Source organism: Mustela lutreola, chromosome 1, assembly GCF_030435805.1.
Source record: "Mustela lutreola isolate mMusLut2 chromosome 1, mMusLut2.pri, whole genome shotgun sequence".
Lineage (NCBI taxonomy): Eukaryota > Metazoa > Chordata > Mammalia > Carnivora > Mustelidae > Mustela > Mustela lutreola.
The window spans coordinates 216,896,513-218,016,398 of record NC_081290.1 but is presented as its reverse complement, the minus strand read 5'-3'; the positions used below and the strand labels follow the sequence as shown (position 1 = coordinate 218,016,398).

At 37.3% G+C, this 1,119,886-nt stretch overlaps 3 protein-coding genes across 6 annotated transcripts; 1 reads left to right on the top strand and 2 right to left on the bottom strand.

Annotated features, from left to right (window-relative positions):
- Positions 1–163,031: 163,031 nt before the first annotated feature.
- Positions 163,032–699,429, bottom strand: GRM5 (glutamate metabotropic receptor 5). Of its 3 annotated transcripts, none has more exons than XM_059186935.1 (10): positions 698,145–699,429; positions 680,214–681,075; positions 487,561–487,810; positions 310,485–310,720; positions 262,825–263,071; positions 249,775–249,943; positions 244,088–244,214; positions 219,035–219,974; positions 185,840–185,935; positions 163,032–168,810 (listed from the first exon to the last, which is right to left on the bottom strand). In XM_059186935.1, the coding sequence occupies exons 2-10, from the start codon at positions 680,872–680,874 to the stop codon at positions 167,883–167,885; spliced, it is 3,654 nt and encodes a 1,217-aa protein (XP_059042918.1). In that variant the 5' UTR covers positions 680,875–681,075; positions 698,145–699,429; the 3' UTR covers positions 163,032–167,882. The 3 variants fall into 3 exon arrangements, with proteins under 3 accessions (XP_059042918.1, XP_059042928.1, XP_059042939.1); XM_059186945.1 differs by lacking the exon at positions 698,145–699,429 and adding an exon at positions 695,987–696,173; XM_059186956.1 differs by lacking the exon at positions 185,840–185,935.
- A 111,428-nt stretch (positions 699,430–810,857) lies between these two features.
- TYR (tyrosinase) lies at positions 810,858–919,641 on the top strand. Its single transcript, XM_059186923.1, has 5 exons — positions 810,858–811,676; positions 819,994–820,210; positions 850,029–850,176; positions 910,153–910,334; positions 919,017–919,641. Exons 1-5 carry the CDS (start codon positions 810,858–810,860, stop codon positions 919,244–919,246), a joined length of 1,596 nt encoding a protein of 531 aa, XP_059042906.1. The 3' UTR covers positions 919,247–919,641.
- A 22,343-nt stretch (positions 919,642–941,984) lies between these two features.
- On the bottom strand, positions 941,985–1,119,653 carry NOX4 (NADPH oxidase 4). 2 transcript variants are annotated; one of them, XM_059186909.1, is made up of 18 exons: positions 1,119,397–1,119,653; positions 1,118,622–1,118,717; positions 1,094,129–1,094,239; positions 1,092,480–1,092,564; positions 1,089,376–1,089,473; positions 1,085,463–1,085,490; positions 1,077,591–1,077,663; positions 1,072,868–1,072,948; positions 1,055,750–1,055,966; positions 1,046,440–1,046,604; positions 1,046,063–1,046,125; positions 1,026,593–1,026,653; positions 994,579–994,660; positions 967,397–967,516; positions 965,274–965,382; positions 958,454–958,522; positions 956,938–957,038; positions 941,985–944,987 (listed from the first exon to the last, which is right to left on the bottom strand). In XM_059186909.1, the coding sequence occupies exons 1-18, from the start codon at positions 1,119,451–1,119,453 to the stop codon at positions 944,867–944,869; spliced, it is 1,737 nt and encodes a 578-aa protein (XP_059042892.1). In that variant the 5' UTR covers positions 1,119,454–1,119,653; the 3' UTR covers positions 941,985–944,866. The 2 variants fall into 2 exon arrangements, with proteins under 2 accessions (XP_059042892.1, XP_059042886.1); XM_059186903.1 differs by lacking the exon at positions 941,985–944,987 and adding an exon at positions 952,763–955,375.
- Between the last annotated feature and the right edge of the window lie 233 nt (positions 1,119,654–1,119,886).

Sequence of the window (1,119,886 nt, the reverse complement as noted above, 5' to 3'; positions counted from 1 at the left end):
GATAAAGGAGCCATTTTGATTTCTATCCTCCTTGGAGGTAAACACATCTCGCAGTTTCTCTAATACTCCAATGTCAGGAGCTACCCCAAATGTATACTAATTATCAGCATAAATGTTTGCTATTTTACACTTTGATGTATAATTCAGCATTTTGGGCTGAAGTACCAAAGGTAAAGGAGCTGTCTCAATGACTTCAGAAGACTGAAAATAGCATATCCAATATAATATTTACCATGTTTGTCCTTTAAGTAAGAAGCATCAGTAAAGCATGAAAACTCTGCATTAATGGGTGCCTGGGTAGCTCAGTTGGTTAAGTGATGGCCTTCGGCTCAGGTCATGATCCTGGAATCCCGGGTCCAGTCCCACCTAGGGCTCTTTGCTCAGCAGGGAGTCTGCTTCTCCCTCTGACCATTCCCCCTCTCATGCTCTCTCTCAAATAAATAAATGAAATTAAAAAAAAAAAAAAGATCTGCATTATTAGAGGTGTTTCTCTGTAATTGTCACAGAGTCAAAAGGTGATCTGTCAGTATTAAACAGCCATAAGGGGTTTTGTATGACTCCAAATGTAGTCCCTGTTTTGAGATTAGATGTCTTAATCTGAGTTTCAGCAAACTGTAATTTGTCTTTGGAGAGTTTATGTCTCTTTAAGGCCAAAAGGTACATGCTGTCTTCCTTGAAGAAGTTTGAAAAAGGGGGTAAGGGAAGCAAATCGTCTATGTATTAAATCAAGGTAGAGCCTACAGAAAACTTTGTATCATCCAAATCAGCTTTTAAGGTTTGTGAAAAGAAAGAAGGACTCTCTTTGTAACCCTAGGGCATTACTTATTGTCCAGCTATATTTCTGTTCTTCCCAAGTGAAAGCAAAAAGATAGTGGCTATCCTTCTCTACAGAATACTAAAACCGCACCGCCTAGATCAATTACAGAGACAAATTTGCTTTCACGGGAATGGATGTTAGTAGCATGTGGGGGTTAGGAATGATAGGGTCCCTAGGGATAACAGTATTATGTATTTCTCAGAGGTCCCGCACAAACCTTCATCCCCAGTCACACATTTCTCGTGTGTAAAATTGGGGTATTAGAGGGGCTAGTGCAGGGGATATTGAGGCCCTGGGTCTTGTAATCTTCTATTATGGGCTTAATGCCCTGAAGGAATTCTTTATTTATAAGGTATTGATTAATTATGGAAACAGATTTTGGGGGATCTGTTTGAATATTGATGGGAGATGCACTGTGGATTCTGTCAACATCAATTGAAGATTCTGCTCTTAAAAGAGGATGGTGGCTGATTCAACAGGAACAAATGATTATTGCCCCAGACTCAACTATCGTGTCATTACAGACAGAGCATAGAAAGATGTCAAATTCCCCTGGTAGGCTATTTTGATTACTACTTTTAGCCCACTGAGCCACCCAGGAGCCCCTGATCACTACTTTTAAATTATAAAATCATTTTCCTCTTTCAGGAGAAATTCTGACATGATACTTTTTAAGAAATCTCAGACTGATAAATTTATAGAGGTGGAGGAACTAAGGAGAAAAAGGGTGAGTCTCTCTTGAAAGACCTAGACAAAGGGATTAGGTTCAGAGACAGGGAACTTTTGCAGTTGATTCGACTCCCACAATTTGAACTATTTTACTGCTCTGATGCAGGTGCTGCGTTATACCTGTGGGATTAAGCACTATGAGTGTATCTCCATTGTCAATACAGAGATTCATTCTCAGTCTGAGGAGTGGTTTCTCCAAGTTGATTAAGAGAGAGAACTGGGAAAAGATCCTCAGTTCCTAGTGGAGTTCCTGAGAGACGTTCCTCAAAGCTCCACCACTGGGAATTAGGAGGACACTAGAAAGGTTGGTTGGAAGGTTCCTGGAGCACTTATAACAATCCTCTTTCCAATGCCCTGTCTCCTTGGAATAATAGCAGAAACTAGAAGGTTTGGGGGTTTATTGAGGGCATCCATTTGCCAAAGTTGAAAAAAGGATTTTAGCAGTCTTTCTTTCTTTCTTTTTTTAAAGATTTATCTATTTATTTATTTGCCAGAGAGAGATCACAAGTAGACAGAGAGGCAGGCAGAGAGAGGGAAGCAGGCTCCCTGCTGAACAGAGAGCCTGATGCGGGACTCGATCCCAGGACCCTGAGATCATGACCCGAGCCCAAGGCAGCGGCCTAACCCACTGAGCCACCCAGGCACCCAGCGGTCTGTCTTCTTTTAGGAAGCTCATCTAGGATTAAGTAAGCTGGTTTGCCATATTAACTATATCTGGAGTGGACAATTTCCCATTCCATCCTGGTCCTTTTGACTAAGAGAAAAGATCCTAGTTCAGCTCATTAATAAATAGAATTATATGCTAGCAGGTAGAGACAACATCCAAATGAAGACCAGAATATTCTTAAAAGACAGTTTGGAGTTGATTGTAATCGTCATGAAAAGAGAAGTTCACAAGGCTTCTGTGTGTAAGCCTGAATTTTGTTCCTATCAACAGGCTTAGGAAAAGCTATTATAACAGCTCAGCAGAGATTCCCAGTGAGTTTTCTAGCTTGTTACCCAAAAGTTAGGAGTCTGTTTCTCTAATTCCCCTTCAAGATGTTCCCTTCTGGGTAGTTTCATAGAATGTTTGGTCTGATCCTCACCAACTGGTATGCAGACTAATTGATATAAACCTGAGAAATAAGGCAGATAAATTTCAATAACTATGCTAACTAAATTCTTCAGCAAACTTATGGGTGTTCTCAGTTACTTGACGAAACTCCTTAACTATGAATTACAATCTAGCCTTAGTCCAGGGAACATAAAATATATGAGGTTTATTTAGATCTTTTAAGTTAAGAACTTTTTAAAAAGGCAAGTTTCAGTAGGTTCAGAAGAGGAGTGAGTGGGAGAAATGCAGAAGAAAAGAGTTCAGCAGAGAGAATAGAGGAAAATAGTGCTGGACGTGGAGCCTGAGCACAAGATGGCCACCATGTGTCTACAGACAGAGAAGATGGAGGGGGACGAAAGAGGCCCCAGAAATCATTTTGACTTATTGCAATGGTTTGCCTCAGTTAATACAGAAATGGTATTTTGCAAAGACACAAACAGAATCCTGAAAACATCTGTAAGTTTCAAGGTACCATTTAAAAATAGGCATCCCATTCAGTTGCTCCCCCCACCCTTCCCCCAACCACAGCTTTCTAATTTAATTTTGAGTAGAATAAGTTTGGGGAAATCTAAAGTTCCTCATAATGGCCACTGAAGTTCTAAATTGTTTTCGGCTAAGTTTTGGTCCACTTAGTGAGAAATTCACATGAGCAGGGACCATAGTTTTTGTTTTTGCTTTTGTTTGTGCAAAAAGATTTTTTGGGGGGGGATTTTTTTGTTTTGTTTTTTATTAACATATAATGTATTATTAGCCCCAGGGGTACAGGTCTGTGAATCGCCAGATTTACACTTCGCAGCACTCACCATAGCACATACCTTCCCTAATGGGACCATAGTTTTTTAAACATAAAACCTGCCCAAGTCTGAGTTGCTGGGGAGGCACCCTCAAAGCACTTGGTGACCGAGATGCCATTTTTTAAGAGGTTTTTCTGGAGAAAAGACAAAAATTTCCAAATACCAGTTTCAACAGAAACAGCCTGTTTCCAGAAGAAATCAGATCAAGTGCTGAAACAGGGCCAGTAGGAATAGCCCAGTTCTGAAGAAAGTGGACCAAAGGCTGGCATAGGTCCATCAGGAACAGTCCCATTCTGAAAAGAAGTTGGGCCAAACAATGACTCTGAGATTAAAAACAAAAACAAAAACCAAGACCTTGAAAGAGATCCCCAACAAAGCCTGCCAAGCTCAAACACAAAGCATGGAGCTCAAAGCCCAGGAGAAAACTTATCCTCAACTCCAAGGTCAGTGAGAGAGCAGTAAGCCCAATAGGCATCATCACCTGTTTGTTCTCCAGCCTTGTAGTTGTCAGAGGTCTTCTACGGATCCCACTTCTGGTCACCAAGTAATATTAATATTACAAGTAAAACTGCCAGTTATTTTATTGGCAAAAATGGTTGTTTTGGGGGAAGAGCAGAAAATTGCCATCAGGGACAAACTATAGTGAAAACCTCCTGACTCCATTTTAGTGTGGTTTCCCATGATTAATTTTCACAATGTTTAATGAATTAATTTCATATTTGTAAGAATTTTTCCTCCCAACTTCATTTGGTTCATTTTGTCTTTCTTTCCTTAATTTATTAGTATGAGTACTTAGCAGCTATTTTCACTCTTTTCCTTTAATAATTAAGGTATATTAGGCTCACACCTTTTTTCCAAGTATCCCACAAGTAAAAGTAGGAAGTCCTTTTTTTCCCTTCCTTTTGTAATTTAAAAGCTTGTAATTTAGACTTAGTTTCCTCTATAAGTTATTTAGGAGTCTCTTAATTTTGAGTAGTTAAGTTCAAATTTAACTTGTTTTCTTCTTTTATCAGATTATGTTCTGTAAAATAGCAGCATTTAAAATTTCTTTAGTTTCTTTGTGGCAAAATTTACGGCTGAGATTTATAAAATAAATATAAAAATTACATTTTCTTTACTCAAGCCAACTGATACACAAAGTAATTAAGTCTTTCTGTGGTTATGATTGTTATTTATTGTCTCTCGTATCTTTCAATTATGAAGAGTGACTGAAATATCTCAATGTAACTTCATTATAATACAGTTCTGAGTTATCTAATTATTAATATTTTATTTGTTTTGTTATCTGGTACATTTCCATGTAAGTATCTTATATCTTCTTTGAAACCTATGCTTTTTGCCTGTTCATAGATGTTCCACAGTAACTCTTGCCTCTGGAAATTCTACCTAAACCTGCAGACTCAAAAGTACCTTCTAAAACTTGCTAGCTTGCCATTCCTGGGTGTTGTTTTGCTCTAAGACTTAGTTAACTTTGAGCAAAGAGGGAGAGAATGTGTGGGGTGAAAATCCACACTGCTATTTGATGCTTTGGGTTTTTAATTTAGTTTTTTCTAATTGGCTCTTATGATTTTTTAAAAAATATTTTATTTATTTATTTGAGAGAGACAGTGAGAGAGAGTATGAGTGAGGAGAAGGTCAGAGAGAGAAGCAGACTCCCCATGGAGCTGGGAGCCCAATGCGGGGCTCGATCCTGGGACTCCAGGATCATGACCTGAGCCAAAGGCAGTCGCCCAACCAACTGAGCCACCCAGGTGTCGGCTCTTATGATTTTAATGGGCCTTCTAACCCACGTAGGGTACAGAATATTGATAAGAGTTATTAGTAGTAAACTAAGAGGAACAGAGAAACAGAATTAAAAGTGACAGCATGGATAGAAGCAAAAATGTCCAGGTTTAATTCCTTTTTATGATAACAATGACCATTTATTGGATGTCCACTATGTATACACATTATGTACACTTGCACACTGTTTAATCCCCATAGCTGCACTATAACACAGGTATTATTCACTGCATTTAGAAATGAAAGAGTGTTTAGAACACTCCTAGTAAGTATTAGGTATCTTACTACATGCCATGCAAGTTAATAAGTGGCTGAACTAGAGAAGTCTGGCTGATTCCCAAAGTATGTCTGAATTCCAATACCCATTTCTATCCATCAAACCCACTGCCTTACTTGTATGAAAATTAAGAGGATATCTGAATAAATGATCATACAGAGATAATAAAAGAAGTCTAATACTTAACCACAAAAATTGCATTTATTCAGTAAATATTTGTTCAGCATGGTACTAGTTTGCAACCACTAAAAGTAAGAGGAAATGATGGTGGAGTAGGTGTTTTGGGAAGAAAGACAAATGGAAATGTGTTATTTGAAGTACCTGTGGAATATCACAGTGGAGATGTCTACTGATAAGCTGGGAATATTGGTGTAGGACTCAGGGGAGAGGCCATTCAGTCTTTCAACAGATATTTATGAGGCATCTTATCTGTTCAAGGCATAGGCAGGCTATGAAAATAGTTGCAGATGTTAAGACTACTATAGGTATTACTGATCACAGTTTTTATTACTATCTCCAAATATATGACAGTTGGCCCTTATAGGAGTAGAGAAGATCATCCAAAGCAAGTCAAGAGAATGTAGGGTGTGCAGGCATAGTTAACAAGGAAAGGCTAAAGATAGCTATTATAATAATTACCAAAATTTAAGAGGTAAGCTCAAGAAAAAAAAAATTATGAAGGAAAGATTAAGAGAATCAGAATGAGGACCAAGAAAGATAATAATATTTTGAAAGTCAGAAAGAACCACTTTGGAGTCTAAATTTTAATGAGTGGAATTTTGCTTCAACTATCTGTAAGTCACGATCAACTGTGTCTTCCTCTTCTGGGTCCACCACCAAGCTGGTGCTCCATTTCTTGGACTCAGGGGAAGACTCCCAGGTCTTTGGGAAACTGATCAGAAATCTGGGGTTTGATAGTCCCCAAATCCCCTAGAAATCAGAGGGCTCCCTGAAACTATAGCATGGCTACTCCTCATAGACATTACTGTAAGTATTGTTTCATATGTTGTGGTTCTACAATATACACATTGAGTATTATCTTGAACCTGCTCATTTCCATTATACCATTCTACTACAATGTGGCACATACTGACAATTGCTTTAAAAAGTAAATTTCAGGGCGCCTGGGTGGCTCAGTGGGTTAAAGTCTCTGCCTTCAGCTCAGGTCATGATCTCAGGGTCCTGGGATCGAGTCCCGCATCGGGCTCTCTGCTCAGCAGGGAGCCTGCTTCCTCCTCTCTCTCTCTGCCTGCCTCTCTGCCTACTTGTGATCTCTCTCTGTCAAATAAATAAATAAAAATTAAAAAAAAAGTAAATTTCACATATGAGCTTATTTATCATTGGCCTCCCCTTATAAAAGGATACAGATACATTACCATAATTTACTAGTTGTTTAGAACCTGAATAAATAGGAATTATTGTGATATGTTTCAATTTTTTTATTGATTTTTTGGGAAAAACTTAAGTTTAGTCAACAGACCTATTGCATCATTGCAAGAGCTAATGAAAAAATTCATCCACATGACTCACATGACATGTCTGAAAGTCAAAAATAAGTATTTCATTTTCTGTACAATGTGACATTCAGCATCGCTCCCTAAAGACCAGAAAAACAACTCAAATCATTTCTGATTAGGTTCAACTGAATCCTTTAATAGGAAGTAAATGATACAGAAGTATTAATATCTCTACAGACAGAGAAAAATGACAGAGAATCGCTGTAATTATCCCTAATTGAGAAACCAATTTACATGAATGTTCTTTTTAATAATAAAAATAATCAAAATTTCCCCAAAGTATTGACTATATTTAAGGGGGAAACAAGTATCTTTCAAGGGCCAAAAAAGCTGGGTTTTAACTGTATCACTGCCATTAATTCACTTGGGGAGTTTGAGGAGATTAATTCTAACTACCCTTGTGACTCTTCCCTTGTCAAATTAGGAAAAATTGCCCTACCAACCTTAATTTGTTGTTATGAACTTTGAAAAAGATGAAAAAAATAAAAGAAAGAAAAAAGATGAATTCACTCTGGTAGTATTTACTAAGTGTTTACTGTGTGTCAGTAGTATTTACTGTGTTCTAGCACCAGAGGTTCAGTGAAGAACATAGCAGATGAGGTCCCTGCTTTCCTAGAACTTAAATTCAAGACAAGAATAAAATCATTACACAGTTACATGAGGATGAGTACAATGAAGGTAAGCATCAGAGGTAACAGCAATGTACAGTAGTTTGGGAAGTCAGGGAAGGACTCTCTGAGGAAAATGACATTAAGGTGAGGTGTGCAGGGTAGGGGTTCTATATGTTAATGGCATTCTGAGTTGAGGCAAGAACATATATAGAGGCTGGAGGAATTTGAGGAAGTGTGCAGAGTTTGGAACAGCAAACACAAAGAGTGATGGGGAAGAAGTGAAAAATAATGATTGTGCAAACACACCGTGGCATGGCTAGTGAGAACATAAATTGGTTTAACTTTTGGAAAGCATTTTGGTAATATGAAATAAGAATGTCAAAAAAGTATTTCTAGCCTCTGACTCAACAATCTCACATCTGGACATCTATCCTACTAAAAACCAGATTACATACAGGAAAAAGCTAAGAATAAAGATATTCATTAAAGTAATAGAGAATTTGTAACTGAGAAAAAACAGGAAAAAAGTATCTAACTCTAAAGAAATGAGCAAAAATATGGTGTGTGCATATTAAGAAATATACATAGCTATTAAGTTTGCTTTTGAAGAGTTCATAGTAATTTAAGAAAACATTTGACATAATATAATTTATTTAATAATACTAAGAGAAGAAGGGGCAATGAAGGAGTGGGCCCAGATAAATACTGCTCACACCTGGATCCAGATCACTGCCAAGGAACTGTCAGAAGAGGGTATCCTGATCTTATATAAGGGTTACTGGCAAATCAGCCTCACACCCCTCCAGAGAAATAAATTATCTTCATTACCCTGGAATGTCACTGAGAAGAAGAAGGAAAGAGCTCATCTTTCTTATTCTGATCAGCAAACCTGTCCTTTTACCTGTAGGGAGACGCAATTTCTAGCTTCCAAGGCTTTCTGTTATGGGAACAACCTTGCAAAGATAGTCCACAACAAATGTGTAGAAAGGCCATGGGGTGGGGTAACTGGCTCGCTCAGTTGGTGGAACATGTGACTCTTGATCTTGGGGTTGTATGTTTGAGTCCACACTAGGTATAGAAATTACTTTAAAAAAAATGCAGTGGAGGATCATCTCCCTATAGCCCCAAGCTTTTTATGATTTTTTATTATTTCTACTGCTAGTATTTCATTTTTTAAGGTTATTTATTTTATTTGGTAATCTCTATACCAACATGAGGCTCTAGTTTGTGACCCCAATATCAAAAGCCACATGTTTTCTCAAATGAACCAGCCAGGTGCCCCACTCCTAATGTCTTTTTTTTTTTTTTTTTTTTTTTGAGAGAGGAGCAGAGGGAGAGGGAGAGAGAGAATCTTAAGCAGACTCCACGCCCAGCCCAGCAGGCAGCCCAATGCTGGGCTTGATTTCAGAACCCTGAACCAAAATGCTTAACCAACTGAGCCACCCAGAGGCCCTGAATAATAATTCTTCATGCTGTTTTAGCAAGAATTATTATAATGAGCACATGATATTCGTAGTTGTGTGGAAAATGGAAAGTTGGCTACATAGTGACATTCCTTCCCATAAGTATTGGCCAACCTACAGAAGTTTCTGCCATTAATTAGTGTCAAAATTTCTCTGGGTTCCATTTTTGATTAAATGGTTTTTAGGCTAGTTGGCCACCTAAACTCTAATCTACTTTAAATTCTATGATTTTATTATTCCTTAAGTAGAGACAAAAGAAAAAAAACTCTATAATGAATGAAAACATATTCAAATCACTTTATTTGAAGGAAACTGTCCAATTATAATCTCAATAGTATAAAGTCAAGTTAATCAAGTCAAGTGATCTAGTACAGCCTCTATAAATATATTTTAAATAAAATTCAGGTAGGTTTTTTTTTCCTATGCAGAAATTAAATTCACAGACTGTTTCTAGAACAAAACAGAGCTGTGGTGTTGGAGACAGATATTAATAAGATGTGATAAAGATTATGGAAAACATAAACATATAAGAACAGGCAAGGAATCAAAGAAATTGAAAATACACAGCTTATTATTTTCTTGATTTAGACCCAGTATGATTTTTCTCAATCTATACAATGTTTTATAAAGAATTTGGTCTCAACGTTCTCTTGTGGAAAGAACACTAGAGTTAGAAGATCGAATTTTGGCATCTGTTTACTATTAAGCAATGTACTATTTTGGAGAATTACTCTGAGGTTTAGATATATTCACTATAAAACAAAGACAATTCTTACTTTAAAGAGCTGCTCTTAGGATCACATGTGATGATGATATATGTGACAGTGTTTTGTAAAGTATAAGATCTACCGTAGAAATGTAAATAAAGGTTAACTGGGTGGTGATGACTCTCATAGAGTTCTCTGAGAAGGGATGTGTGAAGGGAGCCTGAAGGGAGAGACCATCAATTCTTCTAAGGGCAAGGAAGGGACCTGAATCAGAACGAGATGAGGTTTTGCTAATCCTTGATGGTGGCTGGCCGTATTTAAGGAGAGACTTAAGGGGAAGACTGAGACTCACTGACAAGCAGTACACCTTAGGCAGAAGGAAAACTTATGCAGGCAAAAGAGGCATGAAAGATGCTACTTTGTTTGCAAAAAGTTTTGACATGATAAGAAAACAGAAATTAACTTCTTGGTAGTAATTTCCCTCCTAGTTCATCACTGATGTCTGAAATTTTACTCACGTGGTTAATTCTAAGTCCTCCCTGTTATATCAACTATACCTAATCATTCCTTCTTCTGCACAGCTAACTGCCTCATAATGTACCCGCTTCCACCACCATACCAATCACAGGGTTCATTTAATTCATTTATTTGCCTGTGTTCCTGAGCATCACCTAGGGCTTGGGCCTGGGCAGCGGAGGCTGTAACTAAGTACTATACAGGAGTGGAATCGGTTTCAAGAAAGGGTTATTGAATTGAATTGCCTCTGGTTAAGATATAAACACTTCTGAGAACTATAACTAAATATGCCTAAATCATGACCTCTCCACCAGTAAAATTTTAAAACATCACTTCTAACTTCACAGTGGTTAAGATTATTTTTTTCCCACAACCTCTTTAGTAATAATAGCAGACAAAGTGATGAAAAAGGGATTCATACTTGGATAAGGCCCAGAGAGAACATCGTAGTGGGGGGCCCTCACGTGTGGGGGGTTTCCTGAAAGCTAACGAGAAAGAAAGGGGAAAGCAGCAGCAACAACATTGGTCTTCATATTTTTTCCACTAAACTGCCCTACCTGCCTTCAAGAAACTCACAGTTCTTTTGAGAAGAGTGACATGAAAAACAAACAACAACAAAATGAAGAACTGTATATAGGATTTCCAAATCCAGATCATATGAAGTTGTTTTATGGGGTTGAGGGAGCAAAATGCAAAAAAACACACATACATGGATATTATGTCTCATACTCACATACATGGCTCTTTTTAATAAGCATGTTGTGATTAAGCTACAAATTCATGTAAGAACATGTATAGAAATATATAGTCAACAGAGAGGGAGAAAAGCCATGAGATACTCTTAATTATAGGGAACAAACTGAGGGTTGCTGGGGGGTGGGTTAGGAGAGGGGTAACTGGATGATGGGCATTAAGGAGGGCACGTGATGTGATGAGCACTGGGTGTTATATACAACTGAAGAATTACTGAACTCTACATCTGAAACTAATGATGTAGTATAAATTGGCTAACTGAATTTAAATTAAAAAAATATTTAGTCAAAATATGTTACAACAACTAATTCTAAAGGTAGTGAGATGGAGGTGAAATAGAGATTGACAAGGACATTAAGAAAAATCATTTGAATTGATTATTTTTACTAGAAAAGGTGGAAAGTACTGCTGCACAGCATGTTTGAGAAGCAGCTGCTGACATTCTCTGCCCAAGAGGCAGGAAAACCAGGCTTCAGGCCAATATGACAACTATCTGACTGAAGATACCAGGCAAGTCATTCTGCTTAACTGGGTGTGTCTTGGTTTACCTGTTCTGTGTTAATCAAATGGAGACTAGAATAATCAAGATAGAGTATTTTGTGGTCATGAAAGTCTCTGAATTAGATTTGGGATGATAATTCTATTGTATAAAGACTTAGCAAAATTCCAGCCATTTGAAACTTGGTTATTTGAATTTCACTATGAAGGGAAGAGCACCTATTATCTCATATATTTTGCATTAATTTTTATTTTTTTAAAGATTTTATTTATTTATTTGACAGACAGAGATCACAGGTAGGCAGAGAGGCAGGCAGAGAGAGAGGAGGAAGCAGGCTCCCTGCTGAGCAGAGAGCCCAATGCGGGGCTCCATCCCAGGACCCTGGGATCATGACCTGAGCCGAAGGCAGAGGCTTTAACACAGTGAGCCACCCAGGCACCCATATTTTGCATTAATTTTTAAAAGACACAATCCTCATAAAAACATGAGAGAGGAATAATAATATCCACATTATCATCTTGTAAACAATCCACAGTTTCTAAGTAATGGTGTCAGCATCTGACCTAAGTCAACATCCAATCTCTATGCTCTTTCATTATAACACATGCCTTATGTGCCCAATTCTTTTTTATTATTATTTTTTTAAGATTTCATATATTTATTTGAGAGAGAGAGATCACAAGTAGGCAGAGAGGCAGGCAGAGAGAGAGGGGGAAGCAGGCTCCCTGCCAAGCAGAGAGACCGATGTGGGGCTCAATCCCAGGACCCTGAGAATCATGACCTGAGCCAAAGGCAGAGGCTTAACCTACTGAGCCACCCAGGTGCCCCTACCCAATTCTTTATCGTATAAAAGCAAACAGAAAGTTTCCTAATTTCCAAGGCCTGACAAAAATCTAACATTACCACAAGCCTCTATGTCTCTCTGCAATTTGCCCCTTAAGAAACTCTAACAGTTCAAGAAGCATTTATATTAAACAGATACCTCCTTCATTTGAGAAAGCTTCAGAGTCAAAAAGCTAAACAGTTTGGCAGAGCTAGCAAAACCACAAGTCAAGATCTCTTACTTTTTGGTGGCTAGTGTCGTTTTTAACTTCCTCTGTTTTAAAACCAGAGCAACTACCATTCTGCAACTCATCAGAGTGTACTGCGGGATATGAGAAGGGGTGAGCCACTCTCAAAAGTAGAGTAGTGATTCAAAGAAGAGTAAACAGACATGGAGAGGCGCTATAGAAAATGGTTCTCTAGCTGCTGATAAAACTCTCGTATGCTCAGAGTATATATGACATCTGGACTCCTGGGTAGCTCAGTAGGTTAAGCACCGGGCTCTTGATTTCAGCGGCTCAGGGTTCTGAGCCCTGTGTTGGGCTCTGGGCTGGACCTAGAGCCTGCTTGAAACTCTCTCCCTCTGCCTCTGCCGCTTCCCCACTCCCTCCCTCTTTCTAAAAAACAAAAACAAACAAACAAAAACACATGCACCAAAAAATTATATTGAAACCCTGTACCAATTTCCCCTTTCCTTATCTTTATTCCTTCCTTCATTTTTTATTTTAGTCAAACAAAAGGTTTGAAAGAAAGGGAGTAGAGTGTTTTCAATGGAAAAGAGTTTTAAATCTTTTGAGTCTTGCTTTCTTCCAAAAGTAGAGAATTCGACTAAGTTTATTCTTTTAGTTTTGGCATGCTAACATCACAGTTTCAAATTTAGAAACTGATTTTAGGTGGGGATTTATAAAACATTTTAAAACATTTCCCATTTTTAGGGATAGACAGAAATAGGCTTAATTCTTCAAACATGGAAAGCACTAAGGATCTATCAGCTTTTCCAACAACTTAATACACCTAAAGAGATGAATACTGCTATAAGAACTGTCTCTCCCTTGAATGCAAACAACATCTCTGGAATGGGGTGAGGAGAGCTAGGGAGGTTTAACCCACAGAAAACTGAACCAGATGAGAGAGAAAAAACACAGGGACTGTTTTTGGTGAACTTTGCTAAATAACTAATAAGAAATAATTAATTCAGTAAATGAATAATATGTTAAAGTTTTCATTGTTATATTCGGTAAATCATAGCCCAAACGCATGTTCACCAACCCCGCATCTTCTGTCACTCCCCATTCTGACAAAGATTTTCCCCAAATGTACCAACCTGTATACTCATCCCTATCCACCTCTGCCCCTCATTTACCCCCCTGTTCTTACTCCTCATCCTCCACAGAAGAAAAGGAAGAATAGGAGTTGTTCTCTCTCAGGTTTACCATCATTTTAGTGAGGGTAGTGACAATGTCTGTTTTTGTCCTGTTGTACCCCATTAACTAGCAATCACCTGTCGAAGGGATGAACTGATATCCCTTCAAGCTGAAGAATGTGTAGCACACACAGAAGCTTCCTTCCCCAGAGGAAAATTGAGAGCCCCATCTAATCCTCAACTTCCTGCGTTTGGGCTTCATGAATAGAGAGTTTCCTCTTCTTATGGGGAAGGAATAACGGCAAAGCCAGCTCTCACAATAATTGTCAAGTTTGAATTCTCACTCTTTCTGCTCCCCTCAGGGTTTTTCTTCTCTGCACAGCTGTAAATGATTTATTTCTCCCAGGGAAAAGACATAAATTTAACAAGGCTCTTTGGTGACTGCATTTCAATTTTCCTTTTGAACAAATATACATTCTTCATTAATAATGAAAGAAAATCCAATAGAAAAATGAACCAGGGATATGAATTAGCAGTTTAAGTGAAATAAAAATATTTAGATTCTTAGCAGTTAATTCACGGTGCAAATTAAATGGAGATATTTTGCCTAGAAGTGATAAAAATGTAATAGATTGAACATATCCACTTTGGGTAAAGATGTGGAGAGATAGGTATTTTGCTTTCTTATTGATGGGCACAACAATGGAAAGAGCCCTTCTCAGGAGTAAATTGACAATATTGATAAAATGTAGTGCTTTAACTCTGCAATTCCATGGGTTATGGGTTCATTATATTATTGTTTATAAAAGTGGAGTTGTGAGTAATAGGAGAGTGGCTAAGCCAATTAAGGAAAATCCATAGTATAGAATATTTTTGGAGCTGTTAAAAGAAGAGTAAGATAAAAAAAAAAAGAAGAGTAAGATAGACCTTTCAATATAGACATGGAAAGATGGCCATAATACAAGCTATAAAAATAAATTACATGGTAAAAGAATATGTATAACTTCGTGTTTGTATTTACAAAGAAATAAACTTTGTAGGATAATCAGAAAATTCTTGGCAATCATTGCTCGAGGTGGAGGTCTGTGTATGGGGGTAGGGGCTGAGATACAAGCACTGCAGTGATCCAAACAGAAGACTCTCTAACATTCTAGGAGGCGAGGATTTTTGTCAACTACATTTTTTAAAATTATTTGTTTATTTATTTAACAGACAGAGATCACAAGTAGGCAAAGAGGCAGGCAGAGAGAGAGGAGGAAGCAGGCTCCCCACTGAGCAGAGAGTCCAACGTGGGGCTCGATCCCAAGACCCTGAGATCATGACCTGAGCTGAAGGCAGAGACTTTAACCCAGGTACCCCACCCAGGTACCCCAGTCAACTACATTTTTAATTGTAAACTCAATAGAGAAAATTTTAAAAGTAAATTTCAATCTTAATTTATTGAAGACAATTGTTTATGTTTTGATGTTCCTTTTTACCCCCTGCATATATTATTTGAGTACTTTGTGCCCTGTGGTTTAATGGTGAATTCTAGTGAATGTGCTAGCACACTTGCCCACACATTCAGGTTCGTACTTTTAGAGCTAACAGACTTTATCTCTGTGCATACATGCTTTTCTTCACTGTGGCACAGAATTTATACCTCCTATTATTTTGCTTAACATTGTATCTTATTCCTAAACACAATAGTTATTATTTTGAATAGACCATCAAACACAAGCCCTGAAATTTACATTATTATTCCCCTATAAGTAGGCATTTAGGATATATATGCATCGTTTCCCAGTTAAGGGATCTACTATCTAAGGAGGTGTTAGTATCTACACATACACTTTGGAGGGTAGTGGAAGGAAAATTACAGATGGAGTACAAGAGATGTTGCCTGGTACTGCACAGGGTGACCCTAGAACAGAAATAGTTACATTGATACCTTTTACTTTTTGTGCACCTCCTATGAGCCAACCTCTATCCTGTACACCTCTTAATTCTCACAATAAGACAACAGTATCAGTATCTCTATTTTACCAATGAGAAAATTGAGTTCTGAGAGATAATGTGACAAGAGTGTGATATACCATCACTTAATTAATTAATTTTTTAAGATTTACTTATTTGAGAGAGAAAGAATGCAGGGAGGAGGGGGAGAGAGAGAGTCCCAACCAGACTCCCCACTGAGCACAGAGCCTGACTGGGGCCTCCTTCCCATGACCCCGTGATCATGACCTGAGCCAAAATCAAGAGCTGATCGCTTAACTGACTGAACTCCAGGCACCCCTACCACCACTTAAAATAAACACTTTAAGGGGTGCCTGGGTGGTTCAATGGGTTAAAGCCTCTGCCTTCAGCTCCGGTCATGATCCCAGGGTCCTGGGATCGAGCCCCACATCAGACTCTCTGCTCAGCGGGGAGCCTGCTTCCTCCTCTCTCTCTGACTGCCTCTCTGCCTACTTGTGATCTCTGTCTGTCAAATAAATAAATAAAATCTTTAAAAAATAAAAAAAAAATTTAAAAAACACTTTTAAATTGTTTCTTTCGAAGGAGGAAATTGATAATCACATTTAATCCCAAAACTCCAACAAGATATGTATCTTTATCTTAAATTTGCATTTGAGGAAATTCAGAAAACATAAAACCCAGGTTTTTCAGGACCTAAATTGGTAGACTGGTAGCAAGGGTGTCAAGCAACACTAGTAAGTGATGGCATCTCACAGGGAGAGTAGATTCTCCTAGTGCCATCCCAAGCACGGGGTGAGGCAGGGGGATTCTCTGTTCCAAGTTTTTCTCAATTGTTGTTTCCACTACACTGTCTATCTCAAGTTATTCTTAGGTTGATTCCTTCTCCTTAGTATGTCCCCAAGTTTCCCTTTCCATTTTGGTTGAAACCAGAAGGATGAAAAGAAAACAGGACTCGTCATGACTGAGTACTTGATGCACATGGAGCAAAGACAACAGCAAGGTGACTTTAATGGAGAGGCTGAAGATAAACATATCTTTGACATTGCATGGTGATAAGATCACCTGTAAATAAACACTCTGCTGTTACTCACACAAAACACCACATATTCTGCCTCTGAAAAACTCCCTGACAAGACAGGGTTTCTCCCTGCCAGAGGCCATAGACTAGAATGTGTGGTCTTTCACTCTTCTGCAGAACCCCTGTGTTTTCCAGTCCACCAAAGAGAGCTCAAACTGCCCCTCACCCCCGTGTCAGGAATCCTGGAGTTCAAACCGCATTTACTCTCTTATTCTAATGACAGTTATGTCAATCATTTCAGTTGTGCCTTAGGATATAGACATGTTTTCAGGCTACTTTACTCCTGCAGAGTCAGGAGAGTGGCAGTTATGAGTATAAAACTTCAAGTTAAAAGATTTTGATTAGAACAACCAGTCTGTTCCTGACTAGATTTTGACAATTTATTACACCTTTCTGAGCTGGTTTTTGTAAAATGACAAAGCCAATATTATGTTTTTCATAAAATTATTGTTGAGAGTAAGTGTGGCTACCTAGTGTCAATGGCCATCACCACCATCATCATGGTTGCATCATGATTTTATAGGTCTAAAAACCTTTACAGCTTCCATGTTGGGTTATACCGTCTTTTTTCTGATCTTTTTTCTGATCCCCAGGCTCAGACTTTTCTCTCAAACCTTGACTCATTTCTCACCTCCCTAACTTCCTTGGGTGTACCCCAGGTATTCTGGTCTTTCTCCAGTCTTCAGACCACCTTGTTTTCTCAATGTCCCTTGACACCTAGATGGCAGTTCCTCTGCTGAGTCCCACATGGACCCATGAGAGCAAGCCTCTGTTTCTAGCACATGGTCCAGGAAACGTTTCCAATAAATGTTTTTCTCTTTTCTGTATGCTAAATTTTCAACCTTCTAACTCCATACTTTCTCAACTGCAAGCTTTCCCAAAACTTTAACTGTTGCCTTTAGTTTATTCTGACTCAGGAGTGATCTATGGTGAAAATTCTTTGGGAAATACAAAGTGCTACAGAAATGTTGAAAATGTTACTGCTTGTCTTCTGGCCAGCCGTTAGTACAAAATTCCAAACATTAAAACTAAAGCATTAAAAATCTCATTCACATTTTGATTTCTTCTATACTTTTACATGTAAAGGAGAAATACTTTTTTTTTTTTTTTAAATTTATTTGACAGACAGAGATCACAAACAGGCAGAGAGACAGGCAGAGAGAGAGAGGAGGAACCAGGCTCCCCATGGAGCAGAGAGCAGGATGCAGGGCTCAATCCCAGAACCCTGGGATCATGACCCGAGTCAAAGGCAGAGGCATAACCCACTGAGACACCCAGGTGCCCACAGAGATACGTTTTTACTTTTATTCCTTTTCCAGACATTTGAGGACTTATGCAGTCTGCTTTCAATTCAGCAAAGCCTCTTTAGCTGTGCAAACCTAAGAATAAAGTTGGGTTTATGAAAAAAATGTACTTAATTTTTACCAAGAAAGGCAGTTTAATTAGTTTCTATTCATAATCCCAAGCTTATTAATCAAGTGCTGGCAATCCAGGATCTTTAGAAAATTACTGTGATGAATATAGTTTATAACTTATTACAGAATATTTTTATTTTATTTTACTTTCATTATGACAAGTGCACTCTTCAATCCCCATCTTCTACTTCACCCATCCCTCCACGAACTTTCCCTACTCCCCCAACTATCAGTTTGCTCTCTATAGTTAAAAGTCTGCTTCTTGGTTGAACTCTCCCTCTTTTTTCCCTTTGCTCATTTGTTTTGTTTCTTAAATTTAACATGCGAGTGAGATCATATGGTATTTGTCTTTCTCTGACTTATTCTGCTTAGCATAATACTCTCTGGCTCCATCCTTGTTGTTGCAAATGGCAAGATTTCATTCTTTTTTATGGCTTAGTAATATTCCAGGGTGTGTGTGTGTGTGTGTGTGTGTGTGTGTGTGTGTGTACACCTAACTTCTTTATCCATTTATCTATCCATGGACGCTTAGGCTGTTTCTGTAATTTGGCTATTATAAATAATGCTGCAATAATAATAGGTGTGTGTGTATCCCTTTGAATTTTAAGTAAGTGTTTTTGTATTTGGGGGGTAAATACTTATATGGTAGTTCTATTTTTAACTTTAGGAGAAACCTCCATACTGTTTTCCAGTTGCTGTCCCTGTTTGGATTTCCACCAACACTGTAAGAGGGTTCATTTTTTTCAGCATACTAGCCAACACTTGTTTCCTGTCCTGATGATTTTAGTCATTCTGACAGGTGTGAGGTGACATTTCATTGCAGTTCTGATTTACATTTAAATCAAAGATTTAATTATTGATGTTGTGCATCACCAGATTAGTGATATTGTGCATTTTTTTTTATATATCTGTTGACCACTTGGATGTCTTCTTTGGAGACATGTCTGTTCATATGTTTGGCCCATTTTTAATTGGATTATTTTTGGGTATTGAATTGCATTAAGTACTTTATGTATTTTGGATATTAACCCTTTATTGAATATGTCATTTGCAAATATCTTCTCCCATTCAGTAGGCTGCCTTTAGTTTTGTTGATTACTTCCTTCCCTGCACAGAAACTTTTTATTTTGATGTAGTTCCAACAGTTTATTTTTGCTTTTATTTCTCTTGCTCAGGAGAAATATCTAGAAAAATGTTGCTGTGGCCGATGTCAGAAAAATTATTGCCTGTGCTCTCTTCAAGGATTTTCATGGTTTCAGGTCTCACAACTTAGGTCTTTATCCATTTTGAGTTTATTTTTGTGTACGTGTAGGAAAGTGGTCCACTTTCATTCTTTTGCATGTAGCTGTCCAGTTTTACCAACATCATTTGTTGAGGAGAATTCTTTTCCTATTGTATAGTCATTCTTCCTTTGTTGAAGATTAATTGACCATATGATTGTGGGTTTATTTTGGGGTTTTCTATTCTATACTATTGAACTATGCATCTATTTTTATTCTAGTACTGTATTGTTTTAATTACTACTGCTTTGTAATATAACTTGAAATCCGGAATTGTAATGCCTCCAGTTTTGTTGTTCTTTTTCAAGATTGCTTTGGCTACTCAAAGTTTTTGGTGGTTCCATGCAAAGTTTAGGATTATTTGTTCTAGTTCTGTGGAAAATGCTGTTAATATTTTGATAGGGATTGCATTAAATGTGTAGATTGCTTTGGGTAGTATACATATTTTGACAATATTTCTTCTTCCAACCCATGAGCATGGATGGTCTTTCCATTTCTTTGCATCACCCTGAATTTCTTTTCTTTGGTCTTATAGTTTTCAGAGTACAGGTCTTTCACCTCTTCGGTGAAGTTTACTCCTAGATAATTTACTGGTTTTGATGCACTTATAAATAGGATTATTTTTTTAATTTCACTTTCTGATGCTTCATTATTAGTGTATAAGAATGTGACAGATTCTATACATAGATTTTTGTGTTCTGGAACTTTATTGAATTCATTTATCAGTTCTCGTAGTTTCTTGGTGGACTCTTAGGGTTTTCTATGTATGTTACCATGTTGTCTGCAAATAGTGAGAATTTTCCTTCATCCTTACCAATTTGGATGCCTTTTATTTCTTTAGCTGATTGCTGTAGCTAGGGCTTTCAGTACTATGTTGGATGATATTTTAAAGCATTTTATGAACAAATTGCTGTTACCAGATCAAAACCTTTTTTATGGGTCAAATAATATCACCATAATATTTCAATTATATTTTGTTCTGTTAGCTCATAGACATAGTAATTCAATATCCATTTCACATACTAATAAAAAGCCAAACAATGTTGTATAAAAATTGAGAAAGTATAAATAGCCACTAACAATAAAAGAAATATAAATAATCAATAATGCTTGGAAAATGCTTGTAATTTGAATAAAACATCAAAATTAAAATGAGACCTTGATAAATTAGCATATTGATCAAAACATGTATGATCTATAATATCCAATTGTTGGCTGTATTTTGAAGTGGCACTGTCTAATAGAATTTTCTGTGATGATGGAAATGTTCTACATCTGTGGTATCCCAAATGGTAGGCACTAACAACATGTGATTATTGATCATAAAAATATAGCCAGCGTGACTGAGAACTGAATTTTGAATTCTATTTAATTTAAATTTAAGCAACTATATGTAGGTGGTGGGTTCCCGTATTGGAAAGCACAAGTTTGAGAAGATGGGAAATTCATTAAATCTTTTGTGCTAGTATAAATTCACATACCTTTTTGGGTGAATGATTTGAAGAAATCAAAATTTAAAAGGCAGACACATTTGGACTTAGCAGTAGTAACAGCTGTGATTATGAGCACTTTAATGAATACTTGAAAATATGCAAAAACTCAAATGACATTTACTGGACTATGATTTTTAAGAGTTAATAATTAGAAACCCAGCTAAATATCTATTAGTTAAAAATAGCTTAAGTAAGTTATGATAGGTTTGTAGCATGCATTTTATAGTTGTTCATAAAAGTTTATGTTAGATTTGAAATATTGATTTGAAAAGCTATCCATGATAGTCTGTTAGACTAAAAAATTAATGACATAGCTAAAAATATACATAGTATAGCAAGTTCATTTCCCAAAGAAAAGAATGTGTCTATATGCTTGTCTATACGTAGACAAAAGCATGATAATATATTAAACCAAGTGCCAGTGGTGGTTTTCAATGGAAGATGGGTTTATATGCTGATGTGCTATTTAAATATTTAAAAAGTGTGTTTTCTTTTCGAAATTAAAAGTAATCCATAGGAGGGGAAAGAAATGTCTACTGTTGTGTTCATTAGAATTCAAATTATGTGACATTTGTATTCTACCTTTTAAGATTTTATAATTTCAGACATGAAAAAAATGCACTTATTAACAGTTGTGAATGCTGGGATGTTGACTACACCAATATACAAAAAGGAAAAGATACATGATGGTATATTTACTCTTTGATGTGTGCAGGTGGTATTACTGAAGGTAGTTGGCAATCTTCATGCAGAAATGTGGGTGAAAGGTCACTGTGAAATCAGCTGTCTTTAAATGCCAAAATCATGTGGTATTTATCCTACATATAAGCCCCAGGGGGATGCCAACCAAGCCTAAGCCTAGACTTTTGCTGATTGATATCTTTTCTTTTAAGCTTCTGGTTATCACAAAGTGTTGGATCAAAGGAAAGGCTTTTTCTAAAATATAAATTTGATCTCCTCAGTCTTTCAAATAAAAATCTTTAGAAGTCTCCACGCAGGTTACAGAATATTGTTTAAGTCCAAACTCCTTAGCATCATGTACCAAGACTTTTGCAGTCTGGCCCCAATTTTATTCTCCTTTAACTTGCACTGCTTATCCATTCTCTTCCCTTATACAAGACACTATGCATTCATTCCTGAAATATGCCACCCAAACCTTTATGTTCCTTTCCAGATAATTTTTCTCATAATAATCCTAATTACACCCTTCTGTTCTTATCTACCTACTGAACTAGCTTAATGTCACCTCTTTGAGTCTCTCCCTGATGCCCCTAGGCGAACTAATCTCCCTCATGCTCTCTGTTTTCTGAAACTCTCTGTAATTACCTCTATCCTAAATTAGAGATGTTTACATATTAAATTAGAGATAATTATTTGCATTACTCATTACCATTTTCCCCTCTCAATGACGAGTTCCTCAAGCTGCTATCATGTCTTACTCATCTGTGTATGAGTTAATGTATATATAACTTGGCAAAGTGTAAGCCCTTGATATATAGAGTTATTATTTTGTTGTGTATATTCTTAGTTCCTCCTCAAATGTATATTACAGATTTCACATTTAATTGATTTTTCCTGAATTAGTGAATTCCTCATAGTGCATACCTGAATGACTTGTATATCACCTAAACCCTAGCTGAAATTGTACTGTCACATTGCTCATCTATGCTTCTGTGAATGCTAAAATTTTCTGATATTCCCTGGTTTTAGATTACCATATTTCTCCTCATCTTTATATCTTCATTTAATTTGTTCATTTCTTATATAGAAACATGTACTGAACACCTGTTTGAACCAGAGAACTTACTAGGCACTGGGATTATAGAAGTAGATACAATGAAAATTATTCCTGCCCTCATGAAACTTCAGCATCTAGCAGAAAACATAAATATTCAATAAAAGATTATATAATTAAAACTTGTTATCTGTAATGTAAGTAAATCAAAGGGTATTAGGAATGCTTATTTTAAAAAGACTAATTTCATCAGATGAGTTAAGAAATACTTCTTTGAGGAAGTGATATTTAGGTTGATATCCGAAGAAAAGATAAGAATTACGTAAAAAAGGGGGGGGTGAGGAAATGGGGGCAAATTTCGGACAAAGGGACCTAAACTCAGAAAAATAGATCCTGAGTGAGAAGAAGCAAGTAGGCTTTATAAAGCCCAGTTGTTCTGTAATGAGTATGACTCCCTTTGCTAAGATTTTATGTATACATAACCATGCATGATATTAATGGAAGTCAGGATGTAGCATCAAAGGTCCATGGAGTTCAAAAGCAAAATTGTTTAGTAAAACTTTGGTTTAGTCAGGAATTAGGTATGTATTTATCCCATTTATCATGTTTAGGTTGTAATCTCCGCAAACAAGGAATCATAAGGAAGTCCATCCACTTCCCATGAGCACTCTTACAGATGAAGAAGATAGATTTATAGCCTGGTACTCCAGTTTTTCCCACCACAATGTATACATCTATCATGATAAAGACATATATTTCTATCAGTTTTTAAATTCAAATTCTAAAATTGAGTTTTAAGTTCTTCCCCACAGACGTCTGTTTTGCTGAAGCTGTTAACTGTTCTTTTCTGGCATCAAACTTATCTAACTCTGAGCAGTAAGTAGAGTCTTTTTGTCCAGGCCCAGAGAGGCAAGTATAATCCCCACCCTGGGTTCTGGAACCTACCTATTTTCCTGAGTCTACTTGAAAAGAGATATTAAAAGAGCTGATTCAATCATGATCTTCCCCACTTAAAACATCAGTACCTTCCTTTCAACACAATATTTTATTTTTCTTTGGGTAAACTGAGGTACTAATATCTCTCCTGAGTTAGAGCTTATGAAGGCAAAATATGTAGTTCAGGTCTGGTTAGTATTGATTTTGATGAGTAAAGACATGGTATTTCCAAGGTTTGGTGCCTGCAAAAGTCCTTTTGCTATGCATATAGAGAAAAACTAATCTGTGGTCACGGGATGAACTGTTAACCTTAGTTGGCCACCTTATAAATGTGGGCCCTTGGTCACAAAATTGCACAATAGGAAAACCACTGATAGTGGATCACAAGTGTCATCTTTATGGGGGGGAAAAGGCAAAATATTTAAAATAAGCAAGAGCCCTCTCCAACCTCACTTCCCACTCCTGATAAAAAATTATGTGCCAAGATACTTCCATCTTTCTTTGAATACAGTGCAATCAATAAAATTGAAATGAAAAGAATATGACGGAGGCAGGGAAGACTAAAGAAATTCCACTGAACTCATTTAAATTATACTGCCAGTCACTGGGTAAGCAGCCAAACTGATTAGAGTTGATTCCTTTGTGATTCAGTTTGCTGAATCACGGGAGTACCCAAAGAAGGATATTGTCTTACAATGATACTTCACATGATCACAAGAACAGGAAATGCACTGGGCCTGGGTTTAGATTACATCAAACGGTTTATACTTAGATCTAAACTGATTCAGAACTGGGCTTTGCTCTCCTGCAGCCAAGTTCTATCTCCTCTTCTGTAGGATTCACTTTTCCAATTCTGCATCTTTTTCCTGAATTGAATCAGGGAAATGTCTTATTGCCAGATAAGGGAGATATAATTTCACTGTTGCACTGCCCTATTTTTTTAAAAAAAATTTTTTTTCCCAAGAATTTTACATGTATCATCAAATGTGACTGAAGTGTGAGTCTTGCTCATGTTTTACTGGTGTTTGTTTAGAAGTAGAAACATGGAGGGAAAAGAGCCTAGAACCCACAGCACTCTGAGAGAACATCTATTCATTTGTCCGTCTTCACTGTGGCCTGCTTGCTCCTCCAGAGCAGGGCATGTAGTCACACTTGCTACCAAATCCCCAGTGCCTTCCTCAGTGCCTGGTACAACAATGAATGTTTCTAGAATATATAAGCTTTCTGGAATAGGAAAAATAGTTGAAAGACCTAGAGATGTTTTGCAGGACAAGGAAAGACCTAAAGGGGACACAAATCTCATCTATTAGTTCTCTCTCTCTCTTTTTTAAAAGATGTTATTTATTTAAGAGAGAGCAAGGAAGTAAGAGAGAGAACACAAGCGGGGGAGAGGGGCAGAAGGAGAAGCAGACATCCCATGGAGCAGGGAGCCCAACATGGGGCTCAATCCCAGACTCTAGGACCATTACCTGAGCTGAAGGCAGCTGCTTAACTGACTGAGCCACCCAGTTGCTCCTCACCTATTTGTTTCTTAAGAGTGGATAACTGGAGGAGAGAAATGCCTTGTCTGTTTTACTATAAACAGTCGAGTCTAGAGTCAGGACAAAGAGTTTGTTCATGGAAAACGATTTCTGTTCCAAGGAGCTAATGCTTTTTAAAACTATCATCAAGACACATACATCAGCTACATCTGCTAATGTGAGTAAAGCATTTTGAGAAAATGGAAAGGAAGTCAGCATTAGAGTGTGATTATTATCACTCGTTTCAAGTAGACAGATTAGGCCATGCATTTTATAGCACTACAGGCTCATTTCCCCTGTGTAGCTTCCCCTAACCTCCTCCCCAACTGGGAAAAAGTAATATCTCTGTGTTTGGATACATCTTTTGTCATAGCACTGTACCACTTACACATACTTCACTTGCACTAAATCCAGATCCTTGATGGAAGGGAGGATGGGAAGGAAACTAAGGGTTAACTGGAGTTATTACTCTATCAGACATAATACTAGATTTTATTCTTTCTACAGTCTGTACTTTCATTTAATTGTTATAATAGCTTAATGACATAGGTATTATTTCCCCCATTTTGCAGATGAAAAACTCAAGAGAGGTTAATAGAACCTGACCAGAGCCACACAGCTGTTTCCAGGTGCTGTTTCCAAGTGCTATTTCCAAGAATCTCAGGTCTTGCTGACAGCAGAGTCCAAGCCTGTTTTCCCCATCACACCTAGAGGGATTGGTTCTACAGTAAGACTGACTAAGGTAGACCTCAACTCTTCCTCCCACAAGCTGCGTAACTTATTAATCTCTGTTATAGTTAATTGAATTGTAAATGAAAATATAATAATGGTACATACTTCATAGGATTGCTGTGAGGAACAAATAAAATAATACTTACTAATAGTTTAGGAGAGTTCCTGGAAGATGGTAAAGGTTGAGTGAAGGTTAACTCTTTTGGAGGATGGATAAAAGGTTCTTTTCTTTTGAATCAACAGAACTCAGTGTGGTGCCTCATTCAATGCCTACCACTTAGCAAAACCTCAAAAAAAAAAAAAATGATTGTAGGACTTAATTTTATAATGATAGCATAAATTAGCAGAATTATCTGGAAGCTATTTCCCTGGTATGCTCTCAAATGTAAATTTTTTCCCCTCATAGTTCATATGTTTCAGGAAACACAATGTGGGGTCCCCTACTCATTTCTTGGCACTCCTAGTCTTTTCCACCTGTTTTCTTTTAAAACAAGCTTTCAAATGTCAATTAACAAATGTGGAAGGAATGATGAAATTAGAAAAATTTGTGAACATGATAGTTGTAACTATTTCAGGCAAGAACCATCAATTGATGCAAAAACTAGTAGATAAGACTTTCCATTTCTGCTTAGAATGTAGAAAGTGGCAAGCAAATGTCACTTTTATAGCAATGAGAAAGGTTAGATAATCTGCAAAATCATAAATTTTCTTGAAATCATAAGAGAGCTGAGGTGGCAAACCAATTCAATTTCAATGAATGACATTCCCCTCTGAGAAGAGATGGGATTAAAGAACTATTTGATTTTTGACAGAACATGAGAGGAAAATATTGCTGTCGGCAAATCAGGTAAGAGGCAATCAGCTACAACATTACACATTCTTAAAGTCAATGAGTAGGAGAGCTTAGCATTTTAGACTGATGTGAGAACCTTGACACAAGCAGAATTCACCCTAACCCCCAGTTTCTTTTCCACAGGCCTCCAAAGATGTTCTGATTAAAGGCTGGATGCAGGGCTTCAGGCAGCATGGAGACCCCTGGGTGACAACAATGTGCAGGTGTTTAGGTAGTGACGGCTTACCTGGGGAGGAAGTTGTAAATCACACCTCACTTCCCCAGATCTGTGTCTCCTATATCACAAATTCTTAAGCCACCGGGAGAGGGGCAGGAACCACTCCAACACGTAGAGCCCTGGAAAAGATCCTCCGCTTATGTGAAAGTGATGATGTAGATGTATCTTTTTCTGAGGAGGGTTAAGAAACCTTCCCATCCCTGCACCCAGAGAAAAATCTACTCCTTCTGGGGGAAGGGTAGAATTAGAAGGTGAAAAAAGGGGCACCTCGGTGGCTCAGTAGGTTAAGCATCTGCCGTTGGCTCATCATGATCCCAGGGTCCTGGGATCCAGCCTATGTAGAGCTCCTTGCTCAGTGGGGAACCTGCTTCTCCCTCTCCTCTCTGCTCCTGCTTTCTCTGTCACTATCTCTGTATCTCTCTCAAATAAATAAATAAAATATTTAAAAAAAAAAAGTGAAAGAAAAGCTCCTGGGTCCAGGGTCCAGGACTGATACAAAGTAGAGATCAGCTACTACTGAGAGATGGATAGGAAATCTTTCCTGCCCAAGACCTGAAGTAGATAGCAGAGCAACCATAGGGAAGCCACAGGTATGAATGCTGAAAAGTTGTGGCTCCAAGGCCAGGTATATAGCCCCTGCTTAAGACTGAGGTATGAAGTTTATTCATGATTATTAATCATAGTAGTGACACTCTAATGCTGTGATCTTTTTTCTAATCACTTAATTCACATTGTAACACATGGCCAAGTTTTGAGCCCTCGTTTTGACTTGCAAAATTCATTAGACTTACAGAAGTCATACCCAGCGTCTATAATCACACTGACCCACCCTCAATCATCGTAGTTACTTTCCACTCTACCCCAACCAACTCTAGCTCTAACAAGCCTTCTAGATACCAAACATCTCATCTTTTATGATATCTTTCCTTACCACTCTGGGCTGAATTAATTTCTTTCTTTACTTTAGAAAATGACAGTGTCTCTCAAATTTCAGTATGATATCATTAATTTTGTAAAGTGAAGGCTGATCTCAAGCCTAGGATTCTGTAGTATTCAAATACTATCTCACCATAGAATTACTCAGAGTTCTTTCTTACTTTCTTAAAGTTGTACCGCCACTGAACTCATTTAGATCCAAAAAAACCTGGGAGGTAAAGACAAAATGTATTTATCTTCTTACTGTTTTCACTTGGATTTCTTTGAGATCAGAAAACAAACTGGGCTTCTTTCACATCTGGTTTTCATTACTCTAGCCAAACTGAAATGAAATTACTTTGTCCAAATAAATAATGCCACCAACTTTTATAAGTATATACCTTTTTTATTGGTTGGATATTGATATCCCTATCCAGAAAACTGCCCACTATAGCATGACAACAAGATATACGGGAGGAAACAGATTGCTTGGAACAAATAAACTTGAACAAAAGCAAAGGTTGTTGGATCAGACTGCAGGGTATTTTACTTAGACCAGTATTTCACAGACTCTGTCTCTGTTTCTCAAGCTGATAATAGATTTCCCCTGAAATGAATAATTAATTTCCTGATCAAGTGCATTGGGAAAATGCTGCACAGTGTGATTTATAACACAAGTTAACTATTCAAAGTTTTTCAGAAGTCCTACTGAAATCTGTTATACTTAAATACCCTTTAAACATCTCTCAGATCACTAATATTTTCAGATCTGTCTGGAAAATTCTATTTTCACAACTATTCCCAGGCATATTTTCCCCTTTTGTTAATCATTTCTGTCAGTCAGCATTTGGTTGCAGAGTACTGAAGTAGAAAGAAATTTACTGATGTGTATTAAATGACCTACTGAATTTGGAGGAAAAATTAAGTAACAAGACATGAGGCTGAACTTCCAGCAATGACTGCTAAAGCTACACCCAAGAACTGTAACTCTAAGGGTGCTTCTGTTTTTTATCATGATCAGGAATTCATCTGCTCAGTCAAGAGGCTGCTGCTTCAGATAATTCCATAACCACTCTGCTCTGCTGTGATCGACAACACCAAAATAAATGCCTCACACCTGGCCTTTCTCCCCACTTAACCTAATTTAAATTCAGATTTCTCACTTGTGCATCTGACTGGTAAAACATAAACATATCCAGAGTCTTTGCTTCAAGGGAATCTGGAAAATGTGATTTTCAACTTTCCAGCCTCTGCAATACTAGAAAGGTGATAAGAATAGATGTTGAAAGATTTCTGTTTTTCTCCCAGAGGTTGAGACATTTCACCATTTCTGTTTACTCTCAGCATATATTAATTATATTGCAAGGTAATGAGATTTCTGATGATGCAATAATGAAATAATAAAAATACATATGAGTAAAGCTAGGTTCATAAAGATTCATGACGGCAGGAACTACCTAGCTCAGTGCCTATAACAGAATAGCTGATCGAGCTATAACTCCCCAATCAAATATGGGCCTGAAATGATTGCATGTTCAAAGAATGGCCCTCCAAAACCAAGTAGCTCTTGAAATCCCGACTGCAATTCAAGGAGGTCCAGAATTATATGACTGTCTCCTAACAGGAACCAGTGGCTGTGCAACCCTAACTTGTGTCCACAGACTCCCCCAGGCTGGATAGGCCACTGTACTCTGGGTTTTGCCTGGATGCATGGACTCCATTAAAACCATCACTAACCCAGCCAAACTTCCAAATTTAAACAATGGTGGACACGGTTTGTGTTACATTGGTATTACCACCTAGCATCCTCTTTTGAGACTGGAGGATGTCTGGCACATGGAAACTCTTTTTTTTTTTTTTTTTTAAGATTTTATTTATTTATTTGACAGACAGAGATCACAAGTAGGCAGAGAAGCAGGCAGAGAGAGAGAAGGAAGCAGGCTCCCTGCTGAGTAGAGAGCCCAATGCAGGGCTCGATCCCAGTACCCTGGGATCATGACCTGAGCCCAAGGTAGAGGCTTTAATCCACTGAGCCACCCAGGCGCCCCCACATGGAAACTCTTAATAAGTACATGGTCAAAGCCCTAAATGACCCTCAAAGTAGCATTTCCTATTAAATGCTAAGGCAATACAAATTTGTAAAGCAGCTTTACAAAACAGAATGTCATTAGATGTTTTTAACTGTTGCACAAAGTAGACTGGCATTAGCATAAACAGCAGGTTGTACGTACAGCCCAGATTACCACAAAATACTTCTGGGTTTCTACCTGACAAGAATCCTCAACTTGGCAGTTTAAAGTGATCTCTCCTTTTAATGATTGCTTTAATCTCCTGGACTGGAGGAAAATTATCAAAGGTCAACTATCAAAGATCTTTTATTCAGACCTCTCTCTCATAATATTAACTGTGTTTTATTGTCATTTCTGGTGTCTCCCTGCCTAGTGCCAAGGCTCCTTCACTGCCATTACTTCCAGCTAACAGATGATCCTTTCTACTCAAGGAGGTTCATATGCTGACCACGTTGGATTCAGCTGCCTCCCCACTTTGTGACTCCCCTATACATTCCCCAACTGACCAATATTGACCCATAGGTAGGGACATCTCTATGCCCCTATTCAGCAGGAGGACGTTACAGAAGATGAGACCTTCCAACTTCCACCTTAAAGATTTAAGGGTTCAAATTGTTCAGGGGTGAAACTATGAGGGAGGAGAAGGCTGACTGAGGACAAAGCATAAGCTAACACTCTGCCAGCTCGCCCCTCCTCCTGGGTGGGACAGGTGTGACATTCTTCCATGAATCTCCCAACTGTCTTAATGTTAATGTCTTGCTAGAGGGAGAAAAACAACCTTAACTTGACAATGGCAAAGCCTCTGGTATCTTGCTGGTCTTCTTTAGCATATGAAAGTTATTTTGAAACCTCCTTTTTCCTTACTTCCCCCAACCCCATAATACCTAATCAGGCACCTCTCACAACCCCAGTGCAGCAGTTCTTTCTGCTCAGGAGTCCTGTCCCCACACTTTAATAAACCACTATTTTGCACCAAAAAGAAAACAAAAGGATAGCTGATCTAGAAAATGGCGTCACTTTAATGACTGAATGAGATTATAGGATCACCTTAACCAACCTTCCTGTTACCCTAAGGACAAAACTGAGCTCCAAAGAAATGAAATGATTAGTTCATGTTCTCCACAATGGAACCCATCCAAAGTCTCCTATCTTAAGTTTCTGGTCATTTTATTGTTTCAAGGTTCTGAGACTGTAATTCAGCATATCAAATAAAGTAATTTGCCCTTTTTAATGGATTAGAGGGAGACAGCAATCTGTAATCAAAAGGAAACAAACAAATCGAATCAATAAACATTACTGAGCTGTTAAAATATGTAGAATGCTATGCTAGGTATTGTGGAGAACATAATTAAGAATATAAAATCCTGCCCCTCTAAAGTATCAACAAAATGAAGTTCTCAGGGTGGACTTTCTCTCTGTTCTGTCACATGCAGAGTGTTAGAGCAAAATTACACATGCAATCCCTACAGCCACTTCTACATACACTTCCCAATACCTGAAGGCCTAGGAATGAAACAAACAGAAAGATAGTACATTTAAACCTAAAGATATTGATAATTACATCAATTCTACATGGTTCAAACATTTCAACTAAAAGAGATCCCAGTCAGAGATTTTAGACTTAATAAAGAAAACAAGGGGCGCCTGGGAGGTTCAGTGGGTTAAGCCTCTGCCTTTGGCTCAGGTCATGATCTCAGGGTCCTGGGGTTGAGCCCCACATTGGGCTCTCTGCTCAGCAGGGAGCCTGCTTCCCTCTCTCTCTTTGCCTGCCTCTCTGCCTACTTGTGATCTCTCTCTCTCTGTCAAATAAATAAATAGTCTTTAAAGAAGAAGAAAAAAGAGCCAATCAAATACCAATCTATAAGAACCCAAGTTTAAATTTAAAGATTGAATTAGATAAATGTACAAGGATGAAAAAATATATAACATGCAAAAACGAATCAAGAAGAAACCAGAACGACTATGTTAGCATCAAAGGGGATAACAGAACGAGCAATATTACTAGGGATAAATAGGAACATTTCATAATGAAAAACAGGTCATTTCATGAAGATTACATTATGATCCTAATGTGTAAGCACATTACAAGGCAAAAACTGATAGAATTGAAAGGAAAGACTGGCAAATCCATAATTAGAGTTGTAGATTGAACTCCCAGTGATTGATAGGACAAACAGAATCAGTAAGTGTAGAAGATTGGAATGACACAATTGGGCAACATGACATAACTGACATTTATAAAATAATATATCCCCATAAAGCAACATATACATTTTTCTCAAGTATACATGAGAGAATCACCAAGATATAACATGTGCTAAGCTAAAATAAATCTTAGCAAATTAAAAAGATTCCAATTAGTCAGTGTGATCTGGGAACATAAAGAATTAAACCAGAATATTAACAAAATGTTATCCAGAAAATTCTGAAATATCTGAAAATTAAAAAACACTCTTCTAAATAATCTATGGATCAAAGAAGTATTTCCAGGGGGAGATTATGAAATATTTTAAACTAGATAAAAATAAGAACGTAACATGTCAGTGTTAGTGTGGCACTGCTCAAAGAGTGCCTAGATGAAAATCTATAGCATAATACTTACATTAAGAAAAGAACAATTGTCTCATATCAATGGTCTACATTTCAACTTTTTTTTAAAAAGATTTTTATTTCTTTGACAGACAGATCACAAGTAGTCAGAGATGCAAGCAGAGAGAGAGAGGAGGAAGCAGGCACCCCACTGAGCAGAGCCCGATGTGGGGCTGGATCCCAGGACCCTGAAACCATGACCTGAGCCGAAGGCAGAGGCTTAACCCACTGAGCCACCCAGGCGCCCCAACTTTAAATATTTTTAAATAAGAAGAGCAAATTAGGTCCAAAGTAAGACATGGAAACAAATAATGGAGCAAGTAAAAATCATTACAACTGAAATGGAGAAAAAAAAATAGAGAAAACCAGTAAAACTAATAGCTGCTTCTTGTCAAAGCTTCAATCAATTTATAAAACTCTAGCCAGACTAGGCAAGAACAAGAAGAAACTGCACAATTTACCAACATCAGAAAGGAAAGAGGGGCCATAACTGCAGATTTTTCTGACATTAAAAGATAACAGGGGACTATTTTGAACAGTTTCATGCTATAAATTAAAAAACATAGATTAAATGAACAAAATCCTTGAGAGAAAAAAGTAACAAAGTTTACTCACAAAGAAATGACCTAGATAGTCACATATCTAGTTCACATAAAGTTTTTATCTTAAAAGTCTGTTGAAGGGCACCTGGGTGGCTCAGTCCTTAAGCCTTCGGTTCAGGTCCTGATCCCAGGGTCCTGGGATCAAGTTCTGCTTCTGGCTTTTTGCTCAGCTGGAAGTTGGCTTCTCCCCCTCCCTCTGCCTCTGCTTGTATTTCCTCTCTTGCTGTCTCTCTCTATCAAATAAATAAATAAAATCTTAGGGGAAAAAAAAAAGACACACTGCAATTCTGATTTATTTGTCAGATATTTTACATTTTTTTTCTTCTTATGCTTATGAGGGATATTAGTGTTCAGTTTCAGGGGGATGTTAGGTTTTGCCAGCAGGATAACTCTGACCTCATAAAATCACAAGTGTTATCTACTATACTAACGTCAGAATTTCAGGATAAATATGAAGAAAAACACACTTTCACAATTTATAGTCAACTTGCTAAAAAACAAAGATAAAGAGAAAATCTTGAAGTGAGAGAAAAAAGCATTATACAAATGCAAAAAATAGGCAGACTTCTCTTCTGAAATGCTGCCAGCCATTAGACAATGACTGGCTTATCTGACACACAGAAATAAAAACAACTCCCCACCCAGAATTATGCCCAGTGTAAGCATTTTACAAATAGGAAAGCAAGATGCCTTTTCAGACAACTAAAGGTAAGATAAATTATTTCCAGCAGACTTGCATGAAAAGACATGATAAGGACAGTTCTTTTGACAGAGGGAGTATGGGATCAGGTAGACTTCTGAATCAACATATGCGCGCAGGCACCCCAAAAGCTGGGGATGGGGAGGAGGCAGTGGCAGCAGCTGGACATGGTAGTAATGTGAGTAAATATAACACACTTTAATTTTTTTAGTCCCTTTAAAATAAATTTAACTGTATTTATCCTGCTTTATGAGTTTCTCTGAGGCTTTTGGAACTGTGGCTTATTGTATTTCATTATATTTGAAATAGTCTTGGCCTTCACCTCTTCAGATATTTCTTCTGCCACATTCTCTTCTTCCCCAAATTCTAATTACAGGTATTTTAAACCATTTGGTATTGTTTTACTACTCAGATGTTTCTGTTTGCTTTTTCACTCTTTTTTTTTTTTTTTTTCCCCTCTTTGTGTTTTAGTTTGGGTAATTTTTATTGAACTATCTTCAAATTTACTGATTCTTTCCACTGCTGTGTCCCTCCTAATAGGCCTGTTGAAGTAATTTCTTCATGTATTTTTTCTAACATTTACATTTGAATCTTTTTTGTACTTTACTTATTTATTCTGAATCCTCCCCATCTTTTCACACATGCTGCCATTTCTTTCACTACTAAATTCTTTAACAGGTTAATTGTAGTTATTTTAAGCTCCATGCCTGATAGTCAATCTTTGGGCCATTTCCAATTCTGGTTCTGTTCATGCTTTTATTTCTTAAATATAGGTTTCTTTTTTTTCTTACTTTGTGTGTCTCATAATGATTAAATAAATGCTAGACATGGTGACTGGAATGTGAGTTAAAGCTAGGTAAATAAAATTTATGCCTGGCAATGGGCAGCCTTTTCTTCTGTCAGACAATTTGAAGGGAAAGGCTGAGTAAATCTGATCTGTAGCTGAGCTAGGTTTAAGTTTCCTCTAGTGGTAGGACAGTTATTACCTTAAAGTTAGCACAAGATGCAGAGTGCTAGAAGTTTTCCTGTCCCATCTTTGGCTCTCTGTGGGCTTGCATGCCTATGACACATGGGAGGTTTCTCTCCATGCTTTTGTCTCTCCCTTGGTGAAACAAAGACTGCTAAAATTTGTTACTTGTGGTAAGAGCAATCCTTTCTTGGTTCTGCTGCTTTAGCCTCAATCTTAGGTAGACCCTGTGCACAAGGGTCTCAGTGGTAGGATTTTCCAGTGTTCCTTTCTCTTCCCAAGTGATAGCCAATTGCCACCTTATGTTCATACAGAACCTGTACACAGGTGGACTTCTCCAAGTACTCTTCCACTCACACACACAGGTAGGCCCATGCCTGTGCCACTAATAGGCCTCTTTCTGGTCCTGCCCTGCCCCCAGTTTTCCTCATGAACCCCAGACAGATGCACACAGAAAAAAGCTGTGAGAGACAGTGGATTTCTTTGCATCTGAGACTCCCAGGAATAATAAACTGTCATGCTGGTCCATACCCAGTCTTTAAGAATTAATTAAAATATTTGTTATGTCCTACTACCCACTTTTATCATTAATTACCTTATCATCTTTTTGGGGGTGAAAATTCATTATCTGAAAATAATGAAAGGATATGAATGTTTCAACATCTATGAAATTCATTAACCATAACAAAGATATGATCTTACATTGCTTAATTCATGACACATAAATATCTGGAAAGATAGGTTTATACCAACTTTATAAAGGAAGGAACTGTAGAAAACTGACATAAACTGTCACCATACAACTAACAAATGGTGAATCCAGTTCTTACTATCCAGAATTACTTCAACCTTCATGTATCTACTCTCCTAGAAGGCTTCCACCCAAATATTTACAGTAAGTGGACATCTGAGAAAATAAAAAACAAAACCATTAATGCCTATTAAATGAGGTGTGGAAGGAGGAGTGAATAATGTCATGTTTCAGAACCTGCCTACTCACATGATCTAAATAAGGCACAGAGATTGTCAGATGATCTTGCCTTAGAATCAGTGCAGCATATGGGCTTCAGAGGCTGTATAAGTTCACCCTGGCCACATTTAAGGACATTTTTGAAATAACCAGCAGGAATAAACTTTGCAGCTTAAACCTAACGTTCTGTAGAAAGCCTTTTGTAAAACCCCTAGACTGACCTCTACACTCTTTCTCTGGGCTCCACAGTTCTTTCTCCCTTTTATCTCCATACTTATACTGACAGTGTTTCATGATTCTTGCCTTTTTGTGTCTCTCTGGATAGGGAATCAATTCCCCTCTTAGAGGTGAACTACTTCTTATTTTTCATGGTACTGAACATGCAGAAGAACATGACAAATATTTGTTAAATGAACTTAATGTCTTTGTGATGTGAAAAGATACATGTCACTATACTTCACCTTCTTAAAAAAAATAAGCTATAGCTATAATATTTGTCATAATTTAGATAGCACATCATTTTCTAAACATCAATGTTTGCAAAATATTGGGTTTTAGAAAGAATGGCTTTTTAAAATTTACCCTTTGTATGAAAGAATGAAGCATATTAACTTTGTACAAAACATAATGAAATAATATGCCTTACTAGATACAATATAAATAAGATTGGCAAGTTGGAGTGATTTTTGTTGCACTGAAGAATGCTTATGTTTCTAAAAGAACCCCTGAGTATTTCTAGAATTTGCCTTGATTACAGTAAAGGCCAAATGCAATAATTAAGAGAAGCAAAATAGTATAATACCATGCTTTCTCATCATTTTTAAGTCAGAAATATCTTTTAATGAAGTACTACATGGAGGCCAAATATAAAAAATACATTTGGAGTTTTACTCTCCTGTGGTTGAAGTAAGAGTAGGGTGAGATTCACAAGGTGGACCCCTTTCTACCTCTTTTTTTTTTTTTTTTTAAGATTTTATTTATTTGACAGAAAGAGGTCACAAGTAGGCAGAGAAGTGGATGGGAAGCAGGCTCCCTACGGAACAGAGAGCCTGATGTGGGGCTTGATCCCAGGACCCTGGGATCATGACCTGAGCCGAAAGCAGAGGCTTTAACCTACTGAGCCACCCAGGTGCCCCAGCCCTTACTACCTCTTTTCCATTTACACACACAGGCACATATTCCCTGGAAGCTTGAGAAAACCATAGGACTCTGTGAAGGACAGACTGAAAACACCAGTGTACTAGAATGAGCCTTCCAACAGGGCATTGGGAGACCTTGTTAAATAATAGCGTTTTCACCAAGACATTCAATATCTTGGTTTTTAGAAGTTCTTCAGCTGATTCTGGTATTTAGCAAGACTCAGGGATCACTAGGTATGTATTCTTATGGTCTTTTAGAAATTTACTTTATTATTATTTTTTCCCCATATCTTATATGTTTTCTCTTTTCCTTCCTTATTAGTTTCTTTTTTACTTGTCTCCCCATTTTACTTCCTTTCTCTTTTCTTCCCTTTCTTTTTCTTCTTTTTCCTTCCTGAATAATACAGTCCAAAAAACATGAGATAGTACGTGTCTATGGTGCAAGGAGGGCCACTGTAGCAGAGTGCATGCAGTCAGAGCTCAAGGGGGTTAGGAAGGATGTCTATGTAGGAGGGTATTACAATGATGGCATCAGAATCCAAGAGTTGGGGGAGATGGCCCTGAATACTGTGCTGGAGCCAGAGCAGGGTGAAGAGGGCATCACATACCAGGAGTTGGGAATCAACAGTTCTCAGGCCAATATGGGAACCACAGACCCTTTCACACCCTTCCTTGCTAGACAGGTTGCCTAATTCCAATCCCTGGACAATACAGCCCAGGGTATGTAGTCTGAGTGGAGTTAGGGCAGTAGAGTGAGGAGGGTGTCCTCATGAGGAGTGGAGGCAGGTAAGGGAGTACGTCAGAGCCCAAGCAGAAAGAAGAGGGCATCTGCAAGAGGGCAAAGTGGGCATTAGTACTGGAAGATGGTTGACATTCCTGGGGCTTGGACAAATAGGTAGACAAAGGATAATGTGAGCCAAGTTTTTGCTCTCAGAAAAGAAAATTACAAATATGGAAGGAGAGAAAACTAGAATGTACCTGTGGTGTTGGACTGGACTTACAATATCAATGTGACCTTATGATATTCCGTGTACAGGCAGATACAAATACAGATGTAATTGTGAGTATGCATGTATATCTATATATATATATATAAGATTCATTTATTTATTATTTTGAGAGAGAGAAAATGGGGGGGGGGGGAAGGGCAGAGGAAGAGGGAGAGATAGAACCTCAAGCAGACTTGATCTCACAACCCTGAAATCATGACCTGACCCTAAATTAAGAGTCAGATGCTTAACTGACTGAGCCACCTAGGCACTCCTCTACATACTATATCTAACTCTAAGTCTTTATATTTATGTTCTTACCCTGTCCACTGAGGGGCCTAGGGTCAGCAATAAATCAACAGAAGTGAATATATCTAGCACCCAGATCTTAGTTTGTAAATATCATTATACTTCCAATAAAAAAAGCAAGGAGTTCATGGAGAAATAGCTGGTTCCAGGTCTGGGGAAGGGAAAATATAAAATGAGTGCAGAATACAGATGTATATGCATGCAGAAATTGAAAGTTTCATGAGCAATGGAATATTAAAAGTTCAAAGTGCCTACTCACAAAATATTTACTGATTATGAAGGGAAAAAAGTATAAATTTACAGTGGAGAAGCTTGGTAGACACCACCCTAATCAAGTGATTGAGGTGCACATTACCAGTAATGGGACAAATCAAAATTATTTGCCCTGTGATAGGATGTACTCAGCATCACTGCTCTTATTCCTGCAATAAATGGATTACTTGAAGCTAATTATGAGGAAATGCCAGATGAACCCTAGCTGGTGTAAGTGCTACAGAGAAACTAGCCTGGAATCGTCAAAATTATGGAGTCATAAAAGTCAAGGAAAAACTAAAGAACTACTGGGGATTAAAGAAAGCTGACATGAAAACTAAACAGGAAACACGATTATGAGCTGGGTCTTTTTGTTATTAGAGATCGTATTGGTATAATTAATGAATGTTAATGGGATCTGAAGATTCGTTAGTGGTGATATTCTAATACTTAATTTTCTGACTTTAATCATTTTATTATAAATATATAGAACAATATGCTTGTTTGTAAGAAATACATGCAAAAGTAGAGGTAACAGCATCATGTCAACTATTTAACCTCAAAAGATCAGGGAAAAACTATTCCTATTATACTTACAACTTTTCTGTAATTTGAGGTTATTTCAAAATAAAAGTACATAATTAAAATGTATATATTTCCAGACTTTAAGTTCTTGAAATGACAGAAAATGTTTCACTTTCTTTTAATCCCATTCAAGAACCTGGGACAGCTCCAAGAGGTACTTTAAAAAAAAAAAAAGGAGGGGGGTTTTTCAAACAAATAAATTTAGAAGACTGGATAGAAACCAATGATAACTAAAAAGTGACTGCTATTACCACTTCAGAGGACACAACAATTAATACCGATTGTTTTCACTAGCCTCTATATACTAATGCAATAACCAATAATATATTTTAAAGCGCTGAAATAAAAATAGTTGTTGATAAATCCTAAAACAAAGAATTAAATACCACCTCCCATTTCACTGAGCATTTCAATTATTTAAGATTTTACTGCACACAAATAATTCAAAGAACTGCTTTATTGTTATGGACTGGGGATAAGATATGAATATTTAAACACAATTTGCATTCAGAAGATGTAATGTATAGTATGGTGACTAAAGTTAACAATACAGTATCATATATTTGACAGTTGCTAAGAGATTACGTCTTAAAACTTCTCATCACAGGAAAAAAAATAAAACCACATGAAGTGATAGATGTGAATTAAATTTCTTGTAGCAATCATTTTATAATATACACATACATCAATCATCATGTTATATGCCTAAAACGAATATAACAGTAGTATAAATTATATCTTAATAAAACTGGAAAAAAACACAATTTGCAGATATTTTTGGTAGAGATAATTATGTTCCTATCTCTACATCCATTTACACTTTCTTCCTTAGTAACAGACCTCTGGTTTTTGAGCTGAGCACACTGCCACTAGAAGACAAGACTGTATTTCCCATCCTCCTTTATAGTTAGGAATAGTAACCGAGTTTATGGCAATGCACTATTAGTGGCTATTGTCCAGAACTTCATGAAAGGCTTAAAGCTATTCCAACCCTAGACTATCTAATGTTATAGTTCTTTACCTAAGAGCATAAGTTTCCATCTTATATAGGTTTTGGAATTTTTCTGTTAAATGCAGCTGAATATAATCTTAAGAAATACTCCATATGTTAACAAAAATTCTCGACTAATCCAAACATCTGTCAAACATATTTAAAGCATAGTTTAAATGTTAAGTCCATTATTTACTAGTTCTATAAGCTTGCAAAGGATATTTAGTGTCTTTTAGCTTCAGATTCCTCATTTGTAAAAAGGAAATAATAATAATAATAATAATAATATCTACTTCATAGTGGTTGAGTGGATATTAAATTAGAGGATGGTTACTTCAGAATGTCTGAAACAGTAAGGATGCAATAAGTGCTCATAGATCATGCCAGCTCTTCTTTTAATGCACATTATTTTCTTTCCCTGTTTTGTGAACTGTAGGATTGTTAATGCTTTGCCAAGTTCTTACCATGGACTTTATTTCTTCTTTAAAATTTTCACTGATATTCATGATATAAAAATTATTTCCTTAAATTCTAATCAGTTTAATGCTGATTTTCTGTTCTACCCTCTTTTTCTTTTCTATCTAAAATCTGAATCATCCGTTTACCTTATCTGTAAACCATTTGTCTTAAGAAGCAGGTGTTGTTGAGCTGGAGTCCGTTAAGTCAAGCAAGGTGGGGGCAGAGGTGTGTTTTGGTGTTGGCCAATGCACCAACACAGCTCTTGGGTTGTCCTCTTCACTAAGGAACTGCAGGCTGGATTACCATGCAAGATCTTGATATAGCTTAAACCTATAAGCAAAGTTTGTGTGTCTCTTTTCCACTAGTGTTCATAGTATAAAATTATCATTCTTACTTCTCAGTGAGTCCACCATTTCTATGTTCCTTCTCAAAACTATGTGACACATACTGGAATGACAAATAAGATTGAAGATTCCTAACAAATACAGTAGACCAGGTCAGATAAGTTACATATAATTCTCAAATGGTATCTCCCACTGAAGGTGGGCTGTAACTCCCAGAGCACTTCCCTGCCTTCTGAGTAGATCTTGATTTCCTAGGAAGACCCAGCCAGAGCTCAACTCCTAGGAAGAGTAAGGCAAAATCTGGCAGCAGTTTAATCCAATCATAATCAATCCAATCAAACTTTTGTTCTATTGTGAAGATTGCAAAGATGAAAAAGACAAGATCTCCTTTTCTATGAACGCTTATAATTGGTTATAGTCTATGGCAGAGTCCAGCCAGACAGCCAAGGTGAAGTCTTTTAAGCTTCTAGGAATTTAAGAGATTTTAAAACATTCCATGGAATTCAATATTATATGGTTCATTAGGATCTGTTGTGGCTGGCCTTGGACATTTTTGGCTGATTAGCAGAATTAGAAGATCATGTGATGTTGGAGGATTTATCTTTGTGACTTTAAGATGCTGGTTCCATTGCTGGTATAATTATGTAAAGCCAAGAATCTAGGAAAGAATTGCCAGAGGAGGATTTAAAAGTAAGATTTTATATGAAACTACCTACCTTAACCCTGAAAGAAAACAAACCAATGGCAACAGCAGCAACTGAGCAGAGACTCAAGCATAGAAAACCCAAATACAACCCACTGGAGTTAGTGTGAACAAAGCTGAGTTCAACTACATAAATATCATATGTACCATAAGGTTTTCAATCAAGTAAATAAAGTATGTGTACGTTGTAAAACAAAACAAAACAAAAACAAAAAACTTGCAAGTGAAGGTCTTATTCCTTTTTGTATTTCCCATTCTTAGCCTAGTAAATGGCAGGGCATTAAATAAATGTTTAATTAACTTAAAAAACACAAACTCATTAGTAAATGGCAGGGCATTAAATAAATGTTTAATTAACTTAAAAAACACAAACTCATTAAGCTATAGTAAGAGGCAGAGCTCTTACAGAAATCTGTTCCTTAAGAAATGACGCTAGGTTGTTCACAATTTTTTTGAATAAGATAGATATTTCAGGGTATAGGAGAAAAAAAAAGTCAAAGAATTTTTCTTTTTAAAAGTCTTCAGCCAAGAAAATACTTACCAGTGTTCAGATGCCATGTACTTTACTTTAAGTTCTCTGCTAAGGGGAGGTTTATTTTGCACACTTGAGCCATCTAGACATTTGAGCTGGCATATTTCCTTTGGAAAAGGAAGCAAAAATTAAGTTTGCCCACAAGTCAAAGTCCACAGGCAAGACTGCAGGATGCTTTTAAGTGAAGTATGCAAATCCTTTTTAATCAGCTCCCCTATGGCAGATATGTTGGTATTCAATCCAAACTCTTTTAAGTTACTCAGGATGGTAAGCAGCATGTCTCTCTATATTCCTTAAAGAAATAATTCAAAAGCAACTTAAGACAATTTTTGGCAAGACAAGATTTTCCCTTGGAATTCTGGAAACACGTAAAAATTTCATGTGGGGTGCTGAGAATGGAGATGATTTTCAGGACCCTAAAGTGGAGTATGTCAAAAGGTGTTCATCATGTCCATTCCATTATAGCTAGCTATAGCTAGCTGGTTCCTCTGTTGTTTCCTGAAAGAAACACAAGCCTTCCAACTCTTTTTCAGATCAGGAAAATATTCAATTCCTAAATCTTCCTAATTTCCTCTATATAGGTATTCAAACTTGTGATACTAGATTAACAACTTTATAAAATTGTATATGTCTTCGTAAGACTAATTTCCCACAGGGCATGAATCAATTTTTATAATGGAAGGTGTAATTGTCATGGCTTCTCAGGGAATTTCATCACTTTACATTAATTAAATGCTCTGGGAAGAGAGATAGAGAGAGAAAGATAGCAAGATACACACACAAATACACATACAGAAAATGGAATGAGATTAACAGTGAAAGAAAGAGAAATTCAAAAGCCATCTGCTCTACTTATTGAATGAGCAAAAGGATTTTTGGACCCCTTATATAGTCTCTTTCCGTATACTTTGCACAGAATGATCATCTTAGTAAACTGGAGTCATTTCAAGATTTAAAAACTTGTATGTTTTTGATACAGCATGGTCTCAAATGTAAACCAATTATTATGCTATAAAATTGTCATTTTTAGGGACGCCTGGGTGGCTCAGTTGGTTAAGCAGCTGCCTTCGGCTCAGGTCATGATCCCAGCGTCCTGGGATCGAGTCCCACATCACACTCCTTGCTCGGAAGGGAGCCTGCTTCTCCTTCTGTCTCTGCCTGCCATTCTGTCTGTCTGTGCTCGCTCTCTCTCCCTCTCTTTCTCTCTGACAAATAAATAAAATCTAAAAAAAAAAAAAAATGTCATTTTTATAGGTCCAAACCTGTCAAGTTCTAGCAACTGCCTATTGCTCAACTGTTCACATAATCTCTTATTCACTCTGTTGGTGAGGGAGGGATGGCCCCCCACTTCCCACAAATAATACAAGATGATCAATCATATGACATCCAACCCTGGAAGTAAGGAAGGAAGATTGCTTGTCATATAGGGCTACAAGAGGTTGTATCTGAGAGCACAGTGAACAAGAAGGGGCTATGGAAGCCAGGCTTTAAAGTAACAAGATGATGAGGTGCCCTTGGCTCTTATAGGAGGATGTAACTGGCTTGTTTGAATAATCCAGGGAACTGAAACAGTCAGGTTGAAGTACATGGGTAGCTGCTAGCTGAGGGAGTCTGCTGCTTAGGAAGCGTATCTGGTGAGAGGAAAGATAAACTGCCCTTGGGACCCTTTGGAACCCAGGGACACATGTCAAAGTAGCACGTGCAATTTTAGATTCTACAAATACATCAACCTAACCTCAACCGATAATTCAACTGGGAAGAACTTCAACTGAAAAAAAAAGTTGGTATGTTCCATTGTTGGAGAAAATTTGGTTATGTTGTGTACATATCTTTGATATGGAGCCTTCCCAATCATGATTTTTAGTATATATGATTTTCTGATTGCTAAGACAGATGCTGCTAGTTGTCTACTCAAAATTGGTTCTTTCTTCTTTACTAACTTCAACTTTATTCAGGCAACAATGTACTCAGTTAAAAAGTGTGATGTCTCCCATCCAAGTACTATATATGTTTATAAAAAATATATGTTTATAAAAAATAAAAAATTAAAAAAAAAAAGTGTGATGTCACAGGCTCCATTATATTTGTAGTGACCATGTGACATAACTTTGGCAAGAAGATATTAACAGGAAGCTACTGGGTGGGACTTTCAGAAAAGCAATGTTTCCCTGATAAAATGTAACAGACTCATCTGGCACACATCTTTTTTTCTTAGTATCTTTGTCTTTTTCTTTCTTGCTCCCTCATATGAACATGCAATGTCTAGAAATGGAGAATCATGACCATAAGAAGGATGAAAATTATATACATATATGAAAAATTTCATTAGTTAATGTGGCATAAATTTAAATGTTGACTTCCAGTCCAAGACTTAGCCAGATAAACATGAAAACAATATATAAGTATATATATTATGATATATTTTTTATATATATAAATAAATGAAATATAAATTTCAGTATTCTCATTATCTACTTTTCAATTTTCAAGGTTCTTGTAAAGTTTACATCTGAAATGGTTTTATACAATATACACTCCATTGTGTCTGGCTGGCTTCCTTTGCTTCACATTATGCTCTTGGGATTCATCCATATTTTGCATATAGCTGTAGACTTATTCATGCTTATTGGTTTATATTTACCACCAGGTGAATATACACAGTGTATTCATCCATTCCTGTATATACAAGCATTTGAGTAGTTGCCAGGTAGGGGCTAGTTCCATTATTATTTGCAAAGTATTGTTACAAACATTCTTGTATTTGTCTTTTGGTGACTGTATGCAGGCACTTCAATCGGATGCATATCTAAGAGTGGAATTGTGGGGGCACGGGGTTTATGAATGTTCGATTTTCTAGATACCGTCACACAGTTCTCTGAAGTGTAGCAGTGATTCCTCTTGTAACAATTTATTCTTCTATTACAGGGTATAAAAATCCTTGTTCTTCCATATTCTTATTAATGCTTGGTATTCTCTGGCATTTTCATTTTACCCACTTTGGTAAGGATGTTGTAGTATAGAACTAGTTATAATTTGCCTTTCTTTGATAAACAATTGTTTACCATAGACTGGGTGGCATTTATTTCTCACAGTTCTGGAGGCTGAGAAGTCTCAGATCAAAGCTCTTGCAGATCTAGTGTTTGAGGAGGGCCTGCTTCCTGGCTTATAAAGAGCCACCTTCTCTCTGTATTCTGACATAGTTGAGAGAGAGGAGGCACATTCTTTCTTGTGTTTTCTTATAACAGTACTAATATTATCATGTAGGCTCTATCCTAATGACCTAATTAACTCTCAAGGGCCCAATCTCCAAATATCATCACACTGAAGATTAGGGTTCCAACATATACATTTGGGGGAAACATAAACATTTAGTCCATTGCAACAATGAAATTGAGTGCTTTTTCATGTGTATATTTTTGATTTGGATAGCTTCTCTTGTCTATTCAATTCTGTGACCATTTCCCTTTTGAGATCTCTCCCCTTTTCCTTAATTTATAAGTCTTCTTTGTATATTCTGAATACACTGCCTTGTTAATATATGTATTACAAGTATTTATAGGTGTTTTCATATATTCTGAATGCAACTCCTTTTTTAAGAAACACAGAATACACTTTATTCATAAATAAGTCTCCATAAAGTTAAAAGCAGGGACAACCTCTTTTTGGAAAAAGGAATATAAGAAGACAACATATCACTTATTTTATATATGTATATATCTTATCATCATCAGTGAATTGCTTTTATCTTTCCTCTCTCTTAATGGAGTGTTTTGATAAAGAAAAGTTCTGGAGAAGAATTTCCAAGTTATTATTATGCATATGCAGTGATTTTGGTGTCCTGTGTAAGAAACAGCTGCCTACTACAAGTTCATGTAGACATTTCTCTATGTTTTCTTCTAAAGATCTTTTTCCCAGTAACTTTCAGTGAAGTATATTCTGTATGAACCAGATAGAGCTTGTTTACTTTGCCTGCAACTAAGAATACTATTATTTATAATCACCTAGATATACCAGTCACCCCAAACTCATCCAGAATAAAATTGCTCTATCCTCAAAAACTAGGTCACTGCCTATATTCTCTGTAAAAGCATGTCAAAGTAGCTACAGAAGCCAGAAATCTAGGAATTATTTGTGATACCTTCTTTTTCACTTACCACATTTAATCTCTCTCCCTATTAATTACTACTGCTGTGTGATACAGTGGCTTAAAGCAGCAGTAACTATTTGTTATCTCTCACAATTACTATGGTTCAAGAATTCAGATGGGACTTGGCTAGGCAATTCTGGCAAGTAGTGTCTCTTAAGCAGGCTGAAGTCCTATGTCAGCTAACACTGCAGTGCTCAGAAGGCTTGGCTGGGGCAGGAAGATCTATTTTGGGAAGCTGGCTCATACACATGGCTGGCAAGTTGGTCCTGATTGTTGGTTTAATGCCCCAATTCTCCTCTACACACACCTCCTCAAAGGGCTGCTTGAGCTTCCTTATGGTATGGCTCCTGGTTTGCCCCCAGATGAGTATCTAAGATACCGAGGCAGAAGTTGCAATGCCTCATTTGATCTAACCTCAGTAGTAACTGTCACTTCTGTAAATATTTTATTGGTCACAGAGGTCAGTCTGATTCAATGTGGAAGATTTTATTTATTTGATAGAGAGAGACACAGTGAGAGAGGGAACACAAGCAGGAGGAAGCAAGAGGAAGAAACAGGGAGCCCAAGGCAGGGGATCAATCCCAGGACCCGGGGATCATGACCTGAGCTGAAGGCAGATGCTTCACGACTGAGCCACCCAGGTGCCCCTCAATGTGGAAGTTTTTTCAACAAGAACATGAATAACAGAAGGTGAGGATCATTGGGTACCATCTTGGAGGCTGGCTACAATAATCACTGAGTTTTGTCCATTCTGTATGAGAAGTATCTCTCAACTCTGTGACTGCTGTGGTCTAACGCACAATCATTTATCTCTTGTCTAATGTGACATATCTTTTTTAAAACCACTTACAGGGGCGCCTAGGTGGCTCAGTGGATTAAGCCACTGCCTTCAGCTCAGGTCATGATCTCAGGGTCCTGGGATAGAGTCCCGCATCGGGCTCTCTGCTCAGCAAGGGGCCTGCTTCCCTTCCTCTCTCTCTGCCTGCCTCTCTGCCTATTTGTGATCTCTCTCTATCAGATGAATAAATAAAATCTTTAAAAACAAAAACAAAAACAAAAAAAACCCTTACAAATCTTCTCACCAAGAGCCAGAGTGATTTTTCCAAAAGATAATCTGATCATGTTAGTCCTCTGCTTCAAATCATCAGTAGTGAAAATACTTACAATTTATAAAGATTATATTATAAAATATAAAGATTATATAATATAATCAGCATTATAAATATTTCCTAATAATTTTAAGAAAATGTCTAAAGCCACTGAAAGACATATTGGGTCTTCCCTGATTTGGCTCTGCTTTCCTGTACCTCTCCTTCTATCTACTGTACTATTGCCTCAATAGTCCTCTCTCAGTTACTCCAGTGCTTAGATACTTTTATTTAACTCTAATGCTTCTTCCTGGAATACTCTTCCCCCTCACCATTTCTCATCTTACTAACTCCTAATCACTCTAAGATGCCCAGTTAAATACTAAGTCCTGGTCTAGGGGAGACAAGATGGCGGAGAAGTAGGAGGAGGCGCCGTTTCAACCTGTCCCCTAAAGTGAGCTGATTACCTACCAAAGAACTCTGATCACCCATGAAATCAGCCTGAGATTAGAATTACACACTTCTGGATCTCTACAGTGGCAGAAGATGCCCATGGGCAGGTAAAGCGGAGTGGGAACATCAGACTAATATCGGAAGATAAACAAAAGGGGGAGAGAGCCACCAGAAGTGACCCACTGGAAAGTAATACCTCAATACAAGAGTGCCCTGTGACTGGGGACAAGCATTAACTTGGAGTCTCGTCGAAAGCACTCAAAAAGAGCAAAGGATCATAGGGGGAAATTGGGGGAATCGGGGCAGTTAGGGACAGAGGCTTAAGCCCGCCAACCCTGGACAGCCACCGCTGGCACTGAGCCAGAGAGAGTGCAGCGAAGAAACAAGGTCTTGGTCCCTGAGCCACCGGCATGCCTGAGAGTGTCTGGGTGGCAGCACCCAACAGGCTGAGAAAGCCTTGCCAACCGGCAGAACCACAGCCTTTTGTACTCTCCACGCACGCAGTGTGTGACTGGAGTCTGAGTCCCACCCTACACCCTCCCCTGAAAGAGGTCTGTGCAGGCGCTAGCTGGCACTCTCTCGGACATGGAAAGTCTGAGCACGCCCAGCCAAGGCCAGCAGGAAAATTTCAGTGCGCTATCGCTGCTTGAGACCTGTCTGGTGGTCTGGAGCTGCCCAGACAGCCATGGCTAGTATTCTTCATGGTTTTGGGTACAAGCTGGAGTTTCTAGGACCCCAGAGACTGTGAAGGCGAACGTGCTCTGCCAGTGGCAGAGGGGGAATTTATGTGCTCTGGAGCACCCAGAGGGGAAGAAACTGATGCTCTTCTCTGAGAGGGAGGTCTGGGTGCAGTGTGCTTTCCTCTAAACCTCCAAAAACTGTCAAAAGCTGCCAAGGGGAGAGAAAACAAATTAACAACCAAACAAAAAAAAACCTCCAGAGAACAAAAACCTGAAAAACCGGTTTCCTCAGACACCACCCCCTTGATGGGGGCAGGAGGACTTAACTTAGGGAACCCTCCCCCAAAAACCCAAAAAGCCAGCCCCCCCCAAAAAAAAAGACAAGAGGACAACCACCATTACTTCATAGATAGAACTTTTGTTTTTAATTCGTTCCCACTATTCTGGTTCTTTTCATTTTTTAATATATAAATTTTTAACCTATTTACCATCACAATGAGATGTTCAGTACATCAAATTCCATAATAACCTTTTAACCTGAACTTTTTGATATATATACCTGTGCTTTTCTTTTGCTTTTCTATTTTTTAATTGATTTAATTATTATTTTCTTAATATTCATATAAAGATGAGCTTCAAGGTAATCCCCTTTCCCCAATCAATGCAACCCCTATAGTTAAACCAGTTTTAATCCCCCTTTAGCTCAGGAAAGTTGAGTCCTTTAACAAAGATATCAAGATACATCCAGGAAAAATCAAAATAAACTTCCTCGTCCATACTGAGAATTTATAACCACTCTCCCATCTTTTTCTTCTATTAGTGTTTCTTTGTATTTGTTTGTATCCTGGTAGTATATAAATCCTATACTTGGTGTTCTTTTTGTCAAGGTTCTTTTTTTTTCTCATGTCATCTACTTTTTTCGGTCTTTTTGTTTATCTGTTTTTGTTTGTATTCTTCATAAATCTTACCTTTGGGGCCCATTTGGACTGGGCCTTCTCTTTTCTTTCTTTCTTTCTTTTTTTTTTTCTGTCTCTCTCTCTCTTTTTTTTCTTTTTTCTTTCTTTTTGGTAGGGACTCTTGATTGCTCAGAAGCCTTCCAAGGTGCACCTTGCCTGCGCCATAGTCGATACATTCAGCTACATATCCGTTCAACCATCTCTCACCAAAATGACTAGGAGGAGGAATGTCCACCATAAGAAAAATTCAGAGACTGGGCCTTTTGCATCAGAGCTATTGGATATGGACATAGACAGTATGTCGGAAAGGGAATTCAGGCTAACAATTATCTAGTCAATAGCTAGGTTGGAGATAGCCTTGGATGACAAAATGGAATTGATTAGGGTAGAAGTGAAAGCCACAGGGATGATGTTCACAATGTTCTCAATGAGTTCCAATCTAATCTAAATTCTCTAAAAGCAAGGGTAACTGAGGGAGAAGATAGAATTTGTGATCTGGAGGACAAACAAATAGAGAAAAAGGATCAGCAGGAAGCCTGGAAAAAACAGCTTAGAAGCCATAAAAACAAAATTAGGGAAATAAATGACGCCATGAAACGTTCCAACATCAGAATTATTGGAATACCTGAGGGGGAGGAGAAAGAAAGAAGACTAGAAGATATAGTTGAACAAATTCTCCATGAAAATTTTCCCAGTCTCACGAATGGAACCAGGGTTTATGTACTAGACGCAGGAAGGTCTCCCCCCAAGATCACAGAATCTAGAAGGACCTCAAGACACCTGATAGTGAAAATGATGAATCATAATTGTAGACAGGAGCTCTTGAAAGCAGCTAGGGTAAAGAAATTCCTTACGTACAGAGGAAAGCCCATCAGAATAACGTCAGACCTGTCCACAGAAACCTGGCAAGCCAGAAAGGGCTGGCAAGATGTATTCAGGGCACTAAATGAGAAGAACATGCAGCCAAGAAAACTTTATCCATAAAGACTGACATTTAAAATGCATGGAGAGAGAAAGAGCTTCCAAGACCGACAAGGTTTAAAAGAGTATGTGACCACCAAGCCGACACTACAGGAAATATTAAGGGATGTTCTATAAAAGAGGAAAAATCCTAAGAATATCATTGAACAGAAATATATGGAGACAATCTACAGAAATAAAGAATTCACAGGTAACACGATGTCAATAAAAACTTATCTATCAATAATCACTCTCAACGTGAATGGCCTAAATGCACCCATAAAACGACACAGGGTTGCAGATTGGATAAAACGACAGGACCCATCCATATGCTCTCTACAAGAGACCCATTTTGAACCTAAGGATACATCCAGACTGAAAGTGAAGGGATGGAGAAGCATCTTTCATGCCAATGGGCCTCAAAAGAAGGCTGGGGTAGTGATTCTCATATCAGATAAATTAGATTTTAAACTAAAGACTGTAGTCAGAAATACAGAATGACACTACATAATTCTTAAAGGGACTATCCACCAAGAAGATCTAACAATTATAAATATTTATGCCCCCAATATGGGAGCAGCCAATTACATAACAAAACTGTTAATCAAGATAAAGAGTAATATTGATATGAATACATTAATAGTAGGAGATCTTAACACGCCACTCTCAGTAATAGATCACCCAAGCAGAAAATGAATAAAGCAGCAAGCGTATTGAATGACACATTGGACCAGATGGACCTCATAGATATATACAGAACATTCTACCCTAAAACAACAGAAAACACATTCTTCTCAAGTGCACATGGAACCTTCTCCAGAAAAGAACCACATTCTGGGTCACAAATCAGGGCTCAATTGACACGAAAAGACTGAGATTATTCCCTGCATATTCTCAGATCACAATGCCTTGAAACTGGAGCTCAACCACAAGAAGGAGTTTGGAAGGAATTCAAACACCTAGAAGCTAAACACCACCTTGCTTAAGAATGCTTGGATCAACTGGGAAATCAAAGAAGAACTTAAACAATTCATGGAAAACAATGAGAATGAAGACACTTCAGTCCAAAACCTATGGGATACAGCAAAGGTGGTCTTAAGTGGGAAATACATAGCCATCCAAGCCTCCCTCAAAAAAACTGAAAAATCCAGAATACACCAGCTGTCTCTACACTTTAAAGAACTGGAGAATCAACAACAAATTAAGCCAATTCCACACACAAGAAGGGAAATAATCAAGACTAGAACAGAGATCAATGAGATAGAAACTAGAGATACAGTAGAATGCATCAATGAAACTAGAAACTTTTTTTAAAAAGAATCAATAAGATCAATGAACCATTGGCCAAACTAATCCAAAAGAAAGGAGAGAAAGCTCAAATTAAGAAAATTATGAATGAAAAGGGAGAGATCACAGCTAACACCAAGGAAATAGAAACAATCATCAGAAATAATTATCAACAGTTATATGCCAATAAGTTAAGCAACCTAGACGAAATGGATGTATTCCTAGAAAAATATAAACTTCCAAAATTGAACCAGGAAGAAATCGACAACCTGAATAGACTGATATCTAATAATGAGATTGAAGCAGTGATCAAAAACCTCCCAAAAAACAAGAGCCCAGGATCTGACGGATTCCCTGGGGAATTCTACCAAAGTTTCAAGGAAGAAATAATACCTATTCTTCTGAAGCTGTTTCAAAAAATTGAAGCAGAAGGAAAACTTCTAGACTCTTTCTACGAAGCCAGCATTACCCTGATCCCCAAACCAGGCAAAGACCCCACCAAAAAGGAGAATTTCAGACCAAAATCCCTGATGAATATGGATGCTAAGATTCTCAACAAGATCCTAGCAAATAGGATCCAACAGCACATTAAAAAGAATCTCCACCATGACCAGGTGGGATTCACCCCTGGGTTTCAAGGATGGCTCAACATTCGCAAATCAATCAATGTGATAGAATAAATCAATAAGAGAAGAGAGAAGAACCACATGATCTTCTCAATTGATGCAGAAAAAGCATTTGACAAAATCCAGCATCCATTCCTGATTAAAACACTTCAACGTATAGGGATAGAGGGAACATTCCTCAACTTCATAAAATCTATCTATGAAAGACCCACAGCAAATATCATCCTCAATGGGAAAAAGCTTGCAGCCTTCCCGTTGAGATCAGGAACACAACAAGGATGCCCACTCTCACCACTCTCGTTCAACATAGTATTAGAAGTTCTAGCAACAGCAATCAGACAACAAAGAGAAATAAAAGGTATCCAAATTGGCAATGAAGAAGTCAAACTCTCTCTCTTTGCAGATGCCATGATTCTTTATATGGAAAACCCAAAAGACTCCACCCCCAAACTACTAGAACTCATACAGCAATTCAACAATGTGGCAGGATACAAAGTCAGAAATCAGTGGCTTTCTTATACACTAACAATGAAAATACAGAAAGGGATATTGGAGAATCGATTCCATTTACTACAGCACCAAAAACCATAAGATACCTGGGAATAGACCTAACCAAAGAGGTAAAGGATCTGTACTGGAGGAACTACAGAATGCCCATAAAAGAAATTGAAGAAGACACAAAAAGATGGAAAACCATTCCATGCTCTTGGATTGGAAGAATAAACATTGTTAAAATGTCTATACTGCCTAGAGCAATCTATACTTTTAATGCCATTCCAATCAAAATTCCACTGGTATTTTTCAAAGAGCTGGAGCAAATAATCCAAAAATTTGTATGGAATCAGAAGAGACCCCGAATTCTAAGGAAATATTGAAAAACAAAAATAAAACTGGGGACATCACGTTACCTGATTTCAAACTTTACTACAAAGCTGTGATCACCAAGACAGCATGGTACTGGCATAAAAACAGACACATAGACCAGTGAAACAGAGTAGAGAGCCCAGATATGGACCCTAAAATCTATGGTCAAATGATCTTCAACAAAACAGGAAAAAATATCCAGTGGAAAAAAGACAGTCTCTTCAATAAATAGTGATGGGAAAATTGGACAGCTATATGTAGAAGAATGAAAGTCAACTATTCTCTTACACCATACACAAAGATAAACTTGAAATGGATAAAAGACCTCAACGTGAGACAGGAATCCATCAGAATCCTAGAGGAGAACATAGGTAGTAACCTCTTCGATATCAGCCACAGCAACTTCTTTCAAGATATGTCTCCAAAGGCAAAGGAAACAAAAGCAAAAATGAATTTTTGGGACTTCATCAAAATCAAAAGCTTCTGCACAGCAAAGTAAACAGTCAAGAAAACAAAGAGGCAACCCACGGAATGGGAGAAGATATTTGCAAATGACAGTACAGACAAAAGGTTGATATCCAGGATCTATAAAGAACTTCTCAAACTCAACACACACAAAACAGATAATCATATCAAAAAATGGGCAGAAGATATGAGCAGACACTTCTCCAATGAAGACATACAAATGGCTATCAGACACATGAAAAAATGTTCATCATCACTAGCCATCAGGGAGATTCAAATTAAAACCACATTGAGATATCACCTTACACCAATTCGAATAGCCAAAATTAGCAAGACAGGAAACAACATGTGTTGGAGGGGATGTGGAGAAAGGGGAACCCTCTTCCACTGTTGGTGGGAATGCAAGTTGGTGCAACCTCTTTGGAGAACAGTGTGGAGGTTCCTCAAGAAATTAAAAATAGAACTTCCCTATGACCCTGCAATTGCACTCCTGGGTATTTACCCCAAAGATACAGATGTTGTGAAAAGAAGGGCCATCTGTACCCCAATGTTTATAGCAGCAATGGCCAGGGTCCCCAAACTGTGGAAAGAACCAAGATGCCCTTCAACGGACAAACGGATAAGGAAGATGTGGTTCATACACACTATGGAGTATTATGCCTCCATCAGAAAGGATGAATACCCAACTTTTTTATCAACATGGATGGGACTGGAGGAGATTATGCTGAGTGAAATAAGCCAAGCAAAGAGAGTCAATTATCATATGGTTTTACTTATTTGTGGAGCATGAGAAATAACATGGAGGACATGGGGAGATGGAGAGGAGAAGGGAGTTGAGGGAAATTGGAGGGGGAGATGAACCATGAGAGACTATGGACTCTGAAAAACAATCTGAGGGTTTTTAAGGGGCAGGGCTTGGGAGGTTTGGTGAGCCTGGTGGTGGGTATTCTGGAGGGCACCATTGCATGGATCACTGGTGTAGTGCATGAACAATGAATTCTGGAACACTGAAAAGAAATTTAAAAAATTAAAAAGTAAAAAAAATACTGATTCCTAACCGATTTTTTTTCTAAGCTCCTAACACTTCATTAGATGTTACTGTTATCCTAGGGCGCCTGAGTGGTTCGGTTAGTTGAGCATCCGACTCTTGATTTTGGCACAGGTCATGATCTCAGGGTCCTGGGATGGAGCCCTGTGTGGGGCTCTGTGCTCAGTGGAGAGTCTGCATGAGGGTTTTCCTTCTCTCTCTCCTTCTACCCCTCTCCCTGTCTAAAATAAAATAAATAAATCTTTTTAAAAAACTAGACCTTACTGCTGTTTTTTATCACATCATATGATTCCTTTCTACCATACCCCTTAGTTTAGTATATTTAACTATTTAGGTACCTATTTGATTAGTGTCTCTCTTTTCTACTAAAGTTCTGTAGGAATCGGAACCATATCAGCTTTGCATTCCATAAGGAAGTTCCTAACTTATAGTAAGTCAATGCATATTCTTGAATAGCTTTGAATGAATGGATGAATAGACACATGGACTAATAGATGGGTGGGAGTGACTGAGTACCTAAAAGGCCAGCTGAGTAGAGAGCCTTATATATTGGGACATGAAGAAAAACAAGGTGGTAGATTTACCTGGATGTATCTTTCCCCCAAGATAATTGGTTCCAGAATTTCTTTTATGGATATATGTGTCTACAAAATGGTGAAGGGATTAATGGGAAAGTTGTATTCCAGCCAATAGGGAGAATCTATAAACAATCCATACTTACAGCATGGTTATCACTGAAGGAATGCCAGTTCATACATGCAAAAGAGTGACCACTTTGCAAACACATTTTGCCCTGTATGTATTATTGTTCATTATCAGAAGCTATTTCAATTTAATTAAAGAAATGAATAGTCTCCATTCTCTTGCATTGTTGTTTAACTACAGAGCACCTAGAAGACTTCCCTTGAAGTCTTTAAAACTGAAAGGGCTTCTCTCGCTTCTAATCTTTATATAACATAATCAGAAGGAACCTAGATTCCCTGTCAGCTTAATGCTCTACAGAATAAAATGTCAATGACAGAGTACTTTCAAGTAGAGCCGTAACATGAATTCTTTTTTTAAAAAAACAGTTTAGGGCTTCAAAAAATGAGGGCATGAACTATTTATAGTTGTCTTTATTTTTTATTTTAGCCCCAGTTCTTAATTCCACATACATCTCAGTAACTTTGTTTCTTAAAAACACTAAGGAACAGTAACTCAAAATGATAAAGCAACCTCTGAAAAGTAATTTTGGAAAGAAGATCTTAATATGAATACAAAGATGAAAATTACATGCAGTCAATGTGTTTGGTATATTTCGTTTTGTCAGTTTTGTGTGTGATGAGAAAAAAATTATGTATATAAAATACACAATATGCATTACAGACCACTCCTTTGCTGCCGACCCTCATTTTCTAAATCTTGTCTAGTTTCTCTCCAGTATCATGCATAATTGACCATATGCTGAAGCTTTTCTCTATTTGCTTAAACCAGATATCCATGGGGCCTTCCTGAAGTATTTACAAAGAAGAGAAGCTAGAGCTGTATTTGGCTCTATCAAGCAATTTCTTGGTGAGAATGAACAATGAGTTTAATTTCTCTCAATAGGGAATCATTTTGCCTTACTTCCTAGGGAGAAAAGCAATGAAAGAAGAAGTCATAAACTGGAGAACACATAAAATTTTAACTTCAATTTTATTCTACTTTATAATAATAATGTTTGCAGTTGTATAGCATGCTACATATAGCACTTTCATGTTTACTAAGATATATTTTGTGCTTGCTTATACAGGATTCTTTCTTGTTAAAAGTCTATGTATTTTTTATACTTATCAAATTAGCTTAAATCTTTTCATTATCTACTTTTATTGGTCTGTGCCATGAATAAACATGTTCAGTACTATTAAGAATTCACATATACACACACATATGCTTAAGAAAGAACATCTGCTCATAATCCAAAATCAAATGACAAGAAGAAGACAAGCACACAGACACCAATAACACTAGGGAAAATGTGGTAATGTGTGAAAAGACTCATAAAGAAAGAAGTTGTTCTGAGTAGAGTAGAAATTATCACTAGGATTCTTGAAGGCTATTTACACACTAGATACTTTGTACTTTATTCACTAGGTTGAACATTTACCATTATTCTGTGAGACAACTATTATTTCCATTTTACTGATGAAAGAAAAAGATTCTCAAAGTTCTTGAGTTCCCAATCCCAAATCAAAATAAATAAATGGAAGATCTAGAATCAAAAACTATGTCAAGTGCATAGGTATTTGGCTATCATGAAAAGCTTCACATGGAAGTATCATTTGAATTAAGCCGAGCTTTGAAGAAATCAACAGAATTTTCAATAGACGAAGAGAGGGACAGGAGAAACCAAACATTTGAGCAGAAGAATAAATCAGACCCCAGGAAGCTGGAATGGGTATCTGGAGGAGTGAGCTCAAGCACAACAGTGAGTTCTCAGCACAAAGCTGAGAGTTGACAGAGGAATATGAACTCTAGCATACAACTGAGAATAATGCCAAGGATGAGTAAAAACGAAGATTGGGCACTAAGTGCTCAGGATATTAAGGAGGTAGGGGCATGAACTAGTTTTCAGGGGGAGAAATGAAAGCTAGGATGGATAATGCATGTCATTACATAAACTAAACTTGAAAAATTCCCATGTCTCTGTTTTCGACCCCACACTGAAAAATACTGTGGTATCTGATTTTTGCCTTGTGTTTCAGAGACTGAAAGTAGTCACCGGTATCTTCAACTTCCTTATTATCTTCATCTCCCAGGAACCGATGATTTCTTTATCCATTTTCCTAACTATTAGATAAAGCCAATGACTAAGTCCTGGCCACTATCATGTGAGTTAAGTGATAAGCAGTACTTCCAGGCCTAGTATAGGAAAGCCCCCCTGAATCTGCTGGATCAATGATGGTGGGGGGACACCATCCACTGACATATATTACTTGTCAGGTGGGAAACACCACACCCCCTGTCCTTTCTGTGGTAGTAAACCATTGGAATTGTGGGATTTATTGTCTCTGCAGTTATTCCATCCTGATACTCTTTGCTTAATATGTTGGCATGGTAACTACCATCTGACTTGGTCCCCAATTCTCTCCTGGTCGCTATTCCTGAGACTGAATAGTGCTGGAGAAAATATGCAGCCCTATAGGATAATGCCTCAACTGAGCTCCTAGTGTTGCTGGGTAATCCTTCTGTGTGCTTCTGGTCATGAACTGTTCTCATTTCCTTTATGGCCTATTTTGAGGATTCACCTCTCTCTTTAAGATCCTTCCTGTTCTTGCTTTCAGCAGGTGAATCAGCCTTCTCTTTAGTTAAGTGCTTATTCAGAAATTGTGTCCATGCTTTTGTTGCCCTTTTCTTATTAATTTAAGCAGTCCTTTCCATTTTATCGATATAAGACCATTATGTGTATAAGACTTTTAAAAAGGCTAAAATTAAAAAGACTGACTATACCAAAAGTTGGCAATGATGTGGAGGAATTGGAACTTTTGTACACCCTTGATGGAAATGTAAAATGCACAATCACTCTGTAAAACTTTGGGCACTTTTTCAAAAAGTTCAGCTTCCATGTATTCTATAATCTAGACATTCCACTCTGAAGTAGTTATCCAAGGTAACTACTTCTACTTCTACAGAGAAGATCCCCAGTAGTAGTCTGGATGAGAAGAGGCTTTATACAGAGGATTTTTTGTGGTTTTGTGACAGGGAGTGAGATGTAAATACTTTTCTCTATTTTCCTTACAAACCCTTCACTAAGGTTAATGTCTGCGACTAGTTACTGTGTGTAAACTGTTTTTGATGAAAAGACTGTTGATAATAAGGTTATATTAGCAACATCTATTGATTACTTACCTTGGTCCAAGTACTGTACAATCCACATTAGCATATATTACCCTTTTCAAAACTTACAGTTACCTTGATTAATTATTATTCTTTTAGAAATGAGAAACAATGTACCTTGTACTAAAACCAAAATAAAACAAATAACAACTAAAAAGTTGCTAAGAATAACATACTGGGTGATCCTAATACCCTTTGCCATCCAATTAAAGATAAAGCTGCTTATTATTATCTTTACTTGGAACTTGACCTTATTTTTAATCTCAGTTTTTGACTTGTCAATCTCAGGTTAGTATTCGTGGGAACTTACTTTGGGCTAGGCTTGAGGCAAACAAACAAACAAACTTAGGAGTGAGCTGAAAATAAAACATAATACCTACATTTGAAGCTTTAGAGGGGATGGAGAATAAAAAGATATTGCCTGGATATCTATAGTGAAGTCAAGGTCCAAAGAAACACAGAGGAAAAGTACTGATGGTGTGAAAAAAGGAGTCTTCCTAGAGGAAGTGACACTTCAACTGAATCTTAAAAGATATGTAGGTATAAGAGAAAAAGCAGGGGGAAGGGGCCCTGAGCCACTTCTGACGAGGGACTCCATGGTACAAAAGTACTGACATTACAAATCACAAAGTCACCAGAGAATAGTGGGTGGTTCAGAATGGCTGCAGTCTGGAACAGGGATTTCAATACATGGCTCATGGCAATAAATATGGGAAATGGTACAGAGAACACCAATTCCTAGGAAACTACTCTTGTGTTTAGCAGCCAACTGGACCTAAATCAGAATCAGTCCCCCACACTCTATTGACAGGAATTTTATAACCATTTTTCCTTCTTAGACATACAACATGGAACTCAGTATTCTGATTTTCATTTATTTTTATATATACACTCAGTTTAAATCAGAGAAGAACAGATTATTTCATGGCACAGAACTTCTTATATAGACGACTATTGTAAGATACCCTGATTTTGCCCTCAATTTTGTAGGTTCTTTAATGGGATCTGATCACCTTCCCCAGGGATGAGAAGGCCCAAGAGCCCCCGGTGGACTGTCTCACATTAACAAAATTTACAACCAAATTGGCAAATTAAATGTCCATTTATTGACTGATAACACAGGAATGCCTCTCCATTGGCTAGAATATTAGATCTGGGCATTCTTGGTAAAGGGAATGGCATTTAGTGAAGGACTACTCCATACAGCAGTGAGCACTTACTTGTATTATTTCAATTAGTTGTCATCACAATTTTGTAATGTAGTTCAAATGAGAAACCTTAAATGATCTTCCTTGTTCTCACAGCTCTTAAGTCTTAAAACTAAGATCCAAACCTACGATTCTTTGATCTCTATCCCATACAATGGACAGAGTGCATCCACACTGGCTAGGGGAAAATGATGATAATCTAATTATTTTAATTTTAATGTATTGGATGCTTCCTTTCAGCCAGGTGCTTTTACATACATTATCTTATGTAAGCTTCACAACACCTCTATTAGGTGGGAAACTATTTTCATTTTAGAAGTAAGTAGATGGATGTTCGGAAAGATTAAGTAACTTTTCCAACCTTTCAACGTGGTTAAGTGGAGGGGCAAATATTTAAACCAGGTCTTTCTGCACACAAAGTTCTTTCCACTGCTAGTCCAATAAGAATATTTGATGAATGAGAGAGTGGAGAGAATTTATTAGTGAGAGTACTCCATCTGCACTGGGATAGAGGATAGAAAACCATTGAAATTGCCCTAGTAGGGACTGATTATGTGTTTATAACTTGATGTAGCAGACTGAACAGTTTATACTAACAGTTTTTGCTTTTATTAAGAAGTCTTATTAGTCACAAAAAGCTCATCACCATCTTTACTCATTGTAGGAATTATACAGTATAATTTTCAGTTTATATATCTTTTTTCTCAGAAAAAGTTTTAGGGATAACAAAGAAACAAATTTTCTCCAACCTGAGCAAAAATGTAATTACTTTTTGATAATATCCTAGAGCAATTTTTCTTTACTAATTGGTAGTATATCTGTTTAATGACCTGATCAGTGAAATTATAGTTTAGCCTTAAAAAATGGATATATATATGGTTTTATAAGCTTAAAACCTTTAAGCAGTCTTGGGACTATATCAATAAATTTTAGCAGACATTCTTTTCTTTCTTTCTTTTTTTTTCCAGACATTTTTTCTAACACCTAGACTAACAATTTTATCAAGACAGTGCTTTTTGTTTTGTGGGAGTGTGTGGCATTTTTTTTTTTCTATAAAGGCTTTTTGCAGAAGTAAGATTTGAACTAGCTTTCTTTGAAGTTAGTACCCTTATGGCAAGTTAGAAATAAATCTAAACCTCTGCTCAAAATCAATACATCTGAGAAACGTCCTTCAACATTCTTTGTCTCTTGAATTCAACTTCTTGAGAAAGTTTTTTTTTTGTTGTTGTTTTTTTAAGATTTTATTTATTTATTTGACAGAGAGAGTGAAAGAGCCAGAAAGCACAGGTGGGTGGAATGGCAGAGGGAGAGGGAGAAGCAGCCTCTCCACTGAGCAGGGAACCCATTGCAGGTCTTGATCCCAGGACCCAGAGACCATGATCTGAGCCAAAGGCAGGTGCTTAACTGACTGAGCCACCCAGGTGCCCTGAAAGTTTTGTTTTTTTTCCACTGTAGCTCAATTATCTGGTGTGAGGTTTGGTACAAGTGAACATGTCTTCTAAATGTTAGCTGAATAAATGAGTATTTGAATGAATTTACCAACTATGGACTTGGCTTCGTTTATAAAATGCTTAGTTTTTGGAAAGATATCCCTGGTAAATGAAATTCATGTACAGGGACCCACAAAATGGAGGCTGCTCCAATGGCCCAGATCACACTCCAGATCTAAACCAAAGTTAGCACACACTTAGGGGAAACACTTCGCTGTCTTGGAAACCTAACAGATACCAATCATAATCCTCCAATTCAGATTTAGTGAGCTCACGTTACTACAGAAAACAGTATTTCTAGCCAATCACACTTTGTGTCTGTATTGCCTCCTGTAAATTCCATAAAACTTGCTCTTACCCAAAATCCCATGAAAGAGTGCTTCACTACTTGTGAGGCAATCCCCCAGTCCATGGATTATTTTCCCTTCCATAAAGGATATCAAACTTTGGGACCTCCTCTCCAGATTTCTCAGGTGTGCCCTGTCTTACCTGGCTTAGAGTTTTCTAGGCTCTGGTATTTTCTGACTGGCCTGGAACAATTCCCTCTCCCTCCAACCAATTAATTCACATCACATTCAAGGATAGTTTCCAAACCCCCTTCTCCTATGCACAAGATTTTTGTTGTTGTTGTTTTGTTTTCTTCTTAAATTTGAAAAGGATGGTGGAAATTTATTTAGGTAACTCAGAGAATATTTAAAACAAAAGAGAAAAAATAAAACAAAAGAGAAGTAGGTAGAAGGTTAAGAAAAGGTCATTATAGTTAGTAAGAAGAGTCTGACTCAACGGAAAAAAAAATTAGCTGACAAAAACAAATCAGAAGTGTCTGGCCAAACCAATACCAAAGCTACAAGTGATGAGAATGGGAAATTGGTCAGAAAACACCACAGGCACACCTCTGAGATACTGCTGGTTCAGTTCCAGACTACCATAATAAACAGTATCACAATGAAACGAGTCATGAATTTTCTGTATTCCCAGTACATATAAAAGTTATGTTTCCACTATACTGTAGTTTATTAAGTGTGAAATAGTACATCTAAATATATCTATATTAAATATAGATATATCTAGATGTATCTTTCTATATCTAGATATATCTATAATATAGATATATTTGTATCTAAATATATCTAAATATTATATCTAAATAGCATTATATCTAAAGACAATGTACATACCTTAATTAAAACACATTTTATTGATAGGGTAGGGTAGTAGATGCTGAAGGTTGGGGTGGTTGTAGCAATTTCCTAAAGTAAGACAACAATGAAGTTTGCTGCATCAGTTGACTCCTTTCACGAATGATTTCTCTGTAACATGCTATGCTGCTTAATAGCATTTTACTCTCAGTAGAACTTCTTTCAAAATTGAGTCAATCTTCTCAAACTCTGCCACTGCCTTATCAACTAAGTTTATATATATTCTAAATCCTTTGCTGTCACTTTAATAATTTTCAAAGCGTCTTCACCAGGAGTGGAGTCCATCACATGAAATCACTTTCTTTGTTCATTCATATGAAGCAATTTCTCATCTATTCCAAGTTTCATCATGAGATCACAATAATTCAGTCCCATCTTCAGGCTCTATTTATAATTCTAGTTTTCTTGCTGTTTCCACCTCATCTGCAGTTACTTCCTTCCCTCAAGTCTTGAACCTCCAATTTGTAAAAAAAAAAAAAAAAAAAAAGAAAAGAAAGAAAAAAAAACAAAACCAAAACAACAACAACAATTAAAAAAACGATGTATCTGTGACGTACAATAAAGCAAAGTTCAATAAAATGAGGTATGTCTTCTCTCATGAGATGAAGAAATTTGCATGGCTCCTAAGGGGAGTTCTGTGTGTAACTTTGTGTTGGCTGGCTATGTGACTTTTCGGCACCCTCATTTTTTAAAAAAATATTTATTTAGTTAGTTAATTTATTTATTTGAGAGAGGGGAGTGTGGAGAGGCAGAAGGAGAGGGAAAGAGAGTCTCAAAGAGATTCCATGCTGAGCATGGAACCCAATGTGGGGCTCCATCTCACAGCCCTGAAATCATGACCTGAGCTGAAACCAAGAGTCAGACACTTAACCAACTGTACCACCCAGGCACCCACTGCACCCTAAGTTTTTAAAGGAGGAGATTGGATTAAATAATTCACAAGATCCTTTCCAATTCAAACATTTTATAAAGGACTAGAATTTTCTAGCAGATTAAATAGGTTCTTATGTTTTAAGTCAAAAAGTCATATTTAGTCTCATATAATTTGGTCTTTATTTTTTCTTCATTATTTAAGCCACAATTATTGAGTGGTTGCATGGTGTTTGAATAGTGTTTTAGGTAGTAAGCATACAAGATGGGTAAGATAAAATAACTGCCATCTACTGCCTCAACAGCAACAGAGCTATTGGAGCAGAGGAGATAGCTCAGGGAGGGAGGTTAGGATAGAGACAGAGCGAAAAGTTAAGAGCAAGAGAAAACATTTTGTTATTTCCGAAGACACAAGTGAGGCCACCACTTTAAAATAAAGACTGGGGGGAAAAAAGCCAAAAACTTCTCCATCCCTTACTGTTTCAAAATGACTATGGGTCAAAAGATAGCAGCAATATCCCTCCACTGAAAGCTCTGGTAAAAAGGCTCTCTGGAGACCACAAACTCAGACAATTTCTCAGACATGAAATTTTACCCATATTCCAGGACAGAGAGAAGTCTAAGTCCATGGTTAAGTAGGCTTTGCCATTCAGTATCTGCCTATGTTTCTTTTTTTAATCAACGTATCATGAAGTGAGGTTTCCTAATCACTGGATTTTCAAATTATCAAAACTTCTACTCAAGAGACTTCAAGTTCTTCCAAGAAATTATGCTTTTGCATTACTACTGGCTTTGGACTGAGCTTTCCTCATCAAGCAGGAATCCAAATAAACCCCCTTCCCAAACAAAAATAAAATAAAATAAAATAAATAAAGACTGGCTAGGATTTTCATTTTCACTTTGGTTTTATGGTATGGTTAGTGCTGTATGACTTCAGCCACCTAGAAGGTTAACTAGGGATTCACTGGACTTTCCACACCTTCTATAAGAGAGGATAGCTGATTCTTAGTTGTGTTGATGTGGTCGCTACCTAGCCTGGCCTACAGATTTGTGTTCAATGAAAAATAGCCACGTGGAGATCTGGGAGGTTGCTCAGTGGCTCTCACAGAGTTTGCTGCTGACATGGAAATCTGAATTCCAGATGGAAACCCTGAGAACAGAAATGCCTAGACCTGGCTGGGAATTTGGCCACCCTCTGAGGCCCGTGCAGGTGGATAAATGTGTGAAGCAAGTGAGCACAAGAGAATAGAAAGCAATGTGATTAGCAATTAACTGGAAAGAATATTACACTAAAAATCTTCAAATTCTCCTGTCTCTCTCTCTCTCTCCTTCGAACTCAATGCCTGGAAATGGCTCAGGCAGTCCCAAGTCTCAGTCTGAGATCTCTGGTGGCCAATAAACTTCTCCCCTGAATGATGACTTTTGATCTCAGATGCCTGGTCCAGTGCCCGGCACACTGTAGTACTTAACTAAGGAAGCTATTTCTGTTGTTGCTTACTTGTTTTAATGCCTCTTGTTCGAAAAGGTATTTAAAGTGGCCAAAGGGTAAATACTATTACTAGGATGACTATCATAAGTAATGTAAGAGATTTAGGGCTGAACATATAGAAACATTTATTAAGTTAAAATAATACATATGGACTACAGAAATACACAAAAAAATTATAAAGAAAAATATACATAGATATATAAACTGCGTATGCCTACATCAAGAAACACAACATCATCAGCATCATGGAAGCACCAGGCCACTTCATGCTCATTTCTAAGGAAGATGCTTAACATCAGTTAACCATGTCTGCCTCCTAGAATGATCAGTGTAGAATCCAATTATTTTACTTATCTCCTCCATCAGACTGTGAAAGACTTTAGTCAGGGAACCAGTCAGTCTTTCTCTCCGGTGGATCCATATTATCATTTCAATAGCTTATAGAGTCATCTTAAAGTCCCCAGAGCCCAGACTTAAGAAGCCACAGAAAAATCCCATTTCCAGGTCACATCTCAGTTTCTGATTTTATATGTCAGAATTAGCTCTTTAGATGTACTTAGAGGTCTCAGAGAAGAGGCATATTCTAAATACAGTCTCTCTGGTTAAGCATTAAAAACTGGAGTAGAGGGTGGTGATGCAAAAGGGGTTAATTAGCATTTTGTGTACATTAGATAACAGAGCTGCTTCCAGTTCAATGACCAGCATCAGACATTCTCTAGAAATGTGTTTGATGGAAATTCCCACTTACTCTTGCTTACGTGGGTTGATAAAACTTTAGTTAGCAAGTTGCAACACTGAGGTCGGGGGAGGAAGGAGACAAGTACCCACAAAGAAATTAAACTCAAGTGCTTTCTGGTATACCAAATAACTATGGGAAATTCAAGGCAGGATTGGAGGTTTCTAGCAAGCAGCCCCTCTATTCATTTTTCTGTCTGTCTTTAACTGGATCATGGCACACATTTTTTAATGTAGCTATTTCCTTTGTAGACCATTGTCTTTACCTCTAATCAATTCAAATTATCCTCATGCCAGTCCTGTGTTGAAATGTTACTGAGCACCAACTGAAAAAGATCATACTTTACTACATGATGGGGATCCAGCAAGCTGTGAAGGAAGGGTGCAATAATCAGTCTGGAAACATCTGTGGGAGTAACCAGATGTTTTATTTAGAAGAGACAGGCAGGCTGAGTGAATGACAGAAAAAGGCAAAAGAGTAGATGACTCATCTTTGAGCAGATGAGAGCACAAATGCTCATGGATTTTCTTTTTGTTTAAAGCATGGTAGTTGGATTAAGTGTCTGAAATCATCCCCCTCATACCCTGTACATTTTCAAACTGTTGAATTAAGCTTCTTGGTTCATGGCTCCTACTCAAGGATAACTGCCTTTGCATAGCAAATTTCTGATGCCTGGATTGGAAGAATCAGAGCAAAGCCATACCTGTTCAAAAGCTGTGGTGGTGTGATTTTCAGGTCACTAGGAAAGATTTCATTGGTGCTTCTCTCTCCCTGAAGTTCATAATCCCACCAAAAAGGATTCCTTCTTTAGACAAAATCAATCAGAATCTCAAACTTAGTTTTTTTTTTTTTTTTTTAAGATTTTATTTATTTTATTTGACAGAGAGAGAGATCACAAGTAGGCAGAGAGGCAGGCAGAGACAGAGGGGGAAGCAGGCTCCCTGCTGAGCAGAGAGCCCAATGTGGGACTCGATCCCAGGACCCTGAGATCATGACCTGAGCCAAAGGCAGCGGCTTAATCCACTGAGCCACCCAGATGCCCCTCAAACTTAGTTTTAAAATGTAAATCCTGATACAAGGATTATCAAGTAAAATTCTGTCTGAATCTCTTAAAAAGCAAATTAAGGGCCTAGGGAAAAGCTAGTGCTACGAGAGAGAGAGAGAGAGAGAGAGAGAGAGAGAGAATGTATGTGCGTGACTTTCTTGAGAATGTAGTTCATTAGGCACCTCTCTGACCCTGGATTTTGACATTCTAGCATAGCAGCAAGCAGAAAAAGGAAAGCATTTGAGGAAGCAAAAAGGAAGACAAGGGTTCAGAAAATGAAATGTGAGAAAACCAATTTTGGATTTTGAACTGATGATTTGACTTTTTTGAGTCTCAATTTTCTCATCTGTAAAATAGAAACAATAACCTTTTCTTCCCCATCTATTTTTGGTCAGTGACCAGAAGGGACTCTTTTTCCTTTGCCAGATTAATTAATTAACTAATTATCTTGTTCTTTCTACAAAACAACTAGAGTAAGATTTGGAATTTCAAGAGATGTATATAATCAAAAGAGTCTTTTCTGTTCTATATTTGTTTCTTGGCCCTTCTCTGGTGAGAATTCTTTCTTACTATTTTTTTTTTTTTTTCCAAAGGCATATTGAAAGAATAGTCCTTCTATCTTGGGTTAGAGACTGGGGACTAAAAGAAGTTGGACCAAGTTCATAGTTATGGACATAATTTGATCAGTAATTTGAAAAGGTCACATGATTTTGTGTTTTTATTCTTTACTTATCTAAGGAAATTTTTTTGGAAGGCTTCTTTGATACTATCCTCTAGGTTACTTTCACTACTGACAGTTGGCCAAACCCAAGATTTTTCAGGAATGGAAAGATTTCATGTCAAATGTCCATCAGTTCTGGCTGCACAAGTTTCTAGAGACAGCTCAGGATCCCTGCAAATTATACCTCTAAGATTGAGAAGAGTAAACGTGATACTAAATGTAAAGCACCTAGCAGAGGGCCTACATGCAATATGTATTCACAGCAATTTACATGCTGACAATTTTGAGAGTAGCTTTTCCGGATTTTTTGGAACCACTCTCTTTCATGCTACAAAATTCTTTATCCTTTTTCACTGATTGAAGGGGTAAAACATGAGCTTACAGAAAATTTAAATTTCAAGACACATGATATTTATTTCTATGGGCACCCAGAAGTATTGTTACTACTGAATTATTAGTGCATTGGCTATTAAGGTATTAAAGCCCAGGTTACCAGTTTAAAACAAAACAAAACTACATGATTATGACTGGGGACTTAAAATATCATAAACTTTTTCATTACCAGTTGGTTTGGAGCCAATTCCATCACTAATTTAGACTTTTCCTGAAGCAATTTTCAGTCTCTACCACCACTTGAAGTAATGAGTTTCACAAGTGTGCTTCATAATGAGATAAGCCTTTGCCGCCGAAGTCTTCCTCCTTCCCCTCCTCCTCCTCTTCCTTCTTCTCCTTTTATTTATTTTTTTTCTCTTACTCCACTGCCTCTTCCTCCTTTTTCTGCTTCTTGAGGTGAAATTAACTATCAAGCTCAAAGCAGAGTTTCCTAGCTCTGACAGACTAGAACATCCAAATTATGTTTACCCATGAATAAAATCAGATTTAGGGAATACCTTTAACTATTTGGTTGTCAACCTCTCCAGGCTATTGACAAATATTTCATTTCTTATCCTGTCACATAGAAAAATTGTGCTTCTCATCTACTTTAATATGGGGCATACTCATGTGACTTATATTTCCCAATGAAATCTGAATGAAAGTAGCATATGGCCACTTCTGAGCAGAAGTTTTAAGAGCCATGCTCAATTTGTCCCATCTCTTTCCCTGATGAAATAACTGTTGACAAACTGTTGACAATTAAACCCTTACCAGCATAGTTTCCTATTATGAGCAGTGCTGACCTGCAATGGAAATGTACAGGGAAGAGAGAAATAAATCAGCTGTTAGGCCACTGAGATTTGGAGGATGGTTGTTACTCCAGTGCATAATCTAGCCTATTGTAATAAAATACAATTGCATAATAGATTCTTAGCTTTTATCTTCTAAGACTGCAAAGTTAGTTTCTTTTTTCTTTTTTAAGACTTTGTTTATGTTGAGGGAGAGAGGGAGTGCACAAGCATGAGCTGAGGGAGAGGCAGAGGCAGGCGGAGAAAGAGAATCTCAAGCAGACTCTAGGTTGAGTGCAGAGCCCCATGCAGAGCTCAATCTCATGACACTGAGATCATAACATGAGCTGAAATCAAGAGTCAGATGTTTAATCAACTGAGACACCCAGGAGCCCCTGAAAAGTTAGTTTCTAATGATGGTTTTCAAGTCAATGTAAATATATGCCATACATTGATAAGAAGATCTAATACTCATGGCTGGTGAAATCTTGACTTGAATCCCTTCACTTTTCTTCATCTCCATCATCATCATCATCATCATCACCAGCATTATCAATGATGTACTTAATAGTAAATTACAGACTTTAAAGTTAAGAAATAAAACGAGTTATCTTTCTAACAGTCTTATTCCAGAAATGAGAAAGCTCAGATTTTCCAGAGATAAGGGATTTCTCTAGGATGATGTAACTAAGTTTCTTTTTAATTTTAACTTGTAATATTTTTCTAGATCTTTGAACTTTTAAACTCATGCCATTCCTTTGTGCATCCAATTTTTCAATTAAATTTTTAAAAAGTGAGTATTTCCTGCTTAGTAGAATAACCAAGATTAGTATTAATATCTTTTACCAGAGACCAGTGCTAGTTCTACATGTATTAATTTCTTAGGACTGCCATAACAAAGTACCACAAGACTCAGTGGCTTAACAGAAATGTATTTTCTCATGGTTCTAGAAACTGGACGTCCACAAGATGGACTTCCACAGTTCTGGAAACTGGAAGTCCACAAGATGTTGGCATCTCAGGTTTCTTCTGAGGTTTCTCTCCTCATTGTGAAGATACTCTTCATTTTGTATCCTTTACATGAACTTCCCTCTGTGAATACATACCCCTGGTGTCTCTGTGTTCAAATTTTCTTTTTTTTTTTTTAAAGAATACCAATCAGACTGGATTAAGGTCCACTTTCACAGCCTTATATTACCTTAATCAGCCTTTAAGGTCTTACCTCTACAAATAGTTACATTTTGAGGTACTGGAAGAGCTTCAACATATCAGTTTGGAGGGGGGGAGTGGATTCAGTACCCAACACTAAGATGACAAACTGATAGCATTTTATATTAAAAACAAAATAAAACAAAAGTTATGGTTAGAATCCCACTGTAATTGTCACTAGCAGTGATGTTTACAGAGTATCAGGTGGAGGAGTTGGACAGAAAATATCTGGAAGACTAGTATATTTGCCCACACTACAAAAGGCATTCTACTCCAGTCCTGAGACTATACCCCAGTTTAGTGCAACTGACAACTGAGCCATCTATAAGCTATGTAAGATTGACCACACCTCTGAAGGGGAATTCTCCCAGATGCTAAATGGAAAGAATCTCACTCCCAGTAATGAAAGTCATAATACTTCTCTCTTCTCTCTCTCTTGGTCCCTCCCTTTTTTCCCTCCTTACCCTTTCCCCCCCACCAGCATATGGACCCTGTGAGTACAATGCCAGTTTCAGGTACTATGCTAGGAATCAAGTTTGCGTAAACTATAACCCTGTCATCCAGGGGCTCATATCTAGGACATAAAACAGAAAAGAGATCTCACAATTAGAAATAATGTAATATGTGCAATGCTCTAGGCTATATGAAACCCTGGAGGAGGATTCTCTAAGTCACAATTGAAGGAGGTGGGAAAGAGTCTTATCCCTTTCATTTCTACAACTGTTTTTTTCTTTTTAAAAGATATTCTTATGTTATTGTCATTATATGCCAAGAGATAGAGCATGTTATATCAGGCACTATGCAAAGCATGGGACAAAATTTCTAACTAGTAACTGGGAAATATGCTTCAAAAGAAGTTAGCCCCTTTGAAGTTATCCCTTTGAGGGCCTACCCTATAATTCCAAAGATGCTGCCTTTCCTTCAGGTATTTGGAATTTACATTTGGTGAGATTGTGAACTCTTCTAGAACACAACAAAAATGAATTTAATGTACAGTACATGATTAGGGCTTATAAAACAAGTCAATAAATCCAGAGACAGTGGCACATTTTTAGTATCATGTCTGGTGGATAATACTTGTTCCTGCATGTTCTGGGTTTCTAGAGAGTTAAGACATCCAGATTAAACAAAATCGTGATCAGGTGAAGAATGTTTAGAGTTCATAATGAAGTATGACTATACAGTAACAGAACTGGATTCCTTTCAAAGCAACTCTGAAGAAAACCAGAACAAAAGCAGGAAGACAAGAAAGCAGGGTTTGGTGAAGAGCGATGTCATTCTCAAATGTGAAAAGTGCTAGGTGTGATGTAGGAGGAGATTGCTATATAAAACCATAAGTACTTTCTAAGAAAAGCAGATTGTATTAGGGATATAGTTTCTTCTGAGAACAAAAGCGCCATCCCAGGATTACTCAAGCCCTGGATGATTGTGAACAAACAAAAGTGCCCTAGAGTTGAATTTCTAGATTGGTTTTAAAAGAATTTGAAGCTCCTAGGAGCAAACCAGAGGAAGCCCAACAGGAAGGAGAAGAGAGGAGAGATACCATCAAGATGAAGAAAGGACAAGTGACACCACTGTGCCTGGGTGACTAGGGGGCAAAGGTAGATTGGTTCACACCGCGGATTTGTTTCTTTGCTGATTATACTGTTATTGCAAGTGTGAGCACCACACCTGCATGATTTTATTGTTGGTGTGTTTTAAAGTCAAAGAAAAGACCTGAAATCTTATAATTGAGTCAAAGTGCTACAAATCAGAGACACCGTGCAAAGAAGATGAGATAAATAAAACCGATGTGTGGGAATAGTTCAGAGCTAGAAGTGACAACGGAAACCTAAATTCTCCAGGGATTCATAGAACCCTCAGAAAAGGCTTTCATTGTGGCATGGGAATTCTGAGAAGTCTCTGCTTAATGAAGGAGTAGGGAGGGTTACTGCAGCTAACATGTGGGTTTCATGTAAAAGACAGTGCTAGACAGACTTTTTTTTTTTTAAAGGAGAACACTTAATTTGAACAAACAGAACTTCATACTGTTAAGTTTTGCAGGTGAGATAAACACAACACCAGGTGAGGTAGGCACAAGGCAAGATTTATTAAAGTTGCTCTCCAGCGAAGTTTCAGGGCTCAGGAGAAGGGGAGCCAGGAAAGTAGCACCCAGAGGAGGTGGGCACTCTCCTGCAACTTGGAAAGCCAAGTTGGGGGAAGTCACACTGGGAGGGCCAAGGCAGGGCATGGGCTCACATCCATATATGGCAAGGTATTTGGTGATCAGAGGGTATGGGGCGTATGGGGAGGGGCTCCTCATACTCCTGTTTCCTGCATAGGTATCAGGTTACCTATGGAGCCGTGACCTGGGCATACATCCTTTTGGCGAGTCAAGGGTTAAGGAGGGGGGCTGCTGGAAGATGGTGGCCCCTGTGGTCATTTCTATTGTTCCTCCTGCATTCCCGGAACCACCAACCAAACACAAAACTTCCCTTAAATCCTCCTGTTTATTTTATACATTTTGTTTCCAAGAATCTGTGGTATAATTTGATCCCAGAGAGGGATATGATACCATGTGCAGAAAAAAATGGGATGAACTAGACATAAGATCAGTTATAGAAAAGTGATCCCAGAGCTCTCTCCTTCTACCCCAGAAATGTCCTCCTTTTTCTTCCTTTGCTTTATAAAGAAAAGTTTCCCAACCAGCTACTGCCACTGTGACAGAACTGAACATGTCTGCTGGCATACCATTGTATTCTCTGGGAATTTCTATTTTAGCACCTGTATAATTTTAAAGAACTTATCTCTTTACATATATCTTTTTCTTCCCCTTTAGAATGTGAGCTACTTGAGGGCAGAGAACATATCTTATTTATTTATGTTTACCTTGAACCTGTTATTTATATGAATCATCCAGGAAATGTTTACTGAATAAATGAATGAAAAAGTAGTTAAATGTATGTATGCATAAGTACATGAATGAGAATGGGTATCTACATTCCTGGAACTTACAATGTAAATATAGAAAAATCTGAGTAACGAAGGATGAGTGAGACCGCAAACCAAGTCAAAACTTTACAAAAGTCAAAAGGAATTTCACGTGACTTCTTTCTTAGAGACTATCTTGGTTTGCATGTTTTAAACATATTTCATCTCCATGTCTTTTTCTTTAGAATTTCTGTAAGCTATCATCCTCACAAAGCAAATCATTCCCTGAGAAACAAAAGGGGAAATAAGTGAAATTGTTTTGCATGTCTTACTGAATTCTTAAAATGAATGAATAACCTGGAAACACATTCCCTTACACTCAGTTGATCATTCTTCAATCTACATAACCCACTAAATCATAAGCTTGATATACTGTTAAGAATGAAGCAAAATCCAAAGAACCAATTACATCCCCAATCAGGGTTACTGGCAACGTGCTCAGCAGCTGGTGAGAGAAAAGGGAAGTGGCTAAACCAGAAGATCTCATCAGCCTGTTGATCATGTGAGAGAAACTCATAAATTTTCTTTCTGTTGTTCTCATAGATGCTCTGTGTCACCCAAAAGGAGACAAGAGACCTCTTTAAAGAGATCACATAAAGCTGGATAAATCTGAACCTTGGGGAGGGATTACAGACAGAAAACTAGAAGCATCAATTTGCCCTGTTCCTGGTCTTCTTCAAAGACCTGTTTCCAAAGCCAGCCAGCATGAGCTATTGTTGCTCTGCAGTCAACCAGAACACATTCTATTGCTGGAGAAAAAGCAGTATATGTGGGAAGGAACCCAGCAGCACTCTTTTGTGGGCCTTGGCTTGTGACTGCACAGCAGAGGACCACAAAAGGAAACTAGCTTGCTTCAGGGTTTTTTGTTTTTGTTTTTTTAGGAAGAATTGATTTGAACAAACAAAACTATGTATCTTCCCTTAAATCCTTGTGCTGATTTTGTGCAATTTTTTTCCAAGGATCTATGGTATAATTTGATCTTGGTGAGACATGTGATGTTATGTGAGCACACACACACAAAAAGACAAAGTGAAAAAGAAAGGCTTATATTAAAAATTATTTTAAGATTGGAAATGAATGTGGGCTAGAAGGAAAGGATGTGGTTTGGTAGCTAAGAGCACCAGGAGGAAAGAGGGTGTGTTAGGTAGAAAGCGCATGACATTTGAAATAGTAGAAGTTAGAGGGCCTAGTGTTTGGGATGGCCAAATATTGAAAACCACTGCGGGGGGGAGGGGGGGACAGGTGATTATACCCCCAGACAAGAGATGGGCAGAGTCTCTAAAATCCAAGGTCAGATCCACAAACCTTTGTTTCATTTTTGGCTTTGACTATATACTGAGATCATTTTAAAATGACCAATGCCCTGATATTAGAGGAAGCTCTCTAGGTGATTTTAGCATACCACAAGCTAGAGGATGCACCCTCACTATACCCTGGGCAGTTTCAGTCTTGTAATATTCCTGACAGTATTTCTTGACTTCTTTTGCTTTAGTGACCATTTGTAGTGTGTCACCTGCTGATCCACCTACCCTCTAAACATATGGTTTTTCAAATTTAAGATGCAGAGGAATTTCCAGGGTATTTTGTAAATTAATTTTTAAAGGACATATTTTGATTTAGTAAATCTGGGGAGAGTGTGAGCCTTAATGTTCTAACAAGTTCTTTGCTGGCCCTTTGAACACACTGGGTAGCAAGACCTTAAATTATTACCTACTCACAGCCTTGTTCATACTTCAATTTTGCTGTAGCTTTTAAGAGGCCAGGCTTTGGTTTCTGACCACATTGACTTCTACCCTTCTACTCATTGATTGAGTCTAAACTACTAACCTAGTTTCCTCACCTATGAAAGGATAAATGGGGGTTTTATGAGGATTATAAAAGATTTCTAAAGTGGACTTACATGCAGGGCATAGCACAAAGTTAGTGTCTAATATATATTCAATATTATTAACTCTAACTCCTTAAATACTTTCTCTCATCAGAGCTCCTTTCATTTATTTTCTCCTCTGCTCACTCACTTCCATTGAATTTTACAGAGATTCTCAGTTCACCCAGTTGATCTCTAGTCCCATGAATTCCCCCAACTTCCCTAATTCGCGGCTTCTCCCTTGGCCTCTCTTCCCTTTCCACCCACATGTGTTCTCTGGTCAATCATGAAGACCAGGCCTTCCATCCATCCACTCATTAAACAGGTATTTTCTGAGTACCTGCTATGTGTCAGGCACTGCAGTAAGCCCTAGGAGTATATTTGGTGGCCAGATGGTAAATTTTAATGGACATAAACATGTATATGTACATATGCATTTATACAGACATACATGTTTTTATATAAAACACTGATACAAAGAATGGCAGCACATGATGTTCAATACTCTTTATTGTAAATTTCATAGAGTCAATTTGTTCCCAATTTTTTTTTTTTGGCAAACTCTTTTGTCTTCAGCCAATTTATGGCTGTAACTGATCAATAAAATAGACCACAGAAGAATGTCACTTGATTTTTTCAATATATATTAATGAGTAAGATGAAAGCAAAATGAGGACAAATGTTTTAACTTCATTTGTTTGCCAACAACAAGCTTCCTTGCTAACCTCAGGTTTTGAATACCAGAAGAACATTTTCTAAAGATTTTGTGTAACAGCTATAAGCACAGTCCATTTTTAAGCTTAATCAATGTTATTAATATTTTCACCTTTTTTTTGGAAAATAAATAGTAAGTTATCAACTAGTGTTCACTAATTTCTGTGGTAGAAATACTTCCACTACAGTTGATTTCAAGCTCTCAATGTGACGTCACTGGACAGGTATTTGAATAGAGATGTACAGTAGCACATCAATAGTGTTTCTACTATACAGATACAATCAATCAAAATAACCTCAAGAGAATAGATAAAGGGATGCAGGGTATGATAAATAGGAAGTGATTATTTACTAACTTTTGAAATTATACTTTATGGGACACCTGGGTGTCACAGTTGGTTAAGCGTCTAACTCTCGGTTTCAGCTAAGATCATGATCTCAGGGCCATCAAATAAATTATATATATTATATATATATTATATATATATTATATATATATATATATATATATATATTTAAGATTTTATTTGTCAGAGAGAGAGACAGGGGGAGAGAGCACAAGTAGGGAGAGTGGCAGGCATAGGGAGAGGCAGACTCCCCACTGAGCAAGGAACTTGATGTGGGACTCCATCCCAGGACGTTGGGATCATGACCTTACCTGAAATCAAAAGTCAGACACCTAACTGACTGAGCAATCCAGGCATCCTAATAAGTACAAAAATCTTGGAAAAAAAAGAAAAAAGAAAAAGAAGTAAAGGTGGAAACGAGGTAGGTCCACCTATGAAGAGTCTTTTAAGCCAGAGTAATATTTCGAACATTTTCCCCAGAGCAAAGGGAATCAAATTATTTAGCATGATCAGTTTGCATTTATAAAGAATAGATGAAAGGAAGGGTAGACTAGAAGCTGGAGAATCAATTAGATCAGAGGAGCATGATAAGTTTGGGAAAAAGTCGACTGGGGATGCCTAACCCTGGATACAGACTATCACCTGCTTGTTTGTTCTTTTTTACTTCCATTTCTCAGTTCAGGTTAACAATCACTTGTTTGGTACCAACTCTCTGCCAGGCACCATGCCAGCAGCAGGATATCCACCCCAAGCTTCCAGACTCAGCATTGTTGTCCTTTATCAGCAGTCACGTGGGGTAAGATAAATAAGTTTACGGATTCCCTAAACTCATTCTGCCACTTATTAAGTGCACAATCTAGGGTGAGTCACTTACTCCTTCTGAATTTTCCTCTCCTGATGTGTCAATAACTTTATAGTTACTTCAAGAGGCTATTCTGGGAATCAAATATAAAGTATACAAAAACTTAAAAAGTCATAAATGATTTATTCAAATGATTTATTTCTTCTCTTTTATTTCTTTGTATCCTATGTGCTCTAATTCTTACATTCTTTTTCTTTCTTTCTTTCTTTAATTAACGTATAATGTATTGTTTGTTTCAGGGGTACAGGCCTATGAATCATCAGTCTTACACAATTCACAGCACTCACCACAGCACATACCCTCCCCAGTGTCATGAAAGTATATATACTGAACATGTAAGTATATATAACAAAGCTCGTATTATGTTTTTAAATGGAAAAGAGAAGTGATTACAAAATATGTTGGATTGGGCAAGCATGTTTGTGTGTATATGTGTGTGGTATGTGAAGGGAAACAGGACAGAAAATACATAAATTTATGCATGGAACCAAAGATTGGAAAAATATACTTCAAACATTAGTAGATTTCATTGACAGATGATTTCATTTGGCTTTCTTTTCATATTTTCTAAATTTCCTGTAATAAATACATTTTACAAATTGAGAAGTATCACCACACATTTCAGTTAAGAGTATAAAGTGCAAAGTCCTATGAATAACTTATATATAGGATGTTATAGGAATGGATATTTCCTTTTTTTCTCTTCTTTTTTTTTGTGGGGGGGGTAGGGATGGAGTAGATATTTCTAAATTAAACAATGCTTGACTGGAATCCCATGCTCAGCTCTGAGGGATAGAAAGTTTTTTAGGAAAGAACCTAGGGAATGACATTTCAGAAAGAGGACCCAGGAGGAAGAGAGGCTCAGCATGGAGTGCTCAGAGGATGATATTATATGTATAGTTCCTACTGCCTGAAGTGTGCCTTGGGGTGAAGCAGGAGATGGGAATTGAATGCCATGTTATGGATCTTAGATTTTATCCTTTAAGTGCTAAGGCATTTAAGCACAGAATTCATTCAGAGTCAGACCTTCACTTTCAGTAGATTATAATGGTAGCAGCAGGAAACATGTTGAATAGAAAAGTTAGAGGCAGATGGGAAGCATGGAGACTTGTCCGGAAGCCAGTGTCCAAGTTAAAAGAAAATGATAGAGGTCTGGACCAGAACAATGTAGTAAGGATGAATAGAAACATTTTATAGATAATTAAGAAATATCTTGGGCTTATATCCTACTCTGCCAATGTCATACTACAGCGCTAAATTAATAAAACCGCTATTCAGATTAAGAGAATACACGTGGTGCCTACATAAAATGCCTACATGATTTTCCAAGTGAAGAGTGTCAAAGCAGATGGGAAGGCCAAGACTGAAAGACCTTGGAAGAGCTCATAATCTGGGTTAGGGTTAACTTCTGCAGGCACAGAGGAAATATTTAGGGTTAGAAACTGCCATACTCTGACCCAGGACGAGGCCACAGAGAGATGGGAAAAAGCACTGGCCCTCTGACTCCTGAGGAAGACTCAACAGGCCTCAATAGCAGATGAGGAGTAGAGCCCCTGCGGTCCTGTGGGTCATCAAAGGACAGGCTGTGCAGATACGAGACTTAGAAAGAGGGGAGAGGGAGTTTTGTTTTTGAGTCATGCTTAGTTTTCGTGGCAGCACGATTTCCAACTGGCATAAAGTGAGTCAGGAATTAACAGAGAAAGCAAAGAGCTCGAGTGTGTCATGAGAACAGGATGTCCAGACATGTTTGCTGGCAGTGAGAAACAACTTGGCTGTCCATGCTAAGGAGGGGCATAAGGCACAGGGAGGGATACATTCTCAAACTCTCTTTAGCCCATGCTTTACCTCATTCAAGGTCTGCTTTATGTTTGTGCCAAGAGAGCAAAAGCTTTCCTGGTGTGATTTTGAGGCTTTCTCTTCATCATCTCTCCCTGATCATACACGTGGGAAGTGTCTAAAAACTGTCCAATTAAGAGACAAGTCTTCCTCTTCCATATAAATGAGTGAATGTAGGTGTAGAAATACAAACCAAGTTGTGACTGATCACTGCCTTTCTGCTGGCAGACCTTGATGAGTGTGAAGACCAGGGTGTGAGAGGGGAGAGAAGCCCTAAAGCAAGTTGTCAGGAACACAGGCAGGCTTTGCAGTAGAATGCCAAGAGCCTGATATCAGAAGTCAGGGGCACCTATGACACATGCCTTCTGAAGTGATGCCCAGAGAGGGCCACAGCCTCATGTCTCTGAAGAACCCGCTGAATTCTGCTACTGGGGGAAGTCAAACCTTGAGTGAGGTCTGAGGGGGGTTAGATAACCTGACTTAGATAATCCCTAAGATTCCTTTCATTTTCACATTTAGATTCCATGGACTAGAAGGATTGAAAATAACAATTATTTGAAGCTTTTGCAGAAAATGAGAGGAAGCTATAAAAGTGACCTTTCCACAATAGGATAACAGAAGGTTTTACCGAACCAACATAGAAGGTTACAGGTAAAAAATCACAGGGCTGCCCTTTTCAGTGAGGCCTATTTTGAGTTTCAAAGGTATGTGCCTCACACTAGCCCTACATTAAAATACATTTGGGATTTGGCAGGGTGGTGTGTGTGTGTGTGCGTTTATTTCTTTTTACTCAAGTGAAAATTCTTTCTTCAGCAAAAAGCCCCAAGGTACGGGAAATATAATGAGGAAGCAGTAGGTGATGATGGGGTGGAGTGGTAGACAGCTGCTTTGGGCCCCCCAAAGGCTTCAGACTGGATACCAGGAAATTACCTGTCACATGACCTCCAGGAACCTGAAGACTTGTGGAACAGCTTTTCTGAGAAGACTTGCCTGGCAAACACTCACCCACAGCTTCCTCTTGCTAGCTAGTCCTAAAGGAGTTCACTGTTAGCAATGCAAGAGCAGCTACCCTGATGTCCCTCTCCCCAAACTCCAGTGTGGCTCAGAGAAGGCTGCCTATTTCCTTTACTCCTCAGAGGGGAGCTTGCTCCTGTGGTAAATACTTCCCTGGGAACTTTTTTCCCCCCCTCTGGTTTATTACAATTTTCCTAATCCTTTACTGTCAACAGATTTTCTTGTTAAAATGCAATTGTTGCTGGGGGCACCTATTTGACTAAGTTGGTAAAGCATGCAATTCTTAATCTCAGGGTCTTGAGTTCAAGTCCTACAGGGATCCTACTTAATTAAAAAAAAAAAAAGGAGTCTGTAAAATGGAACTGTTGCCAATTAAACAAAATGAAGCTTGCTTTATAATTTCATCACTGGTTAGGCCCATGGTGATACATAGTAAATTTCTGAGGCCTTCTATTTCATTAAAAAAAAGGGGGGGGCGCCTGGGTGGCTCAGTGGGTTAAAGCCTCTGCCTTTGGCTCAGGTCATGATCTCAGGGTCCTGAGATCGAGCCCCACATCAGGCTCTCTGCTCAGCAGGGAGCCTACTTCCTCCTCTCTCTGCCTGCCTCTCTGCCTACTTGTCATCTCTGTCAAATAAATAAATAAAATCTTAAAAAAAAAAAAAAAAGTACTTGTTTGGGCTAGTTCTTTTTTCTGGGAGGAGCTGAAACTGCCCTGGGGATGGATGTGGATGAAATAAAGTCGGAAAGGCAGAGTAGGACTTCTGCACCGACTGGCAAGAAAACTTCTACCTGTGTGTGTATGACCTTGATTTGGGCAAGGTTATCAAATTTCCAGGGGTTAAAAGCAGAGCAGATGATTCAGTGAACAATTTTAAAACTGAATTTTGATACTCTATTTGAAATTTCCCTGGAACAAAAGCTTGTGGACCAATTCCTACATTGAATCTAAAAGTCCTAGTCTGTGAAATGCTGAGTACTAGACAGACTAAAAATCTTCAGATTACTTTCCCTTGCCTTCCTCCCACTGTTGTCTTTTTCCTATGGAGTTCCGTATTAGAAGATGGTAAGGTCATCCGAACTTTTCCAGGACAGTCAGCTAGCAGAGTGTGACTGTGTTCTTCTCTGGGCAGAAGAAAACTCTGCCACCCTTTTCTTGGTCTCTCTATGTCCACCTATCCTTCAAAACACAGACATTATACTTCCTTCATCATAAATCCTCCTTTAATTCTTCCAAAATAAATTTTGAGAACTATAAGTAAAAGATTTCTCTCTCCTAAACTTTCTTTTTTTAAAAAAGATTTTATTTATTTATTTATTTGTCAGAGAGAGAGGGAGAGAGAGCACGCGCACAGGCAGAGTAGCAGGCAGAGTCAGAGTTAGGCTCCTAAGGAGCCTGATGTGGGACTGGATCCCAGGACACTGGGATCATGACCTGAGCCGAAGGCAGCTGCTTAACCAACTGAGCCACCCAGGAGTCCCTCTCCTAAACTTTCAAAGAACACAAAGCATTGTTTTATTCATCTGTAATTAGAATTTAATGGATTCTGAGGTATCAATTAAGCCCTTTACAAGTACTAATACTGTAGGTAAATATACTTATCTCCCTTTGTAACCGATAAAGAGATGAAAAGATGATTAGGTGATTTGCCCAAGGCCACTGGTAACTGGTAGAGCCATTTCTTTGCTGTATTGATACACGTAATATACTCTTTAACTTTACTGATGTTTATATTAAGTCTCATCTACATTTTTTCCTTGCAACAATAATTAACATTTGTAAAAGGCTTTTACATTTTGCCCATTCGTGAGCTCATTAACAGCAAGAACACTATTGTGATGTGATATTACTATTTTCCTCATTTCATCAACGAGGGCTCCCCACTTTCCATGGGAAGTTCTGTTATGGTGCCTAAATTAAGATGCTTTGATTATAGATTTCACTCCTCCTCAGACCACCGAACTCTCTTACCTAGCCTCATTTGAGGCCCTGGGCCAGGTCTTTCTCGTCATCATAAGTGCCTGAAGACCAAAGTTGTGGGGACAAGGAAGGGGCATGTCCAGCACTGGCTCAGGGCTCAGAGTAGGCCACATATTCCCTTTACCCCTAAAAGCTGCCTTAGGGAGAGAATGTTCAGATCTTTCTAAAGTTGTATTACTTCCAATAGGATTAAGGGGTATCACTTTACATTGGACCATTATAGGAGGTCATAGAATGTAAGAAACCAGGTCAATATAACCAGTGGCTTTATATGACCAGGTCAATAAGTAGTTTTCACCAGGCCAAATCTGGATATTGGTTCACAGAATGGTTCCTTCTCTTCTCTGAGTTTAGAATAAAGCTCCAATTCCATTTGGCCAACACACACTAAGAAAAACTAATGTGGAATAAAGAGTTATTTAAATGAATCCCTACAGTAGTTAAAGGACATGTTATAGTTCATTTATCCTTTTAGTCAGTCACCGTCTTGAACACTGTGTGTCAGACTCAGTGCATTTTAGAGCTTTACAGGTAAAACAGTGAACAAGAATTTGTCCACTCCCTCAAGGATTTCATAATCTTGTGAGAGAGAGAGATACAAGACGGTTATGGGTTATGCTTGTGATGGCTGCTCAGAATGACAAAAGTAGGGTGCTTTGCATCGAGAAGAGGGTTACCTACATGGCAGAGAGTTGGATAAAGCAGAAGGTGACAATGGAGGGGAGGAGAGTGATCGAAGGAATGAGATACAGGGGACAGGATTCCTGGCAAACGGAATAATAGCATGCACATGGGTGAGACAAAAGAGGACATGCAGAGTCCTCTGTGTGTTCACACTTGAGGAAGTGGAGTTCAGCACTTGCGGAATATATTTGTATAGTAGGACTGGAATGTCTTCTGCCTCTTGGGAGGTTAGAGCAAATGCTGGTCTCTGAGGGTTATATCGCTTCACCATTCACTCACCTAATATTGTCATTACACTTTAAAGGATTTCTCCAGGCCTTGGGGCAAAAAAGTTCCAACTGTTAAAAAACAACTTATACTCCAGCACCTGGGTGGCTCAGTCACTGAGCATCTGCCTTTAGCTCAGGTCATGATCCCAGGGTCCTAAGATTGAGCCCCATATCGTGCTCCCTGCTCAGCAGGAAGACTGCTTCTTCCTCTCCAACTCCCCCTGCTTGTGTTCCTATTCTTACTATCTCTGTCAAATAAATAAATAAGTAAAATCTTTTAAAAACAAAAAAACAACAACAACTAATGCTAAAAGGGCCTAGTTTCTTGCTTCAGAAGTAAATGGATGGAGGATAGTGTTTTCTGGTTAGTATATTGTGTAATACACTGCCCCAGATGTAGTGGCTTGAAACAACAAGCATTTTATTATGCTTAGATTGTGTAGGTCAGAAGCTTATGAAGGACCAATGAAGAAAGCTACCTCCCATAAAATACAAGAACACATCCTGAGATGGACCACTGGGATTATGTAGTATGAGTATGGCAAGCCAAGGCTAACGTAAGAGTCTTCTTGGAGGCAGACTTCTTCCTCTTGTTTCCTTAGTTGGTCAAGCCCTCAACTAAGCCTTGGGTGTACTTCCATGGCTGGACTCCTGGCACCAGGTGACGTACCTCTCATTCTACACAATATTTTACAAATGGACTTTTGTGAATGGATGATCTGTTGAGGCCACAGTGATCCCTCCTGACTACCTTTTATCCTGTTGGCCTCACCCTTTTTCTGTTAAGCTCAGAAGTAAGCCTGAGTTGAGATATTCAGATTCTCTCATAAGGACTAGAGTCTGTACCCCTGTTAGACTCCTGAGAGTTCTCAAACCCTCAGGTTTTTGTTTTTGTTTTTGTTTTGTTTTGTTTTCTTTTTCAACCCCGGTATAATTTGAAGGAATTTAACAAAGCTATGGGTAAGAACCATATCTCATTGGTTTCCTTTTAAATTTTTAGTTAAGAATGATTTTTTTTGAATAGGCAATGCATTCACATAGATAAAAGTTCCAAGATGACTAGATAAATAGGTTCTCTTCTACACCATCATGTGCCTCATAAATGTTTCCAGTTTTTCTAGTATAGGACCTCAAAATACTCATTGAGTTTTAGCAGTCAAGTTCCTAGCAAAGTACACATAGTACATGAGATGGATTTAGCTAATGAGCCTTAAGCTTCAGGGCACCTCACTTGTCTGGGCCCTGTCCTAGTTTGTTTGGGCTGCTATAACAAACTTCCATAGGCTGGGTGGCTTGTACATAACTATTTCTCACGGTTTGGATGCTAGGAAGTCTAAGATCAAGGTGCCAGCAAATTTGGTGTCTGGTGAGGACCTGCTGTGTGGTTCATAGTTATTTTTTCACTGTGTCCTCACATAGTGGGGAGCTCTCTGTGGTTTCTTTTGTAAGGGCACAGATCCCATTCATGAAGGCTTCACCCTCATGCCCTAAACATCTCCCAAAGGTCCCACTTCCTAACACCAACACACTGAGAGTTAGGATTTAACCTAAGTGTTTGAGGGAGTCACAAACACTGGCTACAGCAGGTACCTTCCAAGTCACCTTCCAGGAGCACTATCAAATTGTCTTTGCAAAATTTGTAAGCGTAGTATGTTTTTACCACATTATTTGAGTCTAAGGACTCTCTCCCCTGGTACCTAGTGGATAGGGAGCAAACTCCCCTTGCCAAAAGGTGTAGTGGGAGAGTACCTGTGGGTAATTTTAGGATCTGGTCAAGGAGAAATTGAAGTGGGAATATATTTTGTTTATGTTTAGGGAGAGATGTTTACAAGTTTTACAGTCTCTTCTGTAAATAGCTAAGTTATTGTTAAGTGTAGCATTGATTTTCCATTATATTCTTATTGCTCAGTCACCTACTGTCATAACGTGAATCTGTGAGGCCAGAGTTATCTGTTATATAAAAATGTGTAATGGCACCTGGAGTCAGACGTATGTGTGAGAAAAAGAAAAAGTATTATAGTGCTGGGGGAGACCATTTATTAAGGAGAACATTGTGTTATTTTTCTAAACTTTGTGATGTTTATACTGCCAGCACTGTTATATTTGTAATTTTTCCCCAAGTCTTTTGTCAATTTAAGAACATGTGTTTACACTATTTTTTGCTATTTTGTGTTCTTTTCCTTATTACCCCAAATTTTAAGAACTTCTGGCCCCACAGACTAGTGATCCTCTCCTAGATAAATAATAGCTCAGCAGGTGTCTTACTACTTTCCTTTCCTCCTCTGCCATCTGTCCCCAAGGAATGACCCAACAATAGAAGGATTGGCTGTGTTTCCCACAATATAGTCTTAGCACTTTCTCAGTCTTTGCCAAAGTCGCCAGATCATAATCTCCATCATTATCATTGTTCAGATTAAAATACAATCTTTACAAGTCATCTTGGCTATGCCAATGCCTGAGTTAATGAGCTGAGAAAAGGACAAAAAGGAGAAACCCAAAGGCAAAGTGAGGTGAGGGTGAGAAACAGCATCTCCTCTGCTGCCCATTCTTCACAAACTTTTCTAGTTTTATTTCCAGTTTAGTCAGTGTGTGTTCACTCTTTCTCTGACCTTGAGAGGACACTGTCAGATATGCACAAGGGAGGAACAAGAAGAACTCCAGGTAAACTAGACACCGACACAACACACCGAATCGGAGTCATTTGTCTTCTTTGACAGTGCTTTACCGGGCTGGATGGAAGGAGAAGAGATCATCAGTAAAGCAAATTGCTCAAATGGAGTTATAAATCAGCTCTGTAGTCTTCAGAGGATGTATTCAGCTGAAGACATGTCCAATCCAGGCCCTCATGGCTTTATTATTATTATTATTATTTTGCTTATGTGGAGAAATAACGGTTAATACAGTTAACTATCCCAAGGCAAAGGAGTAGTATTAAAAAAGAGTACTGTAAAATGTTATTGATTTCTCAAATATTTTAAGGTTTGGATTTAATAACATATAATACAATTTCTTTTTATGGGATCTTTATGTTTTCCCAATCTTCAATACACCATGTGTTTCATATTTCAAAATCCTAATAAGATCAGTTGAATGGATCATGATCTGAGTTACAGAAATCTATGGCCTTTAGAGCCACATTCCCCCAGTCATTTCTTTCTACATGACTGAATCTACTTTACGCTTATTCATATTTTTCTATTTATTAAATATACGCAGTAAAATGTGGTATGTTCTATAAGAGGAAGGATCGGAGTCACAAGGATTCCCAAGCTGCATTGCGGAAATGGGTGAGGGAGAGAAGATGAGAAAAACTTAGAAACACATCTAAACTGAATTTATGCTTTTTTTTTTTTAAAGACCACATCTGTTTTGTTCTCCATTCCTTGCCCAGTACATATGAGTTCCTGGCATATGGGAGTTATTCTGGGTACAGGGGAGGGATGTGGGAGAAGAAAAAAAAAAAGTTGTTTCACATGGAGACAATAGATATCTTCCAAGGAGGAGGAAGCACAGAGATTAACATTAATAATTTACTGAGGTCCTAAAATGTGCTAAAATTGCTATGTGGATGTGGTGATAGATACATCTGAAGAGTGGTGATCAGTTAGGAAGTACATGCACACCTGAGAGCTTCACAATTTTCAGTAATATTTAAAAAGAGGTCATTTACTTGGAAAGAACCAGGTAGTTGGCAACATAATTGGGATACAGCTGAAGCCATCAAACCTCTGAACTATGATTTATATGAGGAGATAAATTCCCTTTGTTATTTAAGCCAGTTTCTGCTATTTGCAACTGAAAGCAGCTGAGCTTTATGTCAGAGGCTAGATCGAGGGTAAATGCAGAAAAGGTACCTGCTCCCACCACACTGCTCTAAACTTTCTGTACAGCAGCCTCACTGGCAGTGTCACCATGGAACTCATTAGAAAAGCAAATTCTTGGGCCCCACCCCAGGCCTACTGAATCTCTTTGGCAGGACCAGGGATCCTTTCGAACAGGCTTTCCAGGTGACCTTTATGCTTGCTGAAATTTGAAAACCACGGCTGTCCTGAGAGGTCTCTCCTGTGTATCTCCAAGAAGTAGCAGGTATTGCAGATACCCCTGGAAGGCAGACCAGCCTTGAGGGTTACTGTAAAATATTCTCTTTCCTAAGTGCATGTGGAGGTACACACTCCAGAGTTTCAAGGGATGCATACTAAGATTTTGTTCTTACCAGAGGTTTGCCCCCAGTGATTTGAGAATTAATTCCAGCTGGTTTCATTGCAAAAGAAGAGGTGAAACAACTGGAAGAATATTTCTTCTTTACTTAAACATTTCTTCTTTATATAAAGAAAAGTATATCCTATAGGTTCTTTGGCTGCTAGGAATAGTACAGGTCTCTAATGATTTTATTTTATTTTATATTAAAGATTTTATTTATTCATTTGAGGGAGAGAGAGAGTACTAGCAGGGGGAGCAGGAGTGGGAAAAAGCAAGGCAATCTCCCGGCTGAGCAAGGAGCCTGATGCAGGACTTGATCCTAGGACCCTGAAATCATGACCTGAGCCATAGGCAGATGCTTAACTGACAGACCCACCCATGCATCCCTCTAAGGATTTCAAATAAGCAGAAGATATTTAGTGGAAGGACTGCCTAATTTACAGAGGATTCTGTAGCAGCAGAAACGTGGACCATTCTCTTTTGAGTGTTGCCACTGGATGAGGCATTTATACTCCTGTGTCTTCACTGAAGTGTGACACTTCACACTGTAAAATGACAGAATGGCCTACTTTTGGGTCCCATGATCACACATGTGTTCTATGAACGGTTGGCAGACTCATAACAATCACATGGATGGAGTTGGTGAGATGCTGTTTCCCCACGGGAAAAGCTGTTGGACGTAACAAAAACACAGATACCGTGTTAACGCTTCCAATTCAGAAAAACAAGGAAGAAGAAGAAAAAAAGACTGTATAAAAAAGTCAAACGTGGGGCCCCTGGGTAGCTCAGAGGGTTGGGCCTCTGCCTTGAGCTCAGTTCATAGTACCGGTGTCCTGGGATCAAGTCCCACATGGTGCTCTTTGCTCAGTGGGAGCCTGCTTCTTTCTCTCCCTCTGCCTGCCATTTCTTCTGTTTGTGTTCTCTCTCTCTGTCAAATAAAATTAAACAACAACAACAACAACAAAAAAAAAAACTTAAGAGAAAAAAAAAGCCAAATGTGAATCATGAGAATGAAGTTTGAAAGTTATGAATCTTTCATAGATTCATAGAATGAATTCATAGAATGAATGACCTCATAAGATGTATACATTTAATAAGCAACAAAAACAGTTAAACAGCATACACTAGTTATTGTGCATTCATGGCAAGTATGAGGCTTGTTTTATATATAGCAGGGTTTTTCAATATCTGTGCAATGTACAATCATTCTCTGTTGGGGGTGGGGAATGCAGCCCTGTGCACTGTAAGATGCTTAGCAGTATCTCTGGCTTTACTTCAAAGTTACCAGTAGCTGCCCCTTCTCCCTCGAGACAATCACAGATGTCTCCAGACATTGTCATACGTCCTCTGGGTCAAAACTGCACCTGGTTTAGAACCACTGATTTAGAGATTCCTGAGCTTCTGGAAAAAAAACATGATCCAGAAAGGATGATTTTTAAACACTGCTGGGAAAAGTAAAGCTTGCTGTTGATCACAGGAGACAGGGATAAATTGGCATGACTATTGTACTTTCTACTGATTCATTTAGATATGAATGAATGTAAACATCCTTATCAACCAGAGATGCTTTGTTCTTCCAAACCATGCATCAAATAAGGGAAGGAAAGTTTCAGGAAGATGGCTAACCATTTCTCACTCCTGCTGACTTGTATCAGGATTAAAGACATTTAAAAATAGAATTCTTTCTAAGTGTTGAGCAGGAAGTTAAAGTAAGTGAAGGGACTACAAATCCCAAGTGGTATTTTTGATATATCTTCCCAACCATGAGACTTAAGAAGAGAGAAAAATGGTCTCAGAATTGAACATTTGGCTACACAGATGGTACTGGCAATCATTTGGACTTCTGAACAATAGCCCAAGACACTGGAATGTTGAGCTATTGAATGACATCTATTTCCCTAAAGCAGGAACATTTGTCTGTGAGGAATAGTACTTCTCAAAGCGTTGTCTCTATCAGAGTTATTACCCAGAATACCAGTGTCTGGACCTTAACAAAGACCTACTGAGACCACTGGGAAAAGGAGATTGGAAGTTAGGAATTTGCAACACAAAATTAGTGCTATAGGTCCTTAGACACCGTGAGCTTTGAGAATTTATGGTCTACTAGATACTTTATCTGTCAGTTAATTACACAGCATCAAACCAGGTAAAAAGTGAGGAAAAATATGATAAGAAACTTCTAATGTGGGGCTCCTGGGTGGCTCAGCTGGTGAAGTGTCTGCCTTCAGCCCAGGTCATGCCCCAGGGTCCTGGGATTGAGTCCTGCACTGGGCTCCCTGCTCAGCAGGGAGTCGGCTTCTCCCTTTCCCACTCCCCCTTCTTGTGCTCTCTCTCTTTCTTTCAAATAAATAAATAAAATCTTAAAAAAAAAAAAAAAGTAAGTTCCAATGTGAAGAAAGGAACATATATCAAGTATCTGGTAATTCTAAAAACAAAAAAAAAAGCAGAACTAAAAACAGTAATAAAGAGGACAAGCTAATGTATACCTACATATTAACTTGTAAAATTGAGATTATTACCTCAAATAATAAGCATTAATCTTATAAGGATTACTGAGAGTTGCTGGGTTTAAGTGTGAGCCCTATTTAAAAAAACAATATATCTTTTAGGCTAGAATTCAGAGATTTATTGTATATTAAGAAATGTACTGCAAAAATCTGCAAATTAGACTTCAGAGTCCATTTTCATGAGGACAGAGGGAGGGAAATCAAAGTGATCACAGTGGAGATACATTAGAAGCAGCAGGGACCAGTTATAAAAATGAGTAATATATCCTAAGAAAGGACACAAAGCCAATCCTGCAACATCTGCCAAAACACTACTCTGGCTCAAAGAAAGGTTTCTGATGAATTCTTTACTACCTTTTGGATAACTGCACTCCTGAGAAGTAGGTAAAATTTTTAGGGTAACTGATATATGGGGCCTAAAGGTATAGTGAAATGAATGAGATTTGCGTTGGGTAGAAAGCTGCCATGTTTGTTGGTTTATTATAGCCAGGAAAGGAAACATCAAGCATAGTCTGAAGTTAGCTTTGCAAAGCAGATTTCAAGTTCAGAGGAAAAAAAAAAAAAGAAAAAAAAAAAAACCAAACCAAACAACAACACCATGACACAGCATTCTGAACATCTGGAAGGGAAGTTTACTAGAGAGATTACAAAACTCTCAAAAAAAGCAATTGGCATTGTATGGTTGCAAGTGGCCTTAACAGAGAACAGAAGGGCATAATTTTAAAAATCAGTGACATTGTACAGAATGTGTGCTGAAGTGACCAGATTTTCAAAAAAAGTACTATGTGAGTGGCAGAATAATTTATCAAACCATTAATATGTTTACTTTTTTTCATCTCTCATCCCTAATTCACTTCCTCATAAATTTTTCTAGAGTGGGAAACAGAAGCTTCTTTCATCTATGGCTCTTCTTTATTTTTCTGTAAAAGTCCCTTAAGTTTACTATAGAGATTATACTAATGAATGCCCCTAAATATCAGGCATGAAGACTGTTGTAAAAACACTGTTAAGAGACTTTCTCATCCTGGGAAAGGGAAAGAGTTTAACGGGTTCTGAAAACAACTGCATCTTTACAACATCCAACAAAAGACCCCTGTCGAGTAAGTTTCCCAGACCACAGAGAAAATGCCTGTGTAGTACAACTAAAGAACATGGATAGCAACCACTGTCATTACCCACACTAGAAAAGATACTTATGCCTTAGGGAATCAGCAAGGTGGGGTCCTGTGTTTCAGGTCAAGGGGTATCAAAGAAGTTATCAGATGAACTGATAAACAAGGACTGGAGGGGCATTCCTAATCCTTTGGTGCCCTATGTTGGAATCTTTGCACAAATTTTGATCAAAGACTAAAGAATTCCAATAAGACATTCTATTAAATTCCCCCACATGGACTAGGTATGTGATACTGGGAAACTTAATCAGTCTCTTTGTGCTTCAGCTTCTTCTGTAAAGTAAGGAGGATCCATATCATAAAGGAGTAAAGAGATTAAATGAGACAAGCAAATACTGTGGCAACACAGGGGCAGAGATGTATAAGGACTGGGTCAATAACTTCACTGTTCTTTTTTCTTTTCCAAGTTTAAAAATATAAAGCATTCTTGAGATTTCTGACTGGCTGACAACAGCAGGACTATTTAAAAGTCTACAAAGGAGGACTGACTTAGTCCACCTAATTCCTTCCTTCACCAATGAAGGGCATTGGAGGTATATGTTCCTGAAAAATTAAAGCAGAGAGGCTATGGATTTGGGGACACCCAGCAAAGAGGTAAAGCTCTGTACTTTGAACAGAGTGATTACTGGTAGTTATATATTGAAGGTAAGATTTCTCATCCTAGCCTCCTTTGTCTATCTAGCTTCAAAGAATCAGTAGCTAGACTTATAAATTCCTGATAGAAGTTTGGGGGATTATTCTCTAGAGTAAAATAAAATAACATACAGAAAAAAAGACCTGCATATATTGAAAATTGGAGAAGTCTTATATAAAGGCTGGGATACTTTCCAATTTCCAGTTTAGATTGATGTGCATCAGTTAAGAAGCCCTGAATATGTACATAATACTTCCAACCAGCTCTTTAGGAACCCATTTTTAAATATAAAAGGGAAAGAAAGGATTATTAAACATTATAGGAAATATCTAAAATGAAAAAGAGAAAATAGAAACAAAAAAATCTATTTAGAAAAATAAGAGACAAGAAAAGAAGAAAATTTGTAAGAGATCAAAAATTAATACCACAGAGATAAGAAAAACTACTTTAGCCATTCTGATAAGTGAACAGGAAGCTTTAAAAAATGAACAATCAGAGACGCTTGGGTGGCTCAGTTGGTTAAGTGTCTGCCTTCAGCTTGGGTTGTGATCCTGGGGTTCTGGAATTGAGTCCCACATCGGGCTCCTTGCTCAGCAGGGAGCCTGCTTCTCTCTCTGCCTCTGCCTGCCACTCTGCCTGCTTGTGCATGCTCTCTCTCTCTCTCTCTGACAAATAAATAAAATAAATCTTTAGGAAAAAAAATGAACAATCAGAAAGTAAGAAAGAGTTGCCAGAAATTAAAATAGGATATCCAAAGTAAAAGAAAAATGCTTGTAAGATAAACTTAATGAAATCATTCACAAATACAAAAAAAAAAAAAAAAAGTCAAACAGATAAAAACAGAATAAATAAAATTTAGGGAATCAATCTAGAAGGCATTATTTTAAAAAAATACAAACTTGGGGGAAAATGAAGAACTGGAAAGAAGTAAATTATCAAATAAATAATATAATGAAATCAGGATATGGGTTTCTAGTTGAAAAGGTCCACTGAGAATTCACCAAAACAAATGAATTTGCAAACACCGAAGATAAAACGTTAATTCAAAATTGATCAGACAGTAAAAACAGTATATATAAAGATTTTGTGTTAAGAATGGTAGTTTGCAGATAATGGACTATTGCCTCCTAAATACTGAGAGGAAATGTTTTTCGACATAGAATCATGATGTCCAACTCAATATTCAATCAGGTGTGAGGGTAAAGGACAAGAAGTTTCAGTCAAATACAATCTCAATCTCCATGCACCTCTTTTCAGAAAGCTCCTGGAAAATGTGCACCAGACCAAAAAAGGGGGTATATCAGGACACAGGAGAACATGGTTTTGTGGGAATAGATAACCCAGAGCAGGAAAAAGAGGAGGTGAATTCCTAAAATGGCGACAGAATCTCCAGGACCTCCACAGTGCAGCAGGATTTCTGTAGATCAGCCTCCAGAGTGGAGTATAGGACACAGACTCTCAAAAAGACTCCAAGGAAAAACTGGAAAAAAGAAATGGATTTGGCTGAATGATAGGTTTTTGTGTGCAAAGTTGTAATAGAGCTATTAAAAAAAGGGTAGGAAGAAGGCTTAGCCATATATTCATGTAAGCACATGAAAAAAAAGAAAAAAGAGGCCAATTTTAACTCTGGTAAAACAAGAAACCTGTATAAGAAATGGCCAAGAGACTATTTGGTTCAGCAGTAATATTTATGTTATCATAACAATAAAAACACTATACAAATTTAACCAATAATAATAATGATAACTATAAAGGGGATAATGTGGGATAAAAGGGAAGGGAGAATGAAAGAAAACCAACATCTTCATTTTCTATAATAGGAAGGCAGTTGAGAATGTATAACTATGATGATATACAAGATAATAGTCAATGTATATTTTTAAATGTTTTTGCTTTGGAATAATAAATTTATATAAAGTTGCCCAAAAATGTCCAGAGAAGTCCCATGTAACCTTCACCTCATTTTGTAAATAACCGTCTCGCTCTTTTTCCATATCAGCTGTATTGGTTTACATTTCCACCAGCACTGCATGTGATCCAGGTTTTCTGCAACTTGTCGGCATTTGTTGTGGCAGCACTTTTAATTTTAGTCATTCCGACAGGTGTGTGGTAGCATTTCACTGAACTAAGTTTTCTTTTTTTTTTAAGTTGTTTTTTTTTTTTTTTTAAAGCAGTCTCTACACTCAACGTGCAGCTGGAACCCACAACCCCAAGATTAAGAGTTGCCTGTTCCATGCACCCTTCATTGAGGTTCTGTCTTCTTTTGATGCTACAGATGTTGGCTATCTCTGCCTGTGCTTATTTGCCATCTGTATATCCTTTTCAGTAAAATATCTATTCGTTTCTACTGCCTATATTCTAACTGGATTTTATATATATATATATATATATTTTTTTTTTTTAAACTGTTGAGTTTTAAGAGTTCCTTATGTATTCTAGGTATTTGTCTTTTATTGGATATGTGGTTTATAAGTATTTTCTCTTTTTAACTTTTTTTTTTTTTTAATTTTTAAAATTTATTTACCTGACAGAGATCACAAGTAGTCAGAGAGGCAGGCAGAGAGAGAGAAAGAGGAGGAAAAGCAGGCTCCCCGTTGAGCAGAGAGCCCGATGTGGGGCTGGATCCCAGGACCCTGAGATCATTACCTGAGCCGAAGGTAGAGGCTTAACCCACTGAGCCACTCAGGCACCCAAGAAGTTTTTACTTTTACTTTTAAAGAAATGTAATTGATCAATTTTCCACTGGAGCATGTTCTTCATGTCAAGAACAGGAAGTCTTCACATAGCCCTAGTTCCTGCAGACTTCTTCCCTATATTGTCTTTCTTTCTTAAATTGAGAGGCTTGTGTGTTTGTTTGCCTACAGATGTTCAATTGCTCTGGCATCATTCATTGAAAAGACTACCGTTCCTCCAATTAAATTTACTTTTGGATCTTTGTCAAAAATCAGTTAGGCAGGGACACCTGGGTGGCTCAGTTGGTTAAGCGGCTGCCTTCGGCTCAGGTCATGATCCCAGCGTCCTGGGATCGAGTCCCACATCGGGCTCCTTGCTTGGCGGGGAGCCTGCTTCTCCCTCTGCCTCTTCCTGCCACTCTGTCTGCCTGTGCTTGCTCTCGCTTCTCTCTCTATGACAAATAAATAAAAAATAAATCTTAAAAAAAAAAATCAGTTAGGCATATTTGTGTCAGGTTTATTTCTGCATTCTCTATTGTGTACTATTAGATTGTCTATTCCTTTGCCAGTACCATTGTCTTTGTTATTATAGGTATATAATGTTTTAACTTCAAGTTGAGTTACTCCTCCCACTTTATTCTTTTTCAAAATGGTTTTAGCTATAATAGGCCCTTTAAGTTCCACATACATTTTTTTTTTCCACATACATTTTAGAATAATACTGTCTATAGCTATAAAAATTTTTTTTGGTGTGATTTTGATGGGACTTTTGTTAAACCTGTCGATCAGTTTAGAAAGAATCGATGTTTTCATTATCTTGAGTCTTGCAATCAATGAACATAGTCTGGCTCTCCACTAATTTAGGTCATCTTTGATCTATTTCATTAACATGCAAGTTTTAGTATATAGCTCCTACACAGCTTTTGGTAGATTTATACTTAAATGTTTCTTTTCTTTGGAACAACTATAAAAAGTATATATTTTTTTAATTTTGGTACTCACAACATGTTTATTGCTAGTATGTAGAAATACAATTGATTTTTAAGTGTTGATCTTGTACACTACACCCTTACTGAATTTGCTTTTTAGTTCTGAGGGGCTGATTTTGTTTTTGCTTTTGTTTTGTTGTTGTTATTTGTTTGTTTTTGTAAATTCTTTGGTATTCTCTATGTAGACAATCATGTCATCTGCAAATAGGGACAGTTGTATTTCTTCATTTCCAATCCATATTGCTCTGGCTAGAATTTCTAATACTATGTTAAATAAGAGTGGTGAAAGTTTATTTTAGTTGCTATATTTTTCAGTTTTGTAATTTTTATTTCTTTTATTCATTTGGTGGTATTTCTTTTTCTTAAATTTTTCCAAGAGTATTTATAATATTCTTATTTTTTTTAATTATGGCTATAAGTGTGTATCAAATAATTCCAGTATTTGATTCATCTTGGTGTCTTTTGATTGTCTTCTCTTTCAGGTTGAGATATTTTTCTGGTTTTTGGTTCAGCAGGTGATTTTTGGTTGGATCATCAGAACTTGGAATATTAGGAGATTCTGAATTCTATTTTTTATTTTAGGTAATAATCAACCCTTTTAGTCTTAGCAAACAGGTCATAATCTACTTTTGTGGGCTGTTTCCAATGACAATTGAGTTTTCAGAGCCCTCTCAGTGTGATTTTGGTCTGCTTCCCTTACGTGGTGCTGAAGGAAGGGTCTTTGTTTCATTTCTACCCCTGGAGTGGGAGACATGCACTTCCTGGACCTGGTGGAAAGCAGGAGAAATTGGGCTTATAAGGGTAGAAAGTTTTTCCCGTGGCCACCAGATGCCAACAAGCCTTTCAGTCTCTGCTGGTGTGCCTCTGCAGTCAGAATGTGCTGCCCAGGCCTCCCTCCCTGGTTCTGTTCCTCGGAGAGATGGGAGATGCCAGGCTACTATCTTTTTCTCAAGTCCTGTGGTCTCTAACAGCTGTTCTTTCTTTCCACATTTCAGAATCCTCCTATACATGACCACTCTGCTCTTTTATTTCCAGGTTTCTTAGTTGTACTTAGTGGGGAGGAACAAGCAGAGATGAGTCTATTCTATTGTGTCCCAAACTAAAACCCCAATTATCAGTAAATGCATTTTTTTAAACATATAGAAGCAAATTTTAGAACAAATAGCAAAATAACTGAAAATAGTTGGTCTGGAGGAACACAATGCAGAGGAGAAAGTCTTTAAGACAGAATATAGGACTTTTTTCTTCCCACCCTTAGTCTTCTGACACTATCTGACTTTTAAAACTATTTGCAGCTACTATTTAGCAGAATGATGGCCTCTAAAGATGTCCTGCCCTAATTCCTGGAAACAGAATGTGATGAGATACCCTTTTGTGAATATATTAGTTACATGGCAACAGGGACTTTACATATTTAATTTAAGTTACTAATTAATTGACCTTAAAATGGGGAGTTTCTCCTGGATTATCCAGATGGGTCCAGTATAACCACACAAACCTTTTAAAACATATGGCAAGGACGAAAGAGAGAAGCAGAAGACAAAGAGACATGCTCTGCAGATGCAGAAGAAAGCAAACATACATGTGGTGAACTGCCAGTGCAGAGTGCCAGCCTTCATTTTAGCAGCTAGGAGTGATCTCTAGCTGACAGAAAAGAGACAGGGACCTTAGTCCCTATAGCATCCAAGAACTGCATTCTGCTAATTCTGCCCAGAGGTGGATTCTTTCCCAGGGCCTCCAGATAAGAGTCTGGCTTGCAGACACCTTGATTCTCTTATGAGATTTTAAGCAGAGGAGTCATTCAAGCATACTTGGACTTGATCTACTAAACTCTGCTGTAACAGATGGGTATTGTGTTAAGCCACGAAATAAATAAATAAGTGAATATTTATTTATTATGTCAGGAAAGAAGACATTGGTTAAAAATTCATTAAAAAAGAAACATGTAAACAAGAGAAAATAAATTGTCATACCTTTGTATATAGTCCTCTTATTATAGTTAACCCACTATATAATGATTAGTTCTATTTATATGGCTCCCGTTCTAGATTATATGTTTATATCCTTTAAGATGATGCTAATGTCCATGACAGTGCTAATGCATGAGAAATGAAACAACAAATTCTAACGTGGAATAATAATAAAAGCTCCTAATTATTGAGTTGCTACTTTCCAACACAGTATGATAGGTATCTTATACATATTAATGCACTCATCTCATCCTACTAGTCACTATTCTACCTATTTTACATATGAGAAAAGTGAGGTTTGGAGAAGTTCACTACCTGGCCCAAGTTAATGCATTTTCTAAATGCTAAGCTGGGATTCAAAGACTTTAAAATTAGTGAGTTTCCCACTATAACAAACTTACCTCTCTTATAAAAAAGCAATTGATATTTGGTTTCTAAATATTCTTTCTTGCCAAAAGAATGTTGAAAAAGAAAACCAAAACTGGAGGCATCACAATCTCAGACTTCAAGCTCTATTACAAAGTTGTAATGGTATGTCAGCTTGGTACTGTTATACCAAGGAAATACCAATAGAAAGATAGTATGGTACTGGTACAAAAACAGACACAGAGATCAATGGAACAGAATCAAGAACCGAGGAATGGACCCTCAACACTATGGTCAACTAATCTTTCTTTGACAAAACAGAGAAGAATGCCCAATGGATATTCACAAAAAAACAGTGTTGGGGAAATTGGACAGCCACCTGCAGAAGAATGAAAGTGGACCATTTCCTTACACCATACACAAAAATAGACTCAAAATGGATGAAAGACCTCATTGTGAGACAGGAATCCATCAAAATCCTAGAGAAGAACACAGGCAGCAACCTCTGTGACACCAGCCACAGCAACTCCTTGCTAGACACGTCTCCAAAAACAAGGGAAACAAAGGCAAAATGAACTATCGTGACTTCAAGATAAAAAGCTTTTGCACAGCAAAGGAAACAGTCAACAAAACCAAAAGACAGCTGACAGAATGGGAGATTATTTGCAAATGACATATCAGATAAAGGGCAGTATCCAAAATCTATAAAGAACTTACCAAACTCAACACCCAAAGAACAAATAATCTAATAAAAAATGGGCAGAAGATACAAACAGACATTTCTCCAAAGAAGACATCCAAATGGCCAACACACACATGACAAAATGCTCAACATCACTCGGCAGCAAGGAAATACAAATCAAAGCCACAATGAGATATCACCTCACACCAGTCAGAATGGCTAAAATTAACCAGTCAGGAAATGACAGGAGTTGGTGAGAATATGGAGAAAGGGGAACCCTCCTACACTGCTGGTGGGAATGCAAGCTGGTGCAGCCACTCTGGAAAACAGTATGGAGGTTCCTCAAAAGATGAACACAGAGCCAACCTATGACCCAGTAACTGTACTACTGTGACTGGGTATTTACTCCAAAGATACAAATGCAGTGAAGGGGCACCTGCACCACAGTGTTTATAGCAGCAATTTCCACAATAGCCAAACTATGGAAAAAGCCCAGATGTCCATCAACAGATGGAGGCATAAAGATGTAGTATATATAATACAATGGAATATTACTCAGCCATCAAAAATTGAAATCTTGGGGCGCCTGGGTGGCTCAGTGGGTTAAAGCCTCTGCCTTCAGCTCAGGTCATGATCCCAGGGTCCTGGGATCGAGCCCTGCATTGGGCTCTCTGTTCAGCAGGGAGCCTGCTTCCCTCTCTCTCTCTCTCCCTGCTTGCCTCTCTGCCTACTTGTGATCCCTGTCTGTCAAATAAATAAATAAAATCTTAAAAAAAAAATTGAAATATTGTCATTTGCAGTGATATGGTGGAACTAGAGGGTATTATGCTAAGCAAAGTAAGTCAATCAGAAAAAGGCAACTGTCATATGATCTCACTGATATGTGGAATTTAAGAAACAAAACAAATAATCAGAGGGAAGAAAGGAAAAAGTAAAAACATGAAATCAGAGAGGAAAAGAAACCATAAGAGACTCTTAATCATAGGAAACAAACTGAGGGTTGCTGGAGGTGAGGGAGGTGGAAGGGATGGGTAGGTGGGTGATGGACATTAAGGGGGGCATTTGATGTAATGAGTATTGGGTATTATATAAGACTGATGAATGATTGACCTCTACCTCTGAAACTAATAATACATTATATGTTAATTAACTGAATTTAAATTTAAAAAAAGATAAATAAATATTCTTTCTTGAATTTGGCTAAAAACCTTTTCCTCTGAGGAATATGGGCTTTTTACATATAAAGATTGGATTTATAGGGACTCCTGGGTAGCTCACTCCACTAAGTGTCTGTCTTCAGCTCAGGTCATGATCCCAGACTCTTGGGATCAAGCCCCCATGGCAGTCTCCCAGCTCAGCTACAATACTTTAGTCTTTTTATTTTTATAATAACACTAAAGTATGTTACATAGAACAATGGAAAATTCAAGTTATGAATCCACGTCTATCTGGCTCCAAAGCTCTAAAGCATGTAGTTATTCTTCTACGTTGCCTCTTTCATTCATTCATATGACTTCATCTGTCCTTTACAATTCCAACTTGGCACAGTAAGTTATATCACAGTAAACACTTAATAAGTGTTTATAGAACTGAATTTTCTTAAATTGAATCCTTCATAATACAAAGTTCTCCTCACCCCAGAAAGATAATGGAGAAATAAAAAACAACCATCAACTTAAGATTTTTGATTTTCATGTCTTTGGGGATGTGTTCTTTCCCCCAAATCTAGCAGTCTGAATGTGTAGCCTTCCAAAGGGAAGTATGCTCTGATAGAAGCAAAGTTAAATCAAATCCAGCCTCTTTTATTGTTTACTTGCTCCCACAAGGCAAACTAAGTCATCTTTCTCTGGGAGGCAACTTAAAACCATTTCTTTCACTCTATTTGGTGTTAGAAGCAAGTTGCTACCTACCCCACATCTCTAGCATTTTGATCTAAAGTCCTTTAGCTTCCTCATCCTTTTCTTCTAGGCAGGTGTCCCTCTTATGGATAGGTAAAAAGAACATTTTTGTTATACTATTTTAAATCAGAAGAAAACATTCCCAGAGGTTATTTAAAGCAAACCAAAACAATACTTAATGTAGAGCTCTATTTTAGTTCTTTGGATTCAACATACGAGAAAGAAGAGTATCTTTAATAGGTGTTGATCTCTCCCTCAATCTCTTCCTCATACATTTAGTGTATTGAGTAAAGGCACATCCCAAACCACCAAAAACTCATGGTGTAGTGTGGACACAAGCACATTAACAAATAATAATGGTATGCAATTATGCGAGATTTCTTAGATACGTGTAAGGTCCTATGGAGACACAGAGAAGGAACAATTAACTGTGCTAGGGCCCAAAGAAAGGCCCATTCAGCTTTTGAAAATTGATGTCATGTCAAGGTATCAAAGGTTGAAGAAAAGTTTGTCACACAGGAGAGAAGAAAGTCTACTCCAGAGTGGGGATAGTGTGAGCAAAGTCACGTGAAATGACACAGAGAACTTTCAATATTTCCTTTCACTGAAAGAGAATAGCACAGGGGAAGGCAAGTGACAGGAGCTGAGGCTGGAAAGGTAGGCAGTGTAGAGCCCTTCCTGCCTCCCTTATATTCTCACTCTGTCACACCACAGGGTCAATGAAGACCTCTGTCCTCACTATATACAACGGTCCTCCTGAAGCTTCCCTGCTACCCATTCTTTGCACCAGTTCTATCTGTTCGGTTCAGACCTTTCCCATTTGCATCTTTGCTTTTTTCCTCAACCCTTCCTAATTAATCCTAGGCATTTCTGCTAGCTTCTATGCACATCCTATTGTATGTGACTCCTGTTCTCTCTCCCAAGAACATTTCTGAGTACTTCAGATAAACACAACTCCCAGCTTTTGTAGGTTTTTCTCTTTAGCCCTGCTACTGGTAACACTCCCTCAGGCCATACTGCAAAAAGCTTTGTGCAACATGCTAAGGCATTTGGATTTTACTTTGAGGCCAACAGTGAACAATTAATGATGTGTCAGCAGAGGAGTGACATGAGCAGATCTGCATTTTGGTAAATATCCCTCTAGTTGAAGTGTAGAAATGAATTGGAAAAACAGGCAGGGAAATCCATGGAGAGGTTCATAATGATTAAGACATGAAGAGTGACAGGCAGATGATGGAGGAAGAAGGGGAGGTGGATTCAAGAGTCAGTCAGTAGATATCATGTCATGTTATCACCAGTCACTATAATCAACTTAGGTCAATTTTCTCTTTTCTTTTTTTTAAGATTTTATTTATTTGACAGAGACACAGAGAGAGAGGGAACACAAGCAGGGAAAGTGAGAGAGGGGAGAAGCAGGCTTCCCAATGAGCAGGGAGCCAAATGCAGGGCTTGATCCTAGGACCCTAGGATCATGCCCTGAGTGGAAGGCAGACACTTAATGGCTGAGTCACCCAGGTGCCCCTTCTCTTTTATTTGTTAAAAGGACCTGCCAATGCCTATATGTTTATTCTTGTGTTATCCCTTAAATCCACCTCTCCAACTAATATAAACAATTATTAATCCACAGAAATAAACTTAGAGCTGACTTTGACATCATTTAAGGCAATTGATGACAGAATGGAGGTCCCACTGTGAGAGGCCACATGTATGGTTGTTCTTCTGCTAGTTTCTAATCTAATTTTCATGCCATTACACAATGACTTTTGTTTTTATTTCCACTCCTTATTTCACTTAGGTACATTCTCAATCAAATAAAAGTACACATTGCTTCCATATTCTGCATTCTTTCTCTAGGGAGTACACAGGGCTTAGAGAGGAAGTTGGAAGAGGGACACAAAATCCACGTGTGTGCAGCAATGACACTACTTACCCCCTGAGCCCCATCCCCAAGTCACTGGGCTGGAGAACTCTCTCCTGTATTGTTAGGTTCTGCACTATAATCTTGCCTGCTTCCAGCCCAGTGGTTATGCCTCCCCTTGGAAAGCTCACACTATCTGATTGGGGGTGACTTTAAATGGAATGTCACTCCAGTGGCACCTTTGTGGCTTGCCATCAGCATCTTCCATTAAGTACAGCCAGAAGAGTGTCTGAGGGACTGTATGAAAGAGGCAATTTCCCAGTTATAAGGAACCTCAATTGTTTTAACAGCCCCAAGCCCTGTCACACACTTCTACTGAAGGAAGATAATGCTTTTTAGCTTGTCACAGAGTGTGATTCCCTTATATGATAGCTTTACGTACCTCACTGTTTACTTTAAAAGCCCACCTGCTACTTCCATATCATTGGCAGCTGTTGTTAAATTTCTAAGTAAAACAACCATTTTGAGGGAGATTCAACCCACTGAGCCACCCAGGCACCCATATATTCCATTGTTTTTAATGCACTTTAGCATTTCTTTAATCTCTCCCACAGAGAAGAAATCCCACCTAGTCTTATTGTTTTCTTTCAGTGGGATCTCTGCTTTGTATGAACTGAGACACGTGAACAATGCAGTAAACAGCATTTCTCTTTCACAGCTAAATATATTTACAGCCTGGGGGAGGAAAAAAAAAGCAAACATTGCCAAATGCAGCACATTAGTAAACTTCAGGATCTGGAATGGACTTTAGAGGTCTTGTCATCTGATATTTTGCAAACCAAATCATACTACAGTCTCAGTGGTCACCATCCACCAGGTAAAATCTAGAATTTGAGATAGGAAGAAAGGGAATCTGAGCCTCATTCCCAGAGGGGAATGGTGAAAGGAATAGTCACAAAAGGGTAAACAATTTGCCACACTGATCAGTAAATCAGCAGATGGGAACTATAGATCTAATCTGCAGATGAGGAAAATGGGACACAGAAAGAGTAAAGATTTGTTCAAGGTCACACAGCACACCATTGGCTATTTGAAGATGCATCCCTGAGTCTCTTTACTGTACTCCTTGTACATGTTACCATAGCTGCTATTTGACCATTTACTTACACTAAGTACCTTGTCAGTAAAGACACATCTTTCCTTAACAGAATAGTTACTAGAGTCTGAGAGGTTTAAGTTTAAGTTCTTCTACACTTTGTGACTTGGGTAAGCTAAGATGTTTTAGCTTTCTAAGCTTCAATTACTTCATATTTAATATCTTAATACTGATAGTACCTATGTTACCATACCAGGAATACGTGGACATTAAATAATAAATACATGCAAACTTTTTTGCTGAAGCCTGACACTGTGCTTAATAAAATTAAGATTATTTAAATTTTTAAAAATTATATGTAACTTGTCCAAGACAGTGCATAACAAAAAAATGGTAGTAAATTACTGAGTTTCCACCTCATTTTATCTCTAAGTAGGAAGGAAGACTTCCATTGCTTCCATCATTCTTAGGATCCTCACCAAAACCTGCTTTTCCACTCTCACTTTGGTGCTACCAAAAGAGGCAATCTTATCAATAGACTCTTTGAAATTCTCTTGAGAGTCTTCACATTTCCTACTAATCCATCAAGACATTTTCTTAGAATATAATCAAATATCATCACTCTAAGAAAATATTGCCTAATGCCTACATTGTCTTCTAATAATACAATCGACTGTCCTTATAATCACACTTCTGTCTTAGACATGAACATAATCTTCCAAATAGTTGGTAGGCATATTTTCATGTATTTATCATCTTTTTTCTTTTTTTAAGATTTTATTTATTTGACAGAGAGAGAGAGATCACAAGTAGGCAGAGAGGCAGGCAGAGGGAGGAGGAAAGCAGGCTCTCCACTGAGCAGAGAGTCCAATGCAGGGCTTGATTCCAGGACCCCGAAACCATGACCTAAGCAAAGGCTTAACCCACTGAGCCACCCAGGTGCCCCGGTATTTATCATCTTTACTTATCATCCAGCTTTATTAGGTCTTAAGCTCCTTCCCTTCAATATCACCATTACAGTGTTTTGTCAGTCACTGTTTATTTTTCTCTTACCTCTAGTGCTTCTCCTGGAAAGTCAGGTCTTCACACTGGTTCCAGAGTGGTCTTCCTGAAATAAAATGATAATCTCATCATTTCCTACTTACAACTCACCAGTGACTCACTGTGGGTTGTCTCACTATCCATACTTCAGTGCTCACTTTAGGGTGAATATCAAGACCCTTTATGAAGACTAACCCCTTATGTCTAAAAGCTGGCCCATGGCCACCTCTATAGCTTTGTCTCTTGCCATATTTCTTGATATCTGAGTTCCCATCTAGTCCCCCACACCACTGTTGAAAATTATGTTTTATCTGTTTGAAAGGCTTATAACTCTATTCATAGCCATACTCCCCTCCCTGTCACTTCTGTCTTATTTTACTCCATTCGTTCTTCACATTTTTAGATCTTCACTGTGGTAGGCAGAATAATGGCCCTACAAAGATGTTTACCTGCTAATCCCTGAAATCTACTTCTATGTGTGATGGTTAATTTCATGGGTCAACTAGGCCAGATATTTGGCCAAAATATTATTTTACATGTTTTTGTAAGGCATTTTTTATAAAATATTTAAATTTAAATCAGTACATTTGAATCAGTACACTTTGAATACCCTCTATAATGTGGGTGGGTTTCATTCAATCAGCTGAAGGTTTAATTAAAGACCTTCTCCAGTGAAGAGAAACTACATCTATAAATCTACTTCTATATGTCTATTGGTTTTGTTTCTCTGGAGAACCCTGACTATATGCCACATTACCTGACAAAGGAAAAGAAACTTGGCATATGTGATTAAATTAAAGATCTTGTGATGGAAAGATTATCTCGAATCATTCAGTATGTCCAACATAATCACAAGGGAGGCAGGAGAGGCAGAGTCAGAAAGAATTTGAAGCTCCTGCACTTGGCTGACTTTGAAGATGAAGGAAAGGGCAATAAGCCAAGAAATTTAGAAGGCTTCTAGAAGTTGTAAATGATAAGAAGACAGATTCTCTCCTAGAGTATCCAGAAATACAGCCCTGACAACACCATGATTTTAGTCAAGTGAAAGCTATTTTAGATTCCTGGCCTCCAGAACTATAAAATAATAAATTTGTATTGCTTTAAGTCAATAAGTTTGTGTCATTTTGTTAGAGCAGCAGTAGGAAAATAATACAGATTTTGGAACCTAAAAGTAGAATGGTGCTATGTGAATACCTAAAATGTGTAAAACAGTTTAGGAATTGGGCAATGGGCAGAAGATGTAAAAATTTTGAACAGCATGAGAGAAAAAGCCTAGATTGCCTTTAATAGACTGTTAATATAAATGTGGACATTAACAACTCTGCTAGTGAAAACTCAGAATGAAGTGAAAAGCATAGTAGAGAAAATATATTGTCTTAATGCATGCATAAATCATTATCATCAGATTATTGATAGAAATATGGACATTAAAGAAACTGCTGGTATGGGATCAGAAGAAAATTAGAAAGGTGTTATTGGAAATTGAAAGGAAAAAGATACTTGTCGTACTGTGGTGGAAAGCTTAGCTGAATTAAGTACAGCTATGTTGTAAGCAAAACCTGTAAGCAATGAAACTGGATATCTACCCAGGTACATTCCAAGCAAAGTATGAACAGTGTGACCTGGTTCCTTCTTGCTACTAAGTTAAAAAAAGGAGAAAAAGACAGACTAAGGGGAGAACGGTTAAGGAAAAAGAAACCAGGACTTCATGATTTGGAACATTCTCAACCTAACCAAACAGCAAAAGATGTAAAAGTTAGAAGATTCATTGTCAGGGACGTGTACTCTGGACTAAAAGTCAACAATATACCCAAAAACTTTCTTATAGTGGATAGGAAGGATTAAAAAGTCAGCATATTCAGTCACACAGAATGCTCTTTGAAGAGGTTAGGCATGTAACTCCTGGATTCCCCTCAGCCATCTAAATAAAATCCAGGAATAAAGATGGGTTTACATAAGGAAGATCTGCAGAAGCACTTCCTGCTTAAAGGAGTGAATCCCTAAGAAATACATGAAAGACCCCTGAAGTCCTTGAAAGTGCTGTATCATCAGAAACCCTGATGGCCTGGACTGAAGGAAAAAAAACAAAAACAAAAACAAAAAACCCCAGAAGGAAGACTTTTAGATTTACAAAATTCTCTGAGAGGAAACAGGCAAATTAAAATTTACTAAGAGAGTAGACTTTAAATGTTCAAACACAAAAAAAGAAAGGAAAAAAAGGCAAATATGTGAGATTAAAAAAAGTATACATACACACATATTTTATATATATATAATTTCCAAATTTGAAAATGTGTCAGGGGAATACAAAGAGAAGGTGGATACTATGGTTACTAGTGTTTTGGAAGAACAAGGAGAAATATATGACCAAACATATAACAAAATATACAGAAATAGAGACAAGAGAAGAAAAGATAAAGGACTTGGAAGAAAACCTAAGGGAATTTTATTTGCTAAAATGGTGAGACTAATAGAAATAAAAGGAGCTAGCATAAGAGCAATGTTTAACAAATGACAGAAAAAAATGTCGTGAATTTAAAAACATTTCAGTCTTCTAATTTAGAGTCCTCACAATGTTCAGGCAAGATGGACAAAACAAAGATACAGATATATATATATCCTGGTAAAATACATGAACACTAAAGATAAAGACTTTTTTTTTCAGATAAAGACTTTGAAAGATTAAAACATAAAGATTATAATTTAAAAGTTTCCTGACCGAAAAGTAAGTTTAAAAAAAAAATAAGTACTAAAGTGATATCAGGTATTTAATTTAAAATAGCAGAATCTAGAGGATAAAGAATAACAGCTACTGATGATGGATTAAAGAACTGCTACACTGGACTCTTTTTATTTTTATTTTATTTTAAATTTTTTTTTACTCAATAATATTCATGTCATATTTATTCAGCCTGCATGTTTGCTATTTTTTTAAAAAATTACATTTAATAATTCAAGTGTGGAAAATAAAAAAAAATATTTTACAGTTTGGTACTGTTTTCAATATTAATGAAATGCTACCTAATGCAACTTTAAAAAAAAAAATAAACATATAATGTATTTTTATCTCCGGGGTACAGGTCTGTGAATCGCCAGGTTTACACACTTCACAGCACTCACCATAGTATATAACCTCCCCAATGTCCATAACCCCAACCCCCTCTAACCCCACCCCCCCTCCCAACCCCCCTCCACCCAGCAACCCTCAGTTTGTTTTGGACTCTTTTTATTTTTTTAAGATTTTATTTTTAAGTAATCTCTACACCCAACGTGGGGTTCAAACTCACAATCCTGAGATTATGGGTTGCATGCTCTACTGACTGAGCCAGCCAGGCACCCCAGAGCTACTACACTGGACTCTTATACCTAATCAGATACTATTTAACTGTCAGAATAAAAGGAAAAAAGTATATATATTCAAATATTTAGAGAATATATCTATTTGATAAAAGATATTCCTGAAAGGATTCTAATAAATGAAGAAATGAAACCAATTAGAGAATTAAGATGGTAGAAACTGAGGTGGTTGACTCAATCTCTCATTCTTAACCTCAACGTATATGTGTGTATAAATGGATAATGATAGTGTGTGAATGTATACAATTCTAAACAAGAGCTCTTCAACTAATATAGTCATATTGCAAGGGGAAAACTTGATAATCACCTGTGATTAAAATTTTCAAGTTATCTTAACAAATATCAGGTATTCAGGATGTTGGAGAAGGGAGAAATCTTAAAACTTTCTAAATGTCTTATCCTGGAGTAGCTAAAGATTAGGGAAATAAAATACACTAAAATGTTTATCATAACACAGAGTAAAACAAAGCAGGAGAAATAGGAAACATAGAGATGGAAAATACTTGGTATCTTGTTTTTATATAATACTGAATATACAGATTTATAAATATAGAGACACATAGAGGTCTGAGTTTCAGGAAATGAAGGGTAAACACAATGGTTTGGAAGAATACAAATACTCCCTAATAAAAAAGTGTGAGATGTTGAGTCAAAACCAATTAAAACCAGGGGCACCTGGGTGGCTCAGTGGGTTAAGCCTCTGCCTTCAGCTCAGGTCATGATACCAGGGTCCTGGGATCGAGCCCCGTGTCGGGCTCTCTGCTCAGCAGGGAGCCTGCTTCCCTCTCTCTCTCTGCCTGCCTCTCTGCCTACTTGTGATCTCTGTCTGTCAAATAAATAAATAAAATCTTAAAAAAAAAAAACAAATAAAATGAGGAAAATGAATAAGAAGAACAAGCATGAAAAACATAAAGTAAAATGGAAAGAAAAAAAACAAGTACATCATTTGTTACAGCAAATGTGAGATAACTTATTAAAATAAAAAGCAATGGGGAAAAATGTACTTTTTAATAAATGTTTTGGTCAATTGAATATTCATAGGGAAATAAATAAAAGTGGATGTTCCTCACACATAGAACAAAATCAAAAGCATTAACTTCAGATAGTTTATAGACCAAAACATAAAAGGAAAAACTACAAGACATTCAGAAGATCACATGATAAAATATCATCATGTAGTATTATAGAAAAACTGCTTAAACAAAAATTATCCATTTGCTAATACAATGACATCTACAGAAAGTGATAAAAAGAAAAAGGTATGTACAGCACATATACCTAGCAAGTGGCTTGTACTAGACGATAAAAAAAAAAAAAAAAAAAAAAAAAAAAAAAAAAAAACAAGTGAAAAAGCAACAAGAATAAAAGAGGAAACTCAAAAGAATATTGGGCAGAAGACTTGAACTCTTGTTTCGAATAATAGGAAATCCAAATGATCAATAAACATTTAGAAGTGTACACTATCATTAGTAATCAGGGGAAAAAAATTAAACCACACCATTATACCAGAGTGGCAGACACACAAAAATAGGAAAGTCTGACAATAGTAAGTGTCAACTAGAAGGATGTCAACTAGAAGATATTCATATTCACTGTTGGTGGTCTTGAAATTAATTCAGTTACACTGGCAAATGGTTTGGCATTATCAAGAAGTTGAAGATGCACATGATCTATGATGCAGTTGATTTACTCATGTTATACATCCCAGAAAATTCATGCATATGTGCTCTAAGTTATGTGATAAAAAATGTGTAGGGCAGCATTGTTCTCAATAGCCAAAACTAGAAAAAAAAGTCCCTCAACAGGAGAATGGATAAATAAATTGTGATGTATTCATAAAAGAGAATTCTGCACAGTGATGAAAATGAACTCGAATTATATGCAAGAGCACAGATGAAACTTACAAATATACTGCTATAAAAAGGAGCAAGACATGGGGCACCTGGGTGGCTCAATGGGTTAAAGCCTCTGCCTTCCGCTTAAGTCATGATCCCAGGGTCTGGGGATCAAGCTCCGCATCTGGCTCTCTGCTCAATGGGGAGCCTGCTTCCTCCTCTCTCTCTGCCTGCTTCTTTGTCTACTTGTGATCTCCGTCTGTCAAATAAATAAATAAAATCTTTAAAAAAAAAAAGGAGCAAGACATGAAATAATGAATATAGTAAAATTCAAAAGCAGTCATGACATTTCAAACTTAAAGGTGGTAACAGCAGCCTCCCTCAAAAATCTCACTATACCCAGCTCACATGTTTACAGTTTTATAAACTCTTCTCAAAATTAGTAATTTGTGTATGCCAACTCTTCCTGATGTATTTTTATCTGATTCAAAAGTCAAAGTTATGGTAAATTTGGTTTGGAAACACTACTATTATTGATTGTATTTTCCAAAGTCAGCCACAAAATTTTTTCCCACCACACATGCTCTTCCTACATGAGATTTCTCCTGTAGATAGGTGAGATTTAGGTTCTCTCCTCTTAAAACTGGTTGGGTGTATAATGATTGGATGGAACTAGAGGGTATTGTGCTAAACAAAATAAGTCAATCAGAAAGACAAGTATCATATGATCTCACTGATAGGTGGAATTTAAGAACCAAAGCAGAGGATCATAGAGGAAGAGAGGAAAAAATAAAACAGGACAAACCAGACAGGAAGACAAACCATAAGAGGTTCTTAATAATCTCAGGAAACAAACTGAGGGTTGCTGGAGCGAAGGAGAGGGAAGGGGAGGGAGGTGGAGGGAATGGGACAACTGGGTGATGGACATTGGGGAGGGTATGTACTGTAATGAACACTGCGTATTACATAAGACTGGTGATCACTGACCTCTACCTCTGAAACCAGTAATCATTATATGTTAATTAATTCCATTTAAATTTTAAAATGTTTAAAAAACCCCAAAAAACTGGTTGGGTATGTGCCAGCTAAGTGGTGCTGTATGACCTCCAAAACTAGGTCTAAAAATGTGATACAGCTTCCTCCTTATTCTTGTAGGACCCTCATTCCTAGAACTCAGTCACTATTCATGAGAAAGCCTAGTCGGCCATATAGAGTGTCATTTTTCGGGGTTCATATGTAGGTATGAGGTCCCAGTTGATAGCCAGCAAAATCCACCATGCATGTCAATGAGCAAACATTCAAATCACTCTAGATCTCAGCTACTAAGTCATTCCTAGCCATTGAGTCTACCCATCTGAGGTCCCAGACATCAAAGAGGAGAAACAACCTAGCCCCACATTATATTTATGACTTCCTAACCTACAGAATCCATGAGTATAATACAATAGTGGTTGCACTACGCCACTAGTCTGGGGTTGTTAGGAAGCAAAGGAATAACTAGAAGAGATTTTGGAACCATAAGTTGTGTGTTACCATCACAAAAACCTAAAATAGCTATCACTGACTTCAGGACTATGTAGTGTATGAAAGCCAGAAGGCCTCAAAAAAGTATTAGTGAAGCCAGCAGAGTTTTGAAGAGGCCATAGTAAGAGCTTGAAGAAAATAAGTAACTTTTAATTAGTAGTTGTAGTAACAACTAATAAGTTGTTACTTATTAGTGAAAAGTTTTGGCAACACTGGCTTTCGTTTTCAATATCCCTTTGGCTTTTGAGGTCTTTTCTGGTTCCATATAAATTTTAGAATTATTTGTTCCATTTCTTTGAAAAAGATGGATGGTACTTTGATAGGAATTGCATTAAATGTGTAGACTGCTTTAGGTAGCATAGACATTTTCACAATATTTATTCTTCCAATCCAGGAGCATGGAACATTTTTCCATTTCTTTGTGTCTTCCTCAATTTCTTTCATGAGTTCTTTATAGTTTTCTGAGTATAGATTCTGTGCCTCTTTGGTTAGGTTTATTCCTAGGTATCTTATGGTTTTGGGTGCAATTGTAAATGGGATTGACTCCTTAATTTCTCTTTCTTCTGTCTTGCTGTTGGTGTAGAGAAATGCAACTGATTTCTGTGCATTGATTTTATATCCTGACACTTTACTGAATTCCTGTACAAGATCTAGCAGTTTTGGAGTGCAGTCTTTTGGGTTTTCCGCATATAGTATCATATCATCTGCAAAGAGTGATAATTTGACTTCTTCTTTGCCGATTTGGATGCCTTTAATTTCCTTTTGTTGTCTGATTGCTGAGGCTAGGACCTCTAGTACTATGTTGAATAGCAGTGGTGATAATGGACATCCCTGCCGTGTTCCTGACCTTAGCGGAAAAGCTTTCAGTTTTTCTCCATTGAGAATGATATTTGCGGTGGGTTTTTCATAGATGGCTTTGATGATATTGAGGTATGTGCCCTCTATCCCTACACTTTGAAGAGTTTTGATCAGGAAGGGATGCTGTACTTTGTCAAATGCTTTTTCAGCATCTATTGAGAGTATCATATGGTTCTTGTTCTTTCTTTTATTGATGTGTTGTATCACATTGACTGATTTGCAGATGTTGAACCAACCTTGGAGCCCTGGAATAAATCCCACTTGGTCATGGTGAATAATCCTTTTAATGTACTGTTGAATCCTATTGGCTAGTATTTTGGTGAGAATTTTCACATCTGTGTTCATCAAGGATATTGGTCTATAGCTCTCTTTTTTGATGGGATCCTTGTCTGGTTTTGGGATCAAGGTGATGCTGGCCTCATAAAAGGAGTTTGGAAGTTTTCCTTCCATTTCTATTTTTTGGAACAGTTTCAGGAGAATAGGAATTAGTTCTTCTTTAAATGTTTGGTAGAGTTCCCCTGGGAAGCCGTCTGGCCCTGGGCTTTTGTTTGCATGGAGATTTTTAATGACTATTTCAATCTCCTTACTGGTTATGGGTCTGTTCAGGCTTTCTATTTCTTCCTGGTTCAGTTGTGGTAGTTTATATGTTTCTAGGAATGCATCCATTTCTTCCAGATTATCAAATTTGTTGGCGTCGAGTTGCTCATAGTATGTTCTTATAATAGTTTGTATTTCTTTGGTGTTAGTTGTGATCTCTTCTCTTTCATTCATGATTTTATTTATTTGGGTCCTTTCTCTTTTCTTTTTGATAAATCTGGCCAGGGGTTTATCAATTTTATTAATTCTTTCAGAGAACCAGCTCCTAGTTTCGTTGATTTGCTCTATTGTCTTTTTGGTTTCTATTTCATTGATTTCTGCTCTGATCTTTATGATTTCTCTTCTCCTGCTGGGCTTAGGGTTTCTTTCTTGTTCTTTCTCCAGCTCCTTTAGGTGTAGGGTTAGGTTGTGTACCTGAGACCTTTCTTGTTTCTTTTTTTTTTTTTTTAAGATTTTATTTATTTATTTGACAGAGAGAAATCACAAGTAGATGGAAAGGCAGGCAGAGAGAGAGAGAGAGGGAAGCAGGTTCCCTGCTGCACAGAGAGCCCGATGCGGGACTCGATCCCAGGACCCTGAGATTATGACCTGAGCTGAAGGCCGCGGCTTAACACACTGAGCCACCCATGCACCCCTTTCTTGTTTCTTGAGAAAGGCTTGAACCACTATATATTTTCCTCTCAGGACTGCCTTTGTTGTGTCCCACAGATTTTGAACCGTTTTATTTTCATTATCATTTGTTTCCATGATTTTTTTCAATTCTTCTTTAATTTCCTGGTTTACCCATTCATTCTTTAGAAGGATGCTGTTTAGTCTCCATGTATTTGGGTTCTTTCCAAATTTCCTCTTGTGGTTGAGTTTTAGCTTCAGAGCATTGTGGTCTGAAAATATGAAGGGAATGATCCCAATCTTTTGATACCGGTTGAGTCCTGATTTAGGACCGAGGATGTGATCTATTCTGGAGAATGTTCCATGTGCACTAGAGAAGAATGTGTACTCTGTTGCTTTGGGATGAAATGTTCTGAATATATCTGTGATGTCCATCTGGTCCAGTGTGTCGTTTAAGGCCTTTATTTCCTTGCTGATCTTTTGCTTGGATGATCTGTCCATTTCAGTGAGGGGAGTGTTAAAGTCCCCTACTATTATTGTATTATTGTTGATGTGTTTGTTTGATTTTGTTATTAATTGGTTTATATAGTTGGCTGCTCCCACGTTGGGGGCATGGATATTTAAAATTGTTAGATCTTCTTTTTGGACAGACCCTTTGAGTATGATATAGTGTCCTTCCTCATCTCTTTTTATAGTCTTTGGCTTAAAATCTAATTGATCTGATAGAATGATTGCCACTCCTTCTTTCTTCTGATGTCCATTAGCATGGTAAATTCTTTTCCACCCCCTCACTTTAAATCTGGAGGTGTCTTCGGGCTTAAAATGAGTTTCTTGGAGGCAACATATAGTTGGGTTTTCTTTTTTTATCCATTCTGATACCCTATGTCTTTTGACAGGGGCATTTAGCCCATTAACATTCAGGGTAACTATTGAGAGATATGAATTTAATGCCACTGTAGTGCCTGTAAGGTGACTGTTAGTGTATGTTGTCTCTGTTCCTTACTGATCTACCACTTGTAGGCTCTCTCTTTGCTTAGAGGACCCCTTTCAATATTTCTGTAGAGCTGGTTTGGTGTTTGCAAATTCTTTCAGTTTTTGTTTGTCCTGGAAGCTTTTAATCTCTCCTTCTATTTTCAATGATAGCCTAGCTGGATATAGTATTCTTGGCTGCATGTTTTTCTCGTTTAGTGCTCTGAAAATATCATGCCAGCTCTTTCTGGCCTGCCAGGTCTCGGTGGATAAGTCAGCTGCCAATCTAATATTTTTACCATTGTATGTTACAGACTTCTTTTCCCGGGCTGCTTTCAGGATTTTCTCTGTCACTGAGACTTGTAAATTTTACTATTAGGTCACGGGGTGTGGGCTTATTCTTATTGATTTTGAGGGGCATTCTCTGAACCTCCTGAATTTTGATGCTCATTCCCTTTGCCATATTGGGGAAATTCTCACCAATAATTCTCTCCAGCATACCTTCTGCTCCCTTCTCTCTTTCTTCTTCTTCTGGAATCCCAATTATTCTAATGTTGTTTCATCTTATGGTGTCACTTATCTCTTGAATTATCCCCTCGTGGTCCAGTAGCTGTTTGTCCCTCTTTTGCTCAGCTTCTTTATTCTCTGTCATTTGGTCTTCTATATCACTAATTCTTTCTTCTGCCTCATTTATCCTAGCAGTGAGAGCCTCCATTTTTTATTGCACCTCATTAATAGCTTTTTTTATTTCAACGTGGTTAAATTTTAGCTCTTTTATTTCTCCAGAAAGGGCTTTTATATCTCCCGAGAGGTTTTCTCTAATATCTTCCATACCTTTTTTGAGCCTGGCTAGAACCTTGAGAATTGTCATTCTGAACTCTAGATCTGACATATTACCAATGTCTGTATTGATTAGGTCCTTAGCCTTCGGTACTGCCTCTTGTTCTTTTTTTTGTGGTGAATTTTTTCACCTTGTCATTTTGTCCAGATAGGAGTATATGAAGGAGCAAGTAAAATACTAAAAGGGTGGCAACAACCCCAGGAGAATATGCTTTAACCAAATCAGAAGAGATCCCAAATTGTGAAGGGGGAGAATGGAGATAAAAAGAGGTTCCAAAAGAAAGAAAGAAAAAAGAGAGAGAAAAAAGGAAAACAAATAAAGAAAAATATAAAAAAGAAAAAATATATATATTAGATAAACTAGTTTAAAAACGTTAAAAAAGAAAAGGGTAAAAGTTAAAAAAAATTTTAGCAGAAGAAGAGAAAAAAAAATGAAAAAGAAAAAAAATTAAATTAACTGCCACATTAAAAAAATCACAGGGAGAAATCCAGGAGTTCCGTGTTTTACTTTCTCCTCCTCTGGAATTCTGCAGCTCTCCTTGGTATTGAAACTGCACACCTCGGTAGGTGAACTTGTTCTTGGCTGGATTTCTTGTTGATCTTCTGGGGGAGGGGCCTGGTGTAGTGATTCTCACGTGTCTTTGCCCAGGCAGAATTGCACCGCCCTTACCAGGGGCTGAGTAATCCGCTCGGGTTTGCTTTCAGGAGCTTTTGTTCCCTGAGCGCTTTCCATAGAGTTCCAGAGGACAGGAATACAAATGGCGGCCTCCTGGTCTCCGGCCCAGAGGATCCGAGATCCTAGGGCCCCACTCCTCAGTGCGCCCTCTGAGAACAGCGCCCAGTTACTCATTTCTGCCTGACCTCCGGCCGCGCTCTGAGCCCACCGAGCCTGCGACCCGTTCAAGGTAACCCCGAGCTGTGATCTTACTGTCGGCTCTGTCTCTGTAGCTTGTTTTCCCCTTCCAACACCCGCAAGCTCTGCGACACTCAGACACCCCCAATCCTTCTGTGACCCTGTGGGACCTGAGGCCATGCTGACCCCGCGTGGGCTTCGCCCTGGTTTAGCCTCTGGAGCAATGACCCTCAGCGGAACAGACTTTTAAAAGTCCTGATTTTGTGCTCCGTTGCTTTGCTGCTTGCTAGGAGCCGGCCCCTCCCCCCGGGGTCTATCTTCTCATCGCTTTAGAGTCACGTCTCCGCCAGTCCTAACTTTCAGAAAGTGATTGTTTTACTGTTTCCAGAATTGCTGTTCTTCTCTTCGATCTGCGGATGGATTTGTAGGTGTTTGCAATCTTTAGATAAGCTATCTAGCTGATCTCCTGCTAGCTGAAGTAGTCTCAGCCTGCTACTTCTCCGCCATCTTGACTCCTCCCACTAAAACTTGTTCTAAAGCTTTAAAAAAAAAAAAAAGGGTGGGGGACCCAGATGGCTCAGTGGGTTAAAGCCTCTGCCTTTGGCTCAGGTCATGATCTCAGTGTCCTGGGATCAAGCCCCACATCAGGCTCTCTGCTCAGCAGGGAACCTGCTTCTCTGCCTACTTATGATCTCTCTCTCTCTTGCTGTCAAATAAATACATAAAACCTTAAAAAAAAAACAATAAAATCAAAGCAATTGTTAGGATGGCTAAAAAAAAAAAGAAAATATATTCTATGTGAGATAGGATAAGTGTTACAGAGAAGTAAGAGAAGCAGGAGTGCTGGGGTACACTGAGACTGAAGTTTTTGTTTAATATGGAATACAAATGAAAGGTTTTCAAAAATACTGGGGCACCTGGGTGCTCAGTTGGTTGTCTGCCTTCCACTCAGGTCACCATCCCAGGGTCCTGAGTTGAACTCTGCACTGGGATCGCTGTTCAGTGTGGAGCCTGCTTCTCCCTCTGCCTGTGCTCCCGCTCATGCTCTCTCTCAAATAAATAAATAACATCTTAAAAAATATGTGTGTGTGTATATACATAAATGTGTGTGTGTGTGTCTGTGTATACACACACACACATATATATAACAGATTCTTCTGTGATCATTTATAGAGCTATATTCTATGTACCTTTCTGAATGTGTTTATTATACTTCAAAAATGTTTTAGAAAATCCAGCCATCATCAACAATGTTTCAACTACTTCATTTATTTTATAAATGTACTTAAATGTAAAATTCATGACTTCAAAATTATTTTTATGGCTCCTGTTGATCCTCTGGACTAGAAGGGACATTATCTAAAATAATATACTAGTTTTACTATTTATGACTAAGAAAAGTGGAGTTCTTGAGAACTTTGAAAACTACATTAAATCTTTGTGCAGATGGTACAGTGCAATACTAAAGAGGGAGACTGAAGTTTCAGCCAAGATTCTGAAAATTTCCAGATGTTTTAGTTGGGACGATCTCCAAATAAAATAATCTCTAGATAATGCAATCACTGGTAAATTATTCTATTATTCTAGTCACCTTTTTTCAATAAACTTTCAATTTGTTTTTAGTCAACACATAAGTATCAAAGAGGATTAAATAATACATCTAAAGATCTAGAAACCAGCAAATGAAAGAATATACATGCAAGTTGAGCTGGAAGCAACTTGTTTTCTAGCTGTGGAAGTAGTTTGGACATTCTGTCAGACCTCTGATAGTCACTCTATTGGAAATAATGAAATGGAGGTCACTAAAAATGTTTTAAGAAAATCTTAAATTAAACTTGGCTTTTCCAAATGATATTTTAACAGAAATGTTAGTATTTTCTTTCTTTTTAAAAGAAGGAAACATATCAATTGTAAAATTGATATATTAATTCAATAAAAAGAGTGCTTGTATAAACCAAAGCAAAGAATGCATAAAAGAGAAGTGGAATTCTAGAAATGAAGAAATATGACATACAAACAAAACAAAAAGCAACAACTTCTAGAGGTTAGATCAATAATTAATTATATGAAAATATGCTTGTAAGATGACAAACATGAAAGCATAATAAAAGCATAATAAAATTTTGTACTTAAATAATAAAATTTTTGTATTTCGAATTTATTGAGTCTTGAAAGTTGGCCCAATGATGTCTGCAAACCTCTATGAATCAGTGGCAAAAATAACTTATTAAAATTGGGGTAACTAAGTATGATAGTATAATGATCATTCCTTAACGTAATCTAATAAATGATTTTCTTCACTTAGTCAAAAGTAGAGAGATTAATACTACCTGAGATTTTAATATGCTCAAACGTAGTTTAAAAAAATCATTTTGAAAATAACTTTTTCTATTCATCTTGGGTCTATTGTCATCTTGAACATTATCTTTTCATTCTTTTTTTTTTTTTTTTAAGATTTTTATTTATTTATTTGACAGACAGAGTTCACTAGCAGGCAGAGAGGCAGGCAGAAAAAGGAGGAAGGAGGCTCCCCGCTGAACAGAGAGCCCAATGCAGGGCTAGATCCCAGGACCCTGGGCTCATGACCTGAGCTGAAGGCAGAGGCTTTAACCCACTGAGCCACCCAGGCACCCTTTTTCATTCTCTTTTTGATAACTAGTTGATTTGAGTTACATTTTTTGGGTTATTTTTATAACATACTTGTTAGGAAGTTATTAATTTTTTTATTTGAAATTTTTTTACTGAAGAGTTGCAAATAATATTTTTTTAAAAGATTTTATTTATTTATTTGACAGACAGAGATTACAAGCAGGCAGAGAGGCAGGTAGAGAGGCAGGCAGAGAGAGGGGAGGAAGCAGGCTCCCCGCTGAGCAGAGAGCCCGATGCGGGGCTCGATCCCAGGACTCTGAGATCATGACCTGAGCCGAAGGCAGCGGCTTAACCCACTGAGCCACCCAGGCGCCCCGCAAATAATATTCTTATATACATTTTCCTCATTTTCATACCTCTAGATATATTTTTTCTTATTTCTAAATTCAACTGTTTTTGCTCTTTCACTGTTTTGCTTAGTTAATTCTTATCTATTGTCAAATGACAACTCAGTAATTAATTTTTCCTGAAGTATATTCTATTTCATTAGTTTTAAAAGTTACTAGTTCTTTTACCCTATTTATATCTGCATAATTTTAATTGTTTTATCTTCTAAATTAGTGATTTAAATGTTAACTTTCTTCACTTTTGTCTTTTGTTCTTTAATAACGAAGACATTTAAAGTATCTATACCCATATATATTTCTACATATTCATATAACTAACACAAATACTCATGTACTTGGTTACAAAGTACATCTTCATATCTTTCCCAAAAGTAAAGATTTTATAAGTATTCTCTGATAATAAGCAAACATATTAAAAATAAATAATAAAATTGAATAAAAACTTGGAATTAATTAATACACATTTAGATAACCTTTAGATCATATCAAAATAAAACCTAAAATTACCTAATTCCTATAAAAAAGACAAAATGTGAACACTTCAAACCCCACCTATAGGAAACTAAAACAATTAACAGAATACAATACATACCTTAAATGTCTTCATTATATATATGTATTTGTAAGTTGAATCAATTATCAACCAATATTACAATACTCATTTTATAAATATATATATAACTTATATATGCATATATGAATATATATATAACTTGAATCAACCAATTACCAAAAAAGAGAAAAGAAAGGTAATGTTTAAAAAGAAAATAGGTCCGGGACCCCTGGATGGCTCAGTTGGTTGGACGACTCCCTTCGGCTCAGGTCATGATCCCGGAGTCCCGGGATCGAGTCCCGCATCAGGCTCTCAGCTCCATGGGGAGTCTGTTTCTCCCTCTGACTTTCTCCTTGCTCATGCTCTCTCTCAAATAAATAAATAAAATCTTAAAAAAAAAAAAAGACAATAGGTCCAAGGTGAGTAGAAGAATGGAAACAAAAGATAAGCACAAAAATAAATGATATATTAGACTAAAATAACAAAAGAAAAAAATTAATGAAACTAAGAGCTGCTTCTTTGAAAACATAAACAAAATTGATAAACTCTTAACCAGATTCATCAAGAAAAAAAGATAAAAGACCCAAATAAATAATATCAGAAAAAAGATAGGACAAGTAACAAATGACACCACAGAAATATAAAGGATGGTAAGAGAATATTCTAAAAAAAACTATACACCAACAAACTGGGCAAACTAGAAGAAAATGGATAAATTCCTACAAATATACAGCGTACTGAAATTGAACCAGGAAGAAATAGGAAATCCAAAGACTGATTACAAATTACAAAACTGAATTGGTAATACAGAAGCTATAAAAAAATACAGGGTGTCTGGGTGGCTCTGTCAGTTAGGCATCCAACTCTTTTTTTTTTTTTTTTTTTTTTAAGATTTTATTTCTTTATTTGGAAGAGACACAGCGAGAGAGGGAACACAAGCAGGGGGAGTGAGAGAGCAGAAGCAGGCTTCCACTGAGCAGGGAGCCCCATGCAAGGCTCGATCTCAGGTCTCTGGGATCATGACCTGAGCTGAAGACAGACACTTGACTGAGACACCCATGTACTCCAGGCATCCAACTTTTGATTTCAGCTCTTGTCATAATCTCAGGGTTGTGAGATCAAGCCCCATGTCATGCTCCACATTCACGGCATCTGCTTGAGATTTTCTCCCTCTCCCTTTGCCCCTCCTCCCACCCATGGTCTCTCTCTCTCTCTCTCTCTCTCTCTCTCTAAAATAAGTAAATAAATCTTTAAAGAGAAAAAAAACTATTAAAAAAAAGTCCTCGACAAATTGAGTTCAGAGGTGAATTTTACCAAATATTTGAAAAGCTAATACTTAGTCTTTTCAAACCATCCCAAAAAATAGAGGAAGGAACGCTTCCAAATACATTTTACAAGGTCAGCATTAACCTGATACAAAAAGCAAAGTCATCACAAAAAAAGAAAACTTCAGGCCAATCAATATCCATGATGAACAGAGATACAAAAATCCTCAACAAAATATTAGTAAAACCACATACACTGAAAAGATCAAGTGGAATTTATTCTGGAGATCCAAGGATGGTTCAGTATTTGTGAATAATCAATATGATACTTCACATCAATAAAACAATATGATCATCTCAATGACTGCAGGGAAAGCATCTGACAAAATTCAACAACCATTCATGATAAAATAAATCTCAACAGAGTGGTGTTAGAGGGAACATACCTCATTCATACTTCCATATATGAAAAACCCACAGCTAACATCATACTCAATGGTGAAAAATTGAGAGCATTTACTCTAAGATGAGGAACAAGACAAGGATGTCTACACTTGCCAATTTTATTTATCATAATACTGGAAGTTTTAGCTAAGCAATGTGATAAGAAAAAGGAAATAAGAGAAATCCATGTAGGCAAAGAAGAAGTTAAACTGTCGCTATTTGTAAAAAACACGATACCATATATAGAAAATTCTAAGACTTCATTAAAAAACTACTAGAATAAATGAATTCAGTAAAGTTGCAGGATATAAAATTAATACTCAGAAATTGGTAGTTTTTCTATATATTAATAATGAAGCAGCAGAAGGAGAAATTAAGAAAATAGCATTATTGGGATGCCTGCATGGCTCAGTTGGTTAAGCATCTGGCTCTTGATTGCAGCTCAGGTCTTGACCTCAGGATCATGAGTTCAAGCCCTGCATTCAGCTCCATGCTGGGTGTGGAGCCTACTTAAAAAGAAAGAAAAGGAAAAAGAAAATAGAAAGAAAAAAAAAAAAGAAAGGAAAGAAGAGGAGAGGAAAAGAGAGAACAGAAGAGAAAAGAAAGAAAATAACACTACAATTATACCAAAAAAGGAATAAAATACCTAGGAATAAACATAACCAAAGAGGTGAAAGAGCCATACTCTGAAAACTATAAAACACTGATGAAAAAGATTAAACGTGACATAAACAAATGGAAAGATGGTCCATGCTTATGAAGTAGAAGAACCAATATTGTTAAAATGTCCATACTACTCAATGCAATCTATGGATTCAATGTAAACCCTATCAAAATACCAACCACATTTCTCACAAAACTAGAACAAATAACCCTAAAGTTTATATGGAACTACAAAAGACCTGAATAGCCAAAGCAATCTTGAAAAAGAAAGACAAAACTGGAAGTATCAAAATTCTAGATTTCATGATACACTACACAGCTACAGTAACCAGAACAGTACGGTACTGGCACAAAAACAGACACGCAGATCAGTGGGACACAATAAAGAGCCCAGAAATAAATCCACAGATATATGGTCAGTTAATCTATGACAAATGAGGCAAGAATATATAATGCGGAAAAGACAGTCTCTTCAATAAATGTTGCTAGGAAAACTAAACAGTTACATGTAAAAGAATGAAGTTGGACTATCTTCTAACACCATACACAAGAATAAACTCAAAATGGATTAAAGATCTAAGTGTGAAAACTGGAACCAAAAAAATCCTAGATGAGAACACAGGCAGAAATTTCTCTGATGTTGGGTGTGGCATTATTTTTCTAGATATATCTCCTAAGGCAAGGAAAACAAAAACAAAAATATACTACTGGAACTCCATCAAAATAAAGCTTTTGCACAGTAAATGAAATCATCAACAAAACGAAAAAGCAATGGCTAAATAGGAGAATATATTTGCAAGTGATATATCTGATAAGGGGTTAATATCCAAAATATATAAAGAACTTATACAACTCAACACCAAAACACAAACAATCCAATTTTTAAAAATGGGCAAAGGACCTTGATAGCCATTTTTCCAAAGAAGACATACAGATGGCCAACAAACAGATGAAAAGATGCTCAACATCACTAATCATTAGAAAAAAGCAAATCAAAACCACAATGAGATATTACCTTAAACCTGTCTCAATGGGTAAAATAAAAAATATAAATAACAAGTGTGGAGGAAAAGGAATCATCTTGGACTGTTTTGGTGGGAATCAGACTATAAATACAGAGAACAGACTGATAGTTACTGGAAGGGAGGGGCATAATAGGTGAAAGTGAGCGAGAGATCCAGGCTTCCAGTTATAGAACAAATAGCTCATGGGGATGAAAGGCAAAGCATAAGAATATAGTGATGTATGGGGACAGATAATAGCTGCACTTGTGGTGAACACAGCACAGTGTATGAGCTTGTTGAATCACTATGTTACACTTGTGAAGCTAATGTAACATTGTGTGTCAATTATACTCAAATTTTAAAAAAAGAAAAATTAAAAAAAAAAAAAGACCACCAAAAATGAACAAACAAGCAAGTAAATAAAAAGACAATAGGATCAGATGGTTTCGCAGCTAAGATCTAACTTTACTTTTTTAAAAAAAGATTTTATTAGACAGAGAGAGACTCAGCGAAAGAGGGAACACTAGCAAGGGGAGTGGGAGAGGGAGAAACAGGCTTCCTGTGGAACAGGCAGCCCAATGTGGAGCTCGATCCCAGGACCCTGGGATCATGACCTGAGCCAAAGGCAGACGCTTAACAACTGAGCCACCCAGGAACCCCAAGATCCAACTTTAAAATATACATTAATTGCAATGGTCAATAATTACAGATCACTGAAAAAGAAAAAATAGCCCAATTCATGTTATAAAGGCTAGGGTTCCTTTTAACTGTACATATTAGAAACCTAATTACAGTAGAAAAAAAAATAAAAGCTTATTTTAACTTCAAAACAAATATGTCTGAGGCAGGGGTCCAGGGGCCTTAGTTCCATGGTTAGAAGGGTCAGACTACTAGGTTTCCTATTCCCTGGATTTTCTCTCAAGATGGCTACTCCATTTCCAGCCACCAACAGTAAAATTGTGATGAAAGATAAAAGGGGCAAGTGAGCACCTAGACCAGACTTCCATCGTATTTCCTGGGCCAGTGTTTACTGGGCCAGTGAGGTTACTCCTCACTAGAAGAAATGAAAGACTGAATTACTAGGTTTTACAGTGTCTATTATAGGGACTGGCAAGAAGTTAGGATTAACGTTATGTGTGTATCTAAGGTATGGTAACAGAAGAGGAATGCATTTAACAGATGAGGGAGTTTGGTGGAGAAAACTGGAAATTTTGAAAAGGAACAAAATCCAATTCTGTAAACATATTTAATGTAAAAATTGAGAGTTTGAGCTTTGGAAAAATTTAGTAGCGGTCACACTTTACATCAAAATCTGTCCCAGCATTATATTTCAGCTATCTTAGCTAAAACTAAGAACTGGGTAGAGGGGTTACCTTGCTTGGACTGATGTACGCAGGTGCTTGGGGGGTGCTTAAGTCTGGTACTCCCCTCCAGAGCTTGCTGGCACCCCACTCTCAACTCCACTCAACCCTGACATAAGGTTCCTGTCAAACCTCTCTGCTCTTGAATCCATCTAGTCTCTTCACTTTGATGGCTACTTCCAATCAGCCAGGGTATAAGCAGCTGAAGCCCCTAAGTGTTGCTTCTTCTATTGCTCTCCTTTAGAATCCCAATGGAAGAAAAGCTAATGCAATTATGAAACTGAGGCATAGTTTATTGATCAATTACATGGATAATGGATTCAAATATGGATTTGATCTCCTTCCCAGCCACTTGTTAGCTATGTGTAGTCTTGGGTAAAACATTTAACACCTTTGAATCTTGGACACCACACCTCTAAAATAACTACTACACAGAGTAATACAAATACTGGCATAATGGCTTGCATATAGTAACCAGTTAATAATTTTTAGCTCTAAGTAATATCATTAGATGATGCTTATGAATAACTGAGAAATGTCTTATTAGAGATTTTCTCCTGCCATAATTTTATTCATTCAGTCAGTCATTTTTTCAGCATCTTCTACTGTGCTAAAAACTTTGGGACTCACCAAGAATTTTAACCTAACAATTTTTTATGAGTATTAATTTAGCTAACACATACAATGAACTCTAGGTGAATATCCCTTCTACACAAAAAGAAGCTAAAAATCAGATCAACGAAGTTATTTGTTCCAAGCTAAATAGGGAAAAGATCAAGGGCAGACAGGATTAGGTTTCTCTGTTCTCAGTTCACTACCTTTCTTAAGAAGTTTCCAAGGTGGGGGCTGCCTGGGTGGCTCAGTGGGTTAAGCCTCTGCCTTCAGCTCAGGTCATGATCTCAGGGTCCTGGGATCAAGTCCTGCATCAGGCTCTCTGTTGGGCAGGGAGCCTGCTTCCTCCTCTCTCTCTCTCTCTCTCTCTCTGCTTGCCTCTCTGCCTACTTGTGATCTCTGTCAAATAAATAAAATCCTTTAAAAAAAAAAAAAGTTTCCAAGGTGGTTATGCATCAGAATTCTCTGGGAACCTTTTTTCTAAAGCACAAATGCCTGGGACCTACTCACTTTCATGCTTCAGTGAGTTTGGGAATTACCACTCTACCTTTGGTGTTCAACATGGTAGCTACTAGCTATATGTGGCTATTTAAATTTAAATTTAAATAAAACGAAACTTAAATTCAGTCCCTCAGACACACTAGCTAGCTACATTTGAAGTGCTCAATAGTTACATATGGCAAATGGTTACTGCACAGCATCACACAGATTATAGAATATTACCAACATTGCAGAAAGTTCCATTGGAGAGAACTCTAGTCTATCTCATTCTGCTTCCTAGGATTTTGTAGTCAGTTTGACTGGGTATAAATCAAAATTTTTTGCTAACATATACTGATCCAGGGGAGAGAGTAGAGGTTGGTGGTAGCGGAGCATAATGAGTTGCTCAAGAACTTGGAAATAAGATGTTCCTTTGAGAATAAACCTGTAGAATCAATGCCATCTTGATCATATCAGAGAAATGAAATATCTAGTGGTAGTGGCTCACCAGCCAATGAACTTAACTATAACTTGCTTGATTATAGTAACATATTAAAGATGGACTATCAGTCACTAAAGAGTAGAGAAGAAGAATCACAGAGATGAGCTTTGAGCCATGACCACTTAAGTACCATCCACGGAGTAGGAACTTTCATCAAGAAAAGACAAGACCAAGGTGCCTGGGTGGCTCTATCATTAAGCATCTGTCTTCAGTTCAGGTCATAATTCCAGGGTCCTGGGATTAAGCCCCATATTAGGCTCCTTGGGAGAAGGTCTCCCACTTGCGTTCCCCCTGCTTGTGTTCCCTCTCTTGTCTCTCTCTCTCTCTGTCAAATAAATAAATAAAATATTTTTAGAAAAAGACAAGACCTTCTCTAGATGTTTGCAGCATGCCAATATATACAAATAATGCTATACAGTTATATGTTGTTGATTCTATATAATTCCTGTTTTTAATTTCATGCTTTAAAACAGCATTATTAATATTTGTTTCATGAAGGCCAAAGAAGAGAATATGACAGAATTTCTCCTTCGTATTCAATTCTCATTGATTGCTATGTATTTTTATAGATTAGAATACTGGAATTGTTTTCTTTCCTGTTTTATTCACTTGTATATGTAAGTCTACCACTTAGAAATTCATCCGTCTCCTCTGTGCTGAGCCTGTAAAGCTAAGGACCAGACTTTGACACATAGTAAATTAAACACACCAAAGTGGTGGTGAACTGTAATATGATTTCTTGGCCCCCTTTCTTTGTTACAGACACAATGACGCACCCTACATAGTCCCTGCATGTGCTAGCAAAACTGATCAGCAGACAATGAAATCATCTCTATCTGCAATGTCTCACTTACTTTCATCACAGAATCACAAAAGTTATTTTTAGGATAATGTGACAAGGAAATTGAGGTTCAAGGAAGTATAATGATTTGACCAGTCATGAAATTAGCTGGAGAGCTCAAACACCTAGTTTTTCTAAATCCCAGCTAAGTACTTTCCCCATTATTTTCTTTTCATTCTGTCAGAACTTAACAACTAACCTACAACCATGTCATATCAGAGTTCTGTAGCATTCAAAATCTGTTCTGGAAATTAACTTATAATTAACTTATCAAGTTCATTTACTCCTCACAGTGAATTTTTGTTTATTTCTCTGATGATCAAGTACAATAGAATTCTCTGATGTGTGTGTTTTAATTGCTTTGAGGCTCATTAACTAGAGCATTTGTCATTGTTTTATGCAGCCCAGTAGGAAAATCATCATTTGGAAATTATACTACTGCTAGTTGAATATCAGAAACACAGTATCAAGATTTCCTAAAGCTAGTAACAGACCATTGTATGTCAAATGAATCCTTGCTTCCCTAGACCAATGTTAAAATCATATTCTGTCATGCACACGTTAGATACCTCCAACATTTATTTATTGGATGGATGTGTACCCTCTATCTCTTTTAAGCTTAGAATTTTCACCCAATCATATCCAAACTTTGACCAATGAAATAAAATCTAAAAATCACCCCTGATGATATATGAAGTTCATGACTCCAAAATTTATACCTCTCCTTGGGTTCCTAAATACAAGATTGTTTTAAATCTCAAGCTGTATATTTTATGTGAATATCCTTTATATACCTTAAAACCCGCCTAGTATGAAGCAGACATGACTTCTCTCTGCAAACCTGCTCCCGATTTATTACTCAACTCACTTTCTAATATTTAATAAGAAATGTTGGAGTCATCTTTTCTTTCTTCATCTTATGGCATCAAGTCTTTTTCCCTAAACATTCCACTAACTCTTTCTGAAATGTCTCTTCATTCAACCCATCTTTACACTACCTCTGCCAAAAAGGTGGTACTTGGCTATATACAATATAAATATAAATATATACATAAATATATAAATATAAATATATACATTTATATATATAGATATATACATTTAATCCTCACAATACATCCCATGAAAGGAGTCAGTAGCATTATTTCCATTTTTCAGATTAAGACACTGAAACGGTTTCAGAAACTCCCTGAGCTCATATACCTAACAAAGCCTGGAGAAAAGATTCCAACCAGGCAGTCCAGTCCTAGACTGTCCAGTCCTAGACTAGACAGCAAGCTCTTAAAGACTGACTGACTGACTAAAGATGATGCTACAGTCCTTCTGCCTGCCCACTCCAGGGCTGCTAACAAGATTCGGGTTCTGCAACCTCCCAACTGGTCTTTCTGCTCTAGTAACTCTCATTTCTCAACCACTCAAAAAAAGTGAGGGGACAGAGATGAAAGAAATCCTTTTGCCCTTATTATTTTGTCTTCTTCCCACTTAAAACCTTTTAAAAACTCTCATCACCTACCCCTCTCCTTCCCCTCTCCTTCACAATGCCCACAACTTAGAAATTCCCTCCCAAGTTGCTTACTATCACTTTCCTTGAAGTAGTCTTATGTCAGTTTCACCTGTGTGCTCTGTCCTGCTTCAGTGCTCCTCCTTATGCTGTTTCTGCTTTTCAAATGCCTTTTTCCACATCTTGCCCCATGTCCAGTACCAGTTCTTCAAAGTCAAGTCCATCCTTTATAGCTCTCCTCAAAAAAAAAAAAAAAAACCTCTCTTCATTCCCAAATAATTTATTCCCCAGCCTGCCACTTCTCTTTCTCTCTCCTTTGGGTGCTCTCATGGTCCCTCATTCTGGAAGGTGAGGAAAGATAGGGGCACACAAAACTAAAAACAACTCAATGTTAGGGACGTTATTTACTTCAAACACTTAATTTTATAAGCAGGGACCTTAAAAACTGTGAGAGACAATAGATGCTGAAAAAGCATTTGACAAAGTACAACATCCCTTCCTGATCAAAACTCTTCAAAGTGTAGGGATAGAGGGCACATACCTCAATATCATCAAAGCCATCTATGAAAAACCCACCGCAAATATCATTCTCAATGGAGAAAAACTGAAAGCTTTTCCGCTAAGGTCAGGAACACGGCAGGGATGTCCATTATCACCACTGCTATTCAACATCGTACTAGAGGTCCTAGCCTCAGCAATCAGACAACAAAAGGAAATTAAAGGCATCCAAATCGGCAAAGAAGAAGTCAAATTATCACTCTTTGCAGATGATATGATACTATATGTGGAAAACCCAAAAGACTGCACTCCAAAACTGCTAGAACTTATACAGGAATTCAGTAAAGTGTCAGGATATAAAATCAATGCACAGAAATCAGTTGCATTTCTCTACACCAACAGCAAGACAGAAGAAAGAGAAATTAAGGAGTCAATCCCATTTACAATTGCATCCAAAACCATAAGATACCTAGGAATAAACCTAACCAAAGAGACACAGAATCTATACTCAGAAAACTATAAAGTACTCATGAAAGAAATTGAGGAAGACACAAAGAAATGGATAAATGTTCCATGCTCCTGGATTGGAAGAATAAATATTGTGAAAATGTCTATGCTACCTAAAGCAATCTACACATTTAATGCAATTCCTATCAAAGTACCATCCATCTTTTTCAAAGAAATGGAACAAATAATTCTAAAATTTATATGGAACCAGAAAAGACCTCGAATAGCCAAAGGGATATTGAAAAAGAAAGCCAACGTTGGTGGCATCACAATTCCGGACTTCAAGCTCTATTACAAAGCTGTCATCATCAAGACAGCATGGTACTGGCACAAAAACAGACACATAGATCAATGGAACAGAATAGAGAGCCCAGAAATAGACCCTCAAATCTATGGTCAACTAATCTTCGACAAAGCAGGAAAGAATGTCCAATGGAAAAAAGACAGCCTTTTCAATAAATGGTGCTGGGAAAATTGGACAGCCACATGCAGAAAAATGAAATTGGACCATTTCCTTACACCACACACAAAAATAGACTCAAAATGGATGAAGGACCTCAATGTGAGAAAGGAATCCATCAAAATCCTTGAGGAGAACACGGGCAGCAACCTCTTCGACCTCTGCCGCAGCAACATCTTCCTAGGAACAACGCAAAAGGCAAGGGAAGCAAGGGAAAAAATGAACTACTGGGATTTCATCAAGATCAAAAGCTTTTGCACAGCAAAGGAAACAGTTAACAAAATCAAAAGACAACTGACAGAATGGGAGAAGATATTTGCAAACGACATATCAGATAAAGGACTAGTGTCCAGAATCTATAAAGAACTTAGCAAACTCAACACCCAAAGAACAAATAATCCAATCAAGAAATGGGCAGAAGACATGAACAGACATTTCTGCAAAGAAGACATCCAGATGGCCAACAGACACATGAAAAAGTGCTCCATATCACTCGGCATCAGGGAAATACAAATCAAAACCACAATGAGATATCACCTCACACCAGTCAGAATGGCTAAAATCAACAAGTCAGGAAATGACAGATGCTGGCGAGGATGCGGAGAAAGGGGAACCCTCCTACACTGTTGGTGGGAATGCAAGCTGGTGCAGCCACTCTGGAAAACAGCATGGAGGTTCCTCAAAATGTTGAAAATAGAACTGCCCTATGACCCAGCAATTGCACTATTGGGTATTTACCCTAAAGATACAAATGTAGTGATCCAAAGGGACACATGCACCCGAATGTTTATAGCAGCAATGTCCACAATAGCCAAACTATGGAAAGAACCTAGATGTCCATCAACAGATGAATGGATCAAGAAGATGTGGTATATATACACAATGGAATACTATGCAGCCATCAAAAGAAATGAAATCTTGCCATTTGCAACAACATGGATGGAACTAGAGCGTATCATGCTTAGCGAAATAAGTCAAGCAGAGAAAGACAACTATCATATGATCTCCCTGATATGAGGAAGTGGTGATGCAACATGGAGGCTTAAGTGGGTAGAAGAATAAATGAAACAAGATGGGATTGGGAGGGAGACAAACCATAAGTGACTCTTAATCTCACAAAACAAACTGAGGGTTGCCGGGGGGAGGGGGTTTGGGAGAAGGGGGTGGGATTATGGACATTGGGGAGGGTATGTGATTTGGTGAGTGCTGTGAAGTGTGTAAACCTGGTGATTCACAGACCTGTACCCCTGGGGATAAAAATATATGTTTATAAAAAATAAAAAATTAAAAAAAAAAAAAAACTGTGAGAGAAAAGAACTTTGCTTTGACAGAAATTGCTGACTCTGAGTTCAGTATGTAATGAGCACTATTAATATGACTCATCATATTATGCATTTATCATTATGCATATTAGCATTTCATATGATGAAAATGCTAAGCAGCCACTAAACATGATAATAGAAAACTTGGAAAGATATCCATGGAAACTTGCAAGAAAGATTAATAAAGTGTTACATATGTTTGATTCCATTTCTATAGGATGATGTATGTGCATGCATGTGTGTGTTTGTGTGTGAGAAGACAGAGACACAGAGGAGATGTGTGCGGAAGAACATTCATCCAAGTGCAAACAATGTTTATGCTTAGATGATGACATTTGTTCTATATAATTCTGATACTATTTAAAGTATATACAACAAGAATGCATTATTGTTATAACCAGTAAAAGCACAAAAGGGCTGAGTGAATGCTTAGAACAGAGAAGGAAATGAGCTCCTCCAAGTATTTGTTTGTGAAATACATCACAGATTTAACTAAAGGATCCCTGTCATTTTCTTTCCTTTTACAGTTTCCATTTTTATATTTTTTCCATAAGAACTTTATTACTAGGTAGTTTAGACAAAACTGCCTAGTTTTCTGCTCCTTTGAAATTCAACTTTAGTTAAATTAACAAAGTTGCTATAGCTCTACTCCCAACTGAAAAAGAAAAGACATCATTTCCCAATAAAACATCTTCTCCTCCCTGAGGTATTCTATGACTATATAAACTGAGAGGGCTGGAATTCTCCTACATGCTTCTTTTAATAAGTCATGTGACATTTTTATAAGCAATTTAAGAATACTGCCAAAAAGGACACTGATGGACTGAAGGGTCATACTTTAAATGAGGCTCACTTAAAGGTCACACTATACACTTTGAGGGTCTTCCTGAGACAGGGCATACTATAACTCTTAACAGCATTCCTGATGGCCTCACTAACTGTATTTCACTAAATCTCTGATGCTCTTCATTACAAGAAAATGAGGCTTCTATTTAAACAAAATGTTTTAACATTTTAAGAGCAACAGATTTTTCTTCTCATGAGCACATTCTTTGATTGTTTGTCCTGGTTCCCTTCAGACAGTACACATACTTCTGCCTCCTGTCAGCATCTGTCCCACCCACTTCACACAGCCCATGCCAGTCTGCTTGCCACACCTCCACGTTATGTTAATTTGGGAAGCATCTGTTGCATCACATGGTTGAGGCAGTACCACGTGGTGCAAAGAGCATGAGCCTTGCAGCCAGACATACCTGGGCTTGTGCCTTGGTCCTACTCATTGCCAAGTGGCCTTCACTAAGATACTTAATGTCTATGAATCTCAATTTTCTCATGGGAAAAATGTGAGCAATTCTAAATGCTGGTGTTTGTGAGGATTTAGTGAGTCAGGAATGTGTTTGTAAAGTGCTCAGCAGTGCCTGGCATATTGTAGAGTCTCTACAAAGTGTAGCTATTAAGAATCAAGTTAAAACCACTCTGGCTTCTTTCCTTGGTGATGCCACAAGGCTTCTCCATAGTCTTTTCCACAGGAAAACTAAACATTTGGATTTTAAAACCATTTTATTTTACACAGTACCTCTGCAGGCAGAATGTTACCACAACACTACAAGATATATGCATACAACATATCCCCATTTAACAATTTAGAACAATGAGGCTCAAAATATTAAGTCTTGAAACTCCTTAGGTAGAAGAGAGGAAAGCAGTAATAGAACCCAGGTGTTTAGAAATAAAGATATATTTTCTTTTGGCACAGCCATGTTGCTTCCCTGCTTTTAACTGGTGACTTAACAGTGACAGCCACTTGCTTGGGTCACAAACACAACTACCTACTCATATTCAAAATATATACAAACCTGAGTCCCTACTATATGTCAAAGCATACTACATGGCTTTTGTACAAACATCATACCAGATAACCTGGGTAGTACTACTCCCTAGGGTAGCAGTAACCTCTACTTCATAGAAAGGCGGTCAACTTGCCTGTGGTCACACAGTCACTAAATGTCAGCTGGATGAAAAAAATGTTTGAAAAATATTGGATCAGATGGTTGATAAGTCTTAATGAGCTCTAAACTTTAAAACTTCTTCTCTCTTAAGACAATGTTTCATGTGAAATTCTCTTTTCTTCTTTTTTTTAAATTTCAGCATGTTTCTTCACATGACAAAGTTGAAAATATTTCAAGTGTGCTATATACAAAACTGATCAAGGCATTAATTCGGGTTAATGGAATTAATTGTTAAGAGTAATTTCTCATCAAGAATTTACTGGTACTCATATAATTCTGATTTAAATGCTTATAACCATTAACACAGAATCAGAATGCTTTTAAAAACAACTACAGGAGGGGTGCCTGGGTGGCTCAGTGGGTTAAGCCTCTGCCTTCGGCTCAGGTTGTCATGATCCCAGGGTCCTGGGATCAAGCCCCACAACAAGCCCCACATCGGGCTCTCTCCTCAGCAGGGAGCCTGCTTCCCCCTCTCTCTCTGTCTGCCTCTCTGCCTACTTGTGATCTCTGTCAAATATAACAACAACAGCAACAACAACAACTACAGGATTAAAAATATATCCACTCTCTCTCCAGAACAGAGTAAGATTTTGATTAATGATCTTTGAACAAGTAAGTGAACATTTAAACAGTATGATGTTTGTTCATCACTTTCTAACTATAAAACTCACAAATTAAAATGTGAACTACAAGGGAAGATGGAGATACCGCCATGGACAGAGATACTTATTTCACTTTAAGAATGAGATTGACTCTGAATAAGGATTTACTGTAAAATGAAAAATATAATCATGCCTCAATTGCCTCGACTTAATGGACACAAAACCCCCATTTGACAAAAATCACCCAGAAACTTGACAACAGCAAGACTGAATTTTCCATCTTTCAACCATATTTGGGTGACAGCCACAGCCTAGCTGTTAAGGTGTTCCAGTTCTGTTTCAGTTAAAATTATTCATTTCAAAAGGTAAAATCCTACTAACACTCAATTGCAGAGGGACCTTGACATAAAACCCTTGTTGTCCATAGACACTTTACTGGGGCAGATTTTGATAGGTTAGGCTCTCTATGAAGAATGTCCACTTACTTCCAGTGGAAAACAAGAGTTTTGCAACTGGGATCAAAAGGAACGTGTATAACAATTTTTTCTGTTGGCTTAAGAAAGAGGCTTAAGAGTTGGAAATATTTCTTGGTAGAGAAAGGTAGTATTTTGGCAGGAAGGAGCATAATTTTTTTAATGTAAGTTGGCTAAAATGACCTTTTCTGCTATAATCTAGATATATGTCATTGGTGCTGTACTCTCAGAGTACACTTTACTCTGTGGGTGAGTAACAAACGTTTCCCTTGGGGTGGGGGGAAATGAGGCTGGCAGTCATCCTAGGTAACTGGGCTTTGTTCCCCATCACGCTCATCTGCTCAGCCACGACCATTAATTCAGTAGGTCAGCCTCTGCTGAAAGGAGCCCCAGTTAGTAAATCAATGCCCAATAACAGAATCATGCATTCTAAGGGAAAGCAGTCAGCAGTTCCATGCCACACAGGAGTGCCTTCAATTTTGAGATAGCCAAGACTTCATTCACTAAGGATGTGAAAGGGCCTGATGTTAGACCTGTTTCTTTTCTCTGTATCCATTGGAAATGAGGTGTCAGAAATGAGTTAGGAAAAAAATACAAAGGAACAAGAAAATAAATGACCCGACCATGTCATTAACAGGGTTTTAATCAGGGCTGTACGTTTTTCCTATGTTCTGTCATTCAGAAACTTACTGAAACATATTTGTCCTCCCAACCCTCAGTTTCTAAGCTCTCTGTCACTTCTACTTATGTCATAAAGACCTCAGAAGTATCACTGATGCACTTTGTCTTATCTTCATTCTTTAGAATATCATTATATTAGTCTTTTCCTTTCCGTGCCCTGCCAACAACCTGGACACGGTCCTCAATAATCCACACCAAGTCTGTGACCATTTTCTTCTAGCTGGTATCTCTGTCTCCTGGTTCAACTCTGTCTCAGCTCAATTTGCCTTCTTTCAAAGCTAATTTCATCATGACATTTCTTAGTTTATGCACCTTTAGTAGTTTTCTGTTTCCCAAAGTCACATGGCCTGGCTTTGGGGCTTCTCCATATTATGGCCTCATTTTAATTTTGCCTCTTCCACTGTTTTCTAACACATTTCTCCTAACTTACACAGAACCATAATCCATCCATACAGCCATCCATCCATCCATTCTCATGAACCCATGGAGTGCCCATTCACATGTACACACCCAGCACAGGGTCATCCACATAAGTACAATTACTACTTTCATAAATGGGTCTATGAATCAAAGAGTCCTTTCCCACACTTTCCTCAGTGGACTGGCCACAAACCCAGTGATTCTTCCATGCCCAAGATGGTCCAAAGCTCCCAGGGAAGCCCTTTCCTACTACTCTGGTCATTGGGTTTTGTTTTTCTTTGAGTTCTCAAGGCATCTACTGTTTTTACTATACCACAAAGTACTTCATTAGACTCCAATTTCTTTTCACTCTATTTTATTGCTTTTTTAGATAGTCTGATCTTTCAAAAGAAAGCCCACGTTATCTGAAGAAAAATTATTTGCCTTGTGCTATTTTGCATCCCTTACATATACCCACAATAAGTTGGGACTAGTGAATGGTATTGGAGAGGTTAGTGTGTCTACCCAGTCGCAACCTCTTCTAACAGAACATTTTTTTGTTCACAGTTTTGGCGGACTGAACAATGTGCACACCTTGAATATGTCCATCAAAACAGTTTGCTAGCTCAGGTGAACACCTGAATCAAATTCTGGACATCCAAACTACTGCAGAAAGATAAGCTATAGTTTAAATTTGGCTCATACATATTTATAAATTAGCTGAAAGCAGAAAAGAAAGAGGGAAATTTGTTGCACACAAAATCAGTGACGTTAATGGAGGGCTTTGTAGTAAAGACTCTTCCCTCTTCTAAGATCACTAGTCCTAGCTTCCAGGCTGCCCAGCTATCCCACAGGTCCTATATTTCATTATGTAAGCCTCACCCAATCCTGACAACACTTCCCCCCTTTTGCTCTAAGTTAGTTTAGTAATGTTCCTAAGAATAAAAGAGTCTCGATTAGTCTTTTCTGAGAAAGCATGCTCCTTTGGGAAGTGACCAAGATTCTCCTCTCCTCCCTGGCTCTCTGCCAGGGTCCTTTGGCCCTTTGTTCCTTGATGCAATCATTCTCACCATTTTTCTCATGCTTTCCTTTTCTTTTGTCTTGGAACCTTACTCTGGAATTAGAACTGAGTAAAACTGAGACCCCAGAGTGGCAATAAATTATAGTACACATTTTATGAGTCAAGACACTGAGTGGACCCAAACGAATTATGAATTTCTGATGGAGACATCAAAATATTTGTCATAAAAACCAAACAAAATGTTTTCCGAAAGACTCTCATGGAAAAATTTGAGCCAGAATTGAGTGTGTAGCTTTCCTATTAACTACTGAAGTAGAACAAAACCAGAGTCCCAAAATTTGATATAAACCAAGATCCAAATACTCAATCATTATTTCATTTGATCCTCTTGATCCAACACTGTTTTCTGGTGTTAAAATACAGAGCTTGACAGAAATAACAATATCTTATGTTTGAACTGTGCTTTGTAGATTACTAAGTGTTTTCACATCCACATTGGAAGTGGCTGAGAACATGGACTCAAAAGCCATGTCCCTGATTCACTGCTTATTGCTGTGTGAGCTTGGACACATTTTTCTTAAATTTCCTGTTCTTCAGTTTCTCCATTTGTGAAACAGGAATAAATTAGCATCTGTATCATGGGGTCAATGAATAAATATGCAAAGCCTTTAAAATAGTCCTTATGCATGATAAGCACCTTATTAGTCTTACCTACACTAACTATGGATGGATGATGAATCTGTGTAAGTTAGGAGAAATGTGTTAGAGAATAGTAGAAGAGGCCATAATAAGAGGCCATAATAAGAGGCCAAGTAAAATGAGGCCATAATATGGAGAAGCCCCAAAGCCAGGCCATGGGATTTTGGGAAACAGAAAACTATTAAAGGTGCACAAACTAAGAAATGTCATGATGAAATTAGCATTAGCATTGCCCTCTATTTGGTTTCCACAATCACCCTGGAAGGTAAGCTGAGCATGGATAATTATAGATACTTTACTTTTGAGGAAACCAACACCAAGAGAGAACTAATGACTTGTTAATGGTAGTTGTATAACAGAAATCTAAATTCAGGCCTTTTAAACTTCAACTCCAAGGATGTTTGATGATAGAACTGTCTTCATTGGAACTGTCTATACAATTCACAGTGATTGCCAAGGAATAAATGCTTCTTACATAGAGAGATAGTCCCTCAAGCAGCTTTTTAGTAGGCACCCCATCCCCAGTGACAGGACCAGAGTTGGCCATGTAATCATAGCTCAGTCAGAATTCCTTGGCTAGGAATTTGGAATCCAGAAGGAAGGAAAGACTAAAAATAAAAATAAAACTGAGCAAGAAAGAGTGAGAGATCCACTGTGGCTTGAGCTCAGTCATGTGCTCTTGGGAACTGTAAGTAGCCATTTCCTCCAGCATCACCATATTCCACCAGGGGGCTAAGGAAGCAGAGTTCAGAGGGAAGAGGTGAATATAACTTTACCTGCCAACAGTTTTCCCATCTCTATTTGTAGCCCTTCCTGAGAGCTGGCCAAATTCCTTTGGAGAGGGAGAGTGTTATGAGACAACTTAGCCATGGCAAGGTGATGTTCATATTGAGTTAATAGCACCAACTCTGTTTGAACTCAAATCCAATCTCTACCACTTACTAGCTATGTCACTTTGGTTAAAAGCTTGGTGTTGTTTTCCTCATCTGTAAAATGGGGATAACAACTGTACCTACCTCATCAGTACCACTATGAGGAAAAAATGAGATGACAATAATGGTTTTAGAATAGTGTAGGACTTTAAATGCTCAATAATCATCAGCTGCTAAATTCCCTTTTGGGGTTAAGCCAGGTCAAAATAGTTGGCATTGAATTGGTTTAGCATATTATCACCCTCCAAGCAATCCAACTTGGAAAATCATAGTCATATGACTTCTCTTTTTCTTTAATTTTCCAAATCTAATCAGTCACTAAGTCCTATTAGGTCTAACATTGCGATTCCTTTTGCTACAGCCCTATTCCTTAAATTCTCATTTCATTGTATTTAGCTCTCTGGATTGCTAATGTGTTTATCTGTCTTGTACATTGCTTCCAGAGTAGATGACTGCAGGCATAGAACAGCATTGTTGAATGGGGTTGACTGCCATAACTGAGTAACAACTATTTATTTTAGGTAGGAAATATGCTGTCCTACTCTCTTCAATCTCCACTTAGAGAACAGTTGTCAAATATCACAATCTAGAATTCAAAATCCTTTATTATCTGGCCCCCATATGGTATTCAGTTCCCCATGCTCAATTCATGCTCGACATCACTTATGCTCTATCTTCACTGAACTGATTATTCATTTTCCTTAAATTTACATAGTCCTTCCATATTTTGGTAACTTGTTTCCTCTGGACTCTTTCCTGCCTACCTATTGAAATTATCCTTCCACAAACCCAAATCAAGGACTTTGTTTTCCAAAAAGTCTTTCAGAATGTCCCAGAATGTTGCCTCTCTCTGTTTGCTGATCTAACTGAACTTGAGAGGAGAGTCCTTCTCTGGGTTAACTCTGCTGCTCCTTACCCAGCTCCAATGAACATTTGTCAATTTCTTCAGCAGTGGTTTTCAAAGTCCCCCACAAAGCAGTTAAATTTAGATGAGTAAAAAGGCTGTGTGGGGAGAAGTAAACAAGGTGACATTCTTCATACGCCAGATTCGGTATTAACTAAAATGACAATAATTTGGGTGGAATATATGAAGAGAAGAATCAGTCCCTAGAACATCCCATTCTTCTGCTGGCTCTTATTTGCTTGCTCTAGGCTGCAAACATGCAGACATTTGGTAGGTACATATCACTCAGGCAGTGTGAACTGACACGTTGCTGAAAGGCTACAACTGAGGGATTCGATTTTTTTAAATCCCAAAACAAATCATGAAAGAAAGTTGCAAACAGGTAAACATTGGATAGTTTAAACTATGCTATTTTCTACTTAATAAAAAGAGAGGACTTCTGCCATGTGCTATCTTCAGGTCAAATGCTAGTTCTCTGAAAAGAAACCATAACTCAGACATGTTGAACAAAACAGAGATTTGAAGGCAAAGTGCTTTTCTCCCCAAAGCATGAAGTGTATTACACGTGAACCATTATCTCTGTCCTTTCCAAGGATCTGGGTCACATTCTATTATTTAAGAGAAAGAGGCAGTTGGGAAACTGCTCATGTGTATGCCTTGGGATAAACCATTTTATCTATCTACCTTTTATTTTTGCCATGCAAACATTCTTCTTGCACTATTAATTCTCACTATAGCCCTGTGAGGAAGGCACCATGGTTATTTCCATTTTGTAATTAATGAAACTGAGTATTAGGTGAAGTAACTGGCTCAAAATCCCAGTTTAAATAATCTGTCTAATACATCATACTATACTAAGTGGAAGAGCAGAGATTTTAATATAGGTTTGTCTTACTCCAAAGCTGTCTCTTGTAGAGGTCCCCCACATCTCTCCCAAGTCTTTTATAGTCTACTTATACTTAATATTTAGGCAGACATGGAGAGACCATTTAATTATCATCTAAACTGGGATATTTCTGAGACTGAAAGAAGATACAACCAGAACTTGTGCTGGGATAACAGGCATGAATTGGGACTGCCCTCAAGGGAAACCAAGGTGTGTCATCTTGGTTCTGTATCTATTTGGGGAAAGAACACAGAATTAGGAATGAAATAATCTTCGGATCAAATACAATTTTAAAGGCTCAGCTTTCTCAGCTCTAGGATGACCATAATCAAATCCATACATGATTTTTATAGACTACCTGGCATTATCAAAGTTCATTGTAACTAATGCAAAAAGAACACAGGACCTATTTATTATTCCCCTTTCCCTTCATATATTATTTTTTTAATCCTTCATTTGCATAAATTATTTACATCTCCATTTACATGCCCCCAGAATTCAGGGTGTAAATCTTATAAAATCACATTGCCCACTCCCAAAGTAAATAAAAAGCTCACTGGCACTCAACATATATTTGATAATTTTTACTAACAGGGAAATAAATTACATGCAGGGTTTGACAATAATTATCTCTCTTTTTTTTTGAAAAATGAATTATGTCTAGATTTTCTTGTAAACGAACAGATTCTTACCTTTTTCTATATATTTCTCTCTATATCTATTTCTATATATTTCTTTTCTATATATTTTTGGGCATTATATGGGGTCACTTTTCTAACTTGTTATATCATTAGTATCCCATAAATTTCTTCATTATTAAGATTAGTTTTTTAAAAAATTCTTAAATGGTCCAAAATGTTCTTTTACACAGATTTCCTGCAGACAGCATCAAAATCACCTGGGTTCTATAACAACTACAGATTCCTTAAGCTCTACCCCTGAAGATTCTGCTTCCATAAATGTAGGGAGTAGTGCACAAAGTTTCTTTCTTTCTTTAAGCCCATGAGCTGATTCAGACAAGCAGACATGGTTATAAGTGACTTTTTAAAAGTTTCCTTAAAGTTCCTAAAGTTTTTAAAGTTTCTTCTAAACCAATCATCACAATAGTTCAATCATTAAAGAAACCTGTATTAGGCATCTATTAAATGGTATGCACTAGGTACAGAAAATACAGCTGTGAATAATATAGGTCCTGATTTCATAGCAATTAAAGACAGTAGGTTCCTTAAAGCCTAAATTTTCAGATAGTTCTAATCGTGGGATAAATACTGTCAGAAAGAACCTTATGATTCATATGGCATGAATTTAGATTTTCACAAATTCCCAAAAACTTGGAAAGAAAACAACAAAGTCACAGTAAGAAGGACTCATTCATTCAAATATCAGAGACCTTCAAGTAAATTATGGAAGAGCTGAAATCAAGACTATTAAATTTGTGAATGAAAATTTCTATTATACTCACAACAAAATAAGAGTTTGTCATCAACTCATCTCTCCCCTGTCTATTTTCTGAGTACCATATAACCTCATTCAAGCATGTATTTCTATAGTTGCAGTTTTCCTATTGGTATGTGTAACTGATAAATTTATCTCTACCACTGGATTAGATTACCCATGAGGGTGGCTACTGGCCCATGTTTTCTTTCACTATTATACCCCTAGTGCCTAGCACCATACTTCATATACAATAGATAATCAAAAAACATTTCTTGAATGTATAAGCAAATGAATGCATGAGACTTTTCTGCTCGCCATACTATAACATTCATATTCTAAAGGACTGTACAGTACTTCTAGGTAGCCTCCTGAGGGAACTTCACGTTTTCCTGATAATCTAGCATTTCCAAATCTTTCCTGGAAGTCTAGAGAGCCTATTGTGCATTTTGTTCAATAAATATCTACAGTGGCAATAAATATCCATAATTTAAGGGAGGCTTCTATTTTTTTAAAAAGTGTCAAAGGTCACAGTTGTGAAATATCTGGAAAAAATGAAAATATTTGCGTATAAATTTTGTTCTGAATTCTTGGGTAAATAGTCATTGCCAAACTTTTTTTTAGAGAAGCTGTATATTTTATCTTCCCACCATCAGTGTACAAAGATGCTTGTTTAATTGCTTTTCTCCTAATATGAAACATTATCATTTAAATGTTTGCTAATGTGTCAGAAACAATTACTTATCATTGCAATTTGTAATTCTTTTACTTCTCATAAAATTCAACTTTCACCTATTGTCATTTGCATTTTTCTTAATAATCAAACTACTGATTTTTTCCCTTCATAATCTCCTGAGCTTAAATAGTCATTTTCTTCCTAGTTTTTTTAAGATTTCACTTTTTTTAAAAACACTTAACAGTTTAATTGTACTTAAATATAGAGTGGTATTTGGTGTTTTTCAAATTCTCTAATTTTGGTTTTTACATGCTCTATTTTTACGTGAAGAGTATGTGTTTGTGCCTGTGTGTTTCTTCTTTATTTAACCTTTATTTAATTATTAAGCAAAATGCAGAGTTGCTGCTTTGTATGACAAGCCTTTCTCTTTTTTCATCTCTTTCCTCTGGTAGGAGAGCTACTTACTTCTGTTTTATCCTGTTTTTAAGGAGTCTTAAGGTTTCCCCCATATGTGAGTGACTTTGAAAGGGAAGCAAAGGACAGCAACAATTTGGCTTGTTTAAAACTCATGTTAAGTGTTTATCAAAGATAAAGAGGTTATTTTCTCAGGTGGAGCTGCCTGACTTGCAGAAAAGTCCTCAGTCAACCCTTGGCTATAGATTATCAAGTGTTTCCTGCTGGATTATAGGAAAAGGTCTTTGGTTTGGGTTCATAGAGATGAAAGGAAGAGAGAATTTACTTGAATCACCAGTTTTTAGATACAGAGAAACCCAAGCATAAAGGATAAATGAGATAATTCAGTACACGTGACAATATCTAGCACAATGCCTGGTACATAAAAAGTGTCAACAGATACAAGTTTGTCTGGTCTACACCAAAGATAAAAGCAAAATAACTTTTTTTTTTTTTTTTGAGATCTTATAGCATAGATTCAAAAACAGTGGCCTTAGAATTGTATAGCCAGGTAAAGAATATCTCCTCAGTACTTAATATCTCAGTAAGTTATTCAATGTTGTTGTACTTGGTTTCCTGAATCTAAAATGAGAATCTAGTTCTGTAGCACTTTCAATTATGTTTAGCAGCATATAATTATAATAGTTTATTTATTATGCAAAAGAAATCACAGAGGGAGACCACCCATGGAACATATAGTGTCTTTTAATACCCTCAGAAACCTAGGCTCTTTCTATTCTGCATCCTTAACAAGTGACTTCCATCCCAAAAGTTCAAGAGAGCTAATAGAACTCTAGTCATTTTGTTTACAACTTGCGCATCAAGAACCTGAAATTAAATTGGGGCTCTCTTTCTAAGCACAAAGGAAAGAATTACTAACCATGCAAGAATTTAGTAGTATCTGCCACATAAGAACTCTTTTGCAGGGATGGTGACATAAGTAAATAGGATGAGTTATGTAAGGTGTCAGTGACAATGCCTGGGGCAAAGGAATAGAGTATTATAAGTGGTATTTACTACTGATCAACATCACAAAGAAAATCCATCAGAATCAAAACCTGTGTGTAGGTTTCCAGCTCTTCCCTACATTTCATTTCTTGTGTATTAAGGATATATTGATGAGTAAAATGTAGGGGGATTTTTAGAGGTTTCCACCAGCTACTAATGTATGTGTTTTTAATGAGATGAACTTCTGCTTGGTCCTTTCTTCTGCAGCCTGGGAAGTCTGCAGATTCAGAAACCTGATTTTGTTGACATAATGATAATAGATGCATCTTAGAAGAGACCCATGGTAAACAAGCCTACATAGGCTAATATATAATTACTAGGATGTCAACTTATTGATTTACACTGAGGAACTATAACTTCCAAAGGAAAGGATACCATAATCTTTTGCCAATATACTCATTCCCTGAGAGTATAAAATTTTATTTTAGAGTTATTAGTGAATATAATGGCAAGAAAAAAAAAATGAGCTTAACCTGGAAAATCACACCCTCTAGCTTAAGAGCCACCTTCTTTCCGGTGCCATGCTAGGGCCATACTGACAACTTTCCACATTTGCTTTCCTTTTTTTCTTTTCCCCCCTATCATGTATAGTTCCCATGTTCTCTTAAGAACTTATTAAAATTAGCATCTAAGTCTATTATTGCCAAACTTTGCTGATTATTTGATGCTAAATCTTATACCTAGGTCCTGGCCTAGATCTACTTAACCTGAATTTCTAGAAACTTCAAGAGAAGTAGCTCAGGAATCGATGTATTGAAAACTATCTCCAGGTGTTTCTGCTGAATGACACTTCCTAGCCTGCTACTAGGAATCACTGCTCTAATCTACAACTTTCCTAAGACAGCTCTGGCACTGAAATGAGAGCCAGAAGGAGGCAGCTGGGGAAAAGAACAACACAAACATTTTTACCCTACCGGAAGGTGCTTATCTTCTCCCATCCCCATTTAATTTTCAGTCTGAAATTCTGAAGGAGCTTCTTCTTACCTGCCTTGAGAATTCTATTATAATGAGCCACTGTGACTCATTCTGTCTAGGAAGGGACAATTTATCAGTACTTAGCAGACATACTTGGTAGATTAAAATGCAGAGAATGATTCATAGGCTAAGCCAGAAGGAGAAATTTTGGTGGGGCAGAAAAAGGAACACCCACTCTTGACTGAATGGATTAGGTAAGGATCTAAGAAAGCAATGATATCTAAATGCAGCCTTGACCAGTGGGTGGGATTTTGACAAGTGACCAATGAGAGGTATCAGTCCAGGCAAAAAGAATACTGTGTGCACAGTACACAGAAGTCTGACACTGCAGTATCATCTCTTTGAATTTACACCAGAGGTCAACTCTGTTCCCTCCCTCCACTTGTCTGTAAGATAATTCTTAACTTTGGAAAATTCCCATGGGTATGTGATGCTGCCCATGTTGAAAGGTCAGTTTCCAGAGCTTTGAGAACCTGATCCAAAGCCGTGTCTTACAAACTAACAAAGAAATAATAACAGAGAAGATGAAGCCAAGCCCTACGGAAGGTTAAAACTGGAGGTGAATGGTTTCATTGTCTCTTAGGTAGTTCAGAGATCCAAGAATTGGGCTGACATAGATGTTCTGATTCATTAACAAAATGTCCTTAAGGGCATGAGAAGACCTTGAAGCCTATTGTAAAGATTTAGCTTTTAGTCTCAGTAATGTGAGAGGGTCTTGGAAGGTTTTAAGCAAAGGAAGGTCAGGATACAACTTATATTTTTAAAGGGATCACTCTGGCTATTGTGCTGCAATATGCTGGGGTGGGGGAAAGGGACATATGGTGGCAGCAGAGACCAGTTAGAAGGATACTGCTAAAATCTAGGCAAGAGACAATTGTATCTTGAACCAGGTAGAAGTAGAATGCTGTTAAGTGTTCTGATTCTATGTTTTGAATGTATATCAAATGATAGTTATGAAGATATCAAAGAGAAAGAGAAGAAAGAGAAGAAGGGTGTAGTTTTTGACTGAGCAATTAGAAGAACAGATTTGACAGAAACATTTTGGTAGTTTAATGCTTAGTATAAGAGCGAACAGCTAATCATTTTATAGTCCTCCATACAAGGGAATTTGTAATGTTATGACATTATTTTATCAGCAGAACCTCCTTGAGATAGGCTTAGCACTATTATCAACTCTATTTTACAGAAAATAAAACTATGGCTGGCTCAAGGAAATAAAATTATTTGGCCTTACATCTCACAGCTAGTTGGTGATGGGACTCAAATTTTAACTGAGGTCTGACAGATCCATCCAAGTCACACTCTGGCTGTTTGCCTTTTAATTTACTGTTCATCCGGTATTTATTCAGTCTAGGAGTAATGCTGTTTTTACACTGATTCCTTATGCTCCAATCTATGTTACCAAAGCAGCTACAGCTAATGTCATTCTGGGGAGATGCAGACACAACAGGAAAGGTGAGAGAAATGTTTAACTGTGTTACTGTGCTTCTCTAACAAACACACACACTTAGCCATGTATACTTGTGACCTTAAGTGGTGGCAACTTCTGCATTGCTGAGATACAAAGGAGTTCAAATAAAAGGAGGCAGTAGGGTGTCATGAAGTAGTCCTCACATCAGGACCTGATAGAAGACCTAGTTCAAGTTTCAGCATTCCAAAATATTAGCTATCTGATTATGTCCCCGTCAAAAAGCTAATGAAATCTTATTTAGGATGAAACATTATTATTAATGTTAATAAAAATAATTAACAACTTGTGAATGGCATTGGCCACCAACATTACTTTGCTTTAGCCACCATTAATCCTGCAAAGAAGGATGTCTTACTGATGAGAATTCCTACATTGTTAGTAAGCAGAGCTGGGAGTGTTAGTAAACAGAGCTGAGGACATGTTAATTCCATTGCTCTTTATAAAACACTTTCTATAGGGTCACCTGGGTGTCTCAGTCTGTTAAGCGACTGTCTTTGGGTCAAATCACGATCTTTGGGCTCTCGAATGGAGCCCCACATTGGGCACCCTGCCCAGTAGGAGCCTGCTTCTCCCTCTCCCTCTGCTGCTCCCCCTGCCTATGCTCTCCTACTCTCTGTCAAATAAATAAATAAAATCTTCAAGGGAAAAAAAAAAAAAAAAACTTGCCATATAGAATCCTCTGAAATACCTGGGCTAATCCTCTATTTCTTCCAATTGCCAAGAATTTTGGCTTGAATTAATGAATCCTTGATCTAATAAAAACCCTAAAATACAAATGTTAGTTGAAAACTTGCTAAGCTTTCTCCTTAGCTCTTCTTCCTCTCTGTCCATTTGCTATCCCAAAACAACTTGTCACTTCAGTCATGGACAGATTAATGGCACAGTGAATTTATATTCAGTTGTTTTCCTGATTCAGATAATTGTATGTTTCTTAGCACTCCTAGTGTCCCTCTGCAAGGTTTGCATGTGCTTCTTGAGCAGCAAAGGGACGTGTTGGTTAAAAATGAGTTAAAAACAAAGTAATCAAAACGGTCCCTGGTAGGGGAAGAAGGAGTATAATGGAATGATCCTGAAAGAGGACCATTTTCCCTGGGTGTCTAGATGCTATCACATGCAGCCTGGACCATCTGTCAGCAGAACGGATTTTTAGCATATTGTCCACAGATGGATGATGTTAACAGTGGCTACAATCCCTTGCCCAGGGCTTCTGAGCCAGAAGTGTGTCAGACTCATCTCTGGAGAATACCGAGGGAAATGCTGCTATATAGCGTGTCTCACTCCTTTGCTGCTAGTGTTTTCCAAGTTGGCAACTGCATAAGCACATGATATTCGTTATTTAAAAAAGAAAAAAAAAAAGTGAGAGTCATTTGGGACCTTCCTAAATTATTCTCTCTAGGAAAGAAACTGGGAGAAAGGTTTTCAAATCTGATTCCAATCTTCCAAATCATTTAACCAGAGTGTCTTGCTGACCTTGGCCAGCCAGCTGCTCTGTTTTGTCTCTCCTGAATCCCATCCATTTATGATTTTCAAGCCACCTGTCAGTATGGTAAGCAGGAGAGAGGCCACAGCAAGACAGCAAATTAGATGTGAATGTCTGTGTGAGCTTCTCTGTCATTGGAAGCTAATGCAACTGCATGTTGAGCAAGCAGAGGATCCAAACCAAAGAGAAGCTGGAGCAGAAAGCCACCAGAATGGGACTAGGAAATGGGTTCTAGTATAATTCACTAGGCTTATGTTGGATTAAATGACATTACATATGTTCTATGTTATAAACACAGAGCAGATGTTCAATCTTTCCCTTTCCTGGTCCTGACTCTTTCATGAACTAATTGTGGCACTGGACAAATCAGCCATACTCTCTGCAATCTCATCTCTAGTGGAAGAAGAGCTGAGAATAAAGGATGCATATTTAGATACTCTATTGCCAAGAACTGTGCTAGGTGTTTTAACATAAATTATTACATTTAATCTTCATAACAACCCTTTTGGTAGGTATTATCATCATGAGTCAAATGAGGCATGCAACATAGTTTTAATGATTTGCCCAAGTTCATGCAAACTATTTTTTTAAGTTATTATTTTAATTCCAGTTAGTTAATACGGAATGCTATATTAGTTTCTGGTGTACAATACACTGATTCAGTAATTCCATACATCACCCAAAGCTCATTCTGACAAATGTAACCCTTAATTCCCATCACCTATTCATCCATTCCCCTCCACAACTGTCAGTTTGTTCTCTATCGAGATTGTTTCTTGATTTGTCTCTGCTTTGTTTTCCCTTTTGCTTGTTTGTTTTGTATCTTAAAGTCCACATATGAGTGAAATCATATGGTATTTGTCTTTCTCTGACTTATTTTGCTTAGCATTATACTCTCTAGCTTATCCATGTTGTTGCAAATGGGAAGATTACATTCTTTTTTACAGCTGAATAATATTTCTGTGTGTGTGTGTGTGTGTGTACCACTTCTTTATCCATCCATCAGTCCATGACTTTTGGAATGTGTTCATATCTTGTAAATAATGTATGCTTCTCTTTGAATTAGTGTTTTTATGTATTTTTTAAGTAAATAACCCATAAAGTGATTGCTGGATCAAACAGTAGTTCTGTTTTTAACTTTTTGAGGAATTTTCACAGTTTTTCAGAGTGGCTATACTGGTTTACATTCCCACCAACAGGGGACAAATGTTCCTAGATCTCTACATCCTTGCCAACATCTTTTGTTTCTTGTGTTGTTGGTTTTAGCCACTCTGACAGGTGTAAGATGATAACTCATTGAACTTTTGATTCTCATTTCCCTAATGGTAAGTGATGATGAACACCTTTTCATGTGTTTATTGGCCATCTGTATGTCCTCTTTGGAAAAATGTCTGTTCCTGTCTTCTGCCCATTTTTTAATTTAGATTGTTTAATTTTGGGGTATAGAGTTTTATAAGTTCTTTATATATATATTGAATACTAACTAACTCCTTGCTGGACATGTCATTTACAAATATTTTCTCCCATTCAGTAGGTTGCCTTTTAGTTTTGTTGATTGTTTCCTTTTCTGTGCAGAAGCTTTTTATTTTGATGCAGTGCCAATAGTTTCTTTTTCTTTTTCCTTCCTGAGGCCAACGTCAGAGAACTTACTGTCTGTGTTCTTTCCTAGGATTTTTATGGATTCAGGTCTTACATTGAGGTCTTTAATACATTCTGAATTTATTTTTGTGTATGGTGTAAGACAGTGGTCCGATTTTCCCAAAACAATTTGTTGAAGAGACTCTTTTGTTTCCTGTTGAAAATTCTTTCACGCTTTGTCAAAGACTAAATGACCACATATAGTTGTAGGTTTACTTCTGGGTTGTCTATTCTGTTCCAATGATTTATGTGACTATTTTTGTGCCAGTACCATACTGTTCTGATCACTAAAGCTTTGTCTGAAACTGTGACACCCCAAACTTTTTTCTTTTTCAAGGCTGTTGTGACTATTTGGGTTTTTTTGTGGTTTCATACAAATTTTAGAATTGTTTGTTCTGGTTTTGTGAAAAATGCTGTTGGTACTTTGATAGGGATTGCATTAAATCTGTAGATTGCTTTGGGTAGTATAGACATTTTTTTGTTTGTTTTATTTGTTCTTCCAACCCATGAGTATGGAATGCCTTTGCATATCTTGTGTCATCTTCAGTTTCTTTCATCAGTGTTTTATACTTTTTAGTATACAGGTCTTTCACCTCTTTGATTAGGTTTATTCCTAGGTATCTTGTTATTTTGGGTGCCATTGTAAATGGGATTTTTTCTTATTTTCTCTTTCTGCTGCTTCATTCTTGTTGTATAGAAATCCAACAGATTTCTGTACATTGATTTTATATCCTGAGACTTCACTGATTTTTAAATATCAGTTCTGGAAGATTTTTGGTGGAGTCTTTCAGGTTTTCTATATATAGTATCAGGTCTTCTGCAAATAGTGAAAGTTTGAAATGTTACTTACTGTTCTGGATGCCTTTTATTTCTTTTTGTTGTCTGACTTCTGTGGCTAGGGCTTCCAGTGCTATGTTGAATAAAAGTGGTAAGACCAGATATCTTTGCTTTTTTCCTGACCTTACCGGAAACCCATTAAGGATGATAGTAGCTATGGGTTTTTCATACAAGAGCCATGTGAATTTTAAATAATATTTGGGGTTTGTGGACTCCAATAAGAAGGCCAATGAGAGAATTGGAAATAATGCTTCTTAAATTTTTCCTTATCAAGAGGAATATGAATGCATGAAATTATTTCACATCTTCTGTTTTACCTTTAAAACTCACATGGGTTGGGGCGCCTGGGTGGCTCAGCGGGTTAAAGCCTCTGCCTTCAGCTCAGGTCATGATCCCAGAGTTCTGGGATCGAGCCCCGCATCAGGCTCTCTGCTCAGCGGGGAGCCTGCTTCCTGCTCTCTCTCTCTCTCTGCCTGCCCTTCTGTCTGCCTGTAATTTCTGTCAAATAAATAAAATCTTTAAAAAATAAAAAAATAAAAAAAAATAAAACTCACATGGGTTTATTTGCATTCTATCCTGTAACACATGTGTGATTGTTTTAATATAAAATGAAGGCCTTATAGTTTTGTTTACTCTCTTGTTCTATGTGTTCACTTCATAGTGTTAGTTCCTAGAGACATGCATATTAGAAATGTGGTAATAATGAATTTTAGTAGATAATCTCTATGGTTCCTTCCATTTTAATGATTTACAGGTTTAACCAACTGCTCTGATATCAGGCAATTAGGATTATATAGATAAATAGTTGTCAATGATACTTAGAAATGTAATGTTATATTATTCCAAAGGTAATTGGTTAAAGTATTGCTACTATTAGCTTAGTCTCCATAGGCTGATGCAAAGGACAAGCTTAGAGTTGACTGGCTATCCTTTCCTGAATAAGTGTATTTTATACAGTCAAATGTTATAGTTCTAGGCAGCCCATGTGAGATGTGTAAAGCTTTGAAGAAAGGGAATGTGCCATTTCCCAGCTCCCAAAGACCATGGTGCCCTCAGGAGGCCCCCTCTTACAGATGCAGTTCTTACCCATTCAGGATTCTCTTTATCCTCTAGCCCCTTAGGTCCAAAGATTCATGGCCACTTTCTACTATGGCTAGGCCCTACTAAGCTCTAGTTAGTTGTCTAACCCTGCTCATACTTTTGCAAATTGTGCCTTCATTAACACCTTTTCAATTATCTTTTTAGGTAGGCAACCTGTTTCCTGCTGAGATTCTATTCCTTTTTTTTGAGTTCTGCCCCCATTATCTGTTACTTACTGGACTTGTTGACTATAGTTTCAGAATCTTCTCAACTCTCAAACAGAACTCATCACAAATCTGCTCCTCCCAATGTTTTGCCTGACAATGTTTCAGACATCCCAGTCTCTCCATCTCACTCACTTCAGCTAGCCAGTCACTAATCTGTATCAGTTCTCCTTCATGTTTCCTGAATTTACCACTTCTTCACCATCTGTACAGTTTCTCCTCTCATTATTTGTCAAGTATTTTGCCTCTTCATGAATCCATCTGCCCCTAATTTGCCTTCCCCATTCCTTTTCCATTTTTCTCTCCTATCCCAATCATATTTTATAAGCAAAAAAAATCTCTTCATGCCAATCTATTCTGTAAGTTGTTTCAATGGTTCCTTATCACCTTAAAGATAAAAGTCTAAACTCCTTAGCAAAGCATACAAGCCTTTCTTTCTTTTTTTAAACCTTCTTAGTCACCTTCTTGATACTTTATAAGAACTCTACACTTGAGTACTGCCAAATCCCTTCATGTTTATCACAGATGGCTGAACTTCACACTTATATGTTGTACATGCTATTTCCTTTGCCAAGAATATCCTTTGTGTTGTAGTCTGACCTCCAACATCACCTGCTTTAGGAAACTTCCCCAGATAACCTTAACCTTCACAAGTGCTTTGGGTATATCTTAAGGATTTCAAAGGCCCCCCTCCCAGCTGATGGCATGCCCTAGGCAAGGTGCTCTGTTTTGCTGGATAAAATACCATCCATGATGTCTATCCTGCTGTATGCCAAATGAATACCAGAAGCCTTACGCTTGCTCTTCTTCTTGAGGTGCTCTTAACTGGGCTTGGAACTCAAGTGAGGGCTGTGCTGGAGAGCAGCACTTCAGTCAAGTCTCATAAGACATGTGGGAATCACTGAGAGACCTTGGAGTCAGAGGTGGTGTTGAATGCCAGGTCTCCCGCTTTTAAGGACAAAAAGTCCAGGGGCGCCTGGGTGGCTCAGTGGGTTAAGCCACTGCCTTCGGCTCAGGTCATGATCTCAGGGTCCTGGGATCGAGTCCCGCATCGGGCTCTCTGCTCAGCAGGGAGGCTGCTTCCTCCTCTCTCTGCCTGCCTCTCTGCCTACTTGTGATCTCTCTCTGTTAAATAAATAAATAAATAAATCTTTGAAAAAAAAAAAAAAGGACAAAAAGTCCAGAGAGTGTTATGCCAATGAATAACTTGCTTAATAGTTATGCAAAGGTGTCAAGTTCGAGTGCAGTTTTAAGAACTCCTATAAGTGAAACAGGCTTACAATTTTGCCTTTGAAGTGTTAGGCCCGTCTCACCTTATCACACAGTGAGAAGTTCCCTTTGTTACCTGTAAAATATTACTGGTCAGGCAAATGTAATTTAAGTTTCCATCCATTAATTTATAAGCTAAAACATAAGAATAATTTAGGAATATATTAGGAAAATATAGTGTTTTTCAATCTTTGATTTGTGAAGTGGTATATAAACTCACAATTCCCCCCTAGGAATTAAAAAATCAAAATTTTTAGGTAGCAAATGAAGAGGAATTTTTAATTAAATAATTTATTTTTTATCTTTACATATTCTGCCTTAATTACGTATTATATACAGTTGTCCCTTGAACAGTGTGTGGGGCACTGACCCCACATAATCAAAAATCTGTTTATAACTTTTGATCTCAAAGAACTACTAATACCCTACTATTGACTAGAAGCCTTACCAATAATAAAAGCAATTAACACATCTTTTGTATGCTATATGTATATACACTACATTCTTACAAGAAACTAAGCTAGAGACTATGTTACTAAGAAAATCATAAGAGAAAATATATTTATAGTACTATAAAAAATCTGTGCATAAGTGAACCCATATTCAAACCTGTGCTGTTCAAAGGTCAACTGTAATAGGATTTGTTCTTATATTATCTTCTAGAATTGATATATGTTTTACAGCTCCAGCTCAGACTTCTTCCCTGAGCTCTAAACCCTAATACCCACCTACCTTCCCTTAGAGACATCTCAAATTCAGTATGTCCTGATTCACCTTCAAAAATCTGTTCCAACTGCTGCCTTTCCTAACTCAGAGGCTGCACCATCCTGGTCTAAAAACTTTGGACTCATCATTCTCAATTCCTCTTTTTTTAGCAGCCCACTTCCAATCCATTATCAAATCTTGATGACTCCATCTTAGACACATATGCAAATTATGACCTCATCTCGTGACCTCCACTGCTACCACCAGTCTACAAGTCAGTCTGTTTCTTGTCTATTAATTCCAATAGCTTCTGAACAGCCTCCCTGCTTCCTAAGTCTGCCTCCTAAAAATTTACTCCAGGGTTTCCAGACTGGTCCTCTTAAAATAAACTACATAAGTTATTGTTCTGCTAAAAAACCCTCTTAAGAGAAAAGCCAGCCTCCTTATTATGGCATGTGAGGCTCTATAGGAGTTGACTCTGGGCTTACTGACAACAGCAGCTACTCCAGGATCAGTCTCTTAGCCACACTAGACTTGTAGTTCCTTGTAGTTTCAGACTTGTTCCTCAGGGTCTTTGCATTTATCATTCCTCCACCTGGTGTATTCTTTCCCAGATATGTTCATGATTTGTTTCTGTACCTCCTTCATGTCTTTGCTCAGATACTACCTAGAAGTAAAGTCTTTCCTGATGAATTTATTTAAAATCACTCTCCTGGGGTGCTTGGGTGGCTCAGTGGGTTAAAGCCTCTGCCTTTGGCTCAGGTCATGATCCCACGGTCCTGGGATTGAGCCCTCCATCAAGTTCCTTGCTTGGTGGGAAGCCTGTTTCTCTCTCTCTCCCACTCCCCCTGCTGTGTTCCCTCTTTTGCTGTGTCTCTCTGTTAAATAAATAAATAAATAAAGTCTTAAAAATAAAATAAAATAAAATTACTCCCCTTTCCTGATATTTTCTCCTCTAATTTATTTTTCTCCACAGCACTTAATACTTTCTAATATATGCTAGACTTTGCTTTAAATTTATCTGTTCTCAACACAAACACACACATTCATATGCATAATAAAAAGTAAGGCCCCAGTAACATAATTTTTGTTTTGTTCATTGCTAGACCTCCCAGAATCTAGAAAAATGTCCTGGCACATAGCGGGCACGCATTAAGTATTTGTTGTTTGGATGAATTACATATATATAAAGACAAACCTCAACTCTTTTCCATTCATCAAAACATTTCTTAAAATTTATGCTAAATTATAGTTGGAAGAAAAACCCATGTTTTGATGATGAAACAAAATGAGATTATTTCATGTTTAGCTTACATATTAAATGTAATTTAAAAATAGGTTGAAATATACTACATATGATGAAAAAAAACAACCTATCTTCATGATTTGTGTTAAGAAGTATATTTGGAATTATAGAGCGCCTGGGTGGCTCAGTTGTTTAAGCCGCTGCCTTCAGCTCAGGTCATGATCTCAGAGTCCTGGGATTGAGTCCTGCATTGGGCTCTGCTCAGCAGGGAACCTGCCCCACCCCTCCCCTGCCTACCTGTGATCTGTCAAATAAATAAAAATCTTAAAAAAAATTTTTTTAAAGGAAGTATATTTGGAATTTAAATAATCAAGTTGCATATATTTCTAATGTTCATGATTTGTTTCTAATTAAACCAGACGTGCTCATATTGAAACCAAAAGTGACTGGATGCCTCCTTGGGTTTAGCAGACTTAGCAAAGGTTTCCCGAACCCACAGATGTCATTCTTAGCAGCTGCTCCGCTCCTTGCTTTTCTCAGTGTCCCAGACATCTCTGTGACTTCCTAACACTAGGGTAAGTTTTGTTTTTTCGTTTTTTGCCAAGATGGGATCTGTATCCTCTAGAAGTCCCCACAAAGGCAGCATTGTGGAACAGCCCACCAGACCGCCTCCACGGCCCTCCCCATCCTTCTCCTGGTGTCGGTTATTCTGAGTTTGACACCAGCGTCCGGGGTACGCCTCTGGCAGGCGACCCTGTGTCCTCGCCTGTGCACTTGAGACCAGTCATTGTGTTGTCACCTGCCGTGTTGCGCGCATTCCGTCCCCTCCCCGCGCCCCCTGGCGGGAACCAGGACAGGCCCGCCGCCCTCTTCCAATCTTTTTCTTCCCTACCTCCCCGGCACACCCCGTCGTTGACTGTGAAAAGGGCAGTCAACCGGTTCGGTTTTGAACTGGCCCCAGGGATATGGGTCAGGAGCTGTGCGGGCGAGGGACGCTTCAGAACCGCTGGATGGCTGAGAGAACTAAAATGAAACAAACTCCGTGGAAACCACTCTTTCGAAGAACCGGCAAGGGGATGTAAGTGAAACAGTAAAAGAGGGCGACTTTTCACAAGTTCACCCACCCGGTCATGGAGCTGGACCAGCGGCTGGACATGACCTAGGGGCGTCTGAGGCAGCTGAGCGCCAGGTGGGCCGGAAGCGCCTGGGCGGGAAGCAGAGGGCCTGCCTGAGCGCCTGCGCACTATGCGCAAAGAGGCCCCGCCTATGGAGGAGCCCAGGTGGTGCAAAGGCATCTGTGGGCCAACCTGGTTTTCCAACCGCAGGTAGAGGACTTCTGCAAGGACCCGACCTTCAGCAAGCCTGGATTGACTGCCCACTTCCTAGGCGAATTCTCCATCCCCTACAAAGCTGTGAAGCACAGCTGGCCCCACATCCAGGCCACTTGGTACAGCTGCTTTGTAGCCTGCATGCCAATAAAGGCATAGCCTTCTCTTAAAAGGAAGGAAGGAAGGAAGAAGAAAGTAAGCTTCAAGATGGGTGTTGGGTCACATGGATCTAAATACTTAATTTCTCTTTAGTTAGGCCGGATGTGGAAACACCCATCAATAGATGAATGGATAAAGAACATGTGACATAAATATAGTGGAATGTTCTTCAGTCTGAAAAGAGAAGGAAAGACTGCCTTTTATAACATACCAGGTGAACCTTGAGGACCTTATGCTAATTGAGATAATCTAGTCACAAAAGGACAAATGATGCAAGATTCCACTTATATGAGAGATCTCAAATAGTCAAACTTGAAGAGTAGATTGCTGATTGCCAGTGGCAGGGATTGGGAGAAGAGAAGAGTTGCTTGCTATTCATTGGGTATAAAGTTTTAGTGTAAGGGCCTATTCAGCCAAAGCAGCCCCACCCCCGGTTGAACTGCCATTTTGTTGTAAAACTTAAATTGACCTTGCCTGACACCCCCCCCCCCCCCCCCCCCCCCCCCCGGCTCAGGGGAACTTATTTAAAAGCAAGTCCTGGAAACCAGTCCCAGGTAACAAAGTCCAAATACAAGGGTGGGTCAGGCCAGGTGGAGGTTTTCAATCAGTGGGGATGCATACTGTCTCCTAGTTACCGAGGAGTATGGGCCCCACCCTTTGGGCTCCTTTTGGGCTTCAATTCTGAACTAGGTGATAGGCTGTTTAAATGTCTACTAGGATAAATTTGTAATTCAGTTGGTCGCCTAGCATCACTGTGGAGTTTCCTGTGTGTGTTACAATCTCATTGGCCACCTGTGTGTGGCCAGGTCCAACCACATGGGCTTTGCTCTATAAAAGTTAGTCTGGAAAGCAGGGAGGGGTCATCCTCTCTGAAGGGGCGGCCCCAACCGGTCTTTTTGATGGTCGGTCTGATTCCTGATGCTTGGCGCGAAATAAAGCTTTGCTTGACCTTTGCTTTGTATCAGTCTAGCTTTTTTAATCACAGACCCATTATTGGGGTACCCAATTTTGGGGCACCCAACATTAGTAAGGCAAGATGAAGTTCTAGAAATCTGCTGTACAACATTGTGCTTATAATAAAAAAACATATTATACACCTAAAGACTTTTTGAGAGGGTGGATCTCAGGATGTGTTATTGCTGCAATTAAAAAAAAAAAGGAGTTAAAATAGATGTATCTACTGTCTTAAAGACATGAAGGCCCTTGCATAACTTTGGAAATCTTAGAAATATTAATATAAGCTCCCAGAAGAAAAGAGAAAGTATAGGGAAGGGGGATTGTCTGAGTGGAGGAAACTCCAGAACTGAAGGAGGCTCCTGTCCAAAGTCATACACAATGCAATTTGTATTCTTCTAAAGGGCTTCCTTTTTTGCCCTCCCCAGTTCTAAATATCCTTTTGTTTTAAAGATTCTATTTATTTATTTGAGACAGAGAAAGGGAACAGATTGGGGGGGGGGGGGCAGGGGAGGAGAAGCAGACTCACTGCTGAGCAGGGAGATCTACACCTGGGCTTAACCTAGGACCCCAACCAAGATCAAGACCTGAGCCCAGGGTAGACGCTTAACCAACTGAGCCACCCAGTCCCCCCAGTTTTAAATATCCTGATTCGGGGGCGCCTGGGTGGCTCAGTGGGTTAAAGCCTCTGCTTTCGGCTCAGGTCATGATCCCAGGGTCCTGGGATCGAGCCCCGCATCGGGCTCTCTGCGCCAGGAGAAGCCTGCTTCCTGCTCTCTCTGCCTGCCTCTCTGCTTACCTGTGATTTCTCTCTGTCAAATAAATAAATAAAATCTTAAAATAAATAAATAAATAAATAAATATCCTGATTCAAATACTACATCTTTGTTATATTCTCTCTCATTTGTTGTTCTTTTTGAGTATTATTTATTTGTACTAGTTACTAACCAGAGGTGATTTAATAGTCCACTTTTTCATCTAATCTAATTCGGTTGTAAATTTTTATATCAACTTCTTTCTCACATTTAGTTCTGATATTTGCTATAGTAAATGGTTGTGAGCCTGTGGTGTGGGTGAGAGAGAGAACCATGTGTGTTTAAGATTCTGAATTCTGATTGGTTGAATTTGTTTATGTACCGCCTGTTCAAGAAAGATGCATAAATGCTTAGGAATAAAAGTAACAGTACCAATTTTGCATCAGTGTATTATTATGTGCTTCATATTTTACATAGTATTTTATTAAATCTGGATACCCAACACTACTATCACTATATGACTACTGCTGCTGTAGCAGCTAACATTGAGGGAACATATTCTGTGCTAAAACACCGTGCTCTTCACTTCCTGTACATTTTCTCATTTAATTGTCCCAGTGAGTTCTAATCAAATTAAACTAACAGTGAATACTCCTGAACACACCATGCACTTTCTTATGTCAGTGGATATGCTATTCCCTATGCCTAACCATTTTCTTCTGTATGCATCTGGCTGGCTCCTACTGATCCTTTAAAATTCTGTTCTTTGAAAAGAACAATTATTTTCTATATCTTGGAACATATGGATCTTGCCCACATCTTTCTCCTTTACTTCCTCTTTGTCAGGCATAGCTTACTGTTCCTCCTGCCCCACAATTAAAAAAATTACTGTGTCTATGTCTTTAATTTTTTCTGCTAGCTTAGCAGATTTTACAGTGTTCACAAGCAATCTGTGACATGAAATTGCTTGCCCGAAGTCCAAACTCATCACTACTTTTTCCCTTTTTGTTTTTTCATTACACTTCATTTAATTTGTTTTTTAATTAAAAAAAATTTTTTTAATAAACATGTAATGTATTTTTATCCCCAGGGGTACAGGTCTGTGAATCTCCAGGTTTACACACTTCACAGCACTCACCATAGCACACACCCTCCCCAATGTCCATAACCCCACACCCCTCTCCCAACCCCCCCCCCCCCAGCAACCCTCAGTTTGTTTTGTGAGATTAAGGGTCACTTATGGTTTATCTCCCTCCCAATCCCATCTAGTTTCATTTATTCTTCTCCTACTCTCTTAACCCCCCCATGTTGCATCTCCACTTCCTCATATCAGGGAGATCATATGATAGTTGTCTTTCTCCGATTTTCATTTAATATTTTATTCCTTGTTTTAGATTTTATAGGTTGATGAATCTGCTTATAGTAGATTTCTTTCTTTCATTAAAGTATTAAAATCTGCTTTCTCCTTTCTTGACTTAGAATTTATCTAGCTCTTCAGGTATCATACAAAATAGTTGTGAGTTAGAGTGAGCCATTTTGGTTTGCCGAGGAAAATCCAGTTGTTTGTAGTTACCCCAGGTAAAGCCACTTGTCTCAATGTAACTAATGCTTACACTTTAATCATAGTCACACTTTGGAAATTATGCATATATAGCATATTTCTCTCATTCCTGATTTAATGGGAATTCTAATATTTTTCTATTAATATCATGTTGGCTATAAGTTCTAATAGAAGTTTTCTCATCTTAAGAAATTTTCCTTCTATTTTTAGCTGCTACTTTGTTTTACTTTATTTTAAGATTTTATGTATTTATTTCAGAAAGAGCAAGTATGAGCAGGGAGAGGGGCAGAGAGAGAGGGGGAAGCAGCCTCGCCCCCACAGCAGGGAGCCTGATAAGGGGCTTAATCCCAGAATAGGGAGATCATGACCTGAGCCAAAGGCACCATCCAGGCACCCATGCTACTTCTTTAATTTTAATCAGGAATTGGTATTGACTTAACAACTGTTTTTATCATATTTATTATATAGATTATAGTTTTCTCTTATGTTAAGATAGTATACTAAGTTAATAGATTTTCTAATGTTGAACAACACTTAAAATCTTAGAATGAACTATGTTTAGTTATGAAGAATTACTAGTTTGTCAAATTTCACAACTTGATGTACAGTTTATTTGGAATTTTAAAATCTTTGTGTATGAGAATAGCCTATAACTATTTCCCTCCTTGTTTGATTCGTCTTCCAAGGTTATAAAAGCCTCAAAAAATAAGTTATAGATATTTCTATGTTTTTCCATGTTATGTATTTATATTCTATAATAAAATTCAAGTATTTAGGTAAATGCTTTTTAAGGTAAGATATTAAAAAAATTTCTCACATGATATTTTATCATTTTTGGCTTATCTGCATTTTCTGCTTGTTTTTGTTTCAATTGATTTTATATTTTCCTAGAATAATATTCATCAATATTTTCAGGTTTATTAGTAAAATGTTTTACCTAGTATTTTCTTTTTTTTTAAGATTTATTTTTATTTTTATTTTTTATTTATTTGACAGAGATCACAAGTAGAGAGGCAGAGATAAAGAGGGGGAAGCAGGCTCCCCACCAAGCAGAGAGCCCAATGCAGGGCTCAATCCCAGGACCCTGGGGTCATGATCTGAGCAGAAGGCAGAGACTTTAACCCACTGAGCCACGCAGGTGCCCTACCTAGTATTTTCTTATATGTACTCTCTATACATGTAGCTGTGACTCCTTTCTTTTTACTAATATTCATTGCGATTTCTCTCTTTTACTTGATTAAGTTTGACATGTGTTCATTAGTGTATTGGTTTTTCAAATTATGACTTTAAATTTTAATGATCACTTTTAACTTTCTGTGAGATACTTATATTATTTTATTCGAAGATTTATTTATTTAATGGGGGGGAGTATTAGAGGGAGAGAGTCTTTCAAGCACTCCCTACTGAGCACAGAGCCAGACATAGGACTCCATCTCATAACCCACCAAGATCAGGACCTGAACAAAAACCAAGAGTGTGACATTCAACCAACTGAGCCTCCCAGATACCCCAGATATTTGTATTTTTTGTTTTTTTTATTTGACAGAGATCACAAGTAGGCAGAGAGAGAGGAAGAAGCAGGCTCCTTGCTGAGCAGAGAGCCCGATGCGGGGCTCGATCCCAGGACACTGGGATCATGACCTGAGCTGAAGGCAGAGGCTTTATCCCACTGAGCCATCCAGGCGCTCAAGATATTTGTATTTTTGTATTAATTCTGTCTTAATCAGTATTTGTATTTTCTTTTTTTTTTTTTAATTTTCAACATGTTCAATTGAGTGTTTAATTAATTTATCTTCAGTCTATTTTTTAATGTACACATTTAGTGTAAAACATTTTCTTTGGAGTACACTAGTGGTTATACATATTTTAATATGCAGGGTTTTCACTAATGTTCATTCTGAAGTAAGTAGTAACTTTAGTTTTCCTCTTCATCATAAGAAAGTTCTTAGAAAAGAGATCCCAAATTAATATATTTCTTTTCTATATCTTTTTTTTAAATTTCAAAATTCATTTTTTTAGTTAGTGAATGTAGACTATATGATTTTTACTTTTTGGGATTTGTTAAGATTTCCTTTGTGGTTAAATCTAAATTTAATGCTTATAAATATTTCATGGATGATGAAAAGAATGTCTGTTATCTGTTAAGAAGAACAAAACTCTAAATAAATTTCATTATTTCTGGTATTCATGTTACTTGAATTCTCTAAATTCTACTTCTTTTTTTTTCTTTTTCCCTCAGCTTCTTGCTGTATTTGTGAGTTAAATATATTAAAAAGGTTCATCATGATTGTGGGATTTTTATGTGTGCATATTTCTATTAGTCTTTCTTTATATGTTTTGAAGCCATATTGTTGAGCACATATAGGTTCAAGATTGTTGTGTTTCCCGAGTAGACATTTATCAATTCAAAATGTCCCTTTCGGCCCTCTAAATTAATTTCATTTTGAGTTACTTCTTGTCAGACAATATTCCTATACCCATTTGTTTAGTTAGCATTTATTCTCTCAGGGTTTTTGTGTATATGAGGGTTGGGTTAACTGATGGTGCTGTTTGATACCACTCAGTAACACAACTGCATTATTTTTTCTCTAGGTCTTAGCTTCCTTTAAACTTTTATCTGTTTGTTGGCCTAGTCATCGTGACTTCTTTTTCTTGTGTCCCTCATCCCCACTTTGTCCATTTGGAATGGCTGTATCTTGGCTCCTTCTTTTTTTTTATTCTTTTTATTTTTATTTAAAAAGATTTTTTAATTCATTTATTTGACAGAGAGAGGGAGAGAAAGAACAAGCAGGAGAAGTGGCAGACAGAGGGAGAAGCAGGCTCCTCACTGAGCTGGGAGCCAGACACAGGTCTCTATCTCAGGATCCCAGGATCAAGTCCAAGTTGAAAGCAGATGCTTAACTGACTAAATGAACCAGGCACCCCTTGGGTACTTATTTCTTAAGAATTGAATTTGGGGTTCTTTGTTATAATACAAAGAGCAAGAAAGCATTTCTACTGGCTTTTCTCTTACTGACCAGATAGAACTAGCTAGGGTGTTCTCCTAATTTTGCTGCTCAATTTCTCTGAGATCATTAGGATTGGTACTTGCCTTCCTAGAATAAGAACTTTTCTCTCTGTGTACATTTCCAGTTTTTAATACCTCCTTGGATTGTGGGGTGAGGGGGATATACTAGGGTTAATGATATGATTTGAGCTCTTTAGGGAAAGAAATTATGTGACAGAGAGAACCACAATACACAGGTAAGTAAAAGTTGAAATCATTATTCTGAATATGCAGGAGTAGAAATGCATTATTAAGGTATATGTTATAGACACACCCATATAACTTTGTTTTTTTAGGTAAGTTTGAAAATAGTTTCTAAAATAACTTCTGGATAGCACTCTTATAGTCGTCTACTGCACCTGGCATACAGTTCACTGGTTCCTTAAAATCTCCCAATACTATAGTGTCACATCCAAAGCTGTTGGAACTGAGAAAGCCATCCAACATATCCGATGAAAACAAAAAAGAAAAACAAAAAAAGAAAGAAGGAGAAGAAAAAGAAAAAATCAAATTCTCAATGTGACCCCTGAGAGTAAAGTTAATGTACTGGTAGAGACCTGAGGAATCAGAAAATAGAAGGAAAGTGGATAATAAAATTGAGTAAGACTTCCCATGGCTCAATAAAATGGCTCTGAAGGTGACACTACCGATCCTTTTTTTTTCTTCTCTAAAAGCTTTAGGAGATCATTATGGAAATAGCAACTAATTTTCAAGACTGAAGAAGAAAAATGTGTACAAATTATAAATTTTATATCATAGTATTTTCAAAATTCATTCTATGAAACTCTACTCAGAGGAGACTACTCATAAATAGTAATAAAAAAACATTCTAAAGTTACTGTACATTAACATATTTAAAGAGTGGCAAGTTCTGGGGGTGCCTCGGTGGCTCAGTCAGCTAAGCATCTGCCTTCGGCTCGGGTCATAATCCTGAGGTCCTGGGATCAAGACCTGTGTTGGGTTCCCTGCCCAAAGAGGAACCTGCTTCTCCCTCTCCCTTTGCCTGCTTCTCCCTCTGCTTGTGCTCTCTCTCTCTCTCTTCCTGTCCAATAGAGAAATAAAAATCTTAAAAAAAAAAAAAAAAAAGAGTGGCAAGTTCTGAAGCAAATGTAGTCATTTAACTTAGAGTTACTGTGTTTTCCAAACTTTTAAAACTCTAAAATCTTTTATTTTATGAAACACCTGTTACTACTGAGCAGTTTAGAAATGCCAATTTACTACATTATGTAATTTTCATGGGCATACCATTCATATAATTTATTATTTAACATTTATCCTGTTACAGAAACACGATAGCTATGTAAAGCTTTCTTTTACAAGCTATATATAAATAAGCCAAATGTGTCTGATATATATACCACATAACTAGTCTGCTTATATAAATGTTTATATGGGTCATGTCCCTCAAAAGACTCATATGTCACAGCAAAAATAAATGTTTTTGGTCTGGAGTAAAAGCTAATTAAAAATATTGGCTCATGTGGCTGTTCTCCTATAATACTTTTTGTTTAGGACTCTAAGAATAGTCACAGAGGCTGAGACTACAAGTTTCCTTCATAGAATTTACTAAAATCTTCTTTAAAAAATAACAAACAGGATAAAATGTAGTAACTAATTCTGAATTTCAAAATACTTTGAGAAAAAATAAAAACATTATATTTAAGAAGATAATTTCATTAATATAATTCCATCTATTTACTTACTTATGTATCTAGCTGACTACCTTTAAACAGTAAATGTTTGAGACTTATTTTTTAAAAACTGATCATTCATGTATAGTATAACCAAAAAATTAACCAGTATCCAGCATAGATGATAACAGAAGAAAAGCATTCTTTCTGTGGTGTTTAAGATCATTTGGCTAAGTCATCTTAGATGGACAATTCTAAGGTTGCATGAATTCCAACCTCAATAGGCTTCCTCTCCACCCCTGCCCAGTGACATATGCTGTAAGTTGGACAAGAATTTTTTATAGTTCCACAAACATATTAGATATAACATTTCTAAGCTGAATATTAACTATATAATAAATTCCATGTTGCCACGAATAAAAGCTCTTATCTACTGACCATTTGTCATGTACCAGGAATGCTGGAAATGAAAGAAATCCCACCAGTTATTGTAATTCATTTCTGCATTTAAAAAAAGAGGAACTGAGTTATAGAGAGCTCAAGGTAATTTTCCAAGGTCAAATGCACCAGGGTGATGGATTTTTTAGTTCACTGTTATTTCTATTGTATTGGCTGGTTTTGACTGGCCTACCATGAGTCTATGGAGTCTTAGAAGACTCATTTGGTCTTTAGAAAATGATTTGCTGTATGTGTTCCAGGTATCTCACTTCCACCCTAAGTTTATATAAACATATGCCCATTTATATTACTTCAGAATAGAAGACACTGAAGCAGTAGAATCTGACAAAGCACACAAAATGGTTTTTTTTTTAAGATCAAACATATTTTGTATCAATTTCCATATGTATAAGAATATATGTATATACATATTATATGTGTATAAATAATACAATGTAGTGAAGCAGAGAGAAGCTATGTTTTAAAATCTACATTGTTTTTCTCTTCCACACATCATGCTTTTACGTTTTAGATAACCTGTGTTCAAGGAGTGTAAATTTGCTTAAGAATCCATCAAAGTAGAAAGTGATTTGACAAGTAATTTTTTTTCCCATAAAATTATACAGATATGCCCATACATGCACACACAAACATACACACATAGACACATATATAGATGGACTCAAAAGTAAAATGTCTATATAGATGTGTGTATGTTTGTATACACAACCAGACATACACAGATATATAAACACCCATAATCTATATTATTTTTATGATGTAACCTCTATCAACACAGATAACTGTGGAACTATAATTTGTATTTATATTTCCAGACACAAAGTCAAGGTTTAATCCCTACATGCTTCATTGTTTAAAAAAAATAATATGTCTTAAAAGATGTTTGTAGATGTCTTTGAGGACAGCAGCTCTGGTTGGTTTGTGGTTGGTTTACATTTTTAATTTAATCTATTGTCCATAGGCTACTATGTAAATCCCATTATTCAAATGTGTAGATCACTCAGAATTTAAAGATGAATTAATAGTATGGCTCTCTGGGTCTTGGAAAAACACTATTAAGACAACATTCTAAACATTTAAGGGGAAGAATCTTAAAGTCATACCATAGTTTCTTTTTTAATATTTTTCAAAAAGTAACTGACTTCACAAACACCAACTATAACATGATTTAGACAACTGAGAAACAGGCAAGGGTACTTTCAAATGCTAAAAGAAACACATTTATACAAGTACAAAGCAAAACAATGCTGATAAAAATGTTAAACTTTATGAAAAAAATCATTTGCAATTCACATCAAAATAATTTAACATTCTCTATTGTTTTAATAGTACAAGCTGCAACAACAAAAAAAGAACAGATACGCGCACACAATTTTAAAACCAAATCAGTTAAAGTGCAGAAAAAAGTAAATACAAGCACTTGTAGCCCACACAAATCTTTTAGGATTGGCACCATCTTTCTAAAACATCTATATTCTATATAGATTTCTAATTACAACACCACCAGCAGCTGCCATTGAATTCTAGAAATACACACAATATACATAGTATATTTGTTCACATTGGGAAGATCAGTGAAATTCAGCCAACTATTTTATACATACCTCATTCTTCAACAGATAGTAGAGAATCTCCCAGGCCTCAGACCCTCTTGAGAATGAATTTTGATTTATCTTTATGCTTTTCACTGATCTGTATTTTTTCACAGTATAAAATTGTAAATGGTTAACTATAGAGATTCTGCCAGCTCAAGGGTTATTAAGAAGCTGTGGCTAAATGTGAACTCAGATAATACTTTTGAAGTCTCCAAAACATGTACATTTTGCTGGGAGACTAGCATAGGAAGTGTTTTTTGTTTTTTTCTTAAAAAGTGTTAAATTCCTGGTTTGGAAGTCACAGAACTGCAGCAGAGCCATTGTAACAACTCATTCACAGTCAGAAATAGCTCCTAGTCTTCCTGATGGCTTGCTGGGAACAGCAGAAGTTTGGGAAAGACTTTGACTAACAAGGATTAGCACATTCGGGGATTTACTGTTTTTCTTTGCTTCTTTCAAATCTCATATGGTTTTCCTCTGCATCCTCCCTCTCTGTTCCCCACCCCTCACCCAGAGAGATGCTTCTTCCCAATCCACTTAGGGTCTTCTCTGCCCCTACTCCTCTCCCAAAACAGAAGAGTGAGTGGACTGCTTAGATGGTCCATATAACTTGATCAAACTGGGTCTTCTTTCTTTCATCCTGGGACCCAACTGTCCTGTAGGGTCACTTTTCTGAATCTTAGCATTTCACTGTGCTTTCCCCTTCCTTTTGGTCATGCTGGTCCAACTGAATTATCACTGGACACCAGGAACAGACTGTTTTCAAGGAAATTCAATGAAAATAGGTACCCAAATGAATTGCGAAGTTCATATCCTAGCCCTAGAATGAATATTCAGTTCTCCTTGTAGATTTATTACTTGGAACCTGGTATTAAAATTGGCAAAGAGACAGAGCTAGCATCATTCCAAAATAAAAGATCCCAAGAATGCATTACGAATAATATTATGTATTATACAATGTACTGAATGAAATGGCAAAGGGTGCAGAAACACAGAGAAAAATACATATTGTTCTCCTTTAATTGGATAAATTATTTTTCTTATTACAGTGTATCATAATTTCATATAGAATTATCAGATGGAAATTTAATTTTGCACTAAATTTTAATTTCTGATGAATTTTCTCATTACTTACTCCAGTAAGTACACTTACTTTTTAACGAAATACATCACTAAAAATTTAGAAGAGGAATTTGCTCATGGAAGAAGTTTTTAAAACTGTTTTTCTATTGGTCAATACAGAATAAAATGGAAATCAACCAAAGGGTTTAAGAAGCAAATTTAAAATTTAGACAATATTTGGAAAAGTTTCAATGTTTACGAAATCAAGATGGTAATCCCCAGGTGAATGTCACCCTTTTCAAGAGGATTGAGGGCTGTTAATGCTTCAAAATTCAAAATATTTACATTTGTTTTTGAAGTAGAGGCAGACATTTGCTTTCAATGAAACCATAAAGTTTGGCTAAATTCACTCTTTCAAGAGTCTCATTGGAACTGGGTTTCAGGGTGCTCTGATGACGTTATTTTCAAATCTGGCATGGGAAGTTTGATTTTTGAAAATTTATATTTTACTAAATTAATGTGTGCTTTTAATATTTTATACTGGGAGATTTGATTTAAAGATTTAAGAACAGGTATCAGGAAAGTCAAGCAGTATACGTATTATAAATTTTAAAACTGGGGAATGGTAAGTTATGTGAATGGATATATTCCCATTCCTCAATTCCTTTTTTAAAGTAGATATACAATAAAAAATACATGCCAAAATAAGGATATTGAGCTAAAGAAAAAGGTTTCATTTATTTTTCTTTCTGCTAAAAATATACTTCTGCCTCAGCAAATCTTTTTCATAAGGCTATCTTTAGTATAAGGCTAGATCAACTAAACTGTAAATTTATAGGATACCTCCTCCTTTTATTACCATCCTTATTTAAAAATTAAAAACGAAACCAAAACCAAACCAAAACAAACAAACAAACAAACAAACAAAAAGAAACATTTGGCACCTGAGGAGAGCTGTAATGGGAAGAAGAAAGAGATGACAGTGGATGCAGGTCTCGAGCTATGAATACTACCTATATGAGCCTATTAAAGCACATGTATTTCTATTATATCTTTAAATCTCTTTTCTGCAGTATTTAAAAAGTGACAGTATGAAGTGCACAAAATCATATTAATTATTTTAAAAAGGAAATATTAATAATTGCTTTGCCTCTTTTTGGAATGGCTAAGAAAGACTGTGTGGTTTATATTCATTAAGGTTCCTCTGTTTTAGTATTCTGTATTGCTTTGAAAAATCTACATTTGTCATAGTTCATAGCTGCCCTATTTAAGCAGCCGAGAGAAGTTAAAATCACTGCTCACTGGCATAGCTAAATCTCTGCTAAGCCGACTTGACACAGTTTAAAATTTCCAGTGTATTAAGATTGTGTTAACTTTTCGAACAACAGTCCCTTCAATCAAGACGCTGTCTTCAGTGGGTCTATAGACCATTCTTCCAGTGGTGGGACTCGAAAAGAACAGAGGAGCTCTTTGTGCATCAGGTTCTCAAAGAAAAGGAATGAAGAAGCCCAAATGCATATATTAATATTTTAGCTGGCAATGCTAATGGAACAGCATTCGTAAGGAGGAGTGGCCACATTTCATGAAAGAGATAGCCAAGCTGGAGCTCAGGAATTATTATTGTTATTGTTATTATTATTATTATTATAAAGAGAATTTCCAGCTACACAACGTACCCCAGTGAGGGAATTACAAAACAGTATTCCAGAAAATATTTTTTTTGCTACTCCAGTATTGATTGGCAACATGGTGAAATAGTCAAGAAATCTTCCACTGGTTTTCTTGGTTAATGGAGGTGAATTGAAATAACTAGGTGGACTCCTGGATGCAGGCTTCTGGAAGAGGATTTCAAACCAAATCGGAGAGGAATGTCTCTGGTAAAAGTCCTGCACACGTCAGCGCAGCACACATTATCCCGTTGTGTGTTATGCATGGGACACACTCACAACAACGCCTCAGTAAATACTGGGCCCAGGTACTGCTTTTCAAGGTCTTTACAGGACAGAAAAAAGAAAGAAAAAAAAGAGAGAGAGAGAGAAAGAGAAAGGTTGACGTTTTGGTCCCAGATTTTGAGTTTGTTAGAAAATGTACATTCATGTTTGGTGAATCAAAGAATCTTCTGGGAAAAGAATTAAAGTAAACAAAACTTTTTACAGTTGCTTATTAACTATGCTCTTCCCCCTCCATTATGCTGTTTCACGCTCATTGCTTCCCTAGAGCAAAGCACTTGGTATGGAACCGGTTCGACAGACTCCTTGTCAGCCCTCAAAAAGATAAGCAGTGTTTCTTAAAAGCCCGTGTTTTCTAAGGCCACTAGAAGAAAATCTGCCAGAAGATTTGTGGTTGGTGTCTTCGTCGGTTGATGTGAAATAGCACTATTAATCTCATGTTTCCGTTGCGGGTGCACTTGGCATCTTCCACCTCGGGTCTTAACCAGGCGACTATGCTTGTCACTGGGTCTGCGTGAACGCGGGAGGTCTCGGCTCCGTCGGCGGAAGCCAGCGTGGTTTCCGAGGACATTCACAACGACGAGGAGCTCTGAGTGTAATCTCTTATGATCAGTGTGTCATATTTGGGAGACGATGGGATACAGAGGGCCGACTCCGACACCGGCGAGTTGGGGGTGGTACTCCCCGAGTCCACCGAGTCTCTAAAGGGGGACGGCGGGGTGAGAGCCACCAACTCTTCCAGGTCCGGCTTCCCCGCCGCAGCCTCGGGCCCGGCCCCCGCCGGGGGCTCTTCGGCAGCGCCCCCTACCGGCGGGGCCGCCGCCGCCGCCACCGCCGCGGGGGGCGCGCCTCCCGTGACCTCGATGGCTGGCAGCGGCTGGATTTCGGCGAACGTCGTCATGGTCGTGGGCAGCTGGATCTCTTTGGGGATCAGGTAGGACGAGCAGAGCGGGGCGCCCACGCCGGGGGCGGGCGCCGCGGTGGACAGCATCATGGAGTTGAGCTCGCTGATGTTGGCTGTGAAGCGGGTCACCACGCTGCTGATCTGCTCCATGAGCGAGCCCTGCGAGGAGCTGCTGCGCGCCGCGGGCTCCGAGTGCAGCGACGGCACGTCGTCGTCTGTGCGGCTGGCCGAGCCCGCGCGCTGGCTCAGCGTGCTGATGGGCGACGGCGAGCGCGGGCGCGCGGGCGCGGGGAAGTGCTCCTCGGCCTCCGCCACGTCGTACAGCGCCTTGGGGCCGGCGTCGGGGGGCTCCGCCCCCCCGGGGCCGCCGCCCGCACCCCCCGCGACCCCGCCCGCGCCGCCCGCGGCCCCCGCGCCGCCGCCCGCGCCGCCCGCGCCCAGGCCGCGGCTCTCGGTGCTCTTGGGGAAGGGCTTGATGACGGCCGTTTGGTTGGGGTTCTCCTTCTTGTTGATGTGGATGGACAGCCGCTGCCACAGGTGCTGCCCCCGGCTGCTCTTCTCGTTCTGGGCCCACGTGACGGATTTTCCGTTGGAGCTGCGGAGAGAAGGGAGACCAGAGGTAACTCGGAGGTTCCCCAGTGCTGGGTGACGGGACTCGGATTGGGAAGGACTTCTCCTGGTCTTTCAGGAAAGAAGGCTTCAGAGGACACCCCGGGCAGAGGTCTTAAAGAGAGGCCTTCGGTTTATCATTACCTCGAAACTGGGTGGCAGGGGACGGTAGGGAGGATAAAGGATGGAGACTATTGGAGATGTAGCAGCAATTCTGAGCCCGCCCAGGAGTGCAGGGGCTGGTTAGGCCGCAAAGCTAGAAACCAAGCCTTGGCAGTATTGTGGCGGTGTGCAGAAGTGCCTGGTACTGGGCACGAGCTTCTTGAAGTTGGCGGCCTCTGAAAGGAAACGGTAGAACTAGGACCTCAACTCACCAGCCCAGTCATCAGAGGGGAGGAAAAGAGTAGGAGTCAAGGGTTACCAGGAAATAGACAGCGGTTCCAGTTCACTTTTTATCCTGCAAGCCAACTATTGGTGTATTTGACTAGGGGTTTCTTTCGCAACTCCAGACTTTGAACATGGTTTTAGTTAGCCTGGCTTATCTGCTGGAAAATAGAAATTCATTGAACACATACACAAATTTCTAATTAATTAGAGCGTTTCTACTTCACCCCAATTTTCCTCCCAAATTTGTTTTTAGGCTTATAGCTTGAATCACAATTCTATGAGAGAGCATATTGCCTTTGGCACCTCGCATATTGATTTCCAGTTAGGGTCTTGATGCGTGTTTCTGGCTCACTAGACTTCTTAGGACCTTTCCCCCTCTTCCCTTTCTCTTAGCAGTCCATTTTGGTTTCCATCCTGGGGTCTGAAAGCGCCTCTGATGAAGATGGAATTGGTGCCACAGCCTCAGGTCCTGACTGTGTCCTCCTTACCAGTAAATATGACACAACTTCTGAAACCACAGATCCTCTCTCAGGAACCTCACTAGTGGTCAGAGGATGTGGCCAGACCTTCAGGGATGTTCTGTGGAGAGAGTGTGGGGGATATTGGGGATTTCTCATGACAAAGGAATCCAAGATCTCTGTAGGGAGGGGATCTCTTTCTGTCCTAGATGGTGTGACCAAGTGAGAACCTTGAGCAGTCTATGAACAAAAGGCTTTGGCTACCCAGTTTTCTCATCTCAGCCAGGGCTGATGAAACTTAATCATGCCTAACACTCATATAGGGCATTTGTCCGCTATTTGTCCTGGCAGGACCCCAGGAAGATTCTGATGGTCTGGATTGGGTTCCAAGGATCTATGCATTTTGCAGCACTCCATCCCCAAAGTGATGACACTGCAGGTGTTTCCCAAACCGAGAAACTCTAGCAGGAAGCTCTCCTTTCTTTCTGGGTTCCCATTGCTCCCTTGGCCTCCTTGCTGGAGGACTGAACTGCTTTTTTCCAGGAAGGGGTCTGAATTGTATTTGGAGCCCACCTTCCATGGACTGCCAGATCCACTCTGCCTGAGACACCTACTCCTTTGAAAATAGACCCATGTTTCTGCAGCTCCTATGACAGGATGCTTCCTCTTTCCCATCCTGCTTCTCGTTTTTTACATCTGTCCCTTTCCTCTTTGTGGTCTTCCTTTTTCTGCTCTTCCTCTGAAATCTCATTCTATTTAATCTACCCAATATTTTGCAACCTCGTGTCATTCAGAATTCTGGAACGAGATATGTCCTCCTCCTCTGCCTCTCTTCCTGCAAAGGATGGATAAATTCTTTCCAGGTTTGGAGGCTGACGTGCATCTCCAGTAGCAGAATAGGCCCTGCCAACCTAACTTTTCCTTTGCAGATTTGTTTCTACATTTTTGCATTAACCTGACCTGCCACCTTTTATGTTTTTAGTGCATTACTTTCTTCTTCCCAGGTGTCTACTAACTTCTGGAACATGGCACAGAAGAAATGGGCCAGACTATTTATGGGATTTCATTGGGAGGATTGTTGCCAACAATCCCTTTTCTCTCCTACCAGCAGGATAAGAAACAGGTATGTCGGAAAGGACAGTTAATCTTTCAGGTTGCTGAGGCCGCTTTTAATACAAAGCATGGGCTAGAAACTAGAAGCCTAACTGGATTTATCCTACCAAGCTTTACTGTAGAAAGATTCTTGCTTCCGGCATAGAGAGGTTTTGATGGAGCATAACTCTGGCTATTAATGGTGACAGGAATCACATGTAGTGGCGCCTAAAAACATGATGGCACATTGAAAAGACTTTGGATGAATGTGCGAGAAGGAAGCTATTCTACCCAGCCAGTCTGCACAGAGTGCTGACATTGCGGCTGGCCATGCCTTTGCTCGTAGTGTCTATGGTCATATGGGAGAGAGAGCACAAGACAGACAAGTGGACACGAGTGGAAATGGATGCAGGAGACACCAGAGAAATGGAGGCCAAATCTGAGCACTTCCTTTCATTCCTTGGATTATGACAGGGTTTTTTTTTCCCTCCAGAATGGGAAATTTTAATAAGCACTTTTTGGACAAATGGGATTTTCTTAAGCTAACGCGACTATTGCATGGTGTCCTCAAAGTTCAGTAGACAAAGGAACCTAAAATCTGGGTTCTAATCCTGGATCTCCCATCCTGGATGATTGGAAAATAATAGTCTGAAAGCCTTGATCAAAAGCAGAGAGGATGTAATTTAGCAAAGGTGGTTGTGAGGATTCAATGAGACAGACTGTACAAGTGTGAAAGGTTCTTGTAAGGAGAAGGTATCTAAGAGTGTTAGTTTTTTCATTCCATGTGAATCTTGCATTTCAGAAAATCAATGTACTCATGTGGTTTTGAGCTCTGGCTGAGAAACAGGGAATTCAGTGTAAAGTAAAATATTTTATGTGGTAAAGCCATAAGATTTTTTTGGTTGTTCCATCGGGTTTGGTCTGTGGTCTTTTTCCATGCTAAGTTGTCTGCTTAGTGATTGCATCCACTTCACTAAATTCTACAATATTCCACAGTTTACATCTTCCCGAAATGCTCTTTCATGGTGTTCCCTCCTCGATGTCTCTTCCTTGCATTTTGACTAAGCTCTTCCTATTAGGTTTTGTTTGTTTGTTTGTTTTTCAGATTTTACTTTAATTGCTTTTTCTTGAGATGCTTTTCTGACCCTGCCTTGAATGCTTTTCTGACCCTTCTAACCTTGACTAGGTTAGAACTAGGGTTCTTCTTATCCTGCTATAGCCAGGGTACCCAGTGCATGCACTCCATAATATGTTTGAACTAATAATTGAGTGGATATATGCATTTCACTTAAAAAAATCTATACTGATTGTTTTTGTTAGAATTACGTTTTAAAAATAATCCAATATTAAAAAACATTCAATATTTTAAAAAAACCTATTTCTTTTGTTTTATGGATCGATCTACTTTTCATAGAACTTACTGTAATCAGTAGTGCTCAGTGTATGCAAATAAAAGATATTTAATTAATTAAGTACAAAAACACAGATCTTCATTTCTACTATGAAAATCAAAGGATTTGTTCCTTTTTTGGTAATTTATATACATATATGTGTATGTATGTAGGTACATATATATTTGTGTGTGTGTGTGTGTGTATTTGTTTTAGTGAAATTTCTCAGTGATGGAAGTTTATGGAGGCAGTGTTGATAGTAGCCCCAGAATGTGGGTGTATGATCTGGCCCTGAGTGATGGTGGGCAAATCACTTAACACCTTTGTGCCTCTTTGTTCTCTCACATAAAAAGGAAGAAATAAACCTCCCCTTGCTTACCTTACATGATTTCTGGGAGGAATCCAAATGGTAGTACACGTGAGGGTAATTTATAAAGCACAGCACCTCTACAAACTTCACCATCAAATCTTACAACCAGTTGAGATAAAACCATTATTGTTGCTGTTGTTGAGATTTTTTTTTTTTTTTTTTTTTTTTTTTTTGGATCAGGATTATACATTTGCCTTAAGGACCCTGAGGTAAGACAAGAGAAAGCAAACTTTTCCTTACCTGTACATAGCACTTGACCTTCCCCACTGAATATTTTAGGCATAGAGAAAAAGGAGGAGAGAGGAATGGAGAGAGACAGAACAGATGGTTTGCTACATCTGGAAAGGATAGTTTGGCCAAAAAAACCTGTAAAAAGTGTGCTCTTTCCAGGCACCAATTAACCCTTTGCCAAATATAAAACTATGTTTTCTAATGTTCTTTCTACTATACAATTGGTTCTTTTCTGGGAGGGAGAAAAGAACATTTTGATAATGTTATTTGAGGATTGCATTTTTTGTTTTTGTTTACAGTTTGTGTCTGCCAAAATGACACCAGCTACCCTTATTCTCAGAAGTTTATTCTTCCTTTTTCTATTCCATGCATGACACATAAATAATTTATTCACTTCAAGCAGGCTCTGAATGCCAGCTCAATGACCTCTCCCAGTTTCTCTATTCATCTGCCAAAACCTGTAGGAATTAGCATTCTGCCATGGCAAACCATCATTAGGAGGCAAATGTTAATAAAGAGAGTTTGACCATTCAAAAGTCTATGGAATTTAGAATTTTTGTGTTTATTTTAAATGGCTGTTGAATTAAAAAAAAAAAATTAAAAATGACTGTTGAATGGCCGGTGTGGTTCTTTCCTGAAAATTGGTTAGGGTTTTATTAAGGCCATAGAAACAATTAAAATCCTCAGAACACTTCACTGAATGAAAAAAACTATGCCTTTATCCTCTTTTGTTACATGGTTTAGTAGTACCTTCATGAGTTGTACAGATTTAGGGTATCAGAATAATCAAATATATCCGTTGAAAATTAGCACATTCTTTTCATGAAAAAATTATCTTCATTACTACACCTCTCTTCTTTATGATTTTGAGTTTAGAAGTAGCCAGGAGAGAGGAATAGTAAGATTATGAGCTTCCTAATACATAAAATATATATATTTTAAAGGTTTTATTTATCCATTTGACAGAGAGAGAGAGAGAGAGACAGAGCACAAGCAGGGGGAACAGAGGCAGAGGTAAAAGCAGACCCGCTGAGCAGGGAGCTACTGCGGGGCTCAGTCCCAGGACCTTTGAGATCATGACCCGAGCTGAAGGCAGACTCTCAATGACTGAGCCACCCAGGCGCCCCTACAAAAAAATACTTTAAAAAAATTTTAAAAATCTCGTAATGTCATTAGCAAATATGTCTTTGGAATGACTACAGAAAATACTAGGCCAGTAAAAGAATTTCATGAATTAAGAATATTATAAGCAGAAAATTTCCAATTGCAGTTCCATTTTTCTGCACATTTCATAGTTTGTTTTGAATTACAAAGTATGGAAATACATTTTTAAAAAGATAATGAGGAATTTGATATTGTTCACATTCAGACACTCTAAATTAGGTGGAATACTTTCTTTCTGAGCCTTGCCTAAAATCTGACATCTTGATTTTGACAATTACACTGAGAAATACACCATATATAAGAAAATGGCAGAATCATCCATATAAATTTCCCCAGTTACACCATAAATGGATGTAAATAGCTATCTTGCTGAAACAAGTTAAATGGCTGTGATGATGTATGCATTAGAAACACACGTATAGACAAAGACACTTGAGTAAATGGAAATGAATTACCTCCAGTGACACAATAATTGGAAGCACTATCACCTTATATTTGCATCGTGCTTTATAAAGTACTTTAGGAAAACTGATTGTCAGAGTTAGATAGGATCCATGTTTTGGTCCTTCTTTCAAAAATAAAACTGAGGCTCTGTGAGATAGGCGATTTGCCCAAAGTTAAGCAGTGAGAAAATGACAACGTGGAACCAATACCATCTCATGATTTCCAATTCACTTTTCATGAAAGTACACCACCCATATTTGTTTTTTGAAGTAAGCTGTCCTTATTTCAAGCCCTCAGATGTTACCTGGTGATGATAGGCATTTTTAAGTCGATAAGTTAGTCATTTGATTTATGTTCTCTATTACCATATGTCTTCGTTCTTCTTAATCATATACTTTGAAGTCTCAAGAAAGCACCTTATATCACTCTTTGGTTGTTAACTCAAATAGCATAGGTTGACCCGGGCACTTACACTTGGCAAGGATAATACTGGATGCCTCGATGATGAAGGCACTTTATACTACCATATAAATAAAGAGCATGGAGCAATTTTTAGCCCCTCTTTTTCCCTCCATGCTATGATCTAGTTGTCTTATGTGTAGCACACTTATCTTCTCTCTTGTTTTGGAATGCCACTGAATGAGAATGGTGTAATGTCAAGGATAACTATTTTGCAAATTTTGACATTTCAACTGATATTGGTAACAAGTGATATGTGATACCTCGGCAAATGATTGTGATTGATCAGTATGTTTTGGTACTGTGGTGGAGAGCTGCTGACATGAGACTTCCCTCAAAACAGGCAAGAGAGAAGATGCACGTAGAAAGCTAGGAATATGAGTTATTCCTAGTATTTTGATAGAAAGAGGTTGTTTATCTTTTCCCTAGGTCCTTGAAAGAAGGAAGCAGATGGACAGTTGGAAGGGTGCTGAGGACAAGGAGAATGAGAGATTGTGGAGCATGGGAGCAAGTAGTTCATTGGGTAACTGTAGAGTACAGATCACAAGGGATTCAAAACTTCACAAGAGGAAGAGATCATTTCTAGCAGGAGGGAAGTGGCCAGGGAATGATGCTTGCCTCAGGAGACAGATTGTATCTACACCTGGAAAAATTAGTAGATTATGGCAAAATCCAAAAAGAGCAGTAGGCATTACCCTCTAGGAAAGACAGCAGTGACATAAGTTCAGGAATCCACAAAGGATATTCTAAGATAAGCAGTAGTCCTATATGGGGATGGATAAAGCATCAGCAGGTTAAGAGTTTGGACTTTCTTGTTTACTATAAAAATGTCTTGGGGCACCTGGGTGGCTCAGTGTGTTAAGCCTCTGCCTTTGGCTCAGGTCATGATCCCAGGGTTCTGGGATCAAGCCCTGCATCGGGCTCTTTGCTCAGCAGGGCAGCCCTCTGCCTGCCTCTCTCCCTATTTGTGATCTCTCTCTCTCTCTCTGTCAAATATATAAATGAAATCTTAAAAAAAAAAAAATGCCTTGTGGCCACCCATGACCTACAAGGATCTTCTTTCTTTTCCTTTCTTTTGCTATTTTAATAACTCATTAATAATTAACCTCGGACTTCTTATCAGTATAGAGAGGTGGTCTAATATATTTAACCAGAGAGATATGGTCTAATTATTAGATACATATGTAATCTACATAATCAATAAATGAATGAATATATAACGAAATACTCATGGGTTCTTTTCTGTGTTATTCTTTAACTGTAAGAATTCTTTTGTGTTATTTAATCTTTTAGGCATTCCATATTTCTGGAGCTCCACAAAAACAATTAAATATAGGAAGCCTGCCAAAATCTGCTTTAAAACCTCACTGCAGATTCATCCATTGACCTTATTCCTTGTCTGCTCCAGTCCTGGTCGTACTTCAGGAATATGTTAAGGCCTAATTAATATCTGTTAAGTTAATTAGTCCTTCAGGCAATAAGGAACCAAGAAGATTGAAACAAGAAAAAGAGTGGTGTCTAGGGTAGATTTAAGAAGCTGTTATCATAGTGCAGGGACACGGTGTTAAGATGATAACAGGTGTGGAAAAAAATGAGGACGGAAAGGAATATACCGATCTGAAAACTATTGTGAAAGAAACGACATTTGTCCTTGCCTATTGGTATCAGAGGAATGCAGAGAAAAGGTTGCTCACTGGGGAAAGAAATTTCAAGGAAGGATTTGCAAATAAAGTGGAGATTAACGAGGCCTTAAAGGCTGGGGAATGTTAAAATAACACGTATAAACAAAATTCAATTAATATGTGTGTTGCATATATGGCAAAACAGCTAATGCCACATGTTCAATCCCAGGAAACCCTTCCAACAAGGGTGGAGTGGATTTTTGCCTCCCTTTTTAGTAGCTGGGAATGAGCTACTGGCTGCCTGCTTCTATGATAATTCCCTCAGAGATCATCTCTTACTAGGCATTTAGTTCCTAATAAAAATCCTTGTGGAACGAGAACCACTTGGCTCTATTTTAACTAGGCTTGGGTTCAACAGGATGCTTTTTCAACAGATCACAATCCATGGGGGGGGGGGGGTTATATAATTTCTAGACTTTAGTTGAGGTGCTTCAACTAAGATTAGAGGATTTTTTTAATCCAAACCGGAAATTATTTTCTTCCAGCAATTACCATAAAGCCCAGATTACAATTTCATAAAGAGGGAGCATTAGAAGACATGGCTGTTTTGCACCCCTTGGCTGATACCACCGAGACGCCTTGGTGGAGGAATCCAGCTTGATTGAAAGCTTGAATAAAACATGGGATTGGGGGATGCCTGGGTGGCTCAGTTGGTTAAGCAGCTGCCTTCGGCTCAGGTCATGATCCCAGCGTCCTGGGATCGAGTCCCACGTCGGGCTCCTTGCTCAGCAGGGAGCCTGCTTCTCCCTCTGCCTCTGCCTGCCTTTCTGTCTGCCTGTGCTCTCTCCCCCCCCCCCTCTGATAAATAAATAAAATCTTAAAAAAAACAAAAACAAAAAACAAAAAAAACATGGGATTGGGATTGGTGACTAAGAAGAGGAGAATCCTGGGAGGATAATAGCTCTCCTTGGAATAGAACTTTTACATCTCACAAGGTGTTTCCATCTGTTTTATTATATTTGACCTTCACGACAGCTGTCTAACATAGCACTTATTGCATGGTATTTTTAACCACTTATTTACAAATCTGCTTCTGCACGAAGCCTTGAACACTCTAAGGGCAATGACTATGTGCACTTCCTATGCTTGGTTTGGTGCCTGATGCAGGGGAGTGGGCTGGGAGTATTAGGGAAAGGAAGCAAATTCATATTTGCCTTGAAGGCCTCATATAAATATATTATTAGGGATGCCTACGAGGCTTGGTTAAGCAGCTGCCTTTGGCTCAGGCCATGATCTCAGGGTCCTGGGATCCAGTCCGCATTGGGTTCCCTGCTCAGTGGGGAGTCTGCTTTCCCTCCCCCTGCTCCTGCTCTCTCTCTTGCTCTCAAATAAATAAATAAAATCTTTAAAAAATAAACATATTATTATTAATCTGCACTAGATGCAAAATCTGAGGCTTATAGAACCTGTGCCCAAGTCAAATGAAGGCAAAACACTGCCTCAAATCGGACCTCAAATCCAGAATCATTGTCAACATGTGGTATTGTCTGTGTGCTAAGGACACACAAAAACCAAAGGGCTAACAAGACACATCCGAATGGAGCATCCAGGGAAATAATAACACCCAAGTTTGTATCCATAAAATGATCTGATGATAAATGCCAAAGCTCTCTATTAACATTGACCTGAACATTGTAGAGATGAATACTGAGGGAGTGGAGAATAAGACATTTGTCCCAGGATTGTGATAATAGTTGCTGAAGAAATGATTTCTGCTTAGAAAAAAGATTCCTTATGCCTTAAGTGGTGAAGTAACATTTTTAAGAATAAATAATTCTTATGTTAAGGAATCCATTCAAAATGATTCATGAAACATAGGATTAGCTGAAATAGTGATTCAAGTTTCCAGAGCACTTAGCTCTGCTGAATAGTTTGTCCTTATTTTGGTATTATCCACCTACCGGGAATATGGTGACAAGATTAGGTGGACATTGCAAGATTTTTTCAGTATTTTGTGGCAGGAATAAAAGTTAAGTATGCCTCTAGTATTGACTTCTTCCTCTAGAGTTCAAGAATTTGAACTGATAACTCCCAAGATTGTTCCCTTTGTGGCCTTTGTTCTATGAGATAGTTCTGGTTCCCCTTCCTCCCTTTTATAAGAAATTATAAGCTATTGGATCTTTTGTCTCTCTATATATACATAAATACTTATATTTGTATATAACTACTAAATTATCATATGTATGTATTTCATGGCAAGGACAGCAGCCTTACAAAAGATTTTGAGCAGCTTCTTCTTTTTTTTTTTTTTTGGCCAACAAAAGGATGCTAGACAAGAAGAGGACTGAGGGAAACTGAGAGCAGAGAGCCAGGGAACCCAAGCGGTCCTGTTACTAAGTCATACTATGCCACATATGTATTACGTATATATTATACCACGCTGAAAGAAGAAGTAGAATATACTCACAGCAATTAGTGATTCTTCTGGAAAAATAAGCAAAGGAAATTAAGAATCTGGTTTATATTCTTTTATATTTGTGGCATTTACTGAAGCTAATCATTTCTAGTCTGATCACAAGACATTAGCTGAACTCAGTTTTTGTCAGACTTCCAAAATACTTCCCTAAGAAATTCTTATAATAAGATTCCAGGAAATTATTATAAGTTACTCAAAAATCTATAACTTTGTTCCTTTACTTAAAAAAAAAATTTTTTTTATTTGAGAGAGAGTGAGAGAGAGAGAAAGAATGAGTAGGGGAGGAGCAGAGGCAGAGGGAGAAGCAGACTCCCACTGAGCAGGGAGCCCGATGCGGGGTTCTGGGATCCCGGGGTTCTGGGATCCCAGGTCTCTGGGATCAGGATCTGAGCCAAAGGCAGATCTTAACCAACTGAGACACCGAGGCACCCTGTTCCTTTTTTTTTTTTTTTTTTTTTTTCCTGTTTGATATGCTTTTATAAAACTGGTTGGCAAACTATATAGAAAGTGAGAATGACCATAGGTTGTTCATGAATAAATGGCTCTATGGTCAGATAAGTTAAGTAGATTTAAACTGCTTTCTGTGGAGCTTCTCAAGTCCGTCTGTCTGTCTGCCTGCCTTCCTAACTTCCTTCCAGAGAGTGCTCACTGATTTCCCTGGAGGTGGTGATGAGGAAGAGGGAGAAACAGAATCTTAAGCAGGCTCCATGCCCAGCCATCCCAAGTTCCCCTCGAGTCTTTGTTTTGTAAGGATTTACTGAAAATCTCCAAGAAGAGCATAGAGCATGTAAAGTTGGCTATGCTAATTTGATCCATAATGTCCACTTCTGCCTTTTCTTCTCTCTTGCTCATCTAACATTCTTTGAATATATTTTGTGACATTTTCTTCCAAGGATTCTAAAAACCTGAACTAGAAACATGTTGCTTTCTTCCTCCCTTATTCAAATCTGGGCCTTATTATTTGGATGATAGATATAACTATACCTTAAAATAGCCGATTGCTCCTGCAGTTTCCATCAGAATGAATTTTATACCTTTATTAAGATTGTCAGGAGCACATGGATGGCGCAGTCGATTACGCATCCATTGTTGTGATCTCAGGGTCATGAGATTGAGCCCCATGTCAGGTTCTACCCTCAGCATGGAGTCTGCTTGAGACTCTGTCTCCCCCCTCCCTCTGCCCCTCCTCTCCATGCAATCTCTCTCAAATAAACACATAAATCTTTTTAAAAAATAAAAGAAAAAGACTCTCAGTTCTTTAGGGTGGAGATTATCCCATATTTTCTGGAACACCCCATGGTCCCTAAAACAGGGCAGCCTACACACAGAAAGGTTCTCCTTGCCCTCTTATTGACTGATTTACTGAATCTACAGTCCCAGAGCACTTTTGGATACTGAGAGTAGAATATTGAACAGGACATGTTTTTGTCTTCAAAAACTTCAAGCTTAGTAGGAAGAGATAGGTGATGAGATAATATGGCAGTATTGGAGGTAACTCAAAATACTTTAGAACTATGAGTTTGGACAGATGTAAAGTAGAATGTAAGAATTTTGGAAAGGTTTCAAAGAGGAATTGACATTAGATTTGGATTTTGAAAACTGAGTAAGAGTTTGCCAACTAGAATAGGAATAGGGGTTGGAAAAGATGGATTAAAGAAGCAAGGAGGGGCAATTCAGGGGGAGACGCAGCATGTGTTAGGGAGTGAAATTGTAGGAAGGAGTCAGCTTTGTTTGGAGAATTGTAAGAAATTTGGGGTTTTGGAGAAGAGAACATATGTGACAAAACATGAATAAAAGGTCAAAGAGTTAGAATAGGGTTAGTGTGTGAAGTTCCTTGTATTCTGAGTGTGTGGGTTTGGATTTTATCGCAGGTGACAGAGATCATAGTGGTTAGAGCATGAACTCCAGAATCACCCTGAGTTCGGCTCCAGTGTGGACTTTATTGTTTACATTTTTAAAGATGAAGTACAAGACCATATAGGTAAGACACTTAAAGCCAGTTGTCTGGTGTATCTAAACACTAGGGAGAACCATGGGAGAATATGAATTTTAAGGCAGAGAAATTATATCATTGAATTAATTTCATTGATACTACTAGATTTTGTTCTACATACTTTTCCAGAATTGGCTGTTGAGAAAACAAGGGTGATGGTAGGTGGAGAATGGTAGAAAATACCCCATAAAAGGACTTTATAAGATGAGTAGACTTGGGGAACAGTAATGCTAAATAGAATCTATTGAATGCCTGCTAAGTGCTTTGCTTGCATAATCTCATTTAGTTCTCACAGCACCATATAGGAAGGGAAGTGCTCTATTATTATCTTCATTTTACAGACAATGGAGATTAAAGAGGTAAAATGGTGCTTCAAGGTCACACTGGCTAGTGCTAGAATCAGGTTTTAAAGTCTTTGACCTCAGAATTTTCACTAAATCACTCTATTATTTAATATCCCTGAGACTCATTTTCCTCATCTGTACCATGGAAAGATCATTGTTGGGAGAATTTAGTGCATAACCAATGGGAAGGGACTGCTGCAGTGTTTGAGGCATAGTAATTTCAGCAAGGGTAATAAGTAATTATTTTTACTTGCTTTAGAATATCTCTAAATGAAAGTTAGAACATTAATCTGAAACTGACTCTGGGGAGGAGTGAAGAGAAGACTACTGCAGCAGTCCTATCACTATGAAACTAGCTAGCTTCATACTAGAAAGATAGATCATTTCTCTCTGTGGCTCTGAATTTTATATAACTGTGTGTAGTCCTTTCTGAACACTCAGTTCAGGTGACTATTATTTAGTTTATATTACTCTTAATACTGTTTGCACTGGCTTAAGCTGTAGTTTTTTGATATCAAATGAGGAGTTAATTGGACACATAAATTTTCCTTTGGGATAGGGTTTCTCTTCCATTGCAATTATCTGTGTTTTTTTGTTTGTTTGTTTGTTTTTGTTTTTGTTTTTGACTCTGTTCTCCTGTGGACTATGGATTTTCAAGGACATCAGTCAAGTTATTTTTACCCATTTATCTCTAGAGTCTTGTAAGTGCTTAGCTCGTGGTAGTTGCTTAATAAAATGAGTGTTACATGAAGGAAGAAATAATTGAATCAATGAAAAGCAAAACAGTGTTAACACAGACATCACATTTTAGGATTGCTTTTCAAATCTGAGTTCCTCATGACTATGACGTCACCATTACCAGATTCTCTGAAGGCTCTATGAAACATTTATACCCATTAAAATTAAATGCTACACCTACTAGGTGAAAATCAGTTACTCAAGTGGATTAATACCTTACGTAACTGATATCATGACATTGCAACAGTAAAAATAACCACGTACCACCCTCCTTCCTTCAAGCACTGCAGGGGAACTATCGATCTATCTATTTCATTTGATTACAGAGCCCTTTTCCAAAGAGAGACAGGGAGGCTCAGAATGTTTTTGCCTCTCTTTCATGGGGTATGACATAAGCACTTCAGAATGCAGACTCCAGTGAGGACTCGGATGGAATGGCCGTGCTGAGACAGGAGATAATAACATTCATTGTTGAGGTTTTAGCCATCTCAGAGGTGGACCATCTTGGTATAAACTCACACGATAATAGGGTTTAGAGAATTTCCGGTTCTTAGAGCACCTCCCTGTTTAGGACTGTCTTTCACTTCTCCTGGCATCAGGAGGTCTCTGCTCTGAAACACATTTAGACTGTCCACTGTGGGAATATGAAAAGATGACAAGTTATGCTAGAATCTGACAGAAGGGAAAAAATTTGCATAAAAGGAAAACAACAACATAATATTTCAGGAAGCTAGAGTGTTAGGGATACATATAATGTTCTTATTCCTTTCCAAATGTTGGGGTAGAGGGAAAAGGGAGAAGTGAGGGAGTGTCTCTAAGGCCCTGTCATCATTTCAGGTGAGATGATAGTGTTCAGCTCTAGGGCAGCATGCCCCAGAAAACTGCCTCCCCTGCCAGGTAACTTGGCTCTGGAAGAATCACCCCTGGCATGAATTCACTAGGTCCTGTCCTTTGCATAGTTTCAGCATAGAAAACATAGGCAAATGAGATGTACGTCAACACTCCAGGTTTTCTGCTGCTGTTTGAGCTTCCTTTCGCCCCTCCCTGGGATGGATTATTTGCTTAAGGCTATAGAACCAGCCCAGATGTTTGCAGAGTAAATATGCTTGACTCTGACTCTAGGAAGCAATGAGGGGGAGGGCAGTGGGAGCTCATAAGAAGGAGGGCATCCACAGCTGATGTCAAAAGTATCTGTAAAAGCAAAGTAGTGATCCTTTCCCCAGCCCCTCTGTTCAATTCCAGAGGAAGCACACTGGAAATAACTACTGAGCCGTCTTATTTCGAAATGGTTTACATTGCCGTTGTCTCCTCTCATATCTTTTCTCTTAATATTCATTTCAACTTATTTCTCCTGGATAAATGTCATTGCGTATGTATGTGTGCATATTTATATAAACAAATACGAAGACTGGAAAAAAAGATTTGACAGTCTTAGACATTTTGGCTTCTCCTTTCATGTGTCTCTAGGCATTTTCTCCTCCTAATGGAAAGCTCTCTTTACAACACTGAAGGACTTGATTTCCCTCCCGAGTACTTTCACTCTCTTCTATCTTGTTTTATTTAATACTAAGTAAATGGGAAGGAAGAAAAAGTAGGACAGGAAGACCATTTGTTTCCAGTGAATTACATTTATCCATGGGGCTGAGGTGGTCATTCCAAGAGAACTATCCTTAATAGGGCATGCAGTAGTCCCCTGGGCTTCACCTGGATGTATCAGTGTAATAAGCCTTGTCATTACCTTGGCTATATCCAAACTAGTGAGGGAACAAAAGCTAACTATTATTTTGCTGTTGTAGAGAAACTTGAACTATTCCCAGTATTGATACATTGAATTGCTCTTTCTGAAGATTTGGACCTGACCCAAAGAATCTGGTCTCATTAACCTAGAGTCCCCTTACACTCTGTGTCCCACTTTCTCTTTACCCATACTCAGTCAGGACAGCCTTGAGCAAATGTAATCCATCGCTGGGCTGCTTGGACCGGAGATTTCTAAACATTGACTAAACACTGCCAAGACCAATGCATGACACAATGGAGACCTAATGTTTACTATGAATAGCTCCATGTCATCTCCTAGAGGAATGGATTACTCCACCATATCGATTTATAGGTATAAATTGGAATGACCTAGGACAGTTGCTGCAGTACAGATTTTGTCTCAGTGTATTTGATAGGCAGCCAAGTTTGGGAAGTCCAGTCCTAGATAACTGCTTCAAATCAGAAGTCACTCTGGACAGGGCCCCTGTATTCATTTAATACAGTCATTTCACCTTGTCCAGCCAACTCCAGTGCTGTCTGACTGATTTTCAAGAACAGGAATTATAGCACTTTGTCATATCTGAAGGAAAGGAAACTAGAAGGCCCAATAGCGGTCTGTTGAGTTACTCCCACAAAATGATCCACTGAGGCTTATCTTCCAGACACACTGAGATCCAAAGATGGCTATATAAAGCGATCATGGGCATAAGGACACCAGATACACTAACGCATACATGCATATATATATATATGTCTACACAGGTACACATGTTCTCAATGCCTTGTCCCCGGGAGCCATGGATGAAGCTGGCCAACCTCTCTGCCAGGGTTGCTATAAAAGATTGGCCAGACTATACACTACACAGTTCTAGGTACCATTTTCATAGACTGCAACATGAATTCCACTGCCCCCCTCCAGAAGTTGTGCAATGTGGTGGTCCTTGGAGAAAGACATTATTTTGAAAACCAGAAGGAGGCTACTACAGAGGAAGCAAATACAATATTTGGGGTGAAAGTTCAACAGGGCTCCACAGGATCTTCTTCTTGCTGGGGAGCTGGATCCCAAGCTCTGATCTCCGCACACGCACACACACATGTACATGCTGTACTTCCTGAACTTCCCCTTTCCTTTTTCACCCAGGCTGACTTTCAGGAGCTTCCCTTCCACATCTTTGTACCACCGATGGATGGGGAAATGCCACAACAAAGTAGAAGTGGAGAGTTAGTTCATGGTGAGTGATTCCCCAGCTCAAGACTCCTCCGAGATTCTGGAACTGTTTGATGCCAATCTTGACAGTATTTATCTCCAGAGCCCTTTTCTTGAAACGCGGTCCCATGCAATAAAGCACGTTCACTTCATGCAACACAGCTAAGTTGATGCTTATAGTTCTAAATAACCCAGTTGACTGGGCACAGCTCAGTTGGGAGTGCCTGGTAGGAAGGGACATGCACAGCGCAGCGACAGGGGGTGTTGGCCACCAGACACAGAGAAAAAAAGGAGCTGCAAAGCTATGGTAGCTAGAGGAGGACTAGCTTTCCTGATTTCAGTTCATGAAGAGCCTCTTGCCTCTACAGCTCACTAGTTTGGCACAGCATTTGCCCTTGGCTGTAAGATGATGTTATACTGAAACAAAGAATAATACCCAGGTTTGTCTGGGATCAGGGCTGGAATCTTCCTTCATTACAGTCCTTCCCTCAGAACTAGTCCTAGGCTTTTACATTTGTTTTACTGATTGGTCAGTCCCAAAAAGTGAATTTCCTCCAATCTCTTCCACTTTGCAAACTCCAGAAGCATTTGACCAATAAGCTAAACTCCATGGGAGAACCAAGTGTGAGCTAAGGCTTCAGACATGCAAAGCACATGACCCTGGGAAACAGCAGCATCTGGGACAGGAGGCTCCCATCACTTCACATAAGGATGGCATGGGTTTTGCAAATCAAACACACACAGAAAACCAGTGGTGGCCCTGGTTGGACACACTGCATGGGGTACACAGTGGAGCGATGACCTAGACCAGGGAGCCACCTGTTCCTCTAGCTTGCGGACATTGAGTTCACACCACCTCAGGCCACTCACGGTTTGCTTACCTGCTCATTGTTGCTCTCCCACCATTCCCCACACTCCCTTTGGGGGTGAAACACTCTATTTCCGACTTGTGCTGGGCCAGTCTCCTGTCTTTGTACCTGGTGAGCATGAACAAGGACAGGAGCAAACAGAAAGATATGATTGTGTGCTTAACTGGCCAGGCTGAGGAAGGGCGGTGGCTGCAGAGGACGTTCCCATGGTAAAGCGGGCTTCTGCTCTTCCCTGCAGTGGCTGACCTGTAACACGCGTTAGATGCTTGTGATGGCATGTGGATCACGTCGGGCATGATTTGGTTATGCTTTTAAACCACACATGATCTGCTCTTCTATATGGCCTATTAATCTAGGATTTCATCACATTTAACCGTCAATGGTAAAAGGAAGGCAGTTCCTAACCTCTACGGAAAAGAATGATATCAATAAATTAGAATTCATTTAGTGTTTACCGTGCGCCGGACATGGTGTTAGGATTTTACCTAAATTTAATCCTGGCGACAACCCGTGGCAGAGGCTCTGTTATGATTATATCCATTTTACTGAGAAAAAGAAACCGAAGATTGCGAGGATTAAGTAGATTGATCAAGGATTTTGAACACAGGGAATCCCAGTTTAGAACTCACAATTTTAGTCATTGTAATGTGCTGCCTTCCTTTGTGTGTGTGTGTGTGTGTTTCCAAATCGTTCTTTTCATTAAATTCTATTAGAGATTGGTAGTGATGCCGAAAGAGAAGAGAGGCTTCTTGGATATAAGAGGTTCATATGCCATTAAGCTGAGCAGTCAGTATTGGGCTGCCTGCATTGTGGAGGATAGCTCAAACAGCTTTTGTATCAGAACTGGCAATTCACCACACCTGGAAGGTACCAGATGATTTGTCCAAGATAAGTTATAAGAGTCCCAACATTAGTCTGCTCCATGGTGAATCAAGACGAGCCTTTACATCTGAATGACCATTTTCAGAGCCAACATGCTTTCACAGAAATCATCTTTTTTTAAATCCATCAACTTATGCCTGTGGGTAACTAAAGACAGTGTTGCTCATTTGCCAGATGAGGACCCTGAGACTTAATTTAACTGACTTGACCAAAGTCATAAGCCTCACTAGTAAAGAATAACTGTTATAACGTAGAGCATGCAAGGCTCAAGACTCTTTTTTGTTTTTGTTTTTTAATGATTTCATTTATTTATTTTGGGGAGAGAGAGAGAATGAGAGAGAGAGAGCATGAGAGGAGAGAGGTCAGTGGGAGAAGCAGACTCCCTGCTGAGCAGGGAGCTTGATTCGGGGCTCTATCCCAGGACTTCAGGATCACGACCTGAGCTGAAGGCAGTCACTCAACCAACTGAGCCAGCCAGGTGCCCTAGACCCAAGATTGCTAAAGTTTCTTTCCTTTTTCCCTTCTAAAACTGGAACCTGAGATGATGCCATTTCCTCCATGCCCCTGGTGTTCAATAGGCAGGGATATAGGAACTTGGTATTAAAGACTTATTTATCCCTGGAATAATCATTTTTTTCTCCTCAGTTTCTTTTTTTGCTGTCTCAAAATGAATATGAAATAAAACAAAGTACAACAAAACCAAAATTATTTTTAGTCCTGGATAGAGGCCTTCCTCTTAATTTTCCTTTTTTAAAAAAGATGTTCAAAATATTTAGTATTTGAATAAAAAATGGCTCATTAAATTGAGCCAAGCGGATGGACTGAATTACCTTATTCAATAGACTTTAATTGAGCATGTGTTTAATTCTAGACAATGTACTTGGGCCTGGAGATAGAATCCACAGGTCCTGCCTCATAGAGTTCACAGTGTAGGGGAGAAGGAGGGGAGGAAGGTGCGTGTTGTTTCTCAGTTTCGGCCAATTATCATGAGAGGGTCTTCTGGAGATTTCTTTTTTTTTTTTTTTTTTTATTTTTATTTTTTATAAACATATATTTTTTATATACATATATTTTTATCCCCAGGTCTGTGAATCACCAGGTTTACACACTTCACAGCACTCACCAAATCACATACCCTCCCCAATGTCCATAATCCCACCCCCTTCTCCCAAACCCCCTCCCCCCGGCAACCCTCAGTTTGTTTTGTGAGATTAAGAGTCACTTATGGTTTGTCTCCCTCCCAATCCCATCTTGTTTCATTTATTCTTCTACCCACTTAAGCCTCCATGTTGCATCACCACTTCCTCATATCAGGGAGATCATATGATAGTTGTCTTTCTCTGCTTGACTTATTTCGCTAAGCATGATACGCTCTAGTTCCATCCATGTTGTTGCAAATGGCAAGATTTCATTTCTTTTGATGGCTGCATAGTATTCCATTGTGTATATATACCACATCTTCTTGATCCATTCATCTGTTGATGGACATCTAGGTTCTTTCCATAGTTTGGCTATTGTGGACATTGCTGCTATAGGAGATTTCTAAGAACAGTTTTTTTGTTTGTTTTTTACCCTTGGCAAAGAAAACACTGGAAACCATGGTCTCTTTTTGCTATGGACAATTGTCTGATGTCGTACTTAACAATGCTACAGCCATGTTATAGGCACGAGAGAAGGTAAGCCGACATTCTAAAAATTGGTGTCATGAAAGATTAGAAGAATGTAGGTCCTAGACAATATCTCTGAGAGATGGAATTAGCCTGTTTTGTCTCAGAACTTCTTTTTATGTGAGTCTTATCATGTCAGCCACTTTGAATTAGGTTTTAGATTCTCTGATGCCAAAATCCTCCTAGCATTTACTTTGCTTTTGTTACTTTTTCCGTCACAGCCCAGTCTGCGAATTTCTAAGGTTGTTTATTTACAGCATTAGGTCTGGATATTTATAAATTCTCTTCGTGTGTGTATGTGTGTGTATTTATGAAGATCCTAAAGAAGCAAGTTACTAACAAATGCTTTAGTCTTAACTGATCATTTGTCTTTTAAATATTGCTCCTTTTTATATATACTATTGTATATAGAAAAGTATAAGAATCTTCACAGAGTTAGATTTTGTATAGGAAGAAAAAGAGGGAGACTGACTGGGTAAAACAAATGGTTATTTTTTCAGTAACCCACATTTAGAGAACACCTAAACAATTGGCTATTATACCCATGGTAAAACACCACTGTTAAGTTATTAGAAGCCCTGCTAATTGCAGTCCTAATCCATGTAATATGGTGATTTAAAAGACAGATAGATATTTGGTTATTCAGATGACCAAATATAAGTAATATAGATGACCAAATATATATGAGAATATATATATTTCTTTGATATATGTGGTCTACTTCCACTGTTCAGGCTCAGAGTTCCCCAAACCCTTGGAATTTCCTAAGTGTTGAGGGTCATAAAGGTGCCTTTTGTTATGTTAATAAGCCAAGTCCAGAAAGCACTTAAGGATGGAGGCTGGTTACCAGTCCCACCCCCTTGCCGGCTGGGAGGGGAGGGGAGGTGTCCTGGAGACTGAGTTCAACCACCAGTGGTTGATGATGTAATCAATCATGCCTTTGTAATAAAACCTCCATAAAACCCCACAGGGACGGGTTTGGAAAGTTTCTGGATTGGTGCGCACATGGAGATGCCAAGAGGGGGGCTCACCCTGAGAGGGTACAGAAGATCCACATAGCTGCCCTATGCGTTTCTTCCATCTGGCTCCTCCTGAGTTATGTCCTACAAGAAACCTGTGATCTGGTAAGTAAAATGTCTCTCAGGAGATTACTGAAACCTGAGGAGGGGGATCACGAGAATTTCTGGTTTATAGCCAGCTGGTCAGAAATACAAGTAACAGCCTGACTTGGGACTGGCTAAGAAGTCCAAGGAGGGGGTTGTTGGAATCTCCAATCTATAGCTCGTTGGTCAGAAGCCCAAGTGATAGCCTGGGCTTGTGACTGGCATCAGAGGGGGTAACGGAAGGGGGGGCAATCTTGGAGGACTGAACTCTTCACCTGTGGCATCTCTAGGTTGAAAGTGCCAGAACTGATTTGAATTACAGGACACACAACTGGTCAAGAGAATTGCTTGTTTGTGTGGGAAGTGCCCACACCCCCAACACACAGCACGAGAACTGGGTCCAGGAAACCAAAGCAACCAGTTACTCTGGGTTTAGTGTTGCATTGTCAGAATGATTAACTGATGGGAACTATCACAAGTCAGAGTACTGATAAGTGCTTCAATAAAGCTTTTGGTTATATGTTTGCAGAATCAGCCTCAGTCTGCATGGATTTGCCAAAGATTTTTCTCAATCACCTTTCCTGTCACTAGACTAAGAAAGTATCAAGAAAAATGAAATGAAGAATACAAAGGTGTGTCTCTGTGCTCGTCTCTACCTAGTCCAGTTCTAGAGCCGTGTAAAGGTGGCCCTGGCTCGCTAATGATTTTGAAATTCTCTTCCAGATGCCATCATGTGTGAGTTTGGGGCCAGATTTTACTTCCTAGTTTTCCCTTTGCCTTCCTGGCTTTGGACAGAATGTTTTTGCCTTTACTTTTCAGTCACTGTTTTTCCCTTTCCCTCTGTCCCAGTATGGGCCTTCCTAACCTCTCCGCTCCATCCCAATACAGACTTTTGTAATGTATATTTAAAAAGTCTAAGAATATTCAACTCTGTTCCCATGCTGACTCCTCAAATACCAGCCTAGCGTCAGCTTTTGGACTCCAGACACAGCTCAGATCAGATACCTACCCCTGGGTTACATCCTTCATGATCATCCAAAAACACAGTTTCTGATTTTAAAATGTATGAGGCAGAGTGCAACCCACTGCATTTTATTTTCCAGATTTATGGCCATGTCGCTTTTAAGATTATCCTAATTTTGGATGCTGACAGTGATAAAGTAAGGAGAAAACTGATATACATGTGAAGAGCATTTCCAATATTGGAGACAACTTTCCCTGTGCCATGTGATTCTCAACAAACAAAGTAATTATTATCCTCATCCTTTAGGAGAACCTGTGGCTCAGAACACTTTACAGCCTGGCCAAGTCTCCATAGTGGCCACAGAAACAGGGCTAGAAGCCACATGTTCTACCTCCAAACATCATGATTTTTTTTTTTTTTTGAACACCTCACTTCTTTTTTTTTTTTTAAGATTTTATTTATTTATTTGTAAGAGAGAGAGAGAGTGAGAGAGAGCACAGGCAGACAGAGTGGAAGGCAGAGGGAGAAGCAGGCTCCCTGCGGAGCAAGGAGCCCGATGTGGGACTCGATCCCAGGACGCTGGGATCATGACCTGAGCCGAAGGCAGCTGCTTAACCAACTGAGCTACCCAGGCGTCCCTGAATACCTCACTTCTTAATGTCATTTTACTCTGGGGAAAAAAAAAAAAAATCAAACCTTTTCTAAATAATCTAATAACTCATTTATTTGAGGGACTGAAAAATGTCATCCATGAAGGGAATAGTGTCCACTTAATACAGCTGGGCTTCAGACTACACCATGGCCAGGGAGAACAGATCACTCTCCGGGCCGCTTGCTAACATGGAAACAGATCGCCATTCCTCTGACTAGAGTTCACCGACAAGAGAATACACAAAAATCTGAAGGTCAAAGAGGCACTGCTGAGAACACCTGTCGGTCACTGATGATGTAGGGGATATTGCACAGTATCAGAAGACACGCAGGATGAGGGGGTGGACTTTTTCAACAACTCTAAAATGTTACAAAGAGAACCAAAGAAATCTCAAGTCAGTCTTTCAAGTCGGATTGCTAAAGGGAGAATTCTAGGGGAAGACAGAAGGGAAGTCCTTACAGATCTTCACTGTAGAGGGGGAGAGGAAGGCCAAATCTGGTTCATGGTTACAAAGTGATTCCCTGCTTCAGTCTCATCCTTTGCCCCCTGTGTGTCTGTATGCAAGTAAATATAGTCAAATGGTTTACTACTTGCTCCCACAGATCTGGTGGCCCCCGTACCCAGAAAAAAACAGCTTTTGTCCAGACTTGCAATGTCAAGCTGATTCACTCGGAGATGTCAGATTAAGCACAAAGAAATAAGCATGATTAATAGCCTGAGAAAACAATGTCAGAGATGAACGTAAGTTGGGAAAGTATTTGAGAAGCTGCCAGGGAACATGCTGCTCTGTCCTCTATAAAATAAAAAGAAGGTGGAAGTTGATAGGTGGGGAAGCAATGCAAATAAGCAATTAAAATGTAAAGAATCAGCTGTATTGGCCCAGTAACTCTATTCATAGGAATTTATTCTAAGGCAATAATTCAACAGAAGCTCAAAGGCTTTTGTACAAAGATTTTCCCTTTCAGTGTTATAGAAAAATAGCAGAAACTAAGCAAAACAAGAACAAACCGCTGGAGAATGGTTTAATAAATTATAGCATAGCAATATTATGGAAATGTGTTAAATTTTGTATTGAGTAAGGCCTTTCATTTGGCTTCCAGAAAATTCCCCAAGGATGTATTTTAATCCCACTTATGATGAGAACTTGTTTTCAGATATGAATCATGTGAAGTCATTGCCTTTTGCCATGCCTTTTTTTTTTTTTTTTTTGATGCTATTTGTTTCACAATAGAAACCCAGGAAGATACAGCTTTTAAAATGAATTCTAAGGTGCTTTACAAGCTTACACAACCTCCTCAACGGGGAAAACTTTTCAGGGAGGAGCACAGCATTGACTGACCAGAGGGAGGATCTTCAGAAGAGAACAGGATGAGCCTAAAGAATTGTCGTGACAAAGCATTAATTAAAAGTTGCTGGCTTCTCTCTTAGGACGGAGGGATTTTCAGACAAAATAATTTATTCTTCCTGAAAACTGATGAGTTGTTTTCCAACAGGAATTTTTCCTAACATTTTTTGTGCATAAACAGCTGGAAAAGCTTTGGAACCAGACAAGCTGGTTAATGACAAGAGCCAGTATTTACTGAGCACTGGGAATATACCAGACACACCGGCAACTGCACTATTTTTTGAACCCTTTTATGTTTTTTTCTGATCTCCTGGCTTAAGCCCCTGCCTCTGCTCTTCTTTGGACCCTTTTCATGCTAGTGGGCAGGGAGCCTACTCCCTTTTCCCCATCCTGTACTGATCTCGGTTACAACCTGCACTTAGTAACTTAATTTTCTCAGCCCGGGGTCCGTTGGAGCCCAAACCTCAGTGCTTCTCGGTAGAAGCAGATTTGCTCTGAAAGTGAGTTAGACACAGGGGCCCTCACAACAGTCCCTTGCAAGGCCCTGTTACTATTTTTGTATTCACATTTTGTTATCTTTTTCTTAAATAGAGTCCCTTCCCAAAATTGTATGATCTTAAGTCTCAAAAAACTTAAATCTACTGGGGTGCCTGGGTGGCTCAGTAGGTTAAGTGTCCGACTCTCCGTTTCAACTCAGGTTGTGATCTCATTTGTTGTGAGATGGAGCCCCCCATGGGGGGGGCCTATGCTCAGCAGGGAGTCTGCTTGAAATTCTCTCCCTCTGCCCCTCCCTCCCCACCTGCTTGCTGGCTTGTGCGCTCTCTCTAAAACAAAAAAATAAATCAGGAACACTTTGGTGGCTCAGTTGGTTGAGCCTTTGGCTCAGGTCATGATCTCAGGGTCCTGGTAGGGAGCCCGTCTCCCTCTGTACCTCCTTCTACTCATGCTCTCTCTCAAATAAATAACATTTTTGAAAAAATTAGAAGTAAAATAAATAAGTAAATCTTAGAAAGAAAACCCCAAACCCAAAAAACTAAACTTGAATCTACTGCTTCCCAGAGTTTGCCTTCCTCCTCTCCCTTAAGGAAACCATAAACCAGCTGCATTGTGTTAGTGGACATGCTAATACTCTCCGAGTTATAATTGCCCCACCCCACCAAACAGGCATGTTGGTGATCAGGTGAAGGAGTTTATAGAAAATCCTTAATCTTAACAGGTGTATATTAGTGGTACTTTTATATCTGTCACTTTTTTTTTTTCCGCTTCTAATAACATCCATAACCAGACAAAATCAAAATATTTTGTCCTGTTTTCTCTATGTGCCCCGTAATACTTAGGAAGACATGGGTCCTCCTATGGGACAGGAGGTGATCCCCATTACATCTCTTGGGTAAACAGAGCTGTGATTTTTCTCATCGTCCAGACCTTGTTCTCAGGACCTGGGTGCTCCCACATGCCCTAACTCAGGCTGCGGGAATATAGGCTGGATTTGAGAATGGAATGCAGACAGAAGACTTTCTTTTCTTTATCTTAACCTTTCTCTCCTGTGGGTCTTTGGTAACCCTCCTGTTCTCTTCCTTCAGAACACTTATTTCCGATTCTAATTAGGTATCAGTTTGCCTACGAGCTCATTATGTCTCTCACTAAAGTGTAAACTTCACAGGAGCAAGGGCACGCGTGTTCCTTTTGCATGCACCTAGTACAGGGCCTGGCATAGGGCAGCCACTCAGTGGAGGCTTTTTTGTATGATTGCAGCTGCAGAAATGGTAAAAGCAAGAACAGTGAGGCGGTACTGTTTATGCAAACCTAGCTCCATCTCACCTGCGTTTCCCTTTCTGTTGTATACACACAGGGTCATGGTCATTCACCGATCCTGATAGCAACAGACTTGCTCTGTTGGCCACCCTCCTTTCTTCCTCTGTCCTCTTCTTTCACCTTCACAGTTCCAGCCCCACTGCCACACACAAAACTCTTCCTTTTCTTTCTTTCTTTGTCTCTTGACTACTGAGGGATAAATAAAAAGTGTTTCCATGTATGGCCAAAAGTCTTAGTTCCCCTTCCTCTAGAGTTTAAAAATCACTTGATTTTGACAGCACCAAGAGGAGGTAGGGGTGGCAGAGGGAGGTTGCGGTGTTCCTGGTCCCTGTGTGCATGTGAGGGGCTGAGGAGTGCAGGCAGGTCATGCTTCACGTGACTGTGACAGCTGTCTGAGACTGGGGACAACTCCCAGAGCGAGGGGCGCAGCCGCGGCAAGTCTGAGTTTGCGGACTTGTGCTCTGACTCACGTGAGCTTCACAAAAATCCCCTCTACTCTAGTACACTGGACAGAATGTACTGAAATCACAAGTCTTGGACCTTTCTACTTCCTTTCTACCTCCCTTAACGTCTTCGTTTCATTGTTTTAATAGTATCATTTTAATAAAGGCGATTCTGCTTCTCCTGGTTTTAAGATAATATCGTTTATTATAATCACATACAACTACAACAGATGGATAAACTAATTTTTCCATTTCTGATCAGATTCCACATTGTTCAATGTGTGTCACAATAAATTGAAAGTGAGATTGTCTTAATTTCATAATGGGAGACACCCGAAGAAACATTTCATAAAAATGATGCTACGAAGTCTTGTCTTAGGTACTTGTGTCTTAAGTACTCATTATACACCAAGTACTCAACTGGTATTTGCATGGTGATCTAGAAGTGTATGAGTTTATCATGGCAGAGTGTGATCAATGAATGTATGAATTTACATAGTGTCATATATACTACATATATACATACAAACACATATATGACCACACACACATACATACACACAATTGCACACACATCTCTAAATAACCATATACAAACACACGCATAGAGCTAAATATACAATAGGCCTCCAAATTTTTCTAAACATGTTGGGTTTTAGTTTGTTTGAGATAGGCAGTCAGTCGAGGTAATTAAGTGTACTGGCTTGGGAACTGGTCAACATGAGTTTGATTCCTAGCAATACCACTAGCTGTATGATTTTGAGTAACATATAACTTTTCTTATATTTTCTCTTTGAATAATGGGAGCAATGCTACTTAACTCATAGTGTTGATGTTTTGCATGAGGATTTTAGTATTTGATTTCACAAAGACATTATGAGATAGGTACTATTATCATCCTCATTTTACAGATAAAGAAACTGAGCCACAGAATGGTTGAGTAACTTGCTGAAAGTCACACAGTAAGAGGGGGCAAAGCCAGGCACATATCTGAGCTGTTGAACTCTAAAGCTTGTACTCTAGAACACCAGAACTAAAATTAATAAAGGGATGATGAAAGGGAAAAGAAAACACATTTAAAAAAATCAAAGAGAAGCCAAAGAATAGGAAGAGGAAAGGGAATAAATACAAGTTCCAGGCCCTGTATTAGGAGTTTTTATATATTGTCTCAAGCATCCTTACATCCCGGGGGAGGGGTGGTGATGACTTTATTCAAAATGAAACAAGATGGGACCCAGGAGGGAGACAAGCCATAAGAGTCTTCTTAGTCTCAGGAAACAAACTGAGGGTTACTGGAGGGAGGGGAGGGAGGTGGAAGGGAGAGGGTGGCTGGGGCATGGACACTGGGGAGGGTGTGTGCTACAGTGAGCACTGTGAATTGTGTAAGACTGATGCATCACAGACCTGTACCCCTGAAGCAAATAATACATCATGTGTTAATTTAAAAAAAAGAGAGAACCAGTGTTCACATGGCTGATGAGTATTGATGTTGGAATTCCATAGGTCCTGCTTATAAATAATATCCTCAGACACATATTGTGTGTCTTCTAGATGCTTAGCATAGTGCTTAGTTCTGTAGCTGACAGTAAGAAAATGCATTTCACAGCCTCTGACCTCAAAGAGCTTGTAATCTAATGGGTATGACAAACATGGACACTGTAAACAGAGAACCCTAAATCCAGGGTGAAGATAACAATACCACATGTGGACAAGACTGACTGAACATAGAACTAAAATGGTAAATCTCGTGATGGGTTCTAATTTAACCTGGACTGGGAGGCACATTGTGCAGTTGTGCGCTATTGTGTGCATAAGTAAAAAGACATGATGTTATTTTATTTTCCTTTTTATTTATTTATTTATTTTTAAAATTTGAGATAGTGTATGCATGCACGTGAGTGAGCTGCGGGAGGGACAGAGGGAGAGAGATCATCTCCAGCAGACTTCCCAGTGAGGGCAGAGTCCTATCTTAGGACACTTGAGGTCATGACCTGAGCCAAAATCCAGAGTTAGATTCTTTTTATTTATTTATTTATTTATTTATTTATTTGACAGAGAGAAATCACAAGTAGACAGAGAGGCAGCCAGAGAGAGAGAGAGAGAGGGAAGCAGGCTCCCTGCTGAGCAGAGAGCCCGATACGGGACTCGATCCCAGGACCCTGAGATCATGACCTGAGTCGAAGGCAGCGGCTTAATCCACTGAGCCACCCAGGCGCCCCCAGAGTTAGATTCTTAAGCAACTGCGCCACCCAGGTGCCCCATGATATTTTTTCATTTCCTTTCTTCTCACACAGGACCTGTCAAAATGGAGGGCTTAAGCTCCCTCCATCCCCGGAAAGAGGGTGAATTGAAGGGGAGGAAGAGGAAAACCAATGGGGGCAAGACCATTGCTCTGCCTGTTAGCTCCATGTCCGAGCCACATCTGTATCCTGTGCCCATGATGGTGTCTAGAACCTGGCAGGGTTTAATGAAAGAAATGTGCTGGTGGAAAGAACAAATGAGAAAAAAAGAAAAAAAAAAGATGATTTCAGGGAAGATGTAGAGAAATCACAAGGAAGCAAAAGATAAACAACACTACAACCAGGACCCATGGTATCGTGTTGTCTTTCAAGGCCTTTGCTGTCTGCTCTTAGATAACTGCGTCCTTTCCTGTGCCCCCGACAAAGACCTGAAGCACCTATACAGTTCTCTACTGACATTATCTGTTCACATCTCTGGCTCCACTTTGAGGAGAGGCATTGTCCAGGGAAAGGACAGTATTATATTCATCTTGATTACCTCCAGTGCCTAAAATACCATCCAGCTCACAGCAGACCACGTGACGAATCATAGGCTCTCAGCAAACGCTAGCTGTTTATTACTACAGTCGGGATGATAAACATGCACTGAGCAGAGAACCTTGCTTTCCTGTGACTGACTTCCGCCCAACTCGTTCCAGCCAACTTGTTTTTGCTGTCTGGTATACAATTTAGAGCCTCCTGCCTCTACTGGCTTCAATTTATTAAGTTTATTTGGATCCCATTCTCTGTAAAAGCGTGCATTGCCCCCCTGTGTCTCCTCTAGTGAAACACCCATGACCCCGTTCCGGTATTTGTCCCCCTTCCTGTGGGGCTCTGCTGCCCTCTAGGGGGCCTTGTTCATCTCACACTTTTCGGGACCGGGTTCTATCTGCATTTGGCAGCACCGTCTTTGGGTGGGATGGCCATGCTCAGGGCGGGGCTGCCAGCTCCCAGGGCTCCCTTGCCTGCTCTTCTCATCCCCATCTTGTAAGTTTGTGGCTCTATAGTGTAATCAGTTTGGTACTTGAGCTTCGTTAAGCAAGGAGGATGTCAAGAAGAGAAACATCACAAGTGGAGGTTTGGAGAGCGCTGCCGTGGGGTCTCCGTTCGTTGGTACCAACAGGGTCCTCAGTTATGGGTATCCCACTTGTGTCACAGTAGTTTACATATCGCATCAACATGTATTCTATGGAATCCAGTAGCCGACTAATGGAAGTGTTCGATCTGATGAATGAACAATGATTTCTGTCTTTGCCTTGGCCTCTGGGGACAAAGAACTTCCTCAAAGCATCTGGGGATTCCATTGCTTTTTGTCAAAGCCCAAAGTAACATCTGGTTGCCACATCCAGTTAGGATGACCCTTACCTCTACCTAGTTTGACTTTGCTGGCGCCGTTGACGACTTCTTCGTTTATGAATTGCTCTTTTTCCTTTCGTGTCACCACTTGCATCTGGGGGTCAGGGGTACTTGGTCTATTCTTCTGGAATTCTTTGGTCTGCAGACTCCCTTTCCTTATCTAATTTCTGGTTTTGCCCTTGGTTCTCCCACATTGTACTTCAAACACTAAACTCTCCTGATTTTCAGGCCAGTTTTTCCAGCAGCTTCTTGGACTTGTTCACTTAGATGTTCTCTTGGGAATCTTGAATTTAATAATTCCAAAACTAAACTCGTGTTTTCTTCACACTTTCTCTCCTTTAACTTGGGATCATCTCTGGTTCCAAATTTCTTTCAGTTCATTCTTTTTTTTTTTTTTTTAAGATTTTTACATATTCATGAGAGACAAAGAGAGATGGAGAGAGAGACGAGAGTGAGGCAGAGGCAGAGGGAGAAGCGGACTCGCTGCTGAGCAGGAACCCAACACGGGGCTCAGTCTCAGGACCCTGGCATCATGACCCAAGCCAAAGGCAGATAGTCAAGCGACGGAGTCACCCTGATGCCCTCATTTCATCCTCTTATATCACATGTGGATGGCTCCCCCACAGAGCTTTTATTTTAATTTCCAGCCTGGACTTCTCTAAGCTTAGTATTAATGTGTCCAAAACTGAATACTTGATTTTAACCTTCAAAACTCTCTTCCCCAAGTCTGAATTACAACACTCTCAATCACCCCATTTACACAGATCAAAAACCTGGAGCTCATGTTTAATTTTTCTCTTTCCTTTATAAACAACTTAATGATTGAGTCCTCTATTGTTAGACTTTCCACTTGATACCATCACAGTCTCTCAGCGAGCCTGTCTCAGTGAATGTCTGATTTCTTTCGTCTCTTCTTTCCACTCTATATTCTATTCTGTCTCTAGAAACCAGACGGGTCTGTTTAACATATTAGTCTCATCATGTAACTTCTTGAAACTTCTAAAATTCTCCATCACATTCAGGACAAAAAAACATCTGTACTTCACCTAGTCTGATCCTCAAGTGCCAGTTCACAATTTCTCTTACTGTTCTCCCCACTTTTTATTTTACTCCAACCACAATGGACACAATGACAGTCTTGTTCCTGCCTCAAGATCTTTCTACCTGCTGTACCCTCTGCCTGGAACACTTAGCCTTCACCCCCCAGACCTTTATGTGTCTTATTTTCTCACTTCATTGTGCTCTCTGTTCAATTGATTGAGAGGCTGTTCATGACACCGTATCTAAAAATATCTAAAATAACTTGCCAAAGCTCACTGTAGTCTCTCACCTTTTCTCACTTTTCTTTAAAGAAATTATACCTACCTGGAATTATAGGATGTATTTTTTTAGCATCTGGAACTATGCTATGTATTTATTTACTTTTTGTTATCATTCTCTCCAAATATAATTGAAATTCTGTGGGGATTGAAATTTTGTTTTGTTTCACATTTAACCTCAAAGCTTAGAGCAGTTCCTGGTACACAGTACATTCTCAATTAATACTTGCCAGATGTACTCAGTTAATAATTTCCGAGTCATCATAATAACTCATATAACTTGGACTTGATCTTCAATGGGGTGATTATATAAGATGTATTATGTATTAGTTTGAAAATATTTAAAAAATAGCTTATAATGGGGGCGCCTGGGTGGCTCAGTGGGTTAAGCTGCTGTCTTCAGCTCAGGTCATGATCCTCAGGGTCCTGGGATCGAGTACCGCATCAGGCTCTCTGCTCAGCAGGGAGCCTGCTTCCTCCTCTCTCTCTGCCTGCCTCTCTGCCTACTTGTGATCTCTCTCTGTCAAATAAATAAATAAAATCTTAAAAAAAATAGCTTATAATGTCTCAAAAGCATCTAATATCTGATTAAATATGTTTAAGTTGAGGACAAGGACAAATTAAGCATGGCTACCATTTTGAGACTGGAAAGTGGCATTTGTTACATTTAACAGAAAGACAGAAATAGTGAAACTATTGCAGAAGAATTTATTTTATATAAAAGAGTGAGTTTTGGACATGCTGAGGTTGAGATGATGTTGGTTATGAAGATGGTACTATCCAGTTGCCATGTGAAGACTAACAACTAGAACTTAAGGAAGAATACTTGAGAATTGAAAGTGCAATGATGGTTGGGTTTTCCAAAGAAAAGAACACAAGGAAAAAGGAGCCAAGGACCATGGACTGATCTTAGAGAGACAACTAAGGTCAGGAAGTGGCCCCACGTAGCCCTAAACTTGGTAACTTTGTGCCTGTTGTTACCTCTTACTGGAATGTCTTCCCCTAATGAGCAACTCAAACATGTCCACTTAGCTTTCTTTTCAGTGCCACCTCCTCTGTGCATTTTTTTAGTAGATCATTGAGAGTTGAAATTGATAACCGATCCCCCCTTTTGAGACCAACAGGAATTTTTTTTCAGCTCAAGAGTAATGGAGAATATAATAAGGCAGAGTACAAAGAGCATGGAGAGTAGCCTGGCAGTCATGGGTTTCATGGGTTTCAGTCAGCTCAATCATAAGCTAAGTGTACGATCTTGGAAAAATGATTCCATCTCTCTGAGTCTTCATTTCTACAGCTATAAAAATTAGTGTATCTTTACTTTTCAAGGCTGTTGTACAAATTGAATGGCATGTAATAGTTCAGAGCACACTGAAGGAGCTCAAAAAACATTCATTTTCTTCATGTGTGTGTATGTGTTAGGGGACATTGGGAGGAGTGCTAGAGTAGTCAGTGGACAAATGACTCAAAAAAGGTGGAAAAACTATTTTAGCCAAGAAGCTAGAGAAAAGGATATTCTTATCTTCCCACTGGTTATTTCTTCCTCAACAATTCCATCTTTACCAAGGGAATGGAGTTTGAGAAAAGAGGAAGAATCATTAACTCACAGAATTATGCCGAAGGTGTACTTTCTTTTGGTATGAAATGTTATGTTCTGAAAGAGATATGACTTGTATACCCCAGATATGGTAGCTAGCTCACTTATAAACAAGGCTACTACAAATGAACATTTCTAGAAGCAAAATTTTAAAAAAATGCTTAATTTGCCCTACCACCCAATTTATATCAATATTTTTATCAAATTCAAGTAGTAACAAATGAAATCACTAATGTCACTTGCAAACTAAAATTCACTGTAATCACAGCATTCAAGAATATCAATTCATTATACAAAGGGAATGTTTTAGATGCAATTCATCAAAATCATCCAGACATAGTCTTTTATAGTTCCACAAATATACTTTAATTATTGCAGAGCCAAACCATTTAATTAATCATTTCAAAGCGTTTCTCTTCCCCCAAATTAAATACCTGAATCATATCATTCGTACAACCCACCAGATCTAAATCTTCTTAATTTACCTCTACCTACCCGATGATATATTTAATTTCTGTCAAATATAACAGAAATATATTTAATCTCTGTTAAATATAGCAAATATATTTAAATGGTATATTATCAGGCAGTGGTAGAACAGGACTTGACAAGTTGACTTATTCTCTTGGAAGATAAACTACTATTGATTGCTGATTCACCATTAGGTGAGGAAGCAGATCTTCACCAGAGGCTAGAAAAGTGAATCTTTGTTGGTCACTCACATATTTATCAGAGAATATATATATATATATATATATATATATATATATATATATTTAGTTTGGGAGAAAGAGAGAGAGAGAACACAGAGGGAGAGGGAGAAGCAAATTCCCTGCTGAGGAGAAAGTCTGATGCAGGGCTGGATCCCAGGACCCTGGGATCACGACCTGAGCCAAAGGCAGATGCTGAACTGACTGAGCCACCCAGGCACCCTTAGAGAACCTTTTATTTATTTCTATTTTAATTTTTTTCAAGATTCATTTATTTATTTATTTGACACAGAGAGAGAGGGAAAGAGAGAGAGAGAGAACATGTGGGAGTGGGAGAGGAGAAGCAAGCTTCCCACTGAGCAGGGAGCCAGACATGGGGCTCGATTCCAGGACCCTGGGATCATAACCTGAGTCGAAGGCAAATAAATGCTTAACAACTGAGCCACCCAGGCGCCTCCCTAGAGAACCTTTTAAAACCGTCACTGTGTTAGTTATTGATGATGAAGACCTAGAAAGCAATGCATACAGGAAACTTACAGTCTATCAGTGAGAAAAGCAAATAAATAAAACACAATTTCAGGGGTTCTACATGAAGGGACCCAGCAAGTCCAATGGTAATGCAATTTATAAAAGAGGTATAATATTTGGGTTAGGGATTGGAGGGTAAGAAGGTATTTTTTAGGTAGAAGGAAGATAATCACAGGTATTAGTAGAGGCAAAAAGAATAGAATATACACAGGCAGGAGCATACCAACCAAAGAAATAGCTGAAGCCTTTCAGCACTGGTGGAGGGGACATCATAGTGGGCAGGATATGTAGTATGTGGTTGGAGGAGCGCTGGTGGAGGGGACCTTTGGGGATTGGTGGAGTAGACTGGTGGCTGGCCCTGAGGTTGAGAAGGTCAAGTCTTGAAGGGCCAGGTCTTTAAGGGCTTAGTGAGCTATGTAATAGAGTTTTAGATCTTTATATTTTATGGCTTAAAGACCTACAATTTGAAGGTTGGGTAACATGATCAAATTTGTGGTTTAGGAAGATGGCTCTGGCAGCTGTTGGGACAGATTGGCATATCAATAATAGAGATTTAGGACCTTCTGTTAGTCGTTCAGACAGTAGGTTATGGGATTCAGATCCATGGCGATATCAGTGAGAATGCAAGAGATAAGGTAATGTCAGTAGAGAATGTGACTGATTGGATGTGAAGCGTCAAGGAAAGTGAAGAGTCGAGATTGACACAGGTTTGGGCAGCAAGGTTGAAGGTGTGACCTTTATCCAGAGAGGAAGTGTAAAAAGAAGAAGAGCCTGCAATGAGAATGTTTAGATAAGGGATGATGAGGTTATTATTCAATTTCCTGGTCAAAATAATATTTTCCTCTCATGTCCTGTCGTATACATTATAATTATCCAGGACGTCAAAAACACTGAATTCTAAAAATTGACTTAAATGTTTGCATGCAATAAGTGCTTGAGAAATATCTGGTGAATTTCAACCGTTCCTGACCACTTTTATTTTTATTTTACAGATTTTGTTTATTTTAGACAGAGAGCGAGCATGAGCCGGGGTGGGGGGAGGTAGGGGATGAGGGAGAGAGAGAATCTCAAGCAGATTCTGAGCGCAGAGCCCCACACAGGGCTTGGTCTCGGGACTCTGAGATGGTGACCTGAGCCCAAATCAAGAGTCAAACGCTTAACCGACTGAACCACCCAGGTGCTCCAAGCTGAGGACTTTTTAAAAAGATATATTCCACCATCACACATAGTTTTAAATGACTAAATTTAGAAGCAGTCTTTATTTGAAGAAAGGAAATAAAAATAAAAACATTAAAAAATTGTAACTGGTAAAACTGTAACCATGTTCTTAGTCTGCTGCTTCTTTTAAGAAATATATCCTATTCCTTGCATTAATTTAGTTCAAGTAAGTGCTGTCTGCATTATGTGGCTATTTCAGCCAAAAAAAAAAAAAAAAAAAAAAAAAAAAAAAAAAAAAAAAAACCAACCCTGAAATGGGTTTTTGTGCATACTTGCTTTGATGACCAAACCGGGTTGACTTAGGACCTTAACTAGTTCGCAACTCAGCAGAGTACTCTAGACAGTGGCTTGAAGTCTCACAGTAAGAGAAAGTACTAAGGGAGAGAGTTAACAAAAGAAAATGGGGCAATGGTTATCATTTCATTTGTTAAAGGGGTTTAAACGGGAAGGTATCCAACCTAAATCAAAATACAGGGAAGACGACACTTTTTACAAATCACTTTTTTCAATCCTGACCTTTCATTGATACCTACAAGCTCTTCACTACCCTTTCAAATATAGTATTAGCGTTTATAATTTCTGGTAGTTAAGGTCTAAAGCCAACTCTGGGATTAGAATTGAAGGTCCAACTCTTTCTAGATATCTATCCTTAGGCAATTTGCTTTCCCTCCTTGTGCCTCAATTCTCTCGTTTATAAAGCGAGGCTACTAATGTTACCTGCTTCATGGGGTTGTCTTAGGATTTGACGAAAGTTTCTGAGGCACTGATAATAGCACCCGCCAAATTATAAATGCTGGTAATGGTTAGATTTTAGCATCAGCTTCATCATTCTGGTCATCCCTCATCCACTTCCTACACTCCACCTTCTCTTCTCTGGTTTCCACCTGTTTACACTTTGGGCTGGAGGGCTAAAAAGCTTGATTTTAAATCTAGCAATGGTGACTGCCTGACCCCATACTTGGCATCCTTTCTCATCTGCGTCCCACTGCCAGTCTGTAGCCTCGTCTTACTTGCACTGCGTGCTCCACGACAAAATGCTGCAGACTCTGACTCGTTAGGTTTTACTGAAGTAAAAGGTTATCTGCTTCTTCATCATGCTTTGGTGCCCTCTGGAAATGGGATGACTCAGGGAAGATTGACTTCTCAGTCAGAAGGTCAAGCTTTTGAGAAAGCCTGACATTTACGGCTAAAGTTCTTAACTGCAACACTGGTATTCAAACCCTGGTTGAGCCACTCACCACTTTGGGCAAGTGTCTTCATCTTTCTAAACTTTGGTGTCTTCATTGGTATAATGGGCATGAGAAGTCTTCCAAGCAGGATCATGTAAGAAATGTAGTGTTCTAACAGAAAAAAAGACAACTTACTGAATGGGAGATGTTTGTAAAGGACATATACAATAAGGGGTTACTAATCAAAATATATAAAGAATTTATACAACTCAACATAAAAAAACCTCAAATAATCCAATTAAAAATTGCCAGAAGCTATGGACAGACATTTCCCCAAAAATGACATACAGATGGCCAACAAACGCATGAAAAGATGCTCAACACCACTCATCATCAGGGAAATGCAAATCAAAACCACAATGAGATACCACCTCACACCTGTCAGGATGGCTATAATCAATGACATAAGAAAGTACAAGTATTGGGCAGATATGGAGAAAAAGGAACCCTCACACGCTGTTGGTGGGAATGCAAACTGGTGCAGCCACTGTGGACAAACTGGTGCAGCCACTGTGGAAAACAGTATGGAGGTTTCTCAAACATTAAAAATAGAACTACCCTATAATCCAGTAATTCTACTACTGAGTATTTACCCAAAGAATACAAAAACACTGGATCAAAAATGTATATGCACCTCAATATTTATTGCAGGGTTATTACAATAGCCAAGATAAGGAGGCAGCCCATCTATCCATGGATAGATGAATGGATAAGGAAGAGGTGAGATACATGCACATACACACACAGACACAGACACACATACGTATACACACACAAAATGGTATATTACTCAGTCATTAAGGAAGAAAGAAATCTTGCCATTTGCAACAACATGGATAGATCTAGAAGGCATAATGCTAAGTGAAATAAGTCAGAGAAAGACAACTATATGATTTCATTCACATGTACAATTTAAGAAACAAAACAAGTGAACATAGAAAAAAAAGAGAGAGAGAGAGAGAGAGAGAGAGAGAGAGAGAGACGAGCAAACAAAAAACCCCAAACTCTGAAGTGCAGAGAACAAACTGGTGGTCACCAAATGGAGGAGGGTGGGGGGGGGGTGAACTAGGTAAAGCGGATTAATTTAGGATGAGCGCTGGGTAATGTATGGAAGTGCTGAATCACTATATTGTACACCAGAAACTCTATGTTAATTATACTGGAGTTAAAAAAAAGAAAAAGACATGAATTGGATTAAATACATAGTATGCATGGGCACTGGTATCCCCAATAAATTAAAGATCTTGATAGAAGTTGGTTTGATTCCTGAAGAATAAACTCTGGAATCCTAATCAATTGAATTCAAAAGGCAATTTCTGGTGGCAGAGTGTGTGGCAGGAAAATATTTAAGCAAGGCTCCTCTACAGCATATAACAATATGTATGTTTTTAAAATCTAGCATCACTATTCTAGGAAGTGATGCTGATTTCCCCCCCCCCCCCCAGTTTTTATATGTCACACCATTTTTATAGGTATGGAAATGTGTTATCAATGATGATGAGAAAACCACAACAGGTTCGTGTTAGGAATTTTCTTCAGTCAGTACATCTGGGAATCAACACATCTACTGTTCGCACTGCTTTCTACAAAAGTTTGCCTCCAGCTGCTCGCATCAAGCTGTCTATGTAAGTCCACAGTGTGGTCTGCATTGTTAACAGCACAAGCTCTCTGAAACCCTCGCTCCCCTGGTGCTGCCCAGAGAACCCCGCCTGCCACCTAGTGGCCAGAAGATTGACTGGTCCATGCTGCCTGGGACGGGCATGGAGGGTTATGGGTGCAAGGAAAAGAGAGAAGGGGACAGTCCGTAAACAGTTGACACACTGAGCCCGGTTCTTCACTGGCACCACTGAGGATGGTTAGAAATGCCCCGGAGTTAAAGGCTGTCTGCTCCTTTCAGCTCACGACTTGCTCTCTGTCTGGCACTGTTCTCCCTGGAGATGCAGTTGCAAAGCAGTGTCTGCACAGTGAATACAATTAAATGAAAGCCTCTGGAAATGTCCAAGGGGAAATTAGATAACATGTGCTTTGATGCAGGGATTTGGAGTTTGAAGGTGAAAAAGACAGGCAAGACATCAGAAGTCTGCATCTGCTTAGCCTCAGTTCAGCCCATTAGTATTCTGCTAATGTGTCTTTGTAAGTTCTTCACTGAAGTCAGTTTGCTCCGTTTCTCTCAAATATCAGACGTTTCAAACATCTTTTAGATTAAAAGAAGTCCTAAAGTTAGTCTTCTGTGATGAGTGGATGTTGAGATCATTTTTTTTCTTACATTTTTATTAACCAACAAAAGGGAAAAAGTGCTTGCTGGTCCATTTGGGCTGGAACATTTGGTTCCAAATTTGCTGTCCTGGCAGCCATTAGAGCAGTAGAGATGTCTGCTTTTGCCCTGGTCCATTCTTCAGCGGGCTGCACTCTTGGCTGTACCCCATGGCCAGACAGTCCCTGGGAGAAGCATCCTGAACTCAAATTCCCTCTTATTTCCTTCAGATGTTCCTTCGGAGACTTTTCCCCCTCACCGTTATAATGTGTCTGCCTGAGTCATAACACACTCTTGGGAGTGCCTGACTTCCACCGACGGGTCAGGTGTTCCCTGCTGTCTTCAGTTTGTGACCAAGACACTGGTGGGAGCCAGAGTGAAATGGAACAGGCGTATCATAGAAGGTAGTTGAGATGGATGATGGAGGACAGTGGGAACCTTCTATCCTTTGAGGAGCATAAGTAGGAGGGATCAGTAGGGCTTGATTTCCTTTTTACCTCCTGTATCCCCACAATAGCAATTTACTGAGCTCCTACCCAGAGCCAACCTAGGGATAAATAAGAAAATCTTCTTGCCCTCAGGGACTTCTGGTAGAATATGTGTGTGTGTGTGTGTGTGTGTGTGTGTGTGTGTGTGTGTGTGTCTGTGAGATATGACCACAGTAAACCCTCATAGAATGAGGTTTATGAGGGTTTACTGTGGTCATATATATCTCACACACACACACACATAGACACACAGAGTACACCAATACAGAATGTCATGGAACCTCACCAGAATTTCATGTAGAAAAGACCAACATCTCCTCTCTCTCTGCCTGTGCCAAGATATCTTTTAGGGAGTGTAATGGTCAGAATAGAATCATTTAGTTGAGCTCCAGAACTTACAGATTAACATCTTCAAATCTGTCTCTGACTCTGATACCCCTGCCTTCTGTTATAACAACCCTTGTTGTTATAACAACCCTTGTGACTACCTTGGTTCCCCCTGAATAATTCAGGATAATCTCTTCTCAAGATCCTTAACATAATCACATCCACAAAGTCCCTTTTGCCATGGAAGGTGACATATTCAGATGTTCCAGGGAAAGGACTGTTTCCATGCTTGAGGGTCATTACTCCGCCTACCAAAGAGGACCATCCATGTTGATATTACACTACTCTCCCTTGTTCTGCCCATGCCATCTAAAACCGAAGAAAGTGTCTTTGCTGGTTTGGTTTTGCTTTTCTTTTTATAGCAATATTATATGGTGCCTTTCCCACTCCTCCATTCGTTCACCATGCTCCCCCATGTTGCACTGACATCACTGTTGGGGGATGAGTATAGGGGAATGGCAGATGATCTTCTGACTGGACACTGGCTCTAGTGAGGTAAAAGTGTATGCCCTGCAGTCACTGAGGCAGAGAGTGGAAGACTGCTGTAGAATTTATGAACGGAGTGTGGGAAGTATGCTTCATAACCCAACCAATAACAAAGCTCTGATAAAAGCAGTGTTATTACCTTATGGCCAGGTGGGCAGGTGATGACCTAGAGTTTGAGTCCACAGAGCAAAAGTCCTGATATGGGGCAAACAGGAAGAAGGAACAATTACCCACTTTATATATCCTCTTGAAAGCTTGTCAGTCATGTTATTGTGGGGAAAAACATGGTGTTTCGACTTGGGTTTGAATCCCACCTGCATCCCTTATGAGCCGCACCAGCTTGGACAAATCATTAAACCTCTCTGCATTTAAGTTTCCTCGCCTTTAAAACAGAGAATAATAATTATATCTAATTCACGGGGCACCTGGGTGGCTCAATCAGTCCATTGTCCAACTCTTCGTTTTGGCTCAGGTCCTGATCTCAGGGTTGTCATGCTCTGCACTCAACAGGGAGTCTGCTTGTCCCTCTCCCTCTGCCCCTCCCCCAACTTGCACGTGCTTTCTCTCTTCTCTCCTCAAATAAATAAAATCTTTTAAAAAATAAAATAAATAGGGGCACCTAAAGCCTCTGCCTTCGGCTCAGGTCATGATCCCAGGGTCCTGGGATCGAGCCCTGCATTGGGCTCTCTGCTCAGCGGGGAGCCTGCTCTCTGCCCTGCTAGTGATCTCTTTCTGTCAAATAAATAAATAAAATCTTAAAAATATAAGATAAATAATATCTAATTCACATGGTTGTTATTGGCTGAGAACATGTAAGCCTGTGGTTCTCAACATGTGATCCACATGTCACCACACATTCATCAATATGAAATCCTTATCATCTGGGAGCTGGTTAGAAAGGCAAACTCTCTGGCTCCACCCCAGACCTGCTGCATCAGAAACTCTGCAGTTGGGGAGCTTTATTCTAGAAGATACTCATGTGTAATCCACATAGTATAGTGTCTCACACATGACTGGGACTTGCTTAGCAGATGCTGACTAGGATGATCTTTACCTTCTCTGGGAGCTTCATTGGGGTTACCGCACTTTGGTTTTTAGTTACCATTCATTTTAGAAGAACAAGCAAGGTCAGTGACAGCTCTGTTTGTTTTCTGAGTCATGATCTCTCTCTCTCTCTTTTTTTCCCCCTCCAAGTAAAAAAGCCACCTGAATTACAGAAAACAGTGCTATTAGTCTGCATTTTGGCCATGCCATTTTAATTCAGCAGAAGGAGAGTCACAGTTTCTGGCAACTTCTATCATCCAGAGTGTGTAGAGAAGGAGCCCAAGAATAAGGCCAGGCAGCAAGCTTGTACACAGGAGGGATGTTGTGAATCACTCTTTCTTTCTCTCTCTCTCTCTCTCTTTGACTAAACAGAAGTGAGCAAGTGAGTACGTACTTGCCTTCCCAAAGAGAGCTTCATATCATGTGATATATAAAATTGACCACAGTGATTCATCACTTAGTTTCTAAACATTAAGTAAAATGGACCCATCTGGGCCAAGTTAAAAATCAAAATAGTTTTTTCATGAAGAAATATAAACGCACTGCCAAAATCACAAGGGGAATGAGAAGAGTGGCTAACACTTACAAATCTCTTTTAAACTCTGAGGAAAGCCTAACTTTTTTTTTTTTTTTTTTTTTTTTTTAAGATTTTCATTTATTTGTTTGACAGACAGAGATCTCAAGTAGGTGGAGAGGCAGGCAGAGAGAGAGGAGGAAGCAGGCTCCCCGCTGAGCAGAGAGCCCGATGTGGGGCTCGATCCCAGGACCCTGCGATCATGACCTGAGCCAAAGGCCGAGGCTTTAACCCACTGAGCCACCCAGGCGCCCTGGAAAGCCTAACTTTTGAAAAAAGCACTGTCACAGAGACTCTGTAGCCTTCTACTTAAGAATATAATGGAAATTTTGAGTACCATTTGCCCCCAGGATGTAGCCATGATTTACTAGTAATTCAGGCCAGGTTCCCGAAGTCAAGTGTTTCCGTTTCAGTAAATTTCCTGAAGACTGATGTCATGGAACATCATATTAGGTCACCGGAGCTATGTATTAGGTGGATGGGAACTGAGATGACCCCATGATTAGGAGAAAGGAAACTCACATCTCATGAGCCTGCCTGTGGAACACACTCTGTGTAATGCTCATGATCCTAGGAGCGTAGCACACAGTGGAATACAGAGGATCATCCTCATCTTCCAGAGGTTCTGAGAATTAAGGGCTTGGTCTCAAGTCCCAGCTGGTGAGTGGCAGAGCCAGGAATGGAATCCATATCTTTGCTGACTAGGCTCCCTTCCTGCACCACGGTACTTCTGTCAAGTTATAACGGGATTGACACCGACAGCCTTGTTCCATGATGTCACCCTGACTGATTGGCCTATATGCCAAACAAACAAACAAACAAACAAAATCACCTTTAGGGTCTTTTCTCTGGGAGTAAAAAATAGAATCAAAATACTAATCAGTCAGACTTTTTTCCACACAAACAAAATCTATACAGATAGTTTAAAATCACCATTAAATAGGAAAGCTATCAGGCAGCCCTTTCAAGTTCAGATTTTACCTCAGAGGCTTCTGAGATAAAACACAAGTCAAATCAGGCTCAGCTGAGGGAATGACCATGGCAAGAAAGTACAGGGCCATAAAGATCGAGGGAGCAGTTTTCAGGGAAACTCCTAGAGGCAAGTCATGTCCTGCACCCATTCAGTCTCAATTTTCCTCTGCTCAGGCGACAAAATAAGAGCTGGGATAGGGACCATTGTTGGATGGTTATCTGCATGTGCCTGGAAGCCAGCCTGTCTTCATGGGAAACATGCCTCTTCTACTGACTCTTTTCATGGATTTGAGCAAGCAAATTACCCTCTGCGTATCCCAGTTGCCTTGTTTGTAAGAAGAGGATTGTTTGGAGGATATAAAGAGTTAATCCGCATAAGGGTTCTGAGGCTCAAAGGGGCTATCACCAAATGCTCAATGAATATAATTATACACAATCTTCCACCCTCCTTTGTGTCAAACGCCAGTGTCATTCGCACATCAGTATTCATCTACACCCCCCCCCCACCCTGCATCTATCCATTTATTCAACAAACATTTTTGAGTCCTAACCAGTGCCTGGCACTGGGCTGGATTCCAGTGGCACAGGAAAAATGAAGACATGGACCCTGTGCTTATTATTAAGTTCATGCGACAGTGTGTGTGTGTGTGGTGTATGCGCACCATCATGCATGTATATGCGTGCGTGTAAGGGGGTCTTACAGTTAAACATGGAATTATACCCCAGGATGATGAATGTGCTAGAGGGAGAAGCACATGGCTCGCTTGGATCATGAAGAGTGGGACCTAATGTGGTCTCAGAGAGTCAGGACAGGCTTGCCAATAGAAGCGGTATCAAAGTTGAGTGTGATTTGGCCAAGTTGAGGGTGGTGGGGCAGGTGTATTTTGTAACACATTAGCTGCACTGATAGCAGCCTGAAAGCAAGAAAATTGAGTGTGTCCGAATGGAAAGTCAAGCAGGGAGTGACCAGATGCCAGGCTGGCTGGGAGAAGGCCCCTACTCCCAGGTGTTCTGTAGCCTTTCCTGCCACAGAAGGGGAAGGAAGTTTGGCTTTATCCTATCCTCACTGGTGAAGCCCTGAGGATGGCTAAGCAGGCATAAAGTATATAAATAGTATCTACTGTTTGAATTGGATCCTTTGGGCGGTTTTCTAATTCTCCACATGCAGAACTTTGCTGCTTCTGCCTCTGGGCTCCTCTGTTCCCCTGTGGACTCCTATCACAGCACTCCATCATGTTATGAAACCTAACCTGTGTCCCGTTCTGTTTTGGGAGACTGAGAACTCCTCAAAGAGTGTTTCTTACTTATCTCTGGATCCCCAGAATCTACTTGTACTCTGTGGAAGCTTGATGAAAAACAACAAGTTTGCTTGTAGCATAAAGCATTTTTTCTTATATTTTTTGAATGAAGAAGTTGTGAGGCATGTGTGCTAAATGTTCTGAGAGTCAGATGAGGGAAAATCTGTGAGACAGTCTCTTCTGACAGGGTTTTAGTGGGGAAGCTGCACCCTGGAAGAGAAGAACCACCTGGAAAGATAGAAGGAAGAGGCAGGGGATTCTAAAGAGGAAGAGATACACGAACGTATATCATAACTTCTTAATGATATCTAAGCAAATGGAAATCCTCAAAGCTCTGAACACAGTTGGGGTATACTGACCCATACTGACATATAGAGAACTAGTTTTCCAGGCAAATTATAATTTGGGCAAAGGACGTGAAAGGGTTAGCTGTTGCTTTAGCAGATAGTCTGACTAGGCTCTCATGACCAAGTCAATGAAAGCAAAGTTCATTAGTTAATTAAAACAGAAGCGGCAAATCATAGTTTCTAAAATTAAGGTGGGCAGTGCTGATGTTTCTGCTGCCTGCGGAGAATCCCCAGCGAGGCTTTTACCTTCTGAGAGAACATGTATGACCTAGAGCTACAGCCTCTGTCATTCATTTAGCCATGAAATGCCCATTGCATCTGAAATCCTCAGCCCCACGATGCTGGAAATTCTGAATCTTGTAGAACCAGAACTTTAGACTCAACACGTTCAGTGCTTTATTTAGGTCAGAAGTGGTTTTGTGTTCACTTGTCAATTTGCAGCTGAAGTGAAGGCCTTACACGGAAGCATGGCATCATCTGCTTGACAATGATTTGATGCTGTGCCATGTCGTGCTGGAGAATTAGTGTCTAGAACCAAAATGTTAATCACAGGGACTGCTATACATTGATGGCATAAATAGTATGTTTCTATATAAAAAATATCTATAGTGACTCACTCCCGTTTAAATAAAAATCTCCCTTTGCTATTTCAGTGAATTGAATGACTGACTCTGAGCACTTTTCTTTCTGGGGCTCTAGGGTGAGCCTATTCCGCTTCCCAGAAAGCTGCTAGATCTCTTGGTCTTGGCTCTGTTTTTCCCTTAGGTGCTTACGAGGACACAAGTGATTCTCTCTCCATGACCGGAGGTGGGAATGGGCTCTTTCTGTCCCCCTTCTCACTGAAGACAGGAACAACTCTTCAGTTTCCCAGAAACAGGTCTTCTCTTTGGCTGTGATATTTTCCATCGTAAGTTCCCTTTGTAGTATCAGTGCTCCAGAAAGTTAAGAGAGTTATCTGGCAGTAATAGTCCTATGTTCAACAAGCTTGGGGAACTATTGAAAAGAATGAATGAATGAATGAATGATTGGTTTCTACATTGCAAAACTTCTCAGTGTTTATCCCTAAACACAGTCACACTATTCTAAAGGAATAGTTAGCATGCTTTCAAACTTGTTTGACCAAATACCTTTTCCTTTTTTTCCCCCATGGAACAATTTATGAGAGTAGCTCTCCAAAGAATACATTCTGGGGAAGGTTTAGCTCTAAGGCCAACGTGCTAAGGTCTGAGTTGGGAGCTGAGTATAACTAACTGGTCACAAGACTGTGGGCGAGGGTTCTAACCACGATAACCCAAGTTCCCTGTTTGAAAAATGGGAAAGATTATTGCTCCTTCTTTCAACATTTTCAATAATTACCACTAGGTGATTCTCCTACCATTACCACCACCCCTGCCACTACAAGGTACTATCACTTTCCATGGTAAATGCTATTCATGGGCTTATCCAACAAGCACTTCACATCCATGTCTCCCCCCTCAGTTTACATTATAGAAAATGTGAAAGATAAATACACACTTTTTTCCTACTCTCTTGCACCTAGGAGACAGCAGGAGACCATTTTGGCCAATGAGACAGAAAGGGACCCTGAGAGGACCATTGTTTTCCCTAATGAAAGGATGCAACACATAGAGCCATTGTGCAACCATAAGTAAAAAGGCCTGGAGAGGATGCCTGGGTGGCTCAGGTCATGATTCCAGGGTCCTGGGATTGAGCCCCATGTCAGACTCCCTGCTCAGCTTCTCTCTCTCCCTCTGCCTTTCCCCCTGGCTTGTACTCTCTTTCCCTCATTCTCTCTCTCTCTGAAATAAATAAATAAAATCTTAAAAAAAAACAAAAGGTGCAGAGAAGAGCGGACATGTTGACTCTGGCACCACTGAGAAGAGGAAGACCATGTCTGTCCACATGTTTTATGGTAACACGGGGGAAGTAAAACCCGTACAAATCGTATAAGTCTCTGAAAATCAGGCTTTCTCTTACTTGCATCTGAGCACATTTCTAAACATTTATCTACCATTGATTGAGTGCTATCTATACACGAATACTAAGCATTTGACATACATCACTTCATCTACTCTAACAATAGGGATCATTGTCTCCCATTTTACAGCTGAGGAAGCAGACTGGTGCACCTTATTCAAATTCACACAACTAGGTTTGAATCCAGGTGTGGCTCCAAAGCCAGAAATATACACTAGTTTGCTATATTTCCATCTACTCTCTCCACATCCGCGGCTCCAAGAATGTGTCCTAACTTTTGGAAACATAGTCACTACAACCTTGGGAGGTATTACTTTCATTCTAAGGTGTGCAATTAGTGTAATCTTTAAAATGGAGCCCTAGCTGTCTGCCATGAGATGTATAGGACTTTTCAAAAATGGCCCAGACAAGTCTGGGTTTATAGGAAAATAAATAGATGGAAAAAAACAGAACCAAGCTGGGAGTAGTATAGTAGCTGCCTCTCTCCAAAGACCCAGAGTCAGATATTTAAGCTAACTATTTAAGGCCCCTGTAGATCCCAATAAATGGGCTCATTGGCATATTACAGAATTCAAGCCTGAGAAACTCAACTAATGAAGGTAATTCAGAATAAAACATGAAAATATTAGAAGCATCCAAGTTTACTTCTTGCCCACTAGTCCCATTAAGTCCTGGAGATAGATAATGTGATACACACTGGCTTTTATAAAGTAAAAAGATAAATCCATATGTAACCAATTATATCTTACAATGTGATAAATATCACAGTAACATTCTGAATGTCTTGATGTTGGATCACAGAGAAGAAATACTCAGTGTGAGAGCTCATGGGAAACCTAGAGGAAAATCATTTTAGTTTAGATCTAAATTATTTTGTAGAGTCATAGCTAGAAGAGGATGCTGGTAGGGGATGTGTGTGATGCAAGGGTCTTAGAGCTTTTTCTGGGCTTTCTTCTCCACATCAAAAGCAGGGTCCAGCCTGAATGTGCCAGTTAATGACAAAAAATAAGTCGCTGTCTCAGCCATAATCACATAGACCAGCATTTGCCACAACTACATATAGGAAACTCAACAAATGCCAAAGGTCCCTCTTCACCATCTTCAATATTCTAATACCCAAACTGCAAAATCAAGGACTGCATGGCCCATAGTGAAAAAGGTTAAAATATTGCCAAAAATCTCAAGAATTTCTATTTTCTACTGATACTATTAGTAAATTTTGTTATTTATGTTGCCCCTTATTTATTGAAGTAGAGATGAAATAGTTGAAAAGAGTAACCAAATGCTACTAGAGGTAGGTTAGAATTAGAGCAAAACATGAGGTCAATGGATGGGAGTGATGACTTGATTCTTGAGCAGAAACTGAGGGCCATGGGTGTGCAGGGGATATTTGTAATAGAGATCACAGTAGGCTTCATGTTATGAAAGGCAATAAAACCACTAGGGGATAGTAGTATGCATACGTAAACACAAGCAAGAAATACCTACCACATTCCTACCTTCCCAAATTTACTTGCTCAGTAAATATACCAAAGATTATTAAGAGTCTTCTATGCATCAAAGGCCCTTGTTGACACTTGCAGGCACTGGAGGCACAGTGATGACAAGGGAGACAAGGCTCCCACTCTGAAGGAGCTCACCTTGCTTAAATTAGGCCAAAGGGTGTGCTGTACAATCTGACAACGAACCAGACCATGTCGAAATGGAGATGCTTTGGAAAGCTCAGTCTGTGTAATCAATGTGTCTATAGACCTCTACTGCCTTTTACGGTGCTCTCTCTGTTATTAGGGTCATCCTGGTTGCATTCCTGATACAGACACTTTCAGGGGTGGAAGAAGATTGACAATTGTTAACACCGTTAGAAATAGCAAATACAGATTTACAAAGTGCTTACTATATGGCATATACTTTACATGTATTTACTCATGTAGTCTTACAACCCTGTCTGAAGGCTGTGGTTCATTATCTCCTCTATTCATCGGAGGAGGAAACCAAGGCATAGAGAGGTTAAGTGATTTGCCTATAGTTCCACAGCTGGTAAGTGATGCTGCCGGTATCAATCCCAGAGCTCCCTGGCTCTGTACTCTGATACCTTCTTCAGGAAAGCCACTACTGTGTACCTGGCCTTTACACATAATTATTTCTTTCACTCCTTACAATCTTCTGAGGTAGGTGATATGATCTCAATTTGGCAAATAAAGAAACTCGGGCTCAGAGAGAAGGAATGGCAGTGCCAGGGTTCAGACTCAGGAGAAGCTGGCCACAAAGCCAGTGTTCCTCCCCATTGCTTCACACTGTCTAAGGAACCTGCCCGAAGCAAGTTTTCGGGGTGCTTAAGCTAGGCTCGCAATTCCGTCCTTCTAGGAGCCCGTTTTACCTATCAGGAAAGGTTTTATTGGGAAAGAGTTGGGTAAAAGAAAAGTCTGAAAAATAGATCTACTTAGACAAAATAAAAGGCTGATCTTACAGAAGTTTTGGAAAAAGAATATTCTAGAGAGGAGTCAGGAAAGCAGATGGAAAATATTCTGGCAGTTTAGAGAGATGAAAGGTCTTCTGTGGCCAGACCATGACATTGCCACGATTTACTAAAGAAACTCAAGACATAGTTGTTTGCCCCAAGATTTACAATTTAGTTAAATACCTTTCTTGGTGTACATGGAAAGAGATGAGAGGCATACAGGGATTAGAAAAAAATTAAAAGAGGCAAGGATACAAGTTAATAATCCAAATGAATGAAATATGTGATTAAGTATCTTGTGAGTGTTTCTCAATCCTCAGAAGCACAGTACCTTTACCATCACCGTTATTCAGGCTTTGAAGAATAAGGGCTGATAGAAATGTGGGACTTTCCATGCAGGCTAAATTGTGGTATAAGAGAATTGTTCAAGCAATAATATTTAGCTATTTATCTTCCATTCAAAAGATGTTTATCTTCCAATTATGTATCCAGACTTTAGGAAAATTGTAAAATCTCTGTAGAGTAAGCAGATGATATCTTCACTAGCTCTTTCAGTATGCACTTCTTAAATGGAAGGAGTCCTTATTCCCAGTAATAATCCATGTAGCCTTTTTAGTACTCTAAATTTGTTCCCAAGCCACTGATAAGATGATCTCATTTCCCCCATGTTGGGAAGTTATTAGTTGCACTAATTTCACATTGGCCCCTCACAGAGGCCACAGTCTTCTCTTCCCCAGAGAAGCAGGGAAGGAGAAAGTGTTTACTAGCCAGGCTTACCACTGGCATAAGTCTGAGCAGCTCTATTGGGTGATTGGTTACACTTTAAGTTCTTAGAATTTATCATATTTAAACAGATTTTAAGGAATCATAGTTCTCTGAGATAGCATGCAATATAGCAATCTATGCTACCAGCATTCTCTAGATGTTTATTGAAGATACAGATCTCAATTGGCTCAAAAAAAAAAAAAAAAAAGAGAGAGAGAGAGAGAATACGCGCGCCCACCCGCAAGATCTTGTTGCCTTCCGAAGTGCCTTGGAGGTGTTTATCACGTTAGGAGGTCCCTCGTGGTGGGGGAATCACTGGCTGTTGGCTCTGGATTCTTTTCAGATGGAAATTACCTACAAGTACTACCTGGGATACTGAGCTTGAAGGGTGGGAAGGGGACTCTGGGCAACAGAGAAGATGGGAAACTGGCTGGTGGTTGTGGAAGATTATAAGCAAAGTCACTTTTGGAAACTTAGACATTTCCCAAAGAGTTCAAGTTGCCCATTAAGAACTAAAACACAGAGTCTACATTCACACGTCTCTATGGGATGGACAGTCGAGGGTTCTTCTGGGTTTGGAAAAGTTCAGGCACACAGTGCAGCCAGATGTATAAGGCTCGTGGTACTCTGTGCTCAGCATAACCTTCTGTGTTAACAATAACCTTCTCTACTCTGTTCTGGTAAATTAGAATTTGGTCCATGATGTATTTCTGTCCCCTCAGGACTTGGCTTAATCACTTGCCTTGCCTTGGCTTAATGTCTTAGCTGTGTTCTCCCTGCCCTTTTGGACCTCATCTCCTTTCTGCTGAAGCTGTGCTTTTTCTCTCCATCCCAACTTCTCTGTTTCTGGCTTTGGCATAAGTAACTGGGGGCACACCCAATTAATCCCATAAAAACCATTCAATGAGAATGCCCAAGGCCCCCTTTCCCCACCCCACCCCTCCTCCCAGAGTTTGATTCATTCGGATATTTCCTATAAAAGACCAGGAAGCAAATGCCATTCCTTCAACTATAGAGGCCAGTACCTCATAACTCCCCACCACCCCATTTTACCTTAAGGTTTCCCCAGAGGAGCCCCTCCTCTTCCACAGGTTGACCAGGCTGCTGGATCTGCTGGCTGCCGAGGATGACTTGCCGTCCCCCACATGCATGCGCACCACGGTAGAGGTGGTGAAGGCGCTGCGCACATTCCTCTCTGGTTTGGCCAGGATGATGTACACCTTCGGCACAAACATGCAGCCCAGCGCCACTGTGGCACTGAGACTGACGGAGAAACACATGGTGATGATTTTGTAGTTGCTGCCAAAGTAGATTGGCACAAAGGCCAGCCATATAATGCAGGTGGTGTACATAGTGAAGGCAATATACTTGGCCTCGTTGAAGTTAGCTGGAACGTTTCTCGTCTTGAAAGCATAGAAGGTACAGCTCAAAATCAGCAAGCCATTGTATCCAAGAGGAGTGACAACCCCTAGGTTGGTGGTATTACAGATCAGGTACACTTCTCTAATGCTTGGGTAGTCGTGCATTATATCAGGAGGCTCCATTATAAAGAGGGCAACAATGATGCCCAACTGAATGCATATGAGAATGAAAGCAATCACCAGCTGGGCACAGGCACTCATGAATCTGGGCTTTTTGGTACAGATCTTCTTCTTGCTGCCGGCCAGGATCCTTGCAATACGATTGGTCTTGGTTACAAGGGCTGAGTAGCTCATGGCTGGGGAAAGACCGATACCAATTCTCTGAAGGTAGCAATAAATCTGTTTGGGCTTTGCAATGAGGCAGAAGGTACATAAGTAACCCAGGCAGATGCCGGCAAGGATGATATAGCAGAGTTCCCTGCTGGAGGACTTGACTACTGGCGTATCACGGTAAATGATGAAGACTGCAGTGACAAATAGGGTGGCCAGCAGGCCAAGGCAGGCAAACACCACAGCTGCAATGGGCTCAGGATCACCCCAGCGGAGATACTGTACTGGGATCAAGTCACAGCCTGCAGAGACACAGACACATTGGAGGAAAAAAAAAAAAAAAACATTTACTCGGGTCACTTAAGTAAACTGCCTAAGTTACAGCAGCTGCTTATGACCCTTTTCAGGACCCTTTGACTCCAATCTACCTTTCCAATCTCAATATCCCATGTTACTCAGTTCTTCATATATTCATTCATAAAATATGTATCTTTATAGTATCACACATCCTGTGAGAGGAGCTGTTCTAGGTTCTGAAAACAAAATAGTGAAGAACATGCACCCTGCTCTCCTAAGAAATAATTGGGGAGGGAGTGCTTCTAAATAATTACTTACAACTGTGATAAGGGCCATTAAGAAGGACAGCATGGTTCCTAATGCAGTCTGTGGGAGCAATCAAAGCCTCCTTCAACAGGATTGAGCAAATGGAAGTGTTGTTTCGATGACTGGGCATTCAGTAGGTACAGCATATGGGGATTAATTGTAAGGAAAGCTAGGGGCCACTGGAGGTATGAAAGGAGGCCACCGTACAGGTGCAGTGAGTGGCCGAGATAAGGCTGGGAGGTAGGAAGGAAAGGCTCTTGCAAAGCAGAGAGGCCTAGACCAATAGGAAATCATTGGAGGGATCTATATATACAGGAAAGGAAGGGCATGGTCACACCAGTGTTAAACATTCCTTTGGATGCTGTGTTGATCTGGGATGAGATAAAAGTGTGGAAAGATTTGAAAATTATTTGAAGCAATAGAGAGAGTTTAAATGGATGTGGGCTCCTTGAGAGTTCAAGACCTCAAGGATGACCAGCAGTGGATCCGTCTATGCTGTCCTTGAGTCCACTGTACGGAAAGGTTAGGATTTTCAGAGAACCGCATGGTTCCATTGTTATAAAAGAGAAGATACTTAATAAAAAAGGGGGGGGCAGCAGAGGCAAAATGACCCCAGAGGCAAACAACTGATCTCTGTGGGAAGTACCCACACTCCACACTCCGAAAACTGTTCTTGACCCGTGGCTTGCATGTTTTTGTATCACTTCATTACACATCAGGGGAAAAAAAAAATGACAGAACTTGGCATCATTTGGGGTATACACCTTGTTTTCACATTTCTTTATGATCGTGATTCTCAAACGTGGCTGCACACTGGAATCACCCAGAGGCATTTTTAAAAAAATACTGTGGCCTGGGTCTCGCTGTCGGAGTTTCTGATTTAACTGGTTTGGACATCAGGATTTTTAACAGACACTCCAAGTGATTCTAAAGGTACAGCTAAAGTTAAGAACCACTGCTCTTAGAAGAGTCATTTCTCTCTCTCTCTCTTTCTCTGTGGATGTGTGTGTGTGTATGTGTGTGTGTGTGTAAAGTAACATTTGTTACATTTAACAGAAACATGGAAATAAAGAAACCGTATTGAGTGAGCAGGAAAGGAGTTAAACAATCTGGAGAACTGGACATTTGAGGAATATGGCAGAGATAACTAATTGCCTGCAAATATCCACTCTCCCCTTTAGTCTCAGCAGCAGATCGCTAATTTCATTTGGGGCTGGTAAAGAGTGCAGCCACACTACATTTTCAGCAACGTTTTCAGTGAGATTGCTATGTGACTAGGTTTTAGCCAGAATGATATAAGCAAGGAACTCCTTATAGAAAAATGACTAATCTTGGAGAATACCCTTTTGGCCCTCCTCGGCTTTCTCCTTCCCCTTCCTGGAATATAAAGATGGTGGTTAGAGCTCCAGCAGTTATCTTGGAATATAAAGTAACTTTAAGAACAGAAAATGTGTCCTAAGTTTTGAAAGAGAATCCCCATTAACCATGGAATCACTCACTAGCTCTAGACTACAGACATCACATTTGTCTTGTTTAAGCTACTTCTCCACCCCCCCATATATGCATCCAACCCTCATCCTAATTGTTACAAGTGTAAGATTTTCCTATTAAATTCACATATCTCACAGTCAAGGGTGTTGCAGTAAGAGGCTTTGAATATCAAAAGTTACTTGGAGGTAAGGGAGACAACAATAAGTAATAATAGCAAAGAAACATGTGAATCTCAGGCTTGAAACAGTACCATTAGTATTGCTGTTAAATTCATTATGGGTTTAATGGGACTTGTGAGTTAGCCTTTACAGAATTGTTTCTATGGGAAAAGCAGTCTTATTTTAAAAACCTGTGTATTTAGAGACACCTGGGTGGCTCAGTCAGTTACAAGTCTGATTCCTTTTTTTTTTTTTAAATATTTTATTTATTTATTTGACAGAGAGAGAGAGAGAGATCACAAGTAGGCAGAGGTAGGCAGAGAGAGAGGTGGAAGCAGGCTCCCTGCCGAGGAGAGAGTCTGATGTGGGGCTTGATCCCAGGACTCTGGGATCATGACCTGATTCGAAGGCAGAGGCTTTAACCCACTGAGCCACCCAGGCGCCCCACGAGTCTGATTCTTGATTTTGGAGCAGGTCATGACCTCAGTGTCATGAAAACAGACCCAGCTTAGGGCTCAAGCTAAGCATGGAGCTGCTTAAGATTTTCTCTCTTCCTCTCTCTCTGTCTCTTTCCGCTGCTTGCTCTCTCTCTAAAACGAAACAAAGCAAAACAAACAAGAGACTTCCGCATATTTAATATTGAAACAAGGTGGTTTTAACTTAAAAAAATGTGGATGGCCCAGACTAAATATGAGACCGTTATTTTACATAATGTTATTAATTGTAAATAAACACATATCTCCTTGCTAATGAAGATTTTGTATCCTTATTTTTAGGCATCTGCGTTCACATACGCGGCTTATATGTGGGAATTCAATCTCTGAAATTTTAGTATACCATGGGGTTTTGCTTCATATTTATAGATTTGTTGCTGGTAGAGACTATTTTATAGTAGTAAAATAGGGATTAGTCAATTATTCCTATCTTTATTCTTCTATAACTGTTTATTGAGAACAGTGATGTGACAACGAAATCTATTATCTACTGTAGTTAATTCTAACGGGGCCTGTTTCCCCTCATAGGTCATGACCTGTTAATACCCACAGTAACTTACTGGCATAGGAAGCAGGTTATGTGGTGCGTGAAGTGGGAGTTCTTTCATTAGCTAAAAAGAATCAACTGAAAAAAAATGTATAAATGTTTACTTTAAAGGCTCTCATTTTACTCCTTTCTCTCTGCTGTTCTGCTAAATCTTAATTGTTTCTATTTAGATGTAATTAGCACCCTAATCTTAAATGTTTTGCATATGACAGCACTCACCACTCTTTTTACATCAAATTCTTGAACTCTTCCCATGTAACCCATTAACATCATGTGTGACTCTAAAGAAAATGCCATTAGATATATTTGTTGGAAGAAATGTGCATGAGGCATGCCTCTAATGTGATGTGATTATTGTCACAAATTTGCCAGAATTTATACATTCAAATGTGTGTTTTTTCTTTAATGTGAACCACTCAGAAGGCTTTATGTTTAGTTTAATGATGCTGCCATTGCACAAAATACTTTTGTAACTATTCTCTTGGAATAGCAAATTGGATTCTGATTAGAGTGTTATAATCACTGAATCTTATAATTGGATAAGTTCTTAGAGTTTCCAAAAACGGATGTGCTTCACAATCACTTGCAGCGTCTACAAAAATTCAATTCAAGGGTCTAACTCAGGAGATTTTGAATCAGTGCATTTTGAATCAGGACAAAGGAATCTTATTTTGAATAAGTAAGCTTAATGACTATACAACTGATCCTTGGTCCTTGGTTGGCAGCCCAACCTTAGAGTATCAAACTGACTTCTTATCCAGTCTGCGAATGCCTTCTTTGATAATTCCAAGGTGTGATCATCCACACTGTACCTAAGACTTTGTTTCAAAGATTTTATTTATTTATTTGGCAGACAGAGATCACAAGTAGGCAGAGAGGCAGGCAGAGAGGGAGAGAGGAGGAAGCAGGCTCCCTGCTGAGCAGAGAGCCCAATGTGGGGCTCCATCCCAGGACCCTGAGATCATGACCTGAGCCGAAGGCAGAGGCTTTAACCCACTGAGCCACCCAGGCACCCCTGTACCAAAGACTTTGAACTGTATCTCAAGGCCAAGATTAGTGGTGGGGGAAGATAGATCAGAAAGGCAGGAGGAGAGGATGGCAAGTGGAGACTGGAGGTGAATAAACTGATCAGAAGGCTATCACAAGAGGATGATGGGAAAAAACTAAGTCATTGTACTGAAGAAGACATTGAGTTGGGAAAGACATTTTAAAGCTGGGACTGAAAGAAATTATGAGGTAGACAGAAGTTTCAGGAAAGGGCTTCTAGCCAAGTTGATAGCAATGCTAGTAAAATAACTAAGACAAGGGCTGTAGGAAGAAAAGTGTCAGATTTTGTGGTGATGATACCTAGTTCCAATTTAGACATGTTGTATATGAAATGTCTATGAGGTACTGAGTAGGTGGAAACAGAGGTTTAGAAGAGATATCAGGGTGAAAGTTACAGCTTTGGGAGTCTTCTGTTTATAGGTGGAAATAAGAGATATATACATAAATACAATTAATGAGGAATTTCACAGATAGCAGAGCTTAGAAGTCTGGCTAAACACCAATATTACAGAATGGCAGAGGAAAAGTATATGTCAGGGAAGACATAAGGTAGACCAGATAGAAGGAAAGAAGAGTATCAAAAGCCAAAGGGAAATGGTCAGCTGGATGGCCCTCCAACAATATCACTGGAGATTTTCTTTCTTTTTTTTTTTTTTTTTAAATCCTTACCCAAAGGGCTGGCACAAAGTTGTGAGCTTCAGGTTTGCAGTATCTCTTCTGGTGGTTTATCTTTCTCTTATTTCTTCCCCCCCTTACTACGATTAGATCTATTTCTTTTGAACAAGATGGTTTCCTTCCATTGTTATATTCCTATCATGGAACATATTCTTCCAAATCTCAGAATAATGCTAATCTTATTATGATATAAATTTAAATTCCCATTAACTACCACCTCTGCTGTGTGCATTGGTTTACAAACATCTGAATGCCCTGCTACTCTTCCTAAAGCCTTCTTTATTTCCTTCTGTGAATTACTACTGTGCATTTTCTCCCTTACTATTTGCTTGTTTTTTAATCCCTGTTTCCTTCTTAGTGTAATGGTAAGTTATTGGAAGTACTCTTAGTGTACTGGTCAATTACTGCATACTGGAAGGGTATATGGAGGTTAACTAGGAGTAGAGTACATATATTTTATCATTTTAGTATAAATTTAATCAATTTAACATATGTTATATCTTGATTAAGGAATCTTGATCACGAGAATGAAGTTACCTCCTAGCAAGCATATTAGAGCTTCACAGAAGACACACAACAATGCAGTTCTTTCTAGAAATGCAGATGATCAACAGAGTAGAAAAAAAAGGCATATTTTCTGATAAAATCTATTTAAATAGCTACCCATTTCTCATTTTTCTCCTCTTTCATGTTTGATCCTTTTTCTATTGTTCTCTAGTATAATCTATGCTTTCATAGTTTGAAGTGATAAATACTGAAAATACAAGATATTTTTTTTAAGGGAAAGTGAACTGCCAAAAAACTGTATTATCCACATTCATCCTGTGATTCCACCAATATGCTTTCCATAACTCTAACAGGAGCATGGATGGTCCACTGATTTCCTGGACACCTAAAAATTATATCACTGCTCAGTAATAACTGGTACTCATGTTTATTTTTCAGGTATTAGTCTTAAAGGATTAATATTCCTGTAGTTAGTAGTTCCTAGACTATTACATTTCCACGTCCTTTTCCAGGTGTCTGTTTAGGCAGAAGTGTAAGGTCCTATTCAGCCAGAGTAGCCCCACCCTGGTTGAACTGCCATTTTGCTGTAAAGCTTAAATTGACCTTGCCTCCCCCCCCCACCCCAACCAGTCGCAGGTAACAAAGTCCAAGTCCAAGGGTGGGTCAGGCCAGGTGGAGGTATTCAATCAGTGGGGGCACATACTGTCTCCTAGCTACCAAGAAGTATGGGCCCCTGCCCTTTGGGAGCCTTTTGGCGCCAATCCTAACCAAGGTGTGATAGGCTGGTTCAAATGTCTACTAGGGTAAAATGTAATTCAATTGGTCGCCTAGCATCACTGTGGAGTTTCCTGTGTGTGTTATAATCTCATTGGCCACCTGTGTGTGGCCAGGTCCAACCTCATGGCCTTTGCTCTATAAGAGTTAATCTGGAAAGCAGGGAGGGATCGTCCTCTCTGGAGGGGCTGCCCCAACCGGTCTGTTTGATGGTCGGTCTGACTCCTGATGCTTGGTGCAAAATAAAGCTTTGCTTGACCTTCGCTTTGTATCAGTCTCACTCCTTTAATCACGGACCCATTATTGGGGTACCCAATTTTGGGGGACCCAACAGAAGGAATGAGGAGGCAAAGATCCTGGATGGATACCTGATATTCTATAAGTCAGCGAGGCAGAAACTCCCTAACAAGTTCCATATGTATGTGTCCTCAGCCATTTCAGGTGTACAACACTGATGTGGGGCCATTGTGGGACTATCCTTTGATACCTGAGCAATAGATCTGCCCAGCGTACAAGGTGTTGACTGGTGACTAACATCATGCTTGCTTTCAGTCTGTTCCATCCATAGACCATTTTTCTGTCTTTAATCAAGATTTTGGTTTCTAGGATGTTGAGACAAGGATAGCAGAAGAATGCAGACTCAGAATTCTTTCTGCATTGTTCATACCCTTGAAAAGAATCTCTTCACATAGCCTGAGCTAAAGGTTTTTTCTTTATCACTTCCATGGTTCAGAAGAATTGGAAATGGTGTGTGCATGTGTGCGTGTATGTGCATGTGTGTGTGTGTGTGTTTGTGTGTGTGATATTTAGGTACCTTATTTTTCTTTGTGGCATTTACTATAATATCACCTATTTTGTGTGTATGAGAGAGGGAGTGAGAGAGGAAGATTATATTGTTAAGGCCTACCCTCCTTCCTTGACTATAACACCCTAATGTTAGGGGATTTGTCTCTTTTGCTCACAAATGGATCCCTGGTACTGAGCATGTTGCGTCACTCATATTAACATAGCAATTCACAAAGTAATATATACACCATACAATCAAACTTTATAATTTTCTTCCTGGTGTATGGATCAAGTTATTCACAGCAAACATTTTTTGTTGCCTTTAAAAAGTTCCAAGTTACAGAATTCCTAGTTACCATTATAGATAGAAGTCTAAATTCAGTAAAGATTCAGTAAATAAACTTAGTAAATGGAGTAAACATTCTGGTAACCAGAGAGAGCAAAACTAAATAAATACCTCAAAAGCTTACTTCTGTATAGAGGTGACCTGTTTCACATTAGAAATATTCCTGGTACTAACTTGGCAATGATAAATGTTTTATATTGACAGATTAATGTAGCTCTGAGTAGTTCATTGGATCTGGGAAGCATGGGTAGAAGAAAGAGAAAGGCAGGAGACAGAAGTCATTCTTTAAGAAGTGCCATCTAACTATAAAGTTCAGGGCACTCTTCTCAAGAAGGCTATGAATTGCAACATGTTTTACTTTAGGCCAGGAAAAAAAAAGTCCTCAGTGGGGAAGGCTTATCTAGAGTTGATTGATTTTTATCACTATGTCATCATAAAACAAAACATACCATGATTACTCCCTGATTTAGTTGGTATCCAAAATGTTGGGTAAATTTTATCTGAAACTGCCTCCAAAGGAAGTTACCTCATTCCTACTTATGCTAGCATTACAAAAAGAAGGAAACTAACATTTATTGAGTGCCTACTATATGTCAGATGTTATCCTAGATATTTTATTAAACAAGTCAGGTAAGTATCATTAATTCTGTTTTATAGAGGAATAGTATAAGGTTTGATATGCTAACTTATTGGGGCTGATATTAAAATCCTGTGGGATTTCTGACTGATTGATTGATTGATGGTGTATCAGGAGAGGGAAATGGATCAAGTACCGCTTTGAAAGGGGTCTTGAGTCTTCTTAGTAGGAAAGAGAATCATGAATGATTAACAGTGTCTGCTCATGGGTGAGGAGGGGCTAGTGGTAGCATACATATTTGATATTAGTTATCCTAACAGAAGGTCATGCCTCCTTCTGAGAAAATCTCATTGGTTCAGAATCATCAACAATGTCCTCATCCTGGCATGTATGTTCTGAGTTGCTGGGCCAGAGACACCAATTGTTGCCTTTGTGTCTCTAAAGTTTTCTAGTGTAGACATTTTCCTGAATGGGCACCGGATCCCCACAGGTGACAAGAACAAGGATTGACTGTGGGACATTTCTAACATTGCCACACAGGAGACTCACAGCATTCATTTTTCACTGGACCCAGCCTATATCATGCCCTTCATGGTTTATTAAATATTTGTGTTTTAGATTCCCTTAATCAAATCCCCTCAGAGAACTGACAACTCAGGGCTGTAGCTTTCATTTAGTTTTCATTTTTTGTTCTTTTTTATTGGTTACGTTTTACAGGGAAGTTTGAAAATGTATGCAAAGATTTATTTCATAATTAAAGCTTAAAGGATGGTTTAATGGGACTGCAGGGTGCTAAAGGGAAGGATTATCACAGATGTACATTTGTAGGGAACAGCTTTGAAAAATATGACTTCTGGTCATACTGCAGATGAAGAAGAGAGGAAAAACACAGCGTAGGGATTTCAGTAGTAAAACATTCTGACTAAAACATTTTGGTCCATTTTTATCTTTCCCTCTCCCTTTTCACTAGCTGACTCCTCCTTCCTCTTTCATTTGCCAGGTTTTTCTGATCTCCTGAGCCGGAAGAACAGGTCCCTCCCAGGTGGTCAGCCTCTGGGCCTGGGCCTATCAGTGCACCTGCACACCAGTGTTTTGCACATAATGGCACAGTCGTCATGATCACAGTGAGTTTGCAGCATCTGTCTTACCCTGATGGACTGTGAGCAATTCGAAAGCAGGAGGCCATGCCTTTGCTTTTGTATTTTGCTTGACACATAACAGGGAAGGAAACAGGTGAATGAATGCGTGATTACATTAAAGAAGAGGAGGGACAATTGAAGAATCAGGAGATGGCACTTCATTTTCAGCTTGCACACAACTTTTTCCTGTTACCGTTAGAAGCTTTTACTCTATTTCTGTCTCAATTTTCCTGCACGTGAAACAGAAGTAATGCAGAAATCCATTCCTTTCTCGTCCCTATAATGAGAGCTTTGATCTCGAGAAACCCTTGGAAAAGAATTCATATGTGAGAAATTAGACTGATTACCTGAAAAGCATGAGTGAAGCAATTTCTCAGGACTTAGTCTATAAAAAACTTAAGACTATTTTTGTGTTTCACTAGAATAAAACACTACAGTCATCACTTTAAAACCAACAGACTCTCAATAAAGTTTTACACAGACATTTTCACCTCTAATGAGTGTTTTACAATTAATTTATATCTCTTTCTATTAAAACTATGGCTAGCCAGGTCTTCTGGCTTTAGTCAGACTTAAAATTTTTTTCAAATACTCTGGGTACTAAAAGGCATTTTCTTCCTGTATAGCCGGTCTTCCATCGAAACATTCAGAGGCTTTTTGATTTTATGACTTGGGAGTTTTTGCAGACCCCACAGTATTCCTTCTGTGTTCCCACAGTCCCTGTCACATGATCATGATTTTTTTGCGGGGGAGTGGCTCAGAGACAAAGGAAGAGTGTTCTAAGGCCTGGGTTTACATTACCTTGCCTAAGGCTAGTTGCAGAATTATATGTATATTCTGCAGTAGATTTTACCTCCCCTTTCTCTTCCCCAGACTACTAATTCCTGAATTTTACGCGTCATAATATTTAAGTATTTCTTAATTGAGCCACTGGTATATATGTTATTAACTAAAATGCTCTTATTTACTATAAGAAGAAAATATAGGAACACCCCCCCCCATATATAAATGCGTAAGGGCCAAGATTAATGCCTCATTTTTACCATTAAAGAGATTAAAAATCTGTTCATCTAGCCCAACTAGAGCACGTCACTCACTTCTTAGTTGAGCGAACATTAGGAAGCACCCACTCCATTCAAGATACTTGGCCCACACCACGATGACACACAGACAATCATTCATTTCTTTAAAATGGTGGCTTGGGTGCCGGGTGGCTCAGTTTGTTAAACAAGCCTTCGGCTCAGGTCATGATCCTGGAGTCCAGAGATGGAGTCCCACATCAGGCTCCCTGCTCAGTAGGGGGTCTGCCTCTGACCCTCCCCCTTCTCATCCTCTCTTGCTCTCTCTCTCATTCTCTAAAAAAAAAAAAAAAAATTTTTTTAAATGGTGGCTTAATTAAACACTCAGGCTCTGTGACTCTATTCTTCTAGGCACTTACATCTTCTTCAGGTCCCCACATTCTAGTAGGTGGGCACCATTACTTCATGCATTTTTAAAGAAGAGAACTGAGGTCAGATTGGATGTGGAAAGCATCTGAAGGGACCACAGGAGGAAAAGAACAAATGTGGAAAACAGAAGAAATGTAAAGAAAAGTGTGAAAAGCAGAAGTCAGATGTGCAGAGGCCTATCTCTACAGCCTCATGACAGAATGTCGTAAGAGAATTCTAATATTTCTGGCAATTATTGCCGAGACTTCCAATCAGAAGTTGATAACTGCTTTAGGAAGGAAGATAATAGTGCCTTCCTGCCTACATCTCAAGGATTCGACCAAGGGCCATATAAAATAACATGCAACTTGAAGAGTGGCATGATAATTATGAAGTGAGAAAAGGAGGAAAAAGAAAAGTCTATGCATAAAAAGGCAGTGACTCAACATCTGTTAAATTGTCTTTGTATTTTATTAGATTGTTCTATGTTCTTCTGGGGAAAAGCCAGGCCTATTTCATCTTTCTTGCCTGTTTATATATACACAGCCCCAAGTAAATGGTATTATTTTGTCTTAAATTGTTTGTAAGTACAAGGCAGCACATATGCTCTCAGATTTTTTCACTTGACTTAATGTGATTTTTAAGAGGTGGCAAGTAGGAGACATTTATCTGTTTCATATTACTCATCTACTATACCACTGCCTTATGAAGTATTTTCCAAGTGGGTTAGATAGTGTAGTGGTAGGCATTGTATTATAATGTTTTATGTTATTGGGGGGAAATGTGATAATTTATTTTGGGTAAGCTCTATTTATCAAGAACTGAAATCAATGAAACCACATTATTTTCTTCAGTCTGGTTATATCAGAGTGGTTTCTGACCATGAGGACATTGTTTTTAGCCAGACCACAAATTTATCACTGCAAAGAATACAGCACACATTTTTCATTGCATGGTTTCTGGCAAGATGAAAACTGGCGTATGTTCTCTTTGAGACTTGTTTTGAGAAGGTCCATTGAGAGAGGGCCTTTTAGCAATTTTATTTTTTTCCTGGGCACAAATGGTATTGTGCTTATAGATATATCATCTTTTTGACTTCTCTAGTGGGATAAACAAATTTATCAGTTAATGAAAATTGAGAAATTGGAAGAGTAAGAAGGCATTTTACAATTTTTTGATGCACGAGCCCTGGAATTTCACTTTAAAAAAAAAAAACCCATTGTTCTTTTCAGCATTAATTAAAACAGCTTCATCAAACTTGCTATTTGAAAAAGACCACTGTGCACAATTTTTCTTTGCATTTTAGAGATCCTTTCAGAAGGAATCCAGTGATTCATGTTCATTTCCATATTGCCTATGGCATCGTATCAAGGAAAAAGTACAAAGTTTTACATCAGGGCTTTTACAGTAAGGCTTAAACCTTTTTTCTTTTACTTACATTGTGACCACAAACACTGATATTTTACATTTTCAACCTCAGTTTTCTGTAAGATGGAGATAATGGTTCCAGTCTTTGGATTAGTTAGCAGAATAAGAAGTTCATATTGCAGTGGGTGACAGACACTCTCTACATGGGGATTTGTTTTCTTCTATTCTGTAATTTATTTCTTCAGTAAATATTTATTATCTATTATGTTCTAGGAACTTGATATTCCAAAGTGAACAAAACAGGCAAGGAAAGAAAAAAACCAATTTAGCTTATATTCCAACTAGAGATATTGACAATATGCAAATAATGAGTAAAAATAAATTAATACATAAATAACATAATAGAATAAAAGTTAAATATGAAATGGAGAAAATAAGAGGTAGAAGAGGGTAAGGAGGGACAACTGGTAATATTAAACAGGTTGCCCAGGCTAGACTTTTGAGCAAGGACTTGGAGGAAGGAAGGATAATAGTATGTGTGTCTGGGATAGAGCAATCCAGTACAGAACAGCTAGGGCAATGACTCTAGGATAAGAGCCTTCTAAATGTTTTATCAGAAATAAAGGACAAATGTGTTAGAGGGAAGGGGAGGTGAAGTGAAGGGAAGGTACTTCAGAGACATAACAAAGGACCAGATTATACAAAACATAAATTTGTAAGGACTTTGACTTTGTTTTTCTGTTCCTTTGTTTTTGTTTTTTATTTTTTTATTATGTTAAGTTAGCCACCATATAGGACATCGTTAGTTTTTGATGAAGTGTTCAATGATTCATTAGTTGACTTTGAATGAGATAGGATTAAAAGGATTATCCACAATGACCAGGTGGGATTTATCCCGGGGATGCAAGGGTGGTTCAACATTTGCAAATCAATCACTATGAGAGAACAAATGTAAGAGAAGAGAGAAGAAACACAGGGTCCTCTTAGTTGATGCAGAAAGAGCTTTTGACAAGATACAGCATCTGTTCCTGATTAAAATGCTTCAAAGTATAGGGATAGAGGGAATATTCCTCAACTTCATAAAATCTGTCTATGAAAAACCCACAGCAAATATCATCCTCAATGGGGAAAACCCAACAGCCTTCCTTTTGAGATCAGGAACACGATTAGGATGTCCACCCTCACCATTCTTATTCAACATAGTACTAGAACTTCTAGTAACAGTAATCAGATAACAAAAAGAAATAAAAGGTATTCAAACTGGCAAAGAAGTGGTCAAACTTTTTTCTCAGATGACATGATACTTTATATGGAAAACCCAAAAGACTCCATCTCCAAACTACTAGAACTCATATAGCAATTCGGTAATATGGCAGGATATAAAATTAAAGCAGAGAAATCAGTTGCTTTCTTATACACTAACAATGAAAATATAAAAAAGGGAAGTTAGAGATCCGATTCCATTTACTATAGCACCAAGAACCATTAGATAGCTGGGAATAAACCCAGCTAAAGAGGTAAAGGATCTGTACTCAAGGAACTACAAAACACTCATGAAAGAAATTGAAGAAGACACAAAAAGATGGAAAAGCATTCCATGCTCATGGATTGGAAGAATAAACTTTGTTAAAATGTCTATACTGCCTAGAGCAATCTATACTTTCAATGCCATCCTGATAAAAATTCCATCGGCATTTTTCAAAGAGCTGGTGGAAACAATCCTAACATTTGTATGGAACCAGAAGAGACCCCGAATTGCTAAGGAAATGTTAAAAAATAAAAACAAAACTGGGGGCATCATTTTGCCTGATTTCAAGCTTTACTACAAAGCTGTGATCACCAAGACAGAATGGTATTGGCACAAAAACAGACACATATACCAGTGAAACAGAGTAGAGAGCCCAGATATGGACCTGCAACTCTATGGTCAACTGATCTTTGACACAGCAGGAAAAGATACACAGTGGAAAAAAGATAGTCTCTTCAATAAATGGTGCTGGGGAAACTGGACAGCTATATGTAGAAGAATGAAACTTTACCATTCTCTTATACTATACACAAAAATGAATGAGATAGAAAACCATCATAGGTTCTCAAACAATAGAGTAAAATTATCTGGTTTACTTTCCAAAAATATATCTCTGCCTGAGGTGTTAAGAAGTGGCTGGGTGTGGTGCATAAACAATGAATTTTGGAACACTGAAGAAAAATAATATTAAATTAAATTAAAAAAAAAAGGAAAAAAAAGAAAAAAAAAGAAGTGGCTATAGGTAGGGGGCAAGGGTAGAATCAGAAGACTACTTAGGAGGTTATTTCAGTAGTAAAGGTAATTAATGATGATTACCAGGATAAGGGATCTTACAGTGGAGGTAGTGAGCAGTGGTAGAATTCTGTTTGAAGAGTCAGTGGGATTTTCTGATTGACTGATTAAAGGATATGAGAGGAATCAAAAGATGATTCCAGGGTCCCTGGGTGGCTCAGTTGGCTAAGCAACTGCCTTTGGCTCAGGTCATGATCCCAGAGTCCTGGGATCGAGTCCCACATCAGGCTCCCAGCTCCATGGGAAGTATGTTTCTCCCTCTGACCTCCCCTCTCATGCTCTCCCACTCTGTCTCTCTCTCTCAAATAAATGAATAAAATCTTAAAAAAAAAAAAAGAAAAAAAGAAAAGAAAAGGTGATTCTAAAGTTATTGTCTTGTGAAAGAATGGATTTGCCATCAATAGAATGCTACTGATAGAGCAGCCTTGGGGATCAGGAAGGTAAAGACCTGGTTTGCATCTCTGGAACTGTAGAATTTGAGATATCTCTTAGACATTCAAATAGATAAATATTAGACAGCTGAATATTCAAGTTTGGAGATTAGATGAGAAATCTGAGCTATATATTTAAACTCGGAAATTTCTTCAGTGTGTAACTGAGAACAATAACATGAGACTGAGTAAGATCACCAATGAAGCAAATGTCGATAAAAAAGACTAAGCCTTGGGGCACTTCAAAACTTTATCTTTAACTTAATTTCAAACACATAACTGGATATAATTGTAAATATACTGAGGGCAATAGATGCTAAATCCCTTTGGGAGGAAGATTAAAAAAATCTTTTTTCCCCTTGTGATTGAGAAAAATAGCAGAAGTGGATAATGATGCCCTTGATGGAACCAGAAAACTCTTGATTACAGAGAGTGGTTTTAAAAAAAGGGTGGGGGAGGCTGGGTGGCTCAGTCAGTTGAGCATGTGACTCTTGATTTCCTCTCAGGTCTTAGTCTCAGGGTCGTGAGTTCAAGCCCCAAATACCTTTCAGTATTGTTATAGATCATGGAGTTTCTAGATCACTGTTAACCTGAATAATCCGTTCATTTAGAATCAGAAGGCCTAAGAAGATCATCTGAGTGACCTTAAAAGAAATGTTCAACAGATACAAATTCACTGCCTATTCTGTGCCATTCACTGGGCTAGACAGATAGTGACTTAAAGGATCTTACTGTCAAACGTGGAAGACACTAAATAGAGTTTTGAACTTTTTCCGGATTTTCTCATTCATTCATCTTTAATCAATCAATCTCTATATTCATTTCTCATCACTATATATTTTTTTAAAATTTTATTAACATTAGAATGATTATATAATTGAACTGTTAACAGATACTAAACTCCTTGTACACTATTTCATCTCTAATACTTTGAATTAGTTACTACTATTATTACCTTCATTTTATGTAAGAAGTTGAAGCTCAGACAAGGAAATTTGTTTACGTAAAGTCTCACAATGAATCAGCTGCAGAGTAGAGATTTGAACATGGATATGTCTGAGTCCAATGCCTTTTGATTTAAACCACTATGCTACTGCAAGATAATAAAGATGAATTGTTACAGACACGGCCAAAATTCTCATCTGCATTTTTTAAACTACATTTGTCATAAATTTACCTTCCTCAGATTCTATTGGTGTTTATGTATCAAATTTAAGGAAAATCTAGAAAATGCTTAGTGACCTGGGAATTCCATTGTTAAACAAAGTATCTCTTACACCTGGTCACCATTACGATGTTTGATCTTTAGAAAAGGATAGTCCCCAGCACCAGGATGGCTCAGTTGGTTAAACATCTGCCTTTGAATCAGGTCATAAACCTAAGGCCCTGGGATGGAGCTACCCTCAGGAGGGACCCTGCTCTCCCTCTGACCCTCCCCCTGCTCATGAGTGTGCTCTCTCTCAAAGAAAGAAAGAAAGAAAGAAAGAAAGAAAGGAAAGAAAGAAAGAAAAGGTAGTTCCCATAATTCAAGCTTTGTTAGAAGGGTGAATGTGCAATAGTGCTTCCCTTGCCCCTGAATAGCTTTCTGATATTAGAAAAAATATTTTCAGACACATACATTCTTCGATAGGACATGTAACATTCCTCAGGGTCTTTATTTTCCACTTAAAAATTCCTCTCCCTTTTACCTGGTTAACTTCTAATTTCACATTCATTGATTCCATTTCCTTCCAGAAGGTACCACCAAACTGCCAAGACCTGGTTAATTTTCTCTTCTCAATGCTCCTATAGTATTCCCTACTTACTCTCATCCCAACACTTTCTTTCCTCCTTTGTTCCTTTCCTTTGTTTATTCATTCATTATCTTATTTCCTCTTTTCTCTTGTATTCTTTCAGTGGACAAACATATTAAATCAATTTCTACTATATGTGGGGCATACTTAATATATTACATTGAAATTGCCTTTTTATTAGTATGTTTGTCTGCCCAGGCCCTGAGATATTTGAGGGTAGGATCTGTGTCTCCATGATCACTGATTGTCTGGTGCTCAGTGCTATGTTTGCACCTGGTTAGAATTATTCACGCATGACTACTATCTTCTGTACCACTAGTGAACCTGGCATATGGTACATTTGTAACATATATCATAGGTAATACTTTCAATGCAATCATTTCTTTAAGTCAGCCCTCTTCTGTTATGGACAGTTGAGTCTTATAAATGAAAGTCAGGTACCTTCCATTTACATCTCTATCAATAGAACTTTGCACAGTTGACAACAGTGTAGCAACCTGATGAACTTTTGTTGAATGAATGATAGAATACCAGATGGTATAACATATATTCTTATTCAAATTTCTACCTAACCTAGAAGCCAAGAAATTAGAGGTCACCATTTTTGAAAACCTGCTGTGTTTAATATTAACAGAAACTATTTATTATAATAATAATGACAAAAATAAACTGATTTCTCAACTAAACTCATAACAGATCTCTAAAGAATCAGAAGCAAATAATATTTAATACATGGCAAAGATCTTTTACCCCTTTCCTCAGCCAAACTGAATTGGAATAAACAGGAAGTATATTTTAAGCACATTTGAAATGAAAATATCACAGCAACTTGGAATAATTAACATGTGACCAGCTTGAAACTTGATTTTTTTTCTTTTCCATAATTTCTGGATAATATGGGATTCCAAAATGTGATGGTGGAGAAAGGAAGGCAGTGAAGCATAAAACAGTGAAATCACAGTACTTAGGCTTGATTTTCTATTAGTTTTGTCAGTTAGTCACTAGTTCGAACAATTTACAGAATCTTCCTGGGTCTTAATTAACTCGGTTATAAAATAGTAATATCTATCTCAAGGGATTCAAAAGGATAATGCTTAAGATAGTTATAATTTTTGGTAATGAAAATCAGTCTTCCTTCTATATTTTTTTAAATGTACTTATTTATTACAGGACAAAAAAAAAAAAAAAAAAAAAGGCCCAAGAAAAGTGGGACAAACTGAGGAACACAAATGAAGTAATTATTTGTAAGAAGAGAGTAAAACTGAAATGCAGGGAGTTATAAAACCTGAGTGGTTAGTCCCCTTGGAACTCATCCTCCAATCCCTCCCAGGTTCCCACCAACTCCCTTTTGTTTGACTCTCCTCTCTTTTTCTTCCTAAATGAAGATACAAAGGTTCCAATCTCCAAAGCAATTAGGTAACTGGGGGAACCAAAGAAACTTCCTAGAGAATGTTCCTATTGACATTAAAATGTTGATATGCCCTGCCTTCTTTCTATTTTACAGCTCTGCTTTGAAAATAAATAAGATACATTTCCTCATAATTGAAAAGCAGGAAATCATTCTAACTTCCTGTCATAAAGCTTCTCATTGAGTTACTTTCTGGAAAGTCATTTTGTTTTTGCTTCTTCCTTTCAATCAGGTTTGTTTGAAGGTTGCCAGACTTGGCAAATCCACCTGAAAGTGTTTCCCATGGCTTTGGCTTTCAACAGAGGAGCCAAAGATCTGCTACTTTCAGCCCATCCCAAATTCTTTGACAGAAACAAATTAAAGATTCTTTCTAGGCAGTTTTTATATTTATCTGGTGGGGAATGGTGTGCAATGAAAAAGTTGTCTTGGCAGAAGCTTTTAAGGAATTCTCTGAATACTGAACCCCAATTGTTGCTTTCCACTATTTTTTTCCTCCTTCCTTGCTCAAATCACATTAGACTGCAGTTGCATTCTTCTGTCAGGGAAACAATTACCTTCTCCTTTTGATTTTAATTCCTAACCAGATCTCTTCCTTGCTCTTTTTTCCCCCACCACAACATCATAGTCTAAACCGCAAATAGCTTCACATTGTAATCTGCAAAATTTCATTACAGTGGTTTTTCTCTTATCCTCCTTTTAAAATCCCCATTTTAATCTTTATTTTTAAATTGTATCTTTCAGTATTCAATATTTAAATAGCTCAAGTAGTCTGAAGTATTTTCAGTTCTAAACTTTGTAAACACACACGGAATTATAGAACAAACATAAAAAATCCAGGTTTGTTAAATGGCAATATTTTGTCATACTTATCTCATATCACACACACACAGCTTACAGACAAAATTAAAACCTCTTCTGTAACTCCCATCTGACTCCCTCCCTTCTCTCTCTGCAGATGCAGCCACTGTTCCAAAATCATGTTTTAAAAAAATATTCACTCTTTACATCGCAACTATTTGAATAATATTTATAGAGTAAATGATTGCATTAACTTCCTTCAGTTTTTTGGACATTCCTGGAGGTGATAATTGCCTTGTTCCAAACTATTCTTTCCACTAGCACGTAAACATCATAAGGGTAGAGAATTTTATGTTTTAGTCATGGAAATATTTTCAGCCCTTAGAACACTGCCTGGGGCAGAAGAAGTGCTAGGTATATATTTGTTGAACAAATGACTAAATGATTCAATAATGATTTTCAGTTTCCCTTAGAATAAACTTCAAATTATTTACCATGGCTCACAAAGCCCTCCAAGCATTGGCCTCTGCCTCACTTGCCCCGCTCATTCCCTCCACCCCATAGTCTCTGTTCCTTTTAAATTCTTGTATTCTATGCCCCAAACTCTTCTCTCTCATTTTAGTTTAGTCAACTTCCACCTTTCCTTTAATTCTTGTATGACCAATGTTCACGGAAGGGGCAAACTTAAAACTCATCTAAGTTGCTTCCACTGATAAGGTCCCTATGCCCTTGGGTATTCTCTGGTGTTAACAATGAGCATTTCACTATTCTCCATCAATATTTAGATGATCATCTCTTTGAGGGCAGGGATTCCATCTATCCTATTCCCTGCTAACACAGACATCGGAAGAGTGTTAGACAAAGAATAAAAACTTGCTGTCTCCGTGAGAATAAGTAGGATTAGGGCCATTGTGTTCTGCTCTCCCTCATCCTCCATTTCTAAATCTTTTTTCTTCTTCTTCTTCCTGTTTTTTTGTGTCAGATTCTCTTTCTCACTTTTCCTCATCCTGGTTCCTGCCAATTTATGATAGCTATTAAGAATATAACTAGCTTTGGGGTGCCTAGGTGGCTCAGTGTGTTAAGCCTCTGCCTTTGGCTCAGGTCATGATCTCAGGGTCCTAGGATCAAGTCTCACATTGGGCTCTGTGGGGAGCCTGCTTCCCCTTCTCTCTCTGCCTGCCTCTCCGTCTACTTGTGATCTCTCTCTGGCAAATAAAATAAGTAAATAAATAAAATCTTAAAAAAAAAAGAAAATGGCTAGCTTAAAATTTATTTTAATGACCTAATTAGTAGAAATACATTCTCATAACATAATCCAATATTATATACATATATGTTTATACACACCTATGTGTGTGTGTTTATGAAAAAGTCACCCATAATCCCAGCAAACACCTTTTCCTACCAATGAGTCATCTTCATTTCAGCCATCTATCATATGAATAGACACAAATATACAGATATATGGATAAATATGTCAACAGTTATTAATGTCAGTTTATTGCCACTTTTAGTTGTTTTTCTGAACAATTATTCAATTGTTAGTTGGCTCATATCTCTTGACCATGCTACCATTCTTATAGAATTGGCATGCAGGATTAAATAAATTAACATTTGTAAGATTCCAAACAGTTCTTGAAATGTAGAAAGCATCATGTATGTGGTAGTTGCTCTCTATTATCACAATGAGGGCACTGACCCAGAGGTGACCTGAGCTGTCATGTTATGGGGCTGCAGTAGAGTAACTACAAGCCAAGTGGGTGGAAGGAAGACTTAAAATATACCCCAGGCATCTCTGTGGTGGCTTTGGAAGAGCTGAAGTCATCAGAGCAGTTTTCTGGCTAGAGAGCAGCCCCAAGGGATCTGCTACTTTGATTCAGAGTCAGTGAGACAGAGTCGCAAACACCTATAGGCTACTTGGAAAAATGCCGTAGATCTCAATTAAAGGTTAAACTTCACATGATATCAATGCAGAAACCTTTCCAAGTTTGGCAGTTATTGCTCCCACCTTCTCTTCCCCTACTCCCACATACACATGCACTCACATCTATGCATGCAGCGGGAGGAAAAGCCTCTCATTCTGCTTGAAAACCTCTACTGGCCCTACACTGATTACAGGATAAAGTCCAAACTCTTTAGTTAAAGCCTGTTGTCACTGGATGGCCCTAATATGTACTTTCATCTTCATTTGTTACACTCCCCACAATCTTCCTGCTGGTTGACATACATTGACTGAGTTTCTCCCCTGTGCTAGGCATCATGTCAGATGCTGGGAATGCAAATATGATTGAGATTCACATCCTTGGACAACTAATGATTCAGTAGGAGAGGAAGATAAAGATAAAGGCCATTAAAATCCAGTTTGAATACTGACCTAAAGAGGGAAGAAGAATTTGCTTTAGAAATACAGTATAGGGGACTTCTCAGTCTAAGTACATCAACAAAGATTTCAGAGAGAAGGTTACATTTGAATGGCGTAAGAAAGGATTGAGTCAGAGTTACTCAAGTAAAGAGGAGTAAGTGCCTTCCAAGAGGAGAAGATAACACAGGGATGGACATAGAGGAATAAAATGGTATTGTGTATAGATAACGTATTATAAACAGTCCTTGATGCTAGGAGGTAAAATGAGAGCTGCCAAGTGGTAGTGACTGGAACTAGAAAGGTTATAGGAGGGTGGAGATGAGAGGGAATTTTGTATGCCATGTTGAAAACCTTAGAATGTATCCAGTAGAGATACGGAAACTGCTAAGTCTTGAACAATGAAGTAAAAGGACAATTCTGTATTTTGGATACATTATCCAGCAGCAACATGAAAAGTAGACTTTTGTAGAGTTTTGTGGCATACATTTGGGAATAGGGAAGTACACTGGGAAATTACTGCAATGCTCAGATGTGAAATGATGAGAACCTGGTCAAGGGAAGAGTTGTACAAATGGAGAGGAGGGGAGGGAATAAGAATATTTAGAAATTCAAATAGCCAGGCTTGACAAGTGAGTGGATATGGGTGGCCAAGCATAAAGAAGAGTCTAATATGGTGCACTTCATTTTGGTTAGGGCACCCAAGAGAATGGTGGTGCCATTTAAAGCCTTAATGTTGCACACACCTTCCAATATGAACCTCTCCACTTTTTAAAAAAAAGTGAGTTGAAGATTATGCCTCAAGATTATACCTTTTTTTTTTTTTTTTTTTTTTAAATCTCCCCACTGAGCAGAGAGCCTGATGTAGGGCTCGATCCCAGGACCCTGGGACCATGACCTGAGCCATCCAGGTGCCCCAAGATCTCATCATCAAGATCTCTCTTCCTCCAATTCTCCATGTTAAGTATGCCTTCCTTCATATTTCCATAGTACTTTGTTCCTTCCTCATCTACCTGCAGCACAAGTATACTGTGTTGTTACTGTTTATATGCTTTCCCCCACTAGATTTTAAGTTTCTTGGAAGCTTTGACTATATTTTGTTTTTCCAGCTCCTATTACATTTTCTGGCTCAAACTAAGGAGCTTGTTAAATTAATTAATCCATACGTGAAAATCTCAAAGACATGTCAAACTGATCTAAGACAAACCAAACTATTGATCTTTATCAAAGAATGCATTTATTTCTTCAGTCTTCAAGGCAGAAAATTTGGTACCTTTACATAATATCTACTGCAGCCAGTTCACTCGTATGTCCTGTTGATTCTACTTCAAAAGCATATCTCCAACCTTCCAATGTGCTATTTAGTCCAGGACACCAAGAACCCCTGCCTGCAGTAGCCACCCAACCTATATCCCTTTCTCCCACATTCCATCCCTCTCCAAATTATTCTCTTGGACAGCTACCAGAATTATATTTTTGAAAATATACATCCAATCATTTTTTTTTTTCCTATTACACTCCCTGCAATGGTTTCTCATTACACTTCATACCAAACACTCAAATCCTAAACATGTTCTAGAAGGTTATATATGATCTAGTTCCTGCTACCTTTCTGATTTTCCCATTTGGTTACTCATGCACAGACTATGCTTTTCTCTCAGTCAGAAATGCCCTTCTCACCATGCTTAGCTAGCTATTTCTATTTCTCATTTAGGCCTCAACTAATTTTCACTTCTTCAAAGAAGAACTGCAAATTTAAATGATTTCTTCCCTAATGCCTTTATTTTTAAAATTCTTGTTCCTTTATTTAATATTAAACACAGTTTGTGTGTGTGTGTATGCTGTAACTCATCCATTCAACTAAGTCTATTGAAGGCTTGTGTTCAGTGCTGAGTTGGCTCTGGGAATACCAGGATGTATGACTATCAGAAAGCTTATGGTCTGGTGATGAAAACAGGACTCAAGTACTATTAAAAGGCACTCGGATGTTTTATTTATTTATTTTTTAAAGGAGGTCTTCCATATAAATACCAGTCACTGAAGCAAAGTCATTAATGTGAACTTATCTTGAAAGGTCCAGGATCACAGGATTTGTAGAACCAGGCTTTTGGAATTGCTAATATGACTACCCCGGTTAATCTCTCACCCTGTGAGGGATGGAGTTTAACACTGATTTTTATAGTCTCCCAGCCTCTAGGAGATCTACGTTAATTGTAAAACCACTACATGACCTGACATCCCACTTGATGGGTCCCCTGCCTGGAGTGTTTTTTCTCTTATTTTTCTTGAAAACCAAATTATATAGGTCCTTTCCTCATAGTCCATGTCCACAAATCTTCCCTTTTATTGTAATTGTAATAATATTTTTACCTTTTTGCCTCCCTTATTAACTTCTTTTTAAAAAAGATTTACTTATTTATTTGGGGGGGCAGATTCTCCACTGAGCATGGAACCCAATGTAGGGTTCAGTCCAAGGAGCCTAAGATCATGAGCCAAAATCAAGTCAGCTGCTTAAATGACTGAGCCACCCAGGCACCCCCTTTTTAACTTCTTTAAGATAGATGTTGCATCTTTATTTCTTTATATTTATTTTAATGGTAGGCAAATAGGCATGTAACATATGCATTTAACAAATGTTTATGGAATAAATTGGAAGAAAAGGTGAAGGGTATTATATTCTGTTTTTGTACTGTAAAAATTAGAAATAGCTATGAAATATAATCTTGATAACACAATGACGTATCCCTTTACATGTTCGGGAGAAAAAAAGAACCCAAACCAAAACAACACAAAAGCCAAACAGACAAGACAAACAATAATAGCAAAAACAAACAAACAAACAAAAAACCAAGCAGAGATGAGTTTTACCTTGTGCTAACATTATTCAAAAACTCATTAGTTAGAGCTTCCTGGTTTGGACTAAGGAAAAGTATGAAGAGTATCAAAGTTTTAGACCAACTTCCACCCAACTCCATGCTACATTTTTGCTCTTGGATATGTCATGACATATTTTAGTCTTTTCCTGGCTAACAGCTCTCCCACTCCACTTCAAATGATGGTTAACTGGGGCCCTGCTTAGGATCTTCTGGGAATATCTGGAGAATGGGGTGAAAAAGTCCAGTAGAAAATCTAGGAATTCTGATCTACTTTGGGGGTGAAGGTGGGAATATTGACCAATCTCTTCCTGAGATGTTTTTATGATTAGCCCAAGCTTGGGAAGGCTTCTGTCTCTAAGGGAATTCTTCGTCACATGAACAAGACAACCAAGATGGGAAATACTTGGAGTTGTGACCCATCCACCCACATCTTTGTCCTTTTGCAGTTGATTTTGAGGTATGTACCCAAGCTGACATTGTGATACATATACCTGTAAGGTCATCAGTGGGCCACGACCCCAGCTGGCACGCCTTGCAGGTGTACTCATCAAAGACATACTCATTTTCTTTACAGGGTGTACAGGTCCAACAACAGCTGACTTCCCCCTTCCGGATCACCTAAGGTAAATATTTAAAATTTTGATTATTTTTTTGTATAGAGAAAAATCCAGCAATCTGTTATTCAAATATGCTGCTTTGCAAAACAGAAATGGCTTTCACATAAATTATTTCAAATGGTATCAGATAGACAGGATAAGTATTAATATTCTCATTTTATAATCACAGAAACGGAAGCTGAGTTTAAGTGATCAGTCCACATCATAAAATTAGTTGGTGATAGGGTCTGGAATTAAATTAAATGCAAGTCATTGGATACTTAGCTTTAGATATCTGTATTTAATTAAGTGCCTGTGTTTATGCTCATATATAAATACAGTAATTTACATATTTATGTGTGTTACTGAATTTTCCCCAGAGTCTGTGTCCATCTTTATCCGAAATTAAGAAATTTTACTCTATGAATTTACCTTGACTTCCCTCCAGTAGTTGAATAATTGTTAGCAAAAAACATCATATACCTGCTACAGTTCAGAAATCTACCCATATTGATTAAAAAATAATTAAGAATTTCTACTGAATTAAGAGGTAGAACATGATTTTTTTTTCCCTGGAGTTTGTCTCTTGGTCTGTTTCTACTCAAAATCTGGGTCAGTAACTCACAGCTCATTCTTTCCTACTCTAATAGCTTTGATTTGCTTGGGATGACAGTGGATAAGTTCTTTGAGGCTATTATATACCCTTCATCCATTAGGTTTTTTTAAGGCAATGGGAAATAATTGAAATAATTTAGCCGTTGAAGGAGTCCCAGATGTTATTTTTTAGAAATGGATGTCTTTTGTTTTTTTCCACCACTGGTGCATGCATAGCCTCTGTGGAGTAGAGACAGCATTCATTAAACATTCCTATAAATAATTAGAACTGTGATTAATCACCAGCAATAACCAGACACAGCGATGATTATACCGTAGATTCCTTGTCCTCCATGCTGACTCTATTACTGACAGTAACCATGTCTGGATACTGATAGCCAGAAACCGTTGGAATCTGGCACCTCTTTCTTTTTTTTTTTTTTTTTCAGAATTAAATTTTATTTCACATTGGTAGAAATGGCACCTCTTTCTTTATATTTTCTATCCCTTTTGTTGGCTCTTGACACTGCAAGCACACAAGGAGAGAATGATGATGAAAGGGTCTGAATCGTCCTTTCTTTAAAATAACCAGCTAAGTGAGGCAGAATCACTAATTAGACCTGCTTAATCTATCTAAGTATTCTTCACAGTACTACTCCTTTGACTGTTTTCTGCATGCCGCATGCAGTTATCTCATTAAAACATTACAGGGGCTCTGTTTAAGGTGGCTGGTTTTATTTTGTTCTTTTTTTTTTAAGGGAGAAAACTGAGGTATAGAGAGCTTACAATGAACAGGTGATGTTTGGAAGCATGGGATCGTATACTGCATACCTGAAACTAAATAACATTGTACGTATAACTACCTGGAATTAAAATAAAACTTAAAAGCAATATAGACAGGGTTCATGATATTTTGAAAGATGTAGTAGAGAGTCCTGGCCTTGAGAATCAAGAGGTGCTATGGTTCTAGTCTTTCTTGTAGCCACTAAATAAATAGTTGTGCAGCTTTGAACAGTCCCCCAGCTGATCCCAAGACCAATGCTTTTAAAATAATATCTATCTGTATAGGCTTTCCTGAGGATTAAATAAAATAGCACAGTGATTTGTAAACTGTAGGACACTCTAAAAATGTTAGCTGTTTTATTTGTAATATGCATATAAATATATACATAGAGAAATAAATTTGATTTTAAGGTAATTTCAACCACACTTGGTAAAACTATTATTGGACAATTACTAGCTTTGTAATGCAAACAAGAATTTGAAATATTGAAGAATTCTCTTTCTTAGCAAGACAGGGCATAGAAAAGCGGTTGCACTTTTCTTTCTAAAAATATGCTCACTTCCATGCTTTAGTTTGCACTGGTGTGTAAATTTCAGGATTTTTTTTCAGGTTCTTTTTTTTTTAAAACCAAAATAATTTCATTTCCTTTTCCAAGTAATTCCAATATTACAGTTTTTTTTAAAATTCTGGTGACAGCTCTGTATGTCTGTTTCTGATCATTCAGAATTGATTTTTTTTCACTTGATATATATACTGTTTCACACTGATTTTGAGTATAAGAGGTAGTGATAATTCTGTTACATAGTGATTCCCATTCTTTTTGAAGACTGTGGAAGTAGTGATGCTTCCTTTATGAATAACCATATGTAACACATTTGAACCTTTGCCAGACCAAGTATACTTCCATCAACACTAAGTTAACAAATATGAACAATAGCATGAGATGTTGACATCTTTAATGAATTTGCTCAATGACACCCTTAAACCATATTAAGAAAATGTTGTCAATTGTATATTTAGTGAAAAATGATATATGGTTAGGAAAATAAAATTTGGGATTAAAAAGACTAAATAAGCATCATGGATTAACTAGTATTAAAAATATGATACTAGGGAGTCAAATTCTTCCATCATGTAAGTTATTCCCCATAGAACGGGGTAGAAAAGTATATATTAAAATATCTCCCAAATCAGCCCTTCAGCATTTTGAAGTTATATGTTCAAGCTGTCTTGCTGTGAAAAGTCAAAACAAATAATGTCCTGGTGATAATTTACATAGGCTTATCTTTCTGCAGGAGGAAATGGAAATTACAAACAATCAATATTCTGAGTGAGTCGAAAAAGAATTTCACATACAGAGTGTAATTGCAAGATGACTGGGCAAGATGCAGACCGTCACTGAATATTAAGGGTAGGCAAACTTTTTCTGCAAGAGACCAGATAGTAAATACTTTTGGCTTTGTGGGCCAGATAGTTTCTATTGGAATTCAACTCTTTAACTCTATTCATTATAACATGAATGCAGGCATAGACAATAGATAAAGAAATGAGCATGGTGTACTTCAATAAAACTTTATTTTTAAAAAGATTTATTTCTTTATTTGAGAGAGACACAGAGAGAGAACATGGGCACATGAGTTGAGGGAAAGACAAAGGGAGAGAGAGAATCTCAAGCAGACTCCCCACTGAGCACGGCGTCCAATGTGGGCTTGATGCCAGGACCCCTGAGATCAGACCTGAGCTGAAATCAAGAGTCAGACACTTAACCAACTGAGCCACTCAGGCGCCCCTCAACAAAACTTAATTATATAACCAGGCAGCAGACTGAATTTGGCACATGAATTGTGGTTCACTAACACTTGTTTTGTACCATAACAAAACATACAGAAATTTTTAGCTATTCTATAAGCTACTGTGCCATTTAGCAGATACTAATAAATTTATATTTATCTTTATTTATCTTCTCTTTCTTCTTTCTGGTTTTATGCTTATCAAATCTTCAGAACCACCTCTTAAAGATCTTACAATCAATACTGAATTACTTCAGTTTCATTTGTAATCATTGATGAATGAACACCTCCAAACAGGGTAAACCCGAGATTGACTGAAAAGAATAAGTCCAACTTCTCTAGGTGTATACACTGCCTGAAATGTTGTACTGTAATATTTCAATAAGTATTTGATAAGTAAATAATTGTGGTATCATTTTTCTTCCCCTAGGTATTATACCCAAATAACTAAACTTCTTTCTATTTTTATTATATCTTCATTCTTTCTTTTCTGACTTTTTATTTCCTGTAACTGTGGCCAGAACTTACTCAGTCTAAAAGTAACTTTTCAATGCCCTCAAACTACCAGGACTGCCCCTTACCTGATTCTTCTTGCTGCTCAGTTGCCCTTTTATCTTGTTTAAGATCCAAGTTCTATTTTCAGAAGGCTCCAGATGAAGGGCTAACTCCAATTTTCCTGTCTTTCCCTCAGTTCTTGTCTTCCTTGACCTCTTTCTTCCACTGATCACCACTTAACATGATAGTGTGCTCTCTCGTTCTGTCTCTCCGTGGCCTTGTTGTCTTTCACTCTACCTTTTTTTCTTGCTTTATGCTTTCAAAGCAGATCTTCAAGATCTATTCTTGGTCTACTTTTATTTTCTCTTTCAGGGTCAGTGACCGATTTACTTGAACAGCTCCAACTACAGCTCTAGTCAGTTAACTTCTAAATCTGTATCTTCAGCCTTCTCATTGTTGTAGGCCAGTGTTTTCTACCATTGGCTAGATATCTCAAGATCAACAGGCTGCTAAACTAGCCCATTATTCTTCTCTAAAACCATTCCCATTTTTCTATGCTTGAAAATGACACTTTCTAGTTACTAAGATTGAAATGGTGATTGATTTTCATAGATTTCCTTTTCTTCTCCAACACTATATCCAATTGGTAACCAGGGCTGACTGAGTATACCTGTCTATATAATATTTCTCTCAAATATCTCCCCTGCTCACTCTCCATTCTCACTGTTCCCTCCATAATCCAAGCTTCTTGTCACCATTATCACAGTATCCTTACTTTCTCTATTCATGTTTCATAGCTACTCATACCTCCCACCAACTATAGTCCAGCTTATCCCAACATCTTTGTGAAGATTACTCTGAATCCTGGTTAATAAAAATTAAGTTCAACCTGCTTAGTATGACATTCAAAACTCTCCACAAATATGGGTTCAATCTATCATTTTGACTTTCTCTTTAATAATGACTATTTAAAGCAATGTACCCTAGATTGTTCAGTTATTCCAGAACAGTCTTTAATAGACTACTTCTATATTTTTCCTATTACTGTTCCTTCTACATAAGTGATCATTTTCCCACATCTCTCCCTGAGATCGTATCAGTTCTTCATGGTCTGATATTTTACTCAGAATAAACCTTTTCCTTTCTTTTATATGAACTTATATATATGCTTTTTTCCCTTTCTTAATGAAGTCATTGCATTTTATATGATGTTGCTTATTTGTGCCCATTTTTCCTCAGCTAGATTATAAATCTTCTGGCAATGAATGTGTGTTACTTATTTTTGCCCCATTGATATAAACTATTACATTAGCAGGAGTTTGATAAACATTTGTTAAGTTAATTTGAAATTAATGTGGTTTCCAACTGTGAACTATTTATCCCCAGGAAACATGTCTTTAAAAGGCTTACATGAGTATAAAGGGTGTGGAGAAGCATGACTCAACAACTGGTTCAATCAGTCTGACTATTAAGATTATTGTGGGTCATACTATCAAAAGGAATTAATGAGAGAAAAGTAAACAAAACAAAACAAAAACACCCCCCAAACCCCACAAAACACAATTTCTGACATTATAATGTAAATGTAAGCTTATAATGTAAAAAAGCAAATATCTAAATGTTTTAGAAATAGCCAGTAATGGGGCACCTGGGTGGCCCAGTTGGTTGAGTGTTCAACTCCTTGTTTCTGCTCAGGTCATGATCTCAGGTTGTGAGATTGAACCCTGTGTCAGGCTCCACGCTCAGTGCAGAGTCTTCTTGGGATTCTTTCCCTCTGCTCTTCCAACCTCCCTCCACAGCTTGCACACACACCCACGCATTCTCTCTCAAATAAATAAATCTTTTTTTAAAAGAAATAACCAATGATAATGAACACTTTTGAATTTATGAAAAAAATAAAAAAAAAGACTCTATTTTACCTTTATCTGGCCTTTCTCACATGGTTCACTGCACACGGATCTGATGATGTTGTTTTTCTTGGACCATACTTCATCATCATCCATTTTTAATTCTCCATTGTCCCAGCTTCCAACATTGATGTAATCAAAATAATCTTTTCCCATTTCCTTGAAATTCATTATTTCATACCTTAGGAACAAGAATATAATGATAATTTAGCTAATGATATAAGTTTTCAGTGATGAAAAAGCAATAGATTTCATTCCCCAAAAATGTATCTACTGTCATATTAGTGACACTGGAATTTTCCATGATACTAAGCTGAGAATAACAAAAAAGCCTGTTTGCTTCACTTTCTCTTAAGAGAACTTTTTTTTCCTTTTTACCATCAAGCTTATACCTGAAATAGAAGATAATCCCATGTGAGAAGGTGACTTGACCTCAGCAGGATGAAAGACAGTTTTGAAATAACTTCAAGAAGTTTAAACAAGTACTACTGTTAGGCTTCTAAAAAAGGTAGAAAGTTTTTTTTTTTTTTTTTTTTAATCTCCACTCAAATAAAATGACAAAATTTTCCTTTACTAACCAAGTAAGAAATTTGGTAAACCTCTAATCTTGTCTTCAGCTTTAGGGAATGTGGATATAATCTGGATAGGGGCTGATCTTACTTTTCCTTTTATCAATGGCTAAACTTATTATATAAAAGATATTTTCAGGAATGATGTTTACAGTAAGTCTAAAAGGAATTTATGAGGTTGGAAGATGACAGCAGAGTAGGAGGATCCTGGACTTGTCTTGCCCCTCAAGTACAATTAGATAACTATCAAATCATCTTAAATACCCTAGAAATAAATCTGAAGACTGGCAGAAGAAACTCCATAACTAAAGATAAAAGGTAGGAAGCATGGAGACTCAGTTTGGGAGAAAGAGGTTATGGCTGCTGTGGTGCGGAGGCAGCCACTGTTGCAGAGAAGGGTGAGAGACAGACTAACACACAGGGGACTGCATGAGGAAAACAAATCCCCATACCAATTGACTTGGAGGGTAAGAAGGCCTGAATTATTTCATGAGTTCTTGCAAAGGGTGGGGCTTAAAGCCTAACATTCTAAAGGTCAGTGGGCTTGGGCCCAGGAGAACCTGGAAGATATTGGGGCTACTCTTGTAGAAGAGGCAGGTAAATAAATTGCAGACATGCAGCATGGAATCAGATAGCTGAAGAGTTCTTAGGGCACAGAGTGGTGAGATTATCTGCTCATCTTGGAGCATGTCTTAAAGAAGCACCATTCACAAGAATGAAGGAAATGGAAAGTGCCATTTCCCTGCACTGCCCTTCAGCATAAACACAGAGCTACCTGTGGTATCCAGCCCAACACGGACCACTCATTACCTAACTTTCTTAAGAAACTCTGACCCATGTTTCAGTCAGTCCTTCCCAGTCAGTCTTGCCTAAATTCCAGCATGACAGGCCACTTCCTCAAGAAGACTGGACAAATCCCCAGCTCATACCATATCTCCCAAATGCAGGAGTTTTTTGATAATTTGATAATTGACTTTTTCTGCTTGACTTATTTTGCTCAGCATAATCTCTTCCAGTCCCATTCATGTTGATGTAAATTTGGGTATTCATCCTTTCTGATGGCTGAGTAATATTCCATTGTATATATGAACCACATCTTTATTCATTCATCTATTGAAGGGTATCTTGGTTCTTTTCACAGTTTGGTGACTGTGGCCATTGCTGCTATAAACATTGGAATACAGATGGCCCTTCTTTTCACTACATCTGTATCTTTGGGGTAAATACCCAGTAGGGCAATTGCTGGGTCATAGGGTAGCTCTATTTTTAATTTTTTTGAGGAATTTCCACACTGTTTTCCAAAGTGGCTACCAACTTGCATTTCCACCACCAGTGTAAGAGAGTTCCCCTTTCTTTACATTAAAGGGGAGTGTTTAAGTGGAAAACACAGCTAACACTGAAAGTATAATGGAAACACGAAAGCAGTAAAAATTAATATTCCCATAAAAATCAGTCAAGGAACTCACAAAATAAAAGGATATAAAATATAATAACATATATCTATCTAAAAATGGATTCAATCTTAAATGGACCATTGACTTGATATAGACTATTATATGCAGAAAAGGATATATGCAAACCTAATGGTGACCATATGTCAAAAACCACTAATAAATATGCAAAGAATAAAAGGAAAGAAATCCAAATATATCTCTAAAGAAAATCAGCAAAACATAAAAGAAAGAAAAGAAAAAGGAAAATTTTCAGAAACAACCACAAAACAAATAATAAAATAACAATAAGTCCATATCTGTCAATAACTACTTTAATGTAAATGGAGTAAATGCTCAAATCAAAATACATAAGGTGACAGAATGGATAAAAAACAAGACCCATCTATATTCTGCCTACAAGGGATTCCTTTTAGAGCTAAAGACACCTGAAGATTGAAAGTGAGGGGATGGAGAAACATTTATTATGCAAATTGATGTCAAAGGAAAGCTGGAATAGCCAATACTTATCTCTGACAAAATAGACTTTAAAACACAGACTGAAAAAAGGGCAAAGAAGGGGACATATAATAATAAATGTACATCCAACATAGGAGCACCCAAATACATAAAACAGTTAATAACAAATATAAAGGAACTAATCTATAATAATACAATAATACTAGGGGACTTTAACACCACACTTGCATCAATGGACAGATCATCTAAACAGAAAATCAACAAGGAAACAATAGTTTTATATGACACACTGGAATAGATGGATTTAACAGATGTATTCAGAACCTTCCATCCTAAAACAGCAGAATACAAATTCTTTTTAAGTGCACCAGGAACATTCTCCAGAATAGATCACATATTAGCCCACAAAACAAACCTCAACAAATTCAGGAAAATCAGTCATACCATGCATCTTTTCTGACCACAACACTATGAAACCAGAAGATAATTACAACAAAAAGCCTGGAAAGACTATAAATACATGGAGGTTAAATAACATGCTACTAGAAAATGAATGGTTCATTTTTAGGACATAAGAGAAAGGATAAAAAAATATGAAAACAAATGAAAATGAAAACACAATAGTCTAAATCCTTTGGGATGCAGTAGAAGCAGTTCTAAGAGGGAATAGCCATATAGGCCTCCCTCAACAAGCCAGGAAAGCCTCAAATAAACATCCTTACACTGAAAGGAACTAGAAAAAGAACAACAACAAAAAAAACCTAAAACCAGCAGAAGAAAGGAAATAATAAAGATTAGAGCATAAATAAATGATATGGAAACTAAAAAAAAAAAAAACAAAAAAAAACCCCACAAAAAACAACTACAAAAAAGAAATCAACAACAACAACAACAAAGAACAAATCAATGAAAGCAGGACCTGGTTTTTTGAAAACAATCAGTAAAATTGATAAACCTCTACCCGAATTTATCAAGGAAAAAAAGAGAAAGGATTCAAATAAATAAATTCATAAGTGAGAGAGGAGAAATAAAAACCAACACACAAAAATGTAAATAATTTTAAGGGCATATTAAGAAAACTATATGCCAATAAAATGGACAACCTAGAAGAAATGGGTAAATTTCTAGAAACATATAAGCTACCAAAACTGAAGCAGGAAGAAATACAAAATTTGAACAGATCAATAACCAACAGAAAAAGTGAATCAGAAATCCCAAAAAGTCCCAACAAAGAAAAGCAGGACCAGATAGCTTCATTGAAAAATTCTACCAAACACTTCAAGAAGACTTAATACCTATTCTTCTCAAACTATTCTAAAAAAACAGAATTAGAAGGAAAACTTCCAAATTCATTCTATGAGGCTAACATTACTCTAATACCAAAACCAGATAAAGAAACCACTAAAAAAGAGAAGTACAGGTCAATATCCCTGATGCACATAGATGTAAAAATTCTCAACAAAACACTAGAAAACCAGATTCAACAATATATTAAAAAAAATCATTCACCATGATCAAATGGGATAATTCTGGATTGCAGAATTGGTTCAATAGTCCCAAATCAATCAATGTGATATATCACATCAGTAAGAGAAAGGATAAAAATCATATAATCATTTCAATAGATGCTGAAAAGGCTTTTGTCAAAGTACAACATCCATTTATGATAAAAACTCTCAGCAAAGTAGCTTTGGAGGGAACATACCTCAACATGATAAAGACCATATATGAAAATTCAATAGCTAACATCATCCTTAATGGGGAAAAACTGACAATTTTCCCCCTAAGATTAGGAACAAGACAAGGATTTCCACACTTTAAAAAGAATTTTATTTGGGTTACCTTGATGGCTTAGTTAGTTGAGCATCTGACTCTTGGTTTCAGCTCAGGTCATGATCTGGCAGCAGGATGGAGGCCTGCAATCAGCTCTGAGTACAGGCAAGTCTTGTGGAGGTTCTCTCCCACCCCCATCTCCCTCACCTGACCCCTCCCTTCCACACATGCTAGCGTGCTCTTTAAATAATAAATAAGTACATAAATAAATAAGATATTTATCTAAAAATTTAAAAAAAATTTTCTAACCAATTTCTTATACCCAACATGGAACTCAAACTCATGGTCCCAAGATTAAGAGCCACATGTTTTACCAACTGAGCCAGCCAAGCACCCCACATGACTTTTGTTCAGCATAATACTGGAAGTCCTAGCTACAGCAATCAGACAATAATAAAACAACAACAACAACAACAACAAGGCATCCAAATAGGTGAGATGGAAGTAAAACTTTTACTATTTGCAAATGACATCTTACTACTACATAAAGAAAACCCAAAACATTCCACCAAGAAACAGCTAGAACTGATAAGCAAATTCAGTAGAGTCATAGGATGCAAAATCAATGTACAGAAATCTGCTGCATATCTATATGCCAATAAGGAATCAGCAGAAAGAGAAATTAAGAAAACAATCCCATTTACAATGGCACCAACATAAGATACCTAGGAATAAACCTAACAAAGAATTTAAAGACCTATACTCTGAAAAGTATAAAACACTGATGACAGAAATTGAAGAGGACACAAAGAAATGGAAAAACTTTCCATTTCCATGGAAAAATGGAAATGGAAAAATATTTCCAACTCATGGGTTGGAAGAAAAAATACGTTTAAAATGTCTATACTACTGAAAGCAATGTATACATTTAATGCAATCCCTATCAAAATACTAACAGCATTTTCCACATAGCTAGAACAAACGATGCTAAAATTTATATGAACCACAAAAGACCCAAAACAGCCAAAGCAACCTTGGAAAAGCAAAGCAAAGTTGGATGTATCAAAATTTTGGACTTTAAGTTATATGAAAAAGCTGTATTGACCAAGACAGTATGGTAGTAGCATAAAAATAGACACAGAGATCAACATAATAGAATAGAAAACCCAGAAATAAATCCACAACTATATGGTCAATTAATCTTCATAAAACCAGGAAAGAATATCCAATGGAGAAAAGACATTCTCTTCAGCAAGTAGTGCTGGGAAAACCGGACAGCAATATGCAAAAGAATGAAACAGAACCACTTTCTTTTACCATTCAAAAAAATAAACTCAAAGTGGATTAAAGACCTAAACATGAGACCCGAAACCATAAAAATCCTTGAAGAGGGGACAGGAAGTAATTTCTCTGACATCAGCCATAGCAACATTCTTCTACATACATCTCCTGAGGCAAGGGAAACAAAAGCAAAAGCAAACTGTTGGGACTTCATCAAAATGAAAATCTTCTGCACAGTGAAGGAAACTATCAACAAAACCAAAAGGCAACCTTTGGAATGGGAGAAGATATCTGCAAGTGACATATCTTATGAAGGACTGGCATCTAAAATATATAAAGAACTTATAAAAGTCAACACCCAGTAAACAAATACTCCAATGAAAAAGTGGCAAAAGACATGAAAAGACATTTCTCCAAAGAACACAGTTAGACAGCTAACAGACACACGGAAAGATGTTCATCATCACTTACCATCAGGGAAATGCAAATCAAAACTACAATGCAATATCACGTCACACCTGTCAGAGTGGCTAAAATCAACAACGCAAAAAACAACAGGTGTTGGCAAGGGTGTGGAGAAAGGGGAGCTCTTGTGCACTATTGGTGGGAATGTGAACTGCTGCAGCCACACTGGAAAACAGTATGGTGGCTCCTCGAAAGGTAAAAACAGAAGCGTCCTAAGATGCAGCAATCACACTACTGAGTATTTATCCAAAGGAAACAAAAAACAAAAAACACTAATTAAAAGGGCTACACGCACCCTTATGTCTGTAGCAGCATTATTTACCGTAATGGATATTGCAGATATAGAAGCAGCCCAAATGTCTATTGATTATATTGATTGGTAAATCGATAAAGTTTAATGTTTAATGTTTAATGTGTGTGTGTGTATGTATGTATATATATGTATGTATATGTCATGTATATGTATACATACATACATATATATATGACACATACACACACTGGAATATTATTCAACCATGAAAAAAGAATAAAATCTGGCCATTTACAATGACATGGATGGAGATAGAGAGTATAATGCTAAGTGTAGTAAATCAGTCAGTGAAAGACAAATACCACATGATTTCACTCAAATGTAGAATTTAAGAAATAAAACAACTAGCAAAGGGAGAAAAGGGAGAGAGGGAGATATAAATCAAGAAATAGTTATAGAGAACAAACTGATGGTTACTAGAGGAGACATGGGTTGGGGGTGGGTGATTTAGGTGATGGGGATTAAGGAGTGCACCTGTTGTGATGAGCACTGGATGATGTATGGAATTTTTGTTACTATACTATACACCTGAAACTAATATAACACTGTATGTTAATTAGCTGGAATTAAATAAAATAAAATAAGTCTGAAAATAGTTTCTAAAGCCCTCATGCAATGTAAAAATACTGGAAGATACTAATACCTTGTGAGTTCTCAGCCTTTAGTAGCTATTGTTCTCATTTTGAGTATGGGGATAGAGATGTAAAGAGGAAAAATTAATGCTCTTATTTGTAAGATATTTCTTGTGTGCAAGAACATTTCCAGAGAAGCATTTTTGAGATAATTTCCAGGACAGTGGTTTGGCAATACCATCACTATCAGCTCCTGTAGACATAAATATGGGTATGTCTTAGGTACACAATGTCTTCATGTGGAAATCTATGCTTTTACCTCCTAGGATTTATTGGATTGACAGACGGGCTTTGATAAATGCCCCCTCTGTCTTTCCATGCTCAGCATAGTTGGCTATCTGGAAATTGACACGGATGGAAAACTTTCTAGCTTTTGGGTTCCAGTGACTAGATTACCATATTCAGACCAATGCTCAGTAAGGAAATGTTAAGAAAAAATCCGACGTAGTCTTTTTGGATCTACACTATAAAATGATACCATTCTGTTTTTACTCCCAATCACAATATTTTACAGTAGTGTCTTTTTCAGAACGTTAATTTATTCTTAAATTGTGTTAGCTCTTCAGTAGCTTAAGGATCATCCTAAAATGTTTTATTTGCAGTAAGTAACAATTTTGAGTAGATATCTCAAGTTCACTTCTAAACCCAAAATACAGTCTACAGGATACATAACTGAGTCCTAAACCTTCCCACTTTATCCCACTTTCCAATGGCTACTATGCATACAATGAGTTGAGATATTAAAAAATAGAACATTAAGGCTAAAAAAGAAACATATATATGTCACTGACTACTTCAAATATATGGGCTCCTGAGACTTTCAAAAGTACTCTGTGTGAGCCAATAAAGACTCTGTGAGCAAATAAAAGCTTTGAACATTCTAGGCTGGGAAAAAGAAAGAATTATTGGTGTCAGCAATAATTTCTTTGCTGCTGCTGATTTGAAGGGCTGTGCGAGTTTTACTGCTCATGCCAAAGAAGCCCTCATGCCAGTCCTACCTATCTTTAACTCTCGCAAGGCCTATTCATACTCTGAATTTTACAGGTAATGGAACCGAAGCTTGGTGAGGTTATTGAATGGTACCATATTGTGGAGTGTGCAAGTGACAGAGTGAAGAGAAACTCAGCCTTTAGACTTCAAGTCCAATGTCTTCTCCATTAGACTGCTCTATATCTATCTGACAAAGTGAGGAATCAACTTTCATTGCTCCTTGATTGCAGAACTCTGTTTTATGTAGGAGAAATGGTAAAATGTGGAGAGATCTAATTTTTGCAAAATAAATATGAAAACTGTATAGAGTGGAAAATGTTATATTTGACAGGAAGGGATTTCAAGAAAAGTTAAACCTTAATTTTGGTTCAAACCTGTCAACGTGTTTTAACTGTGTAAGAGGTAATGAATCCTCCTCAGGGAATTAGCCTTTAGATCTCTGGTAATTATCTCTTGTCTACAAGAGAAATACAGAGATGGTATCACTAGTCGTTCTGTCAGTGAAATTATAACACTGCTGTAAAAATCTCTGGTCGCCTTACATTAGAAAAAGAAACAGGTAAAAACAATTCCCCATTAAAAGATTTCTCCCTTGTCAATTGGTATGAATTCGTTCAATTTTCAGAGATGGGATATAGATTTTATTCTCCATCATAAGTGAGAGAAACTGAGTGTTGAAAAATACTCTTAGATTTTAAGTAAAAATTAAAACACATAATGGCTCCCTGTAGTTGTATCCTGTTATTTTTTCTCACTGTCTTGCTCTCTTGCTCTCTTTCACTAAGCCTCCTTGTTTGCTGCATCTTTCTGCTCCTGAAACTTCCTTCTCAACACTGTGAGATATGTGTGACCTGTCTTCTGTAATATCTCTGCTTTCTTTCTCCTTTCTCTTTGCCTCTCCTTGTATCTCTCCCTTAACTGGCCACAGTTCATAGTCAAAATATACTAAAATTTTTAAAAAATGAATTTTTTATAGCATTCAAAACCAAAATAAAATAGATAAAATCTGTTTTAACCCAAAAGAAAAAAAAAAGGTCCTATTAAAGCACTAAATGGAAACTAGAGGCAGGCAGGTTTCAGTTTAGCAGAACTAAAGAACTTTCTAAGTGGTTAAACTCTCTGAAAATTAGAATAGACTTCCTTCCTCAGAAGATAGTGAGTTTTTGTTTTGTTTTGTTTTATTTTTATCCCAGGGGGCTGAAGCAAGATTGTCAGGGGAATGACAACCTCATGAGGGGGAAGGGGCTATGCAGAAATTTAGATTTATATAGCTCTTAAAATCCTCTCAGTCTATAATTCTAATGCTTAGGAGTATGTGTGTGTGTGTGTGTGTGTGTGTGTGTGTTTTAAAGCGTGATTCTTAAATGTGTGATAAATTGTCTGTTGGTCAAGAAAATAGACACTTCAAGCACCAGTCCATGCAACAAAACAATTATAAAGATCTGTGTCTTTGGGGTTGGATTATTGGAGATTAAAGAGAAAGCACAAGGTGACTTTGACCAAGTCCTTTAATGGTAACTAATAATGAAATCCTTTTCCAGGATACACATAGAACCATTTCATGTGTAACATAAAGAAAATGGTAAAAAAAAAAAAAAAGAAAATTTAGTTACATTTGAATTTAATGATTGTGCCTGGGAATTGCTACTGTCCTTGTTCTGTTATTAATTGACTACATGAGAGTGGGTGCAATTCTTCCTTTCTCTGAGACTCCAGTTTTGTCCCAAGGAAAGTTAAGAAATTAAAAAAAAAAAAGTAATCTCTGTGATCCTTCTGTGGGCAGAACCACACATTAAGAACCTTCATGCAAACCAGCTCAGTATCTTCAAATTTCTGGAGTTCTAGCCTTACATTCTACTTGTCACATCTGCTCTGTCCACGCATTCCTCTTTTCTTGCCTCTTGGATTAACCAATTCTTTAAAAGTATTCTATTGGCTTTTTAGCTATTTCTCTTGTTAAGGGATTAAACATACATTCTTTATCTTCTTCTACTTCAAGTTAACGTTTTGTCACTTAATTTAAATTATACAAAACTTGCCATTGTAGAATTTTAGACTCCCTTTCTTTATGTCATGTTGCCAAATAGTTTACATGCCCATATTTATTAATCCCACAATATAAAGTTAAAATTCTTGCTTTCAATTGTTAGTTGTACTTAGTCTGATGTTGCCCTGTCCAGTTATGGTCAGTCCCAGGCAGTGGATTCTCTCTAAGAGGGTCAGAAATCTTTTGCTGTGAAGGGACAGTCAATATTTTGAGGCTTTGTGAGATGGTCTTGTTTGAAACTCCTCAGCACTTCCCCTGTAATGTGAAAGCAGCCAGAGACAGGCTCTAAATAAGTGGGTGTGACTGTGCTCCAATTAAACCTGATTTATGAAAACAGATAGCAGACTCCATTTGGCCTGCAGACCACAGTTGGCTGACCTGTGGTCTATACCATTGGTGGTAAATAGTCAAGGTCCATATTTCTTATCTGTAATTCTGAAATCCTTAGAGCTCTGAAGATTATATGTTTATGCCTCACTTGGCAGCAAAACATGACCCAATCTGAACTTCTCTGGTGGGAGAACTTGACCCGCCCTGTAATGAGGCTCTCCATTGCCTATTTATCATACTTGGGGTGACTATTCGTATGTTTTACTACAGAGATATTAATAAGTTGATTAAAGAGTGCTGTTCCACAGCATGCTGGTGGCATTAGAGGACTGTGTTTCCTTTTCTAAATGGAAAAACGCTCAATTCTGAAACACACCTGACCCCAGGGGTTTCCCTAAAGAGTGTGGACTGATGGTGGTCTGATTCCATGTGAGGTTTAAGGACAGTGGTAAAAAGGAACTCTGTCTAACAGTCTGTAGAGCAAGTTTCTCCTCTGTTTAAGACCTTCCTCCTTTGCCTCTGGCATTTTAGGGGACTCCCTAGTCACCCCAGGAGTCTCTGGTTCATTGCCCAGTTTGGAATGTCTTTGGCCAAGCAGAATGGTAAATTTTACTCCACAGAAATAGCAATAGAATGTCTACCAATATATTTCTCAAAAGACAGTGGCTTTTTAGTTTTGGTCTGGTCGATTAATTGGCAGGCTGGTGTATAAGGTTAGGAGTGAAGTCCTGGAGACTGAATTAGAAGCTTGGGTTATCATGTACCAGACTGTATCTTTGAGGAAGTCACTTAATCTTTGTAAGCCTCAGTTTGTGGGGCTTCAGCTGGAAAAGAGAATTGTAACATTACATCATAGGATTAAAAGGTAGAGGACTTAGCTAAGTGTTTGGCTCAGAACACATGTTCAATAAATATTAGTTTAGTTATTTTGTAAATAGAACTGGATTAATTGTAAGAATAAAAAGCTGCAAACCACCTTCTGGAGTCTGGTTCATGTCCTCAGAGGCCAATTAAGATCATTTATTAATGGGTTACTGTAACACCCAGCCTTTGCAATATGTGTAAGTTCTCTGAACAATTTTGAATTCTTAGAAATTGTTTGCAACATTTTATGCCTATTGTCCTTTAGAGAATATCTATAAATTTCATCTGAGTCTTACAGAGCTTCATGTTCTAAAAAAGGTTAAGAACCGAAGTCCCAAGTGCACCCCATTACAGCATATTTGGAGGATTATGAGTGAGACAGTGGTGTTCTGTCTGATCCATTAAGGTTTCCCATTGGAATAGAGGTGAGACATTTCTTCACTATTTGGTTTTACGGAACTGGCTTGGGTGCATGACATGAAAACTCTTTGAATATTTGAGCTGTAGTCATCAGAGTTTATGAGCAAGTCCCAAGCTGATGTCAGTTCCTTAGGTATGCTCACAGGAATAATAAATCCATGTGTACATAATGGACTAGGCCTTGACTTGAGCCTATAGATTGAGCTCTTTGGTTGACCTGCCCTATGAAGCCTTATGACAAATGTGAAATTTTCTGTGGCTCTGATGAAAAGCTTGTATTCCCTGTTCCCCATGGGTATACTAAACAGCCAAAAAGAAGAAAACAATATATGAAAAGTCAGCTTATCTTGGCAGAGAACCTGCTTGGAGCAATATTCTTCAAGTCTCTAGAAGAGAGAAAATATATAGATTTCCTCTTGGCTGCATGACTTGGAACTTGCTGTCACTTAGCAGTTCAGCTTGTGACATGGTAACAGCTGCCCCAGGGACCAGCTCCAGCTCACCTCAGTAGTATGGAAACCAGCTAGAACCAAGGTGGCTGGTACGTGGGTGAGCACGTGGGGTGTGAGTCATGGAGGGAGTCGCGAAACCTTCTCTTGGCAGGGTCTGCTGCAAACAGAGTGAAAAGACACCCTCTCCAAGCATACATGTCAAGCATAAACTGTTGCTGGAAGAATACTTGTGATTTTTATAGTGGGAGACCACAGGACCCTGATTGTGCCGACGTAAGGCAGCATGAAGAGCCAGCCCTGCTACAGCTCAGAATATCATTTCAGTGACAATATCTGTCATGGATTAAAGTCTCATGTGTAGAGTCACTTAAAAATTTAGAATATGAGATAGATGTGAATTCTGGTAAGTTCTAGTTACCTAATGACTTCCCTGGAGGCTGATCTGTAATAATGAGTAAGTTCATATTTCTCAGGCTCCTCTATAAATAACGAAAGGTGAATTTCAGAGTAAAAGGCAATTTAGTTCTCGAGAAAGGAGAAAGTCCTCTAGCTAAAAGATAATAAAATAAAATGACGTATAACTTACTATAGGTATGGCAAACAACGTAATAGCACCTCAGCCAGGTTTCTGAATTACCAGAAATGGAATTTTTCTGTTTCAGAATAGATCTATGGCCCATGAAGAGATCAGAGTACAGGGAATAACATGGAAAACATGTACAGAGAAACCACAGAGCTGATTTTTGAGTTTCTACCATAACATAAGGTTCCTGTCTCTAAGGGTGGGTCTCTGAAATAAGATGATTCCAAGAGCCTGTTTCGGAAGTCAGCATCAATATGTATACCTGACCACAGAAAATGGGTCTCCCCTTCTCAATCTTTAATCCTTTTGTGATGTCGGAGTTGGCCAAAGATGACCAGTAAGACTAGATAACCACAGAGGAGAGAAACAGGCATGTCAGGATCAACGGATGACTGTTCACATGCTATTGTCTAAAGGAAAATAGTAACAGTACCTTCCTGGAGAGTCTCCATTCTCATCAAAGAGGATCATATCTCCAGAAACCCCAGTAAAATTGGTTTTCATCAGGGAATCCAAAAGTTTCCGTCCATCGATTGGCTTCATTGCATCACAGAGGCCCGCATAGCCTGGGCAGAGGGACATCTGCATGTTGTGGAGTCCATAGGCCATGGAATAGATAGCATTGATCACAAATCCCATTTTGGAATCCTGAACGTGATGTGTTCTCAGAGTCAGAGAACCTGTTAAGAAACAAATTATGAAAAAAACAAAAACAAAAAACAAATAAAAAAAAGAAACATTATGGATTAACTATGAGATTTAATTCTACTCTAGCTCTCTCCATGGATTCTGAATAATTGGAGAATTCACAGGAATAATTTATCACAGTTAGAACCAGACTAAATGGAAAGATACAGGTGCCAGCATAGTGTGCTTACTAATTGTCTTCTATTTCCAGGTTTCTCTCCCCCGAAAACCTTAAAAAATGACCTGAATTCCCAACAGTAACAAGGTTTACTTCCTCTATTACCAATCTCTGGAGATAGATGCAGATGAACACTGTATTTCTGTACCAGAAAATTTATCCTAAGGACAGATTAATCTCCTTAGTACTCAACAATGATAACATATTTCTTTGGTTTAGAAATCCACAACAAATCTCCAGTTCCCAAATTATTAAGTTCTAGCTTAGCAAACGTGATTTTCTACCACCTTGCCTCAACTTCCCTGTTTGGATTTATCATGCACCACTTCCAACCTCAAAGCATATGCTCTCCATAAACTAGCCTATTTGGAAATTCTAAAATATAATCTAACATTTATACTCCATTAATTAATTAATTATTGGAGGCTGACCTTAAGGAAAAGCTGTGTGGTTGATGACTTAGGAACAAAAAGATGAAGCGGGTATGAATTCTGCACTTAAGAAGAAAGTTGTTCAATAATAGAGATAAATTATTTAACTCCAGGGAAAGGTTAAAGGTGATCAATCTGTAACACATGTGGAGGTAAAATCTATGGAGGCCCAAAGAGGGAGAGGCCCCTTCCAACGGAGGGCTCTTGGGAAAGTTTCATTAAAGAACTACCATTTGGTCTGGCTTACTGAGTCACTAAGGATGGAATGAGTGCCTATGACTTCTGACTGCTCAGAATGTGCTGGAGTGAGGGACATAATGTTGACCAAGATAAATCTAATTCTTGCCCTAGAGCCTAGACGGCACAGGAGCATCTAAGTGGGCCATTGCAGTGTGGTTTGATAAGTGCAGAGGAGGACTGAGTCAGGGGAGAACCAGAGCTCACTAGACCCAGAAGCTCACTGACGCTAGCTATTATGGCTGAGTATCAGTTGAGTGAAGAGTGGAGGGAAGAGTTTGCTTGAAGGTTCATAGATGAGATAGAGCATACTGTGTTTGGGAAACTTTAGGAAGGATGGCATGACCAGAACATGACATGGGAGATGCAAGAATGAGGAGAGCTAAAGGAGCAGAGGAGGGAAGGACTACTTAAACTACATTAAAATTGCTGCATTTTATCATCAAATCCTTGGGATCCTTTGAAGTTTTAACTAACAAGGGGCGTGATCAGATTTCTATTTCAGGAAGATCAGTCTGACTATGGTATGGAGAAAGATCGAAAGGGCTGTGGGAGTGGAGCCAGAAAGACCCATAAAGAGGAGAGCCATGATCTGCATGATAGCTGAAGGTGGCCTGGCCTAGGGGAAGGCCATGGTTATGGGCACTAGGGTCTAGGAGGCAGAATCTACTGCAAGACCTGGTGAGCAAAGAATGGGAAAGATTAAGACATGTAAAAACACGGTAAAAAGGTGAAAGGAACACTCGAGATAAACACAGACCTTGTCATTTGGGGAAAAGTTTTTGTTAAGAGAGAGAAAAAAGGAATTTTTTAAAGTAGCATGGTTCTTCATAACTTTTCAAACTATAGAAGCATATTATGCCCTTCTTCTTTGCTGGCCCAAATGCTGATATTTTATTTCCCTGAGCAGAGAAACAGGTTAAACAGCATGGCTCATCCTGATACAAGTTTTAGATGGGGAATCCTGTTTTCATAAAAGAACTAGACATTGGACCCAGGCTACTTCTCACTATTCTTAAAATTCCCTCTCTACACAGGCGGTTTTCATACTTCCACATTTCCCCTCCTGCCAATGGAAGAAACTCTGTACTCTAGGTACTAAGTCAAATAGTTCAGGGCCACTTTTTGCTCCTCTTTCCTTCATACCTTCTCAACTTTTATTTGATCTATCTTTAAAATCTATGTAGAATTAAAGTACTTCACACCAATCTACTTCTATCAGATTTAAGAAACATCATCTCCTGTCTGGATTACAGGGAACAGTCTTTGACTGGTCTCTTTTTTACTTTTGCCTATCCTCCCCTACTCTAGTCACTTTTCAACACAACAGCCAGAACTCTTTCCTTAAAATGTAGATCAGATCATGACACTCTTCTGATCAAACTTTCCAGTGGCTTATTTATTACTGAAAGTAAAAGGGACAGTCCTTACAATGACTTTCCAAGACATACAGGAACTTGACTCATGGAGCTCTATCCCTCATCCATCTGATTGCATTTCCTAACACTCTACATTTAAATGAATCCTCTCTAGCCACACTAACCTCCTTCCCAATCCTCAACTGTTCAGGGATGCCCTGCCTCTGGGTCCTGTACTTGCTGTTCCTTCTACCCAGAATGCTCTGCCACAGAGATCTGCAGGAGCTGTTTCCTCCTCAGTGCAGGTATTTGCTCAAATATCATCCTCTCTGTGACACCTTCTGGGGACATCCTGTCTAAATCTCATCTTCACCTGGTCCCCTCCACACACACATACTCCCTACCTTCTTTCCCAGCAATATTTTCCTCCTTACCACCATTAAAATCCTACATGCTTGTCTTTTTATTGTCTGTCTGTGTCTGTCTCATCTACCCACTGAAATATAAACTCCGTTGAGGCCAGGGATTTTATTCCCACTTTTGTTCATAACTCAGAGCCTAGACCAGTGTCTCGCACATAGTGGGTCCCCAATAAATATCTGTTCAATGAATAAAAGAACTGTCCCTTCTAACTAGATTATCCCTTCTATTTTCTCTTCCTTCTTGACCCTGTAACACTTATTCTATCCATTTTCAAAGGTTCCAAGAACATTTCCTTCATGAGGAATACCATGATTGCAGGTACCACAATTAATCTTGCCTTTCCAAACCCCCTGTCACTTTCTCTATATCTCTCTCAGTCACCCTGCCCACCATACTATAGAAATGTGGGCATACTTAGGGGAGGGAGAATTTGAAAAATCCATTCCCCAAGTCAGTCCATCCCCTACCTTCCTCTAACTCCCTAAATGGATGTGTGTTACTCACACATCACTTCAGTCTCCCAACCCACTATCAGAGGTCAGGAAAGGTTGCTTCTCCAGCTACTGGATAGGTGGTGGTTTGACTCTCATTACCTTTTTTTCTCTTATGAGCAGAGAAGGGAGATATAGCCATAAATTCTTGCTTTATGTCTTCCTAGCTCTGTGAATTGCACAAATTACTTAAATTCTCTAATATTCTGTTTAATCACCTGTTAAATGGTGATAACTCAAAAATACCTCACACAGCACCAGGCACAAGGTAGATGCTTCAAAAATAGTCACTGTGCCAAAATGTAAATCATAACGACCTTTAGCCACTGTGTTGTGTGGTCAAGACTTTGGAGAATGAAAGCAAGCCAAAGGTCTCTCCTGATAGGATGTGCAGTAGAGCTCTTAGGCAGTCCTCTTTCAGGTTCCGTCCTGATTTTTCTTTATGCCTTGTCTGTGATAGACAACAACTATCACAAAGGCGACATTTGAGCCTTATTTATTTGTAAATCAAATCCTGGTGCTTAGGGCATGGTTACTGCACTGTTTGTTGAATTGAATGGAGCAAGAATAAAAATTTGCATTTTTGTTTGGCATTTCATTGCATATATCAGTGACGTGCATCGATACTGTATTCATACTGCAGAGATAAAGATGCTGAGGTATACACAGTTTCAGTACATTTTTCAAGGTTATGCAAATAACATCAGAAGTAGACAAGAATTTCTAACACCAAGACTGGTGCCCTTTTTGCTATATTATATCACTTTCTCCAGAAGTAATCTCCGTACAATATTACTGTAATTTTCTAATTAAGAGATAAAGTGAGGGAAAACAAACCCACAAGAAGATTGGATCTTTCCTGGAAAGTGCGATGTTTCTGTTCCCTCAAGTAATGCCCACTAGTGTTGCCTAAATGCTGGGCCCAGGGATATATAAAGGGGCTGACCAAAAGGAAGGGCTCAAAATGAAAGGGCACAATGGTTGTGCCCAGCTTGTTGAGTCATTTGTTGTTACTGGGCATCTGGAAACAACTGGCCTATTTGGGCAGCTTTTGATTCTTGCTGAAGTCCCTGGTAACTGTTTTCCCTTGTCATTTGAAATACCAAAAGACTGCAAATTCAAAAACAAACACACAAAGCCTGCCAGAAGACAACTAATGTAAATTTAACCTTTGTAATTTCTCCTTAAGTCATTTTGATGCATGAATTTTTAAAGAAAAACATCTTAATCTGTTTTAGCATTCTGGATGCAACAGAGGGTCAATTAATAGAAACTCAAGTTTAAATTCTGCCTACACCACTTCACCTGGGTACCAGCCTTTTTCCTCCATTAGAAGCAGCAGCTCAAGGCTCAGTTATCACCTTTCGGTACCTGAGAGACCTCCGGTGCAATGTGTGACAACAAAATAAATACTTTGAAAATGCTTTAATTTCATAAAACTCAATGAGCTTTAGGATTCTTTTCATGATAGATGAAGAAATTAAGGAAATCAAGATGCTTGTTAACAGCTGGCAAGCCTAACTTCTTTGTACAGGGGGTAGTGGTAGCTGTATTTGAAAGCAATTAATGCAATAGACTCAGTATTTGTATATGTAGGGGGGGGGATACTTGGTTAATTATGAATTCTTTTGCCTCTCATCTCTTCAGGCTTTGAGCTCTGTCTGTATATACCTGCTCACTACACACACTCATCTGAAGGAGGTGAACCTGCAAGATATCTTACTTTGTGTTAGAGATGCATATGCCAACTACTAGGAACAGCAGAGCATAGAGGATTTAGAGTACAGATTCTGAAACAAGGCAGCAGGCTAGGATCAGAGCTCTGCCCACTACTTACTAGCTGTGTGACTTTGGCTTAGGTCATGAACCTCTCTGTGCCCGGAAAAAAAAAAAAAGTGTTTTTGTTTTTTTAAAAAAATATTTTATTTATTTATTTGACAGAGACAGTGAGAGAGGGAACACAAGCAGGGGGAAGGGAGAAGCAGGCTTCCTACTGAGCAGGGGGCCTGTTGCAGGGCTCGATCCCTGGACCCTGGGATCATGTCCCGAGTCGAAGGTAGATGTTTAACGACTGAGTCACCCAGGTGCCCCCGAAAAATGGGTTTAATAATCCTATCTAATTAAAAGATTTATAAAAGTATTAAATGAGTTCATATTTAGAAATGATTTATGTTGCTTGGTCCCTGATCCAAGTTCTGTTACAAATGATCAGGTTTCTTTTTTCACATTCAAAATATAAAGATCTGGAAGAAGAGGAGGGGAGAGGCATTTTCTGGAGCAAGTATGTCTAGTGTGTTTTTGAAGAACAAAAGAAAGGCCAAAACAGTTAGTAAGGAGAAGACAAGCAGGATAGGCGCTAAGGGAGCTAGATAGGATCTGTATGATATAGGACTTTGGGGTGTTTCTATCAGAAAAATATCATGATCTTTTCATCTTAAAAATTTTATTTTAAGGGGGCACCTGGGTGGCTCAGTGGTTTAAGCCTCTGCTTTTGGCTTGGATCATGATCTCTAGGTTCTGAGAAGGAGGCCTGCATCGGGTTCTCTGCTCAGTAGGGAGCCTGCTTCCCCCTCTCTCTCTGCCTGCTTCTCTGCCTACTTGTGATCTCTCTCTGTCAAATAAATAAATAAATAAATAAAATCTCTAAAAATTTTTTTACTTTGAGGATGGAAGATGGAATAAGAGTGGGAAAACCTAAGGAGTATGGAAACAGCATCTAAGAGAAATGGTGCCTTAGTATAGAATAGGATTCTAAGTATATTTAGGAAGCAGGGAGAATAGGATGTGTTCGTCGGTTGGATGTGAGCTACCAAAGAAAAAGAAGAGTCAAGGGTTTGTCCAGGTTTTCATTTTAAGCAGCCAGGTGGATCAGAGTGCCTTTGAGGTGTGAGAAATAGGGCGGTAGGGGTGGGGAATCCAAATGCTGTCAGGGGGAGCTGAACAGGGAGGAGTCAGTGGCCAGTGTGACAGACCAGGCAACAGACCCTGCTGGCTTAGATGAGGGCGACAGCAATAGAGATGGCGAGAAGGGTTCAGATTCAGGGCACATTTTGAAAACTGATATGAGTTTCACTTTGAGAACTGATATGAGCAGTTGACAGATTGGATCTATCTCATTCATTGGACTCCTTCTTGAATTCCTGGGGCTGCACTATTTTACTAGCTGCATAGTGTTTCCTTATGTGGATATAGCATGACTTATTTTTTATTAGTCCCAAAACTAATTACATAATTTCTTGCTTGTGTTATTACAATAGCCTCCTAACAGGTCTTACTGCCTCCCAGCTTGCTCTGCTGGAATCTCCGTATTCCCAGTGTAGAAAACATAAAAAGTGGCCTTTCTAAAGCACAAAACTGATTTTGTTAGTCTCCTTTTAAAACCTTTCAGTTGATAACCAAACTACACCCTAAATACTTTGCCCTGACTTTTAAGACTCATCTGTTCTCTTGATTTACCCCTCAATTTGTATCCATGATCATATACCAGGTATTTGGAACTTCTTGTAGCCACATAATAAACTCTTCTCCCTTGTATCTGGTCTCTGTGCCTTCCACTCCATATATCTGGAGCTTACTTTCCTGCAGATTTTCTACTTTTTAATTTGTGTAGGTCTAAGTCTCATCTCCACTTAGAAATTGGTCAAGACCCTCCTCCAGTATGGAGTTAAGGATTTGCTCTGCTCTTCCATAGCAGTGATGCTGGCATTTATCACACACTGAACTCCCAAATACACAAACTGCCTATTTACCTGTACCTCTTTACTCTAGACTTAAGGCTCTGCTTTGTTTTCTTGTAGCACTGGTAGTGACCTCCGGCCAGTTTCTAGTACACTCTGGGCTCCCCAACGACAAAGATTCTGTGTCATTCACACAGGTAGCCCTTGTGCCAAGCACAGTACCTGACACATAAATGACACCATTAATAGATGTTAAGTACATGAATGAGGCCTGATGAATGACAGGATATCTCATGGGCTCTCACCAACTTCCAGGTCTGGACTTTAGATCTAGTGGACTAAGCAATCATTTCTTTGGAGAAGAGCACTCAACAAAACCAATATTGCCAGTTGACAATAAGATTTACCAGGTGGAACAGGCAATCCCGTCAAGCAATTTCATGGATTTTCCCCATCTCATAAAACTACATGATAAAAATTCTGGCCCAGTCAAGATGGAGTAAGTCCTCTCCATCCTGGTTCTCCCACTGAGCACAGCTAAAAGCCTGAGGCAGAAGGAGTGGAGCAGCTTTCAGAGGATTCTGAAAAGCAAATGGTAAAAGCTGGTTTGGGGAAGGAAACCAGAATTTAAAGCACCACTGAAACATGCATGGGATTCTTGGATCCTTTCCCTCCTGTATTTCCAGGCTCAGCTGCAAAGATGGCCCAAAACATGGAACTGTGCACTAGTTTGAGGCATGGGTAGAAAGAGCTCCAAGAGAAGTCTGAAGTGTGGAAAAGGGCACCTCATAAGTCAGAAAGAGTGGGGAAATTCCATTTTTGTTTGTTTTCCTGTGTGAGCCTCAGGGCAGCCCTGCAAGGGTGTTGGTGACAAAGGCCAACAGTGGCTGAGCAGGCTCCTGACCCTCTTGGGGTGTGAGCCCTCCTCCATGTCCAAAGGAACCGTGTCCCAAGAGTACAGGCAAATGCTATTTTCCTTTCTCTGGACCCTCCGCATGTGGCTCCCATGGCAATCCAGCCAAAGGAACAGGAGGTAAGTCACTGAGGTAGAGACTAAGGCCTCAGATTTCTACCCACCTATCCAGGATAGGATGGGAGAGGGTTAACATTGTCAGGGAGACTGGGGAGTGGGGAGAGACTGGTGTAGAAATGCCGGTCTCTACAGCCAGACTGAACTGGGGTTGGGGGATACTCAGGACAATGATCCTACAAAGTTGCATATGAACTCCTGGAGTCCCGCCTGATTTGGACATTCATAGATTTGGCCCTAATTAGCTGACCAAAGTTCAGAGACGTGACCTATGGGGTAGGACACTGCCTGGGTTCAAGACTGACCACTCGGTGAGGCACGTGAGCAATAAACTCTGAGAAAGCACTGCAGAGGCTTTGAAACTGGGCTGAAGGTGGAACCACAGCCCACAGAAGGTTGGTTCTGACTTACAGCCATATGCTAACCAGGCTGATTTCCAGTAATCAACATTCTCTAGAAGATAACATTATATATGAAATGTCCAGATTCATGGGATGATACCTGGACTATGGGACTGTCTGTGATCACTTGCAAGAGCTGTAAGGGTCCCAACCACATTTTACTGATCTTTTGTCTACACTTTCAAACTCTTTACTCTCTGTTGGTTGACCCTACCTCTCCTCAGATGTCTTAAGAGAACTTGGAGCTCTATGCCATTCCTTTGTTCTGGCTGCCTACGCCTTAGAGAGAAATTTCAGTTCTTAGTTAATTTATTTATTGACTCATTCAGAGATTAACTAAGTTATTGATTAAACAGATATTTATTGAGTCCATACTGTATGTCAGACCCTGTGATGGATGCTGGTGATACAAACATGGGTAACAGCATCTCTGTCCTCAGAAACATTCAACAGGTAACATATGGGCTCAGTGATAGACGTTTGTGGGGGACCAAAGAGTGTGACCTTATCTGGGAAATGTTAAGGTCTGGAGTGCACATAGTAAAACAGCTCATTTTATTTAGACTTCTTTTCACATCCAAAAAGTGGTCGGAAAGAGAGGGCATGTTAATTACTTGGCATGTTGAGGCATGAAAGAACTGGACTCTATTCAACAGTATTTACTTTGTTCGAGGATTATTTCTTAGGGTTTACTCTGGGCCAACCCAACGTGGGCATGAGAATTCGTACCAACCCAAACTGGCCAGCTGCTCTCAGGCTGGATCCACCTCACAACAGGCTGGAGAGAAGAAATGGAAGCAAGGGAAGAAAGGTGGTTTCCTTTTTATTTCTCTTCTCAAAACTGGATCTCAGATTTAGAATGCTTAATATTCAATCCCAATTTTACTATTGTTTAACCAAATGAGAAGACTCCAAAAGGATTATCCAAACTGAAATCCTCTGGTATATGATAACAATTTAATTTTACAGTGCTCAAAACATGTTCTTTAATTCATCTGGGGAATCAGAATATTGAACCTTAGTAGCTTCTAAACAAAGGGAAATCAGACTGTCTTCACAATGCAGAATCAGAGAAGATTCAGGGACTTTAGGAAGCATCTAATCTAGAAGGGACAGAGAGGAAGCCCTTGGGATGAACTGGCCTTTAGATATGTTTTGTTTGGCTAAATGCGATTTTGTAGAAATTTTACAGGAGAATCAGCTTAGTAGACTCTCTTGAAAAAAGAAAACTAGAAAATGTCACAATACTGGCTTCACATTCTCACATGGTAAATGCTTCTCCCTTCTTTATCATCTCTTTGGCCCCTTTGCTCCTCTGATCTTCAGAACTCCTGATTTGGTCCAGTAAAATCATTTTATAAATGAAGAAATAAGGCCAAAGGAGGGGAAACGATCTCCCCAAAGGCACAGCTTTGGTTATGGCAGCTGGCCCTAGACCTCTTGTGCTTAAACTTTTGGACTAGTGCTATTTTCATAGGGGAGGCAAAGGAAACTATGATTTAAAATTCTTTTTAGCAAACTAACTCATGGCCATAGAGTAATGAAACTGACAACATTTACTTGAATTTTTTTTTTTTATCCCAAGTCAACTCTTTGCATTAGTCCTAAAACTATATACTGAAATACTTTTGGATTGTCCTCATTATTTCCTTTCTACCCACCAGCAGGGGAAGGATAGTAGAGAGAACGAAGATGTAAGGGAAGGGATTCAAATATTTTCTAGGAAGGAGATTATAAATCTGGAAGATGTCACTTAATAACATACTGTAACATTGCATGGAAAAAGAAATAGTAGGGAAACAAGTTCTCCCTAACGTCATTTATTTTCTGAATCCACTCACTCCTTATGCATATGGTAAATGGATTCCAGTTATACTCAGTGGCTGACATAATCATTTGCTTTCACTGTGACAGAAGGGCAGAACATCCCCCAAGCCAGAATTAATCTTTTGCTTTTACGTGCTCCCACAGAAATGTGTGTATACCTCTATTAAAACACGTAATACTTTCTGCCATGCATTAGAATTACCTATGTGCTTGTCTGTGCCCATCACAGAGTATTAGCAGCATGGCTAAAACTGTCTTGTTTACACTGTATGCTCCACAGTTTCTAATGCTGGGGCATAGAGTGTGCAAACCATTCCTTCATTTAACATTTACTCAACAACTATTTTGTGCAAAAAATCTCAAAACAGACCATGAGATTCAGAGATTAGTTCATATAAGGCAATGAGTTCTATGCAGATGGGGCCCACATTGGTCTTGCTTTCCAGCACCAAGAACAGTGTTTGTAATGTTATCAGGGATGGTGGGTCTCATCAGAGATGGAAGAATACGAATGGACCTTTTGTATGGATCTTAATATAGGGTGGACCAGACAGAAACATGTATGTTCTAATGAAGACGAAGCTAGCTTCTTGGGAGCAGAGGTTAACATTAATAAAATAAAGGATAGGTTAAGTGTCTGGTGCTTGAATCAGAGATTAGTAATACCAGGAAGGAAAGAGAGTCTGTGAAAGGCCTGGATTGACCTCTGACATCACATAACTCATTCACGTTCTCTCTTAACACTGTGCCTTTTCTGTGCCAGGAAGCCTGGTGACACTGACACCGAGAGCCATTTCCGTACACCGGTAGAGACAAAAATTTCCAATACCTGCTGGGACTCCAATTTATAATTGTGCCCGAAATTCAGGCAGTTGACCTCTAAATGTTCATATTGAAATGCAGATGAACACAGCAGCTGCAGAAGGAAGACATGTCTTCAGGGAGCTACAGAAATTCAACAGGGATTGCACACTTCTATGTGCAGAACACCAAATTTTAAATTTAAATGATTCACCGTGAACAGCCGGTTGGCAGCCCTCTGATGGATGTGTTATTTCAGATAGTGTATCTCTTTCATTCACATTACAGTATTTTGAGGAACTTCCATATGGTGTGTAAATGAAGGAAGACTTCCAAAGGGATATGAAGGCTGGTGGTTATATTATTTAAAAGAGTACATGGCAAAGAGCCATGACATTACATTCTCCTTACTATACTAAGACCAGATTCCTGGGCTGGAGCTTTCCACTTGGCCCTACCTGTCTATCCATCTTTGATGCCACCATTCTCTTCCATTTGAACTGTTTCACAATATTTCCTAAAGATGTGGCATTCTTATCTCTATCTACTGAGCTTCTGATCACATTTGAAAACACAGTTTAGTAATCTCTCCACTGTAAAGCCTTTCTAGAGTTTCCCAGTACAGTTGAATAATTCCTTTTTTCAGGACTTCCCCATTTGGAAAACAAGTCAAATAATACCTTCTTGTTGAGTTGTGAGATACATATTGACATCGTGACCCCATAATAGCTACCAAATACTTGGAAGCATTTGGTTGGTGGTGTTGCCTATCTGGTACAATTTACAAGATGTCACCAGATTATTCAAAGGTATTTATAAAATTAGTGTTCCCCATCTTTGAAAATTTGAAAATTACTATACTTTTAAATTTGCAAAATGTTCCAGAGTTCATACTTCTGAAAGTAAGAGATGCTAAGAATTCAAATTTTATTAAGCCTTTTATGTCTAATTAAAAATAACAAACATGCTAAATGGAAATGCCATCTTCTATAATAAGCATGGTGATGGAAATGAAATAGAAAATTGAAAAAAATGATTATAGTTTAGCATACAAACCTGTATATAAGCAAAATGCACAGGTCACAAATTGTCTATGTGAAAGATTAATTATCCTGTCTAATACTAGATATTTGATTAGAATGGAAAGATTTGATAGATATTGGGCCATGTTTATCAGAAACTATGAAGCTTCCTCTGTGAGTGTGCCATTTACTAGCATTTGCTTCTTCATTAGAGATATTTCATTAAAATCTCATTTATGCCACTTTCAACCATGACAATGATTACTTTCTATAAACCATTTTATTTTGAAATAATTTGAAAAAAAAAGGCATTAATGGAAAAGAGACGGGAAAAGAAAGTATCCTACAGATGCTGGATACTACTAGGTACTTTATCTTCATTATCTCATTTAATCCTCACAGTAGACATATGAGCTAAAAACATTGTTTTCTGTTTTTGTTTGGATAAGAAACTTTGGACTCGGAGACTAAAATGCCCAATGACATAGAGCTAAAATGTAGTAAGATGGATTTCAGACTCAGTTCAGTCTGGGGCTATTAGATGGACTTTTTTATACCAGTATCTCCCTTAATTTTTTATGAACATAAGAAAGCCACTTTTGTAAATGCCATCTTCTTTCCCTTGAAAATGAGACTCACCATCCCGATTATCCTTGGAGGGCTAAGACTTAAGGAGAAATGAGAATGTATATGTAAAAGTTTCAATCAGCAGTAATGAGTAATATTGGGAAATTACAGTATTCTAATTTAGCTATTACAAAAGCCCTGTGGGTAGACATTATAATTAGCTGCATTTTTATACAAGGAAACTGAGGTTCATTTATGTTAAACAACTTTTCTAAGGACAAACAGATTGAAAACATCAAAGTGTATAATTTCAGAAGGTAAAATTCTGGTATGCCAGAAATTAGGAAATTCCTGCCTCAGTAATGTATAATTAGGACATGTCTTAATTAGAAATATATTCCTAATTATATTACTATGTGCTTAATCTAAAGAATGATAATAATAATTATGACATATAAAAGATTAAAATATAAAAATAAATCAAGTTTATGTATCCAAAATTTGGGCTGAGTCTATATATATTATATAAAAGTGTAGAGGAGAAAAAGGGAAGAAAAATACAAAGTTATCAAATGCCTACAGGTGTCAGTTTCTAGATTTTTTTTTTTTTCTAGGATTTTTTTTTTAGGAGTTTATTTATTTATTTGACAGACAGAGATCACAAGTAGCAGAGAGGCAGGCAGAGAGAGAGGAGGAAGCAGGCTCCCTGCCAAGCAGAGAGCCCGACGCGGGGCTCGATCCCAGGACCCTGGGATCATGACCTGAGCTGAAGGCAGAGGTTTTAACCCACTGAGCCACCCAGGCGCCCCAAGATTTTTTAAAAAATATACATTTTTGACACTTTCCTCTCCTTCTTCATCCTCTAAAGTACCCATATCCAAGTCCTCTCGAGTCACCTCCAGTCTCCATTAGTGTGTCTATATCTCTACCATCACAAATTTAATCCAAATGACCATAACCCCTCACTTTTGCTATCATAGTTACCTTGCAACCAACTTAGCTTTATCCACACTGGCCACCAATCAGTTTGTTCTCCATATACATAAAGAAAATGTTTTTGAGAAACAAATATGATGATGTCATCATATTGTCTTCCTTGATTCACCTCACTCATAAAAACTTCAACTTACACCAGTTAGAATGGCCAAAATTAGCAAGACAGGAAACAACATGTGTTGGAGGGGATGTGGAGAAAGGGGAACCCTCTTCCACTGTTGGTGGGAATGCAAGTTGGTGCAGCCTCTTTGGAGAACAGTGTGGAGATTCCTCAAGAAATTAAAAATAGAACTTCCCTATGACCCTGCCATTGCACTCCTGGGTATTTACCCCAAAGATACAGATGTAGTGAAAAGAAGGGCCATCTGTACCCCAATGTTTATAGCAGCAATGGCCACGTTCGCCAAACTGTGGAAAGAACCAAGATGCCCTTCAACGGATGAATGGATAAGGAAGATGTGGTCCATATACACTATGGAGTATTATGCCTCCATCAGAAAGGACGAATACCCAACTTTTGTAGCAACATGGATGGGACTGGAAGAGATTATGCTGAGCGAAATAAATCAAGCAGAGAGAGTCAATTATCATATGGTTTCACTTATTTGTGGAGCATAACAAAAAGCATGGAGGACATGGGGAGTTAGAGAGAAGGGGGTTGGGGTAAATTGGAAGGGGAGGTGAATCATGAGAGACTATGGACTCTGAAAAACAATCTGAGGGGTTTGAAGTGGCGGGGCGTGGGAGGTCGGAGTACCAGGTGGTGGGTATTATAGAGGGCACGGATTGCATGGAGCACTGGGTGTGGTGAAAAAATAATGATACTGTTATGCTGAAAATAAATAAATGAAAAAAAAAACTTTGAATGAATTCCCATTGTCTTAAGATAAAAATAAATATGTTGCTCATATTCCACCTAACCTTTCCAGTCTCATCTAAGGTGACTAACCTATGATGAATCCCAATATTTATTAGATTTCTATAGTATATAAGATGCATTGGTTGCTAGGTACCCTCATGCACTGTTGGTGGGAACGCAAACTGGTGCAGCCACTGTGGAAAACAGTATGGAGGTTCCTCAAAAAACTAAGAATAGAATTATCCTATGACCCAGTAATTCTACTACTGGATATTTACCCAAAGAATACAAAAACACAAGTTTGAAAAGACATATGCACCCCTGTGTTTATTGAAACATTATTTACAATAACCAAATCATGGAAACAGCCCTCCATAGGACTATTACTGAAGCATCCCTCAAGATGTGGTATGAATATAGAGAGAACAGAACATTACGCAGCCATAAAAAAGAATGAAATCTTGCAATTTGCTATGATATGGGTGGAACTAGAGAGTATAATGCTAAGCAAAATGTCAGTCAGAGAATGACAGAAAGCATATGATTTCACTCATATGTGGTACTTAAGAAACAAAACCGATGAACAAAGAAAAAAAAGAGACAAACCAAAACACAGACTCTTACCTATAGAGAACAAACTGGCAAGTTACTGGAGGGGAAGTGGGTGGGGGGGATGGGTAAAAGAGGTGAAGGGGATTAAGAGGACAGTTATCATGAGGAGCACTGAGTAATGTACCAAATTGTTGAATCACTATATTGTATACTTTAAACTAATGTAACACTGTGTGTTAACTACACTGGAATTAAAATTTAAAAAAAAAAAAAAAAAAAGGAGAACATAACTAAGTGGAATGAGAAACTGAAAGTGACCAAAAAAGAAAAAGCAAATGGTGAAGCACTGCTAGTATCTGGACTGAACACTGTTTCAAATACTCTTGCAGTGTGTTAACATAGAGAACCATGGAGGGGAATACTCTAAGAAACCAGCCTCTGGAATACTAAGTGTTTTATCTCCTAGGCTTCCTCCCAACTTTGTGTCATCTTGCCACCAGGCAGATATATACCCTCAGAGTCCCAGATACCACACACCATAGGCCCTTCCCAGTGGACTCATATTTAATGCCATGTGTTGAAGACAAAATCCAGTAACATAGAAACCATGAAGCTAAATCTCCTTGAGACAACTCAGGGCAACACTGATATTTCCTGTTTTCTATCATTCTGCAAAATTCCAAACTGCGTTAAATAGTGGATTAATGTTATCAGCTAGCTAACTACTTACTAATTATTTGAGTTCTAATTCATCTATTACTTTTTAAATAATTATTGGTTTGGTTCTACCTAGTGTGCTACAGATCTGTTTTGCATTTATAGAAGGCAGCACATTATAATAAAAATGACAGAATTTTAGAGCGTTGGATTCAAATTTAAGCTCTTTGTCGATGATATGTCTGACCTGGGCAAGCCAGTAAGCCCTGTAGCCTTAGTTTGTTCATCTGTAAAATATCAACATCAGTAATAATTTCTGAGGGCCAAGGCAGAGCAAGTGAATGAAAGAATAAGAGGAAACTCTTTTATAATTACTACAAATTAATATTATTATTTTATAATTTATAGATGTGAGAGCAGGCTATACCAGTTCTCCAAAGAAATATGTGAGTTCTCCAAAGAAATGTATCTGCCTGGTGGCAAGATGACACAAATTTGGGAGGAAGCCTAGGAGATAAAACACTTAGTATCCCAGGCTGGTTTCTTAGAGTATTCCCTTCCATGGTTCTCTATGTTAAGCATGATATCTGTAGAGAGGCAAATCAAAATTGAAACATTTTTGTCATTTGAGAAGAATCCCTGCTTCTTAGGTTTAATCATTGCTGGAGGTCAAGGTGGGACCTGCCCTTGGGTATATTAACTGTGGACCACCTATAGATATTTCTGACCTGGGTCCAAAATACTCCTCTTTCCCTGCTCTGTCTCTAGGGCTAATCCATTTTTTTTTTTTTTTTTTTTTAAAGATCAGAGTAGAAAATGATAGAGTTAAAAAATGAAATGATTCACAGAGACATTTTAAACTGTATACAATTTCTTGTCTAAAAAGAATATTTTCTAAACTCTTAAAAAGGATAAAGATAAGTTACTGCTTAAATACACAGTTCATCTTACCATTGTGAATATACATTGATTTCATTATAACCTAGACTTCGATCTCTCTCTTTTTTTTCTCTCTCTCTTTTTTTTAAAGATTTTATTTATTTATTTGACAGAGATAGATCACAAGTAGGCAGAGAGGCAGGCAGAGATGGGGGGAAGCAGGCTCCCTGCTGAGCAGAGAGCCCAATGTGGGACTTGATCCCAGGACCCTGAGATCATGACCTGAGCTGAAGGCAGTGACTTAACCTACTGAGCCGCCCAGGTGCCCCAACTTTGATCTCTTTAATTCATGGTTTCACCAACTCAGCACAAAGCTCAGAGCTGCATGCTAAGGGAAAACTATGGTCTTTAATAAATATGCAATGTATATTCCTTTCTTTATTTAAAAAGAATTTCTTGAGTACCAACTATATGTCAGGGCTGTTCTAGCCAGGGTTTTCTGTAAACATTTATTAAGCTCTGACTGTATTCAACAAGCTATACAATTGTTCATGGGCAGCAGAGAAGTTGTGTACGTGCACACGAGTTAGCTTATTTGGAACTGTACAGCCTGAGGTTTGAGACTGCTTTGCTATTTACTAGCTGTGTGATCTTGGGCAAGTCACTTAATCTCACTAAGCATTTTTCTTCCATTGTTTTATAAAAGGACTCTAAGCATAGCCCTCTCATGAGATCAATTGAAGCATAACATGAGATCATGCTGGGCAAGTCTGGGTAAGAATAAAGCCTAGCAAGCAAGTAATTGCCAGTCAAATGTTAATTATGATAACAATGATGGTAATGAGACCCTTGTAGTATTCCCAGTTGTTGAATCAATTTGTCATAATCATCATTATTTGGCCTCAGAATCCAAATCCCCTTCCCAATTTTGATGAACTCCTCATTATACCAGGATTCTGGTATGCTTTATAAAGCTCCTTTCATTAGGGAAGTTAAAGGAGCCTTAGTCCATGGCATTCTCTGGGCCCTGGTTGCCAAGTAGTGGGAATGCAAACTCAGGCTCAGTAAGTTTAAGCTTCCTTCCAGGAACCTGGAGAAAATGAATTAAAGCAAAAGGATAGCTGGTATTGATTCATAATGAAGTGAGCAGTGGGGGTCAAATGCAGTTAGACTCCAGCCAAACTGTTAAAATAGGTGCTTCTTGTTTTGTGGCCTTAGGGAGCTGGTCCAAGTTTTCAAACGTGGCCCTCCAGCAACCAGTAGATCCTGAGAGGCCTCAATATTTTTCCAAATCCTAGTATTTATTTATATTTATATTTATTAATTTTACCTTCGAGAGCCAAACATTGGCTTCCAGTGATTACAACCAAAACCTCTGACATGAGTCAAACTGTTTGCAAAGCAACCTGTTATCAGCGGGACAACTACTCACTAATTATATGAATTCCAATTCTCTGTTAATTTTTATAATAATTACTGGTTTGGCTCTACCCAGTATTCCATGGGTTTATATGGGTGCCTACAGTCTAACAGAGGCAAATTATTTAATTTTAAGATTGAAGGAGAGCTACGGACCAAAACATTGCCGGACTTAAATTGTTAAACAAAGAATGCAAACATCAAATTTGGTTCCCTACTCCTGTTTTCTCTTGTTGGGGAGAGCAGATGCTTTGTACCCCGGAATCGGCTTTCATAAGAAAGAACACTCTCCAATTGGCTGGGACTTTATGAACAAGCTGATGCAGTTTAGAGAAAAAGAATCACCAGATCAATTTTCTTCCATTGGTGTGTTTTATTGCAGATGGAGCCTTAATTAAATATTACCTGAAAGCACAGAGGGAAACCCTCTCTGGTCCTTGCCTATTTCTTTCCCTCCTCCAAAGAAACAGAAACGTGAGAGGAAGGGAAAATGACAACAGAGAAACTGGAATAAGAAGCTGAAAATTTCAGGCGTCAAGGGAACTCCTACTAAAGACAACTTGCCATGTGCTTCTGAAATAGTCTGATTCAATACCAGTTTTGTTTTCTAACTCTTCCATGTGATGACTGGTAACAGCTAATCGTCCAGGATTTTTAAAAACACCACCCCCCCACTTTGAAGCAATTTACTATATGCAGATAAGGTCTTCTAGAACCATAAAACACTCTTAAATATTGTTTTAATATTTTGCTAGAATTTCCACATGCAGCATATGACAGTTTAGCAGAATGTGGAAAACATTTTGACCTGGAACATGCCTGGAAGCAAGAGTTTGCATGTAGTTTACAGATGCACAAACCAAACCTCTTGTGTTGTTCTCTACTGCAGCCTATCGGGGTTTGTGATTTTGAATTATATTTTTCATACAGTGTTATTTTCAGCTGAACTCTTTCTTAGAATAGCATTCTTTTTATTTGTTCTGCAGTGTTGGGACTCTTAGCTCCGTAATGTTGCTAGAGAAAAAATATGGTGTGGAGGAAAAATACTGAAAATAATAGGATTTATTGAATTTTAGTAAAGGCCAGAGACTGTGTGCCATGGACTCAAATATGTCCTCTCAAAAGTCCTAAATGTCCACATGATATTTGGAATAAGGCCTTTGGGAGCTAGGTCCTTTGTAGGATATTTGGAATAGGGCCTATGAGAACATGAGTGTAGAACCCTCATAATGACATTAAGGTTCTTAAAAGAAGAGACACCAGAGAGCTTGCTCTCTTTCTCTTTACCATGTGAAGAGGCACCTGTGTGCAAACCAGGAAGAAGAGGTTCTCACCAGAACCTGATCATACCAGCACCCTGATCTTGAGCTGGCAACTTCCAGAACTGTGAGAAAATAAATTTCTGCTACTTAGACATCTTAGTCTACAGTATTTTGTTATGGTAGCCTCAGCTGACTAAGACACCATGTTAAGTGCTTCATAGGTCCTATCCCATCTTCTCTGTAAGATCTCTAGTAGGTAGGTATTTAAAATCATCCCAAATTTATATCTGGAGAAAGTGAGGAAAGAGAGTTTAAGCAACTTGTCCAGTAGCCCAGAGATATAAAGTGGCAGAACCAGTATATAAATCTAACCTGTTGAATGCCAAAGCTGATCCGTAACCACTCTACCTTGACGTCTCCAGTGTGTACAAATCTTTATGTAAACTTGCCACTCATCAGCCAATTTGATAACATCTGTCATATTTATTTATTTGTGAGTTTATATCCTATTTCCCTGTAGAACATTTTTAGGTTAAATGGTCTGTGCTCTTTCTGCCCTTACTGTCTGAATGATGGGCACTAAAGACAACTGTCAATGGCCTCTAGCCTTAAGTTCTCTATGCTTATATCTAGCCTTCTGGTCTTGAATTTACTGTAATTTTATATCAGGACTTCCTCATTACCATGGCATGTCAATAAGCTACCAGCTCCACTTCTAGTTGTCCCTGCATCTGTGTAACTTCAAACATGAAATATTTTAAGGGAAACTCATTTTCTCTTCCTAATCAATCTTCTTTTTCTATTTTCCCCAATTCTCTATTAATAAAATTTTCTCAGTCACCTATAATTGAAGTCTTGAAATTACCCTTGACTCCTTCCTTTTCCTCAGCCCCACAGAGGGTCACCAAGTTTGTATCACTCTCCTGTCATCCAACAGTAGCTGCTGTGACATCCTCAAATTCCCAGTGGATTAAAACAATTAAAGCTTATTTCATGCTCACTTCCAATATTAACCCTTCCGTTATCCCACAAACTCCCAAGGATACTGTCAGATTAAACTTTTTAAATATGATTTTTTATTATATCATTTTATTGCTAAAAAAACTTCCAAAAATAAAAATGAAAAAAAAAAAAAAGAAAAATATTCAAGTCATGGCCTAGCATGCGCGATCTTTAGGAAATATTTCCCCACTTTCATTGACAGTCAGTCTGTTACCACATATGACACTTCCACTCCAGTTGAACAAGGTCACCCCCCGTCACCTGAAGAAGCCTTGTATTTCTCAACTCCGTTCTTCAGCTTCCCTAGGCTTCAGTGCTTAGAATCAGACTCTCCCTCTCAACTGAACTTCTGGTCTCAACTCAAATGCCAGCTATATCATTAAGCTCTCACCTCCCCAGACATAAGCAATCTCTATCTTTCTAATGCCTAAAGCTCATAAGGCCTATTTCACTAATTTTCTACTTAACAGGCATAATATTATATTAAAAGTATCCCCAGCTGAATTATAAGATACCTGAGGGAAGAGGTCAACCACTAACTAATTTTTGCATCCTCTCTTACAATGTTTGAACTAGCCCAAGATCTTATTTAATTGATGTTGAAAAAATGATAATTTGATAAAGAATATATAATAAAAATTTATATAAATGCCCTAAAGTTGCATCAATATTTTATTTCTTGAAAAGAAATCATGGGCCACTTAGGTCATAGTATCAGCTCTGATAGTCCCAAGGCTTTGAGGTAATCTGCAAGATTTTTCAAAAATAACAGCTCAATATCCTAGATATATTTCAGAGATTGAATTGAGAGGGTCAGTGGGAATCAACACAGTAACAGAATTCCCCCCCCCCCCCCCGTGGGCATAGCTTTTTTTAAAAATTAAATTTAATTTTTCTTTCAGTGTTCCAAAATTCATTGTTTATGCACCACATCCAGTGCTACAGATGGAGCTTTTAATTCTTGTAGTCACTTTGGAGTCAAGTAACATTAAACACCATGACAAGAATCTGGAGTCCCTGTCCATCAGCAGCAGTAGGTGGTTGTATCAAGGTAATTAAGGTTATATCAAGGCAATCAGGGTAATTGACAGTAACTTCTGTGACAACTCTTGAATATCTAATCATGTAATTAATACAATGGGCTTATTCTTGCTCACATCACAGTCTGATAGAGATGGTGAAGCTGTCCTGAGTCTTCCAAGTGACTTGGAACCAAGCTCTTTCTATCCCATTAATTGTGAACGGGAAAGCTGTCATTGTCCATAAACAAGTAGAAGCCCTGTTCATAAGGGACTCTTCTACTCCTTCTTGCATGACTTTCCCATTTACTCAGGCTCATCTCTTTGCTTGACCTTTCCTCTCCACTTACCTACACCAAGGCCAAGCCATCCCTTCCAGTGATCCCTGAATACCCGGACTTGCACTGATTTCTCCTATCCATAGACCTCCATGATTCTTGCTAGTTGAGTCACACATTCCAGCAATGCTTTAAACCTGAGAGACTTTGTGGCAGAGTGGGTAGCCTGGGGACTGTGGAGTCAGACTGACTGCAGAGACTTGCAGTGTAACTTGTCCGGGCAAAAGTAGTGAACCTCTCCAAGCTTTAGTTTCTATTGAACACAATAGTTGTACTACTATTACCCAACAGAATGATAGGAAGAATAAGTGATAAAACTACTTGAGTCTCTCTTCCACAGTGCCTGGCGTATGGAAGCAGTCAATAAATAAAGGTTCCCTCTGCTTTACTTCCACTAGTTAAAAATACCCACTGCTTCCACTGCTACTGCCTGGATCTCAGCCATCATCTCTCATTTTATTACTGCAATAGCCTTCTAATTATCTCCCTGCTTTCTTCTCTGCCCACACTTACCATCTATTCTTAACATGACAGCCAAAGCGATCTTTAAACAAAACAAAACCAAATAAAAAGCCAGTTCAAGTCCTTCCTTTGCCCCAATCCTTTAATGGTTTCATGTTTCACTTGAGTAAAAGCCAAGGTCAATGCTATGCCAACAAAGCTTACAAGATCTCCCCCTCTATTACCTATTTGTCATCATCTCCTCCTAGTTTCCTCCAATTAACTCTGCTCCAGCCACACCTGCTTTCCAACTCTTGCCCCTCTCTGGACTTTTTACCTGTAGTTTCACACTGCTGTGGTCATCTTCCCTCCCATCCACCTGCATTACTCCCTCATCTCCACCTGGGGTTTATAGAAAATCACTCTCTTAGGAAGGTTGTCTCTGCATGCTCCCTAACATTCCAAATCCTGCTTCCCTACTTTCTTTTTCTCTTAGCAATTATCACCATCTAATGTAATACATAATTTACTTATCTATTTTGTTTTAATTTGTCTTCCCCTAATAAGAATGCAATCTCCGTGAAGGCAGGAAATTTAGTTTACGGTTAGAGCTCTAGCACCTAAAAAAAAAAAAAAAAAGGATCTGCACATAGTAGGCATTCAGTTAAGTATTTTCTGAAGAGATAAAGTATTCAGTTTTAATAGAGTATCTTTTATTCTTTTATGTTGATATCCTAAAGTCAAGTACCACATCATATGCTTCCCATGAATTCCACCCCAGTATTACCCAGTGCTGTAAGGGTACACCAATAATTTACCAATGTGAATTATCTTTTAATAGTCAAGCACTTTCACATCATTTTCTCAGTGATCATATCTTTGACAGAAGGCTCTCTTGTCACCTCAGTGCCACATCACAGCTGTGGGGGACAGTAGCTTCTTTATTTAGTAGCCATCTGGCCTGGGTGTCAGTTCTCTACAATTTTTAAAGGTTGTGACACTGGCAATTACTGAAATGTCAAAACACTAGGCCATCCATGCAGGCTGTGACAACAACCATCCCACATAGTTACTATGGTGACATGGGTAAACTCATATATAGCATCTGACACTCTGACATAAAATTGAAGATAGCTCTATATATTGGCTCAAGGAATGGCTCCTGTTATAAAGCAGGTACACTAGACTAACACACCTACATTAATATGAAGACTAAGGCCACCAAAACACAGAGGAAATGTGTGTGTGTGTGTGTGTGTGTGTGTGTGTGTGTGTGTGCAATGTCATAGTCTAATAATATGCTTTTAATCATCATTCCTAGCCTGGAGATTATTGGAAAATATGGAAATATGTACCACCTGGTGCATTTCATATTCCTTTTCAGAAAAATGTAATACAAATACTTTTAAAGCAAAACCCAAATTGGTAATTTGGTTAGCACAAAGTTTTAATACAACATTTCTAGAGATCTTTTTATAGGACTTCTACATGCATCATCTTATCTTCATAATGAGTCTAAAATAGAAATATTATCTAAATTGTGTAAGTGACAAGGCAAGGCTAAGTAACCGGCCCACAGTTACAGAGTGAGTGAGTGGTGGAGCTGAACTCAATACAGTTTCCTGCCCACCACAAAGCTCTCCTGCCCACTGCACAGAGACTATTGAGCTATCTGAACAATTAGCACAGAAGGCTGCATGGGACGCTCCAAGGGGATGAGCTTCAGGATTAAAAAAAAGAGAAAAAAAATCCTATATAATGAATTTCTGCTTGGTTATGGGCATCAAAATTAGAAGAGATAGAAGAGATCAAGAATTTGGTTATTTGCTAGAATTCTCTGAAGCTGAGAGTACGTCTGGCAATATATATTTATATATTTGCACTTGAAAACTTGAAGTATAATTGACATAGATTAAACTACATATATTGAAAGAGGACAATTTAATAAGTTTTCATATATTTATACTTTTGTGAAACCATTACGTCAATCGAGATAATGAATGTATCAATCACCTCCAAGAGTTTCCTCATGGACCTTTTTAATCCCTCCCATTCCCAGGCAAACACTGATCAGCTGTCAGTGTAGATTGCTTTACATTTTCTAAGGCTTCAAAGAAATCGAATCATGCAGCATGTACTCTTTCTTTTCCTGGTTTCTTTCACTCAGCATAATTATTTAAAGATCTGCTACGTTGCTAGGTATACCAATAGTTCATTGCATTCTGGTAATGAATGATATGCCCCTGGACCTACAAGCAATCCAAATCTCCCAGTGCCATTTTTTAAAAAGCCTATCCTTTCTCCACTGAATTGCTTGCTCATCTTTGTTAAAACCAGTTTTCCATATATGTGGGGTCTGTGTCTGAATTCCCCATTGATCTAGGTGCCTGTCTTTATGATGATACTACACTTTTAATTACTCTACTTTTAGACTGAGTTTTAAGATAATGTAGTGTTAACCCGCCAACTTCATTCTTCTTTTTCAGAGTTGTTTTGGGTAATTCAGTTTTTTTTCCATTTCCGTACAAAATTTTTAATCACTTCGTCAACTTCTACTTTAAAAAAAAACTGGTAAGTTTTAATTGGAATTCTTTGAATCTATAGATCAGTTTCAGCAGGATTGACACATTAACAGTCTTGACTCTTCTGATATGTGCAAACATTGTCTCTCTCCATTTATTTAAATCTTCAAATTTCTGAGCAACATTAGAAATATATGTGTATGTATATAAAATATATATGTTTTTAACATAAAGATTTGGATATTTGTTGCCAGATTTACCCTTAAGTATTTAATATCTATTTTTAAGATTTTATTTATTTATTTATTTGACAGAGATCACAAGTAGGCAGGCAGAGAGGGAAAGAGGAGGAAGCAGGCTCGCCTCCAAGCAGAGAGCCCGATGTGGGGCTTGATCCCAGGACTCTGGGATCATGACCTGAGTCGAAGGCAGAGGCTTTAGCCCACTGAGCCACCCAGGCGCCCTGAGTATTTAATATTTTAATATTATGTTAAATGGTACTAATTTTTACTTCACTTTCTAATTGTTTACTGTTATTATATAGAAATACCATAGATTTTTATTTATGTTTCAAGTTTTTATTTAAATTTTAATTAGTTAACAGGCAGTGTAGTATTTGTTTCAGGAGTAGAATTTTGTGATTCATCACTTGTATATAACACCCCCGGCTCATCATAAGTGTTCTCCTTAATACCCATCACTCATTTAGTGCATCTTCCTGCCAACTTTCCCCCTCACCAGCAACACTGTTTTTCTCTATAGTTAAGAGCCCCTTATGGTTTCTACCCCTTTTTCCCCTTTTCCCTTACGTTCATCTGTTTTGTCTCTTAAATTCAACATATAAGAGAAATCATATGGTATTTAACGTTCTCTGACTGACTTACTTTGCTTAGCATAATAACTCTAGTTCCTTCCACATCATTACAAATGGCAAGATTTCATTCTTTATGATTGTTGAATAATATTCCATCATATATATATATATATATATATATATATATATATCCCTCACATCACATCTTCTTTATCCATTGATCAGTTGAGTTGATGGACATCTGTGTTCTTTCCATAATTTGGCTATTGTTGATAATGCTGCTTTAAACACTGGGCATATGTGACCCTTGGAATCAGTATTTTTATATCCTATGGAAAAATACCTACTAGTACAATTGCTGTGTCATAAGGTAGTTCTATTTTCAACTTTTTGAGGAACCTTCCACCAATGGTGTAAGAGGGTTCCCTTTTCTCCACATCCTCCCCAACACCTGTTGTTTCCTGTGTTGTTAATTTTAACCATTCTGACAGGTGTGAGGTGGTATCTCATCATGGATTTGATTTGTATTTCCCTGATGATGAGTGATGCTGAGCATCTTTTTATGTGTCTGTTAGTTATCTGGATGTCTACTTTGGAAAAAATGTCTATGTCTTCTGCCCATTTCTTGACTGAATTATTTCTTTTTTTGGGTGATTTTGATATGTTCTTTACAGATTTCCGGACACCAAACCGTTGTCAGTTATGTCATTTGCAAATATCTTCTTCCATTCTGAATGTTGCCTTATAGTTTTGTTGATTGTTTCTTTTGCTGTGCAGAGCTTCTGATTTTGATGAAATTCCAATAGTTTATTTTTGCTTTTGTTTCCCTTGCCTTAGGAGACATATCTTGAAAAATGTTGCTACAGCCCACATCAAAGAGGTTACTGCTTGCGTTTTGTTCTAGGAATTTATGGTTTCAGATCTCACATTTAGGTCTCAACCATTTTGAGCTTATTTTTGTATATGGTGTAAGAAAGTGGTCCAGTTTTATGCTGCATGTTGCTGTCCAGTTTTCCCAGCACCATCTGTTGAAAAGGCTCTCTTTTTCCCATTGGATATTCTTTCCTGCTTTATCAGAGATTAACTAATCTATTAATTAACCATACAGTTGTGGGTTCAATAAATACAATAGATTTTTACACATTAATCTTGTATATTACAAACAATAAATTCACTAGAACTTTTTGAAGATCCCACTGGATTTTCTAGGTAGTGATTATGTCATTTGTCAATAAAGACAGTTTTACTTCATCATTTCAAATATGGAGATTTTTATTTCTTTACTTTAGTTACGATAGTCTAGTTTCATTGACAGAAACTGGTGGTAAGAGCCAAACTTCTTATTACCTGATCATACGGGGAAATTTTACTAGGTTGAGGAAGTGCTGTCTATTCCTAGTTTGCTGACAATTTTATCATAAATTAATATTAGACTTTGGCACTTAACCATTTTGTAGATAAGTTTTTAATATAATAAATCACATTGGCCAATTTTTGAATATTAAATCAAACTTACATTTTGGGATAAACCTTACTTTGCCATGATATAGCGTATTTTTTACAACTAATTGGATATAATTTGTTAAAATTTTCTTCAAAATATTTACACTAATATTTCTGAGGTATGTAGTTCTTTTCTTGTGATATCTTGGTCTGGTTTTATAACAGGGTAATGTTGGTCACATTGATTGAATTGGGAATTATTTCTGCCTTAATTTTCTGGTGGAGTTTATGTTAGAATTTCTATGAATTCTTTCTTAAATATTTAGTAGTGATTCTCAAATTAAGTCATCTGATCCATAGTTTTCTTTGTGGGAAAAATTTTAACTACAAATTTAATTTCTATAATAGATATAGGACTATTCAGGTTGTCTATTCTTCAGAGATCTTAGGTAGTTTATGCATTTTTTTAAAGATTGTATTTATTTATTTAACAAAGAGATAAACAGCAAGAGAAGGAACATTAGCAGGGAGAGTGGGAAAGGAAGAGGCAGGCTTCTCGCTGAACAGAGAGCCTGATGTGGGGCTCTGTCCCAGGACCCTGGGATCATGACCTAACGAAGGCAGACACTAAACAACTGAGCTTAGTTTGTGCTCCTAGTTTGTGCATTTCAAGGAATTTTTCTGTTTTTTTTTTTTTAAGATTTTTAAAATTTATTTGACAGAAATCCGAAGTAGGCAGAGAAGCAGGCAGAGAGAGAGGGGGAAGCAGGTTCCCTGCTGAGCAGAGAGCCCGACGTGGGGCTTGATCCCAGGACCCTGAGATCATGACCTGAGCCGAAGGCAGAGGCTTAACCCACTGAGCCACCCAGGCGCCCCAGAATTTTTCTGTTTTATCTAAGTTGATGAATTTATTGGATAGAATTGATTTAAAAAACATAACCTTATTTTCCTTTTTGTATTTGTTGACTCTGCAGTGATGTTCTACAACTCTCATTCCTGATATTTGTTATTTATTTTTCTTTATTTTCCTAATCAATCTCTTTTTTCAATTGTATTGATCTTTTAAAAGAACCAGACTTTAGCTTGATTGGTTTTCTCTATTGTATTTCTGGTTTGTATTACATTGATTTTCTTTTCTTTTTTAAAAAATTTTTAATTTTTTATTAACATATAATGTATTGTTAGCCCCAGGGGTATAGGTCTGTGAATCACCAGGTTTACATACTTCATAGCACTCACCATAGCACATACCTTCCCTAATGTCTATAACCCAACCACCCTTTCCCAACCCCCTGCCTCCCAGCAACCCTCAGTTTGTTTTCTGAGACTAAGAGTCTCTTATGGTTTGTCTCCCCTGATCCCATCTTGTTTCATTTTTCCCTTCCCTACCCCCTAAACCCCCCCACTTTGCCTCTCAACTTCCTCATATCAGGGAGATCATATGATAATTGTCTTTCTCTGATTGACTTATTTTGCTCAACATAATATCCTCTAGTTCCATCCACGTCATCGCAAATGGCAAGAGTTCATTTCTTTTGATGGCTGCATAGTATTCCATTGCATATATATATACCACCTCTTTATCCATTCATCTATTGATGGACATCTAGGTTCTTTCCATAGTTTGGCTATTGTGGACATTGCTGCTATAAATGTTCGGGTACATGTGGCCCTTTGGATCACTACATTTGTATCTTTAGGGTAAATACCCAGTAGTTTGATTGCTGGGTCATAGGGTAGCTCTATTTTCAACTTTTTGAGGAACCTCGATGCTGTTTTCCAGAGTGGCTGCACCAGCTTGCATTCCCACCAACAATGTAGGAGGGTTCCCCTTTCTTTACATCCTTGCCAGCATCTGTCGTTTCTTGACTTGCTAATTTTAGCCATTCTGACTGGTGTGATGTGGTATCTCATTGTGTATTTCCCTAATGCTGAGTGATATGGAGCACTTTTTCATGTATCTCTGTTGTCCACTTGGATGTTGTCTTTGCAGAAATATCTGTTCACATCCACTGCCCATTTCTAGGTTGGATTATTTGTTCTTTGGGTGTTAAGTTTGAAAAGTTCTTTATAGATTTTGGATACTAGCCTTTTAGCGATATTTTGTTTGCAAATATCTTCTCCCATTCTATCAGTTGTCTTTTGTTTTTGTTGACTGTTTCCTTTGCTGTGCAAAAGCTTTTGATCTTGATGAAGTCCCAATTGTTCATTTTTGTCCTTGCTTCCCTTGCCTTTGGCTATGTTTCTAGGAGGAAGTTGCTGTGGCTGAGGTCGAAGAGATTGCTGCCCGTGTTCTCCTCAAGGATTTGGATGGATTGAGGTCTTTCTTACATTGAGGTATTTCAACCATTTGGAGTCTATTTTTATGTGTGGTGTAAGGAAATGGTCCAGTTTCATTTTTCTGCATGTGGCTGTCCAGTTTTCCCAACACCGTTTGTTGAAGAGACTGTCTTGTTTCCATTGGAAACAAGTTCCTGCTTTAAGATTAGTTGACCATAGAGTTGAGGGTCTATTTCTGGGCTCTCTATTCTGTTCCACTGATCTATTTGTCTGTTTTTGTGCCATACTGTCTCGATGATGACAGCTTTGTAATAGAGCTTAAAGTCTGGAATTGTAATGCCACCAACTTCGGCTTTCTTTTTCAACATTCCTCTGGCTATTTGAGGTCTTTTCTGGCTCTATATAATTTTAGGATTATTTGTTCCATTTCTTTGAAAAAAAAAAAAAAACGGATGGCATTTTGATAAGGATTGCATTAAACGTGTAGATTGCTTTAGGTAGCATAGACATTTTCACAATATTTGTTCTTCCAATCCAGGAGTATGGAACATTTTTTCCATTTCTTTGTGTCTTCCTCAGTTTCTTTCATGAGTGCTTTATAGTTTTCTGAGTACAGATTCTTTGCCTCTTTCATTAGGTTTAATCCTAGGTATCTTATGGTTTTGGGTGCAATTGTAAATGGGATTGACTCCTTAATTTCTCTTTCTTCTGTCTTGTTGGTGGTGTATAGAAATGCAAATGATTTCTGTGCACTACTTTTATATCCTGACACTTACTGAACTCCTGTATGAGTTCTGGCAGATTTGGAGTGGAGTCTTTTGAGTTTTTCACATGAAGTATCATATCATCTACAAAGAGTGATATTTTGACTTCTTTGCTGATTTGGATGCCTTTAATTTCTTTTTGTTGTCTGATTGCTGAGGCTAGGACTTCTATTACTATGTTGAATACCAGTGGTGATAATGGAAATCCCTGCCATGTTCCTGACCATAGTGGAAAAGATCTCAGCTTTTCTCCACTAAGAATGATATTCGTTGTGGGTTTTTATAGATGGCTTTGATGATACTGAGGTATGTACCCTCTATCCCTACACTCTGAAGAGTTTTGATCAAGAAAGGATGCTGTACTTTGTAAAATGCTTTTCCAGAATCTATGGAGAATATCCTATGGTTCTTGTTTTTTCTTTTATTCATGTATTATATCACACTGATTGATTTGCAGATGTTGAACCAACCTTGCAGCCCTGGAATAAATCCCACTTGGTCACGGTGAATAATCCTTTTAATGTACTGTTGGATCCTATTGGCTAGTATTTTGGTGAGAATTTTCACATCTGTGTTCATCAAGGATATTGGTCTATAGTTTTCTTTTTTGATGGAGTCTTTGTCTGGTTTTGGGATCAAGGTAATGCTGGCCTCATAAAATGAGTTTTGCGGTTTTCCTTCCATTTTTATTTTTTGGAACAGTTTCAGGAGAATAGGAATTAGTTCTTCTTTAAATGTTTGGTAGAATTCCCCTGGGAAGATGTCTGGTCCTGGGCTCTTGTTTCTTGGGAAATTTCTGATGACTGCTTCAATCTCCTTACTGGTTATGGGTCTGTTCAGGTTTTCTATTTCATCCTGGTTCAGTTGTGGTAGTTCATATGTCTCTAGGAATGCATCCATTTCTTCCAGATTATCAAATTTGCTGGTGTATAGTTGCTCATAATATGTTCTTATAATTGTTTGTATTTCTTTGGTGTTGGCTGTGATCTCTCCTCTTCATTCATGATTTTATTTATTTGGGTCCTTTCTCTTTTCTTTTTGATAAGTCTGGCCAGGGGTTTATCAATCTTATTAATTCTTTCAAAGAACCAGCTCCTAGTTTCATTGATTTGTTCTATTGTTTTTTTTGTTTCTATTTCATTGATTTCTGCTCTAATGTTTATTATTTCTCTTCTCCTGCTGGGTTTAGGCTTTCTTTGTTTTTCTTTCTCCAGCTCCTTTAAGTGTAGGCTTAGGTTGTGTATTTGAGACTTTTCTTGTTTCTTGAGAAAGGCTTGTATTGCTTTTTATTTTTCCTCTCAGGACTGTCTTTGCTGTGTCCCACAGATTTTAAACAGTTGTGTTTTCATTTTCATTTGTTTCCATGAATTTTTTCAATTCTTCTTTAATTTCCTGGTTGACCCATTCATTCTGTAGTAGGATGCTTTTTAGCCTCCATGTATTTGGGTTCTTTCTAAATTTCCTCCTGTGATTGAGTTCTAGCTTCAGAGAATTGTGGTCTGAAAATATTCAGGGAATGATCCCAATATATTGGTACCGGTTGAGACCTGATTTGTGGCCCAGGGTGTGATCTATTCTGGAGAACGTTCCATGTGTAATAGAGAAGAATGTGTGTTCTGTTGCTTTGGGAGGGAATGTTCTGAATATATCTGTGAGATCCCTCTGGTCCAGTGTGTCATTTAAGGCCTTTATTTTCTTGTTGATCTTTTGCTTGAGTGAGGGGGGTTTAAAGTTCCCTACTATTATTGTATTATTGTCAATGTGTTTCTTCGATTTTGTTATTAATTGGTTTATATAGTTGGCTGCTCCCATGTTAGGGGCATAGATATTTAAAATTGTTAGATCTTCTTGTTGGACAACCCTTTGAGTATGATATAGTGTCCTTCCTCATCTCTTATTATAGTCTTTGGCTTAAAATCTAATTTATCTGATATAAGGATTGCCACCCCAGCTTTCTTTTGATGTCCATTAGCATGGTAAATTGTTTTCTACCCCCTCACTTTAAATCTAGAGGTGTCTTTGGGTATAAAATGAGTTTCTTCTAGAGAGCATATGGATGGGTTTTGTTTTTTTATCCATTCTGATACCCTGTGTCTTTTGATTGGAGCATTTAGCCGATTTACAGTCAGGTAACTATTGAGAGATGTGAATTTCTTGCCATTGTATTGCCAGTAAGGTGACTGTTACTGTGTATTGTCTCTGTTCCTTTCTGGCTCTCTCTTTGCATAGAGGACCCCTTTCAATATTTCCTGTAGAGCTAGTTTGGTGTTTACAGACTCTTTTGGTTTTTGTTTGTCCTGAAAGCTTTTTATCTCTCCTTCTATTTTCAATGATAATCTAGCTGGATATAGTATTCTTGGCTGCATATTTTTCTCATTTAGGACTCTGAAGTTGTATCATGCCAGTTCTTTTCTGCCCTGCCAGGTCTCTGTGGATAAGTCTGCTGCCAATCTGATATTTTTACCATTGCATGTTACAGACTTCTTGTCCCAGGCTGCTTTCAGGATTTTCTCTTTGTCACTTAGACTTATAAGTCTTACTATTAGATGATGGGGTGTGGACCTATCCTTACTGATTTTGAGGGGGATTCTCTGAGCCTCCTGGATTTTGATGCTTGTTCCCTTTGCCATATTAGGGAAATTCTCTACAATAATTCACTCCAGTATACTTTCTATCCCCCTCTCTCTTTCTTTTTCTTCTGGAATCTCAATTGTTCTAATATTGTTTCATCTTAGGGTATAACTTATCTTTCATGGTCCTGTAGTTTTTTTCTCTCTTTTTCCCAGCTTCTTTATTCTCTGTCATTTGGTCTTCTATATCACTGACTCTCTCCTCTGCCTCCTTTATCCTAGCAGTAAGAGCCTCCATTTTTGATTGCACTTCATTAATAGTTTTTTTAAATTTCAGCTTGGTTAGATTTCAGTTCTTTTATTCCTCCAGAAAGGGTTTTTATTTCATCAGACATTGTTTCTCTACTATCTTCCAAACCTTTTTTGAGCCAGCTAGTGCCTTGAGAATCGTCATTCTGAATCCTAGATCTGACATTATTACCAAAGTCCATATTGATTAGGTCCCTAGCTTTTGGTAATGACTCTTATTCTTTTTGTTGTTGTTGTTGTGAGTTTTTCCACCTTGTCATTTTATCCAGATAAGAATATATGAATGAGGGAATAAAATACTAAAATGGTGGAAAAGACCCCAGAAAAATGTGTGTTAACCAAATCAGAAGAGACCCCAAATCATGGGATGCAGAAAGGGGTAAAAAGAATTAAAAAAAAAAAAAAAAACCTGGTGAATAGAACAGAGACACCCCGGGGCACCTGGGTGGCTCAGTGGGTTAAAGCCTCTGCCTTCAACTCAGGTCATGATCCCAGGGTCCTGGGATCGAGCCCCACATCAGGCTCTCTGCTCAGCAGGGAGCCTGCTTCCTCCTTCTCTCTCCCTCTTTCTTCTCTCTCTTTCTCTCTCTGCTTTTCTGCCTACTTGTGATCTCTGTCTGTCAAATAAATAAATAAATAAAATCTTAAGAAAAAGAAGAAAGAACAGAGCCACCCATTTGGTTTTGGGAGTATTTTGGTCTCTTAGAAGAGCCTACCTTCCAAAATTTTAAAGAAAAAAAAATAAAAAAAAAATATATATATACACACACACACACAAATAAGGGTAAACATGATGAAGGGATGGAATATGACTGTAAAGATGAAAATTTTTAAAAAATTCCAAAAAAGGAGTTGATAAGTTGGTTGGGAAAAAAAAGAAAAAGAAAGTGGAGAGAATTTGCTCAGGCTGGAGACTAGAACAAAACCTGTGCTAGATTTAGGGTCTATTTTTATCTATTAGAAGAAGTTGTATCCCAAAATTCTTTAGGAAAAAAAAACCCTATGTGTATACAAAAGATAAAGTTAGATACAATGAAGGATAAAATATGACTATAATAATAAAAGTTCAAAAATATTTTTTTCATGAAAGTTATTGTTAAGATAAACTAGTTAAAAAAGGATAAAAGAGGAAAGAGTAAAAGTTAAAAAAATTAGAATAAGAAAAAAATTAGAAAAATTTAATTAACTTTCCAAGGCTAAAGAATCATGGGGAGAAAGCCATGAATTCCACACTTTGCTTTCCCCTCCTCTGGAATTCCGCTGTTCTCCTTGATTAGTGAGCTTGATCTGGGCTGGATTTCTTGCTGATCTTTTGGGGTAGGGGCCTGTTGTAGTGATTCTCAAGTGTCTTTGACGAGGTGGAATTCTACTGCCTTGCCAGGGGCCAGGCTAAGTCATCTGCTTGAGTTCACTCTAGGGAGCTTTTGTTCCCTGAACGCTTTCTATAAAGTTCTGGAGAAAGGGAATGAAAATGGCAGCCTCCCAAGCTCTGGCCCAGAGGAGCCCAGAGCTCAGCGCCCCACTCCTCAGTGCACCCCTGGAGAAAAGCAATCAATTACTCCCATCTCGCTGCTCTCCGACGGTGCTCCGAGCTAACCTGGCCTGTGACTGAGAGTTTCTGTCTCTGGCACACAGCCCCATTTGGAGTCTCTAAACCCAGCAGATCCTTGAGCTCTTTCAAGGGTGTCTCCTCGGATCTTCTGGGGTCCCTTCTCAAAGAGCAATTGTCTGACTATGCCACGGATCACAGTTTAAGGTAACCGGAAGCTGAGAGCTCACTGTTTGGCTCTGTCTCTGTAGCCAGCTTCCCCGCTCTAATACCTGCGAGCTCTGTGACACTCAGACACCCCTGATCCTTCTTTGACCCCCGTAGGACCTGAGACCATGCTGTCCTTGTGAGGGCTCCACCCCTGCTTAGCCTCTGGAGCAATGTCCCCCAGTGGAGCAGACTTCTAAAAGTTCTGATTTTGTGCTCCATTGCTCCGTTGTTTGCTGGGAGCCCCCCACCCCACCCCACCCCACCGCAGTCTATCTTCCCTTTGCTTCTGATTCACTTCTGCAGGTCCTAGCTTTCAGAAAGTGGTTGACTTTCTGTTTCTAGAATTGCTGCTCTTCTCTTCGATCTCCTGTTGGATTTGTAGGCGTTCACAATGGCTTGATAACTATCTAGCTGAATTCCTGCTACCTGATGTCCTCTCAGCCTGCTACTCCTCTGCCACCTTGACTCCTCTTTCTACATTGATTTTCACAATGGTCTATTACTTCCTTTCTTCTACTTACTTTGAGTTTAATTTGCTCTTCTTTTCCAGATTTCTTAAGGTGGATCTCCAGTCATTAACTTGAGATATTTTTCTTTCCTGATGTAGTAAGTTAATGCTATAAAATTTCCCCTGAGTGTTGTTTTAGCCCTCTAAACTTTAAGTTTTTCTAGTTAGACAGCTGTAGACAGACACTGTTCCTTGTCCCATATGGGTGGCATACTGTTCTCTCTAATCTTATGGCTCCTTCCCAGGTCTGAAGTATTATCCTTATATGTTGGCAGTAGTCAATACTCATTTGCATACTCAAGATGGAGCCTCTGCTGATCTCCAGAGTTCTCACTTCCTGTACCTCTCTTTGTTTCTGTGCTCTGAGATCTCTAGCTTCCTTGGTTTCTCTGAGCTCACAATTCCATCTTCTTAACTTAGAGGGCTCACCTCATTTATTTCCTCTTTCTTAAGAATAACCATTCTTCATCCCTTGATATCCAATGTCTTGAAAACTATTGTTTTATATATTTTGTCTTGTTTTGTTTTAGTTGCTTTTTTAAGAAGGAAATTAAATCCAGTCTTTGTTACTTCACCTTTGCTAGAAGCAACACTTCTAGCAAAAATCACATCTTCAAGTGTGTTCCCATAAATCATCATACTTAAGCCTCTCTTGAGTCCTCTGTCAGTTAGATATCCAGTTTTAATACTCATCTCATCTCACACGTGAGAAAATAGAGATTCAGAGACACCTAATAGTGGCTAAAGGTTGAATTTTTTAATATAGATCTTCTGGGTGTAAATCTAATGTTTGTTACAGTGCACCTGTATATCATAGGTGACTGAGTCACCAAGCTTGTCTGGTCTCTCTTTGCTTTATCTTAAATATCTTTAATACGTCATGCGTTCCATTTCCAGTATCTTAAGAGTCTGAGCACGTTGACAGTTGACAATTTCTAAGGCAAGGATTTCTTCTGGGATCTCTTTGAGTATTTTTTGATGGTAGCTACTCATCATGAAGAATTATATACACTGACACTTACTTGGATGGATAATTACTCTTATTTCTTAAACTCTGGAATTCAAATAAGAAATATGACAGATTATGTTTCTTAAAAAATTGATATGTTAATATCTGGGGCCTTGATCTGGCTCTATGTTCCCTTTCTTTAAAGCAAAGTCCAAGATGGTGAAATTTTTCCCTCCTGGCAATGAAAAGTATCAAAATGTAACAAATCCAAGAATTGAATTAAGCCAAAACTGACACATCAAATTCTAATTAACTTAATTCTTTGGCTGATATAAAGACAGAAATGGGCTTCTGCTTAGCAGATTTCATCACATACTCTATGATAATGTGATCAAATTTCTTTTTCAATATATGGTTATTAAATTGTCCTAGTATAGTCTTTCCTGAAGTATGGTGATAACAAATGTCGTATCAGATGAGTTCATAGTAAAACAAAACAACAACAGAGGAGATGCTGAATTAAAGAAAGGTATTTACATTTTTTTACAATGGAATTTGTCCTTTTCTAACATGTAGGTATACATTATGAATCTCTAAAAAATGGATACAGAATATAATAACTCAATATATGCAACCCTGGAATCCTTTTTTCACATTGGATTAGTTTTCAAGTGCTATCTTGGATATGTAGAACAAGGATGAGAAATATCTAATCTAGGCGCTGGTATGGCATTTCATTTATTTGGCCATTGTGATGCCTCTACTAGAGCTCAACTTCTCTTTTCTAGATAATTATTTCCTCTCAATGTACTATTCCAGGTTTTCTCATTATGTTTTCAGACAGAGATGATGAAGTGTTTTGAACAATGTCTAAACAACAAATAAGGTTTTTTTTTTTTTTCCCACCTTAAGATTTATTTATTGGGGCACCTGGGTGGCTCAGTTAGTTAGGTGTCTGACTCTTGATTTTGGCTCAGATCAAGGGCTCAGGATTGTGATATTGAGCTCTGCCTCTGGCTCCACACTGGATATGGAGCCTTCTTGATATTCTCTCTCTCCCTCCTCTCTTTCTCCCTCTTTGTGTCTCTCTCTCTCTCCCTCTCTTAAAAATTGTTTATTTATCTATTAGAAAGATATTGAGACAGAGTGAGTGCCCATAACACGGGAGGGGCAGAGGGAGAGAGAGAAAATCCTCAAGTAGAACCCTTGGTAAGTATGGAGTCCAATGTGGGGCTCCATCCCAGGACCCTGAGATCATGACCTCAGCTGAAATCGAATCAGCTGATTAACTGAAGCAAACAAGATGGCAAAAACAAAAACAAAAACAAAAACAAAAAACAAAAAACTCTGATGCATAAAGAAGTATCCTTTAACTAACCCACCTCAAATACTTATGACACATATTCATCAGACAAAATGTGGACACCTTGACTGGAAACTTGTTGTAATAAAAAGGGAAAAGAGCTAACTCCAAGTTTGTGAAATTAACCTTTTTGAATACAGGAAGTGCTTTTAATGTAAAAAAAATTTCACACACCATAAATGCGAATTGTACTATTAGTGTCTTTTATATAGAAAACGCGTATTGGCAATAAGCTACCATGATTTGAGCAATTTAAAATTAATTTGTAATTTGTTAACTGTAACAGCTTGTGCATGAAAATAAGGTACTTAGGTCTACAAACACACACATGTTCACAGAGTATATGCAAGGCACTGTTCAGCTCACTGATAGTACTAAACCACATAAGAATTCCAGATCCAGGCAACAAACCAACAGTGAGTAGCCTTGGGACCTGTAGCCCACAGATTGGGATCCACTGTTCTAGATCCTCTAGCCGTTGTAACACTACTTGGGTCTAAGGGAAATGAAGTCACATTCATTTAACAATATTTATCACATACTTGCTCTATATAAGGCATCATGCTAGGAATTTGGAAAACACAGATGAGTAAGACAGTTCCTCTCCTTGAGAAATTTATAATTTAATGGAGACAGATGGACATAAAATGTTTACATACTGGTGTAACAATGTGAAAAATCTATTTATACATTAGTGTAATATAGCGGAAAAAATTATATTGCTGTAGCTGCTTTATCTCCTCTGAGGATGGCATTGTGTTTTCTCTGGAGTAAATGGCTTTCTGTTTGGCAATGTAACTTTAGCAGCAGTACTAAAAAAGTGAGCAACCCTTCCCCCAAGGGTAGAATTTTGAAAGAGACAAGAAAACAAAGAAACAGTTCAACAGCTATACCTGTGAAATGGAGAGATATTTACTGTGACAAATAAAAATATTGAGAGGAAAGGGGTAAGGGTTCTAGAGAAAGAAAGGGAGAGGAATCAAGCAACATAGTGGCAGAAATCTGGTGGGAGTGGGTGTGTATGGGGGAGAGTATTGTGAGAAATTTGGACTGGAAGGAATGTTAGGCAAGATATGGTGGCAACAGGAAATTTATTTGGAGGTGGGGTAAAGTGAACTCATTAAATCAGAAATGGAACACAGAGAAGTGCAAAAATCTTAACTATGCATCAATTTTTTTTTTTCCCAAAAGAAACACATCCTAGTGATCATCACTGGCTCAAGAAACAGCACATCACTAGAGCCCCAGAAATGCCCTCTTGGCCAAAGGACTTTTATGTTGATCTGAACCCATTTTTCTCATCTTCATTTTATTGATAATAGTTTGGCATAGACGGAAATGCTTATGTGAGAGGTGACTTGGTGGCTTAAAAATAAAGGGAGTGGAGTACTACATTTAATATCTGGATTGGTATGTAACAAAAAGAAGACAAAAGGCATAGGAAGTGACCTGAGGAAAAGTAGAGTTTTTTTTGAGAACCGGATACTGAAGTCTTCCAAAACCGTGAGTATATAAGCTCAGTGGAATTGACAGATATCTTGAGGAAAGTCTTTCACTGAGCAAACCATATGTGCAAAAGTTCAGGGACCTAGGTAGGCATGCCACTCTAAACTGGAAAAGCACAATCTGTGAAGTGTTTGAAGCATAGAGTTCTTGGGCTTAAGGAATAGAAGATGAGATCTGAAAAACATATATGGTGAATTTGAGGAATTTTGGGGCAAAGAGGTGGTATTCTTTTTACAGATACAGGAGAACTATGGAAGATCATTAAGAATGGCAGTAACAAGGATGAGATTCATTCTTTAAATGGACTCCTTTGGGGCTAGTTGTCAGCATAAAATGGAAGAGGAAGAAGCTGGTATCAATAAGAAGATTAGATAGGAAGATTATTCTAATATGTGAGGTGAGGGATCATGAAGAACCAAATCACAGCATGGTATAAAGATGTGAATTCAGCCAGCAATGAAGAACAGAAAACAGATGTGGAAAATGTTCAAACAGTAGAATTAATGTGTTGGAGGCTACGGCATGGTTGGAGTCGAGGACCAAACCAGGCCCTACTTGTGTCTCCTTCAAAGTCTAGACACCTTGACAAGGTTAAGGACGGGGAAAGTTGAGTGCACCGAGAAAGGGTCTGTGCTATGTGTAGTGCGCTTGCTTATGTGACTTCCCACACACTCTCCCTACAGTAGGGAACAATGTGGCCAGGGTCCTGAATTCTTAGTTAGTCCTTGTTGTTCTGTACCTCCCATAACTCACTCCCTGGTTGATTGTCTTGCTAATGGCTTTAGCCAAAACTACCTGGCATCACGAGGTTTGTTTGTAGTAAATGTAAACTTGTTATAGAAACTTGTGGTCATCTGACTATGTACTGATGTATTACTCCTCCTATTGTGGTCTGCCTTATAAATGCTTGTAAGATGTGGAATAAAATTGGCACTGTTGGACATCATCTTCATTGTCCCTCCTGTCTCCATCTCTTTGTCTCTTAATTTCTTTCCACCATCCTCTTAGCCCTCATGGTTTCCCTGGTCGATTCATCGTGCTGGCTGTGACATTAATGGTATTTGGTCACCAGTTGGCTGAGAAGGTGCTAGAAGGGAACAGGAAAGGACCCCTTATCCCTGCATCTTGGGAGACTGGGTAGATGGGTATATCATTTACTCAAACTGGAGATGCTAAAAGGAGGAGCTCAAAGTTTGGGGCTGTGGTTGCAAAAGTTATAATGAGGTGAGTTCTGGGTCTGTAAGTTTGAGGTGCCCTCAGGACATCCAGGTAAGAATGTTTGTGTGTTAGTGTCATAAATGACACCTCCAGAAGCTACTGGAAGTGACAGGGAGAAATCACAGAAAGGAGACAGTAAATGAATGTCAGTGGGTGACAGTGTAACCCATTTCAGGAAATGGGTCCTGAAATTGGTTCAAAAATAGAATAGCATACAGTTACTAGAAAACAGTTTTAATTTATTTCTCCATAGCTTTTATTACTGGGTTGCTTAAATAAACAATTTGAAAAGTTAAACTATATTCTTCATACTTTTAATTTATTATCATTATTAACCATTTCATTTATAATTCAAGTCTAACATAATTGTCCAATTTAAGTAAAACTTACTGAAATTGGGCTCACTGTTAATAGCATATAAACCTAGATTCTGTCAAAACCACATAGTTAAAACACTGAAGAGTTATACTAATATTTTGATTTAAGTTTTTAAATGCTTAAAAATAAAACAAAAACTAAAAAAAGTATAAGTATTTTGGACATTATAAACTGCAGGTTTCACTTATATATCCAAACTGGGATTGCAGGGGTAGTGACGATTAAGAAAACAAAATAAAAGAGGAGACTTTGGTGTTGGGTAGGATGGAGAAGAAAGCAAATGAAAATTCTTTTACTGTATAAATTTAATAGGCCAAAGAAATGCAAAATTAAGAAAAATTAAAGGCAGTGAAGATGGATGGACAAAACAAAGACAGGATGAATGAACAAAGAGGAGACCTATGGAAGTGGGTAGGTGTCACGCACTGCTTTCTCATCTGAGGGAATCTGCAAGTTGTGGACCAGGCTGCCAATCTAGTTTGGTCTGAATGAAGGGACCTTAGTTTACTAGGGCAGCCATAACAAAGTACCAGAAACTAGGTGGCTTAAAACAACACAAATTCATTCTCTTGTAGTTCTGGAGTCTGGAAGTCAGAAATCAATGTGTTGATAGGGCTGAGCTTCCTCTAGACTCTTGGTAGTATCCTCTCTTGCCTCTTCCTAGCCTCTGGTGGTGGCCTTTGACTTTTGGCATTCCTTGTCCTTGTGTTGCATCACTCAAGTTTCTGCCTTTGTCTTCCCCTGCTACTCTCCCTGTGTCTCTCTGTCTCTGTGTCCCTTCTCCTCTTTGGAGGTGACAAGAGACCACCCTATTCTAGTGTCTCCACCTACTAACTAATTACATCTGTGATGATGCTATTTTTCAATGAAGTTACCTTCTAAGGTTCTAGGGAAGGTCATGAAGTGTGGCTGGGGGAAGGAGAGGTATAACTCCACACTGTACATGACACTTCTGGAAAAAAGAGAAAACAGAAGTACTTTTTGATATTGAAATGATCTGGTATCTCAGTTTATAAATGATAGGAGCCTTAAGTGCATGATAGCTATTTTCCCTTGTGATTCATTTGCTGATTCCGGAGGCTGCATGGAGGCTTAATAATTTGAAGAGGAAAACTGAAATCTCACATTGTTTTACATTATCTGAAAGAAAAGCCCCACCTGAGGAAAAGAAACTGCTCAAACTTCAATTATTCCTTTCCTCCAATGCATGCCAAGTTTAGAAAAGTATGGTACAGGAGGCTGGAGAGCAAAGCTCAAAATAGTAAAAAATCTGATTAAATCAGTCAGCCAGGACATGGGATACACTAGGCTCTCAGTGGAAATTCCATGTCAGTTGTCCCTTAAAGACATTTTTAAACCAAAAGTTGACTCCTTCTGTCTTATATTATAACTTACCTCATCTCAATTTCTTTGAATCTGGAAAAAGCAAACCATCACAGGGGAGAAAATAATATAAAATTCAATTTGATTGTATTTTATTCTCAATGTCTAGCACAAAAGAAAACATATGGTAGATGTATCAAGAAGCACAACATGTAAACAACATGAAAAATAAGTCAATAGAAGAAGACTGACAGAAGATCCAGATGTTAGGATTAGAAAAAAGGTGCCATAAAATAGTTATAATCAATCTGTTCAAGGAAATAAGACAAGTGATTGAAAAAAGTAGACAAGAAACAGTATTTCAGCAGAAAACTGAGGACTATGAAAAGAAAGAAAATGGACATTCTGTGACTGTAAAACACCATGTCTGAAATTTAAAAACCTTATTTTGGTTAACAGCTGACTAGACATAGGTGGAAATATGATTGGAATAATCAGAGACAGAATAATAGAAAAGAATCAAATTGAAGTAGGGAGAAGGAAAAGATAGGGAAGAAAGGCCAGAGAAAAAGTCACTTCTATGACACAGCCAAATAAGCTAATAGGTGTATTTGAGCACAAGAAGGAACAGAGAGAGAAAAATGTGACAGAGGAATATTTCAGGAAATAATAGCTGGGAAATTTTCAAAGCTGACACAGGTCTTTCCTCCACAGGTTTAAGAAGTTCCTGAAACCTGAACAATGAAATATATAAGGGAAATCACACCTAATCTCCTCATAGTCAACTAAAAACTTAAAAAAAAAAATCTTAAAAGCCTAGAAAAAAGACACATTGCCATCAAGGAAACAACATCAAGAATGGTGGCTAAATTCTCAATGAAATCATGGAATTCAGAAAACAAAATGGAATGTTGTTTTCAAAGAAAAAGTGAACTGAAGAAGACCTGACAATACAGAATGCTATACTTTGCGAATACATTTTTCAAAAATTAAGGTGAAATATAGATATTCTTAAGATAAAAAAGCTGATAGGGTATCTGGGTGGCTCAGTGGGTTAAGCCTCTGCCTTTGGCTCAGGTCATGATCTCAGGGTCCTGGGGTCAAGTTCCCGCATTGGGCTCTCTGCTTGGCAGGGAGCCTGCTTCTCCCCGCCACCCCCCGCACCTGCCTCTCTGCTACTTGTGATCTCTGACTGTCAAATAAATAAATAAAATCTTAAAAAAAAATCTATAAAAAAGAAAAAGGCTGATAAATTTGTTGGCAGTAGACCTACATTATAAGAAATATTAAAAGAAATTCTTTAGGCTGAAAAAAATCACAGGCGAAAGCAAGGAAGTACAAGAAGGAATGAAGAACACTGAAATGGGTAAGTATGACTGTTGACATTTAGGGCAACAATCCTAGCAAAGCCTGTACTGTACATAATCCATATTGAAATAAATTATATGGCAATAGCAAAAAATAGTGTGGGGGAATAAACAGATATAAATATTTGCAAGATTATTGAATGTAAACAAGGACCAATTTAAAATTGTTTGTATAAAGATTCATTTAGTAATTTCTATTGAAAACTAAATGAATTATACTAAGATCAAACAAAAATATTAAGAGAAGTAATAGAGTAAGATAATAAAAATTATTGGTGAATCTACAAGAAGGAAGTAAAAGGGGAATAAAGAATTAAAGAACAAGTGGACAAATAGAAAACAAATAACAAATGAGAGAAATAGGAACTAGTAATAAGCCATGGTTTAAATGGGCAATTTTCACTATATGTATATCTAACAAAGTATTCATATCCACACTATACAAAGAAGTCTTAAAATAGATGTTAAAAAATAATCAACTCAAAGAAATGTGCAAAAGACTTGAACAGACACTTTATAAAATAAGATGTCCCAATTTCCAGTAAGCATATGAGAAAGAACTTACCTTGTAATAGATAATGGAAAGCCCATCAAAATCACAATATGATACAAACACACACTTGTATAATGTTTTAAATAATAATAAAAGAAAAAAACAGATAGTAACAACTGTTGACAGAGTGCAGAGCAACTTGAACTCTCATATATTTCAGGGAAAGTAGAAATTAGTCCAATCACTTCGTAAAACTGCTTGGGACTATCTACTAAAACTAAACATATGCAAAGCCTATGATGCAGCATTTCTATTACTAGGTATACGTCTAACAGTAATTAGGATATAGGTCTGCCAGAAGATACATACATACTTGTTCATAAAACCTTAATTTCTAATACCTAAAACCATAAATAATCCAAATGTCCATCTACAGGAGAAGTGATAGCTAAATTCTGGTAGTAAATCCATACAAAGGGACATGGCACAGCGATAAAAAACAACAAACTACCAATATATGCAATGATGGGATAAACTCTACCACATTATTTTGAAGGGAAAGGCCAGACACAAAAAAGCAAATAATGTAAGATTCCATTTATGTGGTATAAGAGAGGAGGCAAAACTAACAGGCATTGAAAGAATTCCTATGAATGGGGCATACTCTACAAAACGACTGCTCATTCTGGACTACTAAGTTTAGATAACTCTCCCAACTTTTATACTTTGCCTTCCAAGAATCTCCTAAGAAAAATAAGCAGTAATCAGCTATGAGTATTTCTATTCTTTGTGTCAAGCCATTTTTTCCCATTGAACTATCTGTTAGATTTAAGGTATTGTAGACAGTGAGTAAAGTAAACCTTCTTGACTGGCATGAATTACAAACTCTTAATACTTCTTAACACTCCATTTAAAAAATGGTTCTCTTGGGGCGCCTGGGTGGCTCAGTGGATTAAGCTGCTGCCTTTGGCTCAGGTCATGATCTCAGGGTCTTGGGATCGAGTCCCGCATCGGGCTCTCTGCTCAGCAGGGAGCCTGCTTCCCTCTCTCTCTCTCTCTCTGGCTGCCTCTCTGTCTACTTGTGATTTCTCTCTGTCAAATAAATAAATCTTAAAATAAAAAAATGGTTCTCTTATGCACATGGCCTGATGAAAGGGCTTAAGTACATTATATTTAGGAAAGTACTGGTAACATTCAATAGTGTTAAATGTGAGTAAACTACTGGAGTCTCTTTGAAGATGGGGAATAAGATACAAAAGGACATTTGAGTAAATAAGGAAATATGGTCAGAAGTAGAGCATAGTGAACATTTGGGTGTGCGTTACTGCATTCCATAGTTATACACAAATAATTTTAAGATTTTTCTTTTTTGTATCTTTGACCTATATATTGACTAGTATATAATGCAAATTTGATGGCAATTTAAAAAAAAAAAAGTCATATTCTATCTCTTTAGTGTATCATATTGGCGAAACTTTAGACAAACTGAGTTTAAAAGAATTTTTTTTTATTAGCATATAAAGTATTATTAGCCCCAGGGGTACAGGTCTGTGAATCGCCAGATTTACACATTTCACAGCACTCACCATAGCACATACCTTCCCCAATGTCCATAACCCCACTACCCTCTCTCTTCCTCCCTCCCCCGGGCAACCCTCAGTTTGTTTTGTGAGATTAAGAGTCTCTTATGGTTTGTCTCCCTCCTGATCCCACTTTGTTTCATTTACTCTTTTCCTACCCCCTATTCCCCCATGTTGCCTCTCAACTTCCTCATATCAGGGAGATCAGACAAACTGAGTTTAAGTTCCAGAGTTTAGTAGTTAGGTGACCTTGAGCAAGTGATTTTTTCTCTCTAAACCTTGGTTTTGTTATTTTTAAATAAGGATAATCATAGTACTTTCTTTATTGAAAGAATAACAGAAGTATTGCATATAAGTGTCCATGTTTATGTACAAAATGACATCCTTTGTCAGATAAGATTCCATGGGTGGCAGAGTGGCTGAAGAGGGTTTTCTAGTAGGATAGTAAGGAACCAATTCTGAGCAGAGAAATTATATCAGGATCATCATGTGAAAGACATAAAACTATAGTAGTATGTCGAAAGGAAGGCTCTTACAGAACAATTGCCATAGAAATAATATTCCATAGAAACCAATTAAGAGTTTTTCAAGACTATATCTATGTAAGATATCCAACAGAGGAAAAAAAAATAAGAGAAACAACTATTTCAAGGAGAAGACATTTCAGACAAAAAGGCAAAGGAAAAGAGCATTGGTACAAAAGAAGGTGAAGACCAACTGGAAACATTCCCTTCGCCACACTGGGTAGGGACTGGTATTAACTCCTTGGTAAAAGAGAACTGAAGATGAGATCAGATCTATTGTTTACTTTCTATGATCCTTAAATGTAGCTCCATACAGTAATCTGTACACAGTCACAGAACTGGATCCCAGAGGGAAGAAGTTCCCAAATCTCAAGAGAGGAAAGAAGTCTACGTCCCTCAGAAACTGGATAGAATGGTGAAAAATATGAAATTAGCTATAAAAATTGAAATTGTGTAACAGAAGTCACAATGTTATGTATGCTCACACATTTTTCTTTCTTGAAAATAAAAATAAAAACAAAGGAGGTGACCAAACATTTGAAGATTTTGGACAAGCAGTATCTGAAGTGAGAGAGAAACAAACACAGGCTCACACCATGAGCCTTCTGTGATTTCTGGATTTCAGTGACCAGTACAATATCCCACACTCCAGCATCCCCCCCTTCCCTCACTACCTTAATAGGAACTGACATAAGGTTGCCAAGTTCTTATTTTAACAAGTACTGACATTTAAAAACAATCACAACTCACCATTTACTCCATTCTTCATTTTACAAAAAAATGAACTTATACCAAAAAATATAGGATGGACATGAACTGGGAGGGAAAGTGCATTATGAAAAACTCTCTATATCACTCTCATTATTCTCACTTTCGTGCTGGTATGGGACAACTTCTCTGTGGACGGAATTGGTTTGTGGGCCAGGATTTCCAACCTATTGCCCCAAAGCACTGTGGTGTTCCAGCATCGTGGATAAAGGCACCTATACCACCAACTCAAACATTTTATTCCTATGCAAATGCATATAGAGATTTTGTTATACAACGTGGGTATAAGGTAGTCTCAACAAATCCCTTATCAATTTAACAAACTTTTATTTTTGCAAAATTTGACATATAGATCAATTTTGGCCCTACATCGGTTATTAGAGTTGAGATTCCCTTTCAATGAGCAACCGATAATAGTACCAAGACCCTATGTTTAACTCATATAATATCACTTACAACAGTGGATTGCAACATTGGCTGCCCTGACTAGCTCCCTTCTAGACACTGAACATCTTGAGGGCAGTAACTAGTTTTCCTTAAACCAAAGCAACAGTTGGGACAATGTGAGCCCTTATACCTATGTAAGAACAAATGGCTTTGCTCAGATTATGTCTCCTGAAACATAATACCAATGCACAACAAACCCCTGCTGCTATGTTCTAGTTTATTGATGAAAAGAGGAATTGGCTCTGTCCTTCAAAATTTACTGATTCATTCTTCAGAATACACGAAACCGTTACTAAGTGTTTAGCTCTGTGCTAACTGCTAAAGACAATCAAGACGAGCAGAATGGAGCTCTTGCCTTCAAGGGTGGCAACAGTACTTGCTCTCAGGAGCTCACATTATCCTCTTAGCAAAGTGCCAGTTCCCTGAATGATATAAATAATAAAATTGTTTGTGATCTCCACAGAGTAAACACTTGCTCTGATATGCTTTTCTTAATGAAAATAAGGTCTGTTTATCACTGTAAGTAGCAATACCCACTCTATTTCTCTAAGAGTCCTCTTCTCTAACAGATTACAGCCACTATCCCCCGACACACTTTACTTAAATTGGAGCCTTAGCCTTATCCACTATAAAAGAAACAATAAATCTGCTTACTATTGCAAGTCTTGTTGTATTTGCTGTTCTCCTGTGCAAAACCTTCCAGCCGGCACTGAAAACGATGCTGCCAAAATTCTTGAAACCAAGGGTTTCGAAGGTTTGTTTCTGGACGGAGCTTCAGATAATAATCATCAAACCACTTGACATCAGGAGATTGGAGCTTGATTGTGATTCCACCAACAGCTTCTCGCTGATATCCATCTGTCACATCATACCTGTCAGCCCAGCCATCACTGTGGGGAAACAAAAACCAGCTCAGCTCAGAACAGATACTTTCTAAGGAAATGATTCCATATTTGCTTTCCTTTTGAAAAGATCAGTCATTAAAAGGCGCCTCAGGCCACTTCAGGGTCCTACATTATACCTACATGATTATGAGCCACCCAGGTGCCCTGAGTGTTTAGTAGCTAGGTCCAGTTAAATTTAAATCCATTCTGTTCCTTTACTTTATTATAATGATTATAATGATCATAAAGTAAAAATGAAAATATTTTGGAGTACCTGGGTGGCTCAGTGGGTTAAAATCTCTGTCTCTGTCTTTGGCTCAGTTCATGATCCCAGGGTCCTGGGATCAAGCCCCTCAATGGGCTTTCTGCTCAGCAGGGAGCCTATTTCCCTTCCTCTCTCTCTGCCTGCCTCTCTGCCTACTTGTGCTCTCTGTCTGTCAAATAAAATAAAAATTTAAAAAAATCTTTTAAAAAATGAAAATATTTCTCAAACACACGTAATATTAATTTAACCATCCTACAACATGATATTCTTTTTTTTTTTCACATTTTACAAGAAATTATAAAGAGGTTTAAAAAAGCTTCTGATTATGGTCATTCTGTTAAGTATAGATTCTTTAGCACTTCACACCAAAGTCCCATAATCCACAGTCCATATACTCTTTCCCATCACAAGGTACTTCTTCAATATATTTAAAATGCACACATGAAATCCTGTTTACGTTGGACAGATTAGAAAACTTCTTAACAATGAACCATCAAGGATGGTGACAGGGACCATCCACTTCAATATTACTATCATTCTATGCACTGATAACTCAAAGTAACCTAGGGATTTTAAAATAAAAGAGAGTTTGAAACCAGAGAGTTCATAATACAACGGTTTAAGAGTGTGAAAGAATAAAGGGGAAAGTATTCTAAGCTTATTTGGAAAATATGTGAAACAAAACTTTGGAAATAAAAGACATAAAAAGATACTTATATCAAATTTGGGCACACCTCAGGGAAGGACAAAAGATACTGATTTTTCCATCCTCTTTCCCACTGGAAGATGCACAACTTGTGCTAAGTATCTGCTGGGACCCAGTGGGGCTGTCCTTCCTCTGAAGACAGGCAAGTGCTTTTTCAAGGAAGATAAAGAAAATCAAGGGACATTATAACATTGAGAAAAAGTAACAAATAGGGAAGAGAAAGAGTTTGGAGAGAGCTGAGCGGAAGAATGGGATGCAGCCTCTGAATGTGAAGCAGGAAGTGCTTGGAGGTTAGAGGGGGTGGGGTGAGGGTGGACACCAGAGGAAGGGGGAGAGAAAGGATTTACATTCACAATCATTGTTTATTTCATACATATTAGATATATTTATCAGAACGTGAATCTCCCTTTATCTTCCTTCAAATGTATTTTTCTCTTTTTAACTTTTTTTGTAGGCGGAGAGCATGCTCCAATATTTTGCATATAAAATCAGTGCTGGGGAAGGTATTACGTAAGTAATTAATTAAAATAAGTATAAAAAATGTACTTTTATTCTAGCATGCTCTGCTATGGCAACTCTGACTTAAAAACTGATCATGAGAGTTTTTCCAAAGGTCGCAGATTACTCATTAAGATATCATAGGGGCTTGCCATAACTTGAGATGTTTCCTACGGCATCAGTGGGTGGAAGAGGAGAAACAAACAAACAAACAGAACGAAACATTTCTTCTTCTAAGTCGTCACTGACAAAAGAGATTTCGTTAAAAAATTATGGTAAAATTTCAAAAACTTTTGTGGCAGCTCAGGAAAAAGACGAATAAGTCATGCAATATGTTTTGTCCCAGTGTTGAATTTGGTTACTTCACACATTCTCTTCCCTCAAATTTCTCATTTTCAGCTGCAGAAGATTTTATTTAAAGCTGACAAGTTGAAATGATGTGGGCTTGTTTGCCTCATTTTATCCCTCTGTTGTGGAGGGTTTATTATATCACTGGTATGAGAGTGTGGGTCTCATTGGCGCCGGAGGAGATGCAGGGGCGTGCTGCAAACGGGGCAGGAAGGGCTGTTTGTCAAGCAGAGCCCCATTCTCCAAGAAGTGGGAATTTAAATTGCTCCTTTTGTTAATGCTAGCTTGCTCTTATGTAACACTATGATTATGAATATTACATAAGAAATGTAAGATTATAATGGGTCCAATTTACCCTTCACAATTCATTCATTGAATTTAATAGGGATTGTAAAAAGCTTGTCTTGATAAACTTTTCTGGAGGAAATATTTCCATAAAAAAAGTATCTATGCCAGAGTTTGTTAACTGACTCAATTCACACCATGTTCTTCAGCTTTTATTTATTTATTTATTTTTGTTCAGGTATAAATTCCTTCTCCATGTTTAAGAAGTTGGCAAAAGATGTTTTATTAGTAGTCTATAAGTTAGAGTTGTGCAGTCAAATGTTCTACCACTGAGCTATGCCCCCTAGAGTTGTGAATTTAAAAGTTTTGTTCCAGATGTTTCCATTCAACAGCAAAGTAAAAAATCATAATGGAGTTTGTAATTAAACAGAAAATTCCAATATCTATTTGATAAACCAAGGTTATTCTATTTAAACTTAGTGAGGAATGTCTGCTATATAAGTTTCAAGAAACTTCATTCCATGATGGCTAAGTTAGATGGTGTTGTATTGACTTTAGGTTATTAAACATTAACATTTTCATAAAAATGTGCTTTTAAGATTTGTGTTAAGATGACAGGGTATCTCTAAGTAAGAAATAATAAATCCAAAAGCAAAATGAAATGCCAAGAAAAACTTACGCTACTTTTCTATGATCTAATGCTTTACATTATACGGATAGATTAGACTGTCAAGTACTACCTAAATACTTTTGGGAGACATCTATTTTACCAAAGAAGGAATAAAGAGTAGGGAGGAAGATAAGGGAAGAAACTAAAAATACACCATATTTAAAATACCTCTCCCCATTTAGTATCTATCTATCAATCTACCTGCCTATGTATCTCCACCCATTCATCCATCCATTCATCCGTTTATCTAATTTCTCTTCTCCCTGGTGGGCATTTTGCCCATCTCCCCATAATCCACTTCATTAGTTTTCTTCTGATTCCTTGATATACAGTCAGTCTTCATTATTTGCAGATTCTGTATGTGCAGATTCATCTACTAGCTAAAATTTATTTGCAAGCCCCACATTAATACCCATGGCACCTTCGTGACACTTCTCACACACACAGGGTGGCAAAAATTGTTGAGTCTCTGGATGTGCACATTCTCAGCTGAGACTGAACAAGCTCCTCTGCTTTCTGGTTGGAGCTCTCATATTATAAACAAGTGTCCCTTTCATGATCTGTTTAGTAGCAGGGTTTTTGTATTTTTGTGGGTTTTTTGTTGTTGTTTTTGATTTCACTGTTTAAAATACCCCCCACCCCGCATAGTGCTAATGTGTTATCTAGAGTTCCCAAGTGCAAGAAGGCTATGATATCGCCTACACAGAAAATGCATTTTTAAAATCAGCTACATTCATGCATGAGTAAAGTGTTATTTGGTGGGAGTTCAATATTAATGAATCAACAATATATTTTAAATAAGGTATCTTTAGACAGGGCATGCATAAAGCAAGGTTATGTACTGCCTACTTGATGGAAATGTTGTGAAAAGAGGCCTACAGCAATTTAAACCTGTCCTTCTCCTGGGGACAGTGGTCACTATTCACTAATTCAATGTTTGGTGCATGTTTATGGCACATAACTTCTGTGGAAAACAAGAATTCGGCGTACATATAATGTTCTTAACTGGAGTGTTATATTAGGCCTCCACCTTTTCTTTGACTATAGAAACTGAGTGACTTGGACATTTAGAACAGGAAAAACATTTTTAGCTTACTTAGGTTGGTTTAACTAAAGGAAGAATCTTTAATATAGACCCATTCTCAAGGAATCTAAGGTATTGGATTCTTTAAATTCTCCCTGAAGACATGTTAAGGACATGCTCATCTGGCAAGAATTTATTTTCATTTTCTTTCCAAACTGTATAACCCAAATATATATGCCTCTTCTATTATCTACATATCCTCCTTTCTCCTCTCTGCCCTCAATTTCCACTATTCCTCCTATTTAGCAATTCACAGAAATTTAATTGTTATCTCTTTTCAATAGAAGGTTGTTGTTTAACAAAATTGACTCCGAAATTCTCCAGCTAGAGTTCATCTTCAATCTCTCTATAGCTTTTCTTATTTCCGCCAACATTTATTAAATACCTGTCTATCTTGGACTAAATTATTTTGTGGCAATGAAAAATTCCAGTGTCCCAGTGGTTTAGTGAGAAGCAAACTCCCTGCTGAGCAGGGAGCCTGGTGCAGGACTCGATCCCAGGACTCCATGATCATGACCTGAGCCGAAGGCAGCCGCTCAACCAACTGAACCACCCAGGAGCCCATCATCCTATGGTTCTTAAGTAGTCCACTCAGAAGTGGTGCAGGTCACTTCTGCTCATATTTCATTGATGAAAACAAGTCATATGGGCAAGCCCAGGTGTGTATGATTTTTCCCACACAGGGGATCAATAAATGTTGTGAATAAAAATTCACTTCACCACATTTATTATCTATTGAAACTGTTTTGAGATTGAGAAAAACAAGTTAAGTAAGTTTTACACAGTATACTCCAAGACTCACAGTCTAGTAGAGGAATGGAGAAGAGGACAGACATATAAATCAATGACCTCATACAAATAAATATTGTTGCAGGTGTGAAACAAATGTAATTAATTCTGTTAGGGAAATCAGATTTATCTATTTATTTATTTATTTATTCATTTATTTATAAAAGGAAACACATTTATTTGAAAGAGAGAGTGTGGAGGCAGAGCAGAGGGAGAGGGAGAGAGAATCTTAAGCAGGTTCCACGTTCAATATTCGGCATGGAGCCTGACTTGTCCATCTTAGCACCCTGAGATCATGACCTGAGATGAAATGAAGATTTGGAGGCTTAACAAATGAGCCACACAGGTGCACCCAGCTTTATTTATTTTTTAAATATTTATTTATTTTATTATGGGGGGCAGGGAAGAGGGAGAGGGAGAGAATTTCAAGCAAACTCCCATTGATCTTGGAGCTCCGCTTAGCTCTGTCTCAGAACACTGAGATCATGACCTGAGTTGAAACCAGGAGACCAGAGCTTAACCAACCAAGCCAGTGAGGTACCCTGAAAGATCAGTTTTAAATTGAGTTTGACAAATATGGGTAATACTTTTATATATATATCATATGAAATATATATATTTTATATATATATAATATGGAGTGACAACGGTATTTTGAAATTTTATTTTCTAGGTAGGGAGAAGGTATTTGGGAATCTGGAAAAAGTGACTTAGAAGCAGTGCAGCTACTTTGATCACTCAGGACAGTGAACCAATGAGAAGTAAGCAGAGGAACACTAGTTGCGAATGTTCTTTTGTGTCATCCCAATGGTTTGGACTTTTTCATTCAGACGACAGGGAGCCAGTGGTGGCTTTTAAGGTGGGAAATAAAATGAAGAGATGATGAGAATTGGAGGAAATATGGTAGCAGCGGGAACAGATCAGAGTGATCATAGATGAGTATTCAGGGAATCAAGTTAGAAAATGTGCTGCAGCGGTAACTGAATTTAAAGCAGGAGCAGGAGGCCTGCAGAGGCTTCTTTGTAAGGAATACCAAGAATCCCCTAGGAGAGATGTGTGGAAAATAGGGGTAAAGGGGGAGTTTTATAGTTTATGCTATCATGAGGATATTGTTGTTCCATATCCTAAATGTAAAGTAGAGGGAGACAACAGGTCTGGGGTGAAAAAAAATAAATATAAGTTGGAGTCTGTGATGATCAGATTTCCCTTTATATGCTCTCTAGTGGTTCTTTTGTCCTGCATTTCGATCTATTCTCTACATATACAACTGATTTGAATGTTAAAAAAATTAATCAAGGGGCGCCTGGATGGCTCAGTGGGTTAAGCCTCTGCCTTCAGCTCAGGTCATGATCTTAAGGTCCTGGGATAGAGCCCCGCATCAGGCTCTCTGCTCAGCAGGGAGCCTGCTTCCTCTTTCTCTCTTCTCTGCTTGCCTATCTGCCTACTTGTGATCTCTCTCTGTCAAATAACTGAATAAAATCTTTAAAAAAATTAATAAAATTTAACAATTTTCTTATCTTTGGGCCAATACCATATTAACCTACCCTATTCTGTTTAGTCTCTATATATGCAAAACAATAGCTCTTGGCAATCAGAAAATGAGAAATAACAAAAATAATAGAACTCTAAAGACTTGATACTCTCTACCACTATGTCCTTATAATATAAATATTTTAGCCTTAGAATTATTATTTTTATCATTTGTTTTATTAAATCACTGATATATAAAGCAGATCAATACTTATGGTTATAAAATAATTACCTCAGGGTTTACAACCAATAGATTTAATATAAAAATATATTTCTGGAATGTTGAAGCCCTTGAAGTCTACATGGTAACAGGAATAAAAAAATTGGAAAATTATGAAGAGAAAATTTTATGAATTATCAAATGTTAGAGATGTTAAATAATTTAAAAATTGTTTCTCTTATCAAAATCTAAATCTGTATAATCATCTAGATATAATCTTCCTTTCCTCATTTCCTGCTCATATATTTTAAGTGATTGCTATGGAAAACAGAAAAATACACGTAGCACAGAAAATTGCATTGGATGATCCTTTAGTTACAGTCTCCATGTACTACTCATTCCAGTTCATTAACTAGGAAAGCATTTGGAATGCCGCTTTGGTGTGTTCAAACTGCTCAGACACTGTGGTAGGTTCTAGTACGTGCCCTTAAGGAGTCAACAGTCCATTAGGCATGACCTGGCTGAATGGGCAATCCTGACTTATGAACCCACTGGCAGTTTCTTCATTTACTCTTCAGACTGAACATGCTCTTTCCTTTTTCCTCAGTCTATCTGCAAACAGTACTGTTCATTAGATTTCCAGTCACTGCATCACTTATGGAAAATCACATTCCTGTCCTACCTCCCTGAGATTATTCCCTAATCACCTCAATTAGTATTCTGGGTGTTTTCAAACTCTCTGTTCTTAACATTTACAATCTCTTGATTTATTTACATGGAAGGCTAATCACATACAATGGGTATGGATTTCATTAGTTGCACTCTCAAATGGCAACCCGAAGATTCAGTATAACTCCACAGAATTCTTGGGGAGGCATCTGTCATGGGCAAACAACTTGAAAAATTCCCTCCAAGTCTGTTTCAAAAGGAGTAATACCAGACTAAAAATATAAGCATCAGAATAACTATTCTTCCGAGGGAGCAGTCATTAAATTAATGGAAGGAGATGGGGTTGGGATGCTGTGCCAGGCACATGCGGTCATTCTTCAGTCCTGTGTGCCAGAATGTTGGTGCTGCACAGAGTCAGCACACACATGTTGCATCCTGGAGATGTAACACATGGATTCCTTTGCCTCAAATGTGTCATGTGTTCCCACTTCCAGGCCTTCTAGAAAGAGTGCCACCCCTTCAACGCGTCATGTGTCTTCTGATTTTAAAATCCAGTTCATCTGTCAAGCCAGCAGACTGGACTAGAATGCAGCCTAGCAAACCTTCTTGAGCTCCTCTGGGCTGAACAGTTTCCTCCTCTCTGCTTCCAAAATGTTGGGACATTTATTCCTTTATTCATTGAACAAGTATTGTGTAACAAATATGCTAAATGTAGGGGTAAAGTGGTAAACAGGAAGACAAGACTTGCTCTCATGGGGCAATATTATGATGCTTTTAGTTTTGCATGTGTCATCACATTTACTTCTGTTTTCTCTAACTAGACTAGAAATGTTATGCTTTGGACAACTCCTCATCTTTATGTCTATTATAAAGGCTGGCACATAGTAAGCACTCAAGAAATGTTTTATATAACGTATTAGAAAATTAGATCTTCAAAGGCAAACTTCAAATTATAGAGAATTATTTTAAGATAACTGGATATGTTCATTTTTAACTGAGGATGCCATGCTGTCAGATGCACCTTATAAAATGACTGTGAAAGGCTGAATTGATTCCCCCTCCAAAATGGTCCTTTCCAATCTCTACCTGATGCTATTAAGGTTAATGAGTACATTCATTAGGCCGCATCCCAGCATTTTTTTTTTTTTTCAAAATCTGTTCACAACCCACATAATTATTATGGAAACTGCTGTTCTACCCACATGTAATCATCATCCTGCCAAATCTTTTACCAATAGCATTTTAACAGATATTTCAGGATTTTTTTTTTTCCCTAATAGTGGGAGTCTGCTGACTGGTTGGCTGTCTTCATATAATATATATATTTTTCTCTTCTGGGGGAGTAGGAGGTCTTAGAATCTCTAAATAATAGTGAAAGGCATGAAAGGATATTGCGCTTTCAGATAAAAGTCCTTATGAATATACACCATTCAACACTAATGAATTATTTAATTCTATAGAGAAATACAATGTAGATTTTTTAAGAAAATGGTTGGGTTACCTACTGAGAATTAACCTATCTCTGGGGTTTATAAATGTGAGTTTTTCCCATTTCCAAGGCTTTATAAAGAATAAGGAGATGTGGATTGCAGGAGCTATATTAGGACATTCGAAAGAAAGATTAAAAAGTTAGGAACTTATATTTTGCTATGTGTCTAGAGTAGATCAGGTGATTTCTATTGTATTACTTTCCCTAATTCTCTATAGGCTTTGGAGGTGACTATTTTTAGCATCAGTTTTTACTGCTCAGGAAACTGAAGCTCTGAGTGATTAAGGAACCTACTCAAAATTTCACAGCAAATATAGAGGGGATTTAAACCCAGATATTTGCGCTGCAAAACTCCTGTGCTTTCCATACCACCTAGAGCCTCCTAAGTAAATTAGTGAATTACAGCGATGGTAGCACAGAGAAGAGTTTCTTAAGTGGATCCTATTTAAGAGGCAGGTAAGGGAGGATAAGGAGCAGAGAGTACGGCTGGGGCTGCATAGGTAGAATTCTAACATGGCGCCTGAGATTCCTGGTGTTTGTTGATACCTCTTACCTTTTTATTCAAACACTAATCTAGATAGGTACTGCTGTGAAGGGATTTTCAAGATGCAATTAAGGTCCCAAATAAATTGACCTTAAAAATACAAGGAGATCAACCTCAGTGAGTTTGACCTAATCAGGCAATTCCTGAAAAGTGATTGGCTTTTCCCAGACAAAGAGACTCCAACATGAGAGGGATTTGAGGAGAGAGGGCTGGAGGAGAAGCTCCATGGCTGGCTTTAAAGATGGTGGCAGCTCTGTGTAAAGAAACACAGTGGCCTCTGGGAGCTAAGAGTGCCACCCGGTGAACAAACAGCAAAGAAACAGGGACTCAGGCTCACGTCCAAAAAGAACTGAGTGCAGCCAAGAACTTCAATGTGCTTGGAAGCAGATCCTCCACAAAACCTCTAGAAAGGAATGCAGTTCAGCCAGCGCTCAGATTTCAGCTTGTTTAACCCTCAGTGTAGAACCCACTTATGCTAAGCATGGAGCCCTGACTTCAAGAAAGCATGAGATGATAATCAATACTGTTTTAAGCTGCTAAACTTGTGGTAATTTTCTACACAGTAACTAAAAGTTATTACATATTCCCCACCTCTCTGCTACATTTCCTCACTTGGAAGGAATGCAATTGTAGGAAGTTTGACTGAATTCTTGGTTTGGTCTCAAAAGAAAGACTTCCAAAGATTTGGGGATTACCAAAAATTACGGAGAGTATTTAAAATATTGGAATAGTTGAAATATCCAATTTTCTTCAATTTAGACTTCAGGATGGTAAACATTCTCCCCTCTGGTTTAAAGATTTCTTCTACAGGGGATGCTTCCTTATCACACACATCCTCCACAGAGGAGAAGCTGAGAAAGATCTTTGTGAATAGATTATTTTGCAAGTTGCACAATCTATTGTTTCTCTTCTCACGTTATAGCAATTTGGAGAAATGCAAAAATCGAGGCAACTGTGTAAGATGTGCAATATGGTAAGATAATTCAGTTACATGGAGAAAGCACATTATGAGTAGACTATTGTACCCACCGCTTTCTATAACCTCTTCTAGGTTTTCTCATGAAGCTTCCTTTCTTAGGATAACCTCATAGTTTTCAAACCCCTTTTCCACTGACTTGAACTAATTTTTTCTGTTATGCCAGTAAACTAAGCATGATGTTCAGAATAATTATTTATGGAACATCTATTAAGTTCCAAGCAATAAAGCGTATTTCATGGTGATGCTGGTGAATATACCCTCCCCCCACCAATACACACACAGATTTGTTTTCTTCCCTTATATCTTAAAACGGATAATCAGGAATTTCATAATTTCAGATCCAACTGTTCTGGTTAGCAGCATTTAATGAGTAGCATGGCACATGCTAAATTCTCTGTAGAGTGTTGCCAATGAGAACTAAGAGAAGAAAAGCTATCATTCCTTACCCACTCTGTAGCATTAGAGAAAGAAATATGAACTTACAGAGCAGTAATGGTCCTCACATATTTAGAGTTTGCTGTCTGCTAGGTGTAGCTCCAAGCAGTTTTTCTGCCAGGTACTATCTATATATTCATATTCATTATATATTAGAGAGGCTGGATGGGGGAGGGCAGAGGGAGAGAGAGAATATTACGCAGGCTCCATATCCAGCACAGAGCCTGACATGGGCTTGATTCCACAACCCTGAGATCACAACCTGAGCCAAAATTAAGAGTGCGATGCTTAATTGACTGAGCCACCCATGTGCCCCTCATATGATATTTTATATCTTCACATATCATATGATAAAAGTTCAGCTGGAAAAATAATAAATCACCCAGGGTTATATAGGGTTCAACCTCGGTCTACCTAAATTTTGAAATCAAAACTGAATCTGTACAACCCATTAATGTGGTCTTTGATCCAAATTGAAGTTACCTGGTTTTGTACACGAAAACATAGAGAGACCAGTTATTTTAATTTCTGTTAAACACACACACGAATGCATGCGCACATTTGGAATTTTTTTTTTTCCTTCTCCCTGGGACTGTAAGCGAAGAATTGCCTTAAACACTGCATTCATTTTCTGGAAAAAAAAAAAAATGTCCATCTTTGTAGCGTGAGAATACACTGGCACAGTTATTAAGGATCTTTCTACTCACAAAGAAAAGAGCTATTAGGAGAAGCTCAAGAGACCTTGATATCTGTACATAAACACAGAATGGACTCTCTTCAGTACACATTTCACTTTGAGGCAACATGTTTTTCCTTGACAAAATATCCCCATGACACCCACTGAAACCAAGTCTGTTGTTAACTTCTCACATCTATCAGAAATGGTTTACCATTGAACACTTACAAGCTGTGGAAGACCAGTAAATAATCAAAAAATGCTCTGGGTGTGAGACTAAGGTTTAGAAATAGTTATTACTGAAGAAGCCAGATAAAATCAGAACTAGATTATGCTGAGTGAAATCAGTCAAGCAGAGAGAGTCAATTATCATATGGTTTCACTTATTTGTGGAACATAACAAATAGCATGGAGGAGGGAGTTAGGAGAAGGGAGTTGGGGGAAGTTGGAAGGGGAGGTGAACCATGAGAGACCATGGATTCTGAAAAACAATCTGAGGGGTTTGAATTGACGGGTGGGTGGGAGGTTGGGGGAACTAGGTGGTGGGTATTATAGAGGGCACGGATTGCATGGAGCACTGGGTGTGGTGAAAAAATAATGAATACTGTTATGCCAAAAATAAATAAAAAATAAATAAAAAAAAAAAAAGAAAAAAAAGTCAGAACCTAAAAGCCTGGAAATTTAGATGAATTTAGATGCTACAGGCCTAATAATTAATCCAAATAGACTGAAAATGTAAGTCACATATTAGACACCGAACAGCTCCTTCCACTTCCAGCTATGATAGATTAGACAAGCCTGCCACTGAAGACAATTAGAAAAGCAAGATAAATTTTGAAAAATTTCTGCTAATGCTGTAAGAAAGCTGTTCAAGTCAGCCATGTCTCAGGACAAAGATTTTAAAGAGAAAAAAATTGTACTGAGTTATAATTTTCCCTATGAGTTGTGATAATTTACTGAAAGGGAGGGATGAGTGGCTAAGGGGTTGGGACAAAAGCAGAAAGTGAGGCTCAAGGTTTTTTTAAGTTCTGGGTTAACATTACTCCAAAACATGATCAGGAAATATCTGGGAAAGAAGACAGCACAGATGTGACAAAGACATTTGGTACTATCCCTTGAGCCATCTGCTTATTTGTAGGCAGTTGGTGAGAAGCTTAGAAGTTGAGCATAAGGCAGTGGCTAACAGGCTGAAAAGATGAGCAGAGCTTTACACAGTTACGGTGGATTGAAGAAAAACTAATTGGAATTTTGGACCTCCAAAAAGAAATACTCCCAGTAAATACTCCTGGGTTTCATTTGCGATCTTTAAAGGTTATACCCTCCTTGTGAGACCAAATCAGAAAAACACAAGCCCCAACAAAAAAGGGACTCAACTTCAAATCATCTTAATAGTAAATTAGATTAAAATGGTCACTCTCTAATTGCTGGAAAGCAACAAAAGCAAATCTTTGGATGTATGTACCATTAGACTTAGCTTCAGATGATCTCTACATTGTCTATCATTCAATTAAAGTAAATTTAAGCAACTTTTTTGGGTAGGGGTGAGATGTAGAGGATGTTTATGAATGGATTCTAAAATTTGCATAGAAATATAAATGACTAAGAGTAGTTACTATTATATTGATAAAGGGAACAAAGTTGGGAAAATATACCATTTAGATGCCAAGGCTTAGTATGAAGTTAAAGCTATATATAATTTATAGAGATCGATAAACAGACCAGTGGGACAGAGTCAAAGTCCAAACACAAAGTCAAAACACAAAGATGTCCAAAAAATGTTCTATTAAAAAATGATAAATCTATATCTAAGGGAAAAATCTTGATACTTAATCCTTGAAAATTAATTCCAGGCAGATTATAGATCTAAATGTAAATGATAAAACAATAAAGCTTCTAGCTGATTACAAAAACTTTCATCTATAACACAAGGAGAATATCTTAGGGTAAGAAAGATTTCTCAAACACAGTAGTATAGAAAGGACTAACCATAAAATCAGGATAATCAAAAGTATTTATAATAAAGTTGACATCTATCTATCTATCTATATATCAAAATATGTCACTGAATGAAAAGGAGACCACAAATTAAGAGAAGATCTCTGGAGTGTGTGTGTGTGTGTGTGTGTGTGTGTGTGTGTGTGTGTAAGTAGATATATAGATAATAGATGGATTAATATGTAGGTAGGTAGATGACAGATAATTTAGAAAGTACTCATCCTTAGAATACATAAGAATTCATTTATATTAGTATAAAAATAAGTCCTATAGAAAAAAAGATCAAGAAGTTTGAACACTACATTTCTCAAGACAGCTTTGAAATGGCCAATAGATACAACAAGAGCTCCACTTCATTCATAAGGGCAAAACAAAGGAAAGCCACAATGAAGAGCATTATACACCAACATAGATCTTAAAATCTTAAAATCAATTTTAAAAAAGATTGATATAGACCAGGGTTAAATCTGAAGCAATTTCATTCTCAGACATTGACGGTAAAAGTGTAACTAGTATAATCACTTTGGAAAACTATTAGAGTCTTTTCTTTTTTTTTTTTTTTTTTTAAAGATTTTATTTATTTATTTGAGAGAAAGAGAGAGAACCAGAGAGAGAACACAAATGGAGGGGAGGGGCAGAGGCAGAAACAGACTTCCCACTAAGCAGAGAGCCCCATATAGGGCTCAATCCCAAGATCCTGGGATGATAATATGAGCTAAAGGCAGACGTTTAACTTACTGAGCCACCTAGATGCCCCTAGGCAGTGTCTATCTCAACTGAATATAAGCATACACTATGACCAAGCAATTCTACTCTTTGGTATGTCCCCACTAGAAATGCTCTCATATACACATCAAAAGGTATGTAGAAGAATGTTTACATGAGCACTATTTGCAATAGTTCTGTTTTTGAAGACAACCAAAATCTTTTTTTTTTTTAAAGATGTTATTTATTTGACAGAGACACAGAGAGAGTGGGAACACAAGCAGTGAGAGAGGGAGACAGAGAAGCGGGCTTCTCGATGAGCAAGGAGCCCGATGTGGGGCTCTATCCCAGGACCCTGGGATCATGACCTGAGCCAAAGTCAGATACTTAACCGACTGAGATACTCAGGTGCTCCAACAACCAAAATCTTGATTGCCAGGTAAAAAGATTGTAAATTGTGGGTTACTTCACATAACTAGTACAGATAGAATGAAAATGAACAGGTACCTCTACATGAAGCAAAATGTATAATATAAACATAATGTTGAATGGAAAAATACACAGAAAAGAGAAAAACATATTCCATTTATATTAAATTAAGACAAAGACAATCTAACCTACAGTATTAGAAGTTATTTTTGATGACTGTGCTCCAGCTTTCCTCCTGTATTGATTTCTTATTTCATTCCACTGTGGTAGGAAAAGATATTTGACATAATTTCTATCTTCCTAAATTTGTTAAGACTTGTTTTGTGGCCTAATATATGATCTATCTTAGAAAATGTTCTGTGTGCACTTGAGAAAAATGTGTATTCTGCTGCTGTAGGAAGGAATGTTCTGTATATGTCTGTTAGGTCCATTTGATCTATAGTGTTGTTCAAATCCTCTGTTTCCTTATTGATTTCCTGTCTGGATGATATATCCATTGTTGAGAGTGGGGTATTAAAGTCCTCAACTTTTAATTCTTTGATGTTTATTTCTCCTTTTAGTTCTGTTAGTATTTGATTATATATTTAGGAGCTCTGATGTTGAGTGCATAAGTATTTACAATTGTTTTTATCTTCTTAATGGATACGCCCATTTATCATTACATAATAACCTACTTTGTCATTTCTGACCATTTTTAACTTAAAGTCTATTTTGTCTAATACAAGTATACTAGTCTACTACCCTTGTTTTCTTTTGGTTTCCATTTGTTTGAGATATCTTTTCTATCCCTTCACTCTCTGTCTATGTGGGCTTAAAACTAAAGTTACTTTTTGTATGCATATTGTTGGATTTTGTTTTTTATTCCATTTATCCATTCTTTGCTTTTTGATCGGATAATTTAATCCATTTATGTTTAAAGTGATTATAAAGATGTTAAGACTTAAAATTGCAATTTTTTTGTTTTCTATTTTATTTTTCTGGTTTGATGCCTTGTTCCTGTGTCCTCTCTTGTAGGGTTCATTTGTGATTTGATGACCTTTTGTAGTGGTATGCTTTGACTCTGTTAGCATAATCTTTTGTGTACCTACTACAGATTTTTCCTTTGTGCTTATCATGAGGCATACAAAAAATGTCTTGTAACAACATAATTTCAATAGCACATGAAATTTTAGCTTTTACTATTCCCCTCCTCCTATTTTTGGTTATTGATATAATTTCCATATTTTGTAATATTATGTACCAAATAAAAAATTATTGTAGCTATGGTTTTCTTAATGTATATGTTTTTAAACTTTTAATCTAGAATTATGAGTGAATTATGCACCAGTATTACAATATTTGAATCTGACTTTATCTGTTTGCCAATGCCTGTGAGTTTTACACATTCAGATATTTTTTTACAGTGTTAATTAATGTATTTTTTACCTCTGCTTGAAGAATATCCTTTAGCATTCTTGTAAGGCAAGTCTAGTGGTGATGAACTCCCTTAGGTTTTTTGTTCTGGAGAGAGTTTATCTTTCCTTCATTTCTGAAGGACAGTGTGCCTGGTATACTGTTCTTGGTTGACAGTTTTCACCTCTGGTCAGGTTAGGTTGTTGGCTATATTCTGTTGGGGGTGGTGGCACTGGTTGGACTTCTTGATTGAGCTATGGGCTTGGCTCTTCATTTGCTTCTGTGTAGAGTCTCAGGCCATGGTCTTTCACTGGATGCTGTTGTTAGCTGGACTCTGTTCAGGTGGGGCTGCAGGCAGAGCTTTGTGGTAAGATAGGATCTCAAGCTATGCTTTATAATCAGGTGGGGACATCGACTATGTGCTGAAGTTGAGTGAGACTACAGGCTGGGCTTCCCAATTGGATAGGCCAATGGCTTTGTTCTGATGATGGGCAAGGTCACTGGATACGCTCTTTGGTTGGGAGAAGCCTTCAGCTGTATTCTATAGTTGGGTAGAGTTAGAGACAGTGTTCCACATTTTGTGGGGTGAGGATTACTTTCCAGGCTTCTTTGTTGGGAAGAGGAGTCTCTGGCTATGTTCCATGACTGGACTGGGTCACTGGTGAGACTTCCTGATGGCTGTGTTCAGCAATCAGGTAAAGCCATAGATTGGGCTCTATTGTGGGATGGAGTTATTGGCTGGGCTCCATACTGAGTGGCACTGAAGACTGGGTTCCAAGACTGTCCAGGGTCACCATTTAGTCTCCATAGCTGCCTGGGTTCTCTGATAAGGCTTCCTAACTGAACAGGACTTGAGGGTTTATTTATTTATTTAGATTTTATTTGATGGAGAGAGAGAAGAGAACAGGCAGGGGGGCAACAGGCAGAGGGAGAGGAAGAAGCTCCCTACTCAGCAGAGAGTCTGATGTAGGGCTCCAATCCAGGCCCTGAAATCATGACCTAAGCCAAAGGCTGATGCGTAGCTGACTGAGCCACCCACGTGCCCCATGGGTATATTTAGTTCCTAAGCAAGGGTTCAAATTTGCTTCCCCACCCAGACAGGGCCATTTGACAGGCTCCAGGGCTGGTACAGAGTTTTGCCTGATTCAGGCTGGTGACATGAATCAGGAAAAAATCTCTCACAGCGTGCCAGACAGGGCCACAGACTCAATTCTATAAACTGGCTGAGACTTTGTCTGGGCTCTCTGCTCAGGTGCTCCTGCAAACACAGCTGTAGGATGTGCTATGGAGTTGCCCGGGTTCTCTGGTTAGACCTCTTGGTCAGTTGAGTATGGAGGTTATACTCAGCAATAGGCAGGGCTTCCAGTTTTGTTCCTCAACTGGGTTGAGCTGTAGAATAAGCTCCACAGCCAGTGCAGCTCACTGGCTGATAAAATAAAACCAGGCAGAACTGCCTCGTGGGCTCCCTGGTCAGACAGGACAACTGGCTCCTGCAGCTGGGCAGAGGCACTGTTCAGATCTCTGCTCAGGTGTAGTTATAAAGAGGAATGTGGTTTGCCAAGATCTGTGTGCTAGCTGCTAAAAAAACTCTAACTCCATTCTCTGTTTCTGTCTGATCCTCAGCTGTCAAGCCCTGTAGTTTTCCCAAGGATCCAAACAAAGTGAGAAGTGAGAAGATAGTCAGGAAGAATCTTGCAACACTGGGGGAGCTAGATGTCTACCTTGGGCTCTTTATTCCCCACTGGAGAAAACCTAGGTTCAGGGGCACCTCTTGTTCTGCCGCTGTGCAGGCCTGGGGCAGGGGTAATGAGGCCCACATGTTGCTGCACTTCTGGCCCTTCCATTGGGTACAGTGCTTCTCAGTCTCCGTGCTCTAGAGGTGCTTCAGTAGCATCTTTCATTCAGGGATTTTCACTACTGTGTCTTGTCTACTCACAACTGCTAGTTGTGAGGGTGACAAAGTCATGAATGACCTGTGTCGCTATCTTGGTGACATCACTCTGGCCAGCCAGTTTGGCTTTCTTAGAAGTTTTTAAACATGAATGTGACATAGTTCAATGCACAGTTTTGATGGAATACTCTTCTCCACAAGCATATCTGAAGAAAGGCAAGAATTACTAGAAGGAAGCCGAGGACTTACAATGCAGATGAGGTCAGATGAGTGTTTGAGAGAGAAAAGAGAGCACATGATAAAAGTAAAGGACTCAAGTCCTTCAGGGAGGCAGGGCTTGTAGATTAGTATTCTGTAACGTGGGAGTAAGGTGAAGGAGTCTAGAAGGACTCTGAATTTTCTTATTTGTGTGACAAGTACCATTTAGTAAAGAGAAATGTGTATTGGGGCTTTAGTTTTAAGTATGTTGACTTTGAAATGTTTGTAAGATATTCAAATGGATTTTGTCAAGAATGCAGATACACAGATAGTCTGAAACTTAGAGAAATCTGGTCTGAGATATTTAATTTAGATGTTGCCAACAAAGGGTGCCTGGGTGGCTCAATCATTGAAGCATCTGTCTTCAGAACAGATCATGATCTCAGGATCCTGGTATCGAGCCCCGTGTCAGGCTCCCTGATCAGAAGGGGGCCTGCTTCTCCCTCTCCCACTGCCACTTCCCCTACTTGTGCTCTTTCATTCTCTTTCTCTCTGAAATAAATAAATAAAATCTTTTAAAAAAAATCAACGTTGCCAACAAATCAGTTTATGGTAGAATTGTTAGAAGGTAATGTGATCACCCATTGAGAGTGTTTTGTGTGACATAAGCAAGGGAGAAATGTCTAGGTCCAGATGATATCTATATTTAAGGAATATGTGGAGGAAAAGATACACTTTTAGGAATCTGATAAAGAAAAGATAAAGAGGAAAGAGAATAACAGTGAGTATAGTGATAGGAGTAGGGTGCTATACAAAGCCAAAAAAGGCAAGAGCTTCAAAAATAACAATTTAGCCACCAGTTGACCCATTATAAGGCATAGGACTTAAAATTGTCCTTAGGCTCTGACAACACAATCAGGACATTCTAGTGGAGTGGTAAGGACAGAAGCCAGAATTTAGTAGAATGAGACTAAAGGGAACAGACTGAAGGAAGAGATCCACACCAAGGTTGGTGTGGATCATAATGGAATGAGGTTGCAAGCTTTTCTCTAGTATTTCTCAACAGTTGAGAAATAGGGCTGCTGAAGGTGGATTATAGAATGGATTTTGCCAAATGAGTGAAATGTATATATAGATCAGGTTTGCAAACCATTTGAGGGTTGGGCTAAGAAACTGGTTTGAGTAATCAACTCTGGTACCTGATGATTAAGAAACTCAGGCTGGCCTGGAAGGAGCTGAGATATTGGGTGGGGGGTGTGGAAATGGAGACATCATAAAATAAGGGCCTTCTCTGAAAGCAAGGGCATATGAAGAATCATGGAAGATGATAAAAGTGAGATTAAGAGATGATAAAATAGGATAAAAACAGAGAGGAAGGCAAGCCATAAGAGAGTCTTAACTATAGAGAATGAACTGAGGGTTGCTAGAGGTGAGGTGGGCAGGGGATGGGCCAAATGGGTGATGGGTATTAAGGAGAACACTTGTTGGGATAAGCAGTAGGTGTTAGATGTAAGTGATGAATCATCAGATTCGACTCCTGAAACCGATGCTATACACTATGCTAACTAACTTGAATTTAAATAAAAAATAAATAAATACATGCTTTACTAATAAAAAAAAAGTATTAAAAGGAATAAGCCAAATACATTCTGCTGGCCTCTGAAATTATAGTAGTGGGATTTGTTTCCGAGGTGAACTATATAAACCTCTCTTAAAAATAAGAGAGAATGAGTTATACTCTTATTAGTAAGCATTAGAAGATCCAACAATAACAACGCAAAAGAGATGATAGAAGCATGTTTGTTCAGAGAATGAGATATTGGATTTAGGATTTCTAGGTAATGGAAGAATTGAAGATGTGCCATTAGGCATTCGCTAGGATAAACTGGACATTCATTTCCTTTACTCCCCATACAACAATATTCTTTTAAATTAAATTTCACTTCAACCAATTACGTTTAAGCACCCATATATTATCATGTTTGATTACAATTAAGAAATTTTATAACTGGGGCAGTTCTCAAGCAGATGTCAGCAAGCAATGTCTTAATAACAAGGAGGTTATTTTCTTTGTTATTGTTATTTGAGGCTTATTTGTTAAGTTGTTTGAATGTAATGTGATGTTCGTCTGTTGGACAGAATGTTTTTACCTAACTGGGAACATTGACCTTCTTAGCTTTTCTACTAACCAGAAAATCACTATTAGTATCTGTTCTCTGGAGCAGTTAGGGTCTTATACATACAGTCACATTCATGTCCACACATACCAATACACACACTAACACATATAAACCCACACACATTCATGTACAGCACATGGATACAGATACATTTGCATGGGAAAAACACAACCAGTGTTCAGTGTAAGCATCACCCTTTTTTTTTTTTTTTTGGTAAAATAGATTTTATTTTTTCATACAAAGAAATAGTATGAATTAACAGATTTTTTTTTCCCTAGAAACATCTTTCTCTGTGTAAAATTACTTTGTGTTATACATAGGACAAAATATTTGTTTTAATTTTTTTTTGTACATATTGGCTATTCTAACAACCAGGTTATAGAAGACATACGGCTAGAATCTGCACCGTATCTCAGATTACTGGGCTGAATGAACTCAGTCATAAATTAATGTTACAAAAGTGAAAAAAAATCTAACCACACCTTTCAGTTTAATTGACCATCCTTCTTGAAAAACTGAAAAAGAAAAATGACACGGACGTTCGTGTCAGCGTTTGAGATAAAATGCTAAGTATTTCAAGTCTACTGGAAGCTTCCATTTTCCTTTCTTATGTAAATAGCCTGGCAGGATCTGAATTTTTTTTTCCCTACCTGAGACATTCTTCCTTATAGGATATTTTGGGAAGGGACAAACAAAAATTCATTCGTTCCAAAGAACTGAAACAGTATGATGACCTACAGCTCTACAATTACTGACAGTGAGCAGTGCACGATTTTAGTCACAATTCAATACAGAAAAGTCAGACAAAAAATACACTCAAGATGTGAATTTAGGCAGTTCAGTGATTTTGCCTGGACCTATGTCTAGTTATTATCTTCACCCCAGAGAAGCCTGGCAACTTAATTTATTTCTGAGAGGTAGATTCATTTGTTCCTCATCTTACCAAATTCACTTGCTATAGATTTTTTAGGGGAATAAAATTCACTCTTTTAGTTTGATATTGCTGCTAAAATTGTTTAACAGTGGCTCTTGATGCCTGCATGTCCAGTTAGAGCAAAGGTTATGTTTCAAAACTAGAAAGGAAGAAAAAGTTGTTGAGGGAGGTATATTTTATTTTTAGTAGAAAATATGAACCTAGACAATGTGAGAGGAGTAGAAAAGGGATGGATAGGGCTGGTTGGTTCATAGTTTAATGTCTCTATCAGACAGGACACACATTATCCTCTCTCACTTAGATTAGGTGCTACTGGCCTTCCTTTGCTGTTACCAGCGAGATTTTAAAAACACAAACCAAATAATACCACATCCATGCTGAAAAATTTTCTTTGGCTTTCTCTGGCTTTAAATAAAGTCCAAAATTCTTAACAAAGCACACAGATCCTTCATGATATTGTCCTGGATTAGTATTCTCTCTTATCTTCTCCCTTTCTTTCCATATGTCCCGATTACTTCAAGTTCCCAGAAAATACCATGGTTACTTATTAATTCTCCCCAGTATCAGTTTTAATAATCACTCATGTTTGCTTAGTCCCACCTTTCTTCCCTTCATTTTACTAATTCTACCTGTTTGCTGATCTCTTTTCAAATATATTCTAAGATCTAAGCCTCTTGTGATCCCACCAGCCTGAAAGAGAGGCTTTTGTATCTTAATTCCAATTTTGTATGCATCACATTGAATTTCATTCGTTTATATGCTTCTCTTCCTCCAGAAATGGTGAACTTCTTAAGGACGGTGATTTAGTTCTGTAGCTCTAGCACTTAACTCATTGCTTGTTGATGAAGCAGAGACTACGTCTTGGATAAATGGAAGGAGTGTGGCAGTGGTTAAAGAGGAACATTTTTTATCAGAACGAACAGAGAGATATGCTAGCAGTTTAAATGGATAAGGATTGGAGGCTATGCTGAGGTTTCAGGCCTGTGGGGCATTTGAGAGGGAAAGTAATATTTTCTGTTTACAGGAAGATTAAAGCCTTTTTGGTTGATAAACTTTCGGTGCATGAAATAATTTCGAACAACCTAAGGCTATCTCTAAGCAAAGGTGCTGTGCACCAGAAGAGAAATATTTACAGGAATAAGGGTAATCAGGTCAGGGTTTAAAGAAAAGAAAGGGTTTGAACTGAGTTTTCATTATCCATAGGTTTTGTGTAGGCTGAGAAAAACAGGATTTTTTTTTTTTTTTTTGAGATAAAGGAATCATCAGGCACTAGAATGGAGATTTTCATGGCACGTGTAAGAGGTGGTAAGGATTCCATCTTAACTTTTGCCTCCATGAAGATCCAAACTCTCTACATGGATTCTGCCCCACAATCATAACTATTTCTCAGATGGTTCTATCTAGGTATCCCAAACTTTATACTTAAAGTTAAACTCATCTTCTTTCCTCCCTAGTCAGTTTTCCTGTCTTGACCTCTCTCTCAAGTCATCCAGACTTCAAAGTTGGGACTCATTGGTTCATGTCCTCCACATGAAGAGTGAGTTAATGGCCTTGGCACATACGAGGCATTCTGTAAATGTTTACCAAATTGACAAAAGGAAATAATCTGGAGTCCAAAGTGATCATGTGAAGGTTAAACACAGGAATGGATGGATGTAGTATGGAAAGGCAGAAAGAATAGATAGCCATAATCGAGGGTCTAGGAATCCTAATATGTAGAAGAATCAAACATAGTGTTTGAAGCATTAAAAACATTAGGTGCTAGGAACTACAGCTCTGGTTTCATGAACCCTTGAATAAAAGATCTGAAGTTAATTATAACAAAGAACCTGGCAACAGGGATCATTAGGAAACAACGTATTTTATCCTCTAGGGAAGTTACCAGCATTCCATAAAATTTAATTTAATGTCTTAAATTTTGTTATAATACTCTCATAAAATTCAGTCTATCTAATTCAGTGTTTTATTTCCCTAATTGATTAGTTTTATAACTGTGATTGACTTGAGTCCCACTCCCAACCTTTCCAGAAGAATTAGTGAGCTATAAAATTCTCCAAAGGATATTATTAATTCAGTCTTCAATGAATTATTTGTAAACTTCAAAATGTTCATTAGTACTATATATCTATGCTATCATTTGAATTACAGTGACAAATACTACATTCTTTATTCATTCTCATCCCCATTCCACATATTAAGTTCCTTGGGGGCAGGTATTGTGTCTTTATTATATTTTTGTCCCAGTACTTGGCAAATAGTGAACACTGAATAAATATTTGTTGAATTAGTGAATGATAAATTACACATTTAATTGCTATGATTTATATATGCACAGAATGCTATAGGAATTATAATGAGAATGATAATTACTTATTGCCTAGAATAGTGTATTTCAGAGGGATTTTCAATTTTGTTCACAAATTTTGGATAGAATAAGTGAATCAGACAGAGTGAATCCCTCAACTCAAGTATTTCACCATTATCAAGTTGCTAGATAATGAAAGTAATTATTTTTAAAGTGGAAATACAGACTTGATAAGTTAGTGAGTTTAAACCCGAAGTTAATCCATTTATCTAATTAACATGTATTTATTTAACACCTACTGTATGCCAGACACTGCACTTAATGCTTCTGGTCAAATAGTGACCAAGATGTGGTCATTTGGTTCAAAGAACTCAGTGATTATTCATCCGAAATTATAGAAAAGAAATTTATATTTAAGAAATGAAAATAGGGGGCGCCTGGGTGGCTTAGTGGGTTAAGCCGCTGCCTTCAGCTCAGGTCATGATCTCAGGGTCCTGGGATCGAGTCCCGCATCGGGCTCTCTGCTCAGCGGGAAGCCTGCTTCCTCCTCTCTCTCTGCCTGCCTCTCTGCCTACTTGTGATCTCTCTCTGTCAAATAAATAAATGAAATCTTTAAAAAAAAAATGAAAATAGGGCCACCGGGATGGCTCAGTTGGTTGAGCAGCTGCCTTTGGCTCAGGTCATGATCCTGGGGTCCTGGGATCAAGGCTTTCATCAGACTCCCTGCTCAGCGGGGAGCCTACTTCTCCCTTGGCTTGCCCCTCCCCCTCCTTGTGCTCTCTCTCTTTCTGTCAAATAAATACAATCTTTAAAAAAATAAAACATGAAAATAATATCTTCTGCCTAACCAACTACTTGAAAAAACTGCTAAATGAAGTTAGAGTAATAAGATAATAAGTTTTTCTATAAAATGATAACTTTAAATTCTTTTATTGGTGGACACCTTTTTATTTATGCTAATGTCTAATGATGTTTACTATATGCATTTATGTGACTAGAAGCTATCTCTCTCTCTCTCTCTACATATATATGTATATATAATAGTTTTTATTCAGTTATACATTTGCAGCATTCTTCAGAAGCTCTCACTCATAGTGGGTAGTGGTTTCCTGTCAATATTCACTTTTGTCTTCCTCTGTAGTAAGCAAATATTTTAACTCCAGAAGTATGACCTGATTAGTCTCAGGGCAATCTATCTTATTGCCACAGTTATGGGTTTAGGTAACCTTAGCCAATATAGTTAGAATTTATATTTATTCTGGCTTAATCAGAACTTTTCTAGGAATTGTGTGATGTTGATATTCTCTTTCCCCCTGAGGACAATGTCATATGAAATCGTAAAACTGCTAATTTCTATTCTGTCATGAGGGAGGAACCAACCCAAGAGAGAATCTACTTTGGTTTCATGTTTCATGGAAAGTCACAAGGAAATGGAGTCAGAGTTCTAGTTACAACATACCTAAAACTTGACCACTCCGGACTTTTTAGTTATATGAACTAATATATTCTCTTTAATGCGGCAGCCAGTCTACATTGAGTCATCTGTTATTTATTTTTTTTTAAAGATTTTATTTATTTTTTTGACAGACAAGATCACAAGTAGGCAGAGAGAGAGAGGAGGAAGCAGGCTCCCTGCTGAGCAGAGAGCCCGATGCGGGGCTTGATCCCAGGACCCTGGGATCATGACCTAAGCCGAAGGCAGAGGCTTTAACCCACTGACTCACCCAGGCACCTCGAGTTATCTGTTATAAAAAATAAAAACATTAAAACATTATTTTTTATATCTATATAAAAAATAAAAACATTAAAAATTATAAGTAGGTGCTAAATTGATATGTGGCTATGAATTCATCACTTATCATAAAGCTGTATCTTTGTGCTTAGTGTATTGCATTAAACATTTAACTAGAAGAGACTTTTATTTCACTGAAAACTAAAAATTGGCAAGTTTTTAGATTAACATTGCATACTATCACAATACATAAAATGCTATTATTACTACCAGATAATCAGTTATAGACAATTATGTTGTATAAATTTCATGATATTGGAATAAATATATAGCATTGATAATGAAATTGTGATCCTTAGCAATTTAAAATTCACAATATACAGGGTAATGTGGACTTAAGCTTGCAAAGTGATGGATTTTTAATTGGTCTAACCCTTCCTGAACTCCTCCTCACTTGCCCATAATCTAAACCACACCACAGAAATTGTTGCTTCCTTAAGTCCACTGACCATCAGCACCCATTTTCCACCTTTTAAGATATTTCAACAAAATATCTTTTAAATAAAAATTTTTTAAATATCTTAAAATATTTTTAAGATATTTCAACAAAGTTCTTTCCTCTCCATAATCTTCTCATTTATTTTTTAACTCATTCATTCAACACATCAACACGTTTATTTAGCAACTCCTACATGCCAAACAATGAACTTAGTTGCAAAACATTTAATATAACAACAAAAAAGATATATGCAATGCCATTATAGAGAATAAAAGCATTTATACCAAGATCACATAATAATTTTAAATTAAAGATTAACTACAATAAGAGAAAGAGGTACAAAAATGAAGAAATATCAGATGCTTACTTGACCTCATCTGGGGGCCAGGATGACTTCCATGATGATGTGAACATTTAATCAGATCTTAAAAGATGATGCTATTTAAAAATGAAAGAAATATCCCAATAATATTTCTATCAGGTAAAGCAGGATCCTGAGAAGAAGTAACCTATTTGAAGCTCCCATTGAAGTCCCTAAGATAGGAAGACAGACAACTCATTGAAACAAGTGAAAGAGGGCCAGGGCAGAGAATGAGGGGGAGAGCGGCAAATGTGCCAGAAACCACATCACTGGAACCTCCCAGGCCACTTGAAAGATTTTAGTCTTTGCCCTAAGAATGAAAAGTCACTGAAGAGTTCCAAGTAAGCAATGGCAGGATCAGATTTGTATTTTAGAAACATCACTCTCTAAACTAGTTAAGAAGAATAGCATAGAAATATGAATTCTATTTTAAATATGGTGACTTTCTAATATATAATTGAAGTTACTGGGTATATTAGTTTGGGATTCCAAAAATTTGGTATTGTACACATGAATCTGAGAATAAGGAGTCAGCATTCTCAGGTTATAGTAAAATACGAACGAGCTTGTCTTAATATGTGTGTATGTATACACACACTTATCTATCCATCCAACCATCTATCCATCCATCCATCCATCGGGATTTTATTCCTTTATATTACCAGGAATCTCACTCATAGAGTTAGCTTCACAAATCACTATATTCTGGGATTCAAATAATTTTATTAACCCCTTCTATTTAGAAGTTGGGAGACAACTTAAATTCAATTAGGTTAAAAACAATGTGGAAGGTGAATAAATTGAACAGCAAGTGTCATTATTCTGAGGAATATCTCTGTTGATACCACTTAGCTTGATTTCTTTTTAATTAATCAATAAATCAAGTAAGTACTTTTTAAATTTAAATTTTAGGTAGTTAACAGTGCAATATTGTTTTCTGGAGTAGAAATCAGGGATTCATTACTTACATACAACACCCAGTACTCATCATAACAAGCGCCCTCCTTCACATCCATCCCCCATCTAGCCCATCCCCCACCCACTTCCTTCCATCAACCCTGCTTGTTCTCTACCCATCACAAGTTTTTACGGTTTGTTTCCCAATATCCTTTTTTTTCTTTTATTTTCCCCTTCCCGTATGTTCCTCTGTTTTCTTAAATTCCATGTGAGAATGAAATCATATGATGTCTTTTTCTGACTGACTTATTTCACTTAGCATAATATACTCCAGCTCCATCCATGTTGTTGCAAATGGCAAGATTTTATTCTATTTTGATGGCTGAGTAATATAGTAATACATATATATATATATATATATATATATATATATATATATACACACACACACATTCACATACATACATACATACCATCTCTTCTTTATCCATTCATCAGTCGATGGACATTTGGGCTCTCTCTATGGTCTGGCTATTGTTGATAATGTTGTTATAAGCATCAGGGTGCAGGTGCCCTTACAAAAGAATACTTTTGTATCCTGTGGAAAAATACTTAGTGCAATTGCATAGATTGTAGTGTAGTCCTATTTTTAACATTTTGACTAACCTCCATCCTGTTCTCCAGAGTGGCTGCACCAGTTTGCATTCTCAGTAAAACCCAAGCTTGGCCACATATTGGAAAAATCCTTTTTAAGTAAGATATTTTTCTGCCTTTGAGAACTGAATTTGGCACTCACTCCCAGAACCCTGTTTCATGACACCTTCCTTACTCTTCATCTTTTTCATCCATTTAATAGGAAAAACCCAAAGCCCTGAGAGTTGCTACAATTTCAATGATTAAACCACTAACTTTCTTACATAAACCAAGTCTATGATCCTTCTCCTGGCTTCTCCAGATACTGGATAGGGATGGGCAGTGATTTCAGTGATGATCATCACCAAACCAAAATTTCACGCATTTCCTCATGTTTGCATCTCACTACTATCATATCACTTTCACCATTTTTCTTCTTGAGCCTTCTGGATGGTCTGAAAAGCACTCAGAAAGAAGTCTATAAGGAAGATTGTGAAAAAGGAATGATGGTATGAGTTCCACTCTGGACTGTCCATGATACAAATTTCCCACTTGAATTTTAGAAGGTCTGTGATGAGGCTACTACTTTATATGTAAGATTTACTTAAGTCCCGAGCTTGACTGAGAGACCTCTTGAAGGGAGCATACATCACTTAACAAAAGAGAGTATACTGGAGCAAATTTGGGAATTTGGGAATCAAAATTTCATCATGGTATGAAACACTATGTGAAAAAGGTAGATGAGAATTGTAGATAAGAGACAATTATAGGACTTTTGCAAAACTCTGCGCCTTTTGTAAGATTTTCATGACTGATTCTAAGTCTCAGATTCAATGCCATTTATTGTGGCTAGATCAAATCTTCCTCTTCAAAAACACTTGAATGGACTTGCTCTCAGAATCCTTGTCAGCATTTCAATTTTTCTCTTTGCATTGTCTCATTTCTTGCATCTTCAAATTTGCATAGGCCTCAACATGCTTAAAAGTAGTCTTAACTTGCTCTTATCCCCTGATAAGCTATGTCATCTGTATTCCTTTTTGTTTTTGTTCACTTTCAAACTTGTGTTAATGGACCATACTTTACACTTTCACTTCTTCATCAATCTCTTACCTTTTTTAAGTTGTTTTCCCTTCTACTCTTACCCACAGAAATTACTTTGTCAAAATAACTAAGTGCATGTAAACACACACACACACACACACACACACACACACACACACACCAAATTTTGTAATTTTCTCCTCTGACTTATCTGGAGCCCTTTCTTGAAATTCTTTCCTCTTGGTTTCATGATCAGGTCTATTTGGTTTGGAACTCCTCTTCTGGTTTCTTTTCTTTCTTTCCATTGTTTCATTTCTGGATTGTATTTCCCCTCTTGTCCACAAACTCCATAAGTTGAGTTCTTTTCTTTTTTTTTTCCTATTACATTTTTTTTTTGAGAAATCTAGCTATATTCATGGTGATCAAATGTCCTACTCATTGAATGATCCAAATCGTAGTCACCACATATACTGCCATATGTTTATATATGAAAAATCTAGTGTTCACATAGAACAACAAGATTACCAATATTGTTAGCATGATTTAAAATGTATGATTACTGTTTGATATAAATTCAGTGAACTGACTTTAAATAGGACTCATGGCCCAGAATAGGTAACTTATTACCTTATGTGTCAATATGCATCCATGGGGCTACTGGGATGGTGGCACAAGTAAAGAGGTGTCATGCTACTTTATGGTGAATATAATATAAAAAGTCAGCAAAAATCTATCCTTGGAGAATAATGATTTTAATAAATTACTGCGTTTATTCAAACCAGAAAAAGTAGACATTGATTATAAATCGGGTACTGTGCTGGATGTAATCATGTGTAGCAATAATATATAGGACAGTGGGCTACCTATGTATTTAGCTATATGGAAATGACCACCACAATATCAGTTATGTGACAACTAAAAGAAGTTCTTGCACTACTTCTTTTTTCTCTTTAAATCCTACTCTTCCTCCAAGGACACATTCTAGCATTAATTATCTCCTGACACCTTAATCAACATCCCTTTGCTCTTAATAATTAATCATTTTTTAAAATATATCTGCTTATGATGTTTTGTCTGTCTGCTTATTAATTCAGTTATCTGAAATCACAGTTGGACAGGTTATGGTCAGATGTTTACTTATGTATATCACCACTAATTGGTGATCTCCACGAATTAAGGCATATTCTTTTCTTCCTTTCTTCCTTCCTCCTTTGTTCCCTCCTTTCCTCCTTCGTTTCTTCTTTTTTTCTTGATATTTCCCATGTCTGGTTCATTACAGCTACTTCATAACTTACTGGTGTTTACAATGAATAGCCTTTTTTTTTTTTTTTAAAGATTTTATTTATTTACTTGAGAGAGAGACAGTGAGAGAGAGCATGAACGAGGAGAAGGTCAGAGAGAGAAGCAGACTCCCCATGGAGCTGGGAGTCCGATGCGGGACTCGATCCCGGGACTCCAGGATCATGACCTGAGCCGAAGGCAGTCGTCCAACCAACTGAGCCACCCAGGCGTCCCTACAATGAATAGCCTTTTTGATCAACTAATATTTTAGGCAACCATTTTTTACTGAGCATCTTCAAAGATGTCAATTTCATGACCACCTTGGTTAACTTCTCAGCTCTTAAACAAAAGAAAGATACTTTTCTCCCAACTCATACAAAATAAAGTTTCCATCCTATTTTTAAAGTACTTTCCCTCCTAACAATTTAGGACAATGAGTCATAGCTACAATGCCACCACAGGCAGGTCTCAGGGCATCATTGTCCCCACAAGGAAGTGCATTAATTTCACACTGTGGTTCATTAATGGTATTGTCAATGTCCCCATGAGATATGGGCGTTTGTGAATCCCTGATGTTTCCTGATGACTTGGCTTGCACTCTATTCCTCTACCAAGAAGTTCTTCCCACCAACTTGTCACTAGGGAAAACAGTGCAAAAATGGCACATCATATAAACTATGCACACAATCATCTACTACAGTAGCATTTTATACTACACCTGTTAATTGTATGTACATATATATGTATATATTTATCTATTTTCTGCTAGACTAAAGCATGTTCATTTCCTGGGCACAATGTGATAAGCTATTCAGGGAAGTATCAGAATGGAGGCTGTCAGTTGGCATTATTTTCCAACTCACTAATAACCACTCAAAAACCTAAAGTTTTATTATTTAGAAATTAGTTTTCTGGATAAATTCATATCTAGTTGGTAGTTCAAAAATAATTCTTTGTGCTCTCATTCAGGATTCAATATCTACTTTGGATAAATGAAAATTACACAGGAACAATCCTTCACCAGTGAAAAAGTACTTAAGGAACCCTCATATGTGCCAAGCACTGGTCTAGGCCCTGGGAAATTAGTAGTGACGACTTAACCAGGGAGCCTGCTCTTCCGGAGCTTCTTTCAGAGGGATTTGCGGAAAAAAAAAATAGCCACACACAAACACACACTTGTACTATAATAAAAGAGAGGGGAGTCTAAGAGTCAATAATAATTGTGGCAGGGATTGTGGTACTTAGCAAGAGTGATCAGCAAAGAGTCTTCCGAGTTTGTGACATTTGAACTGAGACCTGAATAATGAGAAGGAAGCACTCAGAGGGAAGTCTGGAAAGAGAATACTCTGGGCAGAGAAAACAGCAAATATAAGGGCTCTGATGCAGAAATAAGCCCTGGCATGTTCTTAGAATGAAGAACAGAGTAGCTGAAGCATAACGTACAAGAAGGAGAGTGGTAAGAGTTTACTCTCTGGAAGTAGCAAGGGATTGGATCATGTTGGATTTGTAGGTCATTTTATTTTAAATGTGATGTGAAACCCAATATACTAGTCTAGGTAAGGGATATTGATGGCTTGGAACTGAGAGGTGAAAATACTTGTGATACCAATTATTGTATTAGGTATGTATCATGAAGCTTAAATGCTGTGCAATTTACTGTTGGTTGGATATGAAGAGTTACAGTGGAGAGTAAGAGGTGAGCCTAGAGGTTTTTGGCTTGAAGAATGCATGGAAGAAATATAATTAAAGGGGAGCTATCTGGGGGTGGAGGGTGGCACAAGAGGTTCAGAGACACAGTTCAAGTTAACTATATTAACATGCTAAATTTAAAATGCCTCTTAGATATTCTAATTGAAATGTTGCAAAGACAGCTGAAATATGTGTCTGGAGATCAAGGGGAGAGGCCCAGCCTGGAAACAATGTATTTCAGAATGAGCAGCAATGGAAGTGGCCTTCAAAACCACAGGAAAAATGAGAGCATGAGGCAAAGAGCAGAGGACACTATTGAGTTTTTCACAAACTCTCTCCTCCTTCCTCCTTCTCCTGAGTGTTTCTACCCTCCACATATCCCCACACTCTCCTCTCTGATTGCTCAGCTGGTCCTTCTTCAAACTCCCTTCAAATCATCCCTTCCCTATCTCATGGTCCTCATGGCACTGACTAGATTTTGTTTTCTACTACAGTTCTAGTTTAGCTTTATCTCCTCTACTAGACCCTCTTATGATAACAGTCCCACCTGGAAGCTTTCTGTCTGATTTGCCTGGAAATGTTATTTCCTTTCCCAATCTCTGCTCTTTCCTAATATTTTGCCTGGTCTGCACTTATCTTCTGGGCAGGACCTTTCCTCCCTACTGCCTTTCCTAGCCATCCAGTCTAAATGATGCTCTGGTACAACTCTAGATTTATGATCTCTTATGGTAAGATATAGCTATATCAGGAGTTCATCATTAAACAATATGTATTCCAGGGGCTCCTGGGTGGCTCAGTTTGTTAAGGGTCCAACTCTTGGTTTCAACACAGGTCACGATCTCAGCGTCCTGAAACCAAACTCTGAGCCCTTCATCTGGCTCTGTACTCAGAGGGGAATCTTCTTGAAGATTCTCTCCTCTGCCCCTCCCCCAACTCATGCATGAGCACATATGTGCACTCGCTCTAAAATAATGAAACAAATCTTTGAAAAATATTAAAATAATAAAATTTCATGATCTATCTACACATGATGGAAGAAAATGAATTTTACATATTTTGCATCTAAATTTCTATGTAGTTTCACTGAGGAAAATGGAAATTTTCAATTCAATATGTATATCTGCTTGGGGCTTTATATTTAGAAAAACCCCTTCACCAACATTACTTAAATAACTCATTAGCATTTTTAACATTAATAATATTAATAATAATAAAACTAATACTATTAGTATTACTATGCTATATATGAGAAAAGTTAGGAAATTTTAAAAACTTTATCTAAATTACAGATAAGTGACACTATTGAGAGTCAAATCCAGAAGATTGTCTATCACTTGAGTCTTCCTTCCAGTCTAACACAGCTTATTCAAAAGTCTCAAAGATTTCATGTAAGCCTTCATTTAAATTTAACCTTTTCCTTCCATCCACTAGATGTATTTACATACCCCCATTCACAGGCATTTGTACATACATACTCATATTAAATGGTCAATTAGGCTATACCATTTGTAAAGGTCTTGGATGAGAATTGAGAAGGGCAGTATGACAGGTATGATTATAAACATATAAACTGAAACTACAAAGATCATCTTTCAATACTGGACTTAAATACTAAAATCTTAAATTGTTAGAATCAGATCACTGGGTATTTAAATAAATGTCCTAAATGCACTAAGTAGGGAATGAAATAAACTTTATATCTTAACATCTACTTGTTATGTAATCTCTTTCAATTTTAACTGTATTTAATTTTAAATCACTTTATTCCTAATAGCTATAATTAAGGTGCAAATGGGCATGTTATTTTTATTTTTTTTAATTTTAAATTTTAAATTTTTTATAAACATATATTTTTATCCCCAGGGGTACAGGCCTGTGAATCGCCAGGTTTACACACTTCACAGCACTCACCAAAGCACATATCCTCCCCAATGTCCATAACCCCACCCCCCTTCTCTCAACCCCCCTCCCCCAGCAACCCTCCCTGATATGAAGAAGTGGTGATGCAACATGGGCAAGTTATTTTTTGATGCCCAAGCTGTAGGAAGCCTAAATAAGAGCTAAGAGTAATATTCTTCAGTGGTGCCTGGGTCATTCAGTTGTTTGAGAAACTGGCTCTTGATTTCACGTTGGATCTTCAGCTTGGATCATGGTCTCAGGGTCCTGGGATAAGGCCCTGTATGGGTCTCTGCATGTAACAGGGATCTGCTTGGGATTCTCTCTTTCTCTCTCCTTCTGCCCCTCCCCCTGATCACTGTCTCTCTAAATAAATAAAATCTTTTTTTTAAAAAAAGGAATAGTATTCTCTAAATTTCAGTACAAAATTCAAAAGCATCAATAAAATATTGACCAAAGTGGGACTTCTTATATTTGAATAAAATCTACCTGATTTCATAATACAGTGTAGTAAAAATCAATTTTTAAGAAACATAGAAAGATCCAACCAGAAACATTTTACTTATCCTCATACTATTTTTTTAGTTATTTATCAAAGAAACAAAATTACCCAAATATTTTATTCACTAATCCAAACCACATCAAAGAGGAGCTCAACTGAATGCAAACTTGTGTAACCACTATACAAAACCTTATGGAGTTTCCTCAAAAAACATTAAAAACAGAATTACCGTAGGATCCAACAATTCTGCTACTAGTAAATTCCATTTGCCCCAAGAATATGAAAACACTAATTTTTTTTAAAGATTTTATTTATTTATTTGACAGAGAGAAATTACAAGTACACTGAGAGGCAGGCAGAGAGAGAGAGAGAGAAGGAAGCAGACTCCCTGCTGAGCAGAGAGCCCGATGCGGGACTCGATCCCAGGACCCTGAGATCATGACCTGAGCCGAAGGCAGCGGCTTAACCCACTGAGCCACCCAGGTGCCCCTGAAAACACTAATTTGAAAACATATATGCACCCTTATGTTTATTGCAGCATTATTTACAATGGCCAGGATATGGAAGAGGTGATATATAAATATAAGTAAAAATATAAGTATATATAATGAAATATTACTCAGACATAGAAAGAATGAAATCTTGCCACTTGCAACAACATGAATGGATCTAGAGAGCACAATGCTAAGTGAAATAAGTCAGTCAGAGAAAGACAAATACCCCATGATTTCACTCATGTGTTGAATTTAAGAAACAAAGCAAAGAAACAAAGAAAAAAATAGACAAACAAACAAACAAACAAAACAGACTCTTAAGTGTTGAGAACAAACTGATGGTTACCAGAAGGCAAGCGGGTGTGTGGGTGGGATGGGTGACATAGGTGATGGGGATTAAGGACCTCACTTACCATGATGAGCACTGAGTAATGTACAGAATTGCTGAATCACTATATTGTACACCTGAAACTAATCTAACACTGTTAACTACACCAAAGGGAATTAAAATAAAAAAAAAGGAACCCAATCTCTACCCTTTATTTGCTCACCAAATGAGAGAATTACATTAATTACTAGTAAATAGTTATAGGTACACAGTAGAAAAAGAACTGTCTTTGAATCAGACAGATGAGAATTTTGATTCCAGCCAGCCCCTCGATTTATTAGATTAGACCTTGAGCAGTGAGGGAGCTTCCATGAAGCTCACTTTGCTCATCTGCAGAATGTGAGACAAGGGACCACCTTTCATGGTTATTGTTATAATGAATGTTAAAATATCAGAAGCACTCATTCAAAATGACACTAAATGAAAGGGTCATTGCAAAGATAAAAACATACAATGTAAGGCTCACAGCATTGTGGACGGTACCAAGCAGACACTTGATAAAGATTCATTGAATAAATGAATACTAGAAATTACTGAGATACCGAAAAGACTCCGTGTTTTAACAGTTTTTGTCCATATGGAAAAACAAACCATTCCCCCTCGTATTTCATTCCGTGAATCTTTATCAAATGCCTGCTCTGTGTTAGGCACTGTGCCAGGCTCTGGGTATGGTGAATAAGTGTCACTTGCAAAGAAGTTAAACAGATCCTTGCATAGGCAACTCGCTCACACTGAGGTGAGACTGGTAGCACAAAGACTGATGTGAACTTGCAGGAAGGGTACACAATCTAGTTTAGAGGAATTTGTTAAAACTTCTCAGAGAAGGACCGCGAGGTAGAAGTCTGCACAAAAAGAGGGACAGAACCGAGGGGATGAAAACCTGTTATAGAAGGGGGAAGGGCAGCCTACACAGGAGAGGAAGCCTGGATCACTGCAGGCCTGCACCGCTCAGCAGTGAGGAATCTGTACCCTGAAGACATGCTTGCTAATTTTCTTCAGTTTCTAATTCACTAACCTCTCTGGATCCCGATCCCAGACAGTCCCTCAGGCACTAGTCTCACTTGCATTTGGACTCCCCTTTACCAGGTCATTTTCTGATCCCCAGCCCTGTTTTTTCTTCTCCCTGCTCAGCTTTGAGGTCATCCTTATTCCTTATGGTGTCTGACATCAGTTCGTGACCATTCCTCGGCTTCTTTCCTCGGCACTGCTCTTGGCATGAAGACAGGGGCTTGGCTGTGTGGTGTGCTGATACAGACAACCACCAGACACCATCCAAGACTAAGCTGGGAGATCCTTAATTAAAAAACAAAACAAAACTAGTTTCTTTCTTTGTTTGTTTGTTTTTTCCTTAATTGAGGAGACATGTTTCAAGTTCTTTCTTTCTTTACACAAGACACTAAGGAATCCAAACAACCTGTCCTCCAGGAGCTCACTACCCAGCTGGGTTGAATAACATAAAAACAAATGCCTAGGACAGCAACAGAGGTGCTAATAAAAATGGGCACAAAGGCCTAGGACATCAACAGCTTATTAATACAGATAAATAAAAGTAGAGTTGAGCATATATAACACTGACATATATATCAACCATCACAGTATTATTTTTATTTATGGTTAAATTAACTTTTCTATATTACAGAAATGGTTTTAGAATATGTGAAACTTTCTTGACCCTGACTTTCAGATACATGATACAGAATATTTGATTCTAACTTAATAGCTCACATTTTATTCTTGTAACAGAACTCAATCTGTTTTGGGGGGAGAAGAGGAACTCCATCATTGTGGGAAGGCATATTAGAAACCTTGAACAAAGAAAGGAAAACCGTCACTATTTGCATATGACATGAAATTATATATAGAAAACCCTAAAAGCTCCACCAAAAAAGTATTAGAATAAAGGAATTCAGTATAGTCAATAGCATACAGAATTAACATACACAAATTGGTTGTGTTCTGCACACTAGTAATGAGCTGTCAGAAAGAGAAATTAAAAAAAAAGATCTTATTTATAATTATATTAAAAAGAATAAAATACCTAGGAATAAATTTAACCAATGAGGTAAAAGACCTATATGCTGAAAACTATAAGACATTATTGAAAGAAACTGAAGATGACACAAATAAATGGAAACACATTTTATGCTCATGGACTGGAAGAATTAAGAATTAATATTGCTAAAATGTCCAGCAACTATGGCTACAATGCAATCCCCATGAAAATACCAATGGCATTTTTCACAGAACTAGAGCAAATAATCCCAAAATTTGTATAGAGCCACAGAAGATCCTGAAAAGCCAAAGTGATCTTGAGAAAGAGCAAAGCTAGAATTTTCACAGTCCCAGATTTCAAACTATACTACAAAGCTGTCAAAATCAAAGCAGTCTACTGGTACTGGCACCAAAACAGACACATAGATTAAGGAATAGAGCAGAGAGCCCAGAAATAAACCCAAACATACATGGTTGATTAATCCACAACATAGAACTTAAGAATACACAATAGGGAAAGGACAATCTCTTCAAAAGAAGACGGGTGTTGGGAACACTGGATAGCTACATGCAACAGAATGAAACTGGACCATTTTCTTACACGATATATCAAAGTAAATTCAAAATGAATTAAAGAATTAAATGCAAGACCTGAGGCCATAAAACTAGAAGAAAACAATGATGGTAAGCTCTTTGACATCGGTTTTAGCAATATTTATATATGTTTTTGAACTAGTTTCCTCAAGCAACAGTAACAAAAGCTAAAATAAACAAATGGAATCACAACAAACTAAAAAGTTTTTCACAACAAAGGAAGCCATCAACAAAATGAAAATGCAATGTTCTGAATAAGGAAAGATATTTGCAAATTATGCATATGACAAGGGGTTAATATCCAAAATATATGAAGAACTTACACAACTTAATATTTAAAAAAATCCCAACTAAAAGCTGGGTAGAGGGTCTTGAATTGATATTTTTTCCAAAGAAGACATCGATGACCAACACACACAGGAAAAGATGTTTAATATCACTAATCATCAGGGAAATACAAATCAAAATCACAATGTGCTATCACCTCACAGCTGTCAGATTTACTATTATAAAAGACAAAAAATAACAAGTGTTGGCAAGGATATGGAGAAAAAGAAACCCTTGTCTACTTGGTGAGAATGTAAATTGGTGTAGCCACGGTGGAAATCAGTATCAACGTTCTAAAAAAAATTAAAAATAGAACCACCATATGATCCAGCAATTCTACTTCTAGGTATTTATCCAAAGAAAACAAAAACACTGATTTAAAGAGATAATACACCTCTCTGTTCACTGCAACATTATTTATTATTGCCAAGATATGGAAGCAACCTAAGTGTCTATCAATAGATAATTGGATGAGGATTAGGTATGGGCGTGCACGTGTGCATGAATGTGCCTGCACACACACACACACACACACACACACACACTGGAATGTTAGTCACCATAAAAATGAATGAAATCTTGCCATTTGTGGAAAGCCTGGGTGAATCTAAACGGTATTATACTAAATGAAGTAAGTCAGATAGAAACACAAATACTGTATGATTTCACTCACACGCGGAATCTAAAAAACAATACAAATGAACAAGCAGAATAGAAACAAAGTGTTGCTTTCCAGAGCAGGAAGGCATTGGGGATTAAGCCAAACAAGTGAAGGGGATTAAGAGCTACAAACTTCCAGTTACAAAATAAATCAGGGGGGATGTATTGTGCAGCATAGGGATTAAAACATCAGTGATGTTGTAATAACTTATACGGTAACAGATGGTAACAAGATGTATTGTGGGGATCATTTCAGAACATATAACATCATCAAATCATTAGGAGGCACACCTGAAACTCATAGGATATTGTATATCAATTATACTTAGGTAAAAAAATTAAAAAAAAAGAAAAATAATTAAAAAGAAAGTGATAGAATGAAATAGATTTATTCATTAAAATAGGGTATTATATGAAATTCCCCAATGACATTTTTATTCACAAAGCTTCATCTTTTTAAAAAGATGAATTCTGGAATGAATTACAATTTGTTTGAAAGAAATAGCTCCTAACTCACATGACTTGTCATGGTTTGGCACTGATTGATAAATACCTAAATTTCTGTTCTGGATTTGAAGCTACACTAAGTGCCAACAACTAAAATGAATGATACATTCCCTCTCCTGGAAGAAGAGTCACTCTGATCACAGAGATCCACATGGTTCTGAGAGAGGAGGGTAAAATGCTCTTCTCAGTCAGGCTGGGGCTGCAGGAGAGAGGGGCCATGGAAGGTTTCCAAGAAGTAAGCCTTGAAAACAAACTATATAATCACTGAACCCACATTCCATCCTGACCTCACATCTTTATGCATCTCTCTGCTCAGTGAGTTGAGGTAGCTTTACAGCTGGAACTCACATATGTGGAATTTGGAAGAGAACCAATCTCAAACCAGCATATAGATGTTTACTTAACCCGATATACAAAGGTCGCAGAACAGAAAGAGGACCCTGCCCTGTGGGTTCTTTAAATAAGTTTCCAGTGGCAGGAAGAGAAGACTCGAGCTAGAGTGTAGTTCTGCAAATTGCAGAGGGTAATAGGGTGGAGGGGTGGTGGGAAGGTGGTGTAGGAGAAGAGAATACATTTCTAATAAAGTTAAATATGGGCTTGAGTCAAATGCCTCTTTTACTGTGACCACAGTTTTTTTTTTTCCCTCTATTATACTGTAGGAAGGATCACATTTAACATATTTTAATTACAATGACCCACATAGTCATTTTTCTGTATTCCTAAGAACAGTGTGTATATGTGTCATCACTCTGGTATTTGGTATTTCAAAAGAATAATAGTTACTTTGCTCAGCCATGTAGGAAGCCCCAAGAGTGACCTTCATATTGGAAGTAAGAAACGTTATCTATGCAGTCAAAGCAATTATATTTATGGTCACATGTAGAAAAGATTCTATCTACACCCATAATTTTAACCACTATCTCTGTATTGAGGATTACTTTATGCCTGCTGACTAACGTCCTCAGCTGCTCTCTACTCTGTCTGCCCACTGAAGCCTGGATAGTCCACAAACACTCCAATCTCAACATCCAGATTTCTCATTTATCTCTCCACACTTACCCGTCACCTTGTGTTTCCTGGCACGGTTAATAGATACTACCACCTACCCAGGAATTTAAGCCAGACTTTATCTGCAGTTCCCACCTCTCTTATGCTGTCTTTCCTATGAACTCCCAAAAAAGTCTTTTAATCAGGATCAAGTAAGGTTTGACGTTTGATCATAAATACCCCTCACACAAGACTCATGTCCATCTCATGGACTCTTCTTAGACAAGAATGTTAGAACAGCCTACATTCTGTTCCCATGGTTCCACAATGAACTCTTTATGATGTGATTGATAACATCATCCTCTTGCTTGAGAGAGCTCCCGAAGAGCAGAAAGATGGAGCTTAAATTACTTACTTAGCATGACCTCCTCCCTTCCTTAGCCAGGACATGCCGTCAATCTCCCCAGAGGAATACTGTGCTGTGGGAATTCTGGAAGCCCTGCACCATTTTTTTCGGTCTCTGGAGAACTCCTGCACAAGCCCTCCATGTTGAGCTCAAAACGGATCTTTTAGAAAACTTTCATGGACCTCGGGCTAGTTAGAGACTCTCTTTCACCCTCTCATAGCATCCTTATCTCATTGCCTCTGCACTCTAATATTTCCTTTTCTGATCTGTCCTTCCCTGCGGGCCCCTTCAGGGCAGGTAGGATCATCAGTTCACCTCTGTCTCTCACACCTCTACTTGGGTTCTGCATAATGTAAATGTTCTGTGATAGCTCTTGGAACATATTAAAGCATGAACACAGGTGAGGGAATGAGTAAATGAATGAACCAGATCATGATTAGCTGCAGAATGAACTTCAAATAAAAAAAATTACGCCGAATGAGTGGAGCCCAACTTTCACCCAAGGCCCTCATGACATTCAAAAACCCTATCACTGATCTTTTCTGTGACCTCCAATGAGTCACTTCGTTTCTCATCTGTAAAGCTTAATTAGTGTTTCAGCAAGAAGTGCAAGCTCTCAAAATGCTAGGTGTTAAATTCATTGCTTCAGAAACAGTGTCAAGCGCATAGTCATTCGAAATAAAACTATAAGATAGGCAACAATACTCCATTTTCAATTAAAAATGCTAGGTTCCCTCTTGCCTAAAATAGACTTAAAGGCAGCTGGCTCCCAGCTGCTCCTGAAGATGCCTCCGCTTTAAGTATGGGAGTGCTGTCATTTCTGAGATACAAAGTCGCTTCTCTTAATTCCAGGGTAACCTCTCGTGATGGTGGCACCTGGGGGCCTGCGTGGGATGAGTGCTCAGAGAGAATGGGAGGAGAGGCAAACAGGCAGTTCTCCTAAGGGAAGCGGCTGATTGGCTCACTGTCAGCCAGAAGGCCAGCAATTTTACAGTTTCTCCACTGGGCCTGAATCTACTGCAGAGGAGAGGAAATGGAATTTATTTTAGCCAAGTGGGAATTAAGTGAAAGTGAAAGAAAAAAATGAAGTTTAAAGCTACATACGAAGATGGCATCATATGAAAGCAATTATATTCAATTCAATTCAACAGACATCTTTTCAAGATCCTACTATTTACAAAATGCTGTGTTAGTTTCTGTGGAAGATACTCTGATGCAGGGAAGAGCAACAGTTGGGAGCCTCAACAGTTTCACACAGGCAGTCATAAATGTGTCATTATAAGTCATTATAATGTGTCAAATATAAGTGGACCTGGAAATGGAAATATAAAAGATGGTGGGGAGAAGAAAAGGACTTGGTTTTGGAAAAACCTTCTCAGAGGAAGTAGAATCTAGTGTCTGGGCAGGCTCCCAATCTGCACCTGAAAAAGTTGAGAAATAAAGAGTAACACAGTGTGGGGTAAATTATCACCATAATCACTGATGACACTAAACAGGGAGACAACACTCATGGAGAAACAAGTTCTTAAAACGGGTCCCCAGAAATAGGTAGACTTACCATTCATCATGGCAGCCCTCAATGGCATATACCTTTCCTTATGGACAGGCTGAATACGTAAGATTTAGGAACTTAGGGCAGTTCTTGCTTTAAAATAAGGATTGCTCCCCACAGAAGATAGGTAAAGATGAGGTGGGACTCATTATTCTTCCCATAGTTACCAGTCAGAGAAGTCACCTTACCTCCTCAGAGAGAAGCCCAGAGCTACACTAATTAAGCCCCCTCTGAGGAAGGAAATATTAGGACTAGGGAAAAAATGTTCCCAACATATGCTAGGATCTAAGTGGTGAAAGAGAAGGAAGGGTTACAAATAGGAATTTTGTAAGCTAGCCCTGAGGAGATGGAATGGGACGATTAAGAACACGCTGTGAATAAAACAGACATGGGTTTAATCCTAATTCTTCTTGATATAAACAAATCACCTAAATTCTTTCACCCTTGGTTTCTTCATTTTCAAATTGGAGCTAAGAGTACCCACTTCACAGAGCTCAATAAATAGTAGCTACGATAACTTCTACTACCAGAGCAACTGGACAAGAGGATTTGTTGAATAAGAAGAAGCTTCCTTCACAAACTGATTTGGTGATTTTAAGTTTTATTAATAATCTATTTCTTTCTGATATATCAGCTTGGTGAACTAAATTTCTGGGTAATGGGTTTTTCTTGAAGTGAACTGGGCCTATTAAATACATTTAGTCCACCATATTTCTGTAGTGTAGTAGCTTGTGAAAGAAGAATGTTACAGGCAGGTACAAAGAACGGCACAAGAAGTATGGTATAGGGCACATGGATAGGACCCAGTTTAAGTGAAGTGGCGTGAAGGCGAATAAAAGACTGCCAGAGGACCCGAAGGAGGAAAGAACACTGGGAGTCATTTCATTTCCAGTTTCACACTTTTTAGAGCACCTAACTTTTTTGATAGGACCAGGTGAATGAGCCTGAACAAGCTTGAACAAAACCCTGCCTGTTTCAGGGCCCTAAATGTCCTTATCTGCATGACTGAACAATCAAAAGAACATTTATGACCATGCAAAGGAAGATTATTCAGGGATGCACTTTCTTGGTCTTTTAGAAAGCAATGTTATGGGTATTTTTATTAAATAAATATGAGTGTTTATGGGTATGGAATCATCATTGTAGGCTGTTGATTACATGTGACTTAAGGGAAGGTGAACTATTTCTCCTGTTTATGAATGTGCTAGAATGCTAAAAGACATCCATCACACATGGTTATTAGAAGACTACCTGACAAACTAGTGTCTTCATATGGAAATTTTTTTTTTTTAAAGATTTTTATTTATTTATTTGACAGACAGAGATCACAAGCAGGCAGAGAGGCAGGCAGAGAGAGAGAGAGAGAGGAGGAAGCAGGCTCCCTGTTGGCAGAGAGCCTAATGCGGGGCTTGATCCCAGGACCCTGAGATCATGACCTGAGCCAAAGGCAGTGGCTTTAACCCACTGAGCCACCAAGGCGCCCCCAAATGGAAATGTTTTTAAGCTTCCTGATGAACTAGTTGCTCATAGATGAGCTCTGAATCTAACCATATACACCTTGGCTCCGTGCTACTTCAACAACTGACTTGAGAATTCTGTGTCTGGATCTAAGGTTGCAGAATAATCGGGAGGGCTGATTTGCAGCCATCTAGGTGTGACCTCTGGCAAGGGGAAAGAAGAGAGCAAAGAGCTAGCGTGTCTCTTAATTTTCATCAACTACATTTTCAGAAAGGAAGCCAAAAGGACTTGTCTGGCTGCAATTTAACAATCTCTAGAAAGGATTATGTAACCATGTAGCAATGAGTTTATCTTTTAAAAATGTATGGTTCTTAGATGTTGAAAATATCGCTGCTTGACCACTTAACTCAGCCATCCTCCAAATATGGACTTCCATTATTTCTAAAGTGCAGCCGTCCTACTTGCTTTTAAGACCAAATGCTGACATTCACTCAGAAGAAACTTTTCACACAAAAGCCTATCTCTACTTCGTGTGATCGTATTACTGCTTTGAAAGGCTCTAGGTCAGTATTTTTAGGAAATAACTATGTTAGGGTTTCTTTTACTTTCTTTTCTTTTCTTTTTTTTTTTTTTTCAGAATTTTCTCCAGGTCCCAAGTAAGTCTACCTTTTCCCTTTACCAAAGAAGCATTAAGATTTTAAAATGGTGACTTCCTCTTCATATTTGAATATTTCCTGGTGGGGTTTTCTGTGTCCTCCAGTTACAATGGTCCTGAAAGAACATATGCAGTTTAGTTTTCAAGTAAACTAAACTCATATCTTTGATAGTTGTGTTACTACGATGACAAGAATGACCCATGATTTGAGAGAAGGGGAAAAAAAAGGCCGACAGATTATTTGGATATTAAACTACTCAACCTAAGTTACACTTAGGTGAGATGTGTGGTTTAGGTGAAATGGTCATTTATAAGATAGCACTTTGGCAGTCCAAGCCAGACACGCCTCAATCTCATTATGGCATTTGGTATTTAATAATGGAGTCCCTTAGGGCGCCTGGGTGGCTCGGTGTGTTAAAGCCTCTGCCTTCAGCTCAGGTCATGGTCTCAGGGTCATAGGATTGAGCCCCACATTGGGCTCTCTGCTCTGCAGGGAGCCTGCTTCCTCCTTCCTCTCTGCCTGCTTCTCTGCCTACTTGTGATCTCTGTCTGTCAAATAAATAAATAAATAAAATCTTTAAGAAACATGGAGTCCCCCCGAGAAACATATGTGGCATTTCTGATCTTCAGTTTAGTCCTCAGTAAAATGGGTTTTATGTTGCCTATATGATAGTATACTTGTGAAGTTTTCGTGGGGGTGATGTATATAAAGTACTGGCACAGTATTCTGCATATTTTCCATGCAGTAAGCCTTTAATATGTGTTTGGAATTACTACTTTGAAAGAGAGAAATAGTTAAAAAATATTTGGACTTCATCAAAGTTCTCTCTAAGCTCCAGATTATGGTTACATTTCCTGTCGGATGATTACATACTTTTAAAAGATTCTGGAGAAAGTGATAGTGCATCTCCTTGTGTATGATTTAATTTTTTTCCTCCCAAGCCTGCCAGCTACAATTTAAGCACTTATTCTCTTTTCCATTATTTGTGGATTGGCCCAAGAGCTGATTTATCATATAATTTATGTCTCATGTGTATACAGCATGTAGTGTATATAATTGCTATATATAGTATGTTTATAAAATGCTCATCATGGAATCAAATCCTAAGTCAGCAGTTCTCTTGCAGATGCAGCTGCATCCAAATGACTCTCTCTGGGGAAGGAACTATTTTACTCCCCAATCCCCCACAAGGCCACAGGAAGCCAGGAACTCAAAGAGGAGCTGACAGAGGGCAGTTTTTCTCTGAGGGAGAATTGCTTTTTCCCGACGGTAATGCCAGCACAACCCTTGTGTTTGGTTCTGTCATTAAGGATTAATGTGCTTTTGCATGGGTTCCCAGAGGAGCATTTTATGTTTTGTGATTCCCTGTGAGAATTAGGATAACACTTTGCAAGTGCCCACTGTTAACCAACAGTAAAACACAAAATAAATGGATAACTGGAGCAGCTGTGTGAAGTCACGTTCCTTCTCTTCCAACGTTGTGTGGTGTGGTGTGCAAGTGAAGCAACAGGGTATGCATTACAGAATAAAGATTTGGTAGAGCTTTTTTTTTTTTATCTCATATCTACAGACCACATGAATTCCATGTGAACTGAAATTAACATGGGTGAAACTGATCCACAATACATGCAAAATCATGAGTTGATGGGAAAGCACTTTTTTTGGGGGGGGGGTCTGGCGAGAAATTCATAACTGTCATCAATTTCTTACAGGATCCACAATTCAAAAACTAAGGACCATACTGAAGACTCAACCTCAAAATTCATAAAATTCTCTTTGTATGTAAGTAAACTCATTAAATATTTAATCACATTTTGTCTGGACCTGTTTAGATGTGTCTGTCTTGGCATTCCTTCCATCCAGTTATGGCTTTATAATGCTGCTTTATTTTTTATATATTTTTAAAGATAGATTTATTTATTTGTCAGAGAGAGAGAGAGAGGGAGAGAGAGAGAGATCACAAGTGGGCAGAGCCACAGGCAGAGGGAGAAGCAGGCTCTCTGTTGAGCAGAGAGCCCCAATGTGGGACTTGATACCAGGATCTTGACATCATGATCTGAGCCAAAGACTGACACTTAACTGACTGAACGACCCAGGCACCTCTGTAACCAAACCCTGAAAGCCATTCTAGACATCTTGTCTCTCACAGGTAATCTAGCAGCTGGTATTGTCAATGTTACTGACTGAATACTTTTCAATTCTCTCCACTTTCTCCAACTCCATGAGCTGAGTGTCATATCATAATCCTTAATCTAAACAACTGCAATGACCCCTTACTTCTCCATCACCACCCAGGCTTGTCCCCCAAGCATCCTCCATAGGGCAGTTGGAGGACCTTTTAAACATGCAAATCTAATTTTCTATTTTCCTGATTAAAATGATCTAGTGAGTTCTTTGGGGGTAAAGACAAAACTCCTGCATGATCTGGCCCTTGCTTACTGATTCCACTCTACTGCACACACCTGTCTGTTTTTTCTACTCCAGCCGGAATAACCTTTTAATCCTTCATATGGGCCGTGTCTTTCTCTGCCAAAGGGTCTCAGCATCTAGGGTTCCCTCTACCTTGAGTACTCCTTATTTTCTTCATCCATTCCACACTACTAAAGCTTTGTATCTCCATGCAGTAAGTGTTACCTTTGCAAAACCTTCCATGACATCCATGATTAGGTAATTTCCACTTTTATGCACGTTCACAGAACCACATTTCTTTATTTTAGAACACTAAGTGCAACTGTAAGATTTTATTTACTCTGGGATTATTTGATAAGTGTGAAGTCTCTCAATGGGCAGAACTTTGGTGGATATTCACTTTATGTGAGAACAGAAGTTCCCTGACATAGAATATATATAGATTATTAGTGGCAAGGAATTTAAAGGAAAAAAAAAAAAAGGAAATCCATATCAACAAGAAGGTCTGGGAAAAGACAAATGTATGAACTTATGGGAGTGTCCAAAGTGTAAAGAACATTATGTAGTATGTTAAAGTTCATCAGAAAGCATCACCATGGAAAGGGCACCAAACAACCACTTGATATAGCCATTCTGTCACGGGCCACTCCATTGCTGACATAATGGGCTCAAGAAGACAGTAGCTATTGGCTATGCATGGATTTCACAGCATGGGCTTTCATTCTCCAAGACTGATCTAGTTAGTTACAATGTGAAAGCTGCTTTAACTCATAAACAAAGAGACCAAGTTCAAGTTCCTCATATGGAACTATTGCTCAAGGAGACTAACCAACTACTTGGGATATGATGTCTGTATTGTACTTCTACCTTGAAAGGGAAAACAATTTATTTTCAGTGATATTAACACATAGTCCAAGTATGGATGTATCTTTCCTGTCCACAGGGCTTCTGTTAGCACCTCTAAATAATGGCTCACAGAGTATTTGATCTACCAATGTGGGATCTTGCATAATGTTGCAGTAGACTAAGGTCCCCACTGATCAGCCAAAGAGGTGTGGTAGCAGTCACATATCCGTGGGATTCGATGATCCTATCACATATTATACCCCCCAGAAACTGCCAGCCATATAGAGCAATGGGACAACATCTTGAAGGCACAACTGAGGTATCAGTTTGGAAACAATGTCCTCCAAGGATGGGATAACATTCTTTAAGATTCAGTGCATCTTTAATCAATGAAGTCATGGTGTATCTTTTGTAGGTAATGTGTATTGGCTCAGCAACCAAGGGTGGAACTAGAAGTGGCCCCACTTATCAGCACTCTATGTGTCTCCCTTGGGGTGTTTGTGTTTTCCCTCCCCCACACACCTAGGTTCTGTGTCTAGATGTCCTGGCTCTCAAAGAGAGATGCTTTTAACAAGTGATAGCAAGAGTCTCAAAAAATTGTTAGCTTAGCTGCTACTCAGTCATTTTAGATTTATTGAGTGAAGAAAGCAGAAAGCAAGGAAAGAAACCACCATCCTGGCCTGGATAATTGACACAAGCCATCAGTAAGGAAGAGCTGCCAATACATGATGGCCACAATGATAGGAAATAATATGATTTCCACTTGAGTGAATCACTTGAATGTCTTTTGGTACATCCCTGTCCCAAATTAACAGAAAATTAATGAGCGCAGCAGCCACGGACTATAAATGACATAATAACCAGGAGCTCAGACTCCTCAGGGATGAATCTCTGTATCACAACCAGTAGGTAAGCCATCAAAACAAGCATAGCTAAGGATGCATGTAGAAGTGAGGAAATCTAGAACATAAATATACAAATCTAAAATAGGTAGTAGCAGAAGGAAAGAATGACAATAGTATCAGTGAAAGACTCGAGGTCAGTTATGGTTTGTTCCATCAACCTTCCTTTTGTATATTTCCCTAGGAAAAAAGACCAATCAAAATCTTGGAGCAGGTATTTCTAGCAGAGCAAACTTAGTATATGAAGCCACTAGATCCAAACAGTATAAGAAAAGACTGCAGCAGATACAAGAAAGCTACTTTGTTCAAAATACTCCCATCCACAGGAAAAATTGTGTGATTCATGGGCACAAAGAGAGATGATTTGCTTCAAAAGGGGAAAGCTCTGAAAGTTTATCTAGCTCAAGAGTCCTAAGGATCAGAGAAAGTTCTCCGTTCCAACTGCCTCACATTTCAGCTTCTCTTTCTGTTCAATCCTGCTTTGTTTTATCCTTCACAGTTGTTACCAAGATTCTCTCCAGCAAAGCCCCTACATGCATTTTTCAGATTTGTGGTGTCTGTTTTCCTGGAGACCCAGATATTGTGTTATGATCCCAAGAGGAAATTCAGCTACTCTTAAGTATCTTGTATTCACTTGATTTTATGCGGAGGCAATATGTACTTGAGGGTAACTTAAAAGGTTGTTTTGGACAATTTTGTAGGGCCAAAAACCATGTGACTCATTGAATTAAGGCTCACTGATAAGGTGTTATTGGCTGAATTGCGTCCCCTAGAAACTTATATATTGAACTGTGAACCCACAGTACCTATGAATGCCAGTAACGTCTTCTCCACATAGAGCATCAGACGTAGGATGAAACCATTGCATACTCTTCTCCCAAAGCCATTCATAGCTGCTTCTGGCAGAAAAAGCAGCCCAGTATTTAAGTGGAACTGGCTATTCTGAAAATTATTGTTTGAACATTATTATTTGGAAATTATTTCATCCCTGACGCTGTTCAGAAAGATTTAATGGCCTTAAGAGAAAAAGAGAATGAGTGCCTCTGCCTGACCCTTTTGCTCTCCTTCCATCCCTTCCTTTCTCCCATTTATTTAGTCTTTAACTAAAGCACGGAAAAGTCTATTTGCGAAGGGCTGCCCTTGACCTGGGGCTGCAACAATGGACAAGACTGACATAGCCTCTTGCTTTCATGGGATGTTTTTCTTCTTATCATTATGCTTTTTTCTGTTCTCTCATAATTACCCTTTCTCAACTACCACAGGAGGAAACTGATTATATATAATTTATTAAGGCTTGTCTACCCTGGGTTGGTGGAATGCATATGTGATCTTATTTCCTTTTGTTTACATAAAGTTCTTCCTCTCTTTGTTTTCTTATTTTAGCAATTTTCTTTCTGTGGATCTTGTACCCTGCCCCCATTTCTAGCCTCAGCATAAACTTATTACAAAACCAGACTACGTATCAAATGCCCAGGAGGTTCCAATGTTGTTATAAGTACATAAGAAACTATGTTTATATATTACAGGTAAGACAGGTAACACAATTACCACCCACATCCTGAAAAAAGCATGTCTGGGGCTCACCTTCCACCTGTGTTCAACATGGGGGTTGTATGAGGTCAGTGGTGGTTCTTTGCTATCTCTTGGCTACACATGAGAATCACCTGGGGGCTCTGAAGACCCATCAGTGCTTGGGCTTCACTCCCAGAGACCTTACTTAAGTGAGCAAGAGTGGCACCTGGGGATTGGTATTTTTAAGAACATCCCAGAGGGTCTTGATTGTAGCCAGGGTAGAGAACCACTGGGCTGGATCATTTCTTTAGGTCTCTTCTAACTTCAACACTTCAGTCACCCCTAAATGTAAACTTTATACAAATAAATGCTAAGAGTATTACTGTGTTGAAGGCTCAAATTACATCTCCACAACGCTAACGTGGTTAACAGGCATTTTTGGTGAGGATTTCCCACCAGTATGGTGAGGATTTTCACATGGGGTTAAGTGATGCTTGCCACTTAACCATCTACTGAAATAACTTTTCTCTCTGCCTCCCAATCATTGCCAACCCACCCTCCAAACACTTGCCAAGAATCACTACTCTAAAAAATCGAATCTGATTGTTTCACTCCTCTCTGAGCCGCACCCCTTCCGTGATTGCTCTTTCCCTCTGGATCAGGTACAAACTCCTTGGGTCAGTCACACCATAAACTGCCCTCTTCTCCCCACTTAGGATATTCATATATACATACTCTATGTGTTTCAATGTTACTACAGTTTTTAACTTTTTTTTTTTTTACATACGTTAGCTTAGTGAAGTCTCCTAACAACCCTATGACTTAGACACAGTTGTTCTCCATGTTATCCATTTAGTAATCAAGACCCAGAGAGGTTCAATAACTTCCTAATGACACAGAGCTAGCATTTCAGGCTTTGTATTTGAAATCTGACACATTGATCCCAAATCCCGGGTTTCTTGACCCCTAAGTTTTGTTATCTCCCTCACATATCCCATCAAGTTTCATTTGTTGTTCTTCTATTATGAATGCTCATCCTTCCCTAGATCCTCAACTATTGATTAATATCTACGGTCCTTAATGAGTCAGCTGAGGCGTTTTCTCTCTGAGAATTAGTTCCTAAGCCCTCACACTGCACTCTACACTGAGTACCTCACCTCTACTGTCCAGGCATCTTGTCTCAACATCTATATCTTGGCATTTACTGCACTATCCTATAATTTTATTTTTATGTATCTCCTTCAAAGTGTGAAATCCTCCTGGGCACCCTGTGAAATCCTCGAGGGCAGGGACTGTGTCTCTTGCCTGTGTACTGTTACCATCCCCCACAGTGGAGAATGAAGTTCCTGACATGGAATGTTCTCTTAGATAAAGTAGCCATATAATTTATCATTTCAACCTATAGGTGAAAGAAGCATTATTAACAGTTGTCCAGGGATTATAGATATAAACTTGGATGCATAGTTACTTATTTTACTGTTTCCTGAGGCAATTTCCCCGGGTCTTAATGATCAAATTCTGACAATACAGATATTGGCTTACCTTTAAGTAAATGTCTTTATTGTACAAGAAGATTGTATAACTTCTCCAAGATATGAGTGCTTATAATTTTACAACATCTATACTTTTGCTTACAGCTAATTTTAAATTAAGAATCAATAGCTATATATAGAACTGGTGTCTCATTAAAGGGAATGGTATTTAGTTAGTGGTGACAAATCATTGGCATTGTTAAGGGAAAACTCAAGAAATTGGTGATCTTGCAGTAAAGTTAACTACTGACTGACATGGTATAGAGGTTGCAGTGTTTGAGGACTGATGATGTTTCTCTCTTTCTCTCATTCCCGCTGGATGAAGACCAAAGAATAATTCTGCAGCTCTTTCTGTGCCTTGTTTCCAAGTCCCTCAAGGGGAAACCAGTGGATAATCTGACTGGTCCTCATTTAGTCATTAACAAGATGGTTACTGGTGCTTGGCGGTCAAGGGTTGACTTCCAGTTCTGCCACCTCTTATCTGTGTGATCCTGGGTAAATTAATTAATGTGCCTCAATTTCCTCATCTATAAAATATGACAAACCTACCTCATCTATTTATCATGTTGATTAAGTTCATATCTAAAACTACTTCAATCAATGCCTGGCATTTGATTATATAGAAGTATATGGCAGATAAAGACATGAGCAGTGTCATTTGGGTGTAAAGGCCATGCACACGTGGAAAGCTCTCTTCTCTTTTCTATGGTCAGCCTGACCATCCCCAATGACCAGCTCTCATATATTACACCCACTTAATAATTCCCTCCATATTTGGAAGAGTGTTGCTAGTACTTCGACTTTTCAAATCATGAGGCCTCTGGTAGGTGATACAACCCTGAGGTTTTGAGTCAAGCTGAGGAAAAAGGAGGACCTTTAGTCTCAAGTTTCAGCTATATATCAGGAATACTATGGACTGTGGCCCAGTTAATAAAGCAGAGTACTGTAGTACCTGGGTGGCTCAGTCAATTAAGCATCCAGCTTTTGATTTTCGCTCAGGTCATGATCTCAGAGTCCTGGGATTGAGCCCCGCATTGGGCTCCATACTCACCCTGGTGTCTGCTTGAGATTCTCTTTCCCTCTCCCTCTGCCTGTACCCCCACTCAGGTGCTCTCTCACTTTCTCTCAAAATAAATAATAAATACAATCTTTAAAAACAAAACAAAACAGAACAGGCTACTTTATTCTCTGTGCACACATTCCTCAGGATTCTTTGGAGAAGAACATTTTTCCAGTATGGAATTTCAACATTCTTTGTGCCTTTGAACAACTTCCATATATATTCACACTGTAACCCTTTCACAGTGGTACATCAGCACAAAAGAAGTAGCCTGACTGGATATGATTGCTTGTCAACATGTTCAGCAAAGGGTGAGTGTAGATATCAGAGCTTCCCAAAGGAGAAGATGCTGACTTATCTGGAAGGACCAGTGAGTGGCCCAAGGAAGGCGAGTGACAAGGAAAGGAGTCAGAGAAAGACACAATCAGAGAAGTGATCATGGTCAGCGCCCGTAAAGGTGTGAAGTGTTCTGGGTAGCTGCAGCATGAGAGAGGGATAAAGCAGAGATCCACCGTAAGGCTAAAGGGCTGATTAGAGGTCAGGCTTCTTTCTGATGAGCAAAAAAGAGTCCTTTAACCCGGGTGTGGCAAGCTTGGATTTGAGATGCTGATAGACTTCCATGGACCCCTAGCATGGAAGCAGGCAGGCAATGCCAGTGAGGCCCAGAATGAGGACTGGCTTCCCTGGAAACAGAATCCAAACCTAGTTGTCTTAAGTGAGGGAACCCAAATAATGCCCTAGAGAGGAGGCTACCTTAGTGTCATCCTGACCAATCACAGCAGAAACCAGCACGAACCCACCACACCGGATCCTGGGCTGTCAGCTCAAACTCTAAAGCCACAGAGGCTGTGTTTCTGTGACTGTTTCCAGGCAAGCCTGTGCTGCTGGCATCGGCCCCATGTGCCCTGGGGGCAAATTTAGCTGGGTTCTGAATGTGTGAATGCCCCATTATAGCTGAATGTCTGAAAATCTCTCTTCACAAACATGCCCTGAACAAACAGAATCTGTTCTCAATAGGAAATAACTGTGCCACTGGAGTTGGCACGACAAAGTTGGAAAGCGAGCTAGGTACAGCCCCGCTGCCTATTGAGCTGCCTCTTCCAGTTTCTTGCTAAAGGCCCCTTGGCTTCTCTCTTCACCACAAACCAGAGGGGAAATGCTGTGCATTCACATTCACAACTCCAATTGTTTCCCATTAAACTGCCCCAGGAGCTGAATTAACCTCAGCTAAACGTTTCTCAGTATTGTGGCACTCTGCAATTGAGAGGTTTCAACCAAGATTCCCTAAAGACAGGCATTATTTCTTCCTCTGCTCCAGAAGAAAGCACTTGCAAAGTTGCAATTGTGTTCCCCACAGAAAGTGTTGTTTTGTTTGGTTTCATGAAACTGGTGGGTGGGAAGAACATTCTGGCAACAAAATAGAAAAAAAAGGTCTAGAGAAGAATAGTCTCCAGCACATCCCTGAAAGAGTTGTATTGAAGTTCCTTTTATTCTTAGGCCCTGATTGAAACTTCTGCTAAGCAGGTGACCATGCTGGCCTTGGCTGCTAACAGGAGCCCAAGAAAGGAGGTAATAATAGGACATGGATTGCCACCAACCTGAGATTAAATCATGGCTTTGTCACATACTGCTTGTAGCAAATTAGACAAGTCACTTAAGTTACCCCAGCGCATTTTCTCCACCCGCACAGAAGAAGTGTAGTTGAAAATGTAGCATGCTATTATAAATTGCTTTGCAAAATATAATGAGCTCCTCAACTCTAAAGGCTCAAAATTGTTTAATAAAAGTTTGAAGAACATAGTCTTTCTTTGGCTTCTGGTTTCATTAATTTATTAAAAAATAATTGAAACCTGTTCAGAATAATCCCCCAGAAGAGGAGCCCACCAGAGGAATAAATAACACAACCTCACTCTTACCTCCCTTGAACTTCTTGTTCCAGCCTCCTAGTGGCTGAATCCAAAGGCAAAAGAGCCCACTATGAAGTCCACATGTGTTAGCTCCCAGGGTGCTGGGTCAGACTGAGAAGAGACAATTGTGAATGGGAAGTGGCAACTGCAAGGGATGTTCCTAAGAGAATGTGTCTTTAATTTAAAGGCAGTTGACGCTTTCAGCCTTAGAACCCTTTGCCTAAATAAAGCTCCCCTGGTTCTCATACTGATGTACACTTCTCCAGGACACGTGCTTTAGGTTCTGAGTCCTTGGGTTTACAACCTGGACCTACAACTTGTTAGCTCTATGACTGTGAGCAACTTGTTTAAACTCTCAGTTTTCTCATCTATCAAATGAGAATCATAGGAGTAACTTTGATTGGGACTACTGAAGGGATTAAATGTCATCTTTCACTTAAAACATTTAGAAGAGTGTCTGGCAAATAGGTGGTATCAAAAAAACACTTACTCTCCTAATTCATACTAGTGACATTTCAAAGAATGAAGAAGCAAAGTTTAGAGACTTTTCCAAAAAGTCACATAACTAGTCAGTGTCGAACTGAGGGAGAGGGAGAGAGATTATAACCCATCGACTCCAGTAACAGTAATCTGCACTTTCCTGTAAACTTCCTGAGGGCAAAGATTAGATCTTAATCATTTTGCATTCAAGAAGCCATCATAGTACACAACTTTTGCTCAGTAAATATTGGATGAATGAGTATATAAAGCACTGCGACAGAGATACAGAACTAATTATTGAAGGAGAGAGGAAAGTTGCCCTTGCTAGCCTAAAATTCTTCTCTATCGTCCTATATAAATGGTTCTACAAATAATAAAATGTAAATTGCCTTCTTCAAGAAGGTACTGAGCTTTAGTAATAAATTATAAACAACTGATACATTATATGACTGTTCTGAGGTCTGTTACTTTGGTCGAAATATTTGAGTGATCACTTCTGAAGTCCCCTCCCCCATCTCATATATATTAGGAGAGGTGGTCTATAGCTTGTAGGAACTCATTAGAACCAACATTCTCCAAGGCTAGGGTTTTTGCTATTGTTTTATGTAGGAATTGATGCATTATTCAATGTGCTTTATTCATTTAATCTCGTATTGACTATAGGGATAGCCTGGGGCTTCTCTGGGAAAATTGAGACTGTAAGAGTATAATCAAGAGTCGTGACCTTAACATCTCACTTGCATGGGAGGTAAGACAGGATTCTTAAATAACCGAGGTAACTTAGTCATCTTGGGATAGAATGGTCTTAGAATAAATCTTCTTCATAGTTTGATGTCAATAAATCCATAAGGAAAAACAGACTAAGAGTTAGAAGACTTGGGTCATATCATTGACAGTTGGTTGGCTAGGGCAATTTCACTAAACTGTAAAATAAAAATAATAACCTCCTTTGTCACCCTCTCAGGAACATCATTGAATCAGGTGCAATTTTTATCCTGTCCATGCTGTGAATAATATAAAGAACAATACAAAACCCAAAAGTTATTATCTTTCTGTTTGTAAGACATTGTTTTCCCTATTTGGTGCCTTTGGTATTCACCAAGGGCTTCTTTCTTCCATTTGCCCAATGTTTGCCTCTATGTCTGGGTATAGAAGGGCCTTAGTGCAGAAAAAAGGAATGCCTGCCTTCCCTTCCCTTCTAGATTTGGGGAGATCGTAGCAGATTATAACAAAATTTTGGAACACTCACAGTTTTCAACTGCATTCCAGAAAGCATAGTGTCACACTGTACCTCTAATTCACTTTGAACATTTAGTCAAAATAAATATTTACTAAACAGGTTCTAAGAGCCAGGTTCTGTGTTGGTCAAGTGGTTTCTAAATAAATATTAATAAAAATGTCCTCTTTCCTAAGAGAGTTCATGGTTTATTATAGAAAAGTGAAGGGATTAACAGTAAGAGCTTTGGGTAAGTAACTGGATCCTCTTTCCCCAAGCCTCTGTTTTTGACATGTGTTAAATAGAGATAATTGCATCTACCACTTAAGGTTGCTGTGAAGATGAAAGAATCTTGATAATTATAGAGCTTTGAGCACAGTGTCTGTCACATAAGTGCTCAGCCAGTGATGGCTGTTTTTCTTAGGGAAGGCAAGTGCAGAAACAGATCTTGCTGTGCCATTTGCTACTCAGTGACAGAACAGAGGTGTCTTTACCCGTTTCCTTTCAATGTCCAGGAGTACAGACACTTTTTGCTGTATAATCAAATACTAAAATGTCAGAGACATGAATATGATGTTATAAATGTTCCACAGAAGGAATAAGACTAGTCTTTTTCTCCAGGAGGAAGTAAGCAATTTCACCTCTGCAGGCTTGGGTAACCTGGCTCAGGCACTCTGGGCCTTCTTTGGAGACTAAAATTCATTGTGGGCTTTAAATGTTAAAATGCTATAGGAGATGCTCAGATCATGATCCCAGGGTCCTGGGATCGAGACTCACATCAGGCTCTCCGCTCAGCAAGGAGCCTGCTTCTCTCTCTCTCTCTGCCTGCCTCTCTGCCTACTTGTGATCTCTCTCTGTCAAATAAATAAATAAAACCTTTAAAAAAATTTTAAAAATGCTATAGGAGAAAAACATTTCCAATTTTTCCTAAAAATAGCCCCAAATTGTTGACCGTTCTTCATGAAAATGAATAAACCAGATTTTTTTTTCTGTTGAAAACAGTACATTTTAAAAAGACAGTAACAGGAAAAGATTGACACTGTGAAATTTTAAGATCTTATGGCCTATAATCAACTTATCAAAGATATATTTTTTAGTTTTCAAGTAGGTGGATTTTTTTTGTGTCGAATATGGATTTTAATTTTCACCTCTTTCAATCATGGTGGTTGATTTGATATGGACTTATGGGTTTTGCTTTGCAGTTTCAGTTAACCAGTGAAAGAGAGGCATAGACAATGAATTCTGGAGAATTCTAGAAGTTAGAGGAGCTGCCATGGGCTACAGAGAGGCTGTGGAAGATTTTCAAAAGGATGCAGGCTGTGAACTGGGTTTTTAATGAACTATCAGAATACGGTGTGTAGAGGCCGAGGGGTAGGAAGGTTTCTCAGAGAGCAGATTAGGTGAGCCTAATGTTAGAAATGCATGGAAATGTTGGGCTGGGAGTGTCAGCTACAAAGTCAGCTTCAAAAACGACCATGCACAAATTTGGGAGCACTTATTCATTTAGGGTAAAAATGGAGGAGAATTATTTTGATGGAGACATTCTGGGAAACAGCAATAGAAATCTGGACTATGTCTTGCAGCTCACAGGTCTGGCCATATAGCATGGAAGAGTCTGGCAGTTTTGCAAATCGCTGGAGTCCCTTCCTCAAGGCATAGCTGCACCTTGATCCCACCTAGGTGGTAATCACTTAGCCTCTGCTGCTTGCAAGTGCATCTACAGTTTCTTCTTAAAGTTCTCAAGTAATCTGTGCAAGGGAGTCTCATGTACACAAGAATGAGACAGATGTATGTTTCCTGTTGGTATAGATGAGAGTGTCTATAGTACAGCTGTGTCTAGACCTCTATAAAGACATGACTCCTTGCTTCTCCCTGGGACCCGTCATGAGGAAAAATCCCCAGAGACCATAAATTCCACTAGTTCTGCATGAAAGAAAAAACGTCAGTACAAGTTAAGGAACTTTTTTGGATACCAGCTTATGCCTGATTTTTCTTCAGAATTAGAAGTGTTTCTAAAATGGGACATTTGAAAGAATTATTTTCCCAACTATATTTTGGGGTGTGTATGTATCACTTGAAAAGAATCAAAGGTGGGGAAAACAATTAACACTTAGGGAATGCTTGGAAATATACAAAGCCTTTATGTACATTTCACCTTCGTAATAATCCTCTGAAATAGAGTTATACCTTATAGAGTAAAAGCATCGCCAGGACAGTAGTTTTCTGTTTTATTCCCCCAAGTGCTTAAAATAGTACCTGTCATATGCTAGATGCTCAAGAAATATTTGTGAAATAAAAATGAATTGAGTTGAATCTTGTCAATGAAGAAATAGTAATAAAGAACAATTAAGTCTATATCCCAGGACTGCGGAGCTATTAAGGGCAAGCATGGTACATATAGGAAGATCTGAGAATAGTTTTATCTTGACTGTAAGACACAGGATTTGTCAACTACATCACAATATCTCTCCGTGATGACATTTGTATGTAAGAAAAAAAAACAAACTACGCAATTCTCAGTAAGGTGGATGTTACTAATTTAGAGTGGAATTTATCTAGGAAACAGGTATTGCTTCTGGTCCTTCCTGGATTATTCTACAGTTGAATCCTCTCCTAATTCAGAACGGGGAGAGATTTTACCTGAATATTGGTAAGCTGCCTTAAATCCTTTTTGGAACAAGAATGAGTAAACAGAAATACAAATAATGCTGAGGATACACTGTGGTCTCATTATCACTTCAACAGTTATTTACTAAGTGCCCACTCTGGAATTTTGCTTTGGGAATGTAGCCTCAGGGATCAGGGACACAGCAGAGAAAGGATACAATTCCTGCCTGAAGTAGCACTCAGCTTTATTCTAGGTGGGAAGAGTCAAATCAGTGTTTCCTAAACCTGGTTGCATATAAGAATAACCCGTGGATCTTGTTAAAAATACAGAATTAAACTATCTGGGGTTGAGTCTGAGAATTTTTGTTTTATCAACAGCCTCAGATCATTCTGATTCACAACCACAATTAGGAAACACTGAATTAGATGCACACTCAAATCCCTTCCAGCTTTGGAATTTTGTGATTTTTCTATTATTCTACAAGTGGCCTACAAAAATAGAGAGGGAAAAAAAAAAAGAGGTATATGTTTCTGCCAGCAGAGCATTGTTCTGAGAGGGAATGCTAGAGTGAAAAGGATGGGAGTTTTTAGAAAGGATGAAGTTTGGTCTAGAAAGTCATGGGCAGTGCTGGGTCAGCAGCAGCCTAAGCCTTGAGTGACTTAGGCCAGAGGTAGATTGCCTAGGCAATTCAGGTTTGGTATTCAATTCAGGGTGTGAGTTGGACTGATTATGGAAACTAAGCCAGCCTACTTGCTTGCATTTTTATTCTTTCCTATTTAGAAAAACAGCAAATTATCATGTATGTCCATGCCTTACTAGCAAAGCTACACAATGCAACTGCTTCCTTCCTTTAAAGGAAAAGGGCTCCATACAAAAACGGCCTTCTCTAGACCGAGACATTTAAACAGGAATCAGCTCTTTACCACAGAAAACCAGGATTAGTGACTACTGAGGGTTATATATTAAAAAAAATTCTGTTAGTCTTTGTGTACGTTAAGATTACTTTATAAGCACTGAAAGATCAGAAAAATAGTTAATACTTTACTATATACAATAATAACATTTATTAATATTGTTAATGAGTATAGTAGTTAACATTTATTTATTGTTTAATATTCCCAGGCACTATATTTTGAAACATTCTCCACAATTGATTTAATTTTCATAACAACTTTATAAACTAGATCCCTTTTTAAATTCCATTTTACTGATGAAGAAATTGAGGTTTATAGAGATTGAGTTCCTTGAAACATCCAGCTGACAAGTTCAAGGCAAAAACTCCAGCCTACTTCTATTTGAATCCTCAGCCCATGTTTTTAAAAACTATATTAAATAAGCTAAGTAAATAAAACAGACCTTTCCATACAATAGAATATTGTTCTCTAGCTGTTAAGTTGTGTTTTTGAAAATATTCAAAGGCATGTGAAGATGTTTATGGCATAGTCATAGGTATATATGACACATATTAAGGAAATATACATACATACATATTTAGGAAACGGTTTGAAGAAAATACGTAAAAATGTTAACATTTTTCTCTAGGTGGTTGAATTATAGATGTATATTGTGTTGTACCCAATACTTCTCCATTTTTAAAATATTTTCTATAATAAATATTTATAGTTTGAAGGGTACTTATGTGTTATTAATTAAAATAAAACTTGTGAAAAAAATTTAAAAAAAAAAAAAACAAAACTTGTGGGCACATGAGTGGCTCAGTCAGTCAAATGTCTGCCTTCGGCTCAGATGATAAATCCAGGGTTCTGGGATAGCATCCCATGTTGGGCTCCTGATCAGCGAAAAGTCTTCTTCTTTCTCTCCCTCTGCCCCTCCTCCCCGCTTGTGTGCACTCTCTCTCCCTCTCATAAATAAATAAAAATCTTATAAGGTAAAATAAAATAAAATAAAACCTTTTAGTGTATTAGAAAGATTATAAGGAAATTTATCAAAATATTGAAATGGCTCTTATTTAGGCAAAAGAGCTATGAACACTCAAAAATGTCACTTAAAAAATAATTTCTAAAGGCTCCTCATAGAAAATATTTTTAAAAATCCAAATACCTTAGTTATCATACCAGATTTTTATAATCTAGCCCTTGGCTCTCTTTCCAGATAACATTTATCTTTCCAGAAAGATTTATAATCTTTCAAGACTTAATCCCTAGAACTCTCTGTAAGATCTATTCTACTTTCTGATTTTACCAAAACCTTTGAGGGTGACATGACTTATTTCTTCATATGTCAATCTCTGTCCATATGGTTCCTGGAATCACTGGACTGCAGCCTTTTTGAGGCTGAGGTTCCTATTGTCTTAATCCCCTGTATTCAAGGTACCTAACATGGTACTCTTGACCCAGGAAGCCTTCCGTACATACTGGTTGAGTCAATAGAGTGGGTAGGTCCAGACTTTACGGCTAGTTCAAATGGAAGAGTAGTGTGTGGGTTTCATATTCACCCTATGCATTTGTTTGAAAGTCTGACAGTAGAAATACATTCACTTACTAGTTTTGTAATTTGAAATACAGAGATGAAAAAACATGTTTCATGTCATTTTTCTTGACAGCAAAGAAAAGGTTAGCTGTTATTAGTAGCCATTATCATCTTTTTTTTTTTTTAAAGATCTTATTTATTTGTCAGAGAGAGAGCGAGCACAGGCAGGCAGAGGCAGACAGAGAGAGAGAGGGAGGAAGCAGGCTCCCTGCTGAGCAAGGAGCCCGATGTGGGACTCGATCCCAGGACCCTGGGATCATGACCTGAGCCAAAGGCAGGCACTTAACCAACTGAGCCACCCAGGTGTCCTGCCATTATCATCTTTTAATCCTCTATTCAATATCAGCTCTTTCCTAAAACATCCCTGTATTCCCCTTAGGCTCAGTTAATTTCTCTACCTTCTTATTGTTCATTTTGCTTTTTATGTCTCTGTACCTACATATCTACTACATTGAAATCATTTATTTCTGTTTTCCCTATGTGATATGAGGCAGAACATAGCATCTAATTCACTTTTATACTCTAAGAGCTTAACTCATAGTATACATTTGTTTAGGACTGAACATGCACAGGGCTCCTTTTCTCAAATAACTGACAGACTCTGAAAGACATCACTCAGAAGACAACATCTGACTGAATTCCTCCTCTCCTTCCAGTTGTTACCCCCTTGCCCTACCCAGTGAACCATACCCAGCCCACCTGCCTAAAATGACCCCATCCCATCCTTTGTCCAACACACTCTATTCCCCTTCCCTGAAACATTTTTCTCCTTAGTACTAAGATACTAACATAGAGTACTTAGTTAGTACTTAGTCATAACATACTAACATATAGTTTACTTATCTATCTCTTTGTTATTTTTTTCTCCTCACCAAAATGTAAGCTCCGTGAAGACAGAGATAGGTGTCTGGTGTGTTCACTGCTATATCCCTCAAGTCTAAAATAGGCTCAGATGTACAGGCAATATCCGACTGATATTTGTTGAATAAATGAATGCCATGTACAAAACTATGGAGGCACGCACAGAAGGTGTTTTTTGGTGGATGGAGTGCTCTACAGTACAAAATCAAAGCCTTTTTCTCAAATATTGTTTTGATGACCAATGAGTAGCAGTAAACCTAAGATAATACTCCAGAGAGAGCTTCGAGTGGGAGTCATTTATATTGACTGATGAGTGCAGATCTAACAGGATCTTAACTGTCCCTAGCAGATAATTAAGTGAAGGGAAAGGTGAGCATCCTTTCATAAAACAGGAGTAATTTATGAAGCAGTTATCCTCGGCCTCTGTTACAAAGTGCTTGAATGAGTACCTACCTGCCAGTCTGCTATCCCCCTTAAAAATTGCTCAGGACCCTGCCTCTCACGCAACCTACTGGGTGAAGAAGGCTATAACATTTTACCCCACAAATGGTAACCAAAGTAGTCTTAACTTTAAACATACTTGCCACAAGTATAACTAGATACTCATCGTAGCCAGGGTTCAGTCCCAACAAAGTCCCTTTTAGAGCAGCATGCAACACCATAGTAGAAGTTCTTCCACGCATCCCACCAGGATAATAGAGTGAGCAATAGTGCCGTTAAATAGCTGAGGTAATTTACTGACAGCCTTGACAAAAGATTGGGAGCAAGAACAAAAGATACGTTTTGTTTTAGAATATTTGCTGTCCCTTGTCCCATTTTCCTTTAGGCAACATGAAGCGAGTATAATCTGTTGTTTACTCAGATCTTTTCTAGTTTTACTTAATAAAATCAGACTGTCTGGTATAGAATACCATGGGTATTCTTTTCTCCATAATGGGGATACATATCTGGTTTCTCCAAAATTAAGTCAACATGCTGTAAAAGAGTTAAAAAGGATGCTGGAGAGCACCTTTCCATGTAACTTAGAAGAAAATAAAAATAAAAAGTATCACCTGTCCTCTCCAAAGACCACTTCTGTGGACTCAGACTCACGCCGTGTTTGTATGACAACTGTTGTCAGGAATGTTTGCGTGTGCAGTGGAGGGGGCGGGGACGGACCATGTTCAGCTTACACTACCTAGCTCAAAACCAGTCCCAGCTGGCAGTGACAAGTATTCAGTGATTTCTACAACTCTCAGATGTGTTTTTCCAGAAGTAGAAACAAATATACCTGATTCATACAGGGGAGCTGTGATGTAGCCATTTGATATGTGGATTCAAATCAAGGCATTTCCACTATTACTACCTGCGTGAACTTAAGCACCATTCTTAATCTTTCTAAAACTTACTCCCTTTGGTTATAGATTTGGTAATAACAGAACCTTAGGATAGGATTACTGGAAAGGTTAAACGGGAGAACACATGTAAAACCTTTAACCTCTTGCCTGTGACACAGAAACAGAATAATTGTTACCTATGATAATATTTTCATTATTCAAAGAGCAGCTAACTTTCTGTCTTTCTAGAAACAGAGTATTTTGGTGGGACTGTGGACTGAGAAGTGTCCACAGAAGAGGTCGCGTCTGATCATTATGGTCACCTCCACAATATTTGGGGATCTGAACACAAGAATGCATGGCTTCATATTTTCTTGATTTTATTGACTGAGAAATACAGAATGAGGGACTATTCAAAAGTAGACAAGCATGTTTAATGCATGTTAGCAACAAAAACACACTTTAAGTTTTCTGATTAGAACATTCTCTTTCATTGTAAGTGGCACTAATCATGTATACTTTATTACTGTTATGTACCCGTAATTATTCCAAACACCAATAAACCTCTCCAGAATCAAACTGTTACAAATGCACAGTCACATCTTGATTTGGGGCCATCCAAGTAACTAACAGTTTGTTGGAAATGAGTCCAAAGCATCTATCTGTGAAGTCTCTGTCTGTAATGAAATTTTTATGCTTCTGAGGTTAATATAGAAAGAATGTCCTATTGTACCAAGATCTTCGAATAAGTGAAAAGAAATTGACAAAAAAGGGCAGCTTTTGTTCTCCACAATACTGGATGCAAATGTGAAAGACTGTTCACTTTTATGAAGACACACCTCATTGCTTCCTAATTTCTTCCCAGAAAAACAGACTGGGGATGTAAGGTGTGACCGAATGACTAGTGATATCTAATTATCACAAGCTGAACACATGGCCTGTCACTGAGTATTGGGTCAATTCACATTTCTAAATTAATTAGCAAAGCAATGAGAAGAAAATATCAAATGACCGAACATACTTTTGGTCCACATTTAGCCAAGATTACAAGCATTGCTGAGAATCGCTAACACCACCTGTGCATTTAACCTGTAACCGTACTTGGCATTGTATTCGCACCCTTCTTTGGTTTTGGCCTTTTGGGGGTGATGGGGAAGGTAGAAACGCAGAACGGTATTAATAAACTTGTAAGACTGTGAATTTGAGTTGGTATCACTGTGGAGAAAGCCCAGCCCCATTTTTAGCTTATTGGGAAATCTCCTGAGATTCTGACACAGCTCCATCCTAGCCCGGGCCCTTGCTGTGTCTGTCATTTGGACATATCTCTAAGTGATGAGCTGAGGGAAAACCCAGAAATGAGAGGAATCACTTCATGGTGACTTTTGTATTTCTCAAAAACTGTAACATGCAGAATGCTCAGTGCAGCTGCTTCTGTTCCTCAATTCTTCACATTTGTTGGGAGGCAGTGGCACAAAAAATTCTCTCTGCACTAAAGACCAGGGAGATCCTTGGCAAAAAGCCAAAGATATCCCATTGTGTGCCGTATAAAAGAAATAGTCTGTTTAGTTTGAGCTTTCTAGTAATTCATGGGTATGGCATGATTTATTGATTTTTTAAGTTCACAGACTTTATTGTTTTAGAGCAGTTTTAGGTTACAGAAAAATTTATCAGAAAGAACAGATATACCCATTTTATTGTACTTGGCTTTATTACTTTGCGTTGTTTATTGTGTTTTCTGCAAATTAAACATTTGTGGCAGCGCTGCATTGAGCAAGTCAATTGGCGCCCTTTTCCAGTAGCGTTTGCTCACTTCACATCTCTGTGTCACATTTAAGTCATTCTCATGATATTTCAGACTTTTTCATTATTGTGTTTGTCATGGTGATCTGTGATCAGTGACCTTTGATGTTGCTACTGTCATTGTTCTGGAGTGCCAAAAACCGTGCCCATAAAAGACAAAGAATTCAACCAAAAAATGTGTTTGTTCTGACTTTTCCACCAGCTGGCCATTCCTCCACCTCCCTCCCTCCCTCTCCTTGGGCTTCCTTATTCCCCAAAACAGAATAATCTTGAAATTAAGCCAATTAATAATTCTATAATGCCCTCTAAGTGTTCAAGTGAAAGGAAGGGTCACACATCCCTCACTTTAAGTCAAAAGCTTGAAACGATTAAGCTTCATGTGGAAGGCATGTTGAAACCAAAGACAGGCCGAAAGCAAAGTCTCTCGTGCCATATAGATCGCGGAGTTGTGGATGCAAATGAAAAGTTCTTGAAGGAGATTAAAAGTGCTACCCCAGTGGACACACACATAACAGGAAAGGGAAGCATCCTCAACACTGATAAGGAGAAAGTCTGAGTGGTCTGGAAAGATCAAACTAGCCACAACATTCCCTTAAGCCAAAGTCTAATCTAGAGCAGGGTCCTAACTCTCTTCAATTCTGTGAAGGTGAGAGGGTGAGGAAGCTGCAGAAGAAAGGTGTTCATGAATTTAAAGGAGAGAAGCCGCCTCTATAACTTAGAAGTTCAAGATGAAGCAGTAAGGCTGATGTAGAATCTGCAGCAAGTTATCCAGAAGATCTAGCTGAGATAATTCATGAAGGTGGTTACACTAAACAACAGATTTTCAATGTAGATGAAACAGCCTGCTATTGGAAGAAGATGCATCTAGGACTTTCAGAGTTAGAGAGAAGTCAGTGTCTGGCTTCAAAGCCTGAAGGGGCAGGCTGACTCTCCTCTTAGGGGCTAATGTCGCTGGTGACTTTCACTTAAAGCCAATGCTCATTTACCATCCTGAAAATCCTAGGGCCCTTCAGAATGATGCTAAATCGATTCTGCCTGTGCTCTATCAGTGGAACAACAAAACCTGGATAACCGCATATCTGTTTGCAATATGGCTTACTGAATATTTTAAGCCCACTGTTGGCACCCACTGCTCAGAAAAAATTCTTCCTTTCAGAACATTACTGCTCATTGACAATGCACTAGGTCACCCAAGAACTCTGATGGAGATGTACACCATTGATGTTTTCATGCCTGCTAACACAATATCCATTTGCAGCTTATGGATCAATAAGTAATTTCAACTTTTAAGTCTTATTATTTAAGAAATATGTGTTGTAAGGCTATAGCTGCCATAGACAGTGATTCCGTTGATGGATCTGGGCAAAGCCAGTTGAAAATCTGGAAAGGAGACACTGTTCTAGATGTCATGAAGATCATTCATGATTCATGGGGAGAAGACAAAATATCAGCATGAAGAGGAGTTTGGAAGTAGATTGCAACCCTCATGGATGATTGTGAGATGTTCAAGACTTCAGTGGAAGAGGCAACTGCAGATGTGTCACAGAGAACTAGAGTTAGAAGTGGAGCCTGAAGATGGGACTCAACTGGTGTGATCTCATGTTAAAACTTTAATGGATGAGATGCTTCATATGGTTGAACAGAGTAAATGGTCACTTGAGATGGAATGTCCTCCTGGTGAAGATGCTGGGAAGGCTGCTGAATGGACAATGGAAACATTTAGGATATTACATACACTTTGTAAATCAGTGGAAGTGTTTGAGAGAATTGACTTCAATTTTGAAAGTTCTACTGTAGATGAAATGTTATCAAGCAGCTTCACAGACTACACAGAAATTATCTGTGAAAGGAAGAGTCAATCAGTGCAGCAAACTACATTGCTGTCTTACTTAAACTGCCACAGCCACCCAACCTTCACCCTGACCCCTTAGCGGCCATCAACACCAAGGCAAGACCTAGCAAAGAGATTATGACTGGCTGAAAGTTCGGATGATGCTTAGAATTTTTAACAATAAAGTAGTTTTAAATTAAGGTATGTATTTTTTATACACAATGCTATTGCACCCTTAACAGACTACAGTATAGTGCAAACCTTTTATGCATCATGAAAAAAAAAATTCATCTGACTCACTTTATTGCAATATTTGCTTTAGTGAAGTATTCATTTTACTGCTGTGGTCTGGAAACAAACCTGAAATATCTTTGAAGCATGCCTGCGTAGAGTTCTTATGCACCACCTCATGCTACTCTCAGTGTCCCCTGTTATTAACATACTGCATTCATGTAGTACACTTGTTGCAACCAAAGAACCAATATTAACAAATTATTATTGACAAGAGTTCATAGATTATGTTAGACTTCACCCTTTGTATTGTACATTGTGTGGGTTTTGACAAATGTAGAACATGTACTCTGTGATCATGTAGTATAGAATAGCTTTATGGTACAGAATAGTCTCACTATCCTAAAACTCCCCTGTATTCTACCCATTCATCTTCTTCCCAAGCCCCTAAAACTGTTGACAAGCCCTGATGTTTCTATGGCTTCCATAGTTTTGCCTTTTACACCATGTTATATAGCTGGAGTCATACAGAATGGAGCCTTTTCAGATTCATTCATTGTGCTTAGCAAGAGGCTTTCAAGGTTTCTCCGTGGGTTTTCAGAGTTTGATGGTTTATTTCTTTTCATTATTAAATACTATTGTATGTACCCCAGTTTGTGTATCCATTCACCCACTGAAAGGCATCATGGTTGCCTCCAAGTTTGGGTAATATGACTAAAGCTTCTGTAAACATCTGTGTGCAGGTTTTGGTGTGAACATAAGTTTTCAATTCATTTGGGTAAATATCAAGGAGTGTGATTGCTGGATTATACGGCAAGAGTATTTTTAGCTTTGCAAGAAACTGTTAAACTGTCTTCCAAAGTGGCTGGACCATTTTGCATTCTCACCAGCACAGAATGAGAGTCCCTGTTTCTCCTTGCTTTTTTCTTGCTTGTCTCTCCAATCAAGTGGTTGTTAGCGTTGAAGGAGTCATTAAGCTACGTGAATTCTAAAAAAGACATGGGGAATATCCAAAAATTCAGGCAACTAGGTAACAAACAACTGTTCAGTGTGGAGCATCCTTTGCCTGTGATCTCTGACATTCTGAGCTGCAGTTCCCCTGTGAGTAGTATCTCCAGGTCCCTCCAGCCCTGCAGTCACAACCCCCATCTTGGCCAAGATCAAAGCATTCTACTTGAACCACATGTCTGCTCTTCTAGTACCTATTATAACTTTTTACTCACTTGGTAGCCAGAGTGAGCATTTTAAAATGCAAATCCTAACCTAAACACTTTCAAGAGATAGTTCAAAAAATTTTTTTTTTTTTAGATGGTGGGGAGAGAGATAAATCCACTTAGAGCAATGCCAGACATGGCGCTTGATTCCACAAGCCCAAGATCATGACCTGAGCTAAAATCAAGAGTAGAGAGCCTAACCCACTGAGCCACCCAGCACCCTGAGAGTTCAGTTTCTTAATACAATGTAGAAGGCCCTTGCACATGTTGGTAACTACCTATATCTCCCCATCTACCTCTGACCACTTGGCTGCTCAGTTCTGAGCATTTCTACTGGCTATCTCTGTCTTTCATAAAAATATTGAATTGCTAACCCACCACAAAGACTAAGCACATGACATTCCTTTGTGTGGGATGTCCATTCCCTCTGCTCTTCACCTGTTGAAGAGTCTCCACTGAAATGATCTTTCCTCAGGAGACCTTCTCGGGTAAGCTGCTCATCTTGGCCCTAAAGTTACTGGCTTCTCAATACCCCATATTATTTCTTCACAGTGTCTCCCAAAATTGTTAGTTTATAATTAACTATTTGATATTTATTTCCTTCTCTAGATAGTATGTTTTATGAGGGTAGGGTTACTTTATTCTCAGAATCATAATGTGACTGAGTATTGCAAGAAATCAATGAATACTTAGTGAATGGACGAATAATAAACATATAAATATTATACTTCCAGATGGTAATTACTGAGTTAAAAAAAAATCTTCATCAATGTATGACTGAAAACAGAAATTTCTGATATCCAGAAAAAATGACAGTTTTTTTTTCAATGACCACAGAAAGTTGATGGAGTTCTTTATCATACAGGCTTAGCCATAAGTATAAGATTCTTCACAACTTCCATCCTGCCTGCTTCTCCAGACTCATCACCTGCCACTCCTTCCTTATATGTGATGTTCTAGTAATGCTGGAATGAACTGTTTGGTATTCCCCATAGGAACCATGTTGCTTTACAGTCCTGTGACATTGCTTCCTCTTTTTCTACTGCTGGAAATACCCTCACTGTCTGGCAAATCACCTGTGATTCTTCTTGGTACAACTTACTTGCTGCCTGCCTCCTTCAGGAAGCCTTCCATAAATTCTTAGCCCAGGCCAAGTGTATCTGTGTGCTCCCACCTCACTCTATGTAGTCCTATATCATGGCTCAAATGTTCAACAATGTTTAATGAATGAGATGAATATCACTTATCAAATTACGCCATGTCATTGGAATATGTTTTTATCTTTCCATCTCCCCTAGAGTAATGAGACTCTTTCACTTGTCTACTATTTTATCCCCAGTGCCTGGCATGGAGTGGCCACCTGATCTAAATGAGCTGAATGATCAATACCAAAGAGTATTAAGTACGTTAAGATTTTCTCAAGCATCCTTTCTGTTCATCCTCGGTCCATAAGGGCTTATAAATAATCACATTATCCTTTTTGTCCAGCTTTGATAACCTAAGCTGTTATAAAAGATACATGAATTTGCTGACTTCCCTAAAAGCTGTACAAATTCATCTCTTGTAAACTATAAGAACAGTAACTGTGTCCCAGCTATAGTCTAAACTTCTGTAGGACCCCTGGATCAATGCTCCTGTTGCAGACACATTCCAAAGATGAAACCAGAAGAAATATTTGTTCAGGTTTTCCTGGATATCATTCTAGTTCTCCCTTCAATGACAGAGCCAATAACTCTTCATCGGTTTCCTCTTTGAAACATCCTGGCCAGTCACCAAATGTGAGCACTCCCTCCTCTGAGCCCTATCACACTTTGTACATGTCTTCATCATAGGACTTACCAAGTTGTATTAAAACCATTCGTTGAGGGGTGCCTGGGTGGCTCAGCCAGTTAAGCATCTGCCTTCGACTGAGGACATGATCCCAGGGTCCTAGAATCAAGCCCCACATCTGGCTCCCTACTCAGTGGAGAGCCTACTTCTCCCTCTATTTCTGCCCCTCCCATGCCTGTTCTCTCTTGCTCTCTCTCATATAAATAAAATCTTTAAAAAATAAATTTAAAATAAAACAAAACACTTGTTGAAATACATGTCTCTCATGGTTGACTGCAAGCTCCCTGAAGGCAGGATTCTGTCCCATCAATCTCTAAATTCTAAGAATCTAATCCAGTGGCTAGCCCAGGCACACAACAATCCATGGTTTTTGAATACATAAACCAATAATGAGACATACAAAGGAATAAGGATAGTGTAATAAATAGGTGTTATAAATACCCGAAAACCAAGAATGCCGCAATTTTTGAAAAACACAGTATAATCTTTAACATCAGCTCTACAGAAGTAACTGATAGTTACTGAACGCCTACTGTGTACTGAACATGTGCTAAGTTCTGAGCACTTCATCAATGTGCTTGTTTCATCTTTAAAATAACCTGTCAAAGTAAATGTAATGAGCTTACTTTTTTTAGATGAGGAAACCTGAATTCAGAGAATAGGGTTATAAGTATATGAAATGTCTGCCAGCAGGGCGCCTGGGTAGCTCAGTTTGTTAAGCATCTGCCTTTGGCTGAGGTCCCGATAGCAGGGTCCTGGGATGGAGTCCTGCATCAGGCTCCCTGCTCAGGGTAGTCTGAGTCTCCTTCTGCCTCTCTTCTCCCTGTCCCCAGCCCCCAACCTTGGGCTCTCTCTCTTGCTCACTCTCTCAAATGAGTAAATAAAATCTTAAAAAAAAAAAAAAAAAGAAATATCTGACACCAAAGTTCCCTTTCCTGCTATTGAGACACTATTATTGAAAGAGAAAAATATTTAGAATGGGAGAGAATATGTAGAAAAAGATGAAGCGATCTCTGATTAACGGTCCACAGTAATCCTCCTCACATACAACTTGTCAGCCTCAGAACACAAAGTCCCACTGTATCCCCTTGACTGTCCCTGCACATCTCTCTGTGTCTAAGCAGATAGAACTCAGTCTGCCCCAGAGACACTGGGAGGCTATACTTTTCCAGAACTGGGTGGCATCATAGAGGCCTTAAACGGGGAGCTTTGTCAAAGGATCCTTTCAAAGCTGTGGTGACTTAAGTGTATTTTCTACTTTTTTCCCCTGAATTTCCTTAACACTTTAATTTCACTACAATGTATTAGTTCTGCTAAGTAGATTTCATAGGGATAGCCCAATGAAACTACTTAGCAATAATGGATATAATGACAGATGAAAAAAATTTTACTTTTTATAGGACCAAACAATTCTTTGTATTATAGTGTGCTGTTTCTCTGGGTGTTTGCTCATTTGCTTCGTTATAAGTTTTTTGAAAGTAGGAACCACATTCTGCTTAGGTGTGTCTCCCCAGCATCTGGAACAGTATCTTAAATGTAATTACTATAAATTAAAGTCTGTCATTGAATACTTAAGGCATATATATTTTCCATCTGTGATGGAAGGTTCTGGGAAGCCTGATGAGAAATATACACTTTGAGATGAAGAATAACACACACACATACACACACACAAATGACAAGAGAGAAGACGAGATACAGTGAAATCAAATCCTTTCCTCAGACCATGCAATGTGAGGGTCAGAACCCAGATTTTCTGGCTCTGAATCCTCTCTGTTTGTAATGTAATCACCTTGGGAGGTAGGGGATGTCTTGATATGGCATACCTTGAGAGCTCAACAAATTTCTTACTTCTTTAATTCCACGAAAATAAGCAATGCTGCTATTTATGCTATGGTAGTTGGAGACACATTAACAAGTGAAAATTGAAAAGCTAGAAATAGCAAGGCTTTTGTGGTTCAATGTTAAGATTTCTGGGAGTTGACCCCACAGGACTGCAGATGTTTTCTCTGCTTGTCTATGTTACATAATAGCAGAGAAATTTCTCAGGAACCTGAGCAGATTTTATTCTTGCAAATGTTTATGGTTCCGGGAAAGCTCAAGGTTATTAGTAAGCTTTGGAAAAGGCAATAGGCTTCCATAAGAACAAAATGCAATAGTGGAAGAAAAGTGGGGGGAAAGGAGTGTCTGTGGTCAATCCCACCCTTACAGTAACAGTTTCCCACGCTTTCTAAATCAGTGAGTCTCCTGATGCCTGCCTGCTAAGGTGGGTTTCTAAGAGGGTTGGGTAAGTGGTATTTACCAAAACGTAGTGTGAGGGCCACTGGGAATCTACAGGATGATTTTACTCACTGGTGAATAGTTTTATTTCAATACTCATGTATTTTTACGGCTAATTTATATTTATTAAAATTACTCTAATTTTCCATTTATAGAAGTAAAGCAAAATTTCCCTCTAAGTAAACTAATTTCATTATGGAACTGATTTTATTCAGAAATTACAAGGAAACTAGTATAGGTAGTACATGGATATGAAAAATTACTTCTGAAATATGAAACACTTGTGACTCATATTCAAGAAACACTACATTACAGCATAAGTTGACCCTAATAGTCCTATTTTCTAATTTCCTTTGTAAAATAAAAGTCTCCAGGAGTTGTCCTTCTCAACAAGTTGAATTTGTTTTTAGTTTCAGAATATCTAGATCATATTTTTTCTGGCCCCAACGTGAAAGTGTCATGTATTATTATTAATTATTATTATTATTTTACAAAAGGCAATACCTAGTACAAAAGGTGCTAAGTAAAGGCACCAGTTATGCATTTTTAAGGGGTCTGTGAGTGACAATGTATAGGGCAAATTCGAAGTAGATTCCAGAGCTGGAATTAACACTGCTCGGTTACCAGATGGCTGTAACAGATGACTAGCGAGAGACATCTAGATGGGTTCTAGGTTCACTGAAGTACCATTTAATCAGGTAATTATATATTAAAATAAGTGAGTTCTGTAACTTACTGGTCTCACTGAGATTTTACATTTGATGTGCACATTCAAAGTAAAAATATTTTAAGCTATCACTGCTTTTATAACACTTGAGTTACTCACTCTAAATGAAATCCTCTCATTATATAACACCAAGAAATATATTAATTTTTTAAGCTTTATTTTATTTTTTTAGTAATCTCTACACTAATGTGGGGCTTGAACACACAACCCCAAGATTAAGAGTCACATCCTCTTCTGACTGAGCTGGCCAGGTGCACCATGAAATATATTATTATTTTTTTAATGTTGGTATTTACCACATTCTCACTCTTATCTTATGGGCTTTTTCTTCACTTCCCCAAAGATAACTGTTACTTTAACAGTGCAATGAAATCTCTCAGCTTCCCTGGCACTCTGTGGTCAGTAAACTTCATCTAAAAATGTAGTTTCATCAAGATTCCATTTTGCCAGAAAAATGAAATAAAAGTAGTTGCCAGGACAAACATATTCTGTGCCCATTAACTTGTTGCTTGGTTTCACACCAGTAAAATGTTTATTTCATTCTGTGTCACTTCCTACCTGTCTCTCTTCATCTCTGCCAGTTCTGTTTCCACACAGCAGTCTATAATAACAGCCTGGCAAGGAGTGAGCTTAGTCCTCGAGACCCTGAGCCAAGGAGCATCTGGAAGTAGGTTGGGGCCTCTTTCCCTTTGAGGGGTAAATTGGGTCTGGAATATGTCTGCTGCCCCCACACCTGATATCATGGCTATGGAGACAGTGCCTAAGGGTACCTTGTACCATAGCTTCACACTCCATGAACACCAGTGTATGTGTGCTTCTGGCTTTCCACTAGTTTATAACTTGAAAACAGCTCATCAGTTTTCACACTGTTCTCAAATCTGTGGTGTGATAATGTCAAATGCCAGAGTGTCTGATGACACTGACTCGGGCAATACCCTTCTCCATACTACTGACACCATAACATCCAGCTACAGCTGTCCCCCACAGTCATGAAGGGAGTGCACTCATACAACTGTCCGACAGTCAAATCCAAAAAAAATCAGTATTTATTTTTATGTCTAGAGTAATCATAGGGCCTCATTTCCTGTGGTATCTCCCTCTATACATGTAATGCTCTTTGGCACTCACAGACTTGGACTGATTTAGACAGTCAATGGTGGTCACTCAGTTTATATCCTTTGAAACCCCTGTTCACCTCTCTTAACCTCAAAGGGACTGAAAGCTACGATTTTTAAAGATCCTTCCAGTTCTAACATTTCATGAGAAATAAGGCCCACATGAAGTACACAGAAAAGCAGTGAATTAAACTAAAAAAATCTTCCCTAAAACCCACACATTCCAAGTAATAATATGAAATTTACTTTCTTTTTGACCTCACAGATTAACTTTTCACATGCAAATTGATCTTATGCCTACCAAACCCTACACAGGTAAAGAAATATAAGTTCTGATGTCCCTGACATTTAGCAAGAAGCTAAAAGAACAGGGCCGAGTCAGCTTAGAGACAGAATAGGCTGATTCCAGCAGTAGGACTCTGGGGACCCCCTTTCTAACAAGGCTATTTCCTCAACCAATAAACCTCTGTTATTACCTAGGGGAGTTGATGTTCCCTGCCTCTCTTTCCAACTTTCTTACAATTATGTGAATGTTGAGGAGGACAGGGTCCTGCTTTGCTAGCATTTTCCATGGTGCCTTCAATTGGCCAGCCTAGGCACGTTTCTCTGCAGAATAAGAATGGATCGGGAACCAGCAGAATTTGCTGATTCTCTGTGGTTAAATCTTGCATGGCAACTATATAATCCACCATGACAAAATGAAAGTGCTCCTTTCATTGGATCAGTAGCCATTTCACCAGGGATGGATTTTTTTTTTTTTTAATCACCAATATGTGGAGAATGAGGCAGCACAGTTTAGCCAAGTGCTGGCCTACCTCTGGCCCCTGTCCCAGGGTGGCAGCTGTGCAGCCTTGTCATCTAGCCTCCAAATCAGTCTATTTATCCAGAAAAGAGATACACTGGGTAGATGAAATTAAATTCTGGACCTTGAAGCTACCTATGTAAATTAATTATGGGAGTCAGGATTAGGAAAAAAAAAAAAAAAAAAAGGAAGGCCCCTAGAGGAAAAGAGAGAATGTGAATCCCCAATATTAAGCCTGGATATGAACTTGCAACTTTCAGTTCACGTCTTGAAAAGATTTCATGCCAGCAGAGAGGAGCCAATTCTCATCAAGTGTTGCCCCATTTGTACAGACACAGATTTCACAGCTGGTGGTTCTCTCCAAAGGTACAATGTCATTAGGGTATGCATCTAGGTCTCCACAGTTTTACAGGCAGAGTGAAGAGCTGAATAGATCTTGCCTGTCCATCCCCCAGAACTAAGCCGATGTCAGGGACAGTGTCTCTGTCTCTGGGAAAACATCTTTCTCTCCATGCCTTACATCTAGGAAGTAGTCAACAAAGTCTTAAATGTTGATGAAAATTAATGAAATGTAGGGGCATGGGACATGTATTAAATGTCTTTTATGTGTTGTGTTCTTTCACATCTTTTCTTTTTTCCCATGTAGAACACTAAGACTCAGAGAGCTTATAATACCTGTAAGTGGTAGCGCAAGAGTTACTGATTTTTCATTCCATATGTGGTGGTCTTCTGCACTGATCCACTGGCACTGAGGGGTTCAACAGCTGGCTAGCTACATGACATGTTTTTACAGAACATCTTTTGGTGTTTTATCCTCCAGCTCTATGCAAAATAAAAGATGGGGAGGGACTATCTGAGGGTTTCAGAGGGGAGAGTTGTTGGGGATGGGGTAGCTTGGTGATGGGTATTAAGAAGGACACTTTGTTGTAATGAGTGCTGGGTGTTATATGCAAATAATGAATCATGGAACACTATATCAAAAACTAATAAAGTACTGTATGGTGACTAACATAACATAATAAAAAAATAAAATTACATATTGTACAAGTGAAGTAAAAAAAGGTGGGGAGGGGCACCTTGTCAGGATTTTACACTGTAAACTTCATTCACATCTAGCTATACTACAAGGTACACATTCCTTTTTAACAGATTTTTAAAAGACTAAGTGAAATTAAAATATTTTGAAATATTGGAAACAGGCCATAAGAGACTCTTAATGGTAGAGAACAAACTGGGGGCTGATAGAGGGAGGTGGGTGGGGGATGGGCTAGATGGGTAATGGGTATTAAGGAGGGCACTTGTGATGAGCTCTGGGTGGTGTGTGTAAGGGAAGAATCACTGAATTCTACTATAGAAACCAACATTGCACTGTATGTTAACTATCTAGAATTTAAATAGTAAAAAAGTTATCAAGTTATATTTGAGAACTTTATAAATGGGAGCAGTAATTACATAATCCCTAAACTGCACAGTTACCATGTCCATGAACCTATCAAATAAATGGAACTGTTTACAAATGGGCTACCCAAAGACAGTGGTTTTAATGCATTGAGAATTTCTCACATTTGCTTTTAAAAAATAGGAGCATTTTCATTGAAATTTTTGTATTTTCCTTAGACTAATAACAATATAGACCAGGCTTACTATCTATACTGTTAACAATGGGTGTTCCATAATTAGTGTCTCCACAGTACTGGTTTGCCCAGAATAGCTGGATTTAAGCCTGTTCTCCTGGTATAATTAATAATAGCACTTTCAGAAGTGAAAATGATAAGGGATGCTGGTTGGCTTGTCTTGAGAATACTCATCCTTTCAGCCCTCAGCCAGGCATGAGCCAGAGACTTCCAGCCATCCATGTATGCATTTTGTCATGCCAACTTTACTGTTTTTCTTTATGTGCCATAGCATTAATATGGTTAACACATCAACTGAGCAATGCAAGGCTAGGCAAGGGAAAACATCCTCCAATTTTTAAAAGTGCACAGGACAAATGTAATGGATTACTTTCCCTGAGTCTGAGACTTCGGGGAATTAGAAATCTATACTATCAAGTTTATTTGGGGAGTTATAAAAATCTGGTCATTAGTGTTGGTGTCTCCAATAAAGCTCATAGACACAGAGAACAGATTGGTGGTTGCCAGAGGCAAGGGGGTCACAAGGTATAAATTTTCAGCTATAGAAAATAAGTCATGGGGCTATAATGTACAGCATGGTTACTATATTTAATAATACTGTATGGCATATTTCATTGTTGCTAAAAGACTACATCTCAGAAATTCTTATCACAAGGAAAACAAATATTTTCTAACTATGTAAGGTGACAGATGTTAATTAGATTTATTGTGATCATTTCACAATGTATACAAATATTGAATCGTTATGTTGTACATCTGAAACAAATATCTCCATTAAAAGAAAAAGCAATAATACTGGTTTTTCAATACCAGAAGGGAATCTGGAGTTATGGGCTTAGATTTTATTTTATTTTATTATTATTTTTTTAATTTGAATTCAATGAGCCAACATATAGTAATCATTAATTTTAGATGTAGTGTTCAATAATTTATCAGTTGTGTATAACACCCAGTGGTCATCATATCACATGCTCTCCTTAATGCCCATCCCCCAATTATCCCATTCCCCTCTCACCTCCCCTCCAGCAAGCCTCAAGATCTTAGATTTTAATCTTGACTATGATGTGCCCTTTGGCAATTAACTTGCTTTTTCTAATTTTTGGACTCTTCACCTATTAAATGGAGATATTTTTACTTATATCTCATAAGATTATTTTGAGAATTAAAATCACACATTAAGAATCTAATACCAGGGGTGCCTGGGCAGCTCAGTCAGTTAAGCATCTGCCTTCAGCTCAGGTCATGATCCCAGAGTCTTGGGAACAAGCCCCACATTGGCCTTCCTGCTCAGCCAGGAGTCTGTTTTTCCCTCTAATATGCTCCCTCTGCTTGGGCTCTCTTTATCTCTCTGTCTCTCTCTCTCTCTCTGTCAAATAAATAAATTTTTAAAAGAATTTAATACCAAATACTCAAATAGATATTAATAATTATTAGTAAATGATACTTGGGTGTGCCCTTCCAGTAGAACCCATTATCACTGAAAAAAAAAATCAATGTTCTTATCCATTTTTCTCTGTAGAAAGTAACCTTTTTTGAGAACCAAGACTAGGTCTTACTCATCTGAGAAGCTGAGAGACTGCAGTGGTGAGTGTGGTCATGTTAGGCATCTGAATGTTTTGAAAGAAAGGTTATACAAAAAATGGGAATGTTAGTTGACTTTCCTGTCTTCTTATGAATATACTATGTGTCTTTGTAAGATTTCCTTTAAATCTCTGGACTTCAGAATAAATGTATTCACTTTCAGTAATTTCAACCAACATGAACAATATTAATTATCAATATTGAAAAGCCAATGACAAAAATGCCACATGTTTTTTTGATCAGTTAAGTAAACTAACTTTGTTTTTAGGAACTAGAATATAGCTTTAGAAGTGAGTGCTTCTAAATTTTTTTTTTTATTTAGAAAAAACATTTTTTGGGAGGTTTTGATCACTGCTTCAATCTGGTTAATAGATATCGGTTTATTCAGGTTGTCAATTTCTTCCTGCTTCAATTTGGGGAATTTATAGTTTTCCAAGAATGCATCCATTTCATCTAGGTTGCTTAGCTTATTGGCATATAACTGTTGATAATAACTTCTGATGATGGATTCCCTGGGGAATTCTACCAAACTTTCAAAGAAGAAATAACACCTATTCTCCTGAAGCTGTTTCAAAAAATTGAAGCAGAAGGAAAACTTCCAGACTCTTTCTATGAAGCCAGCATTACCCTGATCCCCAAACCAGGCAAAGACCCTACCAAAAAGGAGAATTTCAGACCAATATCACTGATGAATATGGATGCTAAGATTCTCAACAAGATCCTAGCAAACAGGATCCAACAGCACATTTGGATTCATTCCTAGGCTACAAGGATGGTTCAACATTCACAAATCAATCAATGTGAGAGAACAAATTAATATGAGAAGAGAGAAGAATCACATGGTCCTCTCAATTGATGCAGAAAAAGTATTTGACAAAATTCAGCATCTGTTCTTGATGAAAATGATTCAAAGTATAGGGATAGAGGGAAGACTCCTGAACTTCATCAAATCTATCTATGAAAGACCCACAGCAAATATCATCCTTAATCGGAAAAAGCTTGCAGCCTTCCTGTTGAGATCAGCAACACAGCAAGAATGCCCACTCTCACCACTCTTGTTCAGCATAGTATTAGAAGTCCTAGAAACAGCAATCAGACAACAAAGAGAAATAAAAGGTACCCAAATTGGCAATGAAGAAGTCAAACACTCTCTCTTCATAGATGACATGATTCTTTATATGGAAAACCCAAAGACTCCACCAACTCCAACTACTAGAACTCATACAGCAATTCAGTAATGTGGCAGGATATAAAGTCAATGTGCAGAAATCAGTGGCTTTCTTATACACTAACAATGAAAATACAGAAAGGGAAATTAGAGAATCGATTTCATTTATTATAGCACCAAGAACCATGAGATACCTGGGAATAAACCTAGGTAAAGGATCTGTACTCGAGGAACTACAGAACACTCATGAAAGAAACTGAAGAAGACACAAAAAGATGGAAGACCATTCCATGCTCTTGGATCAGAAGAATAAATATTGTTAAGATGTCTATACTGCCTAGAGCAATCTATACTTTTAATGCCATTCTGATCAAAATTCCACCGGTATTTTTCAAAGAGCTGGAGCAAATAATCCAGAAATTTGTATGGAATCAGAAGAGACCCCGAATCACTAAGGAAATGTTGAAAAACAAAAATAAAACTGGGGGCATTACATTACCTGATTTCAAGCTTTACTACAAAGCTATGATCACCAAGACAGCATGGTACTGGCATAAAAACAGACACATAGACCAGTGGAACAGAGTAGAAAGCCCAGATATGGACCCTCAACTCTACGGTCAAACAATATTCAACAAAACAGGAAAAAATATCCAGTGGAAAAAAGACAGTCTCTTCAATAAATCGTGCTGGGAAAACTGGACAGCTATACGTAGAAGAATGAAACTCGACCATTCTCTTACACCACACACAAAGATAAACTCAAAATGGATAAAAGACCTCAATGTGAAACAGGAATCCATCAGAATCCTAGAGGAGAACATAGGCAGCAACCTCTTCGATATCAGCCACAGACTTCTTTCAAGATATGTCTCCAAAGGCAAACGAAACAAAAGTGAAAATGAACATTTGGGACTTCGTCAAGATCAAAAGCTTCTACACAGCAAAGGAAACAGTCAAGAAAACAAAGAGGCAACCCATGGAATGGGAGAAGATATTTGCAAATGATAGTACAGACAAAAGGTTGATATCCAGGATCTATAAAGAACTTCTCAAACTCAACACACACAAAACAGATAATCATATCAAAAAATGGGCAGAAGATATGAGCAGACACTTCTCCAATGAAGACATAAAAATGGCTACCAAACATATGAAAAAATATTCATCATTACTAGCCATCAGGGAGATTCAAATTAAAACCACATTGAGATATCACCTTACATCAGTTATAATGTCCAAAATTAGCAAGACAGGAAACAACATGTGTTGGAGGGGATGTGGAGAATTCTTCTTACACTGTTGGTGGGAATGCAAGTTAGTGCAGCCACTTTGGAGAACAGTGTGGAGATTCCTCAAGAAATTAAAAATAGAGCTTCCCTATGACCCTGCAATTGCACTACTGGGTATTTATCCCAAAGATACAGGTATAATTAAAAGAAGGGCCATCTATACCCCAATGTTCATAGCAGCAATGGCCATGGTCGCCAAACTGTGGAAAGAACCAAGATGCCCTTCACCGGACAAATGGATAAGGAAGATGTGGTCCATATACACTATGAAGTATTATGCCTCCATCAGAAAGGATGAATACCCAACTTTTGTAGCAACATGGATGGGACTGGAAGAGATTATGCTGAGTGAAATAAGTCAAGCAGAGAGAGTCAATTTTCATATGGTTTCACTTATTTGTGGAGCATAACAAATAACTTGGAGGACAAGGGGAGTTAGGAGGGAGTTGGGGGAAATGGAAGGGGAAGTGAACCATGAGAGACTATGGACTCTGAAAAACAATCTGAGGGGTTTGAAGTGGCAGGGGTTTGGGAAGTTGGGGGAACCAGGTGGTGGGTATTAGAGAGGGCATGGATTGCATGGGGCACTGGGTGTGGTGCAAAAACAAGGAATATTGTTATGGTGAAATAAAAACTATTTACATGCACAAGAGCATTTGTTCTAGCATTGTTTATAAAAATTAGTAAAAATAACCTAAATTTCCAGTGATAGAATGATTAAGGTAGGTATGTTTAGCCACATGATGTAACATTTTTGTGGGAGGCCGCAATAAGGCTTGAGACGAGGACCAAACCAGCCCTGACTTGTGCCTCCTTTAAAGTCCGAATAACCTAACAAAAGGTTTAGGATGGGAAAAGTTGAGTAGCACTGAGAAAGGGTCTGTGCTATGTGTTGTGCGCTCGCCTACGTGACTTCCCACATGCTTGCTAAACAAATGAGAACAATTCAGTTAGGGTCAAAAGTTCGTTGCTCGTCCTTGCTGCCCTAGTACAGCCCATAAATTACTTTCAGGTTTGCTGTATCAATACAGAACAATTTGTACTGGCATCAGCCATTTGACATCACGAGGTCTGCTTATAGTTAAATGTGAAACTTATTATGGGAACTCATGGTTGTTTAACTAGACACAGATGTATTGCTTCTCCTATTATCACTATATATATGGCCTTAATGCTTTGAATAAACTTAGCACTGTTGGACATCCTCCTCAGTGCTCCTCCTGCCTCCATCTCTTTGCTTCTCGAATTCTTTTCTTCATCCTCTTCCCCTCACATTCCTGGTTGATTTGTCGCACCAGCCACGACATATTTTGCTCTCAATTAAAAGAAAATTACATGCAACACAGAAAAATTTAAAGTGATTTTAAAAGCTGGGATAGAAAATTGATAATTACCATGTTTTTGAAACATGTATATTAAGATGAATAAACCAGAATGAAGAAAGTTAGAAAGTTTTAGCTAGTGAAAATAGATTTTTTAAAATTCAGTTATTCAGAGAATAGTTTTCAAGCCAAACATTTTGAGCTATTACTAACATTTGAAATCACAGGGCATTTTTGAAATGTTTAAACTCCTGTTTCTGTATTTTATAGTGTTATTTTATTATTTGTACTTTAGCATAGTTATAAAATCTCTTCTGAATATGAAACATGCCAGAATAGAGTATAAAAAGATTTATTATGTAACGCAAAGCTGGTAACCTAAATATTATGTCTTAACATTTGTGCAATATATGGATATTTAAGAAATGGTATGGAGAAATTAATGGTCAGAACCTTAGTAAAATGGTGTTTTCCAGTTCCTGAATTGCACTTGACAAGTTGCCTTCCTTAAATGTGCATTAAAATAAAAGATTCATCCACTTCCAAGCCTTCCTTTAAAACTGCCCCATCTATTGTTTGGAACAGGGTAGCAAATGTCTTAGTGATCTGGTTGTTCACTACCTGCCCTTGTGAATGTGAAGATGTCTGAGTTCACAATTCTTTATTGGTTTATTTAAACATGAACAATTATTTCATAGTTTCGAAAACAATTTTCTTATCCTCCATGTTATTTCTTATGTTTCACAACTAAGTGAAACCATATGATAATTGACTTTCTTGGCTTGACTTATTTCACTCACATTAGGAGAAGGAAAGGAAAAGTGAACGACGAGAAATCAGAGCGAAAGAAGAACCATGAGAGACTGTGGACTCCGAGAAACAAACTGAGGGTTTTAGAAGGGAGGGGAGTGGAGGGATGGGTTGGCTCGGTGATGGGTATTAAGGAGGGTACGTATTGCATGGAGTATTAGGTGTTATATGTAAACAGTGAATCTTGGAACATTACACCAAAAACTAATGATGTATTGTAGGGTGACTAACAATGTATGAGCATTGTATGGAAACAATGCCCATAGCTGCAGACTCGTTCCTTCTCTGACTACTGAGGGTTTAAATAATATAAAGTAGCCAAAAGTTTATACCCTGATTCTCACCTTCACCTCACCCTTATACCTCTTTGCTGACTGATCTTGACTTTACCTTGTCCAAAAAAAAAAAAAAAAATCCTTCCATGGCTCCTAATGACTACTGGATGAAATCAGTACATTTTGCAATTGCATTCAAGACCTCTTCAATACCTACCTCCAGCAGCACTCCTGCAAATACTCCATGCTCCATGATGAACCTATCCCTGAAATTACCTGCTCTTGGCTCTTTGTTGTGCCATTCCTTTACCCACATTTCCCTTCTCTCCCCTATCTTTACATGTTCTGATTCCAAATGTCCTTCGAGGTGCATCTGAAATGTTGCCTTGCTCATGAGATTTTTTTTATACTTAAGGGATTTCTCTATTTCCAACTTCTGCATGGAAATACAGTTAAATATGTCATAGCATTTAGTACTTTTTACATTTTCATTTTATACCTTTTACTAGACTGTAGGATCCTTGAGCATACCCTAGTTTTGCTTTATATAATCATCAGAGAAATACAACTAGTATTCTTGGCATATGATCAATAGGCTCAGATTTACGAAAATTCCACTACTTGTACAAATAATTCTCATGTAGTTTTTTACCAATTCCCTAAACATTAACATATTACAAAACCAAGTACAATTTTCAAGACCAGGGATTTGACCTTAACTCTAAACTGATAACTGGTCTTCTAAGTTTTGTTAAATTTTGTCCATTTCTCCACTAATGTATTTTCTCTAGATGAGGACTCAGTCTGGGATCATTTTGTTGTTAGTCACTTTACATTTTCTTCAATTTAGCACAGATCTTCAGTCTGCCTTTGTTTTTGATGACTGCTTTACTTTTGAAGAATACTGGGAGTTATTTTGTAGATTATTGCTTAATTTGGGTTTGTTTATGTTTGTTATTTATTAAACTTGGATCATGCATTTTTGGTAAGAAAAAAACATCTTTTTTTGAGCCTTTTCAAGAAATCATATCAACAGGCATGTGATATTAATATGTCTCATTACCACTGGTATTCATTTTGATCACTTGGTTATTTGTCAGATCTCTCTAATATCCGGTTACTATTTTTCTCTTTGTAATAGCTAAGTGCAGTATAGAGAGATACTTCCAGAATATGAAAATATCTTATTTATCATTATTTTAACACATTAATTTTAGCATCCACTGATGATATTGCCTGATACAATTGTTGCTATGATGTTCACCAAATTGTTTTTCCTATTTTCATCACTCTTTTCCACTCACTAATTGAATTCTACCATGAGGAATAGCTTCCCACACCCACCCTCACTTACGTATATTTAGTCATTTACTTCCATTATTTATATTTGTTATCTATTATTGACTCATGGATACTTTTCAATTAATATTCTTAATATCATTACATAGATCTTGGAGAAGCATATATTTATATATTTTTTGAGAATATTGGGGCAGAATGCAGCCGGGAACTATTCTGAATGTTACAACTATTTCAACTCAATTTTCACAATAATGCTCTAGGTAGGCAGTATTATCATATTCCTTTAAAGATGAGGAAATTGAGACACCAAGAGCTTAGATGACTTGCCCAAGTCATTCCACCAGTAGGTGACACAGTTAGGATCAGAACCTCAGCAGTCTGGCTCCAGAATCCATGTTTTTAACCAAAATAATAGAAAAAAAATCATCAAATAAGGTATGGTGAGAATGAGAAGGAATTTTTTTCTCTTCTGTCATTCTCATTTCTCTATCCAAGAACAGTAAATGCACAAGGCATGTAAGGACTCAGCATCATGGAACCAGAAGGCAGAGCTTGTTTGCAAGGGGGAGGTTGGAGGATGATAATCTGGCTGCATGGGCTCTAGCAAGGATAGTAGAGCAATTAGAGATATAACAGAAGATGGTTTAATCATGCTCCAGATATGGTCTATTGGTAGTATTTTCCTCTGTGCTGTCTTAACTATGCTCATTGCTGTAACTGATTAGGAGTGTATACCATGAATGCAAGATGGGAGAATGAATATACCTGAGGTAGTTAACTAGTCAAATCTAGAAGGAAGACCAAGAATTAGGAAATTAGGTAGCAACCTCTGTTGATGAGATGGTAGGTGATTGAAGTATACATATGATAAAAAGAATTACTGTCTAAGTCTAGAAATAGGGCTAGTCCAAAGTAGGTGACCACCAGATCAGTGGTCTGGAATAGCAGGCAGGTAGTCAGGCTGATTACAAAGCAGAGAATTGGAGAAAAATTTCATTTCTACAGCTGGGCCAGAACAGGAGAGGAAAAGGGAATGTTACAAATTGGAAACTTTCAAGACCCTCTCTTTGGTAGACAGAGTAGCACATAACTACACAACCAGATTAGATCTAGTGATTAGATTTCAGACTAAACTTTTCGTGGGGCTGAGAGTCTTGCCATTTCTACTGCATCTTCCAGGAAATATCTCAAGAGCTGGACAACACTGAAGTGATAGATGGGGCTCTTTCATTCATTCTTACATCCACGCATCCACTCTTTATGGAGTGTCTCCAATGAGCCATGCATACATGCAGGGAATAGGTCATGATCAAGACATGATCTACACCCTTGAAGGATCCAAGTTCTAGTGAGGTTGTGCTTCAGTTATGAATAATGGATGCACCTGGGAGGGACTGGCCCCTTATACTTGTGGTGGTGTGTCTGGACAGGAGAGTTAAGACAAGATTTCATGGAGGAGACAGTTCCAGCTGTGAGGATTAATCAAGGCAGAGAAATTGATACAAGTGCCCACAGAAGCATACACCTGTTATGAATGCCAACACATTAAAATGATATGAAGTGGCCCATCTTAGTGAAAGAATATCATCAAAACCACCCACATTACCATCTCTGATTAGCATGATCAGCTATTGTATAGTGAAAGGAAGGTTAGGCTGTGCTTCAGATATTTATAGACTCTTAAATAGCTGTAAAGCATAGCACTGAATGACATTTCTGTGACCCCTTCCCTAATAATAGGAATTAGAGCTGTGTAAGATCTAGACGGTCATGGAGTTCAATCTCTAATTATTTCTAATTCTAGACAAGGTATAATAATAATTATTTACATTTGCATAATCCTCACAAAACACCTTCATAACCATTATCTCATTTGGTCCTCACAACAATTTAATGAAATAAGCAAGAAATATATTATTAAAATCCTTATTTCCCAGAGGAGGAAACTAAAGGAGTTAGAAATCTTAATGACTGCAGAAGAAAAATCCAGAAAGTAGAAGCAAATCTGGAAACAGGCTTCTAATTTCTCTTCTAATATTCTCTCTGTAATACCAACTTCTCTAATTTGCCAGCTAATCAAGGAACAGCTCATACAGATGGTCCCCAACTTACGATGGTTTGACTTACAATTTTTTTTTTTTACTTTACAACAGTTCAACAGTGATATATATTCAATAGAAACTATACTATTAATTTTGAATTTTGATCTTTTCCTGGGCCAGTGATATTCAGGATGATCCTCTTGTGATGGTGGCCAGGGGCAGGGGCAGGGAGCTGCAGCTCCCAGGGAGCCACGTGATTTTGGGGGTAAACCACCTGCAACCCTTAAAACCATTCTGGAAACTGAACATTCATTTTCCTTCTCACTTTCACTATAGTATTCAATAAATTACATGAGATATTCAATATTTTATTACAAAATAGCCTTTTTGTTAGATGGCTTTGCCCAATACCTTTTAGGGTAGACTAAATATTGTTATTCAGTAGGTTAGATCTATTAAATGCATTTCAACTTATTATATTTTCAGCTTGCAATGAGGAGTCTATTGGGACATAACCTTGTAAGAAGACCTTCATTTTAAAATGGGGAGTCTTATATTCTCTCTTAGTGATTCCCTATGCATGCATCCTTCCTGTTGAAAGGCTATGAGGAGGGGGAATAATAATGTTACAGAGAGAAAGTCTTTCAAAGTGTGACCTCTCTGGAATAGCTATCTTAACATGTCCTCAGGAGTTTGTTGAAAAAGCATATTCTTATCTTCAGGTCAAATATAAAAATAGTAAGTTTGTTATTCAAACATGGCCTTAAAGTCTCCTAGGCTCTCCTTCTAATGAGATTGATACCCATTAAGCCCTATTTGATATAAAATCTGTATCTGCTCCTGCATGGGCTGTGGATATCAGACCCAGGGTTTTCATGGGAAAAGTTGAGGAGCCATCATCTCATCTTCCCTACAGAATTTCAAAAGGCCAAGAAAATATGCATAGCTCTGAGGAAAATCCCAACTGAAAATAATCAGCTAAACTGCCTTATTTGGCACAGAATCTGGGTATAGCATAGGTCTCATGATTATGCTTTTTTAGTGGCATGGGATTTGGGGAGTGGGAGTAGGGAAAGTGGTGGACAGATGATATTCTGATAACCAGAGCATGTGGAACTTTATCCTTACCTCAGTTCCCAAGCCTCTGGACATACACACTGTACCTCCCACATCATTCCCTCTCTACTGCTGGATATGTTCAGGATGATTGGAAATGACAGAGCCTGGGCCTTTCCCAAAATGACCCTCAATGGTAACCTCTTCAAAAGCACTGTCTCTTATTTTGTGGGCTCCAAATAGCAGTGGACTTGCAGGATTCAGTGACAGTAAAGAGGATATGATTGCAAAGCCTCAGGATAGGCCTTGGGCCATTTTGGCAGGATCCAAATTATCAGTGAACCCAACAGCCTGTCTAGAAGAGATGTGAGGCAAATAAAATCATATTGAATCATATCAGAAAACTAACAACAATTTCTACAATTAATCACTAACCCAAAATGGCAGATTATGGCCCCCAGAAGCAGCAGATACTTCTAATTAGTGCTGGATGATTGACCACACACACTGATTTGGCCATACATGTTGGAAGGAATTACAGTTAATTGCCAATGGTAATGAAGCTCATATTGACTAGTTAGGCAAATATCAAAAGCAAAGTTCAAAGCTGTTTCAAGAAAAGATTGAAATGGTGCTGAAGGCTGATGAACAAGGCAGCTGTTTACTGGTTTATCAAATGAACTTTAATATGAGAAACATGCTAGTGAAATTACTGAAAGGGGTAAACATGTCCTGCCTATTTACTAAGTTCTGTATTTATAAAACTAGGATGATGGTTGGATAAATAAATTTGCACCTCAACCTGGTAGGAAGCCAAATGAGAGCAATTTGATTTACATTAAATATCTCCAAGTGAAGAATATTAATGAAATGTCAGAGGATAAAAAAAGGCAAGACAAGAAAAAATGATAGTGAGGCTTAATAGTAATGCATTACAAACAGACAGGGAGACATTAACAGCCAGACATTCTGTGCAGTAAACCATTATTTATGACAAGGTCACCTTTGCTATAAGTAGATTTTTAGCAACCACTGAGTTATAGGCTGGCAGAGACCTTAAAAGTTACAAAATCTATTCTTTTCATTTTACAGTGTCTGCAACTGAGGCCCAGGAGTAGGAGATAGAAGAGAACATTGTTGTGGAAAAGTATACATTTCAGTGTCTTTTGCAGACACCACTCATTCAATCCTGTTAAAAACCATGAAGGGCAGGTGTCATTAGTCTTAGGTCATACAAGAGAAAATTAAGGCTTCAGAAAAGTGGTAGAGCTTGTCGTGCCACTCCTGCTGCCTTTAGGGAGAATAATGTCTGGTCCATTTGGTGAGCCAGTGGCAGCTGGGGGGCTGGACTCCAGTCTCAGGAATTCATCCCTGACCCAGGGGATAATAACACTTCTTTCAGAGGCATTTTCTAGGATCTCAAAAGTAGTATCTGGGAAACACTTAAAAAGTGCAAGCGCTGAAAAACCATTGGGTTTTAGGACTGCTTATCCCAGAAGTGTCACATGTCTATATACCAATTTAGAAATAAAAAACTTCCCTAGAGAATACTGACTAATGATGTTGGTTACCATTGATTGAAAGCCAGCTTTATATGCTTGGCTCTATGGTAGACAATTTACTTTTATTCATACCTGATAGTATAATTATTACTAGACCTTGCACATTAAAAAAAAAAAAAAAAAAAAAAAAAGGAAAAGTATTGCATTACAGAGTGGTTAGGTGACTCCCACAAAGTTCTGTGGTCAAGAAGTGACATAACCAGATTTTATACCCAGGTCTTTGGGCCCCAACACTCCTGTTTTTGCTTCTCCACCACTCAGATCTCTTAATTTTCCCTAACTCTTCACTGAGCCTTATAGCATTCTCAGTCTGAAAAGTTCACTTGGATATTGATCTTGGTACATAGCCTGTATTTCTAAATTCCAAGTTTCTTTCTGTGCTAGTCCTGTCTGCTTGGCATGCTTGGATACCTCCCTCTATCCTCCCCAACCTGAATGATGGTACCTTACATACTGCTGACTCAGCTTATGCCAATAGTAATAGCTGTGACTGAGGGCTGCTATAGGCAAGCTCTGAGGGGAGGTTCCCCAGTATCCACTCCCAACACTAGATTTTGTTGATGTTGTTGTTAGTTTCTGTCCTTGCTAAGAACTGCCCAAGGCTTCAAGTGGGAGGTTCAGAAGTAGTGTCCATTGCTAAACTTTGATAACATCCAGTTAACCTTGGACCCATCTTTCTATGAACACTCCAATCTATCTTTCTTTGTAGGATAGGTGGGAACTAACTTCAACTGACTGGATCTCCCAAATGATTCTGTTTAAAAAGTTTGGCACCCTTTATCTCATTTCCTCATCTCTCTCATAATCATGTTACATTTCTTTCAACTACTTTTCTTCTTTGCAGGTACTCCCTATCCCAGAACCCTGGCTAGAAGAAAATCCAGTAAGAGTCAGCCCTGGTCCTCAGGGAAAGCAACAGAAATGAAGACAGCACTTTAAAATGTAGAAGCAGCAGACAGATCTCCCAATGCTAATGAGGCCCAAATAGAAAACTGTAAGTAGATAAGTACTTAATGGCATCAATCAGTGATCCAAGGGTAAGGACTGATAAAATTTAGGAATAGAGTTAAAATTCAGAATAAAACTGATTTCCTTTTAAGAATGAGAATAAGAATTAGAATTTAAGAATAAGAATTCAGAATAAAACTGAATTAATTTTAAGAGACAAGCTTGAAGAGAAACTTCCTTGGACTAAGGCATTGGAAAGATTATGTTCTCTCTATTTTGGTCCCCCCCACCCCACCCCTGAGACTAGAAGCAGACTTTTTGAAAGATATATTTTTCAAGATTTTTTTCTTGTCCCTTTTAGTCTTCATACAAAAATGCTATATAATGTGATCTCAAATATATTTAAATATCATAAAAGTAATTATATTTTGTTTTTTAGTCTTGATAAAAAATGGGTATTCTTGGTTACAATATTTGATGTGCTTAATGAGCTTCAATATATTTAATAATTTAATAATATATTTAAACATATTTAATATATGACTTCATTTCAAGTTACCTTGCTAGTTGGAGACTACTGAGCATATAGCTGTTGTTTGAGATAAAGTTACCCAACTCCATCAACAATAAACATAAAATCTTAAAATGAACCTTCTTTTTTTTTTGACTTTTTACCGTAGAAAGTTTCAAACACATACAAAGAGAGACAGAATAATAGAAAATGGATTCCCACTTATCCATCAACTGGCTTCCTTTCTCTTCAAAATTTTGCCAGTCATCTTGTCCCATCTAAACTCCTTTCTCTCTCTCTCTTTCTCTTTCCCCATCGTCTGTCCCTCTCTTATTGTAGTATTTTAGAGCTAATACTTGATATCAAGGCATTTCACCTCTAAAACATTAGTTTTTCTAACAGACATTTAAAATAGATACATATTTCAAAATATCATAATCATACCTAATAAATTATTAAGAATCATTTATTAATATTATTTAATACTTATTTCAACACTGAAATTTAAATGTTGATGAAACCAGTTTTTATTGTGAAATGTAGTCAGGATATCTCTGGTATAGTAAGAAGAGGAATTATCACCAATGTGACCAGGGTTAGCAAGACTAGGACTCTTGGACGAGAAGCTTCTTTGATTCTGTTTTATAGAAAAGAGCTTCCTGCCTGTATTTCCTAGCTGACTTATGTTCAGATTATCTTGCCTTATTCTCTGTTTTCTGAATTAATTCTCCTAAATTCTAATTGATGATTGTGATTTGACTCTCTACTTTGCAACATGCATTCCTGTATGAACACTTACTCTAGATTTGATTCTAGTACTTCAGTTAACCTTTGATCCCCATTTTCTATGGAGACTGCAAAATCCACTGGTAAGTCTCTGCCATCACACAGTTTATGTTAAACAAGTTTTACCTTCTCCATTTATTACTAGTGTGACTTTGGGCAAATTATTTATCTTCTCTGTGCCTAGTCCCTTCATCTGCAAAATGAACACAAGAGTACTTACCTTAAAGAGTTGTTTGAGAATTAGAAGAAATAACTCTTTGTTGAGTGCCTGGTATATACTAAGCACTCAATAGATGTTCGACATTATGGTCCCCCTTGCTTCCAGCCTTTGCTGTGGGTTTGATAATCCTGGGGTTTTCTCTATTCCTCTTTGACTTCTTTAGCATGTCCCAACAAACACCTTAATTCGGGTGTCATCTCTTTGGGGATAGCCATTCTCATTATTGTCACTCCTATCACCCTATTGACATTGCTCATATCTTCTTTTGCACTTTCTCTGAAACATTAATAGATTTCCATAAGACCTAAAAAATAAAAATCCCCATCTTTAATTTTCCTTTTCTTACTATTGGGCAATAAGCTGCTTAACAACAAGACTGGTATTTAAGGCACCTTTTCTCAGTGTACTGCTAGCATAGGATCTGTCATAAATGTTTACTGAATGAATCCCTACATATTATATATAAGCGCACTTTTCTTTTCTTGCTATTTTTAATACTAGTTCTTATCTTGTCCCAGGGACCCAGTGCTCCCAGAACCCTATAGTATTTCCTTTAGTAACACTCAAAAGTTTTCTTTTTTCTATCACACCATGATTGAGCTCTATGTGGACTTCAAAGTCCTGTATAATCCAGCCTCACTATATTGACCCAATTGTATCTTACTCTACTTGACAATTACAGTTCCTCGGCTGATAGGCAGGACTCTTTCCATCCTACACATAATGATACAATATTTATTTCCATTGTTAAGCACTTTTCAAAACAGAGCTTCTATCATTCAAGTCCCTAAGTGAGAAAATGGTATGATTTTATTTTTCTTTGCCATACTCCTTATGTTTAAAAGAGACATCTTATTTTGATTTCGTGGTATTTTATTGGCTTCTGTAACTCTTAATCAAACACTCCATTATATGATGGATCAGATGGCCTAGATTTAAATTTTGACTTTTTCACTTGCTAGCTGCAAATATTTAACCCCACGAAGCCTCTTTTTGTTCAGTTGTGAAAGGGCAGGAACATTAATACTCATCTCAGTGGGTTGCTTTGAGGGTTAAATAAGACAATGAGGTTAAATATTGCAAAGGTTAAATAAATGCTAACTGTAATGAAGATGGTATCAATAGCAAAGAGTCTGTTTTCTTGGGATGACACTGGATTCAGTTTGCACCCACTGCATTTAGAGACAACCAAACACAAAGGTAAGTCTACATATTTTTTCTTTATTTCTTTCTTTTTTAAAATTTTATTTATTTATTTGACAGACAGAGATCACAAGTAGGCAAAGAGATAGGCAGAGAGAGAGGGAAGCAGGCTCCCTGCTGAGCACAGAGGCTGATGTGGGGCTCGATCCCAGGACCGTGAGATCAAGACCTGAGCTGAAGGCAGAGGTTTAACCCACTGAGCCACCCAGGTGCCCCTATTTTTTTTTTTAAATATATAAGCTGATTGATTTTTCTCCTGCTTTCTTCATACTAATTGGTTTAAAGGCAACAGATTTTCAGAATTCCTGATCTCTTGTTACAGCCAAAGAGATCTCTTGTTATAGCCTACTAGTATGGCTAGAATAACCATTTTCTATATATACATACATGAAAGCTAACTGCAAGCAGAAAAAAGTACATAGCATGTAAGCATTTGAGAGTGAAGGATAATTATGGTTGCTATTGCCAATATAAAAATTTAAAAACTATAATAAAGTGAAGAAATGCAGCTATAAAAATGTAAGCTTGAAATACTATGAATAGCTCTATGTCCACACATTTGATAACTTAGGTAAACTGTAATAACTACTTGAGAGATACAAACTACCAAAATTCATACAAAGGGAAGTAAATAATCTGAATAGGTTTATGACTAAAGTACTAAAGAAACTGAATCAGTAATTAATAATTAAAAAAAAAAAGCAATTACCCAGACAGATCATTTCCATGCATGCAAGGCTGATTTAACATTTGAAAATCAAGTGTTGTAATTCATCACTTCAACAGAGTAAGGAAGAAAAGTCATGTCATCATATCAAGGGATGCCAAAAAATGTGTTTGACAAAATCTATAACAATTTATAATTTTAAAAATATAAAAACTTGAGGGAAATCCTCTCAACTTGATAAAGAATGTCTATAAAAGATCTATAGCTAATATTATAATTAGTTAGGAGAAACTAGGTACTTTTCACTTAAGATTAAGGGCAAAATAAGGATGCCCCTGCCTCATCACTCCTATTTCACACCGCACCACTCTGGAAGTCCTGGTTAATGCAGTAGAACAGGAAATGTATACATATACGGAAGGAAGAAATAAAACTGTCTTTGCTCAGAGACTACATGATTGTTTATGCAAAAAGTGTCAAAGAATTGGAAAAAAGATGCTATAATTAAAAAGCAATTAGAGCAAGGTCACAATATACAAAGTTGGTACACTAAAGTCAATTGGTTTCTTTATTACTAGCAATAACCACTTAGAATTTTAACTAAAACTGTAATACCATTTATAAGAAGAATGAAGTGCTTGGGAAATAACTATAACAAAATATGTACAGGATCTAAATGTGGAAATCTATAAAATTATGATGGAAGTGATCAGGAAAGATCTAGACAAGTGGAGAGATGTTCTGCATTCATGGATTAAGAGTCAATGTTGAGATGTCAATTCTTTCCAAGTTGATATGCAGATTCAAGTCAATTCCAATCAAAATACTTGGTATGATTTCAGTCTTCTTAAATTTGTTGAGACTTGTTTTGTGACCTAACATGTGATCTGTCTTAAAGAATGTTCATATACTCTCAAGAAAAATGTGTATCATATTGCTGTTGGGTGGGAATGTTCCAGATGTAGAACCATTTGGTCTAAGCATTGTTCAAGTTTGCTATTTCCTTATTAGTTTTCTCTCTGGATGTTCTTTCTATGTTGAAAGTGGGGTGCTGAAGTCTCCTGCTCTTCTTGTATTGCTTTTTATTTATCCCTTTAATCTGTCAGTGTTTGCTCTATATGTTTAGGTGTGCTCATTTTGGGTGCATGTATAATTGTTATGTCTTCCTGATGAATTGAGTATTTTATCAATATATAATGGCTCTCATTGTCAACTTTGAGAATTTTTGGCTTAAAGTCTATTTTATCTGATATAAGTATATCCACCCTTGCTCACTTTTGGTTACCATTTGTATGGAATATATTTTTTCTATCCCTTCACTTTCAGCCTCTATATGCAAGATATTACTGGATATTAACAAATTGAGTCTAAGGTTTGTATTGAAAGGCAAGAGACCCACAATATCCAATACAATAGTAACAAAAAAGTATAAAGTTGAAAGATAGACATTACCCATCTTTAAGAGTTCCTATAAAGCTGCAGCATACTATGGGTGGAAAAATAGACACATAGATCAGTGAAACAGAATAGAGAGCTGGAAGTAGACTCACACATATGTATTTAATTTATCTCAGATAAAGAGCAAAGGCAACTCAGGGGAGAGTAGATAGTCTTTTCAACAAATGGCACCGAAGAATCAGACATCTATTTTTAAAAAATTAATATAGACACAGACCATAACAACTTTCACAATAATTAACTCAAAATGGTTCATGTAAAATGCAAAGGCAAAATGCAAAATTATGCAAATGTAAAATGCAAAACTTTAAACTTTTAGAAGATAACATAGGAACAAATGTAAGTAACCTTGAGTTTGGCATTGATCATGCAGTCTATGGGCACCCCCCCAAAGAAAGATGAATTCACCTTTATTAAAATTAAAAAAAATTCTACTCTGAGAACAATTCTGTGAAGAAGATGAAGAGACAAATTATATACAGGAAAAACAGTATTTCAAAAACATATATGATAAAATCTTCCTTTTTTTTTTAAGATTCTATTTATTTATTTAAGAGAGAGCGCGAGTAAGAGAGAACACGAGAGGAGAGAAGGTCAGAGAGAGAAGCAGACTCCCTGTGGAGCTGGAAGCACGATGCGGGACTTGATTCTGGGACTCCAGGATCATGACCTGAGCTGAAGGCAGTTGCTTAACCAACTGAGCCACCCAGGTGCCCCTGATAAAAGATTTCTATCCAAAATACATAAAGAACTGTAAAAGTCAGCAATAAGAAAACAAACAATCCATTAAAAATTTAGCAAAAGATTTGAGCAGACATCTCACCAAAGAAGATATACAGGTGACAAATAAGCACAAGAAAAGATACTCAACATCATTTGTCATCCATCACGTACCCTATTAGAATGTCTAAAATTTAAAAAGGTGACAATACTAACTGCTGATAAGGATTTAGAGCAACAGAAACTCTAAGACATTTCTGGGGGAATGTAAAACAGTACACTTTGGGGAAAAAAGTTTGGTCGTTTTTTACAAAGCTACTCTATGATCCACCAGTTGAGTTCCTAGGTATATTTCTAATTGAGTTGAGAACTGACATCCACATAAAAGCCTGCACCCAAATGTTTATAGAAACTTTACTAATAATGTCCAAAAATGAGAAGTAACTTGATATTCTGCATTAGGAGAATAGAGAAACCACGGTACATCCTAGCAAAGGAATATCATTCAATGATAAAAAAGAAATGAGCTACCAAACCATGGAAAAACTTGGAAGAATATTAAATGAACATAGCTAAGTGAACAAAGCCAATCTGAAATGCCAGATACTGTGTGATTACAGTTATATTACATTATGAAAAAGGCAAAAATTTAGAGACACCCAAAAGTATTGTTGTTACCAGGGATTGGGAAGGCAGGAAAATGAATATATGAAGCATGGTGGGATTACACGTGCTATTACACGTTTGTAAAAAACCTACATAAATTTGCAACATAAAGAGTGGATTGTAACATATACAAATTAAAAAAAATCATTTAGGATTTTGGGGATGCCAAGAAAGAATGTCAATTGTAACAGGAGTATCTAATCTTATTAAAAATGTATGAAACAACCTCACTAAAGGAGGGGTTAGCCTAAGTATCTTTGGAAATAAATGGAGCCTATATGTCAAAAGAAACTGCCTGCAAGTAGTATGTTGTAGTCATTGTTGTTTCACATGGGGATATGGTTTAACTATGATGATACTGATGCATAAGTATCCCTCAGTTGAGTAATTAAATAAATGTATATCAGCAGATTGTGAGAGCCAACTTTCTTACTGTTGGGAGGGATTTTACAGATTAGCAAAGTGAGGGGGCTAGAATAATCCATGTGGTAATAGAAGAGAATCGGAGACAGCAAGAATGCATGCTCAATTTAACATTAATGCAGACTGTTACATACAGAAATATTTATAGTTATGTGTATACATGGGTTAGTGTACACACAGATGTTTCTCTGCTCTGGCAGTTGCAAGGGCTCAGCAGTAGTAAGCACGCCTAGCATCAGATTTTTTTTTTTAAAGATTTTATTTCTTTATTTGTCACAGAAAAAAAGAGAGAGTACAAGCAGGGGGAACAGCAAGCAGAAGGAAAAGCAGGCTCCCCACTGAGCAGGGAGCCCAATGTGAGACTCGATCCCTCGATCCCAGGACTCTGGGATCATGACCTGAGCTGAAGGCAGACACTTAACCAACTGAGCCACCCAGGCACCCCCATGAGACTATTTTTTATTTATTGTGTTGTTACTAAAATGTATCATTAGTTTTTGATGCAGTGTTCCAAGATTTATTGTTTATGCACCACACCCCGTGCTCCATGCAATACATGCCCTCCTTCATACCCACCACCTGGTTCACTCATCAACCCCCCCTTCCGCCAAAGCCCTCAGTTTTTTCTCAGAGTCCACAGTCTCTCTGGTTTGTTTTCCCCTCCTATTTCCCCCTATTCACTTTTCCTTTCCTTCACCTAATGTTCTCCATATTATTCCTTATGTTCCACAAGTAAGTGAAACCATATGATAATTGACTCTCTCTGCTTGACTTATTTCACTCAGCATAATCTGCTCCAGTCCCATCCATGTTGATAAAAAAGTTGGGTATTCATCCTTTGTGATGGAGGCATAATATTCCAGTGTATATATGGACCACACCTTCTTTATCCATTCATCTGTTGAAGGGCATCTCAGCTCTTTCCACAGTTAAGTTATTTTGGCCATTGCTGCTATGAATATTGGGGTACAGATGGTCCTTCTTTCCACCACACCTGTGTCTTTAGGGAAAATACCCAGTAGTGCAATTGCCAGGTCATAGGGTAGCTCTATTTTTAATTTTTGAGAAGCCTCCACATTGTTTTCCAAATTGGCTGCACCAACTTGCATTTCCACCAACAGTTTAACAAGGTTCCCCTTTCTCCACATCCTCTCCAACATTTGTTGTTTCCTACCTTCTTAATCTTTGCCATTCTAACCGGTATAAGGTGGTATCAATGTGGTTTTGATTTGAATTTCCCTGATGGCTAATGATGATGAACATTTTTTCATGTGTCTTTTAGCCATTTGTATGTCTTCATTGAAGAAGTATCTGCTCATGTCTTCTGTCCATTTTTTGACATGTTTATCTGTTTTTTGGATGTTGAGTTTGAGAAGTTCTTTATAGAACTTAGATATCAGCCCTTTGTCTGTAGTGCCATTTGTGAATATCTTCTCCCATTCTGTGGGTTGCTTCTTTGTTTTGCTGACTGTTTCCTTTGCTGTGCAGAAGCAGAAATTGTGATGAAGTCCCAAAAGTTCATTTTTTACTTTTGCTTCCTTTGCCTTTGGAGACGTGATTGAAAGAAGTTGTTGTGGCCAGTGTCAAAGAGGTTACTGCTTATGTTCTTCTCCAGGATTTTGAAGGATTCCCGTTTCACACTGAAGTCTTTCATCCATTTTGCGTTTATCTTTGTGAATGGTGTAAGAGAATGGTCAAGTTTCATTCTTCTACACATAGCTGTCCAATTTTCCCAGCACCATTTAATGAAATTGGACCATTTCCTTACACCACACACGAAAATAGACTCAAAATGGATGAAGGACCTCAATGTGCGAAAGGAATCCATCAAAATCCTTGAGGAGAACACAGGCAAGAGACTGTCTTTTTTCCACTGGATATTTTTTACTGCTTTGTCAATGATTATTTGACCATAGAGCTGAGGGTCCATATCTGGGCTCTTACTCTGTTCCACTGGTCTATGTGTCTGTTTTTGTGCCAGTACCATGCTGTCTTGGTGATCACAGCTTTGTAATAAAGCTTGAAATCAGGCAACATGATGCCCCCAGCTTTGTTTTTCTTTTTCAACATTTCCTTAGCAATTCAGGGTCTTTTCTGGTTCCATACAAATTTTAGGATTGTTTGTTCCAACTCTTTGAAAAATGCCACTGGTATTTTGATCAGGTTGGCAATGAAAGTATAGATTGCTCTGGGCAGCACAGACATTTTAACAATGTTTATTCTTCTAATCTGTAAGCACGGAATCAGACTTTTTCTAGGAAGCCAGCATTACCTTGATTCCCAAACGAGGCAAAAACTTCATCAAAAAGGAGAATGTCTTTTTTTTTTTTAAGATTTTATTTATTTGACAGACAGATCACAAGTAGGCAGAGAGGCAGATGGGGGTGGGGGAAGCAGGCTCCCTGCTGAGCAGAGACCCCCCCCCCCATGTAGGACTCAATCCCAGGATCCTGGGATCATGACCTGAGCTGAAGGCAGAGACTTTAACCCATTGAGCCACCCAGGTGCCCCCAAAAGGAGAATTTTAGACCAATATTCCTGATGCATATGGATGCAAGATTCTCAACAAGATCTTAACTAATAGGATCCAACAGTACATTAAAAAGTTTATCCACCATGACTAAAAGGGATTTATCCCTGGGATGCAAGGGTGGTTCAGCATTCACAAATCAATCAATGTAAAAGAACAATCAATAAGAGAAGAGAGAACACATGGTCCTCTCAAATGATGCTGAAAAATATTTGACAAAATACAACATTTCCTGATTAAAAGTCTTCAAAGTATAGGGACAGGGGGAACATTCCTCAACTTCATAAAATCCATCTATGAAAAACCCACAGCAAATATAATTTTCAATGGGAAAAGCTTACTTCCCATTGAGAAGGGGGAGCACAACAGGAACATGACAAGGATGCCCACTCTCAGCACTGCTGTTCAACATAGTACTAGAATTCCTAGCAAAAGCAATCAGAAAACAAAAGGAAATAAAAGGTATTCAAATTGGCAAAGAAGTCAAACTTTCTCTCTTCACAGATGACATGATACTTTCTGTGGAAAACCCAAAAGGCTCCACCCCAAATTACTAGAACTCATATAGCAATTTGGTAATGTGGCAGGATACAAAATCAATGTACAGACATCAGTTGCTTTCTTATACACTAAAAATGAAACAATAGAATGGGCATTTAGAGAATCAATTCTAATTATAACAGCACCAAAACCCATAAGATATCTTGGAATAAACCTAACCAAAGAGATAAAGGATCTGTACTCGAGGAACTAGAACACTCATGAAAGAAATTGAAGAAAACATAAAAAGATGGAAAAACATAGCATCCAGATCTTGATTTCTATTACCATTCTCCAATAAGAGTATGCAAGAGTTCTTGGAGCTATGGCTGATTCTAGGAGAAGCCTGGAGCATTATGTAGTACCGTCATAAAGTAAGGAAGATGTCACAAAACAATCACAACAAAAGACATTGAGAGGAGTATGTCCGGGGGCACAAGAACAAACTGGAAGAACTCCTAGTGGATGAAGTTGGACAATTTGAGCAATAAAATACAGTATTATTGGATTACAGTCTAAAAAAATAAAAGACCATACTGATAAAAGTAAGTGAATAAATTAATAACACAGGTAAAACTCCTCTGTAGAATTCCAAACAAATTATGTAAGTATTGTATCATAACGGAGGGGGAGCAAAACCCTACACTCTTAAAGTGTTAATATGTGTAGTGTCTTCCTTCCAAAGAGTAAAGAGTGGAAGCAGGAGCAGAGAATAGCTTTATAGTGGGGACAATGAACGTAAACATTCCTTCAGCAAGGCGACCAAGGTCAACATCAACAGTCATAAATCACATCGATAATATGCACCCTTAAAATGATGTGATTAAAATGTCACCTTACCTCTATGATGTACTTTCCAAAACCCTTTAACCCCAGTTAACCATGAGAAAAATGAGACAAATCTCAGTTTGGGAATATTCTACAAAATACCTGACCAGTGCTCATCAAAACTCTCAAGGTCATCAAAAACAAAGAAAGTGTGGGAAACTGTTACAACCCTGAGAAGCCCAAGAAGACATGATGACAAAATAAATGTATTCTGGATGGGATCCAAGAACAAGAAAAGGGCATCAGATAAAAACTAAGGAAATCTTAATAAACTATGGACTTTACTTAATGACATACTAATATTCTTCATTAACTTTAACAAATGCACCATATTAATATGTGTAATGTATTATTTAAAACATTAATTTAGGGGAAATTGTTTATGTGTGTGTTTGGGAGGAAATAGGGAACTCTGTACTATCTGTTCAATATTTTTGTAAATCTCAAACTTCCTAAGAAATAAAGCCTATTCATAAGGAAATTAATTGAAAAAATTCTTTGCTCTTAATTACTTGATGAAGCATGCATATAGTTTCTGTTTTAATGATGTAGGACTCAGACACTGTGTTGGCTTGGTTATATATTTGTTTTATTACTTTGTGATTGATAGTATGTGTCACTAAAACTGAATAGAATTTTATCACATGAAAGGAGTAACAGGAATATGTTTCCAGCAGAGAATGTACTCTTGTCAGAAATTGATGAGGGTTACAATTCTAAGGCATCTAATGATTTAAATCATTTACAGCACATGTATTAGTAGAATATGGCAGAGTATAATTTAAACATAATCATTTGATAATGTATGCAGTTCCAAAAAGAATAACAGAGGGACATTTGCCACTTAGCCTCAGAATGGATTCCTGGACAAATATGACCATATTGCCACTCAGCAGTTGCTAAGCAATTTAAATGTCCTTTTCTCATTTTTAACTCAGCTAAATCAGAAATTCATCCTTAACTACATGGTAAATCTATAGGCTCATGAAAAATAACATTCGGTAACAACATAAAAACAAACGTGGAATTTAAGAAACAAGACACATGAACATGAATCTGGTATAAACCAGATTTTTACCTACAGGGAAAAAACTGAGGGTTGCTGGAGGGGAGGTCTGCAGCAGGGATGGGTTAAGTGGGTGATGGATATTAAGGAGAGCACTTGTTGTGATGAGCACTGGTTGTTGTGAGACTCACTAAATCCTACATGTAAAACTAACATTGCCATGTATGTTAATTAATTGATTTTAAATAAAAGCTTGGAAAAAAATAAAAAGAAAAACAAATCCTAAATATGTGGTTAATACCACACAAAGTATGATATGGAAAGATTTTGATAGACCATCCAGTTCCAGGTAGTCTGGGATGGTGGTTTCTCTAGCCACTTGACATGTGGCTGGTCTGAACTAATAGGTACTAAAGTGTAAAACACACTCATGATTTTGAATAGTTCACACCAAAAGAGAGAAAGCAAAATAGCTCAATAATTTTTATATTGGTTACATACTGAAATGATAGCATTTTAAATACATTAGATAAAATACTAAAATTTTCACCTGTTCCTTTTCACTTTTATAAATGTTGCCATTAGAAAATTTAAAATTATACATGTGACTTATACTGTATTTCTCTTCATTATATTTCTATTGGGCAACACTGATCTAGTCTAATTTGATTTTTATATAAAGGAAGAAACTATGACCTGGAGAACTTATTCTAATCAATTCAAGGTCCTGTTCTCAGTTAAGCTGGGTATTTTTAAGCAAAAATGTTTCTCTGTTAGATTCAGGAGAAAAGCTGTTTCAAATTATGTGTCAGGATATCTTCACTTAGGTTTCATAAAGCTTAAATATACTTTACATAATAATGCACTACTCTCTATTGAAGCAAGATCTTGGCATGCTGCTTTTCTGGGTTAAATAAAATAAGCGACCATTTATTGAGTGCTTACTCTATCTACAGCAGGGGTGTTCTTTGTATCATAAATAACTTGTCTCATTTATTAGTTTAATTCTCGCTAAAATCCTTTGTAGATGGTGAATCTGATGCCCAGAGAGCAATTTTCTTAAGAAACCAGATAAGTCAGAAAGTGGTAGGCATGGGATTTAGACTGGGATGTTCAATCTAAAGCCTGTGTTATCCACTGTTCTCAACTGCTTCATGCATACGTGAAGATGTGTCTTGCTAAGCAGCTGGTGCTGTCAATAGGAAACCTGTTAAGGAGAATGTAGCCTTTCACAGTTATTTGAGAGCAGAAAATCCCTTCAATTCTTCATCTGGCTGAATCCAGCCATGGTGTCATTTACTCTAAAGAAAATGGGCATACTGTATTTTGTTCTCCGGTGTCTCAAATTTATCAGGTTCTGCTCAGTATAAAAGATCACATGGAAACAAAGGCTAAGGAGAAGGAGAACAGCAGTTTGGGTTTGGATTGGTGTTCCATTTTTTTCTGCTATTTAGAAAACCCCAAATTATCTGAAGATTTCAATAACAGGATTCTGTTCTGTGCTTTTTCAGGAGAAAGAGGAAATGACATCAGAGATTTCTAATTTCAGAATTAAAGAAATTAATATCCTTGCACACCCACACTCATGCTCACCCACACATAAGAGCTCTGAAGGAGGTTCATCACCCCTGAAACTGTTCCCCCACCCAACTTCTATATTGCAGCTAAAAATCTTCCTTATTTGGGTTCTTAATCACCAAAAAGCAAAAGCCACAGCTCATTTGCTACAAATCAATCTTTTTTTCCTACCTCACACATCAACACTATTACCAACATCCATTAATGTCAACTCCATGATGTCTCTTGCATTATCTCCCTCTTCTTTAGAATGACAACCAACTAGTGATGAGCTCCATCACCTTTTCCTAGTCTGTGACATGTCTCCCTCTTGTTCTCCATGTTCTAGCCACTCCAGCTTCTTTCATTTCCTGGAAAATGTGATACCACTCCCTATGCCCAAAATGTTCTCCCACATCTCCTTTCCCTAGCAAAGTATAACTTCATTCTTCAGGTCTCAATTCTTCTGCTGAATCCCTTCTGCATAATTAAGGAGATGATGAAGATCATCTTTAAATAGTTCCTTATGGTCTTTTTGGGGGGTAGCATTTATTATGTTAATAATTAATTGTGTACTTACATTTTAATACCTCTCTTCTCTGTCGGAATGCTCTTAAATGTTAGGCTAAGTTACTTCTCCACTATACCATACTGCTTTTTTTTTTTTTTTTCTTATCAATGATATCCTCTATTAATTCTATTGGGAAGTATTTGAAAATTTTCAAAATACTAGCAAAAGTATCAAGTTTTTTATATTTAATTCTTTTAAACTTTAATTAAAAAAACTTAAACCACAGGTGGCTGTGAGCATGGTTCAGATTAGTTATGGTTTGAGACTCCTTTTCTGGGCCTACTTTAATAAGGCTGACCAAGCTCCTTTCTAGTTGTATGATATTGGAAAAATTTGTTCTCTGTGAGTCACTTTGCTCATCTGGAAAATGGGGATAATAATGCCACTAAACCTCAGAGTTTTTGGAGCAAAGAGAGATAATCCAGGCAATATATTTGATGGTACATACATAATATCTGCAAATGTTGTCAAGTATTAGTTTGCATTTTAGGATATCTATGTATTTAGGAAATATATACACATATCTCATGATTTATTAGACACATAAAAAAGTGACTAAAACAAACTCTCAGAATTAAACTCCCATTACTAAGGGGAGCACCTCTCAAGAGTGAGACACATTCACAGCATCCTTTGATCTACTCACATATTACATTTCTACATTTCTGTAGTTATCAAAACATGGAGGTTTTTTTTTTTTTTGAGTAGCTCTATGTTTGGCATTCAGGGATGGAGAAACAAATAAATGGGACAGTAGATAAACAACCAAGCAATTATGTTCTGTATTTTCTTTGATATAACCTTTTGTGCAAGGCTTATTTTGCAAAACACACAGGGGTACGGGTGCATGAGGGGAAGAGAAAATACAATGTCTTTAAGATACATTTCTCTAATTATCAGCACTGCTCCCATGTGACTCTGGAGAATGCTAGAATGTGCTGTGTGCATCAGCAACAGAGAACTGAAAACTGCATAAACAGAGAGGGACCTCAGAAGCTACACACACACACACACACACACACACACACACACACACACACATACACACACACACACACATCCTTATTATGTAGGCATGAACCTATTATTTGTTTACAGATATGTGAAGAACTCAAACAAGTCTATTTTTACTGCACTAACTACTATGTATCCATGCTTCTGTGCATATATTATGTCAGATGTACAGTTAAGTGAAACAAAGGTGTGGCACAGTCTTTTGCTTGGCATTTCTAAGCAGGATGGATTTTCCTGGCTGTGATTCTGGCCATCCCAACTACATTTTATTCTCACAGATGGTCCCCTGGTTGCTTCCAGCTAGGACCATTTGTCAGGCAAATAGGGAGCTTGTTCTACTGCTCAGTGACTTTCAGAATGGTCCCTGGGTTCCTGCTAAGTGTGAACAAAGAGGGGAACCATCAAGGCGCTGACAACAGAACAACCCTGGTATGGAGCTCTGCTAGGGGAGCAAGAGTCCTGGGTCTAATCGCCTCTTAGCTCAGTGACACCTGTTGAAAACAAACAAGCCAACAGACCTGAGATCCCACGCTGAGCAGAGGAATTAGGGACACTCCTCACTGCCAACAACATGGCTGCATGACAGTAGGAGCCTGAGAATCACACTAACACAGTACTGGATTTATATGTGTGTTTCCAAGCCTTTCTTCTATGCTATCCTTCTTGGAGAAAAATGTTGCATTTATGCATTGAAAAAATATTGTGATTCACAAAATCATTATTTAATTAATTAATTATTTATTTAAATGTTTACAGATTTTGTCCTTGTATCACGTTTTTGGAAATGTATGTTATTAGATCCATTTTGTTTCTAAAACTATTAAAGATGAATTCTGATGAGAAAATGTCAATTATTCTCATTATTATTATTAGTAGTAGCAGTGATGGCTAACTTTTACTAAGTACATGTTGTTTTGCCAGACACTTCCTTGTGATTTTACATGTATTGGTCCATTTGAGATTGTCTCTATTATAGGGGCGCCTAGGTGGCTCTGTGGGTTAAAGCTTCTGCCTTCTGCCTTCAGCTCAGGTCATGATCCCAGCGTCCTGGGATCAAGCCCCGCATCGGGCTCTCTGCTCAGCAGGGTGCCTGCTTCCTCCTCTCTCTCTGCCTGCCTCTCTGCCTACTTGTGATCTCTGTCTGTCAAATAAATAAATAAAATATTTTAAAAAAAGATTGTCTCTATTATAAATGAAGCTGTACAACTCATGCTCTGTATATTGGAAAATGTTACATTTCACCACATTATAGGGGAAAATTGTCTTTATCAACATAATGCCCAAATAACTGTCAATTCAAATGGTCCAAGACTGACCATTTGTGGTTCTAACAGGTTCCAGAAGAAATATAAATAGTGATTAATGGATGCAATTGCTAACAGACCACACACTATGTATGCCAGGCAAGGCATACATACATTGTTGTTGTTTGAGAGATGAAGTCATTTGCCCAGGATCATTCTGCTAGACTGTGGTAAAGTCAGGGCTGAAACTAAAGTCTGCCTGATTCCAAAGGGTGGACTCTAAATTATTATGCTAGCAAGGTCCCAAATTAATTATTTCCTAAATATTGCATTTGTTTCCACACTTTCAAAATGGAGTGAATCTTTACATATAGTTTGAGACATGGATGCTATCTATTAGATTTAGTGAGGTTTAATTATCACCTTACAGTAATTTTTAGATTCCTTCAAATTAAACTCAGTATGATTGACTTTATTCAAACAATGTATTCATTAGCGTTATCTCTGAAACTTAAGAAACTTGTAAACAATCCGGCATTAAATGGTGGGTCTCCAGGTACCTCGGTGGCTCAGTCTTAAGCATATGACTCTCGATTTTGGCTCAGGTCATGCTTTCCAGGTTGTGACATCAAGCCCCACTTGGGGTTCCATGTTCTGTTGGGAGTCTGCTTCTCTCCCTCTGCAACCCTCCACCCCTGCTTGCAATTGCACGCTCACACACACACACACACACACACACACATTCTCTCTCTCTCTCTCAAATAAGTCTTTACAGAGTGTGGCTTTTCATCATTGCCCACCTATAATTATGACTTGATGACTGAACTTCATTATATAGTAATAGTTGTCTATTTAAATATCTTCAGGGTCTAAAATACTACTTCACTAAGAAAAAAAGAGAGCAAGAGAGAGAATGTAGGTAGGTAGGTGTGTCTGAGCAGAAATGAGAGTATATGCAAACCCAAAGGAAAACAATGAAATACAGGTAGTTAGAGCAGGGCGTCTGTCCCATAATTAGGTCTCCTACATAATAACGGTAATTTTCCAGGAGTCTGATTTTTAATTCTATTTTTCTTCTTTTCCTCTTTCTGGATAATAAGGACAATTCTACCCATACTCATCTTGGATGCCAGAACATTTCTGTGATTGAGACAGCACATGATCAACTTTGGCAGAAACAAAGAAACACTTCTATTTCTTACATTTTTTTCTTGTTTGCACTTAGAAAATATCTTACACACCTAGTTTATAGGGTTTTGGAAGGATTATATGAGCTAGTGCTTATAAAGCATCTTACACACTGGCTCATAGGAAACACTAGTGATTACTTTTACATTCCATCTTTTGATCCCATAAATCTAGCAGTAAGTCCTTCTATATACAGAAGAAAAAATAATTCCCCTAAATCAGTGGAGTGCTGCTTGTCAGCCTCATATCAGCTTAAGAAAACCCAGTAGGCACATTTCTTCCTAACTTCTCCTAATGCTACAAATCAACCCCCCCCATCATCTCCCCAATTCTTGTTATTTGCCCCAAGATCCAGTTATACATCCATTAGTGTAAGAGATAATTTACCTTTCATATTCTTCCATCAAGGAAATCTTATAGTAGCAGGATGGAAAGCAAAACTGGAAAGAAAGCAAGGAATTATCTTATTTGTGCCCACAGCAATCTCATGCTCTGTTCAAGTGTCAACGATAAGGCAAAGTCTCCTAATATACCGATCCATCAGGTAGGATATCCAATCATAGTAGAAAAGTCTGCTAGTTTAGAACCTTCCACTGGAGCCACACGTCTACTCTCCATCCTTATGCCCCCTGGAGAACTAATTGATCATTGCATTCTTCTCACTGAGACCACTCTTAGGTGTTAGACACTGTGCTGAGGACTTTAAACGCAAATCACATTACATTATGACAGTAGTTTAATGTAGTAGATATTACCTGCAATGAAATACAGAGGAGGAAAATAAAGTTCAGAGAGACTATGTGAACAACCCAATGTCAATAATATTCTAAGTATTTGAGTTTGACTGGCTATAATATAGGTAGTTGGACTCCAAAGCCTATATATATTCTTTATCACTACATCATCTTCTCTCCTATTCTGTTGAATAAAAACTGTGTTGCCATGGGTAGATATTATTCATCTTATAAGTGAAGATAACTGAAGCATTAGGAAATGAGTGTCTTTTAAAAATGATTCCATAAATGTAGAATTTCATGTCTCTTTACAGAATTATACAAAATACAAGACAAGTCCCTAAATCCGATTAGCAGAAAAGGCTGTCCATTTTGGGGAATGTTAATCTGTGGTCACATGTTGCAAATATTTAACTGCTATCTCCATCACATAATCCCTTCTGGTAAATTTATCTTGAAATATTTTTACAGCTTTATGCCATATAATTCACAGGAGAAGACCTAACTTAAGCTAATATTTTGAAACCATTACCAAGAGGTCTTGCAATGTAAAATTCTATATTCAATTTACCACACTATGGCAACTAACACACTAAAAAAGCAGAACATTTTGATTACTAGCATTAAGCAGAGCTCTTAAATTTATTCTGCAGAGGACTGTCAGTGGAGGTGGAGTGTACGGGATTATCTTTCTATCTCAACTGAAATGATTCCACGATAAGCATTTGGTTACTTAGTAACATTAAAATTGCATTTATGTTCCCTTATAATTAACGACTTTCAAATAAATACTTTTGTGAACAAATTACATACTTCAACAGAATTTTATTCTTTCTATCTTGGTAATTATTTCACTCAATTCTTAACTGTAGAAAGCATGATTTTCCTTTATAAATACTTTCTAAAGAAAGGTTGAAATTCTAAAGAAAGGTTGAAATTTTAAGAACTCCACCAAAAAACTACTGGAAGTGATAAATGAACTCAGTAAAGTTGCAGAATACAAAATTAATACCAGAAGTTGGTAGTATTACTATGCATCAGTAACAAAGTCACAGAAAAAGAAATTAAGAAAACAACACAATTTACAACTGCATGAAAAACATTACATACCTGGGAATAAATTTTACTAAGGAGGTAAAATACTTGCACTTGAAAACTATAAAACACTGATGAAAGAAATTGAAGATGACAAACAAATGCAAAGATATTCCATAGTCATTGACTGGTAGAACCAATACTTTTAAAAGGTCCTTATTATCCAAAGTAATTACAAATTCAAAGCAATCCCTATCAAATGCCACCAGCATTGTTCATAAAACTAGAACTAATAATAAAAAATTTGTATGGAACCACAAAAGACCCCAATGAGGCAGCGGAATCTTGAGAAATAAAAAAGATGAAGGTATCACAATCCCAGATGTCAAGATATACCACAAAGTTATAGTAATTAAAACAGTATGATACTGGTGTCAAATAGACATACAGATTAACGTAACAGAAGAGAGCCCAGAAATAAACCTATGCTTAAATGGCCAATTATTCTATGATAAAGTAGGCAAGATTATACAAGGGCAAAAAGATGGTCTCTTCAATAAATGGTGCTGGGGAAACCAGACAGCTACATGTAAAAGAGTGGAATTGGACTAAATTTTAACATCACACACAAAAATAAATCACAATTTCTCTGTAATGTCTCTGACACTCATAATAAATTCTTCTAGCTATGTCCCCTCAGGCAAGGGAAACAAAGGAAAAGATAAACTATTGGAACTACCTCAAAACAAAAAGCTGCACAGCAAATGAAATCATAGACAAATAAAAGGACAACCTACTGGATGGGAGAAGGTATTTGCTAATGATATATCAAATAAGGAGTTAACAGTTTAGATAAATCAATAAGGAGTTAATATCCAAACTATATAAAGAACTTATATAACTCAACACCAAAAAACCAAACAAGTCAGTTAAAGAATAGGAAAGGACCCTGAATGGACATTTTTCCAAAAAAGACATACAGATGGCCAACACACACATGAAAATATACTTAACATCAGTAATCACCAAGGAAATGCAAAACAAAACCACAATGAGCTATCACCTGTTAGAATGGCTAAAGTAAAAAAGACAAAAAGTACTGAGTGTTGGTGAGGATGTGGAGAAGAAGGAAACTTGTACATAGTTGGTGGGAATGTAATTTGGTAGAGTCACTTGGAAAATAATATGCAGGTTCCTTAAAAAGTAAAAATAGAAAAACCATATGATCTATAATTCAACTACAGGGCAATTACCCAAAGAAAATAAAAACACTCATTTGAAATGGTATATGACCCCTATGTTTATTATAGCATTATTTACAATAACCAAGATATAGAAGCAACTTAAGTATCCATCAATAGATTAATGGATAAGGAAAATGTGGTATGTGCATGCACATGTGCAGGGGTGTGTGTGTAAAATATATAACAGAATATTAGATAGCCATAAAAAGGATGAGATCATGCCACTGAAGATAACTTGGGTAGACTCAGAGGGTATTATGCTAAGTGAAATAAATTAGACTAAAAAAGACAAATACCACATGATTTCACTTATAAGTAGAACCTTAAAAAATAAAAAAAAAAATAGTTAACATACAGTTTATTATTAGTTTCAGTGGTAGTATTTAGTGAGTCATTAGTTGCATATAATACCCAGTGCTCATTATAACACTAGCGTGAATTTAAATTAAATCTAAATAAATAAAGATACTGGGGTTAAGATGTGGACATATTTGGGAGGGCCTTATTCTGCCTACTACAAAGTCTTTTTCCTAAGTGTATTACTTTAGTCATTTAAGTGATAAACACAGAGTTGCAGCCTGAAAAAAACAAACAAATAAATAAGTAGCAGAATCAAACTTATGAATACAGAGAACAAAGGATGGCTGGCAGTGGAGAAGTAGGAGGGAAGTTGGGCAAAGTAAGTGAAGGGGGGGTGGAAGATACAGGCTTATGGTTATGGAAAGAGTACATCACAGGAATAAAAGGCACAGCGTAAGGAATATACTCAATGATATTGTAATGAAATAGAAATAGAAAAATAGAAATGTGTAAAGACAGATTGGAGCTGTGGTCAATACAGCATAGTCGTACATGTGAAACATTGTATGTAAGCAATACTCAAAAGAAAAAAAGGAGAAAGTTTGGTTTATGTTGAAGTGCAATGTGCAAATGAATAAAGAGGAAATAGACCAAAGATTTCTCAAAGAACTGAGAAAGATGTAAAGAAGATGTGTACTCTCATATCCTTAGGATTCCAAAATACCCATAGTGAATGACACTAGATACTGAAGATAGTTGAACAATCATGTCTAAGAGTATTGTGTGTAGTTATGTAGTTAGAAACACATTTTGGTAAATGATATATAATACTTATACACTCAACATTGTGCAGTCAAGTATTCAGTGGCTAGATTCAATTAGTCAATTTTACTAAATATAGTTACAAATAATGTGCATTTAAGAAAGGCTAATTATGGGGTGCCTGGGTATCTCAGTGGGTTAAATCCTCTGCCTTTGGCTCAGGTCATGATCTCAGGGTCCTGGGATCAAGCCCTGTATCAGGCTCTCTGCTCAGTGGGGAGCCTGCTTCCCCCTCTCTCTCTGCCTGCCTCTCTGCCTACTTGTAATCTCAGTCTGTTAAATAAATAAAATCTTTAAAAAAGCTCATTAATATTGATGAAGTGAAGCTTCCAATTTTTATTGAAAATTTTAGCATGAAAGAAATTAACAAACAAAACAGTAGCTATGTTTTGTTATTTTTTGACATGGCTAGCGACAGTGACAGTGACCCTGAATTATTTACTGAGGTATCTACTGGAAAGAAAATAAAGTAATATCGTGCTTTTATTGGCAGCACTTTCATTCTCTCCTCAGGTGTCAAAGATACTGTGATATCATCTAATCATATATTGACACATAAGGTGAGATACCCAATTTCTTAGTTTAAAAATCTGTTGTTTCAGAAGCACCAATAGGAAGCACACATTTTCTGTTTTCACTCTTACATCCAAGAGATATCAAGTATTTGCCATACATTGTGCCAGGCATTGGATATACAGGCATGAATAAGACATGGTCTTATTGGCACCAAGAAGATCATGGCCTAGGAGATGAACAGATTATTTAAATGTAAAGCATAATGAAATAGAAGTATACATAAGATGTATGGACAGGGTGATAGAGGGGACACTTGGGAGGGTTCTGAATGATATGTATGAGTTTGATAGGTACACAAGAGCCACCTCAGTTATCACTTCCTCCAAGAAATATTTGCTGTGTCTGTCTTCCCTGCACCAACCAGAATGAATCTGAAGTGATGGCTCACAAAATGCTTAATGCATTGTACTGCCATGATTTGGTATAGATAACACCACATAATTCTCTAAGGGCTTTCCACTTTCTTAAAAGTAAAAGCCAAAGTGGTCATAAACCCTGCATTATTCAGTCAATTCACTTTGGCTTTTTGTACTTGACGCTTTCAACTCTTCTGATAATTCCTACCATGTCAGCCACTCTGGAAGATGTGCAGAGTACCTTCCACTTCTGATCCTTTGTCTTTGTACCATCCTCAGCCTAGATAGCTCTTCCCATAAATACCAGTGTGGCTGGCCCCCTCTCGTCTCTTTTAAGTCTTCTCAAATATTAACCTCTCAGTAAAGCCATTCCTGACTATCTTAAGTCACCACTTTCAATACACTCTGCAAATGTCCTTCCCTGCCTTATTTTTCTTATATTCAATGCTTTACATTTGTGTTTATTGTCTGTCTGCACTCCCTGACATTAGTTGGGCTGGTAGAAAGGACTTCTATAAAAACGTGAATCATATTTTATCTAATAATTCCATTTACTCATAAATTAGAATTTAAACTCCATGAAGTCAGGAAGAGGTCCTGGCACACAGGAGACCCTCTAAAAATATTTGTAGGATGAATTAAAACTAAAATCATGTGTTTATTTGTTGAAAATTCTAAACCCTTACAATGTTTCAGATGTCCTTTTTATAGGACCTTCAGATGGAAGAGACAAACAAATGCAAGTATGTAAATGAAAACATATTAGTAATAAATACACAATAAAAGAAATAAACATAGCTCTTTACTTAAAAATATAGTATGTGTTTGTGTGTGTTCACATTTTAATTGAGATAGTCAGGAAAGGCCTCTTGAAGGAGATAATGTTTTAACTGAGACCTGATGTCTAAAATGGAACACTAATTTACATAGGTTGGTGAGTAGAGATCAGTAACATTCAAAGCAGGTATTAGGCAAGTATAAATGTCTAATACAAGAAAGAAGTGGACATTCTTTTAAATGCCAGGACAACAAAAATGGAGAGGTTGTGGAGGACTGTGGGATGAGTACAGTTGATAGTAGAGGCCAATCTTGAAAGGCATTAGGAGACATAAGGCAATGGGATTTATTTGAGGAGTTTATGGAAGGTGTTGACTGGCTTTGATTAGAAAAATGACAGGACCTCTTAAAATTTCCAAAAAGACTCTTTGGAATCCTGTGTGATAAGGGACTGCTAAAAAGAGCCAGAATAGAAGTCTCGTATAGCAGACCAGGTGTGATCCAATGGTTTGGATTAGAAAGGTAACAGAAACAGTGGAAAAGAGCGAATATATTTAAGTTCCACTTTAAAAATAGATTAACAGGGCACCTGGGTGGCTCAGTGGGTTAAGCCGCTGCCTTCGGCTCAGGTCATGATCTCAGGGTCCTGGGATCGAGTTCCGCATCAGGCTCTCTGCTCAGCAGGGAGCCTGCTTCCTCCTCTCTCTCTCTGCCTGCCTCTCTGCCTACTTGTAATCTCTCTCTGTCAAATAAATAAATAAAAATCTTAAAAATATATAGATTAACAGATGGTGCTGATGGGTTGAATTTGGGAAGTGAAGAAAGGGGTTAACTTCCTGTTTGGGTTGTGAATTAATATCACTTACTGAGGTGGGGAATCTGACTTGAGTTGGGAGGAAGGAATGGACATCTAGTTTTGGTGTGTTTTTTTTGTTGTTTTTTTTTGTTTTGTTTTGTTTTTTACACTTTAAGTTTGAAGAGGCTTTATGATACCCAAGAGAATATCATGTAGGTAGGTAGATACATGGTTCAATTTATCCTGTCTTAGCCATTATGCTATCAATTTCTCAAGGGGAGATATTTTACCTCATTCGTCTCTATGGCAAAGTAGGTGTTTTATAAATGTTGTTGTAAATACTATTGACATTGTAAATCCTATTCTCTTTATATGTTGGCTTATGTTAGGTTTGCAAGAAACATCTTACTCTTCTTATCTCTGTAGATCAGGATAGGCCATTATATATAAATGGTGAGTTCTAGAATAACTTTTTAAAAATATTTCTCTTTTATGGGCGTCTGGGTGGCTCAGTGGGTTAAGCCGCTGCCTTCAGCTCAGGTCATGATCTCAGGGTCCTGGGATCGAGTCCTGCATCGGGCTGTCTGCTCAGCAGGGAGCCTGCTTCCTCTCCTCTCTCTCTCTGCCTGCCTCTCTGCCTACTTGTGATCTCTCTCTGTCAAATAAATAAATAAAATCTTAAAAAAAATAAAAAAATAAAAATATTTCTCTTTTATAAAATAAACCGTTTGGATATGACACAATAAACATGATGGAAAGTTTTTTTAGAAGAAACAAGGCAGATTAAACATGGGGTAAAAATTGTATCTCATAAGGAAACAAGAATTTTGGATTGGAAGATCCTAAGAATAAACAGAAAACATTAAGAACAGAGTGAGGAGAGGCCAAGGACCATGTGAGGAGGTAAAATACATGAAAAGTCAGGGTGTTAGAAAGGACTTTTATGAGTAAATAAATCATATTTTATCCAAAAATTCCATTTATAAATATATTAAAGTTCTGGTTATATATTTTTTTTCCCAGCCTCCATGTTTCATATGACATCTCTTCTATTTGAGAACAAAGACTTGTCAGACTTGGCTATAAAAATAGTGAGAATAGGTGTCTCGAGGACTTTCAAGAATTTCCCTATGACCCTGCCATTGCACTCCTGGGTATTTACCCCAAAGATACAGATGTCGTGAAAAGAAGGGCCATCTGTACCCCAATGTTTATAGCAACAATGGCCACGGTCACCAAACTGTGGAAAGAACCAAGATGCCCTTCAATGGACGAATGGATAAGGAAGATGTGGTCCATATACACTATGGAGTATTATGCCTCCATCAGAAAGGACGAATACCCAACTTTTGTAACAACATGGACGGGACTGGAAGAGATTATGCTGAGTGAAATAAGTCAATCAGAGAGAGTCAATTATCATATGGTTTCACTTATTTGTGGAGCATAACAAATAGCATGGAGGACATGGGGAATTAGAGAGGAGAAGAGAGTTGGGGGAAATTGGAAGGGGAGTTGAACCATGAGAGACTATGGACTCTGAAAAACAATCTGAGGGTTTTGAAGGGGCGGGGGGTGGGAGGTCGGGGTACCAGGTGGTGGGTATTATAGAGGGCACGGATTGCATGGAGCACTGGGTGTGGTGCAAAAATAATGAATACTGTTATACTGAAAATAAAAAATAAATTTTAAAAAGAAGTCTTGAAAAAAAATAAAAATAGTGAGAATAAATCACTGAAAATCTGTTAAAACTATTTGAGCTCTCAAAAAATGTGACTATGATGGAAACAGATTAAAGAAATTTCTTAACTTTCAGTTATGTTTAAAGTAAATGCAGTTGACTCTTGAATGAACACAGATTTGAACTGTGTGGGCTTGCTTATATATGAATTTTTAAAATATAAATACAGTATAGCACTGTAAATGTATTTTTACTCATCATTTTCTTTTCTCTAGCTTATTGTAAGAATACAATGGATAATACATGTAACATACAAAATATGTGTTAATTGATTATTTGTTATTAGTAAGACTTTCAGTCAAGAGTAGCTATTAGTAATTAAGTTTTGGGAGAGTCAAAACTTACACATGGGTTTTCAATTGTGTGGGAAGTCAGAATCCCTAACCCCCAAGTTGTTCAAGGCTCAACTGTGTTGTTTCAAATTCTGGCAATTGCTAGGGAAAATGGAAATATGGCTATAAAATTGTACATGGAAATCTAGTTGCAAAACACATCAAGTAGAGATTTATACAGTTAGATATAACTTCTCAGATCCAATATAAAGTGTAATAGCCTAAAGGAATGGTGAAAACCCCCAAATTTGGTTGGAGATTCTATGCTACGTTTCCCATAAGTCATTGGTATTTTTACCATAAACCACTGGCTTCCATTTTCTTATTGGCCTCTTGGGAAGTATATTGTTTAGGAGAGGGGGTAATTTTAGAAGAAAAAAGCCAAGGTCTTCTTGGATTGATAACATAATTAAAGGAAAGAACAGTGGACTAAGAAGTAGAATCATGTTCTGCACTGGTCCCAACTCTAAATTTAGGGAAGTTTGTTCCTCCATCTGTTTCTTATTACAACAACTGGATGATGAAGAAGGGACAAATAATTGTTAATGTTCCTTCTATTTATAATAATCAAATATATGATTGACAGAAGAATGGTAAACTAAGAAGTGGAGGATAATATCCTTAATAAGGAAATTATAGGTTGTGAGATAAATTGTCAGGATTTGCAGGCAAAATTAAATTTAAATAGCACAGAAGCAAAAAGGAAATTATCTTTTTTAAGTGAAAGGTTAATGAGTTGTTTAGGTAAAGCCTTTCTATCAGTTGAGATATTTTCTATATACAAAAACTTTTCATTTTGTCATTAATAGAAATTACATTTATTGTTAAAGTTCACCATATTTAACCATTTAAAAATATCTTTTAATATAAAAGAGAATTTGTAAAACACTTCAAAAATCCTGTCATGAGGGGCGCCTGGGTGGCTCAGTGGGTTAAGCCGCTGCCTTCAGCTCGGGTCATGATCTCAGGGTCCTGGGATCGAGTCCCATATCGGGCTCTCTGCTCAGCAGGGGGCCTGCTTCCCTTCCTCTCTCTGTGATCTCTTCCCTTCCTCTCTCCTACTGTGATCTCTCTCTGTCAAATAAATAAATAAAATCTTTGAAAAAAAAAAAATCCTGTCATGAATCTTACCTTTTGGAATGATAGAAACCTCTTAACTACCTCCTTCTGGTATCATGTTAAAGACTCAAGGGGAAATTTCAAAATCTTTAAACCACATGCCAGTAGCATTCCACAGTCTAAGGGATAGCTATTAAGCTAAAAAGTTCACTAGTTCCAGAGTTTTTTTTTTTCTTTTCTTCCACTTCTCCCTATAGTAAATTCTGTGTTGTTGCAGTATCAAAGTGTTTGCTGCTTCCCAAATAGACAATGCTCTTCTGTTCCTTGTCTTTGCACATAAAATTCCTCTGGCTTACTACATACTTCCCTTCCTGTATTTCTACCCAAACCTTGCATATTCTTCTTAGTACCAAATACCAAATGAAGTCTTCCTTGACTCCATTAAAATCACTAGTGTCTAAAATTAATTTGCTTAACAATTATTTATTGACCATCTATTATGTGTCAGGTAAGTTTTGAGTATTATTCTAGACTTTCTATGCTGCTTTTGCACTGTATTTATCTTTCCATCTTTCTACCCATTCATTAATTCACTCATAAAATGTGATTCATATTATTTGAACACATGCAATAACATAGTGGACTGTACTTACCAATTTAGGCAACTATTTTTGCTACCAAACTCTGAATTCTTTGAGTGCCTAGACTCTATCTTACTCATCTTTACTGAGTCAGAAAATGAATAAAAAAAGCGATACATTTGGGACTTCATCAAGATCAAAAGCTTCTGCACAGCAAAGGAAACAGTCAACAAAACAAAGAGGCAACCCACGGAATCGGAGAAGATATTTGTAAATGACAGTACAGACAAAAGATTGATATCCAGGATCTATAAAGAACTCCTCAAACTCAACACACACAAAACAGACAATCATATAAAAAAAATGGGCAGAAGACTTGAACAGACACTTCTCCAATGAAGACATACAAATGGCTATCAGACACATGAAAAAATGTTCATCATCACTAGCCATCAGGGAGATTCAAATTAAAACCACATTGAGATACCACCGTACACCAGTTAGAATGGCCAAAATTAGCAAGACAGGAAACAACGTGTGTTGGAAAGGATGTGGAGAAAGGAGAACCCTCTTACACTGTTGGTGGAATGCAAGTTGGTTCAGCCACTTTGGAGAACAGTGTGGAGATTCCTCAAGAAATTAAAAATAGAATTCCCTACGACCCTGTAATTGCACTACTGGGTATTTTCCCCAAAGATACAGATGTAGTGAAAAGAAAGGCCTATATCTATACCCCAATGTTTATAGCAGCAATGGCCACTGTCGCCAAAATGTGGAAAGAACCAAGATGCCCTTCAACGGACGAATGGATAAGGAAGATTTGGTCCATATACACTATGGAGTATTATGCCTCCATCAGAAAGGATGAATACCCAACTTTTGTAACACATGTACAGGACTGGAAGAGATTATGCTGAGTGAAATAAGTCAATCAGAGAGAGTCAATTATCATATGGTTTCACTTATTTGTGGAGCATAAGAAATAACATGGATGACAAGGGGAGATGGAGAGGAGAAGGGAGTTGAGGGAAATTGGAAGGGGAGGTGAACCATGAGAGACTATGGACTCTGAAAAACAATCTGAGGGTTTTGAAGGGGCAGGGGGTGGGATGTTGGGGGAACCAGTTGGTAGGTATTAGAGAGGGCACTGATTGCATAGAGCACTGGGTGTGATGCAAAAAACAATGAATACTGTTACGCTGAAAAGAAAAAAAAGCTATACATGAAAACATTTATATTTTATTATTATGTAATAGCCAATATGACTAGGAATATTAGCATCATAAAAAAACTTATCACATGAGATTTATAACTTTAGATGAAGCATACCATTTTTCTTTTTTAAAACATAAACAGTATCACTGGGAAATAAGGTATAATAAATCATTTAAAAAACATGTATGGGATGACATGTATATGACATATAGGCAGACTCTTGGGATAGTATGAGAGGACAGGATGCCTAGGATGGAAAAGAGAGAAAAAATAATGAAGTCAAAATGAGGAATAATGACAAGGGGTAGAGCATTTTAGAAAACAGAGGTAATGATTTGGAGTTAGGAAATAACCTGATGTACTCTGCAAAGGTGAGGCTGGAGCATTTAACAGTGAGAATGAACACAGAAAAAATAGATTTAGAAAGGATGGCAAGGGTTAGACTATGAAGAGCTTGAAATGCAATGATAGATAGCCTGAACTTTATCTTGTAGGCGGCAGAGAGCCTCTGGAAATTAGAGCAGAATTAAATTTTAGAAAGATCACTCTAGCAGCAATGAGGAAGATGAATTGCAAGGATGGTAGAGGGAATGCAGGGGACCATATAGGAGACTATTGCAATGGCAAGAGATAATGAAGGTCTGAAAACACTGGCAGCATGAATGCAGAGAAATGGACTGAAGGGTCAGTCATCAATTAGACTTAAGGGTTAAGGTTTCAAAATAAGATTGTACAATGACTCTCATTCTTCAGGATTCAAACTTCTGAAGGAGAAGGCAGGAAGAGCTCTACATGGTAAGATAATAACCTGGCTTCATTCTAGCTGAGTTTGAGGTACCTATCAAAAATTCACTGAAAATGTCATACGTGGGTGAAGAAATTGTGTGCTGAAAATTTAGATATGAGGTAACATAATAAGGTGCTTAAGAACAACTCTATATTATTTTTCTGTATTTTCAATGTCAAATGTAAAGCCTGGAACCTTCAGTGAATGCTCAACTGTTGCCATTACTGCTAAGATGATACCAACACCAAGCTCCAAGCTCTCTAGATAAGACAGGTAACAGATGCAAATCTCCTGTCACAAAGTAGAGGCTCAATAAACAGACATTCCACAGATAACTTGGACTGTTGGGATTGTTTTGATTTGTTTTGTTTACTAAATTGCATGTCTTATAATTATAAAATATCAGTATGTGTTAAATGACCAACATTACAATATATACAGACATATACAGGATATTATTGAATAAAGAGGGTTTAAATTATGTTAAGGCATTATATTAATATTTTTAAAAAGCTAACAATTTTATTGCATAGTCAGAAATGGAACAGATGCTAATTCACGTTTAACCCCTGGCTAGAAGTTTTTGTTGGCTGGTTGGCTGGTTGGTTGGTTGGTTGGTTGGGTTTTGTTTGTTTGTTTATTCAGTGTTTACCCTGTGTTCTATAAACTCATTTGCTTTTCTCTGGGCTTTTATGTCATTTATTTCCTATTCAGTAATTTGTAACATTCTGTTTCAGCCTAGCTAGAAAATAGTAAAATGGATTTGAAGACATTGATCTGTATATGACCTAGGTTGATATATAAGCTAGGCAGAAGGACATCTGTAGAAATAAAAGAAAGCTGGGAGAGCAAATTAGATACAATGTGGAGTTTCAGATAATAAGACTGTCACCATCTATGCTGCTTCATCTTACCATCCAATTTTATTGTCTACAATCTGATTTGTTGTTGTTGTTCTTGCAGTGGCATTAAGGGTTGAGTCCTGTGATCAAACTAGTAGCACTGTTTCAGGTATGTTTGCTCTAGAAGTAGTCCATCTCATGCTTAAATGGTTTGTAAACCATGAATGAATCTGTATGAATGTAATCTGGGGAAAACCAGTTATGGGTAACTTAAGATATTTGTTCCATTATTCTAATTTGGTTTACAGGATGGAAAAAGCACAATGGAGGCCAACTCTTAAAATAAAAGAACTAAACAAATGTGTTGGCTAGGGAAACTACTCTTCCACTAGTTGCCATTAACATGTTTCATTCAAAAAGTAAAACATATTTAAAATAGTGCTTCTATGATTTCTGGTACTGAGAAGATGACAGTGACATTGAAAATAAGGGGGATTTCTGATAGACTAATAAAGTTCGAAACTATATCTCTGTTGTAAGAAGGAAATATTAAAGACAGGACTTTCTAACAACAACCCAATTAGTATTTAGTCAGTACATATTGTCTGGCCTACCTAATATACTTCTGGAATATATTTTTGGAAGAGGTAAGAAAGATAACAGAGTTTGGATTATAAAATAATATCACCTAATAGCATTTTCTTGAATTTTTTTTCTTAGTGGTCTTATAGGAAATAATATCCTTCCCTATTCCCATAAAATTAAGGCTTCTCATAGACTTGAGAATATGTGCATGTATTTTTAAAAATTCTCTACAAAATTCTTTAAAAATTATAAAGTGTCCAACAAATAGCACATATTGGCAAGGATGTGGAGAAATCAGAACTCTCATGCACTGTTGGTGGGAATATAAATTTGTACAGCCACTGTGAAAGAGAGTATGGAGATTCTTCAAATAATTAAAACTAGAACTATCCGACAGTCCAGTAATCATGCTCCTGAGTATTTACCCAAAGGATAGGAAAACACTGATTCAAAGGGATACATGCTTCCCTAAGTTTATTTTAGCATTATTTATAATAGCCAAATTATGGAAGCAGCCCAAGTGTCTAACAGTAGATGAATGGATAAAGAAGAGTGTTATGTATGTACAATAGAATATTACTCAGCCATAACAAAGAATGAAAGCTTGCTATTTATAACAACATGAATGGATCTAGAGAGTATGATGCTCAGCAAAAGAAGCCAGTCAGAGAAAGACATATACCATATGATTCCACTCATAGGTGAAATTTAAAAAATTAAACAAATGAACAAAAGAAAAAGAGACAAATCATAACTCTTAACTCTAAAGAAAAAACTGACGGGGTGCCTGGGTGGCTCAGTGGGTTAAAGCCTCTGCTATTTAGATATTCTGCCTCTGCCTTCAGCTCAGGTCATGGTCTCAGGGTCCTGGGATCGAGTCACTTGTTTAATGGTCTGGGCTTATTTTGGGGAAAAAAAAAAAAAAAAAAAAAAACAAGAAACAAAAACGAAACAAACAAACAAAAAAAAAGGCAGCCGATCTTGCTACTCAAAACATAGTCCCTTCCCGGCAGCGTCACCGTCCTCTGGGGGCTTGTTAGGAATGAAGCACCTCGGGCCTCACCCCAGATCAGCTGAATGGAAACCTGCATTTTAAGAAGAGGTCCAGCTATGTCCTCGGCTTTTCTCGATGACGATTCCTGACTTGTGGCCCTGGCAGTCTTGGGGGAACCACTATCCCGTTTCTTCAGTCCAGACCCCGGAGCCTCCTTTCTCTCGGCGTCACCCCCACCCAGTTGACCAAACCACTTTCTCCGACACATATGAGAGGCTGAGACACAGAGTTAAGAGACATGCTCTGGTGCCCCCAGTTGTTATGCTCTCGGACTTGAACTCTGGCTCCAGAATTTATCCTCTTCACCATCCTGTACACGAGGCAGTGACACTGTCCTCTCTGTGTTCCCACCACTAGGAATGGCTCGTTTCGCCGAAGCTAAATTGTGCTCATTTGTAATGCCCAGATGAAATGTCTCCTGCTTCGGGAAAGCAGCCACCTTCCTCCACATTCAAGATGTAAGCTCCTTTTTTCACTCGACATACATCAAAGTAGAGTGGTCGTAGCGGCTTCATCCATTCAGCAAGAGTTTAGGAAGGGCCTTCTGTGTTACTGGGATTGCTGCTGTGGCTGCCATGGTGAGCAAGGAGTGAGCAGATCCTACTCGCAGGCTGCTTATTTTTTTTAAATAAAAATGAGCCAGTAGACAGAAATATAGTCAGAGATAGCTTTATACATATACTTACCTGCAAACTGTATTACATGTATCTATATTCCCGTCTCTCTGCATTGATCTATCAGTGGATCCTTTTATTTTAGGTAATTTTTTTCACTCATTCTCTTCTGCCTGTTGAAATGGTAAAGCTTATCTCCTCAGCCTGATACTTAAGACCCTCCATGATCGGGCCTCAGGTATCTTCCCAGGCTTATCTCCTACCAGTTCATGCCTCCTGTTCTTCAACCATTCACTCCAGACCCAATCTCCCAGAAACCGTTTTCCCACTGGAAACCATCCAAGCACAGTCCACCATGTGCATTAGCTCAGCCTTTTTTTCTGTCTCTGCTCAGCAGGGAGCCTGCTTCTTCCTTTCCTAGCCTGCCTCTCTGCCTACTTGTGATCTTTATCTGTCAAATAAATAAATAAAATATTTACAGAACAAACTGATGGTTACCAGAGGGGAGGTGGGAGAGGGGGATGGGTAAAATAGGTGATGGGGATTAAGGAGTGCACCTGTTACGATGAGCACCGGGTGATGAGTAGAAGTGTTGAATCACTGTATTGTACACCCGAGCCTAATATAACAGCACATAATAACTACATTGGAAATAAAATTAAAAAAAATAAAAACCACAAAGTACCAATCCTAAGATGAAGATAAAAATGAGAATGTGTTTCTGAGTAAGGGGAAGTTTTTATTATATAGACATTACTTAATTTTTTAGAACTAGAGCCCAGACAAACCAACCAGGAAGGCCAACCATGTTTGCTCACACTGAAATAGGGACACTCAGGTGGTGAGGTAAAAAGGAAGGAACTGAAGGCAGCAGGGACAGATTGGGAAGTGCAGAGAAAGAATAAATAATTTGGCACTTGGAATCTTTAATGTATCTGGATCACACTCATACAGAATTAGGTAAAAAAGTATATTCACATCCTAATGGATATATCCTGATGGGGTACATGAAGGTCTACACTCTCCATGAATCTGAAGCCTAGTTAATATGAGAAATAGCTAAGATAACTTGACAATTGTAGATATAAAACCTAAAGAACTCTGACAGGACATAATCACCACCCTCCAAGGTGTGTTAAAAGAGAAAGAATTTTGTTCATGTGGCTTTAATGACCAAAGACCAAACAATGACCAAAGACCAAAATGCAAGGCGTAGAATTTACAAAAATTCTTTAAATAAGCAAGAGTATTTAATAATCAAAACCAGACATATAAAAAGATGGCAGGATCCACATCACTGGAATATGAAAATGTACTAAAAGTCATTGGAATCCCCACCTGTAGAATTTCACAAGGGAGATTATGGCAACTGGAACTGAATGAGCTCTAGATTTCACAAGAGAAAGCAGTGTCCCAGAGGGAGGGAAGTAAGTAGGCTAGGTCTGAACAATTGGTGACATATTCTGATGCCATTTAATTCACAGCCCATGCCCTCCATACTACATAACAGTGGCTACTCAACAGTGTTGTGATTCCTTCAGGGACGCCAAAGAGGGAAGTACTGAACTGGACAACAAAGCTGGAAAAGAAGGGCAAATAAATTAACTGTGAACATAGAATATCCTATTATAATAGATTATATAACAGGGGAAGGCAAATGAAGATTTGTTTTTTTATGACATTATTGCTTGAAGCCATCTGAGAAGTCATTAGAAATAACCAACAGTGGCGGTAGTGGTAGTAGTGGTCATAGTGGTGGTAACTAAAGGGTTGTACACTTATTTGTGCAAGGCTCTGTGACAGGTTCTTTGCCTAGACAGTACTCTACAGCAACCTTATCAATTGGATACTATTATTATGCCTCATTTTACCAATGAGTAAACAAAAACTTAAAGAGGTTGCATTACTAGCTTGAAATAATTTCTCTACTAAGACTTAGAATTCAGTCTATGTCCTGAACCATTTTGCTTTACTGCCAATGTGCTTATCACAGTATGTCTCTTAGTTTGAGAAAACAAAATATTTCAGAGTTACACGTGTCCTTATTGAATAAAAGGGCCTTAGAGAGACATTTCAGAAGTTTTCTTGGTAAAAAACAAAAATAATTAGCCAATCTTCTGGATTGTTACTTATTTAATGAAATGTATTAGTAATTTGAAATGGACTACAATGAATTAGTCAGAGAAAATGGGTTCAACTAATTGGTCCAGAAAATCATCTCAAGGATATAATTAAATTGCCTAGTGTACTATTACTGCTAGCATAAACACTATTAGAGATCTTCAGGATTGCTTGCATTTCCAGCATAATTAAAAATAAGTGGTGAGAAAGACAAGATCCATGAATAAAATGTGGTTCAAGGAATCAGTCATGTGGTTAGCTAATGAAAGCAAAGCAAGGTCAGTATTTGAAACGTTTCCAACATTTGGGTTTGCTGCTATGTATTTTAGTTCTTAAGAATCATTCATTTAAAATAATAATCAAACTCTAAGTGTTTTGTTTTATTTTGTTTTATTTTTAGGGCAGTTACCATCTTTGTTAAGACCATACCTCTGGGTTGCTTGGAACAATAGATATTTAATAGACACATGTTGAATAACTGAATTCAATTTTTGTAAAAAGTACCATTTTTCTTCAAATTTTATGGAAGACAAAGTTTAAGACATACATATCCTACATTATTCAGTGAATATAGTGAATTTAATTTGTTTCAAGCTAATGATAGATAATTGGATCAGAAAAATCACATATAACTTCAATTCTATTGTTACTTCTATAGAAATTCATGATGATAAAAAGTTAGGTAATAAATAGTAAAGAATGTAATTATGTTTAAGTGTCAGGATATTTTCATGACTGATTTCCATTTATGCATGAGGGGTTACAGAAGAGAGATCAACATTTGCCATGCATCCTGCATTATATATGCCTGATTCATAGCTAAAAAAAAAACAATTAGAACTTGGTAGATGTAAAACAATATTCTTGGTATCTTACTTAGGATCCTATGTGTTTCTTCTTTTTCACAAGTTATCTTCTGTAAGAGCCATGAAGTAATATTGCTCTCCAAGGAAGATGCAAAAAACAAAACAAAACAAAACAAAACAAAAACAGGTGCCTGCATCACTTTGCCTGATGACACAGGTGAGAGGAAGGTGTAGAACATATGTCTTAGGAAAGGCGAGTAATTTTATTATACTCTTAGAATCCAGATTACTTCTTGGTACACAGTAGGCAACCAAGAAATGTTTGTTATTAAATTAATGAATTCCAAATTAATTTCCATGACTGTGTAAGCTTGGGTGTCATCTCTGCAGAATTTATGTATTCAGCATAAGAAGATGGGGGTTTTCATTATCCAGTTTTTTTTTCAGCAAATGCAAATCAAAGAATCAACTCCTAAGAAATGCTAAATATAATAAGCATGACTTAAGTGATCTAAGCAATAGCCTAGAGGGTTTTACCGTTAAATTCTTCTGAGGTTTGCTTAAGATCATACCAAAAACACTGTGAGGCAGCACAACGAAAATTTAATAAATTGGGCAACATTATTTCCCAATAATACTCTCTTTTAAATTTTCTAGGTTCCCCTACCTGTCACAACATATACTATGTATGTTGTGGTATAAGGCAGTTGAAATGGGTGTCAGGACAACTATATTCCTATCTTGATTTTGAAAATAAAATTTACTCCGTGAACTTAGTTTCAAGAGTTGCTGTTGTTAAAGCATGAGCGTTAGGGAAGTTTCCTGCTTGTGCTCACTTTCTTGCTCTCTTGCTCTCTCTCTCTCTCTCTCTCTTCACACCTCTCCAAATTTCATTGGAGGGATATGACATAAACATAGAAATAATAAACCTTAAAAATGTTTTGGTGTATGATAAAATACCATGTTGTCATTTTTCCTTCTCTGCGCTTCATAATACTATTAAAAACCCTGTGCTTAGCTCTCACTGACTGGAATCCCATTTCCTTTTTCATCTGCTCTTTCCTCCTTCACTTAGCAAACAACTAACTCCTTTAAGTCCCCAGGCCAAGTATCAGTTTCTGATGGAAATCTTTTCTGACACTAAATGCTTTCCTTCTACCTAAATCAGTGTTAGGTGGCATTCAACTCTGCTCTTGATCTTATCATTGAATATGACAACAACATTCAATTAACTTTCTTCCTCCTGTCCTCTCCATTTGTCGGAAAAATCCCTTGAGGTCAGGTGCTTGTCTTACTAATCTCTCATCTGCTCATTCCAAAAACTTTTGTTGAACATTTGCTATGTATAAGTCATTGGATTTGGGGTTAGGAATTCTTGACCCAAATTTCAGTACACTGAGCAGAAAACAATTCTGTGGAATGAATGAATTAATTAATGAATGGTAACTTAAATCAAGGAAATTTCAAAATGCAGCTCACTAGGAAAAAAAAGTCTTAAATGGAAAGTTTGTTATTGTAGGGTGGCTGTTCTAGCAGGCAGAGAACCATGACCCTTACCTTACATCATTAAGGTCATAATTCTCTATTTTAGAAAAGTGAACTTTCAGTCTTTAAATGTCATTTTTTAATAGTTTTAACATTGTTAAGGAAAACAAGTGAGAACACAACAAATACGGTAGATTTTGAAAAGTATATGTTATTGCAAGAAGTTATATTATGATCAGAATGATTGCTTCACAGGTTGGGATATTTGAGAGAGAGTTGAGATTTAAAATCCTGGCTTTGAGTTGAAGTTGCATTTCTGTGCTCTTTATTATTTTTAGAAGAGCATGGAAAAAGTACAATAATGAATCCTATTCTATACAAAAAATCAGAGAAGATGCAAGAGTTAAACGTGCAACTTTGGCATTTGTTCTAAAGTAGCTGTGCATGTATACTAAGTGAGAAAGGTATAAAGTAAAAAAAAAAAATTAAGTACTTCTAAATGAATTACTGTTTAGTATCCAATGCTGACAAAGATGTGAAAAGGAAATAGGAACCCTCAGGTCCTTTTTTTGAGGGCAAATTGGTAATATGCATCAAGAATTCTAAAAGTACATGTCACTTCATTCAAGAAGTTTGCTCTCAGATATTCATCTTAAAGAAAATCGTCCACATCTTTTCCTATGAGGATTTTCATTGCATTTCTGTTCATAATAGTAATAATCCAATAGTAATAATCTTATCCAACCTAAATTTTTGTTATTGATTTCCTAAATAACTTATGAAGATTAAAAATAAATATTTAAAACTAAGCATTTAAGATAGAAATGTATCAGCAATAATTAAGGGACTACAAAGCTCTATATGTAGTGTTACTTGTTTTTTAAGTCTGTATGAATGTATATATATTAATTTATTGACATATAGATCACCCAAAGTACAACATAGTGATTCCACATCTCTATGTTATGCTATGCTCACTATAAATGTGGTTACCATTTGCATAGAAATGAATATTTAAAGAGAATTACATATAATATATATATATATACACATACACACATGTGTGTGTATATATACATATATGTATATGTATACACATAGACACACACAAACATATATATGATACCCATATGTATGCACATGGAAAATTTTGAAATGTATGCACCAAATTATTAGTCCTATTCATTTGAGGGCAGTGAGGTTGTGGATAATATTAATAAATGAGAAATGAAATAAATGCTACAAAGAAATAGAAGAGCATACCACTGAGATATTCCAAGCTTAAAATACCATACATGGTACCTTTAGTGGAAAACATATATGATTTCAGCCTAAATTTACATATGAACCTATATGTCTACCTATCTTGGGGTTTTTTGGAACCCTGTTGGTTTTCCTGTGTACTAGGCTTATAGCAGTTCTACAATAATAGAGGCCAAAGATCTCTCAATCCACGATTTCTTATCCTTTACCTACAGAAATGAGAATGGTATGAATAGTTTAGAAAGTGCCCAGATCAAACCAAATACTGGATAATGTGCTGAAGCACATATTAGCAATCCCAATTGAAACTGTCTGGGCTTTGGTCCCAGACTTCCTGGCAAACAGACTCTGTAGCTCTGTAGGCCTATAGACAATGGAAGTTAGAACCAGCTTCCCAGAGAAAAGAGAAAGTGACATCATGAATGACTTCCTAACTGGGAAAAAATCTCAGCAGCAATTTCTGAAAAGAGCACTACAGGGAGTTTATGCACATTTATAAGAAAAGTGAAAAAAATAAACAAGTAAACCTCAGGGCTGGAAAGGAACTTACCTACCGTTTAGCTCAACCATTTCATTTCACAGAGGAAGAAAGTGAGGCCAAAAAGGGGAAATAGTTGCCAAAACCACTCTGTGAACTAGTTCTTTAAAATAAAGTCTCCTGATTCCCAGTTTAGTAGGGGTCTTATTTAGGACACGTATGTCACAACACTAGTGTTTCTGCGGTTCTGTCACTCTCCAGACAAAAGGAGATTATGTTATACCAAATTTTCTTCTGACCACCCAGGCAGGGTTATGTAATATTTGTGGTTATAACATAAAACTCTTTTTTTTTTTTAGGATTTTATTTATTTATTTATTTGACAGAGAGAGATAACAAGTAGACAGAGAGGCAGGCACAGAGAGAGAGAGGGAAGCAGGCTCCCTGCTGAGCAGAGAGCCCGATGCGGGACTCAATCCCAGGACCCTGAGATCATGACCTGAGCCGAAGGCAGCGGCTTAACCCAATGAGCCACCCAGGTGCCCAATAACACAAAACTCTTTTTAAACGTCTGTTAGATTTACCTGTACCTTTACAGTATCAAATTATTTATTTATTTATCTCTCATAGCAAATTATGTGTTCCTTGGGGACAAGAATCATTTTTTTACTCACTTCAAATCCTCAGTACCAATTACATAGTCCAGGGTACGGCAGGCACTCAATAAATATTTCATAAATGAATGAATGATTTTCTTCCTGTTACAACTGGTGGTAAGAGTCCTGTTCATGAATCAGCCAGTGGATATCATGATACAATGGAAAGGGTGGACTCTGCTAGGGAAGAGCCCTGGATTTCAGTCCTACTGGTAGCAGTTCCTAAAGGCAAAACTTGAGGCAAGACCATTAAGTATCCTTAGAAACATATTCCTCAAGGAAAAAAAAAAAAAGAAACATATTCCTCATTCATAAACTGGAAAAATAAGATCTCCTCTTCCACCTTCACATGTGTCCATGAGGATCAAATGTGATATGTGTGAAAGCAAGAGCGATTTTATTAAGAGCAAATTGTTACAAGAATGAAAGGGAAGGGTGTGCAGGGGAAGGGTCTGACTTTTAATCATGGTCTGGATTTTTCAGGTCGTGCCATTCAGAGAAGGACGATTATATTAAAAGAGAATATGTAGGCTTATTCTGCTGGTAAATGACAGGTATGCTCTGCCTCAGGTATGCTCTGCTGAGAGATCCAAGTAAATGGTTATATAGGCCTGAAAGAATGACAATGCAGAGGCATTATCAATAGACCTTTGACATGTGAGAGTGACACAGCCACAGATTTGGGGATTCCCATAAATTTGAAATACCTTAAATTCCAAAAATTTCTCCTCAAATGCATAAATAATTGCAAGTGGAGGATAAGAAAGATGTTGCCATATATGTCCTTGACAACTGGCCAAAGGAGTTGTTCCTATTTGGCCCTGGATTGGAGATTCCTATTTATAGATCAGTAAAAAGAAATTAACTAATTAACTAAATTAATTAACTACATGGCACAGGCTGCTAGGTTTTCTTTCGCCTGACAGACATTGGAGATGTTAAATTCAAGAATCCCAACATCCTGCTGTGGCTGTACAGACTGATATACTTCTTTAAGGCAAATAAATCTATTGTTCTAATCATCTGTCCAAGTCCTACTGGAAGAAAATTTAGGAACATCTCATCCTCTAAGCATATCACCTAATATAAATTCTGTGCATTGATCTCAGAGATTCATTACCTCTGGCTTAAGCACCAAAGTGGTGTAGCAAGAGGATAATGGAAAGAAAGTGAAGCATAGGGGAGAAACCTGTATGATAGGAAAATTAGATTTCTTTTATAGAGATAGTGAATGTAGAGATCGAGAAGGCACATTTGCTTTGGAAGCAGGTAAGTCTGGATTTAAATTCTGGTCCTGGCATTTGATAGATATACAGTCTCAGTTAAATTTTATAACCTGTAGGAAGAGAAAAACTTACATAGGCCACACTGACAGGGGTAGAAGAATTTAGTATGCTAAGCACAGGTTCCCTGATTGCTCCCATTTGCTCAACGCAATAGGCCAGCAATCTTCCCAAGCTTTGGGAAATCTCTTCCCTTAGTTGACCAAACAGGGAGTGGAGTGGGGAAAGAAGACATGGATGTATATTCTAGGATAGTTCTTCTAAGTTTCAGGGAGATAAATTCTCTCCTTTTTCCTAGATTTACTTGATGTTATTTTTTTTTCTTTTCTTTTCTTTTTTTTTTTTTTTTTTTTTTTGACTCTTGCAGTGGAAGTGGTAAGAACTCATGGATCAAGATTTAAGAGTAAGGACACAGGGGCACCTGGGTGGCTCAGTGGGTTAGGCCGCTGCCTTCGGCTCAGGTCGTGATCTCAGGGTTCTGGGATCGAGTCCCGCATCGGGCTCTCTGCTCAGCAGGGAGCCTGCTTCCTCCTGTCTCTCTGCCTGCCTCTCTGCCTACTTGTGATCTCTCTCTGTCAAATAAATAAATAAAATAAAATAAAATAAAATAAAAGAGTAAGGACACAGAGTATGAAAAACAAAAAAGGGATTTCTTCTGCAGTTGGTTCAGGCTCTAAGACTATAAAGTCTAGCTCAGTTCACAAAAGAACTGAAATTCCAAGTAGAAATTGATGCCAAAAGCTCAACTATAACAAATATGGTGATTTTGGCCTAGGGTCTCCCCGCCCCATAAACACATGCACTGCAGACCTAATGGGGGCTGTTGCAAACATTAGTGGGAATCACATAAGCTTTCACATGTATCACCTCCTGTGTGCAGTCATTTCTCCATATAATTATAGAAAACAGAAAATACTGCTTCTTAAAACATTCAGGGCTAGTTTATAGAAAAATGGGGCAGATTAACCATCTGTATAGCTTTACTAATGTAAAAGAGATACTTCAAGGCAAATTGAACATTGACCTATGAATCTTCATTCTTCTAATCATCAAAAATACTTAAGAAAATTAAACACCAAAGAATAGAGCCTAGGCATCGTCATTTGCATCCTCCCCTTTTCCTGTTCTCAGTAATCAGCACACAATAAATGCTCAAAAATTTTGTTCAATGAAGGACTCCATTAATCTCACTAAAAATATATCTCTCCAGCTTACTTTGTTGTGGTTGAGGGGTGTTGGATCTTTTTAGAATACTCTCTTCTCTATGCCTTCTTCCATCATTGTCACTGTCATTTAAAATTTCTGGTAAGGCTTCTTCTTCTTTTTTTTTTTTTAAGATTTTATTTATTTATTTGAGAGCGAGCACACACACAGAGGGAGGGGCAGAAGGAGAGGCAGATACCCCATTGAGCAGGGAGCCCAACGTGGGATTCAATCCCAGGACCCCAGGATCATGACTTACCCCAAAGACAGACACTTAACTGACTGAGCCACCCAGGTGCCCTGAGGTTTCTATTCTGCAAATGTCTTTGACTCACTACCTCTTTCCAAGATCTCTAGAGGTCAAGTCCTTCACAGGCAGCTGTCGGGTACTGCCAAGAGCACTAGGAAGGAAAATAACAATTCAAATCCCATCATGACCTTCACTAGCTGTAAGGCCTTGAACAATGCGTTTCCATATCTATGCAATGTATAGAAAAAACTTTAACTCTGACTCTTAACCAGGAACACACACTGATATCACTGGTGGAACCTATTACCATATCCAAACCCAGGTCCACCCCCAGAGATTCTGACTCAGTAAGTGTGAGGAGATGGAGACAGGGGAGACATCCTAAAACATCTGTATTTCTAAGTTGGTCCATAAGTTTCCTTCAAACATAAGTTTGAAGTTTTAGAACTTCCTGCATTCTCAATTATTTATTCAAGAATTTATTAAACAGGAATGGGGGTACTTTGTATTATTCTAAATCCTCTGGAGGAAATGCATAGGATATTTGAACATTAATCTAACCATTAATTTTAATTATTCTGTTACTCATTAATTTTAATGGTCAATTTAATTATTAACAGATGAGATCTAATTCTTTTGGTCTCTGCTTCTAGCTAGTCAGGTTCTGGAGCCAAGGAAGTTATATGCAAACTACACTCTATCTTTTGGTTGATCTCCACTGTGAACACTAACTAGTTTCCAGGAACCAACTGATGGCTGGAGAGGACACAGCTCTGTGGCTGGTACTACTCAGGCCACTTTACATGGAGCTGGATTTACGCCTAATTATGAAGCAGGCCACACTTACAAATTCTGTTGCCCTTTATTATCTTCCACACAGAAATACAGTCTTGGGCTGCCTCATGGGTGTGCTACAGAATCTACCCTAACTTCTTATACCTGTATTGGTTTAATATGTATGAAGGTCCTCATAAATTAACCGGTCCTCAGGGTCACTAATGGCTAATACCCTTACCTCATTTCCTTATCCTGAACTGTCAGACACAACATAAACTTTATTTATTTATTTATTTTTAAGATTTTATTTATTTATTTGACAGAGAGAGATCACAAGTAGGCAGAGAGGCAGGCAGAGAGAGAGAGAGAGGAGGAAGCAGACTCCCTGCTGAGCAGAGAGCCTGATGCGGGAGTTGATCCCAGGACCCTGAGAATATGACCTGAGCCGAAGGCAGAGGCTTAACCCACTGAGCCACCCAGGCGCCCACAACATAAACTTTAAAAGAGAACTTCAAGACATCAATCTTCTTCCTTAAAGACTTGATTTAAATGTTACTTCAGTGAATTCTTCCCTGCCTTGTCCAGGCAAATCCAAATCCTGCCTCCCCTGAGCTGCTTCTACATTTTATATGCTGCGCTAATTATCTTTTAGCATGGATTTCTCACCAGACTATAGGTCTCTTGATGTCAAAGGCATTGCCTTTTTATCTGTGCATCTTCATTGCCAGCTGTAATTCCTGAACACAGTCAGCCTCCCAAAGTTGCTGGGTGAACAAAGGCTGAATGGATAATATAAGAATTTCAGAAAGCTTTTAAAAACTATCTTAAAACTTTCAGTAGCTTTTGAAAGGGAATTTCTAAAATCTCCTCATAATTGAACTTATTGGTGAGTTTGTAGACTATCTTTCCTGAAAGAAAAAAAAAAAAAAGGGCCATCAAACTCTATTGTTTAGACAAAGACACGACATCCATTCCCTCATGCCTTTATTCAGACACACTGTGTCTGTAGTCCTATTCAGACAGGCACTGTGAAATGCAGAGATGAGTCTGAAATGGACTCTTTCTTCAAGTGATTTATAATCAGTGGGGTAGATAAAAACATTAACGAATAGGAGTAATTCAATGTTATAAGTCAGGTACAGAGAAAGTTCTGCAAGAACTTAGAGAAAGTGATCAAGGAAGGAATCATAGGAAAAGTGAACTTTGAATTGGATCTGGAGAAAATACAGTATATGAATAAACAGAGAATTAGGAAGGGTATTGCAAGCAAACAGAATACATATACAAAGACAAGGAGGTGAGGAAAACATGTGTGGGGTTCACACATATTTCTACTGTTGGGGAGAAAAGTATGAAAAGTTGTGTAGAATGGAGGCAGATCATATTCAGCTCTTTGTGTGCACAAGAGAGTTTGAATTGTATCTTCTTACATCAGTGGGAACCACTGGATTTCTCAGCAGGGAGTATGACATTGCCAGAAATGGAAAGTCCTCTCCCATAAGACAAACCTAAATTCAGGTATCAGCTCTACCATTTATTAACTGGGGTGACCTGAAGCTAGTTACTTAAACACTTTGACACCGAGTTCACAGTCTGCTTTGTTAGTTACCAAAATGATTAAAGAATCGATCACTTGAAAGCAGTGAACACTGCTCATAGCTCAGAATATTTTATTTTAGGAAGAATATTCTGTCTCCAATGAGGATGCTATTTTGAAATCTAAAGAGATGGGAAAGAGAGAAACTGTTGAGGAGACTTTTGTTCAAATGGGAGACAACGAAGCCTGGGCTAGTGTCTAAGAGAACAATAGGACCTATACCCCATATGTGCTTAGTACATGGGAAGCCAATCCTAACGCGGCTTCTACCGCCGTTATGTGAAACCTGCCCCTGCTCTGCTAAAGGCCAATGTGACATTTACCCCTTGATCAGACCTGCAAACCACCACTGTGTTAAGCACTCACAACTGGGCCGTGTGAGTCAGGAGTGATTGATGGTCTGCCGTCTTTCTGAGAAACCTAAAAACTTCAAGTAATTATTGCCTATCAGGCTGTTAAGCAAGTCTGTTACTAAAAGAAAGATCTGATATGCAAGCTGTTTTTAGTGTTTCTCAAGAACGATTAGACAGTAAGCAGGAAGATTCTCTTCATATAAACTATCATTTTTGAAGGATCCAAAAGTTAGGAAATGCATCTTTCAAATAAAACCTTTTTGTATTATTTGACTACACTGTGTTAAGAAATTAAGTTGTATCTACTATCCAATTAGCAAACTATTTCTCACTTGCCATTGAGTTTTTATAACACTTTAGGATATTTATTTCTCAGTATTTATCCTTTATAGAATGCCAATTTTAATCCAAAAATAAGCACACAGGACATTTTATAGCATATATTTTGGTAAAATATTCAATTATGAATTTCTAGATTTGGGTTATTATTTTAAGAGATGCATGTGTATAAGTGACATTGTATAATATCTATTATTCAATCATATTCACTCAGTCATGATTGCAATTCAATCATATTATAAGGAATTGACATTTCCTTATAATATAAACACATTTTATGTACATATATGTGGAATGCATTTGGACATGTATATTAAAGACTTCCTACCTCGTATTTCAATTTGTTACTCGAAAATAAATTTTCAAATGACATTATTTCCTAATTTCTAACGAGTTATAGCACTAAAATTTTGCAAGATAAAAGAATCTGACTATCCTTAGACACTGCATATTATTTTATAGCTATACAATTTAACTTTTTTAAAGATTTATTTATTTGTCTTAGGGGGGAGGGGCTGGAGGAGAGGTAGAGAGAATCTCAGGACCCATGAAATCATGTCCTGAGCTAAAACCAAGAGTCTGACATTCAAACTGAGCCACCCAGATGTTCCATCGTCACAGGATTTTCAATGTAATATGCAGAGTGTGTATTTACTATGAAAACTGATTTTCTTGAAAGAACATGCAAGCACACAAGGAAAACATACTAAAAAATTATGCTGTATTTGTATTACTATTTCTAATTTCTCGCTTTTAAATAAGGGAAAGAAAAGAAGAAAATGTCATGGATTCTTTTTTTTTTTTTTTTTAATTGCAGTTTCCCCTCAACCATTCTTTTTTTTTTTTTTTTTTAAAGATTTTATTTATTTATTTGACAGAGAGAGATCACAGTAGGAGAGAGGAAGGGAAGAGATCACAGAGAGAGAGGAAGGGAAGCAGGACCCTGCTGAGTAGAGAGCCCGATGTGGGACTCGATCCCAGGACCCTGAGATCATGACCTGAGCCGAAGGCAGCGGCTTAACCCACTGAGCCACCCAGACGCCCCAATGTCATGGCTTCTTACAGTCAAATTGCATGGCACTGTCAAAAACAGCTTCCGTGAAGTGAAAAAGAAAGTTTCCCCAGACTTTACTAAGAGATGAACAATTTCTCAAAACACATTTCAACACAGTGACCATGGAAAATGACATTCCTATGGTGTCGGCATGCTATGTTGGAATCCAAACTATCACTGCCGGAGAAATAATAGTAATAGCATCAGAATTAGCTATTTTAACAGCTCTTCTTTTCAATCTCTCAATCTTCCTAGATGAACTGCTGGCTTGGCAGAAATCTCTGAATTCTGCTCATTCCATGTTCATGAATACTAATCATGTACCTTGAAATATGATCCCTGAACATGAATTCATTCTGCTCCCCAAGACATATTTTTATTTTTCACATTTCACAAAGATTTATGAGAGACACTTCTTTGGCATTTGTTGGCATCAGTGTTTCACTAATTAACATTCTTGTATACCCACAGAGGAGAATGGACAGAGATTTGCAATCCACTTTCTTTATCTTTGAATAGCTCATTTGTTCCTGTGTGGAGACTGTTAATTAGTTTAACCAAGACTTCTTAAAAACATTTCCTTCTTCTGTTTTTTTTTTTTTTTTTTAATTCTCAAGTCACTGAGGGGGAAAAAAAACACAGAGCAACTGATTCAAATGAAGAACATTATCTCATATATTTCCTGTAATTGAGGAACTACTTGGAAAATAGTCTCATCACGAAGACATGGGAATATCCAAGTGAAGGAAAGAATATGATGAGTAAGTGTATTTTCTTAAGCTTCACGCCGAGCTTCCTTTACTCTCTATGTAGCATACTGCAGAATGTCTTTAACTGTAACTAGCTGATTCAGGTTTAAGCCCCCAGCTTCCCCATGCCTTGGCTCTGTGATCTTAAGCAAGTTAATTAGGGTGATGACAGAGGAACGTGGAGGTTATATAGGTTCATTCGATCATTTTTCTTTTTTCTGTCAGCAAATTTGCCTTACGTAGTTCATCCCATTTAATCTTTGCAACCATTCATCAGAGTAAATATGATTAACTCTATGTTACATCCTAGAAAACTGAAACCTAGAGATACTGAACAACCAAGGTAATAAGTGGTAAAGAGAATAACCAGACAACTTCAAGTAACAAATGTGCTTTGAAAACAGTGCAACATTACTGACATGTAAAGTACTACATCACATAAAGACAAAAAATCAATACTAACTGAGACCAGGTATCAAGCAATTAATATGTCAAAAAAGCTGGGGAGGGTGGGAATTCCCCAGAGATAGGGTTGTCAGATTTGGCAAATAAGAATATAGAATTACCTGTTGAATCTGAATTTCATAAAAATAATACATACTTTTAGCACGAGTATTTTCCATATAATATTTGACATAATTGATAGTAGACAAATGTGTTTTTTTTTAATTTCACATTCAAATTTGACTTGGTGTCATATTTTATCTGACAGCCCTACTCAGGGAACTTCACCTATGAAAAATAAAGGTTAGAAAGACTATTAATACTGAAGACAGAAACCACTGGAGGAGTTTGTACAATAGGATTTTATGTTTTGGTTAGACCTCTGATATGACCATTATTAGGAATGAGATCTCATAAATGAGTATGATTTCAGAGCAAAATAGTTAGATAAAACTAATGTCTGGATCAGCAAGTTTGAGTTAATGGAATAATACTTAGTGGTAGTCTCACGGGGATCCAGGAAAGCCAGTAATTATGAGGTTAAGGTAGATGAGAAAGGTTTGATGAGAAGAACTTGGTCAAACTCTTCAAAGAAGAGTAGGATTCAGGAATATGAAAAAAAAAAAAAGAAATAAGGGAATGTTAGTACCTCTCTGTGGCAGCATTAGCAAAAACATACACATGAGACTGAGCCTGTATTAAACACCAATTCTGCCCGAATATTCCCTGTAGCCCTATAAGCATAATACAAAGAAAGAGCTAAGATGAGAGTAAATGCCCATAAGTAAGTTGAGCAAGTTAGACTCTTGGAAACCAGGGACCGAGTTAGGAAAAGAAAAGATCAGTTAGGGGCTATTGAAGTAAGCATGCCACAGAAGACATCAGCTGGGAGAATGAATCCTTCCCCCCATTTCTCCAAAATTAAGACTGAGCAGGAAGAAAGGAAACAGCTTTTATCAGTAATCTAATATGTTGCCAGATAGAATACTCACAATTAAATCATTATAAAATATAAATGTAAGTTCAGAGATGTTCAATGTCCACCCAGGACCATTGTATATATTTTTTTTCCTAATCTATTTATTGCCAATCATGGTCAAGGAGGAAGTCAATAAGGACAGATGATCTCCTTGCCCTTGAGAAGTTTTCAAATTTATCTCAGTATTTGAGAGAAACAGACTGAAGTCAGGAAGCCTGTAACTAAAAAGTTGACAGAGTTCATTCACCTATAAAATGGAAGTAAGACTACTTACCTTAAAAAAGATAATGAAGAATGAATTAGATAATGTTTGGGAAAAAATTATCTTAACTATAATATTTTATGCTCCCAGCTTTGAAAAAGCCATTGATCTAGAAATACTTCCAGCAACCTTTCCAAGATACTATGATTCGATGAGAGATTAGAAGTACAGCTTAGAAGAACAACAATTCAATTATTCAGACATGTCCCCAGCAGGACATGGATGAAGCTGGTGTCACTGAAGACAAATAACAAAAGATATTTTCTGAAAAACATTCTGAATACATTTTATGACAGACTAGAGAAAGGGGACAGAGAGAATAAAAGGCTTAAAATGAATTTTAAAATATAAAGAAACGAAGACTTTGATAAGCTGAATAAGGAGTCATAAACCCAGTTTTGCATATTTTATAACAACAAAAACCTTTATAGAACCCACAGCATTGTCCAGTATTCTCCATATATAGAGAAATTCTGACCCTTTGTCCTTCCAGACACAAAGGGAAGAAAGGATTCCTGGAGGCCTCTCAGAAAGGTAGAAAAGAAAACGGTTTTGTCTGATATTAGCTTTGGTGCACTTTTGTTGATTGAATGAACCTACTCTGTTTCAGTCAGTGAAAGTAGAATGGATTTTTTTTTTTTTTCAGAATTAGAGAGATTTGGCTCTGTAACTTAATACTTATACGATAAAATAAAGATTTGACAAGATGGGGAAGTAATGATACAAAATATATACACTGCCATATGTATTAAATGATCTATCTTACATAAAGCGTACCACAGGCACACAATAAATGATTTCCTTCTCTTCTTCTCTAATCAAATCTACCCCACCAGGTCCAATGCCTGTTCTCTCCCAATGGTATAACATGCCAAAAATCCCAATGCCTGGCGGTACAAATTTACAACATGTGTCAGAGATAATGGTCAGGAATGACATGATACTTTCCCTGAAGGAAGTCTTTTTCTCCAGTGTGTAAAGGGAGAATTGCATCATGATGCAATACATTAAATGAGTATATTCTAGGGCTCTTTGGTGATATTGCTAATGTTATTGTCTTCAGTGGTAACAAGAGGAAGGTGAAGTTAACTTCCCTTGCTTCTGAAGTAGTATGTTTTATAAGTCTGAAGGGTACAATATTATAATAATTATCTACATACAATTTTAACCATATTCTGCCAAAAAATTACATTTCAATAGTAATTCCATAAATATCCAAGAGAAATTGTTCCAATATCCATATATATTGCAGTTAGCTCAGCAGGAAAAACCATTTTAGTGATGAGACTCTAAAGCTCCTCCACAAACTTGAGATAATTATATGTGATCCATCAACTACCAAAAGCATATTGGTGAGAGCTGCCCAATTTGGTATGAATAAGAATTTTAGAATTGTAGAATGATCTAGCTGAAGAGAATCTTTCTAATGCATTCATTGCAGAGATAAGGAAATGACACCTAAAGATTATTTGCTTAGGCTTGCCCAATAAGTGGAAGAGATGATTCTGAACAAGCTCTTTTGACTTAAATGCTTTCCATTAATAAACTATCATCACTGATACAAATACAGCTAATACTTTGACTCTACCTTGAAGAGCTTTATAAGCAGATACCAAAAAAACCCTCTATGAAAACTTTTCAATAAGGAAAGACAAAATTACATTTAATTCCCCAAACCTAGATTTTAAAACAGAAGCCTTGAATTCTAGGAATTACAATACTCCTTTTGAAAGCATAATACACACCTAGTTTTACATGTGGGGGAATGGAAACAGTAATATTTTAAATGTTTTGAGCATGGTTTTATAGTTAGAAAATGACGGGAATCCAAGGCCTGTGAATCTCAGTCTATGCATTTTCCTCTCATGTCATATATCCTTTCTCACCTAAATGCTGGCAACATTTCTACATCTGAAACTAATATTACACTGTATGTTAACCAACTGGTATTTAGTTAAAAATCTGAGAAAAAAGAAATTAAGCAAAGCAGATACACAAATGTGTACCTACATATTCCCACATACAATACACGATTCATGTAAAATACTGGATTATCCAGATAGATCCATGTTTGAGCAAGAATTTACAATGCTGAATAAAGTAGCTCAAAAATATTTAGGAAAGAAATACGTTCTCTTTATTCCATTTCAATTGACTCCACATCTATATCCTACATAGAATCTTTATAACAACATTTACTTTCTTTTTAGCCATTAATTAAAAAGATAAAGAAAAGCAAGATTTGGTATGTAATAGTTATTTCAACTAGTAAATGATTAAAAAATTAGAGCCGTTGAAATCTGGCTTCTGACCAAGCTGTTGTAATAAAGATGAGATTTACCCTCTCATCTGAAACAGCAAAACAAAACAAAACAAAACAAACAAAACAACAAAACAAAAACAAAACTAGAGAAAATATACAAAAAAAGTAGTTTTCAAGAAACTGTATATAAATCAATGGAGGACAGTGATCCATGAAAGATGGGAAATAAGCAAGACAGACCCTATAACTGTCCCTAGCCTACTACTTAAGGGAATTTCCAGGCCATTGCCCAAGGAGTCTGGGGAGACAAAGGCTGCTAGACTTTACAAGATACAGGACTATAGAAGAGGACCCTAGAGATCTACAGAAGTCCTCCCTGAAGTATTTACTAGGGTACTGATCAGTACATGCATGTCGGCTAACTACGAGGTTGTGTAATATGTCGTGTGAAATGATTATATTGCATACTACCCAGAGAGTATACAGGGCATGGAATAGTGCATGTTCCCATATGCCAGAGTAGGAAAATATAATTTATAGGCATGGGGAAGAAATCAGAGAGAGACAAATTATAAGAGACTCCAGATTCTGGGAACCAGACAGAAGGTTACAGAAGGGAGAACGGTGAGGGGATGGAGCAACTGGGTGATGTGTACATACATATTCCATACATAGGAGGGCATGTGTGATGATGAGCACTGTGTGTTATACCTAACTAAGGAATTGTTGAATACTACATCAAAAATTAATGATGTACTCTATTCTGGCTAATTGAAAATAATAATAATAATAATAATAATAATGACATTGGAAAAACTCATAAATTAGCAGGCATTGAGTAGAGTACTCAGAAGGCTCTTGCTTCTTTTATGGAGAATAATTACCTCTAGACTAAGCACAGATATAGTCCTGCCTAAGAAATTATGAAACAGGACCAGTAAGGATCATGCTGCTTCCAACTAACTTCACCCTAAGACAAAACTGAATGCACACACATATACACACACAACCACCACCACAAAGGTAAAATTTACATGATCTAGAATCCAATAAAAAAGTTACCAGGCATGCATAATAGTAGGAAGTTACAAACCATAATGAAAAAAAATTAGTCAAAAAAAAAAAAAAAAGATTTGTCAATTGAAACAGACACAAAACTATGAAAAATATTACCATGAATCAATGTGTCAAGTCACCAAGGGGACATGATAATCCTAAACATCTAAGCACCTAATAACAGGGTTTCAAAATACATGAAGTAAAAATTTATGAAACTGAAAAAGACAGAGATGAATTCACAACCATGGCCCAAATCTCAACATCCCTCTCCAGTGATTGACAGAACAAAATGGCTGAAAAATAATAAAGATAGATAGGTCTTGAACTCAGTCAACCAAAATGAGCTAGCTGAAATTTATAGAACATTATACCAAATGACAGCACAGTATGTATCATTTTTAAATTCACACAGAATATTTGTCAAGTCAGAACATATTCTAGGCGATAAAATTAATATCTAATTGAATTAAAACAATTTAAGTCATGCAAAATATACTTCTGGCCACAATGAAATTACATTAGAAATCAATGCCAGAAATATATATGAAAATCCTTCACTATTTGATAATTAATAACTCACTTATAGTACCACATTAAAGAAGAAATCAAAATAGAAATTAGAAGACAGTTTGAAGTGAAAGAAAATAAATATATAGCACATCAACATTTGTGGGATATAAATAAAGAACTACTTAAGGAAAAATTTAGGGGACTATATGCTTTTATTAAAAAAGAAGAAAGGTCGGGGCGCCTGGGTGGCTCAGTGGGTTAGGCCGCTGCCTTCGGCTCAGGTCATGATCTCAGGGTCCTGGGATCGAGTCCCGCATCGGGCTCTCTGCTCAGCAGGGAGCCTGCTTCCTCCTCTCTCTCTCTGCCCGCCACTCTGCCTACTTGTGATCTCTGTCTGTCAAATAAATAAATAAAATCTTTAAAAAAAAAAAAAAAAGAAGAAGAAGAAAGGTCATAAATCAAAAGCCTTAGCTTCCACTTTACAAAATTAGAAAAAAATGAAACAAAAAGTAAGCAGGGAAAAAAATTAAAAAGAAAATCAAAGCAGAAATCAATGAAAGAGAACACAGAAAAACACCTGAGAAAAATCAATGAAACAAAAGCTTCTTTTTTTTTTTTAAGATTTATTTATTTATTTGACAGACAGAAATCACAAGGAGGCAGAGAGGCAGGCAGAGAGAGAAAGGAGGAAGCAGGCTCCCCGCTGAGCAGAAAGCCCGATGTGGGACTCAATCCCAGGACCCTGGGATCATGACCTGAGCCGAAGGCAGAGGCTTTAACCCACTGAGCCACCCAGGCGCCCCGAAACAAAAACTTCTTATTAGAGAAAATTCATAAAATTGATAAATCTCTAGCCAGATTGATCAAGAAGAAAAAAGAGAGAGAGAAACACAAATTACCAATAGGAATTATAAGACAAGTGACATCATTATGAATTCTATAGATATTAAAGGGATCATAAAGGAGCATTATAAATAATTTTATGCTAACGAATTTGAAACATAGATGAAATAGAAAAATTTCTTTACAACTCATTTATGAGCAAATAGATGTTAAGTTCACTTACTGTAAGTTCACTTACAGTTCTTTAAAAATGAATTTGCATTTCAAACTCATCAAACAAAAACCATTTAACTGCTTAACTGCTGAAGTTTATTACAGTAACTTGAAATTGGTTTGCCACACAAAAATAAATTAAATACTATAGATTAACACACAGAAAAATAAAAATATGATCATTTAAATAGACACAATACAGGCATTTGACAAAATCCAACATCCATTGCTGATAAATGCTCTCAGTAAACTAGGAATAGAAGGGAATTTACTCAACCTAATAAAGGACATCTATAAAAAAGTTAAAGCTAATATCATATGTAGTGGTGAAATACTGAATGCTTTCCCCATAAGATTATAAAGAAGAAAAGAATGTCTCCTGTCACCATAACTTATTTAACATTTTAGTAGAGGTTCTAGACAATGAAATAAGACAAGAAAAACAAAATTAAGGGTACATGGATTGGAAAGTTTTTGGGGTAACAGAAATGCTCATCTGTATATTTTAAAATTTGCAGTTAGTTGTGTCAATTATATCTGTTAACAAAATATTACCAGGAAACACACATACAGAAAATAAATTAATGCCCATGAAACACAACAATAAATTAATTAAATCATCACTTGATTAAGACAAAATCTGACTCTGTAATTTTCTGTCATTGTGGTTCACATAATTGGTCTTAAAATGTCTTGAAATTGGGGCACCTGGGTGGCTCAGTGGGTTAAAGCCTCTGCCTTCGGTTCCGGTCATGATCCCAGGGACCTCTCTGCTCAGCAGGGAGCCTGCTTCCCTTCCTCTCTCTGCCTGCCTCTCTGCCTACTTATGATCTCTGTCTGTCAAATAAATAAATAAAATCTTTAAAAAAAAAAAGTCTTCAAATTGGATTGAAAATTTGAAGTAGGAACACAGATGGAAATTTTTTACAAATAATTTTGGTTATGTTTGCTTAGTTGTGTCAGTGAAGTATAACCAGTGTTTACATGTCTTTTTTGATGTAGGACAGTTTAACATTGGGCAATATTAAGATTTTTTTCTTCATTTTTTTATCCATGTCTATGTGTTGTTGTTGTTGTTTTTCCATTAGACTTATTGCTTCATGGCCTTAAACTATGACTTATCCAATTTTTAGCTGTACTTAAGATAATTCCCAGGCCCTGAGGAATTTATTTCCAGTTTGGTATCATCATATGACATCAACTCAGAAAAGTAATAATCTTTTACCATATTTAAAATTTTACATTGATTTCTGATTTATTTGACTAACGTTACTAAAATTAACATCAGTAAATTAAGGATATTTTTACCATTTCACAGACCAACCAACCAACAAACAAAAAATTACTTTGAATGTGTGAGGAAACAAATTGCAAGTTCCTTGAGAAAGAGCTAGTAATATTTAGTTATTTATCAAATTACTGAATGCCTACTTTGTGCTAGGTTTTGTGTTAAATTAAATGAAAAAAAAAAAAAAAAAAAGAAGTTTAGATAAGTAACTTGCCTGACATCTCACCTGATAATCCGTAGAACTAAGAACTAAAATTAACTTTGTTCTACTTTGAAGTCTGTCTTTTTAGCCACCACGCTACAGTATTTCCCCAAGCCTGTTTCTTTCTTTCTGTAGTTTCATCTACAAACTTAGATGGAAACTTAGAGGTAGTAAGCACTCATGGACTACTTAGTAAATAATGAGCACATTGTTCACTGACATTTACATTATTTAAATTGATCAAAACCTTAGTTTCTTTTTCCTTTGAAAAGTCAGAGAGCTTATGAAGCATGAACATAAAAGACAATAAATCCACCTCCATTATAAAAAAGAAAAAAATCAAAATTAATAGTCTAACGGATTTGTAGCAATCTCATCTTTGTGTTGCCTTGGAAGACAGATGGAATCCTGTATGTCTTAAGTTGAAACAGCTCATTTGGTTTCCTTGCCACCATTATCTCTGGCTTTATTCAGCAATAGGTTGTAATCATGATTATGACAGAAAAAAAAAATCAGCCTTTGATATTCTAATAAATATTTTTATTTTGTGCAAAGCATATGACCAACCTATATCTTGAAAATATGCTCATGAATGATGAATATGTATGTCAAATGTGACTGTTATGCCCTTTCTAGTAGCAAGATTAGACTTATAAATGTATGGCTGCTTTGATATTCTGTAATTTTCTCATTGCTGTTAAACATTCATTATACAGAAATTATAGTTTTGCAAATTGTAGCAGAATAACACATTCAATTAGTATGTATACAATAGGCATTATTCAACCCTATGTCCTTCTACATCAATTTTTCAAATTATTCTCCTCAAAGTAGCTGTAATCATTCAGTTCATTTGCAGAACAAAACTAGTACTCCTATTATATGCCTCTAAATCATTGTTTCCTATATAAATATTGGATGAAATCAGTAGATATCAAAGGTAGATGCAGATTTCAATTCTATAAAATAGGAAAGGAAATAAAAAAGAAAACATTAAGTTTGACAGAATCTCCAAGATCATTGAATGCATTAAATGGACCTAATTGCCAGAGTTTATATTTATCATTACTAAATTTCAACTTCTAGTTTAAGTTTAACATTTCAGTTGGGAAGGTATTTTTTCTTCTAATTTTGATTCTGTCATTAGTCTCATAAGTTGAAACTTCCAGTGCTTAGTAAAGGACAAATTTGACAAGCAATACTTCCATGACTTCATACAAATCACTAATACAAATGTTTCCAAGAGAGAGAAAAAAGGTAGTCTAAGTAGAGTGTAAAGAATTTGGAACTTGGAATCAAAATAACTAGGTTTGAGGCTTGATGCCACCATTTCTGAGCTGGTGACCTTGGGTAAATCATATAACACTGAGAGTTACAGCTTATTCCTTTAACACAGAGAAAATGTACAAAAAATACTTTGTCATGTGCAAATGCTAAGTTTATATATGGTGTCCATAATATATAGCAGATGTATCACTGAAGATATTTTTTGAAGACATTTTCTGCGTTGATATTAATGTATAAATATTATTTAACTAATGAGTTCAGCTAAATTCATATTTAGGTACCAACACATCTAAACTCCCATTTTTTACATCATCTTCAATAATATCTGTCCAGATTTTTACCAGATATATTGCTAAATTCAATACCTCAATTGTCATTTTTTGAAGGAAAGAATGAATGAAAAGAACACATGTTGTTAATGGCAATACCATAATTTGCCCTTCATTCCAATTAAAGATGGCAGTCATTCTTAGTTAATTCATGTGATTTTTGTGGATCACACAATTCCTTATTTAAGGGTCCCAAACCAAAAATTTTAAAAATTAATAATCCAATATAATCAGCAAAATTAATGTTCCCATTATTTCTATCCTTCTCTTCCCCCAACCACATGGTTTTTGAAAATGAAGTATTCACTGGCCACCTGATTCATCTGCAGTTAAGCAGAAGGAAAAAGAGCTTTGGAGTTTGAAAAACTCTGATTTGAACTTGGTTCTGACATTTATTAGTCATGCAAGTAGCCTGGCTTCTCGGAGCATCTCATGCAGAAAATAATTTTTATTTTGCCAGTTTGTTATGAAAATTAAATGAAATAACATGTGCACAGTGTTTAATCAATGTCTGACCACACCAAATGTTATCTCCACAATATTCTGTTCCCTCATCCCATTTCCTTTCTGAAACAGAGTGAAATATTTCCTGGTTTATCTTTTTGAGGCATAAATTCCTAAACATACTCTCCAACTAGTAAATATGGTGAACACTAAGAGAAAGGCTTTTCTAAAAGTTTCAAAAGCCAACAAAAGTACCAGATTGGCTCTATCAACATCCGTTTCCTTGGAGCACTAGACAATTCAGCCTCATACAGGAAAGGAAAAATTCTCTGTATTCAGACCTGTAGGATCTCATTTTAGAAATATATACAAACAGAGGGCACAGCCAACAGATATACATCACTGAAGTCAGGAAATTTGTCAGCAAAGGTAATGATCCGATGGCCTCAGCTGAGTTCCTGAAAGGTCTCTACAACAGTGTTAAAATGGCCATAAATAACAAGATAATTAAGCATTTGTGCTGAAAATCCTTTTTGAACAGAGCTGTTCTAAGTTTCTGAAGCAAGTCATCAAAAAAGAAGTGAAAGTAGAGTTTGGGCTTCTTAAAATCACTAGTTTCCTGTTTCTTATTTAAAAAAAGAATGCACACAAATCTTTTGACATGTTTACAGCTTTGGAAATATTCCTGAGGAGCCAAAAAGGGGAGAACAAAGCAGGGGAAAGGGGGTATATATCTAAAATGTCCACCATTTGAACAGAGAGCTCTTAGTTGCAAGACTAGCTCAACAAGGAGAAGTGCATTGTTTTCTGCCACCTTCCTTCAGGCTGTACAAGGCAGGACCCTTAATTCCTCTGCTCTTCTTCTAGTAAGACTTTACTTCAGACTTTTAGGATCTCCTGAATTACTGTAATGATATTTCAGCTGATCTTTCCAGGCTCTAGCCTGGTTTTCCTTTTGATCCACTACCATTTTACTCCTGGAGTAACCCTTGGGATACGTAACTTGCTCCTGTAGTCTCCCTGTTTAAAGTGTCCCATAAGTCCATTGTCTTCAGGATAAAATGAAGACTAGGTAAAGAGTTACTTCCAGTTTTGAACCTAGAATATGTTTCAAGATTCTTATTCAGTCACAGGGAATTCAGACTTGAAGAAGAGAAAATTAGGAGCACCTGGGTGACTCAGTCAGTTAAGTGTCTGTCTGCCTTCCACTCAGGTCATGATCCCAGAGTCCCCAGATCTAGCCCAGTGTTGGGTTCGCTGCTCAACAGGGAATCCTATTCTCCCTCTCCCTCTGACCCTACCCCCACTTGTACTCTCTTTCTTTTGCTCTCTCTTTCAAATAAATGATTAAAATCTCTGAAAAAGAAAAACAAAAAAGTATTATGGAGAGGAGTAGGTATTCCCAGTGAAAACAGTAATGGAAGGAAGAATGAACAATAAAGCCCTGTCTTTGGGAGACCATGGGCTTGACCTGAGAAGATTTAGACCTCAGGCTGACTTTGAAGGATTGAAGAGGTTGAATTAACCAAGATAACTGGTAAGAAAAATTCAGGGCTTGAGTTGAGTTCATACATAACTCTGTGAAAGAAGCAGGTAGAGAGGTGGGGTCTTGCATGAGATGACAATAGCATTTGCCAGCATATCTAACTTCTTCCCAGCCATGAACTCATCAGTCTTTCTTGGACCTAATACATGGCAAGTCTACAACAAATATTCAGTGATGAATAAATTAGTCTATACAGATTCCCCTTCTTTGCTATTCAAACTTTACAATGAAGCAGCTTGTGCCCAGTGCTTTACAGAGAAGCTTGTCTTTTGATGCCTGCCTGTTTCATGAGCAATAATTTCAGTGGGAGTTGTGACTCAAGTACCTTTTGATATTTCTTCTCTCAAACCATTGTTTAGATCAAATATTCAAATGAATTTATATAATATATATTTTGTGAACAACTACTAAATACCAGGCATTGAAAATACAGTGGTAAATAAAACAGACATAATCTATGCCCCATGGAACTTATGTCTTAGTTGGAAAGAGAATTATAAAAACAGGTAATTTCACCACAGGATGACTCACAATTTAACAGGTGACCTGCTATGTCCTTATCATTGTGCCAGACATACTAGAGCTTATAATCTTGTAAAGAATGGATATTATATAGATAAAAATATCAGTTCCTATATAGTTACAAATTACACAAATGCAATGCTTTAAAACACAGGATAATATAAGATCACAAAACAGAAGTTATTTTAGGTAATAAGAAAAAATTCATTGAGGAAGTGATATCTACACTAATATTTGATGGATAAGTAGGAATTGGATGAGCTAAAAACTATAAGAAGAACATTCAGATTGAAAGAATAGTATGTGCCTGGGTGGCTCAGTGGGTTAAAGCCTCTGCCTTCAGCTCAGGTCATGGTCTCAGGGTCCTGGGATGGAACCCCACATCAGGCTGCTTCCCTTCCTCTCTCTCTGTCTGCAGGCTCTCTGCTTCCCTTCTTCTCTCTCTGTCTGTGAATGATTCTTTTAGTGTACTTTTGGATCCAATTTCATAGTATTTTTGTGGAATTTTTGCATCCACGTAGGGGTCTTTGTCTGGTAATGCTGATCTCACGGAATGAGTTTGGACATTTTCCTTCCATTTTTATTTTTTGGAATACTTTGAGAAGAAGAGGTATTAACTCTTATTTAAATGTTTGGTAGAATTCCCTTTGAAGATATATGGCCCTGAACTTTTGTTTTTTGGGAGATTTTTGATTACTTATTTAATTTCCTTGTTCATTATTGGTTTGTTCAAGTTTTCTATTTCTATAGTTTTGGTAGTTTACATGTTTCTAGAAATTTATTAATTTCTTCCAGATTGTCTGATTTTGTAGCATATAACTTTTCATAATATTCTCTTATAATTGTTCGCATTTCTGTGGTGTTGGTTGTTATTTCTCCTTTCTCATTTGTGATTTTATTGACTTGGGTCCTTTCTCTTTTCTTTTTGATAACTCTGGAGTTTATCAATTTTATGAATTTTTTCAAAGAACCCTTTCCTGATTTCATTGATCTGTTCTACTGTTTTTTGGGGTTTTGTTTTGAGATTCTATATCATTTATTTTTGCTCTAATTATTATTTCTCTACTTCTGCTTGGTTTAGACTTTGTTCTTTTCTCTAGCTCCTTCAGGTGTAGGTTAAGTTGTTTATTTGAAAATTTTCTTGCTTCTGAGGTAGGCCTGTATTGCTATACAATTCTCTCTTATGACCACTTTGGCTGTAGCCCAAAGGTTTTGGACCATTGTGTTTTCATTTTCATTTGTCTCCATGTATTTTTTTTTTTAATTCTCCTTTAATTTCCTGGTTGTTCCATTCATTCTTTAGCAGCATGCTGTTTAACCTCCATGTATGTTTGGTCTTTCCAAAATTCTTCCTGTGGTTAACTTCAAGTTTCATAGTGTTGTGGTCAGAAAAGTTGCATGGTATGATCTCAATCTTTTTGTACTTGCTGAGGCCTGATTTGTGACCTAGTATGTGATCTATTCCAGAGACTATCCCATGTGCACTTGGAAAAAAATGTGTATTCTGTTGCTTAAGATGAAATATCCTGAATACACCTCGTAAGTCAACTGTCCAGTGTGTCATTCAAAGCTATTGTTTCCTTGTTGATTTTCTGCTTGGAAGATCTATTGCTCTGAGTGGGATGTTAAAGTCCCCTACTATTATTGTATTATTATCAATGAGCTCCTTTATGTTTGTTAAGATTGTATTATATATTTGGGTGCTCCCAAGTTGGGGCCATAAATATTTAAAATTGTTAGATCTTCTGGCTTGATAGGCCACTTTATTATTATATAGTGTTCTTCTTTATCTCCTGTTACAGTCTTTGGTTTAAAATCTAGTTTGTCTGACATTAAGTGTTTCTACTTTGCCTTTCTTTTTATGTCTATTTGCATAATAAATGTTTCTGCAGCCCCTCACTTTCAATCTGCAGGTATCTTTGGGTCTAAAATGAGTCTCTTGGGGCTGACTGGATGGCTCTGTTGATTAAGCATCTGCCTTTAGCTTGGGTCGTGATCCTAGGGTCCTAGGATTGAGTCCTGCATTGGGCTTCTGGTTCAGCAGGGAGTCTGCTTCTCCCTCTGCCTGCTGTTGCCCCTGCTTGTGCATGTGGTCTCACCCTCTCTCTTACACACATAAATAAAACTTTAAAAATAAATTAATAATAAAATTAACAAATAATTAATAAAATTAATAAATAAGGTAAAATGAGTCTCTTGTAGGGAACATATAAATGAGTCTTGGTAGTTTTATTTTTTTTTTTAAATACATTCTGACACCCTATGTCTTTTGATTTGCGTATTTAGTCCATTTTGCAGTCAGAGTCAATTATTGACAGATATAATTTAGTGCCACTTTCTTACCTGATTTGTCTGGATATTTTCTCCATTCCTTTCTGTCTTTATCAATTTTGATCTTTTCTTCCCATCAAAAAATCCCCTTTAATATTTTTTGCAGGACTGTTTTTGTTTTTTTGGTTTTTGTTTTTATTTTCCTGGGGAACTCTTTTTCTCTCCTTCTATTCTCAGAGATAACCTTGCTAGATAGAGTACTCTTGGCTGGAGATTTTTCCCATTCATCATGTTGACTATATCATGCCACTCTCTTCTGTTTTGCCAAGGCAGATTTCTCTGAAATCTGTGACAGCTTTGTGGGTCTTCCCTAATAAGTTAGGGACTTGTTTTTGTTTTGCTGATTTTAGGATATTTTTTATCATTATATTTTGAAAATTTAAGAACAATGTGTGTTAGTGTTGGCCTGTTTTTATTGACTTTGATGGGAGTTTTCTGTGTTTCTTGAATTTGGATGTTTGTTTCCTTCCCCAGATTAGGGAAGTTTTCAGCTATAATTTCCTCAAACAAACCTTCTGCCCCCTTTATTCTCTCTTCTCCCGGGACTCCTATGTTATTAATGTTATATTTGATTGAGTCACTGAGTTACCTATGTCTACTCTTGTGATCCACCATTATTCTCTTTTGTTCAGCTTCATGATTTTCCATAATTCTATCATTTATAGCACTTATTTATTCCTCTGCTTGTTCCATCCTTGTAGTTTTTATATCCAGTTGGTTTTGAATCTTGGTTATTGTACCTTTCATTTCTGTCTGAATATTTTTTAGCTTTTTTCTCTGAGGGAAGGGTCTCCCTGATGTCTTCTATGCTTATCTCAAGCCCAGCAAGTATCGTTATGATTGTTGTTTTAAATTTCATAGCAGGCGTATTACTTATATCTGCTTTGGTTAGATCTCTGGCCATGATCTTTTCTTGTTCTTTCTTCTGGGATAAATTCCACCATCCATCTTGGCCTTTTGTCTAGGTATCTGTATTCATCCCTGTGTTAAAAAATCCTGTTATGTTTCCTGCTCTTGAGAGTAATGACTTTATGAAGAAGAGGTCAGGAAGTGTCTGTGGTGTGAGCTGGGTGCACTCCATTGCTGTATTTTGTCTGCTCTATCGCTCAGGTCAATCATCTGAAGAGGTTCTCCTTGCCTGAGGTGGACAGTGTTCAGACTTTGGCCAGAGTGTGGCAAGTTTTAACTAGATGTGCTGTAGTCTCTGTTTTAAATGAGACCTGATGCTATTTCTTCTAGAATTGAAGCTTTGCAGAACCCTATGGTCAATAGACATGTTGCATGTGGGGGTTTGTGCTGGTTTTCTGGGGGAATGGCCTGTTGTGCTTGTCTTCTGGTACACCTGCCTGAGAAAAGCAGTACCAGCAGAGTGCAGTTGGAGTGGCACTTGGTGTAAGTGGTTTAGGCTGCCACTATTTGGTGCTATGTGGCTTACTGAGGTTTATGTTGGGGGTGGGGAGGAGAAATGGCACCAGCCAATTCCTTTGACCCCAGATAGGGGAGTTCTTGCTTGCTGTGTTCATGGAAGGACTCTCCCAAAAGGTAAATAATTTCTCCTCATGCATTCTAGACATTTCTTAGATCACTGCTTTCATGCTGTCTCTGGGTTAAATGCCTGCCTGAAAAAGTGCAGTGCATACTGGGCTCTATCCCATCCAAACCTGCTGACTTTTAAAACTCCAAACGTTAGGGACTTAGTGTGATGGAAATGTGCGGTGGTCCTCTGGGAGAGGGTCTTGCTGTGCTGGGACTGATGCACACATTTGACCTACAATGGCAGTCACGCCAGAGTGCAGGCACATGGGATTAGCTGCCTCAGCAGGTGTCTCCGTGCCTATACTAAGGCAGGGAGGGGGCAGAAAGTAAAATGGTGCCTGCCACCTATTTTGTCCCCAGAAAGGCAATGCCATTTCTCACAGATGCACTCCAAGAAGAAGGAACAGTCTCCTCTCTGCCTCCCACCGTGCACTTTAGGTGATCCTCAGATCCCTCTGTTTGCCCCCCAGGGTATTTGCCTGCCTTCTCTCCAGGAGTAGGACAGTACCCTTAGATTTTTTTTATCCCAGAAAAGGCCACAGACCTCTAAAACCAATCTTTGAACCCTGCTGGTTGCAAAAGTTCACAAAAATCTGTGTCTCTCATTTTCCAAGACAATGGCTTTGGGGATGTGTTTTCCTTGTGCTTATTATCCCTACATGCTCTACTCTCTCCTGCCTTTCTGTGATCAGGGCTCCTTCCCTTCCACAGCACTTTACATCAGTTTCTCCCCCAAACCAAATCTCTGCATTTCCTACCTTCCTCAAAGTGGCTTCTTCTCTCCCTCTAGTTGAGTGTAATTTTTTCTGTCAGTCCTCAGGTTTGATTTTTCCAGTATTCAGAATGATTTGAGAGTTATCTAGCTGTGTTCAAGGGATGAAACAAGCCTAGGGTCCTCCAACTATGCCACCATCTTAGCTCCACCTGATTTCCATTCTTTTTAGTTCTCTCTGTGTGCTCTTTCTACCTGCCCCCAACTCTCTCTCATCCTTCTCTGGAAGTTTGATATATCTTCTCTTTTTCTCCAGTTATCTGAAATTTGACAAAAAATGTGCCTCAGTATGGTGGGGGTGATTTCCACCCACTGAGGTATTCAGCAGGCCATTTTAACCTTGAAATTTGTATTCTTCAGTTCTGGGAAAACTTTTAATATGGTAAACATGGTTTTAATGATTTATTCCTTTAATTTTCTCTATTCTTTTTCAAATTCTTATTAAACGTTTGTGTATCCAAATCAGTTCTCTAGTTTTCTTATATCTTCTCTTCTATGTACCATTCTTTGCCTTTTAGTCATATTTTTAAATATATTTCCTTAATTTGCTTCTCGTATCTCCTCTTTCAGTGTTTTACTTCTATTGCTACATAGACTTTTATTTCTAAGACTTTTTCTTATTCTATTTATTTGTTTGGTTTGTTTGGTCTTTTCTTCTATTTTCAAAGATGCAATATCTTATCATGTCTTTGAAGATATTACTATTAGTTCTTTATTTGAACTTTTCATCTCCCTGAAGAGTCTCTGTTTCTTCCAAATAGCCTTTTATGTTTATTGGTTTTGTACTTTGTCTTCCATGTTAGAGGCTTTTCTCAGATGTCTAGGGATATGCAATGATTTCTTTTTATTTAATGATGGGACTTAAAAAAAATTAAAATGGAGATTCTGTGCCTTTGGCTGAGGCCTGTCTGTTGTGGATTTCTTATCAGGCAGTCCTGACTGGGCTATTCACTTGGCATCCCTGAAGCTGGGCTGCTCACATGTCTCAGGGAAGAAGTTAATTCCACTCTTCTGTTTAGGGAGAAAGATGTGGCTGCCTGCATGTTAGGATCCCAGTGAGGAAGCAGACTAAGGCTGTTAACATTTGGCATGTGAACGTTTACTTATTTCCTCATTTAAGTATAGTGCCCTGTATCTCAACCGGCTTGGGCCCTTCAATCCAGAGATTCTCTTTTTTGCCCTGTACTCTGAATAAACTTCAACTTTTCTGCCAGAATCTAGGTGGGATTCTGGATTTGTTTAGAATTATACAAAATTTCAATTACTTCTGCTTTTTTAAAAGCGTGGCTTCCAGAGGTAACTACCATCACAAATTTCTGAGCTTTTGGGGGGTTCTGTATTGTGTATTGGATTGTTTCTTGGTTAAAAATATGGCTATCTTTCTACCACTTGTCCATTTAAGAATTTGTGTTGCTGTCATCTCTTCTTCCATTTTTTTTTTTTTTTTTTGGTCTTTAAATAATTTATGAAAAAAAAATCCCTTTATTCAATTTGGAGACATTCAGGAGAAAAAGAGAATTAAGCGTGAGCATTCAAGTTTCATTATTGGAAGTTGTTTGGATCAACTTTTAAAGCTTCACAGCATGTGCTGGGGTGGTGGAGGAGAACCGTGGATAACAGTGGTCTTTGATGAACACATCAGGAACTACAGGAACTATAGGGCTGGATTATATGAAGGGATCCTTTCACCTTTTTAAACCTCTATAAACTTTGCCCTTTCCCCCATCAACCCATAGACAAGGCCTATGGCTTATTTAGAAAGTTCTAAATCATTACAGGTTCTGCATGTGTCTGTGTATGTGTGTGTGTGAAGGGGGTGTTACATTGAACGTTCTTAACAATTATTGTCCTTGGGGCACCTGGGTGGCTCAGTGGGTTAAGCCGCTGCCTTCGGCTCAGGTCATGATCTCAGGGCCCTGGGATCGAGTCCCATGTCGGGCTCTCCACTCAGCAGGGAGCCTGCTTCCCTCTCTCTCTCTCTCTGCCTGCCTCTCTGCCTACTTGTGATCTCTCTCTGTCAAATAAATAAATAAATATCTTTAAAAAAAAAAAAACAATTATTGTCCTTTACAAATCATATATTTGTATTATATACTTATTTTTAGATTTATAAATACTGCATGCGTAATCATTTATGTAAACCTAAGCAACATGGTTCTAATCTTAGATATATAAACACATATAATTCAAAACTCATGAGTTCTTATGAAAGCTACCACTTCTGACCATGAGTGTAGTCTAAAACAACTGTGTGCCTTACACAATTATTAGTACCTCAGCCTGATGTGTTTCAGTTTTTTCCTTACACTTTTATCTGCAATCTTTAATTCTTTTCATGTTTCTGTTGGGTGCTCAATTTACCTTTAGGATCATCCATTATTTCAATTAACGGGTTAAAGATCAACCAATTTGGATCTTGACTCCTTTGAGTTAAGGTTTGTTCCTTTTTAAATTACTGCTGAGTTTCTTCTTCCTTGATTTATACCATTTTGCCAGTCAATAAAGCAAATGCCACCCAAACAAGGTTGAAAGATTTTCACTATTTCATCCAGTTGCCTTTAATTTTTCCCTCTAGAGGCATTATGTTAGCACTAGCCCAATCATTCAGGAAAACTAGAGGCAGTTCTATTTGTTTTATTTATCACTCTGTCATCTTAATTATATTAATTCAGAAATTAGTTATGTCTTAAATCAGCAAATCAATCTTTTCTATGACTTTTATCAAGACAAGGGAATAGATATCACTTAACACACACTTGTGGGTATTTCTCAACAATCCTGGTAAAATGAGATTGACAACATAAACCACAAGTGAGGTACAATAAATGAAAGACACTTGAAAAAACTGCTTTGTGTCTTAAACATGAATAAGTCATTCAAAATATGAAAGAAGAAAGATAAGTTGGACTCAGATGATCATGGCTTTTGGAATTAAGTAAATTAGGGCTAATACTGGGTCTAGCTATTAGAAAGATTATCACTGTTTATGTATCTTTGAAGAAACACCAAAAAGAGTTAAGGTGCCTTGGATTAGAGTGTGAATGATACTACATGCTTTCTTTGATATTTTCATTCATCCTTACTTTATTTCATCTTAACACACTGCAAGCTCAAACACTACTATAAATGTTAACTATATTCTGCATTGTAATTTGGAACATAAATGTATTGTAATTTTTTGATAGTTACTGGGTTATGTAATAAGAAGTGATTATTTTTATGTAAAAGAAAAGGACAAGTCTCACTGTAGGTATCAAGCTAGCTTTTAAACTCATTGCTACTCCTTCAGGGATAGTATCTTTAAAGGTAGAGGCACATCATGGGGAAGCCTTGTAACACTACAAACATCATTATGGTAACTAAATAATTTAGAGTCAACAGAACATTGGCAACTAAATTTTTTCCAATTTTTGCAAAATATATGATCATTAATTAAGACTATCTTACTTTTGAAAATAAGCAAAAAAAAAAAAAGAATTCTTTACTGCATTATTAGACTTTGCTTCTACACAGAAAAAAAAAAAATCAGATTGAAAAGGAGTACTATGGAATGGGAGAAAGTACTTTCAGATCCCTTATCAGATAAGAGGATAATATCCAAAGTATATAAGAAACTCACATAATGCAACAGCAAAATATCCAAACAATTCAATAAAAAAAGGGCAGAAGACTTAAATATGCACTCCTGCAAGGAATTACAAATGGACAACAGTTATATGAAAAGATGATTTTCCTCACTAACCATCATAGATATGCAGATCTAAACCATGATGAACTATCATCTTCTCCCCATTAGGATGGCTCTTATGAAAAAGGCAAGAGATAAGTACAATGAGGATGTGGAGAAATTGGAATACTTACATGCTGTTGGTAGGTATGCAGAAAGGTGCAGTCACAATAGAGAAACTGCCACAATTCAGGTTTCTCAAAAAATCAAAAATAGAAGTCTCATAGGATCCAACAATCTCACTTCTGAATATATTTTCAAAATAATTGAAATAATTATATTATATTAATTATTATATAATAAGTCATTACAGCTTTATTCATAATAATAAAAATATGGGAACAAACTACAAATCCACTACAAATGAATAAAGAAAATATGGGGGTCCTAGCTGGCTCAGTCAGTTAGGTGTCTGACTTCAGCTCAGGTCATGATCTCAGGGTTCTGGGATCGAGCACCACATTGGACTTCCCACTCAAGGGAAGTCTGCTTGTCCCTCTGCCCACTCCTTTTCTGATACTCTCTCTCTTTCTCAAATAAATAAATAAATAAATATTTAAATTATGGTATATATACATACAAAAAAAGGAAAGAAATCCTAACATTTATTACAACATGGATGAATCTGGAGAACCTTATGCTAAGTGAAATAAACCAGTCACAGATGGACAAATACTGCATGATTCCACTCATACAAGTTATCTAAAAAGTTCAACTCATAGAAAGAACGAATAAAATGATGGTTGCTGGGGCATGATAGGAAATGAAATGGAGAACTGCTTTTCAATGGATATAAAGTTTTAATTACGCAAGATGCATATTTAATTAAGTTCTTGAGATCCGCTCTATAATTAATAACATAGTCCCCATAGTTAACAATACAATAAAGTTTAAAAATTTTAAAATAAGTTGAGAAGACAGATCTTATGCTAAGTATGCTCACTAAAACACACATAACATGTATAAACACAAGGACGTTTTTGGAAATGATAGGTATGTTTAGTACTCTGGCTATGGTGATGGTATCAGTTTAGGCATATACCCAAACTCCTCAAGAGTTTCAATGTGTGCAATATGTTGTATATGAATTATACCTTGATAAAGATAAAAACATAGAATAAAACATTTTTGTGTGTTTGTTTAAATCCTCCAAAAGAATAGGGTTACACTGGTCATTTTTGCTGCCTCACAGTCAATGTATAGCATTGCAATACAATAAATACCAAATAAATAATTGTTTAAGAAATAAATGAATGGGGGGGCACTTGGGTGGCTCAGTGGGTTCAGCCTCTGCCTTCAGCTCAGGTCATGGTCTCAGGGTCCTGGGATTGATCGAGCCCTGCATCAGGCTCTCTGCTCAGCGGGGGAGCTAGCTTCCCTCTCTTTCTCTGTCTGCTTCTCTGGCTACTTGTGATTTCTCTGTCAAGTAAATTTAAAAAATCTCAAAAATAAAGAAATTAATGAATGGAAAAATCCTTTTAAAAATAAGGACAGATGTAGCATCAGGGTGGCTCAGTCTGTTAAGCATCTGCCTTCAGCTCAGGTCATGATCCCAGGGTCCTGGGATCAAGTCCCAAATCAGGCTCCTTGCTCAGCAGGGAGCCTGCTTCCCCCACCCCACCCCCCGCCTGCCACTCCCCGCTGCTTATATATGTATATGTATATGTATAATATATATACGTATATATATTATGTATTTATATATACACACACATAAATAAAATAAATAAAATCTTTAAAAAAAAAAAGGACAGAGAGCAACTGTACATACATAGACACAGATGAATAGATATATGTGTGTAATTGTTTAATTTCATTTCTGACCTTTGAAATTTTCATTTAAGCTTTCTAAGGGCCCGTGAGCCTGCATTTGGTGGCCACCAGTGTAGTGCTTATTTTGGTGGCTGATGTCCATTTTCAGCCATCTGGACACATATTCACTGATGGCTATCATGCATTTCCCGAGCAAGGAGGATTAAATTGCCTAATGCACATGAAAGCATTTGTAATCTTCAAAGCAACTATAGAAATATAAGGTATTAGCACTGTTAGAGCTATGATATTGCCTCAAAATGTACAGTAGCAAATTATAAGCCAAGAAAACCCCTTGTCTATTTAGAAATCATAAAATTATGCAACATTTTTTAAAAATGAAATTTTCCCACTGGAGTTTCCACCACTGCTTTTTTCAATTGTTTTGCCACATAATCCAGCCTGCCATAAAAACTGCAAAAATGTAAAAATGGAATTGCCAAGCTATAATAATCTCTTGAGACAACCATATTAAACGTAGTTACATCTTATGAGTTTTTTGGCATATCTTCAGAACTAAGATTCTATTGTGGGAGACAAAAGCTTTATTTGTAATGTTTTTTTTTTTTTTTTTTTTTTTTTAATAATGTTCTCTTCTCTGGCTATTGAATAAGTGATTTGTACAAATGACAAATGTCCTTTTTTTTTTCTTTCTTTGATATATGAGAACACCTGAACTAAAAACACAGAAAGCCTGGTAAATTCAACATTTCTGTAAGTAATGATCAGTGAGCAAATGGCAGTAACATCCACCTCCCCATTATCTCAGTCACCCTCTCCTAGGGCCACCTCCTAGGCTGTAACCTCATTTGGCTCTGCTCATTATCAGCACTGTTGCATTTTAATACCCTAATCTTCAAGTACATCTCATTTTTCTGGTTCTCACATGACTCATCCCCACATGCGTCCTCATATTTCATGGAGATCTCTAGAACTCTTAGCTTTTAATTTTACTCTAACATATTAGGCCCCTCTTTCTCTCCACAGCTTTGTTTTGAGACAAAGGAAGAGACAGCTGTTCAAAGAGGCCGGGGTGGAATGAGGCTGGTGAGAGCAAGGGAACTAGCTCAGCTGTTCTGAGATCATATAAATACTTATTTGGCTGATGATGTGAAACTTCCTTTATCTCCCAGATACACTAGCTCTGATCTCTGACTATTCCAGATTCTAAGAGGGAAAATTTAAAAAAAATTTTACCTGCCAAAATATGGGTTAGGGGTAATCCAGCTTTTTAAAGATGATTTTATTAGGTGCTAATTAGATGTTTTTCCAGGGACAGAGGATAGAGCAATAAACAAAATGATAAAAATCCCTGCTATCCTGGAGTTTATCTTCTAGCACAGACTAGAAAAAAAAATAAACCCAGTGAATAAGAAAATTATGTATCCTAGTAGAAGGTAATAATGTGCTAGACATAGGTAAAGAATCCAGTGAGGAAGGTATCTGGGAGAAGACTGTTTCAGGCAAGGGAAACATTAAGTACATAGGCCTTGGGGTGGAAATGTAACTCAGATCTTTTGACGAACAGTAGGAAGACCACTGTGGCTGGGCTAAAGTCAGAGAAGAAAGAGGCAACAGGACATAGGTGGGGAGATACAAGTGGGAGTCTGGTACGGTATTGTAAAGACTGTGGCTTTTACTCTAAATGAACTGGCAAGTCAGTTTGATGGGTTTGGAGGCAGGAGTAGGTGGAGTAAGGCTAAAGTAGTGTGTTTAGGTTGCCATGTTGAGCCAGATCCCAACATCATTTTTAAAAGTATCCTTTACGATAGAGCAAACTGTTAGTTCAGCACTTAGGCTCCTAATTTCACATCTCATTTTATATGTTCTAATGTGAGTTTGTGAGTTTTTGTGTGTGTGTGTGTGTGTGTGTGTGTGCACGTGTGCACATTCTTTAATTTGTATATTTGGATCTGAAGATATGAGCGCTAATGCTTACTAAAATGACAATGTAAAAAGAAAAAATAAGTAAATATGCTAAAGACAAAAATTTTAAATTTCATTCTAAGTAGTAAAATAACAAACTAATCTCATCAAGTACAGGGAAGGCTACTTATTATAATTACTACCATACAGCAGTGTTTTAGAGATTTTAGATTTTAGAATTTTAGAGTAAATACAATAAGTTGAGAAAATAACATAAGTAATGGAGAGGAAGTTATCAATTATTTTGTGTCGATAAAATTATTGCATATCTCTTCTGGAAAAAGCTAAAATATTGAAAAAAGGAATTTGAATTATACAAACAATTGCTTTTCTCTATACTAGCAATAATTAGCTAGACATAAAAATATGCTAACAAAACTACAATGCATAGTTAATAGTTCAATAAAAATACAATATCTTCATAAAGTAATCTTTATGGAAAGATATAAAAATCTGATAAAAATTCATTTCCTATTTTTGTAACATCTAATATCATTAAAATTTCAACTCTTCAAAAATTAATATTTAGAAACTCAATTTTATAATTAGAAAAAAATCTTAAAGTTGTTAGGGATGAACAATATTTAACCAAAAATTATGGAAATAATAATTAGTATGGCATGTTTTACTAGTTATTAAAGTTCACTAAAATGATAATAAAAGTATTGTGCTACTAACAAAAGTGGTACTAAAGAGAAAGTCTAAAATTATATACTAGTATACAGAATGTAATTAATTTCAAAATGTAAAATTTAATATATGAAGCTTTATTGTTATTTCATTAGGAAATGATTATTTATTTAATAACTCTTGCAGGCACACTTGAGAATCTACCTTAAAGAAAATATGCTGTATCTCATACTGAATAGATCTAATTAAAAAAAATTTTCTGATTGGATTAAATGAATAAAGGTTTAAAAAAAAATAAGCAGTACTCTCCCGGTTTTAGAGAAAACAATTTTTTCTTTTTTTTTCTTCAGAGAAAGATTCTGATCAAAGAAAATCCAGAAGCTATAAAAGAACCATATTTAATTATGTACATGAAAAAAATCACAAAACATATTCAGAGTAACAAAACAATATGTACCAAAAACCCCCAAAAAAACTAAAAATAAAGAAAAAATTGGTGTGATGGGAATGTGTATAAGAGCAAGATTGTGGAGCAATAGGAAATTTTACTCATTCTTGATATAAATATAAAATAATACCATCACTTTGGAAGGTAGTTAGCAATTTCTTACAAAAGCACATATACCCCTACATTATAATCCAACTCACTAAAAAGAAATGAACTACCGAGCTATGAAAAGACATGGGGGAAACTTAAGTGCACATTACTAAGTGAAAGAAGACAATCTGAAAAGGCTACATACTGATTCCAACTACAGGACATTCTGGAAAAGTCAAAACTATGAAGAGAGTAAGGATATCACTGTTTGTGAAAGGTTAGCAGAGAGAAAGCAAGAGCAATGAATAGGCAGAGCACAGGGTAGTGCAAATGCTCTGTATGACACAGTATGACTCTGTAATTACACACTTTTCTACACTCATTGCATGTACAACACCAAGAGTGAGCCATAAGCTAAACTATGAACTCTGGATGATAATGACTTATCAATGTAGGTTTATAAGTTGTAATAAATGTACCATTTGGGTGGGGAATGTTGATAATGGAAAGACTATGAATGTGTGTGGGAGTAAGATTATGGGAAATGTATGTACCTTTGTCTCAACTTTGCTGTGAATCTGTAACTGCTCTAAAAACTAATCTATTAAACAAATAAAACAAATTAAGGGGTCCAAGAATATTAAATTGAGAGTATCTACAAATCATCTTAAAAAATAAAGATTTACATTCATGTCTTGATAAGACAGCAGAAGACAATAGAGCTTTCAGGTATTCTGAACAGATAACAGAACCATTTCTAATCTACATTCACCATAGTTGGTAAGGCTAATGCATTACAGAGTCAGAGTCCTGAAAAAACTAAACCTATTTTCTTTCCCTTCTCAAGGAGTTAAAACTTTGCAGTCTTCCTCTGAAATGGCACACATGTGTGTCCAGATATGCTCATTGAATTCCTTATCTCACTGTTTTACTAATCATTTCTTTTCCCATTGAAAGTGATTGATCAGGGGCGCCTGGGTGGCTTAGTGGGTTAAGCTGCTGCCCTGCTCAGGTCATGATCCCAGAGTCCTGGGATCAAGCCCCACATTGGGTTCTCTGCTCAGCAGGGATCCTGCTTCCTCCCCTCTCTCTGCCTGCCTCTCTGCCTACTTGTGATCCCTCTTTCTGTGTCAAATAAATAAACAAAATGGAAATGCATCCCTTAAAAAAAAAAGTGATTAATCAGTTGATCTCATGATTTAGCCTAACAGTGCCTCATTTTTCACTGATGTATTTTGTGAGGGCCAGAAGATCAGCATTCTCTATGGAAACCTATGAAATAGAGCCTTCTTGTGAAATCACAGTGTGCCCTAGGAATTCCCTCTGTCCTCTGCCACAGGGCTTTTAGTTGGCTTCCTTCCAGAGTGGCCTGCGTTCACAAGATTCTTTCTATTCCATAAGAGCTTGAGAAGCCTGCCTTTCACTGAGGTTGATTGGAGTTGAGGAACCTGCCACCCTTGATTTTCCTCTGTGGTCACAGCTGTTCTCAAATGTTCATAATATGTTAGGTACTAGATGTCACAGAGATTAATAAACCTTTGCCCACATTCAGGGAGCTCATATTCCAATGGAGAAGAGAAAGAGGAAAACAGAAAAATAGAAATGACAGTCACAGAGGCTTTAAGGGATCTGTAGAAGTCCTACTAGAAAATATTTAGGAAGTCTTTGAAACTATTGCGTAATGTCTCACATGAAAAACTTGAGTTTCACTGTAAGACAGAGAGGTCACTCCAAGGAGAAGACCATCTAGATGATTCTGTAAGCTTGGTATGTTTTGGGAATTAAAAGAATTTTGCTATAGGAAAGATAAGGAGTTGGTAGTGCTGGGAAGAGGGTAGAAGTATAATAATTCCACTATTTAGGTGGCATGCATTGGCACTGATTCACCCATTGGTTATGATTCTCATCTGCTGCAGTTGGACCCATGTCTTACTAGTTGTCAAGTATTTTAAATTTCACCTTTGAATGTAATAGGAAATGACTGGCAGATTTGGCCATATTTTAAAGGGCCATGCATGCCAAATTAGAGATTTGAATATGAAAAAGAGAGTTAAGTAAGATTATTATGCAGAAAGATTACATAAGTAAATTTGTTTTTTTGAAAGAGTAACTCTCAGGAAAATGGGGAAGACGGATAGAAGGACAAAGGATAAGCTTTTAATCTATGTCATCAGTTCAATTTAGCAAATGAGAGGAATAAAGATAATTTTATTAGAAAGATTAATATTTATAACCAAACAGGGCATTCTTTATTAAATTTAGTACATTCTTTTATTCTGGATAAAATTAAATCACTCAGGATTGAAAAAAATGGTATTTCAAATGCATCATATGTTTCAATTGCTTTGAACATTATGTTCCAGAATGCTAAAATTAAAAAAAAAAAAAAAAACTTCTTTGTTCTTGGTCTCCTCTCTATGATAAACATAGCACCCAAATCTGTGCCTCTAATTCTGACCAACATTCCTTGGGCTGTCTTATCCCATGACCAAGCAGTGGCCTTCAAATCTCAAGGAGAATTAAGAAGAATCTGGAGTTTAAGTGCAAACCATGACTACTGCTGAATAAATATTCAAAGTCCCAATATGTATGTAAGTAAGCAGAGCTATCTCAACAGATGGGGGAAAAAACCCTCTAGATGAGGGGTCAGCAGACTTTTCTTCGTGTGTGTGTGTGTGTGTGTGTGTGTGGCCACACAGGAAATATTTTAGGCTTTTTGGGACATGTGGTCTTTATTACAACTAGCTCTACCAATGTAACCTCAGAACAGCCATTGACATTGTGTAAATGAGTGTGGCTTTTCCAATAAAACTATTTACAAAAACAGGAAGTGGATTTGACCCATGGGAGTTAGTTAGCCAGCCACTGTTTTAGAATGCTTTATCACAGCATCCTCCAACTAACAGAAACAGGTACATGAAATAGTCACTTCACCAAACCATATTAGTCTTCCAGAAAAAGGTGGAAGAGTAAATGAACTTCACCTGGTTTCACCACAGAACAATATTTTATGTTTACCTCTTTTTCTTCACAGGTGTTTGATTTTTTTTTTTTTTTAGATTTTATTTAAATTTAAGTTAGTTAACATATAGCAATTATTAGTTTCTGGGGTCGAATTTAAAGTGATTCATCAGTTGCATATAACACCCAGTGCTCATTATATCACATGTCCCCCTTAATGCCTATCACTCAGTTACCCCATCTCCCACCTACCTCCTCTCCAGCAACCCTTAGTTTATTTCCCGGAGTTGAGAGTCTCTTATGGTTTGTCTCCCTCTCTGTTTTCATCTTATTTTATTTTTTCTTCCCTTCCCCTGTGTCCACCCATTCTGTTTCTTAAATTCCACATGTGAATGAAATCATATGGTATTTGTCTTTCTCTGACTTACTTATTTTGCTTAGCATAATAGCAAAAAATGTCTACTTCCATGCACATTATTACAAATGGCAAGATTTCATTCTTTTTGATGGCTGAGCAATAGTCCATTATATATATAAAACACTACATCTTCTTTATCCATTCATCAGTTGATGGATGTATGGGCTCTTTTCATACTTTGGCTATTGAGGACACAGCTATTGTAAACATTGAGGTACATGGATCCCTTTGAATCATTATTTTTGTATCCTTTGGATAAATACCTCATAGTGCAATTGTTGGATCATAGGGTAGCTTTATTTTTAAATTTTTGAGGAACCTCCATAGTTTTCCACAGTAGCTGTACCAGTTTGTATTCCCACCATATCCTCACCAATACTGGTTATTTACTGTATTGTTAATTTTAGCTGTTCTGACTGGTATGAGGTGATACCTCATTGTGGTTTTGATTTGTATTTTCCTGATGATGAGTGATGTTGAGCATTTTTCATATGTCTGTTAGCCATGTGTATGTCTTGGAGAAATGTCTGTTCATGCCTTTTGCCCATTTCTTGACCATATATATATATATATATATATATATATATATATATATCTAAAAACTATAAAGAACTTATCAAACTCAACACCCCAAAAACAACAACATTGTGCTGGCATTGAGTCCCGCATCAGGCTCCTTTGTTGTTGTTGTTTTTGGGGTGTTGAGTTTGATAAGTTCTTCATAGTTTTTAGATACTGGCGCTTTATCTGATTGATGATTTGCACATAGCTCCTCCCATTCCAAAGGCTGCCTTTTAGTGTTGTTGATTGTTTCCTTTACTGTTCAGAAGATTTTTATCCTGATGAAGTCCTAATAGTTCATTTTTGCTTTTGTTTCCCTTGCCTCCAGGACATGTCTAGTAAGAAGTTGCTCTGGCCAAGGTCAAAGAAGTTGCTGTCTGTGTTCTCCTCTAGAAGTTTGATGGATTCTTTTCTCACATTTAGGCTTTCAACCATTTTGAATTTATTTTTGTGTATGTTGTAAGAAAGTAGTCCAGTTTCATTCTTCTGCATATCGTTATCCAGTTTTTCCAACACTCTTTGTTGAAGAGACTGTCATTTTTCCACTGGATATCTTTCCTGCTTTGTCAAAGATTAACTGACCATAGAATAGAGGGTCCATTTCTGGGTTCTTGATTCTGTTCCATTGATATATGTGCATGTTTTTGTGCCAGTACCATACTGTCTTGATGATGACCGCTTTGTAACACAGCTTGAACTCCAGAACTGTAATACCACCAGGTTTGGTTTTCTTTTTCAATACTACTTTAGCTAATCAGAGTCTTTTCTCTGTCCTTATAAATCTTAGGATTGTTTTTTCCAGATCTGTGAAAAATGCTGGTGTTATTTTGACAGGGGTTGCATTAAATGTGTAGGTTGTTTTGGGTAGTATAGACATTTTAACATATTTGTTCTTCCAATCCATAAGCATGGAATGTTTTTCCATTTCTTTGTGTCTTCCTCAATTTCTTTTTTTTTTTTTTTAATTTTTTATTCATGTGAGAGAGAGAGAGAGAGAGAGAGAGAGAACATGAGCTGTGGGGGTGGGGTGGTGTTGTGGGAAGGGCAGAAGGAGAGGGAGAAGCAGAGTCCCTGCTGGGTAGGAATCCCAATGCAGGGCTCAATCCCAGGACCCAGAGATCATGACCTGGGCCAGAGGTAAATGCTTAACTGACTAAACCACCACTCAATTTCTTTCATGTATGTTCTATAGCTATGAGAGTACAAATCTTTTACCTCTTCAGTTAGGTTTATTTCTAGGTGTCTTAAGGTTTTTGGTGTAATTGTAAATGGGATCAATTCCTTGATTTCTCTTTCTGCTGCTTCATTACTGGTGTATAGAAATGCATCAGACTTCTGTGCATTGATTTTTATACCCCAAGATTTTGCCAAATTCTTGTATCAGTTCAAAAAATTTTTTGGTGGAGTCTTTTAGGCTTTCTACACAGAGTATCATGTCATCTGCGAAGAGTGAAAGTTCGACTTCTACCCAACTAATCTGGGTTTTAAATCATTCTTATAAAGAAATCTTAAACTTTTCTATTTGCTGAAAACTAAATTTCATCGGACTGTTTCCATGTAAAAATAGTAATGCAGACTGAAAAATCCATCCAATCATTGTATTCTTCTGGTTTACATAATGTTGGGTTCCTCCAGATATTATTTATCTTAGGAAGGAGGAGGATGGGGGGGGGAGGGGAATCTTTCTTTTGCAGTCATCTTAATGGGTAGTTTTTCTTTATTAAAGATTGTCAATTTTAAGAACAGAGAATTAATTAATTAACTCTCTGTAAAATTAATCCTTTATACCATAAGAATCAAGTTTATTACTGAAATAAAGAATTATTGAAGATCCAACAAGTTTACCGTAGTGGTTAAGGATACAGACTACCTTCTAATGCCCTCTCTGCCACTTACTGCTTGTGTGATCTTGAGTGAATTGTTTGTTTGTGCTTAGCAATAAAGTAATAATAACAGCTTTCAAATATGATTGTTATGAAAAGTCAATAAATTAATACAGGAAACCCAAGCAGTCAGGGCAGTGTTTGTTACACAAAAAGCACTCCACAAAGAGCTATTAATAACATCCAATTATTTTAAATTTTACTTAAACATATTTTGCAAGCGCAATGCATCTTAAAGCTACCAGAACCTTCTGAGATGCAGATGCCTCTAAAGCACAAGCCCTGGGACTATAAGAGGCCTTTGAAGTCATTTGTTGTTTTCATCACCCACACAGAAATCTTTCTTTGTCCAGTAACATCCAGGCCTTCTGTTCTCCTTCTGGGCATTTTCAGTTGTGAGATCCATAGCACCGTACAAAGCAACTGGTTTCATTTAAATTTCAGCTTCACATCTAATAAGCACAGTGATACTGATGAGACAAGTGATGTCTCTGAGGTCAGTGTCTTCACCTGTAAAGTCAAGTTAATATTCTTTATCTACTTCAGAATGGGCTTGAGAGAGAGAAAAATATTTCTCACTCTTTATATTTCACAAAGGGGCATTCCAGGGAGATTTCCAATCTCCAGGAGGGAAAAGCATGGAAAGAAAAGACACAGCTTGTCTCACCATCTCCCTTCCTTCCCTTGGGAATGAGTGACTGGCTTGTCTGGTGAGGTGGAGGAAGAACTGAGCAGGTGTGACTCAGCCTCTTGTTTTTATGGAGCAGTCTGTGCTCTAACAGTTTTCCTGTCATTCTGAAAGTCATCTTCTAAAGCAGGAAAGTCCTGCTATTGTCCAGCCCTGCCTGTGACTCTAGGTTTGGGGGCCAGTTTTAGGAGGTCCAGTTGTCACAGATCAAAGACTTGGTCTCTAATTAACTGATATACATTAATCTCTATGACTCATTCCCATTGGTTTTTAATTTGAGAACAGGGCTATTGTTTAATCAACCTTTAAAACTCTAATGTTAAGAATTCATTACAATTCTTGATGAGACAGTACATATGCAAATGTTATTTTAAGAGCATTTCTCCATGACAGTATACCCAGATCTTTCTCTTCCTACTGTTTGTAATAAATGGAATAATATAAAATTAAAGATAGTATATAAGACCACTTATTAACAGTGTAGTTTTCTTTGTTTTCCAATGTTTACTGACAACTTCTCAAACCACTGATACCCCCCATTCTATAACATACACACATTCCCTTTTTGCCTCCAAAATTACAAAGAAAAGAGGGGCTATCAAGTAACTTTTGTATTTTTAAACCTTTAAACATACCTATCTCATTTTTAAAAATAATTTCTGTTCCCTTCTGGAGTTGACTTTTCATCTTGCTCCCTCCATCTACACTTCAAATGTCACTCATTCCCACATTTAAGGGGTTTTGTGCAATTAATTGTCCTCCCTCATTTATTAAATTCTCTATCCAACCTTGATCCTAACATTAAATGACTAAACCTCTGTGACTGGCCTCTGTATGTAATATATAAATCCTTATGAATCATAAAAGAAAATGGTTGGCATTGTCCAAAATGTCGTAAACAAAGTCAAAATTAAATAACAAGAAGGAAAATATTTGCTACACATGTCAATGAATCACTCTCTTTAATTTATAAAGTACTTTTGTACAAACCAACAAGGAGGAAAAAAACATAAAAATTGAAGGGCATGAAGTTTGAAGAAAAATAAATATATCACTTATTCAAATATGAAAGATACAGAATATCACTCATAAAGAAGTACCAATTAAAATATTATGATGCCAGTTTTCACCTATAAAATTAGCAAGTGACAAATAATTTATTAATACCATGTATAGACAAAGACATAAAAATATAAGCGTTTTTCACTATATAGCTTTGTTCATCATTAAAATTATTTTTTCATGTTCACAAATTATGTTTTTTGGAAAAAGTAACTATTAAAAACCTGTCTCTTGACCTCATATTTCCTTAAAAGTTTTATCACTCCCCATTTCTTACTAGTTTAACCTCACAAAACTATATGACATGGGTTCATTTTCTCACCTCCTTACATCTTAGCTACTTCATTCTTAATTTACTTTAATCTCTACATTTGTCCATCTGTTGCTAAATGACCAATTAATAAATCTACCTCAAGGGACACCTGGGTGGCTCAGTCAGTTAAATGTCTGCCTGCCTTCGGCTCACGTTATGATCTCAGGGTCCTGGCATTGAGTCCCGCATCAGGCTCCTTTGCTTAGCGGGGAGTCTGCTTCTCCCTCTGCCTGCCTCTCCCCCTGCTTGTGTGCTCTCTCTCTCTCTCTCTGACAAATAAATAAATAAAATCTTTAAAAATCAATCAATCAACCTATCTATCTATCTATCTCAATAAAACTAAAGGTCCTTTGAGTATTATTTTCACTGATCTAGAATTATTTGACACTGATGGCCCCTCCTTAAACATTCTCCTCCCCAGGAATGGGATGACACAACACTCTGGGTTTTCCTCTTCCATCTCTGGATTTACTTTTTCCCTATCACCTTTTCATAATTCATCCTTTTTCCAATCATTACATTTCGAGATCCCTTTCAAAGCCAAGTTCTGAGACTTCTTCCACTTGAATTCTCCATGCTCATGTCTTCCATTCATAAATCCAAACTACTCAAATGATTCACTCATTTTTATTTACAGTCTACATATCTCTTCTGAGCCCCAGGCTCACATATTCTTCAGCTTTCTTAGCTATATTTATGTTTGAGAAGCACATCATGCCATTATATCAAAAACTGAACTCATGATCTGTTTTCTACTTCACAGTTGATTCTTTTCCAACTCTCTCCATCTTGGTAAAATTATATCATTCATCTTGTTATAAAACATAAGAATCTTACGAGTCAATCTTGACATCTCCCCCATGCTTCTCTATAATACTCAATGTGCCCAACAGCTCCTACTTTCCCCCAACTTCCTGAGTTGTACATAATTTACAAAAAGTTATATATATTCAATGTATACATTTTAATGAGTTTGGACTTATGTATATATCCTGATAGCATCATAACAAAAACATAATAAGTACATTTTAATTAGTAATCTACTACTTATTCCATGATCATATCATTTTTGTTATGGATACTGGTTCCTCTGTATCTACCCTATCTTTTCTAATCCATAATATACCCAATTATCTTTTGAAATACCACACCTAACATATTCTTACCTACACACACACATACAGACAAAAAAAGGTTTCTCCAACAATGGGATAAATATCAAAATACTATAAGGCTGAAAACATTGTCTTCTAGGTTCCTGTCCAAACTTCTTCACACATGTTCCACTTACCTTCTTGCTCAACCTTCATGGTTCATAATCTGAGAGAGATTATAACTAGACTACTGCTTGTTTATAAACTGAACTTCATGCAACTACCGGTCTTTCCGACTCAAGTGTAGATCAGCAGAAAACAACTCCAGGCCAAGTGGAGCATAATTGGCTAGCTTTATTTGTACTAAAAATTCATCACAAAAATTTCAATAATTTTCAAGGCATTTTACTAAGTTTATTTAATTTTCAAAGGATAAACCTAAAACAACAAAAACAATAAAGCAAAATTAAATGGAGCTTATCACAAGTATAGAAACATTTTTATGTTCCTAAACCTTCTCTCTGTGATAATTAGAATGGCCACTAGGATAAGAAACTGGTATAATCTTGTCCACTCATTCAACTTCTAAGTCTCGATTTTCTTCCCTACAAAAATGGGGTTATTCCTACCAAACTCAAAGGTATCTAAAAGTTGACATATTCAACATTGCTGACAGCGCCAAATTAATCTCTCTCTCTTGCTCTCTCTCTTCCTCTACTCCTCCCCTCTTATCTCCTCTCATCATTTCCTCTCCCTTCCTTCCCCCTCTCTTTCCTTCTTCCCTTGTCTCCTGACACATAACAGGAACTCAATGAAAATAAGTTTTCCTCATGAGTAAAAGATACTGAGTGGCCCACTGGAAGACAAGTATACTTATTCTAAAAGGAGCTGCAATTTAGAATGAATACTCTGATAATATGCAAGGATAAATACTAATGTTTACTTCTGAATAATACCTACTGTAATAGCTTTAGTAGAACAATTATTTGTAATTCTATCCACAAACATATTGATTAGAATAAGCTCTTGTCCTTTACACTTTAAAAAATGTCAATGGAGAGTGGCCTCCTGATAAGAAATATAGGTTATAATTCCCAATTTCCTCTTGCAGCCTGGTAACAATCATCATATTGAAGGACAGAGATTCTTAATTCAAATGGATACATAGTTTTAGTTAATTATAGACAAGATAAAAAAAGATCTTTAAGTAGTTAATTTGCCAAAAATTGCCCTTGTTTCCAAGTTCATATTTAAGTATATAATAATATGCAATAATAATAATTAGTATATAATAATATATAACAATAATATAATATGATGTTTTCTTAGGTCAAAAACTAACACTGTATCCATTCTAGGAAAAAAAAAAGCTCCTTTAGAAATGTCATTACTGTTCAGATTATTGATCCCATTCTGCTGTCAGGGCCAGAGTGTTCAGCAAGACTATTTCAGGGACCTGGACAGGACATTTTTATTGGCAATAAGACAACAGATTACCCTGAGTTCAAGTGAGAAGACCCAGTGGCCACATCTATATCACTCTAACATTCTTCTGATGTTCAGCACAGATGGTGAGATATGTTGATAGATGAGGTTGTCTCAGCAGCACAGTTATCTTCCTAGTCCCGCCACGCATTTCAGCCGAATGACCTATTAAACATGGCTGTCCCAAGACAACTGGACAGATTTATAACTACAGCTGTTAAATGGGACCCTCTAGGAAGTTCTGAATATAGATTCCCTTCTCATAACCTTGACTTTAAATTTTTTTCTTTTCTTTTCTTTTTTTTTTCTTTTTTTTTTTTTTTAGAGAGAGAGCAAGCATGCATGTATGTGTGAGTGGTGGGGGGAGGAGCAGAGGGAGAGAGAGAATCTTAAGCAGGCTTCACACCTCGTGCATAGCCAGATGGGGGCTCAATCTCACAAACCTGAGATCATTACCTGAAGTGAAATCAAGAGTCAGACACTTAACTAATTGGGCCACCCAGGCATCTGCTGACCTCTAATTTCTAAAAACCATCTTGAGTTGGGTCTGAGTTGGGTAGGGTAAGGAAGGAGCATAAATGGAGACTGGGGGAATATATGCAATAAAATAATCTCAAATTATTAAGAGCACAACATAAAGAATATAGTTATTGATATTGTAATAGCACTGTATGGTGACAGATGATAGGTGCACCTAAGGTGAACTTAACATAACCCATAGATATAGTGAATCACAAATTTGTACACCTGAAACTAATGTAACATTGCGTGTCAGCTACAGGAATTATAGGGTGAATTACATTTTTAGAAGGGAGCATTAAAATGAAAATGCTAACTTAAATTTGAATTATCTAGGATAATTTCTTTATATACTCAGGTTCTGTGAAGAACTGGGAGTTTGCTATCAGACAACTTCTCCACTGTTTCTATTTACAGGAAATAGGCTAGTAGAGAAAAGCACTATGGTAATCAGGTTCTTGTGTGACTTTAACCATGTTACCCAAATTTTTGGGTGATCAGTTTCCTCATTTGTAAAATGAGAGTGAATAGATGTGCTAAATTCTCTTATAACTACTACATTTTACTTTTCTGCTCACTGCCCTAGATCTCCATTCTTATGACTAGGAATACTTTCAATTTCCTGAAAAATAACAGAACACAGCACTAAATGCTCAGTTTCTAGAATTACACATACTTATATTTAATTTTTTCTTCAATACCTCCATCCATATAGCCTACTATTACTCAATATTAATTGAGTCTTAGAGTCCTTGCCTATAAAATGGAGATAATAGTACTCAACATGAAGTTATTCTTAGATTTACTTATTTTTTTTTATAGCACTTACTACCTTCTATCTAACTTGCCACCAGTAATGTCCATAAGGGTGGTAAGTATTGTCTTGTTTTATTCACAGATACATCCCCAGCCTTTTAACATATAGTAGCCAGTCAGTATCTATCAAATGAATACATAAAACAATGAATGTACAGACTTTAGTGTAGTAATTGGCAGAAAACATTTAATAAATGATCCCATAAATGATCTTGATAAATAATCTCATTAATACCTAGAGTGTCATTTCACCATGAAGAAGTAGAAAAGGAAGAAGCAGGAATGTTTCAAAAAGATAAAGGGAATGGATGACCACACCATTATTAATATCTGCAAGAGTACCACACATGACTTTCAAAGACAAAAATATGAGCCAAGGGATGGAAACTACAGGCAGACTTTTTTTTTTTTTTTTTTTTTGAAGAGTAGGAAGAGGGGCGCCTGAGTGGCTCAGATGTTTAGGCATCTGCCTTCGGCTCAGGTCATGATCCCATGGTCCTGGGATCGAACCCCGCAACTGGCTCCCTGCTCGGGCGGGGAGTCTGCTTCTCCCTCACTCTCCCAATTGTCCCCCCTGCTAGTGATCTGTCAGATGAATAAATAAAATCTTTAAGAAAAAAAAAAAAAGAGGAAGAAGACTTTTCTAACAAAACTCCTCTAAGATGAAATGAACTGGTGCTCAAGTAAATACTGAATTACTCTTAGCTGATGAATGAAGGGATTAAGAAATCTAATTAAAGGTTATGAATCTATTATTGCATGAATAAAATGATGTGGAGAGAACTTCTTATAAATAGCATACAAAATAAATTTTACAATATATAAAATAATGGCATCTGGCTGGCTCAGTCAGTAGAGTGTGTGACTTATGATCTTGGGGTTGTAAGTTTGACCCCACATCAGGTGTAGAGATTACTCAAAAAATAAAATCTTAATTTATTTGTAGATATATATATATATAAAACATTATTAAAATTGGGCATGTATGTTATATAGATATGGAATTTTGGCCTTGTGGTGCTGTTGGCAACAAAAATTAAGATGGAAAATAGCAAATTTCATGAATACCTTCTTATTTTCCTTGTGTACATGTGACCAAAAAGCATTTATTTCTTGAGAAATTATATGGGCTGGAAAACAAATGCTGCTGATTTGTCTTATTAACGTTGGCAAAGGCAGAAGATAGGAGCTACAAAATCTCATGCCCCACCAGAAAAACAGGACTATTTAAAGCCAGCTTCTTTCTTTCCTGTTCTTTTTACCCCAGTGGTAACTGCATTTTGGAATTTAATACCAGAGTGGGAGTGCTTCTGGGTTGTATGAAACTAACTGGTACGTCACTCTTGCCAGCTAGGGATGATTTTAGACAAAATGCATGACATCAGTGAAAAAAGAATCTCACTCAATATCATTTTTATGAAGGATAGTTGGCCTCATACTAAAATAGTCCCATCAATCTACTGCCATCAGGTCAGACAGAAAAGCATTAGGTACATAAAATGGCTGTCATAAAATGTAGCCAAGCAGGAGCCAAGTCTGATTGCAGAAGGTCAGTTAGGCATTTAGAAAATAAAGGAAGCATGTTTTCTTTAACGAGCCGTCAAAAGTTAATAACAAGTGAGTTAGCTTTCTGTTTTGGACAGAAATATTGAGAAAGATGCAAGGGTTCTAAAGGTTTTCTCTAGTTTTTAAATTGGCTGCCTACTTAAAAGATGTACTATGATAAAACTTTTTAAAGTTCTAGAATAGTAAACTACATTCACATTGTCAAACTGAGGTCCTTTTATGAATTGTGATGGTTAATGTCATGTGACCACTTACTGGGCCATGGGGTGCCCAGATACTTGGCTAACCTTTATTCTGGGTGTGTCTATGAAGGTGTTTCTGGATGACATTAGCATTTGCATCAATACACTAAGTAATGAAGATTGTTCTCATTAGTTAGTGACCTCATCCAATCTACCAAAGACCTGAGAAGAACAAAAATGACTAAGTAAGAAGGAACTCTTCCTGCATGATTGCTTGACCTGTGATGTTGGTCTTTTCTGGCCTTCAGACTTGAACCCAAACATTGGCTCTTCTTGGATGCCAAGCCTGTTGGTTTTCAGACCAGAACTATACCACTGGGTCTTCTGGTGTATCATCTCACCTCACCTCATCTCACCTCTCTCTCTTTCTCTCGCCCTTTCTCTCACACACACATACACCATTATATCTCACTTCTCTAGAGAACTCAAATATACTGATTCAAAGCATCAGCAGGGAATGAGCTGAGCTGAACCATCAAGTGGATTATCCAGATAATTAAAATCAGTCCCAGTAGAAGTCAGTGTTTTAGAAACTTGCCCGGCAACAGTGTAGATGATCAGGCAATGTAGTAACACTTTTGTAATGTAAATAATGAGCCAATTTTCCAATGCTTTAAAAAATTAGTCCTAAAGCAATTCCTCACTTTCAAACTCAAAATTCTATGACTGGGGATAAAAATATATGTTTATAAAAAAAAAAAAAAAGATTCAGAAGAAAAAAAAAAATTCTATGACTCTATGTTATAACACAAGTTTAGGTAGCCTTTCTCAAAATCAATTTCAAAAAGTCTGAAAAAATGCTTATTTCTCAAGGGAATTATGAAATGATCCAAGTATCTAAGAACCCATCTCATTTTCTTATAGTCATTTTGTTTTCAAGACCTACATACTCACCACCTTCATGTGTTGATTACTGTTATCATCATTAATCAGCACATGGCATATCTACTTATTTTCCATGATTATCTCCAGGCTCCGGAGATACTTAAGTTCTACTTCTACCACACAGATGAAGTTTCCAAAGCATCTGTCCTTATGCACCAGAAGATAACCTTTGATTCTGCCAAATTCCTGGCATTACCTTCATGGAATTTTGACATTGTCACTCACCTGCCCAGAAGCAGAAATTCGCCTGCTAGACCCAGGCGCCTCATGGCCATCAGCAGACCTCTCACCGTCATGCCTTCACAGAAGCAGGCCACCACCCGGGCCTTGGGCAAGTGACTCCTGAGCTTCTTCAGCAGTTTATCAAAGCTCTGTTCCCCTGCATTGCTATAGATTTTGTAAGAGTGAGCGATGCAAATTCCTTCCTTGGCTGACATATCTTTGAAAGCTTCCATCCCACTCTCTCCATAGTTGCCTGTGTGAAAACAGATAAGCAGAGAAGTAGTGAGATGGCAGTTCTGGGTACAATGGGACCAATTAAGAATGCAGAAGCACTGGAAGCATGAAGGTCACTTGGTAGTATTGAACTTGGAGCTGGAAGATCTGAATGAATTTTTGCTCTTTCGTTGACTTGTTCATTTAGGCAATTTACAATGAAACTACATTACACATATATGTCTTGAACTGCAAATTCTGTTTTTAAGGAGAGAAAGACAAAATAGTATAAAAAGGAGAAGAAATTCAGCTTCCCTTCTGACTTAAAAAACTCATACTCTAGTATGAGATGATGGAAGACATTCATCTGCTATATTTTCATTCTATCTTCCTTTCCTTCGCTCATCTTATCCCACCAGTTCAGATCCCTGTATTTAAAGACACAATATATACACTTAATATGGTATAGATGCCATTGTACAAATAAAACATGTGTTATATTATGCATTATATGTATTATACTATTATGCATATTTTATTCTATTAGTAATCATAAGAATTTGCGGCTTTATCCCAACTGAAAATTCCATATCCTTGCTTGAGATTCAAGTTTTGTCACAGGTAAATGCATAAGCTTCAAATGAAACATTTGAAGTTTCACTTTGTACAATCATAGGGAAGTTAGTGATTTGGGAGAGTAATTCCAAAGTTTTCTACAAACCTGGGGAGCCTAAGGACTGATGGTGGTCCTTTAAATTAATGAGAAGTTGTGATCAATACTGATAATCAACTTGTATGCCAGGAAGTGTATCAAAACCTTTACAGATGTGATCTTATTTAACTCTCACAAGAATATACTGAGGTATGCATTATAAATTCCATTTTGCAGATAAGAAAACAGATGAAGCAGTTGGGTTTACACCTGCCCAAAGTTACATACTCAGAGGTGGAATTCTATACTACATTCTCAGTTCTGAGAATGCAGATTCTGATTCTGCTTCCTCCACTTGTCCATGGCTGACTTTTGGAAGACTCAAAAGTTCAATTATATCTACATTTCTTTTTCCTATTTAAAGGTCATGATACTTTCATTTTAGATATTTTCAGAGCCTCTTAAGGCTCTATAAATCATACCAGACTCATTTTCTGAGTTTCCAAAAGATTAGGTGGGTAGGGGGGAATGATTTAAAGAATACAGGAGCAGAGTAGAGAGCCCAGATATGGACCCTCAAATCTATGGTCAATTAATATTTGACAAAACAGGAAAAAATATACAGTGGAAAAAAATCAGTCTCTTCAATAAATGGTGCTGGGAAAACTGGACAGCTATATGTAGAAGAATGAAACTCGACCATTCTCTTACACCGTACACAGAGATAAACTCAAAATGGATAAAAGACCTCAACGTGAGATAGGAATCCATCAGACTCCTAGAGGAGAACATAGGCAGTAATCTGTTCGATATCAGCCACAGCAACTTCTTTCAAGATATGTCTCCAAAGGCAAAGGAAACAAAAACAAAAATAAACTTTTGGGACTTCATCAAAATCAAAACCTTCTGCACAGCAAAGGAAACAGTCAAAAAAACAAAGAGGCAACCCACAGAATGGGAGAAGATATTTGCAAATGACAGTACAGACAAAAGGTTGATATCCAGGATCTATAATGAACTCCTCAAACTCAACACACACGAAACAGGCAAACATATCAAAAAATGGGCAGAAGATATGAACAGACATTTCTCCAATGAAGACATAAAAAGGGCTATCAGACACATGAAAAAATGTTCATCATCACTAGCCCTCAGGGAGATTCAAATTAAAACCACATTGAGATATCACCTTACACCAGTTAGAATGGCCAAAATTAGCAAGACAGGAAACAATATGTGTTGGAGAGGATTTGGAGAAAGGGGAACCCTCTTACACTGTTGGTGGGAATGCAAATTGGTGCAGCCTCTTGGGAGAACAATGTGGAGATTCCTCAAGAAATTAAAAATAGAACTTCCCTATGACCCTGCAATTGCACTTCTGGGTATTTACCCCAAAGATACAGATGTTGTGAAAAGAAGGGCCATCTGTACCCCAATGATTATAGCAGCAATGGCCACGGTCGCCAAACTATGGAAAGAACAAAGATGCCCTTCAACGGACGAATGGATAAGGAAGATGTGGTCCATATACACTATGGAGTATTACGCCTCCATCAGAATGGACGAATACCCAACTTTTGTAGCAACATGGGTAGGACTGGAAGAGATTATGCTGAGCGAAATAAGTCAAGCAGAGAGAGTCAATTATCATATGGTTTCACTTAGTTGTGGAGCATAACAAATATCATGGAGGACAAGGGGTGTTAGGAGAAGGAAGTTGGGGTAAATTGGAAGGGGAGATGAATCATGAGAGACCATGGACTCTGAAAAACAATCTGAGGGGTTTGAAGTGGCAGGGGGGTAGGAGGTTGGGGTACTAGGTGGTGGGTATTATAGAGGGCACGGATTGCATGGAGCACTGGGTGTGGTGAAAAAATAATGAATACTGTTTTTCTGAAAATAAATAAATCAATTTAATAAAAATAATAATAATAATAAAAAAGAATATAGGAGCCTATTACAAGACAAGCATGCTATGGAGCATCTAAGGAAGACTGAGGAATGGGAATTTCATCAGGAAGACATCTTCAATGAATAAGGATGTAAGAGGCATTTGGTTGCATCAGTTTCAATATATGACTCTAATAGAGGTCATTTATAAATCAGTATACCTGTATAACATTTTGATTTTTGAAGTCATTTCATATAGATTAGCTCATGCTCCTTACACCAACTCTATGATAGAGGGGGTATTATCTTCCAAGCATAACTGATAAAACTGAAGTTCCCATTTAGCAAGTAGGTGGCCAAGTCTTGGTTTGAACATATAATGTCTCACTCCCGACCCTGTGTATGTTCCACCTAGAGCAGGTAATGAGATCCTCTTGTTGGAAATGAGATCCTTGGACTTTGAGCATGGGTTTTTATGTGGTTTTATCTTCTTGAACAAACTGTAAAGTGCAAAGCAGAACAGGATGGCTTAAGTTCTAGCCAAAAAACCTGATGGGCCAGCTGCCTCTTTCTTTTTTTTTTTTTTTTCTTGGAGAAAAATCCAGAAATAAAATAACAAGAATCCTCTATGATGATGGAAAATGGGCAATGTAGTTATTTTGCAATTAACAAAGTTTAAAGGACCCCCTCTGAAAAACATACCCAGGGGCCTAAATTACTAGTTTTATACTAATCTGAGTAATGTATTATTTTCTGTTTTATTTTTAGCCAACTCTATTTTCCAACTGACTGTCTTGCACTTAATGCTTTCATTAGTACTGGGGTGTTTGAATAAATAATTTGAAATTAGGTACATAGTGATTGTGATGGCAATGATAAAAATTCTCAATTTATTTGCAGATAAATAAGAAAAAAAAAAACAACTGAGGAATTCATAATCTTTAGCTCCTCTCCCAACAACTTTAACATTATTTTTGTTTAAGCAGTAAGTTATACAGAAGCAGCTTGTAATAGAGAGAGAATCTTGTTATTAGAGTGATCTGAGTTCTAGTTCTGCTTGGATAGTCTCTCTAAATCTAGCTTTTTCACCTGAAAATCTGCTTAATATATGAGTATTTTGTATATTATATAATGTTAAGTATTATATCTAGTTTAAATTATAATAAATGTTTATGATTATTATAATATATATTAATATGTTCTATAATTAATTATATATACTATTATGTAATAGTATATATAACATTTATGAATACTATATATAGTTATAATAGCTACTCTAAAATAATATATATGTTAAATATATAAAATATTTGATAGGTAGCCTGAACCCAATTAATTGTACCTATTGGCACTAAATGTTCTAGATACAGTGAAACTGCTCTCTCCTGAAGCATGTAAGACAAATAATGGAGCAAAAGGCATTAATACTGAACACTGGATTGAAAAATAAACTTAAACTAGTTGGGGAAATATTATTTTCTTATAACAAAGCCTAAGCCATACACTTTAAATTTAAAAGAGGGAACAGTTTTAATATATGTGCAATGTAAAAATTCTGCAGAATAATTTTGATTTAATAAAAGTCATGATAGGATGAGAATTAAAAATGGGAGCATGTATTCTAATAAAACTAGGAAGCCTAAATTCAGTGTTGAGATCTTTCAGTAGTTGATATAAAGACTGGAATTACACATTTAAAAATAAAGAATAAACTACTGAAAGTTCATTAGTTTCTCATAGGAAATGAAATAGATTTCAAGCAATGTATAAGATGAGAAAAAGCTGAGGAAACAAAGATTAATTTTTCCAACAGGGAAACAAAAATGATAAAGGAAGGTACAGTGTAAAATATGATACTAGCCTGTGGCTTCATTTTAACCAACTGGTAAAAGCAGGAAGGAATCCATCAGACACTCTTTTCTAAATAGCAGAGGGCTAGTGATTCGGAATTGTGGGGAAAAATGTAATCAAGGCTTTACTGCAACAATGCAAATGCCATTTCCTTTTTTTCAGCTTTATGAATCCACATAGGGACAAAGCAAAAAACTCATTATGCAATAGAAATAAATCTTAACAACCTTTACAAAAAAATGAAAGGAAAAGATGATAAGTTGAGAGAGAGAAGCTGGGAGAGCTGAGGTGTTAAAATCCTTCATGTACAATTTGGAAGTCAAGATACATAGAAAACAAAAGATGAATTATTTGAATCTAAAAATGTAAGAGACTAATCTAAAATAGGATTATATTTAAGGGATGATACATAAATTAAGAGATGCTTATTTTCCATAAATTAAAAAGTAGGCATTAAAAAAAAAGCATATTGAAATAAGCCAATCAGAGAAAGAAAATTATCATTTGATCTCTCTGATATGAGGAATTTCAGAGGCATTGTTGGGGGTTGTGGGAGGTACAGAGGGAAAAAAAATAGACAAGATGGGATTGGGAGGGAGACAAACTATAAAATACTTTTAATCTCACAAAACTAACTGAGGTTGCTGGGGAGTGGGGGTAGGAGGGTTAGGATGGCTGCATTATGGACATTAGGGAGGGTATGTGTTATGGTGAGTACTGTGAAATGTGTAAGGCTGATGATTCACAGACATGTAACTCTGGAGTAAATAATACATTATATGTTAATAAAAAAAAATTGGTGAGGGAGGAACAAGATGGCAGAGGAGCAGGAGACCTAAATCATCAAGTCCCAGGAGTTCAGCTAGATAGTTATTAGACCATTCTGAACAGCTACCAACTCAACAGGAGAGAGAAGAGAAGAAGAGAAGCAATTCAAGGAACAGAAAATCGACCACTTTCCAGAAGGTAGGACGTGTGGAGAAGTGAATCTCAGGCAACATTTGGGAAGATAGACCATGGGGGGAGGGGCCAGATCCCATCAAGTGAAAGAGCAGTGGAGCACAAAATTGGAACTTTTAGAAGTCTGCTCCACTTGAGGCACATTGCTCCAGAGGTTAAGTGGGGGTGAAGCACTCCCGGGGACAGTGTAGTTTCAGGACCCATGGGGTCACAGAAAGGCCAGGGGTGTCTGAGTGTGGCAGAGCTGCCAGGTATTGGAGTAGGGAAGCTGAATATAGAGAATACAGAGATGGAGCTGAGGAGTGAGCTCTCAGCTCTGGGTTACCTTGTACTGTGTTCAAAGGCACAGCTGGGCCACTGCTCTTGGAGTGCAGATCCAGAGAGAAACCTTCCTTCCTCCTTTGGGAGGAGCAGCACAGGAGTTTGCAGCAGGAATCTGCTGGGTTTGGAGACTCTAAATGGGACTATGCACCAGAGATAGAAATGCTCAGTCACAGGCTGGGTGAGCACAGAATGTGGCCGGAGACCAGGGAGATGGGAGGGATTGACTGCTTTTCTGTAAGGGTGCATTGAGAAATGGGGTCCTGAGCTCTCGGCTCTTGTTGAGTTGGAGATTGGGAGGCTGCCATGTTCATTCCTGTCCTCCAGAGCTGTATGGAAAGTAGTCAGGGAACAAAAGCTAAGCGAACCTGAGCAGATTGCTTAGCCTGGCACCTAGCAAGTGTGGTGTAATTCAGCAAGAACATCCAGCCAAGACCAACTTCAATAATCAATGAGAAGTGTGAAACTCCAGAGCTAGGGGAATGCAACACATAAAATTCATAGCTTTATTTCCATGATTCTTAAGTCATTCAAAGTTAATTTTTTTAATTTTATTTTTTTCTTACTCTATTTTTTGAAAATTTTCCTCTTTCCTATTTTAACATTTTAACATATTTTATCTTGCCAATAACTTTTTAAAAATCTTTTTAAAATTTTCATTGTTATATTCATATTTTGTCCCCTCACTGTGTTTAACCTTATTTTTTGTATACAGATAGGTTTTTCTTCTTTAAAATTTTGGGATACAATTTCTTCTAATAGCTTAAAAGATACCCTAAACTTAGCACATGGCTTTGTTCTAGTCTCCAGCCTGATCACATTCTTTCCTCTTTTTTTTTCTTTTTTCAGCCAACTTCTTATTAATTCCTTTTTAGAATCTTTTAAAATTTTTAACTTTACATTCATATTCTACATCTTCATTGTGTTTACCCTTATTTTTTGTATATAGATGTTTTTCTTTCTTTAAAATTTTGGGAGGTAGTTTCTTCTAAAAGACCAAGGTACACCCAAAATCAAGTGTGTGGCTCTCTTCTATTACCAGTCATATATATATATATATATATATATATATATATATATATATTTATTTATTCTCCTACCCTTTTTCTTCCCTGGTTTTGGGTCTGTTCTGATTTGTTTAGTGTATATTTTTCTGGAGTCATTGCTACCTTTTTGGTATTTTGTTCTCTCATTCATCTATTCTTATCTGGATAAAATGACAAGGCAGAAAAACTCACCACACACACACACACACACAAAGGAGCAAGAGGCTGTACCAATGGCTATGGACTTAATCAACATGGACATTAGTAATACATCAGAACTAGAGTTCAGAATGATGATTATCAAGGTGCTAGCTGGCCTTGAAAAAAGCATGGAAAATTTCATAAAATCCCTCTCTGGAGAAATAAAATTCCTTTCTGGAGAGATAAAAGAGCTAAAACTAACCAAGTTGAAATTTTAAAAAAGTTATTACTGAGGTGCAATAAAAAATGCTAGGCTAGGATAAATGACAAAAGAAGAGAAAATTAGTGACATAGAAGCAAAATGATGGAGAATAAAGAAACTGAGTAAAAGAGACAAACAACTACTGGAAAATGAGGGGAGAATTCGAGAGATAATTGATATCATAAGACAGAATTATATTAGAATAATTGGGATCCCAGAAGATGAAGAAAGAGAAAGAGGCAGAAGGTATTTTGGAGCAAATTAAAGAAGAGAATTTCTCTAATTTGGCTAAGGGAACAGGCATCAAAATCCAGGAGGCACAGAAAACCCCACTCAAAATCAATAAAGAATAGGACCACACCTTGTCATCTAATAGTAAAACTTACAGGTCTCAGTGACCTAGATTTTCAAGAGAAAATCCTGAAAGCAGTTTGGGACAAAAGGTCTGTAACATGCAATGGTAGAAATATTAGATTGGCAGCAGACCCATCCACAGAGATCTGTTAGGCCAGAAAGGACTGACATGATATATTCAGAGCACTAAATTGGAAAAATATTCAGCCAAGAATATTATATCTAGCTAGCCTGCCAATTAAAATAGAAGGAGAGATAAAAAGCTTCCAGGACAAACAAAAACTAAAAGAATTTGCAAACATCAAACCAGCCCTACAGGAAATATCGAAAGGGTCCTCTAATCAAAGAGAGAGCTTAAAAGTAACAGACCAGAATGGAACAGAGACAATATACAGCAACCGTCACCTTACAGGTAATACAATGGCACTAAATGCATAACTTTCAATAGTTACCCTGAATATAAATGGGCTAAATGCCTCAATCAAAAACACAGGGTATCAGAATGGATAAAAAAACAAGACCATTGATTTACTGCCTCCAAGAAGCTCTTTTTAGACTCAAAGACACCTCCAGATCTAAATTGAGGGGATAGAAAACAATTTACCATGCTAATGGACATCAAAAGAAAGTTGGGGTAGCAATCCTTATATCAGATATATTCAATTTTAAGTCAAAGACCATAATAAGTGATGAGGAAGGACACTATATCACACTTAAAGAGTCTGCCCAACAAGATCTAACAATTTTAAATATCTATGCCCCTAACATGGGAGCAGCCAATTATATAAAGGAATTAATAACAAAATCAAATGAACACATCAACAATAATACAATAATAGTAGGGGACACCCCCCTCACTGAAATGGACAGATCATCTAAGCAAAAGATCCATAAGGAAATAAAGGCTTTAAATGACACACTGGACCAGATGGGCATCACAGATATATTTAGAACATTCCATCCAAAACAACAGAACACACACTCTTCTCTAGTGCACATAGAACTTTCTCCAGAATAGATCACATCCTTGGTCACTGTTGGGAACTGTTTGTGTTGTTATGGCTCTGGAAGCCTGGATAAGAAGTGAACTTGGACACACTTGGGGACATCCTTGTGTGCCAAGGGAACTTGGAGCAAGTCCAGCGGGGACGCTCACGTGGCTTGACTCTGAAAGGCTATTCAGGGTGAAAATAACATCTGCGTAGTTTTATGTGATTCACTTGTGACTTATCTTGAGAAAAAACACATTCTTGAAACCTTAAGATTATTACAAAAGTCTGGAGGTTAATAGCCTGTTAACATCCTGCCTGACTCATTTTTCACTGATGTATATGATTGAGTATTGATACCAGCATTGTGCTGAAGCTGTATAAAAGTGGTTACATGAAGAAATAAAGTTGCTACTCGCCTGAGATGGAGTAGTCCTCCTGAGCCCGCTATGTCTCTCTCTCTTTTCCTTAAATCTCCCAGCCCTACTTTCAGGTGTTGTTCTCTGGCTGGACCGGCAGGTCACAAATTGGGTCTCAACCAGTACCAAAAGATTGGGATCATTCCTTGCATATTTTCAAACCATTGTGTGTTGAAACTAGCACTCAACAATAAGAGGAAAGTTGGAAAGAACTCAAACACATGAAGGCTAAAGAGCATCCTACTAAAGAATGAATGGGTCAACCAGGAAATTAAAGATAGATTAAAAAGAATTCTTCGAATGAAAGGAAAATGAAAACACAACAGTTCAAAATCTTTTGGATACAACAAATGCAGTCTTGAGAGGAAAGTATACAAGACTTTCTCAAGAAACAAGAAAGGTCTCAAATACACAACCTAACCCTACACCTAAAGGAGCTGGAGAAAGAACAGCAAAGAAAGCCTAAACACAACAGAAGAGAAATAATGAAGATCAGAGCAGAAATCAATGAAATAGAAACCAAAAGAACGGTAGAGCAAACCAAGGCAACTAGGTGCTGGTTCTTCAAAAGAATTAATAAGATTGATAACCCCTTGGCAAGACTTACCAAGAAGAAAAGAGAAAGGACCCAAATTAATAAAATCATAAATGAAAGAGGAGAAATCACAACCAACACCAAAGAAATACAATTATACGAACATATTACAAGCAACTACATGCCAGCAAATTTGACAATCTGGAAGAAATGGATTCATTCCTAGAGACATATAGACTACAAAAACTGAACCAGGAAGAAATAGAAAACCTGAACAGACCCGTAATTAGTAAGGAGATTGAAACAGTCATCAAAAATCTCCCAACAAACAAGAGCCCAGGGCCAGAGAGCTCCCCAGGGGAATTCTACCAAACATTTAAAGAAGAATTAATACCTATTCTCCTGAAACTGTACCAAAAAATAGAAATGAAAGGAAAACTTCCAAATTCATTTTATGAGGCCGGCATTACCTTGATCCCAAAACCAAAGACCCCATCACAAAGGAGAATTACAACCAATATCCTTGATGAACACAGATGTGAAAATTCTCACCAAAATACTAGCCAATAGGATCCAACAATACATTAAAAGGATTATTCACCATGACCAAGTGAGATTTTGGCTGCAAGGTTGGTTCAACATCCACAAATCAATCAATGTGATACAATACATGAATAAAAGAAAGAACAAGAACCATAGGATACTCTCAATAGATACTAAAAAAAAAAAAAAAAAAAGCATTTGACAAAGTAAAGCATCTTTTCTTTATCAAAACTCTTCAGAGTATAGGGATAGAGGGCACACACCTCAATATCATAAAAGCCATCTACAAAAAACCCACAGTGAATATTATTTTCAATGGGGAAAAACTGAGAGCTTTTTCCCTAAGGTCAGGAACATGGCAGGGCTGTCCACTAACACCACTGCTATACAGCATAGTACTAGAAGTCCTAGCCTCAGCAATCAGACAACAAAAAGAGATAAAAGGCATCTGAATCAGCAAAGAAGTCATCAAACTGTCACTCCTTGTGGATGATATGATACTTTATGTGGAAAACCCAAAAGACTCCACTCTAAAACTGTTGGAATTCATATAGGAATTCAGTGAAGTGTCAGGATATAAAATCAGTGCACAGAAATCAGTTGCATTTCTATATACCAGGAGGAAGATAGAAGAAAGAAATTAAGGAGTTGATCCCATTTACAATTATTACTGTGGCTTAAACATACTTTCAGATAACGATAATTAAGTATAGGAACATATGTAAGATATATATATATATCTAGTAAATGAGAGATTTTTCTAGTAAAATGTACACTCAGAATATGGTTCATATTTAGAAATTTTGTCTGTATTAGGGAAGTGATCATAAGAATAAAAATTAAATTAATAGAATTATACTAAAAATACTAAAATACTTTTCTTTGATATTTATTTCTTTTTCTCCATCAGACCATCTTTTTTTTTTCCACTGAAGTTTATGTGGTCATGTACAATCTCTTACCATTTCCTATCTTTCTTCAAAACTTTACCAAATATTATATTTGGGGGTCTTATTTCTTACTAAGCTCTTCCATATGTCCTTTGGATGTCCCCACTCATTCCCAGTTATTTACTTTTTTTCATGTTGCTCTTTCCACCCTGAATACCCTTTCCCCCTGTCTCCATGTTGAAATCTTACCCATTCTTCCTGGTCCAATTCAAATGACCAGACTGTAAACTTATTTAGGAAATAGACCACATTCTCCATGGCACCACCCAGCAAATGTTTGTGGAACTAAACTGATCTACTCCACCATGGTTTTCAAAAATTTCCCTACAAGGAACAGGGTGGCCTATTCATTTAATAGACATTAATGAAATAATGAAATACAGGTTTGACAGTAGCAGATGGTAGACTCTCGATATTTACCTATTTCAGTTATTGATCTAATTTTATAATATGAAGAGATAAGTTTTGTTACTTGTGATTGTTAGAGAAATTTCTAATTACGGTTCCTTCATTGTTATGACAAGGCTGATCACACTAATGATTTTTTTTTATATTGAGAATTTTGTTAAAATCCAATCCAAGATATTAAAATTTTTTCCTTAAGAAAATACAACCCACTTCATATATGTGTTTTATCATGAGATTTCCAAGGAGAGTTCCTCGAGTCAGATAATGAGTTGTGGTGTTATTTGGGTATTACATTGTATTCGGCTCAATTATAATACATATTCTGTATTCTATGTTATATATGTTTATGTATGTATATAAAGTATATATATGCTGTACATACTTACTTATATTTTGGATATATATATCCTACTTTCAAATACCACAAGCCCCTTGAAGTTAGTAAATCCATTTAAACGTATCACCACACAATAGAAACTCAGGTTCTTGAACAGAAAAGGTGGTCAGAAAGATAGGTAAAGAGTAAAATTTTAGGAAAGTATGTTTATTTGTTCAAATATGATCATCAAGCAGATGCTAAAAAAAGTCCACATTAGAACTTTAATTTTTCCTTTTAGTTGGCCCAAATGATCATTTTCCAAAATGGAAATGAAGATTCTCAATATAAATAGTAGTTTAAAAATATTCTCATTTGCTTCTACTACCAACATCCTATTACTATTATAAATAGTGTATTCTTTATTGACAACTACTAGTGAAGGAAAACGCTGCAATTTCTCATGGGAGCTACTGCCTAGGATAATACCATCCCCCAGACTATGTATGAATGGGATCAATAAATCAGTGCCCAAACACCACTTCCTTCCCTTTCATGGGGCCATAAATGTTCGTCAAGGGTTTTTAGCTAAAACTGCCCTTATTGAGTGTGCTATGCCTTAGTTAAACCAGTGGTTAACTAAAACAGCTAAGAAGGGAAAAAAGCCAGGGAGACAAACCACTCTTCTCATTGTATTAATATCTCTTTTGTACAGATGTTCCTCTTTTTAAAAACTATGTCTTCTCCCCATTATAGCCATCTGTGCAATGAGTATAACAATTTCAAACTCTATATTGCACTCATTTATATTTGTCTCTTACTACTAGACAATTATGTTCTTCAAAGTAGGTATTTATATTCTCACAACAAAAACAATAGATGTACATATTTTTGTTCAATGAAAAGAAAGAAGTTAAGTGTCCCTAAATAAGCCTATAGAAATGAGATTTAGATGTTTGGGATGCTGGAAATATTATTAATGGAAAGATTTCTAAAGCTAAAGGATTGAATTACATAAAACATTATTATCATCTATCATATACACTCATTATGGTTCCATGGATTATTGTAATAAATGCCTTTGATATGAAAACCTTGGCTAACAAACAGATTTCCAATGGACCAATTATTTCAAATCCTACCCTGGAGTGTGTCTATGCCATGACCCATTTAACACAGCATTCAATGTGAGGTATGACATTTTTAGATATGATCCAGAGTGCTTTATTATTGAAGGTACTAGAAGGATCTCATTTAGCAGAATCACTTTAGGCATTACTCTAGGCATGGATTATATAAGCAACATTTGAGCAATATTCTAATAGTAAATTCAGCAGGAAAAAATGACTATTGTGACATAACTTAGTAACTTGGATTTTGAAATATATATAATATATGTGATATATATGTATATATAATATTATTTATGGGAATACAAACCAGGGCTATTGAATATTGTCAGAATAGTATGTACCAAGCAATTGCTGAGCAGTATACTATTTTGGTGAACTTTCCTACTGTCTACCATGAAAAAAAGCTAGCAAAAGAAGTTTGATCTTAAAAGCAAAGATATGGGATGCCTGAGTGGCTCAGTCAGTGAAGTGTCTGCCTTCAGCTCAGGTCATGATCCCAGGCTCCTGGGATCAAGACCCATGCATCAGGCTTCTTGCTCAAGGGTGGCAGGATTGGAGGGGAGAGCCTGCTTCTCCCTCTGCCTGTCACTGCCCCTGCTTGTGCTTGTTCTTGCTCTTTCTGTAATAAATAAATAAAATTTAAATAAGTAAGTAAATAGCAAGCAAAGATACAAGTTGACTGTATAAATCCATACACAGCAGAGGACATGAAATCACACCAAGGGAAGAAGAATACATGAGAGTTATAGCTGCCACAGATGTGAAGTACAACAATTCTGAGTCCCACCTGTGGTTCTGTACTGTAAGCTGCTGAGCCTTAGAATCAAAAGTTGTGAGATACGCTCCCTTCAGTAACTCTAATCCATATAATTCGGTTGAACGGAGATAGAGAAAACTGAAAGGGAACCAAATTTAGAAAAAAAAAAGATCAAGTTTTAGAATTTATTTTTAAATATCTTTGAAATAGCTAAGTAGGAATGCCAAATAGAAAACTGAATAAGGACATTCTGGCTCAGAGAATAGAAGTCTAAATTGGAACTATTTGGGATCATCGGAATATGGACAGCAACATTAAGAACTGCAACTATAGGATATGAAGAGAAGAGGGATCTGATTATATCCTAAAACATTCAAATATTTATGCATTAATTGAGAAGGAGAAGTTGACATAGACAATGAAGAAGAAGAAACCAAGACAATGTGTTGTCATAGGAGCCAAGATAATAAGATGCTTTTATTTTCTTTTGTACATTAACTGTATAAATAGTAAAGTAAGATGCATGGTGAAAAAAATCACTGATTTTAGCCATATAATAAAAGACATATAGAAGCAGGTTGTATGTGAATGGGAGTAAGAGAATAAGTACTGCATATTTATATACAAAATTTTGAGACATTTGGCAGTGAAGAGAAACAAAGAGGTATGGTGGTAATTGGAAGAGAATGTGGAAATCAAAGGACAAGTTTTATTTTCTGATAGGGGTCCCTTAGAAGAAGGGCTGAGCCCAGGACATGGGGCAGAATAAGCACTCAATACATGACAGTTTCTATCATCATCAGTATCATTATCATCAATCTAGATTCTGTAGAATTAATTGGTAAAAGGTTAGTAATAATATTATTGGTCATTTCAAATAATAAGACTACTAATAATTTATTAATCACTATTTAAACCCACAAATCCTTTGAGGTAGCTATTATTTCTTACATGTTATAAATAAGGAGTTTATGCTAAGAGAATTTGCCAAATAATTGATAGATTCATGTCATATTTCAAAGCCTATGCTTCCTTCCTCCTATATATTATATCCTTAAAACACTAAGGGAGAGTTGGTCATTTAGTTCTGTGGTTCTTCTAAAATCATTTACCCACCACTAAACATTTCATGTGAAACCAATGCCCAATACTGCTGAATAGAATTCATCTCAGCAAACATACATTATTTAATAAATGTTTTTCCTAGTTACTACAAATATGATAGACATATATGATTTAGCACTAAATGATCCAATCTGTGTCACTGCTGAGAACTGATGTTTAAACATCAAAGCCTTCTTTGTACAAAATATACATCTGGGACTTCAGAGGGACAGAAGAAGAGAAAAAACTAATATTGCTATTAAAAATATTGCAGTGTTTTTAATTTTTACCTTGTGAATATAGCTTAAATTGAGATCTGTAAAATGAAAAAAAAAATCACTTTTATTAATCTTCTCAAAAACAGTGGAGTGGTTGACTCATTTCTTTCTTGGCTCTTCTTCTTAAAGGAAAATAAAGTTGAGAGAGAAGCTGTGACCCAGATTCCTGCTCTAACCCTCCAGAATTCAACTTCCTTCTTTCTTTGTAAGCTGTCAACTTCACAGCTAAAGCCTGCAGTGCATGTCTCATTAAGAGTGATTCTGTATCCACAGAAAGGACAAACCTCTATATAGAACTGTGTGTCAATGGGTCGGGAGGGTTGGTGAGCTATTCATTTTGCCTGTTTTAGCTGGCAAGTCACCTCTGATCCTGGATTCTAACTGGATCTAATGACAACCCGGAAACTCTCCCATCTCAGTGAAAGGCCGAAAATCTCAGCAGCACAGCCAAAGCCATTCAAGCTTGACAGACTTTGCTAAAAAGAAGCAACTTCTCTGACAGCCACTCCCTGGCCTGCCACTATCTTCTCCAGTTTACATCTGTGCTGTTTGGCTTCTGCGGCTGCTGGATTCTCTCTGGAAGTACTGTAACTCCCACAATACAGACAGCAGAGACTCAGTTTGAAAATATCTGCCTGGCGCATCATTTACCGCAGGACTGAGCAATGAGTAGAAAGAGCTGGAATGCAGTGCCATGCCTGTGGTGTTGTGGCCAAATGAGCTTTATTCAGAGGGAGTCAACAACACTGTCTGTGTTTAGCATTATGGTCTTGGGAACTGTCTTCTGTAGTACAGACCTCTGCTGTCCAACATGGTGGCCATTGGCCACATGTAGCTATTAAGCATTTGACATATGACTAATTCAAGTTAAGATATTCTAGCCACAATAAAACAAAATAGACTTCAAAGACTCAGTATGAAAAAAAAGATTGTTAAAAACATCATTAATATTTTGTAATTTGATTACATGTTGAAGTGATAAAATTTGGGATGTACTGGGCTAGATAAAATGCATTTTTAAAATTAATGTCACTTGTTTCTTTTTACCCTTTCTCACAATCACCCACATAAAATTATATACTCATTATATCCTTATTAGAAAGTACTGAATTATACATTCAGAGAAGATTGACCTTCTATATATTTCAGAGTAGAATCTAAATCTCTTAAGAATACTTTATACTGTCCAGATTTTTAAAAATTATCTAGTGTCTAATCTTTTCTCTAGACTCACTGTCTACATTTTCTTTATGTACATAGCACATGCGTTAGCCATACCAAAGAATAAACAGATCACCAAATACACCATGATTTTTCACATCTCCAAATTTCACACAAACTCCTTTTTCCTAAAATACTCTTCTGTGTAGCTAATTTTGGCTCATCCTTCAAAACCCAGCTGAAAGTGACATAACTCTCTAACTCTCTAGTTCTAAATTGATACTCTCTGCTGTGCCCTTCCTGCCCACCTCCACTCCAACATCACAGGATTTTTCTTGTTTTATTACAATTATTTATGTGTCATTACCTAAGAAACTGTGAACTAATCAGCTAAAAGAGGTTACATCTTAGTTACTCCTTTTGTCCACAGTCTGGGCAGCCTAAGTATTTGTTGAATAAATTTATTTTAGAAAACAAGTACTGACTTTCCCCCCCAGGTTTACAAATGTATAATTGACATGTAACACTGTGTAAATTTAAGGTGCAAATGTGATGACTGGACATGCATATATGTTATTACATGACTACAGCAACAAAGCTAGGTAACATATCCATCACCTCACATAGTTGCTTTTGTTTTTTTCAGTGAGAATATTTAAGATCTACTCTCTTAGCCACCTTCAAGTATACAATATAGTATTGCTAACTACAGTCAATATGGTGTATACTAGATCCTCAGAATTTACTCATCTTACAACAGCAAGTTTGTACCCTTTGACCACCCTTTCCCCCATTTCTCCCACTCCCTGGCCCCAGCAACCACCAATTTACTCGCTGATTTTGAGTTCAGCTTTTTTAGATTTCACATAGAAGTGAGATCATACAGAATTTGTGTTTCTCAGCTTGACTTATTTTCCTTAGCATAACGCCCCCGAGGTTCATTGATTTCTCATTAAAAAATTACTATTGAGCATCTAGTATAAATAGTAGAGCAAAGTATCTCTGCTGTTGAAGCTACCCTGCATTCACCATGATCTGGAGGGACTGAGAACATCGAGGATGAAGGGCTGCACAGCTCAGGAATCGGTGCCTTGAACAGAATTCGCAGATAGTGTCTGAAACTGGTTCTTCAACTTAACACCTGCGGGATATTTGAGAAACCATATAACTTATTCTGTCAATCTGACTTTGTATCTATAAAATGATATGCACTCTGGGGATACTTTAAGTTTTCAATCTGCCTCCTATGTTGTTTTGTTATTTTGTGATAAAGAGAATTTGAATAATTTCCTCCTTCCCTTTTAAATGTGCTTGCTTCAAATTCCATTTTTCACTTCTCAATATATGCATTCCGAGCCTTGTAGATGATTCTTAAGTTAAATTTGCTTTGTAAATTTAAATGTTTCAAGAGCCAGAACTTCTACTCAATGCAGTTTATTGGAAAGGTGTCTGATAAAATGCCTCTGGTAATATATGAAAAATAGTCATCATTAAAGTGGGAAATTTTGCAATTTATTTAACTATACTTAATTCAATCATCTGTTCTGCCTATAGTTTCCAGATATCATTTCAAGTATTAGCTGGTCTTTTTGGATATCCCATTCTGTGTAAGATATGCTTAGTCCTCTAAAAAGGCTGCCCAGACTGTAGACAAAAGGAGTTACTCTTAAAAGTATATAAACTCTGGTTTTATATACTTTCTAATGCCACTAAAAATCTTGTTTAATATGGCGGAAAGAAAGGGGTAGGTGGTGGAAGGCTGATACAGCTTAGTAGCTTCTTAATCGTAGTTAGTTTCCATGGATCCCAGATTCAATATCTTTAACAGAAATAGGTTCCATTGTACTCAATATCCAAGCATTTGTTGAAATGAATTAAAAAAAATAAAAACTATATAAGGCTAGGAGATTTGAGATGAATAAATATGTCTGTTAATATAATATTAATTAACATATAGAGGACTGATAAGTTAATGTCCTTATATATATAATGATCATTGTTCTTATATATGATTGTGTATGGTATTCATAAATATATATGATAGACACATATACATACATATGTATACATATGCATGTATATACTGTAACAGCAGTACAAAGTCCTGAGTTGGATGTAGTTAGTAGAGGTAAAAGAAGAGATTTTCTTCTAATTGGACACATTGGACTTACATACTACTTCCTTTTGCTCTTTTTGTTTTCTCCTTCAATTATATCTGGGTAATTTTGTATTATTTCAAATTTAATTATTTTTTATCTGAGTATAGCTCATATAGAATGCTACATTAGTTTCAGGTATACAACACAGAGATTCAATCCTTCCATACATAGGCTATGCTTACCATGTTTGACATGGTAAATAGCTTAGTTACACCTTATTTCAAAGGACTAGTTTTGTTACTGGAAGTAGATGTTATCAAACTTTTCTCCATCTGCCCCCAATGGTTATAGGAAGTAACTTGGCCTGCTTCCTCCATATCATAGGGTTGAGGGAAATCAAGAGTGAGGTAGGAAAAGAAAGTTAGCCAATACAAGAGTGGATTACTGAGGCCATGGATTGCTCATTTTGTTGGACCATCATTCAAGAGGCCATATAAAGCTGCTTCTCAAAGCCATGATAAGGAAGAAGAGAGAAGAGCATGTCCACTGTCTCTCATTTGCCAACGGTTAAAGATTACCTGCTCTGGGCATTAGTTCCCCTACTCTTCTTTCTTATCATGAATTGGCTCCAACAAGTCTACCTCAGCAGAGCAAGGGAGCTCTTAAGTAGAATGTGAGAAGTATGTGGAGAAGATGCAAGGCAAGGCACTACTGAGATGCACCTGTGAAATGATTTCAAGTTCAGGTAAAGCAGATTATTGGCTGGGAGTGAAACTCAAAACAAAGGCCTGCAAATAAAGGAAACCGGGAAGATTTGAATTGGTATTTTTTTTTAAAGATTTTATTTATTTATTTGACAGACAGAGATCACAAGTAGTCAGAGAGGCAGGCAGAGAGAGAGGAGGAAGCAGACTCCCCACTGAGCAGAGAACGTGATGTGGGGCTCAATCCCAGGACCCTGGACCATGACCCAAGCTGAAGGCAGAGACTTTAACCCACTGAGCCACCCAGGTGCCCCTGAATTGGTATCTTAAGTGATATCTGATACCAGAGAGGTAAAACACTGGGTTATTTTAACTACTTGCTGGTGTCTCTGGTTTTTTTCGCTTTTGACCAGATGTCTGCTTGGCTCCCATAATATGCAGGATATTTGGTGGTAAACGTTTAACAATGACCTCTTTGATGGGAAATCTGTGTGTGTGTGTGTGTGTGTGTATTACAAATGTTCCTGAATATACAATTAATGTAGCATACCCTTTAGAAATAATAATAAAATACACAGCATACTTTATTATAAATTCCATACAGTTGATTAACTCTCACAAAATACTTTCATTGCATTTTGCCAAAATCTTATATCCATAGCCAATGTATGTGCACAATTCACCAATCAGGGTATTTCTGATATGAATGTTGACTAAAACTTATATGCATTAAGGTGTTTGATGAAAGTGAAGCTGAGTAAGTTGTAGTGAGAACTCTGTTTACCAATCAATGAGACATATAACTTCTTCGCTGAATCACAAAATAGTTTCAAATGTAGAAGAGTTTTTAAATATATTGTGCAATCACAATGTGATGGTTATAGATTTGACATGCTTTTAAGTTTAATCTAAATTGTTAAGATCCTCTCCATCAAATCAAGTCTTGATTGTTAGTGTGCCAGTTTCTATGGCTTAAATATTCTCACCATGATCAGCTTTCAATCTGCTAATGTGAGGTCATTAAACATGGAGTTAGTTGGAATGGAGTGCACGGTAGCACATCAATACAGTATATTGACCATATGCTGTCACTGTAAATTGCCTAAAGAGTCAGAAAACTGTAAAATGTGGTGAAATAATTAGTAATAATCTGTTTTTCATTAGAATGCATTGATATTTTACTTTTTAAAATAATTTACTTAATTATAAATGTATAATTTTTAATAATGGCTCAGCTTAACAACAGGCTACTGAAAATTTAACAATCCTCTTGTTCATACCTCTCTATGAGCTGTTGCTAACACACTCCAGATATGTCAATAAGCTCTTTTAAGATTCTGATGGCTGGGGCACCTGGGTGGCTCAGCTGGTTAAGAGTCTCACTCTTGGTTTGGGCTCAAGTCATGATCTGAGGCTCATGAGACTGAACTCTGTGTTGGGTTCTATACTCAATGGGTGGGTGGGGAGTCTACTTGAGATTCTCTTCCTCTGCCCCTCCACTGTTCACTGACTCTCTCTCTGTCTCTCTTCAATAAATAAATAAATATTAAAGATTCTGTTGGCCAATGATCTCTGCGTTGTTTTCAGTTACTCCAGGACTTTGAAAGTAACAGACTCCCTTTGAAAAGATCCAATACAGTAAAGGTGAAAGACAAATGGTAGAAAAAGGAATATTATATCATTTCTGATACAGTTCAGGAAAAGGTCTGCTCATGAAGTAGAATTTAAGTTGGGTCTTGCAGATGGAATGGATTTGGACAATCAGAAGATGGCACTCCAGATGGAGCTAAAAGAACCAGCACAGGTTGAGGTGGATAAGTATGTGATGAAGATCCAAACGTCCCACCTCAAAGACAGCAAGAAGGAACGGCCAAGTCCAGTCCAGGATCATAGCGGAGAGGCCCTAACTTGATAGATAAAAAGGCACAATAGAAGGTGTTTGAGAGAGCAGATGACATTACCTAAATGCACTTAGGAAAGAGTACCGTCTTAATAATGAGCCAAGAGGGGTGCCTGGGTGGTTCAGTGAGGTAAGCCTTTGCCTTCCGTTCGGGTCATGATCTCAGGGTCCTGGGATCAAGCCCCACATCGGGCTCTGTGCTCAGCAGGAGCCTGCTTCCTCCTCTTTCTCTGCCAGTCTCTCTGCCTACTTGTGATCTGTCTGTCAAATAAACAAAATCTTAAAAAAAAAAAAGCCACTTACAAAATAACAAGCCAAGAGAGTGGAGTGGCTGTCCAGGGAAAAACTACAGAGTACTGTAATTACAAAGTTTAGAAATAATAAGGGACTGAATGAGGCTAGTGATAATGGAAACAGATGCAATGGTGTGTGGGCTACTATGTAATATAATTCAGAGGGATCTGGGATTCATGTGGAATAGAAAGTGAACGATGGTCTTTGGGATTATGCTATGTGATCTTTTGTTTGCTTGTTTGTTTAAGATTTTATTTATTTATTTGAGAGAGACAGAGAGAGCAAGTGAGCATGAGCAGGAGGAGGGGCAGAGGGAGAAACAGACTCCCCGCTGGGCAGGGAACCCAACACGAGGTCTTAATTCCAGGACTGGAGATCATGACCTGAGCTGAAGGCAGATGATTAACTGATTGAGCCACACAGGTGTCCTGCTATGTGGCCTCAAAAAAAGTAATTGACAGATGATTACTTCACATGAGATTAGACAGCAAGTAGGAAGCTTGGTTAGGAGGTTAATGCAACAGTCCCAGTGAGAAACGAGGGGGACTTAAAAGTAGCAGCAGTGAACATTAAATTCATACGCTGAACTGTGTCTCTCTAAAATTCATATTTCGAAATCTTAATCCCCAGGGCCTCAGAATAGTACTGTATTTGAAGATCAAGCCTTTGAATAGGTAATTATGGTAAAATGAGGTCATATGGGTGCTTCCAAATCCAATATGATATGTCCTTATCTAAAGAGGAGATTAGAGCACAAACATTCACAAAGGGAAGATGATGTGGGGACACAAGGGGAAGACAGCCATCCATAAGGCAAAGAGTCAGGCCCTGGGAAGGAAGCAACCCAGCTGATACACTGATTTTAGGCTTCTAGCCTCCAGAACTGTGAGGAAGCTAATTTCTGTTATTTAAGCCACCCAGTTTATAATTCTTTGTTATGGGTGCCCAAGCGAATGAAAACAGCCCTCTGCCCCCATCCTTAGGCAAGACAAAAAGTAATCTAATTCTGTGGTCTGACGAATCATGAGTATTTGGAAATGTCGTTGGTGTTTGTAATACGTGGACTGAGTTGGTTCTTGCATCAGCAATTTCCTAAGCACATGAGCCTAGGCAAATTGTATAAATATATCTCTGAGCTTTGGTTTCTTAAGTCACATCAGATAGGATATGACACCGAAGTTAGTTCTTAGTTCTCTCATAGTTTTTCTTCCTAACAGTCACAAAACAGACCTCAAAAGAATGGCAGTAAATAGACTAGGTTTAAATCTCACTTGAATTTGTGAAACCTGGATTCAAATCCTGGCTCTGTCACTTACTGGTGTTTGGGCAAGTTACTTAATCTTTCGAAACCTTTGCGCCTCATCTATTTTCATAAAGGGACTATTAGGATTGAATGTGATTTTGCATGTGAAAGGCTTAGAACATAAATATTGTTTAGTACACAGAAAAGGCTCAACAAGTATGGCTATTATTAATCACAAGCAATTTTATAAGTTCTTTTTCTGTAAGTTTTCTTAGACACTGGTATTTGCCATCATTGTCTATGACCAACTTCTCTCAATAGAAATTCTTCCTCTGAGGTTTGCCTTTATTCTCAATGCTTCAGCTAACACCTACGGCTCCCAATTTATATCTCCAGTTAGATACCTGGCAAATGTTAATTCAGCTGTTGCCAGGCATTCTTCCCAGATATTTAAAACTAGAGCTGTTCATTAGCTATGGTAGTGTACTGAGTGTTCGGCAGTGTTGCTACTAAGAAATAACATTTTAGTGTTTCTTAAAAACATGGTCCCTATCCCTGTTGCCTATGTAGGCATCTCACAAAGCAAATTAGAACAGGCATAACCTCTGTCATCAGGGAACTTAATAGCTAAAGCATCTTGATTGGATTCACCCAGTGTTTTAATAAAATCACTCATGGTCCAATTCTCTTGTCCTCGTTTTGTTGCTGATGAAATCCCAGGACAGTACTGAAGTGTTGGCTTTTTTCACTCTGTTGCACTAATGTCTGTTCTTTTCCCCATACTCTAATCCTTTAATCATACCTTTGGGATAATAGAGTGTAGTAAACCATTTGGGATTATCTCACACACATGAATAGCAAGTTATTCTCTGAAGCATATGGAGACTGCCAATGTGGCTTATTTCCTCCCTGTCCCTCAAGATATCTTTGATTCCTCCCAGGGCTCCACAGGGCACTTCTGGCAAGAGAAATCCCTGAAATGGAAGTCCTGACTATTCCCAACTTTGCATTGTAAGAGCAAGTCAGACTTAGAATGATCCCAGGATTCAGGGCTATATTGAGTCATGAACTTTTGGAACTGTAGGCCAGCTATGAAAAAAAAGTTGAACCATGATGGTCATGCTTTGATAAGAACTCATTCTTATTAATACAAACATGGTATCTATCTAGCTTCTGAAAAGTGCCTCAGTGCCTTCTCTGTGCACCTGGCAACAGACTCCTCTGCCTATTTATTGGACATGGGTATATAATCTGCTTTATGCTTATAGTTCTTCAGCCCCTTGGCCACAGTGATTGGCCTAAAGGGGTGAGATGTTACCTAAACTGGTCGTCAGGTCTTTTCCTTGGATTTTTCAAGCTCAATTTCAAAACTTATATAGGGAATGTCTTCATTCTCTGCAAAATGTAAGCCAAGCATACAGCATGGTTCTAGACACATGAAGAAATGTAAAAAGAGAACAATGCCCCTGTTTAAAAAAAAAAAAAAAAAGTGGGGCAAGAAATTAAGGGGCAGAGAGTGGATCCATCGAAATTAAGTTCCTGGTTTTCCTTCCTAGTTTTCTCCTACTGCATCCCTGGTTTTAACAATTTCAGAAATAAATGAATCCCTTTTTTGCTTAAGCTAGCTTGGTTTCAATTTCTGTCATTTGCAATGACAGTGTACTGACTGTTATTCTATTCAAAGCAAGAAACAAATACAAGATAGCAGAAGAAATAATTCCATAGAAGTATCAGAACTTTAGTTATGCCATAGGAAGGGTAGGAAAAGAAATACTTTACTAGATGGCACAAAATTCCAGATATGGGACAGAACTTTATGTGGGCTTGAGAGAAGAGATAATGGATATGAAATATATTTGTGGTTGTTACCAGATATTTCTAAATTACAGGGTCCATGTGTGTTATCAATGGGAAAAAAAAAAAAAAAAAACCACTAAAATACAGAGAGGTTTCAAAGCCAGGCAGCAAGTTTCAACCTAATCCAGAAGACAAAAAAACCATTTTTATGTTCTAAGCAGGAAAGTTATAGAATGAAAATGACACTTAAAAAATCTTTTCCTGGAAGTAATTTGTAGTGATGGCTGGAGACAAGAATATAGTGAGAGATCTCATGAGAGGCTCCTGAAAGAATCCAGTTATGAGAAGACAAGAGCCTGAAATTGGACATGGATAGCAGGCATGGAAAAGAAAGAGTTAATTGTGAAGGCACTTCTAAGAAGAAAACAGTGTTTGGCATTACATGAAATAGTGGAGCACAGACCACACTCCAGAGTGCAAAGGTAAAATGAGAATAAGAAGTACAAAGTGTGCTTATTGTCTGCAAATTCTGGTACATGGAAGTGAAAGGAAGGAATTAACCAATCTAACTCAGGTAAATCAACATTAGCAAGAAGACACTTGCATATTAGGGGACCTTTCATTCACACAATATTTTCCACTCTTCAGAGTAATATATAATCCTAATTAGTGAAAAAGAATTTATAGATATTAAACCAATATCTAGATAACTAACTTCAATTGCATTTAACTTGCAACTGAATATATTATAATTCCATAATAACCACGGGAGAATGAGTTAGACATTATTACACTGTGTATACAGTTAAAAAAAACCTGAAGTTCAGAAATTTTCAGTAACTTGCTAAAGATCACAAAACTAAAAAATATTGGGAATAGAAACTAGGCTTCTGGAATTTATCAAGTTCTCTTTCCATTATAGCACAGAAACTTACAAATCCAATTACCATTTTGCTATTAGGAAAACCTACATTTTCATTTAGAAGAAAAATGAAGACAGAAAAAAAGAAATTAACGCTATTTAGCATTGTCAGGGTATCCTGGAAATCTTCGTGAAACTGATGAAAGCTACATGTTCCAGAAGATATTATATTATCATATATGCAAAGAATCAGGAGCAATAAAATTAAGAGCTGAAGAGGAAAAGCAAGTCAAGATACAGGTAACAATACACAGTACAATGTGATGAGCGAAATTGAATCATCTAAGACTTATAATACAGAGAAATGATGGAAATCTGGGATAATTTAAATTTCATTGAAGTGAGTCTTCTAAAAGGTAAATTCATAATAAATTAAGGTGAAGCTGAAATTTCTTTCTCCTTCAAGAACTCTATATTTTAAATGAGGGATTTTTTAGAATAGATCAAAATGAATGTCAGATGTTAACTATATTCTGAATGCTAATGAAAACAAAATAGACTATGTAAAATATTTTAAGCTAATCAGATCCACCTTACTAAGAAAGGTATGCTATCACAGTGCTTTGATTCTAAAGTCTTCTATTAAATGATAATAAACTAAAGGATGGACAGAACAAAATTAAACAGTAAATATTTACTAAGCATTTATACTTGGGGTCTCTGGGCATTGAAAAGCACATAGAAAAGATTGAGAAAGTTCATGCCTTGAGAAATCTATACTATGGTGGGGGGTGGCATGGGAAAAGCAAACTTACTTTAAAAGGGAAACAACAATCTAATATAACACATAGTATAATAAAAGAAAGCAGACAAGAATTTAGATTTTGTAAGACATGAAGTTCAAGAAGGATCACATTTCAGGTGAAGAGAGAAAGGCATAGAGATGAGACAGTGTAAGATCATTAATCAATGATGTATAATCCACTTTGACTTGGAGGAGAATAATTTCATAGCATAAGAGAAGATTGTTGGACTAAAAACACAACATAAAGGCATGTTGTAGAGGATGGTGAGTGTGGGCTGAGCAAATGAACTCCAAAGAATTGATCTGAGCATCTTTTGCCCTGATAGCTAGCCATCTGTCATTATTTCTATGGAGATCATTCAGTGGAGAAGAGATATTTTATTTGCTTCTCTTGGTCTACTCCACATTTACAGGATTTCTTACCTGGCCTTCATGGTCTCAAAGGGTCTGTGGATAGAGTTCATAGCATTCATGACATTGATTAGGCAAAAATGAGAAGAAACATACGAAAATCTGTGTTTAATACAGTATACCAGTGTTTAGAAGGAAACTGATTACATGTGTGCTTACATTTGAAATTAAAAGAGGTAAGGTATATATACACAATGGAATACTATGCAGCCATCAAAAGAAATGAAATCTTGCCATTTGCTACAACATGGATGGAACTAGAGCGTATCATGCTTAGCGAAATAAGTCAAGCAGAGAAAGACAACTATCATATGATCTCCCTGATATGAGGAAGTGGTGATGCAACATGGGGGCTTAAGTGGGTAGGAGAAGAATCAATGAAACAAGATGGGATTGGGAGGGTGACAAACCATAAGTGACTCTTAATCTCACAAAACAAACTGAGGGTTGCTGGGGGGAGGGGGTTTGGGAGAAGGGGGTGGGATTATGGACATTGGGGAGGGTATGTGCTTGGGTGAGTGCTGTGAAGTGTGTAAACCTGGTGATTCACAGACCTGTACCCCTGGGGATAAAAATATATGTTTATAAAAAATAAAAAAAAAATATATTAGGAAAGAAAAGGATAATAGCAAAAAAAAAAAAAAAAAAAAAAAGAGGTAAAAAATAAATAATCTAAGTTTCAACCTTAATAAACCAGGGAGAGAAAAAGATCAAATTAAACCCAAAGTAGGCAGAAGGGAGGAAGGAGAGAGACAAATATTGATAAAAATCTAAAATAGAAAAACAACTGAGAAAATTAATGAAGCCGAAAAGCTGAATCACTAGTGATATTGACCAAGATTAAAAGGGAGCTAGCATAAACCACAAATATCAGGAATGAAACAAGGACATCATAATACAGCATATAGGAATTAAAAATATATTAAAGGAATAATACTAACAACTCTATGACCACAAACTGATGACATAGAAGAAATGAGACAATCCTTTCAAACACACATCTACCAAGAGTCCCTTAAGAAAAAATGGATAATTGGAATAGTTCTAGATCTAGTTAAAAAGATATTAATACTTGACATTCTTCCAAAAAAAGAAAGCTCCAGGTTCAGATCATTCCACTACCCAATTCCTCCAAACATTTAAGGAAGATATAATACCATTTCTATAAAATCTCTTCTAGGAAATAGGATAAGAGAAAGCAATTCCCAATTAATTTTAAAAAACCATAACTGGTCTAATACGAAAGTCTGAGAAAGATATTACAAGAAGACTACATACAGGAAAAATCCTCAATAAAATGTTAACAAATCAATCCCAACAATAATAAGAGACAATATATCACAACAGAGTGGGGCTTATTCTAAGGAATGCAAAGCTAACAAAGGAAACAGTCAAGAATACAAAGAGGCAACCCACGGAATGGGAGAAGATATTTACAAATGACAGTACAAAAGGTTGATATCCAGGATCTATAAAGACCTCCTCAAACTCAACACACACAAAACAGACAATCATATCAAAAAATGGGTGGAAGATATGAACAGACACTTCTCCAATGAAGACATAAAAAGGGCTATCAGACACATGAAAAAATGTTCATCATCACTAGCCCTCAGGGAGATTCAAATTAAAACCACATTGAGATATCACCTTACACCAGTTAGAATGGCTAAAATTAGCAAGACAGGATACAACATGTGTTGGAAGGGATGTGGAGAAAGGGGAACCCTCTTACACTGTTGGTGGGAATGCAAGTTGGTGCAGCCACTTTGGAGAACAGTGTGGAGATTCCTCAAGAAATTAAAAATATGGGCATCTGTGTGGCTCAGTTGGTTGAGCAACTGCCTTCAGCTCAGGTCATGATCTTGGACTTCCAGGATTGAGCCCCACATCGGGCTCCCAGCTCCTTGGGGAGTCTGCTTCTCCCTCTGACCTTCTCCTTTCTCATGTTCTCTCTCACTCATTCTCCCTCAAATAAATAAATAAAATCTTAAAAAAAAAAAAAAGAAAGAAATTAAAAATAGAACTTCCCTATGACCCTGCAATTCGGCTAATGGGTATTTACCCCAAAGATACAGATGTAGTGAAAAGAAGGGCCATCTGTACCCCAATGTTTATAGCAGCAATGGCCACGGTTGCCAAACTGTGGAAAGAACCAAGATGTCCTTCAACGGACGAATGGATAAGGAAGATGTGGTCCATATACACTATGGAGTATTATGCCTCCATCAGAAAGGACGAATACCCAACTTTTGTAGCAACATGGGTAGGACTGGAAGAGATTATGCTGAGTGAAATAAGTCAAGCAGAGAGAGTCAATTATCATATGGTTTCACTTATTTGTGGAGCATAACAAATAGCATGGAGGACATGGGGAGTTAGAGAGGAGAAGGGAGTTGAGGGAAATTGGAAGGGGAGGTGAACCATGAGAGACTATGGACTCTGAAAGACAACCTGAGGGTTTTGAAGGGGCAGGGGGTGGGAGGTTGGGGTACCAGGTGGTGGGTATTATAGAGGGCACAGATTGCATGGAGCACTGGGTGTGGTGCAAAAATAATGAATACTGTTATGCTGAAAATAAATAAAAAATAAATTAAAAAAAATAAAAAGATGCAACATGGGGGCTTAAGTGGGTAGAAGAAGAATCAATGAAACAAGATGGAATTGGGAGGGAGACAAACCATAAGTGACTCTTAATCTCACAAAACAAACTGAGGGTTGCTGGGGGGAGGGGGATTGGGAGAAGGAGGTGTGATTATGGACATTGGGGAGGGTATGTGCTTTGGTGAGTGCTGTGAAGTGTGTAAACCTGGTGATTCACAGACCTGTACCCCTGGGGATAAAAATATATGTTTATAAAAAATAAAAAATTAAAAAAGAAATAAAAAGAAAAAAAGAAAGAATGCAAAGCTAGCTTAAGCAATATAATTGGTCATAATCAGATAATAAGGAAAAATAATATGATCTCACTATTTGCAGGAAGAGCATTAGATAAGATTCAATATTCATACATAATAGAAATTCTTATCAAAGCAGGAATATAATGAAACTTCATTAACATGATAAATGACATTTACTAAAAATATAAGGATAACTATGCTTCTGTGAAAGACTAAATGCATTTCATTAGATCAGGAACAATGAAAGTATGTCCCCTCCTATCATTATGATTAACATTAAACTGGAAAGTCCTAACCAGTGCAATAAGGCAGGAAAAATTTATAAGATAAATTCAGATTGGTAATTAGGAAATAAGACTATCTTCTTTCACAGACATCATCTCCCATAATTGTCTAGGTAAAATATCCCAAGGATTTTAAAGAAGCTCCTAACTTAAAAAGTCAGTTTAGCAACATCACAGAATATAGAATTGTCACACAAAATCATCCACATTTCTAAACATTAGCAATAAACAGCTGAAATTCAAAGTTTAAATAATAGTGTAATTTATAATATCACCTTGCATAAGTTAAATACTTACAGTATATCAAAATAGCAGAGGATCTGCATACTGAAAACTACATAGAATAAAGAAATCATAAGAGCTAAACAAATGGAGAGATACATATGTTCATGAATTGGAAAATTCAGTATCGTTGAGATGATATTTTCCCCCAGATTTAGCCAAAGATTCGACAAAATTTCCATCAAAAATTCCAAGAGAATTTTCTTTGTAGATAGTAAAAAGTTCATTTTCAGATTTATATGGAAAGGAAAATGACCTAGAATAGCCAATTTTAAAATATTTTATTTATTTATTTGACAGACAGAGATCACAAGTAGGCAGAGGGCAGGCAGAGAGAGGGAAGGGAAACAGGCTCCCCGCTGAGCAGAGAGCCGGACGCAGGGCTCAATCCCAGGACCTTGGAACCTGAGCCAAAGGCAGAGGCTTTAACCCACTGAGCCACCCAGGTGCCCCTAGAATAGCCAATTTTTTAAAAATGAGTATTCATCCTGCCCAATATCAAGGCTCACTATAAAGTTACACTGCTCAAACTTTAGTGGTAAAAGTATAGACACAGAGGTCAATGGAAGAGAAAAGAGAGTCCAGAAATATACCCAAACACATATGGCAAATTGTTGCTTGACTTATTTGCAAAGGCAACTAAGGTAATTTCAAGGAAAAAGGATAGTCTTTTTAAACAAGTGGTACTGGAATGATTGGGCATATATCAGTAAAGAAAGAAACTTCTATGCAAATTTCATACCTTATTAAAAAGTAACTCAACTCTCTCTCTCTCTCTCTCTCTCTCTCTCTATATATATATATATATATATATATATAATGTAAATCATAGATATAAATATAAAATCTAAATTAGAAAACAGGAGAGTGGAGAGTATCTTTGTGACCTTCAGTGGAAAAACAGTTCTTAGATAGCATACCAAGACATGATTCATAAAATTAAAACAACCTTGGCATATTAGACTTTATGAAAATGAAATACCCTTGCTCTCTGAAAGATATTCTCAGAATTTAAAGACAAGCAACAGACTGGAAGAAAGTATTTGCCGGTTACAAATCTGACAAAGGATTTGTACTGAAGTATGGGAAGTACTCTCAAGACTCAACAAGAAGAAAACAAAGAATTCAATTTTTAAAATGGGTGGGGATGCTTAGGAAGATGGTGGAGTGGGATGATCTAAGGCTCACCTCCTCCCACAGAAACTTCAGGCCAGCAACTTGTTTGAGACACATACAGTGTAATTCACTCTGAAGATGACCTGAAGGCTAGTAGAACATATAGCGGCAATGTCCACAATAGCCAAACTATGGAAAGAACCTAGATGTCCATCAATAGATGAATGGATAACAAAGATGTGATATATATATCATAATTCATATGCATGAATATTATGAATATATATATTCATAATATTATTATTATGAATAATTCAAATGGATAATTGGAATAGTTCATTGAATTCTCCTATAAACCTGCTCCACCCAACAAACCAGCCCTGACAAGTACCCCTCCAAAGCGACTCCTGCTTTGGGGAGATAGAGGGGGAGGAGGAGGGGAAGACTTGCCCACTGGTTAAGAGACCTCGGGCAACATCAAGCTTACTAACATTTGCTTTATCAGGGACTCAGAAGGAGAAGAGATAGATATATGAGAGATATATTACTGTGTAGTCTACTCCAGTGAACAGCAAATATTTTTATAGCAAAGACAATTTATAATAGTTTAGAATCTTGACATTATTATTAAAGATTACCACAGATGTCAAGAAACCAAGTAATAACTATTCATTGGTTCCTCAGATTTATCTCTATTTCTGCTTTGAATAATAGGCAGAGTGGCTTGTGGAAAAATAATAATGATAAGCAGCAATATTTTATATTCCTTGTAGTTCAAAAATATTTTTACAAACCAATTATGATAGTCAACATTTATTATTAGCTGTGCAAACTTCTTTACTGTATTATTTTATTTAATACTCATGCTATAACTGAGAGATGGGAATGGTTATTATTCCCTCCTTACAATAAAAGACATAGCCTTATTGACATTATATTATTATTAAATCACAAAGCTACAGATTAGGATTCAAATTCCAGTCTGTCTGTTGTCAAAGCTCATCACCCCTATAACCTAGCTGAGAAGAAGTTTTCAGACTTACCTCCCTTCTACAGGTGATGAAAATCTGTTATGTGATCCTGTGATACAAATTTCCCCAATCTAAAAACCACTGGCATTGGGGTGCCTGGGTGGCTCAGTTGGTTAAAGTTAAGCATCTACCTTCATCTCAGGTCATGATTCCAGGGTCCTAGGAATGAGTTCTTCACTGGGCTCTGCTCAGTGGAGAGCTTGCTTTTCCCTTTCCCTCTGCCTCTCCCGTTGCTTGTGCAATATATTTCCTTCTGTGTCAAATAAATAAATAAAATCTTTAAAAAAATAAAATAAGACCACTGGTGTCTACAAAGAAGAACTCAAATCAGTCTTTCTTTTAACTATTTTTTTGAGTGTTTCCTATAGGGCTTACAATATACATCTTACAAAATCTACTTCCGATTTATACTAACTTAATTCTAGTAAAATGTAGAAATTTTACTCAAGTTAACATTGTCTATAGTTATTTACCACCCAAATAAGTATTTATTCAAACAAGTATTTTACCTCATGTTGTTTGAGGTTTCATAACTCAGATCTTAATAAATAAAATGCTTCTTTTACCTCTGTATTTGAGTGGACATTTGAACTTATTTTCTGCCTGTGAAAGGCAAAATAATGGCCCTCAACTATGTCTGCACCCTAATCCTCATGTCCAGGAGATATGTGACTTTACTTGGAAAAAGGGACTTGGCAGATGTGATTAAGGTTAAGGACCTCATGATGGGGTACTTATTCTGGGTTATTGAGACGGTCCCCCTCTAATCACTTGAGTCCTTTCAAGTAAGGAAACTTTTCTGATTGCAGAGAAACAGAGAGATGGCAGAAAGAAAACAAAAAAAAATGAGTAAATAAAAGTGTGTTCTCATTGGTCATATTGCTATTACAGAGACCAAAACAAAGCTACAATATATCTGTCAAAAGGTGAGAAATATAATAAAGATTATTATAAAAGACTTGTCATTTTTCCATAAAATTGGAAGAATATATAAAATAAAACTTTAGTGTATTCTCTAAATATTAATCAAAACTCAGAATTAAGATACCTTTTTATAGCTAAATAAGTTTTAAATAAATTAATCATTATCTTAAAAGAGCAATAACTGCTAGGGAAATAAGAATAGAGTTTGTAATAAGCTCTGTATGTATAAATTTATTTCTATTTTAATTAAGCATGAATATTGCTAACTATTTGGATTTTAAAGCAAGATTTTCTTCTTCTTTTTTTTTAAGATTTTATTTATTTATTTGACAGAGAGAGAGAGAGAGATCACAAATAGGCAGAGAGGCAGGCAGAGAGAGAGCAGGGAACCTGATGCAGGGCTCAATCTGAGGGCCCTGAGATCATGACCTGAGCCAAAGACAGAGGCTTAAACCACTGAGCCATCCAGACACCCCAAAGCAAGGTTTCCTTAAAAATCAATCAAAATACCAAAAGCATATTTGTTACATTTTTTAATGTAAGATATAGTATTACTATAATGTTTAGGATCATGAAATTTTGCTTGTATGCTTTTTTATACATATTATTGAAATACATTCTTCATGTGGTCACATAGACTTTTAAAGTCTTCATTCGTGTGTGACAAAGTTTATTTTATTTTTGTATATACAAGGAGTAGATGCATTTGGCTTTATCCAATTACCAACAGAGGTAAGAGGGAACAGACTCTTCTTCCTTTCTGGAAAAGAACAGATTTTATAATTATTTCAGGATATTGAACACAAATGCACTGTTGAAAAACTTGCTGATAAAAATTACCCACCATATAATCAACATGGGTTTTAGGTCTTACTATTTTGGACTCTGAATAGGAAAAAGAAAAATAGTCTGGAAATATTTGAGGAGTGCTAGGTAAAATGTGGGTAGAAAACCATATATATCTGTTTTTAGAGCAGTTACGAGAAAGGATGCAGCTGTCAAAATTGTAGCATTTAGACAATTAAGTGCTTGAGTAGTGAGTTTCAGGCAGCTATGATAGTCTGGAATCATCAGAAAATACGTTTTTTAAATTTTTATTTTTTTAAAGATTTATTTATTTATTTGAGGTGGGGGCAGAGAGAGAGAGAGAGAGAGGGAGAGAAGCAGACTCCCCACTGAGCACCGTGAGATCATGACCTGAACCAAAATCAAGAGTGGGTCGCTTAACTGACTGAGGAACCTAGGCGGCCCCAGAAAATGTCTTTAACCCTTTACCATTCTACCTACCAGTCAACTGAATTCCTATCTTCACAAATTTAAAAACCAAAACAACAAAACTCTAGGGACTATCAGCCATGTTAACAACTTGTTCAAATTAAACTGAGACCTATAGGACTCCTTAAGCCAGAGCTGATTTAATAGGTGGGTCATTCTTTGGAGACTTTAGAATTTGCTTGAACTCAGAGTTTTCTAGTAAAGGAAGGTATTTTCCTTACTTTGCCACCTTAAACTAATGCTTAAAGATTTGGGTAAAAATCACTTCCTTTGTGTGGGAAGGAACATGTGGGCTTTGGAACCAGAAAAGGATTGTTGTGAGTCATTACTCCCTAGCCTTATATTCTTTACCAACTTTATTAGTTTCCTAGACTGCCATAACAAAGTACCACAAACTACGTGGCTTTACACAACCAAAAGTTATTGTCTCATAGTTCCGGAGGGCAGAAGTCCAAAAGACGGGGTCATGATCCACTGAAAGCTGTATTTGCCTATTTCTAGGTTCTGGCTGATTTGACAGTAATCTTTGGCATTCCTTGTCTTATAAATACATCGCTCTCATCTTCCACCTTCTCTTGGCATGCTGCACATGTGTCTTCACATTGTCTTCTTTATGTTCATTTCTGTCTCTGTGCCCAATTTCCCCCTTTTATAAGAGTATCAGTGATATTAAATTACAGTTTACAGTTTACTTTTACTTGATTATCTTTTTACTTACAGTTTACTTTTAACTTGATTATCTCTGTAAAGGCCTTATTTCCAAATGATCACATTCTGAGGTACTTGGCGTTAGGACTTTAACATATCTTTTGAAATGGACACAATTCAACTGAAATGCCACTTACTTAATTTCCCTAAGCTTCCCCTTCTTCATCTGTAAAATGCAAATAATCCCGTCTGCATTATTATTGAGAAAGAAGCTATGCAAAGCCAACTAGCAGCTGTGTACCACAGGTGCTCAAATATATATAATTTCCCCCTTTTCATTTACATTTCTCCCAGATATTTATATCTCCTTTATGTTCACCCAAAATATGATGCAATTTTCCTTCCACTTATTATATTAAAACTGTATATCTATTTATTTGCCTGGCTTGCTACTATATTTGAGTTAGGAGATTGTAATAGTAATTTTTAGATGCTCAATACATACCTTAGTCTACTCACTAAGAGGACTTATTGATAAAAGGAGGAATGAACAAATGATGGATAGATGAAAAATGCCTAGGCCAAAATATTCCTTTTAAACCTAATTTCTCTTGGTGGGTCAGAACCTAGAGAGTACCAGAAGTAATAAAAGGAATATACATGTTCTGCTTTATTATTCCTTTGTTTATGTTCTTATTCTTGTCACATGAGGTTCCCTAGTAATCTGATAGTGATCTTGAGATTTTTTTTTTTTCACTACAAGCTTGGATTTTTAAAATCCAGTGGTGTTCACTGCAGTCTCCCAGGGGTTTCTGTTTAGAATATCTGCCAAAATAATTCATTGTTCTCTCAAGTTATTTCATCTTTAAAGACATCAACTTTCTGCCTGGGAGGGGGGCATGGAGAGAAATCTCATCAAGAAAGATGCTGGTTATAATCAGGCATCTATCAATCAGAGTTAAGTTATCTCACACTCTGAAATGGCGGAGATGCAGAACCCATTTACATTTTGCAATAAAAATTCCTTCTTCCCCATTTACTATATTTGGAAGAAAAACCTAGTCGCTTCACTGGTTATTTATGAGAAAACAATAACAACAACAACAACAGAGAACAGTATTCTAATAGAATTTTAAAAGCACACCCATATTCTTGAATGCTTCCACCCTCAAGTAACAACAGAGGAAATGGACTGATTTATAATCAAAGATTGCTTTATAATAATGACCTGCAGTTTGAAATCCAGGCTTCATTTAGCAACATGAAGCAATTATTCATAATACTGGAATAGCCTGAAATAATCTTTTATTATCCTGAATATAAATCTGAAGTTAAGGGGAAAAAAAGCCTACACATTTTCCATGCAAAAGAGTGTAAAATATTCTCAGCCTTACACTCCAGAAAAAATCTGAAGAACCAACTTAAGTCCACATTTTGTTTTTTTTGTCCAAATAATTAACGCAAAGGAAAGTTTTGGTCAGAGGATTATATTTATCCATACTTTTAGCACGATCATTGTTTTCTAGCTCCACAAAAAATTCTCTCTCCAGTTCAGTGAACTTTGAATTTGATCCACTCACAAAGCTGATTCTCCCAGCTGCTACTTAATAAACCTAAGAAGACTTTAAAAGATACATCAGGAAAAAACAAGTTCTAGAGGGAGACTGTTTACCCACATTAATTAATTGCTTATTTTATGGGTGTCTGCTGTCCATGCAAACAGTTCTGCTAGGAATTATTATTTATTGACATGTAGGTGGTATAAAGAAGGAAATGGAGTGGCACCTGGGCGGCTCAGTCTGTTAAGTGTCTGACACTTGCTTTCGACCCAGGTTGTGGTGTCAGGGTCCTGAGATTGAGCAAGGCACCAGGCTTCACTCTCAGCATGGAGTCTGCTTGGGTTTCTTTCTCCCCCTTCAGCCCTCCCACTCATGTGTGCTACACTTTCTCTCTCTCAAACAAATAAACCTTAAAAGAAGAAGAAGAAGAGGATGAGGAGGAAGAAGAAGAATGAAATGGACCCAGAGAACTAGACATAGCTTCAACTTCAGATAAAGCCATGAATGTTTTATGAACTATACAGATTGGAGTAACATGTTGGTAAGTGTACAACCACCTGCTCTCTGGGAGATAAAAAGCCCTGACATGCAGCATTTGTTGACTTCTATGGCCTACACATGCCCATCATTGCCAGTTTCAAGTTTCCAACATGAAGTTGCTGAGCATGGAGTTGGGAAGAGAAGCACATAATTGGTTCCTGCGAGTTGGTGGGAACAAACCTCAATGGACCACTGCTTAGATTTAAGTGTGTAAATGATTATTGTGCCAGATAAGATATTAAAGAATTTATGTGCTATTTAACAGAGAGGGTCTTCTATGCCAAAAAAATGACAGTCAAAATTACCATTTTAAATAGCTAAATCTGTGGCCATCCTCATAATGCTAATGCAATTAAAGCAGTAATAACTTTCTCCATGGAAGGTATATTACCTTCAACAAAACACATTATTAGATTATACTAAATTTTATAGAATACCTGCTATGTATTATATTGGACCTTTGCAATGAGCACATGATTTAGAGATGAGTGGGACACTGCATTTGTCTTTACATTCTAGAGAGGGCCACTAAAAAGCTAATTCTAGTAGATAATGGAACAAATAGTAACTACCTGTTTGTAGTGCAGAGAAGGGATATTTAGTCCAGTCTGATTCACAGTGGCTTTCCGGGAAAATGATATTGCCATAGCCAGCATTTATAAAACACAGACTTTGTTACTTTAGAGTCTTTCTAGTATTGCCAGTTTGAGGTGAACTCTGAAGACTTCACTTGAAGGCAAAGTAGGTCCCTGATTTTACGAGGATGGTAAATACAGGCTGAGGATCAGACAGAATTTTTACGTCAGGTATAAGATCTTAAAAGGAACAGAGATCTATTTGGTGGTGACGCTGAGATGGAGAGATCAGGGGTAGCTGGTGGATTAGGTAATTAACAAGTTCCACTTAGTCATTTTCCCTTATCTGTTTTTTAATCAGTGGAATCAAAGGTTTAGGCTGAATACTAACAAAGTAACAGCTACTGTTTACTGTCCGACTTCAATGCTGTTATTTCACATACAATGATGCACTTAATTGTCAAAATGAACTTATCAAGTGATATAAAGATACCTATCTTTCTCTCTTTATATACAATATTTGAGGTAATTATAAGCAGCCTACAATCTCAAAGTTAACAAGGGACAGAGGTAGAATTCTAATCAAGCTCTTCGTGACCATTCTCTTAGGCTTTTCCTGAGGTAGTTTCCAGCCTCATGTTCTTTGATTTCCGATTTATCTCGCAGTGTTGCCTTAATTGCTATATTGGCCACACAACAAAGACTGGGGAAACCAGGGATTTGGGCTCTGCTCCCTTCTAATATATGCACCCTTGTGCAATAGCTTGGGAAATGACAGGGAATTTTGCTATCAAGTTTTCACATTAACTTTTTAGCAATATTCCCCAGTTTACCAATTAGGAGGGAGGTCTGTCTTCTCCTTGGCCTTTGAAAAGTGATCATTTGCTTGATCGCTCTCAACAGAGATCTTCCCATAGCCTCTGATATTTTCTTTTCATCTCTTCTGGGTTGTTTATTTTTAATTGCTTAACATTTTTGAAGCCTCCTCCTCTGTGCATCGCAAACCTATGGCTAAAAAAGCCAAATGCTTCTACTTTGTTCCCCACCTTCCGTGCAAACAGCCCAAATGAATTTCACAAATGAGCCATGTTTTTTTTCACAACTCTTGAATTACACAGGCTGTTTTCACTTCTGGGAGTGGTTTCATCCTTTTACCCATTTCTTTACACGGTGCTTTCTCATTAGTTTTGATTTAGATGAACCTGTGAGAAACTCCCCAAGGGTCTTCCATCTTTACTCTGCTGTAGTCCTCATCCTATTATATTGTGTGATGCTTTTCTTTTTTTCTCATAAAACCACAGACTTCCTAAAAGCAGAGAAAAATTGACCTCTTGCCTTTTGGTGCAATTTTGCTATAACATAATGTGGAAGAGCTTGGGCTCTGCAGCTAGGATATCTAGGGTTCATTTTGCTTTCTGCCACTCAATAGCTGTGTAGCCTTGAGAGAATTTCTCAATTTCTCCCAGCATCACTTAGTCATTTGTGAAGAGCACATACTAAGACAACTCACCTTGTAAGGGCCTATTTAGCCAGAGCAGTTGACCAGTCCCTGATAACAGAGCCCAGATACAACGGTGGGTCGGGCCAGGTGGAGACATCCAATCACTATCTCCCTAAAGAATGTGGGCCCCACCTTTTGGGCGCCTTTTGGGTGCCAATTCTGATCAAGGTGATAGGCTAGCTACTATAGGGTGAATTGTAATTCAATTGGCCACCCGTGTGGGACCTAGCATGACTATGCAACTTTCTCTGTGTGTTACAATCTCATTGGCCACCTGTGTGTGGCCAGGCTCAACCACATGGCCTTTGCTCTATTAAAGTTAGTCTGTGAGGCAGGGAGGGGTCGGCCTGTCAGAGGCAGCCCTGATCTGTCGGTTTGATTCTTGATGCTTGGCTTGAAATAAAGCTTTGCTTGACCTTCGCTTTGTATCAGTCTTGCTCCTTTGATCACGGACCCTAACCACCTCAAAAGATGTTTGTCAGGATTAAATGGAAGTAGTCCATGTAACTTGCCTGGCACATTTATGGTACATACTGATAATTCAACAAACATTATTATTAGGTGCTCAAATATTGAATCATAAGAAATGAATATATTTACTTATTGAGAAAATATTCATTGAGGTTGACTTTATGCTAGGCACATTTCTAAGTCCTGAGTAAGAGGCAGTGAACACATGACAGTCATTTCCTAGTTCTATGGCACTTACGTTCTCTTAAAGAGACACAAACATCAAACATAAAAATAAATATGTATGGAAATAAAAAAGAGTAAGAGAATAGAAAATAAAAAGGAAATTCTATTTTAGATAAGGTAACCAGAGATGGCCTTCTGATTATGATGAGTCTTATTCACATACCTGAATGAAGAGAGGGGTATATCTGTAACTCTATCTGGGAGAAGAGTAAATGCACAGGCCCTGAGGCTAGAGGATTTCTGACATTTTTTTCACAGAAAAGCAAGTCAACTGGCTGTTTTGTTAGAAAAGGAGTGATCAAAGGGGAGGTAAGTTGGCAGAGGGGATATTAGAAGTAGAGGGTGAGCATGATAATGTGACAGAAGTTTAGGGCTTATTAACCAGGTAAGGACTATGGATTTCACTATGGAAAGTGGCATGGAAAGCCATTTCAGAATTTGTAATAAGATTACAGGATGAACTAATAATGCTTCACTTGAAAAATAAGATAAATAATTGGCAGAAGGGGCACCTTCAGATAGATAGTCAAGGGTCTAGTAGCCAACTGATAAAAAAGGATACACTAAAAAGATGAAGTTAATGGAAAGGTGAAGAATTCACAAATGAGATATTAAGAACAAAACTAAACTGAACTTGTACAAAGGAAAGTGAAGACAAAGGCACTGTGATAGGTATGAGACTGTGAGAGTACATATGCAAGTTTCAGTCTAGTTATCAACCCCTTACCATGTAGACAAACTTTGAGCATTTATTGTATTATCCTCTTGGATCCTATACTTTGAAACATTTTATTCACCAAAAATAATTATAATTAACTCATGCTACCATATTGTATTCATCAAAGCTGTAAATAATCATCAATCTGAACTGATTGGTGAGAGCAAACCAATGTCATCCCCTCGTAAAGTCACCATACTAGCCAAGAGCGAATGAACCTACAATTTTCATTAGCCTGTGCTACCTGATGGCAAGTATCACACACTATCTCTTTGGCTTGTTTAAATACTGGAAATAACTTGTAGAGAACCTCCCTCTCCCTCTGCTGCTCCCCCTGCTTGTGTGCATGCTCTCTTTCTCTTAAATAAATTAATAAAAAAATCTTTAAAAAAAATAAAACTCTGCATTATTTTTTGATCTGTTTTCATTTTAGGCAGAGGCAAACCTATATTCCTAGGTGAAATAGTGTTGGTAAGTTTTTGAAAAATAAATGCATGCTAAAATTTTGGAAATTATGTGTTAAAAATAACCATAATCATGGTATAATGAATGTAATACCTTTCTTGGAATTAGGATATGTGGCATAAATGTGACCTTCGTCACATAATAGCTATGCAACCTTGTATAGATCACTTACTCCTACTTAAACATCATCATCCTCTGCTAAAATTGGGTGAATTAACAGGGAGCAGTTAGATAGTCTAAACCATGCTACCATGTTTGAAGGTTGTAAGGGATCCAGTGGTGCCTGAATGGCTCAGTCAATTGAACATCTCTGACTCTTGGTTTTGGCTCAGGTCATGATCTCATGGATTGTGAGATCAGGTCCCATACTGGGCTCTGCACTCAGCAGGTAGTCCACTGGATGATTCTCTCCCTCTGCCCCTCCTTGCACTGGTATCCTCTCTCTAAAGTAAATTAATAAATCTTTAAAAAAGAAAGTGATAAATGATCCATACTGGAAAAGGTTAAGGTAGGACATAATCAGTCAGTATTATTTTTTCAAATATATATTTTTAAATTGAGGTATAATTAATATATGGTGTTATATTAGTTTCAGGTATTCAATATAACAATTCAACAATTCTATACATCATTCAGTGCTCATCACTATAAGCGTACTCCTAATCCCCTTTATCTACTTTGCCCATCCCCTCTGGCAACCATTAATTTGTTCTCTGTCTTTAGAGTCCACTGTTTTCCTTTTTTTTCTTAGTTTGTTTTGTTTCTTAAATTCCACATATGAGTAAAATCAAATGGTATTTCTCTTTCACTTAGTTCACTTAGAGTAATAGCCTCTAAGTCCATCCATATTGCAAACAGCAAGATCTTAATTCTTTTTTATGGTTAAGCAATATTCCAGTGTGCATGTGTAGGGGGTGTGTGTTTATACCTGATTCCATTTTGGAAGCTTACATGCTTCTAGGAAATTATCCACTTCTTTTAGGTTGTTCAATTTGTTGGCATATACTTTTTAAAAAAAATATATTTGACAGCAGGAGGGATTACAATTAGGAAGAGAGGCAGACAGAGAGAGGGGGAAAGCAGGCTCCTTGCTGGGCAGAAAGCCTGACATGGGGCTGGATCCCAGGACCCTGAGATCATGATCCAAGCTGAAAGCAGAGGCTTAACCCACTGAGCCACCCAGGTGTTGGCATATACTTTTTAATAATATTCTCTTACAACCCTTTGTATTTCTGTTATGTCAGTAGTTATTTCTCCTCCTTCATTTCTGATTTCATTGATTCAAGTCTTCTTTCTTTTTTTCTTGATGAGTCTGGTGAAACATATATCGATTTTGTTGATCCTTCCAAAGAATGAGCTCCTGGTTTCATTGATTTGTTCTATTGTGGTTTTTGTTTTTGTTTTGATTTTATTTCTTTTATTTCTGTTCTAAAACTTATTATTTCTCCCCTTCTATTGGCTTTGGGCTTTGTTTGTTCTTCTTTTTCAAGCTACTTTACATTTAAGGTTAGGTTATTTGAGATTTTTCTTGTTTTTTGAGGTAAGCCTGTATTGCTATAAACTTCCCTCTTCCAACAGCTTTTGTTGCATACTAAAGACTATTGTGTTTTCATTTCCATTTGTCTCCATACATGTTTTTAATTTCCTCTTTGGTTTCTTGACTGACCCATTAAGTGTTTAGTAGCATGTTATTTGACCTTAATGTATTTGTGTTCTTTGCAGAATTTTTTTCATAATTGAATTCTAGTTTTATATTGTTGTGGTTGGAAAAGATGCATGATATGACTTCAATCTTTTTTAATGTATTCAGGCTTGTTTTATGGCATAAAATGTGATTGATTCTGAAAAATGTTCCATGTGTTCTTAAAAAACTGTGTATTCTATTTTTGGATGGACTGTTCTATACATAAATATTAGGTCCATCTGGTCTAACATGTCATTAACTGTTTCCTTGTTGATTTTCTGTCTAGATGATTTATCCACTGATGTATGTGGGGTATTAAGGTCTCCCATTATTATTGTATTACTGTCAATTTTTTCCTTTACATCTACAATTATTACTGTAAATATTACTACCTCAGCTTTCTTTGTGCTTCAATTTTCATGATAAATGTTCCTTTATCCCTTCATGTTCAATCTACGTGTGTCTTTAGATCTGATGTGAGTTTCTTGTAGAAGGATATGAATCTTGTGGTTTTTTTTTTCAGCCATTTGCTCACCCTCTGTCTTTTGAGTAGAATATTAGTATACTTATATTTAAAGTAAATATTTATAGATATGTACTTATTGCCATTTTGTTACTTGTTTTACAGTTGTTTTTGTATGTCTTCTTTGTTCCTTTCTTTTCCTGGTGTCTTCTCTTGTGATTTGATGGCTTTCTTTAGTGTTATGCTTGAGTTGCTTTCATTGTGTTTTTTGTGCATTATAAATTTTTGATCTGTGGTTACTATTCAGTTCATACATAACATCTTATGTGTATAGCACTTTAGATTGATGGTTGCTCAAGTTTGAACTCATTCTAAAGGCACTAAATATTTACTTTCCCACCATGCTTTATGTATGATGTTGTGCTTTACATCCTTTTATTTTGTGAATCCCTGACTGATTTTTGTAGATATAATTGATTTTACTGCTTTTGTGCTTTAACCGCCATACTAGTTTTATAAGTGATTAAACTATGCTTTTATTAGACATTTGCTTTTATGTGTGAACATTTTTCCTTTATAAGTTTCATATTCCTGGATGCCTGGGTGGCTCAGTTGTTAAGTGTTTGCCTTTAGTTCAGGTCATGATCCCAGTGTCCTGGGGTTGAGCCCTGTACAGGGCTCCCTGTTCAGTGGGGAACATCCTTCCCTCTCTCCTCCCAACTAGTGCTCTCTTTCACTATCTCTGTCTCTCTCTCTCTTAAATAAATAAAATCTTTAAAAAAAACGTTTCTAACTCCTGTTTATAGTCTTTTCTTTATATTCGAAGAATTCTCTTTAACATTTTTTATAAAGTTTAGTGGCCATGAACTTCTTTAACTCTTGTTTGAGAACCTCTTTATCTCTCTTCCTATTCTGAATGATAACTTTGCTAGGTACAGTGTACTTGGTTGCAGTTTTGTGGGGGTTTTTTGTTTGTTTGTTTGTTTGGTCTTCTTTTGTTTTGCTATTTCCTTTTAGCACTTTGAATAGATCATGCTACTCCCTCGGGCCTGCAAAATCTCTGCCAAAAAAATTATCTGATACCTTTATGGAGTTGCTCTTTTATATAACCGTTTTCCTTATTGCTTTTAAAATTCTCCCTTTATCACTCCCTTTTGACATTTTAATTATTTTGTGTCTTGGTGTAAACTTCCTTAAGTTAATTTCATTGGGTGATCTCTGTGTTTCCTGGATTTGGATGTCTATTTCCTCCCCCTGATTAGGGAAGTTTTTAGCTACTTTATTTGAAATAAATTTTCTGTCCCCTTCTTACCATCTTCTCTTTTTGGGATCCCTATAATGTGTATATTATTACACTTGATGAAGTCATTGAATTACCTTAATCTATTCTCATTTCATAATATTCTCTTTTCTTTTAGCTGTTCAGCTTGGTTGCTTTCCATTACCATGTCTTCCAGATCACTGATCTGTTGTTCTCTCTTCTCTAATCTGCAACTGATTCTCTCTAGTGCATTTTTTTAATATTGCTCATTGAGTTCTTCATCTCTGTTTGGCTCTTTTTCATATTTTCTCTCTCTTTTCTCAAGTCCAGTGAGTATCTTTATGACCACTACTTTGAATCCTTTATCAGGCATATTGCTTCTCTCTGCTTCATTTAGCTCTTTTGTTGCACTTTTGTCCCATTCTTTCATTTGGGACACATTTCTCTGTTTCTTTTTTTTTTTTTTTGTCCAAATTTCTGTGTTTATTTCTATGATTTAGGAAAGCCAGCTAAATTTCCTGATTTTGAAAGTCATGGCCTTATGAAGAAGAGATCTTGTGGTGTCCTATAGCACAGTGCACCCCATTCATCAGAACCAGGAGCTCCAGAGGTGTCTCCTATGTGGATCGTGTTCACCCTATTGTGTGGTTAAGCTGTATTTGCTAGCAATCTATTTGGCTGCAATGACCCATTTTGCCTATTCATCAGCAGTCACTATTTTTTTTTTTTTTTTTAGACTTTAATTTTTTTTATTTTTTATAAACATATATTTTTATCCCCAGGGGTACAGGTCTGTGAATCACCAGGTTTACACACTTCACAGCACTCACCAAATCACATACCCTCCCCAATGTCCATAATCCCACCCCCTTCTCCCAAACCCCCTCCCCCCGGCAACCCTCAGTTTGTTTTGTGAGATTAAGAGTCACTTATGGTTTGTCTCCCTCCCAATCCCATCTTGTTTCATTTATTCTTCTTCTACCCACTTAAGCCTCCATGTTGTATCACCACTTCCTCATATCAGGGAGATCATATGATAGTTGTCTTTCTCTGCTTGACTTATTTCGCTAAGCATGATACGCTCTAGTTCCATCCATGTTGTAGCAAATGGCAAGATTTCATTTCTTTTGATGGCTGCATAGTATTCCATTGTGTATATATACCACATCTTCTTGATCCATTCATCTGTTGATGGACATCTAGGTTCTTTCCATAGTTTGGCTATTGTGGACATTGCTGCTATAAACATTCGGGTGCACGTGCCCCTTTGGATCACTACATTTGTATCTTTAGGGTAAATACCCAATAGTGCAATTGCTGGGTCATAGGGCAGTTCTATTTTCAACATTTTGAGGAACCTCCATGCTGTTTTCCAGAGTGGCTGCACCAGCTTGCATTCCCACCAACAGTGTAGGAGGGTTCCCCTTTCTCCGCATCCTCGCCAGCATCTGTCATTTCCTGACTTGTTGATTTTAGCCATTCTGACTGGTGTGAGGTGATATCGCATTGTGGTTTTGATTTGTATTTCCCTGATGCCGAGTGATATGGAGCACTTTTTCATGTGTCTGTTCGCCACCTGGATGTCTTCTTTGCAGAAATGTCTATTCATGTCCTCTGCCCATTTCTTGATTGGATTATTTGTTCTTTGGGTGTTGAGTTTGCTAAGTTCTTTATAGATTCTGGACACTAGTCCTTTATCTGATATGTCGTTTGCAAATATCTTCTCCCATTCTGTCAGTTGTCTTTTGATTTTGTTAACTGTTTCCTTTGCTGTGCAAAAGCTTTTGATCTTGATGAAATCCCAGTAGTTCATTTTTTCCCTTGCTTCCCTTGCCTTTTGCGTTGTTCCTAGGAAGATGTTGCTGCGGCAGAGGTCGAAGAGGTTGCTGCCCGTGTTCTCCTCAAGGATTTTGATGGATTCCTTTCGTACATTGAGGTCCTTCATCCATTTTGAGTCTATTTTTGTGTGTGGTGTAAGGGAATGGTCCAATTTCATTTTTCTGCATGTGGCTGTCCAATTTTCCCAGCACCATTTATTGAAAAGGCTGTCTTTTTTCCATTGGACATTCTTTCCTGCTTTGTCAAAGATTAGTTGACCATAGAGTTGAGGGTCTATTTCTGGGCTCTCTATTCTGTTCCATTGATCTATGTGTCTGTTTTTGTGCCAGTACCATGCTGTCTTGATGATGACAGCTTTGTAATAGAGCCTGAAGTCCGGAATTGTGATGCCACCAACGTTGGCTTTCTTTTTCAATATCCCTTTGGCTATTCGAGGTATTTTCTGGTTCCATATAAATTTTAGCATTATTTGTTCCATTTCTTTGAAAAAGATGGATGGTACTTTGATAGGAATTGCATTAAATGTGTAGATTGCTTTAGGTAGCATAGACATTTTCACAATATTTATTCTTTCAATCCAGGAGCATGGAACATTTTTCCATTTCTTTGTGTCTTCCTCAATTTCTTCCATGAGTACTTTATAGTTTTCTGAGTATAGATTCTGTGTCTCTTTGGTTAGGTTTATTCCTAGGTATCTTATGGTTTGGGATGCAATTGTAAATGGGATTGACTCCTTAATATCTCTTTCTTCTGTCTTGCTGTTGGTGTAGAGAAATGCAACTGATTTCTGTGCATTGATTTTATATCCTGACACTTTACAGTACATTAAAAAGATTATTCACCATGACCAAGTGGGATTTATTCCAGGGCTGCAAGGTTGGTTCAACATTCGCAAATCAGTCAATGTGATACAACACATCAATAAAAGAAAGAACAAGAACCATATGATACTCTCAATAGATGCTGAAAAAGCATTTGACAAAGTACAACATCCCTTCCTGATCAAAACTCTTCAAAGTGTAGGGATAGAGGGCACATACCTCAATATCATCAAAGCCATCTATGAAAAACCCACCGCAAATATCATTCTCAATGGAGAAAAACTGAAAGCTTTTCCGCTAAGGTCAGGAACACGGCAGGGATGTCCATTATCACCACTGCTATTCAACATCGTACTAGAGGTCCTAGCCTCAGCAATCAGACAACAAAAGGAAATTAAAGGCATCCAAATCGGCAAAGAAGAAGTCAAATTATCACTCTTCGCAGATGATATGATACTATATGTGGAAAACCCAAAAGACTCCACTCCAAAACTGCTAGAACTTATAGCAGTCACTATTTTTAATAAAAAGAAATATTAAGTAATTCCAGGTGTTCATTAACTATTCTGAACACCTATGACTGCCAATGACAGTCTTTATTTTGTCTGGCTATCCTTATAATTTAAGAGTTAGTTTGAGGATTGTAGATAGTTTAGCTAATAGGTAAAGAATGCTGGCTTGGAAGCAGATGTTGGAGTCCAAATTCTGTCTTTCTAGCTGTGAGACTTTGCATAGATTATTTTGCTTTTCTATGCCATAGTGTCCTCATCTATAGAATGGGGATGTTCATGACAATCCAAGTTCCTAGAGGCTTATTGAGCATATAGTGCTTGCCCCATTAATGTTAGCTAGTAGATGTCATTGTAGATTTTGGCTGGAAGCCTGCTAACAGCCACAGGGTCTCAGCTGGTCACATTTCATCCTCCCACAAAAGCCCCATGAAACACCCTCTGGTCTTCTGTGTTCCTGCTCTGCCCAGGTATGCATGCATGGACACAGAAAGAGACTAGGTGCAACTGAGAGAGAATACTAAGAAAAAGAAAATTGTGGAAATACAATAAAATGCTATTTCATCAGAACAGAGTAGACTTTTAGAAGGCAGAGTGCTGGGCCACAACTGGGCCTCTTACGCTGTATCTTATCACTAAATGTTTGTACGGCTTTAAGATGTCACAATTTCTCTGCAGCTGTTTTTACTCATCTGTATATTTGAAATTATTATAATTACATTGAGTAACTGTGTAAAACTTTACTGTTTACAAGGGAGAAGGGCAAAATAATATAACTGTGAAAACATAGAGTTTGGGAATCAAGCAGATAAGGATCAATCCCAGGTTCTGCCATTCTTACCCATATAATCTCTGCAATTCACTTAACTTCTCTATGCCCCAGTGTCTTAATCAGAAGAATAGCAATTAAGAAATATTCCTCATAGAGGGCACCTGGGTGGCTCAGTCATTAAGCATCTGCCTTCGGCTCAGATTATGATCCTAGGGTCCGGGGATCAAGTCCCACATTGGGCTCCCTACTCGTTGGAAAGCCTACTTCTCCCTCTCCCATTCCCTCTGCCTGTGTTTCTTCTCTTGCTAGCTTTCTTTCATATAAAGAAATAAAGTCTTTAAAAAGAAAAAGAGAAATATTCCTCATAGAATTACTAAAAATTTAAATAAAAATGTATAAATACATATACATGGTTCCAGAATCTCACAGCAGAAAGTTTGGCAATAACTTTTAAAACACCTCACATGTTCGCTCTGTTGTATGTGATTCATGGCATTTGCACAGAATTCCACCATAACTAGAAATAATATTAATTGACAGGACTAAAAGCAAAATAAGATAATACTGGTAAAAGTGTATTATAAAACAATGCTATAAAAATAGAATATGTACTAAAATATTAACTATGGTTGTCAAAATGAGATAAAACTTGAAGCAATATTTCTTATTTATCCTTTCCTATATTTTACTTTTCTACAAATACATTTTTAATATTTGATCAAATGACATGTGCAATAAAAATAACTGTAACTAGAGTTACAACAGCCTGTCTTGCAGTGCCCTTCGAAGCAGAGCAAACCTGCTGTTCCCACCTTCTATCTGGTACTTGCAATAGGAGGTATTGCTTCTCAAAAGCCTAGGATTGTATGAAAACGTTTTTTTTTTTTTTTTTTTTGGAAAATGAAAATAATAGTCATGATTCATCCTCTTCTTACATGATAAAAGAGAAAACAAATTATTAGACTTTTCTAGTAATGTGAATAAAAATCATTGCCTCAAGTCTGGTCAGTAGTGATAGCATCCTTGCAACCATTCCTGGCGTAGTCTCTTTCCTCTGCAATCCATCTATCACATGGATTCACATCTTTCACAGCCCCCAGCACAGATGAGATAACTGTTTTCCTGTGAACTTGAAAATGATTGCCCAAAACATAAAGAGGGTAATTTTTTTGCACTTTTTTCAGAAGTAATATGGTCTCAAGTTTGATTTTCAGCTTATTATTCTATTATATCTTCCTTTACTCTTGTATTTTATTTTCTAGGTATATTGAAGTATCATCTCCAGTGTTTTGGTCATTTTCCCCCCAGTCTGGTTATGCATTACTATTCCTCTATTATTTGCTTTTGAAAACCTTTTCAATATCTCAGATTAACATACCACCAAAGAGTAGATTTTAAACTAACTGGTCAGATTTCAGGATGCCCACTGAAAAATGGGTCACATTAAGAGTGAAGTCACCCAAATGCATGTGACTCTCTCTTCTCTCCACTCCCCAAGGAAACCCATCCACCTTGCCTTCCTGGCTGCCTTTTACTAGTACTTTAGTGCTCAAGAATATTCATCCCTTGGAGCTCTGCAGCCAGCTAGTAGTTAGATTTGGATATTGAGATACAAAGTTTTGCTTAGGAACCTTGAGTCTAATCCACATACTTAAATCCAACTTTCCCAGAGAGTTTCATTGGCAGTTATAGGCACTATTCCAACTAAAAGTAACATGGAACTTTGATTTCTCATTTGCCATTGTTCATTGAGTATATAATTGCCTCTGAAGCCTCAAGGGAAATAGATGATTTGTAAGACATGGTTTTAGCAGTGTTGGGTTGCTCTGGTCAAATACCATTAATAACAATCTAAAACTCATCTTACACTTACACTTAACAGATTAGCAAAGTTGGCACCTTGTTCTTGCGTATCTACCTCCTCCTTCAGTGTGGCTGGTGTGTGAGGTAAACTGGGAAATCACTGTCGTCGTCGTCGTGGTCCTCATCATTTTTTAACCTACCACTAACATATAGCTGAATGGCTAGACAGACCTGCTTTCCTTATTTCCTCTGATTTGTGTTTGATTTTTCTCTTCACTCTGAATCTTATGTTTCCTGTGAAAGAGGGTCCTCCTCTGCCCATCCCCATCAGTGCACACATGTACTCATGCATGCACACACACTAGTTCATAACTTTGACTTCTTTCCTTTATGGCAATTATTACAACCTGCGTTTTTCTCTTTTTGTTTATCTATTTGCTTGATGTCTCACAGGCTTCCCCGCTGTGTATATAAGCACCACAAGGGCTCGCTTGTATATCCATAGTCTGCACAGCAGTGCCTCTCTGGGATAAGGAGCACAATAATAATAAATGCATTCTTACCTGATATCAGGTCCTCAGACTCCCATAGTGGGAAGCCTCAGCTATTTCAATAATGGTAAATCTGGGGGTAAATAAGATTTTTCCTGATGCTTGTCTTCAATTTTTTCTCTAGGAGATGGTATACTTTATTCTTTTTTTTTTTTTTTTTGATTGTGGTAAAATATTTAAAATTACCATTTTAACCACTTTAAGTATAAAATTCAGTGGCATTAATTACATTCATAATGTACAACCATCATCACTATTTCCAAAACCTTTTTCTCCTAAATGGAAACTCTTTATCCATTAACCAATAACCTCCCATTCCTCCTTTCCCAGTCCCCACTTTCTGTTGATGCCAAAATATCTATTCTAGATATTTCAATATCTCAGATATTCAATATTTCAGATATTCAAATATCTATTCTAGATATTTTCATATAAATTGAATAAAACAAGCTTTTGATCTTGATGAAATCCCAATAGTTCATTTTTGCCCTTGCTTCCCTTGCCTTTGAGTTGTTCCTAGGAAGATGTTGCTGCAGCTGAGTTCATCAAGATCAAAAGCTTTTGCACAGCAAAGGAAACAGTTAACAAAATCAAAAGAGAACTGACAGAATGGGAGAAGATATTTGCAAACGACATATCAGATAAAGGACTAGTGTCCAGAATCTATAAAGAACTTAGCAAACTCAACACCCAAAGAACAAATAATCCAATCAAGAAATGGGCAGAGGACATGAACAGACATTTCTGCAAAGAAGACATCCAGATGGCCAACAGACACATGAAAAAGTGCTCCATATCACTCGGCATCAGGGAAATACAAATCAAAACCACAATGCGATATCACCTCACACCAGTCAGAATGGCTAAAATCAACAAGTCAGGAAATGACAGATGCTGGCGAGGATGGGGAGAAAGGGGAACCCTCCTACACTGTTGGTGGGAATGCAAGCTGGTGCAGCCACTCTGGAAAACAGCATGGAGGTTCCTCAAAATGTTGAAAATAGAACTGCCCTATGACCCAGCAATTGCACTATTGGGTATTTACCCTAAAGATACAAACGTAGTGATCCAAAGGGGCACGTGCACCCAAATGTTTATAGCAGCAATGTCCACAATAGCCAAACTATGGAAAGAACCTAGATGTCCATCAACAGATGAATGGATAAAGAAGAGGTGGTATATATACACATGGAATACTATGCAGCCATCAAAAGAAATGAAATCTTGCCATTTGTGACAACATGGATGGAACTAGAGCGTATCATGCTTAGCGAAATAAGTCAAGCAGAGAAAGACAACTATCATATGATCTCCCTGATATGAGGAAGTGGTGATGCAACATGGGGGCTTAAGTGGGTAGGAGAAGAATCAATGAAACAAGATGGGATTGGGAGGGAGACAAACCATAAGTGACTCTTGATCTCACAAAACAAACTGAGGGTTGCTGCGGGGAGGGGGTTTGGGAGAAGGGGGTGGGATTATGGACATTGGGGAGGGTATGTGCTTTGGTGAGTGCTGTGAAGTGTGTAAACCTGGTGATTCACAGACCTGTACCCCTGGGGATAAAAATATATGTTTATAAAAAATTAAAAATTAAAAAAAAATTTGAATAAAACAATGTTTGACTTTTTGTGTTTAGCTTATTTTTCTTAGAATAATGTTTTCAAGGTTCACCCTCATTGTCTCATGGAATGGAATTTTTTAAATGGCTGAATAATAATCCATTGTAAGGATATACTGCATTTTGTTCTCAATGTGCACTTGTGTTGTTTACACCTGTTGGTTATTGTAAAATAGTTCTTTTACAGATACTGGTGTATGAGTATATTTTTGAGTCCCTGTTTTTGATACTTTCGGGTGTGCACCTAGAAGTAGAATTTTAAGGTAATGTGGTAGCTCTACAGTTAACTTTATGTGGTACCACCAACCTGTTTTTCAGTAGTTGCACGATGTTACATTCGGGTGAGTGTAGTTGAGACTGGATTTTCCTCTACCTAAGCTTATAAGCCATGAATGTATTAAACAAAATCTTGAAGCAGTTTCTCATAGATATATCTGAAATTGTCAAACAGACAAGGAGAAATATTTTCACCTATGCCACTTAAATCTGAAGCAGTTATAAGCAAAAACATGACAACCAGCAGAGGTATTTAAGACCTATTTCAAGCAAGAATGCAACAGTTGAAACACCTATGCACATAAATATATAGCCACATAAGTGGGCTGAACACTTAAAGAAATAAAATGCAGAATATATTTTATTTCTATTTGAAATAAAAGTCCTAAAATTCCATGCAACCTGAAATTTAAAAGAAAAATTGAATTCCTGATCTTTGACCCTTTTGGTAGCTTGAGAATACGGAGGGAGGAAAAGAGAAATTCAAAGACTTTCTAATTCTTAAGGATTAAATCTTTTACTGAAATGAGCATATACCCTAAACTAATAGTAAACACCTCATGTCATATTTGGAACAAAATGGTTTCTTTATAAATAAGAACATATATATTTTTTTCCTACCCAGTTCTTGATTTTTCCATATGACTCACCTGCTCTCAAAGAAATTAAAAAGATTAAAATTCACCATATAGAGTTTAATAACAATAAAAAAAATAGGAATGGTTCCCATTGTGTATACAGCTCAGCTCCAGGTACAGGGATAACAAGTCTGGACTCTGGGGAGTCATAAGAAAAGAGATTCATTTTTAACAAGCCTTTCGCCTACACAACACTATAATTGCACAGCATATGTGGGTGTCTGTATCTTTCTCTATTTATCTATCCTGTGTTCCCTGCTCATTTCCTACTGAAAAAAAAGTAATAATAAAATAAGCCAGGTGAAATTAAAACAAACAAATTAGAAAGCATTTAGATATTTTGGATTCAAAGGGAAAACCCCTCTTCCCTGCTGGAAAACTTTAAACGTTTCTATCTGTAGTATTGGCAGTGTGAGTAGTTCATTCAGGTACCAACAGGACTTTAACCCAGATCACATACAGTACTCAAAAAAGCACTGATGTTCGCAGCCTTGTTGTTCAACCTGGCTCTAATTCTAATAAGCTGTGTGATGTTGAAAGAGACATGAAATCTCTCTGAGCTGTGTTTTTTTTATTTGTAAACTGAAGAGGTTGAGCTAGATTGTTGGTTTACACATCATGTTATCTTAGAAGTTAAAATTAGATGTGAGGGGTTGGCAAATTGGTAGGGCTCTGGGCTCCTTATCCTCCCTTTAAACACAGTGCTTTTACCTTTATTTGTCTTATGCTTTTGGAGTCTGTGCATAATTCTGTTTGGGAGAAGAAGAAGTTCTCTTATTGGAGGTAGTGAGGGGGGAGACCTAGAAATATGAATTATATAGTACCAATAAATTCTCTACCCAAGTAAGAACTTCACCTATTTCCTTAATATAAACCAGTGAAAATGACAGCATCTCCCAGTTGGGGGTGCTGGTGAGCAATCTATAAGTAAGGGCTGTATAATACTGTAAGTACTGGTGAGGTTCAGAGGAGCATATATCCAAAATGAAGAGTAGCAGAGTGCTCAAAAGTCAAGATTGTGGGGAACAAGTCAAAATTCTACTCTTCAACAGTTTTTTTTTTTTCCTTTCTGTGCATCAAGATGATACATTAAATTATAAACTGATTTTGTTATAATTAAAACCATAATTATTATTGACAATCTACTATCATCGAGTAAATCCATTATTATTTTCATAAACGGTGTGACTCATACTAAGGAACTTCTTTACTTCCTCCTATTTCATGAAAATAACTTCAAGATGGAAATCAAGATGCTCTGATTCTGGTCTTGGTTCCCTAAACTAACTCTACAGTCAAGGGCTGGCCTGTGCTCTCTAAGCGTGTGTCCTATATTTCTGTACACTGTCACATTTTTGCCATAGTATAGTTATATAAGTGTTAAGAAACATTAAAAATAATAATGTGAAAGCAAATGTCTAATATTTGGGTATCACAACTGTATAAGAAAAAGACTTGTAAGACCTCTCCATAAGAAAAAGCCTATAGAAACACTTTATTGCTGTTTTATCTCTTTCTCTCTCTCTGTATCTATCTATATATCTATATATAATATATATCTCTCTCTCTCTCTCTATATATATATATATCTCAGGTTAATCAGTCTACAATTGAGGATAGTATATAAACTCTTGATGATATTCTTGTCCAAAGATATGTTGGTTTTATAATCTTTAGAGTTAGAAACATCCATGTTGGTCATTTTGTCCAACATCTTGTTTAACATGAAATCCTTTCCACACCATCTCTGACAGACTGTAACTAAACTCAGCCCAGAGAATTCCAGCTATAATAAGGATATTATTATCAAACAGATTAACAAAACAAAAACAAAAACAAAAAAACAAGCAAACAAAGAACACTCGATAAAATGCCCTTCCCTGGATGTGGATTTCACTGTGTTAAGACACAGACTAAGTTTTACCCACTGACCGCATCATGCACATGCCCATGACTTAAACGTGTGATGGAGGCTGACACAGTGCCAGGGTTGCCCACATGGGCACCGAACCCGGGAATGTGACTTAGCAAGGCAACATGCTCAGTTTAATCCTCTGCTGTCATGGTTCTGATAGTCTTAATAATTTTAGAACAATGATGCCACAGCTTGATTTTAGAGTGGGCCTTGCAAATTATGTAACCAGTTCTGTATGTTTTCTTGAATCCTATGTTCCCAAGCTTAATAATTCCTGGTCCCTCATTCACAGTTGCTTGCATTAAGGTCATTTGTCAATAACCATGTTAGAAGGTGGTGCCCAGAATTAAGCTTGGTGCTCTAGGTATGGGCTGCTTAGCGAGGAAATCAGAGAAATAATTGTATCCTGTGCTGATTATTCCTTGTGTTTCCATGTCCCCACCCACTCCAGACCAAATCTCCAGACTTCTTTGTCCTGCTTGGTGCCCAAAATGTTGACCTTTGAAATGGTATCAGCTGTGATACCTTCTTGCTTGGCTTCTTCCAGTAGAGGCTAATGGGAGGCAATAAGAGTGGAAGGGTACAGAAGAGAGAGTTCAGGGTATTTCTTTCTCCCTCTTTCCCATCGCAGAGCTGCACCTCTGACAGAAGCTGCATCCTTCCCTGACACTTCCCTCTGGTTGGCCCCTGTTACACAACTCCATATCTCACTGGGTTAATAATACTATTTCTCTCTTTGTTCCATCAATTCTAGTGGGTAATACTGTTTTCCAGTGGTTGGTGGTCCCCTAGTGTTGACTATACTGTATAGTCCCTTCATTAAAGTATCTTATTTTTTTTCTTTTTAAGATTTCATTTATGTTTTTGAGAGAGAAACAGAGAGCACAAGCAGTCGGGAGGGAGATTAGAGGGAGAAGGAGAAGCAGATTCCACTGAGCAGGGAGCCCAATGGAGGGCTCGATCTCAGGACCCCAAGGTCCTGCTGCTGGGCCTACTTGGGATCTCTGTCTGTCAAAAAAATAAAAATCTTTAAAATAAAATAAAATAAAAATCAACTTTTATGAAAAAGTGAATGCCAATGTTTTCCAGAAGATAGAATAATCAATAATTATACAGAACACTAGATATGGCTACCACAACTTCCACGTGATAAAATAAAAAGTTCTTAATTTCTAATAATGTTGAGAACAAAAGCAATTGAAGAGGAGATAAAGGAGGAGGAGGCAGAGGAGGAAGAGAACGGAAACATCAACAGCTATGCTCCAAGTAGTTCTTCAAGCGGCCCTATAAAGCTTTTCTAAAATAACATATGGTTGTGGTTTTATGCATAAGCCATAGAGCAATTCACTCCTTGAAGAGCCTCAATCTAGAAGCCACCAAAATATAAGTCCCACAAGGACTGCTCCATCTCTCTGTTCACTGTTGATCCTACTCCCAGAATCGCTCTGTGCACATGGTAGCTACTCAGCAAATAGTTGTCAAATGAAAAGGTGAATCTAACTCTTGTATTTTAAATACACAAATTAATCAAAATTTAGCAATTATACTTCCACTATTTAATATTTAATTAACAGTTAAATACTCATAATTCAACTATTCACCTATTTAAGCCATCTACACTAAAATGCTCCTCCCATCTATTGCTTTTCCATTTCTTGTAGCCTTTCTTTGGGCCTTTTTTTTTTCAGAAGGCTAAAACTACAAGGCATACCATACTCATTCATGGTCAGCCTCATGATGTTGTGCATAAAGAAAGCCCTCTTTCTTTCTTCGTGGTTTGGAAGAACAGAGCTGAGTAAAACCAAGACTGAGGATGTACCAAAAGGAAGCAAGTCAGCATAGACCACAGAGCTGCAGGAAGCTTCGTCCTCCTAAGGGCCGTCCCCCAGTTCTCTTAGTGCTATTTGCATACATCCAAATATCCCAAGACTGAAAATTAAAGCTTTCAGAATTTTTGGCAGAAAAAATGCATTCTAGAAGTAAGACCTCAGTGTTAGACTGTTTTGACTGTGAGAAGGCATCATTATTTAGAGTGTGCAATGTGCATGCTAGCCCCTCAAAAAGAGAAGAAAAAAAAAAAAACTTGATTTGAAAGCTGAACATATTTGTCATTATTTAGAAAGAATATTACATTTTAAAAGGCCTAAATTTTTTCAATAAAATTTTTCAACCACAAAAGACTTAGCATTTTGTCATAAATTTGGCATTTGTCAGACCACTGAACTTAATTTAAATGGGCCGAACTTTGTCTCTTGGCAACGAGAATCCACAGGAATCGGTAGGCACTGTCTCTGGGGGGAGATCACGCTCCTCAATATTTATGAGCTACATTATTAACTCCTCCATCTTTTCTCTAGCTGAAGGCTGGCATTACTATTGAAAATCCCACAAAGTTAAACCACCAATATAGGCGGGAAGGATTTTCACTCTGTTTTCTCTAGTTTTGTTTTATTTGTATGTGTGTTCAATTAAGTTTAATGTAATAACAATGAGATTTAGACTTCTTAAAAACGTTCTCCAGGGTGCCTGGGTGGCTCAGTGGGTTAAGCCGCTGCCTTCGGCTCAGGTCATGATCTCAGGGTCCTGGGATCGAGTCCCACATCGGACTCTCTGCTCAGCAGGGAGCCTGCTTCCCTCTCTCTCTCTCTGCCTGCCTCTCCATCTACTTGTGATTTCTCTCTGTCAAATAAATAAATAAAATCTTAAAAAAAAAAAAAACGTTCTCCAGAGACATTACTCGTAGCTTACATGAAATCTCTAATAAATGCATATTATATGCAGTGCTTCCTGCTAAAATCTGGGGAAAATGCACATAAAAATATGATCTAAAAATTCCCTCAGATGTTGGGATTTCAGACCCAGATTCTGGGCTATCACACTCACTCCAGCTTCCAGACAAGCTGTTTTTTTTTTTTTTTTTTTAACATTTTATTTATTTATTTGACAGACAGAGATCACAAGTAGGCAGAGAGGCAGGCAGAGAGAGAAGAGGAAGCAGACTCCCTACAGAGCAGAGAGCCCGACATGGGACTCGATCCCAGGACGCTGGGATCATGACCTGAGCTGAAGACAGAGGCTTTTAACCACTGAGCCACCCAGGCACCCCCAGACGAGCTGGTTTTTAACATAGAAATAAAGATGGTAGCCCTGACATGTATTACTACCTGGGGCTTGTGAGTAGCTTCTAATGGGACTGTGAGCTCTCTTGGGATTATGTGCGGTTTCTCTGATGGATGCACACACGGACATTTTGCCAGGCTAACAGTCTATCAGATTCTCAAAGGGACCATGAGTAAAAATGATGAGAAATTTTAATGTGGGGAAAAGTGTATCAGACTAAAATTTAGCAAGTCTGGTTTCTGACTATAGTAGGGTGCTCGTGAGTTATATAATGAATAAATCACCCTCTTGCTGGACCATTGTTACCTCATCTCTGAAATGGGAATAATAAGCCATCCCAATGATTCCCCACTGTGCAGTGCAATCAACTGCATGTAGCACCAAAAAGAGTAGATGTGAGGAGTCTATGAACCTATAAATGTACCAAGCTCCATCTATATATTGATGTGCCTCATATATGTGTTTCTAGAGAATGGTGACTTTCCTGCGATTAATAAAACAGAAAAGTATTTAAAAGCATCCCTCAGACAGGTGTTGGAAAGGATGCGGAGAAAGGAGAACCTTCCTACACTCCTACACTGTTGGTGGGAATGCAAGCTGGTGACAGCCACTCTGGAAAACAGTATGAGGGTTCCTCAAAAAGTTGAAAATAGACCTACTGCATGACCCAGCAACCACTACTGGGTATTTACCCTAAAGATACAAATGTAGTGATCCGAAGGGGGTACCTGCACCCCACTGTTTATAGTAGCAATGTCCACAATAACTAACCTGTGGAAAAAGCCTAGATATCCATTGGCAGATAAATGGATAAAGAAGATGTGGTATTATAAACACACACACAGACACACACACACACACACACACACACACACACACACACACACACACACGGAATATTATTCAACCATCAAAAAACCAAAATCTTGCCCTTAGCAATGACATGGATGGAACTAGAGGGTATTATGCTAAGCCAAATAAGTCAATCAGAGAAAAACAACTTTTATATGATCTCACTGATAGGAGGAATTGGAGAAATTCAAAAGACAGAGGATCATAGGGGAGAGGAGGGGAAAATGAAACAAGATGAAACCAGAGAGGGAGACAAACCATAAGAGACTCTTAATCTCAGGAACCAAACTGAGGGTTGCTGGAGAGGAGGGGAGTGGGAAGGATGGGGTTAACTGGGTGATGGACATTAGGAAGGGTATGTGTTATGGTGAGTGCTGGGAACTGGGTAAGTCTGGTGAATCACAGACCTGTACTCCTGAGACAAATAATATACAATATGTTAATTAAAAAATAAAAACTAAGCAAAAGCATCCTCAATTAATGCTAGGTTTGGGGTACTCTGTTTTCTGAATCAACCAATACTGAAAAAAAAATGACAATTAAGAGGGGGTGGGATTATGGACATTGGGGAGGGTATGTGATTTGGTGAGTGCTGTGAAGTGTGTAAACCTGGTGATTCACAGACCTGGGGATAAAAATATATGTATATAAAAAATATATGTTTATAAAAAAAAAAAAAAAAAAAAAAAAAAAAAAAAAAAAAAAAAAAAAAAAAGAGTTGGCTCTGCCAAAACATACTGGAAGGGCTAGTCCAGATGACCCCCATGATACATGCAATTCAGTAAACATAAAGTTCAAACTTTTAATTAAATATCCCAAATATGGACCTATAATTTTATGTTTTAATTCTGAAGTTCTGTTTACATACATCAAGATAATTTTAACATTTAGACCCTTTGTTAGCAGATGCCTTTGCAGTAAAATGGTATTAAGAGCTGCGGGTAGAAAAATTCTTTCCCTTAATGTTATCTAGAGGTATGTACCTATGTTATATACATCCAAGTGTTTATTTCTTAGGTACTTTGGTTGATGAAGATAAGATTTAGTGTCAGACACACTTAAATTCATATAGCTCTTTCCCTAGTCAAATAAGTAACCAAGTAAATAAACATTTCCAACTTCAGTTTCATCATTTGAAATAAGGATAATAATGACCATGTTATACTACAGGACATACAAAAATATTAGACTCTATATCCCACGTCTGAGAGGTTCTTGGTTCTGGATTATTGGTTCAGTCTGCACTTTCAAGGATATATGCACCCAACTACGATCCAAGTAAACTCTTACACTGTTTTTATTGTTGTTGTTTTAATAGAATTTCATTTTCCTCTTTTAATTATTTTTAATTTAAATTCCAGTTGGTTACTATATAGTGTAACATTAGCTTCAGGTGTACAGTATAGTGATTCAACATTTCATATAACACCCAGTGCTCAGCACAAGTGCCTTCTTTAATCCCCATCATCTCTTTCATCCATCCCCTGCCCACCTCTAGTAATCACCAGTTTGTTCTCTGCAGTTAAGAGTCTGTTTTGGGGGGTGCCTGGGTGGCTCAGTGGGTTGAGCCTCTGCCTTCGGCTCAGGTCATGGTCTCAGGGTCCTGGGATGGAGCCCCACATGGGCTCTCTGCTCAGGAGGGAGCCTGCTTCCCCCTCTCTCTCTGCCTACTTGTGATCTGTCTGTCAAATAAATGAATAAAATCTTTAAGAAAAAAAGAGTCTGTTTTTGGTTTGCCTCTCTCTTATTCTTCCCTTTGCTTGTTGGTTTTATTTCCAAATTCTAAATATGAGTGACATCATATGGTAAATTCCATAAAATAAAGTCTTCTCTGAGTTATTTTGCTTAGCATTATACTCTCTAGGTCCATCCATGTTGTTGTGAATGGGAAGAGTTCATTCCTTTTTATGGCAGAATCATATTCCATTATGTATATGTATATAATACGTTATATCCATTATGTATATAATGGAATATGATTCCATTCCAATGGAATATGATTCTGCCATAAATATGTGATATATATTTATATCATATTTTCTTTATATATTCATCATTTATGCTCTTTTAAATTACCTTTTAAAATTAAACTTTAACTAATTACTCATATTAATAAATCTAATAATAAAAGGATTAGTAACAACTAATTACTCATATTAACAATCCAATAATAAAAAGCAATAATATTGCTTTGTAGAGCAATACTTAAAAAAAGCACCATGTATAATTTCCTTTACCACTGATCTTTAACTATTGTTAAACATAAAATCAATACTGACATTTTACAAATTTAATTAAGAAATTCCTTCATTCAGACTCAGATTTTCCTATGTACACGCAAAAGCAAGATAAAAAATGTGAGGTTGTTACAAAAAGTTTTTGTTAAGGACAATGGTCTACTTAAAACTAATAAAGAGCCTGATAGAATTTAGGTTTATTAATCTTTTTTTGTGATTTTAAGCATATTGTCTATTTATCTATAAGTATTTTATAAACTGATAAAGTTAACCTACATTTATAAATGAGACCTTATAGATTCTTTTTTAAAAATACATTACAAATGATAAATTATTTAATCCACCAAACTCAGTTTATTGTATTATCATCATTTCTCTTAAAATAAGATTATTGGATAGTTCAAAGAAATAAATTAAAATATAAATATCTGAATAAAGTTGTTAAACAAAGAGAAGAGACTGTCATCTCTCCCAACTTTACTTCTGTGTATGTGTCTCAAGCCTCCCCAAAATAAGACAAGCCAAAGAATGGCTGTGTTAACTCAGGCAAAGGAAAATGGTGGATTAAATACTGGCATACTACTCAAAGCAAAAGAGACACAGCTTGGATTATTTGGCCCTCCAATATTTTTCATATCATATTCTTAACTCTTGGAAGGTAAAGAACAAAAGGAAGCAGCCATAAGGACCATTTTTAATTATTGATGAAGTGAAAGTGTGGTAGGTTTTTTAAAAAATAAAGGTGAGGACATGTGGTTTCTGATTTTATTATTTCTGGCTATGAAAAGTTAAACCTAGTATATAAAAATGAAGGACATTATTCTAATGACAAAATGGGAGAAAAATGTTACTATATGTACTACTGGTGTGACTACTTCCAAAAACAATTGGAAACTTTCCTGGAAACATTTTTTTTAAAAATTTTCCAAAGACCTTAGAATATTATGGGCTATAAGAATAACCATTACAAATAAACACTATTTCTTATTCATTCAACAAATCTTTTTTAAAGATTTATTTATTTATTTGAGAGAGAGAGAGACAGAGAAAGAGAAAGTGTACACATGTGCAAGTCAAGGGAGGGGCAGAGGGAGAGAATATTTGAACAGAGCCAGATGCGAGGCTTGATCCCATGACCCATGAGATCATGACCTGAGCCTCTGAGTTGAAGCCAAGAGTCAGATGCTCAACCAACTGAGCCACCCAGGTGCTCCAGCAAATATTAAGTATACACTTTGCTAGGCACTGTGATGTTGAGTTCTGGTTATTCCTCAAAGGAGGATATGATATACCCCACTCAGGGAATATACATCAAGATGGAAAAAATAGACTTATTAACAATTAACCACATAAAATTAAAACTTAACAGAGAAAGAAACAATATTGGGAAACCAAAAAGAAAAGTAAATCAATGCTAATTAGGAAGATCAAGAAAGCTCCAAAGTAGACAGTGGCATTTGATTTAGGTCCCTGTAATAAGTAGAGTGTGAACAGGTAAAGAAACCTAGGAAGACCTGGAAACCAAGTTGAGGAAATAGCATGATCAAGGACAGAATTTGTAAATTCTTAGCCCTAGTTTGTGCTCTGAAAGAGATAAAATGCAGTTACTATTGTTGTTTATCTCCTGCACTGGCTCTATGTTATAACCTGGATATTTTATTGTGTATGATGTCATATCCCATTTGGGGAATAAATGCCCTTATATCTTAGTTTCACTGTCATTTGCTATTTGGAAATAGATAGAAAGTATGCTGAAATATTTTTGAGCCATTTTTTCATGGTTCATATTTGGACTAAAGTGACAGCACTATTTAAATCTTCTCTTCTGTCTCCCGATATATAACATTATTTATGTTGTGAAGGGATGTGACTTGGTCCATTTATTAAGATATCCTAATGTATGAACCCACCTATAAAGAAGAGAGAGTAGTAATTCAGTGACTCCACAAATAAATCCACCTGGATCAGGTTCAAGGTTGACCAGCCTTATTAAAGATTGAAACACATAATGACAGTTTCAGCAAGAATGCAGGAAAAGAAATCTCATGAACTATTAAGGGGGATACAAACTGGCATGAGATTACTGGGTGATAATTCATCCACCCACATCAAAACCCCACTTTTTTTTCTACCTTTCTGATATAACAGTAAAATAATAATGTTTCAAAGGGATATGTAAATGTTCTGATTCAGGAATTATACTTGTAACAATTATGCCAAAGTAATAATGTAAGATGTAGGAAAGATTTGATTATGAAAAAAATTGCCTTATGTTTACATACAAAGCACAGAATATTTGGAAATAAAAGAAATGCCTAGTGACAGTTATGGCACAGTCATAGTATGCGATACTGATATATTATGCAGACAGTAAAAATTGCAATGCCCATATATACATTTAGTTAGTGACATGGAAATGTTCAAGATCTGTGTAAGTGATGCTCAGCATAGTTCACTGCAAATAGCAAGCACTTGATCCTGCTTAGTTATTATTATTGTTCTTGTCTATCATAATGAAAATGTAATAGAATATAAATAATATGAAGCAGGTTTTATAAACTCTGTGTATACAAGATAATCATAAAGAAATAGTTATATATGTAACAAATATGTTAAGTATTGTTATATTTAGTCCAGATATTACAGCGATTTAAAAATCACTCTTTGTTAGCCAAAGCAACCTTGAGAAACAAGAGCAAAGCTGGAATTATCACAATTCTAGATTGCAAGATACACTACAAAGCTCTAGGAATCCAAACAGTATGGTACTAGAACAAAACTAGATACATAGATCAGTGGAAGAGGATAGAGAACCCAGAAATAAATCCACGCTTACATAGTCAATTAATCTATGAAAAAGGAGACAAGAATATACCTTGTGGAAAAGACAGTCTCTTCAATAACTGGAGCCTGGATGACTGGACAACTATATGTAAAAGAATGACCCTGGACCACTTTCCCACACCATACACAAAAATAAACTATTGGGATGACACCAAAATAAAGAGTTTTAGCACAATGAGGGAAACCATCAACAACAACAACAACAAAAATGCAACCTACCAAATGGGAGAAGATACTTGAAAATCATTTATCTGATAAGGGGTTGGTATCTAAAATATATAAAGAATTTACATGACTCAACACTAAAAACAAACAAATAAATCAATTTAAAAGTGGACAGAGGAACTGAATAGATATTTTTCCAAAGAACACATACAGATGGCCAATAGCCACATGAAAAGATGCTCAACATCACTAATCACCAGGGAAATACAAATTAAAACCATAGTGAGATATGACCTCACATATGTCAAAATGGCTACTATCAAAAGGACAAGAGATAGCAAGTGTTGATGAGGGTATGGAGAAAAAGGGACTCTTGTGTACTGTTCGTGGGAATGTAAATTGGTGTAGCCACCATGGAAAACGGTATGGAGATTCCACAAGAGATTAAAAATAGAAATACCATATGATCTAGTAATTCCACTACTAGGGATTTACTCAAAGAAAATAAAAACTAATTTGAAAAGATATATGCACTTCTATGTTTACTGTAGTGTTATTTACAATATAGCTAAAATATGGAAGCAATCTAAGTGTCCACTGATAGATGAATGGATAAAGAAGATGTGGAATATTACTTAGCCATAAAAACAAGACTGGGGCACCTGGGTGGCCCAGTTGGTTAAGTGGCTGACTTTGCCTCAGGTCATAATCTTAGGGTCCTGGAATCAAGCCCCAAGTCAGGCTCCCTGTTCTGGAGGGAATCTGCTTCTTCCTGTCACTCTCACTCTGTGTCCTTTCTCTAATAAATAAATAAAAGTCTTAAAAAAAAAAAAAAAAAAGAACAAGATCTTGCCCTTTGTAACAGCACGAATGGATCTAGAGGGTACAATGTCAGATGAACTAAGAGAAGGAAAAATGCCATGTAATTTCACTTATATGTGGAATCTAACAAAAAAAAAAAAAAAATAACCAGAAAGAGACTCTTGAGTACAGAGAATAAACTGGTGGTTGTCAGAGGGGTGGTTGGTTATAGGGATGGGGCAATTAAGAGGTAAAAAATTCCAAAACAAATAAGTCACAGGAATGAGAAACACAGCAGAGAGAATAGTCAGTAATATTATAATAATACTATATGGTGACAGATGGTGACTACACTTACCGTGGTAAGCACAGTGTAATGTAAAGAACTGTCAAATCATTATGTTACACACCTAAAACTAATATAACCTTGTATTGTTAACTATCTGTAAATTTAAAGAAAACCAGTCTCTGTTTTATATATACTTGCTAGCCTCTAGATATTTTCTGAGATTCCCATACTTTTAAATAGCCCTGGCCCACTTCAAATTGAAATCCACTCTAGACAAAACAATATTACATGGAAGTTTCATTGCCCTGTTGATATGTTAGATAAAAAGTCTTTAAAACCTGATCTTGCCAAAATGCCAGGCAGGCTTTCATTAAAGACCACCTAAACTGTTAACATTTAATTTGCAATTACTTATCTACTTGCCTTGACCCATATGTCTCCAAATCATGTAGATGACCTTTTTACAAATCAATTTTATTTGGATAAACATACTCTTTTGAGATTCTTTTAAGTTATCTTAGAGACAAGCCTTCTAAATGGGTAATTCAGAAAGGTCACTCATAAGTAATTAACATTTAAACTTTACACTACTTTGTATCTTTTAATAAACTAGAAAACTTGAGAGGTTTTCAGAAAATACTTTGGTGTGCAGTACAAATGTTTGCCCAATTCCTTTTGTAAAGCACATGCTTTGACTTGCCAGTGGAAAAGAAATATGTCATTTTTCCCCCCTCAAAGAACATTTAACTAAATATGAGGCTCAAGAAAAATAAATAAATAAAATAACAGCAATAAATGTCGAAGTGTAAGTATATGATCTGATGTTCTATTTGTGAAATGTTTCTTCTACGTTGGCCAGGAGTCTCCTGTCTCACTGTTCATTGCTAAATTTCAAATGGATGTATTAGAGATAAACCGCATGTTAATAGCTTTCCGACTGTTCATATTTTCTCATCTCTCAAAATCCATGGACACACTACTCTTTGGATATTTTCCCTCACTTCTAAAAATTTAAATACTTCCATTAATGTTCTCATTTATCATTCCACGTCCTATGTTCCATTCAGTCTTACTTGTAGGATCGTCTTAGTTTGCGTCTTAAATCAGTGTACCAGCACACAATTGTCTAGGTCAAATTTGACACTTTTCCTAATTCTCTCCATTATGTACCCTTGTATTAGACCCAAATCAGGAAGAGCCAGAAATCACATTAAAAAGTATTATTTAATTCATTCGTTTCCTTACATGTTGGCTGCCTAAACTGCTCCAGGGAGATAAGAATAAAGCCCCTTTTAAAACACTCTTCAGAGATTAAAATCACTTCTTCCTTCAGTAAATGGCTTGGAACATTCATTACATATGCCAGGCACTCAAGGGAATATAAAAGTGAACCTCATTTGGACCTATTGAAATAAAAATCTACCCTCAGATACTAGCAAAAAAGGCAAGGACTTCCAGTGCTATCGTCCTAAGATTGGTTTTATCTTTCCAATATTTTTTTCTTCTTTTAAAAAGGGGCTTAACATCAATAAAGTCAGGCTTGCTATAGCATGACTAAAAACTACCAAAGGAAAACAAACAGAAACTCATTTCACACAGCTTGCTTCTTCTCTAGCTTTTTCCTTCTTAATAATGTCATCAAAACAGTTAGGAGAGGTTCATTTTTTGTTCTTGCATCTTTTTGTTTGTTTTGATCATTGAATAAGGCCATATAATCAAAGAGGGATCTTCTATTCTTTGACAACAGGGTTCATAATGAAGTCTATAAATTTGTCAAACATTGTCACAGTTGATTTCAAGAATAACCCGCGAAATCTAATAGCTCTTCTCTTCTGAACGAGAGTCTAATAGCCCAATACTGGTGCACATTTTGGTGCCCAAAGCCATATCTGATTTATTGCCATGTGTTTTTGAGAAACAAAACAGTGGCATATGGAATGTAGAGGATCATTTGCACAAAGAGAAGGTTAAATAATACCAGAACCCAAAGTAAAAATGGAGAATTTGAATAACTGATGTAAAGGAAAGTGACAGGAGACTCAAGTTATTACGTAGAACAATAAGGTAGAATAAGGCTAAATGCAAAATCATATTCAGTATTATACTCATGTTGTGTACCATGATTTAATTTCAGAAAAATACTGTCATCAATCATATTAAATTCATAATTTTGTTAAAGTTTTATTGGATGTTAATTTCATTTAAATTTTATTTGAAAATCTGCTCTACTTAAAACTGAGTATGCATTACAAATATTATTATTTAATTCATGATGTAGTGTTTTATTTCAAACATTAAGATAAAAATAATGCGTATGCTTTTCCTTTAGAAGGAGTTGAAAGTCAAATCTGAAACACGCTAGGCTACAAAAAGAGGCTCTCGATGTGCAAGCGAGTTTGCCAAATTCTGAGTGAAAACTCTGGGGGAGGAAAGGGATAGGGCAAATTAACATCCATAAGATGCTTGTCGTGGGCCTACTATGTGCCAGGTACTACACTAGATTTGTTGTAATTAGCAGTTTCATTTAATTCTCACATCAACACTAAGTCTGTAGCTATTAATATCCCCACATGACAAATGAGAAAATAGGAGCACAGAAACATCAGCTGGCTTCGTCCAGGTCCCAGCCGAGCAAACGACAGAACTAAGATTCAGAATCTGATTTTATTCTTCTACAACCCCATATTCTCCTCCAAAGGAACTGTGTTGTGTTTTGGCTCTCAATTTTCAGGTTAGAATGTGCCAAAAATCAAGTAAGTGAATAAGATGACAAGGGTGGATTGGAACAGTGAAGAGAGAAGATGACACAAGTGATGACAAGAAATAATCTGTATTTTTTAAATTACCACTCATCCAATTCTTGTTACCTGGAAGTAATGATTACCCAGTTTACAAATAAGGAAACAAGACTGGGAAGCTGGGAAAGTTATATGGTTCAAAAGATGGAAAGCAGGAGCTACCCATCTTGTTTGTCTAAGCTCTGAACGACTCTGTAGTTATTACGAGCAACCAAGCTTCCAAATAAATAAGGAGGGATTCCTGCAAGCTCTCAATGTGATCTGGACATTAAGTTCTCCCATTACCAGATGCCATCATAAAAGCAAAGGGCTCAGAGGTCTCATTTTGAGCCTTATCCCTTCACAGGATTAATGGAAGGAGACACTCTTGTCAAAGAAACCCAAGAAAATAGAAATTTTACAGGATGAATAATCTTTATATATAGAATATACATTGTATGTTTTCATGTTGTCTTCTGTTAATTATACTCTTTATAAAAAGTGTTTATAAAATATACATTCTACTATTTCTGGGAAGAGCTGACTCGTGTAGTATATGCTTGGCATAGGAATAATTAAAAGTAAAACTAAGTAAGTCATGACTAATCCTGATGTCTTTGGGAAATAGTCAGATAACATACAGATTATATCTATTTTAATTTTTTTTCAACATATTTTACCAAGTAATCCCACATTTCCTTTTTCTGATTATCCAAAGTCAATAGGAACTTCTGAATATTAGTGGATACAAATATCAAGACTATAAGCAGTCATGGAAACAGAGTCTCAGAAAAACCAGTGTTCAAATCTCACTTCAGCCACCTACTAGCTCTATGACTTAAGAAAGTTATTAAATTACCAAAGATTTGAGCTCCTCATCTGAACAATACAATCCTTGAAAGGTGATTGCACAGATTAAAATGACATATGTAAGTTTGTTAACCACATGCCTAGAATTGGCAAGAAGTCAATATATAGTGAATAGCATTTTTAGTCAGAAGATCACTGTTTTAAATGTAAGTTAAATCTTAATATATAAAAGCACTTGTTGAGGGAAAGAGAAGCTGGACTCTTAAACCAATAGCAGTAAGACACATCTGAGTCACGCAACTCTTTCTCATTATCATTTCTCACACTTTTCTTCTGTTTACTACCGTGTTGAAGAAAGAAAGGGAAGTCGTGAAAATGAGAAAAACAATATGAAATAAAATGGCATTTTACATACAACTAAGGAAAGCTGACAAAACTAGATAAAATGTGTGGTAAGGACAAACACTTTAATACAAAGGATATAACTATGGATGTGTAAATATCAGCTTTTAAGGATATTAAAGCCAGAATTAAAGATCCCCCCATAATATTTTTAACCTGCTAATTTTTAGATCATTATGAATGGTAACAGAAATATTCATCTATTTGCTCACAGAAAATTAGCAAGCTGTAAGACACTAAAAGGGTCAGTCCCTTCACTCAATTAGTTTTATACCAACCAACAGGACTATTAAAATGTAAACTTACCCTTGAAAGAAGAATGTAGCCTGGGCACAATTTATTAACTATTAATCACTTTTAATACTAATGGTATACTTGACTGCTCTAGGATTTGAGGTATAGAGAGCAGGAGCTGGAGAATTTAGAAGCAAGATTACTAAAGAAAGAGCAGTTTCAATCTTGGCCATGTTATATAACTTACATTTTATTATAGAAAAGAACAAATGATATCAGTGAGAGTGACAAAAAAATTCTTGAAGTCATCTAAAGACAAGAATGTTTCTTTGGTTCTTCTCAGAAAGAATGTAAGTATTGAGCCCAATTGGAGCACTAAGGAGCCAAGTGGCCTCCATCTTAATGTGTGGGGGTGTCTTCATGATTTCTCATATAAAACATCCTACCTATCAGACCTTCTTGCCTTGAAGGTGCTTAAAATTAAATAGTAAATGACATTATTAATAATGTTCTCTGAGTAGAACAAGGAAAACATGAAAGTAATTTGAGAACCTGATTAAGCAATATTTACATAAGCTCTTCTTAACAATTCTCTCATTTCCTCATTTATAATGACTGAAACCTAATTGACAGATTTCTCATTTTCTACCCAATGACAACATATCTTTCTGATATGAATTTGTGTATCACCATTTATCAGCAATAGTATAATAAATGAACCAAATGAAAACAATTATAGTAACTTTTTTTTATCCAGCATTCATATACCTCAAACTCTAAATTAAATTACACTCTCAGTGAGTAGAAGGGGAAAAAAAAGGTTTCTGAACAAAATCTGTGCCACAAAATTCTTGCACTCTGCACATCGCCTTCAAGAGAGCCTTTCAGTCACTCACATACCTTATATGTCTCTTATTCTATAGACAGATTTTAAAGCAAACTCAACCCAAGCATACTTCAGAATAGAAGCAGAAAATGAGAAGAGATGGTTGTGGCCAAGTCACACTTATATCTCTGAGCAAAGGCAACAAAGGTGCAAAAAATGACAAGTAATGCATAAGACTGACATAATCAGTGTTATTTACAAAAGGCCAAACAGTTGTCATGACTCAAAAACTTCAGAAAACAGGGCTGTATCAAAACAATTACAAATGATCATAATGACAAGCTTTATAGATAAGATATTACTCTCCATACTTTTTACTCATGTTAGGAAGATGCAGAGTGTGGAATAAAACCATTTGTTTTTTAAAAAAATATATTGTTTTTTAAAAGGTGAAGAAATGTTTTGTATTTTTTTTAACCTTTGAAGAGGTAAACATCCATTATTTAAAACATTAAGAGAGGGATGCCTGGCTGGCTCATTGGGTTAAGCTTCTGTCTTTAGCTCAGGTCATGATCTCAAGGTCCTGGGATCCAGCCTGGGATTGAGCCCCTCATCAGGCTCTCTGCTCTCTGCTCATCAGGGAACCTGCTTCCCCCTCTTTCTCTGCCTCTACTTGTAATCTCTCTCTCTGTCAAATAAATAAATAAAATCTTTAAAATAAAAATAAATAAATAAATAAATAAATAAATAAGAGAAAAAACTCGATCTTCAACAAGGAAAAAAAATGGCCATTACTGAGCATGTATTATATTTCAATTCTTGTGCTAATGCTTTTCACATATTTTCTAATTTAATCCATACAAAAATCTTTTCAAGTAATTATTAGTATTAATGTTATTATTATTTAATTTTTTAAGAGAGAGAGAATGCACATGCACGTGTGTGGGTGGGGGAGGAGAAGCAAAGGGAGAGAATCTTAAGCAGGCTCCATGCTCCGTGCAGAGCCCACATGGGGCTCAAGCTCACAAACCAGAGATCATGACCTGAGCCAAGATAAAGAGTCTGAGGCTTCACCAACTGAGCCACCCCAGTTCCCCTGAGGTAGTTATTACTATTTCATCTTTTTAGGAGAATCAACTATGCCTGGGAGAAGTCATGTAATGTGTCTAAAGTTACACATTCAGTAAGTGGTAGAACAGAATTCCTTTTTTCTGACTCTCGAGTACCTCTGTCTGAAACATTCTGTCTTGATTTACTATCTTCTTCTCCCATCTGCAGCACAACAGTGTATCAGTAAAGGCAGGTTAACCATTTGAAAGCAACATTAAACTTTTGTTATACTTTTACATCTGCATGTTTTGGCATCAGATAGATAAAATTTAAATTTGTTTTTTATTTCCTAAGATACATTAGTGTTACTTCTTGAAAACAGACCTATCATTGTCATTTCGTGAAAACAGACAGATCATTAACATGCTCCAGGATGGATTCTAGTCCATATTCCCTTCTATCATTGTAACTGTGAATTGGTACTGGGTTTGCTGCCCTACTGATACTTGCGCAAAGAGTTCCTGATTGTGCTATAGTTTAAGTACACGATTGCTCTATTTTTCCTCTTCTGCAATAATTTTCCTTGCATATTCTATATTTTTAGTTGATGACTAATTCATCTGTGGATGACTCAAGAATCCCTTTTTATTCTGGCACATCTAAATAATTTCTTTTCCCTTGAGATCACCATAACGTATATTCTAATTTCATTCCCCAAATGTCCCTGCTAAGATCTGAACTGGTTACTCAATTTTGTTTTGCTTTGTTTTTAATCTTCTCAACTCTGGAGCCAGGTATATCTACTTTAAACTAATATCTTTACAATACAAAGCAATTAGTTTTCAAACCAAATTTCCCACATTAATTGCATTTTTATGAAGCTCAAACAAACAAGATGTACCAATGTTACCCTAGAGACTAGGGAAAATTATCATAACACTAGAGAAAAATAGGCCAAAATGATCAAAGGACAGTAGAAGCTAGTAGCTTTTAGGAGTTGTAGTTTGTGTGCATATTTTTTCTCCACATTCAGGCTATAAAGGAAGAGAGCATGATCATTCTTCTTTGGTAATTCTCACTTGGCCTTCTAACAAGTACTTCTGGGACACCCCCATGTGTTAGGCATTAGGCTGTGCCCTTGAGGCCTGCCCTCAAGGAGCTCACAGTTTAAGAACAGATAAAGCAATCACAAAGTCAGATATGAATCATTGCAAGTATGTATATGTTTGGTGAAATAATATAAGCTCACCCGACATTTAGTAGCTAATGGATAAATAGTGTTGAGGGGCAGGAAGGAGATAAAATACCTACTGTTTAAATAAAGACTGGTATTTAGAAATGGTAGCTTCCAGTTGACAAATAAGCCGGAGGAGGGACATGCCAACCAATATTTATTCTGTAAAAATAAAGAAGTCAGAAGTAAAGCCTGTGTGCAAAGGACAGTGCCCAAGTTGGGGTAGTTGACACAAAGAGCAAAATGACACAAAGAGCTGAAATGCAGAAATAGAAGGAGCCAGACTGAGTATCACTCAATGAGATTTAGCAAAGCTGAGTAGCCTACTTTCAAACTTGGAGCTTCTTAACACAAATAGGTAAACCTGTCCAGAAACACCAGAATGGAAATTATTAGTGGCCCAGGCCTGAGCTGACACATTCCAAAATTCCCCCAAATAAACCAATTGTTATTTTACTTCTCCGTGCTTTAGCTTTGATTTGCAACATTATTGAAGTGGCCCTTTTTTCCCTGATCTGAAATCACCCCGCATACCGTGATCTCATCCTGGATTTGTTATCTTTTTGGAAGAACTTGTAAAAACATTTCAGCCTCATTGGACAGTCAACATTTTTTTTTTTACTTCATTTATTTGGTATAAAGGAGACTTTTTGATCAAAATAAGATTGAAAAAAGAGTTCTCTGGGTTTTTTATTTTATTAACTTTTGAAAAATGGAAATGGCTTAATTATTCAAAAATAGAACAAACACAAGAGGAAAAAACAAACTCTGAAAGTGAATAAAAATAGAAATAAATAATTCTGATTCCATGCAAAACTGATAAAATATTCACTCAGGGAAAAATTAATTCAAACTATTTTGAACACAGTATTTTTATTGTAAAACCAATGTAAAATATAGCATGAGACTAAAAACTCAAAAACAATCTCAAACTTTATTTAGATGGTTTCTTCATGATAATCTGGGTGGCCCAAATAAGAAGCTATTTGGGCACTTTCTGGGATTGAAGAGATGATTAAATATGGATATTTTGGGGGGAGCAAGATAATTCACTACAGGAGTAGAGAAATACAAATATCATAGAGAGGGAGATGAGCCTGAATCCTGTAGAGTTGTATGTCAATGTGAACCACCCTATAAATGCACTCATGCGTTCTCATGAGGAAGCATGTGTACACACACACACAATTTTTTTCCTAATTAAATCCCCCGAAAGGGCCAATAAACGATGACATACCAGAGGCAAAACAACAATAACAACAATAAAACCCAAACAACAACAACAACAAAAACACTCCAGAACTTAGATTTTTGTTCCTAATTAGCATTTTCCAATAATAAGAACCAGGGCTTCTTGGAGAAATGGCTGATTCCAGTCTGGGGCAGGAAGAGTACAAGGTGAGCCTGGAACACCTTGTTGTGCCAGAAAATAAGGAGATGCTGAAAGCCTAATGGGGACATTACAAAAGAACACAGAAGCCAGTGTCAAAGGAGATCCCACTAACAAAACTGGAACAACTTGCACATCAAAAAAGAATGATAATACTAAGGGAACATAACACATTCAAATTTAAAAAAAAAAAAAAAGGAAGAAAAGAAACTGTGTGTACATAGCAATAAGAGAAGCAAATGGACAGAGAAGAGAAATTAGAACAGAGGAGGGAAGGGAAGAGGAAAAAAAGCTCCTTTGCAGAAAAATGGCATCTATAATTGTAGAACCACCATACTGGGAACCATATCGGGAAAATTTTAGTTTTGCAAAGTGGAAAATTACCTTTACCATAGATATTATCTCATGGTTTTAGTCTTAACCAAATAGCATCATGTGTTCATGACGTGATGCCATGAGACCTACCCCACCAACTGCAGGGTGTCCTTGCCTGAGATGTTTGCCTCGAGTTGACCCTGATTGAGACAGACAAATGGAAGAACAACTGACCTGGACTCTCAAATAATGCAATGAGATGAAAACAATGCAACTGAAAGAGACTCTTACTTGATCAAGAGAGACTGAGGAGAAATAATGTGAATATATGAATACTGATTGAACATATAAAAATAAAAAATAAAACACAAAACAAAACAAAATAAAATATAGTCATAAAGGACATTTTTTTAGACGACTGGGGTAATCTGTATGGGCTGTGTATTGGGGATGTTATTGAATCAATGCTGACTTTCTTAGGTATCATAAAGGTGCTGAGGCTACGCCAGGGAAGTCACTTATTCTTGAAATATGCATGCTGAGGTGTCTGTGGGTGAAATGTTATGACATCTGCAGCCTATTTTCAAATGGCTTGGCATAAAGGAAGTCCAGGGTAAGGTTTTAGCAGATGGCGAATTTGGTGAGAGATATATGAGGATATGCTGTACCATTATTTCAACTTTTAGTTTGTTTTAATTTTTTTTTTTTTTTGAGAGGCAGAGAGGGGGTAGGTGCAGAGGGATAGAGACAGACAGAGAACATCAAGCAGGCTCCACACTCATCATGGAACTAGACATGGGACTCGATTTCATGAACCTGAGATCACGACCTAAGCCGAAATCAAGAGTCAGTCACATAACCAACTGAGCCACCTAGGCACCCCAGGTTTGATTTTTTTTTTTTAATGAAAAAGTATAAATAAGCCAGAGACACTGTTTGAACAATGAAGTCCATTCTAAATCCCAGATTAATGCAATCATTATTTTCTTCTCAAATGAGAACTGCACAAAGGACAGCGGCTCCTCTCCCCCTAGCCACAAGTTTCTAATGACCCTCCAAAATTCTCCTAGATTTTTACATTCATAAATTAAATCTGAGCACATCACTCACATACTTAAAACATTTTCAGGGGTTCTGTTGCCCTACAGGATGACTTTTAAGCCTAACACAGCATACAAGATCTTCTATTTGAAGATCTGATGACCCAGATTTCTCATTTTCCTTTAAAATGACAGTGTTGAAATTCAAAAACAGTGTGACACTGCTGAACTTTGAAATTACTTTGATGTTTTGAGTTTAACTTACTTTTATATTATTGCATTTTCTCTGTTAGTATCTCAACAAATAGGTTTCAACATCTGTGATATCCCAGTGTTCTCATTTTTTATTGTCATAGCTGCAGGATGCAAAGTAGAGGCCCACACCAAAAATTTCAGGATAATACATGTATCATGCAAGCAACTCCAATTGCTCTATTAATATGGAACCATTTCTTGAGTCCTTACAACTCCCTAGGAAGCAAGGGGCAAGTGCCCCCATCTGAGCACATTATTGCTATCATTATTAATAACTGTTATTACTCTGAGGTTTAGAGAGATTAACTGATTCGCTCTAACAGCTTCTCATAGGTATCGTTAGTAAAAAGCTCCTGAACCCTATGACCAATATTGTCTCTTTTTTCACATATTAGGCAATTAAATTTTGATGTCAGTATAGATTTTAAATTTATAGTAGTCATTTAATCAAAACTAACTTTCATTTCTGAAAATTAGATGCTGTTAAAATATCTCCAGACAACTAAAAATCATCATAAAGTAAACCTAAGTTTCTCTTCTATACATTAGCCTCAGAGTTGGCAGCAACTGGATAATCTCATCCATTTCTTCCATTTGTTCTCCCATGTAAATACCACTAATTCTGAAATTTCAGAGTCTAAGTCTGACTGTGAATGGCCAATTTTCTATTGAACATCTCAATATATTGCTACTACTCATCTATAACATTTCAAAATAAAAATAAAGTCCATTTCCTTCCCATGAAAATCTTCTTTCTCCTGTGATTTCCTTATCAATTAGTAATATAATACATGGCTTCCAAGTGAAAACTTTCAGTGTCCCACAGGACTTCTCCCTTTCCCTCTCTCTCACTTGCCATGGAAAGTAGTTGAGTAGAAACAGAATAGGTACTAATAGATCTGGACTTTGTGTCAGTAGACATGAATTTGGATTCTGGCTGCATCTCTGAGCACACACCCTCACTTGTATCAGGCCTCTAAAACAGAAGTAAAATTCTCTAAAATAAAGATAACAAACTTCACCTCAAGAGGATGTTCTGAGGGGTACCTGGGTGGCTCAGTTGGTTAAGCAACTGCCTTCAGCTCAGGTCATGATCCAGGGGTCCTGGGATCCTGGGATCAAGTCCCACATCAGGCTCCCTGCTCAGGAGAGAGTCTGCTTCTCCTTCTGACCTTCCTCCCTCTCATGCTCTCTTTCTCTCTCAAATAAATAAAATCTTAAAAAAAAAAAAAAGTTGTTGTGAATCATAACTATGACTAATCAAGGTCAAATATGTGGCACAGTAATAGTGTTGGATGGAGAACAGATGTTCCTAAATTATTTGACCTAAAGAATGATACATTTGAGCTCCGTCTTGAAGGTTAAATTGATCACTGTTCTAACCTCATTTTTAGATGGGGGTTGTTCCATCCTTACAGCCTTGTCTTGTGATGAGATGAGTGAGCTTGCTTTGCTGAGGTACAAAGCATGTGGATACATAGAAGTTAAACTTGAAGCTGGAAAGATAGGGAGAGGCCAGATTAGACAAAGTCAAGATTTTGGATGACAGAGAACCAAGGAAGGTTTATAAGTGTGAAAAATATATATAATTGAGTTGTGTACATTTGTGTGTGTATATACAGGAAAATAAGATAATAATTTAATTATTCCTTTTTTTTTTTTTTTTTTTTTAAGAAGACAGCTGGGCATGCCTGGGTGGCTCAGTCAGGTAAGTAACTTACTCTTAATCTCAGCTCAGATCTTAATCTCAGATCTGTGAGTTGAAGTTCAAGACATATTGTTAGTTGAAGCTCCGTGTTGGAGCCTACTTAAAAAATTAAAAAATAAAAATAAAAAAAAGAAGATACCTGTGTCCAGTATAGCTACATTTCTACCCTAGTAATTTAAAAATTCTTGTTTGCCATTTTGACTCAAACCCCAAATAGAAAAATGCACTGAATCAAAGAGTTAAAAACAGACTTTAATTCACTATGATGTTTAGAATTTGTATATTATCACTTAATTAAATGCAAACACCAAATTTCCTTATAACAGCTTTCTTAAATTTTCTTTGTCATATATTCTGGATCTGTTCATGTGAATGGAATAATCAGTTATTTTAGGGAGCACACTGTTATGACCTTTTCAAAAAATAATAATATTATTATTATATTTAATATTATTATTACTTTAAGTTAGTTATTCAGTCTGGCTTCTTTACAGGGTTGTGGAAAAAAATGAGAACACGATGGAGCTCATATGACTGACAGAACACCAGTCAATGAAATCATCCAGTTATCACCTGGAGCATTCTTAATCTAACTGCCTTATTATTTCCTGTTCTTTAATCAGAGTGAGAATGTTTACCTACAGGGCAAGTCTGCAAGGGTAGACTCACTAAGGAATCTAACAGCTCTATCACTAAGGCGTTCTTTGGCTTTAAAAATGAATTGAACATGGGGTGCCTGGGTGACTCAGTGGGTTAAAGCCTCTGCCTTCGGCTCAGGTCATGATCCCAGGGTCCTGGGATCAAGCCCTGCATCAGGCTCCCTGGGATCCTGCTTCCTCTTCTCTCTGCCTGCTTCTCTGCCTACTTGTGATCTCTGTCTGTCAAATGAATAAATAAAATCTTTTAAAAAAATGAATTGAACATATTGAATTTTTTAGAGAAATAGGAAACACATGATCAAGAAATGTTTTGATAGGATGGATTATAGCTAGGATTATAGCTAGGATTATTAAAAACAACTCCCTTTTATTATATCACATATAAAACCTCATGTGTGACTTAGTCTTCCCATTTTATCCCACCTCTTGCTTTAATATTTTGACATTTTTGCCTGTTAAAGTTGATAGAACTCCCTATTTTCAGTTTTTTTTTTTCTGCTGAAAATGTTTGCTGAATTAATGCTAGTGAAACAACTTTAAACAGCTTCCCCCCAGACCTATTTTTGCACATGCTAGTGCCTCCCACAGAGAGATCCATGCAAACTCCTCATTAAGACAATAGTCCCTCAGGCCCATGGTCTTCTGACTCCACTGCAGTGCTTACCAATGCACGCTATGGAGGTTTAGACACATATAATGTATTATTTCCCCCCCTTTGTATCCTAGCATTGCTATTCCCTTTCTTAGCATCCCTTCCACACTCTGCCTGGTGAACTCGTCATTCAAGGAAGGCTCTGCTGTAACTTTCAAACATTATCTCTGGCTTTTAAGTCCTTGCTGACAACACTCTCTACTGTTGGTATAATCTTGGTTGTTTAATAGATTAATATCTGGGGGCACCTGGGTGGCTCAGTGGGTTAAAGCCTCTGCCTTCGGCTCAGGTCATGGTCCCAGGGTCCTGGGATCGAGCCCCGCATCGGGCTCTCTGCTCAGCAGGGAGCCTGCTTCCTCCTCTCTCTCTGCCTCCTCTCTGCCTGCTTGTGATCTCTCTGTGTCAAATAAATAAATAAAATCTTTTTAAAAAAATAGATTAATATCATCTATCAGTAATGCAGGAAAAGACCTACCTTTCCTAGGTGGAGGAGGGATTACCAGGGCTCCCTCCTCCTATTGAACAACCTTGTGCAGAGTTAAGGAAAAAGGAGTAAATAAATATTCTATTATATATAAAATACCTCATTCTCACCTTCTTTCTCCAAACCACTGATAATAATATCAAAAATCTGAATGAGTGTAAAGAAAAACCCAGCAAACAGCTGTAATTTTAAGGGCTGAATTCTAGAGCCAGCACTAGAAAATTAGATGGTGCAGCCCTTGGCTTTTAAATGTGATCAGCAGAAACCTTGGTTCCATGGAAATTGGAGGTAACTGGGAAAAAAGAAGGAAGAGTGAGGGTGCAAAGGGACAGAGAGGAGGAGGCTTTGGACAACCTAAGTTCACCTGGGCCAGAACAATTTCACTTCTACCTGTTTGATATGCTGGCCTTCTGTATAAGACTCCCTTTCTAAAAATAAAGAAGACAACAGCTGCTTTTTTTTTTAATTTTTGAAAATAACTGGTATAAACATTCGACTTCCCATATTAGGGATCCAAAGCATTAGGAACTTTTTTCTCCAGTGAATGAATCAGGAATTGGTATTCAAAAGAGTGAGTTGTGTGCAGGTTTCTTTAGTTGAGGTCCCAGTGTGGTTCAACAAGGACAGATGGCTACCATTTCATGCTTTGGTTAGAGATGACGTGCTCCTTCAGTTTACAAAAGTCTCCACTGGTTAGAAACAAAATTTTACCCATGACAGTAAAAAAGTAGACCTTAGTAATTTTCTCCTTTTACACATTCATGAAATTTCCCTGACATGGGGGAATACATTGTGTTTGTTAACTGAGGTAGACCCCAGCTGGACAAAGTCCAAGTCTACAAGATCTCATAAAGTTCCTTGAAGTTATGAGTCTCTGCTACATGTGGCAAACATGTTTTCCCCTCTAACGTATCCAGCTGATATGCCTCTTTTTTTGATGATCACTGTTCGGAACATGATCATTTCCAAAAGATTACATGAATTCAAGAAATACTTACTGTATTCAGCTAATATGCCTCTTTTTTTGATTATCACTGTTCAGAACATGATCATTTCCAAAAGATTACATGAATTCAAGAAATAGTTACTGTTCTCCTATTAGGTGCTCAGATCTCAGAGAAAGTTAATCATGGAAGTCATTCAAAAAGCACAATTTTTAAAAAAGGGAAAATCAGATTTGGACCCAAGTTATATAAGGAAGAAAGAAGATAAATAAAAGCAGGTGGAGATAAAGGGAAAAGGGAGTTAAAAAAGGGAACGAATGTTTTCAACTGGGGCACCCAATGGGAAATTAGGCATGGCCAACTTCCCATTTTATATCTGGAATGGCATTACTCTGTTTCCAACAAAACAGCAAGCCCAGAATCAGCTTGCTTTGCTCCATTTTTACTTTCTGGATTGATGACTGATAAGCAAATACTTGATTCTGTGGCTGTCCCTTGAAGTGACCCTCCTAAGATGTACCAGCAGCCTTTGGCCACTATGGTTAGTGTTAATAATAAAAATGCAATGAATAAGGCATAAGACCCCATTTTAAATCTGAGAGTGATCTAGAGGGAAGCCACCTTCTTTCATCCATGAATGCACACTCTTTCAATTGTTTTCCCTTCAGTGTTATGCTTTTCCACCTGTGTGCCCATTTAGTTTTGAACATTTTCCATCAATATAATCATTACACTATGTTGTAACTACTGGTTCCCTGTGTCTCTTCCATTACTGTAAACTCTGTGAGGGAGATACTTTGCTCTACTTGATTTCCTCTACTTCCCAGGGTGTACCTCAGTTTTGAAATATAGTAGACATACCAAATAAATATTTGGATATTTGAACAAATTTTATCATAAAAAGCACAATCATGAACTATTACCCTATTTGGAGACATTTCAAGTAATTGAACAGATCAATGAGTGAGCCTGAGGCAATGTAACATGGACAATATATGAAGTGTGCATTTGTTATTACACAATATGAAATATAAATAGAACAAGGTAAAGAGTTTTAGTTTAAAGAAACTGAAGGCTAAACTTAAGGAACCTTTGAAATATATTCTTTTTTTAAAAAAATTAACGTATAATGTATTATTAGCCTCAGGGGTACAGGTCTGTGAATTACCAGGTTTACACACTTCACAGCACTCACCATAGCACATACCTTCCCCAATGTTCATAGCCCCATGACCCTTTCCTTGCCCCCTTCCCCCAGTAACCCTGTTTGTTTTGTGAGATTAAGAGTCTCTTATGGTTTGATCCCTCCCGATCCCATCTTGTTTCATTTATTCTTTTCCTAACCCCCAAACCTCCCATGTTGCATCTCTACTTCCTCATATCAGGGAGATCATATGATAATTGTCTTTCTCTGATTGACTTATGAAATATATTCTTTTTTTAAATATTTTATTTACTTATTTGACAGAGATCACAAGTAGGCAGAGAGGCAGGCAGAGAGAGAGGGGGAAGCAGGCTCCCCGCTGAGCAGAGAGACCGATGCGGGGCTCAATTCCAAGACCCTGGGATCATGACCTGAGCCAAAGGCAGAGGCTTTAACCCACTGAACCACCCAGGCACACCTGAAATATATTCTTCTAAAATAAATATCAGGAGATGGATAAACAGGTGGAACACAGGGCATTTTCAGGAAAGTGAAAGGAATCTTTGGATGGATACTTATCATAGATAAAGACATCATGTCTGTCAGAACACACTGAACTACAGAATACAAGGAGTGAGCCTGACTGTAAGTATGGGCCTAGTGGATAATAATGTGTTAAGACTGTCTCACTAATTGTAAGGAATGTACCACACTAATGCAACATGTTATCCTAATGGATAAGAAGACAAAGGGTTACATGGGAACTCTGAACTTTCCATTCAATTTTTCCTTAAACCTGAAACTGCTCTAAAAAAAATAAAAAGTCTAAGTAAAAAGAAAAATCACATCAAATAAAGATAGAGGTATTACAGAGTTATCTCTAAGGATATTCATGGCAATGTTTTTCAAACAGCAAACGTATATATATAATCTCTCTATATATAATCTATATAAATATATATATATAATCTAATACAGGTAGAGTATGTAATCATCAAACAAAATTTGAGAAGCCAAAAATGATGCATATATGTATCACTTATGATTCAATATTTCATCTGTTATCTCTTAGATCTCATTAAGAACAATTACTCTTTCTCATTTACAATTCTAGAATTGTCTTTATTTAGCAAAATTCCTGTCATGTAGTATAACTCAGCAGATTCTATGTTGTACTGGCAATTGAGAAAAAAGGTAACTGAAAATATTTATAAGAGGAATCTATTAAGAGACATGTGTGTGACATATGTTTGTGTGTGGGTGGAAAGAGAGAGGATGTATATGAGAAACACATTTGCGTATATAATATGCATGGACAGAGAGAGAGAGAAACTCAGTAAGAGACAATAAATAGCATTATCTCTGAGGATTTTTTTTTCAAAAAACTTTTTTTTAAATTTTTAGTTTTTAATAAACATATAATGTATTATTAGCCCCAGGGATCAAAATTTTTTTTTTAACTTAGGAATACTTTCTAGATTTTCTGCAATAAATAGATTAATTGTAAGAAAAAAATAAAGAACTAGAAAATAAGTTACAAACTACTGAAAGCAATGCATGTATTTATGAAGTGATATCCTTTGACACAGGGCAGTCTACTGCTAGAATGGCAAGGCAAATAGAAGTACACGACCAAAAAGTCAGAAAAAATACTAAGAAAAGCTATCAGGGATTCCAGCCAGAGAGTCCAAAATGCCATCCTCTTGTACTACAAGAACACTTCTTTGGGCCTTATTTTCTTTAAGAGTCCCAAGCTCAAAAACTATTTTATAGCAAAACCCATTCTATTGTGATCATTGAACAGAATTTTCACCTCATGAGCCCAACCCACATTAAATTCCCAGGTTTATTGTTAGGATCAAAGGAGATGCTCCTGGGGAGAGAAGCTGGAAGTGTCTAGGCATACAAATGCACCTACGAATGATGCTCCAGTCATTTGGTACCACCAGTGTTGGTAAAGAACCAGGACTGAAACCAGAAAATGTTTATTATAGAAAGTCAGCCTACTAATTCTTGCTTCACAGTTCCTCGTTTTCAAATGCCAGGGTGTGTTTGTATGAGAGAGAGAGAGAGAGAATAAAGACCTCTGTCATGTGATGACAGGGTGATGAGCACAGGGTATTATATACAATTGATAAATTACTGAACTCTACATCTGAAACTGATGAAGCTCTATACGTTGGCTAAATGAATTCAAATAAAAAATAGCTTGATAAGGACTAACAGGTAATTTATGAATTTTCTGGTTCTTTAAAAAAAGAGGGGCGGGCTGCATTATTTAATAGGGAGGCCCAGGCAATGTGCTTATCCCTTCTGAACTTCAGTTCTCTCTGAATTACAAACAACAATATCTAGACAAGAGCGAATGTCTGAGGATAAGACACTCTATGTGCATCTGCAGGTACATGCTGAAATGCTCAATAAACAAGTGCCACGGGATGACTGAGGCGTAATTCTGGCCTGGATCTGTGCATGAGCATGTGTATGTGTTCTGTATGTGTACATCATTACACAAACTGTGCATCACCTCATCTCTCAAGCATGGGAGTTTATTCAGTGCACTGTGTTTTGATTGCCATGTACTGGCTGTTCCTACCCCTGTTTAGTGCGGCAATAACAGAAGACACTTTTGGTGGAGCGACATTTCTAAAATGCAGTTCTGTTCCTGCCACACCCCTCCCTACAACTCACTGAACTTTCCCCAACTTCCTTTGTACGACTTTTTCAGAAGGTGGTTAAGGTTGCACAGGGGTTGAGGGGGGAGCTTTGAGCCATGACCTTGTATACTTCAGTGTTAGCTCTCATCAAAATCTTTCTCCTCTAACACAACACACACACACACACACACAAACCATGCTCTCTGCTTTTTCTCTGAGCTCATTCACACAATCTTCTTTCTCTGGAATATGAACCTCTGAAAACACTTCATCTTTTGAGTTTGTTCACTGAAGGCTTGTTGGCTCTCTGTACTTCCCATTGTCACTGCTGTGACATTGGTCACACTGGATTATAACCGTCTGCTAATCGTGTGCCTCATACATGAGCCTGGAGCTGCCCAAGAGTAGAGGTCCTCCCCCTTCCTCACCATTTTATTGCCAATGAATTAGAACGTAAACAGTATGTGGTGTGCACTCAGTTAATATTGGATGAAAGGCTGAATAAATACATTAATGTTCTAATGCAAAATTTATACTCCAAAACAAGCAGAAAAACTTCTATCTTCAACTTAGTCAACTATTTCCTCTACATTTCATGGAAAGAGGGTTTCTGGCCAGAGGGCTCTTTATCTCCAGCAGTTCTAACGTGGAAAATCACAGGGGCTCAGATGCTGTCTAAATTTCTACTGTCTACCAATGTTAAATGCCTAGAGGAAAATCAGACAACAGGTATCTTTAAAAAAAAACAATCGGAACAATTTATCTTCAGTCTTGGGAAAGCATTTCCATTTCTTACACGAGAATAAAAACAAAGAGTAGAATATATCCATTTCCATCTGCTATCCCATGATTGTTTTTATCTGTAAAATCTTCTAAAATGAATACAGAGAAGAGGGAAAGAAAAATTTAAAAATGCAATGGCCACTGTAACTATATCTGAGTGTTGGGACTATGGATGATTCTTTTCCAAACTACCTATTCTTAAAATTATCTCTATGAAAATTATAATGTAAAATGAATAGAGGTTGAAGAAAGCATCCGGTTTTCTGAATTACTAATTCTCATATTGCAAAGACAATAAAATAAAAACCTTGATGTTACAGATAAAACTCATGGCACTCCATTATAGTACCTTACAGTTTGTAAGGGTTCCAGTTTACTGACTGAGGGCCATGAAATGAGAAGAGAGGGATCAAGGTACGAACATCAACACTCTGGTTTTTAAATGAATACATTCTCTCTGATATGTACACACACACACACACACACACACACACACACACAAGCATGCACATTTCTGCAAGTAGATCAAAAGCTCCTAGCATAAAATTAGGCACAAAATAGGTTTTCAGAATGAGACCTTGAGAAGTACTGCTTCTTTATGTTGCAAAAGCCTATTTTATCATATTTTTCCTCATTCAGATAGTATCTTTAAAGGAGTACAGAAAGGTATGTTAAAAGGGCTATAACCTGATTATGTATACTCTGATGGTCCCTCAAAGTCACATATCCTGACCCATTATAAGTCATAGACCATACAAATCTGTACTCTCATTGGCTTCCCTATCCCTTGTCGTGGGCACTACTGCCAGGTTCTGTGGAGTGTTCTGGACCTTGAATAAATATTAACTAGCCTCCTGTAGACATGCTCACTATCCACAGAATAATTTGATCCCCATATCTATGCTGCTTAATCACACAACTTGTGACAAAAAATATAAAATGTCATTTTATGGAAAAAGAAAGGTTCATAAAAAGTTAATAATTTACAGTGAGGCAGAAAATAATATAATTCAGTGTTTTATGCTGATAAAGATATTTCAGCAGCCATTTGCTTATGGCCTCTGTAATGTGGTATCTTGCCTTACAAGGTTTCAAGAGAAGCCTTTCACCTAAATGGGCATGTCATGGAACAAAGACTTGTATAAACATCACTGAAAGAAACACATTATATTTTATGTTAATTCAGTGTTTTGGATTATAAATGCTGTAGACAAAGTTACTATTCAAAGAATGGTTATCAACATGCTGGTCAACTTCCAGACTTAGTTTCACATTCTGGCCGTTTCTGAGCAGTCTCATCCAACGCTAAGTACAAGTCCCTGGTCTGAATGCTTTCCTCCCCAGTGAAGACTGAAGAAAGCACAATAGGAAATCATGTTGACACTGTCTATATTAACTGTGTCCAAAATGGTCCATTTGAGATGTAACCATGCAGACCTAAAGGAAAATCAGTGCAGGATTCAAAACTCTGCCATTAACATCATGAGAATCCCAAAATGAGACTCCCAAAGTGACAACTGACACTTGTTACACTATGTAACTTGTTAACATAATGTCAAAATAGGTTTTTAGCTGACATTTCTTTGTATCCTCTTGCAGGCAAGTAAAGCCAGTGTTATCACTTTTATTATAATGTTATATAAAGAAAAATGAGGCTCAGAGAGAAGAGATAGTTGACGGAAGATTATTTAACAACTTAATATTACATGAGAATCCAACACTATCTAAGAGGACTTTCTATAGTGCTGGAAAGGCTCTCCTAATCAAAGCAGTCTTACATCTGTAGCTACTGAGTACCTGAAATGTGGCTGAAACTAAGGAATTTTCATTTGTTTAAATTTAATTCATTTAAATTTAAATAGCCACATGTAGCTAGTAGCTCCAATACTGGACAACACAGGCCTGGCCAGTCCCTCCTTGCTCTGCCCTGCAACCACCTGGGAGAGAGTGTTAGCACTGCCCAGAGCTCAGTCGACTTGCAGTAGGGGTCCTTCCAGCCTCGCTGTCCAGTGCCATGCATGAATGCATGGTGAGGAAGACACTGGAAAGGGTGAATGGAAGAAGGTTGTAAGGCAAAGGCTGAAAGAACGAGATCTAACAGAAAAGAAGGAACTCTTTTTATCTATTATGTTTTCCATAATAACAGAATCCATGGAGATACTTTCCCATTTAATAAGTTTCCCCAAAATAATGTGAACAAATTTTATTAACAATTGATGGCCTTCCTCACAATGTAAGTGTGCATTAACAACAATGACAACAATGAAAAGTCAACAAATAAGCAACAGTGTATTGTTTTTACACAGATATAAATTCAGGCTAAGATAAGGTAACTTGTTCAATAACATACCTATGAAGATATGCAATGCTGGGATTCTTAAAGAATAGACAGGATGGAGAAAATCTTTTAAAATGTGCCATACAAGGGGCACCTGGGTGGCTCAGTGGCTCAGGTCATAATCCCTGAGGGTCCTGAGATCGAGCCCTACATCAAGCCCTGCATCGGGCTCTCTGCTCAGAAGGGAGCCTGCTTCCCTTCCTCTCTCTGCCTGCCTCTCTGTCTACTTGTGATCCGTCAAATGGATAAATAAAATCTTTTAAAAAATAAAATAAAATGTGCCATACAAAACACTTTGAATGGTTCAACCTAGGTTTTGTAGATTGATTATATCTGTGCATTAATGATGATTCAGAAAAATCTTAGGCTGAATATTTGGGTTTAACCCTAAGTTAGTGATAAGCATGTATGTTTATATTCTATCTTGAAAATCAGTACATTTTGTATACCATGTATATTACTGCTTCATAACTGTAATACATATATATAATTATGTTATTACAATTTTGTTTAAATCTGTGTTTCCCTAGCATGTACAATATAATCTGCCACATCTCTTCCTCCACCCTCTACTGGTTCATTAGCTTTAATACCCATATTCTTCCTATCAAGTTTCTTTACATTTTCCCTGTGCTCTAATAATCTCTGTTCCTCTCCCTCTTCCAAATTTCCCTGAACTTTCTTGCTTTTCTGCCTATACCGCGGTGATCTCTTGGAGCCCTGTTCCCACTGCCCTGCACCCACTAAGTCTTGCATTTTCAGTACGTAGACCAGATCCCTCCCACTGAAGTCTTCTTTCCCATCAGAAGTCATCACTCCCCACTCAGTGTTTTCTTAGCAATTCTGACCTTGACATCATGTCGTACACAGTCTGAAAGTCCACGTTTCTAGTTAATAGTCAAAAAGCACCTTGAGGTCAGGACCATTCAAATCCCTCCAAAGTACCTGCTTATGAATTTAGTTCTTAACACCAGTTTTAACGTTTGTTTGTTTTTTTTTAATCAGGTTGGGAAAACAGCACTTGTTTTTGTCACACTGACTCTAAACCATCAGTTTCACAAAACAGCTTCAGAAGGAAATGCAAACTCTACTCCAGCTACTCCTGATACTATCCCTAAGTGAGAATGTGAAAGCACAGAGCTTAGAGTAACACATTGGCACAGGATCCCCTCCGCCTGATAATTTTGTCAGAATAAATAATCACCTAACACTTCGCCTTCACAGTCTCTGCACAGAAAAACTAGAGCGCTCGGAAGGCAACTCCCTTAACAAGATTCTAAGTAGTCAGAGAATAAAATAAATCTTAGTGATAGGTGGCATTTATCATAATTAAACTTATTCTAATTAAGTGAATTATTTTCTTGCTCAGTTATTATTCTATAAAACATATTTTACCATAACTTGATAAGCATTTTATTCATTTATTCAACAAATACTCATTAAGAACACATATGCTAGACATTCTGCTAAGCTGGAAACTGATTATAAGTATTACATTGTCCCTGTTCTCAAGTACTCAGTCCCATAGGAGAGGCAGAATTACATAATAGCTTTAAAGCACAACCGTAAGTACCTTGACTTCCATTCATCTTCTGGCGTGAGCAACTGATCATTTAACTTTGGGTTTTCCCCTTTGCTTCTCTTGAGCCTCTTCATCTGTAGAATGGGGGACACTAAAAGGACATGACTCACCAGGTTATTCTGAGAATTAAATGACACAATGTGCATAAAGATGTACAGTACGTCGTTCAATGTTTGGCATGTATTGAGTGCTTTGTAATCAGTAGTAATACTAACAGCAATTCAACATGAAGAGTGTTATGATCAAAGGATGCAGAGTCTGCTGTGCACATGTGAAAGAACAAGGATCTCATGCTGTCAGAGTGAGCTGGGGAAGGTTTCCCAGAGGGAGGAGTGGTGAAAGCAAGACCTGAACTATAAGTAAGGATTTTCCTAAAGACGTTATTAGAAAGGGATGGCTATTTTAAATTAAAGACACATCCTCAGAGAAATATATTCAGAGATCTAGAAGCACCACAGGATGGCTCGACCATAAGGCATCTGGAGAAGAACCTAGAGATCATGGCAAAGAGATTCAAGAAACATTCAGAAGAGGAAGGCTTTGAGTGGATTTCCATTTTACAAAGATCATTATGGCTATAGCCTAAAAAACATACACTTTAAGGAGCTGAAGTTTTCAGTGAGAAAACAAGTTGGGAAGTTACTTCAACTACCCCACACCATGGATGATATGACTTTGAATTAGTTATGAAAGTCATGGCTGGAGAGGAGGGAGGGATGAGGAAGAATCAAAATGAAGTCCTGATTGGTCCCATATCGTGGCTACTGTCAATAATGTTGCAATGAACAGAAGGGTGCACATATCTTTTCAAATTAGTGTTTTCATTTTCTTTAGGTAAATATCCAGTAGTGGAATTACTGGATCAGATAAATAAAGAAGATGTAACACACACACACACACACACACACGCACGCACGCACACAGAGGAATATTATTCAGCCATAAAAAATGAGCTTTTGTCATTTGCAACAATACGGATGGTTCTGGGGGTATAATGCCAAGTGAAGTAAGTCAAGGAGAGACAGACAAGTATGATTTCACTCATATGTAGAATTTAAGAAAAAAAAATGAACAAACTAAAAAGAGACAAACAAAAAGACTCTAAAATACAGAGAACAAACTGGTAGTCTCCAGAGAGGAGGTGGGTGGGGGATGGGTGAAACAGGGGAAGAAGATTAAGAGTACCCTTACCTTGATGAGCACTGAATAATGTATAGAACTACTGAATCACTGTATTGTACACCTGAAACTAATACAGTATTGTATTAGTGAACTGTACTTCAGTAAATAAAGAAAACAGTACTTCAGTAAATAAAGAAATTTATATGATGTCATGATTGGTAACAGGGGTTGAGATATCACCATAATATCACAGCAGAAGAAGGTACATTGCTCAGTGAGTTATTTTTTGCCCATTTGCTATAATAAAAATGGACGTACAAATACTTGAGTTGCCATTACCAATAATAAATATATTTCAATCTCTTTTGAAGGTCATCTATCCTTTCAGTTTATTCATATATAAATTGAGGATAATAATATGGACATGCCTGGGTTGTTGAGAAAACAAAGTAAACTGTGAATTTAAAGTAACTGGTCTAGTACAACTATGTATTAGGAGCTAAATAAATATGTTTCTTTCCCACTATCATCTTTAATAGCCAGAGGGAACATGTATCCCAGTTTTTCCCCAAATTGTCTTTGTTTATCCTTGTGGTTCTGGTGTCCTTGGTTTGCTAAAAAGTGAAAACTCCAAAAGAAATGCTACTGTATCATTTTTAATGACAGCATTAAACCTCAAGAAAAATATTGTAGGGGCCCTTGGACATATTTATGCATAATGTAAAATATTTAATGCGATTTGTTTCTGAGGCTGGGCTGGTGAGGACTCTTCTTCCTTTTGATAGTACAGTTCATGTCATTGATAAGTTTTGGTATTGAAGAGTCTGGTTGTTTCCCTACAACTCCCAGCCTCTATTTCTCAATCTTATTCACATCTAAAGGTAGCCAAGACTATATATTCTTTCAAGTGGAATGTAAGCAGAAATGATGTGTAAAGCTTTGGCACTGTCTCCTTTTCCTGCACTGTCTTCCTTTTCCTCTCCTTCAGGCTCAAATGTGGATGGTGACCTTTAGCCAGCTTCAACCATAGGTGAAGGCAACACCCTAAGAGACGATAGGGCAGCAGGAGATGCAAACTGCATCCAGCAGTAATCCCAAGGAGCACAGCTGCTCCTTGCTTTGAGTCACCTACCCACCTTTGAACAGGTACCTTTCTTACCTGCATAAGAAAGAACAAACTATCTTTCTTGTTTGGAAAAAAACCCTGCATTAAAAAAGTAGAGATGGTTTTGATAGATGTACCTTTGTTACTTCTACCTTTGTCCATGATCTCATCTGGTAAAGCATGAAATAGATGTGTAGTTAACAATGTTTTCACTTTAACAGATGATTAAATATGAAAGACAATAGTTTCTCTTCTGTTGACTTTTCAGACAATAATTTTTTTCAAGGATAGCATACAGGACTTTTGCTGACAAAACAGACATGAGTAGCCAGGGATAGGTGACTCCTGGTCTAGGCCTTTTATAGAGAAGTCTCTGATGTTCTTGGTATTTGGTGTATTAGCTGGTCTGTAGCACCAGGGGGAAAGTAGAAGATGAGTAAGCTGGGTACACATGAAATATGTTCAGTGAATAGAGGTCAAGCAACCAGTCTTGTTGGGAGTAATATGAACTCTTTTATTGCAGTGGTTTGGTCATTTGCAAATGGGATAAATCTACAACTATGCATGCATTTAATTATATTGTAACATTTTATTTTGTAAATGAACTATTTCAACAGCAATGATCTAAAAAATGAGAGGTACATGTTTTGTGACAAGTCACATGTTTCCATTTCCAGAAAGTTCCACTAATAAAAATTAATGTATGATATGAACTTCCTTATACAAACAATTTTTAAACACTTACCATCTAACATGACAGTCATATAACTGACATGAACCTGATGACACAAAACTGAGGAAGTCAGCATCGGCTTCAACGATTAGTCATTAGTTTAAGAACACTGCACCTGAGACAATAATGCAACACATATATCAATTCAGAAGTTGCATGACTTTTCATTAAGATCAAATAACTGTGCTCTGTGTTAATTTTGCCCACTTTCACTTCAAGTTGTCTTGTGTGAATAAAGGAAATAAAATGGTAGTGTTAGCTCAATTAACTTCAACAGTTTAAGATGTAATTCATAGAAGCATCATTAGATGCTTTTTATTTTTCTCTTCCAGGTTACAGAATAAAGTTTTGGAAGTTCTTTCCACTGAAAGTGAAATATCTAGCAGTACTGTGAATGCTACCACAAATTCAGTTTAAAAGATAAGCACTGAAAATAAAGTGACTTGTTTGTATGTATGTATGTATGTATTTATTTATTTCAGCATAACAGTATTCATTGTTTTTGCACCACACCCAGTGCTCCATGCAATCTGTGCCCTCTATAATACCTTTTTATGATGTCAATAAAAGTAAAAATTTTGATGGAGCACAGCATCATGAAAAAAACAATCATCTTACTATACAAAGAAGAGTAAGAAGCAGTAATATATTTGCAATTTGTTGCACTATAAACATAATTCAGAAGAGCATCAAAATAAGCTTTAACATTACATCAATCCAAGTAGAATCTATAGTTGTCAAAAGCACAAACATACAAAGTGTAGCTAAAATTTTAAGTATTTGTAATGGAGCAGACATTGAATAATTTAAAAAATAACCTTTAGCATGCTTAAGTATGTCCTATCTACCATCAAGCAAAATTTAAAAGTGTCAGCTTTTGAAGAACTAACTTTACATAAATCTTAATCTTCTTCCTTGATGGTGAATGAATTTTGTAAATCAGCTGTATACATTTTGGTTGGATTTTGATTTCCGTTCATAATCTGTGATCAAACTATTCAATTAATAGAGTTCCCAAAAAATTATCTTTTAAAAATTTTGGTAGAATTACACATAATGATAACAAAGCTTATCAAAAAAAGTATTTAAATTTATGCTACTAAAGCAAAAAGAACAGATTAGAAGGAAAGCTCAAACTATGCATAGTGTTCTAATTCTTATATTCTATAATTATGTTTTGTACTATTTCAAACCTTTTAATTTTAATTTTAATTTTAATAAATTTTTTTATTTTTTATAAACATATATTTTTATCCCCAGGGGTACAGGTCTGTGAATCACCAGGTTTACACACTTCACAGCACTCACCAAAACACATACCCTCCCCAATGTCCATAATACCACCCCCTTCTCCCAAACCCCCTCCCCCCAACAACCCTCAGTTTGTTTTGTGAGATTAAGAGTCACTTATGGTTTGTCTCCCTCCCAATCCCATCTTCTTTCATTTATTCTTCTCGTACCCACTTAAGCCCCCATGTTGCATCACCACTTCCTCATATCAGGGAGATCATATGATAGTTGTCTTTCTCCACCTGACTTATTTCGCTAAGCATGATACGCTCTAGTTCCATCCATGTTGTCGCAAATGGCAAGATTTCATTTCTTTTGATGGCTGCATAGTATTCCATTGTGTATATATACCACATCTTCCATTGAAAGAATTTAATTTAATTTAATTTAACGATTTAATTTTAGAGGGAAAGAGAAAACACATGCGTGCATTAGTGTGCATAGGGGAGTGAGGGGCAAAGGGAGAAGGAGAGAATCCTAAGCAGGCTCTACTCTCAGTACTGAGCCTGAAGCAGAGCTGGATCTCACAACCCTGAGATTATCGCTGGTAGAACATGACCGGAGTCGAAATCAAGGGTCGGATGTCTAACTAACTGAGCCACCCTAGGTGCCTCTATGGAAAGAATATTTTTTTACGGACTCCTATTTTTTAATTTGGGAAATTTATAACACAAAGGATTGAAATTGAGAAGATACAGAATTTTCCAGCATCTAAATTGTTTAGGTAATTAAAATAATCATAGAAACAATTTATTTGATGAGTTTTGTCTTATAAAAATATTTCTCAAAAAAATATTCTTAAGAAAGGGGAAAAGACCGGGGCACCTGGGTGGCTCAGTGGTTTAAAGCCTCTGCCTTCAGCTCAGGTCATGATTCCAGAATCCTGGGATCTAGCCCACATCAGGCCCTCTGCTCAGCAGGGAGCCTGCTTTCCCCTCTCTGCTTGCCTGCCTCTCTGCCTACTTGTGATCTCTCTCTGTTAAATAAATAAAATCTTAAAAAAGGGGGGGGAGACCATAACTATAAAACCATGTATGCTTAAATATTTATACATTTCAATATAAAAATATAACTGAATACATCTTTCATTTGGAATTTTTTGATGTCTACTAGGTATATTACTGAGTACCCAGAATGACTTCTGTTTTGTGGGTGATATATATTGATATTTAGCATATTAGAAATTTTAAAAAAATTACTTTACTTAAAATAATAAACCCATTATATGTTACTATAAATACTTTGATAGAAATTGGTAGACATTTCTATGGAAAAATTCTTAGTGAGAATAGAGGTGCTTTATTTTTTTCAATTTTTGTAAAGTATCTGACTTATAGGAGGCAGTTGGGATTTTCATATTTGCTTCTGCAGTCAATCTGTTGTGATATCATGTGAGTAAGTCTATGGAAAACTCTACCAGACGTTCATGAGAGAATGAGAGCAAAAAAGGTAAATGACTGGCTAGTCTTATATAAAAGTGGTTTTGATTTCATGGGTGCTGCAAAAGATTTTGAGTCCTCTCGAAGTTTTTATACTATATTTTGGTAATTGTTGCTCTTTAAGAAAAGATCAGTTGAAGGTACCAACAATTAAAACTTATTAACTCAAAATGCAAGTCTGAACATGTTTATAACAATTTTGTAGAAAAAAATAAAAATAGGGATATCATAATAAAACAAATATATTCAGAAAAGTATCAGTGACTATTAGAGACAGATATGTCTGAGAAACTGATAAAATTTCATAAAATTTTACTAATATTCAAATTATATAATTTTTAATTAACTTCAATGTACATGTTATCATAGAAATATGTTATTTATAGAAATAATTTCTTGATATTTATTGAACGTTATTTATAGAAAATGTTATTCATAATTTTATTTTATTTTTTAATTTTTTTAAATTTATTTTCAGCGTAACAGTATTCATTGCTTTTGTACCACACCCAGTGCTCCATGCAATCCATGCCCTCTCCAATACCCACCACCTGGTTCCCCCAACCTCCCACCCTCCCCCGCCCCTTCAAAACCCTCAGATTGTTTTTCAGAGTCCATAGTCTCTCATGGTTCACCTCCCCTTCCAATTTCCCTCAACTCCCTTCTCCTCTCTAACTTCCCTTATATAATTTTATTTTTGTATGCATTTAAATATCAAAATTTATTTTTAGAATATGAAATCTTAGAGTATACAAAGTTTTACAGGTCTGAACTGATAAACTGTTTATCTCAAAACTATAGTTCTTTTAAAGTTTTGAGATGTTCTATTTTGGGAACACACCAAAAGACCACACTCCCCCATACCTGCACATGTACACACACAAACATTAACACAAACACACACTGTTTCATCTCTGATTTGGGAGACTGCTGAGTTATTGACCTTGGTTGAGTCAGCCAGAGCCAGAGAACTCTGAGTTAGAACCACTGCCCAGCCAAGAAGAAGGAAATGTGATGTCAGTGCTTTGGTATTAATCATACTACTAAATTTATGCTTAGATGAGATAGGGAGGAATAAATCATTAAAGTCACTAGCCTTTTTAACTGGATAAAAATATACAGTTAAAACTTGGAAAAATTTTCATCTCTTATTTTCCATAAGGAAGAAATTTTCAACTAAATTTACAATACTCAAAACACAAAAACACTAATTCAAAGAGACACATGCACCCCTATGTTTATAGTAGTGTTATCTATAATAACCAAATTATGGAAATGCCCATGGATAGATAAGCTAGATAAGTTAATGAAGATGTGGTATGTATATATAGTATTTCATTATTTTATGAAATATTATTCTGCCATAAAAAAGAATGAAATCTTACCATTTGCAACAGTATGGATGGGGCTAGAGAGTAAAATGCTAAGCAAAATAAGTCAGTCAATGATTTCACTTACATGTGGAATTCAAGAAACCAAACAAAGGGGTAAAAAAAAAACTCAAAAAACAGATTCTTTATTAGAACAGACTGATGGTTACCAAAGGGGAGGAGGGTAGGAGAATGGGTGAAACAGTGATGGGGATTAAGGAGGGCACTTGTTGTGATGAGCACAGGATGGTGTTTGGAAATGTAGAATAACTAAGTTGTATACCTGAGACTAATTTTACACTGTATGTTAACTATATTGGAATTAAAATGAAAACTTAATAAAAAAATATGGAGTTCAACAAAAGTTTCACTGATTAAGATGATGGTTGAGTACACATCTGGATGAGGTGGGAGAGCAAGACCCACAATGCAGACTACTGGGAGAAAGCACACTGTACGAAGAGGGAACTTCATGTCCAAAGGACCTGAGGATGACTTGTACTTGGAGTTTTTGAGGAAGAACAAGTAATCCATTTGCCTAGAACAAACTGAGGGCATGGGTAAAGTAAAGTCTTGAGGTCAGAGAAGTCATGGAGATCAGGATAATGCATTGATCAATTTGCAGTTACTAAGAATCAGTTCGGGAGCTACTAAAAGGTTATAAGCAAGGCAGAGACATTATCCAATAATTAACACTTTTAATAATTACTAAGTGTCAGGCAGTATTCTAAATACTTCATATAAGCTTACTTAATTCTCACTAGAGTTGAGAATATTGTTACATAATTGCAACTGTGTTTTGCTAAAGGAATAGATTTCTGGTATTCTTATCACAAAAAAGAGGTTACTGTGTATGGATATATGTTAATTAGCCAGATTATATTAATCATGTCTATATCATGTTGTACATCTCAAATACATACAATTTTGATTTTAAAAAAGAATATTACTAAATATTAAAAGGGAGTTATAGACTTCTTAAGATTGATATTGTAAACCACTCTTTATAGATGAAAACAAAGTTTTCTAGGAAGGAGGATTCACTGTTAACAAGTTGATTTCTGACTAATGCTTCATGCAACAGAACTAATTTTTAGTGTAAAAGGATCACACTGTGTGGTGAGAATAGAAGTAGCAGAGCAAATGTGGAAGCAGAGAGATTTGGCAAACAATATCCAGGAGTTCTCATACACGCAGGAAAATATGAAAGATGAAGATGTTTTTGTTGATTTATCCTGCATTCTTCATTACTATTGATGGCCCAATAATGTCAAATGTTGTATTTGATAGCACGGGACAAAAACAAGAGTAAAGGGTTCAACAGAATTAGAGGATAGATCTGAAACCAAATGAACCTATAGGACCGTGGTTAGTATAAATAATAAGCCTCAAGTGATTCTGGTAAAGTCACCTATTATTTCTATTTGTTGCACAGAACAAAAAGAAGAACAAAAACACAAATCCTAGACTCATCACAGTAAATGAGTCAACAGATACTGGAATTCTAGGATACTAATAAGGATGCTAACAAGGCTCAGAGATATTAGACAATATATACTAATGGACACCCAGCTAACAGTTGTCAGAGTTTAGATTTGAACCCGATTGTGTTAGACTTCAGAGCTTAAAATAGCTGCTAAATTTTAACCCTAAAACTTTGATTTATACTTGCTCAGGAACCCCTGGATCTCTGGGTGGTAATTTCTTCAGGAATAACCTAAATATATAAATCAAGTCAAGTCAGTCTAGAAGGCTTGACCAGAGCCAGGTGGGGTGAAAGGAGAACCCTGAGACCGGGCAGCATAAATGAATCAATCACTGTTTCAGAATATTGTTCTGAGCAGACAGGCAGATAAACAAGTGGGCGCAATGTTCAAACAGCTCAGCTGTCCCCCGTGATTTGCTTTTTTGTTTAAGTCAAAATAATTCAGCCAGGTTGTCCTCAGAGAACTGTTACATCATTTTTAAGAGACATTTTGCTTATTTTAAGAATACTGGCAAATCCAAAGAGACACAGCAGCCAAGAACTGGGCTGCCATTTGCAATTGTGCCAGGGTCAAAGTCACTGTCTGTCCTTGGGCCATTCGTTTGGGTGTTCTGAGACCTCATTTTCTATTTCACAGTAAAACAGACTTTTTGCTACTTACACATTTTTACTTTTAGATTTTTCAGATAATTTGCCATTTAATAAGAAGTGTAGACAAGATGTTATTATCTTTTCTCTGTTAATTTTATCTTCCTTCTTTCTACCTCCCATATTTCCAACATAACATTCCAAGATTTGCTTGACTTTTCACGATCTCTCTTTTTTTTTTCAGTTCCTAATAAATCTGTCATCTGGCACTGAATATTCCTTTTATTAATGGTGGTTATTCTTTAATACATATGTCCTATCTACCCACAGTAGCTGGAAGATCCTAGAAGGCAGAGAGCCACAAAAATGAACATATTTCTGTATACATCCAGGGATCAGCCAAATGCTGCACAGAAAATAAGAGTTGGCTGAGTATTTGATGATGATGGTGATTACAGTAACAATTATGGTTTATGGAGGGATGAATGGTACCAGTCACATTATATAATGCCTTATTTTACCCCTACAAAAAATTGCAAGATATTATTATGATTTGATTTTAGAGATGAAAAAATTGAGATGTACAGAGTTTAAATAATTTGGGAAAATCAGAGAAAAATGGCAATGATGTGATAAAAATCTAGACTTTGTGGGCTTCCTGGGTGGCTCAGTCATTAAGCGTCTACCGCTGGCTCAGGTCATGATTTTGGGGTCCTGGGATTGAGCCACACATCACCCCCTGCTCAACAGGAAACCTACTTCTCCCTCTCCCACTCCTCCTGCTTGTGTTCCCTCTCTTGCTATGTCTCTCTCTGTCAAATAAATAAATAAAATCTTAAAAAGTCTATATTTTTCTATATCCTAAACTGATGCAGTGTGGCAAAAGTATCAATTTAAATATATATGTATTTTTAAATATATTATATATATGTATATATATACACTCACCATTCATTCACCAAACATTTATGCATCCATTGTCCATTACTTTAATGATTCATCAATTCATCTCCCTTCCCTTTTATTCATACACTTATCCCTTATCCACTCATTCATCCACCTTTTGATCCATCCATCCACTCACCATGTCATCCATTCCTTCACTCACTTACCCAGCCATTCATTTAACCATGTATGTACAAACTAAGCAATCCATTCATTCATCAATCTACTCACCTATCCAATGATTCCCTAACTCATTTATTAATTCCCTCAGCCATCTGAATGTTGATCCCTAGAAAATCACTCCATTTATTCAGTTAGTCACTCATTCATTTAGCAACTTACTCATTCCTAATCCATCTATACATTAACTCACATATTTACCTAATAATTAAAAATACATTCACTGTTATCAAGCCATTACATTGTAACACATCCTTGTTAGACACATAGAAAACCAAAATGAATGAAGCATAGTCTCTGCCTTGAGTTTAAAGAAGTTCAAGAATCTGGAAAAGTACTGTGTGGCAGAGGAGAAAATATCTTTGTTGTATAGATGGTTCAATAAAAAATTCTCAAAGTAGGTGACATACAAATGCAGTTTCAAAAGAAACATGAGTTGGCAAGTTAGAAAACAAGAAACAGTTATTTCAGACAATGAGAAATGGCAAAATAAATGCAAATTTGAATTAAATAATGGGATACATATAGCAAATTGTCAGCCATTCTCTAATATTCATTACACCATTCTCTGTGATACTAATGAAACCACTAATTAGTAGCAAGGCAAATAGTTACCTAAAATCAACTTACATTTTCCAGCCTCTCTTGTAGTTAAATATTGCCACAAGTTTTGATGATTGAGTATGAACATGAATAATGTATGCAATATGCATATTATGTTTTAAATTTAACATAATATCTTTCTCTTTTATATTTCTTTTGGCTGGAATACCATTATAATATTGAACCACCTTGGATCATGAAGATAAAATCAACCTGCTAGATATGGCAGAATAAATAACAGGATAGAAAAATTCAGAGCCCTGATGACTTCAGGCTTTTGAATATTTTCTAGCTTGGGCTTTTACCCTCTCTCTGTGTTTAAGACACTTTTAGTTAATTGTTCACATTTTTAATAGTATATGAACCTATACTGAAACAATTTAGAATTTGGTACCTTAAAATGGGATGCTTCTTTAGCAGAATATTAAATATATGACATTGTCTTTGAGGAAACAGAGTCAGCTGTGAAGATCCAGGTAATGCACCCTGGAAAGCTGACAACTCTTAGTATATTGTGGTAAATAGTTGTAAAACTTGTCATAATATTTAAAAAGAAGACCACTTCCTAAGAGAGAGTCAATGCTCAAGAGGAAATGAACAGAAATATTCAGAATATTGGTATATATCGGGTCCTTCCTTAATATTTTAGTAAGGGCTCAGAAGAGATGGAGGACATTGGACTGGAAGTACGGAGTTTGCTCAGAGTGAAGACTATACAAATAAGCTAAGTAATAAGTACCCTCTCTATATGCAGCTTGAAATATAAACTGATAGAGAATTTGGTAGTTTGTGGCCTTACAGCTTGGAAAAGTTAATTGATTTTTTAAACCTTAGATTGAAACAGAAACAGGCTTCAAAAGAAGCATCTTAGCTGGAAGAAAGGATGTGACACCAAACCTTTTTAATTAAAAAATGTTAGCCAGACACTGGAGCTACTGCGGTAGCAAAAATCAAATTATCTTCCCATTTAAACCTGTTGTTTCCAATGACTCGAAGATAGCTGCCATGATTTTGAGAAACAGTGGGATAGACAGGATTTATAAAGGATTAAAAAGAAGGCCAGATTTTCCAGACTTAATACCATAGTAAAGCCACATTTTTCTCAGGGAAGTAGGGAGCTAGAATGTACACCACTCCCAATCTAACAATAAAAATATGCTGGGCAAACATCCAGTTCACAAGTTTTTTGACCTCTTCAAAGTGCTGTTGTTACATGGCAACCAATGGCTCCCAATCTACAAATGCAGAGATAAGTGAAGCATAATCATTTTCTAAAATTATTGACGGACAACAAATTACTGATTCAAGAAGCTCAGAACAAAAAGCAGGATAAATACCAGCTCTAAGCACATCATATTCAAGCTGCTGTAAACTGAAGACAAAGATAATTTCTTCATGGTCACCAAGGAAAGAAGTCGAATTGTATACAGTGCAACAATACTAAGAATTACACATATCTCTTCTGAAATTATGCACGCTGGAAGATAATGGAGTAACATGTTAAAAGTACTTTAAGAAAACAAACTGAAGGGGTGCCTGGGTGGCTCAGTGGGTTAAGCTGCTGCCCTTGGCTCAGGTCATGATCTCAGGGTCCTGGGATTGAGCCCTGCATCAAGCCCTGCATCTGGCTCTCTGCTCAGCAGGGAGCCTGCTTCTCTCTCTCTCTCTCTCTCTGCCTGCCTCTCTGTCTACTTGTGATCTCTTTCTGTCAAATAAATAAATAAAATCTTTAAAAAAAAAAAAAAGAAAGAAAGAAAACAAACTGAAAATTTCCTTTTAAAATGCATGGTTAACCAAAGTAGTCAGAAAAAGAAGAAAAATGAAGCAAAACTCAGATGGAGCAAATACAAAATACCTAGCAGTTCATAGATTTTAATCCTACCATATCAATAACAGCATTAAGTGTGAATGTATTAAACATACTGTTCAAAAGATTGTCAAATTGCATAAAAGTCTAAGACATATGGCTATATGTTATCTACAAGAACCTCATTTTAAATATAAAACCTTATAAATGATAAAGGTAAAAAGATGGAAAGAGATGTAATAAAGAAACCCTAACCAAAAGAAAGTGGGGGTGGCATTATTCATTATTAATACCAGATAAAGTAGATCTCAGAAGTAGGAATATTATCGGAAATAAGAAATCACATAATTTTGCTTGGAAGACACAAAAATTCTTATTTGTATATGCAATGAACAACATAGATTCAGAATATGTAAATCAGAAACTATTAGAACAGAAAAGAGAAATAGACAAATCTACAATTGTAGTTGAAAACTTTAATATTCTATTCACTAATTTAAAGAACAAGTAGGCAAAAAATTAGGATGCTTATAGAATACCTCAAAAACATTAGGAACCAACTTGACATACTGTAGAGTATTCTAGCCCCAAACAGCAGAATACAACACACTGTTCTCAAGCACACATATGACATTCACCAAGTCAGAGTACATACTGAGAAATTCAATAAACTTTAAATTTTATAAAAGGAAAAATGAAACAAAGTGTATTCTTGTGCCACAGTGAATTTAACTAGAAATGAAATACAGAAAGATATCTGGAAAATCCTCAAATATTTGAAAACTAAACAACACACCTTTATTTTAAGCTTTGGGTAATTAACATACAGTGTTACAGTTGTTTCAGGTACATAATATAGCAGTTCAACAATCCTATACATTACTCAGTGCTCATCAAGGTAAGTGTATTAATTTTTAAAAAAAAGCACTTCTTTTTTTTTTTTAATTTCATTTATTAGAGAGAGAGAGAGAACGTGAATGAGCAGAGGAAGAGGGAGAGGGAGAAGCAGGGTCACTGCTGAGCAAGGAGCCCAATGCAAAGCTGGATCCCAGGACTCTGGGACCATTACCTGAGCTGAAGGCAGACATTTAACTGAATGCGCCACACAGGCGCCCCAAGAGAAGTGTATTCTTAATCCACTTCATCTATTTCACCCACCCCCACCACAACCCACCACCCTTCTGGTAACCATCAGTTTGTTCTCTCTAACTATTTTTTGGCTTGTCTTCATTCCCCCTTTGTTTGGTTTCTTAAATTCCACATATGAGTGACATCATATGGCATTTGTCTTTCTCTGACTGGCTTATTTTGCTTAACATTATATTCCCTAGACCCATCCATATTGTCACAAATGGCAAGATTCCATTCTTTTGATGGCTGAGTAATATTTCAGTGTGCGTGTGCGTGTGTGTACCACATCTTTACCCTCTCATCTAGCCATTGATACTTAGGCTGCTTCCATAATTTGACTGCTGTAAGTAATGCTGAAAAAAAAAAAAACCCCACACCTTTAAATAATGTCAAGGGTCAACGTGGAACTCTCAAAGTAAAAGAAGTTAGACTGAATGAATAAATAAAGACAAAACAAAATTTGTAAGATGCATATAAATAAGTTTTTAGAGAGAAAGCTATAGCATTAAATGCTTATCTAATAAAAGAATAGATTTTAAATTGGTAACCTAAATTCCAACTTAAGAAATAGTTAATCCAAACCAAGTAGAAAAAAAAGAGTTATGAGAAGAAATCATTGAAACTGAAAATAGAAAAGCAACAGAAAAAAAAAAAACAATTTATCAAAAACTGCATAACTGGAAAAAAAAAAGAATAAAGCTTTAGTCAGGCTAGTAACCAAAAAAGAAAAAAGATATAAGTACCCATATCAGGAATGAAATAAGGGACATCATGATATACTCTCAGACATTTAAAGTATAAAAGGGGAAAACTGAGCAATTCAATGACCAGGAATTTGACATGTTTGATGGTCATTTTACTCTGGTTGCACTGTTCTTATTTTAGTGTTGCATTGTGGGTACGTAATGGGCACTAGATCATCCAGAACTACAGCTAGACCTGATATAGGTAAGTACTTATAACCTTCATGCCAAATACAGTCACTGGATGGGTCTTTGAGACTGTCTCTCAAATGAGGTATGTTCCCCATGTACAAGGGAGTATACACAAATGTATTTGGGTAATCAAAGAACACACTCACAGGTAACACTTATTGTTCTTTAATTTTTACTGTATTCTCTCATAGAACAAGATCCATGAGTTTTCACTGTGTTCAATGGCCATCCAGAATAAAAAATTCTATTTCTCACCATCCTTTAAAGCTAGCTGTCATTATGCATCTAGTCCAAAAGAAGTGCCAAACTGGTATATGGAATTCAAGGTCCTGTACTTTATCAGGGGTAGCTATTAAACAGAAACCAGTTTTTCAATCAAAAGGTTTTTTTTTTTTTTAAGATTTTACATATTTACTTATTTTACAGTGAACGAGAGAGAGACATAGAGCACATGAGAGTTGGGGACAGGGACCAGAGGGAAAGAGTCTCAAGAAGAATCTGCATTGAATGTGGACCCCAATGAGGGCCTCAATTTTATGACCCTGAGACTATATGATCTGAGCTTAAAAAAATAGTTGGATGCCTACCCAGTTTGAGCCATCCAGGTGCCCCTCAATCAGAAGGTATTTCATAAAACAAGTTTGTTAAACAGTGACAGATGATCTGAGAAGTCAAACACAGTCAATTACTTAAAAAAGAAAAACTATCCAAACTCATCCAAGAAGATATAGATAAGCTAAATGATCCTCTATCTATTAAGGATTAACAGCAGAAGGACTCCACTGTACCTCATAGGATAGAAGGAGAACAGGAATCCAGAAACCTAAGCTCCCAGTTGATGGTTGCTTGAAAGCTGAGAGACTGGAGTTAGAGGGGTGTAGGCCACTGGTTTGAAGCCACAAGCACAGAAGAAATGCAACTGCTGTAGATGTCACGTGAGGCAGGCAGCAAGGAGGGAAATACCCTACCTGAAAAAGTCACCTACCAGATTATACTGCAGAACAGGTACAAGTGAGGAACATACCTTAGAGCATCCCATAAATGACTAAGAAATACACATGAACGAGATAGCTGGGCCTTACTCTTCCTTTGAATTGGAATTTAGACATGATGGGAAGCCATCTGCTGATGGTACAGCCACAGGACAGAGAGGGTCCTTGACAATTTCATTGAGGATTTTATATGAAAAAGCTCAGCCCAACTAACACCAACGAAATAGAAATAATCATCATAAATTATTATCAACAGTTATATGCCAATAAGTTAAGCAACCTAGATGAAATGGATGCATTCCTGCAAAACTATAAACCCCCAAAATTTAAACAGGAAGAAATTGACAAGCTGAAAAGACCAATATCTAGTAACGAAGATTGAAGCAGTGATCAAAAACCTCCCAAAACATAAGAACCCGGGACCTGCCGGATTCCCTGGGGAATTCTACCAAACTTTCAAAGAAAAAATAACACCTATTCTCCTGAAGCGGTTTCAAAAAATTGAAACAGAAGAAAAACTTCCAGACTCTTTTTATGAAGCCAACATTACCCTGATCCCCAAACCAGACAAAGACCCCACCAAAAAGGAGAATTTCAGACCAGTATCACTGATGAATATGGATGCTAAGATTCTCAATAAGATCCTAGCTAATAAGGTCCAACAGCACATGAAAAAGATTATCCACCATGACCAGGTGGGATTCATCCCTGTGTTACAAGGATGGCTCAACATTTCCAAATCAATCAATGTGATAGAACAAATCAATAAAGAAACAGAGAAGAACTGCATGGCCCTCTTAATTGATACAGAAAAAGCATTTGACAAAATCCAGCATCCGTTCCTGATTAAAACGCTTCAAAGTATAGGGATAGAGGGAACATTCCTGAACTTCATAAAATCTATGAAAAACATCATCATCCTCAATGGGAGAAAGCTCACAGCCTTCCTATTGAGATCAGGAATACGACAAGGATGCCCACTCTCACCACTCTTGTTCAACATAGTATTAGAAGTCCTAGCAACAGCAATCAGACAACAAAGAAAAATAAAAGGTATCCAAATTGGCTATGAAGAAGTCTAACTCTCTCTCTTCGCAGATGACATGACACTTTATATGGAAAACCCAAAAGACTGCACTCCCAAAGTACTAGAACTCATATAGCAATTCAGTAATGTGGCAGGATACAAAGTCAATGTACAGAAATCAATTGCTGTCTTATATACTAACAATGAAAATACAGAAAGGAAAATTAGAGAATCAATTCCATTTACTATAGCACGAAGAAGCATAAAATACCTGGGAATAAACCTAACCAAAGAGGTAAAGGATCTGTACTCGAGGAACTACAGAACACTCATGAATGAAATTGAAGAAGACACAAAAAGATAGAAGACCATTCCATGCTCTTGGATCAGTAGAATAAATATTGTTTAAAAGTCTATATTATACTGGACATTGGGGAGGGTATGTGCTTTGGTGAGTGCTGTGAAGTGTGTAAACCTGGTGATTCACAGACCTGTACCCCTGGGGATAAAAATATATGTTTATAAAAAATAAAAAATTAAAAAAAAAGTCTATACTGCCTTAGAGCAATCTATACTTTTAATGCCATTCCCATCAAAATTCCACTGGTATTTTTCAAAGAGCTGGAGCAAATAATCCTAAAATTTGTATGGAATCAGAAGAGACCCCGAATTGCTAAGGAAATGTTGAAAAAGAAATAGAAAACTGGGGGTATCATGTTACCTGATTTCAAGCTTTACTACAAAGCTGTGATCACCAAGACAGCATGGTACTGGCATAAAAACAGACACATAGACCAGTGGAACAGAGTAGAGAGCCCAGATATGGACCCTCAACTCTGTGGTCAAATAATCTTCAATAAAGCAGGAAAAAATATACAGTGGAAAAAAGACAGTCTCTTCAATAAATGGTGCTGGGAAAATTGGACAGCTATATGTAGAAGAATGAAACTCGACCATTCTCTTACACCATACACAAAGATAAACTTGAAATGGATAAAAGACCTCAATGTGAGACAGGAATCCATCAGAATCACAGAGGAGAACGTAGGCAGTAACCTCTTCGATATCAGCCACAGCAACTTCTTTCAAGATATGTCTCCAAAGGCAAAGGAAACAAAAGTGAAAATGAACTTTTGGGACTTCATCAAGATCAAAAGTTTCTGCACAGCAAAGGAAACAGTCAACAAAACAAAGAGGCAACCCACGGAGTAGGAGAAAATATTTGCAAATGACAGTGCAGACAAAAGGCTGATATCCAGGATCTATAAAGAACTTCTCAAACTCAACACACACAAAACAGATAATCGTGTCAAAAAATGGGCAGAAGACATGAACAGACACTTCTCCAATGAAGACATACAAATGGCTATCAGACACATGAAAACATGTTCATCATCACTAGCCATCAGGGAGATTCAAATTAAAACCACATTGAGATACCACCTTATACAAGTTAGAATGGCCAAAATTAGCAAGACAGGAAACAACGTGTGTTGGATAGAATGTGGAGAAAGGGAATGCAAATTGGTGCAGCCATTTTGGAAAATGGTGTGGAGATTCGTCAAGAAATTAAAAATAGAGCTTCCCTATGATCCTGCAATTGCACTTCTGGGTATTTACCCCAAAGATACAGATGTAGTGAAAAGAAGGGCCATCTGTACCCCAATATTTATAGCAGCAATGGCCACGGTCACCAAACTGTGGAAAGAACCAAGTTACCCTTCAATGGACAAATGGATAAGGAAGATGTGGTCCATATACACTATGGAGTATTATGCCTCCATTATAAAGGATGAATACCCAACTTTTGTAGCAACATGGATGGGACTGGAAGAGATTATGCTGAGTGAAATAAGTCAATCAGAGAAAGTCAATTATCATATGGTTTCACTTATTTGTGGAGCATAAAAATAACATGGAGGACATAGGGAGATGGAGAGGAGAAGGGAGTTGAGGGAAATTGGAAGGGGAGATGAACCATGAGAGACTATGGACTCTGAAAAACAATCTGAGGGTTTTGAAGGGGTGGGGGTTGGAGGTTGGGGGGCGCCAGGTGGTGGGTCTTATGGAGGGCACACATGGCATGGAGCACTGGGTGTGGTAAATAAACAATGAATTCTGTTACTCTGAAAAGAAATCAATTAAAAAAAAAAAAGCTCAGCCCAGACTTTTATGAGAAAAAGAAATACACATGTCTAGTTAGAGCCACTGTTGATTTTGAATGTCTGATCCAGTAGTTAGTCTGTATTAATACAGTACATTACAATTAGAACTGGAATCAAGGCTATGGGAGACAGAGTTATAAAAGAAAGAGGGCATAAAAAGCAGGCAGGGACATATTATATAGAATCTATTATGTGCAAGATCCAGGATGAGCAAGGCTCCAGAGAAAGAAAGTAGATCAGTGGTTTCCAGAGGCTGGAGAAGTAATTGCTCATGGGTTGAAGATTTCTTTTTAAGGTAATAAAAACAATATGGAATTAGATAGTGGTAATGTTTGTACAAGTTTTTTAACATACTAAAAACCACTGAATTATACACTTAAAAAATAAAAACTGAATTTTAAAAAGTAGGCAAGAGGATAATCAAAGCTTGTATCAAAGCTTATATGCTAATTCCAAGACATCTTGGTTCCTTCTATACGATATGGAAAGAAATTGTAGGGTTTTTCAGAGGTAAGAAAAATGAGATTGGATTTTTTAAAAGAAAACTCCCGCATCAATGTGTAAGATATATTGTGGACAGAAGTGGACAATCCTGGAGGCAAGACAACAGTCGGTTCACTCAAGAGGGAGACAATGAAGACATGAACTAGGGCAATGGCAATGAATACAGAACAAGGCAGAAGACAATAGGGGAAGAGGAAATGAAATGCGGAGCACAGCAAGATATTTCAGTCATTTAACTCCTGTCCCCATTAACTACACATTCTGTAAAATGATCTAAAACATCTATGCTTTTTTTGCTCAAGTTTTTATTTAAATTCTAGTTAGTTTACATATAGAGTAATAGAGGTTTCAGGAGTAGAAGTCAGTGATTCATCACTTACATACAATACCAAGTGCTCATCACAAATGCCCTCCTTAATACCCATCACCCATTTAGCCCATTCCCTGCCACTTCTCTTCATCAACCTTCGGTTTGCTCTCTATCAGTAACAGTATGTTATGGTTAGCCTCCCTCTTTGTTTTCTTCCTTCCCATATGTTCAGTTTCAATTTTTTTTTTCAAATTCTGTCATTGACTATATAATTAACCTGCTATGATAACTTAGCTTGGGTCACCAATCATATGAGGGCAATACTTGCAGATACCTATTTCCACAGACCAAGCTTAATACTCTCCAGGTAGTTTTGGGGACCAAAATAACTGCCTTTGCTAAACATAGTACACTATGCCAAGATGACTTTTTCAATTACCCTCTAAGATTAGAAATATCTTATGAAATATGACCAGTCTAACTTTTCCATCAAAAGAACCTCTTCATGTCAGTGATTTCTTTACTGAAATCAATCACCCATCTCCTGGAACTCCCTTTAAGAAAAGGCTCTTGGGTGCTAATAAAATAGATTACAGCCAATGAATTGAAATTACCCTTAACTCTTATTTGTCAAAGATCTAATATGTAAATCTGATGTTAATAGCTTCATCAAAGCTCAGATGTTTATAGTGGTACTAATTCTGCATGAAAACTTGTTTTACATCTAATTCTTTAGACATGAGACTGTAATGAACATGAAAGAAATAAACATATCAAAAATGAAATATAGGAATACTCTTTGTAATGTTCCATCTGAATGATGAGTTAGTTCCATATGCAGAAGGAAAGTTAGTATAAAATATATAACTCCATCTATGTTTCCATCCAGTCTTCATACATTTTGAGTTACAGCCATTTCAAGAAACTTGACTTTCCATGAATACAACTTCCATTTGTGTTCATGGGAACACCCCCTCTGAACCTTTACATATGCTATTTTCTCTGATGAAAATTCTTTCTTTTGCCTAGTTAATATTTATTTTTCAAGACCCAAGTAGGTATTCCTTCCTCTGGGAAACCTTTTCTGAATCACTACCATACCCCAATATAGGTTCAGTGACCAAACTTATTTATTCACAAGATACACTATTTAAGGAAAATATTAACTTAAAAAGATGTATTCATTTGGGTAATTTGATTTACCTTCTATAACAAATAAATGTTTGAAAGTGGAGTGGCTCAAACAAAATGGAAGTTTCTTACTCACTACCCAGTAGTTCATTGTGAGTAGCTCTGCTTCACACAGTACAATTCAGGCATTTCTGCTTCTTATATCCTCTGGTTGCTACTTTCCCTAACTTTCCACTGGTATTTGCATCTAGCAGACAGAAGGAGAAAAAAGAGGAAAAGGAAGTATAGCTTTTCCTTTAAAGTTTTGGTCCAGATATGCCACACATTACTTCTACTTGCATTCCAGTGGTTAAATTATATTTTGGCCCCACTTATCTAAAAATGAAGTGAAGCTGAAAAATGAAGACTTACTGTATACACAGGAAGAAGAGATGATGATTTTTGCTGAATAGCTAGTAGCAGCATTAAACTGAAAGTGATTAAGTTAACAGATTAACTGGGATTTTGGTTGGCATGCCCTCTGAGGACAGGTGATAGCATGTCAGGATCCAGCTCTGAGCCAGCACACTGCATGTCTGGAATCAATATTTCTAACTGTTCCATTCTCCCATCCAAGAGTACTATGCTAAGTGAAATAAGTCAATCATAGGAAGACAAATACCATATGATTTCACTCATATGTGGAATTTAAGAAACAAACAAATGAGGATGGGGGAAAAAAAAAACCCAAACAAACCAAGAAACAGACTCTTAACTATAGAGAGCAAATTGATGCTTACCAGAGAGGAAGTAGGTGGGGAGATGGGGTGAGTAGGTAATGGGGGTTAGCATAGTACTCTTGGATGAGAAAATGTTCTTGTACAGAGGAAATACATATTGGAGAATCAAGGATATGGTAGGCAGATGATCCCCTAAGGGTTTCAGGTTCTGATACTTATAATCTATAAATATCACCTCATAACAAAAGCATCCTTGCAGATGTGACTAAAGTAATAATCTTGAGATGGTAAGATTATCTTGGATTATCCAAGTAAGCCCTCAAAAGCCATTACAAGTATTCTTATCAGAGAGAGGAAGAGGGAGATTTGAACAGAACTGGAAAGACAATGTGAAGATAGAGGCTTTTATTAGAGTTATGTGGGCATGAACCTTCATGTCAGCACAGTAATGTTAATTTTGGACTTCTGGCCTCCTGAACTAGGAGAAAATAAATTTCTGTTGTTTTAAGCATCAAGTCTGTGGTCATTTGTTATGGCCACTAAAGGAAACTAATATGAAGGATAATGGGACATCATTTCTGAAACTTAACTTTTTCAGAATATGAGAAACATTAACAGGCATATCTTGGTGAAAGCCATACAAGAGCTCTGGATATTTTATCAACATTTTTATAAATCTGAAATTATTTCCAAAAAGTTTTTAAAAGCTCTAAAATTAGAAGGTTAAATTGGCAAAGGCTAAGAGCTACTACTCAAGCAACATGAAACTGGAAGAAGCTAAAAAAAAATTGCTGAGAGATTATGACCCCTAAATTTCTATTTCATCCTTAGAATTTTGGTCTTTTATCCTAAAACTCTTTACTTCTTAGTTGTAAGGTATCTATAATATCTATATGTACCACAGTTGTCTTCAAGATCCAGAGAGTAGCGAAAGAGAATAAGGGGTCCTGTCAGTTGATTCTATCCATTTTTTCAAGAAAGCAAGTTTTCTATCTACTGCTAGAAAATCTCTGTAGCTAGAACTTTAGTTACAAGAGAATTTGGAGAGGTGAGCAATCACTTTCCCAGCAATGGATGAAAAGACTGAAAATATCTGTTGAGTAGACTACTAAAAAATATGTCTTACATGTACTTGCCTATCACCCTCTTTAGATGGTTAGGTCCTTGACAATATTTATATTTGTATTTAAAGGTCTTAGCAGAATGCTTAAAATATGTACTTAACGGTTATAGAAATTACTTATGTTTGTGTCAGTGAATGTGTGAGTTAATGGATTAATGAACCTAATACTCCAAGATTATATTAATCATGTGAATAAATATGTTTTATCAGAACATAGTTTTCAATATAGAATCACACTGATACATAAAGAACACTGATATTTCAGAATACTTTGACACCTATGCCATGTATCAGACAAATCTTATATACCAAGCATATGATATATGCCATATATGATATATCCTTGGTATATAAGATTTGTATCATGATGATTTATCTATGGATTTCTCTTTTGTGCCCACTGTTATGGTATCAGATTAAAACCATATCAAACTTTTGCCTGAATTGTTAAAATACCTCTTTGCTCTCGCCTCTTCGATTTTTTTTCTCTCTCACCCCATCAAATGAGGGAAGTAAGTAGGCACAAGAAAGGCAAACTTGGTAAACAACTATAAGGAGTGACTCTATGGTACTTACTAAATATTGTGAAGATTCTTTCTTAGATACCAAGGGGATGGGAATATCAAACACAGGAGAAGAGATTAATTGTTAAGAAACAGATTATGTAAAATTGAAATGTGATGTGCTTATGGGACATCCTGGTGCAAGTGAAGAGTCAAGGATCAGACACTTGAGGCTTGAACTAAGATAAAGTAAAACACGAGATATCCATTTGACATTCTTCAGCACATAAGTGATAGTTGAAGCTTACGGACAGATGAGAAGAAGGAACCATGTACAGTGTGAAATGAACAAACCAAGTAAAACCCTGAATATTCACAAACCCTAATGGCAGGTGGAGAATTGAAAGTAAAATTGTAAGGAAACAATAATAGCTACCATTTACTACAGTGTGCAAAGCACCACGATGCTAGGTGTAGGCAGAGCTCCATTATGCACCGTGTAAGATTACTAGCAGTACCTCAGGTTTAAGTGAGGAACGAGAAGCAAGAACGTTCCAGCTCTTTGTCCCTGGGTAGAGACAGAGCCAGCCCCTGTTACTTGACCAGAGGAAGGGGTACTGAAACAGAAGCAGCCTATGATGGCCACAAGAAGAAAGAGTTTAAGGTTAGAATGAGTTCATCAATCACATGGGTCTGTAATTTGACAACTACTGGTGATACCTGTCAGTGAAATGTCAGTTCAAAATGAACTTTAAAAGAAATTTTAAAGATTTTAGGATGAAATAGGAGGCGAGGACATAACAGAAGATCACAGATTTGGTTCTGGAATATATTCATTCCAAATTAGTTGGAACAACAGTACCTGACACGCAGGAAAAGCAGAGAAGGAGCACTGTTTTGTGAGAACCGTAAGGAAAATGTGTGGGAAGGGAAAAGACAATGCACCAAACCTCAGTAGTTTAGTAGGCCTGCTCAAGTCAGTCCAACTGCACACCAGCTAAAAAATCTTCCACTAAAGGAAACCCATCCTGGGAAATAAATGTGTGGGTTTTGCTGTCAATTTTTCTTTCTGGGTAGCCAGCTATATTACTCTGAAGTACAGCAAAATAAGGCCTCATGAATGCTGCAGACCTCAGAGTGTAATGCAGGAAAAGCTTTAGTTCCTATCCACGTTTCCTTCACTATGAGCATGGGAAGAGCAGAGGGTTCTGAAAGTTGAGGAGATTTATGTCCTAGATAAATATTTCAGATAAGAATAGCTAGCATTAATTAAAAATTTACCATGTGTCCATCTGTGCTAAATCCCTCAAATGACTCATTTTTTATGGCCGTCAGACCATACTTTGACTTTACTACTATTCTTAAGTCCATGTGCAAATGAGGAAACTGATGCTGAGAGGTGTATAATAACTTGCCTGTGTCATGTACCTTGTAAGTGGCAGAGCTTTGATTCTAAATGGACAGGAATGACTCCTGATGATATACTCTTACCTCTCTACAGTGTAATGTGCTATGTAGTTTGGTGGAAACTCATCAATAGCTCTTAGATGAGAGCAATAGGCATATATCAAAATATGGACTTCCCTGAGCCTTGAGGGGAAAGAGCACAAAGAGGAGACAACAGTGTAAATGTCATGAAATTAGAATTTAGTATTTCAGGGACCTTGGGAATCATCTATTTTAACGTTCTCAAAACAGAAACCTCTCTGCAATATACATTCTCAGGGTACCTAACTATAACTTGAACACTTCCAGTAGCAAACAGCAGTCCAGTTAATGGGCAAAACCATGTTTTCCATTCATTCATCTCTCACTTTTCTTTTAATTACTTTCTGAACCATCATCTGCCTCCCTCCAACTTGGTCCCAATTTTATAGCAGTTAAAAAAATATTCATTATCTTTAATCAGCATCTGCGTACTCTCAATGTATGTATTTTAAGTTGTAATTACCTAGGACTCAATTTTATTTCTCTCTTCTTGAGGTTAAAATCAATAATCATTAGCTGGAATCACTCCACTTAGAGCATCAGTAAATCTACCAAATTAACTAATCAAATAGGTGGAACCAACATAACAAGCAATTTCATAAATACCTCTGTGCTAACTGCAGCCTGAATATTCATGTAAAAGTGTAAAACCAATGTTAGACCGTAACTCTCTGTTCAAATGTATATGAAGCACATTATATTCAGAACATTATTTCATTCTTACCCTAACTAAGGGAGGACGCTCTTATGATCCCCATTTATCCATGTGGAAACTAAGGTTAGTGGAAGCACAGTTTGGTCTGATATGTCTGGTTTCAAACCTCAGTTTTTCGTCCCATGGTATGTTGCAATTGAAATGAAATCAACATCACCCCTTTAACAGTTGTGAAAACTGAGGTCCTGATATGCTAAGGACTGTGGTGCTTTCCACACTTTAATGTCCATCTGAATCACCTGGAGATCACGATAAATTATTTTAGATTCGGTAGATCTGAATGGGAGTCTAAGATTTTACCTTGCTACCATGTGACACTGATGTTGCTGGCCCATGGGCCACATTTTGAGGAAGACAGTTAATTAGTCTTGAGATTTAAAATGAGTCCCACCCAGCAGCTTTGGCATGATCTGAGAACTTCTTAGAAATTCAATCTGTCTGGCCTTGCTTGAAACCCACCAAATTAGAAAGTCTGGGCACAGGAACTGGAAATCCAAGTTTTAGCAATCTTTCACGGTTTTTGTGTTCACACTGAAGTTTGAGAACCATTAATTTAGATTGCACATTGAATTAATATCAGAATAAAAATGATGTCTCCTCACATTCCTGAACAGTGATCTTTCCTGTATCCCAGACGGGTCCTCTCAGAGCTGGAATTAGCGACACTAAGCCATATTGGTCTATAAATGCTCCTCCCTTCAGATATCCATGTGCTGGTTTTAAAATTATGCCAACAAATTCTTTGATACGCCTTTCTTCAATAAATAAAGCTGCTTAAACTGAATTTCATGAACTTCAATAAATAAAGCTGCTTAAATGTTGGCTGAGTTGACTGCTGCATAACTAATGAATAGATACAACCTAAGTGATGACCTGTTACTTCCATGAACAGAATATAGAGAGACTAAAGCTTCTATCTTGGGCACATTATGTCTCCCAGAAACCCGCGGATATGGTGTGAGGACATCAGGTAGCCTAAGGAGAGACCCATGTGGTGGGAAACTGAAATCTCCTTAGGCCTGCCAACACACACATGGGGGAGCTATGGAAAGACTGTTCCTCCACACAAGCTTTCCCACGAGGCTCATGAGAGAACCTTGGGCCAGAGTTACCCAGCTATACAGCTCCCAGATTCCTGACCTAGTAAAACCACAAGAAAACTAATTTTTATTGTTTTAAGTTGTTGAAATCTAAGGTTATCTGCTACACATCAATGGAAAAATAATCTAGTCCCTCAGCAGTTGGTTTCCTGTGAAGTGATCAAGCTAACAGGGTAATTCAAAGCTTCCTATATTCTGGCTGTTTCTTGAAGAAGCAACCTATGGAGCTTTCCCCCCTCATACTGATTTTCTTCTTGACTTTTTTAAAATATCAACTGCCTCAAAAAATGACCATATTTTAAGAGTGACTTCTGTCTGGAAATAATACTACTAAACTTGACATAAAATATGGGTTCAAGAAATGCCCGAGACTTACCAAATTACAGTGCAAATGCATCAATCACTATTTAAAAAAAGAGTAACATCATCCCAGTCTCAAATAGCACACTCATGCCTTAGTGAATATACAAGCCCTTCCGAGACTCGAGAGATGGGAATTGCACCAGCTAAAATGGATTTCGTGAACTAGGTAATAAAAGTATTCAAATCATTTTAGAACATGAGAGCTAAACACTTAAATTAAAATTTTACTTCCAAATACTATTTATGCAGCATGACTTTAACTTCTCTGTGTTTCAGATTCATTAGCATAAATAAAAGCACTGACAGGGATGTTGTGGTCACCATAGTCCCACACGGTTCTAACATACTATCCATTTCCAGTGAAACAGACCCTTGAAATACACATCGAGAAATGATTGCAATAACATCCCAATCTTAGGCCTAATTAGTCCCGCAGAGGTATATTTTGAAACTTGTATTCCTGAGGAATTAGCCAAATAAGGTTAAAAGCCTTTTACCTAGTACAATCATCAAAGCAAAGCCACTCATTATGCGAAATACCCGCAAACGTTAAATAAATCTCTGATACATTAACACATTTATGACACTGAATACATTGCCAGGATAAATCAACATATTACCAGGGTATTGATGAGAGAACTGCCTTCTGAGCCACCCACCTTGACTTCCTGGTGTCTAACAAGGAACAGTCGCAGAGAACAGCTGAACTGGGCTAAGAAGGAATGCTAATGCTGGAATCGTCGTGCTATTTTGGTTTTCTAAAGTTGAAATGGAATTTTTAGCTTGCCTGGTTTTCTGCTTTTTTTTCTTTTTTGTGAGATGATCATTCAGACTCTGCTTAAATACTTCAATGTTATTACATTAAAGGCATCTCATTTCATGTTTCATCATCCTTCCCTCCTCAAAGATCCTTGCCTCATAAATCTAAACACTGCTTCTCTGAAGACTTCCCAGGACTGGGTTAAAAAACACAATAGATGACCAGAGGTTGAGTTAAAGATAATAAAAGGACAATGCCGCGCCCAAGTTTTTGCAGCGTAGTCTGGAGGACTGTTCAGAAGGAGTCAAGATGGAAGGCCCTGTTAAGGAATACAGTTCTAGCACAGATCCCTCGTATAAACATGAAAGAGGTCACATCAGAAGGGGTACAAAAGACCTGAACAGTCTAGCTCATTTTAGCCCCAATGGGCTAACAATGTCCAGAGTCAAACGAGGTAAGGGAGTACCAGTGTTAAGGGAAAAGTTAACCAAAACTGATCGTGACTCAGCCTCCATTTGCCTTTGCTTGCCTCGTCCCCAAAGATTCCTAGATTCCCTGGGGAACTACTATGGGTACAGATAATATTAGGAAAAGGGTAAAGGCCTATAAGGTGAAGACTGCCATTGCTTGCAGTGGGAGCAGACTGCGAGAGCACTCTGATGGTCTCCCTCTGAAGAACAAACTATTGAGTCAATGCTGTTGGATCCAAAGGTATTACACATCAAAAGTAATTTAAGAGTTTTCATACAGTTTTTTCTCTGCTTTATAAAATGCAGTCATAGCCACTGCCTATAGTATGTAGTCCCTCTTTTTTTTTTTTTAAAGATTTTATTCATTTATTTGACAGAGAGAGATCACAAGTAGGCAGATAGGCAGGCAGAGAGAGAGAGAGGGAAGCAGGCTCCCCGCCGAGCAGAGAGCCCGATGCGGGACTCGATTCCAGGACCCTGAGATCATGACCTGAGCCGAAGGCAGCGACTTAACCCACTGAGCCACTCAGGCGCCCCTGTAGTCCCTCTTTTGTTCTAATAATAAATGCACTCTTCTTTTGTAAACGTCACAGGATTTGGTTACCTTTGTGCCAGCTGAGGCTCTGAAATGATAGAAGAGGTTCACCAGGAATTCAAAAAGAATGTCTTTCAGTTTTAAGATATAGAAGGGATTTCTGGGCAAAATTTACATTTTGATGATTTATCGCTTTCCCCCATAACCTTAAACTGGCAAACACTATAAATAATTTAATTTTATACATATTTCTGATGTGTGTGCATGTTCATGTATGTGTGTATATGTGACATAGTGTACATAAATTCCCAAGAGGAAAAAAAAAAAACTATAAAGAAGGACCATTAATTCTTCTTTAAGCCTAATATCTCTAGTTCCTTCAACCCAGGCTTAAGTGGCACAGAATTGAAACCTATAGAGTCACCCATCTCTTGAGAAACTTAATGGTTTGTTTGGCCCCTTCTTACAGGAGAGTCCCTCAACCCAAAATGGAATACAATTCTACTAGGGTGGGCTACAGTAGAGCCTACAGTGGTTATCATGAAAATACCACCATACCATTACTGATTCATCTTTAATTTACAGTAAGTTAGTCTATGATTTTTGAAAAGTTATTTATTTATTTATTTAGAATGCCTAAGCAGGGGTGGAGGCAGAGGGAGAAGGAGAGAGAAATTCTCAGGCAGAGTCTACACAGAGCATGGAACCTGACATAGGGCTCAATCTCAAGATCCTGAGATTATGACCTGAGCCAAAATCAAGAGTCAGACACTCAACTGACAGAGCTACCTAGGGACTCCTCTTTAGATAGCTTTTAATGAGAATTTTAGAAAGCCACAGATGCATTATTCTATTCATATTCAAGCACAGTATGTTTTAAACTAAAATAAAATTTATCTTTATAAAATATCATCTTATTAGAGACAGCAGAATGTAACAGAAGTGTTTGAGCTTTGGTGTGAGAAAGACCTGCCTTTGTACCTCTAGAATGCTGCTGGTTGTGTGACTAAGGGTCAGTTCCTTGACCTCTCTGTGCCTCGGGTCCTTCATACGTAAAAGAGAACAACAAATGCTAACTCTTGTGGGTTAATGTGATGGTTACAGAAAATACATAAGAAGTATTCTGCATATAATGGCGGTTCAACAAATGGTATATTATCCTTTCATTATTACTGTTATCATGATGTTTAACAATTTTGAAGGACTAGATCTCAAAGATTTGAATCTTTCCAAATTTCATCAGTACTCCATCTCTGTCAGTATCCAAATCAATAATGCAAATGTCCTCAGGACATGACTGCAATTAGAGTTTGTGGTCTACCACTAGGTAACAACTTCTGGGTTGTTGCAGATTATTTAATCTAAAATAAGAGCTCACATGTATTGATTCTCAGTAAAATCCAGGACAGATACAGTATAGCTATTCAATAAGTTATCACAATTTTACAAAGAAACAGAGGTACAAAAAGGAGTGCAATTATGATTCTGAACATGGAACCCAAACTCCCAACCCCCACAGAATCTGTGTGTTTCTTACTATTACCAAACAGGTTCTGAGTCTGCTTTAACAATCCATACAGTTTGTCATCTGAGATGTGTGAATATTATATCTTGTTAAACACCCTGCCAAAATCCAGACATAGTATGCCTGGAGTCTTATAACTTTGTATTTCTAAACTTTCTATTTTTATTTAAAAAGGATAAAAAGCTTAAACTTTATTATGGTTTAGTTTCCTTTTCAGAGTTCTCAAAAATATCTTGAATAACAAGGTCTAAACTCTTGTTGAAATTTACTTAAGTTTTAGGAGTCTTGTGAATCTATTTCCCTCTTTTCGTAAACTCTGTTTTTTATAGGACTTCTGTAACTTGATTCTTATTTTCCAAAGACTTTGTTTCTTTATCTAATAAGTGGAGATAATAAGATCTAATAAATGACGTTGTTGTAAGGAATACATTTAAAAATCCAAGTGCTGAAGGCTTGGCATAAAACTAATCAATAATAGCTATTATTATGTAAATTTTATTCACAATAGATTTGTGAGGAAGTTGATGATGCTGTTTTTCAACACTGTATTCTTTATTATTAGCAGCACTCTATTATACACAGAAGCAATGTTCAATAATTGTTTGCTGAATTAAGCACCCAGAGTAAGTTTTTATATTGCACCAGTGCAATTTAGTAGCAAACCTGAACACATAAAACATTTTGTTTTTCAGAAATAAAAATAGAATTATTTTAGACTACTTGTGGAAGCTTATTTCCACTAAAGTTGTCCTATAAATAAATAAAAATATGTGGGTATGCTGATTTTTTCCTATAGGCTTAACATGTTTCCCCTAAATAATCCTGCTGGAGAAGACAGTAAATGAATAATTTCATCTCTAGTAAACTGCTCAATAATGGAGCAAAAAACACTCAGTTTGTTCTAATTTTCTTACATATTGATGAAATAGTATTTCTCCTGTGCAGAGAGTAAGATTCCAGCAGAATTGTATTTTCAAATAATAGATTCACTTGCGGGGCACCTGGGTGGCTCAGTGGGTTAATAAACCTCTGCCTTCAGCTCAGGTGATGATCTCAGGGTCCTGAGATCCAGCCCCACATGGGGCTCTCTGTTCAGCAGGAGTCTGCTTCCCACCCCCCCACCTCATCTCTCTGCCTACTTGTGATTTCTCTCTTTCTCCATCAAATAAATAAATCTTTTTAAAAAAATAGATTCACTTAAAATATTAAAAAGACCCTTGCTCTAAATGAAGGAACATTTTAAATGATTGGGGAAATTCATCACAGATGGTTTCAACATAAGACATTTGATAATTATTGATAAAGTCTTTAAAAACTGGGCTCAATATTTTAAAAATGAAGTTCTGCTCAGAATTCACAAATTTGAATTTCAAGGGTGCTGTCTACTTGTTATTAGATACCAAGGTTTTAGATATCTGAAGCAGTGTCACCTGCAAGAGGTCAAGACTTGGTCTGAGTAAGTGACTGCGGCAGGTAAGAAGCCCACTTTCTACAGTGACAAGATTCAGATTTTACTTTGAGCTATCACACGGACACCTTCCATGTTTCAGGAAGGGTCATATGCCTGTAAAAGGAAATTTTCTAGAGGAAGACAGATTTCATAAGATTCCCTCAAAACTCTGAGACTCTTGTGCTGGTATTTGAAGGGAGTGTTGTTTGATTTCAAAATGCCCCAGTAAAAATGGGTAGAGAGAAGAATTACTTCCTCTTGCCCAGCAACCTAACTCCAATCACCAAAGCATCCAACCTCCCAGAAATCTTGCACAGAACCTTTTATTTCCCCTGACATGCAGCACTTCTGTTCATAAATCCTTAGACCTAGCATCTGCCCCAACTGATACCGTATAGAAAATCCTGCATGTTTTTATTTATAGTAGCTACGTTTTTCTTTCACTTGTACCAAATCCATCCTCAGACTGGCCTGCTCTGGGAGGTTGATGTTGGAGAGGAGGAAGAAGGCAGCTGAAGATGTGAGTGCCTCGTAGGATCGGTTCCTACACAAGGTGCTCCTAACTATTTAGGTCATGTAAACCTCACATTCTCTATTAGGTATGCATTGCCTTCATTATTCTGATAAGAAAACCGGGGCTCAAAGAGGGTCAGCAGCTTATCAGAAGCCACTCATCCAGTGAGTGGGAAAGCCGTGATTCTGTGCATGATTCCCAACTTCAGCTCACACACCTTTAAGTCTGCACAGACTTTTACTGTGTCAGACAAGACATCCCCACAACAGGATGTCTTGGTGCCCTTCAGAAAACTCCCACTTTCTCTAAAACTGTCCTTGTTTCTTATAAAAATCCATTTTACAAGGACCCAGGATTCTTTTTCTTTTTCAGCAATGTAGTTTCATCCCTAATGCTGCTCATAACTCTTAAATAATCTAAACCTAGTGAACAGTGGCAAGAGCCACAGACAGGGGAGAGGAGAGTAAGGAGCCTTGGGATGCTGTGCTCAATGCTTAGCCTCCTCTGCGGAGGACAGCCTCTTAGAGCAACAGAAGCCTCTCGAATCATGGAGAGTCAAACAGGTCTTCCCATCATGCTTTCGAAAGTGAACGAGGGTTTATCAGGTAACCAGTTGGTCATTAAAATTACTTTCTTATGTTCGTTGTGCAGTTTTTTTTTTTTAATAATCTGAAATAGTTCAAAGAATTTAGTTAGTGTCATTGGAATAACAGGATTTTTTTCTAGCCTACCTTTTTATTTATGTAAACAGTATTCTGTATCCCTTGAATTTATAAAATTGAAACATAGGAAAAAGAGTGATATATATTTTGCTAACATTTCAATTTTAACATTAAGTAATATTTAATGACAGGTTTATGAATAATAGAGCAAAAGAGATTCTTCCAGCTTATAAAAAGCTGGCATTTCTAACAAATTATTTTATATGTATAATAATTAGACTTCCTAATTTGTAGTATTTTTTTTAAAGATTTTATTTATTTATTTGACACAGAGAGAGCACAAGTAGGCAGAAAGGCGGAGGTGGGGGCCAGAAGCAGGCTCCCTGCTGAGCAGAGAGCCTGATGCAGGCCTTGCTCCCAGGACCCTGAGACCATGACCTGAGCTGAAGGCAGAGGCTAAACCCACTGAGTCACCCAGGCATCCCCCTAATTTGTAGTATTTTATCTTCTGATAAATTCAATAAGATATGAGAATATCTTAATCCAGGATAATTCTATAACCGCATGAGGAAAAAATAGATACAGATAGATATACACATATACAATTTATCTGCATTTTTCTTTTAGAGACATACAGTAGATTAATAGTAACATATATCACATTAGGATACAATTTTGTGAAGGAAGAATAATGGAAATACACATTCAAGAGTAACTGGAGGAGCGCCTGGGTGGTTCAGTGGGTTAAAGCCTCTGCCTTCGGCTCAGGTCATGCTCCCAGGGTCCTGAAATGGAGCCCCACATGGGGTTGGGGGGCTCTCTGCTCAGCAGGAAGCCTGCTTCCCTCCCCCCGCCCCCCCGCCTGCCTCTCTGCTTACTTGTGATCTCTGTCAAATAAGTAAATAAAATCTTATAATAAATAAATAAGAGTAACTGGAAATGATGTTAATTTTATGACAGTTAAAAATTAGTTCAATCCTGAGTATCAGAGGGCTAGTTTTTAGATCCCACTTGTTACTTTTAAATCAATGATATTACTATGCTTTATTTTAAAAATGTAAATACAATGTAACAGAAATCATGTCCTTTGTAACTAAAGTTATAATTAGACATTTTAGATAACAATATAAAAATGAACAAGTTGTGTACCTATTGGACAGGTATGATTGGCGGGGGCATATATATTCTTTCAGAATCTATACGAGCAAAAATGTCTGAAAAAAAAATGAGATAAAGCTAGGTTAGTGCAGTAGTTGATTTTTAAGTAGCTGGTTTTAAATATTTAAATATAAGTAATTCTGGGGCAATGTGGAAGAGCAAAGACCCATGATCTAATAGGGGAAGGACCCTGAGGCTAGAAACTGACTGCATCTTATTTGTTGTTCTAGACCTAGCACATAGTTGGTGCTCATTAAAATACGTGTTTTATGACTCTCTAATTTATAGTAGGGGAATCTATGTTAATCCACATTTTTTTAGCTTCAATTAAAGCTATAAATAAAGAATTCTCTTATGAGCATCTCTGCTGATTTTCTTTTTCCAAAGAAGTTAAATCTTAAGCTAATTTTCATAATATGACACACCCTGCTTTTTTACTTTTTCTTTTGCAAGGCATTCACATTTCCAAGGGTATGCTATAATACTAACAGATGACTTTTTGTAATATGGTCATATTAACATTTGGATTAATTCATTAAAATTTTTCTTCCTCACAGCAATTCTCTTGCTACTTTAATAAATTCACACACAAATAAAACTCTATTTCCCCGTTGGTTGTTTTCGCAATTTATCTTAATTAGCACCTAAAGCTTCTATGTGCTGGTGACTATACGTATATTATACAACTAATTAGCAATATTTTCTTAATTGTAAGAGAGTTTCTTCCCTAAATTTAAACAAACAAGTAAAAAAGTAAAACCTGGCTAAATGAAGTTCACTTTATACTTTTTAAGAGAGATATTTTTAATATAAATGGTTTCAAATCTATATAGCACTCAGCTTAAGGCCAACATCAGACTTGCAGTGTACCAGTGGGGAACCTTTGAGAGACTTGAGGTACTTTTATTTTCCAAGGTATAGCATCCCAAAGAAATATTCCATTCCATGTCTTCAAATTCTAAGAACATCTGCCTGATAATATCAGGAAAAGGAAATTTTATATTTATATTTAAGATTTTGTTCAATTGTCATTTTAACAACTTTCTCCATTGTCTTTCTAATTGCATTATCTATAACTTAATGTCAATGCAACTTAATCATTTACTGAGTGCTTTTGACCCCAGGCCCTTTAAGCACAGAGAGTTATAAATGCCACCCACTAGGACCAAGTCCCGCTACCCCACTCCCATCTCCAAATCTCTACCTCCCTATGTGCTTTAATACTTGGTTGCAGTCCTGTCATTTTTCTGTGGCTTTCTCTCTATCTCCAAATCTCTACCTCCCTATGTGCTTTAATACCTGGTTGCAGTCCTGTCATTTTTCTGTGGCTTTCTCTCTATCCCCATGCCCACAACTCCAGAATGTTGATGTGCCTCACCTCATACCACCACAGCTGGACAGGACTCATGCTGTTTGTTTATATCTCCAGAGTCTGGCAAATAGTAAGTACATAATAAACATCCTTTAAATTGTTTCATTTTAATAATGATTGTGGAAGTGGGTAAAACAAGGCAATTCTCCAAAACAACTGTAAGATGATTAAAGCTATAACTCATTTTAACAGGAGAGCTCTATGGCTCTCAATCATACCCTACATCTCACTGGTCCTTGGATTTTGATTCTGCAGAACCTAACGGACACTTAGAACAATGGTTTAATAAATAAAAACTTCTGATACAAAACAAACTCAAGTCCTCATCATGATAGGAACACCAACAGACAGTGTTTCTGGTTTTTTGGGTTTTTTTTTAAGATTTTTTATTTAATTAACAGACAGAGATCACAAGAATGTGGAGGGGCAGACAGAGAGAGAGAGGAGGAAGCAGGCTCCCAATGGAGCAGAGAGCCCGATGTGGGGCTCGATCCCAGGATGCTGAGATCATGACCTGAGCCGAAGGCAGAGGCTTTAACCCACTGAGCCACCCAGGCATCCCTGTTTCGTTTTTTTTAAGATTTTTTTTTTTTTTTTTTTTTGACACAGAGAAAGGGATCACAAGTAGGCACAGAGGCAGGCTGAGAGAGAGGGGTAAGCATGCTCCCTGCTGAGCAGAGAGCCCAATGCGGGGCTGGAATCCAGGACCATGAGATCATGACCTGAGCTAAAGGCAGAGGCCTAATCCACTGAGCCACCCAGGTACCGCAGTGTTTCTGTTTCGTATAATGCGTCAATTCAGCAGTTTTCTAAGAAAAGACATAGGTACCTCTTTCAGAGAATCTGCAATGTCCAAGTTCTTTTCATACTATTACTAAGACATTGTCTATCTTTTTCTGCTGTATGAAACTTGCACTGATGGTACAAAAGCAGTGCTTAGGAAAACTGTGGGGCCTTAGTATGAATTTACAGCAATACCAAACTGTAAATGTTTGGGTTTTCTTTTTTTCACCACCACACATGTGTAATAAAAAAGCTGAAAAGAAACTCTAGTTTAATTTATATCAACTTTTTTTAAAGATTTATTTACCCATTTTAGACAGAGAGAGAGCAAGAGCATGCACATGAGCAGGGAAGGGGCAAAGGCAGAGAGAGAGAATCCTGAAGCAGACTCCCCACTGAGTGAGGAGCCCAGTGATGCTGGGCTGGACCCCCGGACCCTGAGATCATGACCTCAGCTGAAATCAAGAGCTGGCCATTCAACCAGCTGAGCCACCCAGGTGCCCCATCAACTTATTTTTTTTTTTCAATGCACATCTTTAAAGTGTTCTGTATGATAAAATAGAAAGTACTCATGAAGCTCTTTTGCTGCATACCAAAATAGGATGGTGGCTCTAGGAACAGCACTTGTGAGATTGAATTATGAGATGAACTAGTTATTTCTTTCATAGAATTGCAGATTTGAAAGAATGACCAACATACAAATGATGGTGACTTAGACTTCGAAATTTTCCTGGGTATTTTCCTTGGATATTATCCTTGGATATTTTTTCCTTTTTTTTTCAATTTTTTAAAAGATTTTATTTGAGACAGAGGAAGAGGCAGAGAGAGAGAGAACACAGAGGGAAAAGGAGAAGCAGACGGTCTACTGAGCAGAGAGACTGATACGGGATAGATCCTAGGACCTTGGGATCATGACCTGAGCCGAAGGCAGAAGCTTTGACTGAGCCACTCAGGTGCCCCTATTTTCTAAAAATTTAATGAAGTGCCTCTATCATTTTAAAGGAAACAACTGGCCATATTTTATGCCGATGATAAAACTTGCAATTAAAAGAAAAAGAATTTTGGAAAATTTTTTATACATTGTCATGAATTGTAATAGAGCTTGAAGTCCAGAATTGTGATGCCACCAACGTTGGCTTTCTTTTTCAATATCCCTTTGGCTATTCCAGGTCTTTTCTGGTTCCATATAAATTTTAGCATTATTTGTTCCATTTCTTTGAAAAAGATGGATGGTACTTTGATAGGAATTGCATTAAATGTGTAGATTGCTTTAGGTAGCATAGACATTTTCACAATATTTATTCTTCCAATCCAGGAGCATGGCACATTTTTCCATTTCTTTGTGTCTTCCTCAATTTCTTTCATGAGTACTTTATAGTTTTCTGAGTATAGATTCTGTGTCTCTTTGGTTAGGTTTATTCCTAGGTATCTTATGGTTTTGGATGCAATTGTAAATGGGATTGACTCCTTAATATCTCTTTCTTCTGTCTTGCTGTTGGTGTAGAGAAATGCAACTGATTTCTGTGCATTGATTTTATATCCTGACACTTTACTGAATTCCTGTATAAGTTCTAGCAGTTTTGGAGTGGAGTCTTTTGGATTTTCCACATATAGTATCATATCATCTGCGAAGAGTGATAATTTGACTTCTTCTTTGCCGATTTGGATGCCTTTAATTTCCTTTTGTTGTCTGATTGCTGAGGCTAGGACCTCTAGTATTATGTTGAATAGCAGTGGTGATAATGGACATCCCTGCCGTGTTCCTGACCTTAGCGGAAAAGCTTTCAGTTTTTCTCCATTGAGAATGATATTTGCGGTGGGTTTTTCATAGATGGCTTTGATGATATTGAGGTATGTGCCCTCTATCCCTACACTTTGAAGAGTTTTGATCAGGAAGGGATGCTGTACTTTGTCAAATGCTTTTTCAGCATCTATTGAGAGTATCATATGGTTCTTGTTCTTTCTTTTATTGATGTGTTGTATCACATTGACTGAATTTAACAGTTTTTCAGTACTTGAATACTATTTTAATGAGATCAATGGTGACATTAACAAATAAGCTCTTTTGAAAGAACATAATAAAATGTGTCAATGTTTAGAAGAACTTCAGAACTTAGTCAACCAATATTTTCCAAGTGACCAATGAACAGAATTACAAAATCAGGCAAGGATAAAAGATTCATTCAAAGTAAAATTTAGGGGCACCAGGATGGCTCAGTGGGTTAGGGCCTCTGCCTTTAGCTCAGGTCAAGATCTCAGGGTCCTGGGATCGAGCACCACATCAGGCTCTCTGCTCAGCAGGGAGCCTGCATGCCTTCCTCTCTTTCTCTGCCTGCCTCTCTGCCTACTTGTGATCTCTGTCAAATAAATTAAAAAATCTTAAAAAAAAAAAAGTAAAAATTAGCCAATTGATTTCATCGTAAAAGAGCTCAAAATTTTCATTGGTATGCTTATCAGATGCTATATTGCATTTAACCTTTTAGGAGGTACCATTTATATATTTTCACTGTAGAGTCAATGTGACATATCCATTTATCTAACTGCATGATGCTAGAATTTTGTCAAATACTTGGATCAAAACAACATATTGAAAAAACTGAATGTTGAAGCAGCTATCAGAATTGAGATATCTTGTATGAAGCCAGACATTTAAAAGACTCACAAAGACATTTTAAAATACCCACTCTTTTGAATAATTATTTTTGTTTTGGTAGAGAAAATGCTTTTTAATAAAAGTTGGTATTTCACATAATTATTATATTATTGTCTTAAGTTATAAATATATTTAAACATTTCTCTGTTCATTTTTAATATGGTGAATATCGATATACATAAACCACATAAACAAAAGCTCTTTGGGGACCTGCTATTTTTTAAGAATGTAAAGAAGTGTGGAGATCAAAATTCTGAAAACTGCTTTCTTAATTTACCTTAATTTATTTTGGACCCATAACAGCCCCGTCAGGTATGTTTTTAGGAAAAAAAGACTGGGGGCACCTGGGTGGCTCAGTCAGTTAAGCGACTCTCTTTGGTCAGGTCATGATCCTGGAGTCCTGGGACTGAGTCCAGCGCTGGGCTCCCTGCTCAGTGGAGAGTTTGTTTCTCCCTTTCCCTCTGCCTCTGCCCCCAACCTGTACATTCTCTCTCTCTCTCAAATAAATAAATAAATAAATAAACTTTGAAAAATGAAACAAAGACCCACAGAATTTAAATGAAATGATGAAAATAACAAGCCAGAATATAAAAAGGCCAGAAATTGAGCCTAGATTTATGTCCAGAACTCTTTCTATGAGACCTCATTCTCACTATCAGGTTTATAAAGTTAGTAAGAGTCATTTGCCTTTGGTTTGGGTCCATAATATAAAATACAAAATGAAAATGAAGATGCTTTATGTGTGCCTTTAAAAATCTATAGCTAATCAGAGTAAGGTCTGTTTACAGTACTCAAAACAGAAAGGTATTGGAGGAAGAAAAGATTAAAAGACCAATGGAACAGAAAACTCAGAAACAAAGTCACATAAACATGCTCAACAACTTTTGACAAAAGTAGAAAAACAATGTAATGGAGGAAATATGGCCTTTTAAAGAAATAATGCTAGAGGAAATGGATATTCATAGGCCTAGAAATTAAGCTCAATCTAAGATTAATTTAATAGATAACAGGCTTAAACTTGAATCACAAAATTATTAATCCTTTAGGAAAACAAAAACATAAAGAACAGCTTTAGGATCTAGGGATGGCAGAGTTCTTAGTCTTGCCACCAGAAGGACAATCCATAAAATTAAAACTGATAAATAGGCCTTCATCAAAATTAAAGCTTTTGCTTTTTAATTTGCTTTAATTTTGCTTTGTGAAAACCCACATGAAGGAAATAAAAAGGCAGTCTATTGACTGGGAGAAAGTATTTGCAAACCATATCTCACAAAGGACAAATTGCTACAATTTATGAAGGATTTTCAAAGTTCAACATTAAATTAATAAAAATAATAATGCAATTAGAAACTGAACAAAAGATATGAAGAAATATTTCACTTGAATAAAAGACCTCAACGTGAGGCAGGAATCCATCAGAATCCTAGAGGAGAACATAGGCAGTAACCTCGTCCATATCAGCCACAGCAACTTCTTTCAAGATACATCTCCAAAGGCAAAGGAAACATAAGCAAAAATGAATTTTTAGACTTCGTCAAGATCAAAAGCTTCTGCACAGCAAAGGAAACAGTCAACAAAACAAAGAGGCAACCCACAGAATGGGAGAAGATATTCGCAAATGACAATACAGAAAAGGGCTGATATCCAGGATCTATAAAGAACTCCTCAAACTCAACACACACAAAACAGATAATCATGTTAAAAAATGGGCGGATGACATGAACAGACACTTCTCCAATGAAGACATACAAATGGCTATCAGACACATGAAAACATGTTCATCATCACTAGCCATTAGGGAGATTCAAATCAAAACCACATTGAGATACCACCTCACACCAGTTAGAATGGCCAAAATTAGTAAGACAGTAAACTTGGTGACCTCGTGGCGCAATGGTAGCGCGTCTGACTCCAGTAAGACAGTAAACAACATGTGTTGGAGAGGATGTAGAGAAAGGGGAACCCTCTTACACTGTTGGTGGGAATGCAAGTTGGTGCAGCCACTTTGGAAAATGGTGTGGAGATTCCTTAAGAAATTATAAATAGAGCTTCCCTATGATCCTGCATTTGCACTATGGGTATTTACCCCAAAGATACAGATGTAGTGAAAAGAAGGGCCATCTATACCCCAATGTTTATAGAAGCAATGGCCATGGTCGCCAAACTGTGGGAAGAATCAAGATGCTCTTCAACGGACGAATGGATAAGGAAGATGTGGTCCATATACACTACGGAGTATTATGCCTCCATCAGAAAGGACGAATACCCAACTTTTATATCGACACAGACGGGACTGGAAGAGATTTTGCTGAATGAAATAAGTCAGGCAGAGAAAGTCAATTATCATACGGTTTCACTTATTTGTGGAGCATAAGAAATAACATAGAGGACATGGGGAGATGGAGAGGAGAAGGGAGTTGGGGGAATCGGATGGGTAGAGAAACCATGAGAGACTATGGACTCTGAAAAACAATCTAAGGGTTTTGGAGGGGTGGGAGTGGAAGTTTGGGTGAGCCTGGTGGTGGGTATTTTGGAGGGCACGCATTGCATGGAACACTGGGTGTGGTATATAAACAATGAATTCTGGAACACTGAAAATAAATTTAAAAAATAAATTAAAATTTTTAAAAATTGCCTTATGACATGCAAAACAAAAAAGAAATATTTCACTGAAAATTTTGTGCAAATAGAGAGGTGATTAATACCATAGCTAATAGGAAAAAACAACTTAAAACCATAACGAGTTATCACTGCACAACTACCAGGATGGCTAAAATAAAAAAATGATAACACCAATCATTCATACATTGCTGGTGGAAATTTAAAATTGTACATCCACTGTGGAAACAGCTTGGCAATTTCTTAATAAAAATAAACATTTCACTACCATACAACCCAGCAACTGCACAAGACATTTATCCTAGAAAGTGAAAACTCATGTTCACAGAAGAATGTGTACACAAATTCTCATAACAGTTTTAATCACCATAAGTATAAGCAGATGTCCTTCAGTGAGTGAATGTTTAAATAAATGATGAGAAAAAAAGAAAAAAATAAATAATGATACATTTATACCATGGAATATTACTGGGCAACAAGAAGGAATAAACTGTTAATACATGTAATTTATATAAATCTCCAGAGAATTTTGCTGAATGAAAAAAACAATACCCCAAGTCATATATTCTATGGTTCCATTTATATGACACTATTGAAAGGATAAAAATATAGAAATGGACAACAGAGTGGTGGTAGACAGGAGTCCAGGAAAAGAAAGGAAGGGAAAAGTGTCTGTTGTTGTAAAAGGCAATACAAGGTTGGAACATGGTGATGGAACTCCATGGAAACCCTTCTTCTTGACGGTACAATGCATTATAGTTTGTTTGTTTGTTTTTTTCAGGATTTTTTTTTGTTGTTGTTTAAATTCAATTAGTTGACATATAATACATCATTAGTTTCATATGTAGAGTTCAATAATTCATTAGTTGGGTATAACACCCAGACCTGCACTACAGTTTTGCATGGTATTATCATTGGTGGAAACTGGCTAAAGGGTACAGGGTTTTGTTTGTTTTTTAACTGCATGTGAATTTAATTTATCACAAAATAGTTTAATTTTTTTAAAAAATCTATGACTGTGTAACACTCTTTCAAAGTATGGCAAGGTCATGAAAAACAAGGAAATCCTGAAAAACTATCAAAGACCAGAGGTATCAACACTACTAAATACAACATAATATCCTGAATTTGATCCCTGCACAGAAGAGCAATTAGTAGAAAAATTGCTGAGATGCAAATAAAGATTCTAATTTAATGACATTAAACCAAAGTTAAGTTTTTTACTCTTTTTAAAGATTTTGTTTATTTATTTGACAGACAGAGAAACTCCAAGTCAGCAAAGAGGCAGGCAGAAAGAGAAGAAAGCAGGCTCCCTGCTGAGCAGAGACACCCCCCCCCAGGTCCTCGATCCCAGGACCCTGGGATCATGACCTGAGCCAACGACAGAGGCTTTAAACCACTGAGCCACCCAGGCGCCCCCAACATTTATTTCTTTATACAGACTATTCGCTAGGACAAGAGTGACTTTCTATTCTCCCTGCTCTTCCCACTTGTTAAAATCTAGTCATCGTTTAGACATCGAGCTCAGACAAAATATTTTTCATGAATTATTCCTTGACCATCTTTACAACAGCACTGATCACTCTTCTGTTTATCTTACATAGAAAAAATACTCTCATATGACTAGTAATGGCTTTTTACTATTTTTTTTTTTTCCCTCCATTTTGATGAAGCAGTAAAGTAGTGTGGGGCAATGAACAGACTTTGGATTAAAATACACCTAGATCTGAATTTCTCCTCACTATATTTTTTTTTTATTTTTTTGTCAATTTATTTATTTTCAGAAAAACAGTATCATTATTTTTTACCACACCCAGTGCTCCATGCAATCTGTGCCCTCTATAATACCCACCACCTGGTACCCCAACCTCCCAACCCCCCACCACTTCAAACCCCTCAGATTGTTTTTCAGAGTCCATAGTCTCTCATGATTCACTATATTTTAACTCTACATGACACTTAACACTGAGCCTCAATTACTTCTTCTATTAGAAAACCAGGACTATTATTTTTACTTTATAAATTTGCTGTGAAATTAATTGAGAGAAAATAATAATACAATAACATGGTATGGTGACAGATGGTGACTACACTTAGCATGATGAGCACTGAGTAATGTAGAGAACTGTGACATCACTATATTGTACACCTGAAGCTAATATAATATATGCTAATTGTGCTTCATTTTTAAAAAAATTAAGCGAAAAAATACTTAAAACACCTAGTAAGATACCTGGCAAAAATTCAATTATATTATTAATTTTCATTGTTACTTTTAAGTTGTTATCATTATTACATATTATATGTTTGCAATGCCTTAGTATTGCTGTGAAAAGAATTTTGACATCATGGATCCTCTGAGAAGGTCTCTGGGACACCCCAGTATCCACTGCCATTGTCTGAAAAGTACTGAATTAAAGCATGTAATATAGAAAAACACTCAGTTGGTGTTTGATATGGTTAGGATTTGATTAAGATGAGGATTTGAATTAACTTTCTGTCATAAGGTTTTCTTTACTAAATCACTGTCCCAAGTAGAAGAACACCGGGTCAAGATCCACAGACCAGTGAGGTAGGGTTTGAATAGATGCCCTTGATTTCAAGGAGTTGTGACTTAAGTTTTCTTAATTACCTTAGGAAATGCTTTACCAATAACTTACCTCTTATGTTGTACTCAGAGCATTCACTTACTTCTCATTCGTTTTCATAATCATTATTAAAATCAAATCCTTTAAAGAATGTTTATTATGTACCTATAATTTGCCAGACTCCAGAGGTATAGAAATGAACAAAATGTGTCCTGTCTAGCTGTGGGGCACCTAACCTTCAGAATTAAAAACAAGTTCAAAAATTACAAGGATAGCAAAAAAAAAAAAAAGAAATTCCCAGAGAATTAATGACATTATAACTAAGATTTAAAACACACGAAGAGCTTTGGGTGTGAGACTAGAATAGGAGGCCTCTAAACAGAGAGAACAGGAAACAACTGATGTCCACATGGGAAAAGACATGAAACAGGAGAACCACTAAGAGACAGTTGAATTGAACAAAGTCTATGTGTGAACATGACTTAAAATAAGGCCAGGGAGGGGCACCTGGGTGGCTCAGTGGGTTAAAGCCTCTGCCTTTGGCTCAGGTCATGATCCTGGGGTCCTGGGATGGAGCCCCACATCAGGCTCCCTGCTGAGCAGAGAGCCTTCTCCCCACCCCCCTGCCTGTCTCTCTCCCTATTTGTGATCTCCGTCTGTCAAATAAATAAATAAAATCTTTAATGGGGCGCCTGGGTGGCTCAATGGATTAAGCCGCTGCCTTCGGCTCAGGTCATGATCTCAGTGTCCTGGGATCGAGCCCCGCATCGGGCTCTTTGCTCAGCGGGAGCCTGCTTCTCTCTCTCTCTCTCTGCCTGACTCTCCGCCGACTTGTGATCTCTGTCAAATAAATAAATAAAATCTTTAATAATAATAATAATAATAAGGCCAGGGAGGTATATAGTGAAAAGTACAGAAGAGGAGAGTAGACTGAATGTTATGAAGGATGTTTAATGCATTAATGGTGTAGGATGTGGCCCCAAGCAAGGACAATTAGAAATCATCAGGATGGGCTTAATTAATAACTATGATGGCTGCTAAGCTACTGAGATCTCCAGGGTGCAAATCATTTGGCATTCTCTAAATACAAGTTCTCATTTCTAAGAATAAGGTTGAAAAATAGTAAGTTGTATCAAATATGGGAAGGGCCTCCAGCAAGCCCAAGTTCATGAAATGTCAAATGATAAAATACATACAAATGAGTGAACATAAACTGGAGCCATGGGCATGGAATAGGGAGGAACCGTGTGATTGCTTTCTTCTGAATTCTTCATCCAGAGACTTTCCAGCAGGTGACATCTACCCCAGATATTGTCTTTAAAATAAATGACAGAAGAAAAACAAAATCAAAAAATTTTAAAACTCTCACAGAACAGAGGGACAATGGTACATAGTTGTTAAAGTAAATATTACACTCACATGAGAGCTTATAGCTTCACATTTTTCAGGAAAATTTTAATTATCACTCAATTTATTAGTTTCACAGTTCAACTCAACACCAAAAAAAAAAAAAAAAAAAAAACTGTGGGATAGTTTTACTACAAAAATGGCCTATTTTCTATGCACATAATTTGATTACTACTCTGTATTTGTCTCTGTAGTTCATGAGAAATATTAACCCTATCTGTAATAAAACACTCCATCTTCAAAACCATGAAGGAACATGCTGATGAAATTCCAAAGGACTTGCCTGAATGCCACTGAAGAGAAGAAATGATGGCATTTGGTGCATTTGGGCTTCATAAACCATGAAAAGATAATTCATGTTAAAACAACACACGCTTAATACACACAAGCACAAACAGACACATAGGTGTGAACACCTTACATGACTAGAGGAAATTACCTAATTAATTTGAACGGTGGTTAAATTCAAAACAGCATAAATCGGTGGCAACCCTATTTCCTTCTTCACTTAAAGACAAAAATAACAAAAGAAAACATATAACATCTGCGTATTTTTAAAAATCTGAATTCTCTTGGTCTCTTCTCACCTGCTCTACTTCGTCCATTTTAAGCTATCTGGGGAGTCTCTGAGTCATAAGGGGAGCTATATTAGGATAGGAGCTATACTGAGATATGTCAAAAACGAAGAGAGTGATAACATGCCACACAAGACCTTATGATGCTAGAAGGAAGAAAGAATTCCATACAGTATCAAACCAAAGTTCTCCAGAGACAGATATTAAAGCGGAGGTCTGAAGCTAAGAGTCAGGGCCAGGATGAAGGAAACCAATACTACTGAGCTGGAAGCATAGGGCAATGTGAGGAAGAGTAGCGATAGGGTCTAGTACGCATGTCCAGTAGAATTATTATAATTCAAATACTGCATTTATGGATGTGTGGTGTATGGTTTAAAGCTATAATTTCAACTCCATTAATTTGTGCTAAGAAACATCTTCCATCATGTTCATTGTGTGTGTATATGTGTGTGTGTGAATTTCATTTAGAATGAAAAAATTCATGAAATATACTTTTTATAATATTTAATGCACTCTGGTATTTCCACAATACTGTGTTATGTACTTTTTTAAAAGTTTATTTTAAATACATTTTTGTTCATTGAATTGTTTTTACAAACCAATAATGGGCCTCATCTGGCACATCCACTAGCTAGAAGAAACAAAAGTAAATTGGATATTCAAATATGGCAAAGAAATCTGGTTTTCTAGAGGGAAAAGAGTAAATAGTAGATGACGAATGTAGTATTTGTATATTCTTTCAGAATACTAAATCTAAAATTGGCACTAGGAATTTTCTAGTTACAGACCTTGATTTGACAGATGGGAAAAAAAGTCACCAAATAGAGTCACTTGTCCAATGTCTCACAGTAAGCGGCAGAGTTGTATTTAAAACTCAAATTTACTATCTCCTGGGACTCTTTCCAGTATAGGTACATATACATAGTTGCCTAAGAAGTTTCACAGAGAAGCAAGGAAGGATGCATTGAAATTAGATTTATAAGGTCCCAGAATTCCAGGTTAAAGTATATTATACTTAATCTTGTGGGTCATACCAAGTTATTAAACAATTGTTATCAAGAAAACCACATGAAAAATTGTGTGTTTATAAGATACACGTGGCAATTTTATGGGAGTAGATTGACAGAAAGAGCAAGACAGAAAGACCAATTAAGGCAATTACAGCATTCCAGGAATAGATTAGAGACTTGGGGTCTGATTGACAGAACTCAAAATGTAAGGGAAAACAAAGATGACATAGCATCATGAAGAAGATTTGGCAAGAGTTGGTTGGCAATGGGGTATGAAGGGTGAAGAAGACAGTAAAATTAAGTACAAGTGGTATTTCCAGCCTTGAAGACAGGGATAAGAGTGGTATCTCTGACATTATAGATGGAATCAAGAAAAGAAAAATGTTATTTTCAATACAGAGATGGTTGGTTAAGTTTAAGATGTGCAGATTTGAGGGCAATGATACAAATCTAATGTATATGTCCTTTTACCAGCTTTTTTGAGCTATCCTTGACATATAAATAACTGCACATATTTAACACATATAATTTGATGAGTTTGATCATATGCAAAACCTATGATACCACCACTACGATCAAAGTAATAGACATACCAACACCTTCCAGAATTTCCTTATGGTTCTTTGTTTTTTGGTTTTGTTTGTTTATTATGGCAAGAATACAAAATGTAACCTACCTTCTTTACAGATGCTGTACAGTTGATCTCTAGAATGTATTCATCTAGCAAAACTGAAACTTTAGATTCATTGAACAACACCTCCCCATTTCCTCCACTTCTCTTTGCCCTCTCTTTGCCTCTCACGTTCTTTTATTCTATGAGTTTGACTATTTCAAATATCTCATATAAGTGGAATTATGCAATATTTGTTGTTCTGTGAGTTAACATGTTGCCCTTCAGTTTCATCCATATTGTTATAATATTATGAGTGAAAGCCTAAAAATAGGAAAGAAGCTGGCATGGGTGATGAACACTTGGGAGGAATCAAAAATGGATAGATCTCTTTAAGAACAAATGTTTCTGAAGAAGCCAAGCACACAAGCTGAACCAGGGCAGATACTTGCAATCACAGGTCAGAGGCAGGACCCATCTAATCAGAGAAGGAGGAATTCAGATGATTTAACTACCATTTTTTGAGGAGCTAATATGTTCCAGAGACTCTGGACTGTAGTCCAGAGACTATACTATATAAAAAAAATTTACAGATAAATATAGTCAATGGAATTATAATATGCTTGCCAAGCTATAATTAGATCCCTAATCCCCCTATCATGGTAATGTTAGGGATGAAGGAATATTGGAGCCAGGATTTTCCTTACTGCCAAGCAGTATTAAGAAAGCAACACCCACTTTAATGAAAACCATGTGAGGAGTCTGAATTTCTACTCTCACCTAGTAAAAATGAGGTACTATGACCTTCTTTGATGGACTGGCACTAGAGAGATCTCTTGGACAGTCAGAACTTTCATCACCACCCAGTGGTAATGAAGATACCACCTCCTCTTGACTTCCAGTGGTATCAGTGGGAAGTCTTATATGGAGTTTGAACTTCTAATCCTGCTCAGCAGTAATTGACACCCAGATTGGGTGTCAATGGAGACCAAATGGGGAACCTGGAATTCTACCCCACCTAACAGTAACAAGGTGACACACCATCTTCTTCTGCTAGAGCAATGTCAAAGTAAACCAGTTAAAACAGAAGATTTCATTAAGAAATCTTATAATGCCTCAAATATCCAGATTTTTATAAAAATCACTCAAGCACTCATATCATGAAACAGGAAGATCTCAGATTGACTGAAAAAGACCATCAACAGATCCCAAGAACAGCATGACTGAGATATTAACATACATTTTAAAATAGTCATCTTAAAGAGGGCAGAAGGAGGGAAGGTAGGTAAGACGAGTGAAGGGCAGTGGGAGAGACAGGGTTCCAGTTATGGAATGAGTATATCATGGGAATTAAATGCACAGCATAAGAAATATAGTCAATGATATTGCAGTAGTGATATACTTGGACAGATGACAGCTACACTTGTGATGAAAATAGCACAACATATAAATTTGTCAAATCACTAGGTTGTACACCTGAACCTAATGGAACATTGTGTGTCAAGTATACTCAAACCAAAAACAAAAAAAGCGTAAGAAACTGTCAAAACCAAGCGGAGTCTAAGAAAACATGACAACTACATATATAAGATGGGCCCTGAAAATATAATGGGGTATCCTGGATGGGATCCTGGTACAGAAAAAGAACACTGGGAAAACGAAGGAAATCCGAATAAAGTATAGACAGTAGTTAAAAAAAAATATATATATATATATAAAAAATAGTCATCTTAAAATGTTTCAATAGGAAATTGTGAAAATAATGAAAAAAATGAAAGTCTCAGCATAGAAATGGAAGATATAAAGGAGAACTAAATGAAAAATGAAAAATATAATAACAAGAAAAAACCAAAACCCCTTAATGGATGGGCTTATCAACAGAATGGAGGGAATAGGAGAATCAGTGAATAGGGAAGCAGAAGAACAGAACTACTCAATCTTAATAAGAGAAAATGGATTAAAAAAAGAAAGGAACTTCAGGGACCTGAGGTATTATAACAAAAGATGCTTAACTATCATGTCATTGAAGTCCTGGAAAGAGAAGAGAAAGAAAATAAAGCAAAATGTATTGAAATAAATAATGGCTGAAAACTTCCCAAATTTGGTAAAAGATATAAGCCTAGAGATTCAAGAAGCTGAGCAAATTCCAAACACAAATCCCATAAAATCCACTACAAAGCACATTATGGTTAAACTTTTGAAAAATAAAGACAAAATCTCTTAAAAGCAATTAGACAGAAAGGGCACATTACCTTTTGTGAAAAAATAACCTGTATTGGCAGATTTTATCAGAAACCAGTGAGGTCAGAAAGAAGTAACAAAGTATTTTTTAAAGGCTGCAAGAAAAGAACACTGGAACTAAAACCTATATTCAGTACAATTGTTCTTCAGAAATGAAGGGGCGATAAGATATTTTCAAACAAAGTAAAACCAGGAAAATGTATTGTCAGAAATGTACATCAAAAGACCATTGAGAGTATATTCTCTAAACAGAAAGAGAAAGAAAAAGAAGGAATCTTGGAACATCAGAAAGGAAGAAGAAATAGAAAAAGTAAAATATAAGTAAATAAGTTACATTTCCCTTCTCTTCAATTATGTGTAACAGTTGAAGAAATTACATAACATTGCTTAATATGGTTCTAAATAAACGTAGGGGAAATACTTAAGATAATTATGTTATAATTAGGGAATGGGAAAAAAGATACAAATATAGGTACATTTCCTATAATTCACTTGAACTTGAAAAATAACATCCTAGACTGTGATAAACTATGAGTATCTAATGTAATACTTAGAAGAAAAGCTTTTCAAACAGATCCATTCAAAAACAATATAAATACATCAAAATGAAATTTCAGAGTATTCAAGTAAACCACAGGAAGGTAGAAAAAAAAACACAAAGAAACCAATACTAGAAAGTCATCAGAAATCAAAAATAATGGGGCATGTGGGTGGCACAGACAGTTAAGAGTCTGACTCTTAGTTCCAGCTCAGGTCATGATCTCGGATTCCTGAGATTGAGCCCCTCACCGGGCTCAGCCTGGAGTCTGCTTAAGACTCTCTCTTCCTTTCCATCTGCTTCCCCCCACCCAGCACACACACTCTCTCTAAAATAAATAAATCTTTTTTTTTAATCAAAAATAAAATGGAAACTTGAACCATAATATAGCAATATTACACTGAAGGTAAATGATCCAAATACACCAATTAAAAGAGATTGACAGAGCGGATTAAAAAAACACGGGCCACAATATACTGTCTATAAGAAACTCCAAATATAATGATATAGGCAGACTAAAAGTGAGAAAAAAATGGGAAAAGATATATTGTGCAAACCATAATCCAAAAAAGCAGTAGTGGTTATATTAAGCAGACTTCTAAGCCAAGAAAATTACCAGAGATAGAGCAAGACATTACATAATGATTAAACGGCAATCAAATCCTAAATATGTATGCAATAAATAATAAAGCTGCTAATTATGTGAAGCAAGAGCCAATAAAATTGAGAGGAGAAATAAGCAAATCTACAATTTCAGTGGAAGACATCAACACTCTTCTAAACATTTTATCGAATAACCAGCAAAAAAAACAGTAAGGATAGAGAATTGTTCAACATCATCAAATAACAGGATTTACTGAACATTTATAGAATATTCTGATTAACTGTTGTTGAGAATTGTAATAAATAATTATTTATTTATTATTAATAATAAAGGAATAAATGCTTTCCTAAGTTTGAGAACAAATCAAGGATGTCAGATCTTGAATAAGAATATATTCTTATTCAAAATAGATCTAGACATTTAAATCAGTAGAATAGGCAATAAAAAGAAAGATTAAAAAGAAAGAAAGAAAACTATCCTTATTTGGGGATGACACTATTGTCTAAATAGAAAAATCTCAAGAAATCTACAAAACAACTCCTCACCTAGCAAGTAAGTTTAGTAAGGCTGCGAAAATTAACTGTATTTCTATACACCAGCAATAAGCATATGAACACAGAAAGTAAAAGTGCTATACCATTTACCATCCATGTAACAAAGTACCTGAAGTACTTTGGTCTAAATAAAAAAAAATTAAAAAATAAAATAAAATAAAAAAAGTACAGATTTTTTTCATAGATACAGACCAAAGTAACCCTAAAATTTTTATCCAAAGGTAAAGGAACTAGAATAGCTAACACAATTTTGGAGGGAAAGAATAAGGTCAGTGTACTTAGTTTCAAGATCCAGTATTTAGTTACAGTAACCAATAATATCTGATGCTGGCAGAAGGATAAGCACACAGATCAATAGAACAGATCAGAGAATTCAGGAATACACCCACACAAATATGCAAATATGCCAACTGATTTTTGAGAAACGGATAAATGAATTCATTGGAGGAATAGAGCCTTTTCAACAAAAGATGATTCAGCAAGTTGTCATGCACAGGCAAAACACACAGACAAACACACAGAAAGCAAGACTTATAAAAGGAAATGCTGATAAATGAGACTTTGTTTAAATTAAAAACTGTGTTCTACACAGGACCATATTAGGCATGTTAAAACAAGCTATAGACTGGAAGAAAATATCTGTAAACCAAGTAACCAACAAAGGAATACTGTCTAGACTATATAAAGAATTATCAAATTTCAAGAGCAAAAATGAATACATGAATAAATAAATATTTTAATTAGAATATGGGCAAAATTCTTGGTCAGACATTTTGCCGAAGAGGATACACCAATGACAAGCATATGAAAATGTGTTCAACATTAGGAGCCATCAGGGAAATGTCAAAGAAACTAGAGACACCATTAAACACTTTACAGTAAACACTTTACTTAAAAAAATTTTTTTAAATGAATGACAGAAACAATTGTTCATACATCAATAGTAGGAATATAAAATGAACACAACCACTCTGGAAAAGAGTTTGGAGGTTTCTTGAAAAAAAAAGGAAAACTAAATTAAATGACACTTTTCACTACCTTACCAATCAGCAATTGCACTCCTAGGTATTTATCCTAGAGAAATGAAAACTTACGCTCACACACTAAAACTGTACTGGAATGTTCACAGTGGCTTCCTTAGTCATAGCCGAAAATGGGAATCAGATCAGATGTCCTTCAGTGGGTGAACGGGTAAACAGACTGTGGTATATCTATACCATGGACACTGCCTATCTATAACAAGGAACAAGCCATTGATATACCCAACAATCTATATAAATCTCCAGAGACTTGTGCTAAAGAAAGCAAGCTAATCCCACAGGGCCACGTACTGTAGGGTTCCATTTACGGAACACATCTGAGATGACAAGATGGTAGAAATGGTGAAGAGATTAGCAGTTGCCAAGGGTGAGAGGAGGTCACTGATAGAAAATGGAAGCATGAGGGCTCCCTGGGATGGTGAACCAGCTCTGTGTCCTGACTGGACTAATGTCACTAGCCGGGGTATGACCTGTATTGCAGTTTGCAAAATGCTATTGGAGGAGACTGTGTAGAGTACATGAGGTCTCTCTGTATATTTTTTTATGACTTCATGTGAAGCTGTAATTATCTCAAAATTGACAGCTTATTTTTCAAAGCCCTGACATCAGCATTCTGCTTTATTAAAAATAAATCATTCAAGGACTTTAAATAACAACACATTAATCGTAATAAAGCCAACAAAAACAAAACACATATATTTTAGGCTGATTGTCATTGCTAAGACAAAAATTATAAGTCCTATTTTTTCTTAATGTTCTCACTTCAGTGTGATTTTTATTTATATTGAAATAAGAAGCACCTATGTTTCTTGGAACTATGAGCTGTCTTCTTCTTCCTCAGGAGAGTTCTGGAAATATGGTGATAACAACATTTTAAAAGGCATGTGGGCATAAAGGAAGTGCTTGGAGCACATGTTGTCTTCTAAACCTCTTGGCTTAAATGCAGTGGCTTCTATTTCAAATTTATCTATTTTCAGCTTGCTTTCCTAACTGTATTTAGGTTAAGAAAGATGTAAAGTGCCAAAGTTGGAAGACAATTAAAAATTCCAGAAGATTATACTTTAAATAAAGTCATAACAAGGAAGAGAAGAATTTTATTAAAATGTGTAAGTTATTTGCATCAGGGAAAGAGTTGGTGGATATATTTAGCAAACCGGATATGCATGATCTTGCCATTCAAGAACATTAGAAAAATCCCGTTTTAGAGCCCTTACTTCCTAAGAAATACTCAAAAAGGAGAAGCTGCTAATAAAAATCACCAGATTTTTTTTACTGTGATTCCCAAATAAAGACAGGCTTGTTTCGCAATGAATCCTGGTAGACTACTTTAGCAACAGCAACCTGTCATTCAAGTTCATTAGTTCCTTTATTCACCATATATATGATGTGTGAAGCTGGGACGTATATTCTCCAAATACACAAGCTGCAACAAGAGCAACTTCTGTTTTGCGTGTGTCCAACATCAGTGAAATACACAGGACCAACAGAAATGAGTGCTTAACAAAATCAACTGTTGTATACTTGACAATCAGTGTATGTTCTTGTATTTTTGTTTATGTATTTTAGCGAAATCAAATAGTAATCCTGATATGTTTAAAATTCTGCAGGGACTTCCCTTCTCTGTCACTTTTCTGCACTTTTCCCCAACTGCTCAGAACTCTCCTTCCCAGACAGCCAAGTATCTGATTTCCTCCGCTCCTTGAAATGGTTCTCTAAAGTCCCCTCCCAGGGCAGTGAGGCTTGCCCTGGGAACCTTCCTTAACATTCAGTCTAGGTTATCCCACACTCACACACTTTAAGGTTCATTGATTATTTGTCTTTACAGTCTTTCTTCACTAGTAGAATATAAGCTCCGAAAAGCAGGATTTTTTTCCTGTTATTGTTCACTGCTCTATCTGCAGTGTCATATTTCTTAAGACAAGGCACAGATTCCATACTTGAACAGTTATGTTAAATAAATGAAAGAACTTGTGTTTTTCTTCCCTTGCCATGTTTCCACTAACATTTGCTTAGTATTTATTATGCTGATGGCATCAGGCTAGTGCCGGAAGCAGAAGCGACTACAGGCTAGAGTCACAAGTTTTGCTGTGGAGAGAACAGCTGGAGTGAGGTCAGGGAGGGGTATCGAGAACAGACAAGGCAGTGCTTTGGGTCTAATCCCCGTTATAGTGCCAACTTCTTCTTGCTAACACAAGACGCAAACAGATCATAAGAGAGCCTTTAAAATCCTTACTCTTGGGGAATCTGTCAAATGAGGGGATGGTGGAGAGACAGAGACGGAAAGACAGGGTGTACAATGTCATGTGCATTAGGTTGAACTCAAATAATGGGAATTCCTGGAACATGGAGAAAGGACTGATGGCATGGAAGACTCTAAGGGCAACACTTGAACTGGGTCTTAAAGGATTAATGACTAATTTTTAATGGTCATCTCCCAAATTGGGAAGCTTGAATGAACTGCAATGGGAAGTTGTTGAGACACTATCTTGAACCTTTAAACAAGTTGTTAATTTGAAGCACAAGGCTAAGTGTTGCCTTACCGTCAAAATCTCAGTGGGGGCCTCTCTCCTCACCTTGCACTGGATTGAAGCAATACACAGCCTAGGCAGCTGACCATGTAGCCCTAATTCTGACAAAGTAATACTATTTCTCATGCTAAAATGTTTTATAATTTAAAAAACATATTCACATTTGTTATCTCATTAATATCTTATAATATGGGTAGTAGATATTGCTGCCTCTTTTTTTAAAGACAGGGAAATGAGGTTTAAGAGATATATTTTCACCCACTCCCAAAATTATGTATCTAGTTAATGACAGGTGTGGAACTTCTGCCCCATTTTTCTGACATCAAGTCATACCCAGATATCTGTTTAATTCCTACCACCCTCACTAGCTAGTACATTCAATAAAGAAAGGAGCTACATCCCCAGAACCATAATAATCCTTAAGACCATTCATCTACTATTAGTTCATCTACTAAAATAGCAGAGAGAGCCAAGTATATGGGGAAAAATTCAGGGGTCTTAGTGTATGTGTTGGTAAGAGAATTAAGATCTTACCTGATTTTTCTCTATTTTCTCAGTAAAATAAGAAGGAAGGTCATATTGAATGTAAAGAGCCAGATAAATTTTACAGGTATCAGAAGAGAGGAGCAGGTGCAAAGCAGTAATCTAGGGCAGTGGGAGGGTGAATGAACTAACAAAATGTGGTTGTAGGATTGACAGGCGGTAAATTGGGGCCACATAAGGTTTATGATAATAAATTAAAGCAAAAGTCGTCAGGATCATAGTGTGTTTTCTCTGGCCCTGTTCAGCTGCTCAGGTGCACATATAAAAAAGGAGAAAGCAGGCTCAGCCGAGGCAATTGTACCAGTCAAGTACAGTGGCAGGAACTACACATGAGGAAAAATAAAGTTATGCCAGTGGGTGCACATGAAGTTAAACTTGAAATACAGGCCACATGAGTGAATGAATTTCATATGAATGAAATGGTAATGAGGACTTGAGAAAGAAGATGGAGATTAAAAAGGTAAGTAAAGTCAATGAGTTTTAGGTCTTCATGGAATGAAAGAATGACAGGAGTTGAGGGTAGTGGAGGAATACAAATAGGAAGAAAGAAGGTAGGAGAGATCCTGGCATATTAATAGGTGCTAAATGCTGCATTTTTAAATGAATGAATATCCCACAATTCTCTCCTAAATGCCAGAGGCTACAGCAGATAATCTCCTTTTATCCTCTATGTTAAATTCCAAGACACTTACATTTGGATTTCTAAGGTAAATTTCTCATTTATTCAGCAAGAAAATATGGCTTGTAATATTTTGTAAAGATTTTATGTATTTATTTGAGAGAAAGAGAATGAAAGAGAGAGAGAGAGAGAGAGAAAGAGAGCATGAGATGGTGGAGGGTCAGTGGGAGAAGCAGACTCCCTGCCGAGCAGGATGCCTGATGTGGGACTCAATCCCTGGACTCCAGGATCACGACCTGAGCCAAAGGCAGTCACTTAAGCAACTAAGCAACCCAGGGGCCCTGGCTTGTAATATTTTGACATCATCTTATTTTATCAGGGATAAACTGTAAGTGCAAAGTACAAAGGAGCCTGAAAATATCTAATATTGACATTTCTCTACAACTTAAAAATTGGATTTCTCACATTGTTTACATTTATACTTTCAATTGTCTCTGTTAAAGACCGCCAGCGCTTGGTTAGGAGGAGGGGGCAGTCCTTTTTTTTCCCATTTAGTAACCAAGGTTGGGGACCATTGGTGAGGACAGAATAAAGATACATCATCTGAGAGAAGCTCATAGGATTTGGGGATCTCTAACCTGAAATCAAAAGGAAAAACAAAACACTCCTAAGATAACGAAGGAAGGCATCCGCAGGACAAAGTCTTACTGTTTAACAGAGCTTAGGCTCTGGGATCTTTAGACCTGGGTTTGAAATCCACCTTTGGGACTTGAGCAAGTTACTTCTATCCTTCTAAGAACCATTTTGCTCTTCTATAAAGCATAGCCAAGTGCACTGTTTGTAAGGTTGGTGAGAAAAGGAATTTGATTACATGAACTTTCAGGTCTACTCAAAATCTACAAATTTTTGACCCCACATCCAACTGGGTGAAATATTCATGGTTTTGAGACTAGAAATGCATTCTCTTCTAAAGAAAGACATCTTTCAAACACAGCTCTGCTTGGTTCCTCAGTCCACTTAAAGAGCTTAGAAGCCAAGAGAGATAATGTGTGGGTTACATACAGTTGAGAACTCCAGAATTTTACCTCAAGAAGTAGAACACACTCCACAGACCCAGCCGTAGCTGGGCTTAGGACACTACTGCCTTCTATGACAGAAAGATTTCATGTGCTAGAAGCTGGCCCAACAAGGCTGTTACTGAGGTGAAATCTATCTTTAGATTGGTGCTCACAAGTCAGATTGCGCAACTGGTTGTTAAAATATTTTACCGTGTCTTATCGTGTTTTATGTATTTGTAAAAGGAATAGCTTTGAAACAGTTGTTGCCAAAACTTGAAGGATTTCTCATCAATTCAGCAAAAGTTGCATGCACACCACTCTAAATAAATAAATAAAATAAAGCAAGCTATATTTTCCATAAGTAGAAGGGCCTAGAAAGAGCAGAAAAGACAGGGACCAGAAAGAACCACCTGTTTCTGTCAGGTTTGTTGGACTTGGGAAAGGTATGTAATTTGGGAGGCTGGGGTCAGGAAAGGCAAGGTATTATTTCCTATCTAGCACCAGATAGCTAAGAAAACAAATGTAACAGGGATGGATACATTGTAATCCAGGTCAAAGATCTCTGAATTCAGAATGATTTAAGTTTGAATTGTGGGCTTGGCAGTCTTTTTTTCTTTTCTTCCTTTTTAAAGATTTTATTTATTTATTTGTCAGAGAGAGAGCACACACAAGCAGACAGAGGCGGACAGAGAAGCAGGCTCCCTGCCAAGAAAGAAGCCCAATGTGGGACTCGATCCCAGCACCCTGGGATCATGACCTGAGCCTAACGCAGCGGCTTAACCTACTGAGCCACCCAGGCATCCCTGGACTTGGCAGTCTTAGATAAATTACTCAGTTTTCTCATCTGCAATATGGACACAGTAACACCAATTTTTAAAAAAGATTTTGCGAACATAAAATAGGATAATGTAGCCAGTGTCTAGTTGAATGGCTGGCACTTAGAAAGTGGTCAATAATTTATTGCCGAGGGATGTTTTCAGCGACCCTTTGCCACAAATGTCATACGGTGGATCCAGGGTGGGTGTCTGAGTTGCTTGATCTGATTATTTAAATTTTATTTCATACCTACTCTACTTTTGCCATCTTGCTAGGCATCTGCACTATAAAAATAGAAGTCTGACCCCATCTTTAGGAGCTTATGAACTATGAGAGAATGAAATAAGGAAACAGCAGGAAAGCACAATGTGCTGTGAAATCATGGAGGACAGACCCTGACAGGGACCGGGAGCCTGAAATAGCCGTGGCTGAAGAAGACTTGCAGGGATTCATTACGTAGAACCCCATTACAAGGTGAGGAAACAGCAATGAAAGATTATAGCAAAGTGAGACACACAGCATGACACAATATGGAAAGAAACGGCAGAGTTGAAGAATACAATTTAGAATTCAGACACTTGGTCTCTGTGATCTGACTATGCCACATATTCCTTCAGGACCAAGTAAATGTATATAACTCCCCTAAGCCTAAATGGGCTCATCTGTGAAGTGGACTTCATTGCATTGTTGTTGGGCTTAAAGGAGATAACATATTTCACTTCTTCTTACAGCCATCATTTTCAAGCTAGCATAAGTAAGAGCAGACATCCTCTCTCAGACACTTCCTTACATTCAGCTGGACCCTGCTTCTCACCTATGTTCCACCATGAAGGCTCAGGTACCTTTTCAAAACAAATATCAGGTAAAGTCAGACTTCTGTTTAAAAGCCCCCAAATGATTTCCATTGCCTCTTGAGCCAAATAATTAATAAGGGGCTAAATGATTTGTCCCGTCTCACTCAAGTCACTTTCATGACTCACCTTACTGAATGCTCTGCAGCCCCACTGCCCCTCTGGAAGTTCACATGTGTCAGTGCCTCCTTCTATGCTTTGTGTTTTGCACACTGCCTCTGCCTTGTACTCCTGGGTCTCCCACCTGGCCTACATAATTTCTAGTCATTCTCCACCTCTTATGTCAAGTGACCTTCCCTACCCTTCCTGATTAGGTCACATACTCCTATCATGCTTGCTCCCTTGACTTTGTAGCTCTTGACAAATATGAAACTTGGCATTTTCTTGGGTGAGAATGTGGATTCCTCTCCATTCCATGACTACTACCCAAGAAGAGCAAGGAAGGCAATCGTCATTGCCTGATCTAGATAATTAGTGATCTTTGCTTGGCGATGGATCTCTCCACTAAGTATAATGCCAAGTATATGATAGGCATTCAGGAAGTATTGTCTCAAATGGATGTATAAGTCAAAACTCCAAACTCAGTGATTGATCACATTGTTGGTATCAATAGGAGTGGTTTTTATTACTGTCATTGTTGTTCTCAGTTATTTCAGTTGTAGGGATTTACAAATAGAGCACAGGTATAAGTTAATGAGGGAGAAAAAGAAATACTACTTGGGGAAGTAGGAAGAGAACAGATCTTGGCAGGCTTGTCTGCCTTTCTAAGTACTACAGGTTTCACCCAGAAGCAGTAAAGGGGTTAAAGCAAAAGAGCACTGTGAACAGGTCACTAAGAAACTTCTGATTTCCAGAGTACAGAACCGATTGGAAGAACAAAGTGAAAGGAGGGAGGCCAGTTAGAAGGATCTTATGTAATCAAGGTGAAAAGTAAAAATAGGTCCTGATTCCCTACTCTTCCCGGGTTCACTGCTATGTCATTAATAACTACACTTGGATGGCTTCAGTGACAACTTTCATTCATTATTTGTTACATCATTCAAAATGTTAAAGCATCTATAACTTCAAATTTTAAAAAAGGAGTCCTGAGCACCACTTAAAAATGGAATTTCAAACTTTAATATGATTATAATACACTCAAAAATACCTATTTTGCTTTTAGATATGGAATAAAATTATCTATTTTTTCTTTTTGTTGAGTCTTGATTAAAAAGGAGCATGTAGAAATAATAGGATTGCATGATGGAGAAAAAATTGTTTTGGGCTAAAATTTGTTCATTGGGATCCTATGTATGTTGCAAAAAAAGAAAAAAAGAGAAAGAAAGCTTTATGCAGTGCTGATAAATAAACTGAAGGATATAGAGTATTTACTACCTACACTACTGACGTTGCTAACAAAAGGAAAAGTCATGGTTAGCTGGATAATTAAGCAAATATTCCGAGTAAAATTAAATTTGACTATGCTCAGATTGCTATAACAAGTAACATGTTTTCTCTCTTATTTTCGCCATTATATATAAATCAACAAGGACTATTTTCTTGTAAAAATTGTTTTACTAGTCTGTTTTACTACTCTGTTTTACTAGTCTGTTTTTACCCACCTAAATGTTATTCTTCATGGCTTTGTTTGTATAGACATCAAATAGCATATACTCAAAACTATGGCTAGAGTAGATGATAAATGATAATTCACTAATTGCTAGTCTTTTCACTTAGAACTCAGGGAATACATAAGTTTTGTTGTTATTATTGTTTTCATCATAAAGTGAAGTTCTCTACTTTTACACAGCACAAAATTTCATCATAATTTCTGATACTGGAGAATATAGTTTGGTCTCTCTACTTTCTTTCATTCCACGGTGTAAGTTTAAAAGATATCTCTTGGGGCACCTGGATGGCACAGATGGTTAAGCATCTGCCCTTGGCTCAAGTCATGATTTCTAGGTGCTGGGATTGAGCCCCATGTGGGGCTCCCAGCTCGGTGGGGAGTCTGCTTCTCCCTCTCCCTCTGCCTCTCCCCCTACTTGTGCTCTCCCTGCCTCTTTCTCTCAAATGAATAAAATCTTCAAAAAAAAAAAAAAAAAAAGACCTCTCATTAACTCTGATTCAAACTCTGGGCAAAATTTTGTTTTTTCAAAATATACAGTAAGTTATGATTTCCTTGGTCATACTTAAGCAATGGTTTTGGTAAAAGCAATCAACAGAAAATACGTTTAGAGGATAGAAGGAAAAATAAATGTGCATGGGTTCTTTTAAAATACCTGCATGTCCATCTGCCACTGTTAATTCTTTAGAGTTTGTTTCCTAATTAAGGGCATTTAGGCATCATTTTTTTTTTTTAAAGTAACTGACAGGGACACCTGGGTGGCTCAGTTGGTTAAGCGGCTGCCTTCAGCTCAGGTCATGATCCCAGGGTCCTGGCATGAAACACCGAGTCAGGCTCCCAGTTCGACAGGAAGCCTGCTTCTCCCTCTCCCTCTGCCTGCTGCTGCCCCTGCTTGTGCTCTCCTTCTCTCTCTCTCTCTCTGTTAAATAGATTTGAAAAATCTTTAAAAAAAAAAGAAAAGTAACTGACAAACATATCACTAATGAGTCTAAGTTGCCTTCAACCCTTTCACCTTAAACACAATATAAAAGACACGGTCAGTGTCTAATCCTTCTTACGCATTTCTTCCTCTTTTGCCCCCTTACAAAAACAAAAAACAAAACTGAAAGGTAAAGAATAATCCCAGTGTTTATAAGTTAATTTCAAGTGCATAAAATGAATTTGTTAAAACAAAGGTAAGTTGACATGTCCGTATGCATGGATGGAATAACACGAAATTGTAAATCACGTAGTTTTAGTTCTTATTCTTAACTCTGCCTTCTCTGGTATTCCTCAGACTTTCAACTTTAATGACCTATTTTTTAATTGTGAAAAAACTGAAAGGTGAATAATTAGATCATTATGTTCATATCATTTCAATCACTCATTAACCTAAGTTTCCTTGAATGACAAACAGCAGTCCATTGATAAAAACTAAAGCTTAGCAAAATGGAGCAATTTACTCAAGATCACCTAACAATTGACAAAACTAAGACTCTGCCAAAACCACTGTATGTGGCATGATGGCTGTAGGAATTAATTAGATGGGAGGAATCCTTTCACAATGTAAATGTGTATGTATATCAAATCATTATATACTTTCAATCTCTTATGTATACTTTAAATCTCTTAGAGTTTAAACTGTCAGTATACCTCAATAAAGCTGAAAAAAAAAAAAAAAACCCATAGAGCCATTGTAACCACCAGGTAAAAAAATAAAAATAATATACATATAAAATTGTACAAACTACCAAACAACTTAAGACCTAAACAAACCAATATTGTCCTCAAAGCATAAAATAAAAATGTGAAATCAAAACATTTATGATTTTAAGGAGATATCTGCAAAATGAAACATACATCAAGTAATTAGGTACATCTCTCCACATACATATGTATATACCTGATACACACCTAAAAATACTCATGCACTCCTATACATACACTTATTAAAGCAACAGAAAAAAAAAGAACTTATTAAAACTCAAACCTTCAAATTATAAAATATAAAAATATTTTCACGTTTTTAGCAACAGAAAACTTTTAAATGTAGAATGTGAGTATATTTTAATATGAATATTACTTTGGGAACAGCAGGTGTACATGCAAGGGTTCCTAAAACTTAGGCAAGTCTTAAGATGGCTTTGACATGTATGATGCCTTCTATCTAAGAGCCTGAGCTGCTGCAAGGACACCAGACCACAGGCTACACCTCAGTCAGCACAATAAGTCTGAGGACTTGGAAAGAGTCATGAGAGGACTGAGGTTATGGAAGCAAAGGGAGAAGAGGAAGAGTGGATATGGGGTAACCACTGCCAGTGCCTTCTTAGACTTGACAGGGAATCAGTTGCATGGGATTGAGGTAAATAAATACTGGGCAGATAGGTTTTTTTAATGTGAGTTTTTTAAGCCTCAAGACCACATGTGATTAGACAGATCTATCTATGGTGAAGGCATGCCCCAAAGCACTTTGTCTTAAAGTTGCATGATGAGTATATGAAGTAACCAGAATGTGGACTGAGATCTGATTCCAAAGTCTAAGATTTTTCCACTGTTACCCTACAAAGATGAAACTGAATAATGATGCCCAAATTTCACAGCAAATCTGAAGCTAGAGGAAGTAAAAATGTACATACCCCAGTCTCAGAATTCTTCCCTAGAGTCTTTCCACATACATACACTTTCCCATCACTCCCTATAAGATATAAACTATTTGAGGGAAAAATGTCAAATGTCTAAAGACCACAGAATTAAGGAGTTCTGGTAGACAGCAGCAACTGTCTAGAGTAAGGGTCCTTAGCCTTGGGTCCACACAGTTGTAAGAGAATCAGAATGGCACAGAATAATTGAAACTATGTATAGATTGATAAGATTTCCATATTTCTGACAAGAAAATTCATAGGTTTCGTAGGTATTCTCAAAGGGACTGTGACTGAAAATGTTTAGAACTAGTGATAGAAAACAAACAACTTTTTATAGATAAGAAATTGCAAGCACAGAGGGTTGCAGTGACTGATAAGAAAATCTGTCTTTAGTTTTACATGGTTCAATTTGGAGAGAGAAACAATATCTTCTGTTTTATAAATTATGGTGTAAGGCTAATTGTGACCATTTTCTAAGAGAACGTAATGACTTAGGACCTGCTCACTTCAGCAAACAAAACCTCAGTAAGAGGTAATTAATGTTCACATGCATCTGGCTAAATTTTCCTAATGCATTGGCCTCTCCTCCCCTGCCCCTTTTACAACTCCTATAATCCCTCATAAGCCCTACTTTGGTAATTTACAGCCAGGTTTCTTATTGTATTTTAACATAATAATGCAATGCTAATTTAGGTGTTAGTTTTTGAGGGCAGACAGGTTAAAAATATTTTACTAATATATTCCTCAAGGTTTTCAGGCTAATGCATTTGTGGATTTTATAAAAAAAAAAATTTAAAGGAGAGATGACATCTATATTATCAGGTCAATGTGTCTAGCTGAACTTTTCTATATTGTGGAGAAATTGTCAGGAGCTGCAAAAGAATTTTCCAATTTGCTTATATGTAGGGATTAATCCTGATTAGTGAAAACCAGAACTCCACAGAAAATTGCCCTTTTAGTCATAGTGGCATCTCAACATTGATGACTAGAATTTTGCAATCTACTTTCAGAAGGAAGTGGGTATGATACACTTGAAAAAGCACAATGATCCATCTTTGCTGTCACCACTACCAATGACAACACTCTTGTCAATGCAGCAGTCATAACATCTTGACCATTCACTGAGATTTCACTGGGAGCAAGTCTGCTAAATGCACTGCTTCCATAACTATACCTAAGACTCATGCCATTGTTATTATGTGGATGCTATCGCTCCTTTTAATATCTACAAGATGCCAATATCATCTCATAGACGTTTTCATAAGTGAGGAAATTTGCTTTGATGAAGATTAAATGGCTGGCCCTTTCTTCCATAACTGGTAAGGAACCAGGTCTGGATTTGGCCCCCAATTACTCTGATTCCAAACCTAGTTCTACAAACCACCAAGGTATTTTGTCTCCTGAGCTGTTTTATTTCATAGCAATAGGGCACAGGTTAATTGATGTATTTTCTACACTGACTCAAAAGGAAGGAAGGAAGGAAAGAAAGGGAATATAATCATAAATTTAAAATAATAAAGTGGAAAATGTATGGTCAAAGGAAAAGAAATGAAAAGTAAAATGAACAGTAGAATGAGTAGTCTTTTGTTGGATGAAAGAAGGCAAAATATACCTGCAAAGTATACTAGCAAGTAAACATCTGTATAAGGTAGAAGGAATTTAACACGCTGGTCTACATTCCTTAGGTTAGAGCACCCAGATCCAGTTTAGTGGGTCCTGGCCTTGAGTTACCACAAGCAGAGTGTGGACCATTTAACTTAGCATGCTGGGAGAGTGAATTTGGTTATCTTGCAAACAGAGACATTGGTAAAATGCATGTGGAAAAATACAATTACTTTATGACTCTGCCTCCAATGTGTATAGAATTCTGTGCCTAGGGCCTAGCCTATTAAAAGAAGTAGGAGCTACTGTTGCACTGTTTATGGCAACCCACACCTTAACATGACAAGGAAAGAGATACACAGAAGGAGACAATGCATTCAAAGCATGCACAACACTGAACAAAATCTGTAGATCCCAAGGAGACCAATAATGTTAAAAAAAAAAAAAATCCCTAAAACCTCAGCACATCAGCATCATAGCCAGTCCAAATGGTCAAAGAGCAAGCAGGCAATGCTCAAGAACAACAAGAAGAATCTTTCCATACTGTTTGAGTAATCTCATAAAATTCACTCGGTGCTCTATTATTAGCCAAAGCACTGAGAACTTATTTGCCATTACAGATGGTGAAGGATTTCTAGTTTGCATAAAATCAACATCCCATGAAGTCCTGGAAAAAACATATGTTTGCAGATGATTATTCAAAGACAGCACCAGACACCAGAACATTCATTATTCATTAGCTGCATCATTACAAATTTAATATGATCCATTCTCCATATTTCACTGAATCCAAGTCCCTGTGGACAAAGTTGATACAGGCAGTTTTATTTCGTTTTTCAGCTCAGATTAGATCAGTCTGGAGGATGATATGTTAGTTCGCCTCATGCGAGAGCTTTGTAAATATGATAAATGACAGATGCTGGAGGTAAAACAGATATGTATTGTTTTTTCTAGATTTGTCAATAGCTACTGTAGGAGAAACTAGGCTCTCCACACTCATGTTCCTGCCTTGGCCCACACAGAGCAAATATCTGTGAGTACTTCTACCTTCTGGAGAATATTAGAAAGAAACATCTGTATTTGTCTCTAACTTCTCTTTTGTTATTTAAAATAGCCCCTGAAGAGGAAGTGTAGAACTTTCCATGTGACACCTTTTTACAGCTGACTTTTGGATCTCTGCGTTGCACTTTATGGACATGTTTTAATCAGGATACTCGTGGAGAAGAGAGTAAATAATAAAAAATCAGGTAACGAAATTCCACTGTAACCCCCCAACAACTCAATATATTCTGACCTGCTTTTAAATCTTCGCTCTATGAGGTCAGATTTACTACCCTCAAACTACTTTCAGGCAGAAATCCTTTTGCTTCTGGTTGTGGCAATAGCTATATACTGTGAAAGCTGCCTATCACCCCATGTCACCCTCCTTTTCATAATTAAGGGTTTAGCCAAATGTCATTTCTACTGAGAAATGGTTTTTACATCTCAAGTCTAAATCTAATGTCCCTTCTGTGACCCTTTAGTAATTTTAACCCTTTTATAGCACTGACCACAGCCAGCCAGATGATTACTGAAATTATTTGACTATGTACCTTGCTCAATGCCTAGAATGTGAATCACTCATAAGTAGAGTTTACGTGATAATTGTGTCCCTCAGTTCTTACAGAGCACATTATATAAGAAAGGTATAGAGAGATCTGAATCTATGAATTTATATGTATCTCCATATATATCTGTAAAGATATAGCTGTAAAGAATATATATATATATATGTGTGTGTATATACACACATTCTAATTCAGGAGTGGTTAACATCAATAAATCATGTCTTCTACTAAGAGATTCAGAAGTACAATCACTAATGACACCCTTGACTACATGCACATACATGAATATGTGTGCACACATCACACACACATGCACACATGTCTCTGTATATACATGCACAACACCCCACACATCTACTCTTATCTTTAACTATAACCAGTAACTCAACCTCTATTTTTCTTTTTTAAGATTTTATTTATTTATTTTACAGAGAGAGAGATACAGTGAGAGAGGGAACACAAGTAGGGGGAGTGAGAGAGAGAGAAGCAGGCTTCCCACTGAGCAAGGAACCTGATGCCAGGCTCAATCCCAGAACCCTGGGATCATGACCTGAGCTGAAGACAGACGCTTAACCAACTGAGCCATCTCCCTATTTCTTAATCAAAAATTTCTTTGCAGCAAAATCGCCAAAGCCATGAGTCATTTTTAGAATGTAGTATCCCAACACAACGCAACACAACATAAAATGTGTGCTAATAGTTAACAGTGCTGGCATATCATAAAAGCGCGAAGAAATTTCACTGAGCTAATCTGAATTTGGCTTAGAAGTTGTTGCCTCAAGTCACTGTTCCTGTGCATGGGGCTCCTTCTTCCTCTTTGTGTCCATTACTCTTAAATGTTCAGTTCTGGATCTGCCGACTTCTTGGGAACAGATTACCCACTGTGGGTGCTGAGGCAACCTGTACCCATTCATCTTTTACAAGGCTGGTTCACAGGGTGGCCAGCCCCCAGTGAAAGACCACACCTTGGTGTTTATGTCAATCATTTGAATCACACAAAACACGGTATCACAATGTTCGGCTGAAAGAACACAAAACTAGGTGTCAAAAGATCTGGGTTTAAATAACATTCCATGACTTACTATTTATTTGAACTTGGATTGGGCACTTAGTGTGTCTAAACTTTAAATTCTTGGGGCACCTGTGTGGCTCCGTTGGCTAAGTATCTGCCCTTGGCTTAGATGATGATTTTGGGATCTTGGTATCAAGACCCATGTCAGGCTCCATGCTCAGCTGGGAGTCTGCTTCTCCCGCTCACTCTCTCTCTGTTCTCTCTCTCTCCCTGTCTCTTTCAAATAAATAAATAAATAAATTGTAAAAAAAAAAAAAAAAACCTCAAATTCTTTATTGGTAAACTGAGCACAATTCTGGTTTCATAAATACATGCCATAACATACATGTTATGTAATTTTGTAAAATTTTATTCTACAAAAGTCAGTGATTCCAGTGCACTCAATTTAAAATTTATATCTCATTATTTTTGTTTCTTTTCAATGTGAGGTACCTCATGATATCAGTTTGGTGCCAGTTCCGAGGAAACATGTTGGCTGTTCATTTTATTGTTCCTCTTCCTGCCACTTGTGTTCATGACTGAAGAGAGATCAATGGGTGTCTTGGCAGTATTGGGAAGATGTATTCCTTAGGTAATATTTAGAGGTAGTTAACTCACGGCAAACAGAAATGTTTCTAAATATGAGTCTGCCCTCATGTGGATATCTGAGCCTCACTCTTCATCGGGCAATTGTCAGTTCATTTTTTGCCTGAAGCTATTAAAGAGAAACATATACTTTTTTCTGTGCATTTCTGAAGAGTACAGATAGCACCAGCTGCCATTTCCCAGTATATGTGTTAAGTACTTTGGAGGGTGTTCATCGAACTTTCCATTAGAAAAGCTTCCTGAGTGGGTGAAAGTTATTTGATTGAAAATAGCTTCGTGAGCTCTCATTAAAGCTTTGAGTGTGACTACACAGACCAGTTTGGAAGAACACCAGTCATCACCTGGTTATTCTTACCTTGAGCCTCCCATTAGCTAACAATGTGATTTAAAGAACATGTCATTTAACTTTGCCAGTCTCATTTTTTCTCTTGAAATAGAAGGCATGATATGTGTGCAGCTGAGGTCTTCATTCTTTCTAAAAGTGATCTAATGTGGTTTATAATAAAAGGAGCAGGTTGCAGAAACTGAATAATGAAAATCCAGTTGGAAGGAAAATGAATTAAAGGTATCAATCATCTAAGGAAAAAAAATACTATCTTTAGAAATTTATTCTAGCACTGATCCCCCTGGAAATTTAGGTAAAAAGAAAAAAAATGTCTATCACCTACACCTACACACACACATATATATTTATATAATACCATGTATATATAATACAATATATAACACATATACTTTATATTTATTACATATTTATGTTATATGTATATTTATATGTTATGCACATGGAAAAATATTTGTTTTCCATATATATGCATATTTTCATAAAATTTGTTCCAATTGGAAATTTTCATGTTGATGTTCCTTTATATAAGGACTTTGAGCAACAAGACTGATAATGTCTTTAATACTAGTTTTATAGAAATAAATTAATAATTTTTTCAGTATTTTGAGAATGTGGTATTTGCTGACCAATGTATAATCCTTTACATACACTCTCCATAGTCATTTAAATATATCTAAAAAGTTGTTATTATCATCTCCATTTCTAGATAGGATGAAACCAGGATTTAAACAAGTTAAGTGATTTCCTTCTGGCCAATGAGCTGGTATAATACAAAGTCATTATCATGTACTATTTTAATGCATCTAGACATAACTCAGCAGACATGCTTCTTCTGAGAGGTCAAACCAATGAAGAACATATTGGCACCTCAGATTTGGTACACAGATACCAATTTCTACCTCTCAAGGGATAGAGGATAAAATAGTCTTGAATATATCCTAAAGTAAATATTGCTTTCACTCAGTTTTCCATGGGGAAAAGGAAATGGATAATAGCCATTTACACATAAACTTTCCAATAAGATTATAAAATAAGGGTATTTTGTTTTATTTTATTTTTAAAGATTTTATTTATTTGACACAGAGATCACAAGTAGGCAGAGAGAAAGGGGGAAGCAGGCTCCCTGCTGAGCAGAAAGCTCAAAGTAGGACTCAATGCCAGGACCCTGAGATCATGACCAGAGCTGAAGGCAGAGCCTTAACACACTGAGGCACCCAGGTGCCCCTAAAATAAGGGTATTTTAAATTGCTGGTAAAGTATGATTTCACGGGGCACCAGGGTGGCTCAGTTGGCTAAGCATCTGACTCTTGATTTTGGCTCAGGTAGTGATCTCAGGGTCCTGGGATTGAGCCCCGCATCAGGCTCTGCACTCAGTGGGGAGTCTGCTTGAGATTCTCTACCTCTCCATCTGCCCCCTTCCCTACTTGTGCTCTCTGTCTCAGATAAATAAATAAATATTTTTTAAAAAAGAGTATGATTTCACTTACACGTGGAATCTAAAAAAAAAAACAAAACACACATACACACACTAAAAGCAAGACCAATTAACAACAACAACAACAAAACCAGAGTCAGACCTATAAATAGAACAAACTGGTGGTTGCCAGAAGGGAAGGCGATGGGAGCATGGACAAAATGGGTGAAGATGAGTGGGAAGTACAGACTTCCAGTATGGAATGAAATAAATAAATAAATAACAGGGATAAAAGGCTCAGCATAGAAAATATAGTCAATGGTACTGTAGTAATGTTTATGGCAACAAATGGTAGCTACACTTATGGTGAGTGAGCACAGCCTAAAATCCAAACTGGTCAAACCACTATGTTGTACACCTGAAATGAATGTCACATTGTGTGCCAACGAGGGTCAAATAAAAATACAAATAAATAAATAAATAACTGGTAGAAAGAGAAGCTACATGTTTTTATTACAAGATATAAGAAATGAGATTGTCAGTAACACCAAAAAGCCATTCATATTCTCTCAAGAATGACTACACATAGGTGGATATAAGGGGAATAAACATGATGAGCTCTCAAGTCTTTGCAACTCTAAGAGTCTGTCTCTGTAAAACAGACTATATGGAAAAGCAAGCCTGTACCTGACTCCATTGACAATCAGGAATTCATCAATGCACCTTGTTCTATGTATGACCCTCAGATCATCAAAACTGAACTGCTAGACTTCTGGCATGACTATGGCTCTAGTCTTTAAGCAATGCTGAACAGAAGATAAGTAGACACGTCTCCTAATACTGCTTTCTCCCCTACAACTTAATCTCTATTGAGAATGTTGTCCATGAGGCAGGCTCATTCAGCTAAGATTAATATTCAAACATAGCCCAGGAAAACACGCAGAGTGAAAACTGGCCTTAGCACAACCACTCCCCCTTTTCCCACCAGTTACGATGCTTTTCTTGTCCTCCCACGCGTAACAAAAATGCCATTTACCAACAATCAAATACCTACCATGTGTTCAGTGTTTGACACAAATCATTAATCCTCCCAATTACTTTGCAAGAGAAGAACGAGAATTTCTACTTACAGGGACAAAGCTGAAGCTGATTGGCCAAGGTAACAAAGCTACTAACTGCAAACCCAGGATTCCAGTCCACATCTATCTGATCCTGGCTTGAACTCTTTAAACTAACAATGTGCTTTCTCTAACAAGCACTGTGTCAGGTGTGCGATTGTTACTGGGTATTTGCTGAGTCTTCACTACATAATTTCTATTAAAGTAGGAAAAGTAAAAGTCACTATGCCTACCGTTATCACTCCCTTTCCACTTCCTACCATGCCTCCCTCCACTTTGTCTCTCCTGCTCTTCTGGTTGTATATCCAGTTTTTGGAGCATAGTAGACCCTTTCTATGCAACCTTATGTAAAGTTGCTTAACTTCTCTGCCTCAGTTCCTTCATCTCTGTAAAATAAGAACAGTGATATCAATCTACAACACAAAGTGTTGGCTGCCAACAATCTACTCTAGCAGCCAGCACATTGTAGGACTAAATAAACTATGTAGCAAGTATTCAAATAAATGCTAGGTATTATTATCACCTTGTCTTTACACATTTGTTAAGTGAATTAATGAATGAAACCTATAGGCAGGATGCACTGTCACTGTAGAGGAAATGGCTATGCTTAAAACCAACAGGCACATGTGGACCATCTCCAATAGCTAGAATAGGGTCCTGCCCCTCAAAAATGAACCACTTGTTAGTGATTATATTATCAATGCTGCAACAGTATGGGAAATGGGCAACAGCCAGGACCTTCAGTTACTGTTCTTCTCCAAGAACTTATAAGCACAATCCCTGCTCAGGGAATCTGCTGGCCATAATAACCCTGTCTCTCTGGTTATTTGTTCATTTTAAAAATTCATGTACTTATTTTAACAGTGATTTGTTCCATTTCCCCCCCATTTATTCTACTACTTGAGTAATATCTATCAAGTATCTGAAACACTGTGGAAAGAACCAGAATATGAAGATAAAAGACCAAAACACCTGCCCTGTGAAACGATTGTAATATAATGTGATATGAAATAGACAGGAGATACTAACCCAGACCATGGTGGTAGGGGAGAGTGGGAAGATGTAACATTATAGGCTTACATAAGAGGATGGTTTCCTAAAGGAGGGAATTGAGTTTTGAAGAATAATAATTTTTTAGAATAGCTTTACATTTATAGAATTATCTCAAAAATAGTACAGAGAAGCCTTACGTGTTTCATATTCAGCTTCTCATATTGTTAACATCTTGCTTTAGTATGATTCATTTGTCAAAAATAATGAACCAATAGTGATACCTTATGATTAACTAAAGTCCATGCTTTACTCTGATTCCCTTAGTTTTTACCTAATTTCATTTTTCTTTGCTAGGATCCCATCTAGGGTACCATATTATATTCACTTGCTATGTCTCTTTAGGTCCTCAAGACTGACTGATTCTCAGATTTTTCTTGGTTTTGAATGCCTTGACCCTTTGAGGGGTACTAATTAGAAATTTGTAGAACTGTCCTTCATCTAATATTTTTCTCGTAATTAGACTGAGGTGACACATTTTGAAAGAAAGACCACCAAAGAAAGTGCCATTCTCTTCACCTTATACCAAAGGTGCATCCCATCAGCATTGCTAATGACTTAGTTTTACACTTGGTCACCTGACTGAGGTCATGTTTACTAGGTTCTCTGCTGCAAAGTTACTCTTTCCCACCCTTTCATACCATGTAAGCTTAATGTCAAGAAAAACGCAATCTTAAAAACATCCTTTTTCATCTCAAATACATCTCAGATTTTAGAGTTGGGGCATTATTTCCGATGTTAGAAGCTGCAGACATTTTTCTGCTATAAAATAGGGTGATGAATTGACGACCTTTGGTTTAACCATTCATATGATTAAATGGCTGATGGTGCCCTGCCTGAAAGAAGTGACACGACTCTGGAAGCCCCACTTATTACAATTTTCTTCACTCACACATTGAGCTCTGTTTTATGTGCTGCAGCTGCAGCAACCTCAGGACGTGCCTCATAATCTTGTCTGGGCAAAATCTGGGCAGGAGAGGGGTAGTGCACAGCTGTGCGTAGTCTGCAGAAGGAGGTAAGCAAAAGCATTAATGATTGTTAATTTCTCACTTTCGAGGTGCTGAATATACATTATCTTATTTAATTTAACCCACATAATAACCCTGTGAGGTTGGCATTACTGGCCCTATTTTACAGCAGAGTCGTAAAAATCTCAGATCACACCAGATGGTAAGTGGCACAACTAGAATTTAAACCCAGGTGTTTGGAGTCCCAATCCCGCGTTTATAATACGAACACATATTTTAAGCAAAGATTTAACTTTAACAATATATTGCATTCTTTTTACCACCACAGAAACTGCAGAGCATGCTCGCTCTCAGAAAGAATTTTTAAGCTAAATTGTCATCTTTCTGACAAGTGGCAAAGGAAGAGAGATCCATACTGAGAATGTGAAGATCCAGTGCAGAATTTAAGGGTAGACTACTGGAATTATGAAAGATTAGTGCAGTTAACCGTTAGAAAAATTAACAGTTAGAAAATCTAATTATAGAACTATTAAGTAGAGGAGTGAAACCGAACCAGAGTGTGGTCATAATGGTCTTCCTTTGATTGGATTAGTAGGTATCTTCCTTAAAGTCTTCTGGATACTCCTATGAGGAACATAAGGAATAGTGTGGACAACCACAGGGGAAGGGAAGGAAAAATGAGTGGGAAGAAATCAGAGAGGGAGACAGACAATGAGAGACTCTGGACCCTAGAAAAAAAACTGAGGGTTACAGAAGGGAGAAGGTTGGGGGGTAACCTGATGGGTAGGGCTTGTGTTGTGATGAACACTGGATGTCATACACAACTAATGAATTGTTGAACACTATATCAAAAACTGATGATGTACTATATATTGGCTAACAGAACATAATAAAATAAAATAAAATAAAGAATTCCAGATAATTTGGCCTAACACAGAACTAGAGGCAACATCAATTCCAGCCCTTAGCCCCAGCCTAGTTTTGGTAGATTACTAATTCATTACACCTGGGAACTGATGGATCATTATGTATCATCCTATGTGAAAATAGTAAGTTCAACCATTTATGCAGTATATACTCTGTGCCAGCCAAAGTCCTAACAGCCTTCACAATCACTATCTCACTTAATTCTAGAATATCCCTGCCATATAATGACGACGAATCCCATTTGACAGAAAAAGAAACTGAGGCTTACTGAGGATAGGAGCTTCCTAAAAGGGCCTATCTAGGATTCAAGTCCAGCACATTGTCCTTACGAGGCTTGTTTCCTTTCTAAAATACAGTGAGAGTCCCTATGAGGAAGGAATAGCCTCATTTCACCATCAGGCTCTGTGTCATAGCTATCTTCATACAGTCTCAGTGGTCTATAATAAATGAATTTGTTAGTAGAACAATCTGATACTCAATATTTTAAAACTAATGAGAAAAGGTCAAGTTTAAATGTCTACTCTATAAAAGAAATAAAATGAATGAGATCCAGTGAATACTTGGAATCCTGACAAGAAGAAAAAAAATCTCCTTAAAGTTCTTCCTGAGCCTTCTGATTCTCTCAATATCATAAAGAGAAAGAAAAATACTCAGAAAGGGGGCAAAACTATCACCACCAACAAGCTCATCCCATTACCTACACAGGCCTCTTTATTTTTATTTTTATTTTTAAAGATCTTATTTGAGAGAGAGAAAGAGAGAGAGAGAGAGAGCATATGCAAGAGAGCAAAAGCAGTGGAGAGGGAGAAGCAGGCTGCCCATTGAGCAGAAAGCCTAATCCAGGGCTCGATCCCAGGACCCTGGGATCATGACCCAAGCTGAAGGCAGCTGCTTAACCAACTAAGCCACCAAGGTGCCCCTGCATAAGACTCTTTAAAAGACGCCCATGGCTAAGGCTCCTGCTGTCAGTTCACTGCAGCAGCAATCCATTGGCTAACTGCTTCCTTAACTGTACCTTTTTGCTTCCTTGACTTGGTTCAAGGATGTTTTCACAAGCTGGGGGTATAGATACCAAAACCATTGGGAGAGCTGGTTCTACACAAGGTTGAGCATTCCTAGGTATCTTAACCCAAAGAAACACTTAATTGCAAAGTTCCCTGTCCTTTGGGGAAGACAATTTTAAAGCGCAGGCAATCTGTACTGAGAGCTGTAGCTCAAATTCCTGTGCACCCTTGAGAAAAGACATACAGAGACACTACAGGGGGAAAATCCTGTGGAGGTGCCTAGTGCAGCGAAGGAACGCAAGCTTTAGAATTGGAAAAAGTTAGCCTGAGTTCCAGGCTCTACGTCCATTCAGTTAAGTTCTTAGAACCTCAGTTCCTTCTCTTACATAACATGGTTTATCCTTTAAGTCATCCATCCATTCGAAATTATTTCATAGATGAATATTATGTACCAGGCTCTCCTTCAGGCATTGGGGATAATGGGCAAGGTCCCTCCTCTGACAAGCTGGGGGAGAGCAGAAAAGAAACAAAAGAATAGCAATGATGAAAAGCACATGAGCATCTGAGATAATAAGGGTTCTTAAGAAAATAAGTTATCTGGGAGAGAGTGTTGGGTGAGGCCTGGCCTACATGGAATGGGAATGCTTAGACAATATGAGAGATGTAAGCAAAAGTAGTACTTGTTTCTTGGTTATTTTTAAAGATTTATGTATTTATCTTAGAGAGAGAGCAGGGAGGGCACAGAGGGAGACGGGGAGAGAATCCTGAAGCAGACTCCTGCTGAGTGGGGAGCCTGATGTGGAGCTGGATCCCAGGACTTTGAGATCATGACCTAAGCCAAAATCAAGAGTCAGATGCTCAATCAACTGAGCCACCCAGGGGCCCCTAGGTTGTATGTTTCCCTAGGACAGTTGCCTTATCAAATTTTTCCCCAGGATAACACACTGAGGCCTGATTTACAGCAGGTATTCAACATAGATTTTAAATGAATATGTGCCTGGTCCCCAATAGGTATTCGCTTCATGGTTTTTCTTTCTGTATCAGTGAAAACTGATTTTCATGGATAAAGGATTCAATGTACACTACACAGACTAACTAATATTTTAAGTATTCTGATATTGTAGAACCCTGACTCCATGGTCACCAGCCACCAACTACTTAACATGATCTAGGGTAAACTACAAGGAAGACATAAAAAAAAAAAAAAAAAAAAGAAGAAGAAGAAGAAGAAGAGTAATTACAATAGTCACTGGCCTTATTTGTCTGACCATGGGGTAAAATATGTTCAAATGGACCTACAGTATAAGACAGCACCTTCTTGGGTTGCTAAATGTGGTGTGAAAAACTTTCAGTATGTCAAGAGCTCACTTATGGTGGGACTCCAGAAGGGTTAAAGGAGGAGGGCTTTGAACCTATTTTAGAAAGATTTAAAAATGAAAATGTAGGAGAAACAACTTTTCAGAAATTATGTTAAAATGAAATTTTCAGAAACTTAATTCTCAAATGTAAGGCTGCATCAGAATGCCTAAAATACAGATTGCTACCTCTACTCCCAAGTCCCTGATTCTGAAGTCTGGGGTAGGGTCCAAGAATGTGTATTTCTGACAAGTTCCCAGATGATTCCCATGAAAGTTTCCAATTATTTCTCCCAAACAGTGATACAGGATATCCAGGGTGTTAGCACTATACTCCCCTGGTCAATTAGGGATAAATGAAGTAGATAACAGGCACATGCACGTGTGTGTGTGTGCGTGTGTGTGTGTGTGCGTCTGTGTTCATTGAGTGGGCAGATGCAGAATACTGTTATAAAGTTGGTCTATCCTCTACTACCAAGGGAAAACATTATCCCTTTGTTTCTGCTTTCCATTTTATACAACATGGACCTAACCATTCTTCCACTGACTTCTTCCTTCTACTTCCCAGACTCATGCTACTTATCATAATGTTAAAGAAATAAAATGTCTCTATTAAACTAGAAATAAGAGCCACTGAGGTCATGAGAAAGTCTAGTCTCAAGGTGATATAGACTAATTTGAATCTCTCATCCCAGATATAGCAGGATCTTTCCTTGACTAGCCATCCATGCTCCATCATTTCCTTGATGCTTTACTTTATGGTGGGTTCCTTTGTAAATTTAAAAATGTTAATGTTAAAAATGTATAACTGAAATAATATGATTTTGTTTTTCAGTGGAGGACCTTACTAAACCAAAATACCTGCAGACACGTTCATTCATATTACCATACTACATTTTTAGCCAAAAGTTCTCAAGATAAAAAAAAAAAAAAAATGTATTCTATGCCAATGTATAATGGCCCAAAATATTAGAAAAACAATGTGTTCTACCTTGATCAACTTAATAAAATATTTTCAATTGTTGTTTGTATAATTGAAAAGAGCAAATTGAATATCCTGGCCTAGGCTTGAAATTGTGGATCAAGCCTTGCAATCTAATATAAACAGCCCTAATGCTGTTTATAAATTATCTTTTACACCTTGGCCCAACCCTGACTTATAGTAGATTCCCTAAATAACCAGAACTGGCTGTTCTACAGATGATGATCTCAAATGACAAGTAATCAAATCAGTTCTACACCATGATTAGGCAAGTCTTCCACCATGAAAAATTAATTTCTCTCTTCTTGATGCCTTTCCTTAGCCAGAAATCTGTAAGACGTTGGCAGGAGAACCTGAAAGCTGAAAACAAGTGTAGTGAGAACAAAATCTAGAAAGTCTTGTTCATGCTATACTGGCCTCTATTTTCCTCTCCATCTTGTGAAAGGATGTATGGAGTAGTGGGAAATGAGAAAAAGGAAGATAAACAATACTTTGCTGCTCAGAAGGGAAAACCTCCATTTGTGTCCCTGACTGCCAAGGGAAAATATAGTTCTGGGCAAATGATAATACTTTCTATCTGTACTGGTGGTTGATGACAATGAATTGTGAGGTCAGTATCTGAGATGGACATGAAATTAATATCACAGTTCAGAAGTTGCTGAGGATGGCAACAAGAGATATGGAGGAAAGGAAAATGCAATCCAAATGCTGAAGACTTCATCAACAGTGAAAATATGAGACAAAGGTAATGCAGACATATGGAATGCAGAGTCAATAAAATTACAAAGAAGAAACATGATAGCACCTAAGAATGACTTGGAAGTAATTTACACTTAAAAGATGCAATTAGTAGCATTAGTAACTAAGTAGCCATTAGTAACTATGTAACTAACTAGTAGCAATTAGTAATTAAGTTAGAGTGCCCAATACACTACTGAAACAAAGAAGGTCAAGAAGAGTTCTTTTACTAAACAAAATTAGTTTATGACAAAGTTTCAAATTTTCATACTTCCACATAAAGTAAGAAACCATAAATCCAAGTTTGCAGTATAGACAAAGATCTCATGAATTAGTCATACCAGTCTAACCTCTAAGACTGTGACCCCTAGGTCTTAAAAGGAAACACTAAAGTTTTCTGTCCTTCTTAGACTATATAGTTATATTTAAATTTAACTTTGAATAAATGTAATTCAACATGTGTTTATTTGACATCCATGTACTCAGAATTTTGACAAGTGCTACGAACACATAAACAAACTTGTCATTCTTCATTACAAATAGCTTCCACTGCCATTAATGATAACTAAAATTTATGTAATACCATACTCCAACAGAATTATTACTTAATTTTGAGTAATTCAAATACAAGAATTGAACCACTATATGACAAAAGTGTTTAGTGGAATTAAATTAACACACAACCTAATGTTAGGTGTTAAAAAAGAATAGTGCCTCGATACATCTCCAATGATACATCTTTTTTCTGATCAAAACATAGAATTTATAGCAAAAATAAACCTAAGAAATTAGGAGGGGAAGGAAAGCTACAAATTATTTTGTTGATGCACAATTAAAATTAATTTTTGATTATTCTGTCAGAATAGTACTTTGGAGGATAATTCAATATAAGAAACAAACTAAGTGTGAAAACAATAACATCTAAGAAATGCAAATACATTAGCCCATTGATGTTTCCTAATAATTAGTATTTTCTTCCTAAGATTCTGATATATTTTGACAGTGGGTCACATTCACTTTCAAAGGTAACAGGTCCCACTCCCCCAGGCATATATATTTAAATAGATGCAAAAAAAAATTTGACAAAGTACAACATGCATTCATGATAAAAATCATCAAGAAAGTAGGTTTCAAAGGAAAACACCTCAACATATTACAGGCCATATATAAACAAAAACCCACAGCTAAGATCACCCTCAATGGGAAAAAAAAAACTAAGAGCTCTTCCTCTACAGTCAGGAATAAGACAGGTATGTCCTCTCTCATCATATTTAACATAGCACTGGAAGCCCTAGCCACAGCAATCAGACAACAAAAAGAAATAAAAGGCATCCAAGTCAGCAAGGAAGAAATAAAACTCACTATTTGCAGATGACATGATACTATACATAGAAAACCCTAAGACTTCATCAAAAAACTGTTAGAACTGACAAACGAATTCAGTAAAGTCACAGGATATGAAATCAATATGTAGAAATCTGTTGTGTTTCTATACGCAGGTGTAAAGCAGCAGAGAGATAATTAAGGAATGGAATTCATTTGCAATTGCACTAAAAACAATAAGATACCTAGGAATAAACCTAACCAAAGACGTAAAAGACCTGTAATATGAAAACTATCAAACACTTATGAAAGAAATTGAAGAGGATACAAAAAAGTGGAAAACATTCCATGCTCATGGATTAAGAACAAATATTGCTAAAATGTCTATATTACCCAAAGCCATCTACACATTTAACATAATTGCTATCAAAATACCACCAGAATTTTTCACAAAGCTAGAACAAATAATCGTAATATTTGTATGGACAAACAAAAGACCCAAAATAGCCAAAGCAACCTTGAAAAGGAAAAGCAAAGCTGGAAGCATTAAAATTCTGTACTTCAAGTTATATTACAAAGCTGTGGTAATCAAGGCAGTATGGTCCTGGCACAAAAACAAACACATAGATAAGCAGGACAGAACAGAAACCCACATAACTATGTGGTCAATTAATCTTTAATAAAACAGAAAAGAGTAAGTAATGGGAAAAAGTCTCTCTTCAACAAATGGTGCTGGGAAAACTGGGCAGCAACATGCAAAAGAATGAAACTGGACAACTTTCTTATACCATACACAAAAATAAATTCAAAATTGATGGAAAACCTAAATGTGACACAGGAAATCATCAAAACCCTAGAGGAGAAGACAGGCAGTAACCTCTTTGATGTTGGCCAGAACAACTTCTTTCTAGATATGTCTCTGGAGGTAAATGAAGCAAAAGCAAAAATAAACTATTGGGACTTCATCAAAATAAAATGCTTCTGCACAAAACTAAAAGGAAACCAATGGAATGGAGAAGATATTTGCAAATGACATATCCAGTAAAGGATTAGTATCCCAAATATATAAAGAACTTAAAAAACTCAAAACAGGCAGAAGACATGAATAGATATTTTTCCAAAGTACACATACAGATGGCAAATAGACACATGGAAAGGCGCTCAACATCACTGATCATCAGGGAAATGCAAATGAAAACAAGAAGATACTACCTCATACCTGTCAGACTGGTTAAAATCAACAATATAAGAGACAATAGGTGCTGGTAAGGATGTGAAGAACAAGGAGCACTCTTGCAGTGTTGACGAGAATGCCAACTGGTGCAGCCACCATGGAAAACAGTATGGAAGTTCCTTAAAAAGTTAAAAATAGGGGCGCCTAAGTGGCTCAGTGGGTTAAAGCTTCTGCCTTCAGCTCAGGTCATGATACCAGGGTCCTGGGATTGAGCCCCACATTGGGCTCTCTGCTCAACAGGGAGCCTGCTTCCTCCTCTCTCTGCCTGTGTCTCTGCCTACTTGTGATCTTTCTCTCTCTGTGTCAAATAAATAAATTTTTTTAAAAAAGTTAAAAATAGAATTTTCATATGATCTAGCAATTCTACTACTAGGTATTTATGCAAAGAACATGAAAACACTAACTCAAAAAGATATATCCCCTCCTGTGTTTCTTGCACTTTTGTTTCCAATGGCCAAATTATGGAAATAGCCCAAGTGTTCAACGACTGATGAGTGGATAAAAAAAGGAGTGTTATATACAATGGAATATTACTCAGCCATAAAAAAGAAGGAAATCTTGCCGTTTGCAACAACATGGATGGAGTTAGAGGGTATAAGGCTAAGTGAAATAAGTTGGTCAGAAAGATAAAATATTATTTCACTCATACATATACTTTAAGAAACAAAACAAATGAATAAAGGAAAAGAAACAAAAAAAAATACCAGATTTTTTTTTTTTTTTTTTTTTTGTCAGAGAGAGAATGAGAGAGAATGGACATGCAGGGGTGTTAGTGGCAGGCAGAAGGAGAAGCAGGCTCCCCACTGAGCAGGGAGTCCAATGAGGGACTGATTCCAGGACTCTGGGATCATGACCTGTGCCGAAGGCAGATGCTTAACCAACTGGCCACCCAGGAATCCCCAAAACCCAGACTCTTAACTACAGAGAACTGATGGTCATCAGAGGGAAGGCTGAAGGCAGGGAAGGAATGAGTGAAACAATGAAGGGGATTAAAAGTACGCTTACGGCGATGAGCACTGAGTAATGTATAGAATTGCTGAATCACTGTATTATATGCTTGAAACTAATACAACATGTAATATGGTATGTTAATTATACTGGAATTAAAATTAAAAAGAAATAACTCCTTTAAAATGTATAAACTAAGTCCCTAAGATGGATTATGTGATTTTCCCAAGTTAGTATAAATGTGAGAATCTTAGATCCAGATTGTTTGACTCCAAATTTTGTGCTCTTATGCCCTGCTATATTTCACTAAGACCATAGGATATAGACACAAAATTGCCAATATTGTAATCATGTGGACATACACTGTTTAGGAGAGTAAATAGAGAAGAATGACTGGTGAGTTTGATTAAATAGCCCATGGAGGAAGCAGGAGAGACACAGTTCCAGAGATGGATAAAATGTGGTTAGGAAGGAGAAGGTCAGTCAACATTGATGTTTTTAAAAAACAGTCTCACCAGCATATGCATATGTGCAAACTCATCAAACTGTAAACATCAAACACATGCAGAGTTTTGTGTATCAATTATATCCCAATAAAACTGCTTTTACAGGACTATCACAAAAGCTGCAATATAATTTATGGGTTTGGTAATGGGCAGGGCTTACAAAGGAAGATTAAAGGATGATTTACCCTAGAGACAAGGTCTAACAAAGGTTTAATAACAACCTCATGCTTGATCCATGGTCACTCTATATATTTAAACCTTCAGAATTCTATTTCCTAGTGCCAAGCTTCATTTTGAAAGCAACTTGGATAGGGTTATGCAAAGACAGGGAAATATACAATGTTTTGCTTCTTAAGCAAGGTAGTCATTAGGTAAATATATTTGTATTTGCCTGAAATTTTTAGGCCAGCAATTATTTATCTAGAAAACTTATAATCTTGATGTTATACATTTTAAGAGCCTTAAAAATTGTTCATACCATTTCAAAGTTGCACAGTATTTAATCTCTTCCTTTTTCTGTTTGTTCTGTTAATTTAGTTAATTTTTTTCATACAGAGGTAAACATCAGATAAAATATGTTCATTTACATGCTTTTTAGGATTGCAAAAAATAGAAACAGCTTAAGGATCTCCAAATCTGTCATGTTGCAGCAGAGATAGATTATATATTCATAGACAGCAATGTTTGTAAACGGTATGAGAAATATGGGAAAATTCTCTCTACAATGTTAACAAAAAATACAAACAAAAAATAAATACAAAATTGTGGATAATCAGTTTTAAATTAGTTACAATTAGTTTTTAAAATTGTGCACGAGAAAGAAAAATGATATTAAAACGTCTTTGTTTCTCTTGGAATGTTAATGATTTTCAAAATTCTTTTGGTAAATTTTTTCTTTTCCAAATGTTAAATAATATTTGTATATGGCTTTTAAATTTGGAAATAAGATATATGTTTTTAAATATGTCATTTTTGCCTTCCTTATTTTCACTTAATGGAGACCACTTATTTTTAGACACCACAATGATAGAATAAATTTTTCTTTTCTTTTTTAATTAATTAATTAATTAATTTTTTAGAGAGAGAGAGAGGTGGAGAGAGGGAGAATCTAGAGCAGGCTCCATGCCCAGCATGGAGCCCAGAGTGGCACCCAGTCTCAGGACCCTGAGATCATGACCTGAGTCCAAAACAAGGGTCTGATGTTTGACTGAGCTACACAGATGCCCCAATGGACGAATAATTCAAAGTGCCAATGTAATCCAAGAAGTTAGGCTTTGAACCAAAGCGTAGGCAAAAAATAAATAAATAAAGGCAATTATAACAACCTAATTAGTATTAACAGATCATGTTTGCTGACTGCTTCCTATGAATGGCACATCATAAATGTTTATTTGTGAATGCTTATTTAGTTAGCACAAATATCTGATGGAGGTCTACTATTATTCTTTTCTTCTGACTCAGTTTCCTCATCTATAAAACAGATGATCACAGTACTAGCTCACAGGACTGCTGTGAGTGTGAAATAAATTAATATGTGTGCAAGTACGCAGAGCAGTGCTGGGACAGCCAGTGAATGTTCTGTCCGTGTGTCCCATCAGCAGCGACAGCAGCAGCATCACCAACAGCAGCAGCAATCCCTTATTTTTTAATTGTTTAAAAAGATTTTATTTATTTATTTGATAGAGGGAGAGAGGCAGAGAGAGACAGGGGATACAAGCAAGGAAAGCGGGAGAGGGAGAAGCAGGCTTCCCTCTGAGCAGGGAGCCTGACGCGGGGCTTGATTCCAGGGCCCTGCATCATGACCTGAGCTAAAGGCAGAAGCTTAACCAGCTGAGCCCTCCAGGTGCCCCTCATCAATCCCTTATAATTAATGAGGCTGAGATTTACAGTAGTCAGGTACCTTGTTCAAATGTTGGTCTATTTGATTATAGGGTCCAAGCCCTCAAACTCGATGATAACAGGGGTAAATAATATTTCAATACTAACAAATAAATAATTCCTTGTAAGACTGAGTTTTCTTCAAATAACAATTCTCTGGACATTAAGCCTACTTTCTAATCAGTGTCCTGGCACCAGGAGCTCTGTGACCTTAGATAAGTTGCTTAAATTTCCTAGGCCTCAGTTTCTCATTTACAAAATGAGAAGGTTGGAAAAAAACACACACACAAAGTAACAGCAATCAGGATATTTTGAATTTGTGTGTGTGTGTGTGTGTGTGTGTTAGGTATATTACTAAATCAATAATCAGGATTATCCAATGAGCCTAAAACATTAATAATCATTCCTTTTTTGGAAATGATGTAACTGATGGTTAGAAAGCAAGTAGGGTTGGGGTTGAGATTTGAATTCAGGTTTCTCTGAATTCAGTATCTGAGCTCCTTCAACACACCTGTGTTCCCACTGCTAGAAGTCCCAAGCCATATCAGATCAATGTGTTACTTATGGCCCCATACATGATGTGGAAAAGAAGTCCCCTATCCCCCAACCACATCTAGCCAGCAGAATCTCACTCTTTTTATTGTGGTGGAGACGTCATTAATGAAAGGTCTTTGATTAGCATCTGAACTTCAGACTACTCTACTCAGTATTTTAGAAAAGCCTAGCCCAAGCATATAGATCTTGGCACACAGTAAATGTTCATTAAATATTTCATTAATATATCAAGCAGCTTTAGATTTATAAAGCACATTAAATGATTATTCAATTGACCATCATAACAAAAGACTAGTATGGAGAGTGCGGATATAACCATCTATCGTCTTACAAATGAGGATCTGCGGATTTAGAAAGGTTAAGTGAACTGCCCAAGGTCATCCTCAAGTGGGAAATCAAATACAGTCTCCAAAGTAATTCTAAGATTAATGCTCCCTCCACTGATCTCAAAACAAAATTCTTTGACACTCTAACTAGATCGGAGGTAAAGTTTCCTAGACTCAAGTTAAATCACTTCAGTAAGAGTTTTGGCTCTTTTTCAGCTAAGACTCATTTCAGTTACCTTTGATTAGAAAATGTGTTGGGACACCTGGGTGGCTCAGTTGGTTGGGCAGCTGCCTTCGGCTCAGGTCATGATCCCAGCATCCTGGGATCGAGTCCTATACCAGGCTCCTTGCTCAGCGGGAAGCCTGCTTCTCCCTCTGCCTCTGTCTGCCACTCTGTCTGCCTGTGCTCACTCTCTCTGACAAATAAATAAAATCTTAAAAAAAAGAAAATGTGTACAATTTCTGAAAGTCCACTCATGGCCACTTTCATATATTATATATTAAAATTTTGAGAACCTACTTTTTTTTTTTTATGTCTCTCAATGATATTCTTTATTCCTATGGATGGCACAAGTTTTATACTCTCCTCAACCTCTTTAAACCTTAAAGTCATATGCAATGCAATTTGCCATCTGCTGACAGAATGAAGGTAAAAGCAAAGGTGCGTAACAAGCTTTAAGCTCGCAGAGAAATTTCCTGCCAAACAAACCCAAAGTACTATTCTCTACAGTCACAAAACAATACTGCCTCCTTCAAGGATGATGCTTTTCAAGTAAATAAAGCCAGTTCAGTAAAACCATTAATTCTATTGGTTACTCAGAAGAATGTGAAAGATACTACAGTTCAAGATTCCGAACTAAGACTCAGAAAGAGAGAAGGTTGAGAATTTCAAGGAAGATGCAAATACCAAGAAACATCAAAATCAGAGATAGGATTGAGTTTACGAATAATTTCACTCAAAGAATCTAAATTTGTATCAGGGAAAAATGTAGTATGATTAAAAGGAATAAAAAAATGTTTAAATTTTCCCAGAGTTCCATATAATTAGCTAATTATCAGAGGTCTAAATTCATTAAAAGAAATGACTTCAATTTTGTTAAACAAACCAAAGAATGTCTCAATTACTAGTGATTATGTGTTTTTTTTTTTTTTTTTTTTTTAATTTTTAATTTTTTTTTTTTTATTTTTTATAAACATATATTTTTTATATACATATATTTTTATCCCCATTATTGTTTGAGGTTGTGTCTGCCGTATCTGTTCATGAGGGAGATTAAAATCTTATTACTATATATAAAAATATTATTAAGCATACCGAACTCAGACTATCCTGAATGGAACAATACTTATCAACTTTGTCTTAGACCAGGGGGCACTGAATAGTATAAACAAAAGGGCACAAAAAAATAAGAACTAATTATATTCTGTAATAAGAGATGAGTGGACCAATTTAGGAATTGAAAACAACAAAATTAAGTTGATAATGAATAATAGAGCCAGATAGCTTGCTTAATTTTTTTCTGTGTCTTGATATATTTTTTCCTTCTTTTCTCAATTTACTTCAATAGAAACATATTAATTATCAGGTTCATTTGTAATTCAATTTTTTTGAAATTCCATGAAATTGAAAGTAAACTAACATGACACTTCAATATGTCTTACTTAACTTGTATATTTCTCTAGCTTCTTGAAAGATAAAAATTCATTATATAGCAATGCAGTAATTCATAATCCTGAAAAAATAATGACTCTTTATGCTTATTAGGGAGAGTCAAGGCTTGAAATACCAACCTTAATCTGGTGAAAGGTAGATATACGACTTTTGAAAATAAGTTACATAACCAAAGAAATATCAAAGAAGAAACTAGCAGATACAATATTTCTGGTTTTAGACAGCTTAAGTTAAGGAACAAACACATATCCTTTTTATACTCTATTCTATTTTTATTGCAACTTTGGGTAGGACTAACATTCAGATAACAGTAATAATAGTAATAATAATAACAGTAATAATAACAATAATAATAATAATATGCCAGTAATAGCACCAAAATTTATGTCTGGTATTAATTCATAGATTTTAATAAAAACTGATAATTTCTGAAAACAGGATGTGCCTGACAAATAATAGTTACTATTACTGTCACTGTTATTATTTGAGCTGTAATGATCTGTAAGAGAGCATCAGTTAAGTTTTCCATCTAATATGGCTATTACTCTGTTTTATATCCTAAGGTCCATATTATCTCCTCTTAGTTTTATACTCAGGTCTCTGGAGTGTCTCAATGTGTTAACAAATTAGCTCTTATCGGCAAAGCTGCTGTCCCACACTAGTTAAGGGGCAAATTTACAAAGAAATTTTGTATCCATTGTAGGGTCTTTTTTACAAGATGTTCATGCTTGTTATAAAAGTTAGCATAATTCAGAAATACTTAAAATACAGTGTTAACTTTCCATTTTCAACTTCTCTGTTCCCATACCTCCACCCCCTACACACACACACACACACACTCACACACAGTGGAGACAACCATGTGAACCATCTAGCTCTGGGATTTTCCAGACTGCTCATTTTGCTGCCACCATAATGCTTCTCAGCAACTGAAGGAAGAGTTTGTGGGATCTAGTTATAATTGTGATGGCAAACCTGACTTCCAAAATGAAAATTGGTAAAACTCTAATACTCACTGCATTTACTGGTCACTTTCCTAACTCTCCATCTCACTCATTAGTCAGTTTTAGCTAAGCAAAGCCAAAGTGAAACATTTAGTTATAGGTTTTCTCTTCACACCCAAATAAGGCAAGGCAAATTCTTGGTGAACTAATTTATTTTTCTCAATATTTCACTTATTTTACAGAGTGTGTGTGTGTGTGTGTGAGAGAGAGAGAGAGAGAGAGAGAGGATGTGAGCACACACAAGTGGGGGGAGGGGCAGAGAAACACAATGTCTTAAACAGGCTCAGGGCTGAGCAGGGACCCTGAGATCAGGACCTGAGTCTAAATCAAGTCTTCTCTTAAGCAACTGACTGGCAAACTAATTTAGAAGACACTTATTGAGCACTTACTATGTGCCAAGGTTGACACTAAAATCTTTATATCTATTTTTCACAATAGTCTGTGGGGTAGGTATTATTATCTCAATTTAATAATGAGAAAACTAACTTAAGTGACTTAGTCTGAAGTCCCTCTACTAGCAAGAATATTAATCAGGATTTATACTCAAACTTGTCTATGTTCCCACTACTTAAATAGAATGATTGAAAAGTAACAAGAAACAGGAAACCAAGATGTCTTTGCAGCAAACTTTGTAAATTTAAGGTCATGACCCCAATGAAGTGTACTCACTTCATGGAACTACTTTTACTTCTTAAAAAGCTGTCTCTTATCTTATTAATAGTGTTTGGCTTGATTGCCACCTTCTTAGAAGACCTCAGATTTAGACTTAACTACATATCAAATGAGATTGTACATGTAATCGTGAGAAAACTTAGAGTAAACTGAAAGAATACTATCACTTTATATGTTTAAACTTGTGCCTTATTATATACCCCATTACATGTGGTTTATCACAATCTGTTTTATGTAATAAGCAACTATCTTGGGAATATTATCACATTATAGTGTGTGTGTGTGTGTGTGCTGTGTGTGTGTGTGTGTGTGTGTTGGGGGTGGATCTATTAATTTGATATATGTACACTTTTAGTGCCAAAATTATAATTAATATCATTTGTATTTATTTTTAATATACTTATTGGGATATAAAAAAAATAAATACATAGTGTTCCCAGGCTTGTCTTGTTGTCTGATTAAAAGCTTGGACCAGTTCTTTTTTTTTTTGTGTTGAATTTTTACGTCTTGTCATTTTGTCCAGATAAGAGTAAATGAAGGGGCAAGTAAAATGCTAAAAGGGTGGCAACAACCCCAGGAAAATATGCTTTAACCAAATTAGAAGAGATCCAAAATCGTGAGTGGGGAGAAAGGGGATAAAAAGAGGTTCAAAAAGGAAGAAAGAAAAAAAAAAGAAAAAAGAAAAAAAAAAAGAAAAGAAAAGAATTTTTTAAAAAAGAAAACACCTAAGAAAAATGTAAAAAAGAAAATATATATATATATTAGATAAACTAGTAAAAAATCGTTAAAAAAAGAAAAAGGTAACAGTTAAAAAAAAAATTTAAAAAAATAATTTAACCCGAAGGCGAGAATAAAAAAGAAAAAAAAAATGAAAAAGAAAAAATTAAGTTAACTGCAAGACTAAAAAAAAAAAATCACAGGAAAAAAGCCATGAGTTCCGTGCTTGGCTTTCTCCTCCTCTGGAATTCCGCTGCTCTCCTTGGTATTGAAACCGCACTCCTTGGTAGGTGAACTTGGTCTCGGCTGGATTTCTTGTTGATCTTCTGGGGGAGGGGCCTGTTGTAGTGATTCTCAAGTGTCTTTGCCCCAGGCGGAATTACACCGCCCTTACCCGGGGCCAGGGTGAGTAATCTGCTCGGGTTTGCTTTCAGGAGCTTTTGTTCCCTGAGCGCTTTCCGTAGAGTTCCGGAGGACGGGAATACAAATGGCGGCCTCCTGGTCTCCGGCCTGGAGGAGCAGAGAGCCCAGGGCCCCACTCCTCAGTGCGCCCTCAGAGAACAGCGCCCAGTTACTCTCGTCTGCCTGACCTCCAGCCGCGCTCCGAGCTCACCAAGCCTGCGACCGGTTCAAGGTAACACCGAGCTGTGAGCTTACTGTCGGCTCTGTCTCTGTAGCCGGCTTTCCCGTTCCAATAGCCGCAAGCTCTGCCACACTCAGACACCCCCGATCCTTCTGTGACCCTGCGGGACCTGAGGCCACGCTGACCCCGCGTGGGCTTCGCCCCGGTTTAGCCTCAGTACCGAAGGCTAGGGACCTAATCAATACAGACATTGGTAATATGTCAGATCTAGAGTTCAGAATGACAATTCTCAAGGTTCTGGCCGGGCTCGAAAAAGGCATGGAAGATATTAGAGAAACCCTCTCGAGAGATATAAAAGCCCTTTCTGGAGAAATAAAAGAACTAAAATCTAACCAGGTTGAAATCAAAAAAGCTATTAATGAGGTGCAATCAAAAATGGAGGCTCTCACTGCTAGGATAAATGAGGAAGAAGAAAGAATTAGTGATATAGAAGACCAAATGACAGAAAATAAAGAAGCTGAGCAAAAGAGGGACAAACAGCTACTGGACCACGAGGGGAGAATTCGAGAGATAAGTGACACCATAAGACGAAACAACATTAGAAAATTGGGATTACAGAAGAAGAAGAAAGAGAGAGGGGAGCAGAAGGTATACTGGAAAGAATTATTGGGGAGAATTTCCCCAATATGGCAAAGGGAATGAGCATCAAAATTCAGGAGGTTCAGAGAACGCCCCTCAAAATCAATAAGAATAGGCCGACACCCCGTCACCTAATAGTAAAATTTACAAGTCTCAGTGACAAAGAGAAAATTCTGACAGCAGCCCGGGAAAAGAAGTCTGTAACATACAATGGTAAAAATATTAGATTGGCAGCTGACTTATCCACAGAGACCTGGCAGGCCAGAAAGAGCTGGCATGATATTTTCAGAGCACTAAACGAGAAAAACATGCAGCCAAGAATACTATATCCAGCTAGGCTATCATTGAAAATAGAAGGAGAGATTAAAAGCTTCCAGGACAAACAAAAACTGAAAGAATTTGCAAGTACCAAACCAGCTCTACAGGAAATATTGAAAGGGGTCCTCTAAGCAAAGAGAGAGCCTACAAGTGGTAGATCAGAAAGGAACAGAGACCATATACAGTAACAGTCACCTTACAGGCAATACAATGGCACTAAATTCATATCTCTCAATAGTTACCCTGAATGTGAATGGGCTAAATGCCCCTGTCAAAAGACACAGGGTATCAGAATGGATAAAAAAACAAAACCCATCTATATGTTGCCTCCAAGAAACTCATTTTAAGCCCGAAGACACCTCCAGATTTAAAGTGAGGGGGTGGAAAAGAATTTACCATGCTAATGGACATCAGAAGAAAGCAGGAGTGGCAATCCTTATATCAGATCAATTAGATTTTAAGCCAAAGACTATAATAAGAGATGAGGAAGGACACTATATCATACTCAAAGGGTCTGTCCAACAAGAAGATCTAACAATTTTAAATATCTATGCCCCCAACGTGGGAGCAGCCAACTATATAAACCAATTAATAACAAAATCAAAGAAACACATCAACAATAATACAATAATAGTAGGGGACTTTAACACTCCCCTCACTGAAAAGGACAGGTCATCCAAGCAAAAGATCAGCAAGGAAATAAAGGCCTTAAATGACACACTGGACCAGATGGACATCACAGATATATTCAGAATATTTCATCCCAAAGCAACAGAATACACATTCTTCTCTAGTGCACATGGAACATTCTCCAGAATAGATCACATCCTCGGTCCTAAATCAGGACTCAACCGGTATCAAAAGATTGGGATCATTCCCTGCATATTTTCAGACCACAATGCTCTAAAGCTAGAACTCAACCACAAAAGGAAGTTTGGAAAGAACCCAAATACATGGAGACTAAACAGTATCCTTCTAAAGAATGAATGGGTCAACCGGGAAATTAAAGAAGAATTGAAAAAAATCATGGAAACAAATGATAACGAAAATACAACGGTTCAAAATCTGTGGGACACAACAAAGGCAGTCCTGAGAGGAAAATATATAGCGGTACAAGCCTTTCTCAAGAAACAAGAAAGGTCTCAGGTACACAACCTAACCCTACACCTAAAGGAGCTGGAGAAAGAACAAGAAAGAAACCCTAAGCCCAGCAGGAGAAGAGAAATCATAAAGATCAGAGCAGAAATCAATGAAATAGAAACCAAAAAAACAATAGAACAAATCAACGAAAGTAGGAGCTGGTTCTTTGAAAGAATTAATAAAATTGATAAACCCCTGGCCCGACTTATCAAAAAGAAAAGAGAAAGGACCCAAATAAATAAAATCATGAATGAAAGAGGAGAGATCACAACTAACACCAAAGAAATACAAACTATTATAAGAACATACTATGAGCAACTCTATGGCAATAAATTTGACAATCTGGAAGAAATGGATGCATTCCTAGAAACATATAAACTACCACATCTGAACCAGGAAGAAATAGAAAGCCTGAACAGACCCATAACCAGTAAGGAGATTGAAACAGTCATTAAAAATCTCCAAACAAACAAAAGCCCAGGGCCAGATGGCTTTCCGGGGGAATTCTACCAAACATTTAAAGAAGAACTAATTCCTATTCTCCTGAAACTGTTCCAAAAAATAGAAATGGAAGGAAAACTTCCAACCTCATTTTATGAGGCCAGCATCACCTTGATCCCAAAACCAGACAAGGATCCCACCAAAAAAGAGAGCTGTAGACCGATATCCTTGATGAACACAGATGCGAAAATACTCAACAAAATACTAGCCAATAGGATTCAACAATACATTAAAAAGATTATTCACCACGACCAAGTGGGATTTATTCCAGGGCTGCAAGGTTGGTTCAACATCCGCAAATCAGTCAATGTGATACAACACATCAATAAAAGAAAGAACAAGAACCATATGATTCTCTCAATAGATGCTGAAAAAGCATTTGACAAAGGACAGCATCCCTTCCTGATCAAAACTCTTCAAAGTGTAGGGATAGAGGGCACATACCTCAATATCATCAAAGCCATCTATGAAAAACCCACCGCAAATATCATTCTCAATGGAGAAAAACTGAAAGCTTTTCCGCTAAGGTCAGGAACACAGCAGGGATGTCCATTATCACCACTGCTATTCAACATCGTACTAGAGGTCCTAGCCTCAGCAATCAGACAACAAAAGGAAATTAAAGGCATCCAAATCGGCAAAGAAGAAGTCAAATTATCACTCTTCGCAGATGATATGATACTATATGTGGAAAACCCAAAAGACTCCACTCCAAAACTGCTAGAACTTATACAGGAATTCAGTAAAGTGTCAGGATATAAAATCAATGCACAGAAATCAGTTGCATTTCTCTACACCAACAGCAAGACAGAAGAAAGAGATATTAAGGAGTCAATCCCATTTACAATTGCATCCAAAACCATAAGATACCTAGGAATAAACCTAACCAAAGAGACACAGAATCTATACTCAGAAAACTATAAAGTACTCATGAAAGAAATTGAGGAAGACACAAAGAAATGGAAAAATGTGCCATGCTCCTGGATTGGAAGAATAAATATTGTGAAAATGTCTATGCTACCTAAAGCAATCTACACATTTAATGCAATTCCTATCAAAGTACCATCCATCTTTTTCAAAGAAATGGAACAAATAATGCTAAAATTTATATGGAACCAGAAAAGACCTCGAATAGCCAAAGGGATATTGAAAAAGAAAGCCAACGTTGGTGGCATCACAATTCCGGACTTCAAGCTCTATTACAAAGCTGTCATCATCAAGACAGCATGGTACTGGCACAAAAACAGACACATAGATCAATGGAACAGAATAGAGAGCCCAGAAATAGACCCTCAACTCTACGGTCAACTAATCTTCGACAAAGCAGGAAAGAATGTCCAATGGAAAAAAGACAGCCTCTTCAATAAATGGTGCTGGGAAAATTGGACAGCCACATGCAGAAAAATGAAATTGGACCATTTCCTTACACCACACACAAAAATAGACTCAAAATGGATGAAGGACCTCAATGTGCGAAAGGAATCCATCAAAATCCTTGAGGGGAACACGGGCAGCAACCTCTTCGACCTCTGCCGCAGCAACATCTTCCTAGGAACAACGCAAAAGGCAAGGAAAGCAAGGGAAAAAATGAACTATTGGGATTTCATCAAGATCAAAAGCTTTTGCACAGCAAAGGAAACAGTTAACAAAATCAAAAGACAACTGACAGAATGGGAGAAGATATTTGCAAACGACATATCAGATAAAGGACTAGTGTCCAGAATCTATAAAGAACTTAGCAAACTCAACACCCAAAGAACAAATAATCCAATCAAGAAATGGGCAGAGGACATGAACAGACATTTCTGCAAAGAAGACATCCAGATGGCCAACAGACACATGAAAAAGTGCTCCATATCACTCGGCATCAGGGAAATACAAATCAAAACCACAATGAGATATCACCTCACACCAGTCAGAATGGCTAAAATCAACAAGTCAGGAAATGACAGATGCTGGCGAGGATGCGGAGAAAGGGGAACCCTCCTACACTGTTGGTGGGAATGCAAGCTGGTGCAGCGACTCTGGAAAACAGCATGGAGGTTCCTCAAAATGTTGAAAATAGAACTGCCCTATGACCCAGCAATTGCACTATTGGGTATTTACCCTAAAGATACAAACGTGGTGATCCAAAGGGGCACGTGCACCCGAATGTTTATAGCAGCAATGTCCACAATAGCCAAACTATGGAAAGAACCTAGATGTCCATCAACAGATGAATGGATCAAGAAGATGTGGTATATATACACAATGGAATACTATGCAGCCATCAAAAGAAATGAAATCTTGCCATTTGCGACAACATGGATGGAACTAGAGCATATCATGCTTAGCGAAATAAGTCAAGCAGATAAAGACAACTATCATATGATCTCCCTGATATGAGGAAGTGGTGATGCAACATGGGGGCTTAAGTGGGTAGGAGAAGAATCAATGAAACAAGATGGGATTGGGAGGGAGACAAACCATAAGTGACTCTTAATCTCACAAAACAAACTGAGGGTTGCTGGGGGGAGGGGGTTTGGGAGAACGGGGTGGGATTATGGACATTGGGGAGGGTATGTGCTTTGGTGAGTGCTGTGAAGTGTGTAAACCTGGTCATTCACAGACCTGTACCCCTGGGGATAAAAATATATGTTTATAAAAAATAAAAAATTAAAAAAAAAAAAAAAAAAAAAAGCTTGGACCAGAAACTTGCCTCTGATTTCCTGGTTTTGTGTCCTTGCCATTGTCCTATGTTGATGCTTATGTCACTTATCAACAACTTATTAATTAGTTATATTTTCTCAAAGTCTTCACTATTTCCTACCATGAGTGTCTTAGAATTCTTGCTTATTCTTAATAAGAAGTCTTAGAATCCACCCATCCAGAAGAGACAAACCACATGACATGGTCACAGAAGAATGAATATGTATATTGCCATTCCCTAGCAAAAAAAAAAAAAAAAAAAAAGAAAAGAAAAAAATGTATTAACAATGTTAAAAAGAAGAGTAGAGTAAGTAGCTTTCAGGGTTTTTTGTTTTTTTTTTTAGCTTTAGGACATAGTAAGAAATAAATTTTTTAAGTGGTAACCCACAGGACACATATGGTTATGTGCAACTAAAATAAAAATGTACAAAACAATACCTACTCTTACTATCATGTAATACTCCGATGTTTACATTCTACTCTATCCTTTTTTATTCACCTCTATATTAACTGCTGGTCTCAACCCAATGAACAGATTTTACAAATGACATGTGAGTTTTGATGCACTTCTTAAAAAAAACAAAAACAAAAACAAAAACTAGGCAATCTCTTTCTCTTAAAAGCCTTCATGTGTATATGAAAGCAGATACATAAAATGCATCATTGGGGCATAATCACTCATTTCGAAGTCCCCTCAAATGAACATAGCTGACTATCACACCTCTTGCCAAAAAAATCTCCTCAACTCAACATTTGGTTAAGTTGAGAAGTCTTTCTGGAGTACATGCAAATGTGCCAAAATGAGGATTTCATAACTCCTCATCCTGATGAATTCCAAAGAAGTCTTTCATACATAAGGCTACATCACTAACAATATGTTCTCCTGTTCCTAAAAAATGTGTACCATCCTGCTTCCTCCTATAACTGGCATCTGAAGGATGAAGTGTGGCGTCTGCAATGAAGATGTGAATAAAAACAACCAGATACAGTCTGTACTTATCATTAGACTCACACAAAGTTCTTCTGTGAGGTCAACTTGTTGCCACAAGCAACCTCCTTAATTTATCTTCTCTTTACTATAATTAATTCCTTCCATGGGAACAAAGGTGTTGCTTTCAAAGCTGAATAAAAAGATACAAGAAACATGCTCAAAGATTTTTCTCAGTGGGAAAACAAGTGGTTTTCTTATTTCCTAGGGAGAGAAAAGGAGTCAATAAAGTTGCACTCCACTCTTGCTTGAAGCCACCACTACCCTAATATAAAAGGAGAAAATTTGGGTTGATTTTAAAAGAATTGCCCTTGGGTCCAAATCCTCACTCTGCCACTAACTGGATGTGGCATTACTGGGGAAATTACTTCCTCTTTCCATACTTATTCTCTAACCTATGAAACAATTACTTTATCGGAATGTATTATGGAACAAATGAATCAAGTAACAAATTAATGAAATATCACAGCATATGCAATCATGTTTTAATTCACAGAATAATAGAATCTCAATTACATGACATTTAATTGCCATCAATATTAGTAGTTATCAAAAGGAACAAAGACTCCAACTCCCTCCTTCCCCCAAATGAGGCTTAAGTTCATTTTTCCATAGCCCCTCCAAGTGATTATCTGTTCCAGGCTGTGCACAGGACCTACAGAAAACTGACTCACCACTTTCTGAGAGAGGCAATTCCTTCAGTTAACAGATATGAGTGAATAAAATAAGCTTTTTAAAATTGAACCATAATTTGTTACTCTCATATTTCAGTAATTAGCTCTTTTTGTAATGCTCCTGGTCATGTAGCATGACTACGGCTTCTTTCCACCTGAATTTTCCAAACAACTACAGGTAGCAGTCAGGTCCCTGCTATGTCTTATCTTTTGTGTGCCAAATTCATTCTCTGAGGACACAGTTTCAAGTCTCATAACCATTTCTGACCACTCTATTTTGAACAGATCATACTTGGTTGTATTTATTTTAAATGTGATGCCCAACATTTATAAAAAAAATCCATTCCAGGTGTGGTTTATGGAAGCATAAAAGCAAGTCACAGAAAGTCAGTCTTGGAAAGCACCTACAAGAACATCCTTTCAAGCACCTCTTTATACAACAAATGAAGGAAAAAGCTGAAGTCATTTTCTCAGCGTCACAGTAAACACGCTTACCTCTGATGCCAGTGATATTTCTTTTAATTTTATTTTTTCAACCTCCAAAATATCATTAATGCATCTCCAATTTTCACATATTCATTTCCAAATTAATGGAATAATGAGGCCATTACCCTTGACTAGACTTATTGAACAACCTATAAAAACATAAAAACTGCCAGCATCTAAAGAAGGGATGAGGAAAATATGGTAAATAAGAGAGACAGAAAGAAAAAGAGAGAAAAGGGAGAAAAGGAAAGGATCTTCAGTTTAGACTTTTGTGGATATCCATCCTTGCTTTTTCATAAGTACTCACTTCATGTATATTGGGCAAAGTTCGCTGTGCAGAAATGGTTTTAATTGGAATGTGAACACCTCATACCATGCCCTCCCATTCCACACTAATCTTCAATCAACAGCAACTTTTATTACTCAAACTAAACTTTATAAACCTAGAAGCTATTAAGGTTCTAATGACTGAGGAAGGGAGTCACAAGATCATCTCTTTAACAAATAGAATGAATGAACTCTCTGAATACTCAAACTCTAAAGCTCAGAAAATAACATGATCTCTTTGGGATCTGGAATAAAGGAGACAAAGCAAGAACACACAACGTGGGCTGCTCACATCCATAAAATGGATAAATGCTAAATATTTCAAACAGGCATACACACTAAGAGCTCATCTTCCTCAAAGGAAACATCTGATTCGTTGAAACTGTACATTCCCCTTCCCAGCTATACATCTGTGTGTGTGTGTGTAAGCATCAGTGCAAAAATACCCTCTGAAAACAAGGGTTCTTCTAATTTAGTCATCCTGGACATGGAGTATTTCGGGGTAGGGGGTGGATATCTGGTATTTTCAGCAGTGAACAGACAGTAATAGTGAATGAGAAAGTGGAAATAAGGATGCTGTGTCCATCAGGAACCTTTAGAGGTGAGTTAGAGTCAAACCTGGTCTAAAGTCCACCCTTTCAGATCAAATCTATAAACAGGGAAGATCTTGTCCAAGCCGCAGTTAGATATGTCAAAGGAGCCTATGTTTTCCCTGATCAAGGCAATAATAACTTCCTCAGAGGCCAGCCAATAATAGTCCAATAGACCATATGCTATCTATCTGAAAGGGAAGGTGAAAGCAGCATCCCCAGAACAAATTTTCCAGAGCTACCTGTATTTCTTTCATTACTAACAACGAAGTTTCTGACAGTGATATATGAAATGAAAAATTATTTGTTTACTATTAAAGTTGCCACTCTATTTCCCAGATTATAGTTCTACAATCAAATCAATTTAATGGAGAATATTACAGACCTAAAAGTCTCTGTGTCTTCTGTTTTTTATGTGTTGTTATATCAGGGTAACCAATATAATTACCCAATCATTCCATAATCACAAAGATTTCTGGAGGTCTCATGTTTTCAGAATTTTTGTGAAGCAAAGAAAAATCTTTCAAAGTTCCTACAAACCTGCAATATGACTCAGGTAAAGAAGCAATTCATCTAATTCATAGCTCAAGAGCAAAGGGGTCACGTTATTTCTCAAAGCTAACTTCCACATTAATGAATTCATTTGTAGTCCCTGTTACTACTTCAGATAGATACTAAAACTTTCAGCATACTGTACTATATGGTAAATAACATAACATAAAAAAAATCTTTCAGCATATTGTCATAATTGAGATGAAGGAAAAGGAATAGAGCAATGAAATGGAGAAGTAACACAATAACAAAAAAGGGGGGGTAGGGGGAGGGTAAAGAAGAAGAAGAATTTGAGTAATTATCCCTAACAATGATGTAGAAATGGAATTCTGGACAGGAATACTGAGTTCCAAAACCTAACCCTGTAAGTAACTATGTATAAGTAAGGCCAAATTACTTGTTTTTACTGTCTCTGTTTCCCCAACTGTAACAGAGGTGTTTAACTATGTGCTCACTTAAGACACTTCCAGTATTAACATTCTACAAGATTTAATAATAGTTTGTATCTGAATTATTATCATGATAACCTCAAAATCCATTTCAACTCTCAACACTATTCAATCCCTAGAGAAGCAAAATGAAACCCCTTTAAAAAGTACTACTAAGGCCCACAGTGATATTTCTCATCTTTCCATACTAAATTATTGTCTGATATAATCCTAATTAATAGAAAAAAAGTGACAGGAATAAGGTCTCATTTTTCAGAAGTTAGGCTAAGCATATAGACTATGAATCACATTGAAGATCTTTCAAGCAGGGCTTGACTGTTATCACCTGTTAAAAAAATAAATTGATGGAAAACCATATTACAACTTGAAAGTGGAACAACATTGCAATATGCAGGTTAGCCTGAAGACAATGTTCTTAATGATGTCATTTTACCAGTACAACTTATTGGTACATTCTTCCCCAAGAGCATCACTGACATGCTTTTTGTCTAGAAAAAATTAACATTCCTATATCATCAAATGGAAATAATAAATTCAAAAATGAATGCAAACAAAAAAGTAGTAGCATATGGGTAACATTTTACAATTAATCAAGGGAGGCATCTTGGCAACTCATTTTTATAAAGAAGCAAACCTGAAAAGTTGCAAGTGCCGCTATTTATCTACATGCTATATGTTCATAATTAGTGAGTTAAGTATTATTCTAACACAAATCCATCCATTCAGCAAATGGTCTTTGAACACCTACTATGTGCTAGGTACTCCAATAAGCACAAAATCAGCAAAAATTGTAAAATATAAAAATCCTGTAAAATATAAAAATCTTGTACATAAAGTACAATATACATGACTTTATACATAAAATCTAGTCTGTAACTACTTTTCTCAATGAAATAGAGCTAAATCAAGGAGAATCATGTAATAATGGAATGTATGCAAGTGTGTGATTACTTAAACATCAATACTTTAAGGGAATTATTGAATCTTTAGTCATGGGAGTATGGATGAAAGACTTTAAATGTTCCTTCTTGCTAACAGCATTTATTTCACAGTTATAAAATAACATATTATACTTCATTTCACATTTAAATACAAAGAGAGTAATTCATTTTAATACATGTATTTTGTTTTGATTCTGAAGTATTAGTGTTATAGTAGTATCTAGTTGGGAGACGGGGCAGTAAAAGTCATGGGAACACATCACTGTTTATATATGCTTATACAGGACTCAGTCTTGAAGGTATTCATTATGGTTAGCTGAGTAATATTTATGGCTTCAGCTAGGCTCTACATGTGATTGCAAGTAATGTGGGGTCAGGAAGGCAACTGTGTTGGATCTTCATTGGGTGCTCTCTCATAGTTGAGGTCAAGTGGTCTAAGACGGCCTCATCTGGAAACTCTGGGTGCTCTCATCCTTCACATGGTGAGGACAGTGTTCCAGGACAGGCAGACAAGAAGGGAATTCCTCAGTTCCACCACATCTTATTAACCAAAACAGTCATAAGGCTGGTGCTCCTTGGGAGTCAGAGGAAACTACTAAGTCACAAAACAAAGGAAGTCATCAAAGCAGCAGGTCTGCCACACCTCCAAACAGGCAAGCACCACTGATCCTGTGACATCAAATGGACCCACATACCAAGGTCTGCAAAAGTGCTGAGGCAAAAGACCCCTGAGATCAGAGAGAGCATTGACTGGATTGATGCCTCTAAAGGACTAACGTTTTTTCTTCTGAATGATTTCTGTTCCTTCCCTACACAGCTGAAGAACTAGTGAGGTCTGCATTTTAAAAAGAAAAAATTCTTTCATTTATTCTTCTCCTACCCACTTAAGCTTTTTTTTTTTCTTTTTTCACTTTCATACTATCAACTTGTTTTCCTAGAAGGCCTAGGCACAATTTCTGTATGGTTCAACAAGCCACTGTAAATACTAATCCTGTAGCCTAGAAAAACCACGTATCAAGGAAATGGCAAGTGTAAGAGATTAGCACTGAAGCTAAACCCCTGATCTCGTCGTGCTCTCCTCTAGGATTCTGTGACAGCAACACTTTCTGGAAGGAACACTTTGTGAACCCTGCCAAGGGGACTGTACTACCATGTTTAAGTTTGACGTAAATGACCAACTTGCAGGGTGGGGGAGGATAAAGGATTTTTTTAATGGGACAACATCTTTTCATAGACCTCAATGCATCTTGGGAAAGCATTTAGAAACTTCAATGCTCTTTAAAAAAGAAGAATATCAACTGGGCAATAGTGGGAATAGTGTGAGATACTGGGACTGAGAGACCCAGGGCTAGAGAGCATTATCCCACTTCAGCCAAGAAAGAGGCTGAAGGAAGAACTGGTATTACCATTTCATGGAAAATATCTCCAGGCTTTCTGAGGGGCCAGGCCGTAGAAAACCAGGTATCATCCTGGGGAGTTTCCATAGCACCCAACAGAGCTGTATGCCCTTATACTCCAACACTTTTCTGACCCCAGATGTGATTTCACTGTGTGACACTTCCTACCACCCCACTCCTATGCAGATAAATTGTGAGCTGCACCACCATATAACCTCATTATCCACATAATTGCTTGGGATCAAAGCAATAGAAATACTTTCTGACTAAACCACATAAAGAAATAAGCCAAAGAGTATTTCTTCCGGTCTTTGTCCATACTTGAAGCGTGTTCTCTCCTAAATCCTGTTGGTATCCAAATATTTTGCCAGTATTTAGCAATACAACTTCTATTGACCTATTTTTGGCAAAAAAACTAAATCTGCCAGGATTTGGCAATGAAATTTTTATTGGCTTATTTTTTTTTTTTTTTTACCTACATATAGAATGTTCCCGCTTAATGTTTATGTTTCAATAGGTGGCTTATGTTTATACTACACAACTTCAAATGTTGGCATGTAAAAGTTATGCAAGAAAAGTAAGTCTCTCCCATTCTACCTGATCCCCTAACTCTTTTATTTCCTCCTCAGAAGAAGCAACTACTACCTGTTTTGTTCTTCTCTGAGAGCAATTCAAATGAATCAAATGGTTTACATAAACTCCATTTTGCACAAATAACATGCCATTACACAAAACTACACCTTGCTTTTTTTCACTTAAAAAATGATCTTGGAGTTCATTATTATGATTTTATTACCTACAGGATGCTTCATTCATTTCAATAGCTATGCAATAATACTTACATGAACAAATCAATTTATTTTATTAGATCACTATTGGCATACATTTAGGTTAAAAAATTTTAAATTAGAAACAGCCAATGGTCATTATTATGAGTTTCACTTAGAGCACAATCTTGAATTGGCCTGTCCTACATAGAGACCGAGACTTACTCTTCAAAAGCTAGAGGGAAGTCCCTAATGAAATTTATAATTTGAACCAAAACATAACTTTATCCTTGGCATTTTTTAAACATTTTTTTACTTTCCCAACTCATATTTCCTCATGCCCTTTTCTGGAAATCCATCTCTTCTTAATTTTCACCTTTTGTCAGTATTCTTCCTATCAAAATCTGACTCAAATTCCATTTCCTTCTTGACGATCTCCACCATGGGGCCCATCCCCATAGAACAGGACTTGATATTTTCCATGTCAGTTTACTTTAAAGACATATTGGTAACTTCTTGTCATCATGAATGATGGTTATATAAGCTTTAATGCATATCTCCTGTCCTTGGACAGACTGCCTACCCATTGAAGGTATTAATATATAAAACAGAGGGCTGTCCCCTCACAGGACTATCAGAAGTCCTTACATGTATCTGTGCTTAATAAATATGCATTGTGTAAATATATCCTCAGGTGTGATTACATTGGATTATGTTCAATTAAAATAGGCCCTAAGCTAGAAGTCAGTAAGGAGGAGTCCTACTCTTAAAATTACTATTAAGTATATATTAGATGGACCATTTAAATGCTAAAAGCATTTATATTTTAAAATGGGAATAAAATATCTGGATTGCCTGTATCACTGGATTGCTGTGAGACTAAAGTGAAATACTGGTTTTACAATGAAAATCTCAGCATTAGAAAAAAATCCAAAGTCTCCTCAATCATCTATCCATCACTCAAAATCTCCACATACCAATATCTCAATAAGTAAACTACAAACTTATACACAAGAATTTCCATAGGCATAAAAATCTCAGTCTAGTATGGGAGACCATTTTATGTTTGTACAGATTTGACATTGTTAATGAGTGGGTACAGTAAAATCTACATTACACTATTTCATAATGAAGAGTTGGCTACAACTGACTGGTGATTGGTTACCAACCTCCAAAGTAGGTTCATTCTGATCATTTCATAAATTGCTCAATAACTCAACCCCACATTTTAGAGGACTGGATTTTTTGGACCATATTGATAATGTCATTGCAACATTTTTTCATCTTAACTAATCCTCACCATGCTTCCATGAACTCTAAAAGTATTTTGTACCTTCTGGCCTTAGTATAGGCAGTATGTTGTGCTAGAAAGAGTGTTGTGTAATTAGTGAGTCTCACATTTGGGTCACTTAACCTCTGTAGTCAAACCAAACCTATCCCAAACAGCCTTGGTCATGAACTAATAAGTTATGTATATGAAAACATTTTTGAAGCACTATAACAAATAAGAAAGACTAACATTGTTATTGTTATAAAGCCTTGGTCACATTTTGCTCCTTTTTTGCTTTGAGCATAAAGAAACAATAAATTTCAAAGGAAAACTAATTTTGAATTGTTAAAAACTTACACTAAGTATCTTCTAGACAAGGGTTATATTAATTCATACATATCTCTCTTCCAGATTTAACTATACTCTCTTTTGAAAAAGAAATAGTTGAAAGACTAAACTGTTTGGTAATTTTCTATTACAGTAGACCTGGCCAGAACAGACTGCCTCCAGTCCCTACCTGCATTTATGTGTACCTCTCTTTATCAAAAACAGTTGGAACAACTTTAAGTGTGAAAATTATGAAATGCTAATTAGATTTCAGAAAACTTAAAAATCTCTAGAATCTTCATAGCAGAAATACAGGTAATATAATATGGTAATAGAACACACAAAAAAATTCATTTCACCAAATGATGGCCACATCAATATTCATATTAGCCTAAATCCAAACCTCCCTAGACATCTGCCACTTGACCTCTTCTTTTATTACTGGGATAACCAGGCAACTCAAAAGATCCCAATAACCAAGAATATTTTAGCCTTCCAATATCTGAAATTATAACAGGGAATCTGCTGAGTGCATAAAAAGACATACATCAAGGGATATAAAGGATGCTTACCTTCTGTGTGCACAGCTGACACATAGGTCCAGTTGTACCTCTTCACTATGTCCACCATGGCCCGTGCTTGCTGAGCATCTGAGGGCACAACCCTCATGAAGTACTTGAACAGAGTCTTGTCACTCAGATCCATGCTTGTTGCTGAGTAAGCAATCTGAGGTATGTTGAAAAGCTGGAGCAAGTTCTGGACCTGAATGGCCACAGAACTGGAGCCAGGCCCAATGACCCCTACGATGGGCTTCTTGGAGCGGAAGGAAGAGGAAGACCCATCCACGCAGCGCACCAAACCTTCTTCTTCTTCTGAAGAAATGAGGGAGTCCCTTATGAACTCAATGCTCTGCTCTAGGGCCACAGCCGAATGCCAGCAGGAATCCCTTATCTCACAGCCCAGGGTGATGTTGGGCAAGAGCGTGGGGTCTGAGTTGATCCTTTCCAGAGTATGCAGCATGGCCTCCACTCTCTGAATGCCATACTGTTCACGAACTGCCCCACACTTCCTCTCATGAACTTTGTCCACTGTGGGCTGGTGGTGGACAGAAAAGAGAGCTCCAATAATGATGTCACCCGGCATGTGAGCCACCACCCTCCTCTCGCTGGACTGTGCACTCCCACGGACATCTTCTTTCAAAAGCAGAACTGACAGGATCAACAGAAGGACCATTTTAGGAAAGGAGTTCAGGCTAATAAAGATAGCATGGTGGGGAAAATTTAGGAGAGTTCTGATAGATAGAATCAAACAACGTCCTATGTTGGGTGGCAAACCAATGAATTAGTCAGTAATTTAGATGTGCTCTCTAAAGGACCACCATGTCCCCACGTACCATTTAGTTAGATGCGTCCATGTGATCATGATCTTCAAAACCTGGAAAAAAAATAGCATGGGTATTTTTAACAACGTAAGTACAACTACTTTGGGAAGCTCTAATGGTCTATACTAGTAGACTTTGATGATGTAGATTAGGAATATAATCTTTTTGAAAAAAAACAACCTAAAAATCTTTAAGACTCTCTTTTGTAATTGTGTAATTTGATGAAGCAATCCGATAGAGCTTCTTGATCCTACTTTACGTGCATTAATACCTTTTTTCATTTGTTCATCTGGAGTACACAAAAGCAAATCTATGTGTGGCAGGCCGAATGATATTCTTATGTGAAGATGAGAGAGAGCATCCTAAAAACAAAACAATGGCATGAATAGAAAACTTCAGGAAGCATGCAAACCAAAATAACAAGCATTAGTTATCTCTGGGTGATGACAGTTTTTGTTTTAGAAATACTTTTTCTTTCCAAATTTTCAGTATTAGGATATATTAATTATGTAATCACAAAACTAAAGTGACTTTCTAACAGAAGCTACATAACCCCTCTTCAAATGCAAGGTAAGGCAAGCTGAATAATCTTCCCAATACGTAAGTATTGTGTCTAGTTTCCATATAATATAGAACAAAGTCAGTAGGTATTTCCAAGTTAAATGAACTATAGGAAAAAAAGAAGAAGAAGAAGAAGAAGAGGTTTGGGGTATTGCAGAGTGAAATGCTCCCAAACTAGGTAGAAAGACAAAGGGAAGTGGGCACTGGTTTGGGGCAAAAATAATATTCAGTTCAAGTTGCAGTTCTGCTATTAAGAATTATTAATAAATTGTTCAACCTCTTAGTACCAGAATTTCCTCATCTGAAAAGTCCCATCATATGTACTAGGCTACTGTTATGGGAAACAACATAAGATATCAACTATGCAGTTGTTTTGTATATTGAATAGGTATATATATAGATATCTATATATCTATATAGATATCTATAGCTATAGATATCTATATATCTATATATATCTATATATATCTATATATCTATAGATATCTATATATCTATCTATATAGCTATAGATATCTATATAGATATATCTATATAGATATCTATATATCTAGATATCTATATAGATATATATATATATATCTCCATCTCCAGGACATGACCTTTTCTGTTATTACATTTCTAAGGGCATTCTGTAGCTAGGTGGTGAAGACAGAAAATTCTCTGGCAACCCGCTCAGTCCTCCAGAGTCTTCAGAGTAATTACAGAGTCTTGTAATAAAATTCACAGTAATCAGTCCTCTATCTCCGATCCAGAAAAAAAAAAAAAAAAAAACTCCATATCACAAAGACTCCAAGGGCTAGAAGGATGCATATTTAGAACTATCCTTCTGAGTAGAAACTTAGCAGTGCTTTGAATGTAGTCATCTATTTCAGTTTAAACTCCCGGAAAGACGGAAATGTGTCCCTAATTGCCTACAGCCAATTCTAGCAGAGTTTGTAAAAGGGAACTGACAAATTAGTGATTTGGGTTATTGAAAGTATTGTATAAGAGACTTATTTGTTACGTTATCCTCTCTGCCAGCAAAGGATCTCAAGTTGTTTTCAAGTGACTAACTTCCTAAACAACACCTTTCAAAGACAGGTGATGCTTCTTCAGGAATTTACACAAGCATGATGCTTCCCCAAGAATACTAATGGTTTTCAAAACCCATCAGGTCTGCAAAAATTCTAGTTCCGACACCAAGTGAAGATGACCTGAATCACAGTTCTCGTCATTCCACGCATCCCAACATTTCTACCACTGCCTTCTACTGTCTCCTATGGCAACAGAGAAAGGCTGCCTTGCATAGGGCCAAACATTAAAACAAAAAACCTTATAAAATAACCAGATGTTCCAGGATAACTAGATGTTTAACAATATTTAGGGCAAAAATCAGTTTTGGTATGGAAGTTGGCATTGTAGAGAAGGAGAAGGGAGCAAAGGCTGATAATAGTTTTCTCATATGAGAAATTATTTGAATATTCTCAAGCTTTCCCTTCATTTGCTTAGACCGAAGACCTAGAGACCAATGCTTGTTCTCATGAACATGTGACTTCTACTGCTTATGAGCATATCTCATAACCATATCTCATCTCTCATAAGCATATGAGCATATCCATATATAAAGAAATCACAGTGTCTTATTAAATCCAGAACATTAGTGAGAAAATGCAATAACAAAACAGGACTCATTTTTATTACATAACACCATCAAAGTGATAAGTGAGACTAAAAGTGGCCTATCAAAATGGTGAAACTAAAACATTCTCGTGAATTTTGTATTAGAATTATTTTAGGCAAGCTCTGTATATATTGAGAAATACTCAATACACACACACACACACACACACAACACTAAAATATTGTCTTTCAGTTATAAGCTAAATTAATTTTTTTACTCATTCAAAAAATATCTACTAACTATTGAGTGGGAGAGACTAATGTAACAAAGAAGACAAAGAAGTGCAATGATGCACACTGATCAGTGCCATAATTATCTTTCATTGAACACCCATCATATGCCAGGCACTTGTTCATTAACTCATTTAACAAATATTTATGGCATGTCTATGCTATGACTCTGTCCTGGAAATTAAGTATTCAAGAGAGAATAGGTGATATTTGCTTCCTACAGGGCTCACAGATCAGTACTCTAAAAGATGACTTTAGCTAGAGCCTGGGAAATGCAAAGAACAATCAAATGAAGAAGGCAGTCATGTGAACAAGTATGGCCAGAGCATAAAGAATGGGAGCAATCGTGGTACAAGATGAGGTGCAAAAATAAGAAAGGGCCAGACCACGTAGGATCAGGTAGATGCTTAAAAGGAAGTTGGATGTTAAGTGCAACAGAAAACTACTGAGGAGTTATAAACAAATGACTGGCAGAATTCAGTCTTACAAAAGATTGTTCTAGCTGTTCATTGTTCTGGATAATGGGCAGAAAAAATCTGATTAGATTATACACAAATAATCTAAGTAGCGATCTGATTATACACAAATAATCTATTATTTGTTATCTATTATCTGATTATACACAAATAATCTAATATAATCTATTATAGATTATAATAATCTATTATATATTATACACAAATAATCTATAATAATCTATTATCTGATTATACACAAATAATCTAAGTAGGGAATTACAGTGGCTTGGCTACTATTGGGGACAGCAGATACAGAAAGAAATGGACATCATCAGACATATTTTGCAGGTAGAATCAACTGGACTTGTGACAGGGTGTGGGTTATAAGGTAGAGAAAAATTAGGGTCTACTCTTAAGTTTAGAGTCTAAAAATGAGTGTATTTTACCACTTAAAGATATGGGATAGACAGGTATAGCAGCAGGTGGAGGCAGAGAAAACCTGAATAACTTTCTCTTGAACATGTTAAATGTGAGATAACCTTATTTTACTTTATTGTTAAAGATTTTATTTATTTATTTGACAGAGAGAGAGAGGGATCACAAGCAGGCACGTAGCAGGCAGAGAGGGGAGGGCGAAGCAGGCTCCCCGCTGAGCAGAGAGCCCGATGCAGGACTTGATCCTAGGACCCTGAGATCATGACCGGAGCCAAAGGCAGAGGCTTAACCCACTGAGCCACCCAGGTGCCCCACATGAGATAACTTTAAAGCACCTAGGTTCGGGTGCCAAACAGGAGGGTGGATCTATAAGGCTGGATCGAGATGTGTGTTTCCAGTTAGATATATAAACTGAGGATCACCAATACATAAAACCTTTGCAGTGAATATAATCACCTGAACAGCAAGCATAAGTAAAGAAAAGGTGGGGCTGGGAAGTCAGTCCCACATACAGGCCAGATTGTGGAAAAGCCCATTAAGAGAACAAAGGCAAGTCATAAAATAGGGAGAGAACATAAGAACACACAATGGAAGAGGAGCCAGAAGAGAATGTCCTGGGCAATTTATATTTACAGACACACAAAGGGCTTTCATGTTGCAAATAATAAAATACATCGTGTTCTCCCAAAGATATAATTTTCTATATGCATTGACTATCTGTGTGTGGATGTGTCTGTGTGTGGCAATAATCCTTATAGCAACCTCGAGATGTAAGTATTATTTTATTATCTCCATTTTACAAATGATGGTAATGGGTTATGGTAAGTTAAAAATTGCCCAGTCGCTCATAACATATAAAGGTGTCTAATCACTGTATTGTATGCCTGAAGCTAATGCAACATTCTGTGTCAATTATACTTAAATAAATAAATAAATGAAGTAGCTGATCCCTTAGAAAGTGGTGGACCTAGAATTTATGTCTATGCTTAATGATTACATCACATACACTTTTCTTTTCTTTTTTTCTTTTTTCTTTTTTTTAATATTTTATTTATTTGACAGAGAGAAACACAGAGTGGGAACACAAGCAGAGGGAATGGGAGAAGGAGAAGCAGGCTTCCCATTGAGCAGGGAGCCCGATACAGAGCTCAAACCCAGTACCCTGGGATCATGACCTGAGCCGAAGGCAGACACTTAACAACTGAGCCACCCAGGAGGCCCTCCATCACATATACTTTTCATTATCCCTTGCTGCCTTACTGCCCCTTCCCTCAAGAAAGGTATTTCCCAAGGTCATAAAAAAATGAGAAGGGCCACCCAAACATAGTTTAAACACCCCAGGGATATAGAATCCTACAGGAGTTTCCTTTAAACCTAGAGGGTGAAGAACATTCCAGGAAAATAGATGATTCAGTGTTTAGAATGTAGAAATGTGTATGACTGTCCAGTACAAAAGTGTTTATATTGCTCTGTCAGCCCCCAGTAGATTATGGCCTGCTGGATTATAAAACAATGACTGTTTAAAAAAAAAAAAAAGCAATGACCACTGCTGTGGATGCACACAATGGCTGTACTTTATCGACATCAGCTATGAAGCTCACATACCTGGAAAGTACATTCTGAAATATATTGTGACTTGGAAACTTGACAGAATCGTGCCACAACTTAGCTTATTATAAGGTTAAACAAGAGATCACATGTGCTCCCAAAATACAACAAATTAATGGAATATAAATTCCAGATAGACCAATCGGGTATACACTAGCTCTCGCACCATCACTCATTTGTCGAATATGTGTTTATCAAGTAACTACTATGTAACAAGCACTCTTCTAGGTCCTGAGGCTTCAGTTATGGACAAAGCAGACAGACATCCATGCCCTTCCAAAGCTTAGACTCTAAAGGCGGGGGGTTGTCAGACAATAAACAACATAAGGAGGTAAAATATTGTATGTACACAGTAATAAGGGTTAAAAAGAAGACTAGAGCAAGAAGGAAGATAGAGTCAGAGCTGTCAGAAAATTTTAATAATGTAACCAAAGAAGTAAACACATTAAAAGTAAAATCTGGGGGCACCCGGGTGTCTCAGTTGGTTAAGCAACTACCTTTGGCTCAGGTCATGATCCTGGAGTCCCTGGGACCATGGGGCCAAATCCAGCTCCTTGCTCAGTGGGGAGACTCCTTCTCCCCCGACCCTTCCCCCTCTCATGCTCTCTTTCTCTCTCTTTCAAATAAATAAATCTTTAAAAAATAAAAAGTTAAAATCTGGGCAAAGACCTAAAAGAAGAGAATGAGTTGTGCAAATATCTAGCGAAAGAACATTCTAAGTAAGGCCAAAATCAAATGCAAAGCCCCTGGGGGCAGACTTCTGCTTCATATGTTGAGGAACAACAAGGGCAGTAAAACTAAGGAGAGAGAAAGTCAGGTCGAGAAACAGTATGATCATGTGGATTCTTTCTGGACTTAAATAGGCTGGGCTTTAATATCATGTGAGAGTGATTTTCCAGAAGAGTTTTCAATAGCAGACAAACACACAAAGACCAACATTTTGTAACAAGAATTAGGGCACAAAGGCAGAACTGAAGAGGCAGTCAGGAAATGACTCCAAGAAGCCCAGTCGGAGAGAGGACAGTGGCTTGGATCAGGGAGACGTGGCCCTCTCCGTGGAGAGAACGAGTGGAAGGGAGAGCAGAGGAGTGTGCTGTCAGATGGGACTTGGGATGTGAAGGAAAAATAAGGTTCAATGAAGACACTCAGGTTTTCGGCATGAGCAAATGAAAGATGGTACCACGTTAACTGAGGTGGAGGAAGCCATGGAAGAGCAAATTTGGGTGGACTTAATAGAAACTAGTTTTGATGTATCAATTTTAAGATATATGTTAGAAATTCAAGAAGAGACATTTAATAAGCAGCTGGTCATAAGAGGCTAAGGTTCTCAGAGAGGTCTGTGTAGGAGATATAAATGGGGGAGGCATCACTATACAGATAAGCATTTTTTACAAACCATGAAACTAAAGGAAGTCACCTAGGACATGCAGATAGAAAGGAGACTAGCTCTAAGACTGAGTCCCAGGGAATGCCAATGATTAAGCTCCCAGACATGAGAAACCAGCAAAGGAGACTGGAAAAAATTTTGGTACTATTTAAAATATAAATATGATATCAATATAAAACACTGAGTGTGTATGTATGCACGAGGTCTGGAAACATACATAGTGGACTAAAAGGGTGTTCTCTGAGTGGTGGGAATACGTGTAAATTTTCATTTTTTCTTTGCCTTTATCTGTTTTCCAAATTTCTACATTTGCTACGAAAAGATGTTATTTGTGATATTACTTGAAGTATGGGACTGAGGGGTCTGACATTAAATTTCTGCCCCTGTGGCCCTTATCTCTCTTGAATCTGCCCTTCCTGGGGAGTAAACTAGTCAAGCAAATTTGTATCCCCTTCAGGTATACACTGCTTTACCCAATGGTCTTATTCATGCTGCTTCTGATCCTTTACCTGCTCTTGCCTGAGTAGCTTTTATGGCAGAGTTTTTAAAGAAATCAAGTGGACCTGGGTTTGAGTCCTAAGACTGCCATGTGTTGGCTATGTGCCCTTGGTCACTTAGCCTCTCTGAGCCTAAGTGGAATGACAATAGTATTACTCTAAGGAGTTTTAATGAGGACTGAATGGGATAATATTTTAAAATAGTCCTTTTATTTTATTTTTTTTTGGAGTCATATTATTTTTTTTAATTTTTTATTTTTTATAAACATATATTTTTATCCCCAGGGGTACAGGTCTGTGAATCACCAGGTTTACACACTTCACAGCACTCACCAAAGCACATACCCTCCCCAATGTCCATAATCCCACCCCCTTCTCCCTAACCCCCTCCCCCCAGCAACCCTCAGTTTGTTTTGTGAGATTAAGAGTCACTTATGGTTTGTCTCCCTCCCGATCCCATCTTGTTTTATAAAATCATCCCAGATCCTTCACCTTGTCGTATTGCTCTATCCCCTGAATTCACGTCACATTTTTATTGATACTTTGTGTTTATTACTAAGCTAATATTATAGCTATTTCTACACATTTCATCATCCAACAGACTTTGGGTCCCTTAAAGGTTAAATTGGTACTATATACAGCAACTGGTATAATCTTTGCACAAAATAAACATTCAATAAATTCTGCTAAATGAACAAATAAATTCAGTGAAATGCTTCCACTGAGTTTTCTGGTCAACTATCTGATTGAGGTTCTAAGATACTATCCCTTGCCCCACCCTGGGAAATTGAAAAGTGGATAATAAAAATTCTTCCGTCCAATGGGTTCAGACAACAGAGGTCCTCAAAAAAAGAAGCAGGTACTGACAATCTAGCAGGTAGAAACCTTTAGTGTTCCTCATGGCTTTTCAACATATTAAGAAAAATATCTTTACAGAAGTGGAGAGAGCCCTGTAGATAATTCAATTCAATTGAGACTCACAAAGATTAAATGATTTTTGGCAGGTCTGGGAGAAGAACCCAGCAAAATCCCATCTCAAAACCCAGGTTTAATCACATTCTACAACTTGGTATCTGCTCTTCCATAATTTTCTAAGCATATAATTTTTTATCATATTTTTAAATTCAAATAGTGTTAGTTTGAAATCTCTATCAATACATTTTATTCTACTCTCTATATTGTAAATATATTTCCATATCGGTTCATTTTGTTGATGGAGACAACAATAATAATTAAAATATATAGAGAGAGTTCACCACATGTTAGGCACTATGTTTAGTGTTTCAAGTGAAAAATATCATTTGTCATAAAAAACTGTAAGATGAACAACTTTATGCATATTTTACAGATGGGAGATATGAGGCTCAGATAGATGGAATGGTTTAATATTCTAAACTAAGTGACTATCAGAGCCAAGGTTCACACTCAGAGCATCCATTTCTTTTTAACAGTTGCATAGCATTCAACTACATTATTACACCAAAAATTATTTAATTATCCACATATTAGTAGATATTTAGATTGTTTACAGATTTTTCTACTGTTATAAATAATATACTTTACTTACTTTTGAAAGTATTTCTATAAATGCATGATATGGCTGGCATGCACATTTTCACATTTTATTATCACATTTATTATTTAGATTTTAAAAGGTAACATCAACTTCCTGTATAAGTTTATGGGTGAGGCCATTCCTCCTTAGGTATCTCACCATGAGGTATATTCATTTACTTAACAAGAGTCTTAGAGGGGGGAAAAAAAAGGGATGGGAAATAGTAATACTGTATTATTTTTTCAATTTATAGAACCTTTTCCCATTATTAATCTCACTTCAACCTATGACAAAATTACTGCCAAGAATATCTGATTATCCCATTTTATATATCAGAAAATAGAATCTATTAGAGAGACTAAATAGAGAATAAATTATTTGCTTTAAGTTATAACTCTGATGTAGTAGAGGTTATAGATTGGTAGCAAAAAAAAAAAAGAAAAAGAAAAAATCAGGTTCTTGTTACAGAAACAGAGGAAGAATTAATACAATGATTTTAAAAGGTTTCAAAATGTTATAGATCTGCAACCTTATATATGGAGTGCTTTAATTCAATCAAAAACAGTAAATGATAGGAGTTTACATAAACAGTGTAACATATAATAGATTAGTTTAGGGTCTTATTTTCAGAGCCACTAGTCTGCTTTATTCAATAATATATCTCTTGGTTCACAACATAATAAAATTAATCACTATCCCATTATAGAAGAGAGTAGACATATATTTGATATGCATAAAGTATTTTTGCCTCCAGTAACCATACAGTCTTCTATTGTATCCTAATTGAAGAAAAAATGTTAGTGGGTAGAATTTGCATAAATGGCAACTTACACTGTAACCAGATTCACAGCTCACATTGTCTTTTATTCTTAACAATCTTCTCAAACACTGACCATCTTTCTGGCACAGATGTCTCTTATATAACTTAATCCCCACACAAGCAAATCACACAGTTTGGGACATCAACACTAAAATGATTCCTTCTGCTTGAGGAAGTCTCATCCTAAAGAGACAGGGGTGTCAATATTGCATATGCCATGAATGCCTTTGATGTATTTTCCTAAAAACAAGTGCATCCCATAGATGAGCGAGATTCTGAGGTATGATACCGAGAGCTTTATAGTCTAGGAAAGCTCCATTGTTGGAGCTATCTCAAGCACACATTTGTGACCTTGTAAACAAGGAAGCCCAGAACCCTCTCTGTTTAGCTCAGATCCAAAAAACGTGCCATATTTTCAATGAAACTCCCTTAAACCAAAAAGGGGCCATAAAATATCATTGTACAAAAGTGAAATCTGTTATTTTCTGCATTAATTAAAAGGTGCTAGCACTAGAATAAAGCTCACTAAATCATTGTAAATCATTAAACAACTGGTTTAGTAGTCCATGAAGACCTGAAACAGCCTTCTACAGCAAAGCAATAAAAATGATGTAATCTACTGTTAACTAGTTTCAATTTAATTATCAAGCAGGGATTCCAGGCGTCTTCCCATTTTGCAGCCTTCAGCTGCTTTCTTGTTATTTATGGCATACCTTGAAAGACTGTAAAGCATTATTGTGCCTATTATATTACCTATCATCAGGTGCTTGAAAATGTGCTTTTGCACATTTGATCTCTAGTTACTTATCAATGGCTAATATTTATTGAGTGACTACTTTGTGCTAAATAATGTACAAGCATTATTTAACATCAGTCTCAAAATGACCCATGAGGTAGGTGTGATTACTACCTACATTAAATATCTCTAGAAATTGAGATTTTGAGGTGAAGAATCTTGCCAGGAGTCCTATACCTATAATAAATGGCAAAGTCAGGACATGAACCCAACTCCCTCTGGCTCCAAAGCCCATACTCCACATAATCGGATGATAATATCTCCCAAAAGACCAAATGGGTTGGCTGGTTAAACCTTATGCATTGACTCCAAAACATTCTGGAGACTCTCTCTCCTTTACATTACAAGTTTATGTAATGCCAGCCAACCACATTTAGATGCCATACAAGCCAACTAAATAAATAGAGGTAACTCTATTTCCTGCAATCATTTAGATTATAGTTCCCCAACCTTAGCGACATACTGTGGAGGTTTACTGTCCTGTGCCTTGTAGAGGTCTCTAGATGCCAATAGCAAACACACCTCCTCTAGTTGTAACAAATGAAAATGTCCCCAGACACTGTCAAATGTCCCCTGTAAGTCAAAGTCATCTCCAGCTGAAAACTTCTGATCTATATCCTGGCAACATCTACATAAGCATCAGAAAAGAATATAATTAAGAACTAATCATCTGGCTTTGTCAGTCCCAGAAAACTTTTTCCTGAAGCATCCTAATAATTTAAGAACAGTAGTTTGGAATAGGTTTGTCTTATGCCTTCTTTAGTTTATAACTTTTTTCTGGCTACATTGTATTGTTTTAAAGCTTAGAATTGCAATTTGAGAAATACAGATTAAATCCTGAGAATGAAGGATTATATTGCCTTACATCAAATAAGCATGGTAGCGTGGTTCTGAGTGGTCATAAGTCATTTATTATATAAATGAATGAGAAGAGTATCCTGTGATATACTTGATCATTTCAAAGGCCATTTTTAATATGAAATATCAAGTTCATTTTAACTTTGTAACAAAGCAAAGAATACTTTATATAGTAATTGTACATTAGTTTTTCAAAATCCAATTTTTATTTTTAAAAAGGTAATTATTATGCTATTTACCTTTCTTCTCAGTCTTTAAAGAGTTCTGCCTTATTGTGTATTAAGGCAAATTAGTCTTTAAGAAATATTTTTCAATTATTCCTTTGTAAAGTATTATGAATGTAAATAGGCTACATTATTATTATTATTACTATTACAGTGCCCACTAGCACCATTATGATTATGATCTTTTAATTTTCCTCATAACATTTATGTTTAAGAGCATTAAGCTTATGAACAATGACCTATAGCCAGAGTTACTGTGGAAAATGATCATTAGGGAATTATTCATAGGTCTGATATTTTTATAAGACCAACAGAATAGTATCTACATAAAACACATTTTTCACATATAAGTCTTTCCTTTAAATTTCCCAACTAGTTTGACTAAAATAAGAGAAGATATTTGAAACAGCAATTATGTACCAACCACAGGGTTGCTGAAAAGATTAAATTCAGAAACTAGGGAAAGCTAGGAAACATTTGATATCAAAGGCCTAGATGAGATTAACAGTCACAACTATGATTTCTACACTCTTAATTGTGGTCTAGAACTTTGCTTATATTTGTACAGTTAATTCATCATAATTATTCAATGCACCTTATAGTGTTACAACCTGTTCCTCATTTTTTTTTAAACCAAAGTCCATGCCCAGCATGGAGCCCAATGTGGGGCTTGAGCTTAAGACTCTGATATCAAGACATGAGCTATCTTCAAGAGTCTGACATTTAACCGACAGAGCCACCCAAGCACCCACTCACCCCCCGCTCCCCATTTGAAAAATAAAGAAAACAGAGGCAGAGCAATATTAAGTAACTCTCCCTTGGTTACACAGCTAGTAATCCCATACAAAGATGGGATTCAAACTCAGGCAAATCTTGTGTGAGCCTCTGCCTTTCCAACCATACCACAAGTCACTGGAAATCACAAGAAAACAATTCCATAATGTTTTGGCACACCATAGATTAAAGTTACCTAATGTGATGAAAGAGGGTAAGCTTGATTTCCAAACCAATCAATGTATGTATTTACTCATTTTTCCCATTTCCTTTCATATGACAATGGAAGGAAAACAACAACTTGGTTTTAACAACAGAGAATTAAGAACAAATATTGCCTTGCATAATTGTTATGAGGATTAAATAACACCAGTGCATGGCATGGCACCCAACATGCTCAAGGAAGGGTAGGTGCTGAAGCAGTGATGAGCCTGAATCAAGGCTTTTGTTTGGTTACCCTTCTGACTAAAGTTGGATATATAATTCAAACAAAACTAGAACTGGTAAAATCTAGATTTTTTTCTTCCTCTGTGAACTTAAAGGAAATGAAAGCAGGCTCATGGCATAACGCTTTTTACAATTACGTTTTAACTGACTGAGATGAAGAAATACCAAGAAGATATTGCCTTTTACAAATAGCCAAAAATTCAAAATCAAAATTCAAATTTTATTTTTCACATCATGAACTAAAAAAGATTTCTTTTGATGCTCTTATCTTGTGTCCTCCTAAGCTCCACTCATTAATGAAAATAATGACTAAATGATGCTCCAGGACTAGCATTAATATTCCTCTGAATTTTAAAAATAACAATATTTCTAAACTGTAAAATGTTCCTGCTTTGTATTACTACACCTTCAGCATATCCAAACTCCGAACAAACCAATTAAGTTTAGCATATCCCAATAGATATCAAAAGATAGTCTTCAATATTTTATAAAGTTAGTTTATACTCTATTAAAATAACAGAGCAAAGAGGATAAGGGAAGAATAGTTGAATACATGTCTTTCTTCATCCCATAAGGACAGAAAGCCTGGGAGAGAATGGTATACAAATAAGTACAATATTTTTCATGATTACTGTCATTTCATATTTTCAATCTGTAATTTCACCTATACTTTATTGACATTTAATTTAGTTTTTTAATCTAAAATGCTCTTAAAATTCCGTAAAAGAAAATGTAAGACTCCTATAAATTCTTTAATGTGTTTTGAACAAAAATGAGAACATTAGAAGTATTAAAATCCTTTAGTCGCAAACGTGATATTTGTTTTGTGCTGATTGGACAAAGTCTTCACGTTGGTGTTTGTCACCAGATCCATCACATGGACTCTTAAGTGATGGAAGAGGCCTGTGTCTCCCTACGGAAGTACATATTTGGATTGTTCAAACATCACACCCTCTCCCAAATAATCTCAATAAGTCCTTTAAAAAATCAATATTGCAGTTTGGTTTCTCTTTAGGTACAGCCCACAGCCAAAATACTGCCTTGTGACCGCAGAGATCTAGGGGGTGCAATGAAAATATCCAAATGATACATTGTGTCAAGCAGAGTGTAAATGACTAGGGGAAATCTTTTCTCTTACAAGCAGCAGTTAGGTGAAAAGTATTCTACCCACATTCTTCTCCTAAGAAACCCTGAAGGATCTGTCCGACGTGCTGAAACGGTCCCCCCTGGAGAAGCCTTTGTAGGATGTGCATTAACCTGATGAGTTTAGGAAGCAGTATTTTCAAGTCCCAAACTAAACATCCTTTTAGACAGAAACTGAAATCTATAGAGGACAGAAATAGTCACAGTTGATTCTTAAATGTGAAAATCATAGATACACGAGAGAAATTACAGGAGAAAATTCCTTGTGCTCTGTGGTGGTAATGAGGGGCACAAAGCACATCTAACAAGAGGCAGCATACCTAAACACATCAAAACTCAAAAGAGTATCTAGAATGTTGTCTAACTAAGAGGATTCTACAGAAAACCTTGGCTTAGCCCCACTGGGAGAAGAGGCTGAACGTAGCAAAAGGCAATGTTAACTTGGCTGTCTCGAATGGCCAGAAGCCAACATTAAGAATACAGATTAGCTCTGGCTGAGTCTCAAGGGACTTAGAACAATAAAACAATATGTAGAGAAAGAAGCAAAAGGTGGGAGGGATACTCTGCCTTCCCACCGGCCTGTGTCAATTTCTTAGCGGGAAGTAAAGTGTTGGAGAATCTATCTGCCTGGTTACTCAAGCTTACAATTCAGCTGAGGCAGCACCAGGATTGTGCCTAAATAAGCACAAGTGCTTGTTAACCTCTCCTCAATTTCCCTGCCCTACAGCACCTGCTCCGGAGGGAAATGAGGGCGATTGGAAATTGCAGCACCAGTTTCAAGAGCCTTCCAGGCAGACTCTTCATTTCCCTTCATGAGGTCCAAAGTCTGGGTTAGGCTCCGGTCACCGGTTAGCTCACGGGCCTGACTGGGGTTCTTTCCCCAAGTCACTGTAGCCTGGGTTCCCTCCTCGGCATGCTACTCATGCTGCCGCTCCCGGGTCACTGGCAGGCTGTGTTTCCAAGGGGAAAGATGCAACCACAGGAGAGGAAAGAGTGAGAGGGCGCAGACTGGGGTTCAGAAAGAAGCACGCTAGCCTGAGTGAGAGCTGTGATTTCAGCACCACCCGCTGTCCCCCCTCCTCCTGCTGCAGGCGCTACGGTTGCAGCATCTTACCAATCTACTGGGAAGCGATTCTCCTTCCTTCCCTCTCCACCTCTGCTTCTCCCAATTCCGAGCCCTCGGGTGGTTTGGGGCAGCATAATCTGCATTCTAAACATGCGCACCTGGCCTTAGGGAGCGGGAACTCGGATCCGAAGGCATGCAGGATCCGTTTCTCAATCCTTGCAGCCATTCCCTCCTTTATACCCCATTGCTCTTGCCTTTTCTCCCAACAGGTTTAACTAAGGCCATCAGCAAACAGAGCAGACTTTAAGCTCAAGGTCTGACCAACCTGCTCCACGCTCTTCCCACTCCCAAACCAAACTGTGAGGTACCCAGCAAGCTGATAGCTCCTACATCCTTCCCGAGCGCAGGGACACTTGGGCACACAGACCCTTAGCAAGCTTACCCCCCTCTTGGCCGCGCAGCGGGCAGTGAGACGCAGTCTAGCTAGCCCCCCATAAAGTTGGGCTGTGCTGATCAGCGGGGCAGAGTCAGCCTCTCCATTCCCAGGCTCCCCACTAAGAAGATCTTAAGCTCATCTCCTGCGCTCAGTGCGCACAGAACAGCAGAGCTGAGGGCGGCGTGTGCAGCAATCTCCCTGCTACTGAGAAAGGGGAGGGTGGGGGGGAAGGGGAGTTCGCGGAGGAGGGAGGGGTGGTAGTTTGTATTTATAGAGAACAGAGTTCTCAGCGCAACTTTTTGGTGCCACCAAGTGGCACAGTGAGTTCCTTTAGGAACACAGACTTTGGGTCGAATCTGGATGGGGGAACCAGCTCCGAATCCAGATGCTCACATGATAAGAGGAATCAGGGGCACCCATAAGACTTGAGTTTTCCCATGTGCACCTTCATATCTCAGCACCTGGGATACAGATCCCTGAGTTCTAGGAATAAGCTTGCATTAAAGGGAAAGAAGTACCTGTGCCCTCCTTGGACAAGTGGCAGAGGTGTCAAAGACAATGGGCAGATGCCACTTGCTTCCTAGGAGTCTAGGAACCCTTGCCTCAGGAACAATATCCATTCTCCTCTCCCTCCTAACCTCTGTGCGCAGATTACAGCGTTCTCAGATTGCACTCTAAAACCTTCCTGCCATCTGGAATGCCCAACCTTTCAAGTAAGATGCCATTCATTTTCCTTGTTTAGAATCAATTCCAGATTATTTCCCAAACCCTCAGATTCAAAGAACTTCACAGCTTGCCACCAAAGCTCCTTCTTTATTTGTTACCTTAAAAAAGCAAGTGACTTTAGGCTCTGTGGATCTGAATCTCTCCAAACAGCACTCAGAACTCTAGGTTCCCTTGGTTATAGTCTAAGCGTCTGCTTGTCCTTCTCAACCATTTCCACAGACCTCTCAGCATGCATTACACCAACAGCACAGCCAGGAGCTTGCAAATGTCTTTGGTACTTTTAGGGAGAATGCCCTGAAGATTCATTGATCTGGATTTCTGGGTGCTCTTCCTTCCTTGTATGCAGATCTAAAAACCCATAGGATCACAGAAAGACATTACTCCACAGAACTTCTGTGCCCTCAAACACAGAAGAATCTCTATGATTTGCAGAAATGAAAGAAATGGAGAAACTGAGTACACAAAGGTTAAGGGACTTTTTCAAGGTCACACATTTTCCTAGAGACCAAATCCAGAACTACCCAGGGTGGGACTAAATGAACACACGGATACCAAGCCTGACTTCCAGGCTTCCTCTCCTTCTCCTCCCCCATCCCCATTCATTCATACTCAACTCCCTTTCCTCCCCAACCCCCACCCATTCCTCTTTCTGACCCCATCCTTTTCCAAAGTTCCATAAAGAAACCTAGTGTAAGGTTTTTTCCTTATCCCCCACTGGGAGTACTTGAACCTGAGCTTATAGGTCCAGAGCGATAGGTATACCCCCTTAAAAATGGCCCCCTGATCTAGAAAACCTCTTCCTCCGTAGTGCAGTCATGCAAGTGTCATTTTAGAAATGGAACATTGGCATTCACTCCCCGCCAGGTCTCTCTTCTGCTGCTTCTTTTCAGGGAAAAGCATTAGCGAATGCTCTTCCTAGCCCCCAAACACCTAATGGTCTCAAAGACCGATAAGCTCCCTTCTCCCTACAAGGCACCCTTTTGTGCACATGTATCGGTATGCGAGAAAGAGAGACCGAAATCCAAACGCCTCCTTTGGCTCAGATCTCTATTTTCTCCTCTGCTTTTTTTTTAGTTCGTTTTCTATGGAAACGAGCCCACTTAAGTCCCTCACTTATGCAAATAAAATCAAAATGATCTTCATAAACCTCTCGTTGGAGCGACGCCGCGGTAGCCTGGGCTCCTGACTAGAAATTCGTGTCTGATTCACACAGCACACGTCCTTGCAGGGTGACTTTTCTAAACTTGCAGGACGTCTCAGCGTCCCTGGCTCCACCATTCTCCACCTGCCCACCACCTGCCCTCCTGGGTGCCTTTGCCCGCGCTCCCGCCCCTCGCCTGAATGCTACCCGTCCCCGTGCTGGGGGAGGGGCTCCGGCGCTATCCTACTGCCGTGGTGGACTCTCAAGCTGAAAGAATGAAAACCGCGCTGTGCTTACCTGGCGCGCGCCCTGAGCCTGGCGCCCCCAGCCAGCCGCTCCTCGCGGGCTTCCTGCGCTCGCGTGCCGGCCTGGGCTGCAGCTGGAGCGCGAGTGACGGCGACGGAGGCAGCGGCGACAGGAGGCAGAGCGGCTCCGGGGCCCGCGGCGGTGGCGCTCTCGCGCGCGCCAGCGCCGGGAGCACGTGCCGCGCTCGGGCAGACGCAGCTGGAAGCGCAGCGCAGGGCCGCTTCCTACTCCTGCAGCGCGCCGCGCGGCGCGGCGCGGCAGGGTGGGGGTGTGGGCGGTGGACCGAGCAGGGCACAGACTCGGTGGGTAATCTGGAGCGTGGAGCTTCGTGGTCTCGGGGTGCAGGCGAGAGTAGGCTCGGGCTCCCTCTGCAGCGCTTCAGCTTCCTTCTGGGAGCTGCGGAAGGAGAAGAGCTGTGCGTGGAGGCGTGGGTGGTGTGTCACTCAGAGAGAAGCTGGGGGAGCAGGTAGATAATAAGCTTCATCCTGACGATGGCACTTAAACCCCTGACAATGATTAGGAGAAGGGGCGTCACTGCTGGAGGGTACAGGGAACCAGGAAGTCAGGGAACCCCAAGATGATTCAGAGGTGTGAGTGCTGAGAAAGAACCGTCTCTTTAACGGCATTACTTATTAATAATGCCATTTCGCATTTTTCTGCACTTCTTACAAACGATTCTTTATATATACATTAAAATTTCTCTCTCCGTAGTAGTTAAATATGTTTTACTTACTCAAATGACTTTCCTTTCCCTCCCCCACCACCCCCATTACTACCAAGACTGTAAAAAATGCTGAAGTTATCTTTACATTCCAAAAACAGACTTCATTTCCGCCCTTGAAAAAAAAAGAGATTGGTATAAATTAATTGCATGGCTTAATGTAAAGAGAAGAAAGACATTGCAGCAATAGGATTATTACTATTCCCATTATACTTCCCTAGCTGAATTTTAGGAGCCAGGTGCTTGCAGCAGTTGAGTGAAAGACTGAAAGCTGAGGACACTCAGGTTGAAGTGGATGGTCCTGATGAATACATTACTAATGTAGATTTCCCAGGAGACCCTTGAAAACAAAACAAGTTGTTCTTTGATTGCCTCGGATTCAACCAGAAAAAGATACCATATCTACCACACCTTGTTGATCTTCACAATGGCATCTTTCTTCTCCCCATTTTCTTATGCACCCTGATGGTGGCATTGTTAGTTTCTCAGATTCTTTGACTGTAATCCAGGAAGCAAGCTTTAGTACTTTGTAGACAGGCCAGCAAAGATGCAGTTGACCTTCCTGAATGAAAAAGATGAGAAACATGGTATGGATGAGAGAATACAAAAATAATGAAAGTACCTAGGAAAATAAAGGGGAACTAATGGCTAGCTGATTCTGGAGATGTAATTAAGTTTGATTTACAAAATGATTTGTTAGCCCACTTGTCTGGGGGCACTGATGATAAGGAGGTCACAAATTTGATCCTGGCCTGGACTACTCAGCTTTGAGTGAGCATAGGACACACTAAGTTTCCCATCCTTCCTCCTCAGCTGGAACTAGCTCAAAGCACATCAGTGAGTGAGCTAAACCTAAGAAAGAAGGGGTTCTCATGGTAGCTACTTAGTTACTTAAGCTTCAATTTCCTATGCATATTTCCTGCCCTGCTATCTGCCATGGTTGTGGAGAGGATGGGATGAGATAACACATGTCACAGCATGTCAGAAATGATAAAGCACTCCATAAATAGAATACATAGTTTACCAAGACAGATCCACTTCTGAAAGTTAAAATGCAAAGGACATTCCCCATGTTGAACAATAGTGATATTTTCAGCAGAGAAGGAAAACACAATTATATAATCTTGAATTGCTCAATGACATTTTACAGTATAGCTTTACCTCACAAAGGTAATGTGCTGAATTAGGTAAAATTAAAATTTAAAGGAGCAAAGAAACAATGTTTTAAGTCCCCAAAATAAGTTTTCATTGTAAAATGTTCAAAAATATCTCTTTTGCCTTATAAATCTTACGTAGAATAGTGTAGAGGAATGAAAAAGTTATTTATACTTATAACCGATTAAATTTAAAACTTGGAATTTTCTTTGATTCCTTCCTTTCTCTCACAGATGATAATTGGTCAGAAACTGGCTCTACCTTTGAAATGTATCCAAGAATGCTACCACTTCTAACCACCTTCACAGATACTGGTTGAATCAAACTATCATCATCTTTTTACCTAATTACAGCAATAGCTTCCAAACTGGTCTTTCAGCTCCTTCATTTTTTCTCTATAGGCTATATTCAACACAGCAGCCAGAGTGGGTTTTTTGTTTTAGTTTGGTTTTGTTTTCTAAGGAAGTTAGCTTAAATCAAAACCCTCCAGTAACTTTCCATTTTACTCAGAGTCACACACAAGTCTTCACTATGACTCCACATAATCTGTTCCCACTCCATTACCTTTCTGACCTCATTTCCTAGTACTCTTCCCTTTTCGTTGCTCCTTCTGCTCCATCCACCAGGACTCCCTTGCTATTTCTTAAACATGCCTGACATGCTCAATCTAATGGTCTTTGCATTAGCTGTTTCTTCTGCTTGGAAAGCTTTGTTCACATGTTATCTTTGGGCTAAATTCTCTCCTTAAATCTTTGCTAAAATCTTATGCCCAACAAGTGTTTCCCAGACTACCCTATTTAATAGTACAAACTATTCTCCCTCAGGATCTTGGTGTTTCTGATCCCCTTTACCTAATTCTGTTTTCTCCCATAGCTCTTAATACGGTCCCGTATACTATATCTTTTTCTCATTTGTTATGATTACTGTTATTGTCAGTCTATGCTCCTCCCTCCCATTAAAATGTGAACTCAAGAAAAGGAATCTTTGTTTTATTGATATATTCTAAACACTGAGAAGAAAATTCTACCATAGAAACAACTCACTATGTTTGTTTAAATGAATCTGTAAATAGAGGTATACATCCTTCACTTCCCTAGTTGGCATCACTGACAGTAAGTCATGTGACTATTTGCAGGAGGTCTGCGAGACTACTGAGGCACAGCCCTTGTGCCCAACCTGGGCACACTACCCCACCTCTTACCCTCTTCTCTCTTTGCATTTGTGCTTCTTAAACTTAGCCAGTTCATGTTCTAGGCTCCAAAAGGATTATTGTAATCCTAATGTTTCACAACTATCTGGTTATCTCAATCCATCAACTAACAGATCATAAGTAGCCTTTTAAAATAATTAGTCTAAGTGAATTTATTTTCATTCCTTTAATGGTAACTCATCAAGCATGTATTTTTTTCTTTTTTTGCCTGTTTCTATAAAAAGAACTGCAGTAGAATGTTGAACAAAATATGAAAACCCAAAGTTATTAAGTATATGTGTATGAGCATATTGATTTGTTCATACTATTTATTGTATATTTATTAAACTACCATGCACCAGGCATGGCTACGTGTTGGGCATACAATGGTAGATGAACTAGAATTGGTCTTTGTCCTTATGGAGCTTAAAGTCAAGTAAGGTTTTGGGTCGCACAAAGTAATATATCTTGCAGCTTGTGGGATGGGCAATGAAGAACTGAACAAGGTAAGTTATAATGTGTGGCATGAAGAAGAGACTGGATATCTTTCCATAGAACGTTAAAAAAAATAAAACATAAGGAAAATTCTCTCTGGAATAGTAATATTAGGTATAGATCCAAAAAAGTCAACTATGCAAAGGATGTTGTATGTGTGTTTGCATTTATATGGGTTGGGGGTGGGGAGAAATGGTTGATAGTGAGAGTGAAGAAAGAAGGGGTTTACAGTCATAAGGAACAACAGCTGGAACTTCTGAGGCAGGAGAACACTCGCCATGTTTTAGAAACTGAAAAGACTGGTGTTATTGAACTAGAGCTTGGAAAACCTTCACTGTATCTCAATATGCTCAACTGCAAAATGAATGTTGATTTTATTTTATCAGATCTTATTTAATAAATTTTAACTGGCTATATTTTAATTTTTTTAAAAAATATTTTATTTATTTATTTAACAGAGATCACAAGTAGGCAGAGAGGCAGGCAGAGAGAGAGGAGGAAGCAGGCTCCCTGCTGAGCAGAGAGCCGGATGTGGGGCTCAATCCCAGGACCCTGAGACTATTACCTGAGCCGAAGGCAGAGGCTTTAACCCACTGAGCCACCCAGGCGCCCCTATACTTTAGTTTTAATTCAATTAATTAACATACAATATATTATTTGTTTCAGGGGCACAGGTTTGTGATTCATTAGTCTTATATAATACCCAGAGCTCATTACCACACATACCCTCTCCAATGTCCATCACCCATCCACTCCATTCCTCCTACCCCCCAACCCCCTCCAGGAACCCTCAGTTTGTTTCCTGAGATTAAGAGTCTCTTACGGTTTGTCTCCCTCTCTGATTTCATCTTGTTTTATTTTTTCCTCTCTTCCCCTATGATCCTCTGCCTTGTTTCTTAAATTGCACATATCAGTGAGATCATATAATTGTCTTTCTCTGATTGACTTATGTGAACGAGGCAATTATACATAAAAGTCATTAGAAATAGAAAATGAAAGCCATGCAGAAAGAGGAGGTGGAAAACACTCCAGTATTTTTGACTAGTGCTGGATCTGTGGTCTACCAGGAAATATTTAATTATGAGTTCACTATCAAACAAAAAGAAGAGGGCAGATGTCTTACCTAATTATTATTATGTAATATAAGAAAATGAGTTTGTTTTTCCAAAATATTTTTGTTAGTAAGTGCTAATATCATTATATAGACACTTGTACAAACTGTCCTTAAAGACTCAAGACCTTCAACAAGGATTTTAGACAAAAATACGAACCTTTTTCATAAGTTTGTATATACACAAACTTATATATTATATAAAACTCCAATCTAGCTTCCAGGCAAAATATGGAAATTTAACTCAAAGAAGTTGTAACTTATGGGTCTAGGGTTATTTATCTCTCTATTCTCCAAGCATGCCAGATTTAGAATGTGGCCCCAGGAATTTTTTTCATTTGTCCGATACTGGGTAAAAAAATATAATAAAAGAGCTTTATTTCTCAGTACTTGAGAAACTACAAGTATTTCAGTCAGTGTTTTCCAGGACAAAGTCCTGTCCAACCAGTGCTCTTGGAAACTCACCTTCACTCTGTGGTCACTGGCCATATTTCACTCTTTCATTATGATAGGTAAAACCCTTTCTTTCCTGGACGCCCAGAGTGAAAAACGAGATCTAATTAGATTTTGAGCCTGAACCCAAAGGGTGTTTCATAGTGCCTACTGGATTTCAAACCTAACAGATTCACACTTGAAAACTGGCTCTGACTTTTTGGGCCAGAGGGGATTGGGCAAGCTTCTAAACCTCAAAATCTCATTTTCTAATGTGGAAATGAGAAAATGGAAAATATAATTTGAAAAATACCTTGTTCTCTTGGTTATATAGATAATCATTTTGCAAACCAAAAAAGCAGTATAGTAAATCATGGTTCTTTTTTCTCACATTACTTTAAAATTTAGGTTTATTATTCAGTACAAAAGTATGTGTAGGCAAACTTTTTGACAATCATGTTGGATTATTAAGGCCTTAAATAACAAAAATAAAATTCCTCTCTGAACTATCTTTTTGTATTGACTAGAAATTTCTTATTTCCCCTCTCTAAAATATAGATAATATTATCTTTCTAGTATGGTTGCTGCAAAGATATTAACAATATTGAGGTGAAGGAATTGTACAGTCCCTGAAACATGGTAAGTACATGGTATTTGGTGATGATAATGATGTAAGAGAGGATTCATTAATTTTAATTTCCAGTTATTTACATACTGTACATTAGAGTGGGTTAAGCAGTAGACATATAGTTTGGAAATTGAGGCTCACTCTTTAAGACACTTGGAAATTTGAAAAACACTTTCTAGTCTGGTAGTGTTTGTGTCTTTGTAAATGTACTTAAATTATAGGACAAGGTCTTGTGGTAATTCTTAGTTAATAGTTTTGGTAAAGGAAGTGATTTGTTTCAACTACAGTAAAAAATATATTAAATCTAATGGCAGCATTCTGTTTTGCATTTTAATGACCAAGTAAAGTTACACAAATTTTATCCTTCAAAACAGGGTTTAGAATCATTGCTTAATAGAACCCCTGGAAACTTTGTACCAGAATCATCGCTTAATAGAATCTCTGGAAACTGCACCATATACATAAAAGATAATTATGTTCTTAATGGTATGCATACAACTGTTGCAACTATTCATAAAACATTTAAATATAAAGAGTCCTAACCACTTAAAATCTAACATTGTAAGATTCACTGTAGTGATTTAGGTGCTTTCTGTTGTTTTTTCAATGTTTCATTTTCTTATAAGTTCTTATAAGTTCATTTCCTTATAAGTTTCATTTTCTTATAACTTTCTTATAAGTAGTTTATTGAGCTAAAGTCAATAATTTAAAGTTATGTAGTAATCAATGCAATGCCAGAAGCTTGAAAATTGATGAACTGATTGCTGCTTTTATTTTGCTAAATACTTGGTTTTTACGTCTCTTCAGGATTTAGCAGGGATGTTGAGCTGTGCTAGGCATGTGGATGTAACAAGAACATTGACTAATGACCCAAGAGCCCATTTGCTACAATTGAAGTAATAAAGTATTCAGTTCTGTTCCTTAACTTCTATAATCTATAAAATGGGGGAAACGCGGGTTAATCGTGAAAATGCAATAAGCTATACTTGTAAAGAACAGGTCTTGGCATATGGTAAACATTCAACACATTGTCAGTCATAAATACTAAAGAAGAGAAGGCAGATAGACACTTAGCTGAGTAAGAGCACAATCTCTGAATTCAATCTGTATGGATTTAATCTTGGCAGTGTTGCTTACTGGTTGTGTTTAAAGTGATTATTTAGGGGTACCTGGGTGGCTCAGTGGGTTGAGCCTCTGCCTTTGGCTCGTTGTGATCTTAGGGTCCCGCGATTAAGCCTTGTGTTGGGCTCTCTGCTCGGTGGGGAGCCTGTTCCCTCTCCCATGTCTGTTTCTCTGCCTACTTGTGATCTCTATCAAATAAATAGGTAAAATCTTTAAAAAAAAGTGATTATTTAAACTTCCTGTATCTTAGTTTCATTTATAATGTAGTCAGAGAAGAATGTTAACTACTTCATAAGATCATTGTTAGTATTAAAAGAATTAGCTACTGTTAAGTTTTTAGAACAGTGCCTTGAACATTGTGAACATGCAGTGTTCACTATTATTGGCATAATATAGTAAACATTTTAATCCATAGTTACTCATTTAGGTTCCCATATTCTCTGATATACTGCAACCTTTTTGGGACAAGCATCGTATTGTATTAATTCCCCAACCTTAGTATTGTGCCTAGCATGCAGTGGTTACCAAACATATTTAATGAATAAATCAGTGAATACATTCCATCAATCCATCCAGATTCTCAGGTTTTAAAGCAGCCTAAAATGAGTTCAGATCCATAAGCTTCTGAGTTTAGGGGCTCTACACATTAGAACATGGGCTACACATTAGAATCATTTAGGAGAGTTTTTTAAACCACTGATTTAATTAGTATCATGTGAAGACCCCAGGAATTAGTGTTTTTAAGAGTGTCACAGATGATTCTAATGTGTAGCCAATATTCAGAACAACTGCCCAGTCCACTTAAACCCTATGTGTTCATTTTAAATATATGGCATAAATTATATCATAACTTAGAGTAATAAGAGTATAGGTACCATATTTTAAGCAAAGCATAATTTGAAAATAGGTGCTGTGAGATTCATGGCCTGTTAACCCTTGCTGAGAATGGGAATCTTTTAAGATAAACTGCATTTCACATTTATAAAGATTTTAAAGGCGTACTTTATATCAGAAAGACACATATCCTCTCCAAATATTCTTCATATCAAATGTGGGAAGTAGATGGTAAAACCCAGGGAGCTGAAGTAGCTTGCCCTTATCACACAAGTTTAAAATAGCTACTTGAAAAAGTAAAATAACATCCTGAAACCCAACAGTCATGCTATTTACAGTATTTCACGCTGCCTCTTGTCCCTGCAAACACCCCTATACTTTGACATGTAAATTGTCATACTTGTTTCATATATTCTAGAAAAAATATTTTTATTATAAAATCTCAAAGAAAGAGGCACCTGGGTGGCTCAGTCAGTGACGCATCCCACTCTTGATTCCTGCTGAGGTCGTGATCTCAGGGTCATGGGATTGAGCCCTGCTCTGGGCTCCCAGCTGGGCTTAGAGACCACTTGGGATTTTCTTTCTCCCTCTCCCTCTGTTACCCACCCTCCACACACACACATGTGAGCTCGCTCACATCCTCTCTCTCTAAAGAAAGGAAGGAAGGAAGGAAGGAAAGGAAAGAAAGAAGAAAAGAATCTCAAACAGATATCCTCAAACAGATATATCTTAGGAAATAAAAGAGAACAAAAGAAAAACATATTAGTAATTCATTTTATGAAAGTACATTCAGGAATAACTATGTTCAAAATATTGCAAGATCATCGATTCAATGTTCTATGTAAAGACAAGAAACAAAAATATTTAATTGTCCAGTAACTTCAAAATAAACTAGCTTTATTTATTTACATTTTATTTTCAACTTTTTAAGATTATATATATGTTATGTGTGCCTGCATTTGTGTATGTGTTTTGTTGTATTTATAGACTCTAAAGCAAATAGTACTTGAGCGATTGTTACATGTCAGGATTTGCACTGTATACAAAGGTTACAAAGTATAACAACCTCTGGATTCTGAAGGTCTAGTTGCATTTATATGATACATGAATATAAATTGTATTCTGGTTGTCTTACTTGAAATTTTTCTAAACACTTTCCTGTATTTGTAATTGTACTGGCTGATGATTATTTTTTTTTACTACATTCTATTCGTATTCAAATGGATTATATAAGGAAATCCTCAAGAAAGGGTCAAAATTTTAGAAAAACTATGAGTTCACTCTTACTAGCTGGAATATTCACTTAGAATATTAAATAATCTATTTTCTAGTTATTGCTTTCTTTTTAGATTTTTAATGTTGTATTATTTTTCCCATTTCTTAGTAATATTCTTCAGTTAGAAAACCCAGTGGAGTTTTGTCCTACCTTCTTTTTTTCACATTTCCCTCCATAAATCTTCACTCAAAAAATAGGAAGATGGAAAGTAAAGGAGAAAGAAGAAAAAAAGAAAAAAAAACTGAATGAAGAAAGGAAGAAAAAGAGAAAGAGAAAGAGCTAAGGAGAGAGAAAAAAGGAAGGGATGGAAGGAGGGGAGAAAGAAAAGAAAAGAGTACAAGTAGAATTTTATAAAAATTGCCATCTCAAGACTGCATAATCTAAAATAAATCATATAATTTATAAAGAAGTTATCCTCAAATGAAGGTTAAAATTTATGTCAGCATTCCAAATTTAAGACTCAGAGGCTCAGCTCAAGACCTCTTCTCCTGATCTCTTGATGTGCCATGGACTCCTGTCTGGTTTCCATGGTGACCATTTTCATGAGTCTTTTAAATAATAAGAAAAATTTCTCTTCTCTCATCATTTATTTCCAGAATCTTTGAATTAGAATATTTCCCCTCTTCCGGCTTACCAGAGAAGACTGCCTTTAACTTAAACAACTTTAACTTAGATAATAAATTATCATCTCAAGAAAGAACTACAAGAAAGAGAAATAAATATACATTGGGCATTACAAATTTAAGTTTTAGACGGATAGATGATAGACAATAGATGAGTGGAAGAGCCTTATCTTTACTTCCCTAATGAAATGCATATAAATATACATCTCCTTCTTCTATGGAAATAACATCTGTAACACCAGTAAAGAGCTACTGAGGAAATAGAACTTGAGGGCATAAGCTGTGCTTCAGGGAAATTAAGTTAATAACCTATAGATGATTTCCAAATTCAAAACATTCTAAATATGACTCTCTCGCACCAAGTAATATGCAAAATATAATTAAGAAGTTCCCTAGAAACCTTGGCATTTTCTACTATAAGCATATTCTACCTAAATTTAAGCTCTCAATTTTGTCAGATCCATTATTGTTTCTTCAAAATTTTAATCCAATCCTTTTTTATTTGATTATATTATGTATTTTATTATGAGTTGTTGATTTCCAATTAGATACAGATAAATATACATTGAATACATATATGAATATATATGGTTTTTATAGTTATATATATGTATGTTTTGTTTTTATATATAAATGTAATTATAAAGGCAACATACCCAGACAACAATATTTGATAACAGGATTGGTATAAAGTTGAGTTTTAAAATGTTCAGTCACAAAACAAACTGAGGGTTGCCGGGGGGAGGGGGTTGGGGAGAAGGGGGTGGGATTATGGACATTGGGGAGGGTATGTGATTTGGTGAGTGCTGTGAAGTGTGTAAACCTGGTGATTCACAGACCTGGGGATAAAAATATATGTATATAAAAAATATATGTTTATAAAATGTTCAGTGCTAGTGATTAATCTGTGTTCTATAGTTAAAAAATATTTAAAGGCAGAATTATGCAACCTTCAGATTATAAGACATCTTTAAAGTACTGTTATCTAAAAAAATATAGGAAACAAACTTAAATTTGAATTTCAGATTAATTAATTATTTTTCCTAATATAATTATGTGCCAAATACGTCATGGGACATACACTAAGCAAAAATTTCTTTTCTTAAAATTAAAGTTTAACTGAGTGTCCTGTATTTTTATTTGCTAAATCTGGCAAAGCAATTTTTTTTAAGATTTTATGTATTTATTTGACAGAGAGAAATCACAAGTAGATGGAGAGGCAGGCAGAGAGAGAGAGGGAAGCAGGCTCCCCGCAGAGCAGAGAGCCCGATTCGGGACTCGATCCCAGGACCCCGAGATCATGACCTGAGCCGAAGGCAGCGGCTTAACCCACTGAGCCACCCAGGCGCCCCTGGCAAACCAATTTTTAAGCCACATACTCAAACTGCCCTATGTTCTGGGAATCTCACAGTGCAGTGGGGAACATGGAGGAGAAACAGTGACAAACAGTTAGATGAGACCTGGGATAGAACATTGTACAAGCTGCTAGTTGAGAGCTGTTTACCGAGGCTTTGAAAGCACCCAGGAGACAAAAATTTAAGATCTGGTGATCAAATGTTAGAAAATTATAGTTATACATGGTTACATGTTCTAAAAGTCAAATCCTGTGACTGGGAGGCAAGAGCAGGATCACAATGGAAACAGAGCTTTTTCCTCTTGAAGATGCCTCCTGGGCCTACAGTTCATGATATCAAAGAGCCTCCATCCTGCAGTAATTACTTACAGTAGATATCAAAGAAGCATCATCAAAAAGCAACACCCAGACTAATACAACATAGCCGTTGATTTTTTTTAATGGATGAAAGTATCAGTTATGAAGCCTCTGGCAGTTTCTGTGAAAATTTGAAAATAATTTTGATAAAAGTAGCTCTAATAATATCTGAGTGCTTGAGAACAGCAATGAAGCCTTACTCATCTCAGTACTTCTAACACAACACCGTGCGTGGCAATCAAAACATATTTTTAGAGTAAATAAATTAATACCTCTTTACTCCCCTACTGATTCTGCTTATCTGTTCTGTTTTATCTAATTCTTGGCATACTTTCTTCCTCATGTTGGCTGGTATTCTTTCAGCCGAGAAGCTAACTGAGAGAGTGTAGATGTTCATGTTATAGAGCTTGCCTCAAGGACACAATACAACTAGAATCTCTTTCTACAATGACCAAAGAAGGGTAACAAAATCATGTGGGGTTTGGGTGGGCATCACCATCTAGTGGTAGCAGGTTGGTATGGATACAAGGACACTGAAGTGTCTGATGATCCTTGATGTAAGGTAGATGGAGACAGTCTAGTGCCGGATGATCTACTGAGGCTCTGAGGAGAAGCAAACATCCTGTATGCCCTCTACTGAAAACGGTCAAGCCAGGGTTATGCAATTGTTCCATGAGACAGGTATATTGGGTATATTCATGGCAAGGTATATTCATGGCAAGATTCAACCCTAACAAGAAGCTTCAGTATGGATACTACACAGCTAATATGACATGAAAGTAGAAGGAAAGAATGTCATCTGTGGAATGAGGTCCACTGGATATTGTGTGTGACAAGTTATTCCAGGATGAATTAAGACCCTAAAAAGATCCTAAAAAGGGTCCCCAGAGAATAAAATGATTAAGATGTATACCCATAAAAAAACTCAAAATAAAATCAATAACTACTTGTAAAAACAGTGCAAAAAGTCCTGTAAAGTTATTTACATCCAATGATAGCTGCCTCAATATTTATTTTCCAATAACAAGTATAAAGTATAAAGTCAATTTGAAAGAAGAGTATATATTTGCTATGCCCCTGAAATGTTCATGATTGGTTTTCCATTTGAGTAGCATAAGACTGGGCCTAAAATGGCAAAATTAATTTTATCTAGTAAGTCTCTTCCTACTGGTGAAGTAAGGCTAATAACCTCCATTGGTTAGGTCTGATTCTGAAACAGGTTACTCCAATTAAAGGGTGGGGGGAGAGACCACAGTGGATATACTCAGTTTGCTGACTCTGGATGCTTTCAGCTACTATGCCTTTATGCATTTTAAAATTGTATGTATTCCTTTGCAATGTTTTTAAATGCATACGATATACCATTTATAAGATAGGCTGATTGAAAGTGTTGAGTGAAACTAGGTATCTTTCTTATTAATCATGTCTTTCCAAATATAGTCTGAAATGTTTGTGTTATTTTTATTTTTATACAGAGTATTAATAGAGTATTAATAGAGCATAGTAAATGCAGTGTTTTGCACTATTTTTTATTTATAAGTACAAGTTATCCTCTTTGACATTTTTCATTGCTGTATAGAATTTCTTTATAGAGAGGTATGACAATTTTTGAACCAGTAACTACAAATAAACAATTAAGTTGTTTCCAGAATTTGGGTATTGCCAATCAGATGATAAAAAGTACTCTTACTGAACATAACATTTCACACAACTGTGAATATGTATCATGCATATACCCAAAGAATATTTTCAGTTATCATTTTGACAGTCCTAAAATTCCCTCCATACAGGTTGTCCTAGTGAAAACTTCAGCAGGATGTATATCCTTTTGAAATGCTCTTAATTTCATCCCCTTCTTTTCCTAATGAGTGCATCTTTATCTTTCAAGATAAACTTGCTTCCCTACACATTCACTAAAACAGTATGTTCATCATAGGTATGATCTTGACAAATACAGTAGGAGAAAAATGACATATCAGTATGGTTCTAATCTGCATGTCTCTTATTATGAATAAGTCCAAGTATCACTTTATATACTTATGAGTCAGTTGTAGTTCTATCAGCCACCCTTATCCTTTGCTTCTTTTTTCTGGAGCTTATTATGCTTTCCTTACCGATTTGTAAAAACTCTTTTCATAACAAAAAAAGTAGATCTTTGTGAGATGAGTTGCAATTTTTTTTCAGTTTTTCATTTATCTATGGATTTTGCTTTTTGTGTTGATTAAATGAGATTTTTTAAAGATTGAAGGAATCCAATTGGTCAAATTTCCTAATATTTCCTAATTTCTGGGTTTAACCCTATTTAGAAAGATTATTTTTTATTTACATATAATTTGTTATTTGTTTCAGGGATACAGGTCTGTGATTCATCAGTCTTACACAATTCACAGGACTCAGCATAGCACATACCCTCCCCAAAGTCCATCACCCAGACACTCCATTCCTCCCACCCCTTCCCCTCCAGCAACCCTCAGTTTGTTTCCTGAGAACAAGAGTCTCTTATGGTTTGTCTCCCTCTCTGGTTTCATCTTGTTTCATTTTTCCCTCCCTTCCCCTATGATCCTCTGTCTTGTTTTTCAGATTCCTCATACCAGTGATATCATATGATAATTGCCTTTCTCTGATTGACTTATTTCACTTAGCATAAATGTCCTCTAGTTCCATTTATATGGAACTAGATATCTTTTTGATATCTTAGGCAAGATATCTTTTTCATGACTACATGGTATTCCATATATATCACCTCTTCTTTATTCATTCATCTGTTGATGGACATCTAGGCTCTTTACATGGTAGTTTGGCTATTGTGAACATTGCTGTTATAAACATTCGGGTGCACGTGCCCCTTCGGATCACTACATTTGTATCTTTAGGGTAAATACCCAGTAGTGCAATTGCTGGGTCATAGGGTAGCTCTATTTTAAACTTTATAAGGAAACTCCGTACTGTTTTCCAGAGTGGCTGCACCAGCTTGCATTCTCACCAACGATGTAGGAGGGTTCTCCTAGAAAGATTTTTTTTTCTAGTACTTTTATTGTTTCTATTCTGTTTCTGTTTCTAAGCTTCAGATTATCAGACTTCCTTTTGTTCTAAATGTTTATTTTGTGCTAAATCATGAGGTATACATCTAACTTTGTTCATTCCAGAAAGCCACCCAGTTGTACCAATCATGACATTAAATATCTATCTTTCCTCCCCTGATTTGAAAGTCCACCTTTTTCATATACTAAACAATCAATTATAGTTGGATTCATTTTTATATCATTTATATCATTTATATCAACTAATGGCAACTTTGTCCATTGGGGAACATCTGGAAATGTCTGGGGATGTTTTGATTGTCGTAACTTGGAAGTGGTACTGGCAGGTGTTGCTCAGAGGACACATTTGTGGCGAAATATCCTACATTGCACTTGACAACAATTGTGTATCCTAAGAGGTCACTAATGCCAAAACTGAGAAACCTTGTCCTTGATTTATATTCTAGTCCACTGAGCCGTCTGTCCATGAACCTCCTTCATACAATATTAGCTATCATAGTTTTCTGATATAATGCCAGATATAGTTAATTCCTTTTCAGTATATATCTTTTCTTGGAATTTTACTGGTTATTCCTGATTGTTTATTTTACAAAAAAAAAAAAAAATCTCTTTCTCTAACCTCCCTCCTGGCGCCCAATAAATCTCTAGGCATTTTTATTGGCATTGTGTTAAATTTTAAGCAACTTGGGCAGAATTGCTGTCTTTATCTTTTGTTTTCCTTAAAAACCTTTTTTTGTGTCATTCACTTGTCCTCTAATTTTTTATCTTATCAAAACCTTCTCTGTTTATAAGTTTACTTTCCTTTAATTTTTATTTGAAATGGGAGTCTTACTTTCACTATATTTTTTGGTGTCCTTTGTTTGAAGCTAATGGGTTTTTATAAATTAATTTTTAGCTTAATAAGTCTTATCTTTTGTAAATATTTTATTTGACTTTAAACAGTTTTGCAAAATTGATTTGCTTTTACATAAACAATTATATGATCGCCAGAGAATGATAATTTTATTTTTCTAATTTGTATACCTCTTTTTTTCTTTCTTTCTTCAACTGTACTGCCTAATAACTCGCAAATGATGCTACATAATAGTGGTAAAAACTGGTAGCTTTGTTTTATTTCTGATTTTAACAAGAAAATGTTTTCCAGCAAACATGATGCCTGCCTATCTATTGCTATTCTATCGAAAATAGATGTTGAATTCTGACAATTTTTGTAATATTTTTGGAAATTATTTGTCACTCCTAGTAAAATTAAGTAGTGTTAACCAACAATAAAACATTCTTTTATTTCTAGAATAAGCACCATTTGGTAATAGTTTGTTATGCTTCTACTACTTTGCTCAATTCCATTTATTAATCTTTTATTTAGAATCTGCATTAATACTCTATTTGAACAAACAGAAGAAAATATTGTTTTCATTGTATGATGCAGGCATATAACAGCATTAGTATCATGTTACTCGCAGCATCATTTCTTTCTTATGAGATTTGAATTCTAAATGTTCCCATCCAATAATCCCATCACTCTGGAAAAGACCAAGGATCCACAGATCAATTAGTTTTTTGTTAGTGTAACTAACCCTCGCTCCTGTAACAGATAAATCCCTAAACCTCAAAAAGACTTACTGGTTGCTCATGTTAGTCAGCAGGGACAGTGGAGAAATTGGGGTTGAGATGCAAGAAACGGTGTCCTTTCTGCTACATATTAATTTAGGACCCAGGTAATTTCTATCTTGTGGCACTGCTATTTTTGATACATAGTTTCCAAATGTCTCTGGAGTGGGAAAGGAGACAGTGAGGGTTTTATGATCCTAATTATGATGTGTATCAATTCCACCTACATTCTGTTGGCCACAATTAAGTCAAATGGCCCAATTTAATCATGAGGGAGATTGGAAAACATAATCTTCATTTACACCCAGGAGGAAAATGAAACAAGTTGTTTAACACATTGGCAGCGGCAAAAAACAAAAGCAAAAACCTTTATCATCTAATCCACAAGAAAAGCAGAAAAGTGAGGAATCTGAGAGTCAGTAACAAAACCAACAAATAATAAAAAAAGTCATATACCTTAACTTTTTCTATGTCTGTTCATAATATAGTTTTCTAAATGCTATCTTGCCTGAATTTTGAGGTCCCAGCTGCTAGAAGTATACTACCAAGGGGCAGGTTTAACCCATTCCCCCAACTAGGTCTCTATCAGATTCTCATGCTCCAGACCACTATACATCTGCCCTAACTGTCCCAAGACTAGATACCAGATAACCAAGGACAGCTTCTATTCCCCAGAGCATGCTGAAATTATCCAAAGTAGCTCATCCCAAACTTGTTTCCCCGTGGAAACCACAGTAAAGGCACTTGCCCACAGTTCTTATCTTCCCTTCTGCTTTGTGCCAGTCTGGTGTTTCTCTTGAGTAGGCCTGCTCAGCATGCGGTCTTCTCCTCAGGGAACTGTGAATAACAGACTGTAAAACTCAGTTTTCTTTCTCCTGATCTGTGGTTGGCTTCACTATACCTCACCGACACTTAAAACACTCTTAAAAGGGCATCTGGCATGGATGGGGCTAAAGAGTAAAATGCTAAGCAAAATAAGTCAGAGAAAGAGAAATGCCATACGATTTCACTCACGTGTGGAATTTAATAAACAAAACAATTGAGCAAAGGGAAAAAGAGAGAGGTAAGTCAAGAGACAGACTCTTAACTACAGAGAACACACTGATGTTTCCCAAAGGGGAGGTGGGTACAGGACAGGTGAAATAAGGGATGGGGATTAAGGAGTGTGCTTATCATGATGAGCCCTGGGTAACGCACAGAATTATTGAATCACTATATAGTACACCTGACACTACTATAGCACTATATGTTAATGATACTGGAATAAAATAAAATAAAATAAAATAAAATGATTTTTTTTAAAAGGGCTTATAAATGCACAATCCATCTTCCGAAAAACATATGCATTTTCAGAGCCTAATCAACTGAAATGTCTCAGAACATCATCTTTGTCAACACAGCACTATTAGTTTGGGTCCAAACTGATGAAGGAAACAGATATTTACTTGCATTATCCAAGGGAGAAAGCCTCAAATCAGTTGAATGCCTCTGTCCAAACCAGTTCTTAAATGAAAATTCATTCAATGTCATCAGCCTATAGGGGCATTGCACTCAATTCTCAAGAAGAGAAAGGAAATATGTTTCTAACTGACAAGAACATTTATATTTTGATAGCTTCAAAACTATATAAGAAAACTTACCTAAAATTTGTTGTAAGCTATTTCCTCTAAACTATGCAAGTGTGTCCAACTTAGAAAATCTACCACAAACTCAATGAAATAGTAACAGTCTAATTTATAAAACTAACAGAAGGTCAGGTGCCAGTTCATTTTTTAAAATTTATTTTAAAGATTTTTATTTATTTATTTAACAGATAGAGATCACAAGTAGGCAGAGAGGCAGGCAGAGAAAGGGAGGAGGAAGCAGGCTCCCTGCTGAGCAAAGAGCCCGATGTGGGGCTCAATCCCAGGACCCTGGGATCATGATCTGAGGCAAAGGCAGTGGCTTTAACCCATTGAGCCACCCAGGCACCCCGGGTGCCAGTTCATTTAATGGCTATTTTTCATTTCTTGTTTCAGCGCATCATTTCCTGAGGTTGGTTGGTTTGTTTGTTTATTTTTTAGAAAGAGAGCATGCAAGCAAGGGAGGAGGGGCAGAGGGGGAGGGAGAGAGAGAATCCTAAGCAGGCTCTACACTCACTCACTGTGAGCCCCACACAGAACTCAATCCCACAACCCTGAGATCATGACCTGAGCTGAAATTAAGAGTCCAATGGCCAACTGACTGAGCCACCCAGGCACCCCACCTAAGGTTTAGCTTTATAAATGTGATTATCTTATAGGACTTGATTCTTTCCTAGAGTTCTCCTCAACCTCTTCTGTAGCAGTTGTGTTTCTCAGGCATCGATATAGTTTCAGGTTTGACATAATAACACCATGAATCACTGTTAAACGTACTTACAGGATTGTGCTATTAACCTAGATCTAAAGGTCCCTAGTTAGAAAGTACTACCAAATAATTTTTAACCCACTGAGCCACCCAGGCGCCCAACTACCAAATAATTTTTAATTTAATTTGTGTTCTACTCAGAACTTGGAGTATCAGGTATTATGGATTTCATCCTCTACTAGGTAAGCCATATCTTGGTTTGTTTAGCACATTTTTGTCAAATATTATTTAGTTACTCTTGTATTTACTCTTGTATTTATGGTTCCCTGGGAGAAAAAGCAAAGCAGAGGACCTCTAGATTAGTGTGTGGTTAACGTCAAGGATCTGACTTGAGTTTGAATTCTAGTTCTTAGATTTAAGTAGCTCCTGCAAGCTTCATCTGATAACTTAAAATCTATAAATGAGTTTTGTACCTTTGAAATGTCAACACTGATATCTTTCTTTAACCATGTCAGAATTTAATGAGCTAATGCATATGACATAATTCAAATAAAGTCTTCTAAAGAGGGGATGCTGGATAGTTAAGGGATTTGGATGAAATTCACCCAGATTGTACATCTGTACATTTTAATGTCAATGTAGGCCAATAAAGGAAATATTCGTCTATCCATGCCTGACCTTCTATGATGTCTTAAACCTAAATATGCTGTCTCAGACATCCAGCAGACCATGTTTCCTGATACACTGAACTCTTGAGTGCTTGCCCAAGTTTCTGACACAGAAGTGATTGCTTTGTTGTTTAACAAAACAAAAAATAATAATGTTACCATTGGTTGGGCATATAATAAGGTCTAAGCATCTTATTAGGCATTTTGCTTTCATTGACATAGGAATCCCATGATTAGGTATTCACGCGTCAAATCTTTCCCTTCTTTCCTCCCTTTCTTTCTTTCTTTCTTCCTTCCATCCTTCCTTTTGTACCTACACCCCACCACCCCCTTTTTATTTTCCATGTAGAATTCCCACAGAAAAGGACACCTGGTCCTCCTCATACACAAGTTAGAACTTAATTACCTAATTAACAATCTATGCATGCTAAACTCCATGGTTCATAGATTGTAACTTTAAAATGAATAAATTAAAATAGTAAATAGTAAATTTTACCATTTAACACACCTTCAAAGGAAAACTGTGTACGTTCTATGAAATAGTTGCCTAGGAAACAAATAATTTCATCTTATTTTTGGCATAGAACTGTAGGTGTATAAATGCTGTGAATCAGTCCCCAAACAGCATGAAAACTGGTATTTATGAAGCCAGCAAGACAGGGAAGGAATTTCTACCTCATGGTAGATTAGGAAATCTAGAGAGGAAATGAGGTTTAAAATTTGTCGAAGAATTCTTTGAGAGATCCATTAGACAAGAACATCCCCTCAAGTTACTAGAAGATGGTAGGATGGTTGATATTTCTCCAAAGATATACAAATGGCCAATAAATATATGAAAAGATGCTCAAAATCACTAATCATCAGAGCAAGGGAAATTAAAACCATAATGAGATATCCCCTTAAACCAAATAGGATGGCCACTATGAATCATCATCATCATCATAATTAATAATAATGTGTTGGTGAAGGTGTGAAGAAATCAAAACTCTTATACATCATTGGTGGGGATGTAAAATGGTGCAGCTGCTATGGAAAACAGATGGCGGTTTCTCAAAAAATTAAAAGTGGAACTTCCGGGAGGAGTCAAGATGGCGGAGAAGTAGCAAGCTGAGACTGCTTCAGCTAGCCGGAGATCAGCTAGATAGCTTATCTAAAGATTGCAAACACCTGAAAATCCATCGGCAGATCGAAGAGAAGAAGAACAGCAATTCTGGAAACAGAAAAACAACCACTTTCTGAAAGGTAGGACTGGCGGAGAAGTGAATCCAAAGCGACGGGAAGATAGACCCCGGGGGGAGGGGCCGGCTCCCGGCAAGCGGCGGAGCAACCGCGCACAAAATCAGGACTTTTAAAAGTCTGTTCCGCGGAGGGACATCGCTCCAGAGGCTAAACCGGAGCGAAGCCCACGCGGGGTCAGCGTGGCCTCAGGTCCCGCAGGGTCACAGAAGGATCGGGGGTGTCTGAGTGTCGCAGAGCTTGCGGGTATTGGAACGGGAAAGCCGGCTACAGAGACAGAGCCGACAGTAAGCTCGCAGCTCCGTGTTACCTTGAACCGGTCGCAGGCTCGGTGAGCTCGGAGCGCGGCCGGAGGTCAGGCAGACGGGAGTAACTGGGCGCTGTTCTCTGAGGGCGCACTGAGGAGTGGGGCCCTGGGCTCTCGGCTCCTCCGGGCCGGAGACCAGGAGGCCGCCATTTGTATTCCCGTCCTCTGGAACTCTACGGAAAGCGCTCAGGGAACAAAAGCTCCTGAAAGCAAACCCGAGCTGATTACTCACCCCGGCCCCGGGTAAGGGCGGTGTAATTCCGCCTGGGGCAAAGACACTTGAAAATCACTACAACAGGCCCCTCCCCCAGAAGATCAACAAGAAATCCAGCCGAGACCAAGCTCACCTACCAAGGAGTGCGGTTTCAATACCAAGGAGAGCAGCAGAATTCCAGAGGAGGAGAAAGCCAAGCACGGAACTCATGGCTTTTTTCCTGTGATTTTTTTTAGTCTTGCAGTTAATTTAATTTTTTCTTTTTCATTTTTTTTTTTTTTTTCTTTTTCTCGCCTTCGGGTAAAATTTTTTTTTTTTTTTTAACTGTTACCTTTTTCTTTTTTAACGATTTTTTACTAGTTTATCTAATATATATATATTTTTTTTTACATTTTTCTTAGGTGTTTTCTTTTTTAAAAAAAAATTCTTTTCTTTTTTTTTTTTTTTTTTTTTTTTTTTTTTTTTTTTCTTTTTTCTTTCTTCCTTTTTGAACCTCTTTTTATCCCCTTTCTCCCCACTCACGATTTTGGATCTCTTCTAATTTGGCTAAAGGATATTTTCCTGGGGTTGTTGCCACCCTTTTAGTATTTTACTTGCCCCTTCATTTACTCTTATCTGGACAAAATGACAAGACGTAAAAATTCACCACAAAAAAAAGAACAAGAGGCAGTACCGAAGGCTAGGGACCTAATCAATACAGACATCGGTAATATGTCAGATCTAGAGTTCAGAATGACAATTCTCAAGGTTCTAGCCGGGCTCGAAAAAGGCATGGAAGATATTAGAGAAACCCTCTCGAGAGATATAAAAGCCCTTTCTGGAGAAATAAAAGAACTAAAATCTAACCAAGTTGAAATCAAAAAAGCTATTAATGAGGTGCAATCAAAAATGGAGGCTCTCACTGCTAGGATAAATGAGGCAGAAGAAAGAATTAGTGATATAGAAGACCAAATGACAGAGAATAAAGAAGCTGATCAAAAGAGGGACAAACAGCTACTGGACCACGAGGGGAGAATTCGAGAAATAAGTGACACCATAAGACGAAACAACATTAGAATAATTGGGATTCCAGAAGAAGAAGAAAGTGAGAGGGGAGCAGAAGGTATACTGGAGAGAATTATTGGGGAGAATTTCCCCAATATGGCAAAGGGAACAAGCATCAAAATTCAGGAGGTTCAGAGAATGCCCCTCAAAATAAATAAGAATAGGCCCACACCCCGTCACATAATAGTAAAATTTACAAGTCTCAATGACAAAGAGAAAATCCTGAAAGCAGCCCGGGAAAAGAAGTCTGTAACATACAATGGTAAAAATATTAGATTGGCAGCTGACTTATCCACAGAGACCTGGCAGGCCAGAAAGAGCTGGCATGATATTTTCAGAGCACTAAACGAGAAAAACATGCAGCCAAGAATACTATATCCAGCTAGGCTATCATTGAAAATAGAAGGAGAGATTAAAAGCTTCCAGGACAAACAACAACTGAAAGAATTTGCAAATACCAAACCAGCTCTACAGGAAATATTGAAAGGGGTCCTCTAAGCAAAGAGAGAGCCTACAAGTGGTAGATCAGAAAGGAACAGAGACCATATACAGTAACAGTCACCTTACAGGCAATACAATGGCACTAAATTCATATCTCTCAATAGTTACCCTGAATGTGAATGGGCTAAATGCCCCTGTCAAAAGACACAGGGTATCAGAATGGATAAAAAAACAAAACCCATCTATATGTTGCCTCCAAGAAACACATTTTAAGCCCGAAGACACCTCCAGATTTAAAGTGAGGGGGTGGAAAAGAATTTACCATGCTAATGGACATCAGAAGAAAGCAGGAGTGGCAATCCTTATATCAGATCAATTAGATTTTAAGCCAAAGACTGTAATAAGAGATGAGGAAGGACACTATATCATACTCAAAGGGTCTGTCCAACAAGAAGATTTAACAATTTTAAATATCTATGCCCCCAACGTGGGAGCAGCCAACTATATAAACCAATTAATAACAAAATCAAAGAAACACATAAACAACAATACAATAATAGTAGGGGACTTTAATATTCCCCTCACTGAAATGGACAGGTCATCCAAGCAAAAGATCAGCAAGGAAATAAAGGCCTTAAATGACACACTGGACCAGATGGACATCACAGATATATTCAGAATATTTCATCCCAAAGCAACAGAATACACATTCTTCTCTAGTGCACATGGTACATTCTCCAGAATAGATCACATCCTCGGTCCTAAATCAGGACTCAACCGGTATCAAAAGATTGGGATCATTCCCTGCATATTTTCAGACCACAATGCTCTAAAGCTAGAACTCAACCACAAAAGGAAGTTTGGAAAGAACCCAAATACATGGAGACTAAACAGTATCCTTCTAAAGAATGAATGGGTCAACCGGGAAATTAAAGAAGAATTGAAAAAAATCATGGAAACAAATGATAATGAAAATACAACGGTTCAAAATCTGTGGGACACAACAAAGGCAGTCCTGAGAGGAAAATATATAGCGGTACAAGCCTTTCTCAAGAAACAAGAAAGGTCTCAGGTACACAACCTAACCCTACACCTAAAGGAGCTGGAGAAGGAACAAGAAAGAAACCCTAAGCCCAGCAGGAGAAGAGAAATCATAAAGATCAGAGCAGAAATCAATGAAATAGAAACCAAAAAAACAATAGAACAAATCAACGAAACTAGGAGCTGGTTCTTTGAAAGAATTAATAAAATTGATAAACCCCTGGCCCGACTTATCAAAAAGAAAAGAGAAAGGACCCAAATAAATAAAATAATGAATGAAAGAGGAGAGATCACAACTAACACCAAGGAAATACAAACTATTATAAGAACATACTATGAGCAACTCTACGGCAATAAATTTGACAATCTGGAAGAAATGGATGCATTCCTAGAAACATATAAACTACCACAACTGAACCATGAAGAAATAGAAAGCCTGAACAGACCCATAACCAGTAAGGAGATTGAAACAGTCATTAAAAATCTCCAAACAAACAAAAGCCCAGGGCCAGACGGCTTCCCGGGGGAATTCTACCAAACATTTAAAGAAGAACTAATTCCTATTCTCCTGAAACTGTTCCAAAAAATAGAAATGGAAGGAAAACTTCCAAACTCATTTTATGAGGCCAGCATCACCTTGATCCCAAAACCAGACAAGGATCCCACCAAAAAAGAGAGCTATAGACCGATATCCTTGATGAACACAGATGCGAAAATACTCAACAAAATACTAGCCAATCGGATTCAACAGTACATTAAAAAGATTATTCACCACGACCAAGTGGGATTTATTCCAGGGCTGCAAGGTTGGTTCAACATCCGCAAATCAGTCAATGTGATACAACACATCAATAAAAGTAAGAACAAGAACCATATGATACTCTCAATAGATGCTGAAAAAGCATTTGACAAAGTACAACATCCCTTCCTGATCAAAACTCTTCAAAGTGTAGGGATAGAGGGCACATACCTCAATATCATCAAAGCCATCTATGAAAAACCCACCGCAAATATCATTCTCAATGGAGAAAAACTGAAAGCTTTTCCGCTAAGGTCAGGAACACGGCAGGGATGTCCATTATCACCACTGCTATTCAACATCGTACTAGAGGTCCTAGCCTCAGCAATCAGACAACAAAAGGAAATTAAAGGCATCCAAATCGGCAAAGAAGAAGTCAAATTATCACTCTTCGCAGATGATATGATACTATATGTGGAAAACCCAAAAGACTCCACTCCAAAACTGCTAGAACTTATACAGGAATTCAGTAAAGTGTCAGGATATAAAATCAATGCACAGAAATCAGTTGCATTTCTCTACACCAACAGCAAGACAGAAGAAAGAGATATTAAGGAGTCAATCCCATTTACAATTGCATCCAAAACCATAAGATACCTAGGAATAAACCTAACCAAAGAGACACAGAATCTATACTCAGAAAACTATAAAGTACTCATGAAAGAAATTGAGGAAGACACAAAGAAATGGAAAAATGTGCCATGCTCCTGGATTGGAAGAATAAATATTGTGAAAATGTCTATGCTACCTAAAGCAATCTACACATTTAATGCAATTCCTATCAAAGTACCATCCATCTTTTTCAAAGAAATGGAACAAATAATTCTAAAATTTATATGGAACCAGAAAAGACCTCGAATAGCCAAAGGGATATTGAAAAAGAAAGCCAACGTTGGTGGCATCACAATTCCGGACTTCAAGCTCTATTACAAAGCTGTCATCATCAAGACAGCATGGTACTGGCACAAAAACAGACACATAGATCAATGGAACAGAATAGAGAGCCCAGAAATAGACCCTCAACTCTATGGTCAACTAATCTTCGACAAAGCAGGAAAGAATGTCCAATGGAAAAAAGACAGCCTTTTCAATAAATGGTGCTGGGAAAATTGGACAGCCACATGCAGAAAAATGAAATTGGACCATTTCCTTACACCACACACAAAAATAGACTCAAAATGGATGAAGGACCTCAATGTACGAAAGGAATCCATCAAAATCCTTGAGGAGAACACGGGCAGCAACCTCTTCGACCTCTGCCGCAGCAACATCTTCCTAGGAACAACGCAAAAGGCAAGGGAAGCAAGGGAAAAAATGAACTACTGGGATTTCATCAAGATCAAAAGCTTTTGCACAGCAAAGGAAACAGTTAACAAAATCAAAAGACAACTGACAGAATGGGAGAAGATATTTGCAAACGACATATCAGATAAAGGACTAGTGTCCAGAATCTATAAAGAACTTAGCAAACTCAACACCCAAAGAACAAATAATCCAATCAAGAAATGGGCAGAAGACATGAACAGACATTTCTGCAAAGAAGACATCCAGATGGCCAACAGACACATGAAAAAGTGCTCCATATCACTTGGCATCAGGGAAATACAAATCAAAACCACAATGAGATATCACCTCACACCAGTCAGAATGGCTAAAATCAACAAGTCAGGAAATGACAGATGCTGGCGAGGATGCGGAGAAAGGGGAACCCTCCTACACTGTTGGTGGGAATGCAAGCTGGTGCAGCCACTCTGGAAAACAGCATGGAGGTTCCTCAAAATGTTGAAAATAGAACTGCCCTATGACCCAGCAATTGCACTATTGGGTATTTACCCTAAAGATACAAATGTAGTGATCCAAAGGGACACATGCACCCGAATGTTTATAGCAGCAATGTCCACAATAGCCAAACTATGGAAAGAACCTAGATGTCCATCAACAGATGAATGGATCAAGAAGATGTGGTATATATACACAATGGAATACTATGCAGCCATCAAAAGAAATGAAATCTTGCCATTTGCAACAACATGGATGGAACTAGAGCGTATCATGCTTAGCGAAATAAGTCAAGCAGAGAAAGACAACTATCATATGATCTCCCTGATATGAGGAAGTGGTGATGCAACATGGAGGCTTAAGTGGGTAGAAGAATAAATGAAACAAGATGGGATTGGGAGGGAGACAAACCATAAGTGACTCTTAATCTCACAAAACAAACTGAGGGTTGCCGGGGGGAGGGGGTTGGGGAGAAGGGGGTGGGATTATGGACATTGGGGAGGGTATGTGATTTGGTGAGTGCTGTGAAGTGTGTAAACCTGGTGATTCACAGACCTGGGGATAAAAATATATGTATATAAAAAATATATGTTTATAAAAAATAAAAAATAAAAAAAAAAAAAAAAAAAAAAAAAAAGTGGAACTTCCATATAATTCAGCAATCCCATACATATCTTCATATTTACCTAAAAATACAGAAAAAAATCTTGAAGATATATTTACGCATGACATTCTTATTGCAATGTTATTCACAGTAGCCAAGAAGTAGAAGCAACCCACATAGTCATCCTTGAATGGATGGATAAATAAAATGTGATATACACATATAATGGAATATTACTTAGCCTTAAAAAAGGAGGAAATCTTGTCATCTGCCATAACATGGATAAATCTTGAGACCACTGTGTTGATTGAAATGACATGTCAGGAAAAGACAAATATCACATGATTCTATTTATAGTAGATACCTAAAATAGTCAAACTCTTAGTAGAATCATAGTTGTCAGAAGCTGGGGTGAGGAGAAAAAGGGAACAATTAAATGATTATAGGTCTTCAGTTTTGCAAGATGAAAAAGTTCTAGAAAGCCATTGTAGTAACATATGCATATAACTGGTATTGCTACACTGTGTAGCTAAAAATGGCTAAGAGAATAAATTTTATGTTTTTTTACCATAAAAAATATAAAACAATTTTGGACTATTCAGATCCTTTGCCTTTTCATATAAATTATTGTCTCTAATAAGTATAGTGTCTTTTTTATTCTTAATAATGATAATTTGTATTTTTTTCAATTGTCTAGTCATTTATCAAGTTTAATCATCTATTCAAAGACCAAACTTCTGGTTTCATTAAGTTTTCTCTATTATTTTTCATATTTCTATTTCATTGATTTTTTACTTCATTTATTTCTTCTCTTACACTTATTATTTCCTTCTATTCAGTTGTTTTGAGCTTAATTTGGTCTTCTTTTAGTAGTTTCTTAAGTTGGAGTCTTAGAACATGGATTTGAGTCTTTTCTCTACTGGTGTTTTTAGTGCTATAAATTTCATTATAAGCTGTACCCAACAAATTTTGATATATTAGACATACATTTTGACTTGTTTTAAAATGTTTTCTAATTTCCCTTGAGCTCTATTATTCAACCACATGTTATTTATAACTATGTTCTCTAATTTTTGAATACTTGGAAAGGTACTTTTTTTTTTTTAGTTTAATTCCATTGTGGCCTACATACATACTCATGATTTCAATCTTTTTAAATTTGTTGAGACATTTTTTAGATTCAGAATCTGATCTATCTTGATGTGTTCTGCACACAGTTGAAAAAAATGTGTTTTATGTTTTGTTGGTTATAGGATTCCATAAAAACAATTGGGCCAAATTGATTGATAACTCAGTACCTGTCTTAAAAATTTTTGTCAACTTCTTTTACCCACTACTATGAGAAAAGCACAGAAGACTACAGTTATAATTGCGGATTTGTCTATTTCTCCTTTTGGCCCTATCAGTTTTTTGATTTTTGCAATTTGAATCTCTGTATGCATACACATTTCAGATCACTATATATTCTTGTTAAAATGACCCACTGTAATCATATCATGCCCATTGTTGTCACTTACTGTAAAGTCAATTAGTGTCAAATTCAGCTAATATTTTCCTGGTGTATGCAAGCAAATTGAGTCCATCAATATATTCAAAAGTATAACATATCATGATAAGTAGGCTTCATCTCATAAATGAAGCACTATGTCAACATTGGAAAATAATTTAATTCAGTATATGAACAAAATATGAAAAGAGGAAAAATCCATAATGACCTCAATAGAGGTATTAAAATATTTGACAAAAATTAAACATTTATTTATAATAAAAGCTCTCAGTACACTATAATTAAAAAGGAATTTTCTCAGCCTGAAAAAGAGCACCTATGAAAAACTTTTTCCTAAGAGTAAAGGATCAAATTCTTTCTCACTTAAAAAATCAAGAACAGAGAAAGACAACTATCATATGATCTCCCTGATATGAGGAAGTGGTGATGCAACATGGAGGCTTAAGTGGGTAGAAGAATAAATGAAACAAGATGGGATTGGGAGGGAGACAAACCATAAGTGACTCTTAATCTCACAAAACAAACTGAGGGTTGCCGGGGGGAGGGGGTTGGGGAGAAGGGGGTGGGATTATGGACATTGGGGAGGGTATGTGATTTGGTGAGTGCTGTGAAGTGTGTAAACCTGGTGATTCACAGACCTGGGGATAAAAATATATGTATATAAAAAATATATGTTTATAAAAAATAAAAAATTATAAAAAAAAAAAAAAAAAAAAAAAAAAAATCAAGAACAAATAAAAATTGTCTTCTGTTACTAAATCTATTGAATATTTTACTGGAGGTATATCTTAACTAAAGCAGTATGACAAGATAAAAACAAACAATGCATATAAATTGAAAAGGAAGAAATTAGTATTTATATATGACATTGTAGTCTACATGGGAAAATCACCAAAAATATAGCCCAAAAAGCTTCTAGAACTAATAAGTGAGTTTAACAAAATTAGAGGATGTAATTCAATATATAAAATTTAGTTGTATTTTATATATAATTCATGGAATATTGAGGTAAAGCAAAAGAGCCACCTAGGATATAAAATTTAAGATGGTACTCATTTTTAGAATTAGTGGGATAATCAATAAACAATATGAAATTTAGGGGCACCTGGAGGGTTAAAGCCTCTGCCTTCAGCTCAGGTCATGATCTCAGGGTCCTGGGATGGAGCCCTGCATTAGGCTCTCTGCTCAGCGGGGAGCCTCCCCCTCTCTCTCTGCCTGCCTCTCTGCCTACTTGTGATCTCTCTCTCAAATAGATAAATAAAATCTTTAAAACATATTTTAAATTTTTTAAAATTTTTAATTTTTAATTTTAAAAATTTAAATTTAATTTTAATTTAAAAAATTTAAAATTAAAATTTAAAAAATTTTTTAAATTTAATTTTAAAAATTTTTAGATTTTAAAATTTAAATAAAGAAATAATACAATAACACCAAAAATCTGAAATATTTAGTGATAAGTCTAATAATATGTATCTGATTTGTATGCTAAAAATTGCAAAACAAGAGAAATTAATTGCCAAGAGAATTTAATAAAGATTTAAGTTGATGAACAGATAAACAGTGTTCATCAATTAAAAGACATGAATTCTCCTCAGATTGGTCTATAGATTAAATTCTAGCCTACATCAGTCTCTCAGCAAGTTTTTAAACTTTTGGTAGGAATTTATAAGCTTAATCTAAAATTTGTTTGGAAAGTGAAAGAATTGGAACAGGCTAAACACCCACAATAAAAAAAAAAAAAATAGTTGGAGGACTGAGACTCACTCCCTGATTTCCATGTTCACTGTAAAGCTACAAAAATCAAGACTTGAAAGGCAACATAAAGCATGGTTCCACTTATATAAATTCTGGAAAAGACAAAACCCTAAGGATAGAAGCAGATCGCCTTTTCGCAAGCGCTCATGGTGGGGGAAAGGGAATAATCGCAAAATGGCACCAGGGAATGTTTTGGATGATGGCAAGTTTCTCTATCTTGATTGTGGAAGGATTTACACAACTACATAGAGCTGGACACATTATGTATGTACTACATGATGATCACTAGGAATAGTAGGTAAAACCATGAATAGAGGAATCATGGACTACAGATTCAGGATTTATTTTGTTTAAGTAACAGCTCACCTCTTTCTTGCCGGTGTCATCTCAGGGACTTAGATAGTGGGTGATTCCCATTTTTCTCATTTGTAAAATAATGATGGTAATTGTAAAGCTCTTTTGGCACAGTGCTTAGCACATGCATGTGATATATATTTTTTAATTTCCCTTCACTTCCTTGCTTTTTATGCCAGTATTTCTCAAAGTCTGACTTTTGAGCTTCTGCCACCAGAGTCTCTTGTATATTAAACATAATCTTTGAGAATCAGATTGCAGAAAGTACATTTTAACTAGTGCTGAAATTGAGCAGACAATGATGCTCTGATACTCTCAGGCTTCACTTGTCTCCAGTCACTGTACCTCCTTCTTTTCCATAGGCAAAATCCTTACCTGCAGGATCTTCCTCAGTCTCTAAGAATGATTTTAATCGAGAGCCATGAAGGATTCATTTGTGTTCTCAAAGTGTCATCTGAGGACTTGGTGTATCAGAATATCCTGAGAGTGCTTGTTAAAAATCCAAATTTTTGAACTCCGATCCATAGCTACTAAATTATAATCTCTAGGGATAAGGATTCAGGACTCTGCATTTAAACAAGTTTCCCAGGTGATTCTTATAAACTGTAATATTTAAGAACTCTAGCCAAACCCACCAATTGCACTTACTCAAAGTGTGACTAATATTGGGTTCATTTTGGGGTAACTCTACTGTCCTGTGGCTGGTTCTCACTTCCAACCAGCAGGAATGGAGGAATTCAGTGTATTTATGTTGGGCAGATTCTGGCCCCAGCCTACACCTAATGACCAGGTGCTGATTCCTACTGACATTTCTTTATTCTGCACCTGTTTATTGAGCCGATAGTAGGTGTCTGGCCCTAATCTATGTGTTGGGGATATAGCAGCGACTACAAAAAAAGAAAAAAAAATTTTCGTGAAGATAATTTTCTAATGCATATACATACAATTAACAAAATTAAACAGTTAAGGATAACCTTTTAGATGATCAAACATTGTTATGGAGAAAAATGAACCAAGGATGGAAAGAGAAGTGTGAAGACTATAATTTTAAATAGGACGATCAAGAGAAGTCTCACAGGAAGTTGCTGCTCTTCCTGCTTCTTGTGTTTCTTAATACGGCGTAATGAAAAAATAACCTTTTCATTACTAATGTCATGCTTACCCTCTTTTAGGAAGCATTCCTAAAAGGAAGCATACCTCCTAAAAGAGGTAACACAGAGGTAACTATTACCATCATGGGTCACTGGCCTGTTCAGGACGGTTTGGCTAGCCCATCCTCTAAAGTCTCTTACCATAGCCTTCAGATGTGAAATCCTGGGACAGGACTTGGTTTTGCCTAGAACCTGGAACTGGGTCTGGCTATAACATCTGCCCCAGGTCGGTTTCCCTAATTCAGCCATTACCAAAGGCACCTAGGGATGGTATATTCACCTAGATTTGGAGGACTCCTTGCAGTAATAGACTCCCACCAGGAGAGGGTAGCAGAGGGTTGCAGAGCTTCCGCGGGCATAGGTCTTCCCCCATGGAGGCTATGTTCAAACAGAGCATTAATTAATATAGTCCAAGTCAAGAGGTGAGTTCACTGGGTAAAGCATTGGCTTGAGAAAGATGTCATTTGTAAGAGTTGGGATTCATCTGGAATTATACATGCCCTGGTAGAAAGGGAAAGCAAAGTGTTTCAGAGTGACAATTCCAGAACACTTTTCTAATAAGGTCTCTTACCTGCTAACAAACCTTTGATTTCTTGCTAAATAAAGTAGATCCCATGACATAAATGTACTGTGGTCCCTATTTATTAGCTTCCTTTCTGGTCACTTTCACATACTCCACTCCTCTTGAGTTCTATCCCATTAAGAACACAATGGCCTCTTCACATGCCAGGAAACTTTCTTTTCCTTTTTCTCTGTAGTAAACATTTGCATGAGTTCTTTGCTTACCCGGAACACATAAAGGATTAAAACTGAAGTCTCAGAGCATTCCCTTATTTCAGAATAACATAAAAAAAAGGAGCAAGACCTCCTTTGGGGTTCTCACCTGCAACTCCATCAACTAGCATAGTCCCTGTACATTATAGATATCATATATATATATATATATATATATATATATATATATATGTTATATATATATAATGTATATATATAAATGTTATATATATATATAACATTTAGTGTAAGCAATCATCATTTAATTACAAAAGACAATTAATTGAGATGGCAATTTTTATAGCCCTTCTTCTTAAGGGGTCAGCAGTATGATGAGTTTCATTTCTACCTTATGCTCTATAGAAAACAAAAATAATGCCTCCTTTGTCAGCAGTACCAAGCAGAAAGCCTGTCACCTACTAATCTCTTTGAGTAGTAAGCTGACAGTGATATCAAACAGATGGAGCTAAAAAGGCATCACCAGAAGGCAGAATGTTCTTAAAACAATCATCCCCATGAGCCTTGGTCCAAACAGGGCCAAAGGTTGTACTATCCCCTGTGCTTCCAATGGCCAGGACACTGACATCTGTCATCTGCAGCAGATATACCAACATCTCTCAGGACATGAACTAATAGATAATAGTCTTGACTCCTAGAGCCAAATATATGAGAAGGGAAACGGACTGGGATTCACTGAGCTTGTTCTTTTCAACGATGTTATGAAAAAAATATTCAAAAATACTATTTTTCTTAGCTTTTTTAACAGAGTTGTAGAAAGTTATTATTATTTGCCTTATTTTTAGGAGGCAGTGAACTAAAAGGGGGTGGTAAAGGGACCTGTTTAAGGTCACTCACCAGTTTTATTGACATTAGAGTCCATATTTTTTTTTCTATTCTGCTGTGCTGTGCCAGTTCAATTCAATAGAACCCATGTATGATGTTTTATAATTTATAATACATGTTAATATTGGTTTTCTAATTTATCTGGTATGAGCACCATATTGGACAGGTAAAATGTTAGTTTTCTCTTTGGATAAATAAGATACTAAGACCAGAATGGGGATACATGAATTTTAACTTTAAATCCTATCTTCCTGGGGCGCCTGGGTGGCTCAGTGGGTTAAAGCCTCTTCTTTCGGCTCAGGTCATGATCCCGGGGTCCAGGGATCGAGCCCCACATTGGGCTCTCTGCTCAGCGGGGAGCCTGCTTCCCCCTCTCTCTCTGCCTGCCTCTCTGCCTACTTGTGATCTCTCTCTGTCAAATAAATAAATAAAGTCTTAAAAATAATAATAATAAAAAATAAAAAAATAAATCCTATCTTCCTTAAACAAATGCCTTGCCCTTGTAAAATAGTTCAGGCTGTTCAAATTATAACCAAGAACAAGCAAAAACTTGCCAGATAAGATCTGTCCTTTTTGTCTTAGATAAGTGCTTAATAACAATTCAACCTATCCACACATAAGGTGATAAAAACCTAACAAAATTGCATCTCCCTTACTCAAAATGCTGAGAAAAATCAGAAATAAATTTTGTCCTTTTAAACACTAAATAATCATGGTCCTTACTATTTTCTTACATGGTAAGATGGGCTAGGAAGGCAGGGATAGGTGGCAGTGACATAACTATTATTAGATAAGGAAGAGAGAGACAGAAACCAGGTGGGGTCAGTCCAGATGTTTAGCAGAGTACATTAAGAAGTTTTTGTGTTTTTTTTATGATATGATTATTTTAAAAAATGAAATTTAGGGCTGTGTTTGGCAGTAAAGTCTAGTAAGGACTAAACTTGTCATATGAGAATATTAAGGGGATGTGCTTTATTCTGCTAAATTACCACTAAACAGCAATGAAGCAATAATCCTGAAATTAATACCAAAGGATAATATTTAACAGACATGAAATACAGAGCAAAACATGACTATGAAAATAGACCTCCCTCAGAATTTCAGAAATATTGAAGAAATTTAGTATATAACAGAGGGATTCAAGCTAATCTAATGCAGGTATTAAGAAGCAAGGCGGGGTGCCTGGGTGGCTCAGTGGTTAAAGCCTCTGCCTTTGGCTCGGGTCATGGTCCTGGGGTCCTGGGATTGAGCCTCACATCGGGCTCTCTGCTCAGCAGGGAGCCTGCCTCCTCCTCCTCTCTCTCTCTGCTTGCCTCTCTGCCTACTTGTGGTCTGTCTGTCAAATAGATAAAAATCTTAAAAAAAAAAAAAAAAGAAGAAGAAGCAAGGGGAGCCAAATTGATGTCTATATTATACCTGCCATTCACAATATGATTAACTAATGTTTATTGAGCAATTATTATATGCCAGCCTTGTTTAATACATTCTCATACATGGTTTTATCTAATTCTCACAATTCTATTTAGTGAATGTAACAATCATCAATATCTTACAAATGAACAACAAGGCTTAGAGGTATTGTACAACTTTTCTCAAAATCCCATAGGAAATAGAAACAGAATAGATCGGATAGTTGTATTTGATCCCAGTGCTTATGACCTTAAAACTCTTCTATGATGTAACTTCAAGAACCTGCAAATTATAGTACAGCAGAAACTTATCTCTAAATTATTCATTAATTTAGATTCAACTCTGTCACATAGAGTTAACAAGATTTCTAAGAAATACGCTAATAGAGCCATTACTTAGGATGCTTCCTTATTATCACCATTTTAAAAATAATCAAAATGAGCTATTCTGATGAAACCCTCTCACAGTTTGCAAACTTCTCCTTATTATATCTAGGAAATATATGTATTTGTGAAGGAAATCTTCGGTTCCTACCTTCTAGAAATTTTAACCTCTAAGAATAAATTAGTATGCTAGAATTGTTTAACAAAAACCCTCAGGTTTTTTTGCATTGATGTCATGGAAGTGTGATGCAGCTTTAAGTACGTGAAGGGATAGTGATAAGGAATAGGGATAGGGATAAGTTTTACCCTTGAGGGTAGTTTGGAAATACTCAATTCAATAAGCACATTCTCTGAGCTGGGCTCTTACTGATTGGGAAGTGGGATTGAGGGTAAGAGAAATAAACTGAGTAAATAGAAGATTTGGGCCCTATCCAGGAGGGACTTGTACTCCAAATAAAGTAGTTCATTACATATTAAATAACTTGGGAGGGGGATTTTTAAAGAAAATCCACTAGGAAATGATAATGTGATGCAAGAACACATAAACAGCCACTAATGTTGAGTGATTTCTATTGCCAGGTACTATGGAAGAACATTTCTATACATGGTTGTGTTCATTCTTCACAACAGCTTTATAAAGTCATTATTACTTACTTCCAGTTTACCAACGAAATGGACTCTCATGGGAGTTGAGAGAAAGGGAATGGAAGGTACAGGCTTACAGTCTGTGTCTAAGAAGCTGCTGTCTCTTCCCTACTCCCAACCTGGAATCTAACCAGCCATTGAGGTATTATCTTCTGAAACAAACGGGGCCTACTGCCAACTATAAGAATCTATACATAATGCCATGTAATGTCTGCTACATCTTAGCCATTCTGGAAGGCTTTGTTGGGTGATCATCCAGGAATATTCCTGGATACAAGTAAAAAGAACTTGTTAAATAGTGACAAGATACATGGATACATTTAAAAAAAAAAAAAAAACAAAAAACAAAAGTACATGGACACATAGATTGTGACTCTCAGAAACAGTGCAGTCCTGCAGTAAGATGCTGCTGGCATGGTTCGAAGGCTCAGTGAAAGTAGGGTGAGCACCTCTATCATCATCATATTTTTCTCTTGGCCTTTCCCAAGATCACATGGAGGTTCCTCTAACTTCAGGCATCATGTTGGCATTCTAGCAGTATAAAGGAGTAAAGGACTAAGTTCATCTTTACAGGTCTCCAGGTAGCTATAACAGTAGTAATGATAATAACTATAAAAGGAGCACTAATAATGACTTCAGTGCATTTGTTGCTACATTTGCACCAGTTTGTACAATATTTCTCCATAGATTGTCGTACATAATCCTTATGACAACTTAAGCAGTATTAGTATTATCTTCATTTTATATATCACAAAATTGAGACCCAGGAAGGTATCACCATATATGCAAGGTCACATAATTAGTAAGAAGGAAAAACGGGATTCCAGATGTTCTGACTCTGACTGATGCGCTTAATCCTATACTAGCTACCCTCATGCTTATAATCAATGAATGGGTGATTGAATACATGCGTGTGTCAACACTTCAAAACCTCTTTCAGATGTCACATATCTCTATCATGCAATTCTTCTGAAGTCCTCTTTCCTTCTCTGTTTCTATTTATTTGTTACATCTCTCGCACCCTCTTATCCGTCCTTCTATCAAAGTCATTTTCCACATTCCCTTGTTTCTAGTATTCAGTTGTAAGAACCTAATGGACATCGTCTATGTCCATTATTAAGCTTAAGCACGTGGCAGGTATTTAGTAAATGTGTGTGGAGAAGTCAGCTGAAGCCCTCTCCCTGGCCCATGCTATTTAATGAAACGTGCCAGAATCTGGGATTCAATTCAGCTAAGTCCAATTGCTTGGACTCTCTTTGGCCATTGCTAAGTATGCCTGTCATGAAATGTAATTTATGATCTCTGGAAATATAAATAAGGACCCAACAATTTTATAACTATTACACTCAACCTGTCCTACCAATAATCTCCAGAATAGAAAACACAGCTCTCCCCCCACCCCACAGGAATAAATACCAGTTCTATTTCATAATAAATCAACTGGTCTGTCTTCACTATATGTTAAATATTTGTAATATTTTTAAGGTAGTAATATTTTGGAAGCAGTATAATAATTGCCACTACCAAGTTGGATATTACATCTCTTTATTCTAGAACTTCAAGTTATTACACTTTCATTGTGTATTTCATATTCATCAGTTATGTTCAGAGTTTTGTTTCATCTATTCACCTTTCCTTAACCCAGAAAATATGTTATGATAATGCCTTTCCTGTGCATATCACTATATGAAGCACTGGGAATATAAAGATGTAGTATGATAGACATTAGGAAGAATTATATTCAAGGTGCATTAATAGACAAAAGGAGAAAATGTTCTTGAAATCATTATAGAAGGTGTTCTAGAAGGGGATATATTGGGATAAGGTATTGAAAGATGAGAAGTTTATCAGTTAGACAAGAAGACATTAGGGTAAAGGAAAAATCAGATACAGGCATATCTAAAATAGGACACACTGGGGAATTATAAATAAAAGAAGCTTCTGGCTTGCTCACATTTTCTCTCCTCTTGCTTGAGTCAGTCACTTTGGGAAAGCCAGCTGCAGCTATGCTATCTTCAGAGACCTAAAATCCTCAAAACAACCAAATCTCAGTTTTTCATTACCTTCCTTTTATTTACCACCATTCTTTCTCACTTATGATAGCCACCGAGGTGGGTGGTGGGGAGGAGGCATTTATAACATGTTGCCCAGAAAACTTCCTAGCTGGATCATGCAGTTCAATAATAACATTTTCTGTTTTCCATATTACTGTAGACGAAAATATTCCTCAAATTTCAGCTACCACATAACTAGGATCTTCCTTCTGTTTTCTTTTATTATCCTCACCTCCCTTTAAGCCATCACAGGATGCATTCTCAGAGTCCCTCATGTTTGGCAGACAGTTTCCTCACTAATACTCTTCCTACTATCATTCCAGCTTCTACCCACTGCCTGGTCCCAAAGTCACTCCCCAGTTTTTAGATATGTGTTATGATAGCACTCCCACACCCAAGAACTGAAGTCAGTAGGAGTTATCTGGTCTGTATAAAAAAATTACTCCAAAATTCGGTGATCTGAAATGTGAAATATTTGACATCTAACACAGTTTCTGAATATCAGGAAACGAGAAGCGTTTTACCTGGGTGGTTCTGACCTAAGATCGTGCATGAGGCTGTACTCAAATGCATGCTGCAGATGCAATCATCTAAAAGCATGACTGGGGCAGGAGGATCCGCTTCCAAGTCACTCATGTGGCTGTTGGCAGGAGGCCTCCCTTCCTTGTGACGTGAACCTCCCAGTATGACTTCTCAAACAGCTGCAGCTGGCTCCCAGAATGACTGCCTCAAGCAAGAGAGAGAGAAAACGTGAGCAAGCCAGAAACTTCTTTTATTAACAATCGTCTCCATAGTTTCAGGCTGTCATTTCTATCTTTGCTTTACTCTCTTGAGCATATAGACCAGCTCTGATATATTGTTGAAGTCAGGTGAGCAGGGTCCTGAGCAGCAGTGGGGAGGATCCTTTGGCTCTTTTAGAGGCAGGTTACTACAGAGGGACCTAGTCACAGACTACCTTTGATACCTTTATATGCGAAGGCAAACCACTTACATGTGAAGTACGAAGCATGGTAAGCCATTCACTACTCTCATTCTGTTTCATTTCTGTGCAGTCTGGACAGAAGGGTAAAAGTTTTGAGTCCAAGCCAACAAAGCATAGAGGAAAGCATGTCCTGCTGCTACATTTTTATAAAATGAATATTTTAAGGGAGTGAATTATCCTCCATTCCTTACTTCTAAAAATAGTAAGTCACCTTATCAGCTACAGTGCATACTCAAGTTATCCTAATTTATTCTTGAATAAGCAGAAGGAACAGAGGACAGAGACAAACATTTGGTAAGTCATTGATAAGTAGAGACATTATACCTGTAGACGACATGGTCAATCTCATTTAATCCTCACAACAACCTGGTAAGATATCCTTCATTTGACACTTGAAGCCACAATTTGAAGGGACAGATACCAGAACAAAGAAAGCTCCACAGAATGGCAAAAACTATATATGGTGCTGAAAAAAATCTACAGTGTTCCCCTTGAATCTTCAGCTAAGTGTGGAGCTGTGCATTGGTGAGAGTTCCTCAGGGTCAGGGAAAGGGCAGCCATAAAGGAACAGGTGGAGAAACTGTAGAGTTCACACATGACCAGAAATCATTTTTCATCATTAGCTGGAGTAGAAAATGCAATACTTCAGAAGGCATCAGTTAGAGGACTCAGGATGATAATACCCAAATAGTGTTCAAAACTTGGCCTTGCTCCAGACCAACTTAATGAAGTTAAAAAGTCAGTCTCACAGGATGAGACTGATCCTAAGAAAATTAACTGTACCACAGAATAAAAGTTAGCAATATTTTAAAAATCCAATTATTCAACCAGATTAAATTCACCTCCCTCTAATAATAATAATAATAATAAAGGTATGAAAGAAGCAGGAAAATCTACACTAATAAGGAGAAAAATTGATGGAAACAAAAAAGACACAGATAATAAAATAAATAAGGACATAAAGTTATAAGTACACCCCATATGTTCAAGAAAGTTGACAAAACCATGACCATGTTAAGAAATATGTGAAACTGAATTTCTAGATACAAAAATGGATTGTCTGAGATGAAAACTGGAATAGATTAGGAGCACAGTAACATTGTGGGGATTTGTGAACTTGATGCACTATAAAAGAAACTATCCAAATGAAGCACAATGGTAACAGCAGTTTTTTTTTTTTTAAATGGGACAAACTAATTCAGTCTAATATTAGGCATAAACAGAGTCACAGAAAGAAGGAAGCATAAAAAAATTAGAAAAAAAATAATGGTCAAGGTGCATCAAATTTCTTTAACAATAGAAAGGATAAAATTTCAAGAGCAGCTGAATATAAAAGAGACATACTGTGTACAGAGGAACAAAAAGAAAAATGACAAGGAACTTAGTTATTGCCAGAAATAGCTTTAGCCAGAACATAAAGAAAAAACAACCTGAAACTATTCTCAAGTGGGAATACTGTACCCAGTATAAATATCTATCAAAAATGAGGGTGAATTGACAACTTCTGACATACAAATGTTGAAAGAAACCACCGTTAACAGACCTTCCCTACAATGTATAGGAGCCTTAAAGGAAGTCACTCAGACTGAAGAAAAAACTAACAGGTGGTAAATACATGGGTGAATATAATTTTTCCCTTTATTTATTTGATAGAGAAAGAGAGAGAGCATGGGGGTGGGGGAGGGGAAGCAGAGGAAGAAAGAGAAAGAAACTCTTAAGCAGACTTCACACAGAGCACGGAACCTGACATGGGACTTGATCTCATGACCCGAAATCATGACGTGAGTTGAAACCAATAGTCAGAAGCTTAACCAACGGCTCCATCCAGGCACCCTTATAATTTTTTTTTATGAACATATAATATATTTTTATCCCTATAATTTTTCCTTTTAAAAAATTCTCTTTGAAAAAATATTGACTAAATAAAATAATAATGCATTGTAAAATATATGACATACTTAGAAACGAACTGTATATTAATAATATGAGAAAGGATGTCATCACCTCACATACAGTATATTATTAAAATAGTTGAGGAAATGAAAGACATATAATGTCAATCCTAAAAGAACAACTAAATATGCAAATAAGTAATTTGAAAATAAATAATTTGTATATTTGCAAAATAATAAAGAAGGTAAAAATGGAAAGATAAAAAAATTGAATTAATCCAAAACAAGGCAGAAATTGTGGAAAATTGTGATAAAGTACAAAGAGGACCAACTGAAACAAACAGCAAGATGGGAGATTTAATCCAAATCATATCAACAAACATTGAATGTAAATGAGGTAAACATCCAAAGTGCAGAAAAGTCATACTGAATTTTATAAAGTGGCCCAGCTCTGTGCTGCTTAAAAGAAATTCACTTTATAAGGACACAAATCAAATGAAAGGATGGATAAAGATATATCATGTTAATGTTAGCAAAAGAAAAGTAGAATGGCAAATTTATCATCCAAATCTATTTTGCAGTAAAGATTATTACCAGGAATAAAAAGATCATTTTATAATGACAAAGGAATTAATTCATAATAATCTCTGTTATTAACTGAAGAAGATATCACAATTTTCAATGCTTTTGTGCTTAATAACAGAGTTTAAAAATAGACATGAAGCATAGATTTATACAAATAAAAAGAGAAAAAAGTCCATGAATATAGTTGAGGATACCTCTCAATATTTTATGGAACAAATACACATAAAATCATTAACTATGCAGAAGAATTTCACTTCCTTATCTTTATCAATAACCTGACCTATTAGACATCTATATAACGTTCCATCCAACGACATCAGGATATACATATTTTATAAATGTACATGCAACGTTACTAAGGCCATATTCTGGTCCATAAAACAAGTCTTACTCATATAAGTATGCTTACTGAAAACAATGAAATATACATAAAAACTAATGAGAGGCACCTGGGTGGCTCAGGGGGTTAAGCATCTGCTTTTGTCTCAGGTCATGATCTTGGTCCTGGGACCGAGCCCCATATCTGGCTCCCTGCTCAGCGGGGAATCTGCTTCTCCCTCTCCCACCATCTCAGTCTCTCTCTCAGATACATAAATAAAATCTTAAAAATAAATTGCAGACATTCTAGTAGCTGTACAGTGTAATTCACTGTGCTTTTAATTTGCATGTTCCTAATGACTGAAATTGAGTGTCTTTTCATGTATTTATTTTCCATATGTACATCTTTTATGGAATGTCTCTTCAAATCTTTTGTCTATTTTAAAATTGGCTGTTTATTATTGATGTGAAGTATAAATATATTCTTTATATATTTAGATAGAAGTTCTTTGTTAAATACTGTTTTGCAAATATTTTCTTCCAGTTCATGACTTACTTTTTTTCCTTGTTGTTAATGGAGTTTTCTAAAGAGTAAAAATTTTTAAATTTTGATAAAGTTGAATCTATCCTTTTATATCTCTTGTTTTTTCATGTCCTGTTTAAATACCTTTGTTGAATCAAGATCTTCTGCTTTCTTGTGGATGTTTGATATTTTTTAGTTCTTAAATTTTAAGTCTGTAATTCATTTTGAGTTAATTTTTGCACATGAAATGAAGAAAGTATCTCCATCATACATGTTGCAAATATTTCATTTCAGTTTGTTTTATAAAAAAAAGTTTTAACTTTGTTTGTAATTATTTTGTTGGTCACAAAAAATGTGCTTTCTAGTTTGGTGCAAACCAAATTTTTCATCTTTTTTAAAATATCTGGATTTTGATTGATAGCTGGACTATCTTTATCTGCACCTAGGTTAAAGAGGAATGTATTTTAAGTTTAAAATTTTTTCAATAAAGATGAATAAAATCTTTTAAATGATATATCCTTCTAGGACTTGTCTATCTTGCTGTTTCCTATTATATTGGTGATCCACTTAGAGCTTATTTTTGTGTATAGTAAGGGATGGATCAAAGTTTATATATATATTTTTCAAATGACAACCTACTTGTTCTGAGCCCATCTTTGTCCATCTCTGAACCAGTGGTTTGAGCTGCCACTCTTCTCATGTATTTGAGTTCCATATTATATGGGCTCTACTTTTGTTTTTTGTTTTTCTATTCCACAGGCCTCTCTACTCTTGTTGTTTCACATCTGTAAGAATAACAGCCTTTTCACCAACCTGCAGGAAAGTCTTCGCCAGGTTTAGGCTCCTTCCTGGATTACTGCTAAATTACATCCAGAGTTTAACTTTGTGACTGTTTCTTCTCCTCACTTGCCATATGAATCCAATGATTTCCTCTTTAGAGATCCTGAAAAAATAGTAATCCCGTAACTTCATTACTTTACAGTAAAACCACTTAACACAGAAGGAATACTTCTCCCCCGGAAGGCAGACTTCTCAGTACTCAGTGTCTCCTGGATACTCTTCTCTCCTTAACATTCTATCCCAGTTCCCAGTGGTTCAGCTTCTACCCAGCAGGTTTCTGGCACAGGAAATCCAGGGCTGGAGCTTGATGCCAAGATGAAATTTGGAGTGGTGACCCTACTGATTTTGTGGAAATGTCTGAAAATCCATACACATCACTCAAAATGACTTCTGTCCCCTTATTCATTGATTGGTGTTGCAATTGCTTTTTCAATTGTTAGCACACAAAAGGGGAGTGGCCAATTCAGCCAGACATTAAGCAGCAGAGAAAATCTCAGATGTGGTATTCTTTTCTGGAATATTGTTTGGTCTCACAAGTGTCACAGAAGAAATACAGATTGTTTAGATTAAGGTGTTAGCTATTTTCTATTTTGTTTTTTCAGTGTCTAGGAGCCCATGTATTAAACTCTTTTCGAAATTCGGTGTCAGGAAAAACATTTACTCTTCCCAAGACCAAATACATTGTATCTAAATAGATTATTTTCTAAGCTTTATCAAATCTTTTTTTTTTCTTTTTTGGAGTGGGGTGTGTGGTATAAAAGAACTAACCAAATAAACTATTCTTTTGGTAACCAGAAATAGGTTAATAGTCCCTTGCTTAACATAATCACTGAGAGGAGTACCATGATAGCAGGGCAAGGAGAGAAATCTTACCAGAGAAAATTAAATGGACTGAGAGGTAAAATCAAGCAAACTGGTTATTTGACACTACAAAGTTAAACACACCTAAAGGCCAATGTTACTAAAAAAATAAATCTTTCTCATAAAACAAAATTGCTCGTGGTTTGAATTCACTGGAAAAGAATTAGTCAAAACGTTAAATGACAAATACATTAAACTTCTTGTTTATGCTTTCCACAATGGTAGAAGGCAGATTTTCAAATTATTGAGTATAGTATCGAGATTAGTAAAAACACAAGAAGGAAAACGACTAATTATGTAAACTAGCTACGTTAGGACTAGGCAAGTCACTTGATAATTAAAGTGTCAGTGAAGTCAGGAAGATTTATAAGTCTTGTGTAATGAAATTATAACCTGAGAACTCTTGATTTTCCATATAAATGGTATCTTAGAATGACACGTGCATGTGCCACCTAGATTTTACTTAATACATGTTAATATTCACACTATCAGTGTTCTAAACTACTTCAGGATCAAATCTTTAGAAGAGAGAAGATAAACCCTATAAGAAATTTTATGCTATACTGTCAAAAATGGGGGTCAAGGGGCCAAGTTTCTACATCCATATATCTACTCTATGTCCTTTCCTTGGAAAGCTCATCTATTTAATATTACCTCCATCTTCAAAATTGATATCTTTAACCTTCATTTTTTTATGTGTGAACTATCAACACCAATTTTCAGTTGTCTGATGGATATCTGCAATAGTGTACAAAGTAAGTCCTGCAAGTTTCATTCTAGCAACTTCCAATTTCTGGTCTAGCATGTATGAGGCTTGGTAATGACCACTCCATTCCTACAATTTGTGAAAAGCTGAACAACCTGGAAACTCAAGAACTCCTTTTTGTATCCATAAGAAAGTGAGGTCACGAGGAAAACCATTGTATCCAGAGTTAGATAGACAGGCAAGCAGAACAGAGAATCACAACTTGCTGGAGCAGAATCCTTTAGAGGAACCAGTACTGGGATAGCAAATCCTAAACCATAATTGATGAATTGCTGGAGGTCAGTGTGGACAAGTTTGAGAGTCAAAAACTCCATGGGCTCAGCCACAAAGGAGGGAAGATGGAGGCTCCTACTTTTTTATGAGTTTTACCTCAAGAGCTTGACCAGGTTCTCACAGGGAATATCAGTGAAAAATCCCTTCATTCTTTTTGCAGAGAAAGCAGGAAAAGTCACCATTTAAAAATACAACAGAGTGCTCTATTATACATACATATATATATATATATATATATATATATATATATATATATATTTCTTTTCAGCGTAACACAATCCATTGTTTTTGCACCACACCCAGTGCTCCATGCAATGCATGCCCTCCATAATACCCACCACCTGTCTCCCCCAACCTCCCACCCCCCACCCCTTCAAAACCCTCAGGTTGTTTTTCAGAGTCCATAGTCTCTCATGTTCACCCCCCCCCTCCAATTTTCCTCAGCTCCCCTCTCCTCTCCATCTCCCTATGTCCTCCGTGTTATTTGTTATGCTCCACAAATAAGTGAAACCATATGATAATTGACTCTCTCTGATTGACTTACTTCACTCAGCAGAATCTCTTCCAGTCCCATCCATGTTGATACAAAAGTTGGGTATTCGTCCTTTCTGATGGAGGCATAATACTCCATAGTGTATATGGACCACATCTTCCTTATCCATTTGTCTGTTGAAGGGCATCTTGGTTCGTTCCACAGTTTGGCGACCGTGGCCATTGCTACTATAAACATTGGGGTACAGATGGCCCTTCTTTTCACGACATCTGTATCTTTGGGGTAAATACCCGGTAGTGCAATTACAGGGTCATAGGGAAGCTCTATTTTTAATTTCTTAAGGAATCTTCACACTGTTTTCCAAATGGCTGCATTCCAACCAACAGTGTAAGAGGGTTCCCCTTTCTCCACATCCTCTCCAACACATGTTTCCTGTCTTGCTAATTTTGGCCATTCTAAGGTGGTATCTCACTGTGGTTTTAATTTGAATCTCCCTGATGGCTAGTGATGATGAACACTTTTTCATGTGTCTGATAAGTGCTCTGTTCTTCTTAACACCTTCTGTCCTTAGGAGAAACTATTCAACCAGAGTCTAATATACTTTTCTTTCTTCTTTCTTTCCTTCCTTCCTTCCTTCCTTCCTTCCTTACTTCTTCCTTCCTTTTTTCTTAGAGCCTAACTGACTGGGAAAAGGGAAATACCTAATCCCACCCAACTTTAGACTTGCAGAGGGAGGAAGAGAAATAATGCACTTCTAGACACTTCTAGCCTTCTATGCAGGATAAAGGAAATACCCAGCTCCAACCCACTCTAGCCACCTTTCCCCATGTAAGTACAGGAGGAATTGAGAAGCACTTGTGAAGTTCACAATGCTGTGGCCCACACCCACTAAAGGACCAAGACTACTCATAGAACTATAGAATGTTTCCCCTCCCCCCAGCAACTCACCACCACATTAACTAAAGACCTATTTACAGCAGTTCCTTAACCCAGTGCATCATGTCCAACTACCAAGAAAAAAGTACAAAGCACACAAAAGACAAAAAAACCTACAGTTTTAAGAGACAGAGCAAGCAACACAAACGGATTAAGATCTAGCACACATGTCAGAATTATCAGACTAAAAATTTAAAACAACTGTGATTAATACACTCATAACTCTAATGGGTAAAGTAGACAGTGTTCAAGAATAGATTGGGCAACACAAGCAGAGAGATGGAGTTTCGAAAAAAGAATTAAAAAAAAGATGTAGTAGAGATAAATGAAAGAAAAATAAAGAATGTCTTTAGTGACTTAGTCAGCTAAGCATCCAATTCTGGATTTCAGCTCATGTCATGATCTCAGGGTCCTGAGATTGAGTCCCATGTTGGTCTCTTCACTCAGCCAAGAAGTCTGTTGGGATCCTCTCTCCTTTTGCCCCTCTCCCAAACTTGTGGGCTCTCTCTCTCTCTTAAAATAATAAATAAAAAAATATTAATTATTAATCAATTTGATTGATAATCATTAGTGGTTTTATTAGTAGAGTGGACAGCTGAGGAAAGACTCTCTGAGCTTGAGGATAGCTAAATAGAAACTGCCTAAACTGAAAAACACAGTGAAAAAAATGACTGAAAAAAACCCCTCAGAAGGTTCAAAAACTGTGGGACAACTATAAAGGCATAACATACATGTAATGGGAATACCAGAAGAAGAAAGATAGAAAAGAACATAAGAAAATCTGAAGCAATAACTGAAAATTTCCCCCAATTTAATGTCAGACATCAAATCACAGATCCAGGAAGCTCTGAAAACACCAAGCAGGATAAATGCCAAGAACTTTCACCTAAGCATATTATATTTAAATTATAAGGCACCTGAGTGGCTCAGTTGCAAGAGCATGAGATGCTTGATCTTGGGGTCATGAGTTTGAGTCCTGTGATGGGTGTTAAGATTATTTTACTAAATAAAAAATAACAAACAAACAAAAAAACAAACAAAAAAAAACCAAAGACAAAGAAACACATCCTGAAAGAAACCAGAGGGAAAAATATCCAACTTCTCAGAAACCATGTAAGCAAGAAGAGAGTGAAGGAAAATGAGAGATGAAACGAGAGACTTGATGAGAGGAAAAAACCGCTACTAATGTAGGATTCTTTATCATGCAAAATGATCCTTCAAAGGCAAAAAATGAAAAAAATACTGTTTTGTGTTTTTCAGCATGATGTATAAGGCAGAGAATGGTGGGAGACCATGCTAGTTAGGTGGACAAAATGCAGATTAAAGGGAGTTAGACAAGTCACGTAAAAAATCAACTTGATCCCAGAATGCCTGAGTGGCTCAGTTATTTAAGTGTCTCAAGCTTGGTTTTGGCTCAGGTCATGATCTCAGGATCCTGTGACCAAGCTCCAGCAGGGTGCATAAAGAGCATAAAGAGCATAAAGCCTGCTTGGATTATCTCTTTTTCCCTCTCCCTCTGCCTTTCCTGCCCCACTTGTGTTCTCTCTCTCTCTCTCTCTCTCTCTCAGAAAAATAAAATAAAATAAAATAAAATCAACTCAATCCTATAGTCAATGATACTAGTCAGTACTTTTTAAGTGCTTATCATTTCCTGAGTATTATGGTATTTTTTACATATATAATCTTATTTAAATCATCACACAATGCAAGCAAGAAAATTGGGACACAGAGAAATTAAGTAATTTCTTAATAACAATGCAATGGGGAGTCATTAGAAGTTTATAAGCAAGAAAACGATGTTGCTATACACATATTTGTTGCCTCTCTTACTGACTCCTTAATGGGTTTGGGAAATATTAAAGCTAAAATGGACTTGGGAGACAACATAGCTCAACAAGTTTAGTTTACCCAACATGGAACAGAAGCCCAGAGAGACACATTAACTTGCAGATTCAGTAGTAGAGTATGATTAGAATCTAGGACTCCAGGCTGACTCTACAATTTCACCACACATTCCTTCCATTAACAGTCTCTGCTTGATTTTAAAGATCATCGATTCAAACCAATAACAAAGACTGTAACCTTAGCCCTAATAACATCTTCTTCCTTCTTTTCATTTTTAATTTTTTTTTAATTTTTTACTTTATATAAACATATATTTTTATCCCCAGGGGTACAGGTCTGTGAATCACCAGGTTTACACACTTCACAGCACACACCAAAGCACATACCCTCCCCAATGTCCATAATCCCACCCCCTTCTCCCAAACCCCTTCCCCCCAGCAACCTTCAGTTTGTTTTGTGAGATTAAGAGTCACTTATGGTTTGTCTCCCTCCCAATCCCATCTTGTTTCATTTATTCTTCTCCTACCCACTTAAGCCCCCATGTTGCATCACCACTTCCTCATATCAGGGAGATCATATGATAGTTGTCTTTCTCTGCTTGACTTATTTCACTAAGCATGATACGCTCTAGTTCCATCCATGTTGTCGCAAATGGCAAGATTTCATTTCTTTTGATGGCTGCATAGTATTCCATTGTGTATATATACCACATCTTCTTGATCCATTCATCTGTTGATGGACATCTAGGTTCTTTCCATAGTTTGGCTATTTTGGACATTGCTGCTATAAACATTCAAGTGCAGGTGCCCCTTTGGATCACTACATTTGTATCTATAGGGTAAATACCCAATAGTGCAATTGCTGGGTCATAGGGCAGTTCTATTTTCAACATTTTGAGGAACCTCCATGCTGTTTTCCAGAGTGGCTGCACCAGCTTGCATTCCCACCAACAGTGTAGGAGGGTTCCCCTTTCTCCCCATCCTCGCCAGCATCTGTCATTTCCTGACTTGTTGATTTTAGCCATTCTGACTGGTGTGAGGTGATATCGCATTGTGGTTTTGATTTATATTTCCCTGATGCCGAGTGATATGGAGCACTTTTTCATGTGTCTGTTGGCCATCTGCATGTCTTCTTTACAGAAATGTCTGTTCATGTCCTCTGTCCCTTTCTTGATTAGGTTATTTGTTCTTTGGGTGTTGAGTTTGCTAAATTCTTTATAGATTCAGGACACTAGTCCTTTATCTAATATGTCGTTTGCAAATATCTTCTCCCATTCTGTCAGTTGTCTTTTGATTTTGTTAACTGTTTCCTTTGCTGTGTAAAAGCTTTTGATCTTGATGAAATCCCAATAGTTCATTTTTGCCCTTGCTTCCCTTGCCTTTGGCGTTGTTCCTAGGAAGATGTTGCTGCGGCTGAGGTCGAAGAGGTTGCTGCCTGTGTTCTCCTCAAGGATTTTGATGGATTCCTTTCTCACATTGAGGTCCTTCATCCATTTTGAGTCTATTTTTGTGTGTGGTGTAAGGAAATGGTCCAATTTCATTTTTCTGCATGTGGCTGTCCAATTTTCCCAGCACCATTTATTGAAGAGGCTGTCTTTTTTCCATTGGACATTCTTTCCTGCTTTGTCGAAGATTAGTTGACCGTAGAGTTGAGGGTCTATTTCTGGGCTCTCTATTCTGTTCCATTGATCTATGTGTCTGTTTTTGTGCCAGTACCATGCTGTCTTGATGATGACAGCTTTGTAATAGAGCTTGAAGTTCGGAATTGTGATGCCACCAACGTTGGCTTTCTTTTTCAATATCCCTTTGGCTATTCGAGGTCTTTTCTGGTTCCATATAAATTTTAGCATTATTTGTTCCATTTCTTTGAAAAAGATGGATGGTACTTTGATAGGAATTGCATTAAATGTGTAGATTGCTTTAGGTAGCATAGACATTTTCACAATATTTATTCTTCCAATCCAGGAGCATGGAACATTTTTCCATTTCTTTGTGTCTTCCTCAATTTCTTTCATGAGTACTTTATAGTTTTCTGAGTATAGATTCTGTGCCTCTTTGGTTAGGTTTATTCCTAGGTATCTTATGGTTTTGGGTGCAATTGTAAATGGGATTGACTCCTTAATTTCTCTTTCTTCGGTCTTGCTGTTGGTGTAGAGAAATACAACTGATTTCTGTGCATTGATTTTATATCCTGACACTTTACTGAATTCTTGTATAAGTTCTAGCAGTTTTGGAGTGGAGTCTTTTGGGTTTTCCACATATGGTATCATATCATCTGCAAAGAGTGAGAGTTTGACTTCTTCTTTGCCGATTTGGATGCCTTTAATTTCCTTTTGTTGTCTGATTGCTGAGGCTAGGACCTCTAGTACTATGTTGAATAGCAGTGGTGATAATGGACATCCCTGCCGTGTTCCTGACCTTAGCGGAAAAGCTTTCAGTTTTTCTCCATTGAGAATGATATTTGCGGTGGGTTTTTCATAGATGCTTTGATGATATTGAGGTATGTGCCCTCTATCCCTACACTTTGAAGAGTTTTGATCAGGAAGGGATGCTGTCCTTTGTCAAATGCTGTTTCAGCATCTATTGAGAGTATCATGTGGTTCTTGTTCTTTCTTTTATTGATGTGTTGTATCACATTGACTGATTTGCAGATGTTGAACCATCCTTGCAGCCCTGGAATAAATCCCACTTGGTCGTGGTGAATAATCCTTTTAATGTACTGTTGAATCCTATTGGCTAGTATTTTGTTGAGTATTTTCGCATCTGTGTTCATCAAGGATATTGGTCTATAGCTGTCTTTTTTGATGGGATCCTTGTCTGGTTTTGGGATCAAGGTGATGCTGGCCTCATAAAATGAGGTTGGAAGTTTTCCTTCCATTTCTATTTTTTGGAACAGTTTCAGGAGAATAGGGATTAGTTCTTCTTTAAATGTTTGGTAGACTTCCCCCAGGAAGCCATCTGGCCCTGGGCTTTTGTTTGTTTGGAGATTTTTAATGACTGTTTCAATCTCCTTATGGTTATGGGTCTGTTCAGGCTTTCTACTTCTTCCTGGTTCAGTTGTGGTAGTTTATATGTTTCTAGGAATGCATCCATTTCTTCCAGATTGTCAAATTTGTTGGCGTAGAGTTGCTCATAGTATGTTCTTATAATAGTTTGTATTTCTTTGGTGTTAGTTGTGATCTCTCATCTTTCATTCATGATTTTATTTATTTGGGTCCTTTCTCTTTTCTTTTTGATAAGTCGGGCCAGGGGTTTACCAATTTTATTAATTCTTTCAAAGAACCAGCTCCTACTTTCGTTGATTTGCTCTATTGTCTTTTTGGTTTCTATTTCATTGATTTCTGCTCTGATCTTTATGATTTCTCTTCTCCTGCTTGGCTTAGGGTTTCTTTCTTGTTCTTTCTCCAGCTCCTTTAGGTGTAGGGTTAGGTTGTGTACCTGAGACCTTTCTTGTTTCTTGAGAAAGGCTTGTACCGCTATATATTTTCCTCTCAGGACTGCTTTTGTTGTGTCCCACAGATTTTGAACCATTGTATTTTCATTATCATTTGTTTCCATGATTTTTTTCAATTCTTTTTTAATTTCCCGGTTGACCCATTCATTCTTTAGAAAGATGCTGTTTAGTCTCCATGTATTTGGGTTCTTTTCAAACTTCCTTTTGTGGTTGAGTTCTAGCTTTAGAGCATTGTGGTCTGAAAATATGCAGGAAATGATCCCAATTTTTTGATACCGGTTGAGTCCTGATTTAGGACCGAGGATGTGATCTATTCTGGAGAATGTTCCATGTGCACTAGAGAAGAATGTGTATGCTGTTGCTTTGGGATGAAATGTTCTGAATATATCTGTGATGTCCATCTGGTCCAGTGTGTCGTTTAAGGCCTTTATTTCCTTGCTGATCTTTTGCTTGGATGATCTGTCCATTTCAGTGAGTGGAGTGTTAAAGTCCCCTACTATTATTGTATTATTGTTGATGTGTTTCTTTGATTTTGTTATTAATTGGTTTATATAGTTGGCTGCTCCCACGTTGGGGGCATAGATATTTAAAATTGTTAAATCTTCTTGTTGGACAGACCCTTTGAGTATGATATAGTGTCCTTCCTCATCTCTTATTATAGTCTTTGGCTTAAAATCTAATTGATCTGATATAAGGATTGCCACTCCTGCTTTCTTCTGATGTCCATTAGCATGGTAAATTCTTTTCCACCCCCTCACTTTAAATCTGGAGGTGTCTTCGGGCTTAAAATGAGTTTCTTGGAGGCAACATATAGATTGTTTTTTTTTTTTTTTTAATCCATTCTGATAGCCTGTGTCTTTTGACAGGGGCATTTAGCCCATTAACATTCAGGGTAACTATTGAGAGGTATGAATTTAGTGCCATTGTATTGCCTGTAAGGTGACTGTTACTGTATATGGTCTCTGTTCCTTTCTGATCTACCACTTGTAGGCTCCCTCTTTGCTTAGAGGACCCCTTTCAAGATTTCCTGTAGAGCTGGTTTGGGGTTTGTAAATTCTTTCAGTTGTTGTTTGTCCTGGAAGCTTTTAATCTCTCCTTCTATTTTCAATGATAGCCTAGCTGGATATACTATTCTTGGCTGCATGTTTTTCTCGTTTAGTGCTCTGAAAATATCATGCCAGCTCTTTCTGGCCTGCCAGGTCTCTGTGGATAAGTCAGCTGCCAATCTAATATTTTTACCATTGTATGTTACAGACTTCTTTTCCCGGGCTGCTTTCAGGATTTTCTCTTTGTCACTGAGACTTGTAAATTTTACTATTAGGTGACGGGGTGTCGGCCTATTCTTATGGATTTTGAGGGGCGTTCTCTGAACCTTCTGAATTTTGATGCTCGCTCCCTTTGCCATATTGGGGAAATTCTCCCCAATAATTCTCTCCAGTATACCTTCTGCTCCTCTCTCTCTTTCTTCTTCTTCTGGAATCCCAATTATTCTAATGTTGTTTCGTCTTATGGTGTCACTTATCTCTCGAATTCTCCCCTCGTGGTCCAGTAGCTGTTTGTCCCTCTTTTGCTCAGCTTCTTTATTCTCTGTCATTTGGTCTTCTATATCACTAATTCTTTCTTCTGCCTCATTTATCCTAGCAGTGAGAGCCTCCATTTTTGATTGCACCTCATTAATAGCTTTTTTGATTTCACCTTGGTTAGATTTTAGTTCTTTTATTTCTCCAGAAAGGGCTTTTATATCTCTCGAGAGGGTTTCTCTCATATCTTCTATGCCTTTTTCGAGCCCGGCTAGAACCTTGAGAATTGTCATTCTGAACTCTAGATCTGACATATTACCGATGTCTGTATTGATTAGGTCCCTAGCCTTCAGTACTGCCTGTTGTTCTTTTTTTTGTGTTGAATTTTTCCGTCTTGTCATTTTGTCCAGATAAGAGTATATGAAGGAGCAAGTAAAATACTAAAAGGGTAGCAACAACCCCAGGAAAATATGCTTTAACCAAATCCCAAATCGTGAGGGGGGAGAAAGGGGATAAAAAGAGGTTCAAAAAGGAAGAAAGAAAAAAAAGAAAAAAGAAAAAAAAAAAGAAAAGAAAAGAATTAAAAAAAGAAAACAAATAAGAAAAATATGAAAATATATATATATATATATTGGATAAACTAGTTAAAAAACATTAAAAAAGAAAAAGGTAAAAGTTAAAAAAAAATTTACCAGAAGGCGAGAAAAAAAAACAAAAAATGAAAAAGAAAAAAATTAAATTAACTGCAAGACTAAAAAAAATCACAGGGAAAAAGCCATGAGTTCCGTGCTTTGCTTTCTCCTCCCCTGGAATTCTGCTGCTCTCCTTCGTATTGAAACCGCACTCTTTGGTAGGTGAACTTGGTCTCGGCTGGATTTCTTGTTGATCTTCTGGGGGAGGGGCCTGTTGTAGTGATTCTCAAGTGTCTTTGCCCCAGGCTGAATTGCACCGCCCTTACCAGGGGCCAGGGTGGGTAATCCGCTCGGGTTTGCTTTCAGGAGCTTTTGTTCCCTGAGCGCTTTCCGTAGAGTTCCGGAGGACGGGAATACAAATGGCGGCCACCTGGTCTCTGGCCCAGAGGAGCCCAGAGCCCGGGGCTCCACTCCTCAGTGCGCCCTCAGAGAACAGCGCCCAGTCACTCCCGTCTGCCTGACCTCCGGCCGCGCTCCGAGCTCACCGAGCCTGCGACCGGTTCAAGGTAACCCCGAGCTGTGAGCTTACTGTCAGCTCTGTCTCTGTAGCCAGATTTCCCGTTCCAATACCCGCAAGCTCTGCGACGCTCAGACACCCCCGATCCTTCTGTGACCCTGTGGGACCTGAGGCCATGCTGACCCCACGTGGGGTTCGCCCCGGTTTAGCCTCTGGAGCAATGTCCCTCAGCGGAACAGACTTTTAAAAGTCCTGATTTTGTGCACCGTTGCTCCGCCGCTTGCTGAGAGCCGGCCCCTCCCCCCGGGGTCTATCTTCCCGTCGCTTTGAATTCACTTCTCCGCCGCCGGTCCTACCTTTCAGAAAGTGGTTGTTTTTCTGTTTCCCGAATTGCTGTTCTTCTTCTCTTCGATCTGCCGATGGATTTTCAGGTGTTTGCAATCTTTAGATAAGCTATCTAGCTGATCTCCGGTAGCTGAAGTAGTCTCAGCCTGCTACTTCTCCACCATCTTGACTCCTCCTTCCCTCTTTTTTCCTTCTTTTTCCACATTTACCATATCTGAAATGTATTGTGAGACAGAAAATACAGATATTGGTTTTCCTTCATATGAAATTAGAATAGTTGACATTCTTTGATGCTCACATAGTCATTTCAAACAGAATTGATTTCATTTTATTACAGCTTTTAGGATAAACTCTTGATAATGGCCTCGTTAAATTTCACTCCTCCAACATGCTCCCTGGCAAATTGTGGAGCAGTTGTCTTTGAAATGGTGTAGGGAAAAGATCCTGGACTTAGGAGCCAAGATAACAGGGCTCAAGATCAAGTTCCATTATTTGTAGGTCAAGTGGTCTTGGAACAATTACTTAAGTATTTTGGTGAATTAGTGGCAGCATTAATAACAGCCTTGCCAAATTGTTGTGAGGATTAAATTCTATTATGTTTGATATTTTTGATGTTCAAATGTTTTAGGACAAAAACTTACTTTTCTTTTCTTTTCTTTTTTTTTCTTTTGTTTTTTTTTTTTTTGTAGTCCACTAACTTGCTGAAGGCTAAGTGGTAATACAAGCAGATAATGAGAAAGTTTAAGATCTTGGTTCTTTATAATAACAAATAGCTGGGAATCTGCCAATGTAAAATTTTTTAAATTTATTTTTAAGTGAGAGAATTTTCCATTTTTTTAGAATTATTTTATTTATTTATTTGACAGAGAGATCACAAGTAGGCAGAGAGGAAGCAGGCTCCCCACTGAGCAGAGAGCCTGATGCAGGGCTCTATCCCAGGATGCTGAGATCATATCCTGAGCCCAAGGCAGAGGCTTAACCCACAGAGCCACCCAGGTGCCCCAAGAATTTTCCATTTTAAAGACAGATTTCCTTCCTAAAGCTATTGTTTATGCAGCATATAACTCTAAAGGGAGTAAGATAAAATCCAAAATGCAGAAATAACACAAAAATATATTTTAGATTTTTCAGTGTCATATTAAGGAACATAAAACAGGCCTATCTAAAATTTCAAAGACTATTTTAGAAATAAAGAGTTATATAGTTAGATAGAAAATGAATGCAGAAATAAGTTTGCTAAATTAACCACAAAACCCCAGGAGTATTTTATTTCCTTGGTGAATGACTTAGGATTTACTAGTGATTAGGGCCCTATTCATAGATTCTGTATAGCTGTAAACTTTTTTAAACTTTTTGAAAATTGCTAAATTACAAATATTTTTTGGTCTAGAAAAAAATTAAAATAATTTTTATCCAGGAGAAAATATAACCCCAAAGGTTATAGTTTTTGTTTTTGTGGGTTTTTTTTTTCCCAAAGGTTATAGTTTTAATGACATGGAAGTTATTAGCCACTTTTGTGTCTAATACAGCAAATATATTTGCACATTTCTCTTCTATCTGAATAGATAAATATGTTCTACACAAGTTCTTTGTCTTTAGGGGGAGGGGAATTTTATATAAGTGTCAGCTCAATGAATTTTCACAAACTGAACCTACCCAGGGTAACCAGCACTCAAGTCAGGTTGCAGACTATGGCTCCAGTCTAGAAGCCCCTACAATTACAGCTGAGCCATAGAAGCATAACCACTATCTGACTTCCAATCACATAGATTAGTTTTGCATATATATATATATACATATACATATAGTGCATTGCATTTTATGTATATACGCAATGCATAACTTACCTATGTCATATATGTCATCATCATATATATATACTGTATTTGATTATAATAATCATACAGTATGTGCTCTTTCTTTTCTGACTTATTTAAAACTTCAACATTAAATTTGGGAGATTCATCGAAGTTGGTGTGTATATTCATAGTTTGTTTATTCTTAATGCTGTATAGAATTCCATTGTATGAATCTCTTTTTTAAAACTATAATTGGCATATAACATTATAATAGTTTCAAATATACAGCATGATTCGATATTTGTATATATTGCAAATGATCATCACAATAAATCTTGTTAACATCCATCACCATACATAGTTGCCAATAATGATGAGAATTTTTAAGATGCACCCTTTTAGCAACTTTCAAATATGCAATATTATTAACTACAGTTACCATGCTGTATATTACATCTCCAAGACTTTTTAATCTTATAACTGGAAATTTGTACTTTCCCTTTGCCTTCATCTGTTTTACCCACCCCCCACTTCCCATTTCTGGCAAACACCAGTCTGTTCTCTGTTTCTTAAGATACAACAAATAAATGTTTTTTGAACCAGCTTTACCAACTTGCTATTTCCTTTAAATAATCAAATTTTTGAAATGTATTTGACAGATATTTATGCAAAAGTCATCATTTTTTAACATTTAAAAATATTGTTTTGAAGGAGTGGAACTTTCTGATGTCATTGTTCTAGGAAGAATCCCTTGAATGCTCCCTCCAGCTAAGGTCACAAAAAGAAAGGGGGCCCTTGCCACTCCAGCAAAAAAGTGTACTGAACCATTATTGGAGAGTGGTCATTAATTGATAACATCTATCCATTTTATATTATTTCTAATGCAGTTAATATATCTACATAGAAGCAAAGAGCCTCAAAGAGAGAGATGTAGCTAGAGCCTATATTGAACCCCTGTCATTTTGCAGCTCAATTTTATTAAAATCTCTCCGATCCCATGGCTTGAAGTCAACCAGGTGAGGAATGTTGGCAGAAAGAATATCAAGGTCATCCCAGGGATACTCACTTGGAATAGTCAGGATGAGTGAATCCGGCTCACTTCCAGGACTGAATGACTGTGGAAAAAGGTAATATCACAAAAGAAAAACTGTGTGGAAAGGACCAAAACCCTCCACCCTCCTCTTTTTGCTCCAATTGCTCTAATAGCAGCAGTGCTCTGGGAATAGTCACTCAGTACATAAGGCTAAATAAAAACAGTAATCCTAGAGACCCAGTGCAGAGGCTTCTGGCTGTTCTCCAACTCAGCGTTACCACAGACTGTGAGGGGATCTACATCCATGGCTTGTTCAGGGGCAGTCATCTTGACAGCCCAATCTGTCCATATGGCTACTATGGGCAAACATCATACTTAGGAAAAATCCTTTCTCTCTTCCATTTCCTATAACCTTAGAATGTCCTGTCTGACCAGCCACTGGAATAGTGGACAATGAGACTATCCTGACTATCTTGGACACCTTACAATAGCAGCACTGAGAGCCCATGACAGAAGAAATGGCAGCTGGAGAGAAAGGACATTACAAGACTGATTAAATTCATTAAGTTTCTTGCTCTGAATAATCTCAGGCAGCCTGTCTGGATTGAATAAGTTGTGGGATTCTGAAAATACACAACTCAAGGGAGAAAGCCACATTTAAAAAGGATAGTACATTTTCTACTAACATAGAAAAGGTGAAAGAAGAGTGGATTACTCAAAAGAAATAGGAACTTTATGAATCTACAGCTAAAGTTTCAGTGAGACCTATTCTAGTTGTTATGGGTCAAGTTGTGTCCCTCAAAAATTCATAGGTTGAAATCCTAACCCCCAGGACCCCAAAATACACCTTATTTGGAAATCAAGTCTTTACAGAAGTAATCAAGTTAGAATGAGTCATTTGGGTGAAATTTTATCCAGTATGACTGGTGTTACACAAAGGAAAAATTTGGACACAAACATGTATGTGTACAGGGAGAATTCCATGTGAATATGAAGATGGCTATCTGCAATGCAAGGAGAGTGGCCTGGAAGAAATGTTCCCCCATAGCCTTCAGATGGAACTAATCCTGACAACATGCTGATTTCAGGTGTCCAGCTTCCAAAACTGTGAGAAATTTCTGTTGTTTAAACCCCTCAGCTTGGGTGTTTTGTTACAGCTGCCCTAGCAAACCAATATACAAGCTTTTATTGGAACAAATGAGTTATCTAGATTTCTAAGAAGATATAAATGCATACTGCATAAAATATTAACAACTATTTATTATGTTATTAATATAGCAAATTGTACATGTACAAATGTCATCCCCTTAAATTTTTCTTTCATGTCGAGGGAGCTCACTTACACCAATATGTAGCCCTTTAATCAAAACCGTTTGGGGACTTAATGTTAGTGTTATCATTGGCATTGAATACACTTCTTTGCTGCCTCTTGGGTCATAGAACAAGACTCAAACACAAGCACAAAAGTGGACATGTGCTCAAAACTGACAAATCATATTATTGCCTGAACATAGCCATCACAGTCCATCTGGTCATGAAATGTATTTAAAAGTAAATTCCTCTAATAAAAGGCTTCCAAATTGGCAAAGAATTCAAACTCTCACTCTTTGCAGATGATATGGTACTTTGTGTGGAAAACCCAAAAGACTCCACTCCAAAACTGCTGGAACCCACACAGGAATTCAGTAAAGTGTCAGGATATAAAATCAATACACAGAAATCAGTTGCATTTCTATACACCAACAACAAGACAGAAGAAAGAGAAATTAAGGAGTCAATCCCATTTACAACTGCACCCAAAACCATAAGATACCTAGGAATAAACCTAACCAAAGAGGCAAAGAATCTATACTCAGAAAACTACAGAATACTCATGAAAGAAATTGAGAAAGACACAAAGAAAGGGAAATACGTTCCATGCTCATGGATTGGAAGAAAAAATATTGTGAAAATGTCTATGCTACATTGAGCAATCTACACATTTAATGCAATCCCTGTCAAAATATCATCAAATTTTTTTTCAAAGAAATGGAACAAATAATCCTAAAATTTATATGGATGCAGAAAAGGCCCCAAGTAGCCAGAGAAATGTTGAAAAAGAAAAACAAAGTTGGCAACATCACAATTCCAGGCTTCAAGCTCTATTACAAAGCTGCAGTCATCAAGACAGCATGGTACTGGCACAAAAACAGACACATAGATCAATGGAACAGAACAGAGAGCCCAGGAATAGACCCTCTACTCTATGGCCAACTAACCTTTGACAAAGCAGGAAAGAATGTCCAATAGAAAAAAAGTCTCTTCACCAAATGTTGTTGGAAAAATTGGACAGCCACATGCAGAAGATGAAGCTGGACCATTTCCTTACACCACACATGAAAATAGACTCAAAATGGATGAAAGACCTCAATGTGAGAAAGGAATCCATCCAAATCCTTGAAGAGAACTCAGGTAGCAACCTCTTCGACCTCAGCCACAGCAACTTCTTCCTAGAAGCATCGCCAAAGGCAAGGGAAGCAAGAGCAAAAATGAATTATTGGGCCTTCATCAAGATCAAAAGTGTTTGCGCAGCAAAGGAAATAGTCAACAAAACCAAAAGACAACTGACAGAATGGGAGAAGATATTCACGAATGACATACCAGATAAAGGACTCGTATCCAAAATCTATAAAGAACTTATCAAACTCAACACCCAAAGAATAAATAATCCAATCAAGAAATGGGCAGAAGACATGGACAGATATTTCTGCAAAGAAGACATCCAGATGGCCAACAGACACATGAAAAAGTGCTCCACATCACTCGGCATCAGGGAAATACAAATCAAAACCACAATGAGATACCACCTCACACCAGTCAGAATGGCTAAAACTGACAAGTCAGGAGACGACAGATGTTGGAGAGGATGTGGAAACAGGGGAACTCCCCTACGCTGTTAGTGGGAATGCAAGCTGGTGCAGCCACTCTGGAAAACAGCATGGAGGTTCCTCAAAAAGTTGAAAATAGAGCTACCTTATGACCCAGCAATCACACTACTGAGTTTTACTCTAAAGATACAAATGTAGTGATCTGAAGGGGCACCTGCACTTGAATGTTTATAGCAGCAATGTCCACAATAGCCAAACTATGGAAAGAACCTAGATGTCCATCAACAGAGGAATGGATAAAGATGTCGTGTGTGTGTGTGTGTGTGTGTAATGGAATACTATGCAGCCATCAAAAGAAATGAAATCTTGTGATTTGCAATAATGTGGATGGAACTAGAGAGTACTATGCTAAGCAAAATAAGTCAATCAGAGAAAGATAATTATCATATGATCTCCCTGATATGAGGAATTTGAGAGACAGCACTGGGGGCTTGGGGGGTAGGGAAGGAATAAATGGAAAAAAATGGGATCAGGAAGGAGACAAACCATAAGAGACCCTTAATCTCACAAAACAAACTGAGGGTTGCTGGGAGGAGGGGGCTGTGGAGAGGGTGGTTTGGTTATGGACATTGGGGAAGGTGTGTGATATAGTGAGTGTTGTGAAGTTACACACTTAACAATTGACAGACCTGTACCCCTGGGGCAAATAATACATATATATTATGTATTAATTAAAAATAATTAATTTTTAAAAGGTAAAGGCTTATCTTTGTGTACGGTGTAAGAGAATGGTCGAGTTTCATTCTTCTACATATAGCTGTCCAGTTTTCCCAGCACCATTTATTGAAGAGACTGTCTTATTTCCACTGTATATTTTTTCCTGTTTTGTCGAAGATTATTTGCCCAAAGAGTTGAGGGTCCATATCTGGGCTCTCTGTGTTCCACTGGTCTATGTGTCTGTTTTTATGCCAGTACCATGCTGTCTTGGTGATTACAGCTTTGTAGTAAAGCTTGAAATCAGGTAACATGATGCCCCCCATTTTATTTTTGTTTTTCAACATTTCCTTAGTGATTCGGGGTCTCTTCTGATTCCATACAAATTTTTGGATTATTTGCTCCAGCTCTTTGAAGAATACCAGTGGAATTTTGATTGGAATGGCATTAAAAGTATAGATTGCTCTAGGCAGTATAGACAATTTAACAGTGTTTATTCTTCCGATCCAAGAGCATGGAATGGTCTTTTGTCTTTTTGTGTCTTCTTCAATTACTTTCATGAGTGTTCTGTAGTTCCTCAAATACAGATCCTTTACCTCTTTGGTTAGGTTTATTCCCAGGTATCTTATGGTTCTTGGTGCTATAGTAAATGGAATCGATTCTCTAATTTCCCTTTCTGTATTTTCATTGTTAGTGTATAAGAAAGCCACTGATTTCTGTATATTGACTTTGTATCCTGCCACGTTGCTGAATTGCTATATGAGTTCTAGTAGTTTGGGGGTGGAGTCTTTTGGGTTTTCCATATAAAGAATCAAGTCATCTGCGAAGAGAGGGAGTTTGACTTCTTCATTGCCAATTTGGATACCTTTTATTTCTCTTTGTTGTCTGATTGCTGTTGCTAGGACTTCTAATACCATGTTGAACAAGAGTGGTGAGAGTGGGCATCCTTGTCGTGTTCCTGATCTCAACGGGAAGGCTGCAAGCTTTTTCCCATTGAGGATGGTATTTGCTGTGGGTATTTCATAGATAGATTTGATGAAGTTCAGGAATGTTCCCTCTATTCCTATACTTTGAAGCGTTTTAATCAGGAACGGATGCTGGATTTTGTCAAATGCTTTTTCTGCATCGATTTAGAGGACCATGTGGTTCTTCTCTCTTCTCATATTAGTTTGTTCTATCACATTGATTGATTTGCGAATGTTGAACCATCCTTGTAGTCCTTGTAGCCCAGGGATGAATCCCACCTGGTCATGGTGGATAATCTTTTTTTTTTTTAAGATTTTATTTATTTATTTGACAGAGAGAGAGAGAGAGAGATCACAAGTAGGCAGAGAGGCAGGCAGAGAGAGGGGGAAGCAGGCTCACTGCTGAGCAGAGAGCCAGATGTGGGGCTTGATCCCAGGACCCTGAGATCATGACCTGAGCCGAAGGCAGAGGCTTAACCCACTGAGCCACCCAGGCTCCCCTGGATAATCTTTTTAATGTGCTGTTGGATCCTGTTTGCTAGGATCTTGTTGAGAATCTTAGCACCCATATTAATCAGTGATATTGGTCTGAAATTCTCCTTTTTGGTAGGGTCTTTTCCTGTTTTGGGGATCAGGGTAATGCTGGCTACATAGAAAGAATCTGGAAGTTTTCCTTCTGCTTCAATTTTTTGAAACAGCTTCAGGAGAATAGGTGCTATTTCTTCTTTGAAAGTTTGGACCTCCGTCAGGTCCTGGGCTCTTGTTTTTTAAGAGGTTTTTGATCACTGCTTCAATCTCGTTACTAGACATTGGTCTATTCAGGTTGTTGATTTCTTCCTGGTTCAATTTTGGGAGTTTATAGTTTTGCAGGAATGCATCCATTTCATCTAGGTTGCTTAGCTTATTGGCATATAACTGTTGATAATAACTTCTGATGATTGTTCTTACTTCCTTGGTGTTCGTTGTGATCTCTCCCTTTTCATTCATAATTTTATGAATTTGGGCTTTCTCTCTTTTCTTTTGGATTAGTGTGGCCAATGGTTTATCTATCTTATTGATTCTTTCAAAAAACCAGCTTCTAGTTTCATTGATATGTTCTACTGTATCTCTGGTTTCTACCTCATTGATCTCAGCTCTAATCTTGATCATTTCCCTTCTTATGTGTGGAGTTGGTTTGATTTGTTGTTGATTCTCCAGTTCTTTAAGGTGTAGAGACAGCTGCTGTGTTCTGGATTTTTCAATTTTTTTGAGAGAGGCTTGGATGGCTATATATTCCCCCCTTAGGACTGCCTTTGCTGTATCCCATAGGTTTTGGACTGAAGTGTCTTCATTCTTATTGGTTTCCATGAATTGTTTCAGTTCTTTGTTGATCTCCTGGTTGATCCAAGCATTCTTAAGCAAGGTGGTCTTTAGCTTCCAGGTGTTTGAGTTCCTTCGGAAAAAGACCTCAATGTGAGACAGGAATACATCAGAATCCTAGAGGAGAGCATAGGCAGTAATCTCTTTGATATCAGCCACAGCAACTCCTTTCTAGATATATGTCCAAAGGCAAAGGAAACAAAAGCAAAAATAAACTTTTGGGTCTTCATCAAAATCAAAAGCTTCTGCACAGCAAAAGAAACAGTCAACAAAACAAAGAGGCAACCCACGGAATCGGAGAAGATATTTGCAAATGACAGTACAGACAAAAGGTTGATATCCAGGATCTATAAAGAACTCCTCAAACTCAACACACACAAAAGCAGACAATCATATCAAAAAATGGGAAGAAGATATGAACAGACATTTCTCCAAGCAAGACATACAAATGGCTATCAGACACATGAAAAAATGTTCATCATCACTAGCCCTCAGGGATATTCAAATTAAAACCACAGTGAGACATCACCTTACACCAGTTAGAATGGTCAAAATTAGCAATACAGGAAACAACATGTGTTGGAGAGGATGTGGAGAAAGGGGAACCCTCTTACACTGTTGGTGGGAATGCAAGTTGGTGCAGCCTCTTTGGAGAACAGTGTAGAGATTCCTCAAGAAATTAAAAATAGAGCTTCCCTATAACCCTGCAATTGCACTACTGAGTATTTACCCCAAAGATAGAGATGTAGTGAAAAGAAGGGCCATCTGTACCCCAATGTTTATAGCAACAATGGCCACGGTTGCCAAACTGTGGAAAGAACCAAGATGCCCTTCAACGGACAAATGGATAAGGAAGATATGGTCCATATACACTATGGAGTATTATGCCTCCATCAGAAAGGACGAATACCCAACTTTTGTAGCAATATGGACGGGACTGGAAGAGATTCTGCTGATTGAAAAAAGTCAAGCAGAGAGAGTCAATTATAATATGGTTTCACTTATTTGTGAAGCAAAACAAATAGCATGGAGGACAAGGGGAGATGGAGAGGAGAAGGGAGTTGGGGGAAATTGGAAGGGGAGGTGAACCATGAGAGACTATGGACTCTGAAAAACAACCTGAGGGTTTTGAAGGGGCAGGGGTGGGAGGTCGGGGTACCAGGTGGTGGGTATTACAGAGGGCACGGATTGCATGGAGCACTGGGTGTGGTGCAAAAAAAATGAATACTGTTATGCGGAAAATAAATTTTTTAAAAATGGAAAAAACAATAAAAAGTAAAGGCTTCTAGGGGCACCCAGTAGCTCAGTCAGTTAAGCATCCAATTCTTGATTTTGGCTCAAGTCATGGTCTCAGGTCACTGGGATCAAGCCCAAAGGTGGCTCCATACTTTGTGGGGGTCTGCTTAAGGTTCTTTCTCTCCCTCTATCTCTGCCCCTCTCCCTGCTCTTTCTCTAAAATAAGTAAATCTTAAAAAAAATATTAAATGACTTCTTACCTACCAAGAAATCCCTCTACCATCTATTTTATTAATTTATTTTAAATTGTGTTTCTGTCACTTAACAACTGAAACTATGAAGCTTTACTCAATACATTTTTTAAAAATTTTCCTTTAGATTAATCCTCTCACTGATTAACTGTAGATTATATATCTCAGGTTTTTAGAGAGGAACCATATGGCTTTATAGAATTAGACATATGAATGACTCATCAGTGATCACATAATTATAAGTGGAATTAGAACAAAATGTAGGCCTTGTAATTGATAAAATAACAAATTAACGAGATTTGGAAGCTGAAAATAGCACTGAAACTCTTCTTAACTAATTTTGTCTACTACTTGAATGCTCTTGATGATATTTCTAATAAATATCATATTAAAATGTTATGTTTATTATAACACATTGTTTTTCATAATGGTGGGAGTAATAAATGATATTTAATTTTAAGTGTACTAAATAAGGGATATAGTAATGTTATTTGACACCAAACATGTGATATGTCTATAAAATAATGGATTTACTTTCTAAGGGACTTATAAATAGATTTTATGAAGTTCAGAATCTTCAAAGACGCTCCGTTTTCTTGATTGGATAGCTAATTACCAAGTTCCTCATGTAGAAATAATTAATATATACAATGATAATGGTAATAATAATACTTATATAATCATAGTGATTTCCTATGACAGTTTAAAAATTGATATATAGTACTCTAGGCCTTTGTTTCAAGATATACAAAGATATATTTCCTCGGTCTGAGAAATTATAAAAAAATACTAAGAACCCTGCCTCTTGCATTAAATAGAGTAATATAGGTGGTATAAGATAATCACTATACAAAAATTTTTCCTTTAGTCCAAATCTAGAATATCTCTTCCCATGTAGTAGAGGAAAAAGTAGTATCTAAGGCTGAAGTCCCACACAGATGGAATGCTTTTCAATTCTAACAAACTAAAGTTTAGCATGCTATAATTGTGTCAACTAGCAATTTCTTTATTGCATACCTAGTACTGTGGGAGAAACACCTGTGAATCCCATTCTGTTAGATTAGATAATTATTATCAATGTGGAATTCAAACACATTATTTATCAAACAAAGCTACATGGGATAATTAATTTATAATTGTGTTATATGTGTATACAAATCCGAAAAGTAAAATGTAATACACATATATATACACATACATATATGTATTTTTAATCAATTAGGTTTAAACTGAGAACTATACAAAAAGACCTTAAGTAAAGTATAAATTGTATTGTAAATCATTTCCAAAACTATAATCTGATGATCTGGTAGCAGTCTACATATGAAATCTCCTGCAAGGTAGAGATATTATCAGAAATTACTTACAATACAATTTATACCTTAAGCATGACCTACTTAAGGTCTTTGTACATAGCTTTCAACTCAAATCTAATTGATTAAATGACTGTGTGTAGATATGATTATATGCAGATATAATGTTTTTATAAGGTTAGGTTTACAGAAAAAATTAAAGAGAACACCACAGCTTGAGTAGACAGCATTAATAAGTTAATCAAGGTTAGAAACATTCAGACACTAAAGAGAATTACTGAATTGCAACTAACATTTCCATGAACAATTGTAATAAGCAAACTACACATGCAGCAATGATCTTCAATAGCATTTACCACAGATATCTTTTCACTTGCTGCAAACAGACAACAATCAATAATCGCCATGGAATACTTGTGTAATCCATTCAACCAGACCATGTCAGCCTACAGTGACACTGATAAGGCCCCTGCAGTGGCTGTTTATCATGTCTGATATTGCAGAGAAGGCACTGGATAAAAAATTTGAGAGTTGTTCATCGAGGTGAAAAAGAATTATGATCTTAACAACTCATAATGTATTTTCTCTTAGGGAGTGAGTTATACTTTAGGAAACATTTTGGAAAGTCACCAAAGGTATCTGTAGACAATAAATGGCAAGATGATAAAAAAAGACAGTTAATTTGCTCTATGTTAGAACTGAACAGAAATATCAGACTAGAGGGTAAGAAGAGAGAAAGAGAGAGAGGAGGGAAAGCCAGGGACCACATTGCAATAGCCAGGGAGTGAATCTGCAAACAGGCATTTCATATCTTATTTGGTCTATCCATACCTGATTTTAAGTTATTTGTGTTGCTTTAGAGAGAATATGAGCAGCTTACATTCTCATACTCATAGTCATCCTCCTTATTGATAATGAATTTAGTTTGTCAAATGGCCTCTCTACATTTGGAGTAAGTTCTTTTCCATAAGGTTCCTCAATGGATTCCTGAAGGGCTAGCTACAATGGCTGTCCAGAAAAGTCAATTACCCTAAATTCTCTAAGAGTAAGCAACATGAAATTCAATCTGGGCTCCCAGTTTGTTTGTTCCCAGTTCCAAAGATGGCCTATGTTTAATTCCTAGAGATTAGTTTCAGAGAAGTTAAAGATGTTGTTTTCCTTGTTAATCGTGTCTCCCTTTGCAATAGTACTGGGGAGATGGGGATTCAAATATAACACTTTTTTTTTTTAAAGATTATTTATTTATTTATTTATTTGACAAAGATCACAGTAGGCAGAGAGGCAGGCAGAGAGAGAGAGGAAAGCAGGCTCCCTGCTGAGCAGAGAGCCCAATGTGGGGCTCAATCCCAATGTGGGACCCTGGGATCATGACTGAACTGAAGGCAGAGGCTTTAACCCACTGAGCCACCCAGGTGCCCCCAAATATAACACTTTTATAGAGCAATTGCAATGTCATAATGTGTGCCGAATCCCTTCCTTGGGAAAGCAGGCCAGGGGAAGGGATGGGGAAAGGACAGATCAAAAGATGAAATGAGTGTGGTTGTCTGTAACTTTAGGTGAAATCAAAATCAAGAGAAGAAACAGAAATAAAAGTCCACTGGGTGATGGCTCAGGCAAGATTACTAAATAAAGCAGAGAGGGAAATCTAAATAAGACATCAAAGATAAAATCAGGGCTAGATAAACACAAAGCAGTCTAAATAGAGATCAATGAATAAATTTATTAATAGAAAACTTAATTCATAATTATCCCCAAAGGTAAAGAGTATGGATTTACACTGGTATGGTAATGAGGCATCTCACTCCCTTCTTAAATCTATAAATCTTGGGGCATAATGATGGGGACCAGGGATCCATAGTATAAGCCTTTCTTGGGAACCATGCACTAAATGAACTGAGAAATGGAAAGCTCAAGAATGGCAGGGCAAATTTTAAAGGGGAGTAATGTAGTCAGGAGATGGATTTGTCCTTGTCTGATAACATGATTATTGCATGAAAGCAATGCATATTTGAGAAGATAAGAGCACTCAATGTGCCTGAGAACAAATATAGTTCCAATAAAAGACCATGTATTGCATGACTGGTGAGTTCAAGTAAAGCACACCAACTGGTAGAAGAAATGTGACCTATTGAATGACAAATTCTTACCAGTCCAACTATTTGCTGTTATTGCTACAGTGAAGAATGAGTGAAGGGAAAGATGGGGTAGTAAAACAGAAGTTCCCTTATAGAAATTGTAAAGGAGCTAAAGGAAGAATATCAGAAAAAGGAGGTTTCTTTTGATGTTCCTCAGATTTTGTTCTTTCATCCCAAGGGCCACTGTAATATCCATGGTCAACCAGGCATATTTATAAGCCCATCAAGAGAAAGGCTAGCAAACAAATCATGTGTGATCTGTATTTACCTTCCTCGTGTTACTTCCTAATCTCTATTACCACTGATACTTTCTGTTCTCCTATGACAAGACAGTGTTCATTTTCAGATGAATCTAAAATAAGTGAAGAAATAATATTAATTATACTTCATTCCAATTTAATTTCCCATCTTCCATTTTCCTTCTCACATAGCCCAGTTTGTCTCACCAGGGCATGGAAGACAACATGTGTTCTGTGACAGTATAAGATTATTAAAAACAATACAGTTTTTGTAACATAAACATATTTAAACAATATTACTTCTGTCCTCAGTAAGAAAAGTTAAATCCCCAAAATGAAATCACCCACCCTTTGTAGACACCCAAATCAACAGTTTTCAATGACTTAATATCTTACTATGCTCTGTTTCAACTCAAAGAATTTCTCTCAAGTAATATCTGGATTCCTCTGCGTAACTGTGGCTCCTTCAGCATCTTCAAAGTTATATTAAGAAGAAGAAAGTCTACTACTCTAAGAAGGTCCACTTTTATAAATAATTCAAAATTCAGTAGGACCCAGAAGAATATCACATAATTAGCTCTACAACTGCACATGTTCTTTCTTTCTAAAAAATGCAAAAACAATATAGTACTTTCACAAATCATGCTAAGCAAAATTGTGTTTCTAGCAATGAGGACTGTAGTTCAGACTGTCATTACAAAGAACACAACAAAGATCCAGATGGTATTTGGGGAGATGGGAATTAGAGAGGAAGAGCATGTGAAGAGTCTCAAATGCTCTTGTATTCTTTCAAAACCTAAAAATTTGCAGTAATGTCACACCTAGACACCAGCTTTTACTGAAGTTGCCTTTTCCCCCATGGTGTCTTCCCTCAACAAGCCCAGATGTCTTCCAACACCAATATCTTCGTTTTCTTGGTCTCATCCTAAGATGGTCTTACTTAAATGGAACCTGCCTTCCTTTGTGATAGTTGCCTTCTGAAAACCCAACCTTTCTGATTTATTCTGCATTTCCAAGGAATCATAATCAGTATAACCACAAGACAGCAGCTGTTATCCTTTTTTCCTAGCACTGTCTATGACCGTCACCCTCTAAAACACAATGTGCTGGAGATTAATTAAGTCAGAGAGTTCCCTCCATCTAATGGAAAGCCTAAAATGAAGAAAATGAAATAAAAGTGAAAAACTTTTACTCAGTCAAGCAAGAGCTCAGTAACTCCAAAGTACTCAAGGTAAAAGCAGTTTGAAGAATGTGGCTTAAATTTAAGTCCGATAGAATCCTTCTACAACCCATCCATATTTGTAGCCTGGAACACCCACCTAAGGAAGGAATTGACTTTACCAGCAGGCCTTCTACACTTACCAACTACTCATAGAGCAAAAAGGGAGGAAGACAGAATTAGAGAGCAACACACACAAATGGGCAAGTAGAAAGAGAAGACAAAGAGAAAAATACACTCAGAGGAGCTCAGAGATACCAGACAAAGAGAAAAAGAGACAGAGAGATTGAGATTTCTGTCTTTAGAAGGCAGTTTTAGGACCCTGACTCAAACATTCTCACCACAAAGTTGGAAACAGAATAATCTTTCCATCAGTCTTCTTACTCATCTGTGAGACAGGAAATAGAAGGAAAAGAGTAGAGTGTTTTCCCTCATATTTAGACAAAGTAACTCAACAGCTGGTGGAACAATGTTGCTCATTACATGCCAGTCCCATAAATTAGATTAACAACTGTTTCTTCTCTATGAGGAACAAGTAAAGCCTCTCAGAGACAATGAAATCTGCCTTCTCAGCACGATGCTGGAGGACACAAAGTCTGCATAAATTGCTCTCCTCAAAGAGCCCAAAGGGAACATGGGGAAGGTAGAAAGATCTCTGCCACCATACCCAGCACTTGTTAAAATTCCAGGTGGTTTGCTATCATGGATGGAGTGAGTCTGAAGGCATGAATAGAAAGAACTGACTGGGAGGCAGAAATGTTGGGGAATTTTTTGCAGAGGAGGTGACATTTGAAAGATGATTTGAAAGTTAAGTAGGATTTTTATCAGGCAGTCAAGTTGAAAAGGGCATTCCAAGTAATAAGAGCAAAAACTTAGAGATATAAAGTATATAGCTCATTTGACAAACAGAGAGAAGTCAGTCAGAAAAGGCTCATGTTATTTGAATTGACAGAGAAATGAAATAACATGTGAACATGAGTGTACAGTTATCTGTGGAAAAGGCAATTTGCTCACATATTATGCCTCTTTTTAAATGTCATACAAAGGATCTAGATTTTAGTCTTTAGCAATAGGAGATCAATAAAATATTTTTCAGCATGAGAATAATGTAATCTGACCTGTGATTTAAGAAAAAATATCTCTGGTAGACATGGAAGGCTAAACTTTATGTGATCTCAAGGTCTTTCTGGTCCAGGCAATACCAACCACATCATTGGTGCAATGCTCCCCATCAAGAATGAAGTTCTGTAATCTTTGCATAGGGGAGGACCCTCCAACAACCTTGGGTCTCACTGACTCTTAGAAATGCTATAAAAGAGGACTTGGCCAATCTATGACATTAGGAGTTATCAATGTTTTACATAATGGTCCAAAGACAACCAAAAAATCATCTAGACCAATGTTAACATGGCTCAGAAAAATTTTATTGATAAATTTAATCTCTCATAATCTTTGTGCCTAATGACCAGCTATAAAATAGTTCATAACCTGGGGAAGCACTACCCTCCTGAGAGTGTTTGGTAATTTATGGAGGTATTTTCAATGACCAAAATCACCAGAAAGTGCTGCTTTTAGTGTACAGGGTTCTGGGATACAAAACTTCCCCAAATGCTTAGAACAGGCTCTTAATAATAACTGTCAATAATACTTTGCCACACCAAAATGCCAAAAGTTCTCCATTGAAAAACATTGTTATATCAATATTTACTGAAGTGTGTTCCATAGAACATTTTAATCAGAGGAATTCTATGAAAAACAAGCCAACAACTCAAAAAACAAAAAAAAAAACAAGTACCAGTGTACCAGTGTATTATGCTAAGTGTGGTCAATTCTGAATATCCCATCTCTTCTTAGAGAATCTTTTTATAAATTTGCATACATCTTCCTAATCCAATGCTTCTTAAATGTATTTCTCTGTAACAGCCGATGGACCACTTTCAGAAATTGCTTGAGAAATATAGAATCCCAGACCACATCCCAGATTTTGCATTTCTAACTAGCTCTGAGAGTAACACTGTTACTGCTGGTGGGAGGATTACACTTTGGGGAGCAAGGGGGACTCTTGCTTCTCAGCCCTTTCTGTGATTAGAATTGAATAGGGATCTTAACATAGGTATATATACTGGTGTTGGCATCCCATTGCTGGAGATTCTGAGATTCTGGTGACATTTATGTATCAGCATTAAAAAAAAAAAAAAAAAAAAAAAAAAGCTCTGAAAACTCCCTAGGTGATTTTTTTTAATTAACATATAATGTATTCTCTGGGGGTTTTTCATAGATGGCTTTGATGATATTGAAGTATGTACCCTCTATCCCTACACTTTGAAGAATTTTGATCAAGAAAGGATGCTGTACTTTGTCAAATGCTTTTTCAACATATATTGAGAATGTCATATGGTTCTTGTTCTTTATTTTATTAATGTATTGTATCACATTGATTGATTTGCAGATGTTGAACCAACCTTGCAGCCCTGGAATAAATCCCACTTGATCATGTTAAATAGTCCTTTTAATGTACTATTGGATCCTATTGGCTAGTATTTTGGTGAGAATTTTTGCATCTGTGTTCATCAAGGATATTGGTCTGTAAATCTCTTTTTTGGTGGGATCTTTGTCTGGTTTGGGGATCAAGGTAATGCTGGCCTCATTAAAATAAGATACCTAGGAATAAACCTGAGGCAAAGACTCTATACTCAGAAAACTATAAAGTACTCAAAAAGAAATTGAGGGAGACACAAAGAAATGGAAAAATGTTCCATGCTCATGGATTGGAAGAGCAAATATTATGAAAATGTCTATGCTACCTAAAGCAATCTACACTTTTAAAACAATCCCTATCAAAATCCTATCCATTTTTTCCAAAGAAATGGAACAAATAATCCTAAAATTTATATGGAACCAGAAAAGACCTCAAATAGCCAGAGGAATATTGAAAAAGAAAGCCAAAGTTGGCAACATCACAATTCCAGACTTCAAACTCTATTACAAAGCTGCCATCATCAAGCCAGTATGGTATGTAGTGATACAAATGTATCACTATGAGATACAAATGTAGTGATCCAAAGGGGTATATGTACCCCAGTGTTTATAGCAGCAATGTCCACAATAGCCAAACTATGAAAAGTGCCCAGATCCCCATCAACATAAGAATGGATAAAGAAGATAAAGAAGATGTGAGATACACACACACACACACACACACACACACACACACACACACACACTGGAATATTATGCAATCATCAAAACTGCCCAAATCTTGCCATTTACAACAATGTGGATAGAACTACAGGGTATTATGCTAAGCAAAATAAGTCAGTCAGAGAGGTACAATTATCATATGAACTCAATGATTTGAGGAATTTGAGAAACAAGACAGATGATCAATAGGGGAAGGGAAGGAAAAATGAAACAATACAAAACCAGAGTGGAAGACAAACCTTAAGAGACTCTTGATTTTAGGAAACAAACTGGGGGTTTCGGGAGTTGAGGGGACTGGGAGGGATGGGGTGGCAGGCTGATGGACACTGGGGAGGGTATGTGGTATTATGAGTGCTGTGAAATGGGTAAGACAGATGAATCACAGACCTATAGCCCTGAAACACATAATACATTAATTTTTTTTCCATTTTTTATTAATATATATGTATTATTTGCCCCAGGGGTACAGGGTTGTGAACTGCCAGGTTTACACACTTCATAGCACATGCCTTCCCCAATGTCCATAACCCCACCACCATCTCCCTACCCCCTCCCCCTGGCAACCCTCAGTTTGTTTTGTGAGATTGAGTCTCTTATGGTTTGTCTCCCTCCTGATCCCATCTTGTTTCATTTATTCCTTCCCTACTCCCCAAGCCCCAATTCTGTCTCTCAAATTCCTCATATCAGGGAGATAATATGATAATTATCTTTCTCTAATTGACTTATTTTGCTTAGCATAATACTCTCTAGTTCCATCCATGTCATTGCAAATGGCAAGATTTCATTTCTTTTGATGGCTGCATAGAATTCCGATAGATATCTAGAGATATCTCTATATATCTATATATATAGATATCTCTATATATCTATATATAGATATATAGAGATATCTATATATCTATATAGATATATAGAGATATCTATCGGAATTCTATGCAGCCATCAAAAGAAATATATATGCATATATATATGACATCTTTATCCATTCCTCTGTTGATGGATATATATATATATATATATATATATATATATTTATATGAATACATATACATATATATATGACATCTTTATCCATTCCTCTGTTGATGGACATCTAGGTTCTTTCCATAGTTTGGCTATTGTGGACATTGCTGCTATAAACATTCAAGTGCAGGTGCCCCTTTAGATCACTACATTTGTATCTTTAGAGTAAAACTCAGTAGTGTGATTGCTGGGTCATAAGGTAGCTCTATTTTCAACTTTTTGAGGAACCTCCATGCTGTTTTCCAGAGTGGCTGCACCAGCTTGCATTCCCACTAACAGCGTAGGGGAGTTCCCCTGTTTCCACATCCTCTCCAACATCTGTCGTCTCCTGACTTGTCAGTTTTAGCCATTCTGACTGGTGTGAGGTGGTATCTCATTGTGGTTTTGATTTGTATTTCCCTGATGCCGAGTGATGTGGAGCACTTTTTCATGTGTCTGTTGGCCATCTGGATGTCTTCTTTGCAGAAATATCTGTCCATGTCTTCTGCCCATTTCTTGATTGGATTATTTATTCTTTGGGTGTTGAGTTTGATAAGTTCTTTATAGATTTTGGATACGAGTCCTTTATCTGGTATGTCATTCGTGAATATCTTCTCCCATTCTGTCAGTTGTCTTTTGGTTTTGTTGACTATTTCCTTTGCTGCGCAAACACTTTTGATCTTGATGAAGGCCCAATAGTTCATTTTTGCTCTTGCTTCCCTTGCCTTTGGCGATGCTTCTAGGAAGAAGTTGCTGTGGCTGAGGTCGAAGAGGTTGCTACCTGAGTTCTCTTCAAGGATTTGGATGGATTCCTTTCTCACATTGAGGTCTTTCATCCATTTTGAGTCTATTTTCATGTGTGGTGTAAGGAAATGGTCCAGCTTCATCTTCTGCATGTGGCTGTCCAATTTTTCCAACAACATTTGGTGAAGAGACTTTTTTTCTATTGGACATTCTTTCCTGCTTTGTCAAAGGTTAGTTGGCCATAGAGTAGAGGGTCTATTCCTGGGCTCTCTGTTCTGTTCCATTGATCTATGTGTCTGTTTTTGTGCCAGTACCATGCTGTCTTGATGACTGCAGCTTTGTAATAGAGCTTGAAGCCTGGAATTGTGATGTTGCCAACTTTGTTTTTCTTTTTCAACATTTCTCTGGCTACTTGGGGCCTTTTCTGCATCCATATAAATTTTAGGATTATTTGTTCCATTTCTTTGAAAAAAAATTTGATGATATTTTGACAGGGATTGCATTAAATGTGTAGATTGCTCAATGTAGCATAGACATTTTCACAATATTTTTTCTTCCAATCCATGAGCATGGAACGTATTTCCCTTTCTTCGTGTCTTTCTCAATTTCTTTCATGAGTATTCTGTAGTTTTCTGAGTATAGATTCTTTGCCTCTTTGGTTAGGTTTATTCCTAGGTATCTTATGGTTTTGGGTGCAGTTGTAAATGGGATTGACTCCTTAATTTCTCTTTCTTCTGTCTTGTTGTTGGTGTATAGAAATGCAACTGATTTCTTTGTATTGATTTTATATCCTGACACTTTACTGAATTCCTGTGTGGGTTCCAGCAATTTTGGAGTGTAGACTTTTGGGTTTTACACATAAAGTATCAAATCATCTGCAAATAGTGAATTTGACTTCTTTGCTGATTCAAATGCTTTTTATTTCTTTTTTGTTGTCTGAGTGCTAAGGCTAGGATTTCTAGTACTATGTTGAATAGCAGTGGGTGATAGTGGACAGCCCTGCCATGTGCCTGATACTGTGGGAGAAGCTCTCAGTTTTTCCCCATTGAGAATGATATTCACTGAGGGTTTTTCATAGATGGATTTTATGATATTGAGGTATGTGCCCTCTGTCCCTGCACTGTGAAGAGTTTTGATCAAGAAAGGATGCTGTACTTTGTCAAATGTTTTTTCTGCCTCTATTGAGAGTATCCAATGGTTCTTTTTTCTTTTGTTAATGCATTGTATCACACTGATTGATTTGTGGATGTTGAAACAACCTTACAGCCCAGGAATAAATTCCACTTGGTTGTGGTGAATAATCCTTTTAATGTACTGCTGGATCTTATTGGCTAGTATTTTGGTGAAAATTTTTGCATCCATATTCATAAGGGATATTGGTCTGTAATTCTCTTTTTTGATGGGGTCTTTGTCTGGTTTTGCGATCAAGGTAATGCTGGCCTAATGAAGTGAGTTTGGAAGTTTTCCTTTCATTTCTATTTTTTGGAACAGTTTCAGGAGAATAGGTATTAATTTTTCTTCAAATGTTTGGTAGAATTCCCTCAGACGCTGTCTGGCCCTGGGCCTTCTTTTTTTTTTTTTTTTTTTTTTTTTTTTTTTTGCAGATTTTTGATTACTGCTTTAATTTCCTTACTGGTTATGGGTCTGTTCAGGTTTTATATTTCTTCCTGGTTCAGGTTTGGTAGCCTTTGTCTCTAGAAATGCATCCATTTCTACCAGATTGTCAAATTTGCTGGCATAGAGTTGCCCATAATATGTTCTTAGAATTGTTTGTATTTATTTGGTGTTGGTAGTGATCTCTCCTCTTTCTTTCATTATCTTATTAATTTGGGTCCTTTATCTTTTTTTTTTTTTTGATAAGTCTGGCCAGGGGTTTATCAATCTTATTAATTCTTTCAAAGAACCAGTGCCTAGTTTCATTGATTTGTTGTACTGTTCTTTTGGTTTCTATTTCATTGATTTCCACTCTGATCTTAATTACTTCTCTTTTCTTGCTGGGTTTAGGCTTTCTTTGCTGTTCTTGCTCCAGCAACTTTAGGTGTAAGGTTAGGTTATGTAATTGAGACTCTTCTTGAAAAAGGCTTGTATTGCTATATACTTTCTTCTCAGGACTGCCTTTGCTATGTCCCATAGATTTTGAACATTTGTGTTTTCATTTTTATGTGTTTCCTTGAATTTTTAAATTCTTCCTTAATTTCCTGGTTGACCCATTCATTCTTTAGTAGAATGCTCTTTGGTCTCCATGTATTTGAGTTCTTTCCAACTTTCCTCTAGTGATTGAGTTCAAGTTTCAAAGCATTGTGGTCTAAAAATATGCAGGGAATGATCCCAATCTTTTGGTACCAGTTGAGACCTGATTTGTGACCCAGGATGTGATCTATTCTGGAGAACGTTCCATGTGCACTCGAGAAGAATGTGTATTCTGTTACTTTGGGAATGAATGTTCTGAATATATCTGTGATGTCCATCTGGTTCACTGTGTCATTTAATGTCTTTATTTCCTTGATCTTTTGTTTATATGATTTGTCCATTTCAGAGAATGGGGTGTTAAAATCCCTACTATTATTGTATTATTGTTGATATGTTTCTTTGACTTTGTTATTAATTGGCTTATATAATTGACATCTCCCATGTTAAAGGCATTGATATTTATATGTAGAAGAATGAAACTCCACCATTCTCTTACACCGTACCCAAAGATAAACTCAAAATGGATAAAAGACCTCAACATGAGACAGGAATCCATCAGAATCCTAGAGGAGAACATAGGCAGTAACCTCTTCGGTATCAGCCACAGCAACTTCTTTCAAGATATGTCTCCAAAGGCAAAGGAAACAAAAGTGAAAATGAACTTTGGGACTTCATCAAGATCAAAAGCTTCTGCACAGCAAAGGAAACAGTCAACAAAACAAAGAGGCAACCCACGGAATTGGAGAAGATATATGCAAATGACAGTACAGACAAAAGGTTGATATCCAAGATCTATAAAGAACTCCTCAAACTCAACACACACAAAACAGACAATCATATTAAAAAAATGGTCATAAGCTATGAACAGACACTTCTCCGATGAAGACATACAAATGTCTATCAGACACATGAAAAAATGTTCATCATCACTAGCCATGAGGGAGATTCAAATTAAAACCACAGTGAGATGCCACTTTAAACCAGTTAGAATGGCCAAATTTAGCAAGGCAGGAAACAACGTGTGTTGGAGAGGATGTGGAGAAAAGATGTGGACCTCTTACATTGTTGGTGGGAATGCTAGTTGGTGCAGCCACTTTGGAAAACAGTGTGGAGATTCCTCAAGAAATTAAAAATAGAGCTTCCCTATGACCCTGCAATTGCACTACTGGGTATTGACCCCAAAGATACAGATGTAGTGAAAAGAAGGGCCATCTGTATCCCAATGTTTATAGCAACAATGGTCACGGTCGCCAAACTGTGGAAAGAACCAAGATGCCCTTCAACAGACAAATGGATAAGGAAGATGTGGTCCATATACACTATGGAGTATTATGCCTCCATCAGAAAGAATGAATACCCAACTTTTGTAGCAACATGGGTAGGACTGGAAGAGATTCTGCTGAGTGAAATAAGTCAATCAGAGAGAGTCAATTATCATATGGTTTCACTTATTTGTGGAGCATAACAAATAGCATGGAGGACAAGGGGAGAGGGAGAGGAGAAAGGAGTTGGGGGAAATTGGAAGGGGAGTTGAACCATGAGAGACTATGGACTCTGAAAAACAACCTGAGGGTTTTGAAGGGGCAGGGGGGTGGGAGGTTGGGGGAACCAGATGGTGGGTATTAGGGAGGGCATGGATTGCATGGAGCACTGGATGTGGTACAAAAACAATGACTACTGTTAAGTTGAAAAGAAATAATAAATTTTCAAAAAAACTAAAAAAAAATTGTTAGACCTTCTTGTTGGACTGACCCTTTATGTATGATATAATGTCCTTCATCATCTCTTATTATAGTCTTTGGCTTAAAATCTAATTTGCCTGGTACCAGGATTGCCACCCAGCTTTCTTTTGATGTCCATTAGCATGGTAAACTGTTTTCCAACCCCTCACTTTAAATCTGGAGGTGTCTTTGGGTCTAAAATGAGTCTCTTGCAGACAGCATATCAATGGGTCTTATATTTTTTAACCATTCTGATACTCTGTGTCTTTTGATTGGGGCCTTTAGCCCATTTACATTCAGGGTAACTATTGAAAGATATTAATTTAATGCAATATATTTCCTATAAGGTGACTGTTATTGTGTATTGTTTCTGTTCTTTTCTGGTCTGTTACTTTTAGACTCTCTCTCTGCTTAGAGGACCCTTTAAATCTTTCCTTTAGGGCTGGTTGGTATTTGCAAATTCTTTTAGTTTTTGTTTGTCCTGGAAGCTTATTTCTTTTTATCAGCTGGATATAGTATTTTTGGCTGCATATTTTTCTCACTTACTGTTCTGAATATATCATGCCAGCCCTTTCTAGCCTACCAGGTCTCTGTGAATAGGTCTGCTGCTAATCTAATATTTCTACCACTGTGGGTTATAGACCTCTTTTCCTGAGCTGCTTTTAGGATTTTCTCTTTGTCACTAAGACTTATAAGTTTTATTATTAGACAATGGGGTGTTGACTTATTTTTATTGATTTTGAGGAGAGTTCTCTGTGCCTCCTATATTTTTATGCCTGTTTCCTTTCCCAAATTGTGAAAGTTTTCTGCTATAATTTGATCTAGTATACCTTCTGTCCCTCTCTGTCTTTCTTCTTCTGGGATCCCAATTATTCTAACATTGTTTCACTTATGGTATCACTTATCTCTTGAATTCTCCCCATCATGATCCAATGGCTGTTTATCTCTCTTTTTCTCAACTTCTTTATTCTCTATCATTTGGTCTTCTATATCACTAATTCTCTCTTCTGTCTCTTTTGTCCTAGCAGTAAGAGCCTCCATTTTTTATTGCACCTCATTAATAGCCTTTTTTATTTCAACTTGGTTAGACTGTAGTTCTCTTATTTCTCCAGAAAGGGATTCTCTAGTATCTTCTATGCTTTTTTCAAGCCCAGCTAGTATCTTTATATTTGTCATTCTGAATTCTAATTCTTACATCTGACTATTGTCTGTATTGATTAGGTCCTTGGCAGTTAGGACTGCCTCTTGTTCCCTTTTTTGAGGTCAGTTTTTCCATTTTGTCATTTTGTTCAGAAAAGGACAGATTAGTAAGAGAACAAAATGCTAAAACTGTAGCAACGACCTCAGAAAAATATACACTAAACAAATCAGAAGAGACCCACAACCAGGAGGAAAAGAAAGAAGAATATGATCAGGCTGATGAATAGAACTGAGCCGCACACTAGATTTTTGGTGTATTTTGGTCTGTTAGAAGAAAATGCCAAAATTTTAAAGACAGAGAGAAAGAGAGAGAGAGAGAAAATACACACACACACACACACACACACACACACACAAATAAGAGTAAATATGATGAAGGGATGGAATATGACTGTAAAGATGAAAATTTGAGAAGATTATAAAAGAGGAATTGATAAGATCCTGGCTGGAAAAAGAGAAAATAAATTTTTAAAATGGAAGGGGTGCTGAAAGTGATCAGGCAGGAGATTGAAGAAACCCATACACTAGATTTAGGGTATATTTTCATCTGTATCCCAAAATTTTAAAGAAAGAAAAACTTAGATATATACAAAAAATAAGCTTAAATATAATAAAGAGATGGAATATGACTGTAAACATGAAAATTAAAAAAAAGATTTTTTAAAAGGATTTTTATTTCTTTATTTGACAGACAAATCACAAGTAGGAAGAGAGGCAGGCAGAGGGAGAGATGGGAAGCAGGCCCCCTGGCGAGCAGAGAGCCTGATGTGGAGCTCAATCCCAGGACCCTGAGACCATGACCTGAGCCGTAGGCAGAGGCTTTAACCACTGAGCCACCCAGGCACCCCTAAAAAAATATTTTTAACAAAGGTATTGATAAGATGTTGGTTAAAATAGGAAAGAAGAAAATTTAAAAAAAAAAAAAAGAAGAAAACGGACAAAATGAAAATTTAAAAAATTTAACTTTGAAAGACTAAAGAATCATGGAAATAAAGCCATGAATTTCATGTACTGTATTCCTCTAGTGCTGGAGTTTTGCTGTTCTCATTGATCAGTACATTTGGTCTTGGCTGAATATTCTTACTGATCTTCTGGGGGAGGGGCCTGTTGCAGTAATTCTCAAATGTCTTTGCCTGAGACAAAATTGTACCACGTTTGCCAGGGACCAGGCTAAATAATCTTCTTGGGTTTGTTCTCAGTAGCTTTTTTCCCTGAACACTTCCTGTACAGCTTTGGAGGGGAAGAATGAAGATGGCAGCCTACCAATCTCTGGCCTGGAGGAGCCAAGAGCTCAGGGCCCCATCTTCAGTGCACCCTTAGAGAAAAGCAGTCAATCCCTCCTGTCTGCTTGGTCTCCAGCCACACTCTGAGCTCACCCAACCTGTGACCAAGCATTTCTATCTCTAACTCATGGCCCTGTTCAGAGTCTCCAAACCCAGCAGATTCCTGCAGTGTGCTCCTGCACCGCATCCCCTGAGAGAGGAAGGTGAGTCTCCTGGGATCTACTGTGGGTCGCTACTCAAAGAGTAATGGGTCAACTGTGCCTTGGATCATGATTTAAGGTAACCCTGAAAGGAGAGTCCCCTCCTTGGCTCTGTCTCTGCAGCTGGCTTCCCTGCTCTGATACCTGGGAACTCTGCTGCACTCAGGGACCCCTGGTCTTTCTCTGACCCTGAGGGACCTGACATCACACTGTCCCCACCAGTGTTCCACTCCCCACTTAGCCACTGGAGCAACATCCCTCAGTGGAGCAGACTTTTAAAAGTTCTAAATTTGTGCTCACTACTCCTCCACTTGCTGGAAGCTGGTCCCTCCCCCTGTGGTCTTTCTTCCTGTTTATAGCCTTGGATTCACTTCTCCACACATCCTACCTTCCAGTAAGTGGTTGCTTTTCTGTTCATAGAATTGCTGTTATTCTTTTCTTTTTTTTTTTTTTTTAAAGATTTTATTTATTTATTTGGCAGAGAGACAGGCAGAGAGAGAGGAGGAAGCAGGCTCCCTGCTGAGCAGAGAGCCCGATGCGGGACTCGATCCCAGGACCCTGAGATCATGACCTGAGCCGAAGGCAGCGGCTTAACCCACTGAGCCACCCAGGCGCCCTGTTATTCTTTTCTTTGATCTCCTATTGAGTTTGTAGGTGTTCAGAATGGTTTGATCACTATCTATCTGAATTCCCGGGACCAGATGAAATTTAGGTCTCCTACTCCTCTACTCTCTTGCTCCTCCTGTCCAGGTGATTTTAATATCCATTCTTGACAATTGAATTGCTTTGAATTGTTACTGCTTTTTATTTCATGGGTACCCATTTATCATAACTGATACCAAAGGCTTTTGTTTTTTGTTAATTTACTTATTTAGAAGAGGTCTGAGTTTGAATAAGTATAAAAAGCATGATAAGCAAAAAAAAAAAAAATAAATCTAGATTATAATATAATATAATGAATATAATATAATATTCAGGTCTCAGAGCAAACTCAGGTTTGTGTCTCTCAGGTTTCACTTTTTTCATTTGAGAAATGACAAAAGAAGTTGGCATTGATTTATCATATAATGATAATGATTTGAAGGAGAAATGGAGCTTATGTTTAGTGGAGCACACTTTAAAGAACCATTGCAAAGAGTCCATGGGTCAAAGAATGACATGTTTAGGCCTGTGTTTTGAAAGACTAATCTACCAAAATATCCATTAGAGAACTGAATGCAGCAAAGAGAAAGTGAAGGTGTGGAGAACAGTTTGGAGAGCATTTCAAATGTCCATTCAAGAGATTATGAAGTTTTAAAGAGAAAGAAGCAGTGTATGGAGGCAGAAGGAAATGAATCAGTTAGAAATACTTTGGGGTTAGTCTTGTTTGGATGTTACAGGACAAGAAACATAATTTTCCCTTTACCCTACTAGGTTCTTGGCTGAGACCCACCCCATAATAAAAAGATTAATAGGAGAAAAGCAAACAGAAATTTAATAATGTGTACACCTCCTCTATACATGGTAGAGACACAAGAAAATTGAGTAACTCTGAAATGTACCAAGCTACCACCATAAAGACTACCTTCAGATAAAGATAAAAATACGTTTGAGTGGAGGGAGCCAGTTATGAGAGCTATCAGGAAAAGCACAATAAACTGAAACCCCTTAAAAGCATAAAGTTGAACAAAAATCAAAACGGCTGCACTCATGCTTTAGGGAAGCTCGATTTTAAACTAAGTAACTTTTTCCTCTCTTCTACAAACTCCCCTCCTCCCTTCTCAGCCTTTGCTTCAGGAAACTCATACCATCCTGAAGACATGATCAATGAGGCTGGCAGCAGAACACAATTCCTGTTGAAATCAGCTAGATTCTCTATTTCCCTATAAATCCCCACCCCTAACCCCTTCCTCTGAATGGCTTGAATTTTTTGAAGGCCATAGCCATCTGCAGCCTCCTTTACCCATCAAAGCAATAAAGCTACTGTCCCTCTTTATGTTAAATGCTATTTTCACATCATATTTTGGCTACCAAGCAAGGAGATTGGTTTTCAACAACAAAACAAAGGTACAGTTATCTCATAGCTTTTAGACCTTGCCTTCTTCACTGATAAGAGTTTTGAGAGATTTAGTTATTCTCCTTTTTCTGTTACAAGAGAAGGAGAAACCCTCACAAATGGAGATCTGCCTTATAAGTGTCAATGTACCTTATGTACCTTATAAAAGGGTAACTTCTACTTGGTTTTCAGAGCTCTTTCTTGTTTCTCAAAAAGTAATCAGCTCAAGGGGCATATATTAAGGTGATAGTTCTGCTCCCCTTCACTGTTTATTTGTCTAAATGTAGATAGAGTGAAATAACGGACAATTTTACAAATACCTCCAAGATTTTTTTCTTGGAAAGCTAAAATACAGAAGGAGAAATAATTTAGGAGATAAAGGTTTGGAAATACACACACACACATACACACACACACACACACATTGTGTGTGTGTGTGTGTAATTTTTTTTAAGAATATGTACTTAAGAAAATACATATTTAAGCCTATGGCCATACCACCCTGAACATGCCTGATCTCCTCTAATCTCAGAAGCTAAGCAGGGTCCAGCCTCACTAGTACTTGGATGGGAGACCAACTAGTAATTGCAGCTGTCAATGGCTTAAAAAAAAAAAAGGTGAATAAAACTGTAAAAGTGTAGATATCCTCCCAAGGAGAGAAAATAAATAGATGAAAGGAAAACACTAAGAATGAAACTGTATGTTAACAAATGCTGAACAATTCTACCCTAAGAAAACTCTATTATCCTGGTGGACTTATGAGCCTGTCTTACAGAAATCTGACTGAACACTGAAAGACCAGCTAAGACTGGAACTGGGAAGAATTCTTGCACTTGTGCAGAAGGGAGCAAGGGTGAATGAAAATAACATATCTGATGACAAACCCCGAGATCTCCCCATATTGGTCATGCTTAACACTGCCATTTGAATTATCTGCCTTAAGAAGAGGCATGATTCCTGAATGTGCATGCCCCCAAAAGGGACCACCTCTCTTTGTCACTATAGCTAATCAGCATTTTCCACATTCTGACCCTTTGCCCTTATATATACTCAATCCTAACTCTTTGAGGAAGTTTGAGAAATCTTCTTCCCTCTCCTTGCTTGGTGCTTTGCAATAAAACCCCCTTTCTCTACTCCAAAAACTGGTGTCAGTGTTTGGCTTACTCTACATTAGGCAATAGAACAATGAGAAACCTCCATGTCAGATGAAAAGCAAGTGAAGGTGTGTAAGTAGAATAATCATATGAGAAGGAAACCACAAAACAAAACACCATGGAAAGATTTTCAGTACAGACGTGGGCGGTAACAGAATCAGTGTGCAGAGCGATCTCAAAGAGTGAAAATAAAACTCATTGTTTTAACTACCATGAATCTACTCCTGACCTATGAGAGATGTATTTCCTACTAGGAAGGAAACTATAGTCAGATTAAGGGGTGAAAGATTGTGGGAATCAGGCTATAAAATGAAGGCAAAGAAAAACAATCCTGAAGGAGTTGTGAGAAGGTTTTTCCAGGGAGGAAATACTTGATATATTGCAGGGCAGGATGAAAGGCTGGTTGTAGGGTGTGATATGGTATTGGGGGCAGGGTTTGGAGGGGGTACAAAAACTAGTTGCAAGAGAAGTCAATGGGAGGAAAGGTAGAAAGTCCCATTGCTCTGGAAAAGGAGGAATTTTCTGGTTAATGATCAGGTCATCTGCCAAGGAGAAACAAGTGTGTAAAAAAAAAAATGTTTTAGAGTATCTTTTGTAGGAAAGATGAATAGGAATGCTGAATACTAATGGTCCAGCTGAAGTTTTACATTAATTTGTATTTGACGAGAGGGTCACAGGTCTCTGATTTTTTTTCCCCTAATGATCTTACCCTGGGAATCTTGGAGAGAAATATTATTGATTAATCTAACTATATTTCTTGCTTATTTGAGTAGAAAAGGATAGGGATAAATACGTGTGACATTAATAGAATATATTTTCTCTGGTTGTGTATTAAAAGATATTTTTAAAAAGAATCACATGGTGGGAATGCAAGTTGGTACAGCCACTTTGGAAAAGATTCCTTAAGAAATTAAAAATAGAGCTATGCTATGACCCTGGAATTGCACTACTGGGTATTTACCCCAAAGATACAGATGTAGTGAAAAGAAGGGCCATCTGTATCCCAATGTTGATAGCAGCAATGGTCATGGTCGCCAAACTGTGGAGAGAGCCACAATGCCCTTCAACAGAAGGATGGATAAAGAAGATGTGGTCCATATATACAATGGAATATTATGCCTCCATCAGAAAGGATGAATACTCAACTTCTGTATCAACATGGATGGGACTGGAAGAGATTCTGCTGAGTGAAATAAGTTAAGCAGAGAGAATCAATTATCATATGGTTTCACTTACTTATGGAGCATAAGGAATAACATGGAGGACATTGGGAGATGGAGAGGAGAGGTGAGCTGGGGGAAATCAGAGGGGGATACAAACCATGGGAAACTGTGGACTCTGAGAACCAAACTGAGGATATTGGAGGGGAGAGGTTGGGGGGTTAGGAGGGCTTGGTGGTGGGTATTAAGGAGGGCATGTATTGCATGGAGCATTGGGTGTGGTGCTAAAACAATGAATCTTGGAACACTGAAAAAAAATTTTTTTAAATACAGTGGACTATTACTCAACCATAAAAAAGAATGAAATCTTGCCATTGGCAACAATGTGGATAGAGCTAGAGAGTATTATGCTAAGGGAAATTAGTCAGTCAGAGAAAGACAAACACCATATGATTTCATTCATATGTGGAATTTAAGAAACAAAACAGATGAATATTGAGGGTAAAAAAAAGAGAGGCAAACCAGGAAACAGACTCTTAAGTATAGAGAACAAACTGAGGGCTACTGGAGGGGAAGTGAGTGGAGGGATGGGTTAAACAGGTGATGGGGATTAAGGATTTTACTTGTGAGGAGCACTGGGTGGTGTATGTAATGTCTGAATTACTAAATTGCACACCTAAAACTAATATTACACTGTCTCTTAGCTAACTGGATTTAAATAAAAATCAGGAGAAAAGGGGGCACCTGGGTGGCTCAGGGGGTTAAAGCCTCTTCCTTCAGCTCAGTCATGATCCCAGGGTCCTGGGATGGAGTCTGGCATCAGGATCTCTGCTCAGCAGGAAGCCTGCTTCCCTTCCTCTCTCTCTGCCTGCCTCTCCACCCACTTATAATCTCTGTCAAATAAATAAATAAAATATTTTAAAAAACAGGAGAAAGAAAAAAAACCTGCATATCTGGAATATCACTATAAAAACATGTGGTTCTTTGTGAAAGGGATTAAGGAGTACACTTTTAATGATCATTGGGGTTTTGTATGGAAGTGTTGAGTCAATATATTGTACACCTGAAACTAATATTACACTGTATGTTAAATAGCTGGAATTTAAATAAAATTTAAAAAATCACAAATCTGGGACACTGGGGTGGCTCAGTCAGTTAAGCATCTGACTTGGGTTTAGGTCATGATCTTGGGGTTTTGGGATCAAGCCCCGCATCAACTCCTTGCTCAGCAGGGAGTCTGCTTCTTCCTTAGCCCTTCCTCCTGCTCATGCTCTCTCTTAAATACATAAGAAAGATCTTAAAAAACAAAATCCCAAATAACACCTTCAGCATTTCGACCTCTTCATGACCACATAAGAGATGACAAGAGATATTATAGGCATTTGATTAGAACTGGGTCATTAGTTCAGTAACCACCCTCCCATTGGTGTGACTGTGAAAGCTCTTGTCATCTGAGGGGAAAAATAATCCCTGTCATCAATTTGCGATAAGAGTGATTTTGACACCTCCTCAAATACTTCAAAAAGAATTTTCAGGTGATTTATTAACTGTCATAACAGATTGAGGCTCAAATTCTGAATACACCTTACTCAGTGTCAACCTAATCTGCAAAAAAGTTTAATGGACAAGGAGGGAGAAAATCAGGAAAGGGGAAATTAACTATAAAGATAGCAAATTTGATTTCTCATTGTTCCAGTGCCTATTATAGCATACTTGAATAGAAGTTCAGAAAATAGGATAGTCCAAGGAGAAAGCATTATGATAAATAAAGAAAACAACATACACAGGGTAATCGTAAATTCCTCTCTGATAGATTTGGGGTATATCAATCTTTAAACTCCCAGACTTCATTTTAAAATCTCCAAAAGCCTCCATTCCATTTTGCAATTCTTTGACCTGATGAGATTTTACTAAAAATAAGATGAACAATTAGAGTTGACTTTGTAGCAGTTATTGATGTTATAGTGTCCCTATATTGATTACCATCAAAATCATGTTTATTCCTCTGAGAATCAATTATATTTCTGTTGTAAATATCCACACCATCCCCCCCTTTCAGTAGATGTGGCCTTTTTGAGGGGATGAGGGACATCCTGGGGTGAAAAAAAAAATCATATAGAAAGAAATGGAAGCCATTTGCTTTTAATATCTTTTCTTGATACATGGCCTTGCCGAATCAAAGTCGAACTGATGAGAAGATTTCATAAAGATTTGATATGTTGAAATAGCTTAAAAATACCATTGGAATCCTCCCATCCCTTCATTTTTCCATCATTATGTCAATTTATATAATACAAAGGATGAAGAGCACAGTTTTCTGGTCTTAACTTCTCTAGTTGTCTTCTCTTACCTTTCCAAGACTTATTCCTTTACCAAAAATGTGGGCACTGGGTTCTGAAGAATGAAGTTACTAAATTTTACTTCTTTGAGGGGTTGGTTCTTGTGGAACCATGAGGATTAAAAATGTGACAAAGGTTTTCTAAAACAATTTTTTAGAAAAACAAAGAATTGTGGAATATTCAGATAAGCTATGATTCCAACAGTAATATTCACTTTCATTTCTTGAGGAATCATGGAGAAATTGAGGGAAAACAGCTAGCCAACATTAATTCAGAACATATTTCTTTAATATTGTTTAAAATATATTTGGAAACCATGTTAAAAAGTGATGCTATAATTCCAACATTTATATTTAGGTTTATAAAAAAGTTAAAGTCACCCTTCTCAATCCTCTAAAGCCAGAAGCAAATATAATTAACAAGTTGAATGCACATTCTCAAATTTTTTCTTGAATTCACTCATATTCATATTTGCAATATACATGCACTTGCTAATCCTCCAACAAGATAGAAAGTCTATTCCTCTATTCATTGGAATCAGGGAAGCCCTAAGACTTCTTCTTTTTTTTTTTTTTTAACCAAATGTTTGTAAGTGAAACAACAGTAGTCTAGTTATAGACCTGGCCCTTCATTAGATTGGCAGCACCTACTTTGTTTTCCTGGGACACACTTTGGAAAACTCCCTTTTTGAACCCAGTTTCTGTGTTGCGAGAAGCACCTGCCATGTGGAGAAGTTATGTCTGAGCAGTTTATTCAACAGGTCCAGCTAAGCTTCCATCCAACAGTTAACATCAACTGCCATCCATGTGAATGAGCCATCTGGGACATCCATCCCAGTGATATCTTGAATTACTATAGTCAAAATTCTCTTTTGAATGTAGTTATTTGAAAAAAATCCAAGAAAGGATGATTCAGTTGAGCCCAGCCAACCCACAGAACCATGAAAACTACCAGTAAATTTTTATATTAAGCCACTAAATTTGGGAGTGGATCATTATGCAGCAACAGATAACCAAAGCAGCCTTTTTTTTTCACATTTTAACATTGTTACTATTAGAATTATAATGAATGTGGTAATAGAAGGCAGCATACTATAATATGCAATAACAAATTTCTCTCCTGGTAGTACATAAGCTAACAGTGCTACAGATAATGCACTGTAGTGTTTTAGATATAGAGAAATGTATTTCTTTAAGATGCCATTAATTAGGAAAAAATTATCGCTTCTCGGCCTTTTGGCTAAGATCAAGTGTAGGAAAAGATAAACAAACAAAAAATCAAAAACAGTGCCATGAATGAAGGTCCTAGTAGCTGTGATGGTTGAGATGTATTGGTGTGTGTGAGGAGGAATAGTAAATAAATCATGCAAACCCCAAATATTTAGGGTTTCAAGATTGAACATGCAAAGGAAAAAAGAGAAGAATACAGAATAGGGTATCAAGGACATAAAAATAAATCATCTATGCCAACTTACAAGCCAAAGTGTTTGTAAGAAGGCATGGGAAATGTTAAGAACACTGATTCAAAGTTAAAAATGTTATATTCCAAAATGACCGGTATACTAAAGTGCAGTCCTCTAGTTATCAGTTAAATTTCATAAACGGTGAGAACTTGAGCAAGTTACTTCATCTCAAATTTCAGTTGCTGTGTCTGAAAAATAAAAAAGAATATTCCTCCAGGGGCACCTGGGTGGCTCAGTGGGTTAAGCCTCTGCCTTCGGCTCAGGTCATGATCTCAGGGTCCTGGGTTCCAGCCCCACATCGGGCTCTCTGCTCAGCAGGGAGCCTGCTTCTTCCTCTCTCTCTGCCTGCCTCTGTGCCTACTCCTACTTGTGTTCTCTCTCTGTCTATCAAATAAATAAATAAAAATCTTAAAAAAAAAGAATATTCCTCCATAAGTTATCTTGTGAAGTAATGCTTATAAAGGATATCACAGTATAAATTGATAATCAGTGCAAGGGATTTTTATTAATTTAATTTAATTATTAAAGTTTTAAAAAATAATTATTAATTACATTTTTAATTAATTTTTTTTTAAATTTTATATTTTTTATAAACATATATTTTTATCCCCAGGGGTACAGGTCTGTGAATCACCAGGTTTACACACTTCACAGCACTCACCAAATCACATACCCTCCCCAATGTCCATAATCCCACCCCCTTCTCCCAAAACCCCTCCCCCCGGCAACCCTCAGTTTGTTTTGTGAGATTAAGAGTCACTTATGGTTTTTAAAATTTAAATTAGATTTTTAAGTTAAATTTTAAATTAAAATTTGCAATTTAATTATTATTAAAGTGAGCAGCAATGGCTTAGAATGAATCATATCTCACATTCTGGGCCAGAATTTAGTCCAGAACTCAACTCAATCTCTCAATCTTCTTCTTATTTTAAAACATTTAACCTATAAACTCTACTCTCATATTTAGATTACAGGATGCAAAAATTCCTAGGAAAATATAAGCATATCAAATACAATATATATAAAAACTATATATACACACACAAACAACATACACGCATACATACATATAGTAAAATGTGCCAAATGGAGTTTATCTCAGGAATAGTTTATCCCATAAATTAATTAAATTTCGAAAATCAATATTATAATTCACCATACACACTGATTAAAAAGAAAAATTATATGATCGTCTAAATAGATGCAAAAATAAATTATTTGACAAAATTCAATATGTGTTCATGAACAACATCCTGCTGCTGAAAAATTTTTTCTAATATCTAGGAATAGACAGAAACTTCCACAAACTAATAAACGGTATTTACAAAAATCCTACAGCTAAAATAATACTTTATTTCCCCTTAAGATCAGAAACAGGGCAATGACATCTATTCTAACCACTCATATTCAAGAGCATACTGCATATCCTAGTCAGTTCAGTACAATGGTGAAAGAGATAAAGACATAGATTGGAAAGGAAGACATGAAACTGCTCAGTTGGTTAAGCTTCCAACTCCCGATTTCAGTTTAAGTCACGATCTTGGGGTCATGAGATTGAGTCCTGCCTCGGGCTAGGTGTGGAGCCTACTTAAGATTCTCTCTGTCCCTCTCCCTCTCTAAAAAAACCATGCTTTCCCCCCACACATGACATTACTGAATGTATAGAAAATTCCAAAGATGCACAAAAATAGTAGTTCAATATTTATATATTTTGAAAAATGAAATTAACTAAATGGTACTATTTGTAATTGTATCAAAATGCATAAATGGAACAGAATATGTGCAAGATACACACAAAACTTGTATGCCCCAAACTACAAAATATTGATGAGAGAAATCAAATCTGGTTTCAAACCAGTATGAAAGTCATCTGGGGAAATTTTCAAAATTAAAATTTCCTGAGGCACCTGGGTGCTTCAGTCATTGGGTATCTGCCTTCGGCTCAGGTCAGGATCTCGGGGTCCTGGGATCTAGCCCCATGTTGGGCTCCCTCCTCAGCGGGAAGCCTGCTTCTCCCTCTCCCACTCCCCCTGCTTGTATTTCCTCTCTCACTGTCTCTCTGTGTGTCAAATAAATAGATGACATCTTTAAAATAAAAAAATAAAAACAAATAAAATGTCCTGATTTCTCCCTGGATCTCCTTAATGAGACACTTTATTAATTAAATGAAGCCTAAATATCTGTACCTGCAGGTGATTGTCCTACAGACAAGTCTGCATTCATTTGGGTGAATAAGAAATGAGTCATTCAGCTCTTGGAAATGGACACCAAATCTTAAATAAATGTTATTTTATCACTGAACTAAAGTAGGGTTATATTTTTTTATTAGTTTGAGAAGAGGCTTTTATTCCCTCTCTCTTCCTGTCAAATACCTCTTCAATATGCGTCTTGTTTCCCTGAGCTTTTATTTTATTTTTTCTAAGATTTTCTTTATTTACTCAGAGAGAGAGAGTGAGGGGAAGGGTAGGAGAGGGAGAGAGAATCCCAAGCAGACTCCACACTGGGCACAGACGCAGTGCAGGGTTCTGTGCCGGACTTGATCCCATGGCCTGGAGATCATGTCTTGAGCCAAAACCAAGAGTCAGTTGCCCAACAAACTGAACCACCCAGGATCCCCTCTTGTTCTCCCAAGCCTTTAGCAGATACCTGTATCTAATAAATAAAGGCTGGCTTGAGTAGAGTGTTTTCACAGTAAGTACCAGTGAAAGGATAGTAACTAAAAAGAAGAAGATATCTGGAGGATCCTGGTATTCAACGATGTTCTTTTTTTTTTTTTTTTTTTTTGAAATTTTTTTTTGAAAATTATACTCTGACTTGCAATCCAGAGTCCCACAAACTTGCTGAGAGCGGCAACGCAGTGGTCACTGCACATGGAATCAAATTGTGGCCCGAGCAACATCTGGTGGTGAGGAGAGAGGTCTCTGGAAAAAGGTAAAAAGACTGCATGGATAGTCATCACACTAAGGTAATTATCATTAATGGGTTTGAGGGAGAAAGAAATGGGGATGGGACACAATCTTACAATGGCACGGGCTCTGGGGTGGCTCACAAAAGATTCACGGAGAAGTTGCTCTTGGTTTGAGAGACAGGCAATTTTCAAAGGCTTCATATCTTAAAGACTTCCAAGTTTCTCACAACAGATGGTGGGGGGTGGGGATGGAGAGTTTAAAGAGTATTAAATTGTACACCTGAAACTAATATTACACAGTATGTTAACTGGAATTTAAACAAAGACTTAAAAATAATTAAAAAAATAAAGAGCATTAAATAAGGGTCAGGAAGACTTGTTTCTGATGCTTGTTCTGCTTCTACATGACTGTAATCTTGGCTGTTTCTTTACACCTCTTCTGTCCTTATTTTCCTGCTCTATAATATGAGTGGATAGCATGAGTGGAAATTATCTTTAAGTTCCTATACTGGTCCAAAAAGAGTCTGTACTTCACATATGGGAAGTTTATACCAAATGAAACGTACACAAAACCTAGATTTGGGTGAATAAGAAATGAGTCATTCAGCTCTTGGAAATGGACCACCAAATCTTAAGAAAATTCTTTTAACCTGAATAAGCATGAACATTTTTCCAAGAAGGACAAGAGAGAGACACAGAGAGACAAAAACAGAACATAGAAACACAGTGTCATAGTAGAGATAATCTGTGCTGTGGCACTGAGAAAGATACAGTGTAACCTAAATCTTGAACACCTTGAAACACTGGTAACAGCTGAACAAGGAGAAAGAATTTATTGTCCACACAGAAATGACTGCAGTTGTTTTTCTCTTTACTATATCCCTATTGGTTCTCCACTGGTCCCCATAGAGAACAAGGAGAGACAGAAGAAAGAGGCAGACCACTCCAGATTAGGAGGAAGCAAGCATCATGAGCAAGGAAATTTATGAGGCATCTCTTGGGCAGTAACAAGATAAGTTGATCACTGCACCTGAGTGCCTAAGTCTTAAAAGTTTATAGAGACACGCTGATGAGGTTAAGTCATGTGTACCATCAGGACGGTCTCAATAACACATTACCCTCTCAAGGCTACATCCCTCGGATGGCTCCGGCTGTGCGAACTGTGAGCAGAACATCCATTCCAAGTCTGTGGAGGGGGAGAGGGGAAGTCCTGCTGCAAGTCAACCAGCGGTCATGTCCTCTAGATGACCTCCCCCAACAATCCCCATTGTACCTCTCATGGTATGGGGGTGGGAAGGGTTTATCCTCAGCTAGTTCAAATGAAGAGACTTTGTTTCCTCCTTTGAATGAAAGTCGCTATTTTCTTGAGTTGTTTTTTCTTTTCTTTTCTTTTTTAAATTTCTCTTCAACCTGGTGAATTTCTGAATGGTAAAATAATCTAAATCAAAGCCAGTTCCATAACTTTATATTTTCTCAGACAGGCCTCTGATCTGAGAGACTCGTGGGAAGATTTTGGAAGGAGAATGAGGAAGAGTGTGTGCAATATTGTGATTTATAAGAAATATATATTTGGTCTTTTACTGTGGTTCCAGCTCCTAAGCCCCCTGGAATTTCTGAAGTGATGAAGATTTAAAGTTATTATATTAATTATATTATATTAATTATATTAATGAGGTGACTTATGGACCTAAAGATGGGGGATGGTCACCAGAGGAACCAACCATGTGATTAGAGGGTCAAATATTTCCATCCCACCCCCTGACCTCCAAGGAGAGGGAGAGAAGCTGAAGGTCAAATGCTTCCTCAATGGCCAATGATTTAATCTATTATGCTTATGTAATGAAGCCTCCATAAAAACCAGAAAGGATAGGTTTCAGAGAGCATCTGAGTTGGTGAAGACATGGATGTTTTGGGAGAGTGGGGTGCCTGGGGAGGGCACAGAAGTTCTGCATCTTTTCTCACACCTTGCCCTTCACATCTCTTCCATCTGGCTTTCCCTGAGTTATACCCTTTTATAATAAACTGGTGATCTACTAAGTACAATGTTTCTCTGAGTTCTGGGAACAGCTCTAGCAAATTAATTGAATGGGAGGAGGAGGTTGTAGAAACCACTGACTGGTAGCCAGTTTGGTCCAAAGTACAGGTAACGACCTAGTGGTTCCATTGGCCTCCAAATTGGAAGGGATCTTTGGAGCCTCTAGCTTTTAACCAGTCAGTAAGAAGCCAGGGAACAGCTTGGGCTAGCTACTGACATCTGGAGTGGCAAGGGGGTGGCAGGGGCACAGTGGTAGTCTTGCAGTCAACTGTAGAACCTGATGCTATTTCCTGGTTGAAAGTGTCCGATAGGAATCAGGTCCAGAAACTTCATTCAGTAAGCCCTGGTAACAATGCAATGCAGAGCAGCAGGAGTTGGTGATGATGGTAATCCTAACCTGTTTTATGTCTCTCATTCTCACCATCTCAGAACACAGGAAAAGAAGCTTGAGACAAGACAACTAGCTATGTATCAGTACACCATTCCTTTTTGTGGCTGAATACTATTGCAATATAGGGATATGCATTCATTCTTTGATGGACATATGGGGTTTTCCCGACCTTTTTATACTATTATGAATAATGCTGTTGTGAATGTTTTCCTACATGACTTTGTGTGAACACATGTTTTCATTTCTCCTTCCCTATCCCTAGAGTAACATTGCTTGGTCACATGGTAACTCTGTGTTTAGTGAAAACATTATGCTAAGTGAAAATAGTCACAAAAGAGCACATACTATATAACCTCACTTACTCAAAAGTTAAAAATAGGAAAATCTATAGAAACAGGATGTATATTAATGATTGTGTAAAGCAGAGAGTAGAGGGGACAGTATAGAAGAATAATAGGTAAAGGGTAAGGGGTTTCTTTTGGATGTGACAAAAATGTTCTAAAACTGTGAGGATGCTTGCATCTATTTGTGAATATATTAAAACCCAACAAAGTACAGTTTAGGTGAATTGTGTGGTATATGAATTGTATCTCAATAAAATTATTAAAGATAAATTGGAAAACACATTCATATCAAACTTAAAAAAAATGTACGTGGGAGACTTTTGTCTTACCCAGAACCATCTCTCCATCCTTGACCTTGGTTATTCCTTCTAAGTAATCCTATGTTGGTGTAAGCAAGGCTACTCTGTGTTTTCCACTGTCATAGCTTCTTCCACTTGCACAGATTTGTGTGTTTCATGGCTATCTTTACATTAGATTTCTATCCCTTTGGGAGGTGAAGTGATATCATACTAATAATTATTTCCCTAGGGCCAGACACAGAGTCTGGAGTAAATGGATAAAAAATCAATATGTTACATGGACAAATACCCCAAATCATTTTCCCAATTGGAGATTTAGAGAGTTTTCATAAGGAAGCATACAAGAGGATTTCACTTGGAGCGGCCAATTCTGTTAAGTGACAACTTAGACTTCTCATTTAAAGTGGTACTTGTCTAACAAGCTTCAGACACAGCATCTTAAACTTATGACCAAAATACTTAGAAGGACATGGATAAAGACAAAAATTCACACCATCATTTAAATGGCCACTGATGGTTTATGAGCTAAGAATTTCTACTAATTATGACTGAGAGAGAGGATTAAAATAAACCAATACCCAAACAAGCAGACATCAGTAAATGTCTGTTGTTGAATCACCTTTTCAGGTAGAAGAGTCTGTCTCTCCCTCTGCACCTGCCCCCCCTCTACTCCCTGCCCATGGGCACATGCTCTCTCTCTCTCTCAAATAAGTAAATATATCTTAAAAAAAAAAAGTACAGAGAATTTGTATTTTGCTATTAAGATTTAGAATTAACATGAGTGCTGTAATTAAAATTTATGTTACTCATTTGTAAGTCTTCTTTGGAGACGTGTCTGTTCATGTCTTCTGCCCATTTTTTTATGTGATTATCTGTTCTGTAGGTATATTGAGTTTGAGGAGTATGATCTCAGATATCAGCCCTTTGTCTGTAGTGCTATTTGTGAAAATCTTCTCCCATTCCATGAGTTGCCTCTTTTGTTTTGTTGACTGTTTTTCTTTGCAGTGCAGAAGCTTTTGATCTTGATGAAGTCCTAAAAGTTCATTTTTTGCTTTTGTTTCCTTTGTCTTTGGAGACATGTCTTGAAAGAAGTTGCTGTGGCCGATTTCGAAGAGGTTACTGCCTATGTTCTCCTCTAGGATTTTGATAGACCCCTGCCTCACGTTGAGGTCTTTTATTCATTTTGAGTTTATCTTTGTGTATGGTGTAAGAGAATGGAGGCGATAGATTATGCTGAGTGAAATAAGTCAAGCAAAGAGAGTCAATTATCATATGGTTTCACTTACTTGTGGAGCATAAGGAATAACATATAGGACATGGGGAGATGGAGAGAAGTGAGCTGGGGGAAATCAGGAGATACAAACCATGAGAGACTGTGGACTCTGAGAAACAAACTGAGGGTATTGGAGGGGAGGGGATGGAAGGTTTGGTGAGCCTCGTGGTGGGTATGAAGGAGGGTATGTATTTCATGGAGCACTGGGTGTGGTGCAAAAATAATGAATCTTGGGGATGCCTGGGTGGCTCAGTTGGTTAAGCAGCTGCCTTCGGCTCAGGTCATGATCCCAGCGTCCTGGGATCGAGTCCCACATCGGGCTCCTTGCTCCGAAGGGAGCCTGCTTCTCCCTCTGACTCTGCCTTCCACTCTGTCTGCCTGTGCTCGCTCTCGCTTGCTCTCTCTCTGACAAATAAATAAAATCTTTAAAAAAAAAAAATAATGAATCTTGGAACACTGAAAAAGAAAATAAAATTACAAAAAAAAATTTTTGTTACTCAAATAAGATAGTTCTAAATGGAAATGAATAGCCTTGAATTCATATGGTAGGGGACTCTTTATTATAAACAATAATTTTATCCTTACTAAGTCTTTGAGGCTTGAAGTCTATTTTAACTGATAACAATAAAGATACAGATTTATTTTGGTTAATAATTTCTGGTTTCTTTTCTTCTATTTCAATGTTTAGGTACCTCTACATTTGGAATCTTATTTGGGGCAATGAACAGGTATATACAAATTCAAGAAAAAAAATTAGCTTTCTAATAAATGAATTAGTCTTCTAATCTTTAAGTGATATCTCTTTATCCTTAATAAAACTTATATTTTAAAGTCCATATTGTTTGTTATTTTATACTATATTTCTACTTCATTTTTAAACCACTCAAACTACTTGATATTGTTACTGATATTATGGTCAGTATATTTATAATTTCCTATATCTTTTACCCAGTTGTATTTGCTCACCATTCAATCTTTCTGGATTTTTTTGTTCTCCACAATGAGTACTTGGTTTAGTCACTCTTTCACTGGGAAGCTGTGAATGGTAAATCTTCTCAGTGTGTCCTTCCAAGCGTCTGTATTTAATTTGATTCTTACATCATAATATATTAAACTATGAAACTGTATGTTTGGAGACTCTTTTCTGTTAGTATTTTGCATATGTCTTTGTATTGTCTTCTGTACTTAATAATTGGCTAACTTTTAAAAAAATTAATCTGTTTTTTTTCTACCAGGTTCTTTTTTAAGATTTGTGTTTTTATTTGATTTTCTTTTGTTTTACTGTAATATTTTTGGAAGTCTATTTTATTTGCTCTGCTTGCAGCTCACTGAGCTTCTTAAATTAAGAATTAATGTTCTAGGGTACCTGGGTGGCTCAGCGGATTAAGCCTCTGCCTTCGGCTCAGATCATGATCTCAGGATCCTGGGATCCAGTCCCACATCGGGCTCTCTGCTCAGCAGGAAGCCTGCTTCCTCCTCTTTCTCTCTGCCTGCCTCTCTGCCTACTTGTGATCTCTCTCTGTCAAATAAATAAATAAAATCTAAAAAAAAAAAAAGAAATGTTCTATAATTCTGTAAAAATTTCACTCATCCATAATTATTAATCATCTTTGCAATTTCCCTGAACCAGGGGGTATGAAGTCCCATCCAGCCTGTGCCTGAGGGGCAACCTTTTCACACTGCTGACTGTGCAAAGTTTCATCTCTCCTTCTTTTAGAGGCTTAAGGCGAAACCTCTGCCCTACATAGGTGTGGAAACCTTGTCTTTTAGCTTTAAGTTCATATCTGGATTATTGTTTTCATGGGCACTAAGTGCAACGGATTGATAAATGACCACACAAGCTTTTGATTCTCTATTCATGTCTGGAATTCAGGATTTCCCTTTCTGCCTTTTTTCCTTCTTTTCTTTCTTCCTCTCCCCATCCTTCTACCCTTTCTTTCCTTTTGACTTCTACCAATTAATTATTTTTAAAATATTTTTGCATAATTTAAGTGTATTTTAAAGCATGATGGAATTCTTTAGTTTTTCTCTTCATATTTCTATGAGTATATATTTGTCATCCAAAAAAGGAAAGGAAAATAATCACATATATCTTGAGGAATCTAATAAAATAAAGCTTACAGCTGACAGAGTCTCATAATTTTTCTTAATTTAGATACTAAAAGAAAAATATGACTTTAATTAAGAAAATAAGTCCGCTAACACAACTCTTGGCTGGAAAGATTCTAAGCCATCGACTAGCAATGTAGACACATAGGCTGACTGAGGGAGGGTCTAGGCTATCAGATCAAAGAAAATCTTCCCTTTCTTCTGTCTTTCTGACAGAGCCCTGATGTCCTCAGCTCACCCTTTGTGGAAGATGGCCTTCTTTGGGCTTTACATTTAATCACTATACCTCAGTGAATTGAACTGAGTCATACAGTTGGCATGAAAGTCTATCTGAAAGCTGTCAGCTCTGTACATTCCTAGTTTATTTAAAAAAAAAAAAAAACTATCATCTCTTGACAGGGTGAAAGAAGGGAATCAGGATGGTTTTGCAGTCACGCGATTAGAAAGACACAGTTGAAGTTGTGTATAACATGGCATAGGTGGAAGTTCTTGCTTCTGAAGAAAACCAGCAGATTTTTCCAGAGTCTCTCCTTCCTCAGAACTACTTGCAAAATGAGTTGAATGCAGGGCATTCGCCTCATCTCTTCTTTCATAGTGACATAAGTCCAGTAAGTTCAGGCTGCGTCAGAGTTGTTTTTCTAGCATAAAGCATATGTTTTCTCTGTGTTTCAATGTCTCTGATCATGTGATATAAATATGCCTTTGTGCCCAGCAGCAGTTTTCAAAGGGCTTTACAAATATCAGATCTTTGAGGAGTAAGTGATCCGAAAGAATGAAGCATTCTATGCCTGGGAATTTAGTTATAACTATAAAATACTCAGAGGGTCAAGAAAAAGTTTCTTAATCCCTTAGACTGTCTGATCCTTGAACCATTTAAAATAGAAATATTAGGAAGCAGAATCTTAGTAGCACAAAGATATATTTGTTCCTAAACTTAATTTTTAATAAATTGAGATAATGTGGGATGAAAGAGAAATTGATAGTATAAAATTTTATATAATTCTTTCATATTCATTGCCTAATTTTTCTTAGAACTGCTTTATATAAGGAACAAATTCAGTATATATGAATTCCACTTTTTGAATTTTATCTTTTAAGTAACGGCATGTCCTCCAGGAAAGAGATGCATAAAACACAAGGGAAAGGATATGGAATTTTTGAGGGGCTAGGATAGAAACCTCTTATTTTAATGATATCTAGCTTAATTGTCACAGTAATCCTGTTAACTAATTTTATTATCCCTATTTTACATACATACATAAATAACAAAATAAAATGAAACTCAAAATGAGGTTAATGACTGGTATAAAATAAAACTCCCTTGCTTTAAAGCCTATTTGTGTTTGTTTGTTTGTTTGATTTTGCTATGTATCATGATTGACTCTAGATAAAAGGCTATATTATTGACCACTGGATAAAAGGAAGGTATTTGACAAAAGTAACAGTGTTTACATCTAAGTGGTGAGGGAACCAAACTCTAGCAAATGTGCTATCACCGAACTTCTAGGCCAGAAATCTTGCTAATTCCCTTATAGACTTGACATTATTGATTGACTTTTTTTCACACTTGCAATATTTATCATTGATTTAGGCTGAAAGCCACTTGAATAGCACAAAATCATTACACTGTGTCCATAATAAGGGTTATATATTTTATAATGAGACAACATCTATGAAATGTTGGCCTAGTCCTTGATGGTGATCAGTCGGAGCCAATGGTGAAGGAACTGGGTTGCAGTAATGAGGAAGCACTTTTTCTTGTTTGTCATGACCTTGCTGCATCTCCTTTTCTCTTATTTTCACTTAAAGTAATCCCATCCATTTGTCCACATGAGCCCTAATACCTATACACCATAAAGTATACAATATGCAGCCTTTAAACTCATCCCTAAATCATGTCGGTTTTCACACTGCCAGTATAGAAGTCATATCTTCTCATTAATTCTACTTTTCAACCATAATCAGAAACTTGAAGTCTTTTTTTTTTTTTTAAAGGTTTTTTTTTTTTTTTTAAAGATTTTTATTTATTTTTCAGAGAGAGAGGGAGAGAGAGCGAGCACAGGCAGACAGAATGGCAGGCAGAGGCTGAGGGAGAAGCAGGCTCCCCGCTGAGCAAGGAGCCCGATGTGGGACTCGATCCCAGGACGCTGGGATCATGACCTGAGCTGAAGGCAGCTGCCCAACCAACTGAGCCACCCAGGCGTCCCAGAAACTTGAAGTCTTAAATGCATCTTGTCATCTCTGTATTTTGCTGCTCCCTTACCTGAGCTATACTCTCTTCCCCTTCACTTGTTTACCCATACCATTTTTCCTTCAAAACTCAATGCAGGCATCATCTCTCCCCAGGAAGCTGCTGGACAGTCTTGTCTCCCCAGGTCGCTTCACAGATGAGATGGGGAGATATGAGATGGAACATAGGTCTCTACCATGTTCCTCTCATTCCCTGCACATAAATCCCAACAGAGAGAGATCTAGTGAGAAGAACAGAGGTATTATAACTGCACTGGTATGTTCAGACTCCAGATCCATTAGTTCTTAGTTGCATGCCCTTGGGTAAGTCATTCAAACTTTCTGGACCTCATTTTCTTTATTGGCAAAATTTAGAATAACCATTTTATTCAGGTTTGCCCTGAAGATGAATGATGGCATGTGATATTCTGTGAAGGGCACAGAATAAGGGTTTTGCTGGATGCCGTTCTTTTGGTCTTCCAGGTCCATTCTTTGCCTTCTGTGCCTCATTCTGGGACACATGAGGCTGAGTACAAAAACTGCATTAATGGGCTCCTTGTTCCTCTGGCTTGAGCTTGGCTTTACTCACAGAGGTACACAGAAATAAAGATCAAAGGGCAGAGGAAAGTGAAGTCAGAGGTCAAGGTATTTAGTCCCCAAATCCTTTTTAGCTTTGTAGCCAGAGGTTGTCTGCATCCTTCTAAAAGGCCACAGCTCCTGTCAGCTGGCTCAGTCAATACAGTGACCTTCTCTGTGCTCCAGCAATTGTTCCCTCCCCTTGCCCTTCATGCCCAGGATGCTGCATTATCTCTTGTTCATTTCCTTTAACTCTTCAACCCAAATTGTAAATAGTTCCTTTATTAAACCATCCTCAAAAAGCCAGCTTCAGTGTGTCAGCTGTTTTCTGCCAGAGCCCTGACAAATATCACATTCAATATTATTAGCAATGTGCACTTAACAAACTTGTTGTGTAATTGTCTCTTGATTTCTCTGAATCCCTTGCCAGACCATGAACTACTTCAGAGCAGGGATCATAGTTTAGATGTCACTGCTATTCTCTGTTATCACATACAAAGCTTGGCAAAATATAACCACTCAATAAGTGTTTATTGATTAATTAGATAAGAGAAGGGATGCACATTATTCTGACTTCCTAATAGTAGACATTGCCCTTTATTCTTCTGAGCACAGTGCTTCCAAATGGGTGACATAAATACACGTCTGCTATAATGAATGTGAATTTTTCCAGATATCAGAGTTTAAGATGACTAAAAGGAATGTTTCAAGGCAAATTATTCTTGGGGACAGTCAACAGACTATCAGGGTAAGTGCCACCTGAAAATAACTTACAAGGATAAGCAGAACTGAATGAACACTGGAGAGGACACAAAAGTTGAGTTTGGGAGAGCATCTTCATAAATCCATACTTAGTTTAACAATCTATGTAACCATTTGAAGAAACCTGTGTTGAAAAGGGAAACATTCTATAGATGATTTAGGTAAACATTTTTCCAACTGTTGCCTCGTTTTGAACATTACCATGGCTCATTCTTTTGGGACAATGCCACTTGAAATATAATCACTGGGGTAATTTTATTTTCCCTTCACCACAAGAGATATGCTAATTTTGTTAATTTAGTGGGGGTAGGAATAATTATGGGAATTATACCTTTAACTCTGTTCATCACAGGGATAAGTGGATGCCCAGGAACAACAGGAACAGCTCAGAAAAAGGCAATGGGTTTCAAATGGTCGATTAGAAATTCTGGGTTGTGATGGGGGCATTGATTCAGGATAAAATAGTTTAAACTTTAAGAGACAAGAACATTGAGTCTGTGGATATACTTTGTTGTCTGAATCTATGAAAAAGTAGCATTATTCAAACAACTTTTGGAAGTAGACCAGGCAGGCATTGTTACTTCTATTTTATAACTGTGGATGGTTAAAATCAGAGAGGTTAGGTGCTTTGCCTGAAATCACATGGAACATGGAAGTACCAGAACTAATATGAATTAATCTGTGGCCCAGTGCTTCCCACTTTATCAGGATGACTCATCCCACCCAGAGTTGACCACTTGTTTACCAGACTTTAATGAAGGTCCATTTATCATGGGCTTTTTTCCCCCAAAGATTTTCTTCTAAGACTTCTATGTGTTTATTTCTCATTATAGTGAATTTAGTTTATCTATGTTGTTTTTTGGCACTTATATGAAATGCTTTCTTTTTTAATGATTTTATTTTTATTTACCTTGTCAGAGAGAGAAAGAGATAGAGAGCACAAGCAGGGGGAACAACAGACAGAGGAAGAAGCAGACTCCCCACTGAGGAGGGAGCCTGTTGCAGGATTCAATCCCAGGACCTTAACAGACTGAGCCACCCAGGTGTCTCATATGAGATGCTTTCTGATAATAAGAGATTATCTTTACTGCAAAAACACTTGGGGATTTCTCACGTTAACCCTCATTTTTTTCTTCTTAAAGAATTTACTTATTTATTTGACAGAGAAAGAAAGAGAACAAGCAGAGGGAATGACAGAGGGAGAAACAGGTTCCCTGCTGAGCAGGGAGCTCGATGTGGGGCTCAGTCGCAGGACCCCAGATCATGACCTTACCTGAAAGCAGATACTTAACCAACTGAGCTATCCAGGCGTCCCTTGGTTTAAGTTTTGATGTCCTCCTAGAGCCACCCTTATGCTTAAAAGCACACCCAAACCATTGGATGGCATTGCCTTTCTGGTGATTTCCTAACCTATTAGCTGAAGAGCCCTTAGGGAAATTAGTTAATGTATGGGGTCCTGGATGTTAAAAAACAACACGTGTTATGTGTAGACTGAGCAATTTCTTAGACTTAAACATGTACGGTGATGTTTTACAAATGCATATACTCACTGCTAGAAAAAGAAAATATGAATTTATATGGGAGAATTATTAAACCAGTAGGTTTGCGTAATTATCTATGTTTAATAAAAACTGAAAGATAATGTGCTTTCTCCCAGAGGATCTGCACTATCTAGTAACATGAAAATAAGTTGTTGTTGTTTTTCTTTTTCACTTGCAAAAATGCTGTGTATTTTAGTTTTACATTTTGTTTCACTAGCTAGGTCTGCTTTAATGTCATCAGAGGCTGTGCTGTCTTTTAGTGGCAACTCTGTAATTTTATCTTGGTACTAACCCATTTTCTTTTCTTTTCAAGATTTTATTTATTTATTTGAGAGAGAGAATGAGAAAGAGCATGAAAGGGAAGAGGGCCAAAAGGAGAAGCAGACTCCCTGCTGAGCAGGGAGCCTGATACAGGACTTGATCCTGGCACTCCAGGATCATGACCTGAAGCATGACCAAAGGCCGTCACTTAACTGAGCCACCCAGGCACTGCCTATTTTCTTTTATCTGCTGTTTAGATAATTACTTTTTTGTTTGTTTGTTTAGATAATTTCTAATAAAAATTTAATTAAAATGGGATCATGGAGCACCTGAGTGGCTCAGTGGGTTAAAGCCTCTGCCTTCAGCTCAGGTCATGATCCCAGGGTCCTGGGCTCTCTGCTCCCCGGGGAGCCTGCTTCTCTCTTTCTCTCTGCCTGCCTCTTTGCCTACTTGTGATCTCCGTCTGTCAGAAAACAAAAAACAAAACAAAACAAAACAAAAAAAACCTAAAAAGAAATTAAAAAAATAAAATGGGTTCATGCATTAAGCAATAGATGAACTAGCTTTACACATGGAATTATGAACACTCAAGAAATGGACACACAAAGATTAAAGCCCTATGCCTTTAGGATAATTTATAGATGGAAGAACTAAAGCAAAGAAAATAGGAGCCATTTGGTATTGTGGCCATGATTTACCTAACACCCAACAGTTTTTTTTTTTTTTTTTTATTAATTTTTTATTTTTTATAAACATATATTTTTTATAAACATATATTTTTATCCCCAGGTCTGTGAATCACCAGGTTTACACACTTCACAGCACTCACCAAATCACATACCCTCCCCAATGTCCATAATCCCACCCCCTTCTCCCCAACCCCCTCCCCCCGGCAACCCTCAGTTTGTTTTGTGAGATTAAGAGTCACTTACACCCAACAGTTTTATGAGAGCTAGTTTCGAAGGGAGATTTAGTATATGATTGAAGTATTCTATCACAAAAGACCACCTTCAGACTGAAGCAGAAGATGGCTAAGTTTCATCTCTACTCTAGAAGCTTATCAAGGATATGGTCAAGTATCCAAGGCTGGCCTTCACCATAGTTATGAGAATGTGACAAGCAACATATGAAGTTAAAATTAGTATAAAAGCAGGATTAGTACAGTAAAGTGCACTCAGCAAGTAAAATTTTATTGGTATAGAAGATAATACAATAAAATAGAATATCTGTGAGATTTGGAGTTAGGCAGATAGATATGGCCTCTGAGATTCTCTAGTAGTTAGACCTTAAGCACTAACCTTAATTTTCTTAACTATATAGGGCTCTAATATGTTCCTTGTAGGTTCATTATAAGGATTAAATTTTGGACAGGGTGAAAAAAATTTATATTTAATTTAGCCAGCGGGACTATATAAATGATCCCACTTTTGTTGGCAACATCCAAAGCATCCTAGGCAGTAGCATGTTGAACATATGCCTCCTTCTTTCCTTTGGGGCTGATCAGGGTGTTGACCTTGGCCACATCAACATCATAGAGCTTCTTCACAGCCTGTTTGATCTCGTGCTTGTTGGCCTTGACATCCACAATGAACACAAGTGTGTTGTTGTCTTCGATTTTCTTCCTGACTGACTCTGTGATCATGGTGGAACTTGATGATGGTATAGTGGTCAAGCTTGTTTCTCTAGGGGGTCCTCTTTCCAGGATTATCTGGGCTGCCTTCAGAGATGCAGTGTCTTGGTCATGGGAAGGTGGGTGACGTGCAAATCTCTATTTTTTTGGCTCTGGACACCTTTTGGCACCAGTTTCTTGGCCTTCAGTGTTTTTGCTTTGGCTTTGGTGAGGGGTAGGAGCTTCTTTTCTTTTTTGGCATCATCTTCATGAGAAGCGAAGATTATTATTTTTTTTAATTATGTGTAAAAAGCCTAGCCCAAAGTAGACATTTAGTAAATAGCATTGCATGAAAATGACTGTTGAATAAATCCTAGGTAAATACTAGTCCTTTCTCTTCAAGTAGGGAGGCCTCTAAGAGGATGTTGGGAAATGCATCCCTATCTCTCCCTGTCAGTATCTCTTCACAGTGGGCCTTCTCACCTTCCCTACACTATAATGAGATTGTATGATGTGATCTTAAAAGTTCATCCATTAGACTAAACTGCTATGATTTATTAACTCAGTGTAGTGGATTTATGGTTCCTCATTTTATTATTTATCTTTTTCTGAATGTTTGAAATATTTTAGAACTTTAAAACACACCTCACGGGACACCTGGGTGGCTCAGTGGGTTAAAGCCTCTGCCTTTGGCTCACGTCATGATCCCAGGGTCCTGGGATCAAGCCCGGCATCCAGCTGTCTGCTCAGTGGGGAGCCTGCTTCATCCTCTCTCTCTGCCTGCCTCTCTGCCTACTTGTGATCTGTCTGTCAAATAAATAAATAAAAATCTCTCTCTCTCTCTCTCTCACACACACACACACACACTTCACAAAATAAGGACAATAAAAGAAGAAATAGACCTATCCATTTATCAATCTGTCCATTCTCCCTCAAATCATGTTACAGGTAAAGTGCCAGATACTCTACCAGGTACTAGGCTTTAAACCACATTTTGTCCTCAAAAGATTCATGGTCTAAAGAGGATGTGAGAAAAATTGATAGATCATTACAAGGTATTCTGAGGAGTGCAATGTCAAAGGTGAAACTAGGGAATGATGAGAGAATAGAAAAAAGTCCCCCCACCCATCCTTGGTGGAGTCCTGTAGAAAGCATAGGCTTAATTTACATCAGAGTTAAACCTTTACAGTGTGACTAGATTATGCAAATGAATAGAGAAAAGCATTCTTAGTAGGGGAAAGGGCAGGTACTAAATTTAGAATTCTAAGGAAAGCAAGGCATCTTGGTGTAATGGCAGAAGATGAGTGTCTTAGAGAATAAAGTTTTAATTAGAAGAAAAGGGCAAATGAGGATTCTGGTTAACGAAGAAGGGGCAATTTATAATAATGATATCTAATTATATCTAATAAAATAGTTATTTCCTAGCTCTTAAAACTGGAAAATCCTAGACATAATGAGAACCCTGTAGTGATGAACACCGTAAGCATCTAATTTGTGGTCTTTAATAGTAAAATTTAACATTTATTGGGTATTTAATACATGTCAGAACTTGTATGGTGTGTTTAACATATATCATATCATATAAAACTCGAAAGCAACCTGTGTGATAGAGCTAAGTCCACTGAAGTCATGATAAGTGATATTATTGAACAAATCATAAGTTTATGCTTATTTTTCCCTCTTTTTTCTTCCCATGAGGTCTAAGACTAATAACTGGCTGTCCTTGGATAAAAATTCAATGACCCCAGAGCATCAAATCACAGGCAAGGCCTGTGACTTATACAACTGTGTACTTCCCAATTATCTAATATAGGTTCTTGGACATGGTAGATACTAAATGTTCATTGAATAAATGAATGAGTCTAACCTTCAACTGTAGAGAGTTGGTGGCTACACGTTTTTCCCTTCAACTCTGTACATACATACACATAAACACAATTATTATAACTATTACACAACATATCATAATGTAGATTGGCTTATGTCTACTAATTAACTGAATATTGGGACAAAGATGCATCAATTTTTTATTGAAATATCATTGAAAAGATGATTCAATTTTTACCTCCAAAAGAAACACAATACATAAACCAATAAGAAATCAAATACATAAAATTCTAAAAGTCTTCATAATAGTTAAAACAAATGTGTAGGTTATGTTTACAGATTGTTAGGGCACTGAATCATTTCTGTGAAAATAGATAAATGACAGGAATTGAGGATATACTCCATCTTTCTAGTATAGAATGTATTTCAGAGTAACCAAATAATTGAGGAGGAAAAGTTATTCTTACAAAAAAAATCACAATATATGCAAATAGAATTACAAAATTCATTGTAATCTTTACTGAAATAATGTACATAGGAAACTATTGTCAATGAATGATAAAATTATGGGGTAAAGTTTGTCAGAGAACTATAGAATAGAAGTGATGGTCCGACATCACCTCCAACTATTGTTCAAATTAAAAAGTAAGAGTGCAAAAACCAGACAACATGTTCCTCTGATGTCCTTGAAAAAGTAGTACACGACAACACCTGTGAAGAAATTCTTAACAAAAACAACAAAATTGGTACTGAACCTAATCAAATCTCTCAATCTAATTCCCTAATTATGGAAACTCCAAGAGGTTATGACTGAAAGTCCATGAGGTGATAGAAAATAAGGATAAACAAACAGGCTAGATAATACTGCCAGGACAAAGTTAGTCATCCCTGAAGACTGGAGAATTCTACCTAAGAAAATCCAGTTTCTTCCATTAGTAAATTGCATTTTAAAAAAAGAAAAAAGATGAGAGCGTTGTCTGGGTGGCTCAGTCAGTTAAGCATAGGACTCTTGATTTTGGCTCAGGTCATGATCACAGGATCATGGATGGAGCCTCACATTGAACTTTGCACTCAGCATGGAGTCTGCTTGTCCCTCTCCCTCTCTCCCTCTACTCCTTCCCCTGCACTCTCTCTCTCTCCCTCTCAAATAAATAAATAAATAAAATCTTCTTTTTTAAAAAAGATGAGAAACAGTTTTGTTTTTTTTTTTTTTAATTTTTGTGTGAGAGAGAGAGAGAATGAGTGGTGGGGAGGGGCAGAGGGAGAAGCAGATTCCCTGCTGAGCAGGGATCCTGATATGGAATTTGATCCCAGGACCCTGGAATCATGACCTGAGCTGAAGGCATATCTTAACCGACTGAGCCATCCAGGTGTCAAAGAAACATAGATTTTTAAAAACAAAAAATATATTAACTGAAAGCAATATATAGACCTTGGTTGGATCTTAAAAAAAAAAAAATGTTTAAGATAACTAAAGTAGACTGAGCATAGACTTGAAATTAGATGATACTAAAGATTTATTATTGTCTTTTTGTCCATGATGCTATACTGGTATTGTAGTTATAAACTTAAATCCTTAATTGTTACTTGTATATACTGAGACATTACAGAGAAGATATGTTATCTGACATTTATTTTAAAATACTGAAGTGTCTTTTTTTTTTTTAATGTTAGTGAGTCAGAAGAAACAATGTTTACAGAAAGATGATGGTGTGGGTCACCTGGGTGGCTCAGTGGGTTAAAGCCTCTGCCTTCAGCTCAAGTCATGATCCCAGGGTCCTGGGATTGAGCCCCACATCAGGCTCTCTGCTCCATGGGGAGTCTGCTTCCTCCTCTCTCTGCCTGCCTCTCTGCCTACTTGTGATCTGTCTGTCAAATAAATAAACAAAATCTTAAAAAGAAAAAAAAAAAGATGATGGTGGTTAAAGCGTGATGATGGGTATATGCCAATTAATTATATTGTTTTTTCTGGTTTGGTTATATTTAACTATTTCCACAGTAAAATTTATTTTTAAAATGGTAAACATTCAAATTGAGCTCATTATGTTACTCATACTCAATAAAGGGTAGCTACTATTAAAACTGAGAGAAGGAAGGCTAAATCATGAAGCTGGGGAAGAAGGTTCAAACTATCATCAAATAAATGAGCAAAGACAAGAATAAGGGAAAAGAGCAAAGTTGACTAGCCAAAACCAACAAGTGGATGAATGATCAATGCAAACACCACAAACCAGAAGATAATTGTTTATGGCTAGACTATACCGTAAAGTCTCAAATTCAGTATGTCTAATATTGAACCCATATTCAGTTTCCACAAAATTTTACCCTCAGTCTTTCCTCATTGTAGATAATGACAGAAGCTAGAAACCTAGATGTCAGCCCAAAATCTCTTTCCTCTTCACCTCTCACTCCTTTTCAATTCGTCACCCCTGTATCTCTCAAATCCATTCTCTTAGGTCCCTCTCAGGGATTATCACTCTGGGCCCAAGCCAAATTTCTTGCCCGAGTTACTCCAATAATCTCTAATAGTGATTTCTAGATTTACTCTTGCTCTCATCCCCATGTGTGGTGTCATCTCAGCAGCTTGAGTGAAATGTTTGCAATTCACATATGAGAATGTCACAGCTTTGCTTCAAACCCATCAAGGACTATGACCTCATCCAGATGTACACCTCCACACTTACATCGCATCTCTGCAGTCTTGGGGGTTATAGCCATGTTAACTGCCTTTAGGATCCTTGAACATGTTATGCTCTTTCTACTTCGGAGCCTTTGCCTGTAATATTCCCTGCCTGTTGTCCTTTTCATCAGACTTCTAACCTCTCAGACATCACTTGGAATGTAACTTCTTCCAGAAAACCTGCCTTGACTATGCTTCATGATTAGATAGGTGCCCCTGCCATCTTTCCTAGTAGCTCTTTTTTTTTTTCTTTTATACCAGCTTTAAAAGTCATTTAACCAGAAAAAAAAAAATTAAAACACACAGCTATAAAGGTTACTTAAAATTATTAAAATTAAAATATTATTTTAATAAATGATATACTTTATGAGGGTAGAATCCTCTCTGTTGTATTTACCATAGCATCCCTATCTCTCTGCATATGCCTGATAATTGATAGTCAATAAATACTTGCAATGTATTTACTGAGCCCTAATTCTGGCTAATAGAGATTGCATTAGTTTAGGTATTACCAATACAATAATCTCCTAGAATAGGATAGGACACTTTCAAACTCTATAAACTAGAGACACCTACAGAGTGTACATCTAGAGTTTAGGGAAGAACCAGTTTAAATGGGGTTGATATGTAGGAAGTTTGTTTTGACAATATATACATGTGGGCCAGAGTAGATGTTGTTTTATATTTGATAGCAAGAGGTCTGTCAAGTTAAAGAAATCACTTTGGTAAAGGAAATTAAGAGGACAAAGTACATTTTTGCCATTAATCTAAGCATGCTTGGAAGGCTATAAAAAAACAGACTGGGAGAATTGACACAGAGGCCCAGTGGCGTGATGAAGGCTTTGTAAGTTGTTCACTGGGAAGCCTGATACGGGGGCAAGTGTAAAGCAAAATTCTTAATTAAATTGAACATTAGAAGTTGAATTCTGTCTCTAAGTAGACGGAACAGAATTACAAAAGGCCACATGTGGTTATAAGTAATACAGAACCAAGACTCCCCAGGGGCAAGAAACCCTGTGTTAATCTCTCAGTGGCTCTGAAAGGAGGAAGAAAAAATATTAAGCCTCCTTGTGGAGATCATGTGATGACTTCCTAATCCCAGCCAGAGGCAGCATTTCCATGGAAACTTATCTTCCCTTTCTCTTCACCCACACACTGCTCCTTCCACCTAAAAAGCTGGCTTTTGAGTCCCAAGAGAAGGGTATGGAAGCACCTTGATGTTTTTCTAAATAATGAGACAAACTCCAGCAGAAAGCAGAGGAAAGCAGAGGCAGGCACTGAGATTTACGTGCAAAGTGATGGTCTTCCCTAGAGCCCTGCAGCAGCTCCAGGACCAGACCTGGCTGCTTTCCTTGGAGCTTTTCCTAACGTTCGATTACTCTGTATGTGTGGGGGGGACCACCCAGCTTCACGTCTGGAATAGGATCAAGGAGAAAATCTGGCAGGGACAACTGTGGTGTGAATACTCTTACCCTCTAATCCTTCAACTCACCTTAGTTTAAGCCACTTAATTTTTGTTTGTTTTAATTTAATTTAATTTAATTTTTTCAGTGTTCCAAGATTCATTGTTTGTGCACCACACCCAGTGCTCCAGCAATATGAGCCACCAGGCTCACCTAAACCCCACCCCTCTCTCCTCCAAAACTTTTTAAGCCCCTTCCTTGACTGGTCCTGGGTTTCATTTCCACTAGTGTGGAGAGCCTACCTGAATCCAGTTCTCTGGTTCTGCCTCTATAGTTTTCCCTCTGCCTGAAGGATTATTTCCAGTCTCTTGGTCTTTCCAACTTTTGCCCACCATTCAGGTTTTATTCAAGGGGCATCGTTTTAGTAAAATTTGAATACTATTATCCAAAATGATGAAATCCTTTTCAGTACCCTCAGTTCACAAAAATGTTCCCTCATTAAAAGTCTGATATACGTAATATCTATACTGTTCATTTGAAAACGAGCCTAAGTGATAGAATTCGGTTTTTATCCATGCCTTTCAATTTACCTAGCTCACTATATACAGAGAAAGAATTCTGGGATGCAAAAAAAAAAAAAAAAAAAAAAGAATTCTGGGATGCGTATGACCTATAAATATTTGCTGAATAAACATATTGACCCTATTCATTCACAACCTAAATTGAGAATTCTTTTACAAGACCCTATGGTAGACAAAATTTCAAAACACTTTCTGATTTCTAGATTTTACGAGTGAAACAAGGTGGCTACAGCATTTAAGTAAAAAGAGTTTCCTTTGGAATATTAGCTAGTAAAAGTCTCCACAATAAAGCAGACCACCTACCTATCCTTAGCAATAGTCAGAAAATAAACAGATTGCAGGAAAGTAGTCAACTGAATCAAGATAATCAGGGAGACACAGCAGAAAGATTTTTTTTTTCTTCAGATATTTTGTATGAAATAAATAATCTGCAATATAACCAGAGATAAGACAGAATCTTTAGGCTCTGAAGAGCATCTCTGTCTGCAAAGCTGAGTTTTGCAAATTCTGTGGCCTACTTATTATGGTCTCTGAGAAACAACTACCGTGCACCTATCATCTTTAATCTCTAACATTGCCTGAACTTTCTTAATAAGCTCTATTCCTGACACCACCTCTTATTTTCTAATTCAGATCTTCATTATTCTTCTAGTCAACTAGCTACCTTTCCTTAGATCAGGAAAAATTATTATTATTATCATTATTATTACCATGTGAATTAAACTATTAATGGTAAATGGTGTTTCTCACTTTAACATAGGCCTGTCCCGCTGGTGGGATTCGTGCCAACTCTGAAGAAATGTTAGTCATGTGGTTTTCAGAAGATGAAAGCTTAAGATAAAGCCCAAGAATGTTTGATGCTGGAGGTGGGACTCGTATTATATAGGTCTCAGCCAAAACATGTGATAGTCACTGTAGGGGTAGCTGGAAAGAGAAGTGTGTGGCTCAATTAACTGGCTCAAGCTGATCTGTGAGGTCTAGGGGAAGAATGCTCCTGGCTGCTTTGTGCTTCCTACTCTGGAGTTTTCAGACCTCCACCGGCCATTTCCCTCGAGACTGTGCCTCCTCCAAGAGCCTGATGGAGAAGGAATGCTGCCCACCATGGAGGGGTGACGGGAGTCCCTGTGGCCAGCTCTCAGGTAGGGGTGCCTGTCAGAATATCGTTCTGTCTAATGCCCCCCGTGGGCCTCAGTTCCCCTTCACAGGGGTGGATGACCGGGAGTCCTGGCCCTCAGTCTTTTATAATAGGACCTGCCACTGCTTTGGCAACTTCATGGGATTCAACTGTGGAAATTGTAAGTTTGGCTTTTGGGGACCAAACTGCACAGAGAAACGACTTTTGGTGAGAAGAAACATCTTTGATCTGAGTATCCCAGAGAAGAACAAATTTCTTGCCTACCTTACTTTAGCGAAGCATACCACCAGCCCAGACTATGTCATCCCCACAGGCACCTATGGCCAAATGAATAATGGATCAACCCCCATGTTTAATGACATCAACATTTATGACCTCTTTGTCTGGATGCATTATTACGTGTCAAGGGACACACTGCTCGGAGGGTCTCAAGTCTGGAAAGACATTGATTTTGCTCATGAAGCCCCAGGTTTCCTGCCTTGGCACAGACTCTTCTTGTTGCTGTGGGAACAAGAAATCCAGAAGCTCACTGGGGATGAGAACTTCACTATTCCATATTGGGACTGGCGAGATGCTAAAGGTTGTGACATTTGCACCAATGAGTACATGGGAGGGCAAAACCCAGCGAACCCTAACTTACTCAGCCCAGCATCCTTCTTCTCCTCTTGGCAGGTAAGGCATCCTGGACATCCAATATTAGAACATAAAAGAACCTTAGCAATTAGGTCTTTATACACCTCCCTCCCCACCTCTCCTGCCAAGAGCAGAAAAGATCTCCTATTAAAAATTCTCAGCATACCTTGTATTTTCCTCTATAGCACACTTCACAATTGTGATTACATAGGCATTTGTGTGTTTATTTGTCTAATATCCTCTACCATGTTCCTAAACTTTAATAAATAAAGAGTGTTTGGTTCATCACTGTACTTCTCAGTACATAGAATGGTACCTGGCAAGTGGTAAGGGCTCATTAAGTGTTTGTTGGATGGATGAACAGATATTTAGATGATTAAGTTAATGATCTAGGTCAGTGTCCCTGAAATTTTCTTCACAATAAAATTCGTACAGTGTACAAATTACAAATCCCTGCTCCTAGCTCTTAGACCCATTGATCAGAAATTTAACAGGGAGCCTTTGGGAAGGCATCATTTACTAAATGTCTATACAATTATTATCATCAGGGAAATTGGGAGAATATTATTTAGATTAAATCTTTAAAAAAAAAAAAACATATGGGGACCCTGGAACCCAAATAGGTAAATAATGAAAACAGCTAATTTACATTGAGCATCTAGCATGTGTAAAGCCCTGTTGCAAGTGTTTCTGTGTAGTTAACTCGACTAATGCTTTTACTATCCTTTCCCTTTGCTAAGGTTTAAAGCACTGAGCTATAAAGATGAACCATACACAATCTCAGGATCACTAGGAACTAACAGAGATGGGTCAGGCTTGGCTGCCTGACCACCTATACTGTTCCTGAGGACATGTCTGCTATGATGTCTTCAGTCAGAGGATCTGGCTTACTCTGTCTCATCTTTTTTCATTAGCCTGTGAAAGAAATTAGCTTTTTTCCTAACTATGTGCAAACTTTAGAGGTACAAGGTAAGGGATTGCAATTCTGAAATTTAATTTCTATTTATCCTATGCTGAATTTTTCACTCTGGATTAGGGACAAAATGTGAGCAAAGAAATATGCTTTTAATTATTTATCATTTTAAAACCATAAGGAGGAAGAAATGTTTTTTTTATCTGTATTCCAGACATTTCTAATACAGCACTTTTGACTAGCAGGGCTTTATGGAACTGAGCCTAAAGTTTAAATGAGATGGGAAGAGTCTGGCATTCGTATCTTACGCTCTGCAAGTTTGGAGTGTGAAGGGCTTCCTGCCCTCCCCACTAAGTTCACACACCTTCCAAATGGAGTCTATTGAAACTCATTGAAAAATGGTCATGGTGTAATATACGGTATCACTAATGACAGCTATTTACCAAAAGGAATGAGTTTATTTATGCAGGAAAGGCTGCAAAAATGAGCTTAAAAAAAAAAAAAGATTTATTTCAATAAGCCTTCAGACCTCCTACCTTAATTTATAAAGTACAAAACTCTCATCTAGTTCTCTCATCCTCTGTTATTGCTTAAAATACTGCTAAGTGAGGACAGGGATTTTGAGTCCATTATAATTCTTTCCTTAGCTGTACCACCTCACTTGATCCAGAAAGGCTGGTGGCTTATCTAAATCACCAAAAATGTTACAACATCCACACGGAAGCTTAACAGACAAATGCTAATAGATATTTGATTACATGAGATAGATGCTAGTTGGTGTTACTAGAATTATATATGCATTTTTTTTTCTAATCATTTATTGAGTGGAAAATTCCTCTCCATCTCCTCTTCTCTTTATGATTGTAGCTGATTTTATTTCTAAATACATCTTTCTGGGTCTAGTGGGTAAACACTGGACAGAAATTATGATATTCGTTTCCATATTCCTCAATGATTAAACTGCTATGTGGTAACTGGTGCTAAAATTCAAAATCAGAAATAGAGTGAACAAAGGCCATTGAAGAAAACCAAGCAAATAGTAGTTTAAATAAAAAAGAGAAAACAAAAAAGAAAAAAGAATCTGTGTCTGCCTACTGTGAGTGCTGTCCCTGTGAGGTGAGAGCTGCTGTTTCCATTTCTGGTTACCATCCTTTAAAAATGAGGATCAGTTGTTTATAGCCATTTAATTCAGTACTTCTTAGTATCTAAACCACTTAGGGAGCTTCAAGAACATTGCATGGATCTACCCACCTAATTCCTGCTGGAAAATCCTCTTCAGGTGGTCTACTAGGAAGTCCAGGCATCTGCACTTTTAAACATTTCTTTAAAAATTTTATTTATTTATTTTAGAGAAAGAGAGAGTGGGGGAAGGGGCAAAGGGAGATAGAGCAAAAGAATCCTCAAGCAGACTCCCCACTGAACAGGAGCCCCTCCTGGGACTCAATCTCACAACCCCGAGATCACAACCCCAGCCAAAACCAAAGTCCAGCACCCAACTGACTGAAACACCCGGCCACCCCCAGGCATTTGCGTTTTTAAAACAGTGGGACATCTGGATGGCTCTTGGGGGATGCCTGGGTGGCACAGCCAGTTAAGTATCCAACTCTTGGTTTCAGCTCGTACAGGGAGATCCAGGCTGTTGCCCAGCCTCATGATCAGCATGGAGTCTGGTGGAGATTTTCTCTCCCTCTCCCTCTGCCCCTCCTGTTTGTGTTCTCGCTCTGTGTCTCTCTGTCTCTCTAAAATAAATTTTTTTTTTTAAAAAGTCTTTAAAAATAAATAAGTAAAATCTTCTCTTGTGATTCTAATGTGCAGCCAGCATTGAGAATCACTGATTTAATGAATCTGGAAATTGTTCTGGTATCGATTTCACTTTAGAAACTCGGGTTCTACAATAAACATACCCCTAGTTTAAATGTTTCCGCCTGAATTGTACGCTCAAATCGAGATGTGAAGTGAGAATCAAACAGCTTCCGGACTCTGCGGATTCACAGGACCTTGGAAATCAGCTAGAGTGCTGGCCCCTCTAGTGCCAAGCCTCCATCTCTTCCTCAATTCCAGGAGTTTTGCAACACAAAAACAGAGTTTTTAGAAATTCATAGCATTTACTAACTGTGAGCTAAGAGACACTCAGTGGTGTGTGGTATAGTGCCCTTATTTTATAAATGAAGATAGAGGCCCCCAAAAGGTGGGATTTGTCCAAGGTCATGCAGCAGAGGACTGAAGCCTTGTGTCTCTGACTCCAATGTTTTTTCTCTGTTAATAAGAAACAATTTAGGCTCAGAAGAGATCATTTAGGTCACTGATTTACGGATATAAAATTTGACTTGTAGCTTCTTGGACTCCCTTAAAATTCAGTTGCACAGAAAACTGGCATTGATATTCCGATGTAGACCTTTTCATGTATGTTACAATAAAAATATTCCATTAGATTCTTTCTGATCCACATGCCTTACTCAGGAAAGAACTGACCCTTACCCTTTTGAGTTATCATTACACTTTGTACAGATTTATATGATAGAAACTTCAGTTCATGTCATTGTTTTCAGACCCGTCTTTGTCTATCAGAATGTCGGCTGCTACAGGGAAGAGACCACTTCTAATTTATTTTTGTATCTGCAGAGCCCAGAACCATGATATAGGCATAGAATGGGCTTTATAAATTCTCACCTAGTTCTTTAATGCCAAGAGCTTTTAATGTAGAAGTCTGTTTGTGATCAGTTAAAGCAGTCCAATATTTTTAGAGATGGGGGTTACTTAATAACGTTAATGTACAAACATCTGTGCTCAATGCAATCAGTTCCAATGTTATGCAAGCAGCAGACAGACCAGCCATAAAAAGGAAAGGTGTATCAAGGTAGCTGTCATGACAGACCAAAACAGAGAGAAATAAACATTCCTAGATGATACACATGAGTGAAATATGGCCAGGGAATCCACTCATCAGGGGAAAGCACATCACATGGAAGCAAACAGTGGGAAGAAAAAAGAAAAAAGTCACATTTCAGCAGAGTGTCATGGGTTTTAGGTAACCATGACAACAGCTCAGTGAAATAACAGCTTCGCTTCTCTTTTTTTCTTTATGGAAAAGATTCTGGGGAATGTCATATGGTTTACTTTTTTTTTCTTCTCCAGATAAATCTCTAATGCCCTAATAGAATCTTTGCTCCTGACAGCTTTTAATAGCTGGTAGTTTGTTGCTATATACTTTAGCTTAAGAGAACACTATCTAGGTTCACTTCCATTAATACGTCTGTTTCTTCTTTCTATCTCTCTTTTTTCATTTGCCTTGGAACACTTGATTCTTTCCCCCATCCTATGCTATAAATCACCTGTGTTGAAATAGAAAAAGAAGAACTTCCTTATCAGAGGACCTCTGCCACTTGCCAGGTGATATTGAACAAGTTATTTAGAGTCTTTTACCTTTGGTTTATCTCAACAGTAAAAAAATGGAGTGCAATTATTATATATGCTTGTTTTCTGTGTTAATGAAAGCAATAAATGCAATGGAAAGCAGAAAAAATGTAGTGGAAGGGTATAATCTTTTCAATTGCAGAAACACGGGTTTCAGTGGACTTTTGTAATTTTGCTACAAGATACTGAATAAGTTACTTATTCTGGGAAATGTTTTCTTTAAAGTTAGAATAGTGTTATAATACATCTTAAGGCATTATTGTGGAAGAATTCAATGGGATCTGTTAATGTAAAATGACTGGTTTAGCATCTGACATATTCTTTCAGTTCCATGGGTGGAAATTATTACTAGAACATTTTTATATATCAATATTCATTATGACCATAATGAATATTCAGCCAGTGTTACAGAGCCGGGGTTAAAAACAATTTGGTAGCATGCCCAATGGTCTTGTATTCAATAATAGTATAATAGCTGTCATTATTTAAAAAAAAAACATTTCTTAAATTTACAAATTATAATATGTCAATTATTTTTCAATAAAGCTGGAAAAAACAAAAAAAAAAAAGATTTTTTTTAGAGAGAGGGAGAGCATGCACCAGGTGGGGTGGGGGAAAGGGGGAGAAGAGAGATTCTCAAGCAAACTCCCCGTTGAGTGCAGAGCCTGACTTGGGGCTGGATCCCACGACCATGAGATCATCCCATCTTCATGAGATCATGACCTGAGCCGAAATCAAATGTCAGACACTCATCCGACTGAGCCACCCAGATACCCCAACAGCGATCATTATTAAACACTCTATTTGAAACGACATAAGTGCTTTGCATATGTTACATTATTTGATCCTTCATAAAAAGTTGTTATAATCCCCATGTATAGATAAAAAACCTTAATACTCAGAGTTTAAGGGATTTGCTCAAGGTCATGTATCTAATAATAGTCAGTACTAGAAATCATGTCTGACTGTAATCTCCATGATTCTAACCATCATGCTAACAATTTCCCCTCCCTGAGTCTCCTGTATCAAATACAAACATGATGACTTGGAACTAAGTTTTTCAAATTATTTCTGGAACCAGGGTAGATTTCCTCCTTGTTACTAATACATCCACTCATCTGAACACTTAGTCACTTGGCAGTTGGCAAGTCAGCAAAAATAGTTCCATTCAAACCTCTCTAATTTAAACAAGTCTGCTGTAGGAGTTTTTGAGGCACTAGGATCTTTTGAAAAAGTCCTGAGATGGTTTATTATTCCAACAGGAATGAAAGTGATTTCATTTATGTACCTGCCATGATGTCTAGGTAATCGACTGATAAAGGAATCCAATATATTATATTCAATGAAAAAGCTAGTTTAGCTTTATTCAACCATTCCTAAGCCATTTACAGGCAGTAATAAATGCTGTGGATATATACATTTCGAATCAGCACAGTGTATTAATATTCTAGCTCTGGCTCTAAGCATCATATGACCTTAGATAAGTCATCCAACAGACCTAGTTCTCAATTACTACGTGTGGATAAAAGGATTGAGGAATGTCATAAATTGTGAAGAACCCTGGAAACGGACATTTGCTGGGCAAATGTGCTATTTTCTATTACTGTTTTATTATTAATATAGTAAAACTGTGCTACTTTCTATTAGTATTTTATTTTATTATTAATATAGTAGATGTGAATTATACATTACTATGTTATATAATGGTATATTTTTATTATATCCTATTATATTTAATGTGATTTCCTATTACTGTTGAGAAAATTGAAACTTAGCCAGTCTAAATAACATGCTCACTGACACATCGCTAGTAAGTAGCAGAGTCGGAACTGATGCCCACATCTCCCGGAATTTGGCATCCAGCTCTTTTCCACCACACAACACTATTCATAAGTGATATCTTAGTGACCCCAAATTAAAAGCTTCTCTAAGTGTCTCTCATTCAACACAGTAGCAGCCATTCCTAGGGGGCACGTCTCATTCAGTTCCATTGCGTGGTAATTGAATTTGCTTTTATGTTTCTCTAGAGGTCAAACTCACTGGAGCAGGAGGCTGATAAGATTGTCTTGATTATTTTTAACTGTGAAGCGAACAAGTGACCAGGAAGGCTTTTCACTTTTAAAGTATTGTTCCATGTCTTGCCTATTGTCCACAGAAGTATTCATCATAAAACAGGGTTTCAGTTGCTACTAGCCTTTTGTATTCTTCCCTACTCAGACTGCATTTCTTCATCATTAAAATAGGGGGAAAAATCATATAAATCTACACGGTGGTTGTGTGAAGTTTTAAAAATGTACACAGTGATGCCCTCCTCATGATCTCTATCAGAAAAGGGCCTCCTTGTATGTTTAATACAGATGATATGTTTAAAAAAATATCTTCTAGGGCAGAGGTTGGTACCAATTACAGGATGAGTTAAAAAGGCTGTTGAACCCGTCTGTAGTTTGTAGACGATTCATTGGTTCATCCATCAAATATTGATTGAGCCTATATTCTAGATTCTGTGGGAAGTCCTAATAATAAAGTTGTCCTCGTGGAGACCACATTTTCTAAGGGAGATGATACTGATTGTTGATCAAGAAAGTCTAAAGTAAATGAAGTCTACATTTGGCAAGGAATAATGTTATCTACTCAGTGGGCACAGGTCTCCTGTGGAAGTATGTGTCTGTTAGGAAAAGTTTGTCATGGCAGGGTGGTTCTCGGGCACTTTTTATTCTGAGTTAAGATTAATATCTTGCTACTTAGTTCATTGCTCTCACTGAATTTAAGTCATCAGTGATTTTAAGATGAATTAATTTATATAACACAGAGATGAAAAAATAAAGATAAATCTGCCTATTAAATTATGGTGTGATATTTTAAATTGTTTATAATTTTTATTTTGTATTTATACTGAAAGAGCTCCTTTTGACTTCTTTAGTGAAATATTTTGATCCTAGTTTACTGTTCTGCCTACTTATCAATGAAACTATGAGCAAAGTAATTCGGTGAAGATTTCCTCAACATTCTTCCTATTTAGAGTCAGATCCTTTCAAATTTCTTTCCAAGTGAGAGTTAACAGGGTCGGTTTTTCCTAAATTACTGCCTTGTCCTTGAAGATGAGGTCAGATGTCAGATCCATGCCAAGGAGTGAGCATGCGTAGACATGAACAAAGTCGTGGCAGGGAGAAGCACGTGTAATGCTCAGAGAAGGCTGGCCAACTTGACTTTAGCAGTCAGATCACAACATTTGTAAGCAAACTGAAGAGTGGTACCCGGACTCCGGCTATGTTCTGGAGGTACAATCGACAAGACTGCCTAATGATTTCAGTCATTAGTGAAAGACTCAAGAGAATAAAATACAAATGAAAACTCACCACTTTCTGGCTTAAAAAGGATGACTCATGGGTTTGAGTGGCAGGACAGGTGGTGTGATAGGAAATACAGGGAGAGGAACAGAGTTTGGAGAGCCTAAATGTGACATGTGAGATGCATAGGAGATAAGACGGAAATGGGAAGTCAGAGATGAAGATAAGGATTTCAAGTTCAGAGGAGAGGTTTTAACTAGAGATAGGAATTAGGGAGTTCTCACCAGGTAGTGGGGATGTAAGCCAGGAAACCTGTGAGAGCCAAAAGAAGATATGTGGAGAGGGAAGACAAGAGTTGGCACAGATGTAAACTCGGGACCAGGGCTAGCTTTGTGGGCATACATCCAGCAAAGTCCTACAGTGGATGTTTAACAGATGCTTGTCAGATTAATGTTCTCAACAAATACATATTTGACAAAATTATATGAAGTCATTTTCACTATCCTCCTTTGATTACTGAGGCCTAGGCAATTTAACTCATTTTCTTAAGTAGATGCAAGACAAGAATTTCTGTACTAGATTTTAGCTTTCATTGCTTTTTCTACAACCCTCAGAATGTTGTTTTCTTGAACAATTTCCTTTAAAATATGAACCTCTAGGTGAATCTCCCTGCCTTCTTCCCCTACCCCCCGTCTGATGTTGAGGTGATCACAACTCCTTTAACATGAAGGTTTTTGTGTAGATCATCTGCACCCGCCTGGAGGAGTACAACAGCCGGCAGGCTTTATGCGACGGATCTCCCGAGGGACCGCTACTGCGCAATCCTGGAAACCACGACAAAGCCAGGACCCCGAGGCTCCCCTCCTCCGCTGATGTGGAATTCTGCCTGAGTCTGACCCATTACGAATCCGATTCCATGGATAAAGCTGCCAATTTCAGCTTTAGAAATACACTGGAAGGTAATCCCCTTTTATCACTCATTTAAAATTTCTTCTGTTTTTGCTTTTTTTTTTCCCCCTGAACTCCTATTTGTAATCTCTTATTCAAAACCCCAGATATGTTTAAGAATTCTGAATTTTCTGATTAAGGAAAAGTGGCATATATGCCTCTGTGGCCAATAATCCTCACAGAATCTGAGCAGCACACCGTAATCTGACACACACAACTCTTCAGTAAAAGGTACAAATACACCAGCTGTCACGATAAAGAAAGGCCATGGGCAGCCCAATGGTGAATAAGGTCAGCTTTTTCCACTGACAGAGTCCTGACACTGAACAAAACATTTTAATACCACGTAGTGTTTTGGAATTATGGATAAAAGACTGTGGATCTATCATACTTTGCAAGTTTTAGTATTTTACCTAGTTTAAAAACTAGGCTTTTTTAGCCAATTCCATTCTTTTGCCTATAATAGGGATAAAATCTATGCTTCAGGTTAAGTTGCCATCTCATTATCCCCCAAGATTGCTGTACTTTGTCAGAGATTCCTTCTCAGAGGCTCTTCTAGATCTTATTCTTCCTACAAAGCTCTCAGTCCTGCTTGCTTTTCTTCAGCACCTGTTGATTCTTCCCTGCTCATGTGGTCCTAGACAGAACCCACTTTTTTCACCTCAATATGCATTGTGGAAACAAACTGCAAACAAAACAAAACAAAACCAACCAACCAACCAACCAACCAACCAAGAACATTCACTCAAGTCACAGATTTAATGGGAAGTTTGGTGAGAGAGAGGGCTAATTCGTTGAAAAGTCAACAACTCCACATTTAACTCTAAACAATCTACCTCTTTGGCACCCTACTGTGTAGACAAAACTTTCTCTCATTTCTTTCTTCTTAACTTTCTTTTTTTGTTTTCTTGTCATTGTGGTTGTTGTTTTATTTTCTAACTTCTGTTGTTCAACTATATAGAATAGTTTTACTCTCTCTTTCACATCCCTGGGTCCATCCAACCATAACCTTTGGGCCTTGCTCTCCTTGAGAAGCAGTTTAAACAAGAAATATATCACCTATGTCACCCAAAAGAGGAATCCTGCTTCCAGTCATTAAAATAAAAATTGTGTTTATCTTCTGAAAGTAATATTAATGATTAACATTTTACAGCTAATTGCTGTGCCAAACACTGTCTCACTTAATTCTTGCAACCATCCTCTGAGAAATAGAGCACCATTATTTTGAGTTTAAAGAGAGGAGACAGAATTAGAAATATTATATAATTTGGCTATAAGCATTCGTTAAGTGACTGAGCTAAATCTGTTCTGAGAATTGTCAATTGCCAAAACCCAAGAGTCCTTTCCATTGTACTCTGATGAACTAGAATGGGTTGAGAGTTTCTTGAGAGTGAACAATAAATATATCAAACTGGACTTTTAATGATATAATATTGGAAAGCAGTGCCTGGTGCCAGGAATCTCAGAGCCTATACACTGAGACAAAGGTGCACACACAAGTTGGCAGTTACCATCTGGGAGGACTGGGTGTCCCACTGGACTATGCAGAGGTTAACAGCAGGACTCCAAATTCTGACTTAATGATACTGCCAAGTTGGACCCCATCCTTAAGGAAACAGAAGTAATCTATAGGTTTTTCAGGCAGATTTTCTAGAAGTGAGAAAGCATGAATTATGTTACTAAGAAACATCAAGGAACATGGGCTGGTCACAGAAATAAGGTAGAAGAGCTACACTTTTCTGGAACTGGTTGTGTCAACTCAGCCAGTGGCTTCCAAATGAGTTTCTAATGCAGTTATTATTCTTATTCACACATAGTCTAGCACGATTTCGAGGAGAAGAAAAAAGGCATACCATACCGTTGCACGTTGTCTGGCACATGACAGGTGCTCAGTAAGTTTTTGATAACTGAATACATAAATAAAACTGAATGCATTTCAAATTGCACCTAACCCACCACTTAGCTTATTTATCCCTGTTGTATGTTGCTAATGTGGGAAAACATTAGCAAACATTGATCTGAGCTATAAATGAAGGCTTTCCCTGATCAAGGGCACTTCTTTTATCCTTTTCTTTAACCTCTTATTCAGAAATAATTTCAAGCCTATGGAAAAATTACAACAGTAAAATAATCCAAAGACACACATAAACCCATATTCACTTAGTGTGTACATTACATCTCATTTGCTGTCTCTCTTTCCCAAACTGAACCACGTGAAGGTGAATTGTATGGATTAGAACCCTTTATCCCTGGATACATCAGTGTATTTTTCCTTAGAGTAGGAATATTCTCATACATAATCACAGGCCGGTTATTAACTCCAGTAAATTCTATATTAATATAAAGCTTTATTCTAATCTAATATTTATATTCTGTTTTTAATGACCTAATAATGTCCTTTATAACATTTTTTCCCTCCGTAACAGGATCCAGACTAGAGTAGGTAACCTTGGTTGCCATGTCTCTTTAGCCTTCTTTCTTCTGAAATATTTTTACAGATCCGCCTTTTTTAATTTAATGAGATTGGCACTTTGGGGGAATACAGTTTCTCCTACCATTTGTAAATAGGATTTCCTTTTTTTTTGAGTCTGTCTGATATTTCCTTATAAATGGATGAAGGTAATGCCTTCTTGCCCAGAATTCTCTGTAAGTGGTTTTGTGTCTTTTTAAGAGAGTATCTCTTCGGGAGGCAGAGGACAACCATCTGTCTAATATTGGTGATGTGAAGTTTGATCATCTGCTCCAGATATGGTCCAATTTCCCCACTCCATAATTACTTATTTTCTTTCTTTCAAAATAATAAATCGACTACATGGAGATTTTTAAAATACTATGCAAATATTCTACATTCTTCTACAGTTGCCATCCAGTGGTTGTTACAAAATGATGATTTTCTATCTTCAGCACTTCCTTTACATTTATTAGCACTCAAGATTCTACTGTTAGCAGGATCCCACCTCCCTGGTGGGCTTCCTCTCTATCATCTATCCATCCATCTAATTATCTATATATCATCTATTTTATCTATGTAGATGGATAATCTATCAATCTATTTTAATCCACCTATGATATCAGTAAAGACTTTCAGCTCTCAGGATTTCTTCAATGGTATGTAATTCTTTAAGGTGTAAAATTATCTTAGTGCTTAGATGGTCCCAGATTCCATCTATGGGTACCCCATTCAAGCTGGCTTTTGTGTCTCTATTTCACCTCCCCATTTTTTTTTTTTTAGCATTTTCTTTCTTTCTGATATAACAAAGTGTTCTAGAGTCATCTTGTATCTGCAGTGCCTCAGGCCCGAATCAGTCATATTTTTTTCAGAAGCAATGGTTCCTTTCTGTGGGGAAGGATATCAGGAACAAAGATCTGGGAGCAAGTCTTGCTCACTGGACACATTTTAAAATCAGAATAGGGTGGGATGTGGGATGTCTTGACCTATAGGAGTGTTCAAGTGAGTATAGCTGTGAGGAGCACAGGGTGGGAGAAGCAGGAGCAAAGACAGCTACTGCATTCTTCTCTCAATAAATGTAGGTGGAATGGAATGGTCAATTTTGATTGATCCTCACAGTTATTGCTGCCCTTTGATTCTTTTCAGCCTTGTGAGAGGTGTGTAATGTACATCCCATGGAACACATTCTCACAGCAAGTCCTGGGATGGAGGAGCTGTTGTGTTTTCATCTGCTGAAGTTATTTTTGTAACCTCAGCTTTCCTCTTAGATTTAAACGTTGAAATAAATATTGAAAATGTGCCACTTAATTGTTTAAAAGAGGCTCATGTTCTTCAATAAAACAAGGAAAAAAATAAATATACATTATAAAATGTAGTCTTCTGATTAGGCTAAATATTTCGTCCCCAGGCAGTGTGGGCTATTGGATTCAAAGAAGAATCTTCTCACATCCAAATCTCTGACTGTCCATGGCGTCTTGTACTTCGCAGTTTATAATTGTGCTAATGCAAAATTAGCAGTGGCATGTGTGTTGGGGGCTGAGGGAGGAATGCCAGTTTAGCGAAGTGGTTAAAAGCAATCAAACTGACTGGAAGTTGATCCAAACTCCACCACTTCCTATGAAGTGGTTGAATATGTTATTTCACTTCTGGGCCTTAGTTTCACCATATTTAAAATGTAGATAAGAATAATAATTTATGGGGTTTGTGTTAAGACTAAATGATATAATACATGTAAGGAACTTATAACATTTCTTTAATAACGGCAGCTATAATTATGTTAAACCAGAGTTAGTTGTTGACAACTCAGTTATCACTCATTAATTTTTCTGACAATTAGCTTAGAAAACAAGTATGGACTGACTCCTGAGAAAATGGGCCATGATGGGCTAGGTGTAGTAGAAAAATGGGGAGAGGGAATGATGGAAAAAATTTCTTGAAACAGACTGAGAGATAGATAGCATTTTTTGAGACAAAGAACTTTTCAGGGGGAATTCCCCAAAACAAGGAGATAAGAGAAAAGACAGCTCCTGTGACCCCAAAAGGGAAAAAGGTACAAAAACAAGGAACAATTCTAATTTAAAGTTGTGTTCACAACCCTAAGCACAGTGCAACTTAGGATCATAGAAACTTAGAGCTGAAGACACTTCACGTGTTCATGCCAACATCCCGTACTGTGCTGAGACGCCACTATGAAAACATTCCTGGGTGGCCATTCAAGGACAGGGACTAACCTATCTCACAAGTACAACAAAAAGCTCCAGGTTGAGGGGGAAAAAAAAAAACACTTAGTTCTATTCAATTTGATGAACACTTTTATGATCCCGATACTACAGGAAATTATAGATGCTTAAAGATGTATAAAGATGACAGTTACATGGTTTCTGACCTCAAGGAGCTTACTATCCAATGAGGAAATCCCACACAGGCACATGGGGAAAACACAATGTGACAGGCAGTATAAAATGAGGTAGGAACCCAGAGATAAACCAGACATGTTTCCCAAGAAAATAGAACTGGGTCTTGAAATATCAGTAAATTCTCACCAAAAAGGGAGGAGGAAAAGCATTTCCAGCAGAGGGGACAATGTGCACAGGGAACAGAGATGTGAAATTAGTTACCAAACAATAAGAAGTTGTGTATGGCTGAAATATTAACTTTGCAGTGGGAGAGAAGAAGGGGTGTAAAGACTTTAGAATGTATCACAATACCCCTTTATCTCAATCTACTCTAGAGGAAAAAAAAGTGATAAGCTCCTAAAAATAGGCCCACAGATCCCTAGAGAATTAAGAAACTAAGGTTTGTTCTATGTCTCTCATAGCTTCCCTGTAGAAGAGAGATATTTGAAAACCCAATGTTTAAAAATCATGATACAATGTTTGTATCTTCAAGAATATGTCTACATACCTTGTTTTATGAAACATTGCTCTGTAAAATGTGAGTCAGGAAAGGTAGGAGGAAGTTGTCCTCTCTGTTTTAATAAGGTCTGAAGCTAGTGGCTGCAGCAGAATGTGGGATGATTAATCAGTGAGCCATTGGGGTGGACGATGGATGGTGAGGGCTTGTTTTCAGGTAGGGGACTGAGATACAGATGAGTTGGTTGGAGTAGAGCAACTTTTGTACACTCCAGAGTAGAGAGGATCAGGAGCTCTCGGTAACCAAATGCGAGGTGGACAGGTGAGAAACACAGTGAGGATGGTTCTGAGATCGAATCAATCTTCTATTGATTTCTCATAATTTGTCCTTGTTTTGTCCTCTTAAGCTATACACCATTAAAAAAGCTAGTTTGTCTTCTTATAACAGCTCTTCAAAAATACCTGCTACTGTGATTCTCCAGAACTTTTCTTTCTGGCAGCCCTTCAACCCTATTTTATTGTGACTGCCAAATATATCATTGGGAAGCCTCTCACCTCTTCATTTACTAGGATTTCTTGAGAAGCAGTTCAAGGAAGTAAAAAAAAAAAAAAAAGAAAGAAAGAAAAAGAAAAATTGCTGTGGGCTTTAATGAAAGAAAATGGAAGTTTGGGCATTTTATGTGCATATTTGAAGAGAAAGGCAAGTCAGAGTGAAGTCTGATATAAAATAAGGACTGTTATATTATGGAGAATGCTTTGTGGATATATATATACATGTTTAAGAGATGTAGAGCATTAGCTGCACTCAGGGTAGAGTTAATACTTATGAAATAGGTTCATAAAATATAAGTTAAGTGTAATTCCTATATTTCAAATGTATGTTAAATTCTTAATCAGTGCCTTTTTTCTCAAAGCAGGAAGGTGGCAAGGTCAGAATACATTTATTTTATCTGGCTGTTAGAAACTATCTAGTGATCGCCTGGTAGAAACTATGTTTGACCATTAAGGGGCACTTTAAATTTTGTGTAAACAGATTTCTTTAGACTTAGTGTCATTGTTCAGACATCTGGGTAGTAGAAATTCACAGTTTTGTATTTTTTTTTTCCCAGAAAAAAATACTTGAAAAACAAATAGTTTAGAGTGTTGGGATATGATTGCTTGATATTCAGTAAACTTTTAGCAACAAATGTGATAATGACATACCCTGAGATCTCTCTGTAAACCAAAACAAAACAAAACAAATTGGAGTGTTAGTCCTCATTTATTTATACAGCTTTAAACGATTCTTCAGTTTCTACCCTCTCTGACTTGTTGTAATGCTATGCAAATTGTCTTTGCCAAATGTGAATATTGAGAAAGTAAAAAAATTTATTTAAGGCATGTGTCATCTTTGCTATGAATTAAGAGATGCTGTTATTATGTACTGGCGAACACCATCTTGGAAAGCTACAGCGGAGAGAGAGAAGAACTTCCCAGATCTCTATAAAGTGGATTGAAACACTGATTTTGAAGGCGTATAACAATATATAGGAGTACTGGTTTTAACATTATGAACATTCCTCATTTTAAAAATCTATTTAATAATGACCTGTTTAGGCTATTGTGAGAATATACACACACCTAGCTCCTATTATATACACATGAAATGTTTCCTTTTCTTTACTCCTGTCCTTGTGATTTGCAATAGTTGTCCCAACTTCCCTTATAATTTAGTAAGTTACTAGTCCTCCTCATATGTCTTTATTCATAATAGATAGCTTTTATTTATTTTTTCATCATTTGAATTCACTTTCGAAAATGGCTATTTGCTGAAGGATAATCTTATTTTCCATTTAAGGTCACAGAAAGGAGCAAAATAATAATACACCTGTTCTAAATGTAGAGTCAGGCATTAGACATATGGAAATTTCACTTCCTTGGGACAAATCTTGAGGAAAATGCCAGCACTCATTAATAATAAACACTGCAAAGAAAAAGCAGGATTCTATTTTTATACATTTATTTGTTTATTTAACAAATATGAGTTGAGAGACTTCAGGACACCAAAGACAAAGTAACTATGTCTTATGAAGGACTGCCTTGTAATCTTCTACAGTGGTAAGTCTAAAATATTTTGGCTTCATTATCTATTTACAGCTATTACAAAATATGGAGAACGCCAATAAAACTTTGTTATGTTGGTTATATCTATAGCCACTTACCATTTTTAAAACTAAAAACTAAAAAAATATATATTTGATTCATTAAAATAACAAAAATTATCAAATCCATATAAATAACATAATTAAATATATTGAAAATATATTAAATATATTTTGAAAAAACAATGGAAAGTGGTATGCCACTTCTTTATATTTTTGCAAAAAAAAAAAAAAGACATCTGGATTTTATGTCTGCTTCTACACTCAGTGATATTATGATATGATGTTGGTGGGAAAACCTGAAGAAAACCCAGCCTCACACATATATAAAATTAGAATAAGGAGAAATATTTTAAAATATATTCTGGTAATTGTGGATTTTTTTTAAAGATTTTATTTATTTATTTGACAGAGAGATCACAAGTAGGTAGAGAGGCAGGCAGAGAGAGAGAGAGAGAGAGGAGGAACAGTCTTCCTGCTGATCAGAGAGCCCGATGTGGAACTCCATCCCAGGACCCTGAGATCATGACCTGAGCCTAAGGCAAAGGCTTAATCCACTGAGCCACTCAGGCGCCCAGTAATTGTGGATCTTAATTTTTTTTATAAAGCCAAACTTGATGCCACTTGCAAAATATGGGTTCCCTTGGACTTGTTGATCTTTCATATTTTGAAATATGTCTAATATCAAAAAGTCATATTCATTCAGAAATGTTTAAGGTATTGAGAATCTCTTGAGCTTACAGTGATTGTATTAAATTTTTCAAAATTCAAAATTCAAATCTCAAATTTTCAAAATTCAAAATAATTTTTGCTTAAAAACTCAAATTTTATCATGGGCAAAACATTATCTTCAGGTTTTTTTTTTTCTTTTTTAAGATTTACTTATTTATTTGAGAGAGAGTGGAAGGATCACTACCCAGTGATATTGAGGGAGAGAATCTCAAGTAGATTCTCCCCTGAGCATGAGACTCAATGTGGGGCCCTGTTGCAGAATCTTGAGATCATGACCTGAGCTTAAACCAAGAATCAGATGTTTAACCAACTCTGCTGAGCCACCCAGTGCCCCATCAGTTATTTTCTTTTAAGTGACATTCTCCATAGATCCTATAGATCCCAATATCAAGAAAATTTCTGCCAAATGCCTAAGTCTGAATAACCAGAGTTTATGTCTCAGCTGTGTATTCAGGTAGAAATGGATTCCATAAAAAGCATGGTTATTTCAGTTCTCAGTGCAAACAATGGCACAACTGCTCTTCTTCTAGATAACCATCATACTTAAGAGTGCAGCAAAAGTATTACGTATGTATGTTCCATTCTGGCTTCTCTAGGTTACCAGAACAGAACTTTGGTCTCTGATATCCTCTCAATCATATTCTGTTCTATGGCCCAGCACTATTCACTCCACTCTGAGTGGGTATCTTAGAAGAAATCATTGTGCAAAAACAAAGGACTTTTTAGAAGACCAAAAATACAAAAGAATCACAGTCAACAAACTAATAAATGTACATAGACTTCCACTTCTGGGAAAGTGGAGTAGATACACATTTCCTTATTCCTCTCTCTCAGTACAACCAAAATCTCTGTATATTGTACATAAAGCAGAATAATACAAATGGTGAAGATAAGGCAGACTTGCGAGAGAACCTGGGACCTCTTGATGTGGTAAGGAGTCCCTTGTGCTTTCTTTTTGCCTCATATATCCAAGATCTAGAGCTGAAGAAGCCTGGAAATAGTAAGAAGTTTAGAAAAAGACAAAAACAAACTAAAGAGCAACAGAAATTTGCTCTCTTTAGCCAAAAGAAATAGGGAAGAAAGTTTTTAGGCAATAACCACTATACTCCATTCAAACAATAAAAATACCAAAAAAAAAAAGAAAGAAAGAAAGAAAGAAAGAAAGAAAGAAAGAAAGAAAAGAAAACAGGAAATGAAATGAAAGGAAAGGAAAGAAAAGAAAAAAAAAAAGGAAAGGTGGTAGAATCCCCACTCATACTAGTAAATGTTAGCTGGGGTGACTAGAACTTCATCCTTATCAGACTAACAACGTGTCCCAATCCTGGGGATGAGGCCTTCCAATCTGCAGTGTTAGTGGAGGTCCTGTAGGGGGAAGTAATGAGGCATTCCTACCTCTCAGAGCCAGAAAGTATAGAGGCTTGTAGAGAACAAGTCGGGTGGGGAAACTGGACTTCTATCCCCACCTTGCATTTATGAGGCAATATTTTGTTTCCCCTTCCCTTGCTGGACTTGAGTTAGAGAAAGCCAGTTAAAACAGAGTTTTAATAAGATCCAGAGTCTCAGAACATAATACCCCAAATGTTTAGGATTCAGACAAAAATTATCACACCAAATAAATCTCATGCTCAAGTGAAAAAGGCCATCCGTGGACAGTAAAACTGAGATGACAGAGAGGCTCATCATATAATGATAAATGAGTCATTCTCCCAAAAAGATATGGCAATCCTAAATATGTATGCACCAAACAAAGGAGCTCCAAAATATATGGAGCAAAAGCTGATAAAACTGAAAGGAAAATAGACAAATCTACAATTACAGTTGGAGAATTTAATACCTCTTTCTCAACAATTTATAAGACTTGACATAATATCGACAAGAATTTGGAAGAACTCACAACACCATCAACCAAAAGGATCTGATTGACATTTATGGAACACTTCACCCAATCACAAAAGGATAAACATTCATTTTGAGAGCCCACAAAACATAGACTAAGATAGACCATATCCTAGACCAAAAAGAAACCTTAACAAATTTAAAAGAAGTGAAATCATACAGGTTGTATTCTCTTACCAAACTAGAAGTCAATAACATAAAGTTAACAGGAAAATATCATTAAAAAAAAAAAGGGTAGAAAGAAAACCACAGTCTAACATCCTTCATACAAGGTTATTTCACTATATGAGTGTCTTCTATCTTGACTATTACATGGAAAATATCTTGACTGTAATATTATAGTATAGTTTTTCAGGGTGATACCATTGTGGGGAATTGAATAAAGGGCACATCAAATTTCTCCTTATAATTTTTTATAATTGTATGTGAATCTACAATTATCTGAAAATTTCAACTTTAATTTAGAAATAACAAAACCAAGAAACCAAGAAACATTTTTAGACCAATATTTGAAATCAATTTTAAATAGATGGGTGTGATAAAAGACCCTAATATTGAGTCCTTTTGGTCAAGAAATTGATGATACTTTTGTGTGCTGGCATTTATTCATAAATCAAGAGATCCAATTTGTAACACCATCCAAGATAATATTACAGTTATTGATATGTGGGAAAGCAGGCTTAGGACAAACATAATATAAATTTTATTCTAAGTGTCACATTCCACAAATAGCTATTATCACTTTTTCTCTTGCCAGTTTGAGATAAATAGAATTATTGCCCAGAGAATAAAGTAATTGCCCAATAACTGGTATACAATTCATCTGAATCTATAGATTGTTTACAGAGAATTCCCTTAAATATACATCATGGTTCTAGTAGAACAAGAAATACCTGCATCTCTAATTTTGTGAGTACCTCTAAAACATCTTTATTAAGCTTACAAACCATCCTTCTTAGATAGCCTTACCTTGTTTTGATTTATACAAACAGCATTAATATTTAGTTCTATTTTATAGTCATATATTATGGGGGAATAAGTTTCCATATAAATTTGTAATAGCTACTGTTTATGTTATAGTGACGTAAGACCAGAAACATTTTAACAAGGCAATGGCCAAGTAGATGACTAGCCTAGCTCACTGGTTAAGAAAGAGCCTTCCTCCTATTTTTAAGTCCTGCAGTTGTCAAATTTCTGGTTTGAAGAAAAACATAAAAGGTTATATGTCATTAGCCTTGGGAATCTGAGATACATTGTCTAATTAATCTATGAAAAATCTATTTTTCTTTTAAAGAGATTTGTAAGCAGTAGGATAAATAGAAAAGTTGATCATTAGACTAAAGTATTTGGGAAACATATTACATCCTAGAATAAGAAATCTGAGAAGTTCTACAGTATAGAAAGCTGTTTTGATTTGTTCAACTAGAAAAATTTGTTTAACTAGAAAAATTTCTGACTAATTTGACCATAGATCCCATGATTACCATCACCTTATATATTTTGTTTCTCCAAATAGTCTTTTAAACTCTTTTGATTTATACATTCCAAACACTTACTTGGGAAAATCTGTCCTAAAATTAAAATGTTACATGCTCAAATAACAAGGATTAACTCTAGTATCTATCTTTTTAGAGTCAATCAATTTCATGCCAGAGACCATGAATAATTATCCTTTTCTTCTTTACTGTTAAGTTTAAGAGGATCAATGTGATTATTTATTCTCAAGCTATTCCAAGAAACAAAAAAGGAAGGAAAACTTCCAAGTTCATTCTATGAGGCCAACGTTACCCTGACATCAAAACCAGATAAAGACTCCACTCTTAAAAAAGAGAACTACAGGTCAATATCCCTGATGAATACAGATGCAAAAATTCTAAGTAAAATACTAGCAACCTGAATCCAACAATGCATTAAAAAATCAACCATGATTAAGTGGGATCCATTCCTGGGTTTTGCAAATCAATAACATGATCACATTAATAAAAAAAAAAAGAATAAAAATCACATAATCATTTCAATAGATTCAGAAAAAACATATGACAAAGTTCAACATCCATTCATGATAAAAACCCTCAACAAGGTAGGTTTGGAGGGAATATACCTCAACATAATAAAGGCCATAAGAAAAATCAACAGCTATGATCATCCTCAATGGGAAAACAAACAAACACAACAGAGTTTTCTGCTAAGGTCAGGAACAAGACAGGTATGTCCACTCTCCCCAGTGTTATTTAACATAGTACTGGAAGTCCTAACCACATCAATCAGACAACAAAAAGAAATAAAAGGCATCCAATCAACAAGGAAGAAATGAAACTTTCACTATTTGCAGATGACATGATTCTCTATACAGAAAACTGGAAAAGGCTCCACTAAAAAACTGTTAAAGCTGATACAGAAATTCAGTAAGGCCAAGGATATAAAATTAATGTACAGAAATCTGTTGCATTTCTACATAAAAATAATGAAACAGCAGAAAGAGAAATTAAGGACTCAATCCCATTTACAACTGCACCAAAACCCATCAGATACCTAGAATAAACCTAATCAAAGAGGTGAAAGACCTACTCTGCAAACTATAACCCTGATGAAAGAAATTCAAGATGACACCAAAAAATGGAAAGAATATGTTCACAGGTTGGAAGAACAAAAACTGTTAAGAAGTCTATACATCCAAAGCAATCTGGACATTTAATGTAATCCTTATCAAGATACGCCCAACATTTTTCACAGAGCTAGAACAATGATCCTAAAATGTGTATAGACCCACAAAAGGCCCTGAATAGCTAAAGCAACCTTGAAAAAGAAGAGCAAAGCTAGAGAAATCACAAGTCCAGACTTCAAATTACATGACAAAACTATAGTAATCAAGACAGTATGGTACTGGCACAAAAATAGACACATACATCAATGGAACAGAATAGACAACCCAGAAATTAACCCACAACCACATGGTCAATTAATCTTTGACAAAGCAAGAAAGCATATCCAATAGGAAAAATAGAGTCTCTTCAATGAAGAGTGCTGGGAATGAAGGTGCTGGGAAAACTGGATAGTAACATGCAGAAGAATGAAACTGGACCACTTTCTTAAACCACACACAAAAATAGATTGAAAATAGATGAAAGAGGGGTGCCTGGGTGGCTCAGTTGGTTAAGTGACTGCCTTCAGCTCAGGTCATGATCCTGGAGTACCAGGATCAAGTCCCACATTGGGCTCCTTGCTCAGTGGGGAGTCTGCTTCTCCCTCTGACCTTCTACTTCTCATGCTCTCAGTCTCTCTCTCAAATAAATAAAAATCTTTAAAAAAGAAAATGGATGGAAGACCTAAATGTGAGACAGGAAACCATTAAAATCCTAGAGAATACAGGAAATAACTTCTCTGATATTGGCTATAGCAGCTTCTTACTAGATGTCTCCAAGGGAAGGGGGAAAAAAACCCACAAAAATATACTATTGGGACTTCATCAAAATTAAAGGCTTCATGGCCACAATCATCAAACCGGAGAGAGCCAAGGTGCCCTTCAACAGACAAATGGATAAAGAAGATATGGCCCATATATACAATGGTATATTGTGCTTCCATCAGACAGGATGAATACCCAAATTTGTATCAATATGGATGGGACTGGAGGAGATTATGCTGAGTGAAATAAGCCAAGCAGAGAGAGTCAATTATCATATGGTTTCACTTATTTATGGACCATAAGGAATAGCATGGAAGACATTAGGAGAAGGAAAAGAAAAGTAAATTGGGGGAGATCAGAGCGGGAGACGAAGCATGAGAGACTGTGGACTCTGAGAAACAAACTGAGGTTTTGGGAGGGGAGGAGGTGGGGAGTTGGGAGGCCCTGATGGTGGGTACTAAGGAGGGCATGTGTTGCATGGAGCACTAGGTGTGGTGCATAAACAATGAGTCTTGGAACACTGGGAAAATAAAATTAAATTTAAAAAAATAAAAGGCTTCTTCACAGTGAAGGAAATAACAACACTAAAAGGAAAACTATGGAATGGGAAAAGATATTTGTCAATAAACTGTCTGATAAAGGGTTAGTACCCAAAATATATAAAGAAATTACAAAACTCAACACCCCCCAAAAATGAAAATCCAGTTAAAAATGGGCAGAAGACATGAATAGATATTTTTCCAAAGAAGACATACAGATGGCCACCAGACACATGAAAATGTGCCCAACATTACTGATCATTAAGGAAATACAAATCAAAACTACAGTGAAATACCATCTCATGCCTATCAGAATGGCCAAAATCAACAACACAAGAAAAAAACAGGTTTTGGTGAGGATGCAGGGAAAGAGGAACCCTCTTGTATTGTTGGGAATGCAAACTGGTATAGTCATTGTGGAACACAATGGAGGTTCCACAAAAATTTAAACGTAGAACTACCCAATGATCCAGCAATACTTGATATTTACCCAAAGGATACAAAAAAACTCATTCAAAGGGATACATGCACCCCAATATTTATAATAGCAGCATTATATACAATAGGCAAACTATGGAAACAAACCAAATGTCCATCAACTAATGAATGAATAAAGAAGATATGGCACACACACACACACACACACACACACACACACACAGAGGAATATTGTTCAGTCATAAAAGAAAATGGAATTTTGCCATTTGCGAAGATAGGGATGAAGTTAGTGATTATTATGCTAAGCAAAATAATCCATCAGAGAAAGACAAATACTATATAATTTCATTCATATGTGGAATTTAAGAAACAAAACAAATGAACATGGGATGAAGAAAGAGAGAGAGAAAGGTAAACCAAGTCTTAACTACAGAGAACAAACTGATGATTACCAGAGGGGAGTTGGATGGGAGGAATGGGTAAAACAGGTGATAAGGATTAGGGGGTGCACTTACAATGACCACCAGGTGTTGTAAGGAAGTGCTGAATCACTAACTTGTACACCTGAAATTAATATTATGCTTTGACTAACTGGAATTTAAATAAAAACTTTTTAAAAAGAAGGGGAGAATATCCCAAAGTGATTATTTAGTTCATTGGTTATAGATTTCAGTGGAAATTTATAATAGAGCTTTAGCTAGATCCAGGGGCAAACATGTGAAGTAGAAGACTGTTTACAATGCCAAGTATGTGTGAGATAAAAACTATCAAGGTCTTTTTAAAAATTCATTAAAGTTGCTGCTTATACAACTCTAGGGATGCCATCCAATTTTTATTATATTGTGCTCCAGAGAAGGAAATTATAAAATAATGATCTAAATGGAACTCCCTAGGATTGTACATTTTTATTATGCTATAAATCTATCCTCCCTTAAAACTAAAACTTAAAAAAACTAATAGCTAACAGTTGTTGAGAGGTTACTAAATGTTAGGTACTTTAGCAAACATTTTTTTTTACCTTTTATCAACGTTATCCTAAGTGGTAAGTTTTATTTATTATCCCCAATTTTATGGATTTAAAAAAAGTATGTCAGAAAGGCAAGGTCATCTGCTTATAGCAACATCAATCATAAGTGGCAGAGCTAGAATCCAAAATCAAACTGAATTTTGACCTCCTGATCTCAATTGGAAATGTTTAGAAATTTGACAAGTATACTACCATCCTTGCAGAGAGATCCCTAGAACTCAAGACATGAGACCCTGGGTAGGCTATTTACATTCACATAGCACAACTGTTTCATCTACAAAATGGAGGTAATATTTCTGTACTATCTATCTCCAAGTGTTCATTTGAGTTTCAAGTAAGAATCGTTTGTTAAATATGGAAAGCCTCTGTTATACTGCGATGAAGAAAATTATTTTATTTTATTTTTTTAAGATTTTATTTATTTGACAGATCACAGGTAGACAAGAGACAGGCAGAAGGCAGGGTGCAGGGGTGGGGGCGGGAGGGGGAGCGGGATCCCTGCTGAGCAGAAAGTCCCATGCGGGACTGAATCCCAGGACCCTGAGATCATGACCTGAGCCGAAGCAGAGGCTTAACCCACTGAGCCACTCAGATGCCCATGACGAAAATAATTTTAAAAATTTATTCATAATATTTGAAATCTATTATCTTTTTATCAATAATTTTGACCCAAACTCTATTTATTTTTATTTTTCATCCTCCAGTAAATTCAGAATCTTTTGATAGTTGCCTCACAGTAATTGAGTTATCAATAGAAGCTTTGAACATTAATGAACTTGGAATTATCATCTGAGTGTTTAAATAAGTAGAAGAGAATATACTGATAAAAAGGATTAGTTTTATGGGCAGAGATACTTGAAATATGATCATTAATAAGGATAAGAAGCCAAAAGCAACTACTCTCTAAGTATGCCTTCCAAGATTCTACAGGTCATTAGTTCCATAATATTGCTGAGTTAATCTATTTATTTCTGTTTCCCTTTATTAGTGCTCACTTTAAAATATTGTAAAAAGAAATCCCAAATAATGCAGCTTAAAAAAGACAGGGTTTTTTGTGTTTTGTTTTTTTATTTTTGTTTTTGTTTTTTTGTTTTTTGTTATCATGAAACTTCAACAGAAGTAGATAATCCAGGATTGGTAGTGCAGTTCTACCATCTTCGACTCCCAACATCTAGACATTCTAAATCTTCATTTCAGGGGTGGCTCAGTTTTTAAACGTCTGCCTTTGCCTCAGGTCATAATCCCAGGGTCCTGGGATCAAGCTGCTTTGGGCCACTTCTGGCCCCCTGCTCAGCAGGAAGCCTGCTTCTCCCTGTCCCACTCCCCCTGCTTATGTTCCCCCCTCTCGCTGTGTCTCTGTCAAATAAATAAATGAAATCTTTAAAAATTAAATAAATCTTCATTTTAATATCTTCATCTTAATCAGCAAGAAGAGCACAAAGTAGGAAGAGGAATGTGTGTCCATTTCCCTTTAAATGTGTGTCCATTTCCCTTCTAACATAAGCTGGAAGTGTCTCTCGTCAATTCTGTTTTATCTCTCTGGTCAAATAGACATGGCCACACTTAGCTCTCAAGGGCAACTGAAAAATGTCATCTCCAGCTAGTGCCATGTGCCCCACTACATTTAGGATATTTATTATTAGGAAAAGGAAGAGAACTAGTACTGGTGAAGAAAATATCAGTTTCTTTACGATCCTTTTCCCTAGTGCTTGTTGAAATAATTTCCTTAGTGTTTTTTGTTAAATGAACATCAAGTATGTTCTGTCTACTATGTTTCATATAAGACAACAGTAAACCTGTAGTGGTAAGTGAAGTACCAAAATATTCTTTTGTTCCAGAACTTTCAAGTTACTAAATTGGAGAATTTATTATATAACTTAGGTTATTAGAGTAAGGTGCTAGAATGCACAGACCAAATATTTGTGTCCCCTCCAAATTCATATGTTGAAATCTTCTCCCTCCAGGTGAAGTGTTAGAAGGTGGGCCTTTGGGATTTAATGAGGATTAGATGAGGTGATGAGAATGGAGCCCTCATGTGTAGGACTAGTCTCCTTCTAAGAGTCACAGCAGAGCTTGCTTCCCTCTCTACTCTCTGCCACGTGTGGATACAACCAGAACTGTAGTTTGCAGACTGTAGGAGGACTTCACCAGAACTTGACCATGCTGGCACCCTCACCTTACAACCTCCAGAACCGTAAAAAATAAATTTCTCTTGCTTATAAGTCACATGGTTGATGATACTTTGTTACAGTTGCCCACATGGACTAAGACATTAGAGCCATAACAAACAAAGCCCGAAATCTTAGTGGTCTAACAAATAAAAATTGATTGATTGATTGCTCAAGCCACGCCCAGTTTGGATAATAATAGTTGGTGAGTGGCCTGTCATGTGGCTATTTTAGTGATTCTACCTACTCTCCCTCAGTTCTCTGGTGGATCTTCTGCATGTTCTTAGAAGACAAGAGAAGGGAGTGTTTGGAGGATCCTAAGGGAACAATATATGGGTCAAGCCTACGAGTGGTTTACCTACCTTCTGCCCATATTTCATTAGACCCAGTTCATTCACAGGGCCACACCTAAATAGGAGGTTGATCGTACATCCAGAGTTCAAAGAAATAGGTTTTTTGAACACAATGAATGGATATGGGTTGTTTCTTTCTCTTTGAGCCTTTTCAATTTTTTCTTCTGTAGGATTTAATAATTGCTGGAGGTTTTAGTTTTGGACTCACATTGAAGCCTCAATTCCTAATTTATCTGTTCTCACTTGCCATTGCTTTCTTCTTCCCACCGACCTTTATACAGTATTTTCCCACTTTATCTCATTTTCCACCAAGTAGAAGAAGGCCATGAAATTCTGTTCTCCCTAGCCATTAAAAAAGTATTCTTCTTTCTCAATACCGTCTCTCAAAATGCATCCCATTACCTACGGATGAATAATTATTTCTATTTGTGTGTTTTTTTTCTTTTTTTTTTTTTAATTTATGTGTTTTTTTTCATTGAAGTATCACCCCTCTCTTCTTTCCTAACATCTACTGTTTTCTCTCCCAGGTGGAACAACACCATAACTATTTTTCATACAAGCTCCTTGACCCTTTCTCTATATAAAGTTATTTATTGCATCAGGAGAATATTGAGAGAATGGCCTATTCAATAACATAAAAGCCAGATTCAGAGCCATGATCCATCTCACACTATCATAAACCCAGGAACATTAGAGGTACATTCTAAGAATTTTAGCTTAACTGACTTTATTTTTTTTTAGCTTAACTTATTTTAAAGTTATGCGAGCAACTGTAGTTACATGTTTGAAAAAGGGAAAGAAATATAATGTATTTATTTATTCAATAGATAAAGTAGATAAAGCATCAACTTTGTGTAGTACCCTAGGAATGAATCTTGAATATGATGCAGATCCTTCTCTCTTGGATCTTACAGTCTGATTAAAAATTGGACCATGAATACATAAATTTAATCCAAAAACAATTATTAAGAAGAAGGAAGTATAATTGTTATTAAATAGTAGGATCTAACCAAGTGTTTATTGTTAGAGATACTCTATTTGGGAATCTGATATTTTCAAGGATGAGTTGGAGTAAGTCAGATAAAGTACAAAAAATAAAATGGGAGAAATTACAAATTCTTTCCAATATCTTAACAAAATAGTCTTATAAGTTCTCAGAGACTCCTTATAATTAATAACAACTGCTGTGTCAATATAGCCCCACTTTTTACTCCTAAAACTTTTCAGATTCATTATCTTAGTTGCTCCTCTCAAAAGGTTTATACCCCCTTTATTATTACACTTATTTTGGAAATGAGGGAACTGAAATTCAGAATAACTTGACCAGGTCACACAGATAATAAGTAGCAAAACCAGATCATCAACAGGGGAGATTATGTCCCCAAGTTGTTCAAACAAAGAGACCAAGCTTTACAGGAAATAGAGAGTAGAGGTTAAGAATCAGGTTGCCTGGGTTTAAAGTCTGATACTGTCACTAATAGCCAGATGATTCTTGGTAAGTTTAATCTGTCTTTACTTGAAATCCTCTATTTCCAAAGTGAGGAAAATCACAATACCTACTCTGTGTGGCTATTACATGGGTTAATATTTATAAATTACTTACTTAGAAGAGTCTCTGTAATGGGAAATTTTTGCTAAATAATAAAGTTACTGACTTGCATGCTTCTTTTCTAGCTCCATGTACAAACCAAATTCTAAGCAATGGGGTAGACTAGTGTTTTAGATCTCCAGTGGACAAAAATTATTCCAGGGAGTATTAACCCTAAACTGAGTTGACATCCAAAGTGTAACAACATGATAATACTTTCTACTAAAAATGACTTTTAAAGTCAGACTTTGAGATGGAATTAAACCCTTCTACAAACTTCTGAAATTCAGTAAGGGAATTCAGTTTGACAGAAACAAACATGGGGCTTAAGGAGGTAAACATCTGGCCTTCTGTAATGGTGGTACTCCCAGAGAAGGCCAGTCTTCTGTGTTTTACGACAGGAATCTGATTGATTCAGCTAACTGTATACCATCTGAAGTCCTGTGATCAGAGGCTTATAAAGTTCTCATCCAAAGAAAAAGGGAGAGTGGGAACCTCCATGATAGGACATTCTCAATCTTGAAAGAGAATATTATGAAAAACTGGGCTGGATCAGATGTCTCAGCTTTTTCACTGAAAAGAATTAAAGGAAACAAGGATACTGTTGGAACTAGGAAAATGTGTTATGATGTCAGTGATTTTATATTTTAGTACAACTAATAGCTCCATATCAACTAAGAGTTACAGCATGACTAAGAGCAGAGCATTGAAATCTAATAGATAATTAGCCCAAATCCTGACTCTGCCATTTACCAGCTGATTGGCTTTGGATAAACCATACTTTTTTCCATCTTAGTTTTCCCACATGAAAGTGGACTTGATGGTATCTTCTTTACAGAGTTACTATAAGATTAGGTTCCATAAGAACATTAGGAAAACAGCCTCGTGCCTACCACACAGAAATCAAAAGTGCTGTAACATCAAAAATCTTTGTTGCCAAGAGGTAACTAAGTAAAAACAAAGGTGAGTAAAATATATGAATCATGTTTCTATTATAGTTAAATTGTGGAGAGGAAGCTTTGTGATATGCAAGCACAAGCCTCTAGTTTAAATTGGTGGTTGAAAATGCAAACATACTTGTGAAAGATTCAATCATATTTTCAAGTGATTTTAATCAAAGGTATATTAACAATAATTACCTTGGTACAACACAGAGAATATGGTCAGAAGTACTGTAATAGTGTTGTACTGTGACAGATGTTAGCCACGCTTGTGGTGAGCATAGCATGACATAGACTTGAGGAATTGCTATGTTGACCACCTGAAACTGATGTAACATTGTATGTCACCTATACTTCAACTAAAGAAAACTTACCTTTAATTTAACATAAGTAGAATCTTTATTAATTTTGCTTCCCTACAACTGACTTTATTTGATGCTCTCATACATTCATGACAATAATTCCTACACACAAATTTATAGATATGAGTGATGAGAAAGAAAGAATGAGATAAGGGAAAGAACACAGAATTTAGAATGAGAACATTGAAGAGATACTTTTGGCATTCACTACTCAAAAAGCATGTGATCTTCAATGTCACCTAGATGCCACAAACTTTTCATTTGCACTGGAAGCATGGTGGTACCTATTCTACCTCCCCTACGTGAGGAACATCCAGTCACATGTTGGAGTTGAATCATGTCTGCTGTGATAGCTGAAGTATCTTTTCTCTACTCTTTACTCAAAGACATCAAGTTGATACCTTGAAATTAACAATCATGGGAATATTTACACCATGAAAATTGACAGATGTTACAAAACAACATATTCTGCCCCTGCCCCATATTTCCCTTCTAAGATCTGGTTATTGGGCTCAGTGGGTTAAACCTCTGTATTCAGCTCAGATCATGATCCCAAGGGTCCTGGAATCAAGCCCCGCATCAGGCTCTCTGATCAGCAGGGAGCCTGCTTCCTCCTCTCTCTCTGCCTGCCTCTCTGCCTACTTGTGATCGCTGTCATTTAAATAAATAAAATCTTTAAGATCTGGTTATTAATCTTTTGCTAACATACTACTGGGAATGTCCCATTAGAAAATGTGCCTGAAAATGTTTTTGCGAACTATAAAATATAATGCAAACATGTTAAAATATTCATTATAGAAAGTCATAGATATATAGATAATCTGTGACTTGCATATGAAAACGATCTTGCCTAATTAAAAATCAAGACATACATAAGATAGTAGGAAACATTTAAATCATTTAACTTGTATTTCACAGAATTGTTCTATTGAGTCATGCCAATGAAAGAATGTTATATAGAACCTTTGCAGGGTGACTAACCATCTCTGTTTGACTAGGATTATGGGGTTTCCCAGGACAAGGATTAGCTATCTAATTCACAAGGCCCAATGCAAAATGAAAATATGGAACACCTTGTTCAAAAAATATTAAGAATTTCTAGATAGCAACAGCAGAACATTAAGCCAAGTACGGGCAGTTCTGGGTGGGGAACACTCAGTTGCATGCTTGTGAAACCTGTCCTATCTATGACACAGTATTTTCAGTGCAAAAACCAGAACATTGTGGGGCAAACAAGGACCAGGATGGTTGGTTACCATACCTTTGCTTTGAAAAGAGTTGGCCCTAGCATTAGTATGCCATCATTTTTTAGCATACCCAGTGAAATATACCAAGTGTGCCAATTAGTATCAATTCAGTCATAAGTGAAGAACAGGAAAGTAATACAGCTTGAATAACACTTTGTCTATAAAAATCTTTGCTTGTTTCAGTCTGTACAATTCGGTGAACTAAATGACTCTGCTGTGTGGTTCAATATTCCTGTCTTGCCAAACACACAAATCTAATCTTAGAATATAGAAACCAATTATAAAATTTTCCTTAAAAATAAGTTTCAGACAAATTTTAAATGAAGAAACGGACAATTATCTTTGATGTGTAAAACCATTTTATTGATGCGTCTATAAACTCGAGATAAGATCTAAGAAATGCTGAAAAAATAATGAGATGATGTAAATTATATATGTGTTGTGTATTTATAACATGTATGTAAAGAAAATGATCACATACGTGCATGCACATATACAACACCCACACACTGAGTTACTAACAGGTGAAATTAGTCTGATATTGAAAACAACAAACAATTTAAAGTGATGACACATGAAATAATTCTGTTTCTCTCTTTTATTGAGTTTAGGGAGATGACTATGACTACTTACCCATAGTCTTTGTATAAACAATGAAAATAATTAAAGCAGTGATTCTCAAACTTTAGAGTGCATTAGAATTGCCTGAAGACTTGTTGATGCAAATGGTAAATCCCACTGATTTCATTGCAGTAGTTCTCTGGAGGGCAAGAGTATTTGCATTTCTGACAAATTTATAGGTTAATGCTGCTGGCTCTGGGACCATATTTTTGAGAACCCTGGAATTTGTTGAGCATTTGTGACCTTAACTATCCATCTAATAATTATATGGTAAGAAGACATCATCCCCTGCTCCATTTGCTTCATTGCTCCATTCCCTGTTGTTGAAGGAATTTCCTGAGTCAAATTAAAAGTATTTTCTAATAAACATAAATGCTAATTAATTACATTTATGGCTGTAGAACTAGTACTTTATTTGAGAAATCTTGAAATTGGATTGAAAGTTAATGCTTCCATTATACCTAGGGACCTGCTTACAGCCAAGATCTTTTTTTTTTTTTTGGATGGGCAATATTGTATTTCTGCTGCAAGTAGTTTAAAGTATAAGCCTTTGTTAAAGTACTCAGCCATGAAATACAACCCCTCAAAATCATTGGGTATAACCTTGTGAGGCTATGCACTTCATAGTTCCTGAATTAAGTTGCACATTAGGAGACTAATTAGGGGGAATGTAGCCAGGGGCCAGACAGTCACTTTGCTTCAATCTTCAAAAACGCTAACGTACCTTTGTCTATCTTTTTGCTTTCTTCTCTCTATTTATATCACTGAAACTCTAGTATTAAAAGAGGTTTGAGATGCACTGAAAATAAAATTAAATCAAATAAATATACTCTGTTCTGAAGATTTAACTATGTACTTTTTCACATTTCAAAGTCTACTAGGCATGATGAAGTGCAACATCTATAACCCAACTTCCTAGAAAGGAGCATACAGAATTAAACAAGATGGTGAAAATGCCCATTCAGTGCCTGCCACGTAGTAGTTGCTAATTTTCTTAAACATTATTTTCAAGGGTACACTTTGGAGCAGTTATCAGCTGAAAATATTTTATCTCATTTTTAAAATTTATTTTTTTTTAAGAGAGAGAGAGAGTGCATAAGCGGGAGGAAGCAGAGGAAGATAAGAGAGATTCTCAAGCAGGTTCCACTCTGAGCAGGGCTCAGTCTCACAACCCTGAGATCATGACCTGAGCTGAAGTCAAGAGTCTAAACCATGAGAGACTGTCATCTCTGAGAAACAAAGTGAGGGTTTTGGAGGGTTTTGGTGGGGTGTATTAATTGAGTCTGGTGGTGGGTATTAAGGAGGGCACGTTATTACATGGAGCACTGGGTGTAGTGCATAAACAATGAATTTTGGAACACTGAAAAAAAATTAAACAAAACAGTAAGAGGCTTAATTGACTGGGCCACCAGGTACTACAACATGAAAATATTTTAAGGCAGAAGTGTGTGGTGTGTGATTTTAAGGGCAGAAGCATTTTTGGGCTTCCAGAATAGAGGAGGAGAAAATTTCAAGTGAAGGGAATAATACATTCAGAGGTAAAGTTTTTAAACTGTGAGCTCAAGTTTGGAGGATGGAAAGCAATTTAACCTAAATCAGTGAATTTCAACCCTGGTTTCACATTAAAATCACTTGGGTATTTTTAAAACTCCAAGTGCCTGAGCCCCAATCTCTACCAATTAAATCTCAATCTCCAAGGGTTGGAGAGAGGCTTCAAAATTAAAAAACAAACAAACAAACAGAAAAACTCTCCAGAGTACTATTGGGGAGGAAATGAAAGAGAAAAGACACGGATTGATGAGCTGAAGTTTTGTGTTGTTAGGATCAGCCAGAAACTGTGGTTATTGACTTCCCATAGGAACGCAGCACGCAGACTTGAAGGCCTAACCCAGAGTACTTTGGGCAACTGTCACTGCCCTTCATGAAGAACTGGGAGCCATTTTGGCATCTGCAACTGCTAACAATAACCATGCTGGCTTACAGGACTTCTCATCCTGGGGAATCCTTGGACAAGAGCTAAGCAGTCACCCATTCAGGATCTTGCTGTTAATACAAGTAAACAGCAAGCTCATAAATTCATTTGCTAGTCCACAGGAAAAAGGGGCTTCCAAGGTGAATCAGCAAGTCAGCACAGATACAATCCAACTGCAGTGTACTTTTGGTTTGAAACTAATCAGAGCTATCTATCTTCGACTCCCTAATTCCGTCCATGACTAGCTTGAATTTAGATGTGCTAAGTAATAGATTATAACTTCTATATAAGAAGTTATGTTGGGGTCCCTGGGTGGCTCAGTGGGTTAAGCCTCCGCTTTCAGCTCAGGTCATGGTCCCAGGTCCCTGCTTAGCAGAGAGTCTGCTTCCCCCTTTCTCTCTCAGCCTCCTCTCTCTGCCTGCTTGTGATCTGTCTGTCAAATAAATAAATAAAATCTTAAAAAAAAAAAAAAGAAGTTATCTAAGTTGTCTCATCTGTAAATTGGGACAATGATACTATTTATGTCACAAGTAGCCCCAGGAATTAAAATGAGATCACATACATAAGAGATATTTCAAAAACTTGATGTGTAAACAGTTTTTATTTCAGCCTGGAATTTCCTCTTTGACTTGCTCTTCCAAAAGAGAATTAAATTCTCAGCAAAAGAACCTACTGATAATAGTGTAATCCTTTCTTATTTTTCCAAGGTGATTTACTGGCCAAAAAATGAATTGTGTGAAGTAAAATAGAGAATCATTTATTCAAATTTTCACAATATTCAAGTCCATGACATTTTCTCTATTTTGTCTCTTAACAAGCAGCAGATTAGAGCTCTTTGAGGGTTCCTTAAGATTTTATAGAGAGAAATTGAATTTAAAAAAAAGATTTTATGGAGAGAAATGTATCTTTCCTATTCCCAGTCTTTATAGACTGTTATAAGTGAAGGATTTAAACATATTTTATATTTGGTTTTCTTTTAAATACAAAGATGTGAGAGCCTCTGTCTTTGTGGAAAATCAAAGCGAAATATTTGGTCCCTCCTCCTAAGACATTTCCAGTCTATCTGAAGAAACAAGATATGCACAGTTCATTTAGAAGAGTTAATATAATAAGATTATCTATTTAATAATCTTGTTCCTATACAAAGAGGTTGGGTGTTTGTTCAACCTGTATCTTTGAACTATTTCTGAGCATATCACAATAGTCTGACAAACTATATGTGCTTCTTATTCAGATGTCCTTTCTTAACTTTGGAGGCTTTCCCAGGTGCAATATCTGGCAAATTAGCCAAAGAAGTGAGCAAAGAAATACTAAGCCTTACCGAGAACTCTGTTAGGAATGTAATCCCACTTCCTAAAATCACCATAACTTTGGATGAGGGCATGCAGCAGGTAGGGCCATGGAGTTTAGGAAGGGGGGAGGTGTCCAGTGCTAGGATGGGTCCTGATGGTGAGTAGTTGTGGCAAAAGAGACTTTTATGCAGTGAAAGTGCCTCATATTCTTGGTTAGTGGCTTTCATGATAAGCATCCATTGATCAAATGCAATGAGCTGAGAGAAATAGTAGGTACTACTGAGGAAGCCTCCATTTGTGCCAGATTCTGTACTCGTTGTATCACACCGGCTATCAAAATCATTCCTCATCAGAATCCAGATGGGCATTAATTATTCCCTCTCTTACCAGTGAAGAAACTGAGGCTCAAAAAAAGATAGCTATCTTGACAAAAGCTAGTAACAGAATTTAAAGTCGGGTCCTCAGAGCTCTAAAAATCTTTTCTCTATGGCAGTACCTTCAAACTGGGATAGACACCACTGCAGGTTCACCAAGACTTTCTATAGGATACATGGTACAGAACGTGTTAAAGAAATTTATTTCCAGGTCTTCCTCCAAGTATATTTTTCTTTTCTTTTCTTATTTTTTTTTTTTTTTTTTTTTTTTTTTTTTTTTTTTTTAGTATTTTATTTATTTATATGACACAAAGAGAGAGAGCACACACAAGCAGGAGGAGAGGGAGGGGAAGAACCGGACTCCCCACCAAGCAGGGAGCCTGATGTGAGACTTGATCCCAAGAACCTGGAATCATGACCTGAGCTGAAGGCAGCCGCTTAATGGACTGAGCCACCCAGGCGCCCCCCAAGTATAGTTTTCTAAAATGGATCTTGAATGGGAAAGTTCCTGAAGGTTCTCCTTTTCCTCTGCTCCTTACCTGTTATTTGTCTTCTACTTTTCAGGATTAAAGCCTTCCTCTCATATATCCTAAGTCCATTCTCAACAGAACACATTCTCAGAAGAGGTAAAAACTCACACTCACAGGTTGCCAAACAAGTAAAGCATTCAAAACATTGGTGCCAGCGTCGCTAAACAGCATGACTTTAATGTGTTAGGTGTTGAATATCTTGAAAGTCATGTGGTTTGTAAATAAATTCATAATTTATATGATTGCTTTAATTAAAGATGCTTGATTATCAGCTAATGAATCACATTATTTTGATGCCAGATCAGTGACTCATTTTTAGCATGTAACTAAAAGAGAGTTCAAATAATTTGTGAGATTACTATAAAAAATCTTTTATTCCTGTGCAGTTACTTTTGAGAGGAAAGTTTTCTCAGGACCCAGATTTAGTTTTTAATATTTAGAATAAGATTTATGCTAAACTTTATCCTATGTAGCAATGGATTAATAGTGAATAATTTTTAATTAATGATCTTTCACCAATATATTAAACTTTCAATAAAATTTTACTTTTATATTTAATATTTTATAAAATGTTTTAATATATTTATATGATTTTGATAAGCTGTTTATGGCTAAAATATTTAATTATAAATTAACCCAGATTAGATTAATGTTTCCATGAGAGTTTTAAAAAATAATTTTAATTTCTATACCTATTTTCATCGCAAAAAAGTTTTGGTGTTTTTTTTAAGATTTATTTATTTGTTTATTTGACAGAGAGAGAAATCACAAGTAGGCAGAGAGGCAGGCAGAGAGAGAGGAGGAAACAGGCTCCCTGCTGAGCAGAGAGCCTGATTGAGAGGCTCAATCCCAGGACCCTGAGACTATGACCTGAGCTGAAGGCAGAGGCTTTAACACACTGAGCCATCCAAGTGCCCCAAAGAAGTTTTTTTTTTTTTTTTTTAATCATGCATATCTTGTATAATATTTAGGAATGTTTCTGTGGAAAAAGAGAATGTGAGATAAGTCCAAAAAGGAAACCTCATAAAATTACACATGATAATAGGGTTTGTTTAGGTATTCTTGATATGGGTATAGTGAATGAAGTGGATACATTTTTAAAACGTGATATTAAATTTTTAGTTTTGCATTTGAACTATTTGCAATATATCTGAAGTTATATCCTCTGAAAGTCCTTACAATTTTGATTAAAATAAACTGGATCTACTTAATAGTATGTAAGAACATATATAAAATGTGGTCTTAAAACTTTCCTTTGGTGTTATCAAGGGTAAAAGCTTAAAGACCATTCCTATACAGAAGTTTGTCTTCCATGATATGGGATTCATTGCTACATAGGAAAGGCAGTAAACCATTGCATATTCAATAGCCTGAACTCTAGAAGAAAACAAGCTTGTGTCCCAACCTAATTTCTCTTATTTTTAAATCTTGCAAGTTTCTTGTGTAATTTAATTTTTAAATCTTAATTTTTCTTATTTATTTTTAAATCTTACATATGCTACCTGACATCTCTAAGCCCCCTTTTTCAAACTGATGTGATGGAGGTAATAAGGGTACCTAATTTGTAGGATCACTCTGAAGGGCATATGAAAAATCATGTCAAGCTCTTAGAAAAATCTCTGTGTACAGTAAAAGCCTTATGTATATAACCATAAAAGTTTCATAGACAAGAGGGGAGGGAAGTGCATGTTCTTAAGCTAAGCTCCCAGTAGGAGCAAGGCTTAGCATGGTCTCTGAGAATGAGCACAGAAGTTTCAAAAGGAGAGGAAAAAAATCACAGACTAAGGGTTAGAAATACTGTGAGCCACAATGGTGGTCGAGCACAGTGCATCAAATGTAGAAGTCAAGATCTGCCCCTTTAAAAATGAACAGGTTGACAACAAGATAATCCTAGTTGCATAAAATTAGCTAGACCTCCCCTGCCCCAAAGTGCCTTCACTGTGTGTATCCTACCTTCATAATCATCATCTTCCAGTTTCTGTTTGATATTTCTAAATTCTGAGATTTAATAATGTGCCCTAGGCCAAGGGCATCCCCCAACGAGGTTGCTGCTTAGAATTTAACTTTGGTAAATGGGACTTCTTTGTCTGGTTCTGAATCTGAGTTCTACTTATGTTTTGCCTCCATGGACTCTGAAATGCTACCTTCTTCTTCCTCTTCCCAGGGACTGTGTGAAAGAGAACACAAAATAACCAGAGCTCAGGTCTTGAAATTTAGTTGATCAGAGTTAAAATGGAAATAATTGACAGAGTTGCTGAAAAGATTGGAGGACATACGCCACAAAAAGCATTTACATGATTAATATTCAGAAAGTAATAGCTCACATTATCATTATTCTCCCACAATTAATATTCCTGATACAATGAAAGGAACCATTTAATGGAGCTCTGATTAATTTTGAAGTGAATAATTTGCGAAATCAAACACAATCTGACCTGATGTCCGCTGGGCTGTGATGCGGAAGGTCACAAATTTTCTGTTTTCTCTGGAACCAGAAACCAAAATTAAAAGTAACCATCAGAGCTGGGAAGCGAGGAGTTACATAACAGGCTGGAAAGATCTGCTCTAAGTGCCATTAAAGACTGAAGGGAGACTGACCATGCTGATTAGTATAAAAAGGTCCTATCACTTTGCAGTATCTAAAGGAGATATAATGGGCGGAAGCAACAGGAGGGAACATGTTTGGCTCCACTTACTCCATCCGGTTAATCAGTCCACTGTACCTAGATTAATAGCTTTCCATTCCACCAGGATTTATTAAATAAGCAGTGGGCATCCAAAATGTAAGCAATCTCAATAGAATCTCAAGTATAATCACAAACCAAATGAGATAAGCATTGAGGTTTTCAATTATTAATGCAAACTGACTTTTTTCTTTCCAATTTTCTTTTTTGCCCACAGGATTTGCTAGTCCACTCACTGGAATAGCAGATGCCTCTCAAAGCAGTATGCACAATGCCCTGCACATCTATATGAACGGAACGATGTCTCAGGTACAGGGATCTGCCAACGATCCTATTTTTCTTCTTCACCATACCTTTGTTGACAGGTTGGTTGACACTTTTTCATAAATTATGTGCTTGTGGGTGTTAAATGTAGTGGGACTTCATTACATGAAAGCTAAGAAATTATGGTAATCTATTGTCTCCGATCAGATTCTCCCAGAAACAGCCCTGAAACTAAGGATTTGGATGCAAATGTTTTATTAAAGAGAAACCAGTAAGAGAATGGGTAAAACACAGAGAAGGGGGAAAAAGCCAAATAAGAGTACAGTTTCAGTTGAAGTCCCAGACTCAGCCAGATTTTGGTAGAGTATGAAATTACACTTCAGTTTGTCTTTCCTGAAAACAAGGGAACTGAGTTTTTGTATTACCGTATCAAATAGTCATTGGCTACAGGTTGCCCTGAGGTAGGAGCTGTAAAGCTTCCAGACACTAGTCCATTCCAGACTAACCGTGTGGCTCCCAAGCCTAAGGGCAGTCTTCCGAAGGTGGCAGGGTCCTGTGGCCAAGGGTCAAGCTTGTAGTTTCAGAGAGGTGGGCGCACAGAGTTGGCACAAGGTGTCTAAGGCCACCTCAGCAGGACATAGATCTGCTATATCTCTCTTCAAAACATTTTCTTTCTCTCTGCCAATGTTATTTCTTCTTTTCCAATCTCAGACCCTCAATAGAAGCAGATATGTCTTTGATCTCAACCATCGGCTTGAGCGTTATATGATTAGCTCTCCAGATACGATGCAATATGGCCCAGCCATCTTGTTTAATGTGCCTTAATTCTCCTGGAGCCTTATTAACCCTCTTCCTCTTTGCTACATGTGCAGTGCTTACCTTTAAAGAATTTAAACTTAATCATAGGTGATGATAGCAGAAGAGAAAGTACCTGGAGGAAGGTCAGCTGTCTGTTTCTGGAGTTCTTCAAAAAGACAGGAGGAAGTAAAGCATTGAATCATGATAGATGAATGGAGGGCTCTTTTTTCTTTCTTTTTTGTCTCCTCTTAGGGAGTTTTCTCCACTGTATAAAGGGCACAGATTTATACCTGCCATTAAGATAATACTTTCCTTCTCTGTGGTAAATACAACAAATTCTGTTTTTCCTGTTTTATTTTTTTTAATGGTTTTATTTATTTATTTGACAGACAAAGGTCACAAGTAGGCAGAGAGGCAGGCAGAGAGAGAGAGAGAGAGGAGGAAGCAGGCTCCCTGCTGAGCAGACAGCCCGATGTGGGGCTCAATCCCAGGACGCTGGGATCATGACCTGAGCCGAAGGCAGAGGCTTAACTTACTGAACCACCCAGGCACCCCTGTTTTTCCTGTTTTAAAGATAAAGAAACTGAAACTGAAAATTAGATGTTTTACTCATATTGTCACCATTTCTTACTCACTCATTTCCCCAAAAGATGGACACAACATCAGATAAAAAAGTAACCAACCATGAGCATGGACTATTATTAGGCACATTGTTGTTGTCTGCAGGACAACTCCAATATTATAGGAATTAAGTAACAGTCCAAGTCACGTTTCATTCAGAAATCAGTTTTTTTTTCTTTTTAAAGATTTTATTTATTTATTTGACAGATATCACAAGTAGGCAGAGAGGCAGGCAGAGAGACAGGAGGAAGCAGGCTCCCTGCCGAGCAGAGAGCCCGATGCGGGGCTCGATCACAGGACCCTGAGATCATGACCCGATCCGAAAGCAGAGGCTTTAACCCACTGAGCCACCCAGGCGCCCCCAGAAATCAGTTTTCAAGAAAGTGTATAAACACCAAAATTATGATATTAATATGATATCATAATTACCTATATCCATGTGGAAATGAGGGATCAGGAGGCTTGGAAAAAACATTTTATCAGAAAAGATAGATTGAACTCTTTTTATGAAATCATTTTTACATCCTATTGTCCTTGTGAATTCTTGGCATTTTTTGATCTTTAGTGTCCCATAAACCTTAAAGAATTTTAGAATTCCTAGACACTTGATGCTTTAAGCAAGAAATCAGCACACTGTGGCTTATAGGCCAATCTGTCTTCTGACTTATTTGTAAGTCAGGATTGATTGAAACCACAGTCATTCATTTATAACTTGTCTGCGGCTGCTTTTATGCTATAAGGGCCAAGCTGGGTAGTTGCGACTGAGGCCATGGGGCACAAAGTGGAAAATATTTAGTTTCTGGCATTTTATAGAAAAAGTTTGCTGACCCCTGCTAAACCACAGAATTCCATATTTATATAACAGATAAGAAAAAAAAAAAGTTGATCTTTAGCTAGCTTGCTTTTATCTGTCTTTATAGAAAATAGTACAATTGAATTCAGTGTGTAGAAGCATGTTTGTTTGGCAGAGATAAAACCATTATGCAGATGTATGGATTTTAAGCCTCTCTGTCACTCTAGAAAATTAAAATGTTCTACTCTCTTAGAATTCCCTGCTAATTCTATCTTACCATTAGGTATCTGTATGGTTATTAAAATAACTGAAAAATAATAAACAAATGACCAAGTAGTTTCTCCCTCAGCCCACAGAGCCAAGCTGAGGAAGATTCTGGGTATGGAGAAAAAGCACAATTAGGAAGGCTAGAGACCATGGATTGCCACATAATACCGTAGCACGTGAACTTTCCTCTCAAGACTCTTCTCAGTCAGATGGTCAGTTCACCACTATTCTGCTCTTCATGCATGTATTTATTAGGTACCCTCTGTGTGCTGAGTATATTTGCCTAAATATTCCACATTCTTTCTTGCCTCGATACATTGCTTATACCATTCTCCAAACCCGGAACATGCTTGTCCTTTAGTCATCTAATTTTTTTTAAGATTTTATTTATTTATTTGACAGAGAGAGATCACAAGTAGGCAGAGAGGCAGGCAGAGAGAGAGGAGGAAACAGGTTACCGGCTGAGCGGAGAGCCCGATGCGGGGCTCGATCCCAGAACCCTGGGATCATGACCTGAGCTGAAGGTAGAGGCTTTAACCCACTGAGCCACCCAGGCACCCCTAGTCATCTAATTTTTATGGCAACTTTAAGACTAGTTTCAATTTTCACCTCCTTCATGAAGTCGACCCAGACCATACCTGTCTATAACCATCTTTCCCATCCAGAGTATGCTGGAGTCAGCCCACAGTAGCTAGCAAGATCTAATATGGACATCTTTCCCCAACTTTTCTTTAGGAACCTCAAGCTATAGTTTAAAATTAGCCATGGTGGGAGTATTTATACCATGAAATTGGCAAATGCTGCACATCAAGGATTTTATTCTGCCAGCTGTTTATTAAAATAATGGCCAGGACACCACTCTTCCATCTATGAACTCATGCCACATTCTCTCTTTACTCTTCATTTAGGACACGTCATTTGCATTGTTCTTGATTTATGTCATTACTCATTTGTGCTTTGTCCCTCTCACTAATCTGTGAACTACCTAATTAAGGCTCATGCTACAATGAATAAATGTCTAATCAATTTCTATCAAATAAACAAATGATTGAAAAAAAACCTTAGCACACTGCATTTGCCACAGCTACAAAAGGAAGGACAGAGAAGCCATTTTAATTGAAGAATTTTTTTTAAGTCTTAAAAAGCAAAATGTAATAAGCATGTAATGCTATGAACATGTCTTAAAATTTTAGCATGTTTCTAGACCATCAGACCTGACTGTACACATTGAGGAAACAATAGTGAGACAGGATTCTTGGTCTGAAAAAGCATAGTCTATTGGGAAATATAAACATGCAAGCCATGGTAGTACATTATGACTCATGCCCAGTCATGGGAGGCATTCTTAGAAAGCTGCATAAAACAAGGATGATATAAGAGCCGATCCCTGAAGGGCAGCAGGCCTACAAGACAAGAATGAATATTCAAGGATCAGAAGCACAACTCCTGTCTACTTGAGACCAGTCACAAATGAGGAGTATAAACTGAAGAAGAAAATGCAAGATTGGCTTATAAAACAAGGGAATAAGCCTCAAAGCTCATGGGAAGAGAAGCTCATGACATTCGGGTGCCAAGTAGTCTGTCATCAAAATGTGCCAATGTTGGGAAAAGAAAGTTGAAAGCTAATTCCAATTCTCTCTACCACTTAAAAAAAAAAATCAGAAAATAGACTCAATATAACAATTTTAAAACATAATATACATTTAGTTTTTACTATATTTGAGGCACTATTCTACACTATTCACAAGTTCTAGTTCATTTAGTTCACACCAAGTCTGTAACATAGGTTCCAGTATTATCCTACTTTATAGATTTAAAAAAGAGTTATGGAGATTATATAGCTAGCAAAGGACAGAGTTGAGAGCTAAACAATGTAGTCTTTTCTTCTTCTTCTTCTTCTTCTTTTTTTTTTTTTTTAAAAAACAATGTAGTCTTACTACAGAACCAGGTTCTTAACCATTATGGGCAACTGCCTGGGGATCTGAACTATAACTGTCCTTCTGATTGCTCTTAGGTTGAAGATAAAACATTTTCATTAAAAATTCACTCATTAAAAAAAATTCATTCCTTTGTCAAACATTTTAAGTTTTTACTATATTCCATATACCGTGTCAGATACTATGCCTGTTTTATTTGTTGAGATAAATAAAAACTCTTGAACTTGGGTCTTGCCGTCTTCCAAAAAAGAAAAAATAAATTAGCAATCATAGCAATGTACTACAGCCAATAAAAGAAACATGAGAGGTATATGAATCCAGAAATGAAAAGCCTAACTCTGCCTTGAAAATTAAATTCTTTCCAGAAAAGACTCTCCTTTGATTTATTCTTAAAGACGAGGAAAAGTTACAGATATGACAATGAAGGAAAGGAAGTGTATGTCATACTTACAGAACAAAACTGGTAAATCCTAAGACAGAGGAAATCATGTTGAAGAAATTTTATTTAGACAAGCTGGAGAACAGGTTCCCATAGTAGTATCAAGATTAATATCAGATTTGAGGGTCCTGACATGTTCTTGGCTTCTTTGAAAGACTTCCTTTAAAAACTATATTGAAATATTTTAGTTTTTATTTTTGTTTTCTCATAAATTAAATAAAAAGATAATATAAAGTAGCAGATTAAGGGAAATTACCTAAAATCCATTCTGCAATTTAGAAAAGTAGAGAAAGGAACAAATTAACAAGAGAAGTCTCACTCCACCCTTCCAATATACACTAAAAGAATTATATTTGCACACAAATCCATACTTTTTGCCTACTTAGTAATCTCAGATATATTTCAACATTTGTTTATGTAGGTCTTTCCCTTTCCTTTTGAAAGCTTTATAGAATTTCATTGCATATCAAGAGAATAAGATGAGTCACAGAATGGAAGAAAATAATTGCAAAATACATATCTTATAAAGGACTTAATCCAAGATATAAAAAGAACTCAACATTCAAGGAGAAGAAAATGAATCCAATTAAAAAGCAAGTCAAAGTCCTTAATAGACACTTCACTAGAGAAGATATACAATGGCAAGTTAAGTATATGAAAAGATATTCCACATCATATGTCATCAGGGAAATGCAAATTAAACCATAATACATACACCTATTAGGATGGTCAGAATCTGCTGACACCACCAAATACTGGTAAGGTTGGAGTGGGACCAGACTCTCAATCATTGCTGGTAGAAATGCAAAATAACATGACCAGTTTGGAAGACAGTTTGGCAGCTTTTTACAAAACTAAACCTCCTTTTGCCATGTGATCCAGCAATTACGCTTCTTGGTATTTACCCAGAGGAGCTGAAAACACATGCCCACACAAATATCTGTGCATGGAAGGTCATAGCAATCTCATTTATACTTGCCAAAGCAGGGAGGTAACCAAAATGCCCTTCAATAGGTGAGTGGATAAATAACCTATGCTATATCCAGACAGTGGATTGTCAGAGATAAAAAGAAATGAGCTATTAAGCCACACAAAGACATGAAAGAAACATAAATATATATTATTAAGTAGAATAAACCAATCTGAAGAGGGTACCAGTTGTAGAATTCCTACTGTACAACGTTCTGGAAAAGGCAAAACTATGGAGACTATAAAATGATCAACGGTTCCCAGAGGGGAGAAAGGGGGCAAAGAATAGACAAAGCACAGAGGATTTTTAAGGCAGTGAAAATACACTCTGGGATATTATAATGATGGATATAAGTTGTTATACATTTTTCTAAACCTGAAGAATGTATACCACCAAGAGTAAACCCGTATGTAAACTATGGACTGGGGGAGGTAAAGATGCATCAATATAGGGTCACCAGTTGTACCAAATGTATCGTTCTGGTGAAGGATGTTGCTCATGGAGGAGATGAAGCATGTGTCGGGGCAGAAGGTAGACGGGAAGTCTTCGTACCTTCCAATTTTGTTGTGAACCTAAAACGCCTCTGAAATAAAGGAAAATGGTTATGGGTTAGTTGATGTTTTAAATAACTGAAATCATGACATGACACTGTATTCTTTTTTCTTTTAATTTTTTATTTGTTATTAACATATAATGTATTATAAGCCCCAGGGGTACAGGTCTGTGTATCGCCACTGTATCGACACTGTATTTTTGCTGCTTAATATCAGGCAAAGCACTATTAGGACTCGTAAATAGAAAGGTATTAGGGAAGTGGACAATGAAGGCATTGATGAACCTCTAGGAACTACCCATAAAGCATACAATTTCTGAAAGACTTAATAGTCATTTACTTATATGAATATTAATAATAATGAATGTTAATGTTATTTACTTGTACAAATTTAACTTAAGGAAGGCTGAGTATCTCTTCCTCTTTGAGAACTCTTTCCATGTAACTCATCAATAGTAACTAACAAATACACCTACTTATTTCTATCTCTCTTTTCATCAGATGGATGGACAAAACTTTTTGGCTTTTCCAGGAGCCCCCTAAGAAATCACATAGAGAGTTTTAGGTGTAAAAGATATTCTAAAAGATTTATTTAATTTTTTCCATATTTAGGATCTGATGTGGGCAAGACAGAAATTAAAGAAGTTATCAGAGGAGAATTGAACACTTGATTAAGATGGGATTATAAGTGACTGAGAAACAATATTTGGTTATATATTTAATCAAAATGTCAATAAAACACTTTAAAATAAGAAAAAGAAGGTAACATGATTATAAAGAATCTTAACTCTTTAACAGGAGAGGAAAGAGAAACCTTTGTTCTTTTGTTCTTTCTTATAGTCAGGAATATAATAAAGTCAACATAAAGTACAGAAAATTGTTCTGGTTAGACACAGAATCTCTGCTATCCAGAAAGTAAAGAATAATCCTTCATATTGTAAGCAAAAATAAGCAATAAACTAAGGAAGTAAAACCAAGCCATCAAAATGGAAAACATTTGCTAAGATTTTTAATAAATTTTATAACTTTTTCAACCTTAGGTATTCTAAATCAGGTCAAATAAAATTTACTTTCCACATTTTGTCTTTTATTAGCTCCTTCATATTGTGGATCAAACTGACATTTAAGACAAGAGTTTGGGTATTAAGGAGGGCATGTATTGCTGGAGCACTGGGTGTTATACGTAAACAATGAATCATGGAACATTACATCAAAAACTTAAGATGTACTGTATGGTGACTAACATAACATTTAAAAAAAGAGTTTAAGGGCTCCACAAGGTCAGTACTAATTTCATAATAATATTAAGATATGATTAACATGCAATGTGTTCATCATTGCTCTCTTTAAATGAATCAATAAATGTGTAAAAAAATTCCATTGTATGGATACACTTTAATTTAGTAATCACTTTTTAACAGGCATTTTGATTGTTTCTCCCTCTTTTTTTTTTTTTGCTAAACAATGTGTTTATATATGTGTATATATATACATATACCATATATATTTTGAACATCGTGAGTATAACTAAAGAACAAATTCTTATCATTGAAATTGAAAGGTAAGAGGTTAAATACATTCAAAATTTGTAGGTATTTCTAAATTGCCTTTCAAAAATGATTGTGCCAACTACATTCCCACAAGTAGAGAATGAAAGTATTTCCTTCACCCTGTACCTTCACCTGCAGCAGAGAGAGGTCATCAGCTTTATTAACCTTTGCTACTCTGAAAAGTAGAAAAATATCTATTTGAATTTCTCTATTTCCTGTTCATATTATAGATTTTTTTTCCTAAAATCTGTTGACATTTGTGGTTATTTTAGATTGGGTTTGGGTTTGTTTGTTTGTTTTTGCCTTTTTACTATTAAATTGTAAAGGCTCTTCATAATATTTTTAAAAGTTAGTCCTTCTGTCATAAATATTACAAGTATTTTCCCCATTTTAAAATCATCTTTTAAGTTTTAATGGTATGCTGCTCCTTTAAGAAACTGATTGTTTTCAGACAGCCTTTTTTTTAATTTAAACTTTTGTTTGTGGCATCAGTGTGTTTGCCTTCTTGTTTTGCCGTATTCTTATCTGTAAAAAGAATGGATTGTTATAAAAGCTCCAAGGTCCTTTCTGGACTTTACAATATCCTGGGTATTTTAAGAAATGACAATAGAATGCATTAGCACAATTATAGGCCTTTCACAGGTTTCTTAGTGACAGTTTAATCATGCTTTTTAGTTATGATTAATAGGTAACTGACAAGTCCAATTCATAGTTAGTTTTTTTTTTTTTTTTTTTCTCTGCCACTCAGAATAAGGAGCACAAGGGACTCTACCTATTCTCAGGTTTGTTAAAGAAAAAACAAAAAACAAAAAAATTCCTGGTAAAAAGAGAAGGTCGAGGAGTGATAACCCTAGAAGAAAGAATAGGTAGGGGTGTTATTTCTCCTTTTTCTTGAAGAAGACCAGATTTGGGGCATGCTAAAAATAGAGGGATTTGAGATTTGAAACCGATCTAACACTACAACACCTATCAAGCATAGCCGATGCTTAAACAATGGAAGTCAGGGTTTTTTTCGCTACAGTTTCCTCAGTAAGGAAGAAGAGCATGGGTGCCTACCAAAGGGTGTACAGTGGATAAATGTCAGAACCATAGAAAAGGAGCTTTGGAAACACTTCCCTTTCCTTGACACATAATCCCTCCAGAAAGACTCCTGTGGACAAAAGCGAGCACACCTCTACATGCAGGTGTTCATCTGTTAATTCCACACTATGCGCCCTCTTTGTTTCGTGCGCCATAGGAAGCCATGGGGCTGCATCAGTCACTAAATACCTAATGCCACACAGTCCAGATATGTAAATAAGCAACACAAAACAAGATGTAATTTCTTTAGTAACAGTGGTTTAATAGTCGGGGACATGTGAAAGAACAGAAAAGATGTGAGGACATCTGTAGCCCCCGCCCCAAACCCCACACAGGATGGCTGGTCTATGAACACTTGTTAGGGTCTCCTGTGGGGAATACTCTTATCCCTGGTGACTTTATGAAGAAGGAGTGGGATTTTGACTTGTGAATTTTGGTAGTAAAAACCTTCCATGCATAGGGAACAAAACAAGAAAGGCAGAGAAGTGTGAGGTTTAAAAACAAAAACACTTCAGGGAAGAGATGAAAGTTAAAATACAGTTAAGGGACGCCTGGGTGGCTCAGTTGGTTAAGCAGCTGCCTTCGGCTCGGGTCATGATCCCAGCGTCCTGGGATCCAGTCCCACATCGGGCTCCTTGCTCAGCGGGGAGCCTGCTTCTCCCTCTGCCTCTGCCTGCCATTCTGTCTGCCTGTGCTCGCTCTCTCCCCCTCTCTCTCTCTGATAAATAAATAAAATCTTAAAAAAAAAAAATACAGTTAAGACGCTTGAGAGCACAGCGAACAGCTAACGGGGCCGACTGTGCCCCGAATGCTAAGTGCATCAGGTGGCTTGACTTGTTCAACGCTCCGGCGATCCTACCGGTGAAGTGCCATTTTCATCCTTAGCTGAGGGACGAAGAGACTGAGGCACAGAGGGGTGAAGTCAACTGTCAGGCTGTGTTCTGAACCTGGACTACAGGGTTCTTCATAAAGAATTTAGAGAACGGAGGAAATGTATCTAGAGAGAAAGAAGAGACTCTTCCCTCAACAGAGGAGCAGAGGCTGCCAGAAGACGTGGCTATTTTGAGCACTAGCAAAGCAGCATGGTTTAGTGCAGCAGGAGAGGATTCCAAAAACAAGGTGGTTAAAAAAAAAAAAAAAAATCCTTAAGGAGCTCAGAGTGGAGGGGGGCGGGGAGCAACGGGGTGCAGGGGGATGTGAAGGAGAGCAAAGACAGGGCCCGGAAATGGAGCGGGGAGGCTTCCATCAGCATTGCCCAAAAGCTTAACTTTTCACTGATTGTTAAACCCCCTTCTGATGTCGGTGGGGCTCTTCTCCGTCAGACTGACAGAGCAGGCACCTGGCTCTGGGGCTTAAGGAGGCGGCGGTAGAGAAGGCAGGCCTGGCACTCCCCCTGTAGGAGCTCATGGTCTGGTTCCCAGACTGTAAGTATGGAAGACAAGTGCTCTAGTCCATGAACCAGGACACTCACAGGCCTGTGAGCATGTCCTGGCGCGGCTTTGTGATACTTGGGTGACCTTGGGAAGCTTGCTGAACCTCTCCCAGCCTTATTTTCCTCTTATAAGATGGCAGTAGTAATACTGCCTTCCTCAAAGGAATATCACTTTACACTTTAAAAACTGTAACACGTTATACAACGACTAGCTGTTGTAAAGAGGATGGAGAAAAGGGGACTTTTAAGAGCTCATAGGGTGCTTTTGTTTTTTACCCACTGTTTTCCTTGGGTTCCTCAGTATTGATAACACCTTATCGGTTCTCCTGTAGCCTGTCTCTTGAGTGCATGGGAATCTCAGCTAGGTACAGACGTGAAGCAGAACGTTCCAGGGATGGCAAGCGTGCTTCACAACACAGCTGCAGATTAATTACATCTTTTGGAGAGGCTTGTTGGCTATATTTGCTACTGAGGCTTCCCCTCCACTCTACTCCCCAAGCATCCCCTGGGCCATCCTGCAAGGAAGGCTGCCCTGATCCACATGCCCATAAAGCAAATGCCTTGCCAACTTGGCAGCCTAGAAATAGTCTAGGCAGAAGGCAGGTCCCTGAAGCTTTAGGAATGAACAGCAGATTGCTTGCCTGCTGGTGAGTGCAAGGCTGAAACTTGCTCAGAAAGGCAGAAATCCCAGGGTTATAGAAGAAGGTGAGTTCAGAAGCCAGAGAAATGTCTTAATGTCTGCTCTAGGAATCAGATGGGATGGCAGAGGAGGACCTGGCTGTTTCTTGGTATCTTTTCCTGTTGTTGGATTGTAACCAGCTTTAACAATATACCCTCTTTGTTTTCTAAAGCAGGAGAATGAATTCCCTAGAACAGGGAGCCGTTGTAACATCATAGTTATACTTACCCATATTCCCATGGGTGATTTTGTTGTTGCTGTTATTAATGAGTTGAGCTCTTATATTAGTCAGCTTTGGTTAGACCAACTGTAGGTTTGTCTCTCTCTCTCTCCCTTTCAATAAATCTTGAGCTCCTTGAAGATAGGGTCTATGTGTTGACCATCTCTAGCATATAGCACAGAGTCTAGCACCTAACACAGACCCTGGCACATAAGACACCTTCATTAAATACTTATTAAACTAAAGCATGATATGATAATTCTAAGGCAGGCAGCCATTTGCTGGGCTATCTATAACATTTTGTGGTGGGGTAAAATATTAATCTAAGGAAATTGAATTGTACCCTATTAGCTGATGAAGAAGCCATTTACTATGATAACATAAAGAATGTTCCTCCTACAATGTGGGACGTCTTTCTTTGCGGGATTAATTTTTTTTAGTACTAGGGGAATTAAATTGCTTAAAGTATTGATAACTTAACAATCCCAAATGAAAGACAATAAAGAAACATGAGTTGTCATAATTTTTGCTGGATTTTTAAATCTAAAAGAGAACCCTTTGCTTTACAAATAAGGAAGCCAGGGACCAGAGATGGTAACCTGCCCAAGGACACAGTTTTCTGCAAAGTAGAGGGAAAAGTATTTCAAGGTCTTGTGCCAAGCAGAAGGTCTCAGAGACAGAATGGAATTTTTTAACATAACAGGGAGATATTTAACCAGGGAAGGCAGAAACAAAGTGACTATAGGAAGGTCCTCACCATAATTATTTAGCAAGCCAAAGATCAGAATGGCTGAAATAGCACCAAATATTAGGTCCAGGGGATGAACAGGGCTATAAAATAAGTCAAAAGGCTGGAAATCAGAAGACTAGGAAGCAATGAATCACGTGATTCAGATTTTAGCATAGACATGCTTCATTTGGAATCACAAGGCTGCTACATCTCCATGATTCCTGGCAAGTTGCTTATTGTACCCTAAGCCTTCCCTTTCTCAAAATTCTGCTAATATTAGTAGCTATCTGAAGCCATAGCTTTGATAATATATGTTTACAATGTATATGAAAGTTATTAGCATTCAGTTATAAGACAAGGTCCTTGCCATTAAGATGCTTGCATTCTAGAAAGGGAAAACACAAATAAACCAGGAAATAGAGACATAAACACAAAATTCAGTTGAGTACTATAATGTGATATAAAATATGTATTTTTATAAAGAATTACTTGGAAGATTTCCAGTTTAGGTAGACTGGCTTCTCTGAGGAAATGAGCTGTAAGTCGACACTGGACTTATGAGGCGTCAGCCAGAAAATTCTTTTGGGAAAACATTTAAGGAAGTGAGAAGAACAAACCCAAAGGGCCCATGGCAGGAAAGACCTTGACTTGTCTCAGGGAAACCGATAAAGCAAAAGATGGTGTTTACTGTCTTACATCCATAGGGAACCTGGTACAAGATGAGGCTAAAGAGCTAGCAGAAATCAGCAAAGGTCTAAGAACAGTGGAAGGATTTTAAATGATTTTATCAGGATACTAAAATAAATTTAAGATCATTGACAGTTTCAAAAGTTATCCTGACTACTTTGATAAATGGATTGTTGGGGGCCAGAACTTCAATGACAGGAATTACTCTATTACACTATCCAAAGAAGAGATCATAGTGATTTCAACCAGTTGGGTGATGACAGAGTTTTTGTGAATGAGACTGAGCTCACATGTATTTCAGAGGTAAAACCAACAGGATGTGTCACTGGACTAGATGATGATATAAATATATCTAATGCTAAAAGGGAAAAAAATTGAAATCAAGATGACTCTTAGGATTAGGAGCATTAGGGAAGACAAGGGGACCATTACTGAAGTAGAAAAAACTAGGCAAGAAATGAATTTAGTAAAGAAAACTGAATCAAGAGTTCTCTCTTGAATATATTAGGGTCCTTTTTGGATACATCAATGAGATATTGAAGAGAGGCTGCCAAGTCTATTGGATCTTGGAGTATAGAACTCAAAAGAAAGAAAAAGTTTGGAGACATATATTTGGCCATCTTTAACTTATAGGCATTATTTCACTTGATGGAAGTGGAAGAGATGACCCAGGCTCTCAGAATAAATAGGGAAGAAAATCCACAGTCTGGCAAACCCGATGAGTGGACACAGGTGAGTTAGCAAGGAAGGATGAGAATCACTGGCCAATGAAGGTGGAACAAAACAAAGATAATAAGTCACAAAAACCATGTAGGCAAAAAAACGAGGAAGTGAACAAACGCATCAAGTGTTCTTAAAATATTAATACAGTGGGGAGAGAAAGAACCTATCAGGTCTGAAAACAGAGGGGTAGTTGTGTCTCTGAGAGCAACAGTTACAGTAGAATGTGAGCATCAGGAACCAGAAGAAGTGGGTTCCAAACAACTCCTTTGAAAACTTTTGACAAGAAAAAGAGCAGAGAGATGGGAAGCTGGAAAGGGGATAAGAAACCAAAGGAGAAATTGAAACTTCTTATTTCTTTTTAAAAAGAAAGGATATTAAAGAATGTTTGAATGCTGCTGGAAATGAAAAACTACTGAGGAAGAGACCTGTTAGTGAGAGGGGAAACCTGCCAGAGAAAGGTTCTTGAGATTTGAGGTCCAAAGTCCAGTGGAGGTGGGCCTTTGCAATGACTAGGGATGGGTCTTCCTTTATGCCTGAATGGACATAAAAAGTAGATGTAGATGCATGTGTGTTTGTAAACTTGGTATTGGGAAAATTAGGGTCTTCTGATTCAACTACTTCCATTTTCTGACTGAAATATGAGAGGAGGGTCATCAGCTCTAAGCAGGGTATGGGTTGACTAGAAGGATAAGGAAGAGTTTGTGGAAAGTTTGAGAAATAAGTATTAACTAAATTATCTTTAACTCAGTCATTCAAAATAGCAGCAGTCTGCTGAATTAAAGAAACATGCTAATAGGACAATAGCAAAGAAACAAAACATAAGTTTCATTAATCTCTGTTGAATATTCTGCAAGCCACTTCCACATACACTATCTTTCTTAATACTTAAAGTATTTATTATCCCATTTTTAGAATCTTGAAAACTGAGGCTCAGAAAGACCAAATATTTCAGAACTACTAATGTTGGAAATAAGATTTTAAATTTAAAAATTTCATTCATATGATGTGAAAATCCCTATGTCTCAGTTCTATCATCATACCAACAAGGACGTCACTGTAATCATACTAGAAACACCGTCCGTCGGGTGATAGATTGGTTTGCTAGGGCTCCCAGTACCATAGCACAAGAGAAATTTATTTTCCTACTATTCTGGAGGCTAGAAGTCTAAGATCCAAGTATTGGCAAGGTTGGTTTCTCTCTCCTTCACTTGTACATGTCTGTCTTCTCCCAGTATCTTCATATGGCTTCCCTCCCTACATGTCTGTGTCTGCATTTCACCTTGTTATAGAAAGGATGCCAGTCATATTGGATATGGACCAATGATAATATTTTAACTGAACTATGTCTATAAAGACCCTATCTCCAAGTGCAGACAAATCCGGGGTGCTCAGGATTAGGACTTCAACCTATAAAGGGGGCCAGGGGTGGCATAATTGAGCATGTAACAGATGGTGAGGATGAGAGTCAAACTGTAGTAGAATGAAAACAGGATAGAAATTGAAAATGTCAAATGAGACCAAGCTTTTAATAATATGATGACAAAATAAAATAGGACAGCATATTATTTGAAAAGAATTCAGAAAAAGTGTTTTGGAATGGCTTTTTTTTTTCTTTAACAATAAGAGATCCATGACTAAATTAATAACTTCAGAGAAATTTGCTAAGGAAATGAGAGGGGAGAAAAAGCATTAAATGTAAAGCACACGGAAATGCTTTAAAAAGTATAAAAAATAAAAAATCAAAAAAAAATAAAATAAAATAAAATAAAATAAAATAAAATAATAAATAAAAAAAAAAAAAAGTAAACTATGAAAAAAGATATATGACTTTGATTCTAAAAGATGATTCTCTGGGAAAAAGTATCCCATATTTTTCTCCAGAGGAAAAAACTAATCAAAGAATTATAACTGATGTATAAAAGATTCATAGGAAATGCTATCTTGAGAATCTCATTTGTCAAATTATTCATAAAATGTCTTTTATCATATGACTTTGTTTTATTAAGTTACTTTAGATGATACAAGGGTTTCTGGAAATATCAAAACAAAATTTCTGCATACAGGTTTGGCAAAGCAGAGAACAGAGAAAACTGAGGGTGTGCACTATAAATATTATTTTTAGCCTGGAGTCAAGAAGGCCTAAGATAACTATTATCATGTACAAAATGTCACAATGATCTACAAATAACAATGAGGGTGAGAATCTGTTGGAAACTCAGGAAAGACATATTACTAAATCCAAGAAGTCACAACAGCACTAATAATGAAAGGAGGTTTTTGTAGCTGGATCCTTACACAAAACAATCTCAGGAGAAAGTAACATATATTTATCATTTTTTCTTTTTTTATTATTATGTTCAATTAGCCAACATATAGCACATCATTAGTTTTTGATGTAGTGTTCAGTGTTTCATTAATTGCATGTAACACCCAGTGCTCATCACAACACATGTCTTCCTTAATACCCATCCCCTGGTCACCCCATCCCTCCACCCTCTCCCTTCTGTAACCCTCAGTTTGTTTGCCAGAGTCCAGAGTCTCTCATGGTTTGTCTCGCTCTCTGATTTCCCCCGCTTCAGATTTCCCTCCCTTCCCCTATGGTCCTCTGCACTCTTCCTTATGTTCCACATATGAGTGAAACCGTATGATAATTGTCTTTCTCTGTTTGACTTACTTCACTTAGCATAATACCCTCCAGTTCCATCCATGTCAGTGCAAATGGTGGGTATTCATCCTTTCTCATGGCTGAGTAATATTCCATTGTATATATGAACTACATCTTTATCCATTCATCTGTTGAAGGACATCTTGGCTCCTTCCACAGTTTCAGGAGAAAGTTACATGTGTTTATCAAAAGAGAAAAAGGTTTTGAGAAAAATGCCTTAACCTCAAGAAAAAAAGCAGTAAAGCCTCTTTAATCTCAGTGAGAAAAAAGACAACCCTACAAGCTTCCAGATTTGTCTTAGGGGGTTTCTTCAAGTGTCAGCACAGCCTGGAGCTTGATGACAGAATTTTTAGTCTTTTCCCAGAGGTGCCTAATCTTTTCCTAGCAATAGGGCAGGGACTTGGGGTAGAGGTCCAAATGTTTCCTCCCATTTCCTAACAGCCAACGTCTTTTCCTCAAATCAAAGAAGGTCTGTGACCTGAGCAGGCTTTCTGCATGTCACAAGCAGCCAGTTAACACCCTCTGCTCTTGGAGCCTAGAGCACAGATTGGTCCTCCAGGGACATCTCCGGTGACTCAGAGCTCAGCAGCCCCAACGTGTCTTCTCTTGGGTCTCCCAGTCTTTCCCACAGGCATCCAGTGGAGCTGTGGAAAAGAGCTGGTAAGTGGTCATGTATTGCCCTCATGTCTTGCATTCTCAGGAATTAGAAACAATCTATTTGTTAAAATTTTATTTCTTTCCTCCTTACCCCTTTTACCCCTTCCTCATATTCTGGTGAGCTGAAACAGGTCATATTTCCTGTCTCTCCTCAGCATGTCTTGTCACCCGTTGTAATCAGTTTGCCTGCTTTCACTGGGATGCTCACTCTCTGAGGAGGCAAAAATGTGATTTCTTAAATGATGACTTATTTTTATTGTTAAATCAGGAATGATGTACTCTGGTAATGTTTTTTAGCTCGTAAGCAGAAGCAGAGCTGATTGATGACAAGTATTAATTTTCTCCTCTCTTCTCAGTCACAAAGGGACAGCAATCCCAGTGTTAGTGGCAAGTGTCAGGATGGAAGTAACCAAGAAGAAAGCCTCAGGGTAAACATAGGGAGTGGGGAATGGATCTGGAGAGAGACCAAAGTAATAGCTAAGACATAAAAGGGTGTTCAGATGCTGATACAGAAGTGATGTCCGAGGAATAGCTAACAAGGAGCATGTAAACCTAAGAATCAGAGTTTAAAAGGAAGTGTCAGAGCTCACAACTGAAGAAATAAAGAAAGCCTCAAGAGCTGCTGTGGCCCTATTTTCCATCCAGAATAACTCCTGTGCTGCACTGTTATTACTGTGGGATTGACTTTGAAGAGCTGAGCTTCCCTTCTTGGTCAGTCTTGTGGGTATATTCAGAGGCAGAACACAGGCAAAAAATGGAAAAATGGAAATCCTGTTGAATAGTGGTATTTTACTTGTATTCTGACATTTGGTATCATGCAACTGCCACATGTGGTTCAAAAATTCCATCCGTAGACCATTGTATCATCAGGATGCAGTGTGAGCAGAAAAGCCAACAGTGTAGGTCTGCAAGCATACTTGAAATTTTGCTAGTACATCTCGGGTATGCAATCGTCAATTTTAATTTAAAAATGGATGTGTGCTTCTGTTGTTAGAGAACTTATATGTTTGGAACAACTTGAGTATTGGAATAGATGTATTCACCTGTGAAATGTATGAAATTTAAATACACATTGAGTATTTCTGATTCTCTCCTATGTCTTGTCTTCAAAATATACTCTCCAGTTATTGTCTCAGTTTTTCTTAACTTTGTCTGAAATAAAAACTTAACCCATGACCAATTAGCCAAAAAATGCTTTTTTTTCTATAGTTTATTATAAAAAAAATTGGCAGAGATATGTGTGTGTGGGAGTGTACATGTGAGTGTATGTGTCTGTACTGGTCAGCATTCAGTGAAAGAGAATAAATATTGCCAGTTATTTTAACAGAGAGAACTTTATACAAATAGTAGTGGTAGATGAAATAGATTTGAGAATTAAAAAGGAAACTGAAAGAATATAGGGATAGGAAGAGCAGGAAATCCCTAGGGCTGGGAAAAGACAAGGAAGTGGTTAGACCTTAGAATCTGGTGGCTTACGGAAGACCTTCACAGAACTGGCCTCAGACTTCTGACGGGGGGATATTGTTCAGTTAGTATTGGTACCTTAAGGTACTAGTTCATATTAGAAGTGGGGGTTTTATGAAGCAGGAACTCAAACCTCTGAGTAAGGGATTCTAAGTCGGTTGGTACTGATACTTCAGGAGTTTATCAGCATTTTACAGAACTAGATATCAGACTCCTAGGGAGGAATATAACCCATCTTATGCTGAAACTTCTTAAGGGGAATGACGACACTGATTCTGGGAGTGCTGATAAAAAGCTGGAGGCTGGAATTTACTGCCTTCTCAGGCTCAAGAACAATCATTGAAATAAACAGGACAGATCAAGCCCTTTGTTCTTCTTCCAGTTCATGTCAACATGGAGGGATCCAGCTAGGAAAGGAGATATTTAGGAAGTAATTAGGAGATAATTAGCTTACAGAGACTCAGCCCCAGTATCACAAATGGGGTATAGGGGGATATCTCTAGGATTGAGAAACACTAGCAAATAACCAGCAGAGTCCACCCCTTGGCTGTTGGGAGTCAACACAGACACACCTTCCCACACAGTTAAGTTTCATGTTAAATCTGTACCATGCTTATTATTTTTTTCTTTAAAAAATAAAGATTCATTCTATCCCCCAAAAGAAATAACTAAAGCCCCCAAAGCCAGTATATTCATTTCTGATTAATAGAGCATCCTCTCTCTGGGAGATGGTATATGATCCTCAAAAACTTCAATAGTCTATATGGAATATTCTGTATACTAAAAACTAAAGTGTAAAATTAGATATCTTTGATAATCCTTGTATGGAATAAGAAGAAAGGAGATGTTAAAAGAGATGTTAGTTAATATGTCAAAATATGTGGACATAGATAGACACAAAAAAAGTAGGGCATATGTAAAAATAACCTAGAATAGACAGGGAAGAAAACATGCAGAGCTGCTGCTCCCCTCATTTCCCTAACAGGTGATAATGCCTTCCTGTTACTTATAATTTTTTCCACTACCCATAACATAGTTTTGTTTGGCTTCAGCCAGTATCTCAGCTAGCCAATGTGTTTTACCCAGTGTATGACCCCAACTTTTATTCCTAGAGGATGTGAATTCTAAGTTACTTTATCTTTCTTTGGTTTCTATAATCTTCCATTAAATTTTAGCATTAAATATAGAAATGCTAAAAAACTCCCCAGAGAATGCCCTGACTTTCATAGTCTTTCCTGCACTACTGTGTAGCAACAACCCAAACATACCTAGATAATCAGAATCAATTGCATCAACCAGTGGAGTATAGTATTCCTCTTTCTAATACGTGTGCTCAGTGGTATAGAACATCTAAAATACCCTTGAATTAAATTTCCAATCCAGGGAAATATTTCTATTTAGTTATGGGGAAGTAATTCTTCTACTTTGGAAAGTCATACCTGGAAACTAGACAATCTCAAAATTATGGTTATAGGGAAAAAAGTTATGTAAGTGGGTTGTAAAATGCAATTGTGAAGGAACCATTCCCATTTCCACTCTTAGTTCCACTGCCTGTAAGGAGGCACATGGGAGAAATATTACTCAGTAATTCAAAACACGTACTGCCTTCATAGGACAGGACCTCAATTCTTCAGGATGTTTTCTCCCTCAGGTATCTCAACTGAATCCTCAGCAGTCAATCCACTATATTATTAAGCCAGTAGCTTTTAGGTGATGGAGTGCATAGTAAAACTAGTGAATTCTACAGGAAATAGCACAATCGTGCATTTTTGCTATAAAATGAGTTCTATGGTCAGAAACAATGTTGAGTGGAATAATGTGATGATAAAAGAAACATCATCTGGGTCCATGTTTGGTGGTGCTGTCAGAGCATTAGCCTCAAAGAAAACAAATCTAGATAGAGATATTCATCTGTCTTGGTGAAAGAAGTTTCTGTATGCTTTATGATAATAGAAGTCCCATGTAATCAGTGTATCATGGGAGTGAACTATAACCTGCTCCCAAAGCATGGTGTTTTATCTGAATCTCTCACACCTGAAGGTATTAAAAGAATCTCATACACCACGTTGCTGAATTGCTATATGAGTTCTAGTAGTTTGAGGGTGGAGTCTTTTGGGTTTTCCATATAAAGAATCATGTCATCTGCAAAGAGACAGAGTTTGACTTCTTCATTACCAATTTGGATACCTTTTATTTCCCTTTGTTGTCTGATTGCTATTGCTAGGACTTCTAATACTATGTTGAACAAGAGTGGTGAGAGTGGGCATCCTTGTCGTGGTCCTGATCTCAACGGGAAGGACGCAAGCTTTTTCCCATTGAGGATGGTATTTGCTGTGGGTCTTTTATAGATAGATTTGATGAAGTTCAGGAATGTTCCCTCTATCCCTATACTTTGAAGTGTTTTAATCAGGAACGGATGCTGGATTTTGTCAAATGCTTTTTCTGCATTGATTGAGAGGACCATGTGGTTCTTCTCCCTTCTCTTATTAATTTGTTCTATCACATTGATTGATTTGCAAATGTTGAACCATCCTTGTAGCCCAAGGATGAATCCCACCTGGTCATGGTGGATAATCTTTTTAATGTGCTGTTGGATCCTGTTTGCTAGAATCTTGTTGAGAATCTTAGCATCCATATTCATCAGTGATATTGGTCTGAAATTCTCCTTTTTGGTAGGGTCTTTGCCTGGTTTGGGGATCAGGGTAATGCTGGCTTCATAGAAAGAGTCAGGAAGTTTTCCTTCTGCTTCAATTTTTTGAAACAGCTTCAGGAGAATAGGTGTTATTTCTTCTTTGAAAGTTTGGTAGAATTCTGCGGGGAATCCATCAGGTCCTGGGCTTTTTGTTTTTTGGGAGGTTTTTGATCACCGCTTCAATATCGTTACTACATATTGGTCTATTCAGGTTGTCAGTTTCTTCCTGATTCAATTTTGGGAGTTTATAGTTTTGCAGGAATGCATCCATTTCATCTAGGTTGCTTAGCTTATTGGCATATAACTGTTGATAATAACTTCTTTTTTTTTTTTTTAAAGATTTTATTTATTTATTTGACAGAGAGAAATTACAAGTACACTGACAGGCAGGCAGAGAGAGAGAGAAGGAAGCAGGCTCCCTGCTGAGCAGAAAGCCCGACCCTGAGATCATGACCTGAGCCAAAGGCAGCGGCTTAACCCACTGAGCCACCCAGGCGCCCCAGATAATAACTTCAGATGATTGTTTCTACTTCCTTGGTGTTCACTGTGGTCTCTCCCTTTTCATTCATAATTTTATGTATTTGAGCTTTCTCTCTTTTCTTTTGGATTAGTGTTGCCAATGGTTTATCGATCTTATTGATTCTTTCAAAAAACCAGCTTCTAGTTTCTTTGATACGTTCTACTGTATCTCTGGTTTCTACCTCATCGATCTCAGCTCTAATCTTGATCAGTTCCCTTCTTATGTGTGGAGTTGGTTGATTTGTTGTTGATTCTCCAGTTCTTTAAGGTGTAGAGACAGCTGCTGTGTTCTGGATTTTTCCATTTTTTTGAGGGAAGCTTGGATGGCTATGTATTTCCCCCTTAGGACTGCCTTTGCTGTATCCCATAGGTTTTGGATCGAAGTGTCTTCATTGTCATTGGTTTCCATGAATTGTTTCAGTTCTTCCTTGATCTCCTGGTTGATCCAAGCATTCTTAAGCAAGGTGGTCTTTAGCTTCCAGGTGTTTGAGTTCCTTCGGAACTTTTCCTTGTGATTGAGCTCCAGTTTCAAAACATTGTGATCTGAGAATATGCAGGGAATAATCTCAGTCTTTTGGTATCGGTTGAGTCCTGATTTGTGACCCAGTATGTGGTCTATTCTGGAGAAGGTTCCATGTGCACTTGAGAAGAATGAGTATTCTGTTGTTTTAGGGTGGAATGTTCTGTATATATCTATGAGGTCCATCTGGTCCAATGTGTCATTCAATGCTCTCGTATCTTTATTGATTTTCTGCTTCAATGATCTGTCTATTTCTGAGAGAGGCATGTTAAGATCTCCAACGATTAGTGTATTCATATCAATATGACTCTTTATCTTGATTAACAGTTTTCTTATGTAATTGGCTGCTCCCATATTGGGGGCATAGATATTTACAATTGTTAGATCATCTTGGTGGATAGTCCCTTTAAGAATGATGTAGTGTCCTTCTGGATCTCTGACTACAGTCTTTAGTTTAAAATCTAATTTGTCTGATATGAGAATGGCTACCCCAGCCTTTTTTTGAGGCCCATTGGCATGAAAGATGCTTCTCCATCCCTTCACTTTCAGTCTGGGTGTATCTTTAGGTTCAAAATGGGTCTCTTGTAGACAACATATGGATGGGTCCTGTCGTTTTATCCAGCAATTCAGTAACATGGCAGGATACAAAGTCAAAGTACAAAAATCAGTGGCTTTCTTATACACTAACAATGAAAATACAGAAAGGGATATTAGAGAATCGATTCCATTTACTATAGCACCAAGAACCATAAGACACCTGGGAATAAACCTAACCAAAGAGGTAAAGGATCTGTACTCAAGGAACTACAGAACACTCATGAAAGAAACTGAAGAAGACACAAAAAGATGGAAGACCATTCCATGCTCTTGGATCAGAAGAACAAACATTGTTAAAATGTCTATACTGCCTAGAGCAATCTATACCTTTAATGCTATTCCGATCAAAATTCCACCGGTATTCTTCAAAGAGCTGGAGCAAATAATCCTAAAATTTGTATGGAATCAGAAGAGGCCCCGAATCACTAAGGAAATGTTGAAAAACAAAAATAAAACTGGGGGCATCATGTTACCTGATTTCAAGCTTTACTACAAAGCTGTGATCACCAAGACAGCATGGTACTGGCATAAAAACAGACACATAGACCAGTGGAACAGAGTAGAGAGCCCAGATATGGACCCTCAACTCTATGGTCAAATAATCTTCGACAAAACAGGAAAAAATATACAGTGGAAAAAAGACAGTCTCTTCAATAAATGGTGCTGGGAAAACAGGACAGCTATATGTAGAAGAATGAAACTCAACCATTCTCTTACACCGCACATAAAGATAAACTCCAAATGGATAAAAGAGCTCAACGTGAGACAGGAATCCATCAGAATCCTAGAGGAGAACATAGGCAGTAATCTCTTCAATATCAGCCACAGCAACTTCTTTCAAGATATGTCTCCAAAGGCAAAGGAAACAAAAGCGAAGATGAACTTTTGGGACTTCATCAAAATCAAAAGCTTCTGCACAGCAAAGGAAATAGTCAAGAAAACAAAGAGGCAACCCACGGAATGGGAGAAGGTATTTGCAAATGACAGTACAGACAAAAGGTTGATATCCAGGATCTATAATGAACTCCTCAAACTCAATACATACAAAACAGATAATCATATCAAAAAATGGGCAGAAGATATGGACAGACACTTCTCCAATAAAGACATAAGAAATGGCTATCAGACACATGAAAAAATGTCCATCATCACTAGCCATCAGGGAGATTCAAATTAAAACTACATTGAGATATCACCTTACACCAGTTAGAATGGCCAAAAACAGCAAGACAGGAAACAACATGTGTTGGAGAGGATGTGGAGAAAGGGGAACCCTCTTACACTGTTGGTGGGAATGCAAGTTGGTGCAGCCTCTTTGGAGAACAGTGTGGAGATTGCTCAAGAAATTAAAAATAGAACTTCCCTATGACCCTGCCATTGCACTACTGGGTATTTACCCCAAAGACACAGATGAAGTGAAAAGAAGGGCCATCTCTACCCCAATGTTTATAGCAGCAGTGGCCACGGTCACCAAACTGTGGAAAGAACCAAGATGCCTTTCAAGGGACAAATGGATAAGGAAGATGTGGTCCATATACACTATGGAGTATTATGCCTCCATCAAAGGATGAATACCCAACTTTTGTAGCAACATGGACGGGACTGGAAGAGATTATGCTGAATGAAATAAGTCAAGCAGAGAGAGTCAATTATCATATGGTTTCACTTATTTGTGGAGCATAACAAAAAGCATGGAGGACATGGGGAGTTAGAGAGAAGGGGGTTGGAGTAAATTGGAAGGGGAGGTGAATCATGAAAGACTATGGACTCTGAAAAACAATCTGAGGGTTTGAAGTGGTGGTGGGGTGGGAGGTTGGGGTACCAGGTGGTGGGTATTATAGAGGGCACAGATTGCATGGAGCACTGGGTGTGGTGAAAAAATAATGATACTGTTATGCTGAAAATAAATAAATGAAAGAAAAAAAAAAAGAATCTCATACACCTGAAGATATTAACAGATTTGGTACTCCCTAGTGGTGCGAGCTAAGTCAGCCTTTTTGAGAAGGAAAGGTTTATCGTTGAATTCATGCCTAACTTCCACCTCTGTCACTACAACTTTGCTCAGGAGTTTTTTGAGCAACACTGTTGCAACTTGGGGAAGATGCTGAATGCCATCAACAGAATGTATACCTTATTACCAATAATAGAAAGGTCTGTGAGACATTTGAATCTGCATCTGGGTCTGTGAGACAATAGCTTAATAATTGCACATGTTCTAAATATAAAATTTTATTATTCTAATAGCATCTATTTTTCTCTTTAATATAAGTTCCGTTAGAGACAACTCCCTTGAGAATTCTTTCTATGGAGAAAGGGAAGTAAATTTTTTAAAAAATAACTTGTACTTCCTCTCGGATGGACAGATCCCAAAGACTTTGGTATATCATGATTAATCAGAAACTCCTTCCTATTTGCATACCAATTACCAAGAAAAGCTCTCATTTCAAAGAAGGGCAATATACATTCTTTGAGGAGAAAATTAAAAGATACCTTAACTCAAGGCCCTGAGAACTGAAGACAAATACATTCATCTACTTCTCAACTATTATCTTCACAGTTGAATAGACTCATTGGGAATGACTGAGTTCTCCATCTTAAGTGGAATTATTAGGAATGTGCCCCCCTCCAAGGGGCTTTTGTGAAAACTGTTATCTTTTCCTTTGAAACTCTCCAGCAGTCTTTTCTTACCTCCCCATCTACCAACTAAGCTTCTAGCAACCCTTCAAACTCCAGCTCAAACATTTCTTCTCGTTTTCCTTCCCTTCAGAATTGATCACTCCCTCCTTACTTTCTCATACTTATGTCTATCCTAGTGTCTGTTAACATTGCATGTTCCTGTATTTGTCTTCCCTTCCTAACTGTGGGCACTTTTAAGTTCAAGGACCAGTATTTCTGAGGTCTTTTTGTATAAGAATCAGTGCAGCTACTCCAAAATAGCTGAATTTTGAATGGGCACTTCAGGTTTAGGGGTAAACAAACAATGACTCTTAATTGCAGATAGAGAATGTGCCAAATATAAGGCTCTGTCCCATGCAGAGGATGGCCAGATACCATACTATTAGCTGCAGCCAAAATGCATAGTCTGCTCAGAAACTAAAGTTGTCCACTCAAATAGGTTTACTTTGGGATAAGACACCCAGTGTTAAAAGAAGTTTTATTTTGGTAGATAGGGACTCAATTCTAGAAGGACTTCACAAGTAGGATAACAAGATAGTAATCCAGGTCAAGAAAAACATGGCAGAAAAGAAGAAGCACAGTTATTGGAATGTATATAAGTGGTGGTCTGTCCATGATCAATGAGAACTTAGGTACTGTCACAGTGGTCTACCAATCCTTTCTACTGAGATTACAATTAGTCCTCAAAACTGATATTGTTGAGCCTGGGGGTGGATATTAAGCAAAATGTGGGTGAAAAGGTCTTGCAGAGGTTCAAAATATAAGCCAGGGCTTATTTACTTTGTTAATAAGTAAGTAAGTGTACTGTTTTTCTTCAATCCATTCAATAGCCATCCACTTATGTTTGCTTTTGTTTGTCTGTTTATTCACTATCTGGATCATAATTTCATGGACGTTTCCCCCAATATATTCTGTGATGCACAGCATCAAAGATGCCAGAGGAGGTGACACTTAAATCTTCATTTTTTCCTAATCTAATACCTAACTCTAAAGTTGTCTCATTTTTCACACTGAAGCACCCCCAACTTATATCACTGTTTTTCCATTTTTCACATTTTCCTTTGGCCAGATGTTGGCATATAGGTGATGGAATATTTTCTTTATTTTTCTCTTAGGAATGAGTTAGTATATCCATCAGACTTCTGGCAAAGAAATCAATTTCTTGTGTGTTTTTGCTTGATTTGATACAGACAGCAAATATGAAGACAATTTTTCCTCTTCAGTGCCTTCAAGATATCAGGTATTATAATTCCTCAAGTTATAAATAGTAAAATTTTAAAAACCCACAATTTTTCTCATCTGTGTTTGGGTAGAACCCATCTGAGAAAACCCATTTTTTATCTTTCACTAGTAATCAATATGTATCTCATTACCACAATGCCACACCCTCAAAACAAATTAATATACATAAAAATCAATATTGTGAAAGCAATTAGAGAAATCTCTTGAGATACTTGTTTTCACCAAAAAAAACAGTTGTGCATAGTTAATTTTATCAGAAAATGAATGATTTTTAAAAAATCAATGATCCAGTCCCACTCAACTTAGTATATTTAATACATTCAACTCAGTGTCTGTTTCACTCATTTCCCAAATTAGACCTGACAGAAAAGGTAATCTACTATGAAACTGGTTCTCAAACCTTGTTATAGAAGTCTGAGATGCTTTTAAAAAATACCCATGTACAGGCCCCCTACAGACACACAGATTCTTATCTGATATATAGAGAGGCCTGAGACTCAGCATGTTAATCTATTGAGAACTGTTGTGTTCATGCCCACAATGAGTGGGTCTAGAATTGACAACATATATATAACCACAGATGTGCTGAAAGTGAATTTTAAGAACACAGATAGCCATCAGCTATCTTAACCTCTTCTCTGCACAGCTAGACTTCTTTCTTTCAAGCTTAACATTCCTCTTTTCATATTGAAAGTTAAATTCTGCCCTGTTTTGAAGGATACTTGGCTAGGACCCTAGTATCTTGCATAACTCTTCTAAGCTCCTTTTCCCAAGAAGGTTGACACTACTTAAACCTCTATTACTGATAAAGAAATGCCAAACAGACAGACCACCTAAAACTCAGCACCTGACTATTCCTGAACTATAGATTTCACATTAAATTAGGTTCTTCTGTAAAAACAATTAATGATTAACACCAAATATGACTACACTGAACTATGTAATGTAGCTCAATTTTGGAAAAAAGTCATTCTTATGAAGAGCTGGAAGAAATAGGACACAGGAATAAGTTTTCAAGGCCGGTGAATTCGAGTAAGGCAAAAAGTCAAATCAGAGTCCATCACATACTTTTGAATGCTCATGTTTAGATCTCTGGATTCCCTGCACAGTGGCTTATCTACCCAAGGCCAGGACAATTTCCTAGACTTACCTTATTTGTGACTCTACATCTCTATCTCCAGACTGTATTCCAACAATTTCCCAGCATGTCTGCTGGTCAACCCTTAATGGGTAACAAAGAGAAGCATTCAGGACTTCTTAAAATATATTTCACTATTGTTACATTGAGCATCCCCTAATGTCAATTAAAAACATTCTCATTATGTAAATCTATTATTCCCTTTTGCTAGGAGATCATAGATGTATTACATTAATTGATTTTTGGATGTTAAACCAACCTTGAATACTTGGGATAAATCCCACTTAATTGTTGTGTATAATCCTTTTTATATGTTGCTGTATTTGGTTTAGTGGAATTTTGTTGACTATTTCAAATTTATATCCATAATGAACAAAAAGTAAAAAGAAAGTATATACCATACATAAAGGGAGAAAAGCAGTCAATAGATACCATGCCTAAGGGAGTCTAGATGTTATTTCTAGACAAATTCTTTAATCAACTTTTTAAATATGTGCAATAATCTTAAAGAAACTATGTATATAAAACTAAAGGAAAATGAGAATGGCATTTTGATAAGGAAATAGAAATTATGAAGAAGAATTAGATAGAAATTTTAGGATTGAAAGGTATAATAACTGGACTAAAATATTAATGAGAAGGACTTAACAGATTTGAGTCTGCAGCAGAATCATTAAACTTGAAGGTCATGCAATTAAGATTAATCTGTTTGACAGAGAGAAGAAAGGTGAATAAAAATGAACAGAACCTAAGAGACCTGGGGGACACAATCAAAGATATCAACAAATGCATAATAGAGGCCTCAGAAAAAGAGGAAAGTGAGAAGGAACCAGAAACAATATTTGAGAAAAAATAACATAAAACTTCAAAAATGTGATAAAAAACACTAATCTATATATACAAGAATATCAATAAGCTCAAAGTAAGGTAAATGTAAAGAGATCCACCAATAGGCACATCATAGTAAAAATACTAAAAGCCAAAGACAAGGAGAACATCTAGAAAAAGCAAGAAAAATGTCTTATCACATAAAAAGGATTTCCAGTAAAATTAAATGTTCACTTCTCACCAGAAACTATGAAAACCAAAAAACAAAGGACTGACATATTCAACCTGATGAAAGAGAATATTGTGAATCAAGAATTCTATGTCCATCAAAATAGTCCTTAAAAAATGAAAGGGAAATTAAGATATTTCCCTGTAAACAAAATCTGAGATTGCATTGCTAGTAGACTTTCCCAACAACAATGCTAACAGGAGTCAGGTTAAAAAAGGACACTAGACAGTGACTTAAATCTTCATGAAGAAATAAAGACGTTGGGGAAAGGTAATAACAGGTAAATATAAATGCACTTTCAATTTGTAACTTCTTTCTTTGTCTGATTAAAAGAAAAATGCATAAAGCAAAAATTATAAACCTAGTTGGTGGGCATACATTATAGGTATGTGTACTATAGGAAAATAATGATATAAAGATGAGCGAGTTCTCTATAGGAGGAAATATTTTGTATAATATTCAAATTAAGTTGGTATTAATTTGAAGTGTATTGTTATAAGATGCCAGTGGTAATCCCAAGTGCAATCACTAATAAAATAACTCTAGATAGTATAGTAAAAGAAATGACAAAGGAACTAAAAGGATAACTAGAAAATATATATTTATCATAAGTGAGATCAGCAATGAAAGAACTAAGAGACAAAAAAGACCTAAGACATCAACAGAAAAAATATCAAAATGGCAGCAATAAGGACTTCCTTATTAGTAATTACACTGATATAAATAGATTGAATTCTCTAATTAAAGGCAGAAATTGGCTAAGTGGATTTAAAAAAAAGAAACAAAAATGACCCAACCAATGTTGTCTAAAAAACCCCAATGTAGGTGTGCCTGGGTGGCTCAGTGGTTTAAGCCTCAGCCTTCAGCTCTGGTCATGATCTCAGGGACTTAGGATCAAGCCCTTCATTGGGCTCTCTGCTAGGCAGGGAGCCTGCTTCCCCCTCCCCACCCCCCCGCTTGCCTCTCTGCCTACTTGTGATCTCTGTCTGTCAAATAAATAAATAAAGTCTTAAAAAAAAAAAACTGTAAATATACATACACAAATAGGCTGAAAATAAAAGAAGGAAAAAAATTCATGCAAACAGTACTCAAAAGAGATCTGGACTAGTTATACTAATATCAGACTTTAAAGAAGTGTCTTTAAAATAAAAATTATGACTAGATACAAAAGTAGACATAATATCATAATAAAAGGACCAATCAATCAAGAATACTTAACAATTATAATCATATATGGACTTATCAACAGAGTAACAAAATACATGAAGCAAATACACACCTAATTAAAGGGAGAAATACACAGTTTAACTGTAATGGAGACTTCAGTGCCCGACTTTCAATAATTACTAAGCCAAATATCAGCAAAGGAAAAGAAAATTTTAACAATACTACATACCAATGAAACCTAGCAGACATATATTGAACATTCCATCCAAAAGCAGAAAATATACATCCTTTCCCAGTGCACATGGAATATTCTCCAGCATCAATCATCTGTTAGACAATGAAATGAGTTCTAAAACTTATAAAAGATTAAAATAATAAAGTGTATGATCTCCAACCACAATAGACAGAAATGAGAAGACAATAATAGAAATTTGGAAATGTTATAAACATGTAGAAATTAAGCAACAGATTTCTAAATAACCACTGGGTCAGAGAAGAAATCATAAGAGAAATTAGAAAATACTTCAAGTTAAATTAAAACAAAACATACAAAAACACATAGGATGCAGCAAAAGTGATGTGCAGAGGAAAATTTATAGTTGTAAATCACCACATTAAAAACCAAGAAATATCTCAAATTCATAACCTAACCACCAACACTAGAAATTAGAAAAGGAAGAGCAAATTAAACACAAACAAGGAGGAAGAAATAATAAAAATTAGACTGGAAATGGGAATCAGAATTATTACTTATAGAGAATAGGAAAACAATGGAGAAAAATCAATAAAACCAAGAACCAATTCTTTGGAAAGCTCAACCAACATGATAATTGACCAAGAAAAAAAGAAGACTCAAATCACTAAAACCAGGAATGAAAGCAGGGACATTACTTCTGACTTTATGGGGAAAAAAATAGGTTATGAGGAAATACTATGAACAATTATAGAGCAACAAATTAGCAACCTAGATGAAAAGGACAAATTCCTAGAAACACATTAATTATGAAAACTAAGGCAAAAAGAAATAGAAAATGTGAAAAAAAACTATAAAAATAACAATATTGAGGTAGACTTTTTTAAAAAATCCAACAAAGAAAATCCCAGGATCAAATGGCTTAACTCATGAATTCTACCAAACATTTAAAGAACTAACACTAATTAAGGTCTTTCAAAAAATAAAATATGAAGAGGCATTTCCTAACTTATTCTATGAGGCCAGTATTACCCTCATAGTGAAGCTGGACAAAGCAATCACAGAAGAGAAAACTGCAGAATTAAATCCTTTATAGAAATGAAAATATCTTCAATAAAATACTGGAAAATTGAGTCCAACACTATATAAGGTTTAGACCACGGCCAAGTGGTATTTTTTCCAAAGATGCAAGGTTAGTTCAACATATTACAATTAATCAATGTAATATACCATATTAATATAATGAAAGGGAATAATTTCAATAGATGTAGTAAAAGCAGACACTCTTTCATAAAAGAATAACTTACAAAACTAGGAATAAAAGGAAACTTTCTCAATTTTTAAAGAACATCTATGAGAAGGAACAGTTAGTCTCACATTTAACAGTTAAAAACTGAAATCATTTCCCCTAAGTTTAGGAAAAAGATAGGTTTGTTTGCCTTTGCCACTTCTATTTAGCATCATACTGAAAGTTTCAGCCAGGGCCATTAGGTAAGAAAAAGAATAAAAATTGTCCAAATTGGAAAGGAAGTAAAACCATCTCTAGGTGCAGATGACATGGTCTTATATAAAGAAAACCCTAAAGAATCTACCCCCTCCCACACACACACCAAAAGTGGGGGTAAAGTAATGAAAGTTCCTCAAATTTGCAGGATATAAAATCAATATATAAAAATATATTTTATCTCGGGGCACCTGGGTGGCTCAGTCAGTTAAACATCTGGCTCAATTTCTGCCTAGGTCACGATCTCAGAATCCTGAGATTAAGCCCTGCATCACTGGGCTCTGTGCTCAACGGGGGATCTGTTTCTCTCCTTCTCCCTCTCTCTTTGTTCCTCCCCGTGCCTTCTCTCTTTCTCTCTCTCTCTCTCTCAAAAATAAGTATTTAAATAAATAAATAAATCTTTTTTAGAAGATTGTATTGCTATAACTAGCAATAAGCAGTCTGAAAATGAGAAGTAAAAGAGTCATGATTCAAATGCCAGAGGGGTTTATGCTAAGTGAAGTAAGTCAGATAAAGATAAATGCCATTTGATTTCACCTATATGGGGAATCTATAAAACAAAACAAATGAACAAACAAATAAAAAAAAACAAAAGCAGACTCCTAAATACAGAGACCAAACTGGTGGTTACCAGAGGGAAGGGGGTTGGTAGGAGGGCTGGGCTAAGCAGGTAAAAGGGTTTAGGAGGTTAAAACCTCCAGTTATAAAATAGGAAAGTTTCTTGAATAAATGCTTCTTCATTCATTCATTCATTTATTTTGGTATGACCTCATGAAACTTTCTGGGAATTTTAAATTGTTGGGGTTGTTTTTCATGATTTTCATGAGTTATGTTTGATTGGTGAACCAGGTCCACAGAGAGCTTCTTGCACTGCCCCTCAAGAATTGGAGATCCAGGGGCACCTGGGTGGCTCAGTGGGTTAAACCTCTGCCTTCAGCTCAGATCATGATCTCAGGGTCCTGGGATCAAGCCCCACATTGGGCTCTCTGCTCAGCAGGGAGCCTGCTTACCCCTCTCTCTCTCTGCCTGCCTCTCTGCCTACTTGTGTTCTCTCTCTGTCAAATAAATAAATAAAATCTTTTTTAAAAAATAAGGTAATCAAATCTCTGAGAAACTCTTGTATTTTTAAATTATTATATCTAGTAATAATTTCTTAATAGCTAGAGATTTTCAAGTGTTTTGGACACAAAGAGAAACTGTAAAGCCTCACTGACACAGACAAGCTCAACTTTCAGAAGGAAACAAGGAAATCCTAAGAACACAGGACATGAAAGATAAATGGCATTACTAATCCTCCCTGTCTAGGAGTGTATAGGCAGTTGAAGGAAAGGCTTCAAACAGGACATTCATTCCTCTGCTTTTGGAAAGAAGAGAGAGGGATTGTCAGCTGGGACCAAAGAAGAGTTCGCAAATATGGCTGCCATGTCCATCCTGTCCTTCAGAATTTCTCTCTCCCTGGCACACGGTTATGGATTGAAATGATCTCCATGGCTCCATTTCCCTTGAAGTTCCCTAAGAGCATCCTTCTCATTTCATGAATTTTACTCCTAATCACTTAGGGGAAAACAGGTAATAAGTAATAACAATTTGGGACATTTGTAGAGATTCCAAAGTTCTCACTGTCATAAACTCTTTGGTTTATATCCCTACCTTATCTCAAGATGGTCTGTATTTGCTCCTTTCGTCTTCTACCTTGTTAGTCATTGTTTTCAGAAGGGGTCTCTAATGTCTCTTCTCTCAAGAGATCATTCCTTAGCACAGGAATGATCCTTTCCTTTGTGTTCACTCTCTTCCCATTACAAAGACCCAACACAAACAGAATAATAGATTTCTCCTTTGCCTAAAGTGGCAATTTATATTTTTTATAAGGTTGGGTGACACTCAGAATCAGTAGTCTTTGCAAGAAATACATTTGTCACAAACCATGACAGACTCTTGACTCTGGGAAACAAACTGAGGGCTGCTGGAGGGAAGTTGGTGGGGGGATGGGGTAACTGGGTGATGGACATTAAGTAGGGCATGTGATGTGATAAGTGCTGGGTGTTATAAGGAACTGATGAATCACTGAGCCTACATCAAAAACTAATGATGTGATATATGTTGGCTAATTGAATTTAAATAAATTTTTAAAAAAGAAATGTATTTGTCAATTGGAATAGAAGACTAGAGGAATAGAAAAGAGAATTAGAAATTGTGGTAAAGATATTTGGCAACAGAAAAAAATAAAAGGGGTTAGATGGGTCTAAAACAACTACTTTAGAGAAATAGGCACAGAAAATCTTTTTTTTTTTTTTTTTTTCAGCCCTTGATCTATCTTTTCATGAGCTCCTTCCTTCTAGCAGTGATTAAGATGTCGGGTTGTCAACGCCAGTTGAATTTGCTTTCTGAAGGATGTTTTACATTATCTTCTTTGTTCATTAGGCTAGACTTGCACACAATATAATTTTTCTCATCTAAATTTCCAATGATATTGCTATTATTGCTTCATAAATTATTTGTGTATTTGTGTTCCATATGTTTCTATAATTATACATCATAAATATTCTTAGGCATGCATAGGATATTTGCTCTTCACTGGAAAGAAGCATTTGAGCTCATATTGAATTTTTCTTCTGCCAGATGGCATTCCTGGTGTTCAAACATTTGTGACCTTCTTTGCTTTCTTGTTTCATTTATAGACATTAACTTTGGTTTTTCTTACAGTGTTAGTATAGGACCTAGTTACTTAGCTACCTCATATGTGTTGTCAGTCCCTTGCCTCTCCTCTCTAACAACAACAACAACAACAAATCCTTCCTAGGCAACACTTTCTCATATATCTTCTCATGCACAACTTTTTGTAATTTCATTCACCTTCTCAAGTGACAGCAGTGTCTCTGATTACATCTGGAAAAATTCAAATGCCTTATGCTGACACCCATAGATTTTTGCTATTTTGCCCCAATCTGTCCATTTTTCCTCACTATTCCTTTTATCTATTTGCACCATATGAACATATTCTTTTTTTTTTTTTTCATTGCATGTCCTGGAAAAGAGACAGAAGGAGATATGCAGGCCAAGTATAGTATTCATGAGTTGGCACCTGTTATATTAGTGATCCAAGATAAAGAATGAGATTCATAGTGATTTTTATTAAGGAGGGCTCCTAGAACCTACAAGGAAAATAAAAGATTCTATTTCATGCCAGATTGGTGAAAACTGATTAATGGAATTAGAGCCTTTGTGCAACCAATAATGCAAGGCTCTTTAGGCTAGGAGATAGGCTGTTACATGAAGAAATAATTCCATAACTTCTCTGAATTTCTTTCAAATGATACCACTTCTTTGTGAGGCTGAAAGCATTAGAGGTACATCTGAAGGGCCAGATGCCAAAATGGTAGTAATATCCTTTTGTCTGGAGAAAAGAGCTTTCAGTACAAATAAAGGAGTTCTCCATCTGTGCGGGTAATAGATGTGTGGTGAACTCTGCTGTAACACTCAGAAGCAGGTAAAATCAATCACGATTGGGGAAAAGTAGTAAGACTGCTAACATCACATCGAAAGTTGATCCCTAGGGCCTATAGACATGGTATTAAAAGCCCAATTTAGAGAGAACATTGGAAACCACAGTGTGTCATATGGTGTTCATGATAACAATGCCAGGTCAGTGAAACGGTGGTTATATGAAGTACGCACACCTTGATCTTGTTTTACTGTTCTTGCCATCAGTGATGACTTTTACTGCATGATACCTAAAGACAGCTTTCCACATTAGATACAGGTCCTAGAGCCTTGGCTAAAGTAAAAATACTCTGTGCATATATATATATATATATATATATATATATATATACACACACACACACAGACATATATATGTATGTATGTATATATATATATATATATATATATATATATATATGTATATATATATATATAAGGTATAAGTAGTTTTTCCTCCTTAAAAGTTGCTTAAGGGAAGGACTCTCATTTGAGACATTTTATCTTGCACTTTACCATACACTTCCCATACTTGCCTATGTAGGTAGATACTCAATAACTATCTGTTAAATGTGTTTTTAAAAATATGTATGTATATAATACATTCTCCTTCCCATGGGACAGATTCTAGACTAGTTACTTATCAAATATTTATTGGGTGCCAAGAGCTTACAGGTGCTACTTTACTTTTTACGGAAATAGCAGTGAGTGGAGTAAGCTTTCATTTCTCATACAACATGCCACTGGTTTTTCTACTCACAAGCTCTTTCACAATATTTTTCTTTTCCTGGCTAAATGAGAAAATGGGCAAATCATGCATGCTCGCTCTGTTTACAAAACACGCAGTTGGAAGCACTTGTTATCACGGAAAGTGCCCAGCGCAGCAAACCAGAGTTTGATTTCTGCTGTTCCATTTATTAACTAAATGAATTGAAGGAAGTCATTTAGACTCCTATTTTGGTCTGTTTGTTCAGCCTCTGTGTGTGTTTTCATGCAAACACTGCAGTGAGGTGATACTTTGCCAAGGCTAAGGACAGGTACTGCGGTGAGATGCCCTGGTTTTGAATCCCTGTTTTGCCACCTTCCACTATACCAGCTGTGTAACCTTGAGCATGAGTCTTAACCTCTTTGGGCTTCAGTTTTCCCATCTGTGAAACAAGGATAATCAAACACTCCCCACGGGACTGTTTGGTGACTTAAATGAGTTCCTACGTGAGTGCTTTCAGCAGCATCTGGCATGTAGTGTTGCATAAGCTCACTGCTACTAATATCTCTCTTGCAGTACTGTTGGAGAAATAATAGAATGGATATCAAAATCCCCAGCATAGTACCACGTATCTAACTGCTTAATAAATGGGAATGATTACCGAACTAATTGTCACTATTTTAGGAAGTTCGGAAGCATCACTATAGTGAGGAATAGTAGGAAGCAATGGAGAAATTTATGTTAAATGAAGAGAAATTTTGTAAGGAATGGGGGCAGCATAGCTGTCTTAAGAAAAGTCTTATTTATCTGCATATGTAGAAGTTGTTTTATCATTATTGGTCTACTGATACATCATAATCTCCAGTAGATGGAAATTGTATGTGTTGGTTTATTATTACTTAATATAGTATATAACGGTACAAATAGCAACCGTAATCATATTTCTGAAATTCAAATTCAATCATGGTCGCTCCTTATCTAAAGTACTTAGGTGGCAAATTAACTCTCAGGATCAATCCAGACTATATCCCCCTTCCCCTGTGCTGTGTATAGACCTTTCACAATCTGACCCTTCTCAACTTTCTGGTCTCACTCCCTATTAATCCCGCACCACTCTACATTCTACTCCCACACACCAAAAAAAAGTTTTCAGTTTTCAATTACATCGGTGTCCAGGCTCCCTAAGGATCGCTAGTTTGAATGCGAATCCTCCAGGGTAATCTACTCCTCAGTTTAAATACCATCCCTGCTGTGAAAAGCTTTCCTTGACTCCCAATAATTAGTTGCTCCTGTTGCAGCCTCATAGGATTTATACACATGCTTCCAAGAGCATCATGAACCTTGCTTTGATATTTTATGTATCTTTTTATCACAAAATTGAGTAAAGATCCATGAGGATAAGAATCATTCTGACCTGTCCATTGATTTTGACATGAAGTGGGTATAAGAATATTTAATGAATAAGTGGGCAATTTAATGAAGGGTGCAAGGGAAGCTGTATTATCATTTCCCTGGGAAGAACACTAAGAATCTGGAGGTCACTCAGTAATATCTATTGAAATCTAGATGAAAAGCTTGCCCCATTTACAAAAAACGTTGTCTGTGAAGGCTGGCCCTTATGGATATTCTCATGGACTGCTCTGAGCAGATGTGGTCTGTGAGTGCAGCTGGACTCACTTGAGTGTAACTTCTGCCTAACACAATGATTCTCGGTCCTGAATGCACATTAGAGCCCCACTGGGAACATGGCAGCTTGCTTTTACTCCTCTTTCAAAACAACTCATGGCAGGGTGTCTTGCCACCTAATGACACCTCTAAGTGTTTATGGAAAAGGAAAAATACAACTCTGAAACTGCTTTTCATAGACTTCTAGGTTTTTGGTTCTTTTGGGTTCATTTTCACTGACATTTCAGTTCTTATCCTAAAATTCCTTGAAGTTTCATCATTAGCTTAAGTTATTTTAATCTGGTTTTCATTCCTTTACCCATTCCCCAAACACTTGTCTGCCTTTCCCTAACTAAGCTAGGAATTCGTAGAGCATATATTTAAAATTATAGTCAAATGAGGTGGGCCCTGGATGAATTTTTTAGCGTGGAACAGGTTTATTATTTGCAGTTATTCATCCCTTACAATCTATGCTCTTAAAGTGTCCATTTCTTTTAAATAAGTTACTTTTCAGTAAAATTTCCAAATATTCCATAAATGAGTTTTATCATTAGGCAGGTGTGTGAAGAAAAGGAACTTCAGGGAACTGTTCATTTCAAACCCAGAGAGAGGCTCCAAGTTTTTGCAGGGGTCTCAGGATAAATAAGTTATGCATCTATTATCTGGTTATTCCCTTTCGGTCCTCATATTCAGCTGTTGATTCATTTAATTATACAGTCATTAAACATGGTTATGTCAATTCCTTGCTTAAAACCCTCCAAAATCTTCTCATACATTTCCAAGTAATTTTCAGACTGAGGCAGTATTGATGGCTAGGGACCTAGTCAATACAGATATTAGTAAGATGTCAGAACTAGAGTTCAGAATGACAATTATCAAGGTGCTGGGCTCAAAAAAAGCATGGAAGATACTAGAGAATCCCTTTTTGGAGAAATAAAATCCATTTCTGGATAAATAAAAGAACTAAAATCTAACTAAGTTGAAATTTAAGAAGCTATAAATGAGGTGCAATAAAAAATGGAGAGTCTTACTAGAATAAATGAGGCAGAAAAGAGAATCAGTGATATAGAAGACCAAATGATGGAGAATAAAGAAGCTGAGAAAGAGAGAGTTAAACAACTACTGGACCATGAAGGGAGAATTTGAAAGATAAGTGATACCATAAGATGAAACAATATTAGAATAATTGGAATCCAAGAAGAAGAAGAAAGAGAGAGGGGGACAGAATGTATACTGGTGGAAAGTATAACAGAGAACTTCCCTAATTTGAGGAAGGAAACAAGCATCAAAATCCAGGAAGCACAGAGAACTCACCTCAAAATCAATAAAAATAGATCAACACCCTGTCATCTAGTAGTAAAATTTACAAGTCTCAGTAATAAAAAGACAACCCTAAAAGTAGCTTGGGACAGAGGTCTGTAACATACCATGGTAAAAGTATTAGATTGACAGCAGACCTATCTTCAAAGACCTGCCAGAATTGAAAGGACTGGAATGATATGTTCAGAGCACTAAACAAGAAAAATATGCAGCCAAGAATACCATATCCAGCTAGGCTGCCACTGAAAATAGAAGGAGAGATAAAAAGCTTCCAGGACAAAAACTAAAAGTATTCGCAAAAAATAAACCAGCCCTACAGGAAATATTGAAATTGGTCCTCTAAGCAAAGAGAGCCTAAAAGTAACAGACCAGAAAGGAACAGAGATAATATACAGTAACAGTCACCTTATAGGCAATACAATGGCACTAAATTCATATCTTTCCATAGTTACCTGAATGTAAATGGGCTAAATTCCCCACCAAAAGACACAGGGTATCAGAATGGATAAATTGACATGTTGTCTGTAAGAAACTTGTTTTAGACCCAAAACACTTCCAGATTTAAAGTGAGGTGGTGGAAAACAATTTACCATGCTAATGGATGCCAAATAATTTTCAAACTTCTTACCTTTCTTAATATGGAAAAAGACCCTATATAGTTTTGGTTTAGTCCTATGTATCCACATACATCCTTCTTTCCAGCCCTTTGAACTGCTCACTGGGCCCCAAAAGCATACCTCCATTTCTTCATGCTTGGGCTTTATTCTTTCCTAGACTGCCTTTTCCCATTTATTACTTTGCTCAGACTTGTGTTATTCATTTTTCAAGAGTTGGTTATGAGTGTCACCTAAAATAGGGTGTCTTACTCAACACCAGCATGATGGTTAATTTTATATGTCAACTTAGCTAGGCCATGGTACCCAGGCATTTGGTCAAACATTATTCTAGATGTTTCTGTGAAGGTGTTTTTAAAGATGCTATTAATATTTCAATTGGTAGCATTTGACTAAAGCAGATTACCCTCCATAATGTGGGTAGATCTCATTTAATCAGCTGAAGCTCTTCCTAGGAAAAAAATGAACCTCCCCAAGTGAGAATGAATCATGCTAGCAGACTGCTTTTGGATTTTAACTGTGTGTCTTGCCTTGGTCTGCAGTCTGCCTGCCTATTCAGCAGATTTTGGATTTGCCAAGTTCTACAATCATATGAGACTCTCTCTCTCTGGCTTTCTCTGTTACTTTCTCTTCCTCTCTCTATATTTTTCTCTGTGTGTCTCTCTGCAAGCACAGAAACATGCATATACCCCACTGGTCCTGTTTTTCAGGGGAACTCTAATACATTACCCATGCCCTTCTGAATCAGATGCTATCTCTTCATTCTTTGTTCTCCTAAGATGTTAATGGCCCTTCTTCTCCCATGGAACTCATACCATACCAAGCTGAGTGACTCATCACATGGCAGCTCTCCTGAGGATGAGACAGTTCTCTGTTTGACTTTATATTCCCAGCACCTAGCCCAGTGGTTATTACATGCTAGGCACTGTCCTAACTGTCGTGGGTCAGTGAATAGCACTATCTACAGAGATATCCAACTCAAAGCCATCAGCATCTCTTAGATTCTTCTTTTTCTTCTAACCACTAAATGATATCTTAATGTATTTAATTCACATTCTCTTTGAGAATTTAGTAAAAATTTGTGTGCTCTCCCAAGAAAACTCTACAACTCCCACTAAATTTCACATATCTTCAAAGTACATGAACCCAGCTCACTTGTTGTATATGCAGTAAGAGTGACATTTAGTGAACCATGATCAATAAGACAACATCATTGCTCTCAGCGAGCATACACTATTAGAATGACACATAATCAGATGATTACAACATAACAAATGCAATAATCAGAGGAGAGGAACAGTAACTTTGATTGATATTTTCATAGACTTGGCATTTGATCTAAGGAAGGAACAGAAAGTATGGTAGAAAATAAATTTTAAGGAAACCCTATGAAAGGAAAATTCAAAAACAAGGTAATTGTGGTTTTAATATAACAATACTTATCCTATTCTGTACATGATTCTAGGTAGTTTTACATATATTAACACATTTAATACTTATAAGAATTGCTTTAGGTAAGTACTATGATGTGCTACTTTTGCTAGGGATACCATAACATAGTACTGCACACTAGGTGAATTTGTTCCCCCTACTAGACCAGAATTTTGACTGGCTGGCTGTTGGTATCCCAGGCAGTGGGTCTCAAAGCAATGTGATGATCACTTCTTCTGTATTGGCCTTCCAGAAAGATGAAACCTGAGAAAATTAATCCTCGATTCTCTTATCTTTTCATTGTCTCACTACTCTCATAGCTTCACTTATTAACAGGCTGATGGCTTCTCCATTTATATTTCTAGAGTAAATCTTGCTCTAAACTCCAGACCCAAATATCTAGCTCCACACCTGACATTCCCATTGGGATAGTTCTACAGTATCTTCAAGCATACAACACATCAAAAATCAGAATATTAATATCCTTTCCTCATGTCACCCTTCCTCTCCAGTTGTCTACATTTGGGGGAATAAAAATATTTTATTCTACAGTATAAGCCAGAAAAACTGAGGAAGCAAGGTCTAGGCAAAAAGATTGTGTGTGACTTCTTCATTCCTTGCTCCCTGTAAGGTATAGTAAAGGATCCCTTACGATCCTTCAGCCCCACTCCACAGTGCAATCTGGCAATCCTTTAAAAATGATTATCATATCAATTCTTTAAAAATTACCAACTACCACCCCAGAGACAGTGACTCCATGTTGCTCTTCGGAAAAATACAAATATTTCTCACATGCCTTATGCTGCACTTCATGCTTGGGGTCCCACTTACCTCTCTAGCCCGATCTTAAACTATTTTGTCCCTGCTCTCCATTAACCCATCAGTCATTTAGTTCCTTGGACTTGCTATGTACTTCTCATCAAATGCCCTTTGCAAATTCTGAGTCTTCAGAAATGTTCTTTCACCATTTATCTAAATGTGCCTTCTTCAGCTCTGGGTTTAACACACTATCAGAGACTTTCCAAGAGGCTGCAGATGAGATGAAGTTTCCCCATCACATCTTCTTACCATGTTGCTTTCTTGCACAGTATTTGCCAGTTTGAGATTACTGGTTAGTATCTGTCTCTACCCCTAGACTCTAAGTACCCCAAGGACAGGAAATTTCACCAAAGGTAACTTGGGAAACATTCCCTTGCACAGAGACAGTTTGTTATAGATGCTCAGAATGTACATATTCATCTGTCTCTAAAATAGATGAATAAATGAACACTTGTTCTGTTATACAGGGGCATGTTACTTTTTTGTTGTGGTGGTGGTGGAGGTAGAGAAAATCAGTTCCTAAATATCCACCTACATCAAGGCTTTCTTGTTAGTTGTTCTTTAAAAATAATAATAATAATAATAAACTTATTGAAGAATAGTTTTCTAGTTACAAATATGTTACCAAGAGAGAACCAAGTTCCCATATACCCCAGCTCTAATTTCCCCTATTATTAATGTCTTAACATTAGTATGGAACATTTGTCACAGTTATTGAAATAATACGGATCTATTATTAACCAAAGCTCAGACTTTGTTAAGATTACTTAGTAGTTATTTAACATCTTTTGCAGGATCCCAAGCAGGACACCACATTACATATAATCATAATGTCCCTTAGGCTCTTCTTGGCTGTGACAGGTTTTTAGACTTCCCTTGTTTTGGATGTCCTTGACAGTTTTGAGGAATACTGCTCAGATTTTTGTAGGACTCCCTATTGGGATTTGGTTGGTGTTTCTCTCATGTTTAAACTGGAGTTATGTGTTTTGGGTAGGAAGATGAGAGAGGGAAGCACCATTCTCTTCATATCATATCAAGGCTGAGGGCTATCAACATAACATAAGATTATTTTTTTCCTTTGTTTAAAATTTATTTTTTATTTATTTTCAGCATAACAGTATTCATTATTTTTGCACCACACCCAGTGCTCCATGCAATCCGTGCCCTCTATAATACCCACTACCTAGTACCCCAACCTCCCACTCCCCACCCCTTCAAAACCCTCAGATTGTTTTTCAGAGTCCATAGTCTCTCATGATTCACCTCCCCTTCCAATTTCCCCCAAATCCCTTCTCCTCTCTAACTCCCCATGTCCTCTATGCTATTTGTTATGCTCCACAAATAAGTGAAACCATATGATAATTGACTCTCTCTGCTTGACTTATTTCACTCAGCAGAATCTCTTCCAGTCCCGTCCATGTTGCTACAAAAGTTGGGTATTCATCCTTTCTGATGGAAGCATAATACTCCATAGTGTATATGGACCACATCTTCCTTATCCATTTGTCCCTTGAAGGGCATCTTAATTCTTTCCACAGTTTGGCAACCATGGCCATTGTTGCTATAAACATTGGGGTACAGATGGCCCTTCTTTTCACTACATCTGTATCTTTGGGGTAAATACCCAGTAGTGCAATGGCAGGGTCACAGGGAAGTTCTATTTTTAATTTCTTAAGCAATCTTCACACTGTTCTCCAAAGAGGCTGCACCAACTTGCATTCCCACCAACAGTGTAAGAGGGATCCCCTTTCTCCACATCCCCTCCAACACATGTTGTTTCCTGTCTTGCTAATTTTGGCAAGATAGGGTGATATCTCAATGTGGTTTTAATTTGAATCTCCATGAGGGCTAGTGATGATGAACAGTTTTTCATGTGTCTGATAGCCATTTATATGTCTTCATTGGAGAAGTGTCTGTTCATATCTTCTGCCCATTTTTTGATATGATTGTCTGTTTTGTGTGTGTTGAGTTTGAGGAGTTCTTTATAGATCCTGGATATCAACCTTTTGTCTGTACTGTCATTTGCAAATATCTTCTCCCATTCCATGGGTTCCCTCTTTGTTTTCTCGACTGTTTCCTTTGCTATGCAGAAGCTTTTGATTTTTTTTTAAAAGATTATTTATTTATTTATTTGACAGAGAGAGATGACAAGCAGGCAGAGAGGCAGGCAGAGAGGAAGAGGAGAAAGCAGGCTCCCTGCTGAGCAGAGAGCCCAAAGCGGGGCTCGATCCCAGGACCGTGGGATCATGACCTGAGCCGAAGGCAGCGGCGGCTTAACCCACTGAGCCACACAGGCGCCCCGAAGCTTTTGATTTTGATGAAGTCCCAAAAGTTCATCTTCGCTTTTCTTTCCTTTGCCGTTGGAGACATATCTTGAAAGAAGTTGCTGTGGCTGATACCGAAGAGGTTACTGCCTATGTTCTCCTCTAGGATTCTGATGGATTCCTGTCTCACGTTGAGCTCTTTTATCCATTTTTTTTTTATAATTTTTTTATTTTTTATAAACATATATTTTTATCCCCAGGGGTACAGGTCTGTGAATCACCAGGTTTACACACTTCACAGCACTCACCAAATCACATGCCCTCCCCAATGTCCATAATCCCAACCCCTTCTCCCAAACCCCCTCCCCTCGGCAACCCTCAGTTTGTTTTGTGAGATTAAGAGTCACTTATGGTTTGTCTCCCTCCCAATCCCATCTTGTTTCATTTATTCTTCTTCTACCCACTTAAGCCTCCATGTTGCATCACCACTTCCTCATATCAGGGAGATCATATGATAGTTGTCTTTCTCTGCTTGACTTATTTCACTAAGCATGATACGCTCTAGTTCCATCCATGTTGTCGCAAATGGCAAGATTTCATTTCTTTTGATGGCTGCATAGTATTCCATTGTGTATATATACCACATCTTCTTGATCCATTCATCTGTTGATGGACATCTAGGTTCTTTCCATAGTTTGGCTATTGTGGACATTGCTGCTATAAACATTCGGGTGCATGTGCCCCTTTGGATCACTACATTTGTATCTTTAGGGTAAATACCCAATAGTGCAATTGCTGGGTCATAGGGCAGTTCTATTTTCAACATTTTGAGGAACCTCCATGCTGTTTTCCAGAGTGGCTGCACCAGCTTGCATTCCCACCAACAGTGTAGGAGGGTTCCCCTTTCTCCGCATCCTCGCCAGCATCTGTCATTTCCTGACTTGTTGATTTTAGCCATTCTGACTGGTGTGAGGTGATATCTCATTGTGGTTTTGATTTGTATTTCCCTGATGCCGAGTGATATGGAGCACTTTTTCATGTGTCTGTTGGCCATCTGGATGTCTTCTTTGCAGAAATGTCTGTTCATGTCCTCTGCCCATTTCTTGATTGGATTATTTGTTCTTTGGGTGTTGAGTTTGCTAAGTTCTTTATAGATTCTGGACACTAGTCCTTTATCTGATATGTCGTTTGCAAATATCTTCTCCCATTCTGTCAGTTGTCTTTTGATTTTGTTAACTGTTTCCTTTGCTGTGCAAAAGCTTTTGATCTTGATGAAATCCCAGTAGTTCATTTTTTCCCTTGCTTCCCTTGCCTTTTGCGTTGTTCCTAGGAAGATGTTGCTGCGGCAGAGGTCGAAGAGGTTGCTGCCCGTGTTCTCCTCAAGGATTTTGATGGATTCCTTTCGTACATTGAGGTCCTTCATCCATTTTGAGTCTATTTTTGTGTGTGGTGTAAGGAAATGGTCCAATTTCATTTTTCTGCATGTGGCTGTCCAATTTTCCCAGCACCATTTATTGAAGAGGCTGTCTTTTTTCCATTGGACATTCTTTCCTGCTTTGTCGAAGATTAGTTGACCATAGATTTGAGGGTCTATTTCTGGGCTCTCTATTCTGTTCCATTGATCTATGTGTCTGTTTTTGTGCCAGTACCATGCTGTCTTGATGATGACAGCTTTGTAATAGAGCCTGAAGTCCGGAATTGTGATGCCACCAACGTTGGCTTTCTTTTTCAATATCCCTTTGGCTATTCGAGGTCTTTTCTGGTTCGATATAAATTTTAGCATTATTTGTTCCATTTCTTTGAAAAAGATGGATGGTACTTTGATAGGAATTGCATTAAATGTGTAGATTGCTTTAGGTAGCATAGACATTTTCACAATATTTATTCTTCCAATCCAGGAGCATGGCACATTTTTCCATTTCTTTGTGTCTTCCTCAATTTCTTTCATGAGTATTTTATAGTTTTCTGAGTATAGATTCTGTGTCTCTTTGGTTAGGTTTATTCCTAGGTATCTTATGGTTTTGGATGCAATTGTAAATGGGATTGACTCCTTAATATCTCTTTCTTCTGTCTTGCTGTTGGTGTAGAGAAATGCAACTGATTTCTGTGCATTGATTTTATATCCTGACACTTTACTGAATTCCTGTATAAGTTCTAGCAGTTTTGGAGTGGAGTCTTTTGGGTTTTCCACATATAGTATCGTATCATCTGCGAAGAGTGATAATTTGACTTCTTCTTTGCCGATTTGGATGCCTTTAATTTCCTTTTGTTGTCTGATTGCTGAGGCTAGGACCTCTAGTACTATGTTGAATAGCAGTGGTGATAATGGACATCCCTGCCGTGTTCCTGACCTTAGCGGAAAAGCTTTCAGTTTTTCTCCATTGAGAATGATATTTGCGGTGGGTTTTTCATAGATGGCTTTGATGATATTGAGGTATGCGCCCTCTATCCCTACAATTTGAAGAGTTTTGATCAGGAAGGGATGCTGTACTTTGTCAAATGCTTTTTCAGCATCTATTGAGAGTATCATATGGTTCTTGTTCTTTCTTTTATTGATGTGTTGTATCACATTGACTGATTTGCGGATGTTGAACCAACCTTGCAGCCCTGGAATAAATCCCACTTGGTCGTGGTGAATAATCCTTTTAATGTACTGTTGAATCCTATTGGCTAGTATTTTGTTGAGTATTTTTGCATCTGTGTTCATCAAGGATATCGGTCTATAGCTCTCTTTTTTGGTGGGATCCTTGTCTGGTTTTGGGATCAAGGTGATGCTGGCCTCATAAAATGAGTTTGGAAGTTTTCCTTCCATTTCTATTTTTTGGAACAGTTTCAGGAGAATAGGAATTAGTTCTTCTTTAAATGTTTGGTAGAATTCCCCCGGGAAGCCGTCTGGCCCTGGGCTTTTGTTTGTTTGGAGATTTTTAATGACTGTTTCAATCTCCTTACTGGTTATGGGTCTGTTCAGGCTTTCTATTTCTTCCTGGCTCAGTTGTGGTAGTTTATATGTTTCTAGGAATGCATCCATTTCTTCCAGATTGTCAAATTTATTGCCGTAGAGTTGCTCATAGTATGTTCTTATAATAGTTTGTATTTCTTTGGTGTTAGTTGTGATCTCTCCTCTTTCATTCATGATTTTATTTATTTGGGTCCTTTCTCTTTTCTTTTTGATAAGTCGGGCCAGGGGTTTATCAATTTTATTAATTCTTTCAAAGAACCAGCTCCTAGTTTCGTTGATTTGTTCTATTGTTTTTTTGGTTTCTATTTCATTGATTTCTGCTCTGATCTTTATGATTTCTCTTCTCCTGCTGGGCTTAGGGTTTCTTTCTTGTTCTTTCTCCAGCTCCTTTAGGTGTAGGGTTAGGTTGTGTACCTGAGACCTTTCTTGTTTCTTGAGAAAGGCTTGTACCGCTATATATTTTCCTCTCAGGACTGCCTTTGTTGTGTCCCACAGATTTTGAACCGTTGTATTTTCATTATCATTTGTTTCCATGATTTTTTTCAATTCTTCTTTAATTTCCCGGTTGACCCATTCATTCTTTAGAAGGATACTGTTTAGTCTCCATGTATTTGGGTTCTTTCCAAACTTCCTTTTGTGGTTGAGTTCTAGCTTTAGAGCATTGTGGTCTGAAAATATGCAGGGAATGATCCCAATCTTTTGATACCGGTTGAGTCCTGATTTAGGACCGAGGATGTGATCTATTCTGGAGAATGTTCCATGTGCACTAGAGAAGAATGTGTATTCTGTTGCTTTGGGATGAAATGTTCTGAATATATCTGTGATGTCCATCTGGTCCAGTGTGTCGTTTAAGGCCTTTATTTCCTTGCTGATCTTTTGCTTGGATGACCTGTCCATTTCAGTGAGGGGAGTGTTAAAGTCCCCTACTATTATTGTATTATTGTTGATGTGTTTCTTTGATTTTGTTATTAATTGGTTTATATAGTTGGCTGCTCCCACATTGGGGGCATAGATATTTAAAATTGTTAAATCTTCTTGTTGGACAGACCCTTTGAGTATGATATAGTGTCCTTCCTCATCTCTTATTATAGTCTTTGGCTTAAAATCTAATTGATCTGATATAAGGATTGCCACTCCTGCTTTCTTCTGATGTCCATTAGCATGGTAAATTCTTTTCCACCCCCTCACTTTAAATCTGGAGGTGTCTTCGGGCTTAAAATGTGTTTCTTGGAGGCAACATATAGATGGGTTTTGTTTTTTTATCCATTCTGATACCCTGTGTCTTTTGACAGGGGCATTTAGCCCATTCACATTCAGGGTAACTATTGAGAGATATGAATTTAGTGCCATTGTATTGCCTGTAAGGTGACTGTTACTGTATATGGTCTCTGTTCCTTTCTGATCTACCACTTGTAGGCTCTCTCTTTGCTTAGAGGACCCCTTTCAAGATTTCCTGTAGAGCTGGTTTGGTATTTGCAAATTCTTTCAGTTGTTGTTTGTCCTGGAAGCTTTTAATCTCTCCTTCTATTTTCAATGATAGCCTAGCTGGATATAGTATTCTTGGCTGCATGTTTTTCTCGTTTAGTGCTCTGAAAATATCATGCCAGCTCTTTCTGGCCTGCCAGGTCTCTGTGGATAAGTCAGCTGCCAATCTAATATTTTTACCATTGTATGTTACAGACTTCTTTTCCCGGGCTGCTTTCAGGATTTTCTCTTTGTCATTGAGACTTGTAAATTTTACTATTAGGTGACGGGGTGTGGGCCTATTCTTATTGATTTTGAGGGGCGTTCTCTGAACCTCCTGAATTTTGATGCTCGTTCCCTTTGCCATATTGGGGAAATTCTCCCCAATAATTCTCTCCAGTATACCTTCTGCTCCCCTCTCACTTTCTTCTTCTTCTGGAATCCCAATTATTCTAATGTTGTTTCGTCTTATGGTGTCACTTATCTCTCGAATTCTCCCCTCGTGGTCCAGTAGCTGTTTGTCCCTCTTTTGCTCAGCTTCTTTATTCTCTGTCATTTGGTCTTCTATATCACTAATTCTTTCTTCTGCCTCATTTATCCTAGCAGTGAGAGCCTCCATTTTTTATTGCACCTCATTAGTAGCTTTTTTGATTTCACCTTGGTTAGATTTTAGTTCTTTTATTTCTCCAGAAAGGGCTTTTATATCTCTCGAGAGGGTTTCTCTAATATCTTCCATGCCTTTTTCGAGCCCGGCTAGAACCTTGAGAATTGTCATTCTGAACTCTAGATCTGACATATTACCGATGTCTGTATTGATTAGGTCCCTAGCCTTCGGTACTGCCTCTTGTTCTTTTTTTTTGTGTTGAATTTTTATGTCTTGTCATTTTGTCCAGATAAGAGTAAATGAAGGGGCAAGTAAAATACTAAAAGGGTGGCAACAACCCCAGGAAAATATGCTTTAACCAAATTAGAAGAGATCCAAAATCGTGAGTGGGGAGAAAGGGGATAAAAAGAGGTTCAAAAAGGAAGAAAGAAAAAAAAAAAACAAAAAGAAAAGAAAAAAAAAGAAAAGAAAAGAAAAGAATCTTTAAAAAAAGAAAACACCTAAGAAAAATGTAAAAAAGAAAAAATATATATATTAGATAAACTAGTAAAAAATCGTTAAAAAAGAAAAAGGTAACAGTTAAAAAAAAAAATTTTACCCGAAGGCGAGAAAAAAAAAAAAATGAAAAAGAAAAAATCAAATTAACTGCAAGACTAAAAAAAATCCCAGGAAAAAAGCCATGAGTTCCGTGTTTGGCTTTCTCCTCCTCTGGAATTCTGCTGCTCTCCTTGGTATTGAAACCGCACTCCTTGGTAGGTGAACTTGGTCTCGGCTGGATTTCTTGTTGATCTTTTGGGGGAGGGGCCTGGTGTAGTGATTCTCAAGTGTCTTTGCCCCAGGCGGAATTACACCGCCCTTACCCGGGGCCGGGGTGAGTAATCCGCTCGGGTTTGCTTTCAGGAGCTTTTGTTCCCTGAGCGCTTTCCGTAGAGTTCCAGAGGACGTGAATACAAATGGCGGCCTCCTGGTCTCCGGCCCGGAGGAGCCGAGAGCCCAGGGCCCCACTCCTCAGTGCGCCCTCAGAGAACAGCGCCCAGTTACTCCCGTCTGCCTGACCTCCGGCCGCGCTCCGAGCTCACCGAGCCTGCGACCGGTTCAAGGTAACACGGAGCTGCGAGCTTACTGTCGGCTCTGTCTCTGTAGCCGGCTTTCCCGTTCCAATACCCGCAAGCTCTGCAACACTCAGACACCCCCGATCCTTCTGTGACCCTGCGGGACCTGAGGCCACGCTGACCCCGCGTGGGTTTCGCCCCGGTTTAGCCTCTGGAGCGATGTCCCTCAGCGGAACAGACTTTTAAAAGTCCTGATTTTGTGCACGGTTGCTCTGCTGCTTGCCGGGAGCCGGCCCCTCCCCCCGGGGTCTATCTTCCCGTCGCTTTGGATTCACTTCTCCGCCGGTCCTACCTTTCAGAAAGTGGTTGTTTTTCTGTTTCCAGAATTGCTGTTCTTCTTCTCTTCGATCTGCCAATGGATTTTCAGGTGTTTACAATCTTTAGATAAGCTATCTAGCTGATCTCCGGCTAGCTGAAGCAGTCTCAGCTTGCTACTTCTCCGCCATCTTGACTCCTCCCTCTCTTTTATCCATTTTGAGTTTATCTTTGTGTGCCGTGTAAGAGAATGGTCGAGTTTCATTCTTCTACATATAGCTGCCCAGGTTTCCCAGCAACATTTATTGAAGAGACTCTCTTTTTTCCACTGTATATGTTTTCCTGTTTTGTCAAAGATTATTTGCCCATAGAGTTGAGGGTCCATATCTGGGCTCTCTACTCTGTTCCACTGGTCTATGTGTCTGTTTTTATGCCAGTACCATGCTGTCTTGCCTTGTAGTAAAGCTTGAAATCAGGTAGCGTGATGCCCCTAGTTTTATTTTTTTCAACATTTCCTTAGCGATTCGGGGTCTCTTCTGATTCCATACAAATTTTTGGATTATTTGTTCCAGTTCTTTGAAGAATACCAGTGGAATTTTGATCAGAATGGCATTAAAAGTATAGATTGCTCTAGGCAGTATAGACATTTTAACAATGTTTATTCTTCCGATCCAAGAGCATGGAATGGTCTTTCATCTCTTTGTGTCTTCTTCAATTTCATTCATGAGTGTTCTGTAGTTCCTCGAATACACATCCTTTACCTCTTTGTTTAGGTGTAACCTGGTTATTCCCAGGTATCTTATGGTTCTTGGTGCTATAGTAAATGGAATCAATTCTCTAATTTCCCTTTCTATATTTTCATTGTTAGTGTATAAGAAAGCCACTGATTTCTGTACATTGACTTTGTATCCTGCCACATTGCTGAATTGCTGTATGAGTTCTAGTAGTTTGGGGGTGGAGTCTTGGGTTTTCCATAAAAAGAATCATGTCATCTGCTAAGAGAGAGAGTTTGACTTCTTCATTGCCAATTTGGGTACATTTTATTTCTCTTTGTTGTCTGATTGCTGTTGCTAGGACTTCTAATACTATGTTGAACAAGAGTGGTGAGAGTGGGCATCCTTGTCGTGGTCCTAATCTCACAGGAAGGATGCAAGCTTTTTCCCATTGAGGATGGTATTTGCTGTGGGTATTTCATAGATAGATTTGATGAAGTTCAGGAATGTTCCCTCTATCCCTATACTTTGAAGCGTTTTAATCAGGAACGGATGCTGGATTTTGTCAAATGCTTTTTCTGCATTGATTGAGAGGACCATGTGGTTCTTCTCTCTTCTCATATTAGTTTGTTCTATCATATTGATTGATTTGCGAATGTTGAACCATCCTTGTAGCCCAGGGATGAATCCCTCCTGGTCATGGTGGATAATCTTTTTAATATGCTGTTGGATCCTGTTTGCTAGGATCTTGTTGAGAATCTTAGCATCCATATTCATCAGTGATATTGGTCTGAAATTCTCCTTTTTGGTAGGGTCTTTGCCTGGTTTGGGGATCAGGGTAATGCTGGCTTCATAGAAAGAATCTGAAAGTTTTCCTTCTGCTTCAATTTTTTGAAACAGCTTCAGGAGAATAGGTGTTATTTCTTCTTTGAAAGTTTGGTAGAATTCCGCAGGGAATCTGTCAGGTCCTGGGCTCTTGTTTTTTGGGAGGTTTTTGATCACGGTTTCAATCTTGTTACTAGATATTGGTCTATTCAGGTTGTCAATTTTTTCCTGGTTCAATTTTGGGAGTTTATAGTTTTGCAGGAATGCATCCATTTCATCTAGGTTGCTTAGCTTATTGGCATATAACTGTTGATAATAACTTCTGATGATTGTTTCTACTTCTTTGGTGTTCGTTGTGATCTCTCCCTTTTCATTCATAATTTTATGAATTTGGGCTTTCTCTCTTTTCTTTTGGATTAGTGTGGCCAATGGATTATCAATCTTATTGATTCTTTCAAAAAATCAGCTTCTAGTTTCTTTGATACGTTCTACTGTATCTCTGGTTTCTACCTCATTGATCTCAGCTCTAATCTTGATCATTTCCCTTCTTATGTGTGGAGTTGGTTTGATTTGTTGTTGATTCTCCAGTTCTTTAAGGTGTAGAGACAGCTGCTGTGTTCTGGATTTTTCAATTTTTTTGAGAGAGGCTTGGATGGCTATGTATTTCCCCCTTAGGACCGCCTTGTCTGTACCCCATAGGTTTTTGGACCGAAGTGTCTTCATTCTCATTGGTTTCCATGAATTGTTTCAGTTCTTCTTTGATCTCCTGGTTGATCCAAGCATTCTTAAGCAAGGTGGTCTTTAGCTTCCAGGTGTTTGAGTTCCTTCGGAACTTTTCCTTGTGATTGAGCTCCAGCTTCAAAGCATTGTGATCTGAGAATATGCAGGGAATAATATCAGTCTTTTGGTTGAGTCCTGATTTGTGACCCCGTATGTGGTCTATTCTGGAGAAGGTTCCATGTGCACTTGAGAAGAATGAGTATTCTGTTGTTTTAGGGTGGAATGTTCTGTATATATCTATGAGGTCCATCTGGTCCAATGTGTCATTCAATGCTCTTGTTTCTTTATTGACTTTCTGCTTTAATGATCTATTTCTGAGAGAGGCGTGTTAAGATCTCCTACTATTAATGTATTCATATCAATATGATTCTTTATCATGATTAACAGTTTTCTTATGTAATTGGCTACTCCCATATTGGGGGCATAGATATTTACAATTGTTAGTTCATTTTGGTGGATATAACATAAGATTATTGATGTTAACCTTCATCACCTGGCAGAGGTGGGTTTGGTCAGTTTTCTCAAACTGTTAGATGACTCCACTGCTCCTCCCTAATACTCTTTGGAAGGAAGTCTGCATGGCAGACTTATGTATTCCCCTCATTTATTTATTTATTCATTACTTTATATCAGTGAGGACTCCTCTATATTTTACATTTTAGGTGATAATCTACTACTACTTTATTTATTCTGTGGCTCATATTGTTCCAGCTTTGGCCATAGGGAGTGGTTTCAGTGGGTACCTCCGGGTCCTTTTATTGGAGAATATTTCTTCTGCTTTGTTCACTTTTTCTTCTTCTTCTTCTGTTATTCCAATTACACGTATGTTACCCTCTTTTGAAATTATCCCACAGTTCTTGATGTATTTTTCCCCATTCTTTCTTCCTTGCATTCTGGTTTGGGAAGCTTCTATCTCCAAGCTTACTCATTCTTTTCTAAGCTGTGTCAACTGTTGAGCCTATCAATGGCATTATTCATTTCTGCTACAGTGTTTTTGATTTCCAGCATTTCCTCTGAGTCTTTCTTAGAGCCTTTCTACCAATCTGCTTCACTGCCCATCTGCTCTTGCATGTCATCTACTTTTTCTGTGAGAGCCCTTAACATATTATTCACAAATATTTAAATTGCCTGTCTGATAATCCCAATATCTATCACATATCTGAATTAGTGTTTACTTTGCTTTGATTGCTTTGTCTCTTCAGACTGTCTTTTTCTTGGCTTTTGGCATGCCATGTGATTTGTTCTTTAAAATCAGATATATTCTGGGATGGGAGGTGGCAGCTTGATCTCTGATGTCAGCATGTTTGTTTTGAAAATCGTATCTAATCTCTTGGTGTATTGAAACTCCAGCAGCACCCTAGAAAGAGAACATAGTAGTAGAAAGGAATGGTTTTTGGGTCAGGTCTTAACTCTTTTACTTACTGGCTCAGAGGGTTTTCTGAGGACAGAATTTGATGATGCAGATGAAAGGTCTGCAGGGCTCATGCTCAAGTATTCTGTAAGGTTTAGCTGCCTTTGGATTTGTTCAGGCCCTCTCTAAAGTCCAATGTTCAAAAACCAGAGGAATTTCAAAATTCTACAAGTCAAAGAATGGAAAGTAAAGGCAGGCATGTTAAGGAGAAAAGTGTTAATTCCTACTGAAGGCTCACAGAGTAAGTCCACAGAATAAAAGGAGGAAAAATTCACAGAAGCAAATCTGTGTCCATATTCTGTTCTCTGATTCTTCCCCCATTAAATGCAAAGTGTCGTTCAGTTGATGCTGCCTAGAACACTTTTACCTTTGTTTTCAGTTCCTTCTTTTCATTGACCAGAAAAGCCATTCCTTTTGCTCCCAGTTCTTGGGGAATTCAATTGCGACCCCATCCCTAAATGACTCACAACTCTTCAGTCATTCCAGCTTGTGGAATTGAGCTGGTTTAAACCTCCTTAAGCATCGCAGTGCTCCTAATGTTCACAGCCCCTCTCTGATCTTGGTTCATTTTTTATCTTCCCACTCCTAAAGGCTTTGCCTCCGTTTGTTCTGTCCTTTCTCTTTTCTAGTTCCTCAGTGAACCACAAACTTAAGTTTGCAAAATAATTATTAGTTACAAAACATGGAAAATGTTTAAATTTATATATTGATCTTTGTGATTACTGAGTACTGGTTCACTGGGCTCTGACTGGGTGATAAGGAGGGTCAAAGGAGTTTTCATCTGTTCATTGATGTTCCTGGATGAAAACTGCCAGCCTAGTCCTTAAAGTCCCCATCTTTATCAGATACCAGGTAAGTGATAATCAGCTTCCTAATAAGCATGAGTGTATTTTAAAAAGTTAGATAATTTTAACACTTCATTTGAGGCGATGCCCCTGAGTTTCATTACTTTTCACTTTTTTAGGTATTCCAGCAAGTACTGTCCTCCATATTTTAAATAGTAGGCTTATGCAGTTCTCCGGATTCCTGGAGGTTAGCCACTATGTAGACTTTATATTCTGCAAGATGAGAATTTAGAACTTGTATGCTATCCTCACTTTGTCTCTGCCTCAGTTTAATTAGATCACAATGTTCAGTGTAAACGCTTTTATTAATGGCTTTGCAAGTAAACTGTTACTATATTTCCTAAATAAATTTCCTGGAGGTGAAAAAAATAAATAAATAAAATCAGATATATTTTATTGAGTAGTAGGAACTGAGGTAGCTAGGCCTTTAATGTAAGGATTTATGTTAATTGGCAAGAAGTTGGGCTGTGTTTAGTGATTTTTGTAGCTGTAGGTGCTGGAGGCTTCAAATTTTCCTAGGTCTGTCTTAGTCTTTACTCTTGGCTTTGGGCTTTCTTGTATACTAGTCTTCGGACTGTCTGCCTTGTAGCTCTTTTTTTTTTTTTTTTTTTTTTTTTTTTAGATTTTATTTATTTGACAGAGAAAGAGAGAGATGGAGGTAGAGTTAGCATGGGCAGGGGGAGGCGCAGAGAGAGAGAGGAAGAAACAGCTGAGCTAAGGAGCTCCATGTGGGACTTGATCCCAGGACCCTGGGATCATGACCTGAGCCAAAGGTAGGTGTTTAATGACTGAGCCACCCAGATACCCTATCTTGTAGCTCTTTCACTTGTAATCCCTATCATTATACTGGAGTTCTTTTGATATCAAGGTGGGGTGTGTGTGTGTGTCCTAAAATATTAAATTTCAGTCTTTTACTTGGCCAATGTCTTGGGGCTGTGACCTTCATGACTGTTTCTTCAATTGTATAGCTTTTTTTTTTTTTTCCCTCTCCCTCCTACATGTTTGGTTACAGCAGTCCCAATTTGTTTCCTTGAAGTTCTGACCAAAGTGCCCTATGCTTTATTTTCTCTTAAGTGAAACAGAAAATCTGGAATCCCCTTCCCCTAGTTGGGATAAGACTCTGGAAGTTTATTTCCTCTGAATGAAAGAGGTTTGTTATGGAAAAGTCTGGGGACTTACTTCATAACGGTCTCTCTCTCCCTCCCAGGAGAGGATTTTTCACCAGTCTTCATCATGAAAACCTGGCAGAGTTCCTGGAGTTAAAATACCCAAATGCTTGGGAGTTCCCCTTACACTATGGCTCCCAGGAGTTTCTCACTACCACTGTTAGGCCATACTCAATCTCCAACCATTCATCAAAATGTTCACGTATCTCTACCAGTTATGGATACAGCTGCTTCTCTTCCTGGTGAGCAAGTCTCAGCTGTGTTCCCCTGGATGCACTTATCTCTGCAGTTCTGAGGGGGGGTAGGTGAGCCTTTGTCCTATGACCTCATTCTCTCATGATCCAAGAAAAGTTGATTTTCCATTTGTCTAGCCTTTTCTTGCTGTAAGGATGAGAGTGTCCAGAATTCTTATATATCAGACTTGAAACCAGATGTCTTGCATTACTTTTATATATAAAACACATTCCTTCCTATTTGCATCTGCAATCATCTTTACATTTTCCTAATTCCAGAAAACTGTCTAGATACAGCTTATATAAATCTTTGGTAATAAGTTCTTGCCAAAATGTCAGTGTGATTATTTAAGTTAAGCATCAGTATTCTAATGTGAGTCATTTTAGACATGGTTTGATGAAATTAACTGAGGATGAGAACCACCAATAAAGAATTTAATCAAGATTAATACCTTCATTTTAAAAGGTTGATAAGGTGGGTGAGCACATTAACGGTTTTATCCATTAAATCTTTTGGTGCTAAGAATTGATGTCCCTTGTCTTATCTAGGTAAAGAATTTTTGTTTCTTGGCAGAAAAAAAGATTATTTATAAGTTGAACTACAGTAGGAATTTTTCTCAATTGACAGAAGGCACAATTTTTGCCTCAAACCCTTATCTGGTAGCTTGTTTAGAAACAGTAGGCTGTGTCTAAATCAAAGTTTAGTAGAGGTGGGGTGGGAGATTAATTCTATCAGAGAGCCTCCTTCTCATTTAAAAAAATTAGATTTGTCAGTTGAAAAGCTGGTAAACACTGTTTAAGCATGTTTAAATATTTTTAAAACATTAAATATTGCATAATACAAATAAAATAGCCTTTAAAACATTATCTACAATACAATTCTCTTTTTGTTAAAATATATGTAGTGTTATTATGCATATTTTATAAACTAGATGGAACAGAAATATGAAATGATTACATGAATTCTTCTCTCATTTCTGCTCACTTGCATTTTCTGGATTGCATGTAATAAACAAGTAATGCTTTATCAAAAGAAAAAACCTGGGGCACCTGGGTGGCTCAGCCGTTAAGTGTCTGCCTTTGGCTCAGGTCATGATCCCAGGGTCCTGGGATTGAGCTCCACATTGGGCTCTCTGCTCAGCCGGAGGCCTGCTTCTCCCTCTCCCACTCCCCCTGCTTGTGTTCCCTCTCTCTCTTTCTCTCAGTCAAATAAATAAATAAAATCTTTAAAAAAGAAAGAAAGAAAGAAAGAAAGAAAGAAAGAACCTACAGAAGTTAAAACAAAAAAGCTAATTGATAAAACTTTAGCACCTGAATAGAACATAGGGTTTGTTTGTTAGGCCAGTTACTAAGGCACACACAGAAAAACCAAACTTTTTGAATCTTCTTTCTCATTCCTGCTGGTCAGAATCATAACCCTTCTTAAAAAGACCCTGCTCAAAGGGGTACCTGGGTGGCTCAGTCAGTTAAGCATCCAACTCATGATCTCACGGTTGTGAGATCGAGATCGAGCTTTGCATTGGGCTTTGCACTGGGCATGGTGTCTCCTAAAGATTCTCTCTCTCCCTCTCCCTCTGCTCCTCACCCCTTCCACCACGGCTTATATTCTCCCTCTAAAATTTTTAAAAAATAAATGTTTACCTAATTTAAAAGAAGAAGAAGAACCATGTCAAATATACATGGCTTTGGCATTTCTATAACAGTATGTCTCTTCTCTCTTGCCACTTGTAACATTCTTCCAGGATAACATTAGTAGTGAGGAAGGGAATGTGGATGATGACTGTTTCCACTTAGATTTGTCAAGCACTTAAATATAGACCTTACTTATATTATACTAATTAATCCAGAAATATTCCCACTTCATAGGTGAGGAAAAGAAAAATCGAACAGGTTAAGAAATTTTCCAAACATCCTTTGTCACAACCCATGGAACTCAGGGTTTTATGCAAGCTTGTGTTTCTCCAAAATTTGGCATATAATAAAAACTCAATAAATATATTTAATAATTGAGCTATTTAGAATTTATGGACCACAGTTTCAGGATTTAGCAGTGGCCTTCTGATCCTGCAATTAATTCACAATTAAAAGCCCATTTTCTGGGATAAAAGCCAATTTTCTGGGAAACAAACTGTAGGTTACAAAAGGGAGTGGGGTAACCACATAATGTTGCAATGAGCACTGGGTGTTATACGCAACTAATGAATCGTTGAACACTACGTCAAAAACTAATGATGTACTATATGCTGGCTAACTGAACATAAATCAAGTAAATAAATAAATAAATGAATGAATAAATGTCAACTTTAAGCACGATGGGTTTTTGAAGTCCAGATTCTCTAAGCAAAGAGACTTGTTCTCCATCACGGAAAACATGATCACCATGCTGCCATCCAGCATCGTTGTTATCTCCTTTATTGTACTTCATAATGCTTTTTCAAATTTGTTTGTTTGTTTGAAGCTTTATCTCTTTCCTTTACAGGCACCATCGCTTGGGCTATGCATGTACATTTTATCTCCTGGAATACATTTTATAGCAGAGTAACAATATTTATTAGCACTTTCACAAATATTAGCACATTGGATAATCCCTTTGGAAATAAGACAGATACCATTGCTTTCATTTAAGGATGAGGAGGCTAGATCTCCAAGAATTTCAGTGATTTGCTTACAGTCATACCCAGAGCTAGGCTCAAGGGGAGTTCTCTGACCTCAGATCTATGTTAAATGTTATATATATATATATACACACACAGACATACATATATGTATGATATATCTATATCATATAACCTCTGTTATATGACCTGATAATACAAAATCTTTTTCTTTCTCACATTTTTAGGGACACAATATAAATTCTCCTATAGTTTGAGTATTCTTAATCGTTTTTGTCCCTTACTTGTTTACCTTTTGTTCCAGTCAGAGTTTTTAATTGCATTCAACAGATACTAACTCTGGCTAATTAACAGAAAAAGTCTTTACTAAAAGGATACTGAATAGGTCAGGAAATCATGGAGAATGAGGTTCAGAAACAGGTGGGGACAAGGGAGCAAGAGGGTAACAACCATGAAATCTGCTAAAACCATGCTATAAAACACTGGATATTTCCTTGATGTTCTTCCAGTCTTGCAATCCCCCATAAGTTATTGCAACTGTTTTTGCCCACGACCAGAATAGTTTTCCATCACTCTTGTTTCTGTGTGTCACTATATCTGTTTCAAAGGCTTCCTGGGTATATCTGACTGACTGAGAATTGATCGTATGGCCATACTCTAGTTTCAGGGGAAGTTGGAAAACCAGTCCAAGTATATTTAGTCTCCGTTTTTGGAGGAGAGCTCTTTCTTTCCCCAAGTTTCATTAAGCATACTCGTCACAAAACATGGCAAGTTGGTTGAAATAATTGAAAATTCCCTACTGTGATCCCCCAAATGACCAAATTCCAGAACTGATTCTAACTTAGTTGTATGTGTTCTTTCTTTGGGCTAACTTTCTTTGAGACAAGAAACATATTTAATTTACAATTTCAACCCTGCTGTCACTCAACCAATAATTATCCTTGCTTTGAAGCTTTCTGAAAGGTTTAAACTTGTCACGTAGGTTCAGTTACCTAAGAATACCCTTTCCAACGTTATCCTCTCACATTTCTTTCAAATGACTGAGCTTCATCAGGGCCTGACAGTATGAGCTAGTGCTTTACAAAATATTTTCAAAGCATGAAAAATGTATCTGGGATTTTTCCATGTCTTGGGGTTTTAATATATGCCTTATTATTTTACTCCAAGAATTCTAAATATTTTATAAATAACATGTTTCTGAGTCTGAATAATCCTTTCCTCTACAGTATTTTTGAACAGTGGCTCCGAAGGCACCATCCTCTTCAAGAAGTTTATCCAGAAGCCAATGCACCCATTGGACACAACCGGGAGTCCTACATGGTTCCTTTTATACCTCTCTACAGGAATGGTGATTTTTTTATTTCATCCAGAGATCTGGGCTATGATTATAGCAACTTACAGGAATCAGGTAAAGTTTAATTTCTTTCATATGAATTAGTGAATCTAGTGTGATCTGCTTCTTTTGAGAAAGTACCTAGCCTTACGTGTTTATAATGTTATCCCCAAAGCCTTTAAATTGGGAAGGCACATTACAACACTTAATTTTTCACTAATTTATTATTACATGAACTAAGATGCAAGGATCTTTAAATTCACATCCAATCTGCTTAATATAGGGCATTTTGTATATGGCAACCATGAAAAGAACGCTAGAATTAAAATCAGAAAAAAAAAAAAAGGCGAGTTTAAGGCATGACTATCAGCTGACCATTAAGTGACCTTGGAAATTTTGCTTCAACACCATGAATCTCGGTTTTTTAACCGAAAATATTGGGATCAGAATAGCGCAAAGAGATACTGTGACAGCTTTTTAAAGACCTTATTTATTTATTTGAGAGCGAGAGAGAAAATGAGCTGGGGAGTGCCAGATGGAGAGGGAGAGGCAGGTTCCCTGCTGAGCTGGGATCCTGACGCAGGGCTTGATCCCAGAAACCTGGGATTATGACCTGAGCTGAAGGCAAATGCTTAACCAACTGATCCACCTAGGCGCATCAAGATATTGTTATAATTAAATGAATATGATATATTAAAGTGTCCAAAATGGTGTGGTACAAGATAGACATCCAGCAGGTTTAGAGTTATCTTTGGGAACTTTCTCCTAGGGTTACCAAGAAACTATTATGATAATTGTTATGACTATAATTAAAGTAATAACATAAAACTCTAAGATTATAATTATATCCAGGCTTTAAATAACCTTCCTGAGTAGAAATATGTCAATATCTTAATAAATGAGGAACAGTTAACAATGCCTTCCCCCACCCAAGAGCTTGCTACATGCAGATCTTATACATGTGTAATTAATAAATCATATATTAGATAAGTATTATTATCTCCAGAAATAGGTGAGGACACTAATACTATGAGAATTTAAGTGATTTTCCCAATAGCAGACACCAGTATATAGAGGAGCCAGATATCAGTACCACAAAGCCCTCTCTTCAAGTCACTACATCATTCTTCTACTCTAACACAAGAGAGTCAACAATCAAAACCAGTAAAACAACATATGGCTTGTAGGTAAGAGGTATTCAGTAAACATTGACATTTCATTAAATTCATTGATAATTCATAAAAAGGATAAGTCATAAAAACAAGAGAAGTAAATTAAACCAATTAATGACATTTACTAACTTCTAACCCTCATACTAGATTTTAAAGACAAAAATGACTGACATAGTTCCAAACCTCAAGCAGCTCCAAGTTCAGTGTGGAAGCAGGACAATTGTGCAAGAAAGTACAAAACATCAGGCTGTGTTTAATGCAGCAAAAGAGTCATAAACAAAAATCCGAAAGGAGCACTGGGGAGAAAGCAATAACTTCTGAATAATCCAGCCTAGAAAGACCAGACCTTGAAGAATGAGCAGGCAAGTAGCAGATAGAAAAGAGCAGAGAAGATTCTAAACGAAGAGAATACCAAGAAAAATAGAGGTGGAAAGTGTACAGTGTAATTATGCAATGCTAAGTTCTCCTATTGGAGTAGTAGAAGTAATGGAAAATTTCCCTGAGGAGAGAAATGGAGTCCCATTATAATAACTAACACATATTGAGTATTTTTGATGTGAATGAAACTCCTCTAGGAATGCCCTGTGCCTTATTTTCCTTAATTTCATAACTATTATATGAATGAGGCACTATTATTTCTTTTTTCCTTTTTTAGGTGAGAAAACAGAGGCTTAAAGAATGCAAATAAGGTGTCCTGGGCCATCAAGTTAGCATGTGGCACTGCAGAACCACAGTGTAGGGCCAACAAGAGAACCTGTATTTTGTCAAATTTTACCTGCCCTTTGGGGGACCCTTAGCTGAACAAATATGGGTTTCATTAACTTGTTTTGTTTTATCTGAAAATCATAGCCAGTGGAAGGAATACTAAAATGGCTAGCATTGGATATCAGTTTTTTTGAAAACCTTGAGATCACTGAGAACAGGGGATTTTGCAAAGTGCCGTCATATTGTAAGGGGAGTCAAAAAAGTGGTAGTCTCAAGTAACATGTTTCCCCTTCTGAAAGGGAGGGAAAGGATCAAATTGGGAATGGCTTTTCAGAGATTTACCACTTAGGATTTTATGATTTCCAAAACATGCCAAAATCTTTCATGGGCATAGCTTTTAAACATATTGTTCCTTCTGGCTGAATTCTGACCCTGTTTATCCATTTGTCAAACTCTCAGATAGTAAATCATCTTATGCATATATATAGCCATGTTTAATCACTCCTTACTAGTTATGTAGTAATTTTTTATATTTAAAATTTCCCCTGTCCATCATGACTATAGTCCCAGAAGATTAGACTTGACATTCTACAAGCTTCTCTAGTTTAAGTATCAAATGACATCCAGTATCTTTGGGTGAATCAGTTTGAGTACATGTGATATTGACCATGAAGTGTGGTATCACTTAACCAATATAAATAAAGCTTATTATTAATATATCACCCCCTTTTAATATCCAGGTCATTTTTAGATATGTATTTTTAACATATTTCAAGTCTTCTATCATGCTATGTATTTTCTAGGTGGTATTATGATTTATTTATTCTTTCTACATACATGTATTTAGTAACCACCTAACCAAGCATTGTCTTAGAATGGATACAGTGGTAAACAACATAGTCTATCTTCACAGGGTTTGCACTGTAATGGTAGATAACCCAACTATGTACCTAATGACTTCTTTGTTTAGGGACATACCTACCTCTAGGGGTCAATGAAGTGATATTTCAGAGGACAGCAGTAGGACTGGAAGAAGTTATTAGTTGAAAAGGGGATCTTGATTTTGGGTTTTGGCTACATTGTTAAAATAACAGAAGTGATTGATAAATTTTAAATGGTTTGAGTTTACAAAACCTTCTTGTTGCTGCAGCAGACAGGAAATTCTGTAGCAGTTGTAAAGCAACTTCAGAGAAGGAAGTGATGACACTGTTAGAGGCTTCCAGGAGAGTGGTGAAGACAGTGTGGGTGGCTGTGGTTGTGCTCAGGAGAGGGCAGAAGGCATGAAAGAATTTGAACTATTTTGAATTTATATAAAATGTACAGAACTTGGAAAGTGATTCATATATGAAATGAGAAAAGGAGATATCAGGGATGTCTATGAACTCTCTGGCCTATGAAAATGGTGGATGGTGACACGCTCACTGAGATAGGCACAGTAGGAGCAAGGCCAAACATGGAGGACTCTCCTGGTTGCACTAACTACACAGTGAAACGGGTGATAGGAAACATCAGGGCAAATATGTCTCGGGGGCAGGGGATGGCCTTGAAACTCAGAAGACATTCTGGCCTGCAGTTACTAACAGGCAATAAATTACACACATCAGCATATGAATTGCTATCTCTGCTAATCTTCACAGTCTAATGTAGTAGTGATTTTGATTTTGTTTTATAGGTAAATTGAAAACAGAAAGGTTAGGTGACTAATTCTAAGTCATAGAGGTACTAAGTGGCCAATAGTGAATAATTTCCCCTCCTTTACTCCACAGTAGAGAGGGCTCTCTTTAGTCCCCATGTGTCTTGTCCACTATGTTCTATCTCATGGTTTCTTCTCTGGTGTCCAAATGGGTAATTTTTACTGAAAAGGCAACAAAAACCATCTAACACGGAGGAGGGGGTGAAGGCTCAAAGAGTCCCATTAGGGCCTTATGGTATTTATATTTCTAGTTAAATATTTAAAAAATAAAATGGATTTGAAATGTTTTATCTTTTGACGGTAATTTTCATAAAACTGTAAATCTACACCATTAATTTTAAGAAGTTTGACTTTAAAAACAATGACAATAATTGCCTGTTTTCCTTTTACGAATTATTCTATTGCTTCTGATACACCTTCAAGGAATTTAAAATGTGTTCCTATTTCTTGCTAAACTTTAAGCCTACTAAAAAGAGTCCCTAAAAACTTTTTGATGTAATTTAGTTCTCAAGCAGTTTGTTATTCATCATTCAGGTACTCATGTTTGTAATTACTTAAGTGTTTTCTGCAAAAGGCAGCTGTCAAACATTTGTCAAACATTTTCTCTTATAATCGAATTTAGTGATGCTTTTAAAAAATGAGCAACAGGTGATTTTGTTGCATGCATAACTGATTCAAGGAGAGACCAAAAAGCTTTGGCAATGAAAGCTTGTGTCCTCAGTGCTGTTGGTAAATGTGATCCTGCTTTCTATATGGTACTGCTCTGTTGAGAGCCTCCTAAATGCAATATATTCCCAAAGACCTTGATATTTGAGGCTAGAAATGAGAGGAGGAGACATGATCATGGTAACTAGAGTGCGTCGTTCTGCAGATGGGATTTAATGATGGGCTTCTCTCGTTCACAGATGTGTTCAATAGCTACTATGCTTGTCTACACAGAATCTTCTCTATGTATTAATAATTATTTTAAAGTACCCGTGCCAGGTGGTGGTCCTGTTTCCTTTGCCTGGAATGGCTTGCCATCAACATCACATGCTCAAGTTCGATTCATTCCTCTACTCAGTGAGAAAGTCTTCTGGGAAGCCTTCCTTGACTCCCCAAACAGTTATAAGAGGTCTTACCACCACAATTCCATTGTATCTTTTTACATACTTTCATCATTGCAACATTACTCTTGAAATACTTAGCATGCTTGTCAGTCTTTTTTTACCGTTATTGTTTCCTTCAGACCAGGACCTCTGCTTATGTGTCTTTTCACTTACAGTGCCAGGACCACCACGTGGCATATCATGTGTCTCATGGAACATTTACTGTATGAATGAATCAACAAATGAATGAATACAAGAATGAAAGAAAAAACAAATAAGACCTAATACTTGCTCTCAAGAATTTATGATCAAGTCTAAAAAGACATACATATAAATAATTATTAACACATCGACAATTGTGTCAAGTGACCCAAGGGAGTAAAGAAACAGAGAGTCTGAGAATACAAAAGAAAGTTGAACTAAATAAGTAATCAAAGCAGGTTTGAGAGAGAAATTCTTTTTTTTTTTTTTAAGATTTTATTTATTTTATTTGACAGACAGAGATCACAAGTAGGCAGAGAAGCAGGCAGAGAGAGAGAGAGAGAGGAGGAAGCAGGCTCCCTGCTGAGCAGAGAGCCCGATGTGGGGCTTGATCCCAGGACTCTGGGATCATGACCTGAGCCAAAGGCAGAGGCTTTAACCCACTGAGCCACCCAGGCACCCCAAGAGAGAAATTCTTACTGGAAGCTTGTTCCATGGAAATATCATTGAAATTACTATAGAATAATGAGAATTAGTAACAGTTATAAATTGCTTTCTAAGTGCTAAGTTATTATACCAAGCGCTATATATACATTGTCTCATTTAAAAATTATAGGCAAACCTTTTAAGTTATAGATTTGTAATTCATTAAGTTACGATAATGGTCCCAAACTAACTGATATATTTGTTGTGTGAGCCAATGAGCATGTGATTCGAACACAATAGAGCACAAGACAAACAGAATAAACTTTTATTCGGAAGAGAAAGGGTGACATGAATAAATGGAACTTTGGGTAAAGATAGAAAAATTCTGATATTAAGAAAGAATTTAAAGGTGCACTGTTTGGATAGCTGATAGCTAAGAATGAAAGGCTGAATTTCGGTTTGGAGCCACTAAGAAATGTAAAGAGTGTTTCAAAGAAGACCCTTGGTGACAGTAAAAATTGAGACCACTTGGAGTGGACTGAAGCAGAGAAATTGTAAGAGAAGCTGGACAGCAGAGTAGATGTAGAAATAGTATTTTGAAATTGTGATTTGGGTTTAAGCAGAGCCAGAAACAGAGGAAATCAGATTTCTTATGTAACCGCTCTGTCCTCTGCAAGACATTTTAAATGTGTTTTATATATTGAAGTAACTACTAGCAGAATAAGACAGACATTTGTAGTCACTCTTTCAAACTAATTTTAAATACATTGAAAACAGTAACATTTTGATGTTTCTTTTTAGTTTTAGCTTTTTGACTTTTATTGTTTAGATTTAAATATCAAAGTTAAAAGTCATTTGTATAATTTATTTGTTAATATTTATCCTTTGCAAGTTGTTATCCCTTACTGGTGAAGAGAAACTCTAAATTGCAATACTGTTCAAATTATGCTTACTGGGCTCTAGGAATTATAGAGGTAACTTAGTGACAGCTGGCAAAAAGATGGTGTCAAGGACAGAAGAAAAGGTAATGGGAAAAATGAACTGGGTTTTAGCTCTTTAGCCCCACATAAGCCAGAGAAGCTCACTTTTATCTCCTTTGAATGAATATTGGGTTTTAGTACTATGATATTCATTTGTAACAAATTTTCCTGATTTAAAAAAAGAACAATCCTTCTTTAAAAAACATTTAGAACATTATCAAGTTTATGGCCAACAACATGACTTCCATTAAATTTTTTTTTTAAAGACCTTAAGTTGGGGCGCCTGGGTGGCTCAGTGGGTTAAAGCCTCTGCCTTTGGCTCAGGTCATGATCCCAGGGTCCTGGAATTGAGCCCTGCATCCTGCTCTCCGCTCAGCAGGGAGCCTGCTTCCTCTCTTCTCTCTCTCTGCCTGCCTCTCTGCCTACTTATGATCTGTCTGTCAAATAAATAAATAAAATCTTTAAAAAAAAAAAAAAGCTTAGGTTGTGTACAGTCTTAAAGATTTATTTATTTATTTATTTATTTATTTATTCATTTGACCCTGGAACCCTGGGATCATGACCTGAGCTGAAGGCAGAGGCTTTAACCCACTGAGCCACCCAGGCGTCCCTCCATTTTAAATTTTATTTCATGTTGCTATCCCTGCTTTCCAAGATAGGTTATTAGATAAATATTCCCTTTCTCATTGGTTTGTATATCTCATTTTTATTATATATGGAGTTCATATATAATTGTAATTCCAAAATTTTGTAAATTAATTACTCTATTGTCTATTGTAGTGGGTATAAAATCAACTTTTTAAAATAATTAGGACTTTCAAAAATGCAAATGACAGAAACTCCACAGGAATGAGATTATATTAAAAAAGGGAATTTATTGGTTTAAAAAATCCAAGGATGGAATGAACACTCAAACTCTGGGAAAGGCAGAAATGCAGCTGAGACTGAGGAACAGCAGGAACCAGGAAATTAAAAGCCCTAATACTCTCTCTTTCTCTCTCTGTGTGTATCTCTCTGTTTCTCTGTTCCTCTGTCCTTCTGTCTCTCTCTCCTCTAGCTCTCATCTCTATTTCTTGGAGTGCATTCATCCTGTCTTTCACAAGTTGAGATGTAAGCCTGTCATAAGCTCTCAAGCCACCTGACAATTCCACCACAGAGAATTCTGAGTAAAGATTCTGATTGGCCCCCCTTGAGTCAGTGGTCTACCATGTACTGAGCAATTATACCCAAGGAAAGAGTTCATAAAAGAATGTTATTGGGATACCTGGGTGGCTGTTAAGCATCTGCCTTCAGCTCAGCTCATGATCCCAGGGTCCTGGGATCCAATCCCACATCAGGCTCCTTGCTCAGCAACAATAACAATAACAAACAACAATAACAACAATAAAACAACAATAACAAAACAAACAAACAAAAAAGGTTAAAATTTCTGCATTAGTGAGGACGGGAAGGTAGGGATAGAAAGCAGATTCGGGTTCAAAGATCAATGGCTTAAATATATTTCTTGACTTACTGCTCAAGCAGCAGTCTTTGTATGTTGTTGAATATCAGCTCCACAATTTCAGGGACCAGAGCTGCTTCTTTCTTGTGATTCCACAAGACCTAGGGTTTAATCTGGACCACATGGTCCATGATGGCTCATGGACACATGATCTGCATTCCAGATAAGCAAAAAGAAAAAAGGAGAAAGGAGAAGACATAGCTTCTTATTTTTAAGGAAACTGCCGAAAAGTTACACATATTGCTTTTGTTCAAGACTTGAGTCACATAGACATAATTTGCTGCAAAAGAAGCCCAAGATGCACTTTCTGGTTTTCTTTGTGTACAAAATGAATATGGAGTATCTTAGAGTATCTTATAAGCAGTGATGGTATTTTTAAATCAATCAAGCAGAAGGATACAAGTTACTAACTCCCAAGGAAATATAATACAAAGAAATGTAATCATAGCACCATATTTGTTTCCACTGTGAACATTTATATACTAAAACCAATGAAAACCCTTGATGTGGATTTGGCCCCAAATCATGAATTGTTATTGTACTGAAAAGGAAAGAAAAAGGGAGTTGTAAGAGAACAAAATTATTATTTCTGTATGAAGAACTCCAGATAGAAACTTGATGAATTAAAAGATGATAATATTTGCCTGTTATTTAGAAATGTGGAAGCAAATATCAGAATAAAGATCAAAAAGTTATGGTAGTTGACTTGGTTGTAGACACTGCATAATTTACAGGTTAGATATTATCAGTCAATTTTAAAACGTTCCAACGACGTGGTGTTATGTTCCTATTCTAATGAAGAAACTAAGGCATAGGAGTATTAAGTGTGACTTTTCTGAGCTCTTACAGCTCATAAGTGGCAGAGCTGTCATTCAGCCCCAAGCATCTGACTCCATAGTACTCTGCAAGGATAACGATGATGATGTTGATGATGATGATGGTGCAGCTAATGATGACAACAGTCAAAACATGGGATATCTTTCTGTTTCAGAACGGGACATTTTTCAAGATTACATTAGGCCCTACTTAGAACAAGCAAGTCGAATCTGGCCATGGCTCACTGGGGCTGCTGTGGTGGGCTCGGTCCTCACCGTTGTGCTGGGAGGGATCACTCGTCTATTGTGTCGGCGTCACAAGAGAAAGCAGCTCCATGAAGAAAATCAGCCACTCCTCACGGAAAAGGAGGATTACCACAGTTTGTTGTATCAGACCCATTTATGAAAGGCTTAGGTAATAGAATAAGGCCAAAAAGGCCCTCACTTTAAATCAAATGATGCTCAGGTCCCCAGGAGTTGTCCCCAGAGCAATCCCTGACATTTGTTTATGAAGACTATTATCAGGATTGATACAAAGTGTACCCACTCCTCCTCCAATTCAGGTAGAATACACCTCTGCTTGCCTCATTGTCATTTAATCATTCCTTTAATAGTTTTCCTCAAACCCATATTTCTAAGAAAAGGATGCCATTTAGTAATGAGTAACTGCTACCTGTATCTGAATGAAAGTGCTATTATAAAAATGTGGGAATAATTTTGATCGTTCCTCCTGATTGTTGAATGAAATGTTTCCTTTTATTGTCCCCTTCCTTTGATTTTAATAAAATAGTAACAAATCCACACTGACTCTTTGGAACTTGAGAAGTACATTTCTATTTTCCTCAGAAAGAATAATGTTTCCTTTGTATTTTATATTCTTGTTCCAATGTGTTAGGGACTTCAAATAGTCAACAACTTTCAGCTCCCTCCTGCCATAGTCTGACTATGTGTCTGAAGGTCATTGAAAATAAAGGCCATGCCTGTATGATAAATCTGGCTAAGTATCTATCTCAAGATATACTCATTAAATACATTGATAACAGTGATAATCCTATTGAAAGCTTTTTTTTTTTTTAAGTTTCTAAGAAGAATTTTATTAGAGGACATTAAAAATGCTACAAAATACGTGAAGTTTGAGAACTATTATGTGAATTGCCTTCTTGCAGTTCTAGTAAAATTACATTTCTGTTTCTCTTGGCTATTAATCCTTAAATTAGGATATGCAGATAATCCTGTTCCTTGAATTTTTGGTTCCATTGAAATTCTAAGAATAGTACAATTTATATTACATTTCTATTATAGCTATGTATAGCATAAAAGATAAGGACCAGTTGTTGGACCATTTTGGTCCAATAAAAGGAAAAACTGTCCAATACTCAGAGCTTTCCAAACCCAAAAGGTGCACCCTTAGAAAATCGTAAGTGGTCACCACTATAAATCTTCACATAAAGGTTGGATGGCTAATTCAACTTGAATTCTACAAAAAAAATTTAAGTATTAAGTCTATAGTAATACTTACTTAAATCTCCTCAGGATTCTTAACAACTCCCTATTTAGAAACAAGGCCAAGCACGTTCCACAGAAAGTCCCTGTGATTCTTCCATAGTATTCCACGGTGTTTCACCAGATGCCAATCTGCACTCCCACTGAATGTCCAGCCTCATTTGCTCTGTCCTGGTATCCTCCATCTTCATTTCTCTTATGCTTAGTCAGCATTTGTCTGCTCAGCATTTTCAATATAACTTTAGATTTGCTACTTGATTTGCCTTTCCCCTCATCTCTGGATACTGTTTTCCCACTGTCTCTTGATGCCAAGATTTAATGACAGACTGTCTACATCTCTGGGAGAGTATTTAAAAGGAGACCAACAGACCTGTATGGTACCTTTCAACTAAAATATTGTATAGTTCCTGTTACGCTCTGAAGCACTGTGCTCAGAATGTTTATGAATGCATTTAAAAATGAGTGGACTGAAAAAATGGAGCTCTTAAAAATGCCTTTATCTGGAAAAGACTGAATAGAGAGTTAAGATCATATAACTTTAAATGATTACATTTCACTTAGTCCCAGTTTCAATTTCAAAGAAGAGCAAGAATTAGCCTATTTATACAGATTGGTCAAATGATCTTGGCTAATTTTCATTTAGAATAAAGAGAAATTCACAATTATTGCTGAAGTAATACCTTTGACTCTCAGAAATTACTAATAGTTAATAAACTCAATTAAATAGAGTAATACGATCTTCTAACCCTCGTTAGTCGTCAGACTTATTGACTAGCTTGTCCTATTTCAGATGCTTAGTGAAGAAAAGTCAGGCAAGGGATGGGGTACAGCTTATTTATTTAGACAGTGGGGGTTGGGGGGGGCTTGAGGGCAAATATAAGGGACTCTCTCCTCAACTTGGGGCATCACCTACCAGAAACAAATTTTTTTTTCTTAACATTGGCATCTGAGGACTGGATTCAATTTAACTGGGAATTGGAACCAGTAAAACTGAGAACAAAAAGTGGGAAAAAAAATTTGGAAAATGATCTCCAGAAGATTCTGAGGAAGCTGTAATAGGGAACATGGTTGGGTGCCTTTAGTCAAATCTCAGCACACAATGTGGTTACTTAGCAAGGTTTGACTAGGAGGCAAAATTTTAGTCCCAGAGGTATTTTTAACCATTTTTACAAAGCACCTCAAACAGAAGTCCACCCCAGAAATTTTCATTGCTCCTGGCAGTGGTCTGTCATTCTTTTCTTTATCCCAAGACAATTCCCTTCTTTATCCCTGCATTTCAAGATAGAATATTATGTTGTTTCTCTAGAGGTTCAAGGTATTTGCTTGTGTAGCAGCAATATCTGTGATAAAACCACCACCACATTGATTCTCAATAAGGTTTTCTCAATGAGGTACCCAAATTACCTGACTGATATTTGAAGACACCTGACAGTTTCATTAAATTCTTACCAACATTATATTCCACAGCATTGTTTTAGAGTGTGGCTTTTATAAATTGCTTCATTTTTGGCTCTGCTTTTTTTCTATTGCTACATTACAAGTCACATTTTGTTACAGAGAAAGGAATAAGCAGCTGCCACTCTTTTTGTTCCTCTTTCTGTGTTTCATTAAAAAAAAAAAGAGTATTTTTAGTAACCAACCTTTCCAACAAGTCAAATATATAATTCTCCATCTGTAGAAATAAGTATGTGATGGGTACAAGTCATTTCAACCAGTGTCTCTAGAAGGCTGACAACTGGCATTGATGGTGGATGTTTTTAAATAGCCTTTTCCTTGTTTATATGGGCTTTTATTTGAAGAATGTTTTTCTTTGCCATCATAAAAAGAGCCTCATTGGAGCCTCCTATTGTTAGCCTGTGCTATTTTGGAGGGCATGTCAGTAGAACAAAGTTCCACTCCCCTTCTGATGAGACTCCTTCTGAAAGCTGCTGAAATGCAAGTAAAAAGTGGTTTTGTGTTTTTGTTTTTTTACTTTATCTTGCTTATTTTCAAAAGCATTTGCTAGTTGGTACAGTATCATGAATATAAAATTGTCTATGGCAACTACTGGAGGTCTTAAGGGCTTTCAAATTGTTCAGCTATTTACAACTATATGGGAATAATTTGAGTATTTCTTTAGAATACAAGCTTTATTAAAACTCTAGATAGCCCACTCTTATCTAATTGTTTTTTTAAGTTCCTTTCTTAATTAGCAAGATAAGAAATGATTCTTATAACTTCATGTTAATGTACCAATTTTTGTGTGCATTACAATCATAATCATAGTGATTTCTAATTTCTTATTTGAAAATAAATACCAGAGATATTGCAATCTAGTGAGTAGTTATGATTCAAGAAATTCAAGAAGCTCAAGAAATGTGTTGAGTGCTTCATATTATATGAACTCATTTACTCCTTTGTCAATATGGGAATAAGTATTATTTGTATTTTCAAATGAGGAGACAATGCCTTAAAAAGGAGACACACTTCGCCTAAGTTCACATGCCAGTTTACTAATTTAGGTAATTTAGCTAGGGTCTGATTCCAATTCTTTGTTCATAACTATAAATGCCATTATTACTTGTTACTCAATTATGCTGGTGTGTCATAACTTCCCAGTTCCTTGCTATGAGAAATTTAGGTTTTATCTAGTTTCTCTTAATTAAAAACTTTTGATTCCCATATAAATGCACAGGGTTACATTGGTTTCAAGGGCATGGTATAATGACTCAACAGCTCGATATGTTTTATCTAGTTTTTAAATTATGTTTAGTGCCATATGAAATATCTGGGCATTTTTGGTGTCTAGTTTCTCTTAAATTATCTTCCAGGAGTTCAATCTCTGGATCAAAGCATATGAATAATTTTATGAATTTTCTAATGAATTGCCACAGTGCTTTTGAAAAGGATTGCACAGATTTAAAAATGCAGAGATGAAGTCTAAAAATAAGAGATCAAAAGGAATGAAGGAGAAAACGACGAGGTGAAGAACTTTGAAGAAGGAAGAAGAGTTGCAATTCTTTTTGAATGGAAGACTCTAATTGCGACTTGACGTGTTGCTTCTTTTCATAAATCCTTTTAGAATTATAACATCAATTTAATAGGCAGTGTTTTCTCTCACAAAAATCAGAAGAAAATCCAGACTCAAGCAATTTTGGAGAGATGGGGAATAACATGCATGTAAATTGGTCTCAAAATAAGATGTACATCTTGGCTAGATATAAAGGTGTGTGTGCATCAAGTTATCAGAATCATGCAAGAACAACAAAACAAAAAGCAAAAAATCCCATCAACACTAGAATCCATCCATCCTTGGAAGAATAAGCACAGGGCCTTAACATAGTCTGACTCAAGGGAGAGTCAGAGTCAGCTACACAGATAAATAAGTTCACATAACAGGGGTAGTGAAGGCTGGGAAGACTCCGAAATCCAAGCCCTGGGACAAGTTTGAATGCTTTTATTTTTAGTGCTTTTAAGAAATACTCTGCCTATAACTTGGTCAGTCTTTAACAGACCATGTCAGTTTTTAAATACTCTTACAGAATAACTGCAAAGCATAGATGTATTTATATCAGTGTGTGTGTGCGCGCGCGCGCATATGTGCCATGTACAGAGAAACAAAGAGAGAAAAAACAGAAAAACAAATTGACCTCTCTCCAAAATCAAAGCCAACTTTGTTGTTGATTATATTCGTTTTTATTGCTACTGTAGTAAATTGCCACAAACAGTGGCGTAAACAATATAAATTTGCTATCTTGTAATTCAGTAGACGAGAAGTCCAATATGGGTCTCACTGAGCTAAAATCAAGGTGGCAGTAAGGCTGTGCTCTTTATAGAGGCTCTGGAGAAGATTTCATTTCCCTGTTTCTCGGCTTCAAAGCCATCTACACTCCACGGCTCCCTCCATCATTTAAAAGTCAGATACATTGTATCACTCTGGTATTCTTCTGTAGTCATCTCTCTGATCTCAAAAAGAAACTGATAAATGAATTGAACTCATCAAGTACACTCATTAGATGAGGTAGTTAGGTAGACAACAAATTCATGGCAAGCACTGACAATCTTTAGCCCATGGCCAAAATGCTGCCTGCCACCTGTTTTTGTAAATGAGGTTTTATTGGAACACAGCCACATCCATTCATTTATATTACATACTGCCAATGGCTGCTTTCATGCTACAGTGACAGAGTTGAGGATTTGCAACAAAAACCATATGCCCCCACCAAAGTTTATGATATTCACTACCAGCTCCATTACTGAAAATGTTAACTGACTCCTGGCCTAAGTCAAATCAAGAAATCATGGAAGAGAAATAAACGAAAACCATGAATGAGAATTTCACCTTAACAACTGTAACAATAGTTTCTTTTCTTGTTATTTTACTGTTTTGCCATTTTATTAAGATATAGAGTTCTTCAGTAGAGAAAGAAATATAGACACAATTACAGTTTATGTGCATGTATCTATATCTATAGTGTAGATTAGGAATGATTCACAAGGTTGCAATCTTGAATTATACATATAAGGTCTATGAAATTACCAGATAGGAAATCCTTTATTTTTCTGCCAACAAATCAACAAACTTCTTACATTTTTATTCATCTTATAGCCTTCCTGCTGTCAAAGCCCCATCTCTATAAACTTGAGATCCCAACCCTTCTGAACTCCTGGGTCACCTTTACTTCATTGCTCTTCCTCCTTTCTTGTGTCTTCAACTCTTCCCACTCAATAGGACCCTTGACACTTTAGCATTTATATATGCTCACCTTAAAAACAAAACCTTTGACATCACATTTCCCCCTAGCTTTTGCCCTATTTCTTGTCTCAAGCTGTTTAACAGAACTCTTTAAAAATATGTGATGACCACTGGGTGTTATATGCAACTGATGAATCATTGAGCACTACATCTGAAACAAATGATGTACTACTATATGTTGGCTAATTGAATTTGAAAAAAACAGAAATATAAACAATATAAAAAATAAAAATAAAAATGTGTGATCTCTATGCCTTTGCCTCCTACTTACTATTCAACCCAGTCCAATCTGTCTTCTGTTCCTACCTCTCCACTGTAACCCTTTTGATCAAGATTACCAATGGTCTGAAAAGTGCCAAATCTGATGACATTATGGTACTCATTCTACTTGATCCTTGCTTGATCTCTTTTTAAACTTTTTCCTTATGGTTTCTGGAATAGAACTCACTTCTTCTCAGCATCTCTTATGTGCTCAGCTCTCTATCTAGGCATACTGAAAATTTCTTAGATGGGCTTCTCTGAGAAATAGACCAAGGCAGAAGCTTATATGCAGGAGATGTGTTAGGAAGTACTTGTAAGACTCACACTGCTGAGAGAGTAACAGAAGCAGGTATGGAAGTAAGAGAAAATGGAATCCAATGGAAGCCTCACCAGCTCTACAAGGAGCTCTGCAGCTAGAATGGATATGAATAGTATATATATATATAAAATATACATATGTGTACTATATATGTATTACAAAATAATATGTATTATTAAAATGGAAATGTATATAAATGTATTATTATATATTATATAGAAATTATATATATAAATGTATAAAAATTTATGATAAGGAATTAGCTTATACAATATGGGTAATTATTAAATAAATCTGAAGTCCTTAGGGCAAGCAACTCAGGAGAGAGGATAACAAGCAAACTGGAATCCCAAGAACATGAGCTGAAACGTCTTCACAGGTAGGAGTTTCTTCATTCAGGAAAGGCCAAGCCCTGTTGAAAGGGCTTCCAACTGTTTCAGCCAGGCCCACTCAGAATAATCTCCCTTTTGACCGGCTGGGTGGGGTCTTGGACGATACCTACAAATTCCCTTTGTGGCAGCACCTGGATTAGTGCTTGACCGAATAACTGAAGATGTGTGAATGGGACAAAATGTTTCTTCCAGCTCTAGGAGAGAATATTCCTTGCGGCTCATTTTAGAAACAAAGCGGGAATTCTGGTACAGGAGTTCATCATAGCTAAGTCGACAGAGCAAGAGCTATTGCACATGGTGAGGAGACCAGGTCCTCCCAATTCAGAGCCAGTCTAAGGCCACAGCTTCTAATGGACAAGCTGGCAGCTTTGGGGCAGTGCCGTATGAGAGGGAGCCTTTGGATCCCATGGTCATGTGCTCCCTGCCACATCTCCTCTGCTGTACAGTGTGGGTATCCTAGGATCCCCGCCGGAGTCTGTTCTAAAGCTACATGTTCTACACTTAGTTCTGACTTACAGAGCACAGACACCAGGGAGCTTCTCAAAACTACTGGTGCCCTTCTTAGAACTTCCTAATCACTTTGGATATTAGACCTTTCTTGAAGGCTTACCATGAGACAGTCAGCAGGTGGTTTTTCCAGTCCTGTTCACTCTATCTATCCTGCTCTACCCTTTGATCTTTCCTCCACCATCAGCCATGGAGTTCTGACATTTCACTTTCCTTTAAGGGGGGCCATCTTTTCCTCAAATATCCAAGAGTGATCCTCACATCATGTTAGCAGTGTTTTCTGGGATTCTTTCAAAGATTTTAAATTCTGTATCATGGGAGATGCTCTCCTTTCGGTAAATTTTTCCTATCTTGACCAGCTTCCTTAGGATCCAGGCTCATATATATTCTTCCAGATCTTCCTGGGTTTGTATCAGCTAAATCTATACATTGTTGGTATATATACTTTTTCCTCTTTTAACTGACTTAGTGTGTCTGCAAGCAGTTTCATACTGTTGCTTGTCCCTAATTATTCATCCGATGTCCATGAGGAGAGTTGTAGGTACTGGAAGAGGAGTGTGTTGTTTGCAAAACAAAGTTGGTATCATTTTCAAGTAAGAGAAGAGGACTAGCCTTTAAGGGGATGAGTGGGCCACTTTTGCAGCCCAGAGGGTAAAGGGGAAGCTGAGGGTTCAAGACTTTTAAGTTCATTTTGGTGCCTCGGTGGCACAGTTGGTTGAACATCCAACTCTTGGTTTCAGCTCAGGTCATGATCTTCAGGGTCATGGGATCGAGTCCCACATCCAGCTCCTCACTCATGGCAGTATCTGCTTGAGATTCTCTCCCTCTCCTTCTGCCCCTCCTACTCATGCTCTCTCTCTCTCTAAAATAAATAAATAAATTTATTAAGAAAGATTTCTCAGTGCATCAACACAAATGTCTCCAACTTGACTCAGGATTCCACTCAGTTCCAACCAGAATCCTGATCTTTAGGTATCAGAATTGAGAAGGTTAAAAATTCAAACTTTGTAACAATTCAGTTTCCGATATTAAGTCTGAGACTGATTATCTGGTGTTTCCGTCCTCTGGTGGCAGGGACTGAAATCCCCTTTAGATTCTGCCAAACAGGCTCTCTGGCTTTCACATATCAGCTTACATTGTAGGTTCACTGGCGTTCACCATCCACCTTAAAATAATTACTCCTAGGCTTTCTTTGTCTCTTTTTCAGTGTATCATAGCAGTTAACAAGAGCCATTTGCCTTGAATTTCTCAAAACCCTAAATTATGCTTGAGTTAGAGGTGAATTCATGTGAAGTCTGAAACAACTTCTCACTACAACAAGCCAGGAGTTACCCACTCTTCAAAGATGATAGAGTCTCCAAAGTGATAAAGATTTCATTGCCAATTAACTGGTAGGTTTTCCCACAGCAAGATCCTATTTCAGAGCCTGCTTCTTTTTTTTTTTTTTTTTTTTTTCAGAGCCTGCTTCTTAAGACTTCTGACACCAGATGTCTTTATGTGGTTTCCTGATGTATCAGGTGATCCTAGAGCTATACGAAGCTAAGACAGTCCTTTAGAACTGTCCCACATCAAGGCAAGGGTCTTTTCACTTCTGTTTTTCCACCCTGTCTGTTCGTTGTATATGAGCTGTCCTGAGGAGGAGGTGGATATTTGGGCAAGAGACCCCCTTCTAGTTCCTGGCGAGGGACTCAGTTATGCACAGTCTGTAGCCAACAGTGCCAAGAGCTGGGGAAATGAGTTTATCAGTCCTGAAGGAGCATCAGTCCTGAAGGAGCAATCTGTCCAACACAACACAGCAGCCCTACAATCCTCTTCTCTTCCCATTCTACTTTCTTCATGAATTTTCTTTTCCCAAATTTCCACAATTATTGATGATTCTCAAGCTTATATCTCTAGTCCAAGTTTTTTTTTTTTTTTTTCAGATTTCCAGATGGATACATCCAACTGCTTATTTTTAAAATTTACTTAAATATCTTTCAGGAATTAAAACTTACACAAGTTCTTTCGGGGCTCAGTGGGTGGCTCAGTGGGTGAAGTGTCTGCCTTCAGCTCAGGTCATGATCTCAGGGTCCTGAAATCCAGCCCCACATTGGGTTTCCTGCTCAAAGGGGAGTCTGCTGCTCCCCCTCCCCGCTGCTCATGCTCTCTCTTCCTCCTCTATCAAATAAATAAGTCGTCTTAAAAAATAAATAAAAAATAAAAATGAACTTAATACCTTTCTAAAAATTAGTTCCTCCCCCAAACTGCCACACAAGAATAAACGGCTCCTATACCCAAGCCACTGAAGTCCTTTCTAATATCTCATCTCCCTTTACTCTCCATCTTGGTTCTACTTTCAATATACCTTGCATGTGGAAGGTGTCCCTTTGTTTCATCTGCCCTCTGTGGAAGAACATGTTCTCTCCTGGTCTGGTCTCAACCATCATCGTCTCTTGCTCAAACTACTGCAATAACCTCTTGGCTGGTTTCTACCTTCCACACTTGCCTTTTTCTAATCCCTATAACACGCGAAGTGGCTGTTTTTAAGTGTGCTTCTAATACTTTAGAAAGCAAATATTCCTCTCTGGTTATTTCCCAGGTCCTCTCAACAAAGGTGTCCTTGTTGGGGACTTGCCTGTCTTTCTAGGCCTATCTCATTCCATTCTGCTTCTTACCCGCACAGTGTTCCCACCACATGGTGGTTTGTTTGCTTTTGCTTGGTTTCTAGCCCATTAAATGTGTGATTCTTTCTGTCATCCTAGCATCCCAAATAGCACTCCCCTCTTGCCCCAAATTCCTACTCATACTTTAGATCTCAAATGCCACTTTCACAAAACAGATCTTCCTCTCGTATTTTATTTTCCTTTCACAGCATTTACCACAGCTTTTCATTGCATAACTATTTGTGTACATACAGTTTAATTTATTTTTTCCCTTAAAGCAAGAACTCAATGAAGACAAGGCTGGCGTTGATTTCCAGGCATATTCTCAATGCCTGGTCTAGTAAGCACGTGATGAATATTACACGGAAGAACAAAAATGAAATCAACAAAAGTTAGATTTCTGCGAACAGAGAAAACTAAAAACAGAATGAACACAATGAGTACATAGAAAATCGCAGCAGCCCCACCTCAGCATATAAAGGACTTGCAGACACCTAGGGCTGCTGATAGTTCTGCAAAAGATCAAGCTTGCATTAAACTGGGTAATGCTCCTAATAAAGGAAAATGGAGAAGCCGGTGGAAAGAGTGACCCCGAAAAGAGAAAAGTGCTCCTGGAAAGATGCTCGGCAGGAAATGAAAGTGTGGTGACATGATAAATCTGCTAATGGCTCTAGAAGACAGTGTTCTTAGAGCAGATGGTAAGCACCCCCATTAGGGCTTCCAGAACATGATAAATCACGATGAAAAGGCCATTCATGATAGACAATACTGGAATAATTTATAAAAATAGTCAGTTCAGAATAATTCTTTGTAGGAAGCAATCAATAAAGTCATGGGCTGGAATTAAGCATCCTCAGGCTTGGATTTGTGGGCATACAGAAATGACGAGACAGATTTGCTGCCCTTAGAGTGTCTGTAGGCCAGGAAGAAATATAAGATATACTGACATGCACAGACTATAAAGCTACAGCAGATTTGATCTCAGGTCATTGGAGAAGTATTATAGAAGTTGAAAGACTTGGTGGTCTTAATATTTATAGAAGACTTTATCATATGTCATGTGAAGATCTGGGCATATTATTTATTTGAGCTCCTCCCACTGTTACAAAAATTCTGTAAGTTTAGTATTATCTTCATTGAAAGATATGGAAGCTAGACTATCAAAAGATTAAGAGGCATGCCTGAGGCCATATTGCTAATGTGGGGCTGGGATTCAAAATCTGATTCCAAAGTTCATGGATTTTCAAATATATGTTGGTGGAGCTACGTGGCACATGTATGGGATTGTGTGTTGGGTGCACTTGTGTGTGTATCTGTTGGTAGCATTAAGAGAATCTCCAGGAAGTAATGACATTTAAGCTAATCTTTCTGGTTATTCCAGTGACTGATATGCTTGAATCAAAGTTCAAATACAAGATAGAAAAGAGTACATCAGAATTTTCGGTTTGTTTCCTTTGATAATAATAGAGCTTCTTTAACAAAGCAAAAGAAACCCCTGCTCTCCTGTTCCCCAGATGACTACAGGTCACTGAGTGAGCATTCTCTGAAACTTCTCACTGAGATGGTTCCTTAGCTGATGCATCAAAGAATTTTGACTGTAGCCATTGATATTAAATAAAGCAAACAAAGAGGCCAAGAGCTATGGATAATGAATTTTTATAATGAAAAATATTCTCAATATATACATGCATGGAAAAATCATGAAATGATGACTGCTTATAAATAACTAGTAATATAACCAGTAATTGTTCATTTCTTTAACAAAGTGCACAGTCTTAGGACCTTAATCATTTTTATATTCTGGTTCCTAGCAAAATATCTGATTCTCAATAGGTTCTCAGTAACTTCTTGCTAAATTCAATCTAGTTCTCACTGTGTTGTTATAACTGAGGAGCATACAGATAGGAAACATTGGGTATTGCCAGAGGTACTTCTATGCATACAAATAATCCTAAAATAGTCCTCAAGAAAGAGAAAAATATTATAAATAAAAACCAAAAAGAATCAGTTAATCATTTATATGATCAAAGATTTTTTTTAAAGCACTTACACATTAATTATTTGACCAGTTAGGGAAAAGGTAGAATCAGACTTCAAAACTTGAATATTAATTTTGATTTTTTTCTTTGTTACTTATGAAACCAAGTCCTCTTAATTCCTTTCTTTTTGAAGTTTCTCACGTCTGTCCTTTTCCCATGGCTACTATCTCACATGTAAATACAGCTTCTGTCCCAATTTATTAATTCATTGGCTAAAATGTAGAGGAGCATTAGAAACTACTCACATTACTGGAGGTGTCAGGCAAACAGACAAATAACTATGAAATTGTAATGGAAATATTATCACCTCAGAGCAATATCTTAAAACACACTTTCATAAATGAGATCATTATACAGAAAAAGTGAAGAATTATCCATGGTCTAATCCTGGATTTCTTCAGGCTGGCCTAATTTCTTCCATAACACTTATCATAGTTACCTTTTAGTCTATTTATATGCTAGACATAATTCTAAGCACTATTATTATGTAATTGCTACTTTTCATATAAATTCTGAAAGTGGATATATTATCTTAATTTTAATAAGGTAGAAACCAAGGAACAGAGACCTGCCCCAGAATTGCAGAACTAGGCTTTAAATTAAATTCATACCTGTCTGCTCTAGCACCCTGCTTCCAGACTTCCATAATCATCTTTCTCTGTGTAATAAAATTATCATCATTGACAGTATTGAGCACTTTCTCTTTCTCTGTGCCCCTAAATACTTCGTGTGTATTCATTCATGGAGCTGTCATTTTTTAGATAAGAAAACTAAAGCCGAGAAAAGTTAATGAAAAAAAAATTATCCAAGATAACCAGGCTAACCTTAAGCAGGATTTTAACTTCAGCAGTATGATGCTAAATTTTAGGGAGTTTGTCTCAAAAGGAGACAAACCATTTCATTGTATGGTAAGTTCTGGAATTCTGTAGGTCAAGAAAGACACTGATCTGTAAAGTCAATTGAAACAAGTCATTGCCCTCCATCTTGACAAAGTATAACATTAAAAATGTGACACCTGATAAGCAATCAAATGGGCCTCACCTTGTCATGTGTTGACCAGACAAATGCAATCTCAGGTGCGGTAATTCTTCTGTATGAAATAAATCAAAGCATGGTGAGGAAACTGGTCTCCGATCCTTTTGAAAGTGTAGTAAAAATGGCTGATGGAGTCAAGCCTGTTGTTCTGTAAGTTACGAGATTTGATAAAAAGAGGTTGGAGAATGCAGGTAAGAGAACAGAGAAAAAGGCGTATCTTAGAAAAACTAATCTTCACAGCAGAGCCCACAAAGGAAAAGATGGGAACCGACAGGTTGGAGAAGAGGATGGGTAGGAAAAAGAAACAGATGAGTATCAGCATCGTGGGTGGTGTCTTTATGATAGTTAACAAGAGAATATTTGAATCCCGTTCTGACAACTACTTCTGTTTTGTGAGGTACTTTTATTTTGGGAGTATCAGGGATTGTACCTGAGGTCAACAAGATGCAAAGAAGAGAAAAAGTAGTGTTAGTAACCAGGCCAGTGTCTAGCCCGGATATGGAGCTCTCTGATTAAGCGAGGCTGATCCAGAGGACGTAAGCCATAGTTCCAAATGGAGTCCTCAGCTGTTACAAAGGATGATTCTGGATCCAGGGCATTTACTGCCATTAGTCTGTCGGTGGAGAAAATAAAGTGAAGAGAAAAAAGACACACAGCAAAGAAGACAGCAGTTTCAGACAGGCTGCTGTAAGAGTCAGCCACATGCATGGAATAAAGAAAAGGGGAGAGAGAGCGGAGAGTGTGGGTAAGGTCCTGCACTCACTTGCCTCCCCCGCACCCAGAGCAACAGAAAGAGCCCAGGTAGTGAGAGGCATGCGAGTTATGTCAGGATGCCCAATATGAAATGGATTTGGTGACTCTCTAGGAGGACTCGGCATAGAGTTGTATTCGTAGCTAAGATTACAGCAAAAGGACAGAGGCAAAATCAATAAATGGAAAAGGCATGTGGGGTGAAGTCAGAAGGAGGGAGGCACAAGCTTCCAGGAGTCCCTCCTAGTGGAGTCATCAACATACACAGAATCCCTCCAGCAACCAGCGGCTAGTTGCCTTTGTGAACTGTTGTCTACAAGGGAAGCTTATTAGAGATTCAAAATTTTTGTTGGAGATTGATCGCACAGACACCCTGTGCCTAGCCCTTATCGAAATTCCTGACTCCCAGCAAAAAGCAGGTGATCAATGTAAATCTTATTGCTTATGCAAATGTTTAGTCATATTGAGCCACTCTTACCAGCTAGGGTGGTGGGAACATTCCTGAAACCTAAGTTCCCAGATGCCTACAAATGACTAGCCTTATAAGCAGGTCTTTCTAAGAAGGGTAGAAACCACAAGTCTGGATGTTAACTTTTTCTGACCACAAATATATGCACAATCTTTTATACACAATAACCATGCCTACTAATGAATGTGAGCCAATAAAAATTCCAAACTCTGTCCAATCAAATTAATATTCCCTATTTTTGAGGTGGAAAAAGGAAAAGTATTAGAAGAGAAGCAGGTCAAGATAGAGAAGTATTTTTCTCACCTATAGAAAAGATACTCCAAAAGTTAGCTCAAAATCATTAAGTGGGAAGATAAAGATGAAAGCTACAAAAAGGCACAGAATCTTCCTTCCCAGTGGCCATATCCAGTAAAAGTAGACATGGACTGTTAACCTCATTAACACTGTTATTCATAGATTCCTTATGCACCAGTCACCCACTTGCTAAATTTTTGGGAACCCCCAAATCAGTACTTGCTGTAGTTTACTGGTCATTTGCAGACCTGCACAGAACAATGAAGAATTAGAGTCACTCGGGGTCCATGTTCTCAGCTGATGTAAAACATGGCATCTTTGTGCCTTCTTGCTTCGTCTCCCATACTACTGTCCTTTTCTTGGTTCATTTAGTGCCACATTTTTTGCATGTTTATGCTTTTTGTTTGTGATTTTGCTGTTTAAAATGGTCCCCAAACATCATGAATTCTCGTCTAGTCTTCCTAAGTGCAAGATGGCTCTGCAGTGTGCCTTGTAGAAAACACACTGTGTTAGACAAGTTTCATTCAGGCATGAGTTACAAGTGCTGTTGGCCATGAGTTCAATGTTAATGAATCAACAATGTGTATTAAATAAGAAATACACATAAGGTTATGTATTGATTGGTTGATAAAAGTTTTATGATCAGAGGCTCCCAAGATCCTAAATGCGAGCAACGGTTTTAGGATTCACTAATTCGGTGCGTGTGTGCCATCCCTACAGAACAAAACTATGAGACAAAACCACGACTCAGCTATAACTAGAGCATCGCTTAGTTATAGATAGTTATACATAGAAATGAACTCTCTCAGTTTCGCATAATGTTACCTGGTTCTATAATATACTGTGTGTGAATGGCAGTGGCTGTGACCATGGGCACAGAGGGATGTGGCTGGGCAGGCACGAGCCATGCCTGTGTGACTCCCCTAAGCCCAAGATAGAGGAAACTCAGAACTGAGGATAGTATGTTAGCTCAGGGGTTGAAAGGAAAAGAGACAGAAACAGAGCCTAGGTTAATCCAAAGTCCCAAACAAATAGACTATAAGTCCCAGGGGTTCCAAGATCTATAGCTGGGCCGGGATAACAACAGAAAAAAAAAAAATATTAAAAATACATGCTTGAGAGTCCTGATAAAAGTTCTGAGTTAAAGCTGGTTTCAAGGCAACAGGTGGAGAATGGAGTCTATATTAAATGATGGAAAAGAAAAGCTTTGGACATAGGACAGTTTCAGCTAGGAGCTGTGGTTCCCAGGGTTGTCTGCCCACTGATACACTTTGGAGCACACTTCTGGTTACTGACAGAAAGGTTAAAGCGTTGGGCCAACAACTCCAAAAGGCAAGCTTCAGGAAGCCCCACAGTTGTAACACATTACTAGACATATTGTTTCCGTCTGCTTTGAGAGACCAAATGTTTTTTCCCTTGCAAGTATCCCATGAGGGATTCAAAAATAAATAATTAACTACTTCTCACCACCACCTTAAAAGAAACCTAAAGCAAACAGACAGCTATTTTAAAAACTTGAAGCCTGCATTTGTTTGGTAATCAAAACCTCCCACTAAAGTCTTTTGTCAGAACATACTGGAAATTTAATTTCAGAACTCACCTTGTCAAAATGTGTGCAAGGTGACTTTGAAATCTCTCACTATTAACAGCCACTCTAAGTCAAAGAAGTATTTTTTACACAGTACCTTGGGTCTCCATGTGAAATGCAAAACCAAGTTTTAGATGTTTGCTTACATCTCCCAGTTGATGAGACATTTATCAGCAAACTGCAACAGGACCTCTGTAATACAAGCTACTTAAAAAGATTTCTTATAGGGATGCCTGGGTGGCTCAGTTGGTTAAGCAGCTGCCTTCGGCTCAGGTCATGATCCCAGCATCCTGGGATGGAGTCCCACATCGGGCTCCTTGCTCAGCAGGGAGCCTGCTTCTCCCTCTGCCTCTGCCTGCCATTCTGTCTGCCTGTGCTTGCTCTCTCTCCCCCTCTCTCTCTCTGATAAATAAATAAAATCTTTAAAAAAAATTAAAAAAAAAGATTTCTTATAGATTTCATTGCCTAATAAAAAGTCTGATGAAGAACTTTCACTGTCACACATTTTCATATTTTTGAGCTCTGGCAAACACATTCCTGACAGCAGGGTAATCAACATGAATAAAGGAAGGCATTTTAGAGGAACTTTTAATCTTGAGGATTGAGATTTACATCAAAGTCTCCTTGATTTGTGTACCCCCAAAACATTTTTTTCCCCAATTATCTTTTGTGGTTTTCCCTCACTGGCTGCTGCTGCTGGGTAATTTTACAACACTAATGCTATTAAAGCATGCACTCCTGACCCCATTGTGACACAAAGCAAATACTGCACATAGGGAATGCAAGCACATAACTGCTAATCTTGCTTTTAAATGCATTTGAACTTGACCTATTGAAATGCCCATTACAGAATGCATGACAGCTTCGCAAAATACAGGAGGCAAGACACGAAATGAGGAAAGCAGTTTCTTTGAAAATAAATCACTGGAAGACTGCAATGTGGTAGGAATTGAGAACAATGCAGTACCACAGAGTGAAGTAACCTGCTTCACCCCTACAAACAAAGCACCACTTATAAAAACTCTAAAATTAGAGCACTGTAGCATCTGATTTGACCCATGAATGACTTTGAGATTAGGGAAAATAATGAATAATACTTTAATGTCAAGAACATACTTTTGTAAATATGGATGGTATAACATCTTTTACCCTGAAGCAAGTATCTTTTCACTCTGCAAAATGATGCAAAAAGGCTTTCCAACTTTGTCTACCTGGCGAGGCATACCTTAGGACCTAAAAGTGAACAATCATATATACTGAAACATCTTCACTCATCCTATTATCCAATTATATCACAGCCAAAGCACAAACACAACCTGGAATGAATCTTGGGCTCTGGTCTGTATTATTCTGATGGGGTGGGGGAATCACACGACGAGTTTTCAGATGGTGCTGGAACACAGCTGTGGCTCTGAGAACTTTTGGCAAGCTGCTCATATCCCACCTATGTAAATGTCAGGCAAACCCGTGAGTAAGGGATTCTATTAGTATTCTTTATTTTGTGTACTTCACAGATTTCTAGAAAGGGAGATAATACCCCTTGTCCACGAGGGAGACATTTGAAGATCCTCAGTGGGTGCCTGAAACCACAGATAGTACCGAACCTTAGATATACTTTATTTTTTCCTATATATACCTATGATAAAATTCCATTTATAAGTCAGGCACAGCAAGAGATTAAAAACAATTGATAATAAAATAGGACAATATAATAATATACAATAAAAGTTATGTGAATGTGGTCTTCCTCTCTCAAAATATCTTATTGTACTGTACTTACCCCTCTTCTCATGACGATGTGAGATGGTAAAACGCTTACGCAAGGCAACAAAGTTGGGTGAACAGTGCAGGCATTTTGACATAGTGTTATGCTGCTACTACGTATTGACCTTCTGACTATATGTCAGAGAGAGGGTCTTCTGCTTCCGGATCACGGGTGACTGCATGTAACTGAAGCCAAAACCACAGAAAGAAAAACCGCAGATAAAGGGGAATACAGCAAACAAAATCCTCTCAGCCACAGAAACTGTGTGGGTGTAAATATTTATGGCAAATGCAACGTTTAGGTAAACTTGAAATCCTCAGTGATAAAGTATAAAAACTCAACATTTAGACTTAATAATGAACATATTTTATTAGTTTTCAATTCAGAAAAATATATATATAGTTTTGATATCTTAAAATTGTATAAATAGGGGTGACTGGGTAGCTCAGTGGGTTAAGCCTCTGCCTTGGGCTCAGGTCATGATCTCAGGGTTCTGGGATCGAGCACCGCATTGGGCTCTCTGCTCAGCAGGGAGCCTGCTTCCCCTTCTCTCTCTGCCTGCTGCTCTGCCTACTTGTGATGTCTCTCTCTGTACTAAATAAATAAATAAATAAAATCTTTTAAAAAGTAAAAATAAAATTGTATAAATATTTCAGTGGGCACGATTGTGAGATTTAGAAATATCCCCCAATGCCCCCCCCCAAAAAATAAAACCAAAATTCCAAACCCAGCGTATTAAATTTAGAGTTTAGACTTCTTTATTTTCCAATTATACATTAGATGAAATGAGAGTTACAAGAGAGTTGAGAGGTTTGGAATTAGACCACTTTTGATTCTTCAAAGGAATATTTCTTAAATATTGCTTATTTAATATTGTCACAAGTAAGACTAGTGTGATCATCAGTTCTTTCATTAGGATGAAAATAACACAAACGTGTTCTAAGAGTCCTGGAGACAATTCTTGATTATTACTGCCAAAGGTGCACAATTAGTCTATAATGAGAGGGATTTTAAGTACATTTGTCCAACCTTTATTTGTCTAGCTTTTAAACACTATGCCATGTTCTAAAACAATAAAGGTTTTCTACAAACACACCATGTCTTTACAATAATAAAAATACATTTAAAATAACTATATATATATTCCTTTTTCCAAATCTTTGCAAGTATTAACTCTGGGTTAGTGCTTCCTCTCTAGCAAGATATAAACTCACACCTCATTTTAGCCAGACAAGTATCAAATGCCACACTTGGATTGCCGAGCCCCTCATATTTTGATAGAACTATACTTCCTCTAATTGCAAACCTGCCACCACTGAATGCTTATTATGAAAGCTGGAAAGCGTCATTACACAGTATTACAGAATGTCATTTTCATTCAGGCAATTTACTTTCTCTCTCTCAAACACACTCACACACACACACACACACACACACATTTAAACACAGATATCTAGAAAATAACCCAAGCTTTGATGAAGATACATAACATGAAGTATCTTTGGTAAGAGTTAAAAAAAGATAAATTATATTTCATCCAGGAAAAAAATAACTGCAGTGAAGTGCTTTTTTTCCTTCTACAGAATTTCTAGTTCTAAGATATAGGCCTTAGTTTTAATTCAGTGGAATCTCATACTCGCTTTCTCCTCCATGAAACCTTAAGTAAAATAACTTCCATCACCCTCCAGCAACTCCTAGCCTGACTGTCAAAGGTCAATACAGCTCTCTCTAGCCACATTGGGCCTGATCAAAATTTCTTACGAGGAATCTAGACGGCAGCTCTACTGGACATAACAGGCAACTTTGTTTACGGGAATCTCAGAAAAACAAAGATAGATAGTGGTGTTTCTTTGCTTGAGGGTATTTCTTTACTTGCCCAGAAAACGTAATTAAATACTGAGCCTTTCAGTTGCGATGGACAGTGACTCCTAAAAGCCTGCGTTTTCACTTTCTCAGAGCACTGTTTTGTTTTTACTATGTTGGCAAAAAACTTACTAAGAACGATTTACCCAGGAAATTCCTCTTAACTCTGCATTTTTTCCTCTTCATCCCCACATGCTTGCTCTACCACATCCCAGTAAAAATGATGTAGGAGGAAGTAGAAATTACATGCATTTTTATGTACAGTGTCTAATACTCTTCAGGGATAAAGCCTATGAGTTTTCAGATTTCTAATCTAGGGCCTGTTTACTCTACACAGTGGAGGAGGCTGGATAAGATGATGACTCTGGCCCTCTCAGCGGAAAGAGAATTGCAGTCAATTATTCCTACTTTTGAACGCAGTTTCTACTTTTCCCCACTCTGAATCTGAATCAAATTTTAATGAGAGGAAAAAAAAGAAGAGTTCCCTGTCAATGCCGCTTGGTCAGAAAGTAGTGGTCCTCTTTAAAACAAGGATATAATTGCCCCTGGTGGATGCCTACGTAGGTGGTTAAAGATGTTAAGCTGACTGAAGAGCTAGAATGTTCCTGGACAGTCCCTGGGAATCAAGAATAAATTGTGAAATATATCGACTCACAGAACACGGAGTACAACTCAGGTCACATTCCAACATATGTGTGGTAAGGTAGTTTACATTCTTTTAAGACTCACTTGGAAAGGAAAACCTGGAATATGTAACTGCTTTCTCCCTGGCCAATGGATTGGCTGCCATCTATATTTTTAGCAGACAAACAAGGCCCCCATTTTGTCCACTATGGAGATCTCTCACCACTACAATGAATTATATAGACATCCTAATTGAAAACCAGTTTCAAATGAATGTGCAGATATAGGTGAACTGATACACTGTTTACAAGACAGAACTTCTGTTTCTCAGTGTCTGCACTTCTCTAGGTGGAAGGATGAGAGCTGAGAAATATGACCTTGCAGTGAGAGAATTTAATGTGCAGTGTATTTAGCTGAATAAAGGCCTGGCAGACTCCCCTTCTTTATTACTACATATATTAGAGCATTTACATAGTGCTGGTTCTTGTCTAAATGGTGGGGTTGTGTCCAGGTCAACCAGCAGCTCATGAAAGCTCTAATTCTCCTAGAAGCCAGATGCAATTCTGATCAAAGGTAAAGCTTTTGCTACAATTCTAGTCGCAAAGAAAATGTGAAAGGACCCCTAGAAACAAACCAAACATTACATTCTCTTATATTTTCCCAAACCACAGTAACAGCCAATTTTGCCAAACACTTGAATATCTTTTGAGCTGTGAAAAGAAAAGCATAATCACATCCTGATGTGTTCAGTAATTTCTCTTTCTTTGACTCCTTTTTTTGTCTTCCTAGTTTTGCTCTTCTGAGGCATTTCTTGCCCTCACCAATACTTAAATTGTAGCCTAACACTGCAGGAAGATTACTGGTAATTTTGCCACAATGCTTAAAATAAGAAATCCACTTTTAGATTTTATCAACAAGAATATAACAGTTTTGTATAGGAGAAACTAAACATTCTGTGTATTCACTTCAAAGAAAATTTCTAGTCTCTGTTCTAAGGCAACATTGCTTAACTCTTTGCTAATTTTAAGTGGCTGGCCTGGCCATTTTTCTCTTCTCTCTTAATGGACCCTTCTTGGCTAAGTATTGAAGGTCTTCTGCTTCTTTCTTTTGGAAAACTTCATCTAGCTAGCTTTTGCAACTTTGTCCTTTGAGAATATCACAGTATGGGATAAAGAAGCTGGGGTAATGGAGTGGAGATTTAGACAGAAGGAAACATAGAGTTCTCATTGTTCTGTGCTAGTTGAAGTAAATGCTCATTATGCTTGATTTCATTTATTTCCTGTCTCACTTGTTAACAAAAAACTGCTTCTTTTCTCCTGAACATGATGCTCATGTGAGAAGAGAACAACAATCATCTGTTTTAATATCAACATTTCCATGGACGTTTAGAAAGCTGGGAAGTTATGAATCTGTTTATGAATCTAAATTTAAAATTAAATATTAGTTTTTCCTAGAAGCCATACTATTCCATATGTCTTCAAAGTTTTGGAGAACGTAACCCCTTCAGCATAATCGCCATATTTTAAAATGGATTTCTGGAAATTGGTTCTAACTGGCAAAACATAAAAGACTAACATATGTAGAATCAGAAGATACATAGGGAACAAGAGTGTGAATTTCTGCACCTGAATCTGGAATTAACCCATGGTACATTACTTTCCACCTCGCACTAAATAGAGTTTACAGCAAACTCATGGGACCAGATGCGCCTTATTAGATGTGTATGTGACAGGGAGGGGGACAGAGCCCTTCAGTAGCAGAAAAGAGGAAGGATGAACTCCAGTTTCAGCTTTGTGACACATTCAATGGTTGACTTTTTTCCCCTACCACAGTAAGTGCATCAGCACCCGTCACCATAAGGTTACTGTGATATGACTAGGTATCCCCTGTGCTGTACATCTCACCCTGTGGATGATGAAGCAAGCTTCCATTTCCCTTTATGCCTTGGTGTTCTTGACCACAAAATAAGAGTATTCCTAACTTCAGCCTTTTATGTTTCTATAACATTATTGGATATGAAAATATCCCGGACTGCACATGAAAAGGAAATGTTTATCATAAGTAGCACTTAAAAAAATGTATCTTACCAGTTTGTTTAAAAACAACATCACTGTTCAAGCTGGGTTAACCTTAAGGAAAAAATTATTTCTTAGGTTTTTTTTTTTCTTTCTCTACTATCCTAAATATTCTTAGGCACAAGCATTATCTGTTGATGACAACAGCCCATTTGCCTCTAATCAGCCTCTTTAGAAATACCTTACGATTTCAGTCTATTACCTGCTCGAATGCTCCAAGGAAACAGTGATTTGGGGAGTAGTAAGTAACTTGGATATGGAGATTAAATCAATTCAGCCTATCCTTTGTCTATATTGCTTTTATTTTTTAATGTAAGTGCTTCTGTTATCACAATCATCCAGCTGGCATTTTAAGTTGCTACATGAAAAAAATCCAAAAAACAAACAAAAAACCCCTATTGTTCCATTTTTAACCTGACTTAAAAAAAGAAAAAGAAAAAAAAAAGTAAGCCATGAATACACGTGCAGTATGTATGTATGTATGTATATGAATGTGTCTTTTATTATTATGGGTATGTAAAATCACACCCTTCCTTTGCATAAAGCAGGAGATCTAAAATTAAAAACTGGGCGAACATTCTGTTGGATTCTCTGTTTGAGGGCATATAAAGAGAATTTCCTTTCCTTTGTCCACAGAGGTAATTTCCTACTAAAAATCTTATAAAAATGGATAGTGAAAAAAAAATCACAAAAAATGTATAGGTAGAAAGAGCTATAGTGATGGATTATTCTGTTCAGTTTCTTAAATTGGAGTCCTTAGTTTGGAAGACTGTGGACTCCCCAAAACTGTATGTAATATTTTGTATTAATGTCATTATATTCGCTTTTAATCAGGTTCTCAAAAAGATACATTACCCAGAAAAGATCAATATCTATTAATCTAGTCCAAATGAGAAATCCTAACCCCAGAGTGGGAGCGACTTGCCAGTTATACCACAGGCCAGTGACATCTACAGCTGCAGAACCAAACTCTTAAGGCTCTGATGCTAGTCCAGATGCAAATAGATTTTTTTCTTCAACTTGCATCCTCTTGTGAAAAAAACACTGCCTGCTTTATTTATTGCAAAAGTAAACGTACTTTATAGAGTTCTCATGATACCATTTTAATTTTAACATCTACTGCCACTGACATGACCATTTTAAGACCTGTCGGACAAGACATAGGCCCAGAGGGGGAACAAAAAATCCCTCAAAACAACAAAACAAAACTCTCTCTCTTCTACATGCACGATAAAAATCTAATTTATTATTACCTACAGAAGCAGAGACGACTTTAATTTAACACTCCATGTTTGAACATCGACTAGAATTTCAAAGAGACAAAGCTGTTCATCCAGAATAGCAGACCTACCTGGAAAGAGGTCTCCTTTTCTGAAAAAAAAAAAAAAAAAAAAAAAAACTTCTTTTCCTGAAATTAGGCATATTACTATAATCACATCAATAAACTATGATCAGAAAAGAGTCAGTATTGCATATCAAGCCTCCTACTAATTCAAATTCCTTTCTGTGTTTTTATGAAAATTCTTTTTAATTTAGAAAGTGTTGCCAAGATGTACTGGTTATCAAATATGCCTTCAGAGCTAAATCTGTAGGAACATTGCACATTTCCCATATCTTTTTCTGACTTGTCTTCCCTCCACAGAAGGAAGAAGAAAGAATTCCAAGGAAAAGAAGAAATATCTATAAGTAATACGTTCAGGGGCATTCAATGCTAGGTGGTTTACCATGCTTGATTGCTATTGGTGAATCAGAGCAAAAATATGATGGTAATATCTGTCATGTTCTGTGAAACCAGGCACAATTTTACAAAGGCAAGATAAGTCATTTTACTTATTTCAGCAATGTGCTCTACTTGATAGCGATTGATAGACGTCTACAAAACAAAATCACTAACCTGCAAAAATGACTAAATTCTTAAGTAGGGAAATGTTTTCCTCTGAGCCCAGAATATAATGGTCAGTGAGCATAAAGTGATAGGATCATGCGGTATTGTCCTAACAGTGACTTTAAACTTGATAATTTCCCCTTCAAGACCCTGAATACCAGATAGCACAACAAATAATATTCCTGATTCTGAGCTTAAATTCAAATAATTAATGAAGTATTTCCTCTTGTGTAGAAAGTAAAGTACAGGGTTTGGTTGTTGGTGTTCAGGAATGTCACTGCACTTTCCATGTCTCCAGTATAAACCAACATGTGGCAAAAGAGAGATATTGTATATCTCAGTGATGACTGAGAGACACAGTGCTCTTCAGTCTCAAAGTGCAAATTAAACAAAGTACCTTCAGAGGTGAAAAATAAGACAATCTACGTTGGGGAAGAAAGTAAATAAGAATAACAGAGGCCAAAATGCTGGACAAGGGAAAAAGTTATTAGTCTATATATTCCATTATGTTTTACAGTAGTGATATTTTCCTCATTACTATGCAACAGTAATAGATTAAATAAATTGCAGATGAAAAAGACCTATTAAATCATCGTGTCTAATGTATGCAAAGGAGGGCAGATTTCCGTAGACAGAGGAAAAAAGAAGAAAGAAAAAATATAAAATTAGCAACATCTACCAAAGTTCATTCGACATGAAGGCCACAGACATCAAATAGAGGTATTAGCATCAGTAGTGAGGAAGAGGAGACACAAAGTACCCGTATTAATACAGAGTCCTGTGCTGTATCTTCAAACATCTACTATATTTGCCTGGAGCTTTCCTCAATCAAAGCTACTCTGTTGATACTCATGTAGAAAATGTAATCTGAGTTTCAATGCATTTTTAATTTCATTCAATCTTGCATGTGTTCAACCAAAAACAATTTAAAGAGGACCAAGGCTATCAGCCTCACAGTGAGCAAGTGCGGTGCCTCCCTAGGGAGTTCTTGAATCTGCCATAAAAATCAACAGTGTGCATCTAATAGTTTTCTTTTCATTTGAGCACTGGAAAGTGAATCATCATAGCAACTATTCTTCAGGGCCTCTTTGGTTTCCCGATTAAACATGTAATGTGACCTGTCATCTTGCCACATCCTCTGCTTTTCCATTTTAAATAATTATAAATAAGAAAACCTTGCTACTCTTTGGCATGGTACAGCTACTTGATTCAGCTGAGCTTCGAAGTCTTGGAAATTGCACTCATTCCTTGTTCAGAGTCCCGGCTCCTCTCAAAGGCTTTCAGCTGAAAGATTCTTTATTGTATTCAAATCTTGTCCCATATGGGTTGTTTTGGTTACTCAGTTTATGAAGAGTCTTAGAAATTGAACTGGGTCCGCAGCAGAAAACACCAACCGTTTTCCTGGTGAGAGAGAGGGAAAAAAGGGAAAATCAGGTGGAAAATTAGGCAGAACATAACACGAAGTATGGGTCAGGAGTGTGTTGAAGGTATTAATGAAGTTCATTTCTTGCTGCTTTGCATATGGAATTAACTTCCCAATTATTTCCAAATGTAAATGATCACCATGAAGGTGTTTTATGTACTTCATGCTTCCCTGCTAGAATTCAGGATAATTCAAAGAATCTAATTCTGAGCACAGATTTGCTTATAATCAGACAGAAAGTGAGCAGTCTGCCCTCAGCCTTTCCATTAGATGCACGAACCAAATCAAGAGCAGCAGTGGATAGATGTCCATCCACACTGGATCATGTCAGTCTTCTCTTACTGGATGTCTTAGATGCATTTTTCTAAAGATCCCATGAATTGTCTTGGGCAGTGATGAGTAAAAGAAAGAAAGCTACTACCAGTTTGAAAGGATAATTCTAAGTAATTTATATCCATGTTGAAACAAAAGCATATTAATCTGTATCCATTTTCTTGTTTATTTATGCACTGTGATAACTGCACCAAATGCCAAGCAGGTTTATTGTTGCTAACATAAAATTTTAGTAGATAAAATTATACATATCCCTAACAAATCGACTAAATAAATCCCAGGAAATGACTGGTATTTCACATCAATCTTCTTCCGAAGTTTGTTATTTGCACTGAATTCTTCCTAGGATACCAAAATGATTAACAATTCATATCCTATCTTAGATAAATATAGTATGTCCTCATTATCTTATCTGAGAATAAGTGGTGCTGAAAAAAAACCCAGGAAATCCATTTTGATGGGTACCAAGATTTTGTAATATATATTTAAAAAATGGTTTTACTGTAACTTTCTACCTTGAAGAATGAAACAAAGAACTACAAAAATAGAATTTTCACTTGTGGCTAGACTTACCCTCAGGCATTGAAAAACTAGGGGGAAAAACCCAATATATGGAATAAGTATTTTCAGATACTAGACAGTAGGTAGAACAGAACAGTGGATTCCTAAGATAAAGAGAAAAAAAACCAAGGTGAGAAAACCAATTGCCAGCAACTGTCTTTGCTTACGGCCTGGAGGCAATCTACAGCCTACAGCACAGAGAAACTCAAACTGAGGCTGGGATTCCCATTGAGCTGAAGAGACAAAAGAATGGAATTCATGGACAACAAAGTGGCTGGAATTTGTAGAAGGGGAGAGAGATCCAAGGACAGAAGCTCTATCCTCAAGTCTTTGGCTGAACACTGATGTGCTCCTCTGTGAGAGGAAACTACGTGAATCTGGATGAAGAACTAGCAGGGAGAAGTAAGGCAAACAACTCCGAGTGACACAAGGTTGTGAATAATTCATATTCCCACAAGCCAGAACGGAAAGATCTCCTTATCATACGTGGGCAATGGGTAGTGTTCTAGAAAGTTATCACCTTACTTGCAAGAGGCAGGATGGATGTTGGTAAAATTAGCCTGAGACTGAAGGTGCTCTGGATCTATACCCGGAAAGATCAAACTGAACCCAAGTCACAAAACTTCATGCCAGAAACAAGTCCAACAGTATTGAAAAGAGATCAGAATCTGGCACTGAACATCTAAACTGCACAATGTACAGTACTCCGTGAGAAATCACCGAGAATTTTCTAAACCAAAAGTGGGAGTGTTATGGGCTGAATTATGTCCCCTCAAAATTCATTATGTTGAAAAATCAAACCGCCAGTACTTCAGAATATAGCTGTATTTGGAGATGAAAGTTTTAAAGATGTGATTAAGTTAAAATAAAGTTTTAGAGTAGATCCTATTCCAATCTGACGAATGTCTTTATAAGAGAATATTGGATACACAGAGAGACATGAGAGAACACCAATGCTCAGAAAAAAAGATCATACGAAGAGGCAGCAAAAGGGTCATCATCTGCAAGGCAAGGAGGGAGGTTTCCGAGGAAATCAACCCTGCTGGCATCTTGATATCAGTCTTCCAGCCTGTAGGGCTTTGAGAAAATAAATTTCTGTTGTTTAATCTACTCAGTCTGTGGGATTTTGGTACGGAAGCAAGTCCTAGCCAACTAATACAGAAAGAAGAAAGATCAGTCAACAGAAACAGGCCCAGAATGACAAAAATGATGGACTTATCAAACATTTCATCAAAACAGTTATGAGAAACATGTTTCATTATATTCAAAGGAAAGCATCACCATGATGAGAAGAGGAAAAGAAGATTTTTAAAAGGCCTAAGTGGAAAGTCTAGTGATTAATGGAATATTTAAGATCATAAATATTTTGATGGGTTAACAGACAAATAGGAACTGGAGAAAGTAAACTTAGAGGCCTGGTGCTACAATCTATCCAAAAGGACCACACAGAGAACAAAAAGATGAACAGGAGCTCAGTGACCTGTGGCACAATATCAACTATTCTAACACAGATGTAATTGTAGTCCGAACATGAGAGAAGACAAAGGGAAAGAGAAAAAAAAAAAAACACTCAAAAAATAGTTGCCAATTTTCCCCCCAATTTGATGAAATCAAATAAATAGATCCAAGGATCTAATGAACCCCAAGGAGAATACACACACAAAAAAAACATGCAAGTCAATATAATAAAATGAATCATGGAATAATATATCAAAAACTAATGATGTACTGTATGGTGACTAACATAATTTAAAAAATTTTTTTAAATAAATAAAATAAATAAAATTGAAAACCAGTGACAAAGAGAAAAATATAAAAATAGCCAGAGGAGGCAAAAAGACACACTACAAATAAATAAACACACGATGAAAGACGGAGCTCTTATGAAAAACTATGCATGCAGTGGGGTGGGAAGTTGGGCGAGCCTGGTGGTGGCTATTATGGAGGGCACGTATTGCATGGCGCACTGGATGTGGAGCATAAACAATGAATTCTGGTACACTGAAAAGAAATTAAAAAAACAACAACCATGCATGTCAGGAGGCAATAAAGCAACATTTTCAAAGTGCTGAAAAACAAGAGAAAATCCATCTATTCCATACCAAGCAAATTCTACACTAAACACAAATAACTTTCAAAACTAAGGATGGAATACAAGGTTTTCAAACAAAAAGGGAGAGAATTCATCACCAGCAAACCAGCACTATCAAGTATATTAAAGAAAATTATTCAGGAAGGACAATGAAATGAGATGAAAATTTGAATCTACCCAGAGGAATAAAGAGTACAAAAATGGTAAATGTGTGAATAAATATAATGTGCATTTTGTCTCATTTTTAATCTCTTGGAAATATAATTGATACCTGAAAGAAATGTACTAACAATGCATCATGGAGTTTAGAGTATATGGAAAAGAATGATAGATAAGAACAATAGCCAAAGATATGCAGAGGGAATGGAAGTACAGAAAGTGGTATATTATTATTTGGAGTTCACCGTGATAAGCCAATGATGTACACTCTGAACCTATAACAATATTCCTCTGATTTTAGCTTCATCAGAATTATTTGAGGGACTTCACAGACCATAGACCAGCTGGTCCACTGACCATCCCTAGAGCTTCTGACACGGGAGATCTTGGATAGTGCTCAAGAATTAGCTTTTCTAACAAGTTCCAGGTGATGCTGGTCCAAGGAATAAAATTTGGGAGGTAATGCCTTAAAGAAATCACTAAAAGCAAATAGACAGAGAAGTATGGCTAATAGGTCAATATAGGAGAAAAAAAATGGAGTCATAAATGTACTCAATCTAAAAGAAGGTAGATGAAGAAATAAAGAAAGAAAGAAAGAAAGAAAGAAAGAAAGAAAGAAAGAAAGAAAGAAAAAGAACAAATGAGATAAATAGAAAGCAATAGTAAACTGTTGGATTTAAACCTAATCAAAGGGAGCCAAGAATACTCAATGAGAAAAAAAAAAAATCTCTTTAATAAATGGTGCTGTAAAAACTGGGTATTTACATGCATAAGAATGAAACTGGACCCTTATTTTATACTACTCACAAAGATTTACTTGAAAAGAATTAAAGACTTAAATATAAGATCTGAAACTGATGAGGGAGCATGAGGCTGGCTGAAGAAAAGCAAAAGCTGGCGCCTTGCACCCCCTCTCCATCCGCTCCGCCTCTGTCATAAGTGTAGCATCCCTCAGGCAGCCCTGACTGCCATGAACAATAAGCAAATAGTTAACTTGCAGAGCTCACAATCCTGCTAGACAGGAGTCTCTCTTGGCTTACAAATGTCCTAAATCTCACTAACAAAGACGATTGATAGCAGGATTGTGACACCCCACCAAAAAGTCTCCCAACTATCTTAACGTTAATGGCTGGTCTAAAGACAACATTGATCCAGCAGCAAGGGCAAGGCCTTCGGCAGGCCTGGGACATCCAGGCACCTTGCAGGTCCTCTTTAGCATATGAAAACTCCACTACAACCTCCCTTCCCCTCACCTTCCCCCAACAGCAGGGTACCTAACCTGCCATCCCTCACTACCCCGGGCGGCAGCTCTTCCTGCCCACGGGTCCTGTCCCCGTGCTTTAATAAACCACCATTTTGCACCAAAGATGTCTCAAGAATTCTTTCTTGGTCATTCGCTCCAGACCTCAGCCCACCAAACCTCACCTAGGTTCTAGAACTTCATCAAAACTATCAAACTTCTAGAAGAAAACACAGGGAAAAACTCCTCGACATTACTCTTGGCATTAATTTCATGAATATGATACCAGAAGTACAAGCAATAAAGCAGAAATAAATATGTGGGACTGTACCAAATTAAAAACCTTCTGTACAGTGCAAGAAATGATCAACAAAATGAAAAGACAGCCTTTGGAATGGGAAAAAATATTTGTAGTCTACACATCTGATAAGAGGCTAATATCCAAAATATATAGGAAATAATACAACAAAATAGCAAAAAAAAAAGACAAGAAAAAAGAAGAAAACTAATAAAATAATAGGAATTGAATTAAAAAATGGGCAAATCCTGAATAGAAGTTCAGGCTATTCAAAATAGCCAAAAGGCACCTGCCAAGATGTTCAGTATCACTAATCTTCAGGGAAATGTAAATGAAAACCACAATGGGATAACATCTCACACCTGTTAGAAAGGCTATTATCCAAAAGATAAAGAGGCAACTGTTGCCAAGAATGTGGAGGAAGGAGAAACCTTGTGCACTACTGTGGGAATGTAAATTGGGGAAGACACTGTGGATAATGGTAAGGAGATTTCTCAAAAAATTATAAATAGAAGCACCATATTATCCAGCAGTACCTCTTGTAGGTATACATCCAAAGGAAATGAAATCATTATCTCAAAATATATCTGTACTCCATGTTAATTGCAGCTTTATTTATAGTAGCCAAGACACAGAAACAACCTCAGTGTCCACCAATGGATAAAGAAATCATGATGTGATACACATACATATTTATATCACACACAAACAGAGCAGTATTATTCAGCCATAAAAAAGAAGGAACTCCTGCCATTTAAAACAACATGATTGGAACTTGAAGGTACTGTGCTGATACAAATCAGACAAAGAAAGACAAATACTCTTTGAGCTCAGCTATATGTGGAATCTAAAAAAATAATAATAAATAACAACCCACCAAAAAAACCCCAAACTCATTGAAATAGAGAGCCAATTGGTGGTTACCAGTGATGAAGTCCCAGAACCTGAGCCAGCTTTTGCTTTGTCCTCAGCCAGCCTCCTGCTCCCTCATCACCAGGACCAGATGGGAGAGGTAGGGAATGGGGTGAAGGTTGACAAAGAATTATAGACTTCTAGTCATAAGAAGAATAAATTCTGGGAATGTAACATACAGTGTGGTAACTATAGTTAACAATACTGTGTTGTATACCTGAAAGGTGCTAAGAAAGTAGATCTTAAAAGTTTTCTTCACATACACACACACACACACACACACACAAATTGCAATCATGTGAGGTGATGGCTGTGTTGATTAATCTTCTTGTGGTAGTCATTTTGCAATATATATACATATATTAAATCATTACATTGTACATATTAAATTTACACAGTTATGTGTTAATTTTATCTCAATAAAGCTGGAAAAGTCCAACACTATTTTTACTTCATGAAATAATAAAATGTAATATATTTTGTAATGAATAAATATAATAAAATGCAATAATAATAATAATAATATATAATGGAATAGTTCAAACACTACAACTAAATCCTCCAACTAAAAAACCCCAATAGGGGCGCCTGGGTGGCTCAGTGGGTTAAGCTGCTGCCTTCAGCTCAGGTCATGATCTCAGGGTCCTGGGATGGAGTCCCGCATTGGGCTCTCTGCTCAGCAGGGAGCCTGCTTCCCTCTCTCTCTCTCTCTCTGCCTGCCTCTCCGTCTACTTGTGATCTCTCTTTGTCAAATAAATAAACAAAATCTTTTAAAAAATTAAAAAAATAAAAAACTCCAATATACATGAAACAAAAACCAATAGGACTATAAAGATATATAAATCTATAATTATAGCCAATGGTTTCAAAACTCTTCTCTCTGTAATTGACAGAACAAGTAGAAAATCAGTAAGCGTACTGAAGACCTGAATACTACTATCAAGCAATTAGAACAAATTGATATTTATAGTGTACTCTATCCCCAAACAATGGAATACAAATTCTTTTCAAGTGTGTGTGAAACATTCATCAAGACAGACCATATTCTGGATAGTAAAACGATCTCAAATAAATTTTAAAGGATTGAAATCACAGAGTATATTTTCTCAACAGAACCCAAGTGAACTAGAAATCAAAGCCAAAAAGATATATGCAGAATCACATGTTTGGAAATTAAACAAAATACTTATAAAATAACCAATGGGTCAGAGAAGAAATCACGTGGAAAATGTAAAAATATTTTGAAGTGCATAAAAATAAAAACATACCAACATTTGTGTGATATAGCTAAAATGTTGAGAGGGGAATTTATAGTACTGAACACTTTTATTAGAAAAGAACAAGGGGGGTGCCTGGGTGGCTCAGTGGGTTAAGCCGCTGCCTTCGGCTCAGGTCATGATCTCAGGGTCCTGGGATCGAGTCCCGCATCGGGCTCTCTGCTCAGCAGGGAGCCTGCTTCCTCCTCTCTCTCTCTGCCTGCCTCTCTGCCTACTTGTGATCTCTCTGTGTCAAATAAATAAATAAAATCTTTAAAAAAAAAAAAAAAAAAAAAAGAAAAGAACAAGGGGATGCCCTTCCACGGATGAATGGATAAGGAAGATGTGGTCCATATACACTATTGAGTATTATGCCTCCATCAGAAAGGATGAATATCCAACTTTTGTAGCAACATGGACAGGACTGGAAGAGATTATGCTGAGCGAAATAAGTCAATCAGAGAGAGTCAATTATCATATGGTTTCACTTATTTGTGGAGCATAAGGAATAACATGGAGGACAAGGGGAGTTAGAGAAGAGAAGGTAGTTGGGGGAAATTAGAAGGGGAGGTGAACCATGAGAGACTATGGACTCTGAAAAACAATCTGAGGGGTTTGAAGGGGCGGGGGGGTGGGAGGTTGGGGGAACCAAGTGATGGGTATTAGAGTAGGCACGGATTGCATGGAGCACTGGGTGTGGTGCAAAAATAATGATACTGTTATGCTGAAAAAAAAAAAAAGAAAAAGGGTTTGAGATCAATGATATAAGGTTCTACCCAAAGAGACGAGCAAAAGAAAATCTTATTAATCCCAAAGTAAAAAAGAAGAAAATAAAACAGAAGTGTGAGAATAATTTAAACTTAATAAAATTTAGATTACTATTAAAACCAGATCTAGACATGTTAGGTTACTTAAATTGAATAAAATTGAACCATTCAGTTTATACCACCAAAAAACAAAGAGAAACAAAAACCAGAATGTGGTTTCCATGAAAATGAGAAAGCGCAGAGTCATTTTGTCTGTTTGTATACATTCTCCATCAACACTGCATTACAATAAGATACCATTACTTTCTTCATAGGGCAATTATAAAGTTAGATTTTCAATTTTTACAGACTTCTTGAAGGCTCCTCTTAAATATTCCACAACAAAATTATTTTTAAAGAACCCATATATCATATATATATTTTTACATTTTACATTATATATATATTTACACTTTATCATTTTAAAGCACCCATATAATATATATATATTTTACATATTACATATACATATACATATCATATATATAATTTTTTTTTAATTTACATTACACTCTAGTAGAGTTCTGTGTAATTTGAGGAGTTCCTCTATGTCACTCTCACTAACAATGAGATCCTGTAACTTTTTCAAGATCTATACTTAATCTCTGCAATCCATTTGCACTAAATTTGCATTAGGTCCAACAATCACCCAGAGATTATCTACAAAAACTTTGCTTTGCTGCTCTGGGTAGAGATAGATGCTAAAGCAAAGAATGTTGTTTGGAGTCAGATGTTAGGAACTAGTTCCATAAGTGTTCAATATACTTGTGCATATTTTCCTATTATACCAATCTTTGTTTTTCCATGGAGATTTGTAAGTGTGGGATCTTATAATAATGACAGCTTATTCACTCCTTGGAATATAGACCCAGAAGGTTTGAGTGACTTGACCCAGGGACACAGATCAAATGTTGGACAGCAAACCTAGGTGTTCTTAATCTCTATTGCTTTTGAAACACCATCAGGCAGGAGAATGTAGACACGGTCTCAGGCATTTCACCCAATCCCAGAGTAATAGTTTTCTACTCCAAAGGCCACATAAAGTTAATCCTTTATTTCTCTTTTGGATAATGTATAAATTCAACTAATATCTATGATTGATATATTTTTATTACAAATAATAGGAAAATGGACTTTGGTTTAGGTAATAAAATGATTTCCTGTCATCAAATACTAAATATCTTATAAAGTAATATTTAGAACATCTTCTATGTTTTTGAAAAATTAGTTGTTAACACTTTTAGTATATTACAGTAACATTCTGTTGTAATATATATAGTGAACATGATGGTTTCTTTCAATATCTCACTGTCCCCAAGAGGGGCATAGTAACATAAAATTGCTATTCTTTCTACTTGTGACCATGCTCTGCTGTAAATGAAGGACATTGAACTTTACAGCCAGGATTCATGTCTGAATTCTGACTCATTAACCATAGCTTGAGATAAATCATCTTTTTCGGGGAGATCCTATCTTCTTCACTTATAAAATAATGATGAAAGCAGGTGACTTCAAAAGCTCCTTCACATTCCTTAATCATACTATTACATAATTCATTTTCTGAATTAAAAAAAGGCACATATGGAAGGAACCACCTCATACACCTGTGTAAAGTAAATTGAATACAAATTGATTCAGCATTTTAGTTTTGATAGGACAGTATCTAAATCAATTACTATCTAAATCAATTACTCTTTGAGCCAGAAACTTCATTTCAAGGATGCTAACTTACTGCAATATTCCCACAAGAGCATGAGAAAGTGTGTGCAAAAAGAATTATCGTAGCACTATTTGTAACAGTAAAGGACTGGAGGTAACCTAAATATCCCTAAGTAGGGTATGGATCATGTTATCCATATTCTAGAGAATACTTTGGGGTAAAATCACATGGAAATTATCCATGAACAATATATGAGTGTACCTGAAAAAGACTACACTGAAGAATTCTGTATTATAGATTCATGCAACTTTTTATTTTTCACTTTTTTCAATTTTTTGTTTAAAAATTAAGGTTCATAATCTCAGTGTACAGATTTTAAATATGTATATGCATATACATACACATATATATGAATATAGACTTTTATAAGTATGTATGTGTGTCTCTACCTATTCTCTCAGTAATTTATGTACTCAAGGTTAACCAACATTTTACATCTAAAATAAGGAGTTCTGTTTAAATAGAATCTTTTTTCAAGTTAGTGAACCCTTAAGATGTTGATCTTTTCTTTTCCTAAATATGCCATGTAAAATTTTTTTTAAAAAATAATGTGTTTTAGGTGCCTGTCCAGAGCAAAAACACGAAGTGAACGTGTTGTACAAAATGTCAACAGTAGATGGTGCACACTTGTTCTTCTTAAAGCAGCTTTGCTGTTTGAAGAAAATGAACCACCAACCAAATAAACATACAAAATCTAAGTCATGAACAGTTTAACAAATTAGAATTCTTAAGGCGTAACCAAAAATATCAATAATCCCAATCTAATTTCTTATAAGTGATCCTCTCCTGTTTTAGAGTTTGGTTTTAGAATTGAGCAAAGACAATAGCAACAACAACAAAATTCCCAAGTTTTCATCAGCACACTATAAAAACTAATACGAGAATGCTTGTCAGAAGTCCGGTGAATATCATTAAAGAGAAAGGAGTCTATGGTCCATGGTGAGCCCCAGGCGAGTATAACAAGATTATCATGTCTTAGATGGAAGATACTGGAGAAAGATGGGAGAAAAATAACCAAAACTAGTGTGACCTTTTATTAAGACTATAGATCACTTTTAACTAGAGCCTTATTACAGGACCTCTGTTTCCAAAGTAATGCTTCTCTCTTCAACCCAAAACTACTTCCTCAAGAGAAGGGAAATACAGAAATAGTTTCAAATATAACTACAACCTGAGTTTCATGGGTAGCTATATTACTTTTTAAAATTTGCTCCTAGGGCTCCACACTATAATTCCTGAAACAAAACCTCTGAAGATAGAGTCAAAGGACCATGATGATCAGTGATTCTTTCAATAAATCATAGTCATCCACAAATTCATAAATTGAAGCTTTTTTAAAACTCTTCATCCAGTCAGATACTTCATTCATTTATAGATATCCTTTTTATATTTATAAAAATGTAGTTTTTAAATCATGAATTGACCAACTATATACTACGAGTTATCATGATCAACCTAGAAGAGCCATAGGATCTAAGGGAATTTTTTAAAAATTAAGTCTTCAATTTATCTACATTCTTACTAGAGAAGTATGTTTACCTAAGCAACAAAAATATGATTAGTTCAAATGTAAAAATACACTGAATTTTGATAAATTCTACAAGTTGAAAGGACAGAAATACAAGTTCAAGTAGAAAAAATAAGGTAAAATTTCCAAATGCTAATGAAAGCTTGTTTGTATAACTTTCCAATATAGGAGGTTAGTATCAAAAAAATTGATATTTCAATTCCAGTAGGCATGTTTAAAGAGTTACACGAATTTCAAAATGTCAACACGTGCAATGTGTTAGAAATTAGAGTTTTGTGACTATTTAAACTTTTGATGAAACTACTTCAATGCCAAATTTAAAATGTCTGAGTAGGTATACGGTTTTCAAATTGCTTTGAGAATTCTCACAGACCAGTGCCCTGAACTACAAGTTTACAGAAGACAAAGGTGTTGGCTAGTATGTGCCCTCAAGTGAACGCTCTCCTTCCACAGTCATCTCTACAGATCACAGAGACGTATTCCATAATGCTAAGATTCCTCAGAGGATTTTCGCTTCCAAGAAAAAAAAAATATGTTTGGAAATACTCCTGTTTTAGAGACTGCATAGTACAACTAAGGGTTTTTTAAAAATTTATTCATTCTCATAGAAAAGTTCAAAAATCTGATTTTTAAGTGCATTCATTGTTGGAACTGCTGGTAGAACTCCTTTATTTGTCAGTGTGATTTTGAAAAGGTTTTCCAGTGATCACCTGATACAGGATGTTGGAATGAATACCCATTTTAACACGGGTCTACAGAAATTTGAAAGTCGGTAGGAGAGTTTCATTCATAAATACTTTAATAGACTATTTCAAAGCCAAATTCTAATGATTTGGTGTCCCAGATATGTGAGGTGGTCCCTCCCTTGCCTCCTCCTTTGCTAGTGATAATTGAGTGTTTAAGCGATTTTGTAAGTTGTAAACCCATTACCCAATTCATCTTTAAAAACTACATTTAATGACTTGAAAATATTTTAATTTGATCATTAGCCACATGGCATATTTCCTGAGCAACAGTACTTACCCTCTGTTACATTTTGCTATTTCATCAAACAGAAGTTTCCACCGAGGACGTCCAATAAAAAGTCTTGAATTCAGTGCTTGATATTTTTCTCCAATTATTTTCTGCCAAAAAGAAATCACTATATTTTATATGACACAGGGTTGGACGAATAACCGACTTCTCTAACATTATTTCTACTGGTACTGTGGCTTCCTACCAAATTGCTGTGATATCAAGAATATAAGTATAAAATGGCAAGCTATTAAGTACAGTCATTTCGAAGCATCATTTCCTTCCTCTTTTCCTTTAAAATCCATTAACTTCTTGAGTGCCATTATTACAAATGGCTGATTTTCCTAGACTTTAGTTTGTTGCTTCATTTTTAACAACCGTAGTGTTAAAGAATGCACTTTAATTGCCTACTCTCAAAACGGGTGCTACACATAAACGTTATTGAAGTGCTTTTGCACTGCCAATACAGTCATCATATTTGGCTCATTATATGAGTAAAATACTACAAACTGTCCTCATAAGTTTGGGGAAATGATCCTAGGCAAGACAGCCTAAGACAGAAGGGCTCCAAATCTTGGGTCTATCAACAAATAACTTTTAAGGGGCTGGTGTTTGCAGTAAACAGGAGATTAGATCTGGATTGGCAATAAAGGGTCAAAGGGAAGTGAGAAGAGAGGGCAAAGTGATGGCAGGCAGACAAACTGAGAACCAGTGCAACGTACCCTCCAAACCTTCATTACAGCCATAGCATGAGGAAGAATGATACTGACTTGTTTCATGAGAATAGTAAAAGTGAATTTTTTTTTCTTTTTTTTTAACCTACCAAGTGGGGTAGAAATCTGACTAGAAAAAACAGGGTTAGACTAGTTTTGAAGTTATTGACAACATTCGTACTTTGTATTCCAAGTATTTTAGAAAACATATAATGGAAAATACTAAAATATAACTCGTGAAAGCATCCATCCCCAGACTGACACCCCTATGTAACCCTTCACTGTCATCTGTAAACATCAGTTTCTTCATCTAGAACATGGGGATATCACCAACATCCATCTCTTGGATCTGTAGGAATTACACAAGATAATATGAAATGCTTAGCACAGTGTCTAGCACAGTTAATAAATAATGTGTGATGGCTATTACGACATTTTTAGATTCCCTTGAAGAGAAGAAATAAACTTAATTAGGTATGTCCTTATCTTGTCTCTCCACATAAAAACTCCCCTTGATAACACAATCATGAGACTGTTTGCTCTAGAGGTAAAGGATTTAAGACAACAGTAAAAAGGAGAGAGATGAACTCAAAAGTCTGTACCAGCTTCCTGTGAGGAGGGCAAATGAAAGGCATAACACCGTTGGCTTCAAGGACAGCCCATGGGTTTTCTGGACACACTCCAAAAGAGGCCTTCCTCTGGGAAACTTCTCTTCAAACCACCTGCAGAAATTTTCCTCCAGCACAGCTCCTACAGTAAATCTTGTATTACCAAGGGGCTTGTTTAATTTATAAAAACATCCAACCACATACCTGTATCCCATCTGTTTGACTGAGGTACAACTGGATGTTGACATAGTCAGGTCTGTTCTCTTGCCAAAACTGAGAGGACATAAAAGTAAATAGACATGTGAATTCTCTCTGCAGACTCAGACTTTCTCCTCTTCTAACATACGTGATTCCACAATTTAAGATGTATCTGGTCTAATCACAGTCAACATTTACAAGCAATATACACACCAGATTCTAGCATTAATAACCTGTGCCTCCTGGCACAATTAGCGTAAGCAGCAGTAGTGTAAGAGAAGAATTCTGTTGTCATTACAGATATAGAATCAAGCATGCTAAATACCACACTGATATTCCCCGAAATCCTTCCACATATCTCGTATTTTATTCCTGAATCCCTAAATTATAGCCAAGAGTTCACTCATAAAGAGCACGATTTTCTTACAAAAACAACACCAACACTAAATTAGTGATAAATAATATGCATGCTAGGAATCAAACAATACAAAACAAACAAGACAAAAACGAAAGGCTCTGTTCCTGTTCCTGCCTTCCTCCTACTCAGCCCTGGTTTTCCTTGTACAGAACTGTATGAGGCAGGAAATACACCTGCCAAAGAAAAAATAGTCTGGGGGAAAAAATCGTGAATATTTCAATACCTTGAAAAGTAAAATAAAAAAGATACCATCTAAAGGAAAATAAACTCAACAAAGAGGTTAAAAGGATCGTTGTTGTCCCTATATGCTTCCTTTTACCTTCTTCATTTTCATTTTAAAATAAACCTACTAGTAACTGACCTGACTCTGACTGACTCCAAACTCCTGAAATCTATTTTTTTGTTGTTGTTGTTGTTTATTTTTAATTTTTTTTTTTATTTTTAAATTTTTTTATTTTTTTTTTTAATTTTTTATAAACATATATTTTTATCCCCAGGGGTACAGGTCTGAAATCTATTTTTTTTTTAATTTTTGTACCTGAAACTAACATTGCACTGTATGTTGACTAACTGGAATTTAAATAAAAGCTTAAATGAGAAAAAAATATATATATTTTTTTATTTTTTTTTAAAGATTTTATTTATTTATTTGACAGAGAGAAATCACAAGTAGATGGAGAGGCAGGCAGAGAGAGAGAGAGGGAAGCAGGCTCCCTGCTGAGCAGAGAGCCCGATGCGGGACTCGATCCCAGGACCCTGAGATCATGACCTGAGCTGAAGGCAGCAGCTTAACCCACTGAGCCACCCAGGCGCCCGAGAAAAATATTTTAAAATATATTTTAAAAAATATTATATGTTACTTGAAATATTTAAAAATTTAAAAATAATTTTTAAGATAACTCTTTTATTCATAAAAGTATTCTTCTTAGGGCCACCTTTCAAGATCCTGAAATAAGGAGAAGTTAAAAGTTAAGGATCAAGCATCAAAAGTGGAAGAGAAGGAGGGGCATACAAGAGCATGGTGGGCTCCTCGGATAACAGGTGTGGATCTGAGTGTCTGAGGTGACAGGACCAGCACTTCTTCAAAAGCCAAACCATTTGTTGAGCCTAATCAGCATAGTGGGTTTGCTTGAGATGGAAAGGTTTGCTGGAATTTACTGCAGCAAGAAGATCACTGATTTAAAGTACTATTTCTATATAGTATAATGATGTTTATAAAGCACCATTATCTATAATAGCCAAATTATGGAAACAGCTCAAGTGCCCATTGACTGATGAATAGATAAAGATGTGATACACACACACACACACACACACACACACACACAACATACATTATATACACATGCAGTGGAATATTACTTGGCCATCAAAAAGAATGAGATCTTGCCATTTGCAAAAACATGGATAGAACTAGAGAGTATTATGCTAAATAAAGTAAGTCAGTCAGGGAAAGACATATACCATACGATTTCACTCATATGTGGAATTTAAGAGGCAAAACAAATGAGCAAAGGGGGAAAAAGAGAGAGGGAGACCAACTAAGACTCTTAGCTCCAAGGAACATGCTGATGGTTATCAGAGGGGATGTGGGCACTGGAATGGGTGAAATAGGTGATGGGGATGAAGGAGGGCACTTGTGATGAGCACTGGATGATGTACGGAAGTGCTGCATCAGCCCTCTGGAACACCTTACAATGGAAGGTAAGAGCACTTGGCAGGTAACTGACTTGTTTCTATCACCACCATTGTCTGGCCCTGAGACTTCTAAGGAGTTACTGATTCATCTTGGCCTCTGTTTCTTCATCAGGTCAGTGATAGGTAGCGTTGAACATCATCATTCCCCAGGTCTCTTTTCAGATCTGAAATAATACATTTTCTGATAGGTGGAAACTCTGAATATAAAATCCCAATAAAAACATATTTTACTTTAAGAGTGATGTGATGATTCTCAGCTCCCATAATATTCTTAAAATATAATCATTAGTTATATCCCATCAAATGGTTGCTTCAAGTTATATCCAAATGCTAAATTCATTTTTAGGCCATTTCTGAAATGAATCAGAGTTTATGAGTTTTAACTGTGAAGAAATAGAAACTTCTACATGCAAGTATAGAATAGCACCTCACAAAACACATGGCTTGTGTTGATTCTCGTCTTAAATGTCTAACAGGATGCTATTCTGAGATCGGTCCTGTGACTCCTGCATCAATAACTGTGTTTGGTGTCTACTGCCCCAAGTAAGAACTGTACAAATTTGGATAATGTTTTTTAATGATTTCAATGTCTCCACTTTAACTTACCCATTACTGAAGATAATAATATCTACTCAAGGCACAATGTTCTCCAACTAATGGAACAGTAAGAAAACAGACATGTGGATCAATACAATCTTGCAAGTAGATTAGGATTGTAGGATCATGCACAAATATTATATTTTTCAATTTTATTTATCCTGCCTATACTCCTCCTCATTTTTCTCCCAAATAAAAAATAACAGGATGTGAGTCCTGGAAAGAATTTTACAGATCACTAATAGGAATCATAGCAATCATTTGTTAAATGCCTTCAAAATGATAAATACTTTAGGTACGTTAAAGCTGAGTCTTACATCAGGTTTCAAGTGCTGTTAGCCTCCTTTACAGATTGAAAACATAAACTGGGTTTATAGAGGTTAAGTGATTTACCCAAGGACACAGTTCATATAAGGTAGAACCACTGTTCCATTGTAAATGACTCCGAATGCCTGATGGAGCCCTGATCCTTCATTTCGACTTTCCCAATATGACTTACAGAGGTAAAGGGACTCGAAGTAAGTCACACCATTGCTATTGGCAGATCTGGTACCAGATCACCTGACACCTGGCCCTGCACACTTCCCTCACCAGGTTGGACAATCTGGCCAAGCAAGATCCACATCAGATCCACTTTTATCACCACTGCAGACAGACTGACACCAAGACAGAGTGACTGGGGCAACCCAGATAGCTTTGACCGAGGCATTCTAGAATGATGTGAAAGAACTCACAGCTGGAACAAGATTGAAAGACTATATCTTCATTTGGTTTTCAAAAACACTTTCAGGTATTCTTATACAGACTGTATGTAAAGTCCCTATGCTTTATTGCTATTGCTTTCTCTTTCTCTCTCTCTTACACACACACACACACACACACACACACACTGAACTTGATAACACAGTTGCAAACACATCATTCTCCAGACACAACTGAAGGACCGGTGTTCACCCTGCTGGTGGGAAAAATCAAAACACAGATGCAGAGGTGTTTGTAGAAGATAATCATCACTGTATTGTTCACACAGTTATAAGCTTTTATATTATTTACTCCATGGACTCCTAAGGGGAAAGCACATCCATCAAAAGACATGAAATGGAAAGAAAACATAAATCTTAAGATTCAGCTCCTTTGAGGGTCCAGCCACTTATTCTTTTCTTTCTTTTATTCCTTTCCTTCCCCACTCCTATGCCTTATAAAGCATCTATTATTCAAATGTGCCTGTCCACATCTTGGATCATTTTACTTAAAAAAATGTACAGGTTCTGTGTATCAGTTCAAGAAAGTTGAAAAATTACAAAAACAGAGGCAGAATTAGGAAATCCCAGAAGTAATAAAACTGGTCAATAATCACAGGAAGAGAGTTTCAATCTCGCTTGCATTTAGAGGAGAAAATAGAATGAGATCTCACTGTTTATATTAACTGTTGGTAATATAACATTTTAAAGTAAGTGCCTCTCATACTTTGTTTTTTATTAAATTTTATTTATTTATTCAGAGACAGAAGGAGAGAGAGCACAAGCAGGGGGAGCAGCAGGCAGAGAGAGAGGGAAAACCAGGCTCCCCGCTGACCAGAGAGCCCGATACGGGGCTTGATCCCAGGACTCCACGATCACGACCTGAGCCAAAGGCAGATGATTAACTGACTGAGCCACCCAGACACTCCCTATCTTCCCCACTTAGGATGGAAATCACATGAGATTAAAAAAAAATTGCTTCTTATTTTTATTTTACCTGTAGCTCCCGGTCCTAGAACAGCTTGTGATTTATAGTAGGCAATGAGTGAATATTTAATGAGTGACAGAATGACAGACTGAATAAATGAATATCTGAAGTGCTCCTTTTTTTTAAAGATTTTATTTACTTATTTATTTAGAGAGCACATGAGCAGGGGGAGGGGCAGAGGGAGTTGGGGAGAATCTCAAGAACATTCCATGCACGATATGGAGCCTGATGTGGGGCTCAATCCCAGGACCCTGAGATCATGACATGAGATGAAATCAAGAGTTGGACGCTTAACTAACTGAGCCACCCAGGGCCCATCATTGCACTGTTCTTTGTAATAAAAAAGTAAATATCCATCATTAAGGGATGGTTAAATAAAGCACTGAGTACATCCATACTACAAAATAGTTTACAGCAGTAAAGAGAATGAAGTAACTTTATATGTACTATTATTAAAAATGTTTAAGACATAGTGATAAGTTCAAAATAAACAGTTCACAGAACAATGCAAATAGTATGGAAGAATTTATAGAACACTCATGAGTTGCCTCTGGTTATACAGATCGGGTGAGGGAAGTAGTAAGGGAGGATTTGGTTTATCTGAATTATATGACAGTTTTCAAAGAAGGCACACAGATGGCCAAGAGGCACATGAAAAAATGCTCAATATCACTAGTCATAGTGGAAATGCAAATCAAAATCACAATGAGATACCACTTCACATCTGTCTAGATAGCTAGTATCAAAAAGAAATAGTAAGTGGTGGTGAGGATGTGGAGAAAAGAGAATCTTCACATACTGTTGGTGGAAATGTAAGTACTGTGGAAAACACTAATTTGAAAAGATATATGCACCCCTATGTTTACTGAAGATCATCTGCAACAGTCAAGATAAGAAAGCAACCTAAGTGTTCACTGACACATGAATGGATAAGGAATATATGTATATATATTTGATCTTGTCATTTGCAACAATATAGGTTGACCTAGAGGGTATTACATGAAGTGAAATAAATCAGAGAAAGACAAATGCCACACAATTTCATTTATATGTGGAGTCTAAAAAACAGAACAAACATACAGAAACAGGCTCATAAATACAGAGAACAAACTGTGGCAGCCAAAGGGAAAAGGGTTGGGGGGAGGGGTCAAATAGGTGAAAGGGACCGAGAGATACAAACTTCCAGTTACAAAATAAGTAAGTCACAAGGTTGAAAATTACAGTATAGAGGATACAGTCAATAATATAATAATAATCTTATATGGTGACAGATTATCACTGCACATATCGTGGTGAGCAGTTTGCAGTGTGTAATTGTTGATTCACTATGTTGTATACTTGAAACTAACATACTACTGCATGTCAACTATCCTACAATTAAAAGAAAAAGGAAGAGCACCTGGGTGGCTCAGTCAGTTAAGCATCTGCCTTTAGCTCAGGTCATGATCCCAGGATCCTGGGATGGAGTCCTGCACTGGGCTCCCTGCAAAGCTTCTCCCTCTGCTCCCCATTCCCCGTCTCTCATGAATAAATAAATAAAATCTTTAAAAAAAGGAAAAGGAAAAAAATTGCAGGAAAAATGCACGTGTATTACTTATATAATTAAAAAAAATAAAAGATGCATATATTAATACATAAATAAAAGGCTACATGTAGGATAGATGAAGAAGGCCTTTTAAAAAATATCTTTAAGAATTAAAACTTAGAATTTGGGATTTTGAAATTCTGCCTGGTGTGCCCAAAGCCGGATGATGGTCCATTTGGAATATTAAAGGCAGAAATAAGAGGTTAGAGTTAACAGAACACAGGATGGAAAGTACAGTAACAACCATCTGCTGATCTTCCCCTGTCTGTCTTCCCTTACGACCCTCATACACATGTATCATTGCCCATATCCCTACATTTCTATGTTAAAACACAAATAGTAGCATTTTCTTTTTCTTTTCTTTTTTTTTTTTAAGATTTTATTTATTTATTTGACAGACAGAAATCACAAGTAGGCAGAGAGAGGGGAAGGAAAGCAGACTCCCTGCTAAGCAGAGTCTGATGTGGGGCTCGATTCCAGGACCCCGGGACCATGACCCGAGCCGAAGGCAGAGGCTTTAACCCACTAAGCCATCCAGGTACCCCAATAGTAGCATTTTCATGTTAAAACATATCATAGATATATAAATATACTCTCACTTACCAATATCTGAAAATATTTTACTAAATTATTAATGTTACTTCTGTTCTTTGAAGTTTAAGAGATTTTTTTTTCTTCTTTCAATTTCTCTGCCTTATTTTCTGGCTTATTCTACAATGAACATTTATTGATTTTGTAATTAGAAAAAATAATTTTTTTATTTAAGAACATTGCAAAAGGAAAAACAAACCTAATTTTACCTTGTTATGTAACACACAGAGTAAGTCTGCAAACCAACGGAAGGACTGGATGTCTCTGCACACCCAAATAAAATACAGTCTTCTAAGCTTGTATGGTTTCCAGTCATCCCTTTAAAATTAAAAGAACACAATAGTGATTAGGATGGCCAAAAAAAAAAAAAAAAAATTAAGAAACCTCATGTCTTTGAAAATTTGCTTTTCATTTACTAATGAAAAACCAGTCATTTGCATGTATCATTTTATCATCTTTTATCATTTGTCATTGCACTTACTACAACTCCCAAATGAATTTAAAATATAATACATAGACTCAGAGGCATGATGTACTCCACGAGTTTAAGTGTTTATACGTGTGAATATTCTACGTATACCACATATTTTCAGTTCAAGGCAATAAACTAAACTCCTGGATGGGAATATGAGCCCAGGCTCTCAGAAGAAAAGTTCTCTATTTTCAGTGAATGCTATCACTCAGCAGGGCGCCAGTGGTCATTAGCCGTGCCCTGGCCTCCAGGCAAAATGAGGCAACACCATTCCAGAAAGCTGGTTGTTTACTCCCCTTTTAAAAATCACTAAAGAAAGAGATGTAACAGTCACCTACTATGTAATGCATTCCAGGGCCTCATAATTCCAAGTCTGGATTCCTATTCATAATTATGGAAGTGGCCTGAGGTTAAGAAAATATTTTCTCCTTTTCTTAACTTTAAGTGTCCAAATAACTTGCAGTATGTTTTCAGAAACAAATGGTTTCTGGCTTGGGATATGGCTATTTTTCTAAGAACCTCCAAAAAGTCCCAAATTTGTAACAAGTGCTTAAAATTGAAATAAAATATTATTCAAACACATCATTTCAATTTTATTATTTCCTTCTTTAGTACTCCATAAAAGACTCTTAATGCAAATCAGGTCTACTTGAAAAGGAAAAGGAATTGATTTGAGAATAATTTCCTACTGTTACTTTGTTTGTGTTTTCATGACATTATTAATCCATTAATTTTTGCTTATAATCTTGGAACTAAAATAACTAAAAAGTATTTCCTACATAAGCAGTCTTACATTTGAAATTTCTATTCTTCGGTCTTTATAAATTTGCAGAGTAACATACCGTGGAATCATGTGCTTATTTGTCATCTGCCCAGCCAAGTTACCATATGTCTACAATGACCCCACCCCTTTATTTCCATATCCCATTAATCTCTCTTCTTTTTATCAGACTTCTGATATTTCAGAAATAATATTTATAAATGTCTTACTGCTTTATATTTGGTTTGCTCCATTTGAATACAAGTTATTTAAGGGCAGGGATCCTATTTCATGCATTGCAGTATTTACCAGTCACTATAGGATGGATGGGCACACAGGTGCTCAAGACACTTGTTGACAGAATGGCTGAAGACTGCTCCTTAGCATTTAGGAGGAAGTACAGAGATGAAGGCTGCTGGAACGGCTTTGCAAGGATAGAGGAATGCCTGATTGTGATACTTTATTAAGACAGTGTGCTGAAAGCCATGCATCATGTACTGAGAATCATTGAATTCTCACTCTCATCAATCAGTAAATAAATCAGCAAAAAAGTACAGTAGCCCCTCCTTATCGGTGGTTTCACTTTCTGTGGTTTCAGTCACCCACCGTCAGGTCGCCTATGGCTGGGAGGCAGAAGATTCTCCATCTGGCATTTTGTCAGAAGGTCAAGGGCAGCCTTATGCTTACATCATTCCCCTTACCTTATCTCATCACACGGGCATTTCACCATCTCACCTCATCATAAGAACAAGGGTGAGTACAGTACAATAAGATATTTTGAGGGAGAGAAAGAGATACCACATTCACATAACTTTCATCACACTATAGTGTTATAATTGTTCTATCTTAATATTAGTTATTGTAGTTAATCTCTTATTGTGCCTAGCTTATTAAACCTTATCACAGACACGGAGGTATTGGAAAAAACACAATGTATGTAGGGTTCAGTACTATTGGCAGTTTCAGGCATTCACTGGGGATCTTGGGATGTATTCCCCCTGTACATGGCAGGGGGGGTTACTGTAGACAAACTCTATGAGGAATTACCTCATACTAAGAGTTCTCTATTTGAATTAATAAAATGGATCAAAATAACATACAGCAGGGTGTTGAGTATTGATGCAAATGGAGTTACTCCAATGCCTCCAGCCACACAGAGGCTAACCTCGTAGTTCAATGATTCCTCAAATGGACTTCCAAATGGACCATCAATGTATAGCCTGTGGAGAAGGCAAACAAAGGTGGGGGAAATGAAATAAGTTAAATTAATTCTCTGTAATAGGTAGCACACATGCTGAATCCTATTTCCAGGCTCTGTATGGCTCAGTTCTTATTTCATTGTTCTCATACTGAAAAAACTAAAGTAACAAGAAATGTATATGAAGTCTCAATATTAAAACAGGTACATCTGTTTCTAAGCCTTCCCTTTTTGAGGCAAACTTTAATTAAAAGTACAGAGAAATGTATATAGGGCCATGATAGATATATAAGGACAAGTTAAAGCTCTGATCATATTATATTACTGTATTTAACTAAATTAAAATATCAATTGCTTTACTGTGTCTAAATTCAATAAATAAGGTTCTCTTTAATGGCAAAGTCAGTAGCAGAAATATTTACTGTAACATTTACTCTGTGAACAGAAAAGTAGAAGGAGAGAAAAAAAAAAAGGAAACTCTTTCCCTCTGGCCCTAGTGAGGTTTATTAGTACAGAAACAACTGGAGAACAATCTCAGAGGAATCTCTACTTATTTGAGACTGTATAGTCAAGTGTGTGTGTGTGCATGTGTGACGTCCTTAACTACAGCAGAACTTGTTAATCGTTCACTTGATATTTTACCACCTCCCCTTCTTTCTTAATAACAAAACATTAATTTATTCAGGGAAGCAAAGTGTCCACCCAAACCACTATATCACCCAAACTCCATCACCCCAAACTGCATTTATTTTGACTGTGTGACTCTGTTCTGGTTAATATCATGTAAATGGCAGTGCTATTAGAAAAACTAGAAGGCTTCCTGCAGAAAGCTGCCTTAGCTGAAAGTAGCGCTTTTTATCCCTCCCTTTGTTTTCTTCATCCTGATACCTAAAATGTTGTCCTGATGGACTTCATACTTACCGTTGATGGCTGGAGAATTAAGATAGCCTCTCTAGACTACCTAGTTCCAGGTATCTTACTGTGAAAGATATCTTAAAGGCATTGCCTTGTCATGCTCTTTTTTTTAATTTTAAAATAAATAGCTTTGCTAAAACATAGCAACTATCCCCAAAAGTACATTTATGTCATCAACCTTATGATATACATCGCTTTCACTGTGAGAAGTGACCGCAACAGTGCCTAACTTACTATTAAACATCTGTGGTGTTACTGGTTAAACGTAAAATGAATGAATGGACAGTCTTTCGACCTCGGAGCTCCATGGCATGCAATCTAAGTTGTATCCCATTAGTCATTGCCAATATTTGGTTTCCACTCCTCCTGGACACTTACAGACTATACTTCTTGGAATTCTTGTGATTATATTGAGCCATACATCTAATTCTGATCACAGGGTTGTGAGCAGAGGCAATACTTGCTATTTCGGAATAAGGTAGGAAAAAGCTCTGTCCCTTCCATGAAAACTAAAAGCCATGAGTAGAACCAGAAGACAAAAGCCAACTGAATGCCTGACTTATCCTTGAAGGGAACTGTTCTAGAGCCACTGGACCCACAAAAGTTACTTCATGAGTAAGAAAGAAATCTGTTTTGTGTCTTACACATTTTCAGGATATTTCAAAGTTCACTAGTTACTGCAGCAGAATTCAGACCAGCATAACTACCACATGTACAGTTTATATTTAAATCTTCAAAGGAATTTGGAAGAGTACTGATTTAAAAAAAAAAAAAAAAACACTATAGCCTATAAAAAAGCTACTTGCTGTACCTCAAAAAAAAAAAAAAAAATCAAAGTTTGAATGCTTGAGGTAGTATTCTAAGCACAGCAGAAATTCAGAAAATACTGATAGATCACATACAGAAAATATGCCTGATTCTTATTACATCCATCTCCTTCACATTTTACAGACTATTCACTTAACAAATGTGCTCTGTGTACCAATGATTTCTGTGATACTATTTTGGACTCAAAGATAAAATTGACACTGGGACATCAAAAATGACATTACTGAAGTTTTTCCATCTTCATATTAAAATCACATTACATAGGTTGAGGGGATGAAAGAATGACTAGGATATTTTGATCTTTTTAAAGATAAGATCTTCTTTAAAAATATCAATGATAAAATTGGCAGATGATTTTAAAGTGTATTTAAAGAGCAGAATTTAGGATATGTCTCTTTATATTTGCCTGATATACAATGCTTTCATAAAGATATTTTCACTGAACAGAAAAAGAACAACCTGAAAACAAAGGTACCAGAAGATATTTGAAAATTAATTGATTAGTACATTAGATTCTTGATATAAATCTCAAAATATCAGTGACCCATAAACAAAATATGTGAATTGATTTTACCACTTCTCACCATGTAAACAAATCTAGAATATAAACATTAAGTAAGAAAGTTGTGTTTAAAAATAAATACTTCCAACTGCAAAAACAGATCATTGCAAATCTCTACAACTATTTTAGACTCCACTACACCCAGTGCAATCTTCTCTTAATTAGTCATTCACTTATTGAACAAGTGCTTTTATGCACCTGCAATATGCTAGACTGTGTGCAAAGTGTCAGGGAAACAGAAATGAACAAGACAGAAAATGTCCCTGGCTTCTTGGTTGATTCTCGTGGAAGAGGAGCTAGCCCATAAAGAAAGATATAAAAAGATCTATAATGTCATACAGGATAAGTGCTTTTAAAAAACAGGTAAAACAGGGTGCCTGGGTGGCTCAGTGGGTTAAGCCTCTGCCTTCAGCTTGGGTCATGATCTCAGGGTCGTGAGATCAAGGCCCACATCAGGCTCTCTGCTCACCAGGGAGCCTGCTTCCCCCTCTCTCTCTGTCTTCCTCTCTGCTTATTTGTGATCTCTCTCTCTGCCAAATAGATAAATAAAATCTTTAAAAAAAATAAAAATAATAATAACGGGTAAAACATAGTCATTGTTGGAGCTAGGTGACTGGTACATAAAAGTTCATTTTACTCTTCTGTTTACTTTTACATATGCTTGAAATTTTGCATCAGCAGTTTAAAGGGATAGTGAGGGAAGTGCATACACAATTGAACAGAGACCTAAATGAAGAGGCAAGATATAAAAATATCTGGAAAAAGAATCTTTCCAGCAGGAATAATGGGAAATAGAAAGAAACAAAGCCTTTTGGCTTACGGATGTATTCACGCAAGCTACACTTTCTGGGAATTTTCAGCTCACTTTCTTCATTCAATCTCCTGCTAATTGTATTTATGAATTTTTCTTTGTTAGGACTGATGCTCTGTTTGGACCAATCCCTGTCATTTCCTCATCAACAAAATTTTTACCATCTATCCTATAAAAGGCACTTTTCAGGCTCTGGAGATGACAGCAGTGAACAGGAGACAAATATCCCCGTCCTCAGAGAGGGCTTCTCTCTCGTGTGATTATCTAACACATCCATCATTTGCATATATTGATTATCTTCTGCGTGTAAAGTCCTAGAGATAGAAAAGCACAGGTCCTGTCCCCAGGAATTATGCTGCTGTCCCCTTCTTTACTCAAATCTGCTTCCTATAAGAAAAAACAGACACAAGGACACCTTATTTGACTAGCAAAGGGGAAGAGCAGTTAGGAAACACACCTCTTTGCTTCTTGTCTGCTTTACAATCGACAGCCCCCACAAGCACCCTCCCTACGTGTTTGGTGTTCCAAAACAACTTTTGGCAAAGAGACAAGAATTTGGGGTTCTAGACATTTACTGGGGTTGAGCGTACAAGCCAGATAATTGTCCTTGCCAAATCTGATTTCCTTCACTTCGAAAAGGATCAATCAGATGTGGTGACACAGAAAAGGCTTGCTGAAGAATTGTGGAGGGCCACAAAGATCAGTTACTGGCATCAATGAGCACTTGCAATGTCCTGTTAGGTCAACTGAGAGGTCCAGCGTGAGATGAGAAGCAAGATGGGAATGTGGTGCAAAGGACTTGAGAGAAGCAGCTGTCTGGGTTTTATTTTTCACTAATTTTTTTTTCAAAAGTATTCTTTTTTAATTTTAATTCCAGTTTAGCTGATAAACAATTCTATCCGTTTCAAAGGTACAATATAAAGATTCAACAGTTCTATACATTACAAAGTGCTCCTCAGGATAAATGTGCTCTTAATCCCCATCACCTTTTTAATTCATTCCCTTCCCACTGCCCCTCTGGTAACCACCAGTTTGTTCTCTATTAGAGTCTGGTTTGAGTTTTTCTCTCTTTCTCTCTTTTTTCTCCTTTATTCATTTGTTTTGTTTCTTAAATTCCACATATGAATGAAATCATATGGTTTGTCTTTCTCTGACGGATTTGCTTGGCTTAACATTATATTCTCTAGCTCCAACTCTATCCAAGTCTTTGCAAATGGCAGGATTTCATTCTTCTTTATGGCTGAATAATATCCCATTGTGTGTGTGTGTGTGTGTAACTTCTTTTCCATTCATCTATTAATGGACACCTGGGCTCCTGGGCTGCTACTATAGTTTGGCTATTGTAAACAATGCTGCAATAAACAAATGGGTACGTGTATCCTTTGAATTAGTGTTCTTGTTTTCTTTGGATAACAACCAGTAATGTCATTACTGGATTTTAGGGTAGTTCAATTTTCAGCTTTTTGAGGAAACCCCATACTCTTTTCCACCGTGGCTGCACCAGTTTGTGTTCCCACCAACAGTGCATGAGGGTTCCTTTTTCTTCACACCATAGCCAAGATTCCTTTCTTGTGTTTTTTTTTATTTTAGCCATTCTGACAGGTATGTGTTGATATCTCATTGTACTTTTAATGTATATTTCCCAGATGATGAGTGATGTTGAGCATCTTTTCATGTGTCTATTGGCTTTCTGTATGTCTTCTTTGGAAAAATGTCTATTCAGATCCTCTGCCCATTTTTTAATTGGATTATTTTGATTTGCGGTGTTGAGTTGTGTCAGTTCTTTATATATTTTGGATAACGCCCTTTATTTGATATGTCACTCACAAATATCTTCTCCATCCCATAGGTTATCTTTCAGTGTTGTTAATTGTTTCCTGCAGTGGGCAAGAGCTTTTTATTTTGATGTAGTCCCAATACTTTATTTTGCTTCAGCTTCCCTTACCTCAGGAGACATTCCTAGAAAAATGTGTTATAATTGATATCAGAGAAATTAATGCCTCTGCTCTCTTTTAGGATTTTTTTGATCTCATATTTAGGTCTTTAATCCATTTTACTTTTGTGTTTGGTGTAAGAGAATAGTCCAGTTTCATTTCTTTGCATGTTGCTTCTAGTTTTCCAAACACCATTTGTTGAAGAGACCTCTCTTCTCATTGCATGTTCTTTCCTGCTTTGTCAAAGATTAATTGGCTATACAGGCATGGGTTTATTTCTATTCTGTTATATTGGTTAATGTGTCTATTTTATGCCAGTACCATACTGCTTTGATTACTAGAGTTTGTAATATAACTTGAAGCCTGGGATTTTGATACCTACAATTTTGTTTTTCTTTTACAAGATTGCTTTGGCTATTTAGGATCTTTTGTGGTTTCACACAAATTTTAGGGCTGTTTGTTTTAGTTCTGTGAAAAATGCTATTGGTATTTTGATAGGGATTACATTAAATGCATAGGTTGCTTTGGGCAATATAGGTGTTTTAAAAATACTCGCTCTTCCAGCCGTTAAGCATGGAATCTCTTCCCATTTCCTTGTGTTGTCTCGAATTTCTTTCATCAATATTTTATAGTTTTCAGAGTTTATTCCTATACATTTTTTTTGTTGTTGTTTTGTTTTGGTGCAACTGTAAATGGGATTGTTTTCTTTCTTTTTTTTTTTTAAGATTTTATTTATTTATTTGACAAACAGAGATCACAAGTAGACAGAGAGGCAGGCAGAGAGAGAGGGGGGAAGCAGGCTCCCTGCTGAACAGAGAGCCCGATGTGGGGCTCGATCCCAGGATCCTGAGAACATGACCTGAGCTGAAGGCAGAGGCTTAACCCACTGAGCCACCCAGGCACCCCAATGGGATTGTTTTCTTAATGTCACTTTGTGCTGCTTCATTATTAGTGTATGAAAATGCAGAAGACTTCTGTACATTGATTTTGTATCTTGTGACTTTATTGAATTCATTTATCAGTTCTGGTATTTTTTTGGTGGTGTCTCTAGGGTTTTTCTATTTATGGTATCATATCATCTGCAGTTAGTGAAAGTTTTACTTTTTCTTTACCACTCTGAATGCTTTTTATTTCTTTTTTGTTGTCTAACTGCTATGGCTAGGACTTCCAGTACTATGTGGAACAAAAGTGATGGGAGTGGACATTCTTGTCTCGTTCCTGACCTTAGGAGAAAAACTCCCACTTCGTACATCAAGTATGATGTTTGCTGTGAGTTTTTCATATAAGGCCTTTATTTATTTATTTTTTTAAAGATCTTATTTATTTATTTGACAGAGAGAGATCACAAGTAGGCAGAGAGAGAGAGGAGGAAGCAGGCCCCCTGCTGAGCAGAGAGCCCGATGTGGGACTCGATCCCAAGACTCTGAGATCATGACCTGAGCCGAAGGCAGCGGCTTAACCCACTGAGCCAGGCGTCCCATATAAGGCCTTTATTATGTTGAGGTATGTTTCCTCTAGATCTACTTTGTTGAGGGCTTTTATCATGAATGAATGTTGTACTTTGTCAAATGCTTTTTCTGCATCTATTCAAATGATCATATGGTTTTTATCCTTTCTCTTATTGATGTGATGTATCATGTTGATGAATTTACAAATACTGAACCACCCTTGCATCCCAGGAATAAATCCCACTTGATCATGGTGAATGGTGCTGGTGAGGTTTGTGCACCTCTTCTTGGAGGAGGGGGCCCGTAGTACGGGCAGTAACGCAAATGTGACAGGAAGGGGCAGATCTGCTGAACCACAGGGGTATGGAGCTTGGTGTAAGCAAGTTAGGTAGCAGGGCTATGCTGGTTCTACAGGTGGCTGTTGTTAAGTTGGCGGGAGAGAAGAGGGAATTGGCACCTGGGAGCTCCTTTGTCCCTGAAGGCATCTTCCTGTGATCCCTGATCTTTGGGGCACACTGTGAAATGAGTAAATCACTCTCCTCCTTCCTTTAGCACTTTCAAACTGGTGCTTCTATACTGTATCTCTGTCAACTGTTTGTGGTGCTTTCTCTTTAAGGGTAGGGATTCAGCTTCCTAAAGCTTTCCAGGCTCTCCCACTGGAAGCTGAGTGAGCTGAGCCCAGGCTTTTTATAATCCCAGGCTTTCAGTCCCACTTGTTACAAGAACTCTCTCACTCAGCCCCTCTCTCTCAGCCCCTCTCACTTCCAAAGCCAATTGTTATTGGCTGTTCATGAACTCCCTGGTGTTCTGTCTCTGTTCATGAACTTCCTGGTGTGAAAGTCTGTTTTACACCCTTCTCCACATCACTGGTGTCCTCTCCATTGTGGACAGTCATGAGGCCTGTATCTGGACTCCTTAGATGTCCATGGGAAGTTGCAGTCTCTCCTGCAGGGAGCAAAAAAGCCACCCATGCAATGGAAAGCTGAATTTGGAAGAAATAAGGAAAGGAGATGGTTGGTCACAACTGTTTCATTGTCCAGGAAACCCAGAGTGATCTCTGGGGGTCATCTCCAGACTATTCAGTCTGTTTTATACCACTAGCATTGGTCAGTAGCATCAGGGCCATTTTGGTCCCAAACCACGCCATCACTATTCCTATCTTCTATGATGTGTCCTCTTCCGTACCTTTAGTTGTGGAGTTTACTCTGCCAATCTTCAGATTGTTTTCCGGGTTATTTACTCTGATGTAAATGAGGGTTAGCCATTTGTATCCATGGGACTAAGGCAAGTTTAGGGTACTCCTACTCTGCCATCTTCCCAGCCTCTATCTTCTCTGCTTTTTTTGTTTGTTTGTTTGTTTGAAATACTTTTTGCATATGGAGAAACAAAATTTTGTTGCTTTGGGAGGAGAGATGAAGAATGAAATTGTTGGTAATTTGGCAACATCTGAGCTTTTGAGGGAGGCAGAAAGGGGAACTATGTAAGTCATTTTTCATGTATTTAATGTGACTAATGTGTAAAATCCATTGCCTTTAATCTATGAGCAGTGATTTTCTCCCATCTTAGTACCTGCTCTATAAAGGAATGCAATATTGCTACTATTTTTTTTCTTTTGTGAGAAGATTATAGAAAATAAAGGTAACTCTCCAAAGTCCTGCAACAACAAAATAGAGGTGAGCTCCACCTGATATATATATTTTTTAATTTTTAAACTTCGTTGATGACTAATAAAAATTTCATTATGAAGGAGTGTGGGTATAAGAGAATTCTAAGAAAAAGATGGGTGCTCTTTCCTGGACCTTTCAAAAATATAAACTTTTTAAAAATTCAGTATGCTTTTCCCTTGAAAGTAGAGTACACTAACATGTTTAAAATTGATTGTAAGGACACCTGGGTGGCTCAGTGGGTTAAGCATCTGCCCTCAGCTCAGGTCATGATCCTGGGGTCCTGGGATGGAATCCTGCTTTGGGCTCCCTGCTCAGCAGGGAGTCTGTTTCTCCTTCTCTCTCTCCAACCCTCTCCCCTGCTCCTGCTCTTGCTCTCTCTCAAATAAACAAATAAAATCTTTTTAAAAATCTTAAAAAAAATAAAGTTGATTTAATTTTTCAATGTGTAATATAGATCAGCTAATAGACTAGTTATATCAGATCTCTTCCTCTCAAGAGAAAAATCCATGGGCTGCAAATTAACTCAACTATATTAAAAAATAAAAGACAACCAAAAGTTCTCGAAATCTTGTTCCCCAATACTTCCTATCACTTTCCTCTAAAACACACTGACATCATAATAAATTAAAATAGAACTTATTTAGATAATCTGATAATTTATAAAATTAAGAGAGATATGTTTATTAATTTAAGAAAATAAATACAAATTATACAAATATTTCATGAACAATAAGGAGGAAAAAAGTATTTTGCTGTCAAATTAATTTGGGAAATGTGTTAAGAAAATTTTTTTACTTGTTTATTTAAAAATTTCTTTTTTAGGGGGCAGACAGAGGGAAAGAAAGAATATTAATGGACACTTTGCTACTGGGTGTGGAGCCTGCTTAAGATTAACAGCGCTTAACACTGGGTGTGGAGCCCAGTGCAGAAGTGGATCTCACAACCCTGAGATTATGACCTGATCCGAAATCAAAAGTCAGATGCTTAACTAACTGAGCCACCCAGGCGCCCCTAAAAACTTCTTTAAAAAATAAAAATTCCAGGGCGCCTGGGTGGCTCAGTGGGTTAAAGCCTCTGCCTTCGGCTCAGGTCATGATCCCAGAGTCCTGGGATCGAGCCCTGCATAGGGCTGTCTGCTTCGTGGAGAGCCTGCTTCCTCCTCTCTCTCTCTGCCTGCCTCTCTGCCTACTTGTGATTTCTGTCTGTCAAATACATAAATAAAATCTTAAAAAAAATAAAAATTCCTTTAATTCAAAACTCCTCTAGGCCTTCCACATGCCAAAAGTGCCTTATGAATCTCCAAGCAGCAGATACACAACACTTTGTAAACATATTTCATCATTGGGGGGCCTGGGTGGCTCAGTGGGTTAAAGCCTCTGCCATGATCTCAGGGTCCTGGGATCGAGCCCCACATCGGGCTCTCTGCTCAGCGGGGAGCCTGCTTCTCCCTCTCTCTCTGCCTTTTTCTCTGACTACTTGTGATCTATGTCTGTCAAATAAATAAATAAAATCTTTTTTTAAAAATTTCACCATTAATTCTTTCTCCATAAAATATCTGCCAAGATTGGGGCGCCTGGGTGGCTCAGTGGGTTAAGCCGCTGCCTTCGGCTCGGGTCATGATCTCGGGGTCCTGGGATCTAGTCCCACATCGGGCTCTTTGCTCGGCAGGAAGCCTGCTTCCTCCTCTCTCTCTCTCTCTGCCTGCCTCTCTGTCTACTTGTGATCTCTCTCTGTCAAATAAATAAATAAAATCTTTAAAAAATATATATATATATCTGCCAAGATTTTAGAGAGTAGGGAACAAGTTAGGAAATAAAGAATCAAGAAAAAGAAAAAGCATTCCTCTTTACCGGACCCACATCCCTCGGTAGGTTTCACAAAGAATAACTAGCTGCAATAGACACCGGAAAAATCATTTTAAAGATTACGTGGGTGGGGAATTAATGTGCTTTTATTGAACATATAAGAATGGAAGTCTTAATATAAGTCAAGGCCAGTACTATCTGCTGCAGCAAAAAAAAGGGCAGAGAGATGATTAATTGCAATAACTGGCCATACGGGGGTTATAAAAGGGGACGTGGCTGGGACAATGCATAGGGTATAAAATGAGGTACAATTTGAGGCACAAATTACTTACATGTGTTGTATATCCATGTTATATATAATATATATAATATATTCACATATATATATCTGTATACACAATGATTTGTGTTTTTTACATATTATTAGTCATAATCTTAACACTGTATGAAGTGGGTACAGTATAACTATCCCCATTTAACAAGTGAAGACCCTGGGGCCACGAGAGGTGCCATGACAGGTCTGAAGCTCCCTATGTCCAAAATGAGGAGGAAGAGGATGAGGTAGAGGAAAACGTGAGGAGAGACAGACCAGGGTTCTGTCGACAGAGAGAACCTCCCAGGCTGTGCATCTCAGTCACAGATCTAAAAATATCGTTCCAGTCAGAAAGAAATAAGTTGTGCTTTCATGACAGCCACTGGTCAAATGTGAGAATAATCTGGAACTAACGCTACTGCTGGAAAGGAAGCACACCATTGCTCCACAGCTGCTCTGTCTGAGCAGCCATGCAATCCACCCTACAGGTGATAGAAGTGGAAAGAACGTGTATCGACACTTTGCCAATGATAGTCTTTCAGTGAGAGGAAGAGGAAGCCATTGACCTCAGCAAAAGCTACATGGGCTGAAATGTTAGATCTCCTCAGCGGTATTTAGGTTTTATAGCTGTGCATGCACAACTTTAAAAAACAAAACAAAACAAAAACAAAAAAAAACTTTCATTACAATGATTCCAGCAAGGATTGGGATGGGTAGGATAGAATGAACAGCTTCGAAGTTACAATTTTGTAATTCTCCATCCCTGACTTCCTGTCACCATAAAACTACTGTCCAATTACATTTTGATAAATGTAAGTTTCTTAGAAATTAAAAAGTCATGTTATAAGAGAAGAGTCTTTTCTCAATAAATATATTTTTAAAGAATAATCATAGGATATGATGTACTAGCCTAAGACATAAAAGATCTTGGGATTATTAGCTGTAAGCACTGGAGGAGAAGACCAGTAGGCAAAGATAAAATGAAGTAAATATTTTTTTCTTAATAGTCATTAGGTAGGTAAGAACCTTGAGCAATTTTATGGTTGTCTTTATGGTTATCTTTATTGATTTAAAGATCAAAAAACACATCTGTATGAATTTCTGATTTGATCTCAGAGCAATCCTGTGTCAGCAAAACATGGCAAAAATGGATATTCCTCCACATCTTCTCTCTGGGTTGACATCAAAGATGTTACTTTTAATGAAGTTTCAGAGGACAACAAGCCTTGGGAGCAGTGAGGTTTCTATAGGGAATAGCTATCTTTGAATTAAACTAGACAGCCCAAGTACTATTTTTCTGACCAAAATAAATTTATAGGCCTAATCTTTTTATTTATGGGAAGATGCTACAATGTACAACTATCGGCCTTTTCCTTGCCTATCTGGACAACTATAGAGCTATGTGGTTGGCACAGTGCTAAATGCTTTAGATGAATTATTTGTCATTATTAAATCAGAGTTAGATGATATTATTTGACTTCATTGATTAAGAAAGTGAGGTTCTGAAAGTTTAAACATTTCTTGAGGCCAAACATCTAATAAGTGGCTTATGTCTACCACCAAAACGAATTCCATTTTTGTTCAGAAAACAATCTAAAACTTCCCTAAATAGGAGTTTAATTTTTCCAATCAGAGAAATAATCAAATGGACCTTTTCTAAAGGATTAGTAACTCCTTTTATGCCTAGAATTATTTTTATCTTAAAGTCTATTTTATCGGGAATAATTTTGGTTTGGTTAGAATTTCCCTGCTATATTTCTCACCTTCTTTATGATCAGCTTTCCTTTATCTTTCAGTTTTTAGTCAATCTCTTGAAAATTGCCTATTGCTCTGTTTTCTTTTCTTATCCCAGGCCGACAGCCTTTTCCTTTGAACTGGAGATCTGAGTTCAGTTATGGTGAGTGACTTACCACAGTGTCATCGTGTCCTGTTTATCTGTCCCTCTTTGTCTGATTCTTCCCCTCCCCCTCCTTTCCTTGACTATATTTTTATTACATGTTAGTCTCTGCTTTTAGTTTTCTGTAAGCAAATTATGATGTTTCGCACTGTGAATTTTTGTTATATTGCTTGGGATTTATTGGGATCTTTGAATTTGAGCTATTTTTCTTCAAATACGATATAGCCTATACTCTTTCTTTTTCCCCCTTCCTTATGTAAGGCTAATGTGAAGGAATGCAAGAACTCCTCCCCCTACCCACTCTATTTCTTCAATCTTTCTTATTTTCCATATCGTCATCTCTCTATGCCACATTTTGAATAATTATTTCAGTTCAGTGTGACAGTTCATTTATTCTCTCTATGGCTATTTAACCTGCGAAGTTTATGATATTGTTTCTTTTATTTGGAGAAGTTCTATGGGCCCGTTTTCCAAAAAGCCCTGAGAAGTTTGATTGTCCTTTGTCCCTTAATCATTATTTTAATGCTCTGTTTTATTCCTTTAAATTTATGAAACATTTGTGTTATACTTTTTGGACATATGATTTCTATCTACAAACATGTACTTGTGGCATTTTGTTTCATCATTTTTTAAAATATGAGCTCATTTTCCTTGGTGTCTTGTAGAGAGGAATCCTTTGGGGATTACAACGTGTCCTCCAAGAGAGGATTTTCGTTTTCCTCTTCCAAACATCAGGAGGGTGCCATGAACCTGGAATCACTCTAAACTAAATTTTTGTCTATGGGTTTATTGGGCTACATACACATTAGGATTTTACTGTTCTAATCCAAATGGACATTAGATATGAAGGGAGAATTTTTATTTTAATTCTTCTCAGAGCCAAGGGGGAAGTAAGGCAATTGTCCCTACTATCTTGTCCTGAATGGCAGGATATTTATTCTCTATCTGATCCCCTGAGGATGGAGCACATGAGGAATTTAGGCCATTTGCGGGGTCCTCTGATCCACTCTCCCACTTCTCAGGGTCCAGGCCTTATCTCTTGTCCACCATGCATGCCTACAGCCCACTGAAACAAGGTCTCAACTTTGGGGATAGATAGATACGTTGGTAAGAGCAAATATGAGCTCAAGTACTCCCTTCACTTGTTAGTCTCTATAGAAACGTGTCATGGTTTATGATGCAAAGCAATATCATCCGTTCATTTTCTACCAACTCAAAGGTGCATTAAAAACTGTGTGGGGGGGGCACCTGGGTGGCTCAGTGGGTTAAGCCGCTGCCTTCAGCTCAGGTTATGATCTCAGGGTCCTGGGATCAAGTCCCACATCGGGCTCTCTGCTCAGCAGGGAGTCTGCTTCCCTCTCTCTCTCTGCCTGCCTCTCCGTCTACTTGTGATCTCTCTCTGTCAAATAAATAAATAAAATCTTTAAACAAACAAACAAACAAAAAACTGTGTGTGTGAGTGCGTTAGTAAACATTTTTAGATTTTTTTTTGGTATCATTTTGTACCATAGTAACATTATTATCTAGTATGCTATATGTATTTTTCACTCTTAGGAACACAGACACACACACACACACACACACACAACACACACACACACACACACACACACATACATGAATCTTCATCATTAAATATAGTTCCTACAGAAAATTAAGGAGAATTCTTTTTTGGCCTTTGTATTTTGTTTTATGTGTTGGCTAATGTCCACTTGATCTGCCAGTATGCAACTTAACACTTTAATTCAGATGCAAAAAACAGTTCAAATAATATCAAAGAAAACCTATCAAACTGTTCAACTGTTCAGTACTTAAGTGGAAACATGAATTATAAGATGACCAAACCCCTACTGGATTTTCAAATGTAACATCGAGCCAAATTTCACACCCCACTCCAGTATATATTTAAACACAGCTGTAACCCTTATGAAAATAAAATTACCCCTGAAAACTTTTAGAGGGAATAGAGTCCGTTAAAATAAACACCCTTTAAGACTGAGTTTAGATATTTAGTTGAGACTTTTTTTTTTTAACCACAATTAACCTTTCTTTTTAAAGATTTTATTTATTGATTTGACAGAGAGAAAGAAAGAGAGAGCACAATTAGGGGAGCAATAGAGGGAGAGAGAGAGAGAAGCAGACTCCCTGCTGAGCGGCGAGCCTGACCTGTGACATTATCCCAGGACTCTGAGACCATGACCTGAGCCGAAGACAGACACTTAACCAACGGAGCCACCTTGATGTCCCTTTCCAACAAAGAGTGCTATTTTATAAATTGTATTGTTTATTTAGACGGTAATGAATCCTTTTATTTCCTGTCTACTTATATGTCTTCACCCAAATATTTAATAATTTTTTTTTCTCAGACAAGTCATTCCATCCTTTTCCTGTCTTTCCTCTTTTTTCCATATGGCTACTGACCTTCCTGCTGAAAGCTAGGTGTAGAGCAGGCTTTTATCTTAATTGCTGGCTAATTCTAGCTTCTTTAACCTTTCATACCCCAAATTCCTTTGCATTATATTTTGGTTTTGCCACTTCTTTTCCATTAGTTTAGAGAGCTCAATTCAATTAAGAAATAGACCATGGCTTCTATCATAGTATGTGTCTTCTTGTCTTCACAGCCAATTACAAAAAAAAAAAAAAAAAAAAAAAAAAAATAGAAGTAGGGGTACGGGGGAAAATAAAACAGAAAAAGTGGGACAAAGAAGTAAAATAATGTTGTAGAATGTTATTCAGTGTAAATGGACCAAAATCTTTGGTTTTAAAGGAAAAGACTGTGAGGCTGGAATAAGAAAATAGAGTCATAAATCTCTTCAAGAGATTCAAGATTCCAGGACGCCTGGGTGGCTCAGTTGGTTAAGCAGCTGCCTTCGGCTCAGGTCATGATCCCAGCGTCCTGGGATCGAGTCCTACATGGGGCTCCTTGCTCGGCAGGGAGCCTGCTTCTCCCTCTGCCTCTGCCTGCCTCTCTGTCTGCCTGTGCTCGCTCGCGCTCTCTCCCTCTGTCTCTGAAAAATAAATAAAATCTTTAAAAAAAAAAAAAGCGATTCAAGATCCCATGTTTTATATCAGGATACAAAGAAGTTGAATGTTAAGGCATAAAGATATGGGAGGGAAATTCTAGCAAAAGCAAAATAGCTGTAGTTACATCGATTTCGGATAAAACAGACTTGAAGGCAAGGCACTACTATAGATATACTGTTAGTAATTACTTATAACCCAGCTGGCTATGCTTTCAGATTTTCCTTTGTAATCAGAGACTGACGGCTATGAGGAGGGAAACTCTATTCTACTCTATTCTCTCCTGCTTTGCATGCTGAGCACGTCTTTCTTCCCCGGCAACACATGTGGCAAAATGTGACTGTGAAGGGAATGAAAAGCCCTTCATTAGGCTGTGACTAAGACGATGTGGTTCGTTTCTATTTAAAATGTGGTTCTCAGACCATTAGTGTCAATTTTACCTGAGAACCTGTTGGACAGACAGAATCTTGGAACAACTTCAGATTTATTGAATCAGAATCTGTGTTTTACTAAGAATTTTGGGTGATTCATAAGCCCACTAAAGTCTGAAAATCACTGCTCTACTTTATCTTTCCAGAGAATTCCACAATGTCAATAGAGAAGTGGGATTTCCTGTTTTCCTCTTGTCCTCTGCGAATATTATCTTCTTTGAGCCTTTTTGAAAGTGATGGGTTAGTGATTTCAAGACCTGGAGGATAATGTCTACTACTTGAATATGAATATTCCCCCAAACTATATGCTGAACAGGAATGCAAATAAAATTACGCATAGTCCATGCCTTCAGCATTTCTAGGAGATAGAGACTATCTGTTGCAAGAAAAAAAAAATCACTAAATAACAACAGATAAAAGAGTGGTTGAAATGGAAGACAGGCAACTAATGTCCAAATTACATACACCCGTAGTCTCTAAAAACAAAACCAAACCACTACAATGGCATAGAACTAAAAAACAAAATCCAAGGAAGTAAGAATTCAGGAATACCTTCAACAAAATCTTAACCTATTAAGTTACATAGGCTTTGGGACTTAAAAGTCATATTAGTATACTTTGTGAGTACATGGATTTCAATATTCTGCCTCACCTTCCCCTGCCATCCTTTTTCCCTTCCCTAGGTGAACCCCAAAATGTTGATTTCAGCTGTGAAAACATTTACCAACTGGAACAATTTTCAGAAAGAATGAAATTATCACTGCTTCTGTCAATCTAGCTTCTATTCTTACTAATCAATGGATTAGTAATGGATGGAATAAACAAGAGGAAAACTATATAATTAATAAGTAAAACTGACAGAAGAAATTGATTTAACAGACAAAATACCACACATGGAAGTGCTTTGGAAACAATAAAACTCTAAAAGAATAAAACATAATTTTATAAGTACAGCTGGCTTAGGCATTGCCAGATTTCCTGCTTGGGTTTTATTACTAACTCAAAAACCTAAGAAAACCAGGGTGCTATGTCGAAATAGTTTGGCCCATGATTATCTCCAGTTGCTGGCACTTCATAGGCACCAAACAAATATTTGTTGAAAGAAATACTGAAAAAATATAATATATTCAACATGTTCATTTGTTTTTAAGACTACTATCATTGGGCCCTTCATTCCCTATGAGGGAGAATGCTCTTAGTAGGGCAAAGTTTTCTGTTCTCACAATTTCCACAGCAATTCCTTTTAGAACAGAAATTTTAACAACAAAAATCTGCGTTTTAAACTCCCAGTAGGAGAAAATATGCAACTTCAAAGAGTTATGGAAAACTTTAGGAAGATTGGTATGTTTTTACTGTATAACAATACAGTAAATATTTTATCTTTTTATTATATAATAATACAGTAAATTAGAATGTAGGCTCTCCATACTAGTTTACATCATTGGGTTTAGCAGGTGGCACTACATGACCTTGAGCAAGTTACTGATCGCTCTCTGCCTCAACTGTCTCCTTTGTAAATAGAAGGTGATCTAAATAATACATATCTCACGAGTCATTGTAAGGCTCAAATGGGGTAATTCAGGCAAGGCAAAGACCACTTACTGTCTACTGTTTATCCCATTTCCTTTTTTCATTCCCAGTTTTTGGGTGGCGTGATAGTAAGGTTTAGGATAACTAGATGCAAGACGTGCCGGGTTGAGATTCTGAGAAAATCTTTGCAAGGGAGGCTGACTCGGCGTGCCTACACATTTCACGAGGGTGGGTAAGGATGGGAGGGCTGGGATGAGGATGTGGTGGCTGAAGCTCAAAGAGTCATCTTGCAACCGTGAGAGGGGACAGCAGGGGAGCCCTCAGATGGGATACGCTGACAACAAATCCCAGCCACCAAGTATCTTGGTACTTCTGGTCACATGAGGAAAATAAGCCCTCATCAAAGGATAAGCTGTTCTCATTGTACCCGGACACACTAAGCATTTGATAAATCTTAGACATTACTATTAACAATAACAAAGGGTTGTGATTCAAATCCACTTAATGCTAATGTCAAGTTTCCATTTTTGAAAAATTATTTGCCTTTCTTATCTTTATCTGATTTTACTTTTAAAATTCTTTATCTTTATCTGATTTTACTTTTAAAATTCTTCCAATGAAAAAAAAAAAAGCAATCCAAAACAATCTTAGACCCTAACCTCCAAATCCTAAAATGAGATGTTGTAACAGATACTCTTCACTGAACATTTGACCTAATCCAGGATCTACACTTGTTCTCTGTACCCCTTCCCTCCTAATCCACACAACAGCTTTCACAGGAGATACAATCTGCCCCTTACTGCACTGAGAACTAAAACCCAAAAATGCTAAGTAATTTTCTCATGCCACACTTCTGTTAAAGGGAAAGACTCATTCAATTCCTTATGAGTCTGACTCCAAAGCTCACTTCCTTAGTGATCACACACTAATCAGTCAGTCAGTTGTAAATTATTCTGGTTTGGGATAATACAGAAAGGCAAATACAGTCTGAAAAGGGTACACTGTGCCAAGGAAGTCCTGGAAATCCTCCCCTGCAGGCTAAAAGTGGTCAGAGTCATTCTTCATATAACAACTATTCTTTCATTCAGGAAAATGATGGAAGTCATGAATTGTCTCTCTGGAGACAATGGTGTTGCAGTTTTACACCACTCCAATTCCCGGAGATAATCACATCACTAAAAACAGCAAGAAGTAGGAGGGAGTTAAAAAGCCTCAGATGGTCTTCAGAATCTTTCTATCTTGTGCTAATTGTCCTCAAAAGTTAGCGTGTATCAGAATGTCCTGGAAGGTTTGTTAGACACAGAGTGGTGGGTCCTACCCCCAGGTTTTCTGAGTCAGTAATTCTAGGCTGAAGTCTGAGAATTTGTATTTCTAACAATATCCCATGCTGCATTTATGTTGTTGGTAGAGCAGATAAGAAGGATGGGGGGTGAGCTAGTACAGGTGGTGATTTTGATGTGTTGATCAGGGTAAGCCCTTAACATCTGAGTTAAGACTTGGTGAGATTGGTAGGTGGTGGTCCCTATTTTTGGACTTTATTTTAAATTTAGAATTTTTAAAAAATAAATTTATTTACTTATTTGAGAGAGAGAGAGAGAGAGAATACGTGAGAAAGAAAGAGAGCACGAGCACAGAGGAGGGACAGAGGGAAAAAAAGAAGATGATGCCCTCACCAAGCAGGGAGCCCAACGACATGGGGCTTGATCCTAGGACCCCAAGATCATGACCTGAGTCAAAGGCAGATAACTCACTGACCTACCCAGGTGTCCCTTGTCTGGACTTTAGGAACAACTTAAGGAAAGAAACTTTACCAGGAAAAGGTTAAGAAATCTCTGCAGGTAATGGATGACTGTTACTTAATGCAATCTCATGCATAAATAAAAACAACCCTGTTTAAAAAAACCACTTTGACTGATGTTTATTTTTTGAAATTCTGAATTATTCAATCAAGGCCTTACAAATAGAAGCTATTAATTAATTTAGGGTCTGCAAAGAAAAAAAAATCTTTGACAAGGAATTCCAATAAACAGACATATTGTTAAAATTTATGACTTGGTAAATATAAAACTGTTTTAAAATTCACCCCGGCTAAGGAGTTCATAAATTGCTTCTGAAATCATGGCTTCACTCTGACATATCGCTTTTGTAGAGCTGGGAATATTGTTGAAGAGCTAGAAATCACCTATGCCAAAAGGAGGGCGTTCCAGTGCAAGGAAGTTAGGGTGGGATTTTAAGTTTTGTAGCAAAGGAGGAACTTCAGGTCACTTTCTCTCTCACCTGACAGACAATCTCTGAGTCAAAGCAAACAAATAAACAACAACCCTAAAACTTAAAACAAATGCTCTCTGAGGAGATACGCAACGGTGGGGAACGGAGGGTAGATCAAAACAAAGAAAGCAGACGGCTCTCGAAGGCACAAGGTAGAGAATCACATGTGCTTACCTTACGCCCTAGAAAGTGTTCACTTTCTCAGCCTGTTTTGAGATTTCAGGTTCCTGGCCTCCCAGCTACCAGCTCCTCTTGGCCCTATCCTTGAATCAGTTCTCACTTGACTCCAAGATAAGCTATTCTCTCACTCAGCACAGAGGCATCCTTAATGCTTGCTCACTAGACTTGCACTAACAGAGTTTCTTGACTTACCACATGTCTGAGCCAGTCTTTCCAAGTTCAAGACTACCTCAGTGTTTGTAGGAGTATTTGCAGGTTTTGGTGATCCACTTGGCTTTTGCAAGTCCTGACGGCAGGGTTTCTACATGTGAATGTCAGCCCAGGGGTTAGGACCTACAACCTACTGAGAGACCAGCTTAATTCTCACATCTTGCTTGCTTATGTTCACAAATATTGAAAGAACTGGGAATCCTCATTACTGCATTCCACACTCTCGTCAGAACGTTAGCTTATTCGATCTCTTGCCAGACAGGTACTGGAATATCACCTACTATACAAAAGAAAACCTAAGTCTAGGGATGAGAAGAGGAGAAACTAATCTCTTAATGAAAGGCGATACTACAACTGGAGGTATACTGGGAAGAACACGATGCAGAGCTGTGACTGTAGAAACCATACGGAACCACCTGCGTCAGGCAGAACAGCATGTCCTTTCCGACAGGATCTGGACTGGATCAAAGACAGTAAGCCAGACTATGTGGTAGAAACTTTCCCTTGCCCTGAGGTAAAGCATGGCTTTGAGAAAAGGGAGAAGAGAGCCAAGAATGAGGATGATGGTGAGAATTCACATTTGCAAGAGGCAGGTACTTCCCATCATTTTATTGAATGATCACAAAGTCTAACAAGGGAGAATTATGCCAGGCACTGTGTATTTCTCAAAGCAACATTACAGGGAAGCTACTTGTGAAATGATAAGAAATATTCATATTGTTCTCTGCCCCTGGTTCCTGATACAGAGTTCCTAAGACCTTTGTAGTTTCCTGAGGGTTAGACTCATCTGACACAGAGTTCCTAAATCTCTTGGAATTTTCTGGGTGATGGGGACCTATTTTGTTTTAATGAGGTGACTCTTGGTAGGCTCATTGATGGGGGCTGCTTGGCAGAAACACCAAGCCAGGGGTGCCTGGTGGCTCAGTTGGTTAAGCGCCAAACTCTTGATTTCAGCTCAGGTCACGATCTCAGGGTAGTGAGATCGGATCAGTCCCATCACGCTCTGTGGGCCATTTGCTTGAGATTCTCTGCCCCTCCCGCTTATGCATGCACTCTCTCTTTCTCTCCAAAATAAATAAATAAATAAATCTTTAAAAAGAAAGAAAGAAACACCAGGCCATGACTAAAATCTTGGAATGTTTAGCCCTACTCTTTATTTTCTGGAGAGGGAAGAGGAGCTGGAAATGAAGTTAATAATCAATCATGCTTCTGTGATGAAACTTCCATATAAACCCCAATGGTATGGAGGTTCAGAGAACTTCGAGGTTGGTGAACACATCTACAGGCCAGATGGGTGGCACACCCCTACTCCATGGTTACAGAAGTTCCTGCACTCAAGAGTCTTCATCTGGTTGTTCATGTCATCTATTCCGTTCATCACATTCTTTACTACACGGTAAATTCATAAAGTATGTCTGAGTTCCAAAAGCTGTTCTAGCAAATGATTGAATCCAAGGATGAGGTTGTGGGGATTTCTGATTTGTAGCCAATTTGGACAGAAATTGTGGGTCAACTGGAGACCTGCTACCTGCGACTGGCATTTGGAAATGGGGGTGTAATGGGAATGAGCCCTTAACCTCTGGGGTCTGCCCAAACTCAGAATTGGATTGAATTATAAGACACCCAGCTGGTATTGAGGAATTGGTTGGTGTGTGAAAAACTACACCCCATATCTGGTGTCAGAAGAATCGTATGTGAGAGTAAAAGCAATTGTAAGCAAGAGCTTTTACTATAGCACTATTGTTACCTCCATTTGAAATAGAGACCCTGGGACTGCTGATACAGAATGTGATCCAAATGAAAAAGTTTGAACACCTTCTTTGAACTCTTTCCTTTCCTTTGTCACTCCCCTCTCCTTTTCATCTTCCTGCCCTTTGCCAGGTAATCATAACATTCTTGTCATGTGCCTCCTAAAATCCTCAGATATCTATCTGCTTTTCCCTGTTATTATCACTATGGAATCAATTCTTTCTCACTGCCTTCCTGAGTATGAAACTGCCAACCAGCTAGTGTGCCAGCCCCATGCAGTGCCACGTGGCCCTCTCTGGCTCCATGATAAAACTAGGAAAAGGCAAATACAATGATTTTTGCTCCTTTGCTTAAAGTTCTTTCATGACGGTCCACTGCCTTCACCACAGAATCCAAATTCCTTTAAATGGCAAGCTACGTCCTTCTTGGAGTGGTCCCTGCTCTCGTTTCTCCTTATATACCAGCCCTTCAGTGTGTGTATATGTATGAACATTTGCACATACACACGCATGTGTACATGTGCACACACACACATGCACGCACACACACACACACACACACACACACACACACACAAAGGTTTTTCAACTGGAACACCCGCAGGTGATCTGTCAATGAACAGCCCACTTCACGGCTCTATATTCTGCTGTACTCTTGGTTCCATCTAAAAAGCCTCTTCTTCTGGTTCCATAGCATTTGTCCAGATTTCACTCCAAGGGAAAAATGAAACTTTCCATGAATTACGAAGACTGGAAGACACTTTGTCTTCTCTTTTCCCATTGAGTGTAGTGCATTTCTCTATAACTATAGGTCTTATCACATTGCTATAATTAATTTCTCCATTAGAGTCTGATTCTGCTCCCCCCCCCCCAACAGATTCTAGGTTCCTCAAAGTCATATGTTTTGTCCTCATTATTTTTGTAATCCTCAGTAATTGTGACAGGTTCTAGTGCACAGTAATTGTTCAATAAATATTTGATGAATGGACTAATGGAAAAATAGATGAAAGGATGAGAGGCAGTATAGTATAACTGGGTATAATTTGGGGGCCAAGCAGACCTTGAATTTGGGAACCAGCTCTTCCATATGACTTTGGTTAAGTCACTTAACCCATTTAAATCCTCTAATATATAAAATCTGTAAAGTTGGGGATATAGTACTACCTAACCTACCTCATTAGGTAAATAGCAAAGGTTAAATAATACCTATAGAGCACATAACACGATCATGGCAATGTAGAAAGTGTTAAGTGCTAAGTGTTTTTATTATGAATAGGAGTAACTTAGCTCCAGTGACAAATACATTACACACATACAGACAGAACGGAAATTACTAAAGAGAGAAAGGAGGCCTCTGCAAGAAGAGGAACCCAAAATTTTCTTTGGAAAGAGAAAGGAAGACAAGTTGGAGAATAGATGAAATCTAGAAATGTCTTCTGAGGCTTTGCATTTAATCACCTGATATCACCACTTGAAGCCATTTTTAAGCAGTCCATTAGAAACGAATGGGTTGAGGCATTGCTTTTATTGTCTAAATAATCAAGGTTATCCTCTGGTGGCAAACCAGGTCAAAAGGAATACTCTGAACTTGATCCTAAATAATGTACCTTTCTCTAAAGAGTACTGAGATTAAGCATTTAGTACTTGATCTTCATGAGAACCAAATAAAGCTATACCACATGTTATGCCTACATTTTCACAATATTTTTATACATAATATGGTGAAACTTCCAGAGGCATTGAATCATGTTTTGCTGGTGTAACTGCTAAAATGCTTGCAAGTCATTTGTTCACAAAATTATGCCAAATGTCTTCAACCATTCCATGTCTCCAAGCTGCAAGGATAAGAATATCCAAGGGAAAATGAACCTTTCCCTGAATTACCAAGACTGCAAGACACACTGTCTTCTAAGAATACTGTCACTGTCTAACCTAAGAATATTGATAGCTACCCTCTGGTTTAAATATGTTATAAACCCAAATGCCTCAGAGTTAACAGTGACACCAGCTAAGACATGAGCAACAAAGCAAGTTTCATTATCTCCATTTCTTGCCTCTAACCTATGAATCAACAACATTTATTTTGTATTAAGTATATATTCCTTTTCTTCTTTTCATTCGCTTGTTTCTGACAATGGTCACACCTATTCATGCTACAAGAACTTTCATGAGGCAATGTCTTCACATACATCTGATGAGAATGGATGTGCCAGGCTTTGGCAAAGGGTCAAATGCAAGATCACAAATGTAAGAATGCGATGAATGAACAGAACAATGTTTCCCAGCAGAGAACTTTTTTTTTTTTTTTTTTTTTTTAATGGCTTTCCATAAAACACACACACACTTCAAGAACTGGTCAGTTCTCTTCTCCATGATTATTTCTCTACTAAGTAAAATACAAAAATTTCCCTTTTTTAGTATCTATTATATGTCTTTTGATAACCAATTGCTTAAGATTATAGGGACAATATCCTGACTAGAGATCCTATGCTCAATCCAATAACCACTGTCCACTCACCAACTCATATGAACCAGGGCAGAGTCTGACTTACAGAAGGCCAGCTATACCGTGCTCTATACACATCACCCTGTGACACGAGATAATACAGGGCAAACAAGCTGCTTCTCAAACCATATATTAACTCTTAAAACATCTCTCCCTAATAGGGTCTATATTCAGTGAGTCAGTAAAACAAGCAGAAAAGGGAGGGAGAATAATCTCCATATAAATAGGTGTATGACACTGTGAACGAGAACAACAAACACTAAGGGTCTGACTAAATTTCCAGCTTTCCAGAAATTTTTGCATGTCATGAAATGGCAAATTCCTTGACTTATAACCATCCTCAGTAATGAATAAATGATAGTATATTTAAGAGTGAATACAAATGAGACTAAATGAGAATATGGAAAATCATGAATAATCACAAAATAGTTTAAATAAGGTCTAGACATACAGATCCCTGCCCTCTTATATTTATCAACTGGCTCTTAATACAACTGTCTCTTCTTTTACCCCAGCTTTCTTTACATGGCCATTATTTACACGCCCAGAGTTTTTGCTCCTATGCTTTTCCTTGGACCAGTTTAACATTCCTTAGGCACAGCATAAATAGAACTATTACCCTTTCTCTGTTCATCAGCACCTCCTAAAATCCTACCCCCAAACTAGATGTTATATGGACAATGGGAGGATGCAAATTTTTAATATTCTATAACCTAAATAAGCCACTGTATTTAATCCAGAATTTTTATATAAATATTATATATTATATACATTATATTTTATATAAACTATATTTTATATAAATATAAAACATACCAATTGTATTTAATCCAGAATTTTTATATAAATATTATGTATTATTCAATGTTATATATTTAAATAAATATATTCTATTTATATAAATATATAAATATTATTCAGACTTCTTAATTAAAGCTTTCTTTATTAGCATGCTTTCATTGGGTAATTTGGAAAACTGAAACTCATAATGATTTTTTTCATTTTATTTTATTTTATTTCTTTTCAGTCTTCCAAAATTCATTGTTTATACACCACTCCCAGTCTCATAATGATGTTAAGTGGTCACCAAAGCAGTGCCTCGCATCAGCAACTAGCCATAATCTAGAAATATTAAATAAATAGTTCTTCCCAAAATATTATTAAGGGAAGAGTGATAAAGGTATCCTGACATAAGACCTATCCTTCAAGATCAATGAATAGTCGACTTCACTAACCTGTTTGGAAACATGCAGATCTAGTTAATGCTATATGTAATTTTAAATGAGTAGCAACACTTGCTGCTACATATGAAGTATCGCTACGAGTCCAGCTAAGTTCTAAATATCTTTTTGTTTATTAGTTGATTTAATCTACATAACACCCCTTGGTGGTAGGTCTTACTATTTCTCCCCTTCCACAGAGGTGAAGACTGAGGCACAGAGGGTTAGGTGACCTGAGTCACAAAGCACGGCTTGTGAAGCAGTCTGCACTCCTACTCGCCCCAATATGGTGTATGTGGCATCAGTGGACAACTTTTATTCTTTTAGTCCACAGATCCCCCCACAAAAACAAAACAAACACAAAAACTACCCTAAGGAGTAGACACTGACAAAGGATTGTCTCATGGTATCTCTGTTAAATATCAGAACAATATTGGAACATCACTATGGGAAAAGCAACCTAAGAGCAAGAGGGATACGTGTTGAGAACATAGAGCTAAGGAAACCTAGGGAAATAGCGGGAAACAGATTGCCACTGGATAATCTGAGAAACAGCTATGGTTCCCCTCTTCAAGCAAATATGTGAAGTGGATAATAAGTGCAAGAGTCAGAAGATCAGGCATCACTACCCTCTGCAAACAGCAGCAGAGGGCAAAAATACTGATAGAGATGTGTCAATCCCTTCAGACTCCTCCATGCTCCCTGTCATGAAAAGTAATATATGCACAGAACGTTGTCCAGGTTTCGTATGTCCCTCAGGAGAGTCCCTGTGAGGGAACTTGAAGATTATTGCTAGATATTAAATCAGGATTAATATCAAAGATAATGACCAGATAATTCAGATCCTGTATTTTTGTTATCAGAGGTAAGTCAATATTATCAAAGCTAAGTTTTAGGGAAAAAATTATTCTAAAATTGAATGGATACTTCAGTGGATACTTGAATAAACTACCAAGTCAATCAAAAATTTACTTTAGCATAGTGATTGGTTTTGATGAAATATGTATAAACCAAGCTCTAATTCTTCAAGTTGCTGACCTTCCTTTTCTATATCAGAAATCAGTTTATTCCTTCCTCAGCTTGTTGTAGACTAGCTAGCAAATAGAGTAAGACAACCATGAAGTAGAGGGCACTCCAAGCTTGTACAGGAAGGATCAAGATATGGGCATCTATCAGCTTTTCAGGAATAAGATGCCTAATAAAAAACATACTTGCTGATTCTCTGGGAAGATAAAGGCATATGCCTTCAACCAAGAAGTACACTTGTGGCATTTAAGAGAAGAACAGTTCTGCCCCACATAAGAAAGGGCCAGGAGATTTCACTTCCCGTAATCTTCAAGATAGTAAAGAAGAATATAGAGAAATTACTAAAATTGTATCTAACAGACGGTTATCTGAAAACTACTCATTACAATATGAATGAATCCTTACATTCAAAGGCTAGCAACCAGGACACCAGATGAGGGATCACCCACAAAATACCTGTCGCTGTTGATAGAGAATCAAGCAAAAAGAGGCATGATCAGACACCAGTGCAGGTAACTTACAGCTCGCCCTCTGCAAATACTCCTACTCACAGCTGGGCTGTAGTGCAGGCAAGGCTCTTTTCTCTGACCCAGCTGTGAAGAGCCTGAGATATTACAGTGCAGGAGATGCCCTCTTTAAGTAGGTTGGAGTATTTTAGCTTTTTCAGAAATCCTTAGAAAGAAACTATTTTGTTTTTGTCCCCCCAAGCCTCCCCTGTCACTGCGCCCACTCCACCCAATATCCAGTGAACTCCTAGTGCTTACTTGGGATACTTTCTAGATTGAATGAAGGGCAGAATCTCAGAGTCTTGATTAGATGGTGGAAGTAGTAAATCTCGAAACCGTTCTGTCAAAAGAAAAATAAACATCAAGTTGTGAAAAAATAAAAGTCATGAAAATAATTTCAAAATGTAACTATTATCTATTGTTTTGACTTCTCTATTATTTTGAATGCATATCTTTTATTAGAAATGTGCCTACCATTTTGTATAGTACTGTCATGTCTGTTTCACGTTAATGACTGTATCTTTTTAGATTAAGATATTACAACAACTGTCAGTACAAAAATAAAAAGTATTCGTTAGTATAGACTAATAAAATCTTAAAATTGAAAGATGAGAGGAAATAGTCATGATCAACAAATATACCTAAGAGATGTTCAATCTGAACAGTAACATGGAAAATGCTAATCAAAGCCACATATATTAGATAGCATTTGTAGATTATGTTGCGTTTGATGGACAGAAACGAATCTCACAAGACCAAGTATTAGAGAAGATATGCATCAACGTAAGCTCTCATATCAATCTGGTGAGACTGCAAGTCGGTACATAGCTTTGGAAAACAACTTGTGATTATCTTCTAAGTTTAACCTCAGTGTACCCTATGAGCCAATATTTTCATTCCTGGGTATATACTCTGCAGAGACTTTCACATAACGTCTTAGGCAGCAAGTAAAAGAATATTCAAAGCACTTTCATTACAACATAAAGTGTTGTAATTGTCTATCTACAGGAGAATGGACAATTTGCTGCACATATACACAATGGGATATTAATTGAAGTGGAATTGAATGAAATCAGTCACAAATAAAAACATAGTAAAATGGTGAGTGGAAAAAATCCAAGTAGATTATATAAAGAAAAATATCATTTGTTAACTTAAAAAGTAACGAAGCAATGTATCATTTAGAAATGTCATGTATAAAACAAAGCAAACCAGTGTGAAAAAAGCATAATATACATAATCCAGGATAATAGTTACCTTTTAGAAGGGGTAAGAAGATGAAATAGGAGAAAAGCAAAAGGTAGGTCATCATTGTTAATATTTCACAACTATGCTAAATATATAAAATTTAGTTATATATATGAAATATATCTATAGCATTATAAAAGAGTAAATGAATAAGGCTCAGGGATTGTCCAATGATGACATTAACCCACGAACCAAAACTTTGACTAACAAGATCCTGTGCTTATTAAGCTCAAAATGAAGGAAGGAGAGAGAGGAAGAAGAAGCAGAAGGAGAGAAGAGAGAAGAAGGTAGGAAAGGAGAGAGGGGTGAAAGGAAATGGGGGAAGAAAGGAAAAAGAGGAATGTGGACGCAGGAAGAATCCTCAGTTCTACTTTAGAAATAGCTGTACTGCATAATTATCTGCATCGCAGAGCATAGTCTATCACCCTGATGCTGGTCCCGTGTTTCCAGAACTAGGTACTCATTACCTCTAGTCATCCCTATGGGAAGGTTTCCTTGATCCCTCCTCTTTCTTTTCCTCCTCCTCCAAAATCTGGAATAGATGGCCCTACTGTGTGTATTCCTAGTATACTTCATGCTTACACTCTCAAAGAATGTTCCAGATTGTATTTTTTATTGTTAGATATAATTGTCTATCCACCTCTCCGTCTCCTTCAAGTAGATGGGTATTACATCACCCAGATATGGAACATTATCTGATACCTATTAAGATGCTTGATAAATATTAGTTGAAATAATATTTCTATTTTTACTGCATAAAGGAAATTTCTAAGGTTAATCTTAACGCCTTTCAGAAAAACACAACTGTTCATCTATCAACCATGAAAAATAAGGGTACCGGAGCTCCAGCCTTGACAGGTTCTCAGGCTGAAAGAGAGTGCAAAGCCAAAGCTCCAAGCTGCAGTAAATCCATCACTAAATGAAGGCACACAATTTCCACGAAATACTGAAAATTCACAGTTGATGACCAACGCCACTTCCCAGTTCCTGAATAGCCAGATGTTGAACGCTGGTGAACACAGTGGTTACAAAGGGTGCTGAGAAGCAGGATGGTGATTTATCTCCACATTTATTACAACATTGAGTCGATGTCTAACTGACTCTCTGCTGCTTGCTCTCAGCACTCTGACATTCTTACCTACCGTACATTTAGGGAGGACCTGAGAAGACCCTAAGAGAAGTGCTTGTACTTTACAGTCCACAGATAGAAGAAAGCATGTTTTCTTTTTCTCTTTTAAGTATACTTACTCTTTGAGTTAATATCTTAAAAATTAATTTATGCTGAGAATGTTTATGTCAATGAAATGACCAGTAAATTCTTCTGATGTAACACTTGTCTTTCAGGACATGTCCCAATTTATGTAGCATTTCATTAAATGAGCAATTTGTAATGTTTCTCCTTTTCTCCCTCTCCCCTCCATTTATCCCTTTCCTAAACAAATCTTGGAAAACAGAGACAAAACACAGCCACAAACATGAACTTTTACATCAAGAAAAGAAAGAATGGTACAATCAAACAGCTACATTGAATACAATATATCCTGGGGTGCTAACAATATAAATTAAAGTTTTACTGATAGATTCCCAAAGTGATGGAAATGCAAAAAAAAAAAAAAAAAAAAAAAAAATCAGAATTCTTAATTCGAACAACCATAACATAATATAGCTGGAGGCTTTTCCCTGTTTCTATCATCACAAAAAATATTTGATTGTAAATTTGGAAGACAATCTCTGAAGATAACATTATATTGATAGGATTTAAAATACACACACGTGCGCACATGCATGCACACCAAAAGTAGCTTATGAGAAATCACTTGCAAATCCACCCAAACTGTAACATTTATAATGAATATTCTTACATTTGAAGCATCCTTTAATCTGATATCCTAAATGCAAGCAACACTAAGCAAACATGAAGATTCTTCACTAGCAACCATGAATGTTAAAAAAAAAGTTCATACATATAAAAAGAAAAGAGCTGCTTAAAATTATGTCCTTCAGGTATAATGATTGTTTATTTTTTTATGAGAATAAAAATATACATGGAAAAGTATCCTTAGAAAAATCCGAATAAATGAAAAATTGCTTAGTCTCCCAGATTTCTGCCTATCAACTAATTAATTAGCATCTCATTGTTTATCTGATGCTGGGAAAAAAGACTGAAATAAACTGGTGTTTCCTCTGTTAAGCAGCAGAATTTTTAAAACACTACTTCTTCTCTTGCTGCAAATGTCACACCAGATGATCTGCTTTCTCAGGAGGCCCCAAGTCAATTTCTTAGGAAAATGGCAATTATATGAACACTGGATCTCAATCCTTTCACTGGGTTCTTAGAATAATTTCATTAAAGCCACTGAAAAGAACCAGGGGATTTTCTGAAAAGTGATATTTTGATGAGCTGACTAATGATGAGATAATGTCTGAACATGATTGTCTACCAGTCGGGGATATATCTTAATTAAAATAAGCTTTTGTAGACTTTCACCCACTCTCCATTTCTCCTGTTCAATCAACGAAGATTGTGAGGCTATCAGAGCTGGACAGCATACTACACGTGATTACACTAACTGGGACTCTCTGGACAATCAACTGTGAGACAATACACTTAATCATTTAAAATCAAAGATGAGAAAAATAAAATAATCTTTCCAATTCAAATTCAGACTTCTTTGTATATTTACTGTGACTCAATTCTTCATCTTCCCCTTTGTGAAAAATGGCCACTTTGTAGTCCTCCCCCAAATGCAGAATGTAACAGATGCTATAGAAATTTGCATAACAACAAAAAAACCTGTATGCAAATACGTTTCTGAGATGAGAAGACAATAAAATCTTCTTCCTATCACTATAAAAAAAGAAGGAAGTTAAATAAGGGCAGAAAATAAAATAAAAAATGATGCCTTCCTTCTGTAGTACAAAAGTTCTTTGCATCTAAAGATGTGATCATAGCCACTTAATGGGGGTCTTCAGTAAGAACCCAAGAAACAGCTGTTGCTTGCTGAAGGAACTCCGTGGAGATTTTTACCAACTCTAAATCACTGTTTCTTTCCAAGTAATTTCCTTTCCTTACCTTTGCTTCTCCATAGTCTTCACTATGGAAATGAATGTTTTACCTACTTTAAGTATTACATTATCATAGGCAGGAAAGAAAACTAAATGAAACATCTCTAAAGAGTGATAATGCTGCTCTAAAAAAACCTGGTAAGAAGTTATTGGGATTTTTATTATTAGATACAAACTTTCTCCTCTTTCTTTTAATGCTCATATGACACTTGATTTGCCAGTTTTAATTTCTTTCTTCAAAAAGCATTAAGACAAAATCCTTAAGGGGTATTAAACAGACTCATTGGAGACTTAAATTTAGCTCTAAAAATAACTAGCATCATGTAGCACAGTATTCGAAATTATAAGAGAAGGGTTCTAAGGAAATAGGCATCATCCCCATGCCCTTAGTCTTTAAGCAAAATCTGTAAATGATTACACTATAATATTTCTATTATTTTACAAGAAAAACTGAAATTATCTCGTAAGACAGGCAGTGTTATAAGTGAGTATGCATGATATAGGGTGTACCATAGAATGAATCTCTCTTTACTACAGAGTCTGCAATACTTAGAAGCAACAGGGTATAATAGAAAAGGTACCAAATTGGTTGTCAGAAAGCCTGAGGTTTTCCACCTCCTTCTGCCTCTGATCTTAATTCCTTTTCTCATTTGACAAATGAGTTCAGTGATCTTGGAGCCACCTTTCAACTCTGAATCCCTTCAAGAACATATGCTTTAGGACAGAATGGGAATCTTGCAAAAGCCACTGATGGGGAGGGTAGCAGGGTCGCTATATGTCTTGGTTTGCATGGGACAGTGCTGGTTCATGCTTGCTAGTATTCTGTTCAATTTAGTATTCATCTCAGAATCTTATTTTCAAATTGAATGTTACTAATGAAATACACTAGGGGACTACGGTTGATAAAGAGGACCCCTCTACCCCCTTATTCTGCTTCGGTGACATGCCTGTCATCCTGTTGTGATGAGTCCAGTCAGCAGGTAGCCTCCGGCTGTCACTTCCATCAGGGCCCACCTCAGATGCAAGGGACAGAAATGACTTTCCCAGAACAGCTAGTAGCCAGCAGCTGAACAAGGCAGGGGTATTTTAGCTTTACAGAGGCAATATTACAGATGGGCAATACTTTCTTCAGAGCTTCCCACCAGTTTGGCTAAGGCTTGTAGACTCTGCATGGTGATTCAACTGTTGAGGAAGCTCAACCCAATCCCACATCCTTCCTTCTCCCTTCGGGGGTGTTGATCCCTAATAAACATTTCAAATTCATAAATTACTTCTCAGACTCAGTTTCTGGTGAGCCCAACCTGCAGCACATGGGCTTGCTAGACCCCCACTTTCCACTTAGAGCTTCTGCTATGTTCTCCGCAACTACGGGCGAGATGCATCTGCTTGTGGTTAAGCCAGAATAAATCAATTTCTTCTTCAGCCCTTTACAGAAGTAACATAACTAACACCTTCGTTATGAGTACAATTGGCCATTGTTAAAATGAAGTGCTCTCAGACACACATATACTTCGGGACAAGTAACATGGTTCAGTCCAGGCTTGGGGTGGCAGAACTAGATAAATACCCTACAGGCCCCATGGCACGCTAGCCAGCTGCACTAGGCCCCGTGCTGCAGTCCAGGAGATACACGCGGCCATCAAGCCTTCTGGGAATAGTGTCAGTAGGAAATCATAATTTAGGTTGATATGAAAGTTATATATAAAATTATATAGTACCGTGAAGTGTCCAGAGCAGCCTGGACACTCTTATTTTGTCCTTTCTTATGAAATACAGTAAGTGTTTCTGAGCTAAAATACAGGATGATTAATAAAAAAGTAAATGCGAAATTTATCTTACTTTGTGCCCAAAAAGTTGAACATATACCCTGAACAACATGTTTGTCAAGATCTGCCACATACCTTGGAGGCCATAACGATTTCTCTGAACACATGAAAATGCTCAAATCTGTTGGTGAATCGGCATCTATTTCACAAGTTACTCATTATTGTATGAAAACTATGCATAATGATGATAATTTAACATATAAATACACAGAAGATCCAGTAGGGGATCAGTGTTATGAAAAAAGAAATGATCTTGACAGTACCCAGGATCTATCCAGGCAGCCCAATCTCTACATAATGTCAAGTTACGGATTGGCCATTCATCAAAAAATAATAATAATTCTCATAATTCATCTATTAATAATCTAATTATTAATTGTTAATCTAACTATAATCTAATAATAATTCTAACTTCATATTACTGCTCAGAAACCAATCATTAATACATGGGAAGGCGGGAAGGAGTGAAGAGAGAGTATGATTTAAGTGTCCACAAACATGTTATACTCTCTCTTATGCTCCTTCCATTGATGCCTACCTCAACTTCTCTACCACAAAGCAGTTTTTATATCCCAATGGTCTCCAACCTGTATGCTTAAGTTAGGAAAGATAGGCAGGTGTTTTATTTCTCTTTTCTTTCCTGTTTTCCCTCTCTCTATTCAATTTCCCTTTCTTTCTCCTTTTTTTAATGAAAACCACTCATTCCAAAAAAAATTCTTCTTTCTCACCTATTTAGTCATTTTCTACTCACCTCCCCTTGACTCTATCTCAAAAATGCAACAGAGGGCTCGCTGCTCAGCTGGAAGGCTCTTTCTCTCTCTCCCACTCCCCCTGCTTGTGCTCTCTCTGTCAAATAAACAAATAAAATCTTAAAAAAAGAGAGAGAGAGAGAGAGAGAGAAACAAAGAGGAATTGCAGGGAACAAAGGAAGCTGGTAAAAACCATATACTGGTTAGTGAGGTCTCAAAAACTTATCTTTAATAATATTTATACAAACAGAAAAGAATGGGGCTTAATTGTTGGACTTTACGAAGCAAACAGTGGCACAGATGATGAAGTAAACTTAAGACTAACAATCAAACATGGGAAATATTCCCTTCTACTTAAAAGTGCAAAACATCAAGAGTAAATTTTTTAAAAATCATATTAAAGTGGGAGAAAAAGATTATATAAATAAGGGATTCTAACAGTGGCTCAGTATGTATTCCAATCATGCATTCTGGTGGATTCAGGGACTCACTTGGCCTATGGAGACACACACTGAAGGTCAAACTCCATGAGCTTCCCATAAGCCCCAACTGTTACTGGTCTACTACAGTAATGTTTCGGTTCCTCAGGATATAGTAGCAGCTTAGAGTCAATGTCGGTTCGCCAAAAATTGAGTATTTCCCTTTCACCCATGCACTAAACCTGCCAAATCAGAAGAGGATCATTGTATAGTTTAATTTTGACATGGAGAAGGGTCTTTTCTCAAAGGGACCTGACTCTCCCTTTATTAAAGACCATTTAGAACTGACTCAAGTCTGGGAATTGGAATAAGGGCTATACTCTGTATTGAGATGTTTCAGGTTATGCCTCTATTTCCCCATCTTAGAGTTTTCTTCTCATTTGTGTAAATCAAGTAAGACTTTAATAGACTGTCCATCTATTTGAGTCCTACAGAGGCCATGGGCATTTAGTCAATATCGAAGATCTCTACATGTCAGTCTATTAATTTTTTTTATTAATTTTTTATTTTTTATAAACATATATTTTTTATCCCCAGGGGTACAGGTCTGTGAATCACCAGGTTTACACACTTCACAGCACTCACCAAAGCACATACCCTCCCCAATGTCCGTCTAATTGGAATACTCTTCCAGCCATCTTGACTTTATCAGCTAAATGTGGTCTCTTAGCCCCTGCCTTTCAGGGGCCCCATCATCTTCCCTGAGTTCAAGAAGCCCACTTCAGGGACGCTTGGGTGGCTTCATTAAGCATCTGCCTTTGGCTTGGGTCATGATTCTGGAGCCCTGGAATCATGCCCCGGATCAGGCTCCCTGTTCAGCATGGGGCCTGCTTCTCCCTCCACCTCTGCCCCTCCTCCCTGCTTGTGTTTCTTTCTTTCTCTCAAATAAATAAATAATATATTTAAAAGAAGAAGAAGAAGAAGAAGCAGCCCAATAATTGGCCTCTCTCATTTGTCATTTTTGGCCTACAAATAGTCACCCCAGAGCTTTTTCAAGGGCTCTAGAATGCCTGTCATCAGTGAATTTTCTCAAAGCCACAGTGAAAAAATCCTTTACGGGAATTTAGTTAAGGAGTTGATAATCCATCATACAACAGTAAATCTTCTCCAGCATTCCAATCTCTCCAAGGTGCTGGATAACTTCATCTACAATATATCTAAGAAGTCTATAGATATATATAAATATAAATATAAATATTTATATATAGATATATATACACTTCAAGGATGAATATGTTTAAGGATAGGAGATGAAAGGAAAAATGTGTTAACTTTTATTGTATCTATAACCTGTTCATATTTTCAATATCTCAGGAATAATTTTTGAAAAGATAGATAAATGTGTATATTATCACTTGTACACACACATGAACGTATCTTCCCAGGTACTTGTCATTCACATATCCTACACTCCTCCAACCGTCCACTCCTCCACTTCCTAAGGAAGTCATAGCACCAATGAAGAAACACAACACACACATATACAAATGCACACAGATATACACACACGCTACTTTAAAGAGAAGGTACAAGCTAATTTTCCCCATAATATTTAGGGAGCACTGTTTAAATATATAAACAAAATATGCACATCTAAAAATTACTTTCGGCAAACATTTATTGACCAGGCATCAAGTTACGTCCTCAGTAAGCTGAAGGTCTAGTACTGAACACAGATGTTATCAAAAGAAAAGTGCACAGGGTGCCTGGGTGGCTCAGTGGGTTAAAGCCTCTGCCTTTGGCTCAGGTCATCATCTCAGAGTCCTGGAATCGAGCCTGGCATCAGACTCTCTGCTCAGCGGGGAGCCTGCTTCCTCCTCTCTGCCTGCCTCTCTGCCTACTTGTGATCTCTGTCTGTCAAATAAATAAATAAAATCTTAAAAAAAAGTAAGAAAAAAGAAAAGTGCACTACAAACAAATAAATGCTAAATGTATATTCCAAGAATCCAGAAGAACAGAAAAACCAATGTCTCCTGGATCTGTTAATAATAAAAAGCAGAAGAATCAGGAAGGTTTTATTTAAAAAGTGAAGTAAAAAAGCCAAAGAAGAACTCCTTCTGATCCAGGGTGTTAGATGAAGTAAATAATTTTGCTAATTTTGCTAATTTTTCTGTTGTCTACCATATACCAATAATTGCTAATAGCACCAAATTTAAAGGCTAGTATTTTGAGCAGAAAGAACTTTTATCAATTAAATCATACGTTATTCTTTTACTCACTCACTCAGCAAACTTTTAGTAAGTACCTATTATTTGTCACACACTATGAATAAAGAAAAGATTCTTATTCTTAAGGGCAGCCCTGTTTATCACAGAGAAATTCCAGGACAACAAAAGAATTGCAATTCCATTAGAGCTACTTGAAAAAGGATTTAGAATGTAATTACAAAATTACTTAAAAAGGGAAAGAAGTGATGTTCTCTCTCCTAGGGATTTAAAGAAATTAATGGTTTGTAAAAATTCGATGTTTTATTTTGCTCAAAAAGAGAAAAACGCACACTAATCTTAGAAAAACAAATTACTTCAAAAGCTGGGAATGAAAGGGCAGAGTTACAGCGGTACATTCAAACCAACTAGAAAAACAGAGTCTAAATTTTCTTTTTCTGAAGTTTAAATCAAGAGAATGTTCTTTATTACCATGGTAACTCAGTATTGAATAACAATAGTTGCTATTTAAAATATTGCTTTCAAAGCAACATCAAAGGCATTCAAATTAATACTATTTTAGGTAAATCAGGAAATCTAACTGCCGGGCAAGAGTATTTTGCTCCAAAAGGTATAGAAAAATTGTCTGTTGATAAAATTCAAATGGAAATTCTGCAATTCTAGGAGAAAAGGCAATAAGCTATATGCTCTGGTTATTTAAACTAACTTCTCCACAAATATTAAGGTCAATGTCAAAGGAATATAAAAAAAAAAACAAAAAAAAATACATTAGATGTTTATTAAAAATAAATAAATAATTTTTTTAAAAAAAGGAATATAAAAAACAATATCTCATACTTGTCTTACACAAGGAAAAACATTTTAAAAAAACAAGCCCACACTTGCAAGACAGAAGACGAGGACATAGAGCATATACACAACCAGAGCTAATAAATGAAGAAGATCCTAAAAAATGATAGGGGGAAAAAAAGAAACATGAAAATCCTGTACTTGGCATATATCCTTCCACAATAGTCCCTTTAGATTTTCTCAACTATACCAAAATCAATCCTTTCTCATTCCTACTTATGTGGCATTAAATTATCCACATTCTAGAACTTATTTCTCTGAGAAGAATTATGGAGCTTTACAAAAGCAACGAGTTGGGAAATGAGAAAACTCCCGTAATGCAGTATGTTGTAGGCGAGGAAGCTAAAAACCAGGTGGACGGACCAGCCCAAGGTCACATGGCAAGTAAGGAACAGAGATTTAACAAACAAGGCACACCCACCCCCTCTGTCCTCCTCCAGCCAAATTCATGGTCCAGTGTTCTTTCCAATGCCTCACTGTTCTTTCCCTCATGCTTGGGAGAGAAAATGCTGTACTCCCATCCTTACTTTCTTCTTCTCTAAGAATTACAAAATGAGAAGAAAAAAAAAGGCAGCAGGGTCATACTGTCTATATACATGGACACCTGTTACTCTAACACCAGAAGGCCTGAAGGTAGACAAGGCAGTATTATACAATGGATATTTACTTAACGGATCCTTTTATTTCCAGAAGAAGCAAAGTGATAAAAGTCTGTTTCTTTAATCCTCATTATTCTGGGTCCTACTTGTTAAACATACTATTAAAAAAAAAAAAATCAAAAGCAGCTTTTGAAAGGACTGCAAACAGACTTCTTGGCCTCTAAATACATCAATGAAGCAATGTCTATCACTAGCTTTCTTATAAAATATAAATTTTCTTCCATTGCCACAGAGGCTAAACTATAGCAAAAACTGATGGGGGAAAATAAAAGAACAGGTTCAAGGAAAGTGAAAGCAAATAAGAGAAGCATTTTTGGATAAACACATTATTGCTACTAAGCAATCCGCCTTTTAGGGAAAACATTATATTTTCATTTGTCACAGCAAATGCACTTTTTTAACAATGTTGGCATTCAACAAAAGAAACACCTCAAAGTGATCAAGGCTCAGCTTGATACTAATTCAGTTCCTGCTTTCTGCACAAACTCTGAATACCTGCTGGGTGCATATTCTATAAGGAACAGGCAATTTTATCCAAGATCCAAAGCAACTGGACATTTTCTTTTATTTTTATGAAGGTCTAACGAAAAACCCTGGGCTAACAAAATTAATGGCATGCAATATATGGTCCTTTCAAGTTTATAAAAACCAACCTCATAGTGAGAGTCTTCTTTTAAATACAGGACCTCCTGGTCAAAGAACACGCTTATAAAATGGATTACGGAAGAGCAACAAGCAAATATATGAATCTGTTTCCTTTGTTAGGTTGTTTCATTGGAAAAGTTTGGGTTTTCCTTGATCCCTCTGGTTTTCTTTTTTGCACATACATTCCCAATGTCAGTATTCTGCATCTTCACTAACAATAAATATCACCAACAAAAATATTTAAGTGACAGACACAATATCGTATTCTAGCTATTCTAATTAATACTTTTTTGAATACTATTATGATTTTCTCTGTTCATACAATTCATCCATTTCCTTTTTCAGCTTTTTTTTTTAAAGATTTTATTTATTTATTTGACAGACAGAGATCACAAGTAGGCAGAGAGGCAGGCAAACAGAGAAGAGGAAGCAGGCTCCCTGCCGAGCAGAGTCCACTGAGGGGCTCGATCCCAGGACCCTGAGATCATGACCTGAGCCGAAGGCAGAGACTTAACTCACTGAGCCACCCAGACACCCCTCCTTTTTCAGCTTCTTATTGAATTGAAGGGACTCTATGTATTAACAGTATTGGTGAGTAACTGCTATAAATGTTTTTCTGTTCAATTTTATTTTCTTTTCTGATGGGATTTTTATGTTTTTACATAGTTAAAACTATTTAGTTTTCGCTGTGTATTCTTCTAGGATAGATGGTCTTTTGTATCCAGAGACTGCTATTAATTTCTCATTTCTTCTCATTCTTTGACAGAGTAACTTTTTTACGTAAAAATATTTAACCTATTTGGGATTAACTTTTGGTCTTCTTAAAGTAAAGATGCGATTTTTTTGGATAGTTAAGTGACAATTGTTTTAACTATTTACAAACTAATACTTCACATTGATTTATGGACCTTTCTTTATCATATCATATAATATCTTATGTATTTTCATGTAGTAAAGGGTCTGTTTCTAGTATATCTATTTTTTCTTTGTTAGTAGATTTCCTGTCACTTTTGTTCTAGTACCATACTCCTTAAACTATTTTAACATTATAGGAGGAAGCCTAGTAAATGAGCATATATTTTAGCATACAGTGAGCCTGAGTTAAAATCTCAACTGATCTACTTAATAGCTTCATGTTCCTAAGTACATCTCTTATCCTTATAAATTCCTAGTTGGTAAAGTTCATTTCACTTTATAACACGTTTTAATATGGCCAGTCTTGTCATTTAAGATTTGTTATTTATTTTTAATTACTTTCTTCTGTTTTTTCAAATGACCATTGATAATTATTTTTTACTTTGAATTTTGATTTTAATTGAAATCATATTAAGACTATAATTTATCTTGGGGAGAATTAGCAGTTTTAAATATTCAGACTTTATATCTAGAAACGTAGCATGTTTCTCTACACTGTTCTATCCTTTAACAGAAAAAACCTTCATTTCCTTGAGATTACTTGATTTTCAGTTCTCACTGAAGTTAAATCAGCTTTTTTTCTTCTGTGATGGTAAATATGGTAAAATAATACATATGAAATTTTTTTAATATGGTAAAATAATATGGTAAAAATAATACATTGGTATTTTTTATGGTAAAATATGGTATTTTTAATATGGTAATAATATGGTTTTTAATATGGTAAATTTTTTTTAATATGGTAAAAATAATACATACCAAATGCACAATTTTGATAGGCTTAGGGAGTTTTTTATTAAAGGTTTACTTATAAAGGCTAACTCCTCCAGCTAGATAAAAAGGTAAATATAATATGCAATCAATGTAATCAAAAACCTCTTTCTGAAAAATAATTGGAAAATGCTGTCTTTTGTTCCTACTCTGTAGAAAAAATAAGAATAAGAATATTCATGTAAATTCCCTCCCTGACCTAAAAAAAAAGAAAGAAAGAAAAGAAAAGGAAAGGACAGGAAAGAAAAGGAAAGGAAAAGGAAAAATAAAGTCCCATTGGTATTGGTTTGGGTCTTGACCCTCGTTGCCTTTTCTGTATTTTTGTTGCCAGGCTTGAAAGTCTATATGGTTGAGTATGCTACCCCAACCAGAGAAGACAATATTCAGATTGCCATTGAAGAGTCCACCATTCCAGCAACAACAAAAGATTTTCACTGTTATTGTGAAAGTGGAAACTCAGAGGATTATGTCATAAATGAGAAGGAGTTAGTGTAATAAAGGATGACAAGTCACTTGACTATTCCTTGAAGGACATCTAACTCTTAAAATACATTTTATCTGTTCCAATTAGAGGCATAGCCTTCTACTAAGTATTGTCACTGAAAACGTTGAGATATGCAAAGTTTTTTATTTAGGTCTTCTTTCTTCTCCTCTTTAATTATGTTGATAGGGGCACCTCAAAATATTTTACTAGTTTCTCAATACAGTGCCAACAAAAAATGAGATAATCTCCTATCACACTACAGCAGACAATTTTTACTCTACTTACTTAACAATCTATTGTACTACTCAATTTGGCACAATGCTTGGGGTTTTTTAGCATTTCACATCCATTATTTGTCACCTCCAGATTTTCTTTTCTTTTTTTTTTTTTAAACATATAATATATTATTAGCCCCAGGGGTACAGGTCTGTGAATCGCCAGGTTTACACACTGCACAGCACTCACCATAGCACATACCCTCCCCAATGTCCATAACCCTACCACCCTCCTCCTACCCCCGTCCTTCAGCAACCCTAGGTTTGTTTTTCGTGAGATTAAGAGTCTCTTATGGTTTGTCTTCCTCTCAATTCCATCTTGTTTCTTTTTTTTTTTCTCACCTCCAAATCTTCTAAAAATCTCATTTCATGAAAGAATTTACTTTACCTTCTATTTACATTTGTTTATTATGCCCCAGACCCCTCCTTTGTTAAAGCTGAAAAATCACAGTAGTGGTACCATTTTCACTGGACACTATTCCCAAAACTCCCTGACTCAGTTGCCTTTGAATCCACAGACGTTAAGCACCTTTCTTTGGTATTAACACACTTATTTAGGTCTTAGGTGTATTCCTTTGGATGACATTTATGAACCTTATCTGCAACATTATAATCCATCAAGTTATAATTTTGTCTTAAAAATTATAATACATTTAGAGAACAGGAACTATATCTATTTAGCTCCCTCATAAAATGCTTAGCAAGTGCAAGAAACAAATGAGTACTTACAAATGTTCCTCATGATCATGATAATGGCACACCATCATTGATTTTTTGGCTTCTTGGAAATTATTTAGTTCATTGACACTAGACTAACTTGGCAAAATGATATACATGTTTTTGGCTATCCAGTACATTACTGTCACATTTTTTAAATTCTTAAGAAATCATATTACCAACAAAATTCTTCACTGTTCTTATTTTCTTTATAGAGTAAAATTGAGCAGAAAAAAATATAAGATAACTGAGAGTCCAAACTTCTCTTAGGGACAAAAAATTCATAATAAAAACAAAATAATCCATGCAAACATACCACTTTGCTATAATAACTCTACTTCCAGGTCCAAAAATTGCAGAACTTGCTTATTTCAAAGAATTAAAAGTCACAGTTTTTATTGGTTAAAAAACAAAAATTGTGCATTCCCCCCATTTGGGGGATCATAAAATGACTGAACTAGAATAAAACCTAATGAGTAATGAATTCCAATCTTTTAGTGAGCTGTCTGTACATATTCAGTGGCATTATAAGTGAGCTGTCATCTGTGAAACAATGATAGCTCAGATTTCATGTTTATCAACTGAGAAACCAAAGGGAAAACAATTCATCCTCTCTACTGAGAGCAGATGGGTATTTAAATTATAATATAAATTACTCATTTCCCTGATAGAAAAATTTCCTTATTTCTGAGGTTATGAAATATGAAATTTAACCCCACCTCATATTTATTGAAGGATTTATTATATTATGATAGCAAATAGGTTATGTTGAATTCTATCAAATTAACTAATTAACTGTCCTCCATGATTCCCACATAGACTCACAGGAGACCAGAAATATACTGCTCTGTTATATAAGTAATATATAACATTAAGACATAAAATGTTAATCCTCAACCTAATCCAGACCCACCTAGATGGATACTCAAATAATTGCATATGGATTTGCTACTCATCTCCCACTGCTACTAAACTATAAATTCAGTCACTCTCAGAATTCTGGGGAAATTAACAAATAGGAGGAATTTGGAATTCAATCCATTTGCTATTAGCTTCTTTTTGTACACTAACTGTCAATTTACTGTTCTCTAATATACTCAATAATTCACAGCAACACAATCATCCCCAAGCCTCTTCCCTACATTTTCCAACTGATGTAATTTTTATATGGTTAGCAGTAACCCCCCATAGTAATTGTTTGGCCCTATTACATTGGACTCTATATATCATCCGTTCCACACAACTCTTTATCTCCTCAGATACTCTTTATCTCCTTCACTCTACGACAAATCTTTAATTTGGTGTCTTTGCTTCTAACCTGGTCTTTCTCCCTGCCAGTCTTTGTGGTATCAGTAAGGAGATCCATATAAAATGCTAATTTTACTTCAGCTCCTGTTTAAAGCCCTTCCATTTTTCAGCAACATCTTTGGGCAAAAAGACCAGACTTCTTAGCAATTCCAAGCTCCTCCATGACATGACCTCTGGATACCATCCCAGCTTGGCCTTCCAACATCATTGACATTTCCCTCACATTCCATGATAGTCCACGCCTCTGAGCCATTATTCAAGTTATTTCTTTCCATGGAATAATCTCCCAGTCTGGACAAGTCCTGTTTACCCTGACGCTGTTGGCCCTAGAAAGCCTTGTAACTCTCCTTCCCAGAAACATCTACGTCCTCCATGTTGGAGAGAACAGCATTACATTTTGTTTATATATTTGACTCCTGCCCCCACTAGGTTGTGAGTGTTGGTGAAGCAGAGCATATGTCTCCCTGCTTGCTTTACTCCTTCCTCCTTCTGCCCATCCCTTTCTCTCTCCCTTCCTTCCTTCTCTTAACAAATAATTACATTTGCTAGGAACAAGCATTTTAATTGACCTTTGACTACAATGGTGAGCTAAAAGATTACAACCATAATTATGCTGAGTCTGTTGGAGGAAACTCACTACAAATGACCACACTGAAAATATAGTTACCAAGAGAGATAATTACCCATAAAAACAGAAATATCACAGCATATAAGAAACAACACCTAAAATTGAGGTGTCTAGGAGGCTTCTCTGAATGACTCCTGAGCTATGATCTAAACATCCCAGGTACATGTGTGGGTAGGGTGAGTAGGCTGGTGGAGACTACAGTAAACATACAGATCAGAACAGATATAGGGTGGAAGGAAGCAAGCAAAAGAAGAATGAACCAAAAGGCCAGTGTTGCTGTAGTGCACAGTAGAAACAGTTGAATCAAGATGAAAGGTTGTTCAGGACCAGAGCAAGGAGGCCCTTCAAGGTCATCATGAGGATTTTCTCTCTTTATCCTAGAAGCAATGAGAAGCTATTCAAGTGACTGAAGCAAGAGAAGCGATTTAATTTGACAAAGCTTTTGAAGCTTCTCTGGCTACAGTAAGAGAATGGATTGGAGGTGAGAGCTATCGTGAATTCAGTCAGAAGTAAACCAACAACGGTAAAATCCAACACCAACACCACTACTGCCTGTACAATAGCTAATCTGAAAAACTGGACATGCCTGGAAAAAACTGACAATTATTCTGAGTTGTCTCACTTGAGTTTTGGACCACATGCCTTAGTAGGCTCCTTGGCATATCTCAGAAGGGCTACTATGCTTCACTCATCAATTCACTACTCCAAACGATACATGAAACCTCCTCCTTCTCCTCAAAATTCAGCACACCTTTCTCCATCCTCAGTCTCAGTGATAACCCATTTCTTTCACCAAGAAAACAGAAGGAACCAGGAGAGAAACCCCATCCCTCCTACTTCAAACCCCTCAATCCATCTGTCGTCATGCTCTGTAATCATCTTCTCTGTGCCCCTCCTGTTAGGAAGTTAGGAAGCATGAACTGCCCAGCTGCCTTATCCATGGTCAACTCCTCCACTTGTACACTGAATCCAGTTCTTCTGGAATGCATTAAGAGGCATGTGTGGACCTTGCTTCTGGGATTATGCCCTCTATCGTTCCAGCAATATCGACTCTTTCTTCTCTACTTCATTCTCATTTTTCCCAGAAGTACCTACACATATTATCATTGCTCAAATGAAATATATGTATATGTGTACATATTTTATATTTCTACACATGTATTTGTTATATGTCCTCTTAACGTATATCTGCCTTGTCCCTATATCCTCTTTCCTTCAGCTACTGACTTATTGCTTTATTTCATTTTATATTGAAACTCCTTAGAATTTGCCCAGTGGTGTTTTGGGCAAATATTTAGCAGCCAGGTCTTTAGAAACATTTTTTAAATCCATTTTTTATGATGTCTGTCAATTTTTGTAGCATAAATATACTGGGATGATTTAAAGCTATTGAACTTGACCTCATGGAAGACAGAGTTGGAAGAGAAGCACTCAATCAAATGAGCTCACAGGAACTGGTCCCAATATATCAGTGGATTTATCTATATGGACCACCTCTACTTCTCCTACTATCTCTTGGACCTACTTGAGACAGGCTTCTGTCCCCAATACTCCATTAAAAACACATCTCACAGTGTCATTAAATCAGCTCTCAATTTACTCTACTTGTCAGAAGCAGCATTTGTTTTAATTAATCAATGCCTCTTTTTTTGAAACAATGTTTTGTTCTGTCCAGGATTCAAACTCTCCTGGTTCCCCTCTTATCTCTGTGGCCACTTCACCTCTGTCACCTTTGGACTCTAAGTGTTGAAAGTCTCAGAATTCTGTTATACTTCTTCTCTATCTATACAAGTAGCTATTCCTGATAGCACAGTGTCACTTTGGAGGTCCAGCTTTCAGAACTTGGGGAGGCAATCTGGTTCTCATAACAATGATCAGCAGTTACTAAAGTGTGGAGGGTAGGGGTTAGAGACATTCGATATCCTATAACATTGTGGAGGAGGAGATGCTATGCAACAAGGAATTATCACACTTTCTGCTTGTTTTTCAAGTGACTTTTTGGACATTCATGTAAATGGAAAAACTCATTTGTCATAAATGCAAAGTATTTACATGACCTAAATATGTGCTAAAAAATCCCCAAATTGTAGCCACCCTACAAACTGCAGTAATATTGTAAACTATTGTGCCTAGAACCAAAAGAAGTTCACTATTTTGGAAAAATCACACCATAAAGAAAATAGTGCTCATAGTATTTCAATTGTATTGAGATCCTGTATTTAGAACTGTCTTATTCATGATCACTCTGTATGTGGGCTAAGTCACCTATTCCATTATGACTTCTACTATAGTCATGTTTGAAAATATAAATAGGAAATATAAGTTATTTATTATAAATTACTTTCTTTTAATAGCTCCTTTATACTAAGGTTAGGATATTATACTGGTTTTTAAAAATAATTTGTGTACATAATATTTGCAAATTTCATTTTAAGAATGTAAAGAGGGCATATAAAATGCTATAAAATGAATATAAATTACTATAAAAGGCATATTAATGTAATGACATACAGGCCAAATACATACAAGGTAAATACATAATATATACAATATAAGATATATATAAAGGTATATTAAAATGTATATAAATCTTACATAGATGAGAATTACTATTGTAGCTGATCCTATCATACTTCCCATCTTTAGATCCAAAATATCATAATTCCCAGGTTTGGATCTCTACCCTAACCTCCAGATTCATACATGCAATGATCTATTCAACTTTACATTTTGAAAGTCTAAGAGGCATCTCAAATTTAAACTGTACAGAACTGAATCTGAATGCCCACTCTTGTTTCCCTGATATGCCACAAAGTTCTTTAACTCAATACACAGAGCACAGTCTGTCCACTTACTCTAAATACCTTAAATTATCTCTGATTCCTAACTCTTCTTTTTTGGAATTTTTAACTTTTTTAATGAGTTTATTTATTTATTTGAAGGAGAGAAAGTGGGGAAGGAGCAGAGGGAGAAGAAGAGAGAATCTCAAGCAGATTCCAACTTAAGTGTGGAGTCCAGCGTGCGGCTCTATCCCACGACCCTAGGAAAATGACCTAAGCAAAATCAAGAGTCGACCCCTTAATCAACTGAGCCACCCAGGCTCCCCATGATTCTTAACTCTTCTTATGTCCCACCTCCAATCCGTCAACAATAGCTGTCAGATATACCTTCAGAATCCCACCACTTTTCAGGACCCTGTCACTGTCACCCTATGTGACACTTTCTCTTGTCTAGACAGCAGCAAAGGCTTCTCTTTAAACTCATCTCCTAATTCCCACTCTGGCCCACCCACATCACATTCTCTATAGAGTGGCCAGAGTTCCCATTTTAAAATCTGAGTCAGACCCTAATCAAAATCCTCCAGGGATACTCTACAACATTTAAAATAAAACTTAAGTGTGTAAGTGCCCACCATGTCTGGTCCATGGGTATTCCCAGATTTTATTTCCTACAACACTCTCACTCAGGTCATACTCAGTTCGAGCAATACTGCACACCTAACTGGTCCTTGGCCACAAACATTTGCCTGCTTCTGGGTTTTTACACTTCCTCTCATCTTCCCCAGCATTCCTCCGAATTCAGAGCTCTGCTCACAGAGGCTTCACTGTGAACTGGACTCTAATAGTCCAAAACCAGGAATGGCTACATAATTTAAGTGGAAGGAATTTAATATACGAAACTAATGACTTAGGTGAGGGAAGAACTGAAGCTAAAAGACCGCGAAGAAAACCAGAGAATAGAAAGAAGTTATTACCATCATGGGGGATAATGGGGCACCAGGCTACCAGAACCCATAATCAGGAATATAGGGCAGGAGATAAAACCACTCCTGAAGCATTATTAAAATAATGATACATTCCCCACCCCAACAAAAAGTTTGACCTGTTTTCTGCCACTCTGAATTCCCTTTCCTCCCTCTCCCTAAACTCAATCATTTAAAACAAATAAATAAATAACCTTGGCCTCACAACAACTAGGTAGGGTGTATTAAAATAAAATGGGTATCATTCAGATGTAGATTTTTAAACCATGCCTATTTTCTCAATCACATAAAAATCCAATCCTCCCATAGCCTACAGTGTCTGACCCGCTGCTTACCCCTCAGTCTATTTCCTACGAGTTACCCCTTCTTCATCTCTGTTCCAGCCCCAATGGCCTCCTTGCTGCTCCTTGAGTATCCAAACATTTCCACCTCGGGAAATTTGCACGCTTTCCTCAGGACTTCTTCCTGAAATCCACCTGACAGACCCTCATCTCCTTGTCCGTAGCTAAACACCCCGTCTAAAACAGCACTCCCGGGACGCCTGGGTGGCTCAGTTGGTTAAGCAGCTGCCTTCGGCTCAGGTCATGATCCCAGCGTCCTGGGTTCGAGTCCCACATCAGGCTCCTTGCTCGGCGGGGAGCCTGCTTCTCCCTCTGCCTCTGCCTGCCATTCTGTCTGCCTGTGCTCACTCTCTCTCTGATAAATAAATAAAATCTTTAAAAAAAAAAAATAAAACAGCACTCCCCCCTTCCTTCACCATTCTTACTTCCTTACCTTTATTTTTCTTTATAGCATTTATCACTATCTAACGTACAATACCTTGTTTTTTTGTTTTTCTTGTTGTTCTTTACTGAAGATCTCTACTGACTAGAATATAGTCTTTAGGAGAGCAGAGACCTTGTCTGTTTTGACCAATTCTGTATCTCTAGACACACTACACAACAGTGTCTGGTATACAGTTGGTGTTTAATAAATATCTAATTATGAGCCAAAATAACAAATAGTTTAAATGTTATCTTCCACAAATATCTAAGCATGACAATTTGCTAGTCAAAGCAGCCGTCACAACAACAAAGAGTATTTCTAGTCATTCCTTTGTAAATGTGGAAATTCGTGGGACGCCTGGGTGGCTCAGTTGGTTAAGCGGCTGCCTTCGGCTCAGGTCATGATCCCAGCGTCCTGGGATCGAGTCCCACATCGGGCTCCTTGCTCGGCAGGGAGCCTGCTTCTCCCTCTGCCTCTAGCCTGCCACTCTGTGCCTGTGCTTGCGCTCTGTATCTCTCTCTCTCTCTAACAAAAAAAAAAAAAAAAAAAAAAAAAAAAAAAAAAAAAAAAAAAAAAATAAATGTGGAAATTCGTAATTCATATTTATTACGGGCTTCAGCTAACGCTTATACTATGTGAACATGCATTATGTAAAACCCAGGTGTTTCGGGAGGAGTCAAGATGGCGGAGAAGTAGCAAGCTGAGACTGCTTCAGCTAGCCGGAGATCAGCTAGATAGCTTATCTAAAGATTGCAAACACCTGAAAATCCATCGGCAGATCGAAGAGAAGAAGAACAGCAATTCTGGAAACAGAAAAACAACCACTTTCTGAAAGGTAGGACTGGCGGAGAAGTGAATCCAAAGCGACGGGAAGATAGACCCCGGGGGGAGGGGCCGGCTCCCGGCAAGCGGCGGAGCAACCGCGCACAAAATCAGGACTTTTAAAAGTCTGTTCCGCTGAGGGACATCGCTCCAGAGGCTAAACCGGGGCGAAGCCCATGCGGGGTCAGCGTGGCCTCAGGTCCCGCAGGGTCACAGAAGGATCGGGGGTGTCTGAGTGTCGCAGAGCTTGCGGGTATTGGAACGGGAAAGCCGGCTACAGAGACAGAGCCGACAGTAAGCTCGCAGCTCCGTGTTACCTTGAACCGGTCGCAGGCTCGGTGAGCTCGGAGCGCGGCCGGAGGTCAGGCAGACGGGAGTAACTGGGCGCTGTTCTCTGAGGGCGCACTGAGGAGTGGGGCCCTGGGCTCTCGGCTCCTCCGGGCCGGAGACCAGGAGGCCGCCATTTGTATTCCTGTCCTCTGGAACTCTACGGAAAGCGCTCAGGGAACAAAAGCTCCTGAAAGCAAACCCGAGCGGATTACTCACCCCGGCCCCGGGTAAGGGCGGTTTAATTCCGCCTGGGGCAAAGACACTTGAGAATCACTACAACAGGCCCCTCCCCCAGAAGATCAACAAGAAATCCAGCCGAGACCAAGTTCACCTACCAAGGAGTGCGGTTTCAATACCAAGGAGAGCAGCAGAATTCCAGAGGAGGAGAAAGCCAAGCACGGAACTCATGGCTTTTTTCCTGTGATTTTTTTTAGTCTTGCAGTTAATTTAATTTTTTCTTTTTCATTTTTTTTTTTTTCTAGCCTTCGGGTAAAATTTTTTTTTTTTTTTAACTGTTACCTTTTTATTTTTTAACGATTTTTTACTAGTTTATCTAATATATATATATTTTTTTTTACATTTTTCTTAGGTGTTTTCTTTTTTTAAAAAAAAATTCTTTTTTTTTTTTTTTTTTTTTTTTTTTTTCTTTTTTCTTTTTTCTTTCTTCCTTTTTGAACCTCTTTTTATCCCCTTTCTCCCCACTCACGATTTTGGATCTCTTCTAATTTGGCTAAAGCATATTTTCCTGGGGTTGTTGCCACCCTTTTAGTATTTTACTTGCCCCTTCATTTACTCTTCTCTGGACAAAATGACAAGACGTAAAAATTCACCACAAAAAAAAGAACAAGAGGCAGTACCGAAGGCTAGGGACCTAATCAATACAGACATCGGTAATATGTCAGATCTAGAGTTCAGAATGACAATTCTCAAGGTTCTAGCCGGGCTCGAAAAAGGCATGGAAGATATTAGAGAAACCCTCTCGAGAGATATAAAAGCCCTTTCTGGAGAAATAAAAGAACTAAAATCTAACCAAGTTGAAATCAAAAAAGCTATTAATGAGGTGCAATCAAAAATGGAGGCTCTCACTGCTAGGATAAATGAGGCAGAAGAAAGAATTAGTGATATAGAAGACCAAATGACAGAGAATAAAGAAGCTGATCAAAAGAGGGACAAACAGCTACTGGACCACGAGGGGAGAATTCGAGAAATAAGTGACACCATAAGACGAAACAACATTAGAATAATTGGGATTCCAGAAGAAGAAGAAAGTGAGAGGGGAGCAGAAGGTATACTGGAGAGAATTATTGGGGAGAATTTCCCCAATATGGCAAAGGGAACAAGCATCAAAATTCAGGAGGTTCAGAGAATGCCCCTCAAAATAAATAAGAATAGGCCCACACCCCGTCACATAATAGTAAAATTTACAAGTCTCAATGACAAAGAGAAAATCCTGAAAGCAGCCCGGGAAAAGAAGTCTGTAACATACAATGGTAAAAATATTAGATTGGCAGCTGACTTATCCACAGAGACCTGGCAGGCCAGAAAGAGCTGGCATGATATTTTCAGAGCACTAAACGAGAAAAACATGCAGCCAAGAATACTATATCCAGCTAGGCTATCATTGAAAATAGAAGGAGAGATTAAAAGCTTCCAGGACAAACAACAACTGAAAGAATTTGCAAATACCAAACCAGCTCTACAGGAAATATTGAAAGGGGTCCTCTAAGCAAAGAGAGAGCCTACAAGTGGTAGATCAGAAAGGAACAGAGACCATATACAGTAACAGTCACCTTACAGGCAATACAATGGCACTAAATTCATATCTCTCAATAGTTACCCTGAATGTGAATGGGCTAAATGCCCCTGTCAAAAGACACAGGGTATCAGAATGGATAAAAAAACAAAACCCATCTATATGTTGCCTCCAAGAAACACATTTTAAGCCCGAAGACACCTCCAGATTTAAAGTGAGGGGGTGGAAAAGAATTTACCATGCTAATGGACATCAGAAGAAAGCAGGAGTGGCAATCCTTATATCAGATCAATTAGATTTTAAGCCAAAGACTGTAATAAGAGATGAGGAAGGACACTATATCATACTCAAAGGGTCTGTCCAACAAGAAGATTTAACAATTTTAAATATCTATGCCCCCAACGTGGGAGCAGCCAACTATATAAACCAATTAATAACAAAATCAAAGAAACACATAAACAACAATACAATAATAGTAGGGGACTTTAACATTCCCCTCACTGAAATGGACAGGTCATCCAAGCAAAAGATCAGCAAGGAAATAAAGGCCTTAAATGACACACTGGACCAGATGGACATCACAGATATATTCAGAATATTTCATCCCAAAGCAACAGAATACACATTCTTCTCTGGTGCACATGGAACATTCTCCAGAATAGATCACATCCTCGGTCCTAAATCAGGACTCAACCGGTATCAAAAGATTGGGATCATTCCCTGCATATTTTCAGACCACAATGCTCTAAAGCTAGAACTCAACCACAAAAGGAAGTTTGGAAAGAACCCAAATACATGGAGACTAAACAGTATCCTTCTAAAGAATGAATGGGTCAACCGGGAAATTAAAGAAGAATTGAAAAAAATCATGGAAACAAATGATAATGAAAATACAACGGTTCAAAATCTGTGGGACACAACAAAGGCAGTCCTGAGAGGAAAATATATAGCGGTACAAGCCTTTCTCAAGAAACAAGAAAGGTCTCAGGTACACAACCTAACCCTACACCTAAAGGAGCTGGAGAAAGAACAAGAAAGAAACCCTAAGCCCAGCAGGAGAAGAGAAATCATAAAGATCAGAGCAGAAATCAATGAAATAGAAACCAAAAAAACAATAGAACAAATCAACGAAACTAGGAGCTGGTTCTTTGAAAGAATTAATAAAATTGATAAACCCCTGGCCCGACTTATCAAAAAGAAAAGAGAAAGGACCCAAATAAATAAAATCATGAATGAAAGAGGAGAGATCACAACTAACACCAAGGAAATACAAACTATTATAAGAACATACTATGAGCAACTCTACTCCAACAAATTTGACAATCTGGAAGAAATGGATGCATTCCTAGAAACATATAAACTACCACAACTGAACCATGAAGAAATAGAAAGCCTGAACAGACCCATAACCAGTAAGGAGATTGAAACAGTCATTAAAAATCTCCAAACAAACAAAAGCCCAGGGCCAGACGGCTTCCCGGGGGAATTCTACCAAACATTTAAAGAAGAACTAATTCCTATTCTCCTGAAACTGTTCCAAAAAATAGAAATGGAAGGAAAACTTCCAAACTCATTTTATGAGGCCAGCATCACCTTGATCCCAAAACCAGACAAGGATCCCACCAAAAAAGAGAGCTATAGACCGATATCCTTGATGAACACAGATGCGAAAATACTCAACAAAATACTAGCCAATCGGATTCAACAGTACATTAAAAAGATTATTCACCACGACCAAGTGGGATTTATTCCAGGGCTGCAAGGTTGGTTCAACATCCGCAAATCAGTCAATGTGATACAACACATCAATAAAAGTAAGAACAAGAACCATATGATACTCTCAATAGATGCTGAAAAAGCATTTGACAAAGTACAACATCCCTTCCTGATCAAAACTCTTCAAAGTGTAGGGATAGAGGGCACATACCTCAATATCATCAAAGCCATCTATGAAAAACCCACCGCAAATATCATTCTCAATGGAGAAACACTGAAAGCTTTTCCGCTAAGGTCAGGAACACGGCAGGGATGTCCATTATCACCACTGCTATTCAACATCGTACTAGAGGTCCTAGCCTCAGCAATCAGACAACAAAAGGAAATTAAAGGCATCCAAATCGGCAAAGAAGAAGTCAAATTATCACTCTTCGCAGATGATATGATACTATATGTGGAAAACCCAAAAGACTCCACTCCAAAACTGCTAGAACTTATACAGGAATTCAGTAAAGTGTCAGGATATAAAATCAATGCACAGAAATCAGTTGCATTTCTCTACACCAACAGCAAGACAGAAGAAAGAGATATTAAGGAGTCAATCCCATTTACAATTGCATCAAAAACCATAAGATACCTAGGAATAAACCTAACCAAAGAGACACAGAATCTATACTCAGAAAACTATAAAGTACTCATGAAAGAAATTGAGGAAGACACAAAGAAATGGAAAAATGTTCCATGCTCCTGGATTGGAAGAATAAATATTGTGAAAATGTCTATGCTACCTAAAGCAATCTACACATTTAATGCAATTCCTATCAAAGTACCATCCATCTTTTTCAAAGAAATGGAACAAATAATTCTAAAATTTATATGGAACCAGAAAAGACCTCGAATAGCCAAAGGGATATTGAAAAAGAAAGCCAACGTTGGTGGCATCACAATTCCGGACTTCAAGCTCTATTACAAAGCTGTCATCATCAAGACAGCATGGTACTGGCACAAAAACAGACACATAGATCAATGGAACAGAATAGAGAGCCCAGAAATAGACCCTCAACTCTATGGTCAACTAATCTTCGACAAAGCAGGAAAGAATGTCCAATGGAAAAAAGACAGCCTTTTCAATAAATGGTGCTGGGAAAATTGGACAGCCACATGCAGAAAAATGAAATTGGACCATTTCCTTACACCACACACAAAAATAGACTCAAAATGGATGAAGGACCTCAATGTACGAAAGGAATCCATCAAAATCCTTGAGGAGAACACGGGCAGCAACCTCTTCGACCTCTGCCGCAGCAACATCTTCCTAGGAACAACGCAAAAGGCAAGGGAAGCAAGGGAAAAAATGAACTACTGGGATTTCATCAAGATCAAAAGCTTTTGCACAGCAAAGGAAACAGTTAACAAAATCAAAAGACAACTGACAGAATGGGAGAAGATATTTGCGAACGACATATCAGATAAAGGACTAGTGTCCAGAATCTATAAAGAACTTAGCAAACTCAACACCCAAAGAACAAATAATCCAATCAAGAAATGGGCAGAAGACATGAACAGACATTTCTGCAAAGAAGACATCCAGATGGCGAACAGACACATGAAAAAGTGCTCCATATCACTCGGCATCAGGGAAATACAAATCAAAACCACAATGAGATATCACCTCACACCAGTCAGAATGGCTAAAATCAACAAGTCAGGAAATGACAGATGCTGGCGAGGATGCGGAGAAAGGGGAACCCTCCTACACTGTTGGTGGGAATGCAAGCTGGTGCAGCCACTCTGGAAAACAGCATGGAGGTTCCTCAAAATGTTGAAAATAGAACTGCCCTATGACCCAGCAATTGCACTATTGGGTATTTACCCTAAAGATACAAATGTAGTGATCCAAAGGGACACATGCACCCGAATGTTTATAGCAGCAATGTCCACAATAGCCAAACTATGGAAAGAACCTAGATGTCCATCAACAGATGAATGGATCAAGAAGATGTGGTATATATACACAATGGAATACTATGCAGCCATCAAAAGAAATGAAATCTTGCCATTTGCAACAACATGGATGGAACTAGAGCGTATCATGCTTAGCGAAATAAGTCAAGCAGAGAAAGACAACTATCATATGATCTCCCTGATATGAGGAAGTGGTGATGCAACATGGAGGCTTAAGTGGGTAGAAGAATAAATGAAACAAGATGGGATTGGGAGGGAGACAAACCATAAGTGACTCTTAATCTCACAAAACAAACTGAGGGTTGCCGGGGGGAGGGGGTTGGGGAGAAGAGGGTGGGATTATGGACATTGGGGAGGGTATGTGATTTGGTGAGTGCTGTGAAGTGTGTAAACCTGGTGATTCACAGACCTGGGGATAAAAATATATGTATATAAAAAATATATGTTTATAAAAAATAAAAAATTAAAAAAAAAAAAAAAAAAAAAAAACCCAGGTGTTTCATATATCCAAGTATGATTTGTGCTGTTCAAAACAGCCAGTTTGCTCAAACCTATTTTGCATCTGCTTTTTGGGCATGCCGTCTAAAAAATGGTTGGTATTCAATAGGAGTACTTTTGATTTTTTACTCTTCTTACAGCCACCAAAGCTATTTACAGATATGGATGGTAAAGGTGGATGCCACAATTGTTCCAAAACATGTTCTCATTATGAAATAATAACATTATTATAATTTGTGTGGCCATAATCTGACTTGTAAAGAGATTCCCTATAAGAAAAAATATATCCTTTAAATGCATTACACAGCCCGGCTAGCTCAGTCGGAAGAGCATGAGACTCTTAAATGCATTACACATATTCTGTTTTAATCTTTTCATAAACAATCAGCTAGATGAATTATATGTACCTGGCTAATTTGATGACATAGAAATAAATAAAGAGAGAACTATCAACTCTTTTCTTGGTCTAGTCTTCAACTAAAATTTTATCTATGGTTTCTTGTACTATGAGTATCCGTGTATTAAGTATTAAGACAAATTCATGATGTTATATGGCCCTGGTTTCCCACTTTTGATCCTCAAAGTGAACCATATCCTCTGATTATAGGAATATTTTTCATTAGACATTAAATTGATAGAAACTGATAACACAGATTCAAGGATTATACAGGATATGTACAATAAGCCCTCATTGCATATTTATCCAGTTGTCAATCCATTAACTATTGAATGGAAAAATGACAAAATTTTTAGAGTAATTTCAATGCGTATAATGCTTTTGTAGTAAAACTAGAGTCAGTTGCTATTTAGATCACTAAAAAAACCAACAGTATAACATTATCTCAGACATTATTCAATAGTAATCTAATGCACAAAATAACAAAACATTTTGGACAGTTAGAATGATAAGCAAACCAGTAGGCAATATGTGATCATGTATTTGAAATTGGAAAGTATGACTGACTCTAAAAAAGCAACAAAAATTAATTCGATGATAAATCCACTTGAGTGATTTATCTGTTCCATCACCATCATTTCAAGGAAAAACCTAAATTGTGTTTGAGGTTTTGAAGGGTCTTCCAAACTTAATGAGTCTTTCACATACTTAAGGGGTGCAACAAAAGTCCTGGTTAAAATAAAAAGCTAGACAATAAATCTGAAACTTTGAGGCCTGCTTGTCCTGAGCTATGCTCAAATTTCTTCTTGGTCACTTTGCTGCTGGGTATCATTGATTAATCTTAGAAAGACCATCCATGGGGCAGTCTAAAATTTGTTCTTTTGACCTGCCCAAGACAGAACATATTTCAGGGAAGAAAAAAATAACTATAAAATATCTATCAGTTTTGAAAAGCAAACCTCTGATATTCAACTTTTAAACATCTTTTTGCTATTTACTACCCCTATTGCTCTTAGCACTAAGTTTTAATTAATTATTTTAAAACAAAACCCAATGATCTTAGAGTAATGTTCCCAGTTTTCCTTCCATAATTATAACTCCATTGTTTTAAGACAGTTAAACCTTTTTTTGACCTAAAGTGCCAGATATTATTTAGTGCAGAATTATTTAGGGGTTTTATGCATGAACGCTTGACACTTCTTTCCAAGTCAACAAATATTTAGAGTCAACAACCCAGAAGGTTTATTAATTGAAAATCATCTGACTGGAACTGAGCTCTAAATAGAATGATCTTATTTCTCCCTCAAAAAAGGAGAAAAAAATTAAAACTATAAGATGTCCCTAATAGAAAAGATCGAAATAAATGATGAGGTAATCATTTATTTTAATGAGCTACTGACAATAGAAAATAACTTTACGAAGAAACTGAGTAACAATAGCTAGTAATAATCCATCATGAAGTTTCTCCTTATCATGATGAATTAAATTATATCTTCATTGTACTTTTTCTCTTCAGATACAGAATTTTTTCAATGACCACTCATTACTGAAGTTAATTCACATTTCATTGAGATTCTTAGCAAAGAACTTGTTCTTTATTTGTCAAATAGTGCAAAACAACTATGATTATATCAACTAGTTCTGAGATTATCATGAGAATTACTATTTTCATGCTACACCAGTGTTTTTCTAACAAGGGATTACCATGATCTCTTTTGATGCAATCAGATAAACTACACATATTGAAGCCTGATTTTTCATAATTCTGAATGGGTCATTACTGCTCAAACGTCTTTTGATTAATCTCATCGTTTGCTCATTAAATACTCTGTTGGTTTTTTTCTCCATTTTCATCAAGTTTCCAATTCCAAGCTGGTTGTCCTTTCTATGGGTAAAGAATTTATACACTATTATTTTTAACTGTCTGCTGTAAGTTCTTCAAATGTCCTTCTTTGTAAAATACCCCCTCTTCTTATTACTCAATATCTTGCCCTTTCCTGATTATTACAAAAATTAGTCCCCCCTTCCAGTGCTAACTTCTCAAACCTGTGCCAGCAAATCCTTTCCTTCTAGTCCTCTTTCCATTCCCATTCCTCCACTGAACTCTTCTCCTCTGCCTTCCCGTACCAGTAGATTCTAATCTATCCAACTAGCAAATTATTAATGCTATTATTGTTACAATGATCCAAATCTCTCAAAAGTTCTCTAGCATCTCTAAGTTATTTTATTATCTTGTCAAGGCATTCAACATCTTCACTGCAGTAACCCCAAATATCTTTTTCATAGTACTCCCAAGAATGAAGTCTTTGCTTCTGCTAGACTGACTGACCCTTCTCAGATATGGTTTACACATTACCTTCCCTGATTTTTGACAATGCTGTGAATTTTACTAAAATGACCTCCTTCCTTTTTCATATGCCTGATTTTCAAGGTTCAGCTCAACTTCCCTCTTCTTTGTGAAGCTCTTCGTATAACCCTAGACTATTCTAAGTCTACCTTTTTCGGATTCCCTCCTCCTAGTTTAGCACTCAATTAGAAAATACTTTTATTTAACTTGCATTCATGTCTATACTGCATTCTTTCTTTTGAACAGCCAAACTAAGCAACTAGCCAACAGATTTACATTTATTGAGCACTCACTTGTTAGTCACTGTATTGGACCAGGGGAATAGAGAATGAACAATGTTTCATTTATTTATTCAGAACTCTTAATACAATGCATGCCACACATAATATAAAAGTTTTTATTGAATAAATGAGTAACACATCACTAATAAATTTGCTATGAAAAATGACCACTATTCCAGGGGCACCTGGGTGGCTCAGTGGGTTAAAGCCTCTGCTTTCGGCTTAGGTCATGATCCCAGGGTCCTGGGATCAAGCCCCACATCGGGCTCTCTGCTCCCTGGAAAGCCTGCTTCCTCCTCTCTCTCCCTGTCTGCCTCTCTTGACTACTTGTAATCTCTGTCTAATAAATAACTAAAATCTTTAAAAAAATATTGACCACTATTCCAAAGATGCTGTGGAGTTGTTATATTATACACATAGGTAATACCACAAAAAGGTCATGCAGGAACTGTTAGATTTAAATCTCAATAGAAATCCCAATCCCAGGTGTTGATTATTTTGAGAGTAAAATCAACTACTTATTTTTAAAATCATATTTTCTAAAAAACACATTTCATTCTTCCCACTATTGCCAGTGCATTTGACAAGTAGGCAGAAACCAATGATTTGTAAACACAGCAAACAATACATTAACAATTATTAATATCCAAGGTATTTGAATTCTAAAAATGCATCCTACAAGTAGAAAATATAGACTATCAAAACTGTATATGCAAAGAAAGAAAACAACAGCTTGAGAACATATCCACATTTCTATATATGCTAGTTGTCCTATTACTTAAACACATGCAAACTATTGTATGACCCATTATTTTCAAAGCATGTACCTTAAAACTCTGTGTTCTACATACCTGTCCAGTCTCCTACTATTTTAAGGTGGACCCCAAATGTTGCTTTGGTTTCAGTAGGACACTAAAACAAACAAACAAACAAAAACCACTGGAATCAATTCTGAGTAATAGTTAAGTATTACCAAACTATGATTTAATAACAATTTTCATTCTCATAGCAAGTCCTCCAAATCAATAGCAAATAGAAAGGAATGAACTAAAAATCTATATAGATCCTCATTAGTGGAAGAAAAAAAGCAACTTCGACCAGTCAGTAATACAATATACATTTCTCTAAAAGTCCATAGGTATCTCTATAAAAAAAGACATATAGTCTAAAACTGTTAGTATATCACATTTAACAACAAATATTGCCAAAATGCCTTTTGAATCAAAATATTTAAGAGGGCACAGGTTTAAACGACAAAGGAAGAAAGGGAGACTAATGATTTTAATATCTTTTTCACTCCAGATTAATATACACTTCACATCTTAACAAGTTCCAGGAATAAGGAAAAAAAAAAATTTCCCAAAGTGACCTGAATTTTCCATGTCCGACAAAGAAACTCCTACTGAAAGAGTTCTATTTCATTCCCTCCCTTAATTCTCAGAAGAAATAACCTGAAGTGGAGGCACCTGGGTGGCTCAGTGGGTTAAGCCGCTGCCTTCGGCTCAGGTCATGATCTCAGGGTCCTGGGATCGAGTCCCACTTCGGGCTCTCTGCTCGGCAGGGAGCCTGCTTCCTCCTCTCTCTCTGCCTGCCTCTCTGCCTACTTGTGATCTCTGTCTGTCAAATAAATAAATAAAATCTTTAAAAAAAATAAAATAAAATAACCTGAAGTGAACTGGCAAGGGTACCTGGGAGGGAATGAGTGTGGTTATGGAAGTAAGAAAAGCATCCATAGCCCCATGTTTATGAAATGTAGAAAACACCCACATCACTGAAATGAGAGAATAATTTTGGCTCACAATAAAGAAATGCAGAATCTCCTTTTATTTTTCAGAACTCTAATCTCTCATCCATAATCATCAGATTCAACCCTTGTGAAAAGTAAGTTCTTTCATAACTCATTTGGTGGCACAATCTGACCTGAGTTTATGGGAGGGTAATGATGGGAGGCTAACACCTTTGTATAAAAATTCATACAGAAATGTTTTCTATAGAAGTATCCATTTGTTGGGGCACCTGAATGGCTCAGTAGGCTAAGCATCTGCCTGTGGCTCATGTCATGATCTCAGGGCCCTGGGATTGAGCCCAGCATTAGACTGCTTGCTCAGATTTTACTTAAAAATAAAATCTTAAAAAAAAAGTATCTGTTTGTGTAAGAATGTTACCCCATATCCTGCTAGAGATCTTCTGTAATATATGAAATATACATACCTTTTAAAATCCACAAAATTTTTAACTCCGAAAATACATCTAATCTAAGGGTTAAGGACAAGAACTTTCTACACATTATTATTTTAACTGTATGATAAAAGTTCTTTCAACTGTCCTACTTCCTAAAACATCCCTTTCTCATCACATAATATCTTGTCCTTTCCTGATTTTTACAGAAATTAGCACCCCCCTTCCCATTGCTAACTTCTCAAACCTGTAACTACCAAAGTTTTACTGAGTACAATTTACCAAGGGCAGTGGCAATTTCTTTATTTCCAAAATCTCACAACAACCCCTGTCTTTCATAGTAAGGGATACTGAATAATTGAGACTGAAAATATGAACTTGCCCAAGATCATACAACTAGTAAGAAGACGAGACAGAGTTTGGATCCAAGTCTATCTGACTACATAGTTCTTAACTACGGCAAGTCACTGTTCCCACTAAGGCAAACATGGAAAATGGGTAAGGTTGCATGAGAAAGCAAATGGTGTAGGAGGAAGAAAAGTTATTTGTTGAAGATTACTAGAATCGACATACAACAATAAGAATTAAGGGGAAACATGAGCTGAAGCCCTATGTGTTCGTGGGGGCTCTGTGATGGAGAACGGGTTGCATAAAGCAAGTCTAATATCCTTGAGCTCACTGTGTCAACCAATTAGAGTAGGTCAAACCGGGATGCTGTAAGAAGAGGAAATAAGAGAAAAAGAAGACACCATGAAGCAATGTAAAGAACTCACCGTCAAACAAGAAAGGCAGCTTGGAAACCAGAGAGAACACAAAAATAAAAATGTAGATATTGCTCACTTCACCAGAAATCATAAACATACTAAAAATACATGATCTAATAAAGGTTCAGCATTGGGAATTGATGTGACATGGAATTTCCAAACTACTCTTTTGCAATCACTGTTTCTAATGGAATCATTACTATACGATAAAAATATGAAATGAAGTAAAAGAAACTATAAATATTATATTATTTAAATATTATTTGTACTATAAAAGGTACTATTTCATTTATAATGGTGACTCTAATATTTATCTCATTTGCATTCCAAGATCATTAAGTTTTGTTAACTAGTATATCTTAATAATTATACCATTAGTAAGATGGTGTGATGTGTATAAACCACCCATCATTTTCACTCTGTACTATTTAATGCTAGCCAGAGCCTCTATGCAGTAAAATTTGTGCCTTATAGAAAGCAAGAACCCCAACAGAGTTCAAAGCTACCAATCTGTATGTCCATGCATCACCTGATGTTTCCCTCACTGTGAACTAACCCTCAAATTGTAAAAATAAGATCTAAGGAAGAAGGTATCAGAATAGAGAGGAAAAAGTTAGTCTTGAGATGCCTGAGTGGGCATCTGGCTTGATATAATCTCATACTCTAAAGGAAAACATATCTTCCCAAATATTCATATCTCTAGCCCATTCTTTCAGTGCAATTGTAAAAGATACTCAGATATGATAACATCCCCTCCAGTCCTGTAGGAGCCTACAAAACTCCACCTTGTGAGGCTGGCCAAATGTATCAGTACAGTTTTTAACGCTGATCTGATTGTGAATAGATAAAACATAGTAGTTTTTCCCTCAGACTCTTGGTATAATACCTTTATAAGTACTGATACTTTCTCAAACTAACTGGAAAGAAGAACACAGAATTTAAAATAGTCTTGCCCAATCACATTGCTTCAAATTTGAAGGGGTCTCGCCAGAGTAAAGCACAGAATGGTTTCAGCATGTGTGGTTTGAAACAATGACTGAGAATCTTAGAATCACATTCTAGTACCTTTGCACAAAAAAATGTTCAGATTAGGGCGCCTGGGTGGCTCAGTGGGTTGAGGCCTCTGCCTTTGGCTCAGGTCATGGTCTCAGGGTCCTGGGATTGAGCCCTACATTCGGCTCTCTGCTCAGCAGGGAGCCTGCTTCCCCCTCTCTCTGCCTGCCTCTCTGCCTACTTGTGATCTCTCTCTGTCAAAATAAATAAATGAAATTTTTAAAAAATGTTCAGATTCACTAATGTTGCTTAAAACAAAGTATAGTGATTCTTTAATGCTTCCTCTTTTATTTTTTTTAAATTTTTTGAAGTTTTTATTTGAATTTCAGTTAGTTAACATACAGTGTGATATTAGCTTCAGGTGTACAATACAGTGATTCAGTGTTTCCATACATCACCTGGTGCTCATCACAAGTGTCCACCCTAATCCCCATCACTTGTTCCCCCTTCGCTCCCCACCCACCTCCCCTCTGGTAACCATCAGTTTGTTCTCTATAGTTAAGAGTCTGTTTCTTGGTTTCTCTCTCTTTTTTCTCTTTGCTTGTTTGTTTTGTGAAATCATATGATGCTTGTCTTTCTCTGATTGACTTACTTTGCTTAGCATAATACTCTCTAGGTCCATCTATATCATTGCAAGTGACAAGATTTCATTCTTTTTTTATGGCTGAATAATATTTCTCTCTCTCTCTCTCTCTCTCTCTCTGTCTCTCTCTCTCTGTGTGTGTGTGTGTGTGTGTGTGTACGTACAGCAAGAGGCAAAAGAATGAAACCAGACCAAGACCACTTTCTTAGTCCATGCACAAAAATAAATTCAAAATGGATGAAAGACCTAAATGTGAGACAGAAAACCATCAAAATCCTAGAGAACACAGACCTTTTTGACATCGGCAACTTCTTTCCAGATATGTCTCCTCACTATCTTTTTTAGTATATGTGCTGCCGAAGTGAGCACATCCTCACTATCTTTTTAATAGTGCTTAAAAAACTTCTCAAAAAGAAGTAATAGTAAAATACAGATATCTATGGCTATCTACTTCTCCTCGAACATTAATAAGGAAATACACTTATGACAAGTTTTCAGTCTAAAAAGTTTCAGGATAATATGTGTACTTAAGCCTATATTATTAAAATAAAAACAGGTATGTTTCTTTTTTCTATACAGAGAAATAAGTTGAAGAGAATACATAGTATGGCATTAGGAATATTAACTTCTGGGATGCAAAACTGAAAACAGAAAATGAGAACTCGTTTTGTATGCATCTCTTTTTAAAATTTATTATTAGCCTTTGTAATGTTTATAATTTTAAATATTTTAAAAACCTAATTTAAAATGTAAGCAATAAGACATTGCTGAGTCTCAATTTAGTCTCACTTAAGTTTCCTACATGAAGAAAAAGAGTACGGATCATGTTGACCATAATATATGTACCAAAATATACATCACCCAGTTTAAGGATAAGAAAATAAAGTGACCGAATTTATATGAGAGAACAGATCTGGAGGAATTTCTATTTTGATATCCTTGAGTAAAAATGTTTTCCTTCCAATTATTTGTTCAATATGGCACTGAGTTTTTAAAGTGCTCAAATGACTAATGATTTTATAACAGTCCCACAGAAATATAAACAGATATTACATAATCATCTTACATTTGAGAACTAAATGTAAAAATGATGTCACTGCACAATGATTTATTCAACATGGAAAAAGAAATTTCAAAGCCACAATGTGTTTGTTTTTAAATCAACATCCTGCAATAATAAATAAAAATGATTCTAAAGTAGACGGTACTTTATTAAACAATCTATTTTCAATATAAAAAGTTTGTTAAGCCACAGAAAATGATCACAGAATATGAGTCTTTAATTATTATTGTCAGGTCTTATTTTTAACCCCTTCTTCCAAAGCTCTAACTTCTATGCCTGCTGCATGCTTCCACCTGAAATTCACTCTAAATGTTCTATGCTTAAAATTCTCAATATCTTACTTCTCAAATTGTCCTCTCTTTCTGATTCTCTTATGTCTGGACATAGAACCTAGGCCCTTATCAGGACAGAAGCTCAAATCTCAGAGGAATATTATGTATATTTCTGCCTGCCAGCATGCAATCAACTTTCGAGTCCTCTAAAATAATCTTACCAAAGAAAATGTCTGATTACAGCAATCTCCTATTGATTAACCTTTTGTGTCCACCTAAGGAAGAACACCCCCTTCTTTCCTAGGGTCTATAACCAAAAACACCTGTTCCAAATTCTTTCCAACTTTATATTCCATATTCCTCCTTGACCACTCTAATCCATCTAAGCCAATACAGATCAGCTAATACATTTCCCTGCTCTTTCACTTTCCTACTTATTAGTGTACTCATTTAGAATGACTCCATTCCCATTTCTCATATTGTACCCTACCAATTCTTTAAGACCCATCTCAAATGCCACCACGTTGATGAACAAATCCTAATTTTCCCTGCCATGAAATTCACTTCCTGGACCCCCTAAACTATTTTACTTTTATACCCTTTATTACAATCAACCTCCTTAATTTTATATAATGTCTCTCTGCATTAAAATACATTTACAATGTCTTGAGGTCAAGAAATATTTCTAAGTCAGTACTGTATATTCCATAGCACCTTACCTACAGCAGGTATGCATTCAAATATCAGTTCAGTAAAATATTGGAGAATTAACCTGAGAATGAATAAGGACTTCAATAATGGACAATTCTTCTATAATTTATTCATACATTCAAACATGAATCCAAAGTGTTCCAGAGACTATACTAGGAGCTCATGCAATTTCACAAATGAGGATTGTTCTAAAAGTAAGAGAAGAGATAATGAGCCAGGAGCACAGAACCCATCACAATTAATGCAACATCACGACTCTAAACATTTTGACAAATACAATATTTTAATGTCTATTTGTTTACTTGAAGAAAAACATTAGTGTTTACTTGTATATTTGCATGAAAAAATAGATTCCATCTTAAACAGAAAGATTCTGGAAGAGTATGTAAATGAAATGTTTATGAACTGTGAAGGAAAGTGTGTATTTATCTTAACTCCCTCAAAAAAAAAACAAAACACTAAAGCGATGGTTTAGGGATAAAAAACACAAACTAAAACAGCAAAGATGACATGGGGTACCAACAATGGAGAGGTGTGAACAAAATTTGGCATGGTGAAATGTAATGGTGGCTGGGAAACTGATAGATAGAAAGAAACATATGAAGCTTAAATTCCACTATCTTCATAAGGGGGATCACCTTGAGGAGCAAGCCCATCTTTCCCTCACAACAGACCTTAGAGACAATAGAAGGAACCTGGGGTTCAGCTTATGATTGAAAAAAAAAAAAAAAGAAAAAGAAGACTTATATTCACATCTGTATATGGGATAATCTGACCCCCAGAATCATCTGACCCCAAGAACAGGCCAGGCAACTCCTCCCCAAACCCAAAGACAAAATGAGGTGGGCCAGAAGGGGTTCTAGGTGTAGGAGTAAACTGTACAGTGAAGAGGAGGGCTGTGATTGTTGAGATCAGTGACTTCGCTGATTAGCCCCACAAATATTTAATGAAAGCACACTAAATGCTGTCTCAAATTTACATTCCAAAACTGAGCTCTACAAACACTCATCAGGACCTGCTCTCCCCATGACCTTCCCTTGTTCAATGAGGTCCCAGTTGCTCAGACCAAATACCTGGGAGATAACCTTGACTCTTCTATTGCACATTCCATACCCAGGCCATTAGGAAATCCTGTTAGCGTTCACTTAAAATATACTCTGAATCTGACCACTTCTCACCAGCTCCACAGTCACCATCCTGGTCAAAGCCATCATCATGCCTCAACTGGATGCCCAACTGGATGGCCTTCTATGTGGTCTCCCTCTTTCCGCTCATTTCCATTCACTGAATCTTAACACAGCTACAAAAGTAACCCCTATTAAAAAGTAAATCAGATCATGCCGTTTCTCTACTCAGAAGCCTCCAGTGGCCCCTCCACACTCAAAGTAGAATCCAGAGTCTTCACAATATTCTATAAACTCCGTATGATCTGACCCCTCATGACTTCTCCAACAGTATCTCCTACCATCCTCCCTTTTCCTTAGTGTATTCCAGCCACACTGACCTCCCCTCTCCCGTTCACACACACTGACACACACACATTTATACAGATGCAAATCAATAGCCATTAGGTATAACTCAGGGTGAAAACTGGACAGTTTTGAATAGAGAAATGACATGATCTGATTTTCATTTTAAAATCATCATTCTGGCTGCTTGTTAAGAATAAATGTAGATGAACAAGGGCAGACAGAGGGAGACGAGTTAGAAGGTTATCCAGATGGTGGTAGACTGGACCATGGGGCCACTGTGAAAATGGCAGACAAGTTTTGAAGGCAGAGCAGAGGAAACGTGTGAACAGATTATTGACTATGTTTTAAAAATGATAAAAATCAAGATTAATATACAGGTTTTCAGCCTGAGCAACCTGAATAATGGAGTTGGCATTAACTGAGGTGGGGAAGTCTGTGGATGAAATAGATTTGAGAGGTTGAAGGTTAGGAGTTCAATTTTAAACATGCAAGGTTGTTCTTTAGACATCTGAGTGGAAGTTTCTGGCAGACAACTGGATACATAAGCTTGAATTTTGGTGTTGGAAGCAGGGCTGGAAAGATACATTTGGGAGAAGATAGCACTCAGATGCATCAGTGAGCCTGCATGAGATCATCAGAGAAATGAGTTTAGCTAGAGAGGAGAGGGGGTTCAAGGAATGGACACTGGAGTGTTCTGATATTTAGAGGTCGTGAAAATGACAAGAAAAAGCAAAAAGAGACTGAGCAAAAGCCAGAAAATGAGGAGAAAAACCAGGTGAGCTGGATGTCCTGGAAACAAAATGAAAAAAGTATTTAAATAAAGCAAGGGATCGTCTGTGCCAAACACTGCTGAGAGGTCAAGTCCATCGAGGACTGGGAACTGATCACTGGACTCAGCAGTCACATGGTCATTGCTGACTTTGGAAGTGTTTTTGTAGGGTGCTGTGGGCAAAACGTCGGTGGATTTAAGAGAAAATGAGAGAAAGAGAACTGAAGAACCGAGAAATGGGGCAATAGCTGGAAAGATATGTGAGTCTAGAAGGGAGTCTTTATTCATCATACTCTCTTTTGTACCTAGGTAGAAGGAGGCATCTAAAAATACCAATAGGATAAATCAAGTTTAATATTAAACAGCTGGTTTTCTCTAAATACACTGACCTATTTACGTTCATATTTATCACACAAAGCCTCATTAGGCACAAGAAGGAATATTTTCTTTTCCCCTGGAAAGGAGCCAAACTAGAGCAGTTAGATCATGTTTAATGTTCAGAGAGTTCAGCTATCCTGTTATGTTTCATGAACATTATCGACCTTTTTGGGGCAATCTCTACCAATGTGTCTGGTCTATGGTTAAGACACATCATTGCCTTGCTAATCTATCATCTATCCAAGCTGAGTTTCTAAGCTTCCTAAGCAAAAGATTTGTGAAGCCCTAGAGAAAAACCATCTTTTTTTCTTTAAGAAATTACACAAATGAAAGCAAGACCCAAGATCAAAACAGTTGATGCAGACTTCCTGGTTGTATTTAAACCCATGAAATGAAATAAATAATCATAACTAAAACTTTGCCAATCTTTAAGGAATCCAAGACCATTCTTGTCTGGTTTTCATTGAAAACTGGAAAGACTATTCCCAAAGCGACTGGTTAAGAGATTAAAAATACAAAGCAGCAAAATGATGGCAAGTGCAGGCTTGCTATGAAAAAGCACAGACAATAACAAACTAACAGCTAGACTTGCCTCTGACTCATGGAAAAATATGTGAAATCGGGTTATCCCGGCTTAAAAATAATGAATCACACAACTTCAAATACAGATGTCAGGAAAGCACATGTTATTTCTGAATACGAATAATAACGAAAGGATATAGAGGTATTCACGCAAACTGCAATCAATTACACCCACAAAAAAACAGAATCTATGTCATTTCTTTAATCAAGAATCCATGAAGAATCCCAGGGAACAGAATTAATGTCCATCTCAGGTAATTCCTACGAAATTTTTCTCCATTTCATAGGAAGCAGTGGTTTTCATGCTTTCTTAAATTTGGGCTTTTTAAAAGCCACATCTGATTTGCATATCTAAATGAGGTGAAAGCATGCCCTAATAGAAGATTTGTTTTGGCAAAAAATCCAAACTTTGGTAACTACAGAGCATGGCTGAAAAGCACTGTTAAAGATTCATTACATAGTTGAAGAACAAAATAGAAAATTCTCCCCAGATCTGAAGCCCATAAAGTTCCAAAGAGGGAGAAGAATCTGAAAACATAAATTCTGGATCTAACTTTGTCATCAATGATGTCACTCTGGATCCTTTGATCCCTTAAAGAATCACCATTTCCCCAATAATAAGAAAAAAACCAAAGTTGGTGTTTGGACTACAAGTTGATTTTTAATTGATGTGTAGTTGACATACAATATTATATTGGTCTCAAGTATGCAACATGGTGACTTAACAATTATATACATTATAAACTGCTCACCACAATAAGCGATAAGCGTAAGCACCGTGTGCCACCATACAAAGTTATTACAATCTTACTGACAATATTCCCTAAACTAAACTTCCCACCTCTGTGATTTACTTATTTTATAGCTGGGAGTTCATGCCTCCTAATCCTCTTGGATTATACATCTTTAAAATTCAATGACTTTATATAGGCTAAGATTTTTTTATGTATCTCATATTCAATTTCAAGTTTTAAAAAAGAAGACTTTTCTCATAAAAGATATATTTACTACACTTCTTAATATATTTATAAATATATAATTGAGTATAAATAAATAAGTTAAAGACATGCATTTAAATGTTATTTGTGGTGGGAACTGTGGTGTGTTGCTCAGACCTTCTGTCTCCCCCAATCCCTCAAACCCCCACACTGCCTCCCAATTTTCAGGATCAAAACACTAAATCCTCAATCTCCCAGCTGTTCCAAGGGTTTCCTGCAAAGCTCATTACTGAGGCCTCCCCAGGAACTGCTAGCCACAGAAGAAACCTTCCTTGCCTCTACGTGCCTCTCCCAAGGATATCTGGTCAGTTGGAGAGTACAAAGGTTTGTCCTCTTGACCTCCACATAGGACAACTCTGAATTCTCGTTTTAGGCAGAGCTCCCGTCAGGCCTGAGGAGGCCTCTGTTGAGACTTCATCATGGTTCGAATTCTGTGGTGTGTTCTCAGTCCCTCGCTCCTTACCAACGTTGTCCTGAGCACACTCCCACAACCTCCCTCAGAAAAATCTTTACCTTTCAGTCTGTTTCCCAGGAAACCCAACCTAAGACATTCATTCTACAGGCTAGTGAACCACAGGAGGCAAATCTTTAGTTCCTCGAATGACTGTTTCTCAGCCAATCTGTGGACAGAACTTAGTTACTGCATGCTGCCGAATGAGGCAAACAAAACACAACAATTCAGTTTAACCCTGTCTTGGTTCTCCAGCCATTCTCTGTAATAAGAACTATAACAGCTCGGGACACCTGGGTGGCTCAGTGGTTTAAGCCTCTGCCTTCGGCTCAAGTCATGATCTCAAGGTCCTGAGATCGAGCATCCCCGCATCGGGCTCTCTGATCAGTGGGGAGCCTGCTTCCTCCTCTCTCTCTGCCTGGTTCTCTGCCTACTTGTGATCTCTGTCAAATAAATAGATAAAATCTTAAAAAAAAAAAAAGAACTGTAACAGCTCTTACTGAGAACTTAGTATATGCCAAGCACCATGCTTAGATCTTGATTATATCTTTCTAATGAAGATGGGGAGTAACTGCATGGAGAACTTATTATTATTAACCACATAATAAAGAAGTGAACCAAAGTTGAGGATGTCAGTAGTCATAATACTAAATGGGGGATCTAGACCTCCAATCCAAGTTGTAGGATTCCAAAATCCATGGTCTAACACTACATAATGGCCTCTGATCACCATAATCCTGTCGGCAAACACATGGCTTGGTGGTTCTGCTGGAGAGAACCAGGAGCATTAGCAGGAAACAATCACCACGTCCTAGGAAAACCCAGCAGATTAACACATCATCCTTGTGTAGGAAAGTTAATGTCAAGTGTTAGAAACAGTGAAGCACTTTAAGCAATTAACACTCCAACCTCTGGATTCCTAATTAAATCAGTACTCAAAACTTAGTTGTACTTTGACTAAAATTGTGAGACCTACTACAGTGCTTCCATACCTTATCTTTTGTACTTATTTTTTTATATTTTAGAAGCTTTATCTCCATGTTTAAAAATGAAAGTCAGACTACTGAATTTATAATTGTATATTTTACATATTTACTTTTCTGTACATTGGCACAATATATGAAAATAAGCATTAGATTTTTTTTTTCTAGTGGGGGAATTGGGCCTTTAATGCTCCACAATAGAGAAGAGCTTAGTAGTATGGATAATCGAATACTTGGAACTGCATCTTTCTCTATCATTTTTATTCTTTCAGTAAACATCTCTCCTCAGTGGCAATTCTTTTTTGTTGTTTGAATCCAGCAACAAGGATTTCCAAAAGCAAGAGGAGTTTCAGAAATACGAATGCCTTTGGGATGCCTGGGTGTCTCAGTAAGTTATGCGTCTGACTCTTGATTTCGGCTCTGGTCATGATCTCAGCATTGTGGGGTCCAGTGCTGCATCAGACTCCCAGCTCCACAATAGAGACTGCTTGAGATTCTCTCTCTCACTCTTCCTCTGCCCTTCCCCTGCTTTGTGTGAGCGCTCACGTGCTCTCTCTCTCTCAGTAAATAAAATCTTTTTATTATACACACACACACACACACACACACGTGCCCTGAACGTCGATGGAGGGTGAGTCAGGTGAGAGTGCAGAACAGCTAGCTACCACCGTGCCCTTCTGCCAAGGAGGTCTGTGTTTATATCTCACCTGTGTCACTAACCAGCTGTGTGACTTTGGACATGTTATTTAATCCGTGGCACATTATTTTCTGCATCATACAAGATGAACAATACATGTCTCACAGGAATACAATACAAAATTAAAACTATAATATTTTTAAAGTTTATGAAAAAAACTTCTTAGGCACTTCATTAGTACAGACTATTATCCTTAACAAAGATAAAGTGTTTACACACTTCTTAGTGGGAATCAACAAATGGGAAATTGTTTTGTGTTGCTTTATTTCACAGGAATCCTTAAGGGAAATATTCAGTGAAAATGTTTGAGAAGCATGCATTTTACATGTAAGTGCCAAGTCGAAATAATTAGAAAAAAAGAAAGAAATGGCAGGAAAAGACAATACATTAACATAATAGCATGATGCAAAATTTAGCTTAGAAATGTTTGCTTTACTCAAATTCATTCCTAGGCAGCAGCAAGATTTGCCTCTTTTCCCTCTTATGAAAATAGAAACTCCCTTGGGGGATAGTAGGAGTAAGCCAGCCAGTAACCCCCCAAAATCTGGGAAGGCTACAAACCATTTCCTAAACCTACACAAGTACATGATACACAGATGGCCTGATGAAAAGAACTTCCTTTGCCTCAACATTTTTTTTGGAAGCCAACTATTATTACAATCTAAACTATGAAATACAGATACCCAAAAAAATGATATTTAAAATAAGAACAAATGTGAATATACAACCTATACTTAAAAAATGAAGACCTATTTCCTAAGAAGTATTGATAGCATCTGTCAGATAAGCACAGAGATTAGAAACAAGGATTTTCCACTGTTAGCCCAAGTAATATGGAACAGGAGGTGGAAAAGGACCTATTGTTTTTGACCAGACAAAACACATGGATTGTTTCCTTCTGCCTTTGGTATTTCTCCCCCAACAACTTTGTCATTAGTACATCCCCCTCCTCTTCTGAGCTAAAGAAAAATAGCCACCATGACCTTACAGATTAGACTCAGAACAGAGCTTTATCAGAAAATCACTTCAGCCATAGCATTTCTCCTTTTTCTTTAATTGCTATAACTTCCTCTTCTCCAGCTTCACCTTCCAAATAAGAGTATGCCAAAACAAAACGACAACAACAAGAAGACGGAGGAAAAGAGAATCTATCTATAAAGTACTTCTCAAGCGAGATCACAAATGCTAGCTATAGATTAGGTGTTTTTTCACTCTTTCAACAAATTTGCATTGGGTTACTCTGTATCCCAGACACTGTGCTATGAATACATCTTTTTTTAAAATAATTTTTTAAATTTTTTTTAATAAACATATAATGTATTATTAGCCCCAGGGTACAGGTCTGTGAATCGCCAGGTTTACACCCTGCTGTGAACGCATCTTTGAAAGGGCTCCTGGACCTTTTGGTTAGAAGCAAGGAGGCATTAACCAAATAATCTAATGGCACTGGTGTTGAAGACAGTACACAGGCACATATAAGAGGGAAAGGTCAAGAAACAACCTAATAGGAAGGGTTTGTGAAGCCTTCTCAAGAAGTGAGGGACACTGAATGAGGTAGGAACGATGAAAGGAGTTACCCAGGCAAAGAGAGGCTCAGGCATTTGGAGTACGAATTAGTAGAAGCAGCAGAGATCGGTTTCCAAGGTGAACAGACTAGTTTATGCCAAGACCCAAAAGAGGGAAAGTAAGAAAATATTAAGTAAATAGGTGAATAAAATTTAATGAGATTGTTTATGAAAGAACTTCTAGAACTATTAATATGTTAAGAGGCTCTATGAAGGGGTGCCTGGGTGGCTGAGTGGGTTAAAGCCTCTGCCTTCAGCTCAGGTCATGATCCCAGGGTCATGGGATCGAGCCCCTCTTCCGGCTCTCTGCTCAGCGGAAGCCTGCTTCCCCCTCTCTCTCTGCCTGCTTCTCTGCCTGCTTGTGATCTCTGTCTGTCAAATAAATAAATAAAATCTTAAAAAAAAAAAAAAAAAAAGAGGCTCTTTGAATTTCTAAGTGCTATATGTCAAACAGTACTTTCCAAAGTACTTCAGGTCATAGAAAATTGCTTTTTCTTTTCTCCTTTTTTTCTCAGAGGATTTTCAAAGGACCACGTTCCTTTATGAGACCTGAAGAAGTAGCCTGGAAGAAGCAGAAGGAATAAGGAAAAATCTTTTCTTGATTAACAAAAGTAAGAAAGAAGAAAAACTGGGAGGAATATAGAACTCCAGGCACTCAAACTTTTGCCTCCATCCAATACACTCATGAACTTGAATCTTCTAAAACAAGCCTGCCCTGGACTCAAGGCCTTAGTGCTAAGGGCTCACCAGGCTGTCTCCAGAGTCAGGGGGAAGGGTGATGGTCCTTTGCTACAGCAGCCTGCTTGCTCTTAAGGAGACTCAAGAGTGCTGTATACCCAACGGAGCCTCACTGAAGTGAAGAGTTCAGCTATCTCCCCACCACCCAGGCAAACACATCTTATTTCCCAAAGTAGGCACTAAACCATTATTTGTTCTCCAAGAATAATGTACTGTTGTTCCCATTCTGACATCTGAGGATTCCATAGGGAAAAAAATAGTAATCTTTCATTCATATGACAAAAAGTTCAAATATCAGAGAATATTCTTACATCATTTTAGCTCTTGAATAACTTTTTTTTATCTTTTTTTTTAATTTTTTATTTTTTATAAACATATATTTTTATCCCCAGGGGTCCAGGTCTGTGAATCACCAGGTTTACACACTTCACAGCACTCACCAAAGCACATACCCTCCCCTCCATAATCCCACCCCCTTCTCCCAAACCCCCTCCCCCCCAGCAACCCTCAGTTTGTTTTGTGAGATTAAGAGTCACTTATGGTTTGTCTCCCTCCCAATACCGCTATCTAAACTTCTTTTTTAAAAAGATTTTATTTATTTATTTACTTGAGAGAGAGAGAGAGAGAAAGAGACAGCAGGAGCAGGAGGAGAGGAAAATGGAGAGGGAAAGGCAGACATCCCTTTTGAGCAGGAAGCCCGAATAGGGACTCAATCCCAGGACCCTGGGTTCATGACCTGAGCTAATGGCAGATGTCTAACCAACTGAGCCACCAGGCATTCCATATCCTACCTTTTCTTCCAATTCATATCCAAACCCCATTATTTGGGAATGGATGACTACAAATATGGAAAATAATTAGGAATTTGAAAATGACTCAAATTCTCTTTCAAAGCTCTCTACCGCATGATGGTATTCTGGAGCTCAGAGTAGCCAAAATAATTTCTATGGGACTTCAAAAAGGATTTTAGTTGAGTAGAAAAAAAAAATTTTTTTTTCTTAAGGTGATGATATCCATGAGTAGAACCCTCATACACAGGCTAGTTGAAAGAGAGGTGTTCCCACTGATGTGAGATCTGGGTCCCCAGAACACAGTTAGGCACTGTGACCCATCACCTTCACTACCACCTCCTAAATTCTCCCTTCTCATCGAGAGCACTCTAAGAACCATGGAAGAACTATTCTAAGGGCACTGTAAGCTGTGTTGGGCAACTACTAATCGAACATAATGGTTCTCAACTGCTGGCAATTCTGCCCCTCCAGGGTTATTTGGCAATGTCTGGAGATATTTCTCATCATCACAAGTTGGGGGTACTGTTGGCAGCTAGTGGATAGAGGCTACCAATATTGATAAACACCTTATAATGTACAGGACAACATGCCACATCAAGGAAGTATCTGACCCAAAATGTCAATAATGCCAAGGTTGAAAAGACTGGATCTAGCACAAAGCTCCTTCTCAATATTCCAGGGAGGTGGCTTTCTAAGTTTCTGGACGGGTCTCACTGTTAGAAATGTCTTTATCATATTGAATCAAATATATTTCTCTAAAACTTTTTACTATTGGTCTTATTTCTATACCTTGGGATCCCAAAGGAAAAATGTCTAATTCTTCATCTACATGACAGATTTTCAAGAGCTGAGACTACTGTGATATCCCCCCAATTTTTCATTTTCAGGTTGAAAAACCACATGTTGGATGTCTTATCCCCACCACTCAAAAAAATAAATAAATAAATGAAATAAAACAAAACAAAAAATGTAATTGCAGAAGTGAAAGCAAAAATCCAAAATTAAAAGGAAACATTCTGAGATGATTAATAACAAGAGTGTAGGTACCAAATACTGACCACCTCCAGATACACCCTCTAGGCACAGAAGCCATGAGTGACGGAGCTGGGGCTGAACTGTCAAGTTCATGCTCTTTGTGTGACTACTCACTGCCATTTTGCATCACACATAATTGTTCTCCTTTTCCCAACTCTGGCTCCTACTTCTGGTTGCTCTTCCTCTGGTCTGTCCCCTTCCCCAACTTTTACCTTCCTCCCAACTCTGCCTGCAGCCAGCCACAGAGCTATCCCAACCCCTGCCCCAATTACCTTCTTGGGAAGCAGGTCAGGCCACAGAGTTCTTATGTCCTACAAACCACTCTTTTCTGAATTTCTCCTTTTGCCCTGTGAAAGGACTTTAAGACAACCCAAAGACAATATATCTAGAAGCCTCTTCTTGGCATGTGCCATAAGAGAAAAATTCTTAGATTTTCTGTTTTGAGAAACATAAATATTTTTAGTGATAAAATATATGCTAAAAACTAAACAATCTTCTCTGTCTGTACTGAAGCTGGGTGTGAGAATACGGCACTCCATTACACCATTCTCTCTCCTTTTGCGTATGTTGGGAAATATTTTTGTAAAAACAAAAAACAAAAACCCTCCCTTCTCTGTATTTAGCATTCAGCAGCTACCTTCCCTTTTTATTCCATATTCTCTATTTAATGCTATGGTGAAGAAATTATTTTCAAACTAAAGTCTCAAGTCGCACACCTTAAATGTATACAGTTTTTCATTTTTCAATTATACCTCACTAAAGCTGGGAAAAAACAGAGCCTCACACAAAGAAAGATTAACTTCAGAAGTAAATTTCATATGACCCCAAGAGTAGTCCAAACTCTTTAAATTACTTAAGGACAAACGTACATGCACACTCTCTCCCTGTTGCATTCTTTCCCTTGTTTTTAAAGTTACTAACTTCGTGTTTATGGGATATATGCAGTCAGAGAAATGGAAATGTATCTTACAACTACCAGAACCAAACACAATGCTTCTGACAATAGTGGATGTGATTGTGTGAGAATGCCTTCATGATTCAGCGGAAACATCCCACAAGAAGCTTTGTTTGTCATATTAACTTGCCAAGAATCCTAAGGTCTCCTGGAACTAGGACAATATTAAACCACATTGTAGGGTGTGCACATCCTAGAGCAGTGAAGGCCACGATATGCCTACTTGGCTCCTGGTGATGGCTGGGTCCTGGACTCTGAGGTCCTGACTTTGAAGCCCATGAGTGCAACTAAGTTTTCACTGTTCCTCATAACAACACATTTCCCCTCTCACTCTAGCTAGCCGCCCACATGGCTCCAGATGAAAGGGTGTCTGGACAATACTCATCTATCTTCAGACTGAAGAAACAATGGTAAGTTAATTTCTTCCTCAAGGTAAGTCAGTGCTGCCATCTTTCTTGATAAAATGGAATGCTGTCAATCATTTCACTAGATGCTGAACCACCTTTCCTTAATTGTTATAAATAACTCTGCTACCTATAAACAGAATGCAAAATTTGAAGGAATTGAAGCAAAAATATATTTTTCCTTTAAAGAAATGCTGTCGAACAAATCATGTCTGTTTTTTTCTCTAACCACTTGACACTTCCTTCCTGTTTCTTTTATCCCTTAAATATAGATTTTTGGGGGCCTATCTTCACAAGTACATGTTCTCAAGGGGCAAATTCACAATGAAAATAAAAATCATAATAATTGTTAGCATATATTTACATGTACCTTGCACCTTCTATGTTCCAGGCTTTGTTCTATATGCTTTACTTGTGGGAGTTCACTAAAACACATGACATACCTCAGAATAGATACTGTTGTTATCACAATATTACTCTGAGGAAACAAATGCACAGAAAGATGAAGTAACATGGCCAAGGTTTTTAAGTTTTCAACCTAACACATCAAATCTGAAAACGGTTGCTATTCTTGGAGTGCCTGGGTGGCACAGTCGGTTAAGTGTCCAACTCTTGTTTTGGCTCCATCCGTGATCTCAGGGTCATGAGCTTGAGCCCCACATTGGGCTCCATGCTTATCACAGAGTCTGCCCCGCCCGGCCTCGCTCAAATAAATAAATCAATCTTGAAAAAAAAAAGTGGTTGCCATTCCCGGCATAGTCCCACCCCTACATTCCAGCACTTAAGCACCCAGTGATTTTTCTGTCCCCCCATCTGTTCAATTTTATTTGCATATCTGAAGCATATATTTAAACATGTGGGTCCTGTTCTTACCTTTGCTAGAAATTGGAAAAAAATCTCAAGTCTCCATCATCAATGGGAAACATTAAATAAATTACAGTATATCCTACTGTGAAATATTAGGCAGTCAATAAAAAAGAATGAAGCATATGCAAATATAGTGACATGGAAAGTTGTCCATGATATACTGCTGAGTGAAAAGAGCAAATTATAAACCAAATGATGCAGCAAATGAATGTCAAACATCTATATATGTCTAAGTACATAGGAAAATGTCTAGAAGAATATACGCCAAATTCTGGAGAAGAAAGAGGATTGAAAAATGGGGGAAATGAGAAAAGGTAAATTGTTTACTTTTTAATAATAAGCTCATGCTACATTTATAATGCAAAAAAGAATGTTAAACAATGTCTGATAAGCTAAAAATATTTGGTACTTAACTAGATCTGTCCCCCACCCGTTATTTATCCATTTTGCTTTTTCAATTTTATTCTCCTTTTCCTCCCTCACACAGTCTGGGCACCAATTACAATGGGCTTTTTCTTTTCTAAACACTGCTTGGATTTTCTTATGCTTCCACCTCAACTCAGAATACCCTCTTTGCCATTAAATTCTATCTCTCTAAAAAAAACCATACATAATATATTTTGGTACAATTTCATAAAAAAAAATGTAAATACCTAGGAAATTTTCTGCATTTTGAATCATCAGGTTTTAATACATTTTAATATTTTGCTTCCTGAATTGTAAAAGGTAAACTGAAGTATCCAAAAATAATAGTGAATAAAATAATAGTGAATTGTAGTCTCCAAAAATAATAAAGAGTTACAATGTTTCTGAACAGATATTATTACTTTGTATAAAAAATGGCTTACTTAAACATTTAGGATATTGTGATGACCTTGAATGATTTTTAGGATATATATATTTTAGGATACATATATATTTTGGATAAATATATTTAAGTAGAATACACACACGAAAGAAAAAGTTGCATGTCACTCTAAAAAGTTTTAAGAATCAAAAACAAGTTTCTTACCATTGTGAGGGTAAATGGATGGTTTTCTAATGCAGACACACTGGGACAATGTAGAATAATATACTAAAAAACAACAAACATAATTTTTAAATGACCAAAAAAGAAGTACAAGTATTCTAACGATGGCATGAATACTAATTTTTTAAAAATTATATAAAGATAGAGAATTTGAGGTGCCTCGGGGGCTAGTCAGTGAAGCATCTGACTCTTGATTTCAGCTCAGGTCATGATCTCAGGCTTGTGAGACCGAGCCCAGTGTCCAGCTCCGCACTGGGCCTGCTTAAGAGTCTCTCTCTCCCTCCGCCTCTGCCCCTTCCCCCTTTAAAAAAATTAAAATAAATACATACATATATAAAAGTTGCTGAACACTGACTCACCTGGCCAGGTCTTGCTTTAAAGTTTTCTTTGATCATTCGGATTTCCATGACATCTGAGGGATGACTTATGACCGAGATGATGGTAACTGGTTTATTGCTCCTGATACACCTGTAAAGTCTTTCAGCACAATATAGGCACAGGGGTCCAGAAATCCAAAGCCAAGTCTGATGGAAAATTTTTAAAATATACTTTAAGAAATACTTGTGTTGTAGAAATATTTATATTTCTGCTCAATTACTAATTTCATACATTATAATAATGGTATTATAATCTGTATTTTAAATGATAAAATGCAAAGAAAAACCAGTAAAAAATAAGAAACAAACTGAGGGTTTTGGAGGGGAGGGGGATGGGGAGTTGCACCTGGTGGTGGGTATTATGGAGGGCATGTATTGCATGGATCACTGGGTGTGGTGCATAAACAATGAATTCTGGAACACTAAAAAGAAAAAGAATAAAATGAAAAAAAAAATTTTTTAATGGAATGCCTGGGCTCAGGTCATGATCTCAGGATCCTGGGATCAAGCCCCATATCAGGCTCTCTACTCAGTGGGGAGCCTGGCTCCCCCTCTCTTTCTCTGCCTGCCTCTCTGCCTACTTGTGATCTCTGTCAAATAAATAAATAAAATATTTTTAAAAATGGACATTGGGGAGGGTATGTGCTTTGGTGAGTGCTGTGAAGTGTGTAAACCTGGTGATTCACAGACCTGTACCCCTGGGGATAAAAATATGTTTATAAAAAATAAAAAATTAATTAAAAAAAATCAGATGCTCACTGCAACTTATTCAAAGAAAACTAAATATAAAAATAAAATGTAATGTGACATATCAATAGGTATGTCTACTTTGTTTCAAATTTCTTCCTGTGCATACAGAATAAATACATAATGAATGTATATAAAATACATTCTTGGAGGAGTCAAGATGGCGGAGAAGTAGCAAGCTGAGACTGCTTCAGCTAGCCGGAGATCAGCTAGATAGCTTATCTAAAGATTGCAAACACCTGAAAATCCATCGGCAGATCGAAGAGAAGAAGAACAGCAATTCTGGAAACAGAAAAACAACCACTTTCTGAAAGGTAGGACCGGCAGAGAAGTGAATCCAAAGCGACGGGAAGATAGACCCCGGGGGGAGGGGCCGGCTCCCGGCAAGCAGCGGAGCAACCGTGCACAAAATCAGGACTTTTAAAAGTCTGTTCCGCCGAGGGACATCGCTCCAGAGGCTAAACCGGGGCGAAGCCCACGCGGGGTCAGCGTGGCCTCAGGTCCCGCAGGGTCACAGAAGGATCGGGGGTGTCTGAGTGTGGCAGAGCTTGAGGGTATTGGAATGGGAAAGCCGGCTACAGAGACAGAGCTGACCGTAAGCTCGCAGCTCGGTGTTACCTTGAACCGGTCGCAGGCTCGGTGAGCTCGGAGCGCGGCCGGAGGTCAGGCAGACGGGAGTAACTGGGCGCTGTTCTCTGAGGGCGCACTGAGGAGTGGGGCCCTGGGCTCTCAGCTCCTCTGGGCCAGAGACCAGGAGGCCGCCATTTGTATTCCCGTCCTCCGGAACTCTACGGAAAGCGCTCAGGTAACAAAAGCTCCTGAAAGCAAACCCGAGCGGATTACTCACCCTGGCCCCGGGTAAGGGCGGTGTAATTCCGCCTGGGGCAAAGACACTTGAGAATCACTACACCAGGCCCCTCCCCCAGAAGATCAACAAGAAATCCAGCCGAGACCAAGTTCACCTACCAAGGAGTGCGGTTTCAATACCAAGGAGAGCAGCAGAATTCCAGAGGAGGAGAAAGCCAAACACGGAACTCATGGCTTTTTTCCTGTGATTTTTTTAGTCTTGCAGTTAATTTAATTTTTTCTTTTTCATTTTTTTTTTTTTCTCGCCTTTGGGTAAAATTTTTTTTTAACTGTTACCTTTTTCTTTTTTAACGATTTTTTACTAGTTTATCTAATATATATATTTTTTCTTTTTTACATTTTTCTTAGGTGTTTTCTTTTTTTAAAAATTCTTTTCTTTTCTTTTCTTTTTTTTTTTTCTTTTCTTTTTGTTTTTTTTTTTTCTTTCTTCCTTTTTGAACCTCTTTTTATCCCCTTTCTCCCCACTCACGATTTTGGATCTCTTCTAATTTGGTTAAAGCATATTTTCCTGGGGTTGTTGCCACCCTTTTAGTATTTTACTTGCCCCTTCATTTACTCTTATCTGGACAAAATGACAAGACATAAAAATTCAACACAAAAAAAAAGAACAAGAGGCAGTACCGAAGGCTAGGGACCTAATCAATACAGACATCGGTAATATGTCAGATCTAGAGTTCAGAATGACAATTCTCAAGGTTCTAGCCGGGCTCGAAAAAGGCATGGAAGATATTAGAGAAACCCTCTCGAGAGATATAAAAGCCCTTTCTGGAGAAATAAAAGAACTAAAATCTAACCAAGGTGAAATCAAAAAAGCTATTAATGAGGTGCAATCAAAAATGGAGGCTCTAACTGCTAGGATAAATGAGGCAGAAGAAAGAATTAGTGATATAGAAGACCAAATGACAGAGAATAAAGAAGCTGAGCAAAAGAGGGACAAACAGCTACTGGACCACGAGGGGAGAATTCGAGAGATAAGTGACACCATAAGATGAAACAACATTAGAATAATTGGGATTCCAGAAGAAGAAGAAAGTGAGAGGGGAGCAGAAGGTATACTGGAGAGAATTATTGGGGAGAATTTCCCCAATATGGCAAAGGGAACGAGCATCAAAATTCAGGAGGTTCAGAGAACGCCCCTCAAAATCAATAAGAATAGGCCCACACCCCGTCACCTAATAGTAAAATTTACAAGTCTCAATGACAAAGAGAAAATCCTGAAAGCAGCCCGGGAAAAGAAGTCTGTAACATACAATGGTAAAAATATTAGATTGGCAGCTGACTTATCCACAGAGACCTGGCAGGCCAGAAAGAGCTGGCATGATATTTTCAGAGCACTAAACGAGAAAAACATGCAGCCAAGAATACTATATCCAGCTAGGCTATCATTGAAAATAGAAGGAGAGATTAAAAGCTTCCAGGACAAACAACAACTGAAAGAATTTGCAAATACCAAACCAGCTCTACAGGAAATATTGAAAGGGGTCCTCTAAGCAAAGAGAGAGCCTACAAGTGGTAGATCAGAAAGGAACAGAGACCATATACAGTAACAGTCACCTTACAGGCAATACAATGGCACTAAATTCATATCTCTCAATACTTACCCTGAATGTGAATGGGCTAAATGCCCCTGTCAAAAGACACAGGGTATCAGAATGGATAAAAAAACAAAACCCATCTATATGTTGCCTCCAAGAAACACATTTTAAGCCCGAAGACACCTCCAGATTTAAAGTGAGGGGGTGGAAAAGAATTTACCATGCTAATGGACATCAGAAGAAAGCAGGAGTGGCAATCCTTATATCAGATCAATTAGATTTTAAGCCAAAGACTATAATAAGAGATGAGGAAGGACACTATATCATACTCAAAGGGTCTGTCCAACAAGAAGATTTAACAATTTTAAATATCTATGCCCCCAATGTGGGAGCAGCCAACTATATAAACCAATTAATAACAAAATCAAAGAAACACATCAACAATAATACAATAATAGTAGGGGACTTTAACACTCCCCTCACTGAAATGGACAGGTCATCCAAGCAAAAGATCAGCAAGGAAATAAAGGCCTTAAACGACACACTGGACCAGATGGACATCACAGATATATTCAGAACATTTCATCCCAAAGCAACAGAATACACATTCTTCTCTAGTGCACATGGAACATTCTCCAGAATAGATCACATCCTCGGTCCTAAATCAGGACTCAACCGGTATCAAAAGATTGGGATCATTCCCTGCATATTTTCAGACCACAATGCTCTAAAGCTAGAACTCAACCACAAAAGGAAGTTTGGAAAGAACCCAAATACATGGAGACTAAACAGTATCCTTCTAAAGAATGAATGGGTCAACCGGGAAATTAAAGAAGAATTGAAAAAAATCATGGAAACAAATGATAATGAAAATACAACGGTTCAAAATCTGTGGGACACAACAAAGGCAGTCCTGAGAGGAAAATATATAGCGGTACAACCCTTTCTCAAGAAACAAGAAAGGTCTCAGGTACACAACCTAACCCTACACCTAAAGGAGCTGGAGAAAGAACAAGAAAGAAACCCTAAGCCCAGCAGGAGAAGAGAAATCATAAAGATCAGAGCAGAAATCAATGAAATAGAAACCAAAAAAACAATAGAACAAATCAACGAAACTAGGAGCTGGTTCTTTGAAAGAATTAATAAAATTGATAAACCCCTGGCCCGACTTATCAAAAAGAAAAGAGAAAGGACCCAAATAAATAAAATCATGAATGAAAGAGGAGAGATCACAACTAACACCAAAGAAATACAAACTATTATAAGAACATACTATGAGCAACTCTACGGCAATAAATTTGACAATCTGGAAGAAATGGATGCATTCCTAGAAACATATAAACTACCACAACTGAACCAGGAAGAAATAGAAAGCCTGAACAGACCCATAACCAGTAAGGAGATTGAAACAGTCATTAAAAATCTCCAAACAAACAAAAGCCCAGGGCCAGACGGCTTCCCGGGGGAATTCTACCAAACATTTAAAGAAGAACTAATTCCTATTCTCCTGAAACTGTTCCAAAAAATAGAAATGGAAGGAAAACTTCCAAACTCATTTTATGAAGCCAGCATCACCTTGATCCCAAAACCAGACAAGGATCCCACCAAAAAAGAGAGCTATAGACCGATATCCTTGATGAACACAGATGCAAAAATACTCAACAAAATACTAGCCAATAGGATTCAACAGTACATTAAAAAGATTATTCACCACGACCAAGTGGGATTTATTCCAGGGCTGCAAGGTTGGTTCAACATCCGCAAATCAGTCAATGTGATACAACACATCAATAAAAGAAAGAACAAGAACCATATGATACTCTCAATAGATGCTGAAAAAGCATTTGACAAAGTACAACATCCCTTCCTGATCAAAACTCTTCAAAGTGTAGGGATAGAGGGCACATACCTCAATATCATCAAAGCCATCTATGAAAAACCCACCGCAAATATCATTCTCAATGGAGAAACACTGAAAGCTTTTCCGCTAAGGTCAGGAACACGGCAGGGATGTCCATTATCACCACTGCTATTCAACATCGTACTAGAGGTCCTAGCCTCAGCAATCAGACAACAAAAGGAAATTAAAGGCATCCAAATCGGCAAAGAAGAAGTCAAATTATCACTCTTCGCAGATGATATGATACTATATGTGGAAAACCCAAAAGACTCCACTCCAAAACTGCTAGAACTTATACAGGAATTCAGTAAAGTGTCAGGATATAAAATCAATGCACAGAAATCAGTTGCATTTCTCTACACCAACAGCAAGACAGAAGAAAGAGATATTAAGGAGTCAATCCCATTTACAATTGCATCCAAAACCATAAGATACCTAGGAATAAACCTAACCAAAGAGACACAGAATCTATACTCAGAAAACTATAAAGTACTCATGAAAGAAATTGAGGAAGACACAAAGAAATGGAAAAATGTTCCATGCTCCTGGATTGGAAGAATAAATATTGTGAAAATGTCTATGCTACCTAAAGCAATCTACACATTTAATGCAATTCCTATCAAAGTACCATCCATCTTTTTCAAAGAAATGGAACAAATAATGCTAAAATTTATATGGAACCAGAAAAGACCTCGAATAGCCAAAGGGATATTGAAAAAGAAAGCCAACGTTGGTGGCATCACAATTCCGGACTTCAAGCTCTATTACAAAGCTGTCATCATCAAGACAGCATGGTACTGGCACAAAAACAGACACATAGATCAATGGAACAGAATAGAGAGCCCAGAAATAGACCCTCAAATCTATGGTCAACTAATCTTCGACAAAGCAGGAAAGAATGTCCAATGGAAAAAAGACAGCCTTTTCAATAAATGGTGTTGGGAAAATTGGACAGCCACATGCAGAAAAATGAAATTGGACCATTTCCTTACACCACACACAAAAATAGACTCAAAATGGATGAAGGACCTCAATGTACGAAAGGAATCCATCAAAATCCTTGAGGAGAACACGGGCAGCAACCTCTTCGACCTCTGCCGCAGCAACATCTTCCTAGGAACAACGCAAAAGGCAAGGGAAGCAAGGGAAAAAATGAACTACTGGGATTTCATCAAGATCAAAAGCTTTTGCACAGCAAAGGAAACAGTTTACAAAATCAAAAGACAACTGACAGAATGGGAGAAGATATTTGCAAACGACATAGCAGATAAAGGACTAGTGTCCAGAATCTATAAAGAACTTAGCAAACTCAACACCCAAAGAACAAATAATCCAATCAAGAAATGGGCAGAGGACATGAACAGACATTTCTGCAAAGAAGACATCCAGATGGCGAACAGACACATGAAAAAGTGCTCCATATCACTCGGCATCAGGGAAATACAAATCAAAACCACAATGAGATATCACCTCACACCAGTCAGAATGGCTAAAATCAACAAGTCAGGAAATGACAGATGCTGGCGAGGATGCGGAGAAAGGGGAACCCTCCTACACTGTTGGTGGGAATGCAAGCTGGTGCAGCCACTCTGGAAAACAGCATGGAGGTTCCTCAAAATGTTGAAAATAGAACTGCCCTATGACCCAGCAATTGCACTATTGGGTATTTACCCTAAAGATACAAATGTAGTGATCCAAAGGGGCACATGCACCCGAATGTTTATAGCAGCAATGTCCACAATAGCCAAACTATGGAAAGAACCTAGATGTCCATCAACAGATGAATGGATCAAGAAGATGTGGTATATATACACAATGGAATACTATGCAGCCATCAAAAGAAATGAAATCTTGCCATTTGCGACAACATGGATGGAACTAGAGCGTATCATGCTTAGCGAAATAAGTCAAGCAGAGAAAGACAACTATCATATGATCTCCCTGATATGAGGAAGTGGTGATGCAACATGGAGGCTTAAGTGGGTAGAAGAAGAATAAATGAAACAAGATGGGATTGGGAGGGAGACAAACCATAAGTGACTCTTAATCTCACAAAACAAACTGAGGGTTGCCGGGGGGAGGGGGTTTGGGAGAAGGGGTTGGGATTATGGACATTGGGGAGGGCATGTGATTTGGTGAGTGCTGTGAAGTGTGTAAACCTGGTGATTCACAGACCTGTACCCCTGGGGATAAAAATATATGTTTATAAAAAATAAAAAAATTATAAAAAAAAATAAAAAAAAAATTAAGGTGCATTCTTGCATCTTGCAGAGCTCAAAAAAAAAAAAAAATACATTCTTCATCTAAAAAGAAAAGACAGGGAAGTTAAATGCTCAAATAAATCTGAAGACGGTTTTAGGAAAAAAAATGTGCCAGTCCAATATTTGTTGAAAAAAGAAAAAAGAAAAAGAAAGAAAATCCTGGATATATGTATGATTGTTTTTAAGGTATTAAAATGTTTTCATTTCCAGGAGTAACTGGAATTCTTCAAAATATAAGGTAAGGGGTTTTTTTAGTTTTTTCTTTTTTTTTTTTAACATCTATTTATTTATTTGCTTTTTACTTGAGTGTAGTTGACCCAATGTTACATTAATTTCAGGTGTACAACTTAGTGATTAACAAGTTTATACATTATCCTATGTTCACTAAAGTATGGTTACCATCTGTCCTATTACATCACTATTACAATATCACTGATTGTTTTTCTTATGCTATGCCTTTTACTCAACCTTGGCTATTTTTAGTGCACATAATACACATGCATAATGTACACATACATAATGCATATACAATATAAAATATGTATAAGAATTATTTTAAAATATAGGGTATCCTAAGCATGTTGCTTACAACTTACTTTTATATAATAAAAATAATATGCACAGAAGGTATTATATAGAATTTGGAAAGTGTGATGATTTTGCATGCATGCTGGATGGATAGTCCCGATCCCAGGATAACCCACTGTATATGCTCAGAAGTACGGAAGCCTGTCCTGTGTGACCAACCCTTTTCCTAGAACTGCACACCATCTTTCCCCCATCACTGAGGGGCCTCTGACCCAAACTTATTTTAATGGTTACTTTTTAAAACCTTGTTTACATAGCTATTTCAGATCTTTCTCCTTCCACACAGATAGATCAGGCCTCTTCCTGATATTTAGTTGGTTGCTCTGTGGGTAATAGACATCAAATAGACAGACAAGCCCTGTAATGCAGCAGGCTTGCACCTTTGGGACAGGCACTTACCCTTCGAGCATTAAGTTCCACATAAAAAGGAAGTCACAACATCTGTCCTGCCTAACAGATAGCACTGTGTGAAGCCAAGAAATCTGTGAAATTGTGAAGTCTATGAGAAACCTAGAGGATTATTATTAAAAATAAACACAAGACTAACATATTTATTCCAAAGTCATCTACAAATTCAATCTACTTTTGGACTCTTCTTTCTTCCCTTCTGAAAAGAGGCATTTGACAACACTGTCCCATAAGCAAAGAGTGTTAATTTCCACATGGGCAGTTCCCATACACACATGAGAAGATTAGGGCCCTAATGGAACCACTTGCTGGGTATTTGAGTAAAAAGTTTTCCAAGAGCAAGCATTTTAGTCAAAGACCTAGTTTTGGACTCTATTTCTGCCTATATTAGGTTGTAGAGTTTGCTCAAGGTATTTTATGTATTTAAGTCACAATTTCTTCATCAGAAAATTAAGGATGATAGTAATTGCTTCAATGGGCTATTGTGAACATTTAAAGAAATTATGCATGCGATACATTTTACCATATTTTAGCACCTAGCAGATGATACCATGCATTCAATAAATTGATTTTATGATTTATCATTTATTATATACATAATATCATACCATAATATTATGCTATACCATAATAATAATTACAATTAGTATTAGTTCATTCGCTATTGCTTTTATTATTCAACCTACTTTTCTCGTGGATAGGGAAAATATCTTTGTCACTTTTCTTTTGGCAAGCACCAGTGCCACAAAATGCAAAGATTGTATGGCCATTTAAGGAGGAATTTTCTATATTCTGTAATAGGTCTTTTTCCTTGAACTGCCAGCTGTCTTTAATGGAAAAATAGGTGCTATCTCACAGTTGAAACATCCTGAAATGTTCTATAATTCCTTTATAAACCTTCAAAATGTGTTTAGATACAATGCTGATCAATAATTATGAAAATATGGACTTTGAGGAGACCATCAGAGATATAAAATTAATCTGACCTGCGGAAAATTAGCTTGAAATCTGGGTTCTTCCATACAAATTTTCACAGATCTGTTTTTGGTAAGTTCATCTGGTTTTGAAAGTCCTCCAGGGAAAGATTCATGAAAATGTTCCAAGCTGTGGTCTGGTAAGTGAACATTCTGGTACCGGGTTCCATTAGGGTTGATGCAGCCAGGAGGGTGGGTATCTAAATTAGCTTGATACTTCAGCAGCCCTCTGAAAGTAAATTAAGGGGAAAAAAGGAAGATGGAAATGAAATTGAACTCAGAGGACACAGTGTGAGAAAACAGACTCTTTTTTTTTTTATTAACTTTCCAAAGTATTTATCTGAAAAGTGCTTTTCATATATCTTAGGAGCAATTGAGAAATCCTACAACTTTTAATGAATTCGTTACTATGGGACTAAACCAAGAATGTTAGCCCTTAAACAAATATTACAAATACATGGTAGGGAAGAACATATCAATCTTTCGAATTATTCTTGAATTTCACAGCCTTTATTTCAATTCTATTAGGCATGCATACAATTATATGCTACTTTTCACTTCAATATATACTATAATAATGAGTACTTTTGCTATATCTTCAAACACAAATGGGAAAGTATAGGGATCATATTTGATTTGACTGAGACTGGATAAAATAGGCATTGCTGATTTACAGAGATATTTTATACAAACATAGTAAGAGGAACTGGAAGCTTGCAATTCCTTTGGTCTGAAAATAATTAATATGCAGCAATTAGACCCTACATATGTTTACTTTTCAATTTCTCCTTAACCAAGACCACATAAAAGACTCTAAGGTAATTAATCAGGCAAGAAAGCCAACAGCCCTAAAATACCATTCTGATTGTTTCATATTCTGTGACCTAAGATCACCATTCAACTTTCTGTGTTTTGTGTTGTTATTAATGAAAAGTTAAGTAAGATCTACCTCATGGGGATAATGCATCAAGTAATAGATTGTGCAGAACATCAAAAAAGATCCCCACTGCCTGGTATGTCTCCGTGATGTGGACAACAAGGAAGAACAGCATTGTCTGGCATATAAACACCAAGCTGCATGTTCCAGAAACCTCAGTTGTATTGGAAAGATCACATTAAGCTCTAAAGAAAGACATGCATATTATGTCTGTTGAAATAAATTTGATACTAGGGATTCAAAACAGTCATAAACAATAAAACCACACATAAGATATAACTCAGTTTTAACAAATGTGCTCACAGTGATGTGGAATAAAGAAATGATAACGTATATTTACCTATCAATCCAAATATATTCATAATCTCTACTCTACATTTGTATTAAAAATTCTTCAGAATGAAATTATTATAATGGATACCAAATACAATGCCTTAAGAAATATTATATTCTAAAAATGCATATCCTAAAAATTCCAAGAAATTTTGTATTAGTACAAAAGGAATGAGAACTTCTATTTTTTTTTTATAACACAGTGAAAAAGTAAGTTATTGCATTTAACTGGTCTTGAAAAATAATGTGAAATTATTGGTTTAGTTAGAAATACACTTCCTCCTTTTCCAAAACTATAACCAAACAGAGCTGTACAGTTTTGTTCCACACATACATTGGTCTTTAATTTCAGGATGTTGTCCATAGAAAGAATGGAGCGGGCGGGGAAGACCTAGTACAGGGAAGGACTCTGTGCTTTGGTCTCTGACCTGGCTGGTCACTGACTGACAGTGTGGTCTTGGGCAGATGAAAACTCCAAACATTCTCACTCATTCCAAGATGGGGCAACTGATCTTTACCACACAAGTTTGTTATAAATTTTATGGAAGTGGGCAGTAAGGCATGTAGCACCTTACTGGTATGCCCAATACTTATCCTTTCAACATGGAGTTCAGAATCTGCCAGTGTCCTTCCATGAATATGCATCAGTATCTCTGCCATCTTATATAGCCAAATAAATCTAACCTGAGATTCTGTGCTTGTTTTGTTTTGATGAGCGATGTTTTTTTATTTGTTAATCATGGTCGATCTTTTCTCTCTTATCCTTCTTTCTTTGATAGCAACAATTACAAAATGAGACCCAAAAAAACATTTTCATAGGGTTTTAAGAAGAGGTAACATACACCATTTAGCTTGAGAGTAGCTTACAATAACATACAGCTCTCAAACTAAAAGGGATTTTTTTTTTTTAAGATTTATTCATTTTAGGGGGAGGGGCAAGGGAAATGGAGAAAATCTTAAGCAGACACCCGGCTGAGCACGTGTGTGTCTCATGCATTTATATAACACCCCCCCATGTCCATACTCACTGCAAAACCCTATCAGCCTTCTAGCCAGTTTCTGGCACATGGTAGACCTTCAATGCATTTCTAGTGAATTGATTTTAAAAGTAAATAATCACATAATTTGTTTGCATATGGCAAGGGCATAAAAGTTAAAATAAGGAGAACATTCTTGTGCATACCATTGTATTTTTCATAATTAAATGATAAATAATTCAAAAGGAAAAACAGGAAGAGAAAAAGATATTCATGCATGGTAAACAAAGAGTCTTGCCAAGTTAAGATGGTGACGTAGCAGGGGTAGGGGAAGAAGACAGACAACGTGGGAATAGGAATGCTAATTACTCATTCTTTTTAGTTGTATTATCTTCCAAAGGAGAGATTTTGAAATATCTTTGGAATGTCTAGTGCTCTTCTATCATGAGAAAATGAAACAATTTTATGGTATTTCTAAAGACATGGTTGTGAATGCTATTGTTTTGGTACTCATAGGATTTCAAGATGTCCTTTCAACACTCAGCAGAATTCCAAAAAATAGGTTCCTTTCTTTTTTGCCTTTTCTCCTCAAGAGGCATTATAGTTATACTACCATGCTTTTAATGACAAAGTCATAGAAAATAACATAGTACACAGAATAAATCTCACTCGGTTGCAACACAGAAATCATAAAAATATTTTATGGCAAAAATTAAATAGTACAGAATGCCATGTGTGCTGAAAGGACAATCACAAAATCATTCTTACTTGAATTGCATGTTAAAAATATCTAACAAATGCAGTGTCACTTATGTAACCTTTATGTTTATGATTTTAATCCTTTTTTAAAGTAGAGAAAAAAATCCTTGCCCCATGAGAAACCTACTTTTTTTCCTAGTATTCTATAACACAAAATGTTTCTTTATAGGAAAAAATAGAACAACCTGTTTCTGACTGTTCTTTTTACTTTGCTTCAATACCAAAAAAGAGCTTAAGAAAACACACCCAAACTCGTTATTTCAAAACCCACTGGAATTCACTGACTTCTGTGGAATCCACTAGAATGCACACTCCTTAAGGTCAAGGATTCATCCTGTGTTTCAGCCATATTGCTAGTGCCCAGAACAGTGTCTATACTCTATAGTAAGTGTTCAATATATATTCATTGAATGACTTCATGGATGGCTAGAAGTATACATGCAACTTCTTGTGTGGATTGCTGTTGAAACACATGATTGAGGAGTCATCCGGCTTTAACAGACACAGAAGGGGGTTAGAACTTGAAATCCAACTCCGAAAAACATGTCTATATTTAGGAAATGGTATTAGTAAAGTAAACCATGTATACACATTCACTTTTGTAAGAAATACCATTAAATCAGTCTGCAATTTACATCATCCTTCTCCACCCTCGAATATTTCTAAATTCACCCTGAAATCTCAGCCGTGCTCTGACCCTGACCCTATTCTAATCTCAGCAGACAAATTACCAAGTGAGTTAAGTTGTCAACCTCCTTGTTAACAGCATGTAGACATGGCATGCTTTCCTAAGCTAAGAATCCAGCAGACATCAGGGAACCTCTAAGCATCTGAGTACGTATCAGATCAAAGCTATCCCTGCCCACTTTGTCTGGTCTAGACAGGTCCTTGCCTCTTCATTCTTTCCTAAGCGCTTGCTACTGATACCTGAGGGAACTCACATTCCACAGCTTGACTGGAGCACATACTGTGTCTAGCTCTTGCTGATGGTGTTGTCCGACATACAAGACTGGACAACACAGACAGCACCAACCTTATGGGTATGTGACCTTTGCAGTTTCATGGAACCATGCTCTTAGAAAGGCCCCGTGATTGGTCCAACACTCTATTGTCACCGTCTTGAAATGCTTAATTTTTTAAAAAGATTTTGTTTATTTATTTATTTGACAGAGAGAGATCATAAGTAGGCAGAGAGGCAGGCAGAAAGAGGGGGAAACAGACTCCCTGCTGAGCAGAGAGCCCAATGCGGGGCTCAATCCCAGGACCCTGAGATCTTGACCTGAGCTGAAGGCAGAGGCTTAACCCACTGAGCCACCCAGGCGCCCCTAAATGCTTAATAATTTTTTATGAAAGGGCCTCACACTTTCATTTTACAGTGAGCCCTGCAAATTAAGTAGTCAGCCACAGACACTATGCACCTTCCAAAACTAAACCTTGGAGCCTAAGAACACAAGATCAAGACCGGAACATTCCTTAAGTGCGTAAAGTTAAATAGGTCATTTTACAAACTTTCCTCAGCTGAAAAAGTGAGATAGTTCATGTTCCTCTCTACTCCATGGGTATATAAAGTAAAGGACTTTGACCTCTTGGGAAGAAAAAATGTGTAAGCATCCGATATTTTTTTAGTATATTCTTTGCTTTCAGACCCCACTAAAATGGTGCTGGAATAAAAGAATGATTTCACAGTGCAGAAAAACACTGTACTAAAGATAGTTCTTAAACTTTGCCCTTGTTCTTCTCCTTCCTCCTGAAATTTGTTACCCTTCACCCAGCCAGGACCACTTGTTATTATGAATAAGATCCAGGAAGAAAAGTGAGATTAAAATTATGTGAGAAAGTATTTGGTCTGAAATACTTTCAGACTATAGTTTTGGTCTGAAACTCATTATTCCTATCCTCAAAGTAGGAAAGAAGTAAACTTACAATTTAGATTAAAAACTTGTGAACAAAAGTAGCTTCCAACACAAGTGAATTTATATACATGAAAATGCTCTTTATATCCTACATCTATCTACCCAGGTATATGGAATCCTTAAGGGAGAAAAACCCACATGACCTCAATACCTACCTCCACCTGCTTCCAAGATAAAATATCAGCAAAAGTACATAAATAAGAGCTTAGTGCAGAATTGATATACAGAAAAATCATTTTTTTTGCACAAAAATGAAAATCAATCTTATGAATGGGAAATTAGAAGTGGAGGGAAAAACACATCATAAAGACCATAGTTGCATAGAATATTATGTTATTAACGTATGTGAAATACGTAAATATTATGTGACAGAGATTTTAATTCCAGATAAGAAAGACTTAGACCTTTAGGAATTGTATTCACTCTATATATTCGGGTAAACAATTCAAAAGCCAAAAAGTGAAAGAAAACAATGAGATGAAATTATTTTCTTCTGCAATCCAAAGAATTTTTAGCCACAGAATTACATAAAAATCCCCAACAAAATATGTGCCAATCTTCAAGATGACCTAAATAATCAAGTCTTAAAGACTAATTCCTCTGGCACAAGAATTGATACACTAGTTACCATAAGAACTTATTACCCAGAGAACACTGAACGTAAGCGACAATCCCCAAATGGGAATCCAATTACACTGAAACAAATACACAGATTATTTCTTATTGTTATCTGCAATATTTAGATAATTGGGGAAACCTGGAAGGGCCTAGAAGGACAACAAATTCCTAGCCAAAAGCCAATTACTACAGCTCCACTTAATCCAGCACACAGTCAGGGACGCCTGGGTGGCTCAGTTGGTTAAGCAGCTGCCTTCGGCTCAGGTCATGATCCCAGCGTCCTGGGATCGAGTCCCACATCGGGCTCCTTGCTCCGCAGGGAACCTGCTTCTCCCTCTGACTCTGCCTTCCACTTTGTCTGCCTGTGCTTGCTCTCGCTCGCTCTCTCTTTGACAAATAAATAAATAAAATCTTTAAAAAAAAAAAAAATCCAGCACACAGTCAATGGTGACTTGTGACAGGGATTCCATTGATAAAGATGGGTAAGAAACATTCTTGCCCTCAAAAACAGAATAATTAACCTAGAATATATCACTGCTGTATTGTCTTTTCTCTTTCGTATTGGAACTCAAAGATCCATAATGGGGTAGGCAGAAGAGAGCACTAGACTAGATTCTACCATTCAACCACAGCTCCAGCTGCAGCCCCACTTCTCCCTTTTATTTAAGATTTTACATAATGTATCTTATTCTGTACTCGTGGATATACAGTATTTATGAGAATTACTCTCTTCCCTCAGTATACTTTCAAGGAGTACATATACATAAGTTCTTTCTTTTTTTCTGTACAATTCCTATTCTCCTTAATCTATGTTGTGAGTAATGACAGGCAATGAGGCCTGATAACAGATTTTGAAATATGTGGACCCCCTGTCTGCTGAATGAAGAGCCATATACACAGTGTAGCAAGAATACTGGTAAGAGTATCTCTTCCACTGCATTTTTATCAGCTCTAGTCTAGAACCTAGCTTTTTTCATTGTTATTTTCAAGTCACCTGGAAGAATTTTGGATGTTAATGTACCACATAGATATAATTTTATTTTTAGGGTTATTATAAAGTTGTATTTATTATGTACCATAACAAGGTTGAACGTTGTAAGAAACATTTATTAAACAACACAAAATTTTTTTCATTTTCTTCTTACCGTCTTCTCAGAGGACTAAATTTCCTCAAAACCTTGAAATCTATGTAACTTATAAAAAAAATGAATTCCTTACTCAAAACCCACAAAATACACACGTAGCACTAACCAACTTTTATAGATAAATTGGACAGTTACTCCAGAGTTTCACATGACATGAATATATTTCTTTCATAAGCAAAGTGCCTTCCAAGCCATGAATAAATAACTCATTAATTCAAGAAAAGATTAGAAATTAAATGCATAGGTTCTGGGGACAGACTGTGGGTCAATCCTTAACCCTAGCAGGCCCTAACTAGGTGGTTTTAAATAACGATTTAAAACCATTTATATTCAATCATTTAATTTAACCTTCTGTGCCTCATTTTCCCATTTGTAAAATGAGGTATATACGAATAGTACTTACCTCATAGTGCTAGGAGATTTAAAAAAAAACAAACAAACAAACTCTGTGTGCATGTGGGGGGGGCATTTATGTATATATGAATGTGTGCCTAAACAGGTATGTTCTTAGCACTAATCATTATATAAACCTTGGAAATTATTATGATGAAATTATTATGATGAGTATCACCATTACCCTCTAAAATGAATAAAATGTGATTGACAGGTTCAGAGCTATATTTATTAGGTAAGTTCTCCTTACAGAACCATCATGTGAGAAGAAAATTGTCCCAGTGTTTCTTATGTTCCCACAATCTATTGTTTTGAACTCTGGATAAAACTGAAGAGGAGATATAAAATGTATAATTTAATATTACAGCTCTCTAGTAAAACTCTAGCTTTAAAAAGCTTCATTCAGTTCAGATATTTTTTGGGCCACATACAGCCTTGTGAATCTAATGAAAGCTAAAAGTGTGTGTGTGTGTTTGTGTGTGTGTAATATATTAAATATAAATATATAAGCGTATATATATTTACACACACACGGGGCTTGTATTCAGGAACTCGTGTCTCCCAGCAATAATTCAATGATTCTTAGAGATTATGAATCCAAGTAGAGAACTCCCACTCTACTGGAAGAGAAATAGGATTTTGAGGTAGAAGTAAAAGGCATCAAACTTACAATAATAATGCGCACCTATCAGAAATTAAGCACCTAGAAACTACTCAGAACACGTTACCTGGAAAAGTGATGAGTAGTATACAAAAGATTGAGCCACAACCAAGAACATGCAAATCCTCACCTTCTACCTAACATGGTAGAGGACATTCATTTATGATCTGTAAAGTGGGATAAAGCTACACAAATTTACTGTGTTTATTATTTGAAGGTTCTAGTCTCCCAAATACCTATGTAGAGCCCTTATTTGAGGTAAGGTGATCTTTTGTGGCTCATTCGCCCAGAACTTTCCCCTAATGCCTAGGAATAGACGGAATCACCGTATGTCCTGGTTTACCCACAAGTCACTGCTCAGTTATTAATAGCGTTCCAATTCATTCTCAGAAATGTCTGGTATGGACAATACATTATATGGCCAATTCAAATCTAGAGACAAGGAAAGGAACGTGGAAAAGAAGATGTAGGAAAATAAATTATTCTTCCCCGGTGCTAGAATTGAGTTGGCTTAACATAACACCTCTGGGCCTTCCTTTCCCTGGGCTTCACCAAGTTCCCTTTGACTTTTTAGGAGCAAACGTCTCTGACTAGGGGGAAGATCACACGGGCCTGTGTGGGTGAAACAAGCCCTCAGTGCAAGTGGCTTCTGAAAGAGAAGATATTTGGGAATCAGCGACTTTCAACATTTATCTAAACTGCATAAATACCTCTACCCTCCAACAGAATGTTCTTAATTTCCTCCTCCTAAGGGCCTAGTGGAGGGAGGATAAGCCAGTACAGTAAGCCTAACTTCATAAATATTTGTCTAACCCTGGTTAACTTCTTGAGCCTAAACTCCTATGAAGCCGACAGTGCCTCTGGTTCATTAATGTCCTTGTGGACAAAGTCTGCCCACCCTGCCTGCCCTGGCTGAAAGAATAAATGATTTTAGAAACATGCACATAGAAACCCATTCCTTTTAAATCCCCATAGAAGAAAGGATTCAAAGAGAATATAAATCATGCTCTTCAGTGAACTCTTGCCAGGAAGTAGACCCAAAAGGCAAAGAGCTCTGTTTAAAAGAACAATGTGCCATGTATTAAATAAGTAATATATATTAATCTATATAATAAAATAAGGTCTGAGAGGTCCAGCAGAACTAGTACAACAATATTATTTACACAATTAATTGCCATACATGCATCAGAGGAGGACTTTCCCCCTCCCTTTTTCAGAATCACGACATTTTGATTCCTCTCTCATGTAAATAAAAAAGTAAAATACAGTCACCGTGCATCTAACACCCCGAGCTAGAGCCAGTGGGTGTTGACTCTGAGAGGCCAAGGTGCCAAATCTCATTTGCAATGTGTTCCCTCCACAAGCCTATCAAAGGAGTAGGGTTAGTCTCTCAGCTGAGGCTCTGTGACATTCATAATTGCTTTTCCCTCCAATATCCCTTTTATCAGTAAGTGAGAATGGCAGTATATATATCCTCCTGATGAGTTTCTCAAATGAAAATAAAGAAATGTCCAGTTACATTCGTGTCTGAAAAGAGGAAACAGTTTTGGCTTTTTTTTTTCCCCAAATGTCTTCTGAATTGAAATATCTTTAATACAGCATGCAAATAGCAACCTCCTAGAAAGGTGTATTAAAAATTAAAAAGAAAAAAAAAAATCCTCTCAGGAGGAAGCTTGTCTTGCAAGTTCCAGAGTAAACCTTTATTGTTAAAATCAATTGAATTTTTGAGACCTAACAATGTTATAAAAAGTGTTGCCCTCTCAAGGAATATTCTTTTGATCTGCTAAGCAGTTTTCATTATCTTTTCATTAAATTACTTTGTAGATAGGAAAACCTGGGCTCTTCAAAAGTGCTATGTCTTTATAAAAACAAAAACAAAAATTCTTCCAACAGTTAAATGTAGGGTTTCTTCCTAATATAGCTATTAGGTATTTGCAAAAGTATAATTTTTTTTCCTGCTAATCCTTGAATATGCCTCTATGATGCTTACATTGTTATATTCACTTATTTAGTGAGTGTTCACTGAGACAACCTGATGATGTAAGTGACTTTAATAATTCCATCTAGTAGTTAGGAAAAAAAAAATAGGTCAAATTATCTGACAAGGTCATACAGCTATTAATGATGAACCTCTTAATTGCCATGCTTTTTTGACCTCTTAGAAAGGAAAATTAGCACATTTTAAAGATACATTTGACCAATGAAAAGAAACATCTGAGTTGAGCGTATGTGAAATGTTTTTTTAGGGTTTCATGCAATAGATTTGCTTATAAATAATTTTAAAAATCTAAGATACAGGTAACAAGTATGAAAACTAGGTTAAGATAAGGGACGGGTAATTATAGAACAAGACTACCAGGCCCTAAATAATGGCTGCAATATTTGGAGCAAAAAAGATAAACTTTCCATGTTACCAATGTCATATCAAATACACCTAGAGCACTGCATGTAGTGTGGTTTCCACTTTTTAAAGGGATCCAAGGGAAGCATACCAAACAGCAGCCAGCCTAAGTTAGTGGTGAGGAGTGTGGGCCCAAGAATCTGATCCCTGGGTTCAAACCCAAACTCTTTTACTAACTACTCATGACTTTTAACAAGTTACTTCGCCTGCCACTACCCCTGCTCTGTCACCTGGACAATGAGAATAATGATAACCATCATCATCATCACAGCAACCACAACAGCAACAGCAGCAGATTTTATCAGGGTTGTTGGGAGGATTGAATGAGATCAAACATTGGTAAGGTACAAGGTAAGCACTCAATGAATATTCACTGTTAACATATATATTTTTTTAAAGTTTGGAATAATGAGGAGATTTGAGATGATCATCAAGCATGGAACAGATGAGCAGAATTTGAAGGAGATTTAGTCACAGCCACTGAAGGCCCGGATTTAAATTAAAGTAAAATAAATTCTTTCTCTAAAGGGAAAGAACTTTGGGAAAATTAGAGTTTCCTAAAGACAGAATTGGCTTTTCAGAATTAGATATTTACTTAGTTTGTATGAGAGACTCAAGGCATCTTACTCAAGATATCCTTTAAGCTTCCTTCAAAATTTGAGATTCTATGAAAACAAAACTGACCTTCAAAAATCACTACTCCTCTATTGCAAAAGTCTGCTTAGGCAGAGAAGCTAGCCAACAATCTCTAATCATTTCATCCTTGAAGCCTAAAATTTTCTTAAATTCCCAGTCTACATTGCCTCTTTAATTCTGAACTACCAGAATTCTTGAAAAGAAAATGTTTATACATGGAAAATATGCAGCCTAAAATTCTCTCTAGCTCTTTCAACTCGTGTTTTAATTCTAAACTAATTGCCAATGCTGGGAGACTAAAGATCATATATTATATTGTTCCACTATACCTCATTACTGTACTTAGCACACTGATGGAAAGAGTAAATGCCCAGAAAATACTGATTTCCTGTCCCTACATAAAGCACACCCTTTAATAGAAATCTCAATATAAATCCAAGAAACTTATTTTGAGTAACAGCACTTTATTTCCTTATATGACCAAAAGCTAGAGAATGAAATTATCAAGGTATTTCATAAAGCAAAGATAATCTATGTTCTCAACATTGGGACAAATGATAATAATTTCAATAGATTTACTTAGATCCGTTAGCGATAAAAAAATTTTTTGAGAAATATTCGATTTTGAAAAAGCTGTAAGTTTTTACCACCAGTAAACTTTCCCATACCAGGAGTATAATCTATGTGGCTTTATTCAAAATTTAACTTCACAGGTTTATAAAACTTTAGTTATAAGATGGAAAAGTTCTGAGCATCTAAAGTTATAAGATGGAAAAATTCTAATGATAGCTATAGTTAATAATACCATACTATATACTTAAGATTTCCTAAGAGAGTAGATCTGAAGCATCCTCATGGGCAGGAGAGGTAACTGTAAAGTGTCGGATATGTTAATTCATTTGGTTGGAATAACCATTTCACAACATATATGTATTTAATCACAGTGTATACTTAAAATATATTACTTTGCAATATATAATATGCATAATTTTATCAAGTATACTTCAATAAAAACTTAATTTCATAAAAATGTATACTACAGAATTCTTATAGAATTGTATAGTTGTTACATGACACTGATTTCAGTATTAGAAGAGGTTTTCTTACTAATAGTTTATAACAAGTTAGTTTAAGAAATTGATTACATATAATTCACTCTGCAGATGCCTTTTGTTATTTCATTGCATAAATTAAAGTCACTTTCTGTTTATGACCCTCGCTTTACAAAAGTAAAGTCATAATTTAAATATGCCTTCTTTTATCCAAAAAATGAAGAAAGAACTCTCAATACAAGCCTCTTTAAACTTAAGAAATCTGTTTGAACTCCTGAACCTTTTTTTAAAAATTGACTCTATTTTGAATTACAAAGAAACAGATATTTTCAGATTTAACTTAGTACAACATAAAGGCAAAAGAATGAATAATTAATTATACTAACAAATGATTGCATTTTTCTCTCATCTGTTACAGATAGATGAGGGAGACCACAATCCCAGATAAAACAAGATATTAACCTTTAAAAAAATTCTTAACACCCAGTTCTCAGTACAGAGCTCTCCAAAAACACAAAACCTAATAATAAAAAAAAATAATAATAACGAGTTCTTGAGTCAGAATGGCCAAATCTGAATCCAGGATCCATCAGTTAAGTAAACTTTAACAAGTTACTTACTCTCCCTAAACTTCAGTTTTCTGACGTGTAAAGGGGGGTTAACAATATTATTTTATCCTTTTAAAACTGTGATCCCTGAAAACATAAAGCATCTAAATTATTCTGAATTTATCCTTGACATATAGTAAGCATTATGTAATTATTTTAAATTACAGTTAACATTAGTAGCATCTGCTTACTCATAGTTCATTTTATGATAATAGCCCTCACAGCCAAACAAGCCATTTAAATAACAGAGTGTAAACCAAATTTGTACTGAGAGCTTTCTTGGTGTCCTAATATTCCATAGAACATATTATTCCCGCAAAAGGAAAAGAATAGAACCCAGAGCTTCCTCAGACCATGGCCCTCTTCTTTGTGTGGCAGGAATGACTAACCAGAAGCCGGGATAATAATGTGAGGCCATGTTTCTGATGCTCTACAACTGTATGTTCTGGAATGAAGTACATAATAAATTGAGCCATATAAGGACATATAAGAGCCATGAGGACATGTAAGAGAGAGCCATATAATATTGCTGTCTAAAACAGTGGTCTCCAAAATCAGAGGGGAAAAAAAAAAGCATTTTAAACATGCACCCTGAAATAAATACATAATTTATGTGACCTACTGTACAAAGTACGTTAGAAAACATTCTGAGGAAAGGATTAACAGCAGATCTGAACCTTTCTCCAAACACTGTCTCCTTGGAAACATTTTGGGCTATGATAAACTGGGAATGCCAGCTGTGTTTCCAGGCAACATTGTTTATTATTGGTGGAATGCATCTGGACCAGGAGGTCTATGAGTGAACTATAAAATCATTCAGGACTCACAGACCTCAGTTTACTGTGTGAGGTGTGTTCTCACAATGGAGGGCATCCCTTGAGGAGATTGGGGCTGCTACCAAGATACTGGTTTCTGTGGAGCTTGAGCCTTATGCAAGGCAGGGTAGTCCATGCCTACCTATGTGGCTTATTCATCCTGAAACTAAGTTGGGGGGCGAGGGAGAAGAGGTGGGAAATGATTCCTAACCACCAGAGGGATCTCCACAGAAGGACCTGACATTGTCCTATTGACTTTCTAGGTTTCCTATCCTCTATTACTCTACTCAATCAAGCGAACCTGAAGTTAGACGATGGTCTATTGTGTCATATTAGTGTGAGCCTCAAGACGAAACCACAGTCCACTCTGGTGATCACAGAGATACATACATACATATTACGTATTATGTACATATATTATTTCCTTCCTCTAAGCTAATGGATTATTTTAAACACTATACCATTGAGTAAACTTCTTCGGTTGACACACTTTTCAGAACACTTGGGGTAGGGGGCGCCTGGGTAACTCAGTCAGTTAAGTGGCTGCCTTCAGCTCAGGTCATGATCCCAGGATCCTAGGCTCAAGCCCCAATTCAGGCTCCCTGCTCAGCAGAGAGTCTGCTTCTCCCTTTCTCTCTGCTTGTCACTCTGCCTACTTATGCTTTCTCTCTAGCTCTCTGTCAAATAAATAAATAAAATATATTTTTTAAAAAAGGAACTTCTCTGTTTAAAAAAGAAGAAGAAGAATATTTGGAGTATATTCTTTGTAAAATCTTAGGATATGCTCTTTTTTTCCATTGTGATCTGATGTTTTTGACACATCCTTGTCTTTGATCATTGTAAACCTTTGGCTTTCTCTGCAAGTATTATTGCAGCCAGGCCTTTTTGTTTTGTTTTTATTTTTATTTATTTGTTTTTATTAAGTTTTGTATTTTAATTCCAGTATAGTTAACATACAGTGTTACATTTGTTTTAGTGATTCAATAATTCTAATCTTTAATCAATGTTTCGTGAACCCCAATGTTTATAGCAGCATTATCAACAATAGCCCAACTATGGAAAGAGCCCAACGGTCCATCAATGGACGACTGGATAAAGAAGATGTGTGTGGGGTGTGTATGTGTGTGTGTGTGTATATACATATATAACACGAAACAGAACATGAACACAGGGGAAGGTAAAAAAGATGGGTAGGGGAAGCAAACCAAAAGAGACTCTTAACTATAGAGAACAAACTAAGGGCTGATAGAAGGAGAGGGCAGGGAATGGGCTAGATGGGTGGTGGGTATTGAGGACACTTCTGAAGAGCACTGGGTTATATGTAAGTGATGAAGTACTAAATTCTATACCCGAATCAAATTTTACCATATATGCTAACTGGAATTCAAATAAAAACTTGAAATTAAAAAAAAAAAATAGTGTTCATCCTGATAAGTGTACTCTTTAACCCCTAATTAATCACTTATTTCACCCATCGCCCCACCCACTTCCCCTGTGGTAACCATCCGTTTGTTTTCTATAGTTAAGAGTCTGCTTTTTGGTTTGTGCCTTTCTTTCTTTTTTTCTCTTGCTTTTTTGTTTTGTTTCTTAAATTCCACAGAGGAGTGAGATTATATGGTATTTGTCTTTCTCTGACAGACTTAGTTCACTTTGCATTATACTTTCTAAGTCCATCCATAGTTGCAAATGGCAAGATTCCATTCTTTTTTATGGGTGAATAATATTTCAGTGTATATATAGACTACATCTTCTTTATCCAGTCATCAATGGGTGGACACATGAGCTGCTTCCATAGTTGGGCTATTGTAAATAATGCTGCTATTAACACAAGGCTGCATGTATCTTTGATTAAGTGTTTTTGTATTCTTTGGGTAAATACCCAGTGGTGTGACTGGTAGATCATAGGATAGTTCTATTTTTAACTTTTTGAGGAAACTCCGTGTTGTTTTCCACAGTGGCTGCACCAGTATTCAGGCCCACCAACAGTGCAAGGCTGGGCAGAGGTTTCGATATCTCCACATCCCTGCCAACACTTATTGTTGCTTGTGTTTTTTGTTTTAGCCTGAGGTGCGGAGTGATATCTCATTGTAGTTTTGATTTGTATTTCCCTGATGATGGGAGATGTTGTGCATCTTTTCCTATGTCTGCTGGCCATTTGGATGTCTTCTTTAGAGAAATATCTGTTGATGTCTACTGCTGATATTTTAAAGATTTATTTATTTTCTAGAGAGAGTGCGTGCCCATGAGCGGGAGGAGGAGAAGAGGGCAAGGGAGAGACAGAATCTCAAGCAGACTCCCCACTGAATGTGGAGCCTGATGTGGGGCTTGATCTCACAACCTTGAGATCATGACCTAAGCCAAAATCAAGAGTCGACGCTTAACCAACTGAGTGACTCAGGCACCTGTTCATGTCTTCTGCCCATTTTTTAATTGGATTATTTGGTTTTGGGGTATTGACTTATATCAGTTCTTTATATATTTTGGATACTAAATCTTTATCAGGTAAATCATTTGCAAGTATCTTCTTCCATTCAGTAGGTTGCCTTTTAGTTTTGTTAATTGTTTTCTTCACTGTGCAGAAGTTTTTGATTTTTATGTAGTCCCAATAGTTTACTTTGCTTTTATTTCCCTTCCCTCAGGAGACACATCTAGAAAAATGTTGCTCTGGATTGTTAGGCTTTTTTAAACTAAAACCTGGTAACTCCATTGCTATAAATTCTGCAGCAGCAAGACATAAGGAATTCCTAAAAATACAAAAACTAAAATACTTTCTTGAAATCTTCTCTTCTTACTAACTTTCTCTTAGAGATTATCAGAGCATAACCATAGAGCAGCCCCTGGGCGGCTCTGTCAGTTTACTGTCCAGCTCTTCATTGTGGCTCAGGTCATGATCTCAGAATTGTGAGATCATGCTCAGTGTCAGGCTCCGTGATGGGCATGGAGTCTGCTCAAGATTCTCTCTCTCCCTCTGCTACTTCCCCCATTTCCCTCTACTACTCTCTCTAAAAAGGAAAAAAAAACGGATATAACTATAGAGGACTGCAATTTAAAAATTGCAATACTGTGGGGCACCTGCGTGGCTCATCTGACTCTAAATTTCAGCTCAGGTCATGGTCTCAAGATCCTGGGATCAAATCCCACACTGGGCTTCACCTTCAGTCTTTCTCCCTCTCTCTCTCTGCCCCTCCACCTGCTCACTCTCTCTCTTTCTCTCTCTCTAATAAATACATCTCATAAAAAGAAACCTACAATACTGTGGGACAAGAAACTCTTTCAGTAGTATTTTTTTTAAAGATTTTAATTATTTATTTGACAGGGAGAGAGAGCACAAGCAGGGGGAACTGAAGAGGGAAAAGCAGGCTCCCCACTGAACAGAGGGCCAGATGTGAGTCCAAGCCCAGGACACTGGAATCATGACCCAAGCTGAAAGCAGATGCCTAACTGACTGAGCCACCCAGGTGCCCCAATTCTTTCAGCTTTAATACACTTTTACACTACTTTCATTAAATATGCTATGCTGGGGCGCCTGGGTGCCTCAGTGGGTTAAGCCACTGCCTTCAGCTCGGGTCGTGATCTCAGAATCCTGGGATTGAGCCCCGCATCGGGCTCTCTGCTCGGCAGGGAGCCTGCTTCCTCCTCTCTCTGTGTCTGCCTCTCTGCCTACTTGTGATCTCTCTCTGTCAAATAAATAAATAAAATCTTTAAAAAAATAAAAAAATAAAATATGCTATGCTAAAAGTAGAACCATCTTCATTCTTGAGACTAAGAATTCGAGTAACCAAATAATTTTACCACTTTCTATGAAAATTCCTATAGTCTTTCATTACCCCATTTTAGGTATACATGTTTTTAAAAATATTTAAAAATATTTTTTAAACTTACCCTGAAACATGTAACATCAGCAGCATGTAGAAGACAAAGAAGAGATTATGAGTATACCAGAAGATGTCATAGTTGGAAACTCTGAAAAAGCAAATAACTTCATTTCAATGCTACTTTACATTCCATCATTTCAGATACATGTCACATTTGAAGAAAGTTAAAATAAGAGTTACCTCAGATTCATCTACTAGTATCGAAGTATTAACACATCATGCAGAGAGAACTGAAAAAATTATAAATAACACTTTATAATTTTGAAGGTTCTTTGTATTTCAAATAAAGATACATGGAAGGAATTAAAATAAAATATTTCAAGTTATGATGATGTAAGATTGAGGAGTAGGTAATAGAATGCTAATATGCACCTTTACTGTCCTTTTGATCACTATGCTCAATTTCCAAATGATATCTACAACAAATAATGCTCTTATTCCAATACACACTGTGGAAGTAGTCCAAAGGAAAGGTAAATTGGGAGAAATTAAATAAATGTTCATTAAAGTTTTCTATTCTTTTCCTGAACAGCATACATGCTAAAAATAACACTTTGGTGTTAGTGGCCTGGGGGAGAACCAAGAGCCTGAAAAGGAAAGGGTATGATAAGCACCATCTATGAAATTTTTAAGAAAAGTAGAAAGACTTAACAGTTACTTCATTTTATATGTCTGGGTGGATATTCATATCAGAATCTTGGAGGTAGAGGGCAGAAATTGGTAAAAGCTTCTCAGAAGATTCTGTTACAACCCCTAGACCCTCTTAGAAACCCTGATTTAAGCAGTATCCAATTGACTGGCATTTACTTTATCCACAGCTTTTGCTATCTTGCTAACAAGATCATTATCATCCTTGTAACTTGTGTCTTTTTTGCACATATCTGATTCTTTTTGAACCTAAATTCCTAGAAGTGGAAATACTGCGTCAAAGCACACACAGTTTGTTTTTGATACACATTGCCCATTGCTCTCTGAAATGTATCAATTATAAACCACACTATAGAGTAGGAGAGCCTGTTTCTCAAACCCAGACTCCACTTCATATGTTTCCACTATTTTGTATTAAGTGGAATTGGGTATTATTTCCTTTGTGTGTTACTTGCTTTTAATTCTTCTGTGATTTATCTCTTCATGATAATTATCCATTTCTACATTTTCTTAATTGTTGTGTGTAAACTAGTTAAATTTTAAGTATATACTAGCTCCATATAATTACAATAATTTATTATCGGGCAAAGTTTCTTCTAAATTTTTAATGGCATAATTTTTTTTTACAGTTCCCTCTAACTTACTAGAATTTCATTCATACAAATTTACTTTCCTCATAACTTTGTTATGGCATCTTTTTTTATTCAACAGCTTCATATATATAGCAAAGTCCCTTCCAGGGCTTTCTATGAACTCTGTCATTAGATTCAATTCCTTGGTCATTTTTGCAATTAAGTCCTATTCTGTTTTAAGTTACTGAAGAAGCCTAATCGTGCTAATGTTTAGTCAGCCACACTCCCCCTTTCACTCTTCTCTGGAACATGTACTTGGATGTTCCCTCAGATGAACTTTGGAACTGTTTTGCTAAGTTCAAAAACAAACAAAAAATCTATCTTGGATTTTGATTGGAATTGCAAGAACCTATAAAATGATTGAGGAAGAACTCCATCTTTATGGAGTATAAAGACAGTCTTTATTCAAATCTCTACTTATGTCTCTCAGTGAAGGTCTGTGTTTTTCTATATAGCTTTCAATAGTTTTTTTTTTTTTTTTTTTTAGATTTTATTTACTTATTTATTTGAGAGAGGGAATGAGAGAGAGCATTAGCAGGGGCAGGAGAGAGGGAGAAGCAGGTTCCCTGAGAAGCATGACCCTGAGATCATGACCCAAGCTGAAGGCAAATGTTTAACTGACTAAGCCACCCAGATGCCCCTCAATAATTGCTTATTAAATTTATTTCCAGATATTCTTTGTTTTTGTTGCAATTGTGAGTGGTACCTTTTTATTTTATTCAATTTTCAAACTGATAATAGCTGTTACATAAAAGCAATTTTTAGTATTTGTTTTTGTGTTTATTTACCTGTTCCAAATCTTTTAATTAATTTGGTATAACACTATTCTTTTTCCCATAGTTCTTTTGGATTTTCTGGCTAGACAATTTTATATATGTATGTTATTCCATTGGGAATAATGGGAAATAATGAAGACCTACTGTTGCATTCTTTCTAATGATTCCATTTCTAATAATTAAAATTGTTTCATTTCTTATCATATATAAATGATAGAATTAAAAATACCACTTGGGTTTTTCCATCATTTTCTTAGGAATGTATCTTATGTTTTTTTGGTAAGTATGATCTCAGTTCTGGCTTTTATATTTTTTTAATTCTATAAAGGAAATTAATTTCTAGTTTATTCTACTTATTCTAATTCAGAACTAGAGTTCAGATTTAATGACCACTTTAAAAAAAATCTATTGAGATTAAAATATGTTTGTATTCCTATCACCTGTTATTAAAAAATATATTAACTTATTTTAAAAGATTGAGCACTAATGGACCACTGGTGAATTACTAGACTATATTCAACTACTCAAACAGAGGGGCCATTTGTTCACTCCATTTCTCTAACGTTTTATTTCCTCACTGGTAAAGACAAAAGGTAGAAGAAGATTATCTCATGATCCAGGGAATCCCTGGGGATTCCATGATTCCCCCCAGGGACGCATGGGTGGCTCAGCCATTAAAAGCACCTGGGGATAAAAATATATGTTTATAAAAAATAAAAATTTAAAAAAAAAAAAAAAAAAAAAAAAAGCATCTGACTCTTGATTTTGGCTCGGTTCACAATCTCAGGGTTGTGAGATCAAGCCCCACATCAGGTTCTGCACCAGTGGGCAATCTGCTTGAGGATTTTTCTTTCCCTCTCCCTCAGCCCTTCCCTTCCCCCCCATCTCTATCACTCTAATATAAATAAATGTTTAAAAAACAATTCCATGATTCCCCCAAAAAGTTTGTAAAAAGTAGAGATGATTTTATATCTTTTAAAGAAACGAAAAATGGGCACCTGGCGGCACAGTCTGTTAAGCGGCTAACTCTTGATTTCAGCTCAGATCATTATCTCACAGTTCTGCAAATAAGCCCCAAGTTGGGCTCTGCCATCAGGTGGAGTCTGTTTGGGATTCTCTCCCTTTTCTTCTGTCCCTCCCTCCATTCACACATGGGTACACTCTCTCCCTCTCTAAAATAAATAAATATATAAATCTTTTTTAAAAAGAAAGCAATGAAAAACTAAAGATTAATAAACATTCATTGAATTATTACAACCACAAATGTCATGGCTTAGTTGAAAATAGAAGTTGATCTTTATATTCCATTCTACAAAACTATCTCTCAATTATGGATTTTTTTTTCTAGATGTAGAACACTCAAATATCTTCACTCTTGCAAATAAATGTCAGATGCCCTAATTTTCCTTCAAGAATACCTAAATGAAATTTTTTAAATGAATGCTTTACCTAACTAAAAGAAAACTTCTCCCCACAAAACTGGCACTCTCATACACTGATGTTAGAGATTTGATTCGTCTTCTTGTAAGGTGATTTTTAATTCCTATGAAAGTTCATAGTGCTAATCTCTGAGTGGTGAGTTTACTTGTAATGTTTTATTGCATGTAGATATGAATACAGATGGGTTCAGAAGTGCAAGGATAGACTCATTTTAATACTCTGTTGGGTTGGGGCACCTGAGTGGCTCAGTCACTTAAGCATCAGACTTTTGATTTCAGCTTAGGTCATGGTCTCAGTCATGAGATCGAGCCCTGTGTCCAACTCTGCACTTAGTACAGAGTTTCCTTGAGATTCTCTCTTCCTCTCTTTGTACCCCCCAACCAGCTTGATCACATGTGTGCTCTTTCTTTATCTCTCTAAATTATATAAATAAATAAATAAATAAATAAATATAAATATAGAAAATCTTTTTAAGAAATACTCTATTGAGCCATTATTTTTAAAGTGTGTATATGTGTGCAAGTGTGTGTGTTTCCATTAAATTTCACATCTCAACAACGAGAATGATTGGGGATTCTTGAATATTATGCTTTCTTAAACAAAAAGTTTGACCAGAAACATAAGATGCTGCAAAATTGTAAGAAATACAGAATATATCTATCAGAAGGAACATGTGAAAGTGCTCATGAAAATGTATGCCTGCAGTTGCTCAAAGCCTAGATGAATAAATATGTAACTAGATGAATAAATATGCATGCAGATATTTCTGATTATTTTAACAGATGTCAACTAACCATGGTTCCCAAGCTTCATTTAGAATACTACATTAAATTGCTGTAAAACAAACTCATACCAGGAAATGAGTTACAAAATAATTGTGATATATTCCTCTGATACATGTTGAATTCAATCTCATGTCTTATAGAGATACACTATCCTTCAGATGGAGGAACTCAAATTTCCTTAGTCATCCAAAAGTCTCCATATGTTTCCTTACGTACACAGAATATTTGACTCAAACAATGAGAATTTTCAAAAACAGGAAATGATACATAGAAATGTTTTCTACTTCACTCCTAAGTTATCCAAAATAGTCCACTGGCCAGAATGTTGATTGTATTGGCTAAGCATTCCAGTTAATTGAGGCTTTTTCTACATATGAAAGTGAAGATAATCTGAGGAAAATCTAAACACTCTGGCCAGTAAACATTGAAATAATGACTCTGAGACTCACCGTATTGCGTATGTAGAAGCTGTAATCATTAGGAAGAGCACCAACACCATGCCGACCCCTGTCAGCCCAGGAACTATAAACAATGGACAAAAGGACATTTCAACTTAAACCATACTGAGAAAAATGTAGAAAAATTATTACTTTATAATCCAAATTACCATGCTGCTCTGTGGGAAGCCCAATTCCAGATCACCTATCTCTTTGTATGTTCCCTCTCCAAAAAAGCCTTTTTAAAATTAGCACAGTTTCAAGGTACTTAAGACAAAGCAGCCTTTCTACCTTTAACAGAAGAGTCCACCTTAGTATTTTCAAGTATCCCACTCAGAATGGTGAATGTGTACATACTTGTGACACGTTCTACCAAATGTACATACTATATCAAATGTCAGTGATGAAGACAACAGACAGTTTTGGAACACTGAAAAAAGAAAAGAAAAGAAAAGAAAAAGAAAACAACAGACAGAAATTAAATATATATTTAATGGAGAAGCAAAGAGGGACAGCAGAGAAAAACTTCCAAAGACATGAAGAAATGTGAAAGACGGAGTGTTAAGATATGTCCATTATATTGATAGTGATGATGGTTTCATGGATATATGCAAGAGTCAAAACTTATGAGAGTATGCATTAAATAGATATAATTTATTAGATCCTAGTTATATATTAATAAAATTGTTTTAAAGGAGGGAAAAATACACAACAGGGCTGGGTTGACATGGAACACCATTTACTGTGTTGTTTTTTTTCCTGCACCACAATACTAAAACTCCCTTACTCTCTCAGCACCTCCCTCCCCTTTTATGGAACTAGTATCTGCTTCAGTTTCAATTCAAATAATTTCTTTTGTGCTTTACTATCTAGAATGAATAATTTTCAAGAAATAATAAACATAAAACCTAAAGCTTCTAAAATCCACAATGTTGAATATAGAACAAAACAACAGTAGATCTCAAGGAAAAAAAAAATTAGAGTGCTGATGTTTCCTTAGTATGGAAAACATGATGTAATCAGTGCTTCTGATATTACATAATACCATTTTTTAACAAAGAAAAAACTGTGCAAACGTGTTGGTTTTCAAACTTAATGGTGATGTGACAGGTGGCTAAAAATCCAATGTTAGCCCATATAGCATAGCCTAAATGAATAGTTGATATGCTTTATCAAAAAGAACTAAAATCACAATAGTCTCATTTCTTATTATCTTATTCCTACCAAATAAAATATCCTGTCGATAAGTTACATTATTTACTACTACAATCATACAAGCAACAGTAAGTCCCAAATAACCCGGAGCCAAAAGAGTCCATCTTAAATCTATATGGAAAGCTACTGAAACAACTGTGTATCCAAAAGCACAGGCATCCCCCAACTTCTCTCCTTGCCAAAGAACCACCTAGGAAACAGAAGGGCCATCATGAACTACAAGCACTAGCAGAAGCAGACAAGCTGGGAACAACAGAAGAGCACCATAGGTATGCTTCATTAGAATCCCAACAGTTTAGAAACACTGCAAAATAACATTAGAAATCTCAGTACACCAGTTAGAATGGCCAAAATTAGCAAGACAGGAAACAACATGTGTTGGAGGGGATGTGGAGAAAGGGGAACTCCCTTACACTGTTGGTGGGAATGCAAGTTGATGCAGCCTCTTTGGAGAACAGTGTGGAGATTCCTCAAGAAACTAAAAATAGAGCTTCCCTATGACCCTGCCATTGCACTCCTGGGTATTTACCCCAAAGATACAGATGTAGTGAAAAGAAGAGCCATCTGTACCCTAATGTTTATAGCAGCAATGGCCACGGTCGCCAAACTGTGGAAAGAACCAAGATGCCCTTCAACGGACGAATGGATAAGGAAGATGTGGTCCATATACACTATGGAGTATTATGCTTCCATCAGAAAGGACGAATACCCAACTTTTGTAGCAACATGGACGGGACTGGAAGAGATTATGCTGAGTGAAATAATCAAGCAGAGAGAGTTAATTATCATACGGTTTCACTTATTTGTGGAGCATAACAAATAGCATGGAGGACATGGGGAGACAGAGAGAAGAAGGGAGCTGGGGGAAATTGGAAGGGGAGGTGAACCATGAGAGACTATGGACTCTGAAAAACAATCCGAGGGTTTTGAAGAGGCGGGGGGTGGGAGGTTGGGGGAGCCAGGTGGTGGGTATTATAGAGAGCACGGATTGCATGGAGCACTGGGTGTGGTGCAAAAATAATGAATACTGTTATGCTGAAAATTAAAAAAAAAAAAAAAAAAAAAGGGAATCTCAGTACAGTGGAAACAAGTTTCTACTTGTGAAGAGCCACAGGAGAAATTAAGGAATTAGTTTTTGTATACTTAATAGTTGGATACTCTTTCTTCCTCAGTCTTTCCAATGTACAGATTTGGAAGCCTAATAGGACTTCTATTTCCTGATGTGCTTAAACCAAATCATCTCCTCCCTACACTTCTTTCCCAGGGCACTCCTTTCTCCTCTTTCTCATTGCCCAGGTGAGTACTAACTTCCTAGGATTAAAAAAAGAAGATGACTGTACTAGTTCACACTAAAAGACTAATAACACAGAGAAATGCTGTTTACAAAGAACAACATGCCTATAAAATGTCCCAGCCATTTTATTCCCAAGTATTTCCCCCAAATACAAACATATATCTACATAAAAATTTGTTCAAAAATATTCATAGCCACTTCACTTTTAACAGTTAAGGCCTGTAGACAACTCGAATTTCCATCAGCAAATGAATGGATAGACAATTGCAGTAATATCTGTACCTGGAAAATGAATCAGCAGCTAAAAAAAATGAACTTTACACGACATACATGAACCACAAAATTATTCCACTGAGTGAAAAAAGCCAGACACTCTCCCCCTCAAAAAAATCCCAGGAGTATAAACTCTGTGATACCTTTTATATAGTATTCTAGAAAATCTAAACTATTCTCCAGTGATAGGAAGCAGATTAGTTACTAAGAGGAGTAAAGGGCAGAATGCGTTATAAAGGCACAAAAAACTTTTTGGAATAATAGATATATTTGTCATCTTGATTTTGGTCTTGATTTCATTAAGTGTATACATATGTCAAAATCAATTGAATAACATAATTTACATATGAATAATTTCATGTACCTCAATTATAACTCAATACATTTGAAGAAGCAAAAAAGAGGTTTTTCTCTCTGGCTTTAAGTAATTAAAACAAAATAAAACAAAAAAACCCTTATTTGGCCAAATGAATAAATAAATGATAGAATCCCAGATGGCTCCAAGATGTGAAATGTGTGGCTGGAGAGGCCTTTCCGATAACTGTCTTGGGGCTTCATTAAGGTCTACTGGGTCTGCCCACAAGGTTTCCCATGTGGTTCTAAATATGCCAAGATTAGTTATGGAATGTCTACAAATCATTTCATGAGGACACCTGAAAAAACAGTATGTTTAGTGTAGAGGCATAATTTCTAAAGTATATTATTTGAACATTAGTTTCTAGAGATATTAATTTCTATTACTCAAAAGTGTAATAACTATTCCTTGAAGAGTCACAGGACACATTAGTAAATTAAAGTCTAGTAAATTAAAGTCTCTGGCAAGTACTAGTACCAAGAAACCAGTTTAAATCTGAACGGATCTTTCCTCAAATATTTAACTAGAGAAATGCTTTCAAGAGCAGAACATGGAAAATGTATTGGAAAGATCTGGGGCGTGGGTAATAAAATAGTTGGCATCAGTCATTTGAAGATGAAGCAAACAGCTTAGCCAATGAGATACCCATTCTGGGATTAAATAGCCCTATTACTGTCCCTTAGGACAAACCCCAATCTCACTGGATCTCATCTGTAAACTTAGGAGAATCAACTCAATGCTTTTTAATATTCTTTCAGATTTATGAAGGTATCTTTTTTATCTAAAGGATTCATGTTTCCTTTCTAGCTCCCAGACGTATAAAAAGACCAAAGTTTGTAATTTACTAAGTAACAGACCAGGTTAATGAAGGTAAGTTACTTAAAATTAAAAATGGGGGCGCCCAGGTGGCTCAGTGGGTTATAGCCTCTGCTTTCAGCTCAGGTCATGATCCCAGGGTCCTGAGATCGAGTCCCACATTGGGCTCTCTGCTCAGCGGGGAGCCTGCTTCTTCCTCTCTCTCTCTGCCTGCCTCTCCGCCTACTTGTCTGTCAAATAAATAAATTTTTTAAAAAATCTTTTTTTTTTTTTAATTAAAAATGAAGAGAACAAATTAGGGGCGCCTGGGTGGTTTAGTCAGTTAATCATCCAACTCTTGATTTCAAATCAGTTCATGGTCTCAGATTAAGCCCCATGACAGGCTTTGCACTCAGTGGGGCGTCTACTTCTCTCTCTACCCCTGCCCCTGCTCTCACTCTCTCTTAAATAAATAAATAAGTTCTTTAAAAAAATTATTACAATTACAATGGTCCCCCCCACCACCAAAAAAAGGAGTACTTTAAGAAGCTATGATTTTTTTGTCACTGGAATTAAACAAGCAGAGGCTAGCTAACTGATTATCTGGATGCTGTAAAGGAGATCTATGTATCAAGTAGGAGAGTTAAACAATTGGCTTTTATTTTCAGTGAATATTTTCTGGACATTTATAGTCTACTGTTAAGTGAGAAAAAAAAAAAATGAATCCTGCTCTAAAAGAAATCCCCGCCCAGTGTGGGAGACAAGATAAGCAGACAAATGCAACCTAGGACATTAAGTGCTAAGAGAGAGCTAAGCTTGAGTGTTTTCCAGGTACATCAAAAGGGACCCTAACCTAGCTTTCAAGGACAGCTCAGCTAAGACCCAACATATTAGCCTCTATTACTACACACATTTCAGGGGTCAGGAAGAACAGGTTGGAAATGACTAAGCTAGTCAAAACTTACTGGGCAAAGTCACTTGCCAAAATGAAAAACACTCTCTCTTTGAATCATTCAAATTATGAAGCAAAAACTATACTTGTTTCCTTAGGAAAAGACGTTTGTATGTTTATTCTTATTACTTTTTATCTATGCATATTACATTTGTTATTTAGTTGCCTTTAAAATGAAGGACTGCAGTGTACTGCCATTTCTAGATGAAACTGAGAGATCATTTTCATCCATACCCAGATGTGGTCAGAAATATACCATCTTGTATTCATTATCCTGTTGTTTCTAATGTAACTGGAAACACAATTCTATTTGTTTATGAGGGTTTTTCTAATTGAAATTGGATACTGTGCATTTTATTCTCATCATACAAGCTTCTACCAAATTTGGAAATAATGTAGAAAATGTTTTGAAATGCATATTTGAACAATCCAATCTTTTAAATTTGTTTTACTTTATATATTCCTTTTTTTATTTTATAAATTCTTAATTGGACTGTTTTTTTAACATTTCTTATTGAGTGACCTAATTACCATATTTTATGTCACTTGAACTGCCACAGGCTTTAGTTTCTCTGAAACAACCTTAATTTCTCAGTTGTAGATTATGTTAAAAAATATTTAAGGACAGAGAGAGAGAGAAGACTCTATGTAACATTAAACAAACGAAAATCCAAGAAACATGTTAGCTAATAAAAAATAGTCATTATCACTAGAACATCTAAAAACATGCATGCATTCCTCTGTCAGAAATGTGGTTTTTCCTAGGCCTAATGATGTTCAAAGATAGCTATGAAATAGTATTAGTCATAGATGTATTAGTAATATAAAACTAGATCAAGTCTATTTGTAGAAAATGGTCTCTTATCCCTTGACATCCTTTGATTCTGCTTTGTTCTCTCACCTACTACTCGGTAGGGTCAATCAGATGCCCTCAAAGGTCTAGATTCATAGTTAGGGGTTCCAGGCTGGGTTTCAAGCTGAGAAGTGGATGGCTCCCTCTGGCTAGCACACAATGTCTTTCATAAAATGATGTAGACTGAGACACTAAAATGAGGCTGACATGCTGATTTGGGATGAATTCCAATTGTATCGAAAGAAACTCCACCAAAAAATATGTACCTGGGATCCTGCATTCCCTACAGGGAGCTGTACTTCACACCTGAGAAGCTTACTTTCCAGTGGAAAAGATTATACCTGTAAGGAAAGAAATTATTCTACAACATAGCACTTTACTATGTATCTTCAGGAACAAACCAAGGCCAACAAAACAGACCGGCTCTGCCTACTGGAATCATGGACGAATGTGCGCCTGATGGGACATGTCTGCTGAGACTCAAAGGAGGAGCAGAAGTGGGATTAAAAAGAGAGAGAGAGAATCAAGTAAGAGAGCAGACAAAAGTTAGGTATTGCAAGAAGGGAATTACAAGAGTATGATGGGATGCCCAATAAGGGTGAAGCGGGGACTCCCAGGGGACATGGGAAGCTTAATGAGTCATACTGTTGGGTCACACCACAAAGACTCTCTAGGATGAAGCCAGGAAATTTGTGGGTTGTTTTTTTTTTTTTTTCTTAATTTGTGTTTTTAAGTATCAGCTCTAGTTAGTCCAACACCATTCATGGGAACTTCTGGGAAACAACATAAGGATGGTGAGGTTTTATGCTATATGGAGAGGTCACATGTTTCTGTACAAGTATTCATTATACAAAGCTTCTTAATGTAATGTCTTGGTCATATAAGAAATCTTTTTGTACGTTTGAAAACTAAACTTTTTCAAACATTTTACATGTCCCAATGTTTCACCCAGATTTGGTGCTATAGAAGGTAATATTTAAAAAGAAAATATTAAAAAAGAATATGAAAAAGAAAATATTAAAAATATTAAAAAATTGATTCTTTCTGTAAAATGAATTCATATGAACCAAAACATATATTGATTCACACATAAGGTTTTGTTTTTCTGTTTTTTCTCCTTCCTATTTCTCATCCAATTCTTAAAGCTTAAATTAAAAACATGCTTTCACGTTGTAAGCAAAACTAAAATTGTGTTCCTAAAGAGAAACGGTGAAATACCTTGTACGTGGCAAACATCGTACATAAATAAACAGGAAAAAACCATATTTTATAAATCTAAATATACAGTTGTGACAGGGAAGGGGAAAACACCAGAATTATTGCTATTTTTATCATAAAACTGATTGAAAAGAAAAACAATACATTTGACATATCATGCCTCAGTCTTATATGCAATCCCGATCCTTAATGGGGTGTTTATGGTAGCCAAGCCTATGTGACAGACCCTATCAATAACCTAATCATCCTTATCCCTGAAATAATGTGCTAAAAAGCCCCCAAATGCAGTTTTTGGCTTTTGTCCTTATAAATGCAGAGTTGAGAAAAAGAAGAATTTTAGTAGAATTATACTAACATCAGGACAAAACTTTGAGATGTTTACATGTGCTTTAACAAATGAATAGTCTAGACTGAGATTTCATGGACAATATGCTTGAGAAGGAAAAGTAAATTAGAGTTGAAAAAGGAAACATTTCAAGAAAAACAACCAATTTTAATGACTGTTCATTCCTCCTCTTTTTCTGTAGGTTATAAGATCACCAAATGTCCTACTAAATTACTGAGTTATAAGAATTCCATCGATAATCAGAATGCTTGGTGTTTCCTTCCAGCACCTTGAGGGTAGGAGCCTACTCCATGTGTATTATCTCCAGTACCACCTGCCACAGCCAGAAGCACAGAGTAGGTCCTCAATAACCATATGGCATTGCACTGTTGTTACTGGAAGAACATATGGAAGGCAAATGTGTTTACTTCCTTTTACTCTTCATTCATTCGAACCCCACTATTTGCCTTGCCCCTCTGTTTTCATTGCAACTTAAGTTTGGTAAGAGTTGTTCTGATTGCAAATTTTCCACATTATATTTAACATACACTGAATTGCTGTGTTTTGCCTGAATCTTCAGAAAGAGCAATGAAAAACAACTTACCAGTTGTGAAGAGAAGTTTTCTAGGATCCTGAGAAAAAGGGAAAAAAAATTGACTGAAAAGCAAAATATTGAAAATGTAAAATTCTACAAGGAACCTTCTGGGTATGTGATCCATTAGGCATTTAAGACACTATTCTCTCAGTGGAAATGAGAAATTCAATCAGGCTTCATAATGTTTTCATGCAACACAGGTTCTGGAACCAGGATATTTGGGGGGGTGGGGAGTCCTGCCTCTGTCACTTACAAGCAAGTTTCAGAAATTCCCTAATTGTTTCTCAGCTGAAAAATTAAAAATATCGGGGTGCCTGGGTGGCTCAGTGGGTTGGGCCGCTGCCTTCGGCTCAGGTCATGATCTCAGGGTGCTGGGATCGAGTCCCACATCCGGCACTCTGCTCAGCGGGGAGCCTGCTTCCTCCTCTCTCTCTGCTTGCCTCTCTGCCTACTTGTGATCTCTCTCTGTCAAATAAATAAATAAAATCTTTAAAAAAAAAAATTAAAAATATCTACCCCAGGGGTGCTTGGGTGGCTAAATTGGTTAAGCGTCTGCCTTCAGCTCACGTCATGATCTCAGGGTCCTGGAACTGAGCCCCACGTCCAGTCCCACAATGGGTTCCTCACTCAGTGGGGAGTCTGCTTCTCCCTCTCCCTCTGCCTTCCCCATACTCATGCACAAACTCTCTCTCAAATAAACAAAATCTTAAAAAAAAAAAAATCCAACACAGAGAAGACTGTCCTTCTGAGATACAAAGAGCACTGAATAAAAGTCAGAAAATGTAGACTTTCATCTTAATGGGTAATTACAAGCTATTAACAGTGGCCTGAAGCCTACCCTTTGACCATTTGAAACTCAGTATCTTTGACTATAATGTTCTGCACCTACAAGATGTTGAGACAGTGAAAATCAAAAGTGAGAAAATATACAGGGAGGGTTGTCACTATAAATTCAGTGCAAAGAATACTAACTGAATACTTACAATGTTTCAAGTACCATGCAAAATAGTGATGATTACTCAGAATTGTAAAAAGTAATATTGCTAGTGTAATCTGTCCTTTAAACTACATCTTTCATAGTGAAAAGGACCTTAGGCAACTCCCTTTCTATCTCTGGAAAACTGAGGTCAATCCCCAGGAGATCTGTGGATTTGTTTTTCATCCTAATGGTCCGTAGTATTGCACAACTTTGGAAATTCTTTCCTGGGCCTCCATTGCTTTGGAATCAGGCCACCCTGTATCCAAAGTGGGAAGCCATTCATATGAAATAATTTCAGAAGCCACCTTCAGAAAGGGTGGCTTTCTAAGGGCCACCTGCCTAGCAAGAGCTCCTCATCCCACTGGGGCCAGGTGACTTCTACCTCTGCCATTAGGACGCAACTCAAGGTTAACCTACAGGAACCTAGTATATAAACAACTAGTGAAAATACAAAATGAGCTGAACAAAGTGGTAGTACCAGAAATATGGATACCAGAACAAATAGCCTTGGGAACTCAGAAGACAGAACAGTTACTACTGCCCGTGAGTGGAGATGGAACATGAAAGTAAGAGACAGTTTCAAAGATGACAGCATGAGGCAGATTCAGCTAGGCCATCAAGAACGTGCCACCCAGGAGCTGGAGGCTGGGTCATTAGAAGTCTGGAGAAGACAGAGTACAAAGCAAAGGACAACAGGGTGCATGGCACAAATCTTTCTTTCTCAAATACAACTCAAGAAAGGCTGTACCTGTTTATGCATGCAGTGTGTGTGTTTGTGTGTGTGTGTGCGTGCACGTGTGCATGTGTGTGTGTGTGTGTGTGTTTTCATCCTCCTCTAGCACACTGTCTGATGCCTACTAAGGGCTCAAAAACATTTATTAAAATAAAGAAGAGGGAGGGGGCGCCTGGGTGGCTCAGTGAGTTAAAGCCTCTGCCTTCGGCTCAGGTCATGATCCCAGGGTCCTGGGATCGAGCCCCACATCAGGCTCTCTGCTCAGCAGGGAGCCTGCTTCCCTTCCTCTCTCTGCCTGCCTCTCTGCCTACTTGTGATCTCTGTCTGTCAAATAAATACATAAAATCTTTAAAAGAATAAAAATAAAAAAAAAATAAAGAAGAGGGAGGGAAAAAAAAGAAAGAAGGAAGGAAGGAAACAAAGAAAAGGGAAATAAAAATTTAAACTGGCAAAAATTAAAGAAAAACAAAAACAATTGAGGGGCAGATATAAGCATTTTGATAAACTTGGTAGAAGTGTGTCAACTAATGAAGCCTTTTTGAAAGACAACAAGGCAATGTCCTTCAAAACTAAAAATGTACATAGCTTTGAAACCAAATTCTACTTCTAGGAATCTGCCTAGTGGAAGCATATAAAAAATTAATTTATTGGAGTGTGGTTCATAAAAGAATCTCAAAAACAACTTAATCATCTGTGAATAAGGAAAAGGCTAAATAAGGCTAAGAAGGAAAAGGCCAGCATCGGGCTCTCTGCTCGGCGGGGAGCCTGCTTCCTCCTCTCCCTCTCTCCACATGCCTGTCTGCCTGCTTGTGATCTCTGTCTGTCAAATAATAAATAAAATCTTTAAAAAAAAAAAAATGAGAGAACCATTTCAGTTCTTAAAGAACCAAGATGGCAAAAACAAAAGAGAGAGAAGCAAAGAAGGAAAGATAAAGAGGCAGGTCCATGGTAAACATTGGAAACAAAGAAGTCCACGTCCTGTGGGTTGAGGGGGATAGAGGAATGGGGGGAAACCGTGGGAGACAGAAACGGTGGTGTCTCCAGTTCTGGCTTCTGGAATCATTCCGTATGAAGAGCGTCTGGAGGAGCTGGTTTTCTCAGTTGCTCTTAATGCTGGGCGCTCACCCCAACTAGCTGGTGAACTTTTTAACAAATATCAAGGCCGGACCCCAACCCAGACCAGTTATATCATATTGGTGTTTTTAAGAATACTAGAGTCTTATCAAAGGACTTAATGAAAGGCTGCTGGTGATTTTGGTTTCGTGATTTGTTTCTGTGTTCATTGCTAGTTTTCTCTTTGTTGTATTCCACGAAGGATATCAAGCACATAATCGTAGCAGTGTTAATCTCGGTAACTCCGGTGACACATGGAAGAGAAGACAGAGTAGGGGAGATGGAGAACAATCTTACAAACTCCCTGCCAGACTTAGCGGAACAGGGCGAGGAGATCCATCTCCATTCCCAGCAGTTTTTGATGTAGTCTTGGCGTGAAGGAAAGGCAGACTGAGGACAGGATAAAGTCCTGAGTGAAAGAGAGCTAACATGTGCTCATTAGGCTGTACCCCGGCACCCCGCACATACAATTTCATCTCATGGGTGCCGCCCCCTGGAGAAAAGCAACCCTAAGTCAGATGTTGCATGCTACAGAACTCAGCTCAAGTTCACCTGTATCAAGGATTAAAACAAAACAAAACAGAGGAACACTAAAACTCAGTGGAGTTTTTAAATTCAAATAAACAGATGATTCAAGATCCTCAAAGAGTCAACCTGCTTTTCTGCCCTCCCCACGCACCACCTCCAAGAACAGCATCTGACTTATTAAAAAAACAGAAAACAAAATAAATAAATAACATAAAAAAACAAAAACAAAAAAAAAACCAAAACACAAAAACAAACTTGTGCCCGTAAAGACACTGTGGACAGTCTCCCCTGGATGGAAACCAGACAGCGCTGCTGGGAGGCAGGAGGCAGGCCTGAGGGGCCCCCATCTGAACGCTGCAGAATATAAAAGTAGACACTCTCGAACTCCCATTTTCAGCAGGAGACACTGTGAAATAGTAATTACCTGTATTTTCTATTGAAAAGGAACAAAACTCAACTTGACAACTGCATTTTAAAAGCACTCAAAAGGAGCAGCAAGGTACAAATTTTCCATGAAAATCACAGACCTTCATTAGTGGGCTCACGACAAGCGAAAGGAGACCACCCACCTCATCTCGGTATCTTGCTGCGTTCAGTTCAGCAAAATCCTCGCTGAAGTTCACTGAGAAGTTGAGGGCGTTTACCAGATGGGCAGCCACGTGCACACCTGCAAAATCACATGAGGCTCAGATCAATAGGATTTCCATATACGCTCCACGAAGAGGACTCCCTTCCTCTCCCAAACCTCCCAAAGGGTCCAAACTTTAACAGCTACCCGAGCAATAAAATATTAAATTGAAAAGGGAAAGTTTAAAGACACCAAAAGTCTTGATTACAGATACCTGGGTATTAGAAATCATGTAAAGAAACTGAATTTTCAAAGGCCAGAATTAAAAAACTAGCAAGTCAGGGTTAGGAAACAACATGTTACAGTGTGTGATAATATGGTCATGTATTTATTTATTTAAATAGCTCCTGGATATTTGAGTTTTTCTACATTTTTTGCCTCTCCTTTAGCTCCAATCTGTTATAGGTCTTGTACACTTCAACCTAAAATAGAGGCTCACTGAAAGACTTCCAACCAGTTAAAATTTCTCACAATCCATAACTTCAAGAATTTCCTAAATTTCCTAAACCCCACAGCAAAAGTGTTGGCAATCACTTCATTGGGATTAAAAACTCAGGAAAGTAAGAATTATTATTTCATCATCAGCTTACACTGGCAGAGTAAAGAGAGCTCAACCAATGCAGAGCTCACACAGAGGATGGAATTATTGGGAAATTATAAGAGAGTTGAAGAAAAACTCATTTTGGCACAGTCAAGAAGAAGGAAAATTATCTTGAGGAGGCTGGACAAGGAAGGAGCAAATGAATGTGTGCATTGGATGAGAATGCCTTCTCCCTTCCCAACCTCTTCTTGTAGGAGAAATAGGGTCTGAATTAACAGTACATTACAATGTACTAGAAAGGATGACAGATAATTAACTGGAAATCTGGTTTTCTTGCTGCATGGCTACCAACACCTCAGGTTAGTTCTCTGTAAAGTGACAATGACAGAAACAGGAGACTTAATGAGATAAGTGACCTGAACATCCCTAGTGAACCATTATAGTCCATACCAATATAGGGCGTGGAGTTAGTCAACGGAAAACGTGCAGAGAAACTGGAAAACTTTACAGTTCTTTCCAACCTAGCACATGACATGTAGTTATGCCAAGAGTTCTGAAGGACTCACAAAGACAAATAGAAGTGAGAGAAGGACTAGAATGCTAACCAACTTCAAAGTTAAAGGATTGATAAGCTCCTGCCAGAGTCAAATTAGAGGAAGGAAAAGGTCTCATAAAAAGTGGACAGGAAGTTAGAAGAGGGTTAACTAACAAGCAAGGACCCAATTCTAAAGAAATGTTTAAGAGGCAGTCCAGGAGGGATTCGATTATGGCATAGGCATGAAAGATTATTTAAGAAGAACGGTCTGTGTCCTCTAGCTTTATCATGTCTAAAATGTTTAAGTCTAAAAAAATCCCTTCATTTTAAATCAAAGGTTTATATGTTAACTACATGTTTGTGGCTCCTTCTGAATTCTCCTGAAAAAAAAAAAAAAAAAAAACCCTAGGTATCAGTTGTTTGAGATATACCCTTAAGGGATATAGTCACTTTCTTTAAAGGACTTTCAGGTCAAAAGAAATTGAGGCTTCTAATTTGGGGCAGCAAAGAGAAATCCAGGCTGGACATTTTGAGTAGATTTTTCTGATTGAATTCTCTCAATAAAACAATGAAGTGGGTAGAAACATCCCTTTGTCACAGAAGGTCAGAAGAGGCCACCCAGCTAAGGTCAGACAACTAGTGAGTGGCAGAATGAAACTGTGTGGAATGCATGTTCATTCATGGCAAGACTCTACAGGATCTCAGTCCTCTGGTTGTTCTCCAGTGGAACCAGAATATTTGGACACAGCTACAGTGTAGCACAAACCAAGTTACAAATGTGTCCACATTCCCAGACCCTCCCGCTTCCCTGACCTTTCACTCCCTCTGTTCTAACCCAGCCCTGACCCTGGCCACACACTCGGTCCTCATCTCATTCTGAACTCTTACTCCGTCCCCAGCCTCTTGAGTCGTATGGAGTCTGATCCCACCCGAGCCTCTCCCCATCTCCTGCCTCCAGAGGCGGTACCCACCAGTAAAATGTCCAGGGACAAAACAGTGCAGATGCCTGTTTCAACAATACTTGGGAACTTTTTAAAAGAGAAGAGCTTAATGACCTCTCAATAGTGGCTGCACAAAGATATGCCCGATTCAAAGTAGCCATATATACATATCCAGACCAAATGACCCTGGTGTCAAAACAGCTCTGTCCTGTCAAATCATGACTAGAGGAAAATGTCAGGTGCTATGCCACTGAGATAATTAACCCCTGAATTTGTAAAGTGTAAAAAATTCCATCCAAATAACTTCCTATGAGCGATCTCATACTGTCAATCATTTTATGATTAAAGAAACAACAAATCAAAGACCAGAGAGCTTATGTCACACAATAAGGTAGAAAGGCAGTTGGGGATAGATCCTACACAACCTTGTCTCCAAAGTCCATATACTTAATTAATGTGTTTATCACCTGCCATTCCAAAATTTGAAAAATACCACATAAATATTCAGGATAAAAACTTATTTTAAAATGACTCTTTTAAAAAGCCAAAAGGCTCTTGCTTGATATTTTAACTTGGAACTGAACATTTGACATTTAATACCAAGAATTAATATCAAAGAAATATTTATCAAATATACTTCTAAATGGAATTACATTCTATGAATGTACGTTTCACATTCTAATTTGTATACATTTAAAGTCCTATCATATCTTTATTTTTAAAACTTAAAAACATTCGTTTCTTTTAGTCTTTCTAAATGAAAGTATTTACCTATAAAAAACCATTATTAAAAGCTTGAAGGCCAGCTCTCATATACTGTAATGTGAAAACTATATCTATAATGTGTAAGACATGCTCATTTTCTGTAGCACCATTAGGCAACTCTCTTTAAACACATGGCAGAGAAAATTAAGATATGGAATGAGACGATCACAAGTTGGGGACAGCAAATAATTTGCAGAGCCACAAAAATGCCATTCATAACATGTGTTCAAAGGTAGTATTTTCACCTCTTTTGGTTTTCTCACCTGAAAAAATACAGATAGTCACACCACAGGTTATATGGAATGTTCGGCTTTTATCCAACAATCTTCTGGTTCTCCTGCTTGGAACCTAAATAAAATTCAGTGTGGTGAAAATAAAGCAGGGAATAAGATATGTGTACAAAGTTTTTCTCTAGAGCATTGTTCATGATATCAAAGTTTTAGAAATATGACAGAGGCCTAGGAATTAAAACTTGGTGAGATAATTATGATATATCTAATCAGTGGAACACCTAAACCATTACAGAGAATGTGAGAAGACTTGTTATTTATATGGAAATATGTGTCATATATATGGCTAGGTAAAAGAAGGATAACACATAAACTATACTATAGTCCTATGTTGTTTAAAATTAATGGCGTTCTATGCAAATCTGAAGGCCTTTCCCCAAATCCGTAATCTGTGGTTGTTTTAGCACAGTATTAGGAGAAACTCTCACTGATTACTTATTTCTGGAATGTTTGAATTGTACAATATAGATGATTTCTTTCTGTAGTCAAAAACTAAGATGATTTTTAAATGAAGCAATTCCATCTATGGGTTTAAATGCCTTCTTGATCTTATAAAGAAATAAAATGTCAAGCATCTTTGAATACCTATGTTTCACATCAGGGGACCACTCTTTAAGGCTTATTTAAATACCGAGAGACTTAGGTGGGCACTTTTCCTGCCGTTTCTCTTCTCTTTCTTCACACCAAGCCAATAGCTAGCCATAGGAATCAGAACCTAGCATTTTACAATAGTAGGCAACCTAGAGAAAGAGTTATTTCCACAAATTACTGCATTAAAAGTAGAGTTTCTAAATATAATTACTGAAAAGTTTGAAAAGTTTTACTGCAGTAAATCCACTCATATGAACCACATAGAACATCCAAGTGACCTCATACAAACAACTTCTTTTAGAATATCAGTATTAATTCTGCAGTGCCTTATTATTTCAACAGAGAAAAGAAACACACACACACAAGGACAACCAAAGACAAAAAAAAATATTTTGTTGAGTTTTAATTTCCAAAGTTCTTTACTTCATTTTATAACATCACACATGACATCACACCTTAACCAAGACATCTCCGAGACTATTACACAGCTTAAAACATGCATGTGTTTGAAAAGGAGATAAATCGCCACCAACACCAGCAGTCACTGTATATTTTGCTCCAAGTGCACAGAGCTCTAGCTTCTAGGTTGCTCACCTGGTCTTAAATAATTGAGAACACAGGATCTCATTGAGGCAAAATCTCAGAAGTGGGACTGATCTTAACTCTGCCATTTTGCTAGTCTCATGGCATTGGTCAAGTTCTTTAACCTCTCTGTGCCTCAGTTCTTCATCTACAAGACCCACAGAATCATTGTGAGGATTCACACCTACCTCCGTGGAGTGCTTAGCACCATGTCTGATAACACTATTAATAGCCATTTCTATTACCAACTGCCTCTATCTAGCATTGCAGAATAACTCACTGATCATCTTGGCAGGTGACACAGTCTTTACAATCAACTGGTAGATGACAGCAGATGCCAGAAGTCAGTCTATTAGAAGGTCTGACCATGAAAACTAAGTAGTACTAACTTGCTGCTGTTCCACTTGGTTTTGATCCTAGATTCTATGACCAGGATTTTTCATTCTTACCTTCTGGGATCCTCGAAGGTAAGCCAGGAGTGTCCGACACACAGGTAAAAGGATAAGGCTGCAGTTGAGGTTAAGAACAGATGCGGAGGCTCTGCTTAGACACAATCCTAGCTGAACGAATAAGGTAAGAGTCAAAACACTGTCAAGGCAAAGACAGACTACAGACTCGCTGCAGACCTCACTCTGCTTCTTTCTGAAGGATCATGCCAAAATCCCAACTTCTTTTAGAATCTTGAACAACTGTCTTCTTCCCTCTCACCAAAAACCCCAAAAAGAAACGGGTCTCTTTCTGCTCTGCACTGCCATAAAACTTAGTCTCCCCTCATTTCTACTAGTGTTATAAACACCTGAGTACATTTTTCTGGCATGAAGTCAATTTTTTGTTGGGCCCCCCACTAGACCATTGTGGGTAGGAAGGGCCCTCCAGACCCCCACACTGGGGCCTTTGAATCCTCTTTTCAATTTCAATTTCAAATAAAGCTTTTTCATTTGTGTTCTCTCTAGAACACTCTTCCAAACCACTGCCTGCCTGCCTTTCAGCTCTTCACCCTACTGACTCTACCTGTCTTTCAGGTTTTACCTTGAGCGCTGCGCCTCTAGTGTTCTTCAGTGACCCAAACCTAGGAGGGCTCCAGATCAGAGGTGTCCCGTACAAAGATAATCATGACCACATTATGTGATATTTTCTTTTCCAAAGAATCAGAACCCACAGTGTGGAGGCTATACTTTCTGGCAACTAATTCAAAATCAAACTCTTGCTAAATTGTCATCTGCTATTGTCTATTCCTACCTACATTCTTCATATAAATAGTGTATCACATGAAAACAAGAGATGGGGTCTTATCTGTCCTCTTGTCCTAAAATAAACATAAAAGTACTTTAGTTTAAGGATATTGACTAAGAAATACGTATAAATCAGATGCTTTTCTTATCTTAAAATTATTCACGCTCCTGAGATTTCCAGCTTAACCTCTGGCAAAATAGCAACTCTGTTACAAAATGTTAGTTGTCAGCACATGAAGTATTGCTCCTGAAGGGGAGATGGGGTAATAAGTCATGTCAGGAAAGCAATAATTTTCATTGACTTATATAAAAAGTAATTAATATTTCCAGTTAGGCTATTTCTACTCCATGAGTTAGAAAACCTTAGGGATATATTGCAATGAATATACTAGTAAGTAGACAAATAGAAATAATCCCCTCTAGACTATCTAAAAAAATACTAAATATAATATTCTCACTTTATGCAGCAAGCTATTATCATTTCAGAGTGATGGGTTTTTGTTATCTAGGCCTCCAGAGAAATAGAATAATTGTGATTTCTTTGATCTGGCATCTGCTCATGATAAGAAAATTTTAGCTCAAGGGATTTTTAGATGATAATTTTATCGGCAATTTTAATGTACCTGAACAATAATTCATTTAAAATGTATCAGCGAAAATCTCTCGTATAAGTGTAGGACTTAAGAGATACAAATAAATTACCCAATTTTCTTTTCTAGTTCAATGATTTAAAGAAAATTCTCCTATTGTTAATTTTCTAACCATTTATTGCATGCCTGGAAGTGTTTTATTGTTGTGCTTACATTAAATCACATAGTAATCTAATTCAGAGTGGCTTTAAGTGTCCCCTTAGGATAGATGGGGTTTATCTTGGCATTCCACTTCTTCCTTAACGATGCTGTAAAATCTACCCAGAAGTCTTGCCAAAGACTCATTTCCTCATGTATGCTTGTTCCGGAAGATGCTTAGTTTCTCAACTAAGATGAGAATTTCTCTTTATTAGATTATCAGAGTACAAAACTCCCTCATTCTGAAGCAATGGGGAAAGTAAGGAACTTGGAGACAGGTCCCAGTCAAGTGGTGCAGTCATAGGATACCCCGTGATCTACTTACTATGTGGGTGACATCCTACAGGGAAGAGCCTTTGTTTTACTTAGTCCCTATTAGCGCATGACCACTGTAAGAATCAGCTACCTCAAATGTTCACTAAAAAGAAAGGACCGCCCCACGTTATGCCAGGTCCACTCTGTGACTGACTCAGGTCACCATTCCTAGAGCTCTTAACTGCTCCTCTACTCTATCAACTTCATTCAAGTCTGTTGTCACTAGATGGCAGTATTACTTCCACGTGTAGAAGCCTACCTGTCAAGGACTCTAGAACGTAATAAACTGAGAATTCCACATGCAATTGTAAAATCACAAATATATTTTAGATAAGTATATACAAATAAAACTTAGCTTACTCCTTTTTATTGACTGAATGTCTGCCCCCCCCCAAGTTCATATGAAATCTAATGTCGAAAAAAAAAAAGGAAAGAAAAAGAGAGACAGAGAGAGAGAGAGAGAGAGGAGGAGGAGGAGGAGGAGGAAAAGAAAGGAAAGGAAAGGAGAAGGAAGGAAGACAGGAAGGAAGAGGGAGCTCTCATCAGACACCAAATCTGTTGGCGCCTTGATCCTAAACTTCCCAGCCTCCAAAACTGAAATAAATATTCTCTTAGCCACCTGGTCTACAGTATTTTGTTAGAGAAGACTGAACGAATGCAGTCCCAAAGAACATCATAAGAACATATGCCATTTGAAGCAAGTTATAAAAGAATATAACATCTGGGTATAACAAGTGCATGGCAATTTTCCTAAAATCTCAAATACATGGTTTCTTATCTTAAATGTACTACTTAATAACTATTCATCTTGAGCTAGTTAACTGTCCTTTTCTGTAAAATTAAGGATAAATGTTCTTATTTTTAAAATTAATATAATATATATGATACAGTAATCCTAGTTCTTAGAACTTTTGTGAAAAGTAAAACCAGTCCAAAATATGCAAGCACTATATAAAAAGAATTTATTGCCTTGGGGTCACAATATCACATCCTTTCTCTGAATGTTCTCCTCTGTGCTTCCATAGTAAGTTCCACTTTACATTAGTCACTCAATACATATTTATTGTGATATACACATATCCCAAGGCACCAGGAGTTTAATCATGAACAAAAAACAGAGAATGTCTGTTCCTAGGATGTTTATATTCTAGTAGGGAAAACAGGCACGAATCACATAGCTACATAATCAAACATAAATTCTAAAATGATCAATGCTGTGAATAAGAAATACAGAGCATGAGCATGTGTAACAGGAAATGAAAACCAAATAAGGTCAGGAAGGTTGCCATGATTAAGTGAAAAGTGAACTGAGATTTTGAGGGTAAAAGTACAAGTCACTCAAAAATAAGAAAGACACCTATACAGAAGAAAAAAACAGCATGAGAACTGATGCAGCAAAGGGGAGCATAGTGTACATATGAGAATTTAATAGTAGCTCAGCGTGGTTGGATTGGAAATGGAAGGTGATTACAACATAAACGTGGAGAAGGGGGAGGCCTGCTGGATTGTGTAGGTCATATTAAGAATGCACGTCTTGGGGCACCTGAGTGGATCAGCCTGCTCAGTGGGTGCCTTCAGTTCAGGTCACGATCACGGGGTCCTGGGATGGAGCCGTGAGCCGGCTCGTCACTCCACAGACAGCCTGCTTCTCACTCTGCCTGACGCTCTCTCTTCTTGTGCATTCTCTCTCTCTTTCTTTGACAAATAAATAAATAAAATCTTTTTTTTTTTTTAAGATTTTATTTATTTGACACAGAGAGACATAGTGAGAGAGGGAACACAAGCAGGGGTAAAAGGAGAGGGAGAAGCAGGCTTCTCACTGAGCAGGGACCCCGATGCGGGGCTCTATCTCAGGACCCTGAGATCATGACCTGAGCTGAAGGCAGAAGCTTTAACCCACTGAGCCACCCAGGCACCCCATCAACCTGATATTCTGACATGTTTCCTTCTCAATTTTGCTTTGGCTAAAAATTTTACATTCGTGTTTTCCACATCTTCACCTAGGTTCTTGACAATGCTATTAAAGTGTATCAAAACCCTGTTGAAATTGTTGACCTGCAAACTACCTTTTCAAATGAACATTTTGCTCTCAAATGGTAATTTTCTCAACAATTTTGAGGGAATATGACATTCTACATGTAAACATCTATGCAACACCCTTGTCTAAAGGGCTTTGAAAAGGCTGGAGAAGTATTAAAAGTAAGTTTTAATAACTGGTCATTTTTCTGTAGCTACCTCTCAGTGAATCAACAATTAGTCAACTATTTCCAGGAAAAAAATAAAAATTACCATAGAGGTTTATAACAAATTATTTTATATTCTGGATTGGCATTTTGTGTTTGTTTAAAACTATGTAAATTTGTACTCATTAAGATCAATTTTGTTGATTCTTTTTATTCAAACCAAATGAAGCCTATACAACCCCTAATTCTTACATATTTTATAGCCACAGAATTGTAGTTCGTTTATGGGGCTTTACACATCATTCGGCCCAACCTTCTTTTTGCCACTATTCACATGCTGCTGTGGGAAGAAACACAGTTTAGAACCCAGGCCCACCTCTAGGCTATCTGACGTTTCCTAAGAACACATCACTCCCCAGAACAGAGATGTGAATCCAGACATCTTGCCTAGTGAACTTTCCAAACTGTAATACTTCCTTACTCTTTCAATTGCTTACCTGTTTTCCCACCAGTACTTTTCCCTGTCATTTTGTGTAACTCTTTACAGAATATTTTCCTATTCTGACTGAACACTGAAATCACTGGATGAACTATTTACAAATAAACACATCTCCGCTGTACTTTCTGAAATTTTCATTCTTTAAATCTGGAGAGGGGGCCCCAGGAGGTACACCCAGGCTTGGCAATTGCTGTTTTAGAATGCACTTCAAAGTCAAACAAACCCGAGTTTAAAACACCTTTTTGAGCTGTGTGGCCTGATAGATTTTCTTACCCTGTCTCATTTTCCTCATCTATAAAATAAAAAACAATACATCAACCTCAACGAGTTATTGTGAGTATTAAGTATATCTAGTACCTAGTATGGTACCCAGCATCTAGTAAAAAGTCAGCAGAAGCTATTATCATAATCCCATCCACTAACCTGCTCTAGTTTCAAAATGTAGGTGTTCTTAAGGCATGCCTTCCTACAAATAATTTCTTCCTAGCCTGTTTTTCCATCCTCAGCTCTGAAGAATTAAGATTCTAAAGAGTTATTTATTTATTTATTTGACAGACAGAGGTTACAAGTAGGCAGAGAGGCAGGCAGAGAGAGAGAGGAGGAAGCAGGCTCCCTGCTGAGCAGAGAGCCCGATGTGGGGCTCGATCCCAGGACCCTGGGATCATGACCTGAGCCGAAGGCAGAGGCTTAACCCACTGAGCCACCCAGGCACCCCAAGAATTAAGATTCTAGTTGCAGCTATGGGAGATGAGTTTTATTGCACTTGGCTGATTCTAAAGATTTCAAGAAAATTCCTAAGCAATTAGTGGGTGTTCAATAACTTTAAGGTGGTTGAATGAATGAGTCTATGAAATGATCCTTCAGTGTTCTCATTTTGGAAATTAAGAAATAAATAATCAAGACCAAAAGAGATCACCCAAGAAATGTAGTTTACATCTAGTGTTAGATTCAGACCTGTTCTCTCCATCATGCCATAGTGCCCAAGAATGAAAACTCTGCCTCCATTTCCCCAACTGCCACCATTCTTGAGATTAGGATTTACTTGATAGAACTGCATGCCCAATTTAAAGATTTAAATTGGTATTTCTGTCTAGATTTTGTGTATCTTGTCTTTCCTGTGCCAAAAGCCCAGACAGTAGAAGAGACTCACTTCTAAAAAATCTTTAGGGCCACTATAGCTCTTTGATGAGTCTGTATAGGTCATCTAATCCAAAACTTTTTATACCAACTTATATTAAAAGTCTGTAAATAAGCCAAATTGATGATCCCATAGGGCTCACTGGCCATCCTTTTACAATTAATGCAGCTCCTGGAGGTATTACCAGATTAATAAGCTCCTCTTCTGAATTTTCACCACATATCTTCATTCACTGTCCCTAGCTCATGGTGTTTATCGCCATTTCTTCTATTTGGGACGGCATTCCACCTCTTCCAACCTTTATTTCCTTTAGAGTACTTGAGATGTTGTATTAGAATATTTTACCTATTTATCTCCTTGTTTTCCCCCAAAAGCTAGCAAGTGGCAAGCACTGCTGAGTGGCAATGCCCAAAATGCTTCTTATTGTTGGGGACCTCAAAAGTGCATGCTCATTAATAGTGAAAATTATTTTGAAAAAAAAAAAAATACTCCTCAGAGAAAATGTGCTTTTAGCAATGAAAGTCTAAGAAAAGTAGAATTGAGACAGAAACATGAGCAAAAAGAGACTACTCCATAAAGTAGTCCATACAATTTTCCAAAGCAATAGTAAGCACTTTCTGTCGTCTTTATAATCACCAAAATGGTCCATGGCAGAAAATTAGAAAATTTATTTTCCCTATCCCTCTAAAATCAAACTTGTGGTCCTAACTAAAATTTCAGTGTGCACTATTAATATAGTATAATAGGGGTATGAATTAAGAATATGATAGGCATTTCATACAGACAGGATCGTACTTAATGATTCTTAAAAATGACATTTCAATGAAAAGTTACTTCAAAAAGTTGATTACCTATTTTGATAAGGCTTCATATGAAAACAATAATGAATAACATGCCATGAAAGCAGTTAATAATAATTGGAGTAATTATTTCTTTAAAAACTTCCAAAATAAACTAGCAATTCAGTGGTCTTGGGGTATATCCAAAAACTCATTAATGTCCCCTCATTCCATTATGAACTATAGTTCATGCCAAATGATCCTAGCTGGTTTCTGTCAACTAACTGCCCTGAAGAATTTAACTATGATGTAATTTTTGACTCACATTGACCTCTCTTTCAATCTATAAACTTTTTTTTTTAAACACTGTTTCTAAAGAAGTTATCAGTTCTAAAAAAAAAAAAAAAAAAAAAAAGCAGTCAGGAATGGAGTGGGGTGGGGGGTAGATTTTGTTTCCATATGATTAAAGGGGCCACCAAAAAAAAAAAAAAAAAAAAAAAAAAAAAATAGACTCCATCCTGACTTCATATGCAGATTTCCTTATGCTTAACCCAGATCTTGCCTTTTATACACCATCATTCATCATTCCATCCTTTCTAGAAGGAAACTTTCTTCCATTTTCAGTAGGAATGTACTCCTTCCTTAGAAGTCTATTACAAGAAAGAAAGAAATACAGTTCTTAGACAAGAAGAAAGCAAGATTGTAACATGGCATTTCTGTCTAGATTTTGTCTATCTTGTCTTTCCTGTGCCAAAAACCCAGAGAGCAGAATAGATTCACTTCTAAACAATGAGTCTGTCTGCAAAAGTTGAAGTTCAACCTAAGTGAGATCCAGAACTACATTAAATACATTCATGGGTTTCTACACGCAATGCCATCTACTAAACAGATCACCACATTAAAAAGCATATTTTTATCACACTTAATACCTGTGACCCCTACCAAGGTTATTGTCTCCAAAACCTAGAACTGGAGAACTTAACAAAACACTAGTCAAAACTTGCTCCACTTTCTCCTGTAGAACTATTCTAAAAGGTAAAAATAAATCAAATGAAAATGGCTTGATCTCTTTAGCTGAAAAAATGGATTTTTTTAATTCACCCATGATATTTCTATAGATTTTCATGCTCATCTCTTATAATCTACTCCTATCTACAGCACAAGAACAAGGGTCTCAAGAATTACAGCACATTTGCTTTTATGTCATTGTTACAGTTCCTCCTCCTACAGAAATTTGCCATGCACAGGGAAAGGCACCAAGGAATGGCATGTATTTTGGAGAGCATGGTTGGCTAGGAAGTTGAGACAGGCCCTGTTTTTCTTCCGTCACAGGTCCAGCACATCTGATCACAATTACAGGATATTTATTTAGTCACATCTCAGCTACTCTTCATCAGGAACAATCATTCCAAAACCTTGCATCATTCTTCCTCATCCTTAAACCATTTTTAATTTCTCAACATTCCTCCTAGAACTTGGAAGCCAAACAGATATACTAGAATAATTTTGAAAGGAAGTAACAGTCAAAGCAATGGTACACCCTCATTTGGTTAGTCTTGTAATCAAACTATCCTTAACAACATATATTAAAACTCATACAGTGGGTGTGTCTGGGTGGCTCAGGCAGTTAAGTGTCTTCCTTCAGCTCAGGTCATGATCCCAGGGTCCTGGGATCGAGTCCCGTGTCCAGCTCCCTGCCCAGTGGGGAGTCTACTTCTCCCTCTGCCTGCTGCTCCCCCTGCTTGTGCTCTTTCATTCTGTCAAATAAATAAAATCTTAAAAATTAATAAATAGATAAAACTCATACTGTGACTACAGAATATTCTATATTAAGATTTTTCTCTCATTACTCTCATTTCTCTCATTACCATTTTATTTCTCCTGAACTCAATCTTGTTTGTTAACGACTCTTATTATTTTAATCTATGAAGCTGTCTTTAAGTTCTATCTTGATCCTCAAAATACTAGCAATCTTAGCTAACTAAGCATGTCTTTTAACTATAACTTTCAACTTTGAATCCAGTTAAATTTCTCTTAGTCTTTCTTTGAAAAAAAAAAAAATACTGTCTCCAATAAGATATTAATTCTGAGAAAACTCTAGGTGTATCAAAATGGCTAAAATGGCTGAGAGAGTAGGTACTCAGTAAAATGGACTGAATGGATTGTCTGGTATAAACTATTCATCTAAACTTCCTGATGCATACATTTCTTTTTTTTAAAAAAGATTTTATTTATTTATTTATTTGACAGACAGAGATCACAAGTAGGCACAGAGGCAGACAGAGAGAGAGAGAGAGAGGGAGGCAGGCTCCTCGCTGAGCAGAGAGCCCGATGCAGGGCCTAATCCCAGGACCATGGGATCATGACCTGAGCCAAAGTCAGAGGCTTTAACCCACTGAGCCACCCAGTCGCTCCTGACGCATACACTTCTAAGCATTAGACTCTTCCAACAAATTCTTCAGAGTTTAATTAGTCAGCACACAGTGATCCACACTAGTTCATCTCCTGGTAGAACAAGGCATTACATCAAATGTAAGATGATAAATAGGTATAAGAGAGTAAATATAAATCAAAAATAATCTTTTTTTTCCCTAAAAAAACTAACATTTAATAGGTCCAAAATATCTCACTTTGGAACTTCTTTTTTTTTTTCCCCCACCCTTCCATCCCCCTCGCTTCGGAATTTCTTAAAAAAAATAAAGTGGCATACAGAAATACTTGTCCAAGTGTACATAAAAATTTCTATAAGGATACACTGCAGTATGGCATCTGATAAAAACAAAAAGACTAGGAACAAATTGGTTAACAGTAGAGAAATGAAAAAAATTATCTCTACATTATTGGACAGTCTTTAGCTACAGAAAATAAGTTAAACTTGTATAATGGAAATGAATTAATAATATGCACATGCAAAATGTGTATCTGTATGTAACATAGATTATATAGAAATAAAGGAGAATTCCTAATTTTTTTCTATGGTAACATCAGTATTCAATGTACAGAGAAGCACGTGTTTCTTTTGAAATGTAATGAATTTACCAATTAAGTACCAAAAACTAAATGGATAGATCACAATGAAAATTTGCAATAAATAAAATTAAATGGGTTAATACACTTTGAATTTCTAATAACATATCCAAAGGACATGATTATACAAACAAAGGAGGTATTCTACACTATGATGTTTTTCATAACATTTTCTGGGTTAATAGAGACCATCTGAATGTCCGAAATTTGGGGAGTGTTTGCAACAGGTATGTTTGTATTTATTCAATGAAATATTAAAAATAAAAAATGTATTTTTGAACTATATGTGATAATATAACAGAAATAAACCTAATATAATATTTAACGCTGCATGTTAAAAGAAGAATATAAAACTGTTTATTCTAATCATATTATTAAAAAAAAAAAAGAAATAACCAAAATGTTAATGGTGGTTAGGTGTGGGTTCTGAGATGATTTTTTTTTTTTGCATTTCCTCCCATTTTCTGTAACAAATATGAAAAAGATTTAATAAACCTGAAAGTCACAAGAAAAATTATTTTGTAAGTAAAATGGAATGGGGGGAAAGTCTTAGAAGTACAATTTGAGGAGAAATATTATCTTAAAATACTGAAAAGCAAATACTGAAAGGCAATTTTCCTTTTATTTCAACTTTTGTGCATTTGTCCATTTTCCCCTCTTAATTGGATGCATTATTTTCATACTGAAAAATCCATGACAAACTTTATAAATTATCTTGCAAATATTTCCATGGCTTAAGGTGATAGCTTCCAGAAGAAGGACATTAAGCTACTGGGCTCTTTTTTTTCCAGCCTTTGATAAACAAGAAGATATTTACTTCAAGTTCAGGATCAATAAGACAGTGTAAGATAGGACAGGACATGACAGTGAAGGGCAGAATAGGATGGGACAGAAGAAGACCGAATAGGACAAGACAGGACAGGACGAAATAGGACAAGGCTGGACAGGGTAAGATTGGACAGGATAGAACGGAATAGGACATAACAGGACAGGAACAGGAAAGAGGGGAAATGTGTGAGTGGGGGGAAGAGGGGAAATAAGAAGTGACATTATAGCTGGCAAGGAAAAAGGGGATTCCAAGTAATGAACAGAACTACCAGAGTAATGGAAGGGTGTCAGAGACAGCGATTCTTGCACACTACTGCAACTTAAGTGGGGCCCACACATTAAATATCATCCAAACCACAGCTCCCTTATGACAGAGAGCATCGCACATTTCTTACAGCTTGGTCAGCTTATGTGCTCTTAAAATATTTACCAAAGCGTTTCAGAGAAAAAAAATAAAGTATTTCTACATATATTAAAGTATTAATAAAGAAAACCCTCATATGCTACCATGAAAAAAAAAGAAAAGAAAAGAAATAACCTTCCAAGCACACTCCATCCCACAGCCTTCGTAACCTTGCTTGGTCTCTGGGTCCATATAGCTGTCTATTATATTACACTTTGCAGCTCAGACAGTTTGGATGAATCATTGCTGTGACAGGTCTGTTTACTTTTCTGTAATCCATTCCACTCTATTCACCTATCCTTTTAATGTTTTCTTCTATATTTATTCCATTTCCTGTATCTCTTCTTTTTTTTTTTTTTTTTTTTTAAGATTTTTAAATTTATTTGAGAGAGAGAGAGCACAATGGGGAGGGGCAGAGGGAGAGAGAAACTTCAGCAGTTTCTGCACTGAGCAAGGAACCTGATACAGGGCTCCCTCTGAGCACCCTGAGATCACAACCTGAGCAGAAACCAAGAGTTGGAGGCTTAACCGACTATACCGCTCAGTGCCCCGTTGCCATTTCCTCTAAGTCTGATGTTATATGTGTTATTAATAATAACTGTAATACTGTTTTTACTGTAACTGTTTATATGGGTAGGTTTTTTGTTTAAATGGTTAATATCATGTGCAATACATAAGAAAAAAAACCGTAGGAATACAGAACTCAAATAATAACTTTAAATACTTGCTGCATTCTTCCCTTTAGTTATCCAATAACCTTTAAACTTCTCACTGAAAACCAGTTACTACAACTGAATATCAATATTTAAAGTTGTACCAAGTGTGATCACATCCAATGTCATCTCAATCTCACTAAAAACCTTTATAACAAGTATATAGAAATATCCTAACAAAAATGGGTACTTTTGTTACAGTATGAACAGATTACTTGTCCTCCAGGGATTGGGCAAAGTTTCTAAATCACAAAACCAGGAAACTAATGTATAATATCTGTACTCTAAGAATATGCTTTATGTTTATCATGATGTTTAGTTGTGATAAAGTCATAAGTCATGATTAAGTCATAGGAAATCAGAGGAAATCGGAGGGTCTCTTTCTGGGAGAATGGGCAAGTACACTGTGGCAGATGGGAACCACAGAATACTGTGTAGCAATTAGAAACAAAACCCCAAAGAACCGCATAGTCACATGACAGACTTTAAAAACCTAATACCAGATGGAAAAAAAGCAAGAAACAGAATGAGTCTATGCATAATGCCATTTTGGTGAATTCAAAGAAACATGCAAATAAAATAACAATAGAAGGATACATGTCAGCATGTTAAAAATGTTCCTGTTGTCGGGAGGAAAAAGGAACTGGGGATTTGGAGAATGAGGAGTAATTACACAATGAATTAATAAATAAATGAATGATGAAGAAAGGAAAAGGCCCAGGAAGGCAGTCGGCTACAAACTAAGATACATGTTTAAATACTCGGTACCTGAAATCCAAAACATAGCTTTTTAAATCCTTTGTTTTTACAAAGAGTCACTGCTAATGTCCTTTAAAATTAGCTCTCTCTGTGTGTACTTCAATCTTCGGTTGGTTTGACAGAAAGCTTTTAAAAGGCCAAAAAATTGAGATAGAACTTGAAAACCATTACCAGTTAAAAAGCAATTAATTGTGAGCTTCAATCGTTTTGAAATTATAATTAACAAAACACACTGCCACTTGCAAAATATCTCTCTAAATAATTCATAATATATACACTGTCTGAAATTAGGAGTTAATGTCTCTTAGTTGCTGGAAATTTTGTCATTAGCGGCCATTTACAAGTAGATTTCAACATCAAAACATTCTTAACTTCAAAAGTGTCGCCTAAAAGAAATGACTCCAGCATAGTCTACTATAACTTGCCATTAGCAAGAAGGGAAATCATGCTTTTTGAAGGCCTCACACGCATTTCTTCCTCATCCTACTTAATCCTCTCTTCAAAACAAAACAAAAGCCTGTAAGAGATACTAGGTTAAACTATGCAAAACTGCCATCTTTTTTTTTTAAGTCAGACTATTTCAATACTGGAATTTTTAGGTAATTCAATTTCATAATATAATTCTCCATTTAAAATTGAGGAAACTTAAGGCTTTGGAGGTTCCAATAAATCATTTAAAGATACATTTGTTATAAGATAAAGTCTCGATTTCCACTTTAGTCAACTTGTCCATAAAAATCCATGTTCTTACATTCATTGTTCATTACATTGTATTGTTTTCATTAAACTTTGGAATTTTCCCAGGTGTTACTATATTTGAAATTTAAACTAATCGTCATTACATGCTTAGGAAAAGGTGGTAACAGAGTTTTTACAAGAATTTTTACATGTGTCATAGAAGACTTGAACAAATGTTATAAATCTAAAAAATTGGGTTGTACAAAATATATTTTCTTCTTTGAGAATAACATGTCTAAGCTGTAAAATCAGTACAAGTCAAGGACTAGTTCTCATCAGGCAAACCAAAATTAAGTAAACTCTATAGAGCCATTGTGATCGTAAACTCCTGTCAGATGTTCATTTGATTCATTTCCCCTTCTCTTATGTTTTACAAAACATACGAGATCAAAAATAGTTCAATGATGGGTTCTACATAGTCCAAGCCAAGCTCCAACCCTACAGAGAACTTCCATGGGAGGTAACAAATGTAATACAGACAATGCCCAACAGCAAATGCCTTTTCTTGAGTGGAAGAACATGCAATGGAAGCTCTGCATTCTTGTGGCTTAATATGAGTCATTTTCTTTTCCAACTGGAACCCATTAATATAGACCACTGATGATATTTGCTTAGTTTTCCCTTTAGATATTTGGGGGGGGGGGGATGGGCAGAAGGGAGGGGGTGGAAGTGGGAATAAAAACATATTCTTTACCTTTGTTTGCATGACTCAAAGCACTTTATAAATGTGCTTTTGGGTCCATGCTTTTCAAACTGAGAGAATTAACAAAGCTCAAAGGCCCAAAGTAACTTCTCAAAAGCAACTTGGCCCAAGGAGATCAGTGAGAGGTAAATGCATTCTTATCACCCTATTTTCAGCATCTTCACAAGGGGTGGTTCTTTTCTTGTACCACGATTTTCTTGGGTCACCCTCATCAGCCTGGAAATCAACGTTTTCATTCAAGGTAAGGTAACAGCAAGTTATGCAGGTAATTAGAAGGCCCATAAGAGAGAGAAATGGGGGGTGGGGGAAATTAGCATAGAGAATCAAAAGAAATTTGTTTAGATCACTACCCCTTTGTATCCTTCCAATGCACCTGAGCTTTCAAAGATCACATGAAACAAAATTAGTGGCACTTTGAAATCAACTATTGGATCATCTTATCACCAGAAAAAGGAATCTAGTCAGAAAGGCATTCATCATAAATCATTTCTTATATTTATCTTAGTATTGAAGTGCCCACTTTTCTTCTTAAATTTCAGGTGTATAAAATGTTTTTACTTTATGTACATCACACATCTCTTCTTGCCTTAAACTATCGAAGACCTCTGATATCCTTGGGATGTGTCCGAAGACCTTTAACAATTTCCCAAATTCAGAAAACCCTTAAATCGTGTGATTTAAACCAATTCCCCATAGAACTTGTATTTGATTCATTTATCAAATGAAGTCATTATCAAATTCAAGTTCTCAATTTCTAAATACGTAAACATTCTATCGATCATGCAAAGTCCATCTTCTCCTTAATCTACTTTTTCTTTAGTCCCACTGCCAAAGCACTAAAGAAACCAATTTTCACACTTATTTTTACCACATTGTTTGCTTGTTATCACATCACAAAGCTGCTTTAAAATGTGGATACTAAGAAGTGAGACCCACTCCCCACCTAAGTCATCTGCTCTTCTACTAAGGTCTCAGTCTTAAATTCTTAAGGCTTAAGTCTTAAGGCTAAGTTCATGCCTTAGCACAAATTATTAATTACAACATGTCACAAACCATCAAGATCTCATTTCAAGAGTCAATACTGTAAATGTAATGCATATTGAATATGAAAGGCCATCTGACACTTGTCCCTCATTCCTTTCTCCATGACTTTGCTTTTGACCCCTGGAGGAGCTCTGTCATGGTGCCATGGCTGGAGCCTTAAAAGCTGGGACAAATGACAGGACGCAGCAACAGTAAAGAATAACTACTTTTCACATCCATGATGTTTTCAATTATTCAAAGTACTTTCCTATCCTTTGTATCATCTTATACTCAACATGACACTCTGAGATACATAGAACAGTTTCATCATGTTTCAGTTAGGTGAACTGTCACGTGTGGCTATGAAGGAGAGAAGAGGGAAGGAAAGAGGAGAATTGGCATCTGGGGGAACACCTATTATATAATGGTTTCTATCCTTGGTACTTTATCCCACAAGCAAGTTATTTATAATTTGTTAGTTTCTCCTTATGTAATAGAATTTACCTTATGGACTAGTTGAGTGGCTCTGTTGTTAAGCATCTGCCTTCATCTCAGGTCATGATCCCAGGGTCCTGGGATCAAGCCCCACATCGGGGCCCCTGCTCTGTGAGAAGCCTCCTTCTCCCTCTCCCAATCTCCCTGCTGATGTTTCCTGTTCTCGCTATTTCTCTGTATGAGAAATAAATAAATAAAATCTTTTGAAAAAAAAATGTATAAAGAATGCAATTCAGGGCATCTGGATGGCTCAGTCCGTTAAGTGTCTACCTTAGGCTCAAGGTCATGATCCCAGGTCCTGGAATCCAGTGTGCAAGGGTTTCTGGCTGAGCAGGGAGCCTGCTTCTCCCTCTCCCTCTGCCCCTCCCCACAGCTTGTGTGCACACGCTCGCTCTCACTCGCTCTCTCTCTCTCTCGCACACAGCCTCTCCCCCAAATAAACAAAATCTTAAAAAAAAAAAAAAAAAGTAATACAATGTGTGTCCATGAGAACATTTCAATGAATTTTGGCTCTTATTTTTGTTTACAAGCATAAATAATTTATAATAATCCTATTCAGTGCTATTAATACTAGGAATGCTAAATAACACTACCTAATTACAGTAATAACTATCATTTGCTGAGTACTTATGTACCAAGTGCTAAGCATTTCACCCACATTTTCTCATGTAATCTTCACAAATAAACTGAGGGAAAGATTTAAATTCAACTTCACAAATGAGTTAAACTTACACTCAGAATAGAAATTTACCAGAATCATCAAGGGAGATAAAGGCCTGAGCTAGGATTCAAACTCATAACCATTTAGCTCATGGTTTAATGATCTTTATTTGATTGTTTTTTGAATATTTTATTTTCTTCCCCAGTATGACCTAGGCACTTTTAAAATCAATTTTAAGATCATCACATTGCTGAGCATGATGAATTAGAAAACTTGACTAAGATTAAAAGACTGACTTGATAAAGGAGACATTTATTTTCACCAAGTTCATCTGTCAAAGGAGCTAAATGAACTAGATTAATCCGTAAGATCCCTATAACATTCAGTCATTCTACAAGCTCTTCTGCCTCAGGCTGGGAGAGAAAGCATAAAGCATATGGCCTCCAGAATTGTGAGGAGACGCATTTTTGTTGGTTAGACCGCCCAGTCTGTGGTACTTTGTTATGGACGCCTGAGCAAACTAGCGTGGGAGGCACCAGTTAGGCTGAGGTCTACAGGTCTGTGCCAGGTCTAAGAATAATCCATAAACAATATTCTTCCCCTGATTCCTGATCGAGTACTTATCGATACAAAAACACACAAACATACATATAGACAGTCTGATGCACAGCCAGTGGGAGGACACATCAGAAAATTCCGGTTTTAACCCCATCTGTCTCAGAACTTCCCTGGGAGTGCACAGTGATTGAAAACAAGGTCCTCAGTATGAGACAAATGTGGGTTCCAATAGGGCTTCTCCTGGGGTTAGTTGTGTGACTTGGGGACAATTACCTAACCACTCAGAATCTCAGTTTCTCAATCCCCTAAAAAGTGATGCTTCCTATCTTCCAGGGTTGTTACTTACAAGGATAATTTAAACAAAAGGAGTAAGTGAAATTATATAAAGAAAGAGCAAAGAACTAATTATATCTGGCCTATACTATGTGATTAGTAAATGGTAATAGTTGTTACCAGGTTGAACTATATGAAATGGCTGTTATTTGATTATTCTTTATCTAAATAGCAATTCATGTAGTTCAGCCTAATATAATGTCACATAGAGACAGAAGAGCACAATAGTTAACAATACAAGTTCTGGAACCAGGATGTGTGGGCTGGAGTCCTGCCTCTGTCACTCACTAGCAAGTCACAGAACTTCCCTAATGCAGTTGCTCAGGTGAAAAATTAAAAATATCTACTCTGGGGGCACCTAGGTGGCTCAGTCAGTTAAGCATCTGCCTTTCGCTCAGGTCATGATCTCAGGGTCTTGGGATGGAGCCCTAAGTCAAGTTGGTCTCCCTGCTCAGCAAGGAGTCTGATTCTCCCTCTGTTCCCTCCCCACCATTGCTCATGTTCTCTCTCTTAAATAAATAAATGGCTTTAAAAAAAAAAATCTACTCCACAGGATGAATGGAAAATCTTAAGCAAATTAGTCCACACAAAGCCTATTTACTAGACAGTCCTCAATGAATATAACCTACTATTGATGTTATTAATATTATTAATAACAAAATGAAGTAAGTAGATTTGAAATTCTCTAAAATTAATTCTACCTTCTAATTCTATGCTATTTTGGCTGGTATTGATAAAAGACAATTATGCAGTGGACATTCAGCTATATATAATAAAGAGGTTAAACACTGAGTGCTGTTAAGTCCAAAAACTATTATGGAATCAGAAATAATTTAAATAAAAATAAGTCTCATAAAAAATTCCTTGATAATTTGTCTGAAACAAATCTAAAACAACTATAATGCTGAAAATTATGTTATCTTGGGAGTAAATTATCTTAACTTCTTAAATCGCTAAACATCTTTAAGTATCATTTCCCATAAGATGGAAAGCTAGTGGTCTACACAGTGTGGGGTTTAATTTGTTTATGTGTATGTGCGTAGAGTTGTTCATCATAACAGACTAACTGTTGGACTGAGGATCAATAGACCAGAATCGTGACCAAGCCACTCATTCAGTGGGTGATGGTGAGCAAATGACTTCAACTTCATCTTTCTGTTTGGAAAAATGAGGAAGAAGTCTATGTAAAGATACCAAAGCTTAATTCCAAGTCTAAAATCCTGAGTCTCCAATACTGTAAAAGGATTAAGACTATAACGATTGCATCAAGGGTAAAAGTAAGTCCTTTCACCCGCCAATAAACAGGAAGTAAAGTATTTTCAGGTAGCAGAATGCTAAGAATAAAAACAAACAACAACAAAAAATCACCCATTCAGTTAAAAAATATCCCCTGAATTGAAACACACTGCATGCTTAGGCAAATCTAGCTGCTTTTATATTTTATGCAATAAATGAAAAGCATTAATGATCAAGCCTTTTCTAAAACTCATAGATGGTATATATTCCTTCTCAGCAGAAGTAAAGCTGCTTGGGTCAGCTATGAAACCAATACTGATTTAAAATCCTAGGTGCATTTGCACAGACAGTCTAATCTCTGACCTTAACAAATTCACAGGACATCATATTTCTGTCTCCAAAAATTGTTAATTATGATATAACTTCTAGGACTTTTGAGAGGGTAAATTAGTTAATATTTCTTAATCACTTAAAGGATAATAATTAACCAAAGATAGATCATCACTCTGAGACTAGAAAAAAATCTCAATGTTCCCAGCTTTTTTCCAACTAACACAGGTATCTCAATAAAAGTCTTTAAAAAAGAAAAAAAAAGATCTTCATGATGGTGCAGTAGATCTAAAATAATTGTTGGGGGGGAGGTTCTGGCTGGTTCAGTTGGTAGCACATGAGACTCTTGATCTCGGGGTTGTAAATTCAAGCCCCACATTTGGTGTAGAGATTACTTAAAAATAAAATCCTTAAAAAAATAATAATAATTGTGAGACAAAGCAAAAAAAATTAAACATCTCATCATGGCACCATGAGAATAACTAGGTTGAAACTGAATGTTCCATATACAAACATTAGTTTGGGAGGAAAAAGATAGTAAAACCAAAACACATTGAATCTGGTCTATAAAACACATTCTCTTCTCAAAGTAAGACGTTCTTATCAATTAAATTATATCTGTTAATTATTAAAACATCAGAAATACAACTCAGAAATAGATGAACTTCAGTATGAGGGCTTCTATCCATAATATATTGAGTTAAACTGCCCAATATTTCAAAAAATTTAGGGAAGAAATCCTATTTCTCAGGGTCAGTGACAACATGTTAGGACTTTCTAGTAAAGTGCAAGCAACTGCATCTTCCATTCCTTGAAAACAAATAAATCAAAAATAGATTTTATCTTAAAAAATCAAAGTACTCGGGCGCCTGGGTGGCTCAGTGGGTTAAGCCACTGCCTTCGGCTCAGGTCATGATCCCAGAGCCCTGGGATCGAGTCCCGCATCGGGCCCTCTGCTCAGCAGGGAGCCTGCTTCCCCCCCCCCCCGCCTGCCTCTCTGCCTGCTTGTGATTTCTCTCTCTGTCAAACAAATAAATAAAATCTTTAAAAAAAAAAAAAATCAAAGTACTCCTTTATTTAAAATTTTGTTATGGGAAGGTAGAGGAGGTTATTCCTTGGTTAGTTTATGTGTAAGTGTGTTTGTTTTGGCTTCCCTCAAAAGAACTTTTTTTTCTTCTTCTTAGCTTAATTTTAAGATTCCAAAACTCACAGCATGTCATAATTAAACATCTCCTAGGAAGTGCACAGTCTGATTAGCACATTAACTCAGGCATAAACCAGCCGTGACCAGGCTGCCTCCAGGTCTGGGTCAGACCAGTTTGGGAGAGAACAGTCCTGATGAAAACTCCTAAGAAGACACATTAACCTCAATGTTACTTTATCTTCCATCAGTTAAGATCTTCTTTTCTCAGTCAGTTTTTACGTGACTTTTTTAAACCATTAATCCTGGACGGAGAACAAACCACTAGCATCCCATAAATATAAATAAATATAGATGTAAAAAATAAAGCCACTAGTTCTGAGCATTAAATAAGTTTACCTTCACTCTCAAAGGTCCCCACCACAGATGATTAGGGAGAAGTCAGAGATATTCTTAAGGTGACCCACAAATAAAAAGGGCCCATGACTTCCCATCCGATATCAACTCCAGTTTTGGAGAGGGAGAGTAAGAACACTACCAATATCCCTATGTTTTTTTTATTGGGCTGGTTGGTGGCCAGCTGTTTGCTGTAAAACAAAATGGTAAGTGTGTATGACCATGGGAGTAGGAATATCTTCTCCCACAGTCTATGCTTACGCTGTCCAAAATGGTGACCACTAGTCACACACAGCTATTAGGCATCTGAAATGTGCCTAGGCCCACCAAGACACTGAATTTTTAGGTTTAGTTTTTTTTTTTTTAATTTAAAACTTAAAGCGAATAGTTCTTTGTGTTATTAGAAAATTTTTAAATACGTTTGGAACAGCTTAGGTATGTCAATTCACTTTTTTATTTGTAAAATTTTATGAAACCTAGACACAAGTCAAGTACTTCTGATGAAAATCTGGTGACTGAATTATGATGTGCACAAGTATAAAATACATTTAGGCAACAGCCTAAAATACCTCATTGATATTTTTAAAAATATTGACTACATGTTGAATACTTCAATCCAATACAATAGTTTAGATAGATCACTTTAAATAAAATACATTATTACACTTAATGCCACTGGAGTTTTAACTTTTTTAACGTGCTACAAAAAAAATTTGAATTGCATGACTCATTACATTTCCGTTGGGCAGCACTGATGGTGAGTAATAGTAACCAGTAGCCTAACTACCAGAGATGGGCCAGTGAAGTGTTTTGAAAATTTGTGTAGCATGAGGAAAGGCAAAAAGGTCAGACAGGACTGCAATCACATCCCAGGTCGGATGCTGAACAAGTCATCAGCTTCCTCAGCCTACTTCTTCCCATGTGTAAAATGGGAAGAATGGTTTCCTGGCTTAAACCAAATATTTGTAGATTTGTTAATACATAGTTGGTTTCCAGTAGAAAGCAGAGATTTCCAACTACTAAGAATTAACTGCTTGTCAATATCTATGCCTTCTTGCAAATGGGCTATATTCTGTAGACCCTTCCCTCCCCTCATACTTCTATGACTGTTACTGTAACCTTACTTTTAAAGATGAATACTGGCAATCTTTATACTCAATACTATTATCAAAATAATCAGCAACTGGAGGAACTCCTTTGATTTGTGTTTTAAAGTGGTAGTAATTTCATCTCCAGGAATACCATCATTATTTTTAGGAATCTAAAATTCACCTTCAAGAGACTTATGGGAGAACCTGGGTGGCAGAGTCAGTTAAGCATCCGACTTGGTTTTGGCTTAGGTTGTGATTTCAAGGTCATAAGATCGAGCCCTACCTGGGGCTCTGGGCTGAATGGAGAATCTGCTTGAAATTCTCTCTCTCTCTCCTTCTACCCCTTCCACTCGTGCTCTCTTTCTTTCTCCCTCTCTCTAAAATAAATTAATAAATATTTTTTAAAAAGAGAGACATCTGTAATATCAGAACACTTATTATGTTCCTTTCAGTCTTTCTAAAATTCATCACAGTGGGACCTTGTCCTCATGAGGGTAGGCTCTAAAATGCACTAAGGCAGTAAGTTAATAATAAGGAAGTATCAGTATTACACATGTAAAAGATGGGAGTCAGAAGTATTTATTTTAAGATTAATTATATCCCATTGTTATACTCTATTTTCTTTGCCACTTGAAAGATGCCTGCCAATTCTTACACTATATAAGGTAATACCATAATCATCAAAAGATTAAGAATAATAAGCCTAGGACAAATAAAATTAAGTCCTCCTTCATAAAGCAAATAGTAAAACCATAGATAGAGTTCATTTTTCATTAAAATATAGACTGAAAACATTCCAAAATGATTTAGATAAATTAATGCTGAGAAAAATATCATATAGGTAACTACTGAAAACTGAGAAGTTTGGAAGTCATCTTTCATTTTTCAGGAGGATGACAAGGAGAAAAACCATTCCTTTCCTCCCCACAGTGATTTTTCACACAGTGTTGACTTCTGACAGGATGGCCTAAGGGTCAACTCACTTTGATCATTCTTAGGTTTCTATAAAAACTAATTTACAATGAACCCTCTCTTCTTCTATCTGTTTGTTGCACTTTGTACTCACAGTTTTCAATTTAGGCCTTTTATCATTTTTTCCTTGGCCTCACCATTGAATCTCCCTAACCTGTCTTATTATTCAAACAAAAGCACTAGAATGTGATGGTGAGAAAAAAAATAATAATAATTTTTTTTAATTAGTTGGGTTATATGTGTGTTTATGTGTATACCCTTCATCGTATCTGACTTGTCACCAAAATAAATTTGATGTTGTCACACAGAATCTAAGCTCATAAAAATTAACTTGCTTGTTTCCAACATAATTAATTTTAAGTAAGTTATTATTTTAGCTTAAACTATATCATAGAGATGAAATCCAAAGTTCATTTCTGGCTTCAAGTTGCCTCTTCTTAAATTGTATATTAATACAAATATCTCCTTTAAAAAATTTGTCATTTTTGACAAGAAAATTTGCCATCATAACCCTTTTGAGTTTTCTCCAAGTTATTCATATAGTTACATAAAAGGTCAGATACTGCCTACTGAAAAATCCTGTGTTCACTAATTCATACCTAAGGGGACTTACAAGGGGGAAAAAAATTTAAAAGGTCAGAGATCTTCATATATTTATTAGAGAAAATTTTTCTTAACTTGCTTATTCAATTTTAAGTATTTATTGTTCGATTTTCCACTAGATTATAAGAAACTTGTGGGCAGGAACAAGGGCTCCCTTTCCGTGTGCCCATTTGAAAAGCATGGGTTTCATGACAGTTTGATAGATGGTTAAATGGAAAGGTGGTTAAATGAGAAAGAGAAAGAAATGTTCAGATTTAAGAGTTACCAAGAAAATGAGGAGCACCGGGACGGCTCAGCTGGTTGAGCACCCAACTCTTGATTTCAGCTCAGGTCATGATCTCAGCATTGTGAGATCAAGCTGGATATTGGGCTTACACTCAGCACAGAGTCTGCTTGAGATTCTCTTCCCTTCCCCTCTGCCCCTCCCCCAGTGTGTGCTCTCTCTCTCTTGCTTGCTCTAAAATAATAAATAATTTTTAACAGTTACTAATAAAATAAGTTTCATCTTTGAGAATATTTTTCTTAACCCATTAGTTAAAAATACAGGCGTTGGATGGCGATAACGTGTCGATGTAGGTTCATCAGCTGTAACTTATGTATCATACTGGTAGGGGATGTTGATAATGGGGGAGGCTATGTATGTGTGTGGGTAGGGGAACATAGGGGAAATCCCTGTACCTTACTGCCAATCTTACTGTGAACTCTAAATAGCTCTAAAAAAAATAAGCTCTTTTAAAAAATCGGTGTTAAGGGCGCCTGGGTGGCTCAGTGGGTTAAGCCGCTGCCTTCGGCTCAGGTCATGATCTCAGGGTCCTAGGATCGAGTCCCGCATTGGGCTCTCTGCTCAGCAGGGAGCCTGTTTCCTCCTCTCTCTCTCTCTGCCTGCCTCTCTACCTACTTGTGATCTCTCTCTGTCAAATAAATAAATAAAATCTTTAAAAAAAAAAATCGGTGTTAAACTTCGAAAATATCAATTGTGTGACTGAAAGATAATGAAAAATAGTACTTTACTGTATAAAATAAAACATCAGTTAATTAAATCTCAATTGATGGCAGTCTTAGTTAGCATGTGCCAAGCACTACTCTCTGAGCTGAAGTCTGAAGATAAATAAGATCCGTAAATGTAAAGTAGGAAATGCAAAGCTGGTGAACTAATCCTAATTTTAAAACATCATTAAACCACAGAAAAGAAAACAATGCATCTCCTATTTAGAATGTGTTCTCTTCCCCAATGAAAGGGAATGACAAAATTTTTTTCAGATGCTCTAAAATTTTTCAATACACTTTATTCTTCTTGCTTGTTGCTCAGAAAATGCTGACTCTTAATATAAAGTGAGATGTCCTCAAGGCCTCTGTCTTCTGTTAAGGAGTCAAGTAGGAACGGAAAGAATGAGATCAGAAACGCCATGGACCAGAGAAAAGGAAAAATATCAACATGAGATAAATCAGAACAAAGTTCTGCACAATATCATTCTCATATTAGACCAGAACCCGGAACCATAATCAACCAGTAACCTAGGGTAAGAAGCTAAGAAACGGCTAGAAATGAATAGCTGCCTCAGACACATACTTTGTGAGAAATGGCAGTAAAAGGAAACAGTGCAGAAATCCTCTGGATAAGCTTATGCGCAAGCTGAAGTCTTCATTAGTGAAAACTAAAAGCCTACCATTGGTGGGTCCTGCTGGAGAAGCAGATCCTTCAAGGCATTTGGCAGCTGACAAGAAGCTGCAACTTCTCTCAGGCACTACTAGCCTGTTCTGACAGGTTCATTCCCTTCATTTTAGCACATAGAATCTTTGGGTCTTGAAAGAGTCAGTCCTTTTAACCTACATGAGTGTAAATGATGCATCAAGAAAACGGGACGACTTCAGAGAAGAACAAGCCTTTCTGAAGCGAACAACCAGGGTTTCTTTAATAAATGGAAGAACTGACCAAGCCTGGTAGCAGTGTCCGCCTACCTTAAACCCATTCTACCAGGTTACCCAAGTCCCACTTACCCCTAACATCTGGTGGAGGTAGTGATACTCTGGCCCTTGGTTATACAGCAGGAAGGTTTTCCAGAAAAGCAAGACATTCAAGGAGAGCCAGATAAACTATATCACAGAGAAAGAGAAAACAAATTTAAAAATAAACATTACTTGATGAATGGAAACCTTAAGTACATTCGTTGGACTCAATACTTTCAGAGGAAGCTGGGTTAGTAATTGCAGAAAGCATTTTCAATTAACCAGCAGGCTAAAAACAAAGCTGAAAAGAGCAAAGCAAATCTTAACTCAGTTTCTGCACTTGAGATGAAGCATTTGGATTTCAAAGAAGTCTCCCAAATGATCGGCAGACATCCTCTGCAGTACAAAATGAGCCTAAGAAATCGGTGACATCACCTCGTCCGGAGAATTGCATGTTGTTAAAAATGCAACACCGAACAGAAGCAATCTGGGGAAAGAGTAAAGCGGGGGAAGATGTTTAAAGGGTTAAGAAAAAGTTGTGTTCACTAAAAGTGATCTCTTCTCCCTTCCTCCACATCCGCTCTCCCATCAGTGTGCAGAAAAGTTCCCATGCCTTTGGAGCCGGGATGCGATTGGGAGGTGGGGGGGGGGGGGGGTAGGTGGTGGTATTATCTCCAGGTATTAACAGCGGAAAGTTTTGTTAGTTGAGAACGTTTGAATTAGAGGCGAAACTTCTTCCAGCTTCCCACCCGCGCACGCTCAGAGAATGAATCAAAGTTGCTGCACGAGAGACAAAACGCAGGGAGAGCCTTGCCCGCCATCCTACCAGGCAGAGGTGTTTAACCCCTTCGTTGGCCAGCCAGTTCCTCCAAGACACAGCCATGCCGCCGGCCCCGCCGCGCTGCGCTCTCCGCCGGCTGGCCCGAGAAGGAGCGGCGGCGGCCGGGGCAGCGGTTACAGTGGTGCGGCCTGCGAGGGGGGAGCGGGCGGGGACCGAGGGTCAAAGACTGAGTGGAAGCCCGGAGCCCGGCGCCGAGCCAGCCCGGGCGGGGTCTGCGTCCCGGAGCCGGGTCTTCCGGGCGCCGCGGCTACGGCCCGCGCGGGGTCTGCGCTGCGCCGTCGGCGGCCCCGGCCCGGCGCTCGGAGCGCGCGCTCCCGGTCCCCGCCGCCCGGGGGCGCGAGCCAGCCCCGCCGCGCCCGCCCCTTTGTCTGCGGGCGAGCCTGTTGTTGTGGCTGCTGCGGTTCAGGGTGTCCGGCTGGGGACCGGGGGCGGCCCCCGCGCAGCCTCAGCCCCGCCGGCGCGGCTCGCAGAGACC

What these genes read in the sequence shown, in the direction of transcription:
- GRM5 (XM_059186935.1), bottom strand. Translation starts at nt 680,874, where the DNA reads ATGGTCCTTCTGTTGATCCTGTCAGTTCTGCTTTTGAAAGAAGATGTC. An exon ending in GTCAGCTGTGCACACAGAAG is followed by an intron (nt 487,811 to 680,213) that starts GTAAGCATCCTT and finishes GTTTTCACACAG; the next exon opens with GCAACTATGGAGAGAGTGGG. An exon ending in GGGAGAGCAACAATGAGCAG is followed by an intron (nt 168,811 to 185,839) that starts GTAAGCAAACCG and finishes TTCTCTCCGCAG; the next exon opens with CTCCAACGGAAAATCCGTCA.
- TYR (XM_059186923.1), top strand. Translation starts at nt 810,858, where the DNA reads ATGCTCCTGGCTGCTTTGTGCTTCCTACTCTGGAGTTTTCAGACCTCC. An exon ending in CACCATACCTTTGTTGACAG is followed by an intron (nt 850,177 to 910,152) that starts GTTGGTTGACAC and finishes TTTCCTCTACAG; the next exon opens with TATTTTTGAACAGTGGCTCC. An exon ending in TAGCAACTTACAGGAATCAG is followed by an intron (nt 910,335 to 919,016) that starts GTAAAGTTTAAT and finishes TTTCTGTTTCAG; the next exon opens with AACGGGACATTTTTCAAGAT.
- NOX4 (XM_059186903.1), bottom strand. Translation starts at nt 1,119,453, where the DNA reads ATGGCTGTGTCTTGGAGGAACTGGCTGGCCAACGAAGGGGTTAAACAC. An exon ending in CTGATGTTACATGTTTCAGG is followed by an intron (nt 1,055,967 to 1,072,867) that starts GTAAGTTTAAAA and finishes ATTTACTTTCAG; the next exon opens with AGGGCTGCTGAAGTATCAAG. An exon ending in TCTGTGTGTTACATAACAAG is followed by an intron (nt 958,523 to 965,273) that starts GTAAAATTAGGT and finishes ATGTCCTCTCAG; the next exon opens with TTTTGGCAAGAGAACAGACC.